This window comes from Lissotriton vulgaris, chromosome 11, assembly GCF_964263255.1.
Source record: "Lissotriton vulgaris chromosome 11, aLisVul1.2, whole genome shotgun sequence".
Lineage (NCBI taxonomy): Eukaryota > Metazoa > Chordata > Amphibia > Caudata > Salamandridae > Lissotriton > Lissotriton vulgaris.
This window is the reverse complement of record NC_141699.1, coordinates 731,969,898-733,003,443: the sequence shown is the minus strand read 5'-3', so window position 1 is coordinate 733,003,443 and position 1,033,546 is coordinate 731,969,898. Positions and strand designations below refer to the sequence as shown.

The window sequence follows — 1,033,546 nt, the reverse complement described above, 5'->3', positions numbered from 1 at the left end:
TCACCCAATAAACACAAAGGCTCTTCTTAGAGCCACCCAAGATCCTAACATATAACCTAGATTTATATTACAAAAATATTACATATTTTCAGCTTTGACTCGCTCACCCAGCACGTTTTGGAGTTGCGCACTCACCGTGTTCACACCAGGGGGCCACGCTGGGAGTCGTGCTTCCAGCATGTTCACACCAGGGGGCTGAGCTGAGCATTGCGCTCGGGTCGCGACTCCAAATGTTTCTGTAAAGAAAACTGCCTCCTCCCACTAATTTCGATTAGCCCTGGAGGCCCCATCCCCAGAGGCCATGGCACTTAGATGGGGTTTGTGGGGGGAGCCCCAATGCCCCCACGGTCCCTGCCAGCTCCCCGCATCCTCTGGGAGCCGGCATTGATTTTCCACATGCAGCTGACATGCAGCTCCCCAGGTGGAAAAGCAATTCTTCTTTGGATTTCCAAAATCCAAAGCAGAGTTTGCTACAGTAGTGTCAGAGACATGCTCCCGCCCTACCGTAGCAACCAGCAGTGTTCCTGGGTTGGGCACCCTGGGACACTGCAGGAGCCGGCCCTGTGGGGTGGCAGTCCCCAGGGCCATCACAGGCTCCAGGCCCGCAACCCCCCTCACACATTTCAAAAGCCCCAGGGAGGTGGTGGTCCCTGGTGCTTGGGGGGGCTTGGATGCCCCCACATAAAAAAAAATCAGAGCCCCAGGGGTTGGTGGTCCCCGGGACAGTGTGGGGGGGATTGTGGCCCCAAATATTTTTTTCTGCCACCTGGACCTGGCTCACCCGGGAGTTTTTTATTAAAACAAAGCGCGAGAACCTGAACTTCGTTTTTTTATTTTTTTGCGCCTGGATCCGCGCACCCTGCGCGCATATCAGCATTTTTAAAATAAAGCTTTTTTTGGCCCTAAGCAGGCCTAGAGGGTAAGGGCGTTACAACCATGCCCCCTTTTATTATTTTGCGCCTTTATTTTACTGTTTTCTTTTGTCTCGGTTCTACTGAGACACAAGATGGCTGCCAATAGTTCCTGGTTTGGAGTGTTGACAGCCAATAAAAATGCACCTCATGATTGTCAGGGTGCGTGGATCCTAAACTGCAGGTTGCCCGGATCCTGCAGGCCTCTATATATCGATATTTTTTTATTTCGATTTTGGAGCAACTACTGAATGGATTTACACCATTTAACAAAATGGGCTCTTTCTGAAACAAGGGTTACCTTTTTGCCAAATTTGGTTTAATTCCATTCAGCAGTTCGGGCTGTAGCCGTGTCTATAGTTTCCTATGGAAAATAACATGGAGAAAACATGTTTTGGAACCCCCCATTTTTCTCGCCCCCTGCTTGCCAAATCACCCAGAAACTTTTAAGATAGGAGCGGACCGGAGCACCCCAGTTTCAGAGTTTTGAAAATTTTGCGAAGATTCGTAAACTGGCGCCAAAGTTATTGTGATAGAATGTTGCAATTTTCCTATGGTAACTAGGTCCTAACTATAACTACATACTGGCGACCACCAGCAGGTAATATATATATATATATATTCACTGAAAAAACCATAGGTTATAGACCATATATAGTTAGGGATTAGCATTTACAAAACCTTATTTTACTCACACAAAACCATTGAAATTTCATATATAGTTAGTTGCACTAACTATATATCGCGCACCCGCAATCCACTGCTGATCATGTCACATATTACATCATTCATGACATGATCAGTGACATCACTGATGACATCACTGATGACATCACTGATGACATCTCAAATGACATCACTGATGACATCACTGTTGACATCTCATTTGTCATTACTGATCACATCTCTGATGACATCATTCATGTGATAATACGGTGAACCTCTTCAGACTCTAATATAATCTTAGATACACTCAGAGTAAATAGACGCTCACAGACTGTCACTCATCCATGGAGTTACTCACACACCTAGTCAGTCATGCAAAGAATCAATCACACTTCCATTTCCTCAACTATACAGTTATACACACCTTACTTATTCAAACATATACTAACACATATTTACTCTGTTATACAATCCCTGATACAAGTTCACAATGATCCATACAGCCACTCACACATTCACTGGCTCTTATGCACAGTTATTTATATATGTCAACTCTCACATGTACTGTGTTTTACATATGTACTTACTTTGACATGTAGCACTGAGATATCCATTCACTCAACCATCAATACAGCTGTTTCCAGATGCAGTTTTTAACCCATACATCTAGTGAATCAACTGCTCACACATCTATGCACATAGTCACACACCTCTTAGCCACCCACACACACACTCACTCTCTCATACAAATACTTGGGCAACCTAACATTAACCCATATACTTAATCATTATGCTACTGATCAACACATGCAGCAGTTTACAGAGAAACAGACATAATGATGCACAAATTAAGACAGTTTAGTCACTAACCCATGCACTCAGTGAGACACATTTAATCACTCACTCATACAGTTAGTCATGCACCTACTAAATCCTTCATCCAGACACTTATACATCCACTCATTCTTCAATATGTAAGACATATTTTGACTTTTCAGAAACATACAGTCACTGGATGTTGTCATCAGTGATGTCATCAGTGATGTCATTTGAGATGTCATTAGTGATGTCATCAGTGATGTCATCAGTGATGTCACCGATCATGTCATGAATGATGTAATATGTGACATGATCAGCAGTGGATTGCGGGTGCGCGATATATAGTTAGTGCAACTAACTATATATGAAATTTCAATGGTTTTGTGTGAGTAAAATAAGGTTTTGTAAATGCACAGGGGGGTGTTCTGAAGTTTCAAGAGTCCTGAAGAAAATGAAACTTCTTATCATTGATGAAGTAAGCATGGTCTCAAATCTAATGCTTGTTTTTGTGCATTTGAGAATGCAAGAAATTCTTAGAACAGAGTATGATATGTTATTTGGAGGAAAACACATTATTGTTTTTGGAGATCTATTGCAGTTGACTCCAGTAAAAGGACAACCAGTGTTTAAAATGCTCACGCATGAAGATACCAGGAAATCCCTTGGAAGCATTGGAAATGTTAATATATGGCTAAATTTCAAATATGCAGAACTGTTTCAAAATATGCGACAGGCAAAGAATGAGGATTATAAAAAAATTCTACAATATGTAAGAATCGGAAAAGTAAGCGAGCATGTGAAAGAAGCTTCACATGCACGATTAATTTCAAATTTGTATCCAAATGAAAACATTCTTCCAGAGAATATTTTTAAGAAAATTACTGCGAACAAATCTTGAATATGTTTGATGCCAACTCTGCAAGAATGTTCCATCTTCAACAACAAAATGTTAGAGTTAGAAAATGAAGAGATTGTAAAACTAGAAGCAATAGATAAAATTGAGCATATGGCAGCAACAATTATTTTGTCAGAAAATTTGAAAACAAACTTGGATTCATTAGACAAGAGTATCTCTAAAACAGCTGGTTTTGAAAAGACTCTGAATGTGTGTTTTAATTGTCGTATCATTTTGAGAAGGAATTTAAATGTTGAAAGAGGTCTGGTAAATGGAGCAATGGGTCATGTTGTTGATTTTATGAATTATAGAAATAGAGATCTAATTGAATTTTTAAAAATTAAATTTGATGGCATTGAGCAAGTTCAACAAATCAGTCGTTGTTCTGCTAGGTTTTTGCTTGTAAAAGACTTATATGTTCACCGAAAACAGTTTCCTGTTTGTTTGGCATATGCAGTGACAATTCATAAATCTCAAGGTTTAAGTGTAGATAGTGCTTCGGTGAACATTGGAAGTTCTGTGTTTAAAGAGGGTATGGCATATGTGGCATTATCACGAGTCAGAACTTTATCTGGATTGTATTTGATTAAGTGTGATGACACAAAGATTTGTGCAGATCTAGATTGTGTTAAAGAATACAATAGATTAAGAAGAGAGTATGCTCCACATTTGCCACAATATCCTCTGATTGAAAAACGTGTGGTTGGCCGAAAAAGAAGAAATGAGAGTAATTGTAGTGAGGTAGTAGCAAAAAGACAAAAAGTAGATGAAAATATAATTGTAAGCAGAAAGAAAAAGGGTTCTGTTCAAGATGTGGTTGGATTTCAATTTGAAAACAGTTCTGGTGTCAACTGCTATGCTAATGTAGTGGTTAATGTTGTTTTTTTTCTTAAAACTTTACAAGAACAGATTGTTGAAAATCGGGATCAAAGATTGTGCGGTTTATTGAATTCTGTGTTTGAGAAATGTAGCAGTGATAGAGCAAAAATAGAAAGTGTAACAGAAATTCGAAATATTTTAGATATGTGTTCTGGTCAAGAAAAATTTTCACAGAAAATTCAGCAGGATTGTCAGGTGTTTTGGAAGATGAAGGTGTAGATGTAGAAAATCTTTTTAGCCTTTCTTATCAATGGCAGCATGACTGCGAGAATTGTAGTTTATCAAGTACTACTAGAATAGACACTGAAAGATTTATATATTTAACTTTACCAGACTGCAAATCAGTGCCATTTAATAATCTAGTTAAAGCAGCTGATCATAATATGGTGTGTACCCAATGTAAGTGTCCAATGCTGTCCACATTATTTATACAAAGTTATGGTCAGTATGTGATTTTAGTTTTCCAACGATGTAGACCTGATGGAACTAAATTTACAACTTGTATCAAAAATGTTGTAGCTTCTCAGTTATCAATTGCAGGAAGATCTTTTACAACTGTAGCTATTATTTATCACGATGGTCCTTCAACAACATCCGGACATTATACATGCTACTTAAAATGTCAAAAAGGTTGGAGTTACTGCAATGATTCTCATTTGACTTATAAACAACTTTTGCCTTTTGACTTAAAAAATTCTTACCTAGTGTTTTTAAAACAAACATTTTAGCAAAGGTAATTGGTCTATGAAGATGGGTGCAGTTAATAAAGGTTAGTTGCTTAGTTAGTCTTATGTTTAAAATATTTATGTCAAATAGGTACTGTAAGTGGATCTCATAGTAAGTGATATCAGTATTATAGGAAATGTTCAACATGAGTGATCAAAAAAGGGATATGAATTTTAAAACATTGTGAAAATGTTATATGTGCTTTTCTTTGAAAACTTCGTGTAAACGGTAATTTCAGAGTTTAATTAGAGAAATTTCAAAATATACTCATATATCTGACACTATTTTGCCGTAAGGATAGTTGAAGGTATGAGCAATAAGTTTTTAGTTAACACAAGGAGGAAAATGAAAACGTTGACAAATATTTCAGATGTTCCTAGAGCTTTTTTTATAGAAAGTCGATGAAATGGAAGTTTAAGAGAACAGCAGAAAAATTTTCGTATGAAAAGGACCTTCATTATCTACTATTTGGCCTCATGGAAAAGTAAGTGAATCAAAGATTAGTGTACATATATCATTTGTAACTTTATATGGGTTTTTTAAAACACAATCTTTTAGATTGTGTTTTTTTTCCCGCTGTTATATGATGAAGAGTTTGAACTCACTGTTTTTAGTGAAATTCAATATATTCTGAGAACAGCAAAAATAAACTATTTAACATGTTCTATAAATATTTCTGTAGTTTGCATTGTGTAATTTTTATTGTATTCCCATTGTTTCACACTAATTTTCCATTTTTCCACCCACTTTTAGCTCTCTTTACTCACTTACACTGCCTTTTTTCACTTTGTTTCATCGCTGTTTCTTTACTCCACTTCTTTCACAACCCCTCAATCCAATTTCAACTGTCTGCATTTCCTCTGTCCCTTGCACCACTTTTCAGCTTTCTCACATTCTCTCAGTACCACTGCTTTAGTTCTCTTCCCCTCTCTATCCTTGTTTTGCTCCTTTACTCTTTTTCCTTTCTTCACTCATTGTACTGCACTTCATTCAGTCCTTCCCTTAGTCTTTCTGTGTAGTTACTTTCTCACTCCTTTTTCCACTATCATTCTATATTAACCTCATTCCCTTCATCCCTTCACTCTGTGACTCCCCTTTAGTCACTCTCATTCATCTTCTATTCCTCTTTCTTGTAAATAGATCCTCAATTAGACTCCTTTCCCTTTCACTCATTCTCCTTTTACTTACTTCTCTTTCCTGATTTTGTTTTGGTATCTTACTTACCTTCAGTAATTTGCTCTCCTTCTATTTCTTTTTCCCTTTTTTTGTCCTTGTACATTACTTTATTTTCGTTATTGTATCCTTCACTCTTGCTTTATTTCTTAGTACATTTTTTTTAGATTTTTAACCTCTTGACCCATTCCTTCTAATTTAAAATATATATTTTACTAATTATAACTTTTTTTCTTTTGTCTTTCACAGATTTAAAGTGTAGTTTAAACATAAAAGTACGTTTACATTAATGAAATGGTAAGTGTGACTATTTCTCATCACCTTTTGTTTTAACCTCACTACTTTTCCCTCACCCTACCTCACCCTTGTTTCCTTAGTCTGCTTCCTTCAGTTACTCTTTTCCTTACTTTCCTACCACATTCAAATTCTTTTAGTGCCACTGCTCACCCACACTCACTAACTTCCCTTTTTTTCTGGTTCACTTGGTGCCTTTCTGTCACTCCTTCCTTTACTCTCTCTGTTCTTTTTCTCTGTCACTCCCCATGTCTTACACTTTTTTCCACCCTCTTTCACCCCTCTTTACTTTCACTCATTGCTCTTTTCTTTCCCTCCATCACCGCTGTTCTTTTTCTCTAGTTCCGTCACTACCTGTCATTGTCCATCCTTTACTTTCCTTCCTTTTACTTTCGTCACCCATTCACATTCTCCCAGAACCTCTGCTTTAGTCTTCTTCCTCTTTCTTCTCTTCTTTTGCTCCCTTATTCATTTTCCTTTTCTCAGTTATTTCCTCTTACACCTTTTCTCTGTCTTACTACCTATTACACAGTCCCAGTGTGTTCCTACCTCTAGCTTTCTTTCTCTTTACACCACTCTCTCTGTCCCTCTCCTTATGCTCACTCCTTCATTATTTTTTTTTATTTTTTTTGGGGTGCGCTAACGGAACGTGACCTGGTACGCGCCCAAAAATATGCGCTTACCGGTGCGCACACCGGTACGCGTAACGGGTGCGCTCAAAGGCAAAAAAAAAAAAAAAACTTGAACAATATATATTAAAAAAATAGTATTACATAAATATACAAAATAGGATTCATTTTAGAAAATGTTACATTTCATAGCTATAGAAATTTGCTATTAACAAACCTATGAAATTCACTGAAAAAAACATAGGTTTCACACTAGTTATAGTTAGGAATTAGCATTTAAAAAACCTATGAAATTCACTGAAAAAACCATAGGTTTCACACCAGTTATAGTTAGGAATTAGCATTTAAAAAACCTATTAAATTCACTGAAAAAATCATAGGTTTCACACCAGTTATAGTTAGCTGGAAATTTTACTGACATAAAACCAATGAAATTCCACGTTATAGTTAGTTGGACTCACTATAACTTGCGTGTGTAATGCACTGCTGATGACATCACATATTACACCACTCATGACATGGTCAGTGACATCACTCATGACACCACTGATGACACCATCCTTGTGACAGAGTGACAGACCTCCTTTCACTGTAAAGTAACCCTTGAAACATATAATCAAGAATAGAAACTAACATTTTCAAAAAAGTGGATATACCCATACCAGTTACAACAACCAATTCAGTAATTCCACCATCTATATACACATCCACTCATTCAACAACAGTTCTATATAGTCACTCATACATATACTCACTCATCATATGTAGTGATACACCTATACATCCTGTTACACACCGACAGTCATCAAAAAGTTACTCACACACATATTCACACATGCAAATAAACTAATAAACATCCATTTATTAACATATAAAGATATACACACACTACCACCTTACTTCTAAGGAAACTTACACATACTTACTCTCTTAAACAATCACTTATAAAAACACATACTTATTTAAACAGGAACTGTTTCAATCTCTCACTCTCACATATACTGACTTAAATATATCAATACTCACATATACTAGATTAAAACATATGTAGTTACTGATAAAGACACTACTGAGACAGTCATTCACTCACTAACACACACATATACACACTCATCTACCCATACAGTCCTGCACATATGCTGTCTTCAAAAAACATATAAACAGTGAGTCAGTCATTGATGCGTCTATATGCTAAGTAACACCCCCACCAAACCATACAGACACTCATACTGATACTAAAAAAACATCTAATAACCCATATACACACACATATAGCTACTCACCAACCCATGCAGCCACTTATACACAAAGTGAAACACTGATACAAACATTTAAATATTTAAACATTACTCGCTAATATATGTATTCACTATGATACACTTAATAAGCCAGTTAACCAATCATTTTTTTAAAAACATTAATTAAGACAATAATTTAAACATTTATTCTTCCATCGACCTTTACATATACATAAATAAAACAATTTATTTTTCAGAAAGACACACATTCACTGGATGGTGTCATCAGTGATGTCATGAGTGATGTCACTGACCATGTCATGAGTGATGTAATATGTGATGTCATCAGCAGTGCATTACACACGCAAGTTATAGTGAGTCCAACTAACTATAACGTGGAATTTCATTGGTTTTATGTCAGTAAAATTTCCAGCTAACTATAACTGGTGTGAAACCTATGTTTTTTTCCGAGAATATATATATATATATATCTAAAAATATATATATATATATATATATATATATATATATATATATATATATATATGTATATATATATATATATATATATATATTACCTACTGGCGATAGCCAGTAGGTATATATAGTTAGGATTTTTTTCCTATGGGATTTTTGAAAATTCTATGTCGAATAACTTTGGCGTTTGAGGACAGAATTGGCTGAAATTTTCAGGAAAATGGAACATTTTGTTTCTGAGCAGCCCCTGAAAATTTGGGGGGGTTTCGTCAAGGGGGGGCCGAGAAAAAAGGGGGGTCCCAAAACGTGTTTTTCCCATGCAATTTTCCATAGGGCGGTTGGCCTCACTTTTAGCCTGAACGGCTGAATGGATTTACACCAAACTTGGCAAAATTGTAGGGACTGGTAGCCCGATGTGCCTTTGCTATGTCTCAAGATATAGGCTCCAGTGGTTTTTACAAAAATTAACTTTGAAAAATATATATTGGGCTACATTGGGCTATATATATGTTGGAGCCCAAATGTAGCCCAATGTAGCCCAATGTAGCCCAAAGATGGCCACCAGAGACAAAAAAAACAAATGCAGCCCAAATATCAGCCAGATGTAGCCCAACTATAGCCCAATGACAGAATGTCCCAGAGTGTTCTAAAGAACAACTAGAGTGCTAACAGTCCTACTTATTACAAAGGTATGGCACACCTGAAGCCATCTTGATTGGAATAAAGTGGTAACTCTTAAAACATTTAATTTAAAAAGGAACAAAATGAGGGGGTTCATTTTGCCATAGAAAATATGATTAGCGAATATATGACGAAATCCCGCATACCATCAGTCCGCAAAAAAAATCCCGCTTGTACTATTAGGCCGCAAATTAAAATAACGAAAACTTTTAGAACGAATATGCCTTTAGCATACACTAAACAACTAAACTACCCTAAACCCTAAAACACTACCCCCAGCATGACCCTACACTACACAAACAGTACAACACTACCCTAAACCCTAAAACACTACCCCCAGCATGACCCTACACTACGCAAACACTACAACACTACCCAAAACCCTAAAACACTACACCCCAGCATGACCCTACACTACGCAAACACTACAACACTACCCTAAACCCTAAAACACTACCCCCAGCATGACCCTACACTACGCAAACACTACAACACAACCCTAAACCCTAAAACACTACCCCCAGCATGACCCTACACTACGCAAACACTACAACACAACCCTAAACCCTAAAACACTACCCCCAGCATGACCCTACACTACGCAAACACTACAACACTACGCTAAACCCTAAAACACTACCCCCAGCATGACCCTACACTACGCAAACACTACACCACTACCCAAAACCCTAAAACACTACACCCCAGCATGACCCTACACTACGCAAACACTACAACACTACCCTAAACCCTAAAACACTACCCCCAGCATGACCCTACACTACGCAAACACTACAACACTACCCGAAACCCTAAAACACTACACCCCAGCATGACCCTACACTACGCAAACACTGCAACACTACCCGAAACCCTAAAACACTACCCCCAGCATGACCCTACACTACGCAAACACTACAACACTACCCTAAACCCTAAAACACTACCCCCAGCATGACCCTACACTACGCATACACTACAACACTACCCTAAACCCTAAAACACTACCCCCAGCATGACCCTACACTACGCAAACACTACAACACTACCCAAAACCCTAAAACACTACCCCCAGCATGACCCTACACTACGCAAACACTACAACACTACCCTAAACCCTAAAACACTACCCCCAGCATGACCCTACACTACGCAAACACTACAACACTACCCCAAACCCTAAAACACTACCCCCAGCATGACCCAACACTACGCAAACACTACCCACAACCCTAAAACACTACCCCCCAGCATGACCCTACACTACGCAAACACTACAACACTACCCAAAACCCTAAAACACTACCCCCAGCATGACCCTACACTACGCAAACACTACAACACTACCCAAAAGCCTAAAACACTACCCCCAGCATGACCCTTCACTACGCAAACACTACAACACTACCCAAAACCCTAAAACACTACACCCCAGCATGACCCTACACTACGCAAACACTACAACACTACCCAAAACCCTAAAACACTACACCCCAGCATGACCCTACACTACGCAAACACTACAACACTACCCAAAACCCTAAAACACTACCCCCAGCATGACCCTACACTACGCAAACACTACAACACTACCCAAAACCCTAAAACACTACCCCCAGCATGACCCTACACTACACAAACACTACAACACTACCCTAAACCCTAAAATACTACACCCCAGCATGACCCTACACTACGCAAACACTACAACACTACCCTAAACCCTAAAACACTAGCCCCAGCATGACCCTACACTAAACAACCACCACAACTCTACACTACACTAACACAACACTACACTACACAACACTACACTACACTACACAATCACTAACCCACGAAAAAATTAACACAAACCCACTTACCTCTCTCGTCATCGTGGATTTCACAACGCAAATGCATTTACCATACATGCCTTTAAAACGTAATTCTTTGTAAAGGCATGCGCGATAAATGCACATGCGTTTTGAAAAAATGCGGGATAATGGTATGCGAGGTCAATGACCTTGCGGGATAATGGTATCCGGACTGAAAGTCTGTGGGATAAAAAATGCGGGAAAATGGCTGCACACCATGATTAGCAGCAGACTTCCCTGGTGAGCACTAGCTTTACTACAGTGATCTAATGAGCAACTAGAGTGCTAACATTCAGAATTTATGGCAAATGTGTGAAACATCTGAATGCCTTCTTGATAGAACCAAAGAAAACAAGCATTGAAAATGCAATAGATCTCGCCCTCGTTTAAGTTAAAGCCATTCTGTTTGTAATGAGGTGGCTTTTTAGCTTTGCTTTTATTAGTGTTTTTAAAACTTTCATGTAAATAACATGCATATGTATGCATATATGTATATGTATGCATGCATTTATATTTATATAGATATGCAGATTATATATGTTTATATATGTATATTACCTACTGGCGATAGCCAGTGGGTATATATAGTTAGGATTTTTTCTCTATGGGATTTCTGAAAATTCTATGTCTAATAACTTTGGCGTTTGTGGACGGAATTGGCTGAAATTTTCAGGAAAATGGCACATTTCGTTTCTGAGCAGCCCCTGAAAATATGGGGGGGTTTCGTCAAGGGGGGGGCCGAGAAACAAGGGAGTCCCAAAACACGTTTTTCCCATTCATTTTTCCATAGGGCGGTTGGACTCACTTTTAGCTCGAACGGCTGAATAGATTTACATGAAACTTGGCAACATTGTAGATATGGTTTGCCCGACGTGCCTTTGCTATGTCTCAATATATGTGCTCCAGTGGATTTTGAGAAATTAACGTTTAAAAAAAATATATATATCTGTGACAGCGCTCCGGTTAGCGCCCCGGTTTGCGTACCTGACGCGTAACGGAACTTCGCAAAGCGAAGCTGATTGGCTCTCCGGTGTCTGTCAACATTCTAAACAGTCCGGAGCGGCCGCCATCTTGTCTCTCGGTACGATCGAGAGACAAGATGTGGTGAAAAACAAAGGGGGAAATGAAGGAAAGGGGGCAAGGTAGACCACTCCTGACCCCCTAGGATTGATGAGGGGGATATAAAAGTGCCCCGCGGGGCAAAAAAATAATTTTTTTGCGATTTTACGCCCTAGAGGCGCGTCCCGGTACGCGAACCGGGCAGCTCACCGGGCAGCTAACCGGGCAGCTAACCGGCAGCGTAGCTGTCAACATTGTAAACAGTCCGGAGCGGCCGCCATCTTGTCTCTCGGTAGGTTCCAGAGACAAGATGTGGTGAAAAAAGAAGGGGGAAATGAAGGAAAGGGGGCAAGGTAAACCCCTCCTGACCCCCTAGGATTGATGAGGGGGATATTAAAGTCCCCCGCGATTTTTCGCGGTAGAGGCGCTTCCCGGTACGCGAACCGGGCAGCTAACCGGCAGCGTAACGGGAGTCCGCCATCTTGTGTTTTTGGAGCGTCCGGTTCGCGTACCGGGTAGCGTCCCGGTAAGCGTAACAAGGGGAAAACCAAGAGAAACAGTAAAAAAAAAATTAAGGGAATAGATTTCCAGCAAACTTGACAAAATTGTAGGGACTGTTTGTTTGATGTGCCTTTGCAAGGCCTCAAGATATGTGCACGTGTGGATTTTGTCTAATTAAGGTTAAAAAAAATATATATATCTGTAAGCGTGCTCCGGCACGCTTACGTTACGGGTTTTGTTTGCGCTGCAGAGCCGATACGTCACGGTTATGCGACGCGTCATGAGGCGTCTCACGTGGCTACGTGATACGTCACGTAATAAAGAATATATTTTACAGCTATAGATATTAGCTTTTAAAAAACCAATGAAATTCACTGAAAAAACCATAGGTTATAGACCATATATAGTTAGGAATTTGCATTTACAAAACCTTGAAAATTCACTGAAAAAACCATAGGTTAGAGACCATATATAGTTAGCTGGACATTTTATTGACATAAAACCAATGAAATTCCATATATAGTTAGTTGCACTAACTATATATCACGCACCCGCAATCCACTGCTGATGATGTCACATATTACATCATTCATGACATGGTCAGTGACATCACTGATGACATCTCAAATGACATCACTGATGACATCACTGATGACATCTCAAATGACATCACTGATGACATCATGACACACCAATACCAGTTACTACATACGCACTCACTGATTCCTACGTCTACACACACATTCACTCATTCACCCATACAATCACTCATACATACAGTCACTCATTATTACAACACTATCATATGCACTCATACACCTATGCAGACACTCACACACTGCCACACATCCATGGAGTTACTCACACATCTAGTCAGTCCTGTAAAGAATCAATCACACTTCCATTTCCTCATCTATACAGTTAAACACAGAACACCATACTTCAGTGACATCACTGATGACATCACTGATGACATCTCAAATGACATCACTGATGACATCTCAAATGACATCACTGATGACATCATGACACACCAATACCAGTTACTACATACGCACTCACTGATTCCTACGTCTACACACACATTCACTCATTCACCCATACAATCACTCATACATACAGTCACTCATTATTACAAGACTATCATATGAACTCATACACCTAGTCAGTCCTGTGAAGAATCAATCACACTTCGATTTCCTCATCTATACAGTTAAACACAGAACACCATACTTTTCACACATATACTAACACATACTTACTCTCTTATACAATCACTGATACAAGTACACATTGATATGCACAGAGTCACACACCTCCCAGCCAGCCACACACACACTCAGTCTTCCATACATCCACTCATTCTTCAATATGTAAAACATATTTAAACTTTACAAAAACACACAGACACTAGATGATGTCATCAGTGATGTCATTTGAGATGTCATCAGTGATGTCATCAGTGATGTCATTTGAGATGTCATCAGTGATGTCATCAGTGATGTCACTGACCATGTCATGAATGATGTAATATGTGACATCATCAGCAGTGGATTGCGGGTGCGTGATATATAGTTAGTGCAACTAACTATATATGGAATTTCATTGGTTTTATGTCAATAAAATGTCCAGCTAACTATATATGGTCTCTAACCTATGGTTTTTTCAGTGAATTTTCAAGGTTTTGTAAATGCAAATTCCTAACTATATATGGTCTATAACCTATGGTTTTTTCAGTGAATATATATATATATATATATATATATTCAATGAAAAAACCATAGGTTATAGACCATATATAGTTAGGAATTCGCATTTACAAAACCTTATTTTACTCGCATAAAACCATTGAAATTCCATATATAGTTAGTTGCGCTAACTATATATCGCGCACCCGCAATCCACTGCTGATGATGTCACATATTACATCATTCATGACATGGTCAGTGACATCACTGATGACATCACTGATGACATCTCAAATGACATCACTGATGACATCTCAAATGACATCACTGATGACATCACTGATGACATCTCAAATGACATCACTGATGAAATCACTGATAACATCTCATTTGACATTACTGATCACATCACTGATGATATCATTCATGTGATAATACGATGAACCTCTTCAGACTCTAATATAACCTTAGATACAATCAGTGTAAACAGACACTCACAGACTGTCACTCATCCATGGAGTTACTCACACACCTAGTCAGTCATGCAAAGAATCAATCACACCTCCATTTCCTCAACTATACAGTTATACAAACTTTACTTATTCAAACATATACTAACACATATTTACTCTCTTATACAATCCCTGATACAAGTTCACAATGATCCATACAGCCACTCACACATTCACTGGCTCTTATGCACAGTTATTTATATATGTCAACTCTCACATGTACTGTGTTTTACATATGTACTTACTTTGACATGTAGCACTGAGATATCCATTCACTCACCAATACACTCATGCACACAGTCAACCGCCCATACAGCTGTTACCACATGCACTTTTGAAACCATACCTCTAGTGAATCAACTGCTCACACATCTATGCACAGAGTCATACACCTCCCAGCCACCCACACACACACTCAGTCTCCCATACAAATACTAAGGTAACCAATCAATAACCCATATAGTTACTCATATAGCTACTTATCAACACATGCAACAGTTTACAGAACAACAGACATAATGATGCACAAATTAAGACAGTTTAGTCACTAACCCATGCACTCAGTGAGACACATTTAATCACTCACTCATACAGTCAGTCATGCACCTACTAAATCCTTCATCCAGACACTTATACATCCACTCATTCTTCAATATGTAAGACATATTTTAACTTCACAGAAACATACAGTCACTGGATGTTGTCATCAGTGATGTCATTTGAGATGTCATCAGTGATGTCATCAGTGATGTCACTGACCATGTCATGAATGATGTAATATGTGACATCATCAGCAGTGGATTGCGGGTGCGCGATATATAGTTAGCGCAACTAACTATATATGGAATTTCAATGGTTTTATGCGAGTAAAATAAGGTTTTGTAAATGCGAATTCCTAACTATATATGGTCTATAACCTATGGTTTTTTCATTGAATTTCAATGGTTTTTTAAATGCAAATTTCTAACTATATATGGTCTATAACCTATGGTTTTTTCAGTGAATTTCATTGGTTTTTTAAAAGCTAACATCTGTAGCTGTAAAATGTATTATTCTTTAAATCCCAAAATATATTTAGATGTTTATTGATAATTTTTTTTTTAATATTTTTTTTCTTCGCTTCTAGTTCGCGAACCGGGAAGCTTTCCGTTAGCTCATCTTGATGCCGCGATCTAGTCCGCGAACCGGTCAACGTTACGTTAGCGGAACAGTGACGCGCCGCGGAAGCGCGACGTATCACGTTATCGCGTAATGCGTCTAATGACGCGCCGCGTTAGCGCTCCCGGAAGTGCTCCGGACCGCGAACCGGAAGCGATCTGGGACGCGGCGCGCGCCGCGTAACGTAAGCGGAACAGGTCATGTGACTTGTTTATCAAACTTCTCATTGGTTCATTTCACTTTTGGTTTCCAAATGATGTATGACTAGGTCATGTGACCTAAAAATAACACTTTTCATTGGCTCAGAACTTTTGTTTTCCCCAAATCAAGTAAACCCCTCCTTATTTCCTCACTCTGACTTTCATCTTGGTGAGAGAAAGACCATTTATCTGAAGATCCACAATGGCTTCCATTGTTGCTGCAGCTGGTGCACCCCCACCACCACCTCCACCTCCCCATAAGAAGAGAGGACCACCCAGTCAAATTATGACTAACAGAGAGGAGGAAGATGAGGAAGAAGAAGAAGAGGAGAGAGAGGGACAACAATTTGTTGATGAGTTGCCCCGGGTTTCTAAACGAAAAACCAGTTTCATCTGGCAGTTTTTCACCATCCCTCCTGGAACCAAGAAAGTGAATGCAAAATATGCCACCTGCCTCATCTGTGACCACAGATTGTCGAGAGGCACAGAAAAGAAGTACAGTATGGGGAACTATACAATGCACCGTCACATGAGCAGGTGGCATCCCTTGAACTACAGCCGGGCTGAGTTGAGGGATCTTGAAGACAATCCGACGGCAACTCCTGTGGCAAGATCTACATCCACATTGTCTTTGACGGGAAGAGAGGCACAAGAGACTGTGCCAAACATCCAACGTAACTTCCAGCACATGAAGGTGTCTTGTATTTACTGTGGTGCTATGCTGTCATATGGCAACATGAGTGTCAACCTCATGAACATTGCATATGAAAATCATAAGTGCCCTAATGCACCCAAAAAGTAATTTTCTTTTTTTTTGCTCCAGTTGAGCCGTTTTGAAAGCCTGTTTTTTGTTGTCTCCCCTCCTTAAAAAACACAAAAAAAACATAAAACAGTTCTAAAAATACAAAAAAATCAAAAAATGTTCAAAAAATTACAAAAAAAACATAAAACAACAAAAACAAAAAAAAACAGTTCTTTTCAGAACTACCTCCCCTTTCAAACAAAATTGCTAGAATGTTTATCACTCTGGCAAGCTCTATTTCTTTTGGTTCGCTTCAAGTTCGCTGACCGGTTCGCGAACTTTAAGCGAACTAAAAAAAATATTTTTTTAAAAAAAAAGAAGAGTTAGTATAAGGGAAGTAAACAGAGAATAATGTAAAAAGAAAGACAGCTAGAGAGAGTAAATGAGAGATACTGTCAATGACATCATCAGCAGTGCATTGCGGGTAAAAAGAGTGGAAAACATTTACCTTATAATTCTTGTTACCTTTTTTAAATATTTTTTCATACTTTCAATCTGTAAAACAAAGAACAAACATTTCAAAAAATATTAAAACATGTATTTAAAAATTAGAAAAGACAAGGGAAAAGGTTCAAAAACAAACAGTTTTTCAACAACTTTGACATTTACAGAAGTCTCTGCTTCTCTACGTTCCCTACACAATCCTAAAGATATATATTCGAAAGAAACTGTATCTTGATATTGCTGAACTGAGGCCTATTTTGAAACATGATGTTTTTCTTGCACTGCTAATGTCTCACAATAGTGATGCAATAGCAGCGCAAAAAAGATGTAAAGTCATAATAAAATTGTGTCTAACATTGTAAATGATTGTTTTAGGATGCAAATAAGATGTGTGCTTTCAAGAGCTTTCTTTGAGGTGAGGCCTCTTTTTTTTATAAAAAAAAAACACTACCCAGAAGTACAGCACTCTAAGCATTAAAATTGATATTTACAGAACTCACCTTACCCATATGTACCACACATTTCTAAATGTATATCATAAGGACAAAAAGCATAACATTAATTATACATGTTAAATGGTTTATTTTTGCTGTTCTCAGAATGTATCAAATTTCACTTAAATCAGTGACTTGAAGGTATTCATCATGTAACAGCGGGGAAAAAAAAACACAATCAAAATGACTGTGTTTAAAAAACCCATACAACCTAAGAAATCTGATTTCAAAACTTCTTAAAATTAACTTACTTTCAATGACGTCGAAGGATCTCCTATAAACAGCATCCACTCTGTTGTGCTTTAAATATTTTCAGCCCGCCACTTTCTGAAAGAAAACCTCCATCGATACGTGAAATATGTTACATAGAAAAAAAACTTCTCTCATTATATCACATGTTTCCACTAGGCCAAATCATGTTGCCGCGATTCGCAAATCTTGTAATTCTTCCAATCAAATCCCGACATTTTCTATTTTCGCAACTTTCAAAAATAAAATATTTGAGATTATTTTCACAATCCTGGACTACTAATATCTTACTCTTCTTTGTCAGTCATGTTCTCCTTTTCCTATGACACTGATACTGCTTACTATGAAGCAGACTTACTTGCATTAGGTTTATATAGTTGAATTTTTAATCGAGACAGCATTGCAGACTTACATTCCCTCTACTTAAAATTTTGGTTTTAAAAACACCAGGTAAGAATTTTTAAGGTCAAACGGCAATTTTTTTTTGAACGTTACAACAGAATCATTACAGAATGACCAGCCGTTTCCAGACTTTAAGTAAGCTGTATAATGTCCTGATGTTGTTGATGGACCATCGTGATAGATAATTGCTACAGTAACAAAAGTCCTCCCTGATATTGACAGCTGAGAAGCCACAAAATTTTTTATTAAAGTTGACAATTTTGTTCCATCAGGCCTACATCGTTGCATCATTAAAATGACATACTGGCCATATCTACGTATAAATAATGTTGACATCATATCACATTTACATTGGCTACACTCCATGTTGTGATCCGCTGCATTTACTAGCTTATTAAAGGAGACTGATTTACTGTCTGGCAAAGTTAAATATATAAATCTTTCTGAGTCTACACTAGTAGTACTTGATACCATACAGTTCTCGCAGTCATGCTGCCATTGATAAGAAAGCCCAAACAGGTGATCTACATCTACACCCTCAACTTGCAATATATCAAGCATATACATTAAAAACTCCTGACAATCTTGCTGATTATTTTCAGAGAAGTCTGTTTGACCTGAACATTCATCTAACAGATAACGAACTTCAGACACACTTTCTACTTTTGTTCGATCACTGCTACATTTCTCGAAAACAGAATTCAACAAACAGCATAAAATTTGTTCAGAATTCAACAGAATCTGTTCTTTTAAACTCTCTAGTGAAAAGAGAACATTAACCACTACATTTGCATAGCAGTTGACACCAGAACTGTTTTCAAATTGAAAACCGACAACATCTTCAACAGAATCCACTTTCTTTCTGCTAACAATTTTCGGTTCATTGACTTTTAGTCTTTTTGCAACAACCTCCCTACTATTACTGCTATTTCTACGTTTGCGGCCTACCACACGTTTCTCAAACAAAGGATATTGAGGCAAATGTGGCGCATACTCTCTTCTTAACCTATTGTATTCCTTAACACAATCTAGATCCGCACAAATGTTTGTGACATCACAGTCAATCAAGTACAATCCCGATAAAGTTCTAACTCGTGACAATGCCACATATGCCATACCCTCCTTGAACACAGAACTGCCAATATTCACCAATGCACAGTCTACACTTAAACCTTGCGATTTATGGATTGTCACCGCATATGCCAAGCAAACAGGAAACTGTTTACGGCGAACATATAAATCTTTAACAAGCAAAAACCTAGCAGAACAACGACCAATTTGCTGTACTTCCTCAATGCCATCAAATTTAATTTTTAAAAATTCTATTCCATCTCTATTTCTGTATTTCTCAAAATCAACAACATTACCCATTGATCCATTTACCAGACCTCTTTCTACATGTAAATTCCTTCTCAAAATAATTCGGCAATTTAAACACACATTCAAAGTCTTTTCAAAACCCGCTGTTTTAGATATAGTCTTCTCTAATGAATCCAATTTTGATTTCAAATTGTCTGACAAAATAATTGTTGATCCCATATGCTCTAATTTGTCGATAGCTTCAAGTTTCACAATCTCTTGCTTTTCTAAATTCAACATTTTGTTGTTGAAGATGGCACATTCTGCAAGAGTTGGCATGAGACATATCCCGGATTTCTTCTCAGTAATTTTCTGAAAAATATTCTCAGGCACAATATCTTGTTTGGGATACAAATTTGACAGTAACCGTGCATTTAAAGCTTCTTTCCCATGCTCGGTCACTTTTCCAATTCTAATATCTTGTAGAATATTCTTGTAATCTTCATCCTTTGCCTGACGCATATTTTGATGCAGTTCTGCATAATTGAAGTTTAACCATATATTGACGTTGCCAATGCTCCCTAGGCACTTCCTGGTATCTTCATGCGTGAGTATTTTGAACACAGGTTGACCTTTTACTGGTGTCAGCTGTAGAAGATCTCCGAAAACAATAATGTGTTTCCCACCAAATAAGACATCATATTCAGTTTTAAGTACTTCTTGCATTCTCAAATGCACAAAGGCAAGCATGACATTGGAAACCATGCTTACTTCGTCAATGATAAGTAGTTTCATTTTCCTCAAAACTCTTGAAACTTCACAGCAAGCATCTCCAGATAACTTGTTGTATTGTAATTTGTTGTCATGCTCCACCGGCAGCATCAATAGACGATGCAAAGTAATACCTTTAATATTATGTGCTGCCAGTCCAGTAGGAGCGGTGACAACACAAGACAGCGATGACTCAGTCCTTTCCTGCAAATAACAAGAGATTGCTTTAATGAGGAAACTTTTTCCAGTTCCCGCTTCTCCACTCACGTACAGTCGGACAGGCTTCAACGACGTACACGAGCACTCTTTCTTCTCATGACTTAATCCGTGCTCAATTTCCTTGGTAACTTCATCATATATTTTCCTCTGCTCAACGTTGAGTTGTTTTTCCAAGTCTTGTAAGTTAACTGAATCCTCCTGAGCATGTGCCATGGCTCTTTCTACTTCATTCATAGCAGTGGCAGCTTCATTTTCGATAATAGGTCCTCCAAGTGGATCTTGACTCAATGAAACAGAACTCTGACTGTCCTGAGAACTGTCTCTGGCAATCTCGGCTGCAATCGTTGCTTCCTGCTCAATTTCCAAAGTTAGCATTTCTTGATATTTAGAAAAAGCAGGACATTCTATGGACTCCTTGGCTGCATTGAAAGAGTCTTCGTAACAGAGGAAATCTCCAAGCAGTTCCTCTTCTGCACGCCAAGGCTTGAAAAGTTGCAAAAGTGCTAAATAGAAAAACTCCTTTTTTTCTGGAGATTCGCCACTTAATTTTCGATGGTTTACTAATTGGCATTTTCTTTGCTTGACCAGGCATCCCTCACTTCCAATTACAGCATACACTCCTTTCTCAATATCTTCTTTGATGTTCCTCTTGAATATATAATTTTGGAGAACCTCATATAGACAAATATTCTCAAGGTGACTGCTTCGATTTGGATAATATGTATCCAACATGTTGGTCTTCAAAATGTCGGTACTGTTTGGTTCCTTTTCTGCCAAATACTCAATTTCCCGAACAGGTTTTAGAACTCGATTTCGCGTTGCAGCAAGACCAAGACTCGCCCAAACGAGACTCCTGGATTTGGCATAGAGACTTGCTGAAGACAATCGATCAGAACATTCGTAAGCTCCGATTTCTCGATGCGACAACATCTTCAGACTGAAACTGTACAACTTCTTGCTGAGGCTCTTTTCATGGGAAATGTCCTCCCACATATCCTTCAGTTCGGTCTTTTCTTTTTTGGTGATGTAAGATGTCACATACCGAGCCACAGCCATACAGTTGTCAGCCACAAACTGTATATCCATGTTGGCATTCCACATGGACAAAATCACTGGGTTGTAGTCATTGATGTACTTGGACTCTTCGTTCCTTTTCAAATTGTATGTATTCTTGGGTGATTTCCTCGTCACATTATGTCGCAGCGAAGACATCAAACTGTTCACTCTTCCTTTAGAAATCACCGGTCGTGGAAAGTTGAAACGACATTTGGTGTAGAACTTGTCCTTGTTTCTGAATTTACGACGACAGTACTTTCCACAACGATGGCTTTGGAAACGTAGAACTTGTTCTCTTAGACTTTTCTTCTCCGTTGCGTTTGGAACAGCACACGTAGAATACTGTTCGATGAAATTCATCACTAAGTCATCCGGATCTGTTCCAAATTTAGGTGCATCCTTGATCCACAGCAACATATGTATATGAGGGGCACCTCTTGCTTGGTACTCCTTTCTCCAGAAGAAATCCAACACCTCTCCAAGAGGTGGATTCTTTTTATTTGTGATGAAAGACATCATAGCTTCAAATCTATGATTGAAGTACCTGCATACATTCACAGGATCCAAAGAACACAGTTCTCCAGGTGTCTTGAATTCAATGTTTTCAATATTTCCATTTGCCTCTCGTAGAAATTCAAGTAAGTCATCCCAGCCATACTCGGCACAGCTCAGAGTGAGGAACCATGTCGGAGTTCCTAAGTTCCTCAGCATACATTTTAAGTCACCATGACGACGGTACCAGTACTCATTAGTACCACGCTGACACGCCATGAGATTAATTAAGTGAGAATCCAAAATACTGTCTTGGACATTGACTTTATGCATAAAGTCACTTGCCGAGATGTTTCGCATCTGTATACCACTTTTTAAGATGTGGTTCACTGCATATGACAGTCCAGACAGATCGCTTTCAAACAGGAGATGAAACAAATAGGGAATGCATTGCCGAAACCTAGGATCTTCTGCATACAATCGTAAAGTCCGGTATTCAGACGCAGGAATTTCACGAGGTCGCTCATCATATCTTCCTCCTTGACCTGTGGGAAATAGCTGTGGGAAACACCGAGCTTCCAAACTTTCCTCCCAAACACTAATGGGACTCCCTTTGGCTTGTTTCATTTGAAACAACTCAATAGCATTCCCCATCACTTCCTTGGAATGCAAAGGATGAACACTATAATGTTCATATATTTCTTCACTTTTAGAGGCCTCTACTTTCTCAATTTGGCCAGCACACAAATCGCTATCCTCTTCATCACTTACTTCCTCTTCTGCAACATATACATTCTTATAGTACTTATTATTTTTCTTCAAATACACTGTTGCCTTTTTGACTTTCCTAACATCCACTAAATCTTGCCATATTTTCTTATTCTTTGTCGGAACCCCATTAACCAAGATAACCAGAGGTTCCTCTTCCACTTTTTCTATTCCAATTGTGTTAATGTTTTTGTTCAAATCTAGAGGCAAATAAACAACTCTTCCCTTTAATCCTCTCTGTAAATCTGCTGGAGGCAATTTCCCTGTCTTTGGCTCCATTCTTACAATAGCCTGAAAGGGATGGATACTTTGAATCAAAATAGATTCATAAGTATTTAAATCCTTCAATTCAGAAGGAATCTCAACCAATTCCAGATTATTATGAACTGCCCTAGCAGGCATCTGGTTTTGGTTTAATTTATTACAACAATAAGTACACACACGTTGATCCGATCCCAAATCAAAATAATTTTCTACCATCAAGTATGTGGCTAAATCCTTCCATTCACTATTATTTTCCCTTTCACTTTTTGCATATAAATCCACTACCTTAGTCTGATTCTTATAATAAGTGCGTCGACAACATACACAAGTGAAATTAGGCCTCTCACTTGATTTCATCTGAAACGTGGCAATTTCCTTCTGAAAATTATCTGTACTGGAAACCTGTACATTATCTTCCACATTACCCTCTACTTCAGGGTCAATTTGAACATTCTCATCTTTACTACCAAAGTAACAAAACTCAATTTCTTCACAAAGATTCTTCACATCTATTTCAGAACCATGCAAAAGAGCAGCACATAACTGTTTAAGCATAATTGCTGGACTCTTAGCATAATACAACATTCTCACTAATTTTCTCACTTTATTATGATGCACTGCTAGCATCCTGAAATGATGAAAAACACTCTGGCATACTCTCCTGGAAAGACAAGCCAGTGAATGACCACGCAAACCTGTCATTTGTCTCACTCTGCAAGGATCTAAATCTTGCAACAACTTCATTTTCTGCTTCAAACTTTTCTTATTAAATGTCCGTATAAAATCACATAGCAAATTGATGGAAACCTGTCGCACACTGCAAATAGAACTACACTTCCAAATGTACACAGGACCCTTAGGACGTCTTCCTAAAACCTCATCACTTAGCGCCTCTTCTGTCTCTGTTGTCACAAGTAGTTCTTTTTCAACTGGACAACCATCCTTCACTTCATAAGCTCGACCACTGATGTCAACTGCATGCACCAAATCATTATCCTGAAAATAAGTCTCCTCATTAAAAAATGCCTCAGAACTTGAACTATGCATCCATTCTCCAGAAAAAACTTCACAAAAGTTAGTACGATTTACTACTCTCTTCCATCTACTTTTTGTTTTGAAATCAGAAATTACCTTGCTTAGTTTCCTAATTCTATTGATTACCAAAATAAACAACTTTCGCTTGATTTCAAAAGCATGATCAATAATTTTCTCTACATTTTTCTTCTTCCTATAAAATGCCGCTTTCTGTTGGCCTTTCTTTTTAATATTTTTCAATAAATTAACTAATATCCTATTACGAAACATTCGTTGTCGAATGTCCCTAAACTGTTGTTTCCTTCTACTATCATGCACAGAGTTATCTCTTCCTCTACCAGTAACATTTGTGATGGGTCTCTCCTTTCCATTTAAATTACTTCTCTTTTTGTTAAGAGACACATTTTTTTGAGCAAAATTTTTTTTACTACAAATATTTCTTAAGAATGATTTCGTGCTCTTACCCGGACCTTTCTTGGTGTTTTGACAAGTATTTGGGGAAGAGGACTGCTGCAATAAAACATCATCCTGCTGTCTTTGACGTTTTCTAGCCTTTCGTATTCGACTTCTGGAAGGCATTTTCCAAACTATGAAAGAATCTGCAGTTGAATCTGTGAAAAAATATAATATAAAATGTTATTAACCACTATTACCAAACAGTAAATAAATAACAGTCATCTAAAACTTAATGCTGTACTAATTATTTAACATAGCAAATATTTTCCACCAGCACTGCATCACAAAAATGACACTCAATGGTACAAAACAGGCATACAACACTCATAAATCACTCCCTAATATTTTAAATCATTAATTCAGGATGACGATAAGATGTAGCCTATCTAAAGGTTTGTTTAGGCCCAGATCTTTGGACTGGGGTGAATGTGTGTCATTGATCCACATTCAGTCCATCACCTGTTTTGTTTATTTGAGGTGAGGCCAACACATGGTTGCAGATAAGATTTTCACTGAAAAAAAACCAAGGTAAAAAAACATGTGAAGGCCTACCAATGAAGTAAATCATTAAATGAAAACCAATACATTTCTGGAAATATGCACTACTAGTGCTTCATAAGATGTTTTGGATCATATTTATAAGTTATTTGAGTATCTAGTATGCTATTTTACATTCTTCATGGTGCAAATTTATTGTAAATACGCTCCCACCTGCGGTTGGCAAATTTAGATTTTGATTATGGGAGTTAGATAGGCATGTTAATAATTTCCCAAAAATGGTATATAACCCCAAACAACCTTTGAAGCAAATGCTCTTAGCCATGTTATCCACCTCCCATTGGATAACATGGCTAAGAAATGCTTGCAAATGTGATAAAAAAAGGCCTGCAATGCATGAATAACGCAGAAAAATCAGCGATATTCATGCATTTTCCAACAAATGCTCTTAGCCATGTTATCCACTTCCTATTAAATAACATGGCTAAGAACTGCTCAGGGCACCATGAGGAACGCTTTCCATTTAAAAAGGGAAAAATAACATCAAAGACACTAAAATGCCTTCTAAATATGAACCCAAACAACCTATGAAGCAATGTGAAAAAAAACTGCCGCAATGCATGAATATAGCAGAAAAATCAGCGATATTCATGCATTTTCCAACAAATGCTCTTAGCCATGTTATCCACTTCCTATTAAATAACATGGCTAAGAACTGCTCAGGGCACCATGAGGAACGCTTTCCATTTAAAAAGGGAAAAATAACATCAAAGACACTAAAATGCCTTCTAAATATGAACCCAAACAACCTATGAAGCAATGTGAAAAAAAACTGCCGCAATGCATGAATATAGCAGAAAAATCAGCGATATTCATGCATTTTCCAGCAAATGCTCTTAGCCATGTTATCCACTTCCAATTAAATAACATGGCTAAGAACTGCTCAGGGCCCCATGAGGAACGCTTTCCATTTAAAAAGGGAAAAATAACATCAAAGACACTAAAATACCTTCTAAATATGAACCCAAACAACCTATGAAGCAATGTGAAAAAAACGGCCACAATGCATGAATATAGCAGAAAAATCAGCGATATTCATGCATTTTCCAGCAAATGCTCTTAGCCATGTGATCCACTTCCTATTAAATAACATGGCTAAGAACTGCTCAGGGCCCCATGAGGAACGCTTTCCATTTAAAAAGGGAAAAATAACATCAAAGACACTAAAATGCCTTCTAAATATGAACCCAAACAACCTATGAACAATGTGAAAAAAAACGGCCACAATGCATGAATATAGCAGAAAAATCAGCGATATTCATGCATTTCCCAGCAAATGCTCTTAGCCATGTTATCCACTTCCTATTAAATAACATGGCTAAGAACTGCTCAGGGCCCCATGAGGAACGCTTTCCATTTAAAAAGGGAAAAATAACTTCAAAGACACTAAAATGCCTTCTAAATATGACCCCAAACAACCTATGAAGCTCTAACAGTACATATCCTAAAATTTAATTCATTTCAAAATTCGTTTTTAAACACAGCATATAAATCAATTGTATACCTGCATTCATGAAGAAATGACTAAAAATGTCCTTGAGACACATGAAAGTGTTTTCTGGAATGCCCTAGCACCATTTTTGGGACACTATTAACATGGCTAGGTAACTCCCATAATCAAAATCTAAATTTGCCAAGCACAAGTGGGAGCGTATTTACAAGACACTTGTCCCATGAGGAACACTTTACATTTTAAAAGGCGAACACAACATCTTAGACACTCAAATACCTTATAAATATGGCCCAAAACAACCTATGAAGCTCTAGCAGTACATATCTAGAAATGTAATTGATTTCTTAAATCGTTTTTAAAAGCAACATATCTGTTTCAGCTTACATAACAGACCATGAAATGGCCTCCATGTATTACAATATCTTGTGTAACTGCATGCCAGAATGTTACACCAAATATGCAATTATAATTTCTCTTTGAAACTAATTCTATTAGTATATCACTAGAGACAAAACCACATTTTAAAAACACAGCTTTCTTCATCATTTTCTCCTTAAATCATACTATTCTCTATCTAAATTAAATAAATCTTTTCTCACCTTAGCAAATATTTTTTGAGTTTTGAAAACAGTCTCAGAAATACACCAAATTGTCTTCAGCAGAAGAAAAAGGATGCACTCCAAAGGCTGCAGCTATTGAAAGCACAGAAATACAGATATTCTTTTCACATATCTCTCATATTAGCCAATCATACCTCTTCCCTCACTTTTTTCAAATCAAAACCCTTCCCCCCTCTGCCCTGTCTGCCTTGTTTCCATAGCAACCACCTCCTGGAAGACCTCTCATGTTTGCAAATTCACACAACAATGTTTCAATTGAACTCTGAACTCTCAGTGCACCTGCGTATCCAGTGCAATCTTTCATTAAATGTTTCTTCCTTGACCATTCAAATTACATCTTTCAAAGAACACATCCATGCACCCTAACTTTCTGTTTTCAGAAATGGAAATGCACCAATCACTGCTAATGAATCATTAGCATTGTAAATCCACAGTTTTTTTTCTTTAGAAACTCCTACTGTTTCAACTGCCCTTTCATTACCACACTTCATCTGACTGCAGAACAACCTTCTTCCACCATGTTTAACGTCTGGATTGTTGGACATAGTTACATCCACTGGGCTCAAAGGTATGCTGAGAGCAGAAATTTACACAACCTCAATTTACAAGATGTGGAAATTAAGTGGTTGGGCCAAAGAGGATTAAAATGTCACCAATTGATACCATTGGTGAAAACCTTTATGCATTTGCCAAAACCTGACCTGTTAATAGTGCACTGTGGAGGTAATGATTTGGGCACTTTGACAGGGGTAGGTCTGGAAATGCTTTTAAAGGACACCTTGGAGCAATTAATGGCACTTTTTCCTCAAACTGCCTTGGTATATTCCAATATATGCCAAAGACAGAAATGGAGGTGGTCCAACCAATTTTGTCCACAAATTGAGAAAGCGAGGAAGCATGTAAACAAATCTGTTTCAGCTTACATGAGAGACCATGGAATGGGCTCTCTGTACAACAATAACTTGCGTTACTACATGCAAGATATCTACAGAGGAGATGGAGTTCACTTCTCAGATGAGGGCAACAGAATTTTCATTCTGAATTTAAGACTCTGCATTGGTACCTACTTATAAGTACCTAAATGTACCATAAACCCAAAAGCTCTTCTCAGAGCTACCCTACATCTGATCACTCACAATTATTATTTTTCTCTAACTTTTTTCACTAATTTTCCACAAAATTCGCTCCCCGGAGCGCTACCCGGTTCGCTAACCGAAAGCTAACCTCGCGGAATTTTTTTAAAAAAAAATTTTTTTCCGCACATATAAGCCTCCTCAGCCACGCTCAGAAAACCTAGGGGGTCAAGATAAGTCTACCATGACCCCTTCTACCCATTCTAAACATTATTTGCCCTCCATCTTGTATCTTAATGCGAACGAAACACAAAATGGTGGACTCCCGTGACGCTTAAGGTTCGCTAACCGGGCAGCTTCCCGGAAAGCGGTCCTAAAAAAAGGCGGGAAAGTAATTTACAGAATAACGACTAGAAACACTCTCACCAAATATAGATTAGCTCATACTACATAACAATCCCTTCCATTCTCACAAATTTCATTGAAATTCCATTTAGCCATTTAGCCTGTAGACCTCTCCAAGTACCGTGAGGTAAATTACTTCACAAAACACATCTGAATTGTTGGAATTGACAACCAATGAAAATGTTACTTTCATTTTCTACTTTTATTACCTGACATTTGATTGGTTATATACCTGTATATATATAAAGGGAGAGAAGGAAACACAGCCATTTTGACTACTACTTCTTGTTGTACCTCCTATTTCAAAAGCTTCAAAAAACTTCAACTTCTTTGTGAAGGTAAGTTATAATTTAATATATTGTGCACTATGACTTAATATAGTAGACTTTTTCTGCTACATATACACTATCCCTCTGTAGTAGTAGTGTCTTGGTTAAATCACATACACTTTTTTTTAGTCCTATTTCCACTCTCATACTATACACTGCCAAAAGATAAATTCACTGATAAAAACTGCCTATCTAAAATTAATCCCAACAGTGCCCTATCTCTACTAATATATATTTTTTTAATCCAAATTTCAGGCAAAATGGAAGGCGAGCAGCAAGTTTCATTTTCGATTGAACTGAAGGAGAGCAGCCAAGACAAACTTGATGACTTTATGGATGACAGTAGAGACCACGAACTTCTACAATGTGTTGAAGCAGTAGACAACTTGCTTCAAAATGAAAAACAATTACACCCTATAATAAATTATGACATTTCTGACAATGAAATGTTAGAAAATTTAATAAAGTATGAAACACAATCATAATAAAAAAAATAAATAAATAAAGAAAACAAAAAAAAACAAGAAAAACAACAAACAATTAACATACAGTATTAGAAAAGTCTTTCATTCTTTTATCCATAAAGTTCGCTGCCCAGAAAGCTATCCGGTTCGCGAACTTGGCGCTTACCACGCAAAAAAAAATTTTTTTTTTTGGACCCTCCTAGGCCCTTTTAAAACCTCCACATAAAACCTAGGGGGTCAACGAGGATCTACTATGCCCCCTTATGGTAATTTCCCCCTTTGTTATGGCCTCCTCTTGTCTCTCGATCCTACCGAGAGACAAGATGGCGGCCGCTCCGGACTGTTTAGAATGTTGACAGACACCGGAGGGCCAATCAGCTTCTCATCGCAAAGTTCCGTTACGCGAAAGGTTCGCTAACCGGATAGCTGCCCGGAGCGCTGTTACAGATATATATCTTGATTTAAACGTTAATTTCTCAAAATCCACTGAAGCACATATATTGAGACCTAGCAAAGGCACATCGGGCTAACAGTCCCTACAATTTTGCCAAGTTTCGTGAAAATCCATTCAGCCGTTCGGGCTAAAAGTGAGTCCAACCGCCCTATGGAAATTAACATGGGAAAAAGGCGTTTTGGGACCCCCCTTTTTTCTCGGCCCCCCCTCCACAAAACCCCCCCAAATTTTCAAGGTCTGCTCAGAAACAAAATGTGCCATTTTCCTGAAAATTTCAGCCAATTCCGTCCACGAACGCAAAAGTTATTAGGCATAGAATTTTCAGAAATCCCATAGGGAAAAAATCCTAACTATATATACCTACTGGCGACCGCCAGTAGGTAATATATATATATATATATATATATATATATATATATATATATATATATATATTAAGCTGGAGGTGGAGGATCCTCCCTGAATATTTTGTCGACTGTCCTTATTTGCCTCTTTTATACCACTGAATTTTGAGATTTTCATGTTCTCATATTTTTTGGCAAAAGTAAAAATTCTACCACATTCATAGTCATTTTTATCTCGGTGATACTTGTAAGTTTTACGTTCTCTTATTTTTTCTTCTTCTTTTGAAGCCTGTTTGTCATTTCTTGTCTTAATTTGGCTTCTTCTTCTGCTTGTCCCATAGTTTTTATTTCCTCATTCATTTCATCTATCTTTGTTTGTAATTTTGCGCGGTCCGTTTCTGCGTACTTTACCAAAATTATCATCAACCTCCGTGATGACTCCAGATTTGTTTCCGCCCATTCCTTGAGCATGTTTGGGTCGGGTGTCTCGTAGCTAGGTGCCAGGAGGATGCGCAAACCCCACGGAACCCGGTTCACGTCCAGATATCTCTGCAACGATCTCCCCTCCCACCATTTACTTTGCTCTTGTCTGCACACCTTCTCAAGTGCCCGAAATTTGTCCTTAAGTGTATCACATCTTGTGTTTGATGTCCCAGATGCATTCTGGGATTTGTTGTTTACTTGCGGTGTTGCTGCCTCATCAAACATCTCCACCGCTTTGGCCTCCCGATCTCTTAACGTGTCTGCCAACATCACAACAGCTATTACAAATTTCCAGTTGATTTTGGCGTTTTGTCTCTACCGTACCCGGGTGTTTATTAGAATACTCAAACACTGCCGGTCGCGTGACAACGCTCACTTTACTCGTCACCCAACTTGTAAATGCCGTGCTGTTTGTTCTTACCTTCAGCTTTTCGCCGGCACGTCTCGCGTCCTCCGACCCGGGACCTCCGCTTCTCTGCTTACTCCGTAAAAAACTTTTTGCACGTGTAACACCGTTGGGGGGCTTTCCGTAGATTTATAATCCTCCAGGATAATGTCTTGGGTTTTTAGTCCGTTGCCAGACGCCTCCTCTTTACTACGAAAAAAGCCCTTTTCTTCTCCAGACGAGGGGTCCGTGTAATACCGGAAAAGGAAGGTTACCGGTCATCAATATCTTTGCCACTCCACTCCACAATATATATATATTGGAAAAAACAAAGGTTGCCTGAACATTATAGTTAGGAAATAGAATTTAAAAAATCTTAGAAATTCACTGGAACAAAGGTTACAGGGAAGTTATAGTTAGGGTCAGATTTCATTCATGCAAAACCAGTGAAATTCAGCAGTTATAATTAGCTGAGCTAACTATAACTTACACCCCCGCAATACTCTGCTTATGACCTCACATATGATATCACTCATGACATGGTTACGTTAATTGCACATGCCACTTTTGATCATGCTGTGTTGCACATAAGTACTATCACTTTAAAAATGTTAAGATAGTGATATATGCCCATGTTGTATTAGAATTTTTGCAGGAACATCCCAACAGATGGTTTATCATATGATTGAGTATATCTGGGACACTGAAAAAAAAAATCGATGAACACCGATTATGGTTTATGTATAAAGATGGGTATCATCATGTCTATGATGTCTTAGAACAGCACGTGTCACTTTAAAAACATCCCAGCATCCCAGATGTAGCAGCACTTTTGGAACCCGCACTGTGAAGCTGTTAATAGCCTGCGCCACTTTAAAATATATTATGTTCACATAAGCATTAGCAATTAACTGAATTGTGATCGGTGTAGTAGAACATGCCACTTTATGATTTTGCACCGAACTTATGTTTACAGAAGCATTAGCACTTTTTAAATTAGACGACATCCATACTTGTCCACAGTGTGCTGCACCAAGAAATCTAAAGAATTAGCACTTCAAAAAATGTGGTGACACTGATACTTGCTCATAGAGTGTGGTCCTGAAATGTTTTGAAAACACCTGTGGTGTTAGATGCTTTGAGGTGGAAAATAATGTGCAATTACTTGAAGACGTTGGTGTTTTAACTCTGCTCTTTCATGAAGAAAACATTTGTGACACTAGCAGTGGAGAGATGTACTGGATAATTGAGGGGATTATTATAAACATGTAAAAAAACAGAAAATAAGAAAAAGAGGGGAAGTGTAAAGGGCTCCTATGTGATTTAAAAAATAAGGGAAATAAACTTTGTGGAAGGAAAAATGGAGGACAAAATGGGTCAGTAAAATGTTTGAAAATGTAATGTGGAGCACTCTTGTGGTTGGGTCAATGAGATTGAGAAAGGACTATGTGTATATAAGGGCTACCATCAAGAGCCACTGTGAGGCCCAGCTGAAGGCGCGGCCGTTACCATTTTTATCTTTTTCGAACTTTGAAATAAATTCACTGGTACTTTCACCCGTACATTGGTTATGAATGTTAATGTTGGCATCATCAACATACCATGGATTGATCCATACCTGTGCTGCCGCGTCATGAGTTGGGGAGAAGGACTGTGTGACGATGTACATACATATGTACGTATGTATGTATTTGTGATTATATATATATATATATATATATATATTCACTGAAAAAACCATAGGTTATAGACCATATATAGTTAGGAATTAGCATTTACAAAACCTTAATTTACTCGCACAAAACCATAGAAATTCGCATATATAGTTAGTTGCAATAACTATATATCGCGCACCCGCAATCCACTGCTGATGATGTCACATATTACATCATTCATGACATGGTCAGTGACATCACTGATGACATCACTGATGACATCTCAAATGACATCACTGATGACATCACTGATGACATCATCCAGTGACTGTATGTTTCTGTAAAGTTAAAATATGTCTTACATATTGAAGAATGAGTGGATGTATAAGTGTCTGGATGAAGGATTTAGTAGGTGCATGACTGACTGTATGAGTGAGTGATTAGATGTGTCTCACTGAGTGCATGGGTTAGTGACTAAACTGTCTTAATTTGTGCATCATTATGTCTGTTGTTCTGTAAAGTGCTGCATGTGTTGATCAGTAGCTATATGAGTAACTATATGGGTTATTGATTGGTTGCCCAAGTATTTGTATGGGAGACTGAGTGTGTGTGTAAGGGTGGCTGGGAGGTGTGTGACTCTGTGCATAGATGTGTGAACAGTTGATTCACTAGATGTATGGGTTCAAAAGTGCATGTGGAATTAGCTGTATGGGCGGTTGACTGTGTGCATGAGTGTATTGGTGAGTGAATGGATATCTTAGTGCTACATGTCAAAGTAAGTACATATGTAAAACACAGTACATGTGAGAGTTGACATATATAAATAACTGTGCATAAGAGCCAGTGAATGTGTGAGTGGCTGTATGGATCATTGTAAACTTGTATCAGGGATTGTATAAGAGAGTAAATATGTGTTAGTATATGTTTGTATAACTGTATAGTTGAGGAAATGGAGGTGTGATTGATTCTTTGCATGACTGACTAGGTGTGTGAGTAACTCCATGGATGAGTGACAGTCTGTGAGTGTCTGTTTACACTGATTGTATCTAAGGTTATATTAGAGTCTGAACAGGTTAATCGTATTATCACATGATTGATGTCATCAGTGATGTCATCAGTGATGTCATTTGAGATGTCATCAGTGATGTCATCAGTGATGTCACTGACCATGTCATGAATGATGTAATATGTGACATCATCAGCAGTGGATTGCGGGTGCGCGATATATAGTTACTGCAACTAACTATATATGCGAATTTCTATGGTTTTGTGCGAGTAAATTAAGGTTTTGTAAATGCTAATTCCTAACTATATATGGTCTATAACCTATGGTTTTTTCAGTGAATTTCAATGGTTTTTTAATAGCAAATATGAAAAGCTTTAAAATGTCAAGTACGTGGTAGATAAAAACATTTTCGTGTCTATGCACGCTGATGTGCTTTGAACGCTGCCCCCCCCTTTTTTCTTTTAGGAGTATTCTCTCTTTGCAGATAGTGAAGGGTAGGTAACGCAGGCCTTTGCCCCCGTTGTAATCCGTCGTGCCTGCTTCTCTCTCCATTTGATTGATTGTTATCCAAGTATTTACTGTTTTAGAATTGGATCTCTTTGCTTCATTCTCTAATAACAAACAAGCACAGAGTCGCAATACTCTGTTTAGTCTTTGCAGATAGTGAAAAATCGTTTTAAAAAACAAAAGGAATCGAGCAAAATCAGTAGGCCACTAATGGGATCTCTTTTTGACCTCGCTAAAATAGAAACATTAGGAACAACCCCTCATGAGAAATACGAAACTAGTAAGATGAACTGAGCTCGACGCCATGATGACTGCAAGACAGCTCGGCTCCGCCACCCACCCCGCCCAAATTCTATAAGTTCCGGTGGAGCCCCAACGTGAACAGGTAGAGAAGAACTTGCCCTCCCCTCTTTGACTGAAGGTTCTTGTAGCCTGTCCCTTCTGTTGTCATTTAACAGAACTTTTTGGACTACTGAAAGGGGTTGTGTTCCGACCGCTGGTTGGTGGAGACATTTTGACTATATTCTGGACCTGCGTTGTCGCGTAATGCGTCATATGACGCGCCGCGTTAGCGCACCCGGAAGTACTCCGGTGCACAAGGCGCAGCTTCCCGGAAGCGATCCAGAGCGCGGCGCGCAGCGTGTAACATAAGCATAACAGGTCATGTGACTTGTTAATAAAACTTTTCATTAGTTCATTTTACTTTTGTTATTCTAATGATGAAAGGCTTGGTCATAATAACGCTTTTCATTGCTTTCGAACATTTTTTTTTCTTAAACATATATGTTATAATGTTCCAGGCTAATGTATTTTCCCGGGAAATTTACAACTGTCCTGCAAGTAAAATATTCCTATTTCGAGAAAAAGGGCGTTTCTTCGTCCCATGAGGGAGCCGTTGAGCAAAAGAGGCTCGGCCTGCTGTCTTAGTCGCCGATAGGCCTGAATATCAGATTCTTATCGATCACTTTATGTTGCAGGAGTAGAAAACACAACAGCCCTTGACCATTTATCTTTACTGCGTTCCTGCGTATTATACCTTTTAACCGTCATGTAATTGGACTGCTTTATTTCACTTGCCTTTTACTGATTCGAAAACAGTGGCTATTATTCAAAACTTTTCCAATGTAAGTACTACTACCATGTTTTGTTTTAAAAACCTTTATTGTGAAAATGTCAGTATACAAATACGGGCCCATAACCACGTGGGCCGGCCACGGAGCAAACTGGAATCGTATATGATGAGGGGACATTTACACTGTAGAACAACGTAACGGGCAACCCATTAGGTTGCACGAACTAAGGTGTCTAACATTTGCGGAATCGGTGGACGTACATTTTATAATTAAAGTACGACAGGGCCAGTTACAATAAAATTATCTAGATATACATTTGCGGGCAAGTACCATGGGTGACGTTAAATCGAACTTTCAATAGTACAGTAATCAATAACACATCAGAACTTAATATCAATAGGGATGTCCAAATGTTCAATCAGTACTCGTCCCCGCCCGCCATGTGCTTCAAAACTGCATACGTATCTCGTGATATCAAGGTTGGGCAACCAGTACACAACAAGGAGTTACGAGTCCCATTTATACCGGCGCCATTTTGGGCAAGGCCGGACAGGTCCAGGATATAGTCAAAATGTCTCCACCAACCAGCGATATGATGATGTTCATAAGCTCTATTGATTAGAATAACACTCCTCTCTCCACATGAAATTAATTTGCCGCAAGTTAAACATGTCATTTTCATTTGTCCAAAGTTCTTCTGAAGATTTAGAACCGTTTCCCTTGCCTCTGATTCTGTCACTGCCACTTCAATGGTGGATGTACTGGCAGGTCGGGGATTATCCACCAAATCAAACTGCAGATGAGATGCCTTCACCTGGAGAGGCGGAAGAGGTCCGTTTACGCCGCCTCTCCCCCCCCCCCGGGCACCCCACGCCGTCTTTCGGCGCAGCATTGTAGGATGGCCACACCAGTGCGGCAACTTGCTGGACACCACCTCGGTGCCATCCGGATCTCGGCGCGTTCGAGTCACTGTACCGCAAGAGCGGGAGAAACTCAGCTGGACACGCCGTCTTTCGGCGCAACATTGTAGGATGGCCACACCAGTGCGGCAACTTGCTGGACACCACCTCGGTGCCATCCGGATCTCGGCGCGTTCGAGTCACTGTACCGCAAGAGCGGGAGAAACTCAGCTGGACACACCGTCTTTCGGCGCAGCATTGTAGGATGGCCACACCAGTGCGGGAACTTGCTGGTCACCACCTCGGTGCCATCCGGATCTCGGCACATTGTGCTGCCTTCGGCGTACTGTAGCAGCAAGAGTGACCGCAACTCAGCTGGACACGCCGTCTTTCGGCGCAGCATTGTAGGATGGCCACACCAGTGCGGCAACTTGCTGGACACCACCTCGGTGCCATCCGGATCTCGGCGCGTTCGAGTCACTGTACCGCAAGAGCGGGAGAAACTCAGCTGGACACGCCGTCTTTCGGCGCAGCATTGTAGGATGGCCACACCAGTGCGGGAACTTGCTGGTCACCACCTCTGTGCCATCCGGATCTCGGCGCGTTGTGCTGCCTTTGGCCTACTGTAGCAGCAAGTGCGGGCGCAACTCGGCTGGACGGCGTGTGAAACGCTAAGGGGCGCCACACTGCAGATGAGGTGCCTCCACCTGGGGAGGCGGAAGAGGGCCGTTCGCGCCGCCTCCCCCCGGGCACCCCACGCCGTCTTTCGGCGCAGCATTGTAGGATGGCCACACCAGTGCAACTTGCTGGACACCAACTCGGCGCCATCCGGATCTCGGCGCGTTGTGCTGCCTTCGGCCTATTCGCACATCGGTCCGCTACTGACGCCGCCTCATGGGCCAACGGATTTTGTACGCTTTTTATAGCCCAAAGCCGCATAACAGGTCATGTGACTTGTTTATAAAACTTTTCATTGGTTCATTTTACTTTTGGTTTCCTAATGATGGAAGGCTTAATCATATGACCTAAATATAACACTTTTCATTGGATTAAAAGATTTTTTTTCCCAAACAATTTTTTTTCCCACCTTTTTTTTTCTCACTCAGCAATCAAAAAAGGTTCCGTTAGATGACAACAGAGGGGACAGGCAACAAGAACCATCATTCAAAAAAGGGGAGGGCAAGTTCTTCCCTACCGGGTCACGTTGGGGCTCCACCGGAACTCATCGAATTGATAGTCTACAGTGTTAATGGATGTTTCAGACTGAAGCTGGCGTCAGCATGAGAGCACCACCATCTCGTAGCTCCGTCGTGGCCATTCCGCAAGCAATCATGGCAGCCGCTCCCCACCGGAAGCCTGCGGGAGTCGGGGGCCCCCAAGACTTTTGTAGAATCTTCAAGGCTGAGGGGACGCTTTCGAGAATGGAGCCCAAGCCCTAGCAGACAAGCGTCCGAGTTCCAAGGTGTCCCAGTGCCATTTTAGTGGACCAGGCCCAAATCCGAAGAGCCGGCCGCCATTTTAAGAGTCCTGTGGCAGCCGCCTATCGCTGCACCGCAAGAGTAGGCGCAACTCAACTACATGGTGAGCGAGACGCTGTAGCCGCAAGAGCGGGCGATAAACAGCTGAATGGCGGATGAGGCACAGTGTACCAAAAGCGGGCGGAATGGCAACTGAAACGCTAAAGGGGCGCCCCACTACAGCAGACGAGCCTCCACCTGGGGAGGCCCGTTCACGCCACCTCCCCCCCCCCCAAGCCCCTCCCCCCGGGGGGCCCCACGCCATTTTTCGGAGCAGCATTGTAGGATACCAAAACCAGTGGGGCACCCAGGTGACATCACCTTGGTGCCGTCCAGAACTCAACACGTTGTGCTGCCTTGGGACTATTCGCACAAAAGACAGCTACTGACCATTGTTGCTTCTGTTTTAAAAATTTTTTTTAAATGTGTTTACTGTTTTTGTTGCGTTCTATATATTTATAAGTTATTAAAGTTTTATAATCCTACTACTTTGTTGGAGTGCTATATATTTTTAATGTGACACATAATTGTAAAAACTTTGATGTACAAAGAGGCATCCCTGGAATCTTCCGCTTCAGGCTCGGTCCCACACACCCTCACATTAAGAATCCCCTCCCCAATCACAATACAGGATGGTTATCAGATAGCAGGAACGCGTGTGGTGTGACGGATCTCATCGGGTGGGGGCCTTGATCTACTGTAACTCCTTTGAAGAGGGGTGATTCTTTACAGTTGAGGCCATAAACTACATCCGCAGGGCTACGTGATAGCCTGGGACCGGCCTGGACAATCAGACACAAAGGAAGAGGAATGTCAGAGGGTGCGGTAGTGAATAAGGTGAAAGGGAGGTGTCAAGCGGGCACGGGGTGTGATTCTCAGGGAAAAGCAGCACAGATGGGGGGAGGTTTATGGCCCATGCATGAGAGAGAGAGAGCGGGGGTGACCAGTGCGTGGGGGAGATGCTTGCGAGGGTGGGGAGCCATGCTGAGGATCGGCGGCGTGCAGAGAGTGGGTCTGGTCAAGGCATCTAAAATGGCTGCCGTGCACGACAAAAGTGTGGCATTGGAAAAAAAGCAAGATGGCGCAGACAATGTTTATCAATACGAATTAATTTATAACAATTATTTTTAACAATATATTTACTCGCAGTTCAAAATGGCGGTCAACACTTCCTGATTTCCTTCGAATCGAACGTTAACAGACGTCACGATCGGCGGCGTGCAGAGAGTGGGTCTGGTCAAGGCATCTAAAATGGCTGCCGTGCATGACAAAAGTGTGGCATTGGAAAAAAGGCAAGATGGCGCAGACAATGTTTATCAATACGGATTAATTTATAACAATTATTTTTAACAATATATTTACTCGCAGTGTCAAAATGGCGGTCAACACTTCCTGATTTCCTTCGAATCGAACGTTAACAGACGTCACGCAGCAACAACAAAAAAAAAACGCTCATGCGCAGCCGCTGGAAGAAAAGTATCAACATATATGAGCCTCCTCAGCCACCCTCAGAAAACATATATATAAACACCCTGTCCTGCTCCAATTGAAGGGAGCCCGAACACAGGCTGTAAGGATACTGCATTATTTACTTTCTTGGGTCTTCTTCGACCCTGCGACTAGAAAGACGCATTTCGGCTTCGCAGAAGCCTTTGTCAATCTAATTGGCGCCAAATACACATAAGTATATATAGCCCTTCCCACTCGAGGCACACATACACATAAAGAAAATACTTTACATTTGGGGTTAGGCACTCGACAGACCAATTATGTTATTTGAACATTACCCTGACAAAACGACTACACAGTGCGGCTGGTACAAGTGGTCATATGTTATTAAATTTAACGTTGTAATAAAACGGCAAAGTGCAACCAAGCATGTCTCAACATAATGCTTCCTTTGCCTGTACTGATCCAGGGATAAACATAATATGTGTCTGAACGTGCACATGGGAATAGTAAATCGCAAGCTTATTACTGATTTAAACAGCACTAATACCTCAGAAAAATAAACCCCTAAATATATAAAACAAAACATCTAAATGTATTTGCTGTGCTCTGTACATGAAGACACTGGTAGCTATGTTGTAAGTTTCTAAGTCTTCTTTATTAAATCCAAGTCAAGTGGTATCAATCAAGAATCAGTCATGTACCAACTCCTACACCAGCCCCACCAGGAGCAGCCTGCCTAGCTGCTCAGCCCATCTCCAACTGTCACTACTCATCCACACAGGCACCCAGGCATTCCATTCATCACAGTCACACCAACATTCCAATGCCATCTCTCACTCTGGCTGAGCAGCTAGGAAGACCTAGGCTGATTACAATGATATGTAATAGTTAGGGTATAACAGTATTATTTAAAAATCGTGCTGTGCATACCAACTTCGCATTGAGGTGAGACCTTTTGACCCCGTGATGTTGCCCTTGATGCTGATTGGATTTGCCAGTAAATGACCTGTGATTTGAATTACGGGCTCAGAGAAATGGTATGCTGCATTTTAGAAAGAAATACACTAAACAGCGTGAGAGGCAGGGAAATACACAGGTTAATAATCTATCCGGGGCTAAACATTGCAATACAATATGAGTAATTTCAGCATGAATGCCAGCCACCTGGTGAATGCTTGAATTCCCAACCAAACTACTAGTCCCACAATGCCTCTCTGCGGTTGCAACAATGTCTGAAGTCCAAAAGCATAATGCCTGAGTCCAAGTCGAAATCATAGGCTCATTATGTTGGTAACCAAAAGTCACTTTCAAACAGATGGTAAATGCGCAAACCGGGAAAACTTCTTCCGCACAATTGTTGAGAAGGTAAAACTTCAGCAGGACTTACCTGGGACTGTATGCGACCTGCACTCCATCGCAATTGGCTTGTACTATTGGATTTGACCCGGTCTAGCATGACCAGATATCCCCGGTTGGCGCTTTATCATTCTGTGCACTATATTGAAGTTTATTCTTTAAAAAATCCTAACTCCAGTTCTATTTATTGGAGTTTTGTTGTTTTGGTTTTGTTTTGTTCATTAAATTAAGCTCTATCTTTCAAACCAGGTATGGTATATTTTTGTGTGGTGTTTTCACAGTTTTAAGTGTTGCACAAATACTCTTCACATTGCCTCTTAATTTAAGCCTGACTAATCTGTGCCAAGCTACCAGAGAGTGAGCACAGGTTAATCTAGGTTGTGTATTTGACTTACCCTGATTAGGAATGTGGTTCCTGCTTGACAGAGTGTATACCTCTGCCAACCAAAAACCCAATGTCTAAGAGATGCTTATTGGTGTTGGGTGTGATTAACAGGCAACTACAGCATGTATGATCCAGTGCAATATTGTGGAGCATCCTCAAGTCCCAAATTGACATACACCACCCTGCACTTTCATGTGCACAGCACCCTGCACGCAACCCCCTCTGTAGAGTTATGTAGAATTGTTGGGGAATGTAAACTGCTATCTGTCTATTTTACAACTTGTGTGCACGTGACACATTTGTTGCTAGGATTCCTTAAAAGTTCACAAGAAAAGCAAATCCACTTTGCTACAGCCTGGTGTCCCATCATAGAGAACAGTGATTATAACGCAACTACTTTCAAAAACAAGTATTCACCATATTAATTGACTGCCCTTACAATAGGAGTGGGCATAATCAGTCATTTGGGTAACAGACAGTAGACATTTTCCAGCAGAACCTCATTCCACTGTAAGAAGTTTCTAGGGTTCTTAACATGTCTATAAAAGAGAGAAGAGAACAACGTGTTGGGCTGCAATTGGGACGATTTGACAAGTAATAGGAAACGCTAAAGTTTAACTGAGAGCAGTACTATTTCAGGCGGTGCTAAATAATTTTGATTAACCACAAGCTGTTTAATTTGTGAATCACACAGTTTACAATTAGAAGTGTTTGCGGTTAGATAATTAAATCAAAGGAAAACGGAAGATGATCAAGTAAACTACAGATAAAGTGCGCAGATAAACACACGCCAGTATACTCTCACATTAGAATGGGCAAGTGCTGAATAGGACTACCAGACACCCACATCCTACCCCCTGACCCCAAGGGGCACAGGCAAAAGCCAGAGGATGGGGCTTGTAAAGTGGGCAAGGGGCACAACGAGAAATCTGGGGCAGTTCCCAACACCCATGTCAAAATGGCACCAACTAAGTCAGCATGCAAGGGCAAGACATCAGAGTGCTGACATCACACGCCCCCATGCAAATCTACGTCACATGACACTCATTGGTCTTATTAGCCATATATCTGCTTGGGGATACCACTGCCCCAGACTTTGGGCAGGGTTGAAATGTCTTCCCCTCCCTCGCCTTTTTTCAGTCACTATTGTTTTTTTGGATCACTGACATAATATAGAATGACAAAATATAGACTTACCAAAATATAGTCACCAAAATATAGAATGCCAAAATATCGAATTCCTATCTACAAACAGGTAAGTACAAAAATATCGAATCCAAAATATAGTCTGTAAAAAAATATAGTCAGTCAAAATATCGATTTTTTTAAATGTCTTAAAAGTAATTTAAAATTAATGAAATAATAAATATAATTAACTAAAACATACTTAAAAATACTCAAATAACCTTAAAAATAAGATATAATTAATTTAAGTTATTAATAAAAAATTTACAATATTTTACCGTAGGATAGCAGGAGGGTAAAAATTACTATTACCACTCCAGTGAGTGCAACAGTAGGGAAAGCGTTGGATAGCGTAGGGGTAAAAAATACTATTCCCACTCCAGAGAGTGCAACAGTAGGGAAAACGTTGGATATTGGAAGGGTAAAAATTACTATTTCCACTCCAGAGAGTACAACAGTAGGGAAAGCATTGCATAGTGTAGGGGTAAAAATTACTATTCCCACTCCAGAGAGTGCAACAGAAGGGAAAGCGTTGGATAGCGTAGGGGTAAAAATACTATTCCCACTCCAGAGAGTGCAACAGTAGGGAAAGCGTTGGATAGCGGGAGTGTGAAAATTACTATTCCCACTCCAGATAGTGCAACAGTAGGGAAAGCTTTGGATAGCGTAGGGGTAAAAATTACTATTCCCACTCCAGAGAGTGCGACAGTAGAGAAAGTGTTGGATAGCGTAGGGGTAAAAAATACTATTCCCACTCCAGAGAGTGCAACAGTAGGGAAAGCGTTGGATAGCGGGAGGGTGAAAATTACTATTCCCACTCCAGTGAGTTTAACAGTAAGGAAAGTAATGATCTAATATATCATTAAAAATAAATTAAATATCAATACTAATAAAACATTAATTGAAATTAATAACCAATTTAATATTATGTAATAATTAATTAGAAATACAACTACATATTAGTTATTACAAATTAATAACCTATTCATAATTATTTAACAACTAATTAATTTTCAATAACAAAAACTAATTAATAATAAAAATTAATACCAATTAAAAATTAACAGTAAATTAATTATCAATACACAAAAAGTATTTTTAATATGTAATTAATTACAATTACATTACTTCCCACCCTATTCCCCTATAAACCCACATCCCACTACAGAAAATACATTAATACAATTATCATAATTATCAAATATTTAATTAATACAAAATAATTACCAATTATTAAAAATTAATTGCCAATTAATAGAAATTAATTAACAATTAAAAATTAATTAACAATAAATTTAAAATCAATACCAATAAATGAAAAAAAATATTTACTTAATTACAATTAAATTACTTCCCACCCTATTCCCCTATATACCCACAACCCGCTACAGAATTAAATTACGCAAAAATTCAATAACATAAAATTCATTACTTAAAATACATTAAACACATTACAAAAATTAATATACACTTTTCACACATATACTAACATACAAAACACTTTAAAAAAATTGATATTATTAAAAATCGATATATTTAATCCCTATATTGTATACTTCGATATTTTGACTTTTATATTTTGAAAATCGATATTACTTACCTTAAATTCGATATTTTTAACCACTATATTGTGTCCATTCGCTATTTTTTTGTCCATTCTATATTTTTACTTCGATATTATGTCCATTCTATATTTTGGAATCGATATTATGACTGTTTACCTGTTTTTTTTTGTCAATGCGTAAAGGTTTGTAAAAATTTTGTAAACCACCCTATGCTTTCCAATGGCAGCTGTTCCAAAATTGTATTGGAACTCCATTTCTTTCCAGGCTAACAAGAACCCAGCCACCACAGTGCCCTATTTCAATTCAGCTTTGGTCAGTGCATCCAGAGGACATCCTGGCAGGCTCCTTCATTTGCCCAGCCTACAAACCTGGGAGCATTCAAAGAGTTTGGAATACAATTGTATATGATATGATACCATTCTATGTGAAAATACAGACTGCAAAAAATAGACTTTGTAAAATCAAAGACTCCAAAATACACATAAATATCCCCCCTACAAACATTGTGACCTATATTTAATTACCCAATTCAGGCAGTCAGATGTATCAGGACTGGTGAATCTACTGTTCTAAATGTAGCCCTCTCGTATTCAGGTATAGGGGCTTGATAATGATGGTGAATTTTTAAAGAGATATACTGAATTTAAATGTAAACAGTTTTTGTAATTAAAATAATTCCAATTAGACTCATTGCTACAGAACCTCTCTTGTATCTTCCTTTCACCCTTTTCTTTCCTGCTTCTTTTTTACTATCATCCTTTGCCTAATTTCCCAGCAAGTCAATGTACAGGGCATTAGCTAAACATATATCTCAAGTATCTGTAATCACTGCAATACAAACTACGTTTGGCTACCCTCGTGACAGAAATGCTAATGTATCTGTAAATAAAAAACGAATAAAATACTTTGAAATCAAAAGAATAAAAATAAATAAATAAAAATTAAATAAAAAATTATAATTTCCAAACTTATTACGTGCAAGGAAACTGAACACATTTCCAGAAATTAAAAGATGACACAATTACAAATAACAAAAAGTAAAAAAAAAAAGCATATGACCATATAACAACTTTAAAATACTACTAGTCTTTAGGATTTTATCATTCACACGATTCTGCACTAAGATCAAAATAATTTAACATATTTGGTTTTTGCTTCCAAAAAAAAAGTAAAATCAAATCTCTTTCATTGATTGAATATGTTTTTTAAGCAGAGGAAATACTTACTAACGTTTAAGCTTATCTCCCTGGAAGGCTGTAATTTCAACACTTTTTGAATAATGTTTTTTTTTTGGGGTGATCTGAAATTTGTAGAAGTACCATAGGAATTTTTGCTACTAAAAAGCGTGGAACAGAATTACACAAAATTTGGATTAAAAATAGAACTTTACTCAAAACTGGACCTTTTGCAATTTCGACTACAACTGTTCAGTAGTTTCGGCGAAATTTGTGAGGCAAAAGTGTTTTCTGTGAGGTTCAAAGGGACATTCTTTTATATATTTTGATAGTTGAGTTTAGAACTGTTTAAGAACGATTCGGATTGAGAGAAATGGAAACCCTGTCCAAACCTCTGTAGCACCTGCTTTTCCCACTTTCCCTACAAGTCTTCAAGCATTCAAGAATTATCACAATATGATTGTCACTAATTGAAAATCTTGCTCCAGCTATCATTGAAGGATGTGAATGATTCGGAAGCCATTTTCAAACCCACACAGTGCAATCAGGAGCCAGTCGGACTGACTGGTCACAGGGTGTGGCTGAACACATCAGGCTGTTTCCAAAACCTTTGGTAGCGAGTCAAGGTTTGTCTACAGTAGATTCTAAGACCAAGGGGAATGAGTGAATCTACAGAGCATGGCTGAACGACATGTGCACTTGACTCTTGATGCGCTGAAACTGACTTTGCACCCAGTTCTCACAGCTTATAACACATAGCCAAGAGTAGGTCTCTGAAGCCACCATGGTTGGTTGCAAAATGTAGCCTCTCTCTGAGCCTCAGACTTCTGGACATAGCCAAAAATCATGTGCAGTGGGTACTAACACCACGTGTGGTGTTTGAAGGGTGTGACCAAAGGCCATACACAGTGGGATTACAGGGACTGAGCATTCCGAATAGGGGCATTCAGTTTTTTGACTAGGCTTGCCTAGTGTGAAAAGGTCCCTATTTTAGTGATTGGGAGATTTTATATTTTTCAGTAACGTTTTATTTTTTGGCAAAAAAACAGCAGCTACCACTAGACATTGAGATCAAAAAACATTACCCCCAACGTGGAAAATTGAAAAAAAAGGGGAACAAATATTAAAGATAGTATATCTCAAATTTCTGGCTGGTTAAAATTTTAAAACTGGATAACTTGCAATCTTTGATTGACATTTGTTGATAAATATCTTACAGAAGCCTGCAGATGTGTTGGAAATCGACTTATAACTTTACATGTTGCATGCTCCCTTATCCAAATGTATACATCGATTTTTTATTATACATATGGTTAGTCACATATCTGTGAGCAGGTCACAGATAAGTAAGTAGGTGCCACCATATTTGTAGTAACCACGGTACCCAAGCGTCGTAAACTTCATGAAAGTATTTATTTCTAGTCATGTGCAAGAGAAGCTGCTCTGCAAACACACCAGTCGATCCTCATCTCTTCAACCAACTTCTCACTTCAAAACACAATGGGGCATATTATCAACAAATAGCGATATTTATCGCTATCTAGGCTTAGAGGCAATTTTTTTATCGCCGCGCATCACTGGATTTTATTGCTGAGATAATGTGCTATTAGCAACGTTTATCTCAAAAGCGATAAAATTCCAGGCGATAGCGGCAAAATCCGTGAATATCGCTGAGAATACAGCGATATTCACGCATTATCGCCAACAGGGTCTTAGCCATTATATCCACCTCCCATTGGATATAATGGCTAAGAACTGGTCTGAGCAGGTGTTAGTTTTTGGAGATATTCGCACTTAGCGCGAATATTTCCAACGCTACACCTGTGTTGGTAAGAGGCGATAGCGAGGTTAGCGACTGCTTTAAGTCGCTAACAGGTCGGGAACGCCCACTTTGCATGTCATTAGCGATAAATATCGCTGACATGCAAAGCGGGCCCCAAACCGCTCGCTATCGCCTACAAGCTGTCGCTAACAGCAGTTAGCGACAACTTGCTAATAGGGCGATAGAATTATCGCCGCTTAGCGACCGAAAACGGCCGCTAAAGCTGCGATAATTCCCTATCGCCACCCTTGATAATATGCCCCAATGTTCTAAATTTGAACAGAATACTCATGAATGAGCATTTAAGCTTTACTCTAAACTACTACAATGTGCTACGTAATTCTTGAAAGCACAGGTGTGTTACAGAACAGAGACATTAATGCCAATGGAACAAATATGTACAAACATTTCACAGCAACATACATTTTTAAAAAATTGTATTCTGATCTATGCATTTCAAAATAAAGAAAAAAAAGCATTGTGGGACAGTAAGAAATATGAGTTAATCATTGTTCATCAGTCATTTAAAAGGGGAAGGACCTATTTGGCTACACTCTTCAGTGCCAACTAGTATTTTTTTTGCTATTTAATAATAATCTTGTGATTTTATCAATGACATCATGTGTCAGGTGAAGAAAGGGGCATTAGTGGAGTTATGGTAGCGTAGCTCAAAATAACTGGTTTCTATGTCTTGGATTGCAAATACAACACGCCTTCAATTCATTGGTTTGAAGTTTTTGGTTAAAAATATCACCCTAAAATCCCTCGATGGCCATTTTGGACCATATTACAAAATATATATATATATACACAAACACACACACTCTCATTGAAAGGTTTAAAGTGGCATTATAGATAGGTGTTCAAATAAGAGAAAAACAACAAAAAGCATGGACATTCACCTGTTATATTTCATTGAGACAACAATAACTTGAGCCCCTGCCATGTACTCCTTATGACCTCACATAATAAACACTGAGTTTTAGAGCAAGAAAAACAGATGAAAGCCCTTGACCTTACTTGGCTTTGGAACTCTAATCAATAACCCTTTAGTCTGAAGATCTTTTATATAAGGCAACCAGGTTTGTAGTAGGACTCTGGGTTCTAGGGAGAGATAATACAACTCAATAAGATGTCCATCGTTGTTTAGGTCCAGGACCCAACATTATGAAATTGATTGCTCCCATAAGGAACAAAAGTTCTGCATCATTTCTTCAACTGAAGATTCTATTCCATGAACCAGCCCCAGCTGCTGACAGTCTTAAAGACCTCTTTGTTCTATAGATAAGTAATTTTTGAGCAGGATAACTAACCATCCGAATCATTGACGTGGATCTGACTCCCATCTCAAGGAGAGGGGAAGCTTTGTTATTGTTTCAGTTCTATTGCCAGAACTGAGATGGAAGTGTTGCAGGCTGCAGCCTGCTCCCCTCACTCTGCAAAGTGCACCCAACAATTTACTTAACCTAGAAATGGTACCCAAGGTGTCTTGGATTGCTGGGTAGTGCATGATTAGTGACTAGAAGCCATGAATCCCACTTGCCTCCACTGCAGACAAAGCCACCACTTTGAGGCTATCTCAAGGTATATCCATAACCAAGATAACATGTGTTTTCATTCCGTTGACTGCATCGGTGCTGCGGATGATAACTACTTTGGCAGGGGTACGTAGGCTGGTCTCACATATTTATGGAGCGTTGTGCGAGGATGTCCCCTCAGCTCTACTCCCACTACACAGGAAATGGGATGATGCAATGGAGGAGCCTCTTACGGAAACACAATGGCGGATGGTACACGAGGGGGTTCAACAAATAAGCTCCAACATGCATTTTAAATTGATCCAATACAATGTGTGTGCAGCAAGTATACCTTACTCCACGCATACTACAGAAAATATATCCGGATCAGGAAAACAGGTGTCCCAGATGTAAAAGCTCAGGTGCTCATTTTATTCATATGCTGTGGGACTGCCCTGAACTAGCAAGCTGCTGGGGTGCGGTCATAGACACTCCGCAGACCGTTATGGGATGGGTCATTCCACCCACTATAAATGAGGTGATATTGGGTCTCCTGCCTTCACCAAAATGCAGGAAACTCACTGGAAGGTTTGTACAGCTGGGGCTCATACTAGCAAATAGGCGAATATCAATACACTGGCTCAGTCCTAATGCACCCAGGGTCGAGAAGTGGCACACAGATATGCTGGAATGGGCCATTGCGGAATCAGTACAAATTAATAAGGTCAGGAGAGATGACAAACTTGAAGAAGATTTGGTGGCCTGGTGCCTAATGATTACAGATTTAACTAAAGATGAGTATTCCCGGCGGGGGGGGGGGGGGGGGGGGGGGAGGAGCCGACTGTCGCATGCTCTACCCAGGAAGTGTTTCACCCGTCTAGTATTCCTGATGCCTTTAATATGCAGGGGACTAACATAAGTAATGGAGACAATTGCTAGGACTGATAGACTACAAGTTCTGGAAGAAATACTGCACCCATGACCGGGAGGGGGGGGGGAGGGGGAGTAAGAGAGGGGGTACAGTTTATAGTTCTTGTTATTACATTCCTACAACTGGACACGAAATGACGAAATCGAGAATGCGGGGGCTGAGGTTAGAACTATGTAAAATACTGTTTTAACTTTACAGGCAGAGTTGTCATGCAAATGCCAATAAAAATATCTATCCGCTTAACCGTGGCGCGAATTTCGTAGCGGTGCGGCGGTTTGAAGAAGTGGGCGAGGCCGTGTCGGCCAATGGACGTGCGCAGCACTACCGAGGTAGTGCTTGCGATGGCCATTGGCCGACGGGCGCAGCCAAGGGATTATAAAAAAACCCAAAAAACATGTGTTTTCATTTGTTTCTCCCGTAGATTAGAGCAGTCCAATTTCTCATCTACCTCTGGAAAAAGAAAGGCTGGGCCACTTATGCTGTGAACATATCAGCCCAACAGGAAGAAGCTTCTACGACTTGGACTCTTTGGAGTACTGTGCCCTGCTGATCAACCGCAGGTTGTTTCATAGCCTCCTTCTGCTCATGGCACGGATACTGATCCAAGAGGCTCAGGTGGAGAGGAACTATTTAATGCTATTCTCCTCATTAAGGAGGTGATTTACTCCCAAGGGCGTTACATCGAACATTGACTTGACAAAGATATGTGAATGAAATCAGTCTGAAAATCTACATGTTAGGTTTATGGTGAAATGATTAGAATATTTTAATGGAAGATTTTTCCTGAAACAGTACCTTTATTGGGCTCCTCAAATAAACCTAACCATGTACATATCCAAAGAAAAGGGATATCTAAGAGATGACTATTGAACTGAGCAAAACCTATAATTTAAACTTGAGTGCAACAAAAACTTTCAATAATAACACATCTTGGATGTGCCTTAACTTACGAAAATTTGCAATTTTATGATCCATAATTTATACCATTGATAATGCCATTTGTGATGTCAATAGTGATGTCATTAATTATATAATGTACACTGTGCCGTTTGACGTCATGAACAATGCATTTGGGGAAGGCACTGTTTGAACAGCTAAGCATAACAGAACATTTTCAGTTGTTTTAGGTTGTAGCCATGTGGGTCCCTTCAACACACTTTTGCATAGAATGTTTACTCTTTCTAGGTCTCAATTACAGACATCTTTAACTCACTATTGGTAATAGACCTATTGTATAGAATAAAAACTCAGACCTCGCTTTGGATAGACACCCTGCCCATAATTCAATCGTCTTCTTTTCCCATCTCCTGATTCAAAGGCTTTCCTCCTATTCTACTCTTGTGTTTGTCCTGACCAAAGAGCATTTCGATCTCACTAGGTTTTGATACGATTAGTTGTATCCTTCCACGGTTGACACCATGAGGGTCTCTTTTCTCTCCATCTCTTGTCTTTTCTACCTCTTATTCATTCTTTCCCACCGACTCTTTATTTAAAACTTAGGTCCTCTGCAATTCCCCTGACTATCCCCACTGCACTCTGCCCCCTGGCCAATGTAGTGGCAGGCGTCATCAATAAAGGGCTCTTTATTCACCCAAAGATGGCTGCCTGTGAACTTGCACATCGGCCTTCCTGCGAGGATTTTTCTTATGATTTAAGGGATAGCATTCCGAGATTGCCATTGTGCATGCACACACATACACCAGCCATCTTAAAATATTTCTAACACATCATGAAAAAGCATTACAAAATAACCTCCCTACATGCATGCGCAATACATTCATGTATGAAAAAAAGCAGTTGCAAATCGAATAAGTCTGCACCCTCAAATCACAGGGAAGATCTACTGGCTACAACAATTATTAGTGTATAGTGTAGGTCAGTATGAGAGACAGAAAGCCAATTACCAAAACCTTTTCTAGAATTTGTAATGACATACTTTGCTGAATACCTACTTGGCATGGTCATGCTCTGTGAGCAGGGCACGCAAGTCACAAGCATTTGGTCTGCACTTTGAACAGTTCTCTTAGTAGCAGTACCAGGTATTGCCAGGTAGGTTTTCCATAGCTCAAATGACATCGTTACAAACCATGTAGTACTGACATAATCAAATGAAAAAGTGACACTGAACAATACCTACAGAATTGCCTTCAATTGCTTGTATAGACTCTGAACTGTATATGCTAATAACCAGTGCTTGATTTGAGGTGGCGGTTTCCGGTGCTCATCTCCAACACTCAATCATCAACACCAGTACTTTTCATGAGCACCAGTTAAGGACATATTCATTTAAGGGAAGATTTGCTCAGAGTTGCAGGATGCTGAGCCAACATCGAGACTCGAACCTGGTTCGCCTGCGCTGAAGACGCAGCTCTTGTCATTACACCACGTCCTCTCCCAACTTTCATGGTTAGTAGTTGGTTCTGTTTAGGTGGCACTAACAGAAGAAATGGGCTGCTGCAAGCTGCCTCCTGACGAGAGCCTCGGCACTTATTTTGTTTTTTACAAATTTATCGCTGCTTATAACATATATATTTATAACAAATATATTGCAGATCTGTGGTAAAATATGTCATGGCAAGTGATTAATTCCTTAATATGTACAAATCAAATATATGCTAAATATATGCTTTACGTGCACACATATAAATTTACAACATATACATGCATTGTAGGGCACACACATAAGTTTGTTAATATTCATTTTGAATGACATGAGAACTATGACTCATGGAAATAATTACACCTCTGAGTGACGCATATGCAGATTAAGCAATGTCGGTCAAGAAATGGCTACCTTGAACTGCTCATTAAAAAATCTCCTCTAAAATTATTATGCTGTGGTGAGATAACACGGCATGTGTTTTTCCCCATACACACACAACTTCCAGGCACTAGGACGAATTTTCTTTTGAAAAGCATCGGACTACTTCATTGTTTTGGAGAATGGCTGCTGACAACGGCTTTATTGTTGACTGAAAAACGAGTCAATCCTGTCAAATTAGATAAAGTCTAAGACAATACTTATGCAAGGCACTTGGATGTGAATGGAATCCGAATAAATGAAACAGCTACAAAGTTAACCTTTAAATCCACTGATTTGTTATAAATGTCAAGCTATTGTGACTGCACTTTGAGTATCAATAGAACCAGAGCCCACAGCTACCTGATGGTCCCACCAAGGGATTCACATTGTACTGCATAGTTGTATTTATATGGTGGGGCGTACCTCTGACAAGGCCACACAACATTCTGATTGGCATTGGGTTGACTGCACACTTCATAGTGCTTTGTGGATATCTTTTTGGATGTAGGTTGGTTTAGAAGGACATAGGCGCTGGAAGTAGGGGCGCTGCTGGTGCTGCAGCACCCCCATAACAACCCTGCTGGAGTTCAGAAGATGAATGAGTAGTAAAGATGCCTTTAACTTGTATTTTTATCTGGTAAGATTTGCTATGCTTGGAAGACAGAGGTCAAATGTCAGCAATAGTTTCTTGCAAATGACTGTATATTTTAACATGGAGATTGGTATTTAATTTCAATAACTGCAAAGCAAGATGAATTTGTAAGGTAAACTGTGTGGCAATCTTGCAAGGATACAGTAGCAGTCTTTTTTTCTGACAGTGGAATTTAAATACTGGTAAATTAACTGTACAAATGTTTCAGACTATGTCAGCAGTTCGAAAAGCCCAAATGAAGTACACTTTCCTGTAATTTGAAGTGTGATGGAAACAAAGATTTTAATAGGATCAAAATAAATCAAAATATACTTATTTCCGGAAAGCGAATTTCCAAGCATCGTTTGTGCGATATTTATCAATAAAGCACGGTGTGTCTGACCAAATTTAGTGCCCATTTCAACGGAAAATATGCTGCCTGTAAATGATACTGCGCTACCATGCTTTAGCAATATATTTGTGACAGTGTACTCCAAAAGGCACCACTGGCTACATTCTGCACCCATACCACTGTCCTGCTGAAATACCTTTTCTGCACTCGTTCTTCGCTCATTGTGTGACGCTTGGAAATTTCACAACCCCTATGACTTCAGTGATGTAACACTGATGTCAGCATCCTCACTCTGAAAATTGTTCCAGCATCACTGATGAGGGAGGTGTTCCGTGTGGTCTGATGTGTATGCTTAACGCTGTAGGAGTGATCGGTATTCTAAAGCTGAACCCGTCAGGTGGGGCTCAGCATGTGGACAGGTAGAGTTTACCAGTAAATATTTTACATGTAGCACATCTAGAAACAATGGAAACCGAATCACCTGAGGCACTGTTAAGCTGTATATCCACCATGAAAAATAACCACCTGGAAAAGATTGGCGACACAACGTCTTGAGGCAGTGTTTAGTAGCTCGTATATGTACTTCACACGGGGTCCATCTTGATGTGACTTGGGCACATTCCCGCGAGACATCAATAAGCAGTTAGGGTAAACCCTGCAGGTTCATCCAAAAGAGACATCAGCACAATTCCTGGTGGCGCTGATAAATAACCAAGGTATGTGCATCAACATGCAGTGTTCACCCAGAAGCACACAGAGACACAATGACTGGAAGCACAGTTACGCAACCAGGGTATAAACACCCTATGGAGTCTACCTAGAAGGGAATGTGGCACTAGTCTTGGAGGCACCGTTAAACTAGCAGGATACCTATAGTTATAGTAAATGGTAATGGTCACCCTGCTGTGTTTGATCCTCATGACGGAGGTAAAAAGTGGAACAGCAATCAAAGTTGGAAATCTGTGCAAAAACTAGACACTCATTTAGATATCTAAATTCTACTTACTCTTACTAGGCCAAACAAGGTCACATTTTGAGAATGGTTTCATGCCCCAAAACCCACATATGCAATGTCATCTAATGTATGCCCATATAACAAATTACTGTACCATCACACTCAAAGATCAGAGGCCTTCAAAGTCCAAAACCTCTTTACTCTTCACAACCTTGTTCAGGCTTAGCAAGCAGGGTTTACTCCTGCTGCACTGGAGAAATAGCCACAAATTATGTCGATGAGAGTTCCCTAAAAATCACTGGCATATATAAACCTTGCCGCCTGGTCTAACTTTATCTCTCAAAAGCTTTTTGTGAGATCAGTCACCAATCCCGACTCAATCTCATGAGTGTCACTTCAACAGTACTGCTTCTCCCACCTTACAGGCTTACGTTGTGCTTGAGGAGGCATACATCATTTAATTTTGATGATTTTTTAAAGATACAGGACTAGGGTAATGAAAGCAAAGTGGGGAGAATATACTGGCCCCATTTTAAGGATATGGCTTTTTGGTGTACTTCATTGGAAGGAGTAAAGGTGACTGCTGAGACTGTTGATTTTATTTTTAACTGTAAAAATGAAATCTGACAAGTCCGTAAATGGATTGTTTGGTTGGATATTGATGACAGATTGTATGGTTTGATTACTAAGTGACAAATTTACTTGCAACTGATTTCAAATCCTTCATCAAAATACTGATGACACACAAATAAACCCTAAAATGTCATTGCCAGCTGACATGCTACACACAATGCTGCCTGGTAATCCTCTAAAGCTGACTATTTAAACAAGCATTGGCATAGCCAATAGGTCTCGCCTTTGTGACCTTATAAGTGTTTAATTATCCAGCACAATATCCTTGGTGCAACAACATCAACTGCTACATGGCTAAACACTTACAAGGTCCCAAAGGCGAGACCTATTGGCTAAGCCAATGCTTGTTCTTGAAGGGAGTGTGCTCCTTTAGACAACTAAGACTTTTTCTCTGTAACTTCCCTCTGTCGATTTGCATGAGAACTATTTCCACCTCTCAGGTTGAATTGATTACTGAAACTTTCACACGTATACACACATATAATGCTTACATCTATTCATACATGGGTTAGCCATCTTCATCCATTAGCCTGTTCAACAAAGCCTGGGGTTTAATGATTACACATTTATTTAATTAGGTTTACTCCTATGCTTAGGGTACATTTCTGTCTCTTTTGGAATTCACAAAGAATTCCAAGGGAGCACCACGAAGCACATTCTACTACTACTTTCCATAGGTACTAGAAATGTTTTAAACGCAGGCAGTATTTCCAACATGAGTAAATTAAGCAGAAATGTACAACATTTTTACCACAGATATCTTTCTTTTTTTCTCCACTGGAAAAATATTTTACTCTGCGTAGAAACACTTTATCATACATGCCCATAATATATGTGGTTTTCCTTTCCGCTCCAACCCTGGAAACACATTTACCCTTGTCTTTAGCATAAGCAGTCAGGCATATGAATTCAGGCTGTGAATATTTCTGGGGTATTTACTAACATTTTGCAAGTCATGCCACATAGTTGCGGGTGTTTGAAAAGTGTTCTATAAACATTTTCATAACGTACAACTTAACACTTCTACCACTGAACATAATATATGTAAATCCTGGTACTAGTGATTTTTCCAACAACCCTAATCTCAAACCGTTTAAATGAATCTAAGAATCTACACTTTCAAATGACATTTTCACACACATAAACTCACTTTAGCAGCACAGCATGGGTGACGAGCCCAGCACCTGGTCTATTTCACTATACACTCATTAACAACCTGCCTCTCTGAGCTAAAACATCCAGAGTTCACGCTCAAGTGCCCAATCAGAACACAGTGCCAGCAACCAAACGGCAGCGCGCAGTCCAAGCCAAAGCACTCCCAAAGCAAACAGATTAATGATGAGTCTAGAAGATTAATCATGGGATTTGCTGGTGCTTAACAGCAGCTACTCCGTGGTGGGAAGCAATCTGTCAAGCAGAGCTGCTATCCGCAAGGCCAGCTGGTAGAGACCGGGAATGAGGGGGGTTTCAGGCATGTCTTAGAAAACCAAAGACATACAGAAGCTTTCTAGACTGGTGCGTGCTGTTTATGTGGGAAACCATAAAACATTACTCTTATCTGCAAACACAGTTTCTAATCCCGGAGTGAGTCAGCGATCCCTCATTTATTCACACTGTTGCCATGAAGATATGCAGTGCTTGCTGCCTGACTCCCACAAACGCCGAGCGCAAGCTTCAGTGCGTGCAAGCGACAGGCACAGCTGTCTCCTGGCAAAAGCAGCTGAGGCGGGCACTGACGCTCTCCTCAGACACACTGCATGTTTAAGGCGTCATACAGGACACACACAATTCAAAAATCACAAGGAGTGCCAAAACTTGTGTCAACAGGCGAAATCTCAGCAAACCTCTTTCCTGGCTACTATGTTGACAAAAAAGGGCTACTATGTTGACAAAAAAGGGCACCATACGCACATTGTTTCCAATAGTTTTCACTTATTCATATAACACAGGCGGCTCAACGTGTTTACTACATGTGCCAAATCATAACAAACGGGCCACGCGGCTGCCAAAGGAATGTGATGTATGCAGCTGGCACCCAGCCACGCTGCTGCTCCCTCCTGAGCTCCCTAGGCCAGGGGAGAGAGAGGGCGGTACATGAACCCGTCTTTGGCCAATTGCATGCTATCTTTCTTAGAAAGACGCATGCAAAGGCCAATAGCGTGGAAGCAAAGAAAAAGCACACACACCAGTGTGTGGTCCGAGTTGGAAGTGCTTACTAGAAGCCTCGCAGAGCAGCGCATGCGCGCTGGCTCAGGCGAGACCTAAAAAGAATCCAACCAAAACAAAGAATTCTCATTTGGTTGGAAGATGTACCCAACATCCAAGACTGGCTTAATACCATTCGGTCAACTGGCTTTGTCTTCTCCTTTTCCACTAATGCCAAGAGCCTAGGCTTGTACATTAAGTCTTACTCCATGATCAGACTGCTTGGTGATAGATATTCACCCAAAGACGAATACCAGCCTTCCTCCCAACCTACAGGTTCTGCTTCACAGTGCTCCTATCCTCTTGCCCATTGAGAGACCAATAATGTTCTTGCATTATATCAAATTGATTGAATATGGCTAAGTCTATTCTGCAAAAATGAAGGTATGAGCACACAACCTTTCTTCTCTAATGTATAACAAGGTATTGATCAAACATTGGAAGGTCAGTGTGTAAAGTTTCCCCCTGCCATTGAGAACACTATCATCCCAATCACATTGTCACCAATTAAAAGAACATAAGAATGTCACCAATTAAAAGAACATAAGAACATATCTTTGAGCGATCATATTAATTCTAACTGTTGGTGTATGAGTGGCCAAAAGCTAGAAAATGGGACAGTGTATAAATATTTAGGAATCCTTTTTGATAATGGTCTGGAAAGGATCATGCTGTATCCGGCAAAGAAAAGCTTGGCAATTGCAGTTATGACTAATCTAAAATTTGCAATGGTAATTACACTTTACAAGGGACAGTACTTTGATGTGTAGTATGCCATGCTGAAGTGGACTCGCTAGGTGTATTGAGCCCCGGTACTGTTTCTCATGCTGAAGGAAAAAAAGAAAATGTATATGGAAATGAGGCAAGAAACTGGAGAACTACGTTAAAAAATTAAACAAATGAGCAAGTTACTACCATGAAAATTTAAACAAACAAGTTACTTACCTTCAGTAATGCTTTTTGTGGTGGTTACTCTATCTAACTGCAGATTTCTCACCTTTAGAATGCTCCATGCACCAAACATATTCTTCAGCGTGAGGAGACGTAGTGGACAGATTTGCATTGGTTCAAAGAAAGTGCAAATGAGGAAAGTGATAAGCAAATTGAAGTGCCACTGTGTAATCACGAAGAGTTTGCAGCAAAAGATATGTGTGAAGCTTTTGAGAAACTGCATCACAATAAGGTGTCTTAAACCAGGACATACAAAAGGCCAAAAGACTGACAATAACCTTTAATGATGTGCACTGCAAGACTTTGCTGACCAAAGATAAAACAAACAAGAAATCTAACAATTTTGTCTGTAAAAGGTATACAATGCAGCTGTCACACGAGGCCATAGACTTGTCCCAGTGGTCTACAGAGACTTTGTAGAAGGGCGCCTGGCAGCAAGGAGGACATACACAACCTCAGAAGGAAGGTCAAACACATCAACTGCCACCAGTCAATCACCACACATGGAGATGGAGACTGCACAGGTACCTTTGATCCTCCCGAAGTGGTAGTCTAATCGGACAAACATTTATTCCCACACTCTCTTTGCCCAATCCAGAGCTACTAAGATGACTTATGCCCAGGCGTTCCTGATCTTATCAGAAATCCCGGCAGAGAGCGCAATGGCTGAAAGATGTACAGGAGTCCTGTGCTCCACTCTATCAGTAATTTGTCTCAAAGAGAGACCCTTTTTGGATTCACCAACATTCAAAAAATTGGACTTTGCACATTCTCAACAGTGGCCAAATGGATCAGTCATGGATTCTCCCCATTGCTAGAAGATTCCCTTGGGATGTAAACCATTCTTCACTTGGCCGTATGGTAAAAAGGCTTTCAGGGGCGGGTGAACAGCCAATAACTCCAAACATTTGACACTGAGTCTGGTCTCTGCAGGAGACCATAGTCGTTTGCTCTCTATCTCTCCCAGATGACTTCTTCCAGCAGTGAGGCATCAACCACCACTGTCAGTTCTGGGTAGGACAGGTAGAGGGGTCTGCACTGCAGTTGAGCAGCCACTGCTGCAAGTATTTTGCAATCTCCTCTAAAACTTGGATGGAATGTGAGATGTTTCCTGGGTGCTGGGCCCACTGAGACTTCAGGTCCTACTGCAGATCCCGCATATGCCATCTGGCACAGCCATTGAGTAGGATGCAGGACCCAGAACCCTCAAAACCACTCTCACCAAGACCCATGACCATCCCTGAAACATCAATATCATAGCCCGAATGCTCTGGATTTGTGGTGGACAGAATGCCTGAAACTGCACTGTATCCAGGATGGTTTCAGTGAAAGGAAGCCTCTATGAAGCAATCAGATGTTACTTTGGCATGGTGCTAGTGTATTCCAATAATGTCAAGAGGTCATCTGTCCTCTGGAGGTGGTCTACAACTGACTTTGGAGAGCCTGCCTTCAGCAGCCAGTTGTCGAGGTAGAGGAAAACTGGGGCACCCAACCTCTGAAGGTGTGTAGCAATCACCACCATCACTTTCATGAACCTCAGGGGCACTTGTGAGTCTGAAGGGGAGCTTGAAATACTGAAAATGCTTCTGGCCCCCCTAAAACTGTAAGTAGCGTCTCTGGGACTGCCGGAGGAGCATATGAGAGTAGGCTTCCTGCAGGTCTAAAGCCACCATCCAGTCGCCTGGAGCCAAGGCAGACAGAAACTGGGACAGAATGAGCGTTTTGATTTTATCCATCCACAAGAAGGCATTTAGAGGACAAAGATCTTAAATAGGAAAAAGGCTTCTGTTTTTTTATGGCAACATTTAAATAACAGCGCATCAACCAGCCCCTATATCTGGGGCAGGGTGCAACTCTATGAATCCTTTGGCCTAAAGAACCTCTTTTTCTTGGAGCAAGGAGCTCCTCTGAAAGATACTCTGATATAGGTGGAAGATGCATCGGGTCGAAAAACGATGGCAAGGCATTGCCTTGCTGAAAGATCTAAAAGACTCACTTGTCAAATGTTATATTTTGCCACTCTCCCACCAGGTGCTCACGTGCCACTGAAGACAAGGTAAAGCAGCTTGGAAGTTGATGCCTTCGGATCTGGGTACTAGGAAGCTCACTGCCAATTGTGGGCTGGATGCTGTCTGCTTGATCCACGCCCAATCCTGAAATGACTGGGGTGCCTGTTGTGAGGGTGAATGCCTTGGAGTTGTAGGTACCATAACCCTGTGTTGTTGCCTTGATCAAGATGAAACTGTTCAGGATACTGTCCTGCAGAGGTGGAAAGACAACATGGCCCAGCTCTCTTAAAAGTATTCCAATGCTGAATCAGTCTTCTTGCCAACCAGACAATGTACATGGAATGCATGTCCATCAGAGGCCAGCACGTACCCAGAGGAGCACATGGATGTCCTGCCAGTGTGCCACCAAGGCACTACGCTAGTGTGATCTTCTCTGCCCAAGAAGTTAGTGGAGTCCAGGTCAGAACAAATAATGTATGTTGCAGAGTCCTGATCGTCAATAATGGTTTGAGTCAGGTTGGCCCAAAATTCCTCATGGACTGCCTTCAAGATCTCACCAACCATGTCCCATAAAGTATTGGTATATTTCCCAGAAAACAGCTAGCATTGACTCACCGGAGGGCCAGGTTAGCTGAGGAAAACATCAGTTTCTTGAATACCTCGATTCATTTTGCCCCTCTGTCTGGGGAAGTTGTAGGAAATGAATTAGGGTTCACCATACTGCGGAGAGCCTGTACCATCAAATGTTATGGTGTAGGGTGCTGCACAATGAAATCAGGGATGCCTTGCGTCGGCCTGGGAGCAAAACAACCAATCTGTTCACTTGTTGACAGGAACAGGACTTAAACCAGGTGCCCATGGGGCGTGGCTTAGCAAGCCAACGTAGCGGAGGTGTGCTGAACGAGCTCCGTCCAGCCCGAATTAAGTCCTTCATTTATCCTTACTCTCTGATGAATATTTGACCAACACAGTGTATCGGCAGTGCCACGATGTCTGTGGCATCGCCCTGGGCAGTTTTGGGACACCCGTGGGAACTCGCTGTGCTGAAGTGGAGCTTCGGCCGTGACGGGGCTTCCTGCAGGTGCGGCCTAGCAGCCGGATATGAGAAAGGGACGTCGCGCTCAAAGTTGGCGGAATCCATGGACCGGGAGAGAGCGGCCGCCTCGGTGCAGTACTGCTACAAACGTGAGGGGTGGCGCGCCCTGAGATCAGCCAACAAATGGGAGCAACAGGAGGGAAGTCACCCACCGCTCTGTGGCGCAGAGAACGACTGGGCGACTCAGCGCCGGGTTCAAAGCGCGGAGGTGATGTGGAGCGCCGGGGAGAGGGAGACCTCGCACTGGGCGTGGGCCTATGGTCCCCTAGCCATGTTTGGTGGCTGCTGGGAGCCCGTTGGCGGTGAAGGCCGGAGGTGGGCACGGCCCCTGGGCCTGGAGCGGCTCGTACTGCTATTTCGGATCTCTCCCCCCTCGACCCACATTGCAGAGGGAGGTCGATGACATCATCATTGAGCCGTGAGAGAAGTGGACGGGCCGATGGTGGAGGGCTGAGATGGCCAACGGCGAGTCTTTGAACCTGACTGAGTCCCCCCATTGGATGTAGACCTTTTCCTTCCTCACCCCTCTGGCTATAAGGGACGCTCATATCGGCGGTCGGTCGGGCCGCATGGGTGCCACAGGTGACTCTAGTGCTGGTGGGGCCCTGTGAGTGCCAGTGGGGGCGTGTATCCTGGGGGTGTTTGGCCTGGTGGTGCGTGACCTGAGGAGGCTTGAGTGGATGCAGGCGACTGAGTGCCCCCCTGACCCAGCTTCGGGGCGCCCTCGCATTGGCGGTTAATTGGGTCACATGAACGTCGCTGGGCATTGAGTCCGACGCTGTGTGGACCTCTGGACTACGGGCTCGCATTCGGCGGCTGGGTCGGGCCGTGGGAGCTTGTTGGTGGGTGATCCTCATTCTCACCCCTCCCGAGTTATCTCTGGTCCTGTCTGTGGAGCCCCGAGGGCAGCCATAACAAGGGGCAAGGGTGGTGGTGGTGGCCCGCCTAAGCAAGGACCCATCGACAAATTCACTGGTCCGGGAGCAGCAGCTGGGGTGCCCGGAGGACAGCAGGAGTTTATGCCAGATAATGCGGCACTCATGGCGGCCATCACCCAATCCAGAGAAATTTTAGATGCCAAAATCAGAGTGGTTGGCTTCGATGTTATACTTCTGCGACAGGATTTGCCAAACACTGTATCACGCATCACAGAGGCTGAGACCCGTATCTCCCGATTGGAGGACGACATTACTGCGCTAAAGAAAAAGATGGCGGCCATGGAGACTGTCCAGAAGGGGCTGGCGGTGTGAGTAGAAGATGCAGAGGGATGGGCCCGATGCAATAATCTTTGCTTGGTTGGGTTTCCGGAGAGCTGTGAGGGGGCAACATGGAACGCTTCCTCATGCAGTGGTTGTTGCATGCAGCTGGTGCAGCAACAGCAGCAATCTTTCAGGGCAGAGAAGGCCAACCTGAGAGACCTCAAGCTCCCATATACTCTCCTGTTCCCTGCCCGCCTACAGGTTGTATATCGCTCCCGCACACACTTCTTCGACTCTCCGGAGGAGGTCTTCAAATGGACCGATGAGACCGGTATGGGTGAGAGCGCACATGCCTGTAAGAGAATCTGACTCCTCCTCAAGCGAAATGGCCCGGAAGGGACCCCGTGGCAGCAGAAGGGGAACAGACAGGTCACGATCCCGGCACCACTATCAATCCTGTGGTGCCTCCTCCCGGAAGGGTTCCACCTCTGGGAGACAGACACTAGACTAGAGAGTTCTAGATTATTAATGCTAATTGGAGTGACTGTGACTTGGGCGGGTGTCCCTGCCAGGCTTTGCTGGCGGGTACATGCTCAGGAAGCCATGGGCTGCAAGTTGGGGATCCATTGGTCGGGGGCTCTCATTCCCCCGTTGGGGGTCAGGAACCAGTCCCGGCCCGACAGATGCTTCAGTGTTTTCGAGATATAGGGTGGGGGGTTTGTTGGGTAGGAGTTGTTCATGTTCACAGTTCACACCTTCACTGATGGTCCGTTACTCTTCACACATGCACCGAAAAGTCCTCATCCTTGTAATAGTTGGGAATACAATCCTAGATGGCCAGGATACCCATTAGGGGGCAAGCGGCCCCAGGTACTCTCCACATCATAAGTTGGAATGTGTGTGGTGCCTAGGACAAGATTAAACGTGGGGCCATACTCCAGCAGGCCAAACGGGCTGGGGCTGACATCCTTATGCTACAAGAAATGCCCCTCATGGGCACGAAAGCCCTTTGCTTTCAGCGCTATGGGTTCCAACAGGTTTTCCAATCTGGCTTTACGAGGGGGTCACAGGGAGGTGCGATTTTAATACACCGTAGGGTCTCCTATACTCATATCAAACAATGGACTGACACACAAGGGCGCTATTTATTTCTCAGGGGCAAGATCGGGGAAGACCCCCTGGTGTTGGGTAGTGTCCATGCTCCCCACCCCCAAATTGCAATGGAATCTGGTGGAGCAGCTTATGTCCCTCTGGGCAGACGTGCCAGATGTGCTATCAGTAGTTGGCGGGGACTGGAATGATGTCATGGATCTGGCCAAGGATCGATGGAGGGCTGGGGGTGGTCCAGAGGGTGGTCGCCCCACGAGACTGCACTCACTAGTGACGGGGATTGATTGGGTGGATATATGGTGGAGCCTTCATGGAGATGGCCGTAAATTCACCTACCTCTCGGCGGTGCACGATTCATTTTCCAGGATTGACTATCTCTTTGTCCCACGGGTGGCGGTTGGCAGGGTGGAGTCTACTGAGATCCTTCCATGGGGCCTGTCAGACCACTCCCCGGTAGCCCTTGCACTTCAAATAGGACAGAGGAAACAACCATTCAGATGGCGCCTTTCAGTACGGCATCTACAGACCGACGACTATAGGGAGCAGATGAGCAAAGCCATTGATCACTACCTGACGGCTACTGTACGGTCCGTTTCTAGAGCTGAGATATTATGGGAGGCATTGAAACCCATGCTGAGGGAGGTAGACATCTCCTGGTGTACGGCAGCGTGTAGGGAGCGGAGGTTGGAGCTGTTGCAAGGGGAGGCAGGCATAGAAGCACTTGAACGCAGGAGTCAGGAGGAGGCCTGGTTAGGAGGCAATTATTGATGGCTCAACAGAACTATGCTACCCTGCTGATGGATGAGGCCCGCCGAGCCTGGCTGGTGACGCGTAGCAGGGTAAATCAATGGGAAGACAAATCCAGCAAGATGCTGCATCGACTCTGTCAGGGGGCATTTCATTCCCAGGACCAGCTGGGCATCATGGGCCCAACGGGTGAGCCGCTCCCGGATCCCATGGCCGTTGCGGAAAAGTTTTGCTGTATACTAGACAGATCTGTACACCCCCAAAGAATGCTTACCATCCACCACCATAGATAAATTCACAGCTGATCTCCCGCCCAAAACCGTATCTGATGAGGTAAGAGATCAATTGGAGCTACCACTGCCGAATGAGGAGCTGGGTACGGCCTTGGGGGAACTTAATCCCGGGAAGGCACCGGGGCCTAACGGGTTCCCTAGTGAATTTATTAGACGTTATTTCTTGCAGTTGACCCCTCATTATTGGACTATGGTGTAGGAGGCCCGGGAGCAGGGCTCACTCCCCCCGGTATGCAGACATGCAGATGTGGTGGTATTTCATAAGCCGGGCAGGCCCCCGGAGCAGCAGGCTTCGTATCGTCCCATCTCCCTATTGAATGTGGAGGCAAAAATTCTGGCTAAAGCGTTGGCCAATCGCCTTTTGCCCCTCATTTCCTCCCTGGTGCACCCAGACCAGGTTGGGTTCATGCCCCAGAGGGCGACCAGACATAATATTAGGCGGGCGCACATGGCGATGGTGGCTATCCGGCAGCTGGGGGAACCGGCGGCGCTCTTATTGGGCGATATGGACAGGGCGTTTGACTCCCTGAGTTGGGTGTACTTATTCACGTTGCTGCGAAGACTCAACCATGGACGGCTTTTCCTCTCCTACTTAACGCTCCTATACACTGACCTGACAGCGTCAGTGCGGGTGGCGGAAGTGATTTCATCCACCTTTCCAATCGGGAGGGGCATGCGGCAGGGCTGTCCCTTGTCACCTTATTTATTTGCTCTAGCTATGGAGCCATTGGCGGCATGGATGCGCATTGATGCGCTGGTACATGGATTTGAATGGGCTTCGGGACTGTCAGATAGGATCGCATTATATTCGGACAACGTCCTTTTCTTTCTCACAGCCGTGGACAGGACATGCCGCGACTGATGTGCATCATGCAGAATTTTGGGGAGATATCTGGGTTATATATGAATCCTTGTAAGTCCTCGCTATGGCTTCTGGGGATCAGAAAGAGGCGGGCGCATGGATTTCCTCGGATCAGCTGGCGGCGGGGGGACTGAAATACCTAGGCGTGTTTCTGTCAGATATACCCGCAGTCTCCTGGGAGCGCAATCTGGTACCGGTGTGGGAACGAACACGTGAAGATCTTAAGTCCTGGTCCTGTATGCCCCTATCATTATACGGCAGATCAGCTATATTTAAATGGTGGCGCTTCTTCGGCTCCTTTATCAGTTACAGACTCACCCATATCTGATCCCGCCCCAATGGTTCCGACAGGTGAAAGCAGAGTTTGGGCAGTTTCTGTGGGACGGGGGAAAGGTGCGAGTGGCTCTGCGAACATGCTTCATGTCCACTTATTGCGGGGGACTAGCGTCCTCTGACATTCTTTCGTACTATCAAGCCTCGCATCTACTGGTTCTCAATGAGTGGTGTACGGCAATAGGGAAGACCCAGCATATGCAGTTGAGTGGCAACCTATGGGCCACACTCGTTGCATAAGATTCTATACTCAGCGCCTCTGCGGGGTTCACTGCCGTCGGCTACACAGGTGGTATTCCAGATCTGGAGGCAGGCGCTGCGACAAATGGGGTGGTGGAACCCGCTGACTCTGGAAACTCCCCTCTGGGATAATGGGTGCCTACCTCAGCTGGCGGCCCCGCAGGGCTTCCGGGGGTGGGATAACATAGGCATCTCAGTCCTGGGTGACTTTATGAGGGGCCTGATGCTCAAATCCTTCCAAGACCTTCAGAAAGAATGCCTTATGCCACAGTCCCAGTTCTATCACTACCTTCAATTTAGACATGCCCTATCCCCTAGCCTAGACAGGTTGGAGTCTCTGCCGGAATTTAGCCCCCTGGAAGCGAAGGTTTTTATGGGGGACCTAAAAGACTAAAAAATATTTACCATTCCCTAGTTACGCATTGCTCCCCACACTACAGAAGCTCCGGGGGACTGGGAAGGAGAGGTGGGCACACTGGAGGAGGAGGACTGTACCGAGGACCTAGCAGCTCCGCAAGGGGCGGCATAGCGATGCGACTCCGCCTGGTCCAATTCAAATATCTACACAGAGTTTATTTTACACGAGTGCGCCTGTGGAAGGCAGGGCTGATAACCTCTCCTATGTGTCTTCATTGCAGCAGGGAGAAGGGCACATTCATTCACACAGTCTGGCATTGCCTTCCCTTCGACCCCTTTTGGAGGGGGGGGTGTTTGCCTGTCTTTCGGAGGTCCTGGGGTGGGAGCTCCCATGTATACCACGGCTGGCCCTACTTCATGTTATGGAGGGAATAGAGGCAGTATTTATAAGCGACACCTCATGCTGTTGGGCTTTACACTAGCAAAAAGGTACATAGCTAGGGCATGAAAGGCGCCAGGGGCCCCCACGGTGGCTGCATGGAAGAATGGGCTGGACTTTTGTATGGGACTGGAACAACTAATCTTTGAAGCTACGGGGTGCCCGCACAAACACCACAAAATTTGGAAACGATGGGCGGACAATCAGGGCTTGCTGCTGGAATTGACATCAGCAACGGAGACTCATCCCTTGGGATAATTCATATATACATATATATATATTCGTTGTGCGGAGGTGCTGTGTGAGGGGAGAGTCCGGAGGGGTAGACCCTCCCAGCTATGTATACAGGATGTGGCCAGGATTATAAGGACTTGGTGCGATCGGGGGGTGGGGAGGGACGGGGGGAGGGAGTTGGGGTACTCTTTATGTTATTATTCTTGCTTTTCTCTATTCCATGAAATAGTCAACGTAATTATTTGGTATGATTGTGCAGTTGTCTCTGGTGTACAGAGCCCTGCAATACATGTGCATCTTGACAAATAAAATGTGTTTTAAAAAAAAACAGGTGCCCATAAAGGTGTCAGTCAGGGCTTCATTAAATGGAAGCAAGGGTTCAGAAGAAATCTGTGCAGGTTGCAAAACGTCTGCCATTTTGACTTCCATAGTTGTCACCAGTAAATCCAAAACCTCCTCTGCCTGTCTCAGTACCATGGCAAAGGAGGCCCTTCCTTCCATTGGTGGCCCAGGGGGAGAGCACAGCCCAGTGTCTGGAACGTATTCAACTCACTGGTCCTCTGCAAGTCCAGGTGGCTATTAACATAGTGTTGGGTGATATCATTTTCGTCATCTCCAATGTCATCTCCACAGGCACGTTGAGTCTGATCTGAGTCAGAACCAAAAAGTAGTTGAAATGCAGAGGTGCGTCTCCATGGCAAAGGCATGAGTGTTTGAACTGGGTCCAGAAAGGTGGGCATGGCATCGGGACATGACCTTAGTTGGGATCAAGAAGGATTTGGCTCAAAGTTGGATAGGTCAATAGGAAAGGAGTTTTACTATGGTGCTGATGACATCAATCCCAGCATCAATGTCACAGGGACCTCTGTGGATTTTGGTACTGGATTTAGGAGTAGGCTATGGTGTCGGAGCAGAATATGAGGCAGGTTCAGGAGGCACATCCGGTGCTGAGGTTGAATCCGCAGGCAGCAACCCAGCTGGTGGTCTCCATAAATCCTTGAGTCCCAAAGGTGCGCCACAGGAAGCCAGAAGAGTGCCACAAATTCACAAGATGGTCTCTTAAAAGGTCATAATCTGTTGTGATGTCACTGATTGCCTGGGAAACTCATGGTGCATGGAAATCAGCTTCTGAGTCAGCTCCTCTGAGGCAGTCTGTGGGCAAGGCTGAGAGGAAGCCTGACAACCTCTTGACTTTCGAGGCCGAGTGTGGTGACACCAGGATGAATTCCACTTGGCCTCCTTGTATTTCTGCTTTGACCTTGACTTGGACAATGACTAGGGGCCAGTTACAGGAAAGACCTCAAGAGTGGAAACTAGTCCATGTCCCCGACTCCAGAAAGGATTGAGACTTCCAAGAATACTCTTATGTTTGGCAACATATAGCTTTGCTTTGCGTTACCAGATCGCCTTCAGATTCATAAGGGCACACTCCTTGCAGGACTTGGAGTCATGCGTCAAACACAAACATCAAAGGCACACTTTTTGTAGATTGGTCATAAAGATTGTTTGCAATTGTCCCTGCAAGGTATACATTTCGTAGTTTTCAGGGGGGATATTGGTCTTTTGCACACTGGAAAAAGTAAAACATTGGAAAGCCAAAGGTGTGAGTGAGCTCCGGATCCACATACGAAGGCAGGGAAAGAAAGAAACTGATGTCAACACATGAGGTGGGGCTTATATGTGGCTCCATTGTCACTTCTGGGGCAGAACAAAGTCAAAGCTGAGGCATATAAAGCCATCTGGCCTCTAAAGTGGAGGCATCTGCAGTCAGAAGTATCCATCAGAAAAAAAATCAAATGAACCAGTGCACTTCAAATTGAGTATTACATCAAGAGATATTCAAACTATTCTCAGGGAAGTACTATCATAGCTGCCATACTGCGGGGTAGTATTGACTACTCTTTGGGTTCCCACGAGAACAAAGTATATATATTTTTTTATAGGAGAGGATCAATTTGGGCTTCATTGTGAGAACTGCTCTAAACTTGGACACTTTGGCTGCTGAAAGCCGAAGAAATGTCCAAGTGAAACGTTGATGGTGGGTAAATTGAGTTAGATTTTCCAGATTCGCCTGATTATGCCACAATTCTCAGGGGATACTCAGTTTCAACTTTTAATAAGGAGTGAAACCCCATTCCAGAATTACCAATACCGTTGGTGTTGGTAACTTCAGGTGGTGGGGGAATTCTGGGCCATTTTATGCCCCCTCCTTGTAATCTGCCGATTAATTGGGTTTGCTTGATGCAATTTATTATTATAACCAGAACTAACCAAATCTCACTTAACTTTAAGCTTATGGTGAAAAAGGCGGTGAGGAAGTCGTCTGTTAGCACCAGGCAGTGTAAGTCAACAAAAGACCAAGGCGAGACTGTGTGGTTTTCTCATATCTTAGCGCCTCGTGAAGGCCATCATTCAGAGTTGGGCCGGCCTGACGAGAGGGCAAAAATATATATATTTTACTGTGGAACTGACATTGGTCTAGGTGGCACAATCCACATCGGTCAAGAGGGGGGACACAATCTGAGGTTTTTTGAGAGTTTTAGTCTTTTTTTTTCTTTTGTCATGCTTCTGGTACTTTGCACCTGTCTAAAAAATAGGATAAATCCTTACAAGAAAAGCATTTACTATATTTATATATGTATCCTCAGAAAAGCAGCATGTCATGTTTATTGACGTTTAATAAAAGTTTATTTTTAAGCAGATTTTAAACCAATACCTATAACAGGAGTTATCAGTAAAGAGGGTTCCCGCCATCTCCCCGAAACTGTAATGGCAACTATTGATTGTTAAGTAACACATAGAACACCAATGTATATATATGCCATGTTAGTGGGAATACAGGTGCTGCAGTACACACCATTGCCATGAAGCATTTAAACATATATAGCAGTGGACCGTATTTACTGCTTTGAACAATATAGAGTCAATCAATTGATTGTTGACACATTACGACTTTTTCTAATTCCAGCTCTCAAATGTTTTAAATCGGTTAACTCCGGTTCCTTCATGCTGTGGCTGTGAGGGTTAGAATAGTAATCATTTGTTTTTGAGGTAGCTCATTAGGTAATTGAAATATCATCATGATGTGGCGTATCTCATTACCATAAAAGCAGTCATTTGCAACAACAGCGCGTGCACTGTATGAAAGCTGCTCATATTTAATTAAAAACTGCGATCGGTCACATAATTGACAAGCTCTCCATTTTGGCTGGACGTGAAGAGTCAGGCCCCTCGGGCAATAGTTGTTTTTCTACAGGATGTGAGCTCCTGTTCATCGCCTTGTTTGTATCAAAAGCTCACTGTACTCACTGCTTGCCTGCTGGCTTTGATGCAATCAGCTGACCTTGTATAGAAACATCTCATGCTTCGGTACAGTGAACTACATACAACCCCAGGCAAGAGGCCCTCTCCTCTTGGTCCACTTCCTGAACAACAAACCTCCCATCTTGCAGGATTAACCACACCTCACCCTTGATCTGTTGGCCCTTCAATGTTAGCCTGAGGTTCTTTTCGTGAGATGTTCCATAGTACTACATGTGTAGATATCTTACTAGACGTATGTCTGAAAGAGGACTCAATGGAGTTAAACGCTGGCTGCTGAGATATGCAATGATCAGCAGCTCATGAGTCTGAATCCTGGCAAGGTGACTCAGCATTCCGCCATTTTGAGGTTACTAAACTCAATATTGTTAAATTGTGAAATAACAACGGGGCATATTACCAACAACTAGCGATAATTATCGCTATGTTGGTTTAGCAGCGATATTTTTATCGCTGAGATGCGGCAATTTTTATCGCTTAGGAACCTTGCTATTATCAAGGTTTATCTCCTAAGCGATAAAAATCGGCCGAAATGCATGAATATCGCCGAAAAGTCCGCGATATTCATGCATTACCGAGCTAATGCTCTTAGCCATGTTATCCACCTACCATTGGATAACATGGCTAAGAACTGCTCAGGGGCAGGTCTTAGCGCGAATATCTCCAAAAGTTGGTAATAGGAGATAGCGATGTTAGCGACTGTTTCCAGTCGCTAACATCTTTGCACGCCCACTTTGCATGTCATTAGTGATAAATATCACTGACATGCAAAGCGGGGCCCAAGATGGCCACTATCTCCTACTAGCTGTCGCTAACTGGTGTTAGCGACAGCTAGGTAATAGGGAGATAATTTTATCTCCGCTTTCTTGGCTTTTAAAGCCAAAAAAGCAGAGATAAACCCCCTTGATAATATACCCCAACAACTTTTACTTACAACACTTGGAGACAACAGAAGTGTAGTATGAAGCACTATTACTATCTTGCTCAGTTTAAGGACCGGGATGACCTTTAATGTGAAAAGGAAACTCGGATTTGCTCTGCTCTGAAGCAGTGAGGCTTTCATTTTGTTCTAATTTTTTTATGATTGATTTTTAATTGATTTTAAAATGATGGCTAAATGAATTATGTTATGTGAATTTGACAAGTGAACTTGGATTGTGTATTGATGAACCCCTGCACCTGATGATTTGGTTGAATTGTATATTTGAACTCCCTTGAACAGAATATTCGGATAGAAAGTATTGCAGCATTTCATATCAACTGAATCAGGCACACAGTTTTTATGTTTGTTCTAGCTGGAAGGTCATAGATGGCTTAATTTAGGTCTTGGTTGTTCTACATGTCTGCGGGACAGATTGGCGAGGATACTACAACGAGAACTATCAGACCACGAGTGGCAGAAAATATTGGTATCCCTAAAGAAAATCTTCAGGAATATGAGATTGAAGTATCTCCAATTTAACTATATGCACCTGACTTATATGACACCGCATAAAACCCAGGTAGTCTATGGAGGCGAGCCTCGCCCGTGCCCCTGTTTCTGGCACTTAGATGGTGATTTTGCGCAAGTGGTATGGTATTGCCCTAGACTGAGACTCGATTGGGAGGCAATACTTGCTGCACTGGAGGCTGCGCTTGGGCATTCCCCCCTTGTTTCCTGGAGGCTTGCGTTCTGGGGCTGTTCCCGATGCCAAATGCACGGAAAGCTGGCACAAGGTTTACAGACCTGGCCCGGGCGTTAGCAAGAAGATGCTTTGCCATGACATGGAAATCGGTGGTCGGACTAGGGGTTCAGACCTGGAGGGCAGATGTAACACAGTGGGCAAGGGAGGAGGAGAGGGCGCTGGGCAGGGAAGAGGCTAGAGGGGTGTGGATCAGCCCAATAGCATATTAATGGACTGGGGTGTTTGTGACATGGGAACACATGGAGTGTGGCCTCGGGGGAGATCCGAAGGTGAGCCCTGACTCACCTGTAGACGGGGAGATTGAGGGACCAGGAGACCAGAATGTTGAGATAGTTGTGGGATGAATTAGGGAATACGCCTAAAATCCTGGCTCTGATACGATAGCCTGACGTAGTGATCGGAGACAAACACACACCCCGATTGATACACAACACAGATGGTGCGGGCATGACCACACAGGGCTTGCATTAAGACACCTGAAGAAAGCCACCCGGCAATAGGAGCCCGGCTCCTTTCCCCCCATCCCCTTCATTGTTGCTGGACGCTGCCTGCCGGCATGCCGAGTTGACAGTGCGAAATTGACTGAGCCTTCTCTTTGTGCATGGTAACCCTGTTTTCTTGTGTTTCTGTCCCTTAATTTTTCCCACTTATTGTTCTATAAATGTCAGTTCAATTCTCCGCAAATAGCATGTTATTTTGCTCATTGTAATGTATGCGCACCCCCTCCCCCCTTTTTGTAAAAACAAGGGGATATTACCTGGGAACAGCAGCGGGATAAATCAATAGTTATAACTGGATAAGACCTAATCGGAATGTTAGATATTGATAATGTGATTGGATATTGTTTTGGTTGGTTTATCTATATAACACACTACTGTAATATGTTAAGTTAAAAAGTAAAATTCCAATAAACAAAACATTAAAAAAAAATAGAACTTGGTTGAAGTTGTCTTGGCTGCTCTCCAACTGCCTACGGTGTCTGGAAGTGAGGGCTAGGTAGCTGATACGCTCTTTCCACTCCTGCTTAGATGATTAGAAATGCCAATTAGGTAAAGCTACTCTCTAGTTGCTCAAGGAACCTGATGAGCACTTCCCACATAACGAGAGTTGCGGGTGTGCCTGGAAACTCGGATTTGCACTGCCTCTGAATCAGGGAAGCTTTAATCGTGTTGTATTTTTAATTATTGATTTTAAAATGATGGCTAAATGAATTACGTCATATCAATTTGACAGGTGAGCTTTCATGTACTGATGAAACATATGCAATTGATTTGATTGAAATTTTAATTTGAACCCCCCCCCCATTAGAATAGTAGGTAAGACCGCATAGCAGCATTAAATTGGGCGCACAGTTTTTCTGTTTTTTCCGGTGGGTGGGCGGAAGGCGGCTTAATTTAGGACTTGCTTGCAGTTGTTTCAGCTGCTCTTTGCCCCGCTTCGGTATTTGGAAGTGGGGGCAGGGTAACTGGGAAACCATTTTTACAACTTCTGGGTTGACTAAAGATGCCATTTTGTGGATGCTGTGCTCTAGTAGCCCAAAGAGCCTGATGAACACTTCCCTCATAAAGAGGGCCATTTGCGTACATGACACTGGCTTGCCAAAGTCAAGGTCGTCTGCCCCTGTCTGCATGCCGACCGTGGCCAGCGCCAGCCACACTGTCCATGTGGCATTAGAGCTTGACCAGAGGCACTGCTATTCATCCTTCAAGCTGTTCAGTTTGAGGCTGGTGGATGGCTGTATTGTATCATTTTTACAGTAGAACGGTATGGTCCCCTTACATGCTTCTGCTGTCAGGTAGGGATGTATGACGTTACAACGCATACTTTTACAACGCATACCATCACATTGCATTTTTTACAACGCAACATCCATTACAACGCAATCCATTACAATGCATGCCTTTACAACGAATTTTTAAAAACTACCATTGCAACATATTCAATTACAACGCATAGTACCTTTACAACGCATACCATTACAACGCATGCCATTACATCGCATGTATGGTAAGTATTGGATAGTGTAGGGGTAAAAATTACTATTCTAACTCCAGGGGGTGCAACAGTAGGGTAAGTGTTGGATAGTGTAGGGGTAAAAATTACTATTCTAACTCCAGGGGGTGCAACAGTAGGATAAGTGTTGGATAGTGTAAGGGTACTATGCGTTGTAATGGTATGTGTTGTAATGACTGCGTTGTAATGACATGCGTTGTAGTGGTATGCGTTGTAGTGTCATGCGTTGTAATGGTTGCATTGTAATGGCATGCGCTGTAATGGATGTTGCGTTGTAAAAGTTTTGTTGTAATGGTAGTGCGTTGTAAAAGTTCCGTTGTAAAGGTTGTTTCCCGTCAGGTAGTACCCCTGCTGGAATACACCATGATAGGTAAGATAGGCGGGACTATCAGCAGCCAATCCAAACACAGAGGTGGGTTCTATGAAGCCTCTTTAATTAATACTCATTTCCTTCATAAACATTCTTTGCATATTTACACTCTGTTGGAAGAGACCCAGTTAGATGTTCTGTTTATGACAGAGATGTGAATAGGAAAGTCCTCAGCCCCAGACATTCAAATGGTTTTCCCTAGTAATTACATCTGCGTCCACTTTGACAGAAAAGACAAAAGAGTGGAGGCTAGCATTTGCATATACATTGAATCTTAAGAGTTCCAATTTTGCCCCTGCTGATCTGTCTTTGGTGCTGCATCTCACAATCTTCACAGTTAGTCTTTGCAGGAGCTCTGGAGGACAGCCCTCCAGGATACGCAAGTGAATTTCTTAAATCAGTAGATGAAGCCTTAGATCCTAAGCAGTAGCGGGGGGGGGGTGTCTAGCAAAGTGGCGGGGCAGAGGGGGGACAATAAAAAAATATATAATATTAAAAGAACAACTTATCTGTTCAACGCTCCGGCGCTCCTCTCTGGCTCGGTCTCCGTGCACTGCAAGCACAGGTTTCCCAGAGTCCACTGGGCTAATCCTGATGCTGCAAGAAAGCAGTGTCAGGATTGGCCTGAGCACCGTGGATTTGTGCTCCCAGGTAGAATGGGAGTCTGTGCCTGGTTCTTCCAACCCAGCACCACAGCTTGGGTTGGAGAGAGCCTTACTGCGCATACCGGTTTGACTTGCCTGAGAAGGTCGGCCAAACCGGCATGCACACAGACAAACAGTGCACCTTCCACTCCCCCTCTGCCTGTCATCCCCATGGCCCGCCCCAGATGACACTACGGAGAAAAATAAAGCAATAATAAACACAGGTTCATTGTTGTTTTATTTGTCATTTTTTTGGCTGTTGACAAGTGGGGGGGGGGGGGTATGCCTCTCTGCCATTAAGGAGGAGTTACAGCTGCTCCTAAGTTCATGCTGTATGCCAACTTCACTCTGCATGTTGATAATCTAAGTGACAAAAAACAACAGTGAATAAAGGGTCTACAGGGGAATAAGAGATTAGAGACCTATATGTACCCTAACCCCTAATCTAACTAGTAAAAAATACAAGGGGTGCTATTGGTCTATAGTCGCTAGAAAGTGTCTGTTTTCTAATGGATGAGTGTATATATAAACTATAAGTGTGAAAAAAGAGGGAGGACAAAGACTAGGAAAAGTAAACCCATCAGCCCACCCATTGACGGAACATCATCATCTGGGATTTATGAAATACAAACTGGTATCCACTAGGTACCTCACCGTGAAAAATTGTGAGGAAGCTCTAGTATAGGATCCGCCAGTGATGGAAAGCCAGACAGCAGTGTATCATGAGCTGTGGGGGATGAAAAAGTTTCGGTGCTCAAAGGAAATGTGTACTAAATTGAAAGTGGTGATTTAAAATCGACTAACATGGTGCCTAATGGCTAATTTTATTCAGGCGGTCACCATGGTGACAAGGTTAAAAGCAGAGTGCGGATGGGTGAGAACAAATATTACCATCCATAGATGAATTAGTTGGTCGACATGTTTCAGCCAAAGAAGGCTTCGTTCAGGACCTATTATAACACTACTGCAACTGTGAGAAATAGTGAAAATGAAAAGTACTGGCTACATATATTTTTTCTTGAGAACTTCGTCTTAATAAGCTGAGTGACTGGAAATTTGTTACCTTGATTTGCAGTTCTCTTTACATAGATCTGTTACCTTGATTTTGCAGATCTCCTATTTGTTCAATCTAATAGGTGTCATTCAGTTTTTTTAATCAATTGACTGGCCAGTTTTGCTAACAATTAGAGACTCTAGTCGTCGTTCCCCCCTTTTTATCTCAGATTAACAAATTTAACTGACGAATGCCTTAACATCATCTTGATCATCGGCTGGCTAGGCCAGCGAGGACTGCTGTTCTGCTTTTCTACCGTTTTAGAACATCAGGAGATTTATGAAATGGATTTATATCATACATAAGTCGATGCTATGATATTCTTTCCCTTTTTCCAATTTCTTCAGAGCGGGGCCTCATTACCTGAGCGAGCGCCAGGCGAGGTGAGGCCACCCCCAAGCAAATTTTGGGTGAGTGATTACATAATGTATATTAATTGAGCAATGACTCCTTGGCTGCTATATGTCTCATTACATATATGTTGTTTTCATATTTACATAATTGATATATGTGTCTGTATTCACTATTTTGTGTTTTAGGAGTGGATTATTTTCACACACCATGACTTCATACCCTACCACAAAGTATACACATCTATGGTAGGTTTATTGCTTTTGCATGGTATGTACTTTTCATTTTCACTATTTCTCACAGTTGCAGTAGTGTTATAATAGGTCCTGAAGAAAGCCTACTTTGGCTGAAACATGTCGACCAACGAATTCATCTATGGATGGTAATATTTGTTCTCACCCATCCGCACTCTGCTTTTAACCTCGTCACCATGACTGGCGGATCCTATACTAGAGCTTCCTCACAATCTTTCACGGTGAGGTACCTAGTGGATACCAGTTTGTATTTCATAAATCCCAGATGATGATGTTCCGCCAATGGGTGGGCTGATGGGTTTACTTTTCCTAGTCTTTGTTCTCCCTCTTTTTTCACACTTATAGTTTATATATACACTCATCCATTAGAAAACAGACACTTTCTAGCCACTATAGACCCATAATCTAAGCGAGCCTATGCCCACTTCACTTGTTGGTTTAGCAGCCTGCCTGAAGGTATACATCCTTTACAATGCATGCTTTACAACGCATGCCATTACCCCACATTTTTTACTCCGCTAAATCTTTTACAGCACAGCTTTACACCACAAACCATTGCAACGCATTCCCCAAAATAACGTCCCAGAGGAGTTAGAATAGTAACTTGCATTGTAATGGGGAATGCGTTGTAATGGATTGCGTTGTAAAGCCCTGCGTTGTAAATTATTTTGTGGAGTAAAAAATGGAGGGTAATGGCATGCATTGTAAAAGCGTACAAGGTAAAGTGCCCTATTCTCCAATCTGCTTCTTTGTAATACTGCCCCTATGCACGCTGCAGGGCATGCAATTGATTTACTTTTTTCCAACATTCCATTGTTAGAAGAAAATCCTAAAGTGGTTACCTGGTCAGATCATGGTCTGATTCCCTTCTCTTGGTCTACTAATCAACCCAGGCTGGAGAACTACGAGGTGGCCTTTCTTTTGCATGCTAGGCATAGAATCAAGGCCCTTGGGCTAACTAACCTTCTTTCCCTCCCCACACTGAGGGGCATATTACCAACAGTTAGGGATATTTATCGCGAACTGAGCTTAGCGTTAGTTTTTTTAAAGCCGCGCTTCGCCCAATATTATCGCTGAGATAACGTCCTATTACCAACGTTTATCTCAAAAGTGATAATATTGCAGGCGTTAGCGTGAATATCGTTGGAAAACCAGCGGTGTTCACGCATTAGCGTGCAAATGCTATTAGCCATGTTATCCACCTCCCATTGGGTGTTAGCGTTTGGCAATATTCGCGCTTAGCGCAAATATTTCCATTGCTTCTTCTTTCTTGGTAATAGGCGATAGCGATGTTAGCGACTGCTGTCAGTCGCTAACGGGTTGGGTATGCCCACTTTGTATGTCAATAGCGATAAATATCGCTGACATGCAAAGCGGGCCCCGAACCGCTCGCTATCGCCTACAAGCTGTCGCTAACTGGTGTTAGCGGCAGCTTGGTAATAGGGCGATGGTATTATCGTCGCTTAGCGGCCGAAAACGGCAGCTAAAGCGGCGATAATTCAATATCGCCACCCTTGGTAACATGCCCCTGAGTTTGGTAGGAGATGTGAACATGGGTGCTCAGGCAGTTGATTATTGGGTGCAGCTAGCCGTAGGTAAGGTTGCCCCATTGAAGGCAGTCTGAGCCTCCTGTAAGAAACGGGCTCCTAACGATCTGTGGGTCACAGATCAATCAGCTGTGGGAAAAAAACACAGCGTTGGAAACTGGAAGGAATTTGGCGGAAACATTATCTTCCGACTGATAAGGCCAACTACAAAGAGGCTTCAAAGAAATATTAAGCAGCACTTAAGACAGCCCATAGCACTTTCTTTGGAGATAACATTCTTGTGGCTGCTGACGAGCCTCGGGAGGTTATTATAGTAAATACGTTTCTACAGCCACGAATGGTCACTCTGCCTATAAAGGCATGTTCGGATCAGTGCACTAAATTGTCGGATTTTCTAAAGACACAATTATTCAAATTCAGCATAATTACAGGTCGTGACAGGTTTGGCTACCACTGAGGTAGCGTTGGAAGGCTGACCTTTGCCCCGCTGGCGGTTCTTTGTCTCAGTTCAGGCCAGCTACTTTGGAGGAGTCTGATAAGGCAGCTTTGACCTCTGTGCGGTAAATCGGGCTCTCTGGTAGACCCATGCCCTTATTCTAGCTTCAGAAATTATTAATCCTTTCACCAGCGTTTTAATATTTCTTTACATACAGTGCAAGTTCCCTGTACGACAAAGAAGGCTAAATTGATTACTCTCTTTAAAAAAAAACCTTCGGTGGATAGATGTCAGCTGTCTAACGTTATACCAATCTCTGCTTTTGTTAGTGCGTCTTAAATGCTGGTAAAAAATGTTTTGACAGTCAGCTCTCCGAGTATTTAAACAAATATGGGCATCTGCACCCCTCCCAGTGAGGCTTTCGTCCTTGGCAGTGTACTTAAACAGCTCCCCTGGAGACTGTCAACACTGTTAAGCTGACGTTGGACAAAGGTCATGCTGCACTTTGATTTTATTAAACCTTTCAGCGTCTCTTGATACGGTCTTGCCCCTACTGATCTAGCACTAAAGTTTTAAGGCTAGGAGTAATGCAGGGTTCATCCTTGAGCCCAACATTATTTAACCCTTATGTATTGCTCGTAGCGGCCTTCGTTGAATCCTATAGTGTTAAGAGATCTATTATGCTGGTGGTAGTCAACTTCTCCTTAGGTGTGAGAATGGCCTAGTGTGGCCCTCTGGGTTCTTTCAAGACTTGTGTGGGAGCAGTTTTAGACTGCATGTGGGCCAATAGCTGACAGTGTAACTCGGATAAAACTGAAATTCTATTGTTTGGATCGGACTCTACCGATTGGAGGAACAAGTGCTGGCCAACAGTACTTGCTCCACCAACCCCCCCCCCCCCCCCCCCCCGCATCGGTGGCCAGAAACCTGAGAGTAAAATTTGACTACCAACTCTCTTTCTAAATTAACATTTTAGCAGTGGTAGGATCATGTTTTTCTATTCTCAAGTCAAAATTCTTTTATCTGTTAACCGATCCATGCTCTAAATACATCTAGGCTGGAGTATGCTAGCGCTTTCTAGCTAGGCCTCCTACAGTTTCTAATTAAGAGCTTGCAAGTGGTCCAAAATGCAGCAGAGTGTCTCCTATTGAGAATTCCCTGGCACACCTCAATGTCTATTCATCTGGCTGAGCTTCACTGATTTCCAATCAGGAAAAAATGTTGTTGACATGCCTGGTGTTAGGGCATCAGGGAGGGCACTTCATTCCTCTGATGCTCTCCTGACAGTGGTCCTTCGACCAAGGCAGTCCCGGAGAGGTGGCTCTTTATTTTTCTGTTTTAGCAGCTAAGGCTTGGAACAACCTTCCTTTAAGGATCTGGGCTATTCAAACTTACTCTCTTTTCCAGAAAGTCCAGAAAACTTTTTTGTTCGCCTTAGTAGCACTTCATCTGGTTTCCTAGTGCAGTGACACTCTCCGAATGTGTTCATTCATTCATTCATTCATTCAGCGCCGACCAACTGTCTTTTGCCACCAACTCAAATACATAACAAGCTAACACAATGGTGTAAGTAGGGATGATCTAAACAAATATGTCAAAGTGACCCTTGTAGCACTTCATAAAGACATAAGCACAAAAACTGTAAATGATCAATGCAAAAACTGGGAACCTCAATGCAAAAACTGGGAACCCCAAATCAGTGATGAAATCTATGATCCTGCATATCACTTGATTGACTGTCCATCCAATGCAATGAAGATACCTTGATCTTAAACTCCAAAGTCTTCTCGATGCTGATCAGCTGCTCCGTGCGGTTCATCTTCCGTACCCCTTCGTTGCAGGCCCGGACCACCTGAGAGAGAGAGAGAGACCCAGAGATCCACTGAACAGGAGAAATTCTTAATAAAGAACCACAAGCTACCAATATATTGATTGAAAAGGACATTGACACAAACAAGCACCCAAAAGCAAAGACCTCCAAAAACAAAGTGAACTTCCACTCCCCTCACACTGAGTTCCTTTCAGAATTCTACACAAGGACCAGTGGAGATTACTGGTCAGTGCATTCATCTTCACTAACAATATTCTATCTGTATAACAAAGCTATGTTAACGTTACAAATGCCTGAAGTTCTTGCACTGCAAACTACAACTGTACACAATTTAAAGGATCACAGAAAATAAAATATTAAAGGATGAGAGAAATCACCACCACCTGACACACTTAACCACTCTCCAATTCAGTTTCAGATTCATGTTTAAGTGACTTTAAAAGACGCTGAAGCCTTTCTTAGCTACTGAAAGCTGCGAAAGACGAGACTAGACATTTCATGGCATTCAACCAAGAAAAGCTGTGTCTAGGAGGTCAAATCAGCAGATGCATGAGATTTCCAAAAACTTGGAGTATTTACAGCGGCTTTACTATTTGGTGCCCCCAAGCCTTTGTTTGTGCTCTCGTCCCTTACTACTCAACCTCTGCTCTGCACAGGCCTGGCAGCCCTTCCTCCTGGCTACTTGGCACTATGCCCCGGCTGAGCTCTCCTGCTCTTCACTGGTCCCCAATTCCCACCTAGCGGCCACATCCAGTTCTTGTGGTGCACCTTCCTGGTACTCAAAAAGTGTTGGAGCATCTATTGCCATCCTTTACTTTATTAACCTCGTACCCTCAATCCCTGAAGCACTATCTGTTGCAACGCCTTCATGCAGATTTCAATCCATAATTGAACCAATGAACAAACACATTCTAGGGGATGGGAGAATATTACAAAATACTCAGAGGCCATTAGAGCCTTACATTGGCTTCCAGTACAGCAAAGAGCCAATTTTAAGTCTCTCTGTCTGGTAAAACAAGGCCCTCTATGAAGGAATCTCTGGGGAGATACGGAAATTGTTCTCTATGTACTCTCCTGCCAGATAAAGTGCGGCCAAACTCTGGAATCAGATGCCGTCTACTCTGCGACTTCAACCTAACCTTCAAATGTTCAGGAAGGAGTTGAAAACCTGGTTATTTTCCAAAATCTAAAGACCAGAGCCAGGATGCTCTCAGTCTCCATGTACCACAGTCAGCGCCAACACGCCTCGGTATTTGTGCGCTTAATAAGTAACAACTCAAATCAAATCAAATCAAAATTTTAAATTTGCCACAATTCTCCAGAGAGTTGGAAAAATACAACAGTAGACACAAGTAATACGAATGAATTCACAGGATAATACCTCACGAATAAATATTACAACAGAGAGATGAAAAATATACAAAACATTACTTACAAACAGAGAATTAACATCAGGCCAAGAAAGATAGTTGAAAGATTCACACAAGTGACATAATAAAAAAAGATACAAACATGGAAAAAAGACTTACACAACTAGACATTAAATTAGTTACCACAAAATCTTACAAAACAACAATAAATGAAAACTCATAAAAACAACCATCAAAGAAGGGCCGACTGGGAACAAAAACCGGCCCTGACAAAGTGCTTGGCCGGCCCTCTCCCCCCTCCCCCGGGGGTTAGGGGTGTGGCCAAGCTCTTTGCCAGGGCCGGTTTTCGGCCGATTTTGCAGCTATGCTGCGAAAACGGCCCTGTAACAAAAACGGCACCAGGGGCCCAAAACCGGACCCCACTCGTGCGGCGCACTGGGGGAATGACCGGTGCCCGCTACGGCCAGTCCGGCCCTGCATCAAAGGCAGACAGGAGAAAGCCTTACAAACTTAAGGCAGTTAAAAACTTGCAAAGACTCTCCTTAAAGTCAAGTTTAAGACATAAAAAAGTGTTATTACATATTCTAAGACTTAGCTATTAAACAAAAAAACTGGGTCTGAAAAGTGTTATTCCTGTTGGCATGTGGTACTTCTAACGATAAATGCAGATTCTAAACTGGGGCCCTAGGAAATGGACAAAATATAGAAAGAACACTCAAAATGTTAATCATTGATCCTCGAAGACACATATAATCTTGCAGTTAGTCAATAAGATGACATTCCCACTTACACATAATAACTAATTGCCAAAATCGCTCACTGTCTGACCATGCCTTGGCTGCTTTACACCACCAATCGTCTTTCCTACCTACCTGGCAAATATCTTTGAGACCATAACACTGCTACCATATGACTGTTTATGACTTCTAGTTACATATTTCCTGAGAACCTTGACTGTTGCCATGAGATCATAGACTGACTTGCCTTACAATTGATGTTGGGTAGTTTTCCCTGCCTAGATACCTCCTAAAGTCCAGTTTTGATTTTAGGGTGCATGCCCCCATTCTGATCTCATTTGGTTGGCCTCCCTCCAATGGCTGCCCCAACTACCTCCATATTTGACATGCAGTCTTTAACAATCGAGATTATCTCTTTAAACAGTTAGATACCAAATGTTTTTGAAGTAGATCTTTTCACTGTCAAAGCACAACCCGCCATACCTCCCTCCCACCTAATCTCTGACTTGATATGGACTATGGAAAGAACAGGCAGGATTGGAATCTCACCTATTCACCTAACCATCTGAACTTGTCCCTTATTCACTGCAGCATCACAAGTACAGCCTATTTTTTATCTCCATCCACTTTGATAACCACCTCCACATACAGTGTGACTGAGTACTCTAAAGTCACAGTAGGGCAATGTGAGCATATTAAAGAGCAAATTAATTGTATCACCTGAAGTTAGAATCATCGCACAATGTTTATGTTGGGTTTAAAAAAACAAGTTTCTTCCTACTTATGTAAAGGAAAATCAGCCCACAAATCAGTCGCGGCCTGTGCAATTAAGAGCGGGTGAGAGTGGGGGTTGCTTTAAAAAAGACGGCAATGAGGGAAAATAAATAATTAAATTTTCCTCGTGGTCGTATGTCGAAACCCCCCCCCCCCCCCCCAACCGACCCCACCGCCCTTACCTGCACGGGTCGCTCCTGCCACAACTACATAGCAAGTCTCACTCGTGTTTCCGTTAAGTTTGCACAACACAGTTGCACGGTTGTCTTCCACTACTCATAGGCATGTGTGTGTTCTCTGCATTTGCATTTAGGATCTGGCAGACACTGTGATCTTACCTTCTCTAGCTCACGGTGCGCATCTAGGGCTGTGCCTTCTTTCTCAGATCCTTCCTCCACCTTTGTTAGAATATTCTAGGAATAAAAAGAACATAATGTTAGACGAAACACACTGGTACCCCATCAATTAAACATTAACAAATAAACAATTCCCCTCCCCCAAAAGATCAACGATACATGATCAAGGTCAACTGGGGTAAATTGATTAGGGATCCACTACTCGAGGAGACTAGAGCAAACATTGGTCATGAATTCTAGGGTAAGGTTTGGAGTACATTATTCACAAATCTTTCTAAAGTAAAGGATGATAGAACCCAATCACAGATGCCTTCAGGGACGGTTTACTACTAAAGACTGGAATTGGGCGCTATGAATGATGCCCATGGAAACATGTAGTCTCAAGTTATTTTCAGTTTAAGCATATGACTTATGCTAGCATAATTTAGACAAAGATGTTTGTTCAAAAAATTAAATTGTAGAGTAAGTGTGGAGCACACCTAAGTATAAGTGCATACAATAAAGCAGGTTCAATACAAGAACTCAAATTTTGAGAAAGGAAATGGACAAGCGTTGCTCTTCCTTATAACGTACATGAAGGCATACATTTGTCCAAATTAGATGCCAACCTTTCACCCTTTGGGCACTATCATCTTAGGATGGGTTACACATTGGTTTAGGTCTTTCAATAAGATAGGCTGTAACTAATGCTGCAGCATTGCTGCAAACAATCACACGTGAAGCTTAGATCTCTCAAGAGGGAACATTCACTTTGGAGCTGGGGGAAAGATTTTAGCAATAAAAACAAACGTATAAATCACTAAAGAGTAGTCTCTCTTTATCTCAGAAGGGATTAAGGTTTTACGAAACGTAGAAACCAAAGCACATCTCCCTTAAAAAGGGCTGTATCTCCGATTGACTAAAGTAGAGTTTGGAGAAACGGACTCACCCATGTAAACAATGGCAATCTTAGGAGATAATTTTGTTGAATTTCCCAGTCCGAAACGATATATCTACTCAATGTTCAACTTTTTAAAAGCATATTTTTTTATTTAGGTACCCTTCAATTTTTATAGGCTTCCATTACGACCCAGACACAGGAAGTTACAAAAGCGGGCAGGCATTGCAGTCTGTAGATTCACTACAGAGGCATAGTTGCAAAATAAAATGTTGTATTTTCTGTTAGAGTAAAGTAAAAGAATATCTAATCTTTTACTTTGCAAGTTCTTTAATAGATCTAGGACGATTACTTTCCTTCTCTAGGTGAAGTTCTATTTCAATTGTTGAATGCAATTCACAAATGGTATAACCACCTAAAGAATGAAAATGCTTACAAAAAAAGGTAAAATTGGGATTATGAAAGCTATTTTAGGTAGGCTTCTGTCTGAAATTAAAACCTCCATAGAGAGGAAACCGAAAATATTTTGTAAAAGTTCTTCTCCTTTTAAGTGTAAAAGGATATTACAGATTGTGTGCATGTAAGTCAGAAAGTTTATCTATATTTGTTAGAGATACAGCAAGTGAGGTGTTTGTTTGTGCGAAAAGAGACTGTTCATTTCAATGGCTCAAGTGCCTTATTAGAGTATGAGTGAGCAGGAGTTCTGTTAAGTGTGAAAGGAGAGCATGTCATATGTGTGTATGTGATACGACATTGCCTTCAGAGTGGAAAATAGTTTTTTTCCGTGTGTGATGTGTAACTAACAGTGTTCAGTGTCAAAAGGTATTTTGTGTTGCTGGGGAGAGGGATAAAGACCAACATATAGTGTGAAACAATCTTATGCGTGGTGTATGCATCAGTGCGTGCTCAGAGGAAAGTGTGGATAAAGCTGAGGATGAAGTTATGGCCAGTGCAAACATTTTCAACAATTATTCAGAAATGCTAGGGGAGGCTCACCTGTACCAGCAGTTTGAGACGCGTGATCCTCTGAAAAGGCAAGATCAGGAAGGAAGAGAATGGAAGACCTTTACATTTTGGATCCAACTCGAGCTGTGAGATCACCTCCCGGAAAGCTGGCTTCTCTTGACTAGAGACAGACATACAGATAAGAAAAAGGGGAAAAAATAAGAAACATATCTCCAATTCCAATTATAGAATATCACTGACTCACATTTATTTTAAGGATGATTTTAACAGTCACCAGAACATGATCCTTCAGAAATGTTCAACCCTTACTCAGTTGCAAGTCAGGGAGATTTTCCTCACATCAAAATCAGGGTTCCCACTGACCCGTGTGCACTGTATATTCTTTAGCTACCTTGGGAGATTATTTCCAGTCATTTTACTGTCCCAATCCAAGTGCTTAATTTGAGCCTGTGGTTTCCTATGCTCAGCCCCAGAACTTATCAACACCAGCACTTATGACAGCCAGCCACATGTTGTCGATCCAGCTCAGCAAACTTTCTGAGGGTCGCTTTCTTCAAACGTGTTACTTGGGGAGGTAAAAGCGTTTTTTAGAGCCACAGATCTACTTTGGAACCGTTTGCCTCTGGAACTTAAATTCGCACCCACACTCATGGCATTTAGGAAGAACCTCAAAACGTGGTTATTCAACCAATGATCCCCTGGGACTTGGCCATTGTTTGCTCTCTTTTGATCTTCACAGTGCCAAGACGCCTCCAGGTATTCATGTGCTTTATAAGATGTTTCATTCATTCTAATTTTGAGGTGAGCACTAAGTTGTTAATTCATGCTTTATTCATTACAAATAACTAATACCTGACACTCAAGCCATTCTTATAGCTTTAGGGGCGTGGAATAGTCTGAATTGTCACACATGTAGGACTGTGATGGTTAGTTGTTGTGTTGGTACTGTCATTGGCAGAGCTGGCAGGGCAATAGGTGGAGCAAACTGTAGTGGCCTCCTGGCAAGGGCCCCTAGCACTTATATTTTTAAAAATCAAGCACAGTTCGATCCGGCGCCACAGCATCGGGTCTCACTGGTGGCCACCTCAAATGGCAAAGAGTTTTTGAGCACAGTAGTTTGACTACTACAGTAAAGGATAGGTAATGTAATTCCTCTGTCCAGTGTGAACGTGTCTATATTAATGGTTCAGCAAATTCCTTAAAAGCCCTTGGGTGCAATTTAAGTACTAAGTATGGATTATGTTTTGCTTAAAATTGAATGCAAACAAGGAATAAAGAAAAACTTCAGATTAATGTGACCCATTGAGTCAGGGAAGTTCTCTAATGGGATTCCATTCACTGGGTTCAGGACTAGATTCAATACATTTTAATTTAAAGTTTTTTTTTTTTACAGACCATAAATCATGTTTTTTTGTACAAACTAAACTCTGTTTAAGATTAAATGATACCTATTCTATGATAAACTCGCATTTGGAAAATCAAACTTTCTATCAGACATACTAATGACTAAGTCATTGTTATGACTAAAGCTTATAGTTCAAGAACAGACATTCTTGTTCAAACTTGAAAGGATAGGCAACACACCTACACGAAGGTTTGTATGTACATATATATATATATATATATATATATATATATATATATATATATATATATGAGAGCACAAGATTCCCTCTCTCCAGCTCTGCGTACGCGGTCAAAGCCTCCACGCCAACCACAGGAAGGAAGAACGGACCACCAATCTAGCGAGCAAATATTGTTTATTGCAGTTCACAAGCCATATACCATATATATATATTATATTATATGTATATATATATATATATTCACTGAAACTAAGGTTGAATTGACAGTTAGAATTAGGTATATTGTAAAAACCTTAGAAATTCACTGGGAAAAACAAAGGTTAAAATAGTCTTATGGTTAGGTCAAAATGCCACTTACACCATAACATTTCAGAAAGATTTATCATATTCCTCTTGTAATGTGATGTAAAAATGTTGGTATATATAAAGCACTCTTACATCTCATGGAATAATTTCCACAATATACAGAAAAGCTATATAAATAAATAAAAAGCTAATGTCCAGAGGCTAGGCACCAAGGCAATAAACATGTAGGATTGGAAAGTGACATGAGCCAACAGGGCACATCACGAGTGCGTGGCCCCATGCTGGTGCAAGGCCCTGGGCAGCTGCCCACGCTGCCCATGCCTAGCGCCGGCCTTGCACTCACCCAATCATGCCATAATGAATGGATGCATTCTGCCCAGAATGACTTACCGCAGGGAGTTACCACCCTGCTGACAGCATAGAGGGAATCCACGACTTGTTATTATCTGCCAACCACACGCGTAATGTAGGCTTCCCTGAACCTGCTTTCTGTATAAGCAGTGGGTAATTTGTAAAAGTGCCGGGGCTTTTGCCAGGAGGCATCTTGCATCAGCTCATTTCTTCTGTTGGCGCTGCTTAAAACAGAACCAACTACTAACCATGAAATTGGGGAGAGGATGTGATGCAATGGCCAGAGCTGCCGACTCCGGAACTGGGGAACCAGGCTCGTATCTCGGCATCGGCTCAACATCCTGTGATTCTGGGCAAATCACTTAATCTCCCCGTGCCTACCCTAAATTAATATATCATGAAAGCACAGGTGTTGATGATTAAGTGCCAGTGCTGAGCACTGGAAACCACTGTCTCAAATTAAGCACTCTGTATAAGCCTTCAAATATAATCAGTTCAGTGGGAGATCCTTCTAGCAAGCGACTCTTTGGAATTCTCTCCTTCACCACCCTAAATAATGCACATGTCTGTAATTCATAAAAGGTTGGGAAACCTATTTGCCCTTTAGACATTCACCTTGATGGGCATAAGTATACCTATGATGTCACCTTTATTTTCGACCATTCGATTACAACTTATTTCCTTGCTCTCTTTAAGCCTCTTGAATCCGTTGTGTTACGTGCATTGGTATTTTGCACAGAGCACTTTTTCATCCCTATTCAAATCACTCCAAAAAGACAGTAAGGGCTGTACAAAATGAAATTAATGATATCAGTTAGCACTTGGGCTAGAGTCTGCCAATGTACGATGCAAAAGCAAGTAACCAAGAGAGCTAGTATCTGGCAGACAATGAAAGGGCGCCCAACGGAAAGGGATTAAACGCAGTTACAAACTGAATCATTTGGAATGTTCTAGAACCTTGCCAAGAAATGACAACTGACTAAACAAGTGTATGTCAGACAAATGTGCTCATCCGCCGCGGAAGACGGAGAAACACAGCCAGCTGGGCCAGTATTCACACGCTGTCAGCGTGCCCGCGCAGCCATGGTTTTTCCATGCCCGCCTCTCCACATCGCAGAGTTGTTCCCTCGCGTTATACCGTAGCCGCCCGCTAACCTGTCCACACGGGACTGTCCTATCGTGTCCAGTCTACCGCCGTCCGGATGTGTGAATGATTCAATAGTGCACTAGCCCACGCTTTGCCCACACCCCTCTCTTCACATCCGGTGCCTGCCTTGAAGCAAGTTCTGGCAACAAGCGCAGCTTCATTCACTGAACTGTCAATCACCGCGGCCTATTTTTAGCGGCAAAAATCCAACACATCTTGTTCCTGCCCTATTAATGAAAGAAAAATACCGCTCGGTGTCGCAGAGAGAAATGAAGGCGGGCGAGGAGAGCGCCGGAAGCAGAGAGAGAGAGTTTGAACGGCGCGGAAAGAGTGTAAAAAAAAAAAGAAACGAGACATAAAAAAGGGTCAGGGATAAGATACGAAAATATGCATGGAAAAAAAGGGAGAGCAATTAAGTACAGCATAAAAGACAGTCAAAAGAGGTGGGAGGAATGGGCAGAAATCAGTGAAGTCGAGGAATCACAAAGAATTAGACAAGGCAGATGTAAGGTTAAGGAATGATAGAGAAGAGGGACTGCAATATTGTAGACAAACAGCAATAAGCGGCAATGGCTGTATCACTGTTCAAGAGATGTAGAAACAGCAGAAAACAATGGTACAGAAGGCAAGGCTGTGGGGACACAGAGGGCTGGATAGTGTTGATATGCGAGATTCAGGGATGCAACTAGACCCGAACTTCGGGGGAGGGGGGAGGTGGGGCATAGATTCCCTTGCTACCACTCTCAACAGTGCACCTCATCTCTCCATAGCCTTTCTCTGACGTACATTTCGCATTTTTAGAGAGTTGCTCATAATTCACTTACACTCAGTTCTGTGATCTGCATGGCACATGTTCTTTGCAGCAGCACATTAGCCCTCTGAGCTCCTTTATAGGAAGTCAAAACTACCACTAGACAACAAAACACAGCGCACCCACCAAAGTCAACGCCAGGTGCCTAAACCGGTCGCACCACCCTAAGGCCAGTCCTGCTCCCAGCAATAGGGTAGGACAAGCATTTCCAGAAATGGGGTGAGAGCTAACCGAATAGCCATTATATGAGCAAAAGATCTTTGTAAGTGGTGGGGTGTGATACTTGCCCCAAATTCTAACAAGCAAAACAAGTTAACAGATTACTTGTAGCTGATTAAAGTGAGAGTAGACTTCTCCCCAGAGAATTAAAAAAAACTTTTGGGATCAAATTTGCTAAAACGCTGCAGACCCTTAGAGGGCATTCATGAAATATTCCAGTACTTTCATGGTGCAGCAGGGAAACCTGGCCTTTCCTAGGAGTAGATCTAAATGTTTTCAATTGTCTTAAGTCAGAAATGACTTCCACTATACCAAGGTCATCATTTTTTCTTGGGTGAGTCCCTATTGCCAAGGAGTACATTCCCTATGACAGTGGCAGAAATTTCATGTCATGGGTACCTCTAAAAATTCCCTCCAGTATACACTGGTCAGCATTTTGTCATTGACACCCCATATAAAATGAGTGCACAAAATCTTATGACAAGAGCTACCTCAAATATCAGTTCCAACATTTTGCTATGGATCTACCCCATATGCTAAGAATTATGTGCATCATGTCAGGACCTTCATCCAGTTGTGGTGGTGCGTGTTCTGTGTCCTTGCCGCTGGGTATGCCTGGGCTAGCGGCTTTCTCAGACAGGTCAAGTCCCCACAGCTAATGATGGTGTCTTAATAGAAGCATTTCAGGGCCTGCAGCTTGCCATAGGTAACACCTCCCATCCATATGCTATTAGTGCCCTTGTCCATAAGGCAAGAATAACCTCCAGAATGCCAGAACAGCAGCACAGTTGCACCCAGCACAGGTGCCGCTCGCAGCCGTAGTGCTTGACCCTGTGCTTTGCTTTTGTGGCTGTCCTGGAAGGAGAGTGAATTCCGTGCCCTGGACCCTTGGAGAGCACCTTCGCTAATTGTGGACTGTTGGGGCGGGACTGCGAGTACCGGCAGGAACCGCGCTAGAGTCACCCGCGCACCTGCGTCTCTTCCCACCCCCTCCTCCCTCATTTGCATAAAGCGGTTTGCGGCCCTCGCTTTGCGGGGGCCGCTCGCAGCCGTAGTGCTTGACCCTGTGCTTTGCTTTTGTGGCTGTCCTGGAAGGAGAGTGAATTCCGTGCCCTGGACCCTTGGAGAGCACCTTCGCTAATTGTGGACTGTTGGGGCGGGACTGCGAGTACCGGCAGGAACCGCGCTAGAGTCACCCGCGCACCTGCGTCTCTTCCCGCCCCCTCCTCCTTCTGACGTCACAGACCTCGAGTACATAACCCCCCTCAGTCCCACGTGTGCGGGAAGGAGCACGGGGCGAAGCCCGGGCAAAGGGCGGGCCGTTGTGTGGCCGTTTGGTGGCTGTGGGAGGCTGGGCTGGGGCCCGTTTCTTTATCAGACTTGAGTCCTCCATATAGACTGCTGTCTTGGTTGCTATCCTGCCTCTAGTATTTTGCATGGTAACAGTATCTTACCACTTCTGAAATAGATAGGGAAGAAGCCCTAGCTGAGAGAAGGGTGGAGCGCCGCCGTTCCATCGAAGGTTATAAAGCTAGACTCTCTCTGACATCAACCCCGCTTACCTTAACATCTGGTTTGGGGGGGGGCCCTATAATTGAGGATTCCTTTGCCACTCAGGGTATTCCTGCACTCTTAAGGGACACCTCTCCTTTACCATCTTTACCTGGGGCCTCAAACAGCACTCCTATAACTGTTTCCTCACTACCTTGTAATTCTGGTGAAGGGCTGGAAGTTCCATCAGCAGCCCCTCACACAGCCAAAAAGTCCAATAGAAATCAATCGAGGAAAATAGAGGTCCCAAAAGCCCATGGTCCACCTCTTAACAAAAAAAGGAGGAAGGGGGGTTCGCTCCAAAAAGGCACAATTAGTCATTCTGACTTCGGCAAGGGGAAAGGGGGGAAGTTAGTTTCTGCCCCCAAACCAATAGTGGACACAAGAACCGAAACCACTTTAGTGACTCCACAGGAAATTCCAACATTAATTGGTACAGCCTCCTCAAGTGTCAATATGATGGACACTCATTCAACTGTCCCAACCTTGGAGCTTCTTGAGCATTTGCTTAGGACGTTCACTTCTCCAATCTTAGATAGACTACTGGATATTGAGCAGCGGCTGGGGAATTTGGAAGTGGCCATCCTCAATAAAGCGGGAAAACAGAAAGCTCCTCCCACTCCAACTCCAGCACTGGCTGCGGTTGGTCTATCTACTATTCTAAAACCAACTCCAGCCTAGGCGGCTCAAGCTGCATCCATTATCACTACAACGGATATATTTAAAAAGCCTAACGCACCCACCAAAACAGTGAGCCACAAACGCCAAGGGGCCACATCTATTACTATTACATCCCGACCACCCACGCAAGCTGCTGGTGCTATCCCGAAGGGTGGAAACAGCTCGGCTGCAAGAACACTGCGGCCGGCCAGAGAGATGGAGTCCCCAAAGAGAGCTGAAAAACGTAGGGGTCGTCAGATTGAACTTCCCCCGGAAGCAGTGCCCTATGTGGTGGTGCTTACGGGTATTCCTACACTTGACCCAGATAAGCAAGAAGGTCCCCTACAGCTTAAAAATAAAACTATATACTGGTTGACCCGGAATAGACCACTCCCAGGTAATATCAATGGGGAGATCGTGCATGACCGCCGACTCCGCTGGCTGGGGGGGCGGGAGAAGACATCGAGGGCGACCTGATTGTGGTCAACTTTAGAGATCCTGAAGCTGTTAGGCATATCCTGAGTTGGATGCCTGGGAATTTAGGCAAATCAATTATGCCATGCGACCTTACTTACTTTTACCCAAGAGCCCTAGTGGCTCCCATGTCATGCCCCTGGCCACCTCCGGCCCAGCCAAGCATCCTAGGCCATAAATATAACAATCACTATATCCCCCCGATGCCTGGTTCCATGGCCCCAAAGAATGTATTTGGGTGGGAAACTATTCCACAAAGGGGCTATGGCAATAACTACGGGAGGTCGGACCATGCTCTTGAAACAGGAGGGATGGAACATCTGCTCCCCTTCACTCCCTTGGAAGTTAATAACAGATATGAAGCTTTTTCTGGAATGGACTCTTGCGATTGACGCTTGGGTACCTCTCCTAGTCTTCTTCCATCACCGAGGGGGTTAGGGGTCCTAGATGACAAATCTCCTATCACTTGCGAATATTCCCGTCCACAGTCTCCATATGATCGCCCTGGCCTGACTCCAACTCTTTTAGCTCCACCCAACCAGAGCCCAACATCTGCTCCCGGGACCTCTGTCCCGTATGTAAGCAATGATAGTGGCAACATGGGGTCGCAGGCCCCTAAACCTAATACTCCATCTAAAGCCCTGAAGGTGTTGTCCTGGAATGTCGCGGGCATTGCCAATAAACTATACACAGACGACTGGGACTCCCTAGTAACAAATAGTGATATCTGTCTCTTTCAAGAGACTTGGGCGAGGGAACCCACGTCCAAAATTGGTTACGCAATTTTTGAAATCCAGGCTACCTGGAATGGTAAGGGGAGGCCTTCGGGTAGTCTGGCGGTGTGGGTAGCGAGTTATATCAGATGCACTGCGGAGAACATAGCCACGTCCTCACAGGAGAAGAAAATTCCCCTTTATGGAAGGGATCTAGAATGTGTGCACACCACAGTGAGGCTTCATTGACTTCAAATGCCATGGTTGCTGAGGGGACATTTCTATCCATCACTGCGAACCATTTCTCATACATTGTAAAATAAAATTTCCTGAATTGCTCCTTGTGAGAAGTTGGTCTGATATATGATGTTTCCAATTCTGGAACCACCTTGTATCAGTCCAAACAATACCTTATGGTGTCTGGTTGTAAGTCAACCTTATAGACAAGCTATCCTAGGGGTAGCATGGACTCCCTTTCCCTTTGTCCAGGCCTTGCTGGGACTCGGGCTGGTCTGCCCCAGAACCGGTTTGGCCGGATTATGCAAGGGGAAGCCTTGTGCTCCCCAGGCAGTGTCTGGTTTCTTTCAAACCTCCCTGCTACAAACCAATATCTCCTGTCTGGGGTGGTGTGACACCTCCCTGTGACAGGAAATCCTCTGTCCAGGCCTCCTTGGCTGAGTTTCGGTCAGCTGCAGGAGGTCAGACTCGTGTCTGTGGCAGAAGCATCCATTTTGTGAATCTGAGGCTCTTTTTAAAATCAACCGCGTTTTAGCAAAGTAACATGTCGTCTCCCTCTAGAGGGGTGGAATGCTACCCCCGTCGCCAGGACTCGCGAGGGGGTAGTATTCCAAATCGTATGACACCTTACACAACATGTTTTGATAAAGCCAAACCAAAGTCGACATATAACAGCGAGGATTATAATGCAATTCATAGTATATGGTATGGCAATATCCCGGAACAGCTTAGGGAATTGGTCCCGACAGCTGCAGACAGGCTCAGCTCATGCTAGAGCACCATCTCACAATAAGCCACACACTCTGCCTCCAGGAGTGTTAAGGCCTGCCATAGGAGTGGCTTACAGGTTTATATGTGTCCAGATAGGTTTAGATATAGGCATACTATATCTAAGCAAGGGGTGATTACACCACCTTGCCCCAGCTGAGTGATCAGCCAGTTGTGTCAATTTTGGATAGCCAGCCAGGGGTGGCAAAATATATGCTGCAGCCCCTGGTAGGCCTTGGATGCACCTATGCCCTGGGCAACTATAGTGCTCTGTACAGGGGCTGATAAGGTGACCCAAGCCAATTTAGTTATGCACCTAGGGTACATGGAATCCATTTTACAGAAAGAGCAGATAGCCTGGGGCCCTGATTAGCAGGGAACCAGGCCAACTAAGTCGAAGACCAGCTAAACACAAGCCAAAAAATCTGGGGTAACCATAGTCAGGTAGCCACCTTCCTACACTCCTCAACATTTATTTGCTTACCAAGTGGCAAGCGCTCTAACATGGAGCATGTTGCAGTGCTAAAGTCACGTAAAGTGTCAGCCAGTCTACTCTCAAGGAGATGTTTCACATCTACACCAATTATGCTGAACGCTTGGTAGACAAGAGTGTTTTCAGACTCTAGTTTTTTATTATATCCACTATAGCAGTCATGTAAAAATCTAAGAATGCAGTAGAGTGTACTGTTTTTCATATCACCATCAATATGCAACCGAAGATCCTCACATTTCTTGCCTTTGGCATCATCACTCAGCATAAATTCTGTAAACGCGTACCATATGGATAATATAGCATTTACTGGTCTAGGACTGAGAACCACCAGATAAATGAAACAGTTGGGATGACACACAAAGCACAAAACGAGAAATATTTCCGTGTTAGTTCCCGCGCATAGCAAAACTGTGCACCAGAATGGACTAAAAAGTAATTGGCATTCTTCATTAACTCTGAAGATTACAAAGATGCTTTCAGCATACCATCTAGCAAGTGGCTAGGATCTCTTACAGGGAAGCACTTCAGCTCAGGTATCGATTTTGACAGGTCATCATACAACTTTTTCATATACGTAGCTGAATCACTGCAAATGCAAACAATGTCACTCCAATCTTTGTTGAATAGGTAAGAATGTTTTAGAGCAGCATTCCAAGTGACACTGTGTGCCATGTTTTCCAAAAGTCTGGTGTCAGGTTTTTACCACTATCCCAGATGCTTGATGATAGTACTCTTTTCACATATACCTGTCACTACACCTTACCGTAAATGTTTAAAGCATGGGGTGTTTGCAAATTCACTTACTATCAATAGTGAATCGCTAGAAAAGGGGGCTGATGTATCTAGGGGTTTTACCCATTCTCTGTGGTAAATGTGATTGTACATATTGGGAAAGATTCTTATGACACCAGCCATTTTACCTATCTGTGAAAGAATCAAACGTAGACAAAATATCAAAAATGATTTTGTTATTTCTTGATTATCTTTAGTTCATAAAATAATTAAACAAGACCTAAAACATGCTTCTAAACCCTACATCTCTAGACCAAAGACCACAAAACTGGAAAAAGCAAAAGGAAGAAGAAACAATATTTTAATAACATCCCAAAACAACAAAACTCAAGCAGAAACATGTTAGCACAGTCTTTCTTGCTTGTATAACAAAGTTATACTGTATTTGCTTCTTCAGGAAGAAATACAAATTACTCTTTCACTCTCTTTTTCCTTTCATTGAATGGCATTTAGTTTGTGGTTGTGCAGGTTTTTTTTCAGTGTTCATATGTTTATACTGGTAAGGGCTATTTCCATTTTGGTGGGGTTTTATCACTTATTATAGGTTAAAACCTAAAACAGGATAGCCTAACCATACTCCAAAGAAGGGCTGAGGCTCTGGAGGACGGTGCTGGATTGAGGAGCATGTGAAGTACCCTTGTGCCATCCCACATTCTCAGTCCACTCTCTTCTTTTGCACCAGCCCCATTGTTGCAGACTGGCTTAAGTAGGCATCTAGTACTACGGAAAGAGCAGGTATTCTGTCGGTGGCTTTTTGAAATATGTGTATATTCATGAGAGTTGTGTAATTTTTGTATCTGCAGAGTAAGAGGTGTGCTCATGTAAGTGCTGGGTGATGGTGAAAATTGTGTGAGTGAGTGCAGCTGAGTGGTGCAAGTGCCAGTGTAGGGTAAAAAATATGTTGATGTGAGTGTTGGGTGAGCTGCATGAATGCAATGTAAGAGGAGGGCCCGTGTGAGTGTTGGGTGAGAGGAGTGCATGTGGAGTGAGAGGAGTGAGTGCAGGGTGGTATGAGTGGTGTAAATGCATGATGAAGTGTCTGTGAGTGGTAATAGGTGAGTGCCAAGAGTAAAGGGTGATCTGTGAGAGTGACTGGTGAGTGCATGGTCAGAGGAGTTAGTGCAGAGTGAGTGGTGTATCCATATTAGTTCCAGGAGACTACTGTCCATGTGTGCAAGCAGGACAAACAGATTACCTATAAAAATACAGCCTTATCTGTGTGAGTGCAGGGTGAGAGGAGGAAGGGCAGGATGAGCAGGTGTGACTCCTGGGTGAGTGCCGTGCTTGTTTGCGTAGTGTGAGTGCAGGGTGAGTGCGGTGTCCATGTGGGTGAAGGTTGAGCTGTGTGAGTGACAGGAGTGCCTATTAATTCACAGTGAGCGATTTGACAATGTAAGAGTAGGGTGAAAGGAGTGACTGCAGATGAGTTTAGGTGTGGGTGAAATTGCAGACAGGGAGGAAATAATGCATGGTGAGTGATGTGCATAAATGGACCGCCAGATCAACTCCGTCTCGTCCTCCTGCTTCCACACCCTCCGCCTCCTACGTAAGACCTTCAAATGGATCTACCTCGAACACATAAAGACCGTCACTCACGCCCTGGTCACCAGCAGGCTCGACTACGGCAACGCACTCTATGCCGGAATAAACAAAAACCTCACCCGCAAGCTACAGAACATCCAAAACGCCACCACAAGACTGGTCCTCAACCTGCCAAGCCACTGCCACATGTCCCAGCACCTGCGCACACTCCACTGGCTCCCCACCGAAGCTAGAGTCACCTTCAAGATTCTAACCCACTCTCACAAGGCCCTCCACGACACCGGACCAACATACCTGAACAGCCGACTCAAATTCCACGCACCCCAAAGGACCCTATGATCAGCCCAGCTCTCCTACGCCATGGCCCCTTGAATCAGAAAGACCAGATCAGGAGGCTGCTCCTTCTCCTACCGCGCGGCCAGTGCCTGGAACGACCTTCCGCTCCACCTCAGACTGATAACATTGCTCCACATCTTCGCAAGAAACCTCAAAACCTGGCTCTTCGACAGACTCCCTTCTTGATGGACTGGAATCTGCAACCCCCCCCCCCACCCCCCCACACACCCCCAGTGCCTTGAGACCCTTACAGGTGAGTAGTCACGCTTAACAAACACCTGATTTGATTCGATTTATGTGCTTGTTTGAGTGAGGTTGCAGAGTGAGACGTGAGAGTGACAGGTGAATGAAGTGTCACATAAGTGCAGGGTGAGTAGTGTGCTCGTGTAAGTGTCAAAGTCAAAATTTCACTTTATTCAGTTAAAAATTTTAAAACCATCAAAGCATACTCAGTAAATTCCTTTTTCACTATTAATCACATCACTGGGTCATAATTACACAATAAAGTATTTTACAATATAAATTGTTGAATACATATATACAATAAAAAGGTTTGTCACCTGAAGGAGACTTAATCATTTTTAAAATCCCAAAAATGTAATATACAATTATATAAAACCTATCTAATAAACTGCGTGCGAGAAATGCAGAATGGGGTAATTATGGTAGCAACATTTTCTATCGACATCTCACGGCGCCTGTGATGTAGCTCGCCACCCCAAAACATATCACAGCAGATCCTAACATTTGCAAATAGACCAGGGCTGGTCTGGCCTGTTCAAAATTACACCCTCTTAGTAGTGGGAGAATATATTTCTTTCGCTGCAATACATAAAAGTTACAGAAAAGGATCATATGGAGGGTATTTTGCTCCGATTTGTTGTCGCACGGGCACGGTCCCAACATCCCACTTTTGGCAAATCCTCTGGGAAAAGATAACAGCCAGGGCAGCACGCCATGTAGGTATGGGCGGAAAATCCGTTCCGCTCGCGGATTTTGCGGATTTTCGGGAAATTCGCAATCCGCGAGATTCGCGAATCTCCCGCAAAATCCGCAAATCCGCGAGTAGCGGATTTTGCTCGCACTGCTCGCACTGTTCGCGTGAGTTCGCGGCTTCCCAGTACAACTTCGCGCCCCGCGAATAAGTGCTAAATTGCAGAAATACGATCTTAGCAAAACTGAAACTACTTACCAGGTTCAAAAGTTCAGGCTCATCATTAGTAGCCATTTCCTGTAGTGCTTCCTGAGGGGCCCCTCCAGAGTTCAGTTGCCAGTTGCAACTATTATGTGACCCTGCTCTGAACCTCAGAATAGTTACACATATGCCACAAAGGTCCTGAATTACAGCTAAGGGAGACAAGCAGGAGCCAGGCTGGAAGTTAAAATCCATTAATCAGCCCCTAATTCATTATTGTCAGTTGGGGCAGGGCAGGTGTTGTAACTAATTTTGCAACAATGAAAGCACTTAGCAAGTGCAAAAGATCACTAATCAGGGCGCACTAAGGAAGCAGGTGCCAGCTAAAAAAATATTCTGTGACACATTAATCAGCCCCAAATTAATTCAGGTCACTTGAGGCAGGGAAGGTGTGCTTTGCTTTGCCGAAAATAATGTACACTGGACAACCAGAGGGTGTGGTGATGAAACAGAGGGTGGCATGGGTGGGCCAGAGGGTGTCATGAGTAGTCAGAGAGTGGCAGTGGTGACAGAGAGTGGCAGTGATGAAGAAGAGTGTCCCAAACAGGCTGGACACGTAGAAACAACAAGTTCGCAAAACTTGCGACCCGACAGGTAAGTTCGCAAATTGCGAAATTGTAAAAACCCTCGCGAACTGGCAGAAACACGGGCGAACACAAAAAAAAAATCCGCAAATTCGCGGGAATTCGCGGATTTTGCGGATTGCGAGTTCGCAAATCCGCAAAATTCGCGAACGCGAGATCCGCAAAATTCGCCCATGGCTAACGCCATGTTTAAACCTTAGCATAACAAACAGGTGGAATGGCTTATTTATATATGTCAAGTACGGCTGGATCTCAGTCCCCGTGCTTAACATAACAAATTTTCTGACCGAAAGTTTAGCCAATTCCTCCTCTTCCCTCTGGACCTTCAACCTGTTTAAATACTGAGATTTGACTGCCTTAATCATGATTTTACTTAGGGCCATAGGGTTTGTGAACAAGTCAGGGCTACCCATTAAGTCTGTTTGCATTTTGATATATCGAATCCATGGTATTGCCAAAGCCGTATCTAGGGACAAGCAATCCTGGATAATTAATTGGTTTAGGTTCGGCGCTTGCTGTGCCCAGATCCTTAGCCATCCTAGTAACGGGGCTACAGCAATCTGGTCAGAAATATAACCAACCCCCAGATCTTCATGCAGATTAAAACATGCTGCGGACTGAGGGAGCAATAAGACTTTCCTAAGAAAAACATTTTTTACCGTTTGGATCTCGCTTGAGTTAGTATAGCCGCACACCTCACTCCCATACAACGCCGTGGGCAAACACTTAGTGTTGTACATTTTCATAATGGCCGGTCATGGCTTACAGCCTAAACATTTAGCAAAGCCCAACAGAGCCCCTGTTGCCCTCGCTAATGTGTTTTTTTTCAGTGCACGCTGTGCGACCCATGATCTTTTATCATCAAAAACTATACCCAAGTATGGGAAGGTGGGTACTTTACTAATCTCCAGCCCCTTACAGACAAACGAAACCCCTTTCGCCCTTCTGCTTCCTAGCGACATAGTGTGTGATTTTTTAAAATTAGTTTTTAAATCCAGGGAGTCCATAAAATGTATAAAGCAGTCTAACAGGGATTGTAAACTTCGTGCGGTCATGGCTACTAGTACAGCATCATCTGCATATAATAATGCAGGTATCTTTTTTTGACCAACTCTAGGGATATCCCTACATGATAAAATCAAGGCTTCACCCAACTTGTTTATATAGAGTGTAAATAGCAGAGGAGCAATGATACACCCTTGCCTTACCCCTTTCTTTACCGGCCATGCATCTGTCAAGCTCCCATCCTTATTGTAGCGAACTGCTGCACTGGTATCTTTATGCATATCCGCTAGAGATATCAGTACTGGGTCTACTCCTATATCAGACAGGGAACTCCAGAGTTTCCGACGATTTACAAGGTCGAAAGCAGTGGACAAATCCATAAAAGCTAGATGTATATCCCCCTGCTTTGCGACCGTGTACTTCCCTATCAGAAGATGTAGATTGAGGCACTGCCCCGCAGTGCCTCTTCCCTTTCTAAACCCGTATTGTAGGTCTGAAATGACTGCATTCACTTCCAATCAGTCTGTCAGCCGTTCCAAGACTACTTTCCCCATTATTTTGGCAGCTGAGTCCAAAAGAGAGATTGGCCGATAACACGCTGGATCCTCTCTTGAGCCCTTTTTAAATATTAGATCGATTACTGCTTTTCCCCAAGACACTGGGGGACCCGTTATGGTAGCTGCATTAAAAACGGAAGTTAAAACCTTTGCCCATAAATGCGAGTCTGCTCTATAGAGGTCTGCCAGAACCCCGTCTGGGCCAGGTGCTTTCCCAAGTGCAGTGGACTCAATGGCCTTCAGCACTTCCTCTTCCGAAAAAACTATCTTCCCTAACTGAGTGACATCACATTGATACAAGGAAGATAAATTGTTTATTCCAGCATATAGGCCACCATAATGCTCCACCCACTTGTCTGGAGGGATAAGGCAGTCCTGATTTGAATCTTCTGTCTCATTAAACAGAGGGCTATTAATTACTTTCCAAAATTGAGTGCTACTTTTCAGTACACTCACTTTGGTCAGCTCCTCCCATGCCATGTCTTTCAACTCTAATTTTCTTCCTTTAATCACCTTTTTATAGGCCTTCTTGCTTCCGCAACCTTCTGTGCATCCTTGTCAGGCTCTTTAAGCACCTCTATAAGTGCCGTGTGAGAGTCGCTACAGGTTTGGTTAAACCAGTTTTTTAATTTCTTGGGCCTTATTTTACTGTTCGTGGTAAGGTTAACTACTACCTGCGCTGTAATGCGATTAAAAGTGAACAAAATCTCCCTGGGGTCTGAATTACCTCCTAAGCAGGTCGTCAGATCCACAGTATTACTGCTATACAGGTTTTCCAGAAAGTCACTAGGAGTGACCGCCTCCCATCATAACCTGCGACCTTGACATTTAGGGGCTATTTTAGAGTTTGAAATAGTGGATGAGACAGATTCAGTATTAAGTACCTTAATATTAATAGTCAAGGTAAGTGGATTATGATCACTATAGCCTCTCTGTGTGACACTAAAAGGACCTAATAAATCCCTCAACAAACATGACACAAAAATATAATCAATTGTAGACTCATTACCTTGCCCGTTAAAAGTTGGAACGGGGTGCTGACTTTCCCCCTGCACTGGAACAAACAAACAATATAATGATAAAAAAAACTCTCCAGATAAGCCCCACTCCTAGTGTGCTTAAAGTGAGTGGCCTCAAATGGATCTTCCTCAGAATCCAAGTTATGAAGACATTTGGTGTGACAGGCATGAATATTAAAATCACCAAGTACTAACAAATAATAAAAAGTATTGTTGCATTCTTCATAATCGTCCAGGAACCCAGCTAGTACATGCAAATGTTCTAATTCATCATTCCTAGTAAAGGAATTATAAAAGTTTACCACTAAAATATTTGGGAGGTTATCACCCTCCAGTCTTACTGCTAAAATGTTAGGGGAGCTTGTCGAAACTAATACAGCTTTATATAGTAGTTTCAAACTAAATAGCAACATGAGGCCACCCCTAGGTCTCCCCATTCTTGAAGGAGTTGCAAATTTAATAAATGATTGGAACCCATCCAGGAAATAACTTTCTCTGGCTTCCCATGTTTCCTGCAGAGCAATAACATGATAACCTCCAAGAAGCGCCTCCCAATTAGTATCCCCTCTTTTCGATCTTAGCCCGGCGATATTCCAGGATAGGATCGCCAACTTGTTCATTGACATGGCGGGACTTACTTCCTTAGGGTCTTGACTCCTTAATGGCAGGCTATCAGTTACTAGTGGGTCACCATCCCCATATTTCACTAGGGGACTCACAGTTCGATCTTCCCGATTGACATCCTCCCCCGTTGATATATAATTGAAAACTCCCTCACTGGGGCCCTATTTCCCACTAGATCACGAACATCACATATTGCTTTTAACTCAGTGGACGGGCTCACCCTACACCCATCCACTGTTGTAGCAGTTCTCCTTTCTACACTTTCACTGACCCCAAATAATTCTTGATTGGCCTCTCTAATCACCCTAGCAAACTGTTTAGATGGTTCAAATTGGGTTAATCTAGAGTGGAGTGCCCCACAAGATCCTTTAACTATTAGCGATACAGCATTAGTGGGGATACCAGAGGTAAAGTTATTAAAATCACTCTGTAAGCTAGCCAGTACTGAGGGGTATACAAGGGAGGTGTAAAAGGTATTGTGAGAGGGGTAACTAGAATGGATGCCAGAGGTGAGATTATCAAGACCACTCTCTTGACCGACTAATGCAGAGGAGCATACAGGCCCAGTATAAAAACAATCATGGTGGGGGTGACTAGAAGGATTTCCTCCCAGTCAGTCACAATCGTTTAAACCTGAAAGGGCATTAAATCTGTTTGTGACCTCTATGCCTGACAGATAGGCTGGTCCCCCCTCATTTGGGCTGCATTGAGTCTCGGAGGTATTGTTTCCCACCCTTCTGGCCTTCTGGGATAAACCTGGTTGTTACCGGGCATCCTATTTCTATTGGTGTAGTGATTAGAGGAGCCCTGCCACCCTGGTCTATAAAAGAAACCAAGGGCCAAATTTTCTATTCCCTGTCCTCCCCTCTGTGAAAAACCCTCTGCCTCCCTCCTAAGTATTATCTCAACTGGTACTGGGCTGTTGAAATGTATTACAATACAGTCTCCTTCTCTGCTTTTCCTAGAGTGTCCCACCCAGGATACTCGACGAGCCATGATTATATTATGTGCTGCCCTATTGCCTCCTACGGTGTTACGAGAGAGCCAGTGCGTGACCTTGTTTTTAATCTGAGAGAAGTCCTCTCTTTCTCCTTGACGGAGAGGGGGAACGTTCCCCAAAACAATCACCAAAGGAGTGCTTTGGGGGGAGGGGGGGGGGAGATCTAAAGACAAGCAATTGCCCACCCCCTCCATTAGCTTATTGGGCTGTGTGTGTCCATTGGACATTGTAGCTAGTTGTTCGCTCTCATCCCGATGTGTTTGGGGAGTCCTCACAAGCCTACGGCTTCCCTCCAGGCTCTGTGGTCTATCCTTTGTGACTATTAGAATAATATCTTTAATAGCGGGGATTCTTTTTTCTACTGGTGTTGCAATATTTATGGGGGCTAGTGCGGGGTTTGTTTAGAATTGGGGCATTTGCCTGGTTGTATAGCATGTCCTCCCACCTTATCGATGTCTATTAGAGAGTGTAGCAATTGAGTGTTATCAGCTGCAACCCGTTGCAGCTTATCTACACTAATGCTAATTGTTTTCAATCTCTCGATGAGAGGTAACATTAGGGATTTTACAAGCTGTTCCACCCGTCCAATCAAGCCTTCCTCTCCCTGTACTGTCGGTGGTTAATGTTTTGTTTGTTGACGTTGGCCATTGTTTTGAAGAGGGGCTACACTCCTATTCTGGGGCAAGAGTCCGCCTCTTTCTGTTTGTGTGTGCCTACCCATTTACCCATCTTATTTGATACTTTAGGGACCTTTGCCCGTTTACCTTTCTGCTCACTCCCACCCCGCTTTTGTTTCCCTGTTTTTGTAATACGTGGTAACATTTCAACGCTAGGGCGTGCCAGTGTCTTTGTTGGCGGAGGATTACAAGACACATTTTCCTCGTTGGTATTACCATTCTGAGTGTCCTGAGTGCTATTCCCCAGAGTAATATCGCTATATGTATCCGACCCTATACTTACGTTGGGTAATCCCAAATCGCTAAGGTGTTGGTTTAAACGGTTCTCAGGGGTTATACAATTATTGATTGGACCCAAAGAGGATCTTTTCGAGAACATTTCTAATGAGAGCCGTTTTTCCGCGTCTGCTATCTCCCGGTCTAATGCAACAGCTGCCCGGGTGATATAGTTATCTAAAGTCCCCATGAGGCTCCCACCTGTATGTTTACAAGATGGATTTCCCCCTTTATCTATTTGAGTAGGCATGATATAGAAGCCAGCACCTAATTGAAATATATCAAGTAACGATTACTCCCAACATGTGTGTGATCAGACCTTAGGGATCAGGAAACATATTGTCCATCAGTACTTACAGTCTCTACAATAGTGTTCTGGTTCTTAGGGAGATGGCCCAGCCCGGCCTCCTCCGGCCCCGGACGGCCACAGACGGCCCGCCCTTTGCCCGGGCTTAGCCCAACGACCGCCCGCGCGCGTCCCGCGCTGCGGGGCACCGGCTGCTCTTTAATAGCCCAGGCGCCGTCTGATGACGCTGCTGCCAGGTGCCTGGGATGGGGCTTCTGGGTAATGTAGTTCTTGCCAAGAGATGCGGAGAGTGATGGCCATTCCCCTCACGGCGTTCGTCAAGATGATGGATGCCGTTCCCCTCACGGCGCAATTGTAGCCGAGTCAGAGCCTCTCTAGGAATTCATATGAGCCAGTAAGTGACAAGCGCGTTCCGCGCTGCGGGCACCGGCTGCTCTTTAATAGCCCAGGCGCCGCCTGATGACGCTGCTGCCAGGCGCCTGGGATGGGGCTTCTGGGTAATGTAATTCTTGCCCAGAGATGCGGAGAGTGATGGCCGTTCCCCTCACGGCGTTCGTCAAGATGATGGATGCCGTTCCCCTCACGGCGCGATTGTAGCGGAGTCAGAGCCTCTCTAGGAATTCATCCGAGCCAGTAAGTGACAAGCGCGTTCCGCGCTGCGGGGCACCGGCTGCTCTTTAATAGCCCAGGCGCCGCCTGATGACGCTGCTGCCAGGCGCCTGGGATGGGGCTTCTGGGAAATGAAGTTCTTGCCCAGGGATGCGGATAGTGATGGCCGTTCCCCTCACGGCGTTCGTCAAGATGATGGATGCCGTTCCCCTCGGCGCGATTGTAGCGGAGTCAGAGCCTCTCTAGGAATTCATATGAGCCAGTAAGTGACAAGCGCGTCCCGCGCTGCGGGGCACCGGCTGCTCTTTAATAGCCCAGGCGCCGCCTGATGACGCTGCTGCTAGGCGCCTGGGATGGGGCTTCTGGGTAATGTAGTTCTTGCCCAGAGATGTGGAGAGTGATGGCCGTTCCCCTCACGGCGTTTGTCAAGATGATGGATGCCGTTCCCCTCACGGCGCGATTGTAGCGGAGTCAGAGCCTCTCTAGGAATTCATATGAGCCAGTAAGCGACAAGTGAGTCTTCACATCTTCTGATAGATTTAGTTTCCCTTTACCCCTATCTTGTGTATTTATATAAAAAATCATTTATATATTTAGCTTGCTCACATAAACTTTTCGTCTCACGCTCTTACCCACAATGGTTTGTGGGTACTCATTTGGCGGTTTCCACTAATGATGCCCTCGGTCACGATTTCAAGAGTGTGTGTCATTGCACAGCACCACCACCAAGTCACTAAGTCACACTATGCATACCACAATATCGTGTGATTTCTCTTTTGTTGTACGCTCCATTGTTATGTTTTTGTATCCTTCCCAGCCCTGAGGAGTCGCGGCATTACATTCCCATGCGATGAAACACGTGTTGGCTGGTTACAAAGACTATTAAATGAAGATATTTTCCAAAAAGACATTTGTGCTCTCCTTGACAGCTGCAATTTGAACGTTAAGGTGTCCATCCCGACACAGTCAGTGACTCTATTCTTTTTGTTGTGAGCAGCAGGCATTTAGCTGTTCAGCATTGTATCGACGGCTGAAATAGGGTTTCAGATAAAAATTAAACTATTGCTATTATGGCATCAATCAGGGATAGAGGGTAGAGGAATACAATAATTTGCTCATCCTGCTACAAACGTTTGGTCTTGTGATTAGGGTTGCCAGCAGACTGAATTTCTACCAGCACCACCAGTATTTTGATGTCCTAGCCAGTACAAAAAATAAACAAAATAGCCTAAAGCTGGTATTTTTAGTACTTATCTGTGCATACTTCAAAAATCAAATATAACTTGAAAGCACTAATAAATCTGTTTTTGGGCTGCATTAATGATCCATGACTAATAATTAAACGAAACAAACACAGGAAAGTAATGTTACAAATGAATACATACCATTCTATTTGCTGCCCTATTTAGTGTAAAGGGGAGACCTTTGCAGACTCTTTAAACAATAACAAATGGCCAGTATTGTTCTTTTGGAAAGGTAGCATTCCTACTCCTGAGATGGCTTTTCACTTAATGCACTCTCCCACTGTGGCAGTAAAAGTAAAATAGAAATGTAAGGAACAGGCAGAGTGGGGACCCAGTGGGTACTGGAACCAGTGAAAAAAACACAAACAAAGCCGCCTTAAACAGTTCATAAAAGGAGTGTAAATGGTCTGCAGCAGCCTGTGCTTAGACATACGACGGGGAGTGGGGGGGGGGGGGGGGGTGGGGGGGCGGGAGGGGAAAGGTGGTGCGGAGGAGTTTGCGGGGAGGGGGTATCATGTGGATTTCGCATGCGACTTTCTGTGTCCAACGGATGAGCTTCGCAGAGTTCGTTGCACTTCCTATGGTACTATGAAGAGTGAACCATTCTGTCCTCGGCAGCAGAACCCACCCCGAGGAGCCCACTGAACCTTGGTAGTGCTGTATTTCACTACCCCAAAAGCAGTCAAAGGGGCCATTTTCCTCACTTGCACCAGGGCTCATGGCAACCTTGCCACGCGAATGCTCATCAGAAGACTTTTCACATAAAATGATGCAATTTAATGGAATGCAAAGGATGGTGTTGTTTCCAGTATGCTGTGACGTAGCATGGCCATTATATCAAGATGATAATAGATTCGAGAGAACCAGCTCCTCGTCTCAAAACAGTATCATATAAACAGACGCTTATTGGACCCTTTGCATCCTATTTGTAAGATTTGTATACTGTAGACCACTAGTGTTATAAATATTTGCAGCCGGTGTTCCATCGTTTTGATCTCCCCATCGGAATGATCTCCCCTTCGCATCTGCGCATGCGTATTTGCGCACATGGGGCTAACTGTTTCATCCTTCGCAGATAGGTAAATACAAATTACCAATGTTTTGGGTAATAATCAGTGCTTTAAATGGGTAAAAATAAGTGCAGGTACTCATTAAAATAGAAGTGTGTCAAGTGGGCGGGGCTAGAGGCGGGTCTAAGGGCAAAATATGATCATACATAATTACTTCTGTACCAGTTGCAGCACATATTAAAACACATGAGGAGTGTGTTTCTGTGAGGAGAAAAAAACAGCTTAACTCCTTACAGAAGATAAAAGTCATGATGGCACGCACTTTCACCCGAATGGTCGCACGCACCTGATTCACAGTGCAGGGTCTGTCTAGAGACCCAGTCCTGTTAATACAGCGTGACACAAGCCTTCTCAACCCTCTGCAGTTTGGCTCGTTCAAATGGGCGCTTCTGGAATCTTCGCCAGCAAATCTGCAAAAGGCTGCTTCAGCTGTTTTAATTACCAGCTCCTCGGAAGCAAGAGTGGCCTCTGCCCTGGAGGAGAAACCTAACCTGAGCCTGCCGTGCTGTCGATCAGAATACCGGTACTCTCCCCTGGCCCCAGACAAGTGCCGGTACTGACGGCAAAAAAATGTAGAAGTCCCGGTACTCAGTACTGGCGAGTACCGGCCCATTTAAAGCACTGGTAACAATAGTACTGCTGGTTAACGGCAGCGTGATGAAATGGCAACATTGTGATACCAACTGCTACATTAAAATCCCTTTCTCAGATTGTTACAGTATATAAACTTTAGCAACATCCGAAACTAGACATTTATACATTAAATGCATATTTTGCACTGCAAAGGCTATCACAGCCTATTTCACAACACATTCTTGAAAATCATAGTAAAAAGTATTTCAGCAAATAGATAACTCTTTTTTTCTCCCGTTAAAAACAATGTTTTTCATCCATCTCAAACGAAGTTTTGTGTTTTCTGCCTCTACATTCTTTCCAAAAATTCAGTTGAAAGCATTGTGGATTCAGGGAATGTATCCCAATCTTCTTCCCCCAATTCCCCAGACCTCGGAGATATGCTCGGCTTTCTCCATTATGTGCTTTTTTGACCTTCAGACCAGTGACGCTGGAACAGCACCTGTTCTCTTTCATTGCTAATGGCCATTTTACATTAAAACTGGAAGGGCTGGAGCACGTCTCTGTGCATCAGAGGCAGCGCTGCCAAATTCTTCTGAGAAAATACAGGGCGTCCAGCAGCAGGTACTTTTATGACGTTGACAGGATGTAAAAATCCTCTATTCTCAGTCTTAGGTGTCAATTCGGCATCTGCTGGAATCATTAATTATTTTGAATTACTGTAAACATTCCTAAAATAGTTTTAAGAGATTGCATTTCGTTTTGTATATTTTAAGTTTACATTATAAGGGGAAAAATATCACCTTTTGCTATTTTATTTTAACGTTTTCTATTTTTTTTATCTGGCCTTAACATAGAAATTCTGGCCATCGTGCTAAAATATCAGCCAGGTGGCACCATACCAGAGATAGTTGCATATCATGAACAATGGGTTGCTTGTGCAGCCTCGCCCACTCATGACATTCCAGTAAGTAGCTGAATTATTTCTCCAATGTTGTGCAGTGATGAGGCTAAGTGAAAAAGGCACATGGTGCAGTGAAGCTTGAATGGAAGGTAAAATAAAATGTCAAGAGGGCACAACATGTATTTAATGAGCACTGACATAATTCTGAAGCTCTAGGACATTATTACTTTTCGGAGACTGAAAATCCACCTAGGCCCCCGGGAACAAATTGGTATCTTGTAATGCTTACTTGCTAAGTGATGATGGTTTTACCAACACTCCGATATTTATGTGATGTCACCAATATCCAGCACCCCCCCACTACTTCAGATGAGTTTTTTAAATTAGGTGGTACTTACTTGCCAGAGGCCGACTATCTTTTTGCTTGCCTAAGGCTTGCCTAAGGCAATTTTTCAAACACCAGACCTGCCTAAGGATCCGTTGATTAACCTCTATGGGGCTAAAGGTAGATTTCCACACTGCCTAAAGAGTGGTCTGATGCATTAACCCACCATCAAGGTGCCCTTTATTGGTAAAGTGATGGATGCATGCATTTCTTACTCCAGTGCTTAATTTGTAAAAAAAAAAAAATACCAGGGCTCTCGGCAGGAGGCTACTGCAACTTGCACCATGCACTGTCCCTGCCAATGCTGCCAATGACAGAACAAACACAACTAATAACCATAACACTCCTACGAGTGACACACTTCAGACTATTCCAGGCCCACAAAGCCATAAGAATGGCTTGAGCGGTAGGTATTAGTCATTTTTAATGTATATTGAATTTATAATTGACTGTTCTTGAGGTCATCTCAGACAGCCCCACCTTGTGACAGACTGTCACAAGCGCCGGTATTAACAATTAAGTTCTGGTGCTAAGCACAGGAATCCACTGGCTCAAATTAAGCACTGCCTTACACACAGACAAGCAGATGCAGGCAAACTAGACTCGGGCCTGAGATTGCTGTAGCGTTGAGTTTACAACTATATACTCCCTACTCATGCGTGATGGTGGTACACCATTGTTCTTGTGCCTCTTGGATCTTTCACGGATGTCAGTTTACCAAAATGTCAGGGGTTGGGAAGAGAACCCATTCAAATGGTCAATCGCTGATGACATCATTGGAAGGGACATCACATGACCTTTTGATCCTGATAATGCCAGAGAAAGTGTTGTCACAAGACCTTTTGCGCAATGGCATTAAGGTAGTGGCACCGCAAACTCAAAATACCAGCAATAAATGAAAGAGTAAACATTAAAAGCAAGATTAATAAATAATGCAAAAGGTTTCTAAAGCAGTTACAGATCCATTTTTGTACCACAAATATATATTAATTCATATAGTGTCATGATATTCTATGAGTGCAGCCAATATATGCCCAGATTGCTGTCTTGATACATCAGGTTTGCAGCAAGCAGTTATCTACGCAGATACAGCCAGCATGGACACATTCCCAAATGCACAGGCCCACAAACCAAGACATAGTTCAATATGTCAATGTATTTATTTATTTATTAAGCTTATAAAGCGCAACAGCTAGCCCAAAAAGGGTTTCCCGGCGCTAGAAATGTCACAAAGTGGAGAGCCCCGAGGTTACTCAGTTACTGATTGAAAAGCCAGGTTTTAATGGCCTTGCGGAAACGAACATAGCAGTTCTCGGCGCGAATGTCTAGAGGGAGGGAATTCCAGAGTTTGGGTCCCAAATAAGAAAAGGACCTGCCACCCATCCTAGACAGTCTAAACTTGGGCACAGCGAAAAGTTTTTGAAAGGAGGAGCGGAGAGAACGTGACGGGGAGTAAATTCTAGCAAGAGTTTGCAAATAGGTGGGAGCTTTGCCCATCCTGATTTTGTGCATATAACTTAGCGCTTTGAATTTCACTCGGCTGTCCACCTTCAGCCAGTGAAGATCGTGAAGGCCTCCTGTTATGTTATCCGTTTTGCGGCCACCACAGAGCAAACGAGCAGCAGCATTCTGCACTAGCTGGAGGCGTCTGGTGACCGCCTTGGTCGCCCCCAGGTAGAGTATGCTACCTTAATCCAACCGGGAGGTGACCAAGGCGTTCACCACAGATCTCCAGGTGTCATACGGCAGCATCCAAAGAATCTTCCTCAGCCAGCGCAGAATAACAAAACAGATGGAGGACACTTTGTTGGCTTGGCATTGCAATGTCAGAACCTTGTCTATGATCATCCCCAAGTTACGCACATGCTCCGATGGTAATGGGAGCGGGCCTAACTCAGAGGGCCAGTGCCTGGAACTCCAGAGGTCGTGTTTTTGACCAAGGACCAAGACCTCAGTCTTCCCTCCATTCAGTTTGAGTAGATTTGAATTCATCCAATTGGATATCTCCCCTAGACCAGTCTGAAGGAGGGAAGTAGAGGCCTGGTCAGATTGGGACAGGGAGAAAACAATTTGCGAATCGTCGGCATAGGTGAATAAGGTAAGCCCGGCCCCCTCGGCAATGTAAGCCAAGGGGGTAACATAAAGATTGAAAAGGAGGGGGCTGAGGATCGAGTCCTGGGATACTCTATGAGGGGATGGATAGGTTTTGGAGGTTGCTGAATGAGAGAATATTATGGGAGACAGTGTTGAAAGCTGCACTGAGATCAAGTAATATCAGTGCAGCTGTATCACCCCTGTCTAGCAAGAAACGAAGATTCTCCGTGACTCCGAGGAGCGTGGTTTCGGTGGAGAAACCGGGGCGAAAACCCGACTGGGAGGGATGTAGTATATTGTTAGCAGAAATAAAGTGAGATAAGTGGTGGTGGATATGTCTCTCTAAGACTTTAGAAAATGCAGGCAACAAAGAGATAGGACGGAAGTTTGAGAGAACTTTGGGGTCCACAGTGGGCTTTTTCAGCAGTGGCGTGACCATTGCATGCTTCCAACAAGCAGGGACAGAGGCCGACTTCAATGAGAGATTGAGCGTGGTACAAATCGTGGAGAGCTGCGAGGAGTCCAATAGCCGAAGTATTGGGATGGGCAGGGGACCGGTCAGAGAGCCCGATATAACCATACACAGAATCTCGAGCAGGGCAGCTGGGTGCAATTCAGGCCATGAGAGAAGCGGGGCGTAGGTGGGGATAGGGGGGGTAATTAGTATCAACAGATTTGCAGGTGGATGCAAGGGAGGTGTTGCTACCCTTGAGATCGGAAATATCCTGATAAATCATGTCAATTTTAGTGATAAAAAACTGCACGATTTCATTGCACTTGCTGCTCGATAAGGGCGGAGGTTTTGCAATGGTGTGAGAGCCAGCAAGATTTTTCATCAGGTAAAATAGTGCTTTAGACTTATTAGCTGCTTCTGTTATGGTTTTAGTGACGTAGGCGGCCCTAGTCCGGGCACAGGCTTTATGATAAATCTTCAGAGCATTTTTATAAATGGTGCCCGCCATGGGAGAGTAGTCTTTCCTTCAAGTACGTTTGAGTTTTTTGCAGTGGGTTATCCGCGTTTAAAGCGTCATTGAACCATAGTCCCAGTATTTTATGGTTCGTCACCTTCTTATGAGAGAGGGCAGCTATCAATGGCATCAAGGAGCCAGAGTTTGGTTATTCCTGCTGCTGCCTCTATATCAGTGGACTCAAGCAGTTCAGTTGGAGGATCCTTTGCAAGAGCGTTATTGAGGGAGACAATGTCCAACTTTTTCAAGTCTCTTCTACTGGTGACAGTGGGGCCTCTAAAGTGAGGCGACATATCAGTGGTGGTGAAAGTAAATTTAATAAGATAATGGTCAGACCAGTGAACAGGTAGAGCAGGAAAACAGTGTAAAAGAGGAACATTGGAAAAAATGGGGTCCAGAAAGTGACCACCCTTATGAGTAGGGCCGCAATTCTGCAGGTTAATGTTCATGGCCTCAAGATCGGCGATTAAAGTTCTGCCAATAGTATTCTTGAAGTCATCCAAATGCACGTTTAAATCCCCTACAATTAGAAAGTTACCGGAATTAGTCAAGGCCTAACCAAGGGCCAGAAACATCACCCAGAGCCCAGACACAGCCTTCAATTCTTCCACTCAGCTTCAATTTAAAGGCTCAACCATTATTTCAAGCATCCATCACACAAGGTACAAATTTACAAATAATTTATGGAAAATAGCACAATAACTATAGTTGCTGCATTTTGTGAAATAGAGAGAGAGCAGAACAGCCCTATATATACTAAGATATGGCACTGCTTTCCTCTCTCTCTGAGTTGGCACAATTTACAACATGTAAAGGTAGAAAAACAAGACAAAAGAAAAATCTTTCTCCTCGTTACGCCAGCTTTGAGGATGTGTAAGATTTTAGGTGCAAATCCCGGACTATGAATTTTTGTAGATAGGGATTTGCATAAAAAACCATGGGAGGATGCATAGGAATGCCCATCTACCATCAATGGAACGCCTCTTTGATGAAAAGTAGCGCAAAGCAGTGCATAGCGCAACTTCTCCTTACTTTAGGAAACTATTCAATGTAAATCCTATTTGCATTGGATAGTAAATCCCAGCTTAACACTTTGCATCAGGTTTGCATTACAAAAGTAATGCAAACTCGACAAAAAATGTTGCTCTATATGGGCCCAAGCCTGCTTCTCATAGGAAGCATCAGAAGAGACGTGACCATAATTAAATAAGAGGAAGGTAAAAAATGTCAGATCACCCTTAGTTTTTGGTTCTGTTCTCCCCTTTCCTGGAGGACAAAGTCCTGAAAAGGTTCATGCAGAGTTCAATAGCTGCTGTTGGCACACCTAAAATTAAGTGGGGCCTTTTAATAAGCCTGCAGGAAAGTATCAATTACATTTATTTCAGTACACATTGCCCCTCTGCATAATGTTATCTATTTGCAAAATCAAAACATTCTAAAAAAAAAAAAAACTCCAATGAATTAAAACTTCCCAGAGCTGCTGGATCAACAGAAAGTAAACAGGGCTCATGCCAGCCCCGTTCTTCCTTCTGTTCCTGCCCCTGTCTTTGTGATCTCTGAGGTCAGAGGTCGTGAAGGTAGTCAGGAGTCACAAGGAAGAATCCATGAGATCTGTTGGTGGAGTTGTTTGTCACATGTACCACAACACAGATCCTACTAAGACGTTACCACTAATTTGAAAACAACTACCTAAAATACGATTATATCCAGTAAGGGGAGTACCAGGGTAAATGTAATAAGTTGAAGCTTAAACCTAAACCGTTACTATATGCTAACCTTTCTCCGCCTAGGGTATCAGCTTGGACACGCGCCTCAGTGAAGGGTCAACGCAAAGGCCAGTGCCGATATTAGTCTCCTAAGGTCTTGATAGGGAAAAGGGCTAGCCGCCGTGATCTTACAAGCATCAAACATGTCAAATGTAAACTCTTAATACTTTCAGTGACTGTGTGAGAGATAAATACGCACTATTTCTGGTCTCCAGGAGTCATCCCATCATATTCGTCTAGTCTTGAATGATCTTTTTTATGACAAGAGCTTATATAGTCTACTGTAGCCACACTACCTCTGTCCAGTGGTGGCCCCCACATATAAAAGGTGGTAAGAGAGGAGAGGGAGAGCGCAGGGGGAGTTTAATAATTTTAAAAAGGAGAAAAAAATTAACCTTAAGTTGCCAGCCGCATCCCACCTGGTGTTTCCTCTTCTTTGTCCCAGAAGGCACTGGGGCGGTATCAGACTCCCTGTCCAATCCCTGCGCTGGATTGAGTGGGCTGGAAATATGCTCCGCTCACGTGAGGTTGTCTGTGGGGGTTTCTCCAGCCCGGCTGTTCAATGCAGCCAGGTTAGAGAAACCTCTGTGTGCATGTGCGGTTTGGTCAGCCTGAGACGGCCGGCCAAACACATATGCACACTTAGAGAGAGCACCTAGCACTTCTCCTACACCCTCCCATGCCTGGCCCTGCCCCTCCCTGCACACACTGGCTGAACCGGCTGCTTTTAAAATAAAACAATAATGAAATATTTTATTTTTTAGCTGCTGGCTCTGAGCAAGTGGGGAGATGTTACTCCGCCATTTCGGAGGAGCCGCCACTGCTTCTGTCACACCAGAAGCTCAATCTTGACTAGTGACTGATGCCAGCAGGCTCTTTCAGCAGATTCCTGTATCAAATTTGCGATACCTCTACAACTGTCTTGCACCCTGAGTAAAATGGACATTTGTGTGCATCGTTCATATGTTCCATCTTCCCAGATATTAATTAATGCTCTAAATTGCATCTGGAACAAACTGTAGGTCTGCATATGCTGTACCTAAATATTATTTTCACTACTTTAAGTCGAACCTTAAAGATTTAGAGTACTGCACATATTGTACGAAGACTTTAATTTACAAATGTCCCACTCCCTGCACTGTAACATGTTCAGGTGGCTTTGAAGCTTGCAAAGAAACATAAGTGGACTCTGCGCTCCTGCCTTCCACCCCAATTTTTGCTCAGCCCAACCTCCGGCACCCACCTGAGCCATGCTGAGCCTTGGTGTGTAGGAACAGCCATTTGCTCAACTTTTTAGTGGTCAGCTTCTTTTTGACGATCATGAAATTGGTTTTGGTTAGCCAGTGGTTGCCCAAGGACTGCCACAAGGGAGTCTATATTTATCAAGCGGATACATAGAATTAAGTGCACGTCTGCTCATAATTGAGCGTAGTAACTTGCTAATGCATTTGGGTTAATCCCTGGTCCTGGGGATCCAGGAAGAGAGGGTGGCTCACCCTTTGACTCGCTGGCTCCAGTTTGAAAACGTTTGCTGGAGGAGCTCAGTGTGATGAGGAACGTAGGTGAGCTTCCATCAGAACTTGCTTCATTGTATAATTTGCTCACTTTGCCACTGGATTCAAGCTAGCCTGGCTGATGACGGCTGATTATCCAGAAACCCGTCCCAGAATGCTTGTTTCCGGTCCAGGGAAGATATGGCTTGGCAGTTCGGGCTGGACGGTTCCCATGAGGCACAGGGTCAGACTGATTTGCATATGGCCATCTCTGAACTGGGGTGGCAGAGTGAGCTAAAGAATGATGATGGTTTACACCCAGATCAGTTGACTGGGGGTGAGTGCTTGCAATGTTCAACACTCCGTCCATCATCCCCTTTGGTTTTGCTTTGTTCGCCCTAAGTTACCAGGGTATGCCCAGACGTGGGTCCCTCGCTCACTTTGCCACTGGATTTAAGCTAGCCTGGATGATGACGGCTGATTAGCCAGAAACCAATCCCAGGATGCTTGTTTCCAGTCCAGGGAAGACATGGCTTGGCAGTTTGGGCTGGACTGTTCCCATGAGGCACAGGGTCAGACTGATTTGCATATGGCCATGTCCGAACTGGGGTGGTGTAGTGAGCTAAAGAATAATGATGGATTAAACCCGGATCAGTTGACCGGGTTTGAGCGCTTGCAATGTTCAACACTCCGTCCATCATCCCCTTTGGTTTTGCTTCATTGTATAATTTAACAGGCACCAATAGCATATGGCTGGCGGTGTGAGAGAGGATTTGAAGACCCGAGAAAACAGAAGGTGGCTGCGGTCTGGCTTGCTACTCAGTACAGGTGAGTCGAGTTGAGCTTTTCATCACAGAAATTCTATTTGTCTAATTTGGTTTGCTTCAAGTTTGGTTCAGCTGCTTCCATACAGTTCCATACGACTTACAAAAAAACTGAAAAAGGTTTTGGACATTAGACGATCAAGGCAAAAAGGATTGTGATGGACTCTATATAGGCTACTCTTTTCTGTCAATTCTAAAACTCATGCTTTACTGTTTCCTTTTGTAAAATTAATGAAAGGCTAGATGAGTAGCTTTTTCCTGAAAAATAGCAGTTAATTAACTACGAAAAAGGACAATCACAAAGAGAAAATCCTACCTCACCAAGTAAATCTGTCTAGGTGAAAAACCCAATTTGTAGGATCTCAAATGGCTATACCGACGATTCCTTGATTTTTCCCCAATTTAATGCCCAAGTGTCCCTCCCACCAAATTATTTCGGGAGATGAGACAAAATTACAAAATGCACAGATGGAAATATACACAGAAGTAGCTAGTCCTGGCTGGTCCCAGGTGATAGTGTTGATCCATCTGCGAGTATGTTGGCAGAAAATGTAGATTTCTCCAATTTTACCTCAAGGGTACCCACGGATAATACTCTTCCAGATATAGAAATTGCTCAAATTAAAAGTCCAGTAAACAAGGTCCAACAAAGTCACAGGAGGGTCCTCTTTAATAATATGCCAAGTACCTCAAACAGCTTCTTAGGTTTATGGTCAAATCTGTCCAAAACCACAGTTCTCACTTAGAGAGATCTCTCAATGCTCAAGGGGAATATGTTGAGTTATCAGCACCTTTTCAAGTTTTAAACAAAATATTGGGTGCTATATTGTACTTTTAGAAAAAAGATTGCTTCCATATTTAACTTGAGAGTTCGAGCAAGCAGAAGAGTAAAACTCGTAGGCACATGAAAAAGCACTCTAGATGGTTGAAATCCCAATTAGAGACTTCCATTTGGGTGGAGGAAAAGGGCAGTTTTTTGCCAGAGATCTCCCCATCGGTTCCAACTTTGGAGTCAGACTTAAATCCCTTAGCCACAGAACAGAATGCAGTGCACAAAGCGGAAATTAAATCACCTGACATACAACGTTGCTTACAAAAAGATGATCTCTGATAATTGTTTTACAACACACCGGAGGTAATAACAATTGAATTGCCTCGATTGTACTTGAATTGCCATAGCATTCACACTTTACTTTGTTCTTATCCACAACTTCAGATGCTGCAGTCAGCAGATATAAAATTATAAAATATAAGGAAAGACCAAGCTGAGGTGGTATTTAATTCGAATCTAATCCTCTCTATAATTCTAAATACAAGTGACATTTTCCTCTGTAATGGTGTTGATACTTGTACTAAGAAACACCATTGTCAAAGCCATTGGGAATCAGTGTTTTGGGATCATATCACCAATAGGAATTACATCAAGCTAGCTTTAAATATGGCAAGTTCCAATTGGTGCTATTCATTTACTGAGCCCATTAAAACTGTTTCAATCACCTGCGGCTCTCAAAACATATGGTCCTCATTTCAAATACAGCCCACATGTTCCATTAGGGCAAAATTGATGTCAATGTTTGGACTTGGTTGCAGAGGTGATCAATTCCAGGAATCAGCCATCCTGCAACCAATTAAAATTTTAGCATGCACTTAACAGTTTGGTCCTGGAATGTGGCAGACTAATTCTTAGAGCCCCAACAAACTTCAGCTTCTGCTGGATTAAAATGGGACATGATCTGCCTCCAAGACACTTGGTCTGCTGACAATAATCTTACGTTGGAAAATTCGATTAACAACTCAGGTACTCCTTATATCAATAGTCATGCAAGTGGTGGGCTCACAATCCTTTTATCAACAAAGCTGTGTGGAATTATCAAAATATGTATGTCCTGGATACAAATATCCAGGGTTTGAAGTTAACTTTTATTAACCATTTGCTGACTAAACCAATGTCATATTTGCTTGTGAATGTGTATTGGCTTATTGGTAGTATAGATGATATAAAATTAGGGCAATAGCTTCAATTTGTTCTACCTCTTGCACGTCAAGATTGGATAATACTTTTAGGTGACTTTAATGCAAAAATAATTCACATTTTTACATCGCTATGTTCAGAGATAGGGCTCTCAAACAATTTAGGGCAACGGCTCTATTTCCTAGCTTATCCTTGGTAAAGCAAATTACAAGGCACTCATTTCTGAGTAAAATTAGGGAATTAGGATGCACATTAATTTAGGGGTGTTTTGAAGAAGATTTCCTAAAAAACCCTCTAGATGTGCTCTCTCTAGATCTTCAATAATAGTTTACATAACTTGTAATTATACACAGTTCAATTTATTATCCAAAGGGGATGTAATACAGAATGCATTGAGTGGGTCATTCCATTTTGTCAGTCATGCTAAAATGACTCATTAAAGAACACAGTTTGGAACCCATATGATAAATTAGTAGAAGTCACAAAAACTGCAAAGGCTATTCTGCACACCAGCTCCACCCATTACATGACATACAAATACTGGACCCGACTCTGCCTATCCTGACATCGCCTTCCTCACATAAACCTAGATGAACTCCACCTTGGCCCCGGACATCACCACCACCATCCCAGACACAAGTTCATTCACAAGGACTGCATCAACAAACCGGATGGAGGCATCGCTATCGTACACAAGAGAAACCTCCGCCTCACCAGCCACTCAGACGACCACTCAGACGACCACTCGACCAACATGGAGCACCTCCACTTCCATGCCCAGACCAACCTTGACACACACCACCCTCAATGGCACGCTCATCTACAGACCCCCCAGACCAACAACCCTTCAGCGACTCAACAATTGACTTAATCGCACCCCACGCTCTCACCTCCTCAGACTACATCCTCCTCTGTGATATCAACGTTCAACTGGACAACCCCAACAACAAGAACAAATTGTCCCTGCTGGAGAACCTTGTGTTCGTTGGACTCAAACAATGGTCACCTCCACAACACACTTAGCAGGACAAACGCTCGACCCTATCTTCTCCGCCAGCGAGAACATCACCTTCAGCCACTTCCCCAAGCTGCTTTGGACTGACCACCATAGTGTCCACCTCTCCTTCACCAAGCCCATGTACATCAGCACCTACCCTCGTAGAAGTTGGAACAAGGTCACAGTAGAACAGCTCACCATCTCCCTCACCAAAATCCCACTTTCGACTTCCGCGGATGCGAATACCTCAGCACGCTACCGCCACTGATGAATCTCTAACCGCAATGACACACTGGCACCCCTCCACAAAGCGCTAGGCAAGTGACACTCCAAAAAGCCAGCTGGTTCTCTCCTGCACTTCATGAGTCCAGACACACTTGTAGACGGCACGAGAAGAGTTGGAGGAGAAGCAAGACCCAGGAAGACCGCTCAGGCTTCACAACCTCGGTCAATGCACACCAAAACCTCATTAGACCAACAAAGAAAGTGGCCCTACAAGAAAGGATCAACGCCAAAGCACTCAATAGCAAATAACTTTTCGTCGTGGTCAAAGAATTCACCAAACCCAGCTCAGAGACAGCAGATATCCTACCCTCCCAAGACCTCTGCAAGAACCTTGGCAACTTTTCCACTGCAAGATTAAGGAGATATACAACAGCTTCAATAACCTCGATAACGAAGACCCTCTCACCCCACTGCACCTCACCCAATGACACTGGACCCTAGTAGACCCTTCTCAGTTGGACACCCTCAAGATCATGAAAAGCATCCAGTTCGGAACACCCTCGGACCCCTGTCTGCACCAAATCTTCAACAAAGCCGGCACCGCCATTGCACCCTAACTCTGCTGCATCAACTGCTCCATCAACTCTGCACCATGCCCGGAAGACTGGAAACATGCAGAGATTAACCCCCTGCTGAAGAAACCCTCTGCTGACCTGAAGACCTCAAGAACTTCAGACCCATCTCTGTGCTCCCCTCCCAGTCAAGGCCATTGAGAAGGCCATGAACGCCCAACTTTCCGAGTTCATTGAAGCAAACCACATCGTGAACCTCTCCTAATCTGCCATCTGAAGCAACCACAGCACTGAAACTGCCCTACTTGCCGCCACAGATGTCCGCATCCTCCTGGATCGAGGCAAAACTGCAACCCTCATCCGCCTGGACCTCTCGGCTACCTTCAACACCGTCTTCCACTGCACTCTATGCACAAAACTCTATGACGTTGACATCCGCGACAAAGCACTGGAATGGATCCGCTCCTTCTTCACTGGCTGAACACAGAGAGTCAGACTACCACCATTCCACTTTGACTCTACAGAGATCAGCTGTGGAGTGCCTCAGGGCTCCTAACTGTGCCCGACTCTCTTCAACATCTACATTGTCACTCTCGCAGCCATCGTCAGGAACCACGGACTCAACATCGTCTCCTACGCTGACGACACCCAGCTGATCCTTTCCCTCACCAACAAACACAAAGTCGCCAAGAACAACTTCTAAAATGGGATGCTGGCTGTCGCCACCTGGATGAAAGACAGCTGCCTCAAACTAAACTCGGAGAAGACCGAAATCCTCATCCTGGGCTCCTCCCCCTTCACCTGGGATGACTCCTGGTGGCTGCAGATGTTCTTTTCCCCCCACACAGGCAATGCATGAAACCTCAACATTATCCTGGACTTCTCGCTCATCAAGAACTGCCAGATCAACTCTGTCTCATCATCCTACTTTCACATGGTATGCCTGCTCTGAAAGATCTTCAAATGGATCCCCACCAAGTCCAGTAAGACAGTCACCCCTGCACTCATCAGCAGCAGACCCAACTACAGCAACGCACTCTATGCCGGCATCACCCAGAAACTCTTCAAGAAACTGCAGAACGCCTCTGCCAGACTCATTCTCAATATCCCCCACCTCGGCCATATCACTGGCCACCTGAAAGACCTCCATTGGCTTCTAGTCAAAAAAAGAATTACCTTCAAGCTCCTCACACATGCCTACGAAGCTCTACACAACGTGGGACCTGCATACCTCAACCACAGCCTCCCATTCCACGCACCCACCAAAAAACCTCCATTCCGCCTAACTGGTCCTGGCTGCTGTCCCACATATCCGCAAAACCACCATGGAAGAAGATCCTTCTCCTACCTCACAGCAACGACCTGGAACAGCCTGCCTTCCACCACAGGCAATCATCTTCACTGCCTCAATTCAGGAAGGATCTCAAGACATGACTCTTTGACTGAACCACAGTGCCTTCGACGGATCAGCAGCCCCTCTTCCCCAAGAGCCTTGAGACCCTTACTGGTGAGTAATTACCCTTTACAAGTCACTTGATTGATTTGGAATTCTAGAGCTGTCTTTTTGTAGAGAATTGTTGGGGCCTTTCTTGCTGAGATTTGGCAAGCCACTGATAAAATAATTGAAATTGTTGAGTACTGGCTAGAATCAGAAGCTTCAGCACCACCCAGACATAGACAATTCACTCAATAAAATATGGAAAAAACTAGATAAGAATGCATGATAATTTAGAGTATATTTTCTCTAGGGAGCTGACTTACATAACAAGTAAACAAATGCTGTCTCCTTGTTTACTAAAGGCCACTAAAGTGCAAAAGGTTAGGAGACGACAAAATAAGTGTAGACTAAGACAGAAACAGCCACAAGCAGATATTTTACGGCATGCTGCAGCTAAAGCTGCAAGGTGAAAAAAACTCTTTAAAACTTTGGCAAATTATAACAAAGCAATGTCATTCGAGATTGAAAACATCAGCTATTTCTATACCTCAGGAAGAATAGCTACTGTGTTTAAGTAACCTATACAAGCCCAATTAAAAATATGGTACAAATCTAGTTGGATTACTCTCACCCCCGGAAAGTACCACAGAAGAATTTTCTTCTCCAACAGTGATACAGATTGAAAAATATATATGCACTTTAACACCTCTCTTGCATGTGTCGGCCAATGGCCATCGTAAGAACTACATCAGTAGTGCTGCGCACGTCTGTTGGCCGATGCGGCCCCACCCACGCATTGGAACGCCCGCACCGCAGCGGAATTGCCGCCGCGGTAAATGGGTTAAGACAGGCTGAAACGATGGGAGCTGATCAGATTCTCATATCAGTATTGAAATCCTATCTGAAGGGTTGGAGTAATATTTTACCAGCAGTGTTTACATACTGTTGTCAGTCAGGTAAGATACCTAGATCTTGGATTGGGAGCATAATCATCTCTTTGCACAAAAAAAGTAAAAAAATAAAAAAAATCCTCAAAACTACAGAGCTGCTGAACTCAATAAAAATAAATTTGATCAAAACTACAGAGATCACTGGTTGCTGTGGGCAAGAAATTAGCCAAGAGTACTCATGAAAATCTTTAAGATTGAGCTTTAGTGGGGGTTACCTTGTTCTTAATCCTTTTTAACTCTTGCATGCGTCGGATGGACCCCAGCCCCGTCCGACACCGCGGTGGGCGTGTGCATTGCACGACCGGAAGCCGTCTGATCTGCGCACACGTGGAATTTTGCCGCATCTGATTTTAATATTGCGACTCCACCAGGCTATAGTAATTATAGACTAGACAGGCAGTTATAAAGAGGTGGCGGTCTTGCGGTGATACATAAAGTCGAACTAGGTTCTTTCTGTTTAAAAAATAGATATGCCAGCCTGTGAAGCATTGCTTTTTTAAGATCACTCTTTCCGCCCAAGAATCTTTTAAAGGCCTTTTGATATATCGTCCGCCAGGCACTAGAGCTGATTTCTTAGTAAATATTCACTCTTTGCTGGAGTATAGCCTCCACTCGAAATATTTTACAGTTTTGGGAGATATGAACTTCCACTTGGAAACTAGGGAAGACAGAGACACGGAGGAAATGTTAGACCTAACTGCGGAATATGGTCTCAATCAGTTGATTTTGGGCGCTACACATACGGCAGCACATACTCTTGATGGCCTGTTCACTAATGACCTAGCCATCTCTAAAGTCACTACCTTCCCGGTAATCTGGTCGGACCACCAAGTTATTTTATTTAAATATAAGCGTTCACGTTCTAATGATTTAAATAATGAGAACATAAAGACTATAAGTAGGGCTTGGCAAAAAATTGACCACAGAACTTTGGTCAATGAGCTTGGCAATAGCGAAGAGAAGGTGGAGAATGATGCTGACATAGCAGCCACAAAATATACCCTCTGGCTTGAAACTAACTTTGCAAAATTAGCCCCCAATATGCAGATTAATAAAAACAGGAAATTACCCTTGGCCCCTTGGTTTTCTGAAGCCTTAAGGATAGAGAAGCAGGCATGTAGGAGACAGGAAAGGATCTGGCGGAAAAAATATGAACTTACAGAGAAAAATAGATATAAATCTATGATCTCATTTTTTAAGAAAAAGTTGATTGAAGAAAAAACTCTTTATTATACAACTAAGATTGGAAAAGCTAGTGGGTCAAGCAAAGAACTTTTTGGGACTTTGAAAAACCTAAATACAGTCAAAAAAGAAGACCCTACTACCTTTAACCAAGAATTTGGCGACACCTTGGCTCTTTCTTTTAGATCCAACGTTGAACATATCTATGAGCAGTTTACTCAATCAACTGCAGCGGATAAAACAATTCTAAATGATGCTACTGAGCATAATCTTGGGTTCAATTTTTCGCTGACTTCGCCTACGCAAGTCACTGAACTAATAACTATGATTAAGTCTGGTTCCCCAGAAGACCCTTGCCCTCCCAAAATTTTACAATCTATCAATAATCTTGCTGGTCCCATCTTTCCAAAATATTTAACCAGATGTTAGATCAGGGATCCTTACCCACCATATGGAAGAAGGCTTGTATCTTGCCTCTCTTAAAAAAAGCAACTTCGCGCAATGGACACTGCTAACTACCGACCTATTTCGAAAATTCCCCTTCCAGCCAAGTTAATAGAGAAGATCATGAATGCCGAACTGGCTACTTTTATTGCGACTAATCAAGTTTAAGACCATAGTCAATTTGGTTTTAGAGCAAACCATAGTACTGAGTCTGCTCTGATTAAGACCACAGAGGAAATACACGTGTCATTGGACAGTGGGGGTTCAGCAGCCACGGTGGATCACTCTCACTTGGTTCGCCGTTTAAAAGAGATTGGAATCGGAGGTAAAGCCCTTGCCCTGCTGACATCTTTCTTATCTGAGAGAACTCAATCAGTGCACCTGGGGAACTTTAGGTCAGCACTTTTTTCTCTCCCATGTGGGTTCCATCAGGGCTCTTCCTTAAGCCCTACGCTTTTTAATATTTACGTAGCAGAGCTATCGCCTCTGATTAGAAGCTTCAATCTTATTCCAACATCATATGCTGATGATACTCAGCTGGTGATTTCCACAGTGGATAAGGACACTAATCATGCGCTTAACCTTCATAATTGCATGCTGTCTCTTAGCCACTGGATGAGTACTCATTGTTTGAAGCTGAATTCGAGTAAGACAGAGGTGATAATGTTTGGAAATCTCTCTCCTTCTTGGTCCCCTACCTGGTGGCTGGACAGTCTTGGACCTCCCCCTACACCCGTAGAAAAAGCAAAAAATCTTGGGGCCATTATAGATGGGAAGTTGAATTTTAAGACTCAAGTCTCCAAAGTAGTGTCGTCTTCATTTCATATGATTAAGACTATTAGGAAAGTTCTACCGTTCATTCCTAAATCCTGCAGAAAATTATTAGTGACTGCCTTAGTCATGCCCAAGCTTGACTATTGTAACATTTTGTACACTAAGGTTCAGTCTGCCCTCCTCAGGAAGTTGCAGGCTGTACAAAATGTGGCTGCAAGACTGATCTTGGATATTCAAAAATTTCAATTGGTGAGAGCTGAATTGAGAAAACTCCACTGGCTGCCAGTTTGCCAGCGGATAAAATTTAAAACTCTCTGCATTGCTCACAAGGCATTACATAGAAAAGGACCAAAGTTCTTAGAGAACTTGTTTAGATGGTACTCCCCAAACAGAGTGCTACGGTCAGCAAATGCTTACCTTATGCAGCCATCCAGGATCTATAAGATGAACTGGTGTATAGGGATTCCGTTCTCTTACAGAACTGTGCACAGAGATCAGGAACCTCAGTGAATTAGGGTGACCCAAAACTCACCTCAGTATCCAAAATCCCCTTACCGAGCTAGCTACAGTGTCTCATTGGTCATAACAAACTACCAATGATTTAGAAAAACCAGAACATGAACTTAGGTTACCTCAGGTATCGTGGAACACATGAACACTCTTTCGCTCTATAATCATTTCAAACCAGAACGTGGAGTAAAAGAGGACACGTGCAATTTTGAAATATTTATTATTCAATGCAAAGTTCTCAAACGCAGTATCTTATATAATACGAGAAGACATATTATAAAAACCAGAGTTATCAGCATAGTCACTAATCCATAATAAGCAAATGGTGATAGCATATTATAATGCAAAAATCAATAGAAATTTGTATCACCTATTTTTCGCACTCCCTATTTAGCATACTATATTATATCTAAGAAGGTCTCATTTGGGTTTTAGCAGGGCGGGCCCATACCTCTAAATGTCAGGAGGAGAGGATCACATCATCAGCTACCAGCTCTCTGCATGCGAAGCACCATCAAGTGTGTTTTTGCATTCTCAGTAACTCTATCTTAAACCCGCTAAGAGCCCAATGTTGGCAGCAACTGTATTTGTGTTATGTCTAGTGGTGCGAGGATCAGAGCTCCCAGCAACCTTGTGTTAGGTTATTCTTAGAGGGTTCAGCACTCACTGTTCAGACAGTGTACCAAGCACAACTGATATCAGAGCAATAACATATTATTCTCAAATAAATCACATCTTTCGTCTAGGTTGAAAGCTACAATAACAATTATGTGTCGTGTGAAAACTGAAGCCAAAGGAAAATATGTCGTTTAAACACTTAATAAACTCATGCTAACTTAACACAGTATATAGAAAAGCAGCATCTATATGACACCCCCCCACTGATCCGAGGACGGTAAAAAAAAACACAAGCCAATACTAGAATAGAGGCATAACATGAAAGCAGAGTTCAATAATATTGAGCCAAGCTAAAAGTGCATATAAAATGTATATAAAAATATGTACGAATGCCTATAGTGGCCAAACAAAATGTAATCCAAAGTCTTGAAATTGTGGCCAAATATAAAATCATAGGCCTAGATCATATAAAGTTGAATGTTCGTAAGAAAAAAGACACCTTTCAAAAAATACTAAAAAGTCATGTGCCATAATAATGAAAGTCTCAAAGGTATCTCATGATTGGACAGAATATGCAAAATAGGCAGCAACAGCTTCCAACATGAAATTACTGTCATCATCCGAAAACAGTTCAGCCATCCAATTAAGCAATGGGAAAGAACATACGTGCTCCTCCAGCACCGGACCCTCTAGCAACATCAGAGGACAACTCGGTGGGTTCTAAAGAACGCTATGTGCCAGAAACTCATGCGCCGCTGCGGGTATGTTCCACTGACCCATTAGTCCATGCATCGCTGCCAAGGCCATAATCCTTTCGCCAGAACAAACCAACTCGTGAGCAACTACGGGGCCCATCAGGTGATTAAAATCGACGTCAGGAGATATCGGCAAGCAGAGACACAAATCAATGGCCCAGTCGAAATCGCAGCTCAGGCAATGAAACACAGGCTGGACACATGTGAAATAGGAAAATTGAAACGATAATCCAAATGCCGTGCTTAAAGTCGCAAGCGGCAGGGTGCCATAGTAATCAAGCATCCGGTTGCGAAACAGTGTCAGAAGGAACTGAGCGGCTTCTTGCGCAGGATGGGCATCCATGTTTTAGGAAGCAGAATAATATCAAAATGCCTGCAGCCAAAGCCAGCAAAACAGGGAATCCGCCAAACAAACTCGAAAATATAGAATGGAAGAAAGCAGGGATGACACCAAAAATCTTTTCAAATGTAGTCACGAGACCACTGCTAACCAATTTAAAAAAATGAGCTAAGCCAGACGTGGAGGAGGCATTAAAGATTTGATGTACTAATTCGCAGAAATGAAACGGCAAGTCAGTATTTAAAAGTGCTTGCACCTCTGTGCGTGTGTTAGCTATGTGAAGGACATACGTTTCATGGGCCGAGCTCAGGGCCACCTCCTTTTGAGACAAAAGAGCTCTTATTCTGCTCATGCCATTGAACTCCGCTTTCAAGGTTGGGATGCGCGGCCAGATGGAAACATCTGAATTCCCATGCGTGGGAGGACATAGCACATTTTTGCAACACACCACACGTTCAGATACAGTAACAACATAAGCGATACCGACCATTAACCCACAACACTCTTCATTATTCAAAAGCAAATAACTACCATTTGTCAATAATGTAAATGTGGAAACTATTGCTGGAACTGGCGTGCCTTTCAAAACACAAGCTAAATTAGGCCGTTCCTGATTACAAGAACCATGCAACTGGATGTGTCTGCATATCAGTGAACGGTCAGGCGACTGTGTGCATTCTTCACCATTTAGATTCCCTTCCTTTCCATCTTTCAGACATCTGTACGTGTATGGTAAAGACCATGCCTCATGGAGGAATGCACTGCCTAGTGGTTCATATGGCCCTATTGCAATATACCGCATACAATTAGTAAATTTGTACAAAGCAAATGGTAACGTAATAACTCCATGGATAAGCCATGTTGCAGCAGCGGCTTCAGCTACAGAAAAGGGTAAAGATTCTAACTTTTCAATATGTAACATAGAAAATGATGCATCTCGCATGGAAAGCAGGCGCTGCTTGTCAGTCAAATTAAATGGGGCAAATAGGGAGGACACGTTCATGTAACTCCAGGGCACGTGGCCCGCCTTAAGAGTCTGTAGTGTCCACGCAAACTGCATTACAGAACGCAATTGATTTTGACCATGGTACAATACAGACACCTCATCATTCACAATGTCAACTACAGAAGAAACAATATTATTCAACGTGTAAATTCGGGAAGAAAGCATGTTAATACTGTTATCGACAACTGCAAGCACTTTTTCCAAATTTGCTTGGTCAATCGCCCTTAGGCGCTTAGCAGCCTCAATTTGTGAAAATTTCGTTGTAAACCGCATAAATCCACTGTTTAGACCTACCATCAGCCGGGCCTTTTATAAAATCATTTAAATTCACATTATCATTTAACTGAGATAGATGTAGTTTAACTGCAGCTAACGTGGAATGTTGTAACCAATTCTGACACAGTTTCCCCACAGAGTAAGTTGTGACAGTATAATCAGTTTCAAAACGGGGATCAGGTCTTACTTGTGTAAACCCTTCAGCCAAACCCAGAAAACGACGTTGGCAAGAATCAGCACTTCTATGCCACATCAGCCAACCCTTCGGATCCAAACTGGATACATTAAAGGATGAATTATGCAATAGAGTTTGTAACTCACGAATGGACAATTCAGTATAATTACCCCAACCTGAATATTCTTCCAATTCGGGGATAATTGGTGTATTTAATTTTTTAGAAGTAGCCAATCCAAAGCAGGTTGTTTGGGAAATAATAGAATTTAGAAACAACATGTGATTCGGGATGAGACATGTACGGTGCAAAGCCTCAGTGCCTTGTACCTGCCAATCTTTGGTACCCCACACCGATTTAAGGTCTATTGTTCCTTTCCACAGCTCGTAGCCATCTACAGCTAACTTCTCTAGAAAGGACTTCGAATACAACAATTTTGTATCGGTAAGTCTAACTTTGGACATGGACTTTTGTGTCATTTTGAAATAAAATGACTCAGGATTTGATTGATTAAAGTCTGTAAAATAAGTGTATTTTTTCAGAAATGTACTGGAGCTGCCTTCCAATGGAGCTGGGCAATGTTCCCACTGTGTGTAATTTACAGCAACCCTCCTGGAATTTGTTTTATGTAGAAAATGATTACCATAATGTTGAAAGCAAAACAAATCACCATAATTCACAGAATCTAAGTATAAATCCTCAGCATCAAATGCAGCATAGTATTTCAAATCAGAGAATAATGCTTCAACGGCCTGAATATCCCAATCATCAGAACGTATATTTTGTTTTACCACATCCCCCATGTTTACCCTAAGCACATTCGGGACATTAATCACTTCAGTGGGGCCATGTATTTGAAACCTAACCGCATCCCACACAATCCCATCAAGAACAGGCAAAGCAGTGATGTTCACTGTATTCAAGTCTCTTTTCAGTCTGTGTGCTGAATGTGAAGAGGAAAGAGGGGCCAATGTTCCATTAAGGTACCGAATTCCTGTTCTTTCTTTGACATAGTGGCCATCGATCAGACGGAAAATATAAAACACAAAACCAATTGACATAAAAAGATAAAATGAAAATAGAATCATCCAAATGTATGTCCAAGGGGGAATTAAAAAATGTTTTTTAAATAAAGTGGCATACTTTGCAATAGTTGAGGGTTTCTTAGAATGTTCTGAAACAGAGTCAAAAGAGAATCTGGACTGGCTGGCCAAACGAGTCTGCAAACCCGGCATTGATAAATCAGTTGGATAGGTGTAGTTCAGCTCATCAGTGTTAGTAACAGGAATAGTATTTAATAAAGGACTGGAAATAGCAGGCATCTCGAGGGACACCTCCGGCTCAGCACCAGAAGTAATAGCCAACACAGAGTGCCTGTCGCGATTACCCATAGCTGGAGAGCTAGTGTAAGGAAATACCGCTGCAGCACTACATCTCCCAGAATGCCCCGGGGCCTGGCGAATCTGTCCACGCCCTCTGAGAGCGTATAAAAACACTCTTGTCCCATCACCGGATGCTTGTCAATCCTTCCGGTTTTATCGATCGTGTTGGGAACTAGCTATTCGAGAATTAAAGGTGCGCGGACGCTTGCCTTCCCGCTGAGGACGCCGAGAGCCGAGGGTGCGCGGACGCTTGCCTTCCCGCTGAGGACGCCGGGAGCCGAGGGTGCGTGGAGCCGAGGGTGCGCGGACGCTCGCCTTCCGGCTGAGGACGCCGAGAGCCGAGGGTGCGCGGACGCTTGCCTTCCCGCTGAGGACGCCAAAGAAACCTTGTTGTATTTCAGTAAGTAGAATTCAGGTACATACAGTTAGCACGGCCGTGCTGTTAGAGTACAGTTTTCTACTTTATCTACGGATCACCCTTGAGGATAGTTGTGATATTCAGATACTAAAAACATCAATCCCACCAGTAGTGATTCCAACTACGAGGTGGTCTTTTCAGAAACTTGTTTTTTTCCTGTGGAACTAGCTGTGAAGTAACAGCAACCCATTTGCTTGAACTTGAGTCTTTGCTAAACCAGACTTCAGGATATTACAAGCGGTGGTTATCCGTAAGTGAACATTTGGTTATATGTCTAACTGTTACATTAATAGCCTCTGCCCATTTGTAGTGCTAACAAGTGTTCTTGTGTCTCTAGACAATTGTTGTGCCTTGAAGTCATCCGAAGTCTCAGACCAGACCTTGAGGGGTGTCTTCACAACAACCTTCCCCGAGCAACTATCCTTCCCCTTACCTGGAGGACTACCTGTCTCCGGTGTGTATGTCACACGGGGAGGGTCAGTGCTATCTGGTATAGGGAAGACTATCATCTAGCCGTGGTTCCCGCTAGCTGGACACTTCAGGTTAGTGGCTTGTGTATTCTTCATTGGGATTACTTGTCCGCTGCTAACCGTGACACTCACCATGGAAGGACAGGATACTGCCGGTATCATACTATGAAGAATCGGCCACCCTGTGTGTCTTGACATTGTCAATTGAGATAAATCTGTTTTCCTTACGACCTGGAAGTGGTGGTAATATGACTGTTCTCGTGCCCTTCACTCCAAGAACTCGAACCGGTGCACGATATGAGGGACCAAACTCTTTCTTGTTATCGATCTTCTCTCGAACCAGTTCTCCAACTTGGGGTAGCCAGCCAACTACCGGGATCTGCAACGCATCATCCGATGTGGAGGGCAAATGTTCCTTAGCTAGACTGTCTCTGGTCTTTTGTAGATCCTGTAAAACATTGCAATGTTCATCTACGTCAAAGGCCGCGGCCTGGGCCTTGAAGTCTAGACCGTCGAGGTCAGGGACTTACATCTTGATACCAAAGAGCATTTCGTATGGGGCCCGCCCACCCAGAGACCTTCTAGGGAGATTATTAAGCGCACGCTGTATGCCATTGAGATGGGCCAACCAGTTTCTGCCAGTGCCTATAACTCGAGCTGTCAAAGATTGCTTTAAGTCACGGTTCATTCGTTCCACTAGACTGTTACCCTCAGGTCTGTATGGAGACGAAAACTTGACTTGGACCCCCAACAAAACCATAGCATCCTTATACGCCTTAGAGGTGAAAGCCGGACCCTGATCCGAATGGAAGGTACCACAGGCAAAAATCCCTACAAAGACTCGCAAATCCTTAATGACAGTCTGTGAATCAGCGCTCCGATGGGGCCATACCCACACAAAGCGTGTGCATGAATCAACTGCTACTAAGATGTACTTGTACGCAGTATCAGAAGAAAAAGGACCGCAGTGATCTAAATAAAGGCACCCCAGTGGTTTATTAGAAATGTACAACTGTGTCTGAGGCGGACGTGCAGCAGTTGAAGGCTTAATCTGCTGGCAAATGTCACATTGAAGGACATAATCGCGCGTCTGTTTGTACAGTCCCCGCCACCAGAACCTCTGTTGTAGCTGAGTTACAGTGGCTGAGACGCCCGCATGCGCAGACGCCACACCTTCATGAGCCGCTGTAATCAAAGTAGCTCTGCGATCCGAGTTGGGAATTAAATGTTCTCCAACATCAGGAATTTTCACATAAGGAACCTTATCGGGACTTAAGTGGTATGAGTACTTCGAAGGGAACCCTGCAGGATATTTACCTCCCTTCTCAGTGGCAGCAACAGTCGCCAAAGTGTCATCATCTATCTTACTTTTGGACCGCGTGACTGCTGCAACTAAGTATTTTGATACTGCTGACTTCGCCGCTTCATCAGCAAGCGAATTACCGACAGCGTGGACTCCTACGCGCTGATGGCCAAGAGTATGAATCACAAACACGAGTGGTAACTTTTCTTTAAGTTCCGCCACTCGGACCTAGATCATTTTGGGCCATATGTAGGTGGCCAAATACCGATCGGTAACACCGAAAAAGGGTCATTTTCGGTGTTACCGACAAATATGTAGCCATGTGAGATGTAGGTAATACCGAATAGATTCGATAATAACGATTCGGTAAAAACCATAAGTTACCGACTTGGAATTACCGAAACAATGAATACCGAATCGGTAGAAACGAATCGGTAAAAACCCCAAATATGCTATGTAGCAAACCCCGGTAATACCGATTTTGGCCAAAATCGGTAATAACGAATCGGTAATTACCACGTTTCAGGAGCATGTGGTAATCAGGAGGAGTCTATATAAACAGACCCAAAATGCATCAGTGTGAACACAATGGCAGGCCTCTATCTCATAGCAAGGCGGCTACGCCTGAGAGCAGCAGGAATGAGGATCTGGAGACGTGAGGAGCAGGTGTACAGAGTACGCATCACTCTGTTCCAGTTGACAGACGCAGAAATACACAAGAGATACAGATTGCACCCAGACACCATCCTGGAGCTAATACGGGACCTAACACCCTATCTGGAGCATCAGACGCCAAGGGCCCACGCAATCCCCACCCATGTCCAGGTACTCTGCTGCCTGCACCTCCTTGCATCAGGAAGTTTCCAGGGTGTGATAGCAGCAGTGGGTGGAGTATCACAGAGCTGCCTATCCCGGTTCTTCAACACCTTCCTAGACGCCATGATGGACAGAATGGAACATTACATATCCTTCCCCAGTACGCAGGCGGAGCTGCAGAGAACCAAGCTGGAGTTCTATCAACTTGCCCACTTCCCCCACGTGATCGGCTGCATCGATGGGACCCACATTCCCATCTGCCCACCTGCAGCAAGTGAATACATTTACAGGAACCGCAAATCCACCCACTCAATCAATGTGCAGGTGATCTGCAATGCCAAACACATTATAACAGACATCGTGGCAAAATACCCCGGGAGTACCCACGATGCTTACATCTTCAGGAACAGTGGCATACATACACGTCTGCTTGCTGGTGAATTTGCCGACGGATACATACTAGGTAAGTAAATGTCACACACCCTGATGTACACCCTGCCACAAGCTGTTGGTCACACCAATCAATGCCACTTACTTCTCTTCATAGGTGACAGCGCATATGCCCTCCGGCCGTATCTCCTCACACCATATCTGAACCCAACCACCCGAAGGGAGAGGAGATACAATGTGGCACATAGGAGCACACGCAACGTGGTGGAGCGCACTTTTGGTTTGCTCAAAAGCAGATTCCGTTGCCTCCACAAAACAGGAGGTGCGCGTCTGTACAGCCCCATCAAATGTTGCAAGATTATTGCTACGTGTGCAATGCTACACAATCTGGCCACTAAAAAAGGAACTGCAGTGGAACTAACTGAGTCAGAGGACGAGGACGAGGACAACCCTCAGCCAGAGCCCAGCGCAGCTGGTGCTGCTATTGAACATGATGGGAGACATAGACGGGCAGAGATTACATCACACTATTTCTGAGTGAGTAACGACACTGAGGCATTTCAAATTACATGTAGAGGTGTTTATTTGGCACACCTCCAGCATTGTGAGCATTGTCCAATTGGACATGGGTTACATCACCCATCACATGCATGTGGACAGCCAGTGTCCTTCACTTCTTTCGTCCCCGTGCTGCACGTGCATGTTCCCCATCGCCACAGACTTGTGAGTTGGACCGTTCCTGTGCTGGGACATTACGTCCACTACGCCTCCTGCACTCGGTGGGTGAGGATGTAATGCTACCACGGCTGGTAGCCTCCTCACTGTCCCCCCCCCGTTCCATATTTGAGGCCTTAGCATTCTGCATGAGCTCTAGCACTGAGGTCATGGACACCATCCCCCTGGCCACATCCCTGCTGCAATGCGCCATCTCCTCCTGCATGGCGATGGACCGGCGACACATCAGTGATGTCGTAGTGGCCAGCCGGTTCACCGACTTGGTATAGTCCTGGAGTCTCAGTCTCTGTCGGCGCATGCCAACACGGTCCTGCTCCAGCTGGCTGCAGAGGTTGTCCACCGAGGTTGCTACCCTCTCCATCCCTGCAGACATATTCTCCCCCATGGCACTGATACCCTTCTCCATCTTGTACATATGTCTGTTAATGTTTGCCACCTCCCTGTGTAATGACTTCATCTCCCTCCATTGCAGGCGCTGGACCTTCAGCATGTTGCCTTCCAGTCCAGCAAACACACTGTCACCCTGCTCAAATGCCACTGGACTGTCCGGCCTTGCCCTGCGGCGTCGTGATGAGATGTTCGTACCCTCGGATGCAGAACCAGCCCGCTCCCTGTTGGATCTCTCTACGATAGGACTTTGTTCGCGCTGTCTGCCCTCCTCCTCCGACTCCTCCATCTGCTGGAGGGTGATGACGGCATGCCTCCTGCGTGACTGTGGTGGTGATGGTGGTGGTGGTGGTGGTGGTGTTGGTGAACGTCGCAGTGGTGACTGAGTGAGAGGGGATTGCGGCCCTCCCTGGCGCTGTGGTGATGTCTGTGGTGGAGGATTGGCTGGCTGCGATGGCGCAGAGCTGGTGTTCCCTGCAGGCATGCTGTCTTCATCCTGTTCACTCCCCTCTGGCCTGGCTGACCTGCCTCTGCTGCCCTCAGCTGCACTGCGAGATGACTCGCCTGAAATGACACAAATGTAAATATTCTCAATGTTATGTCTGCAATGCCATTGCATTAAAGTACATGCCAACAGTGCGCAGTGGTTATCCTGACCTATCCAATTCTATTACCATGCTATTGTGTTAGCTGCCCTGACAGTCCTGATCATGATTTCACACTGACTACATCACCCAGAATGCATTGCAGGTAAGCAGTAAGACATGGTGTGGAGTGGGAGCACTTTTACCACTATGGGGGTTGGGGTTGGGGAGGGGGTAGGGCAGCATGCTGGGCATGCTTCTTACCTTGTTTTCTAGCTGCTCTGGCGGAGCTGTCTGCGTCTCCTATGCCACTCACACTCTCCCGCTGGATGGTGGACTCCACCATCTGTTCCAGTGGTGTTGGTACTGGGGCTCGATTTTTTCCTCCTCCAGTTTTCCCTGCCAGCCTATGTCTCTCTGCCATCCTCTGTTTTGCTGTTTTTCTGAGGTCGTACCACCTCTTTCTGATGTCCTCTATGGTGCGCAGGGTCACACCTATGGCATTGATCTTGTCCCGAATGCCACTCCATATTTGCCTCTTCTGTGCGTCTGGCACTTGGTGGGACTGGGCTCCAAACAGCTTGTGGTACTCTTGGGTGACATCCTCGATCAGGATCTCAAGCTCCTTGTCGCTGAACTTGAGTTTTCTTTTTCTTTCACCTCCCTCCTTCTCCTTGTCCTGGCTTGCCATTTCAATGCTTGTTCAGTGGTTTATCTTTTTTTTTTCTTGGCTGTGTTGCTGCTGGCTCCTCAGCTCTCCTGCCTGCCTGCCTGCCTCACAGTGAGCTCCAGGCCCTGTGCACCTGGCTGGGTGTGGCAACTTCCTGTTTGGGAAGTAAATGGGTGTATCAGGATTGGCTGATTCACCAAAACGCTATTTTTTAAATTACCGATTCGGTATTTCCGATTTTGGGTGTGGATTCGGTAACACCGAATCGGTAATAGCCTTTCGGTATGTATTTTTATTACCGATCTGTTCACAATCGGTATTTAATACCGATTTGCAACGAATCGGTAATGTTTAACGGATTTTTACATACATCACGTTTACCTCATTCTTAATACCGATTCGGTATGATTCGGTATTAGGGAGTCGGTATTTGCAAATTACCTACATATGGCCCTTTATGTTTTATTGTGCTACCTTTGGAATCACGAAATTCATTCTGAATCCAAAAGAACAAATTTTCATTGTAAGACTGGACACAGTAGTAAGAGTCACTTACGATCAAAGTCGTCACACTAGGATCTGCGTACTCCAATGCAAGCATCAGAGCAGGAAACTCTGCTAATTGCGCGGTGCAGTCCCCAAGTGTCTGCGTGTGCACGACACTAGACTTGAACTCATCGTTCACCATGGCACCGACCACAATGGCGCAGGCGGAAACGTAGGCATGTTTAGAGCCATGCGCAACCTGCGCCGAACCATCAGTGTAAATGATGCAATGGAAATCCTCCAACGGCCGCACAGCTAAAGGAGCTGGATGAACGAATTCATACTGTAAGTACTCCTGCGACCGTAAAGTGGCGTCAAAAATAAACGTGACATCTTGGGATGTCAAGGATGCAGCCCATTGTATCCACCGAGGGTGCAAAGCTTTGGAATTTGGTACACTGGCTTTCGTAACTGCCTCCAGGGCAGGACACGGGGTAACAACCAACATGTGTTTTCTCTGTGACAGGGCACGTTCCTTGAGAATGGCCATCTGCACAGCCGTCAAAACTTTCTCCACAGTGGAAAAACGCATTTCAGCCGAAGTGTACAAGTGTGACTTGTAAGCTATAGTTACTGTATCTCCTTCATTAAACGTTAGGTATGTGAAACCTACCGTCCCAGGGACAATTCTTATCACAAGGTTGGTCTGGTTATCACAAGTCTGTAAATATTCAGAAGCGAGCAAGTCAGCTTGCAAAGACTGCAGAATAGCCGAATGCTCAGGCAGCCAGCATGATTTGGAAAAAGATGGTTGTATCAAAGCATACAAAGGCTTGATACGCTGGGCATGTTCCGGAATGTATGTTCTTCCGAAATTCAAAAAGCCCAGTAAAGACTGTAATTTTTTCAGTGTTGTCGGAGAGCGCAACTGTGCGCATTTCTCCAGGAAGTGAGGAGCCAAGCCTTTTCCTTCATTGTTGAGTTCATAACCTAGAAACAACACTGTGTAATCAGCAATGTGCGATTTTGCAAAGTTAAACTTGTAACCCATGTCTGCAAAGTTACAAATAATACTGTTCACTCGACACAGATGCTCCCAAAGCTCGTCGTCTGTGAGATAAATGTCATCCACATACGAACAAGCATCCGGGTCAATTCTCTCCAACAGAGAGACAATGCGGGCGGAAAAAACTCCAAGACTATTCTTATAGCCCATTGGGAGACGCGAAACATTTTTTGGACACCGCCACATGTGAAGGAAGTCCATTGGGAACTTAGACTGTCCCATGTATGGGCATAAAAACCATTGGAAATGTCAAGCGTGGTTTTGAACCGCTTACGCACAAGACTATTTACAAGGGCAAAGCCGTGAGTATTCTGTACTGCACAGTTACGGCAACGCAAGTTTAAATGCCGGTAATCCAAAACCAAACGATATGAGCCGTCCGGCTTGTTCACAGTAAAAAGGGGGTTATTCATCGGTGACACACATGTTTCAATTACATTTTGATATTCCAATTGTTCAAGGATAGCCGCGACTGAAGCTTTTGCTTCACGTCGGATGGGATATTGAGGTTGAGGCTGCGGCTGAGACCGTAAAGGAATCTCGTGGCTTGGGGACAATTTATCCCAGCCACATTGATTCTGGTACACAGCCGGTGCAAGCGCCAGAGCCCACTCTTCTGCAAAGTGCAGCGCTTCCACTCTCGAAACAGTGTTCGCGAAACTGGGGAGGATTACCTCCTCCCCTCGCGCAGCTGCAAGAACAAAAGGTGGGGGCCAGTCAGCCTCCGAAAGCAAAATGTCATACGTAGACGAAAGATTTTCCCAAAATACCCCTTTTATGGTACGCTGTATGTCACCTTCAATTAACAGGACAATTTCAAAAAGTCTATCAGGGGGAGCAACTCTTGTATCAGCTGTTTCAATCACAACATAAGTGTCAGTCGCTGTCACCTTCAGTAGTGGACGGAGGGCCTCTCTCACTATGGTAATCTCCGCCGCGCTGTCCAGCAAGGTCAACGCCCACGTCAGATTCCGAAGCCGCGTTCTCACAATCTGGGGCATATCGATGCGCCGTTAAGGCCGCGACTTTCTTCTTGGCAAATTGCGGTCTCTGAGGCGTAGAGCCCTCCTGCTTGTCTGCACCGTTGCACGGGCGGGGCTGACCACGTCCTTGCAGGCCACCCCGGCCCCTGCCGCCCCCTCCACCACCGGTTGACGGAGCCGATGAGTCCTGAAAGGAACGAGGATAGCGTTGGTCAGAAGCCTGAAACCGATCAGGAGATTTAATCATCGCGCGGTCGCGCAAATCATAAACACGTTCCGACTGCGCAGGCAAGGGAGACGCAGGGCGAGATGTCTGAGCCTGTTGTTGCTGTTGCTTACCCTGTTTCTGTTTTTTAGGCCAATTTTGTTTTTTATTGGTATTGGGTTGAACCCCCGCTGCCGAAGTCTGTCCCGGGGAATCGCCTTTAACGCGTTAGCCACCTGAAAGTTCACTGCATCTCCCTTGACATTTGCAAGGATCAGATCGCAAACCACATCAAAGGTGCCACACAGCCGCATACCCAATTCAACCGCAGACTCCGGTTCGTGGTCATCTTGAACACGTTTAAGGACCGTAGACAGATTGGACATAGACGGGGTGCCATAGCACCTCGAATAGACCGCTGCAAAAGTCTTACCCCAGGACTCACAGTCACAAAACTCAGGGGCTAAATCCTTCGGCAAGCTAAGCGTTAGAATCCGGTGTATTTCACCAGGAGTCGTATTCAGAAATACCGCTTCCAGCTGGTCAAATTTCTCGTCAAGCCAGAAAGGAAAATCATCCTTATCCTGGGGCTTCTTGCCCATTACGGAATTTACCATGACAGGACTGATTTTCAAACCAGCCTGCCCTGCCGGAAGGGCTGCACCTCTAGGGGCTGCACCTTGAACATTACGACTTGTGTAATGTACAAGGGCTCTAATCACGGCAAAAGCGACTACATGAAGTCGCCTAAGTTCACCTAAGTTACAATTGCCGTGATTAGGGTGAGGAGTAAATCCAGCCAAAGCGGGCCAATTTGCGCCCGGAATGGACAAAGGACCTAATCTCGGAGCGGTTAAAGAGTGTGGTAGGGCGCCACCAAACCAAACTCCATGCTGCCAAACATCAATAGGTACTTCCTGTGCTCTGTACGGAGCATATTCAGCAGGTACAGATGACACAGTGTACGAGTGGAACACACCAGAATTTGCGTCCACCGCCGGAAATGTCACCCACGAATAAAACAGTTCGTACGGGTAAGCATGTTCCGCACTCACCACCAGAACCACAGCCAAGCCTTCCACAGGAACATCATAAGCCCGCAAATGATCACGCACCGCAATGCGACTATGCAGCGGGATGTCCACGGCTTGTGCCATGACTGCACAGGAAATTGAAAAAACAAAGATTACTTTGTAGCACAACTGGGTAGTAATTCAAGGAAACCGTTTTAGATAGAATCAAGCTTGAAAAGACCTATTTCAAAAATAGGTAGGTTTTTCCGACACCACCGTTTTCCGGAAACGGGAATGAAGGGGTTAAGGTTTGAATGATATACTACTCGAGTGTCATGATATAAGGCCAACAACGTATGGGCGCCATGTAGCAGGGATTCCGTTCTCTTACAGAACTGTGCACAGAGATCAGGAACCTCAGTGAATTAGGGTGACCCAAAACTCACCTCAGTATCCATAATCCCCTTACCGAGCTAGCTACAGTGTCTCATTGGTCATAACAAACTACCAATGACTTAGACAAACCAGAACATGAACTTAGGTTACCTCAGGTATCGTGGAACACATGAACACTCTTTCGCTCTATAATCATTTCAAACCAGAACGTGGAGTAAAAGAGGCCACGTGCAATTTTGAAATATTTATTATTCAATGCAAAGTTCTCAAACGCAGTATCTTATATAATACGAGAAGACATATTATAAAAACCAGAGTTATCAGCATAGTCACTAATCCATAATAAGCAAACGGTGATAGCATATTATAATGCAAAAATCAATAGAAATTTGTATCACCTATTTTTCGCGCTCCCTATTTAGCATACTATATTATATCTAAGAAGGTCTCATTTGGGTTTTAGCAGGGCGGGCCCATACCTCTAAATGTCAGGAGGAGAGGATCACATCATCAGCTACCAGCTCTCTGCATGCGAAGCACCATCAAGTGTGTTTTTGCATTCTCAGTAACGCTATCTTAAACCCGCTTAGAGCCCAATGTTGGCAGCAACTGTATTTGTGTTATGTCTAGTGGTGCGAGGATCAGAGCTCCCAGCAACCTTGTGTTAGGTTATTCTTAGAGGGTTCAGCACTCACTGTTCAGACAGTGTACCAAGCACGACTGATATCAGAGCAATAACATATTATTCTCAAATAAATCACATATTTCGTCTAGGTTGAAAGCTACAACAACAAATATGTGTCGTGTGCAAACTGAAGCCAAAAGAAAATATGTTGTTTAAACACTTAATACACTCATGCTAACTTAACACAGTATATAGAAAAGCAGCATCTATATGACACTGGGGTGGGACGAGTTTAGCTTTTAATACCATCAAAGAATGGAACTCTCTCCCGTTATATCTCAGAAAAATTACCCATCATCTGGAATTCAGGAAACAGCTTAAGACCTGGTTATTTCAGTAGTAGTATAGGTGAGCACAGCACTTTTAGTCCGCTAGCGCCAAGACACCTGAGGGTTTTCGTGCGCTTTACAAATCTCATGAACATTAACATTAACTTCTCGGCGAAATTCCAGCCGCGCCCAAGGGGTTAAGGTCTAATAACTGATAACATAGCTGTCCTTCAATCAACCCTTGATAAATAAGTGAAATCAGCCCATCTATGCTGCCTCCACTGAGTTTTCAATGGCCTTTAACCATTGGATAACCCCCTTCTCTGGGAAAATGTAGTATGACTGGGAATGTCGCCTTGCACTCATCAACGTGGTCCAGTGTTTTGCTGGGTGGAGCTAGAGGGCTTTCCAATTTAATTATGACTCAAATTGGACAAGGATGCATTTAAGCTCCCCTATTTTTTTCCCTTTAAGTAATTGCCTGGTTATTTTGTTCGATTGATAATTTCCCTATTTAATTAGAAAAAAGGTAAATGCCAGCGTCTTTTTTATAGTGATGATTAGGTTTTTCGGATTAATCTCCCATTGGTTTGCAAAGGAATTTCTTTGTTTTATATGATTATACTGTGAAACATTTTCATACAATCAATGTGCAGAAAGTTCAATTGTAGTTTTTGAATACATTTTTTTTATATTACCAGAAATTGAGGGTGTCATTGAAATGTGAGAAAACCTATTCCTATCTAGGTTGAAACTTCTACCAAAATCTAGATTTAAAATCACACATTGCACATACACCCTTGAAGGCTTAAAGCCATATTGAAGCAACAAATCCATTTGAAAAAGCTGGTGGAAAAAGCATCTATGCACCTTACAAAAACATACATGTCTACAGTTGCACCCACATTATCTTATTGAATCTAATATATTCCACATAAACACAAACATGTAATTAAAAAAATAGAGGTTAAAATGGAGGGTAAACGTTTCCACACATTCTCAGCTCCCGGTTGAGTAGTGCATTACACAAATACACATACCATAACATTTTTCACAGTAGCACCCAGCACACCAATCTAGGCCCTATGGTAAATATTAAGAATTCTGAGTGCTTATGTTTAGATTTGTGCTGCTGTAATGAGCAGGAGGTACAATCTTTTAAATTCCAGATCAATGTTTTTAAAATAAATCTATATCAGGTTTTATCTAATCTGGAAATTCCCTTTGAATAACTACAAGACTGGAATTATAGCCACCTGAAACTTGCTTTAAAAGAGTAATTCCACTAACTACCTTCAGGCTTGATAAATTGTATTGTATTTTGTTGTACTTCATTGAAAACCTATAATCTTATTGTAGCTATGGCAATTTTAGGTAAGATGCACCTACACCTGTGAGTGGCTAATGAACTTAATATTAGAAGAACGTTATTTGTTTTAATAGTTGATGGATTGCCCATTGCAGCAGTCTTAGCGGCTTTTAGAGGCATTCTGCTGAACAGCGTTTTTCCCATTATGTACCAACAAAACACAGGAGTGTTCGTAGTTTGGGCACTATTCTGCTAAATGTTTTTAGATCCTTGTTTCATTAATTTGAAAGGGTATAATGAAAGCGACATTTTGGACCTAAATCGGTCATCAATAAATGAAAAGTTATAATATTGTATTTTCAATGTTTTATTTAAAAAAAAGATATATCTTTATCTATTACCCTTATTAAGTATTGCATTTGAACAGAGTTAGATAATCTATTCTCTTGGATCTGATGTTGTGGACTGTGTTTATATTGTTGTACTGGGTCCGTGACTATATCAAGAAACATTCACTATCGTTCTCACAACAAATTAACATTTTTAGTATGGGAATTTGCAACAATTATCAACTCACAAATTGCTAATCAATATATGCGACCATATTGGTTAATCAACTAGTGATTCAGTAATAGTCGCAATCTGTAGATAAGGAATTGCAATTGGAACACAGACCAAGATGGAGATTGTGTCTATCGCATTGGTAGTTGGAGACGCCATCATCAAGCAGGATGTGTGCAACTAGTCCCATTGAACAACCATGGTGAATACAGGAAAGGAAAGCGGTAGCAACAGAGAGAAAGAAATGCAGCCTAAGATCCTCATGAGGAAATTGGAATGTTAAGAAAGCGAAAACAGACAATAAATTGAAAAATTTAAAAATATGAGCAGATTAATAAAAGTACATATCCATAGAAAAGTAGAATGAAAGTTTTAAAACACTCTGTAAATGTGTAGGAATTTGAAATCGGAAGCTAAAAATTACATTGGTATCTTTATCTTTATTCTTGGGATCAATGCAAGTGCAGCAAACAGAATCTAATATTGTCTTTTAGTGGCTCAATTACAGCAACATTGATATTCGCCAACGAAAAGAAAACATGCACTAGGTGCTAAAAAGACAGCTATACGCAAGAGTCAAGCACATTTTTCACCATTAGAAATAAAACTACATTTTGAAGAGCACCTCCATATTAACATTTTGATCTTTGCATATTTATTTTTGTGAAATAAAGTTTTCTACAATTTGTGTATTTGATTGATGTACGCATGTTTCAGAATTTTTGTGCACTGTTTTTAAGTTCAAATCGTAGACTTTTTTTATGTGGGGGGTCTGTGGCTTCATTAGTGATTGAGTGGGTTTCATTGAATCCAAAAGAACAAGAACCACATCTGTAGTACATGCTCTGGTGCCATCTGACTAGAATATAGCAATGCAGTATTTTCTGACCTCACCAAATCCCTCTCTTCTTCCAATTTAGGCAGTGCTTCCTGATGGGCCAAGGTTGTGAGTTGTGGCAGGATGTTTGATTGCATACCTGCATACTTCAACGCAACAGAGACCGCCTTGGGAAGTAAGATTAATATTCAATGTTCTGTGTTTGATATTCAAGAACTTCTTTGCATTCCCTCCTACTGTGACCAGTAATTGCACATCTCTAATAAACGTATGTCTATTTGAAACATTCCATTGGCAGACTTGGAGCACCTAAGATTATGAAGAACAGAACCTTTGATCAAGGACTTGGGACAATCTATTTCTGGAATTCCTCGTCAGTGATACTTCACACCAAGCAATAATTGATACATTTTTGGAAGCGATTACAAACTTGTCTGTTTAATGCTGTATTTCATTCACTGCATACAATGCAGTGCTTAATTTAAGCCAGTAATAGTGGGATCAGCACTTATGTTTCCTCATCAGATGTTTCCCAAAAGCATGAAAGGGAGTTGTCACGAAAGGGAAAGAATGAGAAAGAGAAAGACGCAAAAACTGTCACCACCAGAGAACGCATGATCCTGCAAGAGTGAGATAAAGGGATTAAAAAAACATGACCGGCTTTACATGGAATGAAATTAGATTAACCCCTTCGCTGCTGGCCCGTTTCCGCCGCTGTGCGGTAAACAAACGAACAGGGGCGGGCCATGACGAACCCCAGCCGTCATCAGCACACGAGCACCGTAGTGCATGACGGCTGGGGCTCGTCATCAGCATACAAGGGGTTAATGGGTGGGGGTTCTGGAAGGGGTGTGGCCTGTGTAATAAAGAGTGTGGATTATACATGTAAACTAGATTTACGATTATTCGGTCGAGCCGGGCAGCGCATGAGCTGCCCTGCAAGGCATGCTGTATTCGAGAATGAACTTGAAGCCTGCCCACTCACCGCCCATATTTTTAATTGGTTTATGTCGCTGTCCTTCGTAAATGCTAGCTTCTGATTCGGTAATAGGCTTGTCAGTCCCACCTTTGTACTGCATTGTCTTAATTTGTAACCTCCCATGAGGACTGGCCCTTTTTTCTCTCCACATCAACATTTTACACCTTATCTCTTTCCTCTTCAGCACCCTATGTTTACTCTCCTCTGAACACAATTCCTCTCATCTCCTTCCCTTCATTACCCCTCAAACACACAACACACCTGTAAGCACTGCATTCTCATTTACTTTCGCCTTGCCAATATTTTGACAACTGTGTACCTCCTTCATGCACATTTGCACAGAATCATAACTGCAAACTAAATATGTGACAATTGACCTGTGTGCTCTGCAGAGAGGACAAATACTCGATGAACATGCATTCTGAGCACCTTTCTGACCCACTAATAGCTACTGTGAGAAACTCGCACTGCCTTCAATCTCAATTCCTGAGCTCTCAATGGAGTCACGCTATAAACAACTTGAAGTGACATTTCAAAGTATATGATATACAAGAGTAATATGCTACATGGAAAAAAATACAGAAACACATCATATAAGAGCAATGTTACAGAAAACTCTCTTAGGGAATGTAAGATTAAGTAAAACATGAAATCTGAACAACAATTAAATCGCTGATATAGATCGTCTTAATATTTTTACATTCATGACTCCTGACTGCTTGTTTAGTAGTAAAATATAGCAATGTTCAGTGGGTTTCCTAGACTTTTTGGCCCCTGTGCCACTGCACATGCTGCACCATTTAATGCTGCCCCAGGCCGGCAAAAAAAACAGTGACTGCCACGGGCTACGCCACTGAGTTTAATATAATTTTAATGAACTAAAGTGTGAATATGTAAGGTACTATCTATCAATCGTCGATAGTTTTATATTTCAGATGATAATAACAATTTAAAAAAAAAGTATCTTTCATTTAGCATTTTCTGGACCTGAATTGTTTTATTTATTTACATTTTATTGCTAACATCTTACGTCACAGTACAAATATTAACAAGCATTTACAATGCAATAGGTCTCGCAGCATTAAACTTTGAGTTATTGGCATTGTGTATGACAATGCGTTGCATTAAATTTTTAGCAAACTTTGAATTGGTGAGTAGTGAGAGTGTGTGCAAGAGTATGCTGTCCTTAAAAGCAGTGTGGTAGAGCAGAGTTGAGCCCTTTAAAAGTGGCCGACCCCCCACCCCAGCAGAATCCACTTAGAAACGTGAATATTAAACAAAAATGACATCTACAGTGTAGGGGAGGATATGCTGACAGAGTGAGCCACGCACATAGCTAGTTGCTCTCCTGCCCACTCGGTTCCTTCTCCTCCTCACCTTGAACTCGCTTTTGTGCTGTATTCCAGGGTCCAGAGGCTCCGCAGAAGCCTGGCCAGCTGCTCGGTGACCTCGGGCCCCCGCCCCCTGGTGCTGCCCTGGTACTTGTCCAGAGCCTCGGAGCCATTGAGCCCATCCAGGCTCACCAAGCACACTTCAGAGCTCTCCAGCCCCCCCGGCCCACGGTACTGTTCCAGCGCCTGTGTGCGGCAGACGAGCTCTCAGGCGCGCGCCTGACCTGGGCCTGCTGTTGTGGCCGAGCTACGTAACTAACTATAGTAGCAAGAACTATAAAATTCAATTATGATAGAATAAATAAAATCCTTGATGGTAATTGTTAACTTTAATATTTGCCACAAAAGTTAGAAGATGAAAAGGTAATTTCAAGCTATAATTTACATGTGAAAAGAGTTGAATATGTTACTTGACACATATGATGTCGGGGGAGTGACCTACGGAAAAAATGGACCGGAATGGAAGTTGTATGAAAATGCTAAAACCGACCACAGGTCATATTTTTTTTGTCTCTCTCCACTGTCTATGCAAGCACCAGGCCACGACTCATTTCCTGCTGTTGTTGATTAGAAAGTTAAAGGTCAGTTCTGACAGGAGACATTTTCGTGATGCATGCTTTGTTGTGTGGGTGTCAGTCTAACAGGCAGAGATGTATGATGAACAGTTTATAGGTCACACTAAATGAACCTGGCACCAAAGAACCTGACAAAATGTAAAAGTTAAAGTCTATCGGTTGAGGAACCATAAGTAAAATAACCAGTTTACTCTGTTTCTCACCGGATGACCGCCGACTCTCGGGCCCAGCCTGGTGCCAGCTCACAAGGCGCTGCCTCGTCGGCCAGCATCCGAAAGGCACCCCTTTAATCCTCGGGGCTGATCTGGGTCGGATCAGGCTACAGCGCAATATGACATTGCCAGCATGGTTAGTCCGGCAGGGCGACGTGAGAAAAACCGAAACCTTCCGTGGGGCGGGACTTCCGCCTTCGAAAGCCCGCGCACGCGCCCACGGAGAGAAGCAGTGCTGGTAACGCGGGGCTCCCATGCCCGAGGGAGAGCCCCGCGGAGGCTGCAGAAGTTTACAATGGCGGTAAGTGGGGCTTAGTGGGGGGGGGTGCGCTTGTATGTGTGTATGCAGCGGTGGGGTCTCTGTATGTGTGTGTGCGTGCTTGCGTGTATGTGCGCTTGTGTATGTGTGTGCGCATGCGTGCAGGGGGAGGTGTGCCTGTGTATGTTTCCGCTCCGCAGGAGACAGCCACGGCGCGCGCGTGGCCTGCGCCGATCGCCTTTTGCGAGATGCGCGCGGCCAGGTGCTGTCTCCTGGGAAGCAGACCCAGTAACAAAAGATCTCCTGGCGGACACAGCGCTAACGCGCTGTTACGCCACGAGACCTAAAAACATAGCCCCTCAGTCAATGACTTTAACACACGATTTAAGAACAGTACAACATGTGTTCATTTCTCCAGGGTTTACAAAAAACAACATTTAAAAAGAGCTACTATGGATTTCATGTGAGTCACAAGATTGACAGCGCCTTGGATAACTTAGAAGAATGTACGCTACTGTATGAGGGTAGGATCTCGTTCTTGATTAAGCCATGCCTTGTTCATCATTTAAAGAGTGTTAATAATTAAAGCTAAATCATAAAGAACCTTGGTAAAAGGTTTCGCAATTCTCATATATATACGTGCACTAATAAAAGTGCTAGACCTCCTATGTAATCCTTCTGCTTAACACTGACAAGAACAACCACTTCATTAACAATCGATCTGTGACAAAAGTTGTGGTATAAAATAATGTAAAGCTCATTTCTTGGTTTTTCATCATAATTCCAAATTTCAGTCATATTATTTTTCTTAAACAACCAGTCTAATTGGTACATCAAATGATTTCTTTATGGCTTAATTGCATTTTTAAGTTCCCAATTTAGACAAAAATCAATCTATTTCCATCCTTACATTTTAAAATTGTGACATATGTCTAGCAGCCACTTAGGTAGTTTTTCGTCACAAGGAAAACACATGCTGCACATTCTACTTCTGAATTCTATACAGCACTGAATGCCACCCTTAAATGTGTAATGCAGCTACATAGTAAACAAGCATTGGCAAAGCCAGTAGGTCCTGCCCATGTGAGATTTATTGGATTTGCTAATGTGTTTTAGCTCTGTTGCAAATGTCTGAAAGTAACTTAAAAAAGCTGTATGACACAGCCAGTTTTGTCCACGTATTGCACATAGTTTTTTTACATTTTCAGCTATGCTGCACTAAAGCTAGCGCTACCGAATAATATGGCTAAAAAACATTGACAAAGCCAATATATCTCATGTAGGTGAGACCTATTGACACTGCCAATGCTGCGTATGGAATGCCATATGGTAACTTATAAGTATTTATATAGTGTTTACAATGACTGAAGTGTGAATGTTATAGAATGGAGAATGCCCTTGTTAAGGTGTTAGTGTGTCCAGAGTCAGATGCATTTTAGGACCATACAGAAACTGGGAAAATGGGCCATATAAATGTGCTGAATGTAACATACATTTTAGATAGATAGAAAAGTCCAATAGGTTACAGCTTTTTTACAGTGATGCCTAGGCTAAGTGTTACTTTGGATGCAATGGTGGTAAAAAAATTGAAAGAGGACTCCTGACTGCTTGTTTAGTAGTAAACTATAACAATAATCAGTGTTCAGTGGGTTTCCTAGACCTTTTGGCCCCTGTGCCACTGCACATGCAGCACCATTCAAATTATTACCCTATGCCCTGCAAGGTAATTGCACTTGACTGCTTGTTTAGTAGTAAAATATACCAATAATCAGTGTTCAGTGGGTTTCGTTGAGCTTTTGGCCCCTGTGCCACTGCACCGTGCAGCACCATTCAAATTATTACCCTAGTGCCGGCAAGGTAAGTGAACTTGTGACAGCTTGTTCAGTGGTAAAATATAGAAATAATCAGTGTTCAGTGGGTTTCCTAGACCTTTTGGCCCCTGTGCCACTGCACAAGCTGCCCCATTCAAATCATGACCCTAGGGCCTGCAAGGTAATTGCACTTGTGACTGCTTGTTAAGTAGTAAAATAATCACATTATTTAGTGCTCAGTGGGATTCCTAAAACTTTTGGCCCCTGTGCCACTGCACCTGCTGCACCATTGAAATCATGACCCTTGTGCCTGCAAGGAGATCAGAGGAAATCATTTATATCCAGTAATATATGTGCTCCGAAAAAGGCACAGTTGCAGACGGAATACATAATTATTGTGTAGCTAAACAAACACAAAAGCTTTCATAAAAAGTGTCTATAAACTTATCCAGCTCTCTAAAACTAGTTATCACAGAAGTCTTAAAGAAAGCATCAAAGTGAAAACCAATCATTGTTGAATTGTGTTACAATGTGGCAGGCTCTTTCGTTTGAAAAGATATTATCCTGTGATTGACAGTTAATGGACCATAAACAGTGTAAATTGTACAAGATCATCATATGTTAGTCTGATCCTAAGACTGAAATGTGGTTTTGTATTTTGCTCCTAAAAATGCAGATTCACAAATTAATTTGATTCCTCAAAGAAGAGGAATTTAGCAAAAAACTTGCAAATGCTTTGGGCAGCTGAAGAACAAGATACCTTTTGAGATGGCTATATCTAAAATAACATTTTAAAAAAGGGCACACGCAGGCTGCATTCCTCTTTCCTATAAATGCTCTCTCTTTTAAGTCAGCCAAAAGCTAAATAAACACCAGGCTCCAACAAAAACACACCTTTACATTTGAACTCATTCTTTGAATGCCTAGCAAATGTGAAGAGATAAGAACAAAATGTAAAGGCCTGCTTATTACAGAAAATGTGTTCATGGAAGAATACTGTAAACACAGCTTTAGCATGGGGAGGCACAGACTCAAGCTGCACAGCCTAGAGCAAATTAAGCCAGCTAATTGAAAGGTAGAAAACATGAGTTACAAATGACAAAGCCAAAAGCAAACCATGGGCGGCATGCATTTCCAGGTCAATTTTGTGAAAGTCCCCAAGATGTCTTGCGCATAACCAGACAGCTGTGCTGTCTGGTAGGTGGCGACCTAAAAACAGGGATGATGTTAGCTTTGTTTGTGGGCAACACTGAGATTATGGTACTTCTTTTCAGTAGGCAGTGCAAGCCTTTCAATCTACTATCAAATTAGTATCTGGTGCAATAGTAAGGTGCCATCAGCATAAAGCAGAAGACACAATAAAACACAAACATTGGTATTTTCACCTTCTCTGACTGCTGCACTCTTAAGTACGATGTACATGGAGATTTCCTGACACCAAAACCCCCAATTTTGGCTGTATTTGATTTCAAATACAGCTCATTCGTTTTACTTGTGAAGGCTTTAAACACCTATATGGGTATGATCTGTTAATATATAGTCTGACAGAATGAGTTCCATAGGGTGTAGGGAATGGAGCAACGAGACCTAATCCTTAGCTCAAGTAAACTATAAATAAATGATCTAACACAAGGGCCAGGATGCACCCTATTTAAGTTTGACAAAAATCCTGGTGTTTGCCGTTAATCCCCCTCCGCCACCCCAAATTGTTAACACACGTACGATTTTCAGTGTTCCAACGAGCAACATCCATGCACAATAAAACGTAATCGAAGGCAGATGTACAATCTACATAACATACATAGTTAATAAATAAATTAAGTTCAAGTAAACACGCTAATGTTAGACTGTTACCGGACGTGTAGGCTGCCATTCTGTGAAGAGTCAGCCATTTCGGAGGCCCTTTAATGAGGAAGGTAGAAACTCTAAAGACTCAGGAATGCTGATTGAATCCGAAACCTGAATACACAAAGAAAACCAACCAGGCACCAATGTCAATGACTGACATTGTACAACTATGACCTTTGAAGATTTAAGTTTACAAATTAGCGAATTGGGGGGCATGGCCAGGATGGCAAGTAAAATGATCGCACCATAAAGAAGCTCCAGGATGCAAGAAAATAATTCGCCACCATCAGGTATAATACTGAAAGAAAAGGGACTGCGCCGGCTTGACTACCTATTATTGAAAGTTTGGAAGTCAATCAAGAGCCAAGAAGGAAGAATACATGAGGAACGTGAAAGCTGGGCATATATGTCTCTTTGCTTGTTTCATGGAGCTGGGGACATGCCATGTATTGAGCATCGGTGGCCAGAAGGGCCAGGATCGATACTGCATATCAGAGGCCAGAAGTCTGCTGAGACCAGATGAGTCATTGCTGCGGGACTGGAGGAGAATCTGACGATTGACTGCAGTGCCCAATGAGGTGGCCTGAGGGATGCAGATCCTGGCAAGTGATGTAGGCAGGCAGCAGGACTGACAGGCCATGGGTGTCCCACTAGAGGGGGTTGGGGGCGCTATGAAGGTAGCAGATTCGGGCACTAGCCCTGCAGTAGTACTATTCTGCTATGGGATACAATTTGTGAGGGCTACCAGACCACATGAGAAGTGTTCTGCACTGTGAATTGCCCAGAGAAAAACCCAGGAGGCAGTGGAGTACTGCGATGCACCTCATGGTAGGAGAACTAAAGAAGAAATGATGATTGATATGTCTGAACTGACTTGGATTTAAGTGCATCAGGATGAGGCAAAACAAGAACAAATAGGGCCACCCAGTAACCCACAGGAGGCTGTGCATCTAAATCAATGTGCAAGGAATCCCCTGAAGGATGAGGTAAAGCACTAACCTGATCTGGTCTCATGTCAACCATTTAGGTAGACCCTGATAGGAATGCACATGGGGGAGGGGTTTGGGGTCAGAATGTCTAAATTGAGGAGTAAGTTACACTATGGTGTGACGGATCGAAGAGAAGCACAAAACTGTTGAGAATTGAAACTGATCTTGCACTTAACATCCCAACGTAACCAACGATGATGGGCTGGGATCACGGCTCCAAGACTCAAGCAGGCATAGCTCAAATGAGAGAAATACACCTTTTTGATAAGTGCGATAGTACAGGAGCCTAATGGCCCCACTGCCAATTCCAAAATGGATCAGATTAAAAAAACACACTCTCCAACATATGTGTAACCTTCCATTCCCCTGCCCTCATGTCACCTGTCTTCCCCTTTTCTCTTCCTTTTTCCTTGTCATAATGCATTTTATCTGCTCTCGCCTCCTCCCAACACCCTTACCTCCTTTCTCTAATGCTACTTCCTTACGTTTCACGCTTCTCCTTGTTAACTTACCTACTCTTATCCTACTTCCCCCTGCTCTCCTTCTCGTTTACCAATATCAGTCTATGCTAAGACCAGTGTCATTTATTCTATACCAATTACTAGTTTTATGCAAAATATTGTGTCCCATTTATTAACATGTAAAGCACATCTATTCCTTGGGTAACTATGCACTATATAAACCTGTAAAATAAACAAACATGTAAAAGAACTACTAGCTTCTACTCCAAAAATGCTCTGCACACCCAAGGTATTTTACTATATTATTTCCATTTGGCATACTGCAAAGCTGTGTCTCAATTTATGTATCTAGGATGCAGGGTCCGATTTTAAATTATATAATGTTATATGATGATGGTAATTGTAATCGTACATCCATTCTTCTATCAGTGATGTTGTATTAATGACTTGATCCTCAATGACGCCTGGGATTTGAACTGCGTTTACCTTGCCAACACACAGCCAAAGCTAATACTAATTAAAACTAATGACTTGGGGAAGGCTTGTGAACTGGCAGAGCTAAAATGATCAGCTAGAAAGTCAAACGGAATACAAATTCAGAATAAGAAGTTGGTTTTCCCATCGGTCCCTAAACCCCCAAAAAACAAGATTTTTCTTCATTTTCATTAATCCATTTTCTCAAAAATGACTCAATAAATGTACAACAAGCTCCATCTTCATCACAAATTTGGTGTAATCATTTCAAGCTGTTTTCGTTGTAGCAGAGGCTAGGGTTTTTTATTGGAATGTGAATAGGAAATTCAACTCTTGAGACTGGCTAACTTAAGCGGTCAACTTCCCAGGAGAATTTCCCAGGAGCACCTAAACATTTTTTCAAAAGATTTTTGCCAATGTTCATAGAGATTTTTGAAAAAATACTTTTCCTACTGACATATGATTTGAACCATAATTTTCATGCGCTGCCCATTCAACTGCTACGATTAACAACCTCTGCATTGTTGATGCAGGTCCTCACACTCACCCCTCTCAGGATGTATGTCGTTACTACGCATGCTTTTACAAAGCATGCCTTTACCACGCAACTTTTACAACGCAAGTCGTTACAATGACTTGCGTTGGGGGGCGCTGGATAGTGAATAGTTTAATTTACTATTCCAACTCCAGTCCCCGTGGATAGTAGGGAAGGTTTTTGATAGGAAATTAAACCATTCCCTATCCTAGAGCGCCCCCCAGTGGAAGTCGTTGTAACGACTTGCGTTGTAAAAGTTGCGTGGTAAAGGTAGTGCGTGGTAAAAGTTGCGTTGTAAACGCTGCCCCCCCTCTCATTGTTTCAAATTCTCCTAATCTCAATTTCAATATATATATATAGCTCTTTTATTCTATGGTCTAGACCTTTCTTTACAGCCACTGCTCTCTTGCCTTCTCATTTACCACTCTTCCCCTTTTACTCTTTCATACCCACTCTTATGTTACCCCCTTTATCATCTGTGTCCCTCCCATTTCCTGCTCACACCCGTATCTCTTTCTCTTCTATAAAAAACATAGCTTATTGTTTGAATAAAAAAAACTAAAACAAATCACAGAGAAAGCAAATCATGGAGATTGTTCCTAAATTAATGAACAAGTACAAAAATAGTCCTAAGTGTCTCAGTTAAAACAACTGGAACATTGTTCAGGCCACCCATTGTGAGCCCATTAACACAAGCAAAGACAGCAACACCCAATAATTAATTCTAACAAGTAACATACCTGCCATTACTAGTCTGCCTAATGGCTAAGACTGAATCAATCAAATAGGAAGTAGAATAAATTACCTGGAAATGCATCTACTAGCAGCAGCTAAGCAAAATAATGTAAAAAAGAGTTGATAAAATAAGGGTATAGGGATTCAGTCTAGTAGACCAAACATTTTTGAGGTTTCAGTTTGATGGCAAAGGCCAGTTGTTTTTGGCTTCTGGTTTAACAGAAAAAAATAATTTTTATCCATTGCCCTATCTATATAGTTGATTTACATTATATAAAAACAAAATGTACATGAGGCAAAAACATCTTGGTGGTCAAAATGCAACTGAGTGGTATGCATGACTGATTAAGAATACAGCCTACAAAAAGACGACAATATAAGACCAGGAGTATAAAGGCAGGAGCAACCTCAGGTCAAAGTTCAGAGTTAAGTCAATAGATCATGAAACAAACCCTAGAACTGTGTCTTCAGATGGGAATGAATTATCAAACGTCTGTTTTTAAAAAGAATTGAAATTATAAGAGTAAATCAACCACCACATTCAAATTAGACACCTGTAATAATGTTCAATAATGATGGGATAAAGTACCCCTCTACTGTACATTATGATAATATTGCAAGTCACCAAGGAGTTCCATGACCACATAGAGGAAGGAGGGCTGAGTTACTTTATAAGGTTATGGAACTTCGAGGTGACTTGCAATATCCTTATGAACGGAAGGAGGTACATTATATCTTATAATACTTGTTCACACCATCACCTTTCCCAGAAACCATTTCATTCCTTGGTGCTTAGCTCTTTTCATATGAAAGAGAGAACATGTTTGCAAACATGAAGAATAAAAATTGAATTTCTAGACATCAAAAAAGCTGTTTGATATGTGCTGCAAAAAAGATATTAGAAGCACATTAATACAAGTTTTTGTAATAAAAAAGCTGCAGTAGAAAAATGCAGAAATAGTAAAACTGTTCTATAATTACCCAAGGAGTGGAAAAATAAACATGTTGCCATAAATATCTCCTTTGTTCTTGCCAACATACAGCTAGAGAAACGGAGCAGAAGAAAGAAAAGCTGCATTTTGTTTTTCGCTCTATCAACAGCTGCTTTAATTATACTCCATGACATGACCTGCCTTTCCCATCGGTTGATAACTCACACCCCAGCTTGCACTGTGTTGTCATCAATGGTGTCATTTCAGATGTTGTGGTGATGTTATCAATGATGTCATAGAACATGCCATGGGTAATGTAATATGTGAGGTAATTAGCAGTGCATGGCAAAAACACAAGTTATAGTTACTTTAGGGCATGAGGTATAGTTTAAAAAAATATATATATATTATTTTATTTATGAATTTTCAAACTAAAAATAAAAAGTATAGCCCTTCATTGTAAACACAACCTGTACCTCATACATATCATTAGTTGTTAAAAAGAATCAGTACATTGGCATAATTAAAAACAAGAAATCGGAGTCAAAACATTTCATCAATAGCAGTTTTTCCATACAGTGTTGGTCAGCAGGGCCGGCCCTAGGCATGTGCAAACTGTGCACCTGCACAGGGCCGCCAAACCCCAGGGGCCGCCACGACGACCGGATACCAATCATACAATATTCATGGCACTGGCGGCCCCTGGCAGGATTTGGCGGCCTCCGAGTCCGACCACCCGCATAGCACCATTTTTGAGGCGGCGGCTGCGACGTTTATAATTGGTCCGATGCCCCGTTTCAAGTGTAGGCCTCAGTTTTTGCCAGTAACCAATTGCAAGGTAGATTATATACTAGGCGCGGAAGACCCCGGAAGTCTTACCCGTACACAGCCCTACGGGGGTGTGGGGTTCAAGCACCAATCATGCGAGCGAAGGCTGGAGCGCTCGCTCAATCCAGGGAGAGTTTCCTCCACAGGGCTGCGAGGCCCTGGATCTGCCCACGCAGCTTAGCCCCCGGCGGCGGCAAATGTCTTCAGAGGGGCCCCTGTTCCCAGAGCCAGCCCCCAAGGGCACAGGAGTCAGGAGCCACCGGCTACCAGCACTGCACCAGCCGCAGCAGCCTCCTCTCACCGTACAGCGCAGTCCTGACCTGACGGAGCACCCGGGTCTCCACTCGCCATTGTCTAATGCTGTGCTAAACTTCTGGGCACGGAGTCTAGGGGATCCGGACGCACTGCAACAAGGGGCCCAGGCAGCCCGTGCCAGAGGCAAGGAAGTCTTCAGCATGAGGCCAATCTGTGAAGTGGGGCCTGCCTGATGACCAGATGAAGGTAGGAAAAGCACAGCAATCACCTGCAATGTCGGGCGGGTAAGTGCGTGCATCGGTTTTATTTAATTAAACTTCAGAGGCTCTATTTACCAGATATAATGCACCGGATTGCCAGGCTCTCCTCGTCATTTCATTCGGCTCTTTCACCAGGCGCTTCTGTTTTTTCCCACGGCACTGTTAAAACGTAATTCACTGAAATATCTAAATCCTAATCATGCCACCAATGAACAAATGAAGTTTCCTATTTTTATGTAAGGCAGCTAACATGTGTATTTATATGAGGATGGAAATACATTTTAGAAAGTTATCCTTTCTATGGAAACCGCAAATGTATATTTCTATTGTAACACACTGTTTGCTACCTCTCACATTTTGTTTGCTTTTGATACTTGCACTAGTGCCACCATTGCCTACATAACGTTTGTTCTTGTGCCTCTGTGTCTAGCATATATTGCAGTATATTACCTCTAAATGTACTTTGTTTTCTCTTGTAAGCTGCACACTTGTCACTCTTTCATCCTGTAATGCACTGTGTGCTACCTCATATAGTTTGCTCACAATTGTCACTTTTACCTCATGTAACTTATCGTCTGCTTTTGTAATTCTGCTTTTGTAATTTGTTCACTTGTAATTTTCTGTTCCTATTGTGAAGCGCTCTGACGCCTTCGGGTAAAGTTCGCACTATATAAAAACGCATAAATAAATAAATAAAAAAACACTGCATGCGTATTATGGCGCACCTTACAGTTTAACTTGGGCCTTTAGGTGGGATGAATGTGGCGGTGCCCGGATGGCTGTTATCGATTATATAGCCTGCAAAACATGTAAAGGAAAGAGGATAGACGACGTACTGCAGGAGAGTGGGTTGTGTGAATGAAGTTTAAAACACTATTACTGACATTTTAGATATGTTTACTTTAAACTTATAAGGTTTCTTTAAGTCAGGGTATAAGTTACAGTAAAAAGTTGCTGCTTAAGTACTACAGGAACATTTAACACAATCGGCCACATGCATCATCCCGGCCTTTTGCGAATTCCAAATTGCGAAAAATAGGGAATCGCAATTTGGAATTCGCAAAATGGGATGCATGTATATTTTCGCAAAATATTTGCGATTCGGTAAAAATCGCAATTTTTACCGAATCGCAAATATTATGCAAATTCCAAAGTGCGAAGTCGCAATTCCCATTGATTCCTATGGGCCAAAAGGCCCATAGGGATCAATGGTAAGGCTTTAACAAATTGCGATTTTCTTTTTGAAAATCGCAATTTGTTAATGCATTCCAAGGGTGCAGAGGGGGGTCCAAAGGAACCCCCCCTGCACCCCAGAAATGTAATTTGAAGTGCATGTTTCACACACACATGTCCTAAGGACATGTGTGTCTGAAACATGAAAGTTTAAAAAATGCATTTTTGAGCATTTTCAAAACTTTTTGCAAATTACCACGAGGTTCAACCTCGTGGTAATTTGCACCTCCTAATTGCTAATTCGCAATTAGAAAAACAATCATGCATTGCTTTTAAGGAATCTCAAATTTGCGATTCCTTAAAAGCAATCGCATTTTTGGAAATCGCTAAAAATAGCGAATTTCACAAAAATGCATGATGCATCCCAAAAACTTATTTAGGAAGTGCAAACGGACGAATTTACCGATTCGCACCGTTTGCACTTCCTAAATAGGTTGATGCATGTGGGGGTATGTGACCAAATAGCCCGAAATACTAAAAAGGGCCTTTCACTTGCATGTGATGAGAATAAGAGTACCCATCATTTTACAATTCACAAGGCAGGCCATCTTTGTTCCCCATTGCTTGTTGAGTCCAAGGCATCTGCAGGCAGGACAGCTAGGAGGGCGTGGTATCCAGTGTGCTCACCGTCCTTTTTCCCCAGCACCTCCCCCTACCCCCAAGGGGCGGCAATCTGAGGGATAGCCCCGGGCGCCACAAGCTCTAGCTACGCCCCTGCCTCCGACCCTGGCTTTTTACTAACTTCCAACCAAAGCCTGAGACTCAACCTAACCTAGTGCTTCCCGTGCGTTGTGGTGCCTTGGCGTATGTGAGTCTCTCTCTCTAGTCTCTGCAGTGCAGCCATTTCTCTGGTGTGGTGGCGCCACTGGTGGTGGTCCTAAAGCTGAGCTCAGAATAAGGTAAACTAAGTGAAGTAATAGTATAACGCACCTGGCGCGTGGGAGGCAGATCTGAATGTAGTCGATTCTGATTCTGCAGCAGTGTCACTGACTCTGACTGACTGCTGCGTCAGTTAATGGCGTTTGTTGAAGCAGGTTAATGCCTTGCCTTTACTATCCTTTTGTGCAGTAACGCAGGGTAGTATAGGGGGCTGCAAGAGACCCTTCAGGTTCAGAATCTCTGTTCACAATCACCCGTCCATCCTGGGGTTATTTCTGCTGCCCCGACACTATTACCACAAGGACTCCACCATGCGTAGCTACCGCGGAGCCGGGTTACCCTGATGACCGTGATAACATTTTATGTTAAAACTAAGTAAGATTGAAAATATGAACACATCCAAAATAAAGGAAAAAATCCAATGTAAAAATACAGTTTTTTCCGACTTTTTGAGAGTTGGATGAGGCGTCTCTCTCTGTTATTTTGTAGGGGTTCTGTCCGTCTTGTAGAAAGCCTTAAGCATAATTAGTTTTTCTCTCACCTCTGAGGCGTGCCCTTTTCCCTGCAGTGTTCTGTGCACTTTAGCATTCTCTAGATTCCAGGCCTTAGAAATTGAATTCCACGAGCACCCATATACAATAATATTTTTTTCAAATCTTGTACAGTGATATGACCACAGAAGACCCGGATTTTATATTAAAAACAGAGATTTGGACTATACCATTTCCAACTGAAAGGCAATATTTCTCTCCATGTAATCCCATACCAGGCGTTTTTCACGTAGTTTGGTGCTTACTTTCCCTCCATGTTAAAGAGCAGTAGATATTTCAGCACCTAGTTCTACATAGGTAAATCACATATAAGGTCCCAAAGGCGAGAATATTGCATTGCAAATGCTTGTTTAAATTGTTATAACTGCAGCCACGGCGGGTTTTTGCTCAGATAGGGGCCATGACAAAAGCACATTTTGAGCTCCTTCTGATGCCCTCCCGCTCTTGCCCCCTCCCCCCTCCAAGGTTTACATTTCCGCCTGTTCTAAGCGCTGTATGTAGCAGGGGATTGTATTCTGTATCACTGAGTGACCCGGTTCTGAGACGAATTCGGAAGGGTAGGAGCAGCCGCAGGTACTGGTCATCTAATGACTTTTCTGGACGTATTATTAAAACACCTTCCTGAGCTCCGCCCCGGCCGGACCCCCTCTTCCGGGGCCTCCACCTACGCTCCCTGCACAGGGCCACCATGAGCCTAGAGCCGGCCCTGTGGTCAGCCGTCTTCGGAATGGTTCAACATGTAGGCAGAAAACAGACCCCACAAATCTCGTGGCCTTGAAGCAGTTGGTAATTCTTGCATAACAAGTGAGCTGGTCACGACAATAAGCGATATCATGTAACCACTGTTTCAACTTAGGTGCTGATCTACCACCCCGATATAATTGCAACCCTACGTTTGGCCAGTTGCAACAACATTGCCACCAGTTTACGGGCACTCAACTGAATTTTAGAGCTGTTACCCAACAGACATATCTTCTCATCCCACATTATTGTGTCACCCTCCATTTCAGTTACAGCTGTCATTATATCGCCCCAGAAAGCAGCCACTTTCGGACATGCCCACGCTAAGTGCATAAAATCGGCGTTTTCTGCACCACACCTTTTACAACAATTAGTTTCCCTTAGGCCCTATTTATAAAGTTGTGCCGGCATATAATACATCTGATGAATGCATTTGTAATGAATGAGTTTAAAATTCCCATTTACCGCAAAGCAACCAGTCATCTTACAGCATTCTTCCCATTCATCACCCGTAAGTGGCTGTGGGAGAAAGGTATTCCATTTACCTTTAGAACTGGTCACCTCTGCACCTTCATCCAGCTGAGAAGGAAAGTAGAGCCGTGATGCTAATTTAGTTTGAGTTTGTGCAGTGTAGAGTAGCTGCAGAGCGCCCAAGACTGTGGGTTCCTCAGGGAAGAATGGAAATAAGCCTTGCATGGCAGATCGCAGCCTCGCGTAAATGAATGTGGACATAGCCTCATTAGTCCCCTCTTTCATGAAAGCCTGTAACATGAGAAATTTCCCACCAGGGAACGCATCTACCATGTTACGCATCCCAGTATTATTTGAGATTTTAAGGGCCCCAGTTCCCCTGTTACCGAGAGTGCAGCATGATGAAGGAGAGGCATCGCCGGGGCATACAACGGAAGCTGCTGAGCACGATTTCCGAGCGTATGCCATGCTCGCGCTGTGCATTGTACCCGCGACTATCTCATCACGTTCAAACACCGAGTACTGATTCACAATCATTGCCTTCAAGGGTAGGGGGTGAACAGCACCGGCTTCCACCGCAACATGCGGTGTGAAAGACGGTGCATTTAGCCAATAATAAGCAAACTGTGCCTGTGCACATAGATAATATAGGTGCATGTCAGGTACTGTGAACCCACCTAGCGCGTAAGGCTTCATTGATGTCTCCCAGCTGACTCGAGGCTTCTTGACCCCCATGCAAGAGTAATCAACAGGGAATGCAATCTAGTAAAAAAATGCTGCTCGAGGGTAATAGGTGCACTTATAAACAGATACAAAAATGTTGGCAGCACTATCTGCAAACGTTAGAGGTAAACAGATCCACCGGGCCACCTGATCTTCAAGCTTGGATATCGCTGTACCATAATTGGTTCTAATGACTTCCTGAAGGTCCCTATGAATCCACACTCCGAGATACTTAACAGGATCAGTAGCCCACTCTAAAGGATAGTTCAGCACAAACTGCTCCATGCAGTCTGTTAGAGAGAATACTATGGACTTGTTCCAATTGATGGCTAGCCCAGAATACCATTCAAAACGGATGTATTCACAAATTACCTGCTCTAAATGTTGTGCCGGTTCCCTTACATACAAGACCATGTCATCGGCATACATGGACACTGCCAATGGCCGCTGGTAAAAACGGAGTGCCGTCCCTGCATGCCTTTGCCTCAGCACACATGCAAGCGGTTCCAAAACAACTGTAAATAGTAGGTGTGACAACGGACACCACTGCCTGGTGCCCCGCTTAAACGAAAACACCTCTGATGTGTGCCCATTTATACATACCCGAGCTACTGGGTCCATGTAAGGCAAAAGAATCCAATTGGTGAAGAAAAGCGGCACACCCATTCGCTGCATCACTGTATACATATAAGTCCAGGCAATAGAATCAAACGACTTTGCGGCGTCTAGTAGAACCGCAGACTCTAGCAGTTTGGGATTCAAAAGAAGCTTGACAGCAACAAACGCACGCAAATTGTGTGCCGTGGACCTAGTGGGAATAAAGCCAGACTGATCCGGAAGGACCATTACTGGCAACAACAGGAGCAGCCGGGTGGCTAAAACGTTAGCTAGAATCTTTACATCAGTGTTCATGAGTGATAGTGGCCTATGCGACTCACACCTGTCTGGTGGCCTACCTGGTTTTAACAAAAGCTACAATTAATGCCTCCCTAAGCAAGTCAGGTAGCTTCTGCTGTTCGAAAGCTTTGTCATACATGGCCGTTAAATGGGGTAACAACATCTCCATGTACTCTTTATAGAACTCAGTCCATCAGTGCCTGCTGCTTTCCCATTAGGCAGAGAAGATATGGCGTCTTAAATTTCCTCGGCTGTCAGCGAGTGCATCAGGAAATCCTGTTGACCCTTGGACAACCAGACCAGAGCCACATCATCCAAATATTGTGCTATTTCCTCTTCACTAGCCGTGTGCCGGCTCCCATACATATCTTTGTAATGCTTTACAAATTGACCGAGAATACCAGCCATATCAGAATAGGAAGTGTCCTCCTCTGATATCACCTGCACCGTGCAATGTCTTGCCCATGGCTCTACAATCCTGGTGTCTAATGCATGCCCCAGTCTGCCACCCTCACCATAATACCTAGCTTTACAGCGCTGCGACAGATGCCTTACTTCCTGCTCCGCCAACTCATTATATTTCACCTTTTCGCGTATTGCAACCAGGGTGGTATTCTCTGGTGCTTCCTCATAGTGCTGTTCCAATGCCATCAGGTCTTTCTCTACCCTTTTCATGGAATCCTGTAGAGATTTGAGCACACCAGCTGGCAAGCCTATACATGCCCCACGTATAGTCACCTTAAATGCTTCCCATACATTGCCTATACTTTGCACTGATCCTAGATTTTCATTAAAATAATTTTCTATAGCCACTCTTATCCCTTCCTTAAATATTCGGTCTAGCAGCGCCGAGGGCTGCAGTCTCCATTGAAACGGGGCTGATGAGCAACACAGGTGCATGATCTGATAAGGTGCGGGGCAGATGCACCACCCGGGTAACCCATGTGTTAATGTCGTGCGTTGCGAGCCAGTAATCTAGACGGGACCATGTGTTATGTGTATATGAATAGCACGTTCCCTCCTTCAACCCAGGATGCCTCAGCCTCCAAACATTAGTGAGACCCAGGTCACACATACCACCCGAACCGCCTGCACAGCTTTTTTAATAGTGGAATTCACGTGTGAGTGACGATCCATCTCTTGGTTCAGCACCACATTAAAATCCCCCCCACATATGATGGCTGATGAAGGTAACATATATATTTTGTTCCACAGCATTTTGAAAAACTCCAGATAGTCAATATTCGGGCCATAGACATTCACCATTGTGATCAAAGTGCAACATAATCTACCCTGCACTATGACATATCGACCATTATCGTCAACCTCTACATAACTATTCTCAAAGGGGATTTTTTTTTTAGCTAACACCATCACTCCCCGTGCATACGAGGAGTATGTCGATGTGAATCTTGCACCCGCCAACTTTTTGGCCACAGCAGAAGTAAGCCTACTGAGAAGAGTCTCTTGTAATAGCGCAACTTGAACATTGTGATGGTCTAAGTATGCCAGTACCTGCCTAGTTTTTTTCAGATTTTTTAACCCCCTGATATTCCACGTTATCCAAATACGTTTCCCTGATTCTACCATTACCCTCCTTGCTGAGGCATTACATGAAACAAATGATCATACATTGCAATACCATACTTTCGAAGCATTAGAGAAGTAACACTGTTTACACAGCTGCACCTGTGAACAACCCTGTGACAAACACCCCACACCCACCCCAGCACCCCAACCATGCTGAGGACATCCCCAAGAAAAAAACAAACGACATGTATCAAAATTCCGTCCCACCCATCGTGAGTTTCAACAGCCCCAGTGCAACCACATCCCAACAGAAAGCAATTTGCGGTGCACCCACATGAAGGACACCAGAGGCCCAGCGATCCCATCGATGTAATGAGGGGAGGTCGGGCCACAATATCATCTCCCTCCCTTAGACATTCTAAAGAACAAACACATTCGCTCTCATTTCAACAGCCATAAGTATTACAATCAACATTTTGGACCTCGCATACCTGCCACAGAAAGCATATTGTGCGACTTCTTAATTGTCTCCAACAGCACTAAGGTAAGCATGACCAGGTGCAACCTCCTCCCGGCAGTCAGAACAACCAATACAAAATTATGAACGTCTTCCCCTTATGTCCATAGAGTAAAGAATGGACCCTGCAAAATGTCACTGTCTTAATCAGGAATGTTCTCCACCCAATACACAAAGAGGCATACGTTCAACAAGCCTCTAGTGCACGGTCCATGCATCTCAAACCTTACAGACCTTAAACATCCCACTCTATCCAGAAGGTCATGCGTGCAGCTGTTCAATCTTCATTATCCGTCTCATCCCCATCCACTCTGCGAATGCTTTTGCGCTCAATTTGTTTGATGAATTGCGTAGCATCTTTTGGGGTCGTGAACAATCGGGTCTTACCACCGTGTTGGATCTGAAGGCGCGCTGGGTATAATATAGCGTATTGTATTTCCAGAGTTGGCAGCCATTTTTTAACAGCCTGGAACTCCCTCCGCGCCTGTTGCACCGCCGCCGAGAAGTCCGGGAACAGCAGAACCTCCACGCCCTTATAAGTGGTAGTGCCCATCTCCCTCGCCAAACGAAGCGCCGTATCCCAGTCACGATAATTAAGCAACCTTGCTATTATTGGTCGAGGGGTCGCCTCAGGAACAGGTCGAGGCGCCAAAGACCTGTGCGCCCGCTCAATCACCAGCATTCCAGAGAAGTTCTCAGCACCAAAGAGTGTTTTGAGCCTGTCCTCGATGTAGAGCTCCATCCTCCCCACATTGGTAGATTCTGGAACCCCAAGAATGCGTAGAATGTTACTGTTATGATTTGCCTTACTTGCGCGTGCCTGACTACATATCCCAGAATGCTGATCAAAGAGGGCAGAACTGAATCTATATATCCCCGGCGTCCACCAGGGGGCCTTGTAAGTGATTACTCTTTGGAACCTGGTTGTGTTTGTGTCGAGTTCCGTGTTTGGGAACTGCTTACAGGATCAGAGAATAGAAGCCTGTGTTCTCGTGGGCTTCTCTGATGAATGAAGATTACGTTTGGAAAGACTTTGGTAAGGACACCTCTATTCATCCTGTCTTACCGCGTGCGGCTGCCGCGAGTAAAGAGAAAACGGGTTTCAGCAGAGAATCCTAGCTTGAAGACTGTGGACATTGTAAAGGCGTGCCTTGTCAACTCACCCTATCGTGCGCGGCTGCCGCGAGGAAGGGTTTTCAGCTTTGGTGCTCCAACCGGAGGACTGTTTGGCTTTTGGATTTTGGTGGATAAAGAAAGGAAACCTGCCTCTGGGTTTTTATTTGCACATTTGTTTCTTCCCGTGTGCGGCTGCCGCGAGGAAGGAATTAGCTTACTCCGTGGAGAACACTTGGGTTAAGGAGTGCGAGAAAACGCTCGCCATAAAACATTCAAAGGTGCAGTCCAATATCTACGATAAGCTGGTAAGCCTCGGAGGAGGTCGAATTCGTTATTTCCTATTTTTGTTAGTGTTCCTTATTTAGTTGGGCCCAGCTAGGAATACTATTTCGTGTTCTATTTTTGTCCTTGGATGAACTGGTATCGTTTGGAAAGACTTTACTGAATCCTTCTTCTCCAGTGCCTCGAACTGATGTTTTAGCCTTGACAAGAAATTCCATGCTGGGTTACTGGAGAGAGATGTTATACTTTCAGGGGAAGTGAGATAAGGGTATGTGTGCTGCATGATTGTTTATTGAGGTGTTCTAATGTGTTGTTGGACCACTAGTAATTACTGGTTCTCTTACAGGAAGCACTCATTTATAGAGAAGTATCTATGACATAGAGAGGCAGAGGTCACCTCCTGATTAATGTGGTATGTATCGGTTCATTAGCGAGAATTGAATGAGAGTAGTCAGAATTGATGTGTTAACCCTTTCTTCTTGTCGTTTCAGCTATCCCTTTCGTTCCTGTTCCTTCCCTTACCCTTCCTTGACTTATCCCTCGCTTGATTACCTCTACGCTCTGTGTTTCTGTACAGCCAGAGTGTGGGGAAATCAGGAGGTGGACCCCTTTCAGCATCACCCAGATCCCGAGGAAAAACAGACTGTGACAGAATCACTTACCCAAGAAAAATATCACTCCCGGTCAGGGTGTGCTGAAAGATGACCACTTTAGAAGATGTAATGCAGGCATTGTTGGTTGTACAGCAGGAGTTAGTTAATTCTCGTGCCGAAACAGCGGCCCTTAAAGAAAGGTTGGACAGAAAACCCGAAACCCTTTTGATGCTTCGGTGGGAGCTCCACAGATACAAGTTACGGTGCCCCCGCCAATACCATTGGCTAGCCCATAGAGGTACGCAGGGGACCCTCTTAAGATTCAGATGTTCTTAACCCAGATTACTTTACACTTTTCATGTAGGCCAGCTTCCTTCCCCACTAATCACTCTAGAGTGGCTTTTGCTATCTCTTACTTAACGGGAGATGCAGCGAATTGGGCGGTCCCCTTAATACGCAAAGATGACCCCTTGTTAACGGATTGGGTGGCTTTCCGCAGGGAATTCGAGAGGGTGTTTGATAGGCGGGCTACCACCCTCAGTGCAGACCGCGATTTATTGGGTCTATGACAAGGAAGAAAAGATCTTGTATCGTATATGACTACGTTCAACAGACTAGTAGGGGAAACGGCTTGGCCGGAAGAGAAGAGGATGGCGCTTTACTATCAGGGATTAAATGAGGAAATGAAGGATGTCCTGGTGCAAATAGACCCCCAGCCCACTAGTTGTATGGGGTTGATTAATCTTACACTGAGGTTGGACCATCGTCTCTCTGAGAGGGGAGGTGAGCGTAGGCGGGGCGGTAGACCCAGCAGTGGTTATGAGTTGGAGAGTCCCCCACACAAGAAAGAATCAGGACCTGAGGCTATGGAAATAGGGGCAGTTCGTCCTCCTTTAACCAAAGCAGAAAGAGAAAGCAGACAAGCCCAAGGCCTATGCATGTACTGCGGTAAAAAAGGGCACTATGTGCGGGATTGTACAATGAAACCCCAGAAGAGAAGTACTTATTTCCCTACGAAAAAGGTGGTGGCTGTAGTGGCCGAAGGCAATTATGAAAGTCATGATGTAAGTGAGAGCACTGAGAGTCTGCAAACACCCGCTAAGGAATGGAGGATACCTTCTTTGGGGGTGGTTGACAGTGCAGAGTCGGTGTCACATGTAGTTTTGTCCATGTTTCTGGGCTCCGGATAACAACAGTATATTCTGGTGTATTCTGGTGCTACTGAGAATTTCATTGACTACGGTTTAGTGAAGAGGTTGGGACTTAAGAGAGTGCCCACTCACAAACCTGAGTTAGTTTTGGCAGTGGACGGTACACCATTGAAGTCAGGTCCCATAGTGGAGCATACAGAGGTGTTAGAATTGTCTCTTCGTGGACAGCCTTGGTATCATGTAGAATACATCGTGTTAAATATGATAGAGGCTCCACAATACGAAATCATTCTAGGGATGCCCTGGTTGTGGCAACATGACCCATCGATGGACTGGAAGTTAAAGACTATCCAGTTTACTTCAGAGTTATGTGGGTCCCAATGTTTACAGAAGGACAGTGCAGCACACACGCTATCTTTAGCCCAGGTGTTTCAAGTGGCTACAGCAGAAGTCCATTCTTTACTCTATGGACATAAGGGGAAGACGTTCATAATTTTGTATTGGTTGTTCTGACTGCCGGGAGAAGGTTGCAACTGGTCATGCTTACCTTAGTGCTGTTGGAGACAATTAAGAAGTCGCACAATATGCTTTCTGTGGCAGGTATGCGAGGTCCAAAATGTTTATTGTAATACTTATGGCTGTTGAAATGAGAGCGAATGTGTTTGTTCTTTAGAATGTCTAAGGGAGGGAGACTCCCACCTCATCGCGACTATGATTGTCGTATTGATTTGGTGGAGGGGGCCAAGATACCTACTTGCCGGGTATATGCGTTGTCAGATTCTGAAACGAAGTATTTGAAAGCCTATCTGGAACATCTCTGTTCTTTGGGGTTCATTCGACCCTCGCGTTCTCCAGCAGCCTCACCTCTTTTTTTTATATCGAAGGCCAATGGTGAGTTGCGAGCCTGCATAGACTTCAGACAGTTGAATAAAATCACGGTTAAAAACCGTTATCCTCTTCCGCTCATTCCCGTCCTGTTAGACCAGGTAAAGGAGGCCAACATTTACACCCAGTTGGACCTGCGTGGGGCATACCACTTGGTGCGGATTCAGGCCGGGGATGAGTGGAAGACGGCGTTCAAAACACGATTTGGTTTGTTTGAGTATTTGGTGATGCCGTTCGGGCTTTGTAATGCCCCTGCGGCATTCCAATACTTTCTCAACGACATCATGAAAGAGTACATCGATCGTTTTGTTGTCATCTATATCGATGATATTCTGATTTATTCAGATAATCCCGCACAACACGTTAGTCAGGTTATTTTGATCCTCCAAAGACTACAGGAACACTGCTTGTACTGTAAACTCAGTAAGTGTGAGTTTGGAGTGACGGAAGTGGAATTTTTGGGTGTGGTTTTGAATCCCCAGGGTTTTAGGATGGCAGATAGAAAAGTGAAGGCAGTTCAGGAATGGCCCATCCCAAGGAGTGTGAAAATTGTGCAATGCTTCCTGGGTTTCTCCAATTATTATCGGAGATTCATTTCTCATTTCTCGCAGCTAGCCTCTCCAGTAACCCGGTTGTTGAGAAAGGGTGTTTCCTTCTGCTGGACCCCTAAAGCAGGGGAAGCGTTTGACCAGTTGAAACAGGCCTTTTGCACTGCACCCATATTGAGACATCCACAGTCTGATGTTCCGTTTTGTGTGGTGGAAGCTGATGCCTCGGATGTAGCGATAGGAGCGGTCCTGTCGCAAAGAGATAAACAGACTGGTCAACTGCATTCTGTCGCATTCCTGTCCAAAAAACTGAATCCGGCGGAGGTGAATTATACGGTGGCTGAAAACGAACTGTTGGCGGTTAAGAGAGCGTTTCAGGAGTGGAGGCCATACCTGTGGGGGGGACAACACCCGATCACAGTGTATTCGGACCACCGAAATCTGCAATTTATGAAAACGGCCAGGCACCTCTCGCAACGACAAAAATGCCCTGGATGTTGTTTTTTGCGGAGTACGATTTTACCATCACCTTTCGTCCCGGGGCTGACAACAGAAAAGCGGATTTGTTATCTCGTCAAATGGACTCAGAATCATCCTCTAAAGGAGAGCAGTTGTCCATTCTATCTCCAGAGATGGTGGTGTGTTCCACAACAGTTGAGCAGTTTTTCGAGGAGGTTCGTAATCAACGCACTTTAACTCAATGGTAGAAGTGGGCTGGGAAGGAGAAACAACGCACACTGAAAAATGGGTTACCAATGCGAAATAACACTTTGTTCCTTCCCACGCATAAACTACGATTGATGGCCTTTAACTGGTGTCATGACGCCATGGTTGCTGGTCATCCAGGCCATCAGAAGACGCTTCATGCACTACAAAGGCATTTCTGGTGGGAGGGTATGACACGAAATATGAAGGATTGGATAGACCAGTGTGAGATATGTGCTAGAGCTAAGAGTGAACAGTCCAAGAGTAAGGGTTTGTTGATGCCGCTGCCTACTCCCTCAAGGCCTTGGCAGGTGATTAGTATGGACTTTGTGCTGGGCTTGCCCTTGGATAAAGGTTGTGACGCCATCCTGGTAGTGGTGGATAGCATGACTAAAATGGGACATTTTATTCCATGCCGGAATCTTCCTACAGCTGCACAAACAGCGCAGTTGTTGTTAACTCAGGTGGTACGGTTGCATGGTATACCCAAGGTCATCATTTCTGATCGTGATCCGCAATTCGTCACACGGTTCTGGCACACATGTTGTAAGGCGTTACACATGAAGGATGCTTTGTCTACCTGTTTTCATCCCCAGTCCGATGGCCAAACGGAGAGACTGAACCAAACTCTTAAAAAATATCTGCGATGCTACGCTGAAGAGGCGAATGGCTCATGGGTGTCTTTGTTGTGGTTGGCCGAGCTATCGTACAACAATGCTTGGCATTGTTCTACTGGGGAGTCTCCGTTTAGAGCAAATACGAGATATAATGCAGATACCTTGCCAATCACCATTCTTAGTGATGTGCAAAACCATCCTACTGTTGCTGCCCAGATGAAGGCCTTGTTGAAGATCCACCGTCGAGTGCAGTTGCACTTGGAGAAGGCGAAGTCCTCTTACAAGAAGTGGGAAGATCGGCGTCGTCAGGAGGGACCGGTGTATCGTGTTGGGGATAGGGTGTGGCTTTCGACTAAAAACATCCGGTTTCGTTACCGCAGTATCTTCCACCCTCGTTTCATCGGACCATACGAGATACTCCGGGTGGTGAATCCGGTGGCATACAAGCTAAAGTTGCCCGCCTCCTTACGGATCCATCCGGTCTTTCATTGTAGTTTGTTGAAACCTGCCAAAGCAGGTCGTCGTAAGGAGGTTCCTCCAGTAATGAGAGATGGTCAGCTGGAGTTTGAAGTACGGCAAATCCTGGATTCACGTTATCGAAGAGGGCAGCTGTGGTATTTGATCTCATGGAAAGGGTATACCTCGGAGGACGATTCCTGGGAGCCGTGTACGGGTGTGCATGCCCCCCGTGCGGTGAGGCTGTTCCATGCCCAGAACCCGGGGAAGCCTGGTGCTAAGAGGCACTAGGAGGCAGGACATATTGTCATGATTTGCCTTACTTGCGCTTGCCTGACTACATATCCCAGAATGCTAATCAAAGAGGGCAGAACTGAATCTATATATCCCCGGCGTCCACCAGGGGGCCTTGTAAGTGATTACTCTTTGGAACCTGGTTGTGTTTGTGTCGAGTTCCGTGTTTGGGAACTGCTTACAGGATCAAAGAATAGAAGCCTGTGTTCTCGTGGGCTTCTCTGATGAATGAAGATTACGTTTGGAAAAACTTTGGTAAGGACACCTCTCTTCATCCTGTCTTACCGCGTGCGGCTGCCGCGAGTAAAGAGAAAACGGGTCTCAGCAGCGAATCCTAGCTTGAAGACTGTGGACATTGAGAAGGCGTGCCTTGTCAACTCACCCTATCGTGTGCGGCTGCCGCGAGGAAGGGTTTTCAGCTTTGGTGCTCCAACCGGAGGACTGTTTGGCTTTTGGATTTTGGTGGATAAAGAAAACGCTCGCCATAAAACATTCAAAGGTGCAGTCCAATATCTACGATAAGCTGGTAAGCCTCGGAGGAGGTCGAATTCGCTATTTCCTATTTTTGTTAGTGTTCCATATTTAGTTGGGCCCAGCTAGGAATACTATTTCGTGTTCTATTTTTGTCCTTGGATGAACTGGTATCGTTTGGAAAGACTTTACTGAATCCTTCTTCTCCAGTGCCTCAAACTGATGTTTTAGCCTTGACAAGAAATTCCACGCTGGGTTACTGGAGAGAGATGTTATACTTTCAGGGGAAGTGAGATAAGGGTATGTGTGCTGCATGATTGTTTATTGAGGTGTTCTAATGTGTTGTTGGACCACTAGTAATTACTGGTTCTCTTACAGGAAGCACTCATTTACAGAGAAGTATCTATGACATAGAGAGGCAGAGGTCACCTCCTGATTAATGTGGTATGTATCGGTTCATTAGCGAGAATTGAATGAGAGTAGTCAGAATTGAAGTGTTAACCCTTTCTTGTCGTTTCAGCTATCCCTTCCGTTCCTGTTCCTTCCCTTACCCTTCCCTGACTTCTCCCTCGCTTGATTACCTCTACGCTCTGTGTTTCTGTACAGTCAGAGTGTGGGGAAATCAGGAGGTGGACCCCTTTCAGCATCACCCTGATCCCGAGGAGAAACAGACTGTGACAGCTACGCATGAACCTAGCTTCTAAGTCCTCATTCTTTGCATCTATCACAGACAGCAACTTCTCCATTTACGCACATGCTTTAGCTGTATTCTCAACCTTGCCCTCAGCATTCAAAATCCGCTGCTCAGCCTCTGCCAGGCGCCCTACTTGCTTGTCCAGCTTGGATGCCATACTATCCATGCAAATGTTTAGAGTGTCTATTTTACCATCGATGGTCTACAAACTCTGTTGCATGGACTCTAACACGCGCTCCAACTTACTAGAGCCGCCAGCCTCCATGTCTGTTTCGGTGTCTGGCGCAACGTGTGACGATACTTTCTTGAGGTGCTTTGACTCAAAAGTTAACTTGGGTTGCCACTGCTTATCCGGTTTGCCCATCCTGCCTACGTGAGGGTCCAAAGCTCTCGCAGACTGCAAACACAGGCCTCTGTCCGCACGGCTAATCAACCAATACACTCCACTTACGCCCATAGACCAGTGAGCTGCAGTCTTATGGCAGGCGATCGAGATCAGGCATCACAGAGCCCAGCACCTAAAGCTATATACAGTAACAGAGTATTAGCTGCACAATTCACCACGTGTGTGAAACCGTACTCAACCCGTCCTCCTTTTAGTCCAGTAGGCGTCGATGTTGGCAGGAGCAGATATTGACTCAGAAGGTGAAGAGATGCTGAATTCAACAATGAGCAACAGCCTCCACCACGTGCAGACAGACAGTCAAGTCCCAACAGGCACTACTCTTTAGCAAGGGGACAGGCGAATTCACTATTGCTGGTCTTGCGAGCTATGGGCACGCACCCCGCTATTCACATACTCCTCTGGACTCCACCAATGATAGTCAGGAAGCTGCAGAGGTCGAAAGCCTTAATAAAGGGTGAGCAAGCCCTCAGACCGAGTGTGCCCTTCCGTGCGTCAATCAGCAGCCCCTTCCACTATCGTCCAGTGCCACTGTGAGGAGCCACTTGAAAATGGTGCGCTTTTATGGGTCTCCCAGCGCTAGCAGTGAAATCCAGCAAGTATCGGTAGTAATCGCATAAATCATCAAGCCCAACACACTTTACTTCTATCCGAGGCTTCAGTCATCAAACGGCGAAGCGCTGTACACCCGCTTACCGATCTCCTTGCCTCTGTGTTCCAACAGCCCTTGCGCGCCCTCCACCACTCTCCGCTGTCCCTTATATAAAATGGCGGGTTGGTAATATCGGTACAAACAATTTGTTGTGGGTCCCGCACTCCTGGTGATTATTTTGGATTTTTGTTACTTTGTAAATGTGAAACTGTTGTTGGTGCAATGAATGGTAATCTTGCTGGGCTTCCAAGATTGAGGTATATCAACGTGGGAGTATGTATCCTGTATCACAAGATGCATTCCATTCATGCACTCCTTTCCAAACTTTCATAAATTTGCATACAATTTTTCTCGAATATTCAATAATTCATTTATTTGTAGTAGGGTTTTGTTAGAAACATATCATTGTTTTCATGACTGTTCAACATATTCCATGTCTCAAATTTTTTTTTTATGATGCTAGTATTGCCCAATGCATTTCAAGCGTATCGCCCTTCCTCAGGGGACTTCATTAAACGCCGAGATTAGCGAGGGAAGCACCACGGCACCATTACCCCGCTAAACACCGTGGATGACAGATTCCATGCATAAAGATTTATTGAATATTCGAGAAAAATTGTATGCAAATTTATGAAAGTTTGGAAAGGAGTGCATGAATGGAATGCATCTTGTGATACAGGATACATACTCCCACGTTCCGGGTTGGTAATATCCCCAGCACTTTTCTAACAACTTGCTTTCAGCTGTGCAGCCCGCAGCGATAATTACCGTGAGATGACGCTCATGAGCTGCACCGGCTCCAACAGTCCTCCCAGGCGCTCTGCTCCTACCGTTCTCTCTCCTGCGGCCTCCGAGCTCAGAGCACCAGTGCCCGACAGCCCGCACCCAGGCAGCAAGGCCGACACCAACCAGCACACATCAGCAGCAATCTCGCCCAGCGGGGCCGCCTCACCGTCCTTGTCGCTCTGCAGCACCGATACCCTCCACAAGCTCTCCGCCAATGTCAGCCACAGCTAGAGCTCAGCAGCACGTCCTCACCAGCCGCCTCAGTTCTCATGGAGCCTAGGCCGCCATTTCACGCAGTCGGCGCGAGTTACCAAGGTCAGACATCTGTATCGCTGATCGCCCTCAGATCTTGGCCGCCGAGACACCAAAAAATAGCCCACAGGTAAGGGGATCACAGCCGCAGCAAAATGTCAATAGATGTCACGTAGAAAGGCAGGATATTTGAAGGATTCTGGCGCCGACCAGCAGAACTGCACTAATGTGCGGCCTTCTTGCTTCGGGCACTCCAATATTGCATAAGGTATAGTTACTTGACATAACTATAAAGGGTTAATTTCAGTGGTTTTGTAAGGCTAAAAGTTTCTACTGAGAAATCACACCAAACTCTGACATCCCTTTAAACTTGAGTTTTTTCAGCAAATTTAAATGGGTTTTTTTAATGCAAAAGAGGATATTTTTACCATAACTAACTATAAGGTATCTTTAACCATAGGTTTTTGCAGTGAATTTCTATGGTTGTTGAACATAAAGGAAGATGTCCATTGCTGGGCGTGGGGTAGGTTTGGACTCGGGCCAGGCCAGTAGCCAGGCCCTGGGCCAAACCCCCCAGTGGGCACCCTAAACCCCGTAGCACAAGGCCGGGTTGAGTGCAGGACTGGCCGTAGGGTTTGGATACAGGGTCTGCTCCCAACCCCCCGTGGATGCCCCACCCCGCATCACAGAGCCTTTGACCATGCGCAGCATAGGGTTGGGTGCAGGGCCTGACCATGCTGACTATGTGCAACAATACAAAGGGTGTCATTTTATGTAAGGCAGAGACACTGGCATTGTCAAATAGTCGCCAATAACTATAATCAAATGTATATTTAATAAATTCACACATTGCTATGTTTAATAAAAATAATTGTCATAAAATATTTTGAACAAAGTCTCTAAAAAAACATCAACATGTTTCAGTTTTCTATTAACATTTTTCAAGGCATAATGTGCAACCATAGAACCAAGCAATAAAGGTCCCTGCAGTCTAGCTAAAGAACATACAGCTCCAGCTCAGAGTGCTGATAGTAAATATCGTAAGCTCTTTTGAGGTCATGAATTTCATTACCCATACTGTTTTATTTAATGTTGCTGTGGGCTGCTGCACTCCTTGCACCCCCCACAACATAAAAAATTATTGGTGATGCCCTGCCTCTCATAGCAAGAAAATATGTAGGTGATAAAAGCCCCAGGGCATTATGGGGCATGCCTTGTAAGAAGGTGTGAATAATAAATGAGCGGCTTTTGCATCTTATTAATTATTCATATTTACCACTTTTTAGGTCGAGCCTGGGAACACGCATCCGAAGGATGCGGTCCAGGTGGAGAACTATAGCTAGCTGACTCGGGGGAATGACGGACAAGAAGCTGCCACGCGCTTCTCCCCGGCTGGATTCAGCTGCGTGCACGCGCACCCACACTCACGCATGCGCACATCACAGCCACACGCATACACAGGCACAACCCCCCCCGCACCTACACACACACTAGCACACCTACACGCACACACAGAGACCCCCCACACACACACCAGCACACCTACACACACGCACGCACACATACAAAGACCCCCTCCCCCCGCCGCCGCCGCAATCGCACACATACACATACACACACACACACACCAGCACCGGACCTCACTCACCGGCTACGCAGGATTTCTCTTCTCTGGGGCGGCCCCGGGGCTCTCCGTAGCTCACGGGAGCCCCGGCCCGCGGGAGGACTCGGCTTCTTTGCTCCATCCCGGCGGGCAGCCAATCATAGCCCAGCAGCAGGCGGGACTTCCTTCTTTTTTCTGGCCCGGCCTACGTCTTCTCTCCTGTTGCCTGGCTTCCTGTCTCAGGGGTCCGCCAATGGCAGCGCGGCCCCGAGCAGGGAGGCGGGCACGGGGGCTGACTAAAAAAGCAATCATGTTGACTCCATGACATCAGCTGTGCAGCATGGGCAAAAGAATAAAAAGGCGAAATGGAGCGGCTGAAGCAGCTGCATTATTTACTGGGTTGAGCTTGCATGAAGACTTGTGTGTGGGCATGCGATAATTGAAGACAAATGCATCCGTTTCGCGGTGAAGCAACTTGGTGTGCGCTGAGCCACGATCTCATAACCCAAGCTCGGCTTGTTACTATTGCAGTGGGACTTCGTGCCAATTTGCTCTACTACTGTTTACTGATTGTGGTCTTTACAACTCCAAATAGTGGGCATGTCATATCTTAAAGTTACATTTTTTTTACTCTATTTGTACATTTAGCACGTTTCCGGTGTTGTCGGTATTGCTGCTGCTTGTGGTGTCCATCGAACTGCAGTTTGATTGAAGGTGCGCTCTCTTTGTGCACCAAGTCAACAAACTATGCAGCTGCTCGTACAATATACATTCCGCTCCTACACGTAGTTTGTTCAGAAATAACCCTCCACTAGCACCGTGCCTGACCCCACTGTGTTGCACAAACACACCAAGGGCACCAGCGGCTTAGCACGTTTTTAGTGTTGTCGGTATTGCTACTGCTTGTTTTGATTTGGGACTTTGCACTGCAAGCCCCCACGATTACACTGATGAATTGAGGCTGTGTCTCCCATGGCCGAGTCATTACATCCACTTGTCGTGACGTCAGTCCTCAGTGGGGGCCAGTGGTGCAATGGATAACGCGTCTGACTACGGGTCAGAAGATTCCAGGTTCGACTCCTGGCTGGCTTGGTGTTAAAACTGTCTTTTAGAGTCTAAACCTTAATTTGTAAAGAGACACAATTTTTACTCAAGTCCGGCCTTGAAGCTATACGTACATGTCGTATTTATTTTATGGCAAAATAAATTGTGACATAAAGAAGGAGTCATTGTCATCTAACTTTAGGTCACCTAACGTCATAAAAGTTTAATCGGCGAGAGACAGTTCAATCTCGCAGCAAGCAGTTCAGCAGTAAAACAATTAAGTAGACTTTCACAGGTGCCTCAACATCTTTAAAATAGCAACTAAGGTGTATGTAGACACAGTTGATTTGCTTGATCGGTAAACAGTTGTAGACATGTTAAAAACAATACCTGTGCATTCCATAAATGGTGAGTTAGGACGTGGCAGTAGGAAGGTGATGTGTCATGAGGGGTGAAGTCTCACAGTCCACTTATACATTTCCTTTTTTGGTCTGGCTTGACAGCTCAGATGTAGCTGACCTTATGTGTTACTCCAGAGAGGGACTGGGGCTCCATCCAGATGGTGGCTGAAGAACAGCTCTTGGGTGGGAAAAGGCTGTGTGTGTCCACAGAAAGACTGCTTACACTCCAATCAGTTGTGATGTTTTTTTTCTTCTATAAAGCTGCTTGAGCGGCCGGTTCTTTTGCCCGCCAGATAAGGCTCAGGAGCACGCAGGAGATGGAGCTGTCTCTCCCTCTAGGTCAAACACATGCTTCTGTGATACTATTAAATAACAGCTTTTGTAGTCCTAGCCCCCCCACTCCCTTTTCTTACAATCAGAAGAGTGAAGGTGTGTATTAGAGATCGGCAGTGTATGCCTGGGGCTATGCTAATCTACATGCATTTTAGGTACTTTAACTTGGCAGTCCTTGAAAGAATGGTGTTTTTTTTCTTTATTATTGCTTTCTTATTCTTCTGCCTTTCTGTGATTGCTGGCGATAAAAGTGATATGCTGTGATGCCTGTATCTTGAAGAGTAACATGCTTTGATAATTATTAGCACAATGCCCTCACACTCGTGAGAGGAGGGTGACTGCAGTGCGAATGTTGAGTGATTTGTTGGTGAGAGGTGTATGAGTGGTGTGTAAGTGCAGGGTGAGTGGTCTGAGAAAGTGCGGGGTGAGTGGTGGATGAGTGCAGAATGAGGCATGCGTGCGTATGAGTACAATGTGAGAGGACTGTGAGTGCAGGATGAGAGACTTGTGAGTCCAGGGTGAGCAGGGGGACTGGTGTGTAAGTGCAGTGCAAGTGGTTTTTATGAGCAGTGTGAGTGCAGGCTGAGCGATGTTGGCGTGTGAGTAAGCAGTGTGTGTTTGTAGGGTGAGCAGTGAGTGAGCATGCAAGGTGAGCAGTGTGTGAGTGTGCAGGGTGAGCAGTGTGTGAGAATGCAGGGTTAGCAGTGTGTGAGTGTGCAGGGTGAGCAGTGTGTGAGTGTGCAGGGTGAGCAGTGTGTGAGTGTGCAGGGTGAGCAGTGTGCGAGCATGAAGGATGAGCAGTGTGTGAGTGTGCAGGGTGAGAAGTGTGTGAGTGTGCAGGGTGAGCAGTGTGGCAGTGTGCAGGGTGAACATTGTGTGAGCATGCAGGGTGAGCAGTGTGTGAGTGTGTAGGGTGAGCAGTGTGTAAGTGTGCAGGGTGAGCAGTGTGTGAGTGTGTGGGGTGAACAGTGTGTGAGTGTGCAGGGTGACCAGTATGTGAGTATGCAGGGTGAGCAGTGTGTGGGTGGCCAGGGCCAGCAGTGTGTGCGTGTGCAGGGTGAGCAGTGTGTGAGTGTGTAGGGTGGACATTGTGTGAGTGTGCAGGGTGAGCAGTGTGTGAGTATGCAAGGTGAACAGTGTGCGAGTGTGTAGGGTGAGCAGTGTGTGAGTGTGTAGGGTGAGCAGTGTGTGAGTGTGCACAGTGAGAAGTGTGTGAGTGTGTAGGGTGAGCAGTGTGTGAGTGTGCAGGGAGAGCAGTGTGAGTATGCAGGATGAACAGTGTGCAAGTGTGTAGGGTGAGCAGTGTGTGAGTGTGCAGGGTGAACATTGTGTGAGTGTGCAGCGTGAGCAGTGTGTGAGTATGCAGGGTGAACAGTGTGCGAGTGTTTAGGGTGAGCAGTGTGTGAGTGTGTAGGGTGAGCAGTGTGCGAGTGTGCAGGGTGAGCAGTGTGTGAGTTTGTAGGGTGAGCAGTGTGTGAGTGTGCCGGGTGAGCAGTGTGTGAGCGTGCAGGGTGAGCAGTGTGCAAGTGAGTAGGGTGAGCAGTGTGTGAGTGTGTAGGGTGAGCAGTGTGTGAGCGCGCAGGGTGAGCAGTGTGTGAGCATGCATGGTGAGCAGTGTGTGAGTGTGCAGGGTGATCTGTGTGTGAGTATGCAGGGTGAGCAGTGTGTCGGTGTGCCGGGTGAGCAGTGTGTGAGTGTGCAGGGTGAGCAGTGTGTGAGTGTGCAGGGTGAGCAGTGTGTGGGTGTCCAAGGCCAGCAGTGTGTGAGTGTGCAGGGTGAGCAGTGTGTGAGTATGCAGGGTGAGCGGTGTGTGGGTGTCCAGGGCCAGCAGTGTGTGAGTGTGTAGGGTGAGCAGTGTGTGAATGTGTAGGGTGAGCAGTGTGTGAGTGTGCAGCGTGAGCAGTGGGTGAGTGTGCAGGGTGAACATTGTGTGAGTGTGCAGGGTGAGCACAGCACCCTCACACACACTGCACCCTCACACACACTGCAAACACTGCACCCTCACACACTGCACCCTCACACACTGCACCCTCACACACCGCACCCTCACACACCGCACCCTCAGACACTGCACCCACACACACACTGCACCCCCACACACTCCGCACCCTCAGACACTCTGCACCCTCAGACACTCTGCACCCTCACACACACGGCACCATCACACACTGCACCCTCACACACTGCACCCTCACACACTGCACCCTCACACACTGCACCCTCACACACTCTGCACCCTCACACACCCTGCACCCTCATACACCCTGCACCCTCATACACCCTGCACCCTCATACACCCTGAACCCTTACACTCTGCACCCTCACACTCTGTACCCTCACACTCTGCACCCTCACACACTCTGCAATGGAACATACAAACTAAATACTACTCAGTGCCACATAATTACATGCCCCATAATTACACTGCACTCAATGCAACATACACTCCAAATACCACTCAGTGCCACATAGTTATATGCAACATTATTACACTGCACACAATGCAACATACACTCCAAATACCACTCAGTGCCACATAATTACATGCCACATAATTACACTGCACTCAATGGAACATACACTCCAAATACTACTCAGTGCCACATAATTACACGCCACATTATTACACTGTACTCAATGTAGCATACACTCCAAATTCCACTCAGTGCCACATAACTACACACCACATAATTACACAGTACTCAATGCAACATAGGCTCCAAATACCACTCAGTGCCACATAATTATATGCAACATAATTGCACTGCACTCAATGCAACATACACTCCAAATACCACTCAGTGCCACATAATTATACGCCACATAATTACACTGCACTCAATGCAACATACACTCCAAATACCACTCTATCTATCGCCCTCCCTCAACTATCGCCCTTACTCTATCTATCTATCGCACTCATTCTTTCTATCTATCGCATCACCACAACATCACTCAGCACCACCACAGCATCACTCAGGGGCACCACAACATCACTATGCACTACCACAGCATCACTGAACGCCACAGCATCACTCGCCGCCATCACATCACTCAGCACCACCACAGCATCAATCTGTGCAACCATTCAACAACAACTGGTTCAAATATGTTCTATCAATGTTTCAAGCTTTATTAGAAATGTCACAAAAAGATGTTAATATTTCACTTCTGTTCTTGAATTTTTGTCACAATAAAATACAATGAACATAATCTTCACAAAAGTTATTTACAAAAGCTATTACCATTATAAATTACAATAACTTTTATTTAAGTATAAATTATTTAAAAAATTAAAACCCATTATTATTTGTAATATCAATACACCTAAGTTACGTAAATACAACACATATTGTATTACAAATTCTATAGGTGTCACATTTGCGAAAGCTAAAAATTTTGGCATTGTAAATGACAACGCTATTAATTTCGCTATTTTCAAAACCAACACATAAATAAAAAAAATTCATTTACAATACCAATAGCTCAAACTTTCCTAATGCGAGACCTATTGCATTGCAAATGCTTGTTTATATTGCAGGGGAGGGGATGCTCACCCCTCCCCAAGCCATTGCTGGTCCCAGAGTCATTTTGTATTTATTTATTTTAAATTTCGAACGGTGCATGCAGCTCCACCCTCCCAGAGATTCGAAATACTCTGGGGACCCCATCCTTGGGGCTGACATTCATAAAAAGGGGAGGAGGGCATGCAAAACCCCCTCCCCAAGCCAATACTAGCTCCAGGGACCCCAACCCCTGATACTCATTTAAAGGGGAGGGGGGCGTTCGGACCCTCTGCTTGAGACAATACAGGCCACAGACCCAATCACCGGGCCTAAAGTGGGTACGATGGTCCAACTTAGGGAACACAAATCAGATACTATGTTGGAAGCCAGATGGGCAATTGACCCCACTGGCCGCTGGTTCCCCAACAGGCACCCATTCTGGGTGGAGTGAGAGCTCACTTTGCTCCTGTTCAGTGGAGCAGGTTTTCTTCTCTGCTCCTGCAGGGCAGGAGTAATCTTAGTTACCCTACCCACTGCAAAGCACCCTTTTGGTGAGCGTACGCTATACAAGTTTGGTATAACATAACATAACAAATGTGTGAAAAGGAAAAGAATGTGTGCTCTCACCTAGCGGTAGCATTTTTGCAGAATACAAGAGGTCATAAACAGTGCATTGCAGGGCGTGAGTTTATAGTTAACTCAGGTAACTATAACTGCTGAATTTCAATGGTTTTATATGAGTATACACATGCATACATATACACACACACATACTCCGGGCTATTGGAATTATGCAGCTGGAGGACAAAATCATGAGACAGGGTTTAACAAAATATATAGTAAGAAAAGGCCAATCATGGAGCATAATGAGCCACAATTTGTGATAGTATTCTTTCATTATTTTGTCATTTTTAAACCATGTAACAGTGTCTGGGAAACAGTTCAACTTATTAATGAATATTTAACACCCAAATACAGCAATAAGCAGTTTAAGATAACCAGCCAAACTCTGCAAAAAGTGCTCTGGTGCGCAAATATCATAGTCACTGTATTATTTGTGGCATTTGATCTGTGTTAGATATAAAATGTTTTTTGGTTACAATCTGCAGATTATGCAACAGATGATTACATGGCATATGCAGCAAATCTATAATTGTTTGCAAATCGCCGCTGACTCACATAATTCCTGTGGCCCTGTATATATTAATTTGAAAAAAACAATGGTTACAGGAACTTTATAGTTAGGTTCTGATTTTACACATAAAAACCATAGAAATTCAGCAGTTATAGTTATCTCAAGTAATTATAATTATTGCCAAACAAAAACTACCGAAGTAGTGTTCCCTCTCAGACCTAAATTTCTTTAAATAACGGCTTCTACGGCTTCTAAAAAATAATTAATTCCATTTCAAAGGCAAGTTGTGTCACCAATTTAAGGGGACCGTTATGGGGTCATATTGTGCCCCAAGTGTGGCTAATCTATATATATATAGGAGAATATGAACGAATTGGCCCATTCTATGAAAATGTGCACAGGTGGCACAGATTTATTGACAAAAAAAATTTCATTTGGCGGGGAGATGAATCCACCCTCCTGATGTTTATCGATTGGCTTAATGCCAGTGACGATAACTTGAGATTCACTAGCCACCACAGTTCCAGGTTAGTGGAATTTTTGGATATATTAATCAGTGGTGAAGCAGGAGAAATGAAGGTACATTTTTACCATAAACCAACAGCCAAGAATACGATTCTGACACATGATAGCTATCACCCGAACTGTCAAAAAGATTCCATTCCATTTGGAGAATTTTTAAGGATTAGACGCAACTGTTCAAAGATTGAAGATTACGACAAAACTGGTGATGAGCTGAGACAAAGACTAATACAGAGAGGATATCCCAAACGTCTTATCAGGGCAGCCTAAATAAGAGCACGCTACTATAATCAGGATGCTCTTTTGGCAGATAGCTTCCGTCCCAAAAATGAAAACTTGGTTTGTGTCATTAACCATTCACCTTTGAACTTTAAATTCAAAAAGGTGTTGGAAGAAAATTGGCACATCCTTAACACTCATGAAGATCTAGACACCATACAAAAACCAATAATAGCACATCGGAGAAATAGAAACCGTAAGGACAACTGGGTTCACACACGGGAAAGACAAACTCCACATGAGAAACAAACTACCATCATCTGTCCTCCCATTTTAGGAAACCATAGATGTGGGACTTGTGTGGCATGTGACACGGCAGTTGTTATGCAATGTTGGAAATACCGGGGAAAGAAGGGAAAACTAAAAGATTTTACAAATTGCTGAAGCCGCAAATTGATTTACCTCATTCTCTGCCCTTGCGACAAAGGGTATGTGGGAGAAACGAGGCGTGAGTTCAGAACCCGATATAGCGAACACAGATTAGCAATCAGAACACGCAAAACGTTGTCCCGCATGGTCCTACATTGTATTGATCTTAACCACAATGAAAATGAGCTATGTTTCCTCATTTTGGAAAAAATCAAAGGCATTCCTGGAAAAAACATTGATGAAGTAAAGAAATGCCGTAAAACTTATTGGATCTAAACCCTTAATTCAGTGAAAGAGGGTCTAAATGAGGAGATAGTTTGGCAGATAAACTAATGGTGTCAGTAATAACGATTAGGTCTCACAGTTAGACCCAGGAGTGCTTAGGTCCATGGTGAGTTGGCCGTATGGCTAAACACCTAGAATATACAAATCCTTGTACTCCTCTGCGGACACCCACCACAGCCACACTAGGTGTGAATGCCATGAGGTGTGGCCAATTTGAAGGATAGGAAAAGACACCCCTGTACGAATATGGACCCTTTGACTGATATGCTCATTTTATGTAAACACCTAGATGTGCATACTATTATTCTATGACACTGGCTATACAAATACGAATACTAATGCTAAGATCAAGCTAATTAGGCGAAATCCCACTTGTTGTCCTATTGACAATTGTTTTGGGAGTTATGTCTTATGCACCAGTAAATTCAATCTGAATGCTCAATTGTCTTGTAACACACAGGTATTATCATATGCTTTTCTAATTGGCTTATTATAGTCAACATGTGGGTATTAGAATATCATAGTTGTATTACCACTATGATATTGAAAAGATTGTCCTATCATTATACAGGCATTTAAATGCACATGACACTATCTTTTGTTTACTGTATTCAATTTGCCAATAACAACAAACAAATTAGAGTTCATGATGTGAATCATGCAACCTAGGCTCCATATTTCACTAGTTCCAATAACCTTCATCTACATGCATATATGTTTTATAATATAGATTATGATATGCCCCACCCATCGGTGCACTTGATGTTGAACATTTTGCAACCTATATAACATCAGCAATAGAATGTTAGTGAATTCAGTATGCTTGTATGGAGAGTCAATAGCTAGACCAATACGGCGCCTGCTTTCAGCAGAAACAACTATACATTTTTCTTCCGGGTATGTAGGTCCCGGACAAGATGCTATCGCAAATGTCAGACTATTGCTACAGTGAGTTGCGCCATACATTGGCGCACTCTATGTAAAATCTCGACATCCAAATATCACTAGCAATTCAACCTAAGTGAATCTAACATGCCTCGCCCAGTGACCCAATATCCAATAGCACTCTATTTTCTCTTCCAGGTACGCATGCCGCGGACATGATGTCACCCCAGGCGACAGGCTAACGCGATATCAAGTTGTGCCATGATACAATTTTGAGAATAAAACAGACCAAGCATTAGCATATACCGCTGATGCTTGATAGAAGAAGGCAGGCGTGACGAGTGAGCACTATATGAGAGGTAAGGAATGGGGAGGGTTCTTGCAATTTGTGGACTATAAGGATGTTTAGGGGCGAGGAGACTAACATAGGTTGACAATACGAATGTGGGGAGGCCCCCAAGCACCATGAGTGGGCATTATGCAGAGAGATAACCAATTTGACGTATGTTGCAAAATTCATGTGTTCAAACGCATTTCCCTATGGGAGGTCAGAGAATATGCTTTGACCATTTTATAAATATGGGCAGGCTGTTTATCAGCGCACACCTCACAGTTATCCTTGGTTGGCTAGTGTTGTTGGATAAGCTGACAGACTTAGTAGCCAAACATCTAAGCCCATAGATTTATAGTAGTGCTGACACTGGGAGAGCCCACGCTGGGTAAGATCATTAAGGTCAGACTAGAAGGCAGCCCTGGTATTCAAGCACACATGTCTGCAGTAACGCCCCAACTTTTTAGACTTGTTCTGAGTTGCGTAAGTTTCCCAGGGGAAAGACACCTATGCCAGACAGGGATAACACGGGCATTTAAGTGGTGTGCAGCTGACGTACACATTCTAACAAGAACCGGATGGAAGCATGTATCCCCGGGACAGGCTTAAAACCTAGATATGTAATATTGGAGAAAGTTTATTTTAACATTCCCCTGACAGCATACTACATTATTGACCCTTCCTTTTAGATTGCGCCACGGACCGCATACAAGATGCTATGCATATCGGAAATTAAACCAACATCACAAGATACTGCGAATAAAAAGAATAATAAGAATGCCGCATTGCAATTGATAGGGAAAACCTAGCCAGACAAGGACTCGTAAATATCAAGGTATGCTATCTCATAATGCTACCAGCAAGCTACACCCGAATGCGTCTTTTACAGACCCAGAATGTAGGGATTACAAATAGAGCTGTAGATTTGATATTGTGCACTGTTCTCTCACAACATTCAGGTCATCGGAGAGAAGACCACCTTTTTATCCAGTTGAACAATCCAAGCACCTCATAACAGATAGTGGCGCTGATTTCTGATAGGACCTCTAATACAAAACAGGATATCTCAAAACAAGGTAATTGCATGTTAAGCATTGTATACAGTCCATGTAAAATAGGGCATCAAGAACAAGAGTACCAGCTGTGTGGAACTACTGACAGTTGGATATTTTTATTGTGTGTCCACCACAGATCTTTGAAATATCGTCTTTTAAGAAGCAAGGCCCAGTACTGGCATTTTTGAGCCCATAACTATCCTCATAGACCTTGATACGGATATCAGTGACAGGTACTATTAGCATTTTTATTTTAGATAAAAAATGAAGGGATGGAACTCTCTAGAGTAGAAGCGTCCTCGTTCTTGTGGTCTATTTTTGAACCCATTGCTTCCTCTTTTCTCGCTACAAGGAATGATTATGATAATAGTATATTCCGTACAGTTTTATGACTATATGAAGATGAAACATAACGGCATTCAGGGCTATTTGTCTTAGTAGATCATGCAAAGTAATATCTAAATACATTGTGTCTTTGTAGCATTTGTAAGGGACATCTTGCTAATATTTGCAACCATATGTGTATAGTTAGTAAAAAGAAAACTATTAATTATTTTCTATTCCTTTTCCTTTTCCTAAACTGAATTTTTCTTTTAAACTAATGTTTTTTCAAACTCACCTGCAATCTTTTTTATCTGATATATACACCACTAATTCCATACAATGGAGGCTCTAGGTTCTATTCATGACAATTGTTTTGAAGTGGCACATTCGCTTGTTATATTGGTTTATTTTGGAGAAATGTAAGATATCTCCAGGGGTTCCGATAATAGCAGGTATGATTGATGATCTTTCTCCTTTATAATTGCTGAATTTTCTTCCCCCTCCATCCACCCGTTACAAAGCAAAAAATAACAGGTCCTGAAGAAGATGGTTTTGAAAGTTTTATACCATTGAAACGTACGTCAACCGGAGAGAGAATGTGACACCCCAGTCGTCAGCACAGCCATCGAGGGTTGATCTTATCATCCGGTTTTTCCATCTGTGCATGCAGTGTTGCTCTGGGGTGTAAAGTGTGAATTAACTGAGCGCAAGAGACATGATGGTAGAGTTGTGAGAGGCATGAATGTGTGTGGGGATGTGTTGAATCAAATTGTCATTTCACTATATGTGACCTTATAATTGCTGAAATATTGTGTATTTATGTACAGCATCATTGGACAAATGATGATAGTCTCTAAGTTGTAGTTGAAAGAAATACATATATATATACTGTAAAAATAAAATAATTCTAAGCTGTGAAATAAATACCCACAAAAAATTGGTAAAAAATATTTAACAGGGGGCGTGTCTAGGATGGCGGCGTGATCGGACGCAGGTCTCCGGAGCTCCCTGCCCGATACCGCCGTTCCGCCGCTTATTGCTTCAGTCTCCCCCCTATCTACACTCGAGGGCGAGGGGAAATTTATCGCTGTTGAGCCCCCGCTGCGACTTTGCGACTCCCGGCGGCGGCAGGGGCGGAATCGCCGAGGACTTCATTTGGCGCCCAGCAGCAGCGGCCGCGCCGGCAGGTGGGGGTCCCCTTGGCGCCTCCGGGCGGGCTGCGACTCACCCCTGGAGCAGGGGTCTCGGCGCACCGACAAGTGACCTACTGCCTACCGCACCTGCCAACGCTCCCACGGGAGGTCCCGGACGCCGCCAGCCGCTCCGGCGCTCCGCCGGGGACCGGGACACTCTGGACCAGCGGCACTACTACGCGAGGCCCCGGCCTCGGGCCTAGACGCGGACCATCGGAGCCCTCTCCAGCGCCCATCCGGCGCAATCAGTGGTGGGTCGGACCCCTTCCCGCATTCCGGGGGGTGCTGCGAGCCCCCCCCTACCGCCATAGCCTCTGGGGGGAGTGGCGGTCACCGCCCGGGGGACTTGGTGGTTGCCGTGGGAGCCGGACCGGCAGCGGAGAACTCGAGGCCCCGGCTTGGGCCTACCACTCGTCCAGCCCGGGCTCGCTTCTGGGGGACCGGCCCGAGCTGCCGGAAACGAACTGCACACGGAGTGCTCCAGCACCGACCCCCCACGTCTACTGGTGGTCTTCAGCGGCCCGGACCTGACCCCGTGGCCCTCCAGCTTCACTGGGCCACTCTCCTGACGCCGGGCCGGCCTGGTAGACGATGACTCCCAGACGCGCCAGACTCCACAGGTGAGGAGAGCAGGTGGGGGAACGGGGAGAACTCGGGGGGCACGATCGAGCCCCCGGTGCAGGATAACTGTGTGTGCTCCTACTGCCTCTCTTGGACCTACCTCTGGGAGAGCCTCCCTAACATCGAGGCGCAGCAGAACTCATGGCGCCTGGGTTCCACACAGAACTGGGTGCCTGCAGGCCTCGGCGGGCGCCTTCTCTTTGCCCCCTAGTCAAAGGGGGATTGAGTCCTAGCACCAGACTTTGCCCTTGCGCCAGCCGGGTGACTGCCACGGCGCTCTCACGTCTGCCTCCCCATTCATTACTGCACAGCCCCCACTTGCAAGGTTGTCTATCGGGCACTCCCCCCTGGATCTCCTGCAAGCCCCCAGCAACCCAGGGCGCCACGGTTGACCCGGCCTGGCGTAAGGAGACCCTGAGCACGCCGGCCTACCACAGGTGAGGAGAGCTGAGCAGGGAGTGGGAGAGCTCGGGGGCGCAGTCGAGCCCCCGGCGATCGGACGTCCCGGTGGGCCCCTACGGCAGGACGCTGACTGTCACCTCTGGGGCGCCTCCCCGGGGGGTGAGACCGCACTCCACTCACCGCGATCTGTCGCCGGCCGAACGGCGGCCGATTCCTCGCCCCCCCACTGGGCGTGTAGTCATCTGGAAGCGTTGGTCCCTGCCCGTGCACCGGCATAAATAGCCGCCTGGACACTGCCATACCCTCTGCTCCCCGTCCGCCTCCTCACTGGTCCCCCTTAGGGCACACGCCCCACTGCCCTACTGCCTATCAAGACCCTACGCCCTCACGCACCATGGCGGGACAGAGAGGCAAGAAGGGATCGCAAACCCTCCCTGAACTGTTGGCTAAATCGCAGCCCAGACCTGGCAAAGACCCGCCGTCCCATGGGACCGGGAAGGCATCGCCTGTGGCCCCGGATGACCAAGTGCCCATCACCAAATCCTTCCTGGAAACGCTCTTCAATTCGCTCCGGGAAGATTTCAAATCTCTGAAGCAGGAGGTGGCGGGAGAAGTTAGGGAACTCCGACGAGATGTGGAGGACCTCGGTGAGCGAGTGGTCGCAGTCGAGGAAGCTGATCAAGCCAGGAGCGCCGAAATCGAAGTACTCCAGCAAGAGGTCCTGCGGCTCACTGACCAGCACCTAGACCTCCAGGCCCATACGGAGGACCTTGAAAACCGCTCCCGCCGGAATAACATACGGGTCCGGGGGGTCCCTCAGAAGGACGAGGGGGCTGATGTCACCGCGTACCTGCAAACCCTCTTCAGGAGCATTCTGGGTGATGCAGACGACTTCCACATCCGCATCGACAGGGCCCATCGAGTGGGACTGCCCCGCAGAGCCCCAGCCCCGCCGCCGGACATACTGGCTTTCCTTCCGGATTTCCCGCTAAAGGAACGGATCCTCCGGGAGGCCCGGAGAGCTCAGCCCATTCAGTTTCGGGGCCATTCCATTGCCCTCTACCAAGATCTTTCTGCCACTACTCTCCAGAAAAGGAAGGAATTCAAACCAGTCACGGACTTCTTGCGGGAAAAGGAAGTCTCCTATTCCTGAGGGCATCCCTTCCGGATAATATTCAAGTGGAACGGACGACTACAACAGCTACGGTCTCTTAAAGACACGTGTGATCTCCTGGGTCTAGACCAAGTTGACACTGAGCCGGTATTCAGGAGCTCGCAGGGCTCTTCCAGGGGGGGTTGGCAGACTGTACACCGCAGACGGTCCCCTCTTCAGCGCCTCAAACCAGATGCCTCTGTCATTTCCCGGGAACATGAGACTGCGGTGGCAGAGGTGGTCAAAGAGACTTCTTCCCCTGAGTGATAATGGCTTTTGCTAGGGAGACTGTGTACCGCAACTGCTCAGCTTTACCGGCGGGTGGGTCGGGTGGGGGGTCCGGAGGAGCCGCCATCGGAGATGACACCTTCAATGTTCTTTACCACGATCCTGTGTGCCTTGACAGGATTGGGACTACAGGTTTCAGGGTTGTTGGGACTGGGTTGGGGGAGCGGGGTTGGGGGTTTTGTTATTATGCTGCGGCCCACTACTGTCCTTATCTGCATGTACTACCATGCATTCTTTGGTGGCTGTGGACTGTTTTGGGGGGGATGTTGGGTTAGGGAGGGTTCCAGGGTGGGGACCAGTGTGCCACGCTAATTCTGCCCTTGCGCGAAGAGACCCTTCACCGGGGTGCAAATGTCGACTTGGGGTGCTCACCCACGCCCGAGGTTCACTCCCAGCTACAACTAGAGACCGAACCATACACTACTCGCCAGGGACCACCTCGTGCTCCCTTGGCGCGCCCATAGCCCACTCTGCGCTGCACCACACACCCCCTGCGCGATGACAGACGATACCCTTAAGATTATGACGCTTAATGTGAAGGGGCTTAACAACCCGATCAAGAGGAGAGCTGTTCTCTCCTACTTAGAAAACTCTAAAGCTGACGTCTGCTTGCTACAGGAGACGCATCTCCTCCAGAGGGACTGGCACAGAATGCGCTCGCGAGCCTTCCCACAGCAACTCTTTTCCTCCCTTCCAACAAAGAACGCCGGGGTTGTGATCCTGATCTCTAGATCTTTTAGGGGGAGGGTGGGTAACAAGGTGGGGGAAATCAAAGGCCGACTCTTGGCACACACTCTCACTATAGGTGACACAACACTCACAATTGGCTCCCTGTATGCCCCAAACACAGGTCAAGAAGTTTTCTTACAAGGCGCCATTTCCGAAGCCCTCCAAACCCCACATACACCCCTACTCCTGGGCGGGGACATTAACGTCGTCATGGACACACAGGCCGATCGCTATGGACACCGCTACGGAGATACTGGGGCCTTGTCATCTGCCGGACATGAATGGCTGTCGGATAGGGGCCTGGTGGACCTCTGGAGGGTGCGACACCCAACTGCCTCACAATTCACATTCTACTCGCATGTGCACCATACCTACGCCAGGCTTGACCATTTCCTGGGTTCCTCAGACCTTCTTAAAATCCTTGAGGACATTACCATTATACCTGCAGCCCTCTCTGACCACGACGCGGTGGAACTCTCCCTCGCTCTCCGCGCACCCCGCCGCCTCCGGGGCCCGTGGCGCCTCCGTGAAACCATGCTACAACGCCCTGCTGTCACTAAACGTATTGGGGATTGCATTGATTCTTACCTATCTACCAACGATACACCGGGCATCTCGGCGACGGCTCTTTGGGGGGCTCTGAAATCGGTCGTGCGGGGCGAACTCATAGCTATTGCTTCTGCGGAAGCCAAAGACCGCAAAAGCAAAAGAGAGGACCTTACGGCGCAGGTGGCGGAGCTGGAACGAGTGCACAGCCGCACATGCGCCCCTCGCGTGTGGAAACAGCTAAAGGCGGCTCGGGCCCAGCTCGCCAGTCTGGATACAGATAGGGCGGAATTTGCAGCTCTCCGCCTACGACATACTTACTATGTCGGAGGGAACAAAACGGGTCGTCTACTGGCTAGCGCTCTAAAAGCCAAGACCCAACGGGCCAAAATCACTACTTTGGTTGGGGCCAATGGTGAGGTGCTCGTGGACGACGCCCAGATGGGCGAGGCGTTTCGTTCCTACTACGCTTCCCTATACAGGGAGGAGGAAGCCTCGTCCAGGGATATTGAGGCATACCTAAACACTGCGGCCATCACCGCACTCCCTGAGTCTACTGCGGAAACTCTCGACGCCCCCATAAGTCAAGAAGAAGTCCTGGCTGCCATATCTCGATAGCGCCCACTCAAATCCCCGGGGCCGGACGGCTTCTCAGCGGGCTTCTATAAGCTCTTCAATCGGCGTTTGGCCCCAGTGCTTGCTCGCCTCTTCAACTCCTTTGAGGGGGCGGCAGCCATACCTCCGGACATGCTAGCCGCTGAAGTGGTGGTACTTCCTAAACCGGGGAAAAAGCCCACGCACTGCTCCGCGTTCCGCCCCATCTCATTGCTAAACTTAGACCTAAAACTTTTTACAGGTATCCTTGCAGCCCGCCTTGGCCCGTGCCTGCCTGGTCTTTTAGAACCAGATCAATCTGGCTTCGTTCCTGGCCGCCAATGTAGCGACAACACTAAACGGGTGCTCCACCTTATTGATAAGACGCTATTTCGAGCTTCGGACTTTGCGCTCCTCGCCATCGATGCGGAGAAAGCGTTCGATCGCGTGAACTGGAATTAATTACAACACGTACTCCGCCGGTTCGGTCTCAGTGACCGTTTTTGCTCGTGCATAGCGGCCTGCTACCACCACCCGCAAGCCACGGTTCGCCTGGGGAGCCTGCACTCGCTCCCGTTCGAGATCCAGCGAGGCACCAGGCAAGGGTGCCCCTTTCCCCCCTCCTATTCGCGATGTATATTGAGCCGCTAGCGCAGAAAGCCTGGGATAACCCAAGAATAGAGGACATCGACTTCGGGCACGAACCTCACCCTATCAGTTTATATGCGGATGACGTCATAGCCACTCTAAACAGCACTGATACTTCAATACCTGCCTTCATGGAGGAACTTAACTCATTTGGGGCTGTCTCAGGCTTCCGCATTAATATCGCAAAATCCCTCATTTTACCTCTAGGCAAACATGCGCGCCCGCAGGCCCCGGCATTGGGACACTACATCGGCCTACAGTTGGCCGACCGGATACCATACCTAGGTATCACCCTGACTCCCTCAACGGACCTCACGGTCTCCACTAATTACGCCATTCTCAACTCCCAGATACGTTCAGACCTGACGAGATGGTCCAAACAACCTCTTTCTCTGCTGGGGAGGGTGGCAGCGGTAAAAATGTCAGTCCTGCCGCGGATTTTATATTTGTTTCAAACAATCCCGATTATGCCCCCAAAAGGTACATTGAAAACCCTGCAAGACTTACTGTCTGGCTTTATTTGGGAAGGGAAGAGGGCCCGACTTCACAAATTGCTAGCGTACAGGAGCATGGACGAAGGCGGCCTCGGAGTCCCGGACTTGGTGCGGTATTTCCAGGCATCCCAACTCAGGTACCTAGTGGAGTGGTACGGACCCGAATCGGAGAAGAGATGGCTCTTCCAAGATAGAGCTATGGCGCAATCGCTGCTGTGGTGGGTTCCATTCCTGGCTAACCGCCACAGGCCTAGATACATGTCACGGTCCCCCATCACTCGCACGACCCTACAGGTGTGGAATCGGGTAGCACTCAAACATGGGCTGACTACTTTCCCTTCCCCTTTCACTCCCCTACTGGACAACCCTGACTTCCCCCCAGGTGAAGGCCCGGGCGCCTTTTCTCAGTGGCGGAGCTCGGCATGCCGAGCTGCGGGCGACCTTTTTGACCTGAACGGATTCCTTCTCTTCGAGGACATTAAACAAGGATACGGGATAGAACGACCCCATTTCTTCCAATACCTTCAACTCCGACACTGGCTCACTGACCCCAATGTCGTCACCCTCGTAGGCGCCCCATGACGGACTTCGAGAAATGGCTGCTTATTAAAACCACAGACAAACGCCTCATCTCCGAACTCTATAAAATGCTTGCACCTTCACCCTCTCAGGCCAAATCACCCGGTCAAAGACGTTGCGAGGCTGAACTGGGGAGGACTTTGTCATCCAAAGAATGGGGGTACATTTACTATAGGGCCTCACACACCACACGGAACACCAAAGCAAGGGAAACGGCAGTCAAACTCGCCATATATTGGCACCTTACTCCAGTCCGCCTACACCAGTAGAACCCGAAGCGCAGCGACCTTTGCTGGAGGGGGTGCGGGGACCGGGGTACCCTAACTCACATCCTCTGGGACTGCCCGGGGCTGGGAGACTTTTGGAAACAGGTCCTGGACGAGGTAGACTCCACTTTCGAAACTGAAGTCCCGAGATTCCCTGCATACACCGTGTTGGGCCTACCCAATGCCTTAATGTTCCCCCTCAAGTCCTTGCGAGGTCGACAGATGGGCATTGCTATGCAGGCAGCCACGCAACATATCCTGTCGCTGTGGGGCACTACGACTAAACCTAAACAAACGGGATGGCTCCACAAACTGGGGTTCACCCTTGGGATGGAGCGTATCCACGCCACTCTCACCAACTCCGCAGACGCCTTTCGCAAAACGTGGCTTCCACTGCTGACCCTCCTGTCCAGGGAGTTCAATGAAATTACTTGCCCCAAATACCTTAGGGTTTTGCGTCTCACTAACGCCACCGATGACTCCCGGTGACTTTACTCTTGGTCTCGTCGCACTTCTGCGACATAATGTAGATGACACTGACTTTCATGGGCACACTGGTCGGGGTGGAGGGAGGGGGGATTTCGTGGGGAGGGGGAGGGGGTTTTTGGTTCGTGTTGTTTTTCTCCTGTCACTCTTTTGCCCTTCCACGCATGATGTCAAATCACTTATTGGGCATATCTTCATTGCTTATTCTGATGCACAAGGGAAGACATGCTTGTCTGTCCCACCCGCAATGTATGCTCTAAGCTTATTTTTCTCGCAGAGATGTCTTACTATATGCCTGTTAAAATTTTCAATAAAAACACTTTTGAAACTAAAAAATATTTAACAAAATGAAATAAAATATGCAATAATAAGTAACCATTCTGTGTGGAGAAGGATGTGTCTTATGCCCCATGTTTGAGCTTTGAGAAGCCGTTATTTAAAGAAATTTAGGTCTGAGAGGGAACACTACTTCGGGAGTTTTTGTTTGGTGTTTTTTCCCCCTGCTTCCTGACCTGTCTAGTTATTTTTCTAGGGGGTGCCTTGCTTATTCAACTATAATTCTTGCCCTCGGACAACTATTACTCGCGCCGCTTCCATTCACAGTTTTCTCAACAATAATTTCACTGCAAATGTTGCAGTGATATTATCAATGATGTCACAGAAGATGTCATTACTGATGTAATACGTTGTGTAATTAGAAGTGCATGATGAGGGCAGGAGCTACAGTAACTTAGGGCATACAGTTACTTGAGATAACTACAACTGCTGAATTTGAATGGTTTTGTATATAAAATCTGAACCTAACTATAACGTCCCTGTAACCATTGGTTTTTCAATTAATTGCTAAGGTTTTTTAAATGCTATTTCCTAATATAACCCCCATGTAACTTTACTTTTTTTCAGTGAATTTGAAGGGTTTTGGAATGTAAAGTAATATTTAATTTCCATATCTCAATACAACTCCCAGCATGCTAGGCCGTGCGGACCCCTTCCTGCAGGGCAACTAATTAAAATTGAGGAGTTGGCCTAACGGCTAGACCGCTCAACCTCGGACCTGGGGATCTGGGTTCGAGTCTCGAAAACGACGCCAAAACCTCCTGTGATTCTGGGCAAATCACTTAATCTCCCCGTGCCTAAAATGAATGTGTGTCCTCATGTAACGTAACTGGTGATATGTAAAGTGCTCTGATACCTGATTCGGTTCGGGTCTAGTTCGCGCTACATAAAACTCTGCAAAAAAAAAAGGAGAAGGAGCATGCAGCCCCCTCCCCAGGCTAATTTCAGCCGCAGGGACACCATTTCCTAAGGTCCGGTGCATCATTTAGGGGGAGTGGGCACAGGCCCCCCCTCCCTGGGGTGTTTTGGCACCAGGGAACCCATCTCTTCAGGGCCCGCAAATTATTTGAGGGGGTTGTGGGCAAGCAGGCCCCCTCCCAGTCTGATTTTGGCCCTGGGAAATCACTCCCCTGGGGCCGGGCAAACAAAGGGTGGGTGCTCTGGTGCCTAACCAGAGCACCCACCACACTATAAATTGGGGCTGTGGAGGGAGCCCAAAGGGCCCTAAGGTAACCAGTGGGAGCCACCATTGCTCCCGCCCACAGGGAGCATCTAATAATGCTGCTCCCTGCAGGCGGGAGCATCTTTTCATTTGTTTGGGAAACAGATAAGAAGTCTGCTCCCAGAGAGCAAGATCATTTTGGTGTTTGCTCCTTTTTGGCTGGAGATTTGAAATGGTTACCACCTAGCAAGAGCAAACACAGGTTTCCCTGCAAGCGCCAGTGCCCTCACCCTTGGCCTATTTGGCCAGAGATTTGGTTACCAGGGCCAAAATCAACCTGGGGATGGGCTGCACGTGTCTCCCTCCCCTTAAAAAAAAATAACGCTGAGGATAGGGTCCCTAGGGCGAAAACAGACTCTGGATAGGACCCGCATGCCCCCTCCCCCTTCATAAATGCATCCAGGCCCCGGGGAATGGGGCTAAAAACGGCCTGGGAATGGGCCATGTGTGTGCCCCCTCTCCCAAAATATAAATATCCCTTCGCCCCAACACCTGTCCCACCCACTGGGCTTAAAACAAAAAGTGTGGGAGACTGAGTTCAATTTTTTTTATGTTGCTACTGATTCATTGATCCTCTACGATTTTTCTTCAAAATGTAAACATATTTTTTGCCCCAGGTGACCCCACCACAGGCCTGGGGGGGGGGCGGGTGTCAAGGTATTCCTACCCTTTTTCTTTGTATTTTTTTTCATTTTTACATCACTGTTGACATCTCAAATGACATCACTGATCACATCATCTAGCAAAGCAAGCTTCAATATACTTCTTAAATAGAAAAGGGAACTGGTGAGATACGTGCAGGAGAGAGCTCACTCTAACCTTATCAATTACTACACTCACTTATCACCTAGGAGAGAACTCACAGCAGACAGTCCTGTCTCTTCTACACCATTACTCTAAACACTAATGACCAAAGTAAGGCATCTAACCATAGAGGCTAGTCTATTGCAAACCAAAACAGCACTGTTTGTCAACATGAAAAGAGGTTTTAGTGCAGACGTCAGTGTTACACAAATCACTACAAAACACACCCAGCAGAGCAATCTTAGCGGACAAACTATTTTTTATCCCAGAGAAAGGTGTAAGCAGAGAGGAACCACTACTACACTGAGCCATCACCCTAGAGAGAGGTCTTAGTGAACAGATGAATTTATTGCAAACTACTACTGCACTCATTCATCACAAAGGAAAGAGGTCTAAGCAAAGTGGTCAGCATGTCGTAAAACAACTATTCTCAGTCACTACTGTGGAGTGAAGTCTCAATCAACAGCGTAGGTTGTCACAAAGCACTACTATGCACACACATCAGCGGTTGCTGTGTGAGTAGCTATGTGAGTGGTTTTGTGGGTGTGAGTGGCTGTGTGAGTGATTTTGTAGGTGTGTTAGTGGTTTTGTAGGTCTGTGAGTGGCTGTATGGGTGTGTGAGTGGTTGTGTGGGAGTGGGTGTGTGATTTTTGTGAGTGCATGTGTGGTTGAGAATAGTTGTATGATTGGTTTTATAGGTCTTTTAGGGAGTGTGTGAGTGGTTATGGGACCATGTAAGTGGGTTTGTGAGTCGGCGTATGAGTAGTTTTGTGGGTCTGTGAGTGGATTATGGGACCATGTAAGTGGGTTTGTGAGTCGGCGTATGAGTAGTTTTGTGGGTCTGTGAGTGGATGTGTGAGTGACAGGAAGGGATGTCTGAGTGAGTGTGTGAGTGTTTAAATGTGTGTGAGTGGGAGTGTGGGTCTAGAGTGTATGTGTTTTAATTGGATTCTCATATGTAAAAAAAACATTTTCTTGCCCATGAGGGGTCTCTCACAGACCCCTCCAACAGTCCCATGGGGTCAGGGTACGGCTACGGCTACTCTGACCCCTTCTATCACATTTACATTTTATTCCCCCTCCCCTTGGAACAGAGTCCCAATGCACAAAACGGCAGCTGCAACATTAACCTTAGTTGGCAGCCAGCCATTCACAGCATTGCTATAGGTACGTGAATCAGCAGATCTGCTGGATCCGTGTCTCTAGATATACATAAATACTTTTATTTGAATAACTCCAAAACTACTAAACAGATTTACACCAAATTACAACAAGCATTTACAATGCAATGGTCTCGGGCATTGTTAAAGTTAGAGCTATTGGCATTGCTCATGACAGGGCCGGGTCAATAGATACTCCTATAGATACAGCAAGGCCCACATTTACTAAAGGTTTGTGCAAGAGATCTTGTGACACAAGTAGAGTAAATCAATTTTTGCATGAAAAACGCCAATGCAGTCAGGCACAGGCAATCGGTATTATGGTATATTGCCTGAAGTACCTATTTGTACTGGGGTTTTTTCCCTGAATCACGCATCTTCCATGTCTGATGTCTGTGCTGCTGTCTAAAAATAGGAATGTGTACTGGAGGATGTACAGCGAGTATACGCTAGGAATGGCTGGCTCACTTAGTGTGTGTGCAAAATGGAGTGAGGAATAGGAAGCGGCGTCACCGAGGCGGCTCACTTTCACTCTGTATAACCCGCTGCTCGCCGTGGCACACATACTGCGCAGTGATGTCGGGGTGTGTGTGGGGAATGGGGGACTAGGAAAGGGCTGTCACCGAGGATGATGAAGACACTTCTTGAGTAACTTGTCAGATCGATGTGGTCACTTGCACTCTCTGTACACGTTTGTCACCGGAACAGGGGGCGTTAGAAAGGGCTGACCCTGAGGTTAGTGAAGCCATCTCTCCTGGGGCTTGCACTTCATTGTGAATTACTTTCACTCAACCCTCGTGCGCCAGCCTCCAGGCGCAGCGCGCAGTAATGAAGAGGCAGAGCAGCGAGTGTTCGAGAGGTGGGGGCAAAGGCGGTGCTGTCTCTAAGGCTGGTGAAGACATCTCGTCGGTCCCATGTTAGTTAGCCCGTTGGAGGTCTCTTGCTCTCTATGCAGACGTCTCTCGCGTGCCACTGCGCAGTGATGGAGAAGCAGGAATCTGTGTGCGTTGGGTGGAGGGGTGAGTGGCGAGACATCTCTTCGAGTCACTTTGAGGGGAGGGGCGCAGCATCCTTTGTGCTGGAGCGGGGCACTGGCGGAGAGTGAAGAAACACAATGCTGCAGACTCCTCCATCGCCGCTGCCATCTCGCTGCATCAGTACCGCCGAGCCGAGGGCTCCAGACCGCACCCCATCCAGAGATGTGCAGAACGAGAACAGTGTTTCACATCACTGCACGCTCGTCTCCCTTTGTCATTGCATTTTACAATAGGCAAATACAAGTTCGTAAAAGCTCTTGTGCGTGTGTAAGGAAGATCAGATCATGTTACTAAGATATAAAAACAGGACATGGGTTCCATTCTAGAACTTCCTTTTTGTTGCTTTTGTTAGCGCTTCTTCTTGTTTTTTTAATGTTCTGTTCAAACCTGTGAAAGGTGGTAAAAAACACGTTAGAGCTCTTGAAACGATAGCCAATCCTCGTCTGTAAGCCTGCCTCCGCCTCTCCCGCACTCAGTCTGCTCTTTAGCAGTGCCGCGCGCTGGTATGCAGACTCCACCTGCATTCCAGCAGGCACGCGTCGCGATCCGGGCTGCATTAGCACTGTGGAGACAAGACCTGGCCGCACGCACAACATTATCCTATGGGGAAACGCTGCGCGCGGCCAGGTCTTGTCTCACTTCGGTGTTCTCAGACTGCTGAGACGCCGACAATAGTTCTCTGGCGAGAACGCGGTTTCAGCGCGTTATAGCCGAGACCTAAAAAGCACTCTTTCTGAACCAAGATCTAGCTTTTGCCACATTCGGTATAGTTTCGTTAAGTGGTTTGGGATGTAGTTGTGTCTAAAATCCCTATGGTAAATTGCATGGGGAAAAAGCGTTTTGGAATACACCATATTTTGCGGCCCCCACTTAACCGATCACTGATCACCCCAAAGCTATCTAGACAGCAGTTGATGTGACTGGCAAATTAGTTTTGAAGAGTTTGTGAAAATTCATCAAACCGCGCCAAAATTATTACCAAAACAAAAAACACTTTTCCTATGGAATAAATACATATCTATATCTACGTCTCTCTCTCTATCTCTCTCTCTCTCTCTCTATATATATATATATATATATATATCCACTGAAAAAACCAGAGGTTTCACACCAGTTATAGTTAGGAATTAGCATTTAAAAAACCTAAGAAATTCACTGAAAAAACCATAGGTTTCACACCAGTTATAGTTAGCTGGAAATTTTACTGACATAAAACCATTGAAATTCCCACGTTATAGTTAGTTGGACTCACTATAACTTGCGCGTGTAATGCACTGCTGATGACATCACATATTACATCACTCATGACATGGTCAGTTACATCACTCATGACATCACTGATGACACCATCTAGTGAATGTGTGTCTTTCTGAAAAATAAATGTTTTATATATGTATATGTAAAAGTTGATTGAAGAATAAATGTTTAAATTAGTGTCTAAATGGATTTTTTTTTTTTAAATTGATTGGTTAACTGGCTTATTAAGTGTATCTCAGTGAATACATATATTAGCGAATAATGTTTAAAAATTTAAATATATGTATCAGTGTTTCGTTTTGTGTATAAGTGGCTGCATGGGTTGCTGAGTAGCTACATGTGTGTGTATATGGGTTATTAGATTTTTTTTTAGTATCAGTATGAGTGTCTGTATGGTTTGGTGGGGGTGTTACTTAGCACATAGATGCATCAATGACTGACTCACTGTTTGTATGTTTTTTGAAAACAGCATATGTGCAGGACTGTATGAGTGGATGAGTGTGTATATGTGTGTGTTAGTGATTGAATGCCTATCTCACTAGTGTGTTTATCAGTAACAAGATATATTTTAATCTAGTATATGTGAGTATTGATGTATATAAGTCAGTATATGTGAAAGTGAGAGATTGTAAGAGTTCCTGTTTAAATAAGTATGTGTTTTTATAAGTGATTGTTTAAAAGAGTACATATGTGTAAGTTTCCTTAGAAGTAAGGTGGTAGTGTGTGTATATCTGTATATGCAAATAAATGGATGTTTATTAGTTTATTTGCATATGTGAGTATATGTGTGAGTAACTTTTTGATGACTGTCGGTGTGTAACAGGATGAATAGGTGTATCACTACATATGATGAGTGAGTATATGTATGAGTGACTATATAAAACTGTTGGTGAATGTGTACATAGATGGTGAAATTACTGAATTGGTTGTTGTAACTGGTATGGGTATATCTACTTTTTTGAAAATGTTAGTTTCTATTTTTGAATATGTGTTTCAAGGGTTACTTTACAGTGAAAGGAGATCAGTCACTGTGTCACAAGGATGGTGTCATCAGTGATGTCATGAGTGATGTAACTGACCATGTCATGAGTGATGTAATATGTGATGTCATCAGCAGTGCATTACACGTGCAAGTTATAGTGAGTCCAACTAACTATAACGTGGGAATTTCAATGGTTTTATGTCAGTAAAATTTCCAGCTAACTATAACTGGTGTGAAACCTATGGTTTTTTCAGTGAATTTCTTAGGTTTTTTAAATGCTAATTCCTAACTATAACTGGTGTGAAACCTCTGGTTTTTTCAGTGAATTTCATAGGTTTTTTAAATGCTAATTCCTTTCTATATCGAGTTTCTAACCTTTTTTTTTTTTTTTACAATTTGCTGTTTTGTGTAAGTATTCATTTTTTTTTTTATATATAATTTTTTTCTTTTGCGCTCTGGGTGCGCGCTCCGGTAAGCTCTCCGGTAAGCTTTCCGGTAAGCTAACCGGTGAGCTCACCTGAAAGCGCACCCAGAGCTCTACTTTCGTTCGTGAAAAAAAATATGAATGAAAAGTTAATAATAATGCAAAACATTACGTACCATACAAATAAAATCAGTTTTTTTTTATAAGAAAAATGATTATGCATTTCCGTAAAAGTTTGATGACGTCACTTCGGTGCGCAACGTAAGTGCCCTCGGAAGCGCCTACGTTCGCGCCGCGTAAACGCATCCGGAAGCGCCTACGTTCGCGCCACGTTTGCGCCCCGGAAGCGCCTACCTTCGCGCCACGTAAACGCACCCGGAAGCGCTCCGGAGCGTGCAGCGTAAGCGTGTCGGGTCATGTGACCTTAAAATAACACTTTTCATTGGTTGCTAACAGTTTTTTTTTACAAAGAATGAAATCCCCACCCATTTCCTTCACTACTTCTTTAACTTTTGTGACTGTAAGACCTGCCTTTTTGCTCCAGGATATTTCTTGGTTTTTCAATGGCTGCCAGACAATCCAGCAGTGAGGATGACTCCAATGAATTCATCAATGAAGAGCCTCCTCAACGAAAAGTTAAGGAACATTTCATTTGGAAATTTTTTATAATCCCACCTGGACTAAAAAAGGTAAATGCTCCAAAAGTGCAGTGCAAGATCTGCAAAGAAGAGCTGTCACGAGGAAACCCTTTGAAAAAGTATTCTTTTGGGAACTTCACAATGATCCGGCATGTGGAGAGGAAGCACCCCCAGAATTTTGCCCGGGAAAGTGTCAGGGCTCTGGCACAAGGGGTTCCCAGTGATGGGGCCTCTACATCAACCGGAGGAGCAACTTCTTCTGGGAGGGGGCAATCACAGGAGCAGGTGCCAAACATTCAACCTGCATTTAACCATGGTGTCCTCAGATGCAGATACTGCAATCAACTCCTCACCTTTGGGGAGCAAAGTGTCCAGCTCATGGTTCGAGCATTGGAGAACCATCGCTGCCCTTCCCACCCCTAATTTTTTTTGTTTTATTTTGCTCCTGTTGAGCAGTTTCCATTCCCTGTTTTTGTTCCTGTTTTGAAAAAAGAAGAAAACCAAAAGTTCTTTTCAGAACTACCTCCAATTCTCATCAAAGAGCTATATTCTTAAAAAAATGAAAAAGAGTAAGTGAAATAGAGTGCATTGATAATTGAAAGGAGAATGAGTAAGAAAGAACAGAAAGGTATGAGAGGAAAAAAGAAGTGAAGTAGGAGGACTGAAAGAAGGTGAGTGTTAGGAAAGAAAGTTATAAGAAGAAGAGTGAATATGGGGAATGTTGATATTCAATGAAAATGTTGAAAAAGAACAGGAGTGTTGAAGGATAAGAAAAGATGCATTGCTGGAGTTGAAGGTAGAAGGCCTCATTTATGAAGCCATGCGTCACTTTAACGCCACCAAAGCATCACTTTTTGTGACACAACATTCCAATAAAAAATGCACCTTATTTATTCATATTTACAAAGTGGCGTTTCTTGGTAAATAAATCACTTTGTAAACCCCTGTGCCACATTATTCCTACGTCAGGTGTAATGTATGCAAAAGGGACGTATTGACGCAAGAAAGGGTCGTAGAGGTGACACAGTGAATAAACTGGAGGCCTCATTTCTGAAAAGTGACGCATCGCTACGTGAAAACAGCAATGCATCACTTTTCTGGGCGCACTCCTTATGACATTCCAGATATGTCATATTTAATTTATGACTAATCAATTCGCAAGGAGTTACAGATACGTCAGTATTTCTGACGTATCTGTAAACACAAAAGTAACGCATTGCTGGAGTGCGTCACAAAAGTGACGCAACTCCAGTAATGCGTCCTTTCACATGGGAAAAGCACCATGTGAAAGGTCTTGCGTCAGTCTTACACCTGCTGTGAGACAGGTGCAAGATTTTGACGCAACAGCATCCTAAAAGTGACGCAGTGAAATCTCAAAGATTTTACTGCGTCGCTATTGCAAAGCTTTTTGCGGGGGAACACCCCCTCTGCATACATTATACCTGACGCAGATATAATGTGGCGCAGGATTTTAAAAAGTGACCCATCTACCTAGATGCGTCACTTTTTAAATATAGCGCAACAAGGCACATTTTTTTACACCGCTGGTGCGATGCGTCACTTTTCTGTGCGCACTCCTTACGACATTCCAGATGTGTCATATTTAATGTATGAGGAATCATGTCGCAAGGAGTTACAGATACGTACGTATTTCTGACGTATCTGTAAACACAAAAGTGACGCATTGCTGGAGTGCGTCACAAAAGTGACGCAACTCCAGTAATGCGTCCTTTCACATGGGGAAAGCACCATGTGAAAGGTCTTGCATCAGTCTTACACCTGCTGTGAGGCAGGCGCAAGATTTTGACGCAACAGCATCCTAAAAGTGACGCAGTGAAATCTCATATATTTCACTGCGTCGCTATTACCAAGCTTTTTGTGGGGGAACGCCCCCTCTGCATACATTATACCTGACGCAGATATAATGTGGCGCAGGGTTTTAAAAAGTGACCCATCTACCTAGATGCGTCACTTTTTAAATATAGCGCAACGAGGCGCATTTTTTTACACGCTGGTGCGATGCGTCACTTTTCTGTGCGCACTCCTTACGACATTCCAGATGTGTCATATTTAATGTATGACGAATCATGTTGCAAGGAGTTACAGATACGTCAGTATTTCTGACGTATCTGTAAACACAAAAGTGACGCATTGCTGGAGTGCGTCACAAAAGTGACGCAACTCCAGTAATGCGTCCTTTCACATGGGGAAAGCACCATGTGAAAGGTCTTGCGTCAGTCTTACACCTGCTGTGAGGCAGGCACAAGATTTTGACGCAACAGCATCCTAAAAGTGACGCAGTGAAATCTCATATATTTCACTGCGTCGCTATTACCAAGCTTTTTGCGGGGGAACGCCCCCTCTGCATACATTATACCTGACGCAGATATAATGTGGCACAGGGTTTTAAAAAGTGACCCATCTACCTAGATGCGTCACTTTTTAAATATAGCGCAACGAGGCGCATTTTTTTACACCGCTGGTGCGATGCGTCACTTTTCTGCGCGCACTTCTTACGACATTCCAGATGTGTCATATTTAATGTATGACGAATCATGTCGCAAGGAGTTACAGATACGTCAGTATTTCTGACGTATCTGTAAACACAAAAGTGACGCATTGCTGGAGTGCGTCACAAAACTGACGCAACTCCAGTAATGCGTCCTTTCACATGGGGAAAGCACCATGTGAAAGGTCGTGCGTCAGTCTTACACCTGCTGTGAGGCAGGCGCAAGATTTTGACGCAACAGCATCCTAAAAGTGACGCAGTGAAATCTCATATATTTCACTGCGACGCTATTACCAAGCTTTTTGCGGGGGAACGCCCCCTCTGCATACATTATACCTGACGCAGATATAATGTGGCACAGGGTTTTAAAAAGTGACCCATCTACCTAGATGCGTCACTTTTTAAATATAGCGCAACGAGGCGCATTTTTTTACACCGCTGGTGCGATGCGTCACTTTTCTGTGCGCACTTCTTACGACATTCCAGATGTGTCATATTTAATGTATGACGAATCATGTCGCAAGGAGTTACAGATACGTCAGTATTTCTGACGTATCTGTAAACACAAAAGTGACGCATTGCTGGAGTGCGTCACAAAAGTGACGCAACTCCAGTAATGCGTCCTTTCACATGGGGAAAGCACCATGTGAAAGGTCTTGCATCAGTCTTACACCTGCTGTGAGGCAGGCGCAAGATTTTGACGCAACAGCATCCTAAAAGTGATGCAGTGAAATCTCATATTTCACTGCGTCGCTATTACCAAGCTTTTTGCGGGGGAACGCCCCCTCTGCATACATTATACCTGACGCAGATATAATGTGGCACAGGGTTTTAAAAAGTGACCCATCTACCTAGATGCGTCACTTTTTAAATATAGCGCAACGAGGCGCATTTTTTTACACCGCTGGTGCGATGCGTCACTTTTCTGCGCGCACTTCTTACGACATTCCAGATGTGTCATATTTAATGTATGACGAATCATGTCGCAAGGAGTTACAGATACGTCAGTATTTCTGACGTATCTGTAAACACAAAAGTGACGCATTGCTGGAGTGCGTCACAAAAGTGACGCAACTCCAGTAATGCGTCCTTTCACATGGGGAAAGCACCATGTGAAAGGTCGTGCGTCAGTCTTACACCTGCTGTGAGGCAGGCGCAAGATTTTGACGCAACAGCATCCTAAAAGTGACGCAGTGAAATCTCATATATTTCACTGCGACGCTATTACCAAGCTTTTTGCGGGGGAACGCCCCCTCTGCATACATTATACCTGACGCAGATATAATGTGGCACAGGGTTTTAAAAAGTGACCCATCTACCTAGATGCGTCACTTTTTAAATATAGCGCAACGAGGCGCATTTTTTTACACCGCTGGTGCGATGCGTCACTTTTCTGTGCGCACTTCTTACGACATTCCAGATGTGTCATATTTAATGTATGACGAATCATGTCGCAAGGAGTTACAGATACGTCAGTATTTCTGACGTATCTGTAAACACAAAAGTGACGCATTGCTGGAGTGCGTCACAAAAGTGACGCAACTCCAGTAATGCGTCCTTTCACATGGGGAAAGCACCATGTGAAAGGTCTTGCATCAATCTTACACCTGCTGTGAGGCAGGCGCAAGATTTTGACGCAACAGCATCCTAAAAGTGATGCAGTGAAATCTCATATTTCACTGCGTCGCTATTACCAAGCTTTTTGCGGGGGAACGCCCCCTCTGCATACATTATACCTGACGCAGATATAATGTGGCGCAGGGTTTTAATAAGTGACCCATCTACCTAGATGCGTCACTATTTAAATATAGCGCAACAAGGCGCATTTTTTTACACTGCTGGTGCGATGGTGCTTTCCCCTTGTGAAAGGACGCATTACTGGAGTTGCGTCACTTTTGTGACACACTCCAGCAATGCGTCACTTTTATGTTTACTTTTATGTCAGAAATACTGACGTATCTGTTACTCCTTGCGACATGATTCGTCATACATTAAATATGTCACATCTGGAATGTCGTAAGGAGTGCGCACAGAAAAGTGACGCATCGCACCCGCGGTGTAAAAAAATGCGCCTCGTTGCGCTATTTTTAAAAAGTGACGCATCTAGGTACATGGGTCACTTTTTAAAACACTGCGCCACATTATATCTGCGTCAGGTATAATGTATGCAGAGGGGGCATTCCCCCGCAAAAAGCTTGGTGATAACGACGCAGTGAAATCTATGAGATTTCACTGCGTCACTTTTAGGATGCTGTTGCGTCAAAATCTTGCGCCTGCCTCGCGTCACTTTTATGTTTACAGATATGTCAGAAATACTGACGTATCTGTAACTCCTTGCGACATGATTCGTCATACATTAAATATGACACATCTGGAATGTCATAAGGAGTGCGCACAGAAAAGTGACGCATCGCACCAGCGGTGTAAAAAAATGCTCCTTGTTGCGCTATATTTAAAAAGTGACGCATCTAGGTAGATGCGTCACTTTTTAAATATAGCGTATCGAGGCGCATTTTTTTACACCGCTGGTGCGTCACAAAAAGTGATGCACAGGCGGCGCAAAACTGGCAGCACAAGGCCTTCATAAATATGGTCCTGGATTTTCCCCGTGCTTCGCTCCCCGGTGCGCTTCCCGGTGCGCGTACCGGGCGCTCCCCCCGCGCAAATCGAATTTTTTTTTTTAAATGCTCCGCAGGACCCTATTTTAGCCCCCACATCAAACCTAGGGGGTCAGAGGTGTCTACTCTGCCCCCTTATGGTCATTTGCCCCTTTGTTTTTGCCACTTCTTGTGTCTCGATTTTACCGAGACACAAGATGGCGGCCGCTCCAGACTGTTTAGAATGTTTACGGACACCCGTGAGCCAATCAGCTTTCCGCGAGCAAGTCGCGTGTCGCGCCTGGTGCGCTCCCCGGTGCGCGCACCGGAGCGCGCCCATAGATATATATATTTTTTTGAGCCTAAATTACTCAAAATCCACTGGAGCACATATCTTGAGACATAGCAAAGGCACATCGGGCTACCAGTCCCTACAATTTTGCCAAGTTTGGTGTAAATCCATTCAGCCGTTCGGGCTAAAAGTGAAATCGACCGCCCTATGGAAATGAACATGGAGAAAACGCGTTTTGGGACCCCCCTTTTATCTCGCCCCCGCTTGACGAATCCCCCCCAAACTTTCAGGGAAGGACCGGGGCACCGCGAGGCCATTTTCTGGAAATTTTCGGGCAGATTCGTCAACCGGCGCCAAAGTTATTCCAAATAGAATTTTGAGATTTAACATTGAAAAAAATCCTAACTATAACTACCTACTGGCGACCGCCAGTAGGTAATATATATATATATTTTCTTTTCACGAGTACCGGTAGTTGAGGAGCGCTGTCAGCGGGCGGTCTGAGCAGGGCACCGGCAGTCCCGAATTATAGACTCCAACATAAGCTCACTACGAACAGATTGCCCGGACGCCTTTTCTGTGCAATTAAATAAAGATTTATTGGCAACAACAACGCGTTTCGGTGGTTAAGCCTTGATCAATTGCTTAATTCAGATGCTCTGTCCATCACCACCCCCTTTTCTGAACCCTTTCCCTCTCTTCACTCTCCTCTCTCCCCATCTCCGTCTCTCTCCTCCATCCCCCTCTCTCTCTCCTCTCTCTCCTCTCTCCCCCACTCTCTCTCCTCTCTCCCCCTCTCTCTCCTCTCTTCCTCTCTTTACCCTCTCCCTCCTCTCCTTTTTCTCCCTCTCCCTATCTCCCCTCTCACCACTCAACACACTACACTCCCTCTCCAATCCTTCTCTCTCTCCTCACTGACCCCTCTCCTCACTCTCTCCAGGCCTGAATCTCTCCTCCACTCTCACCACTCTCCCCTCTCCCCTCTCACCACCACTCTCCCCTCTCAACACCACTCTCCTCACCACTCTCCCCTCTCTTAATTGCATTTTTTCACCACATCAAAGGGCTTCTCCTCCCCTAAATTTTTTTTTACAGCCGGCCGGCCGTACTTTAAGTTTCACGCCCGCCACACAACATACAACCACACATACAACCACACGCACAACCACACGCACAACTACACCGTCAGTGCACAGTTTCACCAGGCACAGCCACCAACAGTCATCAGTGCATGCTTTCACCGGGCACAAACACCACCAGCTGTCAGTGCACACTTTCACTGGGCACAAACACCACCAGCCGTCAGTGCACGCTTCCACCAGGCACACACCACCAGCCGTCAGTGCACGCTTTCACCAGGCACACACACCACCACCAGCCCTCAGTGCACGCTTTCACCAGCCACACACACACACCACCAGCCATCAGTGCACGCTTTCACCAGCCACACACACACCACCAGCCATCAGTGCACGCTTTCACCGGGCACAAACACCACCAGCTGTCAGTGCACACTTCCACCAGGCACACACCACCAGACGTCAGCGCACGCTTTCACCAGGCACACACACACCACCAGCCATCAGTGCACACTTTCACCAGTCACATACACACCACCTGACGTCGGTGCACGCTTTCACCAGGCACTCACCACCAGCACCACCACAGCACCACTCAGCACCACTACAGCATCACTCAGGGGCACCACAACATCACTATACGCTACAACAGCATCAATGAACGCCACAGCATCACTTGTCCCCAAAACAACATCACTCAGCGCCACCACAGCATCAATCTGTGCAACCATTCAACAACAACTGGTTCAAATATTTTCTGTAAATGATTCAAGCTTTATTACAAATGTCATAAAAAGATGTTAAATATTTTCACTTCTGTTCTTGTTAAAACAAAAAAAGCATAGGATACACAACCCCAAAACCCTCTCACCCTCTCACCCTCACCCTCGCTCTAACCCACTCACCCTCACTCACCCACCCACCCTCACCCACCCTCACTCACCCACCCTCACTCACTCACCCACCCTCACCCACCCACCTTCACTCACCCTCACCAGCATAGCATAACAAAACATAGCATAGCATAACAAAACAAAGCATAGGATAGGAAAACATAGCATAGCATAACAAAGCATAGCATAACAAAACAAAGCATAGCAAAACAAAACATAGAATAGTATAACAAAGCATAGCATAGCAAAACAAAACATAGCAAAACACAACAAAGGATAGCATAACAAAGCATAGCATAACAAAACATAGCAAAACAAAACATAGCAGAACACAACAAACCATAGCATACATAACAAAACATAGCATAGCATAGCATAACAAAACACAACAAAGCATAGCATAGCATAACAAAACACAACATAGCATAGAATAACAAAACAAAGCTTAGCATAGCATAACAAAACATAGCATAACAAAGCACAGCATAACCAAGTATAGCATAACAAAACATAGCATACCAAAACAAAGCATAGCATAACAAAGCATCTCATAACAAAGCATAGCCTAGCAAAACACAACAAAACATAGCATAGCATAACAAAATACAACAAAACATAGCATGGCTTAACAAAACATAACAAAACATATAATAGCATAGCAAAACACAGCATAGCATACCAAACACAGCAAAACATAGCATAGCATAACAAAACATAGCATAGCAAAACAAAGCATAGCATAATAAAACACAACAAAGCATAGCATAGCATAACAAAGCATAGCAGAGCAAAACATAGCAGAGCAGAGCAAAACATAGCATAGCATAACAAAACATAGCATAGCATAACAAAGCATAGCATAACAAAACAAAGCATAGCAAAACAAAACATAGAATAGTATAACAAAGCATAGCATAGCAAAACAAAACATAGCAAAACACAACAAAGGATAGCATAACAAAGCATAGCATAACAAAACATAGCAAAACAAAACATAGCAGAACACAACAAACCATAGCATACATAACAAAACATAGCATAGCATAGCATAACAAAACACAACAAAGCATAGCATAGCATAACAAAACACAACATAGCATAGAATAACAAAACAAAGCTTAGCATAGCATAACAAAACATAGCATAACAAAGCACAGCATAACCAAGTATAGCATAACAAAACATAGCATACCAAAACAAAGCATAGCATAACAAAGCATCTCATAACAAAGCATAGCCTAGCAAAACACAACAAAACATAGCATAGCATAACAAAACACAACAAAACATAGCATAGCGTAACAAAACAAAGCATAGGATAGCAAAACTAAACATAGCATAGCATAACAAAACATAGCATAGCGTAACAAAACAAAGCATAGGATAGCAAAACTAAACATAGCATAGCATAACAAAACAAAGCTTCGGATAGCAAAATAAAACATAGCATAGCATAACAAAACATAGCATAACATAACAAAACATAGCATAACAAAACACAACAAAACAGCATAGCTTAACAAAACAAAACATAGCATGGCTGAACAAAACATAACAAAACATAATAGCATAGCAAAACACAGCATAGCATACCAACACAACAAAACATAGCATAGCATAACAAAACATAGCAAAGCAAAACAAAGCATAGCATAATAAAACACAACAAAACATAGCATAGCATAACAAAGCATAGCAGAGCAAAACATAACATAGTATAACAAAGCATAGCATAGCATAACAAAACATAGCATAGCATAGCAAAACATAGCATAGCATAGCAAAACATAACATAATATACCATAACAAAACATAGCATAGCATAACAAAACAGCATAGCATAACATAACAAAACAAAACATAGGATAGCAAAACAAAACATAGCATAGCATACAGCATCACTCAGCACCACCACAGCATCACTTTGTGGCACCACAACATCACTGCACTCCACCACAGCATCAATCTGTGCAACCGTTCAACAACAACTGGTTCAAATATGTTATCTCAATGTTTCAAGCTTTATTACAAATGTAACAAAAAGATGTTAATATTTGACATATGTTCTTGGATTTTCGTCACAATAAAATACACTGAACATAATCTTCACAAATGTTATTTACAAAAGTTTAAGCTATTGGCATTATAAATTACAATAACTTTTATTTAAGTATTAATTATTAAAAAAAATTAAAAACCATTGTTATTTGTAATATCAATACATGTAAGTCACGTAAATAAAACACATATTGCATTACAAATGCTATAGGTGTCACATTTGCGAAAGTTATAACTATTGGCATGGTAAATGACAAAGCTATTAATGTCGCTATTTTCAAAAACAAAACCTAAATAAAAAATTTGTCATTTACAATACCAATAGCTCAAACTTTCCTAATACGAGACCTATTGCATTGCAAATGCTTGTTACTAGAAGGGGCACTTATGTGGGTGTGTGTAGGGCCATGCATCTACTATCAATTCAATTCAATTCAAAATTCCTTTATTCGACTGTATACAATGCAGTCATAAAAGTACAATAAAAAGCATATACATGCATAACAGTGTTAAAAAGACATTTTATCAAGAGCGAGAAATCACAAGAAAACATACAAATTCTAAAAAATATAAATATGCTGTTTATCTAAAAAAACATATTACCGGGGGAGGAATAATTCGAATAACAATTAACCTTCCATGCTTTTTCTAAATTTCAGGGCTGTTTTTAGAAAATTACATAAAAACAAGGTACTTTCACAGTGTAGCATTTGAAGATAAAGTAATGCAGGCCTTATTTGTACAATGTTCAATTGTTTAAAAAGGGGTTTTAAAAACAGTTTTCGTGGTATCGTGTAATAGGAGCATATAAATAAAAAGTGAGCCAGGTCTTGCGGAGACTTACTGTCGCAGCCGCAAGCTGGCAACACTTGTCCACTGTGGGCCCCACTAGGCACAGCTAGCAACAAATGATACAAGTCAAAGCGAAATCTAGACAACAGAAAACGTTCGTATCTAGAAATGGGCCAGGATAGGTAGGGTTCAATTTGCACGCAAGATTTTGTTAAAACATGCCTCCTCACGCTACCTTTTTTAAGCTCCAACTCTTCCCTAGCTAGCTGCCGATTCAACATAAAGGTATCCTTCACATAAGTTACATCTTGTTTGGATACTTGCTGTGGTGCTAGGAAAAGTTCCAGCCGACCCAATTCATGATGACAGTTTCTGATATATTTTAACCAAGGTATCTTGTATTTCCCTTCCCAATTGAGTGCTTCGAGAAGGATGTTTTGGGTAAATGGTATATCATCATTCGTCCAGCAGTTTAACCAACACAGCAAAGGGTTAACAGCTATTTTATCTCCTAGGTAGGGCATACCTAATTCTTCGTGAATGGAGAAATTAGCTGTGCCTTTAGGTAGACTTAGCACTTGTTGTAGGAAATTGTTTTCAATTGTTACAAGGTCACCCACAGGAACAAAGCCCCAAATTTCACTCCCGTAACAGGCCACAGCGGTGCTTTTGGCTTGATACAGTTTCATCAGAGCAGCCGCTGGCGTATCTCCCATTTTACGTGCGAAGTCTGTTATTGCAGCATTAGTCCTTGCTGTTTCTCCCTTTTTTTTCCTTACCGCAGGACCCCAAGTGAGTTTATGGTCAAACAATACGCCAAGGTATGAGAAAGTCTTTGTTATCGGTATTTTTTTCCTCATTAACAAAAAAGGGATAAGACTTTTTTAAGCCAGAACCTATCTTCATGACAAATGATTTTGTGTTGTTGATGCTCAGACCCCGTGATTTCATAAATGAAAAAAAGGAATCAAGTAATATTTGAAGGCCCAGTGCAATTCTGGAGATAAGGACGGTGTCGTCTGCGTAAAGCAGAACAGGTACGCCCTTTCTCCCTATGTGTGGATAGTCAGTATTTGTTTTTAAAAGATGCTCCTCAAGATCATTAATATATAGATTAAAAAGAAATGGCGCTAAAATACAGCCCTGCCTAATCCCCCGATTTATCTTAAAATCTCTGGTAACTTTCAAGTCTTTTGTATAGCGGACATTTGCTCGAGTGTCGCTATGGAGGTCGGCTAAAAAATTAATCAAATTCCTCTCAACCCCCATTTTGAGTAGGACGTCCCAAAGCCTGCCTCTATCGACACAATCAAAGGCCGATGATAAGTTCATAAAGGCCATATACACAGTTCCTTTCCTGGCCATAGTATACTTGCCACTGATTAAGTATAGGTTCAGGCATTGAGTTATTGTTGAGTGCCCTGGTCTGAACCCATATTGAACGGGGGACATTACATTGTTGACTTTAGGCCACATGGTCAGCCTATTTAAAATTATTCCTCCCACTACCTTGGCAACTGAGTTTATCAGGGAGATGGGCCTGTAACATGCTGCATTGTTTCTGTCACCCTTCTTGTAGACGGGTACTATGGTTGAGGCCCCCCAGGACTTTGGGCTCCCGGTTGCGACTCCAGCATTGACAACCGCAGTAAGGATTGGGGCCCAAAGTGAGATATTTGATTTAAATAGATCTGGAGGAAGGCCGTCTGGGCCCGGGGCCTTATTACTGGTTAAGCCACAAATCCCCTTCTCAACTTCTTCAACTGTGAAGTGCAAAGAAGCTTCTTCTGTAATTTTAATTTCATGTATCACCTGTGGTTCATCGCTCTTGAAGATTAAACTAAAATGAGAGACCCACTCATCCTCGGGTATGTTGGTTCCAAGACTGGAGGCATTAGGGTCATCGAACATTGGCTTATTAATTATGCTCCAGAACTTAGAGCTATTACCCAGGGTTGATGGATCAAGCAAAGACTCCCAGATGTGTTCTTTTATATCCTTTTTTCGGGATGCCAGGGTTGATTTATATTCAGATTGCAAGATTTTAATATGTGCGGAATCCCTTGGTTTTTTCTTGAGGGCCATTTTCAAGTTCCGGCTAGCTGCCGAACAAGCGTGGTCAAACCATCTTGGCTGGTAAGCAGTTGGGTCTTTTACTGGTACAGATAGCAGTTGGTCAATCCTTTGAACCACAACAGCAAAAGCAGATAAGATGGTTTCAGGTGATGTGGACTCAGAGACACAAAGATTAAGTTCCTGATTACAACTCGTTTTAACAGACTTATACAAAGTGTCACTATTTATCATGGACCATTTCAAACGACGATTTCCATTGATCAACTTTAAAGCACCCATGTCTTTATGGTTTTTCCGTAATTCAAAAAGACCCACTCCTAGTTCAATTAAGATTGGATTGTGGTCACTAAAGATGCTTTCATGTATTTTGAAGTTTAAGGCTAAGTTTGCCAGATCAACAGAAAGAAGAATGTGGTCTATGAAAGAGCCATGCTCAGAACCTTTATAAGTTGGTACTTCAAAAATAAAGGAGTCATCTTTCAGGGACATAGCGACACTCAGGTTCAGGTCATCTATTAGATTATTGACATGGGTGTCTCGCAGACAGTGAGCAAAATGAAGTCCTGACCTGTTTTCGCACCCCAAGGAGCCCATGGTTGTCACGGCCGGGTTTCCACAAATATGCGCGTTGAAATCACCAGTGATTATTTTATTCCGTGGCAATTTTACCAATTCACCTTGCAGATAATTGTGGAGCTTGACGATGTTACACTCTCCTAGTGATGTTACTGAATTATAAAACTTAACCAAGGTTAGTGCCTTTCTGCCCTTCCTAAGCTCCATGACCTGAATGTTCCTGTTTTCCAGTTGTTCAGTTTTGACCTGGCAGATGAGGGAGAGGCTGATGAATGTTGCCAAGCCCCACTTTGATCTGCCACTGGGCGATGGAATTGCTGGCACGAAGAAACTCTGAAACCCCTCGATGAAGACATTATTATCTACGAGCCATGTTTCCTGGAAACACAGTATAGCTAAATTCCTTATAAATTCCATCCACGTCTGGTCCTTTACTTTTGCGGCCAGTCCTGCTATATTCCACGACAAGATTTTTGTAGTATTAAGTACGTCATGATCAATCAATGACTCTTGGGTCGTGCTAGTGAGCGGATGCAAGTTTTGATTAAGTCGGCTTGTTACAACTGCTAATTGATTTCTAGTGCTAGATAGCAGGTTAGGAGCTATAGTGGGAGGAAAGCTACCTAATTCATGAGTGGAGAGAATAGGTGCCACTTGTAGGGAAAGATTCTCAGGAGAAACTGTTACGGGCTCTATTGTACTGATAACAGGTACCACTCTTAAGAGGGCTAAAGTACTTGCTGGATTATCAGTACTTATTATGTTGGTTTGTTCCACGCAGTTCGAAAGGTCAGGTGGAGTGCTAAGGGGCAGGGCAAGTGTCAGTCAATCCACCTCATCCAAATAATCATGGGCATACAGAGCATCATATCTGTTTGAGGTCGGGACCCCAAATTGATTTTGGTACAGATAGGGATATGCATGATCTCGTTTATATGTATATGTTGCGAATCCCATTCTCTCATACATTGTTGGGGGATGGTTATAAGGTCTGCCTTCCCAAGATTGTGCATGTCTTTGTTGTTCAAAGTCTAAGGGCGTCACCTGGCTAGGGGCAGGAGGAGGTGCCCATGATTGAAAATGGGCTTGAGGCTCCAGCGACCCCTCGTGGCCATGATAAGACTGAGGATTTTTATTTTGCCCATTTGTATTAGAGAGGTAAAAATAGCTTAAGCCCATTGTGCGAATCAGGCTATTTGTCGAGGAGCTCCTCCAGCTGATGATGAAGTTCGCCACTCGTCTGTCTTTACAATTAACTACAATGCAGTCTCCCTCTGTTTATTTGAATCTTGAGCCAACCCAATCTACTCTCTTCACATGAGAAATATGCCCACTTATGTGAGAGGGAAGTGGTCTATGTGTGGTTAACCATTGCATTACCTTATTTTTTAGTTCTGTGTAAGTCTCCCCCCTGTTGTCGGCCAGCTTGGGAACCCCAATCATGACAATAGTGTATGCATTAGATTCAGGTGTAAGGTTTATATGGGTAGGTCTTTTTACTGTCATGGATTTAAACTGATTTGCCCCTACTGTATTAATAGGAATATTCGGTGTTAATAATGTAGGGTGCCGCAACGACTCTGCATTTGCTGTAACTGATTCTGGAGGGTGACCCTCAGCAGCCCATTCACTATCATCAATTTCATCATCTACCTGTATAATTTGTGTATTATTCACAGGCGTGGCTACTATCTGCGGTAAGTTGAAAGCTACTTGTGTAGTAGTTACTAAGTTTGGGGTAGCTGGAGATCCCTGTCGCTGAAGCGAAGGCTGTTTGATGGCACTATTTGTTGTGTCTCTAGTAGTTTTCGCGGTTTTAGTGTTAATAGCATTGAGGGTTTTGCTTGCTGGAACAAAAATGGAAGAAGGATTGGGCGTTTTTAGCATTTTAAGAATGCTAGAGGATACTTCATTTTGTGCTCTCTCAAATTTTCCTAGAGCCTTCTCTATATTGATGACTCGTTTACTAATGGGCTGTAAGAGAGACTTAACCATAGATTCTATTTCACTCAGGAGGGATGTTTTCAATGTGGATAACTGATCTATTTGGCTTGTCTGATCTTTAACCGAATTACTCTCTGTAATATTCTTCTCATTTGGGAGTGTATCTAGGTCTTGGGTGGGTGTCAAGGGAATCCCAGTTGTGGTTTTTGCGGAAAGTTTCGCCTGTCTAAGTTTTAACCACATATCTTTAATTGAGTATTTCGGTTTGACTATTGGGCAGTAGGTTTTCCTCAACGGGTGTTTTGTCTTTCGTTTTTTCTTATGATGCTGAGTTACACTTGATGGATCATGAGTTATCCCAGAAGTAAGTTGAGTAGCAGGTATTAAATCCTCCACTAATTGAACCTCTGGGTCTAAAGACGATGTGTGCAGGCAGGTTATATTGTTGCCATGGCTAGTCAACACCAGAGGACTACTCTCCATGGTGTTCCCTACAGGACATGTAAACAGAGGTCTCGGTGTATTGTCCTTAATATGTGACCCTGGCAAATCTGTGAACGACTGCATTAACAAGGATTCCTGAGAGTTAATTGTGGCGTCCATGATGTGTGTGTTATCAGTAGTGTGCAAAGACAGGTCTGGAAAACACAAGTCTGGGGTCAATGAAAGTCGTCTCTCTGTGTCCTGTATGGTGTCCGCCACTACGCCAATGGTTTTTTGCAGCATAAGGTCAATGGCGGTTATGGTAGGTAGTGGCGTGCTAACAGAATTTAATCTTGTTGTGGATCTCGTTGCCACCGGGGTTTTCCTTGCTTTAGACATCCTTGTGATGTTGGTGTATAACTATGTGCCGTATATCTAGCACACGGGTTACCTTGTGACAGGGTGTCTGATGAGGAGATGTTAAGGGGGTGGCCCGTCCCGGCCTCTTCAGGCCCCTGAGGGCCACAGAGGGCCCGCCCTTTGCCCGGGCTTCGCCCGGCGTCCCGCGAGGCGGGTTGATGCTGCTTTTCAGCGCCTCCTGGCGCTCCCCAGTGACGCTGGACTCCGCAAGGGCTTGTGGATCCTGTAGTTGCCCCTCGCCGGTCTCCGCTCGGCGGCCCCCGCTCTTGGTGGAATTGCAAGCAGCGGGAGACTGGCGGGCGGGTCCAGGCGGGAAATGCGGGATCGGGAACAAAGTATTGGCCAAAGTTTAGAGCACACAGCAAGTAAGGCAACGCTGTTAGGAGAGAGGAGTGCCCCGCTCAGTGGGATTGATGCTGCTTTTCAGCGCCTCCTGGCGCTCCCCCAGTGACGCTGGACTCCGCAAGGGCTTGTGGATCCTGTAGTTGCCCCTCGCCGGTCTCCGCTCGGCGGCCCCCGCTCTTGGTGGAATTGCAAGCGGCTGGGCAGCGGGTGACTGGCGGGCGGGTCCAGGCGGGAAACGCGGGATCGGGAACAAAGTATTGGCCAAAGTTTAGAGCACACAGCAAGTAAGGCAACGCTGTTAGGAGAGAGGAGTGCCCCGCTCAGTGGGATTGATGCTGCTTTTCAGCGCCTCCTGGCGCTCCCCAGTGACCCTGGACTCTGCAAGGGCTTGTGGATCCTGTAGTTGCCCCTCGCCGGTCTCAGCTCAGCGGCCCCCGCTCTTGGTGGAATTGCAAGCGGCTGGGCAGCGGGAGACTGGCGGGCGGGTCCAGGTGGGAAACGCGGGATCGGGAACAAAGTATTGGCCAAAGTTTAGAGCACACAGCAAGTAAGGCAACGCTGTTAGGAGAGAGGAGTGCCCCGCTCAGTGGGATTGATGCTGCTTTTCAGCGCCTCCTGGCGCTCCCCCAGTGACGCTGGACTCCGCAAGGGCTTGTGGATCCTGTAGTTGCCCCTCGCCGGTCTCCGCTCGGCGGCCCCCGCTCTTGGTGGAATTGCAAGCGGCTGGGCAGCGGGTGACTGGCGGGCGGGTCCAGGCGGGAAACGCGGGATCGGGAACAAAGTATTGGCCAAAGTTTAGAGCACACAGCAAGTAAGGCAACGCTGTTAGGAGAGAGGAGTGCACCTACTATCAGCACAGTGCCCGTTTCACGGCCTCCATGCTTCTTGTTTAATGAAGCTCAATGGCGCCATACTGATAAAAGAAGGCACAGACTCTTTAATTAAACGCTGGGGCCGGGCTATTAAGGAAGCTCCTCAGACTCTAAGTGATTTCAAAAACGTGCGTGTGTGAGCAGGCACATTTTGCAGCCCCAAAAAGCACGCGCGGGACACCGGTTTCACCAATGGCGGCCGCTTCTTGTTTACATGGCTAGGAAGGATGACGTACCCCAATCCTTCTATGCATGTGTGCAAGCTGGAGAGGAATTCCCAGCTGCTGCCACCACTACTCCCTAAAACAGAGTGCTAGTTCTGAGGCTTATCTTCCTTACGGTGTGCAATCTCCTCAAAATAAACATGAATGCTTGGATTTCCCTTGCTGATACTGCGGGCATGTGTCCTTATACGCTCCTCTCTTTCAGATGCTCTCCTCACAAGTGTGACCCACTCCTAAGAGGTGCTTGTTTGTTATGTTGTTTAGTATGCACAGTTGCTGTCATAAGGAACATTAACTATCCTTAAAGCATGAAATACAAGTAAAAAGTTTTGCCTGATTTTAAGATGGCACTTCGAGAACCAACATGCCCACACACAACTATGTGAAACCATATGCATAAAGGACAACTGCTTTTCCATATGTCCATGTTGGCTGGCCTCGTTCAGCGACAGGATAAAACTCCAGCAAAACTAAGTCAAGGGACTTGCCCAACAATCTTGCTATTGGTGTGACACAAAACTTTCTCATTGTACCGCAGGAAATCTTTGGGTGTTGTGGTGGAGAGTGGCTGTGGGTAATTAGGTTCTGTAAATAACGCCCGTTTACCCTCATCTATATCAATATGGATGTTAGTGAGCCCTCAAGCGGCTTTGCGGCGCAGCAGGTGAAATACGAGGTGGCTTGATTCTGGAACCATTATTAAATACAGTATTTTTAAAAGAAATTGAGTGCCTCAAATTTGTTCAAGGTATACAACTAATACACCTACAGTTTGTTATGCAAGTTCCTGTACACTCCAGTTGGGCTTTTCATCATCCTCTTTTAGGGTTTACATGGCTTTCTTTTCCTTGTCTTTTTGAATTCACAATCCTGTACTTCGTTTATTGTTTGTTTGTCGTTTCTTTGGTTGAATTCCATTGCGCTGCTTACTTGATTGTGCCTGTACACTTTGCTGCTCACGTGTGCACAGCTGTAGACTGCCCTCTGCCTGGAGCACGGTTGCTGTTGCTGGGACCTACAGACATCACCACGCCTGCCACTTCACCGGCCGTCTGGCAAACTCGCAGCTCTGAGTACACCGCCTTAGTTTCCATGGGCTACCGAACAAGCCTGGTCCTGAGAAGTAGTCATCTCAGGACGCATGCTTCCCATGCGTCCATACAGTGTTGTGACAGGCTGCTTGAAGATTCGCTCAGCACAGATGCTGTCGAGGCTGGCTGGCAAATCTCTCTGTGCATGCCTTGTGGCGGAAGCGCAGCGTATGTCTTCCATTTCATATCCAGACCCTGTTTTTTTCAGCTTTGGTTGTCAAATACACACAATGGGAAAGAATATGTATTTCCCCTCTTTTTGGCAACTGCTCATCCCCGTGTCTGAAATGACCTCCTGGCAGCATGTTGTGATACATGTAATGTGTTTATTATTGGCAGGGCACAAGTCCTAAAAAAAGAAGTGGGGGGGGGGGGACTAACCAAGTCAGGCAATATGCCAGTGACATCATGCTGTGTGACATCATGGCACGTGACATCGCAAGTGGTATCACAGGAAGTGGCATCACAACCCATGAACTCTGAGGAAGTGACAGCAGATCTTAAGATCACACACACATGTTTAGCAGGCCTATGATGAGGACATTTGAAAGCATTACAATATTTAACAAATGAGATTTTGCATCTGGGTTATGCCAAAAAAGTGACGCAACCCTGATGTGGAAATCTGGGCCTGAGGGTATTCGTTTCTTTTTTAAATCTTTGCCACAAGGAAATTGGAGAAGGAGAAATGTGCCACTAAATCTGTTCTGCTTAATTGGTTGCAAAGCCTGCAGTTTAAAATGTATAGGGTTAAGGCACATGCTCCAGAGATCTTCTGGCCAGTAAATCTAGGAATAATAATGGGCGTTTTTAGGTCTCACCTAGGCAAAACTTGTGCTGTCTCTTAGAGACATGCTGTAGCTAGTATAGGGACTTCAAAAAACACCCATCTTTCTCATAGGTTCCTCTTGCTGTCCTATCGAAATGCTGGACTTTCAATGGTGAATACTGTTAGTAGTCCCTCCTTTTGGACTTTTGCATCCTCCCATGATGACTGCCCCTGTTACAAGTACTCTTACAAGTCAATTTATGTGACAGCACATTTTTTTGGCCTGCCTTTGCTCAAGTATTGTGTTTGGTTCCCTTGAGCAGCTTCATTTGCCTGCCCACTTAATTATTCCTCTGTCCACCTCCACCCCACAATAGTGCTTGGCGGCCCTCCCATCCCTCCGACATCAATGCTTTAAAAAAATGTGTACATTTTAGGGCAACCAGGGGGAAGATCAAGAGATTTTCCCACATTCACAGGATGTTAAGCTGTCGCCAAGGCTCAAACAAGAATCCCCAGCTCCCAAGGCGGCGGCTGTGACTGCTGCGCCACGTCCTCCCAATCTGGGGATCCATGTTGGAGTCTTCCTTTGTTTGCCTCAAAAGTGCTGCTCTCACATCAGTGGACTTGTGCAGCCTCGCACCTTTTATTAGCACGGCGCCTGCTGCTTGTTCTTTTAGAAGCTGCTCACAGATCTTTCTGTCCCGCAATAACTTACATTGTACATTGTACTTCTTGGGACTCTGGTGATAAAGGTTGAAGAAAGCCCTTCTAAAATGTCTCTCACATAAAAAATTGCAAGAAACACTATTGTTTACATGTATTAGATGGTATAAAAACCTTTGAAAGAGAAAGCAATTCAGCACCAGAGATTTACTGCCGGCACAAACAAACATGTTCCTGAAAGGCTGTTTAAAATTGTCCCTTGTCATGTTAAATTGCTTCTATATTTAATTACATTTGTAAATACATATTGGGTGTCCAATTGAGCACTTTGAAAACGAGATGATCAAACGCCTATTGTGAGCCTGAGTTGCTCGAGAGAGAAATTGAGTTAAATGCCATGGGAGAAAGCAATAACTTTGAAGGTTGTTCTTACCGGGTAAATGACTAGAGGAGTTCTCCGAACAGGTTCTACTGCAAAATGTATCAATCGCACAACAGTTTTTAATTCATACACATGTAGACGTGCAGTCATTTTACCATTAACCATTTTCAAAATAGACAATAGCAGCGTTCCGTCATAAATAACGAACCCATGGACACGTTTTCAATTTTAATTTAGACCACTAAACATAGCTGTAATTGTTACCTTAATGGCAAGAACAAATGCAATTTCAAAATGTAGTTCTCGAGGTTTTTTTTCAGCGGTGGTCGCTCCATTGATTGGACCACCAACCCCGAGCAAATAAAACGATAATAAAATGGGTTTTAAAACCTGTTTTATTGCATTCTATTTTAATCCCCTGGACCCGCCCACAGGACTCTGACAAGTATTTGGGACGGGTCCAGGAAATGACTGCTAGTGGGGGAGTGAGGTACTCCCTTCACTGCGCATGAGGTGTTTGGCGGGCTGTTTCAGGCCGGCCAACACCTCATGTGCAGTGAAGCGCTCTCCAGCCCCAGCTGCGTTGATGGGGCTGGAGAAAGCAGGCAGAGGCTCCCAGTCTTCATGGGAGCGCAAGTTGTAGCCCCTCAGGCCAATTCTGACGCTGTTTTCCTGCAGCACCAGGATTGGCCCCAGTGAATTCTGGGAGCCTGTGCTCAGAACCAGATAGTGCACGAAGCGGCGGGAGATGGCGGCGGCGTGAAGGTAAGTTTTATTCTTTTTATTTTATTTTTATTCCCTTCCCCTCCTCGGGCCCGGCCCGCCCCTCCTCTTTGGCAGGGTACAGGCGGCTACTGATATTTGTAATGGACTGAAAGCATGTTGATTAAAACATTAACAGATGGAAAGCAGAGATAACAGTTTCAAACCATGGCCTGAGTGTTGTGCGCGGCATACAAATACTGGAAATGTATAAGGCATCTGTATTTAATCTCCACAATATATTTCAGAGTATTAGTAGATTGTGTGTAAAGATTTCGTCCTTGGGATAAAAATAACATATTGATAGTTGTTTTATTTTTTCTCTGCTCTCATCAACAGGGCATGCAGTAAAGTAACCAAAAGAATGCGCCCTAGATGTGGTTTTAGCTCTGGGCACTAAAACATACTCCATGATCTGAGTCACGGAATATTACATCAAAAACGGACATGGAAAATGTCATGTCCCTGACTTGAGCAAAGAGTAGACCTTACTTGGTGTAAAGTTTAGTATAGCATTGCCATGCATTGAAAATGCATCCTGTGTAGTTATCCTTTTAAGTGCACCTTTAGGCTATACATTTTATTTATGTTGGTTGTACACCTCATTTGGGATTTTAAACTTTAATGTAATGCCGGCTATGCAATAAATTAATACGCCCTTGCATTATGTTTATTTAACAACACTCTACAATTTTTTCACTTTCAATCAATCAATCAAAAGACTTTCTGTCTTTTTTTTCCATCCAACATTTACACCCTCATTTTTGCTCAACTGTGCAATCCCCGCTTAACCCAAACCTTTTGCTCTCACCGCCTCATTTTTGCTTTTTGACACCCCATTCATACCCACTGTTTAATCCTTCCTGCTACACCTTTCTGCCCACCACAAAGCCCCTCCTAGCCACTTAATTTTGTTTTGCTTTCCTCTTACCATTTCCTTTCCACAATTTAATGCCCCAATTCCTCCTGACCTCACCAATTCCTGTATTTTTCCGCTCCACCTCTCAGTCTCACTTACTGAGCGTTAAACACTCGCACCACTCTCCTCTACTGTAAGTTAAATCCGAAGTTAGAACAAGCACTGGCGTTGCCAATAGGTTTCGCATTTGGAAAGTTGGAGCTATTGGTTTTGTAAATGACATTTTATATTTATATATCGTTATTGGCATTGTCAATAACAATATATAAATATAAAATGTCATTTACAAAACCAATAGCTCCAACTTTCCAAATGCGAAACCTATTGGCAACGCCAGTGCTTGTTTATTTAACTAATCCAATAACCATGAGTCAGCCTAGTAAACGACAAACGCATGTATTGTGATCAGTAGAGCTTTCAAGTCTGCCGTGTCGGCTGCCCCAGCCCGACTTAATATCTCCCTGAGGACCGGTGCCGCTGGTACTGGCAAACAGCAGAGTGCAGATACATGCGAAAGAGAAAGACAAGCATTGAGAGCCTGGCGGGGGGCGAGGGAGCCAGCGAGTGGGAGGGAGGGCCTGTCCTTTTGGAATGTGTAGGTGATAAGATCGGAGTTGAAGGGATACGATAACGATGAAAGGGGAAAAGAGGGAAGTGGGAGGGGATAGAGAGAGAGTTAGCCTATGGGGTTCCTACTATTTGCTTATGAACTGTTTGCCTCTTTGTGACCGCAACTAGTGATGCGAGATGTCTTACTTGCTTACGCTGATAATACATTGAGTACAGCATTTAAAAGGGTGCAGTATGCTGTTTTAAAACATGACATCTCTCACATGAGCGTCCAATTGCTGGAGGAGCGCAGAACATCCAGGGCATTTCACACACTCACCAAACACAGGAGAAAGGGTTAACGACCTCCACACGCCGCCGCTGGAGTTGAGAGGCAGGCAGCTGGATAGTACTTGGGCCCCCGAGAGCCTTAATATATATTAAGTGTGCAACGTGCCCTGTAGCGTGTGTGACAGTTTTCCAAAGATTTGGCGTTTTAGTCAACAGACGCCGGTTCAATTCTGCAGCATGTAGTTTTATTTTACCATTCGCAATAGCGGCCTGGAAATCCGGGAATGCAAGTTGCTATAGGCTAAAAAGCCAGGCGTCACCGATGACTTTGGTTTTTAAGTGTTTTGCTCAACACTTTCAGGATAGCCCTTGCTGCCTCTGGGCCACATATTGGTACTGTGGAACGAGGACAGATGCATGCTGGGAAGAATGAAGAGGGAAACATGTAGTTTAAGTTAAATGGCCTCGCAATGCTGGCAAATGGCCGGAGGGAAGCCGGATGGGGCGGGAGAGCCTGGTGGGGGGGGGGGGGCGGGAATGCGAGCGAGGGGAAGAGAAGTGTGGCAGGCGGATTAGGGAGATGCGCGTGCTTGTGTGGTCACGTGACCCGCTTTTGTGGTCACGTTACTCACATGCACTGTGGAAAAACCGCAGTGGTTTGACGAGTCGGTGGAGCACTTGAATTTTCGCATATTACATTTGCACGCGAATGATAATAGGTGAAACCTAAAAAACTGTCATTTACAACACCAATAGCTCTAACTTTCACAAATGCAAGACCGATTGCATTGTAAATACTTGTTTAAGTAGTAGTCACATTTGCAGAGTGGTGGAGAAAGGGGGCTGGGCCTCCAACAGCTATCAAGAATCCCAGTGTGTAGGACTTAGAGGAGATACAAGGAGGGCTTCTTGGCCCCCAAGGAACCCCAGGAGTAAAGTGAACTTCATCCCCAAACCAGTAGTGCACCACAAGCCGCATTTGCAGAGTGGTTGAGAAAGGGGACATGGCCTCCGAAGACCTCTTAGCAATCCAGCTGTGTGGGACTTACTGGAGATAACAGGAGGGGTAGTTGACCTCCTCTTTGGGAGCCACTACTCCTCTTGTTACTTCCAGTAAGTCACACACAATGGGATTTCAGAGATCTCGTAGGAGGACATGCCCCCTTTTCCCACCACTCTCCTGGTGCATTACTAGTAGGGGGATAAAGTCCCCTTGGCTATTGAGGGTCCTTCGGGGTCAACTACCCCTCCTGTTACCTCCAGCAAGTCACACACCAAGGGTTTGCTGAGAGGTTTTCAGTGGCCACACTCCCTTTCTCTTCCACTCTGCAAATGTGCCTCCTGGTGTACTACTAGTTGGGGGATGAAGTCCCTTTGGCTCTTTAGGGTCCTTGGGGGCCAACTAGACCTCCTGTTAACTCCAGTAAGATCCACACAGCTGAATTGCTGAGAGGTGGTCAGAGGCCACGCCCACTTTCTGCACTACTCTACAAACGCGTCTCCTGGCACACTGTTGCTTGAGGGAAGAAGTCCACTTTTGTCCAGGGCCTGGTCTTTCCTTTTATATATATATATATATATATATATATTTTTAATATGACTTTCCCTTACCTGGACCAATTTTGGTTGAGACGGGTAGGCCACATCCCCTGGGATATGCCCTTTATTTTATTTTTGTATTTTTACATGGGCAAGAGGCTACGCGGCCCGAACCTGAGGCCAATTTCAGCCCCGGGGACCCCATACCCCGGGGCTAAGCCATGAAACATATTTTTTTAATGAGGAGGGGGCCAGCACAGCTCCCTTCCCCATTCCGATTTCCTAAAAAGCCAACTTTCTTGACCAAAATCTAGCTTTCTGCAAAATTTGGTGAACTTCCGTTCAGCAGTTCAGGCTGTATTCATGTTAAAAAAATGGAAAATCCCCATAGACCTAACATGGGGAAACATGTTTTAGGGCCACCCTTTTTTTCTCAGCCCCTGCTTTATGGATCACCCCTAAACTTTCAACAGCAGTTGAACCAAAAAGGGGAAGTTTTGTGAAAATTATGTGGAGATTCGTCAAGTTACTGGCAAAACAAAAAACGTTATTCCTGTGGAAACTTTGGTCCTAACTATAACTACCTACTAGTGTCTGCCAGTACGTAAAAAAAAAATCAAAAAATCAATGACAGTGCAGAGTTCAAATGAGAAAAGATGTGAAGGAGATGATAATACTAGGATTTCTCAACCATTGGGCTTACCTCAGGGCCCTGCTGACCAGGTTTGGTTTATGTAGGCCATCTCAAGAGAGCAACCCTATGAAGCCTAACACTCATTGGATCATGTTCATACAAAGGATACGGGGCAAACCAATACAGTTCAGGCCTAGTCGGGACCAGGCCCTGTTTCAGTATTCTGTATATCTGGGGCAAGATTCATGAAGTAGCAGGGAAATTGACAAGTTGGAGTGGGCTATGAATATTTCCGAGGTGGAGCGGGCATAATAATACAGGTTTATGAGACTTTTGACATACAACGTCAAAGCCAGGAGGGGATAATGGACACAAGGAATGGACAGCAGACATACCCTGCGGCAAATATGTGCTCGGACACGCATGCACACTACGTACTATGGAAATTGTCTACTCTGCTCAGATCGTGACACGGGAGCATCTCCTTTGCCCAATGAGCATGGCAGCAGCCTGGGACAGCTAGGCCAGTAGGATCTGAACACTGGGTATATTTGAAGCCTATGAATAGTAAATTGATCGGAGTTGAGGTTACAGAGAGAACCATAACTGGATGGTATACCATGAATAGAATCCCTTTACTTATATATTTCTTGGAATAAACGCTATACTTAAGGAACAAAGAATGGCAATTGCAAAACCCGCATTCCAAAGATATGGTTATCCCATGAATTTTTTGTCTCCCATAATTCATGGAAATTATAACATGCCCATAAGGCAGAGGAATGCACTTCTCTGTTCCTGTGTAAAAACATGGAGGGCTGTCTAGCTTCAGTCTTGACCTTGGAACAGACCGGTACTGTCGGTTCCCATTTTGCAGTAGCTGAAGGGAGGGGAATGTCTAGAAGTCTATCTCCATGTTTATAAAAACTATTAAAGACAAGAAGTTTTGGTGCTCATACAGAAGCTCACTCATGAAGTGGATGCATCGTCACAGGGCAAGTTCTGCTGTCCCATTGACACGTCTGGACAAATGAATGTTGCTGACTAGATTGTTGTGCTGTACTCAAATGGTGGTGTTTGAGCTATGAGTTTCATTGCTCTCTGACGTTTTCATGTTGGGCTGTTTATATTTGAGTCTTCCATTTGACAGTATTTATTTCTGGCACTTGACAGTGCTTATTTCTTGCATTGGACATGCATTATTATTATCTGCTTATATTTTGCTCCCTTGCATTGTACTTGTGAAAGTTCCATTATTATTTGACTTGTGAGTGTTTCATTATTATTATTATTTGCATTTGTTTTACCATTATCATGCACTTGATTACTTCTGAGGGTTTTATTATTACTTGCAGACATATTTATATATTTACTAGCAGCCCGCCCTGGCGTTGCCCGGGGTAGAAGGGGGCTGGGGGCAGCATTTTGGGCTTTTGTGCAGTCCAGTCCCGGCCCCCGCCCGCCCGCCCACCCGCCCCCCCGCCCCGACATTGCCTATACCGCCGGCCGCCCGCCTGCCTCCCGCCTCCCGCCGCCCGCCTGCCTCCCGCCTCTGCCTTACCTCAGCCGCGCTCCAGACTTCACCGCCACTCCCGGGCCCCTGCCCGCCCCGACATTGCCCGGACCGCCTCGCCTTACCTGAGCCGCCGCGCCACTCCTCGCCGTTCGTCACCGCTCCTCCCCGCCTGTCGTCATCACGCAGGTGTAGGTCGCGGTCAGCGCTACGTCGCGGCCGGCGCTAGTTTTAGGGGACTACTTTGTTTGTAAATTTTTATTTTTAAATTTACGTTTTATTTTTATTTTAAGTCGCCTATGTCCATCTACACACCCTGAGGATTCCAACAATGTATTGGGTGTGTGGATTGGCGCTGTGGTTCCCGAGTTTACCTTGCCAAAAGGTTTCTGTTCTCTCTTTATACTAGTAGTATAGATATGGATATTACTTGATCGCAATTAAATGACCAAAATCTAATGTCAAAATGCTGCTGACTGTCAATCATGGAATGTATGCTCCAGTAACATAACCATTTCTGTAGTGTTTCTTCCATTTCTATGTTGAGTGACTGTTTACTTTTGCTCACGTCACTTTTACAGGGGAAAAGACTATGGCAGCGTTATCATGTGATCAAGGTCCGTCTGGACCGAAACACGTTATGGCCAACAAATAAAGAAGGCATTCTTGCACCAACCTGGTGGTCCGCGTCTGCTTTCAACTAGGACGGAGAGTTAAAACGAGTAGAGAATTTGGATATATATATATATATCCACCAGAACGCCGTCTTCAAACAGTTTACAAGACAACAAGTCGAGGCCCAATCGTGAGCAAGCGGCTGAGGCTGCGAAACGCGTTGGGTGTGATCGCCAAATAAATTTCACTTGAAATGCAGATTGGGCCTCGACTTGTTGTCTTGTAAACTGTTTGAAGACGGCGTTCTGGTGGATTAATTGGGGTAAGACGAAACCCTGTCGGGGCCCGCCATCAAAAGAAGGCGCAGGCTTATCTTCGTCAAGCGTGTGGCATATATATATATATATATATATATATATATATATATATATATATATATATCCATGCCGTTTTTGTCCTTTCAATTGGACGCTCTTTGTGCAGGTGGTGCAAATCCACCATCGGGGCCAATCAAAATAGGAACGCACTCACTGGAAGTTCTCTGCAACTTCTTTATTGTGCAAGAAGGCAGTTACAATGCCCAACGCATTTTGGTCCTTCCCTCGGACCTTGTTCACATATGCATGTTGTTTTACCTGTTTCATTTGACAACTGGGAAAGTCTTTCTGTTAGACAGAGTTGCATTAATTAAACCCCACGTTTTATTTTGAAACTGCCTTTTCATTTGGCTCATTTTAGTGTTGAGCCTCCTGTCCAGGTGCTTTTTCATGTTTTACCAAGTGCCTCTTCTTGGGAGTGCTGATTTTTTTTTTATTTAGTAGTGTAAAGCATGACAATTATGAAATAGTATTCCGGTGACAGAGTTCATGTGGCATTTACAAACCAATTAGCCTGACAGGTCATTATCAGGTCACCAAAACCCTTCAAATGCGTTATAGGAAGACTCTATTCAGTTATTCATTACTCGTAAGCTATTTATACAGATACAAATAATAGAAACCATTTTTAGCAATACATTTTGATACCATGAACTAAAGATAACCACATTTCAGAAGGTCTCCTGCGATACACATGTGCTTCCATAAGAGTAGTTTGGGAATGTTGATTAAGGATTTCATAGTGTAAATCATGCTTTTAAGCCACATGTTGAAAGGTGGTTTAACATGGAGTTCTTTGAAAAAACCATGAAGCACAGATGTTTCAAAACAATTAGCATTCAAATGTATAAATCTTTCCATCCATAAATAGTCTTAGTGCACGTTAATAGTGGTAAACCATTACCTCAGTCTTGTGAGAAAAATCACATTGTTTGTACGCAAGAATGTGGAGATAAAGATGACTCAAAATACATATGGTGGACATGCCCGGAGCTGGCAACTTACTGGAAAGTACTGGCAGCAGTTGAAGAGATAATAGGGTTTCAGATGCCAATGGACCCAAAGAAAATGCTACTGGGGATAAAACCCAAGGTTACAAATTTAGAACTAGGGAATGGGCGTTGATCTACCAGTTATTGATTGCCACGAGGAAAGCGATAACTTGAATTGGGAAACAAAAAACTACACAAACACTTCATATGTGATAATAAAATATGACACACAATGGCGATGGAACGACTAACCAGACACCTGCTTAAGAACAGAGACAACCTTTTATCAATATGGCATCCAATACTGTAATACATGGATTAAGACTGCATACAAATCATGTGCCCACCTCAACTAAGATTCTTGTATATATTTGATTGGATGGAGACACTGTTCACATTTGTAAATGTAGAATATATGAGATTAGAATTGAAAGAAAGTGGATTATTATTTGGGATGGGTGGCCAACCATCTCAAGGAACAATACCACTAACTTGGAGGGTGAAACCGAAAGTCATGAACTGAAAATAGGACAATGTTTAAAGAATGTATTGAGTACCAAAAACATAATAAAGTCAAAACACCAAACAATAAAAATCCCATACCAAATTAGAAAACTAGAGTGAAATATAAAAAAAAATGACACTGAAGATTTGATTTTTACATTTTTAAAAGTAAAAAAGCGCCAAAAAAAACTAAGTACCAATGATAGTCTGTGCAAGCAGAGAACTGTGACCTGGGTCCTATTTCAGGCCAACCACAATGGAGCACGAGTCTCATACCTCAAGTGTGTCCATCACGGTCAAACATTTTACCTTCTGACCTAGTCTTTTTTGTAGAGCTCAAAATCCTCAAGAGGGGCAAGCACAAAGATATACTGATGAAGTTGCATCGCAATCAGCCACATTGGGCGCAAGGATCCCCTGAACGCTCTGGAGGTCTTCGATGTCCAAAAATGTTCTAGGTCCCAAATTTCCAGTTCTGGCGCAGCTCATCTATGTCACTTCTAATGCTCCCAACATCACTAAGAGGGCGGAACTCACTCCAGCAAGGTCCAGTCCATCTCCAGTTTTACTGGTCACTTCAGGAAAAAGGTCTCTTGCATCTTTTCATGTTGCTGTAGCCACACAGTAGATCAGTCAATTAATTCTTGGGGCGTGGCTTGGATGCCGAGGAGGTAGGCAGCGTGAGCCGGGAGCTCCGCGCCCGATCCCGAATATCATCCTGATTATCTGAACGGATCCCAGCGAAACTGGGAAAACTCAAAATCTGAAGTCATCACGGAGGGTGCGGCGCTCGCAGAGGACGACCTAAAGCTGTTCCTGGCCCTGAAATTTGACTTTGAAAGTTGGCACCGGGCATGAGGCCATCGAGCTAAGAAAGCCCCCTGAGCCCGAGACAAAGACACGACGGGAGCACGAGGCCGGACTCTTCTGCTGGCCTGTTACTGGCGGTGTTGGATGGATTGAAAGACCCCTCTTGACCACCTCGGCGGACACGGGCGAACTTTCCTCAAGCTGATGCGAGCTGTTGGGCATCGTGACCACAATTACGTTTGGTGAAGAAGCGATAAAATGGCGGCGGCCCTGTGACGACGGTCCCGGCTATCTGAGCACAGACTGGCATCAGAAGGCTCACCGGCGGCAGTAGACCCTAGAGTGCGGCTTCATCTAGATTGATTGGAGCGGAGCCCACTGTGCTAAGCACATCCGAACTATCTGATCCTATTGTCCGGGGAATTCCCCAGTGGTGGAGCCCTGCAGTGCGGAGTGGGGGTGACGAGGTGACCCTAGAGGCCGCTACCATTTGCAGCCGAGATGGTGAAATCGAAAGGGAAGGGGGAAGGAGCGACCGACACAGAGGCTGCGGAAGGAGCGGATCGTGATCAGTCTGCTCTTCAACGCATGCAAGACCGTATATTGGAGGCCATCGCGACCACAAAAGATGCCCTGCAGCAGGACATAGCCCAGGTGGCGACGGGCTTGGGTCTCCTGAAAGCAGATCACGACAAGCTTAAGGATAGAGTGAAGTCTGTGGAGATCGCTGTTCAGGAATTGGCTCCGGACCACGCAGCGGTGAAAGCGCAGATGGCAGATGCCCTAGATCAGCTGAAGGTGCTGGAGAGGAGGGCCGAGGATGCGGAAAACAGGAGTAGGCGCAATAATGTTCACCTCGTGGGCCTACCGGAGAAAATTGAGGGTGACGATATGGTGGGCTACCTCGACAACTGGCTACGTACTGAAGTGGCGCCGGAGGGATTGTCTCCTTTCTTCTCCCTAGAGCGGGCCCACAGGGTACCGGCTCGGCCACCGGCCCCGGGCCTTCCACCTCGCCCGGTGGTGTTTAAATTGCTCCACTACAGAGACCGAGACTGGCTGCTACAGAGGGCGAGGGAAGCGGGACCTTTTCAAGTGGATAATAACAGAGTCACCATGTTCCCGGACTACACGTTTGAGACCCAGAGACTCAGGGCCAACTTCTTGTCCCTCAAGCGTGAGCTCCGTGGTGAGGGCATAAAATATTCCCTGCTCTTCCCGGCGAAGCTGAGAGTGGTGGTGGACGAAAAATCGCTTTTTTTTACGACCTCGGCAGATGCCTGGGCCTGGTGGGACACCTATAAAGCTGGAACGGATGGAGCTAAAGCCAGGGCGGAGGAAGCTAGAGTGGCGCAGCTGGTCAGGAAGTCCCAACGGAATCGAAAAAATCGCAGGAGAACTGGTAAACCATCCGTATCTCAAACAGAGACAGAGAGGAAGGCGGCTCTGCAGGCAGTTGTGGACCTATCTAGCGTGACCAGGAGTCAGTCCGGGAAGGGCACGGACTCTGAAGAGCAGGGCACGGGGTCGGAGACGGGGCTCTCGGAATTTGGTGGAGCCAAAGGCCCTATAGTGACACCGCAGACTTCTGGGGAGATCCTTGAGGCGTGACACGCTGGACAGGAGGAGCGGCCTACTGGTCAGACACTGGGGCGCTGTGCCCGTGAGCGCAGTACACTGATATTTGGGGTTTCGTGACTCTGTGATGAGGGGATCGTGGGGCGGAATGTGCGGGATTGATTTGCTTGGACGAACCTTTCGACATCGATCCGCGCCCTACTGGCCCTTACGGTCATCGCAGTGGAGACTGCGAACACTAGTGCCTTCCTTTGAGGGGTAGTTGGGTGTGACAGTTTGGATGGGGTCGCTTCAGATTGTGGGGGGGCCTGTCCTGGGGGGGTATGGGCCGAGAGTAGTTGGGGTTGCTCCGGTTGTCTTGGGGGGGGGGTTCATTTGTTTGGAGTGGGAGGGATGGGAGCACGTGGTTGGCAAACGCGCATGGTCGATGACTTCTATTGTTCTATCTGTGTGTGCAAAGGGATATGGCTAGTACGGGGGCTTTGAAATGTGTGACCTGGAATGTGCGGGGTCTGCAGACTATGACACGAAGGCACAAGGTTCAAGCGTACCTAAAGCGTAGAGGTGTGCACATAGCTTTCTTACAAGAGACGCATCTCAACAAGCCGGAGGGGATTGCGCTACAAAGGAGGTGGAGGGGGCAACTGTTTAACACGACATATTCAGCCTTTGCAAGAGGGACTTTGATTTGGATACGTGCAGGGGTCCCTTTCCAAGTCACTAAGACGTTGGTAGATCCGGAGGGTAGGTATGTAGCGGTGGAGGGGAGATTGAGGGGCCAGGTGGTATCTCTCTGCAGCGTGTACGCCCCCAATGTGGATTTGCCCGCTTTTTTAACAACACTCTCGGGCAAACTGGCGAGTTATCTAGCAGGGCCAGTGCTCATGGGGGGGGATTTCAACTCGGTGGTAGATGTTGATTTGGATAGATCCCATCTCCCGCTGCGCGCGTCCCCAGCACACAGGGTGGCTAAACGCAGGCTGGAGTGGCAGGAGAGTTGGGCTCTAGGAGACGCCTGGAGGACACTGCACCCCACCGCTAGGGATTATTCCTTTCACTCGTATTTGCATGACCTGCATGTTAGGTTGGATGCGTTTCTGTGCTCATCACATATGCTCTCTACGGTGGGTGGCGCGGAGTATTTGGCTCGAACAATGTCGGACCACAATCCTTTGTTGTTGTCCCTGAACTGGATGGTGAAAGTTAACTGTGTACCAACATGGCGTCTGCAACCTGATACCTTGGATGACTTGCTTTTCAGGGAGGCCCTAGGGGAGCGAATAGAGCACTACTTTGAGGAGAATAGTGGCTCCGCCTCTACTAGGGCGGTGGAGTGGGACGCGTTTAAGGTGGTGGTCAGGGGGCACTGTATTGGGAGCGCTGCAGGGGCTCGTAGGACTTTGCTGGATGATCTTGAGAAGGCGGAGAAGCGGTTGAGGGAGAAGGAGAGGGAACGCCCGAATCGCCCCGAGCTTCAGGAGGGGCTTAGTGGCGCCAGGGAAGCACTAGCGGTGGAATTGGAACGACTGCGTAGCTTTGACCATAAAGCGTATATGACAAAGGCGCATGCGGAAGGTGATAAGGCGGGGTCGATGCTGGCGTGGCTTGCCAATCCGATCAGGCGGGGCACGCCGATCATGGCGATTCAGGCGGTGGGGGAGGAGCTATGCCACACCCAGGCCGGGATTCTGGATAGGTTCAGGGCGTATTACGAATGTTTGTACGAGAGCGGAGAGACGGGCGGGGTGGATGAGCTGGGCACCTTTCTAGAAGGATTACAACTACCGCAATTGGAGGATTCGGAGGCAGAGGAATTGGGTCGGCCCATCACGATCGGGGAGATAGGGAGTGCAGTGAAGCAGATGGCTAGGAATAAGACTCCGGGGCTTGACGGTCTCCCGATCGAGTTTTATAGTAAATATTTGGAGCACCTAGCTCCGCAACTGCAATTGGTTTATAATGAAGCGCAATCGCGTGGTCGGCTCCCAAGCTCAATGTGTGAGGCCCTCATGATCCCATTGTTAAAACCTGGCAGGGAGGGCGCTGCTCTATCCTCCTACCGTCCATTGTCCATGCTTACGACGGACTACAAGATCCTGAGTAAAATCCTGGCGAATAGACTTCTGGTTCACATGACCGGTCTGGTTCACAAGGATCAGTGCGGCTTTATCCCTACGCGTAACACTACCCACAATATCCGCAGGCTTACAAGGTTGATGGGGGCCCACTGGTCGGACACCACTATTCCATTTGTGCTCTCCATAGACATAGAGAAGGCCTTTGATAGTCTTGAGTGGGATTATCTGTACGAGGTGATGCGGCGTTTCGGGCTGGGGGACGGGTACATCAGCTGGACCAAAGTCCTGTATACGGAAGCCGTGGCTAGAGTCAGGGTTGGCTCCCTGATCTTGAAGCAGTACCCCGTGCGACGAGGCACCAGGCAAGGGTGCTCCCTCTCTCCCCTTTTGTTTGCTTTGGCAATGGAACCCTTTGCAGTGGAGGCCAGATCGGGCCGCCACTATGCAGGACTGATGTATAGGGACAGGCCGCACCTCATTTCGTTGTACGCTGATGACCTACTGATGTTCTTGGCTGATGCGGAAGCAGAGCTACTGGGGGCAAGACGTCTATTGGAGCGGTTTGGGCGACTGTCGGGCCTGAAGGTCAATTGGCCCAAGTACTGTCTATTCCCCCTGAGACACGGAGAGCCGTGCCCTCTCACGGCGCAGGAACTCCGGTGGGAACCGCATTGTCTGCACTATCTTGGCGTTTACGTCTACCATACCCCAACGGATATGCTGGATGGTAATATTAACCGTTGCATTACCGCCTTGAGAGGGAATATGGACTTTTGGTCCACTCTTCCACTGTCACTGGCTGGTCGGATCTCCCTACTTAAGATGGTGGCTCTGCCCAGGCTGTTGTACTACTTTAGGACGCTCCCGGTATGGATCCCGGGCTCTGTTTTCCGACGCCTGAGATCACTGATCATAGCGTTTCTTTGGGGCACAGGTAGGCGACGAATCGCGCTGGATACCCTCTTGCGGCCCAAGGATGAGGGAGGCATGGCGGAGCCGGATTTTGAAGGGTATTATCTGGCGGCTCAGTTGCAGGCTTTCACTCAGGAGGTCGCGAGGGTATATAGAGGCCCGGAACATGCTAGAGATGAGGGCACCCCGCGGCATGTGTTGGCGTACATCACACTGCATCAGAAGCTCTTGGTTAGGGATCTGACAGTGGAGGAACAGACATTTCGACTCTGCTGGAATCGAGCGCGCAAACGAGCGGGGGTCCGCCTTATGTATGCTCCTGAAATTCCGCTGGGGATGGTTACAGCCCTCCCTCATGGAGGGGACTGGTCACGTTTACTGGGCTGGGAAGAAGCTGGGGTCCAAATGCTGGGCGACTTGTACGAGGATGGTGTGCTGCTCCCGTTTCAGGACCTACAGGAGAGGTTCGACCTCCCACGAGGCGACTACTTGTTGCATGCGGCGGTAACAGGCGCTATGCAGGACCACTGGGGAGAGGGGTTGCAGGAACCGGTGATCTCCATGGCGTGCCAATATACGATGATGGCAGCCGGGACCTTTAAGGCGGTAACCTGTCTTTACTCCAGAATGTTGCGGGAGGCTTTGCAGCCGCTCACGGCTTTGAAGGCTAAGTGGGAGTTGGACCTCCAAATGGAGATCCCTGATGCGACTTGGGGTCAGTTGCTACGACGGGCATGCAAAAGCTCGAGAAACGCCAGGTTCCAGCTAATACATTTCTACATTATTCCTCGGGCATACCTCACACCTGGGAAAATACGGCAATACGTTGGGGTGGAACAAGCGGCCTGTCCCAGGTGTAACACAGTTGGGGCGGAGCTGGGTCACATGCTGTGGGACTGCCCTGCCTTGGGGGATTACTGGCAGGAGATTGGGAGGGCTCTGAACAATGCTACGGATAGGGACATACAGTACACCAAGGCAGTGGGAGTCCTGCATTGGTTTCCGCACACATCCAAGAATAAAAATACCAGTCGGTTTATAGATTTGGGGCTGATCCTTGCAAAGCGGGAAATCACGAGGAATTGGAAGTCGAAAGCGGGACCCACATATAAGCGATGGTATGGTGAATGTTTGCCGTGGGCAGCGTGTGAAAGTACTTTGAGGTACCAGATGGCTTGGAGAACGGATGATGAGAAGGCTATGGAGATGGCGACAGCATGGGAAATGATGGTACAGGCGCTCCGAGATGATGCTGATGAGGGGGATGAGGAGATGGAGGAATTATTGGCAGCTAACCCCGCTAACACACCCGGGGACACACCTTAGCGAATGTATAAGACCTTCCTGCAACACACCAGACTTTACTCTGCCTAGGATTTTTGCACAGCGCGGCCACGGGGGGGGGGGGGGGGGAGTTCAGAACTGTTGGGGCGAAGGGGGGAGGGTGTTTGATAGGGGCGGGGGAGGGGCGAAAATTACAAAAGCAACCCACTTTTTCTTGCTAATAAGATGTTGGACGTTGAATTATGCAGCGACGACTGACCTAAGCGTTAAGGCAGAACAGTCTTCTTATTGGGGACATGCCAATCATGATGGGGAAGGACAATCACTACTATGTCTTCTTGCTATGCTTTATGATTATGCCGTGAACCTAATGTCTGTACATTTATTTTGGTGCTGCAATAAAAATGATGTTACAAAAAAAAAAAATCTGTCAATTAATTCTTGGGGTCTACTTCTTGGTCCTGGTTATAAGTGGGAACAGGTCAAGTCCTTCAGGGTGCCTCTCATGCCACAAGCAACAGGTCCATTTATCTTCTGATCTATTACAGGCCCAGAATGTGTTCTAACGAGGGTTCCTTGAGATGCCACTTTTATGGTTGGCACTAGAGAGTGGGAGGGGTGACTCCTGTCCACCCCAACCAATGTGATAAAAGTTCCCAGGGGTAACAGTACTCACTTTTTCAACAGTTTGCTTGTTCTGCTGCAAACAATCCCACAGTAACCCTCACTCCTAATCCTCTTCACTCAAATCCAAGACGTGCAAGGGAAACCCTTTCTTCTTTGTGCAGAGCTCTTGTGTGCACCCAGAGGTTTGGAGAAGGAAATGAAAAGTCCCCTCCCCTGTGTAGACTCCAAACAAGTTCTGGGGGTAGCTTATCTCCCACTGGTATTGGAGCTAACCTCACTATTGTGGCCTCTGGGGAACAATGCGTCTCCTTCTTCTGGTCTCTCCTTCCATAAAATTATGAATGGGCTCACCTCACATCAGCCCATTTCAAGTTAATGAAGTTCTTGGGTCCACCTCAACTGTCTTGAGTTGACGGGCATCAAATGTCATAAACCCAGTCCATCCTGTCACCAGAGTAAGTCATAGTCCTGCTCTGGGTTCTCTAATTTAACTTTCTAAAAGTAACTTTTCCTAAACATGTATTGAAAATCTAAATTCACCAATGAATTGGACTTTTATTAAATATGAAAATAGTATTTGACTATCTTTGCTATTTCCTGTCAAAAGATACAGATTACAGTTTATAGTCTGTACATGGATATTTCCTGAGATCCAGCTAGAGCCCTGAAAATAATAGCTTTTAGGATCTAATCACTAGAGGAACATGCCAGCTTTATTTCCCCCCAAAAAATCGAGCACCCTTCCCTGTAGGTGACATGGTATACTTAGGGGTGACTTGTTAATATTTAAAAGCAGAGTTTGCCGTCTGTCAAAAAGGGTTATTTTGACATGCCGGAAAGCAATGTTAGGCTTCTGAAGTCAGACTACACATGGTAGGCCTGAAGCCACTTTTTACAGGCCATCACTGTGGATGACACCAGAGTTGCTATAGTCCATATATGGCATTTAACTTCAAAGCCCCAGGTCCATCTTCTACACCAAATTCTAGTGACCCATAGGCAAGGTAAATATATCAATCAGGGATAAACCAAGACAGCCATTTTTAATGGGGGGGCATAGGCACCTTACTCCTGCTTAGTAGGGGTAAAGCGCACAGAGTTTTAAAAAAAATTGCAAAAATAGGGTCCAGAAAAAGGTGAAAATGGTGATTATGCAGCAAAGGCAAATTTACTATAAAAATTAATGCAGGATGTAAGGGGGAAAGGAGGGGAGGTTTAAAATGAATATTAAAATAAAAGTACTTTAAACCATGGTTCAGGGTGAAATTATAACGTGTAGAAAGTACTTCTTTAATAAAAACTATAAAAAATGTTGGTCAAGCATACAAATATCGCATTTGATATATATTATATTCTATCTGTGCTATTTGAGCTCATGCAGAAAACAGAAAAACATTTGAAAGTCTTTGAAAAACTTAACATGCATATTATCATAGTACCATGCATAACACGCATTGTACCAATACAAGTTGTATTAAATCTGGCCAAAATGAAGAATGCCACTGGGCTTATTGGACTCACTGACTCTGCTATGTCTAGCAAATCAAGGAATTCTTCAAGGCCTATTTCCAAATGGCCATGGGAGCTCCACAATCAGACCCAACATACCCCGTTTCTAATTATTTCATTTATAACAAGTTAATAGCGAGGTTTACTGATATAAAAGTAACAGTTACCCAGTGGCAGATCCTCCATAGGGGCGTTTGGGCGCCGCCCTACTGCTTTCTCGCCGTGCAAGAAGGCAGAAACAAATAGTAGAGAACTACCATTTGTTTCTGCCTTCTCGCACGGCGAGAAAGCAGAAGTTCCTGGGTGAGAGAGTGGGCGGCGTTACTCGAGGCCAGGGGGGAGTGGCTTTCCCACTGTTGTTAATACTGTCTGTTTGGGCAGCCTGGAGGCTTTCCAAACAGACAGTATTAACTGTATTAATATAACAGCGGGCAAGCCGCTCCCCCCTGCTCTCTAGTAACACCTCCCACTCTCCCTGCTCTCTGTATGCTGCAAACAAAACAGGTGATGGACCGAATGTGGATCAATGTCAGACATTCAACCCAGTCAAAAGATCTGGGCCCAAATCCATCGTTTTTTTGCACTCCACACCACCCTGGGTTAGACAATGGCGATATGCAAATCAGCTCTGACCCTGTGCCCCATGGGAACAGTCCAGTCCGAACTACAAAAGCCATGTCCTTCCCAGAACGGAATCAAGCATCCGAGGACCGGACCGGTTTCGAGGTAACACCTCTCATCAGCCCGGCTAGCTTGACTCCAAGTGGTGTGGAGTGCCTGGGACCCACGTCTGAGCATCCCCAGCGCACTTATGGCGGCAATTGCAAACAAAACAGGTGATGGACCGAATGTGGATCAATGTCACACATTCAACCCAGTCAAAAGATCTGGGCCCAAATCCATCGTTTTTTTGCACTCCACACCACCCTGGGTTAGACAATGGCGATATGCAAATCAGCTCTGACCCTGTGCCCCATGGGAACAGTCCAGTCCGAACTACAAAAGCCATGTCCTTCCCAGAACGGAATCAAGCATCCGAGGACCGGACCGGTTTCGAGGTAACACCTCTCATCAGCCCGGCTAGCTTGACTCCAAGTGGTGTGGAGTGCCTGGGACCCACGTCTGAGCATCCCCAGCGCACTTATGGCGGCAATTGCAAACAAAACAGGTGATGGACCGAATGTGGATCAATGTCACACATTCAACCCAGTCAAAAGATCTGGGCCCAAATCCATCGTTTTTTTGCACCCCACACCACCCTGGGTTAGACAATGGCGATATGCAAATCAGCTCTGACCCTGTGCCCCATGGGAACAGTCCAGTCCGAACTACAAAAGCCATGTCCTTCCCAGAACAGAATCAAGCATCCGAGGACCGGACCGGTTTCGAGGTAACACCTCTCATCAGCCCGGCTAGCTTGAGTCCAAGTGGTGTGGAGTGCCTGGGACCCACGTCTGAGCATCCCCAGCGCACTTATGGCGGCAATTGCAAACAAAACAGGTGATGGACCGAATGTGGATCAATGTCACACATTCAACCCAGTCAAAAGATCTGGACCCAAATCCATCGTTTTTTTGCACTCCACACCACCCTGGGTTAGACAATGGCGATATGCAAATCAGCTCTGACCCTGTGCCCCATGGGAACAGTCCAGTCCGAACTACAAAAGCCATGTCCTTCCCAGAACGGAATCAAGGATCCAAGGACCGGACCGGTTTCGAGGTAACACCTCTCATCAGCCCGGCTAGCTTGACTCCAAGTGGTGTGGAGTGCCTGGGACCCACGTCTGAGCATCCCCAGCGCACTTATGGCGGCAATTGCAAACAAAACAGGTGATGGACCGAATGTGGATCAATGTCACACATTCAACCCAGTCAAAAGATCTGGGCCCAAATCCATCGTTTTTTTGCACTCCACACCACCCTGGGTTAGACAATGGCGATATGCAAATCAGCTCTGACTCTGTGCCCCATGGGAACAGTCCAGTCCGAACTACAAAAGCCATGTCCTTCCCAGAACGGAATCAAGCATCCGAGGACCGGACCGGTTTCGAGGTAACACCTCTCATCAGCCCGGCTAGCTTGACTCCAAGTGGTGTGGAATGCCTGGGACCCACGTCTGAGCATCCCCAGCGCACTTATGGCGGCAATTGCAAACAAAACAGGTGATGGACCGAATGTGGATCAATGTCACACATTCAACCCAGTCAAAAGATCTGGGCCCAAATCCATCATTTTTTTGCACTCCACACCACCCTGGGTTAGACAATGGCGATATGCAAATCAGCTCTGACCCTGTGCCCCATGGGAAGAGTCCAGTCCGAACTACAAAAGCCATGTCCTTCCCAGAACGGAATCAAGCATCCGAGGACCGGACCGGTTTCGAGGTAACACCTCTCATCAGCCCGGCTAGCTTGACTCCAAGTGGTGTGGAGTGCCTGGGACCCACGTCTGAGCATCCCCAGCGCACTTATGGCGGCAATTGCAAACAAAACAGGTGATGGACCGAATGTGGATCAATGTCACACATTCAACCCAGTCAAAAGATCTGGGCCCAAATCCATCGTTTTTTTGCACTCCACACCACCCTGGGTTAGACAATGGCGATATGCAAATCAGCTCTGACCCTGTGCCCCATGGGAACAGTCCAGTCCGAACTACAAAAGCCATGTCCTTCCCAGAACGGATTCAAGCATCCAAGGACCGGACCGGTTTTGAGGTAACACCTCTCATCAGCCCGGCTAGCTTGACTCCAAGTGGTGTGGAGTGCCTGGGACCCACGTCTAAGCATCCCCAGCGCACTTATGGCGGCAATTGCAAACAAAACAGGTGATGGACCGAATGTGGATCAATGTCACACATTCAACCCAGTCAAAAGATCTGGGCCCAAATCCATCGTTTTTTTGCACTCCACACCACCCTGGGTTAGACAATGGCGATATGCAAATCAGCTCTGACCCTGTGCCCCATGGGAACAGTCCAGTCCGAACTACAAAAGCCATGTCCTTCCCAGAACGGAATCAAGCATCCGAGGCCCGGACCAGTTTCGAGGTAACACCTCTCATCAGCCCGGCTAGCTTGACTCCAAGTGGTGTGGAGTGCCTGGGACCCACGTCTGAGCATCCCCAGCGCACTTATGGCGGCAATTGCAAACAAAACAGGTGATGTACCGAATGTGGATCAATGTCACACATTCAACCCAGTCAAAAGATCTGGGTCCAAATCCATCGTTTTTTTGCACTCCACACCACCCTGGGTTAGACAATGGCGATATGCAAATCAGCTCTGACCCTGTGCCCCATGGGAACAGTCCAGTCCGAACTACAAAAGCCATGTCCTTCCCAGAACGGAATCAAGCATCCGAGGACCGGACCGGTTTCGAGGTAACACCTCTCATCAGCCCGGCTAGCTTGACTCCAAGTGGTGTGGAGTGCCTGGGACCCACGTCTGAGCATCCCCAGCGCACTTATGGCGGCAATTGCAAACAAAACAGGTGATGGACCGAATGTGGATCAATGTCACACATTCAACCCAGTCAAAAGATCTGGGCCCAAATCCATCGTTAGCCGGGCTGATGAGAGGTGTGACCTCGAAACCGGTCCGGTCCTCGGATGGTTGATTCCGGTCTGGGAAAGATATGGCTGTGTAGTTCGGACTGGACTGTTCCCATGGGGCACAGGGTCAGAGCTGATTTGCATAAAGCCAGTATCTAACCCAGGGTGGTGTGGAGTGCAAAAAACGATGGATTTAGGCCCAGATCATTGTACTGGGGTGAATGTAAGACATTGATCTACATTCTGTCCATCAAATTGTTTTTTGTAATTTTCTCCCTCAGTGTACTGGGGTAGCCCAGCCGTGGGTCCCAGAGCCTCCACACCACTGCAGTCAAGCTAGCCGGGCTGATGAGAGGTGTTACCTCGAAACCGGTCAGGTCCTCGGATGCTTGATTCTGGTCTGGGAAAGATATGGCTGTGTAGTTCGGACTGGGCTGTTCCCATGGGGCACAGGGTCAGAGCTGATTTGCATGAAGCCAGTATCTAACCCAGGGTGATGTGGAGTGCAAAAAACGATGGATTTAGGCCCAGATCATTGTACTGGGGAGAATGTAAGACATTGATCTACATTCTGTCCATCAAATTGTTTTTTGTAATTTTCTCCCTCAGTGTACTGGGGTAGCCCAGCCGTGGGTCCCAGAGCCTCCACACCACTGGAGTCAAGCTAGCCGGGCTGATGAGAGGTGTTACCTCGAAACCGGTCCGGTCCTCGGATGCTTGATTCCGGTCTGGAAAAGATATGGCTGTGTAGTTCGGACTGGACTGTTCCCATGGGGCACAGGGTCAGAGCTGATTTGCATAAAGCCAGTATCTAACCCAGGGTGGTGTGGAGTGCAAAAAACGATGGATTTAGGCCCAGATCATTGTACTGGGGTGAATGTAAGACATTGATCTACATTCTGTCCATCAAATTGTTTTTTGTAATTTTCTCCCTCAGTGTACTGGGGTAGCCCAGCCGTGGGTCCCAGAGCCTCCACACCACTGGAGTCAAGCTAGCCGGGCTGATGAGAGGTGTTACCTCGAAACCGGTCCGGTCCTCGGATGCTTGATTCCGGTCTGGGAAAGATATGGCTGTGTAGTTCGGACTGGACTGTTCCCATGGGGCACAGGGTCAGAGCTGATTTGCATAAAGCCAGTATCTAAGCCAGGGTGGTGTGGAGTGCAAAAAACGATGGATTTAGGCCCAGATCATTGTACTGGGGTGAATGTAAGACATTGATCTACATTCTGTCCATCAAATTGTTTTTTGTAATTTTCTCCCTCAGTGTACTGGGATAGCCCAGCCGTGGGTCCCAGAGCCTCCACACCACTGGAGTCAAGCTAGCCGGGCTGATGAGAGGTGTTACCTCGAAACCGGTTCGGTCCTCGGATGCTTGATTCCGGTCTGGGAAAGATATGGCTGTGTAGTTCGGACTGGACTGTTCCCATGGGGCACAGGGTCAGAGCTGATTTGCATAAAGCCAGTATCTAACCCAGGGTGGTGTGGAGTGCAAAAAACGATGGATTTAGGCCCAGATCATTGTACTGGGGTGAATGTAAGACATTGATCTACATTCTGTCCATCAAATTGTTTTTTGTAATTTTCTCCCTCAGTGTACTGGGGTAGCCCAGCCGTGGGTCCCAGAGCCTCCACACCACTGCAGTCAAGCTAGCCGGGCTGATGAGAGGTGTTACCTCGAAACCGGTCCGGTCCTCGGATGCTTGATTCCGGTCTGGGAAAGATATGGCTGTGTAGTTCGGACTGGACTGTTCCCATGGGGCACAGGGTCAGAGCTGATTTGCATAAAGCCAGTATCTAACCCAGGGTGGTGTGGAGTGCAAAAAACGATGGATTTAGGCCCAGATCATTGTACTGGGGTGAATGTAAGACATTGATCTACATTCTGTCCATCAAATTGTTTTTTGTAATTTTCTCCCTCAGTGTACTGGGGTAGCCCAGCCGTGGGTCCCAGAGCCTCCACACCACTGGAGTCAAGCTAGCCGGGCTGATGAGAGGTGTTACCTCGAAACCGGTCCGGTCCTTGGATGCTTGATTCCGGTCTGGGAAAGATATGGCTGTGTAGTTCGGACTGGACTGTTCCCATGGGGCACAGGGTCAGAGCTGATTTGCATAAAGCCAGTATCTAACCCAGGGTGGTGTGGAGTGCAAAAAACGATGGATTTAGGCCCAGATCATTGTACTGGGGTGAATGTAAGACATTGATCTACATTCTGTCCATCAAATTGTTTTTTGTAATTTTCTCCCTCAGTGTACTGGGGTAGCCCAGCCGTGGGTCCCAGAGCCTCCACACCACTGCAGTCAAGCTAGCCGGGCTGATGAGAGGTGTTACCTCGAAACCGGTCCGGTCCTCGGATGCTTGATTCCGGTCTGGGAAAGATATGGCTGTGTAGTTCGGACTGGACTGTTCCCATGGGGCACAGGGTCAGAGCTGATTTGCATAAAGCCAGTATCTAACCCAGGGTGGTGTGGAGTGCAAAAAACGATGGATTTAGGCCCAGATCATTGTACTGGGGTGAATGTAAGACATTGATCTACATTCTGTCCATCAAATTGTTTTTTGTAATTTTCTCCCTCAGTGTACTGGGGTAGCCCAGCCGTGGGTCCCAGAGCCTCCACACCACTGGAGTCAAGCTAGCCGGGCTGATGAGAGGTGTTACCTCGAAACCGGTCCGGTCCTTGGATGCTTGATTCCGGTCTGGGAAAGATATGGCTGTGTAGTTCGGACTGGACTGTTCCCATGGGGCACAGGGTCAGAGCTGATTTGCATAAAGCCAGTATCTAACCCAGGGTGGTGTGGAGTGCAAAAAACGATGGATTTAGGCCCAGATCATTGTACTGGGGTGAATGTAAGACATTGATCTACATTCTGTCCATCAAATTGTTTTTTGTAATTTTCTCCCTCAGTGTACTGGGGTAGCCCAGCCGTGGGTCCCAGAGCCTCCACACCACTGCAGTCAAGCTAGCCGGGCTGATGAGAGGTGTTACCTCGAAACCGGTCCGGTCCTCGGATGCTTGATTCCGGTCTGGGAAAGATATGGCTGTGTAGTTCGGACTGGACTGTTCCCATGGGGCACAGGGTCAGAGCTGATTTGCATAAAGCCAGTATCTAACCCAGGGTGGTGTGGAGTGCAAAAAACGATGGATTTAGGCCCAGATCATTGTACTGGGGTGAATGTAAGACATTGATCTACATTCTGTCCATCAAATTGTTTTTTGTAATTTTCTCCCTCAGTGTACTGGGGTAGCCCAGCCGTGGGTCCCAGAGCCTCCACACCACTGGAGTCAAGCTAGCCAGGCTGATGAGAGGTGTTACCTCGAAACCGGTCCGGTCCTTGGATGCTTGATTCCGGTCTGGGAAAGATATGGCTGTGTAGTTCGGACTGGACTGTTCCCATGGGGCACAGGGTCAGAGCTGATTTGCATAAAGCCAGTATCTAACCCAGGGTGGTGTGGAGTGCAAAAAACGATGGATTTAGGCCCAGATCATTGTACTGGGGTGAATGTAAGACATTGATCTACATTCTGTCCATCAAATGTTTTTTTGTAATTTTCTCCCTCAGTGTACTGGGGTAGCCCAGCCGTGGGTCCCAGAGCCTCCACACCACTGGAGTCAAGCTAGCCGGGCTGATGAGAGGTGTTACCTCGAAACCGGTCCGGTCCTCGGATGCTTGATTCCGGTCTGGGAAAGATATGGCTGTGTAGTTCGGACTGGACTGTTCCCATGGGGCACAGGGTCAGAGCTGATTTGCATAAAGCCAGTATCTAACCCAGGGTGGTGTGGAGTGCAAAAAACGATGGATTTAGGCCCAGATCATTGTACTGGGGTGAATGTAAGACATTGATCTACATTCTGTCCATCAAATTGTTTTTTTAAATTTTCTCTCTCTGTATGCTGCAGCATACAGAGAGAAATGACGTAGGTAGGGCAGCCGGCCGAACCAATCACAGCGCTGTGCTGTGGTAGAGGGGAGGGAGGCTGCCTGCACGACGAGCACCATGGGAAATTCAAGACAGGACGGCGGTGGGAGTCGGGACTCGGGAATCTGGAGTCGGAACTTGAAGGCAGGAAGAAGGTAAGTTTGAGTTTTATTTATTTTATTTATCCCGCTTCCCCCACACCCGTAATGCCGGCCGTGACTGATTGTGTGTTTTGCACTTTGAAATTCACATGGTACACGCCTCTGTAATATGTTTCTCCCTGGTTCTTCACTTCACCCTCTGTCCCTCGGTACCGGGTCGGAGAGTGTTTCCCTGGGTCTCTTCCCTGTCTATGCTCACACCGTCTCCCGGGGCCGAGCGGGAGAGTGTTTTATAGGGTCTTCCCCTGTCTTAGCTAACCACGGAACTGGGCGGGAGAGTGGTCTCTCTTTACATACTGCCTGCCTTCCTGAGCAAAGTGTGGAAATTTCGAAAGGGCCTTGTGATATTTATATATTGTTTTATGGAAAATGCTATGGAAAGTTCTGCTTTGATCACATATACATAAAAGGACATGGGTGCAGCGGCTGGACATGTGTGCTTTGAAAGCGAGTGCTCAGTGCCTTCAAAGTGTGTGGATCTAAAAATATGTTAGAAAATATAAGTTAACTTAAGAAAGTCACTAGTACGATTTGTAACCGATCACAAAACATTTTTCTCTGATGCTATCAAGGTAGTGCTTGGTTTAAACACTCCGTTTTACCAAACTACTAAAGGAAACAGGCTTCAGGAATGTAAAATGTGTGACAATAACATTTGTGCACATTTACTGTGTGGCATTTTGTTTTGCGGTGAAGTGTTCTGCTTTTTCTTGTGCTGCTGCTGTCTTTTTGTCTAATTGTACTGCTGTATTTTTGTGTCTTGTTCCGAGTGTCTTTTTTTTTTGCACCAGGTTATATTTGAATTATGGTGTTATGTTGCTTTGTTTGCGTTATGCTTAGTTGTTTATTTTAGAACTGTCAGCACTCATACGCTCGCTCGCAATATTGAGCTGCCAGCGACTTTTACGCCCCACTTCTTTCAAATGTCACCAGAGCCACTGCAGTTACCTAAATTAATAATACATGAAACAAATAGCTTAAAAGCCAATCAGAACAAAAAAGAAAAAGTAGTAAAGCAAAAAGACAGTAGCAGCAAAATATCACATGATGTAGCGTTCAAGTTTAACTGTGGCGCGAGCAAAGATAACTTCTAGCTGTGGCAAGGCTAAATGATTACATATGTGATCATGCTAAAAATAATATGCATGATCTTAACAGGAAAGTAATTTCTGAGGTGTGAGGCAGAAACTGATAAAGCCCTGTCACAATAACATGTGTGCTTGACACAACATGAACGAGCGTTTGTGTATGAAGTAAAAGAGCTGCCTCAGACTAAGGGGCTATGAACTATGATTGCGGAATTTCCGCATCCTCTGGGCCGATGGAAGCCACCGCCAGCCCAGAGGATACGGAAAAACCGCAGCGGACCCACCAAAGACCCAACGCCACATTATGATGGCTGGTGGGTCCTGGTTTCCGTCCGCAGCTTTTCCACCGCGTTTGGCTTACAACCGCGGCGGAAAAGCTCTAATATGGTGCCGGTGTCTCTCAGACACCGTCCACCATATTAGGATGGGCTTCCAAAGATGCTTTTCCGCGGCGAGTTTTCCGCTGAGGAAAAGCATGTGTATCTTCACTGCGGGGGCCCGTTGCGGGCCCCCTAGGTGAAGGGGTGTGGGGGGTGCACATGGGGGGTACCTATGGTACCCCCCTGCATTTGTATACAGAAATCGGCAGGCACCGCGCGGTGCCTGCTGCTTTCTGCATACAAATGCATTGTATGCATTTTTAACATTGCGGCGGGTGCAGCTTGAAGCTGCACCCGCCGCAATGTTAAAAATATAGGATGTGACCGCCACCCTGGCGGTCACATCCTAATCAGCACAGAGGGAACGCCGCTGCCCATGCGGACGTTCCCTCATACTCTGGGGTCGCGGACGGACTCAAGTCCGTCCGCGATCCTAATGACCCCCTAAGTGCCTTCAATATGTTGCCGGCACCTTTACCTTTAATTAACATATACAGTGAAGTGGAACCAAAACAGGGATGTAAAGTGAAGTGGAACCAAAGCAGGGATAGCAAACCGTGAGAGGTATAAAATTATAGCCCCTAGAGAGAAAACAGATTTTGAGTCTCCTGGGGGACCTCATTCTGAATCTCGGATGGCAAGTTGTAGCGCTGGCAAAGGAAAAACTCCCATCTGAACGAGAAGGACACGGGACTCCGAAATCCAAAATATATTATCAGGCTGCCCAATGGCTAGCGGGTCACCACTCAGGACAAACTGTCATGAGATGCTTTCACGTCCATGAGGGCTTACTAGATCGTTTGTTTCTTTTGAATCCCCCCTCCGAAAGAGATCCACCTATCTTATGAGGGAACCTTGCAGCTGCCCCGACCAATGAATCCCTTGCTGGGTATCTATAAACACCGGGAAGGTTGTTTTACCACAAGAGAGTTCATTGCATGGAAACAGCAAGCTACAGCACCATGGGGGAATATTCAGCAATGGCATCCTGGTCACCTTCGAAGCATGATTTTTGGATAAGGGTAGGCTCCTAAGAGAACAAATCCTAACATTCGGAACATCAATAAAAGTGATGAGCAGGCTTTGGGGCAAGGTAGACGCAGAATCTTAGACGCATGCCTGTAGTTGAACAGCTGGAAAAAAAGGGGGTGGTGACGGACGGAGCATCTGAATCAATCAAACACTCACACCCAGTCAAATGATCTGGGTTTAAACCATCACCGTTCTTTAGCCCACTCTGCCACCCCAGTTCAGACATGGCTATATGCAAATCAGTCTGACCCTGTGCCTCATGGGAACAGTCCAGCCCGAACTGCCAAGCCATGTCTTCCCTGGACCGGAAACAAGCTTCCGAGGATCGGTTTCCGGCATTCCAGCCGTCTTCAGCCTGGCTTGCTTGAATCCAGTGGCAAAGTGAGCAAGGGACTCACGTCTGAGCATACCCTGCCACACTTATGGCGGCCAAAAGCGGTACAAAAGGGGGTGGTGACGGACGGAGCATCTGAATCAATCAAACACTCACACCCAATCAAATGATTTGGGTTTAAACCATCACGGTTCTTTAGCCCACTCTGCCATCCCAGTTCAGACATGGCTATATGCAAATCAGTCTGACCCTGTGCCTCATGTCTGGGTTTAAACCATCACGGTTCTTTAGCCCACTCTGCCACCCCAGTTCAGACATGGCTATATGCATATCAGTCTGACCCTGTGCCTCATGTAGTTGAACAGCTGGCTATACAGAGCATTTCAAGAACAATCGGGAGATACACCTAAAAAGCCTCAAAGACGAATGGGAGGCCGACCTGGGCATGGACGTCAATGATAGGAATGGGCATGTGCCTTGACCTATTCCAACAAAGCGTCCCGCGACACCAGATTTAGACACGGCCAACGTGACTTGAAGCATAAGGTCTACCTCACTGTGAAAAAGGTAAGTAAGAGGTGCCCAACGGTTATATCCGATTGTCCCAGAAGTGGAAGACAGAGGATGTGGCCATGCCCAAAAAACATCACAGTAATGGAAGAAGACAGATACACTAACAAGGCTATGAGGGAAGGGTAAGCTACTAAATGTGGGTATGTAATTTGGGCCTGTGTGGGCACTTAAAATAATGAAGAGCAGAGTCGACATTCATCGATTTAGCATTATAATAGTTTCAAGAAGAGCTATAACAATGGTGTCGAAGACCCCGAGAAACCCCTCTCCTCCTCAAACTCCCCCACCCCTAGCCAAATTGCAGGCAGCGGTATGGCAATGGCCAAGACCGAGAGTTATCTGTTATGTAAAGATGAGATTAGGGGATAGAAAAAAACAGCCCATTGGTCTATATACCACCGTGACGTTCAGGAGAACCAAATAAACACTATTAATGAAAGAAGAACCAGGGCTACTAACCAGAGACGTACAGAATGCAAACCATATGCAGGATAACAAGTACCAAACAACTCACCACACTGACTGCCCCCACTCTGCTTGAAAGCCCACCGTCTTTGCAACGCCCTCAATCAAGCACAACTGGTCTAACCCAGGAAACACATCTCTTCTTGAACTGCAGTTTTTATGTGCCCACAATGCCGGTCGTTACATCTGTAGTAACCGGGGAAAGTTGTTTATGACATATAAAAATAAGAGCTGCAGCCGCCAATGTGTTAAATAATATTCCTGTACTGATATAATCAAGCAATAAACCAGAATAGAAAGGGCTGGTACTGCACATGCGGAAATTATGAGTATCATGATAAATATTGGCAGGTCAGAGATAAGCACCAAAATCCGCACATTATTCCCCGGAAAATCGAAATAGGATGGCATTTTTCGCACCAAATAAATTCTGAGTCAGTACGGATTTTATGAGGTGCTATAAACATCACACGAATTACGGGGTTGCTTGTAACGAAGGTCAAACAGTGCATACATTCCAGAGTGTTGCTTTGCAATCCTGTACGGAGAAAACGATGAACATTGATATACCATCACTAAAACCAACACAGCTGCTTTAACGCACCACAAGCAAAGACAAAACACACTCCTACCAGGAACAGGTGGAACGGCTTCACAACATCAACAAGAAATAGGGCTGGAGCGGGAGGAAAGTAAAAAAGTGTGAGCATGTTACCGATTGATTTGCTGTTCATTAATTTAATCAACACGCATTCAAGAAAAGGTCTTTTGTCGCTATGGAACGAACCCATGGTTCCACAGCTGCCCAATGTGGTAATTACCCGAATGGCTCTCTGTTTGCATTTCCAAGGGATCAGTAAATTTGCACTTTCCGCTTTGCACATATTGGGTTATTATTGTGAGGTATATTCGGACTCTTGAAACCAGTACCACGCTGATTCATTTCTTTTGTGCAGTTCTCTTCGTGCTAGGAACCGCATTGATACTGGGAGTTTAATACCTCCGTCTCCTAGCAACTAAAGCATCATCGCACCTGCAAACGTCATTATACACCGTTCTCAGTGGGCGCCCGTGACGGTGGTCTGCCAGGAAACTTTACCAGCTTTTTCTGATGCTAACTCGGGTTCTTAAGGTTATTTATTGCACACCGTGCACTGCAATATTTGCACTTGCTTTTCCTTAAATTTACAGCAATCTAAAAAGTTGGACTGACGTCCAAAAAGCGCGGTTCTGTCCTAAATTTAACCACTAAAAAAGTGTTTTAGTTCTAAAATGTTACTAAATATTTCAACTTTTCTGCTTCAAGCAGAATGCAAGAAAGGTTTCCATTTCGCCACTAAACTCTTAAGCCAAACTTCTTTTTGAAAATTTGTGAGGCGATTTTGGCCCTTTGGAACTGGAGAAATCAATGAATCTCTTAGTGCCTAAAAAACAAATTAAACTGATCTTGTGTAATGTAACCTGGTGCTCAGGTAAATCACTCTACTGCCCTTGGGCCAAGTTCACACTGTAGGAAAGTGCCTTTTTTGACATGATCACCACCACTTTTTGCCCGAGTACAGATGCTTTTCGACTGAAAGTGCACTGGGCCCCTGCTAACCATGGTCCAGTGCCAGTGCTCTTTCCCTAAAACGAATTTCACGTTCATTTGTTAAGCCAATTGGCAAGGCCTTTAGCACCCTTGTAAGTTCCTAGTAAATGGTACCCCTGGTACCTAAGGAAGTGGGTGCTAAAAAGGGTACCTAAGGGCTGCAGCATGAATTACGCCACCATAAAGCACCCACGCACAAATTGCATACAGACTGCCATTGCAGGCTGCAGGAAATTATACAAACCATTTAAAAACACGATATGGCACACGTCTTGTGTGCCATGCCCATGCATACAGCAGGCCTTAAAGCCCTGAGGCAGGGTGCATTTTATTAATTGTGAGGACATATCAGCATGCTCTTATGAGGTCTTGTTCCATTGCCACACGTTGCAAGTGTTCAGGAAGCGATCTTAAGTATATGTACTGGGCACTGGTCACTACGAGTGACCCAGCTACAAAATGGTTTCACTGAAAATAATGGTGTTTGGAATCAAACACTGTGTCTTGATAAATCTAATCTGATGCCAGTATTGGATGTATCCTGCCATGCACCGATAGGGCACCTTAGAAGTGCCCCTTAAATCCTACTAGTCTCTTAGTGTGCTGGCTGACTGGTATCATCCAGCCTGCCACCACCGACAAGTTTCTGACAGGGGCAACTCCTCTGTTATGGCGGAGAAGCGTCGCCCCGCCCTGCCTAAAACCAGCAGAGGCAAAGGACAATAATAAAATGATTATAAAACATTTTGTCATCATTTGATTTTTAGCCCTGCAGGCTGCGAGCTGAAAGAGATGCATGGCCTCCCATACTGATGCTACAGCACCATTCCCAGCATGTGAGCAGCGCAGAGATTGGGAGCTTGGAGCCTGTGCAGTGTGCAGTAGGCTCCTGACAAGGATGTGAGGATCGGGAGCAAGGCAGGTGCCCTCGGAGTAGGCAAGTTTTATTTTCTTTATTCTGTTTTAGTTTTTTTGGTGTTCCCTCCGCCCCGCCACATAGCAATACGAGAGGCCGCTACTGGTGTCTGACCCCCTGCAGATGAGAGCCTGCGCTCTCTGAGGTCAGAAACAATGCCTGCTCTAGAGGAAGGTGTTCACACCACCTCAAACAGGATAGTTAGTGTTTTAGTATATCAAGGTCAGGGGCTTCAAAGCCACTACCAGCTTTGATTTGCGACTCTGGCTTCTCCTAGACCAGAGAGATGCCACCCCTGCCCGGCGGCCCTTTTTGGCTCCAGTACACGCAGAAAATTAGCCAATCAGAAGGCGTGTTCACTCTCAAGCTCATCACACCACAAATATGGTTTAACTGAAGTGAACAACCAAAGAAGGGTTCCACCATCTTGTTTTTAGTGGAACTAGGAAGTCTGGGTCAGGTTTATGCCTACTCTCCAGAGGAAGTGGTCATATAAGGGATTATTGACCCCTCCCAGGGGTAGGTAGTCCATTGGCTACTACCTTGCCCTACCCTTAACATCCTTAAATTCAGTATAAGGTCCCCCCCGACACCTGGAACTCTGATTCGTCTACTGGGAACAGAAGAAGGACCAAGAAGAACAGAAAATGGAACAACTGTGGACCAGACCCAGATTTGGCACAAAACCCTGTCTGCCTGCTGCTGCCCTGACAACTGCAAAAAGCCTGGGAGGGCTGGCAGCACTTCGCAAACCAGTCTCCCTTGAAATAGAGGAGCCACTTCCCTGCAGTCTGCAGGCACAGATCGCATCTGCCTGGTACACTCTTCTGCTGACTATCGGGTCCACCAAGAAAGCAGCACCCCAGAAAGAGGACTTGATGGCTTTCAAAGTCCACCCATCTCTCCAGTGAGCCTTGAGCCGCTAGACTCTCCAGGAGTCCTCTAGTACCAATACCTTGGGCACTGGAGCTTCTGCAGCAGCCAAGGCTTGTTAAGTGTCAAATTCAGACACCAACCCTGCCAAGACTGACCTAACAGTGAGGGACATCAACATTACTGTGGCTAGCACCAAGAAGTGAGCCTCCAATGCAAGCGAACACAGAACAAAACACCCCTGCACCTAATTCCCACAGCCCAGTTTCGAGCCAACTGACAGTGCCCCCTTGCTCCAGAGACCCTCAAGAGCAGAGCCATCCCTTGGGTTGGACTGGAGTTGTCCCCAAGTCCCTACTTGCAAACGTTTTTTTTAAACAGGTTTCTCCATTGACTTTTACGGGTAGCGTTTAAGGCTATCATCGCGACCAGCACCTCTGCACTCAGGAACACCAGGGTAGGCAACTTTGAACTGCTGGTGGTCCTTTGGACCCTGGCCCATATGCACCGTAAGTCCAGAAGAGTAACCCTGAGAAACATTTATAAGTGCACCAAAGCAGTGAATGTTTCTTCCATAGGATAACATACAGTGTTCGAGGCTCATGGCTCAAATCTGATAGCTGTGATTTTGTACTGTTTTTCCTGTAAAAATCTACAACGTCTAAAGTACTTACCAGATTCCGATGATCTTGGTGCCAAAATTATATAAAAATGTGTGATATTTCTCTAAATTGGTCTTGAGTTTCTTCTTGAGTGTTTCTCTTTTTATTGACTTATTGTGTGCAACAAAAGCTTAACACTACCCTCTAAAGCCTAAACTGCTCCCCACACTACCACAAAGAGAACATATGGGATTATTAATTTAAGCCCTGTAAACCAATAATGGGTCATCTGGATGTTCTACATAGTGTACCTTATTTTGGTGCACTACATAAAAAGTCAGCTTCCTACATGTACTACATAAAGCTGCAAAAATGTTTTATATTCCAGCTTCCATTTCTAGAAAGGGCTCACCTTTGCCGTTGTAGCTTTGCCTGTGGTGCAACTTATATTTGCAACAAGTCAGAACAGCATTTTGGTGGGTCCAAGTCAGACTGATCAGAATCATCAAGCAGCTTAAGGTGCTGCATATGAATGGGAGGATGCAGGAAACTCAAGACAGGTCTCTGCTCCCAGTGCTCCTGGGTACTTGGAGACATGGCATTAGATCTCCGCCAACTCTGTGAGATGATTGACTGAAAGAGTACTGCACTGTTGGTCAAAGACGTCTTACTCATTATGCAAGCTCGGCTCGTTGTATTATTGCAGTTCATGAGTCGGTGCATTTTCAGACCTGAGTCCCTACCCTAGACTGGAAATGGTGAGCCGTGTGTGTCCTTATGATTATTCACGCAATGGTAGTGTTTTTAGTTTACATAAGTAATTCTGTCCCAAAACACATGCTCAAAGGAGACAATGCCTGGGTCTACTTGCATCTTTGATTAAAGTGATTAGGTCAAGGTGACTCTCAGTTAATCTGTATGGGTCATCAAGCCGAACATAAATGTGTCAGTGACAACTGGGATTTGGATCAGATGTCTAGAAGAGATCTCCTACTAGGTAATGTTTGTGATACATGCAACCATGCGTCCACAGAACTCTGTGAATTAGAAGCTCTATTTGTCAATTTTTCCAAGACACTCTGTCAACTGTTTATTCAAATACTAACAAAGTAACCACATGGGGACCTAGCAAATGCAGTCAGGATAATCTTCCTTGTTGTCACTTTCAAGAGGACATTGGAAGATTTCAGAGAAGACTGGGTAAGTGGAAGCCTAATCTGCTGAAATGTCAGGGTCTTGCTGATAGAAGAATAGGCTGCCTTATTCCTAGTAACTGTAATATCACAAACTGATGGATTACTTTGAATACGCAGAAATGAATACTTGGATTTCAAACCACAAACAATGCAGAAACTACAGAGTCCTTTATGTAAACTGGCAGCAGTAGACACAAAATAAGTCTTCATCTAGAGAAAGACAAAGGACTGTGATCACCGCGTCCACAGTTCTGCATCGACACAAGCATTAAATGAATAGGGATCAAGTTGTACCAACCATGTTTCCTCCCAATTTACAAACAGTAAGTAACAGGGCCATCCTTTGTTACATTGGCCTGAAAACTTCAATTGTGCAAGGGGCACACTTTTAAAGTTCGAAAATGTAATCCGAGGTTCAATTCGCTTTTTGTTTTGTTTAATTAACATGGAGCAATTGCCTTTAGCCAGTCCCATAATCCTGCTACTTACCTTCATTCAAGATCCAAACCAAGGCCTTTTATCTTCAGAAGGTTAAGTAATACACTGAAGGCCCCAGGTGCACGAGTGTGCAATGCCATGCTCAAGGAGCAATGGCACCTGGTGCCTCTTTACATGTTCCCAAAACTGAACGATTACCTTCTGCTACAGGAGAACAAGCATTTACAATGCAACGGTCTCGCCTTTGCAAAAGTTAAAGCTATTGGCATTGTAAATGACAACATTTTTATTTATGTGTTGGTTTTGAAAACAGATAAGTAAATGGCATTGTCATTTACAATGCCAATAGCTTAATCTCTTGCAAATGCGAGACCTATTGCATTTGCACCCACACACACACACAGTCACACACACACACAGAGGCACACACACACACACAGCGCCACACAGAGAGCCACATACAGAGCCACAGACACAGAGCCACACACAGAGCCACACACACAGAGCCACAAAGACACAGAGCCACACACACACACACAGAACCACACACACACACCCACACACACACACACACACACACACACACACACACAGCCACACACACACACAAAACCATACACACAGAGCCATACACACACACAGCCACACACACACAGCCTCACACAGAGCCACATACACACGCAGAGCCACACACACACAGAGCCACAAACACACACAGAGCCCCACACACACACACACACAGAGCCACACACACACAGAGCCACACACACACACAGACACACACACAGGGGCTCCCCGGGACGCGGCACAGCTGAGGCTCTGACGCAAGCAGCACATCTGCTTGTAGGATTTATACTATGGTGTAAAGTGGTGGCAAACACGTGTGATATTTTATAAGTTGCAAGAGGATGGGCGAGAGAATGATGCGATCTGGGTCAACAGCAGATACTGAAAACGAGATATTTTATTTTTTGGTGCATACACGTAATGAAGCAGATGTGGTTCTAAAGCCATGGCATACATTTTCAATTCACCCTCCAAGCCCCAAAACTTTGGTGATGGTTCTCTGATTGTTATTAATGCAATCACCGCCATCAAGCCTCCACTCCCAACCATGACACAACACAAGCAGCTAGTACTGAAGGGGGACAAATACTTCTGAGTTAGCCCCCCCCCCCACCACGAAGGTACCACAAACACTCACCTATGGTGGAGATGAAGGTGGTGTTGAAGGCATCGTTGGAAAGGCGAAAGAGCACGCAGGTCTTGCCCAACCCCGAGTCACCGATGAGCAGCAGCTCGAACAGCAGGTCATACGTCTTCTTCGCCATAGGGAGGTGGCTGGGGGCTAAGGCCTGTCACGGGACAGGGGGGGCGGGAGAACTGTCACCGACCGGGGGGGTGAAGCAAGCCTCTAACCGGGTTGGGGCGGGCGGGTATGTTAAAGATTGGAGGGATTTGTTATCATGAGCTGAAAGCCATTTTGTAATTCTGGCAGCCATTTGTTTGCCACGTGCTCGCCATGTGCTCTGTCCTCCCTCAGTGTTAACTGCTCCTGTAATCTGCCTAGAAACGAACTATATTTAGCATCTTCCACCTTCGCACATGCTCAGTTGAGCTTGCAGCTGTCCTTGCAGCTGTTCCTAGTCTGTAAATGTCAGGATGTGTTCACCAGAATTAGCAACTGTTAGCTCCTCCCACTTTGTTGAGCAAGCAGATCTTGTATGCCCATATTAGGCATTTTGCATGCTTACATGAGCCAGGATTGCCCCTTGGTCTTATGCTGACTATGTAACCCTAAGCATATATAAGGCCTCTGTTTTCTGTACTCCTTAGACTGCCTCATTCAGTTGCTAAGGCTTCTGTGTGACGTAGTCTCCCTCATATAAGGTGAATAAATGCATTATTTTTATATTTCAGCTTCTGTGTCAATTTCTTCTTTGTTGGTTTAACAGGACCAGGTATCAGTGAGACCCCTGAGAAGGTTTCTATGTAATTCAGGTATCTTGGCTCTACACAGGGTCAGCTCTGGGGGAGGTGGGGAGCCGGGCCTGTCACCTGGAGCATGCCTGTTACTGGGCAGGCGGAGGCTGTCACCGGCAGGGAGTGGGAAGCTGGGCCTCTCGGGAGGGAGGGCGGGGGCACGGACACTCACCCACAGGGGGCGCCGCAGAATTCCTTCCCCGCAAACTCAGCGGCGGAGCCAGGCGAGCGAGACTGCTACAGGCCGTGACACCCCCTCATTGCTTGAGCTCTACTCTGTTGTACCCTTCAGCCTGGTGAAGTCGCAGCATCCTTTTCTCCAGCAGGCTCACTCGGGACAAAATGGCTCCCGTTTACTCTCCGCTCCAGCCTCGCGTCCGCCCCTGCTAAGCGCATGCGCAGTCTGCTGCCAGGAGACATTAAACACAACCGCTGGGTGGCTGGCGTGGGAATCCTTACAGTCCAGCGCAGTTGCCACAGTGAGGTTAGGCGACGACGAGCGGGTCTGTGGCCCTCAACAGCCCAGTACCTAGCCGCCTGCATTAGCGGACTTCAGCCGGAGTGGTTCCTGCTCTCCACGGCTTCCCCCTTGCCCAGGAGGAAGTGCGCCAGGGGCTACCAGCCCCCGGCAGCCACCAGCTGCAGCGCCGTGTTGCCCTCCTAGTAGGTGCAGTCCACTGGCGGCAGCGGGAGGGAGCCTAACAAGCCCTCCAGCTGGACCTCTCGGGGAAGGCGCCCGCCGCACTGGGACGAGCCACTGCCACCGCTGCCGCACTCGGGCACCAGTAGCCGCCGAGCGCTTTCGCAGTCCCCCTCGTAGGCGCGCAGCAGCTGCTGGCAGCAGGCTGGGAGGCTGCGCTCCATGGCGGCGCCGGTGAGGGCACCCTGCAGCCCCATTACTCAGATCCTCTGATCATGATTGGTGTCCCAACGACCCGCAGCACAACCAGACCAAAATACCTTACAATGAAGCCATATCCACATCGACTTGCGGTCACCCTTTACTATCAATCGTGCCCAAATAAAACACACGCTCGCCATGAAACAGCCCTGTCCCGTTCAGACTGACTTCCTGCTGATGTAAAAGGTTCTTTATCTTCTTTATGTGGCAAAACAGATGGCCCCATAAAGAAGATGAGAAACCTTTTACGCCACCAGTAAGTCAAGTTATCCAGTCTGAAAAGGATGGGGCTTAGAGAGAAATTCATTAGGACCTCTTCTCCAACGGCTGGCCACCGTTTAGCATGAACGGTGACGCCAGTCAATGGAGAAGAGGGGCGGGGCTTAACCTCGCTAGTGGAAAATACTGAATATCATTAAATCTCGCCAACTCGACTGCGCATGTGCGCAGTCTTTCGCAGGCCAAGACCTAAACAGGAAAAACTGAACTAGGAACGGAGTTCTAAAGATTGTGTGGCTGCACCATTGTTAACCAGTACGAATGGTAATTACAACATGTGGTCTTTGACAGGTTTGTTTCTTTAAATCTATTTTGATGTCAGGTTTTTTGTATAGCGTTTACTCAGATCTATTGAGCAGCAGCATTGTTAATAAGAAGTAATAAACCAATCCAAACGTAGGCAGACCACAGCAGAGTTGCCCTGTAAGAACCATAGCACACCTCTGTTTGGTAATTAAGGTTGATTGAGACAAGAGACAGACCCTTCCAGTGGCTCAGATAGATGGAGAGCGAGATAGAAATCCTGAGGGGATATTTATGTTTTAGGTTTAACCGAGATAATTTAAGTTTACTACAGTGCTGGAAATTTCCTCACTGCTGCACTGAAACATAAACAAAGTGTCTAGCATGTCCTACACCAGGTCTTAGGAATACCTCTGGTGCTTCCATCAGACCAATGTCCTGTTCACAACCTCATTTCTGATTGAGGTGAAAAGCTGCCCCCTCAACTCACGGATTTCTTTTTTTACTTTTATGACGCACAACGCACGTATCAGACTGATCTCATCAAAGTGAAAGTGAAATCAGTGTTAGCCCACTCTGCTTCAACTGCTTTCAATGCAAGTGGTGCCCAGGGGCACAGCTCAAACTCCCAAGTACCAATTACAATGGGAGAGTTAATGTTGGGAAGGGAAAAGCCTATCTTTTGCAATGGGTGAGGTACAGTTGGAAAAGGGATAGTCCAACTGTACCTTTTATCTCATGGATTCCTGCACAGATCTGGAAAATAAGCATATATTCACCTTTACAGGGCATTCTGTGTAATCCACATAAACACTTCACCTTTTCTTAATCTGAAACTCTAGTTTTCAGAAAAGTCTAAAGTCAGTAGGTTGCTTGGGGTGCCAACTAATCCCAAGGCAAAATCCTGCTGCCACCTACCCATAGAAACGGAGAGGAGCTTTTTGGACATTATATTGCTGTTTACATGACATTCTGAGTAGGAAAACACAATTGTATTCATGCAGGCTACACCACCTTGGACTTTCCCCAAGTGTCTAGTTTTCAGAAATGTCTGGGACTGGTACAGTCCCTGCATGCCAGCAAACACAGTGCCGCATTATCATAGCTCCCCACATACCAAGACTTAATGTAACTTTAAAGCACACTGCCTGGCACTTCCAGTTATTTTCTGGGCTTTTCTATTCCCAGGGGATAAGTCCACCTACTCAGGTGGGTTAACTTTTTATCTTTAGAAGTGTAGGAATACTAGGTGGTAGGACGTCTGTTGCTCCCTACAAATTCTGTCTTTCACAATACCAGTAAAAAGGAACACAAGGCCTTACAAGAGCTGGCCATGAAGAAGAAAATCACTATAAAACCAGCAGATAAGGGGGCACAATAGTACTACAAAATACCAACTCTTACCGAGAGGTATGCCTGAACCTCCTGGCAGACGAGAGGAATTATATGAGAACCAAAGAGGACCCAACAGATCGCCTACAAATAGAAATTGCATTCTTGGTAGGGGAATCTACAGCAAATAACTGGATGACCAAAAAGGAAGCTGACTTCCTAGAGAATACTAACCCAACCATACCATACTTTTATACCATACCAAAAATTCACAAATCAATGGTAAACCCTCCAGGCAGGCCCATTGTATCAGTTATAGGTTCAATCCAGGAGCCACTGTCCAAATTTGCGGACGCCTTCTTGCGACCAATCGTCCAAAAAACTAACACATACCTACAGGACACAAAGGCAGTCTTATGCCTTATCCAGGACCTACATTTTGACCCAAATAATAACATACTGATTGGCTTAGATGTAGAAAGCTTATATAGAAGCCTATCTCACAAAGAGACACTACAAATACTGGAAGATGTCTTTTTTGAAAACTCATGGGTGTACCAGACACCGAGACATGTGATACTTGAATGCTGTCGCCTGGCCCTGACTGAATTGTTTTTCAAATTTGAAGACACATTCAGGTAGATTCATCAACACAAATTGCGATTGCAATAGCTGCGAAACAGCTATTGCGATCGCAATTCCATGATCCGCAATTCATGAAAATAAAATTAACCAAATTGCGTATTCGCAAATAATATTTTGCGACTTCGCAAATAAAATTGCAGAATCAAGGTGGAACCCCCTTTGCGAATCTGTAATTGCGATTTCCCAATGATTCTGCGAATTCGCAAAATAATCGCAATGAAATGCAGGAAAAATTGCAATTAGCGAAATAGCCGAAAATTGCTATTTGCGAGGCGCAATTTAAGGAGAATCCAAACCAGGTGGTAACCATAAAGTAAAAAAAAAAAAAAAAAAAAATCCTAACTAGCTACAGGTGCGGGGCTGAACAAACACACTTAAGGAGACACAGTAGGAGCATGAGGACATTCACAATGCCGGGACTCTACATCGTGGTAAGGTGGCGAAGGCTCCAGGCTGAAGCAAGGAACAGACGCCGGATCCAGGAGCGAATTTTTCGCCAGCCGATCACACTCCTGGGCCAGACTGAGGAGTAAACCTACTCAAAGTACAGGCTGAATGGGGCAATGATTACCAAGCTCATCCGGGACCTTGACCCCCTGATGCAGCACCCAACGAGGAGGACCAATGCAGTGCCCACCCATGTCCATGTCTTATGCTGCCTGCACCTCTTGGCCTCCGGAAGCTTCCAGGGGATAGTTGCAGTTGCAGGGGGGATGTCTCAGAGCACACTGTCCCGCTGCCTAAGGAGTTTCCTGGAGGCCATGCTGCCCCGGCTACACCATTACATAACATTCCCATCCACCCAACAGGAGTTGAATCAAACCAAGCTACAATTTTACAACATAGCGCAATATCCCCATGTAATTGGATGCATTGACTGTACCCACATCCACATCTGCCCACATGCTGAGACAGAATACATGTACCGGAACCGCAAGTCATACCACTCACTGAACATCCAGATGGTCTGCAACGCAAAGACAATCATCACCGACATAGTGGCACAATACCAGGGAAGAACGCATGATTCGTTCATATTCCGGCACAGCGGCATGCACACACGCCTGGCCAGGGTAGACTTTGGCGAAGGACACCTTCTAGGTAAGTACACCTGCCAACAAACAGTACATCGAGACCATGTAGCTGCGCTTAACAGGCACTCACCCTCTACTCCTTTCATTCAGGTGACAGCGCCTATGGCCTCTGTGAGTACCTCCTCACCCCATACCTCAACCCTGCCACACCACAGCAACGGCGTTACAATGCTGCACACATTCACACTAGAAATTGCATTGAGCGGACATTTGGGCTTTTAAACAGCAGATTCCGTATCCTACACAAGACTGGTGGGGCCCTAAAATACCAGCCTGAGGTCTGCTGCCGCATCGTGGCCAAGTGTGCAATACTCCACAATATTGCTACCAAGCGGAGGATACCTGTGGAGATATCTGGCAGTGAGTCGGAAGGGGACAACCACCCACCTGCACATGTGCATCATGTACGCGGGGAGAACCCTGCTGAAGGACACAGGCGCCGCAACCATATCACAGTGAACTGTTTCTAGTGCACCCATTCCCCTCACAAAACACTGCACTCGTGCATGACGAATGAAATAATGACATGAGTCGGATTAACTTGTGACTATACATTCTTATTGTTATTTTCACAATAATGTGTATTTCAATTTCTTTCAATTCACTTGAGAACTGTATTCCCTCATACAGCCCCATGTCAGAGAAGAGAGTGTGCTTGTGTAATCAGCATGGCTCTGCTGGTACAGTTAATTGAGTCACTGGCGCCTTCGGCCGGACGCACCCAGTCGCCTTTCAACGTCCTCCACAACACTATTGGCCCGTGATGATGCAGTGGGCCTGGTGCTGCGGCGGCGTTCTGTTACAAGCGGCAAGGACACGCTGCTGTGACTGGAAGTGCCCTCACTGGCATCATCCCCCCCACTTGCTTGCCCATGGCCAGACGTCTGCAGACTCTGCACAGCTGTGGTGACTTGCTGAAGGGCCCTGACGACGTCCTGGCAGCATTGCAGCATCTGTATCTGCATGGCAAGAGAGCGGCGCGAAAGTTGGGAGGTGCATTTCCTATGAGATGGTTAGATCTCGTGTATGCAGACAGGCTGGTCAGCAGCTGGCATGGCGGCGGCGGGTGATATCCTGCTGGGACACCAGGATCTGGCTGTTCTCACGGACAGCTGCGGTCATGACCTGCATGCTTTCTGTGAGCTGGCCCACATTTCGCGCTGTCTTATTCAGCTGCAGGTGGATGGCTGCCAAGTGCTGTGCCTGCTTCTGGTGTACTGCAAGCACCCGGCATTCTATGGCCAGCCCAGGATCCCGGACATGTACCCCCCTGCCAGCGCGTGTTGAGACGTCGGGCTGCTGCCTCATCAGACTGCTGGACTGGGATTGCACAGTGGCTGTGCGCCTTGTCTGCCTCCTGGGTGCTGGTGGTGTGGCCTGTACCACTGCCATGGGTGTTACATGGGGTGGTTGCTGGGCACCTGTGGCTGCAGGGGTGTCCCTGTCCACATAGGGAGGTTGTGCTACTGCTGCTGCTGGCTGTGATGGTCCGGGTCGTGGTGTAGGATGGCCCATTCCCTCGGTGTCCTCAGGGTTCTCCTCTATGTGTAGGGCCTCACTGTCGGTGCTGGGTTGTTCAGACGCATCTGTGATGTAAATGGGTGCATGATTAATGATATGTATCTTGCACATGGAATGTTGCTACATGCATGCAGGCTTGTATTTCCTGACTGGCTTTAGGAATAACTTTCATTTGACAGGTCTGGCTGTGTGTGGCTATCCGGGAATTGTGGTCACACTACAAGTCCCACAATGCAATAGGGCATTTAAAGTGTGCATGGCCTGCATTACTGGGGTTATCAAATAGCTAGCTCTGGAGTCATGGGCATTGTTAGAGGACGGGGTCGCAGTCGCAAGGCACTTACCTTGGGATTGTTGGGTGGGTCGGGAGGAGTCCAGCCGGGTGACCCCCATGCAGGCTGCAGGTTTGAGGGTGTCCTCCCCAAGGTCTTCCAGTGGAGTGTGGGGTCTCCTCCGGTGGCAAGTCGCTCCCCTAGCCTCTCAGCGATGCGTTCTTTGGCACGCCCTCTGAGGTCGTACCACCTCTTTTTTAGATCGTCGATGGAGCGCTGGGTCACTCCGACTGAGTTCACCTTTGCGCGGATGCGCAGCCAAATGTGCCTCTTGTCTGCCTCAGGGACACTCCGGGACTCACAGGCGATCATGGTCCTTAGAGACTCCCTCAATGAGGTACTCCGGTTCCTGCTCTGAGAATTTTATTTTCCTCTTCCTGCCTGGTGCACTGCTCCCTGCTGCTTCCTGGGACATTTTCAGTTGTTCTTTGTGTCCTTTTGTGGTGCTGCAGGTAGTCTGTTGTGGAGCTCTGGCCTGTGCTGCTTCCACTCTAAGGCTCTGTGTTATGAATGAGGGAGGGAACTGCCTACTTCCTGGTTGTGATGTCATCATCGTGCTCGAAATGCTACTTCCCGTTTTTGCGATCTCGCAATTAGCAAGATCGCAATTTGCGATTTCGGTAATTACGAGTTCGCAATTTCTGCATGGAAAACAGGCGATTCTGCGAATTTTATGCGATTTTGCGAAAATCGCAATCGGCAATTGCAGCCGATTGCGATTCGCTTTTTTAACTCGCTTTTCTTGATGCATCCCATTCTGCGAATTCTAAATTGTGAATCGTTTTTTTTCGCAATTTAGAATTCGCAGAATATGGGCTTGATGCATCTGGGGGATTGTTCCACCAAGTGCATGATATCAGCATGGGCAGCACTTTTGCGCCGAGTGTGACAGGACTTTATGTCAACCACTTGCAAAAACAGAAAATCGTCAATGAATCCAACCCACACAGTAGACATCTGAGACTCTGGAAACGATACATCGACAATGTTTTATTGATCTGGGAACGGACAGAAATAGAAGCTAAAAACTTCATTGATTGGTTAAACCTCCAGGACCCTTTTCTTAAACTCACTTACAGTATAAGTAGGTCCCATTTGGTCTTCCTGGACCTCAACATCATAGCCACTAATGGCATGCTGAAAACAACCACTCATTTTAAACCAACAGCCAGAAACTGCCTACTAATCTACAACAGCTTCCACCCCAGACAACTGAAAGAAAATCTACCTTTCGGCCAATCGTGAGACTGAGACGCAACTGCATAGCAAGAGAAGACTACAATACCCAAGCCAAGGACCTCTCAGAGAAACTTATAGCACAGCACTATCCTAAAGAGCTAATCTCCAAAGCCAAAAAAAGAGCTGCCAAAATTCAGAGAGAGGCTCTTTTAGAACCTAAGAACAAACAAGAGGTGACAACAGAAAAAAGACTAATATGTATCACCACCTACAACATCGCATCTGACAAAGTAACCAAGATCATAAAGAAACATTGGCGAACTCTGAACAGCGGTAACCGAGACATTTCAAAGCCAATATTCAGCCACAGGAAAGGTAAAAACCTAAGGGATTACCTAGTTCACACTCGCCCCAAGAATGAACAAAAAGGAAATGGACAGAGAACCCTACAAACCATGCCAAACGGACACTACCCCTGCAGCCACTGCAGTGTTTGCCACCTGACTGCAGCCACAAAGAAAGTTGAATTCAACAATAAAATGACTTGGGAAATTCGAAATGTCACTAATTGCAATACATCATGGGTGGTATACATGATTACATGTACCTGCAATCTACATTACATAGGGATGATCACAAGAAAAGCTAGCACGAGGATTGTAGATCACTGCAGCAACATTAGGTGCAAAAGGAACACCACAAAAATGACATCTAATTTCATAGAGAAACAAAACACTGCAAATGACATGAAATGGGTCATCCTGGAACACATGAAGAACTTTGACAACCTTGAACAACGACTTCTGGAAAAGGAGCAACGTTGGGTGTTCAAGCTGCACACTGACAGCTAAGGTCTAAACGATACCATTCCATGGGGAAAGTTCTTCAAATGAAACCTTTACAATCAAACACTATTTGTTTTTGTTTGCTGTCACATCCCCATCAAGTGACCTAATCATTTTTCATTAATCAAAACCCTTTGCAACCAGAGTGTACACCCTGTCCACTCGATTTCCTCATTTGGAATACATTTTTTTCATTTAACAATTTTTTTTCCTCATTTGGAACAATTTTTTTTTGAAAAACAACTCCTTAGAAACATTAAGCAGGGAAAGTGCAATATATAGGCTACCGACCTGACACCACAAGTAGCAATTTTACATTACGCCTAAAACATGCAATGTGTAGCCTACCTTCAGGTTGCTGGTAAAGCTGCCTTTACTAGTGACCTATGTAATCTACACCTGTAAGACATATAGCACCCCTTTCTAATAACAAAGTTTGCATAAACAAGGTTTATATTCCTTCACAGATATTTGATATCATTCCATTTCAGATATTTTGCCAATGTTTCCTTTTTACATCACTTCACCACAATAATTCTATGTCTGCTGTCGTTTTGTCATTTTGTTTGTTATCTTTTGTTTCACAAGTGAGAATTCCAACAGGGATACTCCATTAGCACGTTTAGCAGCGGCCATTTTGAGAAGTCTCCGCTCTAGTCATTCCAACATGACTAGGTGGTTGCACTTCCTCTTAAACCGGCTCCTGTCAGTGAGACGCTAATATGCGGTCTCGAGGAAACCCAAGCAGGTATCAAGCCAGGAGAGAAGCCATTAAAGTAAGTCTGTTCCTTTTCAGGCAACCAACCCGGAGCAAGCCGTGTCTTCCAATACACAGAACTGCCCGGGATGATACTCGAGAGGAGTCCACTACCTACGGAATAGTAACCAACCTCTCTCTTCCGTTTTTAGAATTCCAGTGGAACTCTCTTGCCCCCTCGCCTCGACCATGAGGCAAAATAAAGCCTTTTGAAAAGTATGTTTGTTATGTCTGATGTTTGTAAATGTCTTGTATTAACTATGTGGCACTATCACGAGTATCTGTCTTTTGCTAAATACGCTTCTTTTTTAAACCACTACTGGGACACCGTGCACTGAAATACAGCGCTTTTTTCCTACTCAGGATTACAGGCGCACGAAAATATGTTTTTCAACAGGCATGTCTACTGTTCATATACAGCCTGGCGCATAACACGTTCTTTATCCTTTCTAGGCACTGCAATTGGGGAACAGAAGTATTTCTTAACAGACCTACTAATGGCAGGATGTTGATTCTTAACTTTGTTGTTTTCCTTCATTACAGATACCTACCGAACATTATTAAATGTCGTATGTATATTCTCCAGCTAATGCATATTAATCAGCATTTGTAAATATCACTTTTTACTGCACTTTTGGAGTGGTACACACAGGGCTGGTCCCTGTGGCGTCCTGAAGAAGAGCTTAGGGGTAAGCTCGAAACATGTTGGCACTCTACTAGGACCCCTGAGTCATTGCAAACCAGGCTGACCCAGAGACCCATCCCATTTTTAATATATCAACTAGGATCAAGAATAAAAATAATTCCACCCACTAGTTAGGTATTTTTAATCACTCCACTCCACATACACCGCTGCACTACACATAGTTCCTCACTTCAGTGCTCATACGTATCCTCGTAAGTCGCAGCACGCCTCAACCCGCAGCGGGTTGGGATGGCCCCTATGATGAAGCATGTTACCATGAGGAAACTCCGGTGAGTGAGGGGACTCAAGAAAGGACATTTTTCCTTTCTAGATTACATTGATGATAATCTACCTCTACAGCTAGGTTCTTTATCCGTGATCTCTGATTTTTTTGTGGCTACTACTAGAATAGGAAAGTGAACCTAGCATATCCCTCAGTCTCCCCCCTTTTTTGAACTTGACTTTTTTAGTGCTCATTTTTGGGCATTTCCTGTTCCAAGCTATAAGGCCCGCCCCATACACACACAAATGCGTAATGGTTTTCTTAAGGAGCAGTGTGTGAGCATTGGATGATAGGACGGTTGTTATTTAAATGGGAAATTTCTAGCTTCCAATTGTAAATTAGTGTGCACAAAATATTTTAAAATGACCCAAGAATATTCTGGAATTATGGTTAATCCAAAATTCACAGTAGTACAAAAACATTAGATCCCTAAATTCTGATTCTTTGGAACAATTGAAAAAAATGCATAGCTTTCCATCATAATAAATTTAAGAAGTGATTCGTTTTCAGTACACAAAGAGAAATCATGGTTCAGTTACTGCTTGGTTGATAGACCTGAGTGTTGTGTGTTCTTGGACAACTGACAAAAAATATAATCTCTATGACCTGAAGAGTCTAACGGACAACAGGAATTTTACACTTGTATGCGTGAGAATTTAGCACAAGCAATATTCAGTAAAAACCTCGTTTTGTACCTCTCTTTTTCCCACTACAGGTTCATTCTTTTTTATTTCAAAGATATGTTTCTTAGTGAAAACACTGTGCAATATATAAAAATGACACCTTGCTAAATTCAAAATGTTATCTAGATTACAGAAATGTGTACTTTTCTGGGCTCACCAATGTGTTTCAAACCTCCCCGCCCCTAGATCGGAAATAGGTAAAAAAAAACAGACCTAGGAAATATTGACCTGTATTTCGAAAAATACAAAACTGTGCTAAAAATAATGTTCATCTTCCACTCCTCTTACTTGTACTAGAACAATGGACAACACAGTTGGTAAACTTATGATTGGCAGGCAAAGGTTTATTTTTGTTGTGAAGCCCTTGGTGGTGCAAGAATGTTATTCCCCCTAGTAGTGGGTAGATTTCAAAGACATGTGAGTTGAGAGGGAATTCCAGAGATTCTGCACACGGAGCAAGTAAGAGTTACAGGGAGAAGCTTTCTAGTGTGACAGCAGAATGCCTAGACTGAATGACCGGGTGAGTCTTTTAAGTGAGTCAAACTCTAAATAAGGCAGGTGGGCGAAGACCAGATCAGCTTAAGATAGAATGCAGACATCCAAATCTGGATGAAATTGACTTCAAATGCAGGTTACAGAACTTTGGGACAAGTGGGACCTCTCAGGGATGCTGCATTCCATTCCTACAAATTGCTATGTTCAGATGAAGTGAGGGTAAGAACTGAACCTTTGAAGGACTTTATGGTTGAAACTGAGGAAGAAGGGTGTATTTGAAGATTCTGATTATTTGGAAAACTTTATTGAAGGGTCAAACAGAGGATGTGTGGAATTAGTCCCATTTGGCAAGGCTCTATAAGGAGTGTTGACTGCTTGGATGGGGCCCGTTTCTGGTTACTATCTTATTTTAAATCCTAATCAGTATCTGAGCAGAAAACGAACAATGGTGGGCATTTAGTTGTAGAGGTACAGCTCTTTCACAAGCATTTTTTGCTCTTTTACTAGCAAATAAAAACAGTCAACAGAAACCAGGAAGCCACTGACCACAGTAGGACATCTCAACAACATTAATAAAGCACACTGCGTACGTTCCAACCAATAAAGTAACAGGTTAAAGAGGTGATAATGAAATTTAGTGTCACTGGAATTATTTATCTTTTGAAGAATATGCACTTTGTCCCGAGAAAAACACTAGGAGGCAAAGACAAGAGTAGACAAAGAAAAAGAAGTAAACCATATTAAAAACAGTGGGACAGGGGGCGTGGCCAAGATGGCGTCGGAGTAAGACGTGCTTTCGAGTCGCTCCGGCGCCCGACCTGCTAAGCATTGTATAGCATCGCCTACGGGGTGCCAGTCTACTCCGAGATACCCGCAGAGACCACCGGCATCGAGTGGAGGGGTCCGGAGCCCCCGGCGAGGCCATAGGAGACCGGAGAGCGCCATCGCTGGAGGGTCATCGCCCGGCCTACTAAGCATCAGTCTGGCGTGAGGGAGAGACCGGCCTGTGAGTGCAGAGGAGCCGGCGCCGGCTGGGCGTGGCATCGCGGAGCAGCAGGGTACTCCTGCCCCCTTGTCGCTGCCAGTGTTGCTGCGCACTATCGAAGCACTGAGGCGGTATTGGGCGCTCTGTTGCAACGAACCCGAGGACCTCGACAGACGACCGGCCACGTGGAGGGTGTGCCTCGGACTGTTAGCGGGGCTGTGTGAATCCGGGAGCGGCTATTACTGGCCGGCGCAGAGACGGCTACTTGCGACCACTGATGACGCGGGGTGTCGTCTTCGCCCCCGCGAGCAGCCTAACACCCTGAGGTGGTGCCTGTGGCGTGAAGCAGCTACGAACCGAAGGCACTGGCCCTGCGCTGTGGCCCCGGCCAGGCGTGTGAGCGGAACTAGAGGCCTATTTTGCCCTGCGAGCTGACTGTCTGGCCCGCGCTGTCCCCTCACCGGCGGCCGCAGCATAATTTGGAGGATCGGCAGGGGCACGTGGCTGGAGCAGGGGGTCTGTCTTCGTGGCCCCGATTTACAGAGGCGGAGAACCCGGGATTGATTGCCGGACGACACTGTCCCTGCATTGACTCTTGGACTCTGGCTTCTGAGCCGCCATCTTGATCAGGCGGCCGCTGCCCGTGGCGCAGTTACGCGGCAGCGGGGAGGCTTGCATTTCTAGTGCATCTTTATGCTACGCCTGAGCCCTCCTCGTCCCCGGTGAAGGTACGATAGCCTTGGTCCCACGGCACAGCCGGACTTCGAGATGTCCACTGTACCACGCAAAGGAAGGACGGTTAAGGACGGGGCCTCCAAATCGTCGCAGCAGCCATCTTCCCCAGGAGCTAGTGGTTCGTCTAGGCAGTCGGACGATGAGGCGCCCGCCACCAAGGCCTTCATGACGGAGCTGTTCGCCTCTATCAAGGAGGACATTTCTGAGCTTCGCGCCCAGCTGGCGTCGGATCTCCGGAAGGTGCGGAGGGATGTAGATGGCATTGGGGAACGGGTGGCAACCCTGGAAGATCACGACTTGAGTGTGGCGAATGATGTGCACCAACTACAACAGGATATTATTCACCTTACGGAACAGAATTTGGACCTGCAGGCCCACGCGGAGGACTTGGAGAATCGTTCCAGGAGAAACAATATTCGTAATAGGGCGGTCCCTTGGGACGGTGAAGCTGGAGACTTGCGAGAGTATGTCCAGGCCCTGTTCTTGCAGATCTTGGACGAGGAGGACGTACAGGAAATTAAAATGGATAGGGTGCACAGAGTCGGCCTGCCTAGACGAGGGGGTGGCCCCCCCCCGGACATCCTCGTGTGTGTGCATGACTTTCAAACGAAGGAGCGTATCCTACGGAAAGCTAGAGCCATCACCTCCTTACAATTCAGAGACCACCGTCCGCAACTCTACCAGGACTTAGCGGCATCTACGCTTCAAAAGAGGAGAGAATTCCGCCCAGTAACTGCTTTCTTGCGGGAGCGTAACATCTCGTATTCCTGGGGGCACCCCTTCCGTATAATATTCCGATGACAGAACAGGCTGGCGCAAATCCGCTCCCTGCAGGCCGCGAAGGATCTTCTGGGGCTGGAGGACGTTCCTTCCTCTCAGGCGGCGCATCCCTCCCCATCGAGGCGACGGCATCGATCATCCTCATGGCATCGAATTGGTTCTTCCCCGGACCGGGGGCATCCGGACCGCACTGCTAGCTTGCAAGAGAGGGGAGCTGCGGTGGCATCGGTGGCTTCGGCCACGCTAGCAGATACTCAGCAGAGCTCTGGAGCAGCATGACCCCCGACTTCCTTGATGGTTGGGCGCCGGAGGGTCTCTGGTCTTAAGGTCCCGGGGTACTATGGTACTTTTGGAGAAGACACCCCGGGCTGTGGCCCTGGGGGCCCCCGAACTGGTGCCCCCACCCTGATTCCATTCTGATGTGGACCTTGTGACCCGTGGCCCATTGGAACTGCTGAGTGCTTGGTTCAGGTTTAGTGCCTTGAGCTCTGTCTTCTTGTTTTTTGGTTTGCTGGGGGGGGTGGGGAGGAGGGAGTTCTGGGGGTTGGTACTACAGGGGAACTGTTGGGGTTGGTGGGAAGTGGGGGTGGTGGCGACCGAAGATGGTATGTATGTGGTGTTGTTGGCACTAGTGGTGTTCTTCTTTGCACTTCTTATCTTGCACTACAATGTGATCTTTCCATTTCTTATGATTTGCAGGGGGGAGGCCTCTCTGGGACGCTGTGGAGGGGTGAATGCGGCTCACCGTGAACGGAGGGTACTTGGGGCTTTACCCTTGCTGTCTTTGTACAATTGCTTTCAGTATACAGAATTTATCCTGCCGTCTTGCCAGGGAGGTTCGGAGATGTGGTACGCTGGAGTCACTGAAGTGGGAGGGATGACCCAGAATATGGGGGGATTGTTGGGAGGGGGGCCTGATCCGGGAGAGTGTGGACTGCTGAATGGCGAGGGTTGGGGGCTGGACTCTGGGTACCTTAGCACGCGCATAGAACGGAGTCTCATGTCGTCATCATGCCAGTCAGTATAGGTACCTGGAAAGTGAAGGGTCTTAATTCCCCGCAGAAACGCCAGAAGCTCTGGAAGTATCTTTCAGACCACCATCTAGACGTAGTTGCCCTCCAGGAGACCCACTTGGCCAGGAGAGATGAACTGAGACTCCGTCATAGGAATTTCCCCCTTATCTACAGGGCGTCTGCGCCCACGAAGCATAGAGGGGTGGCCCTCCTCTTTCGGGCCTCTCTCCACTTTCAACCCCTGGGGGTGAGCGGTGATAAGGAGGGCCGTTGGCTAATGGTGAAGGGGTCATTATATGGCCGCCAGTGTACATTTGTTGTGGTTTATGCTCCGAATGCGGGCCAAAATGGGTTTTTGCAATGCTTGATGGACAAGATGGGGGACTTTGTGGATGGGCACTTGATACTACTGGGGGACTTCAACATGGTGTGGGACAGGGATTTAGATAGCTCGGGGGCGCGCAGGGCGGATACTGGTATCTTTTCGGAGGAAACGCAACGTCAGGTAGGCGAATTGGGACTGGTGGATAGCTGGCGCTTCGTACACGCTCAGGCCAAGGATTATATATCTTTTCTCACGTCCATCGCTCGTACTCCCGCATAGATCACATTTTTGCTAGCCAGGCCCTCAGGGGAGATATTCGAATGGCTGATATCTTCCCGCTCTCACTGTCGGACCATAGTTTAGTGGTGCTTGGGTTACATTGGTCTGTAGGGGGGGACGGCTGGCGGAAGTGGTACTTCCCGGCTGCGTTGGTACGGGATGAGGTGTCCTGTAAGGAGCTGCGAAAGGCTATAGGAGACTTCTTTGCTCTTAACCCACCTTCTGATACGTCAGTATATACCACGTGGGATGCGTGCAAGGCCTCAATACGGGGTACGTGCCTCGCCCTTAACGCGAATCTTAATAAGCTTCGGCGGAAGGAGAGGGAGGCTCTGGAGTCGGAGCTTGCGGCCCTGGAGCAGGCGCACAAGTCGAACCCCTCTAGGGTGACCCTCCGCCCGCTTACGGCGGTACGAGGGAAATTGAAAGCCCACTACAACAACCGGGCTGAATTTACCCTCCTGCGTCTCAGGCGCGTCTCCTACTCCCAGGGGAATAAGGTTGGGCGCCACCTTGCCCGGCAGCTTCGAGATAAGCGCGAGAGGGACTACATCGGGGGCATACAGGACCATGAGGTTCTATTCGGCATAAGGATGTGGACAAGGCGGCCATTTTTGGTCGCTTCTATGCGGATCTCTACTCGAGCGACGCCCTGGATCCAGAAGCCTAGTCTGCGTTTTTGGGTGGTCTTCCTATCCCACAGGTCTCCAGGGAATGGAACGAGTTGCTGTCTTCCCCCGTCTCTAGGGAGGAGGTACTGGACGCCATTAAGGCTCTGAAACTTCACAAGGCCCCGGGACCTGACGGTTACACGGCCCTGTTTTACAAAACATTCGCGTCCGACATCTGCGACTACCTGGTTTCCCTTTTCAACGCGATGGCTTCTGAGGGAAGATCCTCGGACACCATGGCTGAGGCCCTGATCACTATTATCCCCAAACCAGGGAAGGATCTTACCAGCTGCGCATCTTATCGCCCGATAGCGCTCCTTAACCTGGACGCTAAGTTGTACTCATCTATTCTTGCTAGAAGGCTGCAGGACTTGATGCCGGCTCTGGTCCACCCGGACCAGTCCGGGTTTATAAAAGGTCGACAGAATCACGACAACTTGCGGCGCGTAATCCATTTGATTGAGAAGGCTTAGCGGTTTCACATACCGGCGGTGTTAGTAGGGCTTGACGCGGAAAAAGCCTTTGATCGCGTTGATTGGGGGTTTTTACACCGCATGTTGGTAGCCTTCGGGTTCTCACCCCGATTCATAAGGATGCTTGAGGCCAATTACAACACTCCCACCTCTCGGGTGCTGGTTAACGGTCACAGGTCTGGGAGTTTCCACCACTCCCGCGGAACACGTCAGGGTTGTCCGCTCTCGCCACTGCTCTTTGCGCTTAGCATAGAACCGTTGGCATTAGCGATTCGGGAGAACGAGCGGATCTTGGGCCTCCCCTTTACGGGTGAGCAGCATAAGATTTCGCTCTTCGCTGATGACGTCTTACTGTCAATTCGGGATCCGGCGTTGTCTTTACCCCATATCCATGCAGTGCTCTCTGAGTTTGAAACGGTGGCGGGGTTCAAAGTTAACTTTGATAAATCATACATTTTGAACTTAACCCTACCGCCTGGAGAGGTGCACCGGATCCCGTCGCTTACCCCACTCTCGTGGTCGACCTCCTCCCTGTTATATCTGGGCGTACGGCTGACTTCTACCATAGGCGCACTGTTTCAGGCCAACTTCCCTCCGATGCTGGCGTCGATACGGGCGGAATTGGAGAGATGGAAACCGAAATATATCTCGTGGTTGGGTAGGATTCATGCGCTTAAAATGGTCCTCCTGCCTAAATTCCTGTACCTCTTCCAAGCCCTACCCATTCCGATAGGAGTGGATTACTTCCGTCGGCTTAAAACCTTGATGTTGAAATACGTCTGGCAAGGTGGCCGGGAGCGACTTTCGTATGCGGTTCTCCGACGCCCACGAATGGAGGGGGGGTGGGGTTCCCGGACATGCACTTGTATTATAAGGCTGCCCAATTGAGAATCCTGGTGGAATGGTCCCAGCAGCTTTCAGAGAAGCACTGGCTCCATATGGATCGGAGCGTTGCGGGGTGATCCATCTGGGATCTAGCTTGGAAACCTAAGGTGGACCGGCCCAGAAACGCGTACATTAGCACCCCCACCAGCACGGTGTTAAAGGTCTGGGACACGGTCAGTGGCGATGATCGGTGGACCACATTCCCGTCCCCGTTCACCCCTATCCATTTCAACCCGGCCTTCCCTCCGGCGTTGGCGGAGGGACCCTTTGGTGTCTGGAGGGAGGGTGGCTGTAGGGCCCTCACCCACCTGTTCCACGGTGCTACACCCCTTACTTTCCATAATTGTATGAGGGACTACGGTGTTCTACCAACCGAACGCTTTCGTCATCTTCAGCTCCTTCATTGGGCGACGTCCCCTGGAGTGGTGGATGCAGCTACTAGACCTTTGACGAAATTTGAAACCTTTATTCTTCGCACATCCACCATGAAGGGGGCGATTTCTTTTTTGTATGGGTTGCTATTAGACACCGCGATGTCCACTCGACCTCGATATATATGGATCACTGGGAGAGTACACTTGGGAGGGACATTTCCGACAGCGAATGGAGGAGCTTATGGCGGGATGTGACGGCACATAATCACTCTACTGATCTCAGAGAGGCTCACATGAAGCTTATATTCGATTGGTATTTGTATCCGTCCAAGTTGCACCGAATATTCCCGACTACCTCAGATAAGTGTTGGCGAGGCTGCAGGATGTTGGGTGACTTCAGCCACATCTGGTGGGACTGCCCCACCATCCGGCCATTTTGGTCCGAGATCCTCTCCCACATCAAAGATGTGCTGGGATATCCACTCCCGGACTCAATGGACTTTGTCTTGTTGGGCCTCAGGGATCCGCAGCTTGAACATCAAACTAGAGCTGATAAGCGCATTATGTGGCTGTGTCTGGGGGCGGCCAAGCTGACTTTGGCAGCCGCTTGGAAAAGCCCGACTGCACCTGCCATTTCTTTATGGCATGCACGGCTATGGCGACTACTGAGTATGGAGCGACTATCAGATATCTTCCTGGGGAACTTTAAAAACTTCATGTTCAATTGGGGCCCCTTGGTCAGGTTTTTGTCCCGTGGTTTGCCTTCGGCAGTTTGCCCTTCGGCGCTACGTGCGCTTCACCTCTATCAAATTTAATCACCTGTGTGTATGATGATGTTCTGAATGCGTGATGGTCGCCACCACTGGGGGGGGGGGGGTAAGGGGGGAAGAGGGGGGGGCGGGGTGTTGAGTTGGCGTTGTTGTTCTTCTCTTAGTTGCGACCCGATGCACCTCTGCAGGCGGACGGCCTGGCCCTTTTTTCCTCTATGATTATGATCGAGATTGGAACACCCTTCTTCTTCTGAGAACTCTGCACTAGCAGCTGGGACATGGGTGCGCACTTCGGACAATGTGGACTGAAGTTCCATATCATTCAGCACTCCTATTAACTCTGCTGGCTGCCGTCCCTTTTGCTGTACTTTTGGGTTTCTTTTTATTTTTTTTGCAATAATGTTCTTCAGCACCCCCTGTGTGGGGTTATATGGCAGAATGTCGCCTGTTCCTTTTTTCTCCTTCTCCTTCTTCTTGTCCCTTTTTCCTACTCCTTTTTTTTCTACTTTCAACTTTGCAAAATACAAATACAAATTTTACACAAAAAAAAAAACAGTGGGACAATTTGAAAAAATCAGCACGGAATGAAAGGCAAGAGACAAAAAGACATTTAAATTAATTTGTAAAAATCAGAATATGATGTAGAACAAGAGATTAAGAAAGAAAAGAGAATGGGACATAAAAGGGTGAGAGCGGGAAGTGAGAAAGGGAGACGTGTGAACAAAGCAGGCAGAGAAACATATATATATATATATATATACATATATACTCAAACATATGGCGTTCTTAAAAATGAAAAACATGACTTTATGCACTTACAGCAACTTTCTGTACGTCCTCTCCTGATAGGTCTGATTGCAGACATAGGTGATGTAAACGGCAAAGTGATCGGCTGCATGGAGATGGACAATGTCACAGACATCAGAAATCACAATGTTTTTTTCCATCCGTTGTTCCAGATCGAGAAGGAACCTAGAGACAAAAAAGGTTTGAGATTATTCCATTCGACTGGGAAGAGGTCCATTTTGAGATTGGCGCTCAGCTTGATGTATGTTCAAGAGCGTCTGAATGAACTTCATATGGTTATTGACACACAAAATACAACTTTCCAAATGCTTTACCTTCTCCACCCATAAAAAATTATGTAGGCATTTAAAACAGCTCAGTAGGTTAATGCAGGATGTGCAGAATATAGTATTATATTCCTGGTGTTTTAGCTTGGGATTTCCCCCTTCCAAAGCAGTAAAATAGGAACCATTCACTTATATTGCAGAAATGGGTACTTAAGTCCCTATGTAGTTGAGGAGGTATTACGCTTCTCCTCCAAATCCCCTTATGATTCTCTTCCCTTGTTTAAACATACTTCCTCTCTTCTTAAACCTTTGCTCTCTCCGTTGGTCATTTCGCGTGAATCCTTTCTACATTCATCCATCTGGTATAATTCACTTATTCTTTTAAAAAATAGACCTATTTGTTGGGCCTCTTGGAGACTAAAGGGTATTATATGGGTCAACCATCTTTTTTTTTTTTTTTTGTGAACCTTTATTCGTCTTGCAATCAATTACAGGTACGGGCCTACAACCTTCACGGCCGGCCGCGAAACAAGGTAAAAATGTAGCAGTCAATACGAAGAATCAGAGCAATTCAAAAGCCGGATCAGGAGACATCATATGGGCATACGGTCGGGTCCGAAGTCAGGATTACAGAGGTTCATTTTTAATATAGGGAACTGAAGAAATGCCATACAATCACACGTGGTCCTAAGACACAGTACGCAGATCAGGATATCCACAATTAACATAAATATCGACGAAGTATAGGGGATATGGCACACAAATCAGGAGATACATTGGCACAAATCCGATGGAGAGCAATCCCCAATCCTACCCCTCAAAGCAATACACGTCACAGGAACCACGAACGATACGACACCATAGAAAAGACGTAGACTAAAGGGCCATGGAAACAAAAATGGACAAACCCCACCCCCCTACCCCCACCCTGCACACCCACGGAAGACCAAGGCATACCCCCCCAGCCGCGTGCCTGTCGCCCTAATGGAATCCGAAATTTAGAAAGAGAAGAGAGGAAACAAAGAGTATGGAAGGAGGAGGGCCCTCATATTCGCCACCCGGCCCCGCCCATCACCCCTACACATAGAAAAAGTCCAACAGCAAAATGGAGGATCGCGGAGAGCGTCAAGTACCAATCACATCGAAAATACAACCCCAGTACCACCACACCCAAAGCACCGTCAGTTAACGTGAGGGCCGCTGGAATCTAAAGTGCATCACCCCTGGCCTCGTCTAACAAAGGAGCCACCCAACATACCCTTGTCAAGCAAATTACAGTACTTTTTGAAGGATCTGAAGGATCCAAGCGAAGCAGTCCCAAGTAATACCAAAAAAGGGGGTAGCAATTCGAGTCCATCCAGTTGTATGCAACTAAAGTCCAAGGGCGGAAGTATCACGCCCGCAGGTGCCACAAAGCCCAAACACAGTAGTACCATCCATGAAGAGGAATTATCACTGTCCGGCGAGTGCCGCGGTGTTATTGAGGCTACCCGAGTAGAAGAGCAGCAGTGCGTCCCCCGGCTCAGGTTAAGCATGTGTCCCCAAGAAGCATTCACGTGTGCATCCGCACTGTCCAGGGGGGGCAAAGCAACCAGGTCTCTCGGCAATTCCCGGAATCCAGGCGGGGCCAAAGTCCTCCCCAAGGAAGTAGAAACGGGCCCAGAGGCACTCCATTGAAATCGGACTGCATCCTCACAGGGCAGCGAAGCAGCAATGGCGGCCATTTTTCGATCCAGGCCCCTGACGTTACAGATCAGGGACTCACGTAGATCCGTTAAGACGGCCAGGACATCTTTGGGTGTGGGCTCCATTGTGCGTCGCCAGCATCCCATCACCATGTTCACAGCAGCCATCCGATCGGGACATGGACCATGTTGAGGGGTGTCAGCCGCCATCTTCGACAGTTCGGCCATGTACCTCCGCACCTCGCAGCGAGGACCGGCCCCAGCCCAGGGCGCCGCTAAATGTACGCCCGGAACACAAAGTGATGATGCGGGTTCCCCAGGGAGAGCCACCAAAACGCTAAACAAAAGACCCTGCCGCTCCCTGGGGGCTGCCCGCCTGTCTCGGGGGCGATCCTTGGTTACGTCCGGGCACGGAGTCCGAAGAAGGGGGCCAGGAGCCACGCACCCCCCTCGACTCCAGTATGCCTCACGGGCCCCCAAGGCTCTTCGACAAGGGACCTGGCCGATGCTGCCTTCAGCGGCACTCCAAGACAACGGCACCCTCCGACCGACTCCACACTACCAGAGGCAGCCGCTGTGGTTGCGATCGCCGCCGGCCACCTGTTGCAATCGACACCCCGGCTTCGTCACTGCATGGGCCGCTGCGCGATGGGTGGGGAATTCTCCGGTTTCACAGCACGCCGAAATCTCAGGAGCAGGCGGTAAGTGAGCGCTCACCTTCTAGTATCCAATTATGCCTTTTTTGGCCAGAACGAACAACAGGATAGGCATGCAGGGAGAAAGGGCTCACGGAGCCGAGCGGCTATGCGGGGGGAACATCACTTACAACGCATTTTTTACAACACACTACCATTACATCGCAACCATTACAACGCATACCATTACAACGCATTGCACTGGGGGGCGCTCTAGGATAGGGAATATATTTAATTTACTATCCAACACCTTCCCTGCTATCCACGGGGACTGGAGTTGGAATAGTAAATTAAATAATTCACTATCCAGCGCCTAAAAGCATTATGCGTTGTAATGGACTGCGTGGTAAAAACCGCGTTGTAAAGGCATGCGATGTAAAAGCATGCGTTGTAGTGACACCAATCCCTATGCGGCCATTTCGGATGCAGGCTTGGCTCCTCCGTCAACCATCTTTTTAATGGTGTATCGCCTCGCTTTTTTCCCCATTTTCAACTTCACTTTCACTGTCCTCGCTCTTTTCTACAGAAATATACTTTTCTCATGGAAGTCATTCTTGATGGTTATTATTCTCTTCCTTCTTCAACCTCCCTCACTACCCCTCCTCATCTTCTTGTGGTACTCTCTGCTCTTCCTAAAGCATCTCTTATTTATAGATTCTTTTCTTCTCCTAACCCTGACCGTGTCAAGTCCAAATTCGAACTTTCCTGGGAAACAGATCGGGGATGCCCTTTGGGACAAACTCTGGTCCAAAACCTTGAAAGTCTCTCGATCTGTAGCTCTTACTCAATCTTTATTTTTTCTATATCACAGACTTTACCTTTCGCCTCTTTCTCTATCTCGTTTCACTTCTTCCTCTGACTCTAGCTGTTCGACTTGTAGAACCCCTAATGCTGATTTTCTACATATGTTCTTTTCCTGTCCTACGGTTTCTGCTTTTTTGGAAACAAATTTGGTCTTGCATTTCTCACGTTTTCACACTTTCCACCCCATACTCACTCCCCCTTCTTTTTCTTGGTAGTCTCTCAGATTCTCTGACTCTTCCCCCACATTCACAGGGTCTTTTTGATCTCATGCTTGCACTCGCATTTCAACATATATCTTCTAACTGGAAATCTCTTACAAATATTTCCATACAAACTTGGTGGAATTCTTTATGTCATTTTCATAGACTTGATGTCTCCTTTGCTTCCTCCTGTAAACCCCCTCGTAATGTAGACCTGTACTGGTTACCCTTTACCACATTCCTAGATCAATTAGCTCAAAAGAAACCTGTTCTTATCAATTCCGAACATTTTAAACCCCCTTGAAAGATTTTACTCTCTCTTTCTTGTGTATTTTAATACAGTTTACAGTTTCTTTATTGCAATGTCTCGCATATACTACACAGTTTTGATTATTGCTTGTGCCATTTCTTCCTTTGCTGTTACCCTCTATAGCATTGTTTTGTTATAGCATATATTATTTTCATCCCCCTTCCCTCCTTTCCTTGAAAATCCTGTAAAATGCTTTTATCATCTAGTTTGACATTAGCACTGTTATGACTTTAATTTGACTTGTTATATCTATATTCTTCTCTTGCTGATGTCAATTTGCTGTTATTGTTATTAGTCTTTAATAAAGCTTTTCAAACATAAAAGTCCCTATGTGGCCACACCTAAACACAATGGCAGCAATCATTGAGTAAAACACAGTATTACTGTGGAAAACAAGATGAAGTCTACCCTGGAAAAGAGTGGAGACGATGCCTTTAGATGTCTTGTGAGCAAAAAGAACACATTACAGTTGATAGATGTTGGCATTGCAAGCCAAAGTAAAGATGGAATGCGGCCAGAGCTGAAGTCATGCTAATAGCCAACTGAAGCCTGGCTGTCCACAAGAACATAGCTCACGTCTATTTTGATCGTGAATGATTCCAGTCTAGACATAGTGTGATCGTGCAATGGACAGAGTACATGGAATGTAATTGTGAAAGTAAACTGTAAACAAGGATATCTGCAAAGTAGAGGACAGTGTTGAAAATGACAACTAAGTAGCAGTCTCCTTTAAATGTGGATGTCATCCTAACACTCTTCGGCACATGAGCGGGTGGGGTTGGCCTAGTTTGGAGCCGCTTTAATGCTGTTCAATCTTTGCACAAAGCTTTTATTAAACATTTCATAACTGGGTACATTTATCTTTCTCAATATTCTCAATAATTAACTAACCCAGCAACCACAGCACACTGTACAAATTTCATTTTTGTAATGAAAGTGAGGAAGGGGGACAAAGCATATTAAAACCATCCTTATTTCTCAGTTACCATATTATATCATAGAGGAAATATCCTTCTAAATTTTTACATTTTTCAGTGTGGTCTCAAGTTTGGAAAGATAGATTCTCTAATGATGATAGATTAAATAATTTGTGCAACCAAACAAAAGTATCCAGTTTAGTTTTTCACCTCCAATGTTTTCACAATCATCAAACCCTTCATAATCCGTACTCTAAAACCTAGCTGTATATCTGTAGGATAAAATGTGTAATTAAATATTATGAATTTACTGCTCACCCTAAAACCATCTTAATATTCAGTCAGCATAGCCATACTAAAGGGTGTGAGACGAGCAATAAACTCTCCAGATAAATCTCTGCTGTATCAGCTTCAATTTTGATCATTTCGAGACCACGACATTGCAAAAAGCCAGTGGGAATGGCAGTTATAATATATGCTGCTTTATTTTATCCTCAACCCTTCTTAGCCAACCTCACAGGGCAAAGCACTCCTTACGAGTTTCCCATATTTTGGTGCTTGGAAGCCAAGCCTCAAAGTCTGTGATTCTGGTGTGCATCGCACACTAATGCGTGACATATGAATTATTTTCCCAACAATGGGACTAACAAGGAACTTTGGAACCTTGGATCTAATTCCTTGGGTGTTTTCCTCTTCTGGGGAAAACTACTGGTTGAAATCCACATGCATTTAACGGTTGCCGTGGGAGCATTTGATGCTCCAGTCATTGCAGAGGAGCAGGCCAGGCGTGAGCTTGGCGCAGCAGCTGCCCACAGTTCCCATACGACTGTACTTGGTCTTCACCTGGGCAGGAAATAAAAGGGGCTTGGAGTTTGCAGACCCTCTAATTCCAAGACTGAGGTCGGACACCACACACGTTTGAAAGGCCTGCAGCACTATTCCCCAGGGGATCCGGTACCAAAACTACACATTAAGAGGCTCCACATGTTTGTAAATGGAATGTGGAAGCTTTACCCCCCACAACTGTCTTAGAAAGTACCATATTTACCAAATAATCATTCAATCTACAGTTTGTTCCTGATGCAAAGAGCTCCGGCAGTCGACCACCTAGCAGGTAGTAATGATCAAGTTCTGAAAAAACAAAGGTGTCTGCCAAGATAATGCATTCATAAGTCCTGCCATCCTTCCAAACGGGCAATACGGAATAAATCCCACTGACGTTCATAACATCCAGGTAAATATTCACCTTTAGCACTTATATGATGAGTATTCCCGCATAAAGCATGACTAAAGATGTCTTTCTCTACATGGACTCAATGTTCGAATTAACAATAATTCAGTAATCCACACTCATAGCAAACGATTTTCTGTGTGTATATTTTTTGTGTATTCCTCCCGCTCTGCCTAACTATTTTCCCGTGTATATATTTTGTGTATACTTGAACTTACGAGTGTTACGCGTCATATGCTCAGTGACTGGATTATTGCCTTGCTCTCGATTCTGTAAAGCGCTCTGATACCTTCAGGTCTAGGTAGCGCTATATCATACCTATAAACAAATAAATAGACAAAGGAACACAATCTCTCCTTATCACTATTTTTAGTACCTTTCTAAGGATTTTAATGATCAGACCATATAACAACAATTTGCAGTACTTTTCAAACAGATTGTATATCAGAAAATATTTGTACCAAGTTTGTCACGCTCCATCGCCAGCCCATATATCATTTCAGCTAAGGGTAAGAAGCAACGTTTCTGACATGATGCAGAAAAAAATGTCTGAAGTTATGGTCTCATTTTAGTGAAACTAAAGCCTCCTGTAGAAATGGAAACATGAAATTGTTTCAAAAAGATCTTTGACTTTTTTGCCCTCATACAAAAAGCCCCAAAAAGGCAATCTATCTTAAAAAAATCCCGAAGGCTGCGATTTTGGCCATGTTCTTAACTACACAAAGTAACTAGTAGAGAATCATCGTCTACCCCTACAGCCCCATATTAGATTTGTGCCATCTTTCTAAATCCGTGCTTGTTAGCAAAGAGGGACTCTCAATTAAAGGACTTTATTTGATTTGGGTCTATAGGAATTCAAATACCCAAGGGGCCCAGTAGCAAGTAATTAAAATAAACATAATTCCATATAAATTTGAACTGAGGTAAATGTGTTGTAAAAGGTTAATCTGAACAGAGATGCTTCCTTTGTCTGAGCTAGTGTCATATCCCAAAAGTTGTTTGTGCATGTCAATAAGTTGTAATACCCAGAGAAATAAAAGTGCAGGATCCGAATGTATGAGAATTAGGTCTTCAGTTTGTGAGGCTTGGTATAGTTTTCATTTCTGACTGTAGTTACTAGTGGCACAAAATCTGAGTGAAACAATAGTGGGGATGGGTCTAACTTGATTTGTTTCCTTATCCAACCCAAATTAAGGGGGCCTGGTCAAGATGGCGAATGGGTTCCACCCGCGTTGAATGAGCTCTGCCTGCCCGCCCAACAACACCCTGTTGTACTAGATATCTCATTGGATCCCCCAAATTGCTCCTCTAGCCTCCCACTGGCATGCTACGGTTGGGGAGGTGACAGCGTGGTGATGTGCATGGCAGCATACATAGCGATGCCCTGGTGATTTCCAATGCACTCTTGCTTTGGGCATGGGGCCGCTGAGCTTTGCTCTCTTTGCCAATCCTGGGAGGGGGCAAAAGGTGGAGCCAAGAGAGAGAGTGAACCGGGGCCTCCGGCGACAGAACACAGCTCTGGTGGGGGCTCAGGGTCGGATTGGGATCACAGTTTGGCCCGGGCACTGACGAAAAAAGTGGCCCATATTTGCGGGCCGTGGCCCACAATCACGGACCCTTTCATGAAACACACAAGGAATGAGTGGGCGGATATTCTTCTTGGGAAGGACACAGGGCCAAGGTGACAATGTCCTACAAGCTGAGCACCTGAAAAACAGCCAGGCCCCTTTCTATTACCAAATTATTCCCAGCCCTCCAGCGCAGGAGCATCTGAAAACAGCGAGGCCCTTTTCTCTTAAAAAATAATTCCCCTGCCCTCCAGTGCAGGAGCATCTGAAAACAGAGAGGTCCCTTTCTATTACAACATTTTTCCTCAGCCCTCCAGCGCAGGAGCACCTGAAAAACAGCGAGGCCCCTTTCCATTAACAAATTGTTCTCCAGCCCTCCAGCGCAGGAGCATCTGAGAACAGTGAGGCCCCTTTCTATTAACAAATTATTCCTCAGCCCTCCAGAACAGGAGCATCTGAAAACAGCAAGACCCCTTTCTATCAACAAATTATTCCCCAGCCCTTCAGCACCGGAGCATCTGAAAACAGCAAGGCCCCTTTCTATTAACAAATTATTCCCCAGCCCTCCAGTGTAGGAGCACCTGAAAAAACAGCGAGGCCCCAGCTATTTGTAAATTACTCAGCCCTCCCCAGCCCTTCACTACCTCAAGGCAATGGCGTGGCAGGAGAGGGGCTAAAGCAAAAACACAGCTTCTGGGCCATCCATGGGGGTGGGGGAGGAGGATAAGGTGAAGATGGTGCAAGTTCCCCACATCACCTTGCCTCCATAGTGAGACACATTCTTCCTCACCCACTATGCCCTGAATGAGAAGGGCTGTGGGTGAGACTAACGCAAGAACTGTTTCTGGGCTGTGTGGGCCCCAGGGGGGCCGAGGTGAAAATGGCAAATAGGCCTGAGCAACACCTGGCCCCCTGGGAGGCCGATTCTAGCACACAATCACCCCTCCCCATTCCACCATCAGCATGATTGCTTGGCAGGGCAGGGGGTCAAGGAGAGGCCACAGCTGATCATCGGTGAACGGCGGGACGCACAGCGAAGCTGCTTTCCTCTCCCTGTCAGTGCTCTCTGTAGACGGGTAAAGGGGGAAAAAACAACCCACAGAATGCACTGAGACACTGGCCCTCCGGCCCATGCCCCAGTGCCTATAGTGCCAATCCGCCTCTGTGGGAGCTCCCCGTGCCTGCCCTGAGCACAGGCCTTGTAAGGAGTAGCACATGATGTAGCTCCGGGCCGAGCTGCACTTCGGGCACTGAAAAAGAAAGAGGCATCCCGATGGTAGCAGAGGCCCTCACTGCGACTGGTGGTGAATAGGCCCGACTGGTGGCAGGGCCCTTTGTAGATGTGGAAGCTGGTGAAGCGGCTTCCAGGGAGTCAATTCAACTCCCCCCGACCCCTCCCTCATGATGTTGGGACACAGACTTTGTTTGCCCTAAGGTTGCTTGAGGCCACTAAACAGGAACCTTCTAACTAGCGCTGCACTCCTGCAGCCCTTCACTTCACCTTGGGGGCTCGAGGTCTCCTGTGCCTTGGGGCTCTGCTGGGAACAGACAGTGGTGCTAACCAGTGGCCAGCAGAGATCTGATTGCTGGGCAAATCCAGACTGGGCTGTGCCGCGTGCACTATAAAGCATAGCAGTGGTCCGCTGGAAGTGGCACGGACCGCAAATTGGGGACAAGAGGCCCGACCAGCAGCGGAGTACTGTACGTAGAAAAAAAAAGGGACGAGCATTAACTCTGGGGGGGACCGTAAGTGATTTCTCCTGACGACCCACGGGTCACTCTATGCCATAACCAGAGGCAGGGTGCTTGAAGAGAGGGGGAGATTGAGGCTCGCAGGGGGTCGGGGGGCAATAGGTATTGCTGACCCGCGTGGTTCAAACTAATGAACAAATGGACACTGAACATCGGACCCTGGAACTGACGTTGAGCTGGTCCTGCGCATCCTGCTCCCAGACTGAAGCCGATTGCGCTGGGACGCTGGTGAGGGCCGGACCTGCATTTGCCCTCCTGTCGAACTCGCTTTGCTACGTATTTGTGAGGCGCTTTAGAGACTGAGGCCCTCATAGGTACAGTGAGTGCTGTGTGCACACTCTGTGGGGAACTGCAGTGGGAGTTGTGGTTCCTGGCCCTGGGGGACATGTTCACATCGCTCTCCTGTCCTGCGTGCCCACCTTGCAGCCATGGTCAAGCAGCGAGGACCGAATGGGGGCCAAGAGACTGGGGTGGTGCAGAGTACTCAGCGGATCCGCACCCGTTAATAAGTTCAATGATCTTTTGAAGGCCATCAAGGACGTTAAAGTTATGCTGGACCCTAAACCGGAATCTTCAACAGTTGAGATGCATTTTCTTAGGGCTGACCATAGTCAGCCAGGCCCTTGTCAGTAGCCGGCTGGGTTACGAAAACGCCCTCTATGCAGGAGCCTTGACCATACTCCTGAAACGACTACAACACATACAGAACGCCTCTGCACGCCTGTTCCTCTACATCCCTTGCTTCGGTCACATCACACCCCACCTGAGAGACCTGCACTGGCTTCCCATCAACAAGAGGATCACCTTCAAGCTCCTCACCCATGCACAGAAGGCACTCCACAACACAGGACCAGCATACCTCAGACTACTCACCTTCTACATCCCGAAACCACCAGCTCCGCTCCGTCGACCCCGCCCTCGCCACCGTCCCCCACATTCGAAGAGCAACCACCGGTGGCAGATCGTTCTCCTACCTCGCCGCAAAAATATGGAACACCCTCCCCATCCTCCTACGGCAGACCCAGGACCTACTAACCTTCAAGAGGCTACTCAAGCACCCCTCTCCCAACCTCTCCCAACCCCCCTAGCACCTGGAGACCCTCATGGGCGAGTAGTGTGCTTTACAAATGTCCTGATTGATTGATTGATTTTTTTAAATGTTTTATTTATTTTTTTAGTTTCAAAAACCTTTATTGTGTCATCATAGTTTTACATACAGTTAGTTGTAGCATGAGTACACTCAGTTTAGCATGGATCTTATACATCACAATAAGCTGAATATGTTGCAGAGGTACATAATATGAATTGCGTAGTCGTAACTGTTATTATAGTATATATTTTTTTTAAGAAGGGGGGGTGACATCTTCTTTCTCTTGAAGCATATATATAACTTTATGTAAGTCGAGCTTCTACCCAATATTGTAATTCCGGAATATGGTTATGGACTAACCTCAGGTGATGGGATCTGTAGGGGAGGTTCACAGATATTTCCTCGGAATTCGTTCCATTTCCTCCATATTTTGGTCCATTTCTTTGGGCAACCCCTGTGTGTGTAAACGGCCCTTTCAGCCACCATGGCATTGTCCATGTCTCACTCCCATTGTGAGCGTGTGGGCGACATCCCGGATCCCCAGTTTTTAGCTATGTTCCGCTTAGCAATTGTTATCCCTAATGTGGCCCAATTTTGCAAGGCTAGGTTGAGATCGGTGGGTTGCCAGATATTAAGGAGGCAACATTTTGGATCGCATGGGACTTCTGCTCCACCAACCTCTGAAATTACCGCCAGCACCCTTTCCCAGTAGTGTTGTATTTTGGGGCATTCCCATATTATGTGATAAAAAGTTCCAGTACAACCGCATCCTCGCAGACAAAGTTGGTCCGGTGTGTGTCCCAGCTTATGTAATATGGTGCGTTGGTAATATACTCGGTGTAGTATTTTCAGTTGGATGAGTTTAAGTCGGGATGGAATTGCTGCATCGCGGGCAGATGCTAGTGCGTCCATCCAGTCCTATTCCTCTATGTCCCCTAGTTCCGTTTGCCATGTGGCTTTTAGTGCACTCATGGGGTCCGGTTGATTATTAATAAATTTTTTATATGTGAGGGAGGTAGCTTTTTTGTCCATATAGTCCGTAAGTAGTCTGTCTTCCAAAGGGGAGGATTCCACCAGCGTGGTCTCTGGGGGGATTGCACTTTGCAGTGCGTGTTTTATCTGTAAGTAGCGATATTGTTCTGTATTCGCCATTTCATATTTCGCTTGTAGGTCTGTAAATGTTATCACCGCCCCTTTTACCCATAGATCACCTATTTTAGAAATTCCTACGAGGTCGCATTTATGGAATCCCTGGGTATTCGCTAGGGTGCCCAGGTGTCGCATAGAGGAGTGGCCTGTGTCAGTACCTCTTCCCATCCCAGGGCCCTTTGTGCATCGTGCCATATTTTAATCGTGTGTGCTGTTGGTCCCGTGAGTGCAGTCTGTTTCCTGTTTGTGTATAGTGTCCTCATCAATCGATTAGCCGGGAGGATGCTTCGATCTAGCTTAAATGCTGGCTCGTCTTGTGGGACGTGGAGCCACTGGTTTATTATCATCAGTTGTGATGCCCAGAAGTACAATTTGACGTTCGGGAGGGCGATACCTCCGTCGTAACAACTTCTCGTTAGTTTGTGTTGTGCTATTCGTAGGGGCTTACCATCCCACAGTAGTGCAGTTACTTCCACTTTGATGGTTTTGAAGTATTTAGGAGGGACTGGAAAAGGGGTATTTTGCAGTGCATAGAGAAATCTTGGCAATGCCAGCATTTTGAACAGTGCTGCTCTTCCCAACAGCGTCAATGGGAGGGATCTCCAGTGTTCTACATCAGTCCGGAGTCGTTCCAGGGGCTTCATTAGGTTTTCTTTCATGAAAATAGACTCTGTCGGCGTGACATATATTCCTAGGTACTTGAACCCCCTAGTCGTGACTTGTAGTTTGCAACCCCGGGGGAGTCGCTGCGTAGGTCCGTGCAGTACGTATAGTAGCGATTTTGTCCAATTGATCATATATCCGGATAATTTCCCATACGCTGTTAGAATGTCTAGTAGAAACACCAGTGATCTCGCCGAGGATGTTAAGTATATGAGTACGTCTTCGGCATAAAGCGAAATGCGATCTTCCCATTCCATTTCCCATCTCATTCCGCGAATGGACATGTCATGCCTGATCCATGCTGCAAGCGGTTCCAGCACTAGGGCAAATAAGAGCGGCGACAATGGACAGCCCTGTCTGGTGCCTCGTCCCAGTGTAAATTTTCTGGAAATATTCCCGTTTGCTATCACTTGTGCGAGGGATTCCGTATATAAAAGCTGTACCCAGGCACAGAATTTTGGGCCAATCCCCAGTTTCTGAAGCCCTGCAAAGAGGAAAGGCCATTCCACTAGGTCAAAGGCCATCGTAGCATCGAGGGAGAGGATGGCTGCATCTTTCTGTATCTCCGATGTACAGGCCAATACCGCGTTTAAACGTCGCAGGTTGAGGGAGGTGTTAGTCCTGGCATGAATCCAGATTGGTCTGGGTGCACCAGTTCCTTAAGGTGTTGTTGCAGTTGCATTGCTAAGACTTTGGCCAGTACTTTTGCTTCTGCGTTAATTAGCGATATTGGCTGGTAAGATGCAGGTAAATGTGCAGGTTTGCCCGGCTTGTGCACAGCTACGATTGTAGCGATTCGCTGGTCCCGTGGTAGCAGACCCTTATCCAGACAGTCGTTAAACATATTGAGCAAGTGGGGCGTGATCGACCCTGCCACTTTCTTATATAGTTCAACTGGTAGTCCATTTGGACCCATTGCTTTCCCGGTGTGGAGTGCCGCCAGTGCCTGTCTCAACTCTTCTGCCGAGAGGTCCCTGTCGAGGTCCTCCATATCTTCCGATGTGAGTGTGGGCATCTTAATGTCTTGCAGGAATTGCACGTTCTCCTTTATTGTAGTTACTGCCTGTGGCGTATATATCTTCTCAAAATGCAGTGCTAATTCTTCCACTATTTGCTCAGGGTCTGTTGTGAGAGTACCATCTTGTAAACAAATTTGCGCTATCCAACTGTTTGCTTTCTCACGCTTTTCAATCCATGCCAGCATTTTTCCCGTTTTATCTCCTAATTCGTAAATACTGTGGAGGGTATCATTATATTTGTTCTTTGCAGTTTCCCATGCATAGGTTATAAGTTCTTGGTTTGCTAATGTTAATGTGTGGGTCGTGTCTTCATTGGGATTTAGAGCGTGTGTTCTCTCTGCTTGCTGAACTGCTTCTTCTAGAGCGTCAATGGTTTCCCTCTGTATGCATTTGTGGCGTGAGATAGTTGAGATGGCCTGTCCCCTAATAACAGAGTCTTGTATGCCTCCCATAATATACTCGGGGATTGAACTGACTGGTCATTCTCCGTGAAGTAATGCTTGGTGGAGTTCACAAGGTCCCTCGATATTTTGTCATTTTTCAGGAACCCTGGGTAGAGCGGGTATATTCTGCGTCTTCCAGGGATATGGGCGGTGTGGGTGAAATGGAGTGGTGAATGATCTGATATCCCTCTTGGTAAGTGTTCTACAGTGCGTACTCGTTCAGGTGTGATCCCTAGCGTCAATATATAGTCTAATCAGGAGAGACTTCCGTGTGCCCCTGAATGAAATGTGTATTGATGTGCTGTCAGGTGTTTGAGCCGCCAGACGTCAGTCAACCCCATTGCATGTATGAAGTCTTGTAGTGCTTGGTTAGATCGGTTGTTGTCTCTTGACGGGCGGCGGTCAATGGTTAGATCTACCACTGTGTTAAAGTCCCCACCCAGGATCAATTCCCTTTCGGGGAGGTCAAGTAGGAGCCTCCGAGGTCATGAAACGCCTGCTGGTGAAGTGTTGGGGGGATATATACTGATATCACGTGATATATTCTTCCCTCACACTGCATAGTTAGAGCTGCAAACCTTCCCTGATCATCGGCCCAAGTGTTTTTTATCATTAACGGGGAGCTTTTATGAATTAGGATTCCCACCCCTCTAGATCCAGTCGTAAATTCTGCATGAGCAACCATCTTGAAACCCCATCTGTCAAGTGCCTTACATTCTGAGCCTTTTAAATGTGTTTCTTGGAGTAATGCGACCGTGGGCCCTTTAGGTTTTAGATATTGTAGAACCAGCCCTCTTTTGATTTTATGTCCCAACCCATTCACGTTCCACGAGATTATGGACAAGGGAGGGCCCGGCTTAAGTAGCGACTGAGTAGTGGTGTCACCTTCCCCATTCAGCGTCATATCGTGTATAGTTTGTGTTCCATATTATCAAACATCATTGCAAATATCATCTCTGCGTTATCACCTCAGCTCATGCATACATTGTAGAATTGACACTTACATATAAACTTTGAAAGAACATATGTGAAAAAATTAAACCCTTCAATAGTTGCTTTCCGAGTGTCATTTCCCGTAAATCCCACTAGAACTGAATATCTCTTAGACCGAGCAATAGGCTTGTTGATAAATAATTGGCATCCATAAAGTGGGTGATTGCAGCTTAATGACAAGAAAAAACAAAGAAAACTTAGAACTGCTAACCCCTGAGCCCCCCACCCTCCCTCCCTGCCCGGCGGATCCAGAACTATCCACCACCCCCAACTGAGCAGAGTGCTCATGTCCCTAAACATAAGGTAAAGTTCTTGAGGGTGAGTCTTCGATTGATTGATTGATTGATTGACCACGCCAAGTTGGGAGATAGAGTGGAGACCAATGAATCTGCACTGGCTGGCCAGTGTCATTTAATGGCTTACATGCAATCACAGCTGAAGACCCTTCAGGCCGAGATGACTTTATTGCATACTCGAGTGAATGATGCTGAGGGCAAATCAAGGTGCAACAACAAACTTACTGTGGGGCTACGGTTTTCTGGCAGACTGATTGCCTATCACAGTTTTCGATTGGCAGAGATCTACCTTCTTCTCTGGAAAATGCCCACAGGGTGCCTGGTAGCAGACCCCAGCTGGGTCTCCCCCGGCAGCCAGTGGTTGCAATGTAATTATCGTGATTGATACCACATTCTACAGTCTGCATGAAGGGTCCCTGGCAAGTGGAAAACAGCTCAGTGAACATATACCTCGATTACATGGCGGACATGCAGTCCCAGTGGGTCTCCTCCATGCCAGTGAAGCGCAAGCTTCGCCAAATGGGCCGTGACATTTACGGCCAAGCTGCAGGTGCTGGACTCTGATACTAACCGTTTCTTCACATCACTAGCTGAGGCCTGGGAGTGGTTGGAATCATAGGGGGTGCAGCTGCCGTTGCAAGATGTTTTGAGCACAAAGAGTGGGTGGCAACAGCACCCCCCCTTGCCAGCGACAATGACACAGCCTCTATAGGAGTAAACCATCGTAAGAACAGGCCACGAGAGAGAGGGCCCAGGTGGTGGCAGAATTGGAATATTGTGGAAACATGTAATATTTTACTTAGCATAAGCTACAGCTATTTTGACTGTGGTGTCCATTTCATTTCCTTCGTAATTCTTTCGTACTCTGCTGTTTGTCTTTTCACTCTGCTGGTGTCATCAATTTTAGTTAACCTCCTGACATGGCTAAGCAATGTACGAGTTGGAGGTTTGTAGCCGCCGGTACATCTGGTCTTAGAAGTTATCTGTTGACTGTTTACTGCTGCCATAAGCATTCCTGCTCCCCCTTCCTATTTGCTGACCAGGTGGTTATCCATCTGCCCTTGTTTGCTAATAGCTATTTGTAAACATATTCCTTCCATTTCTGTCCACAGGCTTACATTGCAGTAAAAAAGTATATAAAGACGATGGTCTGTGAGTTCAGTCTACCTCCTTCTGCAACACTTGAGACTGTTGTGTGGACGTGGTCCCACTCATGAGTGATTAATAAACTTGATTTATTTTACTTCAGTTCCAGTGCCGATCTCTATTTAGTTGGTCTTTGGACCAGTGGACAAGAGGGTGACCCTGCACTAGTGTGCTCACTTTTGCGTACATTTCCAAAGTTGGTGCCCGACACATGAGGCCCCATCGGATATGCAGCCGTCCAAAGGAGTGGTCTCGACAGAGGATCGAAATATTACTGAGGAGGCACACTGCATGAGAAGACCCTTGTCTTTGCAGGTCGACGTGACTTTTCCGGTTTTCCAGATTTGACCCTTCAGGTAGTGGCCGGTCGCGACTGGGGCTTTCTTTGGCGTGTTTTGCAGTGACCATTAGGTCGACCAGAGATCGGCAGGTGGGAGTTAGAGACTTATGTTTAGTAAGGTCGCTGAAGCGGCACTCTTGATTTGCTTGGTTTGATTTTTTGGTTTGGAATTCATTCTTTGCAAAGACTGAAGGCAGGTAATGTGGAGATTTTTTTCCTTTTGGAATATGTGTTTGGAGTAGTAATATTTTACATATACTTGTAAAAACATGCCTGTTCTCAGCACACTCCGTAAGTGGTGTTACTGTTCTTGTGGTACCAAGAAAGTTTTAGAGCAAAGTCAGCCGGCTCCTCCAGAAGGGACCCCAAATGGAGAGATGTACATCAAATAGGGTATTTCTCCCATAATGTATGGTTCATTGTGGAACAAATACAAGAAAAAGAGTCTGATTTACAATGGCCAGTGAATGGGCATTCATTTCTAAAAAGGTTCAATATGTAGAGCAGTGTTTATTTAAAAGAAAAAGTAGACAGGATATGTTTGATTGTATACATATGTGGGATAAAGATGTGCGGTAGAGAGCAAAGAAAGCAGAAGCTATAGCAGAGAAAGAGCAGCGAAAAACAATATATCAAAAAGCAGTGGAATTAAAAGGCAAAGAAATGAAGGAAAGAATAGAAAAGGAAAATAGAAAACATATATTAGAGGCAAATGGCCAGTACCCTGATAGACGCCCTATTTATCCAATACTTAATAAGCCTCATGATGATTCTATTTTATTAGATCGACCCCCACCCCGTATACATTTCCCACTCCAAGTGCCCCTGAGGATGAGGCTTCTGACGAGGAGCTTTCTTCTTCAGAAGATAAAGATAAAGACAAGCGAAGTGGCCGACATACCCGCTCTACTTTGACTAAAGCAGAAAAAGATACATTAAAAACTGCTGCTAAAGAGGAAGCCCGTCGGACTACTATAGCGAAGAACTTCATAAATATGGTTCAACTTTGGAAAGATATAGACCAGTTATATTTAGTAGATAAATTCTGTTGGGAGGTAATATATGGTTGGCGGCATATTTCTGACAAAACGGAACCAGCTGATCTAAACGTTGATTATAAGCAGTTAGTAGATGGGACTTACCTTTTTTTAGATATACCTGGTACGATTAGACGAATAGTTAAATTATGAGATGAAGCATTATGTTTACAAAAGGAGCAAGAATTAGCCAGAAAGGGTAAAATTGTAGAAACAGAAAAGTCTCAGACAGGGAAAGCAGATGTTTTGGTGGATGCCAACAAACCCAGTAATAGTGAAATTACTAAGAAACCAATGCGTGAAGCTGCACCCCTGTATGTTCCTCCGAAAGGTACGGGAACAAGTGATGATAAAACTTTGGATGATACAAAGGGTTATTTTATATATAATTGGGTTTACACTCCTTGGAGTAGAGCAAATGTTATGGCTCTTACAGCTGCTTTACCCGATCCCCGGAAAAATCCAGCCCCCACCTATGAGGAGGTGGAAGGAGCCATCAGCTCCTGCACTACTACCTTGCCAGATATTGATATGTTCTTTGGGCTTATTTTTACCCCTGATATGTGGAGAACAATACGTAAAATAGATGACAATGTGGCATTTGGTGATACCTGGGAACATTTAGAAGAAATAGATGCGGAAAGGGAGCCTGCACAGAAACCTCAGAAGGCGATACTAGATCTTCCTAAAGCTATTGTGACAAAGTTGAAGACTCTCATACCCCCTAAGAAAATAGACTGGACTACGTTAGCGTCCCCTAAACAGAAAAAGGATGACTTTGTTTCTGATTTCTTTTCAAGATTTGAGGAGACATTCTATGATTTTAGAGGCCAGTCATTGGTCGATGATATGGGTAAACATTTGTTTGTCGAAAAGTTTGTCGCTAATATGTTACTGGAAATAGGTAGTTGTTTAAAGGCTAGTAAGAGTTCTTGGACCATATCTTCCCCAGTTTCTCTTTTGACCATGGCCCAATATTATGAGCATCTGGAACAGGAAGCAAAAGGCAGGGAGGATAAGAAGGTTATGGTCCACCATTTAGGGGGGGTGGAAGAGGTTGACGTGCAATGTATACACCTGGAGAGCTTCCTCTTCCTCAAGCAAATTTGTCCCCTGATCAATGTGCCTATTGTATAGAGACTGGGCATTGGCGTTCTGAGTGCCCTCTTTTGCGAGGTCAGCAGTACCAGTGGGGAAGGGGAAGTATGAGAGGATGCCCAGGGAATTCAGGAAACAGGAGAGGTGCAGAAACTCGTCCCAGGTTTGAGGCAGTTGAACAAGGACAAATTATTCTAATACTTTTAATAGATGAAATCAATATCAAATGTCTGATTATTCTGATGATGCACTTGCAGATTCTGATTACGCATAGGGATGCCTAGAATGGGGTAAGGGACAGGTTGAGGTGCCAGTAGATCAAATTGGTCCTTATGTTGACGCAAATGTCTTGGGATCTACTTTTCAGTTTCTGGTTGACACAGGGGCTACCCGTAGTGCTCTGTCTAAAAGATTGGTTCCTAGGTCTCCCCTGTTTGGCACAATAATAGCATTGATAGGATTCGATGAAACACCTACACCTAGCCTGCTATCACAGCCACTTGAATTTGGACTTGACAAATTAACTGCAGCATGTCCATTTTTGCTTTCCCTTAACACGCCGGACAACATTGTGGGTATCGATATGCTTAAATATTTTCATGCTACAATATGTTGTGTTCTGGAAGGTGTGCGTGTTATTTTGAATGACAATTATCCAATGGTTGAGAGGTCCTATCTTATTAATGAGTTTACCGCTCTGGCGTCTCTACCTTGTACTCTGTGGGCCACATCAGATACTAACGTGGGTCAAAGGGTTATTCCATGTGTGCATATTCAAGTTAGGGAAGGGGTCACACTGCCTTGTTTGCAACAATACAAAATATCCTGAGTAGGTGAAAAAGTATTAGCACACATTTTTCAGGATTTGATCACAGTGGGGGTAGTGGAATAAGTCCCCTAAAATATTTGCAATAGCCCTAACCTTCCTTTTTTGAAAAAAGACACTGATACTAAAATTTACAGATTCATTATTGATTTGCGAGAGGTTAATAAAATTGCAGTGCCCCAATATCCGGTAGTTTCTGATATCACGACCCTTCTCACTATGGTCCCTCTCACTGCCACTACATTTTCGGTGATCGACTTAAAGAATGCATTTTTCTCAATACCCATTCACCCAGACAGCCGTTATCTTTTCTATTTACGTTGAAAAATAGATCATTCCGGTTCTGTAGAACTCCACAGGGCTATACAGAGAGTCCTAGCATTTACAGTCAAACATTAAAAAGACAACTTGATTCCTTTCCTGTACCAAAAGGGGTGGTCCTTATCCAATATGTTGATGACATCTTGTTAGCTGCAGATACCCCTGAGCAGTGTGAAGAAGGAACACTGTTATTGTTATCATTTCTTACATCACATAATCACAAAGTCTCTAGAAAGAAATTACAACTTTGTAGACAATAGGTTACCCATTTAGGTCACCTCCTGTCTAAGGAGGGACCTGCACTCAGATCAGATCGCATTCAGACTATTTTTGATACTCCTGTACCCTGTACTCAGAAGGATGTTCGCGCACTGATTGGCCTTACTTCTTTTTGTAGGTAGTGGATCCCCAGTTTTTTCCACATTATTAAACCTTTGTTGGCCCTTTTGACTAAAGACACTCCGATGCCCCTCCCATGGACTACTAAATGTCAGAATGCCTTTCAACAGTTACGCCAAGCTCTTTATTCCGCACCATTATTAGGAACTCCAGACTACACTAAGACTTTCACACTCTATGTACACAAGAGGGAAGGTTGTGCCCTCTCGGTTTTAACACAGATATTCGCTGATAATTAAAGTCCTTGTAAATATTTCTCAGCCGTCCTTGACCCAGTCACTCGCGCGCTGCCTGGATGTTTCCGAGCATTGGCTGTATCTATACGTCAGAGTGAAGGAATAGTTTTGTCGCACAAACTACTTGTGTTAGTACCCCATTCAGTTGATGCTTTCTAAATCAAAAGACAACACACCATTTGACTAGTGCTTGCTTGACAGGATATGAGTTGACACTTTTGGCCCCTCATATCACATTGAAAATATGTTTGACATTAAACCCTGCTAAACTACTACCATTTCCAGCTACTCAGCCCCAGTCACAAGAGTTACATGATTGTATATTCCTCACTGAAGAGCAAACAAAGGGTTGTGTTGACCTACAAGATACACCTCTCTCTAGTGTTCGTGGGGAGTTATGGATTGATGGCTCATGTCTGAAATGACCCGATGGCACTACATCTGCTGCCTATGCTATTACAACACTTCAGACAGTAGTTGAGACAGCTCGCATTCCACAGAAGTCGGCCAAAGCGGCCGAGCTGATTGCACTGACGAGAGTATGTGAGCTTAGTACAGACTTACTTTTTACTGACAGCCAGTGCACATTCAGGGTGGCACACAATTTTGGTCATTTGTGGAAAGAAAGGGGTTCCTCACCTCACATGGGACACAGATAGTGCATGGAAAATTAGTGCATAATCTTCTTACTGCCCTAACCTATCCTAAGAAAATTATAATTGTTAAGTGTAGTGCACACAAGAAAGTGACTGATAAAATAGGAGCAGGTAACGCCTTTACGGATCACACAGCCCGTGAGACTACAATTCAGCGAAGTACCACATCTATGTATGTGGTGAAGTCACAAGCTGAACGTTGGCATGATGCGAGGCAGGAAGTGTTGGATATGCAACAATCTGCCTCTGCTAATGAACTAGATCAATGGTCTAAGGAGGGAACATTGGATGATGAGGGCTATTGGAGGAATAAAGATATGACCAAATGGAAGTTACCCACAGCATACCTATACCCCTTGATTTACATGGCACATGGGCCGGCACATGTTGGTGCATCCTCAATGGCAAAACAACTTATGCAACATTGGGATCATCCTGATATTGCTGGCACTGCTAAAAAGATAGTCCAGTCTTGTCTGGTCTGTCTCCAGTATAATCCTGGAAAGGGAACGCAAACTCCAATAGGAGGGTTTGCAACACCAACTGCACCTTTTTAGGTCCTGCAAATCGATTACATTCAGTTTGAGCGCTGTAATATTCTAAAATATGTCCTCGTAGTGGTTTGTGCCTTCAGTAAATGGGTGGAGGTGAAGGATAATACAGCTCTCACGACAGCGAAAGTTGTCCGAAAGGAGTTCTTTCCACGAATTGGCATTTGTCAGGTCCTATGGAGTGACAACGGACCTCATTTCATTGGAAAAATTGCAGAATATGTCATGAAAGGGTTGGGGATTAAGCAGAAATGTCATGCCCCTTTTCACCCACAATCAGCAGGTCTGGTGGAGCGTTATAACGCCACCCTGACATTGAAATTGGCTAAAATACAGGCGTCCAAGTCTTTGAAATGTCTTGATGCACTGCCCCTAGCCTTGCTTTCTATTAGATCAATACCACATACACAATCTGGCCTTATGCCATATGAGATCGTCTTTGGCAGGCCCATGAATATTTGGGGGGTCCCTAAGCCTCGCCCTAAACATGATGTCCCAGTTAACTGACAGTTTGTCTTCTATTTATCAGCAGGTACAGGAAGCCCTTCCAGACCGGTCGCAGGGTGAAGGCCACAATATGCGGCCTGGTGATTTCATGATGACAAAATCGTTTCAACTGACAAATTCTTTGGCACCTCGGTGGTGTGGCCCAGAGCAGGTCCTCCTTGCTACCAAAACTGCAGTGCGAGTGACTAACAGGAAGAATTGGGTCCATGCCAGCTATTGCCAAAAAACTTTGCATGCCATTGTGAGCCCTGCTGCGTTGACAGATCACCGAGAGAGGACGAGTAGCGTCACCTGAAGGGCCTTGGGAAGTCTTCCGGACCACACGATTCCTGGTGCATCTAGATATCTGCTTCGATCCAGGAAGAAAGACACTTCATCGCAAAAAGAGACTGTTTGAGCTACTGTCCTGGTTGGTTAAAGACTGACTGCAAAGGGGGGTAGTCTTTTAGTGACTACTCGTCTCAACGTTACTGAAGAAACCAACGCCTGACCAGGACCTTAGGACACCATTTATTTTATTGTTTGCCAACAAGATGAACATGCCTGAGGAGAAGAAATCGGATGCTGCAAAAGTCTGTAGCAAATGCACAATGTGCATTACTGGATTGACTTTGATTGCTGTCATCACTGCTACGATAATGTGGGTTGTGGAGGAAGAAACTCTGGCTCAAAACTAACTGTCTGCTACTACTCCTGTCCCTACAGAACATTATTACTTCACTCTTCCCTATCATGAAAAGAAGCACCAAATGTCATATCTCAATAACACTTTCATACAAATGTTGCATCATACTCATAATACTACGAACAATACCAACTGCTGGGTATGTGGAATGATGCCAGCACATCAGAAGAAGGGAGGAAAGCCTCTAATTCCCCTGCCATTTACACATAAAGGCTCTTGTACAGCCTGGTTCGCACTGTTGTGGGCTTCTGCTGTTAGTAATATTGCTCCACCGGATGTAGGAAGACTTAGTGCACAGTTAAACAAGGTTTGTTTGTTTTTTTGTTGTTTTTTTTAAGTCCTCATTTCACTGTTGGCAAATGCAAATAAACACTAGCAACCCTCATTCTATCCTGGGCGCCCCGGGCTGAAGTTTTTTTGCTTATGCCTAGGGCCGGCCCGGCCTGCCCCATTGTTCAGGGCATGGTGTAATCATAAGACCCTTGGGACTTTAGACCAGCCTCATTTCTTTTCTCCACTCTATCAGAGGTTCCCGCACCGTGATATTTACATTATGTGTTATACCAGATTCCAATCATGCAACACTCAGTGCAGCTCTAAGCCAATTCTCATATAAGGGGGGGCTCAAGTCCTTCCATATCTTGCAGATCTCTCTGCGAGCAATAAGAATAAGGTTAAAAAATAAAGCCACCTGTGTCTCCTTAAACCCACAGATAAGATCAGTGTCTAAGCCAAAAAAAACTCTAACTGTTCAAAGTAATTTTAACCTATAAATGCCCTCCATTGCCCTCTCCACATTAGCCCAAAAGAGGCCTAAGCTAGAACAATCGTAAAATACATGAATATCGTCAGCTTCTGCTATTCCACATCTGGGGCAACAAAGTAGGGTGTGACTAACTTTGCTATTTTGTTTGGAGTGTAGTACAGCCTATTTAAAGCAAAGAAATTATTTTTCTTAAGAGAGGCGGATTTAACATATCTGTACAGGTATTGAAGAGATGTTTCATATAATACACCTGAAGTGGCCTCTAAGGTGGATGAATTCCAGACAAGATGTAGCGAGGGTGCCTGGCCTTCCTCCACCTCAAGCATTCTTCTATACCAATAGCCAACTTCCCTTTTCCTATATCCAGGAGTTTGGAGGGCTGATTCAATGTCCCAGTTACCGCCGATGTTCACCTTCTCGGCGGAGAACCAAGAGCAGAGTTGGATATATTTGAATCTAGAAAATGAGTCCCCAATCCTTAGCCACAATACCTCCCAGGGAAGAACCCCTTCTGATGTGACCAGGTCTGACCAGACTGTTATTCCTGCTCTCCTAATGGAAATGGACAAACTATCCTTGAGGCATAATGGGAGACAAGGAGATTCCCAGATTGGAGCAAGCTCAGAATAATACGTTATGCCCCATCTTGCCTTTACTCTGCTCCAAACTAAGAGAGCAAGTTTCAGAACTTTGAGGCGGACCTTCTTATAGAGCCTTGGGGCCCCAAACTTATACAGAAAACTGGGCCCGCCCCCTTCCTGGTGAGCCATAATCCTCAGAATCTGCCCCCAGTTGGAATCATCTGGGTTAGAGAGAAGGCTACGGATGTTCTTTAGCTGAAAGGCAAAAGCATACCAAAGAACATCCGGGAGGGCAAAACCCCCCTTTAACAATCTTCTTTTCAGTTTTTTCCACGATAACCTGGAATTTTTATTGGCCCAGACAAAACTTTTGATTTTTCCCTGAATTCTTCTTAGCATTTCATCTTGAAAAATCAGGGGTATCGTATTAAATAGATATGTTAATTCGGGCAGAATTACCATCTTGACCAGATTAACTCGTCCATAGATCGTCAAAGGGAGGTTCTGCCATCTCAAAAACAACTGGTCAATGTCCTTGGCCACCCGCTTTATGTTACTTTGGGGTATACTATTGAAGGACTGGGCTATTCTAAGGCCCAGCGGTGCCAGGGGACAACACCTGAAACCTTCGTGGGTTACCTGTTCCGGCGTACAAAATAACAGAGACACGGGGCCCTTCCTTCGGCGTCAAAGATCGAGGTTTATTTACTGCAGGGAACACAGAAGTCACAAGAAGTACAACGCGTGTAGGTTCTAGGAGACTGCTTCAAATTGCAATAGTGGATCGCTCCTTTTATACAGTTTTTTGTCATAGCACAACATGGTGAACAAAAGGTTACAACTCAGTTCCCACAGTAAACTCCAAAAGGGTTGCTTTCATGTACCCAGAGTCCCGAACATAATTACAGTAGAATCGCCGGTTCCCGACTGTAAAAGTACATTATCCCATCATTAAGTACATTCCATTCCGGCTGTAAACGAGTTAAGGAAAGGAGGCAGAAACAGGTGCAAGGAAAGACAAAGATACACAACAGATATAAGAAGGGTGTAGGGGGTGATATCAGAAACACGATTGCAGGATCAAAGGACTCGTGCCTAATGCATGCACAGCTGAAACAATAGACCGGCACGGCAAGATGAGTCTCAAGCAGGGCCATCTGCCTTTGCAGTGTCATCCCCCTTGTCATAAAGACACCCTCAAAGGAACACGTGTCTTCCGCAAGAGCTTGGAAATCCCAGGGTCATGAAGCGGACAGTGTCCGTTCGCTGGCTACTTGAGGGCAAGAGACAAAATGGATGCCGTATCTAAAATGGAACCCGTGGGTTCAGATGAAGAAACCCACGAATAGGACAAACGGTTCAGGCCAGTGTAGCGAAAACACGTACACCCACTAAACTCGTCATTTGCGGTTCATAGATACCAAACTCGTCCATATTCGAACGAGTCGAAAACACCACCATAATTGTCACGGAACCTCACTATTTAAATCTGATGTTATTAATACATCCAGATATCTAAACTGAATACTTTGTGCTCTTTCCCAGTTGTTAATCCCCCAGCACATTGTTTCACTTTTTAGGGTGTTAATCTGATAGCCGGAGTACTGACCAAAGTCAGACATTATCTCCTCCACTCAGGGAAATACATCGACCGGATTACTTGTATAAACCATCAAGTCATCTGCGTATAACACAAGTTTACAGCTATAGTCATTTACCTTGAACAGTGTTATGACATCGTCCAACCTCAACGCCTGCGCCAGAGGCTCGATGTAGAGGTTGAACAGGAGGGGCGAGATGGGACACCCCTGCCTAGTCCCCCTCCTGGTGCTGAAACGTGATGTCAATAGTCCGTTCAGCAAAATAGCAGCTGAGGCACCCTCATAGCAAATTCTCAATTCATGAGTAAAAATTGTCCCAAACCCCATGATGTTCAGTACATCCCACAGAAATCCCTAGTTAACACGGTCGAAGGAATTCGCAGCATCGTATGCCGCCACTGCCAAGGGCTCCGACTGTGCCACTGCCAAATCAATACTGCCAATCAGCTGTGAAGTCAGCTCATGGATGAATCTACCAGGCATAAAGCGCTTCTGGTCAGAATTAACCTCATAGATGCTATTAAACATTCCTCCCCAGTGCTGCGCTGTCCATTGGAACTAGTGCTGAATGGACGTCCAATGGTCGTGCGCAGCACTGGGGAGGTAGTGCTGCCGTCGGCCAATGCACCGAGGCAGCACTTAAGGGGCTAATGAGTAAAAGAACCAATTTAGCCAATCTCCCTGCCAATAAGCTAGTGAAGATCTTGTAATCCGCATTTAGCAGGGAGATTGGCCTGAAGGAGTCTGCCTTAAGAGGATCTTTCCCTGACTTTAATATAAAGACAATTGTGGACTCCTTCCATGATGGCGGAACCTTACCCTCCAAGCTATACACATAATTAAACAATTCACATAGTCTTGGTAACAAGATATCCTGAAGTACTTTATATGCCTCGCCAGGGAGGGCATCAGGACCGGACGCTTTATTGTTTTTTATCTTTTTTATGTGAAGTCTGACTTCTTCCTCTGAAAATGGTCTATTGAGGATATCGCGGCCTTCGTTAGTCAATCTAGATAAAGCCTTACTCTCCAACCACCGAAGTGTATTTGTAGAACTTGGAGACTGTTCTTCGTTATATAGTTTAGAGAACATAGAGAGAAGACATTTTTCCATGTCTTCCTACAAGACACAGTGCCCTGATCATCAATGATTAATCTATCAATATTATTTCTGACCCGATCTGCTTTGATCTTACTGGCCAGGATTGCCCCTGCTCTTTCTCCATACTCCTAGTTCTCCATGGAATACGCGGCCCACTGTGTCCTGACTTTCAGGTCCAGCAACCCTCGATATTCTGAACGGAGACGTTCTAAGTCTACCAAGATTTGTGGTATATTATCTACATGGTATTTCAGCCTTAAGTTCTCCAAAGTTAAGATTTTATCCTCTAAGGTTTTAAACTTCATTTTATCTTCCCTATTGTTAGAACAGATCAGACAATGAAACTGACCTAGAATATGGCCCTTATAAGCATCCCAAACTACTTCAGGTGGGGCTCGAGCCCATATTGTCTGAAAAATAATTAACAGTAGAGGTGGCCACCAGGGTGACCGTATCCTGATTATTCAAAACTGCCCGTTTTAAGGTCCACCTAGGAATTGCTGCTCTCCTGGCCACCGCCTTCGAAAGTGTAAACATAACAGGGGCGTGGTCAGATAGGATACTTGCAGTATTTATATCTCTACTAAAATGTCTAAACATAATCTATCTACGAGGATATAATCCAGTCTTGAGGCATGGCCATGCTTTTTACTAAAATAAGTAAAGCCCGGCCCATTCACGCTCTTGGCCTTCCAGGCATCGATTAGACCAAGCTCAATCATATTTACCATGACACAACGGGATCTCTGGGTAGTATTATAGCAGCTGTAATTAGAGCGATCCTGTTGGGGATCGAGGAGGACATTAAAATCCCCCTCTATGACTAACAGGGTAGTGACCTCAACTAGATTGGATTGTACTTTCAGTAGACAAGAAGGGTCGTCTGTATTAGGCCCATAATATGATACAATGATTAGTTCCCTTAAACTAAAATCAACTCCTGCCAAGACCCATCTTCCTGATTGGTCCGTTAAGCTTGACTTTATGATTCCTTCACTTCCGGCTATTATCAAAATGGCAACTCCTTTGTTTACCGCCGACTGTCCAGAACAACAAAATGCACTTACCCATTTAATCCTCCCAAAGAACTCCTTAGCCTCGGTATGACTCAAATGGGTCTCCTGGAGAAGTATTACTTTAGCCGGAGACTGCTCCAGGTATTTTAAAATTAACCTGCGTCTCCGTGGGCAACGAAGCCCATTAACATTCCAGGAGATACATGGGATCTTATTATCTATCATCTGTTAATCTCCCCCCCTGCAACCCCTGGTGTGCCCATCTATTGAAATGAACACTCCTATAGAATATTGTAAAGTGAAGACTCTTTTTTTCTTTTCTCCCCTCCCCTACCACCCCTGCCCCCACACCCTTCCTCCCTCTATTCCACCCCCCCTTCCTCCCTGGGGAACCCTCCATTTCTTCCTGAGCATTACGCTCCTAGAGGGAACCCACCCCCCCGATCGTGTATGGATGTAAATAGCAAAAAAGGTGCATACATAATAAGAGAAAAAAAAAACATTTGCTTGCTTTATCAGCAGTGAATACTGCACAGCAGATAATGGTAGTGTTAAAAGTGAGAGGGAAGGTAATATGTATGTGTCATACTAACCTTAGTGCTGTAACCTCACTGTTATAACAGACTACCTCCTATTCATCTTATCCCTACCTTCTAACTACAACCTGCATTGCCTCTCCACTTCCCCACTTACTGCTCCCCCTGATCTTTTCAATCAGATTATCCACTTCCTCAATATGACGGATGTTATGCATATGGTTGTTCCACATTACGTGGAGTAATGCAGGGAATCTGAGCTGGGCATGAGCCCCCAATGAATTCAAGGTCGCCAGTCTCTTGCTCATCTCCCATTGTTTTGTTGCAGTTATATGGGAGACGTCTGAACGTATCGTAAAGGCGAATGAACTAGAGAAGGAGGTTGATCTTATTGAACCAGCTTTAAGGGCCATGGACAGAATCCTCTCTTTGATGGCGTATATCAAAAAATTAACTAGGATCTTCCTAGGACGCTCCTTCGCTGGATTCCTTCTGTTTGGGTCCCGATGGACTCTCTGAATATCAGTCAATAGATCTTGGTCGACATCGGTAGAGTCCTTTAAGATTGTTGTTTTAAGGACTGCAACAATAAATGCCTTAATGTCGTTCCCCTCAAGATCTTCGGGCACATTCAGGAATTTTAAATTATTCTTCCTTGAGTGATTTTCAAGTCTCTCAAGATCGACCTTCATTTCTCGATTTTGCTGAACCAGCTTGTCCATGGTATCTGTAGAGGCAGTGATCGCTTCTTTGATCTTAGGGAGCTCCACTTCCAATACATTGGTCCTTAGTGAGACCTCCTCGACCTTCTGAGCCAGAGCGTCACAGCAAGCCTGAATGGCCATCTGATTTGCCTCTGATATGGTGAACCGTTTCCCTATATCCTCCTTCAGATCTAGTAAAATAGCTGCCAAAGTCCCCGGAGTGAAGGCTGTCGGAAGGGTATCACTTACAAATACGCCATTGCTGATTGAATCAGAACACACATGAACAGAACTACTTATACCCTTCTTTTGATTAGTTGAGACCTGCTTAGGCTCCCCCTGATCTCCCCGGAACATATCCTGCTCCTCTTGGGTGTCTCGAATGTCAAGGGCAGAAAAGCTGTTCGAAAGTTCTACTGTAGGGTGCACTATGTCCAGTACAGGAGACGAAAACATCTGTAACTTTGGGCTAGACTGAGATAGGTCACCCTCAGTGGTTAATGAAGGTTCTATATATGTCTTGTCTGAAGTAGCTTCTACTATTGCACTGCCCGTAGTATTAACAATAACAATATTCGCAGCCATCTTTTTAGACCTGTCTAAAACACTCGAGGAATGAACCTTATAGTAAGATTTCAACGATGGGGTAACTCTTACTGGGACAGAGGTTCCACCTTTTGCTCTTTGACTCTTTTCCTGCTTTTCCCTTTCCCTTTCCCTGGGGGAGTATCCGTGCCAGTATAGCCCCCCCCCTCCCCATCCCTCTCTGGGAAGTGGCCTCAACTTGAATTATAGGGGGAGAAATAGACAAATTTAAAGGGGCCGGTATTATATCGACGGTCCGATTTCTTAATGTGTAGCGAGTGATTCTTGCTTGGGAGCTATGTGAGGTGCTTGGAGCTGAGGTGGAGCTTGGTTCTAATAAGGGAGCATTAGGAGCATTAGGATCACAAACCACTGTACTATCACCACCCTTCTCCATGCAAGGCTTCTTTCCCTCACTATCAGACTGTAAGCCACTGGTGGAGTTAAGATTAGAATCGCCCCCAATGCCTGATATACAAGAAGTACCAAATGATTTGTCACATACTTCCTCCCCCCCTGCACAGCTGAATTACCCCTGCCCTTCCGAACCACATGGAAGAAATTAGAGCGGTGTCCTCAGACTGGGAGAAGCAGCTGCACCGATATAGCGTATGAACCTTACCAGGAGTTAAGCCAGGGGTCGAGCTTGCCACCCTTGCTACAAAAACAGTTCTGATGAGCCTACCAAGATTCCGTCGCCACGGCCTTGCAGCGCCGAGCTCCCGAAGCCAAGCAGGCTCTATGAGGGGACCGCCCTCTCCACTGTAAACCATCCGTGGTTTCGAGGCAAAAGCTACCGGCAGAGGAGCACGGAATTGCCGAACGCAGGCTCAAGCGACTCGGGACCAGAATCAGGACAGGAAAGGAAATACGGGCACAGAAGCAATCCATGGCCCTACATCTCTCCCTTTGTTAAATAAAAAGTACCAATAATCCATATATATATTACAACTCTTCAATAAGTTGTTTTGGTGCTCAAATCAATTGCCCAGATCTGGTCATGAGTGGCGGCAGACATACCAGAAATATGTCCATGACTGGCATTGGTGACAGGAACATCGGTATAGTCACTGGGCTCTCTGGTGGACAAGTCTCTCTCCTGCCATCTGGAGTTGGCAAAGGGCAAGGCAGGTGCTTGAGATGCGAAGAATATCGTGTGATGGACTTTGCAGGACGGGGAGCAGTTACATGGTCTCCTTTACGAGTCACAACCCTCAGTAGGTCAGCATCAAAAGGAGCATTAGACTTGCATTTCCTTTTCTGTTTTACTATAACTGGATCTCCGCTGCTGAACACAGGGCTCTGAGGACAGCAGTGTCTGTCTGCGTAGGTCTTAACTTTGCGCTTGTGTGAAGAATCATTTGTTCATAGTTTATCAATGTCAGTAGATCTCTCAGTGGTCCATCGTGGCAATTTGGTTCCTATGACTCTACCAAACATTAAGGTGGCAGGGCTCTCACCAGTGGTAGAATGGGGAGTTGACCTGTATGCATGAATGGTAGAGTGAAGCACTGATTTGAGTTCAAGCTTTTCCAGAGCAGTGCACTGAACAGTCCTGCGGCCAGAGAGGTGCGCTCTACTGATGCTTGATATTTAAATGAGTGAGAAAGTCTTTAAATTCTCCACTATTGAAAGGCAGGCAATTGTCATATTTCAGAATCAAAGGAACACCTGTGTTGCAAAAATACTGTAAATGGTTTGGCTAGGATTATTATGTGGCCAATAGGTGTCTTCAGGCTGCTCTTTCTAGACATTCTAGATGCTGGGTCGAGATTGCTTCCTGCAGAGCAGTTTTTAACCCCTTTGATGCGTGTGACAAGGTCAACTCATCATGGGCGTTACCTGATGTGCGTGTGACGAGTTGACCTTGTCACGTAACGCAGGATTTTTGAAATCTCAGCACCCAGTGGGAAAACCGCTAGCACGCATGCGGTTAAGGCTGGTTTAAAGCAAAGAAGAGCTATTAGTAGATTAGATGCTTGGATGCAGCTGGAACAGGTTGGTAGACTGAAAGATATTTCACTTTTTGAAAAGTGGTTAACTCTTCCTTCTTTTGAGAGGGTTCATGAGCGTTCTTAGCTTCTTACATCTCAGCTGAACAGTGGGTTACTAACTTTAAGCACTTTATTGGTAAGGTTGGCTTCTCCAGTTTCCCATTTTATCCTTTGATTTTAGCACTGCTTTAGCTTTGATTATGAGGGTCTGTTAGCTGTCACAGTAGAAGCTCCGTCTGGTACCTGGACCAGGCAGCATTCCCAATGACATGTTTGAAAATTACAGAGCTCGGGGGCTATCTTTTGACCAACATTTTTTTAACTCTGCCAGACATTCAAGATTGCTGCGCTCATGGACCAATTCAATTATTGTCCTTGTAGTCTAAAAGTGTAATTGAAGCAATCCAAAACGCATTAGGTCCATCTTGTTAATTGATTATGTTGTTAAAGTAGCTGGGAGGGTAATTTCGGAAAAAAATCCATTTGTCGTCTAATAAAAACAATGTCACTTGCGTCAAATATGGCTTTAGGAAGCACTTGGTGACTTGGCTGCGTTGCCTCAATCTGCATTTAATTATCAGCAAGTCCTCTTAGCTTTTATGGCTTTGAGCAGTGCTTACGATCATGTTAATAGATCAAAGTTATGGTAGAGTTTATTCTCTAGAGGTCTCGATAGGTTACATATTAACTTTTGCCACAGTTCACATACTGACTTATCTGCTACTGTTAGATTTTGAGCTTGTGATGAATGTTACACATTTTTTTCGATTAAACAGGGGGTTTAAGCAGGGCCCCAAAGTTATTCATTTTGTGCATCAATATCTTTAACCCTTATTTAATCTCCAAAAGGCAAGATATGACTCACATTGGTCATTAACAGGATTACTTGAATTTTGCGATTCTGCAGCTGTGCATTTTTCGTATAGTTATGGATTTGCTGCCCTTCCATCATCTGCTGCACAATTTTCGGATTTTACAAATAACAAATATGTGTTTCTAGCTCAAACGGAACAATAGTTGCTATAAAAAAAGTGGAGACAGGTGTTGATGTATAGTGGAAGGCCCTTTTCAGAAGTTGAAGGGTTACTTTTTTTGTAAAATCATCTTTTTTAATTTATTGGCATCATCAAGACAGTTGCTGTGAGAAGTTGGCCTGATATGTAGTGTTTCCAATTCTGGAACCACTGGGTATCAGTCCAAACAAACCCCAAAGATGTCAGGTTGTAAGTCAACCTTGTAGACAAGCTATCCTAATGGTAGCATGGACTAAGCAGCCTTAAAGGCTTAACTTAAGAGGTCGTGTTAAGCGAGCTTGTTTTACCACATACAATCCTGTAATCAAATGAAAGGACACCACACAAGTATATATTGTAAAAATATATGTATTTATTTCTAAATTACTCCCCAGTACTCTTTATGAGGAAAGGGGCACAAGCGTTAAATCAAAAGCACTGTTAAACATATAAAGTTGGCACAATTATGGCTGAGGGCGGGGGGCCACTCAGACCATATACTAAAAAAATGGTATAAGTAACACTTATCGAATATTGGTTAGGCCTAGGGCCTAGAGATTCGCTGGGAGCAGTCAGGACAAGCAATGAAGAAGTCGGGAGTAGCCCACAGGATACGGGTGCAGCACGGAAAGTGCGGCGCGCACCAATGTAAAGTCAATGGTGCGTAAAAGTTAGTTAAAGTGAATTAAATGATACTTCCGCTGAACCTAGAAACACAAAACTTCAGACACAGACCCTAGAGGTGTGTGCTAGTGTAAGGACACCGGCGTTGCAAAGTTACCTCACCCACAGGCCGTGGGTGCACAGGGTCGAAGTGGCGTCGGGTTCTGTCACGCAGGTTCTTGGTGCTTGGAGCTGTTGCAGCTGCAGGCGCTGTGAAGCAGAAGTGTCCGGTGCGATCCAAGGGTGGATCGAAGTAGAAAAGTACCTGAAAGCAGAGGGGACAGAGTCTGGGTCACTCAGCAGTGACCAGGGTGGAACCAGGACGGAACCAGGCAATGTCGGGCGCAATCAGGCGGTTGTCGATAGGCTTCTCTCCGCTGTCACGTGGGCTCTGGGGCATCTGCGACGTCCAGGAGCAGGTCACGATCTGTCCCACGTAGGCTCTCGCCGTCAGCACCGTCGGCTTGAAGATTGTAGCAAACAGCACTTGGCAAAAGCAATCCACGCGGAACCGGGAGATTGCTTATCACTCGAACCAGGAGGGTCAGAGTGGGTGCTCCTTTTCACGGGAGCTGGTGCAGATCTGGAGCAACCAGAAAAGCAGGTCGGATTTCAAGTTTCGTCGGCACAGGGGCCACAAGCCAGCTGGCAAGTGACCGGGCCAACGCGTCGAGCACACACAGGCAGAAGGGCCCCACGCAGCACTCGTCGAGTGTGGAGGGGTGAGCTTTGGTGCAAGTGGAGCTCGGGGCTGGGGCTTCTCAAACCCCGGTGTACAGCTTCGAGGGTCACTCGTGGGCTGCACGGTCAGCGTCTCGTGGCCTTTTCAAGATGGCGTGCCCCACGCTTCCGGTCGCCTCCACGGGTCTCAGCTCTGCAGGGACTGTGGATCGGGCAGGTAGAAGGCAGGCAAGCTTGATCTCGTCGATCTCTGTCGCTCGAGTTCCGGCGGGAACTGCAACAAAGCAAGGGTCGAGGGCTGGATGGTGCCTGTTTGCACAGGGTGGTCACTCCTTGACCACAAGGGAGATTCTTCAGTCTTCTCACGTCGTGTAGAAAGTCGAAGGGTCCAGATTTCGTTTCTTATGTTTCTTCAGGATGATCTGAAGTCCGTTGGGACTGCTCCCCCTCTTATTCGAATCTAGGGGGTTGGACATCCTGCTAGGTCCCCTCCTATGGGTGGGACCCAGGAAGGGGGTGGTTACACCCCTCTCCTTTGATCCTGGCCGCGCTGGGACAGGGGCTGGGAGGCCCCAGAACCGGTTTGGCCGGATCCTGCAAGGGGCAGCCTTGTGCTCCCCAGGCAGTGTCTGGTTTCTTTGAAACCTCCCTACTCCAATCCACTATCTCCTGTCTGGGGTGGTTTGACACCGCCCTGTGACAGGAAACTCTTTGTCCAGGCCTCCTCTGCCGGGTTTCGGTCAGCAGCAGGAGGCCAGACCCGTGTCTGTGGCAGGGGCATCCATTTTGTGGATCTGAGGCTCATTTTAAATCAACCGCGTTTCAGTAAAGTAACATGTCTTCTCCCTCTAGAAGGGTGGAATGCTACCCCCGTCGCCAGAACTGGCGAGGGGGTAGTATTCCAATTCGTATGACACCTTACACGACATGTTTTGATAAAGCCAAACCAAAGTTGCTATATAACCGCGAGGATTATAAGGCGCTTAAGAGTATATGGTATGGCATTATCCCGGATCAGCTTAGGGAGTTGTTCCCGACAGCTGCAGACAGGCTCAGCTCATGCCGGAGCACCATCTCACATAAAACCACGCACTCTGCCTCCAGGATTGATGAGGCCTTCCATAGGAGTGGCTCACAGGTTATATATGTGTCCAGATATAGGTTTAGATATAGGTATACTATATCTAAGCAAGGGGTGATTACACCCACTTGCCCCAGCTGAGTGTTCAGCCAGTTGTGTCAATTTAGATAGCCAGCCAGGGGTGGCAAAAGATATGCTGCAGCCCCTGGTAGGCCTTGGATGCACCTATGCCCTGGGCACCTATAGTGCACTGTACAGGGGCTGATAAGGTGACCCAAGCCAATCTAGTTATGCACCTAGGGTACATGGAATCCATTTTACAGAGAGAGCAGATAGCCTGGGGCCCTGATTAGCAGGGAACCAGGCCAACTAAGTCGAAAACCAGCTAAACACAGGGCAAAAAATCTGGGGTAACCATAGTCAGGTAGCCACCTTCCTACATAACCCCCCCCCAAACGAAAGGAGATAAGGCTATCCTTGGCCAGGTAAGCCTATATTGCCTGAGTGGCCATATAAGGAAGTACCTGCACTAGCATGGGTACCCCCTGTCTCATGGTCCACTAAGCAGTCCCTCACCCTAGGGGTATTAGAGGGTCTCCACCATAGGGAATCACTACCTTGGGTGTGTTTATGCAAAGTTAAAGGCTGGTTTGGATATGGAGTATTGAAGTGAGGCCCCACTATTTTTGGGCTCAACTTCCTCCAATTATCTTCCACCATGTGTGCCTTTCTTTCTTCAACTGAGTTGCACTGAGCTCTCAGGGTCAACCTCTGGCTACCTAAAGCTGGAGGCTGGGTCCCTCTGTTTGGCTTGCTGGAGGGACAGTTCAGGTTTGGGCCCTTTGGGTCCCAGGTTTGGCTGTGCCCAACAGAATCCATCTGTGGGAGGTCCCTAACTGTTTTTAAGGGGGCTCCCTCAGGAGTTTTTAAAGTTTTCACCTTACTAGGCCTACTAGTTTTGGTGCCCCTAATCTGTTGATGGGGGTGCTTTATTTGACAGGGGGCCCTCTGGGTCTCACTGTCCTTCTTGTCCTCCGCAGCCCTGGGCTGACTAAGGCAAGGTAGAGAGGGGCAGGTTACCTGCTCCAGACTGGATCCCACCTGAGAAGGGTCCACTGCCATCAGAGGCTCTGTCAGGCCAGGCCTAACAACCTCTGGGGCAGTTCCTTCATCAGGGGTAAGATCAGTTCCCTGAGGAGGCTGATCCTGTCCTACTGTCTGGTGAGGGGGAGATTTCTCTTCCTCCTCCATGCTCTCAGTTTGGGTGGAGTGATCCATCATTTCAGGCTTCACAACACACATATCTGTTTGAGTTTGGGCTGTGGCCATCACAGCCCCACCAACCTTTTCAGGTGGAGACTCAGTTTGGGTTTCTGCTGTTATCATAACAGCTTTGCTATTCTGTCTTGGAAGAGCTTCTGGTAAAGATGGGGCAGAGAGTTGCTCAGCCCTACCAACCTTTTCAGGAAGGACATCTTGAATTGGGGCTATAGCCAGTACAGCCCCACTAACCTTTCCATTGGAATTTACCATTCTAGAATGGATTTCCTGTTCAACCTCAGCCCAGGCTGAGATTTCCAAATCATTACCCAGTAGACAGTCTACAGGCAAGTTTGGTGACACTGCCACTCTCTTTGGGCCAATGACACCTCCCCAGCTGAGACTTACTACTGCCATGGGATGATTTGTTTGGATGCCATCAATGTTTGTTACCTGGTATGTGGCACCTGGTAAAAGTTGTTTAGAGGGGACTATACAGTCAGCCACCATGGTGATGCTAGCCCCTGTGTCTCTAAAAGCTTCAACTTTCAAACCATTGATGATGGGTTCCTGTCTATATTTGCTCAAGGTATTTGGGCAAACAGAGAAGTTGGCAAACCCCATGCCAGTCTCATAGACAAGATCATTTGGGGATGGAGACCTGGATAGGCCAGGGTCCCCTTGGGCTCCAAAAGTAAACCCACCCAGATTCCTGGGTGTGCTCCCACTTCCTGGGGGATTACTGCTGACAGTAACAGGAGGTGTTGGAGCTGGCTTTGGAGGTATGTTTTCTTTATTGCCATTTTTGGGACAACAGCTGTCTGTTTTGTAATGCCCAACCTGTTTACAGGCATGGCAATAAGGCTTTTTCTCTGTTGAAGAAGTGTCTTGGGACCCACCCCCCTTCTTGGAGTTTTGGGGCCCTGGGGAAGTGTTTTCTTTACCTTTATCCCCACCCTTATCTTGAGGCTTGGTAGACTCCTTCTTCTGGTTATTGTCCTGATTCTTAGGCCTAATCCTGGTTCTGACCCACTTATCTGCCCTCTTTCCCAATTCTTGGGGAGAGGTCAAATCTGAGTCCACCAGGTGCTGGTGTAAGAGCTGGTTCTGACAATTACTAAGGATCTGCTCCCTCATAATCAAATTATACAATCCTGTGAAGTCATGTACTTTGCTGCCATTCAGCCAACCCTCCAGAGCCTTAGTTGCACAATCAACAAAATCAGTCCAGTCCTGAGTCTGTGTCTTCTGGGTATCTCTGAACTTTAACCTGTACTGTTCAGTGGTTAAGCCAAACCCATCTATCAGAACACTCTTCAGGACTTTGTAATTGCTGGCATCCTCATGTCTGACAGTGAGGAGCCTATCTCTCCCTTTCTCTGAAAAGGAGTACCATAAGATTGCTGCCCACTGTTCCTCAGGAACCTGCTGTACCATGCAGGCTCTCTCCAGAGCAGTCATCCATTTGTGGATGTCATCCCCTTCCTGATAGGGGGGCACAATCTTTGTCAGGTTTCTACTATCATAGGACCTGGGTTTTTCTTTAGGAACTTTGCTGCCACCAGTGGCATCTAAGCCACACAATTTTCTTTCTCTTGCTAAAGCAAGTTTAGCTTGAGCCAAGGCTACCTCTTCCCTTTCTATTTGGAGTTGGACAGCCCTCATCCTGGCCCTATGCTCTTTTCTCTGGGAGGAAGTCATTCCTCTTTGAGATTCTCTTGAGGCACTAGAAAGGTGAGAGTCCCTTGATAGAGATCTCTCCCTCCTATTACCTGGGAGAATTTGGTTATGAGATCTGGGGTGGTGCTGGCCTCCTCCATTCCCATGTAGGTCCAAGTTGGCCTGGTTAAGGCTGGCAACCTGTACCTGGTTTCCCCTCTGATCCTGATCTTCAGGCTCTTCTAAATCAGAGCCTTCCTCTTCCTCTTCCTCCTCTACTACATCATCTTCTGGAAGATCCTCATTCTCAGGGGAGTTTATCCCTTCACCTGATTCTAAGGGAGCCTGACTCACCTTATCTAGGTCATCCTTTTCTAGGAGAGCTATTAGGGAAGGAATGGTAGGGCCTCTGCCCTTTTTTAGCCCCCTGGCTGTGCACAAGGCACTCAGGTCTTTGTGGCTAAGGTTGTCATATCTGGATGTTGTCCCTATAGGATCAACTTCTACAGGAGCAGAACCTGAGGGTCTACCTGTATCAGACATGACTGCTAGTGAGGTGTAAGTGGTGCACTTACCTACACTAAGTGGTTTCCTACTGTACCTTGCTAGTGAGTTGTAGTCAGGGTGTGCTAATCCCTTTAATCTACAACTACTAAGTTCAGTAGAACTTAATATGCTAAGCTTTTGATTTATATGTACCTAGAGGTACTTGATGTGATCTTTCAATTTGATAAAGATTGCAATGGTAAAACAAACAGCAAGCTCAAATCCGCACCGCTGCACACCAATGTGAGAAGTTGGCCTGATATGTAGTGTTTCCAATTCTGGAACCACTGGGTATCAGTCCAAACAAACCCCAAAGATGTCAGGTTGTAAGTCAACCTTGTAGACAAGCTATCCTAATGGTAGCATGGACTAAGCAGCCTTAAAGGCTTAACTTAAGAGGTCGTGTTAAGCGAGCTTGTTTTACCACATACAATCCTGTAATCAAATGAAAGGACACCACACAAGTATATATTGTAAAAATATATGTATTTATTTCTAAATTACTCCCCAGTACTCTTTATGAGGAAAGGGGCACAAGCGTTAAATCAAAAGCACTGTTAAACATATAAAGTTGGCACAATTATGGCTGAGGGCGGGGGGCCACTCAGACCATATACTAAAAAAATGGTATAAGTAACACTTATCGAATATTGGTTAGGCCTAGGGCCTAGAGATTCGCTGGGAGCAGTCAGGACAAGCAATGAAGAAGTCGGGAGTAGCCCACAGGATACGGGTGCAGCACGGAAAGTGCGGCGCGCACCAATGTAAAGTCAATGGTGCGTAAAAGTTAGTTAAAGTGAATTAAATGATACTTCCGCTGAACCTAGAAACACAAAACTTCAGACACAGACCCTAGAGGTGTGTGCTAGTGTAAGGACACCGGCGTTGCAAAGTTACCTCACCCACAGGCCGTGGGTGCACAGGGTCGAAGTGGCGTCGGGTTCTGTCACGCAGGTTCTTGGTGCTTGGAGCTGTTGCAGCTGCAGGCGCTGTGAAGCAGAAGTGTCCGGTGCGATCCAAGGGTGGATCGAAGTAGAAAAGTACCTGAAAGCAGAGGGGACAGAGTCTGGGTCACTCAGCAGTGACCAGGGTGGAACCAGGACGGAACCAGGCAATGTCGGGCGCAATCAGGCGGTTGTCGATAGGCTTCTCTCCGCTGTCACGTGGGCTCTGGGGCATCTGCGACGTCCAGGAGCAGGTCACGATCTGTCCCACGTAGGCTCTCGCCGTCAGCACCGTCGGCTTGAAGATTGTAGCAAACAGCACTTGGCAAAAGCAATCCACGCGGAACCGGGAGATTGCTTATCACTCGAACCAGGAGGGTCAGAGTGGGTGCTCCTTTTCACGGGAGCTGGTGCAGATCTGGAGCAACCAGAAAAGCAGGTCGGATTTCAAGTTTCGTCGGCACAGGGGCCACAAGCCAGCTGGCAAGTGACCGGGCCAACGCGTCGAGCACACACAGGCAGAAGGGCCCCACGCAGCACTCGTCGAGTGTGGAGGGGTGAGCTTTGGTGCAAGTGGAGCTCGGGGCTGGGGCTTCTCAAACCCCGGTGTACAGCTTCGAGGGTCACTCGTGGGCTGCACGGTCAGCGTCTCGTGGCCTTTTCAAGATGGCGTGCCCCACGCTTCCGGTCGCCTCCACGGGTCTCAGCTCTGCAGGGACTGTGGATCGGGCAGGTAGAAGGCAGGCAAGCTTGATCTCGTCGATCTCTGTCGCTCGAGTTCCGGCGGGAACTGCAACAAAGCAAGGGTCGAGGGCTGGATGGTGCCTGTTTGCACAGGGTGGTCACTCCTTGACCACAAGGGAGATTCTTCAGTCTTCTCACGTCGTGTAGAAAGTCGAAGGGTCCAGATTTCGTTTCTTATGTTTCTTCAGGATGATCTGAAGTCCGTTGGGACTGCTCCCCCTCTTATTCGAATCTAGGGGGTTGGACATCCTGCTAGGTCCCCTCCTATGGGTGGGACCCAGGAAGGGGGTGGTTACACCCCTCTCCTTTGATCCTGGCCGCGCTGGGACAGGGGCTGGGAGGCCCCAGAACCGGTTTGGCCGGATCCTGCAAGGGGCAGCCTTGTGCTCCCCAGGCAGTGTCTGGTTTCTTTGAAACCTCCCTACTCCAATCCACTATCTCCTGTCTGGGGTGGTTTGACACCGCCCTGTGACAGGAAACTCTTTGTCCAGGCCTCCTCTGCCGGGTTTCGGTCAGCAGCAGGAGGCCAGACCCGTGTCTGTGGCAGGGGCATCCATTTTGTGGATCTGAGGCTCATTTTAAATCAACCGCGTTTCAGTAAAGTAACATGTCTTCTCCCTCTAGAAGGGTGGAATGCTACCCCCGTCGCCAGAACTGGCGAGGGGGTAGTATTCCAATTCGTATGACACCTTACACGACATGTTTTGATAAAGCCAAACCAAAGTTGCTATATAACCGCGAGGATTATAAGGCGCTTAAGAGTATATGGTATGGCATTATCCCGGATCAGCTTAGGGAGTTGTTCCCGACAGCTGCAGACAGGCTCAGCTCATGCCGGAGCACCATCTCACATAAAACCACGCACTCTGCCTCCAGGATTGATGAGGCCTTCCATAGGAGTGGCTCACAGGTTATATATGTGTCCAGATATAGGTTTAGATATAGGTATACTATATCTAAGCAAGGGGTGATTACACCCACTTGCCCCAGCTGAGTGTTCAGCCAGTTGTGTCAATTTAGATAGCCAGCCAGGGGTGGCAAAAGATATGCTGCAGCCCCTGGTAGGCCTTGGATGCACCTATGCCCTGGGCACCTATAGTGCACTGTACAGGGGCTGATAAGGTGACCCAAGCCAATCTAGTTATGCACCTAGGGTACATGGAATCCATTTTACAGAGAGAGCAGATAGCCTGGGGCCCTGATTAGCAGGGAACCAGGCCAACTAAGTCGAAAACCAGCTAAACACAGGGCAAAAAATCTGGGGTAACCATAGTCAGGTAGCCACCTTCCTACAGTTGCTGTTGTACACAGTGTGCCGCCTACAACCCTGACCGGTCCAGCATCGTATATATGCAAGTTGTGTCAAAGGCAGTGTGTACACAGCATGTCGCCTACAACCCCTTCGGGCTGGCCATGTTTATTCAACAGCTTCAGATGCCAAGGGTGGTGAACAGAAATATGCCTGCATACGGGGGGCGCATAGTAGATCTTTGCCTTGATAAACACAGAGCATGCCTATCACTGCCATTGAGAGGAGTTACACAGCATTAAGAAATAGATCTAAGCTTCACAGTAACCATATTAGCTGTCACGTTGTCCATCATAGGCTAATGGGGTTGTTATTGGTTCTTATGCATGTGGTATGAAGCAGCCTGTCGCGTGTTGATCTCTAGAGTTAGGATAGTATTGTTATATGTGAACTGAAAACATCAAACAAACAAGGTCTAAACAGGACACAAGGCATTCCAAGTGTAAGGCACATAAGGGGGTCAATATTGCTCAATCTGAGAGGGGAAGGAACGGGTACAAGTGGTGCGTAGTGAACGCCATGATGGCTGAGGGAACTTATGTATCATTCGGATTCGAAAAGCTGGAGAGCTCTAAGTTTTGTGGGGGAGGGGGGCTGAAGCATGTAAATTCTATACGCATGAGTTACATATCAGTGGTTGCCATATACGCTGGAACTTCTTGTCCGTGTTGGCTAAGATGTGGGATAGCCGTTCCATCACCAGGAGGTGCGATACCCTAGAGAACCACTGTGCAACGGAGGGGGGCGACATTTGCTTCCTCGCGCAATAACCACTCCACGCATCAGTTTGCGTAAAAGGCCATTTATTAGGACAGGCATGACAGCTTACAAAACATAACATTATCAACTTTAACAATCTCCCCAACATCCTGCCTTTCAACTGTCATCCACTCACGTGCTCCACCATCCATTCCCAAATCACACCACAACCTCTTTGCATCCCATTCGCTTCTCCTTTCCACTTTCCGACTCCTCGGTCATTTCCATCCATCGCACTCCCGTCTACCACTCTCTCCCATCCTGCGCCTGTAACCCCCTCCCTGTAAGGGTGATTCTGCCCGTCATGGACTCCCCACCCCTCCCAGTTCCCGGAACGTCTCCCCCCTTGCCATCCTGTCCTAAACTGGCATGTTGCCCAACATGGCAACCATAACAACACCGCACCAAAACCCCTTTTCTTGTAGGGTGGGCGGGTGGCAAAAACCTAACTCTTCCCTGAGGCACCGGGGACAGGAAAAGGAAGTTGTTCCTCTCCTGTTCCCCCATAAGTAGCCTCCTACCTAACCCCTCCCACCCCTGACCTAAACCCCTGACCTAACTTCCGCCTGCCGTGTCCTCGCGCGAACACCCCGGGGGAAGACTAGTCTGCCGACCTACATTCCCCCGGGGGCTGCATCGCGCAATAACCACTCCACGCATCAGTTTGCGTAAAAGGCCATTTATTAGGACAGGCATGACAGCTTACAAAACATAACATTATCAACTTTAACAATCCCCCCAACATCCTGCCTTTCAACCGTCATCCACTCACGTGCTCCACCATCCATTCCCAAATCACACCACAACCTCTTTGCATCCCATTCACTTCCCCTTTCCACTTTCCGACTCCTCGGTCATTTCCATCCATCGCACTCCCGTCTACCACTCTCTCCTATCCTGCGCCTGTAACCCCCTCCTTGTAAGGGTGATTCTGCCCGTCATGGACTCCCCACCCCTCCCAGTTCCCGCCACCCAGGGAACCCCCGGAGGGCGGTTACCTGCCCCACCAAGCGTGCACCTTTCGAACTCAGACTCGCCTACACCAAATTGACTCGTTCCACAGACAACTAATCAAGTCCCGCAGCTCCATGAGGTAAAATGCATTTCCCATGTAAGAAAGGTGCACGCCGTCGTCCCTGAAAAGAAGAGGTTGTTCCAGCTGGAGCCCGACATGAGCCAGCACTTTAATCCCCCGATCCGCGCAAAAGAGTCTCATAGCCCTATTCAGTTTCCTGCGGGCCCTTTCCACAGCCGCAGGCTTAAGTGCACCCCTCCAAATCCTCCGCGGTACAAACTCAGTCCATACAATGCAGGCGCCAGCCAGATTGTTCTTCATGACCTCCAAGTCCCTCTGCATCAAGTGCAATAGTGACACCCCCGATTGCTTCACTAAGCCATTTTCCCCCAGGTGGATGACGATCATATCCGGGCAGCCCAGCTGCGACACTTTCTTTGTCAGCCATGGTAACAGTTCACCCCATCTCATTCCGCTCTTACCCCACCATTGCACTTCATGATGGCTGCTCCTCAGGCCCAGGCTACGACCGTACACCTGCCTGTCAGCATACTTCGAAGCCCAATGCACAAAAGAGTGCCCCACGACCCAAGTGATCGTCTTGGCCCCAGGTCCACGAACACAACCTACGAAGAAAAATATATTAGTACCAAGGCATGACAAGAAACTACGCCAAGCAGCGTCGCCGTCCAAGCGTTGCGCCCCCGCCCTCACTTGCGCACATAGCGCTCACAGCACCGCGACCTCCAGTGACCAATCCTTCTGATCTCCTCCCATGACCAACCCAAACCCGCCGCCGCCGTAGCCGCCCCAATCCGAAAGGAATGCGTGCCAAACCGAGCCGGGTCCCTACCCAGCCTCCACAAAGCCATCCGTAGCACTGCCAACAACTGATCCGACGTCAAACGCTTCCGCGACGCACGCTTCCTTCCGTCCGCTGCACTTTCCGCCCAAAGTTCAGCCACTCTCGCACCGGACACACACCTGCACACCCACTCACCGACAACCACACCCATTTACCCCGACCCACCTGGTCAGTCTTGGACCGCCCCAACCAAATGCCCAGACGGAGCCCGTCCACCCGCACATCAGCAAACAGCCTACCCGGCGCCCCCCGTGCTCCCAGCAGCTCTGACACCCGAAACGCTCCAAAAAACATCCAGATCATGCATAGGCGAAAAAGCGCCACCTCCCCCCCGTCGTAGCAACAAAAAACCAATTCCTGCAAAACCAACTTCAATAAGTCAAACGTGACCGCCTCCCTGGGCAACTCCCCGCCCCCCAACTCAGCCCGCACCCTCCCCCAACCCTTCAACATTCGGCTCAGCAGATCCGAACTAGCTGGATCAAAACCCAAATACACCATGCAGTAGAAAGACACACCCGCCAACTTGCCAGCAATCGTTGTCTGCGACAGCCCCTTATCCATGCAATCCAACACAAAGTGCACAACCCGCCTTTCGCACCCCTCCTTTGTCAAACACAGCACCCCTGTCCCCAGGCCCACAAACTTCCCAAACTCATTCCAAGCCAATCTGTACGCCCGCCTGGTAGACTCCGCCAGCGACCTTTCCACCAGACCCACCACTCTCACTCCCCCCATGCCCAGATACCCTCCGGCACCTTGGTCTTGCAAGCCTCCGCTCCCGGCGCCAGCTCCCTGAAGCGCAGCCACTGCGAACGAGATAACGCATCCGCAATTTCGTTACTTGCGACAGGCACATGTTGCGCGCGAAACAGCACATTGTAACGCAGACATAGCAGCATGAAGCTTCGCAGCAAGCGCAGCACCCTCAGATCCCTCGCTTTCTGATTGTTGACCAAGTCCACCACCGTCATATTGTCCACGTGGAACAACACAGACCTGTTCTTGAACTCCGGGCCCCACACCAGCAACGCCACCAACAAGGGAAAGAACTCCAAGAAAGCAATGCTCCTGCCCTGACGCAGCCAATGTTCCGGCCACCTTTCCGCGCACCAGCGACCGTCCCAGAAAATTCCGAAACCAGCCGCCCCCGCTGCGTCCGAGTAAAGTTGAACCTGCCACACCATCCTGTCCCGCACAAAATCCAAAGACACGCCATTGAAATCCTCAAGAAAGACCAGCCATACTCGCAAGTCCGACCGGACCCCCAGCGTAATCCTGACCCTGTGATGCGGGAGGGCCACGCCCGACATGGCCATGCCGAGCCGCCTACAAAAAGTCCTCCCCGCCCTCACCACTCTGCAGGCAAAGTTCAACAAACCCAGCAAGCGCTGCACAGACCTCATCTCCAGCTTCTGTACCGCAATCGCGCCCTTCAAAGCATCTCGCATCTCAGCCACCTTCGCCACCGGTAAGCGTGCCTGCCAGGCCACCAAATCCAATTCAATTCCGAGGAACGTCAGACAACAACTGGGCCCTTCTGTCTTCTCTGGTGCCAAAGGCACCCCAAAATCTTGAGCCAACAACTGAAACTGCTGCAGAGCCTGACCGCAGTCGCCAGAACGTCCAGATCCCACAAACAGAAAATCATCCAAATAGTGGGACACCAGCCGGTGCCCACTGCGATCCACAAAAGCCCACTGCAAAAAGGAGCTAAAGGTCTCGAAGAGCGCGCAGGAAATCGCACAGCCCATTGGCAGCACCATGTCCGCAAAAATGGCCCCATCAAACTGCATACCTAGGAGAGGAAAATCCGCCGGATGAATGGGAAGAAGCCGAAAGGCCGACTTGATGTCACACTTGGCCATCTCCGCCCCCCTCCCACAAGACCGCACCAACCCAATAGCATCGTCCACCGAAGCGTACAACACCCTCGAGTCCTCCTCGGCAATGAAATCATTCACTGACCCACCTTCCGGCCAGGACAAGTGATGGATCAAACGGTACTCCCCTTGCTCCTTCTTGGGCACAACCCCCAACGGTGACACGATGAGATCTGACAATGGCCACTCCGAGAACGGACCTGCAATCCTGCCCTCCGCAACCTCCTTCTCCAATTTACGCGCCACTACCCCCGGCAACTCCTTAGCAGACCGCAAATTCTCAGCCCAACGCCTCTCCCTGGGCCCCTGATAACCAATCCGAAAACCTTCCACAAACCCCCAGTACACACGCAACGCTGCCTCCTTATCAGGGTACCGGGAGAGCCATGGACCCATGGCCTCCACCTTAACCGGAGTACGGGCCCTTCGGCCCAGGCAGCCCCCTACCCTTGGCAAATTTCCACTGCTCTGACGGCGTAGCCAAGGTGAGGCACTGCGTGACCGGGTGGCGTCCCCCACACTTAGAACACTCATGCTTGAATTTACAAGAGGGGCGGTTGCAAAACCTTTGTTAAACCCCCAGCAGGCCCCCGAAGCGACCGGCTTGTATTGTTGTCCTGCTGAGCCAGACCACACAGGCTGGCTCCCATGTCCACTTGGGGTACCCTGGTTACCCGCCCCAGATTGGGCGGGACGTGGCTGAAAGGACCGATACGTGACCGGAAGACCGCTGGCCGTATGAGTAGACGCCGCCGCCTGCGTCGAGGACATCCACTGGATCCAAAGCTCCTGATCCACATCCCCCCATGGCTTATCAGGGTTAACACTGACCCTAGCCCTAAACTCCTCGTCGTAGCTCAACCAGGCGAAACCCCCAAAATGAAGCTGCGCCTTCCTTATCACGTCCATATATTTAAACAATGCGATAGCCCGATCCCCATGCTTCTCACAATATATACTCGCATAAATCAGAAAGGCAGATGTCCAATTCTCCATAGTAACCGGCACCCTCGGCCGCCTGGTCAATTCCCATTCCTCCTCCTTAGACCCCTCCTTCGCCTCAATCTCCCTGTGCAAAAGCTTAAACACATCCACATACTCGTGCCTCCAAATCCTTGCCTTAGTCTTCTCCGACAAATGAGACCCCAGGGGCATCCCCAGCCCCATGTACGGCAACTTCTTTCTCAGTTTCTCCACCCCGTTCACACCCTCCTCCTTCCCTTCCAGGTCTTCCACCTTGTCCGTCTGCGCGCTGGCCGTCGCGACCTGCTTGCCCCCACTAGCCTTCACAGGCTCCACACCCCCTTGGGCTCCTGCCCGCACAGACCCATCCCCCACCCCCACCGACCGGCAGGGCTTCTTCCTTCCCACATTCCCCCCATCCAACCAGGCGTCCCACCAAGAGCCCTCACCTGACAAAGTTGCAGGAGCCTCCCGCTCCTGTCGCCGCGAGTCCGCCGGCCTCGACATCCCTCTGCTGGCCCGACTGGCACCATCCCGTGCCTCTTGAGAAGCACCAACCTTGGTAGCTGCCCCCTTAGCCTTGCACACACGTCCAGGCTCACGCAACTCACCCTCTTCCAACTCATCCTCATCATCCTCATAATCCAACCATTCATCCTGAACATCCAGCGGCACCACCTCAGTCACGACTCTCTTAGCACCCTTCCCTTTCACACCAGGCGTAAATTCACACTCCAACATGGTCGGTGCCCGCTCCCTCGGTGGAGGGCAGGCCGCCGCGGACCCCCCTGCATCTTCGTCCCGGCGTTTGGAGGCCGTTTTGCGCCCCGCCGGCCCACCCCGGCCTCTGCCAGCTGACCCTGCTGGCCTGATCCCCCCCCCCGAGCCGTATGCGCTTGGGGAGGCCCCGGTGCCACCAGGTCTCTGATCCGTCAAGGCAGTCCCTGCATTCTCCACCCAGACCCACTGTCCTTGTGCCCCGGAGACCCCCCTACCTCGGCCACCGGCCGACAACCTGCCTTGCCCTGGTGCCTGGGCCCCATCACCCATGGGCACCCCTCCCGCCTTCTCCTCCCTGGCGGCACATAGGCGCTGCCACTCCCTCTCATACTCTTCAATGACACACCGCTGGTCCCTCGCTCTCTCCTCCTCCGTCATCTGGGCCCACCGGTCAAACATCGATGACTGCCCAGGCCCCCCGGGGCCCCCATTCCCGGGCAAGGGTGCTGCAGCACCTCCAGCCCCCTGCCCTGCCCCTCCCCGCTGCTGTGCCTTCACGGGGCCCTTGCCCTTGGAACCCTGGGACTTCACCACCCCCTTCCGGCCCCTAGACAGGTCGACCGGTTGCTCAACAGCGGTGAAACTAGCCTCCCCCCAGATTCCTCCCCCGACAGCGTTAGGGCGAATTCGTCCCCAGCCGCCACCTCCCACTCATCAGAGTCCTCCCCCCCACTGCCATCACTACTCTCCCCGTACCCCGCCAACTGGCTCAAGCTCCTGGACAGTCTGGCCTGAGACGCCAGTGGGGCCTGTCCCTGCACGTGCTCCTCAGTACCCAGCTCGGGGCCCTCAGGCCCCCCACCCACAGCCCCCCCATCCCCCTCCGGGACCGCCTCCCCCCCTGCCCCGGCCTTAGCAGGGAGACTCAATCTCCACCCTCCCTTCTAGGGGGGCTCCTGCACCTTCTTGGCCCTCCCCCTCCTGGGCCCCCCGTCCCTTGACCCGGCAGGCTCATCCTTGCATGCAGCCACCACAGCCGCCACCCCTGCTGACGCAGACCTGGTCGGGCGGGTCATGCCGACCCAAGCCTGGTCCAGGACACCGGGCTGGAGGAGATCTGCCCTCCCAGCCCGGCCAAGTACTAGTAATGCAGCCCTCACCGCCTCAGCGTCAGGGACAGCCATTGGAAAATCGGCAAATTAACCCTCCGCGAGATGCGTGAGGATCGGCACCCGCACGTAACGTCCGCGAGATGCGTGACGTTTAGCACCCTTCGCCTGCCGCCCGGAGCTCCCGCTCCGATATAAGTAATTAAACGCTAAATCACACTCCGCCTAATTGCGCCGTGTAAACTAGCCTACTCGTCGTCCTGGGACACTAAAACGACGAACCAAACACTAGATCACACACCACCTACCTAAATTAACACTCCGCCTAAGCTCACAAAAACCTAACTCTTCCCTGAGGCACCGGGGACAGGAAAAGGAAGTTGTTCCTCTCCTGTTCCCCCATAAGTACCCTCCTACCTAACCCCTCTCACCCCTGACCTAAACCCCTGACCTAACTTCCGCCTGCCGTGTCCTCGCGCGAACACCCCGGGGGAAGACTAGTCTGCCGACCTGCATTCCCCCGGGGGCCGCAATGTGCATGCTATGAGTTACCGCACAGCCAGGAGTAAATAAAGGTTACTTTTCAATTGACCATTGCTGTATTTAAGGATTACTTTGGTCCTCGTGAGGTGGAATCTTTGCCCAAATGTTAACATGTGTAAAATAAAAAAAGGCAAAATAAGGCAGTGAACCTGTTACAAAATGTGCTGAATGACGCCTCATAATTTTCTTTTTCACACAAAATAATGCAGTCACCCCGGCCATACATTTGGATTCTCCTAGTCGCACAATGCTAGTAGCACTGGTCATAAGGCAACGTTTCTTTATGCAGATGACGATGGTTTACTTTCAAGTACTACTAATGGCCTGCAAAAATTGTGGACTCTTTTGTGACATTTACGGACAACTTAGGGCCGAAAGCAACTACGACCAGAACACTGTCTGTTAACAAGCGTTTGCAATGCAATAGGTTTCGCATTTGCGAGAGTTTAAGCAATTGGCATTGTAAATGACAATCCCTTTTTTTATATGTTTTGATAATTAACACATAAATAAAAGGCCTTGTCATGTACAATGCCAATAGCTCAAACTCTTGTAAATGCCAGACCTATTCAAAGTAGCATCCGCCATTGTCTCGGGCTGCTTAGAAAGTGAAAAAGCACATGGCAAGTTGAAATTTTCAGGAAAGCATGCCGTGCCTGCAGTAGGAGAAACTTTCTAAAGAAAATAGTGCTTACAGACTAAAAAAGACTCACTGTGTAACAACCGAAGTTTAAAACAAGTAATGTTCCTATTTCACTAATCATCAAATCCACTATACCATTTAAATTAAAATCTAAAATACTTTAAAATTACACCCGAAAATTGGGTTTAAACTAAAAAAACAAATCTAATCAGAAAAACATACATACAAAAACAAATCATATTTAAAAAACAATTACTTTCCATTTTAAAATTAATTAACTTTAAATTATTCCAGGTTAACATAACCATTCAACATTGAATACATATCTGCTCAGAAGCAGCAAACAAAAGAGGAAGAGCATAGAATGTTAAAGGGTTATGTTATATTTGAATGTTCTATTGTTTTAGGACTTCACTTTGTGATGTATTGGCTTTTAAAGTGCTGCTCAGAAGTTGGTGAATAAAAGGTAATAAATAATGTCAATCAATCAAATGGGGGCGGAGGAAATTCTGATCCCTTCAGTTTCCTTTGCTTAAGCTCAATAAAGTAAAACATCTGGCTGTCCGGGTATTTTAAACGAGCACTGTCCACATCACTAGATCACTACTGTTTTTAACCATGGGTAAGAACCTCCTGGTGGAGGCTGCATAATAAAACTAACCCTATGATTATGCACACACGTGTATGAAGAGCGGAGAACCAACATATACCGCTATCACGACTTCGCAAACACGTGCATGAGGGTTTTTTATCGGAGACACCCCTTATTCCTTCTGCATACCCAGGTTATGCAGTACAAGTAATCCTTTCCCCCATGATTAGTTGGGAATAAATAATGTCAGCCTCCTGTCTTGCCATTGAAGACATCACCGACTTAATCAGCCCACATGCCCTCACCTCCGAGAACTACATTCTACTAGGAGACCTCAACTTCCACCTGGAAAAGAAAAACGACTGCAACACCACCACCCTTCTGGACAACCTGGCCAATCTTGGTCTCAAGCAACTTGTTGACACCCCCACCCATATAGCCGGACACACGCTTGACCCAATCTTCACCTCCAGTAAGCACATCTCCTTCGATCACACCACAGCTCTCCACTGGACGGACCACAGTTGCGTTCACTTCAGCTACAAAACCACCTCAACCCACAACCCCCCACAACCTATTCCCCGAAGAAAATGGAACAAAATAACCACCGAACAACTCCTCACATCGCTCAACCTTAACCCACCCGCCCCCTCATCGGACCCAAACCAAGCTGCCATCAAATTCAAACAATGGATCACTCACAGCGCTGACGAATTAGCACCCTTGAAAAACCATCACACCACACAAGACAGCAAAAAGGCCCCCTGGTTCAACGATGACCTTAAGAAATCCAAGAAGCTATACCGCACTCTCGAGAAAACATGGAGAAAAAACCCAACCACCGACAACATGACCACCTTCAAGGCAGCCACCCGCAAACACCACCAGCTGATTCGATCCACCAAGAAATCAGCATTCAAGAATCGACTCGACAACAACGGCCACAACAGCAAGGAACTATTCAACATCGTAAAAGAATTCACCAACCCCACCGCAGCCTCAAACGACATCACTCCCTCCCAAGACCTCTGCGATTCATTATCCTCCTTCTTCTACAACAAAATTGCCAACATACATAACAGCTTCGAAAACAGTTCCAACGAATAACCCTCTCCACCCCCCTCAGAACCTAAACCACCCTCCAACAACCTCAGCGCCTGGAACCCAATCACCACTGAAGACACCATCCGACTAATGAATTCCATCCACTCTGGCTCGCCAACCGACCCATGTCCCCACCACATCTTCAACAAAGCAGACTCCATCATCGCACCCCACCTTCGTGATGTCATCAACTGCTCCTTCAACTCTGCTACCTTCCCAGAAAGCTGGAAACATGCCAAAGTCAGCGCCCTCCTGAAGAAACCCACAGCAGACCCCTCTGAACTTAAAAACTACCGCCCCATCTCCCTCCTTCCATTCCCAGCCAAAGTCATCGAGAAAGCCGTCAATAGCCAACTCGCCGCCTTCCTCGAATCCAACAACTCCCTCGATCCCTCACAGTCCGGCTTCCGAGCCAAACACAGCACCGAAACCGCCCTCATCGCAGCAACAGACGACATCCGAACACTATTGGACAACTGAGAAACAGTGGCCCTCATACTACTCGACCTCTCCGCCGCCTTCGACACTGTCTGTCACAGCACCCTCATACAACGCCTCAACAACATCGGCATAAAAGGAAAAGCCTTGGACTGGATCATCTCGTTCCTTGCTGGGAGAACCCAGAGAGTCCGACTTCCCCCATTCAAATCAGAGGCCACCGAAGTCATCTGCGGAGTACCACAAGGATCATCACTCAGTCCCACCCTCTTCAACGTTTACATGAGTCCACTCGCTACCATCGTGCGTCAACACAACCTTAACATCATCTCCTACGGTGACGACACCCAGCTGATCCTTTCCCTCTCCAAAGACCCCAACACCGCCAAAACCAACCTTCACAAAGGCATGAAAGAAGTAGCCACATGGATGAAAAACAGCCGCCTAAAACTTAACTCCGACAAAACGGAAGTGCTCATCCTAGGAACATCCCCCTCTGCCTGGGACGACTCATGGTGGCCGTCGGATCTGGGTTCTGCACCCATACCCACAGACCACGCACGTAACCTAGGCTTCATCCTAGACTCCTCCCTCTCAATGACAAGACAAGTCAATGCCATCTCATCCTCCTGCTTCAACGTACTTCGAATGCTCAAAAACAATTTCCATTGGATCCCCACCGAGACAAGAAAGACCGTCACCCACGCACTGGTTACGAGTCGACTAGACTACGGAAACACCCTCTACGCCGGAATCACAGCCAAATTACAGAAAAAACTCCAAAGCATCCAAAACGCATCGGCGAGACTCATTTTGGATGTCCCTCGCCAAGATCACATTACCAGCCACCTGAAAGACCTCCACTGGCTTCCCGTCGACAAGAGAATAACATTCCGTCTCCTCACCCACGCGCACAAGGCCCTCTACGAACTAGGGCCCGAATGCCTCAACACTCGACTTTCCTTCTACACACCTTCCCGCCAACTAAGATCCTCCAATCAAGGCCTCACCGCAGTTCCGCGTATCCAAAGATCCACCATGGGAGGTAGATCCTTCTCCTACTTGGCGCCAAAACCTGGAACTCACTCCCCACTCACCTCCGCCTTACACAGACCCACATCTCCTTCAGAAAAGAACTTAAAACCTGGCTATTCGATAAATAATCAACCCCCTTCCCAAGCGCCTTGAGACCCTCCGGGTGAGTAGTGCGCTATATAAATCCTTGAACTTGAACTTAAACATATATGGGTGGAGAGTGGGCGGGCTTCTATTCCATACTACAATACAGCATGGCTCGCAGAGTAGCGCATGCGCTGCCCAGGCTGAACCTAAAAATAAAATCACTGAAATAATTTACCACTTCTCTTATCTGTGAGTGACCTTTGACTCTTCTAGTACTATGTCTTCTTCACATGATATCAAATGCTTGAAATTTTCCTAATCTGTAGGGATGGTTTTAAATATTGCCTCTAAACCGGAAAGGAAACCTCTTGATCAGATGTTAGAGATTTACAAAATGAAATGTGCTCCCATTTTGCGCTGTGTCGATGATCTTTGTGGTTACTCTTTCTGTGACAAATTACAAGAAGAAAATTGCTTCTGACACAGGTTAATGGGGTCTGCCTCCTAACAAATTCCACTTTTTTTTACCAAGGGAGCCTGGTCTGCCATATGTAGGGGATCTTATTTTACTGGCTCCCTTATTATGATGGCTAGCAACTTGGTCTACCTCTAAAACTTCTTTCAAAGGGCCCGTTATTATTTATTGTCTTAGCTCCCCTGATGCATTTATAATTCCTTTGCTGAAATGTATTAAATCTTCTTTTATCAATTTCCATAGGTGGTTTTCTAACCCATAGAACATCGTTAAGCTAGATAGTTCTTAAAATGTAACCAGCTCACACAAGGCTTCTGAGTTTTTTTAAACCTTCAGTTCATGCGTAGGTTTTCCTGCAGAACTCATTTGGCCTGCAGTTATAGTCTTGATGCTACTCACGCCTATGAGAGAAGCCTCTTTTATCGCTTCAGGTTGGGCTAAATTCACTGCCACCTTGCTTTCACTAAGGGGCAATACAGTTCTGATTCCATCTGTTGTTGCCCCTGTGATAAGCCTTCACTCTAATCACTTTTGCACTTTATCTTTCTTAGTAGCTTTTGCAAATCTTTTTCCTTATGATTTTTGAACCCGATTCACTAAAGCATGTGACTTTGGTGTCGGCCAGCCTTAATTCATTTAGAAGTGTTGTGTGTTAAATATTTTTTATGCAACAGGATCTTTTTTTAAATGTGTAGTTAGGTACTGTGACCTGCTTAGGTTTTAACATAATGCATTTGATTTGAATATTCTTAAATTTGTTATATTGTAATATTTATTGATGTGACTTTTTACATGGCTGAATTAAGCTTTCTTTGATTGATTGATGGATTTAGGTGTACAGACTCAGATTGGGAAAAACACATTGAACAGCATTAGAAAAGTGACAAGCAATGCCAAATTCAGCTACACCAATATCGAAGTACACATAGAGCATACCCTACCCCGCACCAAAATAATGACCAACGCCTACTTGGCTGTTCCAGACAAATATCCCAGATGCACAGTAATCAATGCAGACTTTATACATATGATGTGGCGAGGAAGAGTTGTAGCTAACTACTGCAAGAAATGATATCATACGTAAGAACGGCAATAGGAGGGGTACAGCGTAACATTGACAACTTGGTTTATGATGAAGGCTCCCTGTTTTCCGTTTTTACAGATTTTTCAGATAAATACAGACAGAAAACCATTTGTTTTCTTGTCTGTATTTATTTTTAAAAGTGGATAGAAACGGAAACTGGTTGCTTTTTGAGTGATTTTAAATAAACTTTGCCACGACTGCCTGACAAATAACTGTGTGGAATGATAGGTAAGTGGGTTAAAAAAGAAAGGTCTTTTACAAAGGAGAAAATATGCACAAAGCTGATACTGAAATGCGCATATTTTCATATAACTGCATTAATTTATCTTCTGGGGTGTTCATATCACTGAAACCTGGCAGGCATTCAAGCATGATTGCATATTTATTGGTTAAATAAATGTGGAAATATACCAGTTTCAGCTTTTTTTTTCTTGCAAAACCCATAATAAATATGGATAAATACAGATAAAGTTGACACAAAATAAATATGGATAAATACAGTCAGAAATGTAAAAAAAAGAAAATACCATAAAACCGGGAGCCCTATTTATGATCAAAAACTAAAAGGGGAAAAATAAAATAAAAGATGATAGCACTCTTCCTGCTAGTAGCAAAAAGATGCATGGCAATACACTGGCTTCAAAACATAGGCTTGTCACATGAACATGCATTGGCAAAGCCAATAGGTCTTGCATTTGGGACCTATGACTTTGCCATGGCTAAAGAATTAATAAAAAAGGGCTTTGACACGGCCATTCTTGCTATTTTGTAAACTAATGCATCCCGCATGCACATGTCTAAAAATGGCAGGGGCGCTTTCTTTTCCGTTTAGTAATCAACCTGAATTAGATCAGTAACTAAAAGGAAAAAAAAGCGTGAAAGCATTTTTGGAAAAACAAAAGCTGATAAGGGAAGCAACCAAGAGTGGAAGCAACACTGGGGTGAATTAATCACAAGGGGTGCAGAACAAACTAGGCTGGCATGAGTGAAAAAACAAGATTTCACAGTTGAGAGAGCAAAGTAGCCAGGTGAGGGTAGAAACAAACAGGTGAGCAGGCAACGGACCTGGAAATACGGGGATGGGTGGGAAGAAGAAGCAACGGATGAGAGAGATTGAGGGCACAGGTGAGGAAAGCAACTTGGATGACAGGGGTGGGGATGTCGAGCAACGAGTGAGAGCAATGAGGAGTGGGGAGAGAAGCACATGGACAAGAAACAAAGAGGGGGAGTACATGAGGGCAACAAGGATAGGGAAAAGCACACAGGTAGCAGAGAGCGACATGGTGTGTAACAGAGAGAAATAAACCAGGGAAACAGCTGGAAAAAAAAGAATGCACTTCCTTGGATTGCTTAACCCAAAAGAAAAAAGTATTGCTTGAAATGCAAGCAATGGAAGCATAGAAGCCAGCCAATTAAGAGAGATCGTAAAGAGGCTTCACAGGAAGAGCAAACACATGATTGACAAGCTGGGACAATAATAAGAAGCAGGCAAATGAGACTGACAGGAACACCAACCTATGGTAATCCGTGGGTGGGCCCTATGTTCTTGGTATGCCCACAATATGTCTTGTAACAGACAGAGTGTGTGCTTTCTACTGGGTTCGACCTTGAAATAGCTCAAAGATATAACGGTATGGCTGCTAGCAGAGGAATTGAGAATGGAATTGAGAATGGAATTGAGAATGCAACTGGTACTCGTGGATTATAAAGCAGCTGAGGGTTTGAGCGACTGGAGAGAAATGTATGATAAATGGATCTCGGATGATACTGAGAAGACAATAATAGTGAAGGATAAAAATGCTAAAGCCAGATATAAAGTAACACAAAGCGAAATAATTGTTTCAAGAATGCATAAGAGGTCCACACTTTAATGAGGACCTCCATTTAGACTTTCTTTTTATTACAGGATCCTGGCTTAAAGAATGGTGTAACCCGGATAATGCCCTAGTTCTTCCCCCAGACACTATTCTTAGTCGTGACAGAGAAGAGACTTGTGGAGGTGGCCCTGCCATCATTTTCCGTGACGCATTTCAATGCACTACTTTTGATTTAAACTCCCTGAAAGGAGCAGAAAGCTTAGGCTTGTGTTTTAAAATTAACCACACTCACTCTTTTTGCAAGCGGATTAATCTACCGTCCTCTGGCCCCAGGATCTATTTTTTTAGCTTCCTTGGGAGAAGCTCTACTACTTTGAAATGCAAATTGTACCATTCTTGGGGACTTCAATTACTACCTAGAGATCAGTAACAACCCTGATGATTCCAATTTTAATGATACCTTAAGTATTATTGGCCTTAACCAGCTAGTAACTTCCCCTACACATATCCCAGGACATACCCTGGATGGGGTTTGTTCCAACAACCTCAATCTAGTGGTAGAAGCTCCTACCCACCAGTCTTGGTCTGATCACAAGCTGATCCCCCTCAGAATTTTAATTGATTAACCCAGATTGTCCCCACACCCCATCTACCACCACTATTGGCCCTAACACTCTACTTAAATGGTGTAAGATGATGACTGACCCCAACCTAACCTCCAGTCTATGCACCTCTGCTCATACCTCCACGGGAAACTTAGCAGAAGTCCTAATTTTATTCAATAATCATATTATTCATACAGCTCTCAAGAAGCACAACTCACGCCAGTCAAAGCCGTGGTTCTCTCGAACTGTAGCAGAGCAGTGGCTGCCCTGCAAAAAACGCAAATGGCGGCAACCATGCAATCTTCAGGACCAGCATTGCTTTAAAACTGCATAGAAAGCTTACCATACCCAGATCAAAGCAGCCAAAAAACATACTTTACTGCCCAGATTGAAGAGTTCCAATTTGCTCCTGAAATTATTTTTAATATCTCCAAATCCTTTTCGCAGCTAGGGCACTTATTAGAGACATTTCCGCCTCCCAAACCCTATGTGACCAGATCTCTTCTTTCTTTGAAGAAAAAATATATGCCTTCAACAGGGCTTCCCAACCACCCTGCCCCCTGCTGACTGTTTTATTAGATACTCCTTTTAGAGGTGGGGATCGCAACTTTGGCAGCCTTTCAGGAGATTTCACTCTCACAGTCACGACAGGCCATCTCTCATGCAAATCTGGTTCTCCCAATGACCACTGTCCCCCCTGCCATTCCTCATAGATTTGTTAACACTGTCATCTCTTTTATTAATAAAATTCTTATAACATCGCATTATCAATAGCTGAGGCGCCCCTAAGACTGGAAACTGTCAGTCATGAACTCCCACAAAAAAATCTTTTGCCGACCCCACCACACTATTCAATCTTTGCGCCATCTCACTGCTCCCTGCATTAACCAAAATGCTTGAAAAATGTGTCAATGGCCAACTAATTTCCTTTTGGAAAATTCCAATACACTTCAACCCTGGTAATCTGGCTTTGCCCCAAACACTCCCCAGAATCAGCTCTGTTGGAAGTTTCTGATACCTTAAAACCGACCCTGAACGCGGGAAATAATGTGGTGTGGACTGTGACATTTCTCATATAGTCCTGTCCTAGATTAAATCTCTTTTAACCAGTAGGAGACAAGTAATCACATTAGGACCTTTTTCATCAACAGAAAGACCAGTGGCATCAGGATTTCCACAGGGCCATGCACTATTCAATATATACATGGCCCTCTAATCTCCCAGATAGCTTATTTTGCATTCGCCACTACACCATAGGCAGATGATATGGAGCTGATTCTATCGCTGACCAAAGGGTCCCTTGGCACAAAAATAAATTTGTAGTCAACAAAAAATTGTGCAGAGTTCCCAGAGGGGGCCAAAGAAGTGGCTCAAAATGACATTTCTCTCACTAATTAAGAACACACAAGTGCATAGTGTGAACCCTTGTTGGAAAGTTTAGGATACCTCACACAAGTAACCGGTTGGACAACAACTGTCATCCCATCCGGTGACCGTCCAGCGTCATCATTGGCATCCTGCTCCTGCGGCAGGCTGGCGGTGCAATGCCCGTCGGGTAGCCCAGGAGGGCTACACTTTGGTGGAGATCTTTTTTTCCTGCCAACGGGTGTGTGAATGTAAGGGGCCTAAATGAAGTGCAATTGTGAGCGTGAGTGTGAATTCTAAAAAAAGTCAGTCGAGTCCATTAAGCAATTTTAATAGTGTGGCTCACTGCTTTGTTAAAAGGGAATAAGGGGTATTAAGGAGTGATGGGTAATCTGATCAAACCTTATTCAACCCTTAGTGTGAAGCTGGTCAACATGTTTCTTGCCTAGACGGCAATTCATCAGGACCTATAAAGCTCATAAATTGCTAACGGTCCCTCTGATTTCAGAGAGATCGGAGATACGACCTGTATGTTGTCGCAGAGTTAATGTATTCCTTGGGGACCTCTCAGGAACCGCTAATCCCTTGGAGAAGGCCACCTCGGCTGACCTGGTGGGGCCAGCAACCATCGAGGAGAGCCTCGTAAGTTGCTAGAGGAGAGCCTCTAGGCACCTACCCATCCCACGTCGCTGCCGAGTGCAGGCTGTCCTGCACTCGGCAGCGACGTGGTCAGCCGAGGTGGCCTTCTCCAAGGGATTAGCGGTTCCTGAGAGGTTAGCTTAATACCCCTTATTCCCTTTTAACAAAGCAGTGAGCCACACTATTAAAATTGCTTAATGGACTCGACTGACTTTTTTTAGAATTCACACTCACGCTCACAATTGCACTTCATTTAGGCCCCTTACATTCACACACCCGTTGGCAGGAAAAAAAGATCTCCACCAAAGTGTAGCCCTCCTGGGCTACCCGACGGGCATTGCACCGCCAGCCTGCCGCAGGAGCAGGATGCCAATGATGACGCTGGACGGTCACCGGATGGGATGACAGTTGTTGTCCAACCGGTTACTTGTGTGAGGTATCCTAAACTTTCCAACAAGGGTTCACACTATGCACTTGTGTGTTCTTAATTAGTGAGAGAAATGTCATTTTGAGCCACTTCTTTGGCCCCCTCTGGGAACTCTGCACAATTTTTTGTTGACTACTTTCTAGGACGAGTGCATTGGACCCCTCTAAAAAACATCCGTCTTTTATTCCCCTTTCTTGATACAAAAAAAAAAACAAAAAAAAATTTCCCAAACTATCTCAACTGAGTTATCATGTGGATTCAATCATCTAAAAAACACAGATAATGCAGAGATCCTGGCAAATCAAACTTTTTTTCCTTAACTCATTGGTTTCCGAATTCTGTGCCCCCACCCCCTGCCACAGAAAGAAGCTGTTAGAAACTTAAGAGTAAAATTTGACACATCCCTCTTTTTCCACCCTCAAGCTCTTACATTGGCAGGAATGTGTTTCAATGTAATTAAACCCTTAAGATTTTTTTTAACTGTTCCCCATTAGCTGCCAGAAAAACAGTCGCTTTTGCTCTCATCACTTCTAGACTTGACTATTGTGATAGTCTCTACATAGGACCTTCGAAACCAATACTCCGGAAACTCAAGATGATGCAACATCCAACGGCCAGACTTGTGCTGAAACTCCTCAGACGGAGTTCTGCCTCCACAGCTCTAAAACCTTACACTGATTATCAGTACACAAACGGATGCTCTTATAGATTCTTATACTGGTCGCTAGAGCTTCCAAAGCCACTGGTCCTTGACTGCCACATTTACTCACTATACAATCCAAAGAGCTATGAGATCCTTCCAAGCTAATCTTCTTAAGCCCCCCATTCAGACTTTAATCCTGAGGGGGTACATCTTTCTCGGTACTAGAATCCAAGGCTTGGAACCAAGTCCCCATCCCTTTGTGGTTCACCAAATCGGAAGCCCTATTTAAAAAGCACTTGAAGACTATGGCCATCCTGCCGGTAAAAGGGACCACCCACCATATGTGACATTAGGATGCGCCTGCCACACTGGCAGGCGCATCCTGCATTTTTGACATTGCGGCGGGCGGTGCTGGCCGCAATGCCCAAAATGCATGTTGTGCATGTGCATGCACAATGTGGCAGGCACCGCGCAGTGCCTCCATGTTGTGTATGCACATGTAGGGGGGTACAATAGGTATACCCCAATTGCCCCACCCCCCCAACATCCTGGGGGTCCGCAAGGGGCCCCCAGCTTTGAAATCCGCATGCTTTTCCATTGCGTCAACGCCGCCACGGAAAGGCTCCCTCCCGCCTGCATCCTGATATGGATGGCGGTGTCCAGCAGACACCGCCACCATATGAAACCCTTTTCCGCCTGGTCGACTTGTTGACAGGGCGGAAAAGCGGCAGACGGTCTTCCCGTTCGCCGTGTTCCCCCCACCATACTAATATGGCAGGGGGAAATGGGTGGCAGGCGGGATAGGATGTAGGGTGGATTGCCACTGCCATGCGGACGGCGTTGATCCGCCCTACATCCTAATGGGCACCCTGGTTCTTCCTGGACCCTGATGTACTCTGTTATTCCCTCATTTAGTCATTTCCTACTTTCCTTTTGTTTTCCCTCTCATCTGGGTTATCGGATTAAATTTTAGCGCCAGGATGCTCTATTGTGAGCAGCAGTGAGGCTTCATAAGTTTTAAATTCACTCATTCATTCATTCAAGACTAAACCATTGACCTTTTTCACCCAAGCACAAACGAAAAATATATTCACTGTTCAGGGTGATTTGGTGACTGCTTTGCTTGATTTATTTTCTGTCTCGTTTTTTGGCTTCTGATTGTCCTTTTACAACATTGTATGAAATATTAGAACTACGCACAAAAAGGCATGTACTTTTTAAAAGAAATCTATAAAAATGATTACAAAATAACACAAACTTCGCTCTGCAATCTCATGTAAACCGTTCTGTCCCTTACAAAATACACAATACTCTACTGGCTATGACCTTCTAGAACAACCTAATCAACATCATATACATAATCATGAACAATTTCAACTAACCAATTAAAACTAACAGTAATTAGGCAAAATGCACACCAAAGTATATTTCACAACATATTATTCAGTGTTAGAGACCACTAAATAAAGCACATATACATACATTCAAATGGGTCCACTCCTCTGTGCACTGGGTTGAAAGATTTCACGTGTTTCCCCATTAACAATGTGTTGTGCCTCATTTGCTAATTGAGAGCAATGCAGCAGTGCTCCAGGAGAGACAAAGTCTGATTGTATTTGAAGGGAGTCTGCCAAACGTCTCGCATCATTAAACCCTTTTCTCCTTGCTAACTGGTCATGTGACAGCTGAAAAAACGCGTATATGCTGACCTTTCTGAATAAATTGCATGCATTTGATGACTTCTCTGATTGTGTCAAATTTAACTGAAAGCAAGGAACATACATTAGGATTCTCCCGGAAAGGGCTGCTGTTTTTAAGTCTTCTCGTCTTGTGAGACAATTCACTGAAAAGTCAGAGATATTGTCCTGTGAACCCAAGCTGTTGTGTGAAGAATCATTTTAAAAATGAGCGTTCTAGGCCTTCACTTTGGTTGAATCCTCAACATCTCAAATTTGAGACTGCTACCTACTTTCCATTCAGACACTCTTCTGCTATAAACAAGTCCTACCAATAAAAATGTATTTATAAACAGCATAGCGTTGTCTCAACCTATGACTGGTTTCTCCTCTAATTGAGACCCTTTCAAAGCTTACAGTTGAGTCAAGCATGCTGGGGCATAGGTTCAACTGAGAGAGTGATTTGAGTTTTATCAGTGCCTGGGTGTTTTGCCTGCAAACATGTGCCCATCTACTCTGTGGGCGTGAAGGATATCCATCTGTGGTGAGAGGTTATCAATGAAAACGAATGTTAAGAGGGACCACCCAAGTGTCCCAACTCTCTAATTGAACTGTATGGCACAATTTGAACAAATTTGGGATGATCTGAAGGAAGCAGTTCCAGCCACTGGAAGACTGCATCTGGGAACTGAGACAGCAAAAGTCCTACTTTACGACCTTCAGTATTCACGAAGGGCATTTATGAGTAGTAAAGTTAAACTTTTGTCTTAGTTAAATTTAAGTTTTGGTCTCAGTTAAACTTAAGACCAAAAGTTAAGCTAAACTGAGACAAGAGTCTAACTTTACTACTCGTAAATGCCCTTTGTGAATAACAAAAGTTAGACTTTCATCTCCGTTTACCTTTGTGAATGAGGGCCATACAATGCATATAGCTTAGAAATTCGAGAGATTCTGAAAATATTCTTTTTGTTTTTATGAGTAAATGGGAGATTGTGCAAATTCAAAGAATGGTTAGAATTAACCTTTTTTCACAAGGTATTAATAAAGATGCCTTGATGTTCAGAATGGCAAGAATGTCCAACACGAGTCACGGAGGATCAGATCTACACAAGAACTTCTAACTAACCACTGAGTAGATAATTTCTATTTAGAACAGTTGTAGGTACGTTCATTCTAGATGGCTACCCTGAAAATCTAACCTGAACCCAGCACTTCTTCACATACCATGAACAGAGCTTTAATACATTTTACAAGATCACTGACAGAATATCGACAACACTAATATCGACCTACAGAAAGTGTTGGTTAGCGGAGGGCTAAAAATGACTATTCCCACTCCAGCAAGTACAACAGTAGGTAAAGTGTTGGATAGCGTAGGGGTATAAATTACTATTCCCACTCCTGCAAATGCAACAGTGGGAACAGTGTTGGATAGCGGATGGTAAAAAATTACTATTTCCACTCCAGCGAGTGCAACAGTAGGGAAAGTGTTGGATAGCGGAGGGGAATAATTTACTATTCCCACTCCAGTGAGTGCAACAGTAGGGAAAGTGTTGGAGAGCGGAGGGAAATAATTTACTATTCCCACTCCAGCAAGTGCAACAGTAGGGAAAGTGTTGGATAGCGGAGTGATAAAAATTACTATTCCCACTGCAGTGAGTGTAACAGTAGGGAAAATGTTGGATAGCGTAGGTGTAAAAATTACTATTCCCACTCCAGTGAGTGCAACAGTAGGAAAAGTGTTGGGCAGAGGAGGGGCTAAAAATACTATTCCCACTCCAGGGAGTACAACAGTAGGGAAAGTGTTGGATAGCGGAGGGGTCAAATTACTATTCCCACCCCAATGAGCACAACAGTAGAGAAAGTATTGGATAGCGGAGGGTATTAATGTAATATTCCACCTCCAATGAGTGCAACAGTAGGGAAAGTGTTGGATAGCGGAGGGGAGACAATTACTGTTCCCACGCCTGCAAGTGCAACAGTAGGGAAAGTGTTGGATAGCGGAGGGGTAAAAATGACTATTCCCACTCCAGCAAGTGCACCAGTAGGTAAAATGTTGGATAGCGTGGTGGTATAAATTACTATTCCCACTCCTGCGAATGCAACAGTAGGGAAAGTGTTGGATAGCAGAGGGGTAAAAATTACTATTCCTACTCCAGCAAGTGCAACAGTAGTGAAAGTGTTGCATAGCATAGGGGTATAAATTACTATTCCCACTCTTGCGAATGCAAAAGTAGGGCAAGTGTTGGGTAGCTTAGGGGTAAAAATTACTATTAACACAGAACAAAATTCAAATTTAAAAACAAACGAAATATCAACTACAATACAAAATATAATAAAAAAACAAAAACAAAACATAAAAATATAAAAATTAACAAAACATAGAAAAATATTATAATGTAGCACAAATCTAAAATTGACATGCAAATATAGATTTTTTAATTTAACCAAAAGTTTACAGACAAATAAATATTTTGTAATAGAAATTAAGTTACATCAAAAAAATAAAAATTACATAATGTAATACTTATTTTCCTACCCTATAACACCACACAATTTACAACACACATCTAAATTAAACACAAAAAAGGTACCTCATAATTAACACAATTATCAATTAAACAAAAATTAATGATTGAAAAACATATTTAAAAATTAATGTACTAACCAAACGTTACAGATAATAAATCTAAATCCCCAAACAAAATAAAAACTAAACAATTACCAAAAATATTTATCAATTAATAAATGAATAATAATGATCTAGTAATGATTAATTATTTTAAACTAAATTACTTTCCACCCTCTACCCCAATGAACACCAAAACACACCCCTAAAAATATTTACACAATTTCCATAACTAAGTTTACATTAATAAATTAATATCAATTAACAACAAATATTTAATTAATTTTTTTTAAAAATACTACCGACCATTTACTACTATAAACCCCACAACTCACACATCAAAATTTGTACATAATTGGCAAATATAAATTGTAATTAATTAATTAGCATTAATTAACAAATAATTAATAAATTATAAATAAATTACCTCCCACCATATTCCCCTATAAATGCCACCACCAATTTCGTAAAACATGACAATTAACATAATTGATTAACAAGCAAAATATAAATAATTATTAATAAATTAATTCACACAATTAACACTATAAAATAAAATTAATTAAATCTTATATAAAAATATTAATAAATATATTAAGATGTAATTACTTACCACCCTACTCCCCTATCAACACACCACCCGCTCCTAAAAATAACACAATTAATATAATTACCAATTAATAATTAATTATTAATTAATAATTAATGAATTCCCACAGTTTACAATATAAAATAAATAATAAATAAATATTAATAATAAAATATATTAATACATTAATTATAATTAAATTACTTCCCACCCTATTCCCCTATAAACCCACAACCGCTCCTAAAAAAATGATACAATTACCATATTTACCAACTAATTAATAAATAAAAATTAACAGCCAATTATCAGTTAATTAATAATGAATTAACTCCCACAATAAACACTATAAAATCAAAAATAAATAAATACTAATAAATAAAAATTAATATTCAATTTAATATAATTAAATTACTTCCTTCCCTATTCCCCTATAAACCCACAACCCACTATGGAACTAAAATGCAAAATTTTATTAAAATAAAATGAACAACATCTAAAAATGTAACACATATATTAAAAAACAAATGCAATACTTAAAAAAAATAGAGCACATACATTTAAAATACACACTAAAATACATAACACTAACTAAAAAAACTATATTTTTTACAACTATATTTTTGCAAATTATAATAATGACTACGATATTTTAGAAAACGATATTTCTTACTTTAATCTGGATATTCTTGACCCTGACATTCTTGCAGTCGATATTTATGTATCTCGATATTAGTGCAAGTCGACCTTCCAACTCGATATTCTGACTCTACCCATTTTACATACACAAGGAAAAGAACTACACTGTGGAGGCAAAATGCTTTGGGTTTTTATAAATATTAACATTCTCTTGGGAAATTGCAGCTGAATATATTTTGGTCGTTTCTATGGTACACTTGTGTTGTAAATGTATGTGGAACCTACAGTGCTTGGAAAGTGCGCAGGATTTACATTTTAGAGAGGAAAAGATGCAAGTTGTCACAACTATCTTCTATAGTTGGATTGAGTTTGAGTGTTTTTAGGCATTTTAGAACACACAACATCTTACGTTATTTGTTTCTTTAGCAATTATTTTCTGGATTTAACATGGTTCTTTATTAAGACCTTTTATGGATGTAGTACACAAATCTGTCACCGGAAGAGTCACATTTTCTACTGATATATTTCATCTAGAGCTTTAACTCATCTTTTAGTGATTCCAGATATGTCACTGATCATTTGTTTTACGCATGCATTTGTAGTGAAGTTTGAATTTTATGATGTGCTATTATAACCCTAATCTATTTTTTTTAACATTGTTTTTATTGAGCACTACAAATCATACACAGGTGTAAACGATAAGTAGAAAGATTTTGAAGGCCTCGCTCAGTAGCAAGGTTACCCGGATCCTGGTCACATGTTAAGGTAATGTGTACAGATACCGTACAGTAAGTACAATATAACTTGCAGTATAAATGTACAGTTCGTAAAAACCCTGACATATATGTACGATACTAATGAGTGACATCAAGTGCAGCACCCGTTATCTCCTCCACCCAAACCGACCCACACCGAACCATACCCCAACATACAAGTAACTCAAATGCTACTATACAGACTACCCACTGCACTGATGTTCCTGCGTTCAGTGCGCGTCTAGTCCGGAAACCAGCGTAGACTTCCAGGGTCGCGTAATCATACGCTTGGCCAACATCATCGCCGACCCCGCAAACTTGCGTAATAGCTTAGCCTTCTTAGGGAGGGGAATAATCCTAAAAGGCAGGCCTCAATTGTGTCCCATGATGCTCGCTCCGTCAAAGCCTCCAATCCCCGGACTACCTCTGCCCAGAACCCTCGAAGCACCCGACAGGACCATATCATAAGTAGAAAATCAGCGTCGTGCATCTTACATCGCGGCCATACAACGACCGCCGGGGGAAACATTTTCCATATCGTGGCCAGGGCTAGGTATGCTCGATGTAATACAAATAACTGAATCGTTTTTAAGCGCCAATTCCGAGAGACTCGCCGGGGATGCTCAAGCGTCTGGGCCCATTCTCTATCCTCCAGCTCCCGTCCCAAGGTCACGGACCACTTCTACCTAAGATGTGTTAACGGAATATGCAAATGTTCTCTCAGGCCTCTATAAAGCCATCGTACCAAGTGTCGGCCATGCCCCATAATGTGCAGTGACCGGAGTAACTGGAAAGTTGTGGGTTCCGTTTGGTCTACATACCAGTAAGTACGAATGAAGCGCACTACTGCCGCGTGAGTAAGAAATAAGGTGTTCAGGCACCGAGTTAGCACGTACAAACTCCTCATGGGGCATCAAATAGCCCTCGTGAAATAAAGCCCCAACTGTCCCTATCCCCTCTCGGGTCCATCCCTGTATCCGGGTCATCGAGAGCAGCCCATGCCTAGTAGGCAAACCACATATGGGGATATTTGGAGCGTAGGGAAATAGCAACTGAGCCAGTCTCCTCGCCTGTGCCCAATAAGACAACGCAACATATAGCAAGTACGGAGGATCTCGCATTTTCGGTGCACCCGGACAGAGCTGGGACTGAAGTAACCCACATCTCAAACAACCTGAGGAGTATCCAATTTCAAATAAATTCTTACCGGCCAACCAATGTGCCATCCACTGCAGCTGCCCCACTATACAATACATCTTAAAATCAGGTACCTCCATACCCCCCGCTGGGCAGCTGCAGTTTAGCCAGTGCCAACCAATGTCTGCCCGCTCCCCATATAAGAGATGTCAATAACGGCAAATTCACGAACTAATAAAGGATGCGGGCAGCATAACCATGTTTTATACCACCACGTGGCCCGCTACAGTCAATGGCAACGTATTCCAAAAGGCAATCTGGGAGCGCAACGAATTAATGGTACATACGACATTACTGTCAATAGTGTCAGCATTCGATCTATAAATATTAACCCCCAAGCATTTAAAAGTGACAGGCTCAACACGGAAGTGTATTTGGCCAAATTGTAGAGTAGGAGACGCACAAGTGTTATAGAAAGCAAAGGCCAACGACTTAGAGGCCTTAAAACACAATCCAGAAAGCTGCCCGAATCTCGAAAATGCAACAGCTACCTCACGTTTATCCACTTCCAAATCATGAAAATATAACAGCATGTTATCCACGTATAAAGACACTGAATGTATCTCCCCACGCATCTGTATGCCATAAGGAATCATAATTTGAAGTAGGTACTGGGCAAGAGGCTCTAGGGCCAACACAAAAAGCATAGGGGATAAGGGGCAGCCCTGGGGCATACCACGGGATATCGAATAAGAGGAAGAGATGATTCTACCCGTCTTAGCGCGTGCCATGGGACTAGTATATAACAATTTAACCCATGCACAATAGGACTGAGGCAGACCAAATTCAGCCAGCACTGCAAGCATATATGGCCAACCGAGAGTATCGGAAGCCTGTCGTACGTCTAAGGACAAGCATCCAGTAAGAGGGGAGGAGGGGGACGCCGCGTGCATCAGGGCGTGGAGCCAACGGATATTTAAAGATTTACTACGCTGGGGTACAAACCCACATTGGTCCGTATGAATCAGACGGGGAAGGAGTGGAAGGAGTCGCAATGCCAATACCTTACTTAACACCTTATATTCTGTGTTCAAGATAGAGAGTGGTCTATAAGATAAAAGATCAGCTGGTGCCCTATCCGGTTTCAATAAGGACGTGACTATCGCCTCCCTGGTAGTAAGAGGCAAGACCCCACTGTCTAGGGAAGTAGTATAGAGTTGTAACAACCTCAGGACTAACTGATCGGCAAATGTAGAATAAAACTCCACAGGGAAGCCATCGGAGCCCGGTGTCTTGTTGCAGGCCAATGCCTTTAGTGCCATTCGAATTTCTGCAACAGCAATCGGGGCCGCCAAGTCTTTGGCCATTGAATCAGAAACTGTGGGGAGCTGGACCTCGGACAAGAAGGAAAGCGTGGGAGCCAAGATGGCAGAACTCGAGGCAGAATATAACTGAGCATAATACTCCCGAAACGCAGCATAAATCTCCTCTTGTGACGTAACCCGTACACTACCAACCGTATTGATAGCTAAAACTGGAGTAGGACTCGTCGTGGGCTGGATCAGTCTCGCCAACAATGTGCCCGCCCTGTCCGCCTCTGAGTGTGTACTCAATGTGTAAGCATCAAAATCTAACAAACGCAATCGCTCCAACAATTTCGCATATCGAATCCTAGTGGTTTGAAGCGGCTCTGTACCGTCCTCACTCCTCTGAGCGGCTACCTCTAAGGCATGCAATTCTCCTTCCAGGTCAGTAATGTCCCAAACCACCTCCCTTCATGAACCCACCAAGGTCCCCATGGCCACCCCATGAACTGTCACCTTGAAGGCCTCCCATTCGATAGCCCTAGACGAAGCAGTACCCTTATTCTCCACAAAAAAGATGTCAATAGCTGCAGACAAGGCCGCCCGATAGACCTGGTCCTCCAAATGTAGAGGCAGCATCCTCCATGTTGGAATTGGAGCAGGTGCACGGCCCCATGCCAACCGCAATTCTATAGGATTATGGTCAGAGATTGTCTTGCCCAGAAACCTACAACGTGTAATTGAGGAGGAAAGACCCGGGGAGCAAAGAAAATAATCTAGACATGTATGCAACTTATGGGGGTAAGAATAAAAGGAATATTCCCTCATGTTCGCATGCATTGACTTCCATATGTCTAACAAATCCCAAACCTGTGCCAATCGTGTCAAGGTCACAGCCTGTGCCCTTGCTGCTGTGTTAAGTAAAGGAGGATGGGAACGGTCCAGGCCAACATCGAAGACTGCATTCAGGTCACCCCTAGAAGCCAAGGGACATGGGACCAGCCAGCAAGCGCCTGAGACACCCGCACAAGAAATGCCTCTTGATCCGTGTTCGGTGCATAGAGGGAACCCAGCACTATCTGCCTACCATCCATCGTCCCCAACAGTAGGACAAACCGGCCCTGATCATCTAACTTGCTCTCAGTAAGTGAGAAGGGAAAGCACTCCCAAACTCAAATAGCAGCCCCTCTGGAGAAGGCCGAATATGCTATTGCAAAAATCTGACCACGCTATCTCCTTTGTATTTTTGCAGTTTCAGTAGGGGTCAAGTGGGTCTCCTGGAAACAAATTATGTGTGCCTTACAGCGATGCAAATGTGCAGCTATTCTATGTCGTTTTGCCACAGACCCCATACCTTGCACGTTCCACAAGACAAGGGTATAAGAATTAACAGCTGACATCTGCAAATGCAATAACACTTCCCCCACCCCCCGGCTCCCACCCCCATCTCCCCCACCACAAACACAAGACCATGCAGCATAGTTACATAAAATCCAACAAAATCCCAATACTGGGTCCAACGCCCAAACATCGTTTGACCAAACCAGAAAAACAATGTGAACATACTGTACAGTCAACAGGTGCTACCGCCTTTAGGGGAAGTCGCTAACACCATCAACAGTCGCACAAGTGCAATGAAGCTCTCAGTAAAGCGCCCAGAACGTGCACCGGGCCTGGGAGTGTAACCATCTGTTCCCACCTGTCAAAACGGCAAACAAAGTCTATTATGGTCTGCCAGTCCAGTAAATACACAGATAATGGATTATAGCTCTATGATCCAGACAGGAAACCAATCAGGAAGCAAAGCATAGCCTGCAAGGCAAGAGACAAAGAAATCAAGAGTCTGCAGAGGCCAGAGGATCCCTGCTGAGTTGTGAGGTCGCAGAAGGGAACAGAGCCACACTACCATCGGAATCAGTGTGCGTATTTATTCCCTCCGACGGGCTAGAGCTGATCTCCGGGCGGGAGGCGCGAAAAGTGGAAGCAGCATGTAGAGTCTTTCGCCTGCCCTCCAGTACCTGCTGACGGCCCAAGGAGCTGGAGACCAAGCTCTGTGTTAGAATACCACTCTTACGCCTCCCAGGGGGACGCTGTGGTTTGGGCAGTGAGGAGTCCATGCAGCGCACGGGCTAGACGTCGGGGAACATGTTGTCCTACGAATCCCAGGCACTGTCAGGGGTATCAAAAAACAAGGAGCGCTGATTGAGCATGATTTTCAGTTTTGCGGGGAACAGTAATGCTAATGACAGGCCTGCTGCTTGAGCCTGTGCCTTCACCTCCATAAAGGAAAATCTTCTCTGCTGGACTGCCAAGGTGTAGTCCGGAAATATTGAGATCCTGACGTTATCAAGCTGTAGAGGACCATTTTCTCTCGCCGCCTGTAGGAGATGATCACGATCCCTGTAGTTTAAAATCCTAGCCAGGATGGGACGCGAGCCACCAACCGGAATAGGGTGTCATGTGGGAACCCGGTGCGCCCTCTCAACCGTGAAATGCGCGGACGATCCAGTGGGGGCCAAAGTCGTCTTTAACCAGTTTTCAATGAACTCCGTAGGCGCAGTACCCTCCCTCCCCTCCAGGAGGCCTACGATTCGTAGGTTATTCAGGTGTGCCCGCCCGAGCCTGGAGGGAGTCAATCTGTTGACGTATGTGCTGCAGTTGTTCCTCATGCGCCTTCACCTGAGGGACCATGATGTCAACCTGCCGCTCTGTCGCTCGAGCCCTCTCAACCAATTTCTTATGATCATCTTTCAGCAAGTTGAGATCCACTGAAATGATACCCAGCTGCGCCTCCAAAACGGAACGGGAATCCCGAATCTGCCACAAGATCATGTCCAGTGTGTCCCCGGAATAATTAGGCTCCACAGCACCCCCATCTGATGGGACAGGACGGAAGACTGACCAGAAGTCGGAGAGTGACATCCTGCCCTCCCGGACCCCGTTGAGACCCTAGGCTTTCCCTTACCCATAGTAGGCAGCTTGACAGCGCACTTCCAGCCACAGCAACTGAACACCAACCAGTATATCACAGTCAGCGGAAAAAGTCGTGCCGGGAGCACCAGTGGCCACCTCCAACTAACCGCACTGGAGCACAGCAAGGAGTCCACGCACATCAGGCGGAAGGGCTACCCAGGCAACATCATAGGGCATGTAAGCCGATGGGTAATATGGCAACGATCTCCTTCTTAGCTTTTTGAAGTGTAGATAAAGGGAATGGCACCAGCAAGGGTTCGTGGAGCCTCCGTGTTACCAGGTCCGAGCAGCCCAAGTAGATTTCCGCGTAGTTTAGCACATCCAAGGAATGTACTCCCACGCAGGGCCCCAATCCCAAGTCTGTGACAGTCCCAGCCCGTCCCAGGTCCCAACACGATAACAGGCAGCACCAGCCCAGATAAGGCACCGCAACTTCCACACAGCGTGAGGGGTCTCCTACTCAAGGGTACTGTCACCTCCGCTCCATAACTCTCAGTTCGTGCGGCAGGACAAGGGAGGCCCCCTCGAGCAAATTCTACAGACAGCAGCTTCAGAAGAAAACTATAAGCAGCACGCCACGCAGGGAAAGGGGTACTGATTGAAAGCACCAGCACTGTCCTGGTGGGCTCACCTCAGCAGCAGGGGAGGGGGCCCATCACACCAACTCCACCAGTCCTCTCTGCGACCCACTTGCAGCTTATGGCAGTCCCCAGGGAGCCGCCACCAGCCCGCCGCACAATACGGCCCACAGCTACTCGGGACCTCCGGAGGGGTTTTCCACAGTGATCGGGCACAGCAGCTCTACACCCCGGTGCATCCCCCACCTCAGCAGGGAGAGGCAGGAGATCAAAGCCGGCTCATACGCCCGAACCCCGCCACACTCCGGGGGGGGACTCACAGGCACAGCGCCGCTGGGGCCCAAAGCCGGGGAATCACGTGGACGCCTCTGCCGGGCCCGGGCACCCGCAGCCCGGTCCGCTTCCAGGACAGGCACCGGCTCGAGCTGGTCAGCAGGCCTCGGGAGAACCGGAGATCACCTCCGCCGTCGGGACCTCGCCAGGGGGCCTTAAACGTGCAGCAGTCGTCGTCGGAGCAGCCCCGCTGTCCACGCCCAGTCGTCACTCCCAATCTGCCATCCAGAGAGGCATGGATGTCCGGATAAATGAGTCAGAGAAATGTCCCAGGCCCGGAGCTCGTCGACTATGCGACCGCCATCACGGGCTGCAGACCACGCCCTCCCCAATATAACCCTAATCTATAGTGGAAAGAGTAAATAATCTGGTCTTCTGCACTGGGATGAACTTCAATTTGGTGGAGAGGAGGAGTAAAATGATCCTTTTGGAGATTATTGTTATGAAGCAATCTTTTTATCTCCAAAGAGACTTGGCTTTCAGACTGGAACAGTAATCTCCACCAGGTCTTCCACCCCTCAACATTACCCAAGTGCAAAACTGCATGATATGTTCCAGTCAGCTATAAACCAAGGGAAGACAGTGCCGGCGTGACGCCTACCTCCATGTTCATTGAGAGCGGGTTGTGGCCTAACAGCCAAATCAGCCAACTTTGGAACTGGGGAACTAGGGGCCCCATTAGGATGGCAGGCGAACTTCAGTGCACCCGCCACCCTAGCGGTGCTGGGACTGGCCGCCAGGTGTGCGGCGGTACCGCACCTCCAATTAGAATGCGACCGCTATAATGCCAAAGAGGCATGTTGTGCTTTGCCATGCGCACCGTGACAGGCACTGTGTGGTGCCTGCCAACTTGAGCATGGCAATGTAGGGGGGTACAAAAGGTACCCCTCAAGTGTAGCCACCCATCCTCATCCCCCGGGGGCCCACAACGGGACCCCAAAGCAATTCCCTCCAGTCTTCCCATGTCTGCATCACTGCCATGGAATGGCCTGAACCGCCAGGCATCATAATATGGATGGCATATTATGCCCGAGTTCCGCCCGGTTGGCAATTGTGACGATTGCCGACCAGCAGAAAAGCGGTGGACGGACATTCAGTCGGCCGCGGTACCCCCCTGCCATGATAATATGGTGGGGGTAAATGTGGTTGTGATGGTGATCCTTCCGCCATCATAATCACCCCCTAGGTTTGAGTACCAGCGTCAGCTCAACCTTCTGTGATTCTGGACAAATCACTTCATCTCCCCGTGCATAATTGCGAGAATAGAGGATAAAAGCAACCAGGCTGCATAAACGCACCGAGGCACAATGAGCAAGGTGAAAATGCTGTCAGCACTATACATAAGGATAACCAACATAGCTACATTTAAAATATATTGGAAAAAGAGACACGGTTATTAAGGGTAAACTGAATTCAAATTTAATGCAAACAACTTTCTGGAAAGTCTAGTAAACAGTTCCAGCCCTCATGAACTAACACATAACAGAATAGTATATACTGATTTCTAAAACAGCCTTATCAACACCATATCATTAACCATGAACAATTTCAAACTACCAATGAAAACCTCCAGTGAGTTAAGTAGAGAACACAACAATAAGGAATTCGCCACGTATTAATAATATATTCAGTGTTCAAAGCCAGTAAATAAAGCCATTATGACAAAGAAAATGTACATAATATATTTAAATGAAACCACTTCTGTGAACAGTGCACAGAAGGATTTCCCCTTCCTTTTTGATTTCATTAACAAGGTGTGGTGCCTGCCGACTTGCTGTTTTAGAGCCACTCGAAAGAAGAAATGTCGGTTCTCCAGGAGAGACAAAGACATATTGTAATTGAAGGAAGCCTCCCGAACGCTTCGCATCATTAAACCCTTTTCTCCTTGTTAACTCCTCTTTTGACAGGCCTTGAACCATGCTCAGATTGGCCTTTCCATATCTATTTCATGAATGTGATGGCCTGTCTGCTTATGTCTGATTCCTCGGAAATCTTAGAAAAAACGCATTCAAATGTTCTTAATAAAAGGGCTGCTGTTCCTTTCCTGCCAAGTCCGTAAGGCAGGTACTGTACAAAGTCAGAGAAAAGCACCTGTGAACCCAAAGCATGGATCAATAAAATGTTTTTTATGCCCTTATTTTGGCTGAATCCTAAAATTATCAAATGCTAATACTGCAACCAACTTAACTGCCTAGCACTCTAATGCACCACATTAGTATTGCCAATAAAGAGGTCTTTGAAAAGCAGCATAGCTCTCGGTCAGCCCATGGTGGATTTCTCTTATAATTGTGACTCTCTCAATTGGACTCTTTCAGTTCAATTTCACGGTTGTTCATCAAATGATAAACTTGGGTCAGACACTCTATGACACAAGGGTCAAACGAAGGACTGTTCTGATCTCCATCTGTGCCTGTGTTCATGTTCTCTGTGGGTGTGCAGGGTTTCAGTTGCTGGTGAGAGGTTAGCGATGAAAACTAATGGTGAGAGAGAGGACCCCAGTTGGCCAACTCTCCAAGGACTATTCTGGCACTTCATCTGTGAGGCAACATTTGAACAATTCTTGAACGCTCTGAAAGGAGCCTTTCTGAACAGCTCCAACCACTAGACTACCCTATCCCATATTCCATAAGGAGGTTAAGAAGAGTGACCTGATCTACTGTATCAAATGAACGCCTGGGCCATGAAGCATTCTGAAGGGCATCAGAATGCTCACGCTTTGCTTGCAAGAGGTTATTCCCCTCCGCGAGTAATGCAATTTCCGTAATGTGAACACATGTCTTTAAGAACAATCTACATTGGATATAACCCTGTAATACAATCGATCTGTGGGATCTTCTTCGGGTTTTTTTAGCAAAATGACAATTGTAGCAAATTGGAACAATGGTGGAACTGAGCCTGCATTAACGACACATTACAGAAGATAGCCACACCATTCCTTATGACTACAAAATTAATCATGTGTTATGGATGGTCTCATCCATGCAGGACATTCTGTGTAACAACTAAGTAAATATTTTCAATTTAGATTTATCAACTTCATCTAGATCAGTGGTTCTAAACCTATGGTCTAGCGACCACAGGGGGCTGGCTGCAAAGCCTACTCAGCGGGTCCACGACTGCTTAGAAAATCAAATAATATTAACAGATTAAGAAAGTTCATATAAATAAAGAAGCAACATTTACATTTTAAAATTTAAAAACTTTCTGTAAATGTGAAGGAATTTGAAATTGAAGGCTAAAAATTAAGTTACCATTTTCTCACTGATTTGTAAGCGCAGTGAAAGTGCATCAAGTTGCATATAGCATGGATGATGGGTGGCCTCAATTGAATTTAGAAATGCTCCAACCTTCTCATTAAAATTAAAATTATTGATTTTTTGAAAATGTGTTTGTGAATGAAATAAAATATTTCAGCATTTGTGTATTTGCTTGATGAATGCTTGTTTCTATATTTTTTGTGTATTTTTTAGCAGTTCAAATAAACGAAAATGATTAGGTCAGGATCTCCAACTTTTAGTAATGACTCAGTAGGGGTCCATGGATTCCAAAAATGATTCAGTGAGGGGTCCCCGGATTCCAGTAGCTATCAAGTGTTAAAAGAAGTAAAAAGGTTAACAACCACTGATCTAGATGGTGATTCTTAGAATTTGACATTGATACAGTACTTGCTGGCCAACAATGACAGACCTGCAATATAGACAGCAGATACAGGTAGTAGACGTAGATGGCAGAGATCACCTAGATTAGAATTTTTTTTAGGGTTTTTATACATCCTCAAAACATCTTTTTATGGAAATCCTCTGGAACCTGCTAAGGTAGTTTCAATGCTAGCAATGGCATTGGTGTACATGTATGTGAAACCTGGCGTTGCATGAATTGTATTTGTGAAGTTGTCATTTGTATTAGAGAAGAAGAGATGCAGGCTATCATGACTATCTGCTATAGTTTACTTGTAATTGAGTGTTTTGGGAATTTTAAAATGCCGAAGAGCTCTTTGCTTTCGTTACTAATAACAGTGATTTATTTCTGTAGCAATTCTTTTCAGGATGTAATGCCACCAATGTGGTATAACAATCTGTCACTGGGAGAGACAAATTTCACTCTAGAGTTTTATCTTTTCTTTTTATGATGCTAGATAAGCAGCGAGCCTCCTGATTTCAGCATGGTATTTGCTGAGAAACTGGCTTTTTTTTTTTTAGGAAAGGACAGTGTCTACTGATACCAAAACCCTACAGTTGTAAGAGGAGGCCATGAGATCTTCTGGACTGGAATAATCTTCAATACTGTGGTGTGAAGGATTACAAACATCCTGTTTGAGACAATGTTTGTCCTGGAACAATGCCACAATATGTTTTGCTTTTCAGCAGAGATGAAATTTGGCTCTCACATAGAAATGCCAAACAGACATTTTAGCATACAAGAAACCAACCCACTTCCTGGGAGCAATTAGCGATTTGCACTTGACATATCTTAAAAGGAAAAATCAGACCCTTTTTACTACACTAAGGGCCCAATTACGATGTCGAGCAGACTTAAGTCTGCCTGACACGTCTCAGACCTGGGACCGACGACCTCTGATCGACGGTCCCGACCGCCTTATTAGGATGAGACCGAACACAGTTTGGTCGTATTCCCACATTTCCCTATGGTAGCATGCATTGCGGCCATAAACTGGCTGTAATACATGCTCCCAAAGGGCAATGGAGGTGCTGTTCATCCCTGCACCCCGTGTCAGGCACCTTAAGGTGTCCGCCACAGGGTGCTTAGATCAACAGGTCCTAGCCAACACGTGTTTCGACTTAGTGTGTAGTAAACCACAGACTTCTTCAGGGCAAATGCGTAATAGCGCGATATGGATGAAAAGAGAGAAGTATAAAGCCAATAGATATAATTCATCTAAAAACGTCAATGTCCCAAACCAGTATGGTTTTTAAGGAGACCAAGGAAAAAATTGAAAGCTTCAAACGGCTATCCAAATCAATTCTGTGTCCAGGGTTTCGTATCAGGCCACCTTGAACCGTAGCCTTTTACTCACGGAGGGTACTCCAAATCATGGCACAGAATTGATTTGGATAGCTGTATCATTGTGGACATTAACCAATACTGAATAGGTTGCCTGCCTGCTTGAAACCGTAGTCAAAATCACTATCAGAAAGATCTGAAAAAGAGAAGACCTCTTGGCCTCCCCCCCTGCGATGGTCAACTCCAAACTACCTGGGCACAGAAATTCTATAGCTGGGAGAGACTGTGGCAAAGTCTGAATAGTCTGAATAGTCCGCTAAATCCAGTGAACTACTGGAGGCCCTGCTTAGTGGGCCACAGTGACCTCAAGAGGATCCAGTTGGGATGGTAAGACGAAATCTAGTGGGTCAACCCCTCACTGCCAGATGTACCGTCACTTGAGCAAAGGGGAGGAGATGCGGCTTATGGTAGATCCATTGCACCTTATCCAGACCTGGCTTAATGGACGCCACGGGTAAAGGTAGGCCCACAGTCAAGAACCCGTCCATTGAGTACAGGGTAACATGCTGTCCCTCCCCTGACTAAGATGGGTCATCTTCTCTGTCAGGATATAGGAGAGGAGCTGTCACCTAGCCTACAACACTTGCACATCACAAAGGCTCAGCCTCAGTACACTCACAAAGGGTTTCACCAGCTGCGGTCTATTCATACCGGTGAAGGAGCCACACCCCCTCACCTTTTTCCAGAGAGGACAAGTATCTGTCAGGCTGAGCAAATGTCAGCTTGACAGACACTCTTCTTGTTCTGGGCAGGCAGACAGGCGCTAAAGTGCATGTCCCTGGATGCTTGAGCTGAACTATGCTAGGCTGAGGATTTGATAGTCCTGTCAGGGTGACCTCCTCAGCCTGGAAAAGTGCCTCAAATCCCTCTCCCTAGTGGCCAGGGGGAACATCACAGATTGCCTTGGAGCAGGCTTCTTCAATTTTAATTCCTGAAGTGCACAAGGCCAACGGTCAATCAGTGACACCTTGTCACAGAGTGGGGTGGGGTCAGCAACTCTCACTGAACCCATCCCACTCTGTGACAAGTGAGGGACTGCTGCTTCCGCTCATTGGCTGACCTAAGGTCAGCCACTGAGGGAAGGCTGCAGTCCCATCCTTCCTGGGATCTCTTTGGTGCCTGTATGCACGTACGTAAAAATGTATAAATTTGTTGTGAGTGGGTATTGTGAATGGGTGTGAATGTGCATGCGTGTGTAAATGAATGAGGGTGACTGAGTGTATATGTGTGCGTATGTGGAGTGCCTGCACCCCTCCCCATTAAAATTACTATCCGCCACTGGGTTTCACACAAGTTTTTGGTGCCCCCATGCAAGTTGGGCACAGGGCAGCGAGGAAGGTAATTCCAGGGACCTCTGTAGGGGGGAGGACTCTACAGGCCTCTCCCACAAGGTGGACTCCAGGTGTAAGTAGTTCTGGACATGTGGACTCTGCCAGGAAGAAGGACTGTCCAGCTGTAAAGTCTACCCTGCTGACCTGCTTGCTGACCCAGGACTGCTTTGCTGCTGAAGGGCTGCTGTTGCTGCCCCAAGACTCTTCTACTGCTGTATGCTGCCCTGCTGAAGCCAGACTGCTTGTATGGACCCAGGACTCCAAGAAATCTCCAAATACCAGTCGGCTGACCCTCTGATCTAGCCACAGGGACATAAAGGGCTTTATCGATGTTGACACATCTCCACGCTTGTGACACAGCTCGTCCTTGATGGTGATGCATCTCAGGGAAAGTATTCGCAATTCACGGCGTTTCTTTGACACTGATGCAGTCTGACACCAACCCAGCGCAACGCTTCGCATCCCCTGCGCAGACGGATTGTAGTGCAGGTCTTTGTAAGCCCCTCTGGCTTACTCGACAATGACAGGGGACTTCGCATCGCAGCTGTTCATCGACGGTCATCGACTCTACCGCTGTGGAACACATCTCAATGCCGGACCTTGCATTGCAGCTTCTTGTCAACAGTCTATCTATGCCGGCTTCACAGTTCGAAGAAAGGACTTCATATCTCGAGCCCAGGCAAAGGGTGCTTTTCAGCAGACTGAACTCACTCCTGTATCCAGCCTACCATCACGGTCAGCCTGAACTTGTGAATTGGACCTGGTCTGCCATGACCAGATAGCTGCCATTGCCACTTTTTGCTTCTTAGCACTTGATTTTACAAAACAATTAAAACTGTACATCTCTGGTTCAACTAATTGAATTTTTATTATATTGTTGGCAATTTATTAATTTGTACTCTATTTTTCTAAAGTGGTGTGGGATTTTACTTGTGGTGTGTTTTCACTTTGTTACTGTTTGTGTGCTGCATAAATAAATAAATACTTTACCTCATCAAAGCTTTATTTCGATATATACAATATCATAAAAGCACATTTCAAGTACAAAACACAACTCATTGACTATACATTTTCCTTAAAAAATTACTTTAAAAAACCTATGGTATTACAATAAATAATTAAAAAAGTATTACATTTTATCAGCTTTGTGAATATTTGGGCATATAAAAAAGATACAGGTAACATTTATTTCATCAAATAGCCTTCAGCCTGATCAACCAAGTCCAACTAAGAAATTTGGCCACCCCACACACTAAGGTTGTTCTAGCATCAGCCTTAAGAATTCTAAGTGCAATGGAATGGTCCCTGGTTCCAAGCAACAGGCACACAGGTTTGAGCCATTTCTGTCTAGGTTTTATATAGGCTGGGCATACAAAAAAGACATGAGCAATATTTTCAGAAACACCTTCACAAATTGGACAATCAGGAGAAGTTTGATGCGGTGGCTTCCACTTGCAAGTACGATCACGAAGGGGGAGTGTTCCCATCCTAAACTGAATATAGAGAGATCTATCTCTGGGTTTCTTAATGAAATCTAGATAGGGCTCTAAGCGAGCCTTTGGTTTGTGCTCTCGGAATGCCTCGGTTAGCCTACCTAGATTTGGGTCCCTCTGTTCATGATCATCAACCCATGCCCAATAGGCTCCCTTAGTTTCAGTTTTGGACAGCGATGCCCCAGGCTCCCGGCCAATAGCAAGGCCCGTTTCCAGTAAAAGCTTCTTTATATTAGAAATCCAGCTAATACTTTACACAATACTTCTAAATTAAGCCGGACTGATTTTGTGCCACGCTAACAGAGGGATGAGCACAGGAAAATTCGTGGTTGGCTTGGGTTTCACTCACAGTCTCGAACCTCCCGCTTTTGCAGTTTAAGCAGAAGTGGTGTGGACACTCACAGCCTTTCCTCTTAAAATAAAAAAATTTGGGACACCAATAACAGAGGTCAATCAAGGAAAGTTCATTACAACAAAGAAATGTAGAGGAAAAGAGAGGGAAAGAGAGAAAAGGGAGAGAGAGGGCTGGAAGAAAGAGTTAAATGAAGGGCACATGAAAATAAGGAAGAAACTGTGACGAGAAGGAAAGGTGAAAAGGATGAAAGGATGGATTCAAGGGCTAATGGACTGATGGATGTGGAGATAAAACAATATTTGCATGAGTGAGAGAAAGAAAGTGGCTGAAATGATCAAATTTGGCTTGAATGGTTATCTGGATGGAGATGTGGAAGGATGGAGTTCTAGATTGATAAAAGAAGAATTAATTGGTAGATGGATGAAACATGGATGGATGAATGGATGGTTAAAAGGATGCATGAATGTTAGAAAGTATGCTTTTAGAATGTCCTAATTTTTTTTTTTTTTTTGTTAACCTTTATTGGCATTAATCAGTTACATTCAGAGTATACCAACCGTCACGGTTGAACATAGGTATAGAGGTAGGATAAGCAAACGATATAGAACAGGAGCAATGCGATGGTACACCTCACAAAATCTATGCTGTAACTCAGGAGAACTTAGTACCAATATGGCCACAGGATTAGGGAAGGTTTGTTTTTTAAATTAAAGAAGAGCAGGATCTGATGCCGCACAATTAGACCTTACCAAAGCCAGGGTTACACATGAAATAGGATATTAACAGCAGGACCACCGCAGGCGGGATATTCGTGTCAGGACGTAGAAACAGGATATTCAATAAACATTACATGTCCCCACCCAAACAGTGTCCACCCGCCGTGTCATAAAGCATTAAAAAAAAAACATACACCCTTTATCTGAACCAGTAAAACGCACGGAGAATCACCTCTAGTCAGTCCCGCAAAGAAGAAGAAAAAAGAAGAAAGGAAAGAAAGCAGAAGTTTAACAAGAAAAATAGGGCCATAGAACAGAAAGGGAAATAAAAAAGAAAAATACCCCACCCCCATCCCCCCACCCTGCACCCCTGAATACGGCTACGGCCTACCGCCCTAGCAGCGTGCCTGTCGCCCCGTGTCTAAACCCGAAATATAGAGAAGAGAGATAAAGAGGAGAGAAAGAGACAATATTCCACACAAAGGTAAGAGAAGGAAGGAAGAAAGAAAAAGGAAAATGAACTAAAACCCCACGATAGGGGAAGATGAAAACATGGAGGGTCCCCAGTACAGGCCCCCGCCCCCCCCTCCCCCGCCGCCTCGTGTCATTACAATGATACCATAGTAGATAATAAAGCATCAAAGAGTAACAAGGTCAGAATCACAATTGCAGCCCAGCCCCTCAAGCCACCCGAGCAAGATGGAAATCTCCCCATGCTGATACAAAGGAACAGAGTGTCATTGATGCACATGACTCATGTAGTCCTAATCGGAAGTATGCCGCAAATATTATGAAGCGGGATATGGCAAATAGAATATCGCATTGAATGGGCAGGCCAGATCAGAAAAGAGTAGGAAGCCTTGCAATGTTCCAGGTAACTGCGCCGTCAAAGTTCATCCGCCGCCATTTTATCCGTCCACGATCCGGAGAACAATGTGCAGCACAACAAGGACAGCCATTTTGTAGTTTCCGGCTCCCACAGCAAGACTCGTCACCAGGAGATGTGCGCGAGAGGGAGAATAATAAAACATAGCCGGTGGTCGCTCCAATTAGACGATGTACCCCTGGAATCAGACGTCCATGAAGCAATCAATTAATAACTAACAAGGAGTCTTCTATGAGCGAACCTCCCCTCGCGCAGCCGATGGAGTCAAAGCAAGGTCTCACCACAGTGCCTGCACAACAAGGCAGAGCAGGGGCCACATAAACTATGTCTCGCAACAAGGATACCGGCGGCAGGTTGTTCTCCCCATTCCAGTGATACAGAGCTCACCCCTGTATCAATCCATATCCAATTCCGCCCTTCCAGCGCACGGGAGGCACATGATCCCTCTCTCCTCGATCTATTGTGCGCGCTGCCAGCGCCATTTGCGGACACTCCACATTACAACACTACTCACAGGAGGGACCCCCAACATGAACGCCTCATCGACAAATGTCAGGGCCGCCCGCCCTAGGTTTGAAGAAAGGGGGATGGTGTCTTCAGTTCCCCAACGTTAGTACACAATAGAGGCATCGTCCCCACTCTGTGGTGTGTGAGCACATACGGGCCCCCGCAGTCAGGGAGGTGCAACAGTGGTGGAGCTCCGCAACCAGCTCCAATTAACTGAGATGCGGAGTGTAGGCAGCGCATTGCGGGCCAAGCAAAGTTCCAGTAGAGTAGCAAAAAGCAGTTGGTAAACAACCGATTCCATCTGGGGGGGGAAGGGGGGGACACCAAACCAGCACTGAAGGACAGCATGTGTCTTGCCCTCATGTTCCACGGGGCAGCGCTGGAGCCAAGTTCTCGGGGGCGAGCTGACCTGCATAGCGGTTGACCGGTACCTTCTGGGTCCATGCGGCCGCTGCTGTTGCACTCTCAGGCGGCTGTGGAATCACGCGGGGTCCCGGCTTCAAGGCTCCTGCAGGCCAAAATCACAGAGGTCCGTAGCTTCGCTTTCGGGGCACGGAAATCCCTCGGAGTCGGACGCATCTGCTTAGCGCCCCTTCCGACATTCGGGAGCACCGGAGCTGTGCGGGGTGGGCGATGGAATCAGGCGGCGGGAGAGGAGAGCCGGCGGAGCCGGGAGCCCGGGCGACCATCTTGGCCGCCGGTCTGGCTCCGCCCTAGAATGTCCTAAATTGAAGGATTTTTGGCAACAGCTTGCTCAAGTTTGTTCTGAGAAATTAGGGATTGACTTCTCTGTAAACTCAAGGGACATTATCTTGGGACCTCGTAAATATAGTTATCAACAAAATCGGCTATTATTGATATTGTGTGTGATGGGTAGACTGATCATCGCTATAGCTTGGATTGATGTACAACCTGCTAATTGTAGGGATTGGTGGGCTCTGTTGAAGGAGACATATTCATTGGAATATATACTGGCCAAATCTAGGGGTTTACAGGCCCAGACCAAATTTATTTCTGTTTGGGGACTCATTTCAGAATGTTTTTGATAGGAACTAGAATGAGCAGTTTACATTCGATGTCTTTTCTGTCAGTATAATCTCTATATTATTTGAACCTGTTCTTTATGTTTTTTTTTATCTCACTATAATAAGATTACTGTTTAATACTAAAAACCCTGCTTAACAAAATTGTATGAAACCAATGAATACTGTATATATAATTTCTTGCTGACTTGCTGAATAATAAAAATATATTAAAAAAAAGAAGAATGTTAGAAAGTGTGAGCAGAAGGATAAAAGGATGGAAAAGTAATAATAAAAGGGTGGATGGATGGAATGTTGAAAGGATGGATGAAAGTATGAAAAGACGTATAGATGGATCTATACATGAAAGCTTAAAGATGATCGAAAGGCATTAATAAAGGACCGCATCAAAAGTGGTTAGGGCACACTCGCTTCGCTTCGCTCACCCAAAGGCATTGGAGGTCTGTATTAAAGCGGGGGGTATTTTAATTTGCTGGCTACTCCATTGCTGACAAGAGTTGTGGTTGATGCTTAAGTAGGGTTTCACCAGCCCTCTCCCCCCGAACCAGTAACCCAATTTCCTAGAGTCCCTATGAGCTACTGTATTAATGTAGCGTCCACCATATATTCTTGGTGGGCTAGCTTGAAAATATTGAAACTTTTAGCTGTTTTTCTATTTATAGAAAAAATTCCTACTGAGTAGCATGATCGTTAAGGCATTTTCTAGCCTTAGACAGACATTTTGCAATGCTCTCTAAAGAAATCGACAGTCCTTATTAAACCTAGAGTCAAAAACTGCTTTAACACTTTGGTTCACTGTCCAGCTTCTAAGGAAACCCCATTTCCAAGTATAACCATTGCTCCTCAATAAGTGTGGATCAAATTCTACAAGTTAACTTTAAAGACATTTTACCTATTGTAAGAATTTGCTTTAAGGATTGCAGGTCATACTTTGCATCCAAAGGAGAATGCTATTGTGCACAATAACACGTTGATGTCTTATTCGCCTCTTAATCTCACTCAGTACACCATGATTCAATATTACATGATCTTTAAACCTCACTGTTGGGATCTCCAGCTGATGATCACTCTCTGTGCTAATGTCAGTTCTAAAATAATGTATCCAGTGACACCTGAACCATTTAAAAGTAAAATGTAAAATGTAAAATTATGTCATCAACAAATCTACATTTGAAGCTTGTCAGCTTAACACTGGAGCTTTAAGGTTGTTTAGAAAAGTTACACTTCGGAGCTTAGATGGTTCAAACTCTGTTCGACAATCTAATTCAATGCGTTTGTCATAGAATCTTCCACCTTCAATCAATAAATCAGGGTTGGTAAAATGCAGCTACTCACCGCAAGGGTCTCAAGGTGCTGGGGGGCGGCTCCGTTGTATGCTGGGGTCTTCCAAAGAGCCAGGCCTTGAGGTCCTTCCTAAGCTGGAGAAGTGTAGGGATCTGCCGGAGGTGGGAGTGGGGAGGTCGTTCCAGGCATTGGCTGCGCTGTAGGAGAAGGACTTTCCACCCATTCTAGTCTTGTAGATGCGTGGGATGGTGGCCAGAGAGAGATCAGCTGATTGGAGGTGTCTCTTGGGTGCGTGGAAGGAGAGGCGGTTGATTAGGTATGCTGGTCTGATGTTGTGGAGGGCTTTGTAAGCAAGAGTGAGAAGCTTGAAGGTTATTCTTTTTCAATGGGGAGCCAGTGGAGATCTTGGCGGTGCTGGGGGATGTGGTTGTGACAGGGGATGTATAGGGTTCACTCTGGCTGTGGCGTTCTGGACGGTCTGGAGTTCGTGAAGTAGTTTCTTGTTGATTCCGGCATTGAGGGTGTTGCTGTAGTCCAGTCTGCTGCTGATGGAGTGAGTGCGTGACTGTTTTACTGGATTCCGAAGGGATCCACCTGAACGTTTTTCAGAGTATGTGGAGGGTGTTGAAGCAGGCTGAGGATACGACTTTGATCTGGCGGTTCATTGTGAGTGATGAGTATAGTATTATGCCGAGGTTTTGTGCATGGCTCATCGGGTGAGGGGGTTTCCGAGGGCGGGGGCCACCAGGTGTCGTCCCATGTGAAGGGGGTGGAGCCAAGGATGAGGACTTCTGTTTTCTCAGAGCTGAGTTTCAGGCAGCTCTTCTTTATTCAGGTGGCTACGTCTTTCATCCCTTCTTGGAAGTTCTTTGGTGAGGGAGAGGATGAGCTGGGTGTCGTCAGCGTAGGAGACAATGTTGAGTCCATGGTTTCTTGCGATGGTTGCAAGGGGGCCATGTAGATGTTGAAAAGGATGGGACTGAGGGAAGATCTCTGGGGCACTCCTCATCTGGTCTTTGTTGGATCCAAGAGGTAGGGTGGGAGTCTGACTCGCTGGGTTTCGCCTGTGAGAAATTAGCATATCTATTCAGGGTCCTTTCCACAGATGCTGGCGTTGTGGAGTCTGGTGGCAAGTTTGCGGTGGGAGACGGTGTCAAATGTAGCCAAGAGGTCCAGGAGGATGAGGGCTGCCGTTTGGCCCTGGTCGAGGAGGGAGCGGATGTCGTTAGTGGCGGCGAGCAGGGCGGTCTCGGTGCTTCGGTTGCTTTGGAATCCAGATTGGGAGATGTCCAGGACGTTGTTGGCTTCGATGAAGCTCGCTGGCTGGGTGTTGATGGCCTTTTCGAGACCTTGGCAGCGAACGGAAGCAGGGAGTTGGGCCTGAAGTTCTTGAGGTCCGTCGGGCCTGTGGAGGGTTTCATCAGGAGGGGGTTGACTTCAGTGTGTTTCCAGTCATCGGGGAATGTGGTGGTTTCAAGGGAGCAGCTGATCGTCCGGCACAGTTAGGGTGCGTTGGCCGTGGCGGCTCTGTGGAATATGTGGGGTGGGCAGGAGTCTGAGGGTGCTCCCGAGTGGATGCTGTTCACGGTCTTTAAGGTGCCTTCTGTCGTGAGCGGGGTCCAAGTGAGCAGGGTCTGTTGAGTGGTGTTGCTGAAGGTGGGAGCTGGAGCAGTGCAGAGGTCTTGATTGTCAAAGTTGACGTAGATCATCTTAATCTTGGGGTGAAAGAAGGTGCTGAGTCTGTTGCAGAGGTCTTGGGAGGGTGGGTCGTATGTGGTTTCACTGCCGAGTTTAGCAACTTCCTTCATGATGGAGAAAAGTTATTTGGAGCTATGGGCTTTGGGAAGGATTCTGTCTTGTAGGAAAATCTTCTTTGTGGATTTGCAGAGTTGGTGGTATGCTGTGGCGGCTGCTCTGTATGTGGTGAGTGTTTCAGCGGTTTTGTTGATCCTCCATGTCTTTTCGAGTCGTCGGCAGGAGCGCTTAGTTTCCTGGAGTGCAGAGGTGAACCAGCTTGCTTTCTTAATGTATCGTCTTGTGGTCATCTTGAGGGGGGAAAGTGTGTCGGCGCAGTTCCTGAGCCAGTGTTGCAGGTTGCGTGCAGCGGTGTTAGGGTCTGCCGTCATCAGTGGTGGAGTGCGGAGGTTAGCTGGTCTTCTGTCACTTTGTTCCAGCTTCTATGGGGGAAGCGGTGGGCATGCTTGTGTAAAGTGGGTTTTCTGGAGGAAAAGAGGATGCAGTGGTGGTCTGTCAAGAGGAGTTCCATGGTGTGGCGGTAGGCGATGCTGGTTCCTTCTGCGAAGACGGGGTCGAGTCTATGCCCTGCTGTGTGCATGGAGGTGGTGTCCAGTTGCTTCAGTCCTATGTTGGCAAGGTCCTCTAGGAGGGCAGTGGTATTGGGCTCATCGTGGTTGTCTAGGTGGAAGTTTACATCTCCGAGTAGGATGTAGTCTGTGAATGCGAGGGTGTGGGGTACAATGAGGTTGGCGATGGTGTTGGTGAAAGGAGCGCTGGGGCCGGGCAGCCTGTGGATGAGGGTTCCGCAGAAATTTGTATTGGGGATGGTCTGGATCTGGAACTGGAGATGCTCCATGAGGGTCGTGGTTTCATCCGGGCCGGTGGCCGTCATACGGAGGGTGCTTTAGTGGACGATGGCGATGCCTCTTCCTGGGTGGGTGGGACAGTCTTTCCTCAGGATCTTGTATCCGTCAGGAATGGTGGTGGCTATGTCGGGCGTGGAGTTGGCGTTGGTCCAGGATTCTGTGAGGAAAACGATGTCGGGCGCGTGGGTGTTGAGGAGGTTCCAGATTTCTATGGTGTGCTTGTGTAGGGAGCGCATGTTGAGGAGGATGCAATTGAGAGTTTGTGAGCGGTGGTGTTCGGTAGCCTGGGGACTGCTGCTGGGGTCTAGTGGTGGGTGAAGGTGCACCGGCAGTGTCAACAGGAGATTAGGCTCTGGGTGTTGCTCGGCAATGAAAAGTGACAGTTGTTGCTGCGTCCGGGGATTAGAGCGTGGAGGGTGCTGGAGTTGTAGGGGAGGTGGGGCAGAGTACCAGTTCCCTGGTACTCTGCCCCGGTTAGGTCACAGACGGCCTTGCCATTAGCGTGCCAGTGGTGCAAATACTGCGAACGGCCGCCATTAAGTAGTGGTCGGGAGAGTGTGGTCAGCTGGGAGGCAGGAGCGGGAAGGATATGCTGGAGGGGTTGCATGGGCAGCAGTGGTGGGGAGCGTGAGAGGGTAAAAAGAGAGAAGAGGGCGATAAGAAAAAGGAAAAGAGGGAGAAAGAGCAAGACAGACAGAAAAGAGCACAGAGAGAGCAAAAAGAGAAAACATGGCACAGAAAAAGCCTAGCGAGGCAGAACAGCGGAGGAGCAGAGGGCTCCCCCACTGGACCACCAGGGATGAGGTGCAAGCAGGAGCCTGCGGGAGGATGGGGCCTCGAACACTTACCCAGAAACGGAGAGCTTAGGGCTCAGAATGCACCACTTACCGGTGAAGGGGGAGGGGCTGCGGGGCAGCAGCGGCAGGGAGCATGAGAGGGTAAAAAATTATTTTAACTATGGGAAAGAGGAAAGCAGCTGACGTGCCACAAGGGGCAATTATGTCTTAAAAGTCAGCAAAATTGCTACACAAAAGCAACACACTGAGGGAAATTAATGGCTTAGGTAAAAAGGTTGAGATTATTTCAGATTCCTCTGTCAACTCGAGTCCCCCCTACTAACAATAGACCCATAGCCAGAAAATCCTTTAAGAAGTCACGCAAGAGTATTGGCACAAAGAGCACTCTGTAGGGCCTAATGGGAGTGATAATACAGAACCTCTTTGTGTGGAATCGGAATGTGACTAGGCACCCCGTTTGGTTCCTTATGAGCCTACAGCAGCATGTGAGAACTGGTTTACTACTTTGGCAGTGATGGAAGCAGAGGACCAGTCTAAGACAAAATCAATAGATGTTTGTCTCTCTCCATTAGGAAGTACTTATTTGACTCCATCCAATCTTTATTACTTTCAGACTATTGAAGACCTGAAGAAAGTAGTAGTTGATGTGAAAATTGTATTTGGCCCATTAACTTCCTATCTTACCTTGATTCTCCCACCCGCTCAAAAAACACCAACTCCAAATCTTCAGCCAGTTAAAGTCCCATGTAGCTTCCTCATTAATGTGGCAGTGTCGTGGTTGTTGAAAAATTACTCTTACTGCTTGTTTTTGCGCCATTTGGAGTCTATAATTTAGATTTCTTGGATGGATAAGGAATCATTAATAAATAAGGTAATCCACTTGGTTAGGCACATGCGTAAATGCACATCAGTGATTAATTCTGATTTTTTGAGTGCCACATTGCACCTGGAGATAAGTTTGACCCTGTTGAAACTTTATTACTATTGCACGACAAGGCAGATGGCCTAGGAGATTTGGTCCACAACCCCTTCAATGTCAGATAAAAGTGAAATATAACCCCCCTGCATCAAGGGAAGTGAGCCAAATAATTGACAACACCAACTTTCAAGAGAGCTTAGTGGACACAAGCCTAGTAGCTGAGAGAGTGGTTTGACTTAGCATGCAGGAAAGTCCCGATCTCTCCGCCCGCCACTAGTCAAATCAAGCCAAATCAATTTAAAGTTTGATATTTTTTTACCTTGGAACATCATAGGCCTCAAATCAAAGTTGCTGGATCCAAATTGAGGGGATTTGACATCTGTTGATTCCAAGAGACCTGGTGCACGAACCAGTCCACAGAACAGGTTTTTCAAATTTTTCAATTGAGGCTATATGTCGAGGTGAAGGGAGACCTGCTGGTGGCTTAACAATTTGGGTGCAAGTCTCACTAGATTGTATTATTAAAAGATTAGTAATTAGTTCAACCAATATTCTTGGATTAGTTCATGCAAAGGTCCCTATAGTGCTATTTTCAATGTTTATGTTAGGAATGAGGGGCCAAGTGGTGAATCACTGCAAACTGAGTAGACAGCTCCTTCAACCCAACTATTGGCGCAGACAATAAACCCAGGGATCTATTAAGACCCCATGTGAACTGCAGGAGACAGCATTCTTATCCAACTGTGGGATTCTACCTCATTGTGTTGGCAAAGGCAACCTATTTCTTTTGTGTTTGAAATATCGTGCTTGGGGGGTATCAGAATTGCCTAGTCTCCCACTGAGGTTCTCTTTAGTGGTCCGTATATTCTGAAATTTACCTTTGAAAGTATGATCATGTATACATATGCACAAGTATAACCATGTATTTGAAGTGCACGTTTAAAGGCGTAGTTAAAGTTACCCTGACTAAAGGCATTAGATTTTAAATGCATTTTGTTCTGCTGCATCACTCCTTTCCTTGGCAGGTGTGTTTTCAAGGTTTCATTAGCTAGAGAAAAGTAGTATTGATGTCTGTGTAGGTTTCTTGATAGTAAGGCCTGAGAAGAGACACGCTGGCAAGAAATGCGAAGACCTAATGAGTAGATGATGCCTTCCTTTTCATTGTGTATCATGAACAGAGGGATGTTAAAGGTTGCAGTAACTGTCCAAATTCTGTGGGATGAGAAAGCCTGGTAATGTTGCAACTGCACTGCCCAAGGAGAGAATTGATTGGTACCTGGAGGGGTGAGAAGAGATAAGATTGTTGCTGAAGTTTCTGTTTTTTTTAATTAGTGTACACACTGTTAGCAGTTATAGCAGATTCCCCTAGATATTGAGGGGTACAGACCTCTTTGCTTCCTTCCTTCTTTCTTGTAAGTGTGAAGCTTCATGCTAAACACTTATTTCAATTCTGGAAGATTTCTACTGGAGTCTTTACTATGCCAACATTTTCCTGCATTTCCGAATTTCCTTGTGATCCTATAGAGCCCTGATTAAAGGACTTTAGAACTTATTCATGTTTGAGAGAGAGAATCTGAGTTTCTTTAAGGAACACCTATTTCTAATTCTCAGTTTCTTTATTGTTGTGGCTGTGATTAATTTGAAATGTATCCTATTAAGACTAAACAGATTGTGATATTTCAGCGTTCTAACTGTAAGAAATGCGTTACTTACCTGTAACTGCAGTTAACCAGTATTGGTGTCTTTCATAGATTCACATGCCTGAATCATTCCCCGCCCGCGGAATAGGAGTCCCTGGTACATAAATAAAGTAATGTCCTATAGACATATAGAGAAATAGGCCTATAGGTCTCACATTAGTAACATATTTGCGTCCTTTTGTAAAAAGGACCAAACTCTAGAAAAGAGCCAATCAGCTGTCACCTCTCTCTAGAACCCTCCTGGAAGGAGCCTCAGTCCCTCAGATTTTTGTACGCACAAAGCTAAGAAGGCGTATCACTGAGAGAAGTAGGTGAGTCGTTCCAGGGGAGGCGGGAGGTTGCATGTGAATCTATGAAAGACACCAATACTGGATAACTGCAGTTACAGATAAGTAACGCATTTCTTATCCAGTATTATGGGTGTCCTTCATAGATTCACATGCCTGAATCACAGTAGCTAGCAATGCATAAAGCACATTTTGTATGTTACAGTAACTGCAAGTCATTAGATAATAACATATTAAGCGACTAGTAAGGGTATACAGTTGCAAACGATAAATACCATCAAATACATAAGAGAGAAATGTGCATGCATGAAAAGGATGGAGGGATGAAAGAAGGCTCACCTCTAGTGAAATAGATGCCGAAGCACTGCTTGTCCCACCGCAGCATCATTCATAATTTCCGTGTCCAGGCAGTAATGCCTAGTGAAGGTATGTGGCGACTTCCATGTTGCCGCCCTACAAATGTCAATGACAGGCACACCTGCAAACAGTGCCATAGATGTGGACATCACTCTAGTAGAATGAGCTCGCACTTTTGAGTGCAGCGGATGTCCTGCTTGATCATGACAGAAGGATATAGCTGCTGAAATCCAGCGGGAAATGCTCTGTTTAGAGAGCGTAAGACCTTTCCTGGGCGTGTTGTAAGCTACAAATAGCTGATTTGACTTTCTGAAAGTTTTTGTCTTGTCGACATAGAATTTCAAACATCTCTTGAGATCCAATGAATGCAATGATCTTTCCGCTGCAGTACTTGGATTTGGAAAGAAAGAGCGCAAAACCACCGGCTCATTGAGATGGAAATCCGATGGGACTTTCGGAATAAACTTTAGATTTGTTTGCAAAATCACTCTGTCTTGTTTAAATTGCAGGAAAGGATCCTGAATCGAGAAAGCTTGTAGTTCACTCACCCGCCTCGCAGATGTGAGCGCAAGTAGGAGAGCTGCCTTCCAAGATAGATATTTGAGGTCAGCCCTGTGTACTGGCTCAAAGGGATGTTTCATGAGCTGATTAAGGACTGTATTAAGGTGCCAGGTACGGGGCAACATTTTTACCGGAGGGAAAGTCCTGTACAATCCTTTAAAAAATTGTTTGACCAGTCTGTGAGACCAGGGAGAAGGACCCGTTGAAGATCTTTTGTAACAGGATATTGCAGCCAAGTTGACTCTGATGGAGGAGTGTGCAAGGCCTGACGTTGCCAAGTGGAGGAGGTAAGGTAAAACTTGCTGTCTGTGAGACCAGGGAGAAGGACCCGTTGAAGATCTTTTGTAACAGGATATTGCAGCCAAGTTGACTCTGATGGAGGAGTGTGCAAGGCCTGACGTTGCCAAGTGGAGGAGGTAAGGTAAAACTTGCTCCGGAGATGAAGAGAAAGGATGTATTCCTTGATTCTTACACCAGACGCAAAACCTTCTCCATTTCAGAGAGTATGTTTTATTGGTGCTTTCCGCTCGTGCTCGAGCTAGGATGTCTCTACAGTCAGGTGGAATGTTCAAATTCCTAAGCCCTCTGAACTCAGGAACCAGGCAGCTAACATGAGAGATGCCAGATTCGGATGTTGTACTTGTTTGTTGTTCATCGTGAGCAGAGATGGATACTGTCTCAGGTGGATCGGTGGCTCCAGAGATAGGCGGTGAAGCTCCGTGAACCAATGTTGTTGTGGCCAAGTTGGGGCTATTAAAATGAGAGTATAAGGCTCCGTCTTCAGTTTTCTGAGGACTCTGGGAAGCATCGGGAATGGCGGAAAGGCGTACGCAAAGACGTTGCACCATGCGATCGAAAATGCATTCCCTAGAAACGCTGATTGGGGATGCCAACTTGCGAAGTGTAGGCCATTTCGTGTTGGTCCTTGTAGCAAATAGGTCGATCTGTGGAGTGCCCCATTGCGAGAAGATCTGATTGAGGATTTTCTGATCCAGTTCCCACTCGTAAGATGTTGTCTTTTGTCTGCTCAATGAGTCGGCGAGTACATTGTACATGCCTGGGACATACTCCGCCCAAAGAGATATTCTGTTTGAGATTAGCCAGCTCCAAATTATCTGCGACTCACGAGAGAGTGTTAGTGAGCGCGTCCCTCCCTGTTTGTTGAGGTAGTGCATCGTCGTGGTGTTGTCTGTCCGGACGAGCAAAAGGGAATTTTTGATTCTTGGGAGAAAAGCCTGAAGGGCCAGGAAAACTGCCCGCAGCTCGAGAAGATTGATATGAAGTCCTCTCTCCGAGGCAGACCACTTCCCGCTTATTCGCAGCTCTTGTAGAAAAGCTCCCCAACCGTCCAAGGAGGCATCTGTTGTGATAATATGAGGGGCAGCTGGAAGTAGGAATGTCAAGCCTTGAGATAGGTTTCGAGATGACATCCACCATTGCAGGGATTTGACTATCTGAGGAGTCACTTTTATAAGGTCGTCGAATGACCCTGTGCATTGGACCCACTGTTTTGAAAGTGCCTCCTGCAGAGGTCGCATCCGTAGTCGACAGTGTGGAATCAGGAGGATACACAATGACATCATCCCTAGCAGAGACTTGAAAAGGCGGACCGACAATGTCTTCTTTGATGCCACTAGAACAGCCAGAGCTATAAGCTTGTTCTCCCTCTCCTGGGATGGGAAAGCATTCTTCAAATGTGTGTCCAGGGTTGCACCCAGGAAATTGATGCATTGAGAAGGTTGCAGGACTGATTTTTCTTGGTTGAGGGTGAGACCCAAGCAATCGAAAAGCCTTAAACATGCGTCGGAAGACCTGGACGCGTCTTGCAAGGATGGAGCCTTGATGGAGCCTTGATGGCGGCGCTCAGGGTGGAGCAACACGGCTGGGATGATGGCCGGGACGGAGCCGGGTCAGATCAAAGCGGTGGGTGTCCCCCCTTCCTTTGCCAACCGCAAGCCCTGAAAAAAGCCCAGAGACAGCAGAGCGGGAGCTGGCGCAGGCTGCACTGCGAACCCGCGCGGCAAGCGCTTCGGAGACAGAGCACCATGAACAGCCAGCTGCAGGAGAGGCAGTTCCCATCCCCCCCCACGGATGCGCTCGTGGACAGTGAGCACATCAGAGACGGATGCAGAGGTGACGGCTCCTACCGCGCTCAGTATGGAGGCAACATTGAGGAGGTCACCATGCAGCCCCTGCCGAGAAAGGTGAGCCCTGGCTGCGCTGTAGAGAACGCTGTAGAAAAATGCCATTCTACCCCGGTGATCACCAGGCCCGTCTGATGTTACAAAACAAGGGAAGTAAGATGCCGAAAAACAAGAGTGAGCCCGGGGTCGTCCCCCTTGTTTAACTTTCTTTTTCTCACTTTGTTGCCTCCCGTTCTGCGAACAGCTGCCTTGGCGCCTGAGGTCTTCCTTCCCTGATCCCTGGTCTCCAGATCGAACTCCTCAGCCCCAGCTCCTCATGGACGATGAGGCTGTGACTTTGCTGCGGACTGCCTTTCTCCCCCCAGACTTCCTGGCTATGGCAGCCCTCTTCCTGGACTTTTGGACTTGGACCTTTGCACTCCCCGCCATTTTCCTTTCTTTTTATGACTCGCTTCTTCTGCTACCTCTCTCCACCGCCATTTTAGCGTTCTCTGACCTCTCCCCTCTCTGTCCTAGAGACCTTTCTATTGTCTCTCCTGTTGCCTCTGACACACTCCTCGTTGTCTTAATCGTTACTATCTGCTTCCCTCTCTCGTTTGTCTCACTTTCCTGCCCTTCTCTGTCCCTCCCCATGTGCTGTGACTGCATCCCCCCTCCGACTGCATTCCCCCTCCAACCACCCTTAATGGAACTCTGCTTTTCTGTATATAGAGATAACTCTAATCACTAGTATATGCAGTAGACCGTTGTGCTCTCTACCATTCCTATGTGACTCTCAGAGTATATCCATGTGTATCCCTTCCCTATGTATATAGAGATAACTCTAATCACTAGTATATGCTGTAGACCGTTGTGCTCTCCACCATTCCTATGTGACTCTTAGAGAATATCCATGTGTATCCCTTCCCTATGTATATAGAGATAACTCTAATCACTAGTATATGCAGTAGATCTTTGTACGCTCTACCATTCCTATGTGACTCTTAGAGTATATCCAGTCATATCTCCTCCCAATGTATATAGAGATAACTCTAATCACTAGTATATGCAGTAGTCTGCTGTGCTCTCTACCATTCCTATGTGACTCTTAGAGTATATCCAGTCACATCCCTTCCCTATGTATATAGAGATAACTCTAATCACTAGTATATGCAGTAGTCCGCTGTGCTCTCTACCATTCCTATGTGACTCTTAGAGTATTTCCTTGTGTATCCCTTCCCTATGTATATAGAGATAACTCTAATCACTAGTATATGCAGTAGACCTTTGTACTATCTACCATGCCTATGTGACTCTTAGAGTATATCCATTTGTATCTCCTCCTTGTGTGACTTTACATCTTGTACATTTGCAATTTTTTTCTGTTTGTATCCTTTATGTAACGCATGTAATCCTAAATCCTTATGTTTTTCAACTGGTTCTTATGTAAAGCGCTCTGACACCTTCGGGTAAAGTTTGCGCTATATAAAATCGCATAAATAAATAAATAAATCAGCCAGTCGTCCAGATACGGAAAGACTTGGTGATGGCGCTGCCTGAGGTATGCCGCCACTGGAGAAAGACATTTGGTGAAAATGCGAGGTGCAGACTTGAGCCCGAAGGGCAGGACGCGAAATTGAAAGTGCCTGCCTGCTACTGCGAATCTTAAAAATGTTTGTGATTCCTGTGAATCAGGATATGGAAGTAAGCGTCCTTAAGGTATAGGGACGCCATATAATCTTCCTCTTCCAGTAGCTGAAGTACCTCCTGAATCGTCACCATGCGAAACGACTGCTTCTTCAGGAATTTGTTGAGGTCCCTGAGCTCTAAGATGGGTCTCCACTTTTTTCCTTATCAAAAAGAAACGAGAATAAAATCCCTTTCCCCTTTGAGATGGGGGTACCTTCTCTATTGCTCCTTTCTGCAGCAAAATAGAGATTTCCCGCAGAAGCAGCCGTAGATTTTTGTGATGCATAGGACGGGGAGGTGTTTGGGGAGGGATTTGCATGAATTCCATTGAATGGCCGAATTGCACTAATTGAAGAACCCAACGGTCCGTAATAATCTTTTTCCAATTTTATAAGAAGCGGGAAATCTTTCCTCCAATTTTTGATGAGTGAAATGAAGTTTGAACTGGCTGAATAAACATGTCATTGTCTACGCCCGTTGTTTTTCCGTTGTCCTCTACCCCAAAAGGCCGACTTGTTAAAAGAGGATTGCTGATTCTGCTTCTGGCATTGTTGAAATTGGGGTCAGCTCTGGCCTGACGAATATGAAGACCTATATTGGAAATTTCCTCTATAGAAGGACTGACCTCTTCTTCGATTTCCACGAAAGGACTGGTTTTTGTACTAGAGAGTGCCCAAAGCTCTCGCTGTGTCTGTGTCCTTTTTAATATTTTGAAGTGCCTCATCAATTTTGGTGCTGAATAGTAACTGGCCATCATAGGGCATGTCCAATATCTTCGTTTGCACCTCAGGGTGGAACGAAGTTGCTTTCAGCCATCCCTGGCGTCTCAAGACTGCCGCTCCAGCCAACTGGTGGAACCCTGTTGTAGCGATGTCCAACGCACAGTCTATTATCTCTGATGCCGATGTTTCACCCTCTTGCAAAATCTTTTTCACCTCCTCCTTCGTGGAATCTGGCAACTCTGACAGATATGGGGCTATATCTGCCCATAGTTGCCTATTATAACGTCCTAAGAGCGCTAAGGCATTTGCTGCCTTCACTGTCATTGCAGACATTGAGGAAAACCTTTTCCCAATGTTATCCAATCTTCTTCCCTCCTTATGTGTGGAGAAGTGTGGCTCAATGCTTAGAGCGGCAGACCTTGATGCAGAACACTGGCCAGGGACCAGGGTTCGATTCCCACCTCAGCGGGTTTCGGGCTTAAATTCCTCTGACCGGATATTCTCGCCTCAGTGCCGTTTCTAAGCATGGGTCCCACGCTGCAACTCTGGGCAATAGCTTGCTTAGTCTCCACAAAGGCCCCCGATGCACAAGGGATGCCTGGTTTCACCATGGGATGCCCAGGAGTGGACACCGCACAAGGAAAAGCCAGGAGGGGTTCCCTTGTGGTAGGAGTACAAGCGCCGGGATGCCTCCGGGTCACTGTTCGCGCTATACAAATACGCCACATTTATCAGGAGATGCCGATAATGGGGCCGAAGGATTTCTGGAGTTTTTCTGGGCCGTCTGCGTTTCCACCGAGTCCGGCTTGGGGTGCCCCGTCAAGCAGGCCGGAGCAGTATCCGGCGCTCTATACTTCTTATCCAGTCGAGGAATCACTGGAGATACGGAGGCGGGATTTTGCATGATTTTAACCCCCTGGGTCCATAGATAATCGATCATAGGTATTGACCTAACCGCTTTTTTGAGAGGTTCTTTGAATTCATACAAGAAGCAGTCTTGTTCCTGAGAGACCATTGCGATCTTAAAATGTTGAGCAGCCCTCTCTACCACATTATGGAACCCTCCAATGTCGCCTGGTGGTGAATCCGCGGGCGCGGGTACTGGAGATGCAGGAGAAGGAATGACGTAGCCATCCCAGTCGTCATGTACAGACTGAACATCCTGCAGCTCACCCTCTTCTTGTTGTTCTTCCTCTTCTTCTTCTTCTTTATCAGAAGTTGGAGGATGTGGCAATTCAACTCTCTCTGGTTGAATAGTTAAAGATGGTGGTCATGGTCTTGGAGATGGAGTTACTGTGGCAGGCGGAGGAGCCGGCGAGTCCGGAAACCTCTGCTTGTAGTCCTGAATGCGGTATCGCAGATCCGTAACTAAGGATGCTGGAAGACAAACCATAGGAGTAGGTGGTTGATGATATACCTCCTCCTGAACTTCCTCCTCATCTGAACTTTGACACTTCACATTGAGTTCCGAAGGACTTGTCGCCATTTGGAACATGTCACCATCATCTGAGTCTTCCTCCTGTAGGGGACATGCTGGAGGAATTGGTTGGACCCGTCAGCACCGTTTTTGTGATTCTAAGGCGTACGCATGTTGTTTGTAGGCAAGAATCTCTCGTCGACGGTATGATAGTCGACGGTGGAGCGTCGACAGTTGATATAGTCGGTGGAGTCATCGTCGACGGGGCAGCCGTCGACGGCAAAGGTAGTCCTGTCGTCGACGATGTCTTCGTCGACGGTTCTTTCGTCGTTGGTGTCTTCGTCGACGAGCCCCTCGTCGACGGTGTTTTCGACGATGAACTCTTCGTCGACGGTGCTTTCATCGGCGGAGTCGACGTCGACGGTATTGGCTTCGTCGTCGAGGTTGTCGTCGGCGAGGTCAGCGTCAACGGGGTCTTCGACGTCGACGGCACCCTCTTAATGGCTATCGTCTACAACAAAGTCTTACCTGCCGTCGACGATGGGGTCGTCCTTGACGACGATGATAATGACGACGATGCCATAGATGTAGAGACTGTCGCCGTCGACGTAGAAACATAAGAAATTGCAGATACAGCTTTCTTCGACGATGAAGATGCCGTCAACGATGTTGTCGTTGACGATGTCAAAACCGGATTTTTGAAGGTGTGAGCTTCCTTCACAGAAGTTGTTATAGTCAGAACCTCTGAAGTCTTTTTGATGTCTTCTTTTGAGGATGAGCCGTAGGGCTAGGGGAAGCCACCCTTGGTCTCTTCAGAGATAATTTTGAAGAGACTGAAGAGCCCTCACTCTCTTCAGAGGAATCAAGGTGGTCCCTGTCTTTAAGCCTCTGGAGCCAAATTAAGAGGCGTCCTTCACGGTCCTTGAGCGTTTTTGTAGAAAAGGTACGACATACCTTGCAGTCCTTAGCCGAATGGTCAGGGTACAGGCAATACAGGCAGTCCTTATGCTAGTCATCAATATGTAGACTTTTCTTTCCACAAGAACTACAGGATCTAAAAAGACCCTTCTTTGGTGTGTCAGCCATAATCAAGTAGACTCTGAAGAGAAATTATCCAAAAAACACTGTAAAACCAGTTGAGAGAAACAAACCTGAGCAGAGCTCAGAGGAGACTCCCTTAGCACAACGTGCGGTAGAAAATCTGAGGGACTGAGGCTCCTTCCAGGAGGGTTCTAGAGGGAGGTGAAAGCTGATTGGCTCTTTTCTAGAGTTTGGACCTTTTTACAAAAGGACGCAGAGATGTTACTAATGTGAGGCCTATAGGCCTATTTCTCTACATGTCTATAGGACATTACTTTATTTATGTACCGGGGACTCCCATTCCGACGACGGGGAATGATTCAGGCATATGAATCTATGAAAGACACTCATAATAGTGGATAATCCTGTATCTTTTTAACATCTTCCTGACATGCACATATATTGGATTGACTAATAATTGCAAATAAAACTACCTAACCTCAAATATTGATTTCTGGTCCTTACTGTGGGGCCAAATGGGCTTCACGAAAGTTGAATTATTTTATTTATTGTTAACTCCCTTTGCGTCTTAGCCAATTAAAAAAAACATCAGATGAGATATTGTAAATCACACTCCTGTGTGCTCTCAGATGGTAGATTGTTGGATGGCTTAGTTATTGAGACAGAGGGAGTTACTCTATCCATGTAAGAGCCCGGGCTTGCCCAAACCAAGTGCTGATACCAAATCCCCTGTGCAGATTTGGAGGAGCAGCGGTGTTCCAGAAATCTGGAAGAGTTGTAGCAGGGGAGGAGTGAGTATAAATAGGGTAGCGCGTGGCAATTTCTAATTTCTATCTTGGGGTGTTTTGCAGAGTTTGAGTGGTGTGATGAGATGATGCTTTAAGATGTTGTGCGGATGTGGAAGTACTTAACAAAAAGAAGTTGAAGTGGTTTGCAGGCTTAACACTAAGATCCTGGGATAGTAATAAGTTATCAGTGTAGAAACACAGTGTGAAATTTGTCTGCTAAGTTTTGTGGTGCTTGTCGTGAGGTACCGTTGACAGCACAACTGAGATAGGGACATTTTCTAAACTAATTTGGGTGAATCTGTGCTGGTCGAGGTTTCACTCGAGTGTGAGTCAGATTAGGCTGGAAATTGTCACTCTGGACCATTTCTTGTGCGATTGAATGATATTGATTATTTAGTGGAGCAGGCAAAGTTGTTGAATTTGCTTGGTATTGTTGTGCTTCTATGCAATGCTCTAGAAAATTGTAAAGGAGAGCGAGCCTCTGAAAAGAGTGAGAAAGACGTCATAGCATGTAGCGCTGAGATTGGATGGTTGGTGGTAGTGCTCAACTTGTATTGGTTGGCAACGTCATAGAGAGACACACTGTTATTAGTTGTTGATGCTGAACAAGAATTGTGGGTAAAGAATTACTTCACGGTTTGAAAAAAAAATTCAAGTTGTGATTGTGAACATTATTGTAGAAATGCCACAAATGTGGGCCTCCACACATGTATTAGCGGAGTCAAAGACATACGATCACAGAGACTGAAGGTGCATTAATGTTTCCACGCTATGACATATTTAACCTCAGAATCATTGAGGATTTGAGAAGGGTATTGTGCAAAAAGAAGCACTTAATGATTGGGAGCATGAAGTGATGCTACTGATGATTTCCTGGATATGTTATCAAAACGTCCACCTTCATATAATGCAGTCCAAGTCGAGGGAATTAATGGTGTAGTTCCCAGTGGAAACCTGGATTAGCCACCACCCCAGTAAATACGGGAGAAAATACAATTAAGAACCTGATGGGAGGGAATTGAGAGATTAGTAACCCTGTTAACACCACTGTTCTAAATGCCCCAGATGCAATTGCTTTTCTGGTCACTATTGGTCCCAATGTTATTTTGTCCAAACCCGAGTCTGCAAAAACCAGTACACACACATTGACAGTCCTTATTGGAGTAAATATATCAGCTAAGGGTCATTTGATTCCAGGAATGGCAACTCATTTAGAACCGACTCAGGTGACTGCCTCTTATGTTGCCGCCACAACATCAACTATGAATCAGACAGGACTTACTCCGGTAGGAGAGTCAGCTTTAAGTTCACACATTTCTGACCTGTCTATTTGGAACTCCCTTTACAGTGGTGACCACAGTAGTCCAAGAGAAAGGATAGTGTTGAATACCTCTGCAGTATAGAATGGTATTAGTGCTTGAGAGCTAGATAGTAGGAGTAGGCTTTTCAGTGGATCCCCAAGGGAAAGTGAAGGTTCAGGATTAGGCAAGGAAATGATTCAGATCCTGGAGAGGGACAATACAGTGGATGTGGTTGAATTAAATTTAGAATTGGATGAGATCATCTCAGGAATTCTTGTTTTTTCCCGATTAGATACCTACCAAGAGAAAAAACTTGTATTTATGTGTAAAAATGTTACCAAACATGCAGGACAAGTACATGATAAACAGTCTAAATTGGCTCAAAAATATCTTGCCTATTTAAGATGAACCAAGTCATTTAAGAAACGTTATTATATAGGTTTTGATGAGATTGACATTTGCAGTATGAGCACTCCAAGAATGAAAACATAAATTAAAGAATGAATTTGTTGCATCGGACAATGGAATGAGCTAGACAACTGGGAAGGCTGAAAGGTGAAGAAGAAAGATCAAAATAAAATGGAGAGCCACCACCATCTTTAATAGATGGAGAGGGGGGGGTCAACTTTTCCATTCAGGCAAGTACCTGGTGGAGGTTGTGTCCATGTACCTTGGAGTAGTAGTGATCTTGCGTCATTCACCAATGAATTCCCAAAGTTGAGAGAAATGCCAGTGGAATGGTATACACAGGTTGAGCGATCTGTGACGATTTCACAAGTTTTGTGGGTGAATTTGAATACCTTCTTTTATATTGTGGTACAGAGTGAATTGTGGGCAGAATGTAAAGTGGATATAGAGTGGCCGGACAAAAAACAGCTGAGAAATCCGATGTCACATATTCCATCATCTCATAGTGATGAAAAAATGTCAATAGGTGATAACCTTTTCAAAAGGGAAGATTCCAGCTAAAGACATTGATTGGGTTAAGACTAACAGTGCGACCCAAGAGACAGTGCCTGCGTTTCATGAGAGATTATTGCCAGTGTTTAAGCAGCACAGTTGAATAGAGACTCTCAAAACTAAAGACATTGGAAATTTTGTGTTTCGGCTTGTGACTGGATTGAGAACTGAGATTAGCTTGATAATTCAGCAGCATTTGATTTGTTGGCAGAACAAATTGATTGATGAGACCTTGAGATATGCAAAATATTGTAGTGATTAATTGTAAATTAAGCAGAAGCAGTTGAAGGAGAAATTGATGGTGACACAGATGAAAGCACAACAGAGAGGAAGACAGAGTCAACCATTTGTAAAGAATGTTGGTCCTATGTAGGTAGTGTAATGAAACCGCAATCCCTCATGCTGCTATTGATTATATTTGATTGTATTGTTCAAACTTACATGTGCTTTTATGGCTGAAATAGCCGTAATAAAGTTTGATGAATGAAGTAGGTAGTGTATCTGCGAGGGAACTCCTATGATCAGGGCCACAGGAATTATGTGGCAGAGGTCGGTCCAAAATATGCTACAGCAGGGTAGAACAAGTTATGCGGCAAGATAGGTAAATTATGTGGCATAACGCAGCATATTTTATAGTAGTATTACTTCATTATTTTGGCATTTTTACACCTGGCAATAGTGCCTGGGAAAAGAGTTCTCCTTATTAGTAACAATTTAACACCGAAATACAGCAATAAGCAACTTAAAGTTGATGAGCTAAACTTTTCAAAAAGCGTTCCGGTGTGCAACCACCCGAGTTGCCATATTGTTTATACCTTTTGATCCGTTTGAGCTAGAAACAAGTTTGTTTTGTTAAAATCTGCAGATTATGCAGCAGATGATGGATTGCGTGGCAAACCCTGCAAAATACATAACTATGCGAGAACCTCAGCAGAATCGCATAATTCCAGTGGCCCTGTCTATGATATAAGGTGGAAATGGGTTACCACAACAAGGTAGACGTTGTGGTGTTCTAATTAATTGGAGTACTGGGATTGACGTGGCAACTTTGCAGAAATCGAATCCTTGTCACTAATGCAATAGATTGGAGAATTGAAAGTGGGATTGTTATCTTAATCCCAACAGAGTGATGAGTGAGAATCAGGTTCAGAATTCAGGTATAGAAAGCCCCAGAGTAATAACCCAGGAAAGTTACAGAATGTTCCAAGACTGAGCATGCTAAGTTTTAATGTGCCTCACACTCCAGTGACGCAGGTTCCACAAGCCCCAATACCATTGGAAAAATGCAAATGGTCCCAGATTCAAATCAAGTTCCAAATTTAAATTAAAATACCTTCCAGAAACAGTATCAGTTTCAGTAATGTCCTATGTTTGAGACGCTTGAGAGCCACAACTTTGACCAGTCACAATGACCGTGGCTGAGGGGGGAGAAAGATTGCGTACTTGGGCCAATCTTACACGTCGACCAGAGTGGTACATTAGGAGAAGGTGAAGTGAATGGCCATCCGTTTCAATCTTTATTGATACTTGTGCTACCTGCTCAACTGTTAGAACAGTGGAAGTTCCACACCTGTCAATCTTGAGAAAAAGAATCCAAGTTGTAGGAGTCGTAAATAAGCAAATGACAAACTCCGTAACAGAATAAGTACCTGTTAAAATAAGGTCCTTTGAAGAGAATCACCAGTTTGTAGTGTGTGATTCGAGTTCTGTGAGCTTACTAGGACAAGATGTATTGTGCAAGTTAAATTGTACTATTTATTGTATGCTGAAAGGAGCAGGGTTTCAAACTCATGATAAGAATGTCACCTTTAAATTAGCGAGTCAAGGGCCAATCATTGGATTGTACCCTTTGGTGACGAATGAGGACTTAACACCAGTCCTTAGAGATACAGTGAAGCCTCAGATCTGGGACTTTTAAGAAAAATATATTGGTCTCATAAAGGAAGTTGAGCCTTTTCCCATAAAAGTAAAGTCCAATGTTGAGTACCCAAGAATCCTGCAGTATGATTTGACCCCTAAAATGATTGCTGGGATTTCTCTGGTGATTGAGTCAATGATACAACAAGGCATTTTGAAGGAGACAATGGGGAATCTATGTAATTCACTGATTAAGGGCTTGCAGACGCCTAGCGGTAAACACTGAATAGTGCAGGGCCCGAGAAGGATTACAAGTATTGTTGTTCCCCGTTGACCCGTTGCACCAAATCCAGCTGTGATTTTGTTTCAGATTCCATGTGAGGCTGATTGGTACACTGTCACTGATTTGTGTCAGGCCTTCTTTTCTGTTACCTTGCACAAGGACCGCCAGTACCTCTTGGCTTTAGAGGTTCCAGAACCGTGGTGGTGCAGAGTCCCACAAGGGTATACAGAGAGCCCCTTAATTTTTAATCAGATGTTCAAAACGAGTATTGAGGCTCTGATCATGCCCTGTAACTCTGCCCTAATTGAGTATATTGACGACCTGCTCATGGCGTCAGATATTCAAGAAGCTTGCAGACGAGGCAACATTGCATTGCTGAACCACTTAGCTGACAATAGACTTAAAGTGTCTCCAAGTAAGTTGCAGTATTGTCAGAAGGAAGTCATGTATCTCGGACTTCACATTGGAGCGAGGAAGGTGTAGCAAGAAAGAATCTCAGCAATTCTTAAAATTAATCCACCAACCACTCAGAGAGAAGTCAGGATGTTCTTAGGAATGGTGGGCTACTGCTGCCAGTGGTGCCCAACTTTTCACTAGTGGCCAAGCCTTTACAGAGGCTGACACACAAGGATGTGCCTGATCCAATGCCATGGGATAATAACTGCTTGGTTGCCTTCCTAGAGCTGAGAGAAAGTCTCTGTCATGCCCCAGCACTAGGAATGCCTGATTACAATAAATATTTTACTCCTTTCTGCTGTGAGAGAGAAGGCTGCGCAGTGCTTACACAAATGCATGGAAGTGCGAGATGGCTGGTGATTACTTTTCCACTTCTCTTGATCCTGTAGCTTCAGGGCTGCCTGGGTGCCTTAAAGCTATGGCAGAAGCTGGTGTTAGTTTAGAATGGTGCATAGGTATTGTGATGGGACATCTCCTAACTATTCTTGTATCCCATTCGGTTGAAATTCTATTGCCACGTACCCGCTCACAGACCTTATCTAACAGTCACTTGACCAAGTATGAACAGATCTTACTTGCCACAGAAAACATCACTCTTAAACAATGTGCTACTTTGAATCCTATTCACAAGTGCACTTTCAGCAATCACACGTGACATTCATAGTGATTGAATAACTAGATTAAAGAATAAATCTTTAGTTTTCTTTTTAATGTATTAACTCATTTTTAAAGGTAGAAACTCGATTCATGTTATTATTTTTTCATGAGCATTACAAACAATTTTGTGGACCACACCAAAAAAGACACACATATAAAATTACAAAGTGTTCACATGAAAGACATAACAAAACATTTATTTATACAAACATTTTGTCTAGCTTGAGCAAGCTCAAATTCCAACAGAAACTGGTGAAAAGAAAAGGAAGAAAACAAAGAACCCACAGGAAAAGTCTAGAAAACGTGCACCACAGTCACAATGTAAAATATAACACAGACCCAGGGAAAATTATGGCCAAACAGTTAGGTAGCAAAACCAAAGGGGATGATGGACGGAGTGTTGAACATTACAAGCACTCACCCCTAGGCAACTGATCTGGGTTTAATCCATCATCATTCTTTAGCTCACTCCGCCACCCCAGTTCAGACATGGCCATTTGCTAATCAGTCTAACCCTGTGCCTCATGGGAGCAGTCCAGCCCGAACTGCCAAGCCATGTCTTCTCTGGACCGGAGTCAATAAAAAAAGAGAGATAACCCAACACGTTCCAGGTAACAGGGTTCTTTAGACAACTAAGCAAATTGGAAAATCCCTTGAAAAAAATCTTACATACTTTCACACAGTCCTTTCAAATAATCTCCTCAGTAACCTCACCATGCAACTAATTTACATCACTGCTCTAAATGTGCCGAGTCAAATCCCAAATATACTCTCAGACTGAAATGAAATGCTTACACTGTTTTATTAATATAAATTTAAAAACCTACGCAACACTTTACTTCACACATATAGGGTGGAGACCCAACATACGATCACTGGCGATAAAGCCAGGGGTAACCACAAATGTGGAAAATGCAGCATATTCGTTTTGTGCCTGGTTACAAAAGATATAACTCTAAACTCTTCTAAACATGAAATTAAAACCTTGAAAAACTGTAGAAGCAAGAATATTATTTATCTGATTCTCTGTCCATGTGGACAGGGATATGTAGGGGAGACCGGAAGGGAGCTGAGTTTTAGAATATGTGAACATAGGTCAGCAATAAATAATGATAAAGAAAATGCGCCATTGGTAAGCCACTGGAAAGAGAAGGGCCATAATTCCAATGATATAAGGTGGGTGGTTCTTGAAAAGATTACGGAACAATGGAGAATGGGGAACCGTGTACAACATAGAAAGCAGCAGGAGCAATGGTTCATGATTACATTTAATACCATTAGAAATGGTTTAAACAGTAGGGAAGACTGGGAAACCATTATTCAGACTTAATGCGTGAATCATATATAGAGCGATCAGAGTAAAATTAAATTAGGGGAAATAGTATATACTATTTCCCCTAATTTAATTTTACTCTGATCGCTCTATATATGATTCACGCATTAAGTCTGAATAATATGGGGACATGTCAATTCAGGAGAGAGATGACGCCACAGTTGGGGAAAGATTTTAGATTTAGGTAATAAAGGATATAACATAACTTAACTTCGAATTTAAATTGAACCATACACAGAAAAGGTGCAGCGATTAAAAGGTATAGGGGATATATGGGAGTCATCCTTGAAGATGGCCGCTTGGTATTTCGGACTACAGGGTGCTAGAAACTGGGTAATAGTGAGACATATACAAATCTGTCTTAAGAGGGCCGCCAGACATGCGCGGCATTGCTCGTATCAATGCCCTTACGAAATCTTGCAGTTTTATACGCAGGTTTCTATTATGTAATGTAACAAAATAGGGGACAATAAAACTCTTGAATAAATGAAAGAAACAAGAGAGTACGATTTAAGATCAGGGGAATAGACAACACCGTATATGTTCCAAAATGGCCACTGAGTATATGCTGACATAGTGTGCTACAAACGGGCGATGTGAAGATAGATACCAGCCCGTTTGAAGATGGCCGCCAGACATGTGCAGCGATATTAACATCCCGTTGTGATTATAGCGTTTTCTCTCACGAGCTTACGCGATGAGATATCGGATGAGTTAATCCGGTATAAAAAGAGAGCAGGGAGGGAACATGTCTGTCAATTATAAAAAAAAGAAAGGTAACGACAAATACGGCTACGCAAAGGTAAGGCCACAGGAACAACGAGACTTGGCATAGAACCTTGCGCTTAGAGGTAGGGACCTCGAGGTGCTTTCCATTACCGAGAAGTAAGTGAATAGAGGAAAGCCAGGGGAGGCGGGATTCTTAAGGTAAAGTTAAGAACCACCTAAACTATGGCGTGTGAGGTTATCCTACTCAAAAGGGAGATATTGAGTGGTCTGCTACACTAAAGAATAGCTCAGACTATGTAGAGATGGGAGTGGGGTAATGGTATTTCCCGAGGCTCCGAGTGTAAACTATAGGCATACAATATGTATTACTGTGAGGTAGACTGAAGAAAAACTTGAGCTATGGCGGGTGAGTCGAACCTCCCAAAAAGAGAGAAATGTACTGGTCTGTTACCATAAAAAACAGTTTAGACTGCGTGGAAATTGAAGTGAGGTATTAATATCTCCTGAGGCTCCCAGCGTTAAGTATAGGCACATAATATGTTAAACTGTGAAGGGGAACAATGGTTAGTAAGTAAGTAATTACGGTTATTTACTGATCAGTACCGCTTACCGCGCATAGGAATCGAGATATGATAACCAACGTGGCAATGTAGAAGGAGAGTAAGGGATACTTAAAAGAAATTAGGAAATACATGACTGCCCCTGTTTTCCTATAATATCTACAGATTTAATGTTTCAGGTTACCCATGGATAGACATATCAAGAGTCTACAATGGTGTGGGAACGATACAAGTAGAATAACGATTCCTGAAGCGAATTTTGTGGGCATGGTCTTATTTGGGATTTTGGGATTTGACTATCCACATTTAGTGCAGTGATGTAACTTAGTTGTATGGTGAGGTTACTGTGGAGATTATTTGAAAGGACTGTGTGAAAGTATGTAAGATTTTTAACCAGGGATTTTCCAATTTGCTTAGTTCTCTGGACCGGAAACAAGCATCTTGGGATCGGTTTCTGGCTAATCAGCTGCCATCAGTCAGGCTAGCTTGAATCCAGTGGCAAAGTGAGCAAGAGACCCACGTCTGGGCATACCCTGCCAACTTAGGCGAACTGATTTGCATATGGCCATGTCTGAACTGGGGTGGCGGAGTGAGCTAAAGAATGATAATGGAATAAACCCCGATCAGTTGACCGGTGGTGAGTGCTTGTATAGTTCAACACTCCGTCCATCATCCCCTTTGGTTTTGCTTTGTTCGCCCTAAGTTGGCAGGGTATGCCCAGACGTGGGTCCCTTGCTCACTTTGCCACTGGGTTCAAGCTAGCCTGGCTTTTTGTTTATTTTTTTTGTGCTAAACACTCGACGGACGAGTTTTCACTTGGAGGGCCGTTTTGAAAAGGCTTGCGATTGATCGTGTTACACTGCCCTTACATTGCTCAATGAAGGGGACAGCCACTACGGTGGGCCGAAGATTGGATTATTTCAGGTTCTTTGTCTGAAGGCCCACAAGAGATCGTGGTATATTACATTGGTCCTAGAAGAGGTTGGTTACCGCAGAATTTCACGGATTAAATATCTCAAAGATTGAATACTTATACAGGTTTTTTTGTGTCATTAATGGCATTTTAAGTTCATGGTGGATTGACCTGGGACAACTCCCAGAAGAATCTCCCCACTCCTTCTATGAACTGTGTGATCCAATAATTTTGCCCTAAAGAAGCCCATGTGGGCGAAACGCGTTGGCTGCTGTGTTTTAATATTTTGAATAAAAAGAACCTAAAACAGCATCATTGTGAAAGAACTACTATTTCTGTCTTCGCAGTCTTCTTCTTGTGTGGGACTTAAACCCTATGATATTTTGCCTGGGATCCAATGCCTCTCCCATCTTTTGTGCCTAAACTATAAGGTAAACAGCAATTAAGGGGTGGACTTATTTTATTCATGAGACCTATCCCCTGGAATCCAGGAAGGATATTAGAGTAATGGCCATAGGGGTGCAATATATAATCTGCATGACAAGACATACTAAAATAAGGGGGTATTTACCCATTTAGGATAATGGTTTGCACTAAATTATGATTTAGTTAGATTTTGTAATTGTTCTATGTTAGACTGATTACATATGTTTCTGTCTCTCAGAATGTGTATGAATGTTAATATTAAGTTGTCCTGAAGAAGGTGGTGCGAACCATTTTCAGTACCACAGAAATGCTGATTCAACAGAATCTTCTTAGGAATCTTTTTTTATGTATCTTGATAGAAGGAGTCTTTAATGTATTGTAATCGTTGTTTGTAATACAATAGGACAGATTTTTTTAATGTGGTTCATGAAACTAAAAACACCTTGTAAGTTAAAAAAAAATCTGTTGCATTTCACAAGCAGTGGCAATATAAAAGTACATTATAAGTATTATACATATGTACATTGGGTTTGTTTCATCCATTCTGAAACTGCTTTTTCCCCATACTTTCCAACCTTAACGCATATAACTTCCTGTATTATTACACCACTTAATACCACATTTCGCAACCATATTCTTGGACATGCTTTTTATGTCACCATAACTCCTACAACACCCCCCTCCCCCAAACGAATATCCTTGAAGTTTTTGTTGTTGCACAACATATTGTCCTAGGTGCAATTCCTATTACTGTCTGTTATATGAAACACTATGTAAGTTATTGATTTTGAGTGAAATATAGATGCATTACAGAAAAATAAACTATAAACATATTGCTTTTTTAAATGACTTTTGATTGTTGTATGTGTTTAATCTATGCAGAACATGTGATATATGAAAGTTACACTTGATTGTTTTTAGTAATACTTCTTGTAAATGTAATTAATAGGATATATCATGTAGATAAGGAGACAGAGTCAGTCAGTCATTGAGAATAATTTGTTGAATGTTTACCATTATTTAGTGCATGCCCGTTTAACCAAACTTAGTACAATTGGGATTCCAAGGGTATTAGTCTGCACGAAAGGAAATGTTTTCTTGTTTAAGCATAACACTACCCTGTCCCTAACGGCAGTGAAGGGTGACTCTCCTTGTATTGGGAATGTGGAATTTAACACACCCTGAATATGATGAATTTAGATTTAAATAGCCCAATGTTGATCCAAAAGTAGCAGGCAAATGCCAGATTTTTAGGATAGCCGCATGGGATAAAAGTACTCAATAATCACTTGTAACCCCTTCACTGCGGTGGCTATTCCGCGGCAGTGCTAAGGGGGCGGGGCGGAAATGCGGCGGGCGCATGCTGGTGAAAGAACCGCTCCGTCACCAGCGTCGGTTGCGCTGTGCTTATGACGGAGCGGTTCCGTCATGGCCCCGCCCGCTCAATAGAACGCTCAGCGCAGGCGCGGAATTCGCACCGCGCAGGACCGTTGGGCAGGCCATGACGGGACCGCTCCGTCATCAGCGCAATGCCACCACAGCTGATGACTGAGAGGTTCCGTCATCAGCAGGGGAGGGGTTAATGGCAATCATGTATGTTGTCAGTTATTAATCTTAAAATCTGACAAAATGCTCCAAAGCTCAGGTATAAACATTGAGACAAACCTGATATAGATAGTAAGTCAATGAGAATTACACCTTATGTTATGTTTAAAGAAAATATGAGTTTTGTTTTTTCCAACACTCCAATGTTATCAAACATTTGGCTATTTGGGGATGTGTCTAAAAAGAATTTTAACAAATCACTAGATTACAAAGATGAAGGAGCACTGGGCAGAAGGTATTATGGGACACAAATGGAGAAAACTGAGAGGTTCAATTAACTAGTTTAACTAGCAAAAATCAAAATAGAATGGACCTTACCTCTCACTTGTAGCCATGACCTCTAGGACATTGGAGAATAAAAAGTGTATTTCTGATTGGTTGAGCACCATCTTTAAATTTTCATTATCCATGAAAAGAGTTACCAGCAAGCTCAAACTTTTATAATAGGATGCTTCTGAAGTGACAAGCTCAAACATGGCCTAAAAGAAAGGCAAACAACAAAATCAGCCAACATTTATGAACACAAGATGAGCATTATTACTCATTTCGAGCATGGAATAAAAATACTGGTTGCATAAATGCTTGTTCCTCCACGTACATTTAATGTCTACATGAGCTATTTTTTTTTGGAAAATCTTTATTGACATGAAGATATCATTGACACTTACAATATCGCAGAAGGATGTAATCTGGTCTTACTTCACAGTATACTGGTATTACAATATGGAGATGCGTGTTCGAACATGTATTGGGCACAGTTCCTACAGATACTTGGGTTCATAGCAGTAATTGGTCACAGTACAGTGTGTGTAACAACACTAATCTATCTCAGTTCTAACTAAGGTACCCCCTTCTAAACTTAACTTCATGTCCAGCCATGTGTGTAATCCTTTTTGTTTTGAAAATATAAACAAGAAAAAGCAAAAGAAAGATACATGACCTATTTTGATTCCCTTAAGCTAAAGTCTCTTCAACTTTTCCTTGTTAATATTTTTTCTTTTGTCTCCTTTGTTGCAGTCTCCCGACAGTGATGATAAGCTGCTCACTTGTATCACTCATCCCCATTTCTTTTCTCACACCCCTCACCAGCTGTCCTCTCTGATGTTTCCCAGGAGGATATCCAAGGCCCTTTCCATCTGGACTTTATCAGTTCACCACGTCCCCCTCTCAAACCACATAAATACGTATCTCCTTCAGCCTTGGCTTGCTGGCCTGTCTTTTTTCCTTATTATCCTCCTAATAGCTTAATAGGCTCACAAATGTTCCTTTACCACCCCACATACTCTATTACCTCCATTGTTCCTTCCTGTGCTTCCACTGCTGCACATAAACCATTCTTAGGCAATGTAGAACATTACTTACTAGCTCACCAGCAAATCTAAAGCTACTATCAATTACAAATCTTAGGCAAACACTCCCCCCACTCCAGCAGTTGTATTACTCAATAGAAATTCGAAAGCAGCCCATGTAATGGAATAGGGTTGGACTAGGATACAAAATTGACTCGGGCACCAAACTAAAAGTGGCCCCTCCATAGTGAGCCAGATAGCTAAAAAAGTGATCCACTTAGGCAAACCATACCAGTTTTGAACTTGTAAAGACGTTCTGTAGAAGTTATTTGCAAGGTATCTGAGACTGCATGGATTTGAGCTTGCTGCAGGCAATGTTTGTGGTGATATGAGAGAAATCAATAGTAAAAGTGGCCTATCGGGCCATAAAACAAGTCCAAAAACTACTAAAAAAATGGCCCACACACTGATCAATCAGACCAGCTGATCGGGCACTGCCTGTTTGCCTTGTCGGCCAGTCCAACCCTACACTGTAATAAGGAAAACCTATTGAGGGCAAGTCAGAAATACGTGGCGGCACTATAAGTAGGTAACATGGAGCGGGTCTGACTAGGAAGCCACCTGAGCTCCTACACACTTAGACACATGCTTCAGATGAGCAAAGTGATAACACCTGGAGGAGAGACTGACTGATCCAAGCTAAATGACCCTCCGATTCTCCATTTGTGAGTTCAAACAATAGTGCCACCTGTGAAGTATCCTGCATCTTTCACCACATGTTTTCTCAGGTGGAGTCTGACTCATTTCTCTGGTGCAGATTGAGTCTTCCTGGCTGGGGAGCACCACAAGTGCTCTTCCTTTCAAAACCCTGGATACCCACTTTCCTTTCCTGGTGAGCACAGGGTGACCCAACTGGATCATTAGTGTTTTAGGTGGTTCCTAAAGCACTGCTCTTCATTTTACAGTGTTTTCATAGCCCTTAAGTAGTGAGGTAAAACCTTTTTATTGAACGCCTAGGGAGTGGTCTAGTGACTTTTATTTGTAAATCAAATATGGGCAATCCCACTCCTGTATGAGACTTTGGGCCATACAACAGCGGCTCCTCCATTAAGGCAGAGGAGTGTTGTCCCACTGTTTTTCAGCAGTGCAAAAAAGGAAGAATAAAACGATAATAACACAATGCTATTATCATTTTATTTTTGCGTGCTGAAGCCAGTTTTGGGGCGGGGCTTGGCTCTCATCACAGTCAGCCGGGGGAGGAATGGTTGGTGCACTTAAGTGTGCATGACAGTTTGGCCAGCCAAACAGTCATGCACACTTAGAATGTTCTCCACCTGGTTGTACTGCACAGTCTGGGTGGAGAACATGCACAGGCTCTCACTCCCTGTCTGAGAACTGAACTAGGCCGCTCAGACCAATCAGGATGCTGCGGTCAAGCTGGTGACAGCAGCATTGTGATTGGCTAGGGGAGTCTGGGAGCATGAGTGCTTCCGTGCTGTCAGGAAGAGAAGAGGACGGAAAAGAGGTGGCAGTCAGCCAGCAGGTCCGTAATATTTTCTTTTATTTATTTTTTAACCCCCCTCCCTCTCTCCCTGCCCACCACTACTGCCCTGGAGAAGCCGCCATTGGGGCCATATCTGGAGTTTGGCGGATGCGATAACTTCTGCCAAAATGTAGCAGATGTCCCTTCCGCCCTATTTAAAATGCACATAGGCCCTATACACTCTAACTGGGGAGGACGGGACATCTGCCACATTTTGGTAGCTGTCCTACATCTGGCAATCTAGTGTAAACACCAATTCTGGGTTACGCTGGTCGGTATAGGCATTCCTGCTTATTTCTCTGAAAGAAGGAGAGATGGAGACCACATATCCATTTATCTTAGTTTTAAAACATTACTAGTCCTGAACAATACCTACCACATATATTTTATCCACTCTACTTGGTAATGACAATTTTTTTGTTTACTACATAACTGTTACGATTGAAGCATAAAATGATTTTTATTCTGGCACACACATTTAGAAATAAGGTAACGTTAGCGGGCATAACAAATGACAAAAAAGATAAATAAATGGTTCATTAAAAACATTCTTATACAGGGCTTAGTCAATTTCACAATTTGCCATGTTTAAGAAGTTCAAAAAGTTAGTAATTTTCTTTTTTTTTTTAAATATTTTTATTGACGATTTTTACAACAATTTTTTACCCCCCCCCCCCCGCACCAGTCAATATCTTTCAACAGCAGGTAAATTTCTGAATAATCACATAAATCAATTCCATTGCGTACTTGCATACTTCCATAATATGTACATCTTATAGCAAGACAAAACGAATTGGGGAAGAAAAAGAAGAACACAGTAGATAAGAAAACATTAATAAAACGCAGTTAAAGGGAAATATAAAGGGGACAGAAGATACCCCAAAGAAACTTATGTAAGGCGTATAAATATTTTTTCACATCCAGCTCTGCACCCCCCTAGGCAGTTGCCATCCTACTTTTCCATTCTAAAATGGGCTTCCACAGCTGTAGTCCCAGTGCTCTACCCTTTTTCCCCCTTCTGGCATAGATAGCTTTCTCCAGATTATACATATGTAGTAACCTAGCCAACCAGTGCTGGAACGGGGGTGGTATCTTATCTTTCCAAGCAGCTGCTATACATAGGCGCAAAACAGCCATGGCCACAAACAAAAACCCCCCATTTTGATTTTGCTGTGAGTTACTCCCCTCTAGTCCTAGTAGTATTACTTCTGGTGTCAGCTTCAATTTATATGCCAAGGAGTTATCAAAAAAATTTTCAATACTTTTTATTAGCGGAGAAAGGTTTGGGCACCCCGCAAACATATGCACTATTTCTGCCTCCGTACTGTCGCACCTAGGGCACCTAACCCCCTGTGTTCCTCCCCACTGGGCAATTCTAGCTGGTGTGTAGTAGAGTTTGTATAGCGTCTTGTAGTGTTGTGCCTGCAGTGCCGCTGAACACAGGGTTTCCCGTCCTGATCTTAGTGACCTTAAGAATACGCCCTCTGTTACTCCTATTGCTTCCCTCCATTTAGTCTCATATTTTTCAAGGTCATCCCCTCGGTGTTCTATTAGTTCAGCATACAGCCTTTTGATTGAGCAAGATTGGCCCCCCTCAACCATCTGTATTATCGGATTTGCTTTAAAACCCATCGGTCCACCTCGTTTATTACCTAGAAAGCTTCTTAGTTGTAAATATTTAAAAAAGGTCCTATTGCTAACACCAAATTCCTGCTGGATTTTAGTGAATTGCCTTACCCCTGCCTCCCCTATTAGATCTCCCAAGTTCTTAATTCCCAATCGAACCCATTCCTTAAATATAGCATCCGCAAATATTTCTGTGGGCAGCATTGGATCCTCCATTAATCTAGTGTGTGCATGAAGTCTTCCCAAGCCAAAACTTTTCTTGAATGCTTTCCATATTTTACCAGCAGCTTCTAGCGTCTTGAACCTGGTCCGCTTAAAATAGCTTGGCTCCGAGTATCTAAGGAAAGCATTGTTTGTCTCCCCGCCAAGTATTATCCCGTACACCTCTGTTGATCCCGTAGGAATCTCAATTTCCCCCTCAGCACCACCCAATAAACCCGTCATCTGCTGTAATGCTGCCGCCCAGTAATACATTTTGAAATCTGGCAACGCCCATCCCCCCCTGTCTCGTGGTAATGACATGTACTTCAATGCTCTTCTCGTCTTCCCCTAGGACCAAACAAATCGATTTACCATATTCTCCAACTTATTGAACCAACTCATACTAAAAAACAGCGGAATTGTTCTAAATAAATACAGAAATTTCGGCAACAAGTTCATTTTTACGTAGTTTACTCTACCTACTATGGACATATGTAAATTATTTACCCTATCCAGATCTTTCTTTGCTTTTGTAATAATGGGATTAATGTTAATTTCCACCAATTTTTCCAGTTCAGCCGTGATCGTAACACCTAAATACATCCCCTCCTCAACCACCCTTGCATCTGTACATATTGTGTAGACATTCTTTATAATTTGTGACTTGCTTTTGTTCAGAGCGTACCCTGCTATTCTTCCGAACCGATCTGCCTCTAATTCTATTTCCCTTATTGCATCTATTGGGCTAGGTGTAATGACCGCAATGTCATCTGCATATGCTAGGACCTTAATATCTCCCCTGCTAGTGTTTATTGGATTAATTCGATCGTTCTGCTCTAACCTCAATATCAAGGGGTCGATGTACATAGCAAATAATAGGGGCGAGCAAGGGCATCCTTGCCTAGTGCCCCTTGTAATATCCAGGGGTCTGGTGCGGCCAGAGTTCACCCTAACACAGGCAGTAGGGTTCGTATAGAGTGATTGAATGACTTTGACAAAAACCTCACCTACCCCTCCCCTTCTTAAAACCGCCCACAAATACTCCCATGCCACCCTGTCAAAGGCTTTTTCTGCGTCCAATAACATGGCCGCTATAGGTTTCCCTTCTACTTCCTGAACATCAAAAAGTGTTATCATTTTCCTGATATGAAGTGTAGTGCCCCTTTGTGGTATAAAGCCATGTTGATTAGTGCTGACTAATTGGGTTATTATCTTAGCGAATCTATCTGCCTGTATTTTCGAGAATATTTTGGTGTCTGCGTTAATTAATGTTATGGGGCGGTACGACCCTGGTTCTGTTGCATCCTTTCCTTTTTTCAATATTATTACGATGTCCGCCCCGGCCCAACTAAAAGTTAGTAATTTTCTAATGCACCCTCTACTTAATTATTATTTGTTACAAAAAATCTGTCCCATTTGTGGCCGAAACGTACTTGTATTTAATGTATTCATGATGTGAAATAAAAATATATTATTTAAGCACAAAATATTCAGTAGTGTCCACTAGTGTTTACTAGCATTTAGAAATGTCACTCAAAAATATAAATGACTTTGTGGATACACTGAGAATCAATTGTAGTATGGAAATCTTAAGGACTGCAATAGGGAGATTAAATGAAGCAAAGGCAAGTCATACAAAAGATAATATCATATCGGAGAAAATGCAGACTGGACTTTCAATGTAGTGTGTGTAACAGTGAAATGTGTGATGGCTGGGAAGAGGGCCGACCACAAAATATCATAAACAGCTCAATCCTGATTGGTCTTCCATCTATGGGAATCGTGGGGAGTGTTGCTTACTGATGAAACTTGTGTTTTAACTGTGCCTTCCTCAGCTAGTTCGGTTTAGATGCCCCTTTCCACTCTCTTGAGATTATAGAGTTAGAATCCTTTAAAAAAAAAAAAAAAAAATTATTGGGACATGTGACATATACAGGAATCATAAAGAAAGGAAAAAAAAACTAACGTTAAATCACCATGCCATAGGTCATCTTTTTCATGCTTATACTCCACCCCACCCCAACCCACCCCGAATGGATCCCAACAGGGTAAAGAGGACAATTATCAATCGTTCATTGATGGAAACATAAATATAGATACATAATTCCATCAATCAATCCATAATGGGCATCATTGCTCAGAATTCAACCAATGAGTAAGAGATCCCCAAATCTGTTCACCCTCCCTCCGAGCCCTATATCCTCTTCTCTTAAATACAGATATTTCCCATTTATAAACACTTAAGAATTTGCTAAACCATACATGTGGGGTCGGGGGAATCGGGTCCAACCAAACTGTCGCTAGACATAGCCTCAACACGGCCATTGCAACAAAAAGCAACTTCCGCTCTGGTTCGGCCATGTTTTGGTCAGAAACTCCCAGCAAAATAACCTGAGGTGTCAATGATACAGTATATCCCAAAACTTGGCCCAAGCGCTGTTCTATTTTATGCAACAGTTGGCACAAAGTGGGGCAAGTGGCGAACATATGAATGCTATCAGCCGCAAGTTCCCCACATCGTGAGCAATTTATCCCAACGGTCCCTCCCCATTTATGAATTCGGGAAGGAGTTATATACAAATTGAGCTAAGTCTTGAAACATTGCACCTGAAGATTAGCAGAGATAGAAGCAGACTGGCTATACACAAGTGAATCTTCACATACACCTTGTCCCCCTTGTAACCCCGCCTGCCACCGATCGAAATGCTTGGTTAAATCATAACTTCTCTTAACATTTAGTAATTTATATATAGAAGATATGGTCAATTGGTTCCCGTTAATCGATTCCACTAATGGAATGTGTACCCAAGTGGCAGTTCTTTTGCAGAAAAAATCTCTGATCTGTAAAAATGTGAAAATATTGTCTATTCCCTATCCCAAATTTCTGTTTTATGGCTTCGAAGGACATAAGCCCAGAATCAGAAATAACATCCCCTATGGTAATACCCCTTGAGCTGACCACTCTTTAAAATAAGCATCCTGAAAATTTTCTGGGAAGAGAGTATTCCTTGAAAAAGGAGAATATATGTGGAATTTTCCAATTTCAACCTTTTTACGGACTGCCATCCAAACTTTAAAGGCACCAAGCAGGACCTTAAACCTCACCCTTTTAAAATATGCAAAATCTATATGTCGAAACAAAAGTCCCCTAGCCTCTACCCCTAAAATTAAATGATATATTGAAGTGTCTGAACGATCCGAAGCTCCTGTATCCAGTAGGCCAGCTATCTGTCTCAGTGTTATGGACCAATATTATACTTGAAAGTTGGTTACTGTCCAACCCCCCCTGTCTATAGGCAAAGTCAGACATTTCAAAGCCCTTCTTGGTCGTTTTCCACGCCATAAAAACCATGAAGTAATAGTATTAAGTTTGTGAACCAAGTTTGGTCTACCAACAAAGGGATAGCTCTAAGACAATATAAAATCTTGGGGAGAAATATCATTTTGATGACGTTACATCCACCCATCAATGTCAGCTGTAAATTATTCATTCGGCGAGCATACGCTTCTAGTTTACATATTAGGGAATTCAGGTTGATCTCCACTATTTCCTCGGGTTTTGAGCTAATCTCTATCCCTAGATATTTGGATTTGCCTACTATGTGGGGGTCTAATAAACTGATTTTGCAATTACATATTATTTGAGTTTTTGCTTCATTTAAATCGTAGCCTGATATCACACCAAACTGCAATGTTAAGATTTGGATTTCTTGTAACGCTATCTGCGGGGAATCAGTCAAAATGGCTAAATTGTCAGCATAGCCTAGCATTTTAGTATCCCCACCCTTTTTTTGATTAAAGGATCGATGTAGATTGCAAACAATTGGGGAGAGCAAGGACACCCCTGCTTTGTTCATCTGAGTATATTTATTGTTGCCGATTGAGTCCCCATCACCGATACTTGAGCTGTTGGTTGAATATACATGCTCTGGATAGCTCGAATATATTTCTCCCCAAGACCGAAGTGTTTCAATGTGGCCCATAAAAAAGGCCAGGAGACCCTATCAAAAGCTTTTTCGCATCTAGCAGAATTAAAGCCATAGGGTCTCCTGTAACATTGGTGTAGTCAAATATCGCAATTGTACGGCGTATATGTTCAATAGTTTCTCGGCCTGGTACGAAGCCATGTTGTTGCGGAGAAACCAATTTTTTAATCACCACTGCCAGCCGATTTGCGAGAATTTTTGAATACATTTTTAATATCACTATTGATTAATGTAATTGGTTTATAAGACCCAGTATCCGACGGTATCTTGCCTTTCTTTAGAAATGTTACAATCCTAGCCCTCCGTCAGGATTCAGGAGGCTTATCACCGGTCTGAACCACTTGAAACATCTCAAGCATAACAGGAGTAAGCTGGGGTCGAAAAATCTTGTAAAATTCTCAAGGTAAAAAATCTGGCCTTGCCGCTTGGGAGAGAGTCGATAGCTAGCCATAGCTCATCAAATTTAATCTCAGCATCGAGCATACCCAGCTCTTCCGATGACAGTGTACCTACCTCGATTTCATTAAGATATCTTTGTCTTTCTACCTGAACCCCATAATTATCTCTAATATCTTCAGCATATAAATTTTGATAGAATTTCTGGAAACCTAGCACTATTGCCCCTTCCTCGGTAACCAACCCGACCTCTGGATCTATAATACTGTCAATACGTGCAGCAGCCACTTTTTCTCTAGTCCTTACAGCTAGCATCTTTCCGGCTCTTTCACTGTTCTCATAAAGTTTAGAACGTCAAGCTAAAAATTTACTTGCAGCTTTGGCCTGTGAGATTTCAGTTATGGCCGACTTGGCAATTATTATCCGTGTTTGTGCTGAATCACCTTCTCCACCACCACCCGACAAAACCCTGGCAAGATTGATCTCGGCCTCTTCCAGTTCTCTATAGAGCTCCTGTAGCACACACGGTTCTTTTTCCGCCGCCATCATCCAGTAAGTAGGAAGTGAGCTGTTCCCCACAAGTAGGTACAGCAAACAAGAGACAATCAGCATTATTTACAGTTCAAATGAAGATGGAAGTAGCAGTGGTTCAGATGAGCGGTGTCTTGACACACCACACATCTGATGAAGGGGCATCCCTTGGTAACATATCTAATAAGAAATGGTAAACATTTATTTTGAATATAAATACCTAAACCCGGGAAATGAGTGGGGAGTTTAGATGAAGCCCATATATTTAGACACAGTAGAGTATTTCAAGCCAACACAACAATGCAGACTTCTACAGACTAAAATACATTGCCAGCGGCAGAATCCATGCGTGTCTTTTAAGACACATTTCTAGCCTGCACGGAGAACAATTTACTTGTCAGAAAAGCTTTTACAGCAGAGAAGGTTCAATTCCCAGAGAGACTCACGCTGATGTACTACAACAAGATACAGATTCTCAGGAGGATGGCTTCTGTAGCAGGGTTTCTGAAGCAAATCACTAAAGAGACATCTCAATGAGCTTAAGTCAGAAAAGACACAAAATGTGCCCCGATAGATGATGTTAAATAGGGAGGCCGGGGGAGAGTTGCAGCAAGCTAGAGATGGGGCTGGTGGGCATGAAATCTAGGAATTGTACATTTTCCCTCCGCCTTACTGACGAAATAGTCATTAGTTCTAAGAAGCATCAGCTTCTCCAGGCAGATGCAGGATCAGAGGTGTTAATCCAAGAATCGACCATTCGGTCCAATGTGTGCGGTGCTTCAGGAATGCCAGAGGGACCTTGTGTAGTAGAAGTCTGGAATACCAATCAGGACCATTTCCATGGATACAGGTTTCCATCAAAAAGAGCAGAGACCAAGGGCACAAAGGATTGTGATAGAGAGAAGTATCTCACTACAAGAGAAAGGTGGTGATGGAACCACCAAGGTCAGGATTCATAGAGGTCCAAACCAGGAAGTACAGAACCCCATTAGCTATTCATCCGATCACATCATGCAAATATGGAGAGAGGCATATCACACTGAAAGAGAATGGAAGCCCAATAAGTTCCCATTTCAAAGATCACCTGACAAATGCAAGGCGATTTTCTTTACAACCCGAGAACAAAAAAGTACGAAAGAGCTTTTTTTTTTTAGTTCTGCCTGATACTTACAGGCATTATAACGCTACGGGTGCTCGAAGGCAAACAAATACAGAAGTGGTCAAACTACAGGTCCACATATTATCATGTTTTATGATGTTTGATGGCTTTTAAGTGATACAGAGTGCTCTTGCACGAAATTCAACAGCTTCAGAACCACATCAGAAAACATATTACCAGCAAACCTTTACCAGAGTATATACAGGGACAGAAAAGGGTCCATTTGTAAAAGCACAACTAATGAACACACATTAAGGATAAAATACTAACACAGAAAATGTGTGCAACAATCAGTTTGGAGCTTCTGCGCAAGGCAAAGTACTTTACAAATAAAGCTCATGCAGGCCGCAAAACAACACAGGGCGTGAATGTCGCCGGAGAGAGTCACAGCATTTAATGCCACACCAAAGCTGGGCTTCCACTTGCTGCACAAACTACAGGCATGGACCAAGGAGGCAGGTACCTCTAGTAAATGCCATTACCGTAATCAAGCCTTGAAAACCACAAAGCAATTCACCACAATTGTCTGGCTGTGAGGGAGAAGGAGAGATGGAACCTCTTAGATAGCACATCAAACAGACAGGCGAATTAAAGTAGAAGCCACTGAATGGATCTTTTGCTGGAGTGGAAGAGGAGTAAACAAGAAGATGAACGGTGAATGGTCATTGCATGAATTCCATGGTGTAGTTTTTTCTTTACTCAATATAGGTTTTTTTACCGACATGCAACTATGATTTGACGTTATATTTTGAGTAATGGCAGCCTATGTGTCCATTGTTGCACAGAAACTGTATTGTTTTTGTTTCAAAAGGGATCTAAGTACCATCTTGTTGCAACAGTCTTTTTCATCATGGCACTTTTACTCTTTCTATCAGAAAGAACATTTCCCCAAAATATTTCTCCATAGAGGACAGGCAAAATCTGTGTAATTTATGAAAATGATATACGATGTTGCCAATCGCATCTCATATACTGGAAATATGATGACACAGTAAATTCAGACTTTCAAAGATAACAATAGAAAAATCTTATTGATCAGTTCATGAACTCAGACATACTGGCTAACTCTGAAATACTTATTACCTTTAAGAAACAGATTGTCGACATTACTGAAAACATGTATTGCATTCATCTGAACATACTGGCTGATAGTGATGTAATAATGCTCATTAATGACATATAGTTGGTATCCCTGGGAATACTGTGTCTGACATGACCTTATAATGCCCATTAGTGAAATATTGTAGGTATTTTGGGGAACATGCTGCCTCCTAATGGTAGCCTGTCAATGAAATGGCCTGTTACAGTTTGGAAGAATAAAAAAAAGCTAATGTCTGATATGTCATGCTTAGTTCAGGAGACATCATGAAGATTAGGGTTCCTTACTACCGGAGGACTTTTCCTGTCATGGTTATTATTTCATGTAAGATTTGATAATGCTACTGTTTATGCCTGCAGTTGTGGTATTTGACTATTGGTGTGTTCACCTAGCATGTACAGTCTTACCCATAACAAAAGACTAACAATCTACTTGGAAAGGATAGATGGGAACGTGAAGAAAGATGCTAAATTAGTTGAAAACACCAATAGGCCAAGAGACCTTGCATAATTTGATATTGCTAACGTTTTAAAGCTAATTTTTAAAAATAACCTCTAGAACCCTCCTTACTGAGTTCATGCTTGCTCGCATCGCTCCTTCAAACTCATTGATGGGTGCTCAGACTCACCACTGAGGACACCCCAGTGGACTCTTGCCCGGATTTAGGTTCTTCTGCCACCACTTCTTCTACCTGCTGGGCTCCGGGCTGCTGCTCTCGCCTCTGCTGCCCCGAGGTCACGGACTCCATACCCTGGAGGGACTCGCTGTTCCAGGGTACTTCACTCCACATCGCCCGCATTGGATGCAGCTGCCGCTGGGGGAGGCGTGGTGATCATGATATAAGGCGCTGCCTCGACCCCCGCGGCGCGGGACGTTCCAGTGGATTTTTGCCCGCATTTTGTTTTTTCTGCCACCACTTCTTTTACCTGCTGGGCTCCGGGCTGTTTCTCTCGCCTCTGCTGCCCTGAGGTCACAGACTCCATACCCTGGTGGGACTCGCTGCCCCAGGGTACTTCACTCCACATCGCCCGCATTGGATGCATCTGCTGCTGTAGGAGGCGTGGTGATTGCGTTATAAAGCGCTGCCTGGACCCCCGCGGCGCGGGACGTACACGGGTCGCGCCCGGGCGAAGCTTGTGCCAAGAGCGGGCCTGTCTGTGCCCGTCCAGGGCCAGGAGAGGCCGGGCTGGGCCCCCCTCTTGGTTATCTTTTTTCGCAGCTGTGGGACAATAGTGAAATACTGGATTGGGACCTTGCCCATCTTTTGGTGGACTGATTGGCAGGAGCTTGTAACGCTTTGCAAGGCTGATATTGTTTCCCTCACCCTAACCAGGGCATTAGGTGTTGTGTTGTTATCTCCGCTTAAGATTTTGGGGTATATTTTGTTATTGTGTGATGGGGAGGCGGAAGACTCAAGTAAGCAAAGAAGGGACAAAAACTGTAACTAGGGCTAATGTCACAACTATAGATCATTTTCTGTTGGGAGCTGTGTCAGTTATAGATAAGGATATCAAATTAGTGAACAGGCTTCTCTCTAGATCTCCTTCTATTGGCCTATTCTCTCGCGTGGCTGGTCCTGGTCCTATCAACCCCATTAGGGAAGTTGTTATGGAAACACCAAGTATACCCTTGTCTCCTGTGCTGGGTACCAACTTACAGCCCAATGAAGCTTTATCTCCCTTGCAAGGAATTTCTTGTGAGATGCCACATAGGCCACTTTCTCCTGTTGTTATTATCACAAACAAGGAGAATGGTGTTTCTATGTCAACAACAGGGTCTGGTGGCATTAATTATTATAAGCCCCTAGATGCTCATATCAATGTTGGCCCCTTACTACAACAAAGGGTGGCCCAAAGGTCATGTGGGAGTCTTAAAAAAAAATCAAAGTCTATCGGGAGTCAAGCCAAAAAAATGACACCAAATGTACTGTCTAAGCTAGCCTCCAAACCAGGGTACCTGCATCAACAGTAGTAAATACTGTTCACCCGGCCACAATGGAAGCCTTTATGGCAACTATGAGTTGTATGCTGAATGCTAAGTTGAGACCCATTTTGGACAGGTTAAGCTTAATAGAGACAATTCTAGTAGAACAAAATAGGTCCGCACCACCCACCCAATTAATTCAACCTGTGGTCTTGGACTCGTCGAAGGATAATATAGCCCCTGGTATTACACCTATGCCAGGGTTAGCTCCAGTCCCTTGGCCGGCCAGTGGAGCCCAGCCCTGTGGTAAAAATATGGCTCCCAAAGACCTAGGGGGGTTGGCTGATGCTTCAAGACAAAGACAGGTCCCTAACAGGACTCCATCCATTCATTTTCAGGGATCGGTTCCCCAAAGACCAGGAATACCAACAGAAGAGGCGCAGGGTCATCTAACAAATGCCGCACCGAATCTAGCGGTCATTAATCTCCCATCTCAACCAACACCCCTTGTAATAATCCCGGGAAACGTCCCTCCACTTTCACCAGGGATCAATGAGAATTTTACCCAACTTAAAAACAAGGTTACTCATTGGCTGTCGAACAATACCTCTGTGGGTGCAATGGTGGAACGCAATATTATCATGGGGCGTTGTGTGGGTAGGTTAGAGAGTTCGAGAAAACCCGGAGGGGACGACTGTATTGTCGTGAATTTCAATAGTCCTTTCCTTGTGAATAGAATCTTACAGGATGCTTACCTTGAACGCACACATCATGTTTCTGTCATCTAGGTTCTCCCCTTGGGTTTTTTCTATAAGACAGACCACACAAGGCGCTTAAAAACAAGTATTTCATGTGATAGGTGGTTTCAAAGACCCTATGAGTTTATGGCTGGCAGTCAATCATTATCCCATGGGGTTCAACCACGAACGATTGGGGATCAGCCTGCTACTCAGTTAGAGCTAACTAACAGATTTTCAGTTTTATCTAGGTTGGATGAGGGTGACTGACTAAATAAGAACTTAGAGCCCGTTGGAGAATTACCACATCAACAGGGGTCCCCGCGCATTTCTATGGGAAACGTTGTGCCTAGTGCTATGGAGGCATCTTGGATGACCAGTCCCCAGTAGCGGGTGTTCTTACCGGCTGCACATCAAGGGATGATTGCAAGTGCAGACACCTATAATGTCCTGTCATGGAACATTGCAGGTTTGATGGGAAAATTTAGGGACCCTATATGGGTGCAGTTCATCAGACAATTCACTGTGATCTGTCTCCAGGAGACTTGGCTCGTAAACTGGAATCTGTTTCTGGAGAGCTATAAAGCCTTTTTCATCCCTGTGTCCCCGTCTCCATGCGGCAGAGCTAGGGGCGGGCAGGTGATTTATATATCGTTGGCTGTGACCTGTAGAATCCAGCAGCTTCCCGTTGCTAACGAGGATTCACAAGTTATTGTTCTAAAGAGAGGTGAGGTTCTGTAATTCTCGAGTCTGACTCCATTTTGTTCTGTTCCACCATTTTGTGTTGCCCTCACGTAGGCCTGTGAAGGTAGCCTGACGAACAAAGTGGCCTGGCCTTCTTAGTTCATGTATACATTAACTAGGTTTCTTTTTGACTCTGAAATGAACTGTAAGAAACTGACCTCTTCACCTGAAACTGACCTCGCAAAGCCAATTTCCCTGATCGATCTTTGTCTGAGATTGCCAATCAATGTTCAGGACATCGTTAACTTTTAGTTTCCTTGCACATGCCTTACCTTGTTCAGCATCTGTTACTGTTTCTTTTTTATGTTTCTTCGTTACATGGGTTATGTTTTCAATTATAGGTTTGTCCGGCTTGTGGAGATTGAATTTGGGACATTCCTAATAATTAACTTTTGGGTTGGGATACTGTAAATTGAGTTTTTGGTATGTGATACTTTGTTTGAAAATGTACCTTATTGGCTAGAATTTTGTGCAGTGGGTGTACATTTATAATGTGAATATTGGGTATAAAAGGAGACGTCTCGCCTTAGTAAAATGAGCAGTCTCCTGAGAATTTACACCGTGATGTATTTCTAGGATCACTGTTACTAGCTGCAGCTAATAAACTTGGTCTCTGATGCCATCCAGAAGTATTCCTTGTCTCTGTTTACCAAGACAGGTGAACTCGAAGATCTTAGGCGTGCCCCTGATGCCGCTGGGTTAAACCCCGGTTCTTCAGAGGACAGGATAGCATGGGCATTATTACTTTTTATAATGCAACAAGCACGCAGGGGGAGTGCAAGATTGCCCAGCTGAGTTGTCTTATAAGACAGTCCTGCGGTTCTGTCGCTCATAATCTCATGGTGGTGGGGGATTTCAATATTCACCCCTGTGGAGATCCCAAAATCAGATGCTTGGCTTAGCTGGGCTGTGCCAGGATGTGGGGATTCCACTTTGAGCATTCTGCCCAGGGGGACGCACTGAATAATTTGCTTAATGAATTCGACCTGTTATCATCAATGTCTTTATCTGCCCCCTTAGCATACAGTCCGTCCCCTCTTTTAAAGGATGTAGTGATGGTTCTGTTATAGATCATATCCTGATCTCCACTGGCCTCCAGTCTAATTTCCACGGGTCTATAATCATGGATAGCGTTTTTTGCAACCATAACCCTATTTGCATGCACCTTGAAGGTAGGCTGTTGTTAACACAAGCTAGGGTTACAGTCCCAGGCATGCTGGGACCCGTGGATGGTAGAAGCCGCCTAAAAGGGTCGCAGATATCCCCAGACTCATTTTATGGCGAGGTACAAGTGTCTTGTGCAATTGAATTAGCTTTTTGTGTGTCATCTGGTTCCCACCCGGGGGTGTCCTCAAGGTTTTTGATGTCATTATTACTAAGGTAGGGGCACTCTTAAGCGCTCCCTCACATTGGACGGTGCTATCGGACCCCAGATGGTTTGACCCACTGTGTTCCAAGGCAGCAAGACAATTAAAAGATGCCCTAAAAGCTACCCCGAGAAATCAACCTTTGATTTGTGTCGGACATCATGAGTATAAACAGGCATTGGCCACCCGTAAGGGCGCACTGAAGGAAGAAATGTGGAGAGATCTTTTGGAGGATAGTACCTTGGGGAACAGCGCAAGGTTCTGGGGCATCATTAACCGACCCCTATTTGAAAGGGCTGGGGATGGAGAAGTAGGCACTAACATAACTGAGAATGAATGGGTATCTCATTTTCAATTCATTTTCAGATGCCCCACGGTTCATCTCCAATCCCAAGGCAGAGTTACCATCAATGCTCCAGTAATGTTTGAGCAGAAAGAGGTGGAGAAGGGCATTTTAGGGCTGACGTGTAACAAGGCCCCAGGCCCGGATGGCATTCCTCCAGACCTTTTTAAATGAAACCCTTTTCTCTGGGCTCCGGTACTCATGGCTGTGCTCAACAAGACGGCCAGGATCGGCTGCCCGGCATCCTGGGGCACTTCAACTATTGTGCCGGTTTTGAAGCAGGGCAATCGTAATAGCACCTCGTGTTATAGACCAATCTCCCTTCTTGACTCTGTGGTTAAGGTTGTGGGTGAGGTGATACTGTGAAGATTATCCTCCTGGGTGACAGAGAATAAGATCATCTATGACATTCAATACGGGTTTCGCCCAGGGCGATCCACCATGGCCCAATGCCTTAAATTATATATGAACCTGGGGAAGTATACAATTGCCCGTCGGGGTACAATCTACATGGCCTTCATGGATCTTTCCTCTGCTTTTGATTGTGTCAATCAGGGAAAACTGTGGCAATCCATGAGTGCCATGGGGGTGGAGGATAATTTGGTTGACTTTCTGGAGGATTTGCACAGGGACACTAAGGCCAACATTAGATATGCCCAGGATCTCCGGGTATCTAGGGATTTTAAAATAAGAGGTGGGTTCGGCAGGGGTGTATCCTGGCCCCCTTTTTATTTATTTTATCCATACATCAATGATCTGGAAAAAACAGGGGTAATTTCCCATACGTGGGGCGACGAGGTCTGCCCATCCTGCTATACGCGGATGACGCGGTCCTCGTCGCTAGGACGGCAACGGGACTTCAGACCCTGCTTGACACAATCTGTAGCTTCGTGAAAGACCGCGAACTTGCGATTAACAACTCTAAATTTTATATCATGCAGGTCGGGACTCGCACGAAGAAACAGTACCCTTTTAAAGTGGGTAATGAGAAAGTACGAATGACCACAATATTTTCTTACCTGGGTGTTTTATTAGATGACCGCTTGAACTGGGGGGCCCTGATCAAGAGGAAAAAAGGGGAGGTCATAAGGATGAATGCTGCAATTTTCAACTTTGCCGCGAAGATCAGTAAGCGCCCAATCGTGGTAATGGTGAAAATATATAAAGATCAATAGGGACTAGCTGCTTTAAGGGAGAGAATAGAAGACTCAAGTACGTCAGACAATAGTGGTAAGGAAAAACATTGTTTTCCTTAAAAAGCCCTCACCCACCGACCTAGTCGGTGGCATGCTTCATCATCGGGCCCACCACAGTGGCACCGAATGTGCCCCGGGTGTGCTGCAACGCCAGGTGACTGCGGAGCTGGTATATTGCTGAGTGTGCAGTGAAGGGGTGAAAATAGTGAAGTTTAAAAGCTATACAGAAGATCCCAGCACCCGAGGGTTAACAAGTTTTAATAAACTGGGTCTCTGTTAGCAGGTTAAAAGGCAAAAGGACGTGAGTAGGAGTGTTATGATGACCTCCAACGTCCAGTGTGGTCTACATGTTTCAGCCAGTGCCTTTATATTCTAAGCTGGCTTTCCTCAGGACCAAAATAGGATAAGTGAAAAGGTGCAAAATAAATTAAAATAAACTATATTAAGTGTTTGTGTTGTTTTCTTTATTATGTGTTGCGCACGCTAAGGCGCTGTAACTGTTAGAGGGGGATTCCCTCAAGCTTTGTCTGTGTTTTCTGGTACAAAGCCTCATGGGTCGCCTGGCAGAGAAAGAGACCGAGTAGTTCGGTCTGGTTCCTCCTTGGACCTATTCGTCCTTCCGCGGCGCCCGTTTTGGTGAAAATATATCAGGCCAAAAGTGTTGCTATAGCCAGCTATGGGACCGAAATTTGAGGCTATGCAGCAACTGATGCTTTGCAGGTGGTTGAGAATGCCTTTTTAAAACGTCTCCTAGGAGTGCCCAGCGGAACATCTAACTTGGTGGTACATGAAGACATGGGTTTGGCATTTAGAGGGGATAGTTTGGCTATGCGCCCTTTGTTGTTTTGACTCAACTGCTGGCTAAATAAAGATCTAGCTCTTAACCATCAGATTTTAAAAGAAAATATGAGCCTCAATCATATGACACACATTCCATGGTTAAAATATATTAAGGGATTATTTTTATGTAACATGTTTTTATGATATGTTATGCTTACCTTATCTGAACTTCTTTTAATAAAATTTTGTTCTTGAAACTTAAAATATATTAAGGGATGTTTCGAAGAACTGGGACAGCCGGACCTTTTTTTAAAGGTTGACTATTATTTTGAAGAAAGTGGAATTTGTAAAGAAAACTTTCACTACCCTAAAAAAAGCTTGGTAGAGACGATTTAGAAATTGGAAAATCTAGCATCCGTAAACATATGTTGCTTAAAACAACCCCAGCCATTGAGCCATATCTTCTGTGGCCTTTGTCATCTCATGAGCGGTTTTTATTGATTAGGTTCCGATTAGACTATTTTCATCTGTTGCTTGCTATCCCGAAAGGGAGCTGCAGAGGTCAGGTGTTAGTATCCTGTAGCTGCGACGGAGTGTCTCCTCAGGATTTGCTACACTTTATGTTTTTTTTGTAAATTTTATGAAGTACCTTGCAGATATTTTTTAAAACCTCTTTTAAAGTAGTTGAATTTTATTCAGGTCCGCCCAACACTTTTTTATTTACAACTTCTGAAACCAGAATGTATATCTTTTATAGTAGGCTTTCTGAAATCCTCATTGAGATCCAGGATCTGTATGGAGAGCTAGTTAGTAAACCCTTAATGTTGGTAGGCACCCCCCATTGTGTATATTCTTTGCACTAGATGTATATATTATTGTCTTTTAAGCGATTATTTCCCTCTATTTTTATGGCTATGAATTGTATGTTTTTCTTGCTACATGGAGTTGTATATCTTTTATGGTTTTGAATCTAAAGCTGAGTAAAGTATTTTGAAATTGAAATTGACTCACAACTTTCAAAGTTCACCAGCTGCCACTAGTGACACTTGAAAAGATTAGTATAAAAAAAAGCAGCAGGAAAACTGGACTCTTTGGAGACCCACACTCCTGGCACATCCCTGGGGGGAAAATCAAGCTCCACAAACATCATCATCAATGGTTCTGTGAACCCCCTCTCCCTCCATTACACAGTCCTACAGTCCATCATCTCTCACACCCACATTATTTATAGAGGTCGCACGCCCTTGTCTCAGCTGACTGAACATCCCCTGCTGTACCTTATATGAATGTTTCCAGTGACAGGTTCTCCCAAATACTGCTGCTGGAAATTAGCATATTGTGTGTGGTCAGCCGGGTAAATCTTTGCCTCAGTGAAGATGGAAAACTACCAATAAATCACAGAATGCAAAGTTTCCTGACTTTTCAGTCAAAGAGTAAACAAACACTTGTCTATCCCAGTTATGTTATTTGTTCCTTTTTTAACTGTGTGTACAAGCAATTTAATGTTTCATCATTTTTAGTACCAGGCAGTTGGTACATGATATATTAATAACCTGAAACTGTGACACTAAATATTGCTGACAAAACACCTTTTGAGATATTTATTTGTACCTTACATAACTATTTACTTCCAAAATTGTAGGTAACACATTATTTTGGTACCCTGAAAAACTTTATTACTTTGAATATTTTCAGCATGGCATTATATGAAGTCGTCCCCCAATGGGTTACCGGAACATTACCCACACCAGAATAAAACTTTATAAATAAAAGAGAACCAAAAGTAGCACCTGGATTACACCCCCTTTGTGGTTACATATCCACCTGAGGTGTGCTAATGATGTATACTTGACGGGAGGGACTAAACGAAGCAGAAGGTATAGAACCCCCTTTGGTCCCTTTGGGACTACATTATGTTCCTGGAAGGACCAGAGCAGAGATGAGCTGTGCAGCACAGTCTGGCCCTGCTGGAAGCCAAGATAGTGCATAGTCCACCAGAATTCTACTTCCTTCATTTTAGCCGAGAGATTACTAACCAGGGATATGTGGCAGACAACATTGAGCTCATTCAGTCTCCTAATGCTTGATTTGTATTTGTTTTTAGCTTCATCATCAGGAAATGAGCAATTCATACTGTGCAATCCAGAGAACCTAACAGGCACAAACTTTTTTTTTCTTTGTATTAATGTTTTATAATCCTACATTCATAGTTGACAAACCAGAAGTTTACTTTTAAACGTTTTAAATGTTTGAAAGAAAAGGCCTTGTAAAATGTGAGTAACAAAAAAAGATATGTCAATTTGATATTATCTCATAGCTCATCCTATTAGAAATTTAACAGGAGGACATGTCATTATAATTCCAAAGAATGAGCAGACACTGCTATTTATGAACTATTCGGGTTATTGGTTTCCCAGTCAATGTCTCACAATCTTCACAGCTGCCATAACACAGTCTTGATATGTCTCTGTTGAAAAAGACTCTCTGCTTCTAGACTGTCATGAGCAGTCAATTGAAATGTATTGGCCTCATTATTATTTTTGAGGACTACATTAGGAAACTGGGGATAGTTCTTAATGTTAATGAGAGTAAACTGAGCATTTGACCATCCGTTTCAAAGTCAATTGAAATCTCTGATGCTAATTCGTAATCATTTTAATGTGAGTATATGTGATATACTAACTTACTTCTGAATTTCCAGGTATGTAACCTTAACTCTGTGGCTTACACTCCACACGTGCTTTTACTCTGCTTGTATATGTTTTTTTAGGGTAAAGGGGAGGGTAGAGGTAAAGGGTAACTTTAAGGTTTATGGGTACGTAAAGGGGTTAATGTAAATGTTAGGGTTTAGGGATGGGTGTATGGCTAAGCTAGTGTGAAGGTGATTTTAGGGTCAAGGGGTGGGTAGAGGTCAACGGAGTAAGGGAGATTTTAAGGTTCAGGTGTGATAGAGGTAAGAGGAGGAAAGGGGTTGTAAAGAAAAAGAAATAGGGGTTGGGGATTATCTATTAAAAAATTGAAAAAACACTATAAAAAGGAGGGTTTGGGGCAACCCCCCTCGAAAATATATATATATATATATATATATATATATATATATATATATATATATATATATATATATATATATATATATATATATTACCTACTGGCGGTAGCCAGCAGGTATATATAGTTAGGACCTAGTTTCCATAGGAAATCCCCAACATTCTATTGGGAATAACTTTGGCGCTGGTTGATGAATCTTCGCAAATTTCTCAAAGAAGAAGGCTCGCTCCGCTCCGCTCCTTCCCTGAAAGGATGGGGGGGATTCGTCAAGTGGGGGCTGAGAAAAAAGGGGGGTCCCAAAACGTGTTTTCCCCATGTTAATTTCCATAGGACCTTTAGACTTGGCTACAGCTTGAACCGCTGAAGGGAATTACACCAAACTTGTCAAAATAGTAGTGTCTGGTACGCAGATCACGCTTTTGGTAAAATAGTGTAAATCCCTCCAGTGGTTCCTGAGAAAATTAAAAGAGAAACAAATTATATATCTATAAGCGCGCACGGGTGCGTGCACCCCCGCGATTTTTCCCCCAAAAAAATTTGGGGGGGGGGGCTTGGGGGGCTTCTCTCTTTCATTTTTGTGTTTATTTTTTCGATTTCGAGGGTGCCCACTCCTCGTTTTGCCCCCCGAGATCACCGCCGCGGCCCGAGCCGCCTGAAGATGGCCGCCGCCTGGTTGTGGGCGGGGCCGGGAGGACGTGGTTTCCGCTTCCCCCTGCCTGGGGGAAGCCTTCGATGTCCGGACCGGTCTCCCGTGCCGAGGGGGAGACCGGGTGATGCAGGCCTGAGGAGAAGTGTGGGCTGGTACGGGGCTCCCGTGTGCGGAGGGAGCCCCGGGAGAAGAGGAGACGCTTTGGCCGAGCAGCAGCGTAGGTAGGTTGGTGCGGGGATTGGGTGCAGAGTGCGGGGTGCGGGTTCCAGAGTTCTTACTCCAGGCTTCACTGCATTCAAAGTTGCTAACAAGAATTACTGTGGATTACTGTGTTCCAGACTATGAAATAACCTGCTTTTATGAAGCGTCTGCAGCCACCAATCAATGACTAACACTGTACTAACCTTAAAAAATTGAAAGGCTTGGTTCAGTCTGAATTTGAATCTCTGACTTGGAAGATACACCGATTTCTGCAGCACGTTCGTTAACGAACTGACCTACATTAGTACGATTGGAGGTTTTGTGACTGCCGTGTGACTTTGGCACCCACATTAACTTACTGTTTGATCCCTAGTCACAGATTGTGTATATTCAGCAAAAGTTTTGTTGATGTAACGCTTCCTGCCACTGGCTTGCAGCTATGTTGCTCTGTGAATAGCAGCTGCACTTATATTTCAGTTTAACTTCGGCCAAATTATCGAGTTCAAGAGGATGAAAGGCTTATTCGGAGTCTGACCTACACTCAACACGAACCCAAGTCCATCACTTAACATTGATTCTGCAGTAACAGTAACCAGCTGAGTCATTTCAGCGGGATGTGAACTTGTGACGCGCAGCATGCACAGAGACTTCTTATTTACCAACAGAACTAATACACAACGATTAAATGCTGACAGCAACAAAAGAAAACAGATTTCGAAAAATCAAAAATGAAAGTTTGCTGCTTTGTTAACACGCGGCGCACTTCTCACTAAAATGCCTGGCGATGGCAGCACCAATGCCTTTGGTGCCACCTGTGACGACGGCGACCTTGTACCTGTACCGCAAGACAGGCTCTGGTCCCAAAATGCGATCCATTCTCTACTCCCCTGAGGCTGTAACTGCCAACTGTAGTGCTGCTGAGCCATCAAACAGTCACACCGCAAGCACCTGACCAGAAACGAAATTGACAACATTCCTTCTGGGCATGCTCAGTTCACACGGGGCTGCTGGGTAATGTAGTCTTGAGAATAACATTGATCGTTTACGAAGTGTGTTTTTAGTGAGGAGGGGTGGGATTGTACAGAAATTCCACCAAATTGCTACTTGATCGCTCCTGATGGAGGACAAAAGTTAGTCGATGGAAACATACCGGCTTTTACAACTCGATATATATATATATATATATATATATATATATATATATATATATATATATATATATATATTCACAGAAAAAACCATAGGTTATAGTGGATATATAGTTAGGAATTTGCATTTACAAAACCTTGAAAATTCAATGAAAAAACCATTGGTTTTAGGCCATATATAGTTAGGGATTTGCATTTACAAAACCTTATTTTACTCGCATAAAACCATTGAAATTCCATATATAGTTATAAGCGCTAACTATATATCGCGCACCCGCAATCCACTGCTGATGATGTCACACATTACATCATTCATGACATGGTTAGTGACATCACTGATGACATCACTGATGACATCTCAAATGACATCACTGATGACATCACTGATGACAACATCCAGTGACTGTATGTTTCTGTAAAGTTAAAATATGTCTTACATATTGAAGAATGAGTGGATGTATAAGTGTCTGGATGAAGGATTTACTAGGTGCATGACTGACTGATTGAGTGAGTGATTAAATGTGTCTCACTGAGTGCATGGGTTAGTGACTAAACTGTTTTAATTTGTGCATCATTATATCTGTTGTTCTACAAACTGCTGCATATGTTGATTCGTAGCTATATGAGTAACTGTATGGGTTATTGATTGGTTGTCCAAGTATTTGTATGGGAGACTGAGTGTGTGTGTATGGGTGGCTGGGAGGTGTGTGACTCTGTACATAGATGTGTGAGTAGTTAATTCACTATATGTATAGATTCAAAAGTGCATGTGCAAACAGCTGTATGGGCGGTTGACTGTGTGCATGAGTGTATTGGTGAGTGAATGGATATCTCAGTGCTACATGTCAAAGTAAGTACATATGTAAAACACAGTACATGTGAGAGTTGACATATATAAATAACTGTGCATAAGAGCCAGTGAATGTGTGAGTGGCTGTATGGATCATTGTGAACTTGTATCAGGGATTGTATAATAGAGTAAATATGTGTTAGTATATGTTTGAATAAGTAAAGTTTGTATAACTGTATAGTTGAGGAAATGGAGGTGTGATTGATTCTTTGCATGACTGACTAGGTGTGTGAGTAACTCCATGGATGAGTGACAGTCTGTCAGTGTCTGTTTACACTGATTGTATCTAAGGTTATATTAGAGTCTGAAGAGGTTCATCGTATTATCACATGAATGATATCATCAGTGATGTTATCAGTCATGTCAAATGAGATGTTTTCAGTGATGTCATCAGTGATGTCATTTGAGATGTCATCAGTGATGTCATCAGTGATGTCACTAACCATGTCATGAATGATGTAATATGTGACATCATCAGCAGTGGATTGCGGGTGCGCGATATATAGTTAGCGCTTATAACTATATATGGAATTTCAATGGTTTTATGCGAGTAAAATAAGGTTTTGTAAATGCAAATCCCTAACTATATATGGCCTAAAACCAATGGTTTTTTCATTGAATTTTCAAGGTTTTGTAAATGCAAATTCCTAACTATATATCCACTATAACCTATGGTTTTTTCTGTGAATTTCATTGGTTTTTTAATAGCAAATATGAAAAGCTTTAAAATGTCAAGTACGTGATAGATAAAAACATTTTCGTATTTATGCACGCTGATGTGCTTTGAACGCTGCACCCCCCCCCTCCCCTCTTTTGTCTTAGTAGTACTCTCTCTTTGCAGATAGTGAACGGTAGTTAACGCAAGCCTTTGCCCCCGTTGTAATCCGTCGTGCCTGCTTGTCTCTCCATTTGATTGATTGTTGTCCAAGCATTTACTGTTTTAGAATTGGTTCTCTTTGGATCATTCTCTATTTACAAACAAGCACAAAGTCGCAATACTCTGTTTAGTCTTTGCAGATAGTGAAAAATCGTGTAAAAAAAATAAAAGTAATCGAGCAAAATCAGTAGGCCACTAATTGGATCTCTTTTTGACCTCGCTAAAATAGAAATATTAGGAACAACCCTTCATGAGAAATACGAAAATAGTGAGATGAACTGAGCTCCACACCATGAGGGCTGCAAGACAGCTCGGCTCCGTCACCCATCCCGCCCAAAATAACGACAAACCCTATGCAAATATTAAAAATATAGACAACACACCAGCAAAGAAACAGGGTAAAACATTTTATTAAAAAACTATTTACATAACGTTGGTTTATAAGATGATGTCAGTAGTGGACCGATGTGTGAATAGATCGAAAACAGCACAAGGCTCCAAGATCCGGATGGCAAGCTCCTGGATGTTGGGTGCCATAGTTTAGAGTTCTGAATTTCAGCCTTTTTCAATGCCTGTGCTTTGTTGAATCAAAATGGCGGCTTGACACAAAGCTGACTCAAGCGTTGCTACTGATGCTATGCAGACCAAAACTGGTTTTCAGTTTGTACATTTTTCTAGATTTTTCAATCCAAGTTTGGTTGACTTTGTAGAACGATGGCTTCAGATTTTCAACATACGTTGTGGTGGCGCTGACTGGGAGGGGGCGCTTCGCTCCTGCCCCCTCCCCAAGTAAGATTTTCATACGTGAAAGTACGTTAATGGTTTTGGTCCCTGAGATGCTTCGATGTCACTGCCATTCTCAAATAGCATAAGTTCTGGATGTTGGGTGCCATAGTTAAGAGTTCTGAGCAGTGCTTGTAACACTGTCTGAAGCTTATTTCCACCTACTGCAGCTTCACTATTCTCAAAGTAAGTGAGTGTCGTTTGTGGACCTGACTGCATTAGAAAACAATGTGATATGTTACCTTCCTAAACAGCTTGACGGAGGCCCCTGAGGGGCGGTGTGATGGCCATGGACTCGGAGAAGACGCTTGGCTCCGACACCCTCCCCAAGTCTTATAGCACTGGTGTAGCCTGAGATCGCCCCCGACATAGGCGGCCGGCTCCCGGGGTCCGGCGGAACTTTTTGCCTTTTGATGACTCTTCAATTCTGGACCTTGTACCACAATCCGTTTGACCTGAAGACAAGCTGTAGTGGGGCGCCCCTTTATCGTTTTAGTTGCCATTCCGCCCGCTTTTGCTACACTGTGCCTCTTCCGCCATTCAGCTGTTTACCGCCCGCTCTTGCGACTACAGCGTCTCGCTCACCATGTAGTTGAGTTGCGCCCGCTCTTGCGGTGCAGGGATAGGCGGCTGCCACAGGACTCTCAAAATGGCGGCCGGCTCTTCGGTTTTGGGCCTGGCCCACTAAAATGGCCCTGGGACACCTTGGAACTCGGACGCTTCCCTGATAGGGCTTGGGTCCCATTCTCGAAAAGCGTCCCCTCAGCCGTGAAGATTCTACAAAAGTCTTGGGGGCCTCCGACTCCCGCAGACTTCTGGTGGGGAGCGACTGCCATGATTGCTCGTGGAATGGCCACGACGGAGCTACGAGATGGTAGTGCTCTCATGCTGACGCCAGCTTTAGTCTGAAACATCCAGAAACACTATAGACTACCAATTCGATCAGTTCCGGTAGCGCCCCAACATGACCCGGAAGAGAAGAACTTGCCCTCCCCTCTTTGACTGATGGTTCTTGTTGCCTGTCCCCTCTGTTGTCATTTAACAGAACTTTTTGGACTGCTGAAAGGGGTTGTGTTCTGAACGCTGGTTGGTGGAGACATTTAGACTATATTCTTGACCTACGTTGTCGCGTAATGCGTTTTATGACACGCCGCGTTAGCGCACCCGGAAGTGATCCGAGGCGCGGCGCGCAGCGCGTAACGTAAGCATAACAGGTCATGTGACTTGTTAATAAAACTTTTCATTGGTTCATTTTACTTTTGTTAATTTAATGATGAAAAGCTTGGTCATATGACCTAAAAATTACGCTTTTTATTGTTTTCGAACAATATTTTTTTTTCAAACATATGTTATAATATTCCAGGCTAATGTACTTTCCCGGAAAATTTACAACTGTCTTGCAAGTAAAATATATTCCTTTTTCGAGAAAAAGGGCGTTTCTTCCTTCCATGACGGAGCCGTTGAGTAAAAGAGATTCGGCCTGCTGTCTTAGTCGCCGATACGCCTGATTATCAGATTCTTATCGATCACTTTATGTTGCAGACATGAAAAACACAACTGCCCTTGACCATTTATCTTTACTGCGTTCCTACATATTATACCTTTTATCCGTCATGTAATTGGACTGCTTTATTTCACTTGCCTTTTACTGATTCGAAAACAGTGACTAAAAGTAAAAACTTTACCAATGTAAATACTACTACCGTGTTTTGTTTTAAAAACCTTTATTGTGAAAATGTCAGTATACAAATACGGGCCTATAACCACGTGGGCCGGCCACGGAGCAAACTGAAATCGTATATGATGAGGAGACATTTACACTGTAGAGGAACGTAACGAGCGGGCCATTAGGTTGCAAGAACTAAGGTGTCTAACAGTTGCGGAATCGGTGGACATACATTTTGTAATTAAAATAGAACAGGGCCACTTACAATAACATTTTCTAGATATACATTTGCGGGCAAGGAGTTACGAGTCCCATTTATACCGGCGCCATTTTGGGCGAGGCCGGGCAGGTCCAAGATATAGTCAAAATGTCTCCACCAACCATCGGCCAGACCAGAACCCCTTTCGGCCCTTTATGCTACAAGATGGTGTCTTCCATTCAGAAAATATTGTTGGCAGCATTTTGAAAGGAAACAGAAACAGCCGTTCTCCTAGTGAGTTTCACATTGTTACATTTAGGAAGAATGTTGAAGAGTAGTATGTGGAAAATCTGAAGCCATTTTTCTACAAACTCTCAATCAGACTTGGATGGAAAAAAAAAACCTGAAGAATGTACAAACTGAAAACCAATTTTTGTCTGTATAGCACCAACAGTAACGCTTGAGTCAGCTTTGTGTCAAGCCGCCATTTTCATTCAATCAATAGCGTCCCCCTGCACACATTCAGGGACCTGGTCGTGTCTTCAGATGAAACGGATTGTAGGAAAAGAAGCAGAAAGGAAAAGGAAAAAAGTTCCGCCGGACCTAGTGAAGCTGCAGCAGGTGCAAATAAGCTTCAGACAGTCTTACAAGCACTGCTCAGAACTCTCAACTGAGGCACTCAACATCCAGGACTTGCCATTCGGATCTTGGCGCCTTGTGCTGGTTCCGACCTATTCACACATCGGTCCACTACTGACATCACCTCATAAGCCAACGGGGCACCCCACGCCGACTTTCGGCGCAGCATTGTAGGATGGCCACACCAGTGCGGCAACTTGCTGGACACAACATCGGGGCCATCCAGATCTCGGCGCGTTCGACTCACTGTACCGCAACAGTGACCGCAACTCAGCTGGACACGCCGTCTTTCGGCGCAGCATTGTAGGATGGCCACACCAGTGCGGCAATTTGCTGGACACCACCTCGGTGCCATCCGGATCTCGGCGCGTTCGAGTCACTGTACCGCAACAGTGACCGCAATTCAGCTGGACACGCCGTCTTTCGGCGCAGCATTGTAGGATGGCCACACCAGTGCGGCAATTTGCTGGACACCACCTCGGTGCCATCCGGATCTCGGCGCGTTCGAGTCACTGTACCGCAACAGTCACCGCAACTCAGCTGGACACGCCGTCTTTCGGCGCAGCATTGTAGGATGGCCACACCAGTGCGGCAATTTGCTGAACACCACCTCGGTGCCATCCGGATCTCGGCGCGTTCGAGTCACTGTACCGCAACAGTGACCGCAACTCAGCTGGACACGCCGTCTTTCGGCGCAGCATTGTAGGATGGCCACACCAGTGCGGCAATTTGCTGGACACCACCTCGGTACCATCCGGATCTCGGCCCGTTGTGCTGCCTTCGGCCTATTCGCACATCGGTCCGCTACTGACGCCGCCTCACGTGCCAACGGATTTTCTACACTTTTTGTAGCCCTATGCCGCATAACAGGTCATGTGACTTGTTTATAAAACTTTTCATTGGTTCATTTTACTTTTGGTTTCCTAAAGATGGAAGGCTTGGTCATATGACCTAAAAATAACACTTTTCATTGGTTTAGAACATTTTTTTTTCCCAAACGATGAAAGCCCCACCTTGTTTCTGGATCATTCAGACTGAAGCTGGCGTCAGCATGAGAGCACCACCATCTCGTGGCTCCGTCGTGGTCATTCCGCGAGCAATCATGGCAGCCGCTCCCCACCGGAAGCCTGCGGGAGTCGGGGGCCCCCAAGACTTTTGTACAATCTTCACGGCTGAGGGGACGCTTTTCGAGAATGGAGCCCAAGCCCTAGCAGGCAAGCGTCCGAGTTCCAAAGTGTCCCAGGGCCATTTCAGTGGACCAGGCCTAAAACCGAGGAGCCGTCCGCCATTTTAAGAGCCATGTGGCAGCCGCCTATCGCTGCACTGCAAGAGTGGGAGCAACTCAACAACATGGTGAGCGAGACGCTGTAGCCGCAAGAGCGGGCGCAACTCAGCTAGATGGCCGCCACCTGGGGAGGCCCGTTCACGCCGCCTCCCCCACGCCCCCCCCCGGGCCGCCGCACGCCAATTTTCGGAGCAGCATTGTAGGATACCAAAACCAGTGCGGCAGTTTACTGGACATCACCTGGGTGCCTGTCGTACATGTTGTGTCAGCCATGTGACACTGGACACAGACCGCTACTGACGAGGCCTCCCCCCGCACCACCCGGGACGCCCCACGCTGTTTTTCTGTGCTGCATTGTAGGATCCCTAAACCAGTGCGGCACCCAGGCGACATCACCTGGGTGCCGTCCAGAACTCTGCACGTTGTGCTGCCTTGGGACTATTCGCACAAAAGACAGCTTCTAACCATTGTTGCTTTTTATGTTGAGAAATGTTTAAATGTTTTTAGTTTTTGTTCCGTTCGTTAAAGTTAATAGTTAATAAAGTTTTATAACCTTACTTTGTTGGAGTGTTATCTATTTTTTTAAAAACGGGTGAATGGGGCCTTGAATCGGGTTATTGTCATGTGTGGGCTTTGGAAGTGTGCTGCTGCAGGATCGGACATTTCAAACTCAAATGCACGTTCTTTTTCTTACCTTTCCGAAGCATGGAGCGCAATAGCAAGCAGAGAAAGGGTGATGCACGTGTTGAACACTACCTGACCTGGCAAGTTGCTGGCAGTGCCCCCCCGCCCGCTCCTGAAAGAGGGCACACACACACACCGCCGCTCCGAGTACTTCACAAATCTTTAAAAGACCATGCGCTTGTTCATGAGGCTTAAATGGTTTATCACCTCTTCTAGAACCCCTGCATCGACCCTCTGACGTTTCCTGGAAAAATTACCATGTAACACAATACCAAGCCCTGTCAGCTGAAACCCCCAAGGAATCGTGGGGCATATTATCAAGGGGGTTTATCTCCGCTTTTTTGGCTTTAAAAGCCTTGAAAGCGGAGATAAAATTATCTCCCTATTACCAAGCTGTCGCTAACACCAGTTAGTGACAGCTAAAAGGAGATAGCGACCATCTTGGGCCCCGCTTTGCATGTCAGTGATACTTATCACTAATGACATGCTAAGTGGCGTGCCAAGATGTTAGCGACTGGAAACAGTCCCTAACATCGCTACCTTCTATTACCAACTTTTGGAGATATTCGCGCTAAGCGCGAATATCTCCAAAATCTAACACCTGCCCTGAGCAGTTCTTAGCCATGTTATCCAATGGGAGGTGGATAACATGGCTAAGAGCATTTGCTCGATAATACATGAATATCGCTGACTTTTCTGCGATAATAGCAAGGTTTATCTGCGATAAAAATCGCCGATGTGCGGCGATAATTTTTGTCTCTAAACAAGTTAGAGACAAAAATTATCGCTAGTTGTTCGTAATATGCCCCCGTGTTTTTGCTTGCAGAAATCGGGAGGCGGGAGACTAGCACTGAAATCAGTAGTCACACGCCTGAATCGGGAGGGTTGGCATGTCTGAATTCTCTACAGCTGGGGCCATAAACTACATCCGCAGGGGTAGGTGATAGCCTGGGACCAGCCTGGCATCTAAAATGGCTGCCGTGCACGACAAAATTGTGGCATTGGAAAAAAGGCAAGATGGCGCAGCCGCTGGAAGAGATGTATCAACATATATCAGCCTCCTCAGCCACCCTCAGGAAACATGGGGGATTGGGATACGTCTCCCGCACCCACTTATACCTAGTAATTTAATTAACGAAGCACAAAATGGCGAATTCCCGTTTCGCTACCAGTTTGCGGCCCAGTTCGCGGCCCGTGAAGCGCTTCTACCGTAAAAAATCATTTTTTTTTTCTTTTCCCCACGGGACCCTTTAATAACCCCAACAACATTCCTAGGGGGTCAAGAGGGGGATACCTTGCCCCCTTTCATTAAATTCCCCTTTCGTTTTTCACCTCTTCTTCTCTCTCGATCCTACCGAGAGACAAGTCGGCGGCCGCTCCGGACTGTCACGCAGCAAAAAAAAAAAAAGCTCACGCACAGCCGCTGGAAGAGATGTATCAACATATATCAGCCTCCTCAGCCACCCTCAGGAAACATAGGGGATTAGGATACGTCTCCCGCACCCCCTTATACCTAATAATTTAATTAACGAAGCACAAAATGGCGAATTCCCGTTTCGCTACCAGTTTGCGGCCCAGTTCGCGGCCCGTGAAGCGCTTCTACCGTGAAAAATCATTTTTTTTTTATTTTCCCCACGGGACCCTTCAATAACCCCAACAACATTCCTAGGGGGTCAAGAGGGGGATACCTTGCCCCCTTTCATTAAATTCCCCTTTCGTTTTTCACCTCTTCTTCTCTCTCGATCCTACCGAGAGACAAGATGGCGGCCGCTCCGGACTGTTTAGAATGTTGACAGACACCGGAGAGCCAATCAGCTTTCTGCGCGCAAAGTTCCGATAAGCGAAAAGTAAGCGGACCGGATCGCTGCCCGGAGCGCTGTTACAGATATATATCTTGATTTAAACGTTAATTTCTCAAAATCCACTGAAGCACATATATTGAGACCTAGCAAAGGCACATCGGGCTAACAGTCCCTACAATTTTGCCAAGTTTCGTGCAAATCCATTCAGCCGTTCGAGCTAAAAGTGAGTCCAACCGCCCTATGGAAAACTCAATGCAAAAAACGCGTTTTGGGACCCCCCTTTTTTCTCAGCCCCCCCTTGACGAAACCCCACCAAATTTTCAGGGGCTGCTCAGAAACAAAATGTGCCATTTTCCTGAAAATTTCAGCCGATTCCGTCCACAAACGCAAAAGTTATTAGACATAGAATTTTCAGAAATCCCATAGGGAATTAATCCTAACTATATATACCTACTGGCGATAGCCAGTAGGTAATATATATATATATATATATATATATATATATATATATATATATATATATATATATATATATATATATATATATATATATTACCTACTGGCGGTCGCCAGTAGGTAGTTATAGTTAGGATTTTTTTCAATGTTAAATCTCAAAATTCTATTTGGAATAACTTTGGCGCCGGTTGACGAATCTGCCTGAAAATTTCCTGAAAATGGCCTCGCGGGGTTCCGGTCCTTTCCTGAAAGTTTGGGGGGGATACGTTAAGCGGGGGCCAAGATAAAAGGGGGGTCCCAAAACGCGTTTTCCCCATGTTAATTTCCATAGGGCGGTCGATTTCACTTTTAGCCCGAACGGCTGAATGGATTTCCACGAAACTTGGCAAAATTGTAGGGACTGGTAGCCCGATGTGCCTTTGCTATGTCTCAAGATATGTGCTCCAGTGGATTTTGAGTAATTTAGGTTCAAAAAAATATATATATCTATAGGCGCTCTCCCGTGCGCGCACCGGAGTGCGCTCCAGGCGCGACACGCGACTTGCGCGCAGGAAGCTGATTGGCTCTCAGTTGTCTGTAAACATTCTAAACAGTGCGGAGCGGCCGCCATCTTGTGTCTCGGTAAAATCGAGACACAAGGGGTTTGAAAAAAAAAGGGGCAAATGACCATAAGGGGGAAGAGTAGACCCCCTCTGATCCCCTAGGTTTGATGTAGGGACTAAAATAGGGTCCTGCAGGGCATTAAAATTTTTTTTTCGTTTTGCGCGGGGGAAGCGCATGGTACGCGCACCGGCGAAGCACGGGGAAAATCCAGGACCATATTTATGAAGGCCTTGCGCTGTTAGTTTTGCGCTTCCTGTGCGTCAATTTTTGTGACGCACCAGCGGTGTAAAAAAATGCGCATTGTTATGCAATATTTAAAAAGTGACGCATCTATCTAGATGCGTCACTTTTTAAATATAGTGCAACGAGGTACATTTTATTACACTGCTGGTGTTATGCGTCACTTTTCTGTGCGCACTCCTTATGACATTCCAGATGTGTCATATTTAATGTATGACGAATCATGTTGCAAGGAGTTACAGATACGTCAGTATTTCTGACATATCTGTAAACATAAAAGTGATGCGAGGCAGGTGCAAGATTTTGACGCAACAGCATCCTAAAAGTGACGCAGAGAAATCTTATAGATTTCAGTACGTCGTTATTACCAAGCTTTTTGCGGGGGAATGCCCCCTTTGCATACATTATACCTGATGCAGATACAATATGGCGCAGAGTTTTAAAAAGTGACCCATGTACCTAGATGCGTCACTTTTTAAAAATAGCGTCAGGTATAATGCATGCAGAGGGGGTGTTCTCCCGCAAAAAGCTTTGTAATAGCGACGCAGTGAAATCTTTGAGATTTCACTGCGTCAGTTTTAGGATGCTGTTGCGTCAAAATCTTGTGCCTGCTTTACAGCAGGTGTTAGACTGAGGCAAGACCTTTCATATGCTGCTTTCCCCATTTGAAAGGACACATTACTGGAGTTGCGTCACTTTTGTGACGCACTGCAGCAATGCGTTACTTGGAATGTCATAAGGAGTGCGCACAGAAAAGTGACGCATTGCACCAGTAGTGTAAAAAAATGTGCCTCGTTGCGTTATATTTAAAAAGTGAGGTATCTAGGTAGATGGGTCACTTTTTAAAATCAAGCGCCACATTATATCTGCGTGAGGTATAATGCATGCAGAGGGGGTGTTCTCCCACTAAAAGCTTTGTAATAGCGACGTAGTGAAATGTTTGAGATTTCACTGCGTCACTTTTAGGATGCTGTTGCATCCTTTAAATATAGTGCAACGAGGCACATTTTATTACACTGCTGGTGTGATGCGTCACTTTTCTGTCCACAGTCCTTATGACATTCCAGATGTGTCATATTTAATGTATGACGAATCATGTTGCAAGGAGTTACAGATACGTCAGTATTTCTGACATATCTGTAAACATAAAAGTGATGCGAGGCCGGCGCAAGATTTTGACGCAATAGCATCCTAAAAGTGACGCAGAGAAATCTCATAGATTTCAGTACGTTGTTATTACCAAGCTTTTTGCGAGGGATTGCCCCCTCTGCATACATTATACCTGATGCAGATACAATATGGCGCAGAGTTTTAAAAAGTGACCCATGTACGTACATGCGTCACTTTTTAAAAAATAGTGTCAGGTATAATGCATGCAGAGGGGGTGTTCCTTGCAAAAAGCTTGGTAATAATGACGCAGTGCGTCACTTTTAGGATGCAGTTGCGCCAAAATCTTGCGCCTGCTTCACAGCAAACCTTTCACATGGTGCTTTTTCCATGTGAAAGGACACATTACTGGAGTTGCGTCACTTTTGTGACGCACTCCTGCAATGCGTTACTTTTGTGTTTACAGATATGTCAGAAATACTGACATATCTGTAACTCCTTGCGAATTGATTAGTCATATATTAAATATGACATATCTGGAATGTCATAAGGAGTGCGTCCAGAAAAGTGACGCATCGCTATTTTCACGTAGCGATGCGTCACTTTTCAGAAATGAGGCCTCCAGTTTATTCACTGTGTCATAACTTTCTTTTCTAACACTCACCTTCTTTCATTCCTCCTACTTCACTTCCTTTCACCTCTCATACCTTTCTGTTCTTTCTTACTCATTCTCCTTTCAATTATCAATGCACTATATTTCACTTACTCTTCATTTTTTAAGATTATAGCTCTTTGATGAGAATTGGAGGTAGTTCTGAAAAGAACTTTTGGTTTTCTTCTTTTAACTGAACAGGAACAAAAACAGGGAATAGAAACTGCTCAACAGGAGCAAAAAGAAAAGAAAAAAATTAGGGGTGGGAAGGGCAGTGATGGTTCTCCAATGCCCGAACCATGAGCAGGACACTTTGCTCCCCATAGGTGAGGAGTTGATTGCAGTATCTGCATCTGACGACCCCATGGTTGAATGCAGGTTGAATGTTTGCTACCTGCCCCTGAGATTGTTCTCTTCCAGAAGAAGTTGCTCCTCCTGTTGATGTAGAGGCCCCATCTCTGGGAACCTCCTGTGCCAGAGCCCTGACACTTTCCCGGGAAAAATTCTGGGGGTGCCTCCTCTCCACATGGCGAATCATGGTGAAGTTGCCAAAAGAGTATTTTTTTGGGGGGTTACCCCGTGACAGGACCTGTTTGCAGATCCTGCACTCTACTTTTGGTGCATTCACCTTCTTCTGGCCTGCTGGAAACTTAAAAAATTTCCAGATGAAATGTTCCTTCACCTTTGGGGTAGGAGGCTCTTCATCAATGAAATCATTGGAGTCATCTTCACTGCTGGATGGTCTGGCAGCCATGATGAATCCAGGAATATGGAGCAGCAAAAAAGGCAGGTCTTTCAGTCACAAAAGTGAAAGAAGAAGTGAAGGAAATGGGTGGGGATTTCATTCATTGTAAAAAAAAACTGTTAGCAACCAATGAAAAGTGTTATTTTAGGGTCACATGACCCGACGCGTTTACGCTGCGCGCTCCGGTGCACTTCCGGGTGCGTTTACGCAGCGCGATCGTAGGCGCTTCCGGGGCGCAAACGTGGCGCGATCGTAGGCGCTTTTCCGTGCGTTTCGGCGCCGCGCACGTATGCGCTTCCGAGGGCACTTACGTTGCGCGCCGAAGTGACGTCATCAATCTTTTATAGAAATGCATAATCATTTTCCATATTAAAAAAAACAAATTTTATTTGTATGGTACGAAATGTTTTGCATTATTATTAACTTTTCATTCATATTTTTTTTTCACGAACGACAGTTGCGCTCTGGGTGCGCTTTCAGATGAGCTCTCGGAGAAGCTTACTGGAGAGCTTAGCTGAAAGCTTCCCGGAGCGCGCACCCAGAGCGCAAAAGAAAAAAATTATAAAAAAAAACAAAGAATACTTAAATAAAAACAGCAAATTGTAAAAAAAAAAAAGGTTAGAAACTCGATATACAAAGGAATTAGCATTTAAAAAACCTATGAAATTCAGTGAAAAAACCATAGGTTTCACACCAGTTATAGTTAGGAATTAGCATTTAAAAAACCTATGAAATTCACTGAAAAAACCATAGGTTTCACACCAGTTATAGTTAGGAATTAGCATTTAAAAAACCTATTAAATTCACTGAAAAAACCATAGGTTTCACACCAGTTATAGTTAGCTGGAAATTTTACTGATATAAAACCATTGAAATTCCCACGTTATAGTTAGTCGGACTCACTATAACTTGCGCGTGCAATGCACTGCTGATGACATCACATATTACATCACTCATGACATGGTCAGTGACATCACTCATGACATCACTGATGACACCATCCTTGTGACACAGTGACAGACCTCCTTTCACTATAATGTAACCCATGAAACACATATTCAAAAATAGAAACTAATATTTTCAAAAAAGTGGATATACCCATACCAGTTACAACAACCAATTCAGTAATACCACCATCTAATACACATCCACTCATGTGTATGTATATGGGTTATTTGATATTATTATTAGTATCAGTATGAGTGTCTATATGGTTTGGTGGGGGTATTACTTAGCACATAGATGCATGAGTGACTGACTCTTTGTTTGTATGTGTTTTGAAGACAGCATATGTACAGGACTGTATGTGTGGATGAGTGTCTATATGTGTTTGTTAGTGAGTGAATGACTGTCTCACTAGTGTCTTTATCAGTAACTACATATGTTTTAATCTAGTATATGTGAATATTGTTGTATATAAGTGAGTATATGTGAGAGTAAGAGATTGTAAGAGTTCCTGTTTAAATAAGTATGTGTTTCTATAAGTGATTGTTTAAGAGAATAAATATGTGTAATTTTAAATAGAAGTAAAGTGGAAGTGTGTGTATAACTCTATATTCAAATAAATGGATGTCCAATAGTTTATTTGCATGTGAGAATATGTGTGTGAGTAACTTTTGGATGAATGTCGGTGTGTAACAAGATGTATAGGTGTATCACTTCATATGATGAGTGAGTATATGTATGAGTGACTATATAGAACTGTTGGTGAATGAGTGGATGTGTATATAGATAGTGGAATTACTGAATTGCTTGTTGTAACTGATATAGGTATCTCCATTTTTTTAAAAATTTCAGTTTTTATTTTTGAATATGTGTCTCAAGGGTTACATTATAGTGAAAGAAGGTCTGTCACTATGTCACAAGGATGGTGTCATGAGTGATGTCACTGACCATGTCATGAGTGATGTAATATGTGATGTCATCAGCAGTGCATTGCACGCGCAAGTTATAGTGAGTCCGACTAACTATAACGTGGGAATTTCAATGGTTTTATATCAGTAAAATTTCCAGCTAACTATAACTGGTGTGAAACCTATGGTTTTTTCAGTGAATTTAATAGTTTTTTTAAATGCTAATTCCTAACTATAACTAGTGTGAAACCTATGGTTTTTTCAGTGAATATATATATATATATATATATATATATATATATATATATATATATATATATATATATATATATATATATTCACTGAAAAAACCATAGGTTATAGACCATATATAGTTAGGAATTCGCATTTACAAAACCTTATTTTACTCACACAAAACCATTGAAATTCCATATATAGTTAGTTGCACTAACTATATATCGCGCACCCGCAATCCACTGCTGATGATGTCACATATTACATCATTCATGACATGGTCAGTGACATCACTGATGACATCACTGATGACATCTCAAATGACATCACTGATGACATCTCAAATGACATCACTGATGACATCACTGATGACATCTCATTTGACATTACTGATCACATCACTGATGATATCATTCATGTGATAATACGATGAACCTCTTCAGACTCTAATATAACCTTAGATACAATCAGTGTAAACAGACACTCACAGACTGTCACTCATCCATGGAGTTACTCACACACCTAGTCAGTCATGCAAAGAATCAATCACACCTCCATTTCCTCAACTATACAGTTATACAAACTTTACTTATTCAAACATATACTAACACATATTTACTCTCTTATACAATCCCTGATACAAGTTCACAATGATCCATACAGCCACTCACACATTCACTGGCTCTTATGCACAGTTATTTATATATGTCAACTCTCACATGTACTGTGTTTTACATATGTACTTACTTTGACATGTAGCACTGAGATATCCATTCACTCACCAATACACTCATGCACACAGTCAACCGCCCATACAGCTGTTTCCACATGCACTTTTGAAACCATACATCTAGTGAATCAACTGCTCACACATCTATGCACAGAGTCATACACCTCCCAGCCACCCACACACACACTCAGTCTCCCATACAAATACTTGGGCAAACAATCAATAACCCATATAGTTACTCATATAGCTACTTATCAACACATGCAACAGTTTACAGAACAACAGACATAATGATGCACAAATTAAGACAGTTTAGTCACTAACCCATGCACTCAGTGAGACACATTTAATCACTCACTCATACAGTCAGTCATGCACCTACTAAATCCTTCATCCAGACACTTATACATCCACTTATTCTTCAATATGTAAGACATATTTTAACTTTACAGAAACATACATTCACTGGATGTTGTCATCAGTGATGTCATCAGTGATGTCATTTGAGATGTCATCAGTGATGTCACTGACCATGTCATGAATGATGTAATATGTGACATCATCAGCAGTGGATTGCGGGTGCGCGATATATAGTTAGTGCAACTAACTATATATGGAATTTCAATGGTTTTGTGTGAGTAAAATAAGGTTTTGTAAATGCGAATTCCTAACTATATATGGTCTATAACCTATGGTTTTTTCAGTGAATTTTCAAGGTTTTGTAAATGCTAATTCCTAACTATATATGGTCTATAACCTATGGTTTTTTCAGTGAATTTTCAAGGTTTTGTAAATGCTAATTCCTAACTATATATGGTCTATAGCCTATGGTTTTTTCAGTGAATATATATATATACATACATATATAAACATATATCATCTGTATATCTATATAAATACAAACATAAATGCATGCATACATATACTTATATGCATACAGATGCATGTTATTTACATGAAAGTTGAAAAAACACTAATAAAAGCAAAGCTAAAAAGCCACCTCATTACAAACAGAATGGCTTTAACTTAAACGAGGGCGAGATCTATTGCATTTTCAATGCTTGTTTACTTTGGTTCCATCAAGAAGGCATTCAGATGTGTCACACATTTGCCATAAATTCTGAATGTTAGCACTCTAGTTGCACATTAGATCACTGTAGTAAAGCTACTGTTCACCAGGGACGTCTGCTGCTGGTATTCAAAGTGCATGTTTCAGTCTGCATGTCAGAATTTTTTTAATCAAATAGAAGAGGATTTGAGAAGTCACTCAAAATGATCCCTAATTTTTCTTTCTGAAGCACTAATCATACTTTCTATGGCAAAATGAACCCCCTCATGTTGTTCCTTTTTAAATTGAGTGTTTTCAGACTTACCACTTCATTCCAATCAAGATGGCTTCTGGTGTGCCATACTTTTGTCATAAGTAAGACTGTTAGCGCTCTAGTTTTTCTTTAGAACACTCTGGGACATTCTGTCATTGGGCTATACTTGGGGTACATCTGGGTGATATTTGGGCTACATTTAGGCTCTTTTGTCTCTGGTGGCCATCTTGGGAGACTGTATGTCAGAATGTTTTAATGAAATTGAAGAGGGTTTGAGAAGTCACTCAAAATGTGCCCTAATTTTTCTTTCTGCAGCACTAATCATAATTCATATGGCAAAATATACCCCCTCATTGTGTTCCTTTTTAAATTAAATGTTTTAAGAGTTACCACTTTATTCCAATCAAGATGGCTTCAGGTGTGCCATACCTTTGTAATAAGTAGGACTGTTAGCGCTCTAGTTGTTCTTTAGAACACTCTGGGACATTCTGTCATTGGGCTATACTTGGGCTACATCTGGGTGATATTTGGGCTACATTTGGGCTCTTTTGTCTCTGGTGGCCATTTTGGGAGACTGCATGTCAGAATTTTTTAATGAAATAGAAGAGGATTTGAAAAGTCACTCAAAATGTGCCCTAATTTTTCTTTCTGCAGCACTAATAATACCTTCTATTGCATAATATACCCCCTCATTTTGTTCCTTTTTAAATTAAATGTTTTAAGAGTTACCACTTTATTCCCATCACGATGGCTCCAGGTGTGCTATACCTTTGTAATAAGTAGGACTGTTAGCGCTCTAGTTGTTCTTTAGAACACTCTGGGACATTCTGTCATTGGGCTATACTTGGGCTACATCTGGGTGATATTTGGGCTACATTTGGGCTCTTTTGTCTCTGGTGGCCATTTTGGGAGACTGCATGTCAGAATGTTTTAATGAAATAGAAAAGGATTTGAGAAGTCACTCAAAATGTGCCCTAATTTTTCATTCTGCAGCACTAATCATACTTTCTATGGCAAAATATACCCCCTCATGTTGTTTCTTTTTAAATTAAATGTTTTAAGAGTTACCACTTTATTCCAATCAAGATGGCTTCAGGTGTGCCATACCTTTGTAATAAGTAGGACTGTTAGCGCTCTAGTTGTTCTTTAGAACACTCTGGGACATTCTGTCATTGGGCTATACTTGGGCTACATCTGGGTGATATTTGGGCTACATTTGGGCTCTTTTGTCTCTGGTGGCCATTTTGGGAGACTGCATGTCAGAATGTTTTAATGAAATAGAAAAGGATTTGAGAAGTCACTCAAAATGTGCCCTAATTTTTCATTCTGCAGCACTAATCATACTTTCTATGGCAAAATATACCCCCTCATGTTGTTTCTTTTTAAATTAAATGTTTTAAGAGTTACCACTTTATTCCAATCAAGATGGCTTCAGGTGTGCCATACCTTTGTAATAAGTAGGACTGTTAGCGCTCTAGTTGTTCTTTAGAACACTCTAGGAGGCTGCAGTAGAACACAAAGGAATCAACTGACAGTCTCTGTCCTTGTTGGATGTACATGTTTTACTGAGAATGTCATACTTCATTTTCACATGACTGAGAAAGATAATGTGAATTTACAGAAAATATGCTTTCAGTTTAGCTTATAGATCCCCTTCCAAACCACTGTGGGAAAATCATGAGATATTAGTTTTCTTTCAAACAATATTCATGATATCACAGCAGAAGGTTTTTTCACATGGTAAAATCACCTTAGAACCCACCACAATTCCTAAAACGAGTATGGTACCATCAACAAATGATTTATAATGTAACTAAAGTCCTAAAACCCTCTATTAACTACAATGCTTTTTAACGAGGTGCTATCATGTATATTGGTCCCAAGATGGCTGCCAACACTTCTTGGATGAAGTGCTGACAGCCAATCAGATCAGATGTGTGGTTAGGCTCCGCCCAGATATATATCTTTTTTTGAACCTAAATTACTCAAAATCCACTGGAGCACATATATTGAGACCTAGCAAAGGCACATCGAGCTAACAGTCCCTACAATTTTGCCAAGTTTCGTGCAAATCCATTCAGCCGTTCAAGCTAAAAGTGAGGCCAACCGCCCTATGGAAATTAACATGGGAAAAACCCGTTTTGGGACCCCCCTTTTTTCTCGGCCCCCCCTTGATGAAACCCCCCCAAATTGTCAGGGGCTGCTCAGAAACAAAATGTTCCATTTTCCTGAAAATTTCAGCCAATTCCGTCCACACACGCCAAAGTTATTAGACATAGAATTTTCAAAAATCCCATAGAGAAAAAATCCTAACTATATATACCTACTGGCGACCGCCAGTAGGTAATATATATATATATATATATATGGGTATATTTTTCACCTTGGTGTTCTGAGTGACATCATAGTTAACTTGAGCTTTGCTCTCATTGCCTTCTTCATGTCACTCAGAACCCCATGGTGAATAAGATATCCGTAATTCTTGGATGCCCTCCTCTGTAGCATTATACTGCTAGAAGTGTTTTCTTTTACTTTGCAATACTTACAGCATAATTTCATTCATTGTATTGCGCTTCGAAATGTATGTGTACTACGTGGAGTAGGTGCAGTTGCTCCTTGGTGTATCTGTCTCTGCCAAGTATCGGTATCTTTTACATTGTAGAAAGCTCATTGTGCAGTTTGTATTTTTCTTTAAACGCTCTAATTCTTTTTCTTCTTTATTTCGGTTGTTGCTTTCTACATTTGCTTCTTTGGTACTCTATTAGGAGCACTGTTCTTGGTGCAATTTTCCTTAACGACTATTCACAATTAAAGCACTTCACCCATGACTATCTGAGGACAGGTAGGAGACATGCATAAACCAGCATACATTTTAGACTACAACTACATGGGAGGTGAATCAAAGGTTGGAGCTTTATAATGATGCTTGAATCGTGTGCTTCTGGTAGAAGAAGTTGTATGTGCACGTTTCATTTGGTAACCTTCAATTTTTATGTTGTTCTCCAGTAAACAAGATGACCTTCATGCAGTTTGAGCAGCAGGGGCGGCTCCTAAGCTATGGCGGAGGAGCGTCGCTCCACTGCTTTTAACCCCTTAAGTGCGGGGAACGTTCAGCGGTCGTCGCGTGCACTACCTCGCTAGTGCTGTGCACGTCCGCTGAACGTTCGATTCCCGTTAGCGCAATCGAACGTCCGCACTGGGGCGGAATTTTCGGCGCGCTTAACGGGTTAATCAGTGCACTGCAATGGAAAACATAAAATGATAATACGTTCGAGTTATCATTTTATGTTTCCTGTTGCTTTGCAATAATATTAGTGAGTTATTGCAGCATTATAATACCAAAAAACAAAAATGCCCCGAACTTTGAACTACACTTACAATGGCAAGCAGCACGTGATGAGAGTGTCATTTGCACTCCCTAAAAGAGCGGCCTTCACTGCTCCATCCAAACAAGGGAGTAGTCAGAAAATTAGAATGCCCCCCATTTTGCAGAAAACCTCTGATGCACACCAAGCAAAATAAGTAAATGTGCCCATCCTCCACTCAAACACAAAATGCCATAGCCTTGATGAACAGCCCATCCAAGTAACTACAAATCAGGACAAAATGCATGTCAGCCAGTAGAAGACCCAAAGCCAACTGACTCACTGTATTTTTTTTACTTTTTCGAAACAGTGATGAGAGGTAAACCTGTCAGTAGGCAGATGTAATAAGAGGTTTTGTCTATGTCCTGCCTTCCAGTACTGTGGGGGGGAATCTGAGTTGTTTCGCTCTTTTTGGAATTATTCATAGTCTTTAAGTATAGATATATATATTAGCTTTTAAAAAACCAATGAAATTCACTGAAAAAAACATAGGTTATAGACTATATATAGTTAGGCATTAGCCTTCAAAAAACCTTGGAAATTCACTGAAAAAACCATAGGTTTTAGCCCTTATATAGTTAGGAATTAACATATAAAAAACCATCGAAATTCCTCCTATATAGTTAGCTGGACATTTTATTGATATAAAACCAATGAAATTCGACATATAGCTAGTTGCACTAACTATATATTTCGCGCATCCGCAATCCAATGCTGATGATGTCACATATTACATCATTCATGACATGGTCAGTGACATCACTGATGACATCACTGATGACATCTCATTTAACATCAATGATCCCACCACTGATGATATACTTCATGTGATAATACAATGCACCTCCTTACACTCTAATATAACTTCTGTTACACCTAGTGTAAAATACAGAGTATCATTTTTTAAACTATTGACACACCAATACCATTTACTACATACGCACTCACTGATTCCTACGTCTACACACACATTCATTCATTCACCCATATGGTCACTCGTACATACAGTCCCTCATCATTACAACACTATCATATGCACTCATACACCTATGCAGACACTCACACACTGCCACTCATCCATGGAGTTACTCACACACCTAGTCAGTCCTGTAAAGAATCAATCACACTTTGATTTCTTAATCTATACAGTTAAACACAGAACAGCTTACATTTTCAGAGATATACTAACACATACTTACTCACTTATACAATCAAATCCTTCATCCATACTCTTATACATCCACTCATTCTTCAATATGTAAAACATATTTAAACTTTACAAAAACACACAGACACTGGAGGATGTCATCAGTGATGTCATCAGTGATGTCATCAGTGATGTCACTGACCATGTCATGAATGATGTAATATGTGACATCATCAGCATTGGATTGCGGATGCGCGAAATATATAGTTAGTGCAACTAACTATATGTCGAATTTCATTGGTTTTATATCAATAAAATGTCCAGCTAACTATATAGGAGGAATTTCAATGGTTTTTTATATGTTAATTCCTAACTATATAAGGGCTAAAACCTATTGTTTTTTCAGTGAATTTCCAAGGTTTTTTGAAGGCTAATGCCTAACTATATATAGTCTATATCCTATGGTTTTTTCAGTGAATATATATATATATTCGTCATCCTTTGGTACACCAGCGTTACCAGGCGAAGAAAAAGAAAGCTGCATATTTATATATATGCAGCTATATATATATTTTATGTTATATATTGTTGTTTTTTTAAAAAGCCAAAAAAGTGGAGTAAAAAACATTTGAGGAGTAAAGACCCGGATTGTAAAAGCAGTTAATGTTTTAAATGAAACTGCAGAGTAAAAGTTTGAGGAGTAACGTCTGCAGAGTACAGGCTTGTGGACTAAACGTTTAAGGACTAAAGCCCGATCTTCATTTCCAGGAATAAATCAAATCAGTTCATGGAAAAGGCCTTGAGAATCACGCCCACTGAGGTTCGTTTAAGGACTCATATGGCATACGAAAAGTGTACTAATGTGCTTTAAAATACAGCACTTGACATATTATAACTTTCCAGAACTACCCCAGCATCCTCTTGTGAAGTGATCTTTCAATCCTACCAAACTTTGACTGATATTACTCTGCAAGGTTTTTCAGAGTGTCCCATTTATTGCTAAGTTCCCTATAAATTTCTCATGCAATGGGAGTGGTGGACCTGAAGCTAACCCTAGCAATACACAGTAGTTGCCCTGAGCATTTGATGCTGTAACTATATTTACAGAGGTTACACTGGGCATGTGGCCTATAACCACACATGGGGAGGCTGCACTGGGCATTTAAGGTTGTGCCTGACCACAATAAGAGTGTTATTGGCAGAAATGTCAGTACTGGGGATTTTAAGGCTGCACCTGTACTCACTTGGCTTCACTAGAGATATGTGCCTGGACCTATGGTGATCATGCCTGGACATTAGGACCTCGGAATCTAAAAACATCACGTATTCATTTGAGGCTGTGTCTCGACCATGGTTCTGCCTGAAACTTTTAAGCTGTTAAAGTATATTATTCTATTTGGCATGCAATGGATGTACCTTGGTAGAGTCTGCCTACATCTGAAACAGCATAAGCACACTCCCGTCTTACCATGACCATACAGTCGTTTATACATAGGTGATGGCTAAAACTGACAGTTACTTTGCTTTAAAAACCGTTTGATTTCATAGACAATGTACATGTCATTTATTTTACTCTTAAGTGATGTCACTTCCTGTGATCACAGTCAAGGTCCACAGTCAACATTCACGTTCTTGTGATTTTTCAGAGTAGGGCATGTATATTATATCACTTTCCCTACACCAGGCGGGCCAAAATCCAATAGTTGTGCTTGCGCATTTTAGTCGGTAATCGATTAAGTCCACCTTTGGCTTCTGACAGCTGTGGGTAAGTGATGGCTATACCCATGGCATGTTAGTGCCTCCATAGTTAAAAACAGGTGATGACTAAAACATACATTTAGCTGCTTTCATGACAGCTGTTCCTTTTTATCAGCCATGTGTTTATTGAATGGGTTTTAACTTTAGTGATGTCACTTCCTTTATTATCAGGGGCAAAAGCCATATGACATCACTTCCTGGGTGACCACAGGGCTAAAAGGCATGTGATGTCATGATATCTATTCTTGTGATATAACTGGGGTCAAAGGACTTGTGATGTTGCTTCAGCTAGCTCTGGCATTTTGGTGGATTGATGCCCATGATCAAAATATGTATTTAGTTTAACTAGTCATAATACTGAATTTAACGACTATCTCATGCTTCTTAAGAGGTATCCATCCAGTCCTACCAGGATTGGAGTGACTGGTGCACTTCCTGAATTCCCTGAGATATTCTGCAGCAGTCAGACCAAAACTCCATATTAGAGCCCCTTTAATGCACTTTTATTTTTATAATGTTTATTTGTGATTCAAATCAAACATATAAGGAATTCGAAAGAAATGAATTCCATTAGGTTGCACCAAAATACACTACGATCACTGCAATGAATTTACAACGTCTTAGAACATATCAACACATTCAGTTAAAGCCCTTCTTTGCGATTTCAAGACCAAATTCATCAATGCAATGAAATATCCATTACATTCCTTAAGTTCTTCAGCCTCAAGCAATTATTAAAAGTCCTCCTCAAACTATGTATCATTGCACAAGAATATAATACAAAGTTTCAAGCGGTAACTGACAGAGAGTACATAAGGGACATTGTTTCAAAAGGGACTACTGCCGAAGGCAATAGCAAATGATCAAACCTGACAGTAATATATTTGCACATTCACAGGGGTACCTCAGTGTATCTTAGGAAGTGTAATCGGGATCCTTGCAGCACAAACTACTAGGGTGACCAAATGATACAGATATTGTCTCCGCTCCTGCACTTTTCGACTCTAAAACCCTTAATTTCAGGTACCTTAGTCGAATTGTTCAATTGAAGAAAAACAAGACAACAGCATCCAGAATGTGCTGACCGTCACACCACAATCTAAAATTATAAATAGTGTCTGCATGACCTGAAGGGATCATATGATCACTCTACAAACAATAACCGGGTTCATAACATGTCTTGGTTCTTAATTCCAATAACTCAGCTTCTGCTGATTTCTAGTAAACTGTTTTTGTTTTTTAACCAAGGCTTTAAAATACAAAGAAGACAATTCATCAAGCAAACTCATAAACCCAAAATAAGTCAATAAACATATTCCCTACATTCTGCTTTATTGGTGATTCAGTTTCTTCCCAGATCCAGTATTAGTAGCAGCCCATCAGTGCTGATGTCCCTCTATTTTCCAGAGCATGATGAATGTCAGACTGAGCAAAAGTAAGCCTGACAGACATTCATGCGCTTAACATGCTTTCATGTGCAGGCGCCATGCAGCCAAGGTGTGCCAGGGTGAAGAATCACAGTCCTGACAACAGTGGCATCATCAGCCCAACAAAGCTCTGTGGAGATACTCCCACTAATAACGGGCGTGACAGTCACTGATACAGTCAGTACTGGGAGCGATTGGTTTAACCCCTCCCATGCTGGTGACGAACACCAGCCGTCGCGCCCCGCGGTGGGCGTGTGCTGATGACGGCTGGGGTTCGTCACGGCCCGCCCTGTTCTTTTGTTTACCGCACAGCGGTAATATCGCGGCCCCAGCGAAGGGGTTAAACCCATGAACAATGGCTGGCTGTTAATCAGTGAAGTCTCACACCACCTTTCCAAGCTCTCACAGAGTGGAATGAGATCAGCAAGTCTCACTGAATCCAGCCACCCTGTGACGAGTTAGAAAAGGTCCCCCTCTCATTGGCTGACCCCTGACCAGGTTAGCCAATAAGAGGTCAGAGGATCTTCTGGTACTTACTTCCCTCATGAAACGTTCAACTCCTTACCGAGCAATCGTGCTGCCCCCTTTAGTCAACCACTGGTCTGGCCTTCAGAGTTAACAGGGAGCATATTCTAGTCCTGCTAAGTACCAAGCATTAGGCGTTAGATTAAAGTTTTTCAGTGTGGTGATCGACATCATGCACTAAAATGCGAAGTCACGCATTATGCTTAGCGCCTCAGCTGTCAAGACAAGCCGTTTGTAGCGCTGTCTAAACAAAAAAGTGCAGTGGAAGCATGCGCCATGGCATGCACGCGCTACTCCTCGGCTTTGGGGCTCACTCTGCTGAGAGGCTGCAGTACTTACTACTACAATTTTCCATGGGGCGAGTGCGGGGACCAATCGGACGTCACATCCTGCTGTCAGAATTAACTTGAGGGAGGCAGGCGTTGCAGCAACTCAATCATGGCAGGTGCTGGCCGCCCTACCTGCTCACACAAGTAGCCGCCGCCTCCTCCGTGTGGCTCAGCTGTCTCTGAGAAGCAGCTGCAGTACATTTGACCCCTGGCTGCACCACAGCGAATTCAATTGCTGAGAGACTGGCGGGGAAATGCAGGGCTCTGTTCTCCAGGAGCCGCTGCTTACTCTCTGCAATATCATAACCAAATCACGTGTAGGCCCCTAGGCAACACTTCAGTCTTTTGCACATTAAAACCACTGGGACAGGGTCAACTGCCTAGGAAGTGGATTGGAATGTGCTGCCTGAAGCATCGCCTGTCTTTTCTGCAAATGGGAAGCATTTTTTCAGGGGCCCAATAAAACTGGGGTGAAGCACGTGTCTAGTCTAGGAGTACTTTAGGGATCAGGTTTGTGACAAGTGTCCTCTGGCACTGAAATGCACTGGGCTGGTATAATACTTTAGAGGTTCATGGAAGAAAACATTTATTTGATTTTAGAACAAAATTAGGCAAAAGCGAGTCAGACACTCCTGTTTTGTGTCAGCTGAAGTTACAATTTGTTCTGCTGCATGAGTTGCAGAGAGATGGAGGAAGGGAGAAACTGGGGTAGTAAAGAGAGTGGGTAGAAAGAAAGGTATGGAAAGAGGAAGGAGGGGAAGAGAAAAGGGAGGAAGGAAGGAGAAGAGGAGATAGTGAAAGCAAACAGGCTGAGGCAAGAAAAAGAAAGGAGAGAGAAAGCAGGCGTGTGATCCTAAATAGATCAGATGTAAAAATTATTAAAAAGAGAAGAGGGGAAGAAAATGAAAAAGAGAAAAGTGAAAGAGAGAAAGAAAAGAGGCAAGGATGGGGTGAGGATTGATGGAAGCCAGTGTTTCATTCTAGTTTTCAATCCATAATGCCAGCTCTGCCCGAACTACCAGTGATACATGAGCTGAGGATGGAACCGCCTTCCTCCCACTGAGAAAAAGGATCTTGTATTCATTTTATCAAATTACTAATGGTGCAGGATTTCGCGAAAAAAGAATCCTGCTCGATTGAACACCCCTATAATACGTATTAACAGTAAGTAGTTTCTAAACGACTAATGTGCACATTTACACTACACTTGGGAAGCTTAATTTGCAAATATGCAGAACTAATCAGAATGAATGTGTAAATAATCGTAAATGTAATAATCTTGTGTTTAGAATGCATTGAAGGGTTTTGCATGACGGGGCTGCATGTGTAATTCATAAACATCATGGTGTGTGATGCTTTAAACTCACAAATAATGCTGTTTTCTGCTTAAGCTATTCTAGGCTGACACGTTAATAATGAATTAGTGCTAAATTGGGTGGTAAACAGTGAGAATTGTATTATCATTTCATTAATAAATGTCTATTTCCTGTTCTTTTAGTAGTAAACAACTCCTCCATGCTCCTAAATTGACCAAACTAGAGGGAGAGTGGATTTGTGTGTGAGTAAGAACCATGTGACCACGTAACTGAACTGCTGTACTAAGCTGAAAGAGCCTGACCTGGTGAAGGACAAAGATGTTGACTGCCAGCCAAGCCAGTGTCACCGTGAGAAACGGAGCCAGTAGTTGCTGAATTTAATAAATTGTTTAACAATTTTGTAACATGTGTACTCATGTGACAGAGGATGGGAAAATTATTTTGAACAATGGTATACTTGAAAGAAGAATGATTTCATGATGGGGTGACATACCACCCCTAAAAACCAACCAATCACTTACTTAGAAAATGTGAGAATCTCAACTATTGTGGGACGGACATGCCATTTTAAAGTAGAAGAATAGGTGCTTTGGGGGTGTGGTTTAGGTGATGCCGTCGGGGGAGAGATCGCGTAGGTTGAGGTGTCCGAGTACGGGGTGCGACGCTGTTTGTCTGTTTGCTGAGAGGCCTTGCAGTTCCTGTCCTGTCCCTGCCCTAATTTCCTGAATCTTTGATCGTTGACTCTTAGTTCAGGGGTCGCTCAGTACTGCCTAGGCATGGGTGGTGGTTTTCCCCTTTACACATCCGATGGGTTTGTATTTAAGATTGCAGAAATATATCTGGTGCATTTATATTTCCTCCTGTGCTTTTTTCTCTTCCTCTATCCCTCCGAAATAGATGGTTAATGTCAATATATTTTATTGTTGCATCTAATGTCTCTTCCTCTATCCACTCTTTGCAACGTATATTTGAGATGTTATTTCCGTTATAGATATGATTAGTCTGTTACTATCTCATGAGGTTTCCAGTCTTTTAGTTTATAACGTTTGCTTTGAACATTTATTAGTATTAGATAAAATTACTGAAATTTACCAAGAGTCTGTGGTTAATTTAGTCAATTATTGATTGTTAATGTTCTTAGAAACTCCATTACCATGAACTCTTCAGCTAGTTGGTTCATCGACCAAGTAGATGAAAAGTCGATTACATATGTTAAATATACATAAAATATAGGATGTTTAAATATAAGTTTTAGCAGTAAGGAAGGTTGAAGAAAGATACATAAATTTGACCCCAGCGCATCGGTGATTTGGGTGAATGTGTATGGGCCAATTAATAGAAGAAATCATGACAAAAAGGCCTCCACCATATGAAGAAAATTCAGGGGAGGTGACTCCAAGTGCCCAGCAAATAGTAAATGTAACTCAATTAACTCCTCAAGTCACTGAAATAGCTAGAATAATAAGAGAAAATGAAGTAAGTTTGTTGAATAAAGCTAGATTGGTTGTTCCAAATCCTTATTCCCTGACTTTTATCTATTAAATATATGCTTATTTTGAAGTAGATCTTGTACCCCGTGTTCTATGTTCTAATGGTTTTTTCTCATTTTCATTGTGTTAGTGTCAGTATGTTCATAAGCATGCACTAAGCGATCCCGTAGCTTTGAGCCTCTTTTGAAAGAGAACATAGGTTTCGTTTGGAACTTAGGTAGACTTTTAAGCAGCGTCCAGTGTTTATTAACAATGTTTATGATGTTGTTGGAATGAGTTCCAAAAGTTGACACACACATTAGTTGTGGATGTTGTGGCCTTTCTCTGACTTCTAACAATGCTTCTCGGTTATTGTACCAAGCACGTTTTATTGATTTATTTAGTAATTTAGATTGATAGCCACATGCCTTCAATTTTTCCTTTAGTTTTTTTACTTCCGAGAAGTAGTCTTCCTTCCGTATACAGTTTCTGCGGAGTCGCAGAAACTGCCTGAAAGGTAACCCATCTTTCAGTGCTTGTCGTGGACATTACCATGAAGCATTTCTCCAACTGCAATACGCCTAATGTCCTATACTGTATTAAATGTCCTTGTGGGTTACATTACATTGGTAAAACCACACAAATTGTAAAGAAACGGATTCTGCAACATCAATCTTGGATCAAATGTAGGTAGAAACTGATCCCTTAGTGGAACACTACCTTAAATGCGGCCACTCAGAAAAAGAAATGGTATGGTTGGTCATTGAGGTTGCCAAACCAATGAAGAGCCAGGAAAATATAAACAATATACTGACTCTGAAAGAAAGGAGATTGATCTGCTGGACCAATAACATCAAAAGAGGTCTGAATTCTGCAACCAAATGGCATACACTAGCCTGCATTCTGTAGCTTTCCTACTTGTGGATAGACAACCCACAATCTGAGACATATACACATATATACACTAGACCTTTAAAGCATGTTCTGTCGTAATTTTTATCTCATAAAACTCATTCACTGTGCTCATGAGCAAGACAGTGTTAAAGATAGATACATTACAGAAAGAATAAGATACGACAAAATGTGATTGGATCCAACGAATTAGTGTCATTTCTGTAACTCTAACAAGTTTTTGTAAAATAGCATTTTATTCATATCGAATAGATTAAGTGGGATTATAGCAGACTGCGATGTCACAAAATGGCCTTATGTTCCACATTAACTTTTCAATATCATATGTATAGATATCTGTAACATTATGCAATGCGTCGAAACATGTTTTTATTGTGGGTCATCAACTAAATTGTGCAAAATGTCATATTTTAACATTCTTGGGGTGAACTCTTTTCTGTCCACACATCTTAGGCTCTGATTATAAAGATGGGAAATGAGCCCTATACAAAGTCATTATGTTTCACATAATGTCCTAAAGTTAGTACAAAGAAATACTTTTATTTTTCAGTAAGTCTTTACAAAGCATCACATTTGAATGGTGACGAATATCGTTATTTATACTCACTTCACTGAGCTTATAAACTCATAAAATGTAATTTTTCATTTTTTTTGTAGAGGCGCCATCTTTGAATGGTGACCTTCACAGTTATTTATGTTTGTTTCGTCCACAAAGTTAGCAGTTTGTAGGCGAACTTCAATATTGTGAATAGTTAGCAAGAATTGAATTTTGCTAATACATTGGCAAAAATCTATGCCTTCAATTTGAAAACAATTAGGTTTAATATTTTGACAGAAAGAAGGCACGTCAATAACCCAGATGGCAGTCCATCTTCTATTTTGAAACCCTGAGAGTCACACAGCATGTTTTTTTTTTTTTTTGAAAATCTTTATTGTCAAGAAGGCATAAAAGTTATTCACATTGACACATTTGGTTGCCAGTTACACATCATCACAGGCTATTTTCAAGAGAGACGGATAAAACATATTACATTCTGGCAAGCGGCATTTATCTTCTCACTATGGATATGGACGAAGTAGTAGCAACCATTTCGCACAGACTCTAACTCACTTTCATACCATACCCTGTTTTCATTTCGTAATCTGCCCACTTATGGTACAGTTGTCAGTTCCCAGCAAGTTCAACTTAACAGAAAAAATACAACAATAAAACCCAACTAATGTCATCATTCAATAGAATGTTGGACCCGTTCATAGTCAGTTGTTAGCCATTGCACATGATCAGCACGTTGTCAAAGGTAATGTCATTTTCTTGCTCCACCCCATCACAAACCAGAGTTCATTATGCAAGCCCGCCCTCCCTAATCTTCTTCCTCCTCTGACTCCAAGTCCTCGTCTTCCGGTAAGGGTTCACATGGTTCTCCCCTGTATTTGTTCCATGGCATCCACACCTTATTCCATTTACGGGGACAGGCCCGTAGCACGTATACCGCCCTTTCCTTCACCATTAGGAGGTCCATATTCCTAATCCATCCAGCCACCGTAGGTAACTCTGGGGCACCCCATTTTTGTGCAATGTCCCGCTTGGCCACTGTCACAGCCAACGTGACCCACAGTTGTCCATATCTGTTCAGGTCATTAGGGTCCCAAATGTTCAACAGGCACTTACGGGGTTCAGGCAGGATTGACACCTCAAGGGCTTGGGAGACTGTGCGCATAATTTGCCTCCAGATGTCTTGGATCAATGGGCAATCCCATAGTGTGTGGAGTAGAGTTCCCTCCTCCCCGCAGCCTCTTAGACAGAAGGGGTGTGGTGCCCTCTGTATCCTGTGTAGAAGCGTTCTGGTGTAATAAGTGCGGTGTAAAATCTTGAGCTGCACTAATCTGAACCTAGCCGAAATGCCCACTTCTCTTGGTGATGCAAGCGCCTCGTTCCATTCTGTGTCGTCCATGTCGCCTAGTTCCCCAACCCATCTCTCTCTAAGTTTCTGTGTGGGGTCTGTCAGGTTGTTTCCAGTTTTTTATATGTGAGGGAGGTTGCTTTTTGTTCCATAAAGTCCGTCAGTAACCTGTACTCTAGTGGCGACGATTCCGGGAGTGTGGTGTCAGGTGGAATTGCGTGTAGTAGTGCGTGTCGGATTTGCACATACCTAAATATTTCAGTGGGGCCCAGACCATATTGTTGCTGGAGCTGTGAAAATGCAACCACCGTGCCTTTGTCCCAAAGGTCTCCTACCACGGAAATCCCTATGTGGTCCCACTGTGCGAAACCCTTACTGGACCTTAAGTTTCCTAGCGTTTTTGTGTCCCACAACGGCGTCATCCTGGTGATTTTCCCCTTCCAACCCAGTCGAGATTGTGCTGCATGCCATAATGCCGCCGTATGAAACGTCGGTCCAAGCAGGTTCCGAACCTGCGAGAAATTGTATAGCACCGAAAGCATGCCGTCCGTCCCTAGCTGCGACCAATCCGCCTTGTATGCGGGGTCTCCCCGCGGGACGTGGATCCAGTGATTGATTATCTTAAGTTGGGACGCCCAATAATACAATTGAAGATTGGGTAGCGCAATCCCCCCTTCATACCAGCTTTTCACTAATTTGTCATGTGCTATACGGGCTGGGCCGTTGCTCCACAGCAAAGTGGACACCAGAGCAGCGACTTGTTTGAAGTAGCGCGGAGCCACCATATAAGGGGTATTTTCTAACACATAGAGAAATCTGGGGAGAGCCATCATTTTATATAACGCCGCTCGCCAAAGGAGGGTCAGTGGCAGGGTAGCCCAGTATTTAACATCCGCACGTAGACGTGCCAGAGGTGGCACCAAGTTTGCGGCATAAAAGTCCGCCGCATTAGTGGTGATGAAAATACCCAGGTATTTAAAGGAGCCGGTCGCTAACTGTAGGGGACAGTCATCCTGCAACAATGGCTCTGGGCCTTTAAGCACGAATATTATAGATTTGGACCAATTCAGGGTGTAACCTGACGCTTTCCCGTGTTCATCGCACAGAGTCAATAGGGCAGGAATTCCCTCGTTGGGATTAGCCATGTAGATCAGCATGTCATCTGCATATAGGGAGACTTTATCCTCCCACCCTTCCTCCCAGGTGATGCCCCGAAACAGTGGTGTAGCTCTGAGCAGGATGGCCAATGGCTCTAGTACCAACGCGAAGAGTAGGGGCGATAGCGGGCACCCTTGTCTAGTCCCGCGTCCCAGTGGGAACGTCGGTGAAATGTGACCATTCGCTACCACCTGTGCCATCGGTGACTTGTACAGCAACCGCACCCATGCAAGATATTTCGGGCCGAAGCCCATACGAGCAAGGACCGCAAATAGATACTCCCACTCCACCAGATCGAAAGCCATTTTGGCGTCTAGGGATAAAATGACAGCCTGTTCCGAAAGGAGATGTGCCCGTGCCAGCACCCCATGGACCCTCCGCAGATTCATTGCCGTGCTTCTGTGTGGCATGAAACCTGATTGGTCGGGTGTATTAAGGTGTGTAGGTGCTTGGTCAGGCGACTGGCCAGGAGTTTCGCCAGGATCTTTGCTTCCACGTTGAGCAAGGAGATGGGTCGGTACGAGGCGCACACAGTCGGTGGTTTGGCTGGCTTAGGAATGGCTACTATTGTGGCCGTGCGCTGGTCTAGAGGGAGTTCTACACACTCCACACTCTCAACATACATATTCAGCAGGGGTTTGCTCAACAGGGAAGCTGTCGCTTTATACCATTCTACGGGTATCCCGTTTGGCCCTAGCGCCTTGCCGGATTGTAACGTCTGTATTGCCAATTGGATTTCGTTTTCTGTCAAGTCAGTGTCTAGTTCCTGTTGCGCTTCTTGTGAAAGCGCGGGGACAGTAATATGGTCGAGTGACGCTATCGCCTCCCGTTCCGTGACGGTCCGAACCGGTGTGTATATCTCCTGATAGTGGCGCGCTAGGGTGCATACTATTTGTTCAGGGTGTGTCTGCAGCTGGCCATCCTGTGCGTATAGTCTCGGTATACCTCTGTTGCTACCACCCCGTTTGTCCAACCAAGCCAGCATCCTCCCGGCCTTATCCTGTGTGCGGTGCTTGCCAAATGTCCCTTAGTAATCGTTGTGAGATGAGCCTGGTGTTGCTGTTGTCTGAGGTGCAGCGTATGTGTGGTTTTAGGGGTGGGGTCCGACATGTGGGCGGTGTTCGCAGTGTGGAGTGCCAACTCTAATTGAGCGAGTTCACTTCTGGAGTCTCATTTATGCCCCGTGATTGCTGCTATGGCTGCGCCGCGCAGGACTGTCTTGTACGCCTCCCAGAGTATCGAGGGCGAGGAAACTGTTCCTACATTTTCATTAAAATAGTGCGATGTGGCCAATTTGAGTTTCTTTCTGATACCAGGGATTGTTAAATAGTTGGGGTATATCGGATAAAGTCTGGCGCGCTTCCTCTCTTTGGTAGTAAGGTGGAGGGACACTGGGGAGTGATCAGATATGCCTCTGGGCAGGATCTCTAGTTTGTCTACTGATCCCAGTCCCACCCCCAAAAAGAAAAGGTAATCAATACGTGAGAGACTGTTGTGTGTAGAGGAGTAGTGCGTGTATTGAGTCGCCGTGGGGTTCAATTGACGCCAAACATCTGTGAGGCCTAGCGCGGTCAGAAAACCAGGAAGCGTGGCAGTCCCTCTCTGGCGTTCCCGTACGGGAAAGGTGTCTAGCAAGGGGTCTGTTATTGCATTAAAGTCCCCCCCAATGATCATGTCACCCTCTGGGAGGTCAATGAGAAATTGTCCAAGCGCCGGCAGTGCTGTAGAATGGAGCGCCGGGGGGATGTACACGGACACCACGCTGAGGGGTCTCCCCTCCCACTGGCCATATAGCGCCGCAAAATGACCCTGGTCGTCTGTCCTGCGGCTTCCAACCATAAAGGACGAGTTCTTTTTAAGGAGTATCCCAGTGCCCCTGGACCCTGTAGTGAATTCCGCGTGCACCGCCATGGCATACCCACGTCTGTCGAGTGCTTTGCATGTAGACCCAGCCAGGTGCGTTTCTTGCAGCATCACTAAATCAGGCCCGTGGCGTTTGACGGTCTGGAGGACCAATCCTCTTTTAATTTTGTCCCCCAGGCCCCTAACGTTCCATGTGAGCAGTTTCAGGGGGGGCACCACTGTCATCGGAGGGCCGCCCTCAGCGGGTGCATCTCGATCCTGTTGGGCCATCTGGGTTTGTGACCAGTGTTACTGATGTGTGGCAGTGGAGTGTAACACATATGCAATGACTTGTGTTAGGGTACCAGGCGTGTACGGCCTGCAGTAGGACCGTGTTCCACACGGAAGTAGTGATGACTAAGAACAATAACCGTAACATTACAACTTCTCCCCCCACCCCCTCCCTGCTCCCCTGCACCGCGGACGAATTCCCGCCCGCATCCCCAACTTGGCAGAGTGCTTAATCCCATCCCTGTCCATCTTACTTGCTCGTGGGGTTGGTGAGACCCCTACAGGCACCGGCCAATGCCCGCCCTACTCAGCTCCATCAGCATCAAGGTCCCAAGGGCTGCAAACGTGTTGTCCCTCATGCAGCATATTCAAATCAACCCCTGACAGGCTGCCCTGAGTCAAGTGGGTCCCTCTCAAGATCCGAATCCAGTCCCGTGGCGCCTTCCTCATTCGTGGGGCTGCTGGACGGGTGATCCGCCGTCCTTCCGTTGCGCTGGTTCTGGCGGTCCCTGTGCGGGCGCTGGGGTTGGCCCACTTGTCTCCATCCGTCAAGCCATTCTCTTGCCACCTCCGGCGTGTCAAAGAACCACGTTTTTCCTTCGGCCACAATTCGCAATTTGGCGGGGAAAAGCATCGAGTATGGTAGGCCTTTGTCTCGCAGCGTCTTTTTCACTTCAGTGAATGATTTCCGGCGCCTAGTCACCTCTGCTGTGTAGTCCGGAAAGAAGGCCAAAGTCGAGTTCTGAATTTTTACAGGTGGGGAGACCCTCGCCGCTTGCAGGATGGCGTCCCTGTCTCTAAAATTGAATAGTCTAGCCAGTACAGGCCGCGGTGTGGCTCCTGGCTTGGCCGCACCGCCAGGAACTCGGTGCGCCCTTTCAACAGAGAAAAAGTGAGACAGGCCTTTAGGTTGCAGCTTGGTTTTGATGAGGTCCTCGACGTACAAATCCATTGCAACTTTACCCTCCGATTCCGGCAGGCCTAGGATGCGGTTGTTATTTCTCCGGGAGCGCCCTTCCTGATCGTCGAGCTTTTCCTGTAACTGCTTAGTGACTTTTTCCATGCGTTCCATTGCTACTTGCAGGTCCGAAGTGTCCTCAATGAGCGATTTCGTGACTACCTCCACTTGAGACACTCTTTCCGACATTTTCTTGAAGTCCGCCCGTAGCAGAGTAACCTCGGAAGAAATGGAGCCCACCGTCGTCTGGACCTCGGTGAGGGTTTTCATAACATCTTCTAAGGTTACCTTTTTAGTTCCACCTGTTTCTGGAGCTGCGCCTGCAGAGTGGCGGCCGCCATTTTGGGATTGTCCATGCTGGCTATACGCAAATTTGTCGAGTTTCGCCTGTGTCGACGCACTCCTTGTACCCTTGCCTGCCATGGCGTCGCGCTGGTGAATGTAGTACTTGCTCTCGGTGGCAATTTCAGCACCTTGCGTCGATGAGCTGCGTGGTCCCCCCGGGCACCAGGCAGTCGATTGGGTGTCTCACTGGTTGCAAGGGGTTCCGTATATCACCCACAGGGCCCAGGCGTGTTTCAGCCGGCGGTCGTGACGACCAGCACGCCGGTCCCCGTGCCGTTCTTATGCGGCCTACTGCGCGGCCACCCCTGTCTCCCGTGCTCACTGTAGCGCTAATCGCCGCGGTGCTTCGGTGTGTCTTCGGTGAACCCCTGTCAGGGGGCACCCCGCGCACTGTGCCAGATCTCCGCCGTGTATCAGTGTAGCAGCGCTAAGGTGGGACTGTTTGGTCAGCTAAGGCGCCACACGATGGGTCGGTCACCACTATGGACGCTCCCACACGATGTTGTCCCTTCGCCAGGATTCCAGGGCTCAGACCAGTCCCCTCTTCAATCTGGAGTAAGATTCGGATTTGCAGCAGTGCGGGAAGACGGCAGGGCCTTTGACGCAGTCTGGCTTACCCTGCAGCATGAACGTTGTGCCCGGTCGTCTGCTCCGCCTAAGATGGCGCCATCCGGGACCCAGGGAGATCTTCGTCTTCGCAGGTACTTGCGCTGTGTTAAGATGGTGCTTGCATCTAGTCCTGGATGTGACAACCCCTCCGGCCCTCACAGGGGTAGACGCTGGCTATGTGGTGCGCAGGAGCACCCCTCGTGGCAGAGTTCAGCAGGGGCCGGCTGGTATCACCGTGCCCAGGCCGAGCAGGATAGACTTCCGCCCGGATCCGCCAGCTACTCCAGGCCGGTGCGGCCAGGTAGTCACAGGCCCCAGCACGTCGCTGTAGAATGGAGCAGTTCCCGGCATCCGATTACCTCCGGAATCGGATCAATCAGCGCCGCTCGGGTCCCCGAGCCGATGTCGCTCCTTCGAGCGGGCGAAAAGTCGGATAATTGGACGGATTTTTAGTGCGGGCCGCTATGCCTGGAGGAGCTCCCGCTTCAAGCTGCCGCCATGCTCGGCAGTTGGCCACGTCCCCCACACAGCATGTTTAAATGTTGGCAGATCCACTTGAACTACTCACCTGTAACTCAACTATTATTGGACTTAGAAAGCCCAACGGAAAATAAAGAATAGTGCAGGGTTTGAGAAAGGTGAATAAAATTGTAGTGCCATGTTGTCCAGTAGTGCCAAATCCAGCAGTAGTCCTTTATCAAATTCCTTGTGATGAAGAATGGTACACCGTTATTGATCTGTGTCAGGCATTTTTCTCCATTCCTTTGCACCCAAAAAGTCAATATTTGTTTACTTTCCGGTTCGGAAACCGTGTCATGGCATGGTGCAGAGTTCCTCAAGGGTACACTAAGAGTCCTTCGGTCTTTAATCAGATTTTGAAAATAAAATTGGAGACTTTGGTTATGCCTGGAAAATAGGTTTTGGTTCAGTACATTGATGACCTACTGGTGGCATTAAAGACACAAGAAGCATGTGTAGCAGACTGAGTTGCTTTACAGAACCATTCAGCAAAAGGAGGACATAAAGTGTCACCATCTAAATTGCAACACTGTAGACAGGAAGTTCAGTACTTAGGTCACAGAATTGACAAAGGGGTCAGAAAGGTGACTCCTGAAAGAATCAGTATCATCAAGAGAATAAATCCACCCAGAAATCAAAAGGAAGTGTGAATGTTTTGAGAATGGTTGGATACTGAAGACAGTGGAATTGTGGTTCCTCATTGATTGCAAAACCTCTACAGAGGTTGACTTGAAAGGATGTCAAGGATCCAATTGTTTTGAATGACGAAAGTATGGAATCTTTCTCGAAATTGCGAAACAGTCTTTGTCAAGCACTTGCTTTGGGAATGCCAGATTATTCTAAAGATTTTGCATTGTATTGTTGTGAGAGAGACGGATGTGCACTTGCAGTCTTAACTCAGAAACATGGAATGAATCGACATCCAGTGGCATACTTTTCTGCTACTTTGGACTCAGTGGCTGCAGCATTACCACTCTGCTTAAAAGCAGTAGCCACTACTTGTGTAAGTTTGGAACAAAGTGAAGCAATTGTGATGGGATATCCAGTAAAGGTGTACGTGCCACATTCTGTTGAGATCTTTCTAACTCACACTCGGACTCAACATATGACTTCTAGTCGGCTGGCTAAATATGAAAGAGTGATTCTTGGTGCTAAAAACGTGACTGTATTGAGGGGTACTACTGTAAACCCTGCTACTTTATTACCAAAGTCAAGTTGTGAGGAAGGAAGAGAGGAAGCAGAACATGACTGTCTGAACTCTGTACTAAGCCTCGTCCTGACATTGAGGATGAGCCTTTGGATGAACCAGATTGTGAATTGTTTGTGGGTGGATCATGCTTGAGGAATGAAAAGGGTAAATTGTGTGCTGGTTATACTGTCTGTACCTTATCTGGAGCATTAGTAGCATCCTGCCTGAAAGGAGTAAACTCTGCTCAGGTCGCAGAATTAATTGCTCTGCCAAGAGCATGGATATTGGCAAAAGGTCTCAAAGTAACAATTTACACTGATAGTCAGTACGGTTTCGGTGTCGTACATGACTCCGGTCAGTTATGGATGCAGAGAGGATTTTTGACTTCCTCCGGTTCACCAATTCGGAATGGAAAAACTGTAAAGAAATTATTGGAAGCTTTGCAGTTACCAAAAAAGATTGCAGTTGTAAAATGTGTCGCACGTTAATCAGGAGACAACAATGTGACAAAAGGCAACAGATATGCGGATCAATTAGCGTGCTACTGTACTCAGAATACATTGCCCATAAACAGACCAACTGAAAGAATGAAAACCGAATGCCACCTTATGTTCACAACCACATTTGGGACTTGGCATGAGGTAAGACAGGTCAGTGATAGAGAAAAAGAAGAGTGGAGGAGAATTGGTTGTTTGAAAAATGCAGAAGAAGAGGTATGGGTTTACCTTGATGGAATTTGGAATTTGGAATTTGGAAAGGTATTTATAAAGCGCAGACGGTCGCTCCGGAGGGAGCATCATGGCGCTATGAGTCCTGTTTCCAATTCACAGAGTGAAGTGAGGGAGGCTAGATGGCAGCTTTAGCCCAGTCATCGGGAAGATTGAAAATCCAGGTTTTGAGGAGCTTCCGGAATGGCTTCTCGACTGTTTGAAGCCTGAGATGCCTTGGCATACTATTCCAGGCTTTGATAGCTAAAGTGCTTAGAGTTTTGCCGCCTTTAGATTTCAGGTTGAATTTAGAGGGGGTCATGAGGTTATCTTGTGAAGATCTGAGGGAGCGGCACGGAGTATAATGGGGGAAGCGTCTAGTCAAGTAGGAGGGACCGGATTTGTTGAAGGCTCGGAAGGCTACAATGAGAATCTTGAAGAGGATTCTCTTGTGCAAGGGGAGCCAATGTAAGGTTTTAAGGGCTGAGGAGATTGAAGATTTTCGTGGGAGTTTTAAGACAAGCCGGGCGGCAGTATGCAGGACACTTTGTAGTTTGGCAAGAGTGGACTTTTTAGTCCCTGCCATAAGTCCATTGCAGTAGTCCACTCGAGAGAGTATGAGGGCTACCGCCACCGTTTTTCTGGAGTCAAGCGGGAGGAAATCGAAAAATTTCTTTAAGGACTTTATTATGCCGAAGCATTTTCCCGCTGTGGTCGAAGCATGGAGATCGAAGGAGAGCTCGGAATCGAAGAGAACCCCGAGGTTCCTAGCTGATGAAGCAGTTTGAGGTGGAGCTGCAGAATTGTCCGGCCACCACAGAGCAGGGCAGAAAGAGGCATTTTTTCCGATGGGAAGAATCTCGGTTTTATTCGAGTTGCAGCGCAGATGGTTGGTGTCCATCCATTGGAAGACTGCTGTAAGGCAGTGTTTCAGATTGAGCTCAGCCGTGTTAGAATTGTCGTCTAGGGGGATGATTAGCTGAGTATCGTCGGCATAGGAGGTGATGGTTATGCCGAACGATTCTATGAGGGTAAGAAGGGGGATAAGATAGATATTGAAGAGGAGGGGACTCAGAATGGAACCCTGAGGGACTCCACAGGACACCTTTTTCTCATTGGAATGGTAGGGGCCGAGGGTGACAGTTTGGTACCTGTCACTGAGGAAAGAACTAATCCAAGATAGGGCAGAGTTGGTGACACCGATGTCCATGAGTCTATTGATCAAAATGGAGTGGGAAATGGTGTCGAAAGCTGCCGTGAGGTCAAGAAGGATCAATATAGCCTTCTTCCTTTGATCTTGAAGGATTTTGATGGTATCGGTCAGTTCGATCAGGGCCGTCTCGGTGGAGTGTTTGGAAGACCAGTACTACTAGATTTTTACTTTCCCACATGGCCAGGGTGTACCATGGATTGACCCATATTGGAAAAGATGCTATGATTAGACTCTTCCGGCAGACATGGTACAATCCAAATTCAGGGTCATTGGAGAAAATTTATGACAAAGATGTGCCAGATGGCAAACACAAAATCCAGGAAGGAAGACAACTGCAGGTTGGGGTGTAATTGGGAAAGCGAATTACCACCATGCAATGGGCTGAAATATGTTTTTGTCATTGTTTGTTTTCTCGTTGGGTAGAGGTCTATCCAATGAGAAGGAATGACACTCTCACCGTGGCAAAACTGTTGTTGAGAGAATTGATCCATAGGTTTGGTTTTCCAGTCACTTTGGAATCAGATAAAGGTTTTCTCGTTGGGTAGAGCCCTATCCAATGAGAAGGAATGACAGTCTCGCCGTGGCAAAACTGTTGTTGAGGGAATTGATCCAAAGGTTTGGTTTTCCAGTCACTTTGGAATCAGATAAAGGACTTCATTTTAATAATGAAATAAGTTGAATGATTTGTGCAGCAGTACAAATTGAGCAGAAGCTGCATTGTGCCTACTGACCAGAAGCATCTGGTATTGTTGAACAGATAAATGGCACAACAAAATCGAGATTTGGGAAGGTATGTGCATCAACAACCCTAAAGTGGCCTGACGCTTTACCCCTTGTATTGATGAGTCTTAGAAGTATTCCTGACTAAAAGACTTTATCAAGTCCCCATGAGGTGATTATGGGAAGAGCCATGAGACAAGCATATATACCTGCGAACAAACTGATGAATATGTCTAATGATCATGTGCTAGACTATTCTAAAGGACTGGCTGACCTGGTGCGTTCTGTGTCCCGCCAGGTTGGAGGAGATGCCACAACAACACAGGAATCCAGGTGAGTGGGTCCTAGTCAAGAAGCACGTAAGGAAAACGTGCCTAAAACCCCGTTGGAGTGGCCCGTACCAGATTATATTATTGACGAACACAGCAGTGAAGTGTTTTGGCTTGCCAAACTGGATACATGCCAGCCATACTCGCAGAGTCCCAAGTCCAATTGAAAGACCTGAAGAACAGCAACTGGTAAATCAAAATAAAAACCCAGCAGCTAAAGTGTGTTAAGCTGAAGAATCTGGAATGATAGATTCTGATGAACGTTTTGACGACAAACAGCAAGCACAAGCCAAGTACAGTGGGCACCAGATACTGGGACCGAAGAGTCTGCTGTTGAATCTGAAGCAGGTGAGGTAACCAATAAGCCAAAGGGAAGTGAAGCAGCTGTTGAGACAGAAAGAAGAGAAACAGCTGATGAGATAGAAGAGGAATCATAAGAAAAGGAAACTGCAGACGAACAAGAAGAAGGTGAATTAACTGGTGAATCAGAAACAAGTCTTGAGTCAACAGAAATACAAAAGAATGGTGAGGGACAAATAAAAAGAAGACACAATAAAACGAACCGTGATCAAGACAAAGAAGGTAAAAAGGGAGTACATAAAAAGAGACTTAGAAAGGAAGACAGTTGGTCAAGTGGAGCAAGAAGACTAAAGTATAGAATAGTTAGGAGAAGATTGAGGAGAAGACCGGAGCAAAGTAATGAAATTTCAAGCCAAACAGAATCAGTAAAAACAAGAAGAAAGGCAACAAGAAAATCAAAAAGAACAAGATTTCCATATAGAAAGTACAAGGCTCCTGAATGGACCTATGTTATTTTGGAGGAATTTGAAAAATCTTGGTCTAAGTGAAGAAAACTACAGTAGTGATTCGGAAAAAGTAGATGAACACAAACTGAGAACACCTTAAAAGGAACTATAAAGAATTAAGGTGTCATTTGTCCATTGCAGTTAAATATTGGATTCAAGAAAGACCCAAACATTGAAAATAAAAGAAAGTGATAAAAGAAGAAAGCCTAGAAGTGAAGGATTACACAATTTTATTTTTAGAAATATTTTGTATTTTTGTACAGAATAGAGTCCATATGAATTAAAAATTTTAGATTATAGACTAGTAACATTTCAGACTTTTGAATTTTTTGTAGTACATTTAAAATGGCAGACGCAGAAGTGACTGGACAACCAAAATCTAGTCTAAAACGCAGATGTATTAAAGCCTGCTTACGTATCATTTTCCTATTAACACTTATATGGATGTTGTTAATTGTGGTCATACCCATCCTTAATGAAAATAGCAATGAAAATAATACTAATGAAGTGCCAATTGAAGGTATGAAAGATGTTTCTAAAACAAATACGAATATTAAGATAGAACAATTGGATGGAAGCATTCTCCATCTTGACAAATCTATTAGTGATTTTTCATTAAATGTATTTACTAATTTGTTATTAGAGTATACTAACACAATGAATGTGAGTGATTGTTATGTTTGCATGCAAATTACCTATGCCTGTCTCCGGAAGGTGTAACCTGTCACCACCTTTCATTAACATATGGTGTTCATGTAGTGTACTCAGCAGCCTATTTTACATGACAGGTAAGTTAGAGTATCAATATATTGACATAGATTTAGTATTTTTAGAAGTTCCAGTTCTAAGGCAACTAAATAAAGTAGTAAGTGGTAAAGATGCACGCTATATGGGAGAATTCTTCCATATTACTAAAAACCTTAGATATAGAATATGCTTACAAGAATTAATTTAACTTGTAGCTTATATGTTGAAGAGAAATTGTTCTTGGAAATGGTAGAAAATAGAAGAGCAAGTTTCCAAGACAAAGCTGATAAACAGAAATCACAGGCACCACAGTGGGCTTTTAGAGAAGGAAATTATGAGAAGGGTGAGAAATATACGCTGCGATGTCCCTGGATTGGTCACAGAAAGGGAAACTTTGTTTATGTAGATCAAAGACTAATTACAACAACTATTTAATTGGCACTAGTTAATGTGAGCATACCTTCCAAATTACTGGAGGATGGGGATTAAAGGGTGGGACTGATCCTGTTTTCCAGGTGTATATTATGTGTGTGGTAAGAAAGCCTATTATAGGTTACCTGCATATTGGTATGGAAGCTGCTGTTTTGGGATTGTTTTTCCATAGGTGTATCATATGGACCGAAATTGTAAAGTAAACCAAGGACTAACACGTAGTAAAAGAGCAAGTTTTTTTTTAGAAATAATAGGTGATATTTTTGGTGCACTGATACCCTCAGTTGGAGTTGTTCTGAATTCGCACAAAATTCAAAAATTATCCACAGTGGTTGATCGTTTATCAACAGATACTGCTAATGGTTTCTTGATGATTGATACCGAAATGGTGGCAATCAGATCAATGGTTTTACAAAATCGACTTGCCCTTGACATTCTTTTAGCAAAAGAGGGTAGAGTTTGTGGCACGTTGAGAGTTCAACACTGCTGTACTTATATCCTGGATAAAAGTAAAGGGATAGAAGGATATATAGGAAACATTACAAAATTACATAATGAGTTAACCCAACAGGAGATTGACGTTGTGTGGGAGAGTCTTGGTAAGAGTTTCTCTGCAATGGGTAAATGGTTTTCTACACTTGGAAATAGTCTATTAGGAAAGTTTTAAATGCCAATATTTTCAGTAGCAATAATAGTTCTAGTAATATTAACAGTGTATAAGTGTTGTAAATGCATAAGAGAGAGAAAGGTGAAAGAGATAAAAAAACAAAAGAAAGGGAATAAAGTGACAGAGAGAAGAAATAGAGCATGAAGAAATAAAATAATAATACAATGATATGATGAAAAAGTTAGACAAGGGTGCCATAAAAGAAGAAAGAGAAAGGGAATTTTAGATAAAAAGGTGGCAGTCGGTATGGTGAGTATTTATGATGGCTCCTAAAAGCCATCATAGAGGGGATTGATGGAGCAGAATTTTACGAAAAGAATCCTGCTCGATTGAACATCCCTATAATATGTACTAACAATAAGTAGTGTCTAAACGACTAATGTGCACATTTACACTACACGTGGGAAGTTTACTTTGCAAATATGCACGAACTAATCAGAATTAATGTATAAATAATCGTAAATGTAATATTCTTGTGTTTAGAATGGATTAGTGGGTTTTGCATGGCAAGGCCGCATTTGTAATTCATAAAATGCATGGTGTGTGATGCTTTAAACTCACAAATAACGCTGCTTTCTGCTTAATCTATACTAGAGTGACACGTTAATAATGATTTAGGGCTAAATTGGGTGGTAAACAGCAAGAATTGTATTACCGTTTCACTAATAAATGTCTTGCTGTTTGTTGTTTCCTCCTGAGGCGGAAAATCCGGGAGGTGTGCTGTGTGACTTGCGTGTGTGGACCTCTCTGGTGTGCCATTACTTTTAAAATCGCCGTGTTTTTAGATTCACTTTAAAAACCTACCTTGCACTCTGCTGATTATTCTGCAGTCGCTAACTCCCTTTCCCCGCATCTGGCGTTGCTCAGCCGAGTCACGGGCTGAGATACACGGACCTCGGGCGGTGGAAATTAGCAGCGGCCATATTGGGTGGGAGGCTACACCTGCAGCGTTCTAGTCGCCAGCATATAAGGAGACGGACATGCCTCCACGCAGTGGACGCGATCAGTGGACGCACCGTATCAGCGCCGGAGTCACGCCTGAGTCCAGCCCGTCTGCGCCCGTCAGTGCTAAGGAAGTGCCAGCGGCCAGGAAGGCTGGCTTTTCAGATATTTATGTCCCAGTCAGCCCCCTATACTCTCTAAGTGCATTACAAACACTTAAACCACTGTGGAAGCCTTGTCATCATACGCTTACACCTGAGGGGCTACTAGATGCTCCTAAGTGCCAATGCACTGGGAGAGGACCTGGCTCTATTTCCCCTGTCCCTTCTCACAAGCTGGTTGAGTGCGTTACGGGGTATGTAAACGCATCCTTGTGGTTGGGCACACCGTTGGGTTCGTCATGAATACGACAGACTCCTTTGGGTTTCAAGAATAAATTGCTTTTAATTTTTGTTCAAGTTTCTCAAGGTTCATTTGATTGCATTTTATAACTTCATCTTATCCATATTAATGCATATGGTAAAATAATTCAACGCTGTTAGGCTTCACATAAAGCAAATGCTCCAATGCATTTCGGGCAGGACAAGCCCTTTTTCAAGGAGCGCTGAAAACGTAATAGTAAACACTTTTAAAACATGGAACTAACCCAAAGTAAAACATACATGTATGCTTAAATGTTATAACAATATTCATTAATTTGACAATCCATGAATACACATGCTTAAATGATAGTCTTATTGCGGGTGAACGAGTGTGCCTTGTGCACCGTGGTGGGGGTGATTAAAGCGGCGAGGTCGTGAATAGAATCAGGAAGGTGAAGTGGAGGAGGGAGAAGTGCAAACGAATATCAGAGAACACTTACGTGCGAGTTGTAGGTTTAATTGGTAAAAACCTATGAAAGACGTGGGAAAAGAAGGTTATCGCTAATTTGTTTCAAACCGAGTGGTGAAACAGTAAGCTAATACTCGTCGGGGCCCCGAGTTACTTGTAAATTGAAGAGCATCGTGAATGGATTTACGGCTGCGAAGCGGCAGGGAACCCAAGCGGAGTTTCCGCGGAGTTCGAGAGGGAGTCTCCACAAGCGGAGTAAAACGGAGTCATGTGGTGAATCACGTGGTTGGGGGATAAACATGGTGAAGGGACTAGGGGGGAAGGGGGCTGGGGGGTGGCCATGTTGGAATAGGGTAGTGCTACGGGAAAGTGAATCAAAGTATTCGAGGTGCTGGTATAAAAGGTTAACAAAAAGCATACACGAATACACATTTCTGCACAATTGATGGTGTCACTCAAGTAAATGCTGCCAAGGGTCAATGTGTGGGAAAAGTACCAGCAAGGTACTATAGAAATGCGCTTAGTTCAATTTGGTCATTCAGACCGTGTGGCTTCATCGCCTGAAGCCTGTAGATCCAGGCGGTTTCCCGTTGAAGAAGAACTTTATTGTTGTCTTTACCTTCATATTTACATACAGTCTCAAGTACCATGTACTTTAGTTGGGCCACATTGTGGTTGGAGTCATTAAAATGGATCGCTACATTTGATTTCTGATTTTTTGTACGAATGTTTGATTTATGTTCGTTGAGACGAACTTTAATTTTCCGGGTAGTTTTTCCCACGTAGATCATTCCACATGGGCATTTCAAGAGATAGATAAGGTCGGAGGAGTCACAAGTGGCGTCTACGTTGAGTTTGATTTTGAAACCTCTCATAGGGTGGTTTATACTGTTTCCAGGGATGACGTTGTTATAACTATTGCAGTTGTGGCACAGGCGTGTTCCAGTGTGTGACATTTGTTTAGGGGGTGGTTTAGATAGTAATTCTTTTAAGTTTTCAGTTCTGGTGTAAGCGAAGAGTGGGGGTTCTTTAAAAAGATCTCCAAAGTCAGGCTCAGATGAAAGGATGCGCCAATGTTTCAAAATGATGCTTTTGAAGGTTTTGCTGGCTGTAGAGTATCTTGATACAAGTACTGTTCTGTTGTTATCTTTTTTAGTGGTGGATCCTTTAAGGGCTTCCTCTCGTGTAATGTTAGAAACTTTAGTGATAGTCTCATTGAGGCTTTCTTGAGGGTACCCTCTGCTTTGGAATCTTTTGCCCATTTCTTTCATTTGATTGATGCACACGTCTGGGTTTGATACGATTCTTTTGACTCTCAGCAATTGGCTGTAAGGTAAGTGTCTTTTCAACGAGTCCTGGTGAAAACTAGTGTGATGGAGGGTGTTGTTGCGGTCAGTTGCTTTTTGAAACAGATCTGTTTCTAGACCAGTTTCAGAAATTTTGATCTTAACGTCAAGAAATGTGATTTCTTTGTTACTTATGTTCCATGTTAGTATGATGCGATTGTCTTTGGTGTTTAATGAGTTCAAGGCATTTTCGAGAGTATGTTGCGTGTTCTTCCAGATGAAAAAGAGATCATCAATGTAGCGAACGTATAGTAGGATGTTGTCGGTCCAGTTGGTGTCGGTATAGATGTGTTTCGTTTCAAATTCACCCATGTACAGGTTCGCATATGTCGGTGCTGCGCAATTGCCCATTGACATTCCGGACATTTGTAGGTACCATTGGTTGTTATATACGAAATACCTGTGGTATAGTGTGTATACCATGAGTTCCATGAGGAACATCTGGAGAGGTTCGGTGATGTTGCTGTTCAGTAAGGTGTTTTCAATGGCCTCGATTCCTCCGCCATGGGGAATGGAGGTGTAGAGGCTTTTGACATCTGCCGTGCACAGGATCAGTTGTTCAGGATTGGTGATGGTGATTTCAGAAAGTTTTTTCAAGAACTCAGTCGTGTCTTTGATGTAACTTCTGAGTTTGATGACGGAAGGTTGTAAGTGACGATCAAGAAATTTACCAATGGGTTCGTGAAGGGACCCTCTCGTGGATACGATGGGTCGAAACGGGGGGTTTGTGAGGTTTTTATGAATCTTTGGTAGCATGGTTATCGTTGGGCTTCTGGGATGTTCAACTACCAGGAATTTTTTAGTGCGGTCATCGATTATGCCATCTTCATGTGCTTTCGTGACTATTGCTAGCAGCTCCGTTTTGTATTCACTGGTGGGGTTTCCTCCAAGGGGCATGTAAGTTTCAAGGTCAGAGATGTGTTCATATACTTTGTGTTCATACATGCTAGTGTTGAGGATGACGAGGGCTCCCCCCTTATCAGCTTTTAAACATTTTATACTGCTGTTGCCAGCGATCTTCTTTAAGGAGTCTTTGTCTTTCCTCGTGATGTTTTGTCGAGTTTTTTTGTTAAGGTTCAGTTTAGAGATGTCTTGTCTTACGAGAGCTTCGAAAGTGTCTATACTTTTATGACTACATGAAGGCATGTATGAGCTAGGTGGCTTTAGGCCCAACAATTGATCCGTTTTGGTGTCCGTTGCGGGTGGTATAATGTTTTCAAAAAAATGCCTTAAGCGTAGTTTGCGAGTTAGCTTGAAGGTGCTGACTTCCAGCTCTAGTAAATTGGTGTTACTTGTGGGGATGAACGATGTGCCTTTCTGGAGGAGTCTGATTTCGTTTGGGTTGAGATGGGTATCTGAAATGTTAATAACTAACGATTCCTCCTCGTTTTGGCTTTCTTTTTGTTTAATGATTGATTTTCTTCTTGATCCTTTTCCTGCTCTTTTTCCCCGACGGGGTCGTTTGTTTCGTCTGGTCCTACCTCTAAAAAAGGCTCAGATGTTGAAGGTGTGTCGGTTGGTGTTGTTTTTTGTCTGGTGTCTCGTGATTCTCCTGGTCTGGTGGATTCCGTATATGTTTTCCTTGGTGGACGATTAGAACTTTCGCTGCCAGAGGATGATGTGTCGGTGTTCTGATTGTAAGGTTTATTACGACAACGCTGCGCATATACGTCGGCCCAGGTGTACACTTTCCCTAGCTTGTAGTCTAGGGTGTTGCGGCGAAATTTGCGTATTTTTCGTTCGTTGATCTCCTTGGTGTGTTTATCTAATTGGAGGTTTATGTCCTCTAAGATTTTGGTTAAGTCCTCTGGGGTGATTGAATCCTTGAGCTCCTGTTCTATGTCACTGATTTCTTTTGTTAGGCGATGAAGCCACACAGTCTGAATGACCGAATTGAACTAAGCACATTTCTATAGTACCTTGCTGGTACTTTTCCCACACATTGACCCTTGGCAGCATTTACTTGAGTGACACCATCAACTGTGCAGAAATTTGTATTCGTGTATGCTTTTTGTTACCCTTTTATACCAGCACCTCGAATACTTTGATTCACTTTCCCGTAGCACTACCCTATTCCAACATGGCCACCCCCCAGCCCCCTTCCCCCCTAGTCCCTTCACCATGTTTATCCCCCAACCATGTGATTCACCACATGACTCCGTTTAACTCCGCTAGTGGAGACTCCCTCTCGAACTCCGCGGAAACTCCGCTTGGGATCCCTGCCGCTTCGCAGCCGTAAATCCATTCACGATGCTCTTCAATTTACAAGTAAGTCGGGGCCCCGACGAGTATTAGCTTACTGTTTCACCACTCGGTTTGAAACAAATTAGCGATAACCTTCTTTTCCCACGTCTTTCATAGGTTTTCACCAATTAAACCTACAACTCGCACGTAAGTGTTCTCTGATATTCGTTTGCACTTCTCCCTCCTCCACTTCACCTTCCTGATTCTAATCACGACCTCGCCGCTTTAATCACCCCCACCACGGTGCACAAGGCACACTCGTTCACCCGCAATAAGACTATCATTTAAGCATGTGTATTCATGGATTGTCAAATGAATGAATATGGTTATAACATTTAAGCATACATGCATGTTTTACTTTGGGTTAGTTCCATGTTTTAAAAGTGTTTACTATTACGTTTTCAGCGCTCCTTGAAAAAGGGCTTGTCCTGCCCGAAATGCATTGGAGCATTTGCTTTATGTGAAGCCTAACAGCGTTGAATTATTTTACCATATGCATTAATATGGATAAGATGAAGTTATAAAATGCAATCAAATGAACCTTGAGAAACTTGAACAAAAATTAAAAGCAATTTATTCTTGAAACCCAAAGGAGTCTGTCGTATTTATGACGAACCCAGCGGTGTGCCCAAACACAAGGATGCGCTTACATACCCCGTAACGCACTCAACCAGCCACAAATCTCCGGCGTATTGTGACGGTTACGCCACTTGTTGGAGCACCCTAAAAATCCCACTAAAATTCATCTTCAAATTCAAATAACCACACAACAACTTTTCAAGCAACCACTCGCGCTGTGCGCCTTGCCCCCGTATCTACAGCCTTCTCACAAGCTGCCAGGGTCCAGGAACCTAGACTCTCCTCCTCTGATCAGAGAAACGGGGTTCCTTATCAATGCACGGTCCCTGATTGCTGAGCCTTGGGCCTCTGAGTCCACAGGGCCTGAGCTCCTAAATGCAATTCCCGAAGGGCATGCCCTGTCGAGAATGGACAGAGTGGGGCACAGCGGGGGGGGCTGGGAATTTTACACAAAATTTCCATAAGATACCAGACTGAGCTTCTCCCATCACCTTTAGATTCCTTTCAGGCCATGTACATTGCTCTCTTTTCCTCCCCTACGGTTTCTTTTTCTGGTATCCTGATTTATCGGGCCCCGGGCCCTAGGGCTGCTTTCCGTTATGATTTACTGAAAGTTCTGGAACCTTACATTGATAGACCTAACATGACTATACTTGGAGACTTTAATTTCCATTTGGAAAGTAATAACTCTGCGGATACCGTCCTTTTGCTCGATTCCCTGGCCTCTTGTGGGCTGCTACAAGGAGTAAGAAGTTCTACCCATTCTGCTGGACATACCTTGGATGGGGTCTTTACCAACAACCCCAGGTTAGGCATAGGTCTCCCCCTCCCCTTATCCTGGTCAGATCACATGGCCTTTCCACTTGAATTCACACCCCCTCATTCTGTTGTTCCCACAGTAGATTCCAGCAAGTGGGAACTGAAAAGGAGCTTTAGGGGTGTAAACAACAAGTCGCTAGCCCCGCTGATGTCTAGTCTTATGCCCGCCTCAGCGAAGGATACTGACACAGCTGTCCTTGACCTTTTTAACACCATCACAAGGGCCGTAGACATCCTGCCCCCGATCAAGCAGCACTATTCCGCCAGGAAGCGACCCTCAGCACACTGGTACTCAGATACCCTCAGGTTGCTAAGGCAGGGCTGCAGGAAGCAAGAGAGACTCTGGAGATCGCATCCTGACCCTAATGAAAAACATAAACATAAAAGCCTGCTCAAGGAGTATAAAGCTGCGGTGTTGGCGGAAAAGAAAGCACATTTCGCCAAACTGACTGCCTCCCTCAGCTCCCCTAGGGAACTGTTTAAAATTGTTGATTCTCTGTCTGTCCTCCAGTCACCTGACGCCATAGTAGCAACCCAAGAATTGTGTGATCAGATTTCAACATTCTTTCACTCTAAGATAACGGACATTCACTCAGGCTTAGAAGCCCTTAATTCAGACTTAGAGGCCTCTCCTGCCTCGGTGGCACTCTCTGCTGAAGAACCGGTAAGGGCCCCTGTAGCAACTTTACTAACTTCCCCCCTCTCACACTGGAGCAATTGAGTCTGCTTCTGGACAAACTTAAGTCCGGATCTCCCCTTGATCCCTGTCCTTTGAAGACTCTCAAAGAGTGCAGGGAGGTATTGCTCCCTCCACTTTTGGAGGTGATCAACCTGGCAATTCACGAAGGTGTCTTTCCAACTTCATGGAAAATGGCCATAGTTAAGCCCCTCCTAAAGAAGGCCACCTTAGATCCCGGGACTTTAAAGAACTTTAGTCCAATCTCCTTACTTCCTGCCCCCTCGAAAATGCTTGAGGCCCATCTAAACTGCCACCTGAGTGCCTTTTTGGATAACTCCAGCCTGTTGGATTCCTCTTAGCAGTTTCCGGAGGGCACATAGAACTGAGTCCGCCCTAACAGTGGTTACCAACAACATCCGCGCTAAGGTCGACAGTGGCCAGACTACCCTTCTGGTCCTGCTCGACCTTACAGCTGCATTTGATACCCTGTCCCCCTCCATTTTGGCTATCCGCCTTAGGGAGATAGGAGTAGATGGACCAGCACTCAGCCTCCTAACATAATTTTTCGATCACCGTAAACAGAGGGTCAAGCTGGGTGACTTTCTCTCCCCTATCAAGCCTGTGCAGTGTGGGGTTCCTCAGGGTTCGTCCCTGAGCCCCACGCTTTTCAATATCTATGTGGCCCGCTTGCCAGGCTTGTAAGATCGTTTGGACTGGAAGTCTTATCCTATGCCGATGACACCCAGATTATGGTCTCCCTTTCGCAAACTTTAAACATCACGGCCTGAAATTTCAGGAACTGCATGGAAGCAGTTGCGGGTTGGATGATAAAGAACTTCCTCAAATTAAACGGGAGAAAACAGAAGTTCTTATCTTCGGAGGCAAGCAGGAAATCTGGTCGATGGAGTGGTGGCCTTCTGCTCTTGGAGCCTGCCACACGCCCTCCTAGTCTGCCCGTAACCTGGGTGTAATTTTTTACACCACGCTCTCCTTCGACAAGCAAGTCAGCAGGACGGTTTCAACCTGTTGTGGGATCCTAAGAATCTTGAGAAAGATAGTACACTACCTTTCCACTGAGGCTCGAAAACAGGTTACGGTGGCCCTCATATCCTCTAGGTTAGACTACTGCAATGCACTATATTTAGGAATTAACAAAAAGACTGGTCCAACGCCTTCAAATAGTGCAGAATGCAGCAGCCAGGTTGTTGTTGACGCCCCTAGGCTATCATCAGGTTCCTCTATTAGGAAAAATCTGCATTGGCTCCCCATGCAGGCCAGGATAAAGTTTAAGGTCCTATGTCTCACCCATGGCGCTGTGCATGGGTCCGGTGCTGAAGACATTAGATCCCTTGTGTCCCTCTATGCTCCCGGTAGGGTACTTCGCTCGGCCAATAAAAACCTTCTTTCTGTTCCTCCAGCCTCCAAAGCCAGATGGGGCGGGAGGGCTTTTTTCTCCCTCTCCCTGAAAATGTGGAACACACTTCCGGCTGAGCTCAAAGTCCAAAACTCTTATCTTCATTTTCGAAAGGCACTAAAGACCAGGCTTTTCACAGAAGCCTACCCATAGCCGGCGCACTTCTCCTCCTCTTTCAAACAGCCATACCATCTCCATGCGCGTTGATGCCCATGGGCTAAGTTGCGCTATATAAATCGCCCCTCACTCACTCATTCACTCTATTTCCTGTTCTTTTAGTGGTAAACAAGTCCTCCATGTTCATAAATTGACCAAACTAGAGGGAGGGTGGATTTGTGTGCGAGCAAAAACCATGTGATCACGTAACTAAACTGCTTTGCTAAGCTCAATGAGCCTGACCTGGAAAAGGAAAAAGATGTTGAGTGCCAGCCAAGCCAGCGTTACCATGAGAAACAGAGGCAGGAGTCACTGAACTTAATAAATTGTATACCAATTTTGTAACATGTGTACTCATGAGAGAGAGGATGGGAAAATTATTTTGATCAATGGTACAGTTGAAAGAAGAATGATTTCATGATGGGGTGACATCCCACCCCTAGAAACCAACCAATCACTTACCTAGAAAATGTGAAAATCACAATTATTGTGGGAAGGACATGTACTTTTAAAGTATAAGAATAAGTGCTTTGTGGATGTGGTTTAGGTGATGCCGTTGGGAGAGAGATCGCGTAGGTTGAGGTGTCCGAGAGAGGGGTGCAACGCTGTTCGTCAGTTTGCTGAGAGGCCTTGTTGTTCCTGTCCTGTCCCTGTCCTTATTTCCTGAATCTTTGATCCTTGACTCTTAGTTCAGGGGTCCCTCACTACTGCCTAGGCCTGGGTGGTGGTTTTCTCCTTTACAGATCCTTGGGTTTGTATTTAACATCGATTAGGTAAATCTTTTTTTATGCAAGAAGGGCTCATCCTTGTAGATGGTCAAATGGGGATGCTTCTCTCAAAGAAGAGTGTAGATCGGCGTACAGCTAACCAAGTTATCATTAAAGTTAAAAATAAATCAACAATAAAATAAAAACTCAAATGTAACAGAACTTAAATTATTCTGATATAGTGATAAAATGTTGCACCAAAAACGATTTGGAGTTACTTTAAGTGAAAACTTGAAAACACTCATCAGGAGAAGCAGTAATGCATTCCTTTCTAACACTATAAGAAAGCAATGCCCCTAACAATTTCATTAGGAGAGAGGAAAGAATGTCTTTAGAAAAAAAAATTCTAGGCAATTAAAAGCTATTGTTTAAATTTTTGATTTTGTATTAATTTAAACACTGCAAATTGTAGGTGTTGTAATATTTAACTGAGGGAGTTTATTCAGGTCACACTTTTAAAAGTTTGACTTTTCAGCCTGCTGCAGGATGTGTGGCTCAAATATCCCCTTCACTGTTGTACCCCATCGCAGAACTTTGAGCAACTGCATTTTATTGATTTTTTTTAAAAGTATTTTTATGTTTAGGGTACAGCATGTGTTTTTTGAAGTTTAATCAGAAGCTTCCAGCTATCTCAGAGGTCAAATACCAACTTTCCAGGGTGGAATATTAAAAGAATGAGGCGAACACAGACAAAAGACGAAGTTCTTCATGAAGGAGAACTTAAAATGTTTGAACATAGCCAATTCAAATGTACTAGTTATACAGAACAAACACTAAAACAATCTACTAGTCACCTGGGCACAAGCACTATATATGTGATAAATATTCGAAGCATAACTGAAAAGCCTATGATATTTGATTTTGAGTTCCATTTAATTCCCCACAAGAATACAGTGAAAATGGGCAGTCACTTTCAACTCAACATGTCAAGGGGCAATCAAAAAAATCCAGAATAAAAACAAAATCAAAGTTGGCAAGACTTCTTATTTTGGCCCGAATGATGTAGTGTACCTGATCTACATGAGCCTTCCCAAACCCACCCATTCAAGATACAATATAAGGCTCCTAGAAGGAGTTACTAAACACAAATATGCAAAAACATAACACTTACAGACACAGTGTCTGTAAGTGAAACACAACAACTACATCTAGGCTATATGGCCAGCGCAAGTCTCATAACCATATGCCCCCCCCTCCTCCCAAAAAACCCAGCAGAGACTGAAATTTTGGGCAGATATTAAGAATTAGCCAAACAAAATATAACTAACGTAGACAAAAAATGAGATCGCTGCAAGTGAAAGGACCCCTATTTGAAGCATCCTAGAATACCTGTCTAAAGGCATTGGGTAAATCGCCAAGTAACACCGACAAGACTACAACAATCCGACCAGTGTACAGAACCTTGATCCTCCTGCCCTGGAAATGTACACAATAGTAACTTTAAATTATATACAGGGCGGCTCCTCCACGTGGGTGGAGGAGTGTTGCCCCACTGCTTTCTCGCAGTGCAAGAAGCAGAAACTTAAATGGTATTTTAAACATCATTTTATGTTCCTGCTTCTCACACTGCGAGAAAGCCGATGGGTATGCCTGTTTGGGGGCCGGTGGGTGGTCCTGCAGGTGTTTAGGGGAGGAGTGGCTTGACCACTCTGAGTGCGCTGACCGTTTGGTCAGCCCCAGGGCCGACCAAACCAGTCATACACACTCTGCATTTTCTCTATGTAGCCTGCAGGCAGCCTACATAGAGAAAATGCCTGCCCATAGACCCCTGTGCGGTCGGCATCCTAGCAATTCACAACACTGCCATTGCAGCGTTGTGATTGGCTTAGGGGAGTGGAGGGAGGCTGCCTTCTTCCTGTATGGAGAGGAAAGAGGATATAGGAGACGCGACGCGGGACCGGAAAAGATGGTAAGTACATTTATTTATTCTTTTTTAATTACATTAACCTCCCCTCCCCATGTGACCCCCTCCCCGTGTGACCCCCCCTCTCGACTTGCGAGTCATGCTAGACACAACTGATTATATATTGTTTGTTTCAGTTGGAAGGTTGTTATTTTATACTCGAAGTCTAATGATAAAGTGTTGCCATGTTGTCACAAGGCAAGACTTTAGTGAAACATAAAAAACATCTCATAAATAAAACGAATAAAAATAGAAATGCGCTTCTAGGGATATGCAGAAACATTTTGACAGAGTGCAGTTGGTCTATTCTTAACACTTCTGTATCTTTATACACCAGCAATTATGGGTTTAAATCTAGTATGCGATACAGTTTCAAAAGACGTTCTAAAAAAGTGAACATAAGCAAGTAAGTATTGTATTCCACTCACAACTTAAAATGCCTGGAGACTCAGGATATCTTAACATAACAGTGTACAAGTATCAACTATTGTTAGTTTTTTTCCTTTTAACAACTTTTAGTGTTAAGCAAGACAAAAGAAAACTGTAGCATTAGACTCAGAACTGCAGCAATAGAACAATACACCAGTAGGCAAAAGTTCATCGTAATTTAGTCAGCTATACCACAAAAGGAGCTGTAATTCAACCATGGTCTTTCAGACCTCTGCTCATCAACAAATTACATGCAGAGCTTCAACCACGTCGAACCTTGTGGGCGGAGCAATTCCCTGCTTCATTTGTAGTAGTTATCACTAGTGTTAGAAATGCTTACCGCCTAATCACAATCCTCTCTGATCTCTTGCTCTTGGTGTTACAAAAATACCTGTCCTTTAAGAGAAAACATCAGCAAATCTGACTATCATGTCTATGTATCAACCCATATCAAACCTGCTTTATCAAACCAAAAACATTTAGAGGTAATGGGCTTTAACATTTCTGGAGCCAAATTACCTCCTCCAAAATCGCAAGTGAACCTGTAGGTCCACAAGGGTGAGAAAAGATGTTTGTCCAACACGAGAAAAGAGCTCATACTATCTCCTGATGAAGATACAAATTGAGTGATATTATTTCTGAAACGCCTCAGCTGTTTACAATTCAATTGACCATGGAATTATACTGGCAAAGTTGAAAGAATAGACTGATTTAGCCTGAACTGCCCAGAGTGGATTGGATATGTGCTACACAAACGCAGCCAATAAACTTATAGTCACTTGTCTCGTCCTTGCATTTGAGGTCATTCAGACTACCACAGAGGTTACCCATTCCATTGTTTAGTATCAGTGCCTAGTCCTTTGCGTGATTACTACTGCAGTGTGAGATCAACTTTCAAATGTATGCTGGCAACACCCAAAGCCATTTTAGATTAGAAAACAAATCAAACAAATTAAGAAACCTGGCGGCTAATACCTGTAGTCTTGACCGCATATTCTACTGGAAGCATGGGATCTTGATATGCATGCTTGGACTGTGAACCTGGTCCTAGGGGGTGATTAACAAAAACCATTCACTACCATCTAACTGACCTCCAGAACTAGGAACATCTAAGCCATCCTTGCAAAAGGGAAGGAATCTGGGTGGTGCTATTCAACTCTGAGCTATCATTTGTAGAACAAAATCAATGAAGCAATTGTGAGTATCAACCGCTATCTCTCCTCTGATTACAAGAATCAAGATCGAGATTTGCGCACCATGCATACAATATATAGTGGCAGATGGTCAAGATATCTGCAAACACTGATATTCCACTACATACCACCCATTGACTTGCAATTAACAATAGGGTATCTGATTAACCAGGAAGCCTCCTAAGGGCTGAAACACAGAGACACATCCCAAGTTCTAAATTGTGAAATGACTTTACATCTGGCCGATGGGCTGAACTTAATCACATACACTTCAGGAAATATCAGAAAAGAAAGCTATCCAAACTTACAGGTTTTAAATTCACTCTTCTCAGATGAGGAGTTGCAAATGACCAATCTTAGAAAGGCCCATACCTATGCCCTACTGAATCTTAACTTTCCTCCTCCATACACCATCACACAAACTCAACTGACCAAACAGATATATATAGAAAGATTACTTTCTAATTTCATCTTATCGGTCTGATTTCAACATAATACTCATTTATTATCTAATAATAATAAATAATCTAGGACAGGGGTCTCCAATCTTTTCTATAATGAGAGATACTTATGTTCAGTGAAACTCATCCAGAGTAACTAATGTTATTAGTATTGTAATAGTATCCACATCAGACAAGATTATATTAGTGGCAACAATATGCAAGATTACTAGCAGCGATTACCTCAGGTATGGTTGTCAGCTGCAATGTAATAAATGCTTTGTCCATATGAAATGCCTCTACATGGGTAATACATAACAGCCACAGCTGCAATGCCTCTGGTAGCAAAGTAATAATAATTGTAAAAAGTCTCCCCAATGCTATATGATTTCAAATATCAGCTTCACTTATATTTTGGAAATTCTGACATTTTAAATCAAATATCAGTTGATGAGTACTGAAAATAAACACATTTTCATCTTGAATATATAATCTCAATTTTGGTACATGTTTATTAATTTAACAAACCAAAAGCTTCTAATTTAATAAGCTGGGATGAACTCAGGAAAGACACTTTCAGGTAGCTGGACAGCTAACAGTAGCTCACGAGCTCCTTGTTGCAGAACCCTGCTCTAGCATAATAGAATTAATCAAATAATACATTCAGTCACAACTGTGACAACCACTCAATGGGCGAATATAAAATCCAATAAGCCTCTCTTTTTCTTTTGTACAAGAATATATTTCTCAAATCAAACAGAAATGTTGCAATACATAAAGTGAAGATTGTACAAAATATATTTTTTAACCCTGATGGATTATAAAGCCTTAATTATTGCAGCTGAGTCCAAATACTTCACTGAAAAGGTACATTTATCTAAATGTACCACCAGAAAACTATTCAAAACAGAGAAGACCATGTCCAACTCTAGTAATGGCATCACATTTAACCCCGATCAATCCTTCTGCAATCAACTTGCAGATTTTTGTCAAACCAAAGTCAATATTATCTTCAAAGATTTTCAGCAAAATCAGACTACACCTGTGAAGCAGATGCTCAGGCCACCACAGTTGGCCTAGACATCCAAATATACCTCAAAAGCCCATTTGACAAACTTTGAAAAATGTTGCCCACTCTCAAGTCAAGTCAAGTCAAACCACTTTATTCGATTATTTAAAATCATAAAAGTATGCTATACATATACAAAAACGTTAAAAATATCTATTAAAAATATATTATACAAGGTAAAAACGCAGTACAAATTCATTTAAAAGACATTAACAATCATTTCTTTGTTTAAGCAATTGATTGGGATACATTGTCTTTATATTAAGAGGATTGTATTTCTTGTGCAGCTTTCTGTCTAACCCTCTTATTTCTAACAGACACGGCAAGAAAGCTGGCGACACAAAAACAATAAAGCAGGTTTACACTGGATAAAATTAATCTTTTTCAGAAATGGAAGAATAAACCTTTTCCTGACATCTTAGTACAAAGGACAAAAGATCATAAAGTGCATGGTGTCTTGCGGGGAAAAATCATCACATTTGCACGGAGCGGTATCTTCAGGTCTACTCCAACCCTCCAAGTCCCAGAGAACTGTATATATTTGGTTAAACCGAAATTTTGTCAATAGTCATCTATGGAAAGAATTTGTCACTATGGACAGGTAAGGTGACATTGCTAATGACAAAGTAACCAAAACGTGGCCCCTAACCGATGGTTTACATAGTTCTACTCCCTCCCGCTCTGCCTCCCTTAACCCACTCTAGGTCAGCCTTGCAGAGAGATTCTGGATTGAAAAAGATCTCAGGTCGCCCCATATACATAGCTAACATTTTTATGTAAGACAACCACTGGATTTCCTTCATATTGTCAAGGTTGATACAGTCCTTTAAGATCTTGTGATTTAGGGAAAGGTTTGGATTCAACCAAATTCTGACCCATAGCAGCATAGGGGCTATTTTAATTATATCTGCTATGTAACCTATCCCCAATTCAAGATGGACAGAGTGGGTAGCTGTAGATTGCGGGAGGCCTAGGAGGGACCGTAGAAATTTATTTTCTTCCGTTTGGATGAGATCGGGTTTGGTAAATCCCCATATCGATGCCCCATACCTTGCGATAGAAATGGTCTTGGCTTTATAGATTGTCAAGATTGCCTCATAGGGTTTCCCCCAGCAACCTTTTAGCAAAGCCTAACACTGCAGCTGAAGAACTTCTCACCGAATTTACCTTTATTGAGAGCTGAGGGGACCATGAACCCTTATCGTCAAAAACTACTCCCAAGTAGGTAAATACCTTCACTCTGGTGATTTCTTCACTGCCACAGTAAAAGGTCTTAACTTTATTTTTTGAGACACCCAGTGACATAACATGAGATTTGCCGTTGTTTACCACCAGATCCAGGCTTTTCATAAAATCCCCGAATGAGTCCAGCAATCTTTGCAGGCCCAGCGGGGTCCTTGCTAAAAGAACAGCGTCGTCCGCATATAGGAGCACCGGAACCGGTGTACCTCCCATGCGTGGGATATCAGGAGTCGCTGTTAACAGATTTACCTCCAGCGAGTTTACATACAGCGTAAACAACATGGGGGCCAAGATGCATCCCTGACGCACCCCTCTACCGGACTTAAAACTTGACGTGGATTTCCCCTCATTCGTCATCCTAATTGAGGCATTTAGGTCCTTGTGCAACTCGGCCAGAAAATACACAAGAGGCCGATCAAGGCCCAGCTCCAGGAGTATTGTCCACAGCCTTGACCTGTTGACTAGATCAAAGGCCGTGGACAAGTCCATAAAGCCCAGATAAATAGAGCCCCTAGCCGCCTTAGTGTATTTAGCTATAGTTAAGTGTAGGTTCAGACATTGGTCCTCCGTGCTCCTCCCCGCTCTAAAGCCATACTGGGCATCTGACAGTATGTTATTGTCAGAGGCCCACCCTGTTATCCTTGCTAGAATAACCGTCCCCAGGATTTTTATAGAGGAATCTAGCAAGGATATAGGCCTATAGCATCTAGGGTCTCCCCTTTGGCCCTTCTTAAACACTGGAATTATTGTTGATCGAGACCAAGATTTAAGGAATCCTACACAGGCCGAGGTGTTAAAGACATTAGTCAAGATATTTGCCCAGTACAACGGGTTAGTCTTGTACATATCTGAGGGTACCCCGTCTGGTCCTGGTGCCTTTCGCCCTGCAAAGCTTTCAATTGCTTTAACAACTTCCGCCAAGTGAAACCTTACTGGCATGACCGGAGGTTCTGAGGCTGGGGCCACAAAAGTTTCTAGCTCTAGATGACTACCATAAATTTGTTCAAAGTGGCTCAAACAATCCTCCTCTGCTATATTTACTTCTAAAACATTGTTTTGAGTATTGGAAAACAGGGGCGTATTAATAATAGACCAGAATTTTGCACTATCTTTTAAGGTTGCTTTATCCATAAGCTCAACCCATGCATCGTGTTTAATTTCATTTTTCCTTTCCTGTACTGCTCTTGTGTACTCTCTTCTGAGCAGAGCAACCAGCGCTTTGTTCCTTGGTTGCTCCTGAAGAGCTTTTTTGAGGAGATTATGGGTTTTAGTGCATTTATGGTCAAACCAGCCCATTACCGGTTTATTTTTAGCTGGTCGACCTTTGTCCGTAAGTTCTTTAGCCTCTTGGGAGCAGATAGCTTCATATGAGGTTATTACTTGTTCCCCGATTGAGAGGGAATCTCCACAGATGTTTAAATCATGAGCAGCCTTAGCAGTAATGATATTAAAGAACTCCTCTGGCACGACCTTACTCCAATTTAACCTCCTCCCCTGATCTTTTGCTTTGACTTCCACTACAGCCAGTGGCGGAACAGTTTTATTTAAAAGAGAAAAACCATTTGCCAACTCAATTACCACGGGATTGTGGTCACTAAAAGAAGAAGGTATAGCATTATAGGAAATAACATATTTTAAAAGTCCTGAAGAGAGAAATATGTAGTCAATTATTGTTTCACAATCCCTGCCTATGTATGTGGCAACACGGGTACTTTTGTAAAAAAACCCTGCTTCAAACAAATCGTTGTTAGACAGGAGTTTCTCCAGAGCTTCCCCCTTGTTAGTATGCTCAAAATGTTGTGGGGATGTGAAGTCTGGCCCATCGTTATCAATTAATAGACAATTCTGACTACATAAGTGCACAATAAAATCACCCAACAAAATGTATTGGCAGAAAGTGGTTTGCTTTACAGTATAAGTGTTTAAAAATTCTCTCAACCACACCAAATGTTCATTTGGGGAATCCCCTTGCTGCGAGTTATAGCAATTCACTAGAATTAATTTAGTGTTATTTGTGAGTTTTAGTTCCAGGATAGGAAAATTGTTGGAAGCACAATCTACCCTATTAACTTTCCCCCTTACATTCCAAGATACCAATAGCACAAGTCCCCCTCTATCTCTCCCGGCTGACGATCTTAATGCAGGGACAAAATACGAGGTGAAACCATCCATCCAAAAGTCACAGTCCTTATCCCAAGTTTCTTGGAGAGCCACAATATCATGTTGTTTAACAGAGTTTAACCAGTTGGTATCCTCTCTCTTGGAACGCAGACCAGCGACGTTCCAACTTATCATTTTAACCGTTTCCCCCTCAGCATTACACATAGTTACGGGGTTACAGTGGGTAGCGAGAGGAAACAAAGTGGGGTGATCCGGTACCAGGGGAACCAAGCCTGGGGGAGACTCTTCCCCTGTTCCCTCGCCAACCTCTCGTCAATCGCACAGCTCTAAACCAGAGAGTACATCGAATCAGTTATGTATGGGAATGTTAGGCCCATAGTTAAAATAGTTCTCTCCACCGGGTCTCTGAAGTGAACCCGGGGTCTGAGCCGGAACAGGAGTATAAGGTCTCATTCTCGCACTATGTGGGGGCACTCTTGTGAGATGATTATAAAAAAACCCAAGAGGATGCACACAAATACTATTGGCATCAGACGTCATGGAGGCTGCCCTTAACAGAACTGTAGCCACATGTTGTGGGTGTCTGAAGTTTACAATTATACAGTCCCCTTTACACGTCTTTTTGGAGGACCCAATCCAATTTGCCCTTCTAGTAGTTATGATGTCAGGGGCAAATTTTGTAGGGAAACCGCACCTCCTGTTCAACCACGACACAATTTTGTTTTTAAGGGAGTCATGCGATTCCTCAGGTGTCTGAGCTGATTGCATATCCTGGGGCGGAACATTGGTTAAGACAACTACGTAGGGGGTGCACTGCGGGGGAAGGTTTATAAATTTACTTCTCCTTGCCAGATTATTGCTAAATGTGCAATCAGGCCCTGTTGTTGGTCGTGTAACTACACTCACTGCAGTGGTAGGGGCCGTTACAACTGAGTCAATGGTGGTTGTATGCTGGGTAGCTTGCTGCTGATTTTCCCCTCTAACTACCTGCTCTGGCCCTCCTATGCCCTTCTCAACCTGTTTAATACTGTCAGCCATTGATAAGTGTTTGGATAGCAACCCTCCTAACCTCTTTACTTCGGCAGTGACACTGTCGAGATTACGCACTAGGGGTTGAACATACTGTTCTAATTTAGCTTCAAACTTGGCTTCCAGAGAGCGAAGTAGTTGGGAAAATTAGTCTGGACTTAATGTGTTATTAACCACATTGCTTTCATCCTGTACTTTAGTGGACTCATCTGTGTTGTTCTGTGCTAGTAAGGGGGTATCTGTCCTTCTTTTTGAATGCTCCCCCCCCCCTTTTGTTTTGTTGTTTCCTGCAACTTCTGACCGGTCTAGTGGTAGGCAAGACTTCATCATTGTCCTCGCTTGCTATGTTTATGTCTACTACTGGAGGCTCGGGGTGAACCTGGGCTACCACCGTGGATACCACGGTGATATCCATTTCAGGGGTGGCTGTCTCTGGTGAGATCTCCAGGTGGATCGGGGGATCTTGGGTAGAATTGGGTGGGCTACCCCTTCCCAGAGAGGCCCTCCTATCATTATTGATTTTATTTACCATCTTCACCAGGTAATTATCAATAGGGCCTACCCCCGATGTGAATTTCTCCTTCGAAACACTTGGCATGGTTTATCCTATTACCTAGATTAAAGATACTGGGGTGAAAATAAAACCAAATAAGTGTCCGATACAGTACAAACTAATTAGATTACAATATATCAGGTCGACACTTTATCGGATATGAATGTTCTTAAACTCCGAGGGACCAGACACGATTTTGGCCAGGGTATATGACCCAGCCCTGCCTCTTCCTGTCTATGACTGTCCCGCCCTTGTCCCGGGCTGCTCCCGCACGCTCCCGCGACGCGGGTAGTAGCGCTGGTCTTTATGCGCCACCTGGCGCGAAATTGCGTTGCGCGGCTTCCGGCCGCTGAGGGTGCTGGGAATTGAAGTCCCACTAGTTCAGCTCTCTTCTCTACCGCGGCGGCACTCAGATGACAGAGAGTGCAGCGGCGGGAGGCTGGCTGCAGCGTCGGTCCTGCGAAGTCTCTTGGCAGTCTGAGTCCACTGGTGAGGGCGCGGCAACACCCCCGTGGTCTTTAACAATCTCCCCCTAGAAGCAAACTAGCGCCTTGATGCTTCACAGTTTGGTTTTAGAGCAAACCGGGGCACCGAATAGCCCTGGTAGCAGCTACCAAAGATTAGAAAATGGTGGTGGACAAGGGAGGAAAGGTGGCATTGATTCTACTAGATCTATCTGCTGCTTTTGATTTGGTCCACCACTCACTCTTTCTTAATCGGCTTCAGTTGCTTGGCTTTGACTAGTCAGTACTGGCCCTGCTGAGTTCCTTCTTAAGTGACAGACAACAGACAGTGGAGCTGGGAGACTTCATAACAGACCCCTTCTCTCTCCCCTGTGGGGTGCTTCAGGGGTCCTCCATCAGTCCCACACTTTTCAATCTCTATCTCACTTGATAAAGCTCATTCACAATTATGGCTTTGCTGTCTTTTCCTACGTTGACAACACACAAATTGTGGTGTCTATATCAACCGACGTGTGAAAGGAAGTTATACATTTCTGTTGGTGAATGTCTCGCACACTCAAGTGGATGCAGGAAAACTGCCCGAAGCTGAACTCAGATAAAACTGAGGTTTTGTACTTTGGGAATCACATCTCCTTCTGGAACACATCATGGTGGCCATCTGATCTGGGCCCCTTTCGTGTTCTTGTTCAAAAAGCCAGAAAATTGGGCATAATGTTTGACACCAAACTGTGTTTCTCTGAACAAATAAACCAAATAACTTTGTCATGCTGTTTCCAGCTTAGGACGCTAAAGAAGATTTTCCAGTTTATTCCAGCAAAGCTACAAAAAAACTGTGACACTGGAACTTGTCATTTCAAGGAAAGACTACTACAATGCCTTGTACATTGGCACTCAAAAGCAACTCTTGAATAAACTCCAACCCTGCAAAATACAGCTGCTCGACTGATCCTGAAAGTCCCTAAATGTGCCCCTATTGCTCAGGCGCTGCAGGGGCTACACTGGCTCCCAGTGAGGAACAGGATAAAGTTTAAGGCACTATGTCTGTTTCAAAAGGCCCTACACCAGGCCAGAATATTTTCGACAAATATTCCTAAAGTACTCTCCTAATCGGACCCTTAGATCCAGTTCAGCTAGATTGACAATGGTTCACAGAATAAATAAAGCTAGATGGGCTGGGAGAACCTTTGCCTTCGGCTCAGGTAAACTCTGGAACTCCTTGCCCATAACTCTGAGATCCCAGTCCAATCTGCTGCAGTTCCGGAAACAGTTGAAAACATGGCGTTTACACAGAATCAATAAAGAAAGCTCAATCGATTCCACTCTTCTCCACAGATCGCTGTAATTTAACGGCTAGCGTTAAGGCGTCTTCGGGTAATTGCGCGCTTTATAAAAACAATCTTACTTACTTACTATGCAGTGCTCCTAGGAAGTGTGAAAGTAATGTGCAGGATTGTAAATAACAATGGTTTACTTTGAATCATAAATCGAGTAAGTGAAAAAACACATCTAGTCTACATATATTTTAAGACCCGATATTTAATAGTACACAAGGGTAAACACAGAGGAAGGCAGAAGAATGATGTTTTAATGCGATTAATTTATTCATTGGATATTATTTGAAGCATATCAAATCTTTTGATAGTGCAGGATAAGATCCAGTGCTCACAATTCAGTAAAAGAACGTGCAGTGATAAGTGAGCAGTAAAAAACATGCATCAACTAAAAACAGCAAGATGTAGGAGTCCTTTAGTTATTTTGATACAGTAAAAGAGGAGCCAGTGTGTCTATAGTTGATGGCGTTTTGACCTCTATTGATGTAAGGTCATCGTCAGGACAAGGTGTATGAGCAGCTAGTATCAAAGACATGAAAAAACAATGAGGTCAGATGAGAAGTGAAGGATGTCTGCATACTTACGTTGTATATTGTAATATAGACATGACAAGTGCGTAAGATATTATTCCTGGGCCTGGGGTCATTCCAGTTGGGAGAATGCAAAAACAAGGGCCATCAATGAGCTCTACAAGAGAGAAAGCAATTACCCATCTTTCGTGGTCCCTTAAAATGAAGCAGGTAAGGGGGATTTGGTCGGGTGAATAGGGCCTCTTGAGTACTTGCACATTAATTAAAATAAATACATAAATCACCTATGGAAAGCACCCTGCATAAGGCAATGGTGGAGGGGTATTGAAACAGCCTTCAAAGCAACTGTCTTAATTTGTCGGCGGAGTTTCGCATGGGCTGAAAAGGTGTTTCTTCTGATACAAACGGATTGAAATTAGCAACCTTCTGAAAGAAACAATGATGGGTCAATAAGTCAAAAAGTGCTCAAAATAAACTTGAAGGGGGTGTGGGGCAATATACATATATATAATGGAAGTAAGTGCACAGGTCTCCGTGAATTAATTGGGCCATTTGATAGTCTCACACAACCATATTGCTTCCATTTGGGTCGGTTTGATATTTACACGCAACTATATCACGTGCATTAATTGTAAGTAACTTCTCATTCCTCTACTTTCCCTTTAGAGTCTCTCATTTTGCTAGCCTTCATGGCAGCACGTCTTGATCGGCATCCTCGCCTACGAACATACCATTCATATGGGTACTTCCAGTAGGCAGCCCGAAACTGGACATTAGTAAGTAGGCCTTACTTCCATCATATACATTTGTTTATTTGAAATACTTATAGTGCCCGCAGCTACCCCAAGGAGTTTCCCGGTGCAAGATGGAGGCAGATAGCGGTGACCCCAACAGACAGCTAGAAAAGCCATGTCTTCAGATTCTTATGAAAAGCAAGTAAGGAGTTGTAGTTCATAATGGTGGCTGGGATAGAATTCCACAACTTAGGAACTAGGTAGGCAAAAAAGCCTCCTTTCATAATACGGGTTAGTCGGAACCTAGGCGTGGCTAACAGTGAATGACTCAAAGATCTTAGCAGATGCGTAGGCACATAAGGAGTCACCAGTTTCTGAATGTATGAGGGCGCTTGGCCATGTTTGGCCTTGAACATGTAACACAATGCCTTACATTCAATGCGTTTATGAATATTGCCCCCTGCAAATTTATTTTGGGCACATTTTGACTTATTTACTCCTCATTGTTTACTTCAGTCGCTTGCTAATTTCAATCTGTATGTTTCGGCGGACACACCCCATTGGCCTGTGCAACACTCCAACGATTAATTAAAATCCCTTCCTTTCACCACTCCACTATTGCCTTATGCAAGGTGCTTTATGCAGGTGATTTGTGAGCCTTCAAGAGGCCCTATCCCATCAACTCCCCCCCCACCACCTCCAATCCCTCCCAAGCAAATCAAACACTCACCCCCAATCAACTGATCTGGGTTTAATCCATCATCATTCTTTAGCTCGCTCCACCACCCCAGTTCAGACATGACCATATGCAAATCAGTCTGACCTTGTGCCTCATGGGAACAGTCCAGCCCAAACTGCCACGCCATGTCTTCCCTGAGACCATTTTAGTGTGTTCATAACCATTCATTTGATTGATTTACAGAAATGCCAGTTTAGACGTGTCCACATTGGTGGACTTGTTAGTATTGGGCAATCTTATAATTTATACAATATTGAAAATATGGGTTAAATCAACACTTACCCAGTGTAGATGAAGTGGTGTGTTAACTAGAACTTAAAAGATAGGGCACACTCATTAAGACCCACAGAAAATTAATATGGTAACACTAAAAAGACCAGATTAACTATCTACTCAATAGTAGATACATACATCATGGATCAACCGTAAGAGTAAATTTATAAAAAGATCTGAGCAACAGCATCGCTGCTCATCCCGGACATTGTGCGGATTCACATTAAAAATAAGCGTGTGCTGAGGGAATATATCAAATAAAATGGCACCCCTTGTAATGCAAGGTACTCCTGAGGTCCACATACCTAAATTACCACTTGCTAAGGCTTGACCATCTGCCACTATATGTTTTATGCATAATGCACAAACCTTGATCTTGATTCTTTTACGGAGAGGAGAGATAGCGGTTGATACCCACAATCAATTCATTGATTTTGTGCCTCAATTAAGAGCTCAGAGTTGTAATCACAAGAAATCATGTTAAAGCTAGGTCTTATTTGTGGTGAAGAAAACACTTACACACCCTAGAATAGCATATAAATGCTTGTGGCACAATAATAATAATAATAATAATACATACATATTAGTAAAGCACAAACGTATCACCCTTTACGGTTACAAAGCGATGGGGGCCGTTGCGAAGATCAAAGTGAGCTATTGCCCAGAGTCACATGGTACTGAGCTGGAGCTGGGGATCGAACCGTGAACCCCAATACCCCCCCCCCCCCGCTCTGGAGTCAGCCGCTCTGACCGCTGCACCACACCTCTCCACAATGGCCTGAAATCATAAAGAGTTATAACTGCCCAGCCTTATGCTAAAGTTGCACTTTACTACTTGTGTCACATTAGCCAAAAAACAACATGGTGCTCATACAGGGTTATTAGAGCTAGACACCTTCATGTACATAGATTATAACTTTTAAAAATGGTTTCTTCCTTCATACTAAGTCTTTAAAAATGTACTGTTTATTTCTTGTATTAAAATGATTAATTCTGGATGAATTAAGATCTTGTTAAATTTTAATGTATTTATGATTCTTTTTATCACCCATTTTGTAAATTGTCCTTTATGATGTAAAAATCGAAAATAAAGACTATGAAACTGAACTGAAACTGAACTGAGTTATAACTGTTCAGCCTCATCAATGCAAAGAGTTCAGATGCTCTTCACACAGTAATCTTGGGTATCGCTCATGGGCTAAATCGATTAATGACATTCACACGTGAAAAACTGCCCTGCCTCATGAGACAAAAGAGCTCAGCCTAACGATGCTCCCATCACAGCAAATCCTTAGGCTGTGACAAAGTATCCTCGGATGGCAAGGGCCAACAAACAAGGCAATAAGTTACTCTCTCTTGCTGGGTACAATTAAAGCGTCCACTCGTACCAAAGAAACGTCAATGTTTCCAACTTTCTAACACAATTCTGCTATGCAGGGTAAGGCTGGTGAGATGCCACCTGCATCTCGTCCTCCAGACAGGTAACTCGAGTCCTGACTCGACCCACCCATTGATGATCCGCCAGCACACCCTTGGCTGCAGTTTGATTCATTTAATAAGAATACCCGGCAGAACGGAAGGCAGGAGTCCAGAAGTCTAAGAATAACACACCAACCTCGGATGCCTCCTGTGTTTTACGAGATCCTGTGAAGTATCTTCACACTACCTATGAGCACTGCGTCGTCTGCACTATCTTCACTTTATGTGTTGCACCATTGTGTTTAATGTGAGAAATATATTCTGGAACTTTGGATTTCACTGACTGAGTGGTTGTCATAGCTGTGACGAAATATTTTATTTGATTAATTCCATTATTCTAGAGTATTTCATGTGGTAATAGGACAATTTATTCCCGAGGGACCATTTTTAGACATATTATGACTACCCTAGTCAAGGTGGGTTAATTGGGCCTGTCCTGGTTTATAATAAAAAAGAAGTTTGCACAAGTGCAGCTACAGACACAAAGCTATATACAAAAAAATAATTAATTGAACATTTAACGGAAGATTATGAGTGTCTGACAATGCATCAGTTGAAAGGATACTGATGGTGGAAATAAAGGTTCATTGTGTAAATTTAAACACTTTTCTTTTTCCCATGCACACAGTTTGCCCATTTTTTAATTCTTCATTTCCATTTCTATGTAAGTGCACGAAACGACTGCTGCAAGGACATAATGCAGTGATTCATATTCAATCTGCAAATATGTAAAATGCACCTTAGTCTGCCTCTTGATAAAGCATACAACCATGTGATGTTAGTTTCTTTTTTTCATTAATGAGTATTTATGAAAGAAAACGAATAAAGTATGCAGCAGCAAGTACAACAAGTACGTCACAAAATGAGGGCACATGGTAGCATCACTGACACCAAGTCTTGGCATATAGCTCATTGCAGAATGAGAACCATCATCATACTTCATCGCTATAGTCCAACTTCCTGTTTCAGCCCTCGGGCATACACTTTAGTCAACATAAAGGTCAGTGGGGGCATCTTACGTTAAGGCAGGCACAGCATACTCTGCCACATTCTACAATCAAGAGAAGGTGTCTCAAATTAATTCACATTCCTCCACAGCAAAGTTCAAGTTCAAGTTAGGAAAGTTGTATAGCGCACTACTCACCCAGAGGGACTCAAGGCGCTTGGGGGAGGGAGGGGGGCTTTACTTATCGAATATCCAAGTTTTAAATTGCTTTCTGAAGGAGAGGTGGTTCTGTACAAGGCGGAGGTGGGTGGGGAGAGAATTCCAGGTTTTGGCCGCTAAGTAGGAGAAGGTTCTTCCCCCCATGGTGGATCTATGGATGCGTGGAATTGCGGCGAGGGCTTGATTGGATGATCGTTGTTGGCGGGTGGGGGTGTAGAAGGACAGTCGCGTGTTGAGGCATTCAGGTCCTAGGTCGTAGAGGGCTTTGTGCGCGTGGGTGAGGAGACGGAACGTTATTCTTTTGTTGACGGGGAGCCAGTGGAGGTCTTTCAGATGACCGGAAATGTGAGCTTGACGGGGGATGTCCAGGCTGAGTCTAGCTGAGGCGTTTTGGATGCGTTGGAGTTTTTTCTGTAGTTTGGCTGTGGTTCCGGCGTAAAGGGGGTTTCCGTAATCCAGTCGGCTTGTGACCAGTGCGTGCGTGACTGTCTTTCTTGTTTCGGTGGGGATCCAGCGGAAGATTTTTTTGAGCATGCGTAGGATGTTGAAGCATGAGGATGAGACGGCGTTGACTTGTTTGGTCATAGAGAGGGAGGAGTCCAGGATGAAGCCCAGGTTACGCGCGTGGTCCGTTGGTATGGGTGCGGTTCCCAGGGCTGGTGGCCAACATGAGTCGTCCCAGGCGGTAGGGGATGATCCTAAGATAAGGACTTCCGTTTTGTCCGAGTTCAGTTTTAGACGGCTGTTCTTCATCCACTCGGCTACTTCTTTCATTCCTTCGTGTAAGTTGGTTTTGGCGGTGTTTGGGTCTTTGGTGAGGGAGAGGATCAGCTGGGTGTCGTCTGCGTAGGAGATGATGTTGAGGTTGTGTTGGCGTGCGATGGATGCGAGGGGACTCATGTATACGTTGAAGAGGGTGGGACTGAGTGAAGATCCTTGTGGTACGCCGCAGATGACTTCGGTGGCTTCTGATCTGAAATGGGGGAGGCGGACTCTCTGGGTTCTTCCGGCGAGGAACGAGATGATCCAGTCCAATGCTTTTCCTTGTATTCCGATGTTGCTGAGGCGTTGTATTAGGGTGCTATGACAGACTGTATCGAAGGCTGCGGAGAGGTCAAGTAGGATGAGGGCAGCTGTTTCTCCGTTGTCCAGTAGAGTTCGGATGTCATCTGTTGCTGCGATGAGTGCGGTTTCGGTGCTGTGTTTGGCTCGAAAGCCGGACTGTGAGGGGTCGAGGGATTTGTTGGCTTCGAGGAAGGCGGCGAGCTGACTGTTGACTGCTTTCTCAATAACTTTGGCAGGGAATAGGAGGAGCAATATGGGGCGGTAGTTCTTGAGTTCAGTGGGGTCTGCTGTGGGTTTCTTCAGAAGGGCGCTGAGTTCGGCATGTTTCCAGCTTTCCGGGAAGGTAGCGGAGTTGAGGGAGCAGCTGATGACGTCTCGGAGATGGGGTGCGATGATGGAGTCTACTTTGTTGAAAATGTGCTCGGGACATGGGTCGGTTGGCGATCCTGAATGGATGGAGTTCATCAGGCGGATGGTGTCTTCAGTGGTGATTGGCTTCCAGGCTCAAAGGTTGTTAGAGGGGGGTGCTGGTTCGGAGGTGGGTGGAGTGGACTGTTCCCCGGACTGGTTTTCAAAGCTGTTGTGTATGTCGGCAATTTTGTTGTAGAAGAAAGAGGCTAGGGAGTCACAGAGGTCTTGGGAGGGAGTGATGTGGTTGGTGCCGGCGGTGGGGTTGGTAAATTCTTTGACGATGTTGAATAGTTCCTTGCTGTTGTGGGCGTTGTTGTCAAGTCGATCCTTGAATGCTGATTTCTTGGTGGATCGGATCAGTTGATGGTGTTTGCGGGTTGCGTTTTTGAAGGTGGTCAGGTTGTCAGTGGTTGGGTTTTTTCTCCAGGCTTTCTCGAGGGTGCGACATAGCTTCTTGGATTTCTTAAGGTCATCGTTGAACCAGGGGGCTTTTTTGTTACCTTGCTTGATTTGATGGTTTTTCAAGGGTGCTAGTTCGTCTGCGCTGTGGGTGATCCATTGTGTGAGGTTGGTGGCTGCTTGGTTTGGGTCCGATGATTTAACAGGAGGGTTTTGGTGAAGCGATGAGAGGAGCTGGTCGGTAGTAATTTTGTTCCAGTTTCTTCGGGGAATAGGTTGTGGGGGGTTGTGGGTCGTGGTCTTTTTGTAGTTAAAGTGAACGCAGCTGTGGTCCGTCCAGTGGAGGGCTGTGGTGTGATTGAAGGAGACGTGCTTGCTGGAGGTGAAGATTGGGTCGAGCGTGTGTCCGGCATAGTGGGTGGGGGTATTGACAAGTTGTTCAAGTCCGAGGTTGGCCAGGTTGTCCAGAAGGGTGGTGGTGTTGGAGTCGTTTTTCTTTTCCAGGTGGTAGTTGAGGTCTCCCAGTAGAATGTAGTCCTCGGAGGGGAGGGCATGTGGGCTGATGAAGTCAGTGATGTCATCGCTGAATTGTGTGCGGGATCCTGGTGGTCTGTAGATGAGGGTGCCTCTGAATGTGGTCTTGGGGTCGGTGTGGATTTGTAAGTGAAGGTGTTCGGCGGATGTGAGGTTGTCGTTGGAACTGGTCGTGATGCGGATGGTGTTCTTGTGGACGATGGCGATGCCTCCTCCTGTTTGGTTGGTGCAGTCCTTATGGATGATCTTGTAGCCGTCCGGGATGGCTATGGCAATGTCGGGTGCTGATGAGGCGTTCATCCAGGTTTCTGTAAGGAAGGCGAGATTCGGCGATGTGGTGTCGAGTAGGTTCCAGAGTTCAATGGCGTGTCTGTGGACCGAGCGGGTGTTGAGCAGGATGCACTTTAGGTGGTTAGTGTCGGGGCTCTGAATGGAGTCTGTGGATTTGGTGTGGGTCCTGAAGCAGTCGAACTTGCAGGAGCGGCAGGTGAAGGGTCCATGGGTGTGTCCTGGGGCGGCTTGGTAGCAGTTTGGGAGTCGGCCGGGGTTAAGAGCAGAGAGGGTTGCGGCGTCGTACGTTATGCGGGTGGAGTGGGTTTTGTGGGGGCCAGGGGGTCTGGTGCTGGGCGCGGTCCAGGCGCGGACGGGCGTAGACGGGCTTACCTTTGGCGCACCTTCGGCAAGCATGGGGCGCAATCGCTGCGCGTGAACGCTGCGCGTAAAGGCATCTGTCATAGGTGGATAGTGGAGGGGGTGGGGCGAGGGAGGAGCAGCTGGGAGGCGGGAGTGGGGTGGAGGGACGGGCTACGAGGCACAACAACAACAAAATGGCTGGGAGTAAAGTAAGATGAATGCAGCGCTACGATCTATCACACAAGCACAGGCAATATTACAACAACAAAATGGCTGGGAGCAATTCTAAAATGAATGCAGCGCTAAGAACTATCAGACAAGCACAGACAATGTTACACGGCAATTCCTGATAATCGAGCGATGCGCAAATCAGCTGGCAGCAGCAATTAGCAGGGAGCGTGATAGCGCTACGATACCAGGAGCCAGGAGCCAGGGAGCGTGGGGAGCGACCGCCTCTGGGCAAGTCAGGAGCGTCACAGCGCAAGCGAGGACGGCACAAACTGAAACTATCTGTGGGAGGGAGGAGCAGCTGGGCGGCGGGAGCGGGGCGGAGGGACGGGCTACGAGGCACAACAACAACAAAATGGCTGGGAGTAAAGTAAGATGAATGCAGTGCTACGATCTATCACACAAGCACAGGCAATATTACAACAACAAAATGGCTGGGAGCAATTCTAAAATGAATGCAGTGCTAAGAACTATCAGACAAGCACAGACAATGTTACATGGCAATTCCTGATAATCGAGCGATGCGCAAATTAGCTGGCAGCAGCAATTAGCAGGGAGCGTGATAGCGCTACGATACCAGGAGCCAGGAGCCAGGGAGCGTGGGGAGCGACCGCCTCTGAGCGAGTCAGGAGGGTCACAGCGCAAGCGAGGACGGCACAAACTGAAACTATCTGTGGGAGGGAGGAGCAGCTGGGAGGCGGGAGCGGGCGGAGGGACGGGCTACGAGGCACAACAACAACAAAATGGCTGGGAGTAGTAAGATGAATGCAGTGCTACGATCTATCACACAAGCACAGGCAATATTACAACAACAAAATGGCTGGGAGCAATTCTAAAATGAATGCAGTGCTAAGAACTATCAGACAAGCACAGACAATGTTACACGGCAATTCCTGATTATCGAGCGATGCGCAAATCAGCTGGCAGCAGCAATTAGCAGGGAGCGTGATAGCGCTACGATACCAGGAGCCAGGAGCCAGGGAGCGTGGGGAGCAACCGCCTCTGAGCGAGTCAGGAGGGTCACAGCGCAAGCGAGGACGGTATGAACTGAAACTATCTGTGGGAGGGAGGAGCAGCTGGGAGGCGGGAGCGGGGCGGAGGGACGGGCTACGAGGCACAACAACAACAAAATGGCTGGGAGTAAAGTAAGATTATGCAGCTCTACGATCTATCACACAAGCACAGGCAATATTACAACAACAACATGGCTGGGAGCAATTCTAAAATGAATGCAGCGCTAAGAACTATCAGACAAGCACAGACAATGTTACACGGCAATTCCTGATAATCGTGCGATGCGCAAATCAGCTGGCAGCAGCAATTAGCAGGGAGCGTGATAGCGCTACGATACCAGGAGCCAGGAGCCAGGGAGCGTGTGGAGCGACCGCCTCTGAGCGAGTCAGAGACAAGTCCTACCATCAAAATGACGAGATCAGAAATCAACTGGGTAGATATAGCTGATGACTTCCAACCATCTGTCATTTAATTTTCCTATTACCGCAACCAGGACAAATAATTTTGTGCACTTTTTTATGTAACAGCCAACTACCAAAAAATGGACTCCCCCACACGGTCCCGTTCTAAGAGGTCACGATGGAAAACAACATGCAAAACGGAATTAGGAACATGTTCTTTTTCTATTCACAAGCTTCCCAAAATGACCCCTCAAACATTCAACTGCACATAACACTTTAACGTACATTTTAATATTCATGCATAGAAAGGAAACTGCTGAACTGTTGAAAAGGTGAATTTCTGATATGACCTGAAACAAGCAACTGAAGTTCGACTAAAACCTCAAAAACGTAACTTCCAGACCTTTCACAGATGAAGCACATTCAAGCCCAATCGCAGTTATCCTGATTACCAATGTATGTAACCAGAACAAAGTGTTACACTCACAGTCATCATGCTCTGTGACACAATCTTGCAGCCTACACACTCGCGCCAAGTTAGCATGTGTTCACAGGCTTGCTGTATACTTAGTCAGGGCCGGACTGGGAATGAAAAGCAGCCCTGGCAATTTTCTCGGACCAGCCCCTGGAAAAGCACTGCCTGGCCTTGGGAGGCTGGAAACGCGTGCCTGCTGCTTTTGTTACTGGGAGATATTGCAGCACCACTGCAAAACCAGTCCCAGGGAACAAAACCAGACCCCACAGCTGCAAAACCGGCCCCCACCCTTCCAGCCTCCCGGGGAAACGCTTGATGCCCGCTACAGCCAGTCCGGCCCTGTACATAATGTGCAAGTACTTCTAAGAGACTGCTATGCATGGCATCGACCATTATGACCACTTCAGTATATGTCAATTTGTTTTGTTCAAAGTTGGTTGCAGAATACGTATAGAGTACCTTGTTTACTTCAGCTGTAATATCAGCCTTCTTTTCTGCTTTACGTACCACTGAATCGTAAATAATGCATATTTTGTTTATTAGTCCTACTTGACCTATTCACTGATCTCAATACCATCAACCACACAAATTACTTACATCAATCACAGGTTGATACAGGCTTTGAGGGCACTGTGCCGCAATATTTATGTTGGATCACATAGACCAGCTAGAACTGTCTCCAGTGTATCAAAAATCAACAATGTCACAGGTGTGGTGCCTATTCCTAATCCTCTTTCATTTCCATGAAAGAACTAAAAAAATACTGAAAGTCTGTAACAAAGGCAGGAGTATAAAGTTGTACTTGTGGAGAGTATGATTACTTTTCTTTATTATTATCATTCGCGGTAATGACATATAAGTCAATGATCCCTCATGTTATTTATGAGATGTTAACAACAAAAGAGATAATACTCAGAAAGAATGTGCTCCCCTTCACCCACATTAGGAGGCATGCATCATCATCTACTTCACCATTTCTACCAGATTCCAGTTGCTAAAATTACAAACAATCATCAGCCATCACAGGTACACAAATGAAATGCAGGACCACCTCAAACTGGGAAAGGGAACGTGAAGTCCAAGGTTAAAAAATCTTTATTTGAACAATTAACCGATCCAAAAAAGTACATAATATAGGTAAAACATTTCCCATTAATAAATAAGACAATAAATCAGCATGTGCATTCAAAAAAAGTTTTTGAAATCTAAAACCACGTCAAGGAGGATATCATTTTTGCAATTTGAGGCTATTTTACAATGCATACAATTTTCTGAGGGTCATAGCGGCAATAAAATAACTAGGTATAGCATGAAAACTTTCTGGGGTCGTTAAGGATTGTAAATATTCCAGACCCTCTTGTGTGACATAAAGGGACTATGCGAAGAATTGGAAATAAAAATCGAATGCTTAACGAATGGTACAGAGTGGAAAACAGCATAAAATGCCCAGTAGATAGGGTGGAGACAGCATCGCATGGACTTTTGGGCCCATAATGGGGTGGGGAGGGGAAGCAAATACCACAGACCAGGTTGTTGGTGTGCAAAAGGCCGCTTTATTGGAAACAGGTGCACCTTACAAATACATGCCCTTGGCCTGTGCCGAACAAAACTAAGCCTCACTAAATATATACTTCCTAACATACCCCGCTCCCCTATCCCTAAAATTGGTTCCCCCCTGTAACAATTATAAACACCAACTTGAAATTTCCAACTTTCCTACCTACCTAACTATATAACTTCTTATATATACCCAACTGTAAACCCAGACCACATAAACTCCCCCCTGCACTTTTAGGAAAAATCACCAACACAAAGAACTACAAAACACACCAGCACCTGCTCCAGCGACGAAAACCTCATACAATAAAAAACCCTGATGCACCTGGTCCCAACTAGACCACCTCGTAAACCCAATCCTGCACAATCCTCCCACCCAGAACCAACCCCCCCCACAAAAGGGAACAAAAGGGAGGGCGGGCGGGAAAACAAAGACACCCCCCAGTGAGGAAATAGAAATTTTACGTGGCCAGTGTGTCCCCCACTCGCACCCTATCTATGTACCAATGCCCCATGTATGTTCATGTCATCATGTAATTCCCTTCTCATGCTTGTAATAATAATGCCTCTGCATTTCCGTCCAATGTTAGCATGTCAGTTATTAGGCCCTCCATGAATGAAACGTTAATTTTGCACTGAGGCCTATGTTGCCAATGCATTTACATGGTACGCGTTTAAAAGTCGAGATGAACACGTTTTTGTGGCACAGCCGAGCCAGGACCCGAATTCAGGCTCCGAGCCTCCTGATATTCTGAAAGCTGCAGTTTAGTTATGTATCCCTGACCTCTCACTTACTTCCTGCTCAGCCGAGAGGTGCCCAGCCTGGCCTGCCAAGACAGTATTTTGCCTACAGTTATCTGCTCAGCTCCGCAGAAACACATTCCAGTCTAGTGAAAGGGGTAAACATATTCCGCCTGCAGAAGAAAGGGCCTAGCCTTTCTGTCTCCATCCAAGTGATTTACTGAACCCGTTCCATAGAAGGCCCATGGCCCCCACGCAATGCCCGAAGAAATATATGCACGCACTAGCATTTAGTGATGAGCAGCCTTTGCTCGAGCGACCTTTACTTCAGACAATACATCCTCCAAACACTAGATATCAGATAATGCCAAAGGTGCAGGTCGCTCTGACATCCCAGACTCTCCTACTAGCACTAAAGTCAGCTCCCCCCAGCTCTCCCCAGTTATACGTCAATTCCACGTCATGACTAGTTTTGCGCGCACAAGTAGGGTAAAGGTTCCTGCTGACCTACAGACCCCCTCTATGCATCCACCCACCTATGACACACCTATGACTCATCAAGTGAACACCCACGTGTCCGCCTCCTTACACGCCTTCTTTCACGCCTATGTGCTCTTATCTCTCTCTTTCACTTGCTCCGCCTAGAGCGCTCCGCCTTCTCTATCTAATTCAATGTACGATTTAACTATATATAATGTGTTATGTGAATAAAGATCCAGATGACGATCCTTCCTGAACCTTAGTGGTGATGGAACCCGATTCTCCAGTGACTCGAGTCATTGTATTAAAGCCCTTCTGAATCGGACACCACGGACTCTGCCTCTCATTATATGCATGCTCCTTATTAATGTATAGAAATTATGACAGGGTAATTAATTATTTACCACATTAATCTGGCGCCCGAACAGGGACCAGTCCCCTTCCCCACGCGCCGGTGATGTAGGTCCAGCCCCCTACCCCTTCTACAGCCGTGACGGACTTCAAGTGTACACGACAGCGGGACTTCCTGCCTACTCCCTCAGGCCCACGGAGGAGACGGAGACTGCGACCAGGCATCCACACGAGGCGGTGAGGATTGCGGACCATCCCGACCAGAGCCCAAGCTGAGAGAGCAAGGTCCGAGGTATCCCGAGGCCCACCTGTTCCGAGGCGCATGCGCAGCAGAAGCAGTAGCAGCAGTCCAGTCCAGTATCGAGTTTCCGAGGCCTTCAGTTTTGCTTCCCGGTGAGTACCGTTATTGGGAACGCATAGAGACGGGTTCATTTATTTGAGCCCGGTAAAGACGTATCTGGGTACACAGGTACGTAAAGACGTGTCCATTTAGGTGGATGCGGTAAAGACGTGTCTCTTTACGAGACCGGTATGGTTGTACTGTTTTGCAGTGCATAAAGTAAACAGTTTTCCAGGATTGTGTTTTTTCTATGTACTAGTTAGGATGTATCTGTTTTTAATGTTTTAATGTCGTAGTATGAATGGTTGTTTTCAGTCTATTCTTGTGTATATTGTGTTTTCGTTCAAGTTAGTTCCAACATGCCACTGTTTTCGAAATTACGTCAGATAGGGACCAGGAAAGGGATACTCGAAGAGGCAGTCCCCGTCCCGCCTAGGGACACTCCTGGCCATTTCATGTACCAAAAGCACGGGTTAGATGCCATACTGTTTTTAGACTTATGGGTAGATTACACGAAGGATCTGGACGAGAAATATAGATGGCCTGTCTCAGGGACATGGGATGCTGATTGCATTATGAGAGTAGAGGAAGCACTATGGAAAAAGAAAGCTAGACAGTCCCAGAAAGATGCCATTGAGTTATGGCGTAAAGAAGCGCATAGGAGAACAGAGAAAGAAAGCAGAGAGAAGTAAAGAAGCAGCAGAAAAAGCCAGAGAGAAAGAGCTAAAGGAAGAAGGTGAACGGGTTAAGGCAGAACAAGTAGATAGACAAAGAAATGCCCTTATGAAAGGCATGCATCCCGTCCTCGCTGAAGGACTAGTTAAAATGACCCCGGAAGTACCAAGTAATTTGCCGCCACCACTGATCCCGACCAAAGTCCGTAGTCATAAACAGACAGCAGCGGACATTTTCCTTTCCTCCTATTTGGAAGAGGCCGCTCCGGATTATGTTAATGCAAGTTTCCCCCCCCCCCCCCCTCCTCCTCCTCCTGGCAACAATCCTAACAATCCTTTTCTCCCTTCGCCCGCATCACAGGATCAACTCACACCAGCAGTGACAATGACAGTAAAAGACGACTCAAGTCAAGGGGCAATGGGAGGGGGGCCCACTACAGACATACCGCGAACACCACCTCCATTACGAGCACTGCATGAATTAGCATTACAACGAACGCCAAAAATGACAGCATCACCACTTAAACAAAATGTAATGATTTCACATTGTATATATGATCCCGTACCAGGAGTGGGCCAAATGCTCATATTCTCAGTACGATTAAGACGCGTTGCAGACTATTTGATCACATTACCAGGCATGAAGGACTATTTAGACAGAATATACCATTTTATTAGGACAGGGGAGGGACCCGAGAGTATTCATGAGGCCATGGAACAAAGAAAGGTGGAGGTTCAATGCATGATTTTACGTTTTTGGATTCATTGTCTGATTAGGGAACAAGACCAGCCAAATAAAGAAGTAACTAGAGGTATGATGGAGTGGAGCGATAATATAGCTGCTTGTAAACATGATACAATGTCAAAGATAGAATGCATGTACAGGAAAATTCGTAAAGAAATTCTGAACTTACACAGGAATGAGTCAGACGCACACAGGAAAGAGTCAGACGAGAAAGAGGACGACTTACCATCAGATGAGAGTGAGCCCGAAACAGAGGAAGTGAATAAAATGAATTACGTAGGTAGAGCAAGACAGTTTGACAGACCCAAAGGCCTAGATTACAGTAAACATGGTCCTCCCATACCGGAAAGATATTCTCTCGAACACCTATTCCAAGCTACTGAGAATGCACTGAAAAGACGAGCAGGGGGCGATGAACCTCACACTATGCATGAACAAGAACTAGCCCAGTCAGCAGTTCAATGGGCTTGTAATTCTAACATATATAATGATGACGTAGTGGCGCAAACATTTTTAAGCCTTCCTCTGGAAGAACAGCGTTTAGCTGGTATTTACATGGTTCAACATCTGATCACATTGTACGAGAGTCAACATTCTGATCCAGGTCCCTTGTATAAATTATTGGACGATCTACTCCTAGAGAGATGGAGAGGCCTAGGTACCGAATTAATTAATGTCATTCTAGACCAACAACATAAGTACTTGACTTTTCTGACCACGCACTTGATTCCTGCCCCACACCACGACAGAAAGATTTTTCACATAGACAGACAGAACCCCCTACGAGAGGTACATCCCGTTAGAAATGCAGCGAATGAGCTTCAACGAGTATACGTTTACACACCGTTGACGAAAATAGAAATACTGGAAATGAAGAAATTACTGCCCTGTCATGATAAAGACCCGGGGGGGGGGTTCCACCGTGAATTAAAAAACATTCTCCGCATAGGGGATTACACATATGCTGACATCATTAAATTATTAAAAGTACTATTACCAGCAGGCATTTACGAAAAGCTTAAAGAAAAAGATTGGGAGGTGGGAGAGAAAAAGATAAATTGGACAGAATTGGAAGATGAGGATAAACTCCGAGGCCCTGGTGTTGGTCTTGGGGAAAAAGCCAAAGCACTACCTGAACTATTGATACAGGTCCTGCCAAGATTATTAGTTACTAAAAAGGAAGATTGGGATGCTATTTCAGCCTGTAAACAGAAACCAGATGAAGACACCAGTGATTTTTATTCCAGATTCGAAAAATGTTTTACTATTAATAGTGGCCTTAAGACAAATAGTGAATCGTACCCACATCTTTTTGTGAGCAAATTAGTAGAGAATTCCTTACCCCCGATCAAAAATAGAGTACTGAAGGTTGAGAGTACCTGGCAAGCAAATAGCCCTTCCCAAATGTTACAAATGTTACAATACCACCAGAACCGGATTAGAGAGGAACAGGAACATGAAAAGAGACGCATGAAAGATACCAAAATGAAAGTACTAGTTGCACAATCCGTACCAGCTGATGGACATAAAAAGGGCGCGGCACCTGTTAAAGGGAACTGTAATTATTGCAAGCAACCAGGTCACTATGTGAATGAATGTGCTGTCCTGAAACACAATATAGCTACAGGCAAGACAAAAGAAAGACCGCGTCCTCCTAGACAGGATAACACCCCGCAGAACACGCAAACGCCACAGAACACGCAACAGACAGTAGCTGTACCGCAACCCATAGCTGCCACACAACATGTCACGCAACAAATGTACCAGTACGCGCAGTCAGACTATCCAGAATATCAACAGTACTCATGAAATAGCCTAGAGAGGGAGGTTGGCTTGCCCCTTATTGAGGTTCCTGTAGATCAGGAGGGTCCCTATGTACATAGTCGTGTATTGGGAAAAGACAGAACATTTCTGATTGACACAGGGGCGAGCAGAACTACCATCAGTCATGACGAGGTTCCAGGGGCATCCCTCTCAGGCTCACAGAATATTTCCCTGGGATTTTCAGGAAAGCCTATTGTTAACGAAGTGTCAAAGCCAGTTTCCTTAGGAGTCGGTCCATTGTCCCGTACTACAGACTTGTTACTTACTAAGTCATATCCAGAAAATTTGCTTGGTATAAAGACATTGAAAGAACTAGGAGCAGTGATTTGTTGTTCTCCGGAAGGAGTGAGATTGTTTTTACGTGATTTTAAAGGACATTATGTATTGAGAGATTTTGATCCCAGACTCCAGAATGTACCACAGCATTTATGGGCGCAAGGTCCGACTGATGTAGGTTACATGCACATTACGCCACACCGTGTCACTCTCAAACAAGGAGTTGTACTGCCACAAATCCGACAATACAAGTTACCACCTGATGCCGTAGTAGCATTACTGAAAATTGTTGACAAACTCATTGCACAGGGAGTGGTTGTAGAAACTGACTCAAATGTATGTAATTCTCCTGTCATCCCCATTCTCAAACGAACTGACCCTAATGCACCACCAGTCTACAGGCTAGTGATTGAGCTCCGAGAATTGAACAAGTGCATAATACCCCAGTACCCAGTGGTCCCAGACATTTCTTCATTACTGACTGCAATTGACTCCGAAGCGACGTTCTTTACTGTAATCGATCTCAAGAACGCCTTCTTTAGTGTCCCGATACATCCGGAAAGCCAGTACCTTTTCGGATTCTGTTTAAATGGACGCAGCTTTAAATTTACGAGGGCTCCTCAAGGAATCACAGAAAGTCCTAGTATTTACAGTCAAGCATTGAAAAGACAACTAGACAGTATTCACATGCCTGCCGACACCGCACTGCTTCAATACGTGGACGATCTCTTGATTACAGCACGAACAGAACGAGACGGCGAACGTGCATCACTGACAGTCTTATACTTTTTGGCAGACAAGGGGCACAAAGTGTCCCCTTCAAAGTTGCAATTCTGTGCACAGCAAGTGGTGTACCTTGGACACTTGCTGTCCAAGAGGGGTAGACAGCTGACACCAGACCGCATTCAGTTGATTGCAAATCTTCCACAGCCCAAGACACAAAAGGAGGTATGGGCCTTCATTGGCCTCACTTCTTACTGCAGACAATGGATTCCCCAGTACGCATATCTAGCCAAACCACTCATACAGTTGACAACACAGGAGGCAGGCAGCGTCTTCGACTGTCCTCCCTTGGACTCAAGAACATACACTCGCATTTGATGAATTGAAAAAAGCTCTATGTCAAGCACCAGTTTTAGCGACTCCATGTTACAGCAAGCCTTTTACACTTTTTGTCACTGAACGCGAAGGTACCGCATTATCTGTCCTTACACAAGATCAAGCAGGAAAACACAAGCCTTGTGCTTATTTTTCTAGTACATTGGATCCAGTGGCCCAGGCTCTGCCTGCGTGCCTGAAATCAGTTGCAGCAACAGCCCTAGCAATCAGACAGAGTGATTCCATAGTGTTAGGACACCCCCTGACAGTACAGGTTCCACACTCAGTGGAAGTTCTCTTAAACAGGACTCAGACTCAACACCTGACTATAGCAAGACTGACAGGATATGAACTGACATTATTCCAGCCGCACATAGAGATCAGACGATGCAACACTTTAAACCCTGCTACACTCTTGCCCTCAAGCACAGCAGACACTGCACCACATGACTGTGTGGAAGTAATTAATACAGTAACGAAGCCAAGACAAGACTTGACAGACATTGCACTACCAGACCCAGACCTGACACTTTATGTGGATGGTTCATGCATGAGAACAAGCACAGGAGAGTTAGTGGCCGCATATGCCGTGACCACTGATACTGAAGTCATAGAGACACATCGAATTGACACACTGTCAGCCCAAGCCGCAGAGCTCATCGCTCTGACACAAGCCTGCATACGAGCCAAGAACATGAAAGTAAACATATACACAGATTCACAGTATGCCTTCGGAGTCGTTCACGACTTCGGAGTTCTGTGGCAGGAGAGAGGTTTTCTGACCTCTCATGGGGCCACGATTCAGCATGGTCCCCTCATTCAAGCTCTGTTAGATGCAATACACTTGCCTACAGCCATAGCCTTCATGAAGTGCAAAGCACATACTAAAGTCACAGATACCATTTCCCAGGGTAACGACCTGGCAGATCGAACTGCTAAACTTACAGCCCAGACTTCAACAGACATTCCCACAGACACGACAAAGACAGAAGTACCATCACTGACAAACTGTATGACAGTCAGGGATCCCTCACAAGATGTACTCGACATACAGACACATGCCACTCCGGACGAAATAAAGAAATGGACTGAACAAGGAGGGGTCCAGACTGACCAGGGTTGGATGACAAAAGGCAAAGCCACATGGTTTCTCCCTGACTCCATGGTTCAAGTTATCATAAATACAGCACATAGTCCAGCACACTTACGAGAAAAGGCAATGTTAGACAGTTTACAGAATATCTGGTTCAACAAGCACCTGCGTGCAGCAGCAAAACAGAAAGTGCGTACCTGCATGATCTGTTGTCAGTTCAATCCAGGCAAAGGCATTCCCGTGGAACAAGGTGGATTTCATCCTCCTGACCACCCTTTTGAAGTCCTCCAGATGGATTATATTCAGATGGACAGATGTCGAGGATACAAGTACGTCCTAGTAGTTGTATGTGCACTATCTAGATGGACAGAAGCGTACCCAGTCCCAGATTACACTGCTGTGACCACTGTCAGGCAGTTGGTCCGAGAATTCTTTCCACGGTACGGCTTGCCCCGTGTCGTGTACTCAGATAACGGTCAGCCATTCTCCTCTGAATTAATGAAACAAGTATCTCTTCTGTTAGGGTACCAGTGGAGATTCCATTGCGTACGACACCCAGAGGCAGCAGGCCTCGTCGAGAGACACAATCAGACACTTAAGACAAAATTAGCTAAAGTCTGTGCAGAAAAAGGCGTGGATTGGATGGTAGCCTTGCCGGTTGCCCTCTTTTACATGCGTATGGTAGCTCATTCCAGAACAGGACTGTCCCCGTACGAGGTGGTTTTTGGTAGACCGCCGAATATGTGGGGTACGCCTATGCCAAAAAGAATTACCGATGTCAACAGTAATATGCTGACAGATAACCTGGCTTCCTTGATGTCTGCACTCCTTTCTTGTCGTTCACAGGTTGCAGCTGCCTTCCCCGACAACACCCAGGTGAAAGAACATTCGATTGTCCCTGGGGATACCGTATTTGTTCGGAACTTTGATCGTTCAAGTTCTCTCGAGCCCCGCTGGCGCGCACCGAAGCTGGTACTTCTAACAACGAGGACCGCCGTCAAGGTCGAGGGGAGGAAGGGCTGGATTCATGCCCACAACGTGAAACGATTTCATGGACACGAAACAGTAAACAAAACTAAGGACTGCCCAGATATCAGTGACTCGAAACTCCCTTTGCTAGAAAAGACTCCGCAACAGGAGTACAAGTTAAAGCTACGGTCTAGTAAGTCAGACAGCGTTTAATTGTTTAAGTCCCCCTTGGGTGAATCGGTTAGACAGGTTCCTGACATGTATAAGATCGTAGACCCGAATAGACAGAGAGATAGACAGAGAGTTAAGAAAGAAAAATACTGCAAGACCTTACGCAGCAGATGCATAGTAACTCTGATCATTATGTTTTTTCTAAGTATATCGATTATATGTATAAGCTTGGCGCTACATGTTTTCTTTCCTCCTCTTAGTTCACATATACATTCTTCCTTCAATGACACTGTAGAGCACACATTCAGTGATCTGCCACCCCATGAATTGTCTTATCGACTAGCACTGCGCAACAATACTTTTATTCGCATGTTGCACCATTCTCACCAGACCAGCAATGTAACGAATTGCTGGGTATGTGGCCGACTCCCACCTTATCAGAAAACGAAGGGAGTTCTGCCCCTCTTTCCTTATCCGTTCTCACACAATGGTTAGTGCGGAGCATGGTTTGCTTTAATGTCATCATCACAAGACAGGAAGTTCACAGATTCCCAGAGTGAATGGATTTGGGGAGATTTGAATATAGTAATGAATAAGGCATGTTTCCCCGACAAAGATGGTTTTCCCCGAAGGAAAGGAACAGATCTAGAAAATGAAGTGTATGAACTAGGAAATGTTTCCCTTAACCTTATGATTCTGAATGTCCAGCCCGAGACGAATATAGGTTCACCGTTCATAACAGTTTTACCAGTAAAAGGTGAATTATGCGTTAGAAAGAATGGTTCAGTGCACTTAGGACACAGTGATTGTAATACTGTGGTTGAATTCAATGATAAAGGAAGGTCTACTTTCAAAGCTTCTCGCCATTCCTATTTCATTTGCGGTCAGACAGCCTTTGTACGTCTGCCCTTAGACTGGGGTGGGACGTGTTATATAGCGTTCCTACTGCCTCCTGTTTTTCTAGCACCATCCCATTATCATCGAGACTCACGACTAGTACATGTTAGACACAAGAGGGAGACCGAATCCCCAGTTGTCGATCAGACTGAGACAGCGTGGGAGCAATATTCAGATTTCAATAAAGGATTCTTTTTCTTCATAGGTCCCGTCAAAAACAGTAAATTGATACGCAGATTGACAAGAACATTGGAAGCAGTAGTGAATGAGACTACGTCTGCCTTAGGAAACTTGACGAGGAGCAGTCTGCTATGAGATTTGTTGTTCTTCAGAACCGCCTTGTTCTTGACGTCATCCTGGCAGATAGGGGCGGGGCTTGTAGAGTGATCGGCTCCAGTTGTTGCGTGTTTATTCCAAATAACGCGCCATCAGTGTATGCAGCAATAACAAGGCTCCATAAGATAGCTCACGAGATACACCAAAATCCAGGCACCTGGACTTGGTCCGGTTGGCTCTGGAGTGTGATATCAGCCTGGGGTTGGAAAGTACTGTCATTCCTAGGAATAATACTACTAGTTATATTCAGTTGCTGTCTCTGTCTGCAATGTGGCCCAGCGATTTGCGGCTTGTGTGCCACTGCCTGTATTCCCCGTCCACGTTCACGTTCACGTGCACAAATGAAAAAAGACGAGCAAATGATGCTGTGTGAACAAATAGATGGTCTCATGAATATAGACGTGTCCTAAAGGGCACAGTAGGGGACAAGGAGGGAATGAGGAAATAGAAATTTTACGTGGCCAGTGTGTCCCCCACTCGCACCCTATCTATGTACCAATGCCCCATGTATGTCCATATCATCATGTAATTCCCTTCTCATGCTTGTAATAATAATGCCTCTGCATTTCCGTCCAATGTTAGCATGTCAGTTATTAGGCCCTCCATGAATGAAACGTTAATTCTGCACTGAGGCCTATGTTGCCAATGCATTTACATGGTACGCGTTTAAAAGTCGAGATGAACACGTTTTTGTGGCACAGCCGAGCCAGGACCCGAATTCAGGCTCCGAGCCTCCTGATATTCTGAAAGCTGCAGTTAAGTTATGTATCCCTGACCTCTCACTTACTTCCTGCTCAGCCGAGAGGTGCCCAGCCTGGCCTGCCAAGACAGTATTTTGCCTACAGTTATCTGCTAAGCTCCGCAGAAACACATTCCAGTCTAGTGAAAGGGGTAAACATATTCCGCCTGCAGAAGACAGGGCCTAGCCTTTCTGTCTCCATCCAAGTGATCTACTGAACCCGTTCCATAGAAGGCCCATGGCCCCCACGCAATGCCCGAAGAAATATATGCACACACTAGCATTTAGTGATGAGCAGCCTTTGCTCGAGCGACCTTTACTTCAGACAATACATCCTCCAAACACTAGATATCAGATAATGCCAAAGGTGCAGGTCGCTCTGACATCCCAGACTTTCCTACTAGCACTAAAGTCAGCTCCCCCCAGCTCTCCCCAGTTATACGTCAATTCCACGTCATGACTAGTTTTGCGCGCACAAGTAGGGTAAAGGTTCCTGCTGACCATACAGACCCCCTCTATGCATCCACCCACCTATGACACACCTATGACTCATCAAGTGAACACCCACGTGTCCGCCTCCTTACACGCCTTCTTTCACGCCTATGTGCTCTTATCTCTCTCTTTCACTTGCTCCGCCTAGAGCGCTCCGCCTTCTCTATCTAATTCAATGTATGATTTAACTATATATAATGTGTTATGTGAATAAAGATCCAGATGACGATCCTTCCTGAACCTTAGTGGTGATGGAACCCGATTCTCCAGTGACTCGAGTCATTGTATTAAAGCCCTTCTGAATCGGACACCACGGACTCTGCCTCTCATTATATGCATGTTCCTTATTAATGTATAGAAATTATGACGGGGTAATTAATTATTTACCTACAACCAGCTGCTGGGTCACTACCACCAAAACGGTGGGTAATTTCCCAAAATGTCCCCCGCCGCCCGGGCCAAAATCCCCCGGGAGGTCCAGGCCTCCCGCTGGTCATACGCCCCACCCAAAGCCCTATTGAGAACAAAAGCGATCCTGGAGCTGGCCAGGGAAAAGGCATCTAAGTAATGAATCGTATTTAGTCTCAACCATGTCAATTGAAGTCTGTGCTGCGGATTAATAAACCACGTTAGATAAGTTCGGTGCCAGGAGCATCACAAATTTGCATATAATTAATAATTAAACGTGAATTAAGAGGCTTTTCGATTCTGCTCTCCTCTCTATATGAAGTTGAAGATCTTTTCGACTCTCCCCTTTCTGGGGGCCTACTTCACCAGGGAATTAAAAAGAGCACTCAAACCTAGGTCATGAAAAACTATTAACATAGGCCAGCCAAGTGATAGCATTCATATTGTCAAGATTCAGACAATCCATCAGAACTTCCTTGAAAAGCTGGCCCGAGGAGTGCTCCATAATATCACCCACAACAATAATAAAGTCTTCAAAAAATCCCATTTCCAGTTCTGCATGCATAATAAAACTTGGGGTGGATTTGGGTAAAGCTAGAGTCTACATAAAAATGTATTTTCTATTATTTGTAGTTTTTCCGAAGCCGTATATCCCTACACTCCTGCCCCATAAGCACCGCATTTGCTTCTATACAACTGGATCACCTGCCTGATTGGTTTATGCCCTAGCTTTTTTGCAAACCTAAATATTGCTTCACAGGCTGCCCCCATCCTTTGCATTCTCTGATTTATTATGCATTCCCAAGACCCATTCGCATTGGTGAGGAGGCCTAAATAATTGAAAGAATATACATTTTCTATTGCAGACCCACCAACATTTTAATTTTGAGATTTCGTACATTTGGGGCCCACAAGAAATATTAAAGGATTTTTGGTAATTTACCTTATGGTTTAGTTTACTCATAAAATCATTAAAACCATTTAAAAGACTTTGGAGCCCATTTGCTGTTAGCCCTAAAAGAAATGCATCATCCACATACAAAAGAACCTGAACTGCACGAGAGCCGATTTGTGGAATGTCTTTACTGCAGGCCCCTAAAAATGTGTTGATGGAAGCCCCTAAATATGTGTTGAGGGAATTAATATACAATAAAATCAAAAATGGGGCCAGGATACATCATTGCCTCACTCATCTGCTCACCCTTATAGGTTTTGTGCAATCCTCTAACTATGTATAACACACTGTAAGGGTTGCGTTCTAATCCAAACGCTTAATAAGTTCCAGAAAGATGGAGTCAACTCCTGCCAGTTCAATTAAGGCCCACAATTTCTTCCTTTCAACAAAGACAAAGGCACAGGAGAAGTCCACAAATGCCATGTAGAGGGCACCTTTCCTGGCCTTGATGTGCTTATCCCTGATGAGGTGTAGATTAAGGGCCTGCTCTACCGTTCCTAGGTTTGAGCGAAAGCCATATAAGGAAGTAGTTTCTGCCCCTTCCTCCAATTTTTCTAAAATGACCCACCCAAGAATCTTAGCTGTAGAGTCTATTAATGATGTTGGATGCTAGCAAGCAGGCAGATTCCGATCACTTTTTTCAAAGATTGGTATAATAATAGCCCCTCTCCAGAACTCCACTAGAATACCCTTAACAGCTGCCCTCAGGACATTCGCCAAGAAGGGGGACAAAACATCAATATTGAATTTTAAAAGATCAGTAGGTACCCCATCAGGGCCTGGAGCCTTACCACAAGCTGAGGCTTGGATAGATATAGTAACAGAGGGAAGACTTATAAAATCGATCAATAAGTCCTCCTTTAGAACTGGGGTGGGGGGCGGAAGATCAGGCCTCTGGATGTTATCAAGAACAATCCTCTCTTGATCTGGATTAAAAATGTTGGAGAAATGATTGATCCAGTACCCATTTAGAATATGACACTCAATCCCATTTGGTGAATTTTCTGTAAAAAGGGCTGATTAACAACTTCCCAGAATAACCTGGATTCTTTCAAATTGGCTGCTTTTTCTAAATTCTCCCAAGCCTTGGTTCTAATATAATGCCCCCTCTTTTCCAGGATTTGCTCATATTCTTTCTACTTGCTCTAATATCACCAAGATTTAGTGGCATTTTATTGGTGGCTTGTTTTAAAACAGCTGCTGTGAAATCAGGACTGGACCAGGACTTGGGAGGAGGCTCACTCATTGGCTCATTTATAGTCAGCTCAGAGGCCACAAGTTCACACGTTTGAAAAACACAAAACTCCAAGATTCTCTCTGCAGCCATATCAGGTGAAAGACAACAGGTGATGTTGTTAAATGCCTTGCTAATCAAGCTGCTAAACAACTTTTCTGGACCAATATTCCTCCACTTTATTCGGACCCCTTTATTTACCGAATGGCTGACAGGTATCTTATTAATTACAGCCGTCCCTGCTTGAAGGCTGAACTCAAAACATAAGGAAATATGGTTATGATCACTAAATGGAAGCAGACATACCTCATACTGCAAAAGAGATCGTGCAAGGTCAGCTGTTAAAAACACAAAGTCTATAGTACTCCCCCTGCCGCTACCCATAAACGTTGGATAACATGAATTATCATGAGGGCAATAGTCTGAGGAGAAAATCAAATTATGGGTTAGGATTATTGGATTTAAGGATTTACCATAAAGACAAAGTTTAAAATGATTTATATCCTCCCCCAAGAGGTTTGAGAATCCAAAAATAGGGTTCTCACTGTTAAGGCATTTAGGGCCAGATGTAGATAAATATCATTACCGATTCTAAAATACCGAATTTTACCGATTCGGTATTTTAGAATCGGTAAATGGTATGTAGCTAATGATTCGGTTAATTTTACTGAATCGGTAAAATTGGGTAAATACAGATTCGGTATGTACCGATTCAGAATTCCACATTCATTCCTATGGGCCTGGAGGCCCATAGGAATGAATGAGAATTACCAATTCGGTAAATACTGAATCGGTAATCGGTTGACACCCTGTTGCACCCCTGAATAGTGCATGGGTACACATGTGGTACACATATGTATGTCTGCCACATGGCACTGTTAAAAAAGCACAAAATTGCTTTTTTAACGGTTTTCGTTATTTACCACCAACTTGTAGTTGGTGGTAACGAATCCTTAAATGGGAAAAGCACTCACTTGAGTGCTTCCTAAATTAAGGATCTGGTAATTTACTGAATCGGTATGTTAAGAATTTCGTTAATTTACCGATTCCTTAAGTTACCGATTCGGTAAAATACCGAATCCTACAATCATGCCACCTACATTCCAAATACCAAATACCGGTCGGTAACAGCCGAAATTCGGTAATTTCGGCCATTACCAACCGGCGTTGGGCGACCTACATCTGGCCCTTAGTAATACTAAAATCCCCAGCCCATATAATTGAGCTGTCTCCATTTTCCTGTCTATCCACGGAAACTAACAACAACCTCCCTAATTCATGAAATGATCTCTACTGGTTGCACAGTGAAAAATGTTGAAATAAAAATGTACTACAACCACATTAAACAGGTGTTTCACTTGTAACTTCACAACTTGATAGTACGGACTTGATGCTATTTCTTTCATTGTTACATTCTTAATAGAGCATGAAACAAAGATGGCTGAGCCCCACTTTCCTCTCCCAGCACAGGAATGAATAGCATGGGAACAGCATGATTTATATTGATTAATACATATGGGGTCAACTGCTTCAGATTCTTGACAACAACCAATGTCATAGTTTTGGAGATATATCAACCAATCATGATTTTTAAGTTTGTCCTGAGACCCTGCATCGTTCCATGAAAGGAGCTGGAAACCACTCACACGCTCAACATTTGATTTTTCTCTGTTCAAAATATATTCTTGTGAAGCTAGCGGAGGAAAGATATTGATGATCTCCTGTTGTACCTCCACTTCACTATTCTGGTTCGGGTGCCAATTGCTTTCTGCGAGCCCAGATAGCAGATTAAATCGGTTGGGGTGGGCAAAGTTTGCCAAAGGAGGCTAATTTTGTAGGGGTCTGTATATTCGATTATGCTGTATATTAGAAGCATGGTGGAGGAGGATAGAAGAATCCTAATGAACACACCTTTATCTTGCTAAGATTTTGACTAACGGAGTATCAAGCTTGAGAAAAAATATTGTACACACTCTTGGACTCTTAGGCTTAAGACAAATCAATCTCCCTCAATTAATTTCACTGTAGGCCCAACCCATTTCACACTCAGAGCCATGATTATTTTTTCAATGTATATGGGGTACATTCCGGTGGTAAATGCAAAATGTTAGATGCACCTAGAATCTGAGGCTTAGAGGCAGGCTGCTGACAATTAAATATATTCTGAATCCCTGGAGCGGGAATATCATGAAGAACCTGTGTAAAACCTAACGGGGTACTCATCCCTTCAGCCTGAGGCCTTCTGATGGACCTAGAGCAAGGGTTAGAACTATGGCCTTGGGAAGTTTGTTCATCAACAGTATGAGATAAACCTGAACCTTGAGCTTCATTGTCAATTGTTAAAGCTGCGGACTGAGTGGCCATGTTCCCTCGTGGCTTTTCTGGGGGTTTGTTCGAGCTCTTTTTTGGCGATTTCAACTAACGATAGGAGCTGTTCTTCCATCTTCCCCAAAGAAGACATTATTGGCTTTAGGGTATCTAACAGGAGATTCGTTAACCCTGGGAAGAATTCCTCCAAGAGCGATTGAATCCTATCTTCTACCGTACAACTGGTTAGAGAAATTTGCTCCTGTTCTTGGCTTTGCGTATGCCTTTAGGTGCCCGAGCGTTGCTTCTTGGAGATTGTTGCTCTCTCCACCCTATTCATTTTCCCCCCTTCAGTTTGTAAACTTTTAACCTCACCTTCATTTTGCACTATGACTTGAGGATGGCTGACAGGCCAGTTACACACATTAATAGGAGAAAGTGGAAGTGCTAATTTTATTGCCCGCTGATCCGCTGCCCCTCTCAACAATAATCCTTGAGCTGTATCCATGTGGGGAGGTAGTGGTGAGGAGAGAGACAATCTACGTTCAGCCAGTTCTATTTCCTTATTTAAGGTGCCAACAGACCGCTGTAGCAAACTGTCAAGGGTCCTGCCAATGGCAAGAGGCCCTGGATTTATCTTGTGTTTCCCGTTCCCACAAGTTTTTGATTCCAACACCAAAAGATTAGCAAAAAAATATAGAGATTAATGATTGTTTTGACCGTCCCAGAAAAACACAGTGAAAATTAGACAGTACCTTAAAGTCAGAGTCCTTTTGATGCTCTTCTTATGATGAAACTAAGAGGGAGGGGTAGGCCGCGGATGGGCTCAGACCGGTCCACCCTTGGGCTTTGCCCGGGTGAGTCCTGTACCATGGGAGTGTTGCAGTGCCTTTACGATGTCGGGAAGGCTGGCCCTGCCTCCCGCACCGCTAGGAATACTGAGGAATAGAGTCCCACCATAGCCAACCAAAGGGAAACCAGGCGGTGCAGGAAATGGGCCTCGGACAGCCATAAATAGATGTCACAAATCCAAGACTCACTAATGAAAATACAGCAGAAGATGCACCTCTACTTGCTTTGTTTGGATGCTGCCAAGACCAATCATCCCAGGCAAAACTCTCGACATTCCTATTGTCTATCCACAATCTCATACTCATGGCAAAAATGGACGGTGAATAACCAAACTTTTTTTCTTTATGTCAGAGGACCCACCATACAGTATATGAGAATTGATTTTGGTGTAGCAAGTAGACAATACTTAGATGATGTCATGATTTTTAACTTGTGTAATATTTTAAGATATTTAACAGATTATAAAAATTATAGGAAAAAAATGCCTAATTATACCCTGTTGTGCGCAAGTAAGTTATGGTGTTAGTTTTACCTTGGTCTTAATATTCATTGTGTCAGTAAATATGATGAAGTTTCGATACATTTATTATTATGCTTAGCTGTGATATTACAGATTGTTATAAAATATTGAACTTGAAACTTTTACTATGCAGAGATCCATAATCTGGATGTGGTATCTGAAACTTTTTATCCACCAGCACAAAGTTAATAGTGTGGAGAAGACAGTATCCCCTCACCTCAATCAAAGCCAGTTAATTTCAGTAAAAATACCATAAAAATCACAACAACTAATAACCATTTCATGGTAGTATTACAATTTTCGATCTAAAACAACAAATCTTTACCTGGCAGCCATAATTAGAAGACATCCTGCCACAACTGTGCAATATTCAATCTTAGACAAAGAATCTTGACTTGATAGACAGGGTTAGGAAACAAACTACAGCAAGGCAGACAGGCCCAAATTGACGTTAACATTTGTAAGTACAAAGAGGTTGACTTACAAATACTAAAGCTTTCTTGCTTATGCCAAAGTTAATTGTGAACAGAAGGCAGTCCCTACCTTGAGTGACCCGACGCTTCCCTCGAGGTCCCGAGACTCCCGGACCGATCCGACGGCGTCCCTGGCAACCCGGACACCATTGTTTTCTTCCTCATTGCAGGACCCAATCCGGAAGGACGGGAAACCGGAAGGACTCCCGAGTGACCCCGGAAGTCCCACCCTCTATCCGGCGACGGATGAAGGAAAAGGAGGAAACGACGGCGGCAGTGTGTGCAGAGAGTTCGACTCGTGGCAGAAGACGAACGACGGCACCCCTGTGGAGCGGAACGAAGAAGGAGAAGACGACGAGGTCTGGACGGAGGGCTGGTGGAGTCCTGTGGAGGACGCTGGAGAGCGGCCGTAGGTCGCGGGAGAGCTACGGCGGGGGCATGTGAGTAACAAACCCCTCCTGTGTAATTAGTCTGTGAATAATCCTAGTGTAAACAGCCCCACAACCCCCCCTCTAGGACTCACTGAGCACTGCATATATTATAAAGCCACCCTGACCACTGTAAGTAGCGTAAAGCACTTCTTCACGATCACTGGCACCTGTATGATACGCCTTGCACTGCCTCTATCCTCCGACACCCTCCTCTTCTTCCCGACCGTGTACTCCCCTCCCCACCTCCCTCACTGTCCGCTTTTTCTTACGCACTCCCGGTGACGGCATTAGGTACCCGTACCGTTCGGAACGGTCAGACTAACGGCCCTTTTTTCTCTCTCTCCTTGCCCCCCTCCGAGGAACCACCACCCGTGGAAGGAGCCGGAGTGCCCTGGTGGACGACGCCCCACTCTACGTCCACCCGTGTTATCAACCACATCCAGGAACCATCATTGGGACCTGCAACTAAGGACCTTCCGTGTCGGGCTACCCCTACCAGACTGTTGTCTATCCTTGACTTTGTGCACAACCCAATAAACAGACATAGCCCACTATATACGGCCTCCACGCCTGTTTTTCCGGCCCGCACTCGCCCCACGACAACATTAATTTAATGATAATTAGAGAAAAAGTGCATCTTGGCTTGTATTGAGCAAATGTCACAGGGCCACTAGTGGTTGGTACTAGAGAAAGCCCAAGCATTATGGCAATGATAAAAGAGGATATATAATACCTTCTGACAATCTGTTTAAACAATTTTTGCTCATAAATATTAGTAACCCAGCCCAGAGAAGGCTCCATACCTCACATGGTATTTGTAATAAAAAAAACTCTTACCAGACTGGGTTCAGGACTTCTTCAGAATCCCTTATCAAACAACTTCTTTTCATAAAAGTTTTTATCAACCATTTACCGCCTCTTTTCTTGATCTTTTTTGGATTATAAAATGTCTCAGGTTTGCCGAAATCAAAACATACCATTTAAATGCACTCTAACCACTGTGTGCTGTCCATACCGTCCAATTTTAAGCAAACTGAAATAACTTACTTATTCAGACTGGCGAAAGGACCCGACCCATAACAATATTTGGGCCACTTTGCGATTGTCTTCTACATAACCAACTCCCAATTGCTCATGAAAGATAACATGGGGTGTGTGTCAAAACACAAGGAAGTGGCCTGGTCCAAAAAGGACTGTAAGTGTGCCGTAACTGAACTAGAACCATAAATCCATTAGTAACACTAGAAGTGATAACCCTGGGCTGGTAAAGAAATTCCCATCAGCCCACCCATTTGGTGGAGTGTCGTCATGTGGGAGATGTCATCAATCCAGATCTCAACCAATGCACCTAGTAATGGTGCGGAGATGGATTATCATGATGTAAATCCAAACCACTGGGCTTCACTGGTGATGCTAATGGGGTGCAGTGCAAGTGAAAAAATTAAGTGAAAAAGGTGAGAATAAAATTGACTCCGAGGACCAAAATTAAATTTAATCAGTATGGTGCTAGGGTCAACATTAAAACTGCCAAAAATAGTTTGAAATAATAACTATATGTAGGCAAAGTGAGTGGAGGTCGACATGTTTCAGCTAGATTGACTATTGGTCTAAGCTTTCTTCAGGACCATTTGAAAACTGCGACTGCAAATCAAAACAAAAACTCAGTGAGTGTGCACGCTATATGCTGGATAGATCCTACCAGTTCCTCTGAGCCCAGATGTATACTGGAGGGAATCCATGAATCGCAATATCTCCTATAAAGAAAGGATAGGCGTGCATCAGATAATATAGTGTGTAACGGTATTATGGAAACAAGAACAAATTACTAAGCACACAAACAGTGCGATGGAGAAAGTCTCTCCCCGCTGACAGAATAAACACTAGATCCTGTCTATGTAAACACGTGTATACAATCACGCACACAGGTAAAAGTGTAATGACTTACCCAGCGTTATGTGGGATACGCCTCACCTCACCCGGCACCCACTCGGGAAGAAGGAGGCCCCGCTCTATTTAGGATGGAAATGTAAAAAAGGACCTCAGAAAAATATCAGAGGGACTTATATCCAAAACGTTTTAATTTCCAGTAATCTCCTAACAGAACCTAATTATGTAAAGAAAAAGACTCAACCTCATTTTTAGCAAATGGCCAGAACTATGCAGAGAAAGATCAGGATAGAGTCTCTGAAGAGAGTCAAGACTAAAAAAGACTCTTCTTAGTGTTTAGATGACTAAAATTGACTACAATGGAAGAAAGGGGCAGTGAGATATGTTGCCCTACCTGTCCGTCGGTACCTCTACACCAGCGTCCGAGAGGGAGTGGAGGTAACTAGCTCTTGGGCGCGCATGCTTATTTATATCCGCGTTGATGGAATAATGAGCTACAGCTGTGGTAGGTATTGTTGTTAAATCTCCGCGCTGATGTAACACTATCGCCTATCTGCGCAAGCGCTATGCGTAAATAGTAGGTAGACTGCGCATGCGTCGACGCGAGGGTGTTGTCACTAGTCTGCGCATGTGCTGTGCAGTCAAATCAAGTGGACTGCGCATGCGTCGACAACGGGCCGCTGTTGGTGATGCAACCCCATCAACACGCATGCGTGGTGTGGAATACTGTCTGGTTTCACGTGCATCGGCTCAAAACTGGTCCAGTGTTAAAGACGCTGTCTCTAGAGTATGCGCGTGTCTAATAAACTGTTGGATTGTCTACGCATGAGTGGACACAAAATTGAACAGATGTTAAGACTTCATGCGTGAACCAGAACATATATTTCTGTAGCACATCACCGAGGACATGGAGATTAGGAACAGTGTGCCTAGTTCGGTGAAGAGATACACCACAATAAAATATCTGGGATTTGTAAGATTCAGGATCCCAATAGAATTGTGATGGAACGGTCAGAAAATACCAGGACTAGTTGATTACAACAATGTCCATGGTATATCATCATTGAGGCCTTGAATGTGGCTCTTCAAAAGGAAAACCCACTTCTGTTCTTTTTTGAACAAGAACTTAAACACATCACTGATGTGCGCTGGAATAAACGGCTGTTCAAGAATGACCCATTTCATTTCATCAGCAGTATGTCTGTGGTCTAAAAAATGATTTGTTAGTTTGGTGGCCTGTTTGCGACATCTAATAGTGCTTTTATGTTCCCCTATTCTTATTTTGATTTTACGGGTGGTATAGCCAATATATCTTAAGGAACATGGACAGGTTATCATGTAAATGACGTTGTCAGTATTACAATTTGTGTGTTTCTTAAGTAACCATGTCCTACCTGTCCCTATATCGACTGTAGTGGTTTTTTCAGTCTGGGGGCATACACTACATGACCCACATGGATAATGGCCAGAAACCGGTGGAAGGTTCCATAGGGTTGTTGAGTTGTCAGTTTTGAATGTCCTTGGTCTCGTGTGGACAAGAGTGTCACGCAAACTAGGTGCCCTTTTGAATGCAAAAAGTGGTAAAGGAAGATTTGCATCAGTGCTGTTCAAAATCGCCCAATGTTTGCGGACCAATTTTTGAACAGGATTGGACATAGTATTGAATGTGCTGACAAATGTCAGTCGTTCTGTCGGTGGTTTGGGTGGACGTCTTTCAATTAATGCCTCGCGGTTATTATTCGAGGCACGCTTCCATGCTTTATTTACAAGTCGCTTGGGGTAGTGACGTTCCTCTAAGTGAGTGGCTAATACAGTGGCATGCTTCTTGAACAGTTCTTTAGATGAACAGTTCCTCTTGACTCGGAGGAACTGGCCCACAGGGAGGTTCTCCCTCAGGGAACGTGGGTGATGACTGCTAAACGACAAGAGTGAGTTTCTCGCCATGGGTTTCGTGAAAAGCTCACTCTGGAGGCTTCCATCTTCGGGAAAGATAGATAGATCTAGGAAGGGAAGTCTTACATGACTGTATTCAAGCGTGAATTTGAGGTGTGGATTGCATTCATTGAGCCATATATGGAAAGCCTGGACTTCTATTATTGAGCCTCGCCACACCACCAGAACATCATCTATATACCTCTTCCATAGCACCAGATGGTCAAAAAATGGGTTGCTATGGTTGAGGATATGATTCTGTTCCAGTTGATGTACAAAAAGGTTGGCCAGGCTCGGGGCAAAGACACTCCCCATGGAAGTCCCGGAGATCTGTAGAAACAGTTGTTCTTCAAATTTAAAGTAGTTTTTCTTCATTGCCAGTTCTGCAAGAGATAGAATGAAATTGACTGGGGTTATACTGTCAAGATCTTCCATTGATAAAAGACCTCTTATTGCATCTAACGTATCTTGTTGAGGTATACAGGTGTAGAGTGACTCTACATCAAAACTGACCATTAGGTTGTAGCAGGGTTTCCGTTCTCCCACAGAACTGTGCATAGAGATCTAGAACCTCAGTGAGTTAGGATGATCCAAAACTCATCTCAGTGTCAGAAATCCCCTTACCTAGCTAGCTACAGTGTCTCATGGATCATTATGAAATGATCCATATCTTAGACAAACCAGAACATGATCTTTAGAATACCTCAGGAATCGTGGAACACATGAACACTCTTTCGTTATATAATCATTTCAAACCAAAACTGAGAGTCAAAGAACACAAGTGCAAGTTTGAAATATTTATTATTCAATGCAAAGTTCTCAAACGCAGTATCTTGTATAATACCAAAATGCAGATTATAAAAATCAGAGTCAGCAGCATAGTCACTAATCCATAGTAAGCAAAAGGTGCTAGCATGTTATAATGCAAGTTCTATAGAAATCTATATCACCTATATTTCGCGCACCCTATCTAGCATATTATTTTATATATATGAAGGTCTCATTCGGGCTTTAGCAGGGCGGCCCCATACCTCTCAATGTCAGTAGGAGCAGTTCACATCAACAGCTACCAGCTCTCTTCATGCGCAGCATCAAGTGTCTACGTTCATTCCGTGTAACTCTATCTTAAACCCGCGTAGAGCCCAAAATGTTGGCATCAACATTATTTGTGTTATGTCTAATGTGGTGCGAGGATCAGGCCTCCCAGCAACCTTGTGTTAGGTTAATCTTAGAGTGTGCAGCTCTCAGTGTGCAGACAGTTGTACCAAGTGTACCAGGCAAAGCTGATAGCATAGAAATAACATATTATTCTCAAATAAACCACCTCATCGCTTCTAGGGTGAAAGCTACAACAACAAGTATGTGTCGTGTGCAAAACTGAAGCCGAAGGCAAACCGGCTGTTTAAACATGTAATACACTCATGCTAACTTAACGCAATATATGTAATGAAGTATCCATATGACACCCCCCCATTGGTCCGAGCACCGTCAAACATAAGGGAAAAGGCAATACTAAATCAGACACAACAATTGAAAGCAAAGTTCAATAATCTTGAGCTAAAATAAGCTAAAAATATGTATGAATGAATATGTATGAATGCCTACAGTGGCCTCAAATCTAAAAATAAAAACAAAACTTTTGAACCAAAAGTCATCCACCAGGTCTCAAAAATATGAAACGTAGGACCAGGTTTCATCAATTCAAATGTTTGTAAGAGAAAAAACAAGGCACGTATCCGATTTCCAAAGTCATGTGCCACATTGACGTTATCCCCAGCGACATCACATGATTGTACTCTCCATCAGCTGAACATAGTCCATCCCTCCAATCCAGCGAGGGGAAAGTCATATTTCACAACAAAGCATTCCTCCCAGGCATCTCACGATTGGAAAGTATATGCAAAGAAAGTTGCCACAGCCTCCAGCATGAAATCACTGCCATCATCCGAAAATAGTTCAGCAATCCAATTTAGCAATGGGAAAGAACATACGTGCTCCTCCAGCATCGGATCCTCCTGTAACGTCAGAGGACAACTCGGTGGGTTCACCAGATCGCTGTGTGTCAGAAAGGCATCCGCCGCTGCAGAGATCTCCCATTGGCCCAGAACTCCATTTATCGCTGCCAAGGCCATAACTCTCTCGCCAGAACAGATCAGCTCGTGAGCCACCACGGGACGCATTAGCTGATCAAAATCGACGTCAGGAGCAGTCCTCAAGCATAGGCACAAATCAATGGCCCAATCGAACTCGCAGCTCAGGCAGTGAAACACAGGTTGGACACACGTGAAGTCGGTGAACCGAAATGACAATCTATAGGCCGTGCTTAATGCTGCAAGCGGCAATGTTCCATAGTAATTGAGCATCCGATTACGGCACAGTGTCAGGAGGCGTTGAACGGCGTCTTGCGCAGGATGGGCATCCATGTTTTATGAAGAAAAACACCAACAGAATGCCTGCGGCTACAGCCAGCAACACAGGTAGTCCACCAAACAAACTCGAAAAAATAGTGTGGAAAAACGTGGGAATGATACCAAAAACTTTTTCAAATGTAGTCACGAGGCCACTGCTTACTAATTTAAAAAAATGTGCAAGCCCAGTCGTTGAAGAAGCGTTAAAAATCTGGTGCACCAGCTCACAGAAATGAAACGGCAAATCAGTATTTAAAAGCGCCTGCACCTCTGTGCGGGTGTTGGCTATGTGAAGGACATAAGTTTCCCGGGCCGAACTCAGGGTCACTTGTTTTTGAGACAAAAGGGCCCTTATTCTGCTTAAACCATTGAATTTTGCTTCCAAGGTTGGAATCCGTGGCCAGATGGAGACATCTGAAGACCCATGCGTGGGTGGGTATAGAACATTCTTGCAGCACACCACACGCTCTGATACAGTTACCACATAAGCCACACCAATTAATAAACCACAACATAATTCGTTGTTTAAAAGTAAATAACTACCATTAGCTAATAATGTAAACGTGGGAACCACTGCTGGAACTGGCGTGCCTTTTAAAACACATGCTAAATTTGGGCGGTCCTGATTACAAGAACCGTGTAACTGAATGTGTCTGCATATTAATGACTGGTCAGGTGACTGTGTGCAATCCTCACCATTAAGATTCACTTCTTTTCCATCCTTCAGACATCTGTATGTGTATGGTAATGACCATGCCTCGTGTAAGAATGCATTGCCTAGTGGTTCATATCGTCCTATAGCAATATACCGCATACAGTTAGTAAATTTATATAAAGGAAATGGTAATGTAATTAAACTATGAATCAGCCACGTGGCAGTAGTGGTTTCAGCAACTGAGAAAGGCAAGGATTCTAGTTTCTCAATATGTAACATAGAAAATGATGCATCACGCATTGAAAGCATGCGCTGTTTTTCAGTAAGATTAAAAGGGGCGAAAAGGGATGAAACGTTCAATGAGTTCCAGGGAACTCGACCTGCCTTAATTGTCTGTAGAGTCCAGGCAAACTGCATTACAGAACGCAATTGATTTTGACCATGGTATAACGTGGACACCGATTTAAGGTCAATAGCATCCTTCCATAACTCATAGCCATCCACAGATAACCTTACTAAAAAGGATTTTGAATACAGCAATTTTGTATCAGTAAGTCTAACTTTGGGTATAAATTTCTGGTTCACTTTAAAATAAAACGACTCAGGATTTGATTGATTAAAATCTGTAAAATAAGAGTATTTTCCCAGAAATGTACTTGAGCTCCCCTGCAAGGGAGTAGGGCAATGTTCCCACTGAGTGTAATTCACAGGAACCCTCCTGGAACTTGTCTTGTGTAAGAAATGATTCCCATAATGTTGATAACAAAACAAATCACCATAATTGACAGAATCTAAGTACAAATCCTCAGCATCAAAGGCCGCATAATATTTCAAATCAGAGAACAATGCTTCTACGGCCTGAAGATCCCAATCATCAGAACGAACATTTTGCTTAATCACATCTCCCATGTTTACTCTAAGCACATTAGGAACATTAATAACTTCTGTGGGGCCATGTATCTGAAACCTAACCGCATCCCACACAATTCCATCAAGGACTGGCCAAGCAGTAATCTGTACTGAATGTAAGTCTCTCTTTAGTCTGTGTACTGAATGAGAGGAGGAAAGAGGGGCCAATGTTCCATTAAGGTACCGAATTCCTGTTCTTTCTTTCACATAATGGCCATCGATCAGTCGGAAACAATAAAACACAAGACCAATTGACATAAAAAGATGAAATAAAAATAGTATCAGCCAAATGTATGTCCAAGGTGGAATTAAAAAATGTTTTTTAAACAACGTGGCATATTTTGCAATAGTCGATGGTTTCTTCGAAAGTTCCGAATCAGAGTCAAAAGAGAATCTGGATTGGTTAGCCAAACGAGCTTGTAAATCGGACATAGATAAATCAGCAGGATCTGCATAGGTCACCTCATCAATGTTAGTAACAGGAATAGTATTTAATAAAGGACTAGTTATGGCAGGCATCTCGAGGGACACCTCCTGATCTGCACCAGATGTAATAGCCAGCACAGAGTGCCTCACCATGGAAGGACAGGATACAGCCGGTGTCATGCTATGAAGAATCGGCCACCCTGTTTGTCTTGACATTGTCAATAGAAATAAATCTGTTTTCTTTACGACCTGGAAGTGGTGGTAAAATGACTGTTCTTGTGCCCTTCACTCCAAGAACCCGAACAGGTGCACGATATGAGGGACCAAACTCTTTCTTGTTATCGATCTTCTCTCGAACCAGTTCTCCAACTTGGGGTAGCCAGCCAACTACCGGGATCTGCAACGCATCATCCGACGTGGAGGGCAAGTGTTCCTTTGCAAGACTGTCTCTGGTCTTTTGTAGATCCTGTAAAACATTGCAATGTTCATCTACGTCAAAGGCCGCGGCCTGGGCCTGGCAGTCTGCACCATCAAGGTCAGGTACGTACATCTTGATACCAAAGAGCATTTCGTATGGGGTCCGCCCACCCAGAGACCTTCTAGGGAGATTATTAAGCGCACGCTGCACGCCATAGAGGTGGGTCAGCCAGTTTCTACCAGTGCCTATAACACGGGCTGTCAAAGATTGCTTTAAGTCGCGGTTCATTCTTTCAACTACAGAATTGCCCTCAGGCCTGTAGGGACTTGAAAACTTCACCTGTACTCCCAACGAAACCATAGCATCCTTGTACGCCTTAGAGGCGAAAGCCGGACCCTGGTCCGAATGGAAAGTACCACAAGCAAAGATTCCCACAAAGACACGCAAATCCTTAATGACAGTTCGCGAATCAGCGCTTCGATGCGGCCATACCCATACAAAGCGTGTGCATGAGTCAACTGCTACTAAGATGTATTTATACGCAGTATCAGAAGCAAAAGGACCGCAGTGATCCAAATAAACACAACCAAGTGGTTTATTAGAGATGTACAACTGTGTCTGAGGCGGACGCGCAGCAGTAGAAGGCTTGATCTGCTGACAAATGTCACACATAAGGACATAATCGCGCGTCTGTTTGTACAGTCCCCGCCACCAGAACCTCTGTTGTAGCTGAGATACAGTGGCTGAGACGCCCGCATGCGCAGACGCCACACCTTCATGAGCCGCTGTAATCAGAGAAGCTCTGCGATCCGAGTTGGGAACTAGACGCTCTCCAACTTCAGGAATTTTCACATAAGGAACCTTATCGGGACTTAAGTGGTATGTGTACTTCGAAGGGAACCCCGCAGGATATTTACCTCCCTTCTCCGTGGCAGCAACAGCCGCCAAGATGTCATCATCTATTTTGCTTTTGGACCTCGTGACTGCTGCAACTAAGTATTTTGATACCGCTGACTTCGCTGCTTCATCAGCAAGCGAGTTGCCAACAGCGTGGACCCCCACGCGCTGGTGGCCGAGATTATGAATCACAAACACGAGCGGCAGTTTCTCTTTAAGTTCCGCCACTCGGACCCAGATCATTTTATGTTTTATTGTGCTACCCTTGGAATCACGAAAATCATTCTGAATCCAAAAGAACAAGTTCTCATTGTAAGACTGGACACAGTAGTAAGAATCACTTACGATTAAAGTCGTCACACAAGGATCAGCGTACTCCAATGCGAGCATAAGAGCACGAAGCTCTGCTAATTGTGCGGTGCAGTCCCCTAGCGTTTGTGTGTGCACAACACTGGACTTGAACTCATCGTTCACCATGGCACCGACTACAATGGCGCAAGCGGAAACGTAGGCGTGTTTAGAGCCATGCGCAACCTGCGCCGAACCATCCTTGTAAATGATACAATGGAAATCCTCCAACGGCCGCATTGCTAAAGGAGCAGGATGAACAAATTCATACTGTAAATACTCCTGCGACCGTAAAGCGGCGTCAAAAATAAACGTGACATCCTGAGATGTCAAGGATGTAGCCCACTGAATCCACCGAGGGTGCAAAGCTTTAGAATTCGGTACACTGGCTTTCGTGACCGCCTCCAAGGCTGGACACGGGGTGACAACCAACATGCGCTTTCCCTGCGACAGGGCACGTTCCTTAAGAATTGCCATCTGCACAGCCGTTAAAACTTTCTCCACAGTGGAAAAACGCAGTTCAGCCGAAGTGTACAAGTGTGACTTGTAAGCAATAGGTACAGTATCCCCTTCATTAAAAGTCAGGTACGTGAAACCCACCGTCCCAGGGATAATTCTTATCACCAGGTTGGTCTGGTTATCACGAGTCTGTAAGTAGTCAGAAGCGAGCATATCAGACTGCAAGGACTGCAGAATGGCTGAATGCTCAGGCAGCCAGCATGATTTGGAAAAAGATGGTTGTACCAAGGCATATAAAGGCTTGATACGCTGGGCATATTCCGGAATGTATGTCCTCCCGAAATTTAAAAAACCCAGTAAAGACTGTAATTTTTTCAGCGTTGTCGGAGAGCGCAACTGCGCGCACTTCTCCAGGAACTGAGGAGCCAATCCCTTTCCTTCATGGTTAAGTTCATAACCTAGAAACAACACTGTGTACTCCGCAATGTGTGATTTTGCAAAGTTAAACTTGTAACCCATGTCTGCAAAGTTACAAATTATGCTGTTTACTCGACACAGATGCACCCAAAGTTCGTCGTCTGTGAGATAAATGTCATCCACATACGAACATGCAACTGGATCGAAACTCTCTAAAAGAGAGACTATGCGGGCGGAAAACACTCCAGGACTATTTTTATATCCCATTGGGAGTCGATTAAACTTTTTTTGTACGCCGCCGCACGTAAAACTGGTCCATTGGGAACTTAGACCATCTAATCTATGTGCATAAAAACCATTGGAAATGTCAAGCGTGGTTTTGAACCGTTTACGCTCAAGACTATTCACTAGGGCAGAGCCGTGAGTATTCTGTACTGCACAGTTACGGCAATGCGAGTTCAAATGCCGGTAATCCAAAACCAGACGATATGAGCCGTCCGGCTTGTTAACAGTAAAAAGGGGATTATTCATTGGTGACACACACGTTTCAATTACTCCTCGATATTCCAATTGTTCAAGGATAGCCGCGACCGAAGCTTTAGCTTCACGCCGTATGGGATACTGGGGTTGTGGCTGCGGCTGTGACCGTAAAGGAATCTCATGGCTAGGGGACAATTTATCCCAGCCACACTGATTTCGGTACACAGCCGGCGCAAGCGCCAGAGCCCACTCTTCTGCAAAATGCAGCGCTTCCACTCTCGATACAGTGTGCGCGAAACTGGGGAGGATTACCTCCTCCCCTCGCGGAGCTGCGAGAACAAAAGGTGGGGGCCAGTCAGCCTCCTAAAGCAAAATGTCATACGTATCCGAAAGATTCTCCCAAAATACCCCTTTTACAGTTCGCTGCATGTCACCTTCAATTAACAGGACAATTTCAAAAAGTCTTTCAGGGGGAGCATCATGTGTATCAGCTGTTTCAATCACAATAAAAGTCTCAGTCGCTGTCACCTTCAACAGTGGACGGAGGGCCTCTCTCACTATGGTAATCTCCGCCGCGCTGTCCAGCAAGGTCAGAGCCCACGTCAGATTCCGAAGCCGCGTTCTCACTATCTGGGGCATATCGATGCGCCGTTAAGGCTGCGACTTTCTTCTTGGCAAACTGCGGTCTCTTTGGCGTAGAGTCGTCCCGCTGATCCCCTTCACTTCGCGTGCGGGGCTGGCCACGTCCTTGCTGGCCACCCCTGCCCCTGCCGCCCCCTCCACCACCGGTTGACGGAGCCGATGAGTCCTGAAAGGAACGAGGAGAGCGTTGGTCAGATGCCTGATATCTGTCAGGCGATTTAATCGTAGCGCGATCGCGCAATTCATAAACTCGATCCGACTGCGCAGGTTGTGTAGGCGCCGGACTAGAAACCTGTGTCTGTTGTTGTTGTTGCTTACCCTGATTCTGCTTTTTAGGCCAATTTTGTTTTTTGGACTTGGGTTGTCCACCCGTTTCCGAAGACTGCCCCTGGGGCTGCTTCTTTTCTTTTTCAAGAAAAACCTTTACACCCTTAGAATTGCGGCCAACCGTTTTATAAGCCGCCACAATAATTCTTGCCAGCTGACGGGGTTTCTCGGCATCGGGAATTAACGCCAGACCATTGGCCACCTGAAAGTTCACTGCATCCCCTTTTACATTCGCAAGGATAATACCGCAAACTGTCTCAAATAAACCGCTCAGGCGCATACCCAACTCAACCGCCGACTCCGGTCCGTGATCATCCTGAACACGTTTTAGGACCGCAGACAGGTTCGACACTGACGGGGTGCCAAAGCACCTCGAGTAAACCGCTGCAAAAGTCTTACCCCATGTTTCACAGTCAGCAAGTTCAGGGGCTAAATCCTTCGGTAAACTAAGCGTAAGAATCCGGTGTTTTTCACCCGGAGTCGTATTAGGAAACACAGCCTCCAGCTGGTCGAATTTCTCGGCAAGCCAGTAAGGAAAATCATCCTTATTCTCTGGCTTTCTGCCCATTACGGAATTCACCAAGACAGGACTGATTTTCAAACCAGCCTGTTCCGCTCGAAGCTGCGCACCTGCGGGGGCTGCGCCATGTATATTACGACCAATGTAATGAACAAGCGCTCTAATCACGTCAACCGCGACATCATGCAGACGCCGCAGATCACCCACATTACAAGTGGCGCGATTAGGATGAGGAGTAAATCCGCCCAAGGCGGGCCAGTTTGTGCCCGGAATGGACAACGGACCTAACCTCGGAGCCGTTAAAGAATGGGGTAGGACGCCACCAAACCAAACTCCGTGCTGCCAAACATCTATAGGTACTTCCAGTGCTCTGTACGGAGCATAAGCCGCCGGAACAGCCGAGGCAGTGTATGAATGGTAGACACCTGAATTAGCGTCTACTTCCGGAAATGTCACCCAGGAATAAAACAATTTGTACGGGTACGCATGTTCCGCACTCACCACTAGAACCACAGCCAAACCTTCCGCAGGGACATTATATGCCCGCAAGTGGTCGCGAACCGCGACGCGGCTATGCTGCGCTATATCCACGGCCATGTTAGCACAGGAAGTTAAAAAAGACAAAGAACACTTTGTAGCACAACTGGGTAGTAATTCAAAGAAACCGTTTATAGAAGAATTCAAGCTTGAAAAGACCTATTCCAAAAATAGGTAGGTTTTCCGACACCACCGTTTACCGGAAACGGGAATGAAGGTGTCAAGGTATGAATGATATACTACTCGAGTGTCATGTTTTAAGGCCAACCAAAACGTTGGGCGCCATGTAGCAGGGTTTCCGTTCTCCCACAGAACTGTGCATAGAGATCTAGAACCTCAGTGAGTTAGGATGATCCAAAACTCATCTCAGTGTCAGAAATCCCCTTACCTAGCTAGCTACAGTGTCTCATGGATCATTATGAAATGATCCATGTCTTAGACAAACCAGAACATGATCTTTAGAATACCTCAGGAATCGTGGAACACATGAACACTCTTTCGTTATATAATCATTTCAAACCAAAACTGAGAGTCAAAGAACACAAGTGCAAGTTTGAAATATTTATTATTCAATGCAAAGTTCTCAAACGCAGTATCTTGTATAATACCAAAATGCAGATTATAAAAATCAGAGTCAGCAGCATAGTCACTAATCCATAGTAAGCAAAAGGTGCTAGCATGTTATAATGCAAGTTCTATAGAAATCTATATCACCTATATTTCGCGCACCCTATCTAGCATATTATTTTATATATATGAAGGTCTCATTCGGGCTTTAGCAGGGCGGCCCCATACCTCTCAATGTCAGTAGGAGCAGTTCACATCAACAGCTACCAGCTCTCTTCATGCGCAGCATCAAGTGTCTACGTTCATTCCGTGTAACTCTATCTTAAACCCGCGTAGAGCCCAAAATGTTGGCATCAACATTATTTGTGTTATGTCTAATGTGGTGCGAGGATCAGGCCTCCCAGCAACCTTGTGTTAGGTTAATCTTAGAGTGTGCAGCTCTCAGTGTGCAGACAGTTGTACCAAGTGTACCAGGCAAAGCTGATAGCATAGAAATAACATATTATTCTCAAATAAACCACCTCATCGCTTCTAGGGTGAAAGCTACAACAACAAGTATGTGTCGTGTGCAAAACTGAAGCCGAAGGCAAACCGGCTGTTTAAACATGTAATACACTCATGCTAACTTAACGCAATATATGTAATGAAGTATCCATATGACAAGGTCAGTCTCTACATTGTATTCTACAGTTGGTAGTAATCTGAGAACATCAGCTGTATCCTCTAAGTACGTCGGCATTTTCTTAACTAGAGGTCTGAGGAAGTGATCCACGAAAGTGGAAAGTGGTTCCAGAAGGGAACCAATCCCTGAAATGATGGGACGTCCTGGTGGTGGTCTTATGGCTTTGTGGATCTTTGGAAGACAATAAAAACCTGGAATAATAGGTTTTTCTGTAACAAGGAATCTAGCTTCCTGAGGTGTAATCCACCCTTCAGTATTACCTTCGTTCACCAAGATTTTGATTTCAGTGAGTAAGTTCTGGGTGGGATCTGTAGTCAGACGCTGGTAGAATTTGTTATTGTCCAGCTGTCTGAGACATTCCTGACGGTACTGTTCCAAATCCATAATTACAGTGGCTCCCCCTTTGTCCGCAGGTTTTATGATAATTAACGGATCTTGCGAGAGATTTTTAACCGCCTGTTGTTCTAGTTTGGAAAAATTGTGGAACGTTCTCCGTTCAGTGTCTTGCAATTGTGAAATATCGTGTCTGACTGCCTGTTCAAAGGTGGTAACAAGAGAAGGAACTTGGTGACTCAATGTCAGTGACTAGAGACAGCGTCTTTAACACTGGTCCAGTTTTGAGCCGATGCACGTGAAACCAGACAGTATTCCACACCACGCATGCGTGTTGATGGGGTTGCATCACCAACAGCGGCCCGTTGTCGACGCATGCGCAGTCCACTTGATTTGACCGCACAGCACATGCGCAGACTAGTGACAACACCCTCGCGTCGACGCATGCGCAGTCTACCTACTATTTACGCATAGCGCTTGCGCAGATCGGCGATAGTGTTACATCAGTGCGGAGATTTAACAACAATACCTGCCACAGCTGTAGCTCATTGTTCCATCAACGCGGATATAAATAAGCATGCACGCCCAAGAGCTAGTTACCTCCACTCCCTCTCGGACGCTGGTGTAGAGGTACCGACGGACAGGTAGGGCAACATATCTCACTGCCCCTTTCTTCCATTGTAGTCAATTTTAGTCATCTAAACACTAAGAAGAGTCTTTTTTAGTCTTGACTCTCTTCAGAGACTCTATCCTGATCTTTCTCTGCATAGTTCTGGCCATTTGCTAAAAATGAGGTTGAGTCTTTTTCTTTACATAATTAGGTTCTGTTAGGAGATTACTGGAAATTAAAACGTTTTGGATATAAGTCCCTCTGATATTTTTCTGAGGTCCTTTTTTACATTTCCATCCTAAATAGAGCGGGGCCTCCTTCTTCCCGAGTGGGTGCCGGGTGAGGTGAGGCGTACTCCCACATAACGCTGGGTAAGTCATTACACTTTTACCTGTGTGCGTGATTGTATACACGTGTTTACATAGACAGGATCTAGTGTTTATTCTGTCAGCGGGGAGAGACTTTCTCCATCGCACTGTTTGTGTGCTTAGTAATTTGTTCTTGTTTCCATAATACCGTTACACACTATATTACCTGATGCACGCCTATCCTTTCTTTATAGGAGATATTGCGATTCATGGATTCCCTCCAGTATACATCTGGGCTCAGAGGAACTGGTAGGATCTATCCAGCATATAGCGTGCACACTCACTGAGTTTTTGTTTTGATTTGCAGTCGCAGTTTTCAAATGGTCCTGAAGAAAGCTTAGACCAGGGGTATTCAAACTGTGGGGCGCGACCCCCAGGGGGGCCGTGGAGCGATGCAAAGGGGGTCGCGCCTTCACAGTGTCACTTCTGCCATGGCCTCAAGGGCTTCAGCCCCCCTCCTCCCCCATCCTGTGTCTCAGCGCAGTGCAGCTCGCGCTCCTGGGGCCTCGCTGGGCAGTGTCTGGAGTCTTATCTCCGGCCCGAGTTTTTCACAGGTCTTTAAAGACCATTAGCATATTTACATGCCTTTGTTAACTGATTACCAAAGCTTAGTTTTTTTAATGGTTCCAGTACCCCCTGGGCCCCCACTCTGCCTATTCCTTACATTTGTATTTTTACACTTACTGCTGTAGTGTGAGAATGCATTTAATGTAAAGAAATATAAAGTTGGGTTGCCAAAAAAAACATGCCTGCTATGTGTTGTTTAAAGATCCTGCAGAGACCTGCTCTTGACACTAAATTGAGTTATAAATAAAAAAGAATGTATTAATTAGTGATGTGACTTTTCTGTCTTTATTTTCTTTAATTATTAGTCATGGATCATTGAGGCATCCCTAGAACACAATTAAAAGTGCTTTCTATGTATATTTGCTGTTTTAAGTATTCACAGATAAGTGCAAAGAATACAGCTTTAGGTGACTGCTTATTTCTGGGACATCAAAAGAATGAGCTGGTAACCCTAATCATTAGACTGGAAGTTTGTTACAGGATCGGCACATTATTTATTTCCTCCACCCTCGAACCCTGATTAATGCCATTAAAGCAACAGTTTAACTTATATCTGAAACCCTACGCTTCAAGTTTCTGGGAATGCACCCTGCTTTCAGACTACTCACTTCTCATTCTCGCCTTCACTTTCACGTTCACCCTGCACTCCCAGCGATCGCAATGCACTCACACTGATCACCATGCACTCATAGCGATCACCATGCACTCATAGCGATCACCATGCACTCACACTGATCACCATGCACTCACACTGATCACCATGCACTCACACTGATCACCATGCACTCACACTGATCACCATGCACTCACACTGATCACCATGCACGCACACTGATCACCATGCATTCACACTATTCACCCGCTCACCATGCACTCACACTGATCACCATGCACGCACACTGATCACCATGCATGCACACCGATCACCATGCACTCACACCAATCACCATGCACTCACACCATTCACCATGCACTTACACAATTCACCCGCTCACCCTGCACTCAGTGATCACAATGCACTCACACTGATCACAGTGCACTCACACCAATCACCATGCACTCACACCATTCACCATGTACTCACACCATTCATCCGCTCACCCTGCACTCAGTGATCACAATGCACTCACACTGATTACCATGCACTCATAGCGATCACCATGCACTCATAGCGATCACCATGCACTCACACTGATCACCATGCACTCACACTGATCACCATGCACTCACAACATTCACCCACTCACCCTGCACTCACAGTGATCATAATGTACTCACAGTGCTCACAATGTACTCACAGTGATCACAATGTACTCACAGTGATCACAATGTACTCACAGTGATCACAATGCACTTGCACTGATCACCATGCACTCACAACATTCACCTGCTCACCCTGCCCTCACAGTGATCACTCTGCACTAAAACTTTGCTTGCATTGTTCACTCTGTACCCCACCCTGCAGTCACACGAGCACACTTCTCACCCTGCCCTCAAGTGACACTTCACTCACCTGTCCCCCTTTACTGCTCAATCTGTAGCTCACTCAAACAAGGCCATCACTAACCATGCACTAATTCGTCCCTCCCTGCACTTACAGCCGAACCCAAATTCATATGGTCACCTCACTCACCCTGCAGTCACTCCTTTTACCCTACTCTCACACTGATGCATTGCTCACTGTGCAGTCACATGGGCACTCTTGTCACCCACACAGTGCAGAAGGTTAAAGTGCCTGGTACAAAGAAGATGTACCATGCACATTACAGAACTGAGTGTGAGTAAACTATGAGTAGCGCTATAAAAAAATGAAATGTTTGTCAGACAGGTGCTATAGAGAGATGTGTATTGTTGGTGAATGGTAGTGAGGGAATTCATGGAAAAGGTGGAAAGACTGCTGCACCGTGTGCGTTCAGTGCTTGGACAAGCCCTGGCTGGGAGTGTTAACCCCCCTCCCCCCCCCCGAAGTTCGGGTCTAGTGGATACCGTGCTTCTGCCTATTATTTACATTTGTAGTGCGCTACTGTTACCAAAAGGTGTCCTGGGACTAATAACCATCTGCCTGCAATGTGAGAGAGGGATCCGGGGTTGGGAGAGGAGAGAAGAGAGGGATGGAAGGAAGGGGGTGAGAGGAAAGGGGCATGGGTAAACTGCTTAACTGCACAAGACCGCCACGGTTTGCAATCACTCTTGCTGCTCCCGGCCATGGCCAGGTGAGCTTCTAATTTGGCAGCGCGTATTCCTGCGGATTGGGAGGCCCTTCACAGAGGTTGACTAGACACCTTTCTGATGTTAATTGCTGTATTTTGGTTATGAACTGGTACTGATGGGGTGAAATCTTTCGTCAGTATTACTGTGTTTAAAAAAAATCTAAATAATAAAGCCATGCTACCCCAAAATACGCAGCATCACAGAACATTATTTACATTTTCTACTCTCACAATTTAGTCAAGCCTGTCGCATAATTTGGTCCTCACCTTCCTCATAACCTAGAGGTTTAGAAATTTTTGTCAGGAGGGGGTCCTTACGCTTGAAAATGTTGACAGGGGGGTCTCGGCATCCAAAAGTTTGAGGACCTCTGGCTTAGACCAATAGTCAATCTAGCTGAAACATGTCGACCTCCACTCACTTTGCCTACATATAGTTATTATTTCAAACTATTTTTGGCAGTTTTAATGTTGACCCTAGCACCATACTGATTAAATTTAATTTTGGTCCTCGGAGTCAATTTTATTCTCACCTTTTTCACTTAATTTTTTCACTTGCACTGCACCCCATTAGCATCACCAGTGAAGCCCAGTGGTTTGAATTTACATCATGATAATCCATCTCCGCACCATTACTAGGTGCATTGGTTGAGATCTGGATTGATGACATCTCCCACATGACGACACTCCACCAAATGGGTGGGCTGATGGGAATTTCTTTACCAGCCCAGGGTTATCACTTCTAGTGTTACTAATGGATTTATGGTTCTAGTTCAGTTACGGCACACTTACAGTCCTTTTTGGACCAGGCCACTTCCTTGTGTTTTGACAGTTACAGTAAGGGCGCAAGTGGTTATGGTCGTTAAATATGCCCTGTTGACCCTCCCCACAATATTCTTTCAACATGGGGTGGGTGCCTGCAAAACCAGATTGCACTCCAGAAACATCTGTAACGCTAAAGATGGTGGTCACCACTAGGTTGTTATAGTTAGGACCCAGTTTCAATAGGAAAATAATGTTTTGACTTGCCTATATTTTTGGTGCCATTAGACGAATTTTCACAACATTTTCCCCAAAAAGTGTCAAGTTGTATTTTGTTGTGCATGGAAAGTTTCAGGGTGATCAGTCAAGTGGGAGCAGAGAAAAAGGGAGGGGGTAAAAAATTTGCATTTCGTTAATTCCCATCGGAATTTTGGACACGACTACAGCCTGAACTGCTGCACGGAATTACACCAAACTTGGCAGAAAGCCATGTTGGTCCAGAAAGACTGCTTTTTGTGTAAATGCGTTCAGTAGTTTTAGAGTTATTACAAGAAAACTAAATTTGTACATCTTGAGATGCGACCCTTCCGCAAATCCTCCTGATCTTGTGCAGAGATCTGATTGGCAACCAACACACCACTAAGAAAGTGGTAACAGCCATCTTGGGACTCTGCCTCAGCCGAGTCCCAAAAAACTAAAAAGCAAAACTAGAGAAAAGTGGAAAGGGAGTGAATACCCTAACCCAAGGCAAAAATGCTTTTTTTCTTTTGCTGAAAAATCGTGATTATTCGTGAATTTGTGGCAAAAAGAAAAGTACAGTCTGCCGTGCTTTTTTTCCAGTTTAGCACCCGGTGGAACAGGTCCCAGGGGCATGCAGCCCTCATAAAAAAAAGTGAGGGGCACACGGGACCCCCCTCCTAAGGCTGTTAAGAGCCCCCTACAGTGGCTTTATCACCACCTGCCTGGGGCTAAATTAAAATCCATGCAGACTACCCGGACCACGGGCACCCTCAGGGCCTGTAATATAGTTAAAACAGGGAGAAAGGACAGGCGTCCTTCCCCCGGGCCATATACATCCCCTGGGAGAATCACCTCCTTGGGGCTGGCTAATATATACTAAAGGAGGGGGCAGTGCAGCCCCTTCCTTCTGGAGCCATTAATGGCCCTGGGACCCCCACCCACCAGGTCTGGCTCCTGCGATCTCACGAAGTGCCCACCCTCTGGAGATAGCTGTTTGCTTTCGCTTGGCGGAGCTGTGACAGCTCCCAAGTGAGAGCAAACATGAACTCTGCTCCCAGCAAGTGGGAACTGTCAAACTGCTCTGCTTGCTGGGAGAAGAGTTTCCATCTGTTCCTGGACAGGCATACAGATGTAAGATAGCTCCTGCACACGGGGAGCTGGCAGGGACCACAGGGCATTAAGGTTGCCCCTGCGCTCTCCAACAGTAGTTACTGGATGCTGGTGTGGGCTCTAGGGCACCCAGGAGAAAGAGGCTTGGCCCTCGGGGTCAAAATCGGCCCAGGAAGGGGGGCTGGGTGGCCCCCTCCCCCATTAATTCTTGGCCAGGCCCCCGAGGATGGGTTCTCAGGCCGAAATCAGTCCAGGGGGACAGTGCGGCTCCCCTTCCCTATTAACTTTTGGTACACTGTTCTGGGCCTGATGCTCCAGAGCTGAAAAGTTTCCATTGTGGTCATGTGTGACAGTTCTAGGTTTTCAGGATGATTATGTGTGACATTTCAATATTTTAGGAGTGACAATGTAATGTAATGTAATGTAATGTTGGCTTCTTATATAGTGCACTAATCACCCCAAAGGGTCTCAAGGCGCTTGCTTTGGGAACCCGTCCTGGTTTTTCCCTGTGAGATAGCCCCTACTGGGCACCCCCAAGGTGAAAGCCAGACATCCCGCTGCAGGGGCCGTAGTGGAGATTCAGCAAGCTATTGCCCAGAGTTGCAGAGTGTGAGCCCCTGATTTGAGTATGCACCGAAGCGAGAATTATCGAGTCCGTGGACATTTTGAGCTCAAGACCCTGCCGCGTCGGGAATTGAACCCTGGTCTCGGTCTGACCTCTGCTTCAGGTTCTGCCTCCTCTAACCAGTGAGCCACACTTCTCCACAATGAGTGGCCCATGGGATGAGTGAAGCAGCTATGGCCATGTCAATAGGGACATTTCACAAATTACTCTTATTTGTGCATTGTTATGGTACATGAAGAGTATTAAAACAGCTACAAGACTGAAGTGGTTATGAGAGGTCTGCAACCTGCAGCTCTATTCTAACAGGATTAAATGGACGACCTTTGTGGCTCCACATAAACAATGGAAACGTGATTTGCAATGGGAAGAGTAAGACGTTGTCTCACAGTTTGAGACAAAATCTATAGCACCTAGAAATGGAAGGCTCATTGGGAGGCACAACTCACTTCTACAAAAATGTTATTCGTGTGAACGTTATTTTCACAATAAAAGGTAGGTCATTCTATGAAGCATGAAATAAGCCACATAGACTCATGCAAGATCGTTTTCTGAGATGTCTCTGCATCAAGTTAGGAGAGCAGAGTCAGGTGTGAATCACCTATGTGCTGCAGCTGGGGGAATGGGAGTTTAAGGGACCTATATCAAAATTAATCTTAATTCCCAGAAAGTTTATATTGAAAAGAAAAGGAAAAAAACACGGGAAAAAACGAACAGTAGTCTTATTAAAAAATAAGTGCACTAACACCTTCCATGTTGTCACAAGAAGAACTGTTAATCAAATCTTACAGGAGTTAATAGCCGAAAATGTGAATTAGAGTCTTTTATTTTTTACCAGCGGCTGAGCAGGTCACAAGTTGCATCAGGAATGGACTGCCTTCAATTATTGTGGTTGATTTACCTTGAATTCTCTTTTCAGCCGTGCGAGCTCGTCCCATGCATAGCTTTCTCTGTTTGTTTTCGATTGCCCAGCTACAGAGCTCTTCACTGTGACAAATCGAACAGATAACGATCTGGCTGTTCATCTTATTCATCTGACCACCCGTTGCTAACCTCCTGGTCTGCCTAGAGAGTCTGTGAGGCCTGTGAGCAGGCTTGACTGATCTGAAGAAGTTGAGCCCTGGCTTTAATTACTGTTAAAAAAAATACACACACAAAGGTCATGTCTGGCTTAATGAGAAACAATTTATGAGAGGCTCTGGGCAGCAGCAGCAGTGCCACAGGCACTTCTGACAGAGCAAGGCAATTTAAAAAGCGCTACACTGGCCGCTTTCATTAAGTGCAGCCTTGGGGTACCTCATACTAGAGTGGTCCCGTGGGAGCTGTTATGCGTGACTAAAGCATTTTACTGCTGTGGTGTGGACACCCGCACTAAAATGGGTCAGTATAACTCTTGATGCATGGTATTTGCCAGGGCTGATGCTCAGTTCTCAGACATTAAACCACTACAGGAAGCAATTACAAATGTAAACATAGCAGGTGCCCCAATTGAAGCACCACTTCTGTAAAGGGCAAATGATCCTGACTCCCTGGGCTTGACAAAGGCAAGGCAAGTGTGTGTTCTCTGCAATTCTACATTGAAAGATGATCGGAAATTTTTCATAGAGGAATGCATCATTCATCTATTGAACCGCAATCTGTAGTGACTGTAACAAGTGGGTTCTTTCTTGTCCTTTTATCACAAAAAAGAAAGGGGTCAAGATAGAACAAAAAAAGTTTTCAAGAGTCAGTGGAGGAAAACGCACCTTGCTTTTAATGCCCTCACACACAGCAAGCTGTGTCATGCTTCATCATAGGGCATGCTAACACACCTCCGTGTTCACCCAACACTGAAGGTGGAGCAATAGGGAGGGGAAGACAATACAACATACAGTGAAAGGTTAGTGGAAACTCAAAGGTGAGAAGGTGGTGCAGAATCAGTGGTGCTAAAAACTGGTACCAAAGGATCCTTATTACAATTTTAATACTAGGTCCCAGTCCAGGATTTAAAAAGAAATCGTGGATCCTAGGTAGAGGAACTATTTATGAAATTCCACCTGCTCCACACTGCATAAGTGTCGATATGTTTCAGCAGGCAATTGACAGTGCCCCGGCTTTCTTCAGGACTCTCACCTCTGTGACCCTGAGTGACAACCCTTCTCCTTCAAAAAGTTTTTTAGCAATGAAAAGGGAAATATCACCTTGCAATAGGAGCTCTTCGCTTTGTGAAGGGGAACCTGTACACACAAACCAATAAAAACAGGAGACAAATAACAGACATATGATAATTCTAGTGGCCCTTGTCCATATTCATGTGCAATGTAACCACTATCATACATCAATCCAAACAAGCAAATATATTTGGTATCAAGCTTCACATTATCCTCCACCCATTCTTAAAAAAACTTTGGTCTGCCTCCATCCACATCAGATCTCGTGGGAAAGCCTGCTCTTCCGATTTATTATCATGCTAGTATATAGCAATCCATATTAATCTCTAAATTCAAAGGAAAATCGGATGTAATTAATAGAGACACCACTGTCATCCAACCTAAAGACCCCCCGGCACTTACCAAGTTTAATTTAATCAAAAACTCGAAATGGCGGGTGGAGGGGGGGGGGGGGGGCAGCTTCCTATTAGCACTCTCTGTAAAGGAAGCACAGAGACTCATTAAAAATTAACATCCCCAATTCTGTTCATGTCATAAAGAAGACTTGTATGACACGTTTGTTGGGGGGCTTAAAGATAAACATTCACATTCGCCCATTATGTCAGTAACAGATTGTTGTCTTGTCCTTTCCTGGTGAGAGCAGAGTCCATGGTTCTCCATTTAAATTACTGTGAGTATTCAAATGTGCAAAATTACTTGGAAGGTTGCCCGTTTGGCCCAATTCACCTTATTAGTATGCAAAGGTCTTCCCACCTTTTGCCAGGATAAAGGACAGCTTATGGATTTTAGTGACGAGCTCTTGATGTCGAGGAATATGAGTCCATCTCCACCAAAGAAAGAATCACTAACTTCATATAGTTAAGAAGAACGACCCTTGTTTGGTGGAGTGTTACCTCTTTGTACTATCATTGTCTTCTCTATGGGAATATTCACGCTATCACAAATTTCTGGATAAAGACGCACAAGGAACTATCACATTGCTCACACACACTAGGTCATTGGTGAAATTTACTCATGCTCCCTTATAATACTGTAGTTTGGAAACGCGTTGGACACTTACCCAGATGATAGCACTTAGTAAGTAACCAGTAGAAAGTACTCCACTTGGGTAGATATTTTGTGCTAAACCGTGGACTCTAATTGGACAAAGGGGTGGTTGCAGTTCTGTTGTGGCCCAGTGGCTGACAGAGCTACTGACACAGCTACACAGACACTTAGACACCCACTCACACGCACTGGCACTCACACACCCCTGACAGACCTATTCAAACACTTATACACCCCTTCACAGACCGACTCAGGCACCCACATACCCACTTACAGATCCACTCACATACCCACTGCAGACACTCTGGCACACACACACACACACTCTCATAGACCCACTCAGACACTCATGCCCTCACTCACAGACTGACTCACACACTCACTGAGGCATTCACAAACCCACTCAGACACTCTCAACCCACTCAGACACCCACTCTGACACTTACGCACCCACTCACAGACCCAGTGAGACACATATGCACCCATTCCCAGACCCACTCAGACACTCTCACACCAGCTCACCAACCTATACAGCCACTCACACACCAACTATACTAAGGTTAGAGGTTACAGTCAGAAAATAAAATTGAAAAAACCTTAGAAATTCAGTCCAAAGGTTACAGGGTTAGTTATAGATAGGAACTAACATTTAAAAAACAATAGAAATTCACTAAAAGAATAAAGGTTACAGAGACATTATAGTTAGGAAATAGAATAAAAACACCTTAAAATTCACTGAAAAAAACAAAGGTTCAGGGACATTATAGTTAGGCTCACATTTCACGCGTACAAAACCAGTGAAATTCAGCAGTTATGGTTACCTGAGCTAACTATAGTGTACGCCCGCAATGTTCTGCTTATAACTTCAAATATTACATCACTCATGACATCACTCATGACATCTCAAATGACATCACTCATGACATCATCCAGTGAGTGTAAGTATTTCATAAATGTTTGTGAGATTTAAAGATATATATTAACGTACAGCATAAGTTAACTTTCTATTCTTTCTCTACTAGTAATCAGTCATACTATTTCTAACATATCATGTGAGTGGCTGTGTGACTATCTGCATCAGTGCATGAGTGGATGTTTGAGTGTCTATATGGGTGTGTAAGTGGGTGTATCAGTGGTTGTAAAGATGTAATAGTGAGTATGAGAAGTAGTTGTATGGGTGAATGAGTTGTTGTGTGAGTAGTTGTATTCATGAGTTAGTGGCTGTGTGAGTGGCTGCATAGGTGTGTGAGTTGGTGTATAAGAGGCTGTATGGGTGAGTGAGTGCCTTTCTGAGTGGCTGCATTGGTGAGGGAGTGGGTGTGTGAGTGGCACAATGGGTGATTGAGTAGGTGTTTGAGTCTGTGTAAAGGTAAGTGAGTGGATGTGAGTGGCTGTATTGGAGAATTAATGTCTGTGTGAGTGGCTGTAAGCATGATTGAGTGGGTGTGTGAGTGATTGTATGGATGTTCAAATGGGTAAGGGGTTTTGTGGATGTGTGAGTGGGTGCATGAGTGGTTGTATGGGTGAGTGGCTGTGTCTGTATGGCTAAGTGAGTGGGTGTGAGAGTACCTGTATGGGAGAGTGAGTGGCTGTGTGTGTTTCTTTGTGAGTGATTGATTGGTGTGTGAGTGGCAGTAAGATTGTATGAGTAGATGAATAAGTGTCTGTATGACTGGATGTGTGAGTGGCTGCATTAATAAGTGAGTGGGTGGGTGTATGGGTGGCTATATGGTAAATTAGTAGGTGTGTGAGTGGCTGTATGAGTGAGTGGATGGCTGTATTGATGAGTGGCTGGGTGTGTGAGTACTCTTTTGGGTTTATAAATGGGTATGTGAGTGGTTATGTGGGTGTGGGAGTGGGTGTCTGAGAGATTCCGTGGATAATGTCATCAGTGCTATCACTGACCATGTCATGAGTGATATAATGTGTGAGGTCATAAGCTGTGCATTACAGGGGTGTAAGTTATAGTTAGCTTAGATAACTATAACTGCTGAATTTCACTGGTTTTGTAAAAGTGAAATATTGGGCTAACTATAACGTCCCTGTAACCCTTGTTTTTTTTAAGTGAATTTCTATGTTTTTTTTAACTGGTAGTTGCGTTTGCAGAGTGGTGGAGAAAGAGGGCGGGCCTCCGACCAGCTTTCAGGAATTCCGCAGTGTGAGACTTACTGGAGGTAACAGGAAGGGGCTCTTGGCTCGCAAGACCCTCAGCATCCAAGAGTACTTCACCCCCCAACCAGCAGAGCACCAAAAAGCACATTTGCGCAGTGGTGGAGAAAGGGTGCATGGCATTTGGCCAGCTGTCAGGAATTCCACTATGTGGGACTTACTGGAGATAACAGGAGGGGTTCTTGACCAGCAAGACCCTCAGCATCCGAGGGGACTTTAACCCCCAACCAGTAGTGCACCATGAGGTGCATTTGCAGAGTGGTGGAGAAAGGGGGTGTAGCCTCCAAAGTCCTCTGAACAATCATACTGTGTGGGACTTACTCGAGGTAACAGTAGTGCTTGCTAGCCCCCAAAGACCCTCACCATCCAAGGAGACTTCATCCCCTACTCTTAGTGTGCCAGGAAATACATTTGCAGAGTGAGGGTGAAAGGGGATGGGTCATCTAGCTTTATTTTTTCATTTATTACAGAAGGGAGGCCATGTGCCCCCTCTTCCCAGGGCCTATTTGGGCCCCAGGGTCCCCATCCCATGGAGACTGGCCTTTTTTTGTTTTCCTTTTTTTTTTTTAATTAAAGGCCCTGGGGGGTGATGGTCTTGTGGGCAATCTATCGCTCCAGGAACGGGACCACACATGCCCCCGATGCTTGAATTTTGCACCGGAAAGGTGGTGGCCTCCGGGGCTGCAGAGGGGGGGGGCGTCCATTCACCCCTGCATTGTTTAAAGATAAAGCCCTGGAGAGGTGGCGGTCTCTCGGGCTGGGGGGTCCAAGAGGCTCCTCCGTTTATAAATAAATAAGCCCCATGGAGGTGGTGGTCCCCGGGGCAGCGGAGGAGGAAATACGGGCCTCCCCAGAATTCATTTTTTAAAAAGCTCTGGGGAGGTGATGGTCCCTGAGGCATTAGTAAGCCCAGGGGATGGCCCGTGCCCCCCAATCTATAATATGCAAAAGCCCCAGGACCTGGCCCATCTGGTCCAATTACTAACAAAGCGGAGGAGCGCTTGCTTTTTTATTTTTATTTAGGCGGGATCCAGGGATCCTGACTTAATTATTTTTTTTAAAAATGTATTGGCCTTGCAGGGACTCTTTGGGAACCCCCCCCCCAAAAAAGCCTAAGCGGTCAGGGTATTTCTACGGTGCCCCTTTTCTTTTTTTTAAATGTTTCTTCTGGGACTCGGCTCAAACCAAGTCCCAAGATGGCTGCCAACACTTCCTTGCATGTGAAAATGTATTCGGTTACTGCATGGCCATACATGAATAAAAAACTCCCAACGCGTTTCGGTGCCCAAGTCGCCTTGATCATGGGTGGGTTACTTCCCCAACACAGAGGGCTACATTATGATGTTGGGCGGATCGCCGACAGGCCGACGGTGGCAGTCCATCCGAATCGGTTAAGGATACTGGTGGTTGGAGCGCATTGGGCAGGGTGAAAGTCTGCCACCTCTGACAGGCTCAAGGAGCCAGTCGGGGTGGTGATCGGAATCCTACAAAGAGACAACGTCCCACATGATGTCAGGTGCACAGTGCATGGATGTTTTTAAAACATGTCTTTTTGAATTGTGGCTTGTGCTGCAATTGAAAAGGCATGTGTTTGATAGCCTTCACTGCGGCCGGTTTGTAATAAGGCAGGTGGAGCGTCCGACTATATGTCGGGCAGGTTCTATCCTGATACAATGCCACCGTCATAATGAGGGTCAGAGCGTTTAAAAAGAGTGCTACGTGTCACCACAGTAACATACAAAACAAACAAAGGACGATCCAAGTAGAAATCAATTATTGTTTGGGGATCACCATTTTGGAATGGAATTTCATACATCCTTACAATGTACTAGTCATGTAGGTACAGATATACATAGGATTCTATATACATTCTTAATCAGCCTCTAAGCATATCGTAAGTCACAGACATTTACCATATTCTGATTCATATCATGCCTATCGTGTACGAGTACCTAAACCGTCTGCTGTTGAAAACAATATGGCAAAACCCAGTCAGTACAGCCAAATGGAGGTAAAAGAAATGATTAAAAGGCAGATGGTTATCATGAAATACACAGACTGATAGAAAATAATCTTGGTGTTGGTATCCCCCATTATTGTGGCCAACGCACAGCTAAATTGAATGTCACATCAACCAGACTTAGATCAATAGAAGAAATCAATACAGCATAATTACGCCCCAGTGTGCTCACATGGTCTTAATACTATAAGAAAAAGGCAATGTACAAAATATACTCACCAAAGAAAGATTTTATTTTTCCACTACAACATTTTAGCTTCTGCTTTCCTCACAGCTAAAAGCATCATGGTACCTTGTTCCAATTCTCAACAGAGACTGACTGTGCCGCTGCCGTAAATGGGAACTTCAGTAATGTTAAGACTGGTACATCATGCACTTTAAAGGACTGTTCTGCTGCCGCAAATGGGAACCTTAGTAATGTCAAAGATTGGCACATCAGGCACTTTTAAGCGCTCGCACTTAGCGGAATGCCCTCGCTAACCCTCCTTTTTCACACTGATCAAACAATGCAATCTAAATATCCAAAGCCCCATAATGCATACCTCTATTGCAAGTCTCTACATACATCATTGCCCTCAGCATCCAACAATCTCTAACGAAGGCTCTGTTTCCTACCCCACAGTTAGATTCTCGTAAAACAGCTCTTTTAGCGCATAGCACTTTACCCTGTAGCAAGTTAGGCCGAATACCGATGCCACTTTCTAATACCTTGCAGATGCAACATTCGCTGTTCAGCACCTTGCACCCTTATTTACATGATGCATCCTTTCCAGCTCTGCTCCTCTATCCAAACTCGCTGCTAGGCACCAGACCAATGCAGCTGTGCACCATAAACTGCCTCTCAAGGTACGCACTGCTCCTTTGTTTTACTCCGTAGCAAGTTTATAGTCACTGCTGCATAGCTCTCTGCTCTCTCTACCTCTCCATGGCTCTATGCGTATATCACTTTACTACATATTAGAACATTGGAATGTTGGGAGCTCCATTGAAAACAATGGAGTGCTCAGGGCTTATAATGGCTGGAATAAGCCTCGAGCTCCAACATTCCAATGTTTCTTTGTTCACAGCTCTGGCTGTGAACAAAGGCTTCAGGGAACCTGAGGGGATTCCAATCCCCTCACGCTCCCAAAAGTCTTTGTTTTTTTTGTTAGAACATTCTGCCCTCTAGTGACAGAATGTTCTAATAGTCTTATAGCCCTTCGTAGATGGGCTATACCGCTATTAAAGTCCCTCTCCCTTGTTAAAGGCCCTCGCCTTCGGCTCGGGCCTTTAACGCTGGAGAGGGCCTTTAATAGCTGGTATAGCCCTCTACGGTGGGCTATAAGGCTATAGCAATACCTGAGCAAGCAGACGCTGTAATAAGTATCTCTATCTGTTGCAAGACAAGTAGAACACTAATGACTTTTTTACAAGAATCCTGTGAAATAACAACTGCTTCCTTGCATACCGCACTTCAATCTATATTCCAAGCCTGCCCGATATTCCGTTTTTTGCTGCTCAAAACTACTCTTGGATTATATTTTATCGAAATGTTATTGTGTTTTAACAACAATCTATTTTAAGTCACTAATAATGTTTTTAAAAAATGTAATGTAAGATTGTAAAGGTTTTAATTAACTGTACAATAAACTCAACTTCAGCTTCAACTTCTACCTTCCTCAGGTTGAAAAAGATGGTTTGCTCAGTGGCTGCACAGATGACACTGCCCAATTTTCAAAAAGCATCCTGAGTGAAGATTCCATTTGGAATTACTGCATATCTCAAGAGATATTAGGATTGCATTCATTCCACATTTCAAATGAAATCTTCACTCGTGATGCTTTTTGAAAATTATGTGCAGCCACTGAGCAAACCATCTTGTACTATCTAAGGAAGGCGGAAGCTGAAATAATGTAGTGGAAACATATTTTTGTTTTTTCGTGAGTCCATCTGTTTGAGTCACTTCTTTATTTATTATTTATTTATTTTATGATTTATAGAGCGCCTGGTGACCCGAAGGCATCCCCGCGCTGTAGAGTTGTGAGATCCAGAAGAGGGAGATCGGGGGAACTATTTGGGGAAGAGGAAGGTTTTAAGTTTTTTACGGAAGAGGGCGTGACAGGGTTCAAGACGCAGATTGCGAGGAAGTGCGTTCCATTTTGAAGAGGCATTGACCGAGAAGCGGCGGCCACCGGTGCGAGACTTCTTAAATTTTGGAACTATGGCCAGATGTTCGCTGTCAGAGCGAAGGTTTCTGGGGGCTTTGTAGGGGACGACCATGTCTTCAAGGGCGGCAGGGCCAGCCCCGTTGATAAGTTTATGGGTGGTGCACAGGGCCTTAAACTCTACTCGCTGGCGCACAGGAAGCCAGTGCAGAGCTTTGAGGGCCGGTTTGGTAGAGGCTCTGGGAGGGAGGTTCAAAATGAGCCTCGCCGCAGCGTTTTGTGCACGTTGGAGCTTGGCCAGGGTGAATTCAGGAGCGCCGAGGTACGCGGCGTTACCATAGTCAAGCCGAGCTAATATGAGCCCTTGAACCAGTAGTTTCCTGGATAGGGGGGGAAGGAGAGGGAGAATCTTGCGAATTGACCGCAGGAGGCCAAAGCATGTTCCAGCGGTCTTGGCTGCCTGGGTCTTCATGGAGAGGTCCTGCTCCAGCCAGAATCCTAGTGTTTTGATTTCTTTATTAGGCGTGGGGATATCACCAAAGGCGTCCGGCCAAACTGATGGAGGGATGGAGGACCATTTATTGCCTAGAAGCATGATTTCGGTTTTTGCACCGTTCAGCTTCAGGGAAGATTCGCACATCCAGGTGTGAATATCCTGCAGACAATTCAGCAGGTTTTCTGGGTGATTGTCCAGGTGAGAAAGAGAAACGACAAGTTGCGTGTCGTCTGCATAGTTTACTATTTTTATCCCGTAAGGGGTCACAACATCTTCCAGGGGGGCCATGTAAACATTAAACAGGGTGGGACTAAGCGAGGACCCCTGAGGCACTCCGCATGTGAGAGGGAGGGGTCTGAGCGAGTGTTGCCGTCCCACACCTGAAATGAACGGCCGGATAGGAAGGAGTCGATCCATGCATATGCAGTTCCCACAATTCCTGCCCTGGCCAGGCGATGGAGGAGGACACGGTGATCCACCGTATCAAAGGCGGCACTGAGGTCCAGGAGGATCACTGCCACTGATCCTCCTGAGTCCAGGATGCATCTTGCCTCCTCGATGACGGAGAGGAGGGCAGTGTCCGTGCCCTGGCCCGGCCGGAATCCTGTTTGAGATTGACGCAGGATTTTGTTAGTCTCAAGGAATTGGGAAAGTTGCACGTTAACTAATTTCTCAGCCATCTTGCTGATACAGGGAAGGAGCGATATGGGTCTGTAATTGGCCATGTCATCCGGGTTCAATTGGGGCTTTTTCAACAGGGCCTTGACGACAGCGCTCTTCCAGTTGGGAGGCACTGTGCCTTGGGAGAGAGAGGTGTTAATGAGATCCCTGATGGTGGGGGCTATGCTGGGAGACACAGTTTTTAAGAGTCTGACAGGGGCCGGGTCAAGGGGGGATCCGCTTTTAATTTTGGCCAGCGTGGCGGTGACCTCAATGAGGGAGACTGCTCTGAAGGAGGTCAGCCGCGGGCTGTTAGTGCAGGCGTCTATATCAGCATGATTGAGCGGGCTGATAGAGGGGAGGGAGTCCAATATCCCTGAGATTTTGGAATCGAAGTAGGTGGCTAGGTCCTTGCTTCTATCCGGGGGAGGGGGGTGAGCAGCGGATGCTGTAGGGATGTTGAGTCGTTCCTTAACTATCAGGTAAGATTCTTTAGCAGTATTAGTCGCATTTTTTATTCTATTATCATAAAATGTGGCCTTGGCTAGTTTTATGGCCGATTTGTAGCGTCTTACTGAGCTGTTGTAGGTGTTCTTATTACTGTGGAGCTAGTCTTTTCTTGGCGTCCGGTGTTTGCCCTTTCTAACAGCGCTAAAATCCGCTGTTTTGTGGGTGCCTGCTGGCGGGGAAAGTCTCAGCTAGACTCAGGTAAGTGCAGTGATTTTAAAAAAAGCAGTTTATCACAGTTCACACAATTTTAAAAACACGAGTAAATTGCACCTCCGGCTTCCGCCTCAGAGGTCTATCTCTACCAGTGTATCGCGCCTTCCAATCAGCGCTTACATAGGGAGGGAGGTAGGCGTGGCCTAGCAAGTGGGCGTGGCCTCGCGTTACCGGCGATGGCGTCCGGTGTTTGCCCTTTCTAACAGCGCTAAAATCCGCTGTTTTGTGGGTGCCTGCTAGCGGGGAAAGTCTCAGCTAGACTCAGGTAAGTGCAGTGATTTTAAAAAAAGCAGTTTATCACAGTTCACACAATTTTAAAAACACGAGTAAATTGCACCTCCGGCTTCCGCCTCAGAGGTCTATCTCTACCAGTGTATCGCGCCTTCCAATCAGCGCTTACATAGGGAGGGAGGTGGGCGTGGCCTAGCAAGTGGGCGTGGCCTCGCGTTACCGGCGATGGCGTCCGGTGTTTGCCCTTTCTAACAGCGCTAAAATCCGCTGTTTTGTGGGTGCCTGCTGGCGGGGAAAGTCTCAGCTAGACTCAGGTAAGTGCAGTGATTTTTAAAAAAGCAGTTTATCACAGTTCACACAATTTTAAAAACACGAGTAAATTGCACCTCCGGCTTCCGCCTCAGAGGTCTATCTCTACCAGTGTATCGCGCCTTCCAATCAGCGCTTACATAGGGAGGGAGGTGGGCGTGGCCTAGCAAGTGGGCGTGGCCTCGCTTTACCGGCGATGGCGTCCGGTGTTTGCCCTTTCTAACAGCGCTAAAATCCGCTGTTTTGTGGGTGCCTGCTGGTGGGGAAAGTCTCAGCTAGACTCAGGTAAGTGCAGTGATTTTAAAAAAAGCAGTTTATCACAGTTCACACAATTTTAAAAACACAAGTAAATTGCACCTCCGGCTTCCGCCTCAGAGGTCTATCTCTACCAGTGTATCGCGCCTTCCAATCAGCGCTTACATAGGGAGGGAGGTGGGCGTGGCCTAGCAAGTGGGCGTGGCCTCGCGTTACCGGCGATGGCGTCCGGTGTTTGATCTTTCTTGGAGATATATAACACCTGAATACTCCAACCATTCCAAAAGTTCTTTAACACTTCTGCAATGAAGCTGAGCCATGTAAGTAGTTAATACTTTAATTAAGCACAACTGTACAGGGACAGAACTGCTAGCCAACTGGCAAAGCTAGAACATTGAGACATTAACAATTTACACCTAGAGAACATATTACTTTCTATTACAGTAGGCACATTCTAGAACTGGATGCCACACATTCCCTTTTTATAAAGACATAACTAATCATCAACAGAGAGTAAAACAAAATGCAAAAAAAATCCACGTGTAAAGAAACATCCCTAGAACACAATGATCAATTAAATCAGTTAAACCTTTTCGCCCGGTCACAGCTTCCCAGCTGCACCTCTGTCCCCACTCGCTTGCTTTAGCAGTTGCCTAGCAACTGCCCGCATTCCCTTGTGTCTCCTGGCACCACTTTCCTGCCACTTCCGCTCCCGCCCCCCTGCTGGCCCCTCTCACTAAACAGGACTTTTAATAGAGGCCAGAGGGTGGTCTCTGGGAGCAGTGCCTGACCTTGCAGTCTCTTGCTTTAGCAGTTGCTTCGCAAAAAACACTTTCCTGCCTCCTCCCCTGTGGCCCCTCCCACATCTCATGACATTTAATGGAGGCTGCTAGCCCATCTGCACCCCTCCGTACCTGGACCATGCCCACGCCAGATCTTGACCAGGCCGTTAAGAACTTCACCGCCTGGTTCACCAAATGTACAAACAGAGTCACCCCATTGAAACAAGGAAAAGCCAACAACACCCCCAAACAAGCCAGATGGTACACTCCGGAGCTCAAAACTACCAAATGCAATTGCTACTGACTTGAGAAGCGCTAGAGCATGACAAGGACCCCTCCGACAGAGCAGTCCACAAAGGAGCCCTTAACAACTACCACCTCCACATCAAGCAAGCCAAGAGAGGAGCAATCACCATCCGCATCGACACTGCAGCCAATCACATGAAAGAACTCTTTCAAATTGTCAAGAAATTCTCTAACCTGACAGCCACAGACACCACCATCCACCCCTCCCAAGAGCACCCTGGCACCCTCTGAGACTACTTCCACAACAAGATTACCACCATCTACATCAACTTTGATCCCCAAACCACCACTATCAGCCTTAAAATTAAAAACCTCTCTCAATCAGCAAACACCTGCCACACGATAACTACATGGTCCCCAATCACTACACAGACCACCTCACCCATCATGTCGTCCATCCACTCCGGGGCACACACTGCCCCCTGCCCCCACCATTGCTTCAACCTCAGAACAAACCCCATCAGCATGGAACTAACCAGCATTCTCAACACCTCCATTTCCTTGGCAGCCCACCCAGACGGATGGAAACCTATGGTGATCAGACCCCCTCCTAAAGAAGCCCTCTGCTGACCCCAGTGACCTAAAAAAGTTACCTTGTGATCTCCCTGCTCCCGTACCCAGCCAAGGTACTCGAGAAAGCCATCAACCAACCGCTTACCGTATACCTGGAACTAAACCAACCCCTTGATGCCTCGCAATCAAGATCCTGTGCCGACCACAGGATGGAGACAGTCCTGATTGCCACCACAGATGACATCAGGACCTTCCTCAACCGTGGAGAAATGGTAGCTCTGATCCTCCTCAAACTCCTTGCTGCACTCAAACCAGTCTCCCACCACACCCTGCTCTACAGAATCCACAACTTCGACCATCAGCAAAATGCCCTCTAGTGGATTGCCTCTTCCCTCTCAGGATGCACACAAAGCATCTTTCTTCCCCCCCTTCACCTTCTGTACCCAAGGACATCAGATGTGGCATACCTCAAGGCTCATCCCACAGCCCCACCCTGTTCTACATCTACATGGCTTCCCCCCTTGCAGACATCATCAGATCCCATGGGCTCAACATAATCTACCAAGCTGACTACACTCAACTGATCTTCCAGCTCACTGAGAACCCCACAACGCCAAAACCAACTTCTGCAACGCCATAACCGACCTAGCCAAATGGATGAGAGATAGCTGCCTCAAACTAAACTCCAACAAGATAGAAGTACTAATCTTCAGGAAGAACCCCTCCACACGCCACAACAGCTGGTGGCCGGCAGAACCAGGACCAACACCCGCTCTGACAGACCATGCACACAACCTCAGGAATATCCTTGATAGCTAACTGACCATGAAACAACAAGTCAACTCAGTCACCTCCTCCTGCTTCCACACCCTCTGCATGCTCCGCTGAATCTTCAGATGAATCCCAACCAACGCCAGAAATACCATGACGCACACCGAGTCACCAGTCGCCTCGACTTTGGCAAACTCTCTATGCTGGAATTGCCACCTAGATCTGCAAAAGACTCCAGACCATACAGAACACTGCAGCCAGACTCATCTTAACCATCTCGAATGAACCAGCATCACCTCTCACCTCAGAAACCTCTACTGGCTACATTTCAGAAGAGATGCCAGTTCAATATCCTCATGCTTGCATACAAAGCTCTACACAACCCAGGACTATCCTACATCAACCATTGAATAAGCTTCCACCTCCCCCAAGACACCTGTGCTCCACCTCACTCGCTCTCAAACACACACCCCACATCCATGACAGAGGGCTGCTGCTTCTCATATATCACCGCCAAGACCTGGAACAACATGCTGCTCCCCCTCTGAACAGCACCCTCCCTGGCAGACTTCAGAAAGAAACTCATGACCTGGCTTTTGAACGGTGATATGGCTACCCTGTAAGAGCGTGGCTCTATATGTACTGGACCAAAGTAAGGTCCAGTGTGTATAGAGTCCCCAATCTCCAGAGGTATAACAGAGGTTAAAGTCAGATATGACCTTACTCTCTAAAGTGGTTGCTTGGTCGAGCAGTAAGGCAGTATCAGGGGACAGTGTAAAGCATTTGTTGTACACACCCAGTCAGCAAAAGGTTTCACACACTCAAGAACTGAACTCGAGGTGAATTGTTTTCATATCAAAATATATCGTTGTTTTATTTTTAGAACCAACGGGTATCAAAATATACTTTTCTCAATATGAGTGACTTTTGGTAATTACTTTGCAGAGTGGCAATAGACTTGGTAAGTACAATAGTTACTGGGGTTGAAATAGGCAACACAGTTCTAAACACAATTTAACATTGAGCTAAATGGGTTTTTCTACATACATGTAGTTGATTACTTTCAGGATTACTTTTCTAACCACAGGACTGGATCCTGGATTCAGTCCCGGGACCTAAGCTGTAAACAGTTAGGCAAAAGCGTTTTAGTTACAGTTGTAATTTTTAAAGGATATAAATGTATTTTCAAAGTTGACACTTAGAAACTTTTCAGAGGAAAACTAGCAATGTTATCCTATGGAAGGAAATTCAAGTTACAGGTAAAGTAGGTTCTCGTTACTTTTGTAATCCAGTACTGGACTCCTAGGTTCAGCACTGGGACCTCTACCTAAGACAGGTAAGTAATTACGTTTCAGTAGTTGGTATGATTTTTAAAGAATATTTGTAATTTGCAAAAATCGACACAGAAGAATTTTCAGAGAAAATCTTTCAATGGTTTACTGTGGAAGAAAATACAGGTAACTGGTAAGTACGTTAAGATCACTTTTGCGGTTCAAGACTGAACTAGAAAGTACAGCACTGGCTCCTCTCCTGATCCCAGGTGAGTATTTCGGAAATCGTTATTCGGTTAATTTTAGAGGAATATTTTAAAGTTTCAAAAATTGACACTTGGACTTAGAAGAAATTTGAGTGAAAACAAGTCAATGTTAGCCTATGGAAGGAAAGTGAGTTATCGGCTTTCAGGTGAGTACTCGACTGGTGAGGTTAAGGTTCAGGGCATAGACTCAGAGGTCTCCCAGGGTCGGAAAGGCACAGTTGTTACACCCTCAGCGGCACAGGGGCAGCCAGGTGCAGAGAGAGTAGGTCCAATGCAATCCAATGGAGGGGAGGGGGCCCTTGGTTGGTGGCTGCAAGCAGGCAGGCGATGCGCCTGTGGGAGCTGAGCTTCTGGTCACTTACTCAGGGCAAGTGGGTAAGTAGAGTAGGGTAGTAGTTGCACTTCCAGCGGCACTCGGGCGGCTGGGTGCAGTGTGCTTTTGAGAAGTCGGGCGCTCAATGTTATCCAATGGGAAAGTTACAAGGTGAACAAAGGCTGCAGGCTCGGGGAGGGAGATTCTTCAGGTGCGACCACCACTTCGAGAGGTAAATTGGGCTCTTGGAGAAGAGGTGAGTACCCCAAAGGAGGGCACAGGGGACCGTGGGGCACCGGGTGCAGGGGTGTCTTTGGGTGTCGGGAAATCTTACCCTCGGCTGGTTGCGGTTGGAGGTGTCCCTGGTTCTGAGGCTGCAGGCATCATCTGGGTCATTGAGGAGGGTCTTTGGGCACTGGACTTCGAGTCTCAGTCACCGGGGGGACGTCTTCGTGGTCTTGAGTCACTCGGGCACAGGCTGGGCTCAGTGGGTGCAGAGTGGACTGGATTCGCGGTTCCTGGCTGGCACCAGGGGTATGGTTGTTGGAGCAGAGCCTCTGCTCAGGGGAGTCCCAGTCTTTGAGAGGGTCAAGACAGGCAGGTCCTCCGGTTGGCCAAGGTTGCTGTCTGCAGGAGCCGCCGGGATTTAGGAGAGGCAGATTCCAGGCTCGACAGGCCGGTAGGGCTGGGGTCAAGTCAGTTGGTGTCGTCCTGTTGTTAGCAGCTGCACGGCGGGTCTTCTTCTTCTTGATCTTCTTTCTTGTTTTTTTATCGGGATCTGAGAAAGGAAGGTTCAGGGTGCCGCTAAATACTGAATTTAGGGGTGTTACAGGTAGGGCAAGGGCAGGGACCAATAGGCCCGTGTCCTCGGGTGGGTACCTGCTCCTCTCCTGTGGAAGGCGGGGCAGGAGCCTAGCTGTGATTCGGCAGGGCTCCCCATCTTCAAGATGGCCGGAGCACGGGGTCGTGCTTCACCTCGCCTCCCCCACCTGAGGGTTGGGGTTGGCACAGCAGGGCCGGCCCAAGGCATGTGCAAACTGTGCACCTGTACAGGGCCGCCAAACCCCAGGGGCCGCCACGACGAGGATCTGATCGGAAGGATCACTGGCGGCCCCAATGCAGGTCGGTGATCTTCAACTTCAGATGTCTGCGCCTCCCCTCTAAATACATATAACTACATTTGTGTACGTCTTGGCTTTACTTTTCACACTCCACTGCTCGGGACACAGGCTGTGTTCTCTGCTTTCGTGGATAAACTGCCGCTGTTCTGGAAACAGCAGAGGAATCCCCGCCAATACCTCTGCTCCAGCTGTCAGCCTGAGAGGACATGGAACTGCCAGCCGAGGAGGGGGCCCCAACGAGTGGCATTCACTGACTGGTGGCACCGTCATCTCTTCTCCCTACCTGAGAGGCCCAGAGGCGAATAGGCACAGAGACCACCGCTAAATTCACCCCTGCAACAGACACCGGCTGCGTATCCAGGGGCATGAACAGGGGTGGGTAGGGCGGGGAGTGAACAAGGGGTCAGGGGCATGCAAGGGCATACAGGGACAGGAGCACCCGGGGTCAGGCACACGAGGGCAGGGGGGACACGGGAGCAGGAACACTCACCTTATCTAGAGATGAAAACTCGAGCCAGAAATGCATCTTGGACTTAGTGGAAGGCCCCCCGCCCTGGCACCTTGGCACAATACACCTGTTCGCGCCCAGCATCTCACATACATTCACGAAGACGGACGCTAGTAAATACACACACACCTGTAAACACACACAGCTTTTCACATTAATTCACACATGCACACACACACAATTGTGCACACACCTGTAAATACACACTCACAGCTGCAGTCACACACACACTTACAAATATGCACACACACCTGTACAGAGTCTCTCACATACCTTCACACCTGCACACACACACATGAACACGCCTGCATGCACACAGGACTCACCATGCGCCCGATGCCAATCACAGCGCTGTATGACTTTGTTAGGGCACTGAAGCGCTAGACACATAATTCATGCAGACAGGTAATAATTTCACAACCAAGACAGCGCTTTGTGCCAAGCAGAGGGCAGGGAAGTGCTACACAAACGGCAATGCAATGATGTTTACACACAGTCATTGTATTCTAGACTGTGTTCTAGTGTTCCAGTCTCTTCCGGCCTCCTCCACCCCCGTGGTTGCCTTCCCCAGCCGAACCATCTCGACGTAGAGAATCCCTCCTGCCGATGCCCTCCCCCACCCTTTTTCTCTCTATCCAGGTGTACCTCGACTTCTTCATACCTCATAGCGCCTCTGGTACATTTTACAAGCGTCACTGAAACCCATAGCTCATGCACAACATGACTCAAAAGCGCCAAACACAGACTTTATTCCAAGTGCAGCCATCAGCACCGAGACAAACACTTCTCAGATGTACTTTCATAAAATATCGATCCCTCTCACAGCCTCACAGAAAGATCTATTTAAATCGAGTTATACAGTTTACAAGCAGCAGTCACAAAGAACGAAAGAGAAGATTCACAAAAACGGCACTCAGACCTATTCTGCGTTATATTTCAGTGCGGAGAGTGAGACCAAGATACCGTACGTGCACCTCCCGCCCGTCGTGCAGTGTCAGCACTGAGATCCTCATCCACACACGCCCCGCCCCCCATGAAACTCAGTTCTATCCTCCAGTATATATCCCGGTACTCCGATCCGCACACTGCCCTCCCATGCACCCCAGTCCTATCTTCAGCACCCACTTAGTTGTGCTCGCAATACAAGTTGGGGGGGGGGGGGGGTTTGCACAGGTTGGGGGAGTTTAAAAATAAAATACAAACCTGCCTGACTGGTCCAGGGTCCCACGTTGGCGCCTCTAAGTTCTGGAACAGTGACATGAATAACCCAGTCCTGCGCGGTATCTGGACACTCAGCCAATCCAGACACTGCATTAGCAGCGCCAGGATACTCTCTGCCCATAGAAGACCGGAGGTTGTTGCATGAAGCAACCCTCGGTCTCCTAAGGGAAGGCTAGTAGTGCGCATGTTCGGGCTGATCGTAACAATGATCAGCCCACAACGTAACATGTGCACTATTTGCTGCTGCACTATGCTACCCTGACCTGCAGGCTGTCACTCAGTCACACACCAGCCCCACCCGAGTCCTACCCCCTTAGCGTCCAATTGCCTCGGGCGTGCCGCGTCAGTAAGCCGCAGCCGTGACTCCGGACGCGAGTTAATGTATTTTTCATTATTGATGAATGTTAGGTGACTGTATTTTCTGGAAGATGGGACAAGGTTAGTGGGGCAATGCCCCGGCGCCCCCAATGGACGCACCGCCACTGGGACTCACGGAAGGAGTAGGCGAGGTTGCAGACATTCTTTAGTGAGATAGGTCTCAGGTTACCACCTTGTAATATACCTGCTTAATGAATTATGAACCATCTTTAAGGAATTGCATGGATGGTAACTGCAAGGTATAAGTTTAGAAACAGTGCTTTTTGCTCAGTATTTCATTATTCAAATTTTTCCCAAAAGTGTTCCTTAATAAAGACGCATTAGTAGTAATTGCTTTATACACTGTTATTAGTTTAACTACTCGTGTAGACAATTCATCTAGCATTCAGACAGTGGATGTGAAGCTCTTACATTCAGGGATTGGAAAATTCAAAACCTGGCTGCCTTCAGTCATCTTTTAAGGACTTGTGTAACCTGCACACATGTCACTTTTTCCTCCTGTAATGCACCGTGTGCAACCTCATGTATTTTGTTTGTTCACAATTGTCACTTTTGCCAATTGTAACTTAACGTTTGCTTTTGTAAATTGTTCACTTGTAATTTTCTCCTCATGTTTCACTACTGTTCCTAGCAGCGCGCGTGCCATCATTTTTGCTTTTTTTTCCAAACAGGAAGGCTTTTTTTTAAGGGCCAACAACAATTAAAAGAATGATTTGAGCGGAAAGCTAGGGCTTATGGCAAGTGTAACAATGTGTGTGAATTATATGAGTGCACAAACCATAGATTGCTTAAAAACAACAAGGAAATGGCGCCTTGTTAGAACACTGCTGCTGGCATAGTTCCTTCGCCAAAACACATAACATTTCAGAGCCAACTGGATTAGGTCTTTTTTTTGGGGGGGGGAGGCAGAGCAGATTTTTTGTAAGGACGAAAGGCTTCCTATCTTGGATCTCACTGGACGTGCTCCTTGTTGTTTTTGAAGCCCGCTGGGGTATTGGTACAGTGCCCTCTCACCAGTCTAAGGGAGACAGGCAGCTAGCTGGTGGCAGCTATGACTAGTGAGTGGAACGGGGGGCTTATTTACAAGCCCCTTGCGGGACCAGTGTGTCACTTTTAATATGGGAAAAAGTGGCGCACCGGCGGCGCAAGGGGCTTGTAAATAAAATAAGCCCCAGGGTTTTTACTGGTATCCTTGGTCCACGCGGTAAGTCGTGAGGGGGTGACACCATGAGTTACCCGCACCGGGTGACACCAACCCTAGTGACGCCACTGTATATAGGCATAGAAATCATAACCATATTTAGACTTGGCTCCGCCCCGTCCGGACCCCCTCTTCCGGGGCCCCCACCTACGCTCCCTGCACAGGGCCACCATGAGCCTAGAGCCGGCCCTGGGCACAGGCTGGCACCCCCCCCTTCCTGGCATAGGGTTTCCCGCCAGTCTTCCCACCACAGTGGGGGTCAGAACTGGTGGGGGCCAGTTGCTGAGTTCAGCAAGTGGTCTGGAGAAGCTCACAAGGGTGGCAGGCCTTTGAAGCTTCCCCCTGCCCATCTTGGGGGAGGAGACCTAGCACCTCGCCCAGGATGTGCATTGTTGCAGGCCCAGGAGAGCGGGCGCTCTCCACCCAGGGGTCCAGCAACATGTCTGCTGTGTGGCAGCCTAGGCAGCCTCTCAGTCCAGATGGGGATTGTAGGGTAGGTTTTCAAGGGGAATTTATAAGATGCCCTCTGGTGCATTTTACATTAAATCCCACACTGGCATCAGTGCAGGTTTAATGTGCTGAGAAGTTTGATATCAAACTTGTCAGTTTTAAGTGTAGCCATTATGGTGCTTTGGAGTTCGTAATGACAACCTTCCAGTACCATATACTCTTAATGGCATTACTGGACTTACAGTGCCCAGGAATGGCCCTGGGTAACAGTAGGGGCACAGGGCTCATGCACCTGTGCCCAGACCGCTGGCATAGGGCACCCAGCTAGAGGGGTGACTGAGGTATGCCAGGGCAGTGGGTTTGTGGGCATGGCACACAGGGAAGTGTGCCATGTCGACTCTTTGTTTAGTTCTGCACTTAGACACTCAGCCTGCAACGGCAGTGTGTGGGTGTCAGGGTACAGGGCCCCTAAGGGTGGCACAATAAGTGCTGCAGCCCAGAGGGGTCTTCTCTGGTCACCATAACGTGAGTACCAAGGGTACCATTTTACTAGGGCCTGACAGCTGGCCAGAGATGCCGATTGGGTTTTAGTTTCAACACAGTTTCAGGGAAGTAACACAGGCCCTGGGCACCTGGTTGGCAGGAGCCCAGGGCATACTCAGTCAAAGCACATCAGCAGTTCAGCAAAAAGTGGGGGCATACTAATGCAAGAAAGATGGCAGTTTCTCACAAACCCCAGCACCCAGATACCCTTAGGGGGTGGCAGTGCTGAGCTACACAAATACTGTATCATTTGATGTATGAAAACGTAAAGTATAGACAGCGCAAAAAATTATTATTGTACGTTTCTCAAACAGAGCAGAAATATCATGTTACATCTGAAAATCCTTCATAGAAAATGGTCGTTTATGAGCTCTTAAACCCTTCAGCAACCTTACAGCTTCCTTCTTTTGTTCAATTAATAGATCGTTCTTAAACTTCCTCAGTAACTTCAACTTCCAGTGATGATTAGAGCCAGGTTTTATTTGTAGTTCCTGTTGCTGAGGCCGGCCCAATAATCTGGACCAATGCTTGGCAGCGTTTACTTTTGGCCATATTTTAACAGCCTTAAACTCCAAAAGATCTCGAAAGTACCCTATAACTCCAATGTGTTTATCACCACAAGCAATTAGGGATACATTGGATGGTTTTTAACTTCACCTACCCAGAAGAAAGTAACACATTCTCTCTAATAAATGTATACAGTGCCCCGGAATCCGCAAGCACATCCACCTCGCATCCACCTGTGCTAATGGTGCAACAAGGATCGGTTGATTTTAAGAATACATTTTACTCCCCTTTCATCCTTCTCTACAGTGACATTTACCTTTCCTCGACTTCCTCCCCTTCTGAGATTCTTGTTTGTTTCCCTTGCACATGCGCACCTTATCGCTTTACCCATGCATTCCCTTATAACTTGAGCAATAGCTGTACTTTCTCCAACAGTTACTAAATATCTAGCATGTACACCTTGGATTAGTTGCCCCACTCCACATTTATAACCACATTGTCGTTCTCCTGTGCTAACTGTAGTACTTCTACCTTTAATGAGCCACACATCAGCAAAAACACCAAGTAACATTTTTCTTACACCAATCTATAATCTCAAAAGATTTTTGTAAAGTTCCATTTTAGTTTCCAACAATTTCTGCTAAACCTTTTTGTTGTTGATTTATTGCATTAACTGGCTCTCCCTACACATTTCCTTATGGTATCTTGTAGAATTGCATATGGCTGCGGTCGGTGTCACTCAATCACAGGTGGAAACTGCAGTGTAAGTTTCTCTCATGACCCAATGTTAGGGCACGAGCTGAAGTCCAACGTGATGAGACAATCAAACGCCCGGCACGTATGACGTAAATTCCAGGAAACATGTGATGATGAGCAAGGCTGGAAGAGTATAGAGTTTTTGTTGTTTTTTGCGGATTTATATAGCGCAAACTCGTCCCGAAAGTATTGGAGCACTTTACATGAACACCAGTTATGTTACACAAAGACACATTCATATTTGTTTTTTGGTAGGCACAGGGAGATTAAGTGATTTGCCCAGAATCACAGGATGTGGAGTCTACCCCGAGGCTCGAACCTTGGCTTCCCAGCTTCAAAGTCAGCAGTCTAGCGGGAGACCACATCCTCTTCCCAGAGTTCTGCCCCTATCACGACTTTGACATGAACTGCAGGCAATAAATGAATATGCATGCACAGGACAGGCAGCAAGGTGGCACAGATCAAGGGTCCCTTAAAGATTATGGCCTGCAGTTGTACTGTTTTACCGACAATACTGCAGTGGCACAGTAGTGATAAGGATAGGTTTGGATAACATCCTTGCCGCCAATTAAATGAAGCCAGGGCCGGCTTTAGGGCAGTGCGAATGGTGCGGTCCTACTGGGCACTGACCTGGAGGGGGGCGCTAACCTCGGGAGAGGGGAGAGCGCTGTGTTGAGCAATAACTCAAAATTTAAAGGCACCTGCTACAGAGTTCCATGTGTGTCCAGCTTTCAGGCAGTAATACAAATGTTAAGATAATTCTTGTGAATAACGTACCTTGTGATTCATGTTCCTCCACTAATACTTTAAAACAAATTAAATATATGTGAGAGATGGCTATGGATGAGGGGCACTTTTGCCGGGTGGTAGTGAGGGAATCTGGGGAGGAGGTCATGGGGAGGGGGTACCAAGAAACCTTGTTATACCTGGCGTCACCAGCGCTTAAGCCGGCCCTGAATGAAGCTGAACCGGGGGATACGGCAACTCTACTTGGAGGGCACCGACAACCAATAGTTAGAACCTTAACAACCACAACACCCTACCAGAACAGGATGCTACAATTTCTCCACACTGCCCTCCCACCAAAGCGCGCGGGACTGATTTCACGCAGCTCGAGTCATAGTCTGATACAACAATAAATATAGTTTAAAAACAAGAACAAGTAAATATGAAAAGGTTTTGCAATATGTCCGTAATTGTGACATCTGTCATTTGAGCAGAATTAACAGAATAACAAGCCTATGTTTGGAACTAGACCTCAGCGCGTGGCTACGGAATTTAATTCGATAATACCTTTCTAGTAGCATTGACTATATAATGGAGGAATATTATGTCAGGACTGGAGGCTCTGATTATGCTTCTCATTTCTTTACTGGTAATTTTCTCAGCAGCCAATAAAAATATAAAAACTAAAAATACTTCAATACCCATGAATACACTCTGTGTCAATGATCAACCATAGACAGTATCTCCTATAAACTACAGTCCTGAATACAACGTCCTCTTTCCTTCCTGCTCCTCAGCCAGTTAAGTGCTTATTACTTATTTTTCTGATCTTGTGATTGCCACTGTATTGATTGTGGGTTATTCGCTTACATGCTTTGTTATTCCGATAGGGATCTTGCTTTGTGCTGGGGACTCTATTCTATGCTTGGTTTTGCGCATTTCAAGCTTGTATTCTCTCGCCTCGCCTTCGCTTTGTAAGTAGGCATGTTTTTTTACTTGGATTTCACGGCGAGAGCATTTTCTTGAGCACGTGTTGGGAGCATTCTGCATCCCGGACCGGGCACCTTCGCCTGCGTTCCTATTTTATTGTGGAGTGGGAGAATAAGGAAGCGAGGACACGTGTTAGTCTAACGCGTGGTCCTCTTTCTGTGTTTACATGCCCGGCAGGTCCTGGGCAGCGGCCATTTTTTGCCCATTTTAAAAAATAACTCAATTTTGGGCTTGAGAGAGCATGGGAGCAGAGCATTCTTGCTCTTTTTCCCACATTGCTAGTACCAGGCTCCTGGTGACACCCCTTCTTGTCTAGGAGTTGGGCCGTATAATTTAAGCATAGGCGCTGACTAGAATGGTTCAGGTAAACCCTTCATCCACACTTAAAAAAATGTATACTGTGTTTTCCACCACTGTTTTGGCTTGCCTGGGGTTTTTCCATTATCCCTTTTTGCATATCAGCTACAACCGATTACCTGTTCTTGTCTTTATACATTAACCCTTCATGTGAGGGGCAGGCAATTCCTCCTGTGGGAAAGTGTGTCACTTTAGTGCAACATAATCTCAGAGTATTATTTTGAGGAGGAATATTATGATGAGGAGCCCTTTGGGTCCATGGAGCAGGACCTTGTGGATGCGCTGGACGCTGGAGTACAGCACTCGGTGAATAAGACCCTGGTGAGGGCCATAGAGCCACTAAAACGTCATTTGATTACCTATGCCAAACAGCAGGGCTAGCTCCCCCGTTCAGGCAGTCATCCTAGTGCCAGTTGGAGAGGGTCCAGGAATCCTCATGCAGCAGATTTTGTGAAACTGGCCAAAGCAATGGCTTCTGACCATGATTATGGCACTTCCACTAAGGAAGCAACCATCACTGAGTTATCTCAGGATGATGGTGATGATACCGCCTCTGACCAAGTATCTGACCAGGAGGAGGCTCCTAGACCCTCCAAGAAACTGAGAAAGAAGAGTTATGTTGATGCACCTTCACAACCCAAGCTCTTAACTTTTGAGCTGGCGGAGATTGTGCATCCAAATCCCACCACCTGGCTTCCACTTCCTGAAGTGGCCGAGTATGTTCAATCTCACATTCGACTGACTTTCAATAAAGATGTGAGAGCAAGACTCAGATTAGAGTGCCCAAGGCCTGATTTGGCAGATAAGGTGGCTGAGATACAAGAGGTGGATCTTTCTATTCTCACTCATCTTAAGAATTATTCAAAGGACCATAATAAGGGCATTGACCGGGCAAGGAGATCATGCCAAGACAAACTTTTAGATTTAACAGGTCCCCTTACTAAGATTTTGGAGTTGGGCTTTCGAGCCATGGAGTCCGCAATGGCTATTGACCCGAATTAATTAATTTAATGGGCTAAAAGAGTGGTCTGTGAGCTGGGTAATGCGAATTGTGCCATGTTCAGTAAAAGACAACGCTCTATCCTTCTGAAGCTTGATCCAAAATTGGCTGAGCTCTCCTCTTCCGAATCGGGTCCACTGGCTCAGGACCTCCTCTTTGGTCAAGCCTTCCCTAAGGAGCTGACTAAGTTTGTAGCCACTTTTAGTTGTCTAGATAAGGCGCTGGGATGCGTCCACCCAGTTTTTGGCAGGGCCGGGCGATACCGAGGGTGGTCGTTCGGCCGTGGGTATGGTCAAGGCGCCCAACGTGGTCAGTACCAGCAACAAAGAGGAGGTTACCAAGACTCCAGTTGCACTGGTTACTCCTCCTTCTAACCGAGCCATGGACAGATTCAGGAAGGGCAGATATGGAGGACATCAGGGCGGTCAGCAAGATACCGTCAATTCAGGTCTGTCTGATTCCATCTACAGAAGTAATGTTGGGTGCAGGATACAGTTTTTTCTGCACAATTAGCACACAATCTCACAGGATGCATGGATCTTAGAGACAGTGCAGGGTTACAAGACAGAGTTTTAGAGTTCCCACTCTCATGTTTCTCCTCCACACCAGATGAATTTTTCCTGGCAGGATCATGTCTTCATCTCCAAAGAGATAGATTCTCTCCTAAAGAAAGGGGCCATAGTGACCATGGATTTTCATCCCTGAGGCTTCATCAGCAGTATCTTCCTGGTATAGAAGAAGGGGGTGGATCCAGGCTAGTGTTAAATCTAAAGGATTTCAATGGATGGGTAATAGATCAGAATTTCAAGATGGAGTGTATTCATCTTGTACGTGACCATAATTTAGAAGGGGGACTGGATTGCGCGTCTAGACCCGAAAGATGCATATCTGTCTGTTCGCATTTATGAACCTCATCGACGTCTTCTCCAGTTCCACTGGCAGGGAGTATGGTACGAATACAGAGTCCTTCCCTTCGGTCTCGTGTCAGCACCTTGGTGCTTCACGAAACTCCTGCGATCAGTAGTAGAATCCTTAAGAGCACGGAGTTCATCTGATTATATACTTGGATAACATCCTCATCATGGCTCGCTGTCCTCAGTGCTGACCCATCTAGAATGGACGATCAATCTTTTACAGTGTCTGGGATTTCTCGTCAATTCACAAAAATCGGTCTTGGTTCCAACTCAATTGATCGAATTTCTGGGTTTCCTGATCGACTCAAGGAGTTGTCAACTAGTCTTGCTAGCCCAGAAAATTGGGTCTATCAAGAGAGAGTTGAGGGTGATTTTGCGCAAACAGGGCGTGTCATTGAGATCTGTAGCCCAGATCGTGGTGCTGTTAGCTTCCTCAATTCATGAGACCTTCCTGGGTCCATTTCACTACCGGGCACTTCAACGGCTAGAAATTCGACATCTCCAGAAAGGCCTCGGATACTCAGATCAGATTCCTCTTTCAGAGGAGGCGAGGTTGGAGATGTTGTGGTGGCTGAACTACATGGAGGCCTGGAAAGGTCGAGCCCTCTTCGGCTCTACCCCGGATGTACTGATTGAATCCGATGCAGCCGGTGGGGTTTGGGAACCCGCTGCGGCTGAATTACCACGGGCGGCCGCTGGTCACGGGAAGAACTTGCGTTACATATCAATTGCCTGGAACTCCTGACAGGCTCCTTTGCGATCCGCTGCCTTTCCTCCGAAAGATGAGCTGTTGTATCAAGCTTCCCATGGAGAACGTGTCAGCGATACACTATGTAAACAAGCTAGAGGGGGAAAAAATCCTGAATTCTAGCATAGATTGCCAAGGATTTTTGGCACTTTTGTCTTCAGAACAAACTTTTGGTGATAGCAAAGAACCTTCTGGGCTGCAGCGAGACAGCCGATTGGCATTCCTAAAACCTACGGAATTCCAGCGACTGGAGACTCCATCCACGGATTTTCCAGTCACTGAACCAGCTTTGGGGCCCCTGTCAGATAGACCTGTTCGCATCACGTCTCAACAGGCAACTCCCAGCATTTTACAGCTGGCATACGGATCCGGAAGCTCTTGCCAAGGATGCGTTTCTACAGGTCTGGCCGACGTCTCTATGTTATGCCATCCCGCCATTCGTGATGATTTCCAGGGTTCTGGTATGAACCAGACAACATCAATCAGAGTTGATTCTGATCACTCCACTATGGAGAGTGCAAGTATGGTTCCCAGTACTTCTGAAGATGCTTTGTGCTGTGCTGATCCGTCTTCCAAAGTGGTGTAACCTGTTGCTGGATCCTCTGAAGGCTCTGCATCCTTTGATAGAATCAGGGCAGCTCCTTCTAGTAGCATGGTGAGTTTCAGGGACAGCAGAATGAATGAATGAATGAATTGGCACTCGTAAAGCGCATGGCTACCCGAAGGTCTCCCAGCGCTAGGAACTGAACCCACCCAGATGAGCGGCTTTAGATGACCGGGAACAAAAATGTGTTCAGCTGTTTGCGGAAGGACATAAGGTCTTCCTCCAAACTAATGTGGATTGGAAGAGCATTCCAGCTCTTGGAAGCAATGTAGGAGAATTGTCTTCCCCCACTCCTAGACCTGTATATTCTAGGGACTACTGCCATGCGTTTATTTCCTGAGTGTAAGGCTCAACTGGGGTAGTAAGGGGAGATGATGGAATGTAGAATGGGGGACCCTTAGCAGAATCTTATGTACAATGCAAATGAAGATCCCAGGCCTTTCGCGAGACACTGTCAGATTTATCAGCAAAGCATTGTCATCTAACACACACAAGCAATATTCTTTGGCTTGGAAACAATGGTGTAGTTGGTGCTCTCAACAGGATATGGATCCCACTAAAGCACATGTCTCCATTGTAAACTTTCTAGCTTCCATCGGGGCTTCGGGCTAACCTATAGAACAGTTAATAATTTCCGGTCCGCCATCTCAGCAGGTCACGTGTCAGTGCATGGCAAACCATCAGAAAAGCATCCTTTGATATGTAAACTGCTCTGGGGTATCCGGATGGTGAAACCCCCTTGTCTCAAATATTCAGAGTTATCGGATGTGTCCTCCGTTCTGAGATTCTTGGAGGCTAGGCCTTCCAATAAATATCTGTCAAGAAAACAGCTTTCCGTTAAATTGACTATGCTACTCTGCCTAGTGTCATGCAAAAGGTTCTCAGATGTCTGTGCTTTAGATCTAGCAGGTCATAGGTTTTCCCCAGAGGGTGTGACTTTTGTAATTACAAAACGTACTAAGTGTAATACCTTTTCAATAGCTTATCCAGCTTTCCCTCACAACCCTAAACTGTGTGTAGTACAATGTATAAAAGATTATGAGGTGAGTACCACTGAATTTCGGCAAGACATGAGGGGTCAATTGTTGATTGCCCTACAAAAACCCTTTCGCCCAGTGACTCCAGCTCTCTTGTCCAGATGGGTATGTTGGGTCATGAGCGTAGCAGGTTTTGATGTCTCGAAATTAGGAGCACATTCAGCTTGAGGAGCTATGGCATCTAAGGTTTTTTCTGTAGGGGCAGCCTAGCAGATATTATGAATGCAGCAGATTGGTCATCTGAAACAACGTTTAAATCCTTTTACTATAAACCTATTGTGAATGTGGCATCAATAGTGGTGGCTAAGCTTTAAACAATCATAATCAAGCATAATCAGAGACAAGAATTTTCAGTTCTATTAAGGACACAGAAGCGAGGATTATCCAACCCAGAGACATGTACTGCATTTTGCACTGTTTTTGTAAATTTCATTGTATGGTTTTTGAGTATTCATACTGCATATATGTTCCTAGGTTTCCCTTCCCTTTCTGATGTTTTGATAAGGTATCAGAGGGCGAACGATGTTACGGCCTTATCCTTTTCATTTCAGGAGCTGATCTCAAGTAGAGCACGATGGTCTATGTTTTTGGAAGCTCTTCGCGTTTTCACAGAAGAGACCGTGACACATTGGTTCAAGAACCAAGTCTGCTCTAAGGATTCCCGTTGGGCTGCAAGTTATCTCGGCTAGGAGAGGTTTCTTCTACGTTACAGATGTTTCTTCAGGATCAAGTTGTTGTTTTTTGGACTTAACTGTTTAATGTTTGTCAAAGAAAGAGGATGCTGTATTCAGGACTAGAGTTTATATAGGGATACTCTCTATGGTTGGTCATGTGACACAGAGTGTATTCATGGGTATTAAAGTATATTTGGTTTCTATATTTTTATTAGCTGCTGAGAAAATTATCAGTAAAGAAATTAGAAGAATAATCCTCGCCTCTGTTTCCTTATTAGAATTGAAAATTCTTGTCACGTATGTTTGCAAATTTTGAATTTGCGTTCAACCATAAATAACATGGAAATAATCGGATTTCAGATTTATTTGGCACGTCCTTATGTTTAGCAAAAAAAGAAACAAATTTGGGTACAACATTTAAAAAAAGACAAAAATATCAAAGGTCCAAACTAATTTTTGTAACGGGAAAAAAGAACACGCTAAATCGGTCAGCAAAGCAATATGCCGTCCATTTCAAACAATTAAACAAGTAAAATTCAATAGTTCTTTGCAATCAATCACAATGCTTCCATTAAAGAGGCACTTACGACTTTATGAGCAATGTCTTCAAGCAAGATTTCTATAATGGACTTATTTGCATGCAGACACTGGCTGCTAAAGAGGACTGAAATTATTCATGGTTGCCGTTAATGGAATTAAACAGGATAATAAAAAGGCAGCACATCCTATAAAAAGACTCAACACCTGGGTAAAATGCTATCAAGGCTTGCTAGAAATATCCAGTAATCACCCTGAGCGCATATCAAATAATGTGTCAAACAAAAAGGTGCTTTCTTACTGTTGTGGGTTTTTTCTATGCTGCCAGAGATGGTGACATAGATTTTTAGGTCCAATCACAACTGCCTCCCCGTGCCTTCACCATGACAAAGGAGACACCCGTTCTGCAGACTTGTGTGTGCTGAGGTCGGAGGGAGAAGGGGAAGGAATGATGTGCTGCTCTGGCTCGCCTTTCATTCCTTGCATAATGGGAACATACACAGATTGGCCTCTACGCGCCTTATGTGTTGGCACACACTTTCAGGGTGGGAAATTTAGTAAGATGCCGCTTTTAAGGGACAAAGCTAGGCCAAGGATGTTAGCCAAGCAAGAAGGACTTGAATTTCAAAGATGAGGCTAGAAAGAGGACAAAATGTGACGATTACAATCTATATACATAACAAAAACGAATGTATGTCTGTCGGTTTGTCCTTTATGCATTACTACACCATTCATGCGATCGGCATGAAACTTTGGGAAGTTGTTGAGTACACTCCCGCAAAGGTTTCTGGTAAAAAAAAAAATTGTTAAAAGTTGTTGAGAACACTCCCGCGAACGTTTCTGGCAAAAAAAAAAGGAACAATTTGTTAAATATCGGCCTCCCGGTCCCCCAGGGCCCTCATAATCTTTCCAATACTGAACGTTTACAGTTTCGGGTGCGACTCGCTTTTGCAATGACCATCAACAAAGCACAAGGACAATCGCTGCAAGTGTGTGGACTAGATTTGGAGAATCCGTGCTTCTCACATGGACAACTGTATGTGGCCAGCTCAGGCGTCGGAAAACCTTCTGATTTATTCGTGTATGCACCAGACGGAAAAACAAAAAATACTGTGTATCCACAAGCACTCAAATAAACAGAATAAAAAAAACACTTTAAAATGTTTTCCATATTAAAATGAATACGTTTCAATAAAAATGACACAATGTAAATTGAATGTTATCATAACAAGTTTCCTTAAATTTCCTTTCTTCTGAGATCGCAGCAACGCGCGACGGGTAAGCTAGTTAGTATATAAAATGTGTCTCATAATGGTGCTTTAGGAAGTATAATGTTCCTGCTGTATCATGGTGTATTTGTGTACAAAGCCAACATGTGCGCACATACGTCCTGGCTTCCACTGCCTGCCGAGGATCACAGAGTTGTCACAGGCCATGGCAGCTGTGGACCACAGTAGAGTTACACAGTCCAGGGATTGCTGGACGTAGGAGGGCCAGATGGATTCCAAGATTCAGATGGCAAAGGCAAACTAGGCTGACAAGGGTTATGAAGGTGGCACTAGAGGTTGCACCAAGATTCCATGGTGCCCAGTGGGGTTAAAAACTGGTTTACAGGATAAACCCAGTACACTTAAGAAAGGGGGTAAGGTTATATGTAAATGATCCTTTATATGCATCATGTTTTCCTTTGTTGTGTTGAGGTTAACACAAGGTTCATAGTTGGGAGCGATCACAAACGAAAGGCTTACATTACTCATGGTTGCATGTGTACCTGTGTAAGCAGGGAACCAGCATCCGTGCAAAGGATACTACATATAATGTTCAGTTACATGTGACTAGGTATAATATGTATGTTGATCAGAAAATTTTAATACAGAACTAAAAAAAAAGGCAGGGCCTAGTTATTAGGAAGAGTAAGAGCGGCTCTGCTTATTCCGGAGGGCAGGTACCTCCTTACCTGTTTGGCATCTTCATGAAGGGAAGGGTGAGTGCATCAAGAGCATGTTGGGCACAGGAAATATAAAGCATTTCCTTCAAGAAACAGTAGCAACATCAGCAAAGGCTGCCAGAAAGGTAAAGAAAGGTAGGGTAAAAATAGGAAGATAGTGGTCAAAGACTGATAGCTCTACAGTGATCTTTTACAGATGGACTCACCAACAGAGACGATGTGAGCATGTCGAAATGTATGAACAGTATGGGGGATCTCAGGCTTGGATTCGGCAGCTGTAAGTGCTGCAGTTGGGATCTTTGGTGTTAAATAGAGAAGAAATACCCATATGCAGGCTGAATTGCACAATGTGAAACCAGGAAATCTGGTGTCAATTCCTACTTCCCTATTTGACCAGATTGTGTGATCCTAGGCACATATGTTTTTTTCACCAAGTCTCTTTTTCCCTGATCGTTGCATATGAGAGGACCTTGAAATATGTGCGCTCCAACTGTATACCGTACCTAAGGCGGTGAACTCAGCTCCGCTCGCGGAGTTTGCGGAGCATTCCAAACTCCGCGTTACACAGTGAAGGACCGGAAAGAGGGCCCAGACAGATTTTAGCAGTCTGTTGTTGAAAGACTTATTGTATACAGCGCCAATACTTATAGTGGGATTTGAATTAGCCCCTTGCTAAAGACTGTACTTTCTTGTTCAGATCAGTTGCTTGCTTCAATAGCATTCCTTTCTCTTCTTCTGTTTGTACATAGTCTCTTTACCACCCTTTGATATGAAGACTTGTACCCTCCAACCACCCTTAGATAAGAAGACTTGTATCCTTCCACAGATGACATCAGGAACTGCCTTTTTCTGTCTGCCGTTCGCGGGAGTGCATGCGTTCTTGTGCTCAATCTCCTGTATGCTGCCCCATCCACATCCACGCCTCACCAAGTGCACTCTGGCTTAAAAGCAATTTTATTATGTGACATATGGAATTGCAAATGGATGGCTTTACTTCTTATTGTTGGAACACTGGAGTGACAGTATTATTGGTAAACGGGAGCCAGGCTTTTACCGCCCACGTAAATGACATACTTTAATTGTTCACTATATATGCATCGAGTATATTCTCATTTTTTATTTTACATGGCTAAATGAGGGCCTATCTCCCTCGTTGCTTGTAGCTTAGTTTTAGAACACATATGCCTTTTGTTGCTAATGTTATTTTACTTGACCTCCAAGGTTGCTCAGAAACAAATCCTTATAATGTACCCAATAAGAACAATACTCTGTCAGCCATAAGTGTCACTAAATGCATGTCGTCTGTACTGACAGTGACCTGGCCATCTCGGATGTAAAGATTAAAAAAAAGGTATGCATAGGTGCTGAAAAATGTATGTAGGTCTCAATTAAAGACCCTCATTCACATATTCAGCCACAGAAGTAGTATATATTGTCTCTACTAGGGTGATTTTGAGGGTAGCATCATCATAGGGTCTTATTCCACCTAAGTGTCCCGCTCTCCAGGTGGGAAAAAACCCTTCCTTTTCTAGGACAGAAAGAATTTGTGAGTGAATTAAAATGATCTCCAGTCCCAAAAGGTGAATTTAATAAAGGTTAAAGGGGGACAGGGATAAGGTTAAAACAAGAGCGATGTTATAGGATGAGGTAGTAGTCCTACACATCTAGTGGTTTTGGTCAACATGTTTCAGCCATTAGTTGCCTAGACGATTCAGCGGGTTTCATCAGGACCAGGTGAAGGAGGTAACTCTAAATCAGAGCACCCTAGGTAAGTAATTCACTTACATATATGTCGTCCTATTGATAATGCTAACAGGCTCAGTCAAGTAACCTAAAAAACAATAATGAAGGAAAGAAACATAGAAAACATTGTTACTTTCTCAGGTACCTCAATTAAAAAACAATGCAACCTTTGCCGCAGACTCTTTCAGAGCTTGTTTACTCGGAAAGTTCGACACTAGGTTATAATTGTGCTGTGCTCTAGATGCTAATTCTCTAGAGCCCGTAGCCTTTTTCTCACTTCCCTAGCCCACTTTCTTTCGCTACCTTGGACCTCGGCCCATCAAAGTCTGGAAACCTTAACCACTTCACAGTCATTCAAGAGCTTATAGAAGAACCTAAAGCTCGGGAGGATGGCGACAAATTCCAAGCAGTTTGGTTCAAGTCCCTTCTTATGCCCTGAACCATAGTACCTGGCGGGAGCGACAGAAGACTCCTAAAGTCCACCCCCTCCAACCAGTCCCACTCACAGGAGGAGTCAAGAGAAAATACCTCTGCACCGTACAGCCCCAAAGGGGGTATTTTCCCTTCATAATACTTCATCAAAGGAGTAAGAGCCAACCCTACATATTTCCAGTTAAATCTAGACAAACAGCTAGCTTGTAAAAAAGATCTCTGCTTAATGCTATTCATATGTTGGTCCCATTTTGGGTTCTTTTTGAAGATGAGGCCTAAATACTTAGAAGAATGTACTTGTTTCCACCTCCTGAGCATATAGAAACCATATGAAGCTTTTCACTTTTTCCCCAAACACCAAAACCTTGTTTTTCTTTAACTTAATCATCAACTGATTATTCTTAGTGTATGCTTCAAAGGAGTGTAATTTCCTCTGCAGGCCCACTGGGGTATATTCCAGTAGCACCAAGTCGTCTGCATAAAGCTGGCAAGAAATTTGCTGATTCCCTGCTTTTGGAGAGAAGAACTTTACTTGGTTTAAAGATGTTGGGAGGTTGGCCAAAAATAGGCTTAAAAGCAAGGGGACTAAGACAACCCGTCTGCCAAATGCAGTTGCTAATGGGGATTTTCTAAGATAGCCTGCCTGATTTATCTAGGACGATCTGAGCCCAATTGTCTGTATGTAAGGTTTGAAAACCCCTAAGGAGGTCTGAGGGGAGCACCCAGGCAGCAGGTTTACTCAATAATATTTCCCTATGTACTGTATCAAAAGCTGTCCAGTAATCGATAAAACAACAACAGAGCCTCAAGTACCGTATTTTCCGGCGTATAAGACGACCCGGCGTATAAGACGACCCCCTACTTTGCCTGAAAAATTTTAGGTTTTGTGCTATACTCGCCGTATAAGACGACCCCCACTTCCAGCGCAGTCCAACGCAGTCCTGCATAGCCATTCCGAGAATGTACCAGTATTTTGAACTTACCGTATTAGTCTAGTCCTCCTCCTGTGGGTGAGCAGTAAGGCTTTATCAGTGGACAGTGTTACCTAAGCGTTTATTTTACAAACTCAAAGACTGAACTCAAACAAATTGGTTGTATAAACAATCTTGCTTTACTCGCAATATTTTTATTTAGAACCATATGAAAAACTGTCACTTCTGAATATACCGGTACGTTACGGTAAACATAAATTAGTGCATGAAACAGTGCAAGTGGATTAAACTTCCCATAACCTTCCATAAATCCAAGGGATTTCTACAGGATTTACAACGTTCCCTTTAAAAGCCTTCAAAATCCTCCTCTTCGTCATCTGATCTCATAAGTAAGTCAATGAGATCTTGTGGTACATCTGTAAGGCAGTCATCGTATGGATCTGGTACCAATTCCGTATCAGATGATGTGGTCTCTTCTTCGGCATCCTCTTCACCTTCCCACAAATAGTCGTCCTCCATACCATCTAATGAATTTGATATGCCACACTTCTTGAAAGACTTTATTACAGTTTTTGCATCAATGTCGTTCCAGGCCTTTATAACAAAGGTGCACAAAACATCCAACTGTGGAGCACGCATGTTTCCTCCTTTTGTGAATGTTTTTTCACCGCTAACCATCCACTCATTCCACTGTTCTCGGATGCGATCTTTAAATGGCTTGTTTAGGCACACATCCAGTGGCTGCACCAACGATGTCAATCCTCCAGGTATAACTGCAGCATCTGTTTTTATTCTTGCCAGCCTTTGCTTGGTGCTTGGAGTTAAATGAGCCCTGAACATATCCCACACCAGTAGACTACGTCTTTATAGAAGTCCACCTGGTCGCCTGCTCCATACATTATCAAGCCATAGCTTTACCCCTTCTTCATCCATCCATCCTTTCTCATTCACATGCACAAAACAACCAACAGGGAACTTGAGTTTCGTCATTGTTTTTCTTTTGAAAATAACCATTGGTCTCAGCTTTGCGCCATCAGCTGTGCATGCTAGTACCACTGTGAAACTGGACTTCTCATGTCCTGTTGTTTTTATTAAAATTGTCTTTTCGCCTTTTTGATGGACAGTTTTGTTGGCAATCATATCGAAATTCATTGGAATTTCATCCATATTTCCGATGCTACTTAGCGCATAGCCATGTTCATTGCGTAGCCTAATAACGTAGCGATGGAAGCTATGCATTTTGGCATCAAGATCCGCAGGTAATTTCTGGGCAATTTTTGTCTTTTGCCGCAATACCAGATTATGCCTTCCCATGAATCTGGTACACCAGGATACAGTGGCCTTAAATCTGTGGCTGAGATCTGGATTAGATTTGGCCCACTGAAGTGCAACCAATCGGATTTTATTTCGGGTCACGACATAACCGCTTTGCCGATGCTCGGCCACCATGTCTGCTACATGCTTTTCGAGTTCTGGACAATGTGGGGTGCCTCTTCTTAATGCACACTTGCCCCTTGGCATACTCCGTAATGCTTTCTCATTTGCTCTCCAGGCCCGAACCATCTTTTCTGTCACTCCATATTGTCTTGCAGCAGCACAGTTATTATGTTCCGTGGCAAAATCCACAACTTTAAGTTTGTAACTGGCTTCATATTTCCTTCTTCTTGCCACTCCTGGAGCCTTGCTGGGTTCTTGACTGCCAGCCATTTGCACTGGATGCGCGGCTGGAGCCTTGCCGGGTTCTTCACTGTCTGCCATTTGCACTGGATGTACTGGTGCTGTACAGTATGAACAGGTGCAGAGACTGTCTTCAACACCACACGCAAATACGGCATGTGCTCACCAGACTGCCTTTCCTCTTCGCAACAACCAGCCAATCACGGCAAGTGCTCTACTGCCTTCGGTAACATTCGGGAACATTCTACAGTCCCCTTTCTATGCCCACGCCCATGTCAAGCAGAGAGGGGCGCGTGCCAAAACGTGCCAAACGTGCCAAACGTGTCAACACACCGGGCGCTGCCATCTTCGGCGCTGGCTGCCCGTTACCATATACCGTATTTCGGACGTCCTGCTGCCTCGTCCTGTTGCCTCGTCTGCCTGGGGATGTGCAAGCGGTTGGAGGCGCGTGTACAGCGGCAGCGGCAGTCGAGGTAAGACTCATGGCGCCATTTGCTCGCTTGTGAAGTGGTTTGACACCTTCGAGTGAAGTCCTTGCTATGAAAAAAACGCTCGCTTTCGATACTTCATGGCGCGGGGCCTGGGTGTGGACGTTGCCAGGGCCGGTGGCTGTATTTTTTAACATAAGGTGTGTTGTTTCTTGTTACATACGGTATTTCCTATTGTGAAGCGGTCTGACACCTTCGAGTGAAGTCCTCGCTATGAAAAAAAAAACGCTCGATGTCGATACTTGCACAATTCATGGCACGGGGGCTGGGTGTGGACGTTGCCAGTGCCGGTGGCTGTATTTTTTTAACATAAGGTGTGTTGTTTCTTGTTATTTCCTATTGTGAAGCGGTCTGACACCTTCGAGTGAAGTCCTCGCTATGAAAAAGCGCATGAAAACATACCTTAACATTTTGTACCCGGCGTATAAGACGACCCCCGACTTTCCAGAAAATTTTAAGGGGTTAAAAAGTCGTCTTATACGCCGGAAAATACGGTAAGTTCATTTCCAGGAATTTCCAAATGATCGCCCACAGAGCAAAATAGTGGTTTGTGGTTGAATGGCAAACACGAAAAAACCCATTCTGCTTTTAGTAGAAACATTGACCCTCAAGTTTTAGTTACGTCAAATAACAATATCCTGTAGTAATACTGCGCCAAGAGAATATGTACCACAATGCTCATAACTCATGTGCTGGGGGATCAATGACTTCAGAAATACTCTACTGGACACAAAAAGCTATCCAAAACCCTCTTCCAGACGGGCAATGCTTCCTAGATATGTGGTCCCCTATACAAATGCCCCCCTCCAAGGAATATTGTAGTGGCAAAAAAATGATCCACAGAAATACTGTGCTGAACAATAATTATTCTCCGTAATATTGTGGCAAAAAATAATGCTCATCAATAAACAGTGTCAGGTGACAATGCCCCTCAGAAATCAGTGCCAGGAAATGAAGTATGTTGGAGTATTACTTGAGGTAAATAATGTTCCATATTTACACCTTGCTAGCGAATAGTACTAATCATGGATAATATGCCAGCTTAACAACATTCACCAAGATCACAGGTCATAAACAATGGTTAAGTCCTACAAAAATATTGTGGCAGTCGCATAATATACTCTGTATGTGTCATGCTCCAGGGCAGTAGTACCTAACCTGTGGTACTAGGACCGCTGGGGCCGCAAGGCCTACTCACGGGATCCGTGACTATGTTACAAAATTAAATAATGTTAAACTGGCTACTTTCAAATTAATAAAGTATATAGAAATAAAGAAGTAATCTTGAAAATATCTTTGATGTTAAATTAAACAAAAGGTTTCACTATTTGAGCAATTGTTTGGTATCAAGTTGTTTTTGTATTTAAAGATCAAGTCCCAGAAATTGCTTGGGCCAGGGGTCCCCAGCTGCCCATAAAGCATCAGTGGAGGTCCCCGGATTCCAGTAAGGATTCAGTGGGGGTTCCATGGAAGTAAAGTGGTTAAGAACCGTTGTTCTAGAGAAAGGTGGGCAGAAATTCTGATCCAAAGGAGAACAAAAATGACTGTTCAATATGAATACTGTGACAGATAAAAATGACCCTCTGAACAAAGTCCCTCTGGAATACCGCACAAAGCAAAAGGTGATCTTGCCCACCTCATCTACGAATGCTCGAAAGTCAGGTCTTTTTGGAGCAAAGTGAATGATCTCATGAATACATTAGTAGAGAGGGACATACAGCAGGGACTCGAAGGGCTAGCTACCGCATTCCTGGCCCCAGATCTAGAATCCAAGGAAGACAGGGAACTGGTTGACCTCCTACTCACAGTGGCAGTAAAAACAATATTAGCGAACTGGAAGAACACAGGCAAGGCGACCTTTAGGAGCTGGATCAACTGGGTAACCATCCTCAGATCAGCCAATCCTGTGGTGATGCCTATTGTAGCCACAAAGGCGCTTGTATCTCACCTGTATTGCCCCTCGCATTACCACTGTACTGTATTATGAAAGGTCTTCAATAAAACTCTTTGAAATATTAAAAAATTAAGTTGTTTGATATAGTTACATTGTACATTAACCGCAGAATAAATAAGCTCCCTTTACCTCCTGCAGTTTGACTTCTTCTGGTTTGAGGATGTCCAAGACCCTGCTGCTCCGGATCTCTGGGAGGTCTTGCCAAAGGTTGAAGCCGGAGCCAGTGTTGGAGCTGAGGAGTCGGCTGGGAGGAAGTGGGCTTTGAGTTCCTTGAGAATTCAGGGGTGAGGCTTCCACCTGACTCACTGAGTCATCTGAGGAGAGCTGGATAGGTGGCGCTTGACCGTATGCATCCTGTTGCCGCCGTGTTTCAATCTGATGCAGGGTGGACTTGTCCCTGTATTCCTGGTACAACAGCTCTGTTGGAAAACAGTAGGCATATTATTATATTTTAACCAGAATATAATGCTTTTAGCACACTGGTGATGTTGTGCTAGTGTGCAGTGTTCAGAAAATGGTTATAACATGCGATTTATTATAATGGTTTTTCAGCAGTAGTACTTGAAGAAGGGTGCAGGGGTGTGGGGTTCTGGCTTCAGGTTTGTGCGATCTGTACTGTGAGTGGTTGCCTTTACAAAAAGAGGGTGGTCTTTAGATGGTGCTACATAGCACAGTTATTCACCATCTCGGTGCAACCAAGAATTTGGGGGCAAGTTCAAGAACATGGGGTCAGTTGGTAATAATCCCAAGACTGCATGTTATAGTAATTGTGTCATGGCAGACCGAGGGCTCAGATTCCTATTTTTAAGCTGTTTGAGGCAGGAAGCAAAAATGCATCTAAAGATTACAAGGATTCAAATTAAGAAGAGATGGGGGGACAAAGTGTCATAGAGAGGTACAAGGGATTTCACTAGTGAACAAGCTTCTAAGATGTGGAAGCACTGGGCATAGTTGTAGTCTAAGCATTTGTTGTTGGTGTTTGCTGTCAGAGCCTACATTTTGGATGTTTGGCTTCCAGTCAGTTAGACATAGAGAGCAAGCAGATATACAGTGCTAGGTGTTGTCTGCAGAGAACAAGCTTGGATTAACTATTTGGGAGAAGTTTGCTTGCAGAACAATCTCTATGTTAATGAAGAGGGTAAGCCAATAGTCAAAACATCAGGTTTATGGAAACATGTTTTTCTGCATGCATTGCTGGTATTTGTTGCTGTGTAGTAACATAAATAACATGTATTGCCAATGTATTTGATAATGTCCAGATCCCAGCCAATTGTACGGTTCCTGTTGAAAAGTGAAGGGAAGATGAAACTCAGGGTTCATAACCCGTTAATAAAGGTACAAGGGAGAATTCAAACCAGGCCGACTCCTCTATGTTATTCCAAGTTGTCCTGAAAAGGCTGGGACCCAATCCCACTGACTTGGGTGCATGATGGAATATGAATGGGGTTTGGGGTGGGATTCTGTCTGCAGCAGGTGGAATTTCTTTGGATTAGAGCACACGTTTACAGAAATTCAGTTACAAAAGAGCAAGACTGTCTGCGCCTGGACCACGCCCGGGACCAGGAACCCTAGTCCCATGACCATCCAAAGCAAAACTACACCCGCAGTCGCACCCAGAGCCAACGAATGCCGCCACTACTACTCAGCAATCCACTGCGACCTCAACAACACACACTCACAAACATGCTGCTTCCGTGCATTTCCCAGCACCATGGTAGGATATTTCTCCTGCACTGATAATGATTTTACCTACGACACCTCAGACGCTGACATCACCACCTCCAAACAACTGACGCAAGCCAACACCAGCCCACAGCAACTGTCCGCCATGCTCCCAAACATCCGATCCCTCGAGAAATACTCCACCGATATCTGGGGCTTCCTCAATAGAACCTTCTCTTTCTGACCAAAACATGGCTCAACTCAGCCTCCAACCCGGACATATTTGCAACCACACCACCTGCCTATGAAATCATACACCAGGACCGAACCCACAAACCAGGCGGAGGACTCGTGTTCATCTACTAAAACACTATTGACTGCACCATCTCCAAGGACTCGGGAACCAACCTCATGAAACACCTCCCCCGCAAAATACAAATGGACTACAATGCCACCCTTAAGGGATCCCTCACCTACCATCCCCCAGTCCTCGAGCGGAAAAGTCTGCAACCACATAGCAGACTTCATCGCTCCCCCCTACATTAGATCAAATAACTACATCCTCCTCAATGACCTCAATTTGCACCTGCAAGACACCACAGGCCCTAACTCCATGACCCTCCTCCACAGTCTCAGCAACCTTGGACTCACGCAGCTTAACAAGGACCAACCCTCACAGCAAGCCACACACTCATACCTATTTTCTCCTCAGCAACCAGATCACCACCACCCACATAACCTCGCTCACAGAGTCTGACCACTACATCATACATTTTCAGATACCTGCCCACCAAACCATCCCACAAAAAAAACAAAGCACTATTAAGAGACTAGGGCAAAATATCCAAAGAAAACTGTACACAGACCCTACAGAAACGCCCACCCAACCACACCGGGAACCTCAATGTCAACACTGGGCTCTTCAATAAATGCATCACCGACTGTGCCAACCACACCGCTCCCACAAGGAACAAGACCTACACAAACAACAAATGACCCAGTTTATACACTAACGACCTCAGGGAGTCCAAGCGCCACTGCAAACAACTTGGGAGAAAATGGAGACTTGACAAAACACCACTGCAAGATCCACATACAAAGCCGCCCTCAACCCCTACCATCAACAACTACAAAATTCAAAGAAAAAGGCCCTAATTCTCGGACTCAAAGCCAGCTTCAAAATTGGCAGAGAGCTCTTCTCCATCGTCAAGGAGTTCTCCAATCCCGCAGCTGCCAACAATATAATCCAATCCCAAGCACCCTGCAACAACCTCTCAAACTTCTTCGTACAGAAGATTGTCAACATCTACAAAACATTTGACCCACAGCATATCGATACGAACTCCACAAACCAGCCACACACCTTTTTCAATGCCAAACAGCAGCTAAGCAATTGGAAGCCCCTCTCGAGTGAAGAAACCACTTCCCTGATTAAGGACATCCACTCACGACCGCTCAGATCCATGCTTCTACTAACTACACAACCTTTGAATAACCATCATCTCCCCTATGCTCATCGCCATCATCAACACCTCAATAACCACTGCCACCTTCCAGTCTTGCTGGAAAAATGCGGAATTCGATGCCCTATTAAAGAAACCAACAGCGGATCCCAACACCCTCCACAGTTAACAACCCATCTCACTCCTGCCTTTTCCAGCTAAAGTCATGGAGGAAGCCATCAATACCCAACTCGCAGACCACCCAGAACTCCGTCAACTCTTAGACAGTTCTCAATCAGGCTTTTGCACCACCCACAGCACAGAGACAGCCCTTATTGTGGCCACCAATTACATCACAAGCATCCTCGACTGAGGAGAAGTGTCCGCACTCATCCTCCTCGACCTCTCTGTAGCTTTCAATACGGTCTCCCACAAGATACTAATCACAAAGCTTTGGCACTTGGGTATCTGAAGACTGGCCCTCAAGAGAATATCCTCCTTCCTCACAGACAGAACTCAATGAGTTAGACTTCCCATCTACACCTTAGAACCCAAGAAACCCATCAGCAGAGTCCATCATGAATCATTGCTCAGCCAAACACTATTCAAAATCTACATTATCTCCCTTGCAGACATTATCAGAGCCCACGGTCTCAACAATAGTATCCTACACTAATGACACACAGCTCATCCTCTTGCTTACTGACTCAACCAACACTGCCAAAGCAAACTTCACCAACTGCATAAGCAATGTCACTACTTGGAAGAAAAACAACTGCCTCCAGCTCAACACAGACAAAACCAAAGTCCTAATCTTCTGCAACAACTGCTCACTCTGCTATGCTTCTTGTTGGCCCTCTGAACTTGGCCCCACACCCACCACTGCAGACCATGCAAAGAACCTCTGGATCACCCAGGATACCAACCGTTCCATGAGCAGACAGATCAATGTGGTCTACTTATCATGTGTCCACAACCTGTGAACACTACGCAAGATTTTCAAGTGGATCATCGATAATATCATTTGAGATGTCATAAATGATGTCAAAGAACATGTCATGAGTGATTTAATACGTGATTGCATAAGCAGTTCATGGCGGGGTCAACTAACTATAACTACTAGTTAACTATAACTGATGAATTTCTGTGGTTTATTTAGATAAAATTAATGTTGTCACTAACATATTCACCTAACTATAACATTACTTTAACCTTTGTATGTTTTGGCGAATTTCTAAGGTTTTTTTTAAACAAAAAGAGATCTTTTTATCACATCTAACTATAACGCTTCTTTAACCTTTGTTTTTTTCAGTGAATATGTAGATTTTTTTTAATGATATAAAATAATATTTTGCCGGGGGTTGGCCACAGGACATGACCTCCTGCCAGGCCCTGTGGCCAAACCCCCAGCAGGCTACTAACCCCACACCGCAAACAGCCTTTGGCATGCACAGTGTAGTGAGGCCATGCACCCTCTCCCCCTTAATGTAAATAGAAACCCTGGTGGATGGGTCTCAAGGTCCTTTTAAAGGCTTGGGGAGATGGGGCTGCAAGGCCCACTCCCCATTTTAGAATATTTCAGCCCCGGGGTGAGCTCCCTGAGGCCTACAATAGCTCTGGGAGGGGGGGGGGGGGCACCCCCATGTTAATGAATTGGTTTCCCTGGGGATGGAGTCCCAGGGGCCTAACATTGCTCAGGAAAGGAGCCCACATGCCCTCGCTCCCCTTAATAACACAATGCGGGCCCACAGGATCATGACAAAAATTGCTGATTTATTTATATAGTTGCCCTTTCCCTCTGGGTCCCACATGGGGCCTAGGAAGGCAGGGTATCCCTTCCCTGCCCTCTTATATCTATTTTTTTTAAACTTAAGGACAGAGGACTAAGTTTCCTGGAACTGTAATGGACTTGAGAATAATGTTGCTGGCAGCCAATCAGAGTGCTCGCTCCGGGGGGAGTCGGATTCCCACAGGAGCAAATTGGCTTAAGGGAAATAAAGCTCCTTGTGACAATCAGAACACTTTTTTCGAACTGGCCCACCCGCTAGAGTCTCTCAAATCTCTTGCTGACCCAACCGTCCAGATATACAAATATTCTTCATCCTTAAATTCTACAAAATTACTGAACAGGTTTACACCAAATCACAATGAGCACAATCTGTGGACTATGATCTAGCGTCCTGAAAAATTTGATGTAATTCCGTTCAACAACTTTTGCTATAGCCCTTATCAAAGAAGTCTATGGAGAATCCATGGAGATTTTGCATTTTGGAGCTCCCCTTTTTTCTCAGCCCCCACTTGACGGATCACCCCGAAACTTCTGATGCACAAACTAGGCAAAAAAGAGCACTTGTTTTGAAGGTTCTGTGGAGATTTGTCAAACAATGGCAAAGTTATTAGCAACAAAAAAAATGTGTTTCCTATGGAAACGCTGACCTAACTATAACTACTGAGTGGCAACCGTATATCTATCTATCTATCTATCTATCTATCTATCTATCTATCTATCTATATATATACACATATATTCACCAAAAGTCCTAAGGTTACAGGGACGTTATAGTCAGGTTCAGATTTTACATGCACAAAACCACAGAAATTCAGCTGTTATAGTTAAAGTTATTTCAAGTAACTATAACTCGTGCCCTAAAGTAGCTATAACTTGCGCCCGCGCCATGCCCAGTTTTCTCATGAATAATTTTACTGCAAAGGTTACAGTGATATTATCAATGATGACATAGAAGATATCATGAGTGATCTAATATCTGTGGTAATTAGCAGTGCATGGCGAGGGCGCAAGTTATAGTTACATGAGGGCACAAGTTATAATTACTTGAAATAACTAATTATAACAACTGGATTTCTATGGTTTTGAGCATGTAAAACTGAACCTAATTATAATGTCCATGTAACCTTCGTTTTTTTTATGAATTTCTAAGATTTAAAAAAAAATTCTATTTCCTAACTGTAGTGTCCCTGTAATCTTTGTTTATTAAGTGAATTTCCAGTTTTTTTAACATTAAGTAAAATGTCCATTGCAATGCATGGGGGTGGGGGGTCGGAAATTGGATACAGGGCCTGGCCTGGCATTGTGCTGCTCTCATCCAAGCTTGCTGCTCCTGATCACCATCCTCTTTGCCATTCATAGTCCAAGTGCATGCCCCTGCTACTTCATTACAAACCTGTGTAGCCTTTGTTCTGCCACTACCCTTCCCGCCGGCCAGTAACAGTTAGCTTGCAGCCCATCCACCTCCTCCTTACTTTCAGTTGTCTGAGTCCACGCATCAGCCCCCTTCCTCCTGCCCTGCATGGTCTGATGTACTGCCCCTGTCCTCCATTTAGCTTGATGTCCCTGTCTACTCCTCCTGCCCTCCATTGCCCAATTCCATGCCCAATCATTGCCCTCCTGCTGAGCCTCTGTGCTTAGCTTGCAGCCCCTACCCTACTTCTCCCACCCTCCGATGTCAGTGTGCTTACCCCAGCTCCCTCCTTTTAGCTCACCATGTTCCATGGACCTCCTATCTACCCTGAGTGTTCTGTTGAGCTGCCACTGCATCTTCCACCTGTCTAGCATGACCAGATGACTGCCACCTGTCCCTGCCACCTTCACCCTACTTGTCCCGAGTTCCAAGCCACTATCCCCTGCCTCCTGTTTCCATGGTTCATCTTGCAGGCACTCTCTTCTGCCCTTCATGCCCTGTTGTGCTGCAATCTGCCTATCCCGCATGGTCTGTTGCGAAGCCCCTTCCCATGTCCTCGCTGGCTGGTGCCCAGCCCCTACCCATCCCTTCTTTGCTCCATGGTCCTTTGTGCATGTCTGGCCCCTCCATGTTGTGTTCCATGGTCTGTTGAGCTGCACTGCCTTCCCGCTTGCCTGTGTGGTATACTGTGCTGCTGCAACCCCTGAAGCCTGCCCTGTAAGGTCAGTATGATGCTGCTGCCATTCTCCCTCCTGCCCTCTGTTATCTAAGTCCATGTCCCTACCCCATCCCTCCGTGATGCAATGTACAATACTTGCCAACATTTTTAACTTGTTAAGAGGGAGATGTTGGGGGGAAAACCTGGGGAATTGATTTAACTCATTGACTTACATAGAAAAAGAGGAGATTTTAGGCAGGAAAAAGATAAAATAACTCCCTTTTGAGATTAACAACATCAGGAGTTTCCAGTCTGAATTGGGTCTGTTGGTATGTATGGTTGTACTGCCACTGCCTCTTCCTTCTGTCCTACTATTGCTACTATTATATTGCTACAGCTTCTCTTGCATGTCCGGCGTGGTCGTTTTGTTGCCTCTGTCCCCCTTTCCTTTGCCCTCCATGGTCAGTTGTGCTGCCACTACCCCTCCCACCTGGCCAGCGTAGTCAACTTGTTGGCTTTTCACCCTCCTCCCTGCCCTCAATTATCTGAGTCTGTGCCTCTGACACCTGCCTCCCTACAGTACTCTAATGAGCAACTAGATTGCTAGCATTCTATATCTATACTACTATTGTAAAGGAAGCACTTTGAACCTTTGAGGCGGGTAAACTCGAAAACCACAGCGCCAATCCACACACCGAATACATCGTTGAAATTGTCAGGGTGTGCAGATGGACATAGGCTATATAAATTTAAAAAATATACGTTATTTAAAAAATTTACGAGAAAAAAAGTAGTCTCATGGAAGTAGCGCCGGCCGCGACGTGCGTGCTGACATCAGGAGCGCGGGGAGGAGCGACGTCCAGGAGCGCGAGGAGGAGCGGCGGACATGAGCGCGTGGAAGAGCTTGCGGACAGGCGGGGAGGAGCGGTGAGGAGCGGCGGACAGGCTGGGAGGAGCGGAGAGGAGTGGCGGACAGGCGGGGAGGAGAGGGGAGGAGCGGCGAGGAGCGGCGAACCAGTGAACTCAGGAGCGTGGGGAGGTGCGGCGGATGAGGTAAGGCTCTGGGGGACCCACGGACAATGTCGAGGCGGGCGGGGGCCCTAAAGCCAAGGTCGGGACAGGCTGCTACTCCGGGGGACCCATTGACAATGTTGGGGTGGGTGGGGGCCGGGCGGGCGTGGGCCCTGAAGCGTGATTGCTCCCGGACAAGGTCGGGACGGGCTTCTAGTTTATTATAAGTGTTACACGTCTGACTTCATCTTGATGTAATCAAAACTAATTCCTAAAGCATTTCCTATAGAATTTTAAAAAAATGAGAGGATCTCTTTCCCGTAAAAATTAAGGTAAGTGCTCTATAAACTAAAATGAGGATATATTTTCTGAGTTCTTAAATAGTGACAAAGCACTTTTAAATTATTTGTTATCTTGATTTTTTTTTATCCACTTGATTATATGTTGCACTTAGGGGGAAGAATGTGGCATTATGGCCAAAGCTGCAGATTTTGCAACTGGGGAGCCAGGTTTGAGTTTAGGCGTCAGCGCCACAGCCTATGTTTTTGGGACATTAACTTAATCTCCTCATTCCTAAAGCCTAAAAGGAATGTGTCCTTGGGAAATGTAACTGATGCTTATGTAAAGCACTCCAATTGGTTCGGGTCAAGTCTTCACTATATGAAACTGCACAAAAGCAAAAAAATTAAGTGCTTTGCACACTTCTGGTATTTGACTATACTTGGGCTACATTGCAGCTCTTTTCTCTCTGTTGGCCTTTTTGGGAGATGTATTAGTTATTAGGCTCCCTAATCTCTTCATTTACTGCAGTACTCTCAGTAAAAAATGCTTTCAGTCAGAAGTGCCAGACTTTTGGCATATAGTTTGAATGGTTGCACTCTAGTTGCCCATTAGAACACTGTAGTATACTGCTGATCACCAGGGAGTTAACTGGCAGTCTACTGGTTGTGTTGATAGTTCATGTTTCAGTCAACACGTCAGAATGTTTTAATGAAATAGAAGAGAAAAATATTTCAGAACTCACTTAAAACATGTTCTAATTTTTCATTCTACAGCACTAGCCATAATTTCTACAAAAAACAAAACTTCTCCTTTTTTCCTTTCAAAATTAATGTTTTAAGTTTTACCAAGTTGATTCAATCAAGATGGCTTCAGGTGTGCCACACTTTTGTCCTAAGTAAGAATGTTAGGGCTCTAGTTGTTATTTAGAACACTCAAGGAGGCTGCAGAGGGAATCAACTGACAGGTTGCTTCTTTTGAAGCACTACAGGAAGATATTCGAGAACTCACTTAAAACATGTCCTAAGTTTCTTTCTACAGCACTAACCATAATTTCTAGGACAAAATGAACCGCTCACTTTGTTCCTTTCTAAATAAATCTTTTAAGATTTATCAATTTGATTAAATCAAGATGGTTTCAGGTGTGCCACATTTTTGTCATAAACAAGACTGTTAGTGATCTAGTTGTTCTTTAGACTACTCTGGGAGGCTGCAGTAGAACACAAGGGAATCAACGGACTGGCTGCTCCTGTTGTAAGTATGTACTTTACTGAGAATGCAAGACTTCATTCGCCTATGGCTGAGAAAGATAATGTGAATTTTATGAAAACATGCTCTTATTTTAGGTTCTGGAGCACTTTCCATAACCTATATGAAAAAATCATGAAAAAACTGTTTTCTCTCAAACATGATTCAAGAAATCCCAGCAGAAGGCTTTTTCACAGGGTAAAATCACCTTAACAAATGATGTATACTGTAAATAAAATCTATTATCACCCTTTATACATAATCCTTTTTGTGACCCTGAAAATCTGCCATTCACTACAATGCATTTCAATGGGGTGTTATCATGTATGTTGGTCCAAAGAGGGCTGCCATCACTTTCTGATTGAAGTGCTGACAACCAATCAGATCTCACCATAAGATCTGTGCTTAGGGTCCGCCCAGATATATAAATTTGGATTTCCTTTATTATCTCGAAAACTACGTAACAGATTTACAACAAATAACCAAAAGAATGCTCTCTGGACCAAGAGTATCCTCCCTGCCAAATTTGTTGTAATTTCGTTCAGCGGTTCGGGCTGAAGTTGTGTCTAAAATCTCTATGGGAAATAACATGTGAAACACATTTTTTTTTGTACAACACCCCCACCCTTTTTTCTCGCACCCATTTGACAGATCATGATGTGAGGTCATAATCAGTGCATTATGGAAGCACGAGTTATATATAGTTAGCTCAGCTAACTATAATTGCTCAATTTCTCTGGTTTTGTACGAGTGAAATATCAGCTTAACTATAACGTCTCTGTAACCTCTCGTTTTTTTAAGTGTGTGAGAGTGAGAGTGTGTGTGTGTGTGTGGGTGTGTGTGTGTGTGTGGGTGTGTGTGTGTGTGTGTGTGTGTGAAAAACACAAACAGAGGAAAGAAGGATGAAAATACACTGACAAAAAAAGCAAGCAGCAAGCATGAGAAAGAACTCGAAAGAGTGAGATAGAGAGGCTGGGGTTGTCTGTTAGTGGATGAACGAGACAAGAGTCGGAATCAAGCCCGTGCAACATTGGTATTTAATAGCGCAGGCCTCGAGCTTCTGAGCAGCTCTTTGAGCACTTATTATTTTACAAATTAAATACTGAGAAAAGCAAGATTCCAATTTGTAACTAGCAGTGTATTCCACAGAAGAACTTAGCCCATTTAATTGAAAGTGATTTAGACTTCCTTGGATCAATACTTACAACCGTACAGGACTGAGAAACATATGAAATCAAAGGAGAAAAATCATATTATGGTCAGTGCTTAGTCTGGAAAACTCTTAAGTGCTGCGGCCCTCGGTATTGCCTAGGAGGCAAGAGCAGCATGCATAACCAACTGGAATTGACATTGCTTGCAAATGCCAGTATAAACACTCCCTATTAATAATTTTTTATGTATATGTAACCGTTAAATTGATATCCTCGTTTCAGAAATAGACAGACAGCGCTACCATGTGGTGAACTTCCATTAATAAGTTCCTCTGTTCAGAATTAAGTACCGGTGCCGAACACCAGCACAAATTAAGCACTCGCTGTTACAATGCTTGTTTGTTTATTTTTTTGCATGATGATTTAGCATCGATCGGAGAAGTTATTAAATTAGAGCATAGGCAATGCAAGTACTATCCACCCATTGGCAAAACTGCATTTTTGCATGCCGTTCTATGTAAAACGCCCTCAGCAAAAGGTAGCAATTAGAATTTTCAATACATTGCTCTGTGCTGACCCCTGCTGGTGACAGCTGCAGGCGCTGCCTTACCTCGTTTATGTTTAAGACAACCCAGCACTGTTAGTGACAGAGCTGGACATAAATCACTGCAGGCTTCGTATTTTGTTTCACTAACATAAAAGGAGTGTATTTGCTCCAGTGCGCCATGCGGGGGAGCCCTTCAGCAAAAGCATGGCACACTGATCCTCTTTGAAACAAATCATAGGTTTGCCATGTTGACAGTAGGAGCCGATTGTTTCTCGTAGCCAGACTCTGACATCCTCTGAATTTTTCCATGTCATTCTCCACCATTACTCCATTTCCTGAGGAGTTTATTTGGTTTTATTATTGACTTCCATGCTGCCCGTGTGTTATGGGACAGGGGCAGTGCAATCAAAGTCTATGTCGCTTCCATCATCAGATATTCAGGCCTCGGAGGTTTGCGCTCCACATCTTACCTCACTAGCACATCATAATTAATTAAACGCTTCCCAGTTATTATTAATCAGCTTTAAAGAGAACCGAGGCACGCCGACCTCAAACACAGTTTCTCGTTTAGGGGCTCACTGCTGGGAGTGCTAGAAGTGTGCGTCTCAAGACAGAAGAATTGACAGTTTCTAGCAGACATACATTTGGTTTCGTCGTAGAAAGGAAAATCCAGTCTTTTAATCATGTGGTGGCTTCTATTTGAAACAACATCACAAACAGGCGACTCAAGCAAAATCCGAAATCAAAGCACATTTTAATAGCCTTTGGAATGTCGAGCCCATAATTAGATTGAAACGGAAAGCAGAAGCTAGAACAAAAGTCTCTGTGGAAATATGAGAGTAGTGATTTTCTTGTGTCCTCTCTTTCTTTCCTGTCTTCTCTCTTTCTACTATCCTGTTCCTAATTCCCCTGCAAGTCCACGGAGAGGGGCTCAGCTAACCAAGTATACCAAAGTACCTGTATTTACTGCAATACCAACCAATTTTGGCTAGATCCTCGTAACGGAAATGCGAATGTACTTGTTTTGGAAAAAATGTTAATAAAAATCCTTTGAAATAAAAAAAAATAGTTTAAAAAATATATCATGATATGACATGACACACAAATATTTCTATCTGCTAAATGGCCATTTGTACAACAGGGCGACTGTATTTACATTGCAACTTAGATTAATTCATAAAAGCCTCATTGGGGGGCCAGTTGAATGTTCTGCATTGTATAAGTAAGAGGAAATATTTGTATTTATGCTCAAAGATAGTGGCTGCAAGTGTGAGACAAATCATGTAAAATAAAATGAGAACCGCGTTCCATGTTCTGGGCCTCGCTTGGGAGCGCGTGATAATGCTCTGCTTTGAAAAACAAACTTTGGCAAAGCAAATAGTTCTGGCTTGCATTTTGAGTCCGGACTAAACTGGTTCATTAAAAAAGCCTTCTGTGGTGAAAAAACTCAAACAAAATCAAATGTGTTCTGTACACATTGCATCTATGAGGTTAGAAAGGAAAACAACTTAATGCGTGATGATTCACCATACTTTTGAGTCGTAAAATAGTCCCTTGCACATAGTCAAGCAAGCACTACATGGGAGGCAGAAGGATACCTTAAACAGCCAATGGTATTTCTGAAGTGAAAGAAATGCACTCCTTGAGGTACAGCCAACGACCACCCTGTGTATATTTTAAAGCACTGGTAAGAACAGCCCTTTAAGAAAGCTGAAGTTTTAAGCCGACTTAACAAGTAAGAAGACAAAGCATGCATCAAATCTGATATGCCACCTGTATCTTAAACGTGAACATTTATTTTAAATTAAATTCTATTTGCTCAATTCAGGTTTGCTTATTTTAAGCTTTTCATGTAGAGTCCTTTAGTTCATTGACTGGAAATGCCCACACTACATGTTTTGTCACAAACTCATGTCAGGAGTTCTAAGCTCTTTGCATTGTACGTGGTCTATGTTTAAAGAATATATGATTTTACCACGATTACAAGTTCCACGCATGGCATTACCACGCAAATTTTAGTTCGTAAGTCTCTTTTCCACGCAGCATTTGAGCACGCAAGATTGTACACCGCCATATTTACGTTACGATACTTCTAACGTTTCCAGCGCCAAAACACGTCTTTCAAAATAGAGATAGGACTTCTATTTTGACGTACACGCCACGTCGTTGTTGAGGCACTTTCCTTTCTCTCCTTTGGCACTGAATAGCGTTTTTTTTTTTTTTTAAGTTTTCTTCTTTTTTTTTAATTCTGCTTTTTTTTTGGGGGGGAGACCCCCCAGCCCCCCTTTTTTTTTTGTCCCTTTCTCCTAATGATATACACGCAGGACGAAGGAACGAAGACTGGAAGGAATGAAGCTTGCGTTGCGTGGTAAAGACGTTCGTTGAATGCACCCGCGGTGAAAAGACGTTTGCGTGGTAAGTGACCCGTTGTAAACGTAACTCGTGGTAATGGATTCGGAGTAAATGATGTTTCCCATGTTTAAAGAGATCTTGCTCACCGCTTCATTATTCTCTTTGGGGGGATAAGCCTTTGTTGAGACGGGAATGTGCCCTGCAAGGTATACAAGATTACAGTGCGGTCCATTCTGGATGTCTCTGGCTTGGCACGGCACAAAATGGAAGAGGGGGACTGCTATCCCAGAGAATGGGAGTGTACTGCCTGCATTCTTGTGGCTTGACGGTAGAAATTAAGGCACTGAAGAGAGCAGCATGAAGACAGGGCTCTTATTAGAAATTCCATGAGGACTTTTGTTGGCTGCTGATTAGTCCTTCCTGAATACTGCCATTAGTTTGATAATAGCAGTGAAGGTAGGGTTGCAGTTTCTGTTGTGCAAGATGAGTAGTTTCTAAGTGTTGGGACAGGATTGTCTCCTGCATGGTGTCCAATCATGTGCCCGGAGGGCCCAACTGCAAGTCTCTTGGATCCTGGTTTTTAATTTTGGTCCAAGCCTAACTCTAATCTAGCCAGTGAGCAGAGGCCTTCGCCTGTCCCTTGACATGAAAGAGATCCTGAACCTATACTGTGACCAGGAGGAGTATGCAAAGCGTGCCCTCACTGATGGACCGTGGACTGGCCCAGTCTTGGGTTTAGCACAAAGAACGGAGGTGGCAGTGGACGAGGTTTTGTGAATCCATAGTGGCAACAAGACCTTTTTATCTGTATCACTGGAGTGAAGACCTACTGGCCCACTCGGGTAAGGTTCTGCTTCTTTTTACTTACCCAGATCCTAACACTAACACCCCAAATGGATGTGGTGCAGGCCTCTATGCAGCTTGCTTGTTACAAGCATGGTATGTATGTATGTATGTATAGGCGTTCTTGTATAGCGCTATCACTGTCACCCAACGGGCATCCTGGCGCTTAGACTGTCATGACGCAGAACATGATATTACCAGCTACCACTCTGTTACATTGCTCTGGGGAACAAGTAAGTCTTTAACGCTTTTTTAAAGCTGGCTAAGTCTTCCAGGCCCCTTAAACCTAACGGCAAAGAATTCCACAGTCGTGCTGCGGTGATCCTGAAGGATCGTCCTCCCATCCGGGTTCTTATGAACTTAGGTACTACCACTAAGTGCGCCGAAGCTGACCGGAGTGTTCTTAATGGGAGGTACCATGAGAAAAGTTCTTGCAAAGGGGCCGGGCCTTGGTTGTGTAAAGCTCTGAAGACCAGACACAGAGCCTTGAAGTTCACCCGTTGAGAGATAGGAAGCCAGTGGAGGTCTCTGAGTGCCTTGGTAGAGGAATCCGAGCGCCGTCGCGACAGTGCCAGTTTGGCAGCGAGATTCTGTATGCGTTGGAGTTTTCCTAATACAGTAGTCGGGGCCCCAAGCAGTAATGCATTGCAGTAGTCGAGACGACTTAATATTATGCTCCGCACTACCTCTGGTCTGGCCTGGGTCGGGAGCAAGGGTAAAATCTTTCTCAGAGAACCGAGTAGCGCCATACAAGTAGCCACCGTTTTGTTTACCATTATGTCCAGCTGTAGGTCAGAGCTGAACATAACCCCCAGGTTCCGAACCGAGTCAACAGGCAGGCTAGTGCCTTGGAAGTCCGGGGGCCAGAAACCCTGTGGTAGCGGTCTGGGAATCCGGTCCATGGAGCAGTGTAGTACCTCAGTTTTTGAGCTGTTAAATTGGAGGGAGTTATTACCCAACCATTCTGCCGTAGTACACATGCACCGATGGAAAACCTCCTGTGACACCCCTCCCTTACCTTCAAACGAGAAGATAAGTTGGGTGTCATCGGCGTAGTTGGTGACTGTGATGCCGAACGACCTGATCAGCCTGATCAGGGGACGCAGGTATAAATTGAAGAGGATAGGGCTAATGGCTGAGCCCTGGGGTACTCCTTGCCCAACCCTCTTGATGTTTGATTGAAAGGGTGGCAGAGCAACTACCTGGTGCCTTTGATCTAGATATGGCATCAGCCATTCAAGGGCCAAGCCCGACACCCCAGCCTCTCTCAATCTCCTGATCAAGATTGCGTGGTTGACCGTGTCGAACGCGGCCGACATGTCAAGCAGCACTAGAAAGGCTGCTTGACCCTGGTCGGCACGCGTCCGAAGGTCATCGAGAACAGTCACCAAGGCCGACTCTGTCCCGTGTGCCGGTCGAAACCCAAACTGAGCCACATCCAAACAGTGATTTACCTCCAGAAAGTTGGAGAGGTGTTTTGTGGTCAGTTTTTCCAAAATTGTAATGGGAAATGGCAAGAGGGAGATGGGTCTAAAATTGGCTGGACATGTGGGGTCTAGGTTCTCCTTTTTAAGCAATGGGGAAACCACCGCCAGTTTCCAGCGTTCAGGCACTCGTGCTGACGTGAGAGACTGGCAACAGATGGAAAATAGTGGGGAGAACAGCTCTTCACGACACACTTTCCAGATTTTAGGGGGTAGAGGATCAAGGGGTGAACCGGAGGTCACCCCGTCTGCCAAAGAGCAAAACTCCGCAAAAGATGGTAAAGGAAAGTTGCTTAGTTCCCCTGATTCAGTCCTCTCCTTCCCCTTCTCTGGTGACATAGAATCGTATACACTACCACTAGTGGAGGGGGAGAGATTGTTTAATATGTTAGCTATTTTGTCCTCAAAGGCCTGAGCTAGCGAGTCGCAGAGAGCTTGTGAAGCCGGGATGGCATTTTTTGTGCAGTCAGGGTGAGCCAGGTCCTTAACCATCTTAAATAAGGCCTGAGATTTGTTTGCAGCTTTCAGCAAAGAGTCTTCTAAAAATCTGGCTTTGGCCTGCTTGATCTGGGTCTTATATGAAGCAAGTATTTGTCTAAAGAGGACTTTGTGTGGTTCCAGGTACTGTTTCCTCCAGGTCCGCTCAGCTTGTTTGCATTTAAGTTTAAGCTGCCGGGGTTCTTCCGAGTACCATGGCATGGCAAGATTGGTCCTATCTTTGATTTTCCGCAGCGGAGCCAAGGAGTCCAGAGAAGTAGAAATTTGCTGACATAAAAACTCATAACTCTCCTCAACATTCGCTCCCAGTGTGAAGTCCCCAGGCTGAGTGAGTCAGAGTAAGGGAGTCCTATGGGATCGAGGATGGATACCCAAGGCCTGGCCTTTTGTACAAGAGAGGTGAAGTTACTTTCCCCAGACAGTGGAAATGTTGCTGACATTCCTGAACCTGGAGGAATGAGACCTACACACTGAAGTGAGTGAAGGGGAGACAACGTTCCTGTAGAAATAAAGGTGGCCTTTTGCCAAGAAAGGAGCTGCAAGTTAGTCTGCCTGCACTGCCATTTGGTGGATGGGTGGAGTTAGGGGTGGGCATACAGACTCAGTTGTGCAAGGAGAAGAGGACACTTTAGGTAAGGCCCAATCAATTGTTCTTAATTGATCACTCTTTCAGGTGGATGATGATAGCCTGGTACAGAAAGCAGGCACTTCTTTGTGACTGTTCTAGGAGCTCCATGCTGGAGACAACACTGCTGTGGGAGCATCACTCTATACTAAGGCTGTGCCTGGAAAAGTAGATACACATCTCCTGTCTGTTTTTATTGCATAAAAGTGGAACTTCACTACCCCACTTGTTGTTCCAGTTCCAAGTCCTCAATGGCCAAGAAAGGGAGTGCTCACAGAGAACTCAGAAGATTGCTATTCAGCCAGAGGTGGTGTGTGACTGACAGACAGCTTACCAGAGGTGGATATGAGACTGATCCCTTGCTGGAAGAGCCGCATAATTGGGTTGAAGAGCTTAGAAGCCAGACTGCCTTCTGAAGAAGGGAGGGAGCCTGCTATCCCTGAATGAGGAGTGACAGTCCAGGAGGAGTGAGGTGTTGCATGTTCCTGGTGCTGAAAAGACTTCTAAAAGAGAAGGATTGCAGACAGTGATTTGTATACCCCAATGCCAGAGGATCTCAAGCCTGCCCAAAAGCAGTTCCTGGTGAGAAAGGTGACAACTTGACCTCAGATCACTGGAAACCAGTTGAGAATAAGATCCAAGTCCAGATCTTCCAGTGCCTGGCCATATTGTCCAGCGGGAGATAAGCCTCTGACACAGCAACAGACCAATGAATTAAAAAGTCCTGCTAAAAGCCCATATAGGTAGGTATATTATACAAAAAAAATGTGTAGAATCAAAAGGTCTTGGCTGAGGTCAGAGCTCAAATTGTACTTTAAAAATGTAGATTACATTGAAGTTGAGTTGAAATCCCACAGTAATAAAGCTCTGCCCTTCATTATTAGCTATGACAACTTCGAAAATGTTGGATTGAAAATGTGTTAAAATCATTTTATTTTCTTTTTCAGTAACTGCACTGAAGTGTAAACGATTTATGGCAGAGAATGCTGCAGTTTACTGACAAAACCTGTATTTCTAGATGTCTTCATGCAGCCATGAGTGATTACCAGTGACTAAGATGAATTCAAGCATTCCGTTCATCACTGTTTTGCATACCTATTATGTGGCCGTATGTGGGGTGGGAATACCCAGATGCGAGTCCTGTGCACACTGTCACTGGAACCAAGCTGCACCCAGCTGATGAGCCAATAACCAGTGTGAAACCGGTTCTGGGTTGCTTGCGTTCTGGTTCAGGAAGGATCTGGCTTGACAGTTCTGGCTGGACTGTTCCTATTGGAGCACAGTTAAGATTGATTTGCATATGGCTGGGTCCAAACTGAGGTGGCATGGTGAGCAAAATGATGATGGATTAGGATGCGGCCCGAGTGATTGCCAGCGGCTGAGATTAATTCAGGAATTTATTCCATCGCTGTTTTGTATACTTACTGAGTATAAATCAGTCAGAATGAAATTACAGCAGGCTTTAATTTGGCTCCACCTGATTATAAATCGGTTATTCTTTCCCCAACCAGTTTTACTGGGTGTGCAAGAGTCAAAATTGACGATTTTAGTTGGTAAACCACCCGGAAAGAAAAAGTCTTATTACTCTTTTTGCTACTAGAAAGTTTCTTCCCATTCTCTCCCAGACTCCCCTCAACCTCTCCCTCACCCTCCACCACGCCCACGCATTCCTTTACAACTTGCTCAGAGCAGATGGTAAATGTATGCAATAAAACCCCTGAGGGCTTTCACTCGTAATTGCACAGTACTAATGCGAAATTATCGCTCGGTAACAGTAAAATCACGTTATTTTATCCTTACCTCAGTACTAGGCAACTTCTTATGAGGCCTTTTTCTACAATAACACAAAAGCTAGAGACAATGTTACATACATATGACGATTATATTTATAGTGGTATTCATTGTATAACATTACCCAGGCATTGACAGAGGACATTAACCCCTCCCATGCTCATGACGAGCTGAGCTCCACGGTGGCCATGTGCTCATGACGAGCTGAGCTCATCATGACCGTTGCGCCGCGCCCACGCGGAGATAATTCCCCATTGGAACAGGCGCGGTGGTGACGAGGTCAGCTCGTCACGAGCACACGGCCACCGTGGCCCATGACGAGCTGAGCTCATCATGAGCACCAGGGCGCTGCTTGCGCCCCCCCCCTACCCCCAGCACAGCGGGGGAATTAGCCCCGCAGGCAAGGGGTTAAATGCAAATGTTCTGATCTATAGCAAATACCCATTTATGGAATAAAAACATGGCAGTAACTACGTTATGACACGTTTTGTGCTGTGAAGAGGCTAGTTCCTTTATTTAATAGTCACACCTGATTTGCAAGTCACAAAAGACCACTTTTGACATTGCTTTTAAAATGGCACATGCCACAAGACTAAGGCATGCTGTGTGGCATGTGACATGGTAAACTCTGCAGCAACCCACTCTCTCCAAATGAAGTTGATAGAATGAAGCACTTGTTTTGGGAAAAGAGATGCTCATCTTTCGAACCTGCTATAAGATTAATGATAAGAGGGTCTGATGTATGAGCATCATTTCAAGTGCAAAACCGGGACATGGATTTAATTTGGAGAAAGTTATCCGGGGGAAAGGGACATACGATCAAAAGCCAGGACTGTCCAGGCAAATCTGGACGGCTGCCCATCCTATACAGGGCCTCACTGTTTGCAGGCCCTGCCATCCCTCATACTATTAATACTCCATTGTCTCCAGTGCTTTAAGTGGGATGGAAAAGGTGTGTGTGTGGGGGTTTGAAAGGGCGTGGCCTATGTAACAAAGAGTGTGGCCTGATAGAGGGGACTACAATCCTGTGCTGCACAAGTTCATAAACAAACTGTTCTTTCACAAAATCGTAAACGGAAAACCACAAGCAACAATACATTTAAGTGTATACAAAAACTGTATCTGTGCTATTAGAAATAGTCGGCCACAAAAGGATATTTTTCGAAAGCATACTGCTATTTTTCAACAGCTGAGTCATTTTCTGGACTAGTTACTACAGCCTGACCATTTTCATATATTGGATACAAACTCCTAACTTCGATTCTTCGGGTTACTTTTATTTATCAGCAAATGGAGCAGCAATTCTCACTTTCCGTTTGAAAATATTATGCAGATATATGATGTCCAATAGCTATCCTACAGATTATGTTTTATCCCGAAGGTCTTGGCAGCCATGGAAAAGAAAGACAACAGAAATACTGAATGAAGTGCTAAAAAACACTTGACAAGGGACAAGTCGCAACGACAAAGTCATTTAAGCAGGAAGTTAGAGCAAAGAGTTTCTCACATTGAGGGCGCCATGAACGATCATGCAACAGAACTTTCCTTTGGTTGCCATGAATGCTCCATTAGAAAGCATAAATGTAACCCTTTGGAAAATGTTCACTTTTTGTTCATTATTGGCTTTAAAAATATATGTAAGCTGCTGATACCGGGCAGCAGAAGCCCAGGCAGTGTTTATCACCTGAGATCTGCTCACCACGGTCACTTCTTTTTTTGCTCCCTGTGGATTCCTTAGTGGTCGCTTAGATTACTATCAGGTGATCAAATCACCTGATTACCTGCTGATTGTGGCAGTAGACCTAAACAAGCATTAGTAAATGCATTAGGTTTCGCCTACGTGATTAATAATAATTCGTTTCTGGTTCTAAGTTGTTGTTTGGTGAATAGTAGTGCAATCGAAGTTATTGAAAGTCTGTTCAAGTGTTATGACTTCATTTTTAAGAAAGGCAATATATTGTGTTGTTCCTGGTTTTAATATAAACTGGAGAGATTAGGTAAATGGGGGTAGTACTATGATAAACATACATGTACCTAATATATAGGCTTGAAATGTGTGCAGCTATGGGGAGAATAGGTAAAAGGTGGATGAAAACCCAAGCAATGATTGCACCCACAACTATCATGGTAACATATATTTGGCAAGTTTAACAAAGGCTTCATACATTTCTAAAAGCACCACAGCTTTTACCTGGTCCTGGAGCCCATTTCTGATTAAATGGTCTGTCAGTGAGCCACTATGCCTATTTTAAACCACTTTTTTACACTAGAATTCATCACTTCCACTGCCCACTCGCATTCATCATTTACGGCGTCCTCAGGTCAAAAGCACTCACTAAAGTAGCCACCAGGCCCGTCAGGCATTGCAGCGCCGGCCTGACGAGGAGCGCCCACTGATGAAGCATGACACCCCAACAGGTGTGTGAAGGCATTACGATCTGAATTTCAGATCCTCCAGCGACATACACTCCGGCCAGATAGCACAAACACATGCGTCTGCCTGGTAGAGGAACTACCCCTCATACTTGATTATCCTGATGCTAGGCCTAACTAGCACTGCATACTGCTCACTGTGCCTTTTCCTTATTTTCAACCTTTCAGCTGCAACGGCTAACTGACCTTGTGTGAAATCTGAACATTGCATGTGGTGTCCCTGCTGTGGATGCTGAAAGCCACGGCCTGCTATCGGCAGTCAGTTTAATTTGTGTCAACAGCACTTATTTCTAATCACTTTTAGTTATTTAGGAGAGCCCACTAGGTTGAAGCTCAGTCTATTACTGAGAACAGTTTAAAAAAATGTTTTAAGTGAGATTTGTATTTGTATTCAAGGCAAACCCTGCAGGAAAAATCTGTGCTCACAGATATTAGCTCAGGTGTTACGCCCGGAATGTGATTTTGTGGAAATTGCTCATATTATGAGGAGGAAAATCAAGCTTTTTCCTTTCCATCTATTATTTGGTTTCATTTGCTGCTCAGCTATCACATAAAGCCACATTGTGCTACTTCGCGTGACAATGACGCTGATCTGACGTTGTGTGGATTCCTAGAGTATTGCACTATTATCGCCCTTTTAAACCCACAATCATGGACTATTGAGATTTTGGTGGTCTGTGACACAAAACCTTGTAGAAGTGCACTCTTTTGAACTTCTGGCGCAAAACTGGTCAGCACTTCTGTTTTCCTCCCATAGCGCCTCATTCCATAGTGCATGCACCAATGCTAATATAGTAAATATGGCCCATAGCGTCATGCAAAAATCTTGGCAATACAACTCACTGGCACAAGAAAGTGTCACCGAAAACACGCTAAACACTTAACAGCACTGCCTCCCCACTCACCCACGGGGCTCACAGTTTGCAGGGTCTCCACATCAGCACATGTTGCTGTGTTGATTTACACAGACACAAATCCCTGTTGCTCACAGAATAAACCTTTTGCTGTATATGAGAAAGTGAAACTGAAAGCATATGTCAGCTAAAACAGAAAGCAATTCTTTTCGCAATGATGCACAGGTTCGAAGTAAAGTAAAGCATATACAAACAAATGACAAACACACTCAAGTGTGCCCCTGCTTGTGCCCCAGGGGCACTAGGTATTGCGCGCTTCATCCGAAGAAGAAACATAAGGCACAGCAGCCATATTAAAGTCAGGCTGTGCACGCCTGACAAAGAAAACAAAATCAATAGGAGAAGAGCTGGCATGAAACTGACCAGGTACATGCAGCTCCGTCTGAGAGGGGGGCATGACTGAGGTACTGGCTATGCGAGCAAGAACTAAGCAGGAATGTTTTACTTTTTTTAAGTTCCACTTTTGAGCATATGAAAACAGTGCTTGGGCCTCGGTACACTGATAAGAGAATCACACGAGAAAAACAACAGGAAATAGTATACTACAGTCAATAGAAACGGAGGAAAAGTAAGGGACAAGAACGGGAACTAATGAAAAGTGAGAGGGAGGGATGTAATCCCCTTTTAAGTTTTATATTTAATACAATAGATTTCACAATCTCAGCGCAAGTGCTGTGCAAGCGAAACCTAAAACTCAACAGTCTCTTCACATTTAAATCAAACGCTGGAGGACAGGTGATATGGCTAACAAGACCAGATTTTTTCATGGTGAAGGCAAAAATAGAGGGCCCAATACCGACCCGTCTCAGCACTTGGTTTTCAGAACTACCAATGCTAAGCACCAGCAGGACCCGGCACACTTAAATCCCTGCCTGTCTCTATCATAGCCCCCAACCTAATCTACCTTTTCTCTTCTTTACAGGGTGACACATCTTGCCCCCTGCACCAGTGCCCATATGTAGAGTCATACAAACCTAATCTCTTTTAGTGGGGGCTTGCTTGTGTAGTGCACACTTTAACATAGAGGGGCCATTATACTGATTTATTAACTGACCAACTGCAAAATATAAAATATTTGTATAAGAACACGACAGACTATTACATTTTGTATTTATAAAAATGAAATTGCCATCACTTCAAAATGCTGTTTTTTCTGCCTGACACGTGGTCCTCGCTTTGGGTAAACAAGGAGGTCTGCTGATTTTTATGTTTATACAACTTTGCTTCCCCCATATTTAAAAAAACTCTCTTAATATGACTTTTTTGTAGTGGTTCTTGTACCAGCAATTTTTTACAAAATTGCAAACCATGTAATAAGCCAGCGACTAACGTGTGAAGACAAAAGGGTATCCTTGCTGCCTCATTTTATTCCCCATGTGGAATGTTGCCTGCATGTCTGCTTTTCCCTGTGTGTCTTCTGGTGATAATAACCCCTTCCCCTGTCCCTGTTCTTGCTGCCTCTAATTCCTGGCCAAAAATAGCAGATAGTTTGATTCAGATGGTATTGGTTGACGAGCCTGCCTAAGCGCAGACGTGGAGTAGGCCGCAAACCCTCCACTGCAGGAACACCACACAGTCAGTTCGTTGGTATGTGTGGGTGTGGTCTAGATCGGCCACACCACCCTTTATACATGCCCTTAGGTTGTGCCCAGCACTTGGGGTGAAGCTTGATAAACATTGTATTGTGAGGACGGGGAAATCTCTACATCCCTTCCGACTTTTAGTTAATTAAGTTCAACTCTTAAATGTTTAATTTGTGCATACATATTCTCGCAGTGTCTGGCTTGGTGCAGGATTGGGGCAAAGCCCATACCTCTGACCTCCATCTTCGCCCTCCCCAGTTGTGTGGTTAGCCGTGGTGTGGATGTACAGGTGTGGTGGGGACGTTGCAGACACAGGTCCTCCCAACCACAGTCAGAGCCCGGGATTATCAGGGCGGCCTCTGCCTCACCTTCGCGAGAGCTAGGCGCCGCAGTCGCTTTCCAGGGCATAATATCCACCCCGTCAGGGCCATTAACTTGCTCCCCCATCTGGACAGCTGTTAGCTTGAACAAGGAAACATTTCGGACCACCGTGGAATGGCCCGCTGGACAGACAGTGACCATGGTCTCTTGAATGTTCAAAACATTCCAGATCTCCTGCTCAAACAGAGTGAAACACGCCTACTCTGGTGTTAGATCTGGGGTTCTCTAGTTGGCAATGGTATTCACCTTTGTCCAAATAGGGACCCTTACTTCTAAGTCAGGATAAGGGGATTACACTCCTTAATAACCCCTGCTCACCCCCTTGGTAGCTTGGCACGAGCAGACAGGCTTATCTCAGAGGCAGTGTGTTAAGCATTTGTGAATATACACAGTAATACAGTGAAGACACTACAGATGGACACAACACAGGTTTAATAAAAATAAGTATTTTTTTATATGGACTGAAACACAAGACCACAAACGACAAAAATCCACAATACTACACTTAAGATTACTTAAAAGATGATTAAAGTCTCTTAGTTCAAGTTGTTGGTAAATGGGACAACAAAGTACCTGGATGCGTAACAAAAAGTGAACAAAAGGCTCGCAAAAGGGGAGATGTGTTGGTTCCGTGTCCCGGGGGTACGGTTGCATCCTGCATCAATGCTTGCGCAGAGTAGGGGACTCGTCGTGAGCCATACCGGTGCGGAGGTGATGCGTAGATTCTCTGCCTGCGGGCCCGCTGGGGTGCGCAAGATGGCACCTTGATGCGATGTGACGATCCGGTTGCGATGCGAGAAGATGGCACCCTTGATGCGGCAATGCGATGCGATGACGCCCTGGCAGCCTTGCAACAACTCTGTACTTTGGACTCGCGACAGGCCCTGTGACACGCTTCTCCGGTGATGCGATGGGGACTTTTTCGATGGCATCACGCTTTTCCAGTGATGCGACAGCAGGCAGCTTCGATGAACACACGCTTCCAGGGAGATGCGGCGAAGGGTCGCTTCTCTGGCTTTGCGATGATTTCAGCTGCGGCGGCGACACGCTTCTTCTCAATGCACCGCGCTTCCATCTCCCAGCGGCACGCAAGTGACTGGAGTCAGAATTCCCAGCAAGGAAATTCAGGAGGGAGCTGGAAATGAAGTTTTTTGTCCCTAAAACTTCAGCAGGAGGCAAGCACAGTTCAAGCCCTTAGAGAATATTCTGTAGATGAAAGTTCATACAAAGTTTCTTCTCCTTTCCCTTGGCAATGAAGCAACCACTGCAGGCCAACCCAGCAAACAGCACACTGGCAGAGAGGCAGTCCAAATTCCTGCAGCTTCCTTGGTTCTTCTCCTTGGCAGAAAGGTTTCTTGTTCCAGAAGTGAGATGATTTCTTGGGATCAGGGTCCCAATATTTTTACCCCAAAAATCCTTTGTTCTCTGAAGGCAGGGAGGCCTCTGCCTAGTCCAAACCAGTTCCTGAGAACTTTGTTTACATGACTCTCTTCTTCCTTTCACTGTGCAGGGCAGAGACATCAGCCGCCCCACAGGAGGTGGAGCCAGCACAGGGGAGGGAAGATACAGCTTGGGTGCACTCTGTTGACATGATTCCTCCTCTCCTTTCATAGTGCAGGGCAGAGACATCAGACAAGCCACAGTAGGTGAAGCCAGCATTGTAGAGGGAAGGCCCAGCCCTATTCAGGTCCCAGGTGCAACTCCTCCCTCCCATCTAGATGCAGATCTCTCTATTCACTAACGGGCTGCCCCAGCCTGTCTCCTGGAAACCCCCAGCCCTGTCACTCACAAACCCAGACAAGGAATACACAACCTAGCAGAGGCAGGCAAGAAAATACCTACTTTCTAAAAGTGATATTTTCAAACGCCAGAATATTAAAACCAACTTTACTAAAATATGTATTTTATTATTCTGAGTTCAGGCATACTAAATTCGAATTTCTACCATGTTCCCTGAGTCAGTTAGGATTATAAGAATGCAATAATCTAACTGCCCATTCTGGCCTATGAGAACAGGTAGCCTTCAATATTGAAAAACGAAAAATGGCTGTAATTCACTATTAGAACATGCTACACACACCAGAGCATGTCCTACCTTATATTTACAATACACCCTGCCCTTGGGCCTACCATAGGGGGTCTAATATGAAGCAAGGGGAAGGTCTAGGGACTGGCAAGTGGGTGCACTTGGCCAAGTCGATGTGGCAGTGCTAGACTGCACATAGGCCTTGCAATGGCAGGCCTGAGACCCACTTTACAAGCTGCTCCTGTGGGTAGCACAACCAGTGCTGCAAGCCCACCAGCAGCATTTGATTTAAAAGCCCTGGGCACACATGGTGCACTGTACTAGGGACTGACAGATAACTCAAATAACTCAATCATGGAATAACCAATTAGTACATACATTTAACATAGGGACCACTTGCACTGTTGTACTGATTAGCAGTGCCACAGTGCCCAAAGCATAAAACCAGCAAAAGCATATCAAAACAGAGGAGGCAATCCGTCAAAATGGAAGGGAGACTCACGCCAATGATGCCAGGTCTAACACCTGGGTTATGATTTCGAATGACAACATTATCGCCCACCATCAAGTCTGGAGTCACTGCTCGCCAGATCTGGCTCACTCGATTGCTTGCTGTCCCCTTTTCTTGTGCCGCCTGTGTGTCTAAGGTAGCGGGTTTCCAGCTGGAGCCTGCTGAGAAATTATTTCTGGTGAGCCATGGAAACAGGAGGTCTATAGGGGCACAGTTCACTGTGCTATGCAGAGTCTGCCAGTATGCTCCTAGGAACCTGCAGAGACAACACTCTGCAGCCTCACCCTGCTCCACCACAATGCAGAGGGCTTGGTACAATGTGCACATAAAGTGCTCCACTTCACAACTGGCCCGGGGCCATTGCGGAGTCACTTTCTGGTGTTTGCTGTTGAGCGATGTAAGGTACTTGTGAAACTCTTGCCCATAAAAGGGGGGGCCCATTGTCAGTCTTTAACTCCTCCGAGAGTCCTACCAGGGTAAACACCTACTCGATGACCATCTTCACTCTTGAGATTGTGGTTTACTGCAATAGTTCGACTAAAAGGTATTTTGTTTGGCTGTCTACCATTAATGCTGTAAGCTGGCCAGCTGCTGAACCTCCCAAAGTCCATGCTGATTTTTACCAGGGCTTCAAGCATGGTTACTCTGTGATTACTGGTGTTTGCGGTGGTTCCCTGCTTGTGACTGTGCAGGAGTGGAAGCCTAGCACCTTCTCGTCCACCCAGGTGTCCATCCACGGGAATCCACACTTTGTCTCTCAGTCTTGCTTTGGTTTTCACCACCCCTTGGTGGCCTTGAAGAGCCAGATCAACAGCCCTGACCCAGAGTAATTGGGGCACCACAATTTGTCTCCCTCTGAGCAAAAGACAATCACTGTTGGTGCTCAGCTCAACTCTGACACTCCAGAGTTGGCCCATTGTCGTTTTCTCAGTTAACATCAATGACTTGGCTCTGTAGAGGAAGCCGCACCATTGCTTTCTGTGAAGTACCTAATTGGCCTAGGACAAGCTTGCAGCTGCAAGGGTTGTCTCTTTGATCTCCTCCATTGATAAGGCCTAGGGGCATGCCTTGTGCACAACCCTTCTCATGAACTCTTCGCCCTTTCGTCGTCCTCTGTCTCACCCGAGCCAGGCTGCAATTGCAGATGCCATGACAGGCATTCCACCAGGTTGTTTACTCTGGGACAGTACACCACGTCAAATATATATGACTGAAACTGCATCACCGGGCTCAATGCAGGGAGGTGCGAATCAACACATTCCTGCAAACACCGGGTCAAGGGGATTGTGGTCTGTGTGGACTCTGAATTGTTGCCTACCTAAGTAAAGATGAAAATGGCGGCAAGCTCTTCTAATTGCTAGCCCCTCCAGCTCAATTTGAGCATATTGAGTTTCAATGTCCGATAATGCTCTGCTCACATGAGCGATGGGGACCCACTATCCTTCGCTCTGTTCTTGCAGGAGAGTAGAACCAATTCTGTCAGGTACCTCATTTTGAAGTAAGCCATGGTGGCGTCCACCAGCAGTGCAGCCTTTTCCTGGCGAAATGCCATTTATGAATGCATGTCCCATTCCCACAGGATGTCAATCCTTGTTAGGGCCCTCAGTGACTTGAAAGGGTGGCTAGGTTTGTGATGAACCAGCCACAGTATGTCATCATCCCAAGAAATCTTCTCACCAGTTTCGTGATGAACCAGCCACAGTATGTCATCATCCAAAGAAATCTTCTCACCTTGTGGCATTTTTGGGGATCTATGCATTACGCATTGCTTCCACTTTCCTCAAGTCCACACGCAGTTCATCTCTTGAGAACACACACCCAAAGAAATCTATTGAGTTTTCATAAAACAAACACTTCTGCCGGTGTAATGTTAACCTACAGTCCACCAGCCGCTTCAACGTAGCTCTAAGTCTCCCATGGTGTTCTTCCAGGGTGTCGGAGAAAATCAGGATGTCATCACTGATGTTCAGTACACCCACCAGGCCAGAGAGGGTTTTGCACATGGTGGTCTGAAACACCGCTGATGTAGGGGATACACCAAAGTTGAGCCTCCGATACCTTCGGAGGCTGATGCGGGTCGAAAATGCTGTGATATAGTGGCTGGTCGGCTTTAGTTGGTGGTAGCGGGCATTCAGGTCGAGTTTGGAGAACCACTGTACGCCGTTCAGGTCCACCACAATCTCATCCATTATTGGGGTAATATGCTGATCCTAACAAATGGCCTTGTTTGGAAGATGCATGTCTACACAGAGCCAAAAGGCCCCAGGCTGCTCTGGTTTTGGCGCAATTACCAGGGAGAGACCCTGGGTGTGGGGCCAGTGACCTTTTCTATGACTCTTGTTGTTCTAAGTTTTACAGGTCGTTTTCCACCAAAAGCCGCAGGTGAGAGGGGACCATCCGGTGCTGAAGCGCTGTTGGCCTCACGAAACCATTGACTGGCAGCACTCCTTCATGTCTTTCAACCGCCCAAGCCCTTCGAACACCTGGGGAAACTCCTGCATGATAATGGTGGCATCCGACTCTTATATCTGTATTGTAAAGAAACTGAGTCCTAGGTCCTCTGCCTTGTGGCAGTCCAGGAGGGTGCTGGTAGTCCCTTCTGTGACGTGGAACGAGGCTCGAATCGACCTTCCCTCACTCACCACCACGACCTCTACTACACCCCTCAACGGCAGTGGTTCTGTACCACTGTACGTATACAGTCTTGCATTGGAAGTAGTCAGCTTGGGTTGCGATGTTATCTTGTCAAACTTAGTAAAGTCCATAACATTGAAGGAGGAACCAGTCTATCAAGGCCTTCACAAACATGCCCCTCCCTCCCCACTGTGCACATGGGTGGGGGTTGTTTTCGGTTGACCTCTTTGCCCCAAAAGAGTTCATGAATACCTTGTTGTTGTTGATTGCGGGATAGGCACTCTGCGTGCATCCTGCTGAGACAGCCTTAGGTTCTTCTTTATCGATCAACAGCTGTAGCAGAGCTGCCATTGCATTGCCTTTGTACCACGTTCTAGACCCCTGCTCTTTGCTCAGGCACACATTGGTGAAGTGGTTCATTCACCCATATCGGGAGCACGTACGTCCTCGAGCAGTGCAGTTGTTCAGCATTGGGTGTTCTAGGCTGCAATTGCCACATCTACCCTACGGCTGTCTTGACACATTGGGGGCACAAGGGTGAGTGGGTCATCTCTGAATAGCATCCACTTGCTCGTCCTTTACCTTCATGATGCGGGACACCCCCGCCGGTAACGCTTTTCTCATCAGGGCCACCTCCATCTCATTGGCATGGCTGTTCGCTAGTTTGTGTGATCTTGCCAGAAATAGGATGTCATCCAAAGAGATCCCTGACTAGTGGCAGAGGAGTCACCTCAGGACTGCTGACTTGAATCCCTCTATTATCTGGGTACAGATCGAGTGGGGCTGGCCAATGTTGCTGCACGTGTTCGCCACCTTCCTAAGGCGCGCATAGAATATGTCCACCGACTCATCCCCCATTTGTCAAACCTGTCGCAGCTTGAACTGCTCCTAGTCCATGTTGAGCTGCGGATCAAAATGCTAGTTCTGAGATGCTATCACTGCATCAAAGTCAGGGTCCTCAACTATGTTGGGCAAGTTTTCAAGTAGTTCGTACAGTTCCACCTCACCAAAATGAAACAACAGTGTCCTCTACATTGCAATAGCTGTTTCGTAGCTGGCATAGAAGTAATGCTGCAGTCATGCAACCAGGAGCTCCACCGCAGCGCTGCCATAGCAGGGTCCACCGGCTCGCTGAATGGTGGCAGCACTGTAACTGATGAGTGGGCATGGCCAGCGGGTGGCAGCAGATCTGTTGCTGTTCTGAAATTGTGATAACTGTACCTCGAGAGCAGAGGGGCACACCAAGCCTTGGGCACCTGGGTCACTGGACAGGGAATCACAGCATCAAGTGAGACGGCAGTGTGCCTGATGGCGGTTTTCTATCACTTCGTGAAGGACAATCCGGACGCTGCTTTACTGACCACTGGCTGAACCCCACCAATTGGGGCACCAGTGTAGCCCCTGGCAGCACGATGGCATGGGTGCTCCTCGCCTCCCTGCACACAGTCAATAGAAAATGCCTGCTCAGCCACACTCAGGGCCCTCAGAACAGTCCTACCCCTTTCCGCCTTCTAGCCATGTGCTGACCTGTATGATGGAAGACAGAAGAGTGCGGTGGCCTACTCAGTAGTAGGTAGAACAGCTGTGCTCTCACCTGACGTGCAGTGCCTCCCAGCACCAACCAAGTGTGCTACTGGGATTTCAAACCGCGCCCTCAGCACATCACCGGGCTCTCCAAAGTGGCAGACGATAGCAGAAGGGGCCTGCCCTCCTTCACTTATGCAGACAAGCCGAGCAGGGCTGAGTAAGCATAGAAAGGCACCGTGGGGTGGAGCCCTCACCTCCCCTTGCGCATCCAACAAGGCTGGCAGGGTAGGATGACCAGAATTTTAAAGCCAAAAACCGAGACAGTTCAAGGAAATAGAAGAAGGACTACAATTTTACTTCAAGGAAGTGGACAGAATGACAGCACTCTTCAGCAGAGAATTACAGATTAGGCAGTTAGAACATACAGAAAAAGCTATTTTTTTAAACCCAGTAGCTTGCCTGATAATTAAATTGATTTCTTGAAACAACTGATAAATTTCCCTGCTTTGTAAAACATTAAAAAGCACCTCCTGCCGTTTTCAGTAGACCCCTCTAAAAACAGGGACAGAAGCTACATTCCCTGAAATCTGCTGGAACAGCTGGTTGAAAAAACGGGACCGTCCGGGCAAATCCGGGACGTCTGGTCACCATACGGCAGGGTCGATGCAGAAGCCCGAAGTCCAGGCCGACTGCTGAGCAGGGTGTCGCGATATCAGTGGCTGCCACAGCCACACACCCAAGAAGGCGGGACGTCGATGGCGGTACGCTCCGGCTGCTGCTACCGTCCTCGTTGTCAGTGTTGCGTCTTCCTAAGCGCAGACATGCAGGTAGGTTGCAGACACTGCACTGCAGTAACACCAAACTGAGTCAGTTTGCTGTTGTGTGTGGGTGTGTTCTCGATCAGCCACCCCGCCTTTATTTATCTCTTCGGACCACGCCCGGACCTCGGAGTGGAGGGTGAGACATTGTATTGCAGAGGCTGGGTGACACTTTACTTCGGTTACCAGAAAAAAATGAGGAAAGGTAGACACGCAGACATTACTATAGACTCTTATTTCCCTACCAGCAAACATCATTTTATATACCAACAGCAGGAAGGGTGTTAAATTTATTTTTGCCCAAGTCCTATCTGTGCAAAATTGGACTCCGCCTGGCAGGCCATGAGAGACGGACGCCCCAGTGCTTAATTTGAGCCGGTGGTTGCCACACCATTTATTTTTAGGCCACAGACACTCATATTTAGGTCTCCCTGAGCCAACGCGCATGCGTTGTTCTGCGAGAGTATAGTAAGGGGGCTTTCAAAAATGCTCCCAAAGTTTGCAGGCGGATCGGGCACAGTGCATGTGCGCTGGGCGCGCGCACCATTTGTCCGCCTACAGGCTTTGGGAGCATTTTCGTGGCCGCTTTGTTGTTCTCAGTGAGCCACGTGGCCACTGAGAACATCAAAGCGGCCGCAAAATGCTCACCATTTGCCACCCCCTCCCTTATCCCACTTCCTGCTTGTTACCTGTTGTTTACAGGCTCAGTAACATATCGATGACGCTTTGCAGTGCCCCAGGCCCCACTAGGGTTCTCATCACTCAGATAAAAGCTGATAGCATTTTTCCATTAATTTAGGTGACTGGAGCTTCTAAGAGTTTATTTTTGTAGCCAAACCCCTATGCTTTTATTGGCTACAGATAATACACTGGTCTGTCCTGTTTAAACAGCGAAGATTACAGTGTTTTAGCAGCTTTTAGAGTTTTGCGTGCAATTGATAAGGCACAAGCGCCACCTGCTGGGCAAAAGTTAGATTGATTTTACTTTGGAGTTAATAGTGAAATGCATCACCATTAGTCGTTTGGTTGCAGCAGGGTAAACATTTAGCTTTCTCAAGTAAAAGAAGCCTAAAATTGTTTATTTAATTTGCTCTCCCTGCACAACCACCCTACCAGTTGCTCTTAGATTCCTGGTATCATTCCAGGTTGCTGTGACCCTGTTATTTAAAGCCAGCGAATCTGTTATGTATATAACGAAATGCACGCAGGGATTCTCTGTGCCATGAAAAAGAGCTAGGTGGTACTTAGTGGAATATAATACTGCCATGACAGTTTTCTGAACATATCTGATCAGAACAAGTGTATAGAAGTTTATGGAAAGATGCAAACTTATTTTTTCTCTCAGATGGAGAGGCAGAATATTGGACAGCCTTTAAACTGTAACTCCGAAGTATAATTTTCTTCCCGATTGATCATGAATTTACGAATTAGAGAGTTTTTACCAAAGACCATCTCCGTCGGTTTCAGCATTAATCATTCATTATTGCTATATGCAAACCCTCAAATAAAGCACTGATTGTAATCTAGTATTGGTAACAGAGATAAGGAACAATATTTCATTAGATCACACACAAACTGCAAAAATACCAAAACCAAGCCATATAAATACATTGCAATTTGTGCTCTTTGACCTGAATGTGAACATCTTTTCTCTGAGGTCTTCACTTGGCTCTCACTGCTGGCGAGTGGGTCTGTAAACCAAATGCTCTCGCTTTACTGAAAATCATTTCTATGTCCAGATTTACTCGGATGGACACACAACCCCACACACTCACACAACCCCACACACACACACAACCCCCCACACACAACCCCACACACATACAACCCTACACACATACAACCCCACACACACAACCCCACACACACACAACCCCACACAGACACACAAACCCACACAGACACACAAACCCACACACATACAACCCCACACACACAACCACCCCCCACACACTCGCAACCCCCCCACACACAACTACATACTCAACCACATACACACAACCACACACACACAAGCACACGCACACGCACACAACCACAGGCACACACACAAGTACACACAACCATTCAACCACACAACCACACACACAACCCCACTACCACACACACAATCCCAAACACAACACACACAACCACACACACAACCCCACACACACAACCCCCCACACACAACCCCACACACACACACCACACACACCCCACACACACAACCACAACCACACAAACAACAACACACACACAACCACACACACAACCATCTATCTATCTATCTATCTATCTATCTATCTATCTATCTATCTATCTATCTATCTATCTATCTATCTATCTATCTATCTATCTATCTATCTATCTATCTATCTATCACACTCACTCGATCTATCTCTCTATCTATCTATCGCCCACACTCTATCTATCGTATCACCACAGCATCACTCAGCACTACTCAGGGGCACCACAACATCACTATGCGCTACCACAGCATCACTGAACGCCACATCATCACTCGTTGCCACCACAACATCACTCAGCGCCACCACAGCATCAATCTGTGCACCATTCAACAACTGGTTCAAATATGTTCTCTCAATGTTTCAAGCTTTATTACAAATGTCACCACAAAATGTTAATATTTCACATCTGTTCTTGGATTTTCGTCACTATAAAATACACTGAACATAATCTTCACAAAAGTTATTTACAAAGGTTTACGCTATTGCCATTATAAATTACAATAACTTTCATTTAAGTGTGAGAAGGTGGCCTGATATGCAGTGCTCACTATTCTAGTGAACACTATGTATCAGTCCAGCAACCCTTATTGATGATTGGTTGTAAGTCAACCTTATAGACCAGCTATCCTAGTAGCGTGGATACGAGCAGTCTAAGGCTAAAGACTCGAGAGGGCGTGTTAAGCCAGCTGTTTACCACACATATACCCCTTGAACACCAAGTGAAAGGACACCACACAAGTGTTATGAAAATAAACAAGTTATTTATTAAGATTCACAACAGCCCTGTACTCTTTATGAGGACAGGGTACTAAGCACAAAACAAAACTCTTACGAAAATACTTAAGTTAGCACAGTATATACAAGTGCCCGAGGGGCACGGGAAACCATATACTCTGAAAGTGGAATGCGAAATTACTAGCAGGTAAGTACAGTACTAATAGGCTTTGGAATCGCTAGATCTTGACTATAGAATCTTCAGATTACTTCTAGGAGACCCAGGGGACTCGGGTGCAGAGTGTGCACTCTCACGCGTGATGCGGGACAAAGTCTATGGTAGCTAGTAAAGACAAAGTTAGTGTTCTCGGGCGAACCCGACCTGGTAGGAGGAAAACGAAAGTGGATTCTGACCCTTGGATATTGAGGCTATGCTGGGCACCGAAATGCCGAAGTTACCTAGCCCAGGGGCTGCAGCTGCATAGGTCTCAAAAGACGTCGGGAATCCTCGTAGACGGACCAGGAGCCTGGAAGAAAGAAGTTGCTGGCAGGCGACCAGTGAAGAAAGTTCGATGGATCCAAGCCTGGATTGAAGGATGATGACACCTGAAAGCAGAGGGGACCAAGTTCGTGACTACTAGCCAGTAGTCAGGTGGCACCAGGAGGGCACCGGATGGTAGTCACCTCGACTAGGTGAGTGGGTGACGCTGTGCTCGCAGATCTCACGGACCAGGAGGCGTTGTCGGCGACCAGGATGGAGGAGCGAGCTGTCCCACGAAGATTGAAGCTGACGGCGTCGCTGGACCCAGGATTGGGCAACAAAGCCTTGGCAAATTCAAGCCCACACGGTGGACTCAAAATGGCGTCTGGAGTGGACCAGGAGGGTCCGGGGTGCTTCTCTGTTGCAAGGAAGCAAGGGCCAGTCTGGAGCAACCAGACCAGCAGCAGTGATGTCGTCGGGCGTCGTGAAGAAGGCCACAAGCCAGCCGGCTAGTAGCCACACAGCGCGGTGAGCACGCAAAAGCAGAAGGGCCCCACGCAGATCGTGGAGATGCTGGAGGGCTGATCTTCGGTGCTGGAGCTGCTTAGGGTTGGGGCTTCTCGGACCCCAAAGCACTCACCAGTGGAGCACACGGTGGGCTTGTTACAAAGAAGTTGTGCAGTCTTGGCGATCGTCGGTCCCTCGAGGTCTCGTCGCACTCACAGTTCTCAGCTTTGCTGTAGAGGTGAGTAGAGGTCAGAGGTGCCAGGGAAGCCGGGTCTCGTCGAGCTGGGTCGTCGGATTCGTGAAGAAGGACTTGCAGCAGACCGCAGTGTTCTTAGGATGGTGCCCGCTTGATGCAGGGTGACTACTCCTTAGCCACAAGGGAGAATCTTGAAGAAGGAAATCTTGATGCCTTTCGCAGAAAGTCGGGTCTTGATTCCAAAGATGATCTAATTTGAACAGGGGGCCCGCTCCCATCTTTATACTAAAAAAGGGGGCTGACCCGGTGACTAGGTCCTGCCTATGGGTGGGACTAGGAGGGGGGTGGTTACACTCCTCTGCCATGCCGGACTTTCCCCAGGCCAGGGGCTGGTGTGCCCCTGGAACTGGTTCTGACCGGCCTATGCGTAGTGAGCACCGGGGTGCCACTCAGCAGTCACCTTCCTGAAAAGCCCTGCCTACCCAGGATACACAAAACCATGTCTGGGACGGTGCTAGCACCGCCCCTGACAGGAAACCCTTTGTCCAGGCTCCCCTCGCTGGAAGGACTCCCAGCTGTAGGGGGTCAGACTCGTGTCTGTGGTGGCAGCATCCATTTTGTGGAGCTGAGGCTTCGTTTAACTTTAACCGGGGTTCACAGTTACATACATGTCGTGTCCCTCTAGAAGGGTGGAATGCTAACCCCGTCGCCAGAATTGGCGAGGGGTTAGTATTCCAATTCGTATGACACCTTACTCGACATGTTTTGATAAAGCAATACCAAAGATAGCATTTAACCGCGAGGATTATAATGCACTTAAGAGTATATGGTATGCGATATCATGGAACAGCTATTAGGACTTGATTCCGCAAGCTGCAGACAGGCTCAGCTCATGCCAGAGCACCATCTCACCCGATTCCAAGCACTCTGCCTTCAGGATTGTTAAGGCCTGCCATAGGAGTGACTGATAGGAATCTGTGTGTCCATTTTAGGGTTAGATATAGGTATACTATATCTACAGCAAAGGGTGATTACACGACTTTGCCCCAGCTGTCATGCAGCCAGTTGTGTCAAATTTAGGAGGCCAGCCAGGGGTGGCATAATACATGCTGCAGCCCCTGGCAGCCCTGGGTACACCTATGCCCTGAGTTACAGGGTCTGATAAGGTGGCCCAGTACCAATTGGTAAATGCACCTAGGGTACATGTTGTAATTTAGAGAGAGAACAGCCAGGCTGTGGGTCTGATTGGCAGGCCCACAGCCAGAGAAAGTCGTAAACCAGTGAAACAAAAGCAAAAAATCTGGGTGATCATAGGATTGCAGGCCCTACTCTCCTACATGACCCCCCCCCAAACTTTGGGACAATAAGCTAACCTTGACCAGGTGAGTCTTCTTGTTCTAAGTGGAAATATCTGGAGAGCCCATCGGCATTGCCATGATCAGTACCAGGTCTATGTTCCACTGTAAAGTCCATCCCCTGTAGGGAAATGGACCACCTAAGCAGTTTGGGGTTTTCACCCTTCATCTGATTTAGCCACAAGAGGGGCTTATGGTCGGTCTGAATCTTGAAGTGAGTGCCAAACAAGTATGGCCTCAGCTTCTTCAGGGCCCAAACCACAGCAAAGGCCTCCCTCTCAATAGCTGACCAATTCTTCTCTATGGAGGTCAGCCTTCTGCTTATAAAAGCAATGGGCTGGTCTTGACCATCAAAATTCAGTTGAGATAGAACAGCTCCCACACCCAACTCAGAAGCATCTGTTTGGACAATGAATGGTTTGGAGTAGTCTGGACTCTTAAGGATAGGTGCTGTGCACATGGCCTGCTTTAGGTCATCGAATGCTTTTTGACAGCCTGCTGTCCACTGAACCTTTTTTGGCATTTTCTTACTTGTCAGTTCATTTAATGGAGTCACAATTGATCCATAGTTCCTGACAAACTTTCTGTAGTAACCAGTCAGGCCCAAGAAAGCTCGAACCTGAGTCTGGGTGGTTGGAGGAGCCCAGTCCCTCATTGACTGTATTTTACTCTCCAGTGGCTGAACCTGGCCTCCACCTACAAGGTGGCCCAGGTATACAACCTGTGTCTGCCCTATCTGGCACTTGGTGGCCTTGATAGTGAGGCCTGCTGCTTGCAGAGCCTCTAACACTTTCCTCAGGTGGACCAGGTGATCCTCCCAGGTGGAGCTAAAGACAGCAATATCATCTAGATATGCTGCACAGAAGTCATCCAGCCCAGTGAGGACTTGATTCACCAACCTTTGGAAGGTGGCAGGTGCATTTTTCAGACCAAAGGGCATTACCACAAATTGATAATGCCCACCAGGGGTTGAAAATGCTGTCTTGGGCTTGGCATCCTCAGCTAACCTGATTTGCCAATACCCAGCTGTCAGGTCAAATGTACTTAAGTAGTTGGCAGAAGCCAATCTATCTATAAGTTCATCTGCCCTTGGTATTGGGTGGGCATCAGTCTTAGTGACTGCATTGAGACCCCTGTAGTCTACGCAGAACCTCATCTCTCTCTTACCATCCTGGGTGTGAGGTTTTGGCACTAGAACTACTGGACTAGCCCAAGGGCTATCTGAGGGTTCAATGACTCCCAACTCCAACATTTTCTGCACTTCAGTTTTTATGCAGTCTCTAACATGATCAGGCTGCCTGTAGATTTTACTCTTGACTGGCAGGCTGTCACCAGTGTCAACCTCATGGGTGCACCAATTGGTCTGACTGGGTGTCAGAGAGAACATATGTCTGAAAGACTGAAGAACCTGTTTACAGTCTTTCTGCTGATGCTCAGAGAGGCTGCCACAAAAGACAACACCATCTACTGACCCATCATCAGGATTCTGAGTGAGCAGGTCTGGGAGAGGGTCACTCTCTTCCTCCTGTCCCTCATCTATGGCCATGAGCAAGCTCATGTCCTTCCTGTCGACATATGCTTTGAGCCTGTTGACATGGAGTACCCTGTGGGGGCTCCTGGGAGTTCCAAGGTCCACCAGGTAGGTGACCTCTCCCTTTTGCTCAAGAATTGTGTGGGGCCCAGACCATTTGTCTTTGAGTGCTGCTGGGGCCACTGGCTCCAACACCCACACCTTCTGTCCAGGCTGGTAAACAGTCAGGACAGCCTTTTGGTCATGCCAAGCTTTTTGAAGTTCTTGACTGGCCTTAAGGTTTTCAGATGCCTTCTCCATATACTCAGCCATCCTGGAGCGGAGACCAAGTACATAGTCCACTATGTTGGTTGCAGGCTTTTTGAGAGGTCTCTCCCATCCTTCCTTCACCAAACACAGGGGGCCTCTCACAGGATGCCCATACAAAAGTTCAAAAGGGCTGTAGCCAACCCCCTTTTGTGGGACCTCTCTGTAAGCAAACAGAAGGCAGGGAATCAGGACATCCCATCTACGCCTGAGCTTTTCAGGTAGTCCATGAATCATCCCTTTTAGGGTCATGTTGAACCTTTCAACAAGCCCATTGCATTGTGGATGATAGGGTGTAGTGAACTTGTAGTTGACACCACATTCCTTCAACATAGCAGTTAAGTAGCTTGACATGAAGTTTGCACCTCTGTCAGAGACAACCTCCTTAGGGAAGCCCACTCTGGAGAACACTCCAACTAGGGCCCTTGCCACTACAGGTGCTGTAGTGGTCCTAAGTGGAATAGCTTCAGGATACCTGGTGGCATGATCCACTACCACCAGTATAAACTTGTGCCCTGATGCTGTCTGGGGTTCCATTGGACCAACAATGCCAATCCCCACTCTTTCAAAGGGCACCCCCACCACAGGCATTGGTATAAGGGGGGCCTTTGTTGTGCCACCTGACTTACCACTGGCTTGGCAAGTGACACAGGAGCGACAAAACTCCTTGGTATCCTCATTCATGTGAGGCCAGTGAAAGTGTGAGACAAGCCTGTCCCAAGTCTTTGTCTGGCCTAAGTGACCTGCTAAGGGAATCTCATGGGCCAAGGTAAGGAGGAAACCTCTCTGAGATAAGGGTACAACCAGCCTCCTGGTCATGCCAGGCTTGGGGTCTCTTGCTTCAGTGTACAGGAGTCCATCTTCCCAGTATACCTTGTGGGTACCTGTGGCGTTCCCAGCAGCCTCAGCAGCAGCCTGCTGTCTGAGGGGTTCAAGAGAAGGGCAGTCTAACTGGTCCTTCCCCAGGTCTTCCCTTGAGGGTCCCCCTGAACCCAAGAATTCAACTTGATCAAGTTCAAACTCTCTAGGCTCAGTTTCCCTCAATTCCTGTAGGTCAGCCTCCTCTGAGACTTGATCCACAACCTGGGGCAAGGGGGAAGGCACAGCCTTAACCCTACTGCTCTTTTTCTTGGAAGGTGTCTGGTCCATTGTTCCAGGATCCAGCACCTGTTCAGTGGGGCATTTCCTAACCTGTGACCTGGTCACAGCAAACACATGTGCTGGCAAGCCTAACATTTCCATGTGAGTCCTCTGCTCCACTTCTGACCATTGTGATGACTCCAAATCATTGCCCAACAAACAATCCACTGGGAGGTCTGAACTAACTACAACCTTCTTTTGGCCAGTTACCCCTCCCCAGGAGAAAGCTACATTTGCCATACTGTGATTGGTAGTGACATTGCTTGCATTGGTCACCAGGAATTCTGTACCTGGCATGATCTGTCCAGGGTCCACAAAGTTAGGTGTCACCATTGTGACACTGGCACAAGTGTCCCTATAGGCCTGAGCATTTTTCCATTAATGAAATGTGTCTGTCTGTATTTGCCCAAAGTATTGGGACTTATATCAGGGGACATATCCACATCCCCTGTACAAACAAGGACAGCCTGAGTGAGGGTGCCAACTAAGTTGTCACTCCCCTCAGAACCCAGGGTTAACCCTACTAAACCCTTGGGAGGTGCACTACCACTGCTGACTGTACTAGGGGGCACAGGTGCCTTAGGGGCTGCAGTGGCAGGAGTCTGCCCTCCTCCTTTCTTGGTGCACTCACTAAACCAGTGAGTTTTACTTTTGCAGTATTGGCACCACCTTTTAGATTGGCCTTCTTTCTTCTTTTGGGGAGCCTGACCCCCACCCTCTTTGGGTTGTTGGGGACCTGTCGAAGACTTCTGGTCATTTTGTTCCCCCTTAGAATCTTTACCCTTCTGATCTGCTTTCTTCTGACCACCTTGATTCTGGCCCTGGTTCTGCTTAACTCTTGTTCTGACCCATCTGTCTGCCTTCTTTCCCAATTCTTGGGGAGAGGTCAGATCTGAGTCAACAAGATGCTGATGCAACAACTGGTTCTGACAATTGTTTAAAATTTGTTCTCTCGTCATCAAATTATACAATCCTGTGTAATCAGTAACCTTACTGCCCAGCAACCAGCCCTCCAAAGCCTTAGTGGCACAATCTACAAAATCAGACCAATCTTGAGACTGAGTTTTCTGGGTATCCCTGAACAGCAACCTGTACTGCTCAGTGGTTAGGCCAAACCCATCAATCAGTGTATTTTTCAAGATTTGGTAATTGTTAGCATCCTCCACTCTAGTAGTGAGGAGCTTGTCTCTACCTTTACCTTCAAAGGAGAGCCACAAGATAGCTGCCCACTGACTCTGGGGAACACCCTGCACAGTGCAGGCCCTCTCCAGAGCAGTAATCCATTTGTGGATGTCATCCCCTTGTTTAAAGGGGGGCACTATCTTACCCAGGTGCTTTGTATCAAAACTCCTTTCCCTATTGCTAGGTACAATGCTGCCACCAGTGGGAACTACCCCACTTAACTGTTGCTCTCTAGCAAAGGCAAGCCTCTCTTTGGCCAGGGCAAGTTCTTCCCTTTCAATCCTCAGATTGACTGCCCTTTCTTTAGCTTCATACACTCTCCTCTGAGGGGAAGTCATCCCTCTGTGAGAAGAGCTTTGAGAGCCATTGGTTTGAATAGATCTGCCAGAGCCTCTTGATAGAGATCGGGCTCGTCCATTCCCAATGTTAAGCTGACCTGAGAGTGGCCCCAGGGGTCCCCCAGTACCAATCTCATGTCTGCTTAAATTGGACCTGGTTAGTCTGCTGACTTCTACCTGTCCCTTATCTGCCTCATCCCCAGAGGGATCCTCATCCTCCTCCCCCTCTTCAGTCTCAGCTGAGAGGTGGATTAGGTCAGGGTCTCCTCTGGTTCCCTCAAGGGGAGGCATGCTTCCATCTGGATTAGAAGAGCTAAGAAGCTTCTCAGCTTTTCTGGCATCATAAGTCTCTAAGAGACCAATCAGAAAGGAAGTTGTGGGGTTAGACCCCTGTTTTATCTTCCTAGAGGTACACACCTGTCGTAACTCATGGAAGCTGAGAACAGTATATCTGGAAGGGAGGACCTGTGGAGGGTCCACTGACACAAGGGGAGACTCAGAGTTTCCTCCTTTGTCTGACATACTGTTTCTAGTGTGGTGTAAGTGATGCACCTACCTACACTATGTGTTTGCCTACTGATCCCTTGCTAAGAGTTGCAGCCAAGGTGTGCTAAGCCTTGAGGAGCTGCAACAGCTGGTTCAGTAGAACTCAGAGTATTCTAAGCTAAGTTATATGTACCTAACAGTACTTATGTGATCTTTCAACAAGATATTCTTAGGATACGTGTGGTAAAACAACAGCAAGCTCAAATCCCAACCGCTGCTCACCAATGTGAGAAGGTGGCCTGATATGCAGTGCTCACTATTCTAGTGAACACTATGTATCAGTCCAGCAACCCTTATTGATGATTGGTTGTAAGTCAACCTTATAGGCCAGCTATCCTAGTAGCGTGGATACGAGCAGTCTAAGGCTAAAGACTCGAGAGGGCGTGTTAAGCCAGCTGTTTACCACACATATACCCCTTGAACACCAAGTGAAAGGACACCACACAAGTGTTATGAAAATAAACAAGTTATTTATTAAGATTCACAACAGCCCTGTATTCTTTATGAGGACAGGGTACTAAGCACAAAACAAAACTCTTACGAAAATACTTAAGTTAGCACAGTATATACAAGTGCCCGAGGGGCACGGGAAACCATATACTCTGAAAGTGGAATGCGAAATTACTAGCAGGTAAGTACAGTACGAATAGGCTTTGGAATCGCTAGATCTTGACTATAGAATCTTCAGATTACTTCTAGGAGACCCAGGGGACTCGGGTGCAGAGTGTGCACTCTCACGCGTGATGCGGGACAAAGTCTACGGTAGCTAGTAAAGACAAAGTTAGTGTTCTCGGGCGAACCCGACCTGGTAGGAGGAAAACGAAAGTGGATTCTGACCCTTGGATAGTGAGGCTATGCTGGGCACCGAAATGCCGAAGTTACCTAGCCCAGGGGCTGCAGCTGCATAGGTCTCAAAAGACGTCGGGAATCCTCGTAGACGGACCAGGAGCCTGGAAGAAAGAAGTTGCTGGCAGGCGACCAGTAAAGAAAGTTCGATGGATCCAAGCCTGGATCGAAGGATGATGACACCTGAAAGCAGAGGGGACCAAGTTCATGACTACTAGCCAGTAGTCAGGTGGCACCAGGAGGGCACCGGATGGTAGTCACCTCGACTAGGTGAGTGGGTGACGCTGTGCTCGCAGATCCCACGGACCAGGAGGCGTTGTCGGCGACCAGGATGGAGGAGCGAGCTGTCCCACGAAGATTGAAGCTGTCGGCGTCGCTGGACCCAGGATTGGGCAACAAAGCCTTGGCAAATTCAAGCCCACGCGGTGGACTCAAAATGGCGTCTGGAGTGGACCAGGAGGGTCCGGGGTGCTTCTCTGTTGCAAGGAAGCAAGGGCCAGTCTGGAGCAACCAGACCAGCAGCAGTGATGTTGTCGGGCGTCGTGAAGAAGGCCACAAGCCAGCCGGCTAGTAGCCACACAGCGCGGTGAGCACGCAAAAGCAGAAGGGCCCCACGCAGATCGTGGAGATGCTGGAGGGCTGATCTTCGGTGCTGGAGCTGCTCAGGGTTGGGGCTTCTCGGACCCCAAAGCACTCACCAGTGGAGCACACGGTGGGCTTGTTACAAAGAAGTCGTGCAGTCTTGGCGATCGTCGGTCCCTCGAGGTCTCGTCGCACTCACAGTTCTCAACTTTGCTGTAGAGGTGAGTAGAGGTCAGAGGTGCCAGGGAAGCCGGGTCTCGTCGAGCTGGGTCGTCGGATTCGTGAAGAAGGACTTGCAGCAGACTGCAGTGTTCTTAGGATGGTGCCCGCTTGATGCAGGGTGACTACTCCTTAGCCACAAGGGAGAATCTTGAAGAAGGAAATCTTGATGCCTTTCGCAGAAAGTCGGGTCTTGATTCCAAAGATGATCTAATTTGAACAGGGGGCCCGCTCCCATCTTTATACTAAAAAAGGGGGCTGACCCGGTGACTAGGTCCTGCCTATGGGTGGGACTAGGAGGGGGGTGGTTACACCCCTCTGCCATGCCGGACTTTCCCCAGGCCAGGGGCTGGTGTGCCCCTGGAACTGGTTCTGACCGGCCTATCCGTAGTGAGCACCGGGGTGCCACTCAGCAGTCACCTTCCTGAAAAGCCCTGCCTACCCAGGATACACAAAACCATGTCTGGGACGGTGCTAGCACCGCCCCTGACAGGAAACCCTTTGTCCAGGCTCCCCTCGCTGGAAGGACTCCCAGCTGTAGGGGGTCAGACTCGTGTCTGTGGTGGCAGCATCCATTTTGTGGAGCTGAGGCTTCGTTTAACTTTAACCGGGGTTCACAGTTACATACATGTCGTGTCCCTCTAGAAGGGTGGAATGCTAACCCCGTCGCCAGAATTGGCGAGGGGTTAGTATTCCAATTCGTATGACACCTTACTCGACATGTTTTGATAAAGCAATACCAAAGATAGCATTTAACCGCGAGGATTATAATGCACTTAAGAGTATATGGTATGCGATATCATGGAACAGCTATTAGGACTTGATTCCGCAAGCTGCAGACAGGCTCAGCTCATGCCAGAGCACCATCTCACCCGATTCCAAGCACTCTGCCTTCAGGATTGTTAAGGCCTGCCATAGGAGTGACTGATAGGAATCTGTGTGTCCATTTTAGGGTTAGATATAGGTATACTATATCTACAGCAACGGGTGATTACACGACTTTGCCCCAGCTGTCATGCAGCCAGTTGTGTCAAATTTAGGAGGCCAGCCAGGGGTGGCATAATACATGCTGCAGCCCCTGGCAGCCCTGGGTACACCTATGCCCTGAGTTACAGGGTCTGATAAGGTGGCCCAGTACCAATTGGTAAATGCACCTAGGGTACATGTTGTAATTTAGAGAGAGAACAGCCAGGCTGTGGGTCTGATTGGCAGGCCCACAGCCAGAGAAGTCGTAAACCAGTGAAACAAAAGCAAAAAATCTGGGTGATCATAGGATTGCAGACCCTACTCTCCTACATTAAGTATTAATTATTTTAAAAAAATAAAAGCCATTGTTATTTGTAATATCAATACATCTAAGTCACGTAAATACAACACATATTGCATTACAAATGCTATAGGTGTCACATTTACGAAAGTTATAACTATTGGCATTGTAAATGACAAAGCTATTAATTTCGCTATTTTCAAAAACAACAAATAAATAAAAAAAAATGTCATTTACAATACCAATAGCTCAAACTTTCCTAATGCGAGACCTATTGCATTGCAAATGCTTGTTGGGACTGTCACTTATTTTACCTCATCCAACATTTCCCGAGAGGAAGAGAGGGGAAACGCACAACGGTTAAACAATAAGATAAAGTAAGACGGTAAAACTGTCACAAAGGGAGAAAGTAGGAACCCTAGGGGTAGGGGAAAGGGCCAGGGACTGTGCAGAAGTTGACTAAAGAGGCCTGAGGTGGATTGGAGCGCAGGTGCCGGTGAAGGATTTCTGACAACTGAGCCGGCTGAGGTCGATCAGGAGAAACCTAGCAGTTACCAGCTTAAAATAATTAAAAAAAGGGTACCAAGAATTCAGCCGCGCCGCTTTGTTTTTCTTCTTTTGCTAAGGCTATAAACAATGACCCATTTCAATGCTCCTCAATTTATCGACCTTGGCAGGATGCAAGACTGAGGTGACCCTACCGGGATTCAAATTCTAAATGTGCAGGTCACAATTCTGCATCGATTGCTCAGCTCACTGAGCTACCTTGCCGACATACGCTGGACAGCGTTTATTTCTTATAATTTAATTACCGGCGTTGTTCATTGGGCTTAGATGCGCTGCTGGTCCTGGGTGTGACCCCAGGGCTGCCATTACCCAGCACTTTGACTAACAGACGCTTCTATTCTGTCTCCGTCTTCAACCCCGTGTAAGTCAGCAGCGCTGCCGCCGTCTCGGTGCTGCCTCCAACATTATCCGTGACCGGAGGCGAAGCACTTTAGCTCGCGCTTCAGTTCAGTCGACTGTAATGAGGTCACACGGCAAACGGAACACCGCAAGTCCTGTCAGGAGAGCTAAGTAGACGAGAGAGATGGCAGCTCCTTGGGGAGAGTGTGGGGGAAGGTGCGCAGCGGAAAGAGGAAAAGGGCACGCGGAGAAGGCGCGAGGCGACAAGGAGGAGACAGACAGAAAGAGATAGGAACCTGGGAGTAAAAAAAAGTAAAAAGAGAAAAAAATGCAAAGATGAGAACAGGGTGAAAATAAAAGGGTGAAGAGGGAGGTGAGAAAGTGGAGGAAAAAGATTCACACGGAAAGACAAAGCCTACTTCAAAGGTGACAGAAATTAAAGAGGAAGACACCGAAAGAACGAGTAACTAGCGGAAGAAAGAGGATGGAAATAAAGTACAGAAAACAGGGAAAAGACACAGATCTGGTGGGGGTGGGGAGGGAGGTCTCACAATCACCCTCTAAAAAGCACAGACATTTATTTCTGTTGGTCGGAGTCACACACCCCGCTCTGCATCCTAATATTGCAGAACTTTCATTTTAACGCGTCAGTTGAGAACTTTTCACCTCTATTAACTGAATTCCGGAGATGGACGGACAGACTACTTGAACTGCTTATTAACGGGCTGGCTTTTTTTGTAAATTTGTCATCACGCTAGGCAGTGGTTCTTAAACTTTTGACTTCCGTGGACCCCCACGCAGACCCAAACTGAGTCACTTTTTGCAATTCGAGGACCTTAGCCAAAGCAATTTGGATGATTTGACCCGCAAAACAATGAACGTAAATGAGCATTCATTAAACAAATACAAAAATAAAGAAGTGGTGATTTTATTTCACAAACAAATATTTTAAAAAATCAAAACGTTAATTTTAATGGAAAGCTTGGAACTTTACTCAATTGAATTGAGACAACCAACCCGTAGCCCATACTATATGCTGTTTGACTGCTTCCAGAGTCAATCTGAGGATATCAGCTTCATTTTTAGCCTTAAATTTCACATTCATTCACATTTATGGAACCTTATAACAATTTCAATTTTACATTTCTCTTCATTATTTATAGACACCTTATTAATCTGTTAGTACTATTAAATATTCTAAAAAGTTGCGGACCCCCGAGTAGGCGTTGTGGATCTCTAGAGGTACCCGAGACCAAAGATTAAGAATCGCTATGCTAGGGCATCCAAGATGTGACATGGTCATAGAGTGGAGACTGTAATGTGGTGGCTGAGGCCTACCACGTGCTGCTACAGGGGCTAACAATAAGGACACTCGGACACCAGGTATGAGTTAGCCGGAAAGACCACGAGCGGTCTTCCGCTTGTTTATTTATACCCCGGCGCGAGCCCGCCCCGGGGTTGTGCGTGCGTGCGTGGGGGAAAGCAACATTGTAGTGGAGAGCCCGAGTGGCTCTCTACATCCCTCCTTTGTTTTAGTTCTTTCTGCCCTCGGGCATTCAACTGGCAGTTCACGGAGATGTCCATGCAAAGTCCCTCAGCCGTTGGCTGGGCACCGGATTGGGCCTCAGGCTATAGCGACAACTCCGGATCCCTGATGGTTCGGCAGCCCCAGCCGGGGTTGCCCTCGGATCTTCGCTCGACTCAGAGGCCCTTGGCTGGCTCCGTTCGGTGCTGAGGCCGGACGGCATTGGCCTCGGTTGACTCTCTCCTCGTGCCGGTCCTGGCGGAGGACTCGGGGACCTAGGGCAGCCTGGCTCTTCCAGCACCAGCTCTTCCTCTGCCACTTCCTCTGCTCGCTGGTGTCCCACGGCTGCTTCGGTTGCCTTTCTGAAGCAGGATACGTTTCGTGTGACAGTTTGTCCATTTCTCCTGGCTGTGACCATTGTCCCGTGCACCTTTTCAACTCTCCACACCTCTGGTTCAAACGGTGTTCGAAACTTCCATCCTGGGTAGCGATCCTTGACGACCACTGCGTCACCTTCTCGGATGCCCGGCTCTTTGGCGTGGCGGTGCAGGCTTGCTTTGGCATTGGTGACCAGTCTCCTGACTTGCGTGGCCTCGGCATCTCTCTCTGCTGGCATCCACTCGCTCACCGTGGGTATACCGTCTCTGGGGGCCCGCTTGAACAGTATGTGAGCTGGGGCGCACTTTGTCGTCGAGTGCGGCGTTTGCCGATAGGCTCCTAGAAACTGATCCAGTGCTGCCTCCGGATCTTCCCCGTTGTCCACAGCTATCCGAAGGGCTCTGTTTATGGTCCGCATCAGTCTCTCCACTTCTCCGTTGGCTTGAGGCCACAGCGGAGTGATCTTTCTATGGTTGATTTGGAGAGATTCCAGGTATGATTGGAACTCTCGCCCTTGAAAGGGAGGGCCATTGTCTGACTTAATGTCCTCAGGAAGTCCCATGGTTGCGAACACTTTGTTTAGCACCTTTCTGACGTGTGGGAAGGCGGTGGACGCAATGACTTCCACGATGGGGAACTTCGAGAAGGAGTCCACCAGCACCAACATCTGCCTTCCGTCCGGAAAGCTGCCAAAGTCAATACTGAGTTGGGTCCAGGGGGCCCGGGGCGCATCTTCCGTGATCACTGGTGCTGGACGGGGTTCGCCCCCGGTGATCGTGCATGCATGGCAGGACCGTATCATTGCCTCCACTTGGCTGTCCATCACTGGGAACCACACCTTGCTGCGTAGGCGCGCCTTCGTCTTTGCCATGCCTTGGTGTCCCACATGTGCTAGGCTTAATGCGCGTTGTTGAAGGCTTTCCGGCATGACGAGGAGGTGTCCTCGCAGGATTACTCCTTCTTCACCCACACTGAGTTCACTGCGAATGTGCCAGAGCTGCTGTCTCGCATGGCTGACTTCGGGACGGAGGCTCGAGGCACCATCGAGGAAGCGGGCCCACTGATTGTCCTCGAGGGCTCGGCGGACTTTCGTGAGGGTTTCATCTCCCGCCGTGGCTTCCCCAATTTCCTTAAGGGTCATGTTGTCAGGACACGCGGCTTGCGTGATCATGTGCACGATCTCCTCCACTTCTTCTCCGTCCTCGCTGGATGGCAGCTGTGTGGCGACGTCCGGATGTCGTGACAGGTAGTCGGCGGGATTATGAGCGCCAGGCCGGAATACCACTTTGAAGCGATAGCCCTGTAGCTGAACGGCCCACCGCTCGATCCGTGGCGGAGCTAGCCTTGAGGTTCCAGCGAAGAAGGGTAGGAGAGGCTTGTGGTCCGTGACCACGGTGAATTCCTGTCCACAGAGGTAGAGATGAAAATGTTGGCAGGCCTATTTGATGGCCAGAGCCTCCCTCTCTATCTGTGCGTATCTGGTTTCCGTGTCTGTCAGCGCCTTGCTGGCATAGGCGACCGGTCTCCATTCTTCCGGACCATACTCTTGCAAAAGAACGGCTCCTAGTCCCACGGGACTGGCATCCACAATCAGTTCGGTTTTCCTTCTTGGCTGAAAGTAGGCCATGGTGGTGTTATCCAGAAGACCGGCCTTGATGTTTTGGAACGCTTTGTTCGCGGCCGCGGTCCAGTCCCACTTCTGATCTGTGCGGGTGAGGGCTCGGAGGGGTTCAGCGATGGCGGCCAGGTTCGGGATGAACCGGCCGCAGTATGTGGCCATGCCCAAGAAACTGCGCACTTCCGTTGGGTTCCGAGGTGTGCTGGCCGCTTTGATCGCCTCCGCTTTCTTTGGGTCCACTTTGAGGCCTTCCCTGGTGAATGTGTACCCGAAGAAGTCCACTGCTTCCTGGTAGAAGGCGCATTTGGCTCGATGCAAGGTCAGCCCGCTGTCGGCAAGCCTCTGTAGGGTCGCTCGTAGGTTGGTGTGATGTTCTTCTAGGGTTGACGAATAGACAAGGATGTCATCGCTCAGATTGATCACACCCGTCAGTCCTGACAGCACCTCACGAATGGCGTTTTGAAAAACCTCGGCTGCCGATGACACGCCGAAGCTGAGCCGGGTGTAGCGACGCAACCCTACGTGTGTCGAAAAGGTGGTAATGTATCTGCTGGCTGGCTCCAACTCTAGCTGGTGGTATCCGGAGTTCAGGTCCAGCTTCGAAAACCACTTCGCCCCGTTGAGGTCCGCTATGATGTCCTCCATGGTGGGAGTGATATGCCTCTCGCGCTTGACGGCGGTGTTTGGGAGTCTCATATCCACACATAGGCGAATGGCTCCTGGCTGCTTCGGTTTGGGGGCAACGACCAGCGGGGAGACCCAGGGTGTCGGTCCCGACACTTTTTCGATTACTCCCAACTCCTCGAGCTTCCGTAGCTCCTCTTCTACCTGTGGCCGTAGATTGAAGGGTACCCGCCTATGCCTGAGTGCGACGGGCCTCACGGTTGGGTCTATGTGAAGTTTGAACTTCCTCCCCTTGAGTTTACCAAGGCCTTTGAACAACTCGGGGAAGTCTCTGAGCATAAAGTCAGCATGGGCCTGGTGCACATGGTTGGCGAAGAATACCAGGCCGAGATCTTCCGCGGTATGGCAGCTCAGGAGGGTGCCTTTCTTGCCTTCTGTGATGTGAAACTTGGTCTCTGTAGAGTAGTCTCCGTTGACAACTGTGGTTTGGATTACCCCTCGGAGAGGGAGCGGTTCCGTACTTCCATAAGTGTATATTCTTGCCGTGGACGGTGACAGCATCGGCTTCGGGGACATACTGTCGTACTGCTCCGAGTCCATGACGTTGACGGATGCTCCGGTGTCTATCAGCGCATTGACGTTCGTCCCGTCGACGGTGATGGAGCACATGGGCGGCGGCCGTCGTTTCGTAGATGCTCGGCTGACATAGGAGACGATGTATACTTCGTCATCTTCATCGTCCTCGTACCTGGGCCGACGGTCTTGTGCTTCAGTGTCCGGCGGGGGCCGGTCTTGATCGATCGATAGCTGGTGGATCCGCTGCGTCACCGCACGGGCACGTGGGCCTGCTGATTTGAATTTGCCTCCCCGGCAAACTGGTTGAGACGCCCACACTTGAGACACGTCTTGCCTCTGGCGCTGCATGGGGCGGCGGCCGGGTGATCTTCTCCGCAGTACCCACAGCGGTTGGTCCGTGGAGGGCCTTGTCGCTGCCTCACCGGCGGGAATCGCCGGTGAATGGCGTCCACTCGCTCTTCCTTGATAGTTGGTGTCCGCGCCATCGTTGGAACGATGACTGGAGTGCGCAACGCCACCTCCATCTCTTCAGCCCTCGCATCCGACAGTTCATGCGATCTGGCCAGGACGAGGATCTCGTCAAGCGAAATCCCTGGCTGCCTGAGGATCAACTTCCTTAGTAGCTTCGACTTACATCCGACAATTATTTGATCCCTGATTTCTTCCCTGGGGTCTGTGAACGGGCATGTGCTCGCGAGGTGACGGAGCCGAGCATAATACATGTCGACGGATTCAGATTCGGTTTGCCAGGCGCGCTTGAACTTGAATTTCTCGAAGTCGTTGTTTAGCTGTGGGTCGAAGTGGGCGTTCAGGGCCGCGACCGCGGCGTCATAGTCGTCTTCGGATCCGGTGTTTGGGAGCGATTCGAATAGGTCGTAGATTTCCTGTCCCCCATAGAGAATGAGTAGTGATCTCTTCACCGTTCCATCGGTCTCCCTAGTTCCCTTGAAGTAAAGATTGAGGCGTCCGACCCACGCCCTCCACCGGAGAGCGGCCGTTGCCGGATCCGACGTTTCGCTGAATGGCGGGATGGGCGCCGCGCCGGCATGCAGGTGGGCAGGCTGAGCGGGAGTGGTGGGCCCGACAGGGGCCTGGTTGCCCGCCTGGGCGTTGGCCTGTGGGACGACTGCAGGTGGCGGTGGCTGGACCACGCCGTCTTGAGCTCCGCCGGCGTCCAGGCTCATGGTGGCGCTGTGTGTGAGGAGGTACGGTGCCTTCCGGGGTCGTGTCGGCGTGCAAAGCAGTGTGCCAGGGGACTGCTGCTAGCTGGTGCCCTCAGTTTCTCCCCCTTGCCTTGATATAAGCTTTGTCCACAGGGATGCAGGCTTTCTGAATCTCCCCCAAAGCAGGCAGGAGCAAGGCCCGAATTGCCTTAGCCAATGCTTGTTGGCACTAAAGTGTTCCTTCTTCCAGGCTGCAGCAGGCTGGAATTGCCGTCGCCAATGCTTAATTGGGCCGACGTGGCTGGGAGTGACGAGGGAGAGAGAGAGCAGCGCGGAGCCCCGCGCGCACACGCAGTAGAGGCGTCTCCATGGAGCTGCTTGCGGAGAGGGAGAGGCGGGCCTGCTCTGGGCCGCGAACACGTGGTCCTGCCGGTGTCTTGACTCTCGCCGGCCGGCGAGACGAGGGGGCGCGGTGAGCGCGCGCAGGCGGGGCAGAAGGATCACTCACCCGCAGGAGGCGAAGGCTGCGCACCAGTACCTCGAGTCCCGCCAGCTGAAGGCGCACCCTCACGGGTGACGCGTGGGCGGGTCTCGGTCGCAGGGCCCGGCGAGCAGGAGCGGCTGGGCACCGCAGCCAGGGCACACACAGCAGGACGTGCAGGAGGCGGCGGGCACGCGTGGAACACTACCGCCTCGTCGCCAATGTAATGTGGTGGCTGAGGCCTACCACGTGCTGCTACAGGGGCTAACAATAAGGACACTCGGACACCAGGTATGAGTTAGCCGGAAAGACCACGAGCGGTCTTCCGCTTGTTTATTTATACCCCGGCGCGAGCCCGCCCCGGGGTTGTGCGTGCGTGCGTGGGGGAAAGCAACATTGTAGTGGAGAGCCCGAGTGGCTCTCTACAGAGACCAGTGGCAGCTGGCACGGATCGGGAGTGGCACAGTGGGGACGAGACGGGTGTTACAGAAAAAGAAAGTACCACTTACCTCTTCACCGCGTCTCTCTCCTTGCCGCATCTCTCCTCCTTGTCCTTCCGCTCGCCGGAACTGGAAGTACTCATGCTCCCCTGATCCAATCACAATGCTGCAATGCAGCGTTGTCATTGGTCTGGGTGCCGTGGTTCGACTCTCAGACAGGGACTGGGGACCTGGGCATGTTCTCCACCCAGGCTGTAATGCAGCCTGGTTGGAGAACATGCAAAGTGAGCATGAATGTTTGGCCGGCCCGAGACGGCTGGCCAAACATTGATGCACACTTTACAGTGTGTCCATCACTCCTACTCTACTCCCAGAGCAGAGCAGCCACGCCCCGTCAAGCTGCCGCAGCAGGAAGACATACAATGATGATAACATTAAGTTATTTTTCTCCTTTATTTTTTTCCTTTATTTATACTGCTTAAAAGCAGTGGGGCGACGCTCCTCTGCATTAGCAGAGGAGCCACCACTGGTGGAGACAGAAGCCATTTCCAACACCATAGAGTCCAGCATATAATATTTTCACCACTGCCAAACCTAGGACTCTCCTTCACAGGGACTGTGTTAGCATAATTAATAACCAGTCTTGCTCAACCTTTTTTCTGCTCAAATGTTCTGTATAACGTCAGAGGACGTATTTCACGACAGTCCTTGTACGAAAAAGAAGAGGGCTTATTGGGTGAGAGACCCTCCTATGTTTTAAATAAGAACAAATACAGAGACAAGAGTTATACATAAGACAATCTTATGTGTCAAAAGAACAATTGATGGACAGAATGCTGAACAATGCCATGCATTCGCCCCAGTACAGAGATACAGGCCCAAATCCATTGTTTTTTAGCTCCCCATGCCATTCCAGTTTAGACCCAGCACTATGCAAATCAGTCTTGACCTTGCTCCACATGGCAACAGATGGATTCAACCCAGATCTGTGACTGGGGGCCAGTGTCTGAAAAGCTTCAGCGCTCCGTCCATCAAAAAGCTAGCATCAGTGGTTCTAAAATGCTGAGCTATTGGCTTGGCAGAGAATTTTTTCACAGGCTTTTCATTAAAACAACCCATTGCAAAATGGCTGCTGGTAGACATGAGTCGAGATGTGCACATGTGCATCATGACGTGTCAGTACGCATGAGTCGCAATGCTGGTATCTACTTTTAATTAACCATTCAAAGGGCAGGCAGCGTGCTGTTAAGTCTATTGTTAAACTATGCTCTTAAGTCTTATTCTACAAGAGGGTAGGATTTTATTTCTGTGCTTCCGGGGGTGGTCACAGTGATGCAGAGATGGACACACAGGGTCTTCCTCAGTTTCACAGGGGGAACCTCAGGGCCAGACTGGCAATGCCGGGCACCGGGCAATCCCCCGGTAGGCTGCCAGGGGTGTGGGCCGTTTTTTTGGCCGGGGCCGGTTTTGCTGGTGGGCCGGTTTTTATGTACACACTCACTCACTGGTACAGTAGTCACTGACTCGTCAGTACTGTACTCTCCTGCACAGCGTCCTTCTGCGTGACTCTCACTCTCCCCTCGCTCCGCGCAAAAAATCAATCTTTGCTGCTATTAATCAAATAATGCATTGGATATACTGCGAGTGCCATTTTAGAGGGTGGGTCGCACACGCAGCGCGCAGTAGACTCCGCCCGGCACCCGCCGCGGCGTCTGCGCGGTTTCTTACTCTTCTTCAATTCCTTAGGGGGTGGGGGTAGCTCGGGCGCGGCTGTTGGTGACGAGCGCATTAGGGTTCGCGCAATAAAAAGTGCGTATGACCCGAATTCCTGAGAACTAAGCCAGACGACGAGAGAGGGCCTCTCTCGGCCCAGTCCCCATAATTTAATTCTTTCTAGCCCTGGCATTGGCTCCTGCCTGTCCCAGTGTTCCTGCTGCCGACTAGCTGCCGCCAGCCGATGAGTGTTATTTGCATTTTTGCAAATTATTTGCATTAGCAGTCAGATAATATATCATACATTACCACAACAAAAGCGGCAGTAGGAGTGCGGGGTCAACGCGGGTAACTAATGGTAGGATCGAAGAACATATAGGATGTAGGCAACCGCGGGAGGGGCAGAGCTGAAGTCTTAAGACCAGAGGGTCCAGGGGGACGGACAGGAAGCGAAGCTTGCATTCTTTCTATTAGCTCCATTGTCATTTAATGGGGGCAGCTTATTGGAGAGATTATTACACATTGTGTGCTTGTCTGCGCGTTTTTATTGTTTGCCTTAACATTAAGTTCATCAAGAAGGTGTTTAGGTTATGTGCGGAGTGAACTGTAAAGATGTACCTTAATGAATCGCTGACTGCAGGTTGGTGATTCAATATGTTTTATTTCACTTAATTAATGATAGCTCGAGGAGCGCCGGCCGGCGCTGCCGTTCTCATGCAATTCTCGGCGCGCAATGCATATGCGCGCGCATCAGCCGCCAACATGGCCGCCGCACGTCACGTACGCGTGACGTGCATAAACTAGAACGCACACTACATATCTCCCCTTTTTACTGAAATTTAAGAAGTCACTTACAAATCATTGTCCAGTTCAAAGTCTCGGAATCTGGAGGGCCTTACCACCTGCCTTCCGCTCCTTGTAACCTTGATGGGGTTCCCCAGAGCCTCTTGGTTCTGCCTATCGGTTCCTTCCGTTTCTTCACTCGCCACCCCACCATCATTCATGCTTCTCCGCGGCCTGTCCATCTCAGCTCCTTGGCTCTCACTCGCTTCTTCGCCTTCTCACGCTGTCCCAGCACTTGCTCCCCCATGCTGCTCACTTACGTATTGTCTTCCTTCCGTATTTAAATCGTCCATGTCTTCCCATTCCGTTCCTGGTTGCTCCCAGTTCAATATCTTGTTGCACCGGGCCATGCGGTCCGGAGACCACACGTTTCCGTCACTCAGCAGGGCCGCTCGGTCATACACTTCTTTAACTTGCATTGGTTTGCTATATTTACTGTCTCCTTTCTTCTGTAGAGTGGCTAGCTTTACTCTTACCCACTCTCCTTTCTCCAAACCTGTTCCTTTGACGTTCCTTCGCTTGTTGTAATGGTTGGTGTAGATTGTCTGTGCTCTTTCTAAGTTGGCCCGTACCACTGCAGGGGACCACTCGCTGGTGATGACCTTCTCCTTTCAAATCCTGTTATCGTGTGTGAAGGGTTCTCGCCCTCTCAATATCTGGAACGGGCTGTGCCCCGTGCCAGTGGGGTTTATTCTGTAGGCCCACACCATATTCTCTAGTGCTTTCTCCCAGTCTTTGTTGCTGGAGATGGCGGCTTGTATGGCTCCCATCACTACCCTATTAAATCGCTCCACTAAGCCATTACCGGCGGGATGGTAGATCGCCGTGTGTTTGATAGTGATGCCGTTCCTTTGCATGAATTTGCTCCACTTTTCCGACGTGAACTGGGGGCCATTATCGCTCAGAATGGACTTGGGGATTCCTTCTCTTGTGAATGTTTCTGACAGAAACTTCAAGATGTTCTCTGTGTCCATGGACTCGTCCACCTTCAACTCCGGCCACTTGGAGTATCGATCCATTAGAACACACACATACTTCTGCGTGCCCTGGTCATCTAGGACAGGTCCCAAAATGTCTATGGATAGCTCTTCCCACGGATTTGAGGGGGGGTCGAACTTTCCTAACGCTGGCCGCAGGGGTTTTAGAGTCTTGTCCGCTCCTTGGCACTGTGGACACTCCCTGATATGCCTTTCCGCCCTTATGTCCATGCCTGGCCACCAGTAATTTTGCTTTGCTCTTGCCTTGAGTTTTCCTATGCCTAAGTGGCCCTCATGTAGCAGGTCCACGAGCTTGGTGATGAGGTTCCTTGGGGGGATCACCTTGTCTCCTCAGTAAATGAACACCCCTTTGTCTCCTAGCGACAGTTCTTCTCTCACTTCGTAGTATGGCTTCAGGTTCACCCTCACGTTTCTTTTGTCTGGCCATCCTTGTACTATGTGCATCTTCACTTCCTTCATATCTGTGTCCTCCTCGTATGCCTCTGTCCATTCCTGCTGGCTGATTAGTTTCTCCTGGTCCTCTACGAGAGCTACCAACTCCACTCTGCCTGCAGGGTCTTCCTCCCCCGGCTCAATGGCGGCTGCTCTACTCAGGTAGTCAGCTACTCGGTTCCGATTCCCGGGGATGTACTCCACATCATACCTGAACTCGAGTAACTTTAGAGTCGTTTTGGATATCCTGGGTGTGGCACTGGCGTGTCCACTCGATGTTAGCACTTTTACCAACGGCTTGTGATCTGTCTTAAGTAAAAATCGGGTTCCCCAAAGGAATTGCCGGAATCTCATCATGGCCCATACTACCGCCAGCATCTCCTTCTCAATCACGCTGTATTTGCTCTCGGTGTCCGTCAATGCCCTGGATGCAAAGCTGATTGTCTCCATTTCTCCTCTTCCTCGGTCTTGCATGAGCACTGCACCCAGGCCCTTGTCACTGGCATCGGTCGTGAGCACTGTGGCGCCCTGTGGGTCGTATCCTTTGAGCGGCACGGCTCCCGTGACGTCCTTCTTGATAGTTTCAAACTCGGTTTGAGCTTCCGGTGTCCACTGGAACGCTGTGCTCTCCCTGTGCTCTCCCTGGTCAGCAACCTCATGTGGTGGGTCTTCGAAGCAAAGTGTACCACAAACTTGCTGTAGTACTCCGCCATCCCCAAGAACGACCTGACCTCTTCCTTGTTCTTGGGGGCGGTGCTTCTGCGATAGCTCTTACATTTTCCGCCTTAGGTGTGACTCCCTGCACTCCGATTTCATGGCCTAGATACGTCACCGATTGCAGGCCCAATCGGCACTTGGCCCACTCTGCTGTGAGGCCTTTGTTCTCCAACGTCTGTAGCACTCTTCCGAGCTTCTGATCGTGGTCCAGTTTGTCGCGTCCCATCACCAGAATGTCGTCCTGGAAATACTGGACGCCCTTGAAGTCTCTGAACAGTTGGTGCATCATTTTCTGAAAGACTGCGGCCGCCGAGGCATGCGTCAGAACTGGTAGCACCCAAACGGGGTGATGAAGGATGTGAGGCTTTTGCTGTCCGGGTGTAGTGCTATCTGGTGGTAGGCTGAGGTCAAGTCAATAGTGGAGTACCACCTAATTCCTCTGGTCTTTGCCAGCATCTCCTCAATCCTAGGGAGGGGAAATTTCTCCACGACTATGTTCTTGTTCAATTCTCTCAAGACCACACAGAGCCTGACCTTCCCATTGGGCTTCATGACCACCACTAAGGGCGCCAGCCATTCGGCGCAGGTGATCGGTTCGATTGTGCCTTTCTTTTCCAATTCTTGGAGTTCCGTCTGGACTGCCTCTCTTACCGCTATGGGTACGTTCCTCACTTTGTGGGCTACAGGGGTGGCTCCTTCCTTGAGCACGATCTTGTGTTGGAATTTCTCCATCCTTCCCACCGTACCTCCAAACACCTTTGGGTAATTCTCTTTCCATTTGTTCAAATCAGGCCATTCCTCCGGTTCTGTGAGTAATATTTGCTCCTTCCCTCCTGGATCCAACTTTATTCCTAGGTCGCCCTGGTCTAGGTCCCCTCCCTGCAATGTACAGCTTGCACCATGCTGATCGGCCCCTGAATTCGAACATCAGGCGTCGAAACCCTACCATCGGGATGCGATCGCCATTGTATGTGACCGGTCGAATGTCTAGTTTCTCCAACTCCGGGCCCAACTTCGGTCTGAACGCTTCATCCCACACTGCCCGTTGCACAATGGTGTATGGAGATCCAGTGTCCGCCACAACACTAATGGTAATCCCGCCCATTGACATTTCCAGAACGGGTTTAGTTGACCTCTTCCCTTCCACGCACAATACCTGGTCGTATATGCATAAGACGGTGACCACATCTTCCTCTGCGACTTCCTCCTGGTCTTCATCACCTTGGTCAACACATTTCACCACGCCTTTGGATAGCTTCTTCCGGCACACTTTCTCATAGTGGCCTATGATACCGCAGTGCAGGCATTTGGCCCGGAATGACGGACATCTTCTATCATGTGCTTCGTGGGACCAACTACCGCACCTATAGCACGTTTTCTGTCATTGCTTGTCTGCTTCCCTTGCGGACCTGAATTCCCTTGCCATCTGTTGGTTCCTTTGGATGCTGGATTCTTGCCTCTCTGGTCTCTGCGGTGATCTTCCTCTTGTATCCTGTTCACCATGGTTGGAGTCGCTACATCTTTCTTGGTCGCATCGGCGCACCTCCTTGCGAGTTCCACCCTTTTGACGATGACTAAAACGTCTTTGAGTGTGGTGTCGCCGCTTGCCCATAACTTATCCTGTACGTTCGTGCTCGTAGTGTGCATTACTACCTGATCCTTGATGAATTCGTCTTCCCACAGTGCGTATTTGCACATGGCCGCCAGCTTCCTCAAGGCCGCTACGTATTCTTCTATGGATTCTCCTGCCCGTTGTTTTCTCTGCTGGAAATTGAATCTGTCCACTGACACACAGATTGTAGGGCGATAGCGTTCGTCCAGGTCTTCAATTGCATGGGCATACACGTCAACATCAGTACTATCTCTCTGCTTGGGCACCAGGCTCTTGTAAATTCTAAGTCCTTCCGGTCCCAAGTTCAGTAACAGTATGCGTTTCTTCCTTTGTGGGGTGAATTTTTCTTCATTCTCGTCCTCCAGGACCCCTATGAAATTATCTATGTATTCTTTCCAGTCCTCCCACTTCATCAGTGGGTCTCCAGGTTTCGGTAGGAATTGCACAGGTGCAATTGCATATCCTGCCGGTGTACTCATTTTCACCTCCCTGGTCGATGTTTCCTTGACGTCTTTGCCTGTGGGGCTGCCTGGAGTGTTGTCCTTTATTTCTGTGCTCGTCTCCGCCCGGGGACTCTCCGTGCTAGTCCCCACCTCCTCTTCTTTAGTAGCCAGCGCTGTTCCTCCCTGACGTTGTTTATCAGGAATTTTACGCACTTATCCTGGCTGCTGTGGGGTATCTGCGCCGCCACTCTGGCCTCTTCGCCGCCTCTGTGGGTAGCTGTGGCTCTGCCACGCTCCTTGAGCTCTCCGTACCTTGGGTGTATCCTGCTGTGTCCCTATGAGTCGTCGAGATGGCTGGGCTGCGCAGAGTAGGTCTATGCCCAGGTCTGGGTGGGCCGGATGACTGCCTTCCCTGATGTTGCCCACGTGGAGGGTCCGTTTTTTCCTAGTGTCACTTCGCGGGGCACATCCCACCCTCGTCGCCACTGTAAAGATGTACCTTAATGAATCGCTGACTGCAGGTTGGTGATTCAATATGTTTTATTTCACTTAATTAATGATAGCTCGAGGAGCGCCGGACGGCGCTGCCGTTCTCATGCAATTCTCGGCGCGCAATGCCTATGCGCGCGCATCAGCCGCCAACATGGCCGCCGCACGTCACGTACGCGTGACGTGCATAAACTAGAACGCACACTACATGAACATAGCGCTAAAACATCGAGACCGGCGGCTTTTTCTGCACAGCCGCATTTCCCCATTTCGGTTTTCTCTTTTTTATGTTTTTGCTGAGAGTGGCTTCTGCGCCCCCCCCGTGCCCCTGGCAGGTAACCAGCTCACATGAGCTTTGCCTTTACCTGTCTCCAGCAGGCAGGGGGCCGGCATCTGGAGGGTGTAGGGAAGGGGGGGTGGATAGATTTGGGCCTGGATTAAACAAAAGGTAAAGGCCGTCACCAACACCCCCCTCCCCCTCCCAATGCCCAGGCCCGTCGGCCACTATAGCGTGCAAGAAAAACATAGATTAAGGATAGACATGCACACGTCAAGTGTATAATGCGTTAAAAAGGAGAACAATTTAAGGTGCTGAATCCGGGGCCATGTCATCATGACCACAGCACACAGAGGCAGAATGGAGCTGTGCGCCTGTTATGATCAAAATCAGACCAGCAACGAAAACTAAAGAAACTACTGCATGAGCTTCAGTTTGGAAATATTGAGCTGTGGTAACCACTGTTTTTCCAAGTTTTGCTTTCTGCACCTCATGAGCGAACTGACAAATCTTGCCTTCCTTGGAAATGTTGTACATTAGCTCATGACGTGTCAAGTGCTGTAGAAAGTGTGATTACATTCAGACACGGGTGAACAGCTCTGATCTGGGCCTGCGCAGGCGTTCAAGCGAAGGCCTCCTGGGCTTCATCATGAACAAGGTGCTGTGTACAAGAGCAGAAGAGAACTGTAGTATGCTTGTTTTCTGTTACACTGGAAGAGTTGTAAAAATTAGAACATGAGCTGAATGACAGCATAGCTCGGAAGTACGTAGGTATGATAGCTGCAGCAGTATATTTTTTTTAAATAAATTGTTGCTGTTTTATATAGCGACCTGAAGGTATGAAAGCACTTTACATGGGGAGATTACGTGATTTGCCCAGAATCACAGGATGCTTGAGCGTCCAGCCAAATTGAAAGCTGGTTCCCCACTGCCACGATTTCTTCTGAATTATGCTGTGCTACCTGCAGCTCATTTACTAATTCAGTATTTCAGTGAGTTTCTAAGTCTGATATGCTCCTTAAACAGGGCAAATACTTTCAGTAACACGCACAGCAACACAATAAGCGAGGCGGCCCTCTTTATCAGCTGCTGAACTTCATAAATGTAAAAAAAGGTTCGTATGTTACTGCAGAGAAACTATTCTGAATAACAGGAGCCCTTTATGTCCTTTCCAAAACAGGTGCACAGAACTATCAAAGAATGACATTCATCCACATGGCAGACTCTCTAAATAATGTATCATAACATCTCATTTGCTTGGCATGTGTTGTTGGCACCATCAGCTTCTAAATGATATCGTATATACTTCTGCCTAAGAGGAATTCTTCGAAAGAGCAGGAAGTTGGCTACTTGTTTAAAAAAAAAATGTTGCAACTCGAATGTATTGGAGCCTTTTACTTGAGCACCAGTCACATGACAAAAAAAACACATTTATTTTTGGTAGGTACGGGGAGATGAAGTGATTTGCCCAGAATCACAGGATGTTGACCTGATGCCGCGGCTCGAACCCGGTTCTCCAGCTCCAAAGTCGGCAACTCTGGCTGTTAGGCCACATCCTTTCCTTTGACACAACAATGATTGATATCCACTGGGAAACAGCAGATTTAAAGGCGCTGTCCAGGAAATGATGTCACGATAGGTCTCAGATCTCCATCAGATGTCAACAAACAAAACAGCATTCTAAAAGGGCTACGTAGGGTTGGTGCGGGTTAGTGATGCAAACTGGATAAATACAACCATATTTTTTCCTCTTCCTTAGGCTAAAAAGCAGAATGGGAGTAGACAAAATGAAATTAAAGCAGTTGGTGATCTGTTAAAAGAGATTTGAGTCGGGAAGTGCATGTTAACACTCAATTAAGACCTTGCCTATACCTTTTTGCTTAATCCCCGGCCCTGTTCTGTGCAGGCAGCACAGGTGCAGGGCGCACTAGTGCTGAAACTTGGGGCTTGTGCTGAAAAATATATTTTAAGCAGACAACAGAGCTTTCTAGTGGGTTTTTTCTTTCTTTTTTACACAAGTGAGTCCTTCTGTTTTGTTTTCCAATGTCCACTGGTGTTGCCACTGTCATTTGCCGCTTAGGCTAACATGTACATTTCTAGGAGCCCTCGGTGCATTCCCTTGGCGCTGGCTCAGTTGGTTTGTGACCTACATTTTTTAACATTGTTTGGATTTCAGTCCGGATTCCACAAGAAAGGAGTTTGCGCTGTTAAAATGCACACTTGTGTGTTCACTGTTCAGCGGATGGTTCACTTCTAAAAGATGCAATCGGGTCACAGTGACAGTAGCTGCAGTTCTTGAAAGAGATTTGCTGTTTCATAATACCCAATTCTTGTGTATTCTATGATGTTTCTCTTTCAGTGTCTAAGGAATAGAATATTCAGCTGAATAGTATTCATGTTTTTTAGCCTCAGAAAGCTGAAAAGGCTGGGTCTGCCTTGCATCGATTCCAATCTGTAACAAATTAGCTGTATAGAGTTCTCTACAGAAGGCGCAGTGTTAGGCAAATGACATCAGCAATCCTCTGACAACATCACAGAGTTGATCTCTGATCCCAGCCCAAGCCCTTCAACAGCCTCCTACTTGCTCCTAAGGGCCCAGGGGCAGCAAGGGCAAGATCAGATGTCGAAGCTAGAACTGCTACCTCACACGGTGTAAGCGTGTCTCCCTTCACATGGTCGGGAAGAGCTGTTATCATAGTGTTAGACAAGGTGATCTGGAACCATTGCACAGAGCAGCCTTCCAGCTTGTGTGTGGATGCTCTGCATTGCTGACACCTATTAAGGGGGTTGCAACCTCCCTAGGAAATGAATGGTAGCCTCTGAAGCTCTTGCTAGAGTTTTAGGGGAGAGGGGTGTGTGGCTCTCAGGCTACTCGCTAGCCATACCTCTCAATGTTTATGCCTCCTCCTCCTCCTCTCTCTTATAGTGAAAAGTTTTTAAAGTCGTCAGGTATGGGCACTTAACACCCTAATAGGCCCTTTAAAACCCTCCTTAGTTTCTTTTCTGCTCCTGCCTTCTTCATTACCCCTGGTGCAGGGGTAGAAACCAACAAGGGCAGTGCCACCACGAGTACCCAAGGTCACTTTACCACCACTAACCAGTGCTAAGTGCTTGCACTCTTTCCTTTCAAACATGGTAAAATTGGCTTACACCGAATTGGCAATTTTGATTTACTTTTAAGTCCTTAGAAATGTGGTTCAACATGTACCCAGGGACTGTACATTAAATGCTGCTAGTGGGCCTGCAACACTTATTGTGCCACCCACTTAAGTAGGCTATTTAAAGATGTGTCATGTCAAGGCCAGGGCCTTTGTGTTAATTTGTCATGCTTTCTGGCCAGGTTACCATGCCATTTGAGACATTTCAATGCCTTCTGTCAGCCTGGGTGGTTATGTGTGACGTTTTCATGCTTTCTGGTCTGGGTGCTTAATAATGTGTGCTATTTCCATAGTTTCTGGCCTCAGTGACCTGGAGCTGATGGCTCATGTGTGACATTTCCATGCTTACTGGCCTGGTTGCTTGCTCGCTACACACCATGTGGGGGGCTGGTACTACTTTTACTTTGTTCTCTCTGATTCACTTCTTGTGTCTATTTTTGGTGCTCTCTGAAAAAATGTCTATGGGTACATATGACTGGGTGTGTAACCTGGTGCTCTTTAAGGTCATCATCTACCATTTACTGTGCTTTGAAAGTTGATACAATTGACTATGTAATGGAAAATGTGCTGTAAAATTTACCATTTTGATCTGTTGTTTTCCAAAATTTTCTTAGGAGGGAGAACTCCCCAATCCCCCCTAGTAGCGGTCAAGCTCTCTCGCTACGCGCCGGATGGGGGCTGGTCTGCCAAAATTTGCCAGGGCTGCTTTCAGTTCCCAGTCCGGCCCTGGGGAACCTCCAGCTCAATCATTGTTGCTTTGAGGTCACAGCTCAGATTTCTCGGGCGACTGCCTTATCCTCACTGCCACTTAGGAATTGGCTGCCCTTGCGGCAAAAGGGTTTGCCGTCTTTTCACTGGCCAAGGTGCCAGCCCTAACCACATGGCAGAATGCACCACAGAAGTCCATTTAGGTATACGGGGTAGCCGCTAGGCTCCGCATAAGCTACGTCAGGAAATGACATTTACAACGCAGGCAGAACACATGTTCCGTTATTCTGCAAGCATTACCACACTTGCCTTTACCATGCATATGAGTGGTAAAAGTAGTCAGGGCTCTAGATTGAGAGCAAATAAGTGGGGAGATTGGAAAGAGGAAAAGGAAGGATCAGGATAGGAAGGATCAGGACACAGCTTGGTAAGTAGGAATGAGGGCCAGGTTTTAGGGCATAGGGCGAGTGAGGGGTTGGGGCAGTTTTTAGGCCCCCAGTTTTTAGGGCTGGGGCCAGTTGTAAGGCTCAGGGCAGGGGGCTGGGTTTGAGGTCATTTTAAGGGCTCGGGGGAGGGTATGGGGTGTGATCTTAACCATGCATATGCCTTTGCCAATCATGCCTTACAAAACAAGCATTTACAATGAAATACGTCTCGGGATAATTAAGTTTGAGCTATTGGCATCGCTAAATATTGCAACACCAACTGCAAAAAAAGTATATAAATTGTAGGCCAAAAAAATGTGTATTTATTATTGTAGCAATGGTGACATGCTGCGCTTTAGATGAATATGTTTAAAAGTAAAGTGGGCCATACTGCGATTGCTACAATAGTTAATTGTGGATGCGTTAACAATTGATGTGTGCACTGATGGCTGGTGGTGTCTGTGCCTGTAGAAATTGTGCACTGATGCTGTGTGGTTGTGTGTGTGGTTGTGTGTGTGTAGTTGTGTGTGTGTGTGTGTGGTTGTGTGTGTGGTTGTGTGCGTGTGTGGTTGTGTGTGTGTGTGGTTGTGTGGTTGTGTTTGTGGGTGTGTGGTTGTGTGCGTGGTTGTGTGTGTGAGTGGTTGTATTGTTGTGTGGATTTGTATGCGGTTGTGAGGTTGTCTTTGTGGTTGTGTGTGTGGTTGTGCGTGTGGTTGTGCGTGTGGTTGTGCATGTGGTTGTGTGTGGTTGTGTGTGTGGTTAGGTGTGGTTATGTGTATTTATGTGTGTGTGGTTGTGTGTGTGGTTGTGTGTTTGTGCGTGTGGTTGTGGATGTGCTTGTGTGGTTGTGTGTGTGGTTGTGTGTGTGTGTGTGGTTGTGTGTGTGTGTGTGGTTGTTTGTGTGTGTGGTTGTGTGTGTGTGTGGTTTTGTGTGTGTGTGTGTGGTGTGTGTGTGAGTGTGGTTGTGTGTATGGTTGTGTGTGTGGTTGTGTGTGTGTGTGGTTGTGTGTGGTTAGGGGTGGTTGTGTGTATTTATGTGTGTGGTTTTGTGTGTGTGGTTGTGTGTGTCTGGTTGACTCTCGCTGCACAGTGTATTGCCCTAGGCACGAGACCTAAAAACACACTTCATTAAAATAACACGCTCATCAGAATAAAGTGTGAAGAAAGAAAAGCGGGTCACACTTGTGAGAATAGTCTAAAATCATATATAACAAAAGGAATGAATCCAAGTATATTTCAATCTCATAGCAGCTTTTAATAAATATATACAACTTTACAAATCATATGTTCGTCAGATAAAAGCTGTAAAAAAACAGAAAAGCAGGTCGAACTTGTGAGAAATTCAGTGGTTTCAACAATGGAATAATAAACATTCACCAACGACAGCAATTCTCTTTGCAGCGTTCTAGGCAAAAATGTGTGTATTCTTGCCCAGAGATACTTATTTTATCAACGTCTGAAGAAATAAATCGAGTTTAGTCTCTTTATAATCGCTATGCCTCACAGGTTGTGCACAGGTTGTGCACAGCTCTCATCCGCAGGCACATTCACTCGCTGAGCAATTTTTCCATATTATGCCATGTGCCCCTCACACACTCAGACCTCACTCCCATCACTCTAGCAGGGATCAGTGTGACTGCTCAGCGCCCCGCTCGCACAGTGAACCTGGGCTACATTGTCAATGGCTTGTCATCAGCATCTATTGAATGAAAAGGTTCATGTCTGTCTCCTTAGGATAAAAAGTGGAGCCAGTCCACAAGCACTTAAAACGCGATACCCAGGTTGTGCACGCCTTTCATCCACCCATTAAGACACTGATGTACCAGTGCACTACATGCCGTAAATCAATACACAACGCATGGATGGGTAGAGGGTGGTGGGGGTGTCATAGATCCCGGAAAATCGGGTTGAGGACGTTCACTGTGACATCTGTACTTGTAGGTGTGTTATGCAAAATAAAGGTGGAGGCTACTCTGTAGTAGTCACTTTTTTTAGCAAAAGGCACACATTTCATCTAGAAGTCTCATACAATGGAGAGGCGAAACGGGACACTTGCACTTTCAACAGTTTGTACAATGGCATCACCAGTGGCATTCTGGTGCCTGGTGAGGATAGACTTTCGGATGGTTCGAAGTGCCAGTACTCCTGGTGCTTGAAATGGAAAAATAGAAGGGCAGGTACTGCTTGTTCCTGAGAAGTGCTGGTACTCTCTAATTAAAAGTATTATGTCTGTCTTGAGAAATGCCGTTGCTCTTCCTCTCAAAATAAAACCAGCAATAGAAACTAGCATTCCAAAAATGTATAGTGGTTTGTTATAAACAAGCACAGGCAAAACCAATAGGTCATGCTGGCGTTTGGAAACCCGACTAAAGAATTTAGTGGAAAGTGCGCTGTTGTGGAAAATAAACTGCTTTCTCTTTCCAATTAATCTAAGAGAGAAACAAATGAAAGAGCGATGATTCTTTGTGTTTTTGAGATGAACAAACGATCCCTCATACATTACAAGCACTGTCTAGGCACCCAACAAATTATTTTAGCAGCTGGTTTTGCCTGAACTGGACATATTTATTATCAAAGGATTAAAACCACTGCATCAAGATCTTGTCATAATCGCCCTTAGGTGTGACTCAGGTGTGGTTTCCACATACACGGTCTGGTAGATTGTTCAGTGAACTAATGCATCCAATCTAGAAATAAGTGTTTGACCTCATGGTCACAACGTCAAATACTGGTGGGTATGTACAGCCTTTCATCCTTCCAAGATCAATAAAATGTACCGAGTTGGATAACAATAAACATCCGTTATTTTAACACAAAGAGAAAATGTTTCCTTTGCAAAACAGGCGGTTATGCGGTCAGGGGAAAAAACAGAATTCCATCTTTCTCCATGTCACTTATCTGGCAAAAGTACATTCTCCTTCATCCCGTGGGCATTTTAAGTCCTAGAGTTGGGCGGCCTTCTAACAATGACAACAAATATATCAGTATGTGTTTTCAAAGCACAATGACATTGTATCGGCCGAGCAACTCACTAGACAAACAATTTTTACAACTAAATTGAATAGAACTGATAGAGGACAGGCTGGCTTACTCAATGGAATGTAGACATGCAGACTGCAGAACCATCTCCGCAGAAAGCACTTGCCACATTGAGATCTTAAGGGCACCCCTTTTCAGGAACGCTAGGTCGACATTTCTCTCCCTGAGGCTCAAGCCTGGCACTGATAAAATGAGTAGTGTTTAGTGAACAAAGGCAACCCTATTCATACACAACCAGGGCATATGAGAAACACAGAACAAATGAGACGGGTCCCTCACCATCAGGGTGAAAAACAAATCGTATCTCTGCAGCTGCACCACCCTTCACAGCCGGTTATGTGACTTCAAAGAGACTCGTTATAATTCTTCCCCAGTCTCATCACTTCAGAACAGAAGCATTTTCCGCATTATATACAACGGATCCAAAGTTGTTGATTATTTATCTTATGCAACTGACACCCATTGACAACGCCAATAGTCCAATATTGATTCTTGTTGCATTATATATCCCGATGCAAAGTCAGAAGCAGCAAAATACCAGGGAGGCACACTATGGTAATCACAAATTAGCTTCGGTGTTGATAAGCCACGCCCTTAATTTTATGGACCACGCACATTTGAGAGACCTCCATGCAGCTAGGGTGAACCATTCCTTTCAGCCCGGTAGACAAGGGGGTGAGAAGAGAAACGCATGTTGGCAATTCAACCGGAAAGAATGTGCAAAAGGGGCGACTTGTAAATTCAAGCACATGTGCTCCTTCTGTGGTGAGCACGGGCACCCGAAGCTAAATACTTCGAGTAATTCGGGAAGCCCAGGGACCAGGCAGTTAAACCTCATTAGTCCAACTCAAGCACCACAGAAAGCCTCTCTTCCCATCCATCATCACATACTGAACAGCCAGACAAAGTCTTCAGGAGACAAGCCTCTCCCTGGATATAGTCTCCATAATCAGATTTTGGTGCAGCATTCATTCAGTCTACCTGTGCCGCAGATTGCAGTGAAGCAGCAGAGTCCAGGAAGTGGGAGGGAGGCAGACTAGTGCTGTCTCTTTCCTAACAATTTAAAAAACGATTTTCCCTACCTGTGATTGCATCATTTTTTTTATTTTCTTTAACTGTATTTGCCTGTGGTTGTTATAGTTTAAAAATGTAGTTTTAAACTGTCCACGATTGCATACTTTATCACCTGTTTTGTGTTTAAACTTGTGGGTCTTCCTTGCCTGTGACTGTCTCTATTTTAACCATTTGAATTGTGGGATTTGCAGTCCTAACTCTGTAGTGTTTTCCCCCTCATTCCCTGTATCAGTTTTTCCGTCCGTTTTTCTCCCTTGCTCTGTGCTAAGACCTGTATGTTAAGCAGCCCAGCTTTAATTTTGTGTTAGCAAGTGGGTGAAACCAGCCCCACCTTACCCCCCCCCCCTCACCGAGGAAATAGAGATATTTCTACATCAGAGAGAAAACAAAGGGTGCTCTGATACAGCAGTAATCTGCTGTTCAAGCTGTGTTTAATAGGGACTGTGCACTTCGATTTTTGGCCAGGAGAGGGAGTAAAGTTTTATACAAACAGTATTGTTAGAGGACAAGTTTGTTAGGCCCTTACCTGCAGAAGTTCAAAATGTGGATTGAGCCTGTCTGTCTCCTAGGAGATTTCTGAATAGAGGAGCAGCTTCCAACTCCCTGGTCGGCAAACATTGTCTGAGGTAGCTGGGACCTTATATAGCCTGCTATTGATTGGTACATGTGTACACTGATTGGTGGTTGTATCTGGTGTTTCTATTGGATTAGGGTTAGTAACCTCATTGGTTGAGTATTTGAAGAGTTATGATTGGTTTCTGGGTCTGTGACTAAATCAATGTAGGGTTGGGACTAGGGTTAGGATTTCTATTGGAAGTAGGAATTAGGGCTTCCTGTGCGATTGGTTGTTGGGACTAGGGTGGGATTAGGGATAGGGTTAGGCCTTTAATTGGAAGTAGCGATTAGGGCTTCTGGTATGATTGGTTGCTGAACTAGGTGTGGGACTAAGAGCAGGGTTAGGCTTTCTATTGGAAGTAGGGACTAGGGCTTCCTGTGTCATTGGTTGCTTGGACTTGGGTTGGGACTATTGGTAGGGCTAGGGCCTCTAATGGGTGTAGAGATCAGGGTTTTTTTTAACGGATTAGGTGTTTGGACTTGGGCTAAGATTGGCTGTAAGGTCCTGGATTCCTATTGGTTCTAGATTTTAGGGCTATTGTTGTGGTTGGATAGTGTTTGGGCTAAGGTTTCGTTTGGCTGAAAGGGTCACCTGATTAATAGGGCTATAAAAGTCCAAGGCTTAGGGCGTCTCAGCCCAGGCGTCGAGGCTAAGGGCAGAGAACACAAGGGCAAATGTCTGTTTGAGCCTGTTCAGGACTAGGGCCAGAAATGCTGCCCATTTTCCCATTCAGTAATACCCAGCCCATACCATCAACATCCACAAACAGAGCAACACACTTACCACACCAAATGTACACCACACACTTACTATAAACCAACACTACGGACAAATCCATGTCTCAGCACCCGTTACAAAACTACACCTATACACCCTTCTATCCCAGCTATCACACATTTTCGCCATCACCTACAAACATCCAGTACAAATCTGGAAACAATAAATTTTGTTCAAAATTTATATGAGTGGTTACAGAAAGCTTTTGACATGCTGATACCACTCAAAACCACCAACAGAACAAAAAAAAGCACCTTGTAGAAACATAGAGATAAAATACATAAAAAAACAAATTAGAAAGCTGCAACATAGCTGGCTCAAAACAAACGCTAAACAAGATAAACTTCACCTACAGAAAAGTAACAGATTATACAAGTCAGCTATCAAAAAAGCTAAGAAAAGGTACTATTCAGACAGAATTCAAAATGCTAAATGTGCAAATAAAGAACTCTATAAAATACTCAATGAATTTTGTAAACCAAATTGCCTAGAAGGAACTCATCCTGTTACTCAAGATTTCACAGACAAACTGGCAAATCATTACACTGGCAAAGCAGACACGTTGGACTCGTACTTAAAACAGAGACAAAGCACCAGCACTAATCCTATGACAAAACAACAACCCAAGACTACTCTAACCCATCCTCTCCGTTCCTTCCAACACATCTCACACGATGAATTTATGGCCCTGGTCAAAGCAAGCAGGCCTGCCGGCAGCCCTTCTGACCCGTGTCCACCACAAACTTTCAAGACAATTCTTTTAACAACCTCTGCTGCCACTGTAGTAAGATGAATCATCAACGATTCCTTAACAACCGGAATATTTCCAGAAGAACTCAAAAAGTCATACATACGCCTTTTACTGAAGAAAACAAACTGGGACCCCTTGAACTCTGAAAACTACAGACCCATTACAAATGGACCTTTCCATCGATCCCTCTCTAAAAGCAAATATCAGATATACGACCTTCTCACAGTAGCAAAACCAGACATCCTATTCGTAACTGAATCATGATTGGGAAATGAAATGGCTCCAGTCCTGCATGAAGCTGTTCCTCTAGGCTATCAAACGATCACCCAAAATCGTGTAGGCAAAAAAGGAGGTGGTCTAGCTGTTGTGTTCAGGCAAACATTACATGTCACTAAAGTTGACGACAGCACCATAAAGGATTGTAAGGCTCTTCTCACCAGATGCAATCCTACACAGTCTTCCTCCTGTAACTTCCTGCTACTTTACAGACCTCCACCTAGCAAGGCGACATTCCCAGACGCACTTCTAGACACAGTTTCAAACCTGATAACAATACACTCAAATATACGTGTTCTGGGAGACCTCCACATTTGGTTTCACAAACCCAATATGACCCATCCAAAAACAATAATCACTGGCCTAGACGCACTGAACCTGCATCAGATTGTCCACAAACCCACATACATCGCTGGACATATCCTAGATGTCATCGAACTAGTTACCTTTCAAACTATAACTCCAGTCATATGGTCAGACCACCACTTGCTTGCTTTCCAACATAAAACAACACTAAGCGACTCACCTAAAACTGCCTTACATCCATCCACCTATCGACCGTGGAACAAATTCCATTTGGAACACTTAGAAACACAACTAACATCCAGTACAAATATGGAAACAATACATTTTGTTCAAAAACTATATGAGTGGTTACAGAAAGCTTTTGACATCCTGATACCACTCAAAACCACCAACAGAACAAAAGAAAACAAGCATTTACAATGCAATGGTTTCGCCTTTGGAAAAGTTAGAGCTATTGGCATTGTAAATGACAACATTTGTATTTATGTGTTGGTTTTGAAAACAGATAAATAAATGGCATTGTCATTTACATTGCCATTAGCTTAATATCTAGCAGTCACTTTGCAGTCACTCTGCACTCCCTAGCACTCCCTAGTCACTCTGCACTCCCTAGCACTCCCTAGTCACTCTGCAGTCCCTAGCACTCCCTAGTCACTCTGCACTCTCTCTACTCTGCACTCTCTCTACTCTGCACTCTCTCTACTCTGCACTCTCTCTACTCTGCACTCTCTCTACTCTGCACTCTCTCTACTCTGCACTCTCTCTACTCTACCAATAGCACTTTCCCACCTCTCAAAGACCAGCAACCCTACTCTACTAAAAGTCTAACAGAGTAGCAGTCACAATATCACAAGCACTCACAGACAAGCACCACACACTACCAGCAGCGCTAACAACCCTCCGAGAGTAGCAGTCACACCCCTCACAGACTAGCACCACACACTACCAGCAGCGCTAATAACCCTCCGAGAGTAGCAGTCACACTATCACAAGCACTCACACCCCTCACAGACTAGCACCACACAGTACCAGCAGCGCTAACCCTCCGAGAGTAGCAGTCACACTATCACAAGCACTCACACCCCTCACAGACTAGTACCACACACTACCAGAAGCGCAAATCACCCTTCGAGAGTAGCAGTCACACTATCACAAGCACTCACACCCCTCACAGACTAGCACCACACACTACCAGCAGCGCTAACAGCCCTCCGAGAGTAGCAGTCACACTATCACAAGCACTTACACCCCTCACAGACTAGCACCACACACTACCAGCAGCGCTAACAGCCCTCCGAGAGTAGCAGTCACACCCCTCACAGACTGGCACAACACACTACCGCACAAGCACCCAAACCCCTCTCCGCTATACCACCCTCAATTAAACCACAAAACCACCTCTCCTGTAAACCCCCTTCAGTTAAACCATAACAATCTCCTTTAAATTGCTCTCAATGAAAACATTCTCAGCCACACTCTAATACCTAAACTTTAATAATGTAAACAACTCTCAGCTAAACAAAAATCACCTAAAGCCCTCTCTTGTAAACCACCCTTGGTCAAACCACAGCCACCTCTCCTGTAAACCACTCCCAGCTGAACCTCAATAATCTCGTTTAAAGCACTCTCATTGAACCCGCTCTCAGCCATACCTCTGTCATGTAAACCACCCTTAGTTACTCGCCATTAACTAAACAGCACTCATGTAAACAACTCTCAGTCACACCTCAATCCCGTTCCTCCGAACCACTGCTCATCTAACCCAAACCGCACTCATCGAAGCCACTCTCGGCCAAGTCACACTCATGTAAAGCACTCTCAGCTAAACCACAATCGCATTTATCCTTCTCCTGTAACCAGCACTTAATTAAATTACAAACATCTCCTTTGAATCGCTGCTACATTCTCAGCCATACCCCTGTCATCCATACCCCTCTCATTTGAGATACTTTCAATTCAGCCGCAGACCAGGCACTCGTCTAATCCAAACTGCACCAATCTAAATTACTGCCCATAAGGCCCCCTTGGATAGTCTCAGCCAAGCCCCCTGAGTTGACCTGTGCTCAAGCAAATCACGTTTAGCTAACCCATACGAATCTAACCCGCTTTCAGGTAAATCATAGTAACCTAAACCTCCTTCAACCAAACCATTCTCATCTAAACCGTTCTCAGGTAATCCAAGGGCTGCTAAACCTTGCTAGTGAAACAGCACTTACCAAACGAGTTTCGGATAAGCCAATGTCAGCTCAGCCAAGCTCAGCTGAACCACACTCACACAAATTATTTTAGCCAACCTGTACTCAGCTAAACGACTTTCAGGCTACATGTCGAGGCACACTAAACAGACCGCTATCCCATAAACCCAGCTCAGTTGAACCACTCAGCCAAAGCCCTCTCAGCTAACCCAGAACTAACTGGAGCACTCACACACACAACCCCACAGTCGGCGAAACCATGTCATAACAAGTCGCTCTCAGCTCTCCAGTACTCAGTCGGACCACTTTCTTTTAAACCACATTCAGGTTAAATACGCCCCACCCCCTGACAAGCGCCTCTGGTTAAACCACCGTCAACTAAACTAACCTCTGCCATACGACTCCCAGCCGAACCGCATTTATGTGGCCCGCTCGTCTAAAGCACATTCGGCTAGTCGACTCTGGTTAGCCACACCTTCCAAAATACACCAACGCGCTCCCATGTAAGCTACACTGAGCAGTTTAGCAGAGCTTGTGCCCGTTTAGAGAAGTCTACAACCCTCGGCAGGTCCGTGCCAGGCTGAACCACTGGCAGCTGAAGCACGCCCAGCTAGAGGTAATCAACTAAACTACGATCTGCTGATGTGCAGCCGCTAAACTACACCCTGTCTAAGGTAAACTCAGCTAACCCACGCAGCAAAACCACACTCAACTGAACCACACTCCGATAAAGCACTCTCAACCATAACACATAAATTACACTGCCCTAAACGCCCCTGAGCCAAATATTTCCAAATGAATCACAATCAGCTAAGCCAAGCATTGATAAGTCCGTATTAACTCTCCGAAGAACAGCATGCGAGCACGAAGGAAAGCACAACAAAAGTGTATTTAGGCAGGACCACACGGAGAGCGGGAGGGGGGAGAGCGGGAGGGGGGACGGCGGGAGGAGGGACAAGGAGAACTTGAAAACTCACCGGACTGCTTAGGCTTTCATTACCAGGTAGGGGGGCTGGAACGGGGCACAGGAAGGCGGGTGCCGGCATGCGAGCACGAAGGAAAGCACAACAAAAGTGTATTTTGGCAGGACCACACGGAGAGCGGGAGGGGGGAGAGCAGGAGGGGGGACGGCGGGAGGAGGGACAAGGAGAACTTGAAAACTCACCGGACTGCTTAGGCTTTCATTACCAGGTAGGGGGGCGGGAACGGGGCACAGGAAGGCGGGTGCCGGCATGCGAGCACGAAGGAAAGCACAACAAAAGTGTATTTTGGCAGGACCACACGGAGAGCGGGAGGGGGGAGAGCGGGAGGGGGGACGGCGGGAGGAGGGACAAGGAGAACTTGAAAACTCACCGGACTGCTTAGGCTTTCATTACCAGGTAGGGGGGCTGGAACGGGGCACAGGAAGGCGGGTGCCGGCATGCGAGCACGAAGGGCCGGACCAGACTCGGGGGCGTTCCCGGCGTCGCGTGACGTCGGCAAAAGCCAAAGAATCTCGGGAACGCCCCCGTGTCTGGTCCGGCATTGACGGACGCCTCTCTGTTCCAATGGCTAGCCTCCATTTATGGAGCTAGCCAATGAAGCAGAGAGGCGTGTTCAAGTCACCCATACTAGAAACTACAGATTTCTCTGGAGGAGGAGCCTAACGGCTCCGCCCCCCAGCGAAACCTAAAAAGTACCTTGTAGAAACATAGAGATAAAAGACATAAAAAAACAAATTATAAAGCTGCAACATACCTGGCTCAAAACAAACGCTAAACAAGACAAACTTCACCTACAGAAAATGAACAGATTATACAAGTCAGCTATCAAAAAAGCTAAGAAAAGGTACTATTCAAACAGAATTTAAAATGCTAAATGTGCAAATAAAGAACTCTATAAAATACTCAATGAATTTTGCAAACCAAATTGCCTAGAAGGAACTCATCCAGTTACTCAAGTTTTCACAGACAAACTGGCAAATCATACACTGACAAAGCAGACACGTTGGACTCGTACTTAAAACAGAGACAAAGCACCAGCAACAACCCCTTGACAAAACAACAACCCAAGCATACTCTAACCCAGCCTCTCCGTTCCTTCCATCACATCTCATACGATGAATTTATGGCCCTGGCCAAAGCAAGCAGGCCTGCTGGCAGCCCTTCTGATCTGTGTCCACCAACAACTTTCAAGACAATTCTTTTAACAGCCTCGCTGCCATTCCATTAAGAAGAATCATCAACGATTCCTTAACAACCGGATTATTTCCAGAAGAACTCAAAAAGTCATACATACGCCTTTTACCGAAGAAAACAAACTTGGACCCACTGAACCCTGAAAACTACAGACCCATTACAAGTGGACCTTTCCTGGGCAAACTGATAGAAAGAGCAGAGTTTGCCCAGATGACAAAATTCATTGAAGAGAATGACATACTTTCAGACTTCAAAACAGGTTGCAGTCTGGAAAGAGGCACAGAATCTGCCCTCCTTGTCATCTGGGACGACCAGAAGAACACAGGAGACGGCAACTGGGTTGCTACGCTTCTCCTCTTGGACCTCTCGGCTGCCTTTGACACAGTTGACCATCACACTCTGAAACAAAGACTCTATGAAGCCGGCATAGAGGGGACTGCTCTAGACTGGACCGCGTCCTACCTTCAAAACATAACTAATGTCATCAATAGCCCACCTTTCTTATCCAAACCATACTCCACAATAACAGGAGTCCTTCAAGGCTCTATCATCTCGCCCATGCTTTTCAACATCTACATGAAGTCATTACCCGTACTGATCAATCAATTTCACCTCAGGTGCTATAACTATGCAGATGACACACACATACTCCTTCAACTGGAACGCTCCAAAGATATTGGAAACTCCCCAATTTTCAGTTGTCTCAGAGCCGTGGACTTGGAGCCACCTCAAATTGAATGCTTCCAAAACGGAAATACTCACGTGTGGCGATTGGAAACATTATGACCCGCTTGCCGCCATTCCTCATGAACTGGAATCACTCCCTAAAGTATCGAAGGAAGTAAGAAACCTCAGAATGACCATGGACTCCAAGCTGTTGATTATTGCCCAAGTGGACAAACTATCAAGATCAAGCTTTGTCACTATAAAACACTGCAACTAATTTTCCCTCATTTGGGATTTCCACACAAGGTCCAAGCTACCATCTCCCTTGTTCTGTCCAAACTCGATTACGCCACTAGCCTCTACCACAGTTCACCTTTAACAACCATGAAAATAATACAACGGTTTTAGAACTCGGCTGCCTGACTGGTCTAGCATATCAAACCGCAAGACCACATCTCACCTGCCTTGAAAGCCCTGCAATGGTTACCGGTTGCCAGAAGATCCACGTTCAAGCTGCTTTGTATCACCCAGAAAGCAATACACGGAATGGGACCGCCTTCATCCGAAATAAAATCACCAAACACATTCAATTAAAGAACTTCCGCTCTAAAATGGCACCTCACCTCAAAATCCCAAGATACAAGAAAAAAACCATGGGTGGCAAATCCTTCTCTGTTCAAGCAGCCAAACTATGGAACTCTTTACCCCATCATAAGATCCACGGTCAGCCACCTTATCTTCAGAAAACTGCTCAAGAATTGACTCTTCCCCATATAAGCACCATACGCAAACAGAAATGTACAGCATATCCCTCTGTAAATAATCATTTGTTTTTTACTATAAATATGTACAGATCTTTGTGTATTGCTTTGTATAAACATGTAGAATAATTATGTAAAAAAAAAGAATAATTAAAGTACAATAAAACACGAAAACCGGAGTTTATCTGGTGCATCTTTGGTCTACATGTTCTTCTTCCATTGTGCATCTATGTACCTTCCATGTACTTGGATCTGTGTGTTTACTACTTTCCTCCTGAAAAGCATATCCAATGCACTACCCAATGTTTCTCATCCTGTACCTTTATCAATATCTTTAATCTACATATACCTACCCCCTTTATGCATCTATAAACTTTTATTGTACTTATGGATCTATATATTTATCACTTTCTTCTAATTCAGCTTACCCTATTTTACCCTTATGCACTTCCCTATTTCTCACCCTATACTTCTCTCAACATATCTTCTAGCCCAACTTTCTGACTCATCTCAAACTTCTTTCTACTACTCTTTCCAATGCACTAACCTATTTCTCACCCTATACATCTATCAATATATCCTCTACACCCACTCTCATTTATCCTAAACCCCATACCACTAGTATGATCCCCAAAATAACCCTTTCTATGCTCTCCCTTACTCTACCCCTCCTTGCATCATCTGACACCTCTTTTTACTATACCGATCCCAAAAACAAACCATTCAAAACTCTTCCCTCTGACTCTTCCCCTCCACAACCCCTTTTTACTCATCCAAAAGCCTCCTTCTACTGCTATGACCTCCAAAAAAATCTAAATCCTCTCCTATTCCTCCACTATCCTTTTCAATCAAAATAACAGACTAACATGCTCACTTCTCAAATTCCATATTCCACTATACTAATTCATCACTAATCCTGTATGGGTCCCAGAGTAGTGTGCTACTCGCCAAAAAAGCGCTTCAACACCTCTTCAGAGGTAAGCAAGCATTATATAAATGCAAACCTTTTCCCCTCTTCTATCCCTCCGCTACCTTTCCCTAGCCAACTGAATAACACATCCACCACTGAAACTACTTTCATATTTCACTATACTAATTTTCAACACTAATCCTTTATGGATTCTGCAGTAGCGTGCTATTCACCAATAAAGCGCTTCAACACCCCATCAGGGTTACAAGCGATATATAAATTCAAACCTTTTCTACCCCTCCCCAATCCTTCTCAATCCAAATAACTGACTAAAATATCCACCACTCAAATTACTTTCATATTTCACTATAGTAATTCAACACTAATCCTTATGGGTTCCAGAGTAGCGTGCTACTCACCCCAAAAAAAAGTGCTTCAAACCCCATCAGGGGTAGCAAGTGCTATATAAATACAAACCTCTTACCCTCCTCTATCCTGCTGCTACCCTTCTCTATCCAAATAACTGAATAACATATCCACCACTCAAATTACTTCATATTTCACTATATTAATTTTCAACACTAATCCTTTTATGGGTTCCGGAGTACCGTGCTACCTGCCAAAACAGCACTTCAACACCCCTTCAGAGGTAAGAAGCGATATGTGAATGCAAACCTTTCTCCCCCTTCTATCCCTCTGCTATCCTTCTCACTCCAAATAACTGACTAATACCCACCACTCAAATTGCTTTCATATTTCACCATACTAATTCACAACTAATCCTTTATGAGTGTACGGAGTAGCGTGCTACTGCCCATCAGGGGTAAGAACAATTGTTACTTACCTGTAAACAGGTGGTTCTCCAGTATTGGTGTCTTTCCTAGATTCACATGCTTGAATATTCCCCGTCGTCGAAGTGGGAGTCCCACGGTACATAAAATGGCAAATAATGCTAATATATATATATATATATGTAATATCATAATACATAATAAAACAGATAAAATATACACTGAAAAACCTCAACAATGGTTCCTACATAGGAATGCATTAGAGAGAGAAAACTCATTTGCAACATATCAGTGTCATTATGTTAGTCCAAACTGCAGCCAATCAGGCTCAAGCACCCTCTAGAACCTTCTCCTCAGAAGCTCAAGCCCTCAGATTTTCGTAGCACAAGTAATAAAAGCGTATGAGGAGAAAAGAGCCTCTGAGGGGAGGAGGGAGGGTCGCATGTGAATCTATGAAAGACACCAATACTGGAGAACCACCTGTTTACAGGTAAGTAACAATTGTTCTTCTCCAGTATTAGGGGTGTCTTTCATAGATTCACATGCTTGAATAGAATAGATAGCAGTAACCTCCTTAGAAGCTGAGATTGCAATATATATTAACACTTGAAAAGAACATATAGCTTAAAAGCATAAGCAATCTCAAAATAAATGGAGGAGGGAACAGAGGCTCACCTTATTTGAAAAGATGACGAAGCACTGCTTGCCCCACTGCGGTATCCGCTTCGTTGATAGCTTCCAAACAATAATGTCTGGTAAAGGTGTGCCTGCTGGACCATGTCGCTGCCCGACAAATTTGGTGTAGAGGCACCCCAGCAAACAACGCGGTGGATGACGCCATCGCTCTCGTTGAATGTGCCTTCACTGGACGCTGTAAAGGCCTGCCAGCCTGCTGGTGACAAAAGGATATGGCTGAAGAGAGCCATCTTGCAACTGTTTGTTTAGTCACTGAATGCCCCTTCCGCAGCTGTCCATATGGTATAAACAGTTGATCGGATTTACGGAAAGGGGTGGTCCTTGAAATGTAGAATTCTAGACAACGCTTGATGTCTAAAGAATGTAGTCGTTGTTCTGCCGGAGATTTAGGATCCGGGAAAAAAGTTTTTAAGAAGACAGGTTCGTTCAAATGGAAGTCAGTAGGTACTTTCGGCAAAAACGAAGGATTGGTACGAAGTGACACTCCATCGGGCTTAAACTGTAAATACGGAGGCTTGATCGTGAAAGCGTAAAGGTCACTTACACGACGAGACGATGTTAAAGCCAAAAGTAAAGCAACCTTCCAGGTAAGATACTTAATGTGTGCTCGGTGAATCGGTTCAAATGGAGGCTTCATAAGCTGTGACAATACCACGTCGACGACCGTGCTGTCATAAGTGTAACATTACAGAGGGGGGTAAAACCCATGCAGTCGCGGGGACCTGGGCGTTGTGTGGTAAATGTATAAGGGGGGTCCCCGTGGAAGAAAGTTATGAACAATAACAATTTAAAAATTTCAAAAGACTAAGGTGGTGGTTCAAAAAGGAAGGAATGTTGTCATTTATTCAACAACACATCATTATAATTGATGAAACATTGTTGCAATCATTACAAGAGAAATGAAAATTCAGAAATTGAAATGGCCCCAATATGGGAAGAAGGGAAGAGAAAGGGTGTGCTCAAAAGTTGTGAGAAAGGTTAAGAATAGTACACAGACTTGAACATAATGTACATCAATACATAAGTCAACAAGGAATTAGGAGTAGTTCCAAAAACCAAACGAGCCTATATCAATTAAGGCCACTCTTGCAAATGTACTTCAACTACGGACATTCTACGGTCACATGTGTGGTTCAGTGTGATACAGGGGATGTGCCGGACGTCCAAAAATGAAGAGGCGTCGACGTTTCGACCCCTTTGTATAGGCTAGATTCAGTCCTTTGCCGGGGTCGTCATCAGGATCGTTACAGTGGGGGAAGGAACGGAAGGGGGCCGTCCTGTCTGAAAAATTAAAAACCAATATCAGAAATGGGGTATTAAGTTTAAAAGTTTCACAGTCACTGTCCTGTACACCATAAGGGTGGCTTATTTGAAAGCAAACTAACACCATGGAGTCCGGGTCATAAGGACCTCTGGACTGGAGGAACCAAGAGTTGAGTAGGCAATAAATCAAACTCAAACTCAGTAGTGTACATCTGAATTATCGAAATGCACTACTTGATTGAACGAGGGAAACATTAGCCAACAGAAGATTAATGTCCACTTAGAGTAGGTAGGTCACTAATGCACTCAGTTCAAGAAACACAATGTGTCACCATCTCACGGTGACTCACCAGTACACGAACATGGTGAACAGATACAATGAATTATAAGTGATTACCTTAAGTCAAGTTAACCACACTCCGTCAAGATAAACATCAGCAGAAACAATTGGCAGCGTGCTGGTGTAGTAAAAACCGCTGGGCAAATCTAGATCAAACCAGATACTTTAGGTTATTGATTATTAAGACACTGGTGTTATAACGTACCAAGTCTCAGAGGGTTTACAATTACCTAAGTTGCAGTTAAACACCTTGCAATAGGGGGCACTTCAGCGAAAGTGATTGCTGTCAACAATGGTGGGCGCCGCACTCGTTAGTTGGCAAAATGACTAGTAAATCTAAATCAAGCCAAATGTGTCAAGACGTTAATTGAGGGAAAGCGTCTTTCTAATACACAACATAGTGATGTATCCGAAATGAGCCACATATGCGTAGGTCCATACCTTTTAAAAGTCCACGCAATGTCTATGTGAACCAAGAGAATCAGGATATACGCGGCGGTCATCAAATGACTGTTAACTCTAAATCAAGCCAAATGTTTCGAGATATTAATTATGGAGAAACGTCTCTATAATACACAACATAGTGATATATTACACGTGAACCGCATATGCGTAGGTCCATACCTTTTAGAAGTCCACGCAATGTCTATGTGAACCGGGAAAGGGTGCACGCGGCGGTCGCCAAAAACATGGGTCGACTGGGTGCCTTCACAGGTATCTGAAAGGATAGAGTGTAGGAGCGTTTTACCTTTCTAAAACTATTCAGAACGTCTACAAAAAGAGGGCAACTAATTGCAACACTTACTGGGTGCACCGGGAGCGGGGCAACAGGACTTCTTGCTGCTAGTGAAACTCCGAACTCCGTCAGCCGCTACGCGGAGTTTAGGGGCGGAGCCTATGGCGTTACATCGCCGATAGAAATAGAAAAGATGTTGTCGTGTATCAACGAGGGTTGGGAGCGGAGTTAGATTATAGTCATGCATCCTCTCCACAATGCTTAACAACTGTGGGTAACAGTAAGCCAACTAAGGCTGAGATTGCTATATCCTGAATTATGCATAATTTATTCACATAAAAAATGCCTAATTTATTCACATAAAAAAAGGGCCCATATAACGCGGTATTGGTCGGTGGAACCTCAGTCATTTTCTGACAGAGCGAGTGAGTCACATGTCGTTGTGCAAGAGAAAACAGATAATGAATTTTTTGACATAACTCAACAAAAGTATCCAAGTTACTTAGTCCATTGTTATGTTATAAAACATAGTACTCGCGCACTACCCTTACACGGGAGTGAAGGCGAGCTAGCACATGATAATTTGCCATTAGAAATAAATAACACACAATTAAACGTAGCTGGGAAGAAGTTGAGGAAACAGATTAGTCCATTGTTATGTTGTAAAACATAGTTCTCGCGCACTACCCTTGCAAGGGAGTGTAGGCGAGCTAGCACATGATTGTTTGCCATTAGAAATAAACAACACACAATTTAACTGCAGTCTGGGAAAAAGTTGAGGAAACAGATTGTATTACACTCAAGTAAACCCAGAGGATGAGAATACTCGTGCACCTGTCACGCATGGTGGTGTAGGCGAGTAACCCAAAACAAATTTAGTGTGTCTCATCGGGAGGGGGTGTGTTATGCCTCTCAATTATCGGGATAAACTATTGTGCAGATTACAGAATTCTATCATCTTAGTGCAGCCAATTGGGCGAAACTGCCATCCTGTTCATTCAAACCATTTTTAATGGAGTCTAGAAGAGACATCCATTTGCACTCTCGTAGGTTAAGCACAGCTGATAAATTTCCACCTCTCCTGCCCAGGGAGACTTTCTCAATTACCAGCCACTTTAGATCTGCAAGTGTGTGACCAGCGGTCTGCCAGTGGTCCACCAGCGGGGCACCTAGGACCTTGCAACGTAGTCTGCTGCTATGTGCAGAAATACGGGATTTTATTTTTTGCTGGGTTTGCCCTACATATACTTTATTGCACGGGCATGTAATTATGTAAATCACACTGTCAGTGTTGCAATTAGTATGGTGTTTTAGTTTGAAGGTCTGCTGTCCATGGGTGAAGGTTTTAGTCTGGATGGTTGTCTCGCAAGCTGTACATGTCCCACATCTAAAATGACCTATCACAGGTGGTAAGTGCCATAGGCTAGTAAGTGTTGGAGGGCTCTCGGGTTCCAAGTATGAGTGGACCACCATGTCACGAATGTTTTTAGACCTCTTAAAAGAATGGAGAGGAAGCTGTGGTTGATCAATCTCGTTAGCTATTAGAGGCCAGTTCTTATTGATCACTTGTTTAACCTCGTTACTCCTTGTAGTAAAAGTAGTGACACAAATCATCCGGTTCATCTCAGGGTCTATGCGAGCTTCAGGATTCAGCAGGTTCACTCTCGGGTTATACCAGGCTCGCTTTCTAGCACGTCTCACCATGCGAGCTGGGTAACCCCGTGAGACCAGGCGCTCATTAAGGATCTCTGACTCCTTGATATAGTTGGTCCGAGAAGAACAGTTTCTTCGGATTCTCAGAAACTGTCCTACAGGAAGATTGTCTCTGAGGCCTCTCGGATGGTGGCTGCCATATTGTAGCAGAGAGTTCCTCTCTGTCGGTTTTCTGTAGAGCGTAGTTGAAAGATGCCCATTTTCCACATAAATGGAAATATCAAGGAAAGGTATGGATGTGTTGCTTGATTCCAACGTGAATTGGATGTTGGTGTTCCGTTGATTCAGCCAAGTGTGGTAATCATTTAGGTGGTCACTGTTACCTTGCCAAATGCACAAGACATCATCGATGTATCTGACCCAAAGGGTCAACATGGATGAAAAGGGATTATTTGATGAAAACACATGTTCCTGTTCAAAATGGTCCATATAGATAATGGCCAGATTTGGGGCAAATGTTGCGCCCATGGCTACGCCCTTGGATTGTACATAGAACTTTTCTTGAAAAATGAAGACATTTTTCTTCATAGCTATGTTCAGTAAATCAATTATAAACTCTGTTGGGACTTGGAACGGTGCAGGTCTTTGATTCAATGCCACCTCCATGACATCTAGAGCCTCCTGTTGAGGGATGCTAGTATAAAGTGATATAATATCACAAGTTACCAATAGAGTGGTGGTTGGATCGAACGGTCTTTCATCAATCATTTGGATAACTTGGGTGGTATCACGTAAATAGGCTCTAGTCTTTAGGGCAATTGGCTTTAGAAAAAAGTCTATGTATTTACATAGTGGCTCTAATATAGAGCCACACCCAGATACTATGGGGCGCCCAGGAGGGCTGTCGAAATTTTTGTGAACCTTTGGCAAGGTGTAGATGGTTGCTAACCTTGGAGATTTCTGATTCAGGAATTTAAACTCTTGTTCGCTCAGAAAGCCTGATTCCAAACCCTTTTGTGTAGTGGATAGGATCGTACGGGCTAGGTCTCTGGATGGATCACTGGGTATCTCTTGATAACTGACTCCGTCATTTAATTGTCTATGGATTTCCTCTTTGTACTTAGATAAATCCTGGACAACGATTGCCCCGCCTTTGTCGGCGGGTTTGATGACAACTTGTTTGTTGGTAGACAGATCCATGAGGGCTTGTTTTTCTTTCTGGCTGAGGTTGAATCTGACAAACTTTTTGATGTTTAATGTCTGCTCAGCTGCCTTCGTGACTATATCTTCAAACGCAAGGATTCTAGGACTCATAGCGTAGGTTGGTGGAAAGAAGGTAGATGGTTCCCTTAAGCCAGTAATGGATCCTTGTTGTCTGATGGTTTGATTCCGAAAGAAATACCTTAAGCGAATCTTTCTGAAAAATCTGTAAAGTTCAGTTTTCAGTTGGAATTTGTTAGCCGCAGCCGTAGGCACATAAGAAAGACCTTTACTTAGTACCTTGATTTCTTCCTCTTTAAGTTGGTAGGACGAGATGTTAATCACAGGGTTGTCCCTCACCGCAGTAATGGATGGCACCACCGGTACGTTGGTAGCTGTTCCCATCACCACCGGTAGGTATTCCTCCGAGTCGAGATTTCGCCATGCGGCTCCGCGCGGAATGTCACCTGTTTGGGTGATTTGCCTCTGTTGCCGTCCCATCCTTGGTTCTGTTGTTGCCCTCTTCTCTGACCTCGGTTCCAATTGGTACCCCGCCCTCGGGGGGGACGCCATTGTCCCCGGCCCTGCTCTAAAAAATGGGGTTGGAATTGTGGGGGGTACTGCTGGTAGTTGGTGTCACCAGGTGGGTAGTTGTACGAGGTGCTGGGTCCTGCCTCGCTATCACTGCCGGAACTGTACGAAGAATCCGAAAAGGTGGAAAAGTTACGTCGTCCTCTGAAGCCCCCACGGCCGCGGTTGGAAAAGCGACCTTGTGTGTCCTGCTTGTAGTAGTCTGGCGGCAGGTAAGGGTACACAGATTTCTTATCAAAGGTTCTCAGGTCTCTCGCTAATTTCTCCAATTTTTTGGTCTGGGCAGTTATGTCAAATTCCTTGATCGATGTTTCCAAATTCTCCAGAGCTTCCTTGCTTTTAGTCAGAGTACTGTCTCCTAGGATCTCTGCTTTGAGGTCTGCAATTTCCTTGCTGAGTGATACCACTTGTTCGGCAGCTGTCTCAACTCCCAGCACCATCCAGTGCCGGGAGCAGTTGTTGGCCACGTAACTGAACCCTTCTTTAAATTTAGGGACGTCCACAAAAATTGCAGGCTCGATTTTGATTTGTAATCCTACTGGTATGATGTTCTCCTGTAGGTACTTGGTAAACAAATGTCCGTGTAATCTGGTTCTGATGAGTTTCTTTTCTAATCTCTCTAACCGAGATATTTTGTCATTCAAAGTGACATCAATTATTGGTACGGTGGTAGACAAAAAAGTGGTGGATAAATCTTTAGTGAGTTGGCTAATGTATGCCTCTTGCTAGGATAGGATCTCGGGATCCGCCATGGTAAAGTAGAGTTAATCTACAAAGACCTCGCAGGTGTGCACCTGCTCAGAAGACATTACAGAGGGGGGTAAAACCCATGCAGTCGCGGGGACCTGGGCGTTGTGTGGTAAATGTATAAGGGGGGTCCCCGTGGAAGAAAGTTATGAACAATAACAATTTAAAAATTTCAAAAGACTAAGGTGGTGGTTCAAAAAGGAAGGAATGTTGTCATTTATTCAACAACACATCATTATAATTGATGAAACATTGTTGCAATCATTACAAGAGAAATGAAAATTCGGAAATTGAAATGGCCCCAATATGGGAAGAAGGGAAGAGAAAGGGTGTGCTCAAAAGTTGTGAGAAAGGTTAAGAATAGTACACAGACTTGAACATAATGTACATCAATACATAAGTCAACAAGGAATTAGGAGTAGTTCCAAAAACCAAACGAGCCTATATCAATTAAGGCCACTCTTGCAAATGTACTTCAACTACGGACATTCTACGGTCACATGTGTGGTTCAGTGTGATACAGGGGATGTGCCGGACGTCCAAAAATGAAGAGGCGTCGACGTTTCGACCCCTTTGTATAGGCTAGATTCCGTCCTTTGCCGGGGTCTTCATCAGGACCGTTACAGTGGGGGAAGGAACGGAAGGGGGCCGTCCTGTCTGAAAAATTAAAAACCAATATCAGAAATGGGGTATTAAGTTTAAAAGTTTCACAGTCACTGTCCTGTACACCATAAGGGTGGCTTATTTGAAAGCAAACTAATACCATGGAGTCCGGGTCATAAGGACCTCTGGACTGGAGGAACCAAGAGTTGAGTAGGCAATAAATCAAACTCAAACTCAGTAGTGTACATCTGAATTATCGAAATGCACTACTTGATTGAACGAGGGAAACATTAGCCAACAGAAGATTAATGTCCACTTAGAGTAGGTAGGTCACTAATGCACTCAGTTCAAGAAACACAATGTGTCACCATCTCACGGTGACTCACCAGTACACGAACATGGTGAACAGATACAATGAATTATAAGTGATTACCTTAAGTCAAGTTAACCACACTCCGTCAAGATAAACATCAGCAGAAACAATTGGCAGCGTGCTGGTGTAGTAAAAACCGCTGGGCAAATCTAGATCAAACCAGATACTTTAGGTTATTGATTATTAAGACACTGGTGTTATAACGTACCAAGTCTCAGAGGGTTTACAATTACCTAAGTTGCAGTTAAACACCTTGCAAAAGGGGGCACTTCAGCGAAAGTGATTGCTGTCAACAATGGTGGGCGCCGCACTCGTTAGTTGGCAAAATGACTAGTAAATCTAAATCAAGCCAAATGTGTCAAGACGTTAATTGAGGGAAAGCGTCTTTCTAATACACAACATAGTGATGTATCAGAAATGAGCCACATATGCGTAGGTCCATACCTTTTAAAAGTCCACGCAATGTCTATGTGAACCAAGAGAATCAGGATATACGCGGCGGTCATCAAATGACTGTTAACTCTAAATAAAGCCAAATGTTTCGAGATATTAATTAAGGAGAAACGTCTCTATAATACACAACATAGTGATATATTACACGTGAACCGCATATGCGTAGGTCCATACCTTTTAGAAGTCCACGCAATGTCTATGTGAACCGGGAAAGGGTGCACGCGGCGGTCGCCAAAAACATGGGTCGACTGGGTGCCTTCACAGATATCTGAAAGGATAGAGTGTAGGAGCGTTTTACCTTTCTAAAACTATTCAGAACGTCTACAAAAAGAGGGCAACTAATTGCAACACTTACTGGGTGCACCGGGAGCGGGGCAACAGGACTTCTTGCTGCTAGTTCATAACTTTCTTCCACGGGGACCCGTCATAAGTATAACAACACTTATAGAGGCTGGAAAAGACGCCTGAGAGCCAGGTCTCGTCGGCGTAGACACAGCAGTCATAGTAGCAGTAGGTTTTACTACAGTTAAGGCCAGCTTTTTCTTCTTTAGAAAAGGAGATGGTAACTCCTGAACACTGCCACGCTTGGAAGCAACAGTAGAAGGACCTGACTGGAAACTTTCTGCGTCTGACAAAACTGCGTCCTTATCCTGAAGGCGCTTCAACCATAACAGAAGACGACCCTCCCTGTCTCTGAGGGTTTTAGCAGGGAAAGTTCTACAGAACTTACAGTCAGCCACCTTGTGTTCTGGATATAAGCAGTAAATACACTTTTGGTGGGGGTCCTTCTCAAATAAACGCAGTTTCCCATAGGAAGAGCAAGGTCTAAACAAAGACTTCTTACTTGACATCTTGAGAAAACACTGAGTAGAAGAGTAGATATGAAGAAAAACTGAGCAGAGCTCAGGGAGACTCCCTTCACACGACGTGCGGTAGAAAATCTGAGGGCTTGAGCTTCTGAGGAGAAGGTTCTAGAGGGTGCTTGAGCCTGATTGGCTGCAGTTTGGACTAACATAATGACACTGATATGTTGCAAATGAGTTTTCTCTCTCTAATGCATTCCTATGTAGGAACCATTGTTGAGGTTTTTCAGTGTATATTTTATCTGTTTTATTATGTATTATGATATTACATATATATATATATTAGCATTATTTGCTATTTTATGTACCGTGGGACTCCCACTTCGACGACGGGGAATATTCAAGCATGTGAATCTATGAAAGACACCCCTAATACTGGAGAACAAGCACTATACAAATACAAACCTTTTTTTCCTCCTCTATCCTTCCGCTATCCAAATAACTGACTAACCTATCCACCACTTTAATTACTTTCTTATTTCACTATATTAATTCAACACTAATCCTTTATGGGTCCCGGTGTAGTGAGCTACTCGCCGAAAAAATCGCGTCGAAGCGTCAACAGGGGTAGTAAGCGCTATAGAAATGCAATTACAATAAAATACAATAATTAATCAGTACTTGGTTCATGCTCTAGCGAAACATACTAAATGTGGCATTTAGCACTATATTTTTGAGTGAAGTGTGTTCTATTTTGAATACGAGGACACATTTTGGATAAAATAAAGCGTAAAAAATACATTAAAAAACAGAAAGGCCTTGAACAACAGACACACGCATCATTTGTTCTTGTTGTTCCTGTTCTCCTGAAATACATTTTTTATCCAAACTGACTTGAAATTGCACAATGTAATGCAAATTGAGAATTTCGGGTAACCAGAGTATCTTAAAATGCCAGAAATTATGCTAGCAATGGCGGCTCCTCTGCTAAGGCGGAGGAGCGTCGCCGCACTGCTTTGTGCAGCAGTGAAACAAAGGAAACATAAAATGATATTAACTGGATGTTATTATCAATTTTTATAATATTTTTCTGCTGCAGCAGCTTTGCGGGCAGGGCTGGGCTGCTCACACAGGAGCAGGAGGAGAAGTGGTGTGCCCACTCCAAGTGCACATGAATGTTTGCAGGCCTTCTCGGGCCGGCCAAACAGTCATGCACACTTTGCATGTTCTCCACCCAGGCTGCATTACAGCCTGGGTGGAGAACATGCCCAGGCTCCCACTGCCGGACTGAGCACCAAACCACAGCTCTCTGACCAATCACAACACTGCATTGTAGCATTGTGATTGACTATGGGGAGCCTGGTGCTTCCTGTTCTGGCTGGGAGAAACGACGGAGGAGAGAAGCGGTAATCAGGTAGGGTTTTTTTTTACACCCCCTCATCCCCAACCCCGCCCACCGATCCGTGCCAGCCGCCACTGTATGCTAGGTCACTGGCGTAACGAAATACTAGCCTGGCGCCTAGTTGTAAGAAACCTTGAAGGGGATACTTTGTCTACTGAGATTATTAATTTCATAACACACGCACAAAATGTTACACAAAGGTAAGATAATTAACATTTCACTCAGTTTCACATACCCACTAAAGTAAAGTCGCGGTGAAAACAAGCAATTACTTTTTCAAGGCTGACCTGGATCAAAGTAGTCGAGACAGCACATTTTTGTTCCCATTCGACTTCAAACAAGTTATGCTTGTGGCATACATAAATATTTAAACACAATGTAAACTCGCATCTCCCAACGCTTATAAATCATTAATGGGCAGCTACCAGCATGCACAGGTATAAAAACAAAAGATACAATTTAATAAAGCAAAGAAGACTGAATGCAGAGGTCTTATGTACACCCAGTGGAGGAGGGGTGCAAGCCAAGTGACTAGAGCATGATGGGAGCGCCTTTAGAGAGGGATGAATAGTGGATGGAGAGGGGGAAAGGCACAGGAAGATAAGAGACAAGAGGGTCCAAAATAGTAGGAAAGATGGTTGGAAAGATTTGACAAGGTAAAAAGTAGGGAACAACACTAGTAAGAATAGCTTTCAAACAGATTGGATAAACTAATAGGGTGAGGAGAAAGAGAGTGATAAGAGAAAGACGAAGAGATGTGGACAATGGAAAGGTTCAGGGATTAAGGGAGGGAAAAGCAACAATTAAGGAGAGCAGATAAGGAGATTAGGAGAAAAGAACATGATAAAGAAATATCAAAAACAGAAAAAGGCGACAAGGAGATAGGAAGTATAAAAAGGGGAAATAATTAAAGACAAAAGAAAGATGAGCAAATTAAAAGACTGGAAGAAGGGAAAGAGGATACAAAAAGGTATAGAGAAGACTGAAAAAGAGGAAATTAAGAAAGACTTCAGTAGACAATGAGAGAGAAAATAATTTATATGGCGATTATGAACACAGAGGAGAAGTATATAGGAAGAAAAGTAAGGAAAATGTTACCCTCTAAGCATCTGTTCGTGGCATGCAGTGCTATAGATTTACATGCTCTGCATACTCTTTCCATCTAGTGTTGGGCTAGGGCGTGTGCAAATTGTTTTTCTCCTATGAAGTCTTTCAAGCCACAAGGTATAGGGACTCCTATTACTGGTAGTACGCATGAGCATTAGCTCCATTGTTAGATAGTTTTTCCCACACAGCATATGAGGATGAAATGGAGCAGAGGGAAACAGAAGATGACCATGCAAAAAGTAAGAAGGAAAGCCACCTGCAACAACCTGAGGCTTCCACGTTGGAAGGGTGGGCATGTGTGAATCTACAGCACTTCATGCCAAGAACAGATGCTCACAGGGCAGGTAACATTTGCTGTTTACGGCACATGTAGCTGTAGATACAAATGTAGTTCTCCCCCAAGCAGTGCCTAGCCGAGGATGTTGCAGAGGACTGTAAACGTGTAGGTAGAAAAGCCTAGCCAAAGTGGGCGAGCTAACACATCCACACAGTAATGCTTGGTGAAAGTGTGTGAGGTGGACCAAGTAACTGCCTTAATTTAAGTATGTCAGCTATAGCGATGTTACCCAGGAAAGCCATGCACGCCCCCTTCTTTTGCGAGTAGAGTGAGATCTGGGTAGAGTAGGTAGTTGTCTCTTGGTTTTAGTGTTGATGGTGGCAAAGAGGTCTATGTTGAGAAACCCCCAACGATGTAAGTACGGGAATAGGACTCGTGGGTAGAGTTCCCATTCATGCACTTGTTGCTGCACCCTGCTGATCTGCAAAGTTGTCAGCCACTCCCAGCAAGTACTCCAACTGTAAAAGGACTTTGTGGGGGAGTTCCCAATGGGAAACGCAGTGAGCTAATGATGACAATTATGGAGAGTGAGTGCCAACCTGTTTCTAGAGGTAAAACATTGCGGTCATGTTGTCTGTGTGAATAAGGACCACCTTGTATTGAATGCCCTGAAGGCGGCTTTGAGTGCCAACTGGATGGCCAGTAAATGTAGCTGGTTAATGTGGAGAGCCAGTTGGTGTGGTGCCTACGTGCCCTGAATGGTCAACACCTGTAAATGCGCCATGGCCCCATCCACTCTATTAGGTAAGTGTCTGTTGTGATGATTACTCACCGAGCTGGGTCAAGAAAAGGCCAGCCCTAGATATTCCCAGTGACCCAGTACAGGTGACCTTTGTGCAGCTAGGCCCTCCTGCAACGGACGCATGTGTAATCAGGTATAAGGAACTATTGCAATAAAGGAGGTCATTATGCGAAGAAAGCACATGACCATCCTGACTATTATTTGGAAATCTGGCTAAAAAAAAGGGGCAGTAATGACTGAAAATCTTGGATCTGAGCTTCGTTGGGATAAGCTCTTCTGGTGACCAAGTTGAGGACCGCCCCTAATAGGTCTAAACTTGAAGGGGGTGAAGGTGGGACTTTACTGTGTTGTTGTGAACCCTAGATTGTGAAAGAGGTCTATGGTGATCTAAGTATGAACCAAGTATTGTTGTTTCTTTCCACTCTTGATCAGCCAGTCATCCGAGTACAGAAACACGTGGATGGTGGTCCTCATGAGTTGGGTGGCTACTAAGGCAAGACAATTTATAAACATCCTGGGGGCCGTGGTGACCCCTCAGAGTGTATCACTTTGAACTGAAAATACTGGCCATTTATCATGAACCAAAGGTACTGGTGATGTGCAGGGTGGACGAGAATGTTGATAGTAGGTATCTTTCTGGTTGAGATTGGTCATGAAGTTACCGTACAAGGATGACATCCTATAATATGACCATGAGGAAGTGCTCTTACAAGATGTTTTAGTTGGGGGGCCTTAAGTCAAGTATATGCTGGACTGGCCAGTCCTTCCTGGAGGATAAGAAAGCATAGGGAGTACACTCCTTTGCCATGCTGGTGTACAGGTACAGCCTCTACAGTCCCTTGCAAATGAGAGCCTCTACTTCCTCCTGAAGGAGTCACTTATATAATGGGCAGAGAGTGTGTCTACCCGTAGCGATGTTTGGCAGGGGTGCAGTGAGTTATATGCAGTAGCCCTGCTCTATGATGGAGAGAGACCACTGATCTGAGGTGATCTGCCACTGTCAAGAAATCCTGCAGTCTTCCTCCGGGAGGTATAGTGTGATCGGGAAGGGAAAGTGAGTCACTGTTTGGCAGAGGTGGCTCCCTTATCAGCACTGCATTTTCCTCTGCCCGGGAGTTATGAAGAGTTGTTACCCTTGTGGCCTAACCTAGAACAGCCTCATGAAGGTAAATTCTCCATCCGATCTACAAAAAGGGCCCCTTCTCAAACCCGGAAAGCTATTGAATGGTTGTATTATTAGATACCGACTCGAAGATATTTGCTTGCCTCTTGCTACAGGAACAGAAAAATTGGGTGGAGGAAATGGGCCTGATCCTACGCAACCAAACAGGCCTTCGACCAAACTCAGATCAGTTGACTGGGGGTGAGTGCTTGCGTTGTTCAACACTCCATCCATCATCCCCTTCTTCCCCTTTGGTATTGCTTTGTTTGCCCTAAGTTGGCAGGGTATGCCCAGACGTGGGTCCCTTGCTCAATTTGCCACTGGATTCAAGCTAGCCTGGCTGATGACGGCTGATTAGCCAGAAACCAGTCTCAGGATGCTTTATTCCGGTCCAGAGAAGACATGGCTTGGCAGTTCGGGCTGGACTGTTTTCATGAGGCACAGGGTCAGACTGATTTTCATATGGCCATGTCTGAACTGGGGTGGCGGAGTGAGCTAAAGAATTATGATGAATTAAACCCAGATCAGTTGACTGGGGGTGAGTGCTTGCATTGTTCAACACTCCGTCCTTCATCCCCTTTGGTATTGCTTTGTTTGCCTTAAGTGACAGGGTATGCCCAGACGTGGGTCCCTTGCTCACTTTGCCACTGGATTCAAGCTAGCCTGATGACGGCTGATTAGCCAGAAACCGGTCCCAGGATGCTTGCTTCCGGTCCAGGGAAGACATGGCTTGGTAGTTTGGGCTGGACTGTCCCATGAGGCACAGAGTCAGACTGATTTGCATATAGCCATGTCTGAACTGGGTTGGTGGAGTGAGCTAGAGAATGATGATGGATTAAACCCAGATCAGTTGACTAGGAGTGAGTGCTTGCATTGTTCAACACTCTGTCCATCATCTCCTTTGGTATTCCTTTGTTCAACCGAACTCAAGAATGATAATCTTGTGGCTCTTTCAAAGCTCATAAATAAATATTCTCAGAAAAAGCAACACCTCTACAGGTGTTATATTGATTTCTCAAAAACTTTTGATCATGTAGACAGGAACTTGATGTGGCATAAGTTGGCATCATGGAACATCTCTGCAAATCTCCTACACATGGGCAAAGGTGAGCCTGAGCCCATACAAGGGCCTAAGCCCCACCAATCAGAATTGGACGAGACCTAAAACAGGGGGCGTGCTCGACCTAATTTTGTTCAACCACTTAATTTCAGATCTAAGTAAAATTTGGACAACTAGGGACACACAAACTTATTGAATGTGATGGCACTCCACTGCACAATAAACCGTATGTCAGTCAATTAAGACAAAACAAAAATAGTAATCTTTGGAAAGGCTGCAAGAAGAAGGGAAAAAGGCATCTGGGAGACAACTTGGTGGAAAATAGTTCTAACTATAAATATATAGTGAACTGGCTTCAAGATTCCCTTTCACCTAGAATCCATCTGAATACATTAAAGCCCCAATTCCCATCACTTACCACAGCTTTTCAAAAAATACACAATAAAATACCTACGACAACCTGGAAGCCAATTTTGGAAGCAATTAAAGCAACATTGATCCCAATGTTGGTCTATGGGTCTGTCGCCTTTCTGGGGAAACTAAACTAATTTCTGAACAACTCCCAAAGTAAGGTATTCTGCCTCATATTTCATCTCTTGCAGAACAACCCACCTGCAAAAATTTGTTTTGAATTTGGACTACAAGAACCAGGGCTGGCTAAACAAAGCATTCTTCTTAAGTACTTGTCATTTCTCAGAGAAGGTGCATCTGGATTCGGCAAAGTCACTGGAGGCAATAAAATGAATTGTTGGTCCAGGCCAGAAGTGGGGCTTTAGAGGCACTGAATGCGTATCAGCTCTGGGAAGCAAATATTCCTCCTAATGCTTTTAAACATGCAATGAATACACAAACAAAATTATTGTCGTGGGTGCTGAACAAGAAGAGCTTAAAAAGCGCAAACATTTGTGGCTATTTATAAATGCATACAAATCTCCGTCCCCACAGAAATACGTGTTTGAAACAATCAAAGGCTTCTACAAATCCATGATCCTAGCGCTGAGGTTTGCCCTAAAATCAATAATTGACGCACTGCCGATGTGGGATCCAATACCAAGCTCGACGCTTTGTAGGCTGTGCTTGGGGCCAGAAGATATTCTTTTGCACATAATGTGGATATGCTCCGTTTTGCAATCTGCACTCAGAAAGCTCTTACGTAACATCTTTAATAGTCATAGAATAAGGGCTTGCCATAATTCCCTTATTTTCTGCCTGCAAGGCTCGAGCGTCCAGGCAATAGTCTGTCTGGTAAAATGTATTATCATTGTGGGTACATTGCTTAAAGGTGGCACACAGGGCCGGACTGGCCATACCGGGCACCAGGCTTTTCCCCGGAGGGTCGGAGGGCGGTTTTGTGCCCGTGGGAGCCGGTTTTGCAGCAGGGCTGCTACATCGCTCTCCTGTAACAAATGCGGGAGCAGTGCTTCTTGCTGCCAGGGCCGGTCGAGCAGTAATCTGCCAGGGCTGCTTGCTGTTCCCAGTATGGCCCTGGTGGCACATGAGGACTCTGAGGACCATATTGCTGATAATAGTTGGACAAAAGCCAAAAAAGTCCTCACAATCCCGATTGAACAATGAAGTTGATGGAAAAAGTGAGCAAACATTGAACCTCTAGCATCCAACGTTTCTCCCCCACAGCTAGAGCTGAACTTAGCACAGTTGGACAATGACACACTTTGGGCACATGTATATTGTGGTGCCACCCTGTGCCCAACTTCTGACCGCTCCACGAGCTATAGCGAAACTCATCCTGAAGGCTTCGCTGCATTTTACAAAGATTGCCACTTTTAACTTCGTAGTTTTGGCCTTCGCCTTGTTGCTAGTTTGATGTAATTTAAGTGCACTTTATACAGGATCCAAGTGTTACCGCAGAGACATTTTTGTGTAGATTTAATTGCACTTTTTTAAGCACTACCACTTTCAAATTACACTTTCTTGCACCATTAAGGACAATGTTGAAATGGATCATGTAGCATCGTGCTACAAATAACCACAGACGCTGGTTATGCTTTAACTGGAGCCTTTATTCTGTATGTCTAGCTCTCACCCTGTCCCTACTCTAACTGCCCTCATCCTGTCCTGTCCCCTCCTCTTCCCCTCAGCCCACCTAGCTCCGCCCACCCCAGCTACTAGACCGGCAACTGTATTACATCTCCCCCTTTCTTAATAAACAAAACAGACAACCACTGCTTCAGTCCATCTCTACAATGAGTCTCTTTGGTGGCTGAATATCACGACGTGGTCGCAAAGACATGGTCTCAGTGGACACACTTGGTGAGGGCCCATCCTGCTGACCTTGATTCTCCATGTGACCATGGTCAGGTTCTTCAAGTGCAGGATTGCTGGTAGGGTTCCTCACCGGCCCCTTCATGTCTTGAGGGCATCTCTTGAAGTGAGAAACATTTCTGGTAATTCGACGGTGCTCAGATTCCGCAGTCAGCATGGTGCCCTTCTGTTGAGTCACCAGCAGTGTCTCATCACGAAATCGACAATCAGTCTTTTTCTGCTGCTCCTGCTTGACGAGGACGTGATCTCCTTCATGCAAGGATGGCGATCTCGCTCTCCTTTTGGCATCGGCGTATGCCTTGATTTTGTCTTTGTTGTGTCTGTCAGTCACGGCCATCTCCTGGTGAATGTGACTTGGCAGTACCTTTTGCAGGGCTCCTTCCCATGTCGGGATGCGATTTCTCATTGTTCGCCCTAGCATAAGGGTCGCAGGGCAATGCCCGGTAGTTGAATGAGGAGTCGTCCTGTAAGCCCTGAGAACTTCATTCAGAGCGGCCTGCAGCTCCCTCTTCTCAGCCGTCGCTTGCTGGAAGGTTCTTTTGATCGTAGCCATAAACCTTTCAACAGTGCCATTGGCTTGTGGCCAGAGTGGTGTGACTTTTCTGTGCTTGAAGTCCATGTGCTTTGCAAATGCACTAAATTTGTGTCCATTAGATGGGGGCCCATTGTCCGTTTTAACCTCTCTGGGAACACCCCAGGTTGCGAATACCTTGTCAAGCACCTTGAGTGTGCAGGAGGCACTGGTGGATGATATTATTTGTGCGATAGGAAATCTGGAGTACTCGTTGATTATAGCAACCACATACTTCCCAGACTGTAGCGGTCCATAAAAGTCCATGGCAACTTCTTGCCACACTCCGTTAGGCAGGGAGGTCATTTGTAGTGGTGCCGGAGGATTACTTTTGCTGGTCAACTGACAGAGATGACAGTCTTTCAATGTATCTTCTACCATTTGGTCAAGAGAAGGGAACCAGACACGTTCTCTTAACGCTCGCTTGGTGGATACTACTCCTCTGTGGCCTTCATGGGCCAGATTGACGACTCCTTGCCGCAGCTGACTAGGAATGACAAGTCGATGATCTCTTAGAATGACTCCATCAGTGGTGACCAACAGTTCATCACAGACGTGCCGGAATGCTTGTATCTCTTTCCGGATTGTGGGGTCAGTGTCCTCTTCCTGCGGGTTATATCTCCATCTGTTGGTTTGGATCCGGTAGAGTACCATTTGCAGGATGGTGTCTTGGGTGGTGACCTCCCGGATGACATCCATGGGAATGGCAGGTGGCAATGCCTGGTCAGCTACGAAGTGGATATACTCCTCAGCGATCGATGGTTTGGATTCTGAAGACGGCTGAGGGTGGCGGGACATGTAGTCAGCCGGGTTCTCCGCCTTCCCCGGTTTGTGAACAATCGTGAAAGTGTACTCCTGAAGCCTGAGACCCCATCTCTCAATTCTCTGAGGCATCTTGGATTTCGGGTTGCCATAGATGGTGACTAGCGCCTGATGATCCGTGATCAGGGTAAAATGTTTGCCATAAATGAAGACATGAAAGTGTTCACATGCCCACACCACGGCAAGACTCTCCTTCTCTGGCTGCGAGTACTTCTTCTCAGGATCAGAGAGGCTGCGGCTGGCATAGGCAACAATCCGCCTTTGGTCAGAGTCATTATCATATTGAGCCAAGATGGCCCCTAAGCCAACGGGGCTGGCGTCTACTGTGATCTCAGTCTTCCGTTGGGGGTTGAAGTATGAGAGGCTGTCAGCTGACTCTACAGCACGCTTGATGTCTTTGAACGCCCGCTCACACTCAGGGGTCCAGTCAAATGGTTGGCCAAGCTTGGTAAGAATCGGAAGGGGGTGACTGATGGTCGCATAGTCACGGATGTAGCGGGCACAGTAGCTGGCCATCCCTAGGAAGGACCTCAAGTCATTGACATTCTGCGGGCTCTTGGTGTTGTTTAGAGTCGCAATCTTGTCCGGGTCAGGCTTCATGCCCTCATCTGAGAAAATGTGGCCAAAGAATTTCAAAGTGGCCTGGTGAAACTCACATTTTTCTTTGTTCAGCGTCAAATTCGCACCCAGCAGGGCATGGCAAACGCGATCCAGAGCGATGTCATGCTCACGAACATCCGATCCGTAGACTAGGATGTTGTCGCTGTAGTTTAAGGTGTTGGGGATGTGCTGAATGATTTGACGGATTGCCTCCTGAAAGATCTCTGCAGCGGAGGAGACACCAAAGCTCAGCCGTTTGTACCTAAAAAGTCCTAGGTGAGTAGCAAATGTGGTGATGTAGCGGGATTTGGCGTCTAATTCTAGCAGGTGATAACCTTTGTTCAGGTCCAGCTTTGGGAAGACTCTAGTGCCATTCAGTGCAGCGATCATATCGCTCAGGTGCGGTCCAGGGTGTCGCTCCCTTTCAATTGCGGTGTTGGGTAGGCGCATATCAACGCACAGTCTCACCTTGTTAGGAGTCCCTTTTTTAGGCACGATGACCACCGGCGATACCCAAGGGGTCGGGCCATCCGTGCGCTGAATGATGTCTGCAGCTAGGAGTTCCTGAAGTTCGTCCTTGACGGCACTTTGAAGATGGAACGGAACTCGTCGTGGGTGCTGCGCGACGGGTTTGATCTGTTCATTAATGTGTAGTCGAATTTGACACCCTTTCAGCTTGCCTAGGCTCTGTAATAATTTGGGAAACTTGTTGACACAGTCCTGATTGTCGTTGACTTTGAATAGGATTTCCACCAGACGAAGACGTTCTGCGGTGGGGAGGCTGAGTAAGCAGTCGGCTCCAGGTCCTTTGATAACATGTATGACCGCCTGTATAGTGATGCCGTCATGGGTAAGCGTTGTGTGGAATTTACCTAGACAAGGAAGTGGCTTCTTGGACATCCATGTAAAGACGCGGACTGGTGCAAAAGTCAGTGGTGGTTTCGGGACCATTTTCTCGTGTTCTGTAACTGGAATATAGTTCAGCGAGGCTCCGCTGTCCATTACAAATTTGGTGTTGTGATTCCCCACTCTGATGTCAAGCCGTGGATACTTTTTTAACTGATCAGGATCCGCAATCATGTTCAAGTATTCCACAGTGTAAGTCGAGTCTTTGGAGGATGATGATCTCGAGCCCCGAGATGGGGATCTGCGTTCCCATCGCGACCTGCGTGATTCTCGGCTGGAATGGGATGAGCTTGGCGACCGCATGGACTCTCCTTGAACGGCTCGAATGTGATGTTTTTTCGTGTCTGAGCGGGACGATCTTGTCGTTTTACTTCGCCGTTCCTTGTGGTAGTCCCCGCACATTGCTTCAAAATGGTTGGATCGCCCACATTTCCTGCATCGCTGACCCATGGCCGGACAGGTGTCTATGTGAGGATAGTCATATCCACACCGATAACATCGTTTGGTCCTTTCCTGCTTTCGGTCCCTTCGCCTTGGTTCTCTTCTCCGGTACTCCGGGCGTCGTTGGTGCGATGACGGTCTGGGTCTCCATTGGTTCTCCCGCGAATACTTCCTTCTGCTGCGAGGCTGTTCTTGAACACGGTGTGCTTTCTCGTGACTGACGCTGTGTCCTGTTGCAATGGTGGCGGCGTGTTCCTCCGCTTGGTCGTATATCCGAGTCATTTCTTCAATCTCCTCCAACTCGTGGGGTTTCCTCAGCAATCGTCTCTAGAGTGTCTCTGAGTGGCAGCCGGCTATGATTTGCAATTTGATGGCAGCGTCAGGCGAGTAATTTTCAAATTCACAATGTCTCGACAGCTGTCGCAACCGGGTGATGAATGCGCTCATTGCTTCCTCTTTAGGTTGACGCGCTTGATGAAACGCATGGCGCTCATAATCCACGTTTCTCTTGTGGAGGAACTTCTTATTTAGTGCCTCGCGCACTTTGTCATAGGTTCCAGTATCTGCAGGTGAAAGGTCCTTTATGATTTTGCTTACTTCCCGGCATGCTAGGTTGCGGAGGGCAATTAACTTCTCTTTGTCTTTAGTCACTTTGGATCCCTCAATATAATCTTCGAAGTCTTCTAACCATTCTTGCCACTTGGGGCCCATGCTCCCTCCCGTGGTCACGGTCAGAGGTTCCGGAGCTCGCAGGTGTGATCCTCCTGCGACAGAAGGTTTTCGCTGTGGTGAGTTGTTGGGGGTCACCATTGTGTCGTTGTTTCCCTTTTACCCTTTTGTTTGCTCTTGTCTCTTTATTTGTATTTACCAGTGCTTGTTTATTTACTCTTGACAATGCTTGTTTATTTCTGCTCGCCAATGCTTGTTTATTCCTTCTTGCCAATGCTCGTTTATTTACTCTTGACAATGCTTGTTTATTTCTATTCGCCAATGCTTGTTTATTTCTTCTTGCCAATGCTTGTTTATTTGCTTCAACCAATGCTTGTTGATCTCTTCTTCCCAATGCTTGTTTGCTTGCTCTAGTCAGGGCTTGTTTCTCTATGCCTGACTTCAAGATGGCCGCTCTATGACAATCAAGGGGTCTGTCCTGAAAAGTGCCTGACTCCAAGATGGCCGCCGTCACTGCAGTCACACGAGGCTTTCTCTCCTGATTTACTCAGTCCCACTCTCCTCTGGACTCACCGGCACGCGACTTCAGGCGGCGGCGCACGTCAGGGTACACTTCTCCTCAGCTACTACTGCCACCAGGTGAGGTTGGGGTGGGCTCCCTCCTTACTCTGCAGGTTCCCGCGCTTCGTCGCCGACAGCATGTCGCGACTCACGCATCGGGCGTGAGGTTTTCACCATCGGCGAGCACACGAGCCCCGACTTCAGCGCTCTCAGCGGCGCTTGCCAGCAGCACTTCACGGACGATGTCCACTGCTCTGGGGGCACTTCTTCTTCGTTCTTGGGCGCAACACAGGGTCGGAGTGGGCTCACGATCTCTGTACTCGTACCACTCACCCAGGGCACACGCTTCCAGCGTGAGACGTGTTTTAGCGCGATCAGCTTCTTTTCTGTCGAGCGGTTCAGCGCTCAATCCTGCGGCCCCTCTCGGCTCCCTCACAGTCTCTGGAGGGGCAGGGTCACCGGCTGCTGGCCTCGTCTTTTCAGGCGGCAGCGTGGCTCCACTCAGCAGTGTTTTCCTCAACACTGCCTGGGACAGGGTGTTCTCTCAGAGTGCTGCAAGCAGTGAGTTTAGGATCCCACCTTCGTCGCCAGTTGTAGCATCGTGCTACAAATAACCACAGACGCTGGTTATGCTTTAACTGGAGCCTTTACTCTGTATGTCTAGCTCTCACCCTGTCCCTACTCTAACTGCCCTCATCCTGTCCTGTCCCCTCCTCTTCCCCTCAGCCCACCTAGCTCCGCCCACCCCAGCTACTAGACCAGCAACTGTATTACAGATCATTGTCACTTGTGCGTACACGTTGTAAGAAAGCATTGGATGACACGGATAGCATATAGTTCTTTCTGGTTTTTTAAATATGTTTTAAAAGAATCTTTTGATAGTACATATGTTTCATCTGCTTCTATATTTGGTACTTGCTTTTATTGATCATGTAAGGGTTTTAATTAACTATATCATGATTAATAAATGCATTCACTCATAAGAAACATTCTATGCTTGGTCTTAAAATCTGGCCTTAAGCTGACTCTTTCCTGTCTGTTAGAGCTACTGCAACTGAATAAACTCTAAAAAAAACTTGTAATTAATTACAGACTTTATATAAATTATTCATAAATGGAATTACACTATATTACCTGGAGAGTTATTAAGAGTAGTCTGCATAACTATGGAACCTTCTACCCGATATGTATTAGTGTAACTCTAACACTTGTCTGTTTCAAACATTTATCACAGTCCCACCTTTTAGTATACTTAAATTCAAGAACTCTAAATCATTTTGTGGTGGGGAGAAAATGGCAGAGGGTTCACCCTCCCTACCCACATACGGCAGACCCAAGACCTACTCGCCTTCAGAAGACTCCTCAAGACTTGGCTCTTCGAGCAGTAGCAGCACCCCCCCCCCCCCCCCCATAGCTCCTTGAGACCCTCACGGGTAAGTAGCGTGCTTTACAAGTACTCTGATTGATTCAAGTGGCTTCGCTGGGGCTCAGGAAAGCACCAGTCCTTGCAGTTTTTTTTCTAGCGTAAATGGTATTTTAATGTGGAAATTGATTGAGTGGTGATCCCTTACTTCTGAACTGAGATGCGTTACACTAACTGTGCTTCTGCTTTACTTCCTTTTCCAGTCTCTTTTTACTTATTGTCAATTAGGTTGTCCTTGCAGCTGTGACCATGACAGAGATTCCTGAGTTGAGGAGAAGAAGGGAGGCATACAACTGAGAGAGATCAGGTGTGACGGAAGCGAGTCCTGAAAACAAGAAGCCAGGCAAGCTTAATCGATGGTGAGAACATCAGAAAGGTAGTGTTGATAGAGCTAAATTAACACTGTTTGCCACTGAATGTGTGGGCCGTTGCCTCAACCACTGTTATCCAGGGTATAGCATTCAGAATTATGCTGAATCTGCATAGATCGTGAAAAAAGACCCTACAGATATCAAGGAGGGCAAGCAACTGCTGCCTTCATCAGCAGCTAAGCGAGAGCTCACAAGCAATAACTTCAGCGAGGTACAAGTGAAACCTTGTGGAGGTCAAGGAGCTGCATATATCGTTTATGACTCCTCTTCTCAATTAATCAAAAACTATTTTTTAACGAAGGGTAAAATAAGTGTACATCTAATTGGAGGATTCACTCATGGGCCCTCCATTGGGGTGCGCCCCAATCTAGCAAATTTATTTAAGAACCTACACCAAAGAATATACAAGTGACCTCACAATTGGCACCACACGATTGTCCACAGAGGCATCGCTGGGAGAAACACAATAATAGAATCTACACAGGGTATAGTAAGGATCTCTGAGTGGTTTCAAAACGTTAATAAGGGGAGAACGACACTACAACTACAAGTTACTATTTAGGATATGGTGATGGGTATTGATGTGGGTCTCTAGAATACCTATGCTGCAAGATGCCTGGCACCTCTGGACTCCATACCTGAAAGAATATCTGAGAAAAGAGCTCAATGGAGCTGCTCAGACTAATCAGAAAGATGGAGTAAAGAAAAAGAGCACATGAAATACTCAAAGGCTTCTTAGCATAATATCTGCTACAAGCCAATAGCTTTATAGCTAAGATGTTGAGCGCTGGACAGTGGCTCAGAGTAATAATTAGGAGAAGATGACACAGACAAGATAAGGTCGATAGAAGATATGTTTAAATTCATCAAGGACACTCAACCCACAGCCACACTATGTGTATTGGGGACAAAAAGGGGTGTTAATTGCTCACTGAACAATGCCATGAGGGCAACAGTCAAAATCCAATATGCTGCAAAAATGAACACTCATAAATGAATGACATATCGGAAAAGAATATACCCGAAATTGCAAGAGAGTCATAATACATCAAGATTCTAAAATTACATAATCACAAAAGTCAATCAATAAAACGATCACAGACTTAGCCACAGTTAAAACAGCTGTGAAGGTGAATGAAGGATGTATCTCCATATTAAGTAACAAAAGCAAGATTATTGAAATGGCTTGTGGAAATGTTATAAAACCAATCAAGGAGAAATAATTTAAGGATCATGGGCATCCATCAAAATATCGAAGGATCTATATACCTCAGAGGTAGCCTGACTCTCTTCTTCTACACAATCGGCAAAGTTGATTTTATTAAAGACAAACAGAGTGTGTATCAGCTAAAGTACAAAATCCAGCTAACACCAACAAATCTGCACAAACACTCTACCTTATCCGTGCCCTACCATCATCATGTCGCAACGCACCTCGAGCGCAGATGACCTCTTTGCTCAGCTGGGATCGAATGCTTGTAAGATCATCTACCACGCCAATCTATCGTTGAAAGCAAAAAAGACCTTCAAACACAATCTGCTCAAACGATGGCCGGAAACTCCTATCTCAGACACATTTACTTCATCTAAGGGCTCGGTGGTGACCGACCTCATATTCTAAACTAACAGAAGAGCCCAGCGGAGAAAGACTCTTACCTCTATGCTAAGAATCAAACTACTGACCAAAACTCTGCATGATTTCCGCCTGACCACGCTACCCTCCCCTGACCTCAAGGCAGATTTGACCATCTCTCTATATAATAATGAGAACATCCTTATTCAAGCCACTGACAGGAATCTCAAACGCTTTGACAATATCTTTATGGGGATCAAAAACACACTTAAAAACCTGACATCGCCTTATATCCATCACAACAGTTCCCCCCTCTATATCTTCCCATGTTGCACCCTACACCTCTACTTCCTTCAGTTCTGTATCCCAAGCCCTACCTATGGGCCTTACCACTACATTGGCACCCTCGATACCCTATGCCTCTTCCCCCCCTACCTCCGAGAATAGACTTGACCCGCCCCCTGACATGACCAACCTTGATGCTCTTTCTGAGGGTAGGGTGTTTAAATATCGATTACACAAATATTGTTGTAAAAAATATAGTTGTATAAATATCGTTTACATAAATATCGACACCCTATACCTAAACAGGTAAGTACATAAATATCGACTCAAAAATATCTATGTAATAAATATAGATGTTAAAAATATCGACTTTTTAAATTAATTCTAATTACATTAAATAATTAATAAATATAAGTACTATTAACAAAATACATAACATTACTTAAATTTTTTAACTATTTTTAACAAATTACCTACACTTTTTCATTATAAACTTAATAATTGTGTACATATACATATATTCAACACATAAAATTATATAACAATAATAAATACATTTATTTAAAATATTATAAATATTATTAGTTAAAACATTTGATAGCAAAGGGGTAAAAATTACTATTCCCACTCCAGAGGGTGCAACAGTAGGGAAAGCGTTGGATAGCGTAGGGGTAAAAATTTATATTCCCACTCCAAAGGGTGCAACAGTAGGGAAAGCGCTGGATAGCGTAGGGGTAAAATTACTGTTCCCACTCCAGAGGGTGCAACAGTAGGGAAAGCGCTGGATAGCTTAGGGGTAAAAATTACTATTCCCACTCCAGAGGGTGCAACAGTAGGGAAAGCGTTGGATAGCGTAGAGGTAAAAATTACTATTCTCACTCCAGAGGGTGCAACAATAGGGAAAGCGTTGGATAGCGTAGGGGTAAAAATTACTATTCCCACTCCAAAGGGTGTAACAGTAGGGAAAGCGCTGGATAGCGTAGGGGTAAAAATTACTATTCCCACTCCAGAGGGTGCAACAGTAGGGAAAGCGTTGGATAGCGTAGGGGTAAAAATTACTATTCCCACTCCAGAGGGTGCAACAGTAGGGAAAGCGTTGGATAGCGTAGGGGTAAAAATTACTATTCCCACTCCAAAGGGTGCAACAGTAGGGAAAGCGTTGGATAGCATAGGGGTAAAAATTACTATTCCCACTCCAGAGGGTGCAACAGTAGGGAAAGCGCTGGATAGCGTAGGGGTAAAAATTACTATTCCCACTCCAGAGGGTGCAACAGTAGGAAAAGCGTTGGATAGCGTAGGGGTAAAAATTACTATTCCCACTCTAGAGGGTGCAACAGTAGGGAAAGCGTTGGATAGCGTAGGGGTAAAAATTACTATTCCCACTCCAAAGGGTGCTACAGTAGGGAAAGCATTGGATAGCGTAGTGGTAAAAATTACTATTCCAACTCCAAAGGGTGCTACAGTAGGGAAAGCATTGGATAGCGTAGGGGTAAAAATTACTATTCCCACTCCAGTGAGTACAACAGTAGGGAAAACGCAAGAACTCAAATAAAAAAATAAACCTTCTGTCAAATTTTGTTTTACATTTAATGTAGTTTATAAACTTATTTACTATAAACAAACTAAAAATTATTTACTGGATTAAAAATAACAATTTATTTAATTATAATTCATTAATCATTAATTAATTAATTATTCAATAAAAATGCAATTACTTCACTACATTTTCTATTTAAAATTCCAGTACACACACCTAAAATTAATAAAAAAATTAACATTATTAATTACCATAATTAATTATCAATTACTTAATTGAAATTAATTAACTAAAAATTATTAATATATTTATATTATTTTTAAAACTTTAATTAATAAATTATTTCATTATATTTAAATTACTTCCCACCCTATTCCCCTATAAACCCACAACCCGCTACGGAACTTATAACACTAAATTCAACATAAAATACATTATTCACCAATAAAATGCTACAAAATATACTATTTTAACTAACAATACTCATCAAAAACACTAAATTACTTATAATTATTTAAATAACGATATTTTTGTAAACTATGTTTTTGTAAACGATATTTATTACAACTATATTATTGTTATCGATATTTCTTACCTGTCTGTCGATATTCTTGTCAAACTATATTTTTGACATCGATATTTCTTCTTGTAGATATTTCTGTGGCAATATTAAGGTAAGTCAATATTTTCCCATCGATATTCCCGCTCTACACCCTTTCTGAGCACTACATTAGCAGTGTAGCAAGTATCTTTGACACCATTGCGCCCAAAATTTTTTAAAGGATCCCTCTCAAAGAGAAATAAGTTGAAACCTGGCTGAATGAAGATACAATGGCATCTATTACCCTAGCCATTCCCCCGGGCTTTAAAATGGGTTTTTCTCACAGGGTGGGTTAAAAAAGAGGAGGCAGTGGCTATTATTTTTAAAGAATCCTATGAACTGACTTCCTCTAGGCCCCTCGACATACAAGGAATTGAGGGGCTTTACTTTTGCCTCCAAATTAATCCTAGGGTATCCTTAGCATGTCTGCTTATCTATAGGCCACCGGATTGTGCAGTAGATATCACTTTTGATCTATGCAACTACATTGTACAAAAATCGCTAGCTCACTCATATTTTATGGCAGTGGGGTATTTTAATTTTCTTGTTAACGATCCTAACTGTCTTCAAGCTACCCAATTAATTTCATCACTATAAGCTGCCAACCTAGTACAAATAATCTCGGGCCCCACTCATAGGGCAGGGTACACTTTAGATTTAATCTTCTCCAATATTCAGGAAACTATAGCGGAGATGCCACAACCATTGGTCTGGTTAGACCATTATCTGATCTCTTTTTCAGTGAAAATGGCCAATTTAAGTCAGGCCAGAGGCAGGCGGTCCATTATGAAGAGGAAGTGGAATACTCTATCAGCTGAAACCTTAGGTCCTATTTTAGATATAGATCCACCCGTCCTCACCTCAGACCCAAATGGAGATGCTTTGGCAATGAACCAGTGGATTGATTTGGAGATGGAAGCCGTCTCTCCAGCAAAAATGATGCTATCGCATAGACAATCTCCCTCAGCACCTTGGATTTCAGAGGCACTTAAAGAATAAAAAAGGAGCTGTAAGAGATTGGTACGACAATGGAGATTAAAGTATAGCGACACAGCAAAGACGTGCTATGAAAATGCCAAACAATCTACACAAATCTATAAAAATGGCGAAAGGTATATTTATTGCTTCCTGTATTGCCAGTCGAGCAAAGAAGTTTTTAAGGTAGTTCAATCCTTTTTCAAGCCTAGAGCAATTGAGACGGAAGTAACTTCGACACCGGTTTTGTGCGAAGATATTTTAAACTTCTTCAATACCAATATCTTAAAGGTGTATGGCACCTTCTCCACTACTGTTGCATCAGAGAAGCCAGACTCCTCTCTAGCCACTGCGCTGGCACTGTCGCTTTCTTGCTTCTCTCCAATCTCGCAGCAAGAGGCGCTGGCTGAGATTGGAAAATGTAAATCGGGGGCTCCTGATGATCCATGCCCTCCCAAACTATGGAAAATGCTATCTAATTTTTTGCAAAATGCACTTACCCATATTTGGAACACCTCCCTTGCTACCTGAGTTTTTCCTGATTGTTTGAAGCACGCCATACTGCTCCCTTTGAAAAAAAAACTAACGGAGCTATAGAAGATTTTAGCAATCTCAGGCCAATTTCGCTATTACCGGCGCCAGGTAAAATGTTGGAGAAGCTGGCTAAACGCCAATTTAACCACTTCATTGAAGGTAATGCCATCTTGCACGAAACACAGTCAGGCTTTTGGCCTGGATTCAGCACCGAGACCGCCGTCATAGAGGTTGCAGAGTCGGTTAGATGGGCACTAGAATCAGGGGCATCAGCAATGCTGGTGCTCCTGGATCTATCTGCAGCATTTGACACGGCCGACCATGCCAGCCTACTTCAGAGACTGGAAAGCATTGGCCCGGAGGGGGGTGCGGGGGGATGGGGGGTTGCTGGCCTGGGTGCAGTCCTACTTGAGCGCCCGATCTCAGAAAGTTGCTCTATGCCCTTTTTCATCCAAACCTAAACCCCTTTGGTGTGGTGTTCCCGAGGGCTCAGCCCTATGTCCCTTACTATTTAATGTCTGTCTGGTCCCTCTTTTTACCTTAATAGCCAACTGGGGTGTCAGAGCGATTTCGTATGCTGATGACACACAGCTGGTCTTCTCTTACAAAGAGCAGACAGTGGAAGCCTTTGGCAATTTTAAGGGTTGTCTCTGTGACATTGCTATTTGGATGAACACGAATAAGCTAAAACTAAATGCAGGGAAAACAGAGGTGATCTTCTTTGGAAAAGGTCCAGTGCCCTCGCCTGATCTCTGGTGGCCTACCGAAATGGGGTCCCCACCTCTCCCCAGCACTAATGCCAAAGATCTGGGGGTGAGATGGGATGACGGCCTCTCCTTTTCAGCTCATATCCAACAGGTATCGGCGGGGTGCCTAAATAAACTAAGAAATCTCCGAAGGTTCCTGGATCTACTGCCAGAAGATTGCCGTAAATTAGTAGTCCATGCCACTGTAACATCTAGGCTGGACTACGCGAACAGCCTCTATCTTGGTTTGCCGAAGTATGCGATTCAACGGCTACAGATGGTGCAGAATGCGGCTGCGAGGCTGATCAAACATATTCTGTTTAGGCATCATGTCTCTCCGCATCTGCGCAATCTGCATTGGTTACCAGTGGCAAGCAGGATTGAATTTAAGGCCTTGACCTTGCCCTAACAGGCATTGCAGGGCAAGTGCCCTAACTATCTTAAATTAAGATTCCCCCGATAAATTCAGGCGCGTCCCTGCACTTGAATAACCTGAATTTGCTTTCTGTCCCCCGATTCGCCAAGGTTCGTCTTGGGGGTAGAGCTTTTTCAGCTAGAACAGCTAAATTGCGGAATGCCCTACCACTTTCCATTCATAATGCAAACTCAGAGTCATGCTTCAGGAAACAGCTAAATACATGGCTTTTTTTTTTTTTAAATTTTTAAAACCTTTATTTATAAAAGAGCACACAGCTATTCAGCCTAACATCCCGGAGGCAAGGCAGCATAGAATCAGGAGGAGAAAAGTGCAAGGTGATTCACATCAGAACATTGCAGGTTGTTTTTGTTTTTTTAAAGAAAGAGAACTAACCAAGAAAAGAAAAGCCAAAAGGCTCATAAGAGTGGCAATGGAGCAACAGAGACGTCAAGGAGTCGGCAAAAGGCAGAGGAGGACAGGTAGAGAATCGATAAGCAGAATGAATAGTAGGATGGGGAGGGGGGGGGGAGAGGGAAAAGCAGGAGAAGTACAAACAGCATAGAACAGTTGGTGTCACAGGTTACGGTGATAAGTGTTCATCCAGATGGACAGGTTCCGGTGGCAGGCACACATCGCCCCTGTACGCATTCCATGCCCCCCACACTTTATTCCATGTCTGAGGCCTCCCCCTGGCAACATAGACCGTCTTTTCTCGGAACATACACCAATCCATGTTGGCTTTCCATTGTACTACTAGTGGGGCTGTAGCAGCACCCCACTTCTGAGCAATATCACGCTTGGCAATCATATTGCCCAATGTCACCCAACGAGTCTGCGCAGTGTTGTGATCAGACGGTTCCCAGACATTAAGGAGACACCTCCGCGCCTCTGCAGCCAACACCACACCAGTCACCTCTCCCATAATCCGGTGCACTCTCGCCCAGTAGGGGGCAATGACGGGGCATTCCCACAGAATATGTAGAAAGGTGGCAAGAGCACCACAACCTCAACGACAAAGGCCATCGGGCGAGAATCCCATATGCAAGAGCCGAGGGCCGGTGACATATACCCGGTGAAGGATTTTGAATTGCACCAGTCGGAGGCGTGAGGAGATAGCGACCTCCTTAGGGGAGGACACCGCACTTTGCCAGTCCTCATCGTCAAGTTCCAGGCCGTCCGCCGTCCATTGGTCTCGCAAGCACAGGAGGAGATCAGTTCGAACATTAATCAATTTCTTATAGGACAGGGAAATAGCACTATCAGGCACATGGCCATCCAGTATCCTGTCTTCTAAGGGGGAGCTTTCGGGGATCTCTCCCTCCGTCGGCTTGGCAGAGAGCAACGCGTGTCTCAGTTGAGCGTAGCGGAAAAACTCTGAATCGCCCAAACGGAATTCGGCCTGCAGTTGAGGAAAGGACTTGACTTCGCCCTTAATAACCATATCGTCTACCCTGGAGATGCCTATGAGATCCCATTTGTCGAACCCCTTGGTGTGCCACAGCCTGCCCAAGATATCAGAGTCGTATAGTGGGGTAAACCTAGTCAGTCTGCCCTGCCAACCCTGCGCTTTAGTGATCGTCCGCCAAACGTGAACCGCTGCCTTGGTCGGGCCTGACAGGCGCCGATCAAAGGATCTAGAATACAGGGCACGATAGTAATTCCCACCGCGTAAGAGCCACCTGTCCATTGCGTAGCCTGGGCTATCAATAGGGCCATAGAAGCCGTGGTTGATAACAGTGAGCTGAGAGGACCAATAGTACCGACGTACATCCGGTAGGGCTATGCCTCCGTCGTACCACGGTAACGTGAGCTTCTGGATGGCGACGCGAGGTCTACCATCCCATATCAAGGCTCGTTGCAAACTCTCAATCTCCCGAAAATAGCGGGCCGGAACCGGGTCCTGAGTGTTCTGTAAGGCATACAGGAACCTGGGCAAGGACATCATTTTGAACAGTGCAGCCCGGCCCAGGAGAGAGAGCGGGAGCTTGCGCCAGCTATCCACGTCTCTCCGCAGTCGCTGGAGAGGGGGGAGCAGATTGTGGTCATATCGCGCCTTGGAACTACCGGAAATGTATATTCCCAGGTACTTAAAGCCCTGTCCGGCCAGCTGGATATTGCAGCCTCTTGGGAGGCGCGGTGTGTCCCCCTTTAGGATGTAAAGAGACGACTTGGCCCAGTTGATGACCAGGCCAGAGTGGCGTCCAAAAAGCCTAAGCACGTCGCATGCCACAATGAGCGACTTGCAGGGGGAAGTAAGGTAGAGGAGAATATCATCTGCATACAGAGAAACTCTATCTTCAAAGCCCGGAGCCCAGGTTATGCCATGTAAATCCGGGTGTGTGCGTAGCATGGCCGCAAGCGGCTCAAGAGCCAGGGCAAACAGGAGAGGTGACAGGGGGCAACCCTGCCTGGTACCACGGTGAAGGGCAAAGGACGCCGACACGCAGCCGTTAACCGTGACATTAGCCAGCGGGCAAGCGTAAAGGAGTTGCACCCAACTCACAAAGATCGGTCCAAATCCAAGCTTCGCCAGCACCGCCCAAAGATAACTCCACTCAAGAGAGTCGAAAGCCATCGTGGCGTCAAGAGAGGCAAGCACCGCCGGTTCCTCGAGGGTATGAGCTCTGGCCATTACACCATGGAGCCGACGCAGGTTAAGGGCAGTGTTACGGCGGGGAATGAAACCCGACTGGTCCGGGTGCACCAAATCACCGATGACTCCTACCAATCGAGTAGCAAGCAGTTTGGCTAGGATTTTAGGCTCCACATTGAGGAGAGAGATAGGGCGATAGGATCGGCACACGTCTCTCGGTTTACCCTCTTTGTGGATAACCACAATGGTGGCCAGTCTCTGATCTAAGGGGAGGAGGCCCTCGCCCAGTGCCTTCAGAAACATAGTCCGCAGGTGCGTGGATACCAAATCCGGTCGAATTTTGTATAACTCGACCGGAATACCATTGGGGCCAGTCGCTTTACCCGATCTTAGTGCACGGATCGCCAAGGCGATCTCGTCCGCGGATATGTCTCGATCTAAGTCGGCACGGTCCTCTTCAGAAAGACAGGGAAGGTCAATCGTCGAGAGGAATGCAGCCGAGTCAGCCTCGGGGCGGTCTGAGTTGGAAGTGTAGACACCCCGGAAATAATCAGCAAAGGACTCGGCAATAGCACTTGGGTCCGTGACGGCAACCCCGTTGTCTCCCAATATTTCAGGCACCACGCGACTAGCCATCTCGCGCCTGTCCAGCCAGGCCAGCAATTTCCCAGCTTTATCCCCAACGTCGTAGATACGACCTTGCTGTTCCTTGGCCAGGGTAAGGGCAGCATTCGTGGTGAGATCATGGTATTCCGTCTGTTTGAGGGAAAGGTCATGTAAAAGAGAGGGGTCGGGCTCGGGCCCCAGTCGGGACTCGAGGCGCAAAACCTCGTCTTCAATACATGTAAGGTCGGCATCTCGGACTCGCCTGGCCTCCGCAATGATAGCGAGAGCCTCACCCCTTAACACAGTCTTGAATGCCTCCCACAAGGTAATAGCCGAGCCAACCGAGCCCACATTCTCCGAGAAGTAGAGGTCAATGGCCTTAGCAAGGAGTGCACGAGACTTGAAGTTACGGAAATACCAAGGGTTAACCGCCACCGGCCGGTCAGACAGGACGATGTTAAAATCAAACGAGACCCACAACGGGGAATGGTCAGAAATACCCCGTGCCAAAAAACGGGCCTCAGACACGGCAGACGCATGCGCAGCTAAGGTAAGGACGTAGTCTATACGGGAAAGACTACCATGGGCACTCGAAAGGAAGGAGAAGTGGCGGAGCGCGGGATGTAGTAATCGCCAACTGTCCACCAACCCCAAGGAGGCAAGAAAGGAGGGCAGCCACAGTTGGGAACTGCGGAGGTCTCTCGGCGGTTGGCGGTCTAGGGAGCCAGAGCAGACTGAATTGAAGTCACCCCCCACTATCAATAGACCATTGGGCAAGGACAAAATGGCGCCACCAAGGTCCTGGAAAGTACTGGATTGTAGGCCTGGGGGAACATAAACCGAAAGCAGCGCAAGGGAACGCCCTTCCCATCTCCCTGCCACTGCAGCGTAGCGCCCCCTCTCATCAATCACAGTGACGTCTATCTCAAGGGGAAGGGACGCACGCACCAGGATCCCCGCCCCCCGGGAGCCCGAGGAGAACCCAGAATGGGCCACCATCTTGTAGCCTTTACGGTTAAGAGCTTTGCAAGAGTTTCCAATGAAATGCGTCTCTTGTAGAAGCACAACATCGGGCATATGTCTCTTAAGCAGTTGAATCACCACCCCTCTCTTAACACGGTCACCCAACCCATTAACATTCCAACTGATCACTTTTAATTTCCTACCCCCCATCATCCCGCAACCCGTCCCACCCAACCCCAGCCAACCCAGCCATCAAGTGAAAAACAGCAGTACATACGTTCCATTGCCTAGAGGAAAGAAGAAGAGAGAAAGAACAAACAAACAAATAAACTTGTATAACTTCACCCCCCACCCTGCACCCCTGCATCAGACTAAAAAGCCCCTCCAACCAGCAGTGTGCCTGTCGCCCCATATACTACTCTACAAAAAGTCCCAGAGGAGTAAGGAATCTCCGCGAACACCTCCCGCCACCCACCATGTAACGTCAGGAAAGTCAACAGGGTCACTTAGAAACAGTACCGATAGTCCCATGAAGCGGGGCACCATACGCCAACGTTACACAGTAGAGCCAAGTCTCATAGATCCGAGCCACCAGCTGCACCTCCATCTTGTTCATCTCGAGCGTCCCGACGCGGCGACAAAGTGTCCAACCATTTACTAACATTCTCGGCGAAGTCAAAGAACAGGGCACGGCCCTCATGTTCAATCCGAAGTTTGGCAGGGAACATCATAGAGTACTTATATCCCATATCTCGCAATCGCCGTTTTACGCCCGCATAGCTCTGGCGCTGTCGCTGAACAGTCCTGGTAAAGTCTGGGTAGAAGTGTATTTCAGTGTTCTGGTACTGAAGCGGACCATGCCGTCTGGAAGCCTGCAGGACCGCGTCTCGGTCCCGAAAGTTAAGAAGCCGTGCTACGATGGGTCTAGGCGCCACGCCCGACTTTGGCTGGCCGCCCGGCACCCGATGCGCACGCTCCACAGAGAAAAAGTTACTAAGACCAGACGGTGACAAATGGGTCTTTATCAGGTCCTCCACAAAGAGGTCCTTCGCCGCTTCTTCCGATCCCTCCGGCACACCGACAATGCGGAAGTTCTGCCGCCTGGCACGTCCCTCAAAGTCCTCCAGTCTCCTCGAGAATTGGTCCGCAGTCATCCGCAGGTTCCGGACCTCGGTTTGCAGGTCCGAGACGTCGGCCGTTAGGCTGGAGGTCTTAATGTCCAGTGTCTTCACTCGATCATTAGTCTTGCCCAGGTCGGCTCTAATGAGAGTCAGGTCCACAGCCATAGTGTCCACCTTGTGGGTCAAGACCTCATGTTGCTGCTGCATGTCAGCCCGAAAACTGGTAATGGCTCCCATGATGTCGCTCAGGGTAGGCTCAGAACCGTCAGGTGAGCCCATAGATGGAAGGCTCTTGGCAGAAGATCCCGTGGCAGGCGGCGTCTTCGGCTGGACATATCGCTCAATTCTACTCTGTTGTGATTGCGATTTTCCGCGGACGCCTTTGTTCGACGTCTTGTCTGGGTCCCCTCTGCCCGCCATGTTGGTTCCGATGAGGACAAAGGGCTACACCAGCCAGGCCCGAGCCCAGCGAACAAAGAAGAGAATCCGAGCTAGACAGTCAGACCAGGCCGATGAAGAACGCACTGTAGGCACTAGCACTCCGCCAGTAGGGACAGCAGGTAGTCACTACGCATTCCAGTCGTGCGAAGTGACGGAGACCGGAGAGACAATGGCACAGCCCCGGCACGGAGTTCAACTCGACGTAGCTCAGCGTAGGAACCACCGATTCGAAGGCGGAAGGCAGCTCCCGCCTCAGCAGACCACCAGCAATAGGAATCCACCCGCGTGGATCAGGATTTCAGACAGGATATATGAGGAGGATCGGAGGGTCCGCGGAGCTCCGAGCTTACGCGGCCATCTTGGTTGCCCGTGAAGCTCCTCCCCAATACATGGCTTTTTAATCATTAATCCCTTTTCATATTGTCGTTAACCACTCAGTTGATTCTGCTGCTCACTAAGTGCCGGGACACCTCCTTGTGAGGTAGCTGTTTATGCTACATAAACTTCAGTATTATTATTATTATTATTATTAATAAACAATCCAAACCCTGGTTTAATGGTACCCTAAATGCCGAACGCAGTAAACGTAGGTTTTCAGACAGGCTCTGGAGAAATGAGCCTTCCACTACTAGCTTCCATCAACTGAGGAAAATAAGAAGTACATACAACAAAAAAATCTGCATTGCTAAAACGGACCATTTTAGGGAGCATCTGGACGGTGCTAAAATAGAAAAAAGACACTATTTGAAATCATCAAACAGCAATCAAACCACACGTCCAACCACAACCTGGCTTCCTTGACTCCGCTTCCTGGCGGGGAGGACGTCACAGTGCACTTCTCTGAAAAAACGAAGAAAATTTAACTGGAGTTGCAACCTAACAAACCCATGGTGCCACCTCTAATCTACACCACATCATCAGGGGAGCTAGGGTTCCCTTTGCACTCTCCCTACCTTTGGGTTGTTCTCCCAAAAATGATGCCTCTTGGAATGCCTTTATCCTGCCAGATTGCACAGAACTACTACACGCTGTGACAACTCTTAAACCGGCCAACCACTTCAATGATCCTCTGCCAGCAACATTTCTTAAAGACCTCAACTCGGCCAATCTACCGCTTTAGTCGAGGATCATTCATGAATCGCTCCGGCAAGGGAGCATCCCTGATCATCTCAAAAGTGGGCAAGTAACTGCCATCCCTAGGATGCCCAACTCGGATCTATCTGATCCTAACAATTTCCGACCGATCATCAACATCATGACACTAGCCAAACTTCTCGAGAAATGCGCACACAAGCAGCTATGCAACCATATAGAGAAATTTCTACTACTTGACCTTTATCAATCCGGTTTCAGAGCAGGGCATAGTACCGAAACTGCTCTTACTCACATTGTGGATGACGCTTTGAAATCCCTAGATCAAAATGTCCCCTGTCTTCTGATCCTTCTGGACCTGTCTTCTGCATTCGATACCATCAAACATGAAAACTTGATTAATCTTCTTCAACTTAGGATGGGTCTCTCGGGCCGTCCTAAAGTGGTTTGCCTCTTTCTTACATAACCGCACTCAAAGGATTAAACTCAACCAGTTCCTTGCATCTAGTACTGCGGTCAGGATTGGAGTTCCGCAAGGGTCTGCACTGTCGCCCACGCTCTTTAACCTCTATATGGAGCCTCTCACGCGGACGACATGCAACTGTACCTGAAGATCTCCTCTCTGGAGGACATTAAAACCTTAAATGAGGCTCTCTTGCAAACTCAACAATGGTTAGCCCAGAACCATCTTTTGTTGAATACCCTCAAAACTGAATTTCTGATGATTGCCCTGCACAACCACTCTGCACCGATCCGCGAATGGCTGAAACAACTCACAGCCCTTAACTGAACCCCTCACGTGGTTGATTCCGCTAAATTATTGGGCATTACCTTCAACAAATACCTTAATATGCAAACTCACATCAGCACCACCATTACTGGCACCAACTTTCATCTTAACACAATTAAGAAACTCAAGCCTTTGCTTCCGCCATCAGATTAGTTTTTTTAAATAATTGCAATATACAAGCCTGTTTCCACAATATAGGGATGGTACCTTGTAAAAGCATGTGGTTAAAAATGCCAGATAATTGAGGACTAATTATGTGACTAATGGTATGCAATAATATAGGAGGGCAAGGGCCATTCGGAGAACGAGACTTAGTTTTTATGAGAAAGGTGGCAACCTGCTCCGGAGAAGTGGCAGTAAAATGTATTAATGGTGATATGGCTTTAACTCCTTGATCTAGGTCAGCATTTTCAAAGATATGTCGGGAAAATTAGTCTAAGATCTGATCTACCTTTGTTTTAAAAGTCTGGGCCAATAAATTGCAGAACTCTTGAGTACAGTTCTCATTGCTTTCCTGTTTCATGGTAGTCAGATTGGCTATGACTGAAAATGCAAATGCTACTTACCAGTATGCATCTGTTCTTGGCATGTAGGGCTGCTGACATTCATATCTGTGCATAGATCGCCGCCTAGTGTTGGGTCCGGATGATTGCACATTGTTGTCCTGGAAGAGTCTTCGAAGTATCACGAGATAGGTGGCTCCTCCCCTGGACTACAGTGCGCATGGGCATCGCCTCCATCCCCAGATTGTTTTTAGCCATTGGCAGAGATGGAGTGAACTATGTGAGTGATGACCATGCTATGCGTGTATATAAGAAATACTGCAGCTGCTACAGGCGCCGGGGAGGAGGGCGGGCGATATGAATGTCAGCAGCCCTACATGCCAAGAACAGATGCATACTGGTAAGTAGCATTTGCAGTTCGAGGCATGTGGGCTGCTGAATTCATATCTGTGCATAGAATACATAGCAGTGCTCCCCTCATTGGCGGCCGCCCGTGCCAGCTGCAGCAGTTTGAAAAAGTGTCTTGAGAACAGCCTGTCCAACAGCTGCCTGCTGTTTGGAGTGTACGTCTACGCAGTAATGTTTAGTAAAAGTATGTGTGGTAGACCATGTGGCTGCTCTACAAATATCTTCCAAAGGAATGTTCCAAAGGAAGGCCATAGAGGCCCCCAACTTTCTGGTGGAGTGGGCTCTCTGCGGGATTGTGAGAGTGCGTTTAGCTTTAGCGTAACAGATCTGAATGCATTTCACAATCCACCTAGCAATACCAGCTTTGGAAATAGCGTTACCCTTGTGGTGTGAGGCAAAAGCAACGAAAAGTTGCTTGGTCTTTCGAAAATCTTTTGTCCTGTCAACATAGTACATTAAGGCTCTTTTAACATCAAGAGTGTGGAGCATCCGCTCCGCCAGTGACTCGGGGTTTTGAAAGAACACTGGCAACTCGATTGTCTGGTTTAAGTGGAATTGAGATACCACCTTAGGCAAAAATTTAGGGTTAGTGCGAAGCACCACCCTGTTGGCATGGACTTGGAAAAAAGGCTCTTGGATGGTGAGTGCTTGCAACTCACTCACCCTCCGTAGCGATGTAATTGCTACCAAGAAAGCCACCTTCCAAGTTAGAAACTGCAGCTCACAAGAGTGCAGTGGCTCAAAAGGGGGACCCATCAGCCTTGTAAGAACCACATTGAGGTTCCATTCTGGAGCTGGTGGCATCCGTGGTGGAATGACCCTTTTGAGCCCTTCCAGAAAGGCCTTAATAGCAGGTACCTTGAAAAGTGATAGGTGCCGCCTATTCTGGAGGTATGCGGCCATTGCAGACAGGTGAATGCGGATGGAAGAATACGCTAAATTGCATTGGTATAGATGGAAGAGATAACAAATGATGTTCTGAATGGAAGCATCCAGCGGGTCAATGTTGTGGTTCGCACAATAAATGACGAACCGCTTCCATTTAGCCGCATAACATGCTCTAGTAGTGGGCTTCCTTGCCTCCCGAATGATGTCCATGCAATCGGGGGGAAGATTGAGGTAGCCAAACTCTAGGACTTCAGGAGCCAGATCGCCAGGTTGAGCTGTTGCGGATCTGGGTGCTGAATGTCGCCATGGCTCTGCGTCAGAAGGCTGGGAGTGAGGTGAAGCCTTTGATGCGGTACCACGGAAAGTTCCAGAAACGTGGTGTACCATGGTTGGCGAGCCCACGTTGGAGCAACCAGGATGAGAGTCATCGAGTGTTGCCTGAGCTTGCGTGCCACCAGCGGAATCAGAGGTGCTGGGGGAAAAGCGTACGCAAATCTGCCTGACCAGTTCATCCACATCGCATTGCCCTGCGATTGCGGGTGTGGGAACCTGGCGGCGAAGCTTTGGCATTTTGCGTTCTCCCTTGTGGCGAACAGGTCTATCTCTGGATGACCCCACTTTTGGAAGTACGGTTGGAGTACTGATGGACGTATCTCCCACTCGTGCATTTGGTGGCTGTGCCTGCTGAGCAGGTCCGCCATCTGATTGTCCTTGCCCGGGAGGTGCTCCGCCATGAGGAAGATGTTCCTCTGAATGGCTCACTTCCACATGCTCTGAGCCAGATGAGACAGCTGCGGAGAGTGTGTGCCTCCCTGCTTCTGAATGTAGTACATGGCTGTCATGTTGTCCGTCCGGATCAACACGACCTTGTTGCACAGATGTACTTTGAATGCCTTCAAGACCATGAAGATTGCCATCAGTTCCAATACATTGATGTGCATCTTCCTTTGCTGTAGCGTCCATAGTCCCTGCACTGTGTAGTGGAGTACATGCGCTCCCCAACCCTGGAGAGAGGCGTCCGTTGTCAGGATAATCTGTGGCACTGGCTCTTGAAACGGTCGGCCCTTGCAAAGGTTTTGTGGATTCCACCAATGCAGAGAGTTGTATGCCCGACCGCTCACCAACACTAGGTCTGTTAGTTGCCCATGAGCCTGAGTCCACTGACGTGCTAGGCACTCCTGGAACGGACGCATAAGTAACCTCGCGTGCGGGACGATGGAGATGCAGGAGGCCATCATGCCTATCAACTGCATGAACACCCTCGCTGGAAGCGAGTGCTGTGGTCTGAATCGTTGGATCAGCGTATGGATACTGGCGATTCTCACTGAGTTTGGCTGCGCAGTGGCTGCCAAAGTGTCAATTGTCGCGCCCAGATACTGTCGTACATGGGCGGGTTGGAGATGTGATTTTGGATAATTCAGTGAGAATCCCAGATCGTGTAGGAGATGAATGGTGCGGGACACGTGGTTTGCGCACTGCTGTTCCGAACGTGCCTGAATGAGCCAGTCGTCCAGATACGGATAGACGTGGACGTTCTGGCGTCGTAGGTGCGCCGCCACAGTCGCCAGGCACTTTGTAAAAACTCTTGGCGCTGTGGTGACTCCGAAGGGCAGAACCCTGAACTGGTAGTGCTGGTCTTGGATTGTGAACCTGAGGTACTTCCTGTGGGAAGGGTGCAGGGGAATGTGAAAGTATGCATCCTTGAGATCTAGCGTTGCCAGGAAGTCCCCCTGCTGAAGCAGAGGGAGAACCTGCTGCAACGTGAGCATATGAAAATGCTCCGACAGAATGTACCGGTTGAGGGGCCTGAGGTCCAGGATGGGCCTGAGGGATCCGTCCTTTTTGGGGATGAGGAAGTACAGAGAGTAAACTCCTGTACCCCTTTCTTGCAGTGGCACGAGCTCTATTGCTCCTTTTTGCAGCATGACTTTGACCTCCTGCTGCAACAAGAGCAAGTGCTCGCCGGACATAGGACGGCTTCTTGGAGGTATGTTTGGTGGTGTGGACGTGAGTTCCAGACAGTAACCGTACTGAATAAGAGATTTGACCCACCTGTCCGTGGTGATGGATTTCCACACGGGCAGGAACTGCTGGAGTCTCCCCCCGACTGGTGTTGTGTGGTCGGGGGGCAGTGACAAGGCGTCACTGTTTGTTGGAGGTGGAGGACCTGGAGCTGTTGTTTCCACGTCCCCTGCCTTTGACGTTGTTGCCCCTGTAACCGCCTCTACCCTTGTTGGTGTATGAGGTCTGGGTGTTGGTCTTGTAATACTGGGTGGATTGCGATGCCTGACCCCTTGAGGTGCCTCTGTTACTGGAGCGGCGAAAAGAACCACCCCGAAACTGCTGTGACTGGAGGGCCCCCATAGACTTAGCAGTGTCCGTATCTTTCTTCATTTTCTCAAGGGTTGCGTCCACTTCAGGGCCAAACAGGTGGTCTGGATTAACTGTTTGATTTAAGATGGTTGTCTGTATGTCTGGTTTGAAGCCTGATATTCTAAGCCAGGCATGCCTACGCAGTAACACGCTAGTGTTCACAGCCCTGGAGGCGGTATCAGCCACATCCAATGCGCATTTAATGGAAGCATTGGTGATGAGCTTCCCCTCCTGAATTAACATTTCAGCTGCCTCTTTGTACTGATCAGGCAAGTGTTGCAGAAGTGTTTCAAGGGTGTCATAGTGCGCCCTATCGTAGCGTGCAAGTAGGGCCTGCGTGTTTGAAATGCGCCAAATATTAGCTGCCTGCGCAGCAATACGTTTGCCTGAGGCCTCAAAGATTTTGGATTCTTTGTCTGGGGGAGGAGCATCACCCGTGGTCTGCGAGTTCGCCCGTTTGCGTGCGTTGGATACCACCAACGAATCCAGTGGCAAGTGTCCCCTGATGTATGTTGGATCAGTGGGCGCTGCCTTGTATTTTTTGTCAATACGAGGATTGATGACTCGCGCCCGAGTGGGCTCCTTGAAGACCTCTGGCGCGTGCTTCAGCACTCCCTTGAGCATAGGCAATGTTTTGACCGACTTTTCAGCCACTGAGAAAGTGTCAAACAGAAAATCTTCATCCACAGGGTCCGCATGGAGTTCTACATCATGGTTTGCTGCAGCCCTCTCAATCAGAGCATTGAAGGCTGCTGAGTCCTCTGTTGGAGAAGTTTTTGCTGCAAAAAGCTGCGGTTCGTGACCCGACTGAGGGTCCACCGGGTCGCCTCCAGCAGACCAAGGTTCGTTGACCTCCTCCGGATCCGTGTATGCTGGATAATTGTACTCGTCTCCCTCATCTCCGTCACCTTCCCCAGTGTTAGAATGAGTTGGTGAGAGTTCTAGATTTTGTGGAGATGCCGGCTCCCTAGGGGCAGAAGTACCCGCAGAGTCCAATTTCCTTTTGAGTGGAATACGAAAATGTTCCAACACCGGCTCCGTGGTGATTTTCCTCTTAAGGAGAGATAGTTTGCCTGTGTCGGCGTCGATGACAACCTCGCGACGCTCCTCTTCTGCGAGTGGCTGTAGCCGAAGCTTCGACACTACCAAAGACGCTTTGGGCGTCGACACCGGCTTCAAAGGTACCTCGTCCCCATGCTTTGGAGCGAATACCTTCGGCGTCTTCTTCGGCGGCAGCATGAAGCGGATCGGCGTCTGCGCCTTGGCCGTCTGCTGTGCAGGCTTCGGCACCACACTCTTCGGTTCCGGGGCCGCTGCATCCTTCCGAATTCGTTGAAGGGACTCCGTGACCTTCTTTGTTAAGGACGGTGAGGGCTGGACCGGCTCGAGCGATTCCTCCGAGGCCGGAGTCGGGTCGGCGAGTGAAGGCACGGTCTTCGGAGCCGACACGTCACCACCCTTTCCCTTGACGGCCGGAATTGGCGCAGCCAGAGCCTTGGGGTCGTCTTGACGCTTCTTCGAGGGTCTTTTTGGGTCGTCGACCTCGACCATCTTCGGCACCGACGCGGCCGCGTTGGTCGTCCTTGCCTTCGGCTTCGACACCAGGGTCTTCTGGTCGGCCATCTTGGCTTGGCTTTTGGTGTTGGCGGCCATTTTGGGCTTCTTTGGAGCCTCCAGTCCTGACAGTGAGACTTTCACTTTCGGTTTCGATACCGTTGGCGTGGTGCCCGGTGGTTTCACTTTCAGTTTCTTAACCGGGAGTGGCGCGTCACCAATGTCCGTGGCCGGGCCCGTAGGCGGAGCCGTGGGACGAGTAGTAAGGTCTTGGGTAAGGCCCGAAGGCGATCCCTCGACCTGGGCCGTATCAAGGGGATTGACCCCGGAGTCAGTCTGGGGGTGCTCCTCCTCCGAGCTATCCCCCACTGTGGCAATGGCCCCGTCTTCGCCCCCTACCTCTCCGACGCCTTCATTAAACTCCTCGTCCCCCGCGTCGTAGTTTTCATCGTCCGACGCTGGGCTGGAGTCCGAAACTTGTAGGAAGGTGTCGTCACCAACGTCTTCCTCGAAGATGTTGTCCGGCGGGGGCGCTGATAAGTGGGCCTGGAGTCTAGCGTCCTGACGAAGTTCGAGAGTTTTCTGGCACCGGAACTTTGAGCAGGCCATACATCTGGCCTCGTCATGGTCCGGCGACAGACATTTGTTGCACACTGGGTGCACGTCGAGGTGTGAATACTTTGAGGTGCACACCGGGCACCTCTTAAACGGAGTTCGTTCTATGGTAGTAGTCTGGAGCGTCGTATAGGCCCGTCCGCGCCGACAGCACGCGGAGGGGCAGCAAGAGTTTGGAGCTGAAGAAATAACAACCCGAACGATGGACAATACCGACGCCCGTCCTAAAGACCTTTTGGTCTAAAGTTAGAAAAGTTAAACAACTATCGATTCCGACAGAGGGAACCGAAACACATCCGAACCCAATTGCAGAAAAAAACAATCTGGGGATGGAGGCGATGCCCATGCGCACTTTAGTCCAGGGGAGGAGCCACCTATCTCGTGATACTTCGAAGACTCTTCCAGGACAACAATGTGCAATCATCCGGACCCAACACTAGGCGGCGATCTATGCACAGATATGAATTCAGCAGCCCACATGCCTCGAACAAGTTCCTTGCTGGAGTTTTCCTCCATTTCTATTTTCAGCGTATAAAAATAACTCTTCTTTGTAATAATTTTTTTCTTGTAGCCTGCTAGCATAAGCTTATATTGTTCTTTTTCAGCTGAATCATAGTTTTTCCACCATGATCTTTCTTGTATCCTGCAGGCTTGTTTGTCTAGTCTTAGGGCTTCAGGGAACCATAGGGTCAAAGGATTTTTTCTATTTCTATTAACCTTGTCATGGGGCTCATTTAGGGAAGTCAAGATATTGCCAAGATGTATAACCTCTCGCTGATCCATCTGCTTCCAACTCAGGGACATAAATACTTTGGATTAACTGAGTTTCTAAAGCCCCTAGGCCGATCTTGTTCCAGGCTCTCCTGACACATTTATTGCTAGCTGTGTTGATACTCTTAGAACCAGGCAAAGCCCAATGAAATATAACAGCATAGTGATCGGTCCATGTAAGGGGAGGATAGAAGTGAAGGATAAGGCTGGATTGTTTGTGAACACACCGTCCAAGGTGTGACCAGCTTGATGTGTCGCCCCTTCAACTAGCTGTTGGAGACCTACATCTGAAGTGATGTCTAAAGGTTCCGGAGTATCTTTGTCAGCTAAGATGCCCATGTGAAAATTTAACTCCCTAGCATAGTAAAGCAACTGGATGAAATACCCGGTTCGAATAAAAATTATATGTTAGTTATAAAATTAACTTTTGAGCCAGGTGGGCGATATATTAGCAATCCTTTGAAGGTATCTTTATCAGCGACATTAATGTGGAAATATAGTGCCTCGCAATCTGGGGAAGGACATATTGAGCAGTGAGCTACAAGTTCATTTTTATAAATAATTGCAAGTCCACCGCCTTTTTATTATGGATCTATCGTGCCTAGTAACTTTATATCCATATGGCACTGCAATATTAAAATCAGAGTTGGATGTCTCCTCACCCCAAGTTTCCGTAACAAATAAGATATCCAATTTGTTGTCTAAAATGAAGTCTGAGATCTTGTATTTATGCTTGATCAAGGACCTGGCATTGATCAAGGCTAAAATTAGTTGTATTTTAGTTTTGTTAACCTTGATTGAACTTTTAACAGATTTTAATTCCACCCCGTCCTCTTTATGAATATTCTTATAGCATCCTAAGCAATGTGGGTTGTCAGTTAAGAGTAGTCATCACAGGTGAATTGGCGGTACTGTTTGTCCCTTGGCTGACCCAGTGAAAGAAGGCTCTCCCTTGAATAGTGTATTCTAATACTCTGAGAATGTTTTAAGCCAGGGGTCCTGGCCCTGGGCCACGGTCCAGTCGGGACGGGCGCGGATGGGCTTACCATAGGCGCGCCCGCTGCATGCGTGCGCTCCAGCTTGCCCCTAAATAGGCGCTGATGGAGCCTAGAGCGTTGACCGAGCGGGAGGAGTCCCGGAAACGAGTCAGAGCCTTTGGTCCTCCCTCCGCATCAATCAGCAAAACGCTGCTGCGGACCGGGGAGGACCGAGGAAATGGGCAAAAAGTAGATTCGATAAAAAAACACAATACGGTACAATTTAAAACACAGAAAGGGTTAAGAAGGAGCAGGCAGCCTATAAAAACTTGCAAAGATGACCTTTTTATTTTATGATCAAATAAAAGCAGTTGTTGAGGGACCAGATATATCCACAGAGTCCTCAAAACCTCAACACTCATTTATGCCAACAGACTACTCTCCTGAATCTTTTAAAAATATAATAGCTCAATTTTAAGACAGAATCTAGGGGCCCGATTCACAGAACTAACTTAAGACAAAATCCTAAACTTACTACTTTTGGTATTCACAGAAGGCATTTAGTAGTAGTTAAGTTAGGATTTTGTCTTAAGTCTGTCTTAAGTCTGTCTTAAATCTGTCTTAAGTCGGTCTAAAGTCTGTCTTAGGATCGTTGGTAATGAAATTAAGCTTTTAATATAATTCCCCGTAACAGTCTGCTGTCTGCTGTAGCAACAAGCATACTTGAGGGAGAGAATGTCAGGACAGGTACGTCATGTGCTTTTCAAATACAACAAGATGGTGGATGGAGTGCCAAAACTTTTCAACCACTTACCCCCGGTCAAGAGACCTGGGTTTAATCCATTGTTCTTTTGCTCCCCAAGCCACCCCAGTGTGGACCCAGGCAAATGTAAACCAGTCTTGACCCTGCTCCTCATGGGAACAGTTCAGCCCGAACTTCCAGGCCAGGTCCTCCCTGGAATGGAAACACGCCTACTGGGACCAGTTTCGGGGTATCACCCCTCATCAGCCTGGATAGCTTGAATCCATGACAAGAAAAACATGAGAGTGGTCAGAAGAGGGAATCAATGAGAGGGTAAAGCGAAATACCCAAAGGGTCGCTGAAAAGTAGGTAGTGGAGTTAATCTGAGTGGAGGGAAGACTGTGGAAATGAGTGAAGATTGTCAATAAAAGGATTCTCACGTACTACACAAAGTAACATTTTGCTGTCCTCAACATAACAAAGACAACCATTAGTGCTTACAAGGCAATACGGTACTTTCCGTTATTGAACCCTACTTGTATAACTACTAGTGTCTTGCCCTAGAAGCAGCCATGAATAAAAATAGAAGGAAGGTAGAAAAATGGCAGTGGAAGGAGCGATGACTGACTGTGTAGTAGTGATATTAGAGAAAATAGAAAAATGGGAAGGGGTGATAAGGAAAGATGGACAGGAAAGACTCAGAAGAGATTTAGGAGAGGCAGAACACAGTTGGGAACCAGGAAAGCCTTGGAAGGGAAGACAGGGGACCAGGAGAATGTAACAGGAAAGCATCAGCCTCTATCTTGGTAGTAAGTGGCTCCTCTTACCTATCTGAGCCATGAGGGCCCTCCAGGAATCCACTGGGAGAGGGTAAGCAGGCTGCAGAATCTCCTGGTCATCAGGTTGCACCTCTCCAGATTTCGGGCATTCCTCTTGGATAAGGCGGGGCACACTGGAAGTGCGAGGGTCTCTGTTAGGAAAAAGAAAGGTAGGAAGCATAAGGCAGGTGTGAGGGAAAAGCAACTGGAAGAGAAGAGCAATGGCAGGTGAACAAGTGCAAAGGAAGGACAGCAAAAGGGAGGTGGAAGAAGGCAAGAGGGAAATTAAGCAAGAGGCTAAGGCAAGCAGCAGCGAAAAGGCAAGTAGAAGAAAGGAGAGAGAAGCAGATAGAGCATGGGGTAAAGAAATCAGTAGGTGAAGAGAACGCAATTAAGACAGAAAGGAAGAAAAGATAATATTGAGGGAAAGAAAAGACGAAAAGACAAAGGGAAATGGCTAAGAACAATGAAATCGGAGCGGCGTATAGTTAGCTAGAAGAACAGGATGAGAGGCATAGAGCTGTGACGGAAAGTCAAACAACTGCAACCGCTGGCATACGACGAATTGTACACACGTTCAAGATTGGTGTTGTATGTTTGCGTGCGTTCTGTGTGCTTTTGAGAGTGTATCCATGTGTGTGTATGTGTATGAAAGCTAGTCCACAACTGTGGTAAAGTTTGTATGTGTATACTGTCCCTATATGCGTCCTAAAACATGGTTCTCTGTGTGTTAGTGGATGTGGATAAATGTGTGTGTAAGCACGCTTGCGTGGGTGTCTTGATTTCTTTGTAGGCACCAAAGTGTGTATTTGTGTGTTAGCTGATCTTTCCATTAGACTCTGCTCATCAGTGAGTAATACTTTGTAACTTTCCTTCCTACTTCTCACCACAGATCCTCCATCCTCTGTGCAATGTGTAGGATTCCGACGCAAAAAAGAAAGTAGAGCCAGTAGAGATGTAACCCGCCTTTTGTTGTGTGTGGGGCAGAATGGACCAAAGAAGGTGGTAAGAAACAGTTTCCCAAATAACGATGACCAGATCTTTGATCCACTGGACTATCATTTAACCCACAACACCTTACTTGCTACATGGTCAGAATCTTACCACAGCTATGAAAATAGAATTCTTACCCGCCCTCTCCACTCAACTGAACATTTGGTTAGCACAGGACAGTTACTTCTGGACCTCGGTTTAGTGAAAGGACCACTTCTTTGCTCATATGCCTCACAGTGATCACTGGACTCTCTGAACAGTCCAGACAATGCTGCTAAAAGTGGACAACCTCAGGACTCTAGATACGTTTTCGGCTCTCCTGTCACAACCCAGGGCCAGAAACATATAACAGTAGTTGGGCCACTTTGTTTCTGCTTACCAGCATTAGCCATAAAGCGACAAACTTATCTGCCTTAGAAAATTAACAACTGATATTCTGTGCTGTCACAGTTTGATTCTTGATCCAAGTCAGTGGAACATGGTTACATAATTACTTTAGCGCAAGAAATCACTTATGCCTATTTTTAGCACATATTCTTATTTTCATTTGCACTAAGCCTGAACAACCCCACATTATAATCCAAACACATCGCTCAAATAAAAAAATGCATTCCTAAATTTAAATGTCCTAAAAGTTTCTTCTGCAGAAGGCTTTGCAGTGAGTGGCAAGGTTATATTTAAGCACAGACCGCATTACCTTAACAGACTGTTATCCTGGAAACATGGAAAAAGCCATTAAAGAAAGGAAGGAAGAAACGGGGCCAAGAAAAAAGGGTCAAATGGATGAAGATAAACAAGAGAAGAGGTAATACAGAAAAAAGGTAAATGAAATGAAGGTGAAAAATGATGCGGGTAAGGCAGAGCAATGGAAAAGAAGCTACATTGAAGGTGGGGGAGAAGTATGGTGATACAGGAAAGATTTCGATAAGAAAGAAGTGAAAGGGACACATGGTTATGAGTAAAGAATGTTTTGGGGAAATAAAGTGGAAAGTGGGGGGAAGATAAAGAGGTGGACAAGGAAGAAAATGGGAGCCTTAAGGGGGATACTAAATCAGAGACAGAAAGAAGAGAAAGCAAAGGTTTGTTAAATAGAGCAGTCATGGTTGTGTTTTGTGCCTGCCCTCGAGGCCTTCTGCAATCTTTTCCTACAGCTTGCCGAAGACAAACAGTCTTACCCAATATGTTTTTCAACTTCTACAGCCATAAAGTACTATCTGTATTTACAAAAGTTTCCCAACAAACTCGAAAACATTTTATGAGAATATGCTAAAGATAAAATAAACATAAACCTCTGGGCTTGATGGACCGAGTGACACTTGGTGATCCTTTCCCCGCCAATTTGCCTTTATAGAGACACTAGATCAGGGAACATACAATCTCAACCTTTCTCTAGTGTTAGGCAACGGTGGGCAAAGAGTAGAGCTGATTCCAAATAGGCAAGGGAAAAATGTTCTGGTTGTCAGGAAAGTTCCAGTAAAGCACCGAATGGAAAATAGAGAATGTGAGATACAGTGAAAGGTAACTGATTTAGCTGGGGAGACCATGTATATCCCCACTCACCAGGAAGCTGCAGTTTCAGATGACAGGCCCAAGCAACAAGGGGAATGCAGGTGGTCACATTCACGTATGTGTGTATTAATGGGGGCGAGGGGAATGGGGATCTAAGGCAATCTGCTTAACAACATTATTTTAAGGCTGGGGGAGGGACAAAGGAACCAAAATGATATTGTAGAGATTTTCTAGTGGAGAACCAGTAGGACATATCCCCTCCAATGTGTCAACAAAACAGGCATGTGTTCATGCATTACAATCAGCTGCCATCTACCAATGGTCTTTCCATGGCTGGGGGACAGTAGCTATCCTCGACCTGGTGGGGAGATAATTTGGGCGCAACCCTCATCAGAAGATCATAGTGTGGACAAAATAAATAAATAATCACATCACATGTCAGAACAGGGGACTATGTGAACCAGTGGCCCCAACCAAGCAAGAATCAATGCTTCTCCTAGATCGGATGTAAAAGTATTACTTCAGGGTATCAATGCGTTACTACGTATTCCATGATGACGTGATCCCAAGAGTCCAACTGCAGATTATAAAACCATAAGGATTGGTTTGCACAGTCCTTGGACGAAGGGGTGTTCACGGATAGTGTCTTGAAAAATTTGGCACAGTAGACAGTGTTTTAAATGGCCAGATCAGGAGTACCTGCACTTCTTTGATATGAAAGGGAGCATACTAGCGCTTTTTACCCGTGGTACAACACTTTTAATGGGAGAGTTCTGGCACTTGTCAATAGTAAACATGTACACTAGGATAATGAGCACCTGCACATCTATCATTACATTTCATACACTGACTGCATGTATCAATATTTTGGATGAGGTTTCCACGTAGCACAGCTTGTTATATTCACAAACAGAAGATGGTTGTGTTTCTATTAACTTTTGGACTTATTATGATGTCCCTGGTACCACTACACGAGGTCTCATTAAATCCGCCATAGCCTATGCTAGACGAAGTTGTTTAGACGCGAGTTCCCACATCAGTCTTCTTTTCAGTCTTATGGGGTGCTTAGTTCAGTATCGGAGGAGTCGAAACTTCCTTAGATATCCTTAGCTAAACTCCCCCCCTGCTTCCAATATTTGTTGTACGTTATTCTAAAATGTTTTCAAAATACCTTAAAATTGAGCCCTACTGTAAGCCATGCCCTAACTCTTGATCTTCGCCCAAATCTTAACCCTGCCCCATCCTTGTTCCTTAACAATTTCCCTATTCCCTGGTCCTAAACAAACTTATTCTGACCTTAACTTTAGCCATGAGAGCTAACCGTACCCTATATTTAACCTCTCCCTAACCCAAACCTTACTTCTACCCCATCCCTTACCCAAACCTTGGCCCCAACCCTTATAAAGATCCCAACACTGATCTTTATCTAACCTTGGCCCTATTGTTTTCCTAACTCTAAACCTGAAACCAATCCTGTCCTTTACCTTAAAGTTAATCATATCTTCACCTCATTGTCATACTTTAGAGCAGCCTCCAACGAGTAACTCGTGAGCTATTAGTAGCTCTCCATCTACCTGCAAGTAGCTGTCATATGTGCAGCCCAGTCTACTAAATTAGGAGCTTTTGCTTGGTTGAATTATAATATCCATACCAATATTGAGAGTGTGTATTTGGGATGAACACCTGCTTATTTTCAGAATATATAGGATGATGTTTGGAGAAAAACAGCTACATTTCCCCAAAAGTATTTTTAAGCTGATATCTGACTAATCATGTGGTGTTACAGAGACATATTACTAAAATCATTACCTTGATGATGCTAGCTGCACTGCAGCTATGGCTGTTAGGTATTACCCTTGTAGAGGCATTCCAAATAGACAAAGCTTTTTCTACATTACACTTGCGACACTGCCTCATGTACCAAGGTGTTCACAACTAGCAGTCTTGTACATGGTGGCCCCTAATGTAATCTATATATATAAAAACAAAAGTATGTCTGTTTGTCCTTTATGCATTACTACACCATTCACCCGATCACCATGAAACTTTGGGAAGTTGTTGAGTACACTCCCTCGAAGGTTCCTGGCAAAGAAAAATTGTTAAAAGTTGTTGAGTACACTCCCGCGAAGGATTCTGGCAAAAAACCCCAAAAAAACAATTGTTAAATATCAGCCCCCCCGGCCCCTCCAGGGCCCTCATAATCTTTCCAATACTGAACGTTTACAGTGCGACTCGCTTTTGCAATGACCATCAACAAAGCACAAGGACAATCGCTGCAAGTGTGTGGACTAGATTTGGAGAATCCGTGCTTCTCACATGGACAACTGTATTTGGCCAGCTCACGGGTCGGAAAACCTTCTGATTTATTTGTGTACGCACCAGATGGAAAAACAAAAAATACTGTGTATCCAAAAGCACTCGAATAAATAAACAGAATTAAAACAACACTTTAAAATGTTTTCCATATTAAAACGAATGCGTTTCAATAAAAATGTCACAATGTAAATTGAATGCTATCATAATAAGTTTAATTAAATTTCCTTTCTTCTGAGATTGCAGCAACGCGCGACGGCTAAGCTAGTCTAATAATAATAATGATATGGTCACTATTACACCACTAATTATAAAGTCGCTTGGGATGATTTTCACAGAAAAGATTGGAGATCCCGGCATTAGAGAAAATGTATTCCTCAGAATTGTATGACTCCGATGTTTTTCCAATGACTTATTAGTTCACTAAACGTTTTTATCTTAAGTATTTCCTTAGTGATATTCTGGGATGAACAGGCAGGTTGGTATACTTTGTCTGTGGTTGCGGGGGGGGGTCTTTGAAGGACTCATAGGAGAGAATTAGGCCTATGAAAGGAACGTTGTTCCAGTAAAGCTGCAGTCCCAACAGGACTCGTAGGATTTTTTTAACACAAACTTAATTGCATTTTCGGAAAAATACTTAAAGAAGGAATCATGCTTGTTCACAAGTATCAGTAGACAAAGCATGTCAAGTTTATACATTAGCAATTGCAATAGTGATAATGAACAATTACATACATCTCATGTAATAAGCAATCAACTTCCCCAAACCACCCCCACACGGATCCCATGTAAGCTAATACGAGTCACCTATTAAGTAGTCTAAGTGTTATCGGAGAGGGGGGGTGGTAAGTGTGAGCGAGAAAGAATTATACACCAAATGTGCACCATGTGAGATGATAAAGCACATTTTGCACTCTAATTGTAGGGGTGCACCATATACATAGTTTAAACGCACCCACTTATATTTTCAGTATCATTATGTGTTATGTTTAGAAATGCATTTATTCTGCACGATAATCAAGAAATATAATGCGTACATTATATAGATTTGTACACACTAAAGACACTATTGTCTCTATGCACCTTTGTAAGAAGACATTATATTCATGTTAATGTGTGTGTTAAAGTAGCTTGCAGTTTAGGCCCGAAAGCTGCAGGTTGTTTACCAGTTTTGTTCTTAGCTACTGAAGAAATAGTTGAATGTATTTTTAAATGTGCCGGAACAGTGTGCTATCCTCCCATTGCATGTATAAGGGATTTCACATCGTTATTTTAGCTAGTGAGATAACTGGAATGTTTTTGAACATCCTGAGAAGCAAGATGGGAGGATATCTTCTGCGTCTAGCCTATCTACTCTCCAAGGTCATAAGAAGCAAGAAGATTTAATTACAGAAGTTAAGAAAAAACACTGAACCTTTAGAAACTTTGGAGAAATGAAACAAAATGTCACGTGATACCCTTTGGAGTGGACTGAATTTATCCTCTTTTGTATTATGAGTGGGTACAGAAACTGCAGACTTCTAGATTTTCAGAAAAGAGAAAGCATCTTAAGAACGAGCTCTATGGCTTTAAGGTATTTGACCCACTCTAACGTGAGTACTTCTTAGGAAGTCTACACGTGCTGACACCTTCGAAAGCCCAGATAGGGGAGCCACCTAGAATCATCATTAATGAGGGTAGTGTAGGGAAAGATATTTCATTCTTTCTTTCCTAATGAAAAGGGACTTGGACTCTGCCTCCATCTTGGGTTGTGTGCTCATCTTGGAGTTCATAGTTTTGTGTCTTTTTTGCCGAATCAATTATATGCGCAGATTTGGCTCTGTATTCATTTTCCTGTATCTATATTCATTGATATTGCGGTGTGTTTATATACAATTATTTTTGGCCTTATAATAAAAATCCATAATTGGAATTCAGAGTTTGTGGTCCTTACAGCATGACAAATTTGTAAGTATAATTTTAACGCGTTGTTTTTCCCCTCGACAATTTTTAGCAGGCAAATAAAAGACCATCCGAGCTGAACTTGGATAATAAGGCAAGGCCCATGTTTGGCTCTATAAATGGTATCAGAGGATGGTTTGCCTCGAAATTGAGGGGAAATTGAAGGATTTAGAGTAGGAATAGTGAAAATTCTGGCACCAGACTCGGCGGCATGGAAGACGGCGTAGGAACGACGATCGATGGAGTTCGGCGGATGCTGATGATGCGTCGGAAACAGTGGTAGAGTGAGTATGAAGTTGTGTGGGTTGTTACATTGCGGTGATGTGTTGTCTTGCGCAGTGAGAATGAGTGTTGAGTGATTGTGGGTTAATTGGTTTACTGGTCTGAACACATGCAGATCAGGAAGTTTTATGAGCGGACTCAAGAGAAGTCCAAGATCCCGGGATAGCTGTATGTAATTGTCCAGTAGAATTGTGGGTGTCGTGAAGCGCTATCGATGATCCACTTGTTGTATAGAGCTTTGTGTGAATGAAGAGTAATGTCGCGGTGATAAGCCTCAGGTACCGGGGTGAATCACAGCGATTGGGTGACCAACGCTGGTCGGAGGTCACAGCGGATGTTCTTGTGAGAGTGTTCTATCGATCTTGTAGAAAACAGACAATTACTTGTTTATGTGACTGTTAGTTATTGTGGTTGCAGTAGGAAGCAGCTACTTGGTTAATAACTTTAGTTATACAGGTACTTGTGTTGAATGTAAGAGAGAGAGAGTGCGAAGAGAAATTGTGAAGGAGGGTGAACCGCTGCAAGGAGGGAGTTGTGACGTCAGATAGAGCTGTGCTGAGATTGGTCGGTTGATGTAACGCCGTGCTGGGATTGGCTGAAGTTCGTCCACAGCTTTATTATTGTGTTTTGGATTGCAATTGACAATGAGATGTTTTAAGGTATTACGCAATATGTGCAGAGGTGATACAGGAGTAGTAACTCGGGTGGGAGAAGAAGTTCCACCGGAGGATACCCCAGTACATTATTGGCCACCAATATAGGACTCCATACGATAGTGTGATTACAAAATTGCCCCAAGCTTACAGAGGAGGGTGATTTGGCTTTTTCTCGTTATGGGTCGTTTAAGATGGAGGTGTTGTATCAGGTCAGAGGAGTGATGAATGCTCTGAAACCTCCGCCCAGACCAACGCAATTTGAAGCTTTGGATGCATGGATGAGAGCAGCAATGGCATAAAGAAGAGAAGCTACTAAAGGAAGGAAAAAAAGAGCGACAAAGGCATATCAAGATGCTAGGTGGGACGCGCAGTTGAAAAGGTGGCGAGTAGACACCATAGACGGAGAACGCTTGTATCCATTTAGATTGTTAAAAGGAGGATCTGAAGGTCAGAGCAAAACGGAAGAGCACAGTGATACAGATGATAGCTTTCTAGAGAGATTATTAGCAAATCGCCCTCCACCCATTGATTCTAGGTCAGAGCAAGACAGAATGCAGCAACCTGGGGAAGCAGTAAGGATAGACCAGACAGGTTCAGAAGACCAGATAACAGGAGTGCGGGGAAGAGTGGCGGTAGGAATCAGGATCCCAGGAGGCTCTGGAGGGCCTGGGTTCGAAGGTACCGAGCACAATGGAAGTGTTGGTGCTAGACAGTAACTGGACTCATTAACAATACCAATTACAGTAGGACCTGTAGTGTCGAATTACAATCCCAATGAAAGGATAGATGAAAGAAAAACTCAACAATCCAGGGTAAGGGAGGAGACAATGACAGGGGGAAGTCTTACTATGAGTGGGACAGGTATGGTTCAGGGGCCAGTAGAATCTAGCACTCCATTACCAGCTACTGCTGATCCGTCAAGGATGGATAGTGGGTCAGAACGAAGACGTACCGGAGCTTTACAAATTCAAGATCAGATCTTAGAATGTGGTCCAACCAGTAAGAGAGATAATGCTACCAAGAGAGGAGCGGGAGACAAGACACAAAGCCCCTACAGTAACGTTTCCTCCCATATCGATGTGTGAGGGAACTCATTGGAGAAAGAGTTGCGAAAGAGAAAGTTGTCCAATAGTGAGAACAGAGGAAGGTGCAATACCAAGAAGGACACATATTTGGGGCAGGGAAGATTTTGGAAGTGAGCAGAGTCAGAGAATGATAGAGATGGAGATAAGGGCACCATTGTTAGACATGGTCAGATTGAAAATTGAAATAGATGAGGTGATAGAAGGGAATCTTCTGATAGAAAGGCTTGAAACATATGAACCTAGGGAATTGCTATTTCTAGCTACAGATTTCATGAAGAAAGCAAAGTGCGCTCATGAGGCATTGGTACAACTAGCAAGACAATATGAGGTGCATTTGACAAAAACAAAATTGCTGCAGGGAAGTTGTAGATTAAATTACACTGATCAGGATTTGGAGGAAAAGAGAACTACAGGACTAAAAGCACGAATTAGAGATCTGATAAGAGCAATAAGGCCGTGGAGAGCTTTGGATAAATGGGAAGAAAGATGGGTGGAAAAAAAAGTACCAAGAAAGTGATAGGGGATGCTCCGCCTCCAGGTGGAGGAGCAGGAGCAGCAGGAAATTTCCCTCTAAGAGAAGTGCAGAATGGAGGGCATGTACATGTACCATGGAGAAGGGATGAATTGGCGGCTTTTACTAATGATTTTCCTCAGCTGAGGGACAAGCCTGCCGACTGGTACAGCAAATGGATCAGTTTGTGAAGATCTTGAAAGTGTTATGTTATGTTATGTTATGTTATTTGCATTTTAATGCGCACAGCTGCTCCAGCGAAGGAGCGTCCTGGCGCAGGGAAAGGTAGACACAACACAACACTAGATCCAGTAACAAAAAGCAGAAGCATTAAAACAGGGAACAATTTAAAACAGGAAGGTTTTCAAAGCCCTACGAAAGGATATTACATCATTCAAGAGGCGGATTTCCAAGGGGAGCGCATTCCAGAGGGTTGCAGCTTTCACGCGGAAGGAGCGACCCCCCATCCGACTAAGTCTAAAACGGGGGACAACCACCAAGGCTTGTCCAAGGGATCGGAGTGAGCGGGTAGGAACGTAGGGAGAGATCAGTTCGTTAAGGATCACGGGTGCCAACTCTCTAAGAATTTTAAAAACCAGGCAAAGAGCCTTGAATTGGATTCGCTTGCTTATCGGGAGCCAGTGCAGGGACCGTAGAGTGTTAGAGGTGGAGCAGGTTCGGGGCAAACCTACCACCGCCCTGGCCGCAGCGTTCTGGACTCGCTGTAGACGAAGAATCTCGGCTTGGTTCGCTCCTAAAAGGAGTGAACTAGCGTAGTCCAGCCGGGAGATAATCATTGCTTGAATGACCAGCTGTCTTGTAGGAGCATCAAAAAATCTGAGCAGGGGTCTGAGCCCGCGTAATACTCCAAAACAGCAGGCCGCCACTCTCTTCGTGTGCGTCACAAAGCTTAGCGTGTGGTCAAGCCATACTCCCAGATTCCTGAGTTCCAGGACAGGGGCCGGCGCTGATCCCAGCTCCGGAGGCCACCATCCGTCCCCCCAGTGATCCGCTTCCCTTCCAACGATCATCACCTCCGTTTTTGTCGCGTTCAGCTGGAGACAGTTGTTATTCATCCAGCTGGCCACCTCTCTCAGTCCACTTCGGAACCTGAGGGCATCCTGTTGTGTTGTGGATTGATCTGAACACATTGTTCGATATAGTGGTTCCAGGTGATTTGTGGAATGCATGCAAAGTTGCTGTTGATTGGCCTACTGTGGAACCTGCTACAGATGCATTGACAAATGGTCCTTCAGCAGAGGTGATGAAGAAATATAAGCAAGTGATTACCTGGTTACAGTCTAAAGTTGCGCCGCAGACTGTTGATTGGCTTAAAATTGATCGTACCACTCAAGACCCTAGGGAGTCTGTGCATGACTATTATGAAAGATTATTAGTGGCATTCAAACAACATAGTGGATTGGATACTGTTGAGCTAACAGACATGGGACAGTTTGTGTCCAAATTTGTGTTAGGATTAAGATCTGATATCAATTTAATGAAACAGCACCACTTGATATGTTGGCAGAACAAGTCTGTTGATGAAATATTGCGATATGCAAAATATTGCAGTGATCAAGTGGAATCAGCAGAAAAGAAGACAAAGGAAAAGTTGATGTTAGTACAGTTGAGAAATGCTGAATGGCCAGATTGGGGGCAAGGAGGCTGAGGAAGAGGAAGTGGTAGAGGAATGAACCAACAAAAAATTATGCCACAACCTGGACAGGGTAGAGGAAGAGGTGCCGATGTTGGTATGGGAGCTGAATGGGTGGCCAATCAAAAACGTGTGACAGTATGCCATTATTGTCACAAAATCGGGCATTGGAAGCACGAGTGTAGATCAAATCCAGCAAACCAGTTGCAATATGAAGTAGAGCGACAGATGTCAGAGAGCGCGAATACTGTGACAAGACCCAGATCCATGTATGGGGGTAGATGTGAGTCCCAAATTCAAATACCGCAACCACCCAGAATACCCATGAACAATCAGACATATAGACAGATGCCTTTTTTGAGTTTAAAGAGACTGGAGCTGATACAAGATCCCCATGAGTATCAGAGGGGGGAGCAGGGAGAATGCACTTTGAGTGCTACCCTGGAAGTAGATCAAAGTGGACCTTTCATAGATGCAAAAAGTGAACGGACACCCTGTTACGTTCCTGTTAGATACTGGAGCTGCACGTTCCATGGTTCGGGCGGAGCTGGTCCCAGACTTAACTTTGTCAGGAAAGTCAATCCAAGTAGTAGGAGTATCCAATCTGAAAATGACTAACCCTCTGACAACCGAATTACCTGTGACAATAGGACGATTCCAGGATAAACATCAATTTGTAGTGTGTGATTCCAGCCCGGTCTGTCTGTTGGGACATGACATTTTATGTAAATTAAACTGTAACATCTATTGCACTCTGAGAGGTGTGGAGTTGGAGACCTATGATGATGATGCTGATTTTAAGATGGCAAACATGAGTCTATGCGCAGAACTGTTTGTGGTTCTCACAATAGAAGAATTGCCCCATGACTTCAGGTATTCTGTGTCACCGAAAGTATAGGATTGTACAGGTGAAGACATTGGATTGATTAAATGTGTTGAACCTGTGAAGATACAGGTCAAACACAATTCTGAATTTCCACAAATTCCACAGCATAAATTGACTCCAGAAACTATGGCTGGAATACGACCTGTGATTGAGTCAATGATTGCACAGGGTATTTTAAAAGAGATAAGAGGGAGTCCCTGTAATTCACCTATAATGGGACTACAGAAGCCTAGCGGCAAGTACAGATAGTGCAGGACCTACGCAGGGTTAATGAAATTGTGATTCCATGTTGTCCTGTGGTACCGAATCCAGCTGTCACCCTATTTCAAATACCATGTGAAGCCGAATGGTTCACGGTCTTTGACTTGTGCCAAGCTTTCTTTTCTTTACCATTACACGAAAATAGCCAGTATATTTTTGCATTCAGGATAGATGATTGTGTGTTAACATGGTGCTGTATTCCTCAGGGGTATACAGAAAGCCCCTCTATCTTTAGTCAGTGCCTGAAGAAGTATCTTGAAGGATTGATAATGCCCAAAACTCAGTTCTGGTTCAGTATATTGATGACCTGTTGGTTGCATCAGAAACTGAGGATAATTGTAATTGATGCATTGGCTTTGCTTAATCATCTGGCAGAGAATGGACACAAAGTGTCCCCAAATAAGCTCCAATATTGTCAGACAGAAGTGCAGTATCTGGGCCATCGAATTAAGAAGATAAAACGAAGGGTGTCACCAGATCGCATAAAGACGATTCTGCAAATGGGAAAGCCAAAAACACAGAAAGAAGTCTGCATATTTTTGGGAATGGTCGGCTACTGTCGACAATGGATCCCAAACTTTTCTTTGCAGGCAAAGTCACTTTTGATGTTGACTCGAAAAGATATTAGTGATCCGTTCCATGGGATGACGACAGTTTGAGTGCCTTCCATGAGCTGAGAGACAGCCTATGTGCGGCACTTGGAATACCAGATTACAACAAAGCGGTTTCGCTCTTCTGCTGTGAGAATAAAGATGTGCATTGGCTGTTCTCGTACAGACGCACAGAGGTGCCCGTAGACCAGAGGCTTATTTTTCAGCTACATTAGATCCTGTAGCTTCTGCGTTGCCTGGATGTCTCAAATCTGTTGCTGCAACGGGTGTCAGCATTGAGAGGTGTGAAAGCATAGTTATGGGTCATCCACTTGAGGTGTATGTGCCACATTCAGTGGAACTGCTAATGACAAGGACAAAGACACAGCACCTCACTAACAATAGACTTACAAAATATGAACAAGTCATATTAGCTGCTGAAAACGTTACTGTTAAATGTTAAATGTTAAATGTTACAGGATTTCTAAAGCGGATGGCTGCCCGTGAGTGTCCCAGCGCTGAATGAGTACAGGCGGAGTCGTAAGGGGAGGCTCACAGGAACAGCCAGGTTTTCAGAGATTTTAGGAAGGCCAGAAGATTAGGCTGTGCACGAATGTCAGGAGGGAGGGAGTTCCATAATTTGGAAGCGTTGTAGGAGAAACGCCGACCTCCTGATCGCGCTCTCTTGATCTTGGGTGGCAGAGTTAGATGGGCTTTAGAAGATCGAAGAGGTCTAGAGGTGGTGTAAGGAGTCACCAGGTCTCTGAAGATGGGAGGGGCTTTACCGTTAAGGATTTTGTGCGTTAGACAGAGTGCCTTAAATTGCACTCTTTCCACCACGGGCAGCCACTGAAGTGCTTTAATGGCTGGCTTGGCCGAGCACCGGCTCTTGATATTGGTGAGGATCCGTGCGGCCGCGTTCTGCACCACCTGAAGTTTGGTAGTAACTTTCTGCGCGGCACCCAGAAACAGTGCGTTGCCATAATCCAGACGTGACAGGATGAGGCCTTGGATGAAGAGTTTCCTTGATGGAAAAGGGAGCAATGGTAGAATTTTCCGGGCGGATCGCAGAAGCCCATAGCAGACCCCGGCCGTTTTCCTAGCTTGGGTGTGCATGGTGAGATTTTGGTCTAGCCATAGTCCGAGGCTTTTGATCTCGGATTTCGGGGTTGGGGGCTTGCCCATGCATGGGGGCCATAGAGATTCTGGACGGAAATGAGCCTGATTCCCCATTACCAGTATCTCCATCTTGTCGCTGTTGAGCTTCAAGTGAGAACTGTCCATCCAGCTGACTATGTCTCTCAGACAGGAGTAAAGATTGGTGGTAGGGTTTTCCTGCTGAGAGAGGGAGACAACCAGCTGGGTGTCGTCAGCGTACGTTAGGAGTTTAATCCTGTGAGGGGTGACTATTTTTTCCAGCGGGGACATATATACGTTGAAGAGCGTGGGGCTCAAGGAGGAGCCCTGTGGTACTCCGCAACGTATAGGTGTCTCTTTGGATGTATAACTACCCTCGATCACCTGGAATGAACGGTCATGGAGAAAGAATTTTATCCAGGTCAGGGCAACATCTGTAATCCCAAGATCACTAAGTCGCTGGACCAGGATTTGGTGGTTGACCGTGTTGAAGGCCGCGCTCAGATCCAGGAGGATCACTGCCACTGATCCACTTGCATCCATGATCTTCCTGGCCTCCTCGACCACCGTCACCATTGCTTTTTCCGTGCCCTGGCGGGGGCGAAAACCCGTCTGAGATGGTTTAAGTAGTTCATTCGATTCGAGGTAGTGTGAAAGCTGGGCATTTATAAGTTTTTCTGTCATTTTACTGATGCAGGGGAGGAGCGATATAGGCCTGAAGTTGGCTAGGTTGAGGGGGTCTAGATTAGGTTTTTTTAGTAAGGCTCTAACCTTCGCCTTTTTCCAGCTGGGGGGAACCACTCAGTATGCCAGAGAGGCATTGATCAGGTGTACCATAGGTGCGAGGATGGTGGGTGTTACCTGCTTTAGGATTTTAACTGGGGCAGGGTCAGAAGATGAGCCACTTTTAAGAGATTGGAGGATGGGGGCCAAGGTTTCCTTATTTATGGGAGTGAACGTCTCAAGTCTCGTGTTACGGTTCTGGGCTTGTATTAGGGAAGTAGGTGGTGGGTTCAAAGGGATAGGCGGGAGTTGCTGCAGGATATTTAGAATTTTTTGATCGAAGTACGTGGCCAATTTATCACAGTGGTTGTCTGGGGTTTTCAAGAGTAGTTTTACAATACGAAAAGTCTCCCTTGACGAGCAAGATGCAGCATTAATTTTCTCTTGAAAAAAGGATGTTTGGGCATTTTTCAAGGCTTTTTTATAATTGAGGATGGCCAGCCTGTATTCCTTCTTGCTATTGAGGTCGAAGTCTTTCCGCCAAGTTCTTTCAGCCCTTTTGCATAGCTTCTTCAGAAGGCGGGTTTCCTGGGTGAACCATGGGGAGGAGGTTTTTTTGCGGGATGTCCGATATGGTTTGTTAGGGAGGATGGTATTGAGGGAGTTTTCGATCCAAGATGAGAACTCCGCGCCCGCTGTTACGGGGTCGGTGGCAAGACTGGGCTTGGAGAGGTCCAGGATCTGTTCCCATTTTTTGGGGTCTAATTTTGCCCAGGGACGAGCCGGTCTACCGGGAGGTTGAATGGGAGGAGCGTTGGTCGGAATCTCCCAACTGAAGGGGATGAGCCTGTGGTCTGACCAGGGCAGAGGGATCGGGGCGTTGGTTTTCAGGGTATCGATGTTACAAAATATAGGGTCAAGTAAATGCCCATGACTGTGTGTGGGTTGGTCGTTCTGAAGATGGAGATGATGGGTGGCAGGGTCTAGGAGCAGCTCTGATGCGGTGTTGTCCTCCCTATTATCGATGTGGATATTAAGATCCCTAAGATTAGTAGGTTAGACAAGGTGCTTGTCATAGCTGTGGAGAATTCCACGAGGGAGCTGGAGAATTGACCCAAGGCTCCTGGTGGGCGGTAGATGAGGGCTCCTGAGAGTGAATTACAAGGGGACAGTTAATGCTAAAATGTACATTTTCACAGTTCAGTAAAGGGCTGTCCTGGAATATGCATGAGAGTTGTTCCTTGTGGATAATAGCTATCCCTCCTCCCTTTCCCTTCGCTCGATCCAAGTGTTGTATAAGGTAACCCTGCGGTAACGCCGGCACCACATCAAAGTCTGAGTCTGGAGTGAGCCATGTCTCAGTGAGAAATAGGATCTCAAGTTGCTCTTCTTCTAGAAGCATAAGAATTTAATGACTATGTTTGGGTAGGGATCTGCAATTTAGCAAGGCCATCTTAATGATGGTCTGGGGTGCTTGATTTTTCATCACGGGGGTGATTACTCTAAAGCGTTGCACTACTTTGAACCCTGCGACATTGTTGCCACTTCCAAAAGAAGAAGGAGAAAATTGGGAGGAGCATGACTGTCTAGACGTCCTTGAATTGTCTACCAAACCCAGACCTGACATTGTTGATGAATCATTACCCGAATCTGATTTGATCCTTTTTGTTGACAGTTCATGTTTAAGAGACAATGATGGGTACCTGCGAGCGGCTTTTGCTGTCTGTACTATTTTGGGAGTAATCGAAGCTGCCTGTCTAACAAGAGTATATTCTGCTCAGGTGGCCAAAATTGTTGCTCTGACACATGCCTGTAGTATTGCTGATGGAGTGCGAGTAACCATCTATACGGACAGCCAATACAGGTTTGGAGTGGTTCATGATTTTGGACAGTTATGGTCCCAGAGGGGATACCTGACATCCTCAGGATCTCCCATTCGCAATGGAGAATATGTCCGTCATTTAACGGAGGCTTTACAGAGACGAAAGCCATAGCAGTTGTTAAATGTGCAGCCCATGGGAAAGGAGAGGATTTTATCACCAAAGGAAATAATTATGCTGATGAAGTTGCTCGTTTCTGGGCATTACATGTTTGTATTTTCAATGGTGGATATGTAGGAGAAAGTGCAGAAGAGACTGAGCTCAGCATGATGTTGGCTGTAGCCGATACATGGGATGAAGTTAAGAGACCACAAGATGAGGTCCCAGAAGAGGAAGCAGCATCCTGGGTTAAAGCAGGTTGTCAAAAGAGAGATGATGGCATTTGGGTGTCAACAGATGAAAGGGTAGTGTTACCTAACTGTTTATTGAGTCCAATGGTGAGGCAAATTCACGGAGCAGTTCATCTTGGAAGAGATGCCATGGTGTGAGTGTTTAGGCAGACATCGTTTAACCCACGATTCCGTGTGCATGCTGAAGCAGTTTGTCACAGGTGTGTTACGTGCCAGCAAATGAATGTGGGAAAGAGAACTGTGGTTGCAATGAGTCACATTGGAAGATCAGGAGGTCCTTTCAACAGAATACAGTAAGATTTCATTGAAATGCCAAGATGCAATAAGTTGAGATATATCTTAGAGGTGGTCTGTATCTTTTCACAATGGGTTGAGGCATATCCCACTAAGCGATGTGAGAGTCTCACAGTGGCAAAATTGCTCTTAAGAGAATTGATACTGCGGTTCCGAATTTTGACCTCGGTGGAAACAGATAGAGGAACACACTTCCATAAGGAACTCATGAAATTGTTGTGTGCAGCTCTGAAAATTGATCAAAGATTACATTGCAGCTACAGGCCCGAGGCTTCTGGTCTAGTAGAACAAGTGAACGGCACAATCAAAATGAGTGAGTCCAAAGTGTGCTCATCAACTTCCTTGAAATGGCCTGATGCGCTTCCTCTCGTGCTGATGAGTATGCGTAGTACGCCTAATAGGAGGACATGGCTCTCTCCCCACGAGACATTGATGGGAAGAGCTATGAGACTGCCTATAGTGCCAGCTACAGCACAGATAAACATCACATATGATTTGATTATGGATTATTGTAAAGGACTGGCTGCTCTGGTTAATTCTGTGTCTCACCAGGTCGAGGCTGCGACTGCAACCACCTCGAGTGACCTGCTGCAGATTGGGTCCTCGTTCGAAAGCACGTGAGGAAGAGCTGCCTTGATGTCCGGTGGCGTGGACCCTAGCAAGTGATTCTGGTCACAAGTACAGCGGTAAAATGTGGTGGACTGCAAAATTGGATCCACGCTTCACATACTCGCAGAGTTCCAGAACTTGTGGATGGAACAATGCCTCTGATTCCGAGAAGTGCAATCAAGAGTATAACTGAAAGAGAGAGAGCTCTTAATGAGGCAGAACCACGAGCTTAAAGACATACAATAAATCCAGCATCTCCTGAGGCGAATGCAGACGCCAGAATTGCTGATATCGTGGAAGTGAACTTGGACCCAGGGCAGAGTGAACTGTCTGGCGCAGAAGGATCAGATCAAGAGGAAGAACGGAGAGTAGATATGACCACAGCAGCAAAGTGCCAACAAAGAAAGAAAGGCTGAATCTAAGACTTATATCCGAGAAAGATCCGATTCCTGAGACGTCTGAATCGGATCAAAGTGATACCGAAGAAAGACCAGATGATCTGAGACGATCCAGAAGGGAGAGAGTGCCATCTCGAAAGTACGCATCTCCTGAGTGGACGTACCTGGCTGCAGATGCAGAGACCGAGAGAATCTGGGAGACTGGGAAAAGGCACAGTGAGTCATAGTGGGAATACCCTGACAATCAATCTTCAGTTAATAGTCTCTAGAATCGACGCATTTGGAATACTGACTTTGACAGTTCCTGATCCACCAAGGTTAAGTAGATTGCGCTTTTTAATCCTCAACCAAGTTAATTTCCCTACTTTTGGTCGTCAGCCAACCGCACAAGATATGGGAGAAATTTGTGCTGAAATATTGCAACTTGTTCTTAATATGCTTGGATCAATTATCATAAATGATGAAGAGTGAACTTTAACCGCATGCGCGCTAGCGGTTTTCCTGCTGAGCACTGCGATTTCGAAAATCCCGCGTTACGTGACAAGTTCAACTCGTCACACGCACAGCGCAGGTAACGCCCATGACGAGTTGACCTTGTCACACGCATCGAAGGGGTTAAAGAGACATTTTAGCCTTAGAAAGAAGATAACCTAGCCCCGAGAGGAAAGAAGACATAAAATGTAGGGTCTTTCCACTAGAGAGAAGAGCTGAGAGTAGGGCTGACTACATCTCTTCAACAGTGGCGGCTGGTGACATTTGAAACTGGTGAGGCGTAAAATGATTATCATACTACACGGTTGCGAGCGAGCGTAGCGAGCACGCTCGAACAGCCTAAGGAGGGTTCGGGGCGTTCACCCCCATAGAAAAATTTGAAAAAAGGGTGGAAAAATGGTGCATTTTCAAGCAAAATTGAGGTCACAGAAACCCCTCTTGACTAATTTGCTAATGTCCACTTTCACCTCGCCAATGTTAATACCAATGAGTGGCTGGACAAAATGCTGTGCCTGACCTGCACAATGACGCAGTCAGACCAGGCATCCTGTCTTCCTTAGTTTTACTGCCCCCATAAGAATAATTCGAGTTCTCGGTGACAAAGGCCTGCCAGAAATGCTCCATCTTCTACAGATGGGTGTCTCAAAGTATTCAGAAAAACTCCACCTTGTGACTAACATAACATGTTGGTATTGTTACTAATTGCAATCAAACTGCACTGTCCAGTGTTTCACATACTGTTTTCAATAAACATTATTCTGCGAAAGACACATACGTTATTAAAGCTAATAGCACCTGAAATAATATGCAGTATAACAAATACAAAAAGCAATCTGTGTACTTTGTCACCAGAACCCCTACCGCGATGGAGCATACATATCACTGAAAAAATATAATTTTACTCTCTCACACACACACACACACACACAAACACACAAACACCACACTCACATCACATGACTCTCCACCCTCTGACATCACTGATGCAGGGACCGACTGGCGGGATTCAGTTTATCCACGTGAACATCGCCTTAGTTGCACGTTCTTATCTATTATATCCCTACAACTTTTGGTTGGCATTCCACTTTTTGTACAAGTCAAAATACTTCCATGCATAGAGACTCACATGGCACAGTGAGCATTGGCAAAGCAATGTTCTCCTCTTTCAATGCCATTACCTGCCCCTTTGCTTTGCTTGTGTTTTTTGGTAACGCTGTTCCGCATTTGGCAAAAACAAAATAAATGCATGTTTGCTGATATGGAACAGCATCACCAAAACCAAAAAAAAACTTATATAAGCTATATATGTGCGCATGCGTCACCATCCACGCGCACACTGCGTTATGATGCTTCAGCTTTTTTTTATATCTTTTTTTTACTTTTAATTTACTTTTCCAAGATGGCAGATGCCAAGTTTGGAGTGGTGCAACATTTTTTAAAATAAGTGTGGAAGCGCACTAAAAGAAAAAAGAGTGACCTAGTAAAAAATTGCAGCTATCAGACCTTCAAAAATGTTTTCATAAAAAGAAAAAGAAAAGAAAATGGGTCATGAGGAAAAGGGAGCACAGGAGGCATTTGCAAAAGGGAGGGTGGAAAAGGAACAGGTAGTGGGGGAACAAGGGACACATTGATGAAGAGCTGGCGAGACTAAGGCACAGAGAGAGAAAGAGAGGAAGATAGAGAGGGAATGGGAGAGATGTTAGTTAGGCTGTGAGGAAAGGGCCTCGGAAAGCAAAGGGTCCCATTTATATACCATGTGAGGAATAAAGGAAACATGGCTGGTAAGTGATATTTTAATTTAATTCTGTTATCTTTTAGTGCACAGATGCTTGTATCCATACAGAATTGAATATTGGCTCTGTAAAATAACACACTCTTAATGCTCTCATAAGTAATACTTAAGAAAATGAGTATGGCTCTTCCAATGCCCTTTTCCTTGAAATAAAAGATAGACGTCATGTACTGTGCTGTAATAGCGCTTTGAAGGAGAGACATTTTCCTAAAAAGATTTATCACTCGCCGAAAGCTTTGAGAATTGTTAAATACCTTCTTACAGAGCACATAAAACAAAAGGCAGACACAACTTGAATTTATAACTTCAGGACTTGACTTTTCAAGGAATTATAGCTGTAAAGTTTTGAAGGATTACACTGTAATTTTAATGAATTACAGTTTAATGCTTCACAACTTTACAACTATAATTTAATGATGCCAGTGTGTCTTTTGTAGGAGCAATCCAAATTCCTAGCAATAATTCTGGCTGTACAAAAAGTCGTGGGCACAATATTAGCTTGGTAAATGGAAAAGCACAGTTGTATGTTTCCAATGCCATTTAACATTTGTCAACCCTCTGAATAATGTTACATTATGATTTTAACGATTTCAAGCTTCTGTGTGCCCCCCTTCTTCAGTAAACACTGCTTACATTTTTAGCATTTCACGGTAGCGTTTTTTCCACAGTTCTGTTTTTTTATTGTCTGTCCGGCCTCATAACAGAAGGAGAATTCCTTCAGGTTTGTGCTCGCGAGAAAGGTCATTTTCTCACAAAATGACGGAAGGGGGGAAGTAGCCCACGAAGAGCATTGTTACCCCGAAATATCGAATGGAATAAATCTACCCACCGGCCCACTGCAAGCCTGATTGTGTTTTTGCAAACAGGATGTAGTGGGTAAAGCGCGGCTTGGCCCACGGCAGTAATTGGGGTCCGTGGGGTTGAGCACCCGCACCGAGCAGTGTGGCCTGCTAGCCCTTCTGCGCCACGTATTCTCGGTGGTATTCAAGCAGCCAAGGCTTGGAATTACACAGTTTGCAATTAGAAGTGTCATAATGACACTTTTAATTGCAGTGACACACAGCGGACGGCATGACAGGCGGTGGGGGGGGTGGAAATGGGGTTGTCGCAGAGGGATGGGGAGGCGGGAGGGGTTTAATTTAAAAAATATAATTTTAAACTTATCGTCCTGCGCCACCTCAGCTTCCCGCCGTCCGGTCCTACGTTTTCCAATTCCGGATGCCGGTTCATTCACGATCATGAAAGGCAGCCTCCCTCCCCTTTGCCAATCACAACGCTGTAATGGCAGCATTGTGATTGGTGAGGCGCATCAGAGCGCATCCCACCCGGGCCATTTTCTCACATAGAGAAAAAGGGCCAACCAAACAGTCAGTACCCACAACAGTGGGCAAGCCACTCCCCCTGCACTCGAGCAGGACGGACCACCCCCAACCAGGAACTTCTGCTTTCTCGCTGTGCTGGAAGGCAGAAACATAAATGGTAGTTATTACCATTTATGTTTCTGCCTTCTCTCACTGCGAGAAAGCAGTGGGGTGATGCCCCCACGCCCAAATGGGGGTGCCGCCACTGCTCTTCAATAGGTTTAGTGCCATTGAACTGAACTTTGAAAAAAAAAGAATAAAGTGACAAAGACATTAAAGACATTATAAATAATCAAATTAAAATAGCAGATTAATCAAAGACTTTATTGCAAGAAATAAGGCAGAATAAAGACGAGAAAGAAGCAAGATCAGATCCGAAAAATCAGGATGAAAAATAAAAGTCTAATTGGTACCCTTATTGTAGTGGTGATTATTGTCATAGCTGTGGTAATTGTTTCATCGCTGATGGGGTCTCCTGACTCTGAAAAGAATGACATAACGTCTACTTCATCTACTGCAGATTTAGGTGAGGGTGCATCTGCCAAGGACAGATATATGATTAGGGAAACCAGCCGGACGTTACACGCAGATCTATCCAAAGAAGATTTCACCCTTAATCCATATGCTCGACTAATGTATGAGTATGTAGAGACAATGGAAGCAAAAGACTGTTATGTGTGTATGCAATTACCCGCATCAGTAGAAGAGGGCATCCGATATCACCACTTACCTTTGACCTATGGCATCACATGTAGTGTGTTGCTAAGCATGCTCTATAGTAAAGCTCACTTTGAGTATTACTTCTCCAATTATGATGTGGTACTCTCAGAAGTCCCAGTTCTAAAGTATGTGAATATATATCATTATTACAAGGAGGTAGAAAGAATGTCTACATATTTTGTGTCCACTATTACACTAGATACTTCATTTGCCCATAGGCATAATTTAAGTTGCATGCTGACTGACATTGAGAAGAAATTCATGGATCAGATAGAAGATCGACATAGACAAACATTGATTGTATTGATTTTACTGTATCTATATTCATTGATATTACGGTGTGTTATATACAATTATTTTTGGCCTTATAATAAAAATCCATAATTGGAATTTGGAGTTTGTGGTCCTTACAGCGTGACAAATTTGTAAGTATAATTTTAATGTGTTGTTTTCCCCCTCGACAATTTTTAGCAGGCAACTAAAAGACCATCCGAGCTGAACTTGGATAATAAGGCAAGGCCCAGGTTTGGCTCTATCAAAGGCCACCTCTGCGTTAACGAAGCAAGTACATGTGGTCTAAGGGTGCGCACTGGCATTTCCTGTAAAGACAGAATGAGTCAAACATGTATTTCATATTTGTAGCGACCGCTGTTCATGGATCAGTATCAGGGAATTACGCAACTACTCACCCAAGCTTTCCCTGATATCATCACTCCTCAGGGCTCCGGCACCTGTGCCTTCAATCCTTCCAGTAACGTATCCCATTCCATCGAAATGGGTGTCTTACGCAGGCCCCTATATTCATCTCACTGGAGAGCTTCACTTTCAGCATGTCCCCAGTGTCGAACCTCTTCACGCCAGTCATCTACCCTACGGGGCATTGGGGATTTCCTGCACTTTGTGATTAATCTTTTCTCTAACAGCAGCTCCATGTTTGTGAACTGAGTCACTGTCTTAGAGCCTCTGGGTCTCGGAGCCAACCTCAGTATACACTGCTCAGGGTTATCCCAGTGGTGCAGTCCCATCAGCTCCACTAGTGCTGCATCAATGCCCTCCTAGTAATTAGATATCTGAGGGCAGGTCCACAACATATGTAGCAGGTAGGCCTACTGGGCATGACAACGAGGACACACCAAGGAAGCTATGGAGAACATTCAGTTAATTCTATGTGGTGTCAAATATGTTCTATGTGGAATGGAGAATTTAATAAATTTGAATCTTTAATTACGGGATTTTTGGGGGGATATTCCAACAAACAGTTCCATTCCTTATGTGTGAGCTCCCTGGCTAGGCTAGCGTTCCATTTGGTTTTTAGTGAAGTTAGTGGTTTCATGAGGTGTTCTTGGAGTCCTTGACAGAGCCAACACATTAGGGGGTGACCATGGCCCATGGTAAGAAGTGCCCTAAGAAACTCGTGAACCATGGGTTCTCACCCACCTCCTGCCCAGTATTTATGACAGTACCGGAGAATACAAACACGAGTTGAGAGTAAGGTTTCTGGCAACCCATGAGTATGTACAAAATCATTATGCATCCACAAATAGTGTGCCCATCATAGTCACTACAATCTGCTCCCAGAGCCCAGTCTGCATGCCATCAGAGTGGCAAAAGATGTAAGCAAATGATATGAAGAAATATTTGGATCATAAGGCGCCTGCACCGCTGTGTATTTCCTTGGCATCTTCCACTAAGTTATGGCTATGCGTTACAACAATGAGCTTGTATGTAACGGTGAGGCATCGCACAGATTAACCGGACAACTGGCTTCAACTGATTTGGGCTGCTGTGTAATCTATTTCCAATAGGTTATGTCCAGCCAACCAGTAGGATAACCACTGAAGCTGTCCAGCAATACAATAGGATTAAAGTCTGAGGCTCCCATTCCAGCCTTGTCCGTAGGTAATTGAATTTCGCTAGACTGACTCTATGTCGGCCATGTCCTCACACAAGGTCAATTAATATTGTATTTACTAGTTTGAACACCCATGCCGGTATTACGATGGGCAGATTATCAAAATGGTACAATAAGCACGGCAGCATCACCATCTTTGTCAGGGCCAGGCCACCAGCTGTTGACAGAGGCAATGTAACCAAAAAAGCTACCTGAGTTTTAAGTGCAGTGACCTTGCAAATTAGGTTAGCCTCCAGCAGGTCTGGACCCTCCCAAAAGACCTGAATTCCAAGACAGTGAAAGAAATGCAGCTCATTTGTATCTGTAAGTCTCCGGACGTGAGCGTGGGCACCACATGGGTGTCAGCAAAGAAGTAGGAACAAGATTTATCTGCATTGATTTGGAGTCCAGAAATATTCCTGAACGTTGACAGCAACTGGGCCACCTCCACCTGACCATCCTGGATAGCTTTAAAATACAGTATCACTGTGTTGCCTATAGGAATCCTTGATGCCCAGCCTCTTGGAAAATCCGTTGTGCTATGGGCTCGATTGCCAGTATGAAAAGGAGCTGGGAGAGGGGGCAGCTCTCTCCCGTACCGCACCATAATGGATATGAATCTGGGATATAAAGGACTGTTCTTCCTATGGCCATAGGTGCTGTGTAAAGCAACTTTACCCATTGGATGTAGGCAGAAGGTATCCCATATCGAGTCAAAGCCGCTAGCATGAAATCCCAAACCAGGGTGTCAAAGACTTGCTGGATATCCATGGACAGCCATCCGGTCTTGGTCAATATCCATTATTTGGAATAGCCACAGTATATGTAGAGAGGTGTTACGGCAGGGAACAAACCTGCATTGGTCCGTATGTATCAATTGCATAAGCAGTGGGAGCAGCCACCGGGCCAGGACATTGATAAGTATTTTGTAATCTATGTTTTGTAATGACAATGGTCTATACGAAGATAACTCCATGGGGGGGTTTGCCAGGTTTTAACAAGGATTTTGCAAGTCTTTCTCTAGTAGATGAAGGTAGTAAGCCTACATTAAGGGAGGTGCCGAAGAGATTCTCTAACTGTGGGATAAACCTTGTAATGTATGTGGAGCAGAATTCTACTCAGTGTTTTATTAAGGGCCAGCTCTTTAATGGCAGCACAAACTTGACTCACCTCAAAAGGAGCGGCAAGAGCATCTTGTTAAGTCGCCTTCACTCTCTGTAGTGTTGCTTGTTCAAGGAACATTGCTAACTCTGTTGGGTCGGGGGGAGGATGGGCTGCATATAATAATGAATACAAATCTTGGAATGCCTGGTTAATCCCAAATGTGTTGTTACTGGTCCCAAAGGTGGCACATTAACATCAGGATTGAAGTGCGAGATGGGTGTGGTAGAATTAATCGTGCCAGCAGTGTGCCCAATTTATCAACACGTTTCATCCCTTATATGGACTTCATCAGTACCTTTCGAGCAGACTTTCGCCATGTGTGTCCTAGTCCTATCTGATCGATCTGGCAGGACTAGGACACACTCTCCGAAAGGCTGCTTGAAAGGCCCTGATGAAGTCCCTATTAGCTGGGTCTGTTTTAAGTATGATGGAATAGGATACTTAATAAAAAGAATTTTATGGAAAAAGATACCAATGTTTGGAAATAAATTGAAAATCAAAATATGGAAAGTAATTGAAAACAAGAGTGATTACAAATACATACAATTTGAATTAGAAAGTTCAATGTGAACAAGGAAATTAAGTTGCCCACCTAATATTGTGAAAACATTGACCAAGGATTGAGTTTTGTGGGCAGTCAAAACTTCAGGAGTGGGTATAAGAGAACTATAAAATTGGGATATTTGAACAGTGCCATCCAGAAACACCACTGCCGGGTCTCTTTTGGAAATTGCCCAACTTATCAGCTTCAGTGTGCACCTTCTGCATATATGTCCTATGGTCTATCACTCGGAGGCGTTCTAATAGTTCTGCATGCGTAATTATGGCTTCCTGCAGTTGGGCAGCAGTCTCGCCTTTCTTGGCTCCTGCCCTCTCTAGGAGACCTAAGGTAGCTTCCAGGTTCGTGAGTTCTCAGAGAACTTCTTTCCTGGCACTCACCACAGTATTAATTGCCGTGCCTTGTACCACCACTTTTAATGCTTCCCACTCCACCATAGGCGAGAAAGCGTCCAAGAATTTTCAGAAAAGTGTCAATGGTCGTAGCCAGGATCTCCCTAAACACTGTGGGGCCATATGTATGAAGGTAGCAATTAGCGATACCGTAAAAGCGATTTTTAAGAAATCACTATTTCAGAATCGCTAATTGCTTTGTATCAAGAAAATCGCAATTTTTTTAGCGATTTCTTGATATTCCTTAATTGCGAATTCGCAATTTGCGAATTCGCAATTAAGGAATACTTTCCCATTCATTTCTATGGGCCAGGAGGCCCATAGGACTGAAGGGGAAATTTGCGATTCGCAATTTGCTAATCGCAAATTGAGAATATTTTCAAGGGTGCAGGGGTGTCCAAAGGACACCCTGTTGCACCCCTGAAATATGCATGGGTGCACATGTAGCGCACATACATGCCCTAAGTGCATCTATGTGCGTCACATGGCACTTTGAAAAATGCAAATAATATGCATTTTTAAAGGAATTCGCAACTTACCACCAACTGGAAGTTGGTGCTAATTTGCAATTCCTTAAGGCCAATTTGTGATTTTGTTGGCTTCTTACATTCCATTTAAGGAATCGCAAAATTTGCGATTCCTTAAATGCAATCGCAAAATAAGGAATCGCAATTTTGCGATTCCTTATTTTTCAAGTAGATTTCCTTGATACATACCATTAGTCCAAATTGCATTCACAAACGCCGAAATTCTGCGAATTTCGGCGTTTGCCAAGTCAATTTGGCTTGATACATAGGGCCCTAAGTCCTCTAGCAGGCACGGTTGTACCCTCCAGGTGGGTATTGGGGCTGGCACAAGGCCTCATGACAATGTTATCTCCAGTGGTCTGTGATCTGATATTGTTTTTCCCGAATACATGCCATGTGTGATGTTAGTTTGGAGATATGTAGGACAAAGGAGTCTCTCGAACTGGGAGTGAAGTGCATGTTGGTCAAGAATAAAACAAATATTCCTTCATATCCATGTTGCGGCTGTTCCACACATCTAAAAGACCCCAGACATCAATCGACTGTTGCAGCATTCCAGCCCAAAGCACGAGGTCTGCTCTCAGCAGGGGTTGGGGGGAGTTAATCTATCTAAAGTTGTTTCCAATACTGCATAGAAATCCCAGCCCAGTACCCATGGATATGGAGCCCAGTCCGACAAGACCAACAACAAATGGGCAAAAAAGGTGACTTGTTCAGTATGGGGCACATAAATATATCCAAAAACCATTGGCTCTTCATTCAGTAATACATAACAGCTTTGTGAGTCAATCCTGAAGTCTAACACCACAAATGGGACTCCCAGCCCGGAGCCAGATTGCTTCAGTACGCAGAATAAGAAGTGTGAAACAGTTGCACCTTCAACATTTGCACAGTTTCTGAGCCTTTGAGACCACAAAGTGGGTTTCCTGCATGAAAGTGATCTGTGCACAGTGCCTATGCAACTGGGCCATTAGTCTATGCCATTTATGTACAGATCCTATACCCAGCACATTCAAAGTTATTATAAGCACTCCTTACAGACGACATTCTTTTGCAAAATACAACTGTATGCTTTGTTTGGCCTCGTTCACATTGTACATTATCCACCAACATTATTTCATGTGACATCATCAAATGGTATAAAACATTCCCTTAATACTCAGTCCAGCGATTCTTCGTTATTCGACCAAACTTTAGAATAAACAGTAACAATATAAACAGCATGAGGCATGTGCCTGCGCTATAGGAGCCTGAATTCTCGAACCCATAAAGGGTTCTGCATCTGCACAGGGCGTTCACCGCAACTAATTTGGGTCACTCAGGCCCGGGACTCCAGCACGGTGTACATCATAGAAGGTAGGGTTATGACTGCAGCAAGTGTAAGGAAATATACAGCAGACAGTAGGGTGACCAACTGGCAGGGGTGCAAATTCAGGACAGTGAGTGTAAAAATTCAGTACAAAGGGTCAAAATTCAGGACAAAAATTCAGGACAGGAGTTTCAAAATTCAGGACAAAAGGTACATTTTACAGACACATCAGTGGAGGTTGCGCAACAGTATATAAGTAAGTCATGGGCAACCACTTAAGTACAAGTGAAAATAAGTTTATATTAGGTTGAGATCATTGTTCACTTCATGGTTTTTCAGTATGCGCGCAGCTTTAAGCAAATGTGCAGGTCTTTCTGTGGTAACAAAATTGCTGCAGCCAACCCCCTTTCCAGCTCCCAGAGAAAACCCCTGATGCCCGGTCTGGCCTTGCTACCACCCACCAATGGTGCCCCTCATCTTCACACAGACCCTATCTCATGTGTATTTAATTTCTTTTATAGTGCTACTCAAAACAAGTATGTAGGGCAGAGTGTTGGAGTGTGTTACAACACACACATATTATATAAAGACAATGACTCATATAAATGTGAAAGTCAATGTATAGGAAATGTTGCTTAAGATAATGGGGCTTACCATGTGTAATCATACTTTCATCCATCATTCAGTCTTTCACCATTAATTCTGTCCTTCCATCTGTGTGCCCACCATGTTCATATTCAACCATTTACAAACCTATCCATCCCCTATCCTTCTATCCATCATTTCACTCATCCATCCCTCCATCCACCTTTTTACTCATCCATCCATTATCCATCCATCCACCCATTTCACCCTATTCATCCGTACACTCATCCATCCACTCTTCCACCCATCCATCCATTCATTCATCCATCCAGCCATTTACCTATGTGGCCAGCCGTTCACTTACTCATTCATCCACCCAGTCACTCACCATGCACTCATTCACCAGTTCAGTCATCCATTCACCCATCCTCCCTTTCTCTCTCCATCCCTCTTTCACTTAACCATCCATCCTTCCATCCATCTACCCATCCACTCATGAATCCATTAATTTAACCTATCACTCATCCATCCTTTCACACATCCATCTATCCTTTCTCTCATCCATCCACCCTTTCACTCCTTCACTCATCTATCCATCCTTTTGACCATCTACCCGCGGTTTCACTCACTAATCCAGCCTTACATCCACCCTTTCACTCATCTGTCCATCCATTCACCCTTTCACTTATCAATTCATCAATCCATCCATCATTTCACTCATCCACCCACCCATTCACTCGCCCATCATCCACCCTTTCATTCATCTATCCATCCATCATTTCACTCATCCATCCACCCATTCCTTCACTTACTTACTCACTCACCTTTTCACATCAATTATGAGCTGAGCCTTTGTCTGCAGAGTTACAAACAGAAGAGACCCATCAAATACTCCACTCTTGCTGTAGTTCCTAAAGCAAGTGGTGGGAGAGTGTTCACTGTGCCTCTGCACATAGGCAATCTGAAAAAGTGGAAGGCATGAGTCATGCATGATGCACAGTGCCTGGACGGAAGGCGACTGTGACATGGTGTTGTTTCCAGAGCTTTATGTGGGGTGAAAAAACTAGGGGGGTCTCTCCATAAGGGTGTTCGATTGTAATTAAGGGCGTGGCTTAAAACACCTGAGCTAAAATCTGTGCTTTGTATAATGTGCGCCCGACTTGTATTTTTGTTGCGTCTGTCATTGCATCCAGGTATATAATACAAGTAACGTTACACCTACAACAAGTAACGTTACACCTACAACAAGCCAGAACTATTGGCTTTGTCAATGGTTGTTGGTTGCATAAAATAAAAAAGCAGCAACCATGGCTGTTGACTATAATATTGAACCGTAAAAGGGATCCTCACGGACAACGGACGTGAAGTCCAATTTACGGATGGTCCGAGAAATTTAAGGACGGTTGGTCACACTAGCAGACAGATACCCAACTGTTAACTAGGCCTGGGTGGAGAAATTCAGTCTGCTTGCGAAGTTTGTGTAATTCGGAAACTCCATGCACCGCGTTCAATACGGAGTTCCGAATAATTCCGCATTGTGCAGCGGAGTTTCAGCACTTTATTTTAAGCAAATCTGCTTATATCCATCTTTTGTGTCTATGACATGCACTTGGATTATACCATGTTGGAAACCGAGGGGTGTCCATATTCCTGCAGAATAGCTCTTGCCCTTGAAGCAGGCATGTCACACCCCTCCTGATGAGGTGACAGTTGGTCAGGTCGCATGAATGCGCTCTGTCTTGTGGCTAATCCTGTGCGCTGTTGAAGGAGTTTAGGCCAGTGATCATATGGCCTTGCTCTAATCCTCACAAAGTTTGAGTGTTTCCCAAGGGGGCTCATAAAGTGCTCCAGTCCCTCCAGCCAGTGCGCAGTCAGGCTGCCGCAGAGGGAGGAGCTGCTGCTGGCTCTGCAGTCTGGACACCACAGATCCAGTCCCCAGTGAAGCGCTCTCTATCCCCAAGATAGAGAGAGCTTCACTGGGGACTGGATCTGTGGTAAGCCTGGAAGAGGCAGGGGGAGCCGCGGGGCATGGGGCTGAGCCCGGTGAGTGCACTGCCAGTGCACACACCAGTATTTGTCCAGTATTTGTAAAGCGCAAACAATTACCTGAAGGTGTCAAGGCGCTGGGGGCCGTCGGGAAGATTAAGCAAGTTATTGCCCAGAGTCACATGGTGCTGGGCTGATCTGCCGCCGGCACCGGGGATCGATCGGTGAGCCCCCTGGTTACGGAGTCAGTCACCCTGGCCGCTGCGCCACACCTCTTTCACCCGATCGCAGCACACAGGTGTGCAGTAAACAAGCCACGCTTATGTTTCCACCTATTTACATAGGAAACATTTGGACTCCCAGGGTCCGGGAATTGAGAAGGTGAATGGTAGCAGAAGCAGGCTAGGGGCAAGTGTGGATGATGGGTCCAACTTTGTTCACTGGAAGGATTGACCTACTGTTACATGCAAATAATATATATGTAAAATGGGGTGTTGCAATTACTCCTTTCACCAAGGTAGATTTGTGGTGTTAAAGGGTCCATAACCTACTAATAAACTTAAATGCTTCATTAGTATATATTTGCAAGACTATGCTGATGAACCACCAACAAATGTTCTGGTTAACGTTGTGCTTTGAACTTGAGAAGTGTTCATTCAGCCACTGCACCATTGCAACACCACTTACAAATCTCTCGCAAGCGCCAGTTGTAAGCAGTTGCAAGCAATGCCTCCATTATGTGCTCAGTTGTTTACCAGGAACATTCTTTGCAAGTTGTGCGAGATTTTGGAAATCTCTGAGGCCAACTCCCAAGCAAAGGCATAAAAGGCCATGCCCTCTCACCACGCCTTGCTTGGCAACCGGTTTCCCGACAAAACCTCATGCACACCTTTTCACACTTGTATCTCGCTCCTACTCCCGGTCATCCTCGGTCACATAGACTCTCTCTGTCCCCACTTGTTCCCTGCACTGTCATTCTCTCTTGCTGACTCTGGGCCAGTGCCTTCTCCTCTGCCTGTGATTGGCTAACGGGCGGACAATAAGAAGAAATGATTAAGCAGCCTAATGTTTGAAATCCATTTAAATGCAATGATTATAATGTGTTTAAAGCTTTGTGCTGTTTATGGTGGCCCATTGTTTCCATTTCGGAAGCTTTAACAAAGGAGTTGTGGCACATGCCTGACGTCATCGGTGGTCTAAAAGTGGCTCGGGTGAGGATGCTCTTCCTCCTAGCCCTTCATGAGGCCATTCCCCCGCATTCACTGTCCGGCTCTGTATTTTTAGAACATGAAAAGTAAGGTATTAATGGTGTGTCTGCTAAAAGGATCGCAGAGGCTGCTACATATCCTACTTAAAAGGACCAGGTGGTATTCTGTCACAGGTGGAACTCCGTGGAGTCTCCCAGAGTTTTTATATACCACTGCGGAATTTCGCGGAATAGAACTCTATGAGTTCTGCCTAACCTTACTATTAACATTGATACCATAACAGAATTTGTTTGGGGACACATCCTGATTGGTTGCATATTCAGTGAAAGCATGAGTCCATATCCATCTAACTAGCATATGGCAACGGAAGTTTACCTGTCTAAGCAGATATTTAGTCTCACATAATACTCACGTCGTTAACCCAATAAGTCATTGGCAGTCTGCGGGGTAATCGACGTGAAAAGTGCAATGCTATCCTTGGAATCGGAGTCCGAGGCACTGCCCTGTGATGCACTGGAGCTGATGGGTGGCTTAGATGGCCGCAATATGGTCGCTGACTGGATCGCCACCAGTTGTCTCTCTAAAGCCTGTTGCGGGGAGGGGGTCCCCACACTGCCTTCTCAGTTGGTCATCCCGCTTCACCGATGCCATGGGGCACGTCTCGCTGTTGGTGGTACTTGCCTAGCACTGTCTCATTTTCGGAAATCTGGAAAAAAAATTGCAAACTACTACCAAGCCATTTCTGGGTTCTCAAAAAAGTGGGAGCTTTGGTTGCGTATTACTTTATATTTTTGCTGGAAATAGCAGAGCATATATTAGGCTAGTTCTGCGTGTCTTTTGACTTCCTGGACGGATGCAAGTTTATGCTGTACAGCAATAGTCTATCCTGGGAAGAGGGAGATCCTTGTATTGCCCATAAGGATGGGTGCTCGTTCCCTAGCCGACTGGTAACACATATGAATCGTTGAAATTGAGGACCTTGGCCACTATTGGTCTCGGAGGTGCTCCAGGGACGGGTTTTCTAGTACGGACTCTGTGAGTCCTCTCAACCGTAAATAGTTCCGACAGTCCAGTTCAACTTTTTGGAGTCAATCCTCCACATACTGAGTGATTTGAGTGCCCTCTGTCCCATCAGGGATATCAATTATTCTCACATTGTTTCAACAGGCCCTGCCTTCTGCGTCCTCCACCTGTTCTTGGAGTTAATCCACCTGTTGCCGCACCTGAGTTGTTTGTGTAGTGTGGTCTCCATGGCACAGGGACAGAGAGGAGAGCGACAGTTACATTTTTTTGACCCTGTCTGTCAGTATGTTGGTCATCCTTTAACAAGCTAATATCTGTGGTAATAACCCCCCAGTCTCTGTTAAATGGTTATTCTGCAGTCCCGCATTTCCTAAAGAATAACATCTAACTTGTACTTAGGGGGTTTTGTCATGATGGAGGGCATGCACTCACTTGGAGTCATTTTCGGCGAGCATTTTGAGGGTGTGGAGCGGACGCTTGTTCATCCCTCTTGGCATCCCATTGATACAGCTATCAGTGCTTAGCTCCTACATTCAGGGGGTCAGGCAGGGCCCATTTGCTATCTCATTAACTGCGGCCCCTCAGCACATATCCTGAAGGGAAATTTCCCCTGACCCCAGTGGGGCACCCGTGATGACTCTCTCTGCTTCCAAGTATTGTCCGCTCGCATTGGGGAGAGACGATAACAGGGAATCTGCAGAATTTGTGAGAAAAAGAACTCCTTGGGGCTTGGCTGTGGATCAGGAGGGCCTGGGTGTTCCACACATTGTTCAGAAGCCCACCAGGGCTTAGTGGGGGTGTCAGTAAGAGATTACCTCTCTACTGGCATGTCAACACCATCCAGTTTCGACCATTCAGCTTCCTAGGTAACGTAGCACACTCACGCATGTCAAGCAATATTAATTATTGCCCCTTGCCCTTTTTCATAGGGCTGGTCTCTGCGGCAGCGTTTCATTATGCGGTAATGGTGGTACCTTCTGCATGCTCCAATGTCTCTTAGTGAGAAGTGTGTTCCAGCCCCGGGGTCTGCTCTTTGGAGCTGGACCAGATACAGCCGTCAGGCCAACAATACAGAGTTTACTACTTGGGGTCAGGGGGCATGTCCCATCAGTATGGTCATTTCCTCTTGTAGTCACAAAGCTGATGTGGGCAGTCTGTGCAGCTAGCGTGACTCACCATGACCTCATCGGGTAGCTCTCCCCACATGTGTAACAGCAGCTCAGGGCGTTCACCGCCATATGACACTAGGTCTCACAACTCTGCATGGTCTGCTGCACTGGACATTGCCCCCATCCATTGTTAAAATTGCAACTCACTGAGACCCCAAGCCATCAGATCAGCGTTGGCAAATGAGAACACTGATTACATTTTCACACACGTCAGATTCTGACAACGAGGACGTTCACACCATTTTTACCAATTAGGTAGACGACTGACGTTCAAACAAGGATCAGGAATGGGGTCTCCTTTTTTAGCCAGGTGTGGGGGACGACAGAGCCCCAAAAGGCTATGGTTTCAACAAAGATATCGAGGGGGTAATATTCGAACATCAGTTAACAGTCACCAATACCTAGAGACAAGGAACAGACAATTTTGGAGGTCATGAATGAAATTCCAATTTTTAACCCATATCACACACCTCTAGACAATGCCACTTATTTCCTTCTCAGCCAAGGTCTATCCTTTGTTCCACATACATATGCAAACAAATTTGAATTATTTCGAGAGATCATCTCTTTCTTCAGAAAGATAAGACTAAAGAATTTTTTTTAGATTCAGATCTCCCAGACACTCGAGGACTAAATAAATCTGGTCTTGCCCCACCCTCAGTGTTCACCCCCATCTTGGAACAATTAGGTCCTGAAATTGCAGACTTTGAGAGGGTAGTGATGAAGAAATTAACAAATCAAACTAGATTCACTCCAAAACCTTCACCGAATCTAGAACAACTCTGAAAGAACTTAATGAAAACAAACACATAAGGATCAAAAGTAACGACAAGGGAGGAGATATAGTTTTGGCTGATACAGACCAATATGTCAGCAAAATAGAACTTATGTTGAGCAACACTGAGACCAGGCCAAACGAGTCAGTAAAAGGATTCAGCAACTCACAGTAAAAGTTTTAAATGAGGGAGATTTTTGTACAAAAGAATATGAATTTCCCAATGCACAACATCCTCGGATGGCCAGCCTGTATGGGGTCCCATAAATTCACCATGATCAAGTGGACACCCCAAACAGACCAAATGTCCCCACTATCAGTTCTGTGACTGAGCCTCTCTCTAAATATGTAGATTCTTTCCTCCATCCCATAGTCCCTAAGATTAGATCCTATATTAAGGACACCAGAGACATGATCATTAACATAGAGGGCAGGGGCTTTATTCAACCTAGGGAATAGGTGGTTACCTTTGATATTGAGGCCCTGTACAGTTATATTTCACAGAAAGCAGACATCACAGCCACAAGAGACTTCATGGCGCAACACCTTACAACTGCCCCTAATGATTTCATCTTGGAGTGCCTCACTATTGTCCTTAAGGAGAATACATTTGAAACTCAAGGCAATGGGTACCAACAAATCAAAGGCATAAGTATGGGAGCTTCTTGTGCTCCTAGTGTGGCCAATATTTTCATGAGCCATTTTGAAGATTGACACATTCACAATGAGATAGCACCATTCTACGAATCAGTAAAGAACTAGTCACACTATATAGATGATGTCTTTTTCATTTGTGAGGAGGATGAAGAATTAATTACAACTTTCTTAGACTGGCTTAACTTGTGTGATCCGAATCTAAAATGTACGGCTTAAAGCAGCAAAGATCAGGTAGAGTTTTTGGACATCTAATCCACCACAAAGCAGGACCACTAGAATGTGATCATTTTATTAAACCGACTTCTGGGAAAACTTTGCTTAATTTCAACAATTATCATCCTAGAAGTCAGAAACAAACCATTCCACTTTGTCAATTCCTCAGGTTAAGTCGCAACTGCACCAACCTAAAAGACTATGATGACAAATCAGTCACCACAAAAGACAAGTTTGTTAAAAGAAGTTATCCACACAAACCAGTTAGAGAAGTCTAGATTTGATGACAGAGATTACCTGTCACATAATTAATAGCGACAAAGGAATTAAAAAACTAGAATGTGTTACAAGACACTCAGTATCAAATGAAAAGGTGAGCCCGATTATAAATGCCAAACTTCATATCATGAACAGTGACCCAGAAAATACTTTGAAAATTTAAAGACCAATGTTTGCGCATCGCAGGATTAAGAATCTCAAAGACAACATAGTACGATCATGGTGTATAAGTGAGATCAGCTACACGAAAAAACTATGGATGCACCCAACCTATCAAAAGTCATCACAAGTGTGGTCAATGTTTCGCAAGTTGCAATGCTAATGAAACAGAAGAGTACATGCATATTGGATATACAATACAACTGAAGACCCATATAGACTGCAAGGCTAAAAATATAATCTATTTACTTGTATGCCAGTTTGGGGAAAGCTATATTGGAGAGACAAGTCATAGTCTAGCCACACGACTTACAGAGCACAGATCAGCGGTAAACACAAAAAAGCTTCATGCCAATATCGTAGGACATTTCCTCAGTAAAAGCCATACTCATGGGGAAATTAGATGACTCACAGTTGAAAAAAAAATCACATCAAAAGAAAGTAGTGACATACAACACCTACGCAAATGGGAAGCATTTTGGATTTTCACATTGGATATTTACAATCAACAGAGATTTATGCTGGGAAACGTGATTAAATCTTCCCTTCAAATATGGACGTGAAAGTAGTTTCTTTGTTGGCCGCCTACAGGCCTGCGGCTCAGCGCGATACCCTATGCGCTCTGGTTCTCAACTTCCTTGTACACATGTTTGTGAATAACACTGCTTACGGATTATATTGAGCATTTTCATTCAGATATTCGATCAGGTGTTCATTACAGATGTCATCTACTTACTTGGGTGAATACCCTGTGGAATCTTTTTGCTTTATGGACCGTACTTAAGCCCTGAAGAAGTCCGCAAGGGTGAATTGCGTTGGCTGTTTTGTGTAAACTATGAATAAAAGGATTCACTACAGCAGTTAGGGAAAAACAGTTATTTCTGTCATCGCTTATTTTCTTGTTTTTCGGATTAAACCCAATGAGTGTTGTCTTTACAATAATGCCGCTTTTACTTTTTGTGCTTAAATCTTCCTAATAACCTCCACCAGGCTGCCATTTCTCTTTATGCACATATCTCTCCTGCCAAGATATATATACTTCAAGATGGTCCCCATAAATAAAACCTGAGAGACCTCTTCATTATATTCCCCGTGCTGAATGCATTTAAATTACTATGGTTTGAGATCAGGAGTACCATACCTCAAGGGGAATAAGACATCGCCATTTTACATTCAGTATCGAGGACTGTTTCGTAAGGGACAACAGGCCTGCTCACATTTTGCTGGGTAGTTTCCCTCCTTTCCCTACTTTTTCTGTCTCCCCTCCCCCCTTTTTTCATGTACGATCTTGTCCCAAGTCTTGGAGGCGTGGTCAGGAGGGAACAGTACCGGAGGGGGAGTGGTGGGCACTCCATCTCAGGACGGCCAAACCATCATGCGCACTGAAGCTCTCTCCAACCCGAGCTGCGTTGAAGGGTTGGAGACATCCGGCACAGGCTCCCAGTCTGTCTGTGAGCACAAATTCATGGTGCACAGACCAATCCTGAAGCTGCTCTCATGCATCAGAGCAGCTTCAGGATTGGCCGCAGGGGAATCTGGGAGCCTGTGCCTGCAGTGGAGGAGCAGAAGAACGCGATGTTGGAGGGCAGCAGGTAAGTTCTTTTTTCTTTTTTTAATGTTCTCAATCATCCCCCATACCCCCCTGAGGTTCCGTGACGATTTGAACCCGTGTTTTCAATATTGTCGGAAATACATAATATTGGTATCAGCGAACCGCAAATGATCCATTTAGCACATCCTGGTGTTTTCGCTATGCTACGAGCAAGAGCACTCCTGTTATGAACACATTTCTGATCTACCCATGGCATCCATCTTAGATCATGGCAGCCATTTTGTGTTTCTTGCCCTCACATACGCAATAACCTCTGAATCATTTCATTTCGATTAAGGACACGTAGCCTTAGCCGGAGATTCACCTCTTTCATGACACGTGCACCTTAAACCAGACCACGCTGTAGCTGCATGACTCGACAAAGGCTGCCTCCTCTGCCCGAGGCCAGTCCTGCTAAAACTGGTCTTCGCGTCCATTGTCCTGATCACGATTAGGCGGCCGAAGCCGGTAGCCTTGCCCATTTACAACCCACAAACATCTCTTATCCCGCTTTTCTATCTTCCACACCTGGCTCCGTTCCTTTCTTTCTGAATCTTTATTAGGGGGAGGTAACGAAATTTACGATGAGGCGGTCCGGCTCTTGAATGCAATATTGACAAGGGATTGTGATGAACTAGTGGGAACCCCTCTTCGTAATGTTTGGCATCAGATATTATCGACGATTCCTGTGTAACGCCAAATATTTATTGTTTTAGACACAAAGGTTTTGAGAATGTATTACATGTAAAGAATTCGCCCCCAGCTTAAAATTTAGTATATAAGGAGCAACCCTCTTTGTACAAATTGAACAGGCTCCTAGAATCTGCCCATGTGTGGTTTCTGTGACTTCTGTGTCCCTGCAGTAATAAACCTTTGGTCTTTGACGCCACCATCGAGAAGCCCGTGTTTCTGTTCATTTGCGCACCAAGGCAGGTGGAACTCCGGGGTCTTTGGGTGTTGTTCCCTGACACCTCTGGACGGAACCAAAAAGTCCAGAACTCCAATTGGCGCCCAACGGGGCGACGTCATTCGGTACCGGTCCAAAAGCCTGAAGAGTTCGAGAAGCTTCGTGTGAAGATTCCTGAGGGAGGCGCCCCACTTCATCGATCCCGGCATATCGCAAAAGTGGCCCGAAGTTCTCTTCCACGAGGGTTCCCGTTCAGGACGGCTGCAGTGGGCCGTTGCCTTGACCGTCGCCCTGTCTTGGACCCGAGGTGCAGCCCTTAGTACAGCGAGACGTGACGGGTTTCTCCTTGGTGACGTCTTCAGTGCCTCAGTTAAGTATTTAGTGGTTGCTAGTTGGTTACTTCGTGAGGGTTGTTAAAATCCTTTTTGGTTCTTGGTTTGGTTTGGTTTCGTAAGATTATCACTGGTTGTTCTGGTTACGATAATCTATTTGGTTTAGTTTGGGTATCGATACATCAGTTCGCTTTTGGTAGGCCTAAAATTCTTGGTTCAGGTGCACATATCTGTTTCGTGTTTTGTTTGTTTTTGTGTTCCGGACTGAAAAATGGTAAGTCGGAGAAATTGTATGTTGTCGTGCTTTGGTTGCAACAGTGACTCACGATTGGAGGACTCATGTCTGGTTCCTCCGATTGGGACTCCCCTATATGACTTGTACTGTAAACATGGTGTGGGTCCTATATCTTATAATGAGGTGTGGGTCCGCTACACTGAGAAAGATGGTGTCCTTAGTTGGGCACTGCATGGTAGTTTTGAACCCGAAATTCTTGACAATTTAGAAGCGAAATTGTTTAGGAAGAAAGCCCGGCCGGCAATGTTTGATTCTTTCCGTTACTGGCGAAAAGAATCCAAACAGAGAGAAATGAAAAGGTTAAAGAAGGAACAGAAAGAGCAAGAAGAGTTGACTCTGGAGCAAGCGGCTAAGCAGCTGCAAGATAACGAGTGTGAGAAGGCCATAGAGGTAGCCATTAGAGAGCATAATTTAGCGATCGACAAGTGCTATCCTGCCTTGCCATCGAAAACAGCTAAGATACTAGAGGACCCCGAAAATGATCCTCTGTTGTCTTATCTGTTACGGTCACCTCCACCGTATGCACAAGGTGCTACGGCTCCACCTTTACCGAATGTTCAATTGCCGGTTGCTGGACAACCTGGTATTCCTGTTCCTGCCCCTCAGAATCAAGTTCCTGTACCTCCTGTGGTTAATGTGAATGTTCCTACGGCTCCTCCTCCTCTTGAGTTGCCGACTTCTCTACCTGTATCAGTCTCGCTTACACCTACTGTTCCACAAACTATTTTTCTCGATACTCCTACTGTTCCGCTATCTGTTCCTACCTCTACTGTGTTCTCTACGTCTGCGAGTGTGTTGACTCCACTTTCTGTTCGTCGAAGAATCACTGATTCTGTTTCTAACATTCTGTCTCCTTTCTATAAAACCTTAATCAAGACTCCTACGTCTGACTCTGTTCAAAGACGTAGTCAGCTTCCGAGTACTGAGGAACGGGGAATTTTAGATTCCACGGCTCTCAGATGGATTTCGAAGAGTAGGAGGTATAGTACGAGAGATGTGCTAGACACATTTATGCAGTGGAAGGAGCCAACACAACGGTATGTCTTTGATGAGATGTGCTCGCTGTTACGTGAGGAAATAGAAGAAGATGATGTTGAATCGAATTTAGAAGACTTAATTAAGGTTCAGAAAGAGTTTGCTGCAGGTATGATAGTAGGTGAAAATATAGAAGAAGCGATGGAACTGATTTTAAGTTATAGAAATGACCCATCACTTCGTTCACCAAGAGATTTAGAGAAAGGTAAGACGAAGCTAAGTCGCCAATATCCAATGAGGGAGGTTCCTCCGATTTGGCGCGATGCTGTACAAGCTGATAATGTCAATGGTATTGTAGCCGCTCCGGCCCAATTCCAAAGGGTATGGATACACATTCCATGGAAGCGAGCCGAAGTGCTAGCAGTGAAACAGGCCTTGCCAGACCCGCGTAAGAATCCTGCTGGATACTATAAAGAATTAACACAGACAGTTGAGGCTTGTATAATGAACTTAGCGGACATCGATATGTTATTTGGTAATGTAGTTCCGCAACCAATTTGGGCTAAAATTCGTAAAGAGAATCATCCAGTTGCCCTAGGTGGTGATTGGGCAGCTATCGTTGCAACGGATGGTCAGCAAACAGGTGGTGCAAAACCCGAACCCCTAATTGCTAATCTTCCAGGGAGAATAATTGACTTAATGAAGACTCTGATGCCCGCATTGCGTGTTAATTGGGACAAGTTGTCCGCATGCAGGCAGAAGAAAGACGAAAGTGTCTCCGACTTCTTCACGAGGTTCGAAGAGACTTTTGTAGATCATAGTGGTCAGGATATGAGCACAGAAGGAGGACAGAGACTGTTTGTCGATAAATTTGTGCATAATTTGTTACCTGAACTATGCAATAAATTAAAAGATTCAGAGAGTGCGTGGGCTGTCTCTACAACTGCGCAAATACTTGCAACTGCACAGTATTATGAAAATAGGGATAAAGAGGAAAAAGAAAAATCAGACAAGAAAACGAAAGATTTAAAAACTAAAGTTCTTTTGCAACAGGCGTATCCGCCTCGCACGAATCAGACTAATACGCAACAGAATTCGTATCAAAGAACAGACTATAGTTCACCGAGGCCTCAATATCAGTGGAACCAGTGTGCGTACTGTAAGAAAGAGGGTCACTACAAGAATGAGTGTCCGATCTTAGCGCAAAATAACGCAGCAGCAGCTCAGAGAGGTCGTGGTGGTTTTGTGCAGAATTCTAGAGGTCGAGGGCGAGGTGCTATGCCTCCACAGACGAATGATCGTCCTTCCAATCACTTTGATCAACGAAATGGCCAGTCTACTCAGCAAAATAGATCTCAACAGTATCTTGTTGAAGACTATTGTGAAGTAGATGAGGGATTTCAGCAAAATGGGTACTAGGACAGCCATGGACAGAGAGAGGGAGTAGTATCAGTTCCAGTGGATCAGAGTGGGCCTTATGTCGCAGTAGCAACATCAGGTGTAGTCGAACCGTTTCTGTTGGATACTGGTGCAGCAAAAAGTTCTATCATTCATGCGAAACTCCCTGGCGCACTTTTGTCCGGCTCAACAAATGTTTCTGTAGGTTTTTCAGGCGCCTCTGTTTACAACCCCATATCTGGTCCTTTGTCTATTTCTGTTGGACCGTGTCAATTGAAAGCACCCCTGATTTTGACGACGGGTTGTAATGAAAATCTGCTTGGTTTAGACTTGTTAAAACGACTATATGCGACATTGTACTGTTCTCCGGAAGGAGTACAGCTTACATTGGGTAAAAGAATCACCTCTCCGATGTACTTGTCAATGGATGCACTCCCGCCAGAGCTGCGTTCACTCCCTGATTCTCTTTGGGCGACTGGTCCTAATGATGTAGGCCTTTTAGAAATACCACCATATGTAGTAACTTTGAAAGCAAATGTAAAATTTCCAAGAATTCCTCAATATAAAATATCTAGTGAAGGTGAGCGTGCACTGTTATTGATTGTGCAAGATTTGATTAAGAAAGGTGTGGTTGAAGAAACGAGAGGAAATGTTTGTAACAGTCCTGTATTACCGATTTTGAAACAAACTGATCCTACAAAGCCTCCAGTGTATAGGTTTGTCATCGACCTCAGAGAAGTTAATAAGATTGTGATCCCGCAGTTTCCTGTAGTTCCAGACATTACCGCCTTGTTAACATTGATTCCTGCTACAGCTACTTGGTTTTCAGTCATTGACTTGAAAAATGCCTTTTTCAGCATTCCGATAGCCGAGGAAAGCAGAGATATTTTCGGCTTCTGTCTAGGAGGTCGCAGTTTCAGATTTAAACGCGCTCCACAGGGCTACTGTGAGAGCCCATCTATTTACAGTCAAGCATTAAAAAGCCAGTTAGATTCCTTTGTCCTTCCTCCAGGCTCTGCTCTAGTGCAGTATGTAGACGATCTTTTAGTGGCTGCCGATGACAAGGAAACTTGCAAGGCAGCTACGATCTCGTTATTGCATCATTTGTCTAATTTGAATCACAAGGTATCACCTTCGAAAATGCAATACTGCTGCCAAGAAGTGACCTACCTAGGTCATCTCTTGTCAAAGGAGGGAAGGAAGTTGACCCCAGAAAGAATAAATGCAATTATGCAGATGAGTGTTCCTTGCACGCAGAGAGAAGTGCGTGCCTTTTTAGGTATTACCTCTTACTGTAGGCAGTGGATCCCAAATTTTTCTCTTTTAGGAAAACCGTTGGTAGCTTTGACTGGGAAAAATGTTCCGAGTCCGGTGCCATGGTCTGATGAATGTCAGGAGAGCTTTTCTGAGTTACGAAATGCACTGTGTTCAGCTCCTGTATTGGGTACACCTGATTACAGTAAGCCATTCACGCTCTATGTTCACGAGAGAGAAGATTGCGCGTTGAGTGTTCTGACACAGACATTTGGTGATAAACAACGCCCTTGTGCGTATTTTTCATCAACATTAGATCTGGTAGCTAGAGCGTTACCTAGTTGTTTGAGAGCTACAGCGGCAGCTGCGGCTTCCATTCGACAATCTGCTGGTCTGGTGATGAACAACATGCTAGTGGTCATGGTTCCTCATGCGGTGGATACACTCATGAACCGAACTAAGACACAACACCTTACCAGTGCGAGACTATCTGGTTACGAGCTGACATTACTAGCGAGTCATATCAAAAGATGTAATGTATTGAATCCAGCAACGTTGTTGCCGGCTAATCAAGAGTCGAGTGATTCCGAGCCACATGATTGTTGTTTTAGAACGGAGGAAGAGACAAAAGGACGTATTGACTTAAAGGACACCCCATTATCAGATCCAGATGGCACACTGTATGTGGATGGATCATGTTTTAAATTGGAGAATGGTGATGTGAGTGCTGCTTACGCAGTAACGACTTTGAAGACGATTGTGGAGACTGCAAGAGTGAGTCAGAATTCTGCCCAAGCTGCAGAATTAATAGCTTTAACCAGAGCGTGTGTTTTAGCTAAGGGAAAGAGAGTGAATGTTTTTACAGATAGTCAGTACGCATTTGGCGTGGCCCATAGTTTTGGCCGTTTGTGGAGAGAAAGAGGTTTCATTACGTCCCATGGGACTAAGATTCAACATGGTCAGCTAGTTAACGATCTGTTGGTATCTCTAACCTTGCCGACTGAAGTTGCGATTGTAAAGTGCAGTGCTCATAAAGCAATCACGGATGATGTTGGTCGTGGGAATGCTTTTGCTGATGAAACCGCTAAACAGACAGCTAGAGATATGATGAGCAGAATGTATGTTGCTACGTCTGCAAGGTGGACTGCTGAGTCTGGAATGTGTGAGGATACAATGGAAAGTGTGAAAGAGATTCAGAAAGAGGCAACTGAGGAGGAAAAACGTGTATGGAGGGAAAGTACGGGCAAGTTGGATTCGAATGGGTGTTGGATTGACTTGACAGAACAGCAGCGTTGGATGTTGCCTGATGCGTATGTGCTTGCAGTGGTGACGATGGCGCATGGAGTGGCGCATATAAGTTCTAAAGGAATCTGTAAGATGTTGGCTCCAGTCTGGAAGAATGATGGGATCAGTAAGTGTGCAGAGAGAGTGGTGAAAAATTGTATGGTATGCCTGATGCATAACCCTGGCAAGGGAACTCCAACTCCTGCTGGTCACTTCGCTCCTCCTTCCTGCCCCTTTGAAGTGATTCAGTTAGACTTCATTCACATGGATCGCTGTAATAATCTGAAATACGTCCTGGTGGTAGTTTGTGCTTTTTCCAGGTGGATCGAAGCATACCCACTAAAGGACAATACTGCCCTATCAACTGCCAAAATTCTTCTCAAAGAATATTTCCCTAGATTTGGTATGCCACGGATTGTATGGTCAGATAACGGAAGTGAGTTCATAGGGAAAGTTATGCAGAGTGTGTGTGCCGGTCTGAACATAAAACAGAAGTTTCATAGTGCGAACCATCCCCAGTCTGCTGGTTTAGTGGAGGGTTACAATGGCACCCTCAAACTAAAACTAGCCAAAATTCAAGCCTCCACAGGTTTATCCTGGCCAGACGCACTTCCCCTGACTTTGTTATCAACGAGAGCAACTGTACATTCTAGAGTGGGGCTTAGCCCCTATGAGATCGTTTTTGGCCGCCCGGCAAATATTTGGGGTGTGCCGAGGCCAAAGGAGTTTTGTTCTCTAGAATATCCTATGTTGATAGACTACCTTTACGACTTGACTGCTAAATTGAGTCTTATTCACCAACAGGTTTTCGATGCATTGCCAAAGCCTCCGGAGAGTCCAGGACATCAGCTGAAACCCGGCGATCAAATTGTAATAAGAAACTTCGCGAGGACGAAGAACCTTCAGCCCAGATACGTCGGCCCCTTCCAGGTCCTGCTTGCAACGAGAACAGCAGTTCGTGTAGCTGGTCGCAAGCATTGGGTGCACGCATCTCATGTTAAGCGTGTACCTTTGCCACTTCCTTACGACGACTGGGTGAAGAAGGGAATTGGTGCCTCCGAATTTGAACGCACGCCAAAGTTTATCCCTTTCAGCGATGCCGAATTGATCACCAACACTCCAAACTCTGACTCTCCTCCTGAAAAGACTCCTATGAACTCTGAACATTTGTCCCCTGCACCAGAAAAAACTCTGTCATCTGCGAACGTGAACACTGCAACAGCTACCAGTGATACACTATTTGCCGATCAAACAGTACCTGCGAAATCAAGATACAATTTACGACCTCGTAATAAGGACAAATAAAGCAGGCAACTGCCCATTGTGATATTTTGAAATTTTTGAACTTTTGCCTTCAGCCAGGAAGTTTGCTATTGTTTATTGTTTTTAATATTGCCTTGCCGTCTGGGTAGCCGTAGGGTCGTGGCTGTGTGCCTAGTTGAATCTGCGGGGGTCTGACACAAGGTCGATCTTTCTGTTGGTTCTGGGAACTCCCAGGGCTGATAGAGGCATTTTCATCTACGTACACATCATCAGTGGTCGCGAGCGGATTGTAGAAGATGGAGCTTCCTGCGCTGCAACGAGAAAATGTGATTTATGTTCGCAGAAACAGACTTTATAGAATTCTTTTTTTTTTTTTTTTTTTTTTTTTTTTTTTAAAAACCTTTATTTATTACAGGCACAGTACACAGCGTCTACCTACAACCCCTAGGGGCCGGCCGCTATGACATATAAGAGAAGGGCATATAATAACCAATAGGACAGAACGCCGTTGAAGCCATCACTGAACACAGTATTTCGTATGAAGCGTAAAACCATAACATAAGGATTGAACAAGGTTTAATTTTATAATTTTGTGGAATACAAGTTATCAGTCTACAAGAAGGGTAGAAGCTAATAGCAGACCAGGATAGCCATTATCATTTAAGGAGCCCCCGGAAGGAGGCGTAATAGAGGAAGGCATGTATCAGAAAACTATGTCACCGTCCTCAGAGAGCAAGGGCCAACCGCTATGTCACATAATGTTACGATGCAATAAGCCCCTTGTTAAGACTGAACCCCGACCCCAAAGGAAACAAAGAGGTGTAACAGAAAGAGAACAGAAGAAAGAAGAAAAGAAAAGAGGGCCATAGAGACAAAGAGAAAACACAAAACACATCCCATCCCCCCACCCTGCATACCAGCGGAAGGCCACGGCCCACCCCCCCCCAATAGGCATGCCTGTCGCCCCAAGAGAACCCCCAAGTGGGAAAGAGAATAAGGAGAGCGGGAAAAACCATCCCACTCTCAAACTCTCAGAAGAGGGGGGAGGAGCCAAATGCAGCAGTCTCCCGGACTCCACCGACCCCTTAAACAGCCCCAACCACAATTGTCATCAACACAGCAGTAGCGGCAATCAAAACTGCAGGTGGGGAAAGACATTTCAAAATATACGAGTAAATCAGAAAAAGGGCAGTCCCATCCTAGTCCCAGCCCGTTAACGTGTCCATATCACCAAAGTAATCACCCAGCCCTGGCCCGATCTCGGGCGACCCCATGCATCCACCCACTGCAAGAAGTCACAACCATAGGAGAAGGGGGAAAGCAATAGAGCAAAGAAACCGCCTCATACTGGCCCAATCTCGAATATTTCTCAGGACTCACCCCTCGTCGAATGCCAACCCCCTACACAGCAAAGAGACAAAGTGGAAGCGTAAAGGAAGGGGGAGACTCGTAGTCACAAAATGGACGGTGTCAAATTCCCTTCATGTGTGCCAGCGAAATACAGTGCATTGCGAACGTCATATAAAACAAGGAGAGTCACACTAGAACAAAAATGAAGGAGCGCCAAATTAAATCCACGCTAGCCAGGAATGCACAGTCCTCGAGGAGAAATCAGCTAACCCTGTCCAGTCCGCACTCGACCCTTCGGCCAAAGTCTACACAGAGCGATCCCCTCTGGCAAAACAAAGGGACAAGATGGCCGCTCCCAGCAGATAGGTGGTGTCTCAACACAAAATGGACGGGTCCGTCCTCGATCAGTGCCATTGACCCCACGAAGCAATGCCAGCCGGTTCTCCCAAAGTGGGAAAAGAAGGAAAGTCACAAGTTGAGTCAAAAGAACATGGGCAAGGAGATTAGGTGGTTGAGGGGCACTTGGCGGCAGTCCCCGAGGCGGCAAAGTCTCGGCAAATACCATGGGCTCCGGCGAAGGCGGAAACAGTGTAGCGCTGGCGAAGTTAATGGGAGCTTGCGGCAACATTGTAGCCCGGTCTGGAGTCAGGATAGACATAGCAGCATAACGAGGGAGACAGACCGGTGGTGCGTAATCCGCCGAGGGCGTGGCAGCCTCAAGTGTATCCCACAGCAAAAGAAAGCCCACACGCGCTTCTGCTCGCAGGTCACGAATAGCGTCAAGGACAGAGCCACAGGTCAGAGCGGCCGGGGGTTCCATCTTCGCACCGGTCACCAACGCGGCACTCATGGCAGGATAGCACCCGGGGCGCTGCAGCAGAGTAGAGTCATAATTCGAGGCAGGATTGGCATTAGGCGCGGTCAGACCCACCATTGCATCGGCTCCAGCAGGGGAGAAACAGGGGCGCAGAGGCACAAGTATCACCAAAACAGCGAGAACAGGTCGCTATGCCAGGGCAGGGCTTGCAAGCAATGGACAGCGCGCAACAAAAGCCCCGTGATGATATCAGCGGACCGGGAGCAGGCTTGTGGGGGACTCGCAGCGTTCAAGTGTCCGCCATCATGGATGTGGCGCAGCTTGTCTTACTTGAGGGTCCCGGTGCGGAGTTACCCGTGAAGAACTCCCGGTCAGCAGGCTCTCAGTGAGCAAGTGAAAGGCAGGCGTGGGCAGCAGCAGATGGTAGTGCCCGTCAAGGCGCCAGGGTCAGTCCGCAGGCACAGCTCCTCGTTGTTCCGGCAGCCGCCATATCAGCTTCCCGAATCGGGACACAGGAACGGGGGCAAAGACGGACGCCGCAGATTACTCGGCAATCCGGCGGATTTTCAGGCAGGCAGGGACCTCGGGAGAGCACCATCCCGCTCAGCTCACTTTTCCCGTCCTCTCGCTAGCGTTTCATGACAGGAGACAGGACAGGATTCCGTCGAGAAGGACAAAGGATCGGGGAGCCGAGAGACTACACGTCCGTGCACATCGCCATCTTGGCTCCTCCCCCGACTTTATAGAATTCTTCACAGCAAATGCTTTTTAATACAAAGTGCCATTACATTTTTGATTGTTTTGATAACGTTGGTGGGTGGAATCGTTTTCGGTATGAGTTTGATCTTTATGCCAGTAACTACAGTACCTCCCCTTGATCCTGCTACTTCTACTGTATCTTCTATACACTCTTTTCACTCGTTTCCTGAACATGAGCAAGCTCGACGCTCAGAATTCATTAATAACACTTTTGTACAGCTCTTGCACCAACACCAACTGGTGGTTAACACTACAGACTGCTGGGTGTGTGGCTTGATACCCCACACTATGGATAAAGGTATTCCCTATCTGGTTTTGCCTTTCAGCTACAATGGATCATTTCAGGCCCTCCAAACCATCTTTGCTTATGCCCTTGAAACCTATCCTCCACGTCCACCACGTTCCACTAAATATAACTCTGCCAACAAATCTTTAGTCCAGGGAATTATTGACATGATCAAGGACGTCAATAATACTCCATCTTACCCTAGAGACGAATTGCGAATATATTTGAGTTGGAACTCTTCAGAGTATCGCCTTAGTTTGGGAGAAAGCAAGCGTAAAAGCTCAACTCCAATCTGGGTCGTACCTCACCGAGGTCAGGTCTGTTTGCAAGGTAATGGGAGAAATCCGAGAGCTCAGCTAGGGAGGAGTGAGTGCGTAGAGACTTATGTGTTTCCGGCTAACTCTTCCCCTGCCTTTCTTACTGCTAGGGGTACCTACTTCATCTGTCGAGACAGAGCTTATACATGGTTGCCTGCCGACTTTTCAGGGTCATGTTATATTGCTCGATTGTTGCCTCCAACATACACTGCATCATCTGACTACCACAAGACCAGAGTAGCGAGAGGTGTCTTCAGCAAGGAAGATACCGCTGGTCAGGAAGCTGGAGACTTCTTCAAAGGCTTCCTTCCGTTCTGGGGGCCTATGGCCAATAGTAGAAACATACGTCAGCTAACACGGGTAGTTAAATCTACTATTACCGAAACTGCTGGTGCCCTTAGCAATTTGACAGCTGAGCTTCAGGCGGATAGACTCATGACGTTGCAGAACCGTATGGTTCTAGACGTTATACTTGCAGATCGAGGTGGGGTATGCAGAATGATCCAATCGAGCTGCTGTGTCTTTATTCCTAATAATGCTCCAACAGTCTACGAGGCGATCTCTAAGCTACACAAGATTTCCGACTCTATTCATGTAGACAAGGGAAACTGGTCCTTCATGGAGTGGTTTTGGACTCTAATCTCAGCGTGGGGATGGAAGGTTCTAATGGTCATTGGTGTCATCTTAGTATTCCTCTTCTCATGCTGCCTGATTATCCAGTGTGGTCCAGCTCTGTGTAGCCTTTGTGCTGCAACCTGTTTTAGGAAACCACCTGCGTTTGGAGAAAAGGCGCGAGAAAGGATGATGATACAACAGCATGTCACTGACCTGATGAGCATAGAATTAGATTCTGACATAGACTGAGTAATTGCCTATGTAAGGGCAAAAGGAGGGTCTGAGGTTCCGTGACGATTTGAACCCGTGTTTTCAATATTGTCGGAAATACATAATATTGGTATCAGCGAACCGCAAATGATCCATTTAGCACATCCTGGTGTTTTCGCTATGCTACGAGCAAGAGCACTCCTGTTATGAACACATTTCTGATCTACCCATGGCATCCATCTTAGATCATGGCAGCCATTTTGTGTTTCTTGCCCTCACATACGCAATAACCTCTGAATCATTTCATTTCGATTAAGGACACGTAGCCTTAGCCGGAGATTCACCTCTTTCATGACACGTGCACCTTAAACCAGACCACGCTGTAGCTGCATGACTCGACAAAGGCTGCCTCCTCTGCCCGAGGCCAGTCCTGCTAAAACTGGTCTTCGCGTCCATTGTCCTGATCACGATTAGGCGGCCGAAGCCGGTAGCCTTGCCCATTTACAACCCACAAACATCTCTTATCCCGCTTTTCTATCTTCCACACCTGGCTCCGTTCCTTTCTTTCTGAATCTTTATTAGGGGGAGGTAACGAAATTTACGATGAGGCGGTCCGGCTCTTGAATGCAATATTGACAAGGGATTGTGATGAACTAGTGGGAACCCCTCTTCGTAATGTTTGGCATCAGATATTATCGACGATTCCTGTGTAACGCCAAATATTTATTGTTTTAGACACAAAGGTTTTGAGAATGTATTACATGTAAAGAATTCGCCCCCAGCTTAAAATTTAGTATATAAGGAGCAACCCTCTTTGTACAAATTGAACAGGCTCCTAGAATCTGCCCATGTGTGGTTTCTGTGACTTCTGTGTCCCTGCAGTAATAAACCTTTGGTCTTTGACGCCACCATCGAGAAGCCCGTGTTTCTGTTCATTTGCGCACCAAGGCAGGTGGAACTCCGGGGTCTTTGGGTGTTGTTCCCTGACACCTCTGGACGGAACCAAAAAGTCCAGAACTCCACCCCCCCCCCTCCCCAAGAGCACCCGCCCCTTTTCCCTGACACATGGCACTCCTGGTCTGAGAAATGGCCAGGTGAGCTGCAGAAAAGAACAAAGAGCAGACATCAACAGAAAATATTCTGCAAGGTCTCCTTGGGTATCTATTCTGCGAATCAAATGGAAAATGTAACGCAGGCAAAGGCAATTTACGCTGGAGCGAAACTAAAGTAAAGGGCTAATCTTCAGTAATAAAATACGCACAAATTGATTGAACTGTGCAAGGGGCATTCACGATCAGATCATACTATGTAGGAGACGCAGAATGAACATGAGAAAATATATAACATCTCAACCTGAAAATGTGCTCCCCATAATTTAAACAAGTAGAAGCAAGCCTTGACTCAGAGCAGGTCTTGTGTTTCCCTTAGGCCAAACAATGAAAGCTTTTGCGGTTAATGCATCACAGACTGGAGAACAACTGGACAACATATAGGTTAATAATTAATGAAATAGGGAAAGGAGTTGGTGATTATACATAATTTAGAATTTACCTTTAAAGTGCTATCTCAGCTCATTCCATCTAATGTCTATTATCAGACACTGAATCATGTTGGTAACTGTGCAGAATGAAATGAATGTTACAAATATCTGAAGAGATTTAAAATGTACCTGCAGCAACTATTAATGGCAGTTTCCGGTTTATAGGTAGGTAGATTCAGAGGGATACAAATGTGCCCTTTAAAAATCAGCAAAGGCAAAAGTTGATTAAGGGATTCTCTAAGTGGGTTTGACATGGTACATTTTGGATTTTTTAACTCTCAGCATTCCAAATGAGTGGCTTACCAACTGTGCAGAAAAATGTGAGTATGTGAACCCAACGACTATTTAATTGAGTGTGCCAAAAGTGGTCAAAATTATGCCTTTTTAAATAAGGCCTGCAATTTTGGAAGTGGTCGTGTGCTCGTCAATGGTCTATCTTTATGTAAACTCTACTACACTGTGAACTGCATTCAGGAAGACATCTTGGAGGGACGTTGTCAATCTAGCCAAATTTGTTTACAACATAGAACACATACATTGATTTAGGTTGTGTGGCATAATGTATGACTTGCACTGAAAAATAAGTAGAATTATTTAAAATAAGTCAATAACGTTAAGAAGCGCTAACTTGTTTAGATAATCTCAACAAAAAAAATAAACCTTCAAGGAAAATAAAAAATTCACTGTTCAAAAAATCAAAGTGTAATGGATAGTTTGTATCTGATTTAGGGGGGGTGGTGTGCATCCTGCAAGAAATCTTTATGTGCCCCGTGGCTATTCTGCCGAGCTAAAATGTTTTATGTGATGTGAATGCAAAAAATATAAGGGGATTTTAGTTCACAAATATTAAAATGTAAACAACTGCAAAAGTAACAAAGAAATCAGTGATGGAAATAATAGTATACACTGTGGGGAATTTGAAATCAAAATATAAATGTGGAGAGAAAAAGGAAAAGATATATATTGACTGGAAGGAAAACATTTAAACAATAATCTATTCTGCCATAGGGGTTAAACTCGATTGTATCTTTCAGGACTTAGACATTTAGACTAGAAAATCTAAATGTGAACACTGAGCTATAGGCTGAACTCTTATCTTGAAAACTTAAGATGACAAAAATACTGTTGAGACATAATGTAGTAGGTAGTCCGGTGCTTTTCCTTTAAGGTCCTTTTACATTTAGGGTGAGCTCTGTCTCCATCTCTTCTGTGGGTTTGATGTTATCAATTCAAGCAACCCACATATTGCATCAAAATGAATAGACATTAGATATCGTAAATTGATAGCAAAGGTTCTTACAAACTTTCTTTAGCAGGTCTTACAGATGATCCTGCAAACATAATTATGTTGACAGAGTGATCATATAGAAACAGTATTTAGTATTACAAACTAAATAAAGTGTCTTATCTGAAATATTTTACATAGATCTCCACTAGTCACTTCCAATTGTTTGCTTAAGGCAAAATTTAGCATATATGAAAAAACAGGTGGTTTTGGAAAAAAAGTGAGTAAACTTTGGGATAATATCGGATGGTGGCACTTGGACAGAATATGTTACTCAGTATGTGCCCTTTTGAATTCCACAGATGATTTCTAATTTATATGATCCTTAAAGAGCATCAAATGTCAATATGCACCAATGTTTATTCTGAATGGAGTAAATGTGATTGCTTTCTACATTGTATTTGGTAATTAATCTCACTGTGTTGTCTTGTTCTTTTCGTGAGTTTTGAGAGTTAACTTCTAGATAACCTTAGAGGGATTTCAGATGCTTTCATGATTATCTTAGAGTCATAAACTCGGCCTACGAATTTGTCAATGATAACTTTTTCTCCTTTGATATATTCTTCGAATTGATATTTAGAATGGGCATGCCTCAGTTTCTGTATGAAAACTATTAGTTTGTATACTGTTATGAAAACAGACCTCACAATCCAAAACTATGGTCTTGGTGGAATTCTAAACAAGGGACGCATGGCTACAGAGGCCAAAATGGTGGACGCCGAACCTTTTGGCTCCGCTAACATAGCCCGCTATTTCTGCCTTTCTCCTAAATACAGGGAGCCATACGCATTGCGGAGTGGAGTCAGATCCTGGGGACCCAGGCAGGTTGGAAATACATTTTTGTTTGCCGTCCTGGAGTTCTGGTGTGTCTGCGGGTCCTGTGGTAGAGCGAGACACTCACCGGATCAACACCTCAGCAGGCCTCCTCAATGGTTGGTCTGAGGAGGAGAGGGTGCCTCGCCTGGTGCCCCTTCCAGTTGACCTGGTCGCCTGCACAATTGCGCCACCCTGTTGAGGAGCCTGCGCTACAGGCCTGAAAGGACACGGATTACGCTTCCTGGGCTCCTCTGCGGACCCCGGGGAATTGGTGGTACCAATGACTTGGCAGTTTTGATGAGCCCTCTCCTGCTGGTCTGAACCAGGGCTCTGAGGCCTTTCTCGTCTTGCTGCCTCAGTTTAACTTTTTCGAACTGAAGCAGACCTTCCCCCCTGGGGTGAGTGATACATGGGGTGATGACAAGGCAAGCTTTGTGGCTCCTGGGGAGGCCTCATTAGATCCTGGCCACAGGCCATGGGGCCGCCCATGTTGCTTTACCCAGCACATTCTGCTGCACCACAGCTGGGAGGCCCCTGGGCTAATCTGGGACTGAGGACCCCTGTGTTCGACTCATTGAGTGTAAGGCCTTCTTCCTGTTGTCTTGGAGGGAGCAAATTGGGGCATCAACAGCCCAATGGAGGCTCCTCTCTCTCTTTCGGCTTTGCTTTTTCAGTCTCCTGCTGAGCCCCAATACTTCCCCTTAATCTGGCTCATCCTGCCTCCCCTGATTCCTCTCTAAAGGGACGTGCTGTGATTGTTTGGGAGCATTGGGGATAACCTGGACCTCTACTCGGGGCAGCATTAGAGGATCATCTATCACAGCTGTGGCCTGGCACAAGGCAAATCTCTGGGGCTGTTCTCCCTCTGCCTTGGGGGACTAGATTGGCAATGTCAGGTGGAGGAGGAGCCAGCATTGGATTTACTTGTTTACTTCTGACGGCTCATTTGTGGAACGGTTGATTTGGCAGCCAGGCTGCTCGTGCTGTGGACGTGCTTGGACCGGTCCAAGTATCTGTAAGTGGGTCTGTGCATGCCTGAACTGCTCTGGCTCTGTGTACCTGCTCGTACTCTTCTCTGCGAGGACCTGATCAGCTTCTGCTGTAATGGGCAAGATTAGATTCACTGCAGCGTCTCAGACGTATGGACTCACAGGGCAGCCTTCCGTCTGTGCTAAACTTGTAGCAGCAGATGCCTTTGAGAAACTGGACTCTATTCTGGCTGCCATAGAACAGTCCAAGATTTTGCTGAAACACAAAGTTGCTGCAGTGGCTGCTGACTTGAGCTTGCTTTGGGATGACCACAAGAAGCTCTCTGACAGTGTTGCCCAGGCTGAGGTCACGATCCAGTTGCAGTCTGTGATAGCACGACAACAGCAGGTGGACCTGACTGATTGGGAAAGCTACCTTGAGGGGCAAATGCAGAGGGTAGATTCCAAAGGAACAACATTCACATTGTGGGCCTGGCAGAAGGTGGAAAAGGTTAGGATGCAGTGACTTTCTTTGATACTTGGTTCAAGGGCTTCATGACTCTACACAAACTGTCTCCCTTCTTCTCCCTTTGCAAGGGTGCAAAGTTTTCCAGCAAAGCAGTCCCCTCTAAGGTCTGTGCACCCGTCGATTCTGGCCGAGCTATTACATTATGGGGTTTGGGACGCTATATTGAAAGAAGCACACCAGCCATCCTTGCTTGAAATCGACAACAACCACATCATGGTGTTCCCGGATTACATCATTGTGGTGCAGCACCAGCATGCTTCCTTGATAGGGGTTAAGCGCAAACTATGTGAACTGGGACTCACTTAATGGCTCCTGTTCCCCGACAAGCTCTTAGTCATTTATGCAAACGAATCCCATTTCTTCAATGATCTGGCTGTGGCCTTGGATTGGAAGGAGCCACTTTTAGGAACTGGTTGCCCTCCTACTCAAGATAAGCATGTGACACCATGGCTAGTGACTCGGCCACCTCGGACGATCAGATTAGTGATGACAGGCAATTGCAAGAGAAGCAGCATCATGGCTCTGCAGGTCTGGCCTGACTCGCACGGTTCAATCCCAGGACTCAACCAGAGATGTTGGCTCCTCCATCTCTCACACTCCTTTACTGAGGTTGACAATCCCTCCTAATGTAACACCTCAAATTGTAAAGTGCACGTCTGAGACCCAAATATGAGGGTCTAACCAAAAATACAGAAGCTTATATTGAGTCATGCGAAAAATTTCACAAAAACGGAAATAAAAATATTCCCCTTGGCGCTATTTGAACTGCAAGGTTGCATTTGTAAAATCATGAGAAAGAATCAGTAGCTATCTGGGAATCGCACTAGCCATCAGGCCAGGCTAACGAGCCTAGTAGATCAGGTAGGTTTTGCCACCGAACAGTCTGAGATGGTGGTTTGGATTGGGTGCGCTCTGCCTCTTACAGATATATTCTTAGAATAATGAGGAGCATTTCTGCAACCTGTTCGTAAAATTCTCAAAACCCAAAAAGCTAATTTAATCTGAAGATTCCAACCTGTGATTTTTTTTGCTCAATTTTGCGGTGATCAGTCTTGCTCCTTCTATTTGTGCACAGGAGAATATCTCAGATTAGATTAAAGGTCCAATTATTCAGCTTCCTCTTTTTAACTCTCTTTTTATATCGATATTCTTTGATGACCTGAAACTGTGTTGGGCTTTTTGGAATACCTGAATTACTTTTGAATTCACATAACCAGCATTCATTATCTAAAAGAGATACTGACCCCCTGATGAAGGGGGCTTGGGTCTTCCTAATCTCCTACAATACAAGTGGCACAGCTATGGTAACTGGTGGAATCGAGTAAGCATGAATCAGAGAAGAGCTGGTTATTTCAGGATAGAATGATAGCAGGGCAGCGCCTTCGGAAGGTTTACTTCTTGAAGAGGCCGCACCTCCCGATTAGCCACTTCTCCTCTCCCATTACCAGGGTTACTATGGAGGCCTGGGTCCAGGTGGGACTACGGAAGGGCCTATATTCATTCCCTTCTCCATTGATGCCAATTCTAAGCAATGCCAACTTCCTCCCGGGCATGAATCAGATGGCGTTCTTACCATAGCAATGGGCAAAGTGCCACTCGATGGGTTATTTGTTCGATGAGAAGGGGATGTTATTCTTTGCTCAACTGCACACTGAGTACGGGCTTCCAGAATCCGAGAGGGTACACCATCTGCAGGTGCGACATTGGCTAATGCACCAGCCTAATTGCCTTAGGGCACAGAGATACCTTACATCTTTTGAGAAGTGGCTAGTAACCAAAACCTCAGATAAGCAGCTTATCACTAAACTATATAGCAATTTGCGCCAACCTAGTTCGCCGATTTCAAGTGCGAGCCTGAGGAGGCGGGAGACAGAACTAGGGAGGCAACTGACAATGAAAGAATGGGAGGAGGTGTATTATAGAGCATGACACACAGTACTCAATGCAGCCAGCATGGAAACCGCCACCAAATAGGCACCTCACGCCAAAATGCATACACAAAGGAAATCCAGAGCGGAGTCCTGATTGCTTGAGGGGTTGTGGCTCCCCCAGAAAGATGCTACACTTGCTATGGGATAGCCCTAAAAGAGCAAAGTACTGAACCACGATCATATTTGATATTGATTCACATTTATACACGCAACTTCCTAGATTCCCTGCTTACACGATTCTAGGGCTGCCTAATCCACTGACTTTCCCATTAAAATCCCATAGGGGAAGGCAGATAGGGTTGGCTCTGGGAGAAGAAATCCAGAACATACTAACGCATTGGGACGCCGGACGTACTCCCAACACACCAGGGGTGACTCCACCACCTCTCGCCTTTATTGGGGATGGAAAAGATTACCCTTTTTCTCACCGCCCAGAGTGCCTCATATGGGATGCTTTGGCACCTGTTCATCACCCTACTTTCGGCAGAATTCCAGGAGCTTACCTGTCCCAAATACCTGTGCTTACTCTGTCTGCACAACCGGTAGATACCAGTTAACCAGATTCCAAAGAGGTCTGTAGTGTCACATTTATCATATTTCATCGCATTGAGGACTAAGGCGTGGGCGGCAGTGGGAAGGGTTCTTGATGGGAAGGGGCTTTCTTTCTGCTTCGTTGTTGATATCAATGCAACATGGTACATAAGCAGAGCGCTGCAACGCTCTATTTGTTGCTACTTTTCGTATGTAAAATGCAAATAAATAGATTTGAACCCTAAAAGTCAAGTCTGATTTTCCTGGAAACTGATTTAGGAAAGAAAATTAAATAATCAAGAGCTCTCGATAGTTTCATTACCTCTGACACTGTAGATGACAGGATCAAAAATAAGGTTTCATCACATAGATTAGATTCGTAGGTACATTTGCATTCTGCATCGTTTTAGAATTTTTCCACAAAATTGCAGTTGATGTTCTGAAACGATGAACAAGTATGATGGATTTGCACTGATACCGCCTCTAAAAAAGTCAGTTATGGCTGTGGAAGCTAAAACATATACAAGTTACTGTAGAAAATCTTAGAAATGCGTAAAAGATATGGTACCCTAGAAATTCCGCTCTTGCCTCATTATTTTTGAATCTGAGGTGCAGCTGTTAAGGTGACACAAGGGATGTATGTTGGTTCTGCGGGGTGCAGTTGGTAAAGTGTGTTTTAGTGCATTCCCTTGGAAGAACTTATGTTTGATCTCGCGAAGAAAATAAAGCCTAAAGTTACAGACTAAAAGTACAGGAGATGCTCCCACCTGGCCCACCTCCCTGGGACCATCATGTTGAGGACAAATGTGTGCCTCCGAGGTGCTCATGAATTCGCACCTGCATGCTGTAGCTGCCATCCTTCAGTGAGCTGGGGGAGAACTCCCCTGAACCGTGGGATGTCATTTCTCCGCGCTGATCCCTCTGCTGCTGCTATCACATACTTTGAATATCAAGGGAAGACGTCTGAAAAAAACTGCTGTGGCTGCTGCCTGCCAGTGACAGGGTGCAGGAAATAAACAACTGCTTTAATGGCCGATGGAGCTGGTGGAGTTAGACAGGCACCTGCTACAAATAAAAGATCAATGGACTGTTCCTTAAACTGGCATCTACCACCTTCGGTGACTTTTAAGTGACCTACATTTTACACGTTTTTCTGCACTTTTTTTTAATTAACTGATCCAATGTTCTGCTATCTCCTGAAACGAAAATAAACAAGCGCTTGTTAAAATAGTCTGGTGCGCTCAACCCGTTAATGCTCACTCTCCGCCTCCTGTAATATCCCTACGAGAAGGGGAGGCTCAGAAGGATTTGCATTTCCTTTGGCAAGGAGAGTGACAGGCTGCGATTCCCTGCACAGTTTAAAGAATTGGAACAGTAAATACATATTTTCATAAGTCATGCTTCATAAAAAGCTCATAGAATATCAAAGGCTTCCACTTAATGCTTGTACACGCTGCAAATTCTGCAGAGGAACAGCTCACAAACTGGCCTCATAGGATGGGAGGGGGAGGGTGTGAGTGGGGCATGGCGGGAAGAATTCTGGGGGTGCTTTCAAGCAAGATGTATTTTTATGGTTGATGAAACAGCCCTCAAATGGAACAGGGGTGATTCATTTTTAATGGAAATTGCAGGCACCCTTCGAGGGAGATGAAGGAGATTGATGTGCAATGCAAAAAAGTTATTGGAAAAACTAGGTTCCTACTGCAGCTGCTTTTTGGCAAATGGGGATCCACAGTAAAAATGTATCAGGAAAATAGTCTAATCTGAAGTGGTTTTAGGAGCAGCTTTTGCATAATTGAAGACGGCAAAGTGCATTACTCTCTTAATGCATCACTTCTCTTAATGTGAATAACTAAATGCATTTCTTTATTTTAAAATTCCCCAAAAATACTTTTCCAGATAACACCAACATTGTGGAAAACAACCAATTAATATACAAAATATCAACTTCCACATTGCGCAAGTCCTCTTTAAAAGAAACATTGCAGATATGATGCCTCTTTTGTAGCCATTCCCATTGGCACTGCTCTGACCCAGATGGCCAAAATGATTTCTTCATCCAATATCTTTTCCTGCTCCCCAGCATAAAGCGGGCAGCCATTCATGACACGGAGCTTCTTGGATATTCCAACCACGGTCCCACCCCACCCTTTTTAGTTTTCTACCCTAACTAGCAGTGACAACATGCACTTTGAACTACTCTAACCTTAATGCCAGAAAATTAAGCAGGAGTTGTCCATTATTTCGTTACCCATTTTTCTGCTGAGCCGACTTGTGGGCCAGCACAGGGCCACCGGATATAAGGACTGAGGTAATATGAATTTTTATGGTCAATTGTGTCCCCTAACGTGAACCCCACCGACTCCATGTACGAGCTTAAAGTGCATGTAATTTCCCTCCTCTACCAGTTATGAAGACGCAAATACATTTGCGTCCAACGTTAACATGTCCTCTTTCAGATCCACCATGAATGGATCGATAATTCAGTTCCTAAGTATGCCTTGCCAACGTCTTTTCATAGTGCACTTTCACGTTTTTCCTAGCCCTGCAGAGCTAGGCCCTGATTTCTGCCATCGAGCCCTTTCTGCTCTCTGTCTCCTGAAAGCTGCAACGTGGGATACATCCCTGACCTCTGTCCTACTCCCTGCGTGGCGAGCGGTGCCCGGCTCGGCCTGCTTGCCTGCCAAAGACAGTATTTTGCCTTCAAGTTATCAGTATAGCCGAGTTCAGCTCCTCGAAAACACATTCCAGTCTAGCAGAATAGATAAACATTCCCCGGCTGCAGAGCAAAGGGCCCGGCCTCTCTGTCTCCATGCAAGTAATTCATTGCTCCTGTTACCATGGTAGGCCCATGGCCCCTCGCATTACACGCAGACACGTAGTCACATATGCACGCATTAATAGTCAGTATAGAGTAGCTTTTGCCCAAGAGACCTTTCCTTCTAGATAATATAGTTCCCTAAACACAAGATATCAGATATGATTTAGGAACGAGTCGATCTGACATGCCAGACTTCTGTCTCTTTCCTCTAGTGCTAAATGTCAAGTCCCCTGCACCCTCCAGCCTCACGTCAGTCACACGTCATGCTGCTGCGCGCGCATCCTTGCTACAGATTTCTGCTGACACTGCAAGATTCCTCTATGTATCCACCCACTTGTGACACTTTCATGTGACGTTTCTAGCACACACCTCTGTGTACGCCCTCGTGCACGCCTTTCTGTTACGCACATGTGTTCTTATCTCGTTTCTCTCAGCTGTTACGCCTTCTGTATCCATCACCATTATATGCATTGACTATAAATATTGTATTCTGTCAATAAAGTATTGTCTATCCCTTCCTGATCCTTAATGGTGAAAGGAACAGGATACCTGGTTCGAACCATTCCATTTTATGGAATAAAACCCTTATAAACTCAGATATCACGGATTTTGCCTCTTATTTTCGATTGAGTTATTTTATTGAACTTTACTGCATAGAAATTCCGACGGTAAATATTTATTTACCACATTAATTTGGCGCCCGAATAGGGACCCCTCCCCCACCTTACGTGCAGGCCTAGCAGGCCTAGCCCCCTGCCACAGCCGAGACGGACAATTACGCGTACCCGCAGGATTTCCTGTATCTCCCTCAGGCCAACGGAGGTGACTGAGACTGCGATCGACACCCAGACGAGGCGGTGAGGAGTGCGGAGGATCCCGACCAGAGCCCAGCCAAGAGAGCAAGATCCGAGGTGTTTAGAGGCCCACCAGTTCCGACGTGCCTGTGACGTCACAAGTCGAGTCGAGTCCAGTCCGGTCCAGTCCAGACGAGTTTTCCGAGGCCTTCCGTTCCGTGCTTCCCGGTGAGTACCGTTGCTGGGGACGCATCTAGACGTGTGCATTACTATGTATCCGGTCAAGACGGGTTTGGGTACACAGACCCGGTCTGCACTGTTTTAGCAGTGTATCTGTACTGTTTAGCAGTATATCAAGTAATAGTGTTTTCAACGGTTCGATTTTTGTTTTCGTTATAGAATTCAAGCTTAGTTAATATGTGTTCAAAATTTTTCTATGTGATTAATGTCGTGGTATGAGTGACTGTTTGATATACATTACCGTGTTTCTGTGTTAAAAGTGCGTTCAGGTTCAAGTAAGTGTCAAGTACCGAATATCAAGATGCCATTGTTTTCCAAATTAAGACAGATAGGAACTAGGAAAGGGATACTAGAGGAAGCGATTCCTGTCCCACCTAGGGACACTCCCGGAAATTTCATGTACCATAAGCATGGCTTAGATGCCATATTATATCTAGATTTATGGGCCGATTATACTAAGAACCTAGACGAGAAATATAGATGGCCCGTTACAGGGACATGGGATGCAGATTGCATCATGAGAGTAGAAGAAGCGCTATGGAAAAAGAAGGCCAGACAATCTCAGAAAGACGCCATAGAATTGTGGCGTAAAGAATCGCATAGACGTACAGAGAAAGAATTCAGAAAAGCAGAGAAACATAGAGAAGATTCAGATAAAGCCCGAGAAAACGTACTAGTTGAAGAAGGAATACGAGGTAAAGCAGAGCAAGTAGACCGACAACGAAACACCCTTGTGAATGGTATGTATCCTCTTTTGGCCGAGGGTTTACCTAAGGCCACTCCGGAAATACCAAAAGATCTGCCCCCTCCATTGGTTCCGACTAAATTACGTCACAAGACCGCAGCAGACATTTTTATTTCTTCCTATTTAGACGATGTAGCTCCTACATATACTACTGCACCTGCCCATGTACCCGTACCACCTGTACCCGTTGACGGCCTCCTACCCCATGATCATCCGCCCCCAGGTCCGCAACACCAGATCCTTCCAGGTCCGCTACCCGCACCCGTTCCCGTTGTTCCCCCTGGTATCCAACAACTGCATCCATTAAATCCTTTTGGGACTGGCGTGGTCCAGGACCCAACCCAGCTACAGCAGGTACCGACCCTACAGCCAGGTTATGCTCAAGCCTCCACTACAGGAGGTGCTACAGGAGGTTATAAAACACCCCCACAGATACACCGAGTTACAATGAGAGATTTAGCAAAGGCTCGGACACCGAAAGGCGTTTCGGCCGAACTACTTAGAAGAGAACTTACAGACTGCAGATATGACTCAGTGCCTGGTACGTCAGGACCCATGTTGTTAGCGTCCATACGTTTGAGACGCGTTACAGATTATTTGATGCTACTACCAGGAATGCCAGAACATCTAGACAAATTGTATTATTTTATTAGAACAGGAGAAGGACCGGAGTCTGTTGCTGAAGCCATGTCACGTCAGAAAGTTGAGACTAAAGGTTTAATAATGCGATTTTTGGTTAATTGTTTAATAAGAGAACAAGATCAGGCAGGCTTCCCGCAAAGTGAGATGGATAGACTGATTAGATGGAGCCAGAATATGTCGGAGGGTAAACATGATAGGGAGAAACAAGTACATCATATGGTTAAAAAAATCCGTAAAGAAATAATAGATATACATGCCGAGCGAGCACCTGACGAAGAACTTGAATTAGACGATCCAACTTCCTCGCAAGAGGAGGAGGAAACAGAGGATCTAGCAGAAACCTCACAACAGTCAGACAAAGAGATAATAGCATATGTAGGTAAGGGAAAATACCTTAAGAAAACAATACGCCCAGAAAGCAAAAGACTTTTTCTCTCTGCTATATCAAACCCGAGTTCTCCTGAACATATGTTTCAGGCTACCGATAAAATACTTCAAGATCGAATGGGGTACCACGTACTCAATTCCATGGATGAACAAGAACTAGCCCGGTCCGCAGTACAATGGGCTAACAATTCCAGTACATATAATAATGATGCAGTAGCCCAGACGTTTTTGAACCTTTCCCCTGATGAACAAAAATTAGCTGGTATATACATGATTCAGCATCTCATTACGTTGTTTAAAAGCCAACATTCTGATCCAGGTCCCTTACCGGATATATTAGTAGAACTGCTCTCTAATAGATGGAGAGGCCTAGGTACTGATTTAATCAAAGAGATTCTAGAACATAGACACAAGTATAGTGCTTTCCTGAAACCACAGTTTATGTCAGCTCCACCACCCTCAGAAAGAAAAATGTTTTACTTTGACAGACAGAATCCCTTACGGGAAGTACATCCGGTCAGAAAAGACGATAACACACTAGAACGTGTATTCGTATACACACCCATCACTAAAATGGAATTATTGGAAATGAAGAAAATAGTGCCCAGTCATGATAAAGATCCTGCAGGTTTTCACCGAGAGATTAAAGATATGTTACTCATGGGCGATTACACGTATACAGATATTATGAAAATGTTAAAAGTACTGTTGCCTGCTGGAATTTACGAGAAACTAAAGGAGAAAGAATGGGAGGTGGGCGACACAAAGATTGATTGGGCTGCATTAGAAGTTGAAGAAAATGGACGTACCGCAGGTTTAGGCCTTGGGGATAAAGCTAAAGCATTACCAGGTTTATTAGTACAGGTTTTGCCAAGATTGTTAGCAACTAAAAAGGAAGACTGGGACGCAATCTCAGCCTGTAAACAGAAACACGATGAAGACACTAGTGATTTTTATTCTAGATTCGAGAAATGTTTTATTATTAACAGTGGCCTGAAAACAAGTAGCGAGTCATACCCACACCTCTTTGTATCAAAATTAGTCGAGAATTCCCTGCCTCAAGTTAAGAACCGTGTTTTGAAAGTAGAAAGTACATGGCAAGCAAATACGCTGTCCCAAATGTTACAAATGTTACAGTACCACCAGAATAGAATTAGGGAAGAACAAGATCACGAACAGAGACGTATGAAAGATACGAAAATGAAAATGTTAGTTGCTCAGTCAGTTCCAGCTGACGGTCAGAAAAAGGGTATGACACAGTCAAATAATACGGCGGCTCCCGTTAAAGGGACATGCAACTATTGTAAACAGCCAGGTCACTATGTGAATGAATGTACGGTTCTGAAATACAATATAGCAACAGGAAAAACTAAAGAGAGACCACGTCAGCCTAGACAGGACCAGGTCCAACACCAAGTTCAGCAACATATTCCACAGAACGTACAGCCAATGCCTGCTCCACAACAGACAGGACAGACAGTAGCGGTACCACATCCACAGCCCATTGCCGCGACACAGCAAGTTTCACAGCAGATGTACCAGTATGCACAATCTGATTACCCCGATTATCAGCGATACTCATGAAACAGCCTAGAGAGGGAGGTTGGCTTGCCTCTCATTGAAGTTCCTGTAGATCAAGAGGGTCCTTATGTACATAGTCAAGTATTAGGAAAAGATAGAAAGTTTTTGATTGACACAGGGGCAAGTCGAACAACAATAAGTCACGACGAGGTTCCAGGGGCACCCCTCTCAGGCTCACAGAATGTTTCCCTTGGATTTTCAGGACAGCCCATTGTTAATGAAGTATCGAAACCTGTTCCCCTAGCAGTTGGTCCATTGTCACGTACTACAGACCTATTGCTCACGAAGTCATGTCCAGAAAACTTGTTAGGTATCAAGACACTGAAAGCTCTAGGAGCTGTAATATGTTGTTCTCCGGAAGGAGTTAGACTGTTTTTGCGTGACTTTAAAGGTCACTATGTATTACGAGATTTTGATGTCAGATTGAAAAATGTACCAAAACATTTGTGGGCGCAAGGCCCAACTGATGTAGGTTGTATGCACATTACACCATACCGAGTTACACTCAAGCCAGGAGTTGTACTGCCCCGAATCCGACAATACAAGTTACCACCCGATGCTGTAGTGGCTTTACTGGAAATCATTGAAGAGCTCATTGCACAGAGAGTGGTTGTAGAAACCGACTCCAATCTATGTAATTCCCCTATCATTCCGATTCTTAAACGTACTGACCCGAATGCACCTCCCGTTTATCGGTTGGTGATTGATCTACGAGAATTAAATAAATGCATTGTACCACAGTATCCTGTGGTCCCCGACATCTCATCCTTATTGACTGCTATTGATTCAGAGGCGACGTTCTTTACTGTAATTGACCTCAAGAATGCCTTCTTCAGTGTCCCCATTGATCCGGAGAGCCAATACCTTTTCGGATTCTGTTTAAATGGCCGTAGCTTCAAATTTGCACGCGCACCTCAAGGATTCACAGAAAGCCCCAGCATCTACAGTCAAGCATTAAAGAGACAACTTGACAGTATTCACATGCCAGTTAACACTGCCCTACTTCAGTACGTCGATGATCTGTTGATCACCGCCCGTAGCGAACCTGAATGCGAACATGCATCACTGACGGTTTTGCATTTCTTGGCTGACAGGGGACACAAGGTGTCCCCTTCAAAGTTACAATTCTGTGTTCAGCAAGTGGTGTACCTTGGGTACTTGCTGTCCAAGAGGGGGAGACAGCTAACACCTGACCGCATTGAGTTAATTGCACACTTACCGCAACCCAAGACACAAAAGGAAGTGCGGGCCTTCATTGGCCTCACCTCTTACTGCAGGCAATGGATTCCCCAGTACGCATTTCTAGCCAAGCCACTTATACAGTTGACAACACAGGAGGCAGCGGCTTCGACTGTCCTCCCTTGGACTCACGAACACACACAGGCTTTTGATGAATTAAAGAAAGCATTATGTCAAGCACCAGTTTTAGCAACACCATGTTACAGCAAACCTTTTACACTTTTCGTTACAGAACGTGATGGCACAGCATTATCTGTCCTCACACAAGACCAAGCAGGTTCACATAAGCCTTGTGCTTATTTTTCGAGTACATTAGACCCAGTAGCCCAGGCCCTGCCTGCGTGCTTAAAATCAGTTGCAGCGACAGCCTTAGCAATCCGACAAAGTGATTCCATAGTGTTAGGACATCCTCTGACAGTACAAGTTCCACATTCTGTGGAAGTTCTCTTAAACAGAACACAGACTCAACACTTGACTATAGCACGACTGACAGGTTATGAATTGACATAGTTCCACCCACACATAGAAATCAGACGCTGTAATATACTTAATCCTGCCACATTGTTACCTTCGAACATTACAGATCCTGCTCCACATGACTGTATAGAGATCATTAATGCAGTAACAAAGCCCCGACGAGACTTGATAGATGTTGCACTGACTAACCCCTGACACTTTATGTGGATGGTTCATGTATGAGAACAAGCACAGGAGAATTAGTGGCCGCATATGCAGTGACCACTGAAACTGAAGTCAAAGAAACACACCGTATTGATACACTGTCTGCTCAAGCTGCAGAGCTCATTGCTCTGACACAAGCCTGTATAGTAGCCAAGAACCGGAATGTTAACATATACACAGATTCACGGTATGCATTTGGAGTCGTACACGACTTCGGTGTACTCTGGCAGGAAAGAAGTTTCTTGACCTCTCATGGAGCCAAAATCCAACATGGTCCCCTCATTCAAGAATTATTGGAAGCAATACATTTGCCATCAGCCATAGCTATCATGAAGTGCAAAGCACATACTAAAGTTACGGATACTATTTCCCAGGGTAACGACCTGGCCGATCGTACCGCGAAACACACAGCTCTGACTCATACACATGCAGCTGATATGACAAAGACAATAGTTCCGACACCGACACATTGCATGACAGTTAAGGATCCCGCACTAGATGTAATTGACATACAGACACATGCTACTCCAGACGAAATAAAGAAATGGACTGAACTAGGAGGGATCCAGACAGACCAGGGATGGATGACGAAGGGAAAAGCCACATGGTTTCTCCCCGACTCTATGGTTCAAGTTATGATTAACACTGCACACAGTCCAGCACATTTAGGAGAAAAAGCCATGTTAGACAGTTTACAGAATCTCTGGTACAATAAACATTTACGAGCAGCAGCAAAACAGAAAGTGCGTACTTGCATGATCTGTTGTCAGTTCAACCCAGGTAAAAGCATTCCTGTAGAGCAAGGTGGATTCAATCCTCCCGATCACCCTTTTGAAGTCCTCCAGATGGATTATATCCAGATGGAACGATGTCGAGGATTCAAATATGTCCTCGTAGTTGTATGTGCACTTTCCCATTGGACAGAAGCATATCCAGTCCCAGATTACACTGCTCCGACCACTGCCAAACAGTTGGTTCGTGAATTCTTCCCACGGTACGGTTTGCCTCGTGTCGTGTATTCAGATAATGGCCAACCATTCTCGTCCGAGCTAATGAAGCAGGTATCACTCCTGCTAGGATATCAGTGGAAATTCCACTGCGTCCGACATCCCGAGGCAGCAGGCCTCGTGGAACGCCACAATCAGACACTGAAAACACGTCTTGCTAAGATTTGTGCCGAGAAAGGGGTAGACTGGATAGTCGCCCTGCCAGTTGCATTGTTTTACATGAGAATGGTTGCACACTCTAGAACAGGGCTATCCCCGTATGAGGTGGTCTTTGGTAGGCCACCAAATATGTGGGGGACGCCTCTGCCCCGTAAAATCACAGATGTTGACTGTAATATGCTGACAGATTACCTTGCCTCCTTGATGTCTGCACTACAATCTTGTCGTTCACAGGTGGCTGCAGCCTTTCCCGACAACACCGAGGTGAAGCCACACGAGATTGTTCTGGAGGACCTCGTCTTTGTGAGGAACTTCGACAGGAGGAGTCCGCTGGAGCCCCGCTGGCAGGAGCCGAAGCTTGTTTTATTAACTACAAGGACAGCCGTGAAGGTGGAGGGCCGCAAGGGCTGGCTCCACTCAAGTCATATAAAAAAATATCATGGACTGCCGCCAGAGTCAGACTCCCAGCCCGGCCCCATCCTAGAGACTGATACTAAACTCCCACTGGTAGAGAAAACTCCTCAGCAGGAGTACCGTCTAAAGTTGAGGTCTAGCAAGTCAGACAGTTTAATTGTTTAAGTCCTCCCCTAGGTGAAGCGGTTAGACAGGTTCCTGACATGTACAAGTTAGACCCCAATAGAGAGAGAGATAGACAGAAACAGCTCAAGAAACGAGAATATTGTAAATCTCTTCGTAGTCACTGCATCGTGACATTATTGATTATGTTTTTTCTGAGTCTTACGATTATTGCTGCAAGTTTTTTGCTACACATATATTTTCCTATTTCCATACATGCACATTTCTTTCCAAATAGCACTGTCGAGCATACTTTCAGCGAATTACCCCCGCACGAGTTATCTTACCGGCTTGCGCTGCGCAACAATACTTTTATCAGTATGTTACATCATTCCCATCAGACCAGCAATGCTACCAATTGTTGGATATGTGGCCGACTTCCTCCCTATCAGAAATACAAGGGAGTCCTGCCCCTCTTCCCATATCCGTTCACACATAATGGTTCCTGTGGTGCCTGGTTTAGTTTAATAAATTCTTTAGACTCTGATTCCATAGTCTACCAAGGCAGTTGGGTATGGGGAAATCTGAACACAGTTCTGCATAAAGCATGTTATCCTAACAAGGAGGGTCTCCCACAAAGGACAGGGACCGATCTAGAAAATGAAGTATATGGATTAGGTAATTATACTCTTAACCTCATGATTCTGAATGTCCAGTCCGATACAGGACCAGACTTACCCTCTATGTCAGTGTTACCAGTCAAAGGCGAATTATGTGTCAGAAAGAATGGTTCGGTACCCCTAGGTCATAGTAAATGTACTACTGTGATCGAATTCAGTGATATAGGCAAGTCTACATTCAAAGCTACCCGCCACTCCTATTTCATTTGTGGTCATACAGCCTATATACGTTTGCCACTAGATTGGGATGGGAAATGTTACATTGCATTCCTTCTGCCACCTGTTTTCCTAGCTCCACCTGATTATCATAAGAACTCCCGTCTAGTACCTAATAGACACAAGAGAGATCTCCCGATTGTCGACTATACCGAAACGGCATGGGAACAATATACAGATTTCAATAAAGGTTTCTTTCCTTATTTAGGAGCCATCTTCAATAGCAAATCAATACGTCACTTGACCAGAACCCTTGAAGCAGTGGTAAATGAAACTACTTCCGCCCTAGGCAACTTAACAGAGGAACAGTCTGCTATGAGACTTGTTGTCCTTCAAAATCGTCTTGTTCTTGACGTCATCCTGGCCGATAGGGGCGGAGCCTGTAGAGTCATCGGATCGAGTTGCTGTGTTTTCATTCCAGAAAACGCACCGTCAGTATATAAAGCCATAACGCGTCTCCATAAGATTGCAAGTCAGATACACCAGAATACAGGCACCTGGACTTGGTCCGGTTGGTTCTGGAGCGTGTTATCAGCCTGGGGTTGGAAAGTCCTATCCTTCCTCGGAATAGCCCTTCTCATAGTATTCAGTTGTTGCCTATGTATACAATGTGGGCCAGCGATTTGCGGCTTGTGCGCCACATCATGTTTTCCTCATCCAAGTCCACGTTCTAAATCCCGCCTGAAAAAGGAAGAGCAAATGATGTTATATGAACAGATAGATGGACTAATGAAGATTGATATATCATGAAGGGTCCGTAGGGGACAAGGAGGGAATGAGGTAATATGACTTTTTATGGTCAATTGTGTCCCCTAACGTGAACCCCACCGACTCCATGTACGAGCTTAAAGTGCATGTAATTTCCCTCCTCTACCAGTTATGAAGACGCAAATACATTTGCGTCCAACGTTAACATGTCCTCTTTCAGATCCACCATGAATGGATCGATAATTCAGTTCCTAAGTATGCCTTGCCAACGTCTTTTCATAGTCACTTTCACGTTTTTCCTAGCCCTGCAGAGCTAGGCCCTGATTTCTGCCATCGAGCCCTTTCTGCTCTCTGTCTCCTGAAAGCTGCAACGTGGGATACATCCCTGACCTCTGTCCTACTCCCTGCGTGGCGAGCGGTGCCCGGCTCGGCCTGCTTGCCTGCCAAAGACAGTATTTTGCCTTCAAGTTATCAGTATAGCCGAGTTCAGCTCCTCGAAAACACATTCCAGTCTAGCAGAATAGATAAACATTCCCCGGCTGCAGAGCAAAGGGCCCGGCCTCTCTGTCTCCATGCAAGTAATTCATTGCTCCTGTTACCATGGTAGGCCCATGGCCCCTCGCATTACACGCAGACACGTAGTTACATATGCACGCATTAATAGTCAGTATAGAGTAGCTTTTGCCCAAGAGACCTTTCCTTCTAGATAATATAGTTCCCTAAACACAAGATATCTGATATGATTTAGGAACGAGTCGATCTGACATGCCAGACTTCTGTCTCTTTCCTCTAGTGCTAAATGTCAAGTCCCCTGCACCCTCCAGCCTCACGTCAGTCACACGTCATGCTGCTGCGCGCGCATCCTTGCTACAGATTTCTGCTGACACTGCAAGATTCCTCTATGTATCCACCCACTTGTGACACTTTCATGTGACGTTTCTAGCACACACCTCTGTGTACGCCCTCGTGCACGCCTTTCTGTTACGCACATGTGTTCTTATCTCGTTTCTCTCAGCTGTTACGCCTTCTGTATCCATCACCATTATATGCATTGACTATAAATATTGCGTTCTGTCAATAAAGTATTGTCTATCCCTTCCTGATCCTTAATGGTGAAAGGAACAGGATACCTGGTTTGAACCATTCCATTTTATGGAATAAAACCCTTATAAACTCAGATATCACAGATTTTGCCTCTTATTTTCGATTGAGTTATTTTATTGAACTTTACTGCATAGAAATTCCGACGGTAAATATTTATTTACCACAGGACGGCTTAGATAGTTGGAGAAAATCTAATATATAAGGCTCTTTTCTCAGATTTTACATCAGTTTGGTTTACCATGTTGTGATCTCTAAAAGACTTGTGCTCTTCAAACCAGAATATCTGGTACTACTTGATCGGTTGTTGAAAGCTGTTCACTTCCAACCACAGTCACACAAAACAGGACTTGGCAAAGCCAACACCAGTGCTTAATTTGAGCTGGAGCTTTCCGGTGCTCAGCACCAGCACCTAATCATCAGCACCGGAGCTTACAGCACCAGTTAGGGGCACACACATTTGGAAGGAAGGTGATTTTCCCCATTATCACAGAATGTTGATACACGCCAAAACTCGAAACCGTTTCCCCAGCTCCGAAATCAGCAGCTCTAGCGATTAGGCCAAGTCCTCTCCAGAAAAGTAAGTGCCGGGGCTCTAGTCAGGAGGCAGTTTGAACCAGCACATTTCTCCCGTTAGCGCTACCTCCTGAGGAGAGGTCCGGAACTTTTCATATTACAAATTAACCACTGGCCAACACACCTGGGTTTTAATGCCAGGCTCGGACTGGCCCTCCTGGGCGTTGGGTGGTGGCCAGTTTCCATGCTCTTTGCCAGTGTTGATGCTGACCACCAGTAAGCCCCACTCTCTCTCCAACCTAGACAGACCCTCTCACTGACAGTGAAGTCACAAACAGAACGAATATGAACCTTGCTGTGATTTACTTCATTGTCTCCATAGGAATGCCTTTTAAAATGACATACAGGATAAAGGCACCTGCTGCAGAACAATTTGTGTACCCAGAAAGTTCTGTGGTGCAGCAGCAGCAAGATAATGCTGGTGGAAAATGAACTTGCTGAAGAGATCTGGTGACACTTTTCTCACTGCTTTGACTCCTCATAAAATAGCATTGAGGGTTAATGAGCCTGCTGCAGGTGCAGGTGTAGCAGGCAGATGGCAGATTTTTTTATGTAGCTCCTACTGTAGAGTATTGCTTCTGTTGCTTCTGTTGCAGACATCCTGTAGGCAGGGCTTTAAGTGGGCCAAGTCATACCAGTGCTCAGCACAGGCAGTTCTAAAAATCAAGTGCAGAGACGGGTCCCTATCGGGCTCTCCAGTGAAAAAATATATGCCCACATGCATCATTGTAACATTTTGCGATTTCTTAATTGCGAAAATTAAGGAATCGCAATTAAGAAATCGCAAAATGCTATGCATGAAAAAAATCGCAATTTTATTTGCGATTCTGTATTTTTCCTTAATTGCGATTCACAATTTGCGAATCGCAATTAAGGAAAACCCTTCCCATTGATGAATGGGAAGGCATTCACATTTTGCGAATTTCAAATTGCGATTCGCAAAATGTGAATGCAATTTCAAGGGTGCAGGGGGGGTTCAAAGAACCCCTCCCTGCACCCCTGAAATTTAACTGTAAGTGCAATGTACACACACACATGACCCAAGGACATGTGTGTGTGTAAATTAAAACTTTCAAATGTGCAACTAGTGCATGTTTGAAAGTTTTCGGTAAATTAGCATGAAGTTCAACTTCATGCTAATTTACCCCTTCCAAATTGCGAATTCGCAACTTCTAAATAATCATGCATTGCATTTTAGAAATCGCAAAATTGCGATTTCTGAAATGCAATCGCAATTTAAGAAATCGCAAATAAATTGCGATTTCTTAAATTGCGAAAACAGCCAAAACCTTAATGCATCCCAAAAAAGGGTTTTGCATTCGCAAACGGACGATTTTTGCGATTCGCACCGTTTGCGAATGCAAAAACCCTTGATGCACGTGGGCATTAGTCTTAACTTAGCAGCAGTACCACCCTTCACTGCCTGTAATGTAACTAAGAGACCCGGTATAATTGTTTCACAGTCTCATCATTTCAAAACCGAACCATTTTCAATGCTATATATATAGACGAAGCCATAGTTGTTGCTACTTTATCCTATGAAACTAACAACCAGTGGCAAAGCCACTAGTCCTGGCTTGTTGTATGTGCAATGTTAATTGTTCTATTATATATCTGGATACAATGATAGAAACAGCAAAATACCAGTTGGGCGACACACTATGCTAAGCACTGATTTTTAGCTTAGGTCTTTTTAAGCCACGCCTCTTTGAGAGACCCCTCCCTCCCCCGTGTTTTCATCCCACTTATAGCCCTGCCAGCTAGTTCACAAGTAACAAGGTTTGAAATATAGCTTCATAAGTGATTACCGAACTTGCAACGAGCAGCTGCATGCAAACTGCAAGGCATAATTTTAGATCCTTACTGTTTTTATTCCCAACCTTCAGTTTTCTGTTTGTTAAAAGGCTTCATTCGGGTAGCAAAAAGGACGTATTAGTGAGCTTTACATACAGGGCGACTGGTGTAATCACTCAGAAAGACAGATGCATCTGACATTCTTACAGCGTGTGCATTTTTCTCGCGTTGAAAGCTTAGAAAATTAAAGACAAAACTGCAACGAGATCAGAGGTCATCTCTTGAACAATTGTAAAGTGACATGCTAATTGTCTGTTTCTTGGAATCAAGGGGTTCGCTCCAGCTTCCGCCCAGCCACGAAAGATTAAACGAAATGAGTGTTAATCGCTTTTTAAGGGAGACATATGTGTGTCAGGCTCAGCTGGAACTCATGTTAAGAGGCCTCCCTCACTCAATGAAGGTTAATGCGCTGTGCTGTAAAATGCATTATTTCTGCCATTTTTTCCCCAAAAATTCTCGAAGCGAGAACCTCCCCAGATTTCTTTGCAATCATGCTGGCTCGCTCACAGTTGATCAATTCTTCCATGGCAGCATTTGGTTCCCAGTCCAGCCTGGCTGGCCAATGCATGTGAACAAAAGTATTCACAAATGGGGTTTACATGCGTTGCATGAACGAATGTGGACTATAACATTAAAGCGTGCCCTGTTGGCTTTGCCGGTGCTGAGGGAAAAAGGAGCAAAAAAAGAAAGTTTTCTGTATTGTATAGAATGCAAATATGAGATTAAACGCAGACCTAATTAAAGGCTATTCTGCTTGTATCAGTGTTCTTTCAGAAACGCCAGCTATACAATGCAAAGATGGTTCAAAAAGCATAATTTTATTTTGCTCCCGAGGAGCAGTTGCTCCTCCGCTAAGACGGAGGAGTGTCGCCCATAACGTAATTATCATTTTATTTTTACGGTACTGGCCCAGTTTAGTTTAAGGGGCAGGGCGGGGCAGGCTAGGCTGTCAGCCAGGAGGGGGAGGAGTGGTATGTGCACTTAAGTGCGCATGACGATTTGGCTGGCCGCGTCCGGACGGCCAAACCTTCATGCGCACTTTCATGTTCCTGGGTGGAGAACATGCCCAGGCTCCCATTCCTTAGGCCCTCTGAGCACCAAACCAAGGCAATCAGAACAATCACAATGTTGCTATCAACAGCCTTGTGATTGGCTAGGAGAGACTGGCAGCCTGGGCGCTTCCTGTATTATCGACAGAAGAACGGAGGAGAGGCAGCGGCCAGGTAGGTGCAATATTCTTTCTAGTGAGCAGTTTTATACACCGCCCATCTTCCCACAACCCAGTAGCCAAGTATTGTGGAGCTTTCTCGCCTGTGGACCATCCACTGGACCTGGGAAATCAGATACCAAAACGATTTTACATTAGTGTGCTGAAAAGTTGGCCAACTTTCTCTCCCAATCGTTCCAAAAGCAGCAATTTCTTCTGGATCTATTTATTGGTTTTCATTCACATATATATACTTTAAGATACTTCATTGTATTTGCAGTTTAGGAGCCTACAATGTGTTCGTCAGAGAGCTCTTGGCTGCCACACATTCATAATCGAGCCAATATTTGCTTCCATATCTTTGCCTCATGAGTATTTCATCGAGATTATTATTCTGCAAATTGGCTGCTAGGCTTCTGCTCCAGCACGCCTAGTTGGTGAATGTTAGGGTTTCTATCTTTGAGTTGAAAATGGACTGCGAACACTAATCAGTTGTTCTAGTTTATGTTTTACTTATCCATTCCGATCATGAATCAGTTAACAAGCCAGAGGCTACTACAGAAAGACTGCGGTAGTCAGGAGCTGAGCAAGGAAGAACCTCCCTAGTCCACAGATTAAAGGAGGAGTCTGCCTTTTCCATCTCTAAAGAGCATCTTTTGTGGGAAATATTAGCTTTCTGTTCTGTGAACCATTTACATAAACCATCTACAGTATCCCACAATGCATAGAATACAAAGGTACACTCCACTTTTGTTAAATGATCCAAATGAGTTATGGGTTGTATCTGCCAGTGTGTAAGCACGCGATCCACCATTAAGCTCAATAGGATCATGTTTCTGAATATTTTTTGCAAGTTGTCTGTCCCCCATGGCTGTTTGACACTAGATCATATCACGATGGGGCAATCATTATTGCTAATAAACAACAACGAAAGAGTGACTATAGTGCAACCAGGAAAACCCTGGTTGGACACAACAGCAAGGGACACCCACCAGTGTTTGTAAAAGAACCCTCACTCACCGACCTGGTCGGTGACATGCTTCATCATGGGTTTGCACCAGAAAGGCTGAATGCCTCCCTGGTGTGCTTCTACGCCTGGTTTACAGCAGAGCAGGATGTTGAGATGCGTGTGTACGTGATGGTGAAAAGAAAAGTAAGTATTAAAAGGTGACTGGTTCTGGCCTATCAACTAATTTATTAAAGGCTGACCAATAACCATTAAAAAAAGTGAGACGGATATCAACTAGTTCAATAATGTAACCAGTAACATCCGATTTAGGTGTGTAAAATTGGTCAACATGTTTCTGCTTGTAAATGCAATGAGCTAAGCATTCTTCAGGACCTACTATATTTTCCACGGTGGTAATAATAATAATAATAATAATACAGAAACTTATTGAGCGCGAACAGCTACCTCTGGGGAGGTGTCCCGGCGCTAACGAGTCCCACAGCAAGAGTAAGTAGTCAGGAGGGGGGCAGAGTTATTGCATAAAAAGCCAGGTTTTTAGGAGTTTCCTAAAGCTTGCTTCTGACGTGGCAGATTGGATGGCAGGGGGCAGGGTATTCCAGAGTTTCGCCGTGCCGGCCGAAAAGGACCTGCCTCCAAGTCTAGCTTTCCTTACGCGCGGTACAATTAGCTTGAGTAGGGAGTTGGAGCGCAGCTCACGTTTTTGGTGGTAGCGGGGGAGTCGGAGTTTCAGATAGTTTGGACACGTGCCTTTTAGCGCTCTAAAAGCCAGGGTTAACACTTTGAACTTAATTCTGCTTGCCACTGGTAGCCAATGCAGCTCGTGCAGATGCGGAGAGATGTGCTGCCTGAAAGGGATCCGTTTTATTAATCTCGCAGCCGCATTCTGCACGATTTGTAGGCGTTGCACCGCATATTTAGGTAGACCAAGATAGAGGCCGTTAGAGTAATCGAGTCGGGAAGTGATTGTTGCATGAACAACCGTTTTCCGGCACTCGACTGGTAGCAGAGGCAGAAATTTCCGCAAATTTTTAAGTTTATGCAGGCAGCCCGCGGTGAGCTGTTGTATATGCGGCAAGAAAGACAAATTCTCATCCCATTTTACTCCTAAATTTTTTGCATGGGAGCTGGGAGATGGGGCAGGGCCCATTTCCGTTGGCCACCACAGATCCGGAGGGGGATGTTTGGAGTTTCCAAAGAATAGCACCTCCGTTTTGCTCGCGTTCATTTTGAGTTTGTTGGTATTCATCCATTTGGCCACGTCTTGCAGACAGCCCCTGATTTTGCTGAATGCTGCCTCGGACGTGTCTGTGTATGGGAAGACTAATTGCGTGTCGTCCGCATAGGATATTGCCTTGACCCCCCATTTGGCAATCAAGGTGAAAAGCGGGGCCAAATAGACATTAAACAGCAGGGGGCTGAGTGCCGACCCCTGTGGGACGCCACACCAGAGATTTTTTGGTCCAGAAGAGAAGGGGCCCAGGGCCACTTTCTGGGAACGATTAGAGAGGTAGGAGAGTAGCCAGTTGAGGGCTTTGTCTCCAATGCCAATGTCCTTAAGTCGGGTCAGCAGTCTGCTGTGATCTACAGTATCAAAAGCAGCTGATAGATCCAGGAGCACCAGCATTGCTGATGCCCCTGAATCTAAGGACCATCTGATAGATTCGGCAACCTCAATGAGGGCCGTCTCAGTGCTGAAGCCGGCCCTAAAGCCCGACTGAGTTTCATGTAGGGCGCCGCTGTCTTCAATAAATTTATTAAGCTGCCGCTGGATTATTTTTTCAAGCATTTTGCCGGTATGGTATGCGCACCCTAAGGCGCACCCTGACCTGAGGAACAATTTATGTAGTACAACTCACAGTTATACCGGTGTGGTCTCGCGTAGAGTCGTAGACCATTAGAGCCTGCAACATGAAATCAACAAAAAGAACAAAGGTGGATTTATCGATTATCTACCCACCTAATGGGACTTAACGACAATATCCCATGGGGCTCTGTCCTGAAACGTTGATCTGTGCTTCTTCAACCGAGCAGTCAGTTTCTGTGGTTCTAAAGTGTGTTCTCTTAATATCTTTATGAGAAAAAATGTGTTCTCTGTATATCCCAATTTTAACATCATGATCCTCGTGTGGACTCTTGTTATGATAGTGGTGGTGGGTTTTGTTTGTTCCCAGGCTTACTATTTCTGGTGCACTACCGTGTGCATACAAAAGAGAAAGCTCTTTCAGATCCCATGGAGAGAGCTTTTACTTGATACGCTAAGCAGCATTACACGTTTCCTCTGTTAAGCGTTAAGTAGGACGATAGCTGATCAAGATGCAAAGGCTGGCATATTGTAGTTTTAATACCACCTACCAGCTGTGCTTCATACATGCTTAAGACCCATAACTAGCTCGTCCTTTAGGGTCACACCAGATATTCCCATTATTTAAAGTAAGGACGATTTATAAGACCATCGCTAGTTTAAAATAATATTTATTTGGCTTGAAGGTAATGGGAATAGAATTCTGACTTAATTAAGCATATGAATGAATGAACGAATAGCATTTTTATACCGCGCAAAACTTAGCACCAAGAGGCATCAAGGCGCCAACAAACAAACAGAGAGTCCACATTACCAGATGGATGAACCAGGAAGCAACTAACGGCGCAGCCCCTAATATGCCTTGGAGAAAAGCCAGGTCTTCAGGTGTTTCTTGAAGACGGTTAGGGAAGATTGGTTAGTAGTACATACTCAGCAGACTCGGCACCGTTCGTGTGTTTCATACTAATAAAGTTGTTTCTGTCTTGTTCAATTGCTAATACAAATGGGGCAACGTTCTAGTTGTTTAAAAACTCCCCGCCTATCTGACAACTCGCGTCACACGCTGTTTTACGTAATCACGTGACCGCGCAGTTGCATTTGTACCCGGAAGAATTCACAAACGATAATATTCGGGCCAGGGAGGACCGACTTAGGTCCACTACTGGTGCGCACGATCTGGGAAGTAAGTTAATACATGGGAGGGCTATATTTCCCCTACTTTTGCTACCGGGTCTCTGACGGGCTTGTAACTCAGATTTGTCCGTTCTTTCAGATACCCTGGTGTTTGCTTCCCCTCCCTGCTGGACCCATGAAGCGATCAGCTTCATAAGTTAATGTAAGCCTTTTTTCTTCGTAATGTTGTGTTTGTGTTTGCAATTTGTGCACGTTTTTCCTGATCCCGATTCAGAACAAGGGATTATAGGAATTTTTAATGAGCACTTCGAATTAATTTTGTCGCCAGCGATATCTTGAGCTCTGTGAGAACTACTTGTATTCTTTTAGTCGGATGGTTGTTCGATCCTGTTACACACATAATTCATGTTGTTAACAAGCCCAATATAGACTTACATCTCTCTAAACAGGTCTAGAAAGAGACACACAGTCCAAGTGGTTTGCGATATTCCTCTAGACATTCCAGTATATATGTCTTGTACATTAATACACTTTTTTTGCACAATTACAGCATGGGACAATACTGCCTGTATTTCTGTTAGTAACCTGCTTTATGTTTCATAACTGACTTTTGGATAAATACATGTATGTCTTTTTGTTGATTTTATGTTTCAGGCTCTAATGGTCTACGACTCTACGTAAGACCACACCGGTATAACTGTGAGTTGTACTACATAAATTGTTTCTCAGGTTAGGGTGCGCCTTAGGGTGCGCATACCACCGTGGAACATATAGTAGGTCCTGAAGAATGGTTCGCTAATTGCATTTACAAGCAGAAACATGTTGACCAATTTTATACACCTAAATCGGATGATACTGGTTACATTATTGAACTAGTTGATATCCGTCTCACTTCTTTTAATGGTCATTGGTCAGCCTTTAATAAATTAGTTGATAGGCCAGAACCAGTCACCTTTTAATACTCACTTTTCTTCTCACCATCACGTACACACGTATCTCAACATCCTGCTTCGCTGTAAACCAGGCGTAGAAGGACACCAGGGAGGCATTCGGCCTCTCTGGTGGAACCCCATGATGAAGCATGTCACCGACCAGGTCGTGAGTGAGGGTTCTTTTACAAACACTGGTGGGTGTCCCTCGCTGTTGTGTACAACCAGGGTTCTCCTGGTTGCACTATAGTCACTCTTTCGTTGTTGTTTATTGATCTACAGGGGGTCTAAGAGTGCCTATTTTCCCTCTCTCTCTTGTTGTTATACAATGCAATCATTATTGCAGCAAGGTCGTCAAATTGATTCAGGTCATTTGTTCTTCCTTCCATCCATGCATTTAGGTTTCCTGACAAGAATGTTGCGTCTAGTGGAAACCTATCACCAGGCAAGGGAACTATATCATTTATGTAGAAATTGCTATCAGGTCAAGTTTAAACTATAATACTTGCCTTAATCAATTATGTCACAGCTCAGTAAAATAATAGCCAGAGAAGAAAGAAATTAAGTTTGGGGAGAACAGCTGTTGAGCCATAGAATGGACTTTCCAGAACCTAATTCCTATACAAAATTCTTTAAATTCTCAGTACGGACCAACCAAGGGCCTTTGCAATAGCTCATAACTATAGTCATGGCTAATGAAATTATGTAGCAATGGAGGCCTAATATATGCAGTAGAGTTAACTAAATTATGCAGCAAGAAAATACAAACTGTTGCATAATGCAATACATTCTTTGGCAGTATTATTTCTCATTTTTTTCATTTTGATACTCACTAATACTGTCTGGGTTCCAGTTTCACTTCATAGGGGAAGGTCAACCTCTAGCAACTGAATAGTGGCCAGTTAATCTTTCCAAGGGGTCAACAGACATGCAGCACTATTCGTAGCACCTTTTTAGGTCTGGAATTAGCTTTTTGAATGTACTGAAATTATATGTGTAATATACTCACTTAAAGGGGCTTTTCCTCCCACTACTGCTACCAGCATGAGGCAGTGGGTGAGCCTAATTCAGCTACTGGCCACCTTCATTTTGAGTGACTGCATTTTGCTCTTTCACAAGGAGACATCTGCACAGAAGCTAGTTTTTGTTTTCACTTTATTGTTCAATGTTGCCTGTGGCTGACAGGAGACATAATTCTAGCCACCTGAATAGACCCCTGGTACCTCAAACACAAGAGTGTAAAAGGAAAGCTTAGGGCCCATACAGATTTCTACTTTAAAGAAAATCAGGGGACAGTTAGGTCGGCTTGCACCTCAGGGTAGGCAAATAAAGCAGTAATACGCAGCAAGGCTCCGGCGATGATAGCAGGGAAGAAAAAAGAATTTAAATTGCAGTGAGAGGCCATTGAGAGGGCCATAGCTGCTCTGGAGATCAGGAGTCAGGCGGAAGGGACTCCGGCCTTTGCCGCCAGCTGCATTTACGCCAACACGAACTCTGTGTTTTAGTGGCGAACACAGCAAGGAGCCGCACATTGGTGAAGCAGCGTTGCCTCTATGATGTGGGTGACAAGGTCAGTAAATTGTTGGCCTCGATAGATAAGAGGTAAAGGGTACTCTCCTGGGTGCTAGATAATAGATAAAACAGGTGTCCTGTGGATGTCGAATGTTGCTATAGCAGCAACTTTTGCGGTCTATGACGGGGACCAATACAGCTTAGTAACAACCAGAACTGCGGAGGACTGTGCAGACTTTCTGAGAGATATTATGCTTTAGAAACTTAGTGAGGAGGCTAGAGAGACCCTGGAGGCAGATCTGACGGTGGAGGAACTGACTGTTTCTCTGCGGAGTTTACAATCTGGGAAGGCAGTGAGACCGAATGGATTACCAGTGGAACTTTATAAGGGACTTACTGACAAACTTGCCACGCCCATGCTAGATATGTTTAAGGCAGCTCACAAAGGAGGGTTCCCTTCCAGAATATCAGCGTACCGTGACCATAGTAGTCATGCATAAAAAGGGAAAGCCCCAGTCAGACTCTGGCTCTTACAGACCAATCTCTTTATTGAATGTGGAGGTCAAGGCTTTGGCCAAAGTCCGGGCCACCAGGCTTCACGAGGTTATCACCTTCATTATACACCTTGACCGATCCCACTTCATGCCACACAGAAGCACTAGATTCAGCCTGAGGTGCCTCTATGGCGCCCTGCATATTACTGGATCACTCCAAATGGAGTAGGCAATACTATTATCCTTAGATCCAAAAATGTCCTTTGATAGCATAGAATGATCATACCTCTTCGCTACATTTGACAGATCGGGCTTTGGTCCGAGGTTCCTGGGCTGAATCAGACTCCTGTATCAGGCACCATTGGCCCAGGTGCGGTTCAGTGGGGCAACCTCTTGTGCCTCCGCCCAAAATATGGGTACCCGGCAGTGTTGTCCCCTCTCATCCATGCATTGTCACTGAAGCTGCTTCTGGCCTAGATTCTTCAAGACCCCTTTATAAAAGGATTTCAGACGGTGGCAGGAACGCGTCTTGCTATATCCAGACGATGTCCTGCTATACGCTGCACATCTGTGCCAATCGGTAGCTAGAATACTATAGTTCTTTGACTTCTTCGGTAGCTATTCGGGCTACTGGATACATTGGAGCAAATCTCTTATCTTTCCTTTGGCAGTTGCGGTACTGCGAGTTCCATCTGACTGTGCAACACCAATAGTGCTGGAGGGCTTCCAGTACCTCTACATTTAAGTCACCTCTGGGCTTAATGAATAGAAATATATTGCCTCAGTTGGACAGACTCCGGAGAGACGTGGCTCACTGGCGGTACTAGCCACTCTGAGGGGGAGGGCGGCCCTCTATAGAATAATGTCCCTTCTGCGCCTCCTCTACGTGCTTAACAATACCCCATTTCCTGTCCTGCATGAGTTCTTTCAACAAGTGGAGTACAAAGTCAGGCTACTCCTCTGGGGAGCTGGAAGCCCGCGTATTGCGCTGAAGAAACTACAGTGAGGAGTCTATGACAGTGGTTTGGTGATCCCTGACATCAGGAAATATCATTGGGCTGCACAGCTGCTAGTGATCCACGACTGGGCTTTTTGGACAATCAGGAACCGGCGTACCATGTAGATTGAGATGGTTTGGGAACCGCGAGATGCGAGGCGCCTCTGCACTCTAAATAGCGTGCGACCTACCGACCCATACCAAGTCAGTGGTCAGAGTATGGAAAGAAGCTTAGAGTTTGGGCTAGACGGGTGGCTCACTTGCGGGACCCCTTTGTGACATAGTAATGCACTTGATGAGGTTGGGCCATGGTGCGTTTCTCAGGTTGGGCATTGACTGGGATAGAACATCTCGGTGAAATTTGGAGGAACTAGGCCATGATAAATTTCGTAATCCTTCATCAAGAATTTTAAATGGTGGAGACAGAGAGCTATAGATCCCTTCGACAGGGGCACGCCTTGCGATGCCATATGTGGGAGGGGGAGACATTACCAGAGGCATCGCCTCTGGAGGACCATCTGCTCCTTGACTCCATCCCTGAAAAGAGATATCCACAATCTTCCAAAATCTCCTTTACAACTCTCCTGACCCGTTGGGAATGCTGAGAGACGCAGGGACAGCTGACCTTGGTGACTTGGATGATGAGGACTGGGTGGAGGCCATCCAGAGCACATGGGAGATAGAAATGAGAACTAGGTTCAGGTCGGTCCAGCTCAGGATTCTTCATAGGTCTTATTACTCTTACATAAAATATGTAGAGCAGACACACCACTGTGCCTCCGTGGAATCAACCGGAAGGCACCTTCAGACACATCCTTTGGGAGTGCCCACGGATTCAGGCCTTCTGGAGGGGGGTCACTGTGGTAATGTCCCAAATTTTGTCTTCGACCATTCCCCTGGGGACTAAGTGGCTTCTCCTGATGGTGTCAGGGGAGGACACCTGGACGAGGCATCAGAGGATCTGGTTGGCATTGGCAGCAAGGGTGGAGACGTGTAATATTGCCCATGCATGGGGCACAAACAATCTCCCAGTATTGAAGACTAGCATTTATAACTGCTCTCTTGTATGTCATAACGGTATGGATTTTAATTGAAGACTACAATTATATTTATAAACAAATGTAGCCAATTTGTCTTGCTTATGTGGCTCTCTAGTTTGCTTTTACCTCTCTTATGTTGTGCATATAATAGACATTTTAAAAATATATTACTAATTAAAGATGTGTTGTATATTCTAATTTTATTTCTATATATCCATCCATCTAACTGTCTATCCATCTTTCTTTTTTTTTTTTTAGAGTTTTTTTTTTTTTTAAACAAAAACGTTTATTTTGGAATCCTCACAGCTACACCTGCGGACTTGCATGCACTCCTTGTGCTTTCTTGCTCTGCAGGAGAAGCGTGGCGTTGGGAATGAGCCCACACTCTTGCAAGGTTTTGGATCCATCACTGTACACGTGCTGGGGGAACGTGCTGATGATGTCATAAGAGCGCGCCCCGGGCAGCCGGTGTGCATCCAGGTAGGTACGGAGATCTGTAATAGTTTCTGTGAAAAGCATCTTCACGATGTACGTCTGGTCCCCGTGTTCTGATTTCACTCGCAGCGTGGTCAAGTTTGGCGCAGTCGGTGGCCGGTTCTGTTCTTCCACCTTCAACCTGTCTTGAAGTGCAGTAGGAGCTGGGGTGTCCACAAGTGTAACACTGGGTTTCTTGGCTCCATCAGATCCCTGTAGATGTTCTTGAATTGCCCCTCTGATATCCAAGACCTGCCCACCCTTGACCACTGCTCTGGGAAGCTTGTTCAGAAACTGATCCATGGAGAGCTTAGGCCCAGGTATCTCGCTGGTTTCAAGTGTGCTGTCGCCTGCTGACAATGACCCTCCAACCACTTGTCCTTGGCCAGGAAAGTTCTCCCAACGACGTGTGTCACGGAAAGTCATATTTCTCCTATCAGTCACCTGAAATGGAATTCCGTCAGGGTAGCGGGCCTGCAGCTCCGATGGGAAGTAGCCATAACGCGAACTAGACCTGAGAAATCGGGTATCAGAGTGCTTTACATAGGACCAGTTTTGTTATGCAAGGACACATTCATTTTTTTCTTAGGCACTGGGAGATTAAGTGACTTGCCCATAATCACAGAATGTTGAGCGTCGTAGCCGAGACTCGACCCGGGTTCCCCAGCTTCGATGTCACCTGCTCTAGCAGTAGGGCTACATCCTCTCCAAATATTATCACCAAATATTATCACTCTATATTTAAAACCCTATCTGCCTTTCTACCTATCTACTTATCTACTTACCAGTCCTATTATGTCTTTCTGTCTACCTGCTTTTCTACCTACATGTCTATATATCTACCTGTCGGTCTGTCTACCTACCTGTCTATCTATTTACCTGTCTGCCTATCGATCGTCACAGCTCTATCGGTCTGCCAATCTGTCAGTAGGTCTATCTATCTACACAACCCCAGCTATCTATCTTAGCAACCCTATATATATATATATATATATATATATATTCCAGCCGAGTTTTTGGCGCTTAAGCTGTGTTGGCCCCTTACAGCGGCGGGCTTTGGACGGGATCGCCAGTCCCAAAATACTCCAACCTTTCGTCCCCGTTTCAAAGAACGACGTCCAAGCCTCCAATGTATTTCGAACTGGATTTATTTCACATCCCACTCTTGTGGGATGTGAAATAAATCCAGTTCGAAATACATTGGAGGCTTGGACGTCGTTCTTTGAAACGGGGACGAAAGGTTGGAATATATATATATATATATATATATATATATATATTCACGTTAAGTCCGAAACAGCACAGCCCACGCCCACGCTGCAAAACAGAAAGTTGAGTAAAGCCACAGACTCCGTGCTCTCGTTCTCAGTGCTTTTTATTCGTGATGAATAACAGCCCACCAGTCGCCATGACGCGTTTCACCTCAGCCGAGGCTTGATCACATGTCATGTAAAGAAGGAAGGAAGTAGCATAAATAGCAAAGGTAATCACATGATCGGTAGTACATCCTGTTTAAATTAAAGGGGTATACATCAGATTAACATCAAGGGCGCAGTGCCCTATTTACACCATAGTCACATCCCAAGTAAAGTTACTACGTCATTTTATATTGACATTATATGTAAACAGTTGATGTCATAGTTGTAGAATGAGTGTGCAAGAAGAGGCAAAACTTATAAATAGCAGTTAAGAAAAATTCTAAAAAAAGTTGTTTTTAAAGACCAAATCCTAAATTCATGTATTTACACAATATACAATAAATATTTAGTTATTTACAATGGTTATCATGAATAAAAATCCATTGATCAAGCCTCATGAGTCCTAGACAAAGTCTATTATTTTTTTGTTTATGTTGTTTGCACGAGACTAGGACTCCAGATGTTACATAATTTGTGATATGCTATTCTGGGAGTTGAGTGACTTAAAACGGTGTATAAGAAAATTGTACCCAAGTGGGTGATGATGATACCTGTTGTCAACTATCCGAAATATATTATGTATATATCTTGCCGGTTACTTCCCTGAGGGTCGTTAGTACCAACATAAATTAAAGTGACTGTGCAACTAAAATTAAAACTCATGTTCTTAAAACTCTTATTTAAAGTGCAGGCTGCCGAACACATTCATATGGATCTTAAGGCATTTCATCAACTGTATGATTGCCAGCAAGAAACACCATTGCTGTTTAATTCGAGGATGTATCGGGTTTGCATTAGACGCAATTTGCCATCTCTGTCTCCCCCCTCCTCAAAGATAGGACGGGGTCCACCAGGTAATATTGTAGCAGATCTGGGTTGCTCTGATGGCATTTCTCGAAATGCCTCGCTACTGGGTAGGTTTGGTCCTTTCCAGAGATCGCTCTTAGATGCTGTAGGATGCGCTTGTGGGTGGGAAGACGTGTGCTCCCCACATATTGTAGGCCACATGGGCACACTAATATATATACCACAAATTTCGTCTTGCACCCCAGCTTCTGTCTAATGGCAATAGGTTTATCACGGAAAGGACTTACATAATGGGTTTTATTGATGGTGTGCTTGCAGGCTTTACAGTCTTGAAATTTTTTAAAACCTGTGATACGTTCCCACCACTTCTTGGGAACGTCCAAAGTGTTGCTAACAATAGCACTGCCTAGCGAGGATGACTTCCTAAATGTGATCTCTGGTCTGTTTTTCACTAGATCACCAATAACTGGATCTCCTTGTACAAGATTCCAGTTTTTAGAAAAAATCCTGCGAATCTCAGCATGTTGTTGACTATATGTGACAATAGCCCTACACTGCATTTTCTCTTTCAATGTAGTTGTAGTTTCAATTACAGTAGTAGGGATAGGACAAATTCCTAGTAACTATTCTCTTCTCAGTTTTGCTGTTTTCTTAATGGCCTCATCTACCATTTTATGGCTGTAGCCTCTCTCCAAAAAACGCATTTTACACTGAAGTTGAGCTACTTTACATTCTTCCTCAGTGCTACAAATACGCTTTATTCGCAACATCTCCCCGTAGGGAATGCTGTGAATGAGGTGGCGAGGATGGTTGCTAGAGGCATGTAACAAAGTGTTACCAGCGGTGACCTTTCTGTGTAGTTTAGTTTCTATTTTGCTGTTCTTAACATACACTTCTACATCCAGAAAATTAACTGAAACATTACTAATCGTTGAGGTAAATTGAAGGTTTAAATCATTTACATTCAACCTATCAACAAAATCAGCAGCACTTTTCATTGAACCCCTCCAGATAAAAAACAAATCATCAATATACCTGAGGTACAATATTGCATGTTGTTCCATTGTTGTTCTGTGCTGTCCCATTAGGGTCTGCTCCTCCCACAGCTCCATGTGTAGACACGCGAAGCTGGGGGAGAAGCAAGACCCCGTGGCCACCCCTCTTAATTGTTGATAGGCCTGGCCCCCAAACGTAAAAAAGTTCTGTTGTAGACATATATTCAGCATCCCCATAAGCATCTTGTTGTGCTGTGTGTTATGTATGGGGCGTTTATTCAGAAAGAATTGTGTTGCCTTTAAGCCGTCTGTATGCCTGATAGACATGTACAGAGAACAAATGTCCAATGTCATTAGTAAGTAATCATCATTCCAACTTTGCTGGGATAATTTACACAAGAAGTCAGTTGTATCTTTTATGTAAGAATGCAATCCTTTAACCCATTCCTGTAAAAAGAAATCAATGTACCTGGACAAGTTTTCGGTCGCGCTGTCAATTGCCGATATTATCGGTCTCCCAGGTGGAACTAGTGGATCCTTGTGGACCTTAGGCAAAAGGTAAAAATGTGGGAATCACAGGGAATTCCTTTTTAAGGAATTTAAATTCATCCAAAGTGATCAATCCACAGCTACGCCAGCCCATGAGTTTGGCATTGAGGTCATTCCAAGCCGTTCTGATAGTAGTGATGTTTGTTTTTCGGTAACAGGCAGTGTCACTGAGTTGTTTCTCGGCTTCAGCCATGTATTTATCACGTGCCCATAGGACAATGTTGCCCCCCTTATCTGCCTGCTTCACTACTAGATTGTCATCTGATTTCAATTTCTTAATCAGGAGATTGTAACTTTGGTTTTGTCGTGCAATGGCTTGGCTCCTCTTGTTGGTATTAATATACAGTTTTTTAAGATCCTCTACCATCAAATCCTGGTACATATCCAGATTATATATATATAGCTCTCTGTCTGTGTAAATAGCTGCCTTTCTAGCTGTCTACCTGTCAGTCTATTTAACTACCTGTCTGCCTATCAATCTGCCGGTCTAACAGCCTGTCTATCTACCTGCTGATCTGTCTCCCTGCCTGTCTATACACATGTTTATCTATCTATCTATCTATCTATCTATCTATCTATCTATCTATCTATCTATCTATCTATCTATCTATCTATCTATCTATCTATCTATCTATTTTTGCAACTCTATTGGTTAGGTGTCTGTATGTCTGCCTATGTAACCCTGTTTTTCTGACTATCTATATAGATGTCTATATCCATTTTAGCAATCCTAGCTCTAATTTATCTTTTCAACCCTATCTACCACTTTCCAAATCTATCTACATCTGTTTTTCCAAATCTGTCTACCTCTCTTTCTGTCTTTGAACGCCTCTCTAGCTTTCTTTCCAAGCCTCTCTGTCTTAGCAAACCTCTCTATCAGTCTGCAATAATGATTTACAGAAAACATTACAAAAAAAGTATTTGCAAGCCAATGACAGAGCGATTAGCTTTTTAAGTTGACCATTAGCCAAGACATTTTTATTTTCACTCCAGCATGCATTCTGGGGAAACGTGTCAGCCCACTTCAGTCATTGGCTGACTTCACTGTGAATTACGGCATACTGCCCTTTCATCAAGAAGCACAAACAAACACAAAGTTGTTCCCTTCATTGTAAGGGACATCCATGGTAATTTGTGATTTTCGATCAATCAGGGATTTGTGAAACGCACTACTCACCCATGAGGATCTCAAGGTCCTGGAGGAGGGGAGGTTATGGGTGGTGTCGGGCAGTTCTGAGTTATCCCAAAAGCCAGATTTTTTAGCCTAAAAAAGTATTCTTGCCTTCGGCCAATGATTTTTTTAGATTGATGTAGGGCCAGCAGCTTCCCAAAGTTTTGCAAAACCCCTGAGAGAACAAAATAAGAAATATCAAAAGGCTGGCAGCAGGCGCTAGCCCTATTGGCTTTGCCAAAGTTTGTTGTAGCGTTTGATCTGTTTGCCCTAGAAACCAGACTTTTTGTTGATATTTGCACATTGTACAACACATGAACTCTGTGGCAAGTACCTAGAATGTATGGTCTGACCAGTGGGACATTCTTATTTCCACCAGCCGTACATATAGAATGAAGAGTGGTATTGAAAAGGGTAGATTTCTCCGGGAGGGCTGCTCAGCTGGGTAATGCCTTGTACAGTAAACCGCAAAAAGAACAATTGATGGACAGAATGCTGAACAATGTCAAACATTCAGCCCAATATAGAGATCTGGAACTAAATCCATCATTTTTTGCTGTAGCACTTTTCACCCTAAGTGGGATGAGTATGCCCAGACGTGGGTCCTTTGCTCGCTGTGCCATTGGAATCAAGCTAGCCTGGCTGATGAGGGGTGAAACCCTGAAACAGGTCCCAGGATGCTAGTTTCCATCCAGTAAGGACCTGGCTTGGCAGTTCAGTCTGGACTGTTCCCTTGAGGAGCAGGGTCAAGACTGATTTGCACATGGCTGGGTCCAAACTGTGGTGCGAAGTGAGCAAAAGAACCATGGGTTTAACCCAGATCTCTTGACTGGGGGGGAATGTTTGATTTACTAAACATGTTATCCCTCATATGTTGCTGTAGCATAATTGTTTAAAGCAAAAGTACAATAAGATGCCTTCTGCTGAATCACATTGCAATTTCGTAGAAAAAATCCGTAATTCTGAAAGCCTTTGAAACAAATGTCATCCAGTCAATTTAGTCATCATGCAACACATACTCTAAAAATATAATACTCTAGATAGTTATTCAAAATAGCCTTCCAAGTAGACGGTATTTTTAACTAATAACACTTTGTAAATTCCTCAACTGAGTAACTTGCTAGTTCCCAGAACAAGAGGGATTTCAGTGATGCATTGATACAATTCCACTGCATCCACTTCTGGTCATAAAAGCAGCTAACAACTCGCATAGCGCCTATAAGTGTTGCTGCTCGTCACTTCTGCTTGCAAAACGGAGCGACCAATATTATGCAGTAAATTCCTTCTCAGGTTTATCACCTCAAAATTGTTCTCAGTGTGGCAGATTCTCTACCCCTCCCAGGCAGTAAATACTGAATAGCTTTGCAGTTTGTGAGTCATTCCAGCTGTAAGTGCTGTCTGCTAAAGGCTGCACACCATTTAATCTCATTTTACAAAGGGATTTGCCAGGTTCTGACAAATTAATAGAAATGAGAAATAATGCCAATTTCTCTCATGGTTGAGTGGGATTATCTTTTTATATATTCAATCTTTTTTAGTTTTATTTATTGAGTTTTATATAGCGCGAACATGACCCTTTAGGGTATCCGACCGCTGTACATGATCCCATAGAGCTCTCCTTGGCCTCCCAGATATTCATCAGTTACATAGTTTCCTGTATTGCAGCACCTTGTAGAACAACTTCCTATGAGGCACAGAGTAATCATCCCCTAGTTCCTTAAAAATGCCTCATGCCTCAAAAGTGTTCACTGCATGCCGCAACTAAAAATACTCTCATTTGTAGCGGGTCGCCCTATCCCTCCCTCAACAGCTCTGGATTCAGGAGTGGCCCCATCCCTTTCCAAGCTTAGAACTCGGGCCTGCATTTTAGATGCCTTAGAGGCAGCTGTTAGCTCTACTCTTAGAGGGATCACAGGTGTGCATTTGGGGGTATTTATGATTGCACCTTTTCTAGGGATATCACCCTGGCAGTGACCCCAGAGGTCACTGCCATACATTACCATAGCCGACTCCCTTATCTCAGCTTGTTTGACATGCTGAGGGCATTTACCATTACTCTGAAAACTTTCGCATACGGCCTGCTTTAGAGTATGCACTTGCAGCATAGCGGACGGGACATCTAGTGAGAGTGTATCCCATTAACCAAGCGCTAAATGAGGTCATTCATTATTAATTACTTCAGTTTGTTTTCCTTTTCAGCTCCTCTCCCAAAATACCCATTTTAACTTTTAGACCTATTTAACGTGAGGTATTTTGTCTCGAAATACTCAGACCTCTCTAGTTATTTTGGATACCTTTCGTGGTACGACGTAGGGTTGCTGTGATTCAGCTTCAAGCAGTGAATCGATCCTCCGAGTGTCCATTTTGTTGCATCACAATTCCAAGAAGAGTTTACTTTGGGAGCTATAGTAATGTACTGGAAGAAGAATATGAGCTCAAGTGTCGAGCCCCGCCAGGCATCCTGGTTAGTTTTACAAAGCTTGTCCTGCAATAATCCCTTCCACTGAAACTGATCATGGGGTGGGGGTCTGTATATATTATTTCAATCAGGCCTAATAGCGCCTGTTCCTACCCCTTGACCAGCCGGGCATACCATAGTAACCTACAGTATGGGGAGGCAAAGGCCTGCGCTTGAATGAGTATTGGCCCAGACAGACGACTGTCCCTATTGAATGAGGATTTCTCAATGAGACGCCTCCAGATAAGGATGTGGTCTAAAAAAATCTATCCGATTTGGAAACCTGTCTAATTAGAGCCAATATTAATATTTGCTTCAGCCCATCCTTGAGCAAGCCCAGAATCCATATACTGTGTCATTTTTTAGGGATATCTAGAGATGAGATAGATATAACACTGGGATTCAGGGTCAGTTTCCCGATCGCTATATATGCTTTTTGAACTCCGCCTATGTCGAGTTCTAGGCTGGAGGGGCCTCTTCAAAGACCTTAGCATGGGGTCTTTGCTGCTGTCTACTTAGGTATTCCGAAGAGCAAGCTCAGATCCACCTGCAAATGGCACGGGCTGGTCAACACCAACCACTTCCTCAAAAGAGCTGCCCTTACCATTTACTCTCAACAGCAAGTAACAAGCATGGGGAATTTCAGCCCTATCTAGGCATGGTAATGGAGTCTGTATAGGGCTCTCGGGGAGTGGTCCTTAACCCTTTGACCACTCAACATAATGAAAGCCAGGAGGCCAGGCCTAATCAATTTCGACGATTTGACTCTTAAAACAATGCACAAAAGTGCAAATCAAACAAGTTGTCAAATTATGAATTGTATTATTTAATCATAAAGCATACACAAATCGAAAGTATAATTTTAAAGAGAAAGCTGCATCTTTTCAAAATGCTGTTTTATTTCTAATATAAAAAGCAATATGCTAGATTGCCCCTTTGGTGGCGCTTACAGTGCTTCAGTTGAGGAAGCCAATAGTCCATGCTATATTCTGTTTCTTGTACTTCTCCCAAATTAAGGTTACCAACTTAATTTTGAGCCTCGGGTTTAAAATTTCTTTACATTAAACAGAGCTCTGTAATATTTTATGTTTTCTATTTTCCTTTTTTATGTATACATACACTATATGAATCGGATTATTGTATTTACATTTCTAAAAGGTTTCAGTCTAACTGTGTGGATGCTGCGGACCCGGGATACGAACCGCTGCTCTGAGGTATGTTCAGTCAGGGAGTAGACGACATTCGCACTGCTGTTGCTGTACCGCGCGCAGGGGTGATCCTGGCCTATCAGAAGAGCCGCTGACAGCAGCACGCGCTGCGCGCAGTACACCACACAAGTCTCTGCACAGCGTTCGGGCAGCTCCTGGTTAGGACGGGCGCATGGGAGGCAACGGGGCGCGTGGGCAGACTGACATCTACTGATAGCACCCTGGGGCGGTATAACGTAAGGTGCAGGCGATGTGCAGAGTTCAGAAACTCACAGGTACATTAACAAGAAAAAAGACCACCGACTGAGGCCAGAGAAGAGACCAGAGACTGTCCGTTTGGTGCCATGCTTCCCTATAGCCAGAATCGTTCAAAACATATTAGGGAAGTGGTGGCAGCACCATGGTGTGCAGAAAGGGAGAACGGAGGCATGCAGAGAGAGGTTGACAGGCCAAGTGAGAGAGGAAGGGGAGGGAAGAGAAGCCGCGTGAATGGGATGGGGAGAGAGAGCGACACATCGGAGCAAGCGGTGAGCAATACACAGAAAGGATTGGCAGTTAGTAAAAGGCACCGCATGACAAAAAGTGAGTGGGAGCCAACAAGAAAAGTCAGGGGAACGAGCACAAGCGAAGGGTGCAGGCAAAAAGGCAGGTGTGCGGGATACGAACAAGCTATAGCGATGGAAATAAACAGATAGCGGTGTGAGGAGAGGCGGAGGCGAGGATAAACGGACGCGTGTGGAGTAAAGAGAACGTGTGAGAAATAATGTGGGGGAATGAAGGGAGAGAAATAAAGAGAGAAAGAGTAGAAGATGAGAAAGAAAAATATTGGGTAAATGCGATAAATAACAAGAAGATGGATAAGAAACAGAGGAGGGATGAAAAGGGGGAGGGGGTGAATAGATGAAGGGGGTAGGGGATAGAAAAAAGCGGAGAGAAATAAAACCAGCAAGATGGAGAATGAGAACAAGTGAAACAGAAGAGAAATAATATGGAGCGAAATGAGGAGGGCGGCTGAGAAAGAGAGGAAGGTGGAAGATGAGTTAAGTGCGAGAAAATAAATAGGATGGGGCAATGCTTAGGAGATAAACGAAGAGAGACAGGGCGAAAAAAGATAAGTAAAGGAAGGTGAGCAGGAAAGATGAGAGTCAGTGCTGCAAAATGATACTAAAGAATGCCAGGGAGGCAGGCGAGGGTGAGAGGTATTCAGCGGCCGCAGATCGCGCGGGCTCCGCGCCTTCTGAAGGAACGCGCTATTAATAGTCGCGAGCACTTCACACCTCTCAGCCCGTCATCCCGCTCTGAAACTGTTCCCGTCTCTTACCCGTCCGGGAGGTCGCCGTCTTCTTCCGGCGGGGGAGGGCTGCGCGGCGGGGTCAAGGGGTCGCCGTGGTCGGTGGGCAGAGGCGGGCTGCCTGGAGGGGAAGTGCTGCCCGGAGGGGTCCCTGGTTCTTCGTCCAGGAGAGCTGGGCTGCCCGGAGGAGTAGGACTGTCCGGGGGAGAGGGGCTCCGGGGGGAGGGAGGGGTGTCCCCCTGATGGGCCCCAGGCTCGGGCAGCAGCTCCATGAGGGCTCCGCAACACTCACCCTCGGCGGGAGGAGGCGCAGGCTCCGCACTCCCGGGGGTTGCCACGGTAACGGAGGTAGGGATGCTGTCCCTGTGACAGAGATTCCTTCATGTGCCGGGAGGGGAGTACCTCCCAACTAGAAGGAGAGAGAGAGGGTGTGGGAGGGGAGTACACCTACGGCAAGTATACAGGGGCAACGAACCTGCGACCAGCACATGGAAGGGGAGTGGGTGAGAGTGCACACGGAGAGAAAGAAGAGGTGGAGGAAAAGAATATACTGGGAAGGAGATGGAGACACAGGCGAGAGACGAAAAGGAGATACGCCGAAACAGGGCAGATTAAAAGGGAGGGGTTACAAGAAATACATACAAAAAAGGGAGGTAAATAATTTAACTATATTATAGGCGAGAGGTGAAATGGAAGGGGTACAAGGGAGAGAAAGACAAAAGGAGTGCACAGGTGGGAGGGAGGAATAAAGATACATGGGCACAGAAAAAGTGGAAGAGGACAATGACTGGGAATGGAAAGAAGTGCGGTTGGTCGACACAAGCAATCAGAAAAAAAAGGTAGAGGGAAGAGAGATATGAAATGAGAGCGAGAAAATCAGAGAGGCAGAGAAACCAATGAATGAGTAGAGATAACGAAGAGCAGAGACGGGCGCAGAAGGCATGAGAACGAAGAACAACGTAAGCTAAGTATAGAAACAAAAGAGTAGAAAGTGACAGAAACAAAGGCAAAATAACCGGCCTGTGAAGTGTAAAAAAATGTGCGCATTTCACTCTTATATAACCACATTCAGATGATGTATAATGAGAACATGAAATCCGTGGTAATTGGGGTGCGGCGTACTGAGAATGGTGTTTTAGGGCGATCACAATGGAAATTAATAATTACCCTATGGGACTCTTTGGGGGGAGGAGGGGGGGGGGGGGGTTGTTGCAAACCCGAACAGAGTCTTTAAGATGGAGACATGAGGACCTGGCACAGGAGTAGTGGAGTGAAAGACAGTGAACGTATGAATTATTTATTGCAAAATCTCATCCGCCGCTAAGTAATTGTCAACACGGGAAACGTGACAGCAGTGCTGCTCTTCCTTACGAAATTGGTGGCACACCGATTGTAATTGAAGCTACTTTAGAGGGTTAATGGATTTATATTGTACGTAATATAGATCAAGAGTCACTGCTTTTGTTACATAGATCCCTGCATTGGCACCCGCAAGGGGGGGGGGGCAAGGAGGAGCGCTTGCCCCCCCCCCCCTGGAGGAACCCTCCATGCCCCCTCTGCGGACGCCCATGAAAACCATGACTTCAAGACGGGGTTCTCACTCTCTTTCCTCTCCTTTCTTTTATTTGCTTCCCTGTGAAATGGATCCAAAAAGAGACGCTTTTGCTGGAAATGTTGCCTTTTAATTCCAAAGTGCAGCATTGGGAATAAAAGGCTAAAAATATGAAAAATAGATAAATAACTAAATAAAGTAAATCAGAGTGGTAGCAAACCGGCAAAACTGATTTTATTCACACTGAAACACATTAGCGCCCGTTTTACAGAGTTTGCCAGTGAAGCGCTATTTTTGTTTTCTTGTCTGTGTTTTCCCCGGGCTTGGAGCTAGTGCACCAATCCTGGAGGTACTGCAATGTGTGGATTGGAAAACAAAATGTGTGCTGCGGCTCTGCGTCCAGGGATGTGGTCTTTTTACCATACTGCTTACGTTTTGTAAGGATATAAGCAATGGCCATTGAAATGGGTCCATTCAGGGCCCTGTAGTCGTGTCCTTAACTTTTCAGGCAAAAGCACTCACTGATTTCTGAATAGTGAGTGTAAAAGCATTAAGGTAACCATGTTGTTCCTGCTTACATTTCCCATGGTTTGCTAAATTTTGCATTCCCTATAAGTGTTTGCTTTTTCCAGGATGTTGTTACTTTTTTTTTGTAGGCCGCATATTGCTCTTGTCTAGTGCGTAATTTAAATTGAGCTGCATCCAGGTGTTTATAGCAGGTCACAATTGGGTTGTAGTTGAAGACAGTGGGAGTTTTTCTCAGTGGGGCAGTACGGTGTTCAGTGGGGGAGAGGATGTGGCACTATGGTCAGAGCTGCTGAATTTGAAACTGAGAACCAGGTTCAGCCTTAATAACCAGTCCACCAGAGCACAATCACATGCTAGACCTTAGAAAGCTTCGCAACACCTTAGAAGTCCTGGTATCTTCGCACAAGCAGTTGGACCCTAGCATGACAAGTGTAGGTTAACCTTCAAGGCTTGTCCACCACTATCCATACTGAAGTTCACCTCCAGTCTTGCGGGCAGGCCTATGAATCAGCACACCCTAGAACAACAGTCACTGAGATCACAGGACCCTTGAGAAGGGCCAGCTCTAGGGCGGTGCAACCAGTGTGACCCCACCGGGGCTGACTTTAGGTGGAGGCATCATGTTTGCAAGTATATTATGGTTTTAAAAACGCTTGCTGCCTCCTTCCTGGTCTCCAGCACTTTTCGGCAACAATAAAAATTTCATGATAACTCTGGTGATTAATGTTCTTCCTAGAGAGAGATCAGAATTTTGTCTAGTGGAAGTTTTGAATCATGAAAAGGTAGCTCAGAGGGTTAATGTACCGGCTGCAAACAACATGCGCCATGCATTGCAGATCACAAAGTGAACATAATGTAAATAGGTCAGTGGGCTACTGCTTTTGTCAGAGAGATCCTTTTGTTACTTGCAGTTTATAAGGTAAAATCCTAACTTAGAACAGTGAGCTATTAACTGTTATCTAAGAGCTGTATACAAACTGCAAGGTATAAATTAGAGCATTATGTCCCCCGCACCCCCAGTCTTTGATTATCCTAATGTCCCAAAAAGTGTTCTTGTGGACAGAAATCAATTCTGATTATTAAGGAGAACCCCCAACCATGGTATTACGTTTTAAATTCTGGGTATTGTGTTTCTCCAGACCAATCACTATAAAACTATACCGGCTACTAGTATGGTTGTCATGTGACTCCTACACTTTGTAGTCCTTAGTCTTATGTAACATTTTCTATACAGTGATTTACACACATATTGATTGTCTTTGTGTAATGTGTGTGATGTAAAGTGCTCTGACACCCTACAAATGTATGAGTGGCGCTGTAAATCAAATTAAATGCATCTGAGAGAGAGTGCTTATGGAGACTTGGGGGGCAAAGTTAAAGGGTGGTAGTGAGGGAATCCATGGCAGAGGTGGTCATTTGGTGGCACTAACAAACATTAATGCACAGGACACCACCAGTGCTATGGCTGGCCCTGCCCTTGAGGCCAGTCTGCCTCACCGATAGGTACCTCCATTGGCCTTGTTTCAGCAGTAGTAGCTGCAACTCACCAGGGATTGGCAATGCAGGATTTGCACGAACAATAAACAAAGTTCGCAAACTTCACTGTCTCCCTGCTTCATTCACAAGCACTTTTAACACGTGCTGCCTGCTGTGGGGCCACTAGAATTAATTATGCAGCAAAGGAGGAGGAGCTTCGCGGGCGACCAAGATGGCCGCGTAAGCTCGGAGCTCCGCGGACCCTCCGATCCTCCGCAAATATCCTGCTGACAATCCTGATCCACGTTAGTGGATTCTGCTTGGTGAATGGTCGCAGACGCGGGAGCAGCTTTCCGCTTCCGAATCGGTGGTCCCTAGGCGAAACTACGTCGAGCTGAACTCCGTGCCAGGGATGCGCCATTGTCTCATGGGTGGCTGCTGCTTGTCCCGACGCTCCGCATGATTGGAATGCGAAGTGGGTATTTGTGATCCCTGCTGGCGAAGTGCTTGTGGCTGCGGAGTTGCCTGCTATCGGCCTGCTGTGTTTACTGACTTTGCCTTTGTTCTATACATCTGCTTCCTTGATCGGGCGGTGTCGCCCTTTGTTCTCCCTGGATCTATCATGGCTGGCAGAGGGGACCCCGACAGGACGTCGAACAGAGGTGTTCGCAGGACGACTCAGACGCAGCTGAACAAAATTGATCGATATGCCCAGCAGCGAACATCACCCACGGCGGTGGCCTCATCTAAGGACTTTCAACGTGCTGGCTCGCCTGAAGGCTCTGAGCCTACTCTGAGTGACGTTATGGGGGCCATCGCGGGAATTCGGTCAGAAATGCAGAAACAACATGAGGCCCTGACTCATAAGGTGGACACTCTGGCCGTGGATCTCACCCTGATTAGGGCTGACTTGGGAAAGACTAATGAGCGGGTAAAGTCTCTCGATCTCAAGACCTCCAGCCTCACTACCGACGTTTCGGACCTGCAGACGGAGGTCCGGACCCTGAGACTGGTTAACGATCAATTTTCTAGACGGCTGGAAGACTTTGAAGGACGTGCCAGGCGGCAGAATGCCCGTATTATTGGTGTACCGGAGGGTGCGGAGGAGACGGCAGTGGACCTTTTTGTGGAGGACTTGGTGCAGACGCATCTCGCACCTTCTGGCCTGAGCAATTTCTTTTCAGTGGAGCGTGCCCACCGGATACCGGGCGGCCCGCCGAAGTTGGGTGTTGCGCCTAGACCCATCATTGCCCGGCTCTTCAACTTTAGAGACCGAGATGTGATCCTTCAAGCGTCCAGGAGACATGGGCCGCTCAAATTCCAGAACTCTGAGGTGCACTTTTATCCGGACTTCACCAGGGTCGTTCAGAGGCAACGTCAAAGCTTCGCAGGGGTGAAACGACGCCTGAGAGACATGGGCTTTAAATACTCGATGCTGTTCCCTGCTAAACTTCGGATTGAGCATGAGAGCCGTGCCCTGTTTTTCGATGTGGCCGAAAATGCAAGTGACTGGCTGGACACTTTGCCGCAACGCCGGGAAGAACACGATGAACATTCCGGAGGCGCAACTGGTGGTATTGATCCCTAGGACTGATCTCTGATGTGCTACTTGTGGCGGTTGGTGCCCTGCTGTCTGTGACTGCTACTACCAATGCTATTCCGTTTTTGCTAGTTTTTCCTGTTTCTCACATGGAGGATGGCGGGAGGGGTTTGTGGAGATTCCTTACTCCTCTAGGGACTTTTTGTAGGCTAGTTTATGGGGCGACAGGCACACTGCTGGTCGGGGGGGCTTTTTAGTCTGATGCAGGGGTGCAGGGTGGGGGGTGGTGGTGGGGAAGTTGGTTTGTTTGTTCATTTTTCTCTCTTTCTATCTCTTTGGCAATGGGCTGTACGCACTGTTCAATTTCATTTGTGGTTGAGGCTTGATGGGGTTGGGTGGGGCTGGGGACACGATGATGGGGGGTAAGAAGCTACGAATCCTCAGTTGGAATGTTAACGGGTTGGGTGACCGTATCAAGAGAGGGGTCGTGATTCAATTGATTAAACGCCATATGCCTGATGTCGTTCTCCTACAAGAGACGCATCTGGTTGGGAACACATGCAAAGCACTCAATCGTAAAGGGTACAAGATGGTGGCCCACTCGGGGTTCTCTTCTGGGTCTCGAGGGGCGGGAGTTCTTGTTCGTTCGTCCCTTCCGTTTGAGGTCGACGTCACTGTGATCGATGAGAGAGGGAGGTACGCCGCAGTGGCGGGACGATGGGAGGGGCGTGCCCTGCAATTACTTTCAGTTTACGTTCCCCCGGGCTTGCAATCTAGTACTTTCCAGGACCTTGGTGGCGCCATTTTAAATTTGCCCGCTGGCTTGTTGATAGTGGGGGGTGACTTCAACTCGGTTTGCTCCGGCTCCTTGGACCGCCATCCGCCTAGAGACCTCCGAGGCTCCCAATTGTGGCTGCCGTCTTTCCTCGAAACCATGGGCCTAGTAGATAGCTGGCGGCTCTTGCATCCCACGCTTCATCATTTTTCCTTCCACTCCGGCGCCCACGGTAGTCTTTCTAGGATAGACTATGTTTTAACATTGGCTGCACACGCGCCGGCCGTTTCCGAGGCCCGTTTTCTAGCACAGGGTATTTCTGACCACTCCCCGCTGTGGGTCTCTTTTGACTTTGACGTTGCCATGTCGGATCGACCAGCGGTTGTTAACCCGTGGTATTTCCGCAATCCCAAGACTCGCAATCTCCTAGCCAAGGCCATCGACCTCTTTTTTGCTGAAAACGAGGGATCGGTTGCGTCGGCCGCGACTCTATGGGAGGCGTTTAAGACAGTCTTGAGGGGTGAGGCTTTCGCACTCATAGCGGAGGCCCGTAGGGCCAGAGATGCTGATTTGGTGCGCATCGAGGAGGAGATCATGGAGCTTGACTCCCAGTTGGAGGCAGAACCCGATCCCGCTCTCCTGCACGACCTCTCCCTCAAGCAGTCGGAATACCGCGACCTTGCTACAAACGCTTCCCTTGTTTTAGCTAAAGAACAGCAGGGTCGGATATACGATGTTGGCGATAAGGCTGGGAAGTTGCTGGCCTGGCTGGACAGGAAAGAAATGGCTAGCCGTGTTGTACCTGAGATAATGGGGGAAGACGGAGTTGTCGTCTCTGATCTGAGCGCCATTGCCGGGGCCTTCGCGGATTATTTCCGAGGCGTCTACACCTCTGTTTCGGACAGATCCGAGACCGATTCGACAGTGCTTCTTTCGACCGTCGACCTCCCCTGTCTTTCGGACGAGGAGCGCGACGACCTCGACAGGGACGTCTCTGTTGATGAGATCGCCCTTGCGATCCGCTCGCTGCGATCAGGCAAGGCGCCTGGTCCCAATGGTATTCCGGTTGAGCTATATAAGATTAGGCCGGATGTGGTTTCCCCACACCTGCGTAACATGTTTCTGGAAGCGCGGGACGCCGGCCTACTTCCCCTGGACCAGAGGCTGGCCACCATTGTGGTCATCCATAAGGAAGGGAAGCCGAGAGATTTGTGTCGGTCTTATCGTCCCATTTCTCTCCTTAATGCTGAGCCTAAGATTCTCGCCAAGCTACTCGCTAATCGACTGATTGGAGTTATCGGCGACTTAGTGCACCCGGACCAGTCGGGCTTTATCCCTCACCGCAACACTGCCCTTAACCTGCGTAGGCTCCATGGTGCCCTGGCTAGGGCCCACACCCTTGAAGAGCCGGCAGTCCTTGCTTCCTTGGACGCCACGATGGCCTTTGACTCTCTCGAGTGGAGTTACCTCTGGGCGGTGTTGGCGAAGCTCGGTTTTGGCCCAGTGTGTGTGGGATGGGTGAAACTTTTGTATGCCGACCCACTGGCTAAAGTTGCTGTCAATGGCCGCATCTCGGCGTCCTTTGCCCTTCATAGAGGCACCAGACAGGGCTGCCCCTTGTCGCCCCTCTTGTTTGCGCTCGCTCTTGAGCCACTTGCGGCCCAGTTGCGTACGCACCCGGATCTACACGGCATAGGCTGGGCCCCTGGTTACGAGGACAGAATCTCTTTCTATGCCGATGATATTCTGCTTTACCTCACCTCCCCCTGTAAGTCACTTATTGTGGCGTGCGATGTACTTAGACTTTTTGGACGGTACTCTGGCCTTGTTATCAACTGGGCCAAGTCCTCCCTCTACGTACTGAAAGGGGACACGCCGCGCCTCCCTAGAGGCTGCAACATCCAGGTGGCCAGCCAGGGCTTTAAATACTTGGGGATTTATATCTCTGGTAATGCGAAGGCGCGATACGACCACAACTTGCTTCCCCCCCTTCTGCGCCACCGGCGTGACGTGGAGGGCTGGCGCAAGCTTCTGCTTTCTTTACTCGGACGCGCGGCATTATTTAAGATGATGTCTTTACCCAGGTTCCTGTACGCCCTACAGAACACCCAAGATCCGGTCACCGCCCGCTACTTCCGAGAGATTGAGGGCCTTCAACGTGCCTTACTCTGGGACGGCCGTCCCCGCGTTGCTATCACGAAGCTCACGCTTCCGTGGTACGACGGGGGAATAGCTCTACCAGATGTGCGCAGATATTACTGGGCCTCCCAATTGGCGGCTATCAATCATGGTTTCTATGGTCTGGAAAATAACCCTGGCTATGCAATGGATAGGTGGCTCTTGGGTAACGGCAATTACTACAGGGCTCTGTACTCGAGGTCTCTGGACAGGCGGATGTCGGGCCCAACGAAAACTGCGGTCCATATTTGGCGGTCAATTACCAAGGCGCAGGGCTGGCAAGGCAGGCTGACTAGGTTTACCCCACTGTATGACTCGGATATTTTGGGCAGGTTATGGCACACCAAGGGCTTTGATAAATGGGACCTCATAAGCATCTCCAGGGTTGACGATATGATCTCGAGGGGTGAAATTAAGACCTTCTCGCAGCTGCGGTCTGAGTTCCAGCTGGGCAGCTCGGAGTTCTTCCGGTATGCCCAGTTGCGACACGCACTGCTCTCTGCCAGACCGGCTGAGGGGGCAATCCCAGAAAGCTCCCCGTTGGAGGACAGGGTACTGGATGGCCATATGCCTGACAGTGCCATCTCACTGTCGTATAAAAAACTCATTAATGTTCGAACTGACCTCCTCCTGGGTGTACGTGAACAGTGGATGCGAGATGGACTGGAGATCGATGATGAGGATTGGCAGAGTGCAGTCTCCTCCCCTAAGGAGGTCGCCATTTCCTCTCGTCTCCGACTGGTGCAGCTCAAAATCCTGCACAGGGTGTATGTGACCGGCCCCCGGCTTGTACATATGGGCTTTTCGACTGATGGGCTTTGTCGCCGCGGTTGCGGCGCATTGGCTACTTTTATGCACATTCTTTGGGAATGCCCCGACATAGCCTCCTACTGGAGACGTGTGCACCGAATTATGGACGAGGTGACTGGGGTGGTAGCAACTGCGGAGGCTAGGCGGTGTCTCCTCAACATTTGGGAACAGTCCGATCATAACGTGGCTCAAACGCAGTGGGTGACCCTTGGTAACATGGTGGCCAAACGCGACATCGCGCAGAAGTGGGGGGCCTCGACGGCTCCCCTGGTGGTGCAATGGAAAGCCAACATGGATTGGTGTATGTTCAGGGAAAAGACGGTCTATGTTGCCAGGGGTAAGCCCAAAAAAGTGGTTGAAAGTGTGGGGAGCCTGGAATGCTTACAGGGGAGATATTTGCTTGCCCCCGGAACCTGTTTCTTTGGAAGAACATCTGTCACCATAGCCTGTGACGCCAACTGTGGAACGCTGTTATACTGAATCCTGTTTCCTTTTCTTTCCCCCCTTCTATCCTGATCCATTCCCCTGAATCCCGTGCTTGTGTGCCCGCTACTCCCCCTGCCCCACTGCCAACACCTCAATGGGCTCTTCTACTCCATTGCCACTCCTATTGCGCCATCTGGCGCTCTCTTCTTTTTCTTGTTCTATGTTCCTTTCATGACATAAAATAATAAAAACAACCTTCATTGTACTGTGACAATCGTCCTTGCACTATTGCTCTCCTGTTTCACTATGCTGCCTTGCCTCCGGGATGTTAGGCTGAATAGCTGTGTGCACTTTTCAAAATAAAGGTTTTAAAAATTAAAAAAAAAAAAAAAATTCTGCAGCAAAGGATGACAACATTATGACGTAGTGTTGACTAAATTATGCATTAAAAAAGGCTGCAGCGTATTGCAGTATATTTTCAGATATTTTATTATTTTGACGTGTGTACACATGCTAACAGTCTCTGGAAAGATTTTGCCTTATTAGTACCAGTGCAACATACAAACACAGCAGTGAGAAAGGTGACCAGTCAACCTTTACAATAGGCCATCCACTCCGCAGCAAAACACGTCGCATTTTATATTAACTTTTGATATGTTTGAGCTACAAACAATTTATTAGTTTAACCCCTTGTGTGCTCGTGATGGAACCGTTCCGCCACTGCCCGCTCGCCGCGCCTGCACGGCGCAAATTCCGCGCCTGCACGGCACGTTCTATAAGGAGGGCGGGGCCGTGACGGAACTGTTCCGTCACAAGCACAGCCCACCCGAGGCTCGTGACGGAGCGGTTCCGTCACGAGCACGGTAGTGCCGCGCCGCCCCCCCCCCTCCCCCTTAGCACTGCGGCTGAATAGCCGCCGCAGTGAAGGGGTTAAATGGTCGGATCATGCAGCGGATCATGCAGCAGATCCTGCATTATGAAGCAAATATGGCAGAGCCATAATTTTAGAGAAAACATTTGTAAACTAGGATATTTTGCCATTCATGTTTGAACTACTGTTGTGGGAAAAGGGAGAAGTGCTGATGACAGAAACTCCATAGCTCGGAGACAAATGGCTTGTGTTTCCACATTTTATCGTATTTAGTACATTCTGTCATTAGAAGCATATCCCACTTTGTGAATATATGTTAATGTCAATAACTAATTATAACCTTAAATAATCATGTGTATCCATTGGTTGATTAAACTGGGCAGTGAAATGCCAAACAAATACAAAAAATTGGGATGTCTGCGCATTCTGGCCACCCCTCTGGCTCCACCCACAGATCCAATTCTTGGGTTATTCCCGCCCTCTGATTCTCCGCCCACTGTTCCCCTACTTTTTTCCCCACTTCGACGACTGTGTAAGACTCAGCATCCCTGGACCTGTGATGTGCCACCGCTGCGTGCACCGCATGTGCCACACATTTATGGTGCCAGGCTTCTGCATAATGGAGCTGGCCATTATTGTATCCCTAAACGTGAGCACGTTGTCAGTTTTACATTGACTACACGTAGAGGGACTCTAAGTTTCTTTTAAAAAATATAGCTAACATTTGGACCTATACATTTTATTTTGTATAAATTAATTGAATGTGTGTAAAATTTAGCAATGCCCAGGGAATTCTAGTAAAGGGAGCACCCATTGGCGAATCAATAGCGTGTGTAATTGCTCCATTATTTATTACTAACTTTGACATTGTGTTTTAAATTTGGATAAAAGTTATCATGAATTCTAGCACCAAGAAGCCAATATTGGTGAATATGTGTGCTACAAATAATCCCTAACATACACCGTGCATACAGTATATTTAATCTGGTGCTTTAATCATAGGCTGTTTTAAAGTATTCTGATAAAAATCAAATTGTGCTGAAGACAGCCTTGATTAGTGTTGGATCGAGGACCCGGAAGTCTGCACACCTAGCAGACAGAGCTAAAGCACCTTGTCAGAAAGTTTAGCATTTTCCCTACAGGTAGTGTTTGTTGGCCTGTGGCAGGGTCAGTCACATGTCCTGGATTCCTGGCATTTAATTGAGTCTATTCTAGTTCTGCACCCCAGTGTTTTTTGTGCCCCACCTGGCACACATCATGTCGGAGGATGGTGATGACTTTAACATTCCGCCCCCCCCCGGAAAGATTTCTGCGGACGCCCATGGATCCCTGTATTATTTAGATAGAAAACAACTTGCATTCTGCGCTAAATAATGATTACCAGTGGATTTACCCACACATAACAAGACATTCCTGATCTTTCTACACAGCATGAATAGATCTACATATCTGACACAGACCCATAGTCTGAGAAAATCAAAAGCACTTTAAAATCACTGGTAAAGTGCCAGGGCCCAAAGGCTTACCAGCGGAACTTTTCAAATGTTTTGCTTGAGTGGTGGCTCTGCACCTCTTGAATATGTGTAGGGAGGCCTCCGGGGGGGAGGGGGTGGGGGATTTGTCCAGAGACTTGATTGAGGCTACTATTAAAGTGCTTCCTAAGCATGATACACCGCAGTCTCATTGCTCGGCGTATAGACCCATTTCCTTCTTGAACATGAAGTTAAGATTCTCATCAAGATCCTAACCAGTAGACTAGTTAAGGTAATAGGAACCTTGGTCCATAAAGACCCGAATGGGTTTACGCCAGGACGTGGCACCAGACTCTGTTCTCGGCTCTTCCAAGTGCCTCTGGCCAGGCATCAGCAGCTTGAGGGTCCCCTCGCACTGGTATTCCTGTATTTCGAGAAGGCCCTCCACTCGGTAAATTGGGATTTTCTTTTCCAAATTCTGCTTAGAATTTTGGCACCACCTTTATAAGGCTAATTCAGACATTTTACACATCACCTGGCCGGAGCCAGGTCAATGGGGCGCTCTCAAGCCCCTTCCATATTGAGAGGCACCAGGCGGGGGGGGTGCCCACAGTTGTCTCTCCTATTCTCCCATGTCAGTGAACCACTGGGAGAGTGGATCCAGAGGGACACTAGGGTATGAGGCTTCAAGTGGAGGGAGGGCACTGAGGACTGCATTTCTCTCGATGCAGACATTGTCTTGCTCTGTTTACACTTCCTGGCAGCCACAGGGCACTAAGTAATGGATATGGCTTGTCTCTGGCCTGGTTGCGAACTGGGCCTTATCAGTGGTGGTCCCCTTTGGAGAGAGGTTGGTGGTTAGGGCGGGTGAGACAGATGGACTCCTAGTGGGACGGTTCCAAATATCTAGGTATGCGTATCTGCCTGGAGCAATCTTCTATTGACAATATAATGTAACTCTGCTACTGAAAAGGACCTCAGGAGAAGGTCCTCCTTGCCCCTAGCTATACTAGGCAGGATTGCCTTAGATCAAATGATTGCACTTCCTCGTTGGCTTTATGTACTTCAAACTATCCATTGGTAATAACTCTGCCGACATTCAAGAAACTTCAAGGCTCCTATAGGTCATATATTTGGGCTGGCAAACAACTCGGGATCTCATTCGACAAATGCAACACAGACATGTATGATGGAGGAGCGGGGGGGGCACAAATACAAATGCTGGTAATAAATAACTGGCTATTTGGCAATAGGCAGGGATCTGTCTTTCGCCTGGAACTTGAGGGATTCAGGTTGAAAGGGGCGCTTCACTTCTTATGCATGTCAGGGACAATGTCGTCCTCGCCTGTGGTCACGAAAACAAAGCTGACAGAGTGGAACAATGTCCTACACCACATACATTTGTTTAAAACCCCAACGCCATTATGTGTGGGTAACTGCAGGTCTGTGCCAACAAGGCCTGAGAAATTCAGAGAATGGAATATTATTGGACGCTCGACTCAGGGGCATGTGTGGTTGGGGCACACATGAGGTCATTTGACAAGCTTTAGAGGGGCAATTATCTACACAGCTCACAATTCTTTAGAGTCTTGCAACTGTGTAACAGGTTGGAACCATTGGAGAGATCCCTTAGGGGTCTCCCTGAGTTTAGCCTGCACAACACATGGTTGACTATGGAACCAATAGGGGCACACAGAATTTCAGGGTTCCATCAATCCCTCCTGGCTAATGGCCCGGAATCTATGACAAGTTTGCAAGAGTCAGGATGATGCCCTGGGGGATGATGAGTGGAGGAAGGCTCGGATAGCCCCCCCCCCCGGTTCTCATGATATTGATGCATCCGTCTTGTCCAGCTTAACTACCTGCAAAGGGCCTACTACACACCTGAATGGCTATGGGTAATGGGATATAGGCTCAACCTAAACTGCATCGTATGTCTGGAGGAAAAAAGAAAATTCACGCATATGGTATGAGCTTGTCTAGACGTCAGGCAATTGTGGCAGCAGGTAGAGGGGTTTCTGGAGTGGGTGTTGGGATGGTTTACTCTACTGTGCCTCAAAACAGCATTGCTGAGAATGTTGAAGGAGGGTCTTGAGGGTCTGCTGTTGGAGACGGAGGGCGCTATTGCTAAAAGATGCATAGTGCGCAGAGGAATGTATCGAGAGGCGCCCACCCTAGGTGATTGACAGAGATGCATGGATCATTGCGCAGTTAAGGGAAGAGAGGTGTACTTAGCAATAGGTTCTCCTTGCAAACCTGATAACATCTGGGGACCATGACAGGCATCCTTAAATAAGGGGTTTGCTTGATGGAGTTGGATGGTGGTAAGAAGGGGATGTTAATGTGGGATGGGTGGTACACCCTCAGAGGCCAGTCTCCTTGGTAGACCCTTCGCCTACAGCAAGGATTGAGTAGGGTCATGGACCTTGGACACAGAGAATGACAATTCTTATAGGTTTATTGTTATTGTTATAGTGGATTTGTATAGCGCCAGGTCACCTACAGGTCTCAGGGCGCTTTGACCACAGAACATAACATTCGGGATATCAAAAAGGGTGGAGTACTTAAGCTGAGCTGAGTGCTGTTCTGAACAAGTTTGTTTTCAAGGCTTTCCTGAAACGGAGTAGATTCCCCTCCTTTCGGAGTGTCTCAGGCAGGGCGTTCCAAAGGTTCGGTAGTAAAACCGAAAAGGTTCTCCCTCCCATTGTGGCCAGTTTCAAACGAGGACATACAAGGAGTTTGGCATCAGAGGACCTGAGATTTCTTTCCGGTCTATATATCTCAATCCGTTCCTTGATGTAGGTCGGGGCCTTCCCATAGATGGCTTTGTGGGCTATACAGGGGCTTTTAAAAACGGACCTCTGTCCAATTGGCAGCCAGTGTAGACGTTTTAGTAGTGGAGAGGCATGCGTTCTCCGCGGAAGGTTGAAAATAAGTCTAGCGGCGTCGTTTAGGACTACCTGAAGTCTGTTTGTTAGCATTTTTGGCAGGCCTAAGTAGAGCCTGATTAAAGAATTGCAATTTTATTATAGACAAGGAGGGTAGCATTATGCATAAACCTTTCATTCACTTCTTCTGAGCAGCAACCTTAAAAGCTTCCAAAAACAAAACTTTAAAAACCATCACAATGTAATTTAGAAATTTCAGTCCCATAAACATTCCATCTCTGCCAACTTCCTCCTCTTTTGTTGTCCCTTCCCTTAAACTCTTCTTCCATATTTCTTCTGCTATATACACACTTTACCACTCCTAAATATCTGCAAAATAAATCAAAACACATATATCCTTGTTTTAAATAACAACATTTAAATCCACTGCAAACAATTTACATTTCTCAAAAAAGTCCCATTAAATTAACATACAGCAACAACTCTTAAGAATTCCCTACCCACTCAACTTCCTATAAGGGAAAGAGTGGGCGGGATAATGCTAGCCTCCTAGTCTTTTATAAAATCGCAATTCTTTATTCAGTAAACCTATAGGAATCGTCATTTTATGACAAGACAGGAGGCTAGCATTATGCATGTCAAATCCTTTCAAAATGCAGTTTGAAACATGTTCTATTGCTATGAACTAAAACCTCCTGAATGTTTTGACAGTAGACCAATCTGCCGCCTTCCTGATGTCATCCAATCGTCTTCCCATCATACATACTTTACTTGCCATATCACCCCTGACAGAATGAGTGGTACATTTTGACATCTCCACACCTGCCTCTTTCACTACAGCTTTTACCCATCTAGCAATAGTTGCATTTGTAAAAACTTTAAATGGTTTTACATAAGATATTAACAACTGTTCTACCACCGCAAATCTCTTATCTAACATTCTTGATTCATACTCCTTTAAACATCACACAAATTGAACTAATTATCAAATCTAGGGTAAAAAATAGGCCCAACATATTTTTTGTTCTTTTACAAATCTCAAAAATTACTCCGCCTGCCTAGACTGGAAAAAATCCATGAGACACTTCTAATGCTAGAACATCTGAAAGTTTTCTAAATGAGATGAGACATACTAATGTTGCTAACTTCCAAATTAACTCTTTTACTTCCAAATATATGTCACTTGGCCAATTCCAAATAACTGTAATACTAGAATAACATTCCAGAAAGTCTGATACTTCTCATTAGGTGACCTCTTTAACTGAATCCACTTCATCATTCTGCAGGCCAGAGGACTCCTACCTACAGATAAACCTTGCTGTAGAGAATGACCAGCTGCCACAGCTGATCTGTAACAATTCACAGTCCGATATGACATCCCTTTTTCATATGTCTGCTTAAAATTGGACATCATCCGCTTCCACAGGATCCAAATCCCTTTACATACACCACCATAAACATATCTTCCATGCTCCTCTATACCGCTTCCTTGTAGCTGGAGCCCATGACTCATTGAGTAAGCTTGAAGCTAAATTTGATTGACTTGTGAATCTTCCTGAACACCTGATGTCCTCCAAACTAGAAGGTTGAGAGAATCCAACTCTACCAAAGGGTTCTCCTGTTCTCTATGCCTAATAAAAGACCTTTGCATGACATTATCAAATACGGTTCCTCTAACGCTAATTCCATCACTGTAGGAAACCAAGGCTAAGTTTTCCAAAAAGGAGTAACTAGTATTGCTGACATCTCTGTCTCCACACCTGTACCAACACTCTCTGAATCGAGAACAGGGGAAAAGCATAGCATCTAATGCCCCTCCAATCCTGCATAAATGCACCGACCGCCACTGCTTCCTGATCTGGTCTTCAACTGACATTACTTGGCAATTGAAAAGTCAGTCTGAAAGCAAACAAGTGTAACTCCAAGGTCCCATCAACCTCAAAATCCTTTGAAAAATATCCTCTCTCAATTTCCAATCAGTGTAATCTATCACGTTTCTTGAATTCCAATCCGCTAGAACAATTTTGATTTACAGGCACATATTCTGCTTTTAAATCTATTTTGTGCTCCAAGCAAAATTCCAACATTTCCTTTGCTAATTCCGACAATCTATTTAACCTGCTTCCTCCCAATCTTTGATAGCACAGAGCTTTCCCTAAAATTTCTCTTGAAACTTTGTAGTGCAAACACTTTGCGTGCATCTTCAAATAATTGATATGTTCTTTCTTCACTACCAGTGTCCAAACTCCACCTGTTTCCTGACCTAAGCAAGAAGCTCCCCAACCTAGATCGCTCGCATAGGTCTCTAAAACAAATTCGGGCTTTGATCCAGATATAGCTCGACTATTCCAGGCTTCCAAATTTTCCTTCCACTATAATAAATCCACACTCGCATCTTTGCTCAGAGACACCATGTTTCCGTACCACAAACCCTTCCCCAGACCATGAGTCTTTAAACACTAATGGGCCCTGTAATGTGATGGCCCCTAAAATACTGTTTGAATTGATGATGATAAAAGGCCAATCACCAGAGTGAACTCTCTCAATTTTACTGTCTCCTTCTTTGACAAAGAGTTCACCTCTTGCTTTATCTTCCTCACTTTTTCTGGTAATCGTAACTGACTTACCACTATGTCCACCAGAAAACCTAGTAACTCTATTATCTGAATTGGAATAATAAGGGATTTGTCTAAATTGATCACAAAACCTAGATTCTAAACTAAGCTCATTACCATATCCAGTTCTTTTTTTAACTTGTGCACATTTTGATTCATTATTCATGACTCATTGAGTAAGCTTGAAGCTAAATTTGATTGACCTGTGAATCTTCCTGAACACCTGATGTCCTCCAAACTAGAAGGTTGAGAGAATCCAACTCTACCAAAGGGTTCTCCTGTTCTCTATGCCTAATAAAAGACCTTTGCATGACATTATCAAATACGGTTCCTCTAACGCTAATTCCATCACTGTAGGAAACCAAGGCTAAGTTTTCCAAAAAGGAGTAACTAGTATTGCTGACATCTCTGTCTCCACACCTGTACCAACACTCTCTGAATCGAGAACAGGGGAAAAGCATAGCATCTAATGCCCCTCCAATCCTGCATAAATGCACCGACCGCCACTGCTTCCTGATCTGGTCTTCAACTGACATTACTTGGCAATTGAAAAGTCAGTCTGAAAGCAAACAAGTGTAACTCCAAGGTCCCATCAACCTCAAAATCCTTTGAAAAATATCCTCTCTCAATTTCCAATCGGTGTAATCTATCACGTTTCTTGAATTCCAATCCGCTAGAACAATTTTGATTTACAGGCACATATTCTGCTTTTAAATCTATTTTGTGCTCCAAGCAAAATTCCAACATTTCCTCTGCTAATTCCGACAATCTATTTAACCTGCTTCCTCCCAATCTTTGATAGCACAGAGCTTTCCCTAAAATTTCTCTTGAAACTTTGTAGTGCAAACACTTTGCGTGCATCTTCAAATAATTGATATGTTCTTTCTTCACTACCAGTGTCCAAACTCCACCTGTTTCCTGACCTAAGCAAGAAGCTCCCCAACCTAGATCGCTCGCATAGGTCTCTAAAACAAATTCGGGCTTTGATCCAGATATAGCTCGACTATTCCAGGCTTCCAAATTTTCCTTCCACTATAATAAATCCACACTCGCATCTTTGCTCAGAGACACCATGTTTCCGTACCACAAACCCTTCCCCAGACCATGAGTCTTAAAACACTGATGGGCCCTGTAATGTGATGGCCCCTAAAATACTGTTTGAATTGATGATGATAAAAGGCCAATCACCAGAGTGAACTCTCTCAATTTTACTGTCTCCTTCTTTGACAAAGAGTTCACCTCTTGCTTTATCTTCCTCACTTTTTTTGGTAATCGTAACTGACTTACCACTATGTCCACCAGAAAACCTAGTAACTCTATTATCTGAATTGGAATAATAAGGGATTTGTCTAAATTGATCACAAAACCTAGATTCTAAACTAAGCTCATTACCATATCCAGTTCCTTTTTTAACTTGTGCACATTTTGATTCATTATTCATATATCCTCCAAGTAAATAATCATTCTTATTCTCCTTTCTCTTAAAAAAAACCTATAACTGGTTTTAGCACCTTTGTGAAACACCAAGGAGTTCCTGACAGTCCGAACGGGAGACTGTGGAGCGGATACAACTGCTCCTTCCATATGAACTGTAAATATCACTGACTCTCCTTTGCTATCGAAATCGTGAAATATGCATCCTTGAGATCCAATTTCACAATCCAGTCCAAATCCTGAAGTAAATCCCTCAACAAATGAAATTATTACATTTTAAAATGTAGATACATCACATAGTGATTCAAATGTATCACTGGCCTCTAAATCTTGTCCTTCTTTTCCACTAGAAATATAAAGCCTGATTCATCAAGCCGAAATCGGCTCGCAAAGGGCCAGATTCTGAGAATCTGGCCCTTTGCGAGCGCTATTTTTGCATTTGGGATTCATCATCCCAAATGCAAAAATCGGTAATAGCGATTTTGCTATTTTGCGAGGAATTACATTTAAGGAATCTCTATTTGAGATTCCTTAAATGCAATTCATCATCCATTTAAAAATTGCGAATTCACAATTTCGGCCCGCTATTTACCGCGAGGTCAAACCTCGTGGTAAATAGCGAAAACTTAGAAAAATGCTTTTAAAAGCATTTTTCTAAGTTGCATGTTGCACACACACATGTCCTTTGGACATGTGTGTGTGTGCGCAACACCTGTTTCAATTTGCATTTAAGGGGTGCTACAGGGTGTCCTTTGGACACCCCTGGCACCCTTAAAATCGCTATCTTATTTGCGATTAGCTAATTGCTAATCGCAAATAAGGAATACTCCCCATTCATTCCTGTGGGCCTTTTGGCCCATAGGAATGAATGGGGAGTTATTTCTTATTTGCGATTAGCAATTTGCTAATCGCAAATAAGGAATGTGTAGGAATCGCAATTCTTTTTGCGATTCCTACATGAATCCCATTTTACGAGTCTGTAATAGCGATTCCTTATGAATCGCTATTATAGACTCGCAAAACGGATCTTTGATGAATCAGGCTGTTAGTGCTTACAAATTACTTTTCCTTCTCTCCTACCTTCACTATTGCATTCTTCTCTAACATTTGTAACAATTTCTCTTGAACTATGTTATTCAAAAATCTCTGGAACACCAACTTGTTTGGTTCCCTCAACTGATACGGTTCCGAATCAAACTCTATTCAATAGCCTTCTATTAATTGTAACACCCATGTATCCTTTGTTATTGACTCCCATTTCACCTTGAAATATCTCCCTTCTCCCACACTTATTGGGATACAACCAGAAACAGTCTTCTTACTCACCTTTTCCTTTACCTTTACTGGGACTTTGTCCCCTTCCTCTGCTACTTCACCCTCATCCACTGCCCCTCTGGGGGTAAATTTAGTTTCCCATATTGGACCTATACCCTTGGTTTGTCAAATTTTGATAATGGGCTCTGTAATTTGTTCGTCTGGAAGGGAGCCATCTCCTACCAGCCCTACTGTTTCCAATAATGTTTGAGAAGCCCTGCGGATAGAATACTGCACCTTGTATAAACTTGTGAATGTTTTCACATATTTGGTTAGGGCCTTCACCATCCCATCTTTGAATAACAAGCCTTTTGTGTCCTCACTCAACTCTTTCCTAGTCAACTCACTCAGCTTTGGATCAATACACATAAGCAGCATTTTACTCCTCTCCACCAAATGCCTGCGTTTGTGTTACCTAAAAAACAAACTTCATGCTGATACCACACTCTTAACAAAGCGAGTTCCAAATCAGTACCCTTTAAAAAGGCTTCCTCCTGAGCATCAAAAACCATTGCTAAGGGGCCCAGGATATCCAACACTTTAGTCTTGCATAAATGTAGTGATTTTTTCTAGCCCTTTCTGGGAGCTTTCCTGGTTTTGAACATATAAGTATTTAACTCTGGGTCCAAATTTGGCGCCATGTATTTATTTATTTCATTTATTTAAAAGGTTTTATATAGCGCTAGCTGGACCCAAGAGTATCAAAGCGCTTTACTGGATTTGGTAACACAGAATAACAGACAAACTTAGTACAATTGAGAAAATAAGGCAAGGCAATGTAAACTTTAAGAAAGTTTTAAGTTCGGAAGATCCAAATAAGGTATCAAATCGAAGATGGTAGGTCAGGAAGACAGTGAAGAATTATATAGTGTGTCAGTAGTTGGAGAGGCGAGAGAGTGAGGTACCTTTGCGGAGGGGAGGGAGGAGGTGAAATTATAAGTAAAGGGGGGTCGTTATAAACAGTGTACATGGGAGGAGTTTGTGGCCAGAGGCAGTAAGGTAAATTAAGAACCTCAGTATTTGTTGAGAAGGAGCAGCTTGAGGTCTTTTTTAAAGCAGGGGTAGGAGGGGTTGCAACGTAGATCTTTGGGAAGGGAATTCCAGATAGAAGGCGCATTACCAGAGAATGAGCGAGACTGAGTTGATTTCTTTTTTAGCAGAGGAGGGACTAGGACAAGAGCATTAGTGCTCCTCGTTGTTCTAGTACACCCAGCTTTTTTAAGTTTGTCAGACAGGTAAGAGGAGTATTTTGATGAAGGGCTTTGAGAGTGATGCCGGCGATCTTGTAGGTGGATCTGCCTTCGATCGGAAGCCATTTAAGGTTTTTGAGAACAGGGGAGATGTGATCGTAACGTTTACAGTCAGTAATAAGCCTGGCAGCGAGGTTAAGAACGGATTTGATAGGGGCTAGGTGGACTTTAGGGGTACCAGCAAGAGTGGCGTTACCGTAATCAATTCTAGACAGGACTAATGATTGTACAACTGATTTAAAGTAATCTGCTGGTATGAAGGGTTTCATTTTTTTAACGTGATGTAGCGTGAATACAGCACCTTTTGCCAAGGGGAGTAAGACTGAGGTTCTGATCAATGCTAATACCAAGGGATTTGACCGAGTTGGAGATGGCGAGAGAGCAGTTGAGAGCTTTAATGTCCATGATCCAGTGTTGAATAGGGAGCGAGTTGTTCTTGGGAGAGAATAGGATGATTTTAGTTGTTTTGGGGTTTAATTTGAGGCGGTTTTGATGGAACCACAGTTGAATCTTAGTCAGGGCATCGTTAAGATGTAAGACGTGATCATGGGATTTGATTTTGTAGTATAGTTGTGTGTCATCGGCATAGGGGGGAGAACTGATTTTCGCTTGTTTAAGAATAAGGGTGAGGGGTTCCAAGAAGAGGTTGAATAGAATGGGAGAAAGAATAGAGTCCTGTGAAATGCCCAAGGAGACAGGCTGAGGTTTAGAAAGGCAACCGTTAATTTTAATTTGTTGAGTTCTATTTTGGAATAAGAGGTGGCCCACTTGAGAACATCACTGTCAAAGCCGAAACGGTCTTTGAGAATATTGAGTAAAGCGTCATGGTTAACAGTATCAAAGGCTGCAGAGAGGTCAAGAAGAATGAGGAGGGATAATTTGCCTTTGTCAAGGGAGCGATGTATGTCATCAGTAATGTTGAGCATTGCTGTTTCCATGCTGCATCCCTTTCTAAAACCTGATTGGAAAACGTCTAAGAGGTTGATCTGGTTATCCTCCTTTCTGAGGGACCGCACCCAGGCTGTTCGCCTGGGTGACTTTACTGCGGATTTCCAGAAAGTTCAGTGCGGGGTCCCCCAGGGTTCTTCTCTTTCTCCTCTTCTGTTCAATCTTTACATTGCCCCACTTATTTTTTCTTTACAGCAGATGGAGGTCGCTGTATATAACTATGCTGACGACCTCCAACTTGTTTTTGATCTGTCCTCTTCCCCATCTTCTATCTCTAATTTCCAATCCACCATGACCCACATCCGAGACTGGATGAACCACAACCATTTAAAACTCAACCCAGATAAGACCGAGCTGGTGTTGACGGGTGGTTCATCCAGCCCTTGGTCTTCTCTGTTCTGGCCCCCTTCCCTTGGTTCCCCACCTGTCCCCTCTTCCTCGGGTAAAAACTTTAGGTATCAAGCTCAATTCCCAACTCACCCTTCACTCCCAGGTTAGCTCTGTGGTGTCCTCTTCCTTTCTCTCACTGCGTACTATACGCACGGTGTCCCGCTTTTTTTCTTTCCACGCCTTGAAACTGATCACCTTGGCGATGGTCATCTCCCGCCTGGATTACGGCAATGCCCTATATGCCAGTATACCTGCATATAGCCTTAGGCGCTTGCAACTGATTCAGAACCAGGCGGCGCGCCTGGTGTTCAATTTACCAAAATCCCACCATGTCACCCCCCTTCTTAAATCTTTACATTGGCTCCCCGTTCGTGAACGTGTCCAGTTCAAGCTGGCCTCTATCACCTTCCAAGCGAGACTGGGCACGGCACCGGCCTTTATTTCTTCCGAGATCACTCCCTACGTCCCCACCAGAGACCTCCGCTCATCCACCCAGGCCCTTCTCACTGTCCCGCGATTTCGGAGGAAGAAATGGGGCGGTTCGAAATTTGCGACCCTTGCTCCACTCCTCTGGAATTCCCTGCCTCCTGAGCTCAGAACCTTGATTCTTTATCCCCAGTTCAGAAAACAACTCAAGACTCATTTGTTTTCCAAGGCCTTTAATTAACTTTCCTCCCTTAGCCTGAGCTGCTCTACTTTATATTTGCCATTCTACCTTGTTTTCTGTAAGTTGTAGCGCCATGAAGCCGCTGGCGAACGTGCGCTTTATAAATAATTTTAAATTCAAATACAAATTGAATGAGTCGATGTGTTTGTCCAACTGTAGCAGGACGCATTTTTCGAGGGCTTTGGATAGGAAGGGAAGGTTGGAGATAGGGAGCAGGTTGTTTTTGTCGTTGGGGTCAGCCGCTGTATTTTTGAAGATGGGGGTAATTTGGCCTAGTTGGAGGGAAAGCAGGAACACTGCCTGTGGCAAAGGACGAGTTGATGATATTGGTCCATAGTGGGGCGATGATGTGTTTTAGTTCTTGTACCAGATGAGCTGGAAGTGGATCTCTAGTATGTGAGGATGGTTTAATCTTGGTGATGATGTTGAGGACATCACTTTCTGACACTGGACAAAAATTATTCCAGGAAGCATTATTTTTTAGCTGGGGGCGGTAAGGTAAGGATCATAGTGGGTGATAGAGAGGGGGAGTTGGGAGGAATCGGGGGGGGGTAGGAGTGGAAGACGGCTCAGTGGGAATGTTAAGGAGGGGGGTTGACTATGTGGTGGGGGAGTTAAGGCGAAGGATTGGTCAATCTTGGTGACTTTATCGGAAAAGAAGCTAGCAATTTCTTCACACCTCTCAACCATAGCTAGTAATTTAAGGGGGCTGAGGTAGTTTGGTTTTTGACAATGTTAAAAAGCTCCCTAGGACTATTACTAGCCCGATCAAGTTGTGTACTGAGGAAGGAAGCCTTTTCGTTAAAGATGTGTTTTTTGTAGTTGGCCCTTACAGCTCTGAGGAGGACAAGATTCGAGGTGGAAGGTTGCTGCCTCCAAATGCGTTCAGTCTGAGAGCTCGTCTCTCTTTGTTAAGGTCAGTATTGAACCAAGTTTTAGAGGGAATCGTTTTTTGGAGTTTTAATTTGGCAGAGGCAATTTGGTCAAGGACTTCAAGGATAGAATTATTGTAATGTTCAGTAAGACCAGTGGTACTTTGGGAGAGAGGGGAACGCTGTAGGCGGGCTTTTATTGTAGATTCCAGCTCAACAGGAGGAATAAGGTGAAGATTTTGGGTTAGCATCTTTTGTATGTTGGTGTTAGAGGGAGGAGGGGGCATAGAGCTGTTAACCCTTTCGATGCTGATGACGAGCTCAGCTCGTCATGATGCACGGTTGAGCTGTGCTGATGACGAGCTGAGCTCGTCATGAAACAATGGGAAATGGCATCATCCAGCACCGGAGGGGAAAACACCTAGCAGCGAAGGTGTTAATCGTGAAGAGGATGAGGTGGTAATCGGACAAGTCAATGGGGATGATGTGGGAAAGAGAACCCAGTTCCTTGCTAGTGATAATAGCATCAAGGGTGGCACCTTTGGAGTGAGTTGGAGAGTTGCAGAGTTGCGTCATGTCACTGAGGTCAAGTAAGTCATTGATGAGGTTAACTACGGGTTTATCGGTTTTGTTCCAACGGAGGTTAAAATCCCCTATGAAGAGGTTTCTTGATTTGGAGAGCGATGTTTGAAAAAGAAGATCGGCCAACTCCTCAGCAAAGAAGAGAGGGTCGCCAAGGGGGTGGTAGATATTATGCAGGCAGATAGGAGGGGAACACTGTACTGTAAGTTCAGCGCCAAGGTATTCAAAAGTGGATAGGTTATGGTGGTGGACAGGTGAAAGTTTTAGTTCTTCTTTATAAATTATAGCCAGGCCCCATCCAATTTTTTCAAGCCTGTCTTTTCTGATGATGGTGTAGCCCAGGGAGGAAGCATGTCAAGGATTGATGAGGAGTGGGAGTTGAGCCAGGTTTCAGTCAAAAAGGCGATGTCAATGCTTTCTCTGAGGATGGTTTCAGCGATTTCTGTTGCGTGACAAGAGGCCGACCGGCAATTAACCAGCGTGCAGTTGAGGGGTTTAGGGTCACTAGATTTTTAGGAGGAACAGGAGTGGATAGAAGTGAGTTGCTGAGGGAGTCTGGGTGAAACTGGGGAAGACGGGATCCTACTAACTCCCAGGATCACTGGGATAGATGAGTAAGATAGGGGGGAGTTTGCAGTCGCTGTGGAGAGGGGGTATATTTTATTGAGGTCAGCTAGGTCATGGGGGAAGATGACTCTGGAGGGGGGAGGGCTGAATGAGCTAATACTGTCTGGCAGTTTAGATGGAGAAACAGGAGAGGACGGGATCCTACTAATTCCTAAGATCACTGGGATAGATGCATGAGGTGGGGGAGTTTGAAGTTGAGGTGGAGAGGGGTAAACTTTATTGTGGTCGTAGAGGTCATGGGGGAAGATGGCTCGGGAGGAGGGGTGGGATGAATGAACTATTACAGTCAGACATGTTTAGAAGGAGAATTGACGATGGGGGAAATAATTCCTTGGTTATATGGTGCGTGGAAAGTTTGTGAGGGGACTAAGAGGTAGGTGTGATTGGGAGGGTTATCAATGGTGAGGGAGGAGACGTAAATTCTGAGGTAAGAGAGTTCTAATACGAGGATTGAGAGGTGCAGTTCAATGTTGAAGAGTGATTGGGTAAGTAGTGTGATAGGGAGGGGGGCTAGGAGATCAGGATGGAGGTGTGAAAAGTCCATGTTGGTCAGAGTGGAGGTCTGGTATGTGGAAGAGGTGGTAAGCCAGGAGGGGGGAGGATAGGGGAGTTGAGATAAGGGGGTAGAGTCGGAGTAGAGGGGTGGTGAGAGGGTGGGTTCCCAGAATTAAAATGGGGGTCGGGGAGGTAAGGAGGGCCTGGGAGTTGAATTTGGGGGCGTTAGTTAGATAATGGGGGGGGGGTTACAGGAGAAGGAATTGGGGAGAATGGTGGAGCTGTTGGGGGAACACGAGGAGGTGTTAAATGGGGAAGGTGTAGGGTTTGTGTGACAGAGGGCATTTTTGTAAGGCTACAGAGAGGGAAGGGGAGTGGAGTAGATCGCGGATTGAGGGGTGGAGTAGCTAGAGCAGGGTGGGTTTGGGAGGCAGACTGAGTCAATAGAAGGGGGATGCTGGCGAGGAAGTAGGGTGTTGAAATTGGGAAACGTGGCTTTCATTAATGGTTATAGAATTAAGAGCTGGCGAGGTCATGTGGAAGTAAATATGAGAATCAGGGCTTTCGATTAAGGTTTAATTGAGTCAGGGAATGGATGAGAGGGGATCGTGGTGTGCGGGGACAGAAAGGTATCTTGCAATTGGGAGGCTGGGAGGTTAGTGTTAAGTGTAGGTATAAGGTTTTGGGATAGTGAACTAAAGTGGTGTTAAAAAATGGTGAGGTGTTTTTCAGACACTTGAATAAGTATATTTTCTGATTTGAATATAGAGATGTCAATTTCACCAGGAAATAAAGAGGAGGGAGTGGTGGAGAGTTTCAGACCGTAGGGAATTTAGCGGGAATTAGTGATAGGGAGGTGTCGGAGAAAGATGCTTTTACATTTAGATGGGCGTTAGGTGAAGAAGATGTAGCTAGTTTTTATGATGGAGGTTCAGCTACGGTAGTTGTCTACAAATAACGTTTCTTGGTGGTGTATTAGACGTTTGTGTTTAAAGTTTTTCTTGCCATTTTTAGAAAGGTTTGAAGGGTACAGGATGGACCACGAGTTGGGGCTGTGCCTAGTGATGGGTGATTCTAGCATCAAGGGAGTATGGATGAGGGGAGGCATGATGTGACAGCTGTAATAGAGAGGAGGGTGGGAGGAAGATGTGCGTGGGTAGATTGGGCTGTCGTGCAGTGGGGAAGAGGAGTAGGAGAACAGGTATGGAACGGGGGATGTCTGACAGAGGTAAAATTCAAGTAGAGCGTGAAGGTCGCGCAAGGTGGAAGATTGGAGTGGTGGGCGATATGGTGGGGGTGTGGGAGAAGGGGAGATTCCAGAGGAAAAGGCATTAGACAGGGTCACAGTTAAGAGAGAGAGGGGAGAGTGGGAGATAGGATCACCATGGAGAGAAACTAGTCGAGAGGAGTGACAATAATACTGATAAATAGATCAGTGAGGCAATGGGAAAAGAAAATAAATCAGAAAAATAAATGTTTTTTCCCCCTTTTTCTACTGAGCAGCCAATTATGATGCATCACGGGGGGTGGAGGTGAGGAGGTGTGGTCCCAGGGCCTCAGGGGTGTAATAATAGGACACCCAAGTGTTATGGGGAAGTGTTCTGTGGCTGGCATGGGGGAGGAAGGAAGGGCCACATGTGGGGTGGAGGGGGGAGTGGGGGGCACATGGGTAGGTATAGGAGCACGACGGAGGGGGAAGGGGGGTGTGTAGGGGAGAAAAGTAATAAAAAAATGAAGTCCTTTGTGTTTTTTTGCTTTGTTATTTCTCTTTTGGTAGATCCAGGTTTAATTAAAAGTATGAAGGGAGTTAACAATTATGGTAAATACTCCGGATGTCTAGTAAAGAGCAATTGAAAATAGTATCATTCAATGTCAATGGCTTAAATAACGAAAAGAAAATGCGGGCCATAGAGATGTGGATTATGACAGAAAATCCTTTGGTAATATTGCTACAGGAAACGCATATCTCATCCATAAAATTGGCTGAGGTTTCAATGTTTAGAGCCTGGGCATCATACTGAGGTTTCTCTTCGATTTTGGAATCTAAGAGAGGGGTTGCTATGTTTCTAAACAAGAATATCCATGCAGAAATTATACACTGTGAGAGTGATGATTCAGGGCGTTGGTGTTGGGCCCAATGTAAAATTAAACATAGACAGAGACCCGTCACTTTTGTAAGCTTCTATGCGCCAGTAGAAGATAACTCTAAAGCTTATGAAGAACTGTTTCAATCACTATTGACTGTGATAGGAGACGTGATCATCGGAGGGGATTTTAATATTCTTATTAACCCAAGTTTGGATTCTACTACCCAGTCAAGAAAACAGCCCAAGCCAAAATCACTGAAAACTATTATAAATTATAAAACAACTCTCGATCTCTGCGCTCCATGGCGTTTACAACATCAGTCTAAAAAAGAATTCACATGTTGGTCGGGTAGATTCAAGTCATCTTCACGAATAGATTTCTTTTTGGTTTCCAGACAACTCAATTTTTATCAGCAGAAGATTTTCAATAATGGATTCTCTGACCATGCTATGGCAGTTATCGAGTTTTTTTTAGAAAATATTGTGAGAGTCCCTAAACGTCGGCTGTTCAATAAACAATATTTAAATGACGAAACATGGGTTGGTGCAATGAAGATAGAGATCAAAGAATTTATTCTCTGAAATATCGAGTCTGCATCGCTTAATATTATCTGGGACTCTTTAAAAGCTTTCATTCACGGAATCATCATAGGCAAGGATGCAGCCATCCTTAAAGCACCTAGATCTAAGAAGAAGTCTCTTGTGCAAAGAATACAATTTTTGAGTAATTTAAGGCACCTTAACCAATCTAGCAGTAACCAACATCAGTTAGATGAGGCAAAACGGGAACTCAGTGCTAACTATTATGCCCAAAGTGAAGAGGTCTTTCGACAACGATGCCAGAAAATATACAAAGAAAGCAACTTCACAGTGAAATTCTTAGCCTGACAGGTCAGAGAACAAGCTGCTGCTAACCTGATAAAAGAATTAAAGTGTCCATCCACCCATGTAGAGACAGTTGATCCGGTCAAAATAGGAAACATAATGCTCAGTGATTACAATGCCATTTACAGTCAGCAACATATTATAGATCATCGAAAGCTAGAAACTTTTTTACTAAAGCACACATTGCCCACGCTCTCTCAAGTAGATCAACTAACTATGGCAAGTCCATTCTCCATGGAAGAATTAGAATTAGTTGTTAAAAATCTTCCAAATGGTAAGGCCTGTGGCCCAGACGGCCTCCCCTCGGAATTTTTTTAAGTTATTTTCTGTGTTCTTTCTGATTTACTTCTTCAATTAATTAATTCTATGTTGGGGGTGGCTCGATACCAGACTCCGTTAGGGAGGGCAATGTTGTGAGTTTTCTGAAGAAGGGAAAGGATCCTAAAGACCCAAACTCATATCGTCCAATAACCTTATTACATTCAGACTATAAGATCGTAACAAAACTTCTATCATTACGATTTAATCAATTCACAACAGATTGATCCATCCTGATCAGAATGGCTTTATCGCCGGTAGGCAACTTATCACAAATACTCCTTATTTAATTGAAGCTTTGGATTATTTTGAGACACGAGGGATCTCCGCTTTAGTTTTGTTATTTGATGCAGAAAAAGCTTTTGATTTGGTGGTTTGGGAGACACTGTTTATTATTTTGGAGCACTTTCGTATTTCGGGCAAAATTATAACTCTAATATGGAACCTTTATAACAATGCCAAAGCTAATGTCATCATAAATATGGCAACGTCTGGGTCAGTTTTATTCAAACGTGGTACGAGGCAAGGCTGCCCACTATCGCCAGTCCATTATTCCCCCGATTCTATTAATGGCCAAGGTAAAACTATAAGCAGACGACATTATGCTTATGATCAAACCTGAATTACGATCCCAAGCCAAAGTATTTCAGATCTTTGAGGATTTTGAAGCCTTGGGGGGGGATACCGTATAAATAAAAAGAAAACTGAAATTTTGGTATGTGGGGGTAAAAATTTGGATCTGCATCCCGATATACGTAGCTGTATTAATACTAAGCCTAAGAGATATCTTGGAGTCTTTTTTTCAGCATCAGTTAAAGATCTGTATGGTTTGAATTTTGAGCCCCTTCTTCTGAAAATTCAGGCATTGTTCTCTCGTTGGAATGCACTGCCATTGACAATTTTGGGTGGGGTGGCTTTGATAAAAATGTCCGTTCTTCCTTTATTTAATTTTTTGTTTTCTACTATTTCATGTTTTTTTCCGGGGTCCTTCTTCACCAGGGTAGAATCTATGTTCTCGGTCTTTATTTGGGCGAAGAAGACACCTCATATAGCAATAGGTACTCTATATGAGGAGCTGGATCAGGGAGTTCTCGCTTTACCAAATCTCAGAGATTACTATAACGCATACTTTGCACAGTACTTATCAAGATTCAAAGGCCAAACTCATAGTAAAAATCTATATATAAATTTCTTTTTTGATTTAATGTGCACAGAAACTCAGATACCACCCCCTTTGCAGGTACTTAAATCTCCAAAATTAGTTTGTTACAAGTCATTATTATGGTTTTTTAAAAGACGTTGCGCTTTGTTTAAAAGATACGCGCTTCCCCCTATTAATTCAATAACTTTATTGTCTAGTATCTTTCCTTTAATGGGGATAGAACAAGGTTTAGATTTAGCCGAAAATTGGTCCAGGGTAGGATTTGTCAAAGTTACTGACTTTTTAAGAAATGGAGCTTGGATAACCCTGATGGAAATGTCGCATCTAATTCATAGGAATTTTATGTTGTTAGGGTCTTATAATATGTTTTATAAGTTCTTTGTGCAACTGGACACTATACAGCTAAGCCAATCAAGTCAATTAATTAATGATCTTTTAGTTAGCGAACTTGATAGAAAACCTGGGGATTGGAAGCGATGCTTAGCACAGAGTAGGAGGATGGATTTAAGCCAAAAGGCAATTAAAAAATGGCAGGAGCAGGAAAATCATGTAATGTCTTTGAATACCTGGACAACTATTAATAAATTCAACTTCAGTACATTACGGGGTGCTAATTGGTGCAGAATACTATTTTTTAGTAAATGGTTGTTGTATTGTACACTTGCTTTCATCTCCAAAATTTGCGCTAATTATTCTGCACATTGTTTTAGATGTCTATACCACTCTCCAGCCAATTGGTAACATGTAATGGTTCATTGTGTTAAGATTGTGAAGTTTTGGAAATGCATTTTTGCTTTTTTTCATACCCAATATAATATTACGATCAATGTTAATGATAAATTAATTTTGCATGGTTTTGATTTTGATCTTATGCTCTCCGATCAGATAGCTAAAGTATTGTACATTGCTATGGCAGTGGCAAGATCTTTGTTATTACAGCAATGGCGTTCAGAACAGATTCCATCCATGTATGAATGGTTACAGAAGATGAGGAGAGTTAAGATTAGTGAGCAAATTTATGCACTGCAGGTAGGAGGGATTAGAAGATTCGATAAGATCTGGGGGATTTTTTTTAATTAAAATTCTGGAGAGATATCAAGGATTTAAGTTTATGGTAATTATGTACTGTGCTATCAGGTGTTTTTTTTTATTCACAGAGAGAAAAGAAAAAGGCTCGTTTTGTTTATATTGTATTTTATGAAATGTTAATTGGAATTGACACTAAAGGACTTGAGTAAAAAAATATTTCCTTTTTTTTTTTACAAGTTTCACATTACAACCCAAAAAGATAAAGTGAGGAAGACTATTAAGAGTGCAAATTTAAAATTACATATTACAGTTTCACAGATAATTTGAGGTCGACCATTAATAGTGCATTAGAAGGAAATACAACAATAAGTACCAAAAATAAATTATAAAATTAGGTAGACCATTATGAGTGCCCGAATGGCAATACATAACAATTAGCACTTTTCACACAAAGGCAGAAGCAGTATAGACAGTTGAAAGAAAAATTATGGTATAGTGAGGTCAAACAATGAGGATAAGCATACTGTTATAAATAGCTTTGAGGTATGTTTAGGTGTAGATAGTAAGTAGGATTAATAATGGGCAGTAATAAATATCACACAGCATATATAGACCAAAAGATAAAAATATAAAATAACGTAAAATGGCAGGATGAGGTAAGTCAATGAGAGAAAACATACTGTGGGAGGTACTCGCAGGAATAATTAGGGGTGAATAGCATATTAGATTAATAGAGGACTATAGGGGAGGAGGGCAATATTATTGTAGTTCCTTAAGAATAGTTATGAGTATGATAAATATATAGATTCAAGGAGGGTGGGACAAGTAATTAATACAGGAGAGGGAGGAATGGGTAACTATTAGGGGATAGGAATGGAAGGACTAAGGGAAAGAATAAGCAAAGAGGTAGGGGAGATCAAATAATCAAGATTCCAATTCACTCCCATTTGAGCCTGGCTCACATTCAAGATGGCCACAGTATTAGTGAGAAGGGTAGAGTCAATTGTTTTTTTTCCTCCTACTGTTAGAGTATCAGGATCAAGATGGCATCAAAATAATCATCCGATAATCTCTGGCAAGACGAGTTGGAGGCACCATTCCAAGATGGCCCCCATGTATAGGGAGTGTAGCAAGCCCTTTTCTATTTCCATACTCTGTGATGCACTCTGGGAGTGGAGTGGACATCCCAAAATGGCTGAGGACGGTAAGAAGTTGGAAGCCATATCATGGGAGCATGGGGGCTGTCTCACCTTAATTCCTTAACCAGGTGTGTGTGATAATAACAGTCTGCTCACTCCAAGATGGCCACCAAAGGTAGAGGGTGGAACCAGCCCCTTCCTTTTTCTATGCCCATCTGAGCAAAGGGGCCGGGGAGTGGGGGCATCCCACTACAGGTTCCAGTGACCAGAGGACAAAATGGGTGCCCAAAATCAGCAGTGAAGATAGGTACAAGCAAAATGGGTGTCCCTCAATGTAAACAAACAGTGTCTGGAATGTCTTGTCAGGTAACCTTCTCATCTATTACAGGCCTGGAATACTCTGCCTGTATTGTGATTTCTTTTCTCCTTTTCAAAGGACGTACGTAATTTGGCCTTAATATATTCTGACACTTGGTCCACAGGCCACCAGTCTTTGTCCCTGGGATGTCTAAAATCTCTTGGGTCAAATAATTTCTAACTAAACAGATCAACAACGCTTGTCTTATCTTTCATCTTCTGTTTACTGCTTAACTCACTTTCCTCATCAAACCCATCATATTGCAAATCTAGAATATTCTCATAAAGATCTTCATTCAATCTTTCTCCTTGCATCTCCAACTCATCTTTGGGCTCTACTCCTCTCTCATTGTGAAACTGACCTTTCTGTGTGCCGCTTCGGACACCTGATCTCTGTGAGTCGCTTTGGGCTCCTTTGTCATTGGATGAACCATACCTATGTCTCTTTTTCCTGAGGCACTTTCCACCAGAACCTCTATTCAGGTCTTCCCCATCAGAAACGGAAAAATATTCCTCCTCATCCATATTTCACCTATCTCTTTTGCCCTAATTGTCGCCTGTACAGCTGCCTGTACTTCCTTACTCACAATTCTTCTTAATACTTCCTCTTGATTGAAGCCCTCATTCTGATTTTCAGTCATATTTATTTTTATTTCTGACTTACAGTTGTAAATTCTTTGCTTTCACCTCACCTTTTTTATAAATAAATTGTGTAATCTTTCCCATTTATTTTACAGTAATTTCATGTTTTTACCCTTGTTTTTCCAAGACAATAACTCTCCCTTAGTGAAAACAAAGCACTGTCGACCCTTCCAGGCTACGAATACACCTACGGGGTGTTATGTTGCCATGGAAACAGCTCTGAATGCCGAAACTCCATTAGAAACAGGAAGCGAAACAAAACAATGCCCAAATTCCTCAAGAAAATGGCCTACATGCCACCATCAATGACGTTGGCGATTACAAAAGAAAGTGATCCACCCTCTGACACTTAGGGAGCGATGGTGCGTCTAATCTTCCACGCACTTCTGTCATGCGGAGTGAGAACAGCTGAAACCCCCTCACACTACGAAGTGAAATCAACAGTTCTCTGCCGAAACCCCCTCGCACTACGAAGTGAATTGAACAGTTCAAAATTTGCGAACATACGTGACAAGAATTTTCAATTCTATTAAGGACAAGGAGGCGAGGATTATGCTTTCTCATTTCTTTATTAGAAATGCTCAGCAGCCAATTAGAAAACAGTATGTAAAACAAAAACTACAATACCCATGAACACTTGGGTATCACATGACAGATCATAGAGTCACCAGTATAAAACGCCACATAGAGAATACCAAATCCTCTTTCTTTGGGGACTAAAACAGTTCAAAATGAAAACGGCAGTCCAATATGAAGATCAGAATGGAAGTAACCAGCGGCACCAGAAATCCATGAAGAGGACGAAAGAGGATGCTTGCAGCCGTAGACAACTGGGAATTGAAGATAACCGTCAGGCAGGACGGACCAGGCTGGACATAAACCTCTATTTAGGATCAGAACCTGAAAACAGATATAGAGCCGTAATACACCTACTTTGTGCACAGAAGACCAATAAATAGGGGGGTAAAACGAGGAACAGTAATAAACAAAATACCATATGCAATCAGCAATAATCAATAACACGGTAACACGTGTAAAATGCAGAAAGATGGGTGGGATAATCCTCGCCTCCTTGTTCTTAATAGAATTGAAAATTCTTGTCACGTATGTTCGCAAATTTTGAATTCTATGTCAGGACAGAAGGCTCCGATTATGCTTGTTGAAAGCTGATCCACCACACCAGAAGCAATATGAGCAATCGGCTTATAATAAAAGGTTTTAAACACAGAATCAGACGACCAATCAGCGGCCTTCATGATGTCAATCAAAGTCACTACCATTGAAAAAGCTTTAGAAGCCATAGCCCCTCGTGCGGAATGTGCACCAAAGATTGAGACATCAATACCAGCCTCAGCCATGAGCCATCTGACCCAACGGGCCAACGTAGCTGGGGCGACAGTACGAAAAGGCTTCTGTAAAGCAATTAACAATCGACCATGCATATCCTGACGAAAAGGAGCAGTACTCACCTCATAATCCTTAACACATTGAACTACGCAAAGTTTGGGATTATTGGGAAAACATGGATAACTGACAGAGGATGTATTACACTTAGTGCGTCTGGAAAGAGTAAAAGTAACAACCTCAGGCGTGAATCTACGACCCGCCAGGTCCAGAGCACAAACATCAGAAACACGCTTGCATGAAACAAGACACAAAAGCATAGTCAATGTGGCTGAAAGCTGCTTGCGAGATAAAGAAGAATTGGAAGGCCAGGACTCCAAGAACCGCAAAACAATGGAAACATCCCATATTGCAACATATTTTGGACAGGACGGCTTCACCAAACGGATGCCCTTAAGCAACTTAGAAATCAAAGGATGTTCCCCTGCAGGCTTGCCATCAATAGTGATGTGGCCAGCGGAAATAGCCGAACGGAAATTGTTAACCGCACGGTAAGCAAGATCAGATGAGGCTCTGGAAGCCAGAACATTAACAATCAGAGAGACATCCGCTGAAGCGGGATCCACCTCCTGTTGAGCACACCAACCACACCATCGTTTCCATGCCCCTGCATAACGTTTGTGAGTGTTGGGTGACCAAGCCTCGCTGATAAATCAGGTAGCGTCTCGCTGGGACCTGCCAGCGATCCCCGAAATTCGCCATGCAACTAGGAGAAGCTGGCCTGACTCGATCAGGGGATGAGGTTTGCCGAGAGGGTCCAGCAAGAGATTCCACCTCTGGGGAAGAAGGAGTGGCACTGCACAACACATTTCCAGGAGAACTAGGAACCAAGCTTGAGCCCTCCACAGAGGAGTGATCAGAATCAGCTCTGACTGATAACGCTTTGTGCGAGCCAGGACCCTAGGAATCATCATAAACGGGGGAAAGGCGTAACACAGGAGCGTTGGTCAAGTCTGCAGAAATTCATCCGTGGCCAGGGCTTCCGGATCCGGTCTCCAGCTGAAAAACAGGGGAAGCTGAGCGTTGAGATGAGAGGCAAACAGGTCGATCTGACACTGGCCCCAAACATGGGATAGAGAGCGGAACATGCAAGGGTGAAGTCTCCAATCGCTGAAGTCCCGAAGATGTCGCGAGTTCCAGTCCGCAATCTTATTGTTGCGACTGGGAAGATATTCTGCAATAACTGTGATCTTCCTCTGGAGACAAAAGTGTCAGAAATCTTTGGCGATCTCCGCCAATATCTTGGACTTCGTTCCGCCCAACTTGTTTACATACCGAACCGCCGAAACATTGTCCATGTGGAGAAGTATGCAACAATTGGACAGGCGAGGAGATAAATAACGGGTCGCAAAAGACCCCGCTAGGAGCTCCAGGCAATTTATATGGAGAGACAACTCCTCCTGAGACCACCGTCCTCCCGTCGACAACGGACCACAACGGGCCCCCAGCTCCACAAGCTGGCATCGGACTCTATCACCACCTCCGGGGATGTTCCGAAACAGGGCTCGCCCATTCCAGCCATCCATGTGTTCCAGCCACCACTGCAACTCCCACCTCGCTTCCTCTGAAAGAGGGACCAGATCTGAATAGCGAAGACCTTTCTGGAGATGACGGATTTTCAAACGTTGAAGCGCCCGGTAATGAAGAGGGCCCGGGAAAATTGCCTGAATCGAGGATGCTAACAGACCGACACTTCGTGCTATAGATCTCAAAGACACATTTTGTCTGGATATAACTAAAGTCAACTCCCTCTTGATGGAACACATTTTCTGATTGGGCAAGAGGAGTGGACAGGAGAGGGAATTGACCTGGAAACACAGAAATTCTATCACATGAGAAGGAAGGAAGACCGACTTCTGAAAATTCACCAGAAAACACAGAGATTTTAAGAGAGCGATGGACCATTCCAAGTGTGTCATCAGCTTTTGAGGACAATCTGCCATAATCATAATGTCGTCCAGATAGATAATCAGACGAACTCCCCGGGCGCGTAAGGATTCTACGACGGGCCTCAGAAGCGAAACACCCAGGTGCCGACGAGACCGAACGGGAGAACTTTGTATTCAAACCAATTCCCCTGCCATTGAAACTGCAGGAACCGACGAAGTGGACCGTAAATCGGAATTGACAAATACGTGCCTTTTAGATCGAGACGGACCATCCAGTCCCCCTCCCGAAGAAGATCTCGCAACAGATGGATGCCTTCCATCTTGAAGTGGTGATAACCACCCCTCCGTTGAAATCCTTGAGATTGAGTACCAAACGGGACCCGCCCCCTTTTTTCTGGACCAGAAAAACCATGCTCACGAAATCTTGGGGATGGCGGGAAGTCCGAAGAATCGCCCCTTTTAGCAGAAGGGAATCGATCTCTGCTGAAAAGAACTTTGGATCTTGAAGTGAAAAAACTAGGGGCGTAGGAGGGAGTGATGGAAGCTGGGAATGGTAGAATTCGATCTTGTAACCCTGAACAGTCTCCAGCATCCATGCATCGTTGGAGATCAGACGCCAATTTTGTAGAAAAAATGGAATCCTGCCCCCTAGTACAACCTCCGAAGCTGGAATCAACCTCACCTGAAGTGTTGGAATCCTGATGTCCTCCTTGATGTCCGCCATATCTTCCTTTCTTATATTGTCCTCTCCCTTTGCGAGAGGGGTAGAAGTTGGTTCTGTTATTGTAACCTGAATCCTGTCCTCCACCCCTGTGAGACTGGAATCCCCACTGGGAAGTTTGGTGAGAGCCCCGGCCAAATGATTGTCCCCGTGTCGTCCGGCCCTAGCAAAAATCGGGCAAAGGGCTCTTCTTAGGGAAGCTTGAGCCTTATCCAGCCTGCTAAAGGTAGCCACAATTTTTGTTAACTCCTTCAGGAAAGGTTGGCCAAACAATAAGCCTTGGGCCAACTGACTGGACTCGGATGAGGTAATTCCGCCAATTTGGGATCCAATTTTAGAAGGATGGAGCGTCGTCGCTCGCAAGACATTGCGCAATTGGCATTACCCACTTGACAAATAGCCCTCTGGGACCATTCAATCAACTCATCCGGGTCTACAAGAGCAGAGGACTCCTTGGCCTGAAACCCCAGGTCCAAGATTTTAGTAAGAGGACCCAGCAAATCCAAAATTCTATTCTGGCAGGAACGCCATGCCTTGTCAATAACCTTTTTCGGGTCTCTTGCATACTTTTTAATGTACGTGACCATGGTAGGGTCGACCTCCGGAGTGTCAGCCAAGTTTTCGGCCAAATCAGGATGCGGACACTCAGACCAAAGGCGAGCTCTGACATCCTTTTCAAAAGGCTGACGAATATGTGCCTGAACATATTCAGCTACGGCTGGGGACGGAAGCCAGGAAGACAAGTTGGGGTGAACGATTTCAGAAGGTTCAAAGGTGAGTAGGGGAGGATGTGTGGGAGCATCAACATAATGCTCCTTACAAGCCTTCTTTGCAGGTGGTGGACCATCTTGATCAGAAGACGAAGAGGAATGATTCTCATCAGTATCAGCCTGTTGAACCTAGGACGGTGAAGCACGCCTGGAGGACTTACTAGAAGACCGTTCAGAGGATAAAGCTTTCGCTAACTTTTGAAAATCAAACTTGTGGGGTTATTGGGAGACTTAGAAGAAGCAAAAGTGGAAGAGGACGACAACCAATCCTGTTGTTGCGCATATTTGGAAAAATTGTGTTTTAAGGGAGTAATTGCGCGAACCAGCGCTTTGTTGACAGATTGTTGAACCCCCTGATCCAAAGCCTCAACCAAATCCTGCTCCATAGAGCCAGAGGCGTCTTCATCGTAATAGTAGTCATCCTCATCATAGAAATCTTCCATGTTTACACAAAGTGTAACAATAGAGCCCACAGAGGAGACTAAAATCAAAGTGGCCAAAGGCACAATGCAGAGGGAGTGACCAAACCCCAAAGCAAGCCAACAGCACACAGGCAGAAAGCTGTGTAAACAACAAAATCAAATGTGGAGGGAGGGCTTGCTTAATAAAAGTCACTCTAGGCAAAGCCTATGAAAATTGTACAGTCTAAACCAATAGTTACTGAGTATTGGGCGTAAATAGAGGCAAAAAATGCAGGCTGTGGGCAAAAGAGGCTCTAAATGTTGATTCTCTGTAGCGCTCCATGTGAGAAAACGGAGATAAACACTAAAAATGGCCGCCGCGCATGCGCGGTAACCGCCGCCTGCCAGGAAATACAGGCAATCACTCGCGCACCACGCGCGAGCATCTCTGCCCCCAATCTCCTGCTCCACCAGACCAGAAGGCACGGGCGCGTAACCCCCGAACCGGGGAGGCGACAACGCGCTCCCTGCAACGTAGGGAAAAACACCCGAACAACAGCGCGGAAGAAGAAACGGCAACAAAGCAATAAGCAATTGGGTAAAATTACCCTCATACACCATCAGCTTATAACCAATCATTAAAACACTCTAAGCTAAGCTCTATATACTTAGCTGCTCAGAAGTAGGGAACAAAAGAAAGAAAAAGATGCATACATGGAGAATTTATGGGACTGCAAGTTCTAAATTACATTGTGATATTTTTGAAGTTTTGTTTTGGGAGCTTGTAAGGTTCTTGCTCTGAAGTGGTGTATAAAAGGTTTATGCATAATGGTAGCCTCCTGTCTTGCCATTAAACGTATTGGGTATGTATGTCATGACCAGTTGTTTTGATTTTATGCATCCACCTACGCGGTGGCTATGTACAGATGGTGATGCAGATTACTCTGTGATATACCCTAATGAAAAATTTGCCAAGAAAATCGCTGTGTATTACTTAGCAATAGTGAAGCTCCACCGCAAGGTTTGTCATTGTTTTGGTAGTTGGCTTGTTAGTTTTGGCAGACATATATTATGTGCTCCATGTGTCCTTCCAATTGTTTCAAGACCGACCACCACTTGCACAAATAGAACCTCCCACGAAGTGAGAGGCATTAAAAGTGGCCATACAGGAAAAGAAAATATGAACTCTCTTCAGGTGCCTGTTTTCACGGTGAACTGCACTGATTGTGGACTTCCACGCTGGCCTAGATCCCACTTCCAGTTCAAGAACTTCTGCCAGATCTGGAATCAGGCTGAATTACACTCTCTTCCAGCATCAGAGATAAGAATATAGTTTATAATGGGCATCCCAGTGCACTGCATTTTACAGACCTGCTGACTCACACAGTGCCACCTTGTGCCACATGATTTTGGAACTCTTCATGTGATCACCCATTCAAGAGTCAATATCACAGTGTGGGCTGGAAAATCCTACATAGAACAGGTGTGCAGCTCATGAGTTGGAGATTTTGCGCCCTTGGAGGATTCCCCTTAGGACCCTGAAGGCGAGCACAGAAGCCTACGTTTTTTGTATTTTCAAGGTGACAGGGGAGGATTCTTAGACCACAACATGCACTATGCCCCCCCCCCCACATCTCCATTGCCCCCCCTTTAAATTGTTCCTCACGACCAGCTTAGGAAGTTAGAGTTTAAAGACCAACCCCATACCAAAGCCACACTCAGTGAAAACATTTTTCAGGTTGGCATGTATGATTTTATTTCCACAAGGCTGTCTGCATTGGCTAACATTACTAGCATACCTTGTGTGGTACCAGGGGCATCATGAACCACACACTTTTGCATCTTGAACAGGTGATGGGTGACCTTGGCACTTCTGTGTAACATAGAACATTTAAAATCCTATTTTTGGCTCCTTGACATTGCTCGGAGACACTGGTCCCCAAGCAGAACATTAGAAACAGAACTGCAAGACGGTAGTAGGATGGAGATAGGAAAGAACTGGAACTAGAGAGCATGAAAGTAAGGGAGAGAAGGATGTATGTATGGATGGAGAGATGATGGAGGAGGGGGGTGGAAGCATGGTTGGAGCAAAGGATGGATGGGTAGTGAATGGAGAAAAGTATGAATGAATGAAGAGAAGAATGGGTGGACTGCTGTCAAATGTAACATTTGGCCACATTATTTTCACAATTTCCTTGGGGGCAGCAACCCCTGTAAATTAGTACAAGGCTAGCTTGCCTCACTTACTTGTGACATTTGCAATATGGTTAGAAGTTGTAGACTTTATTTTTGTCGCTATTCCCATGTGTGGCACTCTCCACTGTGCTGCAGTTACAGCATCTGCCATCTCCCCTTAAACAGGTCCATGAAATTCTTAAGGGTGCTGCACACAGGCATATGAGCCCCACAAGGAGCCGGGAGGAAGATGAACTGCTTGTCTATCAGGATTAGATTTTCTGTGTAGCCAGGGGGCAAAATAAGGGCAATGTGGAAGAGGAGGCATGGGCAGAATTCTGGAAAGGAGTGAATGAACTTGGAGCCCAATTTAGAGTTTGGAAGACAGGGTAATCTGTTGCTAACCCAACAGAGTACCTTGCCCAGCAAACCCTTGTTCCAACCGCCTCATGGAAAGAGAGATGGACCTTATGTATTCCATCAACAGAACTCACATTGGCTCTGTCATTGGAATACTTCTTTCAATGGCCTAACAGAGTTGGGGTTGTTGGAGGAAGGACATTATGCCTCCCGTCCTATTCAAGGTGACGTGTGATGTCCTTTTTTTCTGCCCATCGCTGATAGGAAAAACTAAGGGTGAGGAACAGAATCAAATCATTGACACCCAGACCATATGCGAAAACCTCAAGGGTATATGAGGGGTGGCATTAGTTTTTTGATTTTTCAGAGACAAACTTCGGCATTGCCAGTGTGTTATGGCAAGTAAAGAAATAGATCCCCGGGTCACAGTGAGGAATTGGGTTGTTGCTTGAGGGGGAGTGACCCCCTTCTCAAGCAACCACCACACAAGCAAACCTCAAATTAACCTGAGCTTAATCCTCTGGTAGTGTGGCATAAAAGCAGCCAGGCTTAACTTAGAGGCAAGTTGTAAAGTATTTATGCAGTACACAAACAGTAATAAAGTGAGAACACAACAGAAGAAAAATTACAGAACCAATTAAGAAAAATAGAGTAAAATGTAATAAATAATTTGACACCAAAATGTCAAAAATCCAATAAGTAGAATCGGAGATATGCAATATGAAATGTTATGTTAAAATAGAGCACAAAGAAGCAAAAAGCGCCACCCGCAGTTATCTGGTTGCCGTAGACAAGGTCCAAGTCACAAATTTAGCCAACTGCGATGGAGCACAGGAAGGATACAGGACTTAGTTCAGTTCACTGAAAAGTACCTTGTGTTCCTGGGCGTCGAAATGTGAAGCACTTGTGCCAAACTGCTCAGGCCAGTGCCGAGGGGCCAACAACGAGGAGTTGTGATGCAAGGTCCTGCGTTGAGATGCATCATGCAGCAGCAAATTCAATGACTGTTGACGAAGAGCTGTAATGCGAGGTCCTGAGTCGTTGCCTAGGAAGCCAGTGGGGCTTGTGGAGTGCGTGCTGCATTGACGCAGTCAAAAAGATGCACCTTGTTGTGTCGTCATCAGCCTATGTCAGTGTCAAGTCGCCGGGGCTTGTGAGGCACTGAGATGCACCAGCATCAAGGACAAGCTGCATAGCGAGGTTCAGAGTCGATGGTGGGCTGTGTTGTGCTGCATCGAGATGGGCGGAGTTCCAACAATGTCAAAGAAGCTAGTTATGTCCCTGTGGCTCAAAGAAGGGGGCCAGCAGATTGACTCTTAGAGTCCTGGGTCCACACAGGCAAGATGTGTTCAGCAGGGCAGCTAACAGCACCAGAAAAGTAATCGGGCAGCAACAGTCTTGGGCAATAAAGCAGTCCTTGATCAGCAAGCAGTCCTTCTTCCTGGCAGAGTTCACAGGTTCAAACGTGATCTGAAAAATTGGGTCTTAGGGTCCACTACTTGTACTTGGTGCTCACTTCGAAGTAAGAGATGCTTCTAGAGCCCTCCCTAACAAATGTGTCTGGAATTTCCCTTCCTTGCTGCCCTGGCCTTAGCTTGTCTTGGGGCACAACAGATTAGTGTGAAATCCTTTGTAAATGTGCTGCGCCAGAATATTTGTAATGTGAAAATGTGATAGGTGACAACTTCTCCCTCCCAATCCTGACACACCTATTCCACCTTTGTCCTACTGTCTTGGAGTAATACACAAAGACCATCTGCCAGATATACCTAGTCATGTGACCACGGCTATAGGCACCAAATGGTTTGGACAAGAAAATGCCAACTTTCTAAAAGTGTCATTTTCAGAACTGTGATTTAAAATCCAACTTTACCATATAAAGAGGGATTTAGATTACAATTCCTTAGATATCAAAGTCGATATTCTGACCTGCTCCTAGTTAAAAGTTATCACCTATTAAATGCAATAAGTACATGACCAACTTACACTGCACTCTGCCGTATGGACTGTTGAGGTCCTACCCTAGGGATGATTTATAAGTCTTAAAAAGGGAGGATTAGGACTGGCAAAAGTTGTTTTTTGTCAGATCAGAATGACAGTTTAAAACTGCCCAAAACAGGCTGCAATGGAAGGCCTGGGACATGTTAAGAGGGCTACTTCTGTTGGTGGCACAAGAAGTGTTGCATGCCCACTAGTAGCATTTCATTTACAGGACCTAGGTACAGGCAGTGCCACTTTGCTAGGGGTTTACAGGAAAATTAATTAATGTTCCAATTGGTGGAAGCCAATGTTGTCATGTTTTAGGTAGAGAGCACAAGTACTTTAGCACTGGTTAGCAGAAGGAACATGCACAGAGTCCTAAGGGCAGCAAAACAAAGTCAGCAAAAACAAGAGGAATGAAGGTAAAAGTTTGAGAAAATCATGCCAAGGATAGCAGACCCAACAACAGGGTTCAGGGGACCCTCAGGCCTCTGGGTCCTGGTGCCGCTGCACTAATGGAAGCTATGCCACTGGCTTTGGGGGTTTGTTTCTTTTTTTTTTTTTTTTTTTTCTTTTTTTTTTTTGTCCTCATATATGCCACCAGTTAATGACTGCTCTAAGATAGGCGCTCTTCAAGCCACTGTCACAAACTATCCTTTCCAGCCCTCGTGTTTGTGGATAGCTGTAGAAGATTGCCCAGAGGAAAGGTCGTTACCCGTCCTACTTCCTTTCGGATTGGTTCTTGCAACTAAGGAAGGACAGGACCACTTACCTCTGGCATAATCATTGGACTATTATTACTTTTCGATCCAGGCATTCAATGCTGACCACAACCTAACAGCTTTATCACCCCCACATAGAATATCAAATTTACTCACAGCCACGATATATTTAAGACAGTCTGCGAATTTCGGGGGGGATGCAGACTTCCATGCTTTGCAGATCTCTCTTCTAGCAATGGTCATAACATAAAAAATAAACTGTGACAAGTTACTGTTAAACACATAATTAGGCAATAAACCAAAGAAAACCAATCTGGGTGAACACTGAATTGGAACCGACAAAACCTCTTCTAAAAATTTACACAATTGTTCCCAAAAATTAGCTATTTTTGGACATTCAAAGAACATGTGAATATCATTTGCGCTCCTTAGATTGCACCTAGGACAAAAATATTGCACCCCAGAGATTCTAGAGAGTTTCGCTGGGGTCCAATACACTCTGTGCAATGTATATAAATGATTCCTTCTTAAATTAGAAGGTTTAATTATCTTTTGGGATAAAGAAAAGGAATCAATCCATAGTTTCTCTACTTCCTCCGCTATCTGGACTGAAGAGGGGTCCCATATATTCGTAATTTCTGTTTCCAAATTGTCTTTATTGTTCAGTAATATGTTATACCATTGTGCCGTTTCTCTTTTTATTTCTCTAGAATTACTATATAACTCTAAGAATGATTCCTCATCTTTTGAAACCCAATTTTGGCTTCCCCACCAGGCCGATAGTTGATAAAACTTGAACCTCGTTAATGTCCCTCCGGTTACACCCTCAAGAAATTCCCACTTTAAAACTTTCGATTCATCACATAAGTCCCCCCATTTCAGGAGACCTGCTCTTTTTAAGGGGAGAGCCAGTTGATCCAATAAACACTCTGGGGTGCCTGGTGAGTCCCAAATTGGGGAGTATTGATGGTAATATTGAATACACAGCAGCCTACACGTCTGCGACCAATAGTATAAAGCAGCCTTTAAAACTTTCAGCCTAACTTTTTTGAAAAAATGTTTGTCACCGAATTTAAACAGAAAGTAATCAGTACCAAAAGGGAGATCCTGTAGCATAGCCTGGAATAGTAAACTATTTGAAGTAAAATCCAATCTATTAGCTAGTATCCTAAAGTTCTTAAGCTGGAAAGCATAACAGTAAAATAATAAATCAGGGAGAGCTAAACCACCTAATTGTAGTCCTCTCCTTAGCTTCTTCCAAGCTATCCTTGGAGATTTGGTTGCCCAAATAAACGACCCTATTCTACCTTGTGACTTAAGAATATCTTTTCTACTGAAAACTAAGGGAATAGAATTAAACAAAAACGTAACCTTAGGTAGAATGATCATTTTAACAAGATTCACTCTGCCGTAGATATTTAACGGTAAAGTGTTCCACCTGGAGAGAAGTTTTTTAATCTCCTTTATCACAGTTTCCCAACTAACCTTCGGAGTGTCATCTATATTCTGGGTTAAATAAATACCTAGATATCTCATCCTGCATTTGGCTTCTGGAATAGGGAGTGGGTTATTCCAACACATTACCTCGGTTTTCTCCTTATTAATAGTGTAACCTGAAACCAAGCCGAAGCTCTCCGCGAGCCAAAATAACCTGGGAATTGCTTCGAGGGGGTTTGAGGTATACAACAAGAGATCATCTGCGTATAGCGCTGTCCTAATTGATAAGTCCCCAATTTTAAATGAAGAAATAATAGAATCCTGCCTTAAAGAACAAACAAAAGGCTCGATGTAGACATCAAACAACAACGGAGACAAGGGACATCCTTGCCTTGTTCCTCTACCAACACTAAACCATTCTGACAGTCCTCCGTTGACCAGAATCTTAGCCCTGGGACTTCTGTATAGAGCCACCACACTTTTAATGTAGATTTCAGGAAAACCAAATTTCTTCACCGTTGACCATAGATATTTCCAGTTTACTTGGTCAAACGCTTTCGCAGCGTCTATTGCGACTATGGCCAAAGGTTTTTTGTTTTGAACTGGGGTTTGTTTCTAAAAAAAAATAGATTTAAAACTTTGGTGGACAGCCATTTACCAAACTTCTTGCATAATGATAACCCTTCAACGTGCAGAGATGACTGCTGGGCTGACACTCATCTCTAAATATGATGGGTGGTAGTCCATCAGGATGGTGGCAGTAACATCCTCCTCTATCCTGACAGACTGTGCTCGGTCCGTCCAACTCAAAATCAAGCCCTTAGTTTGAGTTCATGGCTGCTGCAGTGCAGCTAATACATGAATGGACAATTGACAGTTCTGCAGTGCAGACCAATATAGCCATATTACTTTGAGCCTCTAGCTTTGTGAGAAGACCCTGGTAGGAGGGATAGAGTGTGAGACTCATCAGCAAACCAACCACACTGAGGTCTCAGAAATCACGCTTTCACAGAGCTGAGAGAATGTGGTTTGGGCAGTATGTGAGCCTGTGCACTGCACTGTTATCACATTATGCTGTTACTTTTGTATATTTGTATATGGTACTAATTCAGTATGCTGCTGTAGTCTGATGAACATGTTAAGCATAGGAAGCACGTGAACATGACGGGCGCTGTTTTGATCTCACATTGTAACAGAATGCTTAACATTTGTATTGTACAATAAGGGCTCATTTGAACCATGCTTTAAATAAGCATGCTGTTAAAGAAACAGTCTAAGGCCATTTTTAACAAGTATTTTCAATGCAATAGGTCTAGCATTTACTCGAGTTTAAGCTATTGGCATTGTAAATGACAATGCCTTTTAGTTATGTTTTGAAAATGAAAACAAAAATAAAAGGCATTTTCATTTATAATATCAATAGCTCAAACTGGCGTAAATGCGAGACCTATCGCATTGCAAATGCTTGTCTGTGTGAGCTGGGCTCCCGTAAGGTCTGCAGGGGTCACCCTCTCACCTCCTTTTGTCTAAGTTGTGTGCCTGTAAGGTCTGCAGGGGTCGCCCTCTCACCTCCTTGTATGAGCGGTGTGCCTATAAGCTGTGCACACTGCCCCCTCTCTCGCCCTTCGCTTGTGTGAGTTGTATTATTGCCAGGTCAGAGTGACCCTCTCCCACACTCTGTCCCTGAGGCCTGTTCCCGGTAAGCTCTGCAGAGAGCTGTACTTCAGTCCCTATGGCCATATTACTTATCTGCTGTATAAGTAATACTTCGAGCAAGACTATAAATCACAGGACACACACAAGGCAATAATTCAACCCCTGCGTCTGTGTAGCTAACCCTTGGGACAATGCTGGGCATGCTGTAACTGGGCCTACCGGAGGCAGTAGGGTAGACGGGCGCTGGCGCAGACGGTCCTAATTCGCCAATAAAGTATATTTTTCCGTGTCAGCGTTCCTGCCGCAATAGTTTAAAAAACACCGGCTGCTTCAGAGTTCCGCTCCCTCGGAGCATAAACACATTCCAGCCATATTACTAAATAACCGCCCTCAGCAAGCGCTCACAGCCCCTTAGACATGCAGGTCACAGATGCAACTTGGTAAGTATAGAGACCCAGATTACGGCATGGTGAGCGTCGTTGAGGAGAGGAGCGCACCAGGAACGTGTTGGAATGTGAAAAGTACTTCCACTACGCAACTTCCTGGTTCTGTTAAGGCTATTTATGTGAGTACAGTTTTGTGTGTTATCCCCTAAAAGACTCTAGTCAACACTGAAACACGTCCCTCATAAGCCACACAATAAACCAACACTGTCTTATTAATACGCTTCACCTAAAGCACTTCGTAGCTTGCCAGGGACATGACACGCTTTATTAATTCAGCTACAATGCAATGCTGAAAGTATAAGTCTGCATTTCAAAATAATTTAAATCTGTGCACTTTGGATGCGTCAATACTGTGAAAAGAGACTTGGGATGGGGGCTGTTGATAGAACATGCCATTTACTTGTTAATCTCGACCAGAGTTTAAAAAAATTAATAAATCGATCGCGTAGACTCGTTACTTTTAAAGTAGAACGGGAGTGACAGAGAGAACGTAGCATTGCGGCAAGAGCTGCCACCTTTGGAACTTTAGAACAGGGTTCGATTCTGGTTGTCGGCTGAGGATTAAAGACGCTAGAAGAAAATTAAAAAAAGCCCACGAGTGGTGCGCGCGCACGCACTCCAAAGAATTTAAGAAATGCAGCCGGCACAGTGCGGGGCCGCTGCTCGCTCCTGAGCTCCCTAGGCCAGGGGAGAGAGAAGGCAGGACATGCACCCGCCTTTGGCCAATTGCGTGCTGTCTTTCTTAGAAAGATGCATGCAAAGGCCAATAGCGTATGATCAAAGAAAAAGCACACACACAAGCGCGTGGTCCGAGTTGAAAGTCCTTACTAGAAGCCTGCAGAGCAGCGCATGTGCGCTGGCTCAGGCAAGACCTAAAAAGTATGGGAACTATGATGCTGTGTGCAATGGGGACAGGGTGAGTGAGTGTGGGGGCGGAGTCAGAGGCTTAGGTAAAAAAACAAAATATTCTGTAACTTTTTGCGGTCTATAAAATAAGGCACAGCTTAAATAATAATAATAATCCTGTATTTGTAAAGCGCACAGCTACCCGTAGTAGGTTTCCCGACGCTGGGGGCCGTCGGAAAGATTAAGCAAGCTATTGCCCAGAGTTCACATGGTGCTGGGCAGACCCCTGCCACCGGTGCCGGGGATCGAACTATGATCCCCAGCGTCAGGCGTCAGTCGCCCTGGCCGCTGCGCCACACCTCTTCCAAAAAAACAAATGCAAGTTCAGTTAATCAGTGGGTAATTAACTATTGTACATTATGAAACCCCTATTAGTTAATGCCCTTGCAGTGGTCTGTGTGTAACCAGAGAGCTACAGAACTGAATCCTGATTGGTGCAGTGGAGAAGAGTGATTAGTTTATTTTTAGTACTAAGCGGTCCCAGTCGGTATCATAGAGCGCTGTGAATATGTGAGTCATTATTTAAACTTGCATTACACAGTATAAGATAGGCTGCTTCAAAATGCACAAAATGGTTTTAAAAAAAAAGAGTTTACTCGGTAATCAAATCCATCGGCCGCACACATTGGCAATGTATACGGTTTCAGTTCACCAGCTGCAGAAAATTTCCTTGCCTGCTGCAACAGCAGGTACTCAGAAAATTATATTTTTATGTCTCACTTGATAGAGAAACTGATAGTAAAACCTACTGTTCCCAATTTCTTAAACTATACATAGAGTGGACTTTAGCTACCGCACAGAGAACAATTTCTCTCTCACCTCATGTGATTGATTGTTTAGTGTATAATTCTGCGGGGTAGGAAGTGGATCCTTTGGAAAGCATGAGGGACTAATTTACATCTGAGTTGTACATTGAATAATTTGACTGTTTGCCACATTAAACTACTTATCTCCTATTTGAGCTCTGTACAGACATTCTTTCTTGTCACTATTGTCAGCATTGGCAAAGCCAATAGGTATGGTGTTAATGTGTGAAATAACATCTGGGCAAGCCTGTAAACATATTAGCTCTGCCACTGTTCTTTCAGTGAGCTGGAAATATTTAGTGTCAAGATGACTGCGTGTGTTTGTTAAACACATCCTCAAACAAAGTCTCTCACTTGCAAATATTTGAAGACGTTATATTTCGGTATTTGAATTCCATTCTGAGATGGTGAGGGGAGGGGTTAGATATAATGCAATTCCAATCAAGTGCAATTTACATTTCCAGAGCAAACACTGTTGTGTCCATTATTGTCAGAAATAACCACATGATCCTACTAGGCCTTGAAAAGACAACCTCAGAACTCAACTACCTCTCAGTTAGGATCGTCAGAGTACCTTTTATGGCCCAGGCATCACACTTTGGCTGGTTTCATAATGAGACTATGCAATGTAAATAAGGGTAAGTCAGATGTCCAGCCACACGGTTCAAGGTTTATAAGGGTAAAATAATTGACAACGGTCTTTCGCATCGAGAAAGATCATATTGCACTTCCAAAGTTTCGTAGACTAAAAAGGCTTGATATGGTGAACAGCGCCAAGACATCTCAGGGCATACGTGTGCTTAATACATTTTAATACCATAACTATATTTGAGTAGTGGGTGGTTCCTGAGTATATTCTGTAGGCCTGAACCTACTTAAACTTTTTTTCTAGAGGGGGCCATTTGACATGTTAATGAAGGATAGGACCATGACTCCTAACTACTCTTACAGGGCAAATTATACCTTCTACCACTGCGTACACTTCGCCATCAACAAGCCCAAGGCACCGGAACCAGCCCCATGCCCACCACTAAGGAACTGGAGCAAGGTTACGGACAAGTAACTTAACTCAACCCACACCCGAGACAACCACACCTGGGCATCTGATGCAAACGATGCAGCCAGAGAACTCCACACCTGAATCTCCAACTGCGCAGACAAGCTCACCCCACTACGCAACCCCGACAGACAATACCCCAGGAAAGCCGCCTGTTTCACCACCGCTCTCTAAGAAGCCAGACGCACCTGCAGACGCCTGGAGGAGAACTAGAGAAACACCAAGACAACCGAAAACCACACCACATACAAAGACGCCACGAGGGACTACCACAACCAGATCAGAGCCACCAAGAGGAACTTGATCCACAACAAAATTCTGGCCAACTCCACCAACTCCAAGTAACTTTTCAGTGTCATTCAAGAATTCACCAACTCACGCAGCGCAGCCACAGACATCACCCCACCCCAAGACCTCTGCGACAAGCTTGGAACCTATTTCCACCTCAAGATCAAAAACCTCTACGACAACCTCATCGACCATCCACCAGGCACCACAGAAGGCCCCCGCCCCCAGAAACACCAGCCAGCCCACCATCTCCAACTGGACAACGATCACGGCCGAAGACACTGCCTCGACCATGAAAAGCATGCACTCAGGAGCCCCCACCGACCCCTGCCCCCTCACATCTACCACAGAGCTGCGGCCGCCATCGCACCCGAACTACAACGCACCATCAACACCACCTTCAAAACAGGCACCTTCGCAGACGATTGGAACGGTGCAGAAGTCAGACCCCTGCTCAAGAAGCCCTCAGCTGACCCCAGCGACCTCAAGAACTATCAGGCCTTCTCGCTCCTTCCCTTCACAGCCAAAGTTGCAGAGAAAACAGTCAACAGAAAACTGACACCATTCATTGAAGAGAACGCCGTTCTCGACCTGTCCCAATCTGGATTCCGAAGCACCCACAGCACAGAGACCGCCCTACTTACTGCCACAGACATCCGCACCCTCCTGGACCAAGGCCACTCCACTGCCTTCATCCTACTTGACTTATCAGCGGCCTTCTACACAATCTACCACCAGACACTAGTCGCCAGACTACACAACGCAGGCATACAAGGAAAAGGCCTGGACTGGATCCGATCATTCCTCACCGGAAGAAGCCAAAGGATCAGACTCCCACCCTTCCTCTCCGACCCCACAAAAATCACCTATGGGGTTCCATAGGGTTCATCACTGAGCCCCCCCTCTTCAACATCTACATGGCCCCCCGCAGCCATCGTCCAACAACATGGCCTCAACATCGTATCCTACGCCGACGACACCCAGCTCATCCTCTCCCTCACCAAAGACCATACCACTGCCAAACTCAACTTCCAGAAAGGAATGCAAGATGTCGCAATCTGGATGACCAGCAGGTGCATGAAGCTCAACGCCGAGAAGACAGAAGTCCTCGTCCTCAGGTACCAGCCATTCTGCATGGGACAGCACCTGGTTGCAGACCGCCCTCGGAAGTCCACCTACCCCCTCAAACCACCCCAAGGACCTCAGCATCGTACTCAACTTATCACTCACCATGAACCGACAGGTCAGCGCCGTCATCTCCAGCTGCTTCAACACCCTCCGCAAGACCTTCAAGTGGATCCCCCCTGAGTCAAGGAAGACAGTCAACCACGCCCTCATCACCAGCAGACTGGACTATGGAAACGCACTCTACGCCGGCATCAACAAGTCCCTACTCAGCAAACTCCAGACAATACAGAACACCGGCGCCAGACTCGTCCTCGGCATCCCCGGACACGAACATATCAGCCAACACCTACGAAGTCTCCACTGGCTCCCCATGGAGAAAAGAGTCACTTTCAAAATCCTCACTCATGCCTACAAATGCCTACACAACACCAGACCCAAATACCTCAATGACAAAATCAACTTCCACTTACCCAAAAGAAACCTCAGATCTTCCAACCTTGAACGGACCGAAAGCCAGCACATCCACAGAGCCAGAGCAGGCGGAAGAGCCTTCTCTCACATTGCAGCCAAGCCCTGGAACGAGCTACTGGCAAACATCAGATGTGCCCCCACCCTGAACACCTTCAGGAAGGCCCTCAAGACCTGGCTCTTCGGCTACACAGATCTGCGGACCACCCCTCCCCATCAACGCCTTGAGATTACAATTCCCTGATTGATTGATTGATTAAAACATGCATTGGCAAAGTCAATCAGTGTGACATTTCTATTGTTAACTACTGGCTTTGCCATTACTTGTTTGCAGGGAACAAGCACAGTCAACAACATCTGAAAAACAGACTCTACCGAAAGAAAGCAAGTGGTTTTAGGACTGACTTGAGAGAGAAACTGTCTGCAAGACTTATTTTTACCAATTCTTTAACATATACAAAGAGTTTGCCTTCGCTCCTCCAGCAAGAGTATTACCTTTTTACCTCAGGCTGTTGGCTATTTTGTTTATTATTCCATATCCTGCTGAGTGTTTGTTATGCGTGAGGAGTATTTTATGTCTCAAAACTACACTGAATCATCGTACATTAATTTCTTCATCTAATAGATACAGTTTACACAGAAAGCAATTGTTTTTTATTTTGGTGTTTTTTCTGCACAGCAGTAGGCTTTAAAACATATTTTAGTGCTCAAATAGAAACCCATTGCCTGTACCAATGCTGGTTTCTGTACACAGAAGCACAAGGGTGCCCCAAGAATCACTAGGGAATGGGGTATCACTGATTTAAAAAAGAACATGGGTCCCTACTTAGAAGAATTTAAGCAAATTGTTTGAAGTTTAACAACTTTTAATAGTGAACCATAAGTATTGTTAAGCAAATAGTATTTTACAGAAAATAAAATTCAAAGGTGCCATTGACAACAAACATGCTCAGTGCTCTAAACCATGTGACACACAAAGATTAATAAAGCAACATATATGTAATTGATCAGGTCCGTGACAAATATAGAATAGTTTCCATAAGGGTATGGGATCATCATAAGGACTCTGATAGTCGAGAGCCCGATAGGAAATTCTAACAAGTAAAGGGAAAAACCTGAGAAAATAAAATTTCAGAAATAATATGTATACACATTTAATCACTCGTTTAGTGAAAAGCTAACAGCATGCTCTACTTGTAAATACCCAAAGTGGTCACTGGAGGAAAGTAAAAGCAACTGATTAGGAACAGGCATGATACAAGAAAAAAAGGAAAGAGCAAAAACTGGAATAGTTTGACTGGGACAGTCGGTACTCACCAAGAAAATGAGATGGTGTGGTGACCGGATGTAGCCACACCATCAAGGCAAGGGTCATGAGGGGCTGATGGTCGCAGATACTCTGGGTTGCTGAGCCAGGAGGGGTAGGGTGGAGTGGGTGAGGAAAGAATTGAAAGTGTTCAATTGGGCAGACCGCCATGGAGAAGCCAGAGGTTTCGAGCAATGGTGGAATGACCCAGCTACCTAAAGTACGTAGGTAGATTACGTGCTGGTCTCAGGTAACCTCTCACGGGGGAGTATGTCTTTTTTGGGTTGAGGAGCACACGAGGGGGGTGAGGGATCCAAGAAGGAAAGTCAGTCAGTGGATCAAACGTTCTGAATAGGAATGAGGAGTTCCTATTCAGAAAGTTCCCTAATCGGAAATGTTCCTATAAATTTTGTTCATGATTCATTAATAAGTTTCAATACACTTCAAATACTTTGCCTCCATTCTTCAAAGTAGGGATCCTTGTTCCTTGTTTAATTAAATATTTGTTTCAGTAACGTCCAATATTCAGGTAGGTTTGTCAGCTCTCACTTCCTAAATGCTACGGACCAATTGAAGACTGTGAAACAATCCCTCGCGTATTCTAATGCAGGAGACACATTCACACCCAATAGAAGAAATATATAATTAAAATACTCCTGTATGTTGTTTCATTAACTGACAATATTGCAGTTGCTTAGATTTGCATTTTTAGATCTAATAATGAGCATATGGTATTCAAAAAGTGAAGCCATACATTGTGGAATTGCACTGGCTATTAGTATCGCACCCTTTTACAAACCAATTAGTACATAATGTATGCAACTAGTCAGTATATAAGGGATACTGTACCCCCCTTCTATACATTATACGAATATTGCAATTTACTGAGGAGTTCCATAATCATATAGAGGATCAACGCAGAAGGCTGAGTTCTTTATAAGGTTTTGGATCTCCGAGGTGAATTCCATTATCCTTATGTACGGCAGGGGGTGCTTTATCCCATATAATACATGGTCACACCATCACCTTTCCCACAAGCTACTTAAAAACTTGGTGCATAGCTCTTTCATATGAAAGAGCAAGCATGTTTGCAAACATGAAGAATACTAATAAAACCTCATGTGCAAAATTAAACACATGAAACTAATAATAGCAGAGTTCTGACTTCTTTTATTTATGTTCAGCCTTTGAGTGAATCACTAGTCACCGATAATAAAGAAATTTGAGGCATGCATTTATCGAAGGATTACAGAATCCTATGTATTATATATAGGATAAAGTCCAAAGCTGTACATTATTAGGATTTTGCAAAGTCAGCAAAGAGTTCAGTAACCAAAAAGAGGAATGAAGCAGAAGGGTGAGTACTTTTACAAGGTAATGAAAAACCGAGGCGACTTGGAATATCCTTTTATCATATAGCAAGGGGTACTCTAGTCCTTAAATAAATAGTCACACAATTTGTTTTGCCACAAACCGCTTCAATCCTTGGCATGTTGCTCCCTTGTATGAATAGAATTGGTACACATGTATGAAGAATTAAAAAGGAATCTGCAGTGTGAAATTAGGCACTTGAAAATCCGCTAGTAATTTGTTGCAAAAATATATTGGGGTCAGTTAAATGTAAAACATAATTTTTTTAAAAGGTTGTGGCTCAGAATGAGTAGTGATATGCTGACAGGTGCTTTCTGGTTCCAGGGAAGACATGGCTTGGCAGTTCGGGCTGGACTGTTCCCATGAGGCACAGGGTCAGACTGATTTGCATATGGCCAAGTCTGAACTGGGGTGGTGGAATGAGCTAAAGAATGGTGATGGATTAAACCCAGATCAGTTGACTGGGGGTGAGTGTTTGATTTGCTCAAAAGCTCCGTCCATCATCCTCTTTGGTATCACCTAGTTTCATACAATGGCCATGCACTTTTTAGGAAGGTCTTCGAAATTTAGACATGATACATGTGCCAGACACTGCAAATTTAATATCAAGATATGAGGTTTCTGTAATCATACAGTGACCACACAGCTACATTTTATACTTAGCTATTATTTGTGTTTATTCAAGGTTAAGTTTATATCCTGCTACTTTTCCAAATTGCTTTGCCTATTTTTCAAAATCCTCTATTACTTTTGCCACATTCCTAGAATAAACAGCTATGCCATCTGCATATCGTGATACCTAAAGTTCAATTTTATTAAAAATAACTGATTCACAATTCAGCTACATATCAGAGATAGAAAATATGGTTCTAATTAAAGAGCGAATACATTGGAGAAAGTGGACACCCTTGACGAGTCCAGAGCGAAATTAGGATACTTGAGGAGACAGTACTCATTATTAAGACCCTTGCATTGGGATTCTAATATAATGCTTTAATGCGTTCACGATCGACATTCCCAACCCCGATTCTAAGCATAACAACCTTTAGAAATTGACATCAAATACAGTCAAAGGCCTTTTCCACATCGACCATTATCATATCAACCGAGAGTTTCTAACATTGGATTTGCCAAACATTGTTATTGCTTGGTTAAGATGAGTCGGCATGCATCTTCTGATCAAGAATAAACACACATTGTATGGTAGAAACCAATTGTTCAAGGACTATGGCAAGCTAGAGAGCCAAAACTGGGGAGTAGATTTTGGCATCAGCGTTAATTAGCGAGAATGGTCACTTTCATCTAGAGGTTTTTTTCTGTGGAAAAACTGCAATATTGATGTCATTCCAAGAAGATGGTATTCTTGGTCTTCATCATTTACATTTGCAACCTGCACCTTTACTGATTCCAGAAAAGATGAAATAGTTAACAAAAATTCTAAAGGAATGGCATCTTCTCCAGTCAAAAACAAGAGGACGCCCCCAGGACTAAATCTATTAAGAGGCACACACTCTAATCCATAAAAAACATCATTGTAGTCCCACACAGAGAGTATTTATTTGAAAAACATATATCTATTTATTATTATTTTCTGAAATTTTCATTTATAGATCCAACAACAATAAAGACATAAATGTATATACAAAATCTATTTATATATCAAAACATATGCGACACATGCCCTCTCACAACTTCATAACAACCACCAATCACACCCATCCAAGCCATCATCAGTCATACCAATCAACAATATATACAAAAAGTACAAACAATTTACAAAAATGTACACCATTGGAAACAAATATACAAAGGTAAAACAAAACAAAACAGAAGAGCTGACGCGCGTTTCGGAACAGGACCGATATTCACCAATCCTTCGTCAGGGCACAGACAGTTACATATAGTCTCTTCTGTAACTTTTCAGAACATATCCATAGGTTCGAGATATAAATCAATAGATACCATAAATTGTATGTAGAAAGCTAGACTCAGGGCTGCCGCTTCACATCACAATATTCAGTCATTAGACAATATCTGCAGGGACAATAAGACACACCATAAATATGCCTATTCATTGTAATAAATGTTGCTGGAATGGAGCACCCAAGGTAGAGGAAAGTAGGTAGCCTGAAAAAAATAAAAGTTAAAAAGAACATGCATAGACCGTGCACGGGATAGTTAGAAAAAGAGAAAACATTTTTTTTTTAGAAAACCAGAAAGGATAGAAGGTACCGTATCTAGCTGAATTTCTGCTCGGTTTTCCACCTGGATCCTTCGGTACCCAGGTGCAGCAGTATTTCCTATTTTTATTCTTTTATTTCGTTTTCCATAAAAGAATTTCTTCCTTTGTTCTGCTTTTCATTATGCCTTTTTTATTTTTTTATTTTATTTTGCTCCTTCTTATCTATAATTCTGTCTTCATATGAGGCATCGCTGAGTATTTAATCTATTTTTACGATCTCGCCCTAGAGTGCAGCCCCTTCTGTTGCCTGGATAGCTTTGCCTGCAGTCCCCTTTCTATCGTTATGACCGCGCAGGCTCTGTTTTGGCTCCCAGGTGTTAGTAGTTATTATCGGGCGGGCACACTGTGAATTTAAGCGAACCTCTCTCGGATTTGTCCCTGGAATGTTCCGGCTCCATCGTTGGACGTTTTGACACGACTCTGCTTACCAGGGACGCGCTATCTACTGGCGGTAAGGTTCTGCTACTAGGACTTCGCGACTTACTTTCTATGCGTTAGAGCCTTTCCTCCGCTCGATCCTTAATTTTCATTTTTACGCCTGTTTGCCTCTAGCCCACATGATCGTTCAAGAATTCAGGCCCTCACCTATATTATTGAACAAGAAGTGTATCTGTGCGAAGAAGCCTGCTCGGGGTATGTGCCCCGCTCGGTAGGTGGTGATCTCTGCTTTTTTCCATTTCATAGCCCAGTCCGATCTCGGTAGGGGTGGTTTCTTATCTTTTATGCATGTTCTTTTTAACTTTTATTTTTTTCAGGCTACCTACTTTCCTCTACCTTGTGTGCTCCATTCCAGCAACATTTATTACAATGAATAGGCATATTTATGGTGTGTCTTATTGTCCCTGCAGATATTGTCTAATGACTGAATATTGTGATGTGAAGCGGCAGCCCTGAGTCTAGCTTTCTACATACAATTTATGGTATCTATTGATTTATATCTCGAACCTATGGATATGTTCTGAAAAGTTACAGAAGAGACTATATGTAACTGTCTGCGCCCTGACGAAGGATTGGTGAATATCGGTCCTGTTCCGAAACGCGCGTCGGCGCTTCTGTTTTGTTTTGTTTTATCTTTGTATGTTTGTTTCCAATGGTGTACATTTTTGTAGATTGTTTGTACTTTTTGTATATATTGTTGATTGGTATGACTGATGATGGCTTGGATGGGTGTGATTGGTTGTTGTTATGAAGTTGTGAGAGGGCATGTGTCGCATATGTTTTGATATGTAAATAGATTTTGTATATACATTTATCTCTTTATTGTTGTTGGATCTATAATGAAAATTTCAGAAAATAATAATACATAGATATATGTTTTTCAAATAAATACTCTCTGTGTGGGAGTACAATGATGTTTTTTATAGATTAGAGTGTGTGCCTCTTAATAGATTTAGTCCTGGGGGGGTCCTCTTGTTTTTGACTACAGTATTTTCCCTGCCTCCTCCCTCTAGCACTTATTTTCAGGGACCCTTGTGTGTTTTTGGATGGCATCTTCTCCAGCCAGGTTTTCCAAGGGATACACGTTGAATACCATTAGAGATTTCTTCAAGAGTTATTTTCTGATTTCAACATGTTTTTACATTACAGACAGAGAGGGCAAATTCGCTTTTTCTATATATTTAGTATTTACATGAATCAGTCTGCTCTGGATTATTTTGATATCGTCAGTATATAAATGCTGATAGAGTTTGAAAAATTGTACTAATATATTCTGTGCCTCCCGGATTAAAACCCGGGCCTCATCTTTAATGCAAGTTATAATCATGGTATAGCATTTCCCTCTAGTCTTATACATAAGTAGAAGCCCTACAGTTTTACCAATCTCAATATCTTGTCCTTTGTATTATGAATAAATGGCCACTGCTTTGGCTCTGACAGGGCACCCATCTGAGATCAAAATTTGATTAACCTCCTGTACAACTTTTTCACATTTTGACAGGATTTCTGGATTGCTACAGCACGTTATAATTCTAGTTTTATTAGGTTCTCCAAATTCATTTTGGTAAATAATTTGTCTAGCCTTGTTTCATGCAGAAGTAAACTGAACAGTTATCCCATATAGTAATAAGGGGGATGTATTTTTATTAATATACAAAACTTCTTTTATATTTTGATGATGATGATAAGTATTTGCAAAGCGCAACAAATATCTAAAAAGTGTGCCCAAACCTACAAGAGGGGAACAGCATCTTACTGTAGCAGCTTGGTTTACAACGTTTTGCGAAACTGGTGTGGTTAGGGTCAACATGCAAATGTTAGGGAATTGTGTTCCAGAGTTTCGGCGCCAGATATGAGAAAGCTCTACCATCTTTGTGAACATGTTTAACACAAAGAATGTGAAAAAAATAGCTTCACAGGATCTTAAGGGTTTGGTAGGTGTATACTTGCCGAATGTGGAGAAAAATTATTTGTTTGTAGAAGGCTCTATGAGCAAAACCTATGGCCTTAAACATCACTCGTTGTTCACTGGAAACCAGTTTAAAGCTCGATAAGCCTGTGTGACTGGTTCATTGTGCAATAGGATAGTCAAGACTCTGACTGCTCAGTTCTGTACTAGTTGCATGCAGATCAGAGTTTTTGAAAGTAGGCCCTAATATACTATATTACAGCAGTCCAGCTAAGAAAAAATTGCAGAATGCAGCACTATCTTTGAGGCATAATTTGGCAGCAAAGGAAGCACTTAACGAAGCATGTGTTAATGGAAAAAGCATGACGCATAGACAGCATTGATTTGATTTTATTCCAGGGCAAACTCCATATCAATAACGAAGCTCAAAGATTTTGCAGAATGTGTAGGGATAGGAGGTGCTCCCTGCAGCCGTGGGCTGGGGGTTTGAAGTATGTGTGATTGACATGGAACCAAAAGTATGGATTTCCATTTAACCCCTATTTAATTTTGCATTCCTATGCATTCAATGAGCCACCAAAACCAAAGGGGTGTGGAAGTTGGCCACAGAAGCAGAATGTTCACCCACATAGACTACAATTAATGTGTCATCAGTGTATGATGTTAATGACAGGCCCAAAATTCTGGCTCAACTTTTCAGGGGGGAGATGCAGATATTAAATAATGTTGGGAGTAGGGTTGAGTGTCATGCTACTTTCTGACAAAAAGGAGGACAGGATGATAGGTTGGGCTCCTGTTTAATAGGAAAGTAGTTATCCACTCTGAGGCCTTCTCCTGAATGCCCTCTACATGCAATCTCTGTATCAAGATGGCATGGGAGACTGTGTCATGGGCTGCAAGGAGATCTAAGAGCACCAACATGGCACTGCAGCCTTTGTCTAAAAAAACCCTTATATAATTTATACTGCCAGAAGATCTGTCTTCATGCTATGCATTGACTGAAAGCTGACGATTATGAGTCATGTATTGCTAATACACTCCACTAATGGAGTAAGATTGAATGTCCATTGCATGGGCCCTTTATCTGTTGCATCATAGTACACTGAATAAAAAATGGATTAGGATTAGAAATCACCACGGGGCAAATGTCTGCATCACTTGAAGGTACCAAACCATATGGGCAAATACCAGATCAATATGTAAATAATGTCTGTACACAGGGGAATAAAAAGTGAATCCCAGTTCATCCCCTTTGCTAGTTTGACACACATCACCGAGCCAGTATAACTGAGTGAAACTTTTCCTGGTCTTAAGAACTTTATACATTCTGTGTGTGGGATGTGGGTTAGATGCATATAAGCAATAATCCATAGCACAAAAAAACACTCGAGAAAAAGTTCACCATCCCATCCAGCTAATTTGATAACTAAAATGAATAATACATAGATTGTGAGTATTAGATCCATAAATAACACATATTTTGACTACCTTCTGCTCATATATAATTTGAGATGTATCCCTCCTGCCAGTACAGTCAAAATTTGTGCTAAGTATTCTCATTGCTCTGCTTCTTTTCCTTAAATTGCAACCCCGGAAATTAGAGTTTGCAGAGTCATGTCGATAATTAAATCAAACCCAATATGTCTCAGATTTTTTTTATCATTAAAGGCTATATGAGCCTCAAGAAGGCATACTAGATCTGGTTTTTATCCTATTAAGTTTTCTCTGACCATACGCCTCTTGTGAGAAAAAAACTTTAAAAACATACATCGAATTGACAACAAGAAGAAACTCCGTATGGGCACTTTTTAGGTCTCGCGACCTATCGATGCGCGCAAGCGCATCGAGCGGAGCGAGAATTCAAGTGGCGAAAATCATCATCAAACCAAGGGCTTTCAGCCCCGCAGTTTTCATGCAGTTCACGTGAATCACGTGATTAAACATGCACGCGCATCTGCAGCATTTCTCCTGCAGGCTCGCAAAAGGCTCTCCTCCCTCCCCACATCAAAGTCATCAATCACCCTCCCACAGGCTTCCCCAGCGCTGCCCCGCCCCCTGCTTCACGGCCAGGCCATCTGTTCCCTGCCAGACCTCTCACACCTCCGTCACAGCATGCCTGTGTACTTCAAAGGCTTTCAGTTTCGTCTCCTTTTAAAACTTGTTCCCTGCTTGCCTCTCCCCCGCCCCCCCCCCTCCCCCACCACAGCAATGCCGAGGGCTGGTTTCACTTTCAGCACGGAAGACTTGCCTGCTTTGCCAACGCTATTTTTTTTATTCAATGCTTGTTTTTCTACTTGCATAAACAGAGTGGCTTTACCGAGCATTTAGATTTTTCTTATCTTGCCATTGCACACGTTCTCCCAGGCATGCAATATCATGGCTTAGGAGTTGAGGAGTCACCTCCACAGCAAGGGAACCCTGGGGGCCCGCCGTGATTTTTCAGACCCACCCCCTACCTGCCCACTCCTCCCCCCACCCTATACCAGGCAGCGGATGTGCTGAATTGAACACAAAATACTTTCAGCAGCCTCGAAAGTCTGCAACCAGGCAGTGCCCAAGCCAAGCATAGCTGCAGCTGCTGTCCCTGGCTACCCTTAACTCAGGTCCATGGCTCTGCAGGTAAGCTCAAGTCATGCAGCTGCGGTTCCGCCAGGAACAGCCCAACACAATAACAGTAGTTACAGGCTACTGTCCCAAGGCATCTCATTGGCTGCCCTACACCACATTCCATGGAACGCGCCAGTCTGTCTCGCTCGCCCCGCCCCCGCTCCTGCTCAGACATCACGTCCGCCACGCCTGTGAGTGGCTGTGTGGTCTTCCGCCGGCGCTGCGTGCGCTCCCATGCGCCACAGCCAGAGTGTCTCCAGCTAAAACTAGTAATTATTTTCTCTGGGCCGCTTTGTCTGCGCTAATCCTCTGAAAGTAGCGTGGCTTTGCTGTGCAGCTGAACAGCGGCGAGGCCCCCTCGCGTGGCTCTAATATTTACCAATGCCTCTTCTGACTCCAGAGAGGAGGAACTCCCCACAGAGACGGCGCGCGTCATTACACTTGGGCACGTCTCTCAGATTAATAAACAATTATCTTTTCATCAAAAAATCCCATCCCAGTCTCTGCCATCAGAAGGAACCCCGGATTTACACGTATCCAGTCCTCGAGCCTGCTGTATTTGTTAAAAACATGTCATGTGTTTTGTTGATACGTTTTTTCTGATCTATTTTGTTATTACGCCGTTTCGTTTCTCAATGCTAAATTGGTTTCTTTGTGTTTTGTTTTATGTTTGTAGTTCACCTCCAAAACAAGTTTATATGTTTTAGTTCGTATTTGATTTTGTCTTTCCGTTGTGCTCTTCTCCTGCGCCAGGCCACATCAAAGGCTCTGTGCCACTTTCACCCACACAGCACCACTTTCAGACACGCAACGCCACTCACACCCACGCAAGCCCACTATCACCCACGCAACACCACTCACCCACGCAACGCCACTCACACATGCAACACCACTCACACACGCAACGCAACTCATCCATGCAACCCCACTCATCCACGCAACCCAACTCATCCACACAACGCCACTCATCCACGCAACGCCACTCACACATGCAACGCCACTCACCCACACAACGCCACTCACACCCACGCAAGCCCACTCTCACACATGCAACGCCACACTCACCCATGCAATGCCACTCACACACGCAACGCCACTCACACACGCAACGCCACTCACACACGCAATGCCACTCACACACGCAACTCCACTCACCCACGCAACGCCACTCACGCAAATCCACTCACACCCACGCAGTGCCACTTTTACCCACACAGCACCACTTTCAGACACACAACACCACTCACACCCACGCAATTCCACTCTCACACATGCAATGCCACACTCACACATGCAATGCCACTCACACACGCAACGCAACTCACACACACAACACCACTCACACACACAACACCACTCACACACACAATGCCACTCACACACACAACGCCACTCACCCACGCAACGCCACTCACCCACGCAACAACACTCACACGTGCAACGCCACTCACCCACGCAACGCCACTCACTCAAAGCCACTCACACCCACGCAGTGCCACTTTCACCCACACTGTGCAGTGCACAATAGGTCTCGCAGTAGGAAAGTTGGAGCTATTGGTTTTGTAAATGACAAAGCCCTTTATGTTTTTAAAATGAAAACAAAAATAAAAGGCATTGTTATTTGCAATTGTAATAGCTCCAACTTTCCTACTGCGAGACCTATTGGCAACGCCAGTGCTTGTTTAATATTAGTGCCTATAAGGAGTTTCTTCTTGTTGTCAATTCGATGTATATTTTTAACGTTTTTTTCTCACTCATTGCAGCACGCTTTTTCATTTACTTGTGAGCAATGGATCTATAATCCTCTTAGAAAATTGAAATGAAATAATATTGTGCAATGAATAAATTAATTACTTTACAATGTTTACATGTGTCCCATCCCTTCCCTACTTGCCTATGACAAACTGCCTAAAGTTGTGTCCTAGGAGTTTATAGGACTTACTGTCCTTTCTTTTTTTTAAAGTATCGCCATCATGATCTATTGGCCTCAAATGAACCACTGTTACCCAAAACTATCTATTACCCCAGGACAAAAAAATTGGGGTCCCCTTGTTATGTAATACACACCAAACTGAGTAGACAGGCACTTGGCACTGTGCCTTGAAGCAAATTGATGGGTGCTTGCACCTTAGCTTTTCTTCTGTTTCATTGTTACTACAAATGAACCTTAACTTTTTAAGGGATCGATGCAACCCATGTATACACTGTGGATTTAGATGGCGTAAGTTGCGGCAATGGAGATAATTCACTGTATTTCTTCTCAGGCATGATGATTATCAATGCACCACTGTTGATAATGGAAGGTAGCAAGCAACCATTTACTTTCAGTGTAATCTTTGGACAATGTTTGAATGACTTTGGTGCTTTGGCTTGTTGATTTTTCTTTGAATGACATTTTTCTTCAGAAGCCACCAAACAGAACATGTGTACACTTTTCTGAAGGTAAACATCGGCATGGAACAATCATTTTCTTCCCTTTCACTTGATACTGATACAGAAGAATTGTTTGAAAATGATTTAATGATCAACTTTGTTTAGTGTTCATTTGTCTTAACTGATGTCGCTGCTTGGTCCTGTGGGTGTGCATCTAACATTGCTTCTGGAATGTTCTGGTGGCCATTGTGTCTGTGCGCCGTGACACACTTACTTTTTCCTTTGCAAACCATCACAAAATGGTTCTCCTTCCCACAGCCTTTATATATCTGTCCAAGAGCGGCATATTTACCTTTGTGAGGAAACGAAATTTCACATCTAAAACACAACTTCTTTTCACATACAGACATCACTTTGTATGCTTCAATCTTTTGTTAGGCTTACTTTTCACACTCATAACAAATTAATTATGGGCACCTCCAGCCTCCATGTCAGTAGTTTGTCTAACAGCAAGCTCTTCACCGCTGGCAGCATTAACACTTGCTCCAGACTAAGAGTTTCTCTCAGAATTCACCTTCTGAATGAATCTGGCAAGCATCCATCAATAACTCAGAGAAGCATAGCTTCTTTTCAATAAATTCATTGAACTTACAATGTCAGATGAGTGTGTTGACTCTCTTCACAAATTCATCAATGGTTTCACCAAATTTCTGGCATTCTTGGTTGAAGATGTATCGTTTGAAATCAACATTTAGCATTGGATTAAACTTGAGATTCAACACTTCTATAATCTGATGATATGTCCCTTTTTCGTCAGTTTGCTACATTTTCTTTATTACTACTTTTACACCATCACCTGCAAGATTCTTGAGATACTTGATAATTGTTGTTATCGGTCTCTTCAAGTGCACCAAAGAAATAATCAAATGTCTTTATCAAGCAGTCCATCTGTTGCCAATATTTTGCTTTCTGGCAGTATCAAACGGTGGTGGTTTCATGGAAAAGACAGCGTTGTAGACATTTTTGGGAGTGACTGACATTGAGGGTGGAGCTCTCTACAACACCGCTGTCCGCTAGGACCTGATTCATGCATACCATCTCTAAGGCCTTGTGCTGGTCTGATCTTTCGGTCATCGTGGCCAGTCTATGGAACTGTGACCTCCTTCTTGGTCTCCACAAGAGCCCTTCAGTTTTCTAGGGACTTCTGGAGTTATTCTGACCCACCACCCAGCAGCTTAGATGATGTGCTGCTTTAGGTATGAACAGCTCCCTAAACACAACCCTGGGCACTTCTTCTAGGGTTACTATGCCCAACGCTGTGGGATGACTCATTATTTGTTTCTGATAAGCAGATGACCAATTCTTGTATTTGACTTGCTTTGTTTTTAGGCATCTCTTCGTACTGCCTTGCATCTGGTTGATATCTGCCTCGCAGCGCGTTGAATCACAGCGTTGTTTGCTGCTCTTTCAAAACCTGGTCGCATCCGCCTTTAACGTTATTACTCCATATTACGTGTGACTGTATATTGAGTAGCAGCGCAGTACCTTTATGTAAAGTCTGACCAGCAGGTTCTCAATCACTAATATGTATATTTCTTTGCAATGCTTTAGTTGTCTTCATCTTCTTTAAGGCACATGGATATGTGCTTTGACTCCACTTGCGTTAAGCATAGGTTCTTTATTTCGACTGCAACACATCTGGCAGACACAAGCAGTTTGCTTGGACCAATGCAAACTCTCTGGGACAGCACTGTCGAACTTTGGGTTACTTATCCCTTAACTCGTCGCCAGTTGTAGCGTTCTCCCCAGCCTGTGTACCCACCAATGACTACGCCACACACAGAGCTTAGTAATGCACTTCTATATTCATCTGTGCTTAACTGCGAACTCAACATTCTAAACCAGCCTTCATTGCATTCCGCTCTAACACTTACATCACAGTTCTACGGAGTCTATCAGGTGGCAAAAGGGTTCTATCATTACTCACTCGCAAGACACTGCAGGTTATATCCCTTTACGATTGGCTTGTCACCAAAATCAACCCAGACCTTCTGTATTAAGCTTTAGCTTTCTAACAAGGCAACCAAAAGTATTGCATTCATAAACGTACAAATATTCACAGAATTATTTTGGCAAAACAAAGCACAATGTCTCCTAAGAGGGCCTAACCAGTATTCTCTCATATCAGTATATCACCCCCTCCTGATCACACCACACCTGACTGCTATCAGATTCAAACCGCCACTTTGCCATTGTCATTCTCACACATGCCATCCTCTCTACAACACCCCTCCTTGTCCCACCCCAATATATCAAGCTACCAGAACAACAAGCTGATCCCTAAACCACACCCCCACCACACTTTACTTGACACAAACACAAGTATAGACAATCTCCTTCATACAATTCCCATCTTTACTATACCAAACAACTCTTCAATATGTCACATAACTCTCTACAAACCAGTACACAATATCACACATTTTTTACTACTCTACACTCTTGCAATATATTACTTGTAATATGTAACCTTCTTATCTATACTACATTCCGCCCTTCTCTAGTACGTCACAATTCTCTTTAAAAAGTCACATAGCCATCAGTGCTTAATTTTAGCCAGTGGTTTATGGTGCTCGGCGCCCACAATTAATTGTCAACAGCTGTGCTTGTGATAGTCTACCACAAGGTGGTGCTGTCTGGCTAATTTAGAGATAACCACAACAATAGTTAAATATTTATTTCAAAATACATTTTAAACGACTATTACCTGCCTCTCAAGCCATTTTTTCAGCATTCAGGGCTGAAGAAGTCCAAATTGTCACATTTGTAAGAGTGTCATGGTTAGTAGTTGTGTTGCTACCATCATTGGCAGCATAGCAGGGGTGATGTGTGGTTCAAACTGCAGTGGCCTCCTGATGAAAGCCCTGGAACTTTTTTGTTTTCTTTACAAATTAAGCACCAGGGCACGAGTCCTATAAAAAGAAGTGGGGGGACTGATCAAGTAAGACAATATGCAAATCATCTCATTACTTCACGACAAAGCGCTATAAAAGAAATAAAATAGTGCTCTTTAATTTATTTGTGTAAATACTGGGACAGACTAACCCATCTGACAGTCTTACAGTGTCGAACGTAAAAAAGGAGGAAGGTACCCCTATGTTTACACAGGGGCGGGGTATACATGTAAGCTAGAAAGACTTAAAACCCTGTAGTGTGGTGTCCAAAAGAAGGGGGGATCACTTTTTTTAAACACAACAACTAATGTAGTGTTCTCTCTTATTGCAATGTCAGTTACCCTGACACTATTTCTTTTTTAAAAACACATATCTTGCCACCATATCTAGCATCGCAGTATAGCATACAGTTTCTCAAAAAATCTCCTCTACAGTTGCAGGTATGTAAAAAAGATGAATTTATCCAATAAAACCACATTCCGTATTTGTACACATATCCTTATTAACATCAATCTAATCTAACCCTGTGAAAAGAGTGGGGGGAACGCCGTGTACCTAAGTGTACCCCTGACTCGAGCCCTGTTAAGCACTGCGAGTCAACATCGGCAAACATTTGGGAAACGATGAACTGAGTGGCCTGGCATTTCACATGGTAGATGTAAAACCTTCCCAGTCCTAAAGATGCTGCAAAAAAAAACGAAAAAAAAACACAGAGCAGGCATCACTCGACAGTGAAGACGGCCTTTGACAAAAAAAGGCAACCTTGGGCTAAGGAAAAGGAGAGAAGTCTCCGAACTATTTCCTCTTCTAGAACAAGCGATGGCCAAGTTTTTGGGGGTGAAAGGAGGAAGTTAATGCATCGAGGATCAACAGTGATTCGACTTTAAAATATGTGTTTACAATCACAAATCAGCCATAAGTAAAATGGCTGCTCGTTATGATTTTTAAGCAACGTCTGTTTATGAGTTGGTGGAGGCAAACTTTGTGGGACGAGTGGGTTATTGACAATCCCTCTTTTATTGTTTTTCCCACCGGTGGCAGTTTTCGGAGTAACATTAAAAGAATGCAGCGGCACAAAGCTGGCAACTGAGGTCACGAATTCTGCGGCCCTGAAATGATAAATGTTGTATCAGACAGACATATTTCCTAATCACTAATGATCCCGAGAAGGGGCCCTCGTGCAACCTCCCACTGCTCGGGGCACATCTTCGTTCCTACTTTAGCCGCGTTTCCTCCTTTTTCGTGCCTAGTGTGCCAAATAGCCACGAAGCAGCACGCAAACCCGTAGGATGAATTTAATATTTTATACTTCACTTTATTTATTTATTAGCTTAGCGTCGCTAAGTAGCTCCCTCCACACTCCCCTCTAGCCATCCAATTCTCTTTCCTCATTTATTACAATGGGTGAAAGAATATGTAAAGTTCTTCTTGGCTTGGGGAAGCTGGGCAACATAACTTGAAACACTGACTGTTCCTATTATAGTAATGAATGCAATTTGATTAGCTGCTACAAAATAACTCCTATTGAGATGGGAGATTCCTACTTGGCCATACCTAGTGTCTCCATTTCAGTAACCACAGTGTCTTCTGTCAGATTTTTTGTTGCTGTTTTTTCTTTTATTTAGAGCGCGAACTCGACCCGACGGTATTGGAGCCCTTTATATGAGCACTGGTTACATCACACAAGGCCACGTTCATTTTTTCTCTTTTTTTCTTCATTGGTGCACGGGAAGATGAAGTGATTTGCACAGAATGACAAGATATTGACCCATGAAAGACTTCAACATGGTTCCCCAGTTCAATAGTCTGCAGTTCTTGCTGTAAAGCCACATTCTCTTCCCAGTGTTAAACACACTTCATCGTCTTTGTCAAAAGGCATTAACTTTGGTCTCCTACAACAGACAGGAAAAAGAGGAGAACACAACAGAAATAAATTGCAAATAATTTGTTCAGTTATCCGGTAGGCTCAAGGCCAGACTGAAAAACCAAAATCAGCCAGGGCAAAAGTTTTGAAATCAGCCTAGCACTGCAGGAGGTCACAAATAGAATGGGGCCAGTGGGTTCTTTCCTCGCCTGCAGTCTACCTGGAAAAAGCCAGAGTGGCAGAATGGCCCATGTGGCCTTGGGTAAGCTTGTAGAATGTTCAAACTTTTGATCCACATGAGCAAAAAAAAGATGTGCCTGATTTATAATTTGGCGTATAGGTTACTCCGTCACAATTGTGACCAGTATTCCAACCGCCTTATTAAAAGTGCATTATATACCATGGCACTTTTAATAAAGTGGACGGGATAGCTGTCACAGAGTAAACCCTCCGTTGAACTCTAAATCAGGCCCCATGTATCGCTTTTTCGACATCCGCATGTAACAGGTTCTAGTTGACCACTAAAGTATCATGAACAACAATGCTTTGAGCACGTGGCAAATAATAATATGCAGTTGGAAGAAACTGGATGAAAACCTTTTGAACAGTGGCGGCTGGCATTCTAGGGGGGTGTGGGTGCACGTCCGCAAATAAAATTTAAATAAATAAATAAGCAAACACCTACAGAACTCAACAGGGCCTCCTCGTGCCAGAGATCCTCATTGCGACTGCAGCCCGGCCACCAGGTAACTCCCTTGACTAATCCTGGCTCTTTTCACATCCAGCATGTGAGCAGCGCCCTGATTGGCGAGAGAGGCCTTACTCAATGTTCCACAGCACTCTGGAGACTGGCACTTGCTCAAACACAGCTGTCGTCAAGAGATGTTTAAAGTGCAAATGTGGGGCTTGCTGTCGCAAGAAGGCCGACCAAAGAGACATTCACACTTTAAACGGTGCATAGACAGCCCACCCTCCTCCTTGCTTGCTGTCACTCAGCAGGACATGCCCCATCCTGATGCTCTGTTCGGGACGGGCGGATGAAAAACAAAATGGTAATGAATTATTATTTTATTTTTCATCTCGGGGGCATTTAAGCAGGGCGACGCTCCTCCGCTCCAACAGAGAAGTCGCCCCTGCTTTTGAAAGAACCAGGGAAGGTAGCATAGTTTATAGAAGGTAAAAGGCAAGAGGCGTGCAAATAGGTCTTTCTTGGATAAACCTTCACAAGAAAACGGGCAGGTGGGTTAATCTGTCAGCTGCAAAATCTTGCATGCAGTACAAAATGGGGTGGTGATGGACGGAGCATCTGAATCAATCAAAAACTCACACCCAGTCAAAAGATCTGGGTAAAATCCATCATGGCTGCACTTGGCTTACTCTGTAGAATGACTACTTTGTGAATAAACAGCAGTTGACCTTTTTTTGAGTAAATGTGTGCAGTCTCTTTTATAAAGAACTATCACCAGCTCGGGGCCACTGCCTTTAGGGTCCGCAGATGCAAACATCTTGCACTGGTCTTACCTGTATCATTATGGAAGAGAAGTAGTGTCAATGCTGCTCAACAGCACTTAGATTTTCTTAGTAGTAATAGTTTGGTCTGATTTGGTTGTTCTGCAGCAATCTAAGCCTGATCACGCGGGTTACCATTATAAGGTCTCTCATAAAGCAAATCTAGCTCTTTGGAGTTCTGGCAATGAACTGCCCTAAATAAGTGTGAGCTTAAAAGTGAACAGAGATGCCCAAGCAAATATTGCTTTTTGAAAAGGGATGGGACCATCGACTAAAATTCTATTTTTAAAATGCAAGCCTGGATGAGGTGTGGTCCTAGTACACATCCCCTCTCTGGCCAAACTAAGGGTGTTCTTGAAAATCTTCTTAGGCCCAAGCCGTGGCGTATCAATGCGGTCCGCCCCTTGCGGCACGAGTTTTGGGTTTTAATCGACAGCAACCCCGGCTCTTAAATGCGCCCGCCGCGGGCAACAAACACAGGGACCGCCACGGGCGGCACCAGGTCTAGCTACGCCACTGGCCCCAAGTGTTAACAGTATTAGTATGGTGCCCTTGGTTCCACCCCCTTATAGTGCAGTATATCAATTCATGTAAAAGGAATATGACCAATAAGGCTGAAGATATGCCTTGAGGTAGGCCGCTTCTAATCAATTGTAAGAGAAGGTGATTAAGGCTTTAATGGCTACAACTGAAAATCTTCCTAATGCGAGTGGCAATTGGTTTTTACATGCTGATTGCTGTAATGAGTTATTGATTTTGCTGAAAGCAGCCCGCTGCTATAAATATGGTAATGTATGATTCTTAGTCAATTTCTTGAAGTGACGAGCAGATTTGCATATGAAAGTACATTTTTGGAGGTGTTAGAAATATTATTTAATCAAGAGCTAATCTAGTAGCGAATGTCCCAAATGCAAGAACATGTCAGATTCTGAAATCCATGCAGCAGAACATATTTATTTGTGGTTTTGGTGGCACATCGCTTATTCTGGCTCAGGGAGGTTACAGGAAAGTAGCACACAGGGAAGGTGGAAAGGAGCATGGTAAAGTCCCTGCAGTTTGTCAAGATACCATCACGGTCAGTGTGCGCTTCTAAACTTGCATGTTTCCTTGAAAAAGTAATAAGATGGAAAACCAGAAAATGGAAAGCCAATCTTGGGCATTAAACTGGCAGATGGATGGTGAAAGCTTTTGTAAAGGAGGCACTGGTGCTGGCTTATAGCTCTAGTTTGATATGGCAGGACTGCATGCAGTGCTGAACAGATGTTTTTCAGACTTCTTTGGAATTGTGGGAAACTGCATGCCTCAAGAGGAGAGGGGGTGCACTCCAGAGTCCTGATCTTCGTGTATTGTGAGAACAGCCACCAACCCTTTGAAGACGAGGCGAGCAGATGGCCTCTACTTTCATGGAGGTTGAGTTCAGGCACCTTGTTGAATGGAGGGGCTGCAAAACTCATGCAGATAGCGCTGGCACTTGTGAGCTAAGGGTAGGGTTTCAAATTGTTTGAACTGGGAATAGGGAGCAGGTGGGACATATCAATGACAAGTGTGATGACGTTTTCTGTCACACTGCCACCTATGAGTCAGCAAATGTGGTTATTTACAATTTGTGAAGAGTCCTCTTAGAGTCCCCCATGTTCCAGCTGTTTTAATAGTCAAGCATCTCCTCAAGGAAAAGGGAAATTTAGTAGGGAGAAGCAGGAAGGTGTCTGTCTTTGTTAAAACCGAATTTTTGTTGCATCCTTTTGGAACCAACGGTGGAGTGCACCACGGGCATTTGGTCCCGTGAACCAGAGAACTGAAGGATCTCCTGGGTCCAGGAGCAGCATCTTAGTCTTGTGGCTGTTCAGGAATAATTCATTTGTTGCATCCAGTGATGGGTTTCCTTCGGACAATGTAGGATCTGATACTGCTTCCCAAATGTTTCTTCTTGTTTGCAGTAGATCTAGGCATTGCCCAGGTATTCATGGTAGTCAATTCCACGCACATTCAAGATTTCAACCAAGTGTACCATGCTATGGGACTAACTCTTCTGGAATTTCACAGGTGATGGAAGTGGAATCTGAGAGGAGGGAAGTTAGTTTATACATGTGTGTGGTTAACCAGGAAGAGCTTAAAGTAGCTGGGATTATGCTACTTATCTCGTCATGCAATGCAAGAAGGTTGATCACAGATTTGACGTCAATAGCATTGAAAGCTCATGATAAATCTAGCAATACAATGTGCGCACTTTGCCATTGTCTTGGGTGGGGAGTATCCCTTCCCTGATGTTCAGTATGCCTGTCAGAAGGTTGTTCTTCTCAAGGTGAGTGGAAAACTGCACCATAACAATCATCTTTGGGGCGTTTGTGATGCAGGACAGGCTAGCAATGGGTAGTAGCTTGAATCTCAAGGTCAGCATGTTTGTTTTTTCAAAGGGCAAGAGTGATAGCATGTGTTAATTTGCAAGCGATTGACGTAATAGACCAGGATTTCTTGATGAGGATGTAGAAGGTCAGGAACTAGTAGGTGTTTCTAAATTAATAACTTTTGTATTGCATGTGTAAGTTGAAGAAGCATATTCTAAAAAATGACAAGATCTTCATGATTTGAGAAGATTGGAAGGAATAAAACTATGAGAAGGGTGATGGAAACTTGTGGAGGTTTCTCAATGTACCTTTGGTGCTGCTGAGAGCAGAAGAATCCAACATGCTGGCTCTGTGGGATTAAATGCTGTTGCTTAAGGAGGAAACAGGGCATATCTATCAGTTAAGCCAGTGCAGTGGCATTATGGCCAGGGGTGTTTAGGGAGGCTCCATACCCCAATTATGACTGTCTCTTACTCCTCAACCAGGGTACAAGGTTCAATTTCCATGCTTGCATAAGGTACACAGCACCCTTGCTAAGCTATTGGAATCCAAGGAGGTTGTTACAGGTCTTCGGACGTAGTAAGCACTGAGAAAACAAGGTCTAGATTTACACTCCTATGACAGTTTTCTGTGGTCTCTGATCCAAAAAGCTGGATCTGAAACTTGACCTCCTTTGCCCGGGTCATGTAGCGACAAGACTGTATCTATACTTGATGCAGTTTGTCTGAAGAGACTGTGGCTTGGTCCAGATATAATCAATGGCTCTCCAGCACATACCCGCTTCCACCCCACCCCCATTTAATTAAATGGAGTTCATCACAGAACCTGGCGGTTCCCCTCTTGTTACTTTTTAGGACATAAAAAACATATGTTTTGTAAAGATGAATTTCAATGAACTGATTTGCATGCTTTGTTGTGTTGGATTGTTCTTTCCTCTTGTAGCGGGAAATCGTGTATTTTGAAGCACCCTGGTATGTAAATATCACAGAACCTGCATTTCCTTAAAATATTCATTGTACTCCCCCTGTCCATTGCCAGCTCAATACCTGTTTCATAATATTCCCTTTTACACCCTAGTTCCAGAAGGTTCACCTGCAGCTGGTTTGCGTGGGCCTGTAACCTGGCATTCCCCATGTCCAGCAGATATCATTGCGGGGTTTTGAATGCACTTTCCCGCCTAAAGAATTGATCCCATTTAGTTTTGTATTGTCCACTTTTAAAAAGCTTGAGAGCAACTTGCTCAATTGCTTCGGAACATCTAGTTAAGAGTATGTATCAATAATCTGTTCATTGGTTTTGGAAGAACATGAAGGTCTTAGCAGACACCTAGTCTCTGAATTACACATGCAGCTGTATCTTCCAAATAGACAAGTAGGTAACAGGTTCCTTTCTGGAAGCACAAAAAGGACAGGCAATGTAGGTGGAGAGAACCAGTTACACTTCCCACAATGGTTCAGACTAGACACTGCATTGTTCTCCACTGGGACTTTATTGGGCAGTGGAGCAGGTGGGGGTCAACTGGCTGCCCCTGCAATATCTCTTTCCTTTGTTACTTTTTTTCTGTGAATATTATGTAAGTTATACAAGTGTCTTTCTTCTGCCTATTTTGAATGCTCACAATTTTAGACTATGTAGACCTGTTCTCCTCTATCTTCAGAAACAACATCGCTCCGTAACATATATTGCTGTAGTTTTTTTTCTTCAATGTATAGTTCAGTGTTGTAACAGTATGCACCTTTTATGTTTTTCTGTATACATAGTCAATTTTTCGTTTTCATGGTAGGTACTTTTATGATTACTTTTTTTTTATCCAACAAAGTAAATGATTGATTGATTGCTGATCTCAGTTTTCAGTGTAATAGCGTTGACTTTGTTTTAGGAAAATGCTTTTTAGTTATAAAAAAAATTCTTGTGTAAATATTAAAGATTGTGCGTCATAAATTGCATATTTATTATACTACAGCCACTGCTTAATTTGTGCTGGGGTTAACATTACTCGCACTTGTAATTATATGCCCCAAGGTGATGTTCTCTGGCTATTTTTGAGTAATGCATTTCATAGTGTATAATGCTTCGGTTTACTAGAAACAATGCAGAATTGGCATTTCCAGGGCCTCCCCCCGGCTAACAGCTTGAGGTGACCTGGAATTGTCCAAAAGTTCACACTGGCAGGGACAGTGGGTTGTGCCAGCTGTAGTAGAAGACTTTGGGCCCGGGCACTTATATTTTTAGAAAAATGAAGCACCGATTCAACACACAAGGCCCAAAGCCAGCAGTAGTCTTCAGAATCTATTATACCTGCTGGTGGTCTTAACAATTCCACCCCACCTCTTCAAGAACAACCCGCCCCAAACACGTTTTATGAGCCTTTGACACATTTTTGGGATTGGTAAATAAGGGAGGGCCTGCCCAGCTGGACAAAACAAAGTTTGTCCTAGGAAAGTAATGGTATGTGCATGCCCATCTCACAGCTGAGGTAGTCCATAGCACCAGCTGACTAAATATTGCTTGAGGGTTGTTCCATATAGACAGCCACAGCAACAAAGGGGAAAGTTTGATAAGATCCTCAATATAAGTTAGACCCAATTCCCATAGCTAACAAAATGCAGGTAACAAGGTGGCTGTGACAAAAGTTTGCAGCAGAAGCGATTTTCTACAGTTGCATAGCCTCAAACTCCAGCACCATAACAGCAGCAGCAACACATTGTGTATTATACATTTCTAAGAAAGCTGCCATTGGTTTGCTCCACCAAAGGAATCAAATTAAAATAAGAACCAATTGACTGAAAATGTAAGGCACCTGGTGGCTATGTTGGTAAGCAAAGTCCCACTGAAGTCAAAACTAACCCCCATGTATGTGAAACTAGTCACTACTGATTGCATGTTAGTTTATTTTTAAAGAACTTAATTTTTCATTTTGTCAATATACATCCAGGCAGTTAGTATATGCATAGATATAACATGCCAATATAGTTTATGCATGAGTAGGTTAATCAAAAAACATTCAATAATTGCATATACAGAAGTCTGATTTCCCACTCTCAAGGAGATTAATAAAGGGTCCAACTCCCCCATCTGAGAAGGTGCTTTAAAATAATCAAGTGGAGGCCAAGCCCTTCTCCAATGCCTTGGTGTTTTGCATTATCAGAGTCTGTTGTCGCCCTGGAAGTAGGAGCTAGGAGTTTGTCTGTAAGGGCCAGCCAAGGGTTTAGCACGTCCTCACGTTTGTCATCCTTCCTACTAAGGTGTACATGCATCTTCTCAGCTAGGGCCCAAGCCGCCACACCATTACGCATATCATCTGGATGCGCTGGGACAAGCATGTGATTGCAATTCTACGCCGCGCCAGTACCATAGCCAATTGACCAAACCTATGTTATTTTACAGCCTTTCTGGCATCTAAAGAGGCCCAGTAAACAACATTGGGGTGTCAGCTCAACAGGTAGTCGAGAGCCACGTACCATTTCTTCCACTACTAGTTGCCAGAAGACGTGTATTGCACCGCAGGACCATGCTAAGTGTAAGAAATCCACCCCCCCTAGTATTACAGCATGAACATACATCCAGTCGAGACTCGACCATACGATGGAGGTCCTTGCCAGAGGTCGTTGCCAGTCTGCATCTCACATTGGAATGTCAAAGTCTAAACTCCAGGCCTCACGGGCCCATTGTGTAGTGTCTACTTTATCCGACTGCAATGCTCTGTAAAGATGCGTAATGAGGTGTCTACTTGAGCCACAGGTTAGCAGTATCTCAAGGGTCTAAGTAGCTCAGCCAGGTGTGCTTTGCTGTTTTTGCTAAGCCTGCATGTTGTGAAATTTGCCCCTGGCCTAGACCAAACTCTTTGCGGGCATTTTCAAACTAAATGAAACTGGGTACAACTTGCCCCATAATTTGCAACCCCCCTCTGTCCATGTCTGAAAGAACTTATTGATTGCCATCTGCCTGGCTGGTTTTTAAATCTAAACTGGAAGCTCTCTATGGAAAGGTGCATGTTTAAGTACTGTCATTACAAACCGTTGCCCTGCTTTGGCCGTCTGTCGGACTACATTTCCCAATATGCATCTATTCACTGATGAAAGCCCACCAGGGGACAATAAAAGCAAGAGGAATGTAATTGGTAGTCTTCGTTGGTGATGTCTTCACAATGTGCCTGTGATCAAGGACTCACAGCAACATTGTCAAAAAGTGTATTTCTCAGATCTATAATCCTTCTTAGCTGTTGCTCTTAACTCCTATTTGCTATAATTCCAATATAACTATAGCTCATCAGGTTGGTAAATGGTCTCCTTGTTGACCAATGGCTTTATATCACTATCTGAGATCATTCATGATAATCAATAACACTCTTGCTTTCGTATTCCTTCTTCATATCGGCCTAAATATGCCATCCTCCTAGATACTCTTAGACAAAAAGTCATAGAGACTTCCTCGGTTCCTTTTTGATCCCCCAGTGCTCCCACTCCTTACTAGTATTTTTCTATTCAGGTTAAGGCTTTTGTTTTAATATATAAGCAGTTTTCCTCTTTGGATTCGGATAGGACTACAACTAAAATTGAGGAATCTTCGGAACAGGATTTGCAATCTTCCTATTCCATATCCTTATGTAACAAAATATGGCACAAAGTTGATCATACTTCACGTTCTGCCAGTTCCACCCAAACCATGTTTTTCTTTTACAACAGGATGTATTTAACTCCTTGCTCTTTAAAAAAAATTGAAACTATTGGCTAATAATACCTGTTGAAAATTGCAACGCTTCCTGTGCAGACTTTCTTCATATGTTCTTCTTACGTCCAAAGGTTTTCTATTTTTCAAAGCAGGTTTGGCACAAATTGTCCCAATTCTTTTCTATTAACACTACTTACAGCATTGTTCGTGTTTTCTCTGTGTTTATTCATATATTTTGTCCGGTAACAAGGTTAAGAGAATGTTGGTTGTTCTTCTCCTGGCAGTGGCCTTTCAAGTTATTATCTCTAATTGGAACAACTCTAACAATATTTATTTTCTTAGTTGGTGGAATGTGATATGTCATCATCACTGATTGGACACTGGTCATTCACCCACACTGCAAATAGCCATCAAAAGAGACCTGTTATAGTTACCTTTGACTTCTTACATTTCAAATCATAACACAATCAGCATTAGAACCCCTGAGGTATCTAAAGTTCCATACACCCTGATTATGTCCTTTTTCATTTAGCTTCCTCCATCTCACCACATATTATTTATTATGCCTCTTTCTTCTTGTTTTTGCCAATATCATTTTTTCCTCTGTCTTTTTCTCTCGGAACATATCAGTTTTAGATTGTCCTTCCCCTTTTTATTTCTCCTTCTTTGCTTAGAAATTTTTAAATGATATAAAATGCTATTTGGTATATATTGCAAATGTTGTTTCTTTGTATGTACTTTGAGATATGTTTGACTGTGCCAAGTTGATTTAATTGCTTTGTTTATTACAACAATTTCCCTTCTTTAATGCGTTGGATTATAACTTATTCATATCTCATTGTTATGAGGTTTTTTTTACTATTTGCACTCTTTCATTATGTTTAATAAAGCTTATTAAACTAAAAAAAGTCAAACACTGCTCCACCATACCCAGTCACTCCCTAAACACGTCCTGACAAAAACTCAGGATGTTTTGATCGTTGGCTCAGGATCTGACCTGGTTGTTAATCACTCTCTAGAGTGTTTTGTCAGATGACTCAATGAGAGATCTCGACCAGGAGCAATGTGGGTCTGAGTGGTCCACATTTTTAAAGATTAGTACTATCAGGGAAGAGGACCATAAAGGTGACAATACAAAATTCAAATGGTTTAAAAAATTGGTAAGCCGGAATGCCCATATGTCACAGTTACACTTAAATACATCAATTGGAAACCTGTCCTTCTGGGGTCTTTATTTGAGAGAGAATCCCGAAAAGCTGTAATTACCTCGTCCAGGTCAATCAACAGACTAGCACTGGAAGCACTCCGTCAGATTGTTTCGTATAGGGATCCGCACTGCTACTAGGGCAAAAGACACTCAAGAAATGGGAGACCCAGCGATCTGTGGTAATATGAGAACTAAGTGGTGTAGTGCCTCTATTACAGCTCCTAATGTGGTTCACTAAGTAAAATTAGTTTTGGCTTTTTCAGTTTTTTGGCTTCCGTCATAGCAGTCAGATTATTGGCACTGATCTGCTTTTTTCTCAACCTGAGGACACGTTTGTATTGGGCCCAGAGCCTCCTTACTTCATCTATATTCCTGGGTTTGTTACCCAGCATGTGTCTAGAGTTACTATTTTCTAAGGACCACGCTGGGTTGAACCACTTTGGGTTTGTGTGTTAGATCTTGAAGTGGGCTTCATAAGCAACTAAGTTGTCTGGGAACATATCACCATAAAAGTATCAACTAGAGACCCGTTTTCTCTCTTCAGGGAGGCAGCACTCTAAGGGCACAAAATTATTCTTGATTCATTTCGCTCAAAATGTATGGGGGTTGGGAAGTTTCCAAACCAACCACACATGGGAAAACAAAAAAACGAATAGTGGGCCAAACAAGAATAAATGCAGCACCAATCACAAAGAATCACCAAAATATTCAAAAATACTAAAATTTCTTGTGTGCAGACTTCCAAGTGTGCCCCCTGTCAAAGAGCACCTCCCTTCACAAGGGGCTAAACAGTGAGAAAAATAAATTAGAGCTGCATCACTATTAACCAAGCAAGTCCATGTCAAAAAACATCATTCAGTGAAACAAGATATAATATACTCTCTTCTTTATTTCTCATTCGTAAAAAATGACAGCCAGCTCGTTTCGTCCTGTAACATAGGACTTCTTCAGGGCACTATCAGTGGGAGGCAACAACCGATCAACCGTGTTGTGACGTTTGTTGAGGAATTATCCTGAGGCAAATTTATTAACAGTCATCTGATCCTTGCATAGAGTTAATGCTCCAATATGAAACATATGCACAACTTGACGTAATCCAATATCCAGTATTAGTAAGCAATGGCAAAGCGTGGTATGATAGCGTGGTATGACCGCCGACGGTCAAGTCATTACCGGAACCATGCCGGATTACACTTCCATCACGAAGTATACCAGTTAGTGTGGAGATTCTCCATTGCTATGTGTTTGCCCTAAATTGGACCAACACAGTATACACTTGTTGGTGGCTATCATACCACGCTTTGTCATTGCTTACTAATACCGGATATTAGATTAGGTCAAGTTGTGCACATGCTTTCCTATTGGAGCATTAACTCTACGTAAAGACCAGATGACTGTCCCACTCGGGGTGACAACTGCAAAAAGAACAATTGATGGACAGAATTCCGACCAATGTCATACATTCACCCCAGTACAGGGATCTGGGCATAAATCCATCGTTTTTACCTTACTATACCTTCACCTTGCCAATTACCATAAGGTTATATCAGGTGTCTTGGCTTAGTTACCTCAAGTCAAATGTAAATGTAAATGTATAGGCATTTATATAGCGCACTACTTACCCGTAGGGTCCCAAGGCGCTTCGACCGCTGCGAAACCCTTCCTGGCTTCCCTGAGAGATGGTCCCTTAATGGGTATCTCCAGGGTGAGACCAGGCATCCCCGGCGGTCTGGTGGGGCCGTTAGTGAAGATGAGGCAAGCTAATGCCCAGAGTTGCCGAGTGTGATCGCTGATCAGAGTGGGCACCGAGGCGAGAGAATTATCGAGTCGCTGACCCTGGTCCAGAAACCTGCCGCGCCGGGAATCGAACCCTGGTCCCGGGCCGTCCTCTGCTCTCGGGTCTGCCGCCTCTAACCAGTGAGCCACACTACTTCACTGAACATCAATGCCATAAACACAAAGAAACGTAGTTCTGCATTTTTAATGACATCGCTTTCATGAGCAAAATGTCCATTCTGCCCATGCTCAACAACAGAGGCGGCAACAGTAGCTTTCCCATGAACCGCTTAATTCCTGGTATCTTTCTCCTTCTCTCTCTTTCATTCTCCCCCTCTCTTGCTCTATCCCATAGTCAAAATTCTTCTAGAAAATCGTTTTGCTTTTGCCAAGTCATAGAAATCAGTCAGTACTCTGAATAAAGAAAAAACAAAAGTTATCCGCCTAGTGGATTCCCAAAAAATTAAGTTTAAATGGTGAAAGGGGAAACGGTGGATGAGCAAGGGTCCTATAAATACCTTGGCATAACAATAGGGCAGGGTACAACGCACAAGGAGCCCAAACTGGCCATAAAAGCCAAAGCGCAATCACTAATTTTTGCGTACAGACTACTAAAAACAAAACTGGACTGCCCAAACTATGACCACCTCTTAAAAGTCATGGCTGCGCAAATCTTGCCCACTTTGTCATACGGTCTAGTCACTTGGTGTGGTAAGGAGGCAGCAGAGTGAGAGTGACAGCAGAGTGAGAGACAGCATGAGTGACTGCAGAGTGAGTGACATCATGAGTGACTGCAGAGTGAGAGTGACTTCAGAGTGAGAGTGACTTCAGAGTGAGAGTGACTTCAGAGTGAGAGTGACTGCATGAGTGACAGCAAAGTGAGTGACTGCAGAGTGAGAGTGACTGCAGAGTGAGAGTGACAGCAGAGTGAGAGTGACAGCAGAGTGAGAGTGACTGCAGAGTGACAGCAGAGAGAGTGACTGCAGAGAGAGTGACTGCAGAGAGAGTGTTTGCAGAGTGAGAGTGGCTGCAGAGCGAGAGTGACAGCAGAGTGAGATTGACTGCAGAGTGAGATTGACAGCATGAATGAGAGTGACTGCAGAGTGAGAGTGACTGCAGAGTGAGATTGACAGCATGAGTGACAGCAGCGTGAGAATGACTGCAGAGTGAGATTGACAGCATGAGTGAGAGCATGAGTGGGAGTGACTGCAGAGTGAGAGTGACTGCAGAGTGAGAGTGACTGCAGAGTGAGATTGACAGCATGAGTGACATCAGAGTGGGAGTGGCTGCAGAGTGAGAGTGACTGCAGAGTGAGAGTGACTGCAGAGTGAGAGTGACTGCAGAGTGAGATTGACAGCATGAGTAACAGCAGAGTGGGAGTGACTGCAGAGTGGGAGTGACTGCAGAGTGAGAGTGACTGCAGAGTGAGAGTGACTGCAGAGTGAGAGTGACTGCAGAGTGAGAGTGACAGCATGAGTGAGAGTGACAGCATGAGTGACTGCAGAGTGAGAGTGACTGCAGAGTGAGAGTGACTGCAGAGTGAGAGTGACTGCAGAGTGAGATTGACAGCATGAGTAACAGCAGAGTGGGAGTGACTGCAGAGTGGGAGTGACTGCAGAGTGAGAGTGACTGCAGAGTGAGAGTGACTGCAGAGTGAGAGTGACTGCAGAGTGAGAGTGACAGCATAAGTGATAGCAGAGTGAGAGTGACAGCATGAGTGAGAGTGACAGCATGAGTGACTGCAGAGTGAGAGTGACAGCATGAGTGACTGCAGAGTGAGAGTGACAGCATGAGTGACTGCAGAGTGAGAGTGACCGCAGAGTGAGAGTGACTGCAGAGTGAGATTGACAGCATGAGTGACAGCAGAGTGAGAGTGACAACATGAGTGATTGCTGAGTGAGAGTGACTGCAGAGTGAGAGTGACTGCAGAGTGAGAGAGACTCAGCAGTGTGAGTGTTCCAGAGAGAGCAGGGTATGCTTGTGCGCTTACACGGTGCACTGACACACAGGAGCTAAAACAAACAGCTGAACACATGTCTTGGGAGCTTCATTGAGGCAGCCGGCCCTCTGTGAGGGGAGCAGCAAGGAGGGGACGCCCCAACCAATCAAGCGCAACTACTCACAACCTACTGTACGATTACAACACAGGTCTTTTCCCATTACGGAGGGTGAGCATTGTGTGAGTTTGTAGGGTGAGCAGTGTGTGAGCTTGCAGGGTGAGCAGCGTGTGAGTATGCAGGGTTAACAGTATGTGAGCGAGCAGGGTGAACATTGTGTGAGTGTGTAGGGTGAGCAGTGTGTGAGTGTGTAGGGTTAGCAGTGTGTGATGGTGCAGGGTGAGCAGTATGTGAGCATGCAGGGTGAGCAGCGTGTGAGTATGCAGGGTTAACATTGTGTGAGCCTGCAGGGTGAACATTGTGTGAGTGTGTAGGGTGAGCAGTGTGTGAGTGTGTAGGGTGAGCAGTGTGTGAGTATGCAGGGTTAACATTGTGTGAGCCTGCAGGGTGAACATTGTGTGAGTGTGTAGGGTGAGCAGTGTGTGAGTGTGTAGGGTGAGCAGTGTGTGAGTGTGCAGGGTGAGCAGTGTATGTGTGTGTGTAGGGGCAGTGTGTGAGTGTGCAGGGTACAAAAACTCGAACTAAATCCACCACACACACACACATAACACCACACACATAACACCACACACATAAGACCTCACACCCCCCCACACACACGCACACCACACACACACACTCTCACACCACACACTCACCACCACACACTCACCACCACATACACAACCACACACACCACCGCCGCCTTCAGTGCACGCTTTTACCGGGCACAAACACCAATAGCCGTCAGCGCTTGCTTTCACCAGGGACACACAACACCAGCCGTCAGTGCACACTTTCACCAGGCACACACACCTCCAGCCGGCAGTGCACGCTTTCATCAGGCACACACACCTCCAGCCGGCAGTGCACGCTTTTACCGGGCACAAACACCACCAGCCGTCAGCACATGCTTTCACCGGGCACAAACACCACCAGCCGTCAGTGCACACTTTCACCAGGGACACACAACACCAGCCGTCAGTGCACACTTTCACCAGGCACACACAACACCAGCCGTCAGTGCATGCTTTAAAATTGGTTGCCGTTGCACTCAAGACGGTGTAAACAATGTTAAGTAACAAAAAGCAATACACATTTAACAAAGTGACAGAATTATCCAAACAAAAGAACTCTCGATAGGTAAATCTTGGAGTCTTTAATGTTGCATACAGCCAGCCGACACGTGTTTTATCGTACTCGCGATTCCTCAGGGCTAAAAGGCTGTGTTCCTGTCAGAAGGTCGCTCAGCTGGTGATACTTCCAACCCAGCCAGGCTCTTGACGCGGCGTGTAATGCGTCCGGATCCGTGTCCAAACAGGAACACGGATCCGGACGCAGTACACGCCGCGTCTTCGCTTTAACAAGCGGAAAGCGCCTGACATAGCGGACGCGTTCACGGCATGATCAGTCCACTTCTTACCAAGAGAGTGTTAACCTACTCGCCGTGGACTACAAATAACGAGGAAAATATATAGCAACATTCTTGATCTTCAAGCGGGAAACCACTAACAAAATAATTGATTTCATACTGAATACTCGGACTGGGTATTTGCGGTCAAGAGCCCGGCTGGGTTGGAAGTATCACCAGCTGAGCGACCTTCTGACAGGAACACAGCCTTTTAGCCCTGAGGAATCACGAGTACGATGAAACACGTGTCGGCTGGCTGTATGCAACATTAAAGACTCCAAGATTTACCTATCGAGAGTTCTTTTGTTTGGATAATTCTGTCACTTTGTTATATGTGTATTGCTTTTTGTTACTTAACATTGTTTACACCGTCTTGAGTGCAACGGCAACCAATTTTGTTCTTACCAGGGTAGGTGCTCTTCTACTCTATTGAGTGGTTCGAGGTTTTTCCACTCGCCGTCTTGCACCTTAATAGTCAGCAACTCTATACTGATGTGCGTATATACGGGCAGTGCACCCGGAGTCTAACTGATCAAAAGCCTTCCTTAGCTCTCAGTCAGTGCATGCTTTCACCAGGCACACACACCACCATCCGCCTGTGTATGCTTTTACCAGGCACACACACCACCAGCCGTCAGTGCACGCTTCCACCAGGCACACACACCTACAGCCAGCAGTGCACACTTCCACCAGGCGCACACACCACCAGCCATCAGTGCACAATTTCTACAGGCACACACACCATCAGCCATCAGTGCACACATCAATTGTTAACGCATCCACAATTAACTAATGTAGCAATCGCAGTATGGTGCACTCTACTTTTAAACATATTCATCTAAAGCGCAGCATGCCACCATTGCTACAATTCCAATCCAGCCCACATAATTCCACTACACACCATATGCATACACTCCATAACACATGGCTAAAAGACATTGCCATTTACAATGCCATTAGCTCTAACTCAAATAAATCCGAGACCTATTGCATTTCAAATGCTTGTTTAAACATTGGTATGATTTCCGCCCCTAAACCAGGAATCTGGGATAACCGCGCCTTTTAGATTGCATTAAGACTCACGCTCCAGATATTGGGTGTGGAGAGATATAGGTAACCTGGAATTTTATCTAACCCTGCTGCTTTACCCTTCTTCATTTTAGCAAGTGCCATCTGGGTTTCTTCCAGGGTAAATTCAAGCATATGTGCCTCCCTTGTCCTGTCAAAAGGAACCCCTGGAGTTAATTCACTACTCTCTGATCTTGTGCTCTTTTCCCTTGTATATAACAAGGTACGCTAGTTTCCAAGTGCCACCCCGTTGTCTTGCAGGGGCAGGCTGGTCGAGTCTACATCCCTTGCCCTTTCTAGAAGGACCTCTGTTGTCAGTCCAGTACTCTTGTGTTATTCTCCCCTGCATATACCAATTGTAAATGTTTTTTCCAGGATAGTGGCTGGATATAGTAATCTTCTCCTACAGTTAGGGTTTTTGTTCCCTTGCTACATATGACTTGTTCATGGCTTCTTCCATTTTGAGTTAGAAAACATATTATCTGGAATCTCCAGATCACTGGATGCTGTCTACAGGTCTGATTCTTGTAAATTTCTGCCTCGTCCCTCAAGCTTCCTATTTATAGCATCTCTGAGAACTAGGTAATATAAAGATCCAACACCCACCAGTATTTCTGCTTTCATTTGAGTGCCTTACATTTTGATGCATCACACTTCTCTTTTGTATTTCACATTCAATGCTTCTTCTGCATCGCTATTTTAAATCAAGGTATGCGTAGACATTTGTTAAGGTTAACTGAATGTGGCATTTTCTTTTCCTTCATCAATGGAATTTATGAAGTAACTTTTGGCCCACTTTGCTCTTACCCTTAGCTTGCTCCCAGTTTCTGCCCCACACTTGCACACCTGCTTGAATGCTACACCTGTTTGGTAACACAAATTTGGAATCTTATTAACTCACCTATCAACATGAGATGGGGGAAGGAATGTGATGCTGACATTTAATCAAAAGTACTTTCCCATGCTTCTTCAGGATTTAATTCTCTCTCATGCCCAATAAATTATTTCAAACACTTTGTTTGGCATAAGGAAATACTATTCCAAAAAATTGCATTACTGAATGATACCATCTGATCTGCAATAACAGGACAAAAACAGGAACAGAAAAAGTATGCACTAGTAAACTATGAGTATTCAAATATTCTTTGAAGGCTTACTATTTAGCATGCTCTCATTTGAGGGTGCTATAACATTTCGATAATATTCAGTGTTGTATCAAGTTCTACATCAGGGGTCTCCAAACCGGTCCTGGAGGGCCGGATCCATGCCAGATTTTTAAAATAACTGCATGTATCTCAATGGAGATATCCAAAAAATCTGGCATGGATCCGGCCCTCCAGGACCGGTTTGGAGACCCCTGTTCTACATCTTCTATTTGCTGTTAATGCATTTGGCAATAATGTACTTATGTGTCAAGATTTGGAATGGGTTGATCCATTTTGGGTGAACATGCTATGTCAAAAGATGTCCTTGATGAAAGGTCTCCCAAACCTATGGACCAGGATCTCCTAGAAAGTGGACTAAAGACTTCACAGGTTCTGGGCGTGGTGGCAGAATAGGGGGCCACCCGTCCTCTTGAGTTTAATGGAACACTACCCAATAGCTCCTGTATACTGTACTGCACAGGAAGGTGGTGTGTGTTGCAGCAAATCTTCCTCAGGTGTGGAATTGATCTAGTCGCACATGGTCCTGTCTGTCCGACATGTTCTGCTTCCTGCACTTACCGCCCACTGTTGTTTTTCCCAATAGTGGCTCTAGTCAACCGTTTTAGATGATGTCCCAGAGCTTCCGCATCTGGGGAAGTCTAAACTCTCTCCCTTTCTGGCCTTTACATCATCTGTACAGAAGAAATAGCCCGCTCTCTCCCGCACAGACTAACAAGCATCTGTCTCTTGTGAGGGAACAATGCATTAATATTCTCAGAGAAGCTTCAATTGTTCTTTTTCAATTAATGGACGATGATGTGACAGTCCATGTTGGTGCTTTCTGGAGAGCGGCGGTCAGAGCTTGGGTCTCTCTGAGTAATGATTAGATTTGTTGTAATTACTGGAATACAGCTTTGAATGTGGTTACAGGGGAAATGAACGTTTAACTGTCTTTTTTTTATTTATTTTATCTTATTTTTAATGTCATTCTATGTTGTTTTTATTGTATATGTCTGTACTTTTATGGATACCTTTGGTACTCGAATAAAGTTTGCAATTGAATTGAATTGACGCATCTGTCTCTGCATTGTCAAGGCTGTTGGTTGGGACAAGTAACCGAAAAGCAGGGGTGTTGGTGCTCGGATTTCGGTGCACAGGAGGAGCTCTACGTCATTGAGCAAAACTAGTATGTCTCATTATGTACATCTTTGAAAAATGCATTTCTACATATCCATGTTTGCTCAATACGGTTACACATAATTCAAACTAAACAACATAAACCTATCTTGACTTGAAATTGTGTTGGATCTACTTACTTTTATATTATAGATTTATATCCGTGGATGGGTCTATAAAATTGATCCTTTGTCATGAAGATTTGTCCTACAAACATTCAGGACAGTCACTGCCCAGACTTTGGCTCTATGCCAGATGATACCCTACTTCAGAAACCCAGTGTCAGTGATCAGTACAATGTTTACTTGTAGTTTAAGTGTTCAAACCAGTACGCTTTAGATGGAATCTGTCACCTGCATTATTTCTGTGGTCGGGGTTTACAGGTTTTAGTCTTGTGTTCTAAACATATGCCCTTTCATGCATTAAACCTTGGTTCTCTTGCGATTGGGTGTAGTTGAATTAGGTTTGGTGTACGGTTAGGAGTTTGAGGCTACATTTAAGGAGACCAGCGAGTTAGCAGTTCAGCTTTTCTCTTAATGTTTTGCAATTTAATTTCCATAGTTTGCTCTAGCTAACGTATGCGTAGCCTTTTTGTCCCTTTCCAGGGACCTGGACGTTTGTCCTACATATTTTAATGGGTGCAAAAAAGATTCCCTCTTCCATATTTGCAAGTTTTCCCACATTTCCCCTTAGAAAAGTAAGCATGTAGGCGTTGTTTTTAGTTATTAAGAGGAGTCTCCTCACATTATGTGTCTTGTAAATCTGAAAGTATTGTGAAAAGAAAAGAAAACCTAATAAAGAGATTTTTTTTTAAAGTGACATCCATGAGAAAAAAACGTGTTATCTCAGCTCACAGTGCTTCCCTGGATGGCACAGCTTACCTCGGAAGGTATAGGGCAGCCTGATTTTTCCGACTATCCACCTACCAGCCAATCAGAATGTTCTGCGAAAAGGATCCTATTCTTAAATCGTTAATCAGGTGATTAGTCAGACAATTTTGATGGGTAGCTTTTCAATCAATTAGAATTAGTCTGCTGCTAGGAAACCATTGAGGAAAGCTGGGGAACCCACAACATCCTGGATGCTGGAAGAGATTACCGACACATTATATTCAGGGTACCAGATCAATGGAATTCCCACAGAAGTCGGTCTCTACCGCTTTGATTACATCTGTTACTCGCGTACCAACTTCCGGTTCCTGTATGCATATCTTCGATATTGCAGTAGATCTGACTGTCAGTTTGGGTCCATTGATAGGAGAATCTGTGTTTTCCCGCCCCTAAAGATGAAAAAGATCACTACAGAAACGCAGTAAATGGACACTAGGGTAGCAGTAGCCTAGCAAGGATGCCATGGGCCCTGGTACAAACAAGGAAAAAGACCACGTTGACTGCTTTTGGGCTACTAATATATAGAAATGATCAGGGTCAAGGTGCCTCTCAAGGCTCATGGCCCCCGTGTCACTGCACCTGCTGCACCAATGGTAGCTACACCCCTGTAGGGAAGAGTGAATTTATGACTGTCTGCCCACCCTAGAACCGGTCTCAGCCGCACTAGTTTCTCTGACTAACGTGGCTCTCTCTCCTGGCTCACTCTCAATCCTTAATTACTGTTCTCTTGTTTCCCCTTTCCTGATTCCTATATTCCATACCTCTCAGTGCTTTGAGGCTGCCTTACGATTCCATACATTCTTTACATACACGAGCAACCCAAATGTCCATGTGAACCTATGTAATCAATTCACAGCAACAAAATGGATATATGACAGCAAAATTACTGTAATTGGTAAGCAACCAAATGGTGTTCAGCAGGCTCTAGCTACAATAATAGGTTTATTTACCACATAAACCTTAATTTATTGTGGATGATCTAAAAGTATAGGTGCAAAGTGACCCCCACGTGAGAAAAAAAATGTGAATAGATAGTACCAACCAGTCAAGGGTATGTTGAAACACAAACAACTGCAGATTATTTATTCCATTTGAACAGGCCGACTGTTGCCGGTATACATGCCAATCCTGAAATGTCAAACTGCTTGTTTGTGACTGGTGTTGGCCAAGTTTCGACCCTTAATAGCATCTAAGGGTCTCCTCAGATCTAGGGGATGCTTGGGGGACCTGTAAGTGACAGGAGAAAAGTAAGGAGCCCTTGGGGCCAGCGTTGAGTCACAGCATGCAGACCATGGAATGAATAATCACCAGTTTGTAAGAAAAAACACAGATACTTATGAGTCTGAGTATCTGCTAAGTATAATAAGGGGGCCAGTAACTTCAAAAATCAAGGTAGGCCCATGGAGACCAAAGGTCGGGTCACCATGCCATCTCCTGAATGGAGATAATTCATCCCTGCCGCGATGTACCATCATTGTCATGACAGGTGATTATTGTACATCCCCTAGTCATGATGAGACCCTTGGATTCTATTAAGGGTCGAAACATCGTTGACACCTGTCACAAACACACTGATTGCCATTTCTTGATCAACATGTATACAAGCAACAGTAGGCCTGTTATGATGGACTGACATGCAGTTGTTTGTGTTCCAACATATAATGGACTGATTTGTATCATCTATTCACGTTTTGTTTGTATTTTTTAGGTCGAGCCTAGAGTGAGCAGCACATGCGCTGCTCTGCGAGGCATGCTGTATTCTGTATGAGGAGTTTGGCCATGCCCACCATTTTTAATTGGTTGCTTACTGTGTCTTTCCAACTACTTTTCCTTTGTGTCATGAATGGTGCCATTTGTCCCTCTTTAGGGCGTGTTTGTCACGCCCATGGCGACTGACCGTCTTACATGGGTCCTTTTGCTTCAGGCCATTTCCTACTTCCGGCACAATCTTTTTTAACATGATTTTGTCCGGAACACTAGCGCTCCTGTTTTCAGTTGCTGTTTGCTTGTGTTTTGTTTAACATTTTATTTTTGGCCGAAACATTAGTGTTCGCTTCTCCTCCTGATAGGCGCTGTTGGGATGTATGACGTTACAACGCATACTTTTACTCCGCATACCATTACAACGCGGTATTCACAACGCATACCACTACAACGCATAGCGCTTTGGGGTGCTGGATAGTGGTAAGTATAATTTACTATTCTAACTCCAGTCCCCGTGGACCCTAGGGAAGGTGTTGGATAGTAAATTAAACGTACCTCTTATCCTAGAGCGCCCCCCAGCGCCATGCGTTGTAATGGTATGCGTTGTAATGCCTGCGTTGTAATGGTAGTGCGTTGTAAAAAATGCGTTGTAACAGGTGAATACCGCGCTGTTGCAGCTTTACTTTAGTTTGGGATGTCGCCCCAGAACTATGGCAGGCTTCACTTTTAAAAGGGACACTTTACTGCCCTGCCCCACTTCGCCTTTCTCCAGGTCATCTTCCTTCGCTCCTTTTCTAGATATCTATTGCATTCTGTATGATGTCCTTCTATTTCTTATTGTGCTGCAGTCATCAGTCTCCAATCCGTTAATGAGAAAGTTGGCCAGTCGTCGTACGAACAGGAAATGACTGCCAAACTTGCTGATCCTCCCTACAAGTTCAGTGCAGTCTGGCATGACAGACATGCATCTGTAATTAGTAGGTGGCAGTATTGCCAATGTATGACAGATTATCGCGACACTTTTGAAGTGTTTTGGCGGGAAGCAACAAAGAAGTTGGAAATCGGAGGAGAAATTTAGTTACCTCAATTTCTTGGGTACTGGATTTGAAAACTAGTATAAGATGTTTCAGCACAATGGTAATAGAACTTTTTAGTACTCAGTGCTAGCATTAGGTTAGGCCGATGCGACCTGTGCCGTCGCACCTGGGGCCAAGCTGGTACGGGCTGTCTTTGCATGAGAGGCTGAGGTGAAAACAGAATAGCTTACTTGCAGAAATCTTCTTAAGTACATTTTTTAGGCGATAATTGCAACAACATCATAAATACCTCTGGTGGTTAATGCACTTAATGGAAAGGCTGTGATTTGTCTAGTCACAGTTTTGACTTGAGATAAAATGGCATACAAAGTTGTTTTTGGCCAGCATGACTACAAATAATAATAATCAGAGAAAGGATTCTGATGCATACAGTGCTAATGCACTTTAAAAAAGTGCATTAGCCCTGGCTTTTTCATGTGTCCACAAATATATCCTGAAGCAAACATGTATTCCTGAATCAGACTGCATGACCCAGTGTCTAGTAATTGTATAGCTCTTCACTCCCTGGTGGCACAGCACCAAGGATAATGTGCTGCATGGCTAAAGGCTTAGAAGGTCCCAAAGGTGACCAATTGGCTATGCCAATGCTTGTTTCACATGGGGTTACTTTGCACCAATGCTTTTAGAACACCGACGAGAAAGTAAGGTTTATGCTGTGAATCAACCTATTTTTGTAAATGGAACTTGCTGAACACTATTTAATTGCTTCCTTTGTGCATACTGTATCAATTACAGTAATTTTGCTGTCACGCATCCATTATTTTGCCGTGAATGAGCTCTGTGTGAAACAATGTGAGTTTGTTCGAGTTACGACTCCATACAGCAGTATACAAGAAACCAGCACAATAAAATGTGCTGTGTGTCTGAGGTCACAGGTGACACTGCAGGTTTCATCCATACCCCCCTCCTCCTTCCCCACCATCAGCCCTCCGTCTGCTTCCTCTATTCTTGTGCACTGTGATATCACACCAGGGGTCCTGGAACAGTTATAAGACTGAGGGTACTTCCATTAACATTATGCCAGTGAAGTCATGGGGGTAGTGACAAACCCAAACAATACAGAAAGAACAAGTGTAGCAAATGAGCCTTGGTGTGGGCGCAGCGTGTCCCTAGTGGTGCATTTTGGAATTGGCCTATATGTGCTAACACATTTCCGAATAGGCACAGAATTGTTACAACCCTTTCATACATCTTGCCCTTTGTCCCAAATATATGACTTAGGCATGGTGTGCTAGGTTACTGCTTTTTACAAGGAGGACGTTATCCATTGAAATAACCTCTTGAAATGTCCACCAAATTAGCATCAGGAAGGAAGCTTTTCTACTTGATCTATATGGCACACAAAAAAGTGTGAAATTACATTTCTGTGCAAGTGTAAAGTGTTTTGGTTTGTTATGGTTTAAATCTCTTTATTGAAATTTCAACAAACACAGATATAACCATGCAGGTTTAGCTGTCCCACCACAACAGTGCATAACATAGGGCTTAAAAAGACAAGCCGGGATTGTAAGTTGAGCATTGGCTAGCGCCAAAGCGGGAAAACCTTGCATAAAGGGGAAATAAAAAGAGGAAAAACCATTGTAAACCCCCCACTCTCCCTCACTACCCCCCACCCATGTTCCTTGTCCACTACATGAGCTGTTTGAAACTGCGCTTAGCCTTAAACACTGCTCAGCCTGTCGCGTATCAGAGAGGCGCAGCAAGCGGAGGTATCGGGGGCAAGTGACTTCCCGGAATTCAGAGGCTAATAGGGACAGAAAGGGTTGCCACAGTTCAACATATTTGGACACCTCCCCTATGACCTTTTTTCCCCTCACACCCCAGAATTACCAAATACAATGTGTACTTTCATTGCTACTGATCTACTTTGTTATATTTTTGGTTCACTTACAAGTCTTTAAATTGTGTGGAGTGTTAGACGACATTTGACACGCTTCAGCCTTTCCTTTAACACTTCCCACACCCCAGCAAGATTGTTAATTGGTTCACATTATATAATTCCAAATACAAAATAAAGTAAAGGAAAAGTAAACACCAATCTACATATTACATAAACAGCAGTTTGTCAGACGGCACTCCCTGACACTTGGCCTCTGCTTTGAACCAACAGCAAATTGACAAGTTTAATGGCCTCTTTACTGCTCATTCAAGTCAAGTCAATAACCTTTATTCGGATATTTCGTTATCCATAAAAGTACACACATAATTATGTACATGGGCAAGATAAAAAATGACAATAAAATAAGATAAAAACGTTGTTAGGTTTTCCTTATCATTAACAATAGCAGCAATACTGGGATAACAAAGTGCAGAGTGCATTATTGTCCAGATCATCAACTACATTCAAGTGTATTTCTATTGCAGCATCAAATAATATGTACATATGCAGAAATCACCCTTAACCACTTCAGTGCTGATGACGAGCCCAGGCTCGTCATACAGCACGGTGCTCGTGTGCTGGTGACGAGCCTGGGCTCGTCATGAGCCGTGGAACGCTCACACGCGGGGATAATTCCCCCGCTGTGCTGAGTGTTCCATTGCACGAGCGGGCTCATGACGAGCCCAGGCTCGTCACCAGCACACGAGCCCCATGCTACATGACGAGCCTGGGTTTGCCATCAGCACCTGGGCGCCATGCACGGCCCACCTCCCCCCCACGCCGCGTGGGAATTAGCCCTGCGGCGAAGGGGTTAAAATAGCAGCAATGTATACACAGGACACATGTTTCAAGCATCGGCTAAAAAATGGTTTACTAAAATTTGGCAGCATTATCTAAGGTATTAGTTCTGTAAAGTGCATAGTTCCTATTTAGTAGGCCATCTAAATAAAGTGCAAAATACAAGGTCACCCATGAAACATTAAAGTAGGCAGGTTACAGTGACTCAAATGTTTACAAATGGAAATGCTAAATAAAGTGCAACTGTGCAAAAGTGCAGATATGCGACGCCGCTAAATACAAGTAATACATCTTGGCCTGATAGACATTAATTCATAGATTATTATGGCTCGTGTATTTACAGATAGCAGCATGAGATAAAGTGCGACTGTGCAAAGTGCAAATATAAACCACCTCCAAATATATATAATTCATGTTGGTCTAAATAAATGTTAATTCATAGTGGAGCGGGATTGGATAGCCATTTTTAAAAAGGTGCACACACGGTATATAATGACATCATCTTTAAGCTGGAGAACAGTTTTATATGCCACTTTAAAATCCTTTGTACCTTTAGCTCTAAAGAATGGTATCAGGAGGAGCTTACTATATTTTTGATAAAAGGAGCAAAAGAACAGAAAATGCATCAGTGTTTGTTTTCCTGAATTCTGACATGGGCAGGCCAAATTCTCAATGTTAGGTTGGTAGCCCATAGGGAAACACAATAAATACTTTATAGATCCTGCTCTTAAACGAAAGAGAAGACTACACTCCCAACATGTGATTTCTTTGAGGAGGTAACCAGCTGGTATACACAGGGTGGATTCATTGTTACCTTCGATTTGAATATACTGTTTCACTGTAGTTTTAACCAATTCTTGTTTATATCTGGTCTCTCCGTAATGCTTGTAAAGGGTGTTGTGAATTGTCTTCCCGTCAATCCCATCTAATCCATTAGGACTATCAAAAATATGCTCGAGGTTGACTGCTGCCAGGCTCGCCCGTACTTGGGCCAGCCAGGGAATTTTAATACTCTGGTCACATTTTAGGCAGTCAGCCAAGATTTCCCTGGTCAGAGAGGCTTCAGGGTTTTTTTCCAAACCTTTATCCAGAACAAAACAGGGCGAGCCTTAATGTAATCCTCCAAATAAGACAATTTCAGTTCAGTGTGGCTTATAAAAGTAGGCAAAGAAATTGGTACTCCCAAGAGCCTTCTGCAAAATCTATTCTCCTCAGCTTGTGCACTTTTTAGATTTGTGTGTCCCCAGATTTCGACTCCATAAGTCATAATTGGAACACATTGTGTCCTATAAATGTTTAGTAATGACAGTACCACCTCTAATCTTTGAGGCTTGGGGAGGGTCAATACTGAGTTTATGGCTTTGATAAACTTAGACCGTCCATAGGCCAAGTGTGGGGTCCATGAGCCGTTGTCTGAGAATTGTATGCCCAGGTAGGAAAAAGTGCGGGTGCATAGCAGGGAGTCTTGGTCCAAAATAATCCTTTTGATGTGGAGTTTTTTTGGGCCACAACACATTAAAAATGATTTTTTAAAATTGGTACAAAGGTCAAGACTATACATAAAATCTACAAATCCCCTAACTAAAATCCTCAGAGCATTTGGTGTGCAACCCATTAAAACAGCATCATCTGCATAGATTAATGCGGGGAGTTTAGTGCCATTTATTATAGGGACGTCGGGAGTTTGATTGGACAAAACACTGTGGAGTTCATTAATATATAAAATAAATAAAAGAGGGGCAAGGACGCACCCTTGTCTAACACCTCTACCGACCGTTATATTTCCTGACACTGCTCCATCCATACTAATCCTTACTCTAGCTTTTAAATCTCTGTGGAGATAGGCTAAAAAGTGTACCAAATTATTATCCAGACCGTAATACAAGAGGCGTTTCCAAAGCCTTGATCTATTAACAAAATCAAAAGCGGGCGAGAGGTCCATAAATGCCAGGTACAGTGGACTGTGTCGAGCTATGGTACATTTTCCTATTATTAAATTAAGTTTCAGACACTGTTCCACTGTACCAAGGTGACTCCGGAATCCCAACTGGCATTTATTCAGAATGTTTTCGTCCTCTGCCCATTCCCTGATCTTGTTAAATAAGACTCTCCCAAGTATTTTAAGAGTGTTATCGATTAATGAGATGGGCCTATAACAACTAGGGTCGGATCTAGATCCTTTTTTAAAAATCGGAATGATTACCGAAGTTGACCATGTACTGGGGATTTTAGTTATAGTTAAATTATTAAAAACGTTTAATAACAGGGGGGCCCAGAATTCCGGCTCTAATTTTATACGGTCCATAGGCAGACCGTCCGGTCCTGGGGCTTTGTTGCCCGCACTCTGGGATATTGCCTCCTCAACCTCACTTAGAGATATTATAATTTCGGTGGGGGGCATGATTTCCAGGGAATCATCACAGTATGATGAGGGAGCAAATATCTTTGAAAAGTGGGCGACCCATGCTTCGCTAGAGATGTTACAATCAAGAGGGGTGGAAGGATTCCCAAGAGTTCTCAGGGATTTGGTGGCAGACCAAAAGATGTTTGTGTTGTTGGTTTTGGCAGCACAGGCTAGATTGTCCCAGTGTTCCTTCAGGACTGTATCGCGCCTGAGTCTTAATTCCCTTTTCTAATTAGATCTTTATTCACGAATAAAGAAGGGATCTCTAGGATGTGCCGACAAAGCCGATCTCAGTTCCCTATTAGCTCTGGAACAGATGTTATCGAACCATTTAGGATCAGAATTGTGTAAGCCCACTGGTCTAGAGATCAGGTTTTTAATACCTGCACATAATTCAGTAAAGGCAAACACTGCCTCAGGGTTAGGGTCTGACAGAACAAGACATGTCTCGCATAAAGTGGGATATGCTTTTACCATCTTCGTTAAAATCTCCTTATAATCTAAGCCTCTCCATTTAACTCTCAAGGTGTCAGTAGAGAGATGTAAATTACCTGCTCCCAGTTCTTTCCTAAAATTGGAGCGACGTGCAACCTTTAGCAGGACGATTATAGGATTATGATCACCGAAGGTGGATGGCTTTACCTCTGCCCCAAGAAGATGGTCTTGTAACGAGGGAGATATGAAAACATAGTCAATGACTGAGGCACGTCCTAATCCTCTATATGTGGGCAGTGGGTTATAGATGGTGTTAATAGGAGCGATGTCCATCACATTTAGGAGACTTGAGTTTACTAGATGGTCTATTAACTCATATCCCCTTTTGCATGGGTCACGTGTATTTAAGTAAGTGGAATTCCCATTAAGACCTTTTCCTATCTTCGCATTAAAGTCACCCCCCAAACAGATCCCCGCCAAGTTATACTTTCCCAGTAGATTATCTCGGTCCAAAATAAAATTAAAAAGTTCTACAAAATTAGGATTCGGATTTGTTAAAAAATCATTATTATAAAAATTAATAAAACAAATAGAAGCACCCTGTGGGTAGATTAGGACTTGTAAATTAGTATTCCCAGTAGGGATTAGTTTTATTCTGCCCCCTGAGGCAATGCTGATCCATATTGATAGACCCCCTGATGGTCTGCCATAGGTAGGACTGGTGGGGATGATATTAAAGCATTCGTATCCTTCAAGATATAATTCTTTAGAGGCCCAGGTCTCTTGGAGTAAAAGGATATCAAAAGCTCTTATCACATCTACCCAATCTGCTATTTTTAACTTTGACGCTAAGCCTGCCACATTCCAACTCAGGACCTTCAATGTGGATTCAGAACTATCAGTCTGGCGGGGGTTGGGCACATCAAGATTAACACAAACAATCTCATCCGTGTCCCTGCACACCATCGGACTATTAGAGGGGGTTGTGTCAGACGGTCAGTCGAGGGTATCTAGGTCAGAGATAGCCGAATATTGATTTATCTGCTGGGGGAGGGAGTTGGAAACTAGATGTTGTGTCAGGGGGCGTTTATAAAAAGATCCGAGGGATAGAGCACAAACATTGGTTGAAAAAAGGTTGTTAGTTTCCTTGACTGCAAGTATGGATCCAACAGTCCTTGGGTGTGAGAAATTAATAACAATGCAATCCCCTTTAATAGTTTTTGTTGTGGGTCTCACCCATCCCACCCTGTGAACCATTAAAATTTCGCGCATATTGGGCCTCCTGTACCTCTTATGTTTAGCCATCCAGTCCACACATTTGTTTCTTAGTTGTACCCATGACTCAGATTTGTTTTTCTCTAATGGAGGTACTCCTGCAAGGACTAACACATATGGACAGGATGCAGGTGGTAGGTTCAAAATATCCTTTTTTGGTTCATCCTGCCCCTTATCCCCGGCCACAGTGGTGCCAGTATTACCTGTGACGTTGCTAGATACTGCATTTGAGTAGGCAACACAGGATGTGCCGGGGCATGTGGGTTTATTACTATTAATAATAGATGACATTGATTTTACAATTAGGGGGACTGGGGGTGCAGGGGAAGGCGATGGTATTCCTGACGAGGGATTTTCCTGGATATTTACAGGGTTAGGTAAATCTTTGTTTTCCCTATTTGGCAATATAGCTTTATGGGTTAGGCTTTCCAAACGGGATGTACCATGTTACAACGCATACCGTTACAACTACCTACTGTTACAACGCGACCATTACAACGCATACCATTACAACGCATAGCGCTTTGAGGTGCTGGATAGTGGTAAGTATAATTTACTATTCTAACTCCAGTCCCCGTGGACACTAGGGAAGGTGTTGGATAGTAAATTATACTTATTCCCTATCCTAGAGCGCCCCCCAGGGCAATGCGTTGTAATGGTATGCGTTGTAAAAGATGCGTTGTAATGGTAGTGCGTTGTAACAAATGCGTTGTAACAGGTGTATACCTTCCAAACGATCTAGACGTTTCCACAGTTTATCAAAGCTTAAATCCACAAACCCTTTGATACGTTTATACACTGTGTCGACAATAATATCAATGGCAGTGTCCCCAAGTGTAAAGTCTGAGAAGCCTGTTTGTGTGGACTTCGTTTCCGTGATGTTACATTGTATATCCTCATCAACTGCGATAATTGGGTCGGTAGAATTACAACATGGGTCACTGCTTGGGATTGGGTCTGGGTCTGTGGTGGTAGAATTGTCCCTGAACCATTTATTTAGGGTTGCGCTTTGAGAGTTCAGACGTGGGGGCTGTCTTCTTTTGGGTTAGGACAGGATGGTTTTGATGCCTTCCTCTTCTTTTTTGTCCCACATATTTCTGGATAAGGCGTGGGGGGTGCATTCGCTGTGATTGAGGGGTCGGTTGGGCTTAAATCGTCTTCAACGTTAACAACTAACCCAGTGAGATCTGGTCCTTCAATGTCCACGGAATTTTCTCCAGTTACAGTTTATGGTGAGGGTACGGTTACTGCGTGTCTCAGTGACTGTGCCACACTTGAGTCTGAGGTGTCATGATGATTAATAGAAGGTTTTAAGGGTGCTCACAGACAATCTTCTCTCCGCCAGCTGAGCTCATTTCTCACCAAATTCATAGCGTGCTCCAGCACAGTGTCAATCGTGTTTAAATTGGCCGCAGGAGCAATGGCACCATTCTTCCCCATTTTTAGCAGGAGACCACAAGGTATTGTAACAAACTTGAGTACCACTCACCGCACATCTGTTGGAAGCGAGGTGTTCGGAGGAATGGCCCAGCCCTGCCTCCTCCTGCCCCGGACGTCCACAGACGGCCCACCCTTTGCCCGGGCTTAGTCCGGCGCACGCCCGCGCGCGTTCCGCGACGCGGAGGGAGCCTCTTCCTTTTCAAGCGCCTCCGGGCGCGCTGGCAGGCGGAAGTGAGCGCTGAGCAGCCTGGGAGCTGTAGTCCCCCCCGCGGTGTCCTCTCGATGTTATGGACTACAGCGGCAGGGGGGAACAACAGCGTGAGGTCTCCAGGAATTTCGACCGGCTGGCAATGGGGGAATCAAGCCCCAAGGCTCGTGGTGTGCTCCCAAGTAAGTAAGCTCATTCATTCACCTTTTGACATCCTGCAAGGTTATCTTATGAAGGAGCCGGAGCACCTCCTGTGCCCCTACTTCTAGTCCTTCTACATCACACTCTCCTTCATTCCTACATCCCTACACTAGACAGGCTATATAAGCGTGTGCCAGCCACAAAGTACATCTGCAACAACCTGGGCTTTTACAGGGAGTTATCCAAATGAATTCAATTGGAATCAATCTGTAATCATCAGGACAAAGCCAAACTATAAAAGGTAAAAATATAACAGACAAAAAAATGATACAAAAATTCATCAGCATAGATTAACTTAGTAAACATAACCATCAATAAAAACAGACTCAATTCTAAAAACATAGCTAAAACACTCTCATCATCTATTAAAATGTCTCTACAACGGCAGCAGATTTCTGACCTTTCTGATTTCTCCCCAAAATGTCACAATAAAAATATAGATTTGGTCTGATTGGAATTGCCGCAGGTACCTAAAAGCTGCTTGCCACTTACCCATATTCCACTTACCCACATTCCACAATACCACAAAAACCCTTCCAGCATTTCGCCTAAACTTACAAACAATTAAATGTAAAGTTCTTGGTTTTGAGCACGAATCTCTGTGGCAGGAGGGTAGATCAATCGAGAAATCATGATTCAATGCGAAGGACACAAAATAATGGAAGATGCTAAAACGAAATCTAGTTAACAGAAACCTATGCTGTTGAAAAGACACCAAACTAATGTACTGTTGTAAGATACTACAGGTTATCAAGGCAGCATGGCTAGACACAGTCCCTTTCAATTCATCAAGGCTACTTCTAATATTACTTCTATATGAAACCAATAGGGCCTTTAAATAGTCCCTATTGACTTTCCGCAGGATTTCTAGAGATATAAAATACTCACCCACAGCCATCTATCGACAGACCCTCCTGATGTACTCAAGTCAAGTGATGTCTCCAGCTAGATCTAAACTTACCCAATCCTTTACTATCTCCCTATGAAGAACCGCATGTTGTTTCAACCAGAAAGAATGCCACAGGAGTAAGGGTGCACTCGCGAGTCTATGTTCTAAAAAAAAAGGCACCCCCAACTCCTGATAGGAAATATTATAAGTACCTGGCAGAACAGCCAAGATACTTGAGAAATTGATTCGCAACTTTCTGTAGTTCATACCAGTTAATATGACCCTAAACCCCAACCCCATAGGTCACAGCCTGAATACGTTTGGAGGCATAAATCTCCAGCAACTCTTTCACTGGCTTACACCCTAGCTTAGCAGCAAAACCCTTTACAGAGAGCTACTATTGCTTTCTTAAAATGCACTTTTCTAATGTGCCTTAAGTGGACCCAATTGTTCCTATTATGGAAATGGATGCATAAATAAGTAAAAGTTGAACCCATATAAATGTTACCTCCCTTTAAGGCTCATGGTAAAGGACTTACTGCAGTTTACATTCAGATTAAGATCACTCAAAATTGTCCAGTGAGTGCTGTAAACCAATTCTAACCCCTGCCATAGACTGTCATCATCCGCGTAAAGCAATGTGGGTAGGGGACATGCACCAACCTGGACATAATTCGCCCTGCCTATTAATGAGAAATTTCTCAATGTCGTTAATATATAGTGAAAATAGAAAGGGGGTCATGCTGCAACTCTGCCTCACTCCCCTATGAATACCAAACTCCTCCGTACATTTCCCATTTTCCCCATAGTGCACTCTAGCCTTAGTATTAGTGTAACGCTGCTTTAAAAATTTAATTGGAGGCCCTTCGACCCCCAATTCAGTCATGATGGACCTTAGTTTGCCATTATTTACATAATCAAACACTCAACTAAGGTTCATAGAGGCCTGATATACAGACCCATCTTTGCCCTGACATATTTATTAATCAAAAGGGAGAGTTTAAACATTTCCCACCTGTACCTATTCCTTTTTGGAGGCCATATTGCATCTTAGTGATGACCTGGCACTCTACTGCCCAGCTCTGAAGACGAGAAAGTATTATTCTCTTCAATGTCTTCAATGTAGAGTCCAGAAGGGAGATGGGTCAATTACAACCCGTTCCGTGCTACTGCCCTTTTTAGGTCTCGCGACCTATCAATGCGCGCAAGCGCATTGAGCGTAGCGAGAATTCATGTCCTCAAAACGCTTGCGAAACCAAGGGTTTCGTTCGTGCGGTTTTGTTTAAGGTCCCGTGAATCACGTGACCAAACGATCATGCGCATTCACGGCCGGCCGCACAGCACATCAAAGGGCTTCTCCTCCCCTAATTATTCATGGCCGGCCGCAGGCCGGCCGTACTTTCAGTACCCCTACTCCACAAGTAATCTGTTTCCTGTGCCTGATGCTTTACTTGTTCTTTTTGTGTCATTTCTACTCAATTTTCCTTCCATTTTCATTTTAGTTTGTTGTGTCCGCACATTCTTTGCCAGTGTAAATTTGGATGTTTATTATTTAGACGATTGTGATACGGAGATGCCTGTCCCACCATTAATTTGGGACTCAAAATTACTTTCTGGCTTCCAGTTTGGTTCACTTTCGATTATTAAATCCATCACAACAGTCATTTGTACACACAACGCATTTCCCATGACTTTACTTAATTTTTGCATATGCACGCTCCGACGTTCTTTTTTCTACCTTTGTTCTTTATTTACAACACACTCGTCCCATAAACCTTAGTCCACTTTCTATGCCGATTACTATCGCTCTAATACTCATGCCCGAGCACCCTTCCTACTTTCTCCATTTCGCGAGTTTGAACACCAAACGCTGTCGGATCTAGCGTTTTCTTATTACTGTGGCACGGTAAGCTTTTGGACTTGCACATTCATTTAGCGCGTATTTTTTATTGTTCATCCCACACATGCGGGATCTTCCACGCATGCCCTGAGTTAAATAGCGTGCCACCAATTCAAGTTCACTGGAGACTCACGATTAACTTACATGCATCTTGCTACCTGTTCTTTGATTAACACTCGTGCACTACGCTCATTTCTCACGTTTCACCAGTACGCATTTATTTATGGCAGCACTCCTGTTTGTTTTCCTTTTTCTCGTCTGCTAATCACGCTTGCACAATTCAATACCATATTCCGTCATGTTTTTCAGCCGTTTTTTTTACATATGTTTTCACCCACGAGGGACTCCTTGGTTTTCACTTTTTAGTTACTATTCCACCACTCATGTTAGTTGTATAATATAACCTTTGATGACATTTCCCTCGGGCTCTTGTTACAAGTCCATTATTTTTATTGTATTTTTTTCCCCAGACTCATTCCCCCTGAAGGAGAGCTATACGGCTTGTAATACATTGGGGTGATCTTTACGACATTATGCCACTGTTTTAAGTTCTACCAATATGATTCCACAGCTACTTTGGATTTAAGTTGTTCAACTCTTGGATTTACTTTGGATCATATGAAGTAATATGACCTACAGTACTGATTGAATAAAACCATGAATATTCACTCAATCAATGTTTGGTCACTTTAACGTATTTACAAGCAGCAATTAATTTTGCCTATAGGAGTGCTCAAGTTTCCACCCTTACATCTGTAAGGCATTCTATCACAGAATTTTTCTTAGTAACACAGGAGCTCACTCATGAATATGCGTTTAGACATAATTTGACTTGTAAGATGAGGAATGAAGAACAAGCACTGGCGTTGCCAATAGGTCTCGCAGTAGGAAAGTTGGAGCTATTGGTTTTGTAAATGACAAAGCCCTTTATGTTTTTAAAATGAAAACAAAAATAAAAGGCATTGTTATTTGCAATTGTAATAGCTCCAACTTTCCTACTGCGAGACCTATTGGCAACGCCAGTGCTTGTTAAATATAGGTACAATGATAGCTTGATTCTAGGTATGCAGAGTGGCTGTCGTACATACAGCATTAAGTACATTCGTTATTAGGGGAGACCACAAATCAATATTCTCCAGAAATAGATTTAAAGGGACTCATTGAGGATTGGGACTTGTTGCTTCCTACTCTTCCAAGGGCTCTGGACACTTCAATAGAAAAGGCACACCTACCCCTACTAAAAGTGCTAAATTGTGCTAGGATAGGGGTGTGGAGGGGGGCAAACCTCTGACTCTGTACAGGGGTCAAATATATCTTTGGATAATGGTTCACCCACTCCTATGGAGGTATAAAAGTTTCCATACTCAGATCACCTGAATCCTTAAAGAAAGGCATATTTATCACCCTCCAAAAAATCAGCACCATTCTTCATTTTGCTAGCCTGGCCCAATGTTTCCCACGCTTTAGCCTTAATAACCTTTTTCCGCCTTGTGACTGTCTGTTGATCGTGCTGGCATGCCATTTTAACTGAGGCAGGATTCATCAGAGTGCTGTTAAGAGCCATTTTCAAAGAGGTATGGGCTTTGGATCAAGCACTATTGAACCGCTCCTTGGGGACAGTAAAGCAGGACACTATTTGTTAGATCTGGCCTAGGAAGCTCTTGCACTGCCTCTTTGAGACATGTAGTATTCACTTTGTGAGCCTACAACCCGCCCATTGCCTTTTTATTCATCCCTTCGATGGTGGTTCACACATTTCACATGTCTCAAAAAATGAGAAATTTAAAACTCACAGTTTCTCAACACCAAAATAAAATAGATTGTAGGAACATGGCCATTTCCATTATATGTGGGCAGCAAACGGATCAGTAGCTCACCCACATGGAAAAGTTTGAATTTAATCAGAAAATTATTTCATGCATTACCATGCTCACTATGGGCAAAATACGACATGCCCAGGTCCTCAGGATCCGCTAGTCTTCACACCTCTCTTGCAGGGTGGACGAATCTATGTGCACTGAATCACCTAACCAAACTATGGACATGTTCTGTTCCATCAGCAGCAAGAAATCAGTCAAATCATGGTCAAGGTTCCTTATTACAGTAGCCCCAGCCTGAAATTGGTTATTGTAGAAATTGACATACAATTTTCTGTAACCCAAGATGCAAAAACTGGTAATAGTGAGGGTTTAGGAACGCTTTCTTCACTTACCCTGGAATTTTAGTTAACAACAGTATAGCTAAGTCTCCCTTTGCCCTACTCTAAGTGGATGGGTTAGCATTCGTGCAAGAAGAAGAAACCCATCAATCAAAAAAATTTACTTTTGATCACGTTTTCTATAGGAACATTATCATAAAACATCTTTCAGTCTGGATTATCCATCTTGGAAAAGATGCCCGCAATATTCCAACTTAAAATGCCCACAGTAACCCTCTTCCCTCTAGAGTTATCCATTCTGGACATAACATCGACATGTGATACCCCTCAAAGATCAACTGAGGTGAACCTGGTTGCCACTTCTTCTAAACATCAGCACTATTACTGTATTGTTCCTTATTCAGTACTGAGTCTCCCCAGCAGTCCAAAGATGTTGTAATGATGTCTTGTAAAGCGCATGAATCACCCCACATGGGGTATCTCCGCGCATGAATCACCCCACATGGGGTATCTCCGCACTGTAGACCGCTGGGGAACCCATCTTGGCTTTCCCTGTGAGATGGTCCCTACTGGGTTTCACCTAGGTGAAACTAGGCATCCCCAGCGTATGTGGGGGGCTGTTGTGGAGATGAGGCAAGCTAATGCCCAGAGTTGCCAAGTGTGATCCCTGGTTAGAGTAGGCACCAAGGCAAGAATTATCAAGTCCGCTGACCCTGGTCCACAACCCTGCCGCGTCAGGAATTGAACCCTGGTCCCGGGACATCCTCTGCTTCCAGGTCTGCCGCCTCTAACCAGTGAGCCACACCACTCCACACTTATAATGGGAGCCTCTCTTATGGGATAAGAATGGCCAATATCATTTGAGGACCTGACCAACCCTCTGCCCACAGAAGAAGAATTATAGATTAGAGTACCATCTGTTCCAAAGGAACATATGGTTCCAAATCACAACAGATAAAAAAAATCTAAAAAAATATATTTTTTGAAACTCACATTCACTTATTCTTTAACCCCTCCCACACTTGTGACGGAACCGTTCCATCACGCCCCTCGGGTGGGCTGTGCTAGTGACGGAATGGGTCCGTCACGGCCCGCTCGCCGCACCTGCGTGGTGCTGAATTCGTGCATGCGTGGCGCGTTCTATTGAGCGGGCGGGGCCGTGACGGAACCGTTCCGTCACAAGCCGCTCTCTCACCCGAGGGGCGTGATGAAGCGGGTCCGTCACCAGCGCGCGAGCGCCCGTGGCCCCCCCGCCCCTTAGCACTGTGGCGGAATAGCCGCCGCAGTGAAAGGGTTAATAGGGCTCATGGAATTATGGAGCAGGGAAGGAACAAATTATGTGGCAGGGTTACTAAAAATTATGCAGCACGAAAAGAGAAATTAAGGAGCATAATGTGGTACATTGTGTGGCATTATGACATCCCTATTTTTCCATGTTTATCAATTTTAGGCTCCCTGAGCAGAAGCGGTATAACGTTAGAATCAATTTAACACCTGAATGTAGGAATCAACAAAGGAAAAGTGACTTGTCAGTGCACTGTAAATGACCTGCCAAGCGCAGCAACACAAGTGGCAGTGTTTTTTCAATTTTGATAATTTACACTACAAACACTTTTTTGTAGAAATCTGCAAATTATGCAGAAAATAATGGATTATGTAGCAACTGCAGCAGATCCTTAATTATACGGAAAACGCAGCTGTCATTACGACAAGGGCGCACCTATGCGCCTTATTTTGTTCTAAGCACTGTATCAGCCTGCACGCGCCTTGACCTTTCCTGGTAACCAGGCCATTGCTGATACCTCTCTAGTGGCAATCTCGAGCAACCTTCTAAGTGACACCCAAAATGGCTGCCTAGCTTTGGCTTGACATAAATACTGCCTAGCTCATTGGCACGGAAGATTTTCTATCAACATTTACCTCTAGGGCAGAAACTCTTGCGTACAGCAGCACCCTCAAAAGTGGCATCTTATCTATCCCAGAGACCCTAGGCCAGTGGTTTTTAGGTTTTGCCTCGCGAAAAAGATGCGCTCTGCGCATCTTTTTTGCGCAGGCAAAAACCTCTTGAGATCTATATGGGAGACAGGAACGGCCTCCGTCTTTCATTGGCTAGCTCCATAAATGGAGACTAGCCATTGGAAGACGGGCCTGTCCGTCAATGCCGGAGGAGACACGGGGGCGTTCCCGAGATTCTTTGGCTTTTGCCAACGTCACGCGACGTCAGGCGAAAGCCGGGAACGCCCCCGAATCTGTTCCGGCATTGCCGGCACCCGCCTTCCTGCTCCGGCCGTCTTCTGCGTCTCTCCTCCCCCTTTCCCGCCCCCTCCCGCCCTCCCGCTCATTAATACCTGCTGCAGTTCAAGAATGCTTCCGAACCTGGAGGCCAAATTAATGACAGGCCATTCTACGAGAATCCTATCAATGGAGTGCTTAACTTTCTGTAGATTTAACATCTGAAAGCATTTGATCATATCACTGGGCAGTGGAGACAACGGGGTCCGGTTTGCAGAATACACCATTTAAATCAGAATTTCGCCTTTGACAATAAATTATGACGTAATGCAGCTAACACAAATGTAACGTGTGAAACTGCAGACTGTTATGTTCAGCCAGGATTTTAGGACTGTTACTCTGCACTGTGAAATACTTTTTTTCGCATCAGAGTGGAGCTTCAGAGTGCAGAGTGGAGCTTCAGAGTGGAGCTTCAGAGTGCAGATTCAGAGTGCAGAGTGGAGCTTCAGAGTGGAGCTTCAGAGTGCAGAGTGGAGCTTCAGAGTGGAGATTCAGAGTGGAGCTTCAGAGTGGAGCTTCAGAGTGGAGAGTGGAGCTTCAGAGTGGAGCTTCAGAGTGGAGCTTCAGAGTGGAGAGTGGAGCTTCAGAGTGCAGATTCAGAGTGGAGCTTCAGAGTGGAGCTTCAGAGTGCAGAGTGGAGCTTCAGAGTGGAGCTTCAGAGTGGAGCTTCAGAGTGGAGCTTCAGAGTGGAGCTTCATAGTGCAGAGTGGAGCTTCAGAGTGGAGCTTCATAGTGCAGAGTGGAGCTTCAGAGTGGAGCTTCAGAGTGGAGCTTCAGAGTGGAGCTTCAGAGTGGAGCTTCAGAGTGGAGATTCAGAGTGCAGATTCAGAGTGCAGATTCAGAGTGGAGCTTCAGAGTGGAGCTTCAGAGTGGAGCTTCAGAGTGGAGCTTCAGAGTGGAGCTTCAGAGTGCAGAGTGGAGCTTCAGAGTGGAGCTTCAGAGTGGAGCTTCAGAGTGGAGCTTCAGAGTGCAGATTCAGAGTGGAGCTTCAGAGTGCAGAGTGCAGAGTGGAGCTTCAGAGTGCAGAGTGCAGAGTGCAGAGTGCAGAGTGCAGCTTCAGAGTGGAGCGTGGAGCTTCAGAGTGGAGCTTCAGAGTGGAGCTTCAGAGTGGAGCTTCAGAGTGGAGCTTCAGAGTGCAGAGTGGAGCTTCAGAGTGGAGCTTCAGAGTGGAGCTTCAGAGTGGAGCTTCAGAGTGCAGAGTGGAGCTTCAGAGTGGAGCTTCAGAGTGGAGCTTCAGAGCGGAGCTTCAGAGCGGAGCTTCAGAGTGCAGAGTGGAGCTTCAGAGTGGAGCTTCAGAGTGGAGCTTCAGAGTGGAGCTTCAGAGTGGAGCTTCAGAGTGCAGAGTGGAGCTTCAGAGTGGAGCTTCAGAGTGCAGAGTGGAGCTTCAGAGTGGAGCTTCAGAGTGCAGAGTGGAGCTTCAGAGTGGAGCTTCAGAGTGCAGAGTGGAGCTTCAAAGTGGAGCTTCAGAGTGGAGCTTCAGAGTGCAGAGTGGAGCTTCAGAGTGGAGCTTCAGAGTGCAGAGTGGAGCTTCAGAGTGGAGCTTCAGAGTGGAGCTCCAGAGTGGAGCTCCAGAGTGGAGCTTCAGAGTGGAGCTTCAGAGTGGAGCTTCAGAGTGCAGAGTGGAGCTTCAGAGTGGAGCTTCAGAGTGCAGAGTGGAGCTTCAGAGTGGAGCTTCAGAGTGGAGCTTCAGAGTGGAGCTTCAGAGTGGAGCTTCAGAGTGAAGCTTCAGAGTGCAGAGTGGAGCTTCAGAGTGCAGAGTGGAGCTGCAGAGTGGAGCTGCAGAGTGGAGCTGCAGAGTGGAGCTTCAGAGTGGAGCTTCAGAGTGGAGCGTGGAGCTTCAGAGTGGAGCTTCAGAGTGGAGCTTCAGAGTGGAGCTTCAGAGTGCAGAGTGGAGCTTCAGAGTGGAGCTTCAGAGTGGAGCTTCAGAATGCAGATTCAGAGTGGAGCTTCAGAGTGGAGCTTCAGAGTGGAGCTTCAGAGTGGAGCTTCAGAGTGGAGCGTGGAGCTTCAGAGTGGAGCTTCAGAGTGGAGCTTCAGAGTGGAGCTTCAGAGTGGAGCTTCAGAGTGCAGAGTGGAGCTTCAGAGTGGAGCTTCATAGTGCAGAGTGGAGCTTCAGAGTGGAGCTTCAGAGTGGAGCTTCAGAGTGGAGCTTCAGAGCTTCAGAGTGGAGCTTCAGAGTGGAGCTTCAGAGTGCAGAGTGGAGCTGCAGAGTGGAGCTGCAGAGTGGAGCTGCAGAGTGGAGCTGCAGAGTGGAGCTTCAGAGTGGAGCTTCAGAGTGGAGCTTCAGAGTGGAGCTTCAGAGTGCAGAGTGGAGCTTCAGAGTGCAGAGTGGAGCTTCAGAGTGGAGCTTCAGAGTGGAGCTTCAGAATGCAGATTCAGAGTGGAGCTTCAGAGTGGAGCTTCAGAGTGGAGCTTCAGAGTGGAGCTTCAGAATGCAGATTCAGAGTGGAGCTTCAGAGTGGAGCTTCAGAGTGGAGCTTCAGAGTGGAGCTTCAGAGTGGAGCTTCAGAGTGGAGCGTGGAGCTTCAGAGTGGAGCTTCAGAGTGGAGCTTCAGAGTGGAGCGTGGAGCTTCAGAGTGGAGCTTCAGAGTGGAGCTTCAGAGTGGAGCTTCAGAGTGGAGCTTCAGAGTGGAGCTTCAGAGTGGAGCTTGAGAGTGCAGAGTGGAGCTTGAGAGTGCAGAGTGGAGCTTCAGAGTGCAGAGTTGAGCTTCAGAGTGGAGCTTCAGAGTGGAGCTTCAGAATGCAGATTCAGAGTGGAGCTTCAGAGTGGAGCTTCAGAGTGGAGCTTCAGAGTGGAGCTTCAGAGTGGAGCTTCAGAATGCCGATTCAGAGTGGAGCTTCAGAGTGGAGCTTCAGAGTGGAGCTTCAGAGTGGAGCTTCAGAGTGGAGCTTCAGAGTGGAGCTTCAGAGTGGAGCTTCAGAGTGGAGCGTGGAGCTTCAGAGTGGAGCTTCAGAGTGGAGCTTCAGAGTGGAGCTTCAGAGTGGAGCTTCAGAGTGGAGCTTCAGAGTGGAGCTTCAGAGTGGAGCTTGAGAGTGCAGCTTGAGAGTGCAGCTTCAGAGTGCCGCTTCAGAGTGCAGCTTCAGAGTGGAGCTTCAGAGTGGAGCTTCAGAGTGGAGCTTCAGAGTGCAGCTTCAGAGTGCAGCTTCAGAGTGGAGCTTCAGAGTGCAGAGTGGAGCTTCAGAGTGGAGCGTGGAGCTTCAGAGTGCAGAGTGGAGCTTCAGAGTGGAGCTTCAGAGTGAAGCTTCAGAGTGGAGCTTCAGAATGCAGATTCAGAATGCAGATTCAGAATGCAGATTCAGAGTGGAGCTTCAGAGTGGAGCTTCAGAGTGGAGCTTCAGAGTGGAGCTTCAGAGTGCAGATTCAGAGTGGAGCTTCAGAGTGGAGCTTCAGAGTGGAGCTTCAGAGTGGAGCTTCAGAGTGGAGCTTCAGAGTGGAGCATGGAGCTTCAGAGTGGAGCTTCAGAGTGCAGAGTGGAGCTTCAGAGTGGAGCGTGGAGCTTCAGAGTGGAGCTTCAGAGTGGAGCTTCAGAGTGGAGCTTCAGAGTGGAGCGTGGAGCTTCAGAGTGGAGCTTCAGAGTGGAGCTTCAGAGTGGAGATTCAGAGTGGAGCTTCAGAGTGGAGATTCAGAGTGGAGATTCAGAGTGGAGATTCAGAGTGGAACTTCAGAGTGGAGCTTCAGAGTGCAGAGTGGAGCTTCAGAGTGGAGCTTCAGAGTGGAGCTTCAGAGTGGAGCTTCAGAGTGGAGCTTCAGAGTGCAGAGTGGAGCTGCAGAGTGGAGCTTCAGAGTGGAGCTTCAGAGTGCAGAGTGGAGCTTCAGAGTGGAGCTTCAGAGTGGAGCTTCAGAGTGGAGCTTCAGAGTGGAGCTTCAGAGTGGAGCTTCAGAGTGCAGAGTGGAGCTTCAGAGTGGAGCTTCAGAGTGGAGCTTCAGAGTGGAGCTTGAGAGTGGAGCTTGAGAGTGGAGCTTGAGAGTGAAGCTTCAGAGTGCAGCTTCAGAGTGCAGCTTCAGAGTGGAGCTTCAGAGTGGAGCTTCAGAGTGGAGCTTCAGAGTGGAGCTTCAGAGTGGCGCTTCAGAGTGCAGATTCAGAGTGGAGCTTCAGAGTGCAGAGTGGAGCTTCAGAGTGCAGAGTGGAGCTTCAGAGTGCAGATTCAGAGTGCAGAGTGGAGCTTCAGAGTGGAGCTTCAGAGTGCAGAGTGGAGCTTCAGAGTGGAGCTTCAGAGTGGAGCTTCAGAGTGGAGCTTCAGAGTGGAGCTTCAGAGTGCAGAGTGGAGCTTCAGAGTGCAGATTCAGAGTGGAGCTTCAGAGTGGAGCTTCAGAGTGGAGCTTCAGAGTGGAGCTTCAGAGTGCAGATTCAGAGTGGAGCTTCAGAGTGCAGAGTGGAGCTTCAGAGTGCAGATTCAGAGTGGAGCTTCAGAGTGCAGAGTGGAGCTTCAGAGTGCAGAGTGGAGCTTCAGAGTGCAGAGTGGAGCTTCAGATTCAGAGCGGAGCTTCAGAGTGCAGAGTGGAGCTTCAGAGTGCAGAGTGGAGCTGCAGATTCAGAGTGGAGCTTCAGAGTGCAGATTCAGAGTGCAGAGTGCAGAGTGCAGCTTCAGAGTGCAGATTCAGAGTGGAGCTTCAGAGTGCAGAGTGGAGCTTCAGAGTGCAGATTCAGAGTGGAGAGCGGAGCTTCAGAGTGGAGCTTCAGAGTGGAGCTTCAGAGTGGAGCTTCAGAGTGGAGAGTGGAGATTCAGAGTGAAGATTCAGAGTGGAGAGTGGAGCTTCAGAGTGGAGATTCAGAGTGGAGCTTCAGAGTGGAGAGTGGAGCTTCAGAGTGGAGATTCAGAGTGGAGCTTCAGAGTGCAGAGTGGAGCTTCAGAGTGCAGAGTGGAGCTTCAGAGTGCAGAGTGGAGCTTCAGAGTGCAGAGTGGAGCTTCAGAGTGGAGATTCAGAGTGAAGCTTCAGAGTGCAGAGTGGAGCTTCAGAGTGCAGAGTGGAGATTCAGAGTACAGAGTGGAGCTTCAGAGTGCAGATTCAGAGTGGAGCTTCAGAGTGCAGAGTGGAGCTTCAGAGTGCAGAGTGGAGCTTCAGAGTGGAGCTTCAGAGTGGAGCTTCAGAGTGGAGAGTGGAGCTTCAGAGTGGAGATTCAGAGTGGAGAGTGGAGCTTCAGAGTGCAGATTCAGAGTGGAGCTTCAGAGTGGAGCTTCAGAGTGCAGAGTGGAGCTTCAGAGTGGAGCTTCAGAGTGGAGCTTCAGAGTGGAGCTTCAGAGTGGAGCTTCATAGTGCAGAGTGGAGCTTCAGAGTGGAGCTTCATAGTGCAGAGTGGAGCTTCAGAGTGGAGCTTCAGAGTGGAGCTTCAGATTGGAGCTTCAGAGTGGAGCTTCAGAGCTTCAGAGTGGAGCTTCAGAGTGGAGCTTCAGAGTGGAGCTTCAGAGTGGAGATTCAGAGTGCAGATTCAGAGTGCAGATTCAGAGTGGAGCTTCAGAGTGGAGCTTCAGAGTGGAGCTTCAGAGTGGAGCTTCAGAGTGGAGCTTCAGAGTGCAGAGTGGAGCTTCAGAGTGGAGCTTCAGAGTGGAGCTTCAGAGTGGAGCTTCAGAGTGGAGCTTCAGAGTGCAGATTCAGAGTGGAGCTTCAGAGTGCAGAGTGCAGAGTGGAGCTTCAGAGTGCAGAGTGCAGAGTGCAGCTTCAGAGTGGAGCGTGGAGCTTCAGAGTGGAGCTTCAGAGTGGAGCTTCAGAGTGGAGCTTCAGAGTGCAGAGTGGAGCTTCAGAGTGGAGCTTCAGAGTGGAGCTTCAGAGTGGAGCTTCAGAGTGCAGAGTGGAGCTTCAGAGTGGAGCTTCAGAGTGGAGCTTCAGAGCGGAGCTTCAGAGCGGAGCTTCAGAGTGCAGAGTGGAGCTTCAGAGTGGAGCTTCAGAGTGGAGCTTCAGAGTGGAGCTTCAGAGTGCAGAGTGGAGCTTCAGAGTGGAGCTTCAGAGTGCAGAGTGGAGCTTCAGAGTGGAGCTTCAGAGTGCAGAGTGGAGCTTCAGAGTGGAGCTTCAGAGTGCAGAGTGGAGCTTCAAAGTGGAGCTTCAGAGTGGAGCTTCAGAGTGCAGAGTGGAGCTTCAGAGTGGAGCTTCAGAGTGCAGAGTGGAGCTTCAGAGTGGAGCTTCAGAGTGGAGCTCCAGAGTGGAGCTCCAGAGTGGAGCTTCAGAGTCGAGCTTCAGAGTGGAGCTTCAGAGTGCAGAGTGGAGCTTCAGAGTGGAGCTTCAGAGTGCAGAGTGGAGCTTCAGAGTGAAGCTTCAGAGTGGAGCTTCAGAGTGGAGCTTCAGAGTGGAGCTTCAGAGTGAAGCTTCAGAGTGCAGAGTGGAGCTTCAGAGTGCAGAGTGGAGCTGCAGAGTGGAGCTGCAGAGTGGAGCTGCAGAGTGGAGCTGCAGAGTGGAGCTGCAGAGTGGAGCTTCAGAGTGGAGCTTCAGAGTGGAGCGTGGAGCTTCAGAGTGGAGCTTCAGAGTGGAGCTTCAGAGTGGAGCTTCAGAGTGCAGAGTGGAGCTTCAGAGTGGAGCTTCAGAGTGGAGCTTCAGAATGCAGATTCAGAGTGGAGCTTCAGAGTGGAGCTTCAGAGTGGAGCTTCAGAGTGGAGCTTCAGAGTGGAGCGTGGAGCTTCAGAGTGGAGCTTCAGAGTGGAGCTTCAGAGTGGAGCTTCAGAGTGGAGCTTCAGAGTGGAGCTTCAGAGTGCAGAGTGGAGCTTCAGAGTGGAGCTTCATAGTGCAGAGTGGAGCTTCAGAGTGGAGCTTCAGAGTGGAGCTTCAGAGTGGAGCTTCAGAGCTTCAGAGTGGAGCTTCAGAGTGGAGCTTCAGAGTGCAGAGTGGAGCTGCAGAGTGGAGCTGCAGAGTGGAGCTGCAGAGTGGAGCTGCAGAGTGGAGCTTCAGAGTGGAGCTTCAGAGTGGAGCTTCAGAGTGGAGCTTCAGAGTGGAGCTTCAGAGTGCAGAGTGGAGCTTCAGAGTGCAGAGTGGAGCTTCAGAGTGGAGCTTCAGAGTGGAGCTTCAGAATGCAGATTCAGAGTGGAGCTTCAGAGTGGAGCTTCAGAGTGGAGCTTCAGAGTGGAGCTTCAGAATGCAGATTCAGAGTGGAGCTTCAGAGTGGAGCTTCAGAGTGGAGCTTCAGAGTGGAGCTTCAGAGTGGAGCTTCAGAGTGGAGCGTGGAGCTTCAGAGTGGAGCTTCAGAGTGGAGCGTGGAGCTTCAGAGTGGAGCTTCAGAGTGGAGCTTCAGAGTGGAGCTTCAGAGTGGAGCTTCAGAGTGGAGCTTCAGAGTGGAGCTTGAGAGTGCAGAGTGGAGCTTGAGAGTGCAGAGTGGAGCTTCAGAGTGCAGAGTGGAGCTTCAGAGTGGAGCTTCAGAGTGGAGCTTCAGAATGCAGATTCAGAGTGGAGCTTCAGAGTGGAGCTTCAGAGTGGAGCTTCAGAATGCAGATTCAGAGTGGAGCTTCAGAGTGGAGCTTCAGAGTGGAGCTTCAGAGTGGAGCTTCAGAGTGGAGCGTGGAGCTTCAGAGTGGAGCTTCAGAGTGGAGCGTGGAGCTTCAGAGTGGAGCTTCAGAGTGGAGCTTCAGAGTGGAGCTTCAGAGTGGAGCTTCAGAGTGGAGCTTCAGAGTGGAGCTTGAGAGTGCAGCTTCAGAGTGCCGCTTCAGAGTGCAGCTTCAGAGTGGAGCTTCAGAGTGGAGCTTCAGAGTGGAGCTTCAGAGTGCAGCTTCAGAGTGCAGCTTCAGAGTGGAGCTTCAGAGGGCAGAGTGGAGCTTCAGAGTGGAGCGTGGAGCTTCAGAGTGCAGAGTGGAGCTTCAGAGTGGAGCTTCAGAGTGAAGCTTCAGAGTGGAGCTTCAGAATGCAGATTCAGAATGCAGATTCAGAATGCAGATTCAGAATGCAGATTCAGAATGCAGATTCAGAGTGGAGCTTCAGAGTGGAGCTTCAGAGTGGAGCTTCAGAGTGCAGATTCAGAGTGGAGCTTCAGAGTGGAGCTTCAGAGTGGAGCTTCAGAGTGGAGCTTCAGAGTGGAGCTTCAGAGTGGAGCTTCAGAGTGGAGCATGGAGCTTCAGAGTGGAGCTTCAGAGTGCAGAGTGGAGCTTCAGAGTGGAGCGTGGAGCTTCAGAGTGGAGCTTCAGAGTGGAGCTTCAGAGTGGAGCGTGGAGCTTCAGAGTGGAGCTTCAGAGTGGAGCTTCAGAGTGGAGATTCAGAGTGGAGCTTCAGAGTGGAGATTCAGAGTGGAGATTCAGAGTGGAGATTCAGAGTGGAACTTCAGAGTGGAGCTTCAGAGTGCAGAGTGGAGCTTCAGAGTGGAGCTTCAGAGTGGAGCTTCAGAGTGGAGCTTCAGAGTGGAGCTTCAGAGTGCAGAGTGGAGCTGCAGAGTGGAGCTTCAGAGTGGAGCTTCAGAGTGCAGAGTGGAGCTTCAGAGTGGAGCTTCAGAGTGGAGCTTCAGAGTGGAGCTTCAGAGTGGAGCTTCAGAGTGGAGCTTCAGAGTGCAGAGTGGAGCTTCAGAGTGGAGCTTCAGAGTGGAGCTTCAGAGTGGAGCTTGAGAGTGAAGCTTCAGAGTGCAGCTTCAGAGTGCAGCTTCAGAGTGCAGCTTCAGAGTGGAGCTTCAGAGTGGAGCTTCAGAGTGGAGCTTCAGAGTGGAGCTTCAGAGTGGAGCTTCAGAGTGGCGCTTCAGAGTGCAGATTCAGAGTGGAGCTTCAGAGTGCAGAGTGGAGCTTCAGAGTGCAGAGTGGAGCTTCAGAGTGCAGATTCAGAGTGCAGAGTGGAGCTTCAGAGTGGAGCTTCAGAGTGCAGAGTGGAGCTTCAGAGTGGAGCTTCAGAGTGGAGCTTCAGAGTGGAGCTTCAGAGTGCAGAGTGGAGCTTCAGAGTGCAGATTCAGAGTGGAGCTTCAGAGTGGAGCTTCAGAGTGGAGCTTCAGAGTGGAGCTTCAGAGTGCAGATTCAGAGTGGAGCTTCAGAGTGCAGAGTGGAGCTTCAGAGTGCAGATTCAGAGTGGAGCTTCAGAGTGCAGAGTGGAGCTTCAGAGTGCAGAGTGGAGCTTCAGAGTGCAGAGTGGAGCTTCAGATTCAGAGCGGAGCTTCAGAGTGCAGAGTGGAGCTTCAGAGTGCAGAGTGGAGCTGCAGATTCAGAGTGGAGCTTCAGAGTGCAGATTCAGAGTGCAGAGTGCAGAGTGCAGAGTGCAGCTTCAGAGTGCAGATTCAGAGTGGAGCTTCAGAGTGCAGAGTGGAGCTTCAGAGTGCAGATTCAGAGTGGAGAGCGGAGCTTCAGAGTGGAGCTTCAGAGTGGAGCTTCAGAGTGGAGCTTCAGAGTGGAGAGTGGAGATTCAGAGTGAAGATTCAGAGTGGAGAGTGGAGCTTCAGAGTGGAGATTCAGAGTGGAGCTTCAGAGTGGAGAGTGGAGCTTCAGAGTGGAGATTCAGAGTGGAGCTTCAGAGTGCAGAGTGGAGCTTCAGAGTGCAGAGTGGAGCTTCAGAGTGCAGAGTGGAGCTTCAGAGTGCAGAGTGGAGCTTCAGAGTGGAGATTCAGAGTGAAGCTTCAGAGTGCAGAGTGGAGCTTCAGAGTGCAGAGTGGAGATTCAGAGTACAGAGTGGAGCTTCAGAGTGCAGATTCAGAGTGGAGCTTCAGAGTGCAGAGTGGAGCTTCAGAGTGCAGAGTGGAGCTTCAGAGTGGAGCTTCAGAGTGGAGCTTCAGAGTGGAGAGTGGAGCTTCAGAGTGGAGATTCAGAGTGGAGAGTGGAGCTTCAGAGTGGAGATTCAGAGTGGAGAGTGGAGCTTCAGAGTGGAGAGTGGAGCTTCAGAGTGGAGAGTGGAGCTTCAGAGTGGAGAGTGGAGCTTCAGAGTGCAGAGTGGAGCTTCAGAGTGCAGAGTGGAGCTTCAGAGTGCAGAGTGGAGCTTCAGAGTGAAGCTTCAGAGTGCAGAGTGGAGATTCAGAGTGCAGAGTGGAGCTTCAGAGTGCAGATTCAGAGTGGAGCTTCAGAGTGCAGATTCAGAGTGGAGCTTCAGAGTGCAGAGTGGAGCTTCAGAGTGCAGATTCAGAGTGGAGCTTCAGAGTGCAGAGTGGAGCTTCAGAGTGCAGATTCAGAGTGGAGATTCAGAGTGGAGCTTCAGAGTGCAGAGTGGAGCTTCAGAGTGCAGAGTGGAGCTTCAGAGTGCAGATTCAGAGTGGAGCTTCAGAGTGCAGAGTGGAGCTTCAGAGTGGAGCTTCAGAGTGGAGCTTCAGAGTGCAGCTTCAGAGTGCAGCTTCAGAGTGCAGCTTCAGAGTGCAGAGTGGAGCTTCAGAGTGCAGAGTGGAGCTTCAGAGTGGAGCTTCAGAGTGGAGCTTCAGAGTGGAGCTTCAGAGTGTCAAGAGCAATGCCAATAGCTCTAACTTTAACAAAGGCAAAACCATTGCATTGTAAATGCTTGTTAACCTGTGGCCTAAGTTGGGACCCTTGGAGCTCTACAAAGCCTAATCAGGGGGTCCGTGACTGCATCAAAAATTAAATGACATTAAAAGACTAATAAAGTGTATATAAAAAAAGAGGCAGAATATACGATTGAAAATGTTCAGTAAATGTGAAGGAATTTGAAATTCGAAGCTAAATATTATGGTAGTATCTTCATCAATTCATGGGAACAGTGCAAGAGCATCAAACAGGGGACAGAATGTGGCCTAATGGCTAGGGCGGTGGCCCTCGAAGCTGGAGAGCCGGGTTCGAGTCTCGCAGGGACACGCAACATCCTGCAATTCTGGACAATTCACTTAATCTCTTTGTGCCTAAAAATAGATAAACAGCAACAAAAAATCAATGTGTCCATCGGTAATGCACCTGGTCTACGATGATTGGCCTCAGTTCAATGTAGAAAATCTCGACCCCTCCCATTTGAAGTTAACTTTTTAAAAATATTTTTTTGTGAATTACATGAAATATTTCATCATTTCTATATTTGTTTGAGGAAGTCTTGTTTCTGTATTGTTTTGCCGTTCAAATTATGGAAAATACTTTGACTGGGGTTACCGGGTACAAGTAATAACTAAGTTAGAACTCAGTCGGGCTCCCTTGATTCCGTACCAGGAATGACTTAGTAGAGAGCCACAGAGGTCACAGAGGTCAAAAGGTTAAGAACCGCTGTCCCAGGCAGCACGCGCCTTTCCAGTGTTCAGCTTGAGTAGCTCTTGAGTTTGACAGTGCTCGTCTGTTCGTCCTCGGCCTTCTGAGGGTTCTTCGACGGAGCGGTCGCCTCTCCCTTCAGGCGACAATTATGCGGAATCATTGGCGGCAGTTCCTGCTGGTGCGCAGACCCCGCGCCGCAGCGCCGTCCCCTCCGGGCTCTTGGCACAACTCCAGAATCTGATTTCTAACTGCTGTTTTGGTCGCACATGAAAGGCTGGTTTTCAAACACAGATAACGCGGCACAAAACCCTCTAATTCCCAGCAGCTACGAGCATCCTCCGTCGGATTGCGGAAAGTGGCAGCTGCTTGATTGCAGGAATGAAGAGCACGTTGATTTAGTTTTGATTTTTTTTTCACCTCTTGTCTGTTGTTTCGTGAGCGCCTCAAAACACTTGGATGAATGGTAATTTGATGAAGAATTGTTTGTTGTCAATGGGCCACAGAGCGCAGGATAAACACATATCAGCACCCAACCAGCTTCGCTGTTGCTGATAGTCTGAAAGGTGGCATTGGTGACTCCTAAGGATGCCCTGGCTGGCCCCAAAGGGCGGCCTCCTTGGCATAATGAATGGCACTCCAAGGACCAACGAGTGGCCCTCTTGGCGCCAATGGGTGTCACTCCTGTCTCCAATGAGTGGGACTCCTGGCCCGATTGGGTAACACTCTGTCCCCACGACTGACATTCTAAGTCTCAATGAGAGACACTCCTGGCCTCAATGTGTGGCACTCCTGGTCTCAATGAGGTGCACTCCTGGTCTCAATGAGGGACACCCCTGGCCTCAATGAGGGGCACTCCTGGCCTCAATGAGGGGCACTCCTGGCCTCAATGTGTGGCACTCCTGGTCTCAATGTGTGGCAGTCCTGGTCTCAATGAGGGGCACTCCTGGTCTCAATGAGGGGCACTCCTGGTCACAATGTGTGGCACTCCTGGTCTCAATGAGGGGCACTCCTGGCCTCAATGTGTGGCACTCCTGGTCTCAATGTGTGGCACTCCTGGTCTCAATGTGTGGCAGTCCTGGTCTCAATGAGGGGCACTCCTGGTCTCAATGAGGGGCACTCCTGGTCTCAATGAGGGACACTCCTAGCCTCAATGAGGGGCACTCCTGGCCTCAATGTGTGGCACTCCTGGTCTCAATGTGTGGCACTCCTGGTCTCAATGAGGGGCACTCCTGGTCTCAATGAGGGACACTCCTGGCCTCAATGAGGGGCACTCCTGGTCTCAATGAGGGGCACTCCTGGCCTCAATGAGGGGCATTCCTGGTCTCAATGTGTGGCACTCCTGGTTTCAATGAGGGGCACTCCTGGTCTCAATGAGGGGCACTCCTGGTCTCAATGAGGGACACTCCTGGCCTCAATGAGGGTCACTCCTGGCCTCAATGTGTGGCACTCCTGGTCTCAATGAGAGACAATCCTGGCCTCAATGTGTGGCACTCCTGGTCTAAATGAGGGGCACTCCTGGTCTCAATGAAGGGCACTGGTCTCAATGAGGGGCACTCCTGGTCTCAATGAGGGACACTCCTGGCCTCAATGAGGTGCACTCCTGGCCTCAATGAGGGGCACTCATGGCCTCAATAAGGGGCATTCCTGGTCTCAATGAGGGGCACTCCTGGTCTCAATGAGGGGCACTCCTGGTCTCAATGAGGGACACTCCTGGCCTCAATGAGGGGCACTCCTGGCCTCAATGAGGGGCTCTCCTGGCCTCAATGAGGGGCATTCCTGGTCTCAATGAGAGACACTCCTGGCCTCAATGGGTGGCACTCCTGGTCTCAATGTGTGGCACTCCTGGTCTCAGTGAGGGGCACTCCTGGTCTCAATGAGGGACACTCCTGACCTCAATGAGGGGCACTCCTGGCCTCAATGTGTGGCACTCCTGGTCTCAATGTGTGGCACTCCTGGTCTCAATGAGGGGCACTCCTGGTCTCAATGAGGGACACTCCTGGCCTCAATGAGGGGCACTCCTGGTCTCAATGAGGGGCACTCCTGGCCTCAATGAGGGGCATTCCTGGTCTCAATGAGAGACACTCTTGGCCTCAATGTGTGGCACTCCTGGTCTCAATGAGGGGCACTCCTGGCCTCAACGAGTGACACTCCTGGCCTCAATGACTGACACTCCTGGCCTCAATGAGTGGCACTCCTGGTCACAATGTGTGGCACTCCTGGTCTCAATGAGGGGCACTCCTGGTCTCAATGTGTGGCACTCCTGGTTTCAATGAGGGGCACTCCTGGTCTCAATGAGGGGCACTCCTGGTCTCTATGAGGGACACTCCTGGCCTCAATGAGGGGTACTCCTGGCCTCAATGAGGGGCATTCCTGGTCTCAATGAGAGACACTCCTGGCCTCAATGTGTGGCACTCCTGGACTCAACGAGTGACACTCCTGGCCTCAATGACTGACACTCCTGGCCTCAATGAGTGGCACTCCTGGTCACAATGTGTGACACTCCTGGTCTCAATGAGAGGCACTCCTGGTCTCAATGAGGGGCACTCCTGGTCTCAATGAGGGACACTCCTGGTCTCAATGAGGGGCACTCCTGGCCTCAATGAGGGGCACTCCTGGTCTCAATGAGGGGCACTCTGGCCTCAATGAGGGGCACTCCTGGCCTCAACGAGTGACACTCCTGGCCTCAATAACTGACACTCCTGGCCTCAATGAGTGGCACTCCCGGCCCAATGAGGGACTCTCTTGGTGCCAAAGGGTGTCACTCCTGTACCCAATGAGTGAGACTCCTGGTCCTATTGGGTAACACTCTGTCCCCACCATTGCCATTCTTAGCCTCAATGAGTGACGCTCCTGGCCGAAACAAAGTTACCCCCTGGGTGCCAAAAGGTGGCACTCCTGGCACCAATGAAAGACCCTCTTTGTACCAAAGGGTGTCACTCCTGTCCTAAATCAGTGGGAGTTTAGGCCTTATTGAGTAACACTCGCCCCCACGAATGACACTCTTAGCCACAATGAGTGACACTCCTGGCGTCAATGAGTGACACTCCTGGCCTCAATGGGTGACACTCCTGGCCTCAACGAGTGACACTCCTGGACTCAATGTATGACACTCCTGGCCTCAATGAGTGACACTCCTTGCCCCAATGGAGACACTCCAGGCCTCAATGAGTGACACTCCTTGCCTCAATTGGGACACTCCTGGCCACAATGGGTGACACGCCTGGCCTCAATGGGTGACACTCTTGGCCTCAATGGGTGACACTCATGACCTCAATGGGTGACACTCCTGGCCTCAATGGGTGACACTCCTTTCCTCAATGAGTGACACTCCTGGCCTCAATGGGTGACAATCCTAGCCCAAACAAAGTGACCCTCTGGGTGCTAAAACGTTGCACTCCTGGCCCCAATGAGTGACCCTCTTGCACCAAAGTGTGGCCCTCCTACCCACAAAGAGGGACTCTTTACTGCTCAACGAGTGACTTTTTGGCTCCAATAGATGCCATCGCGGGCATCAACTTCAAACTCTCGAAGTCCAAATGAATGCCTTGCCCATCTGTTTATTGAAATTAAATGAGCAGAGTTCATTTTGGAGAGGGGCAAATGTCCACAATTCCTCAAAAAAACAGAATGTGTTAAAAAAAATACGTGATTTAATAAACAAATAAATTCACTGATGCCATGTCTGCTTTTTTGCGTTTGATTAATCAGATTCTCCATGTGATGTTATGAGTAAATAATAGTTAAATGAATCATATTTCATTACAATATTTTTGCCATCAAAATGTGCGTTATTCTAAAGCTGTAGTAAGGGGAGCTGTGCAAGATGGCATGATAATTTATCTCACCACATTGGCATGCAGACCATTTACAGGTGGAAGTGTCTCACTATGGGCACAAAGGTATCCCCCTCATGCTTTTCGGCCCAAGAGGAGGGGGAAAAAGAATCAATACATAGCAAAGAACCTCTTATCTGGCCTTTCCTTTTTTGGAATTATACAGTGATTTAATCGTATGTAATAATTGCTATGTCTATACAATTGAATCTTAAATACTGTTTAAAATAAAAATAACTACAAAAACAATTTTTGATAAATAAACAATATAAAAAAGACAAGTTATTTGTGTGCTAAGATTCTATTGCTGTGAGAAAATGTTTTTTGATTGGAGTTATTACCGAGTTGTAAACAAGATAGGCCAGATAAGAGGTTCTTTACTATGTATAGGAAGTGTCTCTCTATGTTATTTCACCCATGGGGCTGAACTGTCACTATATCTCACTCTATTTGACTTGTCCTACTTTGTTGAGTATTTGCAATGTCTCACTTCTGGTTCCATGACTATGCCATTAAAAAGCGAACAACGCGTTACTCCTCCTCACGTGGTCATGTTGTGTTTGAATACTCATGGTATTTTGGCAGTCACAGTGTCATACTGGGCATTATTGTACACTTGGTGCTGGGTAGTTACAACCTCTCTCTTATGCCCACATGCATCATTGAGAATTGCATTTGCAAACGGTGCGAATCGCAATTTTCGGCCGTTCGCGAATGCAATTCTCAAATTTGGGATGCATCATGCTTTTCGCAATTTTAGGAATCGCAACCATGTTGCGATTTCTAAAATTGCGATTGCATTTAAGAAATCGCAATTTGAGATTTCTTAAATGCAATGCATGATCATTTTTAATTTTCAAATTTGCAAATAGGAAGGGGTAAATTAGCAAGAAGTTGACCATGCTAATTTGCGAAAACTTTCAAAAATGCACAAAAATGCATTTTTGAAAAATTCATGTTACACACACACATGTCCTTGGTACATGTGTGTGTGAAACTTGCACTTAAAGTTACATTTCAGGGGTGCAGGGGGGGGTCCTTTGGACCCCCCTCTGCACCCTTGAAAATGCATTCACAAATTGCGATACGCAAAATGCTAATCACAATTTGTGAATGCCTTCCCATTCATTCCTATGGGCCTCTTGGCCCATAGGAATCAATGGGAAGGGATTCCTTAATTGTGATTCGCAAATTGTGAATCGCAATTAAGGAATTTTTAGAAATCGCAAATAAAAATGCGATCTATTGATGCATAGCAATTTGCGATTTCTTAATTGCGTTTCCTTTATTTTTTGTAATTAAGAAATCGCAAATGCTAACATTGATGCATGTGGCCGTTAGTGTCACTTGATGGATGTGCTTTCAATGCCATGAGGCCAATGGCAGTGGGTTAACCACACGGGTAGGATAGTCCCAGAGTGGCAGGGAACCTGTCCACTGCACAAGTAGGTCTGTAAACCGCTTCAGATTAGCCTTTGTACGTAATAGTAAATGATATCTCTTTGAACAATAAACTTGTATTCCATCTTGAGACAGTGTGCAGAAGGCCAGAAATAAAGGAGTGGGGAGAGGAGCAATAAAATGTCTTGCATAATAAATGTATGCTTTTTAACCATAAGAAATATTGGTTCATGCGATTATATGAATACTTCAGAAATATACAGCTGCCTGACGCTCAAGGTGAGCCTACCTTTGCTGAACATAAACTATGGGTGACGGATCCCACCGATGATGAAGCATGACACCTATAATGGGTTACAAAAGGGGGTGGTGATGAACGGAGCATCTGAACCAATCAAACACTCTCACCCAGTCAAAAGATCTGGGTTTGATCCATCACCGTTCTTTAGCCCACTCTGCCACCCCAGTTCAGACATGGCTATATGCAAATCAGTCTGACCCTGTGCCTCATGGGAACAGTCCAGCCCGAACTGCCAAGCCATGTCTTCCCTGGACCGGAAACAAGCTTCCGAGGACCGGTTTCTGGCATTCCAGCCTTCTTCAGCCCGGCTTGCTTGAATCCAGTGGCAAAGTGAGCAAGGGACTCACGTCTGAGCATACCCTGCCACACTTATGGCTGCCAAAAGCGGTACAAAAGGGGGTGGTGATGAACGGATAATGGGTTAGCAACTTCCATCCATTTTCTGGACAGTCCACAGAGATACCAGATATAACAAGCACGGACCTCGAAAAGTCGTAAAGATGTTACCAGACCTGCAGGGCTAGTGACTTGAATAATCTACTTGACCTAGCGGTAATGCACATGACCCTTAAACTGGTCTCAAAATGTGTGACCCCACGCCTATATTTTATTTTACAGAGCAGCCTTTCTCTTCATTATCACATATGAGAGCAACTTCAACTATGCAAGTTCAGCATTTCTGCTGTCTAAAAAAATATTTTGCTTAATTTATTAGACTAAACTTTTGCTCCATGTATAATAAGAATTTAGCCTGCATGTAGGGTACACATGACTCCTGGCTTGCCTATTAGGTCACTGATAACATTGTCATTAGGGCAGGGGAGGAATGTTTCTCAATTCAAATTTAAAAACGCATAATAAATATATTACTGAAGCACAATGTGATAGCACACTGTCAATTACAAACAGCACAGTTTCCACTGAAATGGACACAAACGTTCCCACTAACATGCAGTTTTACTGATAAAACTATATAGCAAAAACAATATGAGGAAATTGGACTTTAGCAAAAATATTTATCATTTGCACATCACCAAGTAAAGTTTTCTGATTTGTTTCCATACGATTAAAATCTTTTTTTCCCCATCACACAGAGTTACAAAAATGTCCTTTCCTAACTACTGAAATATATTTTGAAATGTTTGTACAGTTCATTTACAAGCTACTTACATGTTGTGTGTTAGGAAACAAACCTGTCATCCTAGCTTTCAATTTCACTCTTTGTACTGCAAGATTGTCAGGCAACTTCAATTTACAAAATCCTCTAACTTAACGATCAGAGAAAGAAATGTAAAATTAACCTCCAGGATAAAATAAGCAACACACTCTAAGAAGACATAATCTGACATTGGACCTCTTTCTCTTAATCTAGAGCAAATGTGACAAGATTAAAATAAGATCTAAATGCATCTTTACTGGCCATTCACTTTAAGAGTGAACAGAACACCTGTTCTTTGCTAGCTCGCCAGATGGTCACTACGCTCCTAAGAATAGCTTGCCCTGGTAAAATCTGACTCACCGTACGTAGCCAGCAGGTGAGTAGCTCACTTGAGGCCAGAAGCATTGGCAAAGTCAACAGGTCATGTCTTTGAAACATATTGGCTTTGGCAGCGGCTTTTGGCGATGCTGTGTGGCATTGGCCTGCCATGCAACACTGTAAAAAAAACAAAAAAATGCCACAATGGCGCAACTGCCACTGACCGCTGCATCCTTCCACCGATGCATGCTTGCATGAGGACATTTGTGAGGGACCTATTTGCATTAATTTTTTATTTATTGATCCAAGAGGGTGGGCACACTTGGATTAGAAAATTGAAACAGATTTTCTTAGCATAAAAGTGGCAAATAAATGAAAAAATTGGTACAGGTGTTAGGGATAACAGTGATGGGACGGGGAAAGCAGCATACGAGGGAGAGAGCAATACAAGGATCAGGGGAGAAGCATAAAATGGAGAACAAACACTGTCCGAGTACAGCATGGGAGAGAAGCATTTGAGAGAGCAAAAGCGACCAACACAGGGTTGAGGTTCCGTGACGATTGTAAGTGGTGTTTTCGACTCGTACGAATATGGTCGAGTCTGGTATCTATGAACCGCAAATGACGAGTTTAGTGGGTGTACGCAGTTTCGCTGTGCTAACCTAAACCGTTCGTCTGTTACGTGGGTTTTTTGTATCTGTACCCACGGGTTCCATCTTAGATACGGCATCCATTTTGTCTCTTGCCCTCAAGTAGCCAGCGAACGGACGTTGTCCGCTTCGCGACCCTGGGATTCCCAAGACATCTGCGGAAGACACATGTCCTTTGAAAGTGTCTTTATGACGAGGGGGATGATACTGTAAGGCAGATGGCCCCGCTCGAGGCTCATCTTGCCGTGCCGGTCTATTGTCTCAGCCGTGCATCTCATTAGGCACGTCCCTTTGATGCCTGTAGCTCGTGTTTCCCGATACCTCCCCTTTTACACCCTTTCCGATCTCCCCACTGTTTCCATCTTCCTCTGCACCTGTCCTTGTTCCTTCTTCGATCTGTTTTACTGCCGATTGGAATGTACTAATGGTGGGAAGATGGGTTTTTACAGTTGGGAACCGCCAAATGTTTCCGCACTTATGTTCCGGACCTTGAATGTATCAAAGTGACCAAAGTGACCCCTCTCGGGGATAATTATGGGAACCAAGTTGTAAACCTTTGTGTACCATGTAAACCTATGGGAGAAATGTGTATAAAAGGAGCGATCTACAGTAGCAAGTTGAAGCAGTCTCCTCGAACCTACACTAGTTGTACTTCCTGTGACTTCTGTGTTCCCTGCAGTAAATAAACCTCGAATCTTTGACGCCGAAGGAAGTGTCCCGTGTCTCTGTCATTCGTACGCCGGAGCAGGTTACCCACAAAGGTTTCAGGTGTTGTCCCCTGGCACCGCTGGGTCTTAAATAACCCAGTCCTTCAGTTGGCGCCCAACGTAGGGCTGCATCAGTGGTACCGGTCCAAGTCCGACGATCGTGAGGAACTTCGTGTGAAATCTCAGAGGGAAGGTGCACTCCGCTTCATCGATCCTGTTGTCGAAATAAGTGGCCCGACGACTTTTCCCGCGAAGATTCCCGCCTCCTGACGGCTGCGACGGACTGCTGCCCTGACTGTAGACCTGTTTTGGCGCCTGGCGTAGACCTTGGTATAGCGAGACGATTGACGGGCCTTCCTGGTGACGCCATCGATCTTTGAGTTAAGTATTTGTGGGTCGCTCCCAGAGTTCTTGGTTGTGGTTGCTTCGTTGTTGCATGGTTCCATTGCATTTGTGGTTCTTGGTACTTTGTTGTGATATTTGACGACTGCAGCCGCCAAAGACCGAGGGTTTTTGCTCTTTGCAGGGACTTGGTAAATCCCGTAACCCTTGACGTTTGTGGAACTCGGCTAGTGTGCAAGATGCCTGGTCGCAGTACTTTGTTTAGTTGTTTCAGACGTTGTGGTACGGATTCCCGACTGGAGGACTCTTGTCCGATACCTCCGGTTGGAACTCCCACTTATGAGCTCTACAGTAAGCATGGGCTAGGCCCGATTACTTTTAATGAATATTGGATTTGTTACACCAAAAAAGATGGTGTCCTTAGTTGGCCACCTCATGGTAGTTTTGAGACCCCGATTTTAGATAATCTTGAGGCTAAATTGTTTAAGAAAAAGTCAAGGCCGGCCATGTTTGATGCCTTTCGGTTGTGGCGTAAAGAAGCCCGACAGAAAGAGATCAGACAGACTAAACGTAACCAGAGAGATGGTGTTGCTGCCATTGTAAAGAAAGCAGAGCAGTTTCAGCGTGATAAGGAGGATAAGGCAAAGGAAGTATTTGATAGGCTACAGCGAATGTCTATAGATAAATGCTATCCCGCTTTGCCTACGGAGTCGGATAACAAGGAAGAATTAGTTGAGGATCCTTTAATGTCCTATCTTATGAAGTCGCCACCTCCGTATGCACAGGGTACTGCGGCTCCTGTGGTTCCCCTTGTACCTGCTCCTGTGCCTGTTCCTCAACCTGTCCCTCAACCCGTACCCGTTCTTCCGACTGTTCCCGCTCCTTTGCCTACTGCTGTTCCTACTGCTCCTCCGTTTATACTTCCACATACTCCTGCTCCCGCAACTGCTCCTGCTCTACTTACTCCTGTTGCTTCTTCTGTTTCTACTCCTTCTCTTGTTAATCCCTTATGCTATACTTCTCCATCTACTCGATGTCGTACCTCTCCTGTTGCGGCTAGCTTCTTTAATTCTCTTGGACCTGTTCTTGAGTCCGCTGGTTCGGACGGTCCTCAAAGACGTAGTCAGCTTCCCGGTAACAGGGAACGTGCCGCGCTATATAACATGGCGATGGGTTGGATGACACACCCTCTTAGACATCCTCCACGTGCTGTACTTGATACGTTCTGTCAATTTAATGTACCGACACAGAGATACGTGTTCGAAGAAATGTGCAAGGTTCTGCGCGATCAAATATCGGCCGATGCATCTGACGATGTATTGACCGCTTTGTCTGATCTACAGCTTCAGTTCTCGAGCGGAATGATAGTGGATACCAACGTTCGACGCGCCGTTGAGCGGTTGTTATCTCTCCGTCCCTCTCCGATACCTCAAGCCTTGTTCGTTGAGGACGTTGAGAGACAGTTAGATGCGTCTGGTCAGTTTCCTATGCGTGAAGTTCCTCCAGTATGGATGCCAGCTATTCCTGGGGCTCAACCTCCGGTAGTGGCACATTTCCAGAGAGTATGGATTCATCTCCCATGGAAACGATCGGAAGTGTTGCAGGTGAAGCAATCTTTGCCTGACCCTCGTAAAAATCCTGCGGGGTACTATAAAGAATTGTCGCAGCTCGTAGACACTACGATAATGAATCTGGCCGATATCGATATGCTGTTTGGCAATGTTGTACCGCAGCCGGTATGGGCTAAGATTCGTCAGGAAAATCATGCAAACGAATTAGGTGGTGATTGGGCTGCCCTTATAGCGGCGGATGGGTTGCAAACTGGTGGTGCTAAACCCGCGCAGTTGATTGCTGATCTCCCTAATGAAAGCACTTATGCCAGCTATGAGGGTGAACTGGGACAAATTGTCAGCTTGTAGACAGAAGAAGGACGAGAGTGTCTCTGATTTCTTTACGAGATTTGAGGAGGCATTCATCGACCATAGTGGTCAGGATATGGGCACTGAGGGTGGTCAACGGTTGTTTGTGGATAAATTTGTCTCTAACTTATTGCCCGACTTGAGCAATAAATTAAAAAATTCTGAGAGTGCGTGGGCCGTCTCAACTTCTGCTCAAATATTGGCTACGGCACAGTATTACGAGAACAGAGAAAAAGAGGAGAACGACCGCGCTGATAAAAAGACGAAAGAACTTAAAACCAAAGTGTTGTTGCAGCAGGCTTATCCTCCGCGTTCGAATCAGAATGATTCACAGCAGCGAAATTGATCGCAGCCGCAATCGAATAGGTCGCAATCTCGAAATGACTCCTCTTCCCAAAGATCTTCGTTAGGGTACAATCAGTGTGCCTATTGTAGACAGGAGGGTCATTTAAAATTTAACTGTCCTGTTCTAAACGATTGTAATAGTGGTAACACATCCAGAGGAGGTCGTGGTGGTTCTCAGCAGACATCACGTGGTAGGGGTCGTGGTGCTCAAAATGATCGTTCAGATAACTCATCAAATTCCAATAACTGTTTTGATCAACGTGGATCATCGCAAGGACGACCCGCGCAGTACAATGTAGACGATTATTACGTCGATCAGGGAACTGACGACAGTAATTACTAGGACAGCCATAGACAAGGAGAGGGAGTGGTATCAGTTCCGGTTGATCAGAGAGGGCCTTACGTCGCAGTTGCTACATCGGGCGTCGTTGAGCCTTTTCTGTTGGACACTGGTGCAGCGAAAAGTTCCATAATGCGTTCGAAACTCCCTGGCGCACCTTTGTCTGGCTTAACAAATGTTTCCGTTGGATTCTCTGGCGCCCCCGTTAGCAATCCAGTTTCGCGCCCTTTGCCCCTTACAATTGGGCCTCGTGAGCTTCAAGCTCCGTTGATTTTGACTACTGGTTGTGGTGAAAATCTTTTGGGCCTGGATTTGCTAAAACGTTTGTATGCAACTTTGTATTGTTCTCCTGCGGGAGTAAAGCTTACGTTAGGTGAGAGGGTTGTCTCTCCTATGTACTTGTCTCTCGATAAGCTTCCACCGGAATTGAGTTCTCTTCCTGCATCTTTGTGGGCAACAGGTCCCAACGATGTGGGCCTGCTTGACATCTCCCCTTATGTTGTTCAGCTGAAATCTAATGTACGATTGCCACGTATTCCCCAGTATTGAATCTCTCTTGATGGTGAACGAGCACTGTTAGCGATCATCTATGATCTGATCGAGAAAGATGTTATTGAAGAAACTCGGGGAAACGTGTGCAACAGCCCTGTACTGCCCATTCTGAAACGTACTGCTCCCTCGAAACCGCCTGTTTATCGGTTTGTTATCGATTTACGGGAGGTAAATAAAATTGTGATTCCTCAGTTCCCTGTTGTGCCTGACATCACGGCGCTACTGACTCTGATTCCAGCTTCTGCATCTTGGTTTTCGGTGATCGATTTGAAGAATGCTTTCTTTTGCATTCCGATTGCCGAAGAAAGCAGAGACCTTTTCGGTTTCTCTCTTGGTGGTCGTAGCTTCCGGTTTAAACGTGCTCCTCAGGGCTACTGTGAGAGTCCATCGATTTACAGTCAAGCCTTGAAGGGTCAACTGGATGCGTTTATGTTGCCGGCTGGTGCGGCCTTAATCCAATATGTCGATGACTTATTGGTGGCTGCAGATACTCAGGACATTTGCAAAATTGCTACGGTGTCGTTGCTGCAACATCTCTGTGACTTACATCACAAGGTGTCACCTTCTAAACTCCAATATTGTTGTCAAGAAGTAACCTATCTAGGTCACTTATTGTCAAAGGAGGGAAGGCGGTTGACCCCAGAGAGAATTGCAGCAATTGCACGAATGACTGTGCCAACAACCCAAAGAGATGTGCGTGCCTTTCTAGGTATCACGTCATATTGCAGGCAATGGATTCCAAATTTTTCATTGCTAGCGAAACCATTGGCGGCTCTTACGTGCAAGGATGTTTCAACTCCTTTACCATGGACGGAAGAATGTCAGAAGAGTTTTTCTGAATTGCGTGACTCATTGTGTTCGGCTCCTGTGTTAGGTACCCCTGACTACAGCAAGCCGTTTACATTATATGTTCACGAGAGGGAAGGTTGTGCCTTGAGTGTCTTAACGCAACCTTTTGGTGGTAAGCAACGTCCATGTGCATATTTTTCCTCGACCTTGGACCCGGTAGCTAGAGCATTGCCGAGTTGCTTGAGAGCAACAGCGGCAGCTGCGGTTTCCATCCGACAATCAGCAGGATTGGTCATGGATAATATGCTTACGGTGATGGTTCCGCATGCAGTTGACACTCTTTTGAATCGTACGAAAACCCAGCACTTGACGAGTGCGAGGTTGTCTGGGTACGAGCTGACGCTGTTGGCAAGTCATATTCAGATAAAACGTTGCAATGTTCTGAACCCGGCGACTTTGTTACCAATCAGCACGGAGTCAGATGAAATAGCGGAACATGACTGTTATTTGAGGACTGAGGAGGAAACAAAAGGTCGAGTGGACCTTAAAAACACTCCTTTGGAAGACCCAGATGGAACCTTGTATGTGGATGGTTCATGTTTCAAATTGCCAAATGGTGATGTGACTACTGCGTATGCTGTTGTAACTTTGAATACTGTTGTGGATGCTGCGAGATTGAATCAGAACTCTGCCCAGGCTGCAGAACTGATTGCTCTCACTAGAGCGTGTGTGCTAGCAAAAGGGAAACGTGTGAATGTGTTTACCGACAGCCAATATGCATTTGGCGTCGCCCATAGCTTTGGACGGTTGTGGAGAGAGAGAGGTTTTATGACGTCGCATGGCACGAAGATTCAGCATGGACAGCTTGTGAATGATCTTTTGGATGCACTTACGTTGCCTAAGCAGGTGGCGATTGTTAAATGTAGTGCACATCGTAAGGTGACGGATGATGTTGGTCGTGGTAATGCATTTGCGGATGAGACTGCTAAGGAGACTGCCCGGAACCTTAGCACTCGAATGTATGTGACGAGTTCCGTTAGGTGGCCTACAGAGACTAGTATGTGTGAGGACACTATCGAGAGTGTGAAAGCGATTCAAAATGAGGCCACCGAGACTGAAAAGACGAAGTGGAAAGAAAGTACGGGAACGTTGGATGCGAATGGTTGTTGGGTTGATTTGTCGGAACATAAGAGATGGATGTTGCCGGATGCGTATGTGCTAGCTGTTGTGACAATGGCACATGGGTTAGCACATATTAGCGTGAAAGGTATTTGTAAGTTGCTGTCCCCTGTGTGGAAGAATGATGGTATCACGAAATGTGCTGAACGGTTGGTTAAGAATTGTATGGTATGTATGTTGTACAATCCTGGTAAGGGAACCCCAACACCTCCCGGCCATTTTGCTCCCCCTTCATGTCCTTTTGAGGTGATTCAATTAGACTTCATCCATATGGAGCGATGCAATAACGAAAATACGTTTTAGTTGTGGTTTGCGCGTTCTCCCGATGGATTGAAGCCTACCCTCTCAAAGACAACACTGCCTTGTCGACTGCGAAAATCCTACTGAAGGAATACTTTCCTCGGTATGGAATGCCTCGGATTGTATGGTCTGATAACGGAAGTGAGTTTGTGGGGAGTGTGATGAAGAGTGTGTGTAAGGGCCTTGGAATTAATCAAAAATTCCATAGCGCCAATCATCCCCAGTCAGCTGGTTTGGTTGAAGGGTATAACGGCACCCTTAAACTAAAGCTAGCGAAGATTCAGGCTACGACTGGTCTTTCATGGCCTGACGCTTTACCCTTAGCTTTACTGTCAACAAGGGCAACCGTACACTCCCGAGTAGGGCTTAGTCCCTATGAAATAGTGTTCGGTCGTCCTGCGAATGTTTGGGGGGGTCCCTAGACCGGGTGTGTTCTCTAGTCTTGAGTATCCAATGTTGATTGACTATCTTCATGATCTGACTGCTAAACTGAGGTTAATTCACCAACAGGTTTACGAAGCATTGCCGACGCAGACGGAGGGTCCAGGCCACCAGCTCCAGCCCGGGGACTGGGTGGTTACCCGCAACTTTGCCCGTAAGAAGAATTTGGAACCCCGCTTCACTGGACCCTTCCAGGTCCTCCTTGCCACGAGAACTGCCGTCCGTTTGGAGGGTCGAAAAAACTGGGTGCATGCCACCCATACAAAGAAGGTTCCTATACCTTTACCGGCAGACTCGTGGGTGAGGAAGGGCATTGCTTCAGCTGAATCCGAAGGATTGCCGGCTTTTGTACCTTTTAGCGACGCACAACCTGTCGGAGAATCCTCAGTGCAGCAGAAAGACATTGTTGAACATTTGCCACCAAAAGACTCAAGACCAGAACATTTGACTGATCAGCAGAACTCTGTTCCCTCAACGGATCCTTTGTTTGATGAACAGACACGTCCGGGGAAAACTCGATACTTTTTGCGATCCAGCACTGAGGACAAATAAAAAGGTTTCGTTTTGTCCCTTGACAATTGCATTTTCCCGTTTTCCACGATCAATCTGAACACCCGTATCATTGTGATTATTTTTGTATATATTGAGTTTCGTTCCACATGTATTTTTGCTTCCACAGCTAAGAGACTTTTTGTATATATATTGTGAATAAAGGCCGTAGGGCCGCGCGTGTACTTCCTTCTGGTTAGTAGTTCTTGACGCTAGGTTAAAGACCGTCGGTTCCTGGGAACTCCTAGGGATTGACTACTGCTACACAGAACGAAGTGCGTCAAGAAACGTTGCGGACGGTCATAGGGGATGGCGTTTTCAAAGCTGATGGACTTGGAAGAAGCTCAGGCGCAAAGATTCAAACTGCAACAACTTATTCGTACCAAATGTTTTATGTTTCAAGTATTCGTATTGCTTTTGACTGTATCTGCACTATTGCCGGGTGGGGTGTATTACATGATGTCGTACTTCTTACCTTCTGCCATACCTACTCCTACTTCTGACCCTAAACTTACCTCCACTGCATCCCCTCATTCTTTCCATATCTTACCCGAACACGAACAGGCTAGACGTGCAGAATTCCAAAATAATTCCTTTATTCAGCTCCTTCATCAGCACCAGTTAGTGGTTAACACTACTAATTGTTGGGTGTGTAGGCTGATGCCACATACCACGGATAAGGGAATTCCATATCTGGTCTTACCGTATAGTTCCCAGGGTTCAGCTCGAGCATTCCAAACAATGTTTCGAAGCGCACTAGATTCTTACCCCAGTCGAGAGCCACGTTCTCCCTACTTTGGCCCTGGCTCGTATCATAAACCTTTGTCTATAGCGATAGAAGATTTAGATAGAGATATCTATGAGCCGTCGCTCATCCCAGAGGAAGAGGTACAAGCCTATAGGGTCCTGAGTAAGGTCGAGTATAGTGCGCTCACGAGTGAAAAACAGCTTAGAAGCTCACCTCCGATATGGGTCGTACCCCACATTGGTAATTTTTGTCTAATGGGTCGTGGCCGAAGATCGAAAGCTCGTCTTGGAGAGAGTGCTTGCACCGAGAATTACATATTGCCGATGGTCTCATCCCCTGTGTTTCTGGCTGCCAAGGGTACATACTTTGTCTGCCATGATTGTGCGTATGCATGGTTGCCCTCCGACTTTGTGGGCTCATGTTTTATCGCAAATCTGTTGCCTCCGACGTTCACTGTAGACGCAGACTATCACAAGACTAGAGTTGTGAGAGGCGTAATTAGCGAAGAGGACACTGCCGGTCAAGAGGCAGGAGACTTTTTCAAGGGTTTCCTCCCGTTTTGGGGCCTATGGTTAATAGTAGGAACCTGAGACAGTTGACTCGAGTGGTGGAATCGACCGCTAATATTACTGCCAGTGCCCTTGGTAATATCACCACAGAACTTCAGGCGGATAGGCTTATGACGTTACAAAACCGTATGGTTTTAGACGTGATCTTAGCGGATCGAGGTGGAGTATGTAAGGTGATCCATTCGAGCTGCTGTATTTTCATTCCAGATAATGCTCCGACCGTCTATCAAGCCATCTCAAAGTTGCATAAGATCTCTGAGTCCATACACGTGGATGTAGGAGATTGGACGCTACTTGGGTGGTTTTGGGGCCTGATGTCGACTTGGGGTTGGAAGATTCTGATGATTATCGGAGTTGTTGTGGCGTTCCTGTTCACGTGTTGCCTTTGTGTGCAGTGTGGTCCTGCCTTATGTGGCCTCTGTGCTACAACGTGTATAAGATAGCCGCCTGTTACCAAAGGAGCTCGGTTGGACAGAGCTATGTTACAGCAACATCTAGATGGTCTGATGAATATCGAGTATGATTCCGACTAGTGCTTGCCTACCTGAGGGCAAAAGGAGCGTCTGAGGTTCCGTGACGATTGTAAGTGGTGTTTTCGACTCGTACGAATATGGTCGAGTCTGGTATCTATGAACCGCAAATGACGAGTTTAGTGGGTGTACGCAGTTTCGCTGTGCTAACCTAAACCGTTCGTCTGTTACGTGGGTTTTTTCTATCTGTACCCACGGGTTCCATCTTAGATACGGCATCCATTTTGTCTCTTGCCCTCAAGTAGCCAGCGAACGGACGTTGTCCGCTTCGCGACCCTGGGATTCCCAAGACATCTGCGGAAGACACATGTCCTTTGAAAGTGTCTTTATGACGAGGAGGATGATACTGTAAGGCAGATGGCCCCGCTCGAGGCTCATCTTGCCGTGCCGGTCTATTGTCTCAGCCGTGCATCTCATTAGGCACGTCCCTTTGATGCCTGTAGCTCGTGTTTCCCGATACCTCCCCTTTTACACCCTTTCCGATCTCCCCACTGTTTCCATCTTCCTCTGCACCTGTCCTTGTTCCTTCTTCGATCTGTTTTACTGCCGATTGGAATGTACTAATGGTGGGAAGATGGGTTTTTACAGTTGGGAACCGCCAAATGTTTCCGTACTTATGTTCCGGACCTTGAATGTATCAAAGTGACCAAAGTGACCCCTCTCGGGGATAATTATGGGAACCAAGTTGTAAACCTTTGTGTACCATGTAAACCTATGGGAGAAATGTGTATAAAAGGAGCGATCTACAGTAGCAAGTTGAAGCAGTCTCCTCGAACCTACACTCGTTGTACTTCCTGTGACTTCTGTGTTCCCTGCAGTAAATAAACCTCGAATCTTTGACGCCGAAGGAAGTGTCCCGTGTCTCTGTCATTCGTATGCCGGAGCAGGTTACCCACGAAGGTTTCAGGTGTTGTCCCCTGGCACCGCTGGGTCTTAAATAACCCAGTCCTTCAGTGTGGGAGAGTTTCATTCAAGGGATAGAGCAACATGTCAGCAGAAGTAGTACACAAGAGTGAGCAGCACATGTGTGGGTGAGGAGCAGAGAATGTGGGGGTGGGGATTTGGGGGACAGCAAATCAGAGTGAGAATGGAAAATGGATGCTCTCTCTTGGAGTGCTTGACCAAAAAGAACAAGCATTTACAATGCAACGGTTTGGCCTTTGGAAAAGTTAGAGCTATTGGCATTGTAAATGACAACATTTGTATTTATGTGTTGGTTTTGAAAACAGATAAATAAATGGCATTGTCATTTACATTGCCAATAGCTTAATCTCTCGCAAATGTGAGACCTATTGTACCCTACGGACGAGCTCAGCAGACAGCAATTACTACCACACACACACACACCCAGAGCCACACACACACACCCAGAGCCAGCCACACACACCCAGAGCCAGCCACACACACCCAGAGCCAGCCACACACACCCAGAGCCAGCCACACACACCCAGAGCCACACACACACACCCAGAGCCTCACACACACACACACCCAGAGCAGTCACATACACACACACTGGAGCAGTCACACACACACACACACTCGGGATCAGTCACATACACACACACACTGGAGCAGTCACACACGCACACATTCTGGAGCAGTCACATGCACACACACATACACACACTGGAGCAGTCACACTCACACACACACTGGAGCAGTCACACACACACACACACTCTGGAGCAGTCACATACACACACACACTGGAGCAGTCATACACACACACACTGGAGCAGTCACATACACACACACTGGAGCAGTCACACACACAAACTCTGGAGCAGTCACATACACAACAAAACAACAAGGACAAGACCTGAAGCAGGTACTTTTTCAGCAGATTTCACTTGGTAATCACCAGTATGTTTGTAAACCCCTCACCCATCTGTCTAGTAGATGACATGCTTCATCATCGGGGCCCAGTTGGATCACCGAATGTGATCCAACTGTGCTGCAACGCCTGTCTACAGCGGAGCGTTTTTTTTGTGTATAAGTGAACAGTGCTATGTGAAGTGAATTTTAAGGGTTAAAAATGTCTATGGGAACTTCCCTTTTAAAAGTTTGAATCGAAGGATCCCATGGCATAGGTAAAAAGGAATTTTTTGGGGTATATCTGAGGATGTAATGACCCTCTATATCCAGAAAAGTAAAGGTCGACTAGTTTCAGCCTTCGTCGTCAGTCGGGAGGCTTTCTTCAGGACCAAAAAAGTTGCAGGGTCAAAAAGGAATATTTACCCCTGGAGTGTAACTATATATCAACGCACACCCTAAAGTGCGTTGTGTATGTAGTGGGTCAGTATACTTACGGATCCCATTCGTAAAGTCTGCAAGGAAAACAGAACAATGCAATGCAAATCAAGTAGGTATATCTTGTAATATCGTGCCTATGGTGATTGAAGGTGACCAGGGTGACCAAAGTGAGAGTACCTATGTTATTGTGCATAAAATACAACATGCACAAAAAAATAATAAAAACCTTAAGTGACAAAAAATGTGTCAGAATGGGGTTCTTACTGTGATTGAGCGTGATTAGGTGTTATAATGAGAGCAATCTCTATAACACATCACGTGAGTTGAGGTTAATATTTTCAATGAATTGTGGTTTAAAATAGTTTTAAAAGCAAGCTACAAAAGATCGTATGCTTGTAAATAGAGAATCAGAAAGGCAGTTATAATAGAAAACCAGGTGGTGTATCGGCTCATAGCATGGAACAAGGAGACTTACATTCTCTTTACGCTACTAAGGCTGCATGGATCCTGCCCCAGATAAGGAGAGTCAAGGGACCCTATGACAGAAGGCGCCGTGATATTGAAGTCAATACTTTCCTCAATAAAGAGAACGTAGCGATTGTACCGGAAGCGCCAAAATCAGCGCATTGTTTACTCACGTTTGTCGCCTTGAACTGGAGCCCCTAACCTAGGACTGGGTGCAGGAACCGGGAAGGTGGCGCCGGCCGCGATACGCCTATACAGGAAGTGAGTGTAGACACGTGATCGCGGTAGCGTGTCACGTGATGGAAAGACTAGAACGCTTACTTCTCAGGGCGTAATGGCTTAAACGTCGGAGAATAGCTTTACGTGATAGTAATATCCACGAAGAGGGTGGCGTATTTAGAAATGTAAATCAATTCAAAGCAGCATGATGGCTTCATGTGGTATTTTAGCTAAAATAAAATAAAATGAACGAGCGGCGGCAATGTATAAATACATATGTGGGATGGGCTATCTTTACAGAATGAAGTCAAACATTACCAGAATGATGTACAATATATCAATTTCCATTCTGATGTCTTTGAATTAGGTTCCAAGGAACCTCATCATTAAGACCAATCACGTGGGTACGGAGTCTATAGACCCAACGTTGTTTCTTTTCTAAAAGGGCATTCTGTAGATTCTGTCTGTTACTTTCAAGTTGTTCTATCACCACCCAGGTCATGTCATTAGTGGTATGTCCTATGGTCAAAAAATGATCAGTTAGTTTGGTGGTGTTGCGCTTACATCAGACATTACTCCTATGTTCACAAATTCTTGCTTTGACCTTCCTGGTGGTCATCCCAATGTATCTTAATCCACATGAACAGGTGATCATGTACATTACGTTAGCAGAGTTACAATTCGTGTGTCTTCTGATTTGCTATACCTTTCCTTCTTCGAGACTTAGGTTTTTTGTAGTTGTGGTTAAATGACACACGTTGCAATTGCCGCAAGGGTAGTGTCCCATGACATCAGGTAGTCCCCAGGCATTTAGGACCGTTGGTTGTCTTGTGTTAGTTTGTTTTGGGCGTGTAGAGACCAAACTGTCACGTAGGTTGCAAGATCTTTTATAGGAAAATAATGTTTTTTCCCATTGTAAATTTCCTGAAGTCAATATCATCCAGTTGCTCTGGATGATTTTTGCCACTTTGGTGGAGATAGAGTTATGTGTGGTAACACATGTCAGAGGAGTTGCAGTTTGTTGTTTCACTGTGGGTTCTAATAAGGCTTCCCGGTTTTGATTCCTGGCCCGTTTTTGCGCCTTTTGGACTGTTTTTAGGGGGTATCCTCTCGTTGTGAGTTTCTGAGTGAGTGCTTGAGATTGTGTCTTGAAATCGCTAGTCTCACTACAATTGCGTCTTAATCTGAGGTATTGTCCATAAGGCAAATTTTTCTTGGGTGAAAGCTCTCGTATCTTAACAGGGAGTTTCTTGCCGTGGGCTTGAAGTGTGTCCTAGTTGTTAGCTTGCCATCTTGTGCTCATATGTCAAGGTCGAGGAAGATGATACTCTCTCTACTCACATTAGATTGGAGCCAACACATTGAGCCTTCAACTTTGATGCTTGCTCCATCCAAGGTACTTTTTCAGTGTGACCTGCACGAGTCCTGTAGCCTGCCTGCCCACCATCGTGGTCAGCCTGAACTTTGGATTTACCTCTGTCCAGTGGGACCTCAAGTAAGTAACCCCTACGCGCTTTTTGATTATAAGCACCACTATTTGATGTATTCTTTGAAAATTCATAACTCTGGTTCTTCTTATTGGAATTTTGTTGTTTTCATTTTGTTTCACTTTAAAACATATAATTCACTTTCCTAACACTGTGTGGTGTATTTTTGGGAGTGTGGGGTGTGTGTGTGGGGTGTGTGTGGGGTGTGGGGTGTGTGGTGTGTGGTGTGTGGTGTGTGTTTTTGCACAAATACTTTACACATTGCCTCTTTAGATAAGCCTGACTGCTCTGTGTCAAGCATCAGTGGGTGAGCACAGGTTATCTTTTAGTGTGTATCTAGCTTACCCTGACTAGGAATGTGGTTCCTGCTTGCACAGGGTGCATACTCTGACAACCAAAGACCTAATTTTTAACACAACTTAAGAAACCCTTCAAAACCCTCCCCCGCTGGGAGAGTCATAACGGCCTATTCTGTTTATCAGCTAGTCATAGGAAAGTTCTGATATGTTAGTCACTAGAATCTAAATATAGTATTGCAGTTTCTTCCCTGAGAATACATTTTTCACAATATAGCTTCAGATAGCATTTGTAGAATATTTTGAGAACAGTGTCAGCCACGGATCAGATACCCCGGTGCATTTTGATGTAATCTACAAAATATATCGGCAAGTTATGACTTATCTTTTCTGTCAGAATTTGGTATACTCATAGGATGTATTTTTGTTAATCTCATATTTCCAAGCTAACGCATCATATGTATTTTTGCCAAACAGCAGCCACTAGCTGTAGCATATTTTCCTGTATGGATGCCTCAGATGGACCCTTTCTACACCTGAATATGTTTATGTTCTAGTAGTTCCAAGTGCAAGTATGCTTGTCGGTTTTGATCTTACAGAATGTTGTCTGTTCTTATTGCGAAGCTTAATGTAGTCCTCCAATATGCTTGCTTTAACACTTTAGCCGTGGCTGTTTTTTTGCGGCAGTGTGGCAGTTCCGTGGAGTGGGCGGGCCGCGTCGGCCGTTGGACGTTCGCAGCACCAGCGAGGTAGTGCTCGCGACGGCCAACGGCTGACGGCAGCAGTAAAGGGTTAAAGGTATGCCTTACAATTGGGAGTGCAGCACTCCCTATATTATTATGCATAAAGTATGCAACCCACTCTTGCATAAAATATATGTAGCCGGATTCCAACAGTAATCGTGACGGAAATATTTTCACATTGGTAAGCTTGATCTCTAATATTAATGGACTGTGGTCCAACAGAACTTTAAGGCATGTGTTAATCTGTGAATTCCCTATTCTCTATTTATCAGACATGAAAACAATTTGAGAATTCTTTTAGCATGAATTTAGAGGAAAAGGTATAGCAAGGAGAGCCATGCTCGCGCATACATCAATAGTCTGCTCATCCATAGATCCATAAGTCTTAAAAAGTACAATTAAATCTCCCCACAATCAGTGGAGTCCCCCATTCTAATAATTCATCAGTTAAAAGGTCAGTATCTGGAAATTGTCTTGATTTGGTTCATAAACCGAACATAGATTCAAGTAGCATCATTTATGTTTTACTATGATCCATCTACCTCTCGGGTCAATTATCTCTTTAACTATCACAAAGAAATGTGCATGACTCGGTGCCGCACATAGAGACCCTTGTTGCACAGTACACACCCGCATATAACACCCCAATGTACCTACTATTCGCCAATTTTTAAATGTAATGTGCATATCTTCTAGACAAACTAAGTGGGCTTTAAGACTCTTCTTTTTCTACCAATATTTTTATAGAATGTTTATTTAAACTGTTCACATTCACAGTATGTATAATGTCAATTAGCCATTCCTATGACACAACTGTGAAAACTACAATATATTACTCTCTTTTGCATGCATTTCTGAACTTCTATGTTTGCCTTTCCTTTACCTCCAAACCCCTCACTATAGATCCCAAAGGAAACCCCTCCAAAGGTTTCCTAGTCCCTCCCCAAAACAAAGACCACACAATCCCCCACACCCCAGAGGGCTGAAATCAACCTTCTCTATGGATGTCATCAGACATCCTAAACCACACAGCCCTGTCCCTAACACCTGTCAAACCTAAATATTTAATAATCTTAACATACTTCAGCAACATTCTTTAAGGGAAATATAGGATCAGTTCATTCTCATACAGTGCCGTTGGAGGCTTAAAAAACAGTCAGTAGAGGTAATGTGATGTAAGCAATGAATGCATAAAGAAAAGAGAGACAGCGAGCAACCACGCAGGCCCAAATTAAACTTCTGGAATTAGAAAAAACAATAGTTAGAAGATACCTACCCTGGGGTGCTTCACTGCTCTAATTTCAAACATGAAAGTGTAAGTCATTAAATCATGGCGTTGTGCACATTTTACCATGCAGAGATGATTGTATGAAGTGTGGAACAAAGCAAGTAAATTGATTTCATGGCTTAGCACAAACAAAAAAAGGGGAGAAGATTGTAGAGCGCAGTGCAGGATTAAACAAGAACACGGATATAGGGAGTGCACAAATTGGGCAAACTTTTTTCAAATAGCTCTGCAATCTTTATACAGCTAGGAATTATACTTATGTGTAAGATCTGTAGACATATGCGGTAGGCATAGAAACTCTGATGACTGGTGAGAAGACATTGCCTTTTTAGACAAAGAATTTACAGTGAACGAATTAGCAGAAGCTGTCACAATTACAAAGCGGCAAAGTGCATGGACCTAACCGCTTCAAGGCTAGCCAGAAACGTGGTTGATCTTCTGTTAGCTATATTTGAAAGGGGGAGCGGGAACAATATTTTACGCTTTGACTTGAGGATAGCAATCACGGTTGTTATAAGTTAAAGTGAGAATCTAGAATTTGATTGTCTCTCCTGTAGGCCAATACATAGTGAATATAATAATATATAGAATACAGCCTGCTGGGAGGAGGAGACGGTGGGACTGGCTTGGCACCGCGTTCCTCGGCGTCCAGTAGTGTAGGATTAGCCTGAGCAAAGATTGGGCCCGTCTGGATCCATCAGACCCAAAGGAGGCTGGGCTGAGTAACCCCCGCTGATAGCTGGATGTGCTGTTTATCTTTCGTACTAAGACCAAGGCATGTATTTAAGAAGATATGGGTAAGCCAAAACTAACTCCCAGTTCAAAGACTGCAATGAAAGGGGGTTGTGTTAGCACTTCAATTATGAGTTGTTTAACAAATGGAGGTGATATTAGTAATAGCTCAACACGCTGCTGCGTCTGTTGGATTCACGGAGGATTTTAATACTAATAGCCAAACAAATAACATCGGAGGGGTGGTGGCTAATGTAATGACTGTAGGGAGGTGAAATTTGTGCATGATGCCTGAAGAACTGTGTAACATCAGTATTATTAGCTCCCCACCCATGCTATTTTGAACCACCCGCCACTAAAAACAAGCATTTGCAATACAATAGGCTGCGCATTTACGCAAGTTTAAGCTATTGGCATTGTAAATGACATTCCTTTTATTTATGTTTTAAAAAATTAAAAAATAAAAGGCATTGCCATTTGCAATGTCAAGAGCTCAAACTTGCATAAATGCGAGACGTATTGCATTGCAAATGCTTGTTCAGATTTCTGGTGCACACAGCCTGCAGTGAAGGAGACAGGCAGGAGGCGGCGGGGGCAGTCCCTGGAAGCGAGGCCCCTTGTGCCTTTCCCAGCAACACATGGGTTGAAAGCCTCCCGTGTGGCAGTGTGTCCTAGAAAATATTTAATGTTCATAAACTCACAGCCCCTTACAGTCCTTTAGGTGCCCAGACTCAAAATGGAATACAAAGTAATGTCACATGATATAGGGAAAAATAGGATACATTTTGTGCAAACACACACAGAGTTTAGACCTACAACTTCTATGCATAAGTTTCAAGTTAAAAGCAGCTTTAGGCCTCATTAGAAAAACAGGCCCAGGCCTCTGCACGAGAAATAGGTCAGAAAAAAGCATGTTACAAAGGACATTGAGTTTAGCTGAACTTAGCAGATCACACAGTTCACTGCAGTGTCAGAATATAACCTGCCAGGTTAGGACATGGCCTGCAGTCACATAGATAAGCTACTGCAAAAAGCGTAGATCATATCTTCTTCCAGACTTGGGAAACCAGTAGTGTTTTAAATGTTGGAACTACAAAAACCACAAACCACAAGTCCATCTCCTAGAGGAACTGAGCTGGAAAGTGTCAATCATGTCTTTTGCAATCGTGTTACTAATGCATGCAAACATAGATTCAGCACGCACACGGGATGAACTGGCCCAGGTGCATGCCTTGTCACTGCTCATAATGACATGGATGTTGCTTCAGTTGAAAACCACGTCACCTTTATACGATGCTAGGCATGATGGATGAAACCACAGGTCAGAGGTCAGATAAGCGCGGCCAAAAAGCGTTAGGCAAAAATATAATCACTTGCTTCACAGGAAAACAGATTATGTAAAAAGTTCTTAATAATGTTTGAAGCCTGACAACAGGAAAACCACTGAGGGGGTTTCTGCCAATATGAGATGCGAGGGCCATGTGGCCCATATCTCCATGTGCTTTGTTTTCAGGAAATTGTTGTTTCTGCTGATTTTAATCTACTCATTTGTGACGTCCATCCTATCCTTGTAACTTTTCTCTTGTGGTTTGGAGGAATAAATACAGCTGATTCTAAGCTGGGGCAGAGACAGAGTTGTATCTCCCTTGTGGCGACCTGTAGTGACTGGTCCTCACTACAGTATTGTAATAAACCCATATTCTATTGTTAACTTGTCATTCTTGGTGTTTCTTTAATAGATATATTTTCCTCTAACATTTTGGCGGAGTTCCAGCCAGGAGTTCCACTTCTTTTCACCTGGTGCCATGTCCTGAAATTCCTCCTGTCCTCTTGAAATGATTTGCGCAGGTAAAAGAAGGTAAGAAGACACCTGTTGTAAGGTCTTTCACATTTCTCTGGGACGGTAGGAATTGGGAGTTGGCATTTTTAAAAGGTGAGAACAGGGCAAATTTTGTTCCTTTTACTTTACAAGTGACATGTTGGCAATAGAATATGTTATATGTTTTTATTTTGTATTATTTCTATGTTGAGAGATGCATGCATGCTTTAAGAAGGACTAGAGCTCCTGTGGGCAGTTCGGAAGGGGAAGGTTCTAGGGGACCTGACTCAAGAAGTCAGAAGTGCTCAGGGTAGAGTATTTGAGACTTGGTAACCAGTATATGTTCTAAAAGGCAGAACCGTCAAGTCATCCCAGGTCTTAAACCTGGAAGTCACAGTTTGTGGTTACAGGCAGTGAAAATCCTCCTTGTGAGTCCAGGAGAAGCGACCAGCAGTAGTGGCTTTTGCCCTAGTACATTATTTTTGCAATAGTAAGTCGTTTTAGAATAGTAAATAATTTTAGAATCAATGAGTAGTTTTACAATATATTAACCTGTGTATGTAAATATGAATTTAGTGTGGCCACAAATTAATGTCATATTGTAGGTTTATATTTATGTTATGTATTTAGGATTTCATATTTTGTGAGAAATATTGTAGAATTCTAGAAAAGGATTTTATTTAGACAAATGTCTCATGGGGACTCAGGTAGTCCATCACAACAGGTCCCTGAATTAATTGTCCATCTTTAAAACAGTAAGGTTGTAGGTTTTTCTAAATGCAATGACCCCAGTAGACATCCAATACCAGTGCCACATAATAATCCCTTAATGGGAGAAATCCTTGAGCGCTTAGCAATTGACACCACATCACCTTTAGGTCTAAGGACAACATACATTGATGTAATAACATTAGATACTTTAGAAGAGTAGATAATTGTTCCAGAGAATTAATTGGAAAAATGTTTAAACATCCTACAGGGATACAGATGAATATCTTGAGGGTATATAGCAGTTATTATTTGAGAATATTCTCAAGGCAGAACTCAGTACATTAGAACAGCATTATAAAAGTATGTTGTTTTTAGAGATTGCAATCACATTTTGATATAAATATGAAAGTAAAATAAAATATTTTATCCAAATGTGTAACGAGTCTAAGACATTAGTTAGACTAGTTTCTGCATATAGTTTCACCAGCCAAACGAAACTAGATTATTTAGAAGAATGTATGAAAATAATGTAAATTGAAAGGGAAGAAGAATAACTTGTGTTAATGAAAAGTATGCAAGGAATAGGAGACGTTGGATCTCCAGGATAATGAGAAATAAATAGAAGGATATGATCATATGAAAGAATTTTGGAATATAAAAAGTTTAAATAAATACAAGTATTAACTCAACAGGCCTACCTACCTGTCAGAGGCAGGGTGGTTTTGGAGGTTGGGAAAAGAGAGGTGTATGATTTATTAATGAAATAGATATTGATGCATTGTCCAGTGTAACCTCTATACTCAAACATAAAAACAAGGTCCTCCAAAGTGCTATCTGGTCCCCTGTAGAAAACCTGGTTTAGGTCTACTCTGGAAAGAGACCAAATAGGACACAGCTGTACAGAATGGCACAAGGCTACTAAATACCACACATACCTATGGCCCCAACAGCCTGGCTGTTCGCCCATTCAGAAGAGACTCTGAGGCAGACCCAAGGGCAGTATAAAGAAAAGCCATTCACAGAAACATGTAGTAGATGCAAAAACCCAGAAGAGGCCAAAAAGGAGACCACAAAAATGGCCAAAGCCAGAGGGTCCTAAAAATAACAAAGTAGAAGAAGGGAAAATGGAGGAAAACAAACATCTTCCTCATTTGACTTGCATCAAGATAGCTAAGTGTCATAAAGACAACACAACTGTCTATTTTGCGTATCCCATTTCAGGACCAGGCGATGATATCTATGACTGGGCAAATAAATATTACCTTATGACTGGGCAATATATACTCTAGATGAGTGAAGCCAAACACAAGAAGACCCCATTCCAGGCAGTGTTTTATAATTTGTAGATGGGTTTCCACAGTAGATTAGGACAAAGGATTGGAACCACAAGTCCATCTGTTAGAGGGACTGAGCTGGAAGGTGTCAATCATGTCTTTTGCAATCGTGTTACTAATGCATGCATACATAGATTCAGCACGCACACGGGATGAACTGGCCCAGGTGCAAGCCTTGTCACTGCTCATAATGACATGGATGTTGCTTCAGTTGAAAACCACTGCCACCCTTACACGATGCTAGGCATGATGGATAAAACCATAGGTCAGAGGTCAGATTAGCGTGGCCAAAAAGAGTTAGGCACAAATATAATCACTTGCTTCACAGGAAAACAGATGTGTGTAAAAAGTTCTTAATAATGTTTAAGTATGACAACAGGAAAACCACTGAGGGGGTTTCCGCCATATCTATATGTGCTTTGTTTTCAGGAAATTGCTGTTTCTGCTGATTTTAATCTACTCATTTGTGACAACCATCCTATCCTTGTAACTTTTTCTCTTGTGGTTTGGAGGAATAAATATAGCTGATTCTAAGCTGGGGCAAAGACAGAATTGTATCTCCCTTGAGGTGAACTGATCTCTCCTGTAGTGACTGATCCTCACTACAGTATTGTAATAAACCCATATTCTATTGTTAACTTGTTATTCTTGGTGTTTCTTTAATAGATATATTTTCCCCTAACACACACATTAAAACCAGAGCTTAAAGCAGAGGGGAACATGAGTCAGGGAAGCCCACAGTGGCAGTCCTTGGAGACAAAGTATAACTGCAAAAAAAAGAGAGCGATTCCAAAAAATAAACACAACACCAAGATCAACATAAAAAAATAGAAATAAATAGAACCGGCAGTATGACAACACAAAGACAACAAGAGACACAAGACAAATACCACAAGAGGATCAAATTATCTTAATATTTACTTTATCTAGTTAATCGGGTGGACATTAAAAAATTAAAAAACAGTGATCAGGCCTTGAATACACCGTCCTATAAAGTATATCAAAAGCACAGGGTCCTTACATGTGATACCATTCTTGGGCCAAAAAAACACAAAAAACATAAATCTAACCAAGCAAGAGACAGGTGAAGTTATTGTTCGTCGCACAGCGAATGCCACCGTCTTTGGTCTTACAGATGTCTCAGCATTTCAGCTTTTTCATAAAGACTTTAAAAAGTATTCCACCTGGTAAGCTTCTTGGCGCTTAGATTGAAGGAAACCTCAAATAGCAGAAGGTCAGCCTCGGGCAGCAGTAATATTAATGGCAACAAGTCACAAATATATAAAAGACAGATAACAGACATTAAATAGAATATCCATAGCAATACCAGTTATATAAAAAAAAGTACAACTGGAAAGAATAGAGCTAAAGAAAATAAAGAGAATATTACGGATGGATATACCAATCACCAGTATTATTAGTTACCACAACCAGTGAGCACGTGCCAATCACCAAAGAACACAAACCAGAGAGACTGGGGCACACCTTACACAGGGGGCACCGAGGCGCACACAGCAGTCGGACTTTGACTTACCTGCAGTTTGGTGGGGGGCCCAGGTTGATTGCAGCCAGTTCTTTCTGAATCCTAAAAAAAAGAACAGTGCACAAATGTTCGATGCTAGAGTGCTTCGTCCAGAGTTAAAACACTGCATTACAGTCATGCATGAGCACAAACAGAGTGTTGTGTCACATAGACCCACCGCATGGCTACATTACAAGTTCAAGTTGTTTCAGATAATTAAAACCATAGCAATACAATTACTAAAACAAAAACTACAATAACATTTTTCCTAAAAGTCATATAAGTCTTTCGATCAAATAGAATTACATGTGTAGAAATATCATTGTTAAAAAAGTGCAGACATTTTCATCGTGCGTAGTTTACAAATAGTGAATCTGGAGCGTTGATTGACCCCTCGACTGCTATGTAAAATTGAAGAATGTTCCTCCCAGTGTTCTAGTGTTACTCTACCTTGTGCTCAGGAGTACGGTCTGCCACTGAGCAGACCGTCTTGTTCGGTGTTAGCGAGCAGGGCACTAGATTCTTTTTTTTTTGTGTTCAAAATATTTTATTTAAGTTTTCATCATAATAAACAATAAACAAGACAGACAGAAAAAGATAAGAAATTCGCAGTTCCAAGTGTGAGAACAAGTTATGCAATGAAAAAACTAAAAAAAAAAGGGGGGGGGGGGGAAGGGGGGAAATATACAATATCAGAAAATTAATAGGCAATAAATCGAGCTACTATATACAGTTACCAAATAAGAACTAATCTCGTAACATAGAAAAAGTTGATAATTAAAATTAAAGCGGTAAATAAATATCAATAGGAGTCCAAAATAAATGGTATGAAGATGAATTGTGACAAACTCCAGATAAAGATAATTGTGCACCGCTTCTTGTAAATATAACCCAGGATCACCATGCATGAACTGATAACTTTGTTGGAAGGATGTTACAAGATTCTTTTTTAATGCTTGTGCATGAACAGAGAGGAACTTTATTAATTGACAGTTCAATGAAGTGTCTGCTGGATCCAAGGACGCTATAATTGCTGATCTGCATGTCCTAATGCCTCTAAGGTTCATGGCATGTTTTAGTAAAATGGTTCGTGCTTGAGATAATTTAGGGCAAATACAGACACGGTGGACAAGGTCCTCTTTACTGCTCCCACATAGTCTACATTCTTTCGGCCCGTCGTGCATGACTACATTACGCAAACCACTCAAGCAAAGTGTGGGCAGAACGCGGTTGGCAGACACCGAGATCCAAGAATGGGCCGCTCAGCCTTTCATCTTTCACACGACGACACCATGACTACTGGGGAGTGAGGAAACAGCAGCGGCAAGGGGTGTGTAAAAACACACGCTGCTTTCACTGCTCCTGCATGTAAGACAGTGATGCAGGCATCGTATGTTCATTTGATCAAAAACACGGACTGATATGTAACATGTAAAGCGCCTCAGAGCCCTCCTGTCTGCGCTATATAACACTACCACATTTAATTAAATAAAAGGCGAGCATGTCCAGCAGGCGAAATGCTTCTTACTGCACAAAGGCACTGGATAAAAACACAAATAATCTATAACGGTGCCACCAGAACTGCAACAAATGGGGCTGTAAAGCAGAATATATCATGTGCTGTGAGTGGCTTCATACAACAGAGCGCTGCTAGCATAGCGCCTTGAGGCTATTTTGTTCACAGTGCACTTTTATGAGCTCATGTAGCGAGGCCACTGTGGTTTAAGCCACTGCTTCATGGCTTCTCTGAATGCCTTTCCTCCGTGTAGTGTAGTGTAGTGTAGTGAACTTTAGGAACGCCGATTTTGTGAGCATTGCATTGTTAAGACTCACTAATCTGCGTGCCTTCAGATTTCAAGCTGAAAACTACTTAAGTCGATTATGACTAACAAAAGTATTGTTGAATAATTGTGTGAGACACCATTTTGGATGGAGACTCTTATTTATTTATTTATTTATTTAATGCGATTTTATATAGCGCGAACATTACCCAAAGGTGTCAGAGCGCTTTACATAAGAACCAGGTGCGATACATAAGGATTTAGGATTACATGTGTTACATAAAAGATACCAACAGAAAAAAATTGCAAATGTACAAGTTACAAAATCACACAAGGAAGAGATATTCAAGGAAGGGATGCGGATGGATATACTCTAAGAGTCACATAGGAATGGTAGATAGTACACAGGTCTACTGCATATACTAGTGATTAGAGTTATCTCTATATACATAGGGATGGGATATGAATGGATATACTCTAAAAGTCACGTAGGAATGGTAGAGTAGAAAGGTCTACTGCATATACTAGTGATTAGAGTTATCTCTAGATACATAGGGAAGGGATACGAGTGGATATACTCTAAGAGTCACATAGGAATGGAAATTTGCAATACCTTACTTCAGCAGCCAGATGAAAAACTCAGATTGCTCAAGAACATTTAAAGACTACTTGTATGGTCATCACAACTCTGGTAACCACCACTGAACTTTATTTTGTGGGAACCACATATCCCAAAGTTACTGGCATGCCAGCCATCTTGGGTGGAACTCCTCTATCAAAGGGGCCACACCCAAATGAAGGTGCATGTTATCCTGAGCATTTGATTGAAGAAGGGCCATCAATGGGTGTCTCTCGTTCTGACGCAGAAGAATCAACTGGAAAGCTTGGCCAGAGAGAGAAAACAGAGAGGAGAGGAGAGAGAGAGGAGAGAAGAGGAGAGAGGAGAGAGGAGAGAGGAGAGAGGAGAGGAGAGGAGAGGAGAGGAGAGAGAGACTGAGACTGGCCTGGTCTCCAGGCTTAACCGCATATCCTTTGATATATTTGAAAGGCATCCATAACAATTTGAACACCAGAATCCACGCTGAGTGAGCATTAGTGCTTGTTTGTGGAATCCCAGAATTTAATTCTATGTGATTTTGAGAGAACTGAAAAACTTGTAACTCAGCGGTCGAAATAATCATCCCAAAGACCTCTCCAGAAAAAACTCAAAAGAGGGACGCAACTTAGATTTTCCTGAGGAGGTGGAAACAGGTGGAAGAGGCTACATCTGTCCGATATGAAAATTTGTAGGAGTTCTGTTTTAGAAACTACACTTCAATTACGGAGAGAGACAGAGAGAGACTGATGTTGTAATCAGGAGGTTTCCTGAAAGAACTTTAATTTATGGTACGTAATAAAAATTGTAGTGAATTATTTTCTGGAAACGGAGCCTTCTAGGTGTAGATATTTGTAAAGGGTTTGGAGAGTCCTCATGACCTTTAATTTTTTTTAAAACATTTTTTTATTAGTTTTTTGCACGTAAAATACATTTCTGGGTCGATCAACATCCACATATTTCAACCTTATTCATATTCCTGCCTAGCCCAACATTCAAGGGTCATCCAATAACTTGTTCAGCTAGTCCGGCAGTACTCAAGCTATTCATATCCAACTATAACATATAATTTTGTACTGTATACAATAACTTTCCTACAAAATTGTTCCCAATCCCAACTCCCCCCCCCCCCACTCCCACCAGTGTGTGTTACTACAGGCAATCTGCTATATTCAATGCATGATGTGGCTGCCATTCAAAATGATCCATATTATCCTTGTGAGGTGATTTCTCCCTGCTCAGTTCCTTCTGCCTGATGTCCCTCTGCATAGTGGTCAGCTAAGGATTGTACTAATGCCTCCCATGCCTTCGCAGCTTCTAGTACTTTTTCGTTGGCCAGACGTCGCGCTTGTTGATGTCTAGTAGCGCTTTCACTACTTGCCCATTTCAGGAACTCAGCTCTCCATCTCCTGTTACTGGGGCCATCCTCAGAATTCCAGTGCCTTGTGATTTCCCTTTTGGCTAATATTAATCTCATATCAATGAATTTGATCGTCACCTTAGTCTTGGATGTGTGCGGGAACCAGTGCAGTATGCAGGTTGCTATATCAAAATTTTTTCGGCGGTCCGTAACCCCTCTTAACACTTCTCCTACGTCTTTCCAATATTCCTACAGTTTAGGACATCCCCATACCATGTGTTCTAACTCTGCCCCTTCGCTCGCAGATCGAGGGCATGCTGCATGCTCTGCCTGGAAATATTTTCTGATCTTGCCCGGGGGTTAAGTATGCCCTGGAACCTTGCATTCCTCGTGCTTTTCCACGCCCTACATACTATTTGTCCCCACGCTGCCTCGGGTATAGGTTTCCCTATATCCGCCTCCGATTTCGACTTCAGTGTGTCTAGCGGCACCAGCCCTTCATTCAGCATTCTAGAATACAGGCAGGTTACTGCCTTAAATTTCCCGGCCGCCATCACCACGTATTAGCATGCCATCGTCGTTGTGAGTTCAGTGAGGCCTTCCCTCCCGTGTGCCCGTAGCGCCAAAACCAGCGCAGCATGCATTAAGAACCCTCCTCTAGATAGATCATATCTCTCCTGCAATGCTTGATAGGGCAATAACTCCCCGTTCTCATATAGATCACCAATTACCTGGATCCCTGCTCGTTCCCAATCTAATAATGGCGTCCAGTCCCCCCCATGCGGTAATGTTGTGACCATTCCCAGCGGAATTTCAGGCACATAGGGGTGTAGCACCCCTCCCCTTAGCTGAGAGTGGTTCCAGCACAACCGCAACGTCTTTTCTTCGGTGGATAAATCCTTAAAGTCTAGCTTTTGTGGCATAACAATGAAGGACAGCACGTGCCGTGGGATTCCCCTACCCCTTAAATTTTCAGAACTTCTAAATTCTTTTGCTACCGCCTGTGTCAGTACTTGTAATTGAGCTGCCAGGTAGTAAAGCTCAAAATCGGGGACCGCTAATCCGCCCTCCGCTTTTGGCCGTATCAGTGTCGCTTGGGCTACCCTCCCCCTACCAGATCCCCGAAAAAATCCTACAATCAAAGATTTTAATGCTTTGAAGATCGAGCACGGTACACAAATTGGGAGCGTCCTGAAGTAGTATAACAATCTAGGTAGTGCCATCATTTTCAATAGCGCTATCCTACCCATCACGGACAACGGGAGACTAGCCCATAAAGTTCAAACTACCCTTTAGTGCTCTCACACATCTCCCTATGTTCCCCTCTAACATATCACTAGCTCCATGATAGACGTGTAACCCCAAATATTGCAAGCAGGTCGGTTCCCAGCGCACATCTCTAGATATGTGAAGTGGCATTTCCCCAACCTTCATTGGGAACAGACAACTTTTAGTCTAGTTTACTCTTAACCCTGAAAGGCCTCCGAAAAATTATAGCAAATTTGCCGCTCCCTCCAGGGCATCACCTGCGTCTTCCAGGAACATTAACAGATCATCAGCATACAATGATATGTTGGTACCCTCCATAGTCTAGGCCTCTATAGCTCGTTCCTAACCTGGCTTTGCCGCCAACGGTTCTATAGCTAGGGCAAACAGCAATGGGGATAGTGAACATCCCTGCCTCGTTCCACAAGCCACTTGATATTGGGGTGATATCAATGCTCCCACCTTTATTCTGGCCACCGCGGAGGTGTAGAGCACTCTTGTCCAGTCTACAAACTCCTCTCCTACTCCGAAGCGACCCAGGATCTTATAGAGATATAACCATTCCAAACTATCAAATGCTTTTTCTATGTCGACTAAAAATACCATAGGTTGCATTGCATCTGGCAGAGCCCCTTCCAACAACCTCAGCAATCTTCGCACATTAGTTGCTGTGTTCCGTGTTGGGATAAACCCGGCCTGGTCTTCATGAATCAAGTCAGTCATATGTTGCAACAAGTGAGTCGCCAGAATCCTACTCAAAATGTTGTAATCAGTGGTCAACAGTGATAGCGGTCGATAGGAAGCTGGGTCTTTCCCTTCCCGCCCTGGTTTTAATAATGGTATCACTCCTGCCTCTCTCATTGATCCAGGGAGCTTGCCTAGTTCTTTCGCCTCCTGATATATCTCCAATAACCTCGGGGCTAGTAGGTCCACATATTGCCAATAGAACTCCACAGGCAGTCCATCTACTCCTGGCGTTTTGCCACAGGCCATATACTTGATGGCACTCCTAACTTCTTCCAGCGTTATTTCACGACCCAAGCATTGTGCTTGTTCGTCTTTTAGTTGTGGGAGGAGCAACCCATCCAAGAAGGAGTCAATGTCAGATTCATCTGCCTCTAATGAGCTACTATATAATGCCTCATAATACAACGAAAACCGGGTCAGGATCTCACGTTGGGTGAATACCTCCCTACCGTCCCTGTCTTCTATCGTTAAAATCGACGATCCCCTCGTCACCGTGTTGGCCAGCCAGGCTAGTAATGTCCCTGCCTTGTCTCCCTCAGTGTGCACTTTCGTGAGGAAGGCTTTATAATCAAAATAACGTAATCTTTCAATTTCTACTGCTACCGCTTCTTTGGCTTCAACTATCTCTGCCTGTCTTTCAGGATGCCCTGGTCTGGCAAGTTCGACTTCTCCTAGTTTACTTTCGGCTCTGTCCACGTCCTGCAGTAATACCTTCCTCACTCCTACATGTTTGCTGATGCAAACCACTCTTATCACCACCTTAAAAGCATCCCACTCCATTTCTCTAGTGGATGCTGTGCCGGCATTGTCAGCAAAGTAATGCACTATCTCCTCCCCTACTTCTCTCTGGAAGACCGGGTCAGTCAATGTCGCAGGACATAGTCGCCAAGTGGGGATAGCAGACTCTGTTGCCATCCAGTGCACCTTGAACATCAGGGGGTTATGATCAGACAATGTCCTGGTAAGGTATTCAGAATACACTATTGAAGGTGCTAATTGTGTTGAGCGTAGCACCGCATCTAATCGTACATGCAAGTCATGCATCCCGGAGAAATAAGAGTAGTCCCTGTCATGTGGGTGTTGCTTGCGCCATATGTCCACCAGATCCCATCTATTTTGCCATTCCCGCTTAAACCCAGCTAATCTAATCACAGAGGAACCCATCAGATGGGGATGTGACCTGTCCATTGAGGCATCTACGATGGAATTAAAGTCCCCACCCAACACCACCAGGCCTGTGAGATAATGGGCCAGCGTAACAGACAAACCTTCGAGAAAGCGCGCTTGCTCAACATTTGGAGCGTATACACTACAGAGCGCTATGTCTCTACCGCATAATCTTCCCTCAACCGCTACAAATCTGCCGTTAGGGTCAACAGTCTGTTTTGTTACCTGAAATGGCACCCCAGCTCTAATCCAGATTAATGTCGCCCGTGCGAACGCAGAGTATGTAGTGTTGAATACCTGCCCTTTCCACCTTTGTTGCAGAGCTAGACCCTCCCCCTTTGTGAGGTGGGTTTCCTGAAGCAGTGCAATATGTATCCCTCTCCTAATTAAGTATGCATGGATCTTGTGGCGCCTCGTCATTGTGTGGAGTCCCCTCACATTCCAGGTATTACAACGTAAATCAGGTAACGCCCCCATCGTTATACAGTAATGTCCTCATTGTAGTTCGCACTTTCGTAAACACACTGGTTACCTCCCTAACCCAACTGATTCCTTAACTTCCCCGGTGTCCCAACCCCCAAGAACAGGACCTAGAACCAAATCGCTAGTCCCCATCCAAACCATATCAACAGTCATCACACATCTAAATCCGTCAGCAGGTACTGTTGGTATGCCTTATGGGCAATGAGGGGTGCTCAGTGCCAACGGGTTACTGCGTAAACTGTGAATGTACTCCCGCCCCGGAACCCAGAGTAACTCGATTTACCTTTCCTCCCCTGTCCACCTGTTTTGAATCAATGGTCTCCAGTTAGGTGTCCTGGCTCATCGTGTTCTTAAGCGTAACTGAACAGATATCCCCCCATCTCAAACAATCAACACCATGTCTCCCTCATAGCGACCGTATTCTCCTCGTCTTCCATCGTTCACAGCTTCCTTGTATTACCCCTCCAAGGCCCAGGTCCTCATTCATCTAGCATCCCATCAGCTGTTGCCGGTGTAACCAATGGCAACCTCGTACTGTCCCCATCTGAAACTTCAACTTCCGAGCTATCCTTGCCCTTTTCTGAGTCCGAGTGTTCCTGGGAGTGCATCATTCCTTCTCCTGATAAGGCAGATGCTGCTTCCAGCGCTTCCCGTCGTTCTAATTCAGTTTGCGGAGATGACGGTCTCCGCAGACCTCGTCTCCTGTTCCGGAGCCGCTGCGATTTGCGTGTTGGTAGGTCTTCTGAGTCTCCCTGAGCTCCTCGGTCCCCGCCATCTTTTCCGGCTCTGTAGGATTCTAGCCATGACCATGCTTCCTCCGGTGTTTCATGAAAGCAGGTCTTGCCATCCAGGATAATTCTAAGTTTAGCTGGAAACAGCAAGGAGTACTGAATGCCCTCCGCTCTCAGTTCTTTTTTGACCGACAAAAAGGATGCGCAGCGCCGTTGGGTCTCGAAGGTGTAGTCCGGGAACAGATTAACCTTACTGTTTCCCACATGGAAGGGACCCTCAGTGCGTGCTTTTTGAAGGAGCAAGTCTCTGTCTCGGAAGTGCAGGAGGCGCACCACTACGGGTCGGGGTGGCCGCCCCTGCTGTGGTGGTTTCCCCGGTACCCTATGCGCCCGTTACAGTGTATAAAATGAGGACAGTCCTTCTGGAGCTACCACCGATTTCAACCAGTTCTCTAGGTAGTGTACCATGTCCGGCCCTTCCTCTTTTTCCGGTAATCCCACTACACGGATGTAGTTCCGCCGGTTTGTACCTTCGGCATCTTCAGCATGCCTTTCCAGTGCTGTTATCCGGTCCATGTGTCATTGTTGCTTGTAGTGCTGTTTGTGCTGGTTCTACTTCTTTGAGTACTCCTTCCACTTGTTTCACTTGATCCACCAGTTTAGCGTGGTCTGCTCTGAGGAGGCCAAGGCCCATTGCGACTTGCGCAATATCCTGCTGTAGGGCCGCACGGGAATCCGCAATTGACACTAGGATTTTTTCAAATTGTTGCTGCATTCCAGGATCTCGAAGTGCCTCTTGTGAACTCTGTTCATCTTGGCTTGGGGGTTCCGTTTCTGAAAGTTGCGCTCCGTCCTTCCTCCCCTTAGGTTTTACCATTGCGAAGGTCTCCAGTGTCCTCTCTCGTATAGTAATAGCACCAGCTGACTGCCACCATTCAGCCCCGAGTCGTCCCTGTCTATAGTTCTCCCTGTGCCAGGAATTCGGTCATGTTGTCTCGGCACTCTTCCGTCATCTAATTATGCGAGGACAGGAGCCAAGGGACTCCCCGTAGTTCACCCAGATCTGCCCCGGTTCCTCGATCCGACGTTCAGGTGTTCCTCCCTGCCCTAACCACCTGCTGTAACTGGATACCTCATTTGTGTCCAGTAACTTCTCCAGGATACTCCCCAGCTTGTTCTATTGCAGGTTCCCAAATAGGCTAATGCTCAATTCCAATCCTGTCCCTATCGACAACCTGATTTAGGGCATGACCTGTCTGTTCCTGCTGGTCATGTTGGTTCAAGTATGCTGATGCGCAGTTTATGTTATGGGTCCAGCCCAGCCTTCAGCGTTCGGGTCCACTACAGTCCAGGAGGGGAACCCCACCAGCACCATTCTGCTTCCTGGTATATCCTCTTTACATTGTCCCCAATTTATGTCCTTTTCAGTTCCCGGTTGCTCCTGCCCCCGGATTAGTTATTGCTGGCTCTGGTCTTGTGCCTGCACGCTAAACAGGAGCCAACCCTCGACCGCCTGCATGCACCCTTAGCTCTGCCCCAGCTCGCAGGCCGCAGCGCCCCGGGGGCCCCGCATCCGCCTCCGCGGCTCACGGCCCCTGCGTATGCCACACCCCACTCACCAGTGCAGGGCCAGGTGTTGCCGCTCTGGTTTCCCTCCAGCCGTTGTAGCCGTTTCTCGATGACGCAGATCGGCTCCGGCCGGTACTAGGTCTTCCGTTCCCTCCGGCTCAGCCGCTGCTCGTCCCTGCCGCCAGTCTTGGGTTCAAACGGTCTCCTCAGCCCCGATCGGGCCCCTCTGCACTTCCCTGTTCTTCCGCTCCGGGGTTAGCTCGCAAGGGGGTCTCTCGCCGTCCCTGAACTCCCGGGCAGGACAGGCGGTCACCTCCTCAGCCAACAGGCGTCAGCGCTGCTCTGGGCGATCTCCAGTCTTTTGTTGTGCGTTGCCGACACCATTTTGTGGGCGCTATCCTTGACTGTCTCGGGCCGAGAAACTGCCCATATCTTTGCGGTTCTCGTGTCGGCCAGTATCGGATCCGCTTCAGCGCAGGACCTCTCCTTTCCCGCGTCTTGCTGCGTAGGCAGGGGGTCCAAGATGGCATTAAAACAGGATAATTACGAGTTCCTATGGCGGAGCTCAGCGCTCACATCGCTGTCCGCATCGGCTTCCAAGCCACGCCCCGTCCCCATGACCTTTAATGTTCCCTATTAGGAGCATCTTCCCTTAATGGCAAATAATTTCAAATAGAGAAGTTTAAGAAGAAAAGTATCTTCTTTATACAGGTAACTAGTTTGCTCTGTGTAATCAAGCGTATTCTCAGATGCATCTTGTATTGCATGGATTTTTTCTGTTTTGCATGTATTTCTCAATGTATGCCTCTTTTTTATTTCTAACTAATAAAGCATGATGGTCGATGTAGTCGGTATCAGCGCGTGCGGTTCTACCCGGGTCTTGAGTCTTCAGGGTACTCACTTGGTTTGCTTTCCATTCCTGGACACGTGTTTTGCATTCATTAACGCTCATCAGCAGGGATTAGGCGTGTAAACGGGGTTGCTGCGTGGGCTGCCGAAAATATTCGTAGGTCCAGATACCTCTTAAGGCACTCAGGTGCGTTATCTCGATGTCGTCACCTCCACCGGCTCAAGGGAGCCTGTATAAATAGTATGTCCAAATGAGGTCACACACCGCTCGTCCCATCAGCGTGTGACCCCAGAGCATGTGTGAAAGAGCAGTCTGTTTATTTCTTTTAATCCCCACTGGTACGCTGACTCTCCTCAGCCCCCCCCATCGCTGTATGGCCACGCCACCAGCACAACGCATCCAGGATTGCCGGCCCATTTTCCACAAATGCAGCGCGAATGCCTTGCCCATCGCTGTATGGCCACGCCCCAGCAGAATGCACACGCCCACAAGGAAGTACTGTGAAGGCTTTAATTTTTCGGAAGAATGCCACGCCCATCGCTGTATGAACACGCCCCCAACACAATGCCCGAGCAGAACGCCCACCCCCACAAGGGACTACTTTGCCCCTAAGGTTATTTTACCCTTCTAATGTATATGGTGGGCATCTGTATAGCCTATGTCGATCTGCTGCAACTGTCCTTTCCAATGCTGTATTGGTTGTTGTGATTGGTGCTGTGGTTCCTGAGATTACCCGCCTCAAAGGTTTGGGCTCTCTCTTTATAATATTAGTATAGATAACTAGAATATAGATCCCTTGGTGTAAATATAACTTACAGATCTCCTTCCCTGCTGTTTCCTACCCCACCAACCTTTCCCTCACCTGGCCACTTTAAACTTTTGTGCCATTATAGTAAGCAGAATTGGTGGTGCTTGGAGGTGGACCTCTTGTGCTTCGCACGGATCCTGAGGTTTGCAGGCACCAACAGTTTTGCAAATGCTGAACTGTCAAACATCCCAATTTAGTCACATCAGAGTGGTTCCTCTGTGTTATATTTTTTTATAGAAATGAAGATGTTAGCCCCACAAGGTTATCATCCAAACAAAATGAGAAAGGAGAGTTGTAAGGGAAGATTTTCAATGTCCCAAAACATCTTCCCTTTATTGAAAGTGTAGATTGACAGAAAGTGTGGCATCCTGGTGTATTTATTCATTCACCTCCAGAAATCGAAGATGATACAAGGAAACGGCAGGTCGCTGCAAGGGAGTGGGGCGGGGATAGTCTATGTTAAATTCTTTAAACAGGTGTGTTGCTGTGCACTCATATAATGTAATTACAGGTGCAACTTGGAATGTGGCAGGGTCACAAATAAATTACCAAATCCTGACTGGTTAACCCACATATCTCGGTTCAGTATAATTTGCCTCCAGTAAATATGGGCTTTGCATTGTTTTTATGTGGATGGGTTTAGCACCCATGACTTAACGAAGCATCCCTCTACCTTGGGGAGAGTGAAGGGGGGATTAGTAATATTAGTGTCTGACCTTCCAACACCAAAGTTAAGCTGGCATAGAGAGGACTATCCCTTTTATCAATTACTTTGTTTAAAATGTATACCAATTACAGCACTAGTAATCCTAAACTTTTATAATAAGAATTTTGACTCAAGTTGAGTGAATGTAGTCACAGCTTTAGAACAGGATTTAGGAAAGTTTTATACTTCATCAAAGAAGAATACTCCTATTGTCTGGGCTAGGGATTTTAATATCCACTCTTGTATTTATCCATCCAAAGAGATTTGTGAATTTGAGGACAATAGGTGAGCTTGCCAGACCCATTTTATACATACGGATAATGGAAATGCTTTGAGCAATTTATTGATATCCATTATCTTTGCAGGTGATGTAAGCCCCTGCATACACCCTTTACCTACAAACCTTACAGGTGGAGGTGCTTCCAGGATGATCAACTTAATCTTGACTGTGACCAATTAGCTCCCAGCAGGAAAGGGTTCGAAGTTGAAGCGATTTGCTTGAGTGACTGTAATCTGGACACCATGGAAAGACCATCTCTAGGGGTGGTTTGATCATGCTTGCTGTGGAGCTCATAAAAAAACCTAAAAGGCATTAAAAAATAATGTCAGAGACATGAAATTGCCGAAGTCAATGAATGGACTGGGATGGGCTGTCAGGGAACAACGCAACATGGTTAAGAAAACAGTCACAGCCCACGCATTAATTCCCTCAGTTGAAGGATCCACTTTTATGTGTTATGTGTATTAAATCATCGTTATGGCTATATTTGAACACAATTTCCATTAAATATTGTACATTTTATGGTGGCACATCCTAAATTGGTCAATGATTGCAGGAGAACGGAGTATGCCCATCTCCATACAAAGCACATTGCACTTTTTCTTTTTTTGTACGTTTTATAGACTTCCTTCAGCATGCGTTTCAAAACAATGGGCCAGATGCATCAAGCCTTTTTTGCCTTCGCAAACAGCCGAATCACAGAATCGGCTGTTTGCGAATGCAAAAAAATGCTCTTCTGATGCAGCAAACTGTATTTTGTGATTCAGTAACTTGTTACCGAATCGCAAAATGGGTTTGCTACTTGCTATTATACAACAATATTTAAAAGCAATCAAGTGGTCTGTTGAACCCAGCAGACCACCATCCCAGTGATTTTTAACGGACTGCTTTACAAGAAAAAAGATTGCTTTATTTAAAAGCAATCACAGACCTGGTGGTCTGCTGACCCCAGCAGGCCACCATCCCCGTGATTTTTGCGATTCCTAGGGGGTCGCAATTTGCGACCTACCTCATTAATATTCATGAGGTAGGTCATTTGCGATCCCCTAGGAATCGCAGAAAGTGTTAAACACACTTTCATGCATTCCGTTTTGAGATTTTCTAATTGCGAATCGGAAGGATTCGCAATTAGGAAATCGCAAAATGGTTTGTTGATTTGGCCCAATATGTTTTAAATTTTACACAGTGGAGACCAGCTCTCATTTTTTTTTCAGTCCTTGACAACTCTATCTATTTGTAGTGCCGTAATATGCTTGGTAAATAGTGCTATGAGTATTAGGGAAATGTGAATGTAGAGATCCTACCACCCTAGACGGTCTCATACCTATGTTTTAAATTTCAGATGGCATGATACTTGAATTGTTGTACTTTACTTGTATTTTTTATTCTTATTATCATATCCAGTGTTTTTTAATGTTTTTAGGCGATATGTTATTTTTTATGGTTGTGCTGCACAAACCAAATTAGGATTATATTGATTGATTGACTAAATATTAGACTTAAAATTTGGCAGAATGCGTTAGCGAATCGCCTCCGCATGGTAATTGGAGATTTCATTACTCTGGACCAATCAGGTTTTATTCTAGGTAGAAGCATTTGATTGAACATGCTTGGCATGTATGAATGTCTGGATTAAACAAGCGGGGCCGCTGAACCCATGGTTACACTCTTGTTAGGCACAGCTAAGGCCTTCAAGTTGATTGAATGGTCTTACATGTTTGCAGTTTTTGAGACAATGTGATTTAGCCCAAATGTCATGATTGCTGTATACATCCCCAACGGCTAAAGTGAAGGTAAATGGAAGGTTTACATAACTGTTTGTGCTGCATATAGGTACAAAAGAGGGTTGCCATGTTTCGGCCACATTATTTGCCTTGGCACTGAAGCCTCTGGCCTTTTGAATACAGAGAGACACCCTTATATGGGAGCTAAACTGGATTTTCTCTTTGGTAGTGAGAATATCCTTGTATGCGGACAATATTTATTTATATGTATTTAAGCCATACTCAACACTGGATAGGTTCCTACAAATTGTGGAGATATTTGGATGATATTCATGGTTTACTATTCACTGGGACAAATCCATGCTTTTTCTCCTCATGACTTGACATCCGTGCCCTATGTCTCAGTTCCCCAATAAAATAGGTCTACCTTGATAACTGTCTAGAGACCAGGAGGTTTTTCTGGTGTAAAACATGACTCAGGAATTGAACAAATTTATTAATGACAAGGGACATCGGAGCTCCCTCCATATCTTACTCAATTTTGCGACACTAGTGGAAGGGTGATCGCTTCTTGACGGCCAGCGAAGCCGATTACTCTGCCACTTTTTCCAGTTCCCCCATGTTAACTGCAGCAGACATCCAGTTGTTGCATGCTAATCAGAGGAGGCAGGAAGCATAATCCTGGTGGGTGGAGACCCTCATGGAGCTAGGCATGGGTTGCTGCGGCCTGGATCAGGCGGGGAGCGAGGAGCGAATAGAAGTGAGCGAGCCGCCAGAAAAACAGCCAAGTGGCCCAGGGGCTCTGGTGGTCTCACAATGGCCTAGCTTAGAGTCAAGGAGCCAAAGAGCTGCAGTTCAAACCGCAGTTGCAAGCCTAACTCCTAATGCGGACCTCCGAGGTAGGATACATACACCCTCAAACCTGCCCCTCCTCACTGCCTGACAGCAACCTATGCAGAACCAGGGACTCCTTCCTCCCTTTGGCCCTCCTTGTTACCCTGCATAATCAAGTAGGAAGCAGTGAAGCGGTAGGGGGTGCAGATCGGGGGTATGCTGGGTGAGGTGCTGGGTGAGCCTAGTTATCCACGCTGTTGCCGCTTTTTTGTCACAACACTGATGAATAAAACATAGAAATCAGCAGCAGCATTTAAACATTTCTGAGCATCTCCTCCACCATTATCATTGTCGCCATAGCCATAGCCACAGCGGGTAGAGTGATAATCTGGATATAAGGGAGAAGCTTACTCAGATTCAGTTGTCGTCTGATGTAGTGATTTTAAAAAAATCAATCTACCCCTCACCCCTGGTCCATTAAGGATGAGAGGCCACAGAAGATTCAGGCAGCTACACCACCAAGGGGGTGGAGGGTTCAGCAGACCGCCATGCTGCCCAGAAATCTCCCGCACAAGGTTGTAAGCTCATCTTAGACAGCTTGAAAAGCCCCCAGCTCCCTTATTACTCCTTTCCAGTGTTCAAAGTTATTACATTTGTGGGGCTGGACTTGCCAGAAGGCAGCTGCGGCACTAGCAAAACCTGTCTCACACAAACATTGGAGGATGGCTGTACAATTCCCTTGGCTTGGCATTAAAAGGGCACGGCAGGGATAGAATACATAATAGTGGTACCCAAAGTGTGAGAAATTCCAGCAAGCTGTGAACAGCTATTCTGAGCTCCATGCAAGTGACAGTTATGGCCCTTATTCATCAAGCCAACAAAATGGATATTCAGGTGATCTACTCAATACCTTGGCAGTCTTTGTGTCAGGCATTGATGATAAGCTGGAAAAGCGGAACGCCTTGATCACTCGGGTGCAAGTGAATAAGGATAAAAGCTTAACCATTTGTTCTTGCTTGGAGGTGGTCAACAAGTTGGTGCAGCCTCCAGTGATCCTTGTGGGAATTTTAGGAGAAGTAAAAGCTAATCTTGCACCAAAGGTTGTACACTCAAGCCCTCTGCATGCATTACATCAGATGAATGCACTGTCATCAGGTCTATGGTTTATCAGAATTCTCCCAGTATGGGGGAAGGAAGTAGGGACCCGCCATACAAGAAGTCCGTGGTCAATGGGGCAGGTTGAACGCAAGCTTTGGGGCTCAGTCCCAACACTTACCCACCTGATGAAGAGGGTACAGAAGCAAGCGAGGAAGGGCAGGAACAAAGCCTATCCTATGGCTTCCGGCACCGCAATTCCAATCTCAATTCGACCTTCCAGGAAGAAAAAGGCAAGTGCGAAAAGCTTCAATCTTCCAGCAGATGATCCCAGGCTAGTTGAGTACACTTGAGTAATCGAATTAGGGCCTGCATCTGCAACTGAGGCAACCTCACAAGGAGGTCGACGAGGATGACAGTCCATCAATAAAGTCTAAGGAAGAGATTAATCAAACAGTAAACAATGAAGATATCTTTCCTAAGGATGGCAGGTCATCATTGCGTAGGAAAGTGGTTCGCTGTAAATGCAGAGGGGCACCTAGAAGGCCAATTCAGCCGGCAATACGAGATCAAGCATTAGAACAGGATTAAACTGAAAACTGCCCCAGCCCCTCTAAGCAAGGGGGTAGGCATAGCGGCATAACAAGACTGAATCATTGAGCCAAGCATCAGTCTATATCTATACTAATATTACAAAGAGAGAGCCCAAACTTTTGAGGTGGGTAATCTCAGGAACCACAGCACCAATCACAACACCCAATACAGCATTGGAAAGGACAGTTGCAGCAGATGGACACAGGCTATACAGCGGCCCACCATATACATTAGAAGGGTAAAACAACCTTAGGGGCAAAGTAGTCCCTTGTGGGGGTGGGCGTTCTGCTCGGGTGTTGTGCTGGGGACGTGTGCATACAGCAATGGGCGCGGCATTCTTCCGAAAAACAAAGCCTTCACAGTACTTCCTTGTGAGCGTGTGCATTCTGCTGGGGGCGTGGCCATACAGCGCTGGGCAAGGCATTCGCGCGGCATTAGTGGAAAATGGGCCGGGAATCCTGGATGCGTTCTCCTGGGTGCCTGGCCATACAGTGATGGGGGGGCTGAGGAGAGTCAGCGTACCAGCGGGGATTAAAAAAAATAAACAGACTGCTCTTTCACCCTGTCATGCACTGAATTCTCAAGGGGCTGAGGAGAGTCCCCGTACCAGTGGGGATGCAAAAAAATCTACAGACTGCTCTTTCACACATTCTATTTCATACCCGGACAACATCGGGAAGGGCTGCTAGTTGAGTATAAAGAGCAGTGGTGCTGGCTCCTATAGACCCTAGAATTTAAATCCAGGGGTATGCAGGATGTATTATATGGTGCAAATGCTTTAAAACTGAGAGGGCATTACCAGGCCTGCATCATGTAGAATCAGATGATATTCTTTCCAATAGGTTCCTGCCAGCTAGAGGAAGGAAGATCTCAGAACCCCTGCTTATTCTGCACACAGGATCTCCCATAGCAGGTTTTATACAGTAAGAAGTTGCTGAAATCTTGAGGAATAGAAGCAATAGTGTTTAAGGCTGACCAGTATCCCCCTTCCCGTTGATAGAGCAGCAGCACCCCTTTGAGGTAGTTCCTTCAACATCTGCATTGAGAAGTGCAATGGGGGGGGGGGTGGTATCCTCCTGTGGTTCCACCCTCAAGCCTCCCGAAGTACCCTGGATTTACTGTCCAAATAAATAGAGAGGGGGCATCAGGGGGAACAGGGAAGGTTAATAAGGATACAAGAAGCCCAGGATGGCTGGCTTATATAAGTCAACCTCCAAAGACTGAATATCGGCCCAACCTAGTGCCAAGGAACGGGCCGACCTAACCATCAGTTCATGGAACATAGGAGGTCTGCAGTCAAAAATTGAAGATGCCCCGTTGAGGTTCCGTGACAATTTGAACCCGTGTTTTCAATATTGTCGGAAATACATAATATTGGTATCAGCGAACCGCAAATGATCCATTTAGCATATCCTGGTGTTTTCGCTATGCTACGAGCAAGAGTACTCCTGTTACAAACATATTTCCGATCTACCCATGGCATCCATCTTAGATCATGGCGGCCATTTTGTGTTTCTTGCCCTCACATACGCAATAACCTCTGATCACTTCATTTCAATTAAGGACACGTAGCCTTAGCCGGCGATTCACCTCTTTAGTGACACGTGCACTTTGAAACAGAACACGCTGTAGCTGCATGACTCGACAAAGGCTGCCTCCTCTGCCCGAGGCTAGTCCTGCTATACTGGTTCTCGTGGTCGTTGGCCTGATCATGATTAGGCGGCCGAAGCTGGTAGCCTTGCCCATTTACAACCCACAAACATCCCTTATCCTGCTTTTCTATCTTCTGCACCTGGCTCTGCTCCTTTCCTTCTGGGCCTTTATTAGGGGGAGGTAACGAAATTTACGATGAGGCGGTCCGGGTCTTGAATGAAAAGTTGACATGAGATTATGATGGAAAAGTGGGAACCCCTCGTTCGTAATGTTTTGACATCAGATATTGTCGACGATTCCTGTGCAATGCCAAATATTTATTGTTTAGGACACAAAGGTTTGGGAATGTACTAACATGTAAAGAATTTGCCCGAAGCCTAATATTTAGTATATAAGGAGCAACCCACTTTGTACAAATCGAACAGGCTCCTAGACACTGCCCATGCGTAGTTTCTGTGACTTCTGTGTCCCTGCAGTAATAAACCTTTGGTCTTTGACGCCACCATCGAGAAGCCCGTGTTTCTGTTTATTTGTGCACCAAGACAGGTGGAACTCCGGGGTCTTCGGGTGTTGTTCCCTGACACCTCTGGACGGAACCAAAAAGTCCAGAACTCCAATTGGAGCCCAACGTGGGGCGACGTCATTCGGTACCGGTCCAAAAGCCTGAAGAGTTCGAGAAGCTTCGTGTGAAGATTCCTGAGGGAGGCGCCCCACTTCATCGATCCTGGCATATCGCAAAAGTGGCCCGAAGTTCTCTTCCACGAGGGTTCCCGTTCGGACGGCTGCAGTGGGCCGTTGCCTTGACCGTCGCCCTGTCTTGGACCCGAGGTGCAGTCCTTAGTACGGCGAAACGTGACGGGTTTCTCCTTGGTGACGTCTTCAGTACCTCAGTTAAGTATTTAGTGGTTGCTCGTTGGTTACTTCGTGAGGGTTGTTAAAATCCTGTTTGGTTCTTGGTTTGGTTTGGTTTCGTAAGATTATCACTGGTTGCCCTGGTTACGATAATCTATTGGTTTAGTTTGGGTATCGATACATCAGTTCGCTTTTGGTAGGCCTAAGTTCTTGGTTCAAGTGCACATATCTGTCTCTTGTTTTGTTTGTTCTGTGTTCCGGATTACAAAATGGTAAGTCGGAAAAATTGTATGTTGTCTTGTTTTGGTTGCAACAGTGATTCACGATTGGAGGACTCATGTCTGGTTCCTCCGATTGGGACTCCTCTATATGATTTGTATTGTAAGTTTGGTGTGGGTCCTATATCTTATAATGAGGTGTGGGTCCGCTATACGGAAAAGGATGGTGTTCTTAGTTGGCCACTGCATGGTAGTTTTGAACCCGAAATCCTTGATAATTTGGAAGCAAAATTGTTCAGGAAGAAAGCCCGTCCGGCAATGTTTGATTCTTTCCGTTATTGGCGAAAAGAATCCAAACAGAGAGAAATTAAAAGGTTGAAGAAAGAACAAAAAGAGCAAGAGTTGACTCTAGAACAGGCTGTCAAGCAGCTGCAAGTCAATGAGTCTGAGAAGGCCGTAGAGGTGGCCATTAGAGAGCATAATTTAGTGATCGACAAGTGCTATCCTGCCTTGCCATCGAAAACAACTAAGATCGTAGAGGACCCCGAAAACGATCCTCTGTTGTCTTACTTGTTACAGTCACCTCCACCGTATGCACAAGGTGCTACGGCTCCGCCTGTACCGAATGGTCAATTGCCGGTTGCTGGACAACCTGGTATTCCTGCTCCTGCACCCCAGAATCAAGCTCCTGTGCCTCCTATAATTAATGTGAATATTCCTTCGGCACCTCCACTCCCTGGGTTGCCGGCTTCCTTACCTATACCTGTATCGCTTACACCTCCTGTTTCACAAGCTGTCTTACCTGATACTCCTACTGTCCCGTTATCTATTCCGACTACTTCTGTGTTCTCTACATCTGCTAGTATTATGACTCCGCTTACTGTTCGTCGAAGAATCACTGATTCCGTCTCTAATATTCTGTCTCCTTTCTATAAAACCTTAATTAAGACTCCTGCCTCTGACTCTGTACAGAGACGCAGTCAGCTTCCAAGTACTGAGGAACGGGGAATCTTGGATTCCATGGCTCTTAGATGGATTTCGAAGAGTAGGAGATATAGTACGAGTGATGTACTACATACTTTTATGCAGTGGAAGGAACCAACGCAACGATATGTTTTTGACGAGATGTGCTCCCTGTTGCGTGATGAATTAGAAGAAGATGATTCTGAATCGAACCTAGAAGAATTAATTAATGTTCAAAAAGAGTTTGCTGCAGGTATGATAGTGGGTCAAGATATAAAAGAAGCGATGGAACTGATTTTAAGTTTTAGAAATGATCCATCTCTTCGTTCACCGAGAGACTTAGAAAAAAGTAGTACGAAGCGGACTGGCCAATATCCAATGAGGGAGGTTCCTCCTATTTGGCGCGAAGCTGTGCAAGCTGATGCGGCCCATGGTATTGCAGCCGCTCCGGCACAATTCCAGAGAGTGTGGATACACATTCCTTGGAAGCGAGCCGAAGTATTGGCAGTAAAACAGGCCTTGCCAGATCCGCGTAAGAATCCTGCTGGATATTATAAGGAGTTAGCACAAACAGTTGAGGCTTGTGTTATGAATCTAGCGGACATCGATATGTTATTTGGGAATGTAGTTCCGCAACCAATTTGGGCTAAAATTCGTAGGGAGAATCATCCAGTTGCCCTAGGTGGTGATTGGGCAGCTATCATTGCAGCAGATGGTCAGCAAATAGGTGGTTCCAAACCCGAACCTCTAATTGCTAATCTTCCAGGTAGGATAATTGACTTAATGAAGACTCTGATGCCAGCACTGCGCGTTAACTGGGACAAGTTGTCCGCATGCAGGCAGAAGAAAGACGAAAGTGTCTCCGACTTCTTCACGAGGTTCGAAGAGACTTTTGTAGATCATAGTGGTCAGGATATGAGCACAGAAGGAGGACAGAGATTATTTGTCGATAAATTTGTACACAACTTGCTACCAGAGCTCTGCAACAAATTGAAAGATTCCGAGAGTGCGTGGGCTGTCTCTACAACTGCGCAAATACTTGCAACTGCACAGTATTATGAAAATAGGGATAAAGAGGAGAAAGAGAAATCAGATAAGAAAACGAAAGATTTGAAAACTAAAGTTCTCTTGCAACAGGTATATCCGCCTCGCATGAATCAGACTAATACACAGCAAGGATCGTATCAAAGGACAGATTATAGTTCACCGAGACCTCAATATCAGTGGAACCAGTGTGCGTACTGTAAGAAAGAGGGTCATTATAAAAATGAGTGTCCAGTTTTAGCGCAAAATAATGCAGCAGCAGCTCAGAGAGGTCGTGGTGGTTTTGTGCAGAATTCTAGAGGTCGGGGACGAGGTGCTATGCCTCCACAAACGAATGATCGCCCTTCCAATCACTTTGATCAACGAAATGGACAGTCTGCCCAGCAAAATAGATCTCAACAGTATCATGTTGAAGACTATTGTGAAGTGGATGAGGGATTTCAGCCAAATGGGTACTAGGACAGCCATGGACAGAGAGAGGGAGTAGTATCAGTTCCAGTGGATCAGAGTGGGCCTTATGTCGCAGTAGCAACATCAGGTGTAGTCGAACTGTTTCTGTTGGATACTGGTGCGGCAAAAAGTTCTATCATTCATGCGAAACTCCCTGGCGCACCTTTGTCCGGCTTAACAAATGTTTCTGTAGGTTTTTCAGGCGCCCCTGTTTACAACCCCATATCTGGTCCTTTGTCTATTTCTGTTGGACCGTGTCAATTGAAAGCACCCTTGATTTTGACGACAGGTTGTAATGAAAATCTGCTTGGTTTAGACTTATTAAAACGCCTATATGCAACATTGTACTGTTCTCCGGAAGGAGTACAGCTTACGTTGGGTAAAAGAATTACCTCTCCGATGTACTTGTCAATGGATGCACTCCCGCCAGAGCTGCGTTCACTCCCTGATACTCTTTGGGCGACTGGTCCTAATGATGTAGGCCTTTTGGAAATACCACCATATGTAGTCACTTTAAAAGCAAATGTAAAATTCCCACGAATTCCTCAATACAAGATTTCTACTGAAGGTGAACGTGCACTTTTACTGATTGTGCAAGATTTGATTAAGAAAGGTGTGGTTGAAGAAACTAGAGGAAATGTCTGTAACAGTCCTGTATTACCGATTTTGAAACGTACTGACCCGACAAAGCCTCCAGTATATAGGTTTGTCATTGATCTCAGAGAGGTTAATAAGATTGTGGTTCCACAGTTCCCTGTGGTTCCAGACATCACTGCCTTGTTAACATTGATTCCTGCAACAGCCACATGGTTTTCAGTCATCGACTTGAAGAATGCCTTTTTCAGCATTCCGATAGCCGAGGAAAGCAGGGATATTTTCGGCTTCTGTCTAGGAGGTCGAAGCTTCAGGTTTAAACGCGCTCCACAGGGCTATTGTGAGAGTCCGTCCATTTACAGTCAAGCATTAAAAAGCCAGTTAGATTCTTTTGTACTTCCTCAAGGTTCTGCCCTAGTACAGTATGTAGACGATCTTCTAGTGGCTGCCGATGACAAGGAAACTTGCAAAGCAGCTACAATTTCGTTATTGCATCATTTGTCCAATTTGAATCACAAGGTATCACCTTCGAAAATGCAATACTGCTGCCAAGAAGTGACCTACCTAGGTCATCTCTTGTCAAAGGAGGGAAGAAAGTTGACCCCAGAGAGAATAAAAGCAATTACACAAATGAGTGTTCCCCGCACGCAGAGAGAAGTACGTGCCTTTTTAGGTATTACCTCGTACTGTAGGCAGTGGATCCCAAATTTTTCTCTTTTAGCAAAACCGTTGGTAGCTTTGACTGGGAAAAATGTTCCGAGTCCGGTGCCATGGTCTGATGAATGTCAGGAGAGTTTTTCTGAGTTACGAAAAGCATTGTGTTCAGCTCCTGTATTGGGTACACCCGATTACAGCAAGCCCTTCACGCTCTACGTTCACGAGAGAGAAGGTTGCGCGTTGAGTGTTCTGACACAGAAATTCGGTGATAAACAACGCCCGTGCGCGTATTTTTCATCAACATTGGATCCGGTAGCTAGAGCGTTACCTAGTTGTTTGAGAGCTACAGCGGCAGCTGCGGCTTCCATTCGACAATCTGCTGGTTTGGTGATGAATAACATGCTAGTGGTTATGGTTCCTCATGCTGTGGATACACTCATGAACCGAACCAAGACACAACACCTTACCAGTGCGAGATTATCTGGCTACGAGTTGACACTGCTAGCAAGTCATATTCAGATCAAAAGATGCAATGTATTGAATCCAGCAACATTGTTGCCGGCTAATCAAGAGTCGAGTGATTCCGAGCCCCATGATTGCTGTTTTAGAACTGAGGAAGAGACAAAAGGACGAATTGATTTAAAAGACACTCCATTGTTAGATCCAGATGGCACGTTGTATGTTGATGGGTCATGTTTTAAATTGGAGAATGGTGATGTGACTGCTGCTTATGCGGTAACGACTTTGAGAACGATTGTGGAGACTGCAAGAGTGAGTCAGAATTCTGCCCAAGCTGCAGAATTAATAGCTCTAACAAGAGCGTGTGTTTTAGCTAAGGGAAAGAGAGTGAATGTGTTCACAGATAGTCAGTACGCGTTTGGTGTGGCCCATAGTTTTGGCCGTTTGTGGAAAGAAAGAGGTTTCATTACGTCCCATGGGACTAAGATTCAACATGGTCAGTTAGTTAACGACTTGTTGGAATCTCTAACCTTGCCGACTGAAGTTGCAATTGTGAAATGCAGTGCTCATAAAGCAATCACGGATGATGTTGGTCGTGGGAATGCTTTTGCTGATGAAACTGCTAAACAGACAGCTAGAGATATGATGAGTAGAATGTATGTTGCTACGTCTGCAAGATGGATTTCTGAGTCTGGGATGTGTGAGGATACAGTGGAAAGTGTGAAAGAGATTCAGAAAGAGGCAACTGAGGAGGAAAAACGTGCATGGAAAGAAAGTACGGGCAAGTTGGATTCGAGTGGGTGTTGGATTGATTTGTCGGAACAACAGCGTTGGATGTTGCCTGATGCGTATGTGCTTGCAGTGGTGACAATGGCGCATGGAGTAGCGCATATAAGTTCTAAAGGAATCTGTAAGATGTTGGCTCCAGTCTGGAAGAATGATGGGATCAGTAAATGTGCAGAGAGAGTGGTGAAATATTGTATGGTATGCCTGATGCATAATCCTGGCAAGGGAACCCCAACTCCTGCTGGTCACTTCGCTCCTCCTTCCTGCCCCTTTGAGGTAATTCAGCTAGATTTCATACACATGGATCGGTGTAATAATCTAAAATACGTCCTGGTGGTAGTCTGTGCATTCTCCAGATGGATCGAAGCATATCCACTGAAGGACAATACTGCCCTATCAACTGCCAAAATTCTTCTCAAAGAATATTTCCCTAGGTATGGAATGCCACGGATTGTATGGTCAGATAACGGAAGTGAGTTTATAGGGAAAGTTATGCAGAGTGTGTGTGCCGGTTTGAACATTAAACAAAAGTTCCACAGTGCAAACCATCCCCAGTCTGCTGGTTTAGTTGAGGGCTACAATGGCACCCTCAAACTAAAACTAGCTAAAATACAGGCATCCACGGGTTTATCCTGGCCAGACGCACTACCCCTGGCTTTGTTATCCACAAGAACAACTGTGCATTCTAGAGTAGGACTTAGTCCATACGAAATTGTTTTTGGCCGTCCTGCGAATGTTTGGGGAGTGCCTAGGCCAAAAGAGTTTTGTTCTCTGGAATATCCTATGTTGATCGATTACCTTTACGACTTGACTGCTAAATTGAGTCTTATTCACCAACAGGTTTTCGATGCATTGCCAAAGCCTCCAGAGAGTCCAGGTCATCAGCTGAAACCCGGTGACCACGTTGTGGTACGAAATTTCGCGAGGACGAAGAACCTTCAACCCAAGTTTGTCGGCCCCTTCCAGGTGCTGCTTGCAACAAGAACTGCTGTTCGTGTAGCTGGTCGCAAGCATTGGATTCATGCAACACATGTCAAACGTGTGCCTTTGCCACTTCCTTACGACGACTGGGTTAAGAAGGGAATTGGTGCCTCTGAATGCGAGCAAACACCAAAGTTTGTCCCTTTTAGCGATGCCGAAGTGATAACTGACACTACGAACTCTGACTCTCCTCCTGAAAATACTTCTTTGACTCCTGAACACTTGCCCTCTGCATCAGAAGAAACTCTGCCATCTGCGAACTTGAACATTGCGAACTTTACCGACACTACACTGTTTCCTGATCAAACGATTCCTGCAAAACTAAGATACAACTTACGACCTCGTAATATGGACAAATAAAGCAGGAAACTGCCAATTTTCTACACATTTGAAATTTTAACACTTTGCCTTCAGCCAGGAAGTTTGCTATTGTTTTATTGTTTTCAATTGCCTTGCCGTCTGGGTAGCCGTAGGGTCGTGGCTGTGTGCCTAGTTGAATCTGCAGGGATCAGACACAAGGTCGATCTTTCTGTTAGTTCTGGGAACTCCCAGGGCTGATAGAGGCATTTTCATCTACGTACACATCATCAGTGGTCGCGAGCGGATTGTAGAAGATGGAGCTTCCTGTGCTGCAACGAGAAAATGTGATTTATGTCCGCAGAAACAGACTTTACAGAATTCTCCATAGCAAATGCTTTTTGATGCAATGTGCCATTACATTTTTGATTGTTTTAATAACGTTGGTGGGTGGAATCGTCTTTGGTATAAATTTGATCTTTGTGCCAGTAACTACAGTACCTCCCCCTGATCCTGCTACTTCTACTGTTTCTTCTATACACTCTTTTCACTCGTTTCCTGAACATGAGCAAGCTCGACGCTCAGAATTTATCAATAACACTTTTGTACAGCTCTTGCACCAACACCAACTGGTAGTTAACACTACAGACTGCTGGGTGTGTGGCTTGATACCCCACACTATGGATAAAGGTATTCCCTATCTAGTTTTGCCTTTTAGCTATAATGGATCATTTCAGGCCTTTCAAACCATCTTTGCTTATGCCCTTGAAACCTATCCTCCGCGTCCACCACGTTCCACTAAATATAACTCTGTCAACAAAGCTTTAGTCCAGGGTATTATTGATATGATCAAGGATGTCAATAACACTCCATCTTACCCTAGAGACGAATTACAAGTATATTTAAGTTGGAATTCTTCAGAGTATCGCCTTAGTTTGGGAGAAAGCAAGCGTAAAAGCTCAACTCCAATCTGGGTTGTACCTCACCGAGGTCAGGTCTGTTTGCAAGGTAATGGGAGAAATCCAAGAGCTCAGCTAGGGAGGAGTGAGTGCGTCGAAACTTACGTGTTTCCGTCTAACTCCTCCCCTGCTTTTCTCACTGCTAGGGGTACCTACTTCATCTGTCAAGATAGAGCGTATACGTGGTTGCCTGCTGACTTTTCAGGGTCATGTTATATTGCTCGGTTGTTGCCTCCAACATACACTGCTTCATCTGATTATCACAAAACCAGAGTAGCAAGAGGTGTCTTCAGCAAGGAAGATATTGCTGGTCAGGAAGCTGGAGACTTCTTCAAAGGTTTCCTTCCGTTCTGGGGGCCTATGGCCAATAGTAGAAACATACGTCAGCTAACACGGGTAGTTGAATCTACTATTACCGAAACTGCTGGTGCCCTTAGCAACTTGACAGCTGAGCTTCAGGCGGATAGACTCATGACGTTGCAGAACTGTATGGTTTTAGACGTAATACTTGCAGATCGAGGTGGGGTATGCAGAATAATCCAATCGAGCTGCTGTGTCTTTATTCCCAATAATGCTCCAACAGTTTATGAGGCGATCTCTAAGCTACACAAGATTTCCGACTCTATTCATGTAGACAAGGGAAACTGGTCCTTCATAGAGTGGTTTTGGACTCTGATATCAGCGTGGGGATGGAAGGTTCTGATGGTCATTGGTGTCATCTTAGTATTCCTATTCTCATGTTGCCTGATTATCCAATGTGGTCCAGCTTTGTGTAGTCTTTGTGCTGCAACCTGTTTTAGAAAACCACCTGCGTTTGGGGAAAAGGCACAAGAAAGGATGATGATACAACAACATGTCATTGACCTGATGAGCATAGAACTAGATTCCGACATAGACTGAGTAATTGCCTATGTAAGGGCAAAAGGAGGGTCTGAGGTTCCGTGACAATTTGAACCCGTGTTTTCAATATTGTCGGAAATACATAATATTGGTATCAGCGAACCGCAAATGATCCATTTAGCATATCCTGGTGTTTTCGCTATGCTACGAGCAAGAGTACTCCTGTTACAAACATATTTCCGATCTACCCATGGCATCCATCTTAGATCATGGCGGCCATTTTGTGTTTCTTGCCCTCACATACGCAATAACCTCTGATCACTTCATTTCAATTAAGGACACGTAGCCTTAGCCGGCGATTCACCTCTTTAGTGACACGTGCACTTTGAAACAGAACACGCTGTAGCTGCATGACTCGACAAAGGCTGCCTCCTCTGCCCGAGGCTAGTCCTGCTATACTGGTTCTCGTGGTCGTTGGCCTGATCATGATTAGGCGGCCGAAGCTGGTAGCCTTGCCCATTTACAACCCACAAACATCCCTTATCCTGCTTTTCTATCTTCTGCACCTGGCTCTGCTCCTTTCCTTCTGGGCCTTTATTAGGGGGAGGTAACGAAATTTACGATGAGGCGGTCCGGGTCTTGAATGAAAAGTTGACATGAGATTATGATGGAAAAGTGGGAACCCCTCGTTCGTAATGTTTTGACATCAGATATTGTCGACGATTCCTGTGCAACGCCAAATATTTATTGTTTAGGACACAAAGGTTTGGGAATGTACTAACATGTAAAGAATTTGCCCGAAGCCTAATATTTAGTATATAAGGAGCAACCCACTTTGTACAAATCGGAACAGGCTCCTAGACACTGCCCATGCGTAGTTTCTGTGACTTCTGTGTCCCTGCAGTAATAAACCTTTGGTCTTTGACGCCACCATCGAGAAGCCCGTGTTTCTGTTTATTTGTGCACCAAGACAGGTGGAACTCCGGGGTCTTCGGGTGTTGTTCCCTGACACCTCTGGACGGAACCAAAAAGTCCAGAACTCCACCGTAGTGGAATATCTGAGCTCATTTGATATAACAATGATCCAGGAAACATGGGCTCGAGTCAATGACCCCCTTATAGGGATCATAGAGCATAGCAAACTGGCACAGAAAAGTAGCTCCTTCAGAAGGGTAAAGGGTGGTCTGACAGCTTATGTTAACTCTAACTTGTCCGTAAAAATGACAGAACTAACCACCAATGAACCTTGGATTCTGGCCCTGCACCTGGATAGTTGGACTCAGCAACCAGGCGAATCGCTGGTGCTTCTAACTGTTTACATTAACCCAAAGAGGCAAGATGTAACAGTGGATAAGTACATACTTACAAACATACTGCAGCTAAAAAATATGTCTGTCATCATATATGCTGGACACTGTAGACTTTAACTTAAATTTGTTCCACCAACCAAGTGAGGAGCATGTTGAAGCAATCGGGTCCCTCCGAGACCAAAGTTTGCCACGTTTGGTTCGCATATCCACCGTTGCTTATGTACATCTGTGTGATAATCTACAACCCTGACACACAACTCCAAAAGATTTTGAATGGGCAGACAGTTTTTCAAATATCTACAGCTCAGAAACATCTTAGGGGTACCTATAGCTGAGGGCACTGTAAAATCCGACATCTGCCCGTCAGAACACAGACACCATTCTGAAGCACCACCTAAAAAAAGCCATCTCATTGGTATGCAAAACGCTACTCTAAAATACTATGATCGTAATTACGAGTTGTGTGATAATAATCACACCCTCTCAGTTTTCGAGGGATAAACCTGCTGAAATGTATCTTTGGAAAAAGTTGAGATAAAAGGCAAAACGTTTGGATTTTTTTGTGATAAAAAACGAATCCACATTTTCAGCCTTGTGTTCCTGTTAAAAACTAGAAATTTACTGTACATGATAAATACCTCATACGTGTGGTAAATTCTGCAGTCTATTCCTCTAGGCCTCACTGTACCACTGGAAGGTGGTTATAATGGGAGGATTTAGACTTGTGCAAATAAAAAACATTACGCTATATGCATTGTACAAAACAGTCCAACGGATTTGTGTTCTAGGGTCTGCGAATGACTGGGAATGTTCAGCATAATCTAGATATGCCCCAAAATACAATAGTTTTAGGATGGAGCAGGTAATATACTGGCCACAAGCACCAAGCTAATCTCAGATGACAATGTAGATACAATGCTCTTTGTCATATGGGACGAATTAACCAGATCAAAATAGATTTAAACTTTTTTATGACTGTGGCCCCATGGTGGTCCATTATGATGTGGCTAGCAATGGGGGAGATCCGATCTCCAAACAATTGACGAATGAAAGGCATGTATGACCTGGTGCAGGCTCGCAGAAAAATTGCAACGGGCAGTCCTGAGGAATATCAAAACGGATGTGCCCCAAGGACTATTGAAAATGTCTGTGGCATCTGGATGTATTAGTAGGGCTGTTAAAGAAAGGTAATGACTAGTTGCTTCTCGAAAACACATATGTCGTAAGGAGCTACTTTGGCGCCACCCAAGAATAGTGTCCCAGTGTTAGCTGCAGTTCACACCCCCATGTTCTATACATTTGTTTTTCTTTTTTCTTTGAGGTTTATTCTATTAATACAAAATCAATACTTCTAGAAAGAAAAAATGTATTCTTGAATGTGTATATATATATATATACATATATATTTTCACGGTAACCTCCTTCACAGGAAAGAGCAGAAACCCATGTGGCGGATTCAAAGGCACACTTTAATGAGAAAGAGTCTTTAGCGAATGCATTTCGGCAATTGGAGCCTTCGTCAGCGCTTCTCTCCGACCTCTTCGTGTGCTGTGGCGTAGGCAACCCTGCCTCGAAGGAGATGTAGGAACCTTGCTCCGCCCCCTGTCGTCATAGAGCACACCTGTGTGGTCCTGTGAGTCCGGACCTCGAGTCCCAGAATGCCTCTGTATGGTGCATGCCAGGTGAAGGAGTGCTCGTCGGGGTGACACTGTCAGAGTGGAAATCGAGAGCAGGCACAGTCGTGAAGCAAGTTGGGAGGTAAGGCAATTTCAAAGTCCAGTGCTCCCTCGAGTCCTCCGCATATTTACGCAGCTGCCTCTCAACGTGGAAACTTTCACGGGGGTTGGCTCAGGAGTCCCGGTCACCCAAAATGGAAGTATGAATACCTCCAAACCGCTGTATGTCCAGGCGTCCTGGCGGGTACTGGACGTGATTGTGACCGCAATCAATGTAGAAACGTTCGTCAGAGCAAACCAGACCGTCCAGACCTCTTGTGCTGCGGGGTATTCTGTAATGCGCGCTGGCAGTCGCATAAAACATTCACGGTAACCTCCTTCACAGGAAAGAGCAGAAACCCATGTGGAGGATTCAAAGGCACACTTTAATGAGAAAGAGTCTTAAGCGAATGCATTTCGGCAATTGGAGCCTTCGTCAGCGCTTCTCTCCGACCTCTTCGTGTGCTGTGGCGTAGGCAACCCTGCCTCGAAGAAGATGTAGGAACCTTGCTCCACACCCTGTCGTCAAAGAGCACACCTGTGTGGTCATGTGAGTCCAGACCTCGAGTCCCAGAATGCCTTTGTATGGTGCATGCCAGGTGAAGGAGTGCTCCTGTGGTACCCTCCGGTTGAGAAAGCACTCCAACATCCGCACTCGACTGAAAGTCTTTTTAATCTGGTATAGATGTTCTCAGCCAGCCAAACCCTTTCACAGCAATGCCGCGGTGCCTGACGCGTTTCAAATGTCTTCCTCAGAGGCTGCGGCGGCAAAGATTGAGTGAAGTCCGGTCACACCCTCTCCTAATAAACGTACTCACACGCCCCCTAATGGGCTGCACCTATGTAACTGTGCAAAGTATTATGGGAGATGGAGTGCCGGCACTCGTAATGTTCTGTTGGATATTTTAGGCCCCCAGACGAGCCTTAGCAGATGGGAACATCCTAAATCCTTGTGCGTCTGCTCCAGGAACAGGACTGATGGTTACCAGTCCAACTGGCCCCCTATTTTCCCTGGGTGGTGCTCTCTCAGCAGCTGGGTTGCCGCCCAAATATTCATGCTCCTGTGGTACCCTCCGGTTGAGAAAGCACTCAAACATCCGCACCGCGGCAATGCTGTGAAAGGGTTTGGCTGGTTGAGAACATGTGTACCTGATTAAAAAGACTTTCAGTCGAGTACGGATGTTTGAGTGCTTTCTCAACCGGAGGGTACCACAGGAGCATGAATATTTGGGCGGCAACCCAGCTGACGAGAGAGCACCACCCTGGGAAAATAGGGGGCCAGTTGGACTGGTAACCATCAGTCCTGTTCCTGGCCGCCATAAGTGTGGCAGGGTATGCTCAGACGAGACTCCCTTGCTCACTTTGCCACTCAATTCAAGCAAGCCGGGCTGAAGACGGCTGGAATGCCAGAAACCGGTCCTCGGAAGCTTTTTTCCGGTCCAGGGAAGGCATGGCTTGGCAGTTCGGGCTGGACTGTTCCCATGAGGCACAGGGTCAGACTGATTTGCATATAGCCATGTCTGAACTGGGGTGGCAGAGTGGGCTAAAGAACGGTGATGGATTTAACCCAGATCTTTTGACTGGGTGTGAGTGTTTGATTGGTTCAGATGCTCCGTCCATTACCACCCCCTTTTGTACCGCTTTTGTCCACCATAAGTGTGGCAGGGTATGCTCAGACGTGAGTCCCTTGCTCACTTTGCCACTGGATTCAAGCAAGCCGGGCTGAAGACGGCTGGAATGCCAGAAACCGGTCCTCGGAAGCTTGTTTCCGGTCGAGGGAAGGCATGGCCTGGCAGTTCGGGCTGGACTGTTCCCATGAGGCACAGGGTCAGACTGATTTGCATATAGCCATGTCTGAACTGGGGTGGCAGAGTGGGCTTAAGAATGGTGATGGATTAAACCCAGATCTTTTGACTGGGTGTGAGTGTTTGATTGGTTCAGATGCTCCGTCCATTACCCCCCCCTTTTGTACCGCTTTTGGCCACCATAAGTGTGGCAGGGTATGCTCAGACGTGAGTCCCTTGCTCACTTGCCACTGGATTCAAGCAAGCGGGGCTGAAGACGGCTGGAATGCCAGAAACCGGTCCTCGGAAGCTTGTTTCCGGTCCAGGGAAGGCATGGCTTGGCAGTTCGGGCTGGACTGTTCCCATGAGGCACAGGGTCAGACTGATTTGCATATAGCCATGTCTGAACTGGAGTGGCAGAGTGGGCTAAAGAACGGTGATGGATCAAACCCAGATCTTTTGACTGGGTGTGAGTGTTTGATTGGTTCAGATGCTCCGTCCATTACCACCACCCCCTTTTGTACCGCTTTTGGCCGCCATAAGTGTGGCAGGGTATGCTCAGACGTGAGTCCCTTGCTCACTTTGCCACTGGATTCAAGCAAGCCGGGCTGAAGACGGCTGGAATGCCAGAAACCGGTCCTCGGAAGCTTGTTTCCGGTCCAGGGAAGGCATGGCTTGGCAGTTCGGGCTGGACTGTTCCCATGAGGCACAGGGTCAGACTGATTTGCATATAGCCATGTCTGAACTGGAGTGGCAGAGTGGGCTAAAGAACGGTGAGGGATCAAACCCAGATCTTTTGACTGGGTGTGAGTGTTTGATTGGTTCAGATGCTCCGTCCATTACCACCCCCTTTTGTACCGCTTTTGGCCGCCATAAGTGTGGCAGGGTATGCTCAGACGTGAGTCCCTTGCTCACTTTGCCACTGGATTCAAGCAAGCCGGGCTGAAGACGGCTGGAATGCCAGAAACCGGTCCTCGGAAGCTTGTTTCGGGTCCAGGGAAGGCATGGCTTGTCAGTTCGGGCTGGACTGTTCCCATGAGGCACAGGGTCAGACTGATTTGCATTTAGCCATGTCTGAACTGGGGTGGCAGAGTGGGCTAAAGAACGGTGATGGATTTAACCCAGATCTTTTGACTGGGTGTGAGTGTTTGATTGGTTCAGATGCTCCGTCCATTACCACCCCCTTTTGTACTGCTTTTGGCCGCCATAAGTGTGGCAGGGTATGCTCAGACGTGAGTCCCTTGCTCACTTTGCCACTGGATTCAAACAAGCCGGGCTGAAGATGGCTGGAATGCCAGAAACCGGTCCTCGGAAGCTTGTTTCCGGTCCAGGGAAGGCATGGCTTGGCAGTTCGGGCTGGACTGTTCCCATGAGGCACAGGGTCAGACTGATTTGCATATAGCCATGTCTGAACTGGGGTGGCAGAGTGGGCTAAAGAACGGGGATGGATTAAACCCTGATCTTTTGACTGAATGCGAGTGTTTGAATGGTTCAGATGCTCCGTCCATTACCACCCCCTCTTGTACCGCTTTTGGCCGCCATAAGTGTGGCAGGGTATGTTCAGACGTGAGTCCCTTGCTCACTTTGCCACTGGATTCAAGCAAGCCGGGCTGAAGATGGCTGGAATGCCAGAAACCGGTCCTCGGAAGCTTGTTTCCGGTCCAGGGAAGGCACGGCTTGGCAGTTCGGGCTGGACTGTTCCCATGAGGCACAGGGTCAGACTGATTTGCATATAGCCATGTCTGAACTGGGGTGGCAGAGTGGGCTAAAGAACGGTGATGGATTAAACCCAGATCTTTTGACTGGGTGTGAGTGTTTGATTGGTTCAGATGCTCCGTCCATTACCACCCCCTTTTATACCGCTGTTCCTGGAGCAGACGCACAAGGATTTAGGATGTTCCCATCTGCTAAGGCTCGTCTGGGGGCCTAAAATATCCAACAGAACATTACGAGTACCGGCACTCCATCTCCCATAATACTTTGCACAGTCACATAGGTGCAGCCCATTAGGGGGAATGTAAGTACGTTTAGCAGGAGAGGGTGTGACCGGACTTCACTCGATCTTTCCTGCCGCAGCCTCTGAGGAAGACATTTGAAACGCGTCAGGCACCGCGGCATTGCTGTGAAAGGGTTTGGCTGGCTGAGAACATCTATACCTGATTAAAAAGACTTTCAGTCGAGTGCGGATGTTTGAGTGCTTTCTCAACCGGAGGGTACCACAGAAGCATGAATATTTGGGTGGCAACCCAGCTGCCGAGAGAGCACCACCCTGGGAAAATAGGGGGCCAGTTGGACTGGTAACCATCAGTCCTGTTCCTGGAGCAGACGCACAAGGATTTAGGATGTTCCCATCTGCTAAGGCTCGTCTGGGGGCCTAAAATATCCAACAGAACATTACGAGTACCGGCACTCCATCTCCCATAATACTTTGCACAGTCATATAGGTGCAGCCCATTAGTGGGCGTGTGAGTACGTTTATTAGGAGAGGGTGTGACCTGACTTTACTAGATCTTTGCCGCCGCAGCCTCTGAGGAAGACATTTGAAACGTGTCAGGCACAGCGGCATTGCTGTGAAAGGGTTTGGCTGGCTGAGAACATCTATACCTGATTAAAAAGTCTTTCAGTCGAGTTCGGATGTTTGAGTGTTTCTCAACCGGAGGGTACCACAGGAGCATGAATATATATTGCCAGCATTGTGTTTAAACTGCGATGGTTTTGCACGGGGCATATACTGCTCATTATGCTCCCATTGGAGCCTAGTTAGTCCAATCAGAGGCGCTGTTCTTTACACCTCAGTTGCAGTGTTCGCTGTGGTTGCTGGTAGGTGGAGTCCCCACGTCAACATGTAGCCGAAAGGCTCGCGTAGACAGGGCATGTAGGCCGTCTCACATTGCGGACTCAGGTGCAGTGACCGGTCCGTGCATTTAGTAATGCCCCGACACTGTCAGCTTGTGAGTCCGCCCACTCTCTGCTGCGGGAACAGTCAATGGCAGCAATCGTCTGCCGGAGGTGTCCCAATCAGCAGGAATCTGCTGCTCTCTCCCCGGTACCACGAACACAGTCTTGGGCGGGGGGGGCGCCACTGTGTGCATTCAGCATGCAACACCACAAGAAGATGCCGGCCATCATTGGAGCACCAGACCGAGATGCGTGTCAGATATTCAGCGCCGACTGCTGCACTAACATCCCCCACCTCCCGCCGCTTCCTCAAAGAACGGGTCCGACACATGTGTTGGGACCTCTCCAGGTAAGCCACCATCCGGAAACAAATTACATTTAAAAACATATATATATATATATATATATATATATATATATATATATATATATATATATATATATTCGCAACTTGCCTCGTCGCAGGGGGAGCACATTGGAGCTGGTGCCAACAACGGAACCAAGGCAGGATCCCGTATTTCTATCACCACAATGTTAAAAAATGATGGCACTCCACTCGGGAAACTTTTCAACAGCATTTATTTTTTGGCTGCGATGACCTACGCGTTTCGAACGTTAAGTTCTTGATCATGGTTACATTTCCAACAATAAGTCCCTTTTCACTTTTGCTTTAAAAACACATATCTCACCCAATACATTGTGGGCATGGTAGTTAAATTAGCATCATTTAACTAGATCAGAATTTCCTACTGAGTTTATTGAAGTATGTGGAAATAATTATGATATTCATAAATCATGTGCGTTTTTGTCATTGTTTTAACGGACTAAGTGCCCTTACTATGCCATGCATATAGTGTTGATGTTAATATGTAGTGTATCAATGAGACTTTAATCCAGCTATGTGTGGTTTAGCGGTGAAGAATTCATCCTATATGCTCATTTAAATCTGCAGTGTATTTTGGTGAATTAATTCACTTAAAATAAAATAACTACTGTGATTCGGCAGGAAAGGAGTATTATTCTGTGTTTCTAGGGCTGAGTGCCCTGACCACCGCTACTATTTACCACTGATAGCTGGACAAGTGTTGCTATGTGTTGTTTTGATCATAATCATGAGAAAGCAATTTCTATTCATCAAGTATTAAGCATCAGTTCCATTATAAATGTACATAAAGTTCTGCATCTGCATTAAGTCCCATCGGTTGTGTGGTCTTGAACTTCATAATTAATTTAGATTCTAGTCTCCTTAGTTGCATTTTCCTGTCACCTCCACATTCATTCGGAGGTATTGCAGCTAGACCAGAATATGTCATATTTGTCCATGTATAACCAGGATGATTGATCATGTGCTTGGCCATTGCATAGGCAAGGTCCTTTTTCTGTTTTGCCCTCGTGTGTTCCAAGATACGCTTTTTCAAGGGGCATGTCGTGCTCCCGATGTATCTTTTTCCGCATTGGCATTGGAGTAAATATACCACGAAAGGAGTTTCGCACGTGATTTGTTGTTTTATTTCAAACTTTCTACCCGATGGTTCCAGCAGACTTTTGAGATTTTTTCCAATCTTGCACGCCTTACATATTAGGCATTTTGTGAATCCTGTTTGTTTGGATCCCAGCCAGTCTTTGTCTTTTGGGAGTTCGAAATGACTGTGCACCAAATGGTCTGCCAAATTTGGTGCTCTTCTGTATGTGACCAATGGTTTGTCTCCTATTTCATTTCCAATGTCAATGTCTTTTTTTAATATGTGCCAAAATTTGCTCATGATTTTTCTGATCTTGAAACTCTCCTTAGTATACCTAATTATCATTCTTGGTTGTTCTTCCGATATTGTAGTCTCTGTTTCATTGTCATTTGGTATCAAGTCCTGATTCGGATTTTTTCTTTTTCCTAGTAGGGTTCTGTTGCAGGATGTTAGCATTTCCTGCCTGTTTTTATTCCTGGCTGCTATTTCGCCTCTTTTGATATCGATTCTTTTATAACCTCTCTGTTGAAAACGAATTTTTGTTTCTTCAAATTTGCGCTCCATTTCACTTTCTTCAGAGCAGTTCCTCTTCATCCTTAACAGTTCACCATAAGGAATGCTTTTCTTTAAACTGGTTGGATGGTAACTCTGTCCATGCAAAAGACTGTTGGTCGCTGTTTTTTTGCGATGGACCGTTGTCTCCAGTTTATTGTCTTTGACATAAACATTTGTATCCAGGAACTCAATTTCTCTTTGACTGATATTGTAGGTGAATTTTAATCCCACTGTGTTCGTATTTAGAATGGCAAAGAAATTTTTGAATTCCTGTTCAGTGCCTCTCCAGAGCAAGAAAAGGTTGTCTATGAAACGGAGCCATAACGCCACGTTGGCCATATGTAGGTCGTTTTCTTCTTCCCAAGCTACACACCTCTCCCACCACCCCATCATGAGATTAGCGTAGCTTGGGGAGAAGGAAACTCCCATGGCAGTTCCACAGCGCTGTTCATACGTTTTCTTATTGAAGACAAAGACATTGTTGTACAAACAGAGTGATATCATTTGTACAAGCATCTTTGAATGTTCATAGAGATTAACTGGTCTCTGTTGTAGGAAATACTGAATTGCATTCAGACCAATTTCATGGTCTATGGAGGTGTATAACGATACAACGTCAATCGTTACTAGAAAATAGTTGGGTTGCCATTCCGTATTGGACAATGTTCGCAAGAAATCTCCAGTGTCTTTGATGAAAGATGTTAAAGTGGGTACTATTGGGGCAAGGAAACTGTCCACATACACTGACACTTTCTCATATAAACTACCACAACTGGAAATTATCGGTCTCCCTGGTGGTTTGTTGCGTGTTTTATGTACTTTCGGGAGAAAGTATATGGTTGGTACAATTGGGTTTTTCCACCATTAGGTATTTTCTTTCTTGTTCCGTAAGTAGACCAGTCTTTTTCCATCCATCTAGTTTGTTTCTCAGATCAGTTGTTAGTTCTTTTGTTGGATTTCTTTCAAGCACAGTGTATTTCGAATTATCCTCAAGTTGTCTCATTGCCTCGTTAATATAGTCAGTTCTCTCTTGAATGACAATGTTTCCCCCTTTGTCAGCGGGTTTGATCTCGATGTTGTTATTTGATTTAAGAGATTGTATCGCTAGTCATTCTTTTTTGTTAAGATTTTCTATTCCTTTATGACTTACATTCGTCATCTTGTCAATCTCCCCCAGTACTAGATCGTGATAGATGTCTATCTTGTTTCCCGGGTACAAAATTGGACAGAATTTGGAAGGAGGTTTGAAGGTTGTTTTCATAACTTCATAATTAATTTAGAGTCTAGTCTCCTTAGTTGCATTTTCCTGTCACCTCCACGTTCATTCGTTTGACAAAAACGCACATGATTTATGAATATCATAATTATTTCCACATACTGCAATAAACTCAGTAGGAAATTCTGATCTAGTTAAATGATGCTAATTTAACTACCATGCCCACAATGCATTGGGTGAGATATGTGTATTTAAAGCAAAAGTGAAAAGAGACTTATTGTTGGAAAAGTTACCGTGATCAAGAACGTAACGTTTGAAACGCGTAGGTCATCTCAGCCAAAAAATAATTGCTGTTGAAAAGTTTCCCAAGTGGAGTGCCATCATTTTTTAACTTTGTGGTGATAGAAATACGGGATCCTGCCTTGGTTCCGTTGTTGGCACCAGCTCCAATGCTCTCCCCCTGCGACGAGGCAAGTTGCGAATTTATATATATATATATATATATATATATATATATATATATATATATATATATATATATATATATATATATATATATCCAAAAGAATTACCGTCTTTGCTTCACAGACAGAGAGTCGAGGCCCAGATTAGCTTTTCAAGTGTTTTTATTCCGCAACACTAGCACTCAACGCGTTTCGCAGCCTCCGCCGCTTTCTCACGAGTCGGAGGCTGCGAAACGCGTTGAGTGCTAGTGTTGCGGAATAAAAACACTTGAAAAGCTAATCTGGGCCTCGACTCTCTGTCTGTGAAGCAAAGACGGTAATTCTTTTGGATTTAATGGGGTGTGGCGAAACCCCGTCGAGGCCCGCCACAAACGAAGAGGCGCCGGCATGATTTTCGCCAAGCTGTGTGGATATATATATATATATATATATATATTTATATTTAGCCAGTAGGTAGTTATAGTTAGGACCTAGTTTCCATAGGAAATCCGCAACATTCTATTGGGAATAACTTTGGCGCCGGTTGATGAATCTCCACGAATTTCTCAAAGAAGATGGCTCGCTACGCTCCGCTCCTTCCCTGAAAATCTCGGGAAGATTTGTCAAGCGGGGGGCGAGAAAAAGGGGGGTCCCAAAACGTGTTTTCCCCATGTTTATTTCCATAGGACCTTTAGACACGGCTACAGCCCGAACCGCTAAACGTAATTACACCAAATTTGGGAAAATGGTAGGGTCTGGTACGCAGATCACGCTTTTGTTTAAATGGTGTAAATCCCTCCAGTAGTTGCTGAGAAAATTAAAGTTGAAATCAATTATATATCTATAAGCGCGCACGGGTGCGCTCACCGTGCGCGCACCGTGCGAGCACCTTGCTGTGCACGAGCTTCATGCTGATTGGCTGCCACTGTCTGTCAACACTCTAAAACAGAAATTGTTGGCAGCCATCTTGTGCCTCGGTAGACTGAGGAACAGGAAAGCAGAGAAACCAAGGTGTAGAACTCGAAAAGGGGGCAGGGTAGAAGCACCCTGACCCCCTAGGCCTGCTCAGGGGGTCCCACAGGGACCCCCAAGGCAAAAAAAACATTTTTTTTTGGGAAAAATCGCGGGGTGCACGCACCGTGCGCGCACCCCATGATTGTCCAAAAAAAAAATTTTTTTTTTTTTGCCTTGGGGGTCACTTACCTCCCTTTTATCATCCTCAAATCCCCTTCCCTCACCATCTTTCCATTTCTTTTACCTTCATTCCCCTTACCCTACTCTATGTATCTCTCTTTCTCCCTTACTCTCCTTCCTTATGTCCATCCACACTCCCCTTCTGTCACTCCTCCTCCTTTACTTTCTTTTCCATACTGCTCTTCCCATAATTTTTAATTTCCCTTAACTCACTAACCTACCTTTAGACACCTTGGGGCAGATTTACAAGCCCCTTACACCTGTTTTGCGCTGCCGTTGCGTCACTTTTGTGACGCAGCGGTGGTGCAAAAGATGCACCATGGTGCGGGCTATTTACAACGTGACCCATCTGGTTCCGTCATGGCCGCGCCGTTTCTTCAGATCGTCAGCGCAGGCGCGAAATCAGCGCCGTGCAGGCGTGTCGGGCGGGCCATTACGGAACCACTCCGTCACCAGCGCAGCCCACCCGAGGGCTATGACGGAGCGGTTCCGTCATAAGCGTGGGAGGGGTTAAAGGATTGTTGTACATCAAACAGCCGACGTCCATTGTATATCAAGAGAGATGAAACCATGCACACATTCGAACACAATTGTACAACACACGGTATAGTTAGGAATTAGCATTTACAAAACCTTTGAAATTCACTGAAAAAAACATAGGTTTTAAACCCGTTATAGTTAGGAAGTAGCATTCAAAAAACCTATGAAATTCACTGAAAAACCCATAGGTTTTAAACACGTTATAGTTAGGAAGTAGCATTTACAAAACCTATGAAATTCACTGAAAAAACCATAGGTTTGACACATGTTATAGTTAGCTGGATATTTTACTCATATAAAACGAATGAAATTCCCCCGTTATAGTTACTTCAGCTAACTATAACTCGCGCGCCCGCAATGCACTGCTGATGACTTCACATATTACATCACTCATGACATGGTCAGTGACATCACTCATGACATCACTGATAACATCATCCAGTGAATGGGTTAGTTTTGAAAATTAAATAACGCAAATGAAGCGCCCTCTCGCTTTCAAGTCCTGCATAATAATAAGCGTATAAATTTGCTGAGGACCTGAAATGAATTTACTGAAGGGTAAGCATTTGAAGTGACATAGTATTCCTTACAGGTATGAAACTTGTACCCAAATCATGAAGTGGCGGCTGGTTGTCCTTGGACACTGCATTATGATGGCAAAGACTTGGGGGCATATTATCAAGGGGGTTTATCTCTGCTTTTTTGGCTTTAAAAGCCAAGAAAGCGGAGATAAAATTATCTCCCTATTACCTAGCTGTCGCTAACACCAGTTAGCGACAGCTAGTAGGAGATAGCGACCATCTTGGGCCCCACTTTGCATGTCAGTGATATGTATCACTAATGACATGCAAAGTGGGCGTGCCAAGATGTTAGTGACTGGAAACAGTCGCTAACATCGCTATCTCCTATTACCAACTTTTGGAGATATTCGCGCTAAACGCGAATATCTCCAAAAGCTAACACCTGCCCTGAGCAGTTCTTAGCCATGTTATCCAATGGGGGTGGATAACATGGCTAAGAGCATTAGCTCGGTAATGCATAAATATCGCTGACTTTTCAGCGATATTCATGCATTGCAGCCGATTTTTATCGCATTTGCGATAAACCTTGGTAATACCAAGGTTTATCTGCGATAAAAATCGCTGCAGCTCAGCGGTAAATTTTTGTCTCTAACCAAGCAATAGCGATAATTATCGCTATTGCTTGCTAATATGCCCCTTGGATCTTTTCTTATAGGACCCCTGTTCTGTATTTTCCACAGAATTTTGAAGAATGACAAGTAATCATTCAACTGCCTGAATTTTTTATTTTATTTTAGTAAATCAAGCAGCGACTGTAAAGGAAAGAAAATCCATCTGAATGAATCATAAATGATTGCTTCAACTTACTGCTTTATTTTTAAAATAGAAAACAGAAGACTGACCGAGCATGTTTTCTGCATTTTAAGAATGCGTGCTCAATCTTTGTTTTCTTCTTTTATACGTTACTTACATTTTGTTCATCAGCTTAATTAACAAACATTATTACCATGGGTGTAATAAAGAGGAATTGATAATAGGACTGGCCAAGAGAATGCAAGAAGTATTGGGCCAAGAGGCCCAAGAAAGAACACAAAGATGGAGGGGACGAGAAAGAAGACATGTAGAGACAAGATAATGAACAAAGTGATAGGAGAACAAGAAGTCGTGACAAAATGAGAGAGGAAGATTGGAGAGAAGAAGGGAAGAGAAAGTAGGTAGAAAATGTGGTAGGGAAAAAGAGAGAGGAGAAATGATCATGAAATTAAGGGAACAGAGGTTTGAGCAATTAAAATAAAGAGAGCATGAGAGATTGTGAGAAAATTAGACCTATCCCAACAGAGAAAGCCAGGGAATGATAAAAAGCAGAAGCCAGCAGGAAAGGTGATGTTTATAGATTAAAAGACAACAAAATGAACAGCGTGAGAAGGAGAGGTGAATACAAAACTAACAAGGGGAGGTGAATATAAAACTATCCGGGGGAGTGAAAAGCACAGAAAAGGAACGAGAGTGCAATCAATGAGGAAAAAGAGCAAAAAGGTATTAGAGGAAGAAAGCAGAAGAAGCTTCATGGGCAACATGGAGGGAAAAGAGAACAACATTGCAGTAAGGGGAAAGAACAATGGAAAGCATAAGAAAAGGACAGGAAGCGAGTGCAAAGAAAGTGGGAACAAAACAAAGGAGGAAGGGTAGGAAACCAAACAAGAGAAAGAACAAAGGGGAAGGAGAAAGGACAGTAAAATGAGAAAGAGCAAACAAGCAAGAGAAGGGAAGACCAAAAAAGAGAGAAACGTGTAAAGGATAAAAGAATTGAAAGGTAAGAAAGGCCATACAAGCAAAATCAAAAGGGGGAAGATGAGAAAGAAAAAGTTCAAGAGATGCTGATAGAAAACAAGAAAATAAGAGGAGAGCAGAGCAGAGAAACAGAGCAAGAGAAGGAGAAGAGAAAAAAGATCAGGAAAGACGAATTGTGCACAAGAAAAGTAAAAGAACAAATGAAACACAGACAAAAAAATGGAGCTGAGAAGGGGAAGAGCACATGAGCAAGAAGAGGAAGAGTACATGAAAGAGGACACGGAAGAAAGAACAGAGTAAGAAGGGTAGGAGGGGGATGATGAAAAATAAGAGAACAAAGGTGAAAGAACAAGAAAGAAAAGAAGAAAGAACAAGAGATCAGGTAAAGATCAAAGGCTAGAAGAGAAATAACGGAAGAACATGTGAGCAAAATGAGGAGAAGAGGAAGAGAACCCAAGATGGCAAAAAAGTACAGTACAGAACAAGGACAGTATATATTAAGAGCTAGACGAAGAAAAGAGAACAGAAAACAAAAGAGAACACAGGAGCAAGTAAGGAGAAAAGAAAGGAACAGGAAAATGAGAAATAAGACAGCAAGAGTGGAAAAAGGAACGTCAAGCGGAGGGAAAGTGATAGTAAATGGAAGAGTACAAGAGTAATAGAAGGATCAGAGAACAAGACAGCAAGGGGAGTGGAAGAACAAAAGTGCAACAGCAGGAAAATAGGACAAGAAAAGCAGACACTAGTGAAAGAAACAGGAAAAAAGCAGGAAAATGGGAACAAATGAGAGACCATGAAAATGTAAGTGAGCTCATGGGAGAGAGGAAACACCATCCACTCTGGATCACCGTTAGACCCATGCCCTCACCACAACTTCAACAAAGCTTGCACAGCCATCGCTCCCCACCTCCAGAAAGTAATCAACATCTCCTTCGAGACAGCAACCTTCCCGGAAATCTGGAAGCACGCCGAGATCAACGCCTTACTCAAGAAACCCAAGGCGGACCACAAGGACCTCAAAAACTTCCAACCCATCTCCCTTCTCCTGTTCCCGGCAAAGGTCACTGAGAAAATCGTCAACAAACAACTGACCCGCTACCTCGAGGACAACAGCATCCTGGACCCGTCCCAGTCCGGGTTCCGCAGCAACCACAGCACCGTACCACCCTCATTGCCGCCACCGATGACATCAAGACTCTGCTTGATAATGGAGACACAGCGGCCCTCATCCTCCTGGACCTGTCAGCCTCCTTCGACACGGTCTGCCACTGCACACTACGAACACTCCTACACGACGCCAGGATCCAAGAGAAGGCCCTGGACTGGACCACATCCTTCCTCTCCGGCAGAACTCAGAGCATCCGCCTCCCCCCCTTCCGCTCCAATTCCACCGAGATCATCTGCGGCGTACCCCAGGGCTCTTTCCTCAGCCCGACGCTGTTCAACATCTACATGGCACCCCCGTCGCCCAACAGCATGACCTCAACATCATCTCCTACGCCGACAACACCCAGCTGATCCTCTCCCTCACCAAAGACCCTCACAACGCCAAAAACAACCCCCATGAAGGAATAAAGGCCGTCGCTGAATGGATGAGGAACAGCCGACTGAAGCTGAACTCGGACAAGACGGAGGTCCTCATCCTCGGTTCCACCCCTTCAGTCTGGGACGACTCCTGGTGGCTGACAACACTAAGAACAGCACCTACACCCACCGACCACACACGCAACCTAGGGGTCATCCTCAACTCCACCCTTTCCATGACTAAGCAGGTCAACGCCGTCTCCTCATCCTGCTTCAACACCTTCCGAATGCTCCACAGGATCTTCAAGTGGATCCCCACTGAAACAAGAATAACAGTCACCCAGGCCCTCGTCACCAGCAGGCTGGCCTACAGAAACGCCCTCTACGCAGGAATGTCGGCCAAGCTCCTGAGCCGAGAGCAGCGCATCCAGAACGCCTCGGCACGTCTGATCCTCGACATCCCCCGCCCCAGTCACATCACACCCCACCTGAGAGACCTGCACTGGCTCCCCGACAACAAGAGGATAACCTTCAAGCGCCTCATCAACGCACACAAAGCTCTCCACAACACCGGCCCAGCATACCTCAACAGACGACTCAGCTTGTACACCCCCACCCGCCAGCTCTGCTCCGACGGCCTCGCCCTCGTCACAGTCCCCCGCATTCGAAGAACGACTGCCGGCGGCAGATCCTTCTCCCACCTCGCCGCCAAGACCTGAAACACCCTCCCCACCAACCATAACAGACCAAAGACCTACTGGCCTTCAGAAGACTCCTCAAGACCTTGATCTTCGATCAGTAGCAGCACCACCCCCATCCCCCAGCGCCTTGAGACCCTCACAGGTATGTAGTGCGCTTTACAAGTGTACTTATTTATCGATTGATTGAGCAGAAGCTAGAAAAAGGTAGAGGGAAAGGGAAGAATGAAGAAAGAAAAAAAGGTGCAGCACAGAGGCAGGTGTAGGGGAATGATAGACAACAGGAAGTCTTAGAGAGACCAAAACAAGGGAGAAAGAGGAGTGTGAGGCAATAACATCCATCTCAGTCATTAACCTCACCCTCAGATCGCTTTTAAAGAGGCCACGGTCACCTCAATCGTCGGCTTACCTCTGCTCGTCATCATGTTCTCCCAACTAATTTGCATTGCCCTTACAAAAAAAATGCCTTCATCTTGTGCAGATGGATGGATTTGGACCAATGTCAGCTCATGAGCCAGAACACATTCTCTCTGCCCTAAACTATTGTGAAATGCCTTCTGCTGGAGACCAATTAAGTAATCCAGAACATATTTACGATCACATTTTTCCTTGTTGCAAGTGTCTTCAAGGGCAGAGTTTTAAAGAAGAAATGTTCAAATTGATGATTAAAAAATGTAGCGAGCCCGGCTCCGCGTTCACATATCTGGCAAATAACTCAGATGCTAGATTCGCCCTCCAGCGGATATCGATCCAAGAGGGAACAGACACCTTACAGAGGGCTGGAGAGAGGTCAGTAATATATCAGAGTCGACTCGAACAACGACAGGGCGGAGGCGGAGCTTGGGGTGGCTCAGGGCGGAGCTGCACCCATCTGGCTCATCAAATGAATGAGAGAGGATGTGGCCTTTCGGCTAGAGCAGTCGACCTCTGAGCTGGGGAACCGGTTCGAGTCTTGACAACAACGCTCAATGTCCTGTGATTCTGGGCAAATCACTTAATCACAGGGTCGGATTGGTAACGTTGGCACTCAGGACATGGCCGAAGGGCCGGTAGCCGAGTTCTAGCTGTGGGCTGCGTTTTTTGGGGAGCCTGGGGGCTGTCTGTGCTGTTTGCATGTGCCCAGCGGCCCAGTGGGTTCCTGAGTAGCCTTTCTAGGTGCAGGTGGGAGGAGATGTCACTCCCTTGCTCTCGCTGGCCCGGCCCATTAGTGTATACCGATTGAGCAGGGACAGGGGGCCTGAGCAGAAGTGGTCTCACTTGCATTCATGTATTGTATTGTACTGTAATTGCATTTATATAGTGCTTACTACCCCTGACGAGGCGTCAAAATGCTTTTTTCGGCGGGTAGCACGCTACTCCGGGACCCACAGAGGATTACTGTTGAATTAGTATAGTGAAACATGCAAGTACATTTTAAGTGGTGGATAGGTTAGGCAGTTATTTGGATTTGGAATGATAGCAGAAGGATAGAGAAGGACAAGGATTTGTATTTATTTATCACTTGTTGACGCATTCAGGAAGCCTATAAAAGATTAGTGGTGAATTAATATGGTGAAATATGAGGTAATTTCAGTGGTGGATATTAGTCTGTTATTGGAGTGAGAAGGATAGCGGAGGGATAAAAGGGGAAGAAAGATTTGCATTCATATAGCACTTGTTACCCCTGATGGGTGTTGAACCGCTTTTCTGGCGAGTAGCACACCACTGCGGAACTTATAAAGCATTAGTGTTGAAAATTAGTACAGTATAAATATGAAGTAATTTGAGTAGTAGATATGTTATTCAGTTATTTGGGGAGTATATTAGTATAGTTGAATATGGAATTTGAGAAGTGAACATGTTAGTCTGGTAATTTTGATTGAAAAGGATAGTGGAGGGATAAAAGAGTGAAGGTTTTTTTTAGGTCTTAGCAGTAGGAAGACGTTTTTGGCTGAGTAAAAAGGAGTTTTGGTGGGGAGGAGTCAGAGGGGAGAGTTTAGAAAGGTTTGTTTTAGGGGATCGGTGTAGTAAAAGGGTGTCAGATGATGCAAGGAGGGGTAGAGCAGGATAGAGTCCAGAAAGGGTTATTTTGGCAATCATAGTAGTGGTATGGGGTTTGGGATAAATGAGAGAGTGGATGTAGAGGATATATTGATAGATGTATAGGATGAGAGATAGGGTAGTGCATTGGAATGAGTAGTAGAAAGAAGTTTGAGATGAGTTAGAAGGTTGGGCTACAACATATATTGAGCGAAGTATAGGCTGAGAAATAGGCTAGTGCATTGGAAATGCTAAATTAGAAGAACGTGATAAATATGGGATCCTTTCTGCATTGCTTGGGACCTTTAGACTGTGCCTGTTCTTTTGCTTGTGTCGGGATTTTACTGGCTCGTATCCAGCTCCTCGCCGGACCCGCTGCGCGGGTCCCGCTTCATCTGCTGCGGTGAGCGCTTTTTCATTGGAGGTGCCCTGGGACTCTGGTGCTGCAGAGCGTGTGTCTGGGGAATAGCAGGGCTGCGAGCTGACCCGCAGGGACTCGAAGTACCAGGAGTCCCTGCGTGAGGTCGAGACCCGCAACACCTGGGTCGCTCTCCCTGCCTGCCCCGCCCCCGCCTCAGCAATCAAGTACCTGCTGCCTTTCCTCACCGCTGGGATCCTTCCTGCATTGCTTGGGACCTTTAGACTGTGCCTGTTCTTTGCTTGTGTCGGGATTTTACCGGCTCTTATCCAGCTCCTTCCCGGACCCGCTGGGCGGGTCCCGCTTCATCTGCTGCGGTGAGCGCTTTTTCATTGGAGGTGCCCTGGGACTCTGGTGCTGCAGAGCGTGTGTCTGGGGAATAGCAGGGCTGCGAGCTGACCCGCAGGGACTCGAAGTACCAGGAGTCCCTGCGTGAGGTCGAGACCCGCAACACATGGGTCGCTCTCCCTGCCTGCCCCGCCCCCGCCTCAGCAGTCAAGTACCTGCTGCCTTTTCTCACCGCTGGGATCCTTTCTGCATTGCTTGGGACCTTTAGACTGTGCCTGTTCTTTTGCTTGTGTCTGGATTTTACCAGCTCGTATCTAGCTCCTCGCCGGACCCGCTGCGCGGGTCCCACTTCATCTGCTGCGGTGAGCGCTTTTTCATTGGAGGTGCCCTGGGACTCTGGTGCTGCAGAGCGTGTGTCTGGGGAATAGCAGGGCTGCGAGCTGACCCGCAGGGACTCGAAGTACCAGGAGTCCCTGCGTGAGGTCGAGACCCGCAACACCTGGGTCGCTCTCCCTGCCTGCCCCGCCCCCGCCTCAGCAATCAAGTACCTGCTGCCTTTCCTCACCGCTGGGATCCTTTCTGCATTGCTTGGGACCTTTAGACTGTGCCTGTTCTTTTGCTTGTGTCGGGATTTTACTGGCTCGTATCCAGCTCCTCGCCGGACCCGCTTTGCAGGTCCCGCTTCATCTGCTGCGGTGAGCGCTTTTTCATTGGAGGTGCCCTGGGACTCTGGTGCTGCAGAGCGTGTGTCTGGGGAATAGCAGGGCTGCGAGCTGACCCGCAGGGACTCGAAGTACCAGGAGTCCCTGCGAGAGGTTGAGACCCGCAACACCTGGGTCGCTCTCCCTGCCTGTCCCGCCCCGCCTTACCTGTCCTTCATTACTGATCCCAAGTACCGCTGCGCGGGAGCGCCGGGGCGAAGCCCGGGCAAAGGGTGGGCCCTCTGAGGCCGGAGTAGGCCGGAGTAGGCTGGCTGGGCCTACTCTCTTTCGCCTACATTGGAGTGGTTTTCTGTGGACCTCGATACAGGTATCGGACATGCCATCACCGGCTATGGAGGGAACAACAGCGAAGGTGGGGGGAGTTAGAAATGGGACCTTGGACAACTATTTTTCTCGGGCACTGGGTGATGGGGATAAGAAAACTTCTCTGGCAGAGCGTAGGGCGGAGCGCCGCCACTCTATTGAGAATATGAAAAACAGGCCTCTTGGCAACATTATTTCTCATCCTATCTCCCAAGAGGAAGGCTCTCTTAACACTAGCCAGGAGTTATTGTCCCAGGAAGGCGTCCCTCTTTTACTGCGGGATGGTATTCCTAACCTCGGTTTCTAGTGTCACCCCCCTCAGTCCCAGCAGTATGGCTGTCGACTTAATTACTCAGACCCCCTCTGTAGTTAAAATAAGGAAAACAAGGCCGAAGCAAGTAGTTGTGGCAGAGATGCATGGCCCACCTCCAAACAAGCGTAGAAGGAAGTTGAGGGGAGGGCAGGGCAAGACCAAAATCCCCCACTCCGATTTTGGGAAAGTCCCTAAGCCCCCTTCCATCTCTGATAGGATAATAGTGGATGTGCATAAAGCTTCTCCTGCTAAGGGTAATAATATCACTGATCTTGTTAACTCCCCTGGGGATAATCCATCTAACGCATCACCCCCCGTTACCTCTATAGGGAACCTGGAATTTTTACTTAGGTCACTGCTCCTGCCCATCAGTGAGAGCTTAAAGAAAGTGGAGATTAGACTCACTATCTTGGAGGCAACTATAAGTAGTATTAAAACCTCGCCTATTATCCAGGGCAGACCCTCTGAGTCTAATCCCCTTTCTAATCGTCCCCCTAACCCCCAAAACCTTTCAGTTAATGCGGGACTTCCCTTGGTTACTACTGCTGCCCCTCTTCCGCAACCTCTTATGGCCAACTTAGCCCCGACACAACTTAGCAAACCCAATATTTCATCTCTACAACCAGTAGGTCCAGTTCCCCCTGTGACAACCTCCGATGGGGCTATACCCAATAACAGCATTGCCCCCCCATCCCCTGAGAAGCCTGCCCCAGACCACGGAGACCCGACTTGCCCCCTGAGGCCAATAGCTTTATGGTAGTTATGGCTGGTGTTCCCCCTCTTGAAGTGGGTGAAGGTAAGAACTTCCACTCACTTAAAAGAAAAATTATTAAATGGTTGAACTGGAACAGACCCCTCCCAGCCTATCTTAACAACAAAATTATCATGGTGAGAAGGGTACCCTTGCTGGGTAAAACTAGAAAATCTATAATTGGGGACTGCATTATGGTGAGTTTTCGAGATCCTAGGACTGTTTCTCATATATGTGCCGGGTCAAATAGATCTCTTGACTCTACCATTCAGACTTTGCCAGTATCCTTTTTCTTTCCCCCTACCCATATGCACCATGATTTAACCCAAGGTAATTGGACAAGGGTTGAACGGAGGGCTAGATATCGGGGGTATGCTGCACAACCGGTTCACCGACCCCCGGAGACACCTTTCTATGATTACAACCAATTTAATTGTCTTAATGGACTGGATGGGGTTGACTGACAGCCCTCAGACCTAGATTCCAACCCAGTCATTTCTGGCAATGGTCCTGTTGTAACATCTGGCATCAGTTCTTCTCTTATTCCCACTCCTGTAACGCCCCTTATTATTGCTCCAGTGTACTCACCCTCTCAGGGAATAGGAACCAACTTTAATAACCCAGTTGCAGATATGGGCCAATGCTTAGCAGTTAATTCACCAAACAGGGAAACTGTTAGCATAATGTTCTGGAATGTGGCAGGGCTTAGGTCCAAAATACTGAATCCCATCTGGTTAAAAACAGTAGAAGAGATGGAAATTCTATGTCTACAGGAAACCTGGACCTTAGAACCCCTCCATCTTCCAGGCTATAAAACCTTGTTTACACGACCAGTAGAGGTTCACCATGGCAGGGCTAAAGGGGGCCTGATGACGTTTATATCTAATTCCCTAAACTGCAAGAATATTCATTTATTTTCCCACAGCCCGTATTATCAGTTAGTGCGGATTGATGCAAGTAAGGAATTATGTCTTTTAATTATAAACTTTTATAACAATATCCCTCCTGCAGACTTGGAATCGATCCTTAAGATGCTAGGTAACGACTTAGGTAAAGAAACAGATAAAAATGTTAGGGATGTTTGGGTTGTTTGGGGGGGAGATTTTAACTGTACCATATGCAAGAAAAGCCAGAAAGGAGTATGTGGGCTCATGTTGGACCCTGATACTGACCTAACACACTTTAAGCATTCAATTTGTGGAGACCTATTAAATGAGATTCTTCACTCTGAAGATCTAGGGTATTCAAATGAAATTGGTCAAGTAGAGCTCCCCTTTGCCCCTACGTTTAATGGTAGGGGTGTATTGTCTATAATAGACTTTATAATAACTTCTGTTAGGCACAGACATATGGTCAAAAGGTGCTGGACCCTCCATACCCCACTTAGCGACCACTACCCGATAATCATGGAGATCATAAATCCCTTTCAGGCATTGGCCACAGAAGGGAGATCTGTGCAGAACGTCTCTGATATTAGTATGGCAAAACAAAATGGTTATGCACTAAAATGGGACAGGGTGGTTCCAAGTGACTTTCTACGTAATCTGGTAACCGAATGTTTGCCTAGCTTCTTGACCATTCTGGATGAAAGTGTGACCAGTCAGGAGATTCTTAAGCAGTTTGAGGTCATTGCTTTTCAAATCAAGGGTAACCTTTGGGTGGTTTCTAAATCAAGTAAGGAAAAGAAGGGAAAATGGTTTGATCTCACATGTACAAAGGCTCATTCTGAGCTCAAAAGAGCTTTACATGTTGTCCCCCGTAATTCTTTAAGGGTCAGGGAGGCGCGGAAATCCTACCAGAATGCATTGAAAAGAAGGAAGATGGCAATTAAAACTGAGGCCTGGGAGAAGCTCTGTGAGGCTTCATTGAGTAAGGATGTTTGTGCTTTTTGGAAAGCAGTAAATGCCCCCTTCTTTGACTCAGGAAAAGCACGCATTGAAATTGCCATTACCGAGGACTCTTGGGTGGACCATTATTCTAGCCTGTATAGTACCTCAACTGACGAGCAGATTCCTCCGTTACAATTACCAGTGCTTAACCAGGGGGAAGTGAGAGCGAATGGCTTGGAATTAAAATTTACCCTAAAAGAAATAACTGAGAGCCTGAAAGCAACAAGGGGCGGTAAAGCCCCAGGTCCAGATGGCATACCTTCAGACCTGTTTAAAAATAATATCAATTTATGGGGCCCACTTCTAGTGCAACTATTTAATGCATCCCTAAAGACGAGCCTACTTCCATCATGGTTTATGTCTGTTATTGTCCCAATTTTTAAAAAAGGGGACAGGCAAAACCCTATCTGCTATCGCCCCATCTGCCTATTGGATAGCACTGTAAAGATATTAGGAAGAGTAATCCTAGGTAGGCTACAAAAATGGTCGGAAAATAATTCTATAATCAGTGACCTTCAATACGGGTTTCAGAAGGGGCAGGGGACAATAGATCAGGGCCTAAACTTATTTATTCTCCAGCAGAAATATATCAAGGCACGACGTGAACCTATTTATTTCACCTTCGTTGACTTGACGTCAGCGTTTGACTGTGTTTCACCTAGCAAATTATGGGTCATTATGGAATCTCTAGGTGTTGAAGGAAATATAATCTCCTTTCTTACGGACTTGTATTCGGGTGCCATCGCAACAGTGCGCTATGGTAAAAAAGGCGAATGTACTAGATCTTTTGATATTGGACGTGGGGTACGCCAGGGTTGCGTTTTAGCACCATTCCTATTCCTGGTATATATAAATGGAATAGAGAATGCCCTAGTGGAAACACCTTGTGATATGCCTAGGGTAGCTAAAAGACCAATCCCTGCGTTATTATACGCCGACGATGCGGTCCTAATGGCTCGCACGCCGGTGGCTCTACAATGCCTTGTAACATCTTTTAATGCATTCATGATTAATCTGGACTTGCAAATTAACTGCTCCAAGACATCCTCCATGAATTGTGGCCCTGGTGCTAGCAGAAGAAGGAGGCGGATGTTTATTAAAACAAGCCCTATAGACTATACCGCCACCTTTTCTTACCTTGGTATTTTATTTCATGAAGCAGGGAACTGGACAGAAGCGATAAAAGTAAGGAAAGCCCTGTTCTGCAAATCTATTACTGCCCTTAAAAACTTCGCAAAAAAGATGGGGAAAAACCCACTGTAGAACTTTTGAAAATTTACAATGCCACCTGTGTTTCTATTCCGGTTTATGGTGCGGGACTTTGGGGGTATGAAAATGTCAAATCTATACAAGTTGTCGAAAACAAATTCCTGAGACACATCTTAGCTGTACCTGAGAGTGCCTCAAGCTACATTTGTCATATGGAACTGGGCCAATGTTATATTGAAGACACAATTAGAATTCAACCAATACTGCTGTGGCACAGGGCTTGGACTAGTGATGGATGTGTACTGAACCGTGCTATCCTAACTGATGGATTAAGTTTGGATTATGTTGGGAGGATAAGGTGGTTTACATACATTAGGGACTTTTTTGGAGATGTTGGCTGTATGAGCTATTATGACAATCCCCTGTCTATGTGTAACATCACGAGAAAGGCACTAAAAACAAAATGTATGGAAGAACATAGAATGACAGTGGAACATGAGAAGAAAACTGTCTTAGCCCACCTACCTGTATCAATTCAAGGGAAAATCAAACCATACTTAACCCTTTCTTTGACTGAATTTTCGCTGTTCATTTTGGCCCGATTCAGGTTAGGCATCCTCTTTAGGGCCCTAAGTTTCCCCGCAATGAATTGCTGGTCCTGTAATTTGACTAAATGCCCATGTCACCTATCGACACAGTCCGACATCCATATTATATTTTTCTGTAAATATTATACTTTACCCAGGAAAAGATTGATTATACCAATTTTAAGGGAAATGGGTGTGAGACGCTGTAGGGTTGCCTTCCTGAAACTCCAGAAATTAGATGTTATCTTTAATGTTGCCTGCATCTCGGAATGTTTTAGCAATGTTTTTAGATTACGTAAATCAATTTGTACTTAAATTTAATTTATGTTTTACCTGAATGTTTCTTTTTGCACTATGTATTGATTCTGATACTGTATTATTATGAACTGGTTTTTTTTGTGTACTTTTATGGTTATTATCGTTTAACCGAATAAAGTCAAATTGAATTGAATTGAATTGAATTGATAAATATATAGATCCATAAGTACATTGGAAGTATATAGATACATAAAGGAAGTAAGTATATTTAGATTAAATATATTGATAGAGGCACAGGATGAGAAATAGGGTAGTGCATTGGATCTGCTTTTTCAGGAGAAAAGTAACAAACACAGATCCAAGTACATGGAAGGTACATAGATGCACAATGGAAGTATGTACATGTAGACCAAAAATGATTTTTATTTATTGATTAATATTATTAATATGATTTATTTATTTATTCATTTATTTATTCTTTTCTCTTAACAACATAATTATTTTACATGCTTGATAACGTAATACACAAAGATAGGTACATATCTACAGTGAAAACAAATGCTTATATACAGAGAGATATGCTGTAAGTTTCTGTTTCCGTATGGCGCTTATGTGGGGAAGAGCAAAATCTTGAGTTGTTTTCTGAAGATAAGGTGGTTGTCATGGATCTTATGTTGGGGGGTAAAGAGTTCCATAGTTTGGCTGCTTGAACAGAGAAGGATGTGCCACCCATGTTTTTTTTCTTGTATGGTGGGATTTTGAGGCGAGATGCTCCTTTAGAGCGGAGGTTCCTTTGTTGAATGTGTTTGGTGATTTTATTTCTGATGAAGAGTGGTCCTATTCCATGTATTCCTTTGTCGGTAATACAAAGCAGCTTGAACGTGGCGCTTCTGGCAACCGGTAACCAATGCAGAGCTTTCAAGGCAGGGGAGATGTGGTCTCGTGGTATGATATGCAAGAGTAGTCTGGCAGCCGAGTTCTGAATCCGTTGTAGTCTTTTCATGGTCGTTAAAGGTGATCCGTGGTAGAGGCAATTGGCGTAATTGAGTTTGGATAGAACAAGGGAGATGGTAGCTTGGACCTTGTGTGGAAATCCTAAACGAGGGAAAATTCGTTGCTGCGTTTTTATAGTAGCAAAGCTTGATCTTGCTAGTTTATCCACTTGGGCATTCATCGACAGCTTGGAGTCCATGGTCATTCCGAGGTTTCTTACTTCCTTCAATACTTTAGGCAGTGATCCCAGTTCATCAGGCCATGTGGCAAGTGGGTTGTTATTTTTCCAATCGCCACACGTGAGTATTTCAGTTTTTGAAGCATTCAATTTGAGATGGCTCCAAGTCATCCACTGATCCACGGCTCTGAGACAGCTGAAAATGTGTGATTTTCCAATGTCTTTGGAGCATTCCAGTTGAAGGAGTATTTGTGTGTCATCTGCATATTTGTAGCACGTGAGGTGAAATTTATTGATCAGTACTGGTAATGACTTCATGTAGATGTTGAAAAGCATGGGCGAGGTGATAAAACCTTGAAGGACCCCTGCTTTTGTTGAGTACGGTCTGGACGAGAAAGGTGGAGTATGGATGACATTAGTTCTATTTCGAAGGTAGGACGTGATCCAGTCTAGAGCAGTTCCCTCTATGCCGGCTTCATAAAGTCTTTGTTTCAGAGTGTCATGGTCAACCGTGTCAAAGGCAGCTGAGAGGGCTAAGAGGAGTAGCGCAGCAAACCCGTTACGGTCAACTGTATTCTTTAGGTCATCCCAGATAGCAAGGAGGGCAGATTCAGTGCCTCTTCCCGGACAGAATCCTGTTTGGAAATCTGGAAGTATGTGATTCTCTTCAATGAATTGTGACATCTGGGCAAACGCTGCTCTTTCTATCAGTTTGCCCAGGAAAGGTCCATTTGTAATGGGTCTGTAGTTGTCAGGGTTCAGGGGGTCCAAGTTTGTTTTCTTCAGTAAAGGGCGTATGTATGACTTTTTGAGTTCTTCTGGAAATATTCCAGTAGTTACGAAAATGTTTATGATTTTTCTTACTGGAATGGCAGCAGAGGTTGTTAAAAGAATCGTCTTTAAAGTTTGTGGCAGACAGGGGTCAGAAGGGCTACCGGCAGGCCTGCTTGCTTTGACCAGGTCCATAAATTCATTGTGTGAGATGTGTTGGAAGGAACGGAGAGGCTTGATTAGAGCATTCTTGGATAGTTTTTTTGTACAAGGGTCAGTGCTGGTGCTTTGTTTCCAGTTTAAGTACGAGTTCAACGTGCCTGCTTTGTCCGTGTAATGATTTGCCAGTTTGTCTGTGAAATCTTGAGTAACAGGATGAGTTCCTTCTAGGAAATTTGGTGTTCGAAATTCATTAAGTATTTTATAGAATTCTTTATTTACACATTTAGCATTTTGAATTCTGTCTGAATAGTACCTTTTATTAGCATTTTCGATAGCTGATTTATATCATCTGTTAATTTTCTGTAGGTGAAGTTTGTCTTGTTTGGCATTTGTTTTGAGCCAGGTACGTTGCAGCTTTCTAATTTGTTGTTTTATGTCTTTTATTTCTATGTTTCTCCAAGGCGCTTTTTTTCTTTTGTTCTGTTGTGTGGTTTTGAGTGGTATCAGGATGTCAAAAGCTTCTTGTAGCCATTCATATAGATTCTGAACAGAATTTATAGTTTCCAGATTTATACTGGATGTTAGTTGTGTTTCCAAGTGTTCCAAATTGAGTTTGTTCCACCGATGGATGTAAGGTAGTTTTAGGTGAGTCGCTTAGTGTTGTTTTATGTTGGAAAGCAAGCAAGTGATGGTCTGACCATGTGACTGGAGTTATAGTTTGAAAGGTAATTAGTTCAGTATTAGCAAAAATGACATCTAGGATATGTCCAGCGGTGTGTGTCGGATTGTGGACAATCTGATGCAGGTTCAATGCGTCTAGGCCGGTGATTGTTTTTGGATGGGTCATATTGGTTTTATCAAACCAAATGTTAAGGTCACCCAGAACGCATAGATTGGAGTGTATTGTTATCAGGTTTGAAACTGGGTCTAGCAGTGCGTCTGGGAATGTTACCTTGCTAGGTGGAGGTCTGTAAAGGAGCAGGAAGTTACAGGTGGAAGACAGTGTAGGATTGCATCTTGTTAGAAGAGCCTCACAATTTTTTTGGGAGATGTTGTCAACTTTAGTGATATGTATTGTTTGCCTGAATACAACAGCTAGACCACCTCCTTTTTTGGCTATACGATTTTGGGTGATTATTTGATTGCCTAGAGGAATGGCTTCATGCAGGACTGGAGCCATATCCTCTCCCAACCATGATTTGGTTATGAATAGTATGTCTGGTTTTGCATCGGTGAGAAGGTGGTAGATGTGATTCTTGTTTTTAGAGAGGGATCGAGCATTTATTAGTAGGCAGTGTAGACAGTGGCCTTTGGTGATAGTGGGACTTTGTTTTGTAGAAGAGTGATCAGTATTGTGTGGGTGTGTAGCAGGTGTGTTTTTAGTGCTCATGTAAAGCGCTCTTTACATGACCTATCTTTGGGTCGTGTTCGCGCTATATAAAACTCTAAAACATTTTTTTTTTAAAGGTAAGGCTGGGACAACGTCAGTCAGATGCAAAATGTGTTTATCAAAGGCCAGAGGAATTTGAGGCATTCACCTACATGCCAGGCATACCTCGTAGGCTGAGGCTGGAGCAGACTTGGCGAACTCCGGCTCCTGCCACGGAAACCAGCAATTCCGGTTTTACAGAATGGTGCCATTTCCTTAGGGTGGAGGGGAACCAGTCCGACCGCTCGGATGGACCAAGGAATGCAGAATTAAAATAGAGCGGCTGGAATGACAACCAGTGCGCTGCTGAGCTGTGTGTGAGGAGGGACTAGCGTCCTGTGTGAGGGTTACCGGATGACTCCATTATGTAGCTTGCAAAAAGCATCTTAGCTTCTTCTTGGGGAGGGCAGGGCTTTAAGTGGGCCAGGTCCTGCCGGTGCTCAGCACCGACAGTTTTAAAGAGCAGGTGCTGAGTCGGGTCCCTATCGGGCTCTCCATTTTTGCCCTCACCTTCAGGGTGAAAAACAAAACTTACATCTGCAGTACACCCCTTCACTGCCTCGATGTAACTTCAAAGAGAGTTGTTATAGTTCTTTCACAGTCTCATCATTTCAGAACTGAAGTATTTTCAATATTCTATACAACAAAGCCATAGTTGTTGCGTATTTATCTTATTCAACTAACAATCATTGACAAAGTCAATAGTCCTGGCTGGTTGTAGGTATAATGTTATCTGGTGTATTATATATCCGGATGAAATGACACAAATAGCAAAATACCAGTGGGGCGGCACACCACCCTGAGCACAGATTTGTAATTTACATGTTTTTAAGGCACGCCCTTAATTATACGGTAACGCTCCTTTGAGAGACCCCCCTCCCTCCGTTTTTTCATCCCACTTAAAGCCCTGGGGGAAATTCCCTAGGCATCCCAGAGACCAGGCCCTTGTCAGCAGAAGCCTAGTGATCATATATACATACGCACACATACATACATATACACATACACACACATTTACACATATACACACATAAACACACACATATACATACACATACATATACACACACACATATACACACACATATATACACTCACACACACATACATATACATACACACATATATATACACATACACACACAAATACATACACACACATATATATATATACAGACACACACACATATACATACACACATACACACACATATATACATACACACACACACACATATATATATATATATATATATATATATATATATATATATATATATGTACACACACATTCATACACACACACACATATATATACATATACATATATATATATATATACATACACACACACACACACACATATATACATATAATATATATATAAATATACATATATATATATATATATATATATATATATATATATATATATATATATATATATATATATACACACATATACATATATATACACACATATACATATATATATACACACATATACATACACACACTCTACGGTTCTTTGTAGGTGGCGAGACTAACTAGACTAACAGTTCTCTTTTGCTCAATGTGTGCCCCCCCCCCCCCCCCCTTCCCCCTTGACCCGCTACAATTCACTTCCCGGGACGCGACTTGAAAGCGCACTGGGCTGAGGCGCTGTTCCCACTCCTTACCTGTCCACTGCTTTCGATGGAGTCATCTTTGAAGGCGGTCCAGGGGGCGCCAGGCCCGGGGGCGTCCTGGGGGCTGCAATATTCAAAGATCCCCCTCCTCTGCAGCCTCCTTTCTCGAAAGCACCTGCAAGGCAGAGAGAGCCCCGGAGTCAGAGGTCAGATTCCTTCTCGCAGTCACTCATTCATTCATTCATTCACAGGCTGCACACACGGACGTGTCAGAGAGCAGAGGGAGCACCCGCCCCACGAGAGGGCAGGATTAACTGAGGCTCGAGCGAGGCAGCGCGAGTCCCTGAGCCTCCCCGGCACCTAGGAAGCGCCTAGACAAGACAGCGGGGCTGCCGCACTTAAAGCGAAAGTAATGAGGTAATGGCCGAAGGAAACGTTCAAGAATTCCTTATGGCCCTGGCTCACCAAACATCAGCCACGCACTGTGACCTTTGGCTTGACTGCTATCTCTCAACTCCTCGGTGAATTGCACAAAAGAGCAGCTGCTTAGAAATCCATGTAAATGAAAAGTGTAAAATGATTGTTTCCTTTTAAAAGAAGGTAGTAGTGTTCACACACAAATACACCCTCCCAAAAACGAAACTGCGACGAGCTGTGACTTTTCTTGCCTTTTAAGGTCACACAGGTAGAAACAAAGCACGTGTCCCGCGCCCTCCAGCGAATATTTGTGAACACATTCCTCAGTATCACACCTGTACTAGGTCAATTTTGTATTTCTTTTACTTCTTTGACTCTCTTAAATTACATTTCTGCCAGTTGCACCTTCAAGCCAAAACCTCTCCCCTCCGTCTTTTCAATTTGAATACTGGTGTGTTCTTTTTTGTTGGAAAGATTAGGCAGCGTTGGAGTTGGAACCTAACACACAACTATGTGCAGCAGGAACACAAACCACTTCACTTCACTGAATTGGAGCTTCTGGGCTGCAGTTTAAACCAGCGCTTAATTTGAGCAGGTGGTTTCCGGTGCTCAGCATCAGCACTTTATCGTCAACACCGGCGCTTGAGCACCAGTTAAGGACCATTCATTTTCGATGGGCACAGGGAAATTAAGTGATTTGCCCAGAATCACAGGATGTTGAACCTACGCCCAGCGCCACAGTTGGCAGCTCTGGCCATTATGCCACATACTCTCTCCACTTGTAGGGTTTGTTGGCTCTGTGTTAGGCAGCTCTAAGAAGAGAAATGGGCTGTTCGAAGCTGCCTTCTGGCACTTTTGTTTTTACGAATTAACCGCTGGTTTCAACTGAGATCCTGACAGCAAATGTACTAACTCTTGTTTTTTTTTCATGGGCACTCAACTAGTGACCTTCAGATTGCACACCACACCCGTACATCTCTGTAGCAGTCCTGCAATACCCCGAGCTATTTCAATAGCATTAGAACCCATGATCTTGAAGGCATACACTTCTCGTCAATACCAACAAGAGAGAGAGGGCATGAGTTGACACTCCTGTACCCCAATCAAATTCACGAATAACAACAAAGGAGTGACTAAGTGGAAATAAAAATAGTGCTCGAAAAATTGAACTGTGAAGTCTGTTTATTCGCTCCGTACTGTAAATGTGGTCATTACTCCCACAAGCACATGTACAAAGTATTTTCTATCTATCTCCCTGTGAGTACCCAACAAGCTCCCCCCTTAGGAGGGTACCTCCAGAGTGCAATGATCACCCAAGACTATCGTAAAGGGAAGGGAAAAATCCTTTCTTTTATGAAGGACCCTCACTCACCACTAGTTGGTGACATGCTTCATCATTGGGTCCCCGCTGGGGTGACCGAATGTTCCCCCAGCGTGCTACAACGCCTGGTTACAGCGGAGCGGGATGTGGTGAGTGTAACAGTGCCCAAATTAGAATGTGACTATAAATGAGTGTGCAAGTGTCTTAAAAAATGCGAAGGTTGTAGCCTTTACAAAAATCTTTAATAATGACCAACCTGCATTGGATTAAAAGCAAAGTGGACGGACTACACAAGGCTCTGAGTTAAGGAACCGGAGTCCTGTTAGATATCAAAAATTGGTCAACATGTTTCTGCTGCTTTGGTTGCAATTTGCTCAGAATTCATCAGAAAATCCGGGAGACAGCAGCCGAGAGAGCAGGTATACCGCGGGGAGCCGCGAGTGGCGAAATAGACACCGCGTGAAGGGAACCCGCGCTGTCCTCACCGAAGGGGCGTGTTCATGCCTCTTGTTAAGTTTTTGGTTTATTCCTGCAAATTGCAGTGGATAACTACGGAGACTGTCCGGTGAATTACCACATAAGATATATTTTTTACATGTAGAGCCTCACGGGAGGGTACGCCTTAGCGCGCGCACACCACCGGAGGACTTTTTGGTAGGTCCTGATGAATGCTGAGCAAATTGCAACCAAAGCAGCAGAAACATGTTGACCAATTTTTGATATCTAACAGGACTCCGGTTCCTTAACTCAGAACCTTGTGTAGTCCGTCCACTTTGCTTTTAATCCAATGCAGGTTGGCCATTATTAAAGATTTTTGTAAAGGCTACAACCTTCGCATTTTTTAAGACACTTGCACACTCATTTATAGTCACATTCTAATTTGGGCACTGTTACACTCACCACATCCCACTCCGCTGTAACCAGGCGTTGTAGCACGCTGGGGGGACATTCGGTCACCCCAGCGGGGACCCAATGATGAAGCATGTCACCAACTAGTGGTGAGTGAGGGTCCTTCATAAAAGAAAGGATTTTTCCCTTCCCTTTACGATAGTCTTGGGTGATCATTGCACTCGGGAGGTACCCGCATAAGGGTGGAGCTTGTTGGGTACTCACAGGGAGATAGATAGAAAATACTTAGTACATGTGCTTGTGGGAGTAATGACCACATTTACAGTACAGAGCGAATAAACAGACTTCACAGTTCAATTTTTCCAGCACTATTTTTATTTCCACTTAGTCACTCCTTTGTTGTTATTCAGGCATACACTTCTCTGCAGCAGATATCTGGAGCATCCCCTTAGCATACTGAGCTATCTCATTCAAAACATTTCGGTCACAAGGACCATAAAAGCAATATACACAAATTCATCATTACAAATCGTCAGTAAACTCTAAAACTGAAGAGTTAAAACAAAGAGTGATAAAAGTATAAAAACCACAGCATGATCCTCCCCGACAAAAGCATACAACGAGCAGAAAACGTGCCCACCCAAACAGTATAAAATGCATACCCATCAAAAAGTCACCGGAAAACCAAATTAGATAAAGTGCAAGTTCTTCAAAAATACCCGGGCTATTTTTGGAGTGTCTTTCGAACCATCTTTCTTTTTATCCTTGTCCACTCTTTCCGCTGAGGGGGGCCCTGACCACCTTTCTTCTAGTCACCACCCAGGGTCTTTTTAGGGACCCTGGTTCTAACCCACTCATCAGCTATCTTGCCCAGTTCCCTGGGGCTAGACAACTTAGAGTCCAACAAATGCTGGTGCAACTTCTCTGAATTGTTAAAATGTGCTCCCTAACCAACAGATTGCAGAGCCCTTCAAATATATCCTCTGTGTTTCCTTTTATCCACCCATTAGTACCTTAACTTAGGTGTCAACAAAGTCTACAGATGTTATAGCATTACCTTTCTGCAGCCTATACTCTTTAGGAGTTAACTTAAAAAGCTCAACAAGGGCTGCCTTCATGTGGATGTAGGATTCAGCTACCTCCTACTCCAATGTGAGTAGCCTATCTCTACCACAGGGCCGGACTGGGAACCGAAACCGGCCCTGGCAAAGTGCTCGGCCGGCCTCCCCGTCCCCCCCAGGGGGGGGATTGGGTTGCGACCGTGCTCTTTGCCAGGGCCGGTTTTCCGCCGATTTTGTTACAGGGATGTTTTTGCAGCTATGCTGCAAAAAACGGCCCTGTAGCAAAAACCGCCCCCTGGGGCCCAAAACCGGCCCCCACCCATGCGGCCGACCGGGGGATTGCCCGGTGCCCGCAACGGCCAGTCCGGGCCTGCTCTACCAAACCCTGGTACTAACTCCCACATAAGTGTTCCTGAGTGTTTTGTTCCAACCTTACCTTCCTTATCTTGAGAGTTCTCTCATATGAGGCCAGCTAGTTGCCAATGCCACCCCATAGAACAAAACTAGCGGCAACCCCCTTGAGCAGCCTTACACCGGGGCACCCCATCAGCAACACCAGATCTGCTAACGCCATCTTCTCTGGGTCCAAGCCCAACCTGGTTCTCTTTTCCTCTAATACCAACCTTCTCTCAGCCAGAGCTATGGGCCTCTCCTCCGAATCCAGGACGGCCATGCTCTCCTGTATGGAGCTCTGGATGTGTTCAGAACCAGCCAACCTGGGGGCCCCAGGGACCCTCCTGAGCCCTCCAATAGGGAGTAGGTTTCTGCCTTCCCCACTGGCTCTACTCAACAGGCTGTGATTGTCCTCCAACTCCTCTTCAGCCCCACTCATTGGGGTAATTCCTTCCTCAGGTATGGAGGTACCCCGTGAGCCTCCTCCCAGGATCTCATGGCCTTAATCAAAGCAGGTTTCTTGGCCTTAGCACCCATAGTGATTTTCCTTACTGCACTAAATACCCTCACATCATCCCTCTTGTATGAGGACGGATTTTTCAAATCGAGCTCCATGTCTCCTTTGTCAAAAAAGTGGCCCCTGGCTTTGTTCAAAAACTTGTGGAAACTTCTTCCTTCTCTATTTGAACTTGTGGGAAACTTTGCCAAATGTTTTCAAACTCTCTTCCACACCTTGGAAAAGGTTTTGTAACTGTTTGGAAACGGTTCTCTGGGGTTCAAGTGTCCACAGAAATTACTTTTTGGGAGCAAAAACTTATTTTCCAGGGGTCTACCTATGCAGATTCGTAGAGGTCTTATCTTCAACAACTGTATAGTACTGCTAAACACCAGTTCTGAATCTCACGCCAGTGGTTAATTTGTGAAACAATGAGTGCTAGGGTCCTCGTCAGGAGGACATGGTAGCTTCCACCATCCATTGCCCCTGCCAGTGCTGCCAATTACAGTACCAACAAATGTACTAACCATCACACTCCTACAAGTGTGACAATTCGGACTATTTAAGGCCCCCAAAGCTATAAGAACGACTTGAGTGGTACTTATTAGTGTTTTTTAATGTATATTAAATTAATAAACAGCTATTGTTTTACTCATACACAAATTTGGCAGACCGTGCTACCATGTGGCAGACTGTCACAAACACTGGTGCTAAGTAGTCAGTCATATATCTTTTATTCGGTTGCCGTAATTTTTTTAGGAACCATAAAAAGTACATAAAACATTTTACATAGAGGTATAAAAAGAGAACAAAGATTAATTTATACAATGATAATAGCAATATAAAACATTCATGTATTAAAAGACAGACTGTGCATAAATCGGTGATATGGTGAGGGATTAAAAGAAAGAACAATTTAGTCATAATTACAACGATATTTTATACACTTTTTAAGAAAACCAGCAATACATTTAGCACTAAATTCGGTGTCTAAGTGTTGAAGAGCAAGGAAAGCGGGACGGCAGCTTCTCAAACCCATAGTTCGCAATAATGGGACAATCCAGCACTTACGTGGTGGTTCATAAAATCTACAAAATAGTGTTGATTGTGGACTGTTCCGAAATGTCATCAAATGGGCACCGGATTTTAGTTTTTGACCAATCTTGCTTCTTCGGAAACATAACAATACGAAAAAAGTATTGAAACGGAACCGGGTCAACAGAAGTTTAAGTACTGGTGCTGAGCACCAGAAACTATAGGATCAAATTAAGCTCTGCCCACAGCTAGGCATTAATATGAAGAAATTGGGTGTATTATATGGTGGGGTTGTGCAACGTCACCGCGTAATAGACTTACTACTCCCTTTAGGTCCAGTAAGTTTCATCTGTAAAACCCTCAGCTCAACTCTGGGCAGCTGTGGCATAAGCAGCACCAAAACAGCTGAAGAAGAAATCCAACACCAATTTATAAAAACACACTGTATTTTTATAGATTTTAGACACTAGAATGAAAGAGATCCACTGAAAGGTTCCGGATCTATACATTTTACAAGCAACAATAAATAAATGGAATATCACTCAACCCCGAACTAGCCTTGGCAAAGTCAATGAATTGGACACAAGATTTTTTTCAAAGAAGTGTCAATGTGATTGGTTAGAAGTAAATGGGGTGACCAACTCTGGCAGGGAGCTAGTCAGGGGGATGAGCAAGGTCCTCGAGAAAAGTTACCTTCACAGAAGAAGCAGCTCTTCAGCAGTTCCATGCACTCTATCCGTATTACATTAGATTCCTATGGAGTCGCACTGATGCAAGGGAGGAAGTATGCGGAAGATGATCCAAGGATGCAGTGGATGCAAGGCAGTTGACAAGGGGCTTCCTACAGGGCTTTCTTGGTCCACAAAGATGGTAAGGGAATCCTGTTTGCTGGGTCGACATCCCAGGAAGTCCTCTCCGTTCAGGTGGAGAGGTGTGGTGCAGCGGCCAGGGCAGCTGACTTTAGAGCACAGGGTTTATGGTTCAATCCCCAGCTCTGGTGGCAGCTCAGCTCAGCACCATGTGACTCTGGGCAATAGCTCACTTAATTTCCACAATGGCCCCAGCGCCTTGAGACCCGTAAGGGTGAGTAGTTTGTGCTTTACAAATATGGATTTATTTTTTATTTTTTATTTTGGTCTGGGTCCAGTCGCCTGTAGTCGTGTTCACATCCCATTCCTTCCTGGGTCGATACGTTCTCTTCTGAGGGTCCCAGCAACTCCTTGACAGCACCCCTGTGCTCAGCAAACTCAGGTGCAACTCTGTGCATTGGGTCTTGCTCCTCGGTGCTGCATGGCAGCCTTGGCAGTGGCTTGAAGATGTTGGGCTACCAACTTGCTTCAGCAGACTTCTTCAACTGTTGTGCCCCTGTGCTGCAAACTAGATTCCAGTTCGCTGGCCCTTTGAGTTCTCTTGGCTTGACTGACCTATGGAGGCAACTTCTACTTGAGCAGGACACAGTAGGCACAGCCCCTCCCTTCGTTGGCCACCAGGTGCAGTCTTCGATGGTGCAGCCTCTCTTTTCTGGTCCCTTGGTGCAGTAGGGCAGTCCTTTTTCAGTTCTTCTTCCAAGTCAGTCAAGATCTGAGGTCTGGGTGCAAGGGGAGTGCCCTCTTTATGCTTGGCAAGAGCTCTCAGGGAAGGATACAGTTGGGAGCCAATGGATTACCAGGTTCCCTCCCACCTAGTGACTACGTCCTATTATGTATGGCATCAGGCTATCCCAGAATGCACCATTTTGCCCACTCCCAAAAAGTGTGAGTCCCCTCTCTCAGCGTCCAGACTGCACTAGCCCACCCCGAGGTGTGGCTACCTCAGAGCTACACATCCTTGGGAAAAAATGGTTTGGCAACTGGTTTCCCCACTCTGAGTCCAGTGTGACACTATCTACCTCAACAATGGAACAGCCCCCGATGTTACTCGTCTGCCCTTCAAAGGCGGCTTCAGCTATAAAGCCAGCCTTTTGGGGCTAACACCCATGTGGCTTCATTCAGGAGGGAGATGACGCCGCCCTGGCTTGCGATCCCTCATTGTTCTCCTTCCAGAGAGTAATTGGCAGGTCTCTCCAGGAAGATAGAAAGCGGTCCCATGGAGCAGGCTCCATGGGTGCCGCTGAAGGCAGACATTAAAGTGGCAACGTTGCTACAGCTGCACACTACAACAAGTTACATTAATTTCGACTTGAGATAAAAGCTGAGCTTAATTTAAAGCGTTGCTTGATACCTTTGAGTGCCTCGTTCAGTCACCGTTAGCACAGCTGAGGGGTCAGTGGGTAGCCCTGTATTGGCGAATTGGGCAACCAAGTCTTTCCACAGTAAGAACAGCAGTTTTGCTTGTTTTACTGTCAGGACATGCAAAGTACATGTCCTGCCGGTGTCATATATTGCACCCTGAGTTCAAGGGTCGGCAGTACTGCCAGAGGGGTGCCTTAAACACATGTCCATGGGAAGTGGTGTTTTTGCCATTGCTTTCAATGGCAAAGTCGCCCTCACAGTGCATGACTGCTCTACTAGTCTGTAATGCCGGACTGGGGGACTCATTTTACTTGGGGGATTCGCTTTACTTAGGGGACCTCCAGAGGGGCACAATCAGTGCCGCAAGCCCAGGGGTACTCCTCTAACTTACATGACCTGGGTACCAGGGTACTATTTATTAGAGATTTACAGATAAGCTAGCCATTTCCATTTGGGTACAGCCAATTTGACATACATTTTAGGATCAGGGCACTGGCACTGAGGTCTGAATAGCAGGCCTCAGTACAGTAAAAAAAACACAACAACGGTGTCAGTCAAAAAGTAGGGGGTTGATCACACAAAAAGAGGCATTTCCTTACATAGCCTAAATGAACAGGACCTTAACCCAAGAGATTCAGTAAACTACTCACCAACATCTAATTAATTATTCTTGGGTAAGCTTACTGAAAAAGCAGCTGTTGCCCAGATCTAAGCCTTCTTAGTAGCAAATACCCCTCTCTCTAATAAAGACAGGAAGCTAGATTATTACAGAATTTGTTTGCACCTCAGAAATAAAATAAATACAAATATAACAAACAAGATTCTGACCTCGCAGAGGCCCCGGATCTACATTTAGATCCGAAAGATCCTGCTGATTCTTATGGAGCGTTTCTTCTTGACCGCTCTTCCGCCTTTCAAACCAAGTGTTTCTTCAGAGACTTTGGAAATAAAGGTCCACGCAGACCATTATTTGTCGCACTAGACAGTCAGTGTGAAAGTCAGAGACTGCCCGGCTGAGACCATGACAGTCACATACGGGGAAACTGCATTTCTCCACTTCTTTTACATAAGTACCTATGATGTGGAAATAAAGGCCAAGGTAAACAACCTAGAAGTATATTTCGTTGACCAGATGACAATGAAGAGTCACACTAACCCACACAATTTGCTCTACAAATTACCATGTTAAACTCCTGCAGAAAACCAAACACCAGCTTTTGAGGAGACCCGTGCCACTATTGCAGACCTTATCAGCTGCTGTAAAATTTATTATGGTAATGCTCTCCTAGCAGATACTCCAAAATAAAATATAAAAAAGCTGCAGATATTGCAAAACTCTGCTGTGAGAGCAGTGGTCGATCCTTCCAACATCTCCAATATCTCTGAGGCTCGGCAGAGCCTTTCATTGGCTGCCAATATCTTCTAACGCTGGGCGCATAAATATTTAAATGGCAATCCACCAGTTATATACAACAATGATTCACTCTCCATTGTCATTAGGGAGTCCTCAAATTTGCTGTGAGGCAGCTTCGGATTACACTGAAGCTCATCTAGAAGAGAGCGGGAGGAGAGCCATTTTCGTACAGTGCGTCTTCCATATGAAACTTGCTCCTTGGCAGCTACACACAAATGCAACAACTTTAAATGCTCAGGAGAGCATTAAAGGCATATCTTTTTCAGTAATTCCCTGGTACTACATGATTCCGTCAATGTCCTGATGCCCTCAGTTTTTTGGTGCTATATAAATATAGAATGCGAGTAGATTGGATCATCTCTTATTAACGGACCCGACGTTTTCAGTTCTTCCCCTATCATGTTCAGCACCTCTCGACCCTAGCGAAGGAAACTCCCAAGCCATGGCCAACACCTCCTCTCCTCTTCGTGCAAGACTCAGTCCTCTCAGAACTCCTCAGCCAGTTTTGCCTGAACTACTACGTTTGCCCAAATGGTCTGCAGATCATTCGATATCTGGATAAAACCATTTTTTATCTGTGTCCTTTGCTAATCCCTCCACATCGTCGAACACTGAATGGTGCCGAGCCATCTGAAGCTCAACTCATCTAAACCAAAAGGTTCTGACAGGCGGATCCTGGCGGATCGTGGCACGGCCTTAGGATCTCAGACCTCCAACAACGGCCTCGATCAACATACACAACTTCAGAAGGGAGAGATGATGAACCCCAACCTCTCCCTCCAAGCACAGGTTAGCAGACCAAACGAGCCTTCTGCACCAGGAGTACAATATGCCACATCTCCACTCACCTTGGGTTTTCTAATAAAAGAGTGCAGGCGATGAATACACTAGCGCAGTTGTACCTTCATTATGTAAATGCCCTTAACATGTGGGCCTTTTCCCCAAACTACAACGAACCCAGAATGCCACAGCCAGATAGCAGACAACAAAACTTTGGCACTCTACCCCGACTCAAAAATGATAATTAATAACCATCTAGCCTTCAGGAAAGTAATTAAAAACAACTGGTTCTGCCTCAAAGGATCGTTTGCTACAGCTTACAAGTAACAATGATACGTGTGCGCCCTCAGACATCTTTTATGACGCTCAATTCGAGTATGAGTCATGCGTCATCGCTGCTACATGTCAGCTATGGGAGGGAGGAATGCCAGCCTTGTACACAACGCCCAACATATTACACCTAACTACACAGTTATCCCACACTCTGCCAATCAACAAACGGAGACCACTTTCTCGACCACCAGAAAGTGCTTTGGGGCATCGTTAGGGGTATGAAGTGCTCTGCAAATATTAGAATACAATAATGCATTAAGTTGCAAAATGGCTTCCGTCTTTGGCGAAATAATATAGTAGCTTTGAATATTTGCATGAAATACAGATGGAGCTCCCGGGGATGTCTCCAAAGCAAGGATCCTTCGAGCGCGCTTATCACGTGGCAGCAATCATAAAACGCACGTGCCCCCTTGCAAGAGTTCGAATCCCAACCGTGCTGATATTTATGGGAGTTGACTTCCGGCACGCTGGGGTCAAGGGTCACTCAGAGTCCATAAAGAAAAGTCGCTCAAGCACACTGCGGATTTGAAACGTTTGCATCCCTCGGGGTGTCATTTTCCCTTGCATAACAAAGGACTTGTGCGCAGCTATTACTTCAGGTTGCTTGTTTACAAACATCCTGCCTCGATAGGGGCAGCTTTCATAAAACAATAGGTTTGGGTTAGAGCAGGAAGGTATGCCACCTATCCGGCCGGTTCTGTGATTTGTAGGGCCCCGGGCAGAATAGGATCATGCAAGGTCTCTTTTGAATGTAACATTACAGGCAGTGAGATTAACGGATTATTTATTTTCTGGCATTCTTGAAGCAGTTTACCTAGTATGGTTATCACTAACCTGCTGTCCCTGGTCTTTCCTATCCTGACTTTCGTGTTTGCTAATTTACTCCTGTATTGTTTATTTACCCATTATGTGACTACAGTGATACTTTTGTAACTTGTAACTCGCTGTGTCTTTATGTAAAGCGCCCTGATACCTCCGGGTCTAGCCAGAGCTATGTAAAACTCAAGTAAATAGATAAAAAAATAAAATACATAATAACTCTAATAAAAAATATATATACATATAAGTCTGTATTAATTTGGATGTACATTATATTAATCAAATTTGGTTAAAAAGCTAGGCCTAGGTTTCCCCCAAACTGATATTACTCCGATGTTTACTAATTGTTTCCAGATGAGTGCATAAATAAAACTCCACAATTATCCCAGACCTACACAGCAGTAATGAAAGTGACTCCCCAGCTCACCCACTACACAAGTGAAATTGAAGATAGGGAATTCAGTTTTCACCATGCATGGTGGATTCAACACAAAGGCACACATGTTAGATCAGGCCAGTGATCTGCACATACTGCAGCAAGCAACAGAGAGCATAGATAGCACAAAGCTAGAGGAGGAGGCACAACCTCATTCACACGTTGGATGGCTAATATATTGGCAGGTAGAAGCACCAGAGGCTGTCCCACATGTGTACACTGAGTGCCCAAAAACAGCAATTACTCTCAAACTCCATTTTTAAGAGATGCAAAGAGCTGAACTAGCTTAAAGGATTCCCTGCTTTACCACATGGTTTCATTCTAGGCAAATACTTTATTTGACAGAGCCTTCATTCTGTTTATCACACACCGGAGTAATTTCAAATACATGCTTTCAGGAGGTGCGCTGATCGGACACCCAATGGGTTTGAGGTAATATACTATAATTTTGCTCCATGTATAATAAGAATCTAACCCATATACAGGGTACACAAAAAGGGCGGGGGGAGGAATATTTCTCAGTTCATGTTTAAAAACTACTACATTTAATAAATATATCTCAAGGAGTGATATCATCTGATGTACAAAGGTGAAACGCTTCTGTATGTTAAACAAATATACTTTTTTGAATGTTGATGACACCACATCATATTCTAAAATGACGTTCGTTGTGTGATTTACAGGAAAAATATTTTCAAGGCCTTACTTTGGGCAAGGGCCCTTAGAGTTGGCTAGGTTCTGGCTTGGCTCTCCCTGTTAATTTGTTGGCTTGCCCACCTCTACATGGTACACCTTTTGCTTCATCTCTCTCGGAGGGAGTATATATTTACTAATATGTCCCGCAATGCAGAGAAGCAACCACAAATGCTGTGATGCTTTGCTTGAGAGGGGGAGAATGGGGCTGTGGCACATCTACAGAGGTATGGTGCTATCTCACTCACTCGCCAGTGCTGGCACACAAATAGGTAGGCGGCGCCATGCACACACCTTTGCACCTTAGTTAGGATGTCCAGATTTTGAGAAGAAAAAACCGGGACAGGCCAGACTCAAAAGTAGGACTTAAGCCTTGAGTCTTACTTCTGTGTGGCCTGTCTTGGTTTTTGCATATGCGTATGTATGTGTATATACCATATATGTATATGCCATCTGCTGTAGCCGATTTCCTGTAGTGCCTGAAAAAAACAGTTTATTTACTTACATTATTTTACACTTTAGAGGCGCCTGGGGAAACGATAACTTAGGTTTCAATCCTCCTTTGCACAAGAGCTTGACCTTTGTCCCAGAAACCAGGACATGTTATTAAAATTAAGAGTGTCAGGACGCCGGGACAGTCCTCTGAAAACCAGAACTGTCCAGGGAAATTTCTTGTGGTCTGGTCACCCTAACCATAGTACAAGTGTCAGCGTCTGGTCCAGCATTTGTTTTTTACTTGAAAGATACATTTCTATTACAAAATTCTATGCTTAGACTAACTTTATACTTCTCCTACTTTGCATGTGTGCCCTATTGTAAAGCACAAATACAAAGCCAGAAAAGCTTGGAAACATAAAAACATTTCTCCTCGATAATGCCAAAGTCAAAAAGGCATTCTTTTTTCTTTGTGATCCAAAGTATTGCAAAGGAGCAATGGGCCCTTCTTTGCGTTACTTTCAGGTCACTTTCCAACGCAAAACAAATTTTGCGCTGGAAAGTACATTTCAAATAAACATGTTGCACCAAATTGTGCCACTTCTGTGACCAAACTCATTGAAAAATATTATTACCTTTCCCCCGAGACTCTTCCCTTCTCTCACTGATTCTGCCCATCACATACACTCCTCCTCTTCCCATGTTTCATCAAAACTCTGGCTCTTTGTTGCTATTCTGCCCGTATTACACTCATCAGTCACTTCTCGGCTTTACTTTTACTCTGTTACCTCTCTCCCACCTCTTATCTTAGTTCTTTCCTTTGTCTTATCCCCTTTATATTCACTGCACTTCTATTCTCTGTGCTTCATTTACCCTTTTCCTTCTACCTGGGTGAGTAGGATTGCCATCTGCCTGGTGGCACCATTGGTATTTTAATGTCCCAGCCAGAAGAAACAAGCATTTGCAATGCAATAGGTCTCGCATTCGGAAAGTTTGAGCTATTGTTGTGTTTTGTTATGCTATGCTATGTATTATGTTATGCTATGTTTTGTTTTGTTATGCTGTGCTTTGTTATGCTATGCTATGCGGTTTTGTTTTGCTATGCTATGTTTTGTTATGCTGTTTCGTTGTGTTTTGTTATGCTATGCTATGTTTTTTTGTGTTATGCTATGCTTTGCTTTATTTTGTTATGCTATGCTATGTTTTGTTATGCTATGCTATGTTTTGTTATGCTATGTTTTGCTGTGTTTAGTTATGATATGCCATACTATGCTTTGTTTTGTTACGCTAGGTTTTGTTTTGGTATGCTATGCTATGTTTTGTTATGCTATGCTTTGTTTTGCTATGCTATGTTATGCTATGCTATGTTTTGTTGTGCTATGTTTTGTTGTGCTATGCTACGCTCTGTTTTGTTGCGATATGCTATGCTTTGTTATGCTATGCTATGTTTTGTTATCTATGTTATTTTGTGTTTTGTTATGATATGCCATGCTATGCTTTGTTTTGTTATGCTAAGTTTTGTTGTGTTTTGTTATGTTATGCTATATTTTGTTTTGTTATGCTGTGCTTTGTTATGCAATGCTATGTTTTGTTTTGCTATTCTCTGTTTTGTTATGCTATTTTTCGTTGTTTTGTTATGCTATGCTATGTTTTGTTATGCTATGCTATGTTTTGTTGTTTTATGCTATGCTTTGCTTTATTTTGTTATGCTATGATATGTTTTGTTATGCTATGTTTTGTTTTGTTATGGTATTGTATGCTATGTTTTATGTTATGCTATGTTTTGTTTTGTTATGCTGTGCTTTGCTATGCTATGCTTTGCTATGCTATGTTTTGTTATGCTATGTTTCGTAGTGTTTTGTTATGCTATGCTATGTTTTGTTATGCTATGCTATCTTTGGTTGTGTTATGCTATGCTTTGCTTTATTTTGTTATGCTAGGTTTTGTTATGCTATGCTATGTTTTGCTGTGTTTTGTTATGATATGCCATGCTATGCTTTTGTTTTGATATGATAGGTTTTGTTTTGTTATGCTATGTTTTGTTGCGTTTTGTTATGCTATGCTATGTTTTGTTATGCTATGCTTTGTTTTGCTATTTTATGCTATGCTATGTATAGTTGTGCTATGTTTTGTTGTGTTTTGTTATGCTATGCTACGCTCTGTTTTGTTGCGATATGCTATGCTTTGTTATGCTATGCTATGTTTTGTTATGATATGCCATGCTGTGCTTTGTTTTGTTATGCAATGCTATGTTTTCTTTTTTTATGCTATGTTTTATAGTGTTTTGTTATGCTATGCTATGCTTTGTTATGCTATGCTTTGTTTTGCTATGCTATGCTTTGTTTTGCTAGGCTATGTTATGCTACGCTATGTTTTGTTGTGTTTTTTATGCTATGTTCTGTTTTGCTGTGTTTTGCTATGCTATGCTTTGTTATTCTATGCTAGGTTTTGTTATGCTATGTTTTGTTGTGTTTTGTTAAGCTATGCTTTGTTATGCTTGGTTTTGTTTTGTTATGCTATGTTATGCTATGTTTTGTTATGCTATGCTATGCTATGCTTTGTTATGCTAAGCTATGTTTTGTTATGCTATGTTTTGTTATGCTATGCTATGTTTTGTTGTGTTTTGTTATGCTATGCTATGTTTTGTTATGCTATGCTTTGTTTTGCTATGCTATGTTATGCTATTGTTGGACTTGGCCCTTCTGGCAGGTTCACCCCTAAACTTTTTGCTTTGTGTTTGTGACCCAGTTGTAGTGATTTTTGGTTTCTGCGCACTTTCACTGTGTCCCAGTGGAAAGTGCGTGCGCACTCTGAGTGCGTGGAGTGAGGTTGGCCTGCCCTCCCATAGGAATGCATGGGGAATGTCTGTGTCCCTGGTAGTTCCTGATGCGTGAGGCGTGCATGCTCAAGTTTGATGTGCGAACTCGCGAGAGTGAATGCTGCGCAATGGTATGTGCAGCGTGTATGTGTCTAGTGGGGAAGTGCCACTTCTAGACATGGCTGTACGAGTGCTGTGAGGGTGCTGGAGTGTGATTGGCTGGAGCTGGCTGGGATGCCAGGCTCCAGGATGTCTGGATGGGTCTGCCCAGTGGTGAGCGCTGAGATTAGCATGCTGATGTGAGGGGGGGAGTGCACCTGTGTCCTGAATGAGGCTGGGCTTTCCCCACACAATGCTGGCTCCGCCCCCTGTGGTGCGACTAATGACCCTAGCCCTGCCAGTGAATGAAAGGGGTGGTTGAGCCATCAAGGGTGCTCCAAAACCAGCTGCGACTGGTTTCTCCCCCACCCTGCACCCACAGACAAAGGAATTTGAAGTATAAGAAGGGGCTGTGTCCCCTAACAAAAGGTTCTCTTCCAGGATCCTGAGGGGGCTGCTGCTGTTGCTGGGCACGAGGACCGCCACTTGGATAGTCTCCCTGCCTGGAGACCCAGTGAGCTGGCTCTGGGCCCAGCCTTGCCCCCCTGCCTTGCTGAAGGACTTTGCCTGGACTTTGCTGGCTTCCAGCGCCTGGAAGCGCTGCATCTTGACCCTTAGCGCCTGAGAGCACTTTATTCTGCCCCTAAGCGCTTGGGAGCGCTTTCTGCACAGCCGGTGCCCACCCGGCATTTGCCTGTCTTTTTTGCAGATTTTGAAGCCCCTGGCGAGTGCCCACCTCGCCAGGGACCTTGCCGAGATTTTGTTGGTGCCCCCCATAGCGAGAGCCCACCTCGCCTTATAATTAGAGGGAGCCCACCCCTCGGAGCATCGGGTTCACCGCCGCAGCCCGGGGTGTTTAGAAACGTTGCCGTGCCGCTGCCAAGTGCGACCCAGAAGTGCCCGCCTCCCTGCTCGGACCGCGCTGTCATTGGCGGACACCCGAGGCAGGAAGCCAGGCAAGCTGCAGCAGGACGTGGCCAGGCCTGTAGCAACCCGGAAGTCCCACCCGCAGCCCGAGGAGTCCGAGCCGGAGGAAGAGACCGGGTGGAGCCGTCCTGGGACCGGCAGGGAGAGCCCTGCACAGAGGAGAAGAGCAGCGCTGGAGACGAGACCGGTGAGTGTTTCCCAGAAGAGGGGGGGCGTCGGGGCACATTGCCGGTGCCTGCCCTGCCCCTCCAGTGCAAGGGCCTTACTGCAATTACGAGTCCCCCAGGGAGGGACTCCACTGCCCCCCCCTTGACTCAGAGTCCACGAGGGACTCCAGCGAAAGGGACAGTTAGCAGTTCAGAGCCCAGTGGGGCTCAGGGGTGTCTAGCAGCATTCAGGGGAGAGCGGCCCCGGCAGACAGCGGGCCGCTCCGCTATCCCGGGGCATACCTTGTTAAAGAGCCACGGAGGCTCTAGGGTCTCATTTGTCTTCCGGGTCCCCCGAGAGGGACCCCAACGATCCGCAGGCGCACAGGGTCGAGCGGTCCCAGCTGGTAGCGGGCCGCTTCCCCCCCACGCGGAGGCATTCATTCTTGCAGAGAGCCTAGTGAGGCTCGAGGGGGCCTCTGTTTGTCCAAAGCCCAGAGAGGCTATTGAGTGCCTCATTCATTTTTAGAGCCCTGAGAGGCTCAGAGGGGACAGTCATTTGCTTAGGGCCCTGAGAGGCTCAGGGGGACATTTTATTTCTTCAGAGCCTGCGAGGCTCCCACATTGGCCCCATCCTTGTTCATTACAGCTGCCCAGCACTTCGTGGGCAGCTGCCATGTTTAGGTCTTGACACTGGGACACAGGGCATCCTAGCCCTAGAGAGGCCAGTTGGCCTATGGACCGTCACAGGGGGTGACTATTATGAGTTTTGCGCAACTTGTGATTTACTTGTTAAGGTGATTTTTGCGCAAATGTGTTCTTTGATACACCTCTGAATGTTTTTAGGCAACATGTGTTTTCTTTCCTTACACCGCTGAATGTATGTTATGCATAATGTGTTATGCGCTTATACCCCTACAGGTATTGTGATACTTAGGTGGTTGTTCTTGCTAGTACAGGTGGTGCTAGTGAGGTCCTGGTTCCCTGCGTGACCTGTTCCTAAGGTGGTTAGGATTGCGCAGGTGGTACTTACCTGTTACCAGTGATTACTGGTTGTGTGCTTTATGTTCTATTTTGTGCTACAGTGATTTATACTCTATGTTCTAAGTGCTATTTCTAACTGTATTTCAAGCTCTAAAAGTGCTGGTTCCTGACAGTGGTCCAGGTGGCCCTGTCTTGTACATATCCCCTGTAAATTCTGCCCGTGCCTTTTGGCACATTGTAAAGTGTGTGTATTTATCTAATGTGTTTTGGTGTAATACAAAGGCTATTTTTATATATAACCTTGTGTGGACTTTCCTTTGTGGTGGGCCTTGGGTGTTGTTGCTGGGGTGCATGCGCAAATACTTAACTCACATCGCCTCCAAGTTTAGCCTTGCTGCTCACGCCACGTTACCTAGAGGGTGAGCAGGGATTATCTTGGCGTGTAACTCCCTTGCCCTGACTTAGGAGTGGTGGTCTCTGACTGACTTTGGCGCAAGCCCTGGCCAGCCAGGGATCCCATTTCTAACAGCTATGCTATGTTTTGTTGTGCTATGTTTTGTTGTGCTATGTTTTGTTGTGTTTTGTTATGCTATGCTATGCTATTCTCTGTTTTGTTGCGATATGCTATGCTATGCTTTGTTATTCTATGCTATGTTTTGTTATACTATGTTTTGTTGTGTTCTGTTAAGCTATGCTTTGTTAAGCTATGCTTTGTTATGCTAGGTTTTGTTTTGTTATGCTATGTTTTGTTGTGCTATGCTTTATTTTGTTATGCTATGCTATGTTATGATATGTTTTGTTATGCTATGTTTTGTCATGCTATACTATGTTTTGTTGTGTTTTGTTATGCTATGCTTTGTTTTGCCATGCTATATTATGCTATGCTATGTTTTGTTGTGCTATGTTTTGTTGTGTTTTGTTATGCTATGCTACGCTCTGTTTTGTTGCGATATGCTACGCTATGCTTTTTTATGGTATGCTATGTTTTGTTATGCTATGTTTTGTTGTGTTTTGTTATGATATGCCATGCTGTGCTTTGTTTTGTTACAGGTCAACGATGTAACCTGTAACTATGATCTGATGCTCATGTAAAGCGCTCAGATACCTCCGGGTCTAGCCAGCGCTATATAAAACTTTTAAAAAAATGCTATGTTTTGTTATGCTATGCTTTGTTTTGCTATGCTAATCTTTTTTTGCTAGGCTATGTTATGCTATGCTATTTTTTGTTGTGCTATTGTTTCGTGTTTTTTATGCTATGTTCTGTTTTGTTGTGTTTTGCTATGCTTTGTTATTCTATGCTATGTTTTTTATGCTATGTTTTGTTAAGCTATGCTTTGTTATGCTAGGTTTTGTTTTGCTATGCTATGTTATGCTATGTTTTGTTATGCTATGCTATGCTTTGTTTTTTATGCTATGTTTTGTTATGCTATGTTTTGTTGTGTTTTGTTATGCTATGCTATGTTTTGTTATGCTTTGCTTTGTTTTGTGATGCTATCCTATGTTTTGTGATGCTATGCTATGTTTTGTTGTGTTTTGCGATGCTATGCTATGTTTTGTTGTGTTTTGTTATGCAATGCTATGTTTTGTTATGCTATGCTATGTTTTGTTGTGTTTTGTTATGCTATGTTTTGTTGTGTTTTGTTATGCTATACTATGTTTTGGTATGCTATGCTATATTTTGTTTTGCTATTCTATGTTTTGTTTTGCTATGCTATGTTTTGCTATCCTGGTGTGTGGTTGTGTGTGTGGGGTTGTTTGTTTGGGGTTGTGTGTGTGGTTGTGTGTGTGGGGGGTTGTGTGTGAGTGGGGTTGTGTTGTGTGGGAGGTTTTGCGTGTATGTGGTTGTGTGTTTGTGTGTGTGGGGGATTGTGTGTGTGGGGGGTGTGGGGAGTTGTGTGTGGGGTTGTGTGTGTGGGGTTGTGGTTGTGTGTGTTGGGGGTTGTGTGGTGTGTGGTTGTGTGTGTGGGGTTGTGTGTGGTTGTGTGTGTGGGGGGTGTTGTGTGTGTGTGTGGTTGTGTGTGTGTCTGGAGGGTGTGTGTGTGGGTATGTGTGTGTGGTTGTGTGTATGTGTGTTGTTGTGTGTGTGGGTATGTGTGTGTGGTTGTGTGTGTGGTTGTGTGTGTGTGTGTAAGACAATTGGCAACCCTCTCCAGTCTCAGCAGAGAAGGTAAGAATAACATTTGTGTGAAAAGTGAATCTTGTTTTGAACCACTGGGGCAGGCACATACTGATGGGTAATGACCTGGAGTGGGGAGGCCACCTTTGCTGCTGAGAGCCTCGCGCTATTGGCTCTGCTGTGAGTTTTGTGCAGCCGGTGGGATAAGATGAGCTCGCCTGGTGGACTATCCAAACATAAATTATGCGGCAGGAGAGAGTTGGCTAAATTATGCGTCAAAAGAGTCAAATTCTGCAGCACATTCTGTGAAAGTATTTAATCCTAATTTGCAATTTTAATACATGTTGCTGCCAATGGGACCCCGACAGCATTCAAACTACAAAGTACTGTTGAGCAGGAAAAGTATATACATTCGGCGGAGCCCGCGGAAAACACGTTATCAAGTAACATTTACAATGTGCACGCAGCAGAAAACAACTCAACATGTGGATGTCATGCAATAATATTCGATAGTCTATGAAGACACCCTTAAAAAAACAAGTCGTTCTCACGCAATTCTTTCTGTGCCAAGGAGCCTGCTCACAGTGCCCGGCAGGTGGCAGCACAACACTTTAATGGCGAGGACTGAGGCACAGAGTTCCACTGCGATCTTCAGCAGCAGTCTAAAACATGTTTTTGGGCCGTCTGTTGTGCCTCAGCTGATCGATCGTCTCAGAAGGAACCCTGCCGAGTTCCCAACAAATTGACAGTTCTGCTGCCTGTTAAAACAAGCTCTCGGTATTGCGTGGTGTGGGCGGGGGAGCCGCATTGCGTGGTGGGGCGGGGAGCGGCTTCTTATGAAGCACTCAGCATTGCGTGGCGGGGGGGAGGGGAGCGGACTCCTTTGAAGTCTGATGCAGGGGGCGGGGGAGCAGATTCCTTTGCTTTGAAGTCTGATGCTGAGGCTCTCTGGTATGTCCACGCGCACGGGTCACATGAACTGTACCCGATTTGAGGTTTGGGTAGACTTTTGAAAGCCTTACTATAATCTCGACAAATAAGCATTGCTAAAGCAATGCTGTAGTCGAGTCCTAAAAAGAAGCAAAATCTCTGAAAGCCGGTATTTGGAACCTTTCCTGTACATACGTCAAGGAACCTAGAAATGACTTTTAACCCTTTCCATGCGGCCGCGATTCCCCTGATGTGCTGTAAACAACACGAACAGGGGCGGGCCGTGACGAACCCCAGCCGTCATCAGCACACGAGCACCGTAGTGCATGACGGCTGGGGTTCGTCATCAGCATGGAAGGGGTTAAATGTGTTCTAGAGGTGTGCTAACAATCCCTGACTCAAGTTAAAGTCAACAGAAGTACAAAAGTCTTGTTACAAATGAATACATACAATTTATTTTAAGGTCTTATTTAGTATAATGGTTTGGTAAAGGTCTATAGTCAAGTGAGAATACGAAGGTAATAAACCACAAACAATAATAAACACCAATAATGACTTATAAATGAACTCACCACCCACTAGTGCTTAAGCATTAGTTTATATACTTTTATTTAGTCAGAAGGAACTCTTTTTTTCGTTTTTTTGAAAATATTCTTTGTATACAAATATATCTTTTTTCATTGTATAACTTAATTCATAGTAAGACTATTTTGTAATTCATAGAACTGTGCATTAAAAACCATTAACAAACAAACATAGAACACAACAAGTGATTTTTGCAATATGGCAGGGTAGTTCACAACGTGCGTTTCGGCTGGCTAGCCTTCCTCAGGTGGCCATATATTGCACTAAATTACGTTGGAAAAGGGCAACACGTCCTTTAAAAATTTTTGTAACAGAAGTTGTATCTTGAGGGTTGGAAATCCTTCGGCGTGATATTGTAAAGTGTAGCTGAGTGTGAGTTCACATATAGATCTTTCGCATAAACTTTGTGGCGGGCATGATGCTCATCCCGTATTATCACTACTGACAAGATCAGGTTTTCGGCGCGATTTCAAAAGGCTCGGAAATGAATACTCAGATGTGTTCCTAAATTACTCATTAGGCGGTCCACCGAGAGTCAGGGTTCAAGGGCAAGATGTTTTCCTGTGTTCGTAGCTTTTGATGATTGTGGCCGGCTATGGCTCTCGGTCTAGGTACGTGACGACGGATCTCCAACTAGGACCCGGATGGGTGTATTAGTATAATGTCCAGGCCTTTGCAGACTCTTAAATAAATCAATAAATGGCCGGTAATGTTTCTCTTGGAAATGTGGCAACCCTATAAGGTGAGCAAAATTCATTGTGATGGGACATGATTCTGTCTTTTAGTGGGAGCCCTGCAGGATACCCTGTTTTCCATTCAGGCAGGGCTCTCTTCACACCTAAGGTTCCGTCAAGTACCCATCTAATGGCTGTTCTCATGCAGATGCAGTAATTAGAATACTGAAGCCTGTTCGGCCCAGGAGAGGGGGCCTGGGGCGGCTCTAGGCTCATGGCGGCCCTGAGTAGGGAGCGTAGGTAGGGGGCCCCTGAAGAGGGGGTCCGGGCAGGATGGAGCGCGGAGGCCAGTGAAGAGGGGGGGGGGGGTCAGGGTGTTTGGAAGTGGAACAGAGCTGGAGGCCCCCAAATCCCTGCCAGGGGCCACCACACAAATATGTATCCATTCTCAGAGGATTATTATATTAAGGATATATATTGGTGTGGTGGCCCCTGGGGTTTGGTGGCCCTGTGCAGGTGCACAGCTTGCACATGCCTAAGTCTGCCCCTGTCAGGGTGTGCTGCATTCCACGCTAAAGAAGCAGTTTTGGCAACACCGTGGTATGCACTTCAGAAAGAAAACTGTCCAGAAGAGAAAGCTCAACTGATCGAAACATGAGCTGCACACCAAAGCGAGTCCCTATGTTATCCAAGCACATGGACACACAAGTGAGAGGTGCCCTACCCTACCTCATCGCGTGGGCACAACAGAGAGGTGCATGATCCGATCACCACTGAACCTTTGGGTGGCAAAGAGGGAGAACAGATAGGCCATGTGTAAAGTGGGAAACATGGAGCCTGCTGTATCTACCCAACTCAGACATGTACCCAACTGGTAGAGGTCGCCATGCACAAGGCTAGGCATGTTTAACAATCTTAGCGTGGAACCCAACCTTCAACATGGAAGTCATACCGGTTTCCTGTTCATAGAATTCATTCGTCTTGGCCCCAAATGCCTTGACCTAAAAAGTCTTAAATCCCAAGTAATGAAGTCTGTCCACCCAAACACCCCCTAGAGACGAAGATCAATTGGCCTCAAGTCTCAAACGGTTCGATTTGGACTTCGAAAGATGTGGTACTCCCGACCAGATCTACAAATTGCCTCTATGAAAATATTCCATGTACAATGCACCTGATTGAAACCCTGCAATTAAAGAACCAGAAAACTTCAACAAAAGCTGCCAAGAAATAGTTGCTCGTAAGTTCAGCACTCTGAAGACAAACAAATAAATATAAGCCAGATAAGATATGTCCTTACAGTAGCGCTATCATCAAAGGTAAGGAAAATATTGTATGAATCACATGAACTGCGAGTCAAACCTTGCAAATAAGTGGGCAGGCCTTTCCCCGGACCTGTGTAGTTTTAGAACCACCCAGCTCCAAAGGTGAGCCTCCATGTTTCCCTGCTTGCCAGGTTGAGGGGTCATGTGTGCCGTAAAAGCTGGGCCTCCAAGCCTCCTTGTTTTAGCACTCAAGGCCTAGCTTGTGGTTTGGGATGTGAAGGCTGAGAGTAAATACAGTACAGCACAATAATTAAAGCATATGACTTCTGCTGTACTGTTGGCGATCACTGGCTTATGACAATCACAAGTACAATTACGAGCAAAAACACATTGTAATAGAGACAACCAGAGGGCAACTGAAACAGCACATGTATTCATGTCAGAGATTGCAGAATTGTTTAATTTTTGCCCATTAGCTGTAAGCCTCCTTTGCCATCCAATGCTATGGTTACTCTTGCCAGAGTGCCTTTAAGGGGGCAGCCAATGCAGAGAAAAAACACAGTTCTCTGCCCAGTTCCGCATAACTGCCAATCACCAACATTCAGCAATCTATAATGTTGTTCGGATGGGGGTTTGAGAGCTTTTGTGAACTCAGTCAACGGCTGAATAGTTAAAGACTGCAAGGACTCGTGATCCCAGATTTAGGAGGAACCGTTCTTGCAAAGACGGAGTAAGGCAGTGCTATGACTCCTTTGGAATGGTGCTTGCAACAGGCTATTGGACTTTTGCACAGCAAAGCCCTCACTGTAGCTTGGAGACGATGTTTCCATTAATTGTCCAGCACACAGCCAGCTAAGGGTGGTGGAACCTTACTCAATGCTATACAAGATGGGTGCTAATATGTACCGGGAAAATGCAAGGAAGAGAGAAGAGGGGGGTCGAGCAAACTTGGAAAAGAGTAGGTGATGGTACAGGATGAGTAAGCTCGCAGACAGAGTCACCACTCAGCTCACATACAATTGTATGGTAGCTTTGTGTGCAATACGCTCTGGTTGCTGGGAATGGGTAGCGTATGCTTCCAGGCACTCTGGTTACAAATCTCTGGACCCCTTGCAATATTGGCAGGCCAGCAGAGCTTAGATTGGCTATTGACAAAATGAGCAGTCCACAGTTCCACATTCAGGGAGGACTGCTGTAGGGCTCATGCCTATGCAAATATTCACAGTACTGGGCAACTGGACTGCAGCTCAAAGCCAATCTTTTCAGCTGCAACGTTAGAGTCTTAAAATCCCACCAATCAAGTCGCGACTGGTTATGCTTCCTCAAATGGGCTGTTGGGAGCATTCGGATGCAGTATGATCTGGGGTGAAGGTGGTACAAGGCGGAGACACACCCCCAGGCGACTACTCTGGTGACAGCTCTGAGTTTCTCCTTCTGGGTCAAAGAGACACTTTGGAGGTCACGGTGCACGAAGAGCTGATCCTCTCTTGGCAGCAGCCATCCTCTATCTCAGCATAGGCTTTTATATAGATCTTCATGATAATCTAATAATCCCTGTATGCTGCTGCACTGTATGTTATCATAAGTTTTCTCCTCCCCCTTGCTCACACGTTCCAAAGTTTACGACCAATATTGTTATAGCAATTAAGATGGCAGACTCCATCCTTAACTCCGATTGAAATACATTGGAAGACAAGGAGGTCACTAGACTTTACTTACACCGGCACCAGTATACAGTGGCTCCAAGTACATCAATGTCTCCCACCCTGGCCCTTCCTATAGGTTGTACCATAGCTATGATGAGATCTTAGAGCATATTCTATGACCCTGCTCTGGTCTGACGGATATTTGAAGGAAGTATTTACCACCAGCTTTTAGAGAGACCTCGTTAAGAACAATAAGAGAAGCAACCAGTGCATGCTTTATGCTGCAATCTAATGGCCCAATGGGTAAACTGATGGAACATCAGGACACAGCGCATCGCAAACCTAAAACCACAGATAGCCCCAGCTAGAAGGCTACTGCAGCATCAAATGAGACTTTCAAATAATTAATTATTATAAGCAATTTTACTCCTGCTGTTTCTTAGGTTGCTTTGATGGCTCCAGAGAGTTCATTTTTATATCTGTTTTATCTCTTACTTGTTTCATTGTAATGAATTTTAAGTATGCACAATAAAGTATTCTCTTACTTATTTAAGAACCTCAAGTGCAAATTCTGCATCCTCAAACTATAGAAAACCTCTTGCCAGCCACTGCCCACATTGCGCCACTGCCTGGTAAAGTGTGCGCTCTCTGGTTTCTCTATGGCTTGCCTTTGGATACTCCTAATAACATTTTCTTAAAATGTTGCCTCTTGTGCTGTCTGGTAGGCCTGACCTAAAAAACACAATTTCCTGGTATCTCTTAACCCCTTCACTGCGGGGGTAATTGCCCCGCTGTTGTGGGGGGATGGGGGTGCGCACAGCGCTCCCATGCTCATGACGAGCTGAGCTCGTCACAGGTGCATTGGTTCCCGTGGAACGCTCAGCACAGCGGGGGAATTCTCCCCGCACCTGAGCGTTCCACGGCCCATGACGAGCTGAGCTCGTCATGAGCACCGGAGCACCGTGCCTCATGACGAGCTGAGCTCGTCATGAGCATGGAAAAGGTTAAGCCAGTGGCAGCCACCACAACAGGAATGTTGGAGGGAGAGAGAAAATAATAATTTTTTTAAATGTACCTTTCACAGCAGACTTTGACGCCAATGGCCACCTCCGAGCTCTCCCAGCAGCCTCTGGGAAGGCATAGGTTGCTCAACCAATCCTGGCGCTGCTCTCCTGCTGGGACAGGAGCTCCAGGATTGATCTGAGCAGCCAGCTCCGCTGCTCAGACACTGCTGTGTAGCCTGCAGCTTTTCTTCAACCTGGCTGTGAACACAGCTGGGTTGGAGAAATACAAGTACGAATGTATGTTTGGCTGGTGTAAGACGGCCGGCCAAACATACATGCGCACTTCTAAGTGCCCACCACCTGCCTGTCATGGCCTGGCCCCTCCCAGATGTGAGAGCCAGCCACAGAAAAATAAAATGATATTGTTTCATTATCATTTTATTTTTCTGTTACTGACTCTGATGAGTGGGGTGACGCTCCTCCGCCATTGTGGAGGAGCCGCCCCTGTTAAAGCATTACTACAAGGTCAATTAAACAAGAAAGAAGTATCCGCGAGACATTCTTGTCAGTATCGCAATAGCACTCCGATGTGTCAGTAAGTACTGACAATGTAAAGCACCTTAAGATATATGACATACATCTGAAATGTTCTTTATTTGATCAAAGCGGGTTGCAAAGAAGAAGCCATCATCTTCTCACAGCTATGTCACAATGCAGACATAAGGATTAATCACATCTCTGCCTATGCCACAGTCCTGAGATGGGCCTTATTTTACGGCAGCCTGTGACTAACACCCGCTCAAAGAAACAATCCCTCTTGCACCACAGTGTCAGCATCTGAAGATGGCATTATCCTGGTAACGGGCGTGGCCCACATGAGACACGTCTTATCCTTTTCAAGCACTGGCAGACATAGGAGTGTGCCAGCGACATTACCTCCATCACAGTAAGTAGCACAAACCTGAAGGGCATCATGAAACTGTGCATGGCATACATCCTAGGGTTTCTAGCCAATCAGAGCCCAATGCACATCTTTAAGGGGCATGAATCTCTTCACCACATTTGACAATCTGGACCATCGTGATCTGCTTGAATTTAGAGCCGGGTTTGTCGGGCACAGAATTCTAAAATTCAGTCTAGTTTTCAGAAAGACCAACAAACAATAAACGAATCATCATTGAACAGCACAAGTACATTTTCACATATATAATCATTGTGGCTACCTTTGGGTGGCTCCATGAGCCCTGCCCCAAATGAACAGCTTCTATTCAAGAGCAGAGTGCAGAATCTAGCGCTTCAATAGACTTCACCCTTATGAACCTACCAGGATCAATGCTTCAGACAAAGGTGCTTATAACACGTAGAAAACACACAGAACCCCTCAAGGGTCCACCCAACTGCCCAACTTAATGACATCAACCTTACCCTGCTCATCAACCTTACCCTGCTCATCAACCTGCTCCTGGTTTTGATCCACTGTCTCGCATTGAGGAGACACAGAGCTTGTACTCTTGGGTGCCTTCTCTACTTAAGAAAAGGAGAAATAATCCGGACTATACCCCATCATGAACTGATGACAAACAGCTGCCCCTATTCCATCAATGGAATTAGTAATAATGGGATCTCATAAATGCTAAGGAGCCACAGTTGACATTCTGATCTTTGTGTATTGATCTCAAGACACCCCTTACTAAAGTTAACATTTTTTTTTCTTTCAGATTTTTTTTATATATAGCGCAAACTTGACCCGAAGGTATCAGAGCGCTTTACATGAGCACCAGTTGCATTACAGATGGACACATTCATTTTTTTTGCTAAACTTTGGAACCTGCTTTCCCTGCAAATTAAGAACAGCTCAACGCTATTATCCTTCAGAAAACAAGTAAAAACCTGGCTATTCGAGCAATAAGGGGCCTTCTCGCTTTCTTTTACAGTCCATCGTGCCGAGACACCCACAGGTATTTGTGCGCTCTAGAAATTGCTACAAACATAACATGCACGGGGAGATTAAGTGATTCGCCCAGAATCACATGATGCTGAGCGTTCCTTGCAGAGACTAGAACCCGGCTCCCCAGCTTCGAGGTGGACCACTACAGCCGTTAGGATACATTGTCTCTCCCAGGTAGTTCAGCAGAAAATTCCTTTCATTGCAACAAATGACTGAGCAGATCTTTACAAACGGTCTTATTTCTGCATAGGGAAATGCTATACACCCCCATTACTCACAGAAACCTATCAGCTCGCAAAAGGCACCGTAATAGATTGCAGATCTGACTAAGGCAATGCCATGTATGGAGGAATTCCCAAAAGGACAATTGAAACAAACCACACAGGCTCTAAAACTCAACTGCCAGGCTAGCATCACATTAAGAAAATAAGACCACATCCTCAAACTCACAATTTCATACGGAATCTCTTTTTAAATTATGTATGCCTTAGGTAATTGCATGATGGGGAAAGCACTCAATTGCTGAGAAATTCCATCGAGATGCATACTTCCAGAAAGATAATTACACTCTACAAAAGCATCCATGTTGATTTTTACAAAATATGCTGTAAGACCTGAGGAGGTGGACTGTCTGTCTTAGGCCCGCGAAAGAATACTCTTCCAAGTTTATTCTGAACAGCAGTAAATCCATGAGCGAGACATGGTTACACGCAAGGCTATCTGAATACTCTAAGTCTGCAGGTATATTCAAATCTGCACGATTAGGGATTTGCCTTATTCACCAAATAAACTTTCATCTGCTCCATAAAGATTCCCCCAACCCCACAAAGTTGTGTTTCCAAATTAAATGGATTAAAAATTACCAAACATATGCATGAAGAATGTCAATGCCTTTCCCAATTTCCCTGAAGTTCCCAGTTTATGATACACATGTGAGTACCCTGGTCATGCTTGGCACAGAGACTCTATTCTAAGGGTGCCTGTAGGTTGCTTTCAGTTCCTCCATTTCACCATGTGGAGCAGCCTGAGGTTCGAGTATCTGTGTGGCTTATGTTGCCAAGTTCAGCTTGCAGGTCTCTCAATCTAGCATGCTTTGCTGTGAATCTTCAAACAAGTATTACATAGACAGAAAAAAACAGAAGTACAGATGGTCTCGTGATACTGTAATTCCTCAGTGCAACACACCAACCGCTAATCGCATCAGCTAAAGCACAGTGCTGTACCAATGCCCTCCCTACACCATTAATGAAGCCACCGACAGAACCAAAACACTTTGACACTATCAGACACTGCATCAGCCACTGCCAGACAGATCTATTCCTCACTCCACAGAAAAGTGCACTGCCTTCAATCTCTTCTTCAAATATACAATACAGAAGATTCAACAGCATATCAACACCAAACCTGCTTCATCTCTTACCTACACCATTTCCTGCACAATCCCGCAGTGGTCATCCTTAAAAGTCCTATCTCACGCAACTCTCACTGACATACTCAACTCCCTCAAAGTAACTTCTTATGAAGATCAGCTCTTAAAATTGTCCTTCAAAAAGCTTTCTGGAGACACTCTCTCGTCCCTACTCAAGATTTTCAAATCCTCCTTCATTCAAGGCATCTTTCCAGAAACTCTCAATGCATGCTGCATCCAACCACTCTTAAATATACTACACTAGACCCAAAGATGGCCTTGCCAACTACTGGCGCATCACTCACCTACCATTCATTGGCAAGATCACTGAAAATCAGTCTATGTTCAACTCAAAGATCACATTAATCCTCATAACCTCCTGCATGACTACCAGACTGTCTACAGAGCATGCTGCAGCATGAAGACAGCTATCTTACACATTGTAGACTAGGCCATTCTGACCATAGATGAAGATAACACCTGCCTCCAAATATTGTCTCACCTTTCAGCTGCCATTAACATAGTCGACCACCCCACCCTCGTTAGCACCCTGGAGTCTCACATGGGATTCAGTGGTGATATCCTTCAGCGGCTCTCCTCCTTCCTTTCCAACCACACAAGTTTGTTTACATGGTCATATTCTAGTTCTAAAAGATGCCCATCAAATGCAGCGCCCCCTAGGGTTCCATACTGTCCCCTGTGTTCTTCAACGTCTACATGGAGCTGTTTGGTGCTCTTCTCAAAGATACTAGCATCAAGATTGACCAATATGCTGACGGTACACAGCTTTACCTGAAAGTATTTTCTGCTTTAGACATCAAACACCTCAATCACTGTTTGCACATCATCCAGACCGGGATGTTCAGTGCCTACCAGAAGCTCAACCCAACTAAGAAAGAGTTCCTGTTATTTGCTATGAATAACAAACAATAAGCAGTAAAACCTGGCTCAATGACAAGAACCTTGACAGATTTGCACCTCAACTTTCAATGAATGGTAGGTCACTTGGATTCACCCAGGACCTCAACCTCACCGCCAAGGAACACACTACCAAAAACAGATACTGCCTGGTACCAACTCTCTCTTCTAAAGAAAATGAAATGTTTTTTTCCAAAAAGTGATTTTGTAACTGTTGGTCAAGTCCTTGTGCTGTCATACTTGGATGATGGTAATGCCGTACTCCATGGCCGCCCAGAATCCACAGTGGCAACCCCTAAGGGAATTTTATACATGTACCTCATTTCATCCAGAGCATCAAGAAATACCACATCACTTCCCCAATGGAAATCCATTGGCTTAGAATGCCAACTTGCACCATCATTAAAACCAAATGCATCATTTACAAAGCCCATACAACTAGCCTTATCGCTTATCTTAAAGACAGACTCACTATATCTAGTGGTGTTGGCCACACCCCCAGCCAGGACACCATCAGACTGCAGACTAAGAAGTGTAAAAAATGAAAAATACAAAACATCACGTCTTTTCCATTGACACCTCCAGAATCTGGAACAACATCCCGAAGCTATCAGAACAGAACCAATGCTCCCCAATTTAGCCAAGAGTTAAAGATCAATCTCTTTAAAAAACGCTAAAACACAATGGCCTAACCCTTCACAAACCAGCGACCTCTCCGATCAATTACTGGCTTTATCCTGGCTTTTGACCAGGTACTGTACTCCAATGCTTTCTAACTAGGTTCTCGCTACAGAAATTACATATATACATAATGTGTTCCTACTGTATTCTGTGGTCAGCACCCTGCTGTGCCTTGCATCCACGCAAGGAGCACCCTCCTCTGAGGAACATGCAAGTGCTATAGAAAAGGCTCCATGTTCCCAAGGAGTTATTTTGCACATCAAACTGAACCACAAAAACAGCATACATGCATGTCCGCATGCATAATTGGAGAAGCCATGGTAGTCTCAGATGAATAATGGACTTTTGTCACCCACATACAAGTAATGTTAATTTCCAGTGGATGGTCTTTGGAAACTGCAAATCATTTCTGTAGGGGGCCATAGCACTGGGTAACTTGCCTACTTCCTAGAGAATTGCCTTTTTGTAGTCTTGTTTATGAAGCACTTTTATTACTGTGAAGGTTTTCCAACTGATACAGTGACATCGAAGGGTATCCTGCAGCTTGGCAAGAAGATATGGGCTCGTGTTCTATGCCAAAACTAGGGAACTGGAGCCCTGGGAGGTCTTCAGCTGATGGTGGCAAGTAAGAAGGTTGGGTTGGCTGCTGAGAAAGAAGGCTACTCCCGGCTTTCAGGGTATTTTGGGAAAAGCTTGCCCCTAATTTATACTGTTTGGATTTTGGTGATTGTGACTAACAAGAAGGAAATATAAAGAAGGTAAGAGGAAGGACCTTACCATTGAAAGCAAGGCTGAAGGCACATAAGAACTGCATAGTGGGTGGCTCAGTGGCAGATGCAGAGGCATTTGAACATTATTCTCCTGGCTACTGGGAGCCAATACGGTTTAGTAAGGTATTGAGTTGGCAGTTTTCTGCGGGTAAAGCCCAAAGTGAGCTGTGCAGCTGTATTTTTGATTTTTGCCATCAAATACTTGGGTTGGCCCAAGTGCAAAAATTTACAGTGGCTCGGGCATGAAAAAGTTACAGCCAGGGTGATGGTCTTTTGCAATTGATGGAAAGAGATGGAAGATTTGTATTTACTTATTTAATTTAAAATTCTTTTTATAAAACAGTAAACAAATACTTCAAAAAGAAACAATCCAATGTACACGTTGGGTGGTTTGGCATATGCAGTTGAACAATAATTTCAACATTTTGGAGCTCCCAGTAGCCTGCCTTCACAGCCAGCAGGGTCTAGGGTACAGTTAACTTGTGTGACTCCTTTATTATCCCTCATACTACTGCCCAATTAGTTCCTATATTTCGACCAGGCCCCCATATATTTTCCCATTTGCATGGGCAGCCCCTGCTTTGATATATTGACTGCTCCACCAGTTGACACCAATCCAAATAGTTTTTCTAGGACTCCACTGTTAGGGCCTCCCCTGCTCCCCATACTCGGGCAATGCTTCTTTTAGCTACTCCTCCTGCCAAGGCGAGCCAGATCTTGGCCCATTTCGGCCAGATTATCTCACCTGTCACTCCCAGGATATGCCATCTTGCGAGATGGAAGATTTTATGCAACGTCTTATTGGAGAGAAAGCCAGGGAAGGCCAATTTGTTAACTTGGGGCTTCAAGAAAAGTTCCTTACTGAAAGTAAAACCCAAGTTGCATACAGTCTTGGCCTGTTCAGGTAATAAGTCCAATTTAGGAGTCATACCATACGGTGGTAGAGCCAACCAGGAAAAATAACTTTGCCTTTTCCAGGTTGGGTTTTGGAGACATAACACTCAACCATTTTGCTCCTGATAAGAGGCAATTTTAACAACATGCTTGTGTGGCCCTCGTTCATTGCCCACCTTGAGCTTGAAAGGGCACGGTTAGCCTAGCCATGAAATACAAACCCACAAGATCTAATAAGGGATGTCAGGTGATGTTCATGCTGTTGAGGGTTGTGCTTAAGGAAGAGCTGTATGGAATGCCACATGAAAGGTGTTTTTAAGACAACATTAATCACAGATTTGGAAGTTGCCTCAGTAAACTCATGAAAGAAGAAATGTGCCCATGCACACACCACTGTGGCCAATGGAGCTAGACAGTGTTAAATGCAGTGGAACGTGATATGGTACCTGTTAGACATGGCACCATTGGCGTGGGTCTCCCTTCCATTTCTCACTTTTGTCTCCTCTGTGTTTGCTGGTGTTAGATGCTCAGGGCGCTGTGCCACTGCCATTCAGTGCTACAGCGCAAATGCTCCCTATTGTAAATTGACTGTATCACATTCTATAATCCTAATTGACCCAAGGAACATGATAGGAAAGCCGAATTTAGTATGCCTGAGCTCACAATATTACAGTGCATCTGGTAGTCAAGCTATTTCTATATTCTTTGGTTGTATATAACACTTTTAGGAAGTAGGCATTTTCTTGCCTAAGCCTTCCAGTGGGCTCTGCTGTTATGTGTATTGGCTGTCTGGTTTTGGGGGGACAGGGCAGGCTGAACCCAAACTAGAGGGGATAGAGACCCTCACCTATGAAACGACCTACACACCAGTATCCAACCAGCTAACCATAGTGCTGAAAAAACACTGGAACATATTTAACACAGGTTTGCTACTACTTGATCAACCACGTTTTGCATTTAAGCATTCAAGAAACCTTAATGATATGCTCATCAACGCTAGACCTAAGCCAAAGGTCACTAACAGACAGGGAAAACTGTGGCAATTGCCAGCAGTCACAGGCCACTATCCCTGCGGTTCATGTACTGCATGTGTGTTCACCTCGGTCCAGAAGAACATCACATTGAATAATACCTATGTGTGGGAGATGCGTACCCACACAAATTGCAACACTGCCAATTGCATATATTTACTCACATGCCCATGCAACCTCTACTATGTGGGCATGACCACACGACCTATCAAATTGCGTGTCTCTGAACATCGTAGTAATTTTCGCTGTCACAAAACAAACACCAATATGTGTGCCCACTACCTGGAAAAAATGCATTCACCAGATTCCCTCAATTGGGTAATCCTAGTAGCCTCCCCCAGCATATCAAAGAGAAACCTCTTTACCAGAGAACAAAGATGGATACACCGTCTATCTACACACTGTAATGGGCTAAATGAGGACATACCCTGGAGCGCCTTACAACCATAATCAAACAGTTACACAGACCCTAGATTGGTAAGGGTATTATGCTCAATGAGTTAGCCACCCACCAACTACACTAGCATGCTACCTTATGCATTGCATACACATCCTGGCACCTTTGAGTACTCCTTCCCTGTACCCATGAACCAATTGCTACCATTCAGGCTGTTTTCAACACTATTCCAAAATGGCCGCTGCATTTTACTTACTGTGGCAAATACCTGTTTTTTAAAAAGATCGGTGACACACTAGAGTATACAATTGGAGGGGGCAACAGGTTTGGACAAACTTGCAAGTGACTCACTGATTTAAAAAAAATAATGCTCCGCAGACACGGGGTCCACTTTATACCTATTTCCCCATCACAAGCATTCAACAAACACCACTCTCTAATGGCCGCTGCCCTCCGGACCGGTAAAGCTTGATGGGTGTAACATGATTAGTCACATGACATCCGCAATGAGGTCTTAATCGCGAGTCTATGGCGACACAGACACCTCCCGGACCCGGTGGATTGGGCAGGTCAAGGAGCACACGCACAAAGCGTTAACCGTGAGTAATATGCCACCATAGCCTGTGACTCCACTTTTGGCTTACCCGTTTAATTCTTAAGCTGGCCAGGCAACTATGCTAGTGATGTACTTGCCCCTTGGACAACTGACCGCGAGTACCCTGCAGGTTAGTTTTTCACTTTCCCGCCCTCTGCGATTATCTCGCTCTCCGCATACCTCCCTCACAGCATGAGACTACCTGCTTTGTCCCCCGTAGGTTTTTTGCAGCGAGCCGCCGCCTAACTAGGCGCTGGCGAAGTCATATCTTGCCACGCTAGTACAAGCCACCGTCACTGCGCAGTCAGATCACCTCCTTTCTTGAGCGGCATTGAGCTACCATCTGCCTACACCCCACGACACCCACTAACAAGATGCAGGCATAATTACATTCTTCTACGTCCTTGTAAGCCACCATTATCTTTAACACATTTATACCGCAGGCTTACTTGTGAAGGCACCTTAATTTGTACCTGCAGGACTGGGGCCACAACAGGCAAAGGGACCACCCACTGTCTCCAGCAGCGGTGGTCACACCCGCACCAGCTTAACTATTTCCGGGCTCCCCGACTTTTCCAGCCTATTTGTCCTACTGCGAATTAGCTTACACCAACTTGGTTCGTTGTTTTACTAAACGCCAATTACCCCCGTATCCACTACCAAACTCGTCCCCTAGAGCTTGATCTCAGAACCATGGTGGATTCATTCATTTAGTTACACTTCTTGCATACGCCTTCCCCACCACTGACTTAACAACGTAGTACCCACACAACTTTTTGGGTAAGCAGAAACGTATACGACTACTATTTCATCACTACATCTTGTCCAAGTTTAGAAATCTAGCGCTAATACCTCTTATCAGCGCCACAGATTTTTTATGAGGCTGTTATATTACTATGGTTGTTGGATGGGATGCCGTTCTAACCATTTTAGACACAAATGTCATGTTGTGCACATATTGTTTTTTTCCCCAACACCAGGTCATCACACACAGGAGCAAAGCCTTGTGCGTGAATCCATTGGGCACTGTTGAAGCCTGGGGACCATAATTATTGGGTGAGTCCTTCCCGAGGTATTTCTTCAACAAAGTTGTTCTTACACAGGGGCAAAACGTCACCATAGCTCACTGTGGAAACTCACCACCTATGTTTTTAACCCATTGTCTTTTTTTAGCTGCCCTCAACACGCTTTTGCATATCGCACGTATGTAAATATTAGGCTCTGGAGTCACGATGGAACTATGTCTATGCATGTGATGTACTACAACATTGCGAATGTTACCTTTACGCTTTTGTCTCCCACAACAGCTAGATTCAGGTTGTAATAAGGTACTTTTGAGTAATAGACATTACTTGTGTGCGCAATTGTGTATGCCACTAACCATAGATGTAGATGGGTTTTACCAAGGTCCTGAAGAATCGCAAGTTTATTGAACTGACAGCGAGAAACATGTTGA

General features: G+C 45.0%; 4 protein-coding genes across 6 annotated transcripts in view; 1 reads left to right on the top strand and 3 right to left on the bottom strand.

The window, feature by feature from the left end:
• GIGYF2 (GRB10 interacting GYF protein 2) overlaps positions 1-6,331 on the top strand; it is a 1,722,773-nt gene extending 1,716,442 nt beyond the window's left edge. Inside the window, exon 27 of the mRNA XM_086942529.1 lies at positions 6,319-6,331. Within this exon, the coding sequence (XP_086798655.1) occupies positions 6,319-6,331 (13 nt within the window). The remainder of the gene's footprint in view (positions 1-6,318) is intronic.
• Positions 6,332-80,190: 73,859 nt separating this feature from the next.
• Positions 80,191-997,776, bottom strand: NGEF (neuronal guanine nucleotide exchange factor). Of its 3 annotated transcripts, XM_086943849.1 has the most exons (9): positions 997,596-997,776; positions 938,644-938,694; positions 696,770-696,912; positions 570,127-570,416; positions 390,146-390,306; positions 278,030-278,182; positions 85,792-85,921; positions 83,901-83,975; positions 80,191-80,702 (listed from the first exon to the last, which is right to left on the bottom strand). In XM_086943849.1, exons 1-9 carry the CDS (start codon positions 997,619-997,621, stop codon positions 80,547-80,549), a joined length of 1,185 nt encoding a protein of 394 aa, XP_086799975.1. In that variant the 5' UTR covers positions 997,622-997,776; the 3' UTR covers positions 80,191-80,546. The 3 variants fall into 3 exon arrangements, with proteins under 3 accessions (XP_086799975.1, XP_086799976.1, XP_086799974.1); XM_086943850.1 differs by lacking the exon at positions 938,644-938,694; XM_086943848.1 differs by lacking the exons at positions 938,644-938,694; positions 997,596-997,776 and adding an exon at positions 790,779-791,203.
• On the bottom strand, positions 321,472-325,911 carry LOC147683411 (uncharacterized). The gene is made up of 2 exons (XM_086944839.1): positions 325,620-325,911; positions 321,472-322,085 (listed from the first exon to the last, which is right to left on the bottom strand). Exons 1-2 carry the CDS (start codon positions 325,909-325,911, stop codon positions 321,472-321,474), a joined length of 906 nt encoding a protein of 301 aa, XP_086800965.1.
• On the bottom strand, positions 780,633-784,188 carry LOC147683410 (UBX domain-containing protein 11-like). Its single transcript, XM_086944676.1, has 2 exons — positions 784,112-784,188; positions 780,633-781,365 (listed from the first exon to the last, which is right to left on the bottom strand). The coding sequence occupies exons 1-2, from the start codon at positions 784,186-784,188 to the stop codon at positions 780,684-780,686; spliced, it is 759 nt and encodes a 252-aa protein (XP_086800802.1). The 3' UTR covers positions 780,633-780,683.
• Positions 997,777-1,033,546: the final 35,770 nt, after the last annotated feature.

Coding starts and splice junctions, on each gene's coding strand:
- LOC147683411 (XM_086944839.1), bottom strand. CDS start 325,911: ATGTTGGAGTGTGAATTTACGCCTGGTGTGAAAGGGAAGGGTGCTAAG. Junction 322,086..325,619: donor GGCTCCTGCAACTTTGTCAG/GTGAGGGCTCTT, acceptor TTTTCTTCGTAG/GTTGTGTTCGTGGACCTGGG.
- LOC147683410 (XM_086944676.1), bottom strand. CDS start 784,188: ATGGAGCTGTGGGAGGAGCAGACCCTAATGGGACAGCACAGAACAACA. Junction 781,366..784,111: donor CATGCAATATTGTACCTCAG/GTATATTGATGA, acceptor CCGATTTCTCAG/GTCTAGTTCGCGTTATGGCT.
- NGEF (XM_086943848.1), bottom strand. CDS start 791,020: ATGGAGCTGCTGCCCGAGCCTGGGGCCCATCAGGGGGACACCCCTCCC. Junction 696,913..790,778: donor GACGGCGACCTCCCGGACGG/GTAAGAGACGGG, acceptor TTTTCCTAACAG/AGACCCTCGCACTTCCAGTG. Junction 85,922..278,029: donor AGGACGTACAGAAAGTTGCT/GTAAGTGCATAA, acceptor GTCTGTCTCTAG/TCAAGAGAAGCCAGCTTTCC.